This window comes from Lepidochelys kempii, chromosome 10, assembly GCF_965140285.1.
Source record: "Lepidochelys kempii isolate rLepKem1 chromosome 10, rLepKem1.hap1, whole genome shotgun sequence".
NCBI classification, from domain to species: Eukaryota; Metazoa; Chordata; order Testudines; family Cheloniidae; genus Lepidochelys; species Lepidochelys kempii.
The window spans coordinates 36163857-37317289 of NC_136389.1; the positions used below are offsets into that span (position 1 = coordinate 36163857).

The 1153433-nt window shown below is 47.9% G+C and overlaps 7 protein-coding genes, 1 long non-coding RNA gene and 1 other non-coding gene across 27 annotated transcripts; 4 read left to right on the top strand and 5 right to left on the bottom strand.

Moving 5' to 3' along the window:
* Positions 1–912: 912 nt before the first annotated feature.
* Positions 913–5497, bottom strand: LOC144930888 (uncharacterized). The gene is made up of 3 exons (XR_013636358.1): positions 5434–5497; positions 5055–5076; positions 913–1044 (listed from the first exon to the last, which is right to left on the bottom strand). It is a non-coding gene; the product is annotated as an uncharacterized LOC144930888 (long non-coding RNA).
* A 5238-nt stretch (positions 5498–10735) lies between these two features.
* LOC144930916 (uncharacterized) lies at positions 10736–42231 on the bottom strand. The gene is made up of 10 exons (XM_078854615.1): positions 41587–42231; positions 25485–25527; positions 20243–20327; positions 19901–19955; positions 18791–18818; positions 17896–17985; positions 17509–17575; positions 17141–17195; positions 12685–12765; positions 10736–11948 (listed from the first exon to the last, which is right to left on the bottom strand). Exons 2-10 carry the CDS (start codon positions 25506–25508, stop codon positions 11894–11896), a joined length of 540 nt encoding a protein of 179 aa, XP_078710741.1. The 5' UTR covers positions 25509–25527; positions 41587–42231; the 3' UTR covers positions 10736–11893.
* Positions 33302–33374, bottom strand: TRNAR-CCU (transfer RNA arginine (anticodon CCU)). The gene has a single exon. It is a non-coding gene; the product is annotated as a tRNA-Arg (tRNA).
* VRK3 (VRK serine/threonine kinase 3) lies at positions 41945–57118 on the top strand. Of its 4 annotated transcripts, none has more exons than XM_073362886.2 (14): positions 41945–42189; positions 44833–44975; positions 45442–45582; positions 45993–46139; positions 47253–47305; positions 49933–49999; positions 50829–50913; positions 51725–51827; positions 52467–52559; positions 52947–53079; positions 54031–54151; positions 54513–54571; positions 55224–55372; positions 56727–57118. In XM_073362886.2, exons 1-13 carry the CDS (start codon positions 41990–41992, stop codon positions 55370–55372), a joined length of 1494 nt encoding a protein of 497 aa, XP_073218987.1. In that variant the 5' UTR covers positions 41945–41989; the 3' UTR covers positions 56727–57118. The 4 variants fall into 4 exon arrangements, with proteins under 4 accessions (XP_073218987.1, XP_073218989.1, XP_073218990.1 ...); XM_073362889.2 differs by having other exon boundaries at positions 42169–42230; XM_073362887.2 differs by lacking the exon at positions 41945–42189 and adding an exon at positions 43475–43641.
* CCNF (cyclin F) lies at positions 50742–79972 on the bottom strand. Of its 7 annotated transcripts, none has more exons than XM_073362885.2 (17): positions 79786–79972; positions 75766–75920; positions 75172–75278; positions 74393–74460; positions 73566–73759; positions 73122–73175; positions 72313–72417; positions 71744–71821; positions 71110–71261; positions 70318–70482; positions 69354–69477; positions 68706–68886; positions 68165–68252; positions 66601–66700; positions 66152–66282; positions 65548–65717; positions 50742–51602 (listed from the first exon to the last, which is right to left on the bottom strand). In XM_073362885.2, exons 1-17 carry the CDS (start codon positions 79796–79798, stop codon positions 51598–51600), a joined length of 1890 nt encoding a protein of 629 aa, XP_073218986.1. In that variant the 5' UTR covers positions 79799–79972; the 3' UTR covers positions 50742–51597. The 7 variants fall into 7 exon arrangements, with proteins under 7 accessions (XP_073218986.1, XP_073218985.1, XP_073218982.1 ...); XM_073362884.2 differs by lacking the exon at positions 50742–51602 and adding an exon at positions 56952–57358; XM_073362881.2 differs by lacking the exon at positions 50742–51602 and adding an exon at positions 59967–60420.
* A 165454-nt stretch (positions 79973–245426) lies between these two features.
* On the bottom strand, positions 245427–261349 carry TEDC2 (tubulin epsilon and delta complex 2). Of its 2 annotated transcripts, XM_073362890.2 has the most exons (10): positions 261225–261349; positions 259324–259422; positions 258227–258282; positions 257102–257738; positions 254579–254632; positions 252889–252973; positions 252352–252460; positions 252006–252107; positions 249037–249251; positions 245427–245697 (listed from the first exon to the last, which is right to left on the bottom strand). In XM_073362890.2, the coding sequence occupies exons 1-10, from the start codon at positions 261248–261250 to the stop codon at positions 245551–245553; spliced, it is 1530 nt and encodes a 509-aa protein (XP_073218991.2). In that variant the 5' UTR covers positions 261251–261349; the 3' UTR covers positions 245427–245550. The 2 variants fall into 2 exon arrangements, with proteins under 2 accessions (XP_073218991.2, XP_073218993.2); XM_073362892.2 differs by lacking the exon at positions 254579–254632.
* A 24746-nt stretch (positions 261350–286095) lies between these two features.
* LOC140918455 (ankyrin repeat and fibronectin type-III domain-containing protein 1) lies at positions 286096–861093 on the top strand. Of its 9 annotated transcripts, XM_073362896.1 has the most exons (25): positions 286096–286184; positions 293402–293532; positions 381416–381558; positions 469363–469556; positions 477290–477519; positions 697374–697414; positions 777385–777513; positions 830507–830708; positions 831451–831658; positions 834736–834930; positions 835177–835290; positions 836646–836743; positions 841991–842081; positions 844193–844300; positions 845203–845302; positions 845959–846091; positions 847433–847552; positions 848939–849154; positions 850001–850167; positions 850652–850802; positions 851736–851904; positions 853334–853500; positions 854676–854886; positions 856276–856931; positions 859911–861093. In XM_073362896.1, exons 3-25 carry the CDS (start codon positions 381458–381460, stop codon positions 860196–860198), a joined length of 4089 nt encoding a protein of 1362 aa, XP_073218997.1. In that variant the 5' UTR covers positions 286096–286184; positions 293402–293532; positions 381416–381457; the 3' UTR covers positions 860199–861093. The 9 variants fall into 9 exon arrangements, with proteins under 9 accessions (XP_073218997.1, XP_073218994.1, XP_073218996.1 ...); XM_073362893.1 differs by lacking the exons at positions 286096–286184; positions 293402–293532; positions 381416–381558 and adding exons at positions 420740–420901; positions 422645–422902; XM_073362895.2 differs by lacking the exons at positions 286096–286184; positions 293402–293532; positions 381416–381558 and adding exons at positions 420740–420901; positions 422645–422902 and having other exon boundaries at positions 856279–856931.
* A 119980-nt stretch (positions 861094–981073) lies between these two features.
* Positions 981074–984004, top strand: LOC140917896 (noggin-2). Its single transcript, XM_073361419.2, has one exon. It carries the CDS (start codon positions 982418–982420, stop codon positions 983060–983062), a length of 645 nt encoding a protein of 214 aa, XP_073217520.1. The 5' UTR covers positions 981074–982417; the 3' UTR covers positions 983063–984004.
* Positions 984005–1038301: 54297 nt separating this feature from the next.
* Positions 1038302–1127132, top strand: NTN3 (netrin 3). The gene is made up of 7 exons (XM_073362904.2): positions 1038302–1038671; positions 1060145–1061156; positions 1079725–1079913; positions 1092001–1092150; positions 1093594–1093647; positions 1117648–1117722; positions 1120807–1127132. Exons 2-7 carry the CDS (start codon positions 1060190–1060192, stop codon positions 1121133–1121135), a joined length of 1764 nt encoding a protein of 587 aa, XP_073219005.1. The 5' UTR covers positions 1038302–1038671; positions 1060145–1060189; the 3' UTR covers positions 1121136–1127132.
* Positions 1127133–1153433: the final 26301 nt, after the last annotated feature.

Below are 1153433 nucleotides of genomic sequence, written 5' to 3' on the forward strand. Positions count from 1 at the left end.
CCCTTCAGGTAGCTGAAGGCTGCTATCAAATCCCCCCTTACTCTTCTCTTCTGCAGACTAAACAAGCCCAGTTCCCTCAGTCTCTCCTTGTAAGTCATGTGCCCCAGCTCCCTGATCATTTTCGTTGCCCTCCGCAGACTTTCTCCAATTTGTCCACGTCCTTTCTGTAGTGGGGGGTCCAAAACTGGACACAGTACTCCAGATATAGCCTCAGCAGTGCCGAATAGAGGGGAATAATCACTTCCCTTGATCTGCTGGCAATGCTCCTACTAATGCAGCCCAATACGCCATTACCCTTCTTGGCAACAAGGGCACACTGTTGACTCATATCCAGCTTCTCGTCCACTGTAATCCCCAGGTCCTTTTCTGAAGAGCTGCCACTTAGCCAGTCGGTCCCCAGCCTGTAGCGATGCATGGGAGTCTTCCATCCTAAGTGCAGGACTCTGCACTTGTCCTTGTTGAACCTCATCAGATTTCTTTTGGCCCAATCCTCCAATTTGTCTAGGTCACTCTGGACCCTATCCCTACCCTCCAGCCTATCTACCTTTCCCCCCAGTTTAGTGTCATCTGTGAACTTGCTGAGGGTGCAATCCATCCCATCATCCAAATCATTAATAAAGACATTGAACAAAACTGTCCCCAAGACCGACCCCTGGGGCACTCCATTTAATACCGTTAATCACTATCCGTTGAGCCCGACAATCTAGCCAGCTTTTTATCCACTTTGTAGTACGTACATCCAATCCATACTTTTTAACTTGCTGGCAAGAATACTGTGGGAGACCATATCAAAAGCGTTGCTAAAGTCAAGCTATATCACATCCACTGCTTTCCCCATATTCACAGAGCCAGTTATCTCATTATAGAAGGCAATCAGGTTGGTCAGGCATGACTTACCCTTGGTTAATCCATGTTGACTGTTTCTGATCACCTTCCTCTCCTCCAAGTGCTTCCAAATGGTTTTCTTGAGGACCTGCTCCATGATTTTTCCAGGGACTGAGATGAGGCTGACCAGTCTGTAGTTCCCTGGGTTCTCCTTCTCCCCTTTTTTAAAGATGAGCACTATATTTGCCTTTTTCCAATCATCCGGAACCTCCCCCGATCGCCATGAGTTTTCAAAGATAATGGCCAATGGCTCTGCAATCACATCAGCCAATTCCCTCAGCACCTTCGGATGCATTAGATCTGGACTCATGGACTTGTGCATGTCCAGCTTTTCTAAATAGTTCTTAACCTGTTCTTTCACCACTGAGGGCTTCTCACCTCCTCCCCATACCGTGTTGCCCAGGACAGCGGTGTGGGAGCTGATCTTGTCGGTGAAGACTGAGGCAAAAAAAGCATGGAGTACTTCAGCTTTTTCCACATCATCTGTCACTAGGTTGCCTCCCCCATTCATTAAGGGTCCCACACTTTCCCTGACCTTTTTCTTGTTGCTAACATACCTGTAGAAACCCTTCTTGTTACCCTTCACATTCCTTGCTAGCTGCAACTCCAGTTGTGTTTTGGCCTTCCTGATTACACCCCTGCATGCTCGAGCAATATTTTTATGTCCAACCTAAACCTCCCTTGCTGCAATTTAAGCCCATTGCTTCTTGTCCTATCCTCAGAGGTTAAGAAGAACAATTTTTCTCCCTCTTCCTTGTAACAACATTTTTTGTACTTGAAAACTGTTATCATGTCTCCCCTCAGTCTTCTCTTTTCCAGACTAAACAAACCCAATTTTTCAAATCTTTCCTCATGGGTCATGTTTTCTAGACCTTTAATCATTTTTGTTGCTCTTCTCTGGATTTTCTCTAATTTGTCCACATCTTTCCTAAAATATGGCGCCTAGAACTGGACACAATACTCCAGTTTAGGCCTAATCAGCGCGGAGTAGAGCAGAAGAATTACTTCTCGTATCTTGCTTACAACACTCCATGTTGTCCAGATGCCAGACCATCGCCTCCCAAAACAGGTCCTGTTCTCTCAGCTGAAAGAAGGGTACCGTAATGTGGGTGGACAACGGAAGTGTTATAAAGACTTACTGAAGAACAACCTAAAAAAGCGTAATATTGACATTGACACTTGGGAGACACTTGCCCAGGATCGCTTAAAATGGAGTGAAGTCCTATGTGGTGGTCCCCTGCATTTTGAACTTGCTTGCCGACAAGCCGAAGAGGACAAGAGGCGAAGGAGGAAGGAGAGACTGGCTCCCAGTCATGGTCAATGGCCTCCTGCTGAGCCTGAAAACATCTGCCCTCATTGTAATAGAACTTGTGGTTCAAGGACTGGCCTTATTAGCCACCTGAGGACCCATAACTCCCATGGAAGATGATCATACTCGGTAACAAGTGATCGCCCATCATCATCACATCCCAGAATGATGTTTGCTTTTTTTGCAACAATGTTACACTGATGACTCATATTTAGCTTGTGATCCACTATGATCCCCAGATCTCTTTCCACAGTACTCCTTCCTAGGCAGTCATTTCCCATTTTGTATATATGCAATGTATTATTCCTACCCATGTGTAGTCCTTTGCATTTGTCCTTAGTGAATTTCATCCTATTTACATCAGACCATTTCTCCAGTTTGTCCAGATTATTTTGAATGATAATCCTATCCTCCAAAGCACTTGCAACCCCTCCCAGCTTGGTATCGTCCGCAAACTTTATAAGAGTACTCTGTATGCCATTCTCTAAATCACTGATGAAGATATTGAACAGAACCGGACCAAGAACCAATCCATCCACTTGTTATGCTCTTCCAGCATGACTGTGAACTACTGATAATTACTCTCTGGGAACGGTTTTCTAACCAGTTATGCACCCACCTTATAGTAGCTCCATCTAGGTTGCATTTCCCTAGTTTGTTTATGAGAAGGTCATGCAAGACAGTATCAAAATCTTTACTAAAGCCAAGATATACCACATCTACCATTTCCCTCTGTGACAGGGTGTCTGCCCCTGGCCCTGATAGGGTTAAAATCCGGCCTGGAGGGCTGCAAGGAAACAGCCAATTAGGGCAGTGGCTGCAGCTAATTCGGGTGGCGGCTGGACCAGCCAATCAGGGCCCAGCCGGTCCATATAAAAGGAAGCTGCAGGCCAGAGCAGGGCAGTCTGTTGCAGGAAGCCCAAGGGAGAGGACTGACTTCTTAGAGGGCTTCAGAACTATCACAGTTAATAGGGTTGCTAGGACTTGCAGGCCTGAGGCCCTGGGAAGAGGGTAAAGGAGCCATAGGTAGAAGCCAAAGGTGCTGGGGCTGCAAGGAAGTGGCCCAGGGGATTGAGACAGACTGGTGGAGAAAGAAAGGAGGGGCAGTGGGAAGCTGTTGTTTATAGGGTCCTTGAGCTGGGAACCAGACTAGTGGGTGGGTCTGGGTCTCTCTCCTCGCTGCTGAAGAAGCAGCCTGGCTGTGGACTGCCATGCTGCTGTGAGAAGCAGCTAGACTGTTGTGGAAGGATTGTGACAAGCCTGGAAGGCTGTGCCATGAAGCAGAGGCAGTGAGAGTGGAACTGTGGTGGGTCTGCAGGTTGAGATGAGGATGGGAGAGCCACTACAACTGGAGGGCACACCTGCTGACGATAGAGCTAATTCCCAAAATGGCCTGCAGGAGATGCCAGTGTGGTGAGTGACCTCATGACACCCCCTATCCACAAGATTTGTTACCCTGTAAAAGAATGCTATCAGGCTGGTTTGACACAATTTGTTCTTGACAAATCCATGCTGACTGTCACTTATCACCTTCTTATCTTCTAGATGTTTGCAAGTTAAAAACTACTTGCTTACAAAATCAGATATAAAAAGACAAAAGTGTCACAGCACATTATTACTGAAATTGCTTACCTTCTCATTATCATAGAATTATAAAATAAATCAATTGGAACATAAATATTATACTTTCTTTCAGTGTATAGTATATAGAGAAGTATAAAGTAATTGTCTGTATGAAATTTTAGTTCGTGCTGACTTGCTAGTGCTTTTTATGTAGCCTGTTGTAAAAGTAGGCAAATATCTAAACTAGTTGATGTACCCCCTGGAAGAACTCTGCATGCCCCCTGGGGTTATGCATACCCCTGGTTCAGAACCACTGCCTTATCTTATCCTGGCATAGCATTCCCATGTAGACAAAGCCCTAAGGGATAATCTAGCATCAGGACCCAATGTTGCACAGCCTCATCTGCAACTGACTTCAACAGGAGTCCAAGGCATTCAGCGGTGGAGGCTAATTTAGCTTCTAGCACCTACATGAAATAGGTGTTGCTCCAACAAGGGGGGTTACTGATGCAGAGAGTGGTTGAAGGCCTGACTCTCAGAGGTGACACTGAAGAGAGTCTGGGGTGCTCAATGCCTTAGAAAAATCAAGCCCTAAGTGACCTGAGGTCTCATAGTGAATCTATGCACAGCCAGCTCTCAATTTCCAGGCTCATGCTCTGACACTGGGGGGACACCCTTCTGAACTACATCTGCCTGAGGCAGTGTTTCCCAAACTTGGGATACCGCTTGTTCAGGGAAATCCCCTGGTGGGCCGGGCCAGTTTGTTTACCTGCCGTGTAATGGGTTTGGCCGATTGCAGCTCCCATTGGCCGCGGTTCGCCACTTCCTCAGCCCCCATTGGCCTGCAGCAGTGAACCGTGGCCAGTGGGAGCTGTGATGGGCCGAACCTGCAGACACGGCAGGTAAACAAACCAGCCTGGCCCGCCAGGGGCTTTCCCTGAACAAGCAATGTCCCAAGTTTGGGAAACACTGGTCTGAGGGAACATCTGTGTAGCAAAAAATCCTATCTATGGCAGTGAGTCTCAGAGCTCAGGTCAACTGACTTGGGCTTGCTGGGCTCATGCTACAGGACTAAAAACAGCATGTAGATGTTTGGGCTTGGGCTGGAGCCGCTCTGAGCCCCAGCAAGGGGACGGGTTTTCTGTGCAACCACAGAACAAAAGACAGCTCCTGCTGCAAGAAACTTACAATCTAATGTGCCTCATTAAACTTGCTCAGGCTTTCCCCAGTCCTGGCTTTGAATGAAGCTCTGTGGCTATATTAAAAACAAAAGAACAAAGTGTCCGAAAGTACTTACCGGCTCATATATCTCCTCCTCCCTAGAACAGAATGTTACAGACATTAGAACAGGTCACAACTGCTGGAGTTTCAGTGACTTGATTTCAAAGTGGGGGTTGAGAAAGCTTTGGATGAGAAGCAGATTCAGTGTATGCTGAAACTTTGGGCCTGTATTGGAGTGGAAAGATGGAGCAAGCATGCAGGCCTTTGTGAGGAGAGGGGAGCATGGAGCTCTCTGAGCATTGTGGGGGGTGAGGATCAGACTTTGGGCAGACAAAGTGGAGCCTGGGAAGGGAGTGGTTATAACATTTGATTTCATTCTATGAGAAGCTTCTCCCAGAGGCACTTGCGTGAAAGCCTTCTAAACTACATTTAATAGCAGGATGTTGGGTGCTTACCTGCTGGATAGCCCCATCTGAGCCATCTCCCATCTGAGCCATCTCCTGTCAGGATCATCATCCTCTGAAATGGATGGGATGAGGACACATGCAGAAACACTGTGCTCAATTCTTATACCACTTTAGTTACTTAGTAACTCTCCACCAGCCTGGGCTTTACAGGTGGAGTGACAATGCTCAGTGTGGACTAAGAGCGTCAGAGCTGGACAAAGATCACCCTCCTATTTCAGAAGCTACCAAGTCATGCCCCAAAGGCCACTCTCTCAGATTGTGATTCTGCTCCCATTGACACCAATGTGATTAATCTCAATGGCACACAAGTGGGCCCATATTGGCCACCATGGTAGCTCTGGCTGAGAAGGTGGGTTTGTGGAAGACAATATGCAGTCACATGATCACTCTGCTGTAGATCCAGGAACTTGCTGCACTCCTGCCTTATACAGAGGCTCGTGAGAAATGAGGGTTTTTTTTCCCAAGTAATTTGTACCCAGATCATTCTCAGCTGGGGGTAAAGGGGCTGGGCACAAATAGAGTTTCCCTCAGGTCATTCCCTTGTGGGGAGGGGCAGATTACTCCAAAGAACAAATCCCACATGGAGCTAAGCAGTAGCCTGGGGAGGCCAGGGTTGTAATGCAGAAGCCCCGTGTCTTTGTACTGCCTTCACAGCCCTGGGGCTACTCCAGTGGAGCTATGCACCTCTCTTGGCTGTGACACTAGAAGGAATGGGGTGGGAGTACAGCCAGACCTTGATCATCCACAGAATTTGGCCCATAAAATTATTTTCCATGGACACTCCTTTGAAATAATGCTCCTGTTTCTGGGAAGCCCCAGGCCAAGTTCCCCTATGTTATGGTCAAGGGATAGCTGCACCTTTGACCCCTCTCTAGTCTCCGAGTGTACCCTGCTCAGGTGTGAGGCTTCGTGCCTTCACCCATCGTGAGGTGGAATCCCACAATTCCCCCACTCTCAGACCATGTCTCTGGGGCACAGCCCTTCGTGCTAGCTGTGAGTTCTCAGCAGGCCTGGCTCTGTTTGGCACCTGCAAGCACTTCCCTTCAGGAGCTGTAGCACACAGCAACCAGCCAGCCTTCTGAAACCAAAGCACTTTTAATCTCAGGAGCACAGCATGTCTTCTTACCTAAAGCTTACCAACCTGCAGCCTGCCTGTATCTCCCCTGAACAGCTTACTGACAGCTCAACCTCTCCTCTCTAGAGTCACTTTGTAACGATTCCGCCTTTTGGGTCAGCCTGTTTCCAGCGTGGGCAGACAAACCGGCTACTTTGGCTGAAACCCGGACTTATCTTTACGACGACTAGATCAAGTCTTGTTCTTAAACTCTGACACTTGTAGCAGGTAGTGTTCTCTGGAGTGATTGTGTTGCATGCCTGCTTGGCACCTGCACACAGACACTCCGCAGGGCTAAAGCCCAGAGCCCCGAATGGGAGGGTGGCCCTCCAAAAAATAATCTTTGAGAATTTAAACCCTGTATACCGTAAATATTTCCCATGACTCGCTCATATAGTCGCATGATTGGACTCACCATAGTGCTGGGGAGCCTCTGCCTGTGGTTTCAGTGAGTAGGAAGGAAAAGGGACATTGTTTGAGAGCATCAGACAAAGAAAATTTACAACACAACAAGGTAGCAGGTGACACTTGCTGTGATCCACTGGAATCTCCTGAACCTTTTTGGACAGTAATTGGGGAAACTTTCTAGAAGCAAGCCAAAGGGCCTGGCCTTCTATGGCTCATGAACTCCCAAGGGCAAGGGGCAAACTCTTGGCGGCTGGAAGCCCTATGGTTAGTTTAGACCATCTTCAATAGATGGTCCTGGGAGCAGCCTACTCATATGCTGCCATTGAACAAGGCCAATGAGCTGAAAGGACCTTTATCTGTCAACTGTTAAGGCAACAATATCCATCTAGAGTCTCACTAGATCCCTTCGCTAGATGCTAGCTAGCTGATCTAGGCATGGGAAGTGAGACCTGGAGAGCAGCAAAGAACTGGGATTACTGCACCTCCTGGCCTGAACCCTCATTCTTAGCTACTTAACGCAAGATTCTCCACTGCTGTCAAATGTCCCCCTGCTCTCAAAAGAGAGTGTCTCCTGGTAACAAATCAGTGACACTCCTCCACCCCTTTCATGCAGAGGGAGATGGAACCCACCACCCCAACTCTGCTCTGGGGCCCACTGGTGAATGCATTTGAAAGACAGACATTCAGTCTTGCTAGGAAATTGTGCCACTGCTCAGTAGGAAACTGCTGGTGCCCCTCATTCCCAGTTAAAAGCGGGGAATGGCTTCTGAGCAATGTGCTGTTTAATGGACAAGAAACTCATGGAGACACATGTTGTACTCACAAACCACTCTGAGCTGCACGGAGGACACCTAGGAGAGAGCAGCACACATCAGAATATGCCATGCATGCTAGGAATTTCACAAGCTCCAAAGCCTAGGTGCTGAGGATCAAGTGAGGGGAATATTATTTTATGCAGCCTTTGGCCTATTGATGGAAGAATAAAGTTTTCTGGGGAATGGTGAAGGGGTGAATATAGAAAGCTCCTTTAAAGGCCTAACCCTGAGTAGTGCTGAGCACCTTCAACTCCCATTAATATCAACAGGACTTGAGGACACTTCGGCTCAGATCTTCAAAGTATTTAGGCACATTACTCCCATTGAGATTAATAGGAGTTAGGTACCTAAATGCCTTAGAGGATCTAAGCCTCAGTACCTTGCAGAATCAGGTGGACCTGCAGGCTGTGTGCTCATTAACATCAATAGAGTTAGGGTATGTCTACACTACAAAATTAGGTCGATATTATAGAAGTCGATTTTTTAGAAATTGATTTTATACAGTCGATTGCGTATGTTCACACTAAGCGCATTAAGTCGGCGGACTGTGTCCTCACTACCGTGGCTAGCATCGACTTCTGGAGCGGTGCACTGTGGGTAGCTATCCCACAGTTCCCACAGTCTCCGCCGCCCATTGGAATTCTGGGTTAAGCTCCCAAAGCCTGATGGGGCAAAAACATTGTCGCAGGTGGTTTTGGGTACATGTCATCAGTCGCCCCTTCCTCCGTGAAAGCAATAGCAGACAATCGTTTTGCGTCTATTTTCCGTGCGGACATCATACTGCTTTCAGCAGACAGTGCCGTAAGACTGCTAACCGTCGTCATCCACCGCTGCTGCTGCAACTCTGTTCTGCTGCTGTTGTCTCAATAGCGAATTTCTCCATGTTGTCTGTCATGGGCTCCCGGGTACGTGTGTTCTGCCTCGGGAAATGTGCGTGGTGCTAACCGTTGTCACCCACCACTTCCACTGCAACTCTGCTCTCCTGCTCTCATGAATCCACCTTACAGGTCCTCTCATCGTTCTCTATAAATATCTATTCTCATGGCATCCGTCATCAGCCACCACTTCCGCTGCAACTCTGCTTTTCTCCAGATGCCATACCATGGCAAGCATGGAGCCCGCTCAGATCACCACGGCAGTTATGAGCATTGTAAACACCTCGTGCATTATCCTGCAGTATGTGCAGAACCAGAACCTGCAAAAGCAGGCAAGGAGGTGACAGCAGCGCCGTGATGAGAGAGATGAGGACATGGATACAGGCTTCTCTCAAAGTACGGGCCCCAGCAATTTGGACATCCTGGTGGCAATGAGGCAGGCTCATGCTGTGGAATGCTGATTCTGGGCCCCGGGAGACTGGTGGGACCGCATAGTGTTGCAGGTCTGGGATGATTCCCAGTGGCTGCGAAACTTTTGCATGCGTAAGGGCACTTTCATGGAACTTTGTGACTTGCTTTCCCCTGCCCTGAAGTGCAAGAATACCAAAATGAGAGCAGCCCTCACAGTTCACGAGTGAGTGGCAATAGCCCTCTGGAAGCTTGCAATGCCAGACAGCTACCTGTCAGTCGGGAATCAATTTGGAGTGGGCAAATCTACTGTGGGGGCTGCTGTGCTGCAAGTAGCCAACGCAATCACTGAGCTGCTGCTATCAAGGGTAGTGACTCTGGGAAATGTGCAGGTCATAGTGGATGGCTTTGCTGCAATGGGATTTCCTAACTGTGGTGGGGCGATAGATGGAACGCATATCCCTACTGTGGGACCGGACCACTTTGGCAGCCAGTACGTAAACCACAAGGGGTACTTTTCAATGGTGCTGCAAGCACTGGTGGATCACAAGAGACGTTTCACTGACATCAACTTGGGATGGCCAGGAAAGGTACATGACGCTCGCATCTTCAGGAACTCTGGTCTGTTTGAACAGCTGCAGGAAGGGACTTACTTCCCAGACCAGAAAATAACTGTTGGGGATGTTGAAATGCCTATAGTTATCCTTGGGGACCCAGCCTACCCCTTAATGCCATGGCTCATGAAGCCATACACAGGCACCCTGGACAGTAGTAAGGAGCTGTTCAACTATAGGCTGAGCAAGTGCAGAGTGGTGGTAGAATGTGCATTTGGACATTTAAAAGCACGCTGGTGCAGTTTACTGACTCGGTTAGACTTCAGCAAAACCAATATTCCCATTGTTATTGCTGTTTGCTGTGTGCTCCACAATATCTGTGAGAGTAAGGGGGAGACTTTTATGGCGGGGTGGGAGGTTGAGGCAAATCACCTGGCCACTGATTACATGCAGCCAGACACCAGCGTGATTAGAAGAGCACAGTAGGGCGTGCTGCACATCAGAGAAGCTTTGAAAACCAGTTTCATGACTATCCAGGCTACGGTGTGACAGTTCTGTTTGTTTCTCCTTGATGAAAACCCACCCCCTTGGTTCACTCTACTTCCCTGTAAGCCAACCGCCCTCCCCCTCTTCGATCACCGCTTGCAGAGGCAATAAAGTCATTGTTGTTTCAAAATCATGCATTCTTTATTAATTCATCACACAAATAGGGCGATAACTGCCAAGGTAGCCCAGGAGGGGTAGGGGAGGAGGGAAGCACTGAGTGAGGCGGTGGATGACGGGAGGAGGGAAGGACAAGGCCACACTGCACTTCAAAACTTATTGAATGCCAGCCTTCTGTTGCTTGGGCAGTCCTCTGGGGTGGAGTGGTTGGGTGCCCGGAGGCCCCCCGCACGTTGGGTGAGGAGGCTATGGAACTTGAGGAGGAGGGCAGACGGTTACATAGGGGCTGCAGCAGTGGTCTGTGCTCCTGCTGCCTTTCCTGCAGCTCCACCAGACACCAGAGCATATTAGTTTGATCCCCCAGTAGCCTCAATATTGCATCCTGCCTCCTCTCATCATGCTGCCGCCACCTCTCCTCTTGCTCCCGCAACCTCTCATCTTGCTCGTCCCTCCTGTCCTCGTGTTCATTTTCTGCTTTCCTGGACTCTGCCATTGTTTGCCTCCACGCATTCTGCTGGGCTCTTTCAGTGCAGGAGGACTGCCTGAGCTCAGAGAACATTTCATCATGAGTGCAGTTTTTTCAACTTCTTATCTGCGCTAGCTTCTGGGACGGAGATCGATCATAGAATATCAGAGTTGGAAGGGACCTCTGGAGGCCATCTAGTCCAACCCCCTGCCCAGAGCAGGAACAATCCCAACTAAATCATCCCAGCCAGGGCTTTGTCAAGCCTGACCTTAAAAACTTCTAAGGAAGGGGATTCCACCACCTCCCTAAGTAACGCATTCCAGTGTTTCACCACCCTCCTAGTGAAAAAGTTTTTCTTAATATCCAACCTAAATATCCCCCACTGCAACTTGAGACAATTACTCCTTGTCCTGTCATCTGCTATTACTGAGAATAGTCTAGATCCATCCTCTTTGGATCCACCTTTCAGGTAGTTGAAAGCAGCTATCAAATCCCCCCTCATTCTTCTCTTCTGCAGACTAAACAATCCCAGTTCCCTCAGCCTCTCCTCATAAGTCATGTGTTCCAGACCCCTAATCATTTTTGTTGCCCTTTGCTGGACTCTCTCCGATTTCTCCACATCCTTCTTGTAGTGTGGAGCCCAAAACTGGACACAGTACTCCAGATGAGGCCTCACCAACGTCGAATAGAGGGGAACGATCACGTCCGTTGATCTGCTGGCAATGCCCCTACTTATACATCCCAAAATGCCATTGGCCTTCTTGGCAACAAGGGCACACTGTTGACTCATATCCAGCTTCTCGTCCACTGTCACCCCTAGGTCCTTCTCCACAGAACTGCTGCCTAGCCATTCGGTCCCTAGTCTGTAGCTGTGCATTGGATTCTTCCGTCCTAAGTGCAGGACTCTGCGCTTGTCCTTGTTGAACCTCATCAGATTTCTTTTGGCCCAATCCTCCAATTTGTCTAGGTCCCTCTTTATCCTATCCCTACCCTCCAGCTTATCTACCACTCCTCCCAGTTTAGTGTCATCCGCAAAGTTGCTGAGGGTGCAATCCACACCATCCTCCAGATCATTTATGAAGATATTGAACAAAACCGGCCCGAGGACCGACCCTTGGGGCACTCCACTTGATACTGGCTGCCATCTAGACATGGAACCATTGATCCATGATGTTAGGGGGAGCATTGAAACATTTGCAGCTGCGGGAGGAAAAAAAGGGAGAGTAGTATTTAAAGAGACACATTTTAGCGAACAGTGGGTAGACTCTTTCATGGTGAACCAAGCTGTTAACATTACATAGCACATGTTTTCAGTACAAGGTCACATTTTGCCTCTTATATTGAGGGCCTGCCGGTTTGGTATGAGAGATCACACACGCAGGGCTGGGCAACAGAATTCGGCTTGCAGGCAGCCATGGTAAGCCACAGTCTTTCAGCTTCTTCAACCTTCATAACATGTGGGAATGGTTTCAAACAGCAGGGCCCACCTTTCCCATACCAAGCACCCGTTGGGTTGGCCATTTAAAAGGAGGGGCTGAGGTTTTTGGGTTAACATGCAGCACAAACCCAACTAACCTCCCGCCCCCAATTCTCTGGAATGATAATCCCTCCTCCCACCGGGTGACTAGTATCAGGGAAGATCCCTTCCAGCCAAATGTGAACAGCTCAGCATGAATGGGCCGCCCCCACCCCACCGCATGGCTAAAAGCGGGGATGATTTCTTTTCGACCACAGGCAAACAGCCCAGCAGGAATGGCCACCTCTGAATGTCCCCTTAATAATGTCCCTGGAGGATTTCCACTCCATCCCCAGACACTTTAACAGACTTTTCCAGTAGCTGTACTGGCCGCGAATGCATCCCAAGCCTTCAGGGCAAATTAATCATTAAACATGCTTGTTTTTAAACCATGTATTATATTTACAGAGGTACACTCACCAGAAGGTGCCTTCTCTGGCTTCATGGTCCACGAGCCTGCCTTGGGAGGGTATTGGCTCCAGGGTGATAAACAGTTCCTGGCTGTCAGAGAGAATGGTTTCTCCACTTGCCTGTTGTGCACTATCCTCCTCATCTTCCTCGTCCCCAAAATCCCTGTCCCTGTTGCATAAGACTCCCCCTTGCAGGTGTCCATGGACAGGGGTGAGGTAGTGGTAGGGGTACCCCCTAGAATTGCATGCAGCTCATCATAGAAGCGGCATGTCTGGGGTTCTGACCCGGAGCGGCCGTTTGCCACTTTGTTTTTTTGGTAGGCTTGCCTGAGCGCCTTAATTTTCACGTGGCCCTGCTGTGGGTCCCTGTTATGGCCTCTGTCCATCATGCCCTTGTAGATTTTTTTCAAATATTTTGGCATTTCGTCTTTTGGAACGGAGTTCTGATAGCACAGATTCGTCTCCCCATACAGCGATCAGATCCAGTACCTCCCGTTCGGTCCATGCTGGAGCTCTTTTGCGATTCTGGGACTACATGGTCACCTGTACTGATGAGCTCTGCATGGTCACCTCTGCTGATGAGCTTGCCACACTGGCCAAACAGGAAATGAAATTCAAAAGTTCCCGGTGCTTTTCCTGTGTACCTGGCTAGTGCATCTGAGTTGAGAGTGCTGTCCAGAGCGGTCACAATGGAGCACTCTGGGATAGCTCCTGGAGGCCAATACTGTCAAATTGCATCCACACTACCCGAAATTTGACCCAGTGATGTCGATTTCAGCACTAATCCCCTTGTCGGAGAGGAGTACAGAAATTGATTTTAAGAGCCCTTTAAGTCGACAAAAATGGCTTCCTCATGTGGATGGCTGCAGGGTTAAATCTATCTAATGCTGCTAAATGCAACCTAAACTTGCAGTGTAGACCAGGGCTAAGTATTCTTCCATCTACAGTCCAAGGGATTTAGAGTATTGACTAAGCTATAAAAGGGTTTCTTTTCTTACACTACTGATGTATTGCTACCCTGAAAGGTGCTAATGGCTGCCACCTTTTGGCCTTCACAACAGTGACAGAGTGGGAATTATTCATAATATTTTGTGTGAATAGTGTGTGTGCCTCAGTTTCCCCTATGTGGTTTATGGTTAATGAGGTCACGGGAGGGGGAGGTTGTTTACTCTTTGCAGAGATCCAGGTGTGACTGACTCCTGGCTCTCTGGGGCCTGGCCCCATGCCATGAAGAGTCCCAGAAGACAATGGCCTGGACATTGGATACCTAGCAACTAACAACCTCCTTTGCAAATAAGCCAGGTTTGACCAGCTGGAGAACAAAGGGCCATGGAGGAGGCCAGGGGGACAATGTTTGCCCAGGAACAAGGACAAAGTGGTTATGTGTGGGCTGCTGGAAGCAAGCTCTTGACTTCTGGAGTGGGACTCAATGGGGGTCAGAGGAAGCTCTGGGCTCTGAACTGACCCAGATGGACTTTGCTGTAACTTTTCTGTTCTTTGTGCGAACTTAAGAACTTTCTATAGTGTTTCAGACATATAATAAATCCTTCTGTTTTTACAATGCTGACTGAGAGTCACTGCAGATTAAATTTGGGGGTGTTTTGCTCCCTTTGGGGGCGTAAGACTTCTCCCGGTGTCCAAGCCAAGTGGACTCACTGAGGGGAGTTCACAGTGTGAAGCAGGGGTACTGAAGGTTCTGAGGGTCAGTGGCAGGAGACAGTGAAGCCAAGGGGCGTATCCAGTGAGAGAGTGTGACCCTATGGGGGCTGACACATTGAAGAAGTCCTCCCAGGGACTGTTCCAGAACCGTTAGAGAGCACTGGTGCAGTGGAGCCATGACAACAACATCCCCTGACAAGGAATTCCACAGGGTGACTGTGCAGCACTGTGTGAAGAAATACTTCCTGTCTCTTCTTAAACCTGCTGCCTTTTAATTTCATTGGGTGACCCTTAGTTCTTGTGTTACATGAAGCTGTAAATAACACTTCCTTATACACTTTCTCCATGTGTCATGATTTTATAGACCTCAGTCATACCCCCCCCCCGCCCCGGTCATCTCTTTTCCAAGCTGAAAAGTCCCAGTCTTTTTAATCTCTCCTCACATAGAAGCTGGTTCATACCCTTAACCATTTTGTTGCCCTTCTCTATACCTTTTCCAATTAATGTATCTTTTTTTGAAATGGGGTGACCAGAACTGCACCCAGTATTCAAGGTGGGGGTGAACTATGAGTTTATATAGTGACATTATGATATTTTCTGTCTCATTATCTATTCCTTTCCTAATTTGTTCCTAACATTCTGGTCACTTTTTTGACTGCCACTGCTATTGAGTGGATGTTTTCAGAAAACGATCCACAGTGACTCCAAGATCTTTCTTGAGGGGTAACAGTTAATTTAAACCCCATCATTTTGTGTGTCTAGTTGGGATTTTTTTTCCAATGTACATTACTTTGCATTTATCAACATTGAATTTCATCTGGCATTTTGTTGCCGAGTTACCCACTTTTGAGATTCCCTTTGTAACTCTTCGCAGTCTGCTTTGGACTTAACTGTCTTGAGTACTTTTATACCATCTGCAAATTTAGCCACCTCACTGTTTACCCCTTTTTTCAGATCGTTATGAATATGTTGAACAGTACAGATCCCTAGGGCATACCACTATTCACCTCCCTCCAGTCTTAACATTGGCCATTTATTCCTACCCTTTGTCTTTTAACCAGCTACTGATCCAGGAAAGGACCTTCCCTCTTATCCTATGACAGCTTACTTTGCTTAAGAGCCTTTGGTGAGGGACCTTGTCAAAGGCTTTCTGAATGTCCAAGTACACTAGATCCACTGGATCACCCTTGTCCACATGCTTGTTGACCCCCTCAAAGAATTCTAGTAAATTGGTGAGGCATGATTTCCCTTTACAAAAGCTGTGTTGACTCTTCCCTCAACAAATCATGTAAGGAAAAGGAGTTGGGAGGATGATCCTGACAGGAAGCTTCTTGAGCAGAGAGCTCACTAAAGCAGCAGACTTGGGGATCAGAGCAAAGAAACTGCCTGATGTTTGTTCCTACTGTGTTCAGGGAAACAGGACTTTGGGGACAGTTCTTATAAACATCTTATAAATAGATGTGACTCTAGGCACCAGCAAAACAAGCCGGTGTTTGGGGCGGCACAATTCTAGGGGCAGCATTCCAGTGCTGGCCATGCCGCCCCTAGCTAGAAATGTGCCCCCGCCGCCCCAGCTCGACTCCACTCCGCCTCCGCCTGCTCCCCTGAGCACGTCACCGCTGCTCTGCTTCGCCCCCCTCCCTCCCAGGCTTGCTGTGTGCGAAACAGCTGTTTCACGCGGCAAGCCTGGAAGGGAGGGAGGAGAAGTCGAGCCGCGGTGCGCTCGGGGGGGAGGCAGCGGTGGTGGAGCGGAGGTGAGCTGGGGCAGGGAGCGGCTCTTCTACCCCCCCGTTACTTCCTGCGCTCCTCCCCCCACCCTCACCTCTGCTCCGCCTGCTCCCCTGAATGAGCTGCCTCTCCCTTGCCTGAGAGGGAGGGGGGAGAAATGGACCGGCGGTGTGTTCAGGGGAGCAGGCGGAGCGGAGGTGAGCTAGGGCAGTGGGTTGCGGGGGGGAGCTGCAGGAAGCCATTGGGTGGGGAATGCGGCACGCCTGGGGGAGGAGGCAGGGCTGGGGATTTGGGGAAGGGGCGGGGAAGGGGCGGAGTTGGCGTGGAGCCGGAGGCGGGGGGCACAAGAAAAAGCAGGGGTGGCCAAAATTTTTTTTGCTTGGGGCGGCAAAAATCCTACAGCCAGGCCTGCTTATAAACAAGGTTACACCAAAGAACAGACATGACTCATATCATCCATTTCTCCTCCTAATGGGAACAGCCCTACAAGGCCTCAAACATTGGCTAGCCGAAGGGGCAACAATATTAACAAACTTAACTTCATCTGAAGTTTTCCATTTGGAACTACAATGGGCCAGATTTTGCTCAGTTATATATTGATATAAATCAGAGTAACTCCACAGCTTTAGATTTACACTAGTGAAAATGAAAGCGGAGTCAGGCTCCTCCCAAAGAATGACATTGAAGTCAATGGAGAGACTCCCACTGACTTCAGTGTGGTTTGGATCATTTACTGTGGGGCAGGGAAAGGGATTGGGTATGATGGAGTCCGCTGTTATTGGGATCTCCTTACACTGAGATTTCATAGTAAGGTACATAACTAGGATATAGCCATTCAATGTGGAGATCCACCCATCAAACTCCCGAAGTCCAATCCCTGACACCCAGCATGCACCAAGCTCCACGTAAAACCTAGGAAGGCTTACACGGGTGGGAGAGGGAACTTTTCTTTTGTTGTTCCAGAGTCCTGGTCAGGAATCTGGAGGAAGAATCTGACATTACAAGTATAAGACCTGATTTCATAAGCAAAGATACTTTAAAAATTCTAGAGCATGTCAGTTAATAGGAAATAATCTTACTCGTCAAAGTCAGGGAGCTCCTCCCCTCTGACCCATTTCCCTTCCTGATTAGCATCTGAAATGGAGAAAAGATCAAATGGAGGAGTTAGGTTGTACGCTCATCACAGGAGATGGGGGTGGTGGGATGGGAGTATTTCTAAGTAGGCTTTACATCTGGGCTCTTCTTACTGATTTCCCTGCTTTCATACTAACACTCTCCCTCCCGTCCCCCTCAGATGCTGCAGGTGCATCACTGGGAGTTCCTTTGTTGGGAGAGGATGGCACCACAAGGTCAGGCAGACCCCTTTCACTATGACAATCATTTTAATAAGCTTCCATCCACTTTTTTCTTAAGAACACACATGCGAACACACACACACACAACATACCAGCTATTCTCCGCTGCTCTTCCCTCCTCCTACTAGCCTCCTGCAACACCCACTGCTGCCTCTCCTTCTGAAAGAGGAATAGAGGAAACAAGAACTGTGACATTACTTGGGATTGAGGGATTAGCACAAAGCCACTTAGCTGTGTCACTTCAAAGGGAACAAGGGATTCAAAGATACAGAAACCCAGTGAGGATCAGCACAGGGCATTGCTCTTTGAGTGTCACCACCCAGGAACTAGGTGATCAGAGATATACAGACCCAGCTGAGGATCTGCAAGGGACAGTCCCATTCCCCTTGGAGTGCCACCACCCAGGAACAAAGTGATCAGATTGAACAAAGCCAAAGCAGGGCACATTCTCAGTTTTGTGACAGGTTACAAACAGTTACCTTCTCAGTTACAGACAGGTGCACCACTGTAGCACTTAGTGAAGATGCCCCTGTCGCCGTAGGTACTCCACTTCCCCGAGAAGGCAGTAGCTATGTCAATGGGAGAAGCCCCAGGGGTTAGGTCAGTATAACTACGTTGCACAGGGGTGTGGATTTATGTAGTTATACTGACATAAATTGGTAGTACCACCCAAGCCTTGAGCCTGGTCTATACTACAGAGTTAGGTCAATGCAAGGCAGTGCACGTCGGCCTTTGTAAGTGTCTACACAAAAATTTCACTCCCACTGCCGTAACTGCCTTGCTACACCGACTTAAAAACTCCACCTCCACAAGAGTCAACGTCAATGTAGTTAGGTTGACACAGTGTCAATGTAAAGACTGTGTTGCTTATGTCGACTGTTACTGGCTTTCAGAAAGCATCCCACAATACCACACACTGACAGTACAATCTGTACAAGTGTTCCTGGTGAGGATGTGCACCCAAGGAGCAAAGTGTAGACACACACAAGTTATGTAATTACTGCAGCGGCTGTGTGCTAACATAAGTTAGATCAACTTAATTTTGTAGTGTAGACGTGCCCTTAGTTGGGTAGGAGCATTATCTCCTAGGACGCAAGATACAGAACATGGGCGCAAGCAAAAAGCAGTAGGGAATCTCTTTGGATTCACCTTAAGGAGGATGGGTATCCCACTTCCATCTCTGCAATGGAACCACTTCTGGAAACTATTTTAAAGTCAGGGCTTCTATCTCAGAACAACCTCTCTATTACTTACTAGACAAATGCTGGTATTACTTGCTTCTAGTTTAAAAGAGGAAAATGGCATCTGAGTGTGCCTTAAAATGAGAAAAGTTCTCCTGTTGGAGATGTGTGATTGCAAGAGTGTCATACTCACAAGTGACTGGCAGCTGAATTGGTGAGGCCTAGGAGAAAGCAGCACACATTAGAATATGCCACCTGAGCTTTGAGTATCTCAGACATGACTTCTGGCTCTGAGGTGCGAGTGAAGAAGGGAATATTTTTCATGCAGCTTTTGGCTTGTGGATGGAAGAATGAGGTTTTTTAAGGCAGGGGTCCAGGACAGACTCTAGATTATGTCCGTACAGGCTAATCTCACATGCACTGTCTCCTGCAAGGTGGCATATCTTCCGACCTTCCTGCCTGCAGCAGGATTGTCCTGCCTGAGGAAACCTCTCGTCTACTCTTCTTTTTATTTCCCATATGGCTGGTCCTTCAGCACCTGTTCCCATGCCCTTGCTGTTCTCTCTCCCTCAGTCTATAGCAGAGCACTAACCACGGGGACGGACTAAGCAATGTGACAGATCAGTTCCACCTTCAGCTTCTATGATTCCATGACTACAGAGTGAAACTTATTTGACTCTTGTAATTTTCACTCTGCAGCTGTGTGTGGCATAGCCCACAGCCCTTGACAAGAGGCAAAGGATGCGGACCCCAGAGGAGGGCTCTCCAGGGCACCCATAATGAACCTGCTCCAGGAGCAGATGGTGGTTAGCAGAGCACTCGCTATGTATGTGAAAATGATACCATCTCTGACCACTACGAGGGCAGTGAGCAGGGTAAGCAGTTTCTCTCCTTAGTGGGAGAGGGTGAGGTCTGCTTCTCACTCATATTGGAAAGCTTCTGGGGCTGGGGCACTCCAAGGATCTGGGAAACCCCTAATATTGCCCTACAGTGCCCATGCTGCATGTGAGCCCAGCTCCTGGGACGGAGATTTCCAGCCCAGAATTAAACATGCTAACAAGTCAGCTACACAACAGTGCAACATTTAAAGGGATCACTAATATAAGGGGTCAACTAATATAGTTCAGTCATCCCTGGCTGCAGGCAAAGGTGCTTGCTCTGCACAGCTCTGAGCTCTGCCTTAGCGGAATGGAGCCTGCTGTCCAATGAATGCTTGCTGCGAGTGCGGAAAAGGGACTGGGTGATCCCACTTGATTTTATCCTAAGGGGAGAAGCGCCCTTCTGAGCAAAAAATTTACATTACCTCCTGGATGGAGGGGGCAGCTCCCAGTTCCTCCGTCTTCTCTTCTCCATAGCATCTGAAATGGAGAGCATATACAATGGTTAAGAGCAGGCATTACTGTGCAGTGTCATCACAAGAGACAATAGCACTGGGGTTGGGGGACATTTTTGGAAGTGCTCCATTCCTCATTTCTTTGCAGTGTTCCCTGCTTACATCATAGTTCTCTACTCTTCTGAGCTTGTGGGGACAGCCTGGACTTTGTATCTCCAGTGACAGGGTGGGATTGAGCACTGGGCACTGATTTTAAATGCCTTTAATGAAAATGATCATTGTAGCAAATATTAATTTGCTTTATTTATATACCAGCTATTCTGCGCAGGTTCTCTCTCCTCCTGCTCTCCTCTTGAAGCTCCCATTGCAGCCTGTCAGCCTCACGCTGCCTCGCTGTCTAAGAAACAACACAAATTCATCCAAATATAAGAAAATATAACTGAAATCAGCCATGATCACATAGATCATCTTGCTTACCCCAGATAATCAGAGAGGTACAATCCCAGCAGGTAATATTTGTCTTCCATAAGAACTCCCCCTTGATCCCAGAGAAGCAGCGGTTAATATCTCTCTGGTGACTCTAATTCTGTTTCACTAGGGAATCTCACCTTGCATCAGGGGATCTCCTGGAAAACTTACTGAAAGTATTTGTGGGAAGGGACTAAAGGGGCCTGACCTGTGACTTCCAGTTCCACTGCCATTTCTAGGAGCTGGCACTTCTTATAACAAAGACCTTAGGAAATAACCTAACCCCTGCTGCTCACAAACCGGGAAGAATTAGTGGGGGAAGCAAAAGTGGATGGAAATCTGGGAGGCAGTGACCATGAGTCCCATGGAACGGGGGAAGTCCCAGATGACTGGAAAAAGGCTAATGTAGTGCCAATCTTTAAAAAAGGGAAGAAGGAGGATCCTGGGAACTACAGACCAGTCAGCCTCACCTCAGTCCCCAGAAAAATCATGGAGCAGGTCCTCAAAGAATCAATCCTGAAGCACTTACATGAGAGGAAAGTGATCAGGAACAGTCAGCATGGATTCACCAAGGGAAGGTCATGCCTGACTAATCTAATCGCCTTCTATGATGAGATTACTGGTTCTGTGGATGAAGGGAAAGCAGTGGATGTATTGTTTCTTGACTTCAGCAAAGCTTTTGACACGGTCTCCCACAGTATTCTTGTCAGCAAGTTAAAGAAGTATGGGCTGGATGAATGCACTATAAGGTGGGTAGAAAGTTGGCTAGATTGTCGGGCTCAACGGGTAGTGATCAATGGCTCCATGTCTAGTTGGCAGCCGGTGTCAAGTGGAGTGCCCCAAGGGTCGGTCCTGGGGCCGGTTTTGTTCAATATCTTCATAAATTATCTGGAGGATGGTGTGGATTGCACTCTCAGCAAATTTGCGGATGATACTAAACTGGGAGGAGTGGTTGATACGCTGGAGGGCAGGGATAGGATACAGAGGGACCTAGACAAATTGGAGGATTGGGCCAAAAGAAATCTGATGAGGTTCAATAAGGATAAGTGCAGGGTTCTGCACTTAGGACAGAAGAACCCAATGCACAGCTACAGACTAGGGACCGAATGGCTAGGCAGCAGTTCCGCGGAAAAGGACATAGGGGTGACAGTGGATGAGAAGCTGGATATGAGTCAACAGTGTGCCCTTGTTGCCAAGAAGGCCAATGGCATTTTGGGATGTATAAGTAGGGGCATTGCCAGCAGATCGAGGGACATGATCGTTCCCCTCTATTCGACATTGGTGAGGCCTCATCTGGAGTACTGTGTCCAGTTTTGAGCCCCACACTACAAGAAGGATGTGGATAAATTGGAGAGAGTCCAGCGAAGGGCAACAAAAATGATTAGGGGTCTGGAACACATGACTTATGAGGAGAGGCTGAGGGAACTGGGATTGTTTAGTCTGCAGAAGAGAAGAATGAGGGGGGATTTGATAGCTGCTTTCAACTACCTGAGAGGTGGTTCCAGAGAGGACGGTTCTAGACTATTCTTAGTGGTAGAAGAGGACAGGACAAGGAGTAATGGTCTCAAGTTGCAGTGGGGGAGGTTTAGGTTGGATATTAGGAAAATCTTTTTCACTAGGAGGGTGGTGAAACACTGGAATGCGTTACCTAGGGAGGTGGTAGAATCTCCTTCCTTAGACGTTTTTAAGGTCAGGCTTGACAAAGCCCTGGCTGGGATGATTTAATTGGGGATTGGTCCTGCTTTGAGCAGGGGGTTGGACTAGATGACCTCCTGAGGTCCCTTCCAACCCTGATATTCTATGATTCTATGAAATACCAGGAGGTGAGAGGCAGAAAACCCTGCAATGCCCTCCCACTTGTGGAGAATCATCCCATCGGGGTGGAGGAGCAGGGTTTCCAACAGTTCAGCCTCCAAAGCTCAGGGTCCCTTAAGATCTCAGCAGCTCCTGTAGCATCTGCAGAATGCCAGGGCCCTCAGCAGCTCTCCATGACCAGCCACCAGGGCTTCCCCATACGCAGCTCCCCCTGAGAACCTCTTTAAAGCAGGATTTCCCCAGCATGGAGATATAAGAAGTAATGGAGCCTCAGGTCATATTAACCTTCTGCTGGGTTTTCCATGAGGCTTGGGGGTGGTGAGGGTGTGATGTTACAACCCATATTCTTCATAGAAATGTTATGATATGAATATGGCATAACTAAGATGTGTTTTACTCAAGATGGATCTTGTGAGATATCATTGGAAAGGTTATGATTTGCTGAATATGATTATACGATTTGTAGGCATGTATCATTTCTGTATCTGAAGTTAGGAATATTGACAATGTATCAATTACAAAAGCATTTGCACCTGGGGAATGCCCACCAGACAGAATGCAATCAGTCTGGGTGGGCCACAAGGAAGAACAATATGACTTTGAAGATGCTAATCTCCTGCCTTCCTGAGAAGCTTCCTGGGATGCTACAAACAACCTTTGACTCATGGCTGCTTTGACACTGCAGGGTCATGTGATTAAGTCACCTGGTACTGGATTCCATGATAGAATACCAGTATTTTTCTACAGGGGGGTGGGTGGATGGGGGAGAGAACCACACTGGCAAACAAAGGGCTGGAAAAGATGTCTGGCCTGTGAAAGAAATGTCTAAAACAACATTCTGGGTCAGAAATTACTACTTGTAACCAGTTTCTTTAGTGCATTAAGCTTAGTCTGCATGTTTGTTTTATTTGTTCAGTAATCTGCTTTGATCTGTTTACTATCCCTTATAATCACTTAAAATCTATCTTTTGTAGTTAATAAACTTATTTTTGTGTTCTCTAAAACCAGTTGGTGGAATTCATAACTGGGGGGCAAAAAGCTGTGCATATCTTCCTCCACATTGAGAGAGGAGGCGAATTTCAATTAGCTTATACTGTACAGTTGTCTCAGTGGTACCCCAGTAAATCAGGTGGCATCCTGGAGTGGGGAGCAACCCATCACAGAGGGAAATTATGGGCAGCCCCACATTGCAGCCCCTAACCTGTTCTCCATAACCTGTTCTCCCAGAGGGGCTGTCTGAAGGCTGGGGCAGGAAAAGTGGTGCTGATCACACGAGTAATAGTCCAGTATCAGACGGTCTGTCTCAGAGACTGTGGCACAGATAAAGGCAAGATAAAAATCTTGCTTATATTGGGTTACAGAGATCTGCACCCACAGTAATTCCCATCATCTTACTCTGACACCCCACACAATTCATTTCACAGAGGCCACCAAAGTAGCTATGAGATGGTAACAATGTCCAGTCACTACCAGCCTGGGCTGGATTTCAATTGGCAACCCAGTGATAAAAGGATCCCGAGCCCATTGCTAGTTCCATGATGCTTCCAGCCCCTGCCCCAGTTAGTACCTTGAAAGGAAAGAAATACTCTTCAAGACCAAAGGTTTGTGTAAGGGCACAGACTCATTTCATTCATTGCAGTTAACATTCTAGCAGCGTTAGGAGTTCTTTGGAGACTTGCACTTTCAGATCTTAGCCAGCATCTGAAACTGACAAGTGAGTGTTCATACACTCAGAGGATTGCTGCCATTTTTCAAGGGCAGATGAGACTGAGGGAGTCGTAATTGTTTGCCAGAAGCTGGGAATGGGCGACAAGGGATGGATCTCTTGATGACTACCTGTTCTGTTCATTCCCTCTGGGGAATCTGGCATTGGCCACTGTCAGAAGACAGGATACTGGGCTAGATGGACCTCTGGTCTGACTTGACCCAGTATGGCCACTCTTATGTTCTCTTATGACACTGAGGAGATCCCTGGAGGGCACAGATGAGTCCAATATAACTGATCTTTCCATCTGTACTGTCTCTGATTGTGTCTAATGGGCTGGGCCCCAAAACATGATCCCTTCTAAATGACTAAGGCCCAATGCTGCACCCATTGAGGTCAGTGACAAACTCCCCTTTATTTCAATGGGAGCTGGCCCCGGCCCTAAATAAATACTCAGCCAAATAAGTTCCCCAAGACTTGTTCTGAGATGGTAAAGCAAACCACCTCTTCAAGAGGTCTCTCCTCAGAGAACACCCATCACAGGCACACTCCCATGGCTAACCTCAGCAGCAAAGACACAACCTCCCTCAGTTTCCCCTTTACTTGCCTGTGCAAAGGAATATTCTCTCTCAGCAGCAAATTGAAACCTTTTAAATGATATACAGTGCCACAGTCCTCAAATCCCTCAGGGGTGAAACAGTTACTCCGCAAAGTGAAACAAGAGGGGGAGGGATAGCTCAGTGGTTTGAGCATTGGCCTGCTAAACCCAGGGTTGTGAGTTCAATCCTTGAGGGGGCCATTTAGGGATCTGGGGCAAAAATTGGGGATTGGTCCTGCTTTGAGCAGGGGGTTGGACTAGATGACCTCCTTAGGTCCCTTCCATCCCTGATATTCTAGGATTCTAAGGTTACAACACAGCAGCTCATCAATCCCATTTCAAGGTCGCCATTCCCAAGTCACCCACCCAAGAGTCATGAACCCCTAAGTCATTGTTCCTTTAGCCCCTGTTCCAGGGCCCCCCGCTCCAGGCCCATCCACCTTAGAGATCCTGAGTCTTCTCCTGCTGCCCCAAATCAACTCTGTCCATACCTTCTTATCCTACCCATGCTCAGGGGAACCTCCCTCCAGAAACAACCTCTGGCTTCTGGGCCCAGCTTACAATGACCAGGAAGAACCAGCAGTTCTTCCCCTCATTCCCCAGGGGCTTCTGCACAAGCCTATCTGCAATTCAGCAGGGTTCCCCAGATCTAGCCAGTCCTCCCTTCCTCAGAACTCAGCACCCACAGCTCACAGTCACTACCTCCTTCAGCTCTTTCCAGGCTCAGTCAACTCTCTGCTGCTCCCTCTGCCTCTCCCCTATTCTCAGGCAGCTCTCCCCTGCCCCATTCTGCCTTGTATGCCTTCAGGTCTCCCTCTTTATATAGCCCAGCAACCTTCTCTTAAGTGCTAGTGGATGGCAGATAACCAGTCATATGTGCACTGGATCCCACTCCCTCTTAAAGGGGCCAGTCACCCTGCAACAGAGCTGTAACAGGGAAGATTAAAAGGGAAAATGGTTTCACTCACCTGCCACATCTGTCTCCTGTGCATCCTGAACAAACTCAGAGCCCTGATAAGCACCACAGGAAGAATTCACAAAAAATAGCCTCTTAGTTTCATTTTATCAATTTGAAAAAATGTGATGTAAGCTGACAGTTGCTGGGTTGACACCTTGCAGAGCGAACCCTCTGTTCAGCCACAGAACAAGGACAGCTGCACTGTGCAAGTTTCCTCAACGCTACCCCACCAACGGGCTTCAATCCTGATTGGAAAGATCCCCTCCTATAGGGGAGGGGTCACTTCAGAGTCCTGCACTTAGGACGGAAGAATCCCATGCACTGCTACAAGCTGGGGACCGACTGGCTAAGCAGCAGTTCTGCAGAAAAGGACGTGGGGATTACAATGGACAAGAAGCTGGATAGGAGTAAACAGTGTGCCCTTGTTGCCAAGAAGGCTAACAGCATATTGGGCTGCATGAATAGGATCATTGCTAGCAGATTGAGGGAAGTAATTATTCCCCTCTATTCGGCACTGGTGAGGCCACAGCTGGAGTATTGCATCCAGTTTTGGGCCCCCCCACTACAGAAAGGATGTGGACAAGTTGGAGAGAGTCCAGCAGAGGGCAACGGAAATTATTAGGGGCCTGAGGCACATGATTTATGAAGAGAGGCTGAGGGAACTGGGCTTATTTAGTCTGCAGAAAAGAAGAGTGAGGGGGGATTTGAGAGCAGCCTTCAACTACCTGAAGGGGGGTTCCAAAGAGTGTGGAGCTCGACTGTTCTCAGTGGTGGCAGATGACAGAACAAGGAGCAATGGTCTCAAGTTGCAGTGGGGGAGGTTTAGGTTGGATATTAGGAAACACTATTTCACTAGGAGGGTGGTGAAGCACTGGAACGGGTTACCTAGGGAGGTGGTGGAATCTCCATCCTTAGAGGTTTTTAAGGCCTGGCTTGACAAAGCCCTGGCTGGGATGATTTAGTTGGGGCTGGTCCTGCTTTGAGCAGGGGGTTGGACTAGATGACCCCCTGAGGTTTCTTCCAACCCTAATCTTCTATGATTCTATGATGCAGTCTCCATGGCCCAGTCAGGCCTTGGCCTCACTGTTGAGCTGGCCAACAAGGGGTCTGTTTATTGCTCACCATGACAATGGGAAGAGCTATGCAGAGAGGGACATTTACGAGTCTCAGGATTGTGGCAGGCAGGTTGAGGACTTTACCTGGGGGGTTGAACACTCCCGCAGTGATCTCTTTTGCCTTTTTCCCTATTAAAAGAGGAGATGTGAAACTTAGGTAATAGCAGTAATGTGCATGGTTAGTTTTTGGCAACAGTGTCCGAAGGGCAAAAAAGAAAAATTGCTATGAAACAGGGCAAGTCATCTTGTTCAGTTCAATAGCAAACACCTCGCAGAAACCAAGCATCACCCTTCAACACACTGTAGCCAATTGGTGGCAAATGGGATGCCATGGTTGTCACTATGCTGCAATCACAGGCACCAAGAACTTCACAGTGACAGCTGGGAGAGAGTCCAGGTCTTCCTGCTCTGAAAGCACTGGCCTCTCCCACATGGGCTAAAGCAATCTGGGGTCAGCAATGGGTGCCACTGGCTTCGCTGCAAGTGAGACAAGGCCAAACCAGGATCAGGACAGGGTCAGCTGCATTTTTTGGAGTGCAGACAAGCATTGTGAGGCAGTCAGTAGCTGGTGGACCTGGTTACAGGTGATGCATCCCATTGATCACTGTGTTTCCATCTCCTGTAAACACCTGTGAGTCTGGATTTCTGTCTGGGAGCTGGGGTGGGGTGGGGCTCTGACAGATACCCTTCTGTTTCTTTGAGGGTCATGTCTGTGGTGCATTCCCTTCCTTTGTACAGCTGTCTCAGTTCCTTTGCAAAGTGAGAAGTAGCACACATAGGCCCTGTGGGCAGGAACCCAGGACCAACAGCATCCAATGAAGGACAGCAGGGCCTAGGTGTCCCACCCACCCTTCCAACGTAACCAAGAGAAATAGAGGTGTTTCCCAAAGCCAAAATCAGGTCCGAATCCTAGGTCTGTGTCATAAATATAAAGGGAAAGGTAAACACCTTTAAATCCCTCCTGGCCAAAGGAAAAACCCTTTCACCTGTAAAGGATTAAGAAGCTAAGATAACCTCGCTGGCACCTGACCAAAATGACCAATGAGGAGACAAGTTACTTTCAAAGCTGGATGGGGGAGAAACAAAGGGTCCTCTCTGTCTGTGTGATGCTTTTGCCGGGACCAGAGCAGGAATGCAGGTCAGAACTCCTGTAAAGAGTTAGTAAGCAATCTAGTTAGATATGCGTTAGATTCTGTTTTGTTTAAATGGCTGATAAAATAAGTTGTGCTGGATGGAATGTATAATCCTGTTTTTGTGTCTTTTTGTACCTTAAGGTTTTGCCTAGAGGGATTCTCTATGTTTTGAATCTGATTACCCTGTAAGGTATCCTGATTTTACAGAGGTGATTCTTTTACTTTTTCTTTAATTAAAATTCTCTTTTAAGAACCTGATTGCTTTCTCATTGTTCTTAAGATCCAAGGGTTTGGGTCTGTGTTCACCTATGCAAATTGGTGAGGATTTTTATCAAGCCTTCCCCAGGAAACGGAGTGTAGTGCTTGGGGGGATATTTTGGGGCGGGGGAGACGTTTCCAAGTGGGCACTTCCCCTGTTATTTTTGTTAGACACTTTGGTGGTGGCAGCATAAAGGTTCAAGGACAAAAGTTAAAAGTTTGTACCTTGGGGAAGTTTTAACCTAAGCTGGTAAGAATAAGCTTAGGGGGTCTTTCATGCAGGTCCCCACATCTGTACCCTAGAGTTCAGAGTGGGGAAGGAACCTTGACAGTCTGGCAAGCCCAAAGTTGGAGAGCAATGAAGATGATGGCCCTGATCTAGCGAGGTTCTTAAGCACATGCCTGTTGCCGTCAATGTTCAAGTTAGGCACAAGCTTAACACACACACATTCTGGAGTGAGGAAATGCCTCTATTTCTGGTGGTCATGTCCCAGGAAGGGGTGGGGGCACCAGGACCCTGCTTCTCTTCATTTAGGTATTGTTGATCCTGGGCCCCTACCCACAGAATTCTTGGGTTTGACTTTCAAGGGGTAAATGTTTTTCCATTTGGGTTTCCAAACAGCCCCTAGCATCAGTGCCACATTTTTCTCCTTCCAGCTACCACTGCGGATGAGGCTTGTGCTTCTCTTCCCAGCATGTACACCTGGCAACTGTTCCTGCTAGTCCCCCTCACTTACCCACATGTAATGGGGCTAGTAGCGAAAGTTCAGACAATAAGTTGAAGGTTAAAATCTCGCTCAGGTGCCACAGTCATGAGTGCAATATGTGTGCTTAGGAAAACAGATGTTCATTATTATTTAGTCAGGACCTTCTGCACTTGTCCCCTGCAATGCCAAGTCCAGCAGCCTCATAAACCTCAAACCTGGCGCACATTGGACCTTGTCCTTGAATCTCTGGCTGAATGTTATTTACTCTTCTTACCCTTTGTGACCCCATCCCCTCTCCACGCATGCTGGGAACCCCAGGCCATGGTGACTCCTCCCCTTCTTATGATATTGTGTAAAGACCAAGTGATGCTTTGGCCAACAGCAGCTGTGATCATCCCCTGAACAGGTCCATGACCTTGCTGATTCCACCCCCTCCAGCCCACAAGAGTCACCTGTGGTGATTTTGCTGCACAGGCTGATGGTGCGTGGAGCGCTCTGGCTAGGATCAGGTCATTCCAGGAATTACTCCCAGTGTCTGAGTGTGTGATACCCACAGAAGAGTTACTTTGGAAAAGCCAGTTCTGAGATGTTGCTAGGCAACCATGTCCTGCCCTGATCAGTGACAGTTTTTATCAACTGGCATGGATGAAAGCTGAGATCTGATTGGCTGAGACTGAGCTCCCGTGTGATTATTTTACAAGGAAAGCACATGGGCATTATAAAGCCGCTTCACCCACTAGATCCCTACGCTACAGCCCAACTGGCTGCTAGTGTGCAGTTTTAAATATTCCTGTTAAGAACAACCCAGTGATTCATCAAGCAGAGCAAAGCGTCTGTTTCAGACATTCCGGTAATGGAGGGAGGGGTATTACCAATCACAGAAACAAGTCCAGATCCCAGGCTGTGTCACAGACTCTTTACACTGCCAGAAACCAGCCAGATTTTCTCCCAGGGAAATAGCCCTGGTGTAAGAGCCTTTGGGACTAACAGGTGGGCCAATGCTACCAGACAACATGCCACCTCTCTGGGCACATCCCAGCACTGGAGGTCATGTGTCAAGGAAGGATGGAGGTGTGGCCAGTTTGTTCTGCAGGCTGCTGTTTAAGGCTGTTGGATGGTCCCACAAGGCCCATTGTAGCTGGGACACAGGCTGATCTAGTTTATGCCAGGAGTTGGTTAACTCCCAAACCCAGGAAATGCAAAGGTGGCATAAAGCCCCTTCTGCCTCCCCTCCCCCCATCTCTCCTCCTGGCCTGAGCAGAGCTCAGCACTGGCCGACCTATGGTGCCAGATGCACCAAGCACACTCCTGGCACAGCTGAGGGTCTGGGAAAACATACCTATAAATTGGATGTGCTGGAGAATGGGCCACTGTCTGCTAGTCCACCATATTGTCCAGCTCTGATAATGTGGACTGTAAAGACCAAATATATTGATAGGAGACTTTAGATGATGAATACAGAGAGTGAGTGATGAGAATCTATCTGTGGTAGTGCTGAACGGCATGAGGGTAAAGATCAGGCAGGAAAGAGCCACTGAGCAGCGGTGTCTGTTATTTCACAAAACTCATCCAAGAGTCATTTTAGAAAACTGACGGTGCAGCCCAGCTGTGTGATTCTGAAAAGAGACCCTCAGGTCCTGGAGAAAATGCCAGTCAAAGCTAAGTGCCAGGACCAGGTGGGAAATCTAACACGGTTGATATCAAGAGGCAAAGAGGACAAATTGAGAAGCTCAGTTTAGACTCATCAGAGATTAACTGGGCCACTGACCCAGTAGTGCAGGAGTAGTCAATTATTTTTTGTCAAGGTCCAAATTTCTTGGTCAAGGTATAATCAAGGTCCAGACTGCAGAGAAAATAATAATAAAATAATGATGATGATAAATAAATAAAAAGTTTTCAGGGTCTGTTCAAAAGCATCTGGTAGTCTGGATTTGGCCCGTGGTCCACCTATTGACTACCCCTGCATGTAGAGGAACTCAAATATGCCACTGTTCAAATCAGGGTGGAGTCTGGTTAAAGGGATTGATTAAAACCATGGGGCTGATTCGTCACTGCCCTGTATCTTGTGGACTCATTTCTACCTGTCAAATTATTAAATGTAATTAATTAATGTTAATATATTTATTTGTATTATCATAGCACCTCCAAGTCCGAATCATGAACCAGGACCCCATTATGCTAAGGGCTGTACAAAAAGCTGGTCCCTGCTCCAATGAGTTTACAATCTAAGCATAAGATGAGAGACAACAGCTGGATACAGACTGGCCCATTGTTCTTTGTGACTTGGGTCAATCTATCTTAGTCACTATGATTGGCTGTGGTCTCTGCACAACAGCAGCCTGTTGTCAAGTTATGTGTAGGTGTTAGGGCAAAGGAGAGTTCTACGGATGGTTTTGATGGAGGATAATAAGTTAGTTTTGCAGATGTTTAGGGGAACTTTTTCCAAGTGTGAGGGCAGCCTGGGAAAAAGCATAAGGGTGTTTGTCTGCAAATTTAACAAGTAGCAGATGAGATTAACCAGAGATAAGGTGCAGAGGGAGAAGAAAAAGGGACCGACAGAGCCCTGTGGAACCCACACAGAAAGCTGGAGAGGGGATGAGACAGAGCCTCCAAAGGACATGCTGAAGAAACAAGGAGAGGACAGAGCCATGGAAGACACAGGAGGACAAAAGTTCAAGAAGGAAAGCACGGCCAAATGTGTTGAAGGCAGCTGGCTGGTCAAGGAGGATGAGGATGGAGTGCTGGTTCTGAGCTTCCACTAGGAAGAGGGCATTAGAGACTTTGGTAAAAGAGGTGTCAGTGTAGCACTGGGGGCAGAGCAGAATCGGAGAGGGTTTAGAACAGAACTGGAGGAAAAGGACTCCAGACAGTGGTTATAAACAGTGCATTCAATGAGCTTAGAGATGAAAGAGAGAAGGGGCGGTAGTTAGAGAGGCAGTGGAGTTAGCATTGCCAATTTTGGTTGGACATATTCCTGGAGGTTTCATCACATGACATAATCTTTCATTAAAGATTAATCTTTAATTCCTGGAGACTCCAGGACAATCCTGGAAGGTTGGCAACCCTAAGTGGAGTCAAGGACTTTGTTTATTTTTAAAATGGGCAAGGCTTAAGTAAGCATGCTTGTATTGTGAGAAGAGAGAGCCAGAGGAGAGTGACAGGTTAAGGAGAAAAGTAGAAGGGATGAGAGTGGGTATGGGAGATCAGGAGATGAGATGGGATGAGGGTCATTGGGACAAGTGGAAGCTCTAGTGCAGGAAAGCAGATGAGAAACTTCTGTCTATGACCAGAGAGAAGGAGGAGAGAGTTGAAGGAGGGGAAAGGGAAGGCAAGCTGAGTGGTAGGGGAATGTCACATAAATGTATCAAGTGTTCTGGGAAGAAATCAATGAGCTCCTATGCAGAAAGCAGTGCAGGGGAGGGATTGTGTGAGCCAAAGTGGGAGTAAGATGGTCCCACTGGTGTGAGTGGAGACTTCTGATTTGGTAGCACTTTACACAGGTGTAAGTGACAACACAAGATGAACAACAGTAGAGAGTCAGGGTGAACCAACTCAGTAATTTATGCAGAGAGAGATTGTGTGAACCAGCAACTCAAGGAACAATTACATGAACAGGTGTCTTTCCTTAGTTCACAATGAGTGACCCTCACCTATTGTGTGTATACCTAAAATGGAGAATGGAGCATGAATTTGTGTATAAGGTAGCAATTAATCTTTGTTTAGACACAGATCAATGCTCCAAGTCTAAAACAGAGGATTTATTTTCAAGAAACAGGCAGGAGAAAAGGTCACCAAATTAGCACTGACACAAAGCTAACCAGCAGGCAGTGCTAGAGAGTAAATCTTTGTCACTAACAGATTATCCTGTGGTGTTGCTTGTTCACCTGCAATTTTTCTATGTACCATGGATTAGATATTTTATGGACTCAAACGGGTTCTAAGTTATATGGAGGCCGGTGGCTCCATGAAGACAGTGGCCATGAATCTGCTCTCAGTTTCAGAGGAGTTACACTGGTGTAAATCAGAGAAGAATAAGGCCCCATGTATTTGCAAAATATCAGTGCTGGTGAATAACCTAGTTGTCTTAAACAGCATTTATCTCTTGATCTGTTGTCTCTTGTTATATGCTAAGATTGTAAGATACCTGGGGCAGAGCCTGTCTTCATTACACGTGCACCCACCACCCCGAACAATGGTGGCCTGTCTCTTACTGGGGTTTCTAGGCATTACTACAATACAAGCTATTATTATTATTTCTTGGTGTCTAAAAGGGCACAAAAAGAAATTGAACAACGTGCAATGTAAGACCTGGACAATAATAAAACTCTTGGCTCAGATGAGTTCCTAAAGGACTTTTACAAGCCAATCTAAGAGTACCATTCATCAAAATTACTGAACGTATAAATAAAGCAAATGAATCATAGAATCATAGAATATCAGGGTTGGAAGGGACCTCAGGAGGTCATCTAGTCCAACCCCCTGCTCAAAGCAGGACCAATTCCCAATTTTTGCCCCAGATCCCTAAATGGCCCCCTCAAGGATTGAACTCACAACCCTGGGTTTAGCAGGCCAATGCTCAAACCACTGAGCTATCCCTCCCCCCAAAATGTTTTTCACCCCAGATGGGACTCGAACCCACAATCCCTGGCTTAGGAGGCCAATGCCTTATCCATTAGGCCACTGGGGCTCCCACATTTAAATGACTCTAAAATGCTCCCAGCCAGCTTGTATAATGCTATAATACTAACATTAAACCTTGCAGAGACAAACTGAACTGTGGTAATTCATAGATTAATAGAGTGTAAGGCCAGAAGGGACCATTAGATCGTCTAAATCTGGCCTCCTGTGTATCACAGGCCATTAAATGCCAGCCAGTTACCCCTGTATGGAACCCAATAACTTGTGTTTCACTACAGTAGAACTTCCAGGAAGGCAGCTAGGCTTGATCTGAGGACATCAAGGGATAGAGAATCCACCATTTCCCTGGTAGTTTGTCCCAATGGTTAATCCCCCTCACTGCTAAACATAAGTGCCTTATATCTAATTTTGAATTGGTCTGGCTTTGGCTTCTAGCCACTGGGTCTTGTTGTGCCTTTCTACCCACTATTTTCTTGCTGTGGAGATATATACACTCCACAATCAAGTCACCTCTCACCTCATCTTCTTTTTGATAAACTAAACAGATTAGGCTCTTTAAGAATCTCACTGCAAGGCAATTTCTCCAGCCCACTAATAATTTTTGCATCTTCTTTCTGCACTCTCTCCAATTTTTCAACATACTTTTTAAAATGTGCACCCCAGAACTCTGGACCCAGGTATTCCAGCACCAGTCTCACTAGTGCTGTATGCAGAGGTAAAATCACTTCCTTGTTCCTACTCACTACATCCCTGTTTATACATCCCTGGATCACATTAGCCCTTTTTGCCACAGCACCACACTGGGAGCTCAGGTTCATTTGCTTGTCCACTCTGACCTCAAAACCATTACTGCTTTCCAGGATACAGCTCCCCATTCTGTAGGTCGGGCCTGCAGTCCTCGTTCCTAGATGTGTAACTTTGCATTAGGCTGTATTAAATGTATTTTGTTTGAACAGGCTCAGCTTATCAAGCAATACCAATTGTTCATCATGACTGCCTTGTCCTCATTGTTCTTTACCATTCCACCAAAATTTGTGTCATCTGCAAATTTTATCAGCAGTAATTTTATATTTACTTCTCGATCATTGATGAAAATGTTGAATAGCATCAGGCCTAGGATCGATCCCTGCTGAACCCCAATAGAAACACCCTCATTGGATGATGCTTCTCCATTGACAACTACTTTGAGATCTATCAGTTAGCTAGTTCTAAATCCATCTAACCTGTGCTCTGTTAATATTGTTTAGTGTTATTTTTCATCACGTCATGCAGTTCTAAGTCAAATTCCTCACCAAAGTCAATTACATCTACACAGATACCTTTATCAACCAACTTTGTAATCTCAAGAAAGAATGAAATAAGGTTTGTTTGACAAGACTTACTTTCCATAAAACCACATTGACTGGCATGAATTATATTCCTGATCTTTAATTCTTTATCAGTTGAATCCCAGATCAGCTTTTCCATTATTTTGCCTGGGATTGATATCAGGCTAACTAGTCTATAGTTACCTGCATCATCCCCCTGCCCTTTTAAAATACTGGCACAACTTTAGTACTCTTCCAGTCTTCTGGAATATTCCTAGTATTCCAAGAGCAGGCCAAAAATCTCTTCGGCCAACTCTTTTAGGACTCTTGGGTGCAAATTATCCAGGCATGCTGATTTAAAAATGTTTATCCCTATTAGATATTGTTAAACATCTTGTTTAGTTCCTAATAGACTGGAAAGTACTTCCTCATCCTGCTTCTTTCTAAAGACAAAACAGAAATATTTATTGGACATTTCTGCCTTTTCTGCATCATTAGGAATTTTACTATTTCCTTCTATAGGCCTATATCTTTGCTAGGATTTCTATTGTTCCTAATATACTTAAACTCCTTCTTATTGTACTTAGCCCTGCCAGCCACGGGTTTTTCCCTGATGGCTTCAGCTTCTCTTATCAATTTTCTCCACTTCATACCTTCTAATTTATATTGATTGCTATCTTTTCCCCATTTGTTATATATTGCTTTTTTATTTCAAATTGCTGCCTTCACTTCGCCCTTGAACCAGGATGGGCCACAGTTGTCCTCTTTCTTGATTGTGGAATCATGAGTTTTTGGCTATCTAATAAACTCTTCTTAAAGAGTCCCCAATGTTCATTCACATTTTTCCATCTAAATTTTTTCCTTCCAGCTAATCTAATTCCTAATTTTCCTCAAATTTGGGAAACTATAACAAGTCTCTAGTGTGCAGGGCAAATTGAGATTTTTTTTCAAAGGCTTATAACTTGGCCAAGTATAGGCGAATTTTTATAGGGATGGCAAAAAGCACATCCCTGACACCCACTGCCAAATTTCAATTCCTTGCTTCAAAGTAGGGAGGCAATAGAGCTTTTCAATGAAACTGTTGCATGAATTCTTTTTACCTGGTAAAAGAATAATTTTTTCCTTAATCTCACTCTCAGAAACAGCTGGGTTGCTTTTGCTTGAATGTTTTTTGCCATCTCCCTCCTGGACCCTGAGCCTCTTCTCAGGGGGTCTAGCGCTGAGCCAGCCTTGCATGCTCTGCTGGGCAGCCCTGTGGTGGGGAGGGTTGAACAGATAGCCAACTCTCACTAATTTATCAGGACTCTAGTGATTTTGGGGGTGGTTTTTTTACCTGTCTCATAAACACATGATGAAAAGCCGCCAGTTGGGACCTTTTCCCTTATTCAAAATGGCCACCATCTCCCAGGACTGTCAATGCAGCTGAACCAGCAAGATGGCTGCCATTTCCCTACAGTCTATCTGCCCTCAGTAAAGTTGTCTGCCACCTCCCACTGTTTTTTCAATAAGGTTGAAGCCAGGCTTACCAGCAAAACAGCTGCCATTTTATTGCTCAGGAGCCAGGGCAGGACACAGGGACTCTAAGGAGAAGCAGCAGAGATGCTGCGAAAGGGATGGCAAGAGTGAGGGGGAGCAGGGCACTGGGCAGAACAGGAGGCAGACTTAGGGGCTGCAGGGGAGATGGGGCAGAAGGAAGGTTGAGAGGGGTGCAGAGAATTGCAATAGGTGAGAGATGGAGGGCATTGAATGGCAGCTCCACCAGCCTGGGGGCAGGGAAGGGGAGTCCCCTCTGAGCAGCCAGGGCAAGGCAGTAGGTGCTGCTAGGTCTCAAGTTGGTCACGAGTCAAGGGAATTTGGTGCCTGCAGGAGGAGCTGTTGTGCTGACATGAGAAGCTCTGTGAATCCTGGGTTTTTAGGGCTGGGCACCTGGGCTAGAGTGACCAGATGTACCGATTTTATAGGGACAGTCCCAATATTCGGGGCTTTGTTTTATATAGGCATCTATTTCCCCCCACCCCATCTTGATTTTTCACACTTGCTATCTAGTCACCCTCACCTGAGCAGAGCTGTGTGTGAGAGCCTTGGAGCTAGGGACGCAGATCTGCCCTGCTTCTGGGCCATGTCTTCGTATTTTGCCCTACAACACAGAGAGTGGGAAGTGCTGCCACTGGGACCCAGGCAGAGGAGAAGCCCTGGGGCAGGGGAGGTGGGGGAATTGGTACCATTGTGTCCCAGGCAGAAAAGTCCCAGGGCAGTGGGAAGCAGATAATGTAGCTGCTGGGTAGGGGCAGCTTTAGCATGGGCTTAGCTATACCCACAGAAGTTACCCCACATCAGTGGCTCCTGTCCTGCAGGGCCCGGCCTGGCTCCCCACTCCAGGCATCATGACCTGGCGCATGGGGTCACACTGCCGCTCAGGTTTGGTCCAGCCAGCCCTCCATCGTGACGGGTGACTGGACTGGCTGGCTCAAATTCGAGTGGCATGGCAATCCCATGCACCAGGTCATGATGTCCGGAGTGGGGAGCCAGGCCCGGCCCTGCAGGACAGGAGCCATTGCTGTGGGGCAGGCTTGCTCTCCAGCCCCCATCCTTCAGGGCCTCCCCAGGCCAGGATTCAGGTTACAGTTCCAGGGTGAGTGGTGCTTCCTCAGCAATAGCGCCCTCATTGGACCGTGAGGCTACATCCACCCCTGCTGCTGGGCCATGACACAGTAGAGAAGTGATGGCCATCCCGTCTCAGGGATGAGGAGAGGGTAAATGGAGACTCCGGCTAAGTAGCAAGGGAGAGGGGTGCATTTGTGGTTGATTTTTTAACCTGAAGTTCTCACAACTCTTGGCAGAAGAATAGAGGGAAGGCAAACAACAGACTAAAGATAGGATTTGGGCCAATATCATGATTTTTGATCTCTTGAGGTTGGCAATACAGGGTAACTCAGGAATTATCATGCCTTATGCCTCTGGTGCTCCCTCTCCTCTCCTGTGTGTTTTTTACCCACTCCCCACCTTGGGCAGGCCTGGGTGTGAGTCTCAAGGAGCCACTGGCCCCAGGGGCTCAGCATCAAGAACAAGTGCATTGCACAGTTCTTCCTGCAGGTGGCTGGGGGGGGGGGGCGGGGGGGAGGTGTGAGTTCATCACCCCAGATTCCCCAACATTCCATCAAGGACCACCCCCATTGACATGCACGTCACCTTCTACTAGAAACCTCATTATGCCTGCAGAAGAGTCCCCCACAACTCCAGGGGGACCCTCCCACTTTCAGAGCCTTTTCCCCCTACACATACCAGGGCCCTAGTAATTTTCCCTCATGGTCATGTGCAATGCTACAGGTGTGCCCTGCCTCAATTTCTCCTAATCTGGGATGTAAACATGTCCAAGTAGGCCTTCAGGTACTAAAGAACACCTTCTTTGGAGAGTTCCATTTATTTAACAGACACCACCCCCACAAAACGTAAGCAGAACCTTCAGTCAGCTACCTCACCAGAAAACCCTCTACCTCTGGATTAAGCAGTCTTGTACCTTGGCCCGTTAGCCATGAAGCACTCTCAGGCTGAATTCTTTGTCTGGAGCTTGGGTCTACACAGGGTGTCCTGCTGGCTGCCACTGTTCCCCCAACACTGCATGATTTGTTAGCTTAGGTGCTGGAACTAGGGGTGCGGTTGCACCCTATGGCTTGAAGTGGTTTCCATCATTGTGCAGGGTTTACAGTTTGGGTCAATGGCTCTCAGCACCCCCACTATACACATTGTTCCAACACCCCTGTTTGCTAGTAGCTCTCCAGGTCTCATGCCCACCTTGTTCTCTTAGGCTGCTCCCATACATTCCCTAGGAGCACTTTCCCTCTGGGACGAATGCTCTTTCTGTGATTCCTTCTCTCCAGAGACACCTTCTCCCTAGGAGTAGCATCCCATCAAGGTTTGGGAGATTGCTTTTATTGAGACCAGGCCTTCTAGGCTCCTTGCTCTAGTCTCTTGGGAGTTCTCTGTCTCCAGAAGCACACCCTCCAGGCTCCCTACTTTGATGAGCGCTCCTGCCTGATCCTGAGAAGCTTCTTGAAAGCCCAAGTAACCTTTTTATTAGGTCCAGGTGCTTGTTTACTGATTAGCCATTAAGTGGCCACCTGGGCAGTCATTCACCCCAAGGTAGGCCTTCAGAAGGCAGTCATGGACAGCATGGGCCCTGATTCCCCTTAAAGGGCCATCTGCCCTGTGACAGGTTCCAAAATTGGTTTTGTAACCTGTGCTTATCCTGTAAGGTATGCTTGCAGGACGTGGGATTGCTCTGTGAATCTTGGGACAGTCCCGGAAATATTGGGATAGGTGACAATCCTAAATCAAAGGATCACCTATGGCATAGGTAGTTATTGAGTCTTCTGCACCCACTGGCTGATAAATGCCCTGCTTAGCAACTTGTGGTATCTCCATAATCTCTCAAGTCAGATCACATAAAGTAAGAGGTGGAAAAATTCTTGTTTTCCAGCCCATAAATCAATAAGAAAAACATATCCCACCTGGACTGTGCAGTCCTTAGAATATCTGGTGTCTATAAGCTATACCTATATCAAAACCTTAATATTGGTAGGACTGTATTCCCAGTGCATTAATTTAACCATTTCTAACCAATCTAGTTAAGTAAGTGCAAAAAACTGTGTACACCCTGGCCTAGTGGAAAAGAGAGAACTAGTAGATGTGATATATCTCGATTTTTATAAGGCTTTTGATGTAGGCCCACGTGACATTATCTAAGTAAACTAAAGAAATGTGGTTCAGATGGAATTACCAGAAGGTGGATGCATAATTAGTTGAAAGACCATACTCAAAGAATAGTTATCAATGATTCACTTTCAAACGGGGGTCCTGCAAGGGTCTGGTACTAATCAGTATTTTCATTAATGACTTTGATAATGGAGTGGACAATACTAAATTTGCAGATCACACCAAACTGAGAGGGACTGCAAGGGAATAGGATTAGAATGCAAAACAACCTTGACAAAATGGAAAATTGGACAGAAATCAAAAGGATGAAAGATAAGTGCAAAGTGCTATACTTAGGAAGCAAAAATCAAATGCACAAATACAAAGTGGTGAATAACTGGCTAGGCTGTAATACTGTTGAAAAGGATCTGGGGTTTTAGTGGATCATAAATTGAATATGATCAAAAAAAGTTTAATATAAGTCTGGCGTGTATTAATAAGAGTGTTGAATATAAGATACGGGATGTAATTGTCCCACTCTACTTGCAACTAGTAAGGCCTCAGGTGGACTACTATGTCCAGTTTTGGGTGCCACACTTTAGACAGATGAGGTCAAATTGGAAATAGTTCAGAAAAGAGAAACAAAAATGTTAAAAAGTTTAAAAAACCTGACCTATGAGGAAAGGTTAAAAAAACCTGGGCATGTTTAGTCTCAAGAAAAGACGACTGAAGGAGGACCTGATAACAGTCTTCACATATGTTAAGGGCTTCATATGTTAAGGGCTGTTAAGGGATGGTGATTAATTGTTCTCCATGTCCACTGAAGGTAGGACAAGAAGTAACAGGCTTAATCTGCAGCAAGGATTAAATAATAGGGAACACTATCTAGCTATAAAGGTAATTAAGATCTGGACTAGGCTTCCAAAGGAGGTTGTGGACTCCCCCTCACTGGAGATTTTTAAGAACAGGTTGGACAAATTGTCACATTCTCGGGTGCAATCCAGACCAGTGAGGGGTTGTCACCACTTGCCCCGCAACTCAGGATGCCTCAATGCTTTGCTGTTGTAGCTCCCAACCTGGGCTGCTCACAAACAGCCACCAGCATGCAAGTCACACCCTGAGTATCTGTGTAGCTGCAGCTCTGACCTCAATAGCCTGTCAGCAACACTCCAGCTTCACTCTGGCTTCCACCAGCCTTGGTTACAACTTGCAGGGTGAACCCAACATGCTCCCAGTCCCAAATTTTCTCCAATATGTGTGTTCTGTCCAGCCCTCTCCTGGCCAATTCAGATATTAAAGGTCCTTTGCCGCTGCGAGGTATCAATATTCAACAGTTAGCTACTTTAACTGGAGATACCAAATAGTGCAGTTTAAACACAACACTGGATTAGTTTAGATTAAAAATAAAGTAAGTTTATTTAACTACAAAGTGATAGGGTTTAAGTGAGTACAAGGTATTAAAGTCAAAAATGGTTGCAAGAAAAAAGTGAAGATAAAATGTTTTCTAGTAGCTAAAACTTAACAAGATAGACTTGGTTCAAGGTAAAATCCTCTCCGCTTGTTCAGCAACAGAGCTGACCAAGTTTCATTACTGCTGATCTAGCTTTACTTGGTCCTACCTTAGCACAAGGGCCTGGACAAGATAACCTCTCGCGGTCCATCCCAGCCCTGCTTGTCTATGAATCTATGACCCTGCAATGAGTCCTGCATAGACAGAATCCCACTGAGTTCAGTGGAGCTCCATGCAGATGCATTGGGTCTCCCATGTAGCAATCACAGCAGGAACTAACCCCTAGTGACTTACTTCACAAGTGTCTCTGCTTTACCTGTGCATTTTATCTGCACGTGTACATCTACATGAAGAAATCCATTTATTTTTCCACAAGCGTGAGATCTGCAAGTACCTGCGCATATTGATTTTTTTTTCTGATGGCTACCCAGTGCGTGACATTTGGAAAAAAATCTTGGATAAATCTAGCAATTAAGACCTTAAACCAAAGGTCAAATCAGTGAGGTACCAGTGTGAAACAGAAACTGACCCAAAGTACTTAATGTGATTATTTCTCAACAGAATATTCCTACCTGCCAACCATCTACCTGGAATCTAACTTTGAAGTCGTGTAGATATTTCTAGTTTTTGTCAGTAATTATTTACTCTACGTCTTCCAACTGCCCAACAATTCTGCAAACAGGACACCAGAGCTAGGTAAAGACACTTTCTGAAATGACGTAGGAGAGGAAGAATAGAGAAGTGGCACTCACTCACGCCCTGGGTTTCCTCTGTGTGAAACAAGCGCGGCTGCAGGACTGCCAGCTCCAAGCACTGCAAACCGTGCGTCAGGCCTCCGAACTCGTGAGACTTGCTTACGAATCAGGGCAGCTAGGGGCTTGCCACTTGCCCTCCAGTGCCTGATCCTTGGGGTACGCGCGGGTCACGTGACGATCCCCCTTTGTTCCCCTCCCCCACGAACAGGAGGGCCAGCATCTTGCTCTTGGCTTTGCAAGTCCCGGCGCAAAGCTCCGGCTTGCAGGGCAAAGGCGTGAGGCCCCGCAGCCAGGCTGCCCGTGCAAGCCCCGCCCGCGCTGGAGCTGAGCCCGAGACGCCGCTGAGGTCAGAGGGGCCGGCGGAGGCGGAGGCGGCGGGCGGGGCGGGGCAGCGGCGGCCATGGGGAGACGCGGCCGAGGCGGCAGGAGGTTGCCGCTGCTGGTGGGCACCGGGCCGGCGGGCGCTGGGCGCCGAGCGATCCCCGCGGCCCGGCCCGGCCCGGCTGCAGCGGCCCACCGCGGTGTGCCCAGGCCGGGCCGGCCCAGTCCCTGGCGCCGGGGAGAGGCGAGCTGCCCGGCCCGGAAGCGGGGAGCGCACGGGTAGGGCCCCAGACCCGCTCCTAGGCCGCGGGGCCGGGCAGGTGCCTATGGCGGGATGGGGGGAACCCTGGGGAATGGGCAGGTGCTTGGGGGCGGGATGGGGGCACCAAGGGGAATGGGCAGGTGCTTGGGGGCGGGATGGGGGCACCAAGGGGAATGGGCAGGTGCTTGGGGGCGGGATGGGGGCACCAAGGGGAATGGGCAGGTGCTTGGGGGCGGGATGGGGGCACCAAGGGGAATGGGCAGGTGCTTGGGGGCGGGATGGGGGCACCAAGGGGAATGGGCAGGTGCTTGGGGGCGGGATGGGGGCACCAAGGGGAATGGGCAGGTGCTTGGGGGCGGGATGGGATGGGTAGGTGTCTGATGGTGATGTGGGACAGGGGGCACCCCAGGGTGATGGGAGCTGTCCAGGGTCCTGGTAGGTCAGGGTGTGGGGCTACAGAGCTAGGTAGGAGCCCAGGGTGGTGGGAGTGCTGGGCAGGGCCACCAGAGGGCGGTTTGGTTATAGGGACGGGCAGCGGGTGACTCTGGGTGACAGGAGATGCAGAGCTAGACAGATGTCGGGTGGGGGCTACAGGCAGTGATGAGCTGCCAAAATCTTAACAACCCGGTTCCCGCCTCACCCCACGAGGGGGTCGTTGCCCACCCCGTCCCCCCGGGAATCCTGCCCCATCCAACCACCCGCATTCCTTGACACACACACACACCTCCGGGACTCATGCCCCATCCACCCCTATCCCCTGACTGCCCCCAGAGCCAGGCAGGAGGGTCTCGTGGGCCACCGTAGTGGGTGCCCACCCTGCCCCTAAGAGCCAGAGGCACCTGCCGGAGGGCGAGGTGGGGAGTCCCAGCGGTGCTTACCTGGGGCAGCTCCCAGGAAGCATCCGGCAGGTCCCTCTGGTTCCTAGGGGCGGGATAGTGAAGCAGCCGCTCCCCCCACTGATCACATCAAAAGTGGCACCTTAGGTGACGACACTGTGGGTGCTCCAGGGCTGGAGCACCCACAGGGAAAATTTGGTGGGTGCAGAGCTCCCACAGGCAGCTCCCTGCGCCCGGCCCCAGCTCGCCACCGCTCCGCCTCCACTTCCTTCCCTGAACGCGCCACCCCGCTCTGCTTCTCCCCCCTCCCCCCAGCTTCCTGCGAATCAGCTGTTCGTGTGGGAAGCCAGGGAGGGCTGAGAAGCAGGCGGCAGCTTTGCGCTCAGGCCCAGGGTGGCGGAGGTGAGCTGGGGCAGGGAGCGGTTCCCCTGCATGCCCCCCGGGTAACCTGCTCTGGCGCGGGCAGAACTCCTCGCGCCCCCCAGCTCACCTTCGCCTCCCTGGGCCTGAGTGCGAAGCCGCCACTTGCCTCTCAGCCCCCCGGCTTCCCATGCAAACAGCTGATTCACGGGAAGACGGGGGGGCGGAGAAGCAGAGCGGGGCGGCGCGTTCAGTGGAGGAGGCGGAGCGGAGGTGAGCTGGGGGCTGGCGCGGGGCGGGGAGCTCTGCACCCACCAAATTTTCCCCATGGGTGCTCCAGCCCTGGAGCACTCATGGAGTCGGCACCTAAGGAGCCACTTTTGGCTGGTGTTAAATTTAGAAGCCCTTGGGCTTCTAAATTTAACAACCGGTTCCCACGAACTGGCTCCAGCTCACCACTGGCTTCGGGGTAATGTGGGGCTGGACAGAGTCTCTGGGGCAGGAGTGCCTCTGGGTGATGGGGGCTTTGGGGCTGGGCAGGAATCCAGGGGGGCTGGCTGGGTAATGGGGCCTGCAGTGTTTATGACACTGCTTTGGGTTTATCTATGGGCCCAGCCGGGCAGATGAAAGGCCCAGTGTAAGACTTGGTTTTGCAGCCCTATTGTCTCTTGAGGGTGTTGGCCTGGACCTAACCTCTTCCCCATCCTCTGGTGCTACTCCCTGCTCTGTAGCAGTGCTGCTGTAATCCTGGCAATTCATCATGGGACCCAGGGTCTTGCTGTGACTTCTCCACAAATACCATACTGGGAGTCCTGCCTGTTCCCAGTGCCCTCCTATTCCCCAGCGTTCACACCCACTAAAGGATTTCCCTGCAGTAGGAAAAGAAAGATTCAGTTAGCAAGTTACCTGCTACCTTTGGGAGCTTTAGTGACCATTTAAGCATTGCCCAGATGGATAGGTGAGGGGCAGAGAGGCAGAGTGCATGCTAGGACCTAGCAAACACAGCTGCATTGGGACTCCTTCCCCAGGTGGTGCAGAAACTGTCTCACTTGCTGTTGAGGTTGATAATAGTGATGTTGATAAAGGCAGATGCTTTCCCAGTTCTGCTGTCCCAGCGCTAGTTTGGAGACTCCACTTGCAGCATTATCTAGTGGCTGGAATGAGGACTCCTGGGTTCCCATCATCTCTCTGCCACTGATTCACTGTGTGGTCTTTAAATCATTTAATCTCTGTGCGCCTCATTTTCCTGATCTTTGCAGCTCAGTTAATTACACGTTTGCTCTTACAATAATATGCATACTGAGAGCCTCTGATGGTGGGTGAATGGACGTCTCCTCTTAGTAAACCTCTTTCTCCAGAGACGCAGCCACCAAAACACCAAAAAAACCTTTGAAAAGTTGACTTCTCACTTCAGCTCTGACACCTGTCCCTCTCCACCCTGCTTTGCCTTGGTTTGTTTTTCAGAATGATCAACTTTTGCCCGCAGTGTGGCCAGAAGGTAGAGACAGCATTTCATTTCTGCCCTGTCTGTGGGTATAAGCTGCCTAAAGAAGAAGATGAGGAGCCAATGCAACTCACTCCAGATGCCTCTTTGTCCTCTCTGAAAGGTAGGTAAGACTGGGTTAAACAGCAGCCTCTTTGGATAGAGATTCTGGATTAGCCAAACCCTCCTGATTACAAGAAGTAGTGGAGCATTGGCATACCAAGTACATGTCTGTCTGAATAGATCCTCTTATTGCTTGCTTTAGGGTATGCAAAATTGTTGTCTTTGATGGCAGTGCAGTGGAAGGGAGTGAATGCAATCTGACCTGAGGAGTAGAGTCCCAGGACTCCTGGGTTCTGAACCAGCTCTGCCACAGGCTCACTATGTGACTTCATCTGTGCCTCAGTTTCTCCATCTGTAAAATGGGGCTAACAGCACCGACCTGTTTTGTGGTGTGGGTGTGAGGTGTTTCACCTAAAAGGGCTTTGAGCCCCATGAATGGAAGGCGCTGTAAGTGCGGAGTGTTATGATCGACAATCATTGGAATACCATGGATGGCATTGTGAGGGTTTGTTTCTTTAATCGTTCAGCCCTGAGGCAGGATGAGCCGACTCCAGCAAGAGAAACAGTAGAGTGGATGTCTTCTGAGAAAATGCTAGCTTCCACTTCGACTGAAGAGAAGGCTTGGAGCCCACCAGCTGCTTCCCCAAGCACCAAGGTGGCATCCAAGGGTGAGAGCTGGGGTGTTCCTCACCACTGCTGTGCTCATGTGGGGGTGGGGCAGACAGCTACTTCATGGCACTTAAGGTAGCACTGGAGCACTAGAGAGGTGGCTTGTTCATCCTGCCATCATGTCCCTTCCCTACCTCCTGACTGAAGTACAGGGTGGTGTGGATGGGTTACAAGAGATGTTTGATTGTCCACTGCTGGAAGGAGAATACATGAAACCCAGGGCCTCACTGCAGGAGCAGGGTGAAGTGTCTGGGAGCGAGAGATGGGGAGCTCTATCAGGCTGGGGTGGTATTATCACAATGTCTCTGGTTGGAATCTGAGCTGTGGTGTGCTGGAGAGCAGCAGGACTCACTCTGTCTGTAGTGCCCTGTTATCTGATCAGAGCCCTGCTTTTGTGTCCTCTTCAAAGCAAAGGTCAGTCCCCGATCTCCCCGGCGGCTCAAGTCCACCTCCGTGGCACCTCTCCCAGAGGGCAAGATCCTGACCGACCAGAACAGCAAGCAGTGGAAACTGGGGAAGCTTTTGAACCAGAGCGAGTGTGGGCTGATGTATGAAGGTGCTGTGCAATCTCATGCTGGGATGCCGTCTGAGGGAGGATGATGAGTATATAGGGTGGGGAGTAGAGGAAGAGTAGCCCTCCCTTCCTCTCTTCTTGTGGCATGCTGAAAGTTCAGTCTACTGGGGAGGATCCCTCAGGGGATGTGAAGAGAGGGGGAACTGCTTCTTGAAAGAGATCATAATTGAAGCCTCTTGCTGACACTTCCCAGTTTGAAGACAGAGCTGGTCACCGGTGAATTCATATCTTAGGTAAATAAGGGATTTAGCTGCCCTTCCCCATCCTGATCCTGCCTCCTCAGACTCTATCAGTTCAGCAGACTCCCTGATTGCCATGTACAGTGCAGCAAGCACCTGAAGTGCCCTCGTAGGCCCATACCCCCAGAATCCTTTGCTCTGCCTGTAGCAGGTCTTCCAAAGAGATGCCCTGTGCAAAGGATGCTGGAAATGCATCCAACATTCTACCCAGCATATGTCTGGGTAGTGGTAGTATTTAAAAGCTGAGGGTTAGACTATTAATTCTTCCCTCCATTTTAGAGCATCCCTGTTCCACCCACCTCACACACAAATGGAAAGAACAGGTTCTGAGCCTTGGAGGAGGCCATAGATGTCCCATACTCTTCTTATGTGGAAAGGGACAGCATTAAAGGGTTGAAAGCCATTGATCCATTTCCTGTCCCTAGGAGAGGATAACATGCACCTTTGGCAGCTCTCTCATTAGCTTGGGATCTTACACAGTTTTCTATATTTGTGTTTTGTCAAAGACTGTGGCACATCTTTCTCCTGGTATTGATGAATCATTTTATTTACATACCAGGTTTAAAGAGCAGAGTCCCTTGATACTACAGCCATGCCTAGGTGCTCCAGTGTTTGTTGCTTTAGCAGTGTCTGGAGAGAGTTGAGACAAAGGTCTTATAACTCTGAAGCAAGGTGGGTATTGTCATGCAGCCACTTGCAAAGAGGCCTCCACAGATGGTATTTTCACAGTCCCAAGGTGAGGGAGGCAGAGGATAACTGAGACTCAAGCCACTCTTGCACTAGTTTCTGAGCAGCTAGCACTGCAAGTACTTTTGTCCTGTGCACCTGTAACCTCATTTGTTCCATCCTTCCACAGCACAGTCAGCATCTGGAGCCTGCCCTCAAAGGCAAAGATACTCTCTCAAACTTGTGAGTTCTGGTCTGTTCCATGTATGGGGCCCTTTGGTCTGACCTACCAGCACTGCTGGTACCATGGTGAAAGGAGTGGTAGAATGCAGAAGCTCAGATCATAATGGTTCCCTCTAGTCTTATTCTCCATAAGATTTCACAGTGTTAACTAGCATAATTGTCTTTGTTGTTGCAGGTGAAGTTAGTCAGAGAAATGAGGAAATAAACTGCATAGGTTAAAGACCCCGTACAACTCCCTGGGGAGTCTTACTTAGACTTCAATGGAAGCTGGATCAGGAGGCCCTTAATAAATAGCAGTGAGCAAAGCTGTAAGGAAAACAGATCTAAAGATTTAAAAAAGCCACCCCAAAGTGGCTGCCCTTTATATTACAAAGCTAAATTCTACCCTCTGTTACACCTCTGCTGTCCTGTCGATTTCCTGGTTGTAAATGAGGGTAGAGTTTGTCCCCTTTGTTTATAAATTTAGTATATGTCATAGAATCTTCTTTAAGCCTGTTTTGTAAAGGTTAACAACAACAAAACTCTAGAAAGTGTTATTTAAAACTCTTGGCGTGCGTGTGTTTTGTGTTGTTTTTTGTCCCCAGAAGTACTGAACACTCTGTAGTCTGAAAAGTGACTGTAGATCTAACACTGAGCTCTTCTGTATCTGTTACCTCTCTGATGCCAGAATGAGTTTATAAAGTCAAATGCTGATTGATCTAAATTAGTTACCCTGTGACAGCTCCCCGGCATCTGCCAGTTCAGCTGGGCTTTCCAGAACTGGCATCATTCCCAATCATAAATAGTCTGCAATTGGAATTTCGTTGACTGTGCTTGACACTGCATGAGCCAGAGTGGTATCCAGGTCACTGTCCTGTGTCTGCCTTGGCTTTTCTGGTTAATGGGATTTAGAAATTGTTATTAGCAAAACCCAGGGATGAATCCTAGGAAAGAGGGGTTTTAGGAAGAATGTGCCCACTTAGTCACTGGAATAGTGTCACTGGAACTGTGCCAGGGAAGAACGAGTTAAAAGGTGCAGAGGAAAACATTACTGGGGAGACTTCTCCAATGAAGGGTTAATGAGAAATGTTTAACACCACAAAGAATGTGTAGATTGCCAGGAAACCTTCATCTCTGTGTGTTGACAGTACTATAGAGCAGTACCAACTCTCCCATTCAGCAGTCCCGTCCCATGCCAGCACTACCCACCCCATCTGCCCTGACACTGCATTGTTTCTACAGCCCAAATTCCTCCCTTTGCAGTGGCAAAGGATTCTGGGATATGGTAGGACACTGTTTTTGTTCATGGACACAAGGTCTTAGTTGTGGGTGTTGAGGATTCAGAAAGCAGGACAGGTTCAATACACATTCCACCAGCCAAAATACTCTTGGTGGGGATCAGAGTAACAGCTGTGTTAGTCTGTATTCGCAAAAAGAAAAGGAGTACTTGTGGCACCTTAGAGACTAACCAATTTATTAGAGCATAAGCTTTCGTGAGCTACAGCTCACTTCCTTCATCTGAGGAAGTGAGCTGTAGCTCACGAAAGCTTATGCTCTAATAAATTGGTTAGTCTCTAAGGTGCCACAAGTACTCCTTTTCTTCTTGGTGGGGAGGTACTGAAAGAATTCTGCAGTTCGTTAATCTGCACCACCTGCCAGCTGCCGATTAACAGCACTACTCACCACGTGTGGGTGGGGCTAATGATATCAAACTGGGTCAGTGGATCTGAAATTATCACCTCTCCCACTCTGTGATGTCTCTCCTAAGCTAGCATGTGGCATCCTGCAGCTTCTGGACAATACATTCAGGCCATTAGGGAACTGCAGTGGCAAAAGAGCAATACCAAATACATACCAGCATGTATCCGTCCACGTGCAAGAAGGTGTTCTGGGAACCCCAGAGGGTTTGTGGCTCAGTACAGCACCCAGACATTTGTCTGCAGCTTCTCAGGGGCAGGAAGTGGCATGAGAACAAGCTTCCTTGCCATATTTCTGGTACTTCTTGGCAGGTTGAACTACAGGGGGGTGGCCTTTCTCAGGGTTCAGTGCAGCTCCTGTTGTTAGAATTCCCATGTTATCTCACACGGCCTTGCCCCTGCTGTGGACAATTAGAGTTTCACCTTCAAGGTTGTCACCTGGCTCCTTCCACCAGCCCTGAATGGCCTGAGGAAACTCATAGAACCAAACTTCAGTAAGCTCCTCCACTGGAAGGCTCCAACCCCAGAAAGAGCTGCAGGATCGCACAGTTCCGACCAGTTTAGGGGGCTGTCTTCATTCTCTGGAGCACTTAGTTACCTGCAGAGAGCACTGAGCAGTAGCACTTGAGCTGTCTGTCCTGAGGCCTTCCCGTGCTTGGGTTAGCTGTGCTGTATAGATAGTGGGAGGTGGCGTGGTTCAGTAGATGGGGCACTGGACTGAGAGGCAGGAGACCATGTTCTGTTCTTAGCTCTGCCACTTACCTCCTGGGTGACTCCCCCTCTCCTTAGCCCCCTCAGTGCAGTACTGTGAGATCCATAGGTGAGAAGGGCTAGGGCAGGATTTTTACACCCACACTCTCCCTAGTAAATGGACGTGGTGGTGATACTGACGCAGCACATCGCTGAAGGTAAAACAGTGCAGCTTCGTCTCTCTCTCCTCCCAACCCTCAGGACACCAAAGATGGCAGGCTGTACAACGAGCAGATCTTCCTGCAGCGAGCGGCAAAGAAAATCACAGGTAAGTGCCATTCCTGGATGGTTGGGTTCCCTGTGCATCTGCTAGGAGACACTCCAAAGGCAAGACTCAGGTGACTCAAATCATTGTCTGACCTGTGCCTCAAAGAGTGCTGAGTGCTAACCAGTGTGTTTAGAAATGACTCTCCCAGGAGCGGGAAACCTCAGGGTGTCTGTTGGGCAGCACCTTCCCATTCCCAGCTCGGTGTTTTTCCTTGCTGCGCTCAGAGGAGTTCCCCTGCTGTAGAGTTGTCTCTGTCTCACTGACAGCTGTTTAACTGTGCACCCTGACCCCTCTGGGGTTGACTGGAGCCCATCCCGTAGCTGTTCCATCAACCCTGGCTGTGCAGAGCTGCTCTCTGTCCAGCTAGCTGAGCCTGGGGTACTCCAGTCAGGGCATGACATCTGAGGAGTAGGGATCCAGGTCAAACCTGCGCCTTTGTGATTCCCACCTCCCTTATATGTGGGACATAGGTGTCCATGCCATTCCCCTTCTCAGAATACCTAGGGCTGTAGCATCCCACACCTCTCCCCCTTTCCTGGCCTGGATTTGGCATCCCCACACCCCGATCCCCTCATCCTACCCTTCCTGTAACTCCTGCTGCCTGCCGCTGAGCTTTTACTATTACGTCTGATTGCCTGCTACTCTGACTTTTATGGGGGCAGCTCAGGTGACAGGATGAGCCTTGAACTCTCAATTGCCCAGTGCAGAGGGTCTGTATCTGTGGGAGGAAGGAAAAGTGCTGGGGTGGGGGTGCCCTCACTGTTTGCAGAGTTCCTTAGCCAGCAGCATGGCAAAGCCGTGCCCATCTGTCCTGTTGTCTCCCTCCTAGTGGATAAGTGGAAGAGGATGCACTCGGTGCCTTTGCTGGGGATCCCAAATTGCGTTGGCTTTGGTCTCCATGAGAGTAACTACAGGTAAGGCAGGACTGCAAGCTGCCAGATGGGGACAGCTGGGGAGTTTCCTCCTTCCCAGGACTCCACTATCCTCTTTATCTCCTCGATCCCCACTGCCAGGCTCTTGCTGCAGCCTCTCTCTTCTCTCTCACAATACCACCCTTTTCTGTCCCCCAACCCTCACCCCACCAGCTACTGACCCACTGTCTGTGCATTGGCCCTCTCTCATCTGATTACTGTAACCCCGGCTTCCTGGGCCTCCTTGTCTCTCCTCCCAGTTAGTCTCTCCAAACTGTAGCAGGTAAAATCCTTTTCCCCTCTCGCTGTGCTGACCTTCATTGGCTTCCTGCATCATAGTGCTACTCAGATTACCCCACTGCTGTCTGCTTCCTGCCATTCGCTCTCCTAGCCTCCCCTTCTTCCACTCTTGCCTTTGCATCTTCTTTCATGCTGCTGCTAAGGCTTGGAACACTCTCCTGCTCCCTGTGCACATAGTGACTTCTCTCTCTTTCACCTCCTCCTCCCAGGAATCCTCCTTTCTGCTGTCCCTTCCCCCTTGCCTGTCTTGGCCTGTGAGCTCTGTGTGGAAGGGAATGTGGTAATGAGTCGATAATACTTCAGAGGGAATGCTGACCTGCCAGTGTCTCTCCCTCTCCTCTCCACAAACAGGTTCTGTTGTCAAATACGAGGGAAGCTGTGTCTTTGTTAAACTAGAGAGTAAGGGAAAACAGTTCAGGTCAAGATTGGTAGCTGAGCTACCCAAATAAGCTTTGAGACCCTCCCATGACAGGTGCTGACCAAGTTCAACGTGCTCTTATCTCCTCTCTCACAGGTTTCTGGTGTTCCCTGAGTTAGGACGAACCCTTCAGTCAATCCTGAACGATGGCACGAACCTTCTGACAGAAAAACCAGTTTTCCAGATCGCCATCAGGGTGGTATGTGGCAGGCCGATCCTTTTGGGGGTCGTTCAGAGCTGGATTCTCTCTGGCCTTTGCAAGGATGTTAGTTCCAGTGCAGGCCAAGGCTGGGACCAGTGTGTCATGGGTGATTCCTGTGCAGCTGCTGCTTGTGCATTGCCTCCAGGGAAATTTTAAGGAAACTTCACAACTTACTTTCTAAACACATGCACAAAAGAGCACAGTGAAATGGCTCAAACTTACTAGAGTAACTTCCTGAAGCACTGAGCACCCACAGATCCCACTGAAGTCAATGGGCGAGAGCAACTTTTGCTAAGCACCTTTAAAGATCAGGTACAGCAGACTGAGCCGGGCTCCAGTCTCTGAATAGTATAACATTGTGCTTGAGCATGGGGCTGGTTGGGGCGGTTTGTGATGAACTTATGGGTCTATTAATGTTCTACCCCAAGGAAATTGGGAGACAGAGTGATTGGGACCCCCCTGAATTTCTCAGGTACCTCCCAACATGTGAAAAGCAGAGAGTGGAAGAGGCTGTGCAGTTAGCCTGCTCCTTAGTCTCCCAGCTGCCACGAGCCTGGGGAAGATGCTCTAGCTCAGAGCTCACTGGGGATGCTGAAGGGCTGTGCGTGAGTGTGACGTCTCCTGTTCTGCCCCTAGCTAGACTCCCTGGAGTACATCCATGGAAACGAGTATGTGCACGGGGACATCACAGCAGAGAACATCTATGTGAACCCAGACGACCTTGCAGAGGTAGGAAGTGAGAACAGTAGGAGCAGAGGGAGGTAGCAGGAGAAGTGGGGCAATGCCCTAGCCAGAGCATTCTCGTATGGAGGGGAGGGTTGATTCCTGGCTGCACCCTGTGTCAGTGCAGCCCCATAGCAGGCGCTGTGTGCAGCATTGCAAGGGTCACTGTACCCAACGTGTTCACCCCCCAGGGAAAGAATTTGGGCTCCCTTCAGTCTCTGCATCTTAAGGGGTGGTGCAGGGAGAAGGGGTGGGATCTCTTAAACTGGAGAGGGGACGTTGGGAGGTGAGGGGCTCCCGGGTTCTCCCAGAGCAGCAGCACTCTCCTCCTTCCCCTTGCGTGGTCGCCCAGGAAGACATTTCACAGTCTCTCTCTCTCTCTCTCTCTCCTAGGTCACCCTGGCGGGTTACTGCTCTGCATTCCGATACTGCCCGGGAGGAAAGCACGTGGCTCAGCGTGAAGGCAGAAGGACTCCTCATGAGGGCACCATTGAGTTCATCAGCCTGGATGGGCACAGGGGAGCTGGTGAGACTGCAGTCCCTGATGGGTTGGCGAGACTGTGACAGCTCTCCTCCCCTGCCATCCCTGCTTGCCTGGGGCGCCCTCTGCCTGTATCCTTCCCCTTCACTGTTCTTCCATTAGCTTTTGGTAACGGCTTCCTCTCTGGTCAGCCAGCTGCTCCCTCCTCCTATGCAGCTGCTCTGCTACTTCCACAGTCGCCAAGTGACTCAGGCAGGAGCGTGACATGGTGGGAGAATGTTTCCATTCCATGCGAGGTCGTGGTAACCCAGCCATGGAGGGGAGTGGAAATCCAGGACAGTGGGTGCTGGTTTAATGGGTGTCTGTAAAGCTTGGCAGAGTGCATTTCTCGCTGATTCAGGCCAATGTACGGGGGCGGGTTCCCCAGCCTGTGTCCAGTTGTGGTCTCATGGCTATCTCCATGAGATGCTTGTGCATCTCAACCTGCTCGTCAGAGATGAGGACATTGCGGGTTCTGACCTGGACCACACAGCGGTGAGAAGAAACTGGAGACTTGGTTGGCTGGTCTGCCCCACCCTTTATCACCTAGGATAGAAGCCTGAGGTGAGTCAGGGCGCATGTGTGGACCAACGGATGCTACTTCAGATTCTGCGACTCTGGGCGCCTGCCGCACATGTGTAACCCTCAGTGAATATAATAGGGACCATCACTTGAAGAAGAGCTGAGGCACAAAGAGGTGAAGAGGCGCTCCCAAAGTTGCAGTGAATTGGTGGCTGAGCTGGGATGAAAACCCAGGAATTCTGACTCTAATCACTAGGCCACTCCACTAGGAAATGTTTCCTGCTGTTCAGCCGTGTGCTTTCCAGAGCTCGGTTCTATGCTGTCCCCTTGCGGGGAGGGACCCCCTTGAACCAGGCCTTTTTGGGTATTACTCCCAAACTCTGCTTTTCTCACTGTGTTTCCTGAGCTGCTGGGTTTCTCTCACTTTCCCATCAGGACCATCTCGCCGGAGTGACCTGCAGTCTCTGGGCTACTGCATGGTGAAGTGGTTGTGTGGCTTCCTGCCCTGGACTGACGAGCTGGCTGATGTGCACAAGGTCATGGAGCAGAAAGAGAGGTGAGCCCTGGGGTTGGGGACCCTGCCTACCATTCTGAGGGCCTGCGGGAGGAAAGCAGTGAGGGAAGGGGGTTCAGAACTAATGGGGAACTCAATAGTCCTGGTACAGATCTTGGGGTGTCTGAAATCTGTAACTGGAAGTGCTGCCTCCCATGGAAGTAGCTGGCCAAACTCCTCTTGACCGCAGTGGGAGCAGAATCCACCCTGAAATCACTGTGAGGGTGAAACGGGCTGGAGGGTTTGAGTTGAGCTGGTCATCATGCATGGCTTTCACCTGTCCCCATCGCTGGGGGCAGTTTGTTCAAGCGCTCGGTCCCTTCTTTCTTGTTTACTGGCATTGAGTGTGTGCTAAATGCTGTAGGTACAAAACAGACGTGGTCGGGCTTCTGCGACTGTGCTTCGGCCAAAAACCAGCTCCAGGTATGGACTTATACTGAGTGTGGCTGTGGGACCTAGTGGGTCACTGTGTGTGAGGGCTGGTTGTTCACTGAAGCTAGAAACTGGGCTGTCTCCCCCATGCAGTCTCAGCTGAAGAGCTGTGTCTGACCATAGTCATTCTAAACCCTTTGCTGCAATGCCAGTCTGCTCATGAACTAGTAGCCTTGACTGCGAGAGATGCCCTTGTAGATCCTGCCCAGGGAGGCTGTGGGAGCTTCAGAAAGATTTCTGATATCTGTGCGGGGTGACATAGCCCACTCTCAGGTTCCCCCATGGATCCAGTTTTTCTCCTTGCTCTGCATCCAGCTGGAATGAGGGTGATCCATGCAGCATGAGGTGGTGATTCTGAGCCTTGCTACAGTGGGATGCTGGCCAGGGATTAAAGCAAGTGAGTGGGAACAGGGAGACCTTGGTTCTAGTCCCAGTTCTGCTGCTGACTCATTGGGTGACCTTAGGCAAAGTGCTTCCCTCTCTGGGCCCGAGTTCCCCCATCAGTGCAGGGGAGGGGTCTGTTGGGAAAAGCCCCTGCGGAAGTGTTGTTTAGCATCTGGCTTAGCTACGCAGGGAGTGAATGCTGGGGCTGCTGCTCTGGAGAACCATAGCCATTCCTGTGAGTGTCTGTACCACTTTGCAGATGCCCTGCACAGCTACCTGCAGCAAGCAATGGCCTTGGCCTTTGAAGAGGAGCCAGACTACAAGGCACTGCGAAAGTTCTTGGGGAAGCCGCTGGAGATGAGGAGAACTTCGGCTTATGACTCGGTGAATCTCAAGGTGGTGCCTTAGGTAAGGCACTTTCTATGGGGGTAGCAGGTTGGGGGAGCACAGTCACACACACACACACCCCTCCCCCCAGCCCCAGGTTACTTCAGCTGGCAGTGGTGACCACAGCCTTGTTATCAGATCTCCCCTCCACATGTGAGTCTAACATGATCAGCAGGGAGGAGGCTTCTCTCTGCACTGGGTGTGAAGCTCTAGAAGGAGGGCTTAAGGGACTCTGACCACTCCAGTGGGGCCTGTGTTAACTCTTAGAGCACCGAGGGTGCTCATTTTCCATTCCTCAGCCCTCCTTCCCCACTCAAGCACCCTGCCCCTCCCTCCGACCTCTTTGTGATCAGTATCCTCCCCATCTCCAGTTGTGTTGAGAGTGGGTGTGGGGTCTCGTGGAGAACATGCATGTGGGTTCAAGGAAAGTTTCTGGCAGCAGGGAATAGGACTTCCTATCAGGAAGAATGATGTCCCACCCTGCTTCCTCCCGGCTGGGGAGCCTCACATGCTGGCCTCAGGTCTCTCCCCCTAACACTGTTCCCATTTATCATCACTGGGGAACTCAGCAGTTCTGAAAGGGTAAGATGTCCTGAGGGTCACTGCTCAGTACAAGGGGAGCTAGTTGGCTGGCTGTTCCCAAAGGCTGGGGCAAGATCAGAATTTGTGGCACTGTTCTTTGATGCTAAATGTGCCTAACCTGGCCAGATTGGCTTTGCCTCTCTCTTTGTCCCTGCGGCTCACAGACAGACTGTTGTCAGAGCCCTTTCTGGGTAGGAGGAATGAAGATGTGCCCAGCCTTTTGGTAGAGAGCTGCCCAGCCTCACGCCACGTTCATCCATCGAAGCAGGCGCTTCGCTTTCTCAGGGACACTGACTGAGCAGTGGACACTCACGCCGTCCCCTCCCTGGAGGCATAGGTGTAGCTCTAGTTTTGCTGAGTTCTGGCAACTTGCCACCTTCAGAGGCTCCCATGGCTAGTCTACGCCCACATCAGTAGGACCAGCCCTACTTTTGCCCTTTGGTCTCTCTGTGGCGTCCATCACCTTGGGATCTAAGGTGGGCAGAGGATGTGGTCTTGCTAGAGCAGGCAGCACACGGGTGGTCAAGTCCACCTAAATCTGTGCTGGCTAAAATCTCTCTTCCCACCCTGGAAGCTGTAAAATTTGTTGGTAGCCACCAAGGTATTGATCCAAATTCAGCCCTAGCACAATCTAATGAATTCACATGGAGACTTGGCCCTTGTCTCAGCTTAGAGTCAGACCCAAGTAAATTGGCTCCAGGTGGCACTGCCAACAGCACTGGCACTGAGTAACAGAGTAGAAGGGGCTGGTCATGCTCCATCCCGATTTATGTTTTTCTTTGTGGCTTTTCAGATCTCAAGAAACTGACTAAAACTGTGAGAGGTTTAACCTATTGGAAGGGCCCTGCTCTGGGGCAGCCGGCTCCTGCTGTCCTTCATTGTACACCTGTTCTAGAATTCCTTGGGGGTTTGAGAGGGATTGTTTTTAGGGCTTTTACAGTGATTTTTAGAAAGCTGACTTCTGAGCCAGTGCTGTAGCTTAATGAGCTCCAGCTAACATGAAGACTAAACTCCTGCTTGGCAGATGGCTGCCCCAACCACTGTTTGGAACTACCTAGCAACTGGGAGTGTTGCCATAGGGGGACAGACTGAGCCTGGTGAACAGAAAAGAAATCAGGGATTTTAAATGTTTGTATCCTGCCTACTAAACACTGCTTGTTTTGTAATAAATGCTTTGTGGATGGATCCCAAGGCTCTGTTTTCTGTGTTGATCCAGGGAGCGTAGGCTCTTTATTTAAATCCTACGTGGCATCGACCTTGCCTTTTCATCAGACCTGAAAGCACTTTACCAATGAGGGCATGCTTCCAGATGAGGAAGTGGAGACACACAGGTGAAGTAACTTGGCTAAGCTCACAGGCAGGGACAGAGCTGGAAATAGAACTCATGTGTCCTCATGCTCAAACCACAAGAGTAGGTTGTCTTCCCTGAAAAGTAATTGGAAGGGAATTGTAGTAGCCAGTTATGTACAAAGCACCAAGTGTGTGAGTCATGAAATTTTCCCCTCTGTTCAATAAGCTGAGTAAAGATTCCTGCAGCAATGGCCTGGATGCCTGCAGCACAGAGGGGGCCTGTTAATAAAACCCTCCTCATTTTTCAACCTCTGCTCAAGCCAACATTCCTCCAAGGCTGGATTGACACTGCCTTGTGGAAGATGGAGCCAGGCACCAGCTGTGACCCAGTAGGGAAGCCTACTGTGACTGGCCTTTGCTACCTTATTTTTCTACAAGAGATTTAATTTGTAACATTGTTACGGGGGGCAGATGCTCAGGAGCCATACAGGAGGAAATATGGGCAAGTAAGAGCAGAGACCTGAAAAGTTTTTGGATTTGCCTGACGAGCTCTGAGACCATGAGCAAGTCAGTTAGCCTTGCTGGGGCTCATCTGCACCCCTTTGAGATAAGGAAGCTAGGTTTTTCATGCAGTTTGATGTTTATCTTTGCGCTGTTACCCTTGCTCAGAAACAATGCAGGCTGGCTCCCCATGAGGTCAGATACATGCCATTTTCATGTGAGAGTCATTAACATAATGCTCCTTTGAGCTATAAGCTGCACAGTTATTTGGTATAGTTCTAGTCTGCATTTTCCCTGCTAAGAATTCCTTATGTGAACTTACTACTAACGGATTCAGCTTTTAGCCCTATGGGCATAGGCCAGGGCAATTTCAAAAGCAGACTTAAGTAGGACCAATACATATAGCATAGTACTACTGCCTACATAAGAGAGCTGGGGTCAAAAGCCTTTCCTCATTCCCTATAGAGGAAGGAGCCAAAGGTATTTAACAGGGTCACAAGAAATCCACCTGTGTAGAAGTGCATGAGGGTCACATAGAATCTTAGGGTTGGAAGGGACCTCAGGAGGTCATTTAGTCCAACCCCCTGCTCAAAGCAGGACCAATCCCCAACTAAATCATCCCAGCCAGGGCTTTGTCAAGCCTGACCTTAAAAATATCTAAGGAAGGAGATTCCACCACCTCCCTAGGTAACACATTCCAGTGTTTCACCACCCTCCTCGTGAAAAAGTTTTTCCTAATATCCAACCTAAACCTCCCCCACTGCAACTTGAGACCAATACTCCTTGTTCTGTCATCAGCTACCACTGAGGACAGTCTAGATCCATCTTCTTTGGAACCCCCTTTCAAGTAGTTGAAAGCAGCTATCAAATCCCCCCTCATTCTTCTCTTCCGCAGACTAAATAATCCCAGTTCCCTCAGCCTCTCCTCATAAGTCATGTGATCCAGTCCCCTCATCATTTTTGTTGCCCTCCACTGGATGTTTTCCAATTTTTCCACATCCTTGTTGTAGTGTGGAGCCCAAAACTGGACATAGTACTCCAGATGAGGCCTCACCAATGTCGAATAGGGGGGAACGATCACATCCCTTGATCTGCTAGCAATGCCCCTACGTATACATCCCAAAATGCCACTGGCCTTCTTGGCAACAAGGGCACACTGTTGACTCATATCCAGCTTCTCATCCACTGTCACCCCTAGGTCCTTCTCTGCAAAACTGCTGCTGAGCCATTCGGTCCCTAGTCTGTAGCAGTGCATGGGATTCTTCCGTCCTAAGTGCAGAACTCTGCACTTGTCCTTGTTGAACCTCAGATTTCTTTTGGCCCAATCCTCTAATTTGTTTAGGGCCCTCTGTATCCTATCCCTACCTTCCAGCGTATCTACCTCTCCCCCCAATTTAGTGTCATCTGCAAACTTGCTGAGGGTGCAATCCATACCATCCTCCAGATCATTTATGAAGATATTGGAACAAAACTGTCTCCAGGACTAACCCTTAGGGCACTCCACTTGATACCGACTGCCAACTAGACATGGAGCCATTGATCACTACCTGTTGAGCCCGACAATCTAGCCAACTTTCTATCCACCTTATAGTCCATTCATCCAGCCCCTACTTCTTTAACTTGCTGGCAAGAATACTGTGGGAGACTGTGTCAAAAGCTTTGCTAAAGTCAAGGAACAACACATCCACCACTTTCCCCTCATCCACAGAGCCAGTTATCTCGTCATAGAAGGCAATTAGATTAGTCAGGCATGACTTGCCCTTGGTGAATCCATGCTGACTGTTCCTGATCACTTTCCTCTAAGTGCTTCAGAATTGATTCCTTGAGGACCTGCTCCATGATTTTTTCTCCCACCATCCCTTAAGCTGTTTGTTTTTTTACTAAGTTGTAGCCTTTCTGCTTGTAGGTGTAACTGCTGCAAGGCTAGGTGCAGCTGGACACCACAAATGCCCCTAAAAGGCCATCTCAGTGCCAGTCAGAGTCCCCACTTCTGACTTCAGAGTTGATTCACTCCTTCCCATTGTGATCAGAATTGCTAATGCAATGGGCTTAGGCTTTGATGTTCTGCAGGGATAGAGGTGCATGCTAAAATCTACTTGTTTTCCATTTGTCTAGGTGGTTGGAAGAGCCTTAATAGAAGCCTGGCTACTGATTTTTGGCCCAGATCCCCAAAAGTATTTAAGCACTTAACCACTATGGAGGAGGTGGGCTCCTGGGGAAGGTGTAAAGCTAGGTTTCTACATGCTGAGTCAGTGTAAGCACCAGCTTTGTCAACCTTTTCCAGATAATTTCTAACATTGTAGCTTTTTTTTTTTAGTAGGTTACTATGGAGGGATAGAGAAAGTATAAGAGTCAGGAGTTGTAGCAGATATTCATAGGCTTATAGATGACTAGCTGTTACACAAGGAGGGTGAGGTTATTTACAGTTACAGACTAGAAATTAAACCAGTTCCACTGCACCTTGACAGATGAGGGAAAGTGTCTTAGAAACCCTGCTTCTCTACGTTCCAGCTTTATGATCCACCTGTCAGTCAGGCTAGTTCTAGGAGAGCAGCTCAAGATCTGGAAGAAGCCAGGCTTTGTAAGTAATGTGCTTCCTGGAGATGCAGTATTCTCAAATCCAGCTTGTGAAAGTGACAATAGCAGCTTGCTTGATAAACCGGTGCTTTTCAATCCGTCAATGCTCAAGCTGGTAGCTGTAGAAAATAAGCCACTGTTTGCAGCTGCTAATATCTGTTCTGTAATGGTCTCAGTTGCAGAGACAATGGATCAGCTATAACCAACAGCTATCTAGTAACAGGTGACAGACTTGCATTGAGGCTTCTGCCAGTGACTTTGTAACACCTTAAGTAAGTCACTTCACCTTTCTATGCCTCAAGGCATGTGACTGTTAGACAATTTTCTCCCATCACAACCCCTTTACAATCAGCTCCTTTACCAGACACAAGCACTACCCCTGTTTTTTAAAATAACACAGACAAGTATAAAAAAATTGTTTTATACAAAAGTCACTACACTGTATGTGAACGGTCAGTGTCTCTGCCACAATTTCTCAACAAAGGAAGGTAAACAGGGAGTATAGTTCCAGTGTTATCAGATGCCAAGCATGACAAACAGCTGCCAGAAATCTTGTACCATGTATGTTCTCACCACCTGTTCTAGAGGGTCAGCCCCTCTGGTAACAACTAAGTCAGTGGGTAAAGTAGCCTCTAGTCCCTCAGCTTCTTAGGGCTTTTGCTCTTCTTGTACAACTTCCACAGACTGTATAAGGCATGGAATCCTTTATCCAGGATTGTGGGAAAGACACCAGCTCTTCCTTGCTGACTGGGATGTCATGGAGAGGTATCTAAGATAGGGCTTCATGTAGAAGGGTTATTTGCTATTGCTACATTGAATTTATTTTGAATACTAGGACAGAGGAAGCAAACAGGAAAGTAGAATCAGGCTCTATTGCAGGCCATTTTGGAAGAATAGCAAGGAAGACAAACTGCAATATGGACAGAACACAAAAGTGACACTGGGACTGAGTTCTTGCAGATTGTACCAGTGGTGCTGTAACTAAAGGCAAAAGGCAGTGAAGTGGTAAGGCACAGATAGGATGTTCTTCACTTGAAGAAACACATGGAGCTAGAGGGAGGGTCTGACTGACAGCTCTGTAAGTGAGAGTGAGCTGACTGGAGCTCCAGCAGTGTAGGACTAATGGAAGGAGAATAAGGCCTAGAGCCTGCCCCAGAGAAGGGACATTTAAAAGCTCCAGTCTGTTAGAGTAAGTATCCCCACTTACCACTACCACCCTTTGCTTGGCTCCAGAATATACTCTAGTGCAGTGTAGTTAATGTCCAGAGAAAGTAAGAGGGGCACCAGCTGGGAGTGAACTAACACCCTGCCTTAGCTTCAGGCACAAATAACCTGTTAAGGGAGTCTTCAGACAGCACTAATAAAACAAACAGGAGAGGCTGCAGCGTTGACAGTGCTCCACCTCATGGCTGGCTACAGCCAGGTTCCCTCGAGAGTTTTTCCTAGATTACGACCGTGTATGGGGAAAAACAGGTCATAGCAGCAGAGTTTTATTTTTTCCCCTTCTTCCTCTGTGGAGGAATCGGCTACCCACCGGGCAATGCATTGCAGGTAAAATCAAGATGGCTTTGGGTAGCACACAAGGGTTCTGGGTTTTCCTGACATGTGCTCAAGACCAGATGGGGTTCTTAATTTGCATAGGATCAGACTATAGGGAACATTTTAAAAAGCAGCTACCAAGAAACAAGGTAGCTCAGCACTAAGCCACAGAAGCATGAAATGGAGCTTGCAGAGCATGATTGGCATGGGCCGTCTGACACTGACAATTACTTGCTACCTTCCCTGCAAGACTATACCAAAATACTGCTTCCCAGAGCCCTCTGAAATGAAAGTAAACAGCACTGAAATCAGAGGCTCAAGAAGCCCAAGTTCATCCTCTCTTCTTCACTATGCTCGGCCACATTTTTCCGTTTGACTTGCCTTCTCTCACACTTGCCCTCAGTGGACCTGGGCCGGACAGATTGTAAATGTGATTTCAAGTAGTGAGGCAGGTATGGCCCTTTGTTCACGGCCCTGCCCAGAGACAGTGCTGAGGTAGTTTTGATCGGTGCTCCAAAGCTGCCATCTACAGAGGAAGTAGGACTGGCACTGTGGACAGAGGAATAGCCTGAGGTGGCTTCTAGTGTGGGTTCTTTTCGACCGTGACCAGCAAGCCGCTGTTTCTCAGCATCTGGCTGCTCAGGCTTCCTGGCTAGTACATCCTGTCCAGGCCATTCCGCAGCTAGGCTGTCTTCATCACTGGAATCCTGACAGCAGTGCTCTGCTGGATCCATATAGACCACAGTTACATCCAGGACTCCACTGGGAGCAGTCACTAGAGGAAGATATAGAACAGTGATTTGGATCTACCTGAGCAGCAGTGTAGTGAGAGCACAGAAGTCAGAGCCAGGAACTCAAGATCTCTAATCCTGGGCAATTAACTTTCTCTAAAGCCACAGAGGAAGTTAACACACAAGCTCTGATTTCTCCCTTGTGTAAAGTGGGGACTCCTCCCCATTCCACAGGTATGTTCTAACAGTTGTTTGTACAGGGGACATGGTATAAAAAGCTTTAAGGCTCAGCACTAACAAAACAAAACAGGAAAGGCTGCAGTGTGGACAGTGCTCCGCCACATAGCTGGCTACAGCCAGATTCCTTCAATAGCTTTTCCTGGATTATGAGAACAGCAAAATCCCTTAATATGAAGCCATGAGGACTCTCCTTCACTCACCAATTGATTCAAAGTGCCCAGTGCTATCTGGGAGCACTCCTACCTCACAGCAGTACAGACAATACTCAGTAATCCTGTCTGCCATTTTCTACATTCCAGAGTCTGCAGCCATTGAGCCATATAAATAAGAAGGAAACAAAGAAAAAGAAGTGGGACCGCTAAACACTGAGGATGGAGTGGAGGTCAAGGATAATCTAGGCATGGCCCAATATCTAAACAAATATTTTGCCTCAGTCTTTAATAAAGCTAAAGAGGATCTTAGGGATAATGGTAGCATGACAAATGGGAATGAGGATATGGAGGTAGATATTACCATATCTGAGGTAGAAGCGAAACTCAAACATCTTAATGGGACTAAATGGAGGGGCCCAGATAATCTTCATCCAAGAATATTAAAGGAATTGGCACATGAAATTGCAAGCCCATTAGCAAGAATTTTTAATGAATCTGTAAACTCAGGGGTTGTACCATATGATTGGAAAATTGCTAACATAGTTCCTATTTTTAAGAAAGGAAAAAAACGTGATCTGGGTAACTACAGGCCTGTTAGTTTGATATCTGTAGTATGCAAGGTCTTGGAAAAAATGTTGAGGGAGAAAGTAGTTAAGGACTTTGAGGTCAATGGTAATTGGGGCAAAATACAACATAGTTTTACAAAAGGTAGATCGTGCCAAACCAACTTGATCTCCTTCTTTGAGAAAGGAACAGATTTTTTTAGACAAAGGAAACGCAGTGGATCTAATTTACCTAGATTTCAGTAAAGCGTTTGATACTGTGCCACATGCGGAATTATTAGTTAAATTGGAAAAGATGGGGATCAATAGGAAAATTGAAAGGTGGATAAGGAAATGATTAACAGGGAGACTACAGCGGGTCCTACTGAAAGGTGAACTGTCAAAAGGCTGGAGGGTTACCAATGGAGTTCCTCAGGGATCAGTTTTGGGACCAATCTTATTTAATCTTTTTATTACTGACCTCGGCACAAAAAGTGGGAGTGCGCTAATAAAGTTTGCAGAGGATACAAAGCTGGGAGGTATTGCCAATTGAGAGAAGGACCGGGAAATCATACAGGAAGATTTGGATGACCTTGTAAACTAGAGTAATAGTAATAGGATGAAATTTAATAGTGAGAAGTGTAAAGTTACGCATTTAGGGATTAACAACAAGAATTTTAGTTATAAGCTGGGGTCGCATCAATTAGAAGTAAGAAGGAGGAGAAGGACCTTGGAGTATTGGTTGATCATAGGATGACTATGAGCCGCCAATGTGATATGGCAGTGAAAAAAGCTAATGCGGTCTTGGGATGCATCAGGCGAGGTATTTCCAGTAGGGATATGGAGGTTTTAGTACCATTATACAAGGCACTGGTGAGACCTCACCTGGAATACTGTGTGCAGTTCTGGTCTCCCATGTTTAAGAAGGATGAATTCAAACTGGAACAGGTACAGAGAAGGGCTACTAGGATGATCCGAGGAATGGAAAACCTGTCTTATGAAAGGAGACTCAAGGAGCTTGGCTTGTTTAGCCTAACCAAAAGAAGGTTGAGGGGAGATATGATTGCTCTCTATAAATATATCAGAGGGATAAATACTGGAGCGGGAGAGGAATTATTTAAGCTCAGTACAAATGCGGACACAAGAACAAATGGATATAAACTGGTCAATGGGAAGTTTAGACTTGAAATTAGATGAAGGTTTCTAACCATCAGAGGAGTGAAGTTTTGGAATAGCCTTCCAAGGGAAGCAGTGGGGGCAAAAGACCTATCTGGCTCTAAGATTAAACTCGATAAGTTTATGGAGGAGATGGTATGATGGGATAACATGATTTTGGCAATTAATTGATCTTTAAATATTCATGGTAAATAGGCCCAATGGCTTGTGATGGGATGTTAGATGGGGTGGGATCTGAGTTACTACAGAGAATTCTTTCCTGGGTATCTGGCTGGTGAATCTTGCCCATATGCTCAGGGTTTAGCTGATCGCCATATTTGGGGTCAGGAAGGAATTTTCCTCCAGGGCAGATTGGAAGAGGCCCTGGAGGTTTTTTGCCTTCCTCTGTGGCATGGGGCACAGGTCACTTGCTGGAGGAGTCTCTGCTCCTTGAAGTCTTTAAACCACGATTTGAGGACTTCAATAGCTCAGACATAGGTGAGAGGTTTTTCGCAGGAGTGGGTGGGTGAGATTCTGTGGCCTGCGTTGTACAGGAGGTCAGACTAGATGATCATAATGGTCCCTTCTGACCTTAATATCTATGAATCTGTGAATAAGAGCTCTCCAAGTCTTGTGCCCAAACATTTTGCAGCATTGCAAATGGACAAGGAGATTTTGGCATCTATCAAGAAACTTTTGCTGTTACAGGATGTGGTGTAAAGATAATCGCCATGGTACAATAGAAAAGGGACGTTCTTTCAGTGACTGCTGTCCCTCTGAAAGAGTTTGCACTTTTCTAGCAAGAGTAACCTGACTTTGTTAAGCTGCAGATGGGAAAATGCAGTCTCTCTCTATTGTAATCAAAGAAGAAAAAACACACTACTTACCATCTCCCTCTCTCTCCCCTTCACTTTCCTGATCTCCTTCATAACCCGAGCAGGAGTCCAAGCTCCAGTCCAGGAAGTTGTCCAGAAGGCTTTCCTCCTGCGTGGATAGTTCAGCTGTGGGTGTAGTCACAAAGCTGCCCCTATCTTCCTGAATGCTGTCTTCTCTTCTCCTGTTGCAGGGAAACTCAGAGGTTACTCACTCAGCATATATATGGAGGAAATCATCCTGAATCAGGAAACAGGCTAGTCTCTGACCATTTGCCTCACTCAACTCTTTCAGCGAATACTAAAGATACAACTGGTCATTTGGTTTGGCCAGCAAAACATGGCATGAAACCCAAACTTTCCCTTCCAGCCATCCAGGGGAAGAGGCTAAGCAGAGTTAAGGTGACTGGGGAAGGACTGATTGAGTCCATAGAGAATGGCAGCTCAGAACAGGGAAGTGGGTAAAAATCCCACTCAGTGATTTGCACACAATTGATATTTTAGGGAGGCAAAAGACCCCCTGTCAGATGCCCATGAGAACTCCATACTGAATCATCCATGTCCAGTGGCTGCAAACATAGGAGAGAGAGTACACAGAACAGAGCTTAGTTTTACTTGCCTTTTAGTTCTCTTTCCAGAGGGAGAGCTAAGGAAAGTCTGAATTTCCTCAGCACTTGTGTGTAAGGGACTGGGCTCTGGGTCCTCCTGTTTCACTCCTAACAGTGAACAGAGCTGGCTATAACTCATCACCTAAACAACAAGACAACCTAGTCAGACAACTACAGCAGTGCCCTCCCAACAACCAAAAATGCCTGATACTTTCTCTAGGATAAATATGTCTTGAACTGCTCCTTGGCATTTACAGCCCAACTGTGCAACTTGTATCCCCACAGGGTGCGTGATGCTAACGCCACTGCGCTAGCAGTGTACTCTCTTCATCTTCCCTTTGGGATTTTTAATTTGAACTTGTTACTTTTCAGAATACTGGATAGCCTGCTACACTGGTCGCTCTGCTTAAAGTGCTTGCCACTAAAGAATGGAGAGCAGAACAGTAAGGCTACTCCCCACCTTTTCCTTGCCAATTTCTTCATAACGCTCATCTTCAAATCGTTGTTTCACAGCAGTCAACACCACCTGCCTATAATCCTTTGGGACATCATCATGGAAACTAGGAAGAAAGAAAATCACAGCACAGGTGTTACAAGAGCACATTGGAAAGGACACAGTTCATAGAACTTGCTGACCTAAAAACATTCCTCCCTTCTTTTATGGCTCTGGAGGATGTTTCCCCTCAGTTCTGGTGTGACAAACTGTCATAAATATAAAGGGAAGGGTAAACACCTTTAAAATCCCTCCTGCCCAGAGGAAAAATCCTTTCACATGTAAAGGGTTAAGAAGCTAGGATATCCTCGCTGGCACCTGACCAAAATGACCAATGAGGAGACAAGATACTTTCAAAAGCTGGGAAGAGGGAGAAAAGAAAAGGGTCTGTCTGTCTGTGTGATACTTTTGCTAGGGACAGAACAGGAATGAGTCTTAGAACTTAGTAAGTAATCTAGCTAGATATGCGTTAGATTCTGATTTCCTTAAATGGCTGAGAAATTAAGCTGTGCTGAATAGAATGGATATTCCTGTTTTGGGGTCTTTTTGTAACTTAAGGTTTTGCCTAGAGGGATTCTCTATGTTTTGAATCTAATTACCCTGTAAGGTATTTACCATCCTGATTTTACAGAGGTGATTCTTTTTTACTTTTTACTTCTATTAAAATCCTTCTTTTCAGAAACTGAATGTTTTTTCGTTGTTCTTAAGATCCAAGGGTTTGGGTCTGTGGTCACCTATGCAAATTGGTGAGGATTTTTACCAAACCTTCCCCAGGAAGTGCAAGGGTTGGGATGATTTGGGGGGGAAAGATGTTTCCAAACAATGCTTTCCTAATAAATAAACCCAGATAAACGTTTGGTGGTGGCAGTGGAAGTCCAAGGGCAAAGGGTAAAATAATTTGTACCTTGGGGAAGTTTTAACCTAAGCTGGTAAGAATAAGCTTAGGAGGTTTTCATGCAGGTCCCCACATCTGTACCCTAGAGTTCAGAGTGGGGAAGGAACCTTGACACAAACCAACTGTGCTTCATCAGCAGGGAAGCTGACTAGCAGGACTGGTAGCTGGGCCTGAGACTGCTTAAAGGACCATCCCCCTTCCTCTCCTTGCCACTTGGTCAGGTCTGCAGCAGGGAGTGGGATCTGGGTCTTGAGACACCTTCGGAGATGAGCTTCCAGCCTTGCTGCGGATCTTCCTGAATTTGCTGACAAGCAAGTCCCAGCCTTGAGAATCGGGAGACTTGGCAGGCTGAGACTGCTGGTAATGAGAAGCACACCCCCTAGAATCCAGGGCACTATTCAGAGAACGCTAGGGCTGGTACTAAATTGGAGCAACAGCAGTAGGTCTCTCAACCTCTCCCGTGCTGTGGGGAGTGAGGCATATACTCTCCAATGTCACCTCCTTAGTTCCGAGACAGTAATTAATTAGCAAAACTTTATTATTAAGATTTATGCTGTGGGTCTGTAACAGCTGGATGCCAAACACTCCTCTCCCCCACAACCCCAGAGCTACTTAGAAAGGTTCTGAAGGTTATACCATTTTTGGTGTAGGCTTAGCACACAGGGTATCAGGTCTTCAAGAGAGAATCCAGTGCATTCAGACAGCTGGCTGTTCCAAGGATGTGCTGGAGAAGGGAATAAGTACATTAGCACCTAAAACTCCATACTGCAGAAATAAAGCAGATCTTACATAAGATCATGCCAGCAGATAATCCATCTGAAATTCAGAATCAATTGTCGGGCTCCAACAACAGCTGCAGGTGCCAGAACTAGAGAGATTCCTAGCTGTGTAATCTAGTCCGTAGCATCGCTAGTAAAAATTCTGTGGGCATTTCTTAAACCCAAGTCTTGTGATAACGCTTGAGCTCGACACAGCAATTACTGGAGAAAAGGACCAAGCCCACCCCATCCTTCTGAAGCGTCTTATCTTTAACATGACTGAGGCAAGCTGGCACAAGTAGATACCTTGGTGCTAAAGCAGAAAGATTGCTATCCAGAGGGACAGCATGGATGAACATGCTACATTGCAGTTCCTGCAGGTCCAGTTATGAAATGATTAGCAGCAACCTGTTCCTTACCTTGCCTGTGCAGTATCTTAGCCAGTAGTAGTGCTGCAGCAGCCAGATTGGCAGGGGAATACACACAGAGACCTGTGTTCAATAGTGAGAGTTCACAGATAAAGCTGTACAGGTGAAGCGTTCGCCTCTCCAGAGGGATTATGGTCAGTAGCACTTCTTTGTAATCCACAACAGTAGGAATCTAACACATAAGGGAGAACACAGAGTTTGGCAAAACTCCGACACAACGAAGCACCAAACACAGAATGGAATTGTTCCCAGATGACCATCCCTTTTCATGGCTTCTTATTACCCCGGTGGTATCAAGATGTTTCCCAGACACTAAGGCAGGAATGCATGAGATCTCTGGACTTGGTCCCAAGGGGGTTAAATTTAACTTCCTACAGTGCAATCACATCAAGTACTTGTAGGTACAGAATTACATACAAACAATCCTCAAACATCTCACCCAAATGAAGAACCCAGTCACCAAAGCAGCAAAGGATGCTGGTTCAGAGGAAACCAGTAACACCCAAAACAACATGCCTAGTCTACAGAGAAGCGGAAGAAGGATCCACATCTCACCACTCAGTAATAGCAACTCTCCATAACTTAGCAAAGGACAGCCAGGAAGGTAAGCATCCCACCCCCTTGGTTTTCCAAACTTACCCTTATCTTGCCTTCCAGGGCAGAGATGATCTCCCCCATCATCCGGACCAGATCTTCATATTTGTATGTGTTGTCTGTTAGCCACACAGCTTCCCGTATTGTCAAGATCTCTTTGCTGATGAAGCTGCAATATTAAAGATGGTTAGCACTCAGGCCCAAGGCAGAGCCACACACACAGTGTTTGGTTGCATGCAGATATCCATGGATAGCCTATGCTATGGAGACACCTGCACAAGCGAGGAGAAGGAGAAGTTAGTACAGATTAGGAAGACACCAGATAGAGTCATGTTGAGAGTGTCAGGTGTTCCCACAAGACGATGCCCTGTCCATGGCACCTTTAACCTGGGCCTGCACCTTTATTATATCACTGACTAGAAGGCCTAGATCCTGCAGCAGTTTTCACAGGTGTAATTCTCCCAGAAAGGCTGCAGAACCAGTAACCAGACCTATTCCTTGTGCCTGGAATTCAGTCTCCTGTGACTGGCAGCATCTCTGTTTAAACCCTAGAGACTTTGAAATAGCAGAAGTAGCGGAATTAGTCCCACATAAAACACTAGGCCGGGAACACAATACTTCTGTGCCACAAAGACTTGTTATTAAAACTGCATGAACACAGACATAGGTACAGATCTGCTTTTCTGAGTTACTTATGGCAGATGGGCTGATCAGAATGATAGTGCTGACCTGCTTTCTAGTAGGATTTCTGATGTTAATCATCTACTCTACACAGAAGACAGCACTTCACGTATGGAGAGCTCCAGCCCCTTCAGCACATTTAAATAAGTGTTCAGGTGGCAGCAGCACCACTTTGTATCTCATTTGGAAATATTAAGAGCAACATTCAAAGGGAAGTCACTGTGTAAAGGGATAAGGAAGGCCTGTTACTAGTGCAGCGGAGAAAGCAGAACATGATAGCTAAATGCTGAGTTCGTATCACTGATGCACATCAGTCATCAAAACTCACCGTGTACAAATGACCATGCACGCGATTCCCAAAAGCTGGAGCCGGGCCCGGGATACAGGTCTCAGCTTCAAGTACCGATCCACGCACCCCACTGTCATATGAAGACAAAGACTGGAGAAATCCTTCATGGTGGCCACTTCTACCAGCCAGTCAATCAGGATGTACCTAGATAGGAGATAAAAATCAAATGATCCCCTAGGTAAGAAGCCATCCAGACCTGTGCTAAGTGACAGCTATAACACCAGAGACTCTCCACACATATCAAGACTTATCCTTTCAAAAGTTACTAGCCAACAAAACATTGAACATCAAAACAAGACTTCAGTAAAATGTCCTGTTGCATCTAGGTAATAGGACAGATACTTGAGTCAAACTGCGGGCTGATGGACCATGGTAGGTGTTTTTTAGGCAGACTGGCAAATTAATGCAGATTGAAAGTAAAAAAGACATCTTAAAATATGAACTTATCAAAATAAGTGTCACTGTCATTCTGGGTCTATCCAGGGACACTGTGCAATGACCTGTAGCTCACAAAAGTTTGTTACTCTCTAAGGTGCTACAAGTCCTCCTTTTCTTTTTGCAATTAGTGACATTCACAAAATACAAACTTTTCTGCATTGCACTTCACTGCTCGTGTCCCAGAACTAACTCCACAAAGAGCTTCATGATCTAGTAGGTCGCATCTCATTCCAGACAGAACTATAACAAGCACAATGAAACAGTAGCAGCCTTTCCTGCCATGTCATAGACACACTTCTTTGCCAAAGACCTGGCTGCTGAGCTTGCCTTTACCTCATTGTTTCATTCATTCCCTTCTGCACAGTGAAGATGCTTTGCTTTCTGACAGAAAGGGAGGCCTGGAAGAGCTGAGACACCATCTCATTGGAGGCTTTTGCTTCTAATCCTAGCTGGTTTCCATTCCCACAAGCTTTGGCTAAAGATATCTACAGCAGACAGACAAGAGGTGAAATGTAAATAGCAAGTGAGATATTTTCCATTTGGACAGAGAAACAAAATTTGAACTGAAATCCTGGGAGAACTCATGTCATTTTTACATTCAAAATGAAATGAAACCTAGCTTATGGGACCCGCTCCAGAGATATTAAGAACAAACAGTTATTTTTCAAAGCTGGCAGAACTCTGGTACACAATGTGTGTTGAGTATTTTGGGACAGGCTCTTCAGACTAAAGATTGCTTACTAAAGATGAGCCCTTGCTCAGATTTCTTTATGCAAGTGCAGTATTTTCAGAAGAGATTACCTTGCAGAGTACATTTAAGTAAGTGTTTTCTGAGAAGAGTTTTAGCTGCTGTTCCTAATGGCCAGCGACTGGATCCATGTTTAAGCACACTCCCATGTCTTTCTACGCCAGTGTGGACAGGGCCGTGCAAAAAACAATGTCTTGGCGTCACTAGTGGAAGTCTTACCTGGGCTTCCCAGCAACCCTTTGCTGCATAGTCCCTTAGTTTCCTGAGGCTCTGAAGGTATCTGCCGGGATCTGACATCTAGAGAAAAGGAATATGAACAGCATAAGAAGGTATTGCCCCTTTTGTCCAGGGGAGATAAGCACTTGGTTCGATGTTTATGAAGGCTGGAGTACTCCTACTATCCAACGGCATCACTTCTCTATCTCTTCTGCCCTTTGTGGGAAAATCCTCACACAACAGTCAGTCTCTTTCTCTTAAGGATGATCCTGGGTTGAAGGAATTGGATGGGGACTGAAGAGATCAGAGTTCAATTCTCAGTTGGGCCACAGACATCCAGTGTGACCTTGGGCAAGTCACTTAACCTCTCTGTGTTTATCTTCCCAATCTGTAAAATGGAGATACTACTTCCTCTGTCACCATTTATCCATCTTGTCTATTTAGATTGTAAGCTGTCTCTTGCTGGCTGTATATACAGCACTTAACACAACAGAGCTCTATTCTTGGTTGGGGACTCTTGGTGCCACTGTAATAGAGGTGAAAAGATCATTTTAAGAGCCAAGTGTACTCACAGCAGCTCTTCTGTTACTTTCCCAGAGGCGGTAGGAGCTGTTTAGGCAACCCTGCTTCGAAGACTCTTCAAACATTTCAAGGGCTTCTTTCCTTTTTTCTTCATCCTGAAAATAAAAAGGTCAAATGTTATTTATGGTTCATACCCAGTCAGCCCCACAAGCCCCAGAGACTCTGAGTGGTACAGAACATCCTCAGATTGAAAGCTACAGTACAGAATCAATCCATTACCATCAGGAACATCCTTCAAATGTTCAAGATGGTTTCCTGGACCACTGCAGGCACGGTCTTTAGAGACCCTGGCTTACGAGTTACTTCGCAGCTTTCTTCAGGTAGTCAAAAGCAATTTAGGCTTCCTGGTGGCCAGCATGCCCCTTCCTTTGGTACCCAGCGTGACAGGTCTCAAAAGGATGATACCTGGCATCGTATACTGCAAGCACAACTACTTTCAACTCATTAAAAAAAACAAACAAACAAAAAAACAACATGGGGGCAGATACTCAGTTGATGTAAACTGGCACAGTTCCACTGAAGTCAACAGAGCTGCACAAGTTTACTTCAGCAGAAAATGTGGCCCAGGATTTAATCCATAGCGAAGCTTAATTAGATTTCAAATTGACTTTCCCTTTAAATAGAAAAGGCCTTCACAGACTCTCTCACACTGGGGGAAACCAAGAACAATTGGTTTGATCTCACATGAAGATAATAACACAACTCATCTAACATTTGAAAAGTCACAGGGGAAATTTGTATTGTAAAATTGTACCTTTAGAATTCCCAAAGCAATCAGTGGGAAATGAACACTACTCACCTCAAAGAGACTTAAAACCTTAGCCAAGCAGTGGAGAATAGAGCCTTTCTGGGCCTAAAAAAATAGTTTTAAAACTGCACATTATTAAAGAGAACCACAAAATGAAAGAGACTTCTTCAAAATAGTCCCAGGCTAGAGCTTTGTTTGCCCTTGGCCTTTCATGGACCGACCATTTCCTCCCCCCTCAGTATTTCTTCACTTTTGAGATAGAAATTAACCTGGCAGAACAATCAGTTACAATCCTTTGACAGCTATCAAGCAGTGCTTCTCCTACATACAATTTTGCTCTGTATTAAATTAAATTTTTAAACAATGGTTAAACAGCTATAAATCAATGGCATGAGAACAAGATACTCCTTGGAGAAACTGAAATGTAATTGTGCAAATTGCTGGGTGGATGTGCTGCCCTGCCCTAAAGCCACTGACAGAAAGAGCACCACTTACTTTCTGCAACTGACACTCTGCTTTGAGGCTCTCATAGACTACAGCTTTACAACAGCTCCCGCTCACAGACCATGGGGGACGAATAAAGAGCCAGATAAAGGGGGCTGCCCAGACATTCAGACGCTCGGTCAGGCTGAAGAAATGAGATGCCTTTAACCCATTCACTTCTGCACGACCCTCATCGGAGATGGATACTGAATAAGTGAAACAGATGCTTTAAAGAGGGAACAGAAGCTAATTCATAATATCTGCCTGGAATTAAATAGGGCCACAGTACAACAGTTAGCAGGATGGTTTCACAGAAATGGTAACAGGTTGCAGAAGGAGGACTGAATAGTGCCTCTGCTTGGTTCAGTGTGAACCTTTTAACTGGCAAAATGACCCAACCAAATTTGACTGGAGGCTTCCAAAGCCTAACTTCAAGAGCTGCTAACAGTGTGATTCAAACACATCCACATTTCAGCTAGAAGTGGAATCCATTAGTGCTGTTTAGAGGTTTACTGTAGCATAATGGCATTTTAGCCCCAGAATTTCAATAGCCAGGGAAATGCTCGCAGTGCCATTGGCAGCTATCATAGAAAAGGCACAATGGTATACAAGACCTTGCCACATACTCAGAAATGACAGGGCAAAACAATCTTATAACATGGGCAGAAAAAAACCCAAACATCCATAAAATAGTAGGGATAAAGATTAGCATGTTGCAGATAAAAAGAATCCAAGCTTATTGATCAGACTTCACTATAAAATTTCTTTGTTCTTTTGAATAGAACCACACCCTCCACCATCATTTCCCTCTGCTCCACAGCACGTGCTTTCACACTTACAGCCTTCGTTGTACAGGTATGCTATACCCAGCTTCACAGCAGCTTCAAAGTTACCCCTTTCAGCAGCCCTAAATAAGAGTACAAAAAGGTAACTCAGTGGGCATCTGAATCATTTGAAGATTCCAGTGCAGCAGGAGACCTTGCTTCCATGTTCATTTCTACTAGATGGCCACAGCTCCAGAATGCAGCTGAGGAATTCAGAACTTGCACCTCTGAAGCACATAGGATGGTTACACAGGCACCAGACAGATTCAGCTCTTACGTTCTGCCTCTGCCAACACCCATACACACCTTTTTGAGATAGTGTCTTTATTCTTTCAAAGTACAGTCATTTGCTTGCAACTTTAGGTTTTTAAACTCATTTTGAAATATGGAGAGAGTTCAAATATTAGTCTTAAATTCTTTAAAAAACACAGTTGTGCAGCCTTTCGGTCCACATTTCTGGCTTATACATTACATTTATACAGTAGCAATACTTTTAGCTTATGCAGTACATTCCATCAGGGGATTGTAAAGCACTTTGTAGACACAGCATCCATTTACATTCCAAATATAACTATGACCCCTGCTCCGCTTAACAAGACATTTCCAATCTGAAGTGTAGACAGGAAACTAAGAGTACTCTTAATCAAATTAAGGGGAAGAGTTTCAACGGCAGAAAAGGCAGTTAGGTGTCCAACTCTCATTGAAAGTTAATGGGAAATGGGTACCTAGTTTTCCTCTGCACCTTTGAAAGTCTCCCCTAATGCATAGACCATGCTTGGATTCCTATACATTACCTTTCAAACATCTTCAGATTGTTTGGAGAAGGCCATACTTCTTGAAAACTTGCACATGCCCAAACACTAGCATGATTATCTACAAGGTACTTAAGATGAGAGTGCACCTAGAGGGAAAAATACAGAAGTACATTATTACAACATATAGGAATCCACCGAAAAATCCTTCTTGTGGTCTACTGTTATAGCCATATTAACATGGCACAGGTAGACTTTTGTACAACTATTGTTCCACTTTATTTACGTTAATTAAATTAGATTAGACAAAAGTAAATTTTGGAAAATAAGATAAGCATTCTTAACCGAACCAAACTGGTCAGAATGATTTGTCAGGATAGCTCCCTCTGGAAAATTTAAACAAAACACTCATATACTGCTGCTAATCCTCAATCTTGAGAGGTTTAGCAACGAAACTGCTACCACAATGGCAGAGATCTGAAGGAAAACTGAAGGAATACATACAGTAGTTAGATTTGCTCTGCCATGAGGATCCAGCCTTCCCTGTGTCCAGTCCTGCCATTGGGAGTCAGGGCATCACACTGACAGAGGTAAACCCCATCCCGTTACAGGGGTGAAGTGGGTTAGCAGACTCACAGCTCGGATGGAGAGGATATCCTCAGCAGGAAGGCCTTTCAGAACATGAAACAGAACATCTTCAGGGAGACTCAGTAATGTCAGGACACGAGGCCGTTTTCTTACCCTTCGTTTTGAAGGGAAAGAAAAACACCTGGAACATCTACAGTGGATTACTAGAAAAAACAAAAAGCCCAGACATCTCAGTTAGTGAAAGAGCACTGTCAAGTCGAAATTTCAGGACAAAAGACAACAGCTGTAAAGAATACTAGTCCGTATATTAACATGAAAATGATTGCTGTTACTGAGCCTGCTCTACTGCAGCACAAATTATGTTGTTTCTTCAATGAAATGGAAAGTAAAAAAGAATTCTAGGCTCTGATACGATAGCAAATCAATTGCACAGTCATATAGAAAAGGGGATCACTAACCAACTAAAGTAAAAATACTTAAATTGACAGGGCCAAAAGAGATCACTTGGGCCATTCAGCCCAACATCCTCCATTGTGCAAACTTCCTCCATATGTAATTCCCATTCATGCAGTATTTAATGTGCTGGAGTAACATCAGTGATGTGGACAGTCGCCTTAATTTTTTTCCCCTGTCAATATTTTCCTATCCCTTTCCATGGCCTCTTGTCACTGCCCCTTGAAATACCATCTTCAGAGATTCAAGTCCTTCCTTCATGCATTTGTTCCTTGTGATATTTAGACTAGTGCCTGGTCTATATATATTCTAGTCCCTTACTTGCTCCTCCTAAGGAGGGACAGGAAAGTTCACCCTGCACCTGCTAGCGAAAGGACTAAGTTAGCTAGAGAGAGGGCTCACTAGAGAGATTCAGGGGCAATACTCTAGTGAGAAGCCCAGTAGTGCTCCCACTTGCTGGGAAGGGCGAGGTGTCCAGATTTCTGCTGAGAAGCTGGCCCTGGATTCTGCTCAGGAACTCCATCTTTTGCATCAGTCTGAGTAGTAGGTGTCAGAAATTTGAAGCACCCTGACCTGCTAGAAGGGAAAAGGATCTCTCTTACCTTAAGCCCTGAACTACATGAAAGGGATCCCTCACCACCACATAGCTTTCTTTTGGGATTTTCCTCCCCAGCAAACAGCCCCAGTACCTGCTGTGGCTGCTGCTCAGAGATTTGCCAAGCAGCAGCAGAGTGAAAATGACATGAATCTTGTCAATTTCACTGCTGCCCACTCTGAAGAGCAGCAGGGACCAGAGACTTGCCAGTTTCATTGACAAGGCTCTGTGCAGCAGACAAAGCAAGTCTGTTTGCTCTGCGCTGGGTCACATTTGGAAAGTTATCTTTGCAGCCATAAAGGCTAGAAACACACATATATCCCCCCACTTTTCTGCAAATTGATGGATTAGGGCTGTTGTTCTTACCATGGAACATTTCCCACTTGGCAATGTCAGGTGTATTTTTCAAATCCAGTTTGTAGGTCTTTTTATTCAATGATAGTTTAGCCAGGAAGTCTAATTAGCTGGGTTTTCTTCTAGCTCAGTCATGAAAAATATGGGTCCCACTAGGGATCCCAGTGATATTCCACTTGCGGAATTAATGATTTTCCTTGTCCCCTGTTCTATCAGTTAATTTCCAATCCATGGTATTAAAAAAAAGTTTTAAAATAAGTGTAAATTTACAGAACAATGAAAGTCAGAAAGGTAATATAACAAGTGTACCAAACCACAAACAAATCATACATGAAATTAAATAAATAAAAATAAAGCAGCTGCAGGGACTTGATCATTTTTAATTATAGCACCACAGGCACTAGCTAAGCTAAAGATAGTCCCCACAACTGGGTATTTCCCAATGCACGTTTGTAAGTATCTGTCTAGGCAAAAAAAGCAATGGGCCACCTAGAATATCCTTTTATGCCAAAATGAATATGGAACTCTTTGGAGTTTCCAGGATCAACAATTAAACAAGCTACTATTCTAACTGAATGCCCCATTCTCCCCCAGGTAGCCCTTGGCTTACCTATTAGTTACCTTTGACTAAAGGATGATATCCACGTAATTAAGGGCAATTCTGACATGCACAAGTCACCAGACTATTATTCTCATAGGTGTTCCTTTCCCCACCATCCCCAATTTCAGCAAGAGAACTACTGCAATATAAGAGGCAATGCATTTCTAGACTGGCAGGCCAATTAAGCCTGTATTCAGAACTGAAACTGACGAAACAGCCCAGGAAATTGAAGTAAGACTAGATGGCGGACAGTTCAGCTCTCGTAGCCCAGAATTTATATTAGGATGGCTTTACTTTAAAATGACCCCATATACTACAAACATATCTATATTGTGTACACAAGCTGCATTTCTAATATTTTAAATTCAGGTGCTGATTAAGTAACTGAAGCATTCCAAAGTACATTTGGCAAACAAAGATAGTGTATTATAGAAGCAGGTCTGCTAGTGTTATGTACCCCATAGAACCAGAACATATTAAACTTGGGTGAAGTATTCAAATTCTGTCCCATTAATGCAGAAAGTGTAATTTAAAAAATCATTCCTTTTAAAATAAACCTGCCTTCAGCAAAATATTCTTCTCGATAAACCCATTTATAGTTTTTGGCAAAAAAAAAAAAATTCAATGTCATTAGATGATCTCCCTAAATAGGCAGAGTGCACAGACCATAAAAAAGCAAGTTTTGTCTGCTCAGAACATAGGAGTCCTTAGCACTTCTGTAAAAGTAGGGGAGCTTGCCCCCATGACTTAGACCATATATTCTCTCTCTTCCCTCCATAAATGTGCTAGTTAGCTGCTACCCTCAACCCAGAGAAAGCCATATTAAATTAGCAATGAATATTGCAGTTTGTAAAGCATTTTGGTGTCCTGCATGATAAAAGGCACTCCAGAAATATAAGCTATTATTACATTAAACAACTAGAATTATATTTGGGCATGAAAGAGTGAGGTGCTGCTTAGATGTCATATTTCAATGTTAGATTTTACTGTCATGGCAAAGATAAAATCTTGATAAAAGGAGACTTCTGTTTAAAAGCAGTAAACTGCAATCCTCTCGTCTGATTTCTAGTCCTGTGACTAGCCTGAAATATCAAAAATCTCTCATTTTGAATTAAGTTTTTAAGTATTTTTATTAAAGTCTCTCCTTTTGATGAGGCAATTTTACAAAGTGTATATTTCAATAATTTACATTTCATTCATTCAAACACCCTGCCTTTCTGAAACAAAAATCTCATCTGCTCCTTGAAAAGCCTGCAGCCTCTCCTCCATTTTATAATTATAACCTTACTTTATAATTTAAGTGAAACTCTTTGCGCCGATGAGAAACCCGAAGTGGCCAAGACAAGACTGGTAGCTTTTTTCTAATGTCCTGGGTGCCCATGCAGGAGCCCCGAGTGAGTCCCCTCCCCCTGCAGGCAGGTCCTGTCCCACTATAGGCTCGGTTGATTTTTAAATCCACCCGCCTAAACCAGTGGGGCTCCCTCTCTTTTAGATTTTATTTTTAAATTCCAAACACATCCTCTGAACACAGGGGGAGAAGTAAAAAGGAAAATTAGGAGGTGCCACGGCCAGATACGGTCTGAGGAAAGTGGAAGGGAAGGTTGCAGGGGTTTAAGCCCATCTGATGTTGAGGGAAGTTGGTAGGATCCTGGCAGGGGTATTTCAGACATTTCACGGCCCTCCTGCGTCAGGTCTTAGAATGTAGCATCTGAGGCTTAGAGGATCATCCAACAGAGAGGGAGCATTTATCCATCCCAGGGATCCCCACGGACCCCGCCAGAAATTAGACAACCGAGCCGGCAGAGCCCCCGCCCTGGGCTTAACCCTCCCCAAACCCCACATGAGGAGTATTGAGTTCTGCCAGAACAGGGGCTGGAGCCCCCTAGCCACTGGCTGGCAACGCACCTTCTGCAGGATCCTCCATACTCCGCCCCCCCAACCGCAGAGGGCCCCCACTCCCCAGAAGGACCCCCCCACAGGGCCCCATCCCCCCTACACTGACCACAGAGGGACCCCAACTCCCCACAGAGGCCCCAACCCGCCCAGGGGCGTGGAGGACGCTCACCGCCCACTTTCATTCCTGCCCCTCCACGCTGCGGTGCGAATCCCCAGGGAGCCGAGCTGTCACCAGCCACCACCGCACCCGCGAGCCGGCCAGGTCCAAATGAGCCCAGGTCCCGGCCCTGGGGGCCGGGGCGGAGAAAGAGGGGGCGGGGCGGGGCTCCAACTGAGCCCCGCCCCCATGCCGTTGGGCCCCGCTCCCCGGTATCAATGCGGGTCAGGGAGAGAGCGAGGAAGGAAGCTCCACCCAGGATCCGCCCCTTCGGGCTAGGCCACGCCCATAGCGTGCCGGATATCCGCTTCTCCACTCTGCGCGGGCCTTGCCACCAGGGAAAGGCTCCGCCCACCAGCCGCGCGCACTTTTTTTCAAACCCAGCTGGAGCTGTCACTGGTCGGTCTGCTGACAGGGCGGGGATATCGTGGCCGCGGCCCCGCCCTCCGCTCTGTCATTGGGCGCTCAGGATGCGAATTCGAATCGGGGCGGTTGGTGGCTCGCGCTTGTAGCTCGCTGGAATTGGGGGGCAGAGCTCTCAGGGACACCGTCCGACCGGAACTTCTACATCGCCTGCGGCGGCCTCCCCCCCCCCCAGCGCCGGCCGGTGCAGTGCGGGAAACGGCTCCCTGTGGGACTTGCAACCTGCAGCAGTTACCCGTATGTAAGGGGCTGCAAAAACTGCTCTCTGATGTAATTGGCTGCCAGTAGCAGGCCAGCCGTGTCCCCCCCCGCGCGGCGTGTGAGTGGGGGCGCGTGGCCCCCTTGCCCCGAGGAGCCCCTGCGGGAAGCGTTGGGGGGTCGGGAGGACAGGCGCGGTGGGAAAGGCTGGGAATCGGGGGAGCCGAGCCTGCGGGGAAGCACAGAGCCCCGCTGGCAGTGAGGAAGGCCGCAGAAACCCGGGAAGCGAGGCCGCGTGCCCGCCCTCCCTGGAGGGGGAAGGGGCTTTGCTGGTCGGCCCTTGGAGACACTGGCGGGTCTCTCCCCCAAGCAGAAGAGCTCTGAGTGGGGCGGGGTGGGGACAACGGTGTGACCCTTTTGCCAGGGGGAGCTGGCAGCAACAAGGGCCTGGCTCAATATTCAGGGCTCCCTCTTAACAATACAGCACAGAACCGGCCTGAGCCCTCACCCAGTAATCTGGGGAAATTAAGCACCACCCCAGCTGCCTCTGAGAGGCAATACTTCCCCCAGGCAAACACTGAGTCTCTGTATAGCAGAGAAAACATTTAATAAAAAGAGGAAAGGAGCCTGGCATTAATTTGGGGAAATGCCACAACCATGATTCAAACACATCTGACCATGAGCAAAACTCCTGTCCCAGAGTCCACGGGGCAGTGTCCTTTTGCCTCCCTTTCTCACCTTGTGGTGTTTAAATCCAACAAATGTTCCTTTAACACGCCAGTCCCCTCTCCCTTAGCAGAGACTCAGTGGTGCATTCACATGAGTTTATCTCCCTCCCAGAAAGCGGGGCAGGAGAAGAAACATTGAGCAATGACACCTCAACTGGCTTATAGTTGCCACCATTCACTCCATCATGCCATCATCTGCTCAAGTCACCTATGGCCCTGCAGTGTTACTTCTGCTGCCACCTCACCTGCCTCTCTACGGGGACCTATGTGAGTTGGTCTCTTGAGGTTCCACCCAGCTCGTGCAGGCTGGGTAATATTCCCCCCCAGGAGTCCTGTCCCTCAGCAGGTCTAAGCACTTAGACCTGATTATCGGTGATTTCAGCTCCAGTGATCACTTAAGACTCTGAATAGGGCCTGATCAGCTCTATCTTTAAACAGGGAAAAGGGGCAGGTCAAGTCATGCCTATAACTCTTACATAAAGCCTACACTACCGTCTTCTACCCAGCTCTGGCATCGGAATTCCCTTAAAATTAAATTTAAAAACCGTATGCTTTCATGAATTAATTTGATGTTGGTGAAAAGTTCTAGATTGATAACCTTCACTGGCAGGTCTCCAGAACAGGTTTTCCCAGGTGAGCAGGTTTCCCATGTTGCCTTTCCAACGTTTCTCACCCCTGACTCAGAAAGAACGCGTCTGGAATGATACAGGATCATTTGCCAAGACCTGTTCTGTCCTTGGCCTCTCTGCTGACACTTTCAACAAGAGGGTCAATTGCAGTGGTTCCTGAAATGGGGGTGCCCATCTAGATTGAGACTTCTGAACTCACCAGGTTGCTGAAGAGCCATCAGTCAATAATAAATGCTTTGCTCTTTTATATCACCCTCACCTGAGGAATTTAGATAGCATTACACATGTCATTAGTATCTCCATTTTACAGATGGGGAAAGTGAGACAGCGAAGCAGTTGATTTGTCTAAGGTTTCACAGCAAGTCTGGCAGTGCTGGAACTAGGACACTGCTCCACTGACCCTGCCAGTCCATGCTTCAATCAGCAGACTAGAGGTTTCCAAACTTACAAAATGAGAAGCACATCTTAATGAAGAGTTTATCTTGTGGATACATTTCTCCCACATGTGATCATTTGGATCCACCTCCCCTTCCTTTCAGAGTTGCATAACATCACTATGGCAAATACAGCAATTGCACGAAAAAGTAATATTGGGAAAGGAGTGAATGTATTTTTAGCTTTTAATGAGAAGTATTGTGTCCTTTTTGGAAAAAAAAGTTCATCACACTGTCAATATTTGTGCTCCATTTCATGTCCCCCCTCCTGCTGCTTTGTTTCAGCTAAAAACCAGTTGAGCCAGCACCATGTGACCAGACAGTTTTCTGCAAGCCACTAGCAAGAGCAGGGCAGGGAAATGTGGGGCAAAGGACATGTTGGATTCAGGGAGTGTGTTGTGACAGGGAAATGTGTGTGTGTAGAAGGGGGTACCAAGACTGGGAGGAAACAGAGAGGGAGAATATAGAGGCCAGAAGTGCATGGGGTAGGATAAGAGACATGATGCTGTTACTGGTACCAAAGCAGCTAAATTCAAAGGGTTGATTGTGTACAAAGCCAAAATATATTGTTCTTTTTTGACCTGAGATCTATCACCTGGGGACATCTGAAGGAGCATGTACCTCTTAAATGAGCATATGAGGCCTAATCCAAAGCCCACGGAAGTCCATGGGAGTCTCTCCATGGACTTCAGTGGGTTTGTGCTCAGGCCCACGAAGAGACAGGTCTGGAAAAAGCCACATTATTCACAGCAAAAATCCGCTCCTGGCTCTGTGTCTACTGTCGCTCTCTGCCTGCCATCTCCCACAGATGAGCCTGTCCTACTCCAAGAAAAGGAGTACTTGTGGCACCTTAGAGACTAACCAATTTATTTGAGCATAAGCTTTCATGGGCTACAGCCCACTTCATCGGATGCATAAAAGTGGAAAATGCAGTGAGGATGTTTTTATACACACAGATCATGAAAAAATGGGTGTTTATCACTTCAAAAGGTTTTCTCTCCCCCCACCCCACCCTCCTGCTGGTAATAGCTTATCTAAAGTGATCGCTCTCCTTACAATGTGTATGATAATCAAGGTGGGCCTTGATTTGTGCTGGAAATGGCCCACCTTGATTATCATACACATTGTAAGGAGAGGTTTCAGAGTAACAGCCGTGTTAGTCTGTATTCGCAAAAAGAAAAGGAGTACTTGTGGCACCTTAGAGACTAACCAATTTATTTGAGCATGAGCTTTCGTGAGCTACAGCTCACTTCATCGGATGCATGCCGTGGAAACTGCAGCAGACTTTATTTATACACAGAGAATATGAAAAAATACCTCCTCCCACCCCACTGTCCTGCTGGTAATAGCTTATCTAAAGTGATCATCAGGTGGGCCATTTCCAGCACAAATCCAGGTTTTCTCACCCTCCACCCCCCCACACAAATTCACTCTCCTGCTGGTGATAGCCCATCCAAAGTGACAACTCTTTACACAATGTGCATGATAATAAAGTTGGGCCATTTCCTGCACAAATCCAGGTTCTCTCACCCCCCTCCCAAAAACCACATACACAAACTCACTATCCTGCTGGTAATAGCTCATCCAAAGTGACCATTCTCCCTACAATGTGCATAATTAAGGTGGGCCATTTCCAGCACAAATCCAGGTTTTCTCACATCCCTCCCACCCCCATACACACACAAACTCACTCTCCTGCTGGTAATAGCTCATCCAAACTGACCACTCTCCAAGTTTAAATCCAAGTTAAACCAGAGCATGGGGGGGGGGGGTAGGAAAAAACAAGAGGAAATAGGCTACCTTGCATAATGACTTAGCCACTCCCAGTCTCTATTTAAGCCTAAATTAATAGTATCCAATTTGCAAATGAATTCCAATTCAGCAGTTTCTCGCTGGAGTCTGGATTTGAAGTTTTTTTGTTTTAAGATAGCGACCTTCATGTCTGTGATTGCGTGACCAGAGAGATTGAAGTGTTCTCCGACTGGTTTATGAATGTTATAATTCTTGACATCTGATTTGTGTCCATTTATTCTTTTACGTAGAGACTGTCCAGTTTGACCAATGTACATGGCAGAGGGGCATTGCTGGCACATGATGGCATATATCACATTGGTGGATGTGCAGGTATACGAGCCTCTGATAGTGTGGCTGATGTTATTAGGCCCTGTGATGGTGTCCCCTGAATAGATATGTGGGCACAATTGGCAACGGGCTTTGTTGCAAGGATAAGTTCCTGGGTTAGTGGTTCTGTAGTGTGGTATGTTGTTGTTGGTGAGTATTTGCTTCAGGTTGCGGGGCTGTCTGTAGGCAAGGACTGGCCTGTCTCCCAAGATTTGTGAGAGTGTTGGGTCATCCTTTAGGATAGGTTGTAGATCCTTAATAATGCGTTGGAGGGGTTGCAGTTGGGGGCTGAAGGTGACGGCTAGTGGCGTTCTGTTATTTTCTTTGTTAGGCCTGTCCTGTAGTAGGTAACTTCTGGGAACTCTCCTGGCTCTATCAATCTGTTTCTTTACTTCAGCAGGTGGGTATTGTAGTTGTAAGAAAGCTTGACAGAGATCTTGTAGGTGTTTGTCTCTGTCTGAGGGGTTGGAGCAAATGCGGTTGTATCGCAGAGCTTGGCTGTAGACGATGGATCGTGTGGTGTGGTCAGGGTGAAAGCTGGAGGCATGCAGGTAGGAATAGCGGTCAGTAGGTTTCCGGTATAGGGTGGTGTTTATGTGACCATTGTTTATTAGCACTGTAGTGTCCAGGAAGTGGATCTCTTGTGTGGACTGGACCAGGCTGAGGTTGGTGGTGGGATGGAAATTGTTGAAATCATGGTGGAATTCCTCAAGGGCTTCTTTTCCATGGGTCCAGATGATGAAGATGTCATCAATATAGCGCAAGTAGAGTAGGGGCTTTAGGGGACGAGAGCTGAGGAAGCGTTGTTCTAAATCAGCCATAAAAATGTTGGCATACTGTGGGGCCATGCGGGTACCCATAGCAGTGCCACTGATCTGAAGGTATACATTGTCCCCAAATGTGAAATAGTTATGGGTAAGCACAAAGTCACAAAGTTCAGCCACCAGGTTAGCCGTGACATTATCGGGGATAGTGTTCCTGACGGCTCTGTCCAAACTGAAAACCCCTCCAGCCCCTGCTCTGGCCTTTGTCCCTCTCCCAGGCAAGGAGACCATCCAATCTCTTTGTTCTCCAACATCTTTAGTTGGCACCTTGCGGAGAAGGGGTCCAGGTCATCAGGAGACAGGGTGTTGGCCATTCTCTGTGCAGACCACGGCACACCCCTGCCCTTCTAGGGCTCTGCAACAATCACACGACCTTATCCCACCACCTAGATACTTAAGAAATGCATAAGGGAAACTGAGGCATCTACACAGTATTCAGAGAAAATATTAAGAACATTCCCACATCTCTCACCCCTTGGAGACTGAACTGAGCGGGGTCACTCTAACCAGTGACCTGGGGAAGTTCAGGCCCCCTTTCTCCGGGAAAACGCATCAGCTATCACGTTGGCACTCCCCTTCACAGGGACCACCTCCATATCATAATTCTGCAGGAGCCAGGCTCCACCTCAGGAGACTGGCATTGGCTCCTTTCATCTGGTGTAGCCAGGTCAGGGAAGAGTGGTCAGTGTACACAGTGAAGTGTCTCCCAAATAGATATGGCTGTAGTTCTTAAGGGCCTACACCATAGCCAGGCATTCCTTCTCTATGGCTGTGTAGTTTTGCTCCCGAGATAACAACTTCGGGGATGTCTCTCCCCATTTTCATTAGCCTGCATTAACACTGCACCCAGCCCTGTGTCTGAGGTGTCGGTGGATACCATAAAGGGCTTGTCAAAGTCTGGGGTTACCAGAACTGGGCCACTGACCAGAGCCTCCTTCAGCACACAGAGAGCCCTCTGGCATTGTTCGGTCCAGGCCACCTTGTCTGGGTTCCCCTTCTTGCATAGCTCTGTGGTGGGGATGGCTATGGAGCTAAAGTGTGGCACAAATCTTTGATAATACCCCGCCATTCCAATAAAGGCTTAGACCTCCTTTTTGGTTTGCGGAGCGGGCCAGTCTCTGATTGCCTCCACCTTGGCTGGTTCTGGCTTTAGGCAGCTGCTCCCCATCCGGTGGCCCAGGTAAGATATATCGGCCATCCCCACCTAGCACTTCTCAGCTTTTATGGTCAGCCCAGCCTCCTGGAGTCGGTCCAGCACTTGTTTAAGCTGGGACACATGGTCCTCCCAGGTCTGGCTAAAGACACAGATGTCATCAATGTACACCCTCTGACAGGCGTCACAGGATTGGCAATACTGTTGGACAGTAATAAAGACTCCAGGCCAGTAAAAGTTCTGTAGCAGCCTCTGCCTAGTGCACCAAATTCCCTGGTGTCCTGAGAGAGGGATGTCATGGGCCAGGTACAGTAACTTGCGGGGATACTTCTGGGGGACCACCAGCTGCCTGCAGATCTCCCAGGACTCCACTTCCCCTGGGGGAGCCCATTCTCGGTACAGGAACCTCTTCTCTCACAGGAACCTCTCCTGGTAAGCTCTCCCCACGGTCTGTGCTGCACTGAGGCCACTTAGCTTCCTCAAGGAGGGATCTTTCTGCAACTTGGCCTGGAACTCAGCAGCTGGGGAAGGGATGGGGACCTGCTCCCTCTCACTGGCTGGGTCTGAAGCCACCACCCCTCTGAGTCTTGTCCCTGGGCACTCCCTCCCCACCAGAGTAGGGTCCTATGCCTCCGGTGAGGTACCCTTCCCAATTTCAAGGCATAGTACCCCTTGCTGGCTCTGGCTATGGGTCATGTCTAGGGGCTTCTGGAGTTTGCTTGGCCAGTCCTCTAGGTCACCCCATCAACACCTCAGTGGGCAAATGATGATGCACCCTCACATCCTTGGGGCCCTCCTTGGCCCCCCATTTCAGATGTACCCTCACCATGGGCACCTTGAATGGTGTTCTGCCCACACCCATCAGGGTCAGGTAGTTGTTGGGCACCACCCAATTTGGGGCCACCACCTCGGGCTGGGCCAGCATCACCTCAGCACCTGTGTCCCAGTGTCCATTGACCTTCCTCCCATCCACCTCTAGGGGAACAAGGCACTAGCTCCACAGGGACAGCCCCGTGCCCACCCTTTAAGCTGAGAACCTTGAGTCAGGAGCATCCAGCTCCCCAGAGGAGCTGGTCTGGGAAACTCCTCCCTCCTGAGCAGCTGGCAAGCTGCCAGCTTCCCCTGCCTGGGAAGCCTGCCCCTCCTCCAGGTGGGTCCCCACCCAGTTAACCCTGTGTGGGTTCAGTCTGCCCTTGAGCTTTGGGCACTGGGTCTGTACATGGCCTCTCTGGCCACAGTAATAGCAGTTTTTGTTCCATTGGTCCCCTCAAGCCAGGCGGTTGGTCCTGATGCCAGTTGTTCCCCTTGGGAGGGAGTTCTCCACATTCCCCCTTTGGGGGGTCCCAGGGTGACTTTCTGCAAATCATTGTGGGCTTATTCTTTTGGGACTCCTCCTTTCCACCCCCTGAACGGCTGTCCACAAACTCATCAGCCAGCTGCCCTGTGCTCTGCAAGTCCTCTGGCTTTTTGTCCACCAACCATATCCTCGGGTTGGTTGGGCAATGTTCATACAGTTGCTCCAGTACAATCAGTTTAACCATGTCCTCCTTAATCTGGGCCCCATGTGCCCACTTGCGGACATATTCCTCCATTTGGAGGATCAGTTCTAGATATGTGTCCTCAGGGGTTTTATGCTGACTCCGGAACTTTTTCCGATTCGCCTTGGGAGTCATCCAAATTTGCATAGCAGGGCCTTTTTGAACAGTTCATAGTCCTCTGCCTCCACCCCTTCCATTTGGCTGTACATCCCCACGGCTTTGGGGTCCAGTAAGGGGGTGAGAAACTGGAGCCTGTCTGCAGGTTCAACCCTGTGCAGCTCACAGGCTTTCTCAAAGGCAATCAGGAATTCATCTATGTCCTCCTGTTCCTTAAACTGGGGCAGGATGTGCTTATCAAAGATCCATGCAGTCTTGGATCCCCCCTCACTCGCAGCAGCAGGGGGCTTTCTGCTCCTCAGCTTTGCCAACTCCAGTTCATACTGCTGCTATGTTTCCCAATTCTCCCGCTCCTCCAGTTCATGCAGCCGCTATTTTTCCCGATCCTCCAGCTCTTTCAGTTTTAACTCCCTCTCCCATTCCAAACCCCTCAGCTCCAGAGATGGGGAGCTCTGCCGTGAGGATCCCCTGCTAGCTGCAGGGGTCACAGTGCCCTCTGTGTTCGCCAGGCTCCTTCCAGCCCCTCTCATAGGTAGGTGAGACCTTGGAATGCCCTCAGCAGCAGTTTGACCCCTCCCAACTGGGACAGACACCGGTGCCCGCGCTGCATCTGCCAGGCTGCTTCTCTCAGAGACAGGGATTGTCTCCTCCTCCAGCTGGGCCATCGGCTGTTTTTTGGTGAGCCTTGCAATGCGCAGCCCTCTCTGCTTGCACAGCTCGACCAGGTCCCTCTTAAGGCGATGGTTATACATCTTCCCACTGTTCCCAAGTTGCTGTGGACTTGCAGACTTGTGCTCTCAGTTTCCCATGGTTTCCAGGAAGAACCCCTACTGTGCCAGCCCTTCTCCAGGTCACCACCTCTCTCCTGGGGTCAAGCCGCAGACTCCTCCGCCCCTGGAATTGCTCACCAGGGGGACCCCATTACTGCAACAGTCCTCGCTGGTCACACCCTCCCAGGGGTTAAGTGTAGCTTCTCTGTCCCCCAAAACCGCTCCTCTCTGAGCTTTCAGCATGCCTGATCCTTGTTAGTCCCCCTTCATTTTACTGCTCCCCAGTCACTTACTGCAGGAAGCGCCATCCATGGGGTGAAGTACATCCCACCACTGCCACCAGTGGTCATGGAGTGTGGGGGAGTCAGGGCCCTGCACCCCCCAGTTCCTGTGATTCACTGTGACTCTCAGCCAGCCAGTAAAACAGAAGGTTTATTAGACGACAGGAACACAGTCCAAAACAGAGCTTGTAGGTACAGGAAACAGGACCATTCAGTCAGGTCCGTCTTGTGGGGTAGGGAGCCCAGACCCCGGTCTCCGTTTCCCCAGTCAGCTCCAAACTGAAACCCCCTCCAGCAGTCTCACCCAGCCACACACCCGAGCTCCTCCTCCAGCCTTTGTCCAGTTTCCTGGGCAGAAGGTGTCACCTGGCCCCAACCCCCTCCTGGGCTCAGGTTACCTGCTCACATATCATCCCTCAAGTGAAGTCACACCCTGATATCCCATCACCATCCAGCACCAATGCAGACAGTACCAGTAAAACTCCCACGCAACATTCCCAGGTCAATACTCTCCACTCCCTACTCCGTCACAGAGGGCGCTGTCCATGTCTGGGGAGGAGTGCGGGGGGCCGCCATCGTCACCTGGGGAGGGAGATGGCATGGTTCTCTTTGGGGCATGGGGGAGCTGCTGTTGTCTGGGGAGGGAGGTGGGGGGGTGCTGTTGTCGTCTGGAATATTTTTATGACGCCAATGTGTGCCTCAGTTTCCCCCTGTAATTTTCCCCAACGGGGGGAGAAGGGTTATGTTTGCTTTGGGCCGGTGCAGGAGACATGAGGTGTGCGGCTCGCCTTGCAGTCTGGAGTGCAATGAATGGGCCGCTAAGGAGCTGGCTGGAACCTGCTGAATGTGACCCCATATCAGCATCCCAGAACATTCACACCCAGCAACTAGCCCCTGGAAGGAAGGAGGTTTCCCTCCCTGCCACCTCTCAAGACTCCAGCACGAGTGGGTGTCTGGAAGAGACTGGCTGCTCCCACCTGGCACTGTCAGACAGAGACAGAGCCTAAGATGGAGGCGCTCCCGCTTAGCTGCGGCGTGCTGTGGGTTGGCCAGCTGGAGGATGCTTTAAGCAACATTTCTCCAGGCTAAGCTCGGGACTCCCCACGCTAGGTTCTAGCTGCCCACTGAACGCGACTGCTTTGCAGACGCTGCCTGGCATGAGGGTTCCTGAGAATACTTGCTGTAGTACATTAGTCCCTGCAGAGCATGGCAGTCTCTGACCAGGAGTCTACGGCTGTGGGACTCGCCAGGCAGAGCTCCCGGGATGAAGCAGGGGGGCTGGAGCCCGAAGGCTCAATCTCAGAGATGCTGAGCCTATGGGCCTGCCCTTAAGGAACATTGGAGCCATGTGGGGGGCTGGTACACTGATGGACTCCTCCAAGGGACTGTTTGACAGCTGGGCACAGCCAAGACACCGGGGGTCCAGGACAGTAACACCCCAGCCGATAGTCCGCAGTTTTGGGAAATGTTTTAGGCATCAAAGGGCAGAATGTGAGCTATTTTGGTGAAAACTGGAAAACCATAAAAGCCTTAAACTGCTGCTCCCTGTTCTCCCTGCTGAGCTCTGCCTGACAGCTGTGGGACAGAGGCTCAGCTGGTGAGGGGGAGGGGGGCAGTGGAAGAAGAGAACAAAGGAGGTTTCATTCTTCCCTCCCTCCCAGTGCACTGTCTCCCCAAAACCTGCTCCATGGGGGAGTGAGAGATAGAGTGGGTGCCAGCTGTCTGCTCTCCCTTCCCAGCAGGGGCGCGTGTAGCCCATAGGATTATTTTGCTAGCTATTATATCCTACTAATCCAGCCAGCCGTATCAAATAATATGTTTCTCTTTCTGAATTAATCCATTTCATATATGATTCTTCTAGGTTATCAGTATTAATTCCTATGAAATTAGGATGTGTTGAGGCATATGATATGTGTTTCCTAATAGTTATACATAGAAAAAGTTTTGCTGAAATGAAAGAAGCCTACTGGCTTGTATCCGGTAAGATCCGCTAAATAGCTAAAAGTATGATCAGTTGAGACTAAGTCAGTATAAAAGCTGGCAACCTTTGGCACAGATAGAAATGGTCCCTGAACTTTGGTGAACCAAAGGAAGGAACTACACACAACACTGAACAGGTTTATCCGGCGTCTGCAACCAGTTGGTAACCGCAGGGTATACCACAAACCTGGAAGTCACCAAGAGAGCCTACGATAGCAATTTTTTGGAGTGAGACAATACTTATTAATATGTAGAGAATAAGTGTCATAATCTACTAACCTATAGGCTAAGGGTACGCATAAATTTCTTAGGGTATGGAAATAAGATTTGGGTATAGTAGGTTGGGCCTGAATTACATAGTGTCAGGATCCTATAAAATAAAATAAAATAAAATACCATGTAAGGATATCTTAGGGAGCTCTTTCTTTTCTTTGTTCTACCTATCATTCTATCTTCTGTCATGCTATCAGCTCAGCTTGTATGGTGTAGTATAACTACTCAACAGTCCTAACTACTTGGGAAGCCAGAGCCATCGTGTTATCGGGCATGCCAGGAGTAAGGTTGGTCCTTCACCTCCTATTACTGGATTCTCAAGGAAGAGTGTGAGTATGTTAGGTTAAGGTACTTATAATAGGAATGTTACTACCAGGAGTTTTGGAATTCTTTTACTGTTTTACAGTCACAAGTTTCACAGCATTTATTATTCTTTTGTTAATCTCAATAAACTTTTATCAATTTGGTATTGTCCTCAGTGTAAGTGTTTTTGACAAGCACCCTGAGAGTCTTCTCCCGATATAGAACTCTCTGAGTTCTCAGACCCTGTTGTCTGAATTGGACAAGAACCTATCAATCTTCTGGTCAGATGCGATCAGTGGCAAGCCATAACAACTATCCCATACAATTCAGGTCAAAACGGGGTAAGAAAGCTACTGTGGAGGGGGGAAAAAAAGAAGAGCCACAAGAGCCACTGCTAAGCAGGGCAATGGGGGAGCCATGGCATGGATGGGGGCACAGATGCCTGGTATGGGGGAGTTGCAGGGGATCCCAGAAATAGAGCGGATGGCAGAGGAGTCCCCAGGAAGCCTGGCAAGGTGTGGAGGGATGCAAGGTGCACCTGGTGCAGGCAATGAGCTTAGCCGACAGATGCAGTGAAGTTTGTGATCCCCCAGATGAGCGTTTCTCAGGTGGGGGAAGGTGTTTCTTGTGGCCACAGCCTCCTGGGCTGTGATATGGGGGTGGGGAAGCAGTGGTCCCCTCCCCAAGGGCTGCCAGCAGGGGTTGGACCCCGCCCCTTCTGGAGACACAAACACTGAAGAAGTCAAGAGCCAGTGAGTTCCCCACCTTCCCGGGCGTGGTGGAATTGAGCGTTAGCCCTGGGGTGACAGGGCCCAGGCTCTGGCCATGGGGCTTCAGGCTCCATCTCTGTGTTCCATCCCTGGGCCCCATCCCCCGGCCAGGCAGCAGCGGGCTCTGACCCTGAGCTCATGCCCCCTCCCCCGCATCACCTCTGGCCCCAGGCTTCGGCCCAGTGCATACCCCAGCTGCAGGGCTTCAGGCCCCAGGCTCCAGCCTCAGGGCTTCAGACTCAGGCCCTGGAATCCGGCTATGGGGCTTTGGGCTCAGACCTTGGCCGTGCAGTGGCTGATGCCATCCCCAGCCTCCAGCCCTCCTATTGCTCTTGGCCCCTGCTCAGGGCCGGCTCTAGGTTTTTTGCTGCCCCAAGCAAAAAAATGTTTGGCTGCCCCCCACCCCAGCCCTGGGCTCCCCCCTGCACCCCTCTACCGCTCCAGCCCTGGGCTCTCCCCACTCCCACACCGGCACCCCCTGCTGCTCCAGCCCTGGGCTCCCCCGCACCAGTGCTGATGCCGCCCACTCCCCCCTTGTCTCCAGCTGGTCCGCCACTGGCAGTGTAGGGGTAAGCAGCGGGGCTCCCAGGCCACGCCTCAGCCCAGGGTCCCTCCAGCTGGGGCTCCTGCCTCCAGGACCGGCCGGGACCCGGGAGGGCAGAGCCAGGGGGACCACCCCAGCAGGGGGCTGAGGAGCCGGGGCAGGGCAGCCCCAGAGGGAGCGGGGCCCTGGAGAGCGGGATGCGGGCCCCGCACAGCAGTGCCCTGGGCACCAGTCCCCTCTATGGTCCCGCTGCTGCTGCTCCTGGCCGCCCTGCCGCAGCCCCTGGGCGGCTTGGCCTGCTTCGCCCAGTCCCGGCTGGGGGGCGGCTGTCCTCCAGCACCTGCAGGCGGTTCCTTGCGCCCTGCGGGGCAGCCCTCTGCCCGAGTGTCCCAGTCCTTTTGCCGCTCCAAGCAAAAAAAAAAAAAAAATAGCCCGAATGCCGCCCCTGAAAATGTGCCTCCCCAAGCACATGCTTGGTTTGCTGGTGCCTAGAGCTGGCCCTGCCCCTGCTGTCTCCCTACCCAACTCCCGATCCCGGGCTTTATTTGTCCCCAGGCTGAGTAAGCCTGCTGCTGTGAAAAGTGATACTTGTATGTTAATATCACTTTTCACAGCAGACTTACTAGCCAGCAAGTCTTAAAAAAAAAAAAAGCAACAACAAAAAAGACAAGCAAAGCACCTTATTCGTGTTTCTATTTTGTGTAGGTCCAGGAAAGAATAGAGATAACTGTGCATTATTTGTATTATTGAGTCTGCAAAAGTTAATTAAGTATTTTAGGAAAAACCGTCAGATCGGCCATGAGCAAGAGTTGGTGTCCGTACTGAGAGGCCACCAAAAAATGTGTAGTGAGAATCCCTGCCCTAGTTTATCTCCACAATGAGCAGAACCAGCCCCACCCTGGATCCTGGGGAGTGCTGGCACTTCTGGCTCCTGCATCATGCCCACTGAGCTATCAGGCACAGGCGCTCAGAGTTTCATCCAAAGGGTGGCACTCCCAGAAGCACAGTTCCCCCAGCACCATGCTGGCTCCTGGGTAAGGGCAGCCCCTGCTGAGTCACCCCCACAAAGAGAGAACCACCCCATCCCTACATAGTGCTGAGACCTCCCTGGGCTCAGCCCCTGCGGAGCAATCTGGTAACACCAGCACCACCTCCTGTGCAGGGGGCAGTTGGCCTCCAGCAATCCCCACTTCCAGCGTGCATTCGCCAGCTCCTCAGAGGAGTCCCAGGCTAGGGAAGTTCAGCTCCAGGACACGGCGCCCTCCATGCTCCAGGCCGTGCTATCTGTACGTGGAGACCCTGTCGAGGGCAGTGAGTGCGCCTAGGAATGTTCATGGCATGTGACGCCGGACGAGGCTGGGGCACTCCATGCCATGAGCCCTCCGCAGGGAGTCCCCAGGATGGGACACCTGGGGAAGCCTCCTCCCCCACCTCCCGGAGGGGCTGTGCACCCCACCCCTGCAGTCAGCAGTAACCTCAGCCAGCGGGTAACACAGATGGGTTATTAGTGGTCGGGGACGAAGCATAGAGTGGAGCTCGTTAGCACAAAAATTAGGAATATTCAGCAAAGTCCATCCTAACGGGAGGGCAGAGAACCCCAAGGCCACAGCTCTCCCCTCTCGAGTTCCCCAACTGCAGATGGACCAGCTTCCAGCAGCCGAGCCTCAGTCATTCCCAGCTGCCCTCCTCCATTCTCTTTCTCTTTCCTGGGCAAGCATGTCCCCTGGCCTACACCTCTGGCTTTGTTCTCCAACACTTCCAGCTGGCTGTCGCAGAGCATGGGCCCCAGCCATAAATTGCCAGGATAGAGTGTCGTCCATTGTCTGTGCCCAGGCAACCAGCCAGCAGTCACACCTGCCTGCTAGGGGTCTCTGGAACGATCACATGCCCTTATCCCACCACCTATATACTTGCGTAACACACCAGGGAAACTGAGGCGCACACTCTATTCAGACAAAATATTAAAAACATTCCCACTTCATCACACCCTCCCACCAGACAGACCAGAACCGGCTGGGACATCTCCCCCTTCCCTCCCCTCCCCCAGAGAGGCCGGGACATCTTCCCCCTTCCCTCCTCCACAGAGACTGGGACCAGCTGAGACATCTTCCCCCTTCCCTCCCACCAGAGAGGCCAGGACTGGCCGGGACACTTCCCCCCTTCCCTCCCCCATAGAGACTGGGACCGGCTGAGACATCTTTCCCCTTCCCTCCCACCAGAGAGGCCAGGACTGGCCGGGACATCTCCCCCCTTCCCTCCCCCATAGAGACCAGGACTGGCTGAGACATCTATCCCCTTCCCTCCTACCAGAGAGGCCAGGACCAGCCAGGATGTCTACCCTCTTCCCTCCCTCCAGACAGACCAGGCCAGGCCGGGCCATCTCCCCCTTCCTTCTCACCAGAGAGACCGGGACCGGCTGGGATGTCTCCTCACTCTCCTCCCCTCCCCTCCCAACAGAGAGACTGGCACTGTGAATGTGTAGTAGAGTCTAGGGCCAAGGGGAGTGGGCTGCCCTGCCCCACTTCGTTGTGGTCCTGGCAGGAGCCAGTAACCCCAGGGAGGTGAGGGCCTGGGTGATGGGCTGGTGATGTATCCCAGCCCAAGGTCCTTTTGAAGAAACGGCGCCTGACTCCAGACACGCACCTTTTCAATATCCCCTGAAGGGTGGGAAGTTTAATAGAGCCACAGATAAACTACACAGACATTGCTATGGACTGTACAGGTGAGCCAGTGTTTCCACAGTATCTCATCTCCCCCTGCAGAGCAAGGCTGGGGGCACACAGGGTTTTCCCTCACGCCCCTTGCTCTCCTAGATCCAGCCCCACTGAGCAGAGGCCACTGTCAAGCTTCCTGCCCTGCACACCCCGGGTGACAGCTCTTGCCTGTGTCCTGATGTATATTGCGCAGTACACGGCAGCCCCCAGGAAGAAGCAATGGGTTTGTAGTCAGCACGCTCTTGCTTTCAGCCTGCCCCGGGCACACTCCCCTACCATCCAGCAACTGCTCTGGGGATGGCTGAGCCTTCTACTGCCAGGTGCTCTCTCATCAGGGTTCAGCCACCCACACAACAGTGGGCACCAGACACCCCATCGATAGCCATGTCATGTGGGGGGACCAAAACCCCTTCTTGTCCAAATGGGTAAATGCCAGATCTCTGGAATGCTCTGGTACCATGTGCCTGGCCGGTGTGTCCACGAACCCCGCCTCTGTTGTTGACCAAAGGCTATGTAACAAGGGAGCAGTATGCTTTCCAGCAGCATATTCCTGTGCCCCTTGTGCTAGGCAGACAGTGGGAACAGAAGTGCCACGAGTAAGCAGACCACGGGTCAAATCTGGACTGCCTTTTGAATGGACTGTGAAATCTTTCTACTTACTTATTATCATTATGATTGTTATTATTTTTTAAAATTACCTTGATCAACAAATTTGGACCTTGACAAAAAATAATTGACTACCCCTGCCCTACTCAGTTCAGGAAGGCCATCTGCTCAAAGCCAGCTAGTATTTCGGGGCCCTTAGTAATTGCCGCCACCCGTGGGCAAACCACAGGAATAATCACCTCCCAAACTTCCATCACAACACCAACGGTTGGCTTGTCACCACCAAACTGACCAGCCACTGACCTGCAGCAGTCTGGGGCGGCCAGCTTCCATATGGCAATGGCTACCCGTTTCTGGACTGGTATGGCCTCCCTGCATTCTGGGGCTCAAGGGTCGGGCAAGCTCCTCACATGGAGCCTGTTTACTGACTTGGTGGGCTAAAAACACTTCCACACACGGGCCGAGGACAGACAAGTTCTCCCACAATACATTACAAAATAGTTCAGAGAGTGGCTTGGTTTAAAAATTGCCGGTTACGTGGAATCTGCCACAATTGTTGGCTGTTAAAAATGTGTGCCTTATTTCCAGTCTGAATTTGTCTGGCTCCAAATTCCAAAGATTGGATCTTGTTAGACCTTTGCCTGCTAGATTGAAGAACCCATTATAAAATTTCTACTTCAAAGTAGGTACTTAGAAACTACTATCAAGTCACCCCTTAACCTTCTCTTTGCTAAGCTAAAGAGACAGGGTTCCTTAAGTCTCACTGGTTTTCCAATCCTTTCATCATTCTCTGAATCTCTCCAATGTTTCTAAATCCTCTTGAACAGTAGGCTCCAGAACTGGACACAGGATTCCAGCAGCAGTCACACCAGTGCCAAACACAGAAGTGAAATAACCGCTCTGCTCCTACTCAAGGTTCCCCTGTTTATACATCCAAAGATCACATTAGCCCTTTTGGCACAGTGTCACACTGGCAGTTCACGTTCAGCTGATTGTCCAAGATGATCTCCAAGTCTTTTTCAGAGTCGCTGCTTCTCTGGATAGACCTCTCCCACCCCATCCAGTAAGCGTGGCCTGCGTTCTTTGTTCCTCGCTGTACATTTACATTTGGCCATATTAAAACATACATCGTTTGCTTGTGCCCCATTTACCAAGTGATCCAGACTGCTCTGTATAGGGTGATTAGATGTCCTGATTTTATGGGGACAGTCCTGATATTTGGGGCTTTATCTTATAGAGGCTCCTATTTCCCCCACCCCCCCGTCCCGATTTTTCACACTTGCTAGTTGGTCACCCTAGCTCTGTATCAGTGGCCTGTCCTCTTCATTATTTACCATTCCTCCAATGTTTGTTTTGTCTGCAAACTTTATCAGTGATGATTTTTTGCCTTCTTCCAAGTCATCAATAAAAATGTTAAACAGCTTAGGGCCAAGCTTCGATCCCTGTGGGAGCCCACTGGGGAAACACCCATTAATGAGGATTCCCTGTTTATGGTTACCTTTCGAGACCTGTCACCCAGCCAGTTTTTAATCCACTTAGTGGGTGCCAACATGTTAATTTTGAACTGTTCTAGTTTCTTCATCAAAATGTTATGTGTTAACAAGTCAAATGCTGCGCAAAATTCTAAGTACTACATCAACGCTATTACCTTTATCAACCAAATGTGTAAACACATCAAAAAAAGATATCAGGTTAGTTTGAGTGGATCTATTTTCTATAAACCCATGCTATTGGCATTGATTATATTACCCTCCTTTAATTCTTTATTGATTGAGTTGGGTATCTACCATTCCATTATTCTGCCTGGGATCAATGCCAGTCTGACAGGCCTACAATTATCCAGGGCATCCTATTTACCCTTTTAAAATACTGGCACAACATTAGCTTTCTTCCAGTCCTCTGGAACTTCTGCAGTGTACTAAGACTTATCGAAAATCAGCATTAATGGGTGAGCCAGCTCCTTGGCCAGCTCTTTTAAACTCCTAGATGCAAGTTACCTGGATCTGCTGCTTTAAAAGTAGCTGCTGTTGACATCCTCCTTAGTCACTGTTGGAATAGAAAGTATTTCTCACCATCCTATAACATGAATACATTATCTGGCATTTTTCCAAATGGAAAACAGAAATATTTATTGAATGCTTTGGCCTCCTCTACATTATCATTGTCAGCTCTACCATTTCCACCTAGTAAGGGACAAATACCATTGTTAGGTTTCCTTTTGTTCTGAATATTCTTTAAATGTGCTTTTATTGTCCTTAACTTGGCTGGCCATAGATATTCTCCTTGTGATGTTGTTTTGCTTCCCTTCGCAATTTTCTACAATTCCTAGCGTCTAATTTATATTTTCCCCCATATGATACATATTGTATTTTTTTATAGCTGCTTTCACATCTCCTCTAAGCCAGGTTGTTCGGGGTTTTTTCACCTGTGTAGCCTTCTTTCCAGCTTGGAGAATGTTGGCTTTTTGGGCATCTACTACAATGTTCTTATACAACTTCAAAATATGATTTACAATTTTCTGATTAAATCCTTTCCCCCAGTTCATTTGACTCGTCACTGTTTTCAGCTTTGTGAAACTGGCTCTTTTAAAGCACAAGTGTAGATATAATTATGCTGGTTTGGACATTATTCTGTTTGCACATGACAAATGTAATCAAGTCATGATCACTGGCACCTAAGCAATGATCAATAAGCCCAAGATGCTGCTCCTTAACAATATAATAAAATAAAATAATAATAAGACTCAGCTCTTATCTAGTGCTTTTCATCACTAGACCTCAAAGTGTTTTACAAAGGTCCGTAACATTATCTCCATTTTACCGTTAGGGAAATTGAGGCAGAGAGCGGGGCAGTGACTTGCCCAAGGTCACCCAGCAGTCCAGTGGTGCAGCCAGGAAGCCTTCTCCTCTGGTTTTCATCCCAATGTCCCCTACTACATGATTCCCATGCAATTAATCACTCCAGGAATGTGCTCCCTTCCCCCAAGCCCACAACTCACAGTTGACCCCACATGCCTCAAAGGGCGTGTGATGCAGAACGTGTCTGGTGGGACAGGGCCCCGTGGGCCCAGAGGACGCAGCTCTGCTGGTTTCTATCCGGCGGGGTGTCTCTGATGCGACATCAGCTGTGACACCCCCCACAGTCAGTGCACGGATGGGGTTTCTCTCTGTGCAGTACCAGAGGGTGCCCCGCTTTGCTTGCTCTCCAGTCAGGATTCCCAGGTGAGGACTCTCGAGTTGGAGACACAATCCCGTCATCATCTGGGATAAAGAAGCTGTCTGGGCACAAGCCATCCCATAGGGGTGAGAGACAGGGAACCTCTGTAATAGGAACTGCACACAGGTGTGTCACATTGTCACTGATAACCACTGCTCCCAGGGCACAAACCCCAGAGCTAAATGCACAACATCCATCTGCAGAGGGGAGGAGATGGGAGAGGACAGCTAGGAAAGGGAAGGCGACAGAGTGTGGGGGCTGCAGGGGTCTCTCTCTCTCTTTGCATCCCGAAGATCCTTTCTGGCTCAGTCACTAGCCACTGGACTGGATGCAGGATTCTCCAGAGGACGTTCTCTGGCCTGGGTGATTGAGGAGGCCAGACTGGATGGGCGTAATGGTCCCTTCTTGCCTCAGGACTCTATGTTTATGTTTTGTTTTATGGCTCCAGAACTCTCTGGTACTCAGGAGGCGAATCCCCCCAGGCAAAAAGGGGCTGCTCAGAGCCATGGCAAACACTGCACATCGCAGCTGAGACCTGCCTCTGCAGAGCTCACAAGAGGAGGCAGAGCTGGGGGGCTTGTGCCACTTTCCCAGGGTGCCAACATTTCATTTCACTCGTTGATGGGTTCGGAGGGGCTTTATCCCATCCCGCACCTGTGTAGATGCCTCGCAGGATCTCTGGTTCCTCAAGGCCCTGGGCAGCTGGGACAAAGGGCTCCTCGCCTCGCTCCAGACAGGAGATGATGTCAGGCTTGTGAATGGGAAACCCTGCTCCTTGGAAAGTCAACAGGTAAGGTCCCAGCCTGCCAAATGTCTCAGCATTCACTGTTCCATTATTTTAACCCCAGCCACCCTTCCCGTGTTCAAAAGGACGTGGGATCTGCACAGCTGGGGAAATACCAAGGAAGCCTTCTGGGGAGGTGAAGTGTCTGCGAGGGGAGTTAATGTGCCCCTGTTAAGACACCAGCACCTCTGTTAAATGCCAATGGATCCTCTGTCTCCAACTCAGAGGGCTAAAGTCAATCCCTGCACTGCTGCTACTGTTCCCCCCCCGGGGGCAAGTTATGATGGGGAGGCACAAGCTAAAGAGGAGGACATGTGACCACCCCATGTGTCTCCCCTGCCGAGTGACACCCCCATCCTGCTCAGCCCCTGTCCCCAGCTGTTGGGGTGGCAGGAGGGTGCCCCCTCCCAGGCCTTGCTGTGGGATCAGGGGCCAAGTGAGCTGAAGTCCCCTCTCCCCCCTCTCCTGCAGCTTTCTCAGGCAGATGCTGCTCTGTCCTGCTCCCTGCCTGGCTGTCAGGGAGAGCAGCCAATTTAGCCAAAGGTACGGGGTAGGGGAGGCACAGGGAGAGAAGGTCAGTGACGAGCTGCCAGAAGCTGAAGAACCAGTTCCTTCAGTCGCTCCGGGTCTTCGGCAGCACTTCAGCGGTGGGTCCTTCAGTCGCTCTGGGTCTTCGGCAACACTGAAGGGCCCGCCACCAAAGTGCTGCCGAAGACCCGGAGCGAGTGAAGGACCCACCGCCGAAGTGCCGCCAAAGGACTGCAGGGCCACCGGGTGAGTAGAAATTCCCAGGGGAGCCTCCCCAGCCAAGAGCTCAGGCGGGACGGACAGGACGGTCCCGCGGGCTGCATGTGACCCCCGGGCTGGAGTTTGCCGAACCCCTTTAACAACCGATTCTAAACCGGCTTCAAAATTTAACAACCGGTTCGCGTGAAGTGGTGCGAACCGTCTCCAGCTCACCACTGGAGAAGGTAGAGCCTCTCTCCCTCCCCACCCCCAGGAAGACCAATCAGGGGGGCACTTGACACCGCCCCCCATAGCCACCCACGCATCGCCTCTGCAACGTGGCTGACACATGGTGCACGTCGGGTCACTGCTCTGAAGAGTTCCGGCTCTGGCACATAGCACACATGCGCACCCACGTTTGGAATCCAGATAGGGACAACACATCTCGAAGAACCTCCAGTTACAGTAAGTAACCTCCTCTTACAAGTTAGATGATCTCAATATAATTCCCAGTGGTTGCTTCCCTATGTTATGCATAGTATTAAACCATAATATTATTGGGTCTGACTTGCAGTGTCTGCTTAGAATACACCCTGTAGAGGGAATAAATATTTCAAGTGTGGACCGAGGTTTGTTAATGACACTGTCTGAGGATGCTGTGTGTAATAGCAGGAGGCACTATAGATCAGGATTGAGAGGAACGGCATGGCTGCATTGTTGAAATGTGCACATTCTCTTTCCATATCTAGGGTTACCAGGTGTCCGGTTTTCAACCGGAACACCCTGTTGAAAAGGGACCCTGGTGGCTCTGGCCAGCTCCGTCGACCAGGCCATTAAAAGCCCGGTCAGCAGTGCTGCGGGGCTAAGGCAGGCTAGGCCCTACCTGTCCTGGGGCACCGCGCTTTGTGCTGGAAGTGGCCAGGAGATCCGGCAGGAGGGCCATGAGACGGCAACAGGGCTCCGCACACCGCCCGAGCTGGGGCGTGCCTGTGGGCAAGAGCAGCATACACCGCAGAGCCTCCTGCCCCTGCCCCTGCCTAGGTGCCGGACCTGCTGGCTGCTTTCGGGGCACTCTGTGGAGCCAGGAGAGGCAGGGAGCCTGCCTTAGACCCGCAGCATCGCCGCCCCAACCCTGAGCCCCAAACCCCTGACCCAGCCCTGAGCCCCCCCAAACCCATAGTCCCCTCCTGCATCCCAAACCCCTCATCCCTGGCCCCAGCCCAGAGCCCTTAACTCCTCCTGCACCCTAACCCCCTGCCTCAGCTCTGATCTGCCCTCTGAACTCCTGAATCCCACCCCAGAGCACCCTCCTGCACTCCAAACCCCTCAGACCCACCCCAGAGCCCACACCCCCAGCTCAGAGTTTGTACCCCTCCTGCATCCCAACCCCCCTGCCCCAGTCCAGAGTCCCCTCCCCTCCCCTGAACCCCTCATCCCCAGCCCCACCTGAGAGCCCTCACTCCCTCGCACGCCCCAACCCCCTGCCTCAACCCGCAGCCCCCCTCCCACATTCCAAATCCCTCGGCCTCATCTCCCAGCCAGGAGCCCCCTCCTACACCCCAAAACCTGCCCAGATCAGCCCCACCTCAGAGCCTGCACCCCCAGCCAGGGCCGAAACCCCCTCCCGTACCCCAACCCCCTGCCCCAGCCCAGTGAAAGTGAGTGAGAGTGGGGTAGAGTGAGCCACTGAGGGAGGGGGGGGATGTAGTGGGCGGGGCCGCAGGGAAGGGGCGGGGCTAGGGTGTTCTGTTTTGTTCAGTAAGAAAGCTGGCAACCGTATATTACACCTAGTTTTCAGTCCCTCTCTTTCAAAAGAAACAACTTTTCCTGAAAATATACAAAAAGAGATCGAAAACACACATCCATCACCTATCACACATCCATCCAGCTTTTACTCTGAGGTCAATGCATCAAATTACCACCAGGTGGCATCAGACCCACAGGTGATTGCAGAATCCTGTTTCCTCCCCCCTAAATTTGGACTGATTTTAGTGCAAATGGTGACCAATAGCAAGGGGCACTAGTATTTTACAGACAAAAGCCCAGATCCTCCAAGGCACCTAACTCCCATTGGTTTTAATGGAAGTTAGGAGCCTAATAACCTTTGAGGAACTGGGCCAAAGGGCCCAATTCTGCAGTTCTTGCTTATGTTTCATTCAGATGTAAGTAATCTCGCTAACTTTAGTGGGAACACTACCATGAATAAGTACTATCCAGGGTGAATAAGGGACACAGAATCAGGCTTTTTGTCATGAAACAGATTACTGCAGTACTTCCCAAAGGGTGGGGCATGCACCACCGGTGTTCCCAAACTTTTTTTGCTGGGTACCCCTTTAAAAATATTTCAGGCTGTTATGATCTGCCCCCCTCCCCAAGACCATGCCACCCTTACTTCTGTTCTGCTCTTGGCAGCAGCATTGCATTCTAGCTTCAGAGTTGGGTGGCTGTTGGATGAGCACCCAGCTCTGAAGGCAGCAGAAGTAAGAGTGGCCTGGTATGGTTCTGCCACCCTTACTTCTGTGCTGCTGCTGGCGGGGCGCTGCCTTCGGAGCTGGGAACCCGGCCAGCTGCCACCTCTCTCCAGCTGCTCAGCTCTGAAGGCAGAGCAGAAGTAAAGGTGGCAATACCGTGACTCCCTGTACAATAGGCTTGTGACTCCCTTTTGGGTTGGGACCCCCTGTCTGAGAAACAGACTAGCCAGAGCAGGGATGAGCAGTGGGATGGGCAGACCTTTAACAACACATGGTAGGGCTAGAGGGGCTGCAATTAATTCATTTTTCTGAGGGAGAGGGGCCCTCAGCTTTCAAAAACAATCCTAGGTTACTGGTTTGAATCCATACTAGGTTGATTGGCATTGAATGGCTGTTTGTGACTCATGTGAAATCAGTCTGTAGTCTCAGTCCAGTCCTTTAGTGGACACGTGTCAACGGAACCATCATCACGCTCAGCCCAAGGAGGTAATGAGCTAAGGAGATTAAACTCCTCTGCCCCACTTGAGGGTTCCCTCCAGGTCAGGGTTTGAGGCACACTGAACAAGCTGGCAAAGCCTGTGCTGCTCTTGTCCTGTGGCTTTAGTTTCTGGGCGCTTTTCACTAGCACTAAAGCCACTTGGAACAAAGACCACCTGTGTTAACATCTGCTGAAGAAAACAGGAAATGGAGTAATTCTCCCCCATAGAATAGCTGATTCACTTCAAACTCCTGCTAAAATAAGCGCAATGTAAAGACATAATTAAAGAGCAGCAATCCATAACAAAAAAAAAATGTACACTTGTGTGGGTAGAAAAAGCCTGGAATAGTACTAACCAAGTCCTAATTGGAGAAATAATTACACAGTGAAGACAGACAGCAGTCTTTTATCCGCCAGACAAGCAACAGCTGTCCTAGAGAAGAGCCAAAGGTTCTTAGCCCAGCGAGGCTTTATGGATAGCCCTGGAGGCACTCACAGATCAGATAAACCTCAGTTTCATTTATCTACCAGGACTATACCTTTTATAAAAAGTGTGTTCCAAGCTGCTTTGCTTAGTTAGGTGGGGTGTCCTTAAGGCACATCTGCCAGAAAAGGAGCATTGCAATTGGCGCTCATTAATAGGAAACTCTGTCAGCACTGGATGGCCCAGTGATCCTTTCTCATACCCCAAACAAAGTGAACCGTAAACTTGCTTTTGCTCACATTAGCAATCATTTGTCCTACGGAACACTGACGACCAGTGCCCTGGTCAGGATAGCTTGTCCTCACTGGAGTCAGATCTTTCTGACTTCAGAATTAAGAGCTCAAGGGGGCTTGGGGCTTGTAAGGTCTTGTTGCCACTTGGATGCCGTCATGGATCTAGACTGTTCTCAGTGGTAGCTGATGACAGAACAAGGAGTAATGGTCTCAAGTTGCAGTGGGGGAGGTTTAGGTTGGATATTAGGAAAAACTTTTTCACTCGGAGGGTGGTGAAACACTGGAATGCGTTACCTAGGGAGGTGGTGGAATCTCCTTCCTTAGATATTTTTAAGGTCAGGCTTGACAAAGCCCTGGCTGGGATGATTTAGTTGGGGATTGGTCCTGATTTGAGCAGGGGGTTGGACCAGATGACCTCCTGAGGTCCCTTCCAACCCTGATATTCTATGATTCTATGATTCCCTGAGGGGAGAATGGTATGGGTAGAAAGAGTGACCCTTGCCTGCATACCCCATCTCCTGGGGGGTTAACAGACAGGTCCCCCGGCTGTGGATGTGTTATTCTTAAAAGAAGCACATGGGATCTTTTTCAGGGGAAAAGGCAATACACCGCATTTATTGGAGATACAACAATTAGCATATGTATTCAATCACAACATACACACACACACACTGTCCTGCCAGTCAATGTTATAGTTACCAGTCCAGAGTCCGGATCAATCTAGTGGCCAGCTAGGTTGATCACAGGTAGGTAGGAGATGGGTTCTGTCGGTCACAACACAATGCTCTGGGGAAGTCTTGGCAGGACGAACCCAAAGTTTCATGGCAAGGCACCCTGTTTATATATTGATTTTCTTTCATTGGGACCAATGAGTTTTGCACCATCATGCTGTAATCAATTGTTGTTTGATGAGTGCTTGTTTTCTTAAATTGTCCTTCTCATCCTTTATCTTGTTCTTTCATCGAGTCTCTCAGGGAGTTACCCCATGCTGTTTTTGATCACAGCTATCTTGTCCCCATTGGTAAGTGCCTGTCTCATCTTTAGAGTCGCCAATCTGCCTTCCTCTGATATTTCAATAGGGGCGTGTTGCAACCTCCTAGAGTCCTTGCGTGTGTCTCCGGTTCCTCCCTAGAACATCTGGTTCAGTGATGGCCTTCATACTTATCTCTTAACACACATTCCTCAGTCACACACAAAACAGAATTGATTTACACAGATCATTTTGAATAGGAACATCAATACAAAAGAAAAACAATCATTGCATTCTTTTACTTATTTTAAAATACTAAACCTACAACAAAATGGTGACCCTAAAAGCTCTGTTACCGCCTTGAAATCAGCCCAGACAAAAAGATTCTGGCTAATGCATCTCTACCAATGGCACATTAGGCCATTCCTTTCTGCTATTCAAAAAGGGTGGCTGGAAGGATACGGTCAAATCATACATCAATACATTTAACACATGCTACATTATTATCTTATTATTCTTTATCCTTCATTCTAAATTATACAAAATACAAACATAAAATCCTACTACATGTCCCCCTTTTGACCCCTCAAGAACAATTCTCGAGTGGGTCATATTTTATACAACTGGTTGTAATTTAACAAACATTCTTTTTGCCCAACAGCACATACAACACATTCCTAGCAAGCAAACACAGGACAATATTAACACAACCAGCAATGGGTGAAACATAATAGACAATATGCCTTTAGAGGTTGGCGACCAGCCTGTAAAAACGTCTTACCACTGATAGGCTGTCAGTTCTTTTTCAGACCTAGCAATTTTTAGCATGTCTACATTTGCATGTAATATTTGAATGACACGCTTCCCTATATCCCTCTGTGTCTGTTGTAAAAACTGAGTCACCTTTGTTTCTGACAGCAAATGATCAATTAGATCATGCCAATCCAGGACAAGGGTAACAGAGAAATGAACTGGGATGGCGGTTATAGTGCTCTGTGCTTCTTCTATCTTTGGTAAATAGTATGTCTGATTGCTAGTATATAATACATGGGCATTATATTTACAAAAAGAAAAGGAGTACTTGTGGCACCTTAGAGACTAACCAATTTATTTGAGCATGAGCTTTCGTGAGCTACATTCACCCACTGGAGGTTGGCTAATACTTGTACCCTCCCAGAATGCTGTTTCCCAGGATGTATAACACATACACATTGTCCGTTGTACAAAACACGTGTCACACTTTCTAGTTTGTCCCATACACATGTTCTCAATGATGTGTCCTTGCCGCATGGTTCTGTGGTGACAAGCAGGGACAAGCACACCCATTTCTGAGGGCTCCATTCCGTGCACCCTTGGATGTCCAATAATGTCTCCTCTTTCCCAGCCCACTGACCCATAACCCAGGGTAGCCAAAAGGATCCCATGGTCAATTTTGGGAGCTCCCACTTTCCATATTTCTGTCTCCACAGACTGGCGGTGAGCAATTTTAACAATAATTTCACCTAATAACAAACCAGGCTTACTCATGCTGGAAACATATTGCATCCATTCGTTTGTAGGTGTCAAACAAGGACCTCTTCTGTTCTTTTAAAAGATGCGTTAATACCTGAACATTCCCAGATATTACCCAAAATGTTTCATGTTCACGTGATGCTCAACTAAGAATTTGCATCTCGGTACATCCTATGGTCAAGGCAGTTTTATTTCCTAACTCTATTTGTTGTTTATATAGCAGCCAGGAGGTGGTGTTCAGCCACCGCCACATATTCCATGTTGCTTTTAGATTTCCCAGACCTATTTGTACCAAATCCACAGTATTATCTGCCTGCTTGTGAATGAGACTATCTTGCAGTTGTGACAAGGAACTTAACTTATTCTTAATTACCTCCAGGTCTACAGTATTCATAATTCTTGCTCCAAAACCAACACCTCCTAGTATGGTGTCTACTACATCTCGTTTTGCTCGGCCATTGGAGTGTTGATGTGTTTTTATCCAGGCCGTTATAATAGGAAGGGAGTAGGGTGAACATTTAGGTTCCAATTTTCGAATGCATAGTCCCTGGTCCAGGTTCTGATGCATGTGTGCGGGAACCATAGGTTCAATTTACTATGAGGTATTGAACCGTATCCCACAATAACTGTTAGTATTGTCTCTGTCTTAACAGGCTTATCCCACTGATATAGTAATCGTGGGTAGCTGGATCTCCAGGTGGTATCCCCATAGGGACCCTCTATTTTAACCCCTATTTCCCAGTGGTTTGGTATTCCTGTGGTGTTTATAAGGTGAACCTTAAGTTCTACTTCCCCTTCCCAGGCATACACGTTGATATTTCCTAAGGGTTTTAAGATTTGGCTAGTATTTTTATCATACCATTCCATGAGGATCGCTGGATCATGGGTAGGAATCCATGATTGGTTGGCAGGGAGTGAATTATTTTTTAAATATTGGCTTATGAGGAGGGCTGCATCTTCTCCCATGATTGCTCTAATTATCTAGGTACTGAAAGTTCCCAGAAGCAGGTAAAGCCAGACCTTACACTGGAGTCTCATTTTCTGTGGATTAAAATTGTGGTAGTTAAGCAGCGCCTTGTGCTCAGGTTCTGGAATGTTCTTTTCTGCAAAGAATTCACAGATCATTATTTATGTAAACAGTTTAATTTGCGAACCATGGACCCATTTCAGTTTTCCATCTTTTTCAGTACGGTATACCAACGGGCTAAGGCAGTCCACTATGGAGTAAGAGCCTATTCATTTCAATTCCCTTTTCCCCATTTGAAGGTATGTGACTTGGTCCCCTGTTTCCCACAGGGCTGCCTTTGTGGGACTTGGTTTCTGAATTTTGTTGTTCACGTGTTCGATGGCCTGATTAACCCTATACTGGAGGGTGGTTTTATCTTCTTGTAACTGTTTGAGCCATTGAAAATAATCATGCTGGGTTATATTAAAGCTTTCTTCTTGACCCTGTACCAGGAAACTAGGATCAATCATTAGGCGCATTGAATGTCCAAACAGAATTTGAAAGGGTTGAATTTTTGTCCTTAATCTATTACTGATGTGGATGGCAGCCAAAATCAGAGGCAGTTTATCCGGCCAGTCTTTTCCTGTGTGATTTAGTACCTGCTGGAGCACTTCCTTAATAGTGCGATTTATGCGCTCTACTTGGCCTAAAGACTGAGGCCGGTGTGGTATATGGAGCTTTTGTTTAATTCCCCAGGCTTGTATCATCGTTGTAAAAATTTCTCCTACAAAGGCTCCCGCATTGTCAGAATCTATTATTTCGTGGATGCCGTATCTACATACTACCTCATTAAAAAACTTTTTGGCCACTACCCTGGTGCTATTGTCTTTAGTAGGAAATGCCTCCATCCATCCTGAAAAGGAATCAGTTATCACCAATACTGGAATCCTTCCTTACTCCTTGGCAATTTATCAATAAAATCAATTTGAACCCTGTGCCATGGCCCAAGCCTTCATTGGTACATCATGGGTTGTCAGTTAGGAGGATGAGCCTTGTCCTGAGCTCACCACACACAATTTCGCACCATGTTTTAACATAATCTTCCATACACTCCCATTCTGCTACTTGCTTTAGCCTTCTTAAAGTCCCTTCCACTCCTTCATGCATAAACTGATGGGCTACATTAAGTAACTCCTGTCCTTCTAGTTTTCCTGTAACACGGTTAGGGCAGTCTGTAGTGCCATCTGTTGGCTCAGATGTGTCAGCACAGACATTCCTTTTCTGACTTCTGGTTACAACTGCTATGTCATGCTGTCGGGCTATTGTTCCAGGTGTTCAATTATTATTATTCCAGGTGGCCTCCATACCCATTCCTTTATGTGTGCCTTTACATGTCGCACCTTTAAGTGTTTAGGGTCCATTTCCATTCCTCTGAATATGCTTTCCATCTGCTGCTTTCCACCTGTTCCTATGCTAATCATGTATCCAAAACTGTATCCCCTTCACACAAAAATCACTGTCAGCATAAATATACACAGGCTGTGGGGAATTTTCATATTGCCTTAAAACCTGATAAATTGCATGGAGCTCAGCATGCTGAGCCGATCCATGGTCTGAATGACTTCCTTTTCTAAGTTAATGGCAGAGTATTTTACACATCTTTTCCCTTTTACTACCATTGCACTCCTGTCAGATACCCATGGTATCTAATTCTTCCAGTGGGGGTGCCTCTACCAAGGCAATTCTTTGCTCCAAAGTGACCTCTGGACATTCATGTCAGTTCCCTTTTTTGATTAGGGCATGTGTTAGCATGTCCGGCTTGGACACTGTTTCTGTGGTCACTCCTCTGTTAACTAAAATAAGCATCCATTGAGCCATTCGGGTGTTTGAGACTTTACCTCCCATCAATCTCCCTGATAAAATGTACTTGGGAGGAGTGTGGGTGCTTTGGATAGTAATAGAGGCCATTCCTGTAAGGGACTCAAAAGATTGTACTGCCCAGACAGCTGCTAGACACTCATGTTCACAGTGATCAAAATTTATTTCTGCTCCTTGAAATTTCTTGGATTCATATGCTACCGGCACTAGCTTTTCCTCTTCATTATTTTGTAATAGTGTGGCAGCCACGGCCATGTTATTAGCTGCAAAACAAATAACAAAAGGCTGTGATTGATCAGGGAATCGCAGGGCTGGGGCTGTGAGAGCCTTCTGTTTTAGCAGGGTTAAAGTAGAGTCCTGCTCTTTTCCCCATTCCCATTTTGTCCTTTTCTTTAGCAGTTTCCACAATGTTATTTCAGCATATTTATAAATGTGTGGTCTAAGAAAATTGAATCCTCCTCGCAGAACACTTAAAGAGTGGGCATTGGTAGGGGACGGCATTTCTACCAGTGCTCTTACCTTCCTCTGATCTACCTGTCTCCCTTCTTGTCCAACGACTAAGCCCAGGCATGTACTCTGAGGTAGCACCAACTGAGCCTTGTCTAAGGCTACTTTGAACCCCATTTCCTGAGTTAGCACCAAAACTTTTCCCATTAGTGTTTGAGTTTGCTCCTCAGTTTCCCCAAATATCAAAATGTCATCTACATATGAAAACACAAAAGGCCTTTCTTGTGAACTCAACTGGTCTAGTATATCCACAACATGCCGATGGGCAATAGCTGGGCTGTTGTGATATCCCTGGGGCAACCGACAAATGGTCCATTGTTGCTCCTTTATTGGAAAGGCAAACCGATCTTGTGAGTCCGGATGTAGTGGTATGGCAAAGAAACAGTTGGCCAAATCAATAACTGAGAAATATTTAGAAGTGGCTTGCACTTTTTGTATGACAATAGGAATTCTTTTATAATCAATTGTTAAACACCAGGATTGGCCATCTGCCTTTAGCACTGGCCATGCCGGGGAGCTAAAGGGTGAATTCGTTTTTTGAATGAGCCCCTGTTGTTCTAATTCCTGGATGGTTTGCACCAATTGGGCCTCTGCCTCTCTTGGTAAGAGTATTGTTTTTGGGGAGGCACAAATCCCCCAACAATCTTAACACAAGCGTTGATTTTACTGCAATCTGTTTTCTTTTGAGTCCATACTGAAGGGAATTTCAAGCGCCACTTTTCAGCTTGTTGAACTGTAAGTGCGGCTGCTGGTCTCTCTCCCCCTTTTGTTAATATGACATCCTGACCGATTTTTCCTGAATGGGGAGGGGGAATTTCTAACTTCGAAAGAGTACCTCTAGACATATTGATTATCACATTGTTTTTGAACAACCAGACGGATCTCAGAATAATTTCATCAGCCATATCAGGATTGGATCAAATTCCCTAATGTCTCAAACCCTTGCACCGAAAAGGGGACTTGGGTCCATTTCCACCTGAGACTAGGTTTCTCTTGAAAGGATTTCTGTTTTAATATTTTTCCTGCTTTTGCGGTTGTTCTGATGAAGAATACAGCAGCTCCTGTATCTATTAAAGCTAGTGTAGGGGTATATCCACCCTGCTAAATGTACACACATGGTCGTCCCCCGGGATGCCAGGAGACCTTGCCTATGAACCTCCACCTCTGTGCCTGTACTGGTGGTGGCGGTTCCTCGTTCAGTGGACCCCTCTATTCTTGCCCTGGAAAAGGGAGTGGTTCTGGAAAGCATTGCATCGAGGAAGAGGGTGGTGCATTAGGAGTTATGCTAACCATCTCTTTTGGTGGGATTTGCAACCTCATGGCTTCCCTGGCTAGTTCCAGTGTAGGGGCCCCGTTCCACTGTCCTTGCTCTGACCCTTCTGTCAGGGAAAATGATACAGATAAGATACATACAAACTATCTAGGTATATACACTCCTGGTCGGAGAGGTGCCAGTCCATAAGGGGGAGGATTAGAGTCCACACTCCTACCCGTCTGTCGGGGAAAAATTGCATAGGTGAATATACTCTTGGTTGTAGCAGGATCGAGCCCAAAAGGTAGGGGGCTTAGCGTTTTCCCCTCCTGCTCTGTCAAGCAGAGTTTTTAGTGGGTATGGACTTTTGTGTTTTGTAAGTCCCAGCACAAGCGTGGGCACAGAAGAGTTATAAAGGTAAAAGAGATTCATAAAGAAATATGTTTAGGTGAAAGGAGTCCCCTAAGGACAAAGCTCAAGAAGAGCAGAAAAAATTGCCATTCATACAGGAAATGACTCCTTTTAAGCCCTGGTCTACACTAGGAGTTTAGGTCGAATTTAGCAGCGTTAAATCAATGTAAACCTGCACCCGTCCACACGATGAAGCCCTTTTTTTCGTCTTAAAGGGCTCTTAAAATCAATTTCCTTAATCCACCTCTGACAAGTGGATTAGTGCTTAAATCGGCCTTGCCGGGTCGAATTTGGGGTACTGTGGATGCAATTAGATGGTATTGGCCTCCGGGAGCTATCCCAGAGTGCTCTATTGTGACCGCTCTGGACAGCACTCTCAACTCAGATGCACTGACCAGGTAGACAGGAAAAGGCCTGCGAACTTTTGAATTGCAATTTCCTGTTTGCAGGGTCACCTGCAGCCTGCCACGCTGGCCAGAGCTCATCAGCAGAAGTGACCATGCAGAGCTCATCAGCAGAGGTGCCCATGATGGAGTCCCAGAATCGCAAAAGAGCTCCAGCATGGACCGAACGGGAGGTACGGGATCTGATCACTGTATGGGGAGAGGAATCCGTGCTATCAGAACTCCATTCCAGTTTATGAAATGCCAAAACCTTTGTCAAAATCTCCCAGGGCATGAAGGACAGAGGCCATAACAGGGACCCGAAGCAGTGCCGTGTGAAACTTAAGGAGCTGAGGCAAGCCTACCAGAAAACCAGAGAGGCGAACGGCCGCTCCAGGTCAGAGCCCCAAACATGCCGCTTCTATGATGAGCTGCATGCCATTTTAGGGGGTTCAGCCACCACTACCCCAGCCGTGTTGTTTGACTCCTTCAATGGAGATGGAGGCAACACGGAAGCAGGTTTTGGGGATGAGGAAGAAGATGATGATTAAGTTGTAGATAGCTCACAGCAAGCAAGTGGAGAAACCAGTTTTCCCGACAGCCAGGAACAGTTTCTCACCCTGGACATGGAGGCAGTTCCCCCCAGACCCACCCAAGGCTGCCTCCCGGACCCGCCAGGCAGAGAAGGGACCTCTGGTGAGTGTACCTTTTCAAATGCTATACATGGTTTAAAAGCAAGCATGTTTAATGATTAATTTGCCCTGGCATTTGCGGCTCTCCTGGATGTACTCCCAAAGCCTTTGCAAAAGGTTTCTGGGGAGGGCAGCCTTATTCCACCCACCATGGTAGGACACTTTACCACACCAGACCAGTAGCACGTACTCGGAAATCATTGTAGGACAAAGCATTGCAGTGTATGTTTGCTGGCATTCAAACAGCATCCGTTCTTTATCTCTCTGTGTTATCCTCAGGAGAGTGATATCATTCATGGTCACCTGGTTGAAATAGGGTGCTTTTCTTAAGGGGACATGCAGAGCTGCCCGTTCCTGCTGGGCTGTTTGCCTGTGGCTGAACAGAAATGTTCCCCACTGTTAGCCGTGGGGGGGGGGGCTAGCCACGTCATGGGGGGAGGCAAAATGCGACCTTGGAATGAAAGCACATGTGCTGTGTATGTAATGTTAACAGCAAGGTTTACTGTGAAAGAATGTAGCCATTGTTCTAGAAAATGTGTCTTTTTAAATACCACTGCCTCTTTTTTTTTCTCCACCAGCTGCATGTGTTTCAATGATCACAGGATCGTCTCCTTCCCAGAGGCTAGTGAAGATTAGAAGGCGAAAAAAACGCACTCGTGATGAAATGTTCTCTGAGCTCATGGTGTCCTCCCACACTGACATAGCACAGACGACTGCGTGGAGGCAGACAATGTCAGAGTGCAGGAAAGCACAATATCACCGGGAGGAGAGGTGGTGGGCTGAAGAGAGTAAGTGGCGGGCTGAAAAGAGGGCTGAAGCTCAAATGTGGCGGCAGCGTGATGATAGGAGGCAGGATTCAATGCTGAGGCTGCTGGAGGATCAAACCAATATGCTCCAGCGTATGGTTGAGCTGCAGGAAAGGCAGATGGAGCACAGACCACCGCTACAGCCCCTGTGTAACCAACCACCCTCCTCCCCAAGTTCTATAGCCTCCTCACCCAGAAGCCCAAGAACGCGGTGGAGGGGCCTCCGGCCACCTGGCCACTCCACCCCAGAGGATTGCCCAAGCAGCAGAAGGCTGGCATTCAATAAGTTTTAAAGTTTTAAACTTTTAAAGTGCTGTGTGGCCTTGTTCTTCCCTCCTCCACCACCCCTCCTGGTGCTTCTCTTCTCCACCACCTCTCCTGGGCTACCTTGGTAGTTATCCCCCTATTTGTGTGATGCATGAATAAAGAATGCATGAATGTGAAGCAACAATGACTTTATTGCCTCTGACAGCGGTGATCGAAGGGAGGAGGGGAGGGTGGTTAGCTTACAGTGAAGTAGAGTGAACCAAGGGGCGGTGGGTTTCAGCATGGAGAAACAAACAGAAGTTTCACACTGTAGCCTGTCCAGTCATGAAACTGGTTTTCAAAGCTTCTCTGATGCGCACTGCGCCCTCCTGGGCTCTTCTAACTGCCCTGGTGTCTGGCTGTGCGAAACCAGCAGCCAGACGATTTGCCTCAACCTCCCACCCCACCATAAACATCTCCCCCTTACTCTCACAGATATTATGGAGTGCACAGCAAGCAGTAATAACAGTGGGAATATTGGTTTCGCTGAGGTCTAAGCGAGTCAGTAAACTGCGCCAGTGTGCCTTTAAACGTCCAAATGCACATTCTACCACCATTCTGCACTTGCTCAGCCTGTAATTGAACAGCTCCTGTCTACAGTCCAGGCTGCCTGTGTATGGCTTCATGAGCCATGGCATTAAGGGGTAGGCTGCGTCTCCAAGGATAACTATAGGCATTTCAACATCCCCAGTGGTTCTTTTCTGGTCTGGGAATAAAGTCCCTTCTTGCAGCTTTTGAAACAGACCAGAGTTCCTGAAGATGCGAGCATCATGTACCTTTCCCGGCCATCCCACGATGATGTTGGTGAAACGTCCCTTGTGATCCACCAGTGCTTGCAGCACTATTGAAAAGTACCCCTTGCAGTTTATGTACTCGCCGGCTGGCGTTGCAAGCTTCCACAGGGCTATTGCCACTCGCTTCTCAACTGTGAGGGCTGCTCTCATCTTGGTATTCTTGTGCCTCAGGGCAGGGGAAAGCAAGTCACAAAGTTCCATGAAAGTGCCCTTACGCATGCAAAAGTTTCGCAACCACTGGGAATCGTCTCAGACCTGCAACACTATGCAGTCCCACCAGTCTGTGCTTGTTTCCCAAGCCCAGAATCGGCGTTCCACCGCATGAACCTGACCCATTAGCACCATGATGCCCACATTGCCAGGGCCCCTGCTTTGAGAGAAGTCTGTGTCCATGTCCTCATCACTCATGTTAGCGCGCTGATGTCGCCTACTCACCCGGTATTGCTTTGTCAGGTTCCAGTGCTGCATATACTGCTGGATAATGCTTGTGGTGTTTAATGTGCTCCTAATTGCCAAAGTGATCTGAGCAGGCTCCATGCTTGCCATGGTATGGCATCCGCACAGAAAAAAGATGCGGAACGATTGTGTGCCATTGCCCTGACGGAGGGAGGGGAGACTGATGACATGGCTTACACGGTTGGCTTACAGGGAATTAAAATCAACAAAGGGGGTGGCTTTGTGAGAAACTGAATGGCCCCCTCAAGGATAGAACTCAAAACCTCAAGGATAGAACTCAACACTGGGTTTGGCAGGCCGTTGATTTCACAGAGGGAAGGAGGGAGGGAGGAGAAAATTAATACAAAACAAATCTGGTCTATTTCTTGTTTTGAGCCACTTCATCTATCTTTATACATCTTGCTGGCAGCAGACTGTGCAGTACGACTGCTAGCCGTTATCATCTCCTGGGTGCTCGGCAGAAGGTGGTGCAATATGATGACTAGCCATCATCTTATGCTGGCTGGAGGTTAAAAGACAGTGCACCGCCAGTAGGATTGAATCGCCACAAGACGAAACTTAAAAGGGAAATGACCTGGCTGAGTCACTCCCATGTTTGCTCAGGCGCCTGATTAAAAGAGCACCCAGGATTTCGTCGATGACGGCTACCAGTCATACTGCACTGTCTGCTGCCAAAAGACAATTAACTGCTGCTGTGTAGCAATGCAGTACCACGTCTGCCAGCACCCAGGAGACATACGGTGACAGTGAGCTGAACGGGGTCCATGCTTGCCGAGGTATGTCGTCTGCACAGGTAACTCAAGAAAAAAGGCGCAAAACGATTGTCTGCCTTTGCTTTCACGGAGGGATGGAGGGAACGGGGGCCTGACGATATATACCTAGAACCACCCACAACAATGTTTTAGCCCCATCAGGCACTGGGATTTCTACCCAGAATTCAGATGGGCAGCAGAGACTGCGGGAACTGCGGGATAGCCACCCACAGTGCAACGCTCCAGAAGTCGACGGTTGCCTCGGTACTGTGGACACACTCCGCCGACTACATGCACTTAGAGCACTTGTGTGGGGACACACACAATCAACTGTATAAAACCGCTTTCTACAAAACCGACTTCTATAAATTTGACCTAATGTCGTAGTGTAGACATACCCTAAGACAATTTTGCAAAACTTTGGGCAGAGCCCATAAACCGAACAAGCATTAGCTAATGTCCATACTATAGCTGATTTGGAAGATATTTTGCCAATCTATCTGTTTGTCTACAGGCCATCAACCCTGATAAAAAGAGACTTGGCTCCAATTTTGGCTATTGTGGGAAGCATGCAATGAGGCATTCCTTTGCTTGGCTAGCTGCCAAGAGGAAAACGCTGCACTGGGTGAGAAACTTGGTGTATCTGAACGAGAAACTGCTAAATGGAAAATACTGGCCACTGGGGTCCAAAGCCAGTTCGACATTCTCAAAGATAGTCTAAGATAAATTAAAATAAAAGAGAGGGGATTATCTGAACAAATAGAGGAAAAACATAAAATACAAAAGGAGAATCAGGTTTTACATGGAATTATAAAGAAACTAATGTTAGAACAAGGTAGAGCCCCTGCCCATCACAACCACTGTGAACCTATTATTAAGCATCTTAAAACAAAATTGGGATTTGCCACCCGCCAAGTAGCAGCTCTGATGGCAGGAGAATGGGACCAAGCCCAATACGGTGAGATCTCCGAATGGGAGGGAGAATGGGACCCTAGTGAAGCTTGGAATGGAGATATATGGGATGAGCCCCAGGGATTGGAACCTAACGAACAAAATCCTATTGCAGCAATACAACCAACTACAGTCACAACACCCACAGAGGGAGGGGGAAGTACAACTGTCACCACTGTCCCTGTATCAGCCACTGACTTAGAAGCCATGGCTGATAGTTTGGGACCCCTAAAAAAGGACAATTTCTCCAGATGGTGTTCAAATGCATTTTTGCTCGCAATAAGGGAACAGCTGAACGCCCTTGAAGTCCGCTGCTTGATGGGCATCTGCACGGCTTCAGAGATTCGGGGGGTCCTAGATAGCATTAAAGTTGATGAGAACAATAGCATATTGACTCTAATTGGACTTTTTGGAGAGCAAATAGGCAGGTGCAATTTTATATCACAAGCTGTAGCCACAACCCAAAAGCCCAATGAAGACCCCGAGAGTTATTTAACCCAATGGGATCTGATGCAGATAATGGCCTGCTTAACTCTGTTGGGCAATGCCACAGTGCTGGAGATGGATCCTTCACTGGAGGTGTCTCTCTTCTTCATCCCAGAGCAAGGTCCAGTGTCTTCATTTCCCCCCTCTATCACAAGAGTGATAGAGTCCTTAACTTTCCATTCCACCCCTCCAAATGATTCTGGAAGGCCATGTCCTTCTCCCTCACCCACCAAACAGGGCCAAGTCGGCATAGCCACTGGCTCTCCCTGCTAGTGATGCGGTAAGAAGTATCTACCCCGCAGTAGGAGTAGATCCTGACTTGCGACCTGCCCACAGAGCAACCCCCAGCTGCTACAAGTCCTTCAATCTCAGAGTAACCCTGAAGCACCATGAGAGTGGCTTATAGAAATAAAGGCATTAACAGCCCAATTGCGGTTAAAGTACAGTTCAGAATGATTAATTAATCACATTTATATTTGTTGTCTCTTTTGCTCCTTACACAATGGCAAGAACATGAAAAAACCACATGGGCCCAGCTGGGTCCCAAAACAGTCACATTTACTAACTACATACAAATCTGAGCATCACTAGAGGGTTCCAAGCTATTTAAAGGGTTACTCTTCTATTCCTAAACACTCCAAGATTGATTAAACATACCCACTCAGTCATTTAATGCTGCATGTAGGATTGTTTTCATTTCATGTAATTAAGGAGCATGTTGTCTGGGGAGGGAGGGAAGTCAGAATGACAAGCGTGTACACATTTCAAATTTCCACTAATATTTTCTCCTCCAAATAAGAGCAGCATTGTTATTAATAGTCACCTTGCCAAGTTTGTGAATTGTTGATATTTTGATATGAGATATCTATGTAATTTAGGAACCACAGGCGAGGGAGGAAAATGTGTTTTCAATAGAATTTGAAATGGAGGGAGAGCTGCTGAGGAGGAGAGACAGAGCAAGGCTCATTATAGATGGCAGGAACTGTCGAGAAGACACTTGAACTAATCTTTGCCAGCCTGTGCAAGGATGGAGAAGAGGCTGAATGCTGCGTTAGTGGTAGGAACTGAAAGCAGAAGAGAAAGAGAGAGAGAGCAAGAGCCATGGGCTAAGCTCAGATGTTTACAGTGAGTAATTTTGACCAAGATCTGGAATTAAATGGAAGCCAGCGGAACTGTTTGAGGAATGGACTTGTGATTATGCTTTACATGTGAGGAGATGGACAACAGAATTCTGCACATTCTGGAGTGGGAAGGCCCCAGGGAGGCTACAGAGAAGGGAGTTGCACTAGTCAAGGCAAGAAGAGATACCAATACAGAGAGATATGAGGATACAGGGAAGTTGAGGAACTGCCGTACTCACACATTTTTGCTTAACGTTATTTATATTCTCTGAAGAATGCTAATCTGGGCACAGCTATGTGTTGGTACTACCCCTCCTGATACATAGGGAAACATCACGTATGGAGCACCAAAAGTGTGCAACGTGCTTCACAGGGCAAGGAAGAGAATAAATCCTTCAAGAAGCATGTACACTAAATATTATGGGGACAAGAGCCACTGTCGGATTGTGCCAATACTTGGCAGCTCTCCAGGCCAACACTTCTTTTCTGGTGAGCTCAGCAGTTACGACAGAAGTTACTATCCCATTTAAAGAAAAAAAGGATGAAGTCTCTAGCCCATATGGTGGCAAAGAGCTTCTGATTGCGGCTCAGTGTCGTACTGTCTCACTGACCCTGCAGCCAGATAGCCGGAAACAATGGTTCTAGAAAAGAGGTGGGAACTGCTGCTATTCAGCTCAACAGATATTCACTCTGAAGCCTAATGACTACACTAACTATGTAGACATCGTTCAATATTGTATTGCTGAACACATTAGCTGAAATGTGTGATTACTCTGGGATTGTGAGTAATGCACGAGTAGAATACCACCACACTTCTGCTTTCCCATATCCAGCCCCTGACAAGAATGAGAGAGATTAGGCTGTGTTCAATGTTACTGAGCCTGAGCAAGCCTGAGCAATAAACCTTGGCGGGAAGAGAAGCTGGTCTGTGTCTGAAACCCTGGCTGTCTCATTGTTCGGAGGGTTTTTTGTTTCCTATCTGTGTGAAAAGCTTTGGTTCTGCTGTGAAATGCTACCATAATTTAGCTTGCAGTGCTCTCCCTCTTCGTGTAAATATTTATCTGCACCCTACTCTCCCAGCCTGGTTTGGAATGACTTGCCAGAGGATTTCAGCAGTAACCAGAAACTTTCTTAGGGTATGTCTACACTACGCAGCTTTTAGTTACACGGCTCTGCTGCTACAGCCGTGCTGCTAAAAGGCATGCAGTGCAGTGGCTGTTTGTCGGCAGGAGAGAGCTTTCATGCTGACAAAAAACTTCCACCCCCAACAAGCAGTGCTAGCATTGTTGGCAGAAGAGCGCTCCTGCTGACAAAGTGTTGTTCACACTGGTGCTTGTTGTCGACAAAACTTTTGGCTTTCGGGGTTTTGTGTTTTTTTTAATATTCTTGTAACGATGCTGCCTTTGGTGGGACACTTCTGAGAGTATCAATTCAGGACAAATTTGCTTAGAGCATGGCAGTTACAGCCCAAGTCTGGGGTTTCTCCACTTCTAAGGCCCACTAAACCAGACAGACAGAGAGGACTTTGGTTTTACCCCACTGGCTAACCTTAAGTCACACAAGCAATTCCCTTAGACACTCCATTTTCCTAGTATCACCACCAGTGCCACTTGTTATGGGGATGAATGGTTATGAAAACCAATACCCCAGTAAAAGAAAAAAGGTTCTCTCGATCCCAAAGGACCAAGCCCCAGACTCAGGTCAATACACAAGTCAGATCTTACCCACAAATCACACTGTTGCCAATCCTTTAGAACAAGGGTCAGCAACCTTTCAGAAGTGGTGTGCTGAGTCTTCATTTATTCACTCTAATTTAAGGTTTTGCGTGCCAGTAATGCATTTTAACATTTTTAGAAGGTCTCTTTCTATAAGTCTTTAATATATAACTAAACTATTGTTATATGTAAAGTAAATACGGTTTTTAAAATGTTTAAGAAGCTTCATTTAAAATTAAATTAAAATGCAGAGCCCCCCAGACTGATGGCCAGGACCTGGGCAGTGTGAGTGCTACACGTGCCAGAGGTTGCCTACCCCTGCTTTAGAATCTAAAATCTAAAGGTTTATTCATAAAAAGAAAGAAATATAGAGGAGAGCTAGACTTGGTTAAATGGAATCAATTACATACAGTAATGGCAAAGTTCTTGGTTCAGGCTTGTAGCAGCGATGGAATAAACTGCAGGTTCAATTCAAGTCTCTGGACTACATCCACAGCTGGGATGGGTCATTCAGTCCTTTGTTCAGAGCTTCAGTTTGCAGCAAGGTTCCTCCAGAGCTCAGAAGCAGGACTGAGGACCAGATGGAGGGGTTTCCAGGGCCTTTTATATTCTCTGCCCATGGAAGGACACTCCTTTGTTCTTACTGTGAAAAATCACAGCAGCAAGCTGCACATGGGCAAGTCACATGTCGAGGAATGATTCAGTTTGCAGGCCGATGCCATTGTTTACATGTTAGTTTGAACATTCCCAGGAAAGCTGAGATGTGGATTGGCATCTCCCAAAGTCCATTGTCAGTTAAGTGTTTCTTAACTGGGCACTTTCTGAGCATAGTCCTTTCTCAAAAAGCTGACCGAATGCTTCACTGAAACTACTTGGAATCAAATACATTTGAGATACAAGTCCATAGCCAATATTCATAACTTCAACTACAAAAATGATACATACAGACAGCATAATCATAACCAGCAAATCATAACCTTGTCACAGACACCTCACAAGACAACCTTTGTACAATATTTGCTGCAAATATATAACAGTGGTTGCAACAATGATCTATATGGTCACAGTTTATGTCAATAATGTCACAACTCTGAATAACAAAAGTTTTGCCTTTCACTTTCCAGGGTAGATAAAGCCTCAGCAACTAGTCCTGACCCATAGCAAGTCAGCCTTGATATTAATCAGCTTGACTAAACCTCTATAAACAATCTGGGATTGCTCAGCATAGCCTCATAAAGAATTGTAATAACATTGAGTTTATGTCTTTTTTTTTTTTTTAATCTTTGTGATCTATGAAGAAGTGCTGAGGGGCTTAAAGAAAAAGAAAAGGTGGGTGTTTTATGCTTTATTATTTTTAAACAGAAATATAAAAAATGTCAGACTGGGCTCAATACAGGGGTAACAGTGAAATGTAATAGCCTATGATACACGGAAGTCAGACTAGATGATCTAGTGGTTCCTATTGGCCTTAAACTAAGTATCTATGAAATCTGGGCCCAAGTTTTGCTGGAGGATTTCTTGGGTTATGTTTAATGTGAGCTTTCACATGGTAAATGTAGGGTGTTGAATATTTAACAAAGACAGCCTTTGTCCTAAAAGTTCATTGGGTGTTGGAGTTAAATGGGTGGTGACAAGAACAAAATGAAAAAACAAAGCCAAATTTTTTTGTCACTCTGTGTAAGGCTGTGACTACACTAAGATTTTATGGACCCTTAATTCCCCAAAAATGAAGCTCTATCTGTGGTAGCATTTGTGGCTGCTATTGTGTAGCCAGCATTCAGGTGTTTTTACCACCACCTCCTCTAAACCTGATCTGGATTAAGAACACCTGAGCCTTGAGAACAGTACATCTTCCAAAAGCACTGGTAGAGGAATCACCATCTCAGAGCACCCCCTCACCGCAAGACCCAGCATTACAGCACTCTGCCTCAGTTTCGCCACAGCAATCTTCAGCCTACTCCAACCATAGAGGTGACTTGTTGCGGTGGCTCGGCCCTCCAGCTAAGCCCATCCCTCCCAGAGCATCCAAGTCCAAAGCACAAACTCTTGCCAGTCTCAAACTGGGCCAAGCCCTTCCTTTCCAAGCAGCCTGTTTTTTTTCCTTCAATTCAGGCACTCTTCTGTCCATCCATTCGGCTCAGCTCTCACCCTGACCAGGCTCCTTTCCCTCTCTCCCCTCAGCTCCTTCTGGGCCTCTTTGGGTGTCCCCCTGCTTTTTTCTGAGCAGCTGCTTCCAGGCCTTCCTTTTTTGGAGTCTTCCACAGGCCTTTGGCTCCCCTCCAGCCAGCTTCCCACCACTGGGCTGCCTTCCTCACCTAGCACAGGTATAGCAGTACAGGTCTGACTGGTGGTAGTTATGCACACATGTAACTAACTTTATCAGGGCCTCAGTCCCTTGACGTCTGTGATGTCAGAATTTCACTAGTTCTCCAGTTAGGGTCTTCCAGGGCAGACAAGACCTGAATTTTTAAAGCAAAAAGAAGCAGATTTAAAAAAAAAAATCTTTCAGGCCCTCCTCCTCAGAGAGAAAACACTCCACTTTTGTTCCTTGTCTCCTTTTACCTTCCACAACCACACAATGATTTATATAAAACATACAGTTCTAGGCAGAGTGTTGGTGTTATGCCTTCTCAGCGTAAAGGCCATTGAAATGTAATAGAAAATCTAACTGCTGCATCTCATTACAAAGAGTAAATGGCTAGCACATTTCCAAGCGTGTCTAAATACAATTGGAAAAAAAACAATCAGAACAGGAGGCTGTCATTTTAATAGCCAGAAGAAGTTGGGCTTGTTAAAAAATTTCCTTTGGATCTGGTTTCCAGGTTTTTGGCAAAACAAAAAAAAACTCATTTAGACTTTTGTCAAAAAAAACCACAAAACCGTTTTTGTTTTCAGCTGAATTTTTTTGTGTTTCAGCTGAAATGACCCAAAATGGTCCGTTTTGGACACAAACGTTTCATTTTTTCCCACAGTTTCTGAAAGGAAAACCCCCCTTTCAGATCCACTCGAGTTAAGATGCGGGAATTGCAGAGCCCATCTGAACTCACAAGGCAGGAGGCTTTCAAAGAGGCTGTAGAGCAAGTTCAGTCACTTTTTCTGGTTTTGGTTAATTACAGCATTGGAAGCCTCTGCCTTTCTCTTGCAGTTTCAATGCTGAACTGCATTTTCTTTGTTTCGTCTACTTCCCAGCAGGCCTGTCTCTCAATATGTATTAGCGAAGTGTCTACTCCCTGCTAAGAGAGACACCCCCCCTCAGTCACAGCTAGGGCTGTATTAAAGCACAGATGTTTCTAAAATCTCGTTCGGAAAAACAAATCATATTTTAATCTCCTTACTTGATACATCTTTCTTGAGTTGTCTACTGTAACTGATCTCTTGAGAGGTCTTCTTTTCTGGCAAGGCTCTGTGGATTTCTCATGTGATGTATCCAATGAGTATCTCTTGGCAGGGAGTTAATTATTTCTGTGCCCTCCACATAGGACGTAGGATGGTAAATGCAATCATGCAAGGAGGTGGGTGGAGTGTAACTGTTGTCTGCCCGGTGTAACCCTTTTTGTGGTTTGTCCTAGTGATCGGCGCTTATGGAGCAACTGCAGCACGGTATGTCAGTGCCTCCTGCCAGGGCCATCCTTATGGTCCTATGGGACCCTACGCAGTATTATTAAACTGGTGCTCCTGTGCCCAACGGCAGCCTGGGTTCACAGCCCAGTGCTGGGGAAGGGACAAGGCAGCAAAGGATACGGAGACACCTGGCCCGCCTCACGGCGGGCAGAGAGTCACAATTCCCTCCAGAGACCCCTGTGCCCTCTCCCTCATGCAGAATGCTTCTTAGCAATCCATTTGTCACCAACTATTATCTTTTGCGGCAGCAGAACACTCAGCCTGGGCCCGTTTGTCACAGCTGAAGTGACTAGGCAGAGAAGAGCCACAGGGAGCCAGGAGGAAGTGGTTTCTCCAGCAGGTGAAAAATGTGGGTCCTATCGAGCAGTTTGCATCACTCTTCGCACTGCTACACATTGGGTGGGATTTTTAATGTCCAGCCTTCCTTTTGGCACTTGTAACTGGCAGATCTGGCTGACGTCGTTCAGTTGTCTAGGGTGCACAGTCTCCAGCCCCTCCCTGTCTGCAAAGTATTGTTACGTTGGAGGCTTGAGAGTTTCTCTCATTCACCAGCAGTCGTTAGTTCAGTCTTCTTATGGAATGCAGAGCTTGCCAAGCCAATCCGCGGCAGCCTCATCAGTGACATGCAGAGCCCTCAGACCACCACCACATCTGGTCAGAGGACAGTCCAGTCAAAGCTATTACCTCTCATCAATCACAGACCTGATTAAAGCAGATGGGGGTGCAAAGCGCTTTCATCCAGGCTAAATGGAAGGGACAATTAAATGGTTTTTGTCTAGTGATAGCTGCAACAATGGAAACCACCATTCACGGCACTGCCCAGCATGGCAAGGCCCTGAGCAGCAGCTAATCCATTGGGCCTGGCTGCAGCTTTGTGTGTGTTTGTGTGCACCAGAGGCAGAAAGCAAGGAGAAAGCCAACAGACAGACAAGAGAAGCAGTGGTGAGTGTGGCCCTGGTTGGAAGCCCAGAGACAGCTGCTTTTGGGCACAGTACCGGCTGGAAAGGCAGACTTGGATTTCTGAACAAGGAAACTGCCTTCAGTTGTTTGTTCCTGCTGTGGTCAGGGAAACAGGACTTTGTGCACATCCTTGGTGAATAGATAGGATTGCACAAACGAATACCTGATTCTCTCATCCATTTCTCCTCCTAATGGAAACAACCAGCAAGACTCCTGGCACAAGGGGCTTGCTGGCCACTGTAAATGAAGCAGGTCCAGGGCCCCTGCTCTGTGCCAGAATTGCAACTGCAGCTTGGGTAGACATACCCACGCTAAGTTTAACGGTACTAGCTCGGTGTAGTGAGGCGGAGTGACCTCCCACTGACCCAGAGGGGGAGGAGCCACCGCTAACCCACTGCACTCGGTTAAAAATAGAACTGTAGACGTGACAGCATGGGCTGGCCAAGCATGCTGGGGAACCTAGGTCTGTACTTGTGTTGCTGAAGCCCATGCTACCCAATCTACACTGCTATTCTTAGCCATGTTAGCGTGGGTGTGCCTACCCAAGCTGCAATTGCACCTTGGATTGCAGTGTAGACATACCCTACATTTCAGAGTAACAGCCGTGAAAAGGAGTACTTGTGGCACCTTAGAGACTAACCAATTTATTTGAGCATAAGCTTTCGTGAGCTACAGCTCACTTCATCGGATGCATACTGTGGAAAGTGTAGAAGATCTTATTATATACACCCTACATTGCTTTTCCATGCAATTATCAGCAGATCTGAGTGGCAAGAAGTACATACCTCCAAATAAAGGAGATACAGGGATATGGAGGCTGTTAGTTGTATAGAAAGGTTTGTTACTTATCTCTGCTACCTTGTCAGCTCAGTAACTTCTGCTTTCTCTATCCCAGTCTCCAAAGCACTGCCCCTGAAAATGGGATTGTAGCCTCAGAAAATGATGGAGTCTCACGTCGATGTTGACATATGAGGATCCAGCAAACACTATAGGTGAACACGTAAATTCAGGGTCAGACCAATGTGAGAACCCAACTGTGGGACAGACAGGCTTGTCTACATGAGCATTGCAGGCTGTTGTATCCTTGCTTTGTGTTGGTCATGTTTTTCCACATAAGGTGCCTGGCTTCACAGAGGTTAATGACGACATGACAAATCTGCCTCCATCTTACTCTGTCAAGGGCTGTTACTTCCCAGTCACTGGGGTCAACCTGACATGCTTTCAAGTTTGACTTCAGTGCATCTTTATATCGTTTGTGCCATCCACCATGAGAAGAGGAGCATTACTTTAGCTGACCATAAAATATGGCCTTGGGCATTCTCGAGTCTGCCATATGAAGGAGATGCCAGAGCAACACAGCTGAGCTTTTATGAGAATGTCTTGAATGCCAAACATCTGACAACAATTACGGATTTCAATATTGGGAGTCTTGTCTCACCCAGCGGCGTATTACCGCCTAGGCTGACAAGACCTAGGCCTAGGGTGGCAAATTTTCAGGGGCGGCAAATTTATAACAGCAGCCAGAGGCTGCTTCCCCCGGCGCCGGTTCGCACCCTCCGCCCCCGGCCCCGCCCCAATTCCAACCCTTCCCCGCCCCCATTCCCCAACCCCTCCCTGCCCCTATTGGTCCCCTTCCCCAAATCCCTGCCCTAGCCCCGCCTCCTCTCCTGAGTGCGCTGCGTTCCCCCCTCTTCCTCCTCCTTCGCAAAGCTGTTTCGCGCACAAGGCAGAGAGCGGGGAGAAGCAGGACCCGGCGGTGCGCTCAGGGGAGGAGGTGGAGGCGGAGCGGAGGTGAGCTGGGGCGGGGGGTGGGGCGGCAATTATTTCAGGGCCTAGGGGCGGCAAAATCTTTAATCCGCCACTGGTCTCACCATTGGACCCTGCAAACAGACTGAAGACAGTACATTTGGAGCTGATAAAGTCTCCTCATGTGGTGGTGATCTTGTCTGTGTCTCACAACCATATGGAGGCATTGTTAGTGCAGCTACCTGATGGACATTGAACTTGGTGCTTGTTTTGATGCCCCTATTTTTCCATTGGTGCTGTGAGAGCATTCCAAATTCAGAGCCAGCCTTGGCTATGTGATGGGGAACCTCATCATCCATTGTGGCATGCTGTAACCGCTACGCCCTAGCTAGCAAAACTTCTCCACAGACATCAGAGGAGTGGTGTTGATCTTTAATAACTGGGTAGAGATGTGCAGCCCCCGGCAAAGGTGCTATGCAGATACTTCCCTCAGCTATCTGGTGTCCCAAGAGATGCCAGCGTAGAGTGTTCTCGTGCAGTCCGAGAGGAAGGCATCTGGGAGAGCAGGAGCTTCAATAATAAAACAAAAAGAAAAGGAGTACTTGTGGCACCTTAGAGACTAACCAAAGCTCATGCTCAAATAAATTGGTTAGTCTCTAAGGTGCCACAAGTACTCCTTTTCTTTTTGCGAATACAGACTAACACGGCTGTTACTCTGAAACCAATAATAAAACAAAGGCTGTGGCCTGTTACACTTCTCAGAGCAAGATGCCCTGCGATGCTTCTGCCTCAGTGCACTGGTAGCGGAGTAAGGAGACTGTGGCCTGGAGCAGGGCCAGATTAACTCATAAGCAAACTAGGCACATGCCTAGGGTCCAAATTCACGAGGGATCCCCAAAATCACAGGCCAGTGTCCTTCTCTTCCCCTGCGGCCGCTGTGTCTTTGCTCCGCCAAGGGGGCACCAATGCTGCAGCAGCACCCTCTGCCCTGGCACCCCAACCCTAATCCCAGCCCAGTGTGGAGGGGAGGCTTGGGGGGTTGCAGAGCGAGCTTGTCCCATGCTCACCCTGCAGCAACCGCTCCTGTCCCGCAGGGTTAGGACCAGCTCCCCATTCTGGGCATTGCGATCTGGCGCGCCAGGTCAAACCTGAGTGGCACTGCAACACTGTGCACCAGGTTGCTATGACAGTGGAGTGAGGAGTCGGGCCCTGCTCTGTGGGGCAGGAGCCACTGCTGCAGGGTGAGCAAGGGGTCGGCTAGCTCACCAACCCCACTGCCTCACCCCATCTGGGCTCTCTCCATGGCACCAGGCCAGGAGAAATGTATGTTTGCCTAGGGCCCAGTGAGGGGTTAATCTGGTCCTGGCTGGGCGTCCTGCCATCATGTGGGGAAACATAGGCAGCACCGTCAGGGAGTTGTTGGAAGGACTCAAAGACTCAGGGCCACTGAGCTCCAGACAGGGTAAGTGACTTGCCCCAGGGTCATATAGTGAGTCAGTGGCAGAGCTGAGGAGAGACCCAGAAGGTCTGACTACCACTTCTTTGAGCATTAGAGGTGCTGTTTTTACCTCCAAGTAACTAGTGCGAGTGCTTTTAGGGCAGCTCTGTCTGCTGGGAACCCTCTGTCACTGAATGGAAATGTTAGGGTACATCTACAGTACGAAATTATTTCGAAATTATTCTATTCAAATTTTCGGAAGCTATTTTATACATTCAGTCTTCTGTGTCCTACTAAAGCATGTGAATTTGGCGGATTGCATCCACAGTACCAAGGCTTGCATCGAATGTCAGAGCGATGCACTGTGGGTAGCTATCCCACAGTTCCCGCAGTCCCCGCCACCCATTGGAATTCTGGGTTAAGCTCCCAGTGCATGATGGGGCAAAAACATTCTTGCAGGCGTTTCTGGGTGTGTGTCGTCAGAAAGCTACAGCAGACAATCGTTTCGCGCCTTTTTGGCGTGCAGAGGCCATACTGCTTTCAGCAGACGGTGCACCGCTGCTCTCCTGCTACTATGAATCCACCTCTCATTTCCTCTCATCTTCCCACGTAATCTCTACTATCTACTCTTCCTCTTCCTCATCGAACGCTTCTGCTGCCAACTCTGCTCGGCCATCGTGAACCGAGCAGCACAGCTTCCACCACCAACTCTGCCCTCCCGCTATTGCCACCCTTCGAGCTTCTCCATGTTGTCTGTCCTGGGCTCCATCCTCCGTGAAAGCCACAGAAGACAACCATTTTCCGCCGTTGTTCGGCTACCGTGAACCGAACAGCACGGCTTCCGCTGCCACCCTGCTCTCCTATGTTCCGCGCCCTTTTTCCAGGATTACCCATGCAGGTTCCATAGCCATGGAGCCTGATCAGATCTCCACTGCAGTTCTGACCACTGTAAATACCTCACGCATTATCCAGCAGTATGTGCAGTACCTGCAAAACCGGGCGAGGAAGCGACGACAGCGCAATTACTATACTGATGAGGACATGGACACAGATGGCACGGCATGTGGCGATTGGGAGATCATGGTGGTGTTGGGCCAGGTTCATGCCATGGAACGCCAATTCTGGGACCGGGAAACAAGCACAGATTGGTGGGACCGCATAGTGTTGCGGGTATGGGATGACTCCCAGTGGCTGAGAAACTTTCGTATGCGTAGGGCCACTTTCATGGAACTTTGTGACTTGCTGTCCCCTGCCCTGAAGCGCAAAGACACCAAAATGAGAGCAGGCCTCACAATTGAGAAGCGAGTGGCTATAGCCCTGTGGAAGCTTGCAACGCCCGACAGCTACCCGTCAGTCGGGAATCAGTTTGGAGTGGGCAAATCTACTGTGGGGGCTGCTGTGCTGCAAGTAGCCAGTGCAATCATTGACCAGCTGCTATCAAGGGTAGTGACTTTGGGAAATGTGCAGACCATTGTGGATGGCTTTAATGCGTTGGGGTTCCCTAACTGCGGCAGGGCGATAGACAGAACACATATCCCTATCTTGGCCCCGGAACACAGGGGTGGCCAGTACATAAACCACAAGGGGTACTTTTCCATGGTGCTGCAAGCACTGGTGGATCACAAGGGACGTTTCACCGACATCAACGTGGGATGGCTGAGAAAGGTTCATGACGCGCATCTTCAGGAACTCTGGTCTGTTTGAACAGCTGCAGGAAGAAACTTACTTCCCAGACCAGAAAATTACTGTTGGGGATGTTGAAATGCCTATGTAACCCTTCTGCCATGCCGAGTTGATAGCAGCAAGGGCCGGGTTCAGTACACAGGGGTTCCCTCTCATCAAAGCAAATGCAAAACTGGCTTGAGCCCCCACGCAGTGACCTGGGAAAATCTTACACACACCCCTGGGCTCCTCAAAGAGGCAATACTTCCCCTCGCACAAGCACAGAGCCTCGGTGTAGCAGAGAATCTTTAATAACATGAGGTAAACGACATCAGCATTACATTGGGAAAACACCACAACTAGCGTTCATCAACCAAACCATGAGCAAAGACCCACCCCAGCAAATTGGGCCATGTTCTTCCCCTCGGGTTCTTGAGTCCAACAACCCAAAAATCACCCAAAGTCCAAAAAGTCCAACAACCCAAAAGTCCAGCCCCAGAGTTCAAAAGTTCATCTGCAGAGTGTTACTCCCCAGTCTGGGTGAAAATGGGGGTGGGGGGGAGAAAGAGGTAAGGGGCACTTTACATAATCTGAAGCTGACTGCCCTGCAGCTCCATAGGGCTTCACTCTGATCCACCCCACGAGCCGTCCCAGACTCCGCTCTGCAAGCAGCTCCCACCATCCCACAAACTGCTCCGCCAGCCGATCCGTAAGCGTCTCCAGCTGTACCGCAAACTGCTCCGTTCCGCAACAGATCTTCAGGCTCCCCCCTACTTAACACAGTGCTCAGTGATTTCAGCTTGTAGCAGTGGGAGCCTCAGTGCTGGGGCACCATAAGGCCAAAGTGAATTCAGCTCAGCACCTGTAGCTAGATTCCTAATAGACCCAAAATTAGCTCTGATGTTCCACAGTGGAGAGAGACAGAGATGTAATTGATGTTTTCTCACAAATAGACCCACACCACCAGGTACTAATACCTATCTCCAGCCTCTCTCCATTCACAGAGTTTTGGAACCCATGTCCCTTGCCTAGCGAGTGCTACTTAGTTGATGGCGAGTCCCTCCATCATAACAAAAGGCCAAGTACAGTTCCACTGTCCTTGATTCCCATAATCAGGATAATAACAATTTATTCTTCCTGCCCCAATAACAGAGACACTGGGGATCCCACAGCAGCCAAAGTGACCATTTGGGCAGCTATGGGCTCATTCTAGGCGGGGTGGGTGAGCCTATGCAAATGAGATCAGCCCCTGAAGTTCTTTTCCACAACTTGCCACACCTCACCACCAGATGTCAGGATGGAGCTCATCCTGACTCTGCTTACACCTATAGTTATCCTCAGGGACCCAGCCTACCCCTTAATGCCATGGCTCATGAAGCCATACACAGTAGTAAGGAGCAGTTCAACTATAGGCTGAGCAAGTGCAGAATGGTGGTAGAATATGCGTTTGGACATTTCAAAGCATGCTGGCACAGTTCACTGACTTGGTTAGATCTCAGCGAAACCAATATTCCCATTGTAATTGCTGCTTGTTCTGTGCTCCACAATATCTGTGAGAGTAACAGGGGGAGACGTTTATGGTGGGGCGGGAGTTTGAGGCAACTCACCTGGCAGCCAGTTTCACACAGCCAAACAGGACGATTAGAAGAGCGCAGCAGGGTGCTCTGCACATCAGAGAAGCTTTGAAAGCCAGTTTCATGACTGGTCAGGGTACAGTGTGAGAGTTGTGTTTGTTTCTCTTAAAGTTACCCACCCCCTATATATATATGAAAGGAAATAAAGTCACAATTGTTTAAAAACCTTTCTTTATTATTTTTTGCACAAAATATTGAGAGAAATCAGAAGCTAGACAGGGGAGCGGGGGTATTGGGTTAGGGGGGTGGAAGAGGAGGGAAGGACAAGTCCAGAAACCAAATCAAAATTTAGGATATGCCAGCTTTCTGCTGCTTGTGCAATCCTCTGGGGTTGACTGTGTGGGTCCCCGTAGCCTCCCCCGGCCCGTGTTCTTGGGCGTCTGGGTGCAGAGGCTGTGGAACTTGGGGAGGAGGGAGGGCGGTTATTCAGGGGCTGCAGCGGCAGTCTGTGGTCTTGCTGCCTTTCCCGCATTAGATCCACCATACAGCGGAGCATGTCAGTTTGCTCCCCCATGAGCTTGACCATGCATCCTGCCCGCTCTCATCATGCACGTACCTCCTCTCTTCATATTCATGGAACGCTTTACGCGACTCCGCAATTGTTTGCCTCCACACATTCAACTGGGCCCTATCAGTGTGGGAGGACTGCATGAGCTCAGCAAACATGTCGTTCCGAGTTCGTTTTTTCCGCCTTCTAATCTGGACCAGCCTCTGGGAGGGAGTAGATAGGGGCCGCATTGAAACATTTGCACCTGCTGTGGGAGGAGAAAAAGGGAGGGTCGTATTTTAAAAGATACATTTTAGAGAACAAAGGGGACACTGTTTCTCGGTGAAATAGGCAATTCATAGTACACAGCACATGTTCTTTCTGTACAAGGTTGCATTTTGCCTCTTATACTGAAATGCCTGCCACTTTGGTGTGAGTAAGCCATCACATGCAGCCAGGCAACAGAATTCAGCTTGCAGGCAGCCTGTGGGCTCTCTGGGATCATCGCTTCACACAACACCCTTCCCCCCCTCGCCCCCACACCCACCCACCGCGGGGCTCCGATGAGGCTCTAAGCAGGGATGAGCCCTTTAAACTAAACACAAACAGCCCAGCATGGCTCCCATGAGGCTCTGAGCAGAGATGAGCCCTTTAAACTAAACACGAACAGCCCAGCATTTCTGGGTTTCTCCCCCTCCCCCCCTCCCGCATAGCTCCGATCAAGCTCTCACTCACCAGAAGTGCCTTCTCCAGGTTCATGGTCCCGGAGCATGCTTTGGGAGTGGGGGGAGGCTATTGGCTCCAGCATTAAGAATAGTTCCTGGCTAGGGGGGAAAACAGATTCCCCACTTGCCACCTGTGCACTGTCCTCCTCCTCTTTGTCCTCCAAAAACTCATCCTCCTCGCTCCGTGCTCCTCCCCCCTTGCAGGTGTCCACGGAGAGTGGTGGGGTAGTGGTGTCGTCACCCCCCCATAATTGCATGCAGCTCATGGTAGAAGTGGCGTGTATGGGGCTGTGACCCAGAGGTCCCGTTCGCCTCCCTGGCTTTTTGGTATGCTTGCCTGAGCTCCTTGATTTTTGTACGACACTGCTCTGTGTCCCTGGAGTAGCCTCTTTCTGTCATGGCCCTGGAGACTTTAGTGTGTGTATTTGCGTTTCTTTTTTTGGAACGTAGTTCTGCCATAACAGATTCGTCTCCCCAACATACAATGAAATCCAGTACCTCCCGTTTGGAGCATGCTGGAGCTCGACTGCGAATCCAGGACTGCGTGGTCGCCTGTGATGTTGGACTCTGTGTGGTCACCTGTGATGGTGGACTGTGCTGATGGTCACCTGTGCTGATGGTGACCAAACAGGAAATTCAAAAGTTCCCGGGGCTTTTACTGCCTACCAGGCTAGTGCATCGTAGTTCAGAGTGTTGTCCAATGCGGTCACAAGGGAGCGTGCTGGGATAGCTCCCGGAGGCCAATATCATCAAATTGCGTCCACAGTACCTGTAACCCAGAACTGTGATCTCGATTTTAGCGCTACTCTACTTGCCGAGGTGGAGTTCAGAAATCGGAGTAAAGAGCCCTTTAAATTGAAAAAAACTGGTTTGGTCATGTGGACGGAACCAGTTTTATTTCACGGTAACTCGGCTAATTCCGAAATAACCGTGTACTGTACAGCAGGCCTTAAGTAGAATGAAGCTAAATGAAGGCTCTTGTGCCCTAAGTGCAGGCCATGCTGGCATGGAGCTAGAAGGGTGAGTTTGCTAATCCAGCCCTGCTTTTTGCTCAACGGGTTTGCTTCTGCAAATAAAGGAGGCAACTGTGCAGGTGTAGGGACAGCGGCTGTGACTCCCGGCTGAGTATGGCTGTAAGGAATCACAAATAGCCCACAAACAGCAGAGTACGCGGAGCCAGTTACAGGCGCTGTAGTGAAACTAGCCATCTTTCCAGCACACTTATCAAAGCGTCTGCCCTCCCCATTTCACAACAGGCAAATAACTATCGAGGTGAGAGTGTTGGAAGGCAGGGTATTGTATGAACTGCTTTGCTACTGCCTCCCTCACTGGCGTCATCGAGCCAACCGCTCTGCTGGTGCTGCCCTAAGCACTGGCCCCTGCCTCTGGAAGTGCATGTGCAATGTAGGCACCGACCCCCCCAAATGCTGTCCTATTCGGCCTCGCTCAGCACAGAAGCTATAGCAGATGATGGCAATGAAGAGATTAAATAGCGTGGCTCCCCTCCCCCTTTCCAGCTCAGACTCAATGGCTTTTGGCAACTCTTGCCAGCATTTGAAAACTTAGCACTCATCTGACTCATGTATTCAGAGAAGCGATAGTTAGCAGAGTGTTCCTCGGCCTTCCTTTATTCCACTGCTTTCTGGGAAGCCACTTGCTAGCTGCACTTTTTCAATTTGGAGAGTTTTGGACCAAACTAGAGCCCTGTGCGGGACTGTTTTTTTAATCCCACTCACGTGCCGCCCCACAATCCCCACCCCCACCCCCACCCACTCCTGCATTGTTTTTTGCATTTTTATCTTACTCCCACCCACAAACCTTAAATCCTGCAAGAGAGACAGATTCCCCCATGCTACTAAAAAAACAAACAAACAAAGGTCAGTTCATATATTATATATATAAGCAGAATTCAGACACAATCTTTTCCACTAAAAGAATAAAACAAATCTTGCTTAAACCACATAAAAATACTTGAACTCCTGTTATAATAGATACCAAATCTTTATTTAAAAAGAAAAGAAAAAATTGCTTTCCATTGCAGAAATTCTATTTATGACAAATTAACGAGAGATTTAGTGTTTTCCCGCAAGTTACCGCAGTCTGGTTTTTCTGCCCGCGCAACCCTGCCCACAACAAAATACATTTTACCTGCTCCTCCTGTTCTGGCAGTAGGTCCTGCAGGATTCCAGTCCTGTTAGAGGGCTTTAGACCAAACCTCCCCAAAGGTAAAAGCATTCCTGATTCCATTTAAAGTCTGCTGCAGAAAGCAGATCCCAAGAAGGAAATACAACTCATTAAGTTCAAAGGGGCAGGGTGGGTGCTCAGCCAAAAATGCTCCTTTAGTGACTTAGCAATCGTTTCAAGAGCTCACCTTGGTTACAGGGCCCTGGTGAGGCTTTGAGGAGAGAGCCCCTAAATTGAAAGCTTATGCTCAGATAAATTTGTTAGTCTCTAAGGTGCCACAAGTCCTCCTTTTCTTTTTTCCTAAACTGAATGAACTCTTCGGGGCAAGTCTTAGGTCTCCGATGAATCTCTGTGGGAAAACCGAGAATGAATTAACATAAACCTGGATTGCCCTGGAAACTCTAGGAAGTGTCAGGTGAACCCCCATGACGGAATCCGACCATATTCTGAGCTACAGTTAGCCTTTAGCAGGTCATCTGCCCAGTGCTGTAAAATGAGTAGTTGTAGCTGTGTCAGTCCAAGGATATTTAGAGACAAGGTGGGTGAGGTAATATCTTTTATTGGACCATCTTCTGCTGGTGAGAGAGACAAGCTTTTGATCTTACACAGAGCTCTTCAGGAGTTAGTGGGTTCAGATTTATGGTTTATTACAACAATGTGTACAAAGAAGGAGTACACCTAACCCCCTCTTTGTGTCCTATGACTACAGGAGTGTTAACAGGCCACTCTACCTCAAATGGCCCCTTACAACATGTGCTAACTACTTATGTTCAACAATCTGTTCCATCTTGCATTTTGCTGTGACGCAGGGAGCACCTTTCCCAGACCTGAAGAAGAGCTCTGTGGTGCGAAAGCTTGTCTCTCTCACCAGCAGAAGTTGGTCCAGTAAATGCTATTACCTCGCCCACCTTGCATCTCAAAAGGCACACACATGAAACAATGTCATGAGAGGCCTCATTTAAGCAGCACAACTGCTGTTTATATTGCTTTAAAAGCTTATTCTGGCCACTGACCTGGTGCAAGCTGGGAACAGTGACTTCATAAACCAGCTTAACTTTACTGAGCAGCTCCTCCACAATTGCAGCCATTATAAGCCATGTTCAGAAGAGTGTGTTAAAGTCATTAGCTGGCGGCTGTCTTAGGAAATTATCCATTCCCTAGTGATTAACCAGCAATTTCCCATCCCTCAGCGCCCTGCACCACACTCCATTAGCCTTTATGAGCTGTGCAAGGTACGTACACACGGAGAACACAGTAATTGCTTTAATTTCACTTCTGATTAGTAATTTTCATTCGCCAGGTTGTAGAGAATGCTGCTGCCCCTCTGCTCAGGAGTGTGCTGTTTGGTGCCTGCCTTCCTTCTCAGCATCCTTCCCAGGAGCTTGCTTTGCATGTATAATTAACCCACTGCTTCCCAGAGCCTTGTCACACTCTCCTGCAGAAGAATCAGAAATTTGATTGGATGGGGATGGCGGGGAGGTGTTAATGATCTCTATTGGGTTCCACTTGCCAATGACATCCCTGCAAAACTCTGTGTATTCATACTTATACCAGAGCCTAATTGTCTAGAACAGGCAGGCAGATTTTTTACTCCTCCTTCATCTGTTCTCAGGCAAGTTTATTAATGTTGCTGTGGGTTCGCATTTCAGTGCTTTATTAATCAGTTCATACTCATCTCTGAGGACACCTGTTTGAATTGAATATGCAGGACTGCATATTCACAGATTGCCTTTTAAAGGGGCATTCAGTTCTGTAGCATGAAGTAGAGCCAAGGACAGGGCCAGTATCAGCAGTGTACTGTAAGACGGAGCAGTACTTGAGAGGAAGGATGGTATTGTGGCTAAAACACGAACTGGAACTCGGGAGACCTGGGTGCTATTCCTGGGTTCTTTGTTATTGTGTGACTTTGGGAAAATCATTCTCCTCAAGCATAGTGAGCTAAACTAGAAGTATAACCGCAGCGGCAGGAGGGCTTAGCCACCCTGAGTATGCTGCCTCAGCTACGCTTCTACTTCTGGCATGGTAGCCCGATCAGAGCTAGTGCAGGTATGTCTCCTTGAGTGGAAATTTACACTTTCCATCTCCAGTAGATGTACCCTTTGATCATTAAGAGGAATTGCCATAGTGAATCAGACCAGTCAGGTGCCATGTTTCTGGTGGTGGCCAGTGCCAGCTATTTCAGAAAATGCAAAAAACAAAGAACCCAAACCCCCAACAACCAACCAACAAAAACCCTTTAGTAGTTGATCCTGGAATAACCTGCGCAGAGGGGAATATACTTCCTAATCCCTGTCAGTATGAAGCAGGAGGGTTTATGCCCCTTCTCTTATGTTCAGTCCTCTCTAATGTAACTGTGGTTGTTCCCATCCATATATATATATATGTCTAGTGCTTTTAAAATACTATTAAGCTCTTTGTCTCAATTATATTTTGTGGCAAGGAGCTCCATGGATCAATTGTGTATCACGTAAGTAAAGTGTTTGTGTAGCACTTTGAGATCCTTGGATGGAAGGTGTTAGAGAGCTACAAAGCATGTAGATTGGCTGCCTCTTCCTTTGACATTATGTGAGAGAGGGAGAAGTGATTTTCATGCACAGAATTTTGGCCCTCTCTGCACCTCAATGTCCACACTGGCAAGCACACAAATGCAGACAGGTAGGCACGGACCGATACAGAATAGAAACACCCCTGTATGTGCACTTGTCCACAGGAAGAGAGTTTAGTCTGGGGATGCTTAATCCCCACCTCTCTGTTTCCACATGTGTTGTGGCCCCAATTCCCTGTCACGATCTTTTCCATTTTGTAAGTGGGACATCTCGCTTAGATCATTCTGTGCCACAAGGCCCTCATCAGTCACCAGATGTCTTCACTGCAGAGCTGACTCGAATTCTCTACTCTCAAGTGACTCCTCTCGAGTTAGCCTCTCTCGCGTGAGAGCAGCTGTATTGCAAAATAACACTTGAGTTGCTGTGGCCACACGGACGCTGCACTTGCTTGTGTGCATTAGGATTTCTTGGGGGCATATCCCATGGTTCTTAGTGCTGCTATAAGTTGAGTTGCCTTATGAACTCTTTTCCAGTGAATTGTGGGAGAACCTGTCTTTCCTTACTGGACACATGGGGGGAATTGTGGGAAGGCATTGGAAGACAAAGAGCACTTGAGTGGCGCTAGCCTGTATCCATGCTACAGAGTTGTGTTAATAGCTGACAAGTTGCACTCACTCAAGCATTAACCTAAATCTGCTCTTGGGGCAGCCAGTGTGACTTAGATGCAAGCACCACCACACCCTACTTAAGGGGGTTTGTGTATGGACAGGACTAAAGTTAGGGGCACATTCGAGTTATCTTTGCAGTGAAGACAAGCACTCAGAAGATGACCACAGTCTTCTCCCTGCCCATAATCCTGAACACCTGTATAGTTAACTCTGTCTTTCTCTGTCTTCTCTTAGAGGCCAGACAGCTTCATTCCCAGTAAACAGCAGCTATCACAATCAATTGGCTGAAAGGTGAACTGCAAGGGAAAAACCCCCTTAAATGGTTGCATAATTAAGACCTAAAAATGTGTTCTGTTTTTTCTTTTTTAACAAAGGTTCTTTTTAGTTTGTTTTCATCTTAGCAATAGATCTGGGTTTAGCCCACACTATTTCATGATAGTCAGTGTATACAAGAGGTCTTCCTTGGGGAGATGTCCGCTCATTAACAGAATGAAAGAAGAAAGCTAATTAACACCGTGTCAGAAAACAAATCCAGCTTTGAATTATAGTGGAGCACTAGCTGTGCTATAGTTAAGGTTGAGAACTCCTTTCTGTTTAACAGGTCGATTCTTCTAAGTACTCTAAAGTCCACTTTGCTTGGAAATATGGTGTGCCTCGGGGGGTGCAGGGCAGGCTAGTGGTTCACATTTAGGTTCATTAAGAAAGGGGTTCCCAAGACACAGCTCCATGAGGAAAACAGATTTTCTTAACATTGACAGGTTCTACCAACAGTTTTTTGCACAGACTTGAGGATAAAACTCTGATTGCTGAAACTCTGATATCCGATGGCTCTGATCATGCTCCAAATGGTCTCAGTTGCTTGACATTTACCCCAGCTAGTGCATAACACCCACTAACTCCTTGAGGGAGCAAAATTAAAAATGGTTTTCAAAAAGGAGTTTGGCTTGCTAAATGGGTGCATGCCTACCATGCACATGCCTAATGGAGTAGCTAAAAGGGTTTCTAACATAGCAGTTTTCATATAACCAGGCTGGCTCAAGGGGCTGTACAGGAGCCATTGGTCCTGACCTACAGCTGGCCAGGGCAGATATCTAAAAAAGTTTCAAAGCCATGATGCTAAAATATGTCTCTGGCAGGGTTTTTTCAAGGGGGAGTGGGAGAATGCAATTTGAATACAGCAGATAATTTAGAAGATGTTCAAACTATTTTTGAAAATAAAGTAAATTACACATGTGCATGCTTGCTGGGAGAAAAGGGGGACTGGAAGCAGAGGATGGGGAGAGGGGTTTGGGGCTGATGCAAAGGGGATGATAGGAGTAGGGATGAGGGAATAGGAGGGGGTGGCAAGATGGAATTGGTGAGAATAAGTGTAGGGAGCCCTCCCATGTGTGTGCCAGGATCTGGGGGAGGGTCAGAAGTTTGTCAGTGACTCTTACTTAATGCCACAGTTTCTCAATCCCACGAGAGAGCCAAGACCCCTCTCCTTTTAGCAAACTGAGAAGGGCAGGGTGTTCAACCCCCACCCCACCCCGAACAGCTGCTTGAGAACACATATTTTATAGTAAACAATGTTTCATTTTGTTACACATGTACAGACAGTAGCAATTTCAGTAGATTGATATCATCTGGAAGTACTCCGATCCCTCAGGGCTTGCATACAAGTCCATTAGCTGTCCTAGTGTAGGGCTAGTGACTCTGAACCAAACCTTCAGTAGGACCTTATCACAATGCAAATAGAAGCAGCTTCTCTATGTGCAGCCTAGTTCAAGAGAATCCATCTTTAGGGCATACCAACAATACATTATTAAAATCATCACTAGTTAATAGCAGGTAAAGTTCCTACTGGGCACCACGCCATAACATCTGGGCTGGAGGATCTGAAAAAGCTGTGCAAACTGTAGACTCAGTTCACTCCCCCGGGCTGTGAATTGCAGTTGGTGTGTGTCAACACACAACACCACTACAGGCAGGAAATCAAAAAGAACCCCTGTCCCACAGTTCGTCTGGTCCATGGACCGCCAGTGGTCTTCAGACAGCTGGCTGGACACTTGGTGCTGGCTCCCTTCCATGTTTCCAGCTGAGAGAAAGAGAGTAGAGGCCAAGGGAGTGGGAACAGGCAACATGCTTAACTTTTATCAAAATGGACAAAACAACCACTGCATTCAAAGATGCTAGAATCCATGGAATAATCAGAGTGCCACTTTATTGTATAAATAATTGGTGTAGTCATCACTGGGATGGTCTGAGATTACAGAGGGTGGGGGAGATGGTGTGCACATTCACAAATGAGAAGGGAGTTGTCCATGAGAAAGTCTCTCTAGTGAGATGTGTGCACGCTATGAAAAAACACGAGAACCCCTGCTGTATCCAATTGAAACTGTCAGGACAATCTACGCAGGCAGAATGTAACCACGCAGATTGAAATCTAGCCAGATCACTGGGATTAACAGCCTACTCTTGGGAAAGTACCAAGGGACCTTAACATAACCCCAAGCAGTCAGGACATCAGATTTTTGTTTCGTCATCAGAAAGATGGTCTCTCCACAGCAGAATGCCCTCTAACAGCAGGCTGGGGAATTGACTTGGTTCTGATTCAGAGGAAAGAGCACCAGCTAATGAGTCACAAACATGATTGCATGCAGCACCTGTGTTTCCTTAGAGGTCTCCCATCAAAGGATAGACCAAGCCTGTTAAGTTTTTCAGATTTGGCAAAAAGAGGCACAGGCCAAGAGAATGTGGATCACCGGTGAAGCTATTTCAATGGGCCACCCAGCTGCAAAGCCCAAGATCTAGCATCTGACCTGTTCCCAAACTCTGTGCTGCCAGGGTTCAGAAAGGGTGAGGACTCAGTTACACATAGGGGTAAGTGATATATGATGTGTTTAGCACTGATGTGTTTGTGTCTTGATTCCCTGGGAACCTAAAGTTATCACTGCAGAGTTTGGCCGCACAAAGCCATTTATACCGCAAATTAACTAATAGTAGACTGTAAGCAGCTAACATCACACTAGCATTTACAGGTATCATGTGGTTGCAGGCTTGGCAGCATTCTCTGAATCAGCTGTGCAAGGTAGAATGGCTAAGACATGGGGAATATAGGGTTAGAGTACAATGACTATCCTTTAGTCTATTAGTATCCACTTTGCATTTGTTCCAAGCAAGGGTATAATGGGGGGAAAGGGTCGGGGGGGGGGGTGACTTGGTTGTGCACCCACAAACCAAGCTCTGCCCACTTGAGAAGCCAAAATAAAATTGTGCAGCTCTTGTAAATATGATCATAAGGCTTCTGATGGGTCCTGTCGGCTTGGCTCTGCCTTGCTGGGGTTTGAATGCTCCACTGGGCCCGGTGAGCTTAGCTATTCCTCACTGAGGCTCAGCTGACACTCATAGTAGAATGCAGAGCTCTTCATGATATGATTGCCTCTCTCCTTTCTTGTGTGCTTTGACAGCAATGAAATAGTTAGCACCATTGACATTTTAACTGCCATCAGTAGGCTGCAGTGTTAACATCCATTGACCGAACTAGGTGCAGTTCAGTACATCTCAGAGCTATTGTTCTAGGCTTCCTGTAGATAAATATATGTATAATTGCAGATGAAAAGTACTAAAGACCTAAGTATTAATTATTAGTATATCAATTTACATTTAGTTTGATTTGGTGTTTTTTTGGGGGGAGGTTGCAAACCGTTAAGAGCGAGAGAGTTAATTTTTGTATTTGAATGAAAGCTTAGATTCTGGGGCACAAGAAACCAACCTCCAGAAAAAGAAAAGAAAAAGAAAAGGAATCACTGAGCAGCTGTGGACTGGCCCTGCACTGGCAATTTATGTGCAGCCACAACACCTATAACAGAGACCTGCCCCCCCCCCATCCTCCATAAATCATTCTCCTTTGATTATTCCCACAGCAATCTGTGAAAGGAGCCTACTCATGACAGCAGCAGCAGCAGCAAAGAATCTAATTATGGGGGGAGGGGGGGAGACAACAAAGCACCGTCTTTTACCTCCTGGTCTCCTCTCACCAAAGTTGTCTGGTAAGTTGTTTACACAAGATTAAAAATGTTACCACACAAAGGCCTTGGGCTTTTGATAATATAAATTAATTTAATGCTAGCTTTTCCAGGAAATCCAGTGAGAGAAAAAGGAGACAGAGAGATGCACAGCTGGTCTGCTCTCCTTTATTCTGTCCCTGTCAGAGGTTGAGATGATTATGATCAAAGGAGTCATGGAAAGTGTTTTAGCCTCTCTTTTTAGCTTCCTCTCTCCTACTCTTCGTTTTTCTCCCCCCTCCTGTATTGTGAAGTCTTACAAAATTATAAGTAAGTTTAATGAAGCAGCAAGCTCGCCCTATGTCACTCATCACCAATGTGACTCATCCTAACCTTGGGGAAGGGGAGAAGTTGGTGTGTTCTCCATGACCCATCTGCTGAGGCTACCAACTAGTGCTAATTGTGACATGAACGCTTGTCCACTGGGAATTGGCTGAGATCCACCAGATCACTTCACCCAGGAGCAATGACTTTCATTCAGTATCAACCCAGGCCCATATGAACACTTATTAGTAATTCTTTGTGTGGTAGAGCCTAGGGTACATCTACACTGAAGTAAAAGACCCATGTCATGGCTGCAGCTGGCCACGGTCAGCTGAGCTTTGACTGCAGGGCTAAACATTGCAGTGTTGACGTTTGGGCTTGGGCTGGTGCCCAGTCTCTGCCCTCCCTCCTCTGCAGGGTCCCAGAGCCAAGCTTCAGCTCAAACCCAAACATCTACATTACAGTTTTACAGGCCTTTAGCCTGAGCCCTGTGATCCTGAGTCAGCTGACCCAGGCCGGCAACAGGTGCTTACTTGCTGTGTAGACATACCTTGAGAGACCGCAACTGAAATCAGGGCCTCACTGTGCTAGGCACTATGCAGATGTGAATCAAGAAAAGGGACCCTGAACTGCAGAGCTTACATTCTAAGCAGACCAAGGAAGGCTTTTCAGATTGGAAACAGAAGCATTAAGTTCCATATCCTCAAAGGTATTTAGGTGTTTAATGCCCACTGAAAGGTATATCTAGGCACCTAGATATCTTCAAGAACCTAGGCCAAAGGGACTTGCCCCAGGTCGCAGGGAGCCTACAGCAGAGTTGGGAATTGAACACAGATGGTCTGAGTCTGAAACCAGCACATTTATCACAAGTAGGATTGCCAACCCTCTAGGATTGCTCTGGAGTCTCCAGGAATTAAAGATTAATCTTGAATTAAAGATTATATCATGTGATGAAAACTCCAGGAATACATCCAACCAAAACTGGCAACCTTAATCACAAGACCATTCTTTCTCTCCAACTGGTAAACTGGAGGTGAAAGTTTTATCCTATGGCCAGTCACTTATGGCACTGAGGAGATCCTCTCATTTTCAGAACACTAGGATGCTCAGTGGCTTGAGACCCAGAGAGGTTAGCTAGACTTTCATATAGACTTCTCAGTGCTCTGTCTGGTAGCCCAAAGCAGGTGGGTGGAAGGGTGCTGTTTTCCAGATTGTGGTGCACAATTCAGAAAAGGGGGTGTCCCAAGTAGAAAATTGGGGGATCCCTGTCTGCAGTGAAAAACCAAGTGGAATATAAACCTGCAGAACTAAATATAAATATCCACAGTACCCCCAAGGGTAAATCCATGCATTGAGAGGAGATTAATAAAAAACTCCCTGTTCTGGCCACAGAGTTGTGAAGAAAAGATGTGTCCCAGATGAACTGTGAAGATACTTTATAATACATCCAAGGAGACCTACTGAACACCATACATTTTTATTAAAAATCATTTAAATAGGAGATTAGAATAGCTGGTGAAATATGTTTATTTTATTAAAACGAAGAATGTTTTCTCCCCCTTGAGTTAGCCTTAAAGTGGTACAGCCCAGCAGCTAATAATATTAATTGCACCAGCATTGTTTTCTCAAAGGATGCTAGAGCACTTTACAAATATATATACTTTACAGGAATGACTTCATCCATCATCAGTGAAATGCATTCACCTCTGGTGTAAAACACAGAAGCGAAGCTGTTTAACAGTGCACTGCAACATGACAACAGTTTAGAGCAGGAAGTGAAGAATACACTATTTCCAATAGAAACTTCAGGCCAACACTGTCCATTCACCCCTAATATGCACTTCACATCTGCATATTTCCTCTCTGGCCTGCTCTCATTTCAAAACCCTCTTATCACATGCATTTCAGAGGATGTAAAGGGGGAAATTGTGGTCTCAGTCCTGAGGAATGGGAGATCAGGGGAGCCATTTCCCCAAGCCCAGCTAGTAACTGTCAAACCTTCCATAACGGTACAAATATCTGTGAGACAGTAACGGTGCTAAGCAGGCTTGTGCTAAGAGAACAGATGCTGTTTAAAAGTTAAGAAATTATATTAGTCTGCAGATATCAGCAGAAGTGCAGGATCCTCGCTCTACTCATTGTATGCCAAGGGAGAACAGTTTCTGACCCAAATGTAATAGGGTTTCACTGAGCAGAGTGTAATAGCCTGCACTTTCGTCAGCAAGTCTCTGGTTACAGCCTTTGATCAGTTCACAGGAACTGATCTTGCTTCCTAAGATAACTGTGCTGCAACTGACTCATGTAATTGGAGGAAAGAGTAAACAAAGACTGCACAGTAACTGTTTTCTTTGAGTGTTCCTTCTTCACCAGCACATACTGAAAGGTAAAACCCACAGCCTTACACTTCCATAAGGTTTCTAGAGCAACTTCCGGGGTCTTAACCAGCTCCAATAAATCAAAAGTTTAACAGCTGCAGGTCTCAGGGGCCTCACACAGGCAGTACAAGATGAGGCCCTGAACAGGGCTTCCTTTCCTATGAAGGTGCAAACCCCTAAAGAGTCCCATACAGAGCAATCAGCAAGTGGCTGTCCTCCAGCTGCCCTCCCCTTAAGAATGGTAGAGAGTATCTCTGGAGACAGGAGCATAGGGGCCTCTGCTTCATTCACATTGCTGTGTGTCCTCCCACAGAAGGCTGATCAACAGTGCTTCACTCCCCATGGGGCAGACAGTCCCTTGCTCTGTTCTACTCCTCTGTGCCTGGCGAATGATGTGTCAAAGCAGGCTCAGGGTGCAGTGGTTTCAGATCTGGCTGGGTGCCAGTGGGAGAAGGCATAGGATATGGGGTGGGGTGAGGTGGGGTGGGGGTGTTCCACTAGGAGTTGTCAGCAGCTAACTGGGGCCCAGTGATGTAAAGCCTGCTGAGGGATCTTCCATAGAGTGTGTTGAATTTCCATTGCAACGGGCTAGACCTGGCGATGAAAGTGCCACCCCTGAATAAGCTCCAGATGGTACAGTCCCTTTTCTGAACAATATGGTCCCAGTACTCCAGTCCCTGGCTCCCTCTCCAATACTGCATCCAATTTAAAGTCCTGCCCCAAGTCATGAGGCCTTCATTAGTCTGGGCCCTGGTTACCTCAGGGATTGCCCCTTTCTCTGTCATCTTGATCTACCATGGTAGCTCCTGGGGTCGCAGCTGGGTGAGAGAGAGTCACAAGCGCTTGGAATCCAGTATCCTTACCAGCTGGAACACGGCTGTGGGACTCCATTCCACCAGGTACCAGACTGCCTACAGAGCTCTCCTCCCTCAGAATGAAACATAAGGCCTTCCTCTCTACATTAGCTTTCCCCACACAGCTACCCTAAGCATGGCAGAAAAACACTTTCTCGTACACATCACACGCTTCTGGCATGATGGAAAAAGACTGACTTGGTCATGGGGAGATACTGACTGTCAGCTTGCTTCATGGTAGCGTGCAAGTGCTCAAACACTGTGGGGGTGGCATATTAGAAATGCCTGCATGGAAGAATGGGACTGTAAACATTTATCAGATGCTCACTAGGGAAAAGACTAAATGCACTACGTAGAGGTAGATCTGAAAAGGTGTGAAAGTCAAATCCTGACACCTTTAATCAGTATGTATTGAAGTTTTGCCTCGGAAACAACTGAGTGCAACCTGAGGAAGGAGATTAGGATTTTGCCAGGGAGATAAGATTATAAATGTATAGCTGATCTAGTCATCTGACTGGCATACCACCCCGAAGAGCTTCAGAGTTAAATTTCAAAGTACAAACAGATTAGGAGATATGTGTTGTTTTCTTATAAAGTGCTTCATTTAAAAAACAGAGAGATTAACAAAAAGAAAAGGAGTACTTGTGGCACCTTAGAGACTAACAAATTTATTTGAGCATAAGCTTTTGTGAGCTACAGCTCACTTCATCGGATGCATTCAGTGAGAGATTAACAGTTTGTCATCACTTTGTTCACTCTGCCAGTTTGTTCTACACTTTCTCCCACCCTGAGTCTGCCTTGTCTATTTAGATTGTAAGTTCTTCGGTGCGAGGAATCTCATCTGGCACTTTCAGACAGTAGTGTGATTTTCAAGTTGGTGGTGTCCCTTTAATATCACAATGTTAAAAATATACCATATGCTATGCATGTGTGTGTATACATAGATAGGCACACACCATATACAGAACCACCAAGAAGTGCATATAACACACCTAAATAACTGAGCAACCTTGTATATTGTAAACCTTTCTCCCTTCATTATACTTCTACCCCACTATGCATTGCTTTCACCTATTGCATCACATCTGTTGGATTCTAAGCTCTCCAGGGTAGGGACTGAGTCTGTTTTGTTTGTAAATAAAGTGTCTAGCAGACTTTAGGTGCTGTTTGAATAATAAATAAGAATCATAGAATATTTAGCAAGAAATCTGCATTTGTAAATGTAGTAGACCATACTTGCTGATTTCCAGTGTTCTATCGCAAAATCTACACACCACCCTCCTTTACCAAAATATACTGTACTGTATCTACATATTCAGTAAAATTCTTCCTCCTGCTCAAATCTAAATATTAGCATCCCTGTATGTCAGGGAACTCTGGAGAAAATGAAAGGAATAAAACTAAAACACCCCTGCATGCACTCACCTGGAGCTGAAAGAGACTGAAACACAGATGAGGTAAGAGGCTGCAGGGCTTTCTAAATGGCCCCTGAACCCAGGATTCTCTTAAGCTTTGTTTATCCCGCAAATGTACTTAAGCATCATAGAAAAGGAGTACTTGTGGCACCTTAGAGACTAACCAATTTATTTGAGCATAAGCTTTCATGAGCTACAGCTCACTTCATCGGATGCATGAAAGCTTATGCTCAAATAAATTGGTTAGTCTCTAAGGTGCCACAAGAACTCCTTTTCTTTTTAAGCATCATACTGTAACCTGTAGCTTGACTGTTTTATAAACAAGGCTTGCTCTTGCCCGGGAGGCAGGAGCAGACTGTTCTGCAGTGATGAGTGCTATATAAATGCATATAAATATCAATGATCTGTACTGAAGCAACAAGATCCAACAGCCTTTGATTAGAACAATGCTTTCCCCCATGCTTTCAGCTTGTTTACTTTGTGCACTTGGCAGCACTTTGCATCTGGTCAGTTTCACTGCTTCCCCTGTTTGATTGGGGCTTCAAACAAAAATGGGAGAGAAAAACACATTTCAAAAGAGGATAATATGATTGTAAAACCATAACTATTTGGCAGGGGCAGTTGTTGGGCCTGAAACAGCTGTTACACGATTTGATTCTGACAGCATTTCAAGTTGCTCATGTCCCTTTGAGCACAGCAACTGTGCTCCAGCCCATCTGAGCTCCAAAGTTACTAACCTTGCGCTGAGGGAAATAATGAGGAAAGGAAAGAGAGTCACCCAGAGGGCGAGAGGGCCAGGTTTCCAGACCCAAGAGCCTGGTAAGTGTAATTCAGAACTCGGGGAGGAGCTGTCTGACGGCTCCCCTCCACCCGTGGCTGGAAAACAGCTAATGTAATACTGAAGAGCTGTCTGTCTGGACCAGCTCGTCATTGCCAGACTCTGGGGTCAGATCCATTAGTGAGATCAGCAAGCGCAAAGCAGACCTGGCCAGCTGCAGCAGGGGAAGGGGAAAACTATGGAACAATCTGTAGAGGTTTCTACAGCCCAAGAGGCTGAGGAGGAAAAATAATTTTTAAAGAGGTGTTATCACAGCTGCCCTGATAATAAGTGACCAGAACATCTCCCTTTCTCATCCCCTCGCCCTTTGACCACAAAAATGAAATCAGCCTAATCTTCACCAGTTACCGTCCATTGTTCCCATTGCAGCCCTTGGCTAGCAGGAAAACCCATAACAGCCACAGGCAAATGACCCCTGGCTGGTGTTCTCACACAAAGCAAATGGAAAACAAGCCGTGCCACTTTTACCCTGCCAGGGCCAGGACAGTGTCATGGGAAAGGGCAGGAGCGCTCTATGGGAGCCAGGCTCCTCCAGCACAACACCTCTCCGGGCTGTCTGCAGTTGCTGCAGGAATTGATTGTGTGTGTGGAAAGGATCTTTGTTCACGCTGGGGGTTGGAGACATTAGTCTGGGCCCTAACTTAGCTCTGACGGCTCCTTGAATAAGACCCAGCCAGGGCAGAGTTGCAAGTTCCATGCAGGTTGGTCGACTCTACTAACAGTTTCCCAGCAATCTAGTCATATTGCACATGTAGGTGTAACCCACACACCTCCTGAGTGTGGTGTTCTGTCCCATCTAATGGCACCAAGACCACGTACAGCGAGAGAGTTAAATGAGTCTGCTCTACAGCCTCAGCTAAGAGGCACTTGGCTTTTAGCTCATGCGGTAGAGGCTCACGCACTGAGCTCCAGAGGTCCCCAGTTCAATCCTGCCTGCCAACATCCAGGGTCTGTCGGTGTTACACAGGTACCCTTTACTAGAGGGGCCTCTGAACTTTACTGGGAGTGTTCCGGGGGCGAAAAGCCTGTGTGCTGCAATCTAGCCTTAGAGACTACAACTCCCATGATGCCTTGGGGAAAAAGGGAGAGCCTTCCTCGTGCAGGGAGAGCCGGCTGTGGACTCCATTTTGGGAAAAGGAGTGAGCTTGCTTCTGTGGAGCTCAGTCCACATCAGGAGCTGCTGCTAGGAGGCCAGAAGCTGCTGCTGTGAGCCTGCAGGGGCTTTGATCGAGCAGGGAGCCTCAGAGGCTGTTGGTGGCTTCACTGGGGTTGGAGCACAGACTGTTGCTGTGCCTAGAGCTGACGGAGGCGGGCCTGCAGTGAAGGCCCTGTGAGTAACCGCCACTTAGGGTGACCAGACAGCAAATGTGGAAAATTGGGACGGCAGTGGGGGGTAGTAGGCACCGATATAAGAAAAAGCCCTGACTATGGGGACTGTCCCTATAAAATTGGGACATCTGGTCACCCTACCCCCACTCTTGTTTGGGAAAGTACTTGCAAGGGAAGGGGCACAGCAGAGAGCCTGAGCCTGAAGAGAGGCAGAGTGATCTTCCCACCAAACCAGGCCCCAGAGCTGCTGATGTTTGGTGCCGCCAGCTCCAGTCGTCCGAGAGGTTGTGCAGCTTGTTGCCTTGGCTGGACTGATCCACAGAACCCACTGAGCGCTGTCTCCAGCTGCAGATCTTCCAGCGCGCCCACGCAAGCGTCTAGGACTTGGAAAGCCAGAGGCGGGTACACTCCGGGGTGGGGTAAATGGTGGCAGTGTAAATGCCAGTTACATACGTTTCATTTATTACTGTATACTATATTTGTTAATTGATTTTATTCAACTGCCCTCTGTGGATTTAAATTAGTAGTGACATGTAATAGACTGTTGTACCCTGATTTTTTTACGTTGTTAAGTAAGGGTGTGTTAACTCTAATTTAAGTATATTGAATGTATATTGTTTATAATTAGTATTTTTGTGTTACACCCATGCCACAGATTATACTATTATTATTTATTATTCGAATAGCTTTATTCCTGGAGGTTCCCAAGGCACACCATTGAGTGTGTACAGGGGCCAGCCAGGTGGAGGCACTGCCAATTTTAAATTCCTTTAGGAGTAAAGGGACTGCAGCAGAGGGGTAAATAGAGGATTCCCACCTATGCAACAGCACCACTGGGATACTCAGGATCTTCTTTAATGTCAACAACATCAGGCACCCAGGCAGACAGGTGAGTGTTGCCTGCTCCTGAGTAACCCAGGGAGGAAAGGGGGGTTACACACATAATGGTCCTGGGCTGGCTGCCAGTCATAGTGGCTTTCTGAGACAGCAGTGCCACCTCCCCAGGCTGCCCTAGAGTCCTGTCCACATCCTCCCAATGCAGTGCCTCTCTTCTGCCCCCCACCCTGAGGAGGATTGGAACTACTAGACCTAATGCTGGTGGGGCAGGACCAGCGCATGCTACAGGTTAACACACAGATTTTATGCGATGATAAGGGTGCAAGTGTGGACAGAACTGGAGAAAGAAAGGTGCGTTTTCACTATGCGCCCACCAGGCCGTTGGGCAGTTTGTCATGTGTTCTTCTGGTTCTGGGGTTGAAGCAATCACCACCTGGGGATTAAATCTGGTCCTCCTGGCTACAACTGAAACCTATCCCATATGTTTTAACTGAAGGCTTCTCTCACTTGGAGACAGAACCTGGCCCCCAGGATTACTGTCTGGGCTCTGCCATCTGTGGGGGGAGTGAAATCCAGAAACTCCAATGCTAACCTTTCTCAAATAAATTGGTTAGTCTCTAAGGTGCCACAAGTACTCCTTTTCTTTTTGTGGATACAGACTAACACGGCTGCTACTCTGAAATTAGTCTGGAGACTTTCTTTTGCTTTGCATCACCTGTTTGTGCCCATGTTGCCCTTGACATCAGATAATAGTCATGGCAATGGTCCACCTAGTCTAGTATCCTCAAGTAGTGGCCAGCACCAAAAAAAGTGTACAACCCCATAATGTACCTGCTATGGTCAATACAGTTATCTTTTTTAGCCTCTTTAACTGGGTTTGCTCAAACTTGCAGCAAAGACAGGAGGGAATTTCTCCCCCCTCCCTCCGTCTCATCATGGTGTTTTACAAAAACGTATGTTCCCTCTGCACTTGGCCCTTCCTGCACAAAGTGACCTATTATGAGTTCCAGCTGATGAGCCTAAAGCATTCATCTCCAGAGAGTACAGCTCAGTCTCTATAGGGAGAGGAAGCCTGCAGCTGAAATGTCTTAGAATAGGACCCTCATTAGTGAAAGAGCAAGGGTAGAAACAGAGAGGGAAGCCTCCAGGGAACAGAAGAGCACTAAGGCTATTGAAACAGCTAACATGGTATCCTTGACCTGCTTGAACAGGGATTGAGAGTGGTGTTGGAGCACCATTATCAGACTGTGCTACACTATCTAGAGGGTTAGGCAAAAGAAAAGTCCTTTTCTTATTGGTAAAGGAAACCATGCCAGGGACCCCACTAGATAAAACAGCTGAAACATAGTTGTTGCTAGCAGGGCTTTGGAGCGGAGCTGGAGCACGGAGCAGTGGAGCTGCAGGTTTTTACCTGGAGCTGGAGCACAGCTCCAAAGCCCAGGTTGCTAGTACCATGATATAACAGGCTGGCAGTGTTTGACTGAAGCCCCCGCTATGTTGGCAGACAAGGACCCTGTTAGAAGTGTATTTCACTGACTCATTACTGAAGCTGGCTCATTGCCCATTTGGACATGAGGGAGGTGGGAGTGGCTTTCCAGAGAGACAGAAGATCTAGAGTGTGGTCTGAGTAGCATTTTGAGAGGAACTGTGGGAACAGCCAACCATGGGGAGAAGGCTAGGGCAGAGTTTTGTGTTGTTTCTCCTTGTAAATGGGATCCTTGTAATCTGTCCTTCATCTGTCTTGTGTGTTTGGATTGTAAACTCTCCAGGGCAAGAACAGTCTCTTATGCTGTGTTTCTGCAGTGTCTAGCGCAAGGAGCCCCAATCTCACTGCTACCTTTGGTTGCTACCATAATACAAATAATAAACAAGGAGCTATTTTGGGTTTCTTTTGTGAATAAAAACAAGAAGCTTGATCCACTACAACATGTGAACTGTGTTTGGAACAGGATGGAAGCCACATATCATTTCAGTCACAGTGGAGACAGGCCCTAGAATAGGCAAAGAAAGAACTCCCCCAGAGAATCAAGTTGTGGGGAGAGTTCAGAAGAGAATGAGCAACTTTTCCAGTATCCAGATCTACCATGTCATCTGTGGGAGAGTTGTCCAGATTCCTCTATCCTCAATTCTTTGGACAGCAGTTAGGTGGGAAGTGAGTTGGGACGTCATACCGGATCTGAGGTTTCTTACTGTGGATGCAGAAGTTGAGCCCTGGGTTCCAAGCATGTCACCTCATTAGCAGTGTCACAGGACATTCTTGCTTGCAATATTTATACCTGCCTCTGGAAATTTCCACTTCATGCATCCAACGAAGTGGGTATTCACCCACGAAAGCTTATGCTCCAATACATCTGTTAGTCTATAAGGTGTCACAGAACTCTTTACCGCTTTTACAGGACATTAGCCAGACTAGCATATCACAAGGCTCCCCTAGTATTGAAATATTCTAGCTATCCAGAGGTCCTCTCCTCACAACTATACAACAGACTAGACAAGTCTTAGAATATAACACAGAACAAGAATAAATTCACCTACTGTGCCCAAATAGCAAAACTCCCTGCCTAACTGTGGACCGGTGGATACCGCTGTCTAGACGTTTCAGGTGTTGCCCAGGGCACATTTCACTTCTCGTAAAGCCTCTTGATATTCTTCCTGCGCTACAGCTATTCTATTATACTGCCTTTTCAAATTTTATAATGCTATAAAGTTATAGTATTACCCCATTAGCTTTCATTTGTCCAAGCAGAGCACCGTTTTTCTCCTGGCTCTGAGTTAGGAGTGACTCATCTACAGACAAAAGCCACGTCTTGAGAGGCGTTTGTAACAAAATATGATTGGCATTCCAATATATAAAATCTGTCTGGAAAGCTGGGCCCCCTTCCAGTGTTTCCTGGAAACACGAGGATTTAGAGAAGTCTCCTTTATTGGTTCAGTATGGACTCAGCACCACTAGGGCTTTAGACAGTGCTGTGGTGCTGGCATAGCAACCTTCTGGATGAGATCTAACCAGAGGTCCTGATCATTTGGGGTCACCAATCGCAAGATCCCATGGCACTTTTCACCATACCAATGTCACAGCAAAATTCCAACCTGGGTTATTACATGTACCTATGTCAGGGTTCCCTGCCCACTCTGAACTCTAGGGTACAGATGTGGGGACCTGCATGAAAGACCCCGTAAGCTTATTTCTACCAGCTTAGGGTAAAACTTTCCCAAGGCACAAACTCTTTGCCCTTAGAGAGTACACTCCCACCATCAAGTGATTTAAAAAAGAATCAGGGAAAGGACCACTTGGAGTTCCTATTCCCCCAAAATATCCCCCCAAGCCCTTACACCCCCTTTCCTGGGGAGGCTTGAGAATAATATCCTAACCAATTGGTTACAAAGTGATCACAGACCCAAACCCCTGGGTCTTAGGACAATAGAGAAATCAGTCAGGCTCTTAAAACAAACAGAACTTTATTAGAAAGAAAAAAGGTAAAAGAAGCACCTCTGTAAAATTAGAAGGGAAGCTAATTTCACAGGGCAATCAGATTTAAAACACAGAGGATTTCCCTCTGGGCAAAAACTTTAAAGTTACAAAAAGAAAACCAGGAATACACCTTCCTCTCAGCACAGAGAAAATCACAAGCCAAAACAAAAGTAAACGAATGCATTTCCTTGCTAGTACTTACTAATTCTAATGGAGTTGGATTGCTTGCTTTCTTGATCTCTCTCCGGCAAGCACACAGAACAGATAGACAAAAGCCTCCCCCCTCCCCCCACCCCCGACTGCCAGATTTGAAAGTATTTTGTCCCCTTATTGGTCCTTTCGATCAGGTGCCAGCCAGGTTACCTGAACTTCTTAACCCTTTACAGGTAAAAGGATATTGTGCCTCTGGCCCGGAGGGATTTTATAGTACTGTATACAGGAAGGTTGTTACCCTTCCCTTTATATTTATGACAACCTACATACCCCATTACAATATTACTCCAGAACCATATTATTCTTTACTTCCTGTCCTAAACTGTTTGCAGTGTTGCTGTGTGCTGCCCTGTTTCTCCCCCAGGGGTAGGGTGGGGGCTGCATTTCAGTGCTAGGCGATTTCTGCATATAAAAATTCAAAAGTGTTTTGGGCACTTTTGGGATAAAAGATGTCTCATTATAACAATAAACCCAAGCCTAAAGCCAATGGAAGTCTGCCTGAGTAAAAAGCAAGTTAAAAAAAGAAAAAGAATGTAAGGATTTCAGGTTTTGACACACAGTTTGGTGTCATATCTGATCCTGGGTTCCTGGCAGATAATAAAGATGAATAATTTCTGTGTTAAACGTCTAGTTTTTCTTTTGCAAAATTGTATTGCTTCATCTTGTTTGTTTTATCCTTAAAAGAGACCCTGATGTCAGCTTAACACTCCACAAGTTGCTGGCTCTACAGACAGGAGTCATCTGTTTATCCTCAGAACAGGTATTGCACAGATAGGGGCTGGAAAAGCTTCCTCATGTATGCACGTGCCCCTTGACCTCGCGTGGAAGGAACGCACCCTGAGGTGAACAGATGGGTCACTCTCTGTGCTTCCTTAACCTGGGCTTTTTGCTTGACTGCCAGCACAGGTGATACTAACTGCCAGTTACGCTGTGGACACTTGTCCATTAGGAAATTACCTGAAAGCATCAAATTCACTTCAGAAAGGCCAGCTACTGATTATTAGCTAGTAGTGAACATAAGAACAACCATACTGGGTCAGACCAAAGGTCCATCTAGCCCAGTATCCTGTCTACTGACAGTGGCCAATGCCAAGTGCCCCAGAGGGAATGAACAGAACAGGTAATCATCAAGTTATCCATCCCCTGTCGCCCATTCCCAGCTTCTGGCAAACAGAGGCTAGGGACACCATCCCTTCTCATCCTGACATTTTTTAACCCTGTTATAGTCTTGGCCTTCACAACATCCTCTGGCAAGGAGTTCCACAGGTTGACTGTGCCTTGTGTGGAAAAAATACTTCCTTTTGTTTGTTTTAAACCGGCTGCCTGTTAATTTCATTTGGCAACCCCTATGTTGGAAGAAGAACAGGCTGACCCAGAGGCGGATTTGAGTAGATGGGCTTCTTTATTGCAGTACTTGTTCCCCTGGACCCAATTGTCCAGTAAGCACTGGATTAGTTACATCATACTCTTTTTATCTACATTAGTATGTAAATTCCTACATTTATTACAACACCCCCAAAATCCTTGTGGAGTAATATTAACCCCCCTTACAATGAATATTAATAACCCTCTATTGAATATAATTATCCCCGCCCCGATTACTATTTACCTCATTAGCATATTCTACCAATAAGTTTTACTTTGAAGATACACTTCTTTGCTATAATTGCAATCATGAACTCTTTGGATTAGAATTTTGCAGGGAAGGGAGAAAGGGGCCATGACCCCAAACTTGCCTGTGCAGTTGGGAAAGAAAGGGAGAGGGAGATAACGCTATTTTACCCAAGAAGATATTCTTTTGATCCCCACATTCCTTAGGCAGCTGCCACCTTATCAAACCCTTAACAAGGAGAAAGGAGGGGAGAGAGGTAGTCCTAAATCTATCCAACACAGAACAATGCATCCACTTTATCTATCAATCGCAGAAGCGGTGCTTGCCCGTGCCTTTACTCCCTAATGCCATCTCTGTTCACCAGCAGTTTCACAGTTTTCTGCTTTAACCCTTACATATCCCAACACCCTAGTTCTTGTGTTATGAGAAGGAAAATCACAGCAACAAGATGGAGTTTGTAGCCACCTGGGCAAGTTACATGTCCATGAGTGATTCAGCTTTTTGGAGGCCAACGCCATTGTTTACATGTTAGTTTGAATGTTCCTAGGAAAGCTCAGATGTGAATTGGCGTCTCCCAAAGTCCATTGTCAGTTAAGTGTTTCCTGATTTGGCACTTACTTAGAATAGTCCTTTCTCAAGAAGCTGCCCAAATGCTTCATTGATGCCACTTAGAATCAAACACACTGAGATACAAGTCCATAGCCAAGATTCATAACTTCAAATACAAAAATGATACACACAGACAGATAGCATAATCATAACCAGCAAATTACAACCTTTCCATAGACACCTTACTTGACCTCCTTTGTACAAGATTTGGTGCAACTATAGAACCTTGGTTGCAGCAACGATCTATACGGTCACAGTTCATGTCATTAACATCACAACCTTTTGCATAAAGCATATTCCAGTTACATCGCACTCACTCATTCACACTCATAAAGCATATTTCCATAAAACATATGGAGTGCAACATCACACCAAGTCACGTTTTCACCCCAAATTATAAACTCTACATTGTTTTCCATGTAAATCAAATATACCAGGGATAATCTGTCTTTCACCCCAAATTAGAAGCTGCACCTCTGTGTGTCATCTGCAAACATCATCAGTCAAGGGTGTTGGAGCTTTCCCAAAAGTGGGGAGGTTGGGGGCTGCCCCCCAAGGCCCTACCCTCACCCCTCCTCTTCCACTGGAGGCCCCACCCCTGACCAAGCTAGAAGCCAGAGTAAGTGGAGCTCAGCCTCCCCCCCGCCAAGGGTGGGGTGGGGCTGAAAGCAGCCCCCTGCCTGTGTTCCTGTCCCCTGGACACCCCATCCAGGGCAGTATTATTAAACTGGTGCCTCTATGCGCGATGAGAGCCCGGGGCCTTGGAGCCACAGCCCAGCAATGATAAGAGCTGTGCGGGCAACTGTGGGGAGCCACAGCAGACCCTCCACCTGCCCGCGGTGCAGGGAGACTCTTCGAGAGCAGCCCGCGGCCCCACCCCCCCAGGCCTCCCACACAGGACAGGCTGTGGACCATGGCTGGGCTGCAGCTCTGAGGCCCCCCGCACCCAGAGGCGGGTCAGGAACAGAGGCGGCAGACCTTCTACCTCCACCTGCTCTGGGCCCGGTGGGAAGCCTGGGGGTGGGGACACAAGCTGCTCTCAGCCCCAGGGCCGTCCTTAGGCATACCCTGCATAGGGCACCTGAAAAATTGGGGTACCATTGGGTCTTAGTGTCCACCCACCTGGCTCTTCCTATCCCTGTTCTGACCCTTCCTGCAGGCTCCCTCAGCTAGCAGCTGCAGTCTGGTGTCTCTTACTCTGGAGGGGATCTAGTAATTTAAAAGTAAAAAAGCCTGCCAGCCCTATCAGCACAACACTGAAACTGTTAAAGAGCCATTCAACTGGTAATAAGAAAAGGAGTACTTGTGGCACCTTAGAGACTAACACATTTATTTGAGTAAAGTACTCCTTTTCTTTTTGCGAATACAGACTAACACGGCTGCTACTCTGAAACCTGTCAAGTGATAATGAAGCCGTTTAACAGGCATTTGCCAACCCCCAGGTATATACTGTCAGTTTCTGAATTTACTGACAAAAACAGTTGTGCATTACTGTAATATTTATTCAGAACATTTTAGTCTACAGGACCTTAGTTTAAAATTTGCTTTAAAATATTTCATTAGTGAGTTGGTGAAGATTATAAAATCACATATCTAAAAAATCCTTGCATAGATTTTTAAATGCACAATCATCTTTAGCCTTAAATGCTTGGATCTTCAGACATACAGTTTTTAAGGGTGGTCTTTTGAAGGATTTATTTATCTAAAATACACATTTTAATTTTAATTATTATAGTAAAAAAAAACGTGCTTCCAAAGTCTTCCTGTCCTTTCTGTCCATCCCTTTCTCCCGTCACCCCCCCGTCCCCGCCCGATCTGGACAAATGAGTTTCCCTTTCTTTACTTCTGACTATCAGATGAACTAGTTTTAAGAGAATCCTCCTGCAAAATCAGTACCTAGTAAGGTATAAAATCCTTTGTTATGCCTAAAATCTTTGGAAACATATTTTTTAAAGTTGGTGAAATTTCATAAACATGTCACACACATAAACTTTGTGTGATCTTCATAAATATGGAGATCACACAAAGTAAATTAGTGTTCCCTTTTTCTAAGAGCAATGAACATTGTTATCAACACGCTAAACGTCTGTGACTGATTAATTTAAAATAATGTCTTTGTTTCACTGAGTTAAATTTGTAGTCATCTGGAATGATTACTTTATGAAGGCTTAAGAGTACATTTAAAATATAAAATCAGTTTAAGAAATGCTGATTAAGAAAATGTAAAACAGAGAAGAGCTGCATCATGTATTCCATAATATTTAATGTTGTATTCAGCAAGACAGCGGGCTCACCCTTACTACAAAGTTTTTGCAAATAAATCTCTGACAAACTTTAGGGCATATCAAAAAACCTGTGACTGACATTTTTTATTCCCAAGTTTAGTGCTTTTAATTAGGTACCTTCTGCATATCCAGTCTTCACCATCTGGCATGCAGTGGAAAACATGCTCCATGTTCTTTTGAAAAAAACACTCTTCTGCAATTTCTTTCTAATGTCATTTGCTTCATTTGGGTTCAGGGATTTGGCTGGAAGGGGGCAAGCAGGGACGGGGAGGGAAGAGAGGAGAAAGACTGTGGCGAGAAAGTGGGGTCTGGGCAGAGTGGGGGTGGGGCGTGGGGCAGAGCAGGAGTGGAGTATGGGTGGGGCCACAGGCAGAAGAGATGGGCTGGGGAGCTAGCCTCCCCAAGTGGCAGCTTCACCCACTGCCCATGACAGCAGGTAAGAGTGGGTCGGCTTCTGCACACTCATCGCGCGCAGCAGTCTGCTTAGGCAGGGGCCGTATTCACAGAGCCAAATGCGCCGGCGTCAGGCATTCTGCATGAGGGAGAGGGTCGGAGGTCTCTGCGGGGAACTGTGACTTTCCGCCACCATGAAGCGGGCTGGGCATCTCGGTATTCTTTCCTGCCTTGTCCCAGACCCCCCGCCTTCCCCCTCCAAGGCTGCGAACCCAGGCTGCCATCAGGCACCAGTTTAATAATACTGTGTAGGGCCCCATAAATTCTAAGGACGGCCCTGCTCAGCACTCCTGCACTGCGGACAGGTGGAGGGTCCGCACGGCTCCCACACCTGCCTGGGCTCCCTGGCTAGGCTCCACACTGGCCTGGCCAGGGGGTGGGGCCTCAGGGGGAAGAGGAGGGGAAGGGGGCGGGGTCTGTCCCAGCAAAAAGTTGACTGGCCTAAATGGGAGGGCTATGCCCCCCCTAGCACCCCTGGTTTCAGCACCACTGTTATTGGTGATGATTTTATATTTTCTTCCAGGTCATGGTTCCTAGTCCCAGGCCTTCCAGCTGTGGGAGGCAAGCCACCCTGTTACAGACGGATAGGGATGGGCTGATGGAGCCATCAGTCACCCCTGAGAAGGGCAGAAGTAGACACATTTTGCTGTGCACCATTTTATAATAATGTTCAGCATATACTGTTAGTTTTAGTTGGTTATCTAACTTTCCAGCCAGAAAGTAATTTTCAGGAACCTGGTCCTTTACATAGTGAGAAGTGTGACAGGGCAATACTTACGTGGATTTCTCTGAATATGTAAAGATACCTCCCTTTCACCATTTGACACAATTTAAAAATACAGTGGCTCAAAATAGAAATCAGCAGGATAAAACTTAGCCTCACCACACCCCTCTCTCTCTGAGAACTCAAGCATAGCTCTGTCTTGCTGTATGCCCTGAAGGTCAATGCCCATGGGCCATTTCAGACCAGAGATGTGGAAGGGAGCAGGTTCCAAAGCTCCGGGCCCCACACAGAGCACGCTTAGCTGCTAGCCTCCTTCTTTTAAGCCAAGGAGGAACTTATCTGAAGGGCTTTCAGTGATTTCAATAGGTGTGATATGGCGGGGAAAGAAGCAGCTTCCAGGCACATTGAGCTTTTTAGGTCAATAGGAATCAAAAGGCTGATCCAGTGATTAGGGCACTAACCTAGGACTTGGGACCTGGATGCAGTTCTCTGCTTCACCACAGATTCCCTGTATAGCCCCCGGTAAGTAACAATCTCTCTGCGCCTCAGTACTGCTATAGACTGGGGAGCACAGCACTACCTCGCAGGGGTGTTGGGAGGATAAATAGGTTGTGAGGCACTCAGATGATCCAGAAATGGAGACCAGATAAGCACAACAGATAGACAATTTGTATCCTGTCCTGTGTCTGTTCCCTGGACACTAATGTGGCCCCTCCCCCAATTTGTAAATATATCCCCATGCACTGGTTCCCCCTGTGCATGATGGTCTTGCAGACTCATGCTAATGCCACCATCACCTTAGTAGCTGGGTTCCAGGTACTGTGATTGGAAGGAACCAGCAGCAGGTTCTCTGGAGGAACATGGCTCAGGGTGACCATATTTGGCACACCAGCAGTGTGGCAAGACCCCGGTCTTGTTAGTTTGATCCCACATGAGCAGGACTGCACGTAGTTGAGTCAGGGAGGGAATACCTTGTGTTACTCTGGAAGGACCTGTCTGGTAACTTCCAGACTGGGGGAGATGGACTCCACTGGGAACTGCCTACAGACCTCCCCCACTGAAAGAACAGATGCTGTGACTTGAAGGTGGGCTCAGGGAAACTAAAACTGAAAGGGACCAAGGAGTGCCTAAACAACCTCCCTAGGAAGAGAAAACGTGACCAATCTAATCCATGTTTGGTTCTGGGTGGAGAGGCCGTCTGTGCAGAGGCCATAGAAGGAGCATCGGCACTGGAGGAGAAAGCACAAGATTTTATTGATGAGCGAGGTTAGGCTGGTGACTCACAGTCACTGGCTGTACCTGGCAGTGACTCAGCTCCTGCTTCTTTCTGACACGACAGAAGCTGTAATAAAATCCCTGCCTGTTTGCGGAGAGAGTTTTACCCTGCTTTCCACGCCCACTGCAGGGTAAAGGACATAATTCACTAGGCCAACAACAGCGGCCAACACAACAAGGGTACATACATAATTATACACATAATGGTAGCCTGCTCTCTTGCTTGCTGATTGCTCCACAGGTGGAAAGGCCTGTGACAGGAATTAATGCCCTTCAAGTGCTGTTAAATAAAAACAGCTCGGAACCCTGTTCAGGCCCAGAGGCTTCACCTTTGTCCAGATAACGTTGGCAGAAAAAGCACTATTCAGTCCCACATCCCACCCCCCTGAGCCAAATCCTGCCACTGGCAGGGAAGGAGCTGCAATTCTTTAGCTAAGGGAAGAACGCATGTGACCTTATTGCTGATGGAAGACAAAAAGCCGGATTGCTTGGTCTTTGCGGGCAATAGCCAGGCACCACTGCAACCCCTTTGCTCAGGAGGTGTATGGTCTGCTTTCTTCTAGCAACCGCAGGGGCATAACCCACCCCAAAGGGGACATAGAGGAGCTACAGCCCTAGTCCTGCCTCCATTCTGCCTGGCCAGCAAAGCAGCACACCTGGGAACGATCCTGGGCAAAGGCCCTTATCTCTCTGCACAGTCTTCTGGCTCAGCTGAAATCTCAGGTTTTGACGCACTTTGGTCAGAGCCGTCTTCATTTTTGGGCCATTGTTCATCCTGTGAGAATTGGGTTCCCTACGCCCATCTGTGATGGATGGCATTCTGTGTGGTCCCTGGAGGAATCCCTATCTCTCAGTAATGGCCTGTTCCTCCCTCACTGCCTGCTCCCATTTACCTCATAGTACAGAGTGTCTCTTTCCTTCTTTCCCCTTTCCCCGTTTCTTTTTGCAAGGAGGCCAGTGTGTGATTATTGGTCTTCCTCTTGCGCTCTCTACCAGCTCTGGAAACTTGGTTCCTTCCTTAGCAAAAGCAAGAGCTACTTTTGATGTAAAACAGGCCAGTGAAGTTAAGGGTGTATCTTAAAGAACTGCCATGTGGACCTTCCCCAAAGTCTGGCACTGTACATAGTGGGGAGAGCATGGTGGATAGCAGTTGGCTATGATTCAAGGGTCCAAACAACTTATTTTCAGAAGCTCTGTCTAGGACTCCTGGGTTCATGGAACAGATGTGCTGACCATATCTGCCTCCTGCTGCAACAATCATAGGAAAGCTCCACCAGGGGCTCCCCAGAGTTTTTTGTCCCACAGTCTCTCCCCTGGAACTATTTCCAGAGGGAGTGATCTGGCTCAGTGCCATTTAAAAATAAATTACAAATGCAATTATCTTAGTATGGGGGTGTGCATTGGGCTTAAACTCGGACAATGTCCCTTTAACAAGATAGGGTGCCCTTCTCAGTTCATAGGGACAAGTGCTTCCTAGCTTGTAAACCGCAGTCTGCTGAGCAGAGCCTGGTGAGTTTTCATTTAAAGATTGGTTTCCTACCATTTCTGGTGGGTGAACCTGCATGTTTGTTCATAAAGGGCCAGATTCTGAGAAGTGCTGAGCAGTAGTAACCCCCATTCATGTCATGGGTACTCTACACCTCTCTGGATCAGCCTGAGACATTGAAGCTAGGGTGCTGTTTTGCTTCAGTGTGAATGTTCATGTGCCATGTGTTGTCTCTCACAGCATTATGTTGCCAGAGTAATTTTTATAATCTAGTCCTGTGGAAGGATAAACACTGATTTTAATATACAAGATGATTATCAGGAGCATTGAGGTACTCCTGCTGGATCTCAAGCAAAGCAATTTGCTTTGACGCTCTCCAGTCTTGCCATATTCTTCTATAATTAAGGTTATTATGGCCACAAGATGGAACACATAACCACTCCAGGGACAGATTTTAAGGCTTTGGAATTGTAAAAAGTACACAGAAGGGCAATAAAAATGATTAGGGGTATGGAACAGCTTCCATATGAGGAGAGATATAAAAGACTGGGACCTTTCATCTTGGAGAAGAGATGACTAAAGGGTGGTGGGAATATGATAGAGGTCTATAAAATCATGACTGGTGTGGGGGAAAGTAAATAAGGAAGTGTTATTTACTCCTCCACATAACACAAGAACTAGGGGGGTCACCCAATGAAATTAATAGGCACCAGGTTTAAACAAGCAAAAGGAAGTTTCTTCACCCAGGCCACACTCAACCATTGAACTTGTTGCCAAGGAATGTTGTGAAGGCCAAAAGTATAACAGGGTTCAAAAAAGAATTAGATACGTTCATGGAGGATGGGTCCATCAATGGCTATCAGTCAGGAAGGGCAGGGACACAATCCCGTGCTCTGAGTGGCCTTAGCCTCTGCCTGCCAGAAGCTGGGACTGAATGACAGGGGATGGATCTCTCAATGATTGCCCTGTTCTGTTCATTCCCTTTGAAGCACCTGGCATAGGCCACTGTCAGAAGACAGGATACTGGGCTAGATGGACCATTGGTCTGACACAGTATAGCCATTATTATGTTCTTTAGCTTCTTCTCTGGGACAAAGGATTGGAATTAATTTAGCTACAGGGGCAAAAAAATTCTACCACGTAATATTTACCAACCTAGTTACAAAATCTTTTCACCCACTCTTACTATGAGTTCAGGTGATGGAAAAAAAGAATGATCTTTTACTCACGCATCAAAAAAATAATCAATCTACACAAATAGGCAGGCAGAATTTTGTGGGGATGTTACATCACTCCACAACTTACCAAACATTTTACCAATACTTTACACCCACCGACACACACACACACACACAGAGCATGTTTGTACATTTAAAATCTTTAGAGGTGCTGAGTACATTCGACTCTGACACTATTGGAAGCTGAGGGTACACAGCACTTTGTAGAAGGCATTCAGCATGTTTATGAAGCACTCCTGCTCCCACTGAGGTCAGCAGAGAGAGAAGAATAAGAGGAGGTGAGATAAAGGAATACAAAATAACAGATGGCATCTAAGGTAATTCTATTCCTCAGGTTTATAATATATGAACAAGGGGAAAAAGTCAATTAAATTGAAAGGCAACATAGTTAAAGCTGATTAAAAGAAAAACTCCTCACAATACAATTAATTGGTGGAACTTGCCTGCCACAAGAGAAAGCTGGACTCAGAAAAGGACTGGACATTTACAAAGAGAATGAGAAGACCCAGATTTACCTTAGTCTGAGTTTAAATAGACAGGAAAGGACGGAAGCCATCATGCGTCAGGGCATAAACTAACCTCTGCCTGATTGGGTTAGGAAGAAATATTTCTTATGAGCAGGTATATAGCTGCCTCCTGAGGATCCCTGGGACCTTCCTCTGCAGCATCCGGTCCTGGCCACTGTCAGAGGCAAGATACTGAACTAGATGAACTATGAACCAATCCAGTCAGACCATTCCTACATTCAACAGTAAAACTTCCATTGACTTCCATGTGACAAGATAGGCCTCTTCTTTTATAAGCTCCAAGGTGCAGGGACTATGTCTTCCTCTGTACTTAATTTCCCTGCCATTGCAGCGGCCTCTGGCGTTGATCCACCTTGGTCTCTCCTATTCTCTGCCTGTGGAACAGAACAGTCTCATCTCCTGTGGACTGTGATACTTTGGTCTCATTTCAGAGTAACAGCCGTGTTAGTCTGTATTCGCAAAAAGAAAAGGAGTACTTGTGGCACCTTAGAGACTAACCAATTTATTTGAGCATGAGCTTTCATGAGCTACAGCTCACTTCATTCCGATGAAGTGAGCTGTAGCTCACGAAAGCTCATGCTCAAATAAATTGGTTAGTCTCTAAGGTGCCACAAGTACTCCTTTTCTTTTTGGTCTCATTGTGGATGATGGGTTTAGTGCACGGATGCTGGGTGGTGGTGGCCTGTGATATACAGATGGTCAAACTAGATAATCTAATGGTCTCTTCTGGCCTTAAACTATGACTCTGTGCAGCACTGAGCATGCTCTTGGCATTCACCAAAGAATAGTAATGTGTCCTTCACAATGACGGGAGAAATAATTTTAATTTCCCCCTCTGCGAGAAAAAAGCTTGAAAAGCTCTCAGGTCTCATATTGTCTGATGTACAGAGAGAGAAGTTTGTGACTGGACAAAACATTTATTTAAAACACATTAGGACAGGCAGTAAGTGGAGAAAACAGATGGAGAAGTTTTACAGTTGACTTTTAGTACACACTCCAGGGCTTCACTTTTGTCTCTGGCTCCTAATGACTTGTTCTCATGGCCATTTGAACTTTGGAACTCCCCAGAAGCCCTCACACAGAGTGCAGTGTGTACACTACTGCAAGTTCTCTCACTATACATGTGAGTGATAACACAAAACAAGATCTGTGCTCTCAAGAATGCCACAATGCTGAAGACCAAGGCCAAATCATCCCCAATGCAGGAAGAACTCCTGTAGGGTACAGGGCACTCTGAGTTTGTGGTGTTTCTACCAAATTGTGGGTGGGAGAGAGGAGAGGGGTCCCCTACTGTGGAAATGGAAGTGGGCACAGTCCCCAAAACCCAGAGATCCTGATTCCTGGGTGATCTGCAGAAGCTGGGGCCTTCCACATGGAAGACTGGATTGTCTCCCCCCTTCTCCCTCCCCCGGCCTCCGTGGCAGCATGGGTCACAAAGCTTTCCTTTCAAACAGCTCCATGGGAGAGGGATAGGTCTGTGTGCAGCAACCCTCATTGTACAGGACAGTGCTGAGTGACTGGTTCAGCATTGCCCTACATAGGTGTGGCCCAAAGGAAGGGTGTGGGAAACAATGCTACAGAGAGGAGCCATGCTCCCCCCTTCCAAACACACAACGCCTAACCCCTCCAGTGGGCCTTCCATGGAGGGGGTCAAGGGAAAGGGGAACAATGCAGTCAATACTCCTCTCTCTCACACCTCAATGGGCAGCTGAGCTCTATGCCACCCATTCCTGCTCCGCACCTCAGCACAGCGGTGTGCCAGGACGAGAGTGGGTGCATACAGCTCCAACCACAAATGGGGTCCTACCCCATCACTAAGGCTCCTAAGAGCTACAGTAATAATAATAATTAATAAGTGGGCATGGCTGGGGCATGCTGCACTACAGTGATTCCCAGTCATCCCAGCAGCCCCTCGGGCCTTCATAACCCAGCACCATTTAGAGCAACCTTGAGGTTGCTCCATGTTGTAGTGGGGGCTGAATCAGCACCTGGCCAATCCTAGGTTCAGAGGGCAGGGCAAGAAAGTGGCATAAAGCTACTTTTGTCTTGCCTTTCAGGCAGTTGAAGACTGAGCTTGCTGTGTCAAACACAGTATGATCGCTGGTACAGTTATACCAAATAACCATTAGGTGCACTTGAGGACCTGTGCGCTTCTTCAATTCAGAGCACCTTATAAATACAGAATATTTCACGTTCCAGACCATACCTGTTTCCTGTGGGCTGGGGTAGGCACTTGGCCTACAGGTGGTGAAGCTATGAATGGATTCTAGTAGATCATACCTAACAAGTGTCACAAACCAGCAAATTCCTTGTCTGTGACAGTTTCTCTTTGTTCTTGAACACCCCACACTGCCATTCCATTGGCAGACACCATTATTTGCAGGGATCCTGTCTCAGTGTTCCCTTCTCAGGGAATTCCACAAGAGGCTTTCTGGTGGCTAATACCACCCCAGCGTGGAGCTAGATTATTAACATAAAAAACATTCAAATGGTCCCCAGAGCTCCAAAATACAGCCCACCAGCACAGCACGTATTCAGCTCCAGCACCCTCTGCCAGTCCCAGGGCTCCTGTTCTGTCCTAGCCTGTGTCCACCAGCCCCCACATCTCCACCCCCAGCGCCATCTAGCTGGAGTGCATCGCTGCTCTTCCCAGCAGGAACTCCTTAGTCTTACTACCTGGAGTCCTTTCTTCTCCAGTGAGAATCCAACACATTCTCAGTGTTGTCTATTCTCTGGCTTGACCAGGCAGCAGATGAACCCCTCATTGCTCCCCTGGCCCTCAGCCTTCTCCAACCCTCTGCTGATCTCTCTGGCTTGGAGAAGTCAGCAGGTAAACCATCCCCATCACTCCTCCTCCTCTTCCTCCTGCTGCTGCTGCTGACTGAATGATGATCTAGACTTCTCCAACTCTCTGATTTTGACCTCTCTAGCTTGGGACTCCCTCTCAGCCTAATTTCCTTCTTCATTCATTTCTTCTTCCATAGATGCCACTCTGCCGGCCTAATCAGGCCCAGCTGGGGAGTATCTATTGCAGGAAAGCTGGGGCCTGATTGTCAGACAGGGCTGGCTAGCCCTGGGCAATATGGATCTTAAAGGGGCAGACTACGCTGTTACGTTGTCCGTATTCAGAATCCGTTTTATGCCACATCGGCAATATCTCCTTTTTCAGAGCTGGTCATGCTTCTTCACAGCGGGCTCCAGGGTCACTGAGAATTCCTTTGGCGTTAGCAGCTCTCATAGGGTGGGATGTTGTTGGACACAAGATGCCCATTCTCATGATGTCTATCTGATTTTGATGAAGTCCCAGCATCTATTCTCTGAAGCCCCATTTTCCAATGTAAAGGTAGTATAGTAGGTATTTATGATAATACCAGGTACACAGACCCTTGGAAGATAACATGTTTTCTTTTTAAAGCAGTATACGAAGGGGTCACGCTGTTCTGTCACACACCATGCACAGACATTCTTAGGTTTTAAATGGGTTTTATTTTAAAACTAAACCACATGAGCAATGCATGAAGTGGCAATTAATTCATGGCAACCTCTGCTGCTAGTGGTGATCTGCTTTTGTCTGTAATATCAGCAGAAAATGGGACCAAGAATCATTTCTATCAGTTCAATGTTATCCTCACCTGTGCCCCACCTCAGCTTACTCCAGTCCTGGCACTCACTTTGCTCTCTCTGCCAATGCTTCTGAAACCTTCACTAATCTAGTTCTGGACCCTCTATACAGTTCCATCAAGGCAGCCGGCTCCTGAGCTACAATGCCCACTGCTATCCTCACCTCTGATCTATTTTGCACAGGAACCACCAATTATACTAAATTATTTCAGCTATGTAGGAAGATAAAGCTTGAGGCTCCCATGAACTTATTATGGCTCGTCAAAAATTTTGTTTTTTGCTGGAAAATTGGGTTTTTGACTAAATGAATTTTGTGTGTGTGAAAAGCATTTGGTTTCCATGGAAAATTTTGACTTATTGAAAAACTAAACTCCTCAACCCTCACACCCCCAAAGTTTTCAGCTGTTGGCAGAAAAATAAAAAAATGTAGATTGGGAAATGTTGCTGCAGTGCCTTATGGGAGTTGTAGTTTGGGTGCCTCATTCCCTATTCTCTTCTATAAACAATGTTTCCCAGTCAGACTACATTTCCCATGAAGCACTATGGCCAGGGACTCCCATAATGTACCACAGTGGCTCAGCAAGCAGTGAGACCATGGTGCATCATGGGAGATGTAGTCCAGCCAGGGAGCCCAGCCCATAATGGAAATGAGGGCATGATACACATGAACTACAATTCCCCATGAGGTACTGCAGTGCTATTTCCAAATGAAAATGTTCAGTTTTAAACCAAAAGGTTTTGGACAAAATGTAGGGTTTTCAGCCTAAAGTTTTTGGCTTTTTATTTAAAAAAGAAGTAAAAAATTCCATGGGAAAAAATGCTATTTCTCAAACAGCTCTACTTATTACACTTGTAATCAGATCAGAATTTAAATGTAGGCCCTCAGACATGGAAGGGTAGTGAATTAACCCACTGAGCCCCTGATTCAGGAAAGCACCTATGAATGTGCTTAAAGTTAAGCATATGCTAAAGCCTATTCTTATTCAGCAAAGAAAGCACTTAAGCACATGCTTAAGTCAATTGGACACCGGCACATGCTTAAAATAAAGATGTGCTTAAGAGCTTTACTGAATTGGGGCCTTGGCCCCACTGGCTGAAATCTTTGATTTACATAGACAAAGTATTTACCAAGCCACTATTTTTTTTAAGCCCAACAAAAAAGAAGTTGCAAAAAGCAAAGCTAAATCCTGAGTAAAACCAGACAGCAAAAAAAGTACTCGCAAAGCAGGCGGTAAAGTTAATTGAGATGAACTCTGCAAATTCCCTACGTGGCTAACAATCCACTTCCTCAACGTGACTGCTGGAAGCTCTGTCAAGAGTAAAATTAACAGCTCTGTGTAATGAAAAACCCAAACAGACAATGCATTCAATGGGATCCACATGAGAAACCTAATAGCCTGACTGACTTCTGCAGAATGCCTACTAAGCAGCTCCCAGTGCCTGGAAAAAGAAAAGGAGTACTTGTGGCACCTTAGAGACTAACCAATTTATTTGAGCATGAGCTCTAGATGCTGCATCACTGTGAAACAGACACAGAAATGGCAGAGGGATGCCTTGAAAATGTCAAGCAATATACTAACCATGAATCCAATGCAAAATGCCTCAGCAGTTGGCATGATATAAACACATGGGGCCTGATTTCCAGAACTGCCGGGTGCCCACAGTTCCGAGTCAATGGGAATTGGGAGTGTTCAGCAGACCTTGGTAGATGGACAGATAGTGTGGCAGCATTCCAGAGAGAAAGATAGTCTAAAAAGTCAATGATAGGTGAACAGAAAAGGAAATAAATTTTCAGGAAAGTCACAGAATCAATTGACCTTGAAAAGTCATAGTCCAGCTCCTCTGTGCTGAGGCAGGAGCAAGTAAACCTAGACCATTCCTGACAGGTGTTTGTCTGTCCTGTTCTTAAAAGCCTCCAATGACTGGGATCCCACAACCTCCTTTGGAAGTCCGTTCCAGAGCTTAACTCCCCTTATGGCTAGAAAGTTTTTTCTAATAGCTAACCTACACCTTCTGGGTGCAGAATAAGCCCATTGTTTCTCATCCTACCTTCAGTGGACATGGAGAACCATTGATCACTGTCCTTTTTATAATGGCCCTTAACAGATTTGAAGTTTGTTGTCAGATCCCTCCTCAAGACGAAACATGCCCAGTTTTTTTAACCTTTCCTCATAGGTCAGGTTTTCTAAACCTTTTATCTTTTTTTTTTTTTTTTGCTCTCCTCTAGACTCTCTCCAATTTGTCCCCATCTTTCTTAAAGTGGACTCAGTTCTCCATTTGAAGCCTCCCCAGTGCACAGTAGTGGGACAATTGCCTTCCATGTCTTACATGTGACTCTCCTGTAAATACATCCCAGAATGATATTTGCATTTTTTTGCAACTGCAACACACTGTTGGCTCAAACTCAGTTTGTGATCCTCTCTAACCCCCAGATCCTCTTCAGCAGTACTACCATGTAGCCAGTGATTTCCCGTTTTATAGTTGTGTGTTGGATTTTTGCTTTTTGAGTATAGTACTTGGTATTTGTCTTTCTTGTTGATTCAAACCAATTCTCCAGTTTGTCAAGGTCATTTTGGAGACTAGGATTATAATTCAAAGTACTAGCAACCCCTCCCAGTTAGGAATAACCCACTAATTTTATAAGTATACTCTCCACGCCATTATCCAACTCATTAATAAAAATGTTGATGTTACAGGGCACAGCTGCCCTGTAGCAATCCCTGGTGACTGAGTGTGGTGTGGTTGACAATCCCTGCCGCAGTTTCCCTCCCTGAGGAAGGTCTCCTCAGCTCTCCACACACCCTTCAGTTCTGGATAAGTATCTTAACCCTTCAGTCATGTCACAAACTAAGAAGTCCAAACTAAAAAGTCCCAGGAAACAACAAAGTTCTTCTCCCCTTTGGGGTTTCTCTTCAGCCCCCCTCTGAGCCCTTTTCCCAGCCCACTTCTGGAGTACCCTTGAGAGTCTCTTTCTCCACTCTGGCTTACAGTGCTAGGTGCTAGGCTGGTTTCCCTGGAGTACCTTTTCCACAGTAGACACTGGCTCAGGGCCTTCCATAGAAGGCTCCAGCTGCCAGACTGATCTCTCTCAGCCCTCTTGTAAAGCCCAGGTGTCTATTTAGCTAATTAACAGCTTCCCAGCCCCTGAGGTAATTAACTATTCACAGGTGGATCTGGCTTGGCTCATTCTCCTTAGTAGAACATGTCACAGGTAGGCTGGTCTGGTCACATGGGACTGTGTCAAAAGCCTAACTAAAGCCCAGATAAATCACGCCTACTGCTTCCCCCATCCACTATGCCAGTAACCTGTCAGTCACCCCTCCCTCTGTGAAAGCAACGGCAGACAATCGTTTTGCGCCTGAGCTCCTTAGGTTTCATGCGGCACTGCTGCGGGTCCCTGTGATAGCCTTTGTCCTTCATGCCCTTGGAGATTTTTTCAAATATTTTGGCATTTTGTCTTTTGGAACGGAGTTCTGATAGCACAGATTCATCTCCCCATACAGCGATCAGATCCAGTACCTCCCGTTCAGTCCATGCTGGAGCTCTTTTGCGATTCTGGAACTCCATGGTCACCTCTGCTGATGAGATCTGCATGGTCACCTGTGCTGATCAGCTTGCCATGCTGGCCAAACAGGAAATGAAATTCAAAAGTTCGCGGGGCTTTTCCTGTCTACCTGGCCAGTGCATCCAAGTTGAGAGTGCTGTCCAGAGTGGTCACAATGGAACACTGTGGGATAGCTCCTGGAGGCCAATACCGTTGAATTGCATCCACATTAACCCAAATTCGACCCAACGATGTCAATTTCAGTGCTAATCCCCTCGTCAGGGAGGAGTACAGAAATCAACTTTAAGAGCCCATTAAGTCGACAAAAATGGCTTCGTTGTGTGGACGGGTGCAGGGTTAAATCGACCTAACACTGCTAAATTCGACCTAAACTCGTAGTGTAGACCAGGGCTAAGGGTATGTCTACATGAGAGAAACTATACTGGCATAACTACATCACCATAGCTATGCCAGTGTAACACAGCCTACACCAACAAGAGAGGTTTTTCCATCAGAGTAGGAACACCACCTTCCTGAATGACAGTAGCTAGTTCGATGGAAGCATTCTTCCGTTTACCTATCTGCATCTATATTGGGGGTTCTGACATTATTGACATAATCTGGGACTGTATAGATCATCGTTGCAACCAAGGTCCTGTAATGACACCAAATCTTATATAAAGGGGGTCAAATGAGGTGTCTAAGACAAGGTTATGGTTTGCTGATTATGATTATGCTGTCTATATGTGTGTTTCATTTTTGTAGTTGAAGTTATGAATATTGGCTCTATACTGTCTGTACTTCAAATTTATGCTATGCTTCTGGGTGACACCCCAGACAAGTTGGTGTCAGCTCTGCCTAGCCTGCCTGATGGCCCATTAAGGACCATCAGTTATACAACTGACCCATTGAGAGAAAGCAGACATGCCTTGTGACTCAGCAAGGTATGCAGGGACATGCCTGTGGAGAGAACTCTGAGGTTTTTCCATGCCATGTGATAGACAGCTTGTCTTTGGAACAAAGAAAGAAAGACCACACAGCAAGAGAATATAACAAGCTGCTGCAGCTCCTCCATCTTGTCTTCAATCCTGCTTCATACCTCTGGAGGGACTTTGCTACAAACGGAAGCTCTAAATAAAGGACTGATCATAGAACCATAGAATATCAGGGACCTCAGGAGGTCATCTAGTCCAACCCCCTGCTCAAAGCAGGACTGATCCCCAAGTAAATCATCCCAGCCAGGGCTTTGTCAAGCCTGATCTTAAAAACTTCTAGGGAAGGAGATTCCACCACCTCCCTAGGTAACGCATTCCAGTGTTTCACCACCCTCCTAGTGAAAAAGTTTTTCCTAATATCCAACCTAAGTCTCCCCCACTGCAACTTGAGACCATTACTCCTTGTTCTGTCATCTGCTACCACTGAGAACAAATCTAGAGCCATCCTCTTTGGAACCCCCTTTCAGGTAGTTGAAAGCAGCTATCAAATCCCCCCTCATTCTTCTCTTCTGAAGACTAAACATCCCAGTTCCCTCAGCCTCTCCTCATAAGTCATGTGTTCCAGTCCCCTAATCATTTTTGTTGCCGTCCGCTGGACTCTTTCCAATTTTTCCACATCCTTCTTGTAGTGTGGGGCCCAAAACTGGACACAGTACTCCAGATGAGGCCTCACCAATGTCGAATAGAGGGGAACGATCACATCCCTCGATCTGCTGGCAATGCCCCTACTTATACATTCCAAAATGCCATTGGCCTTCTTGGCAACAAGGGCACACTGTTGACTCATATCCAACTTCTCGTCCACTGTAACCCCTAGGTCCTTTTCTGCAGAAGTGCTGCCTAGCCATTCGGTCCCTAGTCTGTAGCAGTGCATGGGGTTCTTCCGTCCTAAGTGCAGGACTCTGCACTTGTCCTTGTTGAAGCTCATCAGATTTCTTTTGGCCCAATCCTCCAATTTGTCTAGGTCCCTCTGTATCCTATCCCTACCCTCAAGCGTATCTACCACTCCTCCCAGTTTAGTGTCATCTGCAAATTTGCTGAGACTGCAATCCACACCATCCTCCAGATCATTTATGAAGATATTGAACAAAACCAGCCCCAGGACCGACCCCTTGGGCATTCCACTTGATACTGGCTGCCAACTAGACATGGAACCATTGATCACTACCCGTTGAGCCCGACAATCTAGCCAGCTTTCTATCCACCTTATAGTCTATTTATCCAGCCCATACTTCTTTAACTTGCTGACAAGAATACTGTGGGAGACCGTGTCAAAAGCTTTGCTAAAGTCAAGGAACAACACGTCCACTGCTTTCCCTTCATCCACAGAGCCAGTTATCTCGTCATAGAAGGCAGTTAGATTAGTCAGGCATGACTTGCCCTTGATGAATCCATGCTGACTGTTCCTGATCACTTTCCTCTCCCTAAGTGCTTCAGAATTGATTCCTTGAGGACCTGCTCCATGATTTTTCCAGGGACTGAGGTGAGGCTGACTGGCCTATAGTTCCCAGGATCCTCCTTCTTCCCTTTTTTAAAGAAGGGCACTACATTAGCCTTTCTCCAGTCATCTGGGACCTCCCCCGATCGCCATGAATTTTGAAAGATAATGGCCAATGGCTCTGCAATCACAGCCGCCAACTCCTTTAGCACTCTCGGATGCAACGCATCCGGCCCCATGGACTTGTGCTCGTCCAGCTTTTCTAAATAGTCCCGAACTACTTCTTTCTCCACAGAGGGCTGGTCACCACCTCCCCATGCTGTGCTGCCCAGTGCAGTAGTCTGGGAGCTGACCTTGTTCGTGAAGACAGAGGCAAAAAAAGCATTGAGTACATTAGCTTTTTCCACATCCTCTGTCACTAGGTTGCCTCCCTCATTCAGTAAGGGACCCACACTTTCCTTGACCTTCTTATTGTTGTTAACATACCTGAAGAAGCCCTTCTTGTTACTCGTAACATCTCTTGCTAGCTGCAACTCCAGGTGTGATTTGGTCTTTCTGATTTCACTCCTGCAAGCCCGAGCAATATTTTTATACTCATCCCTGGTCATTTGTCCAATCTTCCACTTCTTGTAAGCTTCTTTTTTGTATTTAAGAGCAGCAAGGATTTCACTGTTAAGCCAAGCTGGTCACCTACCATATTTACTATTCTTTCTACACATCAGGATGGTTTGTCCCTGTAACCTCAATAAGGATTCTTTAAAATACAGCCAGCTCTCCTGGACTCCTTTCCCCCTCATGTTATTCTCCCAGGGGATCTTGCCCATCAGTTCCTTGAGGGAGTCAAAGTCTGCTTTTCTGAAGTCCAGGGTCTGTATTCTGCTGCTCTCCTTTCTTCCTTGTGTTAGGATCCTGAACTCGACCATTTCATGGTCACTGCCTCCCAGGCTCCCATCCATTTTTGCTTCCCCTACTAATTCTTCCCGGTTTGTGAGCAGCAGGTCAAGAAGAGCTCTGCCCCTAGTTGGTTCCTCCAGCACTTGCACCAGGAAATTGTCCCCTACATTTTCCAAAAACTTCCTGGATTGCCTGTGCACCGCTGTATTGCTCTCCCAGCAGATATCAGGGTGATTGAAGTATCTCATGAGAACCAGGGCCTGCGATCTTGTAACTTCTGCGAGTTGCTGGAAGAAAGCCTCGTCCACCTCATCCCCCTGATCTGGTGGTCTACAGCAGACTCCCACCACGACATCACCCTTGTTGCTCACATTTCTAAACTTAATCCAGAGACTCTCAGGTTTTTCTGCAGTTTCATACTTGAGCTCTGAGCAGTCATACTGCTCCCTTACATACAGTGCAACTCCCCTACCTTTTCTGCCCTTCCTGTCCTTCCTGAACAGCTTATATCCATCAACAGCTGATGACCCATCCCAGCTGTGGATGTACTCCAGAGACTTGATTTGAACCTGCAGTTTATTCTATCACTGCTGCAAACCTGAACCAAGAACTTTGCCATTACTGTATGTAATTGATTCCATTTAACCAACTCTAGCTCTCCTCTATATCTTTTTCCTTTTATGAATAAACCTTTAGATTTTAGATTCAAAACGATTGGCAACAGTGTGATTTGTGGGTAATATCTGATTTGTATATTGACCTGGATCTGGGGCTTGGTCCTTTGGGATCGAGAGAACCTTTTTTTCTTTTACTGGGGTTGTCATAAATATAAAGGGAAGGGTAAACACCTTTAAATCCCTCCTGGCCAGAGGAAAACCTTTTCACCTGTAAAGGGATAAGAAGCTAGGATAACCTCGTTGGCACCTGACCAAAATGACTAATGAGGAGACAAGATACTTTCAAAGCTGGAGCGGGGGAAAAACAAAGGTTTTTCTCTGTCTGTGTGTTGTCTTTTGCCGGGACCAGAGCAGGAATGCAGGTCAGAACTCCTGTAAAGGGCTAATAAGCAATCTAGTTAGATACCCATTAGATTCTGTTTTGTTTAAATGGCTGATAAAATAAGTTGTGCTGAATGGAATGTATATTCCTGTTTTTGTGTCTTTTTGTAACTTAAGGTTTTGCCTAGAGGGATTCTCTGTTTTGAAGCTGATTACCCTGTAAGGTATTTACCATCCTGATTTTACAGAGGTGATTCTTCTACTTTTTCTTCAATTAAAATTCTTCTTTTAAGAACCTGATTGCTTTTTCATTGTTCTTAAGATCCAAGGGTTTGGGTCTGTGTTCACCTATACAAATTGGTGAGGATTTTTATCAAGCCTTCCCCAGGAAAGGGGGTATAGGGTTTGGGAGGATTTTGTGGGCAAAGATGTTTCCAAGCGGGCTCTTTCCCTGTTATATATATGTTAGATGCTTGGTGGTGGCAGCAATAAAGTCCAGGGGCAAAAGGTAAAATAGTTTGTACCTTAGGGAAGTCTTAACCTAAGCTGGTAAAAATAAGCTTAGGGTTTTTTTCATGCAGGTCCCACATCTGTACCGAGAGTTCAGAGTGGGGAAGGAACCTTGACAGGGGTATTGGTTTTCATAACCATCTGTCCCCATAACTAGTGGCACTGGTGGTGATACTGGGAAACTGGAGCATCTAAGGGAATTTCTTGTGTGACTGATGGTTAGCCAGCGGCGTAAAACCACAGTCCTCTCTGGCTGGCTGGTTTGGTTTGCCTTAGAGGTGGAAAAACCCCAGCCATGGGCTGTGACTGCTCTGTTTTAAGCAGTTTGTCCTGAATTGGCACTCTCAGTTGGGTCCCACCAGAACCAGCAACATTATAGGGGTTAGGTCGGCATACCTACATCAAAAAGAAAACGAGGACTTGTGGCACCTTAGAGACTAACAACTTTATTTGAGCATAAGCTTTTGTGAGCTACAGCTCACTTCATCAGTTGTGCATGTGGATTTTTCACACCCCTGACCAACATAAATGTTAAGTGTAGACCTGGCCTCACTGTTTTTCCCTGTAACTCTGAATGTAAGAACAGCAATCTGTAAATGTTCCAGGCTAGGGAGGAAGAGAAATGCACACTCCATCTGCCCAGTGGTCCAACAAAAACCTATTTCTGTGTCCAACATCAAGGATTGTGTAACACGATCATTTAAATTCTTTCAGGAAACTGGTGAACCTTCTATAAAATTGCCTGAAAAGTCACAATTTCCAGAAGTCTCTCCAACAGGAAAACCATGACTTAATGGGCTCTGGCATTTTACATTCAAAATGTCAAGGTATTTATCAACATTTTAGGGACAATCTACACGGAAAAATAGCCCGGAATAGCTATTGCACACTAACCCCTGTATGGACTTTCTTATTCCACACTAAGGGTACGTCTATACTGCAATTAAACACCTGCATTTATCCCGGGTCAGCTGAATAGGGCTTTTGGGGCTTGGGCTATGGGCTGTTTAATTGCAGTGTAGACAACATTTGGGTTTGGGCTGGAGCCTGGGCTCTGGGACCCCCAGTCTGCCTCGCAGTGTCCCTGAGCGTGGGCTCCAGTCCGAGCCTGAATGTCTACCCCACAATTAAGCAGCCTCCTAGCTCGAACCTGTGAGCCCAAGTCAGCTGACATGGACCAGACATGGGTGTTTAATTATAACATAGACATACCCTGAGAGTGCCTTTGTGAAGTGTAACTGAATTGACTTTGGAAGATCATCAAAGTAAACCCAAAAAGGGACTCTTAGTGCGGAATAGCTTAATGCACTTTACACTTACATCCTAGGCTATTTTGCAATAGCTTCCCAGCATAGACAAGCCCTAAAAATCTTCATTCCTTGCACCGGTGTTAATATCTGGCCTTCACCAATTAAAAAAACATAATGTTCTGTGGCTCAATGCGTAAAAGAGAAAAATCTTTTCATGGACCCAATTCTCCCATTCCCTCAAGCCCCTCCTCCTTCGTTCTGAACAAGTTCCATGCCATGGATCATCGAGAAAGTCCCTGGGACCTAACTGGTGCTCCAGGGACTGTTGGTTTAAATTGTAACAAACTTTTGGCCACTTATGACTTCATAGTTGTCACTACACTGCACCAACCTTCAATGTGACAACAGGAACAGAATATAGATCCTCTTGCTCCAAAACAGAGGCTTCTTTCACATCAGCTAAAGGAAAATCTCCAGTTAGTTGGAAGTATAAGTCCTATGATATGCAAATGAACAGTTCTGATTCTAACCAATAAACAGTAGTAGGGAGCATACATGTTTTTTACATACATCTTCTCTTGGGTGCTTGAATTTGAGATTCTTTTCTTCCCAACCTTTTGTTTTCTTCTACTGACTACACACTGGCTTCTTACTGGAGGTATGCTTGCGAGCACTGCATTATTGACACTGTCATTGATTTGTTTGCCTTTGAGTAAGAAGAAAGGAGCATGAGGTTTGGAAGAATAAAGGTCAGAATCACACGGATTTTGAAACTATATCCTGGAGTTCTGCCTGTCCCTTCAAGTCTCACTTGGCTCTTAGGGACTGGGTTGTACAGAACACAATCTATCTACAGATCGTTAACTTGGTGAGTTCAGTGGTGTAAGCTTCATCCCATGCCCACCTGGTTGCCTTTAATAGCCAGAGGGAAAAGGAGTACTTGTGGCTCCTTAGAGACTAACAAGTACTCCTTTTCTTTTTGCGGATACAGACTAACATGGCTGCTACTCTGAAATCTTTAATAGCCAGGTTGTCTGTAGGGGCAGAGGGGTAAAAGCCCCCAGCTGTAGAAAGGGGAACAATAAGAAACAGGCAGAAAGGACATGGTAATGTTTATAGAGGGAGATAGAGTACCATGATTCTCATGCAAAGCACAAAGTGTTTTCCTGGTGGGAAGATGGCTTATTATGGCTGATATGTTCACTCACTGCCAAGTGACCAGCACTGTTAGCTCTGAACCCTCCACACACCAGCCAAGTCATTGTCCAGCAATTCTAAAAAGAGAACATGCAAAACAGATCCAATGGCTATTGAGCAAATGAACTGAAATGTGAAGGGGGGGGGGGGCCTAGAGTAAACAGTTAAAATATAAAATCAACTTCAAAAGGGCTTTGACAAGAGGTCAGATGGAAAGAGGTTTCCCTGTGTCATGAAGAATTGAGCATTTGGAGTATAGTATCCCAATCCCTCCCTGCATTAGGGCTGCTATACCAGCATTTCAGACACCCCAGGGCAGAGTCTCACTCATTGTGGCCACAACGGGGTTTATGCAGAGAGCCCCTGGACACCCTGCTTCAGTGCTCACAATGACCGGTATTTCAATGTGGAAGGTGACTCTATAGGACAGAGGGCCTTGGTTCCTTGTGTAAGCAGAGTCAGGATGAGCTCCACCCTGACGTCTGGTGGTGAGGTGTGGCAAGTTGTGGAAAAGTACTTCAGGGGCTGATCTCATTTGCATAGGCACACCCACCCCGCCTAGAATGAGGCCATAGCTGCCCAAATGGTCACTTTGGCTGCTGTGGGATCCCCAGTGTCTCTGTTATTGGGGCAGGAAGAATAAATTGTTATTACCCTGATTATGGGAATCAAGGACAGTGGAACTGTACTTGGCCTTTTGTTATGATGGAGGGACTCGCCATCAACTAAGTAGCACTCGCTAGGCAAGGGACATGGGTTCCAAAACTCTGTGACTTGAGAGAGGCTGGGGATAGGTATTAATACTTGGCAGCATCCCCCCCCCCCCCGGTGAGGGCCTTACATGCTAATTGCACTTCCTCCTCTCCACTGTGGAATTTTAGAGCTACTGAGCTACTTTTGATTCCATTAGGAGTCTAGTTACAGGCTGCTGAGCTGAATTCACTCTGGGCTAATGGTCCACCAGCACTGAGGCTCCCCTACTACAAGCTGAAATCACAAAAGAGCTAAATTTACTAAGAGCTGAAATCACTGAGTGTTGTGTTAAGTAGTGGGGGAGCCTGAAGATATATGGTAAAGCAGTTTGTGGGACGGCAAGTGGAGCGGCTGGTGGAGCAGAGCAGTTTGCGGGACAGCGAGCGGAGCGGCTCATGGGGTGGCTGGCAGAGCGGAGCCCCATGGAGAGGTGGGGCCATCAGCTTTGGACCACATAAGGTGCCCCTTAACCCCCCCAATCTCCACCCAGGTTGGGAGGTAAAACTCTGCAGATAAACTTTTGAACTCTGGGGCTGCCCTGACCAGGGACGGAGACTTTTGGGTTGTTGGACTTTTGGGACTTTGGGTGATTTTGCGTTGCTGGACTCAAGAACCAAAGGGAAAGGACACGACCCAATTTGCATGGGGTGGGTTTTTGCTCATGGGTTGTGTTATGAATCCTGTTGGTGGTGTTTCCCCAACATAATGCCACATTGTTTCTCTCTGTTATTAAAAGGCTTTTTGCCACACTCAGACTGTGCTTGCGAGAGGGGAAGTATCGCCTCTTGGAGGCGCCCAGCGGGGGTGGTATATATTTGTCCCAGGTCACTGGGTGGGGGCTCGAGCCGGTTTGCATTGTGTTATTGGAATGGATCCCCTAGATACTGAACCCGGCCCTTGTTGCTGCCAACTCTGACGGGCAGAAGGGTTACACTGACACTATCAGCTCTCCCTATACCCCTCATATGCTCAGTATTTCAGATAGCTGAGGATGGGATCTGAGGGGGAACATCCGTGCTGACAATGTCCAGTATTTCAGCCACCCCAGGATGATGATCTATCCAGCTGCAGGTACAGCCATATTCATTAAGCACAAAATGTACACTCCAGCAAACCTGCCAGAAACACAAACCAAGCAATGGAACAGTGGGCCAGGTGTATTATGGGGGATTTGGAGGGCAGGGGTTTTCCTTCTTCTGACGCATCAGACACTGGTTACTGCTGAGGGACAAAATAGCAGCCTAGGTGGACTACCAGTCTAATCCAGTGTGAGAGTGTAACCAAGCAAATAAACCTGGCAGTGAGTATGGACCAGGCGTATTGCCATCCCTGTATCAAGAGTTAGTAGAGAGACCCTCCCCAGGTCAGCATTAAACTGTTCCCCTGGAGCACTGAGAGTCCTTTCATTATCCCCAGTTATGAACCCATCTCCCAGCTTTGAGGCCACACATCATCACAACTTCTGTCCCTTCAGGAGCGGGGCCCTGCCTGGCACACTCGTTGGATGCTATGGGACCCTTTCTCTTGTGAGCGAGGGCCCTGCTGCCATCACACTCACCATCCTTTAAAACCAAACTAAAAACATTGAGAAACAAACACAAACCTCTGATGTGAGGATGCCCTGCCAGTTTCTGCTATAACAGCTGCTGGTACTCATCTGTTGCTGCTTATAAACTGTCACTCTGCCAGCCTTTGCGAGGTGCCTGCCCATGGCTGTTTACAGAGTATTTTGGTGTGGGGCAAGGAGCTGTTAGGAACTCATATCAGTGAAAGCTCACCCCAGATCCTCTTCTGTCACACCAGTCAGCTGTGACTCCTTACCCCACATTTAGAGGGTATGTCTTCCTAGCAATCAAGAGGTGTGACTGTGACCTGTGTGGACATACCTAAGTTAGCTCTGATCTAGCTAGATCACTGCTATTATTACTGGAGCCTGCTTTGAAGGCACAGCGTGCTGGGCAGTGGCTACTCATGTGTGTTCCCAGAAGGGTCCTGGGCAGGGGAAGCTAGCTTGTGCTATTATTGGCTTTGATTTTTGGTTTACACATGCTGCTATCACAACTCTGGATTGCAATGTAGACATATACATATGTGGGGCAGTGCGGGGATTGCATGGGAGTTGGGGGGTACTGGGTGCCTGGAGGAGTGGGGGGATTGTGTGGGAGGCGGGGGTGCTAGGTATGTGAGGGTAGTGAGGGGACTGTGTGGGAGGCAGGGGTGCTGGATGTGTGGGAGCGGTGGGGGGATTGTGTGGGAGCCAGCAGGTGCTGGGCATGTGGGGGTTGTGTGAGAGGTGGGGGTGCTGGGTGTGTGGGGCAGTGGGGGGACTGTGGGAGGCGGGGGGGTGCTGGGTGTGTGGGGCCGTGGGGGGATTGTGTGGGAGGCGGATGTGGGAGGCGGGGGGTGCTGGTGTGTGGGGGGTGGCGGGGGATTGTGTGGGAGGCAGCTAATGCTGGGTGTGTGTGTGTTGTGTGGGAGGCAGGGGTGCTGGATGTGTCAGGATGGCAGGGGGATTGTGTGGGAGGTGGGGGTGCTGGGTGTGGGGGCTCAGGGCAGGGGGATCGTGTGGGAGGCGGGAGTACTGGGTGGTGGAGGTGGTGGGGGATTGTGTGGGAGCCAGGGGTGCTGTGTGCGTGGGAGCAGCAGCGGGGTTGTATGGGAGATGGTTGGTGCTGTGTGTGTGTGTGTGTGTGTGTTGTGTGGGAGGCAGGGGTGTTGGATGTGTGGGGACGGTGGGGGATGGGTGCCGGGTGCATGCAGGAGGTGGGGCAGCTGGGACACCCCGGGTTCACTCTCTCCCCCTCGCCTCTGTCAGGTGTAGGTACTGGGGCCCAGTTCCGTCTTGTACCTGCCGAGCCCATCTGAAGCCACCAGGGAAACTCCATTGCCTCTACACCTCTATCGCTTCTACACCTCCATCGCCTCTACACGGATACTGCACGACCCCTCCTGATCCCACCAAATCTGGCGCCTCTGCGCTGCCCCTGTGCAGGCGCCTCAAGGCCACCCAGCTGCCTGCCTGACCCGCAGCTGAGGGAAGCCGGCTCCCTGAGCCTGGGCAACATGTCCAGTCAGGGGATGGCAGCTGCCTCCTAATGGCATCCCCAGGCGGGGCCTGCTGCTTGCCTAATCCCCATAACCTCGTCACACTCCCAGGGGGCACACTCCTTGGTTTGAAAGCCAGTGCCGTGGACACACGGTGGGCAGCCATGGGTGAATCACTTCCTCACTCTGTGCCAAGCTGCTCAGTGGAGATAACAATACTTCCTTTGCCTGTTCAGACATTACACTCTTTCGGGGCACGGACTGTGTCTCCCTGCAGGCCAAAGGAGCACAATAAAGCCTCTAGCACAGTGATTTTCAAACTTTTTTTCTGGCGACCCAGTTGAAGAAAATTGTTGATGCCTGTGATCCAGTGGAGCTGGGGATGAGGGGTTTGGGGTGTGGGAGGGGCTCAGGGCTAGGGCAGAGGGTTGGGGTGCAAGGGTGAGGGCTGTGGGGTGGGGCCAGGAATGAGGGGTTCAGGGTGTAGGAGGGGGCTCTGGGCTGGGGATTGGGGTATGGGAGGGGGTCAGGGATCAGGGATGGGGGGTGCAGGCTCTGGGGTGGGGGGCTTCTGATGGGGCTGGGGATGAGGGGTTTGGGGTGCAGGAGGGAGGTCTGGATTTGGGGGGGCTCAGGGCTGGGGCAGGGGATTGGGGTGCAGGATGGAGTCAGGGCTCTGGGTTGGGGGTGCAGGTTTTGGGGTGGGCCGGGGATGAAGGGTTTGGGGTACAGAAAGGGGATCTGGATTTGGGGCCAGGCTTAGGACTGGGGCAGGGGATTGGGGCATGGGCTTACCTCAGGCGGCTCCCTGTCAGCAGTGCAGCGGGGGTGCTAAGGCAGGCTTCCTGCATGTCCTGGCACCGCTGACCGCGCTGTGCCCCGGAAGTGGCCAGCAGCAGGTCCAGCTCTTAGGTGGAGGTGCGCAAGCGGCTCTGCATGGTTCTTGGCTGCAGGCACCGCCCCCCAGCTCCCACTTGCCGGGAACTGGCCAATGGGAGTGCAGAGCCGGTGCTCAGGGTCGGGGCAGCGTGTGGAGCCCCATGGCCGTCCCACCTAGGAGGCAGACCAGCTGCTGGATGCTTCCAGTGTGCAGCACGGTGTCAGAACAGGTAGGAACTAGCCTGCCTTAGTCGGGCAGCGCTGCCGACGGGACTTTTAATGGCCCAGTTGGCAGTATTGACCGGAGCCACCCCGAACCAGTGCCTTACATTCCACTACCCAGTACTGGGTCACGACCCGCAGTCTGAAAACCACTGCTCGACGTCTGGGCGCTGCTGTAACCATCATGCTCTTGGTAACACTGTTCAGACTGGCTTTGTCCTGTGTACCGTACAAACCGTACAGCAGAGCCAATTCAGGCTTTCAATGGCCAATTCAGGGGGAACCTATTGCTGGCATCCCGTTTCAGCAGCAGGTTTGTTTCCCAGGGTGATGGGTGATGTAGCAATGCAACGTATTATAATTATGTTATTGCTGAGAGAAGGATGAGACATGCTAGTTAGATGGGCCCAGATCCCATGCTGCCGAATAAGGTATATAAACAATAGATAGCTAGAAGAGTCTTCTTGCAAGCTGCATTGACAGCTGGGGTTTTCTGAAGTTCTGATTTGGTCTCTGGAGCCCGTCCCTTCAGTGACACAGTGAGAAAGCCGCCTTTTCCGCAGCCCTGCTCCAGGGAAGGATTAGTGCCTGCTGAACCACTTCTGATAGTAATGACAGCGTATGGTACCCAGTGGTCGCTTTCACTTGTGACATTTCAAACCGGAACCCAGACGGTTGAGGGGCTGAGAGGAGTCATCTGCCATGTATGGCGCTGTGCCTGACACATTTCTGAGAAATTCTACCACAGCCTCTGCTGCTGTGATTTGCACAGCTGGCCCCAGCCTTCTCAAAGCGGCAGACACTCCACAGAATCATGTGGTTAAACATCCTACGGCCCACAAAGACATCCTGTCCCTGCATGCTGCAGTGTGACCCACTCCTAGTTTGGGCCAGGCTGGTAGGCCAGGACAACGGTTCCCAGCTGCTAACAATCAGGCCTTTATTGGCGCCTGAGGCTTTTGTGACTGGTGCTCTGTACTGGACGTCCTTACACTGCTGTTGTAATGTGGTGACCTCCCATTCTGTTTTGCATGCTCTGAATAGAAATGGAGGCTGGCCCGGAGGCACGCTCTGTGAGAAATGGAGCAGCACAAAGCCCTGGGAGGTAAGAATGTGCCCCGCTGAATGGGAATTGGCTGGCATGCACATTTCCACTGGTCTCACCACATTGAGCATGTAGGCCGGGGTGGGCAAACTACAGCCCGCGGACCAGCTCCAGGCCATCAAAGCTTTGGATCCAGCCCACAGGATAGCTACCCCTGTGGCACTGCAAGGCTAAGGCAGGCTCCTTGCCTGCCCTAGCCTCGTGCCGCTCCTGGAAGCAGCCGGCACCATGTCCCTGTGGCCCCTGGGGTGGGGGAGGGAGCGGGCAGAGGGCTCTGTGCGCTGCCCTTGCCTGCAGGCACCGCCCCCCGCAGCTCCCATTGTCCGGGAATGGGGAACCATGGCCAATGGGAGCTTTCGGGGAGGTACCCCCAGGCGAGGGTAGCATGCGGAGCCTTCTGCCCCCCGTTTCCCCCAGGGGCCACAGGGACGTGGTGCTGGCCGCTTCCGGGAGCAACGCGAGGCCAGAGCAGGCAGGGAGCCTGCCTTAGCCACAGTGCATGCCGCTGCCACCCCGGAGCCACTCAAGATAAGCAGTGCCGGGTTGGAGCCTGCACCCCACACCCCTCCTGCACCCCACACACCAACCCCATGCCCTGAGCCCCATGCCACACCCCTCCTGCACCCCAACCCCCTGCCCTGAGCTCCCAACCCCCTGCCCTGAGCCCCCTCGTACACCCTGCACCCCTCCTGCACCCCAACCCCTTGCCCTGAGCCCCTTCCTGCACACCGCACCCCCTCCCATGCCCCGCACTCCCTCCCACATCCCAACTCCCTGCCCGAGCACTACGTTCACGGCCCTGCATGCAATTTCCCCACCCAGATGTGGCCCTTGGGCCAAAAAGTTTGCCCACCCCTGATGTAGGCCCAGATCCTCACAAGTACTCAGGTGCCTAAGTTCCATTGATTTCAATGGGAGTGAGGTGCCTAAATACCTTTGAGAATCTGTGTTTTAGTGTCTTTCACTGCGGTAGAAGAGAGGGAGTCTAGGCTCTGGTCTTTGTCTCTAAGTTCTGTGGCAGAGAGTCCTGTTTTCCAAATCTTTCTGCAGGACATCTCCAAGATCCAGCCTTTCCCACCCATCCACACAGCTAAAGCTCTCATCCAGGCTCTCACCATCTCGCATCTCAATTACTGCCACATCTTTTTCTTTGGCCTTGGCAAAGGCAACACTGCCCCTCTCATATCTATTCAGAAAGCTGCTGCAAGGATAATTTTCCCAGTCCATTGCTTTGACCATGTCACCCCTCTTTGCGTCCCTCCACTGGTTCCCTCTTCTCTATCGCATCCAACTTGTCCTTGCTTCCAAGGCCCTTCACAATCTAACCCCACCCCACCTTATCATCTTTCATTCAGTATCAAAGGTCAAGTCCCCCTCCAATGGGTACAAGATCCCAGCCTCCATCGCCCACTTGTTACACTTTCAAACAAGCCCCTTTGTGCTTTCAGCCAGGCTGCCCCTCACACCTGGGAGGAGCTCCCCTTAAACACCCACAAAGCCACCTCATCCTCCTCCTTCATATCGCTCCTTAAAACTCTCCTCTGCCTTGAAGCTTATACAAATTTGACAATGGCTAGACTGCTGGTGTGCTGAGACCACTGCCAATCATACTGACTAATCTTGTCTCACTGTTTCCTTGTGCTCACCCATCTGTCTGTATCCACCTGGTGTCTCTTGTCTGATACTTAGATTGCAATCTCTTCGGGACAGGGACTGCCTTTTGGTTCTGTGTTTGTACAGCCGTTAGCACTATAGGGTCCTGCTCTATGGCTGGGGCTTCTAGGTGCTATGATAATACAGTGGCATAGCTACCAGTGAAATTTGGGTGGGCTCCAACTTATGGTGCACAAGGAATGACCAAAGGTCTGATGTCATAGTGAATAATGTATATTGCATATTATTATATGATATATTATTGCATATTATATTAATACCGGGGGCAGGATTGCAAGTGGTTAGCAGGGTGCAGAGAAGGGTCTGGGCTGGCTAGTGGAAAGGGGTAATCCCCAGAGTCCCACAGGTTAAGCTGAGGCACAAGAGAGGGGCAGTCAGTGCCTGAGCAAGGCCCAGTTCTTGCCAGAGTTGTGCAGGGCTGGGAGAAGTTTGAGGTGCTGGGCAGACACGGCATTCTGCAGACGGGCCAAGAGCCACCTGCTCTTTCCTGATTCACAACCATGTGGACATTGGCTTTTGCATTCAGCTGTGGGTGGTCTGGGTGCTAATTGGATGGGTCATGGTCATCCATGGCTACAGCCCTGCGATAATACAAACAAACTAATAGTAATAATAAAGCAAAGGTAGTGCCTGACAATGCTCAACACTGAGCTCCTGCTCCACCTTCACAGGCTCTACCCAGCCTTCTCTCAGCCAGGAAGTTGTTAGGTGCAACGCAGCGTCTCAGAGGGGGAAATCCTCAGGGCTCCATCAAATGACATCCAAGGGAAAAGAAGAGTTTTGCTCCATCATAGCATGTTAATTATGCTGCCATGGTGCAAGGACAATCTGACACAGTTCAAGCATTTTGTGATGGAAAACACACCTCTGAAAGTGCTTTCCAGGCAACAGAGCTGAGCATGGGTGTGGAATGCGTGACCAGTTCATCTTCCCCATTGGTCCGACTTAGCCACAGCTGGGAAGATAAGGCATCGCTCAGCCTGCCCCAAAGATTCTTCTCTGAACTGCTCACAGGGCGAGAGTCTTGTCAATTTCAACCCCACACCTGATTCCCCCGGAAAGAGCTGGCTGAGGACCACAATAAGGGTAACACCATTCTGAATTTCATCTGAGCCACAAATAATCAAGGCTGCAAGACCAAAAGAAACTTTTAAATTTCCTGCAAGCAAGACTGGTAGGATGAGAGGCAGTCTCTTAAACACAGCCCTGAGAGCTTCAGAAATAGGACACTCCCTTGATATCCCTGGCCTCCCATAGACTCTGTCTTCCCCTCCCATCCCACCCCTTCTCAATATTAATTCATCAGGTTTTCCCACAGCCTATCTTTCTATCCTGTGATGTACACCCACATTATTATTTAATTGGCATCTAAAGTGTGCTAGGCCCTTTACAGGGTAAATGAAAGCCTGAATTCCTGCCGCACAAGTCTGCCAGTCCAATCACAGACGAATGAGGACAGACAAGAGGGCTGGGCAGAAGGATGGGAGGACTAAGGTAGGACTGGGTGGTTGCTTTATTTAGTACTGCATGAGTCAGAGGGGGTTTCATTTTGGTACGTTTCTAAATTGTTCCACATGATGCCTTCATGCTTTCTAATTACTGGCATGTGGGGTAAAAGGGGAGCGGTAGAAAAGCAGAGGGGGTGAGGCTGGAGGCCGTGAGGGAGACTGCAGGTACGAGATGGGATTTGGGCAAGGGGGAGTGGGGCTTACGCAATGCAACCTGGAAGGGAAGAGACCAAAGACAGGCAAGTCTTGTTTTCCGTGGTGACATTAGGGAGCCAAGCCTGACTCATCCCGCAGCTCTTTTGAGGGCTGGTGCTGGTGGCTGCTAGCAAGAGCTTCTTTTGCTGGAGGATAGTGGCCTTGTATCAGCCATCTCAGATGCTCTTTCTGGCTGCTCTTTTCTGTAGGGTCAGCTGGGTTTTGCTATGCTGTGCCCCAAGAATTGTGTCCCCAGTCCTCCCTGCGTACAGACAAGCTGGAGCGAGAAAGAAGCTGTGACGGTGGTTTCGGAGCAGCTGGCAGGAGAGGAAGAGGAGGAGAAGAGATTGAGAGAGAGAATTGGAGAGATGTGTTACATTCAGAGAATGGACACAGGACACAGGTGAAGAAAGACTGAGGGAAAAACCAGAAACTAGGCTGGCTTGGTGTTTATGTTCACAAAGAAACAGGAAAATAAACAACTCATCAAACAGGCATGAAGTCAGCTCAGCACCACGTATCTGGAAATGTTATAAGCACATTACTCTTCAGCTGGGTATAAGGAAGTGCAGCTGCCAGCCAGACACTGTTACTACACGTTCACTTGCAAGCTCCAATTGTATTCAGACCAACAGGAGTTTGGAATAACCTCTTCCCTGCCAGAAGATATACTCTGTATGGGAACTAATGCTGTGCGGTATGCCTGCAGATGTAAGCAGTATGCATGTTTAATGATTGCTCTGGCACAGGTGGGTATAGCACGGGAAGGACAATGGTCCATGGTACATGTAGGAACACCCAGGGCATCTTCTGTGGACCCGGGCCCCAGCACCGATTCTCAGATGTCCTTTCCAAGAATGAGCATGAGGGGTCAGAGAGAGGAGTGCAGACTTTCACTCCACCTTTGCATAGGGACCAGGAGTGTTATGATCAGAGATTACACACCAGACCTGATTGTGTAACTGAGGTACTGCTTTAATTACAAATCAGTACGGCCTTAGCTTAGTCAGCTGCTAGATGAAAGATTCCAGCAGCAGTTCCCCCAGACTGGGTGTTTGGGACCCAGCTTGGGCAGACCAAGATTGTATGGGGAGGACATGGGCCAAGATTTTAGAGCAGTAGAATATCCAGCACCCCTATAGGCAAGATGCCTACCTGTAGGGCCCATATATTGGGGGCTAAGCGAGATTTAACCTTAGCAAACTTTTAAATACCTCAAGGTACCCACTGCATGTAGATGACAATTTCATTCTAATACTAACCCTTTGCTTTTCCTCAGTGCTTTTCACATAAGGATCTCAGAGCACTTTACACACATTCCTTTCCACCAAATCCCTGTGAAGGAGGCATTATTATCCCCACTTTATAGTCAAAGGAACCAAACTAGAGAGGTGAAATGACTTGTCCAGGAACAGAAAGCAGGACTTCTGCCTCCTAGTTCCCTGCTCTACAGTCGACTAACATCATAATCTTTTAGCTATCACTTTAGCAGTTGGCTCAGAATCTCAGCCTCCTCCTTTACATCTGTTGCAGATACCTTGCAAGTGTGACAGGTTCTTTCCTGAGAGCTGTGGGAGTAGAATTCCACCTTATGAATGCTGCATCTCTACACTGCCTGTGAAGGGTGATTCTATTCATCAACCTATTAGTCAGCCAAGCAGAAAATATTCCAAAGAGGTCTTGCTTTCCCTTTTGTTTATTTTATTTTATATTTTTGCTTCAGCAGCAAAAAAGACACTTATTCTCAACTAGAGCTAGTCCTGAATCATGGAATTTGGATCCAGAGTCAGAAGATTCCCAAAGTTTTGAGAGATTGTCAGAGATGAATGGGACCTATCTCTGCTTATGTCTAACAATCTGTGGCCTACTCTACACCTAAAACTTAGGTTGACCTAGCTAGATCACTGAGGGCTGTGAAAAATTTTGTGCTCTGTGTGATGCAGTTAGGTTTGACCTAACATCCTATGTAATGTAGCTGGATCAATGGAAGAATTCTACCATCAACCTAGCTACCACCTGTTGGAAAGGTGGATTAACTACATCAACAGAAAAATCCCTTCTGTCAATATAGGAAGTATGTACACTGTAGTATGTACACAGTAGTTAGATGTGCCACTGTAGCTGCTGTAGTGTAGACATACCTCTGTAAGAGCAAGGCCTGGTCTATATCTAAAACTTAGGTCGACCTAACTACGAGGTTCAGGGGTGTAAAAAATTCACACCCCCGAGCAATGTAGTTAAGCCAATTTAAGCTCCAGTATAGACACTGCTAGGTCAACAGAAGAATTCTTCCATTAACCTAGCTACTGCCACTCAAGGGGGTGGATTGACTACAGCAATGGAAAAACCCGTTCCATCACTGTAACAACAGCTGCCTTGCCGCCTCTGGGCCTTCGCAGTGTCTGTAGTGTATATATCCTCTGTCCTTCAGGTCTAAAGTCTTCAAGAAGAGATATTCACTAACGGTGGGCATTTAAGGATTTTGGTTATTCCATAATTGCCCATTAGGGAATCTCTTTCCCCTTCCTCTGGTGCATCTGATACAGGCCACTCTTGGCGATGGGATACCAGACTAGACAATCTACTGTTCTCAGCCCACATGGTGCAGCTGTAGAGACACAGGAATTGCCCCAAGGGCCCTTTCAATAACATTTCATCTCAGTTTCAGCGATACAAACCCCTCCATCCCTGACCAATCCCAAGTCCTTTTCTCTCAGCATTCTGTTGTCTTTCCACGGCGAAAATGGGTCCTTCCATTGTTACAGATACTACGGCTGGGACAAGGGGGATGTTATGTAACTGATACGATGATCATTCTGTTTTCTATCAAAAATAACTGAAGTGATGCTCTGTAAGTGAAAACTGAATATGTAAACCAGTTTGCTAACAACGAATGCAGCAAGCCCTGGTCTACACTAGTTAGGTTAACGTAAAGCAGCTTACATCAACCTAACTCTGTAAGTGTCCACACTAAAATGTAGCTCCTGCCGATGTAACAGAAGTCTCCTAAGACAGTGGGTTTGTGACACTTCCTGCTGGGAGAACACCCTCACTCACAGTGTTGTGGCGTTTTCAGTCCCAGTGTGCCCCTGGAGGTGCAGAGATGCAGCAAAAAATGTATTTTTAAAACTTTCAAAGGAGAGTTGCCAGCCGCAATACTCCACATCTAAGGACTAAAGAGACAAAGCTGCTGTTCGTGCCCCAGTCATGGCAGCATGGGAAGCCAAAGGCCTGGAGTCCTGCCACTTTGCAGAACTACTAACTGTGGTTTGTAACCTATCATTTAAATGAGCTTCTGTACCAAATGACTGGAGGATAGCTAATGTGAGGCCAATGTTTTAAAAGGGCTTCAGAGGTGATCCCAGCAAATAACAGGCTGGTAAGCCTGACTTCAGTACCGAGCAAATTGATTGAAACTATAGTAAAGAACAGATTGTCAGACACATAGATGAACATAATTTGTTGGGGGGGGGGGAAAGAGTCAACATGTTTTTTGTAAAGGGAAATCATGCCTCACCAATCTACTAGAATTCTTTGAAGGGATCAAAATCATGTGGACAAGGGGTTATAAAGTGGATATAATGTACTTAGATTTTCAGAAAGCCTTTGACAAAGTCCCTCACCAAAGGCTCTTAAGCAAAGTAAGCTGTGATGGGATAAAAGGGAAGGTCCTCTTATGGATTGGTAACTGGTTAAAAGATAGGAAACAAAGGGTAGGAATAAATGGTAAGTTCTCAGAATGAAGAGAGGTAAATAGTGGTGTTCCCCAGGGGTCCGTACTGGGACCAGTACTATTCAACATATTCATAAATGATCTGGAAAAAGGGGTAAACAGTGAGGTGGCAAAACTCCTCAAAACTACTCAAGATAGTTAAGTCCCAAGCAGACTGCAAAGAGCTACAAAAGGATCTCTCAAAACTGGGTGACTGGGCAACAAAATAGCAGATGTTGATAAATGCAAAGTAATGCACATTGGAAAACATAGTCCTAATTATACATATAAAATGATGGGGTCTAAATTAGCTGTTACCACTCAAGAAAGAGATCTTGAAGTCATTGTGGATAGTTCTCTGAAAACACCCACTCAGTGTGCAGCGGCAGTCAAAAAAGCAACCAGAATGTTGGGAATCATTAAGAAAGAGAGAGATAATAAGACCGAAAATATCATGTTGCCTCTATATAAATCCATGATACATTCACATCTTGAATACTGTGTGCAGATGTGGTCGTCCCATCTCAAAAAAGATGTATTGGACTTGGAAAAGGTTCAGAAAAGGGCAACAAAAATTAGGGTAGGGAGCGGCTTCCGTATGAGGAGAGATTAGTAAGATTGGGACTTTTCAGCTTGGAAAAGAGACGACTAAGGGTGGATATGCTAGAGGTTTATAAAATCATGACTGGTGTGGAGAAAGTAAATAAGGAAGTGTTATTTACTTCTTCTCATAACACAAGAACTAGGGGCCACCAAATGAAATTAATAGGCAGCAGGTTTAAAACAAACAAAAGGAAGTATTTCTTCACACAACGCACAGTCAACCTGTGGAACTCTTTGCTGGAAGATGTTGTGAAGGGTTCAAAAAAGAACAAGATACGTTCATAGAGGATTGGTCCATCAATGGACCAATTAGTCAGGATGGGCAGGGATGGTGTCCCTAGCTTCCATTTGCCAGAACCTGGGAATGGGCAACAGGGGATGGATCACTTGATGATTACCGGTTCTGTTCATCCCCCTTGGGGCACCTGGCATTGATCACTGTCGAAAGACAGGATGCTGGGCTAGATGGACCTTTTGTTTTTCAGTGTTCTTCAGACTGGCCCTTGAATGTGAAGCTGTAAATATGAATGTGTGGGACTGTGTACATATGCAGCATGCACGTAGGGCCTGTGCTGCCCACAGCTGCCCCCCAGCTTCTCCGATATAACCTGGAGCTGAAAATATCTGCCACTTGCACAAGAGACACTTCTGTGCAGCCAGCTCTCAGCGGCCAGGCATGAAATGAACCTGTCGCTCTCAAAGTGAGGGAGATGTTAAGAACATGGCCAAATGCAGAGTGATTTGATGTGGCTCTTGGCTGCAGGCCTTGTAAAATATGATAGGTCTAAACTGAGGGTGCTAAAAATTTTGCTGGGGGTGTCTAAATGGGCCCTTTAGGATTTGATAGTGCTCTTTAATTGGGGATGGGCTAACCCTTCTCTCCAGCACTTTACCATCACTATTATTGAATCAAGCATCACAACCCCTGCTGTGAGGTAGGTTGGTGTTATTTATCTCCCTCTTATAGTTAGGGAAACTGGAGCATGTGGTATGTTGAAAAATTTTGATCATTCACTTTAAATTCTCAGGGGTTTTCCTGGTCCTAATTGTAGGCTAGGGAACTCTGGAGGGAAGTATGAGATCTGAGCCTCGAAGCGCTCAGTTTGCAGACAGCCTAGAATAAGGTTGGGTGGTGTGTTCCTCTCTGTTTTAAGAGCAGCCTGCTTTCTCTCTATTTTGAGGTTCTTGTGTGCTTATCATTCTGAACTCTAAGAAATAAAGCAATATTCCATAGCAGCCTTCCAGCATGTTTCTTCTACCTAGTGTCTGTGTGTGTGCCATGAACACAACAGCTCACAGAGAGTTTAAGTGGCTTGTGCAAACTCAAATTGCATGTGCGTGGCAGAATCTGGCATCCTAAGCCCCCTTGATATGCTATAACCACACAACATGGTTCCTCATCATGAGACCACACTTCTTCCTTGCAGTTTTGAACTTCCCTGGCTTCTTTGTCAGATGGCATATGTAGCACTTCAGGGGAAGACCAGCTGCTGCCACTCCACAGCAAGGAAAGGTATGGGTCAGCAGGTCAGAGTCACTAGTGGCAGGCAGGAAGTAGTGTGTAAGTATGTCTCTGTGTAATGTGCATGTGTGTCCTGCTCTGAGAGATAAGACTAGAGTACTGGCATAGGATCCAGGGATAGTTGCAAAAAATACTAACCCCCAGTAGAAACCAAGTAGCATGTGAACAGCGATCCTTCCTCCACCACAGGGAAAACTAGACAAAGCACACAGTGCAACTGCCTATATATTAAATTGGATGCTGTCTTTATCCATCAGGCTGTGTCATTACTCTGTTAATCTGCTCCCTCCTGCTACAGGCTGAGCTCGCTAAAGATTGTATCAAATGCTCAGATCTTGGTGTAAGGCCAAGAGATAATTCCACTGATCAGAGGTACTGATCTTCCCCCACTTACAGTAGTAGCCAAGCATCTTGCAATCTTCAATAGATTTATTCTGAAAGGGGAGGTGGGAAAGTATAATCCCCATTGCACACAGGTAAAACTAGGGCAGAGAGACTAAGTGACTTGCCCACGCTCACATAGGAAAGTCTGTGAGTGAGCAGTGGTTTGCATCCTACACACTGGGCCATCCCTCCTCTCTAAACAACTTTCCAATAGAGCAATCTGACTGGCTGCTAGTCACACTGGAATAAGAACGCATCCCCATAACTGGGATTAGAGCAGAAAGTGTGAGAATCTGGCACCTCTGTTCTCCTGACAGAGCAAATCACTTGGTCCCCTTCCCTGTCACTCTGGGGTACGGGGAGGTGGGGGGTGGGAATGAGCAAACAGGAGAACAAGGTAACCGTGAGCTTTATTCCTTTATTATGAAAAAGTATCTGTTCAGTGCTGTTGGACCTAGACGGGGTTAATCCAGGGTTAATCTTACCAGGCAGGTTCTGCCCCACACCCTGCAGGGTGCACTGTGCCCTGCGGTGCAGGTCCCTGGCTTGCTCTGTAGGGCTCACACAGGGATGTGGGCTGCGTCATAGCCGTAGAACGCAGGCCTCCAGACTGAGGCTTTCCAACCCTTTAGTGTCAGTAAGAGGATTATAGCGCACACCAGCACCCTCCCCCATCAAAAAAGGCTCTGTACTGAAAGAACAAGCCCCCTAGCTATGCATCCAGCAGCAGTGAGTAAGAGGCTCCTGGTAGAGGGTGTATGTGTGTGTGCACGCAATTGCATGTGCAGCTGAGGGATGGGGAGATGAAGAGGATTCACATGGGCTGAGGTTGCATGAAAAATGCCCAGACAGGGCTCTCCCTGAGCAAAGGCAGGCATGGGAGGCCCTAGGCAGAATCCCTGACTTGCAAAGGGAAGCAGTCAGTCATGGACTCTGGCCACCCAAGCCTCTGTGATGTGACTTGCAGAGATTTGGGGAGGGCAGGCACATATGCAATGGGGATGGAGTTCTTGGCCAGCCAAATGGGGAACCAACTAGCACCATCCTTCCCCCATTCCCGGGGATGGGTGTTGCTAGAGTACAGATTTCAACAAACCAGACAGCTCCTGCAAGCTCCTGGAGGGTTGGGCACCCTTCGAGTGAGGGGAACCTGGGCCATCACACACTGTACATGCCTAGGGCTGGCCACATGCCCCTTACATTTCCAGCTTCCAATTTCTTTGCTAAACACTGAAAGGCCAAAGTGCTTAACACAAACCTCCCCAGTCATATATTATTGTGGCCACAAAATCAATCAACACACCAAAAGGGGAGAAAGTTTCCCTGTCCTGCCTAGTATAGCCTAGCAGTCAAAGCCCTGAGGAGCCACCAGCATCCAGGAGAACAAAACTATTGCAGAGAGGAGGGGAAATGTTTATCTTTTATACTGAAATCCCAGTGTGGCTTTTTTTGGTCTAGCTCACAATCTCTCTCCAAGAACTGCTCCACTTCATCAAGTAAATGATCCCCTCCTTGCAGCCTTCAAATACAATCTTTTTTCCTTAGTGGAAAGGGAGAGGAAATTCAGCACTAGTGAACCATATTTTAAGATTAGAAAGAGTGTGACGTACAAAAGAGCAAAGCCAGTAACTTGCCACTGACTGCCCAGAATACTTCAGGACTGATTTCATTTAGAAGCAGTTCTGCTCACAATGCCTCCAGTCTCTGTGTTATTCTTTCTCTCTCTCTCTCTCTCTCTCTCAAATTTCCAAGGATACTTCAGGCAAAATGGATCTTTAGATGCTTGTGGGTTGATCTGCTCCTACACTGTCTATGCCGCACAACGGTCAGTTTGGTAAACACACTCTACTCAGGCTCCTCCCAAAATCCCAAGAGCAGCTGCATGTTTCTGCTGAAATGATCAGGACCAAAATAATGAACAATGTTGCCATTTACACTGTTGTTTTAAGGCTTCAGACTTAACCACAAATGAGTTAATGACAATCACATTTCTCAAATTCAGACAACACTGTGTTGGGTCATATTCTGAAGGTTTCCTCTGAAACTAGAAGGGTTAGAGGATGAATTTTTTAAAGAAAACTCAAATTCATCACAATTTGAAATGCCAGCCAAAATCAACTCAGTCAAACCCATGATTTCCCCCGGATGGCAACATAAGAATTGGATGTGGTCTTAATAGGGTGGCTCTGAATGGGAGGAACACAGAGCAATTGCAGATGAACTTGCAAGCAACACAAACCCTCTTTGCAGAAATATTCTTATCACTAAAGAGCAAGCGAAACAGTACTAATAGTGAGCGTGTAGCTAGAACTGCCCTTCACAGTGATTTGAGCTTCACAGTTTATTAGAGTTCAAGAAAAGGCATGATACAGAAGTAGAACTGCATCTCAGCAGCAGAGGTCAACTTCTGCCTCAACTTAAGTGACTGTGACGTCACTGACTTCCTGGGTTAATGCCAATGGCTTCTTTGGAACATTTTCCCAGCAGCATCAGAGGCCCTTTAAGGGTGATGCTCCATCCTTCGTGCACGTGAATTAATGCACACGGCGTCCTCTCCGAGGTGCTCCTGGAACAGGTGGCCAAGATCAACACACAGTGTGACCTACCCCAGGTGCTGCACTACCTAGGCTCTTGGGTTCCTGCCTGGGGTTAGTTTGTGTCAGAAGAACCTTGACTTTGTTTTCAATCACAGATGGTGGCACTATTTTAAAATATGGACTCCTAGCTGGATTAGGTTGCGGGGGAGGGATAGTACTGAAGTCACATGATCTAGGATTTTCCTGAACTCTGTGTGTGGAGTGGGAGGGGGATGAGTGGGTTAGGAGCAAATTCACTCATGGAGCACTGCTATTCTGATCCACTCAGAACACCGCATTCAGAGGGGCACGAAGGGGGACACTTAGCACACAAGTCACACTTTCTTGGGTGGTACTTCCCAGGCACTCGAGCCCAGGTTCTCCTGCATCATGTCTGGCTGGGCCTCAACCTCTCACTCAGCTGGGTGCACTCCAGTTTGCAAAGGGAGCTGCTCCAAACTCTCTTCTTGCAAGCTCCAGGACGGGGTAGTGCACTGCACACAGATGAGTAGGAGGCAGCAGCCACTGGTTGGTACAGTCAAAGTCTGGTGCAGTTGGAACCATCACTCTGTTCACTCCTACAGATGCATGAAGAGGCTGGGGCAAGAATGGTACCTGGTAGGAATGCTTGAAGCCAGGGCACCTGCTACCTTTCAGCAGCTTGCCCACTGAAGAAGCTTGAACTGGCCTTTACTGCTTTGCTGCCTCCCCTTTTATCCCACCAGAGTGAAGCCACAGTTACAGATGGATCTGACAGTGAACCACACCCTCTTGAAACTTTGTGGACATTTGGTTCCAAACTTTTTAGCTCTTATAATGAGCCCAAACTGGAACCCCACATCCAAACACCCTCAAACTTTGGGAAAGAAATCTAGATCTAAAAGCTGCTGCTCACTCCAGAGATCAGCAGAGCAGACGTGGTTCACAAACACAGTCCGGCAGCCCAGGAAATGCCGGAGATTTCACTAGGCTGTTGGGAGCTATTTGATTACAGCGCACAGAAAGAGAGAATGCAGACATGCCTTTAGGAGCTTAATTATGTAGCTCTTGGGAGGAAGCCCAGCAAGAAGGGGTTAACCCAGCAGGCTTCCATTCCTCCTCCAACCCACACACAACAGACTTTCCAAAATTCACCATCTCTTTCTCTGCTTTTGCAAAACAGATGTATGGGGTGAGGGGGGCAGGGTGCTCTTCCCAGTCCTCTCTCCTTCCCAATGGAACCTGCACTACTGTCCATCATCAACATCTCCAGGGTACAGAGTAGCAGCCATGTTAGTCTGTATCAGCAAAAAGGAGTACTTGTGGCACCTTAGAGACTAACAAATTTATTTGAGCATAAGCTTTCGTGTTAGTCTCTGAGTGCCACAAGTACTCCTTTTCTTTTATCTCCAGGGTAGATAACAAAGGACCATAACTTGGCTGAAGATTTTCTGGGAAGGGAATATAAAAGAAGGCACAAGAAGGCCACCCTGGGTTCCCTCCCCCAGCTCTCCTTAGCCCTGCCTGCCCCCTTTCTAGGCTCCTGTCCTTATTAGTTCAATTTTTCCATTTTTGTTGTGTGTGGGGAAAGGCTTCAGCTGCTGTGAAGCCAGGAGAGCAGCCGCTTTCTGTAGCTCCTGGCACATCTCTGTAGGGAAGGAGTCTGCAGTGAGCTGTTTGCAGGAGCGTGCCCTCTGTGGTTGGTGTAATATGGGTGACCCCCTCTGTAGATGGGAAGCAGAAGGGCAGCTGATACTGTGGTCCTCCTTGTTGCAGTCTGGCCAGACCCTGCCCCAGAGATCCCACCAGACCAGAGTGAAAGACTAGGCTAAGGGTGTGAGGCAGAAGGTGCTTCCCAGAAGGATGATGGGGAGGGAAGACAAATGGTTGGTTTAAAGGGATTTATAGCGCTGAGGCTACAGGTTGGAGTTGGGTCCCTTGCTTCTTAATTCAAAAAAGGTTTGTAAAATACCCTTCCCCTCCTGCCCCCTTCGACTGCAGCTACGGGTCCCAATCCAGCCACTGCTCTGCAACAGTCAGAATCAATATCCCCTTTATACGCACTCTCCTACCACTGTCAAGATCTACTCTGAAACATGTTAGCAACTATCCCCTTCCTTCAGGGTATCCTCAGCTTTCTTGCTCCTGCAGGCGGCTGTAGCCTCCCCTCCCTGCCTAATGGTTTAGGATCCAGTGCCAGCTCAGCTACATCCTGCATTTGTTTCCCCATGCAATGATCAAACGATAGCTGGTGCATACTGCGTGCAGCTGGGCCAGCCCAGCAGAGCGCCAGAGAGACATCCAGTGTGAAGCACGGTCACATTAACTCTGGGCAGAAGATCCAGTCCTTTTAAGCCTTCTCTGTATGCCAAGCCCTGCTCCACAGTGAAGGGCAGACCACCCTGGTATCTTCTCCTACTGTGCGATGCATCTAATGGGAGGGCATGCCCTCCTCTGACCTCCTCCTGCTACCTGTGCCCCCTGCCATGCTCCTCAAGGAGGGCATGGCAGCCAGGCACCAGCCCCTCCTCTCGGTGCTAAGCCATGCTCCGCAGAGGAGGTCAAGCCACCCTGCTACTCAAGTTTCAGCCTCGCTTGCCACCGTCCCATCCCACATCAGAGGTGCTCCCTTTTCCTTTAGCTCTTTGGGGTTCACTGCCTCCCCCCATTGAGTGCACTGCTTCTCCCTGTCTCCAGTAAACACAGAGATGGCGTCTGCTTGTCCCTAAAACTTCCTAGGAACTCCCCACGTTGAACACATTCATTCTGAAAATCCAGTAATGGCCTTGGTCCCGGGCGTCGTGGTTCTCTTGGAGAAGGGGGCCTGGGATCCAGGTATGGCCCGTGTCTTTTTGACACCGATCCAAGCATTTCGAGTCTCTTTCCGCCCCCCACCTTACCCCCCCCAATGCCCCAGAGACAAAGGCGGAGACATAGGTCACTAGGTCTGTAACTCAGCCCCAGCTCAGCAACCTCTTGTGAGGTTTCAGCCGGAGGGAGCCAGGCTCCTCGCACGGCGTCGGATCTCCAGCGCCGCGCCGCGGCTCCCAGCCCGAGACAAAGCCGATCTCTGGAAGTGCTGAGCGTGGACGCGGGGCCGGGCAGCTCCGCTTTCTCCGGTGCCTTTTTATAGCTAGTCCCAGCCCTTCCACCCGGAGACTGTTGCTCTCCGAAAGCGAGCTGGTCGGGAGAGTTCCTGGGGGAGTGGAAGTCTGCTGTGGCGCCGGCCAGCCGCGCCCCCCTGCCGCTTGCGCAGGGGACTGGTGACCCTTCGTGGGGCCCGGGGCTGCGCTTGCACTGGCGGTGGCATGGCTCAGCTCAGGCAGCGAACCAGGGCAGGCTGGAGCCAGGCTCTCAAGGGCCGCTGTGGCCCACAGAGCCCCCCACTCCGCCATGGGGCGCAGGAGGAAGGGAGAGGTCACCAGCCTGGCTCTACCGGTTGGGGTCCCGTCTCCGCTCCTCACCAGGCCCGCATCATAGGGCGCCCTGCTCTAAGGAGAGAGGCTCCTCTCGCTGCCGCTGCCTCTGCCTTTCCCGCTTGGCCCGCCAGCAGATGTAGGCGGCCACCAGCAGGCCCACTCCAAACATCAGGGTGGCCACCGAGACCGCCTTGGCGATGTCCATCTGCGGCCCATTGATGATGAAGGTGATGCACGTCGCGGCGACGCCGATGACCAGGGAGACGATGCCGAAGGGGAAAATGCACCGATACCAGGATTTCTCGGTGCCCCCCGTGGCCAGAGCCAGCTTATTGAGCGTAGCCGTGGAGTCCGTGGCGGTGGCCAGGGGCAGCACGGGCTTCCCTCCTTGCAGACAAGTGAGCGAGTTGGACTTGCAGCCCATCATGTTGGCCAGCAAAGCAAAAGCAACCGAACCCACGGGCGGGGGAGGACCCCGCGCCGCCCGCCGCCGGGCTGCTGGGGGAATGAAAGGGGAGACGCAGGTCCTACCCAGTCTGCCTCTGTCTCGGCGCCCGCCGCCCAGGGCCACCGCTCGCGGGCTCCGCTGGCTGCCCCTGGCCTTCGGCTGGGAGCGCTGGCTCCGGCTCTTTTGCTGTAGCGCTGAGCGGGGATTGGCAGACGGGAGAGGTGAGATCATGCCTGTGGGAGGGAGCCTGTGCCGGCTCCGAGCCCGTTAACTGTTTCGGGGGCTCTGGCCAGGGGTTTGCCCGGAGCCCCGGCTAGGATGGTTCCTAGGGACGCATCCTGGAGTGAGTTTTCACAGTCCTCATTTGCTTGTGCAACTCTAAGTGCTTGCTGGGCACTTAGCAAAGGGCAGGGCCCCCCGAGGAGGGAGTGAAATCAATGCCTATGGCCCGCCAGTGTTCAAGCCCAGCACGTGGGATTCCTCCTGCTAGATGCCACCAGGAGCCTGTTCCACACCAGGGCATTTGAGGGCTGACAAAGCCCCCAGTCTTCCCTCTAGGGACTGGCGATCCCCATCTCCATTCGCCCCTCCCACCCTCTCCTTCCAGGGTCAGCAGCCCCGCACTCCTGAGCTGGGCTAGCAGAAACCAATCTTCTGACACTGATGCAGTTCCAAGTAGGATTTCAATCAGGCAAGTCCATATGTTAAGACCAAAAGTACCAGGCAATGGAAGACTGAACCAGTCCCTAGTGGAGGTTTGTCCATATCAAACCGCCTCATATAACTCACCACAACTGGGAGTCCACCCAGAAGGCCCAGAGCTGGGGAAGCCTGGTGTGTCACAGGTTGTTCTGTGTTTGTACAGCACCTCCCATGACAGGCTCATGGCTGGCACTCCACGTGCTCCCATAATACAAATAAATCAATAATGAAAGATTCAGGTGCCCTGGCAGAGCTGTGAGTGGTGGAACCAGCACTTAGCTTGGGGGGCTGCAGGTCAGGCTTCAGGTGACCTGGCAAAGCGGAGTGTGGGGAAATCAGGACTGGAAAAGCAGAGGATGTTGGTGGTAAGAAGTGAGGTGCCCACGCAGAGTGAAACACTGGGAACTTCCCAAGTTCAGTGTGAGGGCACTGAGCCGTGCCTTTCCAATGACAGTCGCTGCATGTGGGACCTACTAATGCATGAACTGGGGGGCAGAACAGCACTGCGTCCCTCCCCTCTGACCCCGCTCAGCGTGTCTGAGGAGCCCTGCAGTACTCTGGGAAGGAAAGGTAAACACAAGGGCTGGAGAAAGAGGTGACATGGAAAAGGGGAGAGGAGAAAGGCTATGGACGGGGAGGAAAAGAGAGGGGGAAGTGAGCGCGGAGAAAAGATGGGGAGAAGGAGTAGGAGGGAGGGGAGTCACGAGCAAAGCATGGCACAGGAGGAGATGGAGAGACATGAAAGAGTGAAGGGACTTTGTACACAGCTTGGCACTGGACAGCAGCACAGAGGAGAGCCAAGTACAGAGCTCCTTTCCTTAGACTCCTTTGCATTCCTGCTATGTTTTCAGTGATTCTCTGCTCTCGCTAGGGGATGAAGGCTGGGGATGGGGATGGGAAGGCTAGGTGTGGGGGTGAGTGGATCATGTCTGAATAGAGGCCTCCTGCCCTCTCTCACTAACCTTCCCCGTCTGAGGAGCAGTGGACGGAGCCGTCCTCATTGGCAGGGTATTTTCCTGTTCTTTTTAATGGAAATGGGGCCAGGGCTAGGGTGAGCAAAATTTGTTAGTCTCTAAGGTGCCACAAGTACTCCTTTCCTTTTTAAAGAATAGACTGTTTGTCTCACCTTCATCTGTTTCTCCTAAGCAGCTGCTTTAACTAGATCATCATCTCTGGGGGAAGGAGCAGAATTAGAGACAGGAGTGAGCTGGAAGATTTTGGTCTGGATCCAGATCAGAACTTCCCCAAAGTTCAAAGGGGCTCAAAGGGGATTCTAGCCAGAAATTAAATGTCAGAGGGGGAACAGGAAGACAAATACAAGGAGGGAGTGAAAAGAACAGTTGGGGGCTTGGGCTGGAGGTGATGGAAAGTGAGCTGGGCAGAGAAGGGGAGGAGAGCACAGAGGAAGGGAAAGGCAGACAGTGAACCAGGAGAAGGTACGAAAAGGTGGAAGAGGAAAAATGTTCCAGTGTTTAGTGCACTAGCCTAGGATTTAAGACCTTGGCTCAGTTATCCGCTCAGCCTCTTCATAGCTGGCAGACTGAGCAGCTTCTCCAGCCTAGGGCAGGTTCCTTGTTCCCTTCAGACGGATTTAACCTTTTCCCTGCCTGACTATGGTGCACGTACACACCACCAGAAGGCTATCAACGTTAGATCACTACCACCTGCACTAGTTAAACCCAGTGTCTCAGAGATGAAAGGCTGCATAAGCTTATTACCAAGCCACTGATCCATCCTGTTCCTAAAATAATACAATGGAGCTGGGAGAGTGCCCAGGAAAAAGGAACTTCCTCACCTGAGGGGATAAGGGAATGTTTTATTTGCTACATTCCCAGGTGCATTGTGCTAATGGGGTCTTGAGTTAGTCTGTGTTTTCCTGGGAGAGAAGCAGAAAGAGATAATACAGAAGAGAGCCGTGTGTGCATGGGAAGGCTGGGCCATGTCGGAGCGCTCCCTTCCCTGCCTTCCTTCCCAAACACAGACACACAACCTCAAACAACTCCACTGGCTTCCCATTCATTTCTGGACCCCTCAGCCTGCTGTGACTTCCCCAGGTCAAATCACAAGCCAACTCCAGGAGCAAAAGAGAGGAAAGGCAGCTTAAAGCTGAGCACAGCTCTGTTGGCCTGGAGAATCTTGGCCAAGGTCACTAGTGTCAAAAGAGATGTGGAGATGCTGTAATATTTTGGAGACCTTCTGACCAGATCCCTGAGCAGGATATTGGAACAATCAAACAGGCAGCTGCCTCTCCTGAGAATCCTTCCTAGTTTTTGCAGTGAGTGCTGGGAATGCAGGGACAGGACTCCAGGGGCCTGATTCTCTGCTGACCTACACTGTCATCATTTCTATTTGTGTAAAATGGGTAGAAAACCCACTCAGCTCTGAATGGTGATGATAAGCACTTACTTTACACCAGTGTAAATGATTCCGCAAGACACTAATCAGCAGAGAATCAGGCCACTAGTTCTGTATTCCATTATTGAGCCTCTATGCTTTCATTTAAGGAGCTCCCAGTGACCGGGATCAGAATGGTATTCATGTTTAATTGCAAGGCAGATCTTTAAGTCTGGGGAAATGATTATTAAAAGCTCAGACCGGCCAAATTCCCCTATTTGTACCTTCAATTCCACAACTTTGTAACAAGCAAGGCAAATAAAATCTATATTCTGTTTTCCTCTACAGACTTACAGAGGGCTTGTTAGACTCCCTCAAATCAAACAAGATATTGGAAGAATTTACTCGTAGGTGAGTATCTTTGTATGAGTCACCAGGGAACAGGGTGGAAGTTGAGCTAGACCTGGATGAATATTACCAGTCACTAAAAGGAGCTCACGTCATGGTCACATGCTGAAATTCAATATAAAATCATCCCAAGGGTTTGTCTAACTCCAGTAGGCTTGTGCAGTATGAACAAACAGCATCCAGCTCTGTGCAGGCTGGAACTCTGGCACTTAGACTCGGGTATGACTCCAAAATTAAATCATATTGGAACAATTCATACAGGAAGACAGATCACATATACTGGGTACTAGTCTCTCCGGGAACACAGAGGATGGTTTTCGTTAATTCTGTTGGTTGTCCAGTGAAGAAAAAGACAGCAAAACAGACAAGTCAATGCACTTTTATGATAAGTGGGGCTGGTAGCACTGCCTATAATTAAAGCTGCCTGACACTTCCCATTATAATACTGTTTTTAGTTGCTTATAAGTTTGCCAAACTTCAGCCGTTTGAACTGATACTTTCCATACTGAAATTTTCTGGAAAGTTTTAGCCAAGCTGATTCAGCCATTTCTGAGAATGCGGCTAGGGAAAAATACATTGTTTGTTCATGTTAACAAATACTGGCAACCTTTTCATTGAACAGCTCAGCGTCCCCATACTTTGGAGCAGAGACTGGAAATTTGGCAGAGGGTTGGCCTTTGTGTCAGGGATATGCCTTACACCATCCCCACGAAAATCTGCCCATACCACATGTATATGCTATCCTCACAGAGCATGTTTCATCCAACTGCTCCAGGCTGGGATGCAGTCGTTAACTGAGCATCAACCATCCACTGAACAAGACAGGAGTTCTGTGCGAAAACTAGTATGTGATCATGTAACTAAAGAGTGTATCACAATGCATATGCCCAAAGCGGAGGGTGGGGGGAATGGGGGCAGTGCAAATTAAGGTTGCACAAGCAAGCTCAACTTGGGAATTCCCTAACTACTGAATGCTTGAATTTGCAATTGTAATTGTAATAATGTTCTTTCAACATAGTCGTGTGTGTGTAATCTATAGGTAGACTGGTAATCACACAATTTAAAACGCTAAGGATTTATATATCATTTTTCATCGGTAGAGCTCAAAGCACTTTGCCAAAAAGAGGGTAAACATCATTATTTTACAGATATGAGAAGTGAGATGCAGAGAGGGAACGTGTCAAAGGAGCAAATCAACTGCAGAGCCAGGACCAGAATCCGGGGGTGAAATCCTGGCCCCTATGTCAATGCTAGTTTTGTTATAGACTTCAGCTGAGCCAGGATTTCAACTCAGCTCTTTTGACTTCCAGTCCCAGGCTCTATCCTTCGGATTAGGTTACCTCTCATGGAGGGCTGTCCCCTTTAGTATCAGAGGCTGCTGGATGCAACTCTCATGGCCAGCTGCCTTCTTCTAAGAAGAGGCCATAGCTAGACAATCTTTGTACATGATGGGTGTCTAATGCACCCATCACTGTAGCATCTAGGCACCACATCTTGTATTTCCCTCTATAGAGCTGACCCCTATTTTGGTGAATAAGCAACTCACCTCAATATGAGAAAGCGGGACATAAGATAGGCACATGCCAGGCAAGGGGAGATGCAGTCATTGGTCAGAGAGATGCCAGGAATAAGTGATTTAGGGCCCATCTCCATCAGTGTATCTGTGCGAGTGGTTATAACAAGCTGTGCCCCAAAGCAGTTAAAGAACAGTTCCATTTGGTCGTGGGATAGGACTATAGTGTTCCCCGATCACACCAATCCAAGACTCCTGCACAGTTGGGAGATGCGATTAGTATCTTGGCTACACTACAGAATGGAACCAGCCTTTAACAGTGAGCGGGGAGACAACTATCTTGTTACCGGGTCTCCTAGCATAGCTTGACTTGTAGCACAAACAAGACCTTCCAGGATTCCCCACTGTTATTCTAACATGCAGTGATCTTAGCAATGAATTGCCTGTGAAATCAGTGGGATCTGCACTCATCCCCTCACCCCCTGACTGTGCTGTCGAAGGAGCTGTATTTTATACGGTCTGTTTTCTTTCAGTAGCATTTTATATGCTTTTAAAAAACATACTTCAGCTCCCTGTGGACTAGCTCCAGCCTACACACATCTCTCTGCTCTGTCCTCAGCCAGCCTCAGTCTTTACAGTGCCCCTTCTCCCTATATGGGGCAAGAGCCTTCTGCTTTGTCACCACGAACAGCCTGCCTGTATCTCTCTCTGCCTGTCTCCACTCCCCACCATCTTTGAATTACTTGAGCTTAGAGACATTAGTCATTTTCACTGATAGCTTAGCATGCAAAGAGTTCAGAGTAGCAGCCGTGTTAGTCTGTATTCGCAAAAAGAAAAGGAGGACTTGTGGCACCTTAGAGACTAACCAATTTATTTGAGCATAAGCTTTCATGAGCTACAGCTCACTTCATCGGATGCATCCGATGAAGTGAGCTGTAGCTCACGAAAGCTTATGCTCAAATAAATTGGTTAGTCTCTAAGGTGCCACTAGTACTCCTTTTCTTCATGCAAAGAGTGAAGCAGAGACATAATACAGCAGGCCTTGGAGAAACACAATGGGTCAAATTCTTCTCTGTTCCAGGCTGTGCAGCTCCTGCAGCCAGTGGGGGGATATGGGCTATACCTGAGAGAAGAATTTGGCCATTGTATAGTGGCGGGCTTCATACTGTTCTCCAATCCAAGAAATCAGGGATCTTGCAACCCCTCTAAATTAAAACACCAAACATACTGATGTGAAGCGTTGCCAACGCTTGCAACTTGATCATGAGTCTCAGGACATGGGATTTTTTTTTAAAGCCCCAGCTTGTGGATTCAGGTGGTTACGTCGGAATCTCAGTTTTCCTTCTTTTGTAAAGTACGATTCTAGCCCTAAGAATTGCGGAGAAAAGCTTAAGAACGTGCTCCAAGCGTCTCTAAAGGCTCAGAAACCAGGAGACAAATAAAATGAGCCCAACAGGGTTTTTTTTTAATCTCATTGTTTTTATCCAATCTTCTGATTTTCTGAGCCTGACTCATGCCTTTTCAACGCTCAGAGTTGGCAGTACTGATGTGATCAGGTGGTTTTATTGTAGCAACCTCATAAACATCCTGTTGTGGCATAAGGGGCCACCAGCTACTTCATTAACAGCTGTGAAAATTAGAAGAGAGTTTTAAAAAAATCTGCTGTATATAGCTCCCTCCCATGGCACTTTTTCAAGAGAGGACAGGGTAACCTCAGTGGCCTGGGTGATATTTCCTTTCTTGTGGGGATTGTGTGTCTCAGAGGCTTTGACTGGTAATGGGATACAGAGCTTTCTCCTCCAGGACACCATGCTGTTTCCAGCCCAGGCTGGCAGTGACCAGGAGTTGCTAGTTGACAGCTGTTGGTGGTCACAGTGAAATGAGTTGATTGTTATCAATCCAGTTTCTAGTGGGCAGGTATCGACATCACACATGAGACTTACAGGCTGTCTCTGCAGAGAGACAAAGGGGTGTCTGGACCTGAAGCATGGCTTGCCCCCTCACTCCCTAGAGAAGCAGTCACTCCAGTTCAGTGTTGAGTCACATTGACGGGGCAGCATGGGGGAGAAGCTTGCACTACCCATGCCCACAACGTAACTGCGCTGTGAATAAACACAGAACTTCCGCCTCCGAGCCTGCCAGTCTGGCACCTTCCACTGGCAGCACTTAATTCATGAAACCCCATGCTCTCTCTCGCTCTGTAACCTCCCTGGCTGCCTGTCAGCTACCACTGAATGCACAATGGCTGCTGTACTTGCTTATCCCTGTCCTAATTGCTCATTGCTGTTCCAATTTGGGAATCTCTGATGCTCTGCTCAGGTCTCCGTGGGGTCGTGGATTCCAGTGCCATAGCAAGCAAACCCCTCATGGCGGTGATTTCTCTTTCTAAGAATGAAACCCCCTTCAGCTAACTCTGTAGAGAGACACATGTCAGGAACAGACCTGCTAAAACCATCAATATCCCTGACGCCACAAAGGGAAAAAATCCCAGTCTTAATTGGATCCGTTCAAGCAGGGGGAAGGGAAATCATAAGAGTTATATTTCTCTCTGGACAGAACCCAAGCTGAAAAAGCATGGGGCTCACTGCAGGGACAATGCGTTGTTAGAGGAGCTGGGCTGTTCTCAACAGATATTCACGTTAAGCCAGTTCAGCCCCTATGTTTTAACAGTACTTTAATACTACTTCCAAGAGAAAGGAGATGGATTCTGTACTGATTTTTATCTACAGGGCTGCCCCAGCACTGTGTGAGAATAAAGCAAGCATCTGGTAATCCCAACGAGTGTTAAGCGGCCTGATCCATTTCTCTCTATGGGCCTGATCCAAAACCCACTGAAATCAATGACAGGTTTCAGAGTAACAGCCGTGTTAGTCTGTATTCGCAAAAAGAAAAGGAGTACTTGTGGCACCTTAGAGACTAACCAATTTATTAGAGCATGAGCTTTCGTGAGCTACAGCTCACTTCATCAGATGCTCTAATAAATTGGTTAGTCTCTAAGGTGCCACAAGTACTCCTTTTCTTTTCACTGAAATCAATGGGAGCCTTGACTTCAGTTAGTTTTCATTGGACTGTATGATAGGAAACACATGAGGGAGGCCACGAGAGAGAGAGAGAGCTGGCAGCAGTACAGATCTAAATCCCTACCTCCTGCACCTTCCCTTTTTACCACAGCTATTCACCGCACAGTCCCGACTTGATTTAACTTCTGAATTTAATTTTGGGAAACTGAAAAGAGAGAAAATCTGTGAGTTATGTTTCAGCAGCAGCAGCCAGCTGTGCTCCCCCCCACCATTCCCATCACTGTCGTCCACACCCTCAAGTCACTCGCCCATTCTGCTCTTACAGCTCCAGAGCACCACTTGGGGAGAGCACCCCCTGCTGGCACCAAAGAGACATTTGTTTTCAGCACAGTTCTGCTGTGCATAGCACACCCTTCTCTCAGCCTGCCTGTGACAGGTTTCTGTACTCCACACACTCAGGGACTCCTTTGCTCCTAGCACGTCTCTACCCAAAACAGACAGAGCACCTCCTTCCTGAGATTAGGGAGACATTTCCATTCTTCACACTCAGTTCTGGAGACAGTTAGCAGAGCTTCTCTGCACACAGGTGCTGGAGGCACCACCTACGGCTGCCATTACGTGTTGAGATTCAAACAGGGAAATTCTTTCAGGGCTTAAGGATTGTTGAGTGGGTTTTGGAACAGCACCTGCTCTTACAAAAAGAATTTTGAATATTCCCAAGGATGGGGGTAGGGGAAAAGAGGGCTAGTGAGGCTGCCAGAACCACAGCTCAGCTAACTGGAAGGTAGATTCACCCCTTGGCACCAACAGATGAGTCCCAAGATTGCCCCGACTCCTAAAGGCAAGAGGCTAAAGCTCTAATGGTTTGAGATCAAAAGGTTCAGGTCCCCCTGTGTGTGACTAGGGATCTGCTAATACTCCTAAGTTTGTCTAAATATCCCAACTGAGGCCAAAGATATGACCTCTTTATCTCTGAGTGAAAGTCCTCAGAGCCATAAAGAGCTTGTGTGTGTCATAAAATTGTATTGGGGTTGAAGACATCGTGAGCAATCGAGCTAGCTGACATGATGCTGACAAATCATGTTTAAAGACCAAGCCAGCTAACTGATTATACCCTTGTCCTAGCAGGAGCATACTTCATGGTTTTTCTATGGAATACCTTCCTACTTGAAATGGAATGCACCTTCCAAGTTGCCCCTGCTCCCTTGGGACTATCAAAGGAAAACAATTACTTTCTTTTCCCCTTTTAGTAATTCTAGACCTGTTCCTAGGATCAACAGGGGGCAGGGGGAGGGGAACGATAGCTCAGTGGTTTGAGCATTGGCCTGCTAAACCCAGGGCTGTGAGTTCAATTCTTGAGGAAGCCATTTAGGGATCTGGGGCAAAAATTGGAGATTGGTCCTGCTTTGAGCAGGGGGTTGGACCAGATGACCTCCTGAGGTCCCTTCCAACCTGGATATTCTATGATTCTATGAGAGAAACACACACTCCTCCTACTCATATAATAATGGTAATAGTTCATGTGTCTATAACACCTTTCATCCAAGGATCTCAAAGTACTTTACAAACATTAATTAATTAAGCCATGTGACACACCAAGGAGGTAGCAGGAAATGGATAAACTGTGTATTCTTAATTTTACAGATAGGAAAAGCAAGGCCCAGAGAGGTTAAACGACTTAAGGTCAGACAATGGGTCAGTGGCGAAACTGGGGCCAGAATGCAGGTCTCCTGATTCTCAGTGCTGGGCTCCAAGATCATCCGTCAGGCTCCAAAAGCAGCACGAATAGCCAATAGTCAAAAACCAAGCCCCCGCCTCACATAAAACAATGAGTGAAACTCCTCTAAGCTGGATGAAAGTGGACATTGGTTTGGTTGTCACCCACCCTTATTTTTCAGGGAAGCTCCCACAATTGAGGAGTTAGGACTGGTCAGTGCACAGAAAGCCCAAGTAATGCCAGGGGGACACCAGGTATCATGGAGCTGTGGAGGGACACCATGCTGCTGCACTGCAAAGTTGTGACTTCGCAAACCAGTGTTTTCAGTTTGCATCTTGACGTCGTGTCCTCATGTTGTGACAGCAGGAGGTTGGAGTATGGCCCGTCTGCCAAGCTCCCCAACGCAGGAGTTTTGGGAGAGGGAGCTGGCCAGAGGACGACAGTGACCTGCAGCCGGAGGGGAAAGTGGGAGAGGGCTTCCCAGGTTTCTTTCATCCTTTCCAACTGGTTGTGCACTTTGGTTACTTGTCTCCAGAAGTGAATGGAGAGTGGAGTTCCCATTCTGGAGTGCAGCAGAGAGAGAGTGTGTGTGTGCGCACGTGACGACGTGCCTGTGAACTGAGTTCTCAAATCTGGAGGTGGGGAAAGGGCATGAATTGAGAGGTCTTGATATGGGGCCAGGACAGACAAGTTTAGGATATGGGATAACAGAATGGAAAGCGTCAGTCACAAACGAAGGCACAGAGTGGCAAGTCTAGGCTATTGTATAGTTCGGGGAAGGACTGACAGTACTAAACCAGCACATTGGGTACAATGCATTCTTGGGGCACATATTGGTTGGTATAAAGATATCTCTTGGGGTCTGTATCACCACTCTGATATGGCAAGTTTGCATGGACTATTCTTCCTCAGGCAACTCTCTCACAGAAGTGAAAACCCACCTCAAGACCATCCCCAAGTTACTGAATATCCCCCAGATGGGTTGTATGGGCTTGCCCTACGTGGGCTCTCCACCCACTTCCTCCATGCCTCCCTCTTGCAACAACATAGGGCTGTAATTTTAGCAGCATAAATAGACGGATGCTCTCACATGTCCTCCTTCCCCTTCCCACAGAGAGAAGAGTGCAGCTGGGACTGCGTGACTCACACTGCAGAAGCTGAGACAGTACTTTGCCCCTTCATACCGCTGACCCATGTGCCATGGTGATGGATGGACCTACAGGACTGATCCTTCCACACCCACACAGGGAGGATGCTGAAGGATAACAGGCATCAAGACAAAGGAAACACAGCAGGGCAGCAGTGCCCTCCAACAGAGAAACAAAACCGCTGGAGTCCCTTTAATTTCCAAGCATAACCAATATTTTACTCTCACTTTACTTACAGTATTCTATATTACAGCTGAGTCAGTAACAATGGCCCTGATTCTCATCTCATTTACACTGGTGTAAATTAGAAGTGAGTCCATTTAAGTCAATGGAGTGATAATAGTGCAAAAGTAATGGGAATGAGATGAGAATCCAGCCCTCTATCTCCTATTTTGAATGGGTGGGGAAAGGGGTAATTTTGACTTATCGGCATAAAGAGGAAGTCAGTATTTCCTGTTATCAGCAAAAGTAATCAAATTTCACTGTGGAACCTAGAAATCTTCAGATCCATTCCACTCCACCCCTAGACAGACAGAACAGGGCACTAAAAGCTGGTCACTGGCAGTATGATTTCTCCTCCTCCACTCCCATCTCTGACAGACACATAATTGGCTCATAGCAGCAAGTTTAGTGCCTGAGAAAGGAGCCACACCGACAGCCCAAGAGTTTTAAGTTTTCTGCCCACCAACCAGGCCCAGGCAGCAGCTACACTGCCCTATTCATGTTACTCCACCTTGATCTGATGCAACCACTTTGATGGGTGACAAAGACATTCCGTCTGTGCAGCCTATTCAGTCCTCAGCATCTCTGCTGAAGCTTCCAGCAAGTACACCAACCAGATACTACGGAGAGGGAGGCAGGTCAGGAAGGCAGTGCACTGACAATGTCAGAGCCAGGGGCAAGGATCAGGGACCAGGGACAGCTCATGAAAGCAGCAGGGGTGGCGAGTTATATGGGCCAGTGGTGCCCGTGCTCCAGCAATATTCGGGGCCCAGCTCAACCAATGTTCAGGGCCAGGTCTCTCCCCCAGCCCCGCCTGCTGCCCCGCGCGCCTCCCCCAGAATGTCCCTGCCTACACCCTGGGCAATGGGTAAGCTGCCTTGCCGCTCCGCGCTGTGTTCCCTCACTGGCCACTGCTGGCTACAACAACAGGCTGCGGCTGCTGCTGTGCCTGTGGAGGGAGGAGGGGCACACATGATGGCAGCCCCCCCCCTCTCTCCCCGGCACCCACCGGGAGATGACTCCGGCTCCAAGGGGACTTCTTGTATGGGGAGATTTCGGCAAACCAGTATAGCACCTGAAACCACTATTACTTATTGCTAAAAGCAGCCAAGTCAGCAGACCATAAATTGGCCATGCAGCAGCCTCAGCTTGATCAAGGCAGGAGGGGAGGGGGTTTTGGGTGCCACAGAGAGGGCAGCTTGACCCCACGTCCTTCCTGATAAGAATTGTGTTGAAGTTGCTGATACATGCATTTTAGAAGAGCAGGATGTGCCCTGAAGAATGTTTGTTAGGGCCTCAAGGCTGCAAATTCTGGGGAAAAAACCATACCTGGTTAATCAATAATCAGAAGGAAACCTCTTGACCGTTGAAACTGCTTGCTTAACAAGTTTTTTTTATTAAAGGATATGTCATTGTATTACTAATGTATAAATAAGGGGGAAAAGTTTGAGATAGTTGGACTGGACTCTCCCTCTGGATGCATCTTGTGTTCCCCACTGGCAGACAGAAGATTTGGCCACTGGAAGGCTGCCGCTGTGCCACTTGAGAGCCACACTCAGCTTCGCTAATTATCAAGGATTGGGGGTGTTTTATTAACCCCTTGCGAACGAACGTATGTAAGTGCTTGAGACTAAGTAAAGTTTAGCTTTAAGTGAAAGCACTTTTGTGTTGTCCTGTTTGTGCCAGCCATCTATCGGTCAGATGGCTGTGTCTCCCTGGATTTATTTGCTGATACCACCTCACACAGAGAAAAAGTTACCGAGAGCTTTAGGTTGAAAGAACCCTGGGTAACGTTCCTGGAGTCTGGACCTGAGCAGCTGAGGCTTGGGTGAGTGTCAGACTCATGACACCCTGCCCTCCCCACCCACTCGGCAAGGGGCAGCCCTATACTCCACCCCCAGAGAGGCTATGGTGAGGGGCAGCATCAGGGTAGGATGCGCACACGTGATGGTAGCGCCCCCCGGCACTCACCACAAGGGAAGCAAGGGGGCTTCCTGGACCTGAGCAGCTGGGGCTTGGGTGAGTGTCATGAGGCAGTCACCACTCCTGCCCCACACTGGGCAAGGGGCAGCCCCATCTCCCACCGAATAATGAAAAGTGTTTGCTGCTTCCTGAAGAATATCGCAAAAGAAGGGGCTACATTTTGTTTTAATTTTAAAAAGCATTTGCTTTTGAGGGTTATTGCTCCAAGAGTGCTTGGTTGTTTCCATATTCAGAAGAGTATTAATAAAGCTGATATTCTAAGTTAAATAATTTTTTCTTACAATAGTGATTACTGTTTCCAGTCCATTTTTACATTATTTAAAAATATATATATTGGCTTACAAGGCAGGTGTGTGGGGGGTGGGACTTGGACCCGTTCTGGGCACCACCAAAAGTTATACAAACCTGCCGCCCCTGGAAAGCAGGCACCAGGAGTCAGACAAAAACATGAGGTCCAATACAGCAACCAGCCAGGTAGAACCCAGCTCTCTAGACAACTCCCTGGTCCTCTCTTTGGGTTCAAATAGGAAGCTCTGATCAATCAGAGGTCACAGCATTCCTCCAGTGAGGGGCCAGGGAAGGCCTCCATGATGCAGCTTCAGGTTTCACAGTCTCTCTATGTAATCCCCTAACAGTGAGCCACTCAATGGGAGCAGAGCTGTGCCAGTTAACTAGGAACCCCCCCCTCCCCCAGACCCAGGTTCAAGCCCTGTGGGGTCATACTAGGCTGTGCTTGCAGAAACTCAGACAGTATCTCTTTGCACTATGCCTGGCTCTAGTGGCAGGTGCACTGCTGGTTGGAATGGTCTGGAACAATACTGGAACTGGAGGGGAAATACAGATTAGGAATTAGGTGCAGTGATAGAGCTGTTTGTGGCCATGTCTTTTTTATGGCACCTTCCCTGATTGAAACCATTGTTCAGCCACTTGATAATCTCCCTGGTTTGGCTCAGGATGGTGGAGCTTGGTTTAGAGAGTAACCTACAGCTGATGAATGCATTTTCCAAAAGCAAAATCCAAGGAACAGAAAGCAGCCAGAGTGGCTTCACAAGAGACCAAGCAATGATCCAAGGGTATCAGAGGGGTAGCCATGTTAGTCTTTATCAGCAAAAACAACGAGGAGTCCTTGTGGCACTTTAGAGACTAACAAATTTATTTGGGCATAAGCTTTCGTGGGCTAAAACCCACTTCATCAGATGCATGGAATGAAAAATACAGTAAAGCAGTATATATATTACAGCATATGAAAAGATGGGAGTTGCCTTACTGACTGGTGAGTCAGTGCTAATGAGGCCAATTCAATCAAGGTGGAAGTGGCCTATTCTCAACAGTTGACAAGAAGGGCTGAAGATGAACAGAGGGAAAATTCCTTTTTGTAGTGCTAACGAGGCCAATTCAATCAAGGTGGACATCGCCTAGTCTCAACAGAGAAAGGGTGAGTACCAACAGAGGGAAACTTACTGTTTGTAGAGCTGAAGGTAGAAAACCCTGAGCTTGAAATGGCTGAGTTTAGAGCCAAGCAGGCTGCACAGACTTAAATAAGATTTGTAGGAACAGAGCAGAATGGGTCAATGCTGAACAAAGGTTTGACGGGCAAAGAAAGGCTTGTACTATAGTAAGTGAGAGAAATATTTAGATTCAACGTAGGCCTGTTAATGAATAAGAGGGGGATGAAATCCAGGATGACTCTGAGATAGCTGAATTAATTGATTTTAAAATACAAAAATACAGTATTTACCCCTTCACATAACACAAGAACCAGGAGTCACCCAATGAAATTAACAGGCAGCAGGTTTGAAGTACTTCTTCATACAACACACAAACAGCCTATGGAATTCACTGGATGTTGTGAAGGTCAAAAGTATAACTGGGTTCAAAATAGAACTAGATAAGTTCATGGAGGATGGGTCCATCAATAGCTATTAGTTAAAATGGTCAGGGACACAACCCCATGCTCTGGGTGTCCCTAAACCTCTGAGTGCCAGAAGCTGGGACTGGACAACAGCGGATGAATCACTCAATAAATTGCCTTGTTCTGTTCATTCCCTCTAAGCATCTGGCACCAGCAACAGTCAGAAGACAGGTTTCAGAGTAACAGCCGTGTTAGTCTGTATTTGCAAAAAGAAAAGGAGTACTTGTGGCACCTTAGAGACTAACCAATTTATTTGAGCATAAGCTTTCGTGAGCTACAGCTCACTTCATCGGATGCATACTGTGGAAAGTGTAGAAGATCTTATTATATACACACAAAGCATGAAAAAATACCTCCTCCCACCCCACTCTCCTGCTGGTAATAGCTTATCTAAAGTGATCACTCTCCTTACAATGTGTATGATAATCAAGTTGGGCCATTTCCAACACAAATCCAGGTTTTCTCACCACCACCACCCCCCCCCACACACACACACTAGATGGATCATTGGCCTAATCCAGTTTGGCCGTTCTTATGTAAGTAAGATTGAATATAGAAAGATACATGCTATAGAAGAATACTATGATACTGAACAGACACCTGGTAGGAGATCCTCAGGCAAGTAACAATAAGTGTATTGCTTTGCAGGATTATATAGGCCAGAAATTAGGAACAATTCAGCTTTACTCCTGGATCTGCCACTTACTTTTTGTGTGGCCTACGGCAGGGCACTTAAACTGTATGTACCTCAGTTTTCCAATCTGTAAAATGGGGATAAAATATATGTCTACCCAACCTGGGAAGTTTCATTAGTTAATGCCTATAAATAGCTTTGAAAATGTCAAGGGCTAAATGTTATTATTTAGTACTGATACTGCAAAAAGACATGGGTGATTGTAAAGCATAAACTAGATATACGTTTGAAATGCCAGATGAAGGCAATAAAATCTAATGTGATTTCGGGTTTCATATGCAGCCAGATCATGTCACAGAACAGGCAACTGCTTAGGCCTTCACTATTTGGCCTTGTGAGAAGACACAGAATAATGCACACTGGCAAATTTACAGGAGTTCAGAGCAGAGCAAGCTGAAATGATATGAGAACTATAGGGAATTAGTGAGTGACAACTATTAAAAATATAAATTATAGGTGGTGCAGGCAGAGGCTCCTAGAGTTAAGGTTGCCTGACACTTTCCATGATAAGATCCTGTTTTCGGTTGCTTAGAATTTTGCCAAACTCAGACTGTTGAGGCTGAAATTTTCTATGGCGGGTGTGTACCTCAAGCTGAATTTTTTTGGAGAGTTTATAGCAAAATGGTCTAGCGTTTTCTGAGAACAAGATTAGGAGGGAAATATATTGTTTTGCCCATGTTAAAAAAATCTTACAACATTTCACTGAGCTCTGGTGCATCCAAGCTTTGGAGCAGGGACTTAACATTTGGCAGGAAGGTGGCCCTGTTGTCAGGGACGTGCCTTTCGCCATTCCTGTAAAAATCTGCCCATATCTGGCTGGCTATAAGCCTGGGGAAAATTGCCATTTGCACATGCTCAGTAAAAGCTTGTCAGCAGCTAAGTTCTCCATAGATTCCATCTGCACTGAGCATGCTCCATCCCCTCACAGCCCCTATGTGGGACTGCACTGCACATACACCATCCCCGCAGAGCAACTGAGCATGATACATATGGGGAGAGCCCCACAAACCTTCGGATAACCACTTTATATCTGCGCTTCTTTGTTTACCATCTTTGTGGATGGCGAATTGTATGTGGATCCAAATTTTTTATCCACACAGAGTTATAGAGCAGTGGTCCTCAATGAGGATCTGGACTTTAGCTGGGGGCGGGGAGTGGGGTGCTTGGCACTGGGGCTCAGGGCTTCAGCCCCATGGGGAGTGCTAGGGCACAGGGCTTCAGCCCTGCAGGGGACACCAGGGCACCGGTCTTCAGCCCCACAGGGGAGTGCCGGGTCTTGGAGTTCTGGGCTTCAGCCCCATGGGGGGCGACGGGGCTTGGGGCTTTAACCCCATGGGGGGTGTCCAGACTTGGGGCTCCAGGCTTTGGCCCCATGGGGGATGCTGGGGCTCAGGGCTCTGATTTTAGCCCTACAGGGGACTCGGGACTCCAGTTTTAGCCCTAGAGGGATCACTGGGGCTTGGGGTTTCAGCAGAGGAAATTACATTTAAAAAAAACCTACATTAATGTTAAAGTTGCAAAGTCAAGCATTCAAAAGTTAGGAAATGCCCAAATTAAGGGTGCCTCTGCACCCTTAATTTGGCTCCCTTGTGACTATGTGATAGAGTCTTTAATTACATGATCACACACTATTTTTCCTACAGCACCCTGCCTCATTCAGTGCACAGGATGCTCTGGGCTCCAGAATAAATCAGGATTGTATAGTAAAAAGGTCTGTTGTCTGCGGAACCCCTACTTCATTTGTGACAGAAGTTGGAAGAAAGAGAAAGGATTGTTTTGTGGTTAATGCAGTTGAACACCATCCTGAATTGGATGCTAGCCCCACTTCTGCCACAGAGTTCCTATGAGACGCTAGGCGGACAATGTAAACCAAGAACACTCACAAGTGGCCACGGATTGATTCTCTTTTTCTGGGTACCCAACTTGAGACCCTGGGGTCTGATCTGAAGAAGCGCTGAGCACTCAAAGCTGCTATTGAGGTCAGTGGGAGCTGTGTCCTGACTGTGTAAAGTGCTATAAAATGCTAAATATCTGAAAAACCAGGCCCTAGGGATCTCATATTGGACACCCAAAATTAAGGGAAACGTCTGACCATTTTAGCCTCATTCCCCATGCTTAAAATGGGGATAATAATATTACCTTATCTCACAGGGATATTGTGAAGAAAAATTTATTCATGTTTGTACAGAACTAAGCTACAGTGATAAGAGTATCATAGAAAAGCCCATGAGGAAATTAAAATCCTGTATTCAGGGCAGGGTTTAATTGGCAGGTAGTAAATAATGCATGGGGCCACACACTGAATAAGGAGGATAAAAATAATTCCCCATTCTATGAACTCCATCCAATCTGTGCACTGAATGAGCCACAGATCCTGTGGGGAAAAATAGCATATGTTCATATAAAGACTGTATCCTAATGCAGCTGCACAAGGGGACCAAACTGAGATTGCACAGGCAACCTTAATTCTGACATTTCCTACCTTTTGAGGGCTTGACTTTGCCAACTTAATGATCTTTTAACATAGTTTTTGGGATGTAATATATATGTATGCTGGCAAAATTCATCAAAATGGTACAGAACAACTGTCTATAGGTTGAAAACACCATGGGGAAAGAGCAATTGTATAGGGCAGTCCAAGCAACTATATAACTAGGGAGAAGTGGGATGGAACTGAGCAAAGGAAAATGTAAGATGGATGTCACGAAGGGCTTCCTGACAGGGCGATTGGTTCAAGAGAGTGGAATAGCCTCCTAATAGGAGCAGAGAAGGCTGCTTTTTTCTAATCAATAGTATTCTCTTCCGGGTTATTACACAGCGCCCACCGCCTCGGCATCTTGGTGCTTATGCCGTTTAAAACTGGATAAAGCAGAGCAGAATATACTGTCAGGCACAATCCTGGACTTGTCTTCGGTGGGATGGACTCAGATGACCTAACAGGTCTTTTCCATGTCTAATGTCTATGATTTGGAAAAGGAGAAGAAAAATCACACTAATCAGACAGCAGCAGCAGCAGCAGGACATGTGGATCTGAAAATAGCAGCTGTCACCTTTATCCACTCCAACAAAGGCTTCTGAGATGGTGACAAGTTGCTAGGTGACATCTTTCTGCTATTTCCAGCTCCATGTCATTACACTCCTTAGTTAGCTCTATCGGAGCATCTCAGTGCTGTTTGTCAGCATCGCTGACTGTGCACCGCAGTGAAGGAAAAAATAATGAGAGTAACCCAGTGCCAGATTGCCAAGCACTGGGAGAGGCTGTCTGACATCAGACTTAGTGATGGCCTTTGAAAAGATGGATTCATGCATTATAGGGAAAGGACATACCCACTTTTCCTGCAATCATAGGAATTAGATGTGGAAAAGAACTATTAGGTCATCCAGCCTGTCTTCCTGAAACTAAACTGTATCCTGTTATATACTTTCTAATGCCTTGTCCAGGCTACATTAAAATGTAGCAAGTGACAAAGCTGTCCGCTGTTTCCCTTAAGACATTTTCTATTTTTTTTTTTTCTGGTTGTCTGACTACCCAATATTACAGCCTAACAGTCACCAAATACTGACTTAAATTAACAGAGAAAGAACTGGATAAATGGCACCAAGGGGGAAATTGCTAACATTATTTTCAGTGTTACAAATTCAAAATTGAATGAAACTGCAAACAACAAAGCTAATCTATAGAAACTCACAGACAGCTAGCCATATCTGAATCCATTATAGAGAGAGGTTATTGGCATATACAGTATTATTGATTTTGAGCATGCAATTAGTGTGATATTGCTTTTTCAGTCTAAAATACCAAATGACGTGCAATATGAATATGCAGGCACAGTTCAGCATGACTCAGAGGAGGTACATTATTTTTAAATGTTAGTAGATAAAAAGTGATGTTAATACATTCAAAACCAGCTTCTTTTCTGGGATTAGTGCTGCTTTATTAATTCATGCAATGTGCAACCATCACATGGAGAACTTCAAATTATCTGTAAAATGGAGATAATACCTCCAAGGGATACTGTGCTGACTGAAGGCCTCACTATGTATCACTCAAGTGAGTAAAGGCTGCTTATTTAAGTCATCCCATTGAAGGTTTAGCTTTTGTAAGGGTTGAATGATAGGGCCTATTATTAGAACTTGTAAAGGGCTTCATGATCCTCAGATGGAAGACTATAGAAAAGCCTGGCATTATTAATTAATTATCTCTATTTATTCCTAGACAAAAACTATGTTAAAATGGAGTTAGGACTGAGAGTATGTATCAGTAATTTAAGTTACACTACACTACAGGGAGGTGAATTAATTATCCCAACTGTAATCACCCCAAAACTCAAGCATTACAAACCCAGGAAATTCATAGGTAGGGTTAAGCTTAAAAGAAATCCAAACCTGTTAAGATATGGAAGTGCACAATAAGAGAACCCCAGGTAACCATAACTCTGTTCTGTAGTGACACCCTGCAATAACCTTATGATCATAATGAAAATTAGTATTTGTGGTCCCAGATTAGATTAAACTGAATTACAGATACAGACTTGTTTTCATTTCTCCCCTCATTCTGTCACCCCAGAGGTGTAAATGTCCATATCACACCTGATCCTGAGAAGTGCTGAACATCCACAATTTCCTCCAAAGCCAACAGGAGAGGCAGATGCTCAGCATCTCTCTGGATCAAGACCTTTATGGCCAACATTTTCCACAGCTGGGCTCCTACGTCTCCCCAGACACCTAAAGAGAAGTAGACTGATTTCCAGAAGTTCTGGTCAGTGCCTGCAGCTCCCATTGACCTACGGATCAGGCCTCTTTCTCTTAACTACCCACCTATGGATTTAGGAATCTAGCTTGTCTCTTAATAGAGCATCTGACTGGTAAATCCAACATTTGTTTGCTTAATAAATGATAGGTATGTAGACAAAAAAATTCAGCAGAAACCCTGGGCAAAACTGGCAGGCCCTTCTCCCTTGACACACACCATCATATCAACCTGGAGTGAGCAGAGAGGAACTCCTCTCTGGTCCAATAAACATGGCAGGAGTTTCCTGTCCTCTCACTTTGACAAACAATTTTGGGTAGGATTTCCTAAGTTGCCTAAAGTTGTGGGGCACCTAACTCCCTTTAATGCTTCTGAAAATCCCACCCCCATCTTAGCTGGTGCAAACCTTTGCTTTTATACTCATAAAACTATATAACCTTTTATTGCATAATTCTATAACTGTAAGAAACACAGGCTTATTGGCGAGAGCTATCCAGGCTTTCAGATTGTGCATCTGGTACCCACCTGTTGTAATCTACAAATTTACTCTCATTGGTAAATTCATGAAAGTTCATAAGATGTCACAACAACCAGTGTTGAAGGGAAAAGGTATAAAAGGGAGACAGAAAGACTGAATTAGTTCAAACAAAAAGGCCACCTGATATAACTCAAGGACTGTGTTCAGATCATGCCTGATAAGAAAAGAGTGAAACCAGAAATCTGTAAAATGGGTGTGTTGGAAACAAGGCCTAATTGGTGAACAAGATAATGAGGGGACGAGCTATTCCACACACAAAGGTCCCTTTGTAGGTCTTTAATGAAAGAAACTTTGGGGAGAAAATTTGGCTACTGGAGCGAGATTTACCACACTCACCATCTCCTGGGACCCTGGGACTTCATCATCCTGAACCTGAGAGATAGCCTGACCAGACTGGGTCTCAGAGAGCGACCCAAATGACATCATCACCCCTACCAGCTCCCTCTGAATCCCAACCACCACCTGAGATGAAACAGGATCAGAGTGTAACAGCAGCTCCAGCCCATTTCAAATTACTTCTCTTTTCCTCAAAAGGACAGTTATCACCATCTTTAATACCATCTAAGGCAGTGGTTTTCACACTGTGGGTTGTGACCCAGTCCTGGGTCATGGAACGTAAGGCACTGGGTTGCAATGGCTCTGGTCAGCACCACTGACCGGGCCATTAAAAGTCCCATCGGCAGTGCTGCCTGGCTAAGGCAGGCTAGTTTGTACCTGTTCTGACACCATGCTGCACCCCAGAAGCGTCCAGCAGCAGGTCTGGCTCCTAGGCAGGGGGGGCCACAGGGCTCCGCACACTGCCCCCGCCCTGAGCACTGGCTCCGCACTCCCGTTGGCCAGTTCCTGGCCAATGGGAGCTGGGGATGTGTGCGCTTGCAGATGAGACCCACTCGGACCGCTTGCATGCCTTCGGGTAAGAGCTGGACCTGCTGCTGACCGCTTCTGGGGCACAGTGCAGTCCATGGTGCCAGGACAGGCAGGAAGCCTGCCTTAGCACCCTCGTTGCACTGCTGACTGGGATCCGCCCAAGGTAAGCCCATGCCCCAATCCCCTGCCCCAGCCTTAAGCCTGCCCCAAACCCAGAGCCCCTTTCTGCACTCCAAACCCCTCATCTCTGGCCCCAGCCCAGAGCCTGCACCCCCAGCCGAGAGCCCTGACCCCCTCCCACACTGCAACCCTCTGCCCCAGCCCAGAGCCCCTTCCTACACCCTGAACCCCTCATTCCCGGCCTCACCCTGCAGCCCTCACGCTCACACCCCAACCCTCTGCCCCAGGCCTGAGCCCCTCCCACATCCCAAACACTCATCCCCAGCTCTGTTGGGTCATGGGCCCCAACAATTTTCTTCAATTGGGTTACCAGAAAATTTTTTTGAAAACCACTGATCTAAGGGGCTGTCAAACAAGGGGGGGGATTTTTCCTTTTAAATCTCTGTCCATCTAAAGGGAAAGGGGACAAAAATGTTAAAATGAAAACCATACTTAATAATTAACATTTTAAATGTTTTAAATGTTTTTTTTTCTTTCCTGTATTTTTAATAAAAGGTTAAAATGATTTTTAATGGTGTGTGTGTGCCATGGTACTAAGCAGGCTGAGTTCTCTGTGTACCAAACTTCAGCCTTTGTTTAATGCTGGACAGTGATTAGATGATGTTAACATGAATGGCCCATATAGAGTTTCCATCCATATTAATACAACACACTCCAGGCCCTCAAAGGTTCTGGATCCATGTTGCTTATTGAAAATGTGACTCAGCGTCAGTTTCTATTTGATCAATTTTGTTAAACCTCTTACGCTAAAATAAAACCAAGTAAACATATGATCAAAGTTAAGCTCGTATTAATATTAGATGAAACTAAGAATCAAATACTATTATATCCAAATCAACTCAACAAACCAAACAACATAGTCTCAATATTGAATTGGAGTAGAATCATCAAATTAACACCAAACGTAACAAGCCCTTATACAGAGTCTAAAGAAGCTGTCTGTCTGTTTGGGTATAAATCCTAACTAAAGAATTTTACCAACGTTAATCAAACTGTAACTTGAACCTGGTTAAGTATCTTAATATTGAAACCAAATTATTCTCTAAAGTCTGAACCATAAACTCAAAACCAATTTTGAAGCTTCCTTCTTAGAGGTCAATTTTTATGTGGTGGCTCACCCTTTCCTCTCCCCCCAGAGAGATTTTATAATACAGACTTTCACAGAACACTCTTGATAAACGGAAGTTTAACAATGCTCATTTACCTGAAATTACAGAAGACAATCTCCAGTCTCTCAAGACTTTCAATGTGTCTCTTCATGAGACAGTATTTAGGGCTATTTAAACATGGTGCTCTGCTTGTGTGGACTTTATGGATATGCTCACACACATTTGTCCTACACTATGAGAAAGGAAAGCAACAGATGTGAGCTAAGGACTGTTATGTATTTATTATGGGTCTAGATTTAAAGGAGAAACATGCCCATTATCCAAGTGCAGTGACCTGACATTAGCTGCATCAGGAATGTATTTTCCCTGGTCAGTAAAAGAGATGCTCCTCAGTAGATGGAGGGGGCATTTGTTGACACACCTACAGAACAGACAAGCATCCATAGACCATGGAGCTAAACTGAGCATGTGCCCAGAGCAGCTCGCTGAACAAGAATGGTACAGGGTTGTTTCATAGTGCAGAGGGCCACATCAGGAGTTGCCATATTTCCTGAAAATGGAAAGTGCTATACATGATTGTTAGATTCATCGCTTTCTTCCCCTCTGCTAGATCTGAGGAGCAATAAGCCCTCAAGCCAGTAGGTGCAATTGTTGTTAGCATTCCATATTAAACCTTTCAGCGAGTTCTCCCTCTGCAAAAGGCCCATTCATCTTCCCATTTCATGCCCATGACAAGGTGTGTCCTCACTTCAACAGAGAGTGCATTGCACTCTCCACCCCATGGATTCATTTAGGGAGGCCATGGAGGTCAGGAACTCCCATCTGAACAGATACTGAATGAACCTGTCTCATAATCCCACTGGGCAATGTGTGACTAAAGACCCAACTGATGGGACACCCCAGATTTAAAGCAGGGAACAAAGTGCATGGTCCTTCCCCCCCGACCCCCCAGTTCTCTTTCAGGTCCTGATAACCAGGGCTCAATGGTTCATTCTGGGAAGCTGGATTTTTCTCACTGGCTGAAAAACAACCTTCCCACCCAGGGTTAGAGCACTGACTGGCCAGCTTTCTTTCAAACCACGAGTCACATCTATAACTAACAGAATCTCTCCAGAAGTCTCATTTGGATTTAACTCCAACTTCCATCTTATGGCCACCTCCATGGCCCTGGAAAGGACTCCTGCACCCACCAGGTAGTACTAATTTACAGTCTTAATCATTTCATTCACTACCCTCTATCTCCATAGAGATCTGGAGAGTACCCTGGGTCTCTGCTACCTTCTCTTCCTGACAAAACTGACAGGACTCAATGTCCTTTGGAGATCCAAGCAGCTATATTCTTTTAGGTTTAACTGCTCCAATTCCTCCTTACATGGCCTCCTGTTGAGATCAGCCTTCCTAACATGCTTCCCATTAGCCTGATTGTCCTAGGCTGCTGTGTGTTTCTTCAGGTTTTATCCTTTGCAGTCCAATCACTAGTTGGTCAAGGGCAGTTTTCTCTGTAGAGACTGCCTGTGCAGTTCTAATCACCTGCTGTTCCACTCACTTCCCCTCTGCACCATCCACCTCTAAACTGAAATTGCGGCTTGTGGCCTCCTGGCCAGTGTGCTCAAAGAGAAATCATCATGGCCTCCCTGATGTCCTCACAAACTGTTCCGTACAGCACTCTTCTCTGATGTGCAGAGAGATCATGGCTTTGGGCACCTCCTTTCCAGTAATGTAACTCCCTGCAAACAGCATAGCAATAGGATTCTATGGGAACATACAATCAGCTCCATCCCCACCTTTCCCCCTTTAGATTTCAATAGCATGGCCCCCTTGCTGGGCCCGCAGAGGGCATGTACATTTACCAGCTTCACTCTTCTTGTCAATTCAGAAGCATTTCAGTAACTCCTTGTGTCCCCCAAACACTCCTGGGGTGTTGTGTCCCACTAACCCTCTCTCGTACCCTAAGCAGAGTGCAATCTCCTAACTCACCTCCCCTGTATTATTATTATTTATTAGATATATTGAAGGAATACCTAGGGGCACGTTGCTAACAATGTCACAGATCTTGGAAATTATGGAAAAACTTATTGGAAGTGCCAGCCAAGATTTATATGCTCTGAATGCCTTTCAGAGAGCCAGCCTTTTCATTCCAATGTTCTTAATATTTTGGGGCAACATGTGACTGCTTGAGACCTACATTTCTTAAATGTTCAGTGTTTGGGGTTGTGAAAATAATCACAGCCACACTGAGAGTAAAATCAGGTCAGTTAGGTCTATCTGGGCATACAGAAAGCTTGACACAATAGAGATAGGAGGTGGGCACTGCCCCATCCATTTCAATGTGATATTATTTGTGAAAGCCAGTGATGACAAGGTCAACCTCAACACCTCATATTAGCAGAAACACTCAGCTACGTTCCTGAACAGTCCAATACTGGCTCCCACACCTCTGCAGAGACCAAACGTTCCAACTGGCCCCTTCTTGACTACCTAAAGTTCCAGTTTTCTCCTTGGCAACTTCTTCAAGGCAACTGTGCATTTTCAAGTCATCAGTCACAGCACACTGACAACTCTCCGTGTAGGCACAGAGTAAAAGAAACCAAATGTAATATCGACATAAATAATGGGTGTACAGCACTGGCTGTATTATTCATTCTCATATTTAATTCAGTAAAAAACAGGCATTTTCTAATTTATTAGAAGCTGCTGCAGAACTTCCACCAGAGACCTCACTGTGGAATTTATGCCCTGCTTGCTGCAGATGAAACAGACCAGTTATTGCCTCAATGTAAGTCCTCCCTGTTTGTCCCCACTAATTCATCACTCAGCACCAGCTCTCCACGGAACACCTATGCATTCCTAAGGGGCTACTCTTAGTGTCAAGGCTTAATCCCCACTCTGGCAGTTCGAGTGCAGAAGATGGGGGCCCGCACGGATTCTAAAATTAATACTAGCCACTCCAGGCTTGTATTAAACTCCCAAGGTTACAGCTTTTTTCCGACCTTGGATGGGTAGATGCTGCCACTACACAAGGGCAAAACCCCTTTGAGAACCCAGGAAGGCGCACTTGGGAATTCCTTCCTGTGGGATACCCTCAAGCCCTTTCACTCCCCCCCGGGGAAGAGCTGAGAAAGAAAGAACAAAGGAAATCAGCTGTTGGCACCAGATAATTAAAAAAAAAACACATGCACAAACCTCTTAAAACACAGAATTCCAATCCTGTTCTGAAAAATAGGTAAAATTTTATTAAAAAAGAAAGAAAGAAAGAAAACACATCTGAAAACTCAGGCTATTGCTAGATTTAAAAAGAGCAAATACAAGAATTATGCTTCAAGAATAGCTTTCTTGAGGTCCAATTTAAAGATTACAAGCAAAACAAAAGCACCTGGGGTTAGCATAGAGGAATCCACAAGCCATAAAGAAATAAAAGAGAGAAACCTAATCACGTCTTCCTAGACATTTCCTGATCTACTTACATATCTGGGGTTTCAAATGAGTAGTTTCTAGTTATGATCTGATGATTTGTCATACCTGCCCAAGCTTTTTACAGCATAACTGCTCCCTGTCTGCCTCTCCCCGAGAACCACAACAGACAGACAAAAGGGGAGTCTTGTTTCAATTTTAAAAAATTCTAGCCTTCCCATTGGCTCTTTTGGTCAGGTGTCCACTCCTTTCTTTTACCTATCCGTAGCAGTGAGACTTTTAACTCTTTACAGGTAAAGCAAATAGAGAACAGCTACTAAGAGTGGTTTTATAGCTAACTGGCTGGCTGGGTGTCCATAAAAGGGAGCTACTCCTCCGCTTCATTTATCACACTCAGTCAATACACGGTTTGACCCAGGCTCGCCCATTTGGCCCACTCTTTCAGGACACCCATTCCAGCTGCTGCTCTCCCTTAAGCGCCTCACCAGCACACCTCATATCACAAAAGCGCAAGACACAGACATGAGTCAGAAATGCGAGAATCCTCGATGCCAGGACCCTTCTGGTTCCTATGGCAAATGTATGGCCCCACCTGTGAACCAGTCAGTGTGATCCCAGTACTGTTCCTTATTCTTCACGTCTTTGAATTGGGCTTTTGTATTTTATGATAGAAACTCCCAGCATAATCAACTACAGTGGAACATGAGATACTCCACAGTCAGGGTGGATGGGTTGAAGTTCCTACAGTGATGTTGAGCAGCACAGAGGAAAGATTTTTTTTTTTGTTGGTAGCATGTTTGGACTTCTTGGATAGAGCTTGTAGCTTCTTGAAGATTTGGATGCCTAGAGTGATCACAAGAATCACAAGAATCAGCCCTGGTCTACACTACAGGGTTAGGTCAAATTTAGCTGTGTTAGGTCAATTTTAAAAAGGATGCGTCTACACAACCAATCCCGTTTTGTCGACCTAAGGGGCTCTTAAAATCTACTTCTGTACTCCTCCCCAGCAAGGGGAGTAGAGCTAAAATTGACCTTGCTGGGTAGAATTTGGGGTAGTGCGAACGCAATTTGACAGTATTGGCCTCGGGGAGCTATCCCAGAGTGCTCCAATGTGACCGCTCTGGACAGCACTTTGAACTCTGATGCACTAGTCAGGTACACAGGAAAAGCCCTGGGAAATTTTGAATTTCATTTCCTGTTTGGTCAGCGTGACGAGCTCAACAGCACAGGTGACGATGCAGTCCCCCCAGAATCGCAAACCAGCTCCAGCATGGACCGAAAGGGAGACACTGGATCTGATTGCTGTATGGGGAGAAGAATCTGTGCAGGTCAAACTCCGATCAAAAAGAAGAAATGCTAAAATATATGCCAAAATCACACAGGGCATGGTGGAGAGATGCTACAGCAGGGACACACAGCAGTGCTGCGTGAAAGTTAAGGAGCACAGGCAAGCCTACCAAAAGACAAAGGAGGCAAACTGTCGCTCCGGGTCAGAGCCCTATACATGCCGCTTCTATGATCAGCTGCATGACATTCTAGGAGGGAACCCTACCACTACCCCACCACTGTCCGTGGACACCTGCAAGGAGGGAGTCTCATGCAACAGGGACAAGGATTTTGTGGATGAGGAAGAGGAGGAGGAGGAGGAGAATGTGCAGCCGGCAAGCGGTGAATCTGTTCTCCCCAGAAGCCAGGACCTTTTCATCACCCTGGAGCCAATACCCTCTCAAGGCAGGATCCCTGACCCTGAAGCCAGAGAAGGCAGCTCTGGTGAGTGCACATTTGTACAGGGTTTAAAAGGAATAGTGTTTAATGTTTGGTTTTCCCTGAAGAATGGGGATGCATTCGCGGCCAGTACAGCTACTGAAAAAGACTGTTAATGTGTCTGGGGATGGAGCGGGAATCCTCTAGGGACATCTCCATGAAGCTTTTCTGGAGGTACTCTGAAAGCCTTTGCAGAAGGTTTTTGGGGAGGCCTGCCTTATTTCGTCCTCCAAAGTCAGACTCTTTACCATGCGAAGCCAGTAGCAAGTAGTCTGGAATCATTGCAGCACAAAGCATGGCAGCAAATGGTCCTGGGTTTTGGTTGCATTCAAGCAACATTCAGTCTTTCTGTATTAGCCTCAGGAGAGTGATATCATTCATGGTCACCAGGTTGAAATAGGGGAATTTTTGTAAGGGAACAGTAAAAGGACCCCGTTCATGCTGGGTTGTTTGCGCTTGACTAAAAGGGATCATCCCAAAGAATAGCTATGCGGTGGGGTGGGGGGAGGTGTGTGCTGCACATCCACCTGAAAACCACAGCCCCTCCTTTTTAAATGTGAAACCCAACCGGCATTGCTTGCTATGGGAAAGGATGGCACTGAAGTTTGAAACCATTCCCACATGTTATGAAGGCGTAAGAAGCCAACCCTGCATACCAAAAGGCTTATCATGGCTGCCTGGAAACCAAATTCTGTTGTCCAGCCATTTGTGATGTGTCACCGTACCGGCAGGTGCTCAATATAAAAGGCAAAATGCGACCTTGTACCTAAAGCACATGTGCTGTCTGCTGTGAATTGCATGATTCACTGTGAAAGAGTCTCCCTTTTGTTCTCAGAAATGTATCCTCTTAAATTTTACTCTCCCTTTTTATCTCCCCCCAGGTGCAGATGTTTCTATACTTCCCTTATCATCTCCGTCCCTGAGGTTATCGCAGATTAGAAGGAAAAAAAAAAAACCGCACTTGCAATTACATTTTCCGAGTTCATGAAGTCCTCCCGCACTGATAGACACAGCTTAATGCATGGAGGCATTCAGTGGCAGAGGCCAGGAAAGCATTAAGTGAGCACGAAGAGCAGAGACAGGAGGCGATGCGGAGGTTAATGGGGGAGCAAATGGACATGATGAAGCGTCTCTTGGAGCTGCAAGAAAGCCAACAAGAGCACAGACCCCCGCTGCATCCATTGTATAACCGCCTGCCCTCCTCCCCATGTTCCATATCCTCCTCACCCAGATGTCCAAGAACACAGGGGTGGGGAGGCTCCGGGCACCCAGCCACTCCACTCCAGAGGATGGCCCAAGCAACAGAGGCTGTCATGCAAAGAGTTTTTTGATTTGTAGTGTGGCTACAATAAGCCATGTGGCCTTGTCCTTCCCTCCTCCCGTACCCCACCCCACCCCACCCGGGCTACCTTGTCAGTTATATCACTTTTTTTTAATTAATAAAGAAAGAATGCATGGTTTCAAAACAATAGTTACTTTATTTCCTTTGCCAGCTGTGATTGAAGGGGGGAGGGTGGTTGGCTTACAGGGAATTAAAATCAACAAAGGGGGCGGGTTTGCAGCAAGGAAAAACACACACAACTGTCACACTTTAGCCTGTCCAGTCATGAAACTGGTTTTCAAAGCCTCTCTGATGCACAGCATACCTAGCTGTGTTCTTCTAATCTCCCTGGTGTCTGGCTGCTCAAAATCGGCTGCCCGGCGATTTGCCCCAACCTCCCACTCCGCCATAAATGTCTCCCCCTTACTCTCACAGATATTATGGAGCACACAGCAAGCAGCAATAACAATGGGAATCTTGGTTGCACTGAGGTCTAACCTAGTCAGCAAACAGCCCTAGTGAGCTTTTAAACGTCCAAAGGCACATTCTACCACCATTCTGCACTTGCTCAGCCTATAGTTGAACTGCTCCTTACTCCTGTCCAGGCTGCCTGTGTCTGGCTTCATGAGCCATGGGAGCAAGGGGTAGGCTGGATCCCCAAGGATAACTATTGGCATTTCAACATCCCCAATGGTAATTTTCTGGTCTGGGAAGTAAGTCCCTTCTTGCAACTGCTCGAACAGCCTAGAGTTCCTAAAGATGCAAGCGTCATGCACCTTCCCGGCCATCCCATGCCGATGTTGGTGAAACGTCCCTTGTGATCCACCAGTGCTTGAAGCACTATTGAGAAGTACACCTTGCGTACTGGTTGGCAAGGTGGTCTGGTGCCAAGATAGGGATATGCGTTCTGTCTATTGCCCCACCACAGTTAGGGAACCCCATTGCAGCAAAGCCATCCAGTATGACCTGCACATTTCCCAAAGTCACTACTCTTGATAACAAAACATCAGTGACTGCATTGGCTACTTGGATCACAGCAGTCCCCACAATAGACTTGCCCACTCCAAATTGATTCCCGACTGACCAGTAGCAGTCAGGCGTTGCAAGCTTCGACAGGGTTATCGCCACTCACTTCTCAACTGTCAGGGCAGCTCTCATCTTGGTATTCCTGTGCTTCAGGGTGGGGGAAAGCAACTCACAAAGTTCAAGGAAAGTGGCCTTATGCATGTGAAAGTTTCGCAGTCACTGTGAATCATACCATACCTGCAACACAGTCTGTGCTTGTTTGCTGGGCCCAGAATCAGCATTCCACTGTATCAACCAGCCCCACTGCCGCCATGATGTCCCAATTGCCACAGCCCATGCGTTCAGGAACATCAGTGTCCATGTCCTCATCACAATCGTCCTCGTGCTGGTGTCTCTTAGCCCAGTTCTGCACATACTCCAGGATAATGCGTGAGGTGTTTACAATGCTCAAAACAGCAGCGGTGAGCCGAGCGGGCTCCATGCTTGCCGTGGTATGGCATTTGCATGGGTAACCCAGGAAAAATCGCACGAAACGATTGTCTGCCATTGCTTTCATGGAGGGAGGGAGGGAGGAAAGGAGGGGCAACTGACGACATGTACCCAAAACCACCCGCGACAATGTTTTTGCCCTATCAGGCATTGCGAGCTTACCCCAGGACTCCAATGGGCAGCGGAGACTGCGGGAACTGTGGGATAGCTACCCACAGTGCACCACTCCATAAATCGATGCTAGCCACAGTACTGAGGATACACTCCGCCGACTTAATGCACTTTCACTCCATTTGTGAATTGCACCTAGGGATCAGAGAGGACATGTGCAGTATTCCTGTGAGGAGCCCCTCTTACCACAGAAGAGCCCCTCTTACCATGACATTTATCTCTGTAAAGCCTGGACTGTAAATAGGACCCCAGGTTAGGCATGTGACTTTTTTTTTAAACTCTGGTCCAAGTTTAAAAGTTGCAAATAAGTTTTCCACTATTCCACACACAGCCAGTCTGAGTGTCTTTCAGGGTTTGTTCTCTCTCTTTTTATTAATCGTGAGGTGCTTCACTGGGATTGGTCATTTCTATCTCTCTAGATACAGTAACTCCTCGCTTAATGTTGTAGTTATATTCCTGAAAAATATGACTTTAAGTGAAACGATGTTAAGCAAATCCAATTTCCCTATAAGGATTAATGTAAATGGGGGGGTTAGGTTCCAGGGAAATTTTTTTCACCAGACAAAAGACTATATTTTATATATATAGTGTATATATAGTGTGTGTGTGTGTGTGTGTATATATATATATACACACACACACATATACAAGGTATAAGTTTTAAACAATTTAATACTGTACACAGCAATGATGATTGTGAAGCTTGATTGAGGTGGTGAAGTGAGAGGGTGGAAGAGGATGGGATATTTCCCAGGAAATGCCTTACTGCTAAATGATGAACTAGGACTTGGCTGAGCCCTCAAGGGTTAACACATTGTTGTTAATGTAGCCTCAGACTCTACAAGGCAGCACGAATGTAGGGAGGGGAGACAGCATGGCAGAGAGAGACAGAGACACACACTGTGTGTGTGTGTGTGTGTGAGACAGAGAGAGACATGCATTGCCCCTTTAAGTACGCTGACTCCACTCTAAGTACATTGCCTTTTTAAGTAGATCAGCAGCTTCTGCCAGCAAGCTCCTTCTGTCCTGAGCCCTGTCCTGTCCCCTCCCCCTGCTCTGTGGAGATGGCCCAATGGGGTAAAGGAGTGGAGGGGAGGGGAACCCTGACATTAGCACCCCTCTTTCTCCCCCCCCCTTGCACAGCAAGCAGGAGGCTCCCATGAGCAGCTACAAGGCAGAGGGCAGGAGCCGCACAGAGCAGTGGGGGGAGGGGCAGCTGAACTGCCAGCAATTGGTAGCCTGATGGGCGCTGCGACACAGGGAACTTAGGGGAGCGGGGAGCTGATGCGGGGCTGCCAATCCACCCTGGTTCCAAGCCCGCAACAGCTAGCTCCAACAGGGCTGCTCTTTCTGCAAGCAGTGGACAAAGCCGGCGACTGCCAAACATGTTATAAGGGAGCATTGTGCAACTTTAAATGAACATGTTCCCTAATTGATCAGCAACGTAACAACGTTAACCAGGATGACTTTACGTGAGGAGTTACTGTACGTACCCAGGCCCTGTCATGGTTACATCTGATTGCTATAAATCAGAAAGAGGAAGTGTCAAGGCTGATTCCCCACTCTGGCACTTTGAGTGCAGAAGGTGGGGGCCTGCAAGGATTTTAAAAATTAATACTGGCCACTCCAGACTGGTATTAAACTCCCAAGGTCACAGCTTCTCTCTGACCTTGGATGGGTAGATGCTGCTACCATCCAAGTGCAAAAAAAAAAAAAAAGCCCCTTTTGAGAACTCAGAAAGGAACACTTGGGAATTCCTTCCTGTGGGGTATCCTCAAGCCCTTTCACACACCCCAAGGAAGAGCTGAGAAAAAACAAAGGAAATCAGCTCTTGCCACCAGCTAATTAAACAACATATGCACAAACCTCTTAGGGACACAAAAATCCAATCCTGTTCTTAAAAAAGGTAAATTTTATTAAACCCAAAAAGAAAGGAAATACATTTGGAACTTAGGCTTTTTGCTAGATCTTAAAAAGAAACAATTACAAAAATTAAGCATCAGGATAACTTTCTTGAGATAACTTTCTTCAGCTTAAAGGTTACAAGTGAAACAAAAGCATCTGGGGTTAGCACAGAGGAGTCCAAGAGCCAATAAGAAATAAAAGAAATAACCCTAACTGCATCTTCCTAGACATTCCCTGATTTACTTGTGTATCTGGGGTTTCAAATAAGTAGGTTTGAGGATCAATTTGATGCTTTTTCATACCTGGTTTTAAAGCTGCTCACAGCATTGCTGCTCTGTGTATCCGCTCTCTGGAGAACAACAACAACAGACGCATCCGACAAAGTGAGCTGTAGCTCACGAAAGCTTATGCTCAAATAAATTTGTTAGTCTCTAAGATGCCACGAGTACTCCTTTTCTTTTAACAGAGAAAAGGGAAGTCTTGTTTCAATTTTAAAAAGTTCTAGCCCTCCCATTGGCTCCTTTGGCCAGGTGCCCACTCACTTCCTTTTACCTATGTATGCAGTCAGACTTTTTAACCCTTTGCAGGTAAAGCAAGTAGAGAACAGCTACCAAGAGGGATTTTATAGCTAACTGGCTAGCTGCTCCCCACCCACCCCTCATTTATCACAGAAAGAGATTCAACAGTGTAGTTAACAGAGAGCCACTTGTTCACCATTATTCATACCTCAGTCATGCCTTTTCTGTGTATAGTTCTAAAACCCCAAACTAGTCAGCCTTATCCAGTGTTTGTTATTGATTTCTAATCACTCTTACCTGATATTATGTTGAACTCATGCTATTTGGCAAGTGGCAGTCTCAGATGGTCATGCCACAAACTTGGAAATGGATTCAGCTGTAATCAGATGATCTCTCATCCCACGCACACACAATGGGTTACTTAGAGAGGGACAGTGCAAGGAACTGGTTCCATCCAGCCTCTCTGGACAGGTTTCTTCCATTACAACATTCCCATGTTTAAGTTGACAAACTGCCCAAGCATGTTATTGTTTGTTGTCTTCTGTCTACATTCAGGGCCAGACTATACCATTTGGAAGGAGTTTCCATAGAATCATAGAATACCAGGGTTGGAAGGGACCTCAGGAGATCATCTAGACCAACCCCCTGCTCAAAGCAGGACCAATCCCCAATTTTTGCCCCAGATCCCAAATGGCCCCCTCAAGGATTGAACTCCCAGCCCTGGATTTAGCAGGCCAATGCTCAAACTACCAAGCTATCCCTCCCCCATCCTCCATCTTTCACCTCAGTGATTCACAAAAGGCACCTTCTCTCCCCAGCTATCACTCTTGAGAATTCCAATATGTCTCGAGTCAAAATGCCTCATTAATGCTCACTTTGTTAGCTCCTTTTACAGTGTGAGGAGTCAACCGACACACCTCCCCACCACTCCTACCTTGTTTCCTATTGAGACTCAAATTGCTTCTTCTATTTTAGATGCAGAGCATCCAAGGAGCCCTGCCACAAAGTCTCCACAAGCAGCTTCCTTCAGAAAAGCAGTTGCAGCATCCACCTAGTGACGGATCTGAGAAACACTCTCCACTGCTGCGTATCAACATCCAGGGTCTCAACCACATGAACATCCAGATCTAACAACCCCAGTCAAGCAGGGCTGATGGAACCCGAAAAGAATGATATTGGTGGCGGCCAATCTCCCACAGTAATGGTGGGGCTTCTGTGAGCAAGTGCAACCCCCCATCCCTAGCCTGGAAGTTGACTGTATTTTCAAAATAAAACCAGGGTGGTTGGAGGTGTCACAGAGACGTATATTTCTGTGGAGGGAGGAGGGAGGCAGGTGGGGAGGGGGAAAGAAAAAGGGTCATGGTCTCCCCACCCCAGACTCCCCACTTTTCACAATGAAAAACAAAGACACTTTACAGCAAAGGGCAAAATGGGAGAAAACAGAACATATCACTCTGCAAGCCTTTTCTGTTCTTAGCTAGGGTGACCAGATGTCCCGATTTTATAGGGACAGTCCTGATATTTGGGGCTTTTTCTTATATAAGTGCCAATTACCCGCCACCCCCATCCTGATTTTTCACACTTGCTATCTGGTCACCCTATTCTTAGCCCTGTCCTCTTCCCCTCATACCCATGCGGGTAACAAGATGGGTAATAGCCATCAGTTTCTTTCCATACTGCACCATCCTCTCGTGCAGGGCTGGGCAAACTTTTTGGCCCGAGGGCCACATCTGGGTGGGGAAATTGAATGCGGGGCCATGAATATAGGGCTGGGGCAGGAGGTTGGGGTGCAGGAGGGGAGCAGGGTGCAGCAGGGGGCTCAGGGCAGGGGGTTGGGGTGCAGGAGGGGTGCGGGGTGCAGCAGAGAGCTCAGGGCAAGGGGTTGGGGTGCGGGCTCTAGCCTGGTGCTGCTTACCTGGAGCTGCTCCGGGGTAGCAGCAGCAGGCTCCCTGTATGTCTGCCCTGGCCCCACACTGCTCCTGGAAGCGACCAGCACCACGTCCTTGTGGCCCCTGGAGAAGGAGGGGCAGAGGGCTCCGCGCACTTCCCTAACCTGTGGGTACCTCCCCCGAAGCTCCCATTGGCTGTGGTTTCCCATTCCCAGCCAATGGGAGCTGCGGGGGCCGGTGCCTGCAGGCAAGGGCAGCGTGCAGAGCCCTCTGCCCCTTCTCCCCCAGGGGCTGCAGGGATATGGTGTCGGCCACTGCCGGGAGCAGCACAGGGCCCTCGGCGCCATGGGGGTGGCAATCCCACGGGCCAGATCCAAAGTGCTGATGGTCCGGATCCAGCCCACGGGCTGTAGTTTGCCCACCCCTGTCCCAGTGCCAAATACACACTTGGTTTGGCATTTCCTTTTTTACCCCAATTTTCCCTTTTGTGGCAGTGCTGTTTCTTTTTACGGTTATGCTACACTTTAGTCATAAGCAGCTACTAGACTAAGTCCTTCTACTGAAGCTAAACTCTCTGCACTACAGCAGGCTACTTTGCATTATGCTGAAAAACTGAGTCATTCCAACATTTGCAACTGCTTCATAGCGATGTATGATTTTAAGATGGACTTTCACTTGGTGTCAGTGGACTAAAATTTACTTCACACACACAAAGACATGGAACCATTGAGACATGCGCCAAGTGTCTGCTTTGGCCACTCTGCTCTCATGCGGCACCTCTTCCCCAGCCTTTCATTTGTCTCTTTAGATTGTAAGATCCTTGGGGCAGGGACCATGTCTTCTCGTGGACCTGATTACTTGTTCACAATGGTTTTTACACGTGTTTAACACTGAGGACTTCCATGGAGTAACTGCTAATTTACACTGGTGTAACTGGGAGAAAACTCAAACCCTCTGTAGTTATACAGCCCCTACAAAAGCACACCATGGTGCGAGTATAATAAATAACAATAAGGCATGAAATCTAGTCAAATTCACACACAGACGTAACTGTCACTGACATAGTTCAGTGTTAATTTAGGAGGCAAAATGTTAACAGTTGTGAATAGACATTTAATCAGGGGATCTTACTAACACCCAGAGCAATTGGGCAATGTCCTATCCGTGCATAGCACTTTACGATTCTATAGGTGTTCTGCCACACTGTGCTGAGGAAACTGTCTCGGATCGGGTCCTAGGTAACCACAAAGGGTTGGTTTCTCCCCTCACCCTTATGTTAGATAGAAGAGGGCCTGTGCTTTCTTCCTATCTTCTATGGCAGTGAATCTCAGCCTATTTACCATCATGCCCTGCCTTTATCAAAGCAAATGTGCTCCGGCCCCAGCTGTTGTCCATACAGACCTGCTGCACACGAAACACTGACCTGCACAGAATGGAAACGTCTGCTGCTGTCATGAGGGGGAGGAGCTCACTTGTGCACATGGAGCAGATCCCAGAGCCACCCAAGCGAACACTGTAGAGGGGCCTAGTTAAAAGTGGGATTGTTTAGTCTGCGGAAGAGAAGAATGAGGGGGGATTTGATAGCTGCTTTCAACTATCTGAAAGGGGGTTCCAAAGAGGATGGATCTAGACTGTTCTGCATTACCTAGGGAGGTGGTGGAATCTCCTTCCTTTGAGGTTTTTAAGGTCAGGCTTGACAAAGGCTGGGATGATTTAGTTGGGGATTGGTCCTGCTTTGAGCAGGGAGTTGGACTAGATGACCTTCTTAGGTCCCTTCCAACCCTGATATTCTATGATTCTATGAAAACAGAGCCACTAACTGGAGAGGTAGACAAAGACACAGTCCTCTAGGATACTTAGAGAGACTGGGAAAGGGGAGCTGGAGAGAGGTCCCACTAATAACACAAAGGGGAACAATGACTCCAAGGGGGCAGAATGGGGGCTGCAAGACTCCATCCTATGGGCCTGTCCCTCAGTAACCCCAGCCCCTGCCATGCTTCCTGCCATGAGGCCCACACGGCTGTTGCTACCTGCTCTAGAGACTTCATGGTTGCTTGGCAATTGCAGAATGGCACTGTCCTCCCCGTGGTCCTGACAGCAGGGGAGTTCCTGCAGGGCAAGCTCAGTCCATGCAGCTTGGCCGGGTGTAGGAGACTTTTGGCCATGTCTACACTACGCACTACAGCGCTGTGGAGGGTTCTGCGACTGTAGTTAATCACCACTCTGAGCAACGGTAGCTAGGTCAACGGACGAATTTTTCCACCGAGCTAGCTTAACAAGAGCGTCTCATGAATGTGAAGTTTTCACACCCCTGAGCGATACAGCTAGGTTGCTCTAATTTTTAACCATAGACCAGGCTGTTGTTGGAGGTGGAACAAGTCCACAGGGCAATCCAAAGAGAATCCCAGGCAGCCATTTTGTATCTGTGCGACTGAAAACAAAGAGGACAGACGTGTCAGCTCCACCCCCCCAGCACCAGGCTCCCCCTGTTGGAGCGAGCTGGTGCTATGTTGTAAGCAAGAGTTTATCACCCCGCAATTCAGCCTTGGTCTGTGTTGCCAGTGGAAGCTGCACCTGCAGTGCTATCCTCCAAAGTTCAAAAATCAGTCGGTCAGAGCTCCCCAAAACCACAAGATTGGCCCCAAAGGCATAAGTTTTGAAAAGAGATGATATCGCGGGATCTGGTCTGGCTTTTGGTTTTTAACTCCCCCTACCTCCCACCCATAGGTGTCACCAGCTCTCCCAGATTTACAGAGTAAGAGGATTTGGGCTGCTGATACTGGTGCTTCTCGCTGCTGCCTGATGGCTCGGAGCCTCCAGCTTCTTCCCAAATCTCAGATTGCCAATTATTTAATGCTGCACCCCCAGCTCCACACTCGCCCTTCCCCTTGTCCCTCATTGTGCCTCTGCTTCTCCTGCAGCTCCAGGGCTGCACCACCTCCTCTCCCAGCCCTGGGGCAGCCTGCAACAGGGTCCCCTTCTCCCCCTATGCAGGCCTAGGGGGGCAGCTCTTCACCCCCACCTTCCCCTTCCCAGGCCTGGCATTGCAGGGGGAGAGGGGCAGTTGGGGCTCTGTCTGCTCCCTTTTATCCCTCTCCCCCACAACTCCTCAAACACCTGGGTGGGGGAAGCTCTGCTTGCCTCCCGCAGTGGCTCTGGTGGGCTGCTCTTCCCCAGAGGCAGGGCAGGCAACCAGGCAGAGGGGTTTGCCCTGGGCATTGCTGGAGCGACTCAAGTCATTGTGAGGCTGGCTCCTTCAGGATGCACCAAATCAATCATAGCACTTGTGATTAAAGGGTGATTTGGCAATCCTGCAGTGGCCTCTACTCCATGCCTCTCAGGAGTCCATGGGACTACACTGGTCCCATGTCTCTTTCATTTATTATAGACTAGACTCATAGGCTAAGGCCAGAAGGGACCATCGTGATCATCTAGTCTGTCCTTCTGCACATAGCAGGCCACAGAACCTCACCCACCCACTCCTGTAATAGACCCCTAACCTCCAGCTGAGTTATTAAAAGCCTCAAATCATGGTTTAAAGCAGTTGTGGGAAACCTGCGGCCCGCACGCAGCCCATCAGGGTAGTCTGCTGGCGGGCTGCCAGACAGTTTGTTCACATTTGCACAGCAGCCCGTAGCTCCCAGTGGCCGCGGTTTGCCATTTGCCAGTGGCCAATGGGAGCTGCGGGAAATGGCGGCCAGCATGTCCCTACAGCCCGTGCCGCTTCCCGCAGCTCCCATTGGCTGGGAAGGGTGAACCACAGCCACTGGGAGCTGCGGGCAGCCATGCAAATGTAAACAAACTGTCTGGCAGCCTGCCTGTGGATTACCCTGATGGGCTGTGGGCTGCAAGTTGCCCACCACTGGTTTAAAGACTTTAGGTTACAGAGAATCCCCCATTTACACTAGTTTAAACCTGCAAGTGATTTGGGCCCCATGCTGCAGAGGAAGGTGAAAACCCCCCAGGTCCTCTGCCAATCTGACCTGAAGGGAAATTCCATCCCAACCCCAAATATGGTGATCAGAAAGACACTGAGCATGTGGGCAAAACCCACCAGGCAGATATTTGGGAAAGAATTCTCTGTAGTAACTCAGAGCTCTCCCCATCTAGTGTCCCATCGCTGACCATTGGAGAGATTTGCTACTCGCAGCCACAGATCAGCTACATGCCATTGTAGGCAGTCCCATCATACCATCCCCTCCATAAACTTATCAAGCTCAATCTTGAAGCCAGTTAGGTTTCTTGCCCCCCCTGCTCCCCTTGGAAGGCTGTTCCAGAACTTCGCTCCTCTGATGGTTAGAAACTTTCATCTAGAGCTCGACCAGCTGTATGTGTGTCCAGCCTAGGCTCCCTGTCTCTCATGCAACACTGCCCTGGAGGCAGAGATTCATCCAAGACTCAACTGCAGGGCTGAGTGCTCTCACTTGCTATGGCATCCCAACAGCACTCTGCATGACTCCACAAACATGGCAGCTAACTCACTGCAGACTGTTTTTCTGACAGTAAGCTCTTGTAGAGATGTGGAGGGAATATGGTCTAGCCATTACAGCACATTGCTGGGAGTCAGGCAATCTGGGCTCTTTCTTGGCTCTTCCAGTGACTTGCTGTGTGCCTCAGTTTCCCCATATGTAAAATACACATACGGGGCAGATTAGGGTTTTGTGGGACCCCTGGGCCAAAGCAAGTGGGGGCCCCTTCCCACCCCTTCTGCCTGCAGTCGACCCACTCTGCCTACCCAGCGCTCCAGCTGAGGAGCCAGGTCGTGGCCCAGGAGAGATTGGTGCACCGGACGGGCAGAGCAGGGCAAGCCCCTGAGCTCTGACCCCACACCCCAGCTGGAGCACTGGGCAGGCAGGGGGAGTGGGGCAAGCCCCCACTTCCTGACCCTGCTCCCCGGCAGGAGCACCAGGTGGGTGGAGTGAATCAGGGTGTGTGGGCATCCATTTTTCCTGGGCCCACCAAATAGACAAGGCCCCTGGGCACGGGCCCCATTGACCCAGTGGCTAATACGCCATTGTACACGTTACACATAGCCTAGCAATATAAGTGAGCATAATGCCTGGAGATCCTTGGAGGAAAGGTGCTCCGGATGGGCAACATATGAATGTTAGGCTGTGGAAGAGTCTAAGGGAAGGGGCTGGATGCTGCACTGCTCGGGGCATCTAAACAAGGCGAATCAAAATACTAGTCAAATGTAGAAAAAGGAACGTTGTGTGGTAAAGGTTTGCAAAGCCCCCACTTGCATATTTTTTATCACGGCTTTACTTCTATTAAAAGCCAAGTGCATCAAGCAGAGCACAGACCTACTGGCCCACTCTTGTACAAAAATAACAAGTGTTAAAAAAAATCTGGATGTTGTTAAGCACGTAAGCTAAGCTTCCCGGAGAGTTATTGTCTTTTCAGCTAAAATGCTCAATTGGCAAGTATGAGTCATAACAGCATTGTGTAGAAGTGCTCTACGTTTTACACAGTGACTGGGGTAGGCAACTTGGGCCCAGATCTTCCACTGATTTCAGTGGAGTTAGAATCCTAACCACCTTTGAAGATCTGGGCCTAAGTCTCTGTACCGGCCAGTGATGTGGACAAGGCCTGGGCCTTTAGGGGAAAACAAAACTGTCTTCCATCAAGTTACCAAAACATCAGTCTGCTAACATCTGATCGTTAGCAGAGAACTGATTTCTAGATGTTTGATCGCCTGATCTCTCACTGGCCCCAGTGCCATTTCTAATGTCTTTCTTCTACTTGAACTGATGTGACCAATTGGGGCCCCCCAGAAAAACGGGCATCCCTGTGACCTGACTCACTCCATCCACTTGGTGCTCCTGCTGGGGAGCGGGGTTGGGGTGCAGGGCTTGCCCTGCTTTGCCTGCCTGGTGCTCCTGCCAGTGAGCAGGGGAGGCCCCCATGCCCCAACCCCGCTCCCCAGCAGGAGTGCCAGGGGGAGTGGGGAGGAAAAGGGGGACTGCAGGCAGAAGGGGTGGGAAGGGGCCCTCACTTGCTCTGGCCCAGGGCCCCACAAACCTCTAATCTGCCTCTGGGTAAACAGGGCCATTCCTTGTAAATAGGTAGCAAAGCTACATTAAATAGCATTAAGCCCTTGAAATGTAGGCCTGTATTGTTGGGGGATTAACAATAGATACTAATTGTATTTGTCTGTTTACCTATATCTTGTTAGAAGTTTAACAATGTGATCTAATTAGCTTGTAGATGCTAAACTTCAGTTCCTGTCTGTAATGTTTCATTACTATGGTCTATTGATTCAGAGATCAAAGGGGAATATTAACATTTAGATGAAACTAGTGGTGTAATATTGTCTTTATTTCTCTTTGAAGTTTGTAGTAAACTACCTGTGAACTGTTCTAATTGTTAAGTGTCTTATGCTAATCAATGCAACTAGTTATCAGTGTGTGTCTAGGACACAGGGATTTACTTCAAAGCAACAATATACACTGCCTATTCTTCACCCCGGAAGGCCCCTGCTGAGATGTCTTCTCTTAAAAGGCTATTAGCCTGCTAGAGAAGTGTAAAGGAAGCTTTGGGCCTAGTCCTTACCCTCTCAGATCTGCTTAAACTTTGTCAGGGGAAGTTCAACTCACAAGCCTGAGGTCTCCTGGTGTGCCCTGGATTATCCCTGCAAATTCTCATGAAAGAATTAAAACAAACTCTACACATGGACTGCCTATTGCACTATAACCTATTGAACTGTGTAGCAGGGTGGCTATCCTGCTCCTAAAATAGAAGGGGTTAAAAGCAGCCCTGGAGAGGGCAGTGGCTGGGGCCAGCAGATCGAGGGAAGTGATCGTTCCCCTCTATTTGACATTGGTGAGGCCTCATCTGGAGTAGTGTGTCCAGTTCTGGACCCCACCCTACAAGAAGGATGTGAAAAAATTGGAAAGAGTCCAGCAAAGGGCAACAAAAATGATTAGGGGACTGGAATACATGACTTATGAGGAGAGGTTGAGGGACCTGGCATTGCTTAGTCTGTGGAAGAGAAGAATGAGGGGGGATTTGATAGCTGCTTTCAACTACCTGAAAGGGGGTTCCAAAGAGGATGGATCTAGACTGTTCTCAGTGGTAGCAAATGACAGAATGAGGAGTAATGGTCTCCAGTTGCAGGTGGGGAGGTTTAGGTTGGATATTAGGAAAAACTTTTTCACTAGGAGGGTGGTGAAACACTGGAATGGGTTACCTAGGGAGGTGGTGGAATCTCCTTCCTTAGAAGTTTTTAAGGTCAGGCTTGAGAAAACCCTGGCTGGGATGATTTAGTTGGGGATTGGTCCTGCTTTGAGCAGGGAGTTGGACTAGATGACCTCCTGAGGTCCCTTCCAACCCTGATATTCTATGATTCTATGGGGATGGCTGATTGGGGAAGTAGCCGCAGCTGGGCCATGCCCCGATGAGAGGCCGATGAGAGGCTCGTTCACCTGCACATCCACCAATGTGATATATGCCATCATGTGCCAGCAATGCCCCTCTGCCATGTACATTGGTCAAACTGGACAGTCTCTACGTAAAAGAATAAATGGACACAAACCAGATGTCAAGAATTATAACATTCATAAACCAGTCGGAGAACACTTCAATCTCTCTGGTCACGCGATCACAGACATGAAAGTTGCGATATTACAACAAAAAACTTCAAATCCAGAGTCCAGCGAGAAACTGTTGAATTGGAATTCATTTGCAAATTTGATACAATTAACTTAGGCTTGAATAGAGACTGGGAGTGGCTAAGTCATTATGCAAGGTAACCTATTTCCCCTTGTTTTTTCCTACCCCCCCCCCCAGACGTTATTGTTAAACCCTGGATTTGTGCTGGAAATGGCCCACCTTGATTATCATACACATTGTAAGGAGAGTGATCACTTTAGATAAGCTATTAGCAGCAGGAGAGTGGGGTGGGAGGAGGTATTTTTTCATGCTTTGTGTGTATATAAAAAGATCTGCTACACTTTCCACAGTATGCATCTGATGAAGTGAGCTGTAGCTCACGAAAGCTTATGCTCAAATAAATTGGTTAGTCTCTAAGGTGCCACAAGTACTCCTTTTCTTTTTGCGAATACAGATTAACACGGCTGTTACTCTGAAACCTCTCCTTTTTTAATAAATTTTAGATTTAGTTAATAAGAATTGGCTGTGTGCGTATATTTAGGCAAGATCTGAAATATTTTTTGACCTGGTGGGTAATGTGTGTCCAATCTCTTGGGATTGGTAGAACATTATATATGGTGAATAAGGTTTTCAATAAGCCTCACTATATAGATGTGGGCACCAAAGGGTGGATTGCTTAAAGTGAACTGTATTTTAGCTTTTTGATAACCAGTAAGTTATTACAGAAGCTGTTTGGTTACTGCCAGGGTGAATTTAATTATAAGAATAAACTGCCAATTTTGGAGATTGTCTGCCCTATTCTTTGCCGTTTGCTCTGATTGAGCAATCTCACAGTGGCCCCTCCAGTGACCATGGTCACAGAAGGATAAAATAATGGTGTGGGGAATGGTTTCTGAAAGGAGGGGGTGGGGACTGAGCAAGGGATGATGGGGACTGAAAGAGACCATTTATGTAAAATGCTTTGAGACTCTCAAGCAAAAATTCCCACTATCACAACCTAGGTTCCCTCTAAGCTGCGTGGCCATGCAGCTGCCTATTAAGCCCCACACAGGGGCTCAAGGCTGCGGGGAGGAGAGATGCCTCTCCCCCAGCATGGACCTGCCCTGCCTGTACTTTCCACAGCTGGGGGAGAGTAGCCCCACCCTGGGCCTGGCCCAGGCCCACTGGAGCATCACAGCCAGGGAGAGGCACCTCTCCCCCCCTGCCCCAAGCTGCTGCAGCGAGAACTGCTCCATGTTTTACACAGTAACTGGGGGAGTCCTCTCTCCCCCGCCCTCCACCCACAGCCCTGGGGCAGCCCACACGCCCAACCCCCTCATCCCTAGCCCCACCCCAGAGTCTTCACCTCTAGCCAGAGCCCTCACCCCCTGCACCCATCCCTCTGCCCCAAGCCTGAGTCCACTCCTGCACCCTGAACCCCTGATTCTCAGCCCCACCCAAGAGCCCTCTTCCCCAGCCCTGATCCCCCTCCTGCACCCCAAACCTCTCTACTGCCTGCAGCACCTGAGTTTTCCATGGACATCTCCCATCTAAGCACCCATGTGGCTCAGCCCTTCTTAGCTAGTTGGAGCAGACAGGGTCACAGTTGGAGGTGATCCAGGTCAAGGACTGTACTATTCGTGGTAACCTGTTGGATGGTAAGCCCCAGGTAGTGGTACTTCAAAGCCCTTGTCTTCAGTACCCCTTAACTCTCAGGTAGAGAAGATGATTTAAGAAAGAAATGGAGTTAGCAACCAGCGTGAAATTTAATTTTGTTTGTCAGGTGGGCAGAGGGAAAAAAATTACTAAGAAAAGTTTATTTCTGGGCTTGGGGACAGCCGGCAGGACAGCAGGCTGGATGCAGGGTCAGTCTGGCAGCTCATCATTCATCAGCACAGGGAACCGCTCACCTCCTTCACAGAGTTGGGTGTAAACTGCACGGTACAGAGGAGATGGAGAATCATCACAAGGGAGCCTGGATTCCAGAATGGGGAGAAGCTCGGCTATCAAGACCTGGGTGGAAGCAAACAACGCAGCAGCAGGTTGAAAGACAGAGCACGTTTCTAGGACCTCCCAGTGGTTGTATGAAGCAGCAAAGGCTAGGCAGGGCATTAGGGGTAATCATATCCAAATTGCCGAAGGATGGATTGTTTTCGTCAGATGTAACTATCAAAGTGTCCATTCTCTGCTCATTGGAGATGCACCACAGAGTAACCCACAGTTACCCTAACACGCCTTGTAGGGCAGCATAGTACAGATAACGCTACTTATCTTTCACCACATATGGCTATACCACTCCCACACAATGGCCTCCAGAGCTGTCTGACCCTCCACAAGTCACTGACCCTCTGTGTCTCAGCCTCCACCCATTACAATGGGAATGTCTGAGCCTTTGGAAAGAGCTTCAGAATACACTCATGTACAAAGCTATGCAAATGGCAGGTCTGAAGTACTTGTGGAAGTGCTAAAACAACAGCTGCGTTCACACTTCTCCCAAAGGGGGTGACAGAAGCCCCCTTCCACCCTTACCACTGGATTAATTTAAAACTAGACTAGTTCACATATCCAAGAAGATATGGAAACAGTCCTGCCTCACTGGGCAGAAGGGCAATGTGACCCCACAGGATTCTTTAATTTCTATAGTTCCTGGCATTTCCATCACCTAGGCCCCAGCAGCAAATGGTTAGGCCTGGGCCACAGACATGTGGGCACTGGCAGGTTGGAAAGAGCCAGTTTATGTTGCACTCATTTGACTCACCCTCTGCAAAGTATTTCACCAATCTCGGGACTCCAGAACTCACCCTACATAAAGCATCTATCTATTTAGAGGGCAGTCACCCACATAGGCATGGGAACGTGGGGTGCAGCAGGTACTGCAGCACCCCCAGGTTTCATGGTGAAAAGTTTGCTGGTGCTGTCAGAACGAAGCTAGCATTATTGTGCAATTCTTGAGAATCCCAGAGCTGTGCTGCACTCATGTGGTATGAACCGTGCTTTTTCACATTGCTTTTGAATACACACAGTTTACAGGTTCATTAGCTGGCTTTCCGCATCCCCACCTTAACAAGTGTTCCAGCCCCAGTGGTCACCCTGATATCTAGGCAGGAGGTTTCAACCACCATTCTAGATAGGGCACAGGGACAGGCCATAAACAGAGGCCTGACGTTAAAGACAGGACTTAACCACAGGAAGGTCTATTGTATGACAGCAGGTGCAGAGGGATTTGCCAACAGCCAGGGCATGCAGTTAGATAACAATAAGGACATGTCTACACTTGCCATTTAAAGCGGAAAAAGTCCCTTTTTTACACAAAAATCCTGGGAGCATCTACACTTGCCAATGACTTTTTGCAGTGAAACTCAGAAGTTTCACTGCAAAAAGAAAACCACCTCCATGAGAGGCATACAGCTCTTACCGGTGATGCTTTTGCGGTGATGTGCAAGTGAAGACACGCTATTCCTGTTTACAGAACTTTTAGCTTCCGCAGGCTATCCCACAGTGCCTTGGTGACCACTCTGGCCAGCAGCTCTGCTGCTCTGATGCCAGGTAAACAGCCATCCACCCCTCCCCCTGTAAAGCCCCAAGGACTTTGAAATTCCCCTTCCCGTTTTCTTGGCAAGTGCTCACTTATCTGGCCAGGTGACAATGCCTGCTCCACAGAGCAAATGATCCCCTGCTTGGAGCAATGCTGAGCTACTGGATCTAATCAGTGTTTGGGGAGAGAAGGCTGTGCAGGGACCCGCGATCAACCCCCCTTGACCCTTTCCCACAAGACCTATCATCAAAATGGAGAGAGCTGCACCGTGGGATAGCTGCCCTCAGTGCGCTGCTCTCATCAGGGATGGAAGTGCTGCAAATGTAAACACTCTCTGATGCCTCTGGAAGTAAGTGAGTACACAAACCAGTGCTCTTCCTTCACCAGTTCACTATCCCTGTTGAAACTGATAGCACAAAAACTCTGCAAGTGTAGACATAGCCTAACTCTCCCTTTGCTCATGAGGGTTTCCTGCTCTGCTAGAGTTTCTTTTCCAACATGTCCCTCACTCAGCTCAGGTGACTGGCATGTCAAAGTGCAGCTGTAGGATGACCAGGGGATGACTTAATGGCTAAACCCCCACACTTCACCTCTGGGTGCAGGGCTCTTAGCCCAGTCTGGAGGTTCTAAGTGAGAGTTCAGACCCGGGGAGTTGAGTCCGTACGGCTAAATCACTGCAAATAATTCAGGGCAATGGGCAATCCTTTGTGCTGAAGGCACCCAGCTCTGAGCTGGTGTGGAGATTGATCTCTCTTCTCATTCTTATTTGTGGTCCAGCAATGTCAAGGTCAATAGCAGGGCAGCCTGAGACCAAAGGAATGTGAGTATAGTGCTCCTCTCTGGCCCCACGGGAGGGGCTAGACTGCTGATAGGTAGTACAGGGGAAGATCATAACACAGGTGCACAACTGAGGCAACAGCTGCCATTCGGTTCTCTAGCTATTAATGTGACAAAGAATAGACTAGGATGATGTTCTCCCGACAATAGAAGTATTAAGAAAAAACAAAACAAAACAAAACCCAAACCCCTCCCTCAACAAACTGAAAAAAGAACAAAGTCTAATAAACATGGTCTAGTTCCTGCAGTGTTGGTCCCAGGATATTAGAGAGACAAGTGGGAGAGGTAATATCTTTTATTGGACCAGCTTCTGCCTGTGAAAGAGAGAAGTTTTTGAGCTCACACAGAGCTCTTCTTCAGGCCTGGGAAAGGTACAGTATTCTGAGTGTCACAGCTAACACAAGGTGGAACAGGTTTCAGAGTGGTAGCCGAGTTAGTCTGTATCAGCAGAAAGAATGAGGAGTACTTGTGGCACCTTAGAGACTAACAAATTTATCTGAGCGTAAGCTTTCATGGACTAAAACCCATTAGCACAAGTAGTTAACGACTGGAGAGGTGTTAACGGGACATTGCCTTGAATGGTCCCCTTAAATACGTGTTAACTACTCATGCTAACCATCTGTTTAACTTCGCCGTGACTGTCTGAGTACAGTTTTCCAACCATAACGGAGAGCTCTGTGTAAACCCGAAAGCTTGTCTCTCTCAACAACAGAAGTTGGTCCAATAATTGCCTCATCCACCTCCTCTCTCTAACGTTCCAGTTCAATCAGAAGTTATGGCCTGGGTTATACAGGAGCTAAATGGATGACCACAATGGTCCCTTTTGGCTTAACAACAAATGCATCTTTGAAATGAATCCGAGGGTGACAGGACATGCACATGCTGAGCAAACCCCCGGGCTTGGGAACAAGCTTCTACTAGAGCTAATTGTGCTGCTGCTGTTTCCTGCCCCCCATCATGTATTTCTGCTGTTGAGTTACCTTCTGTATGTCGATTTGCTGGCGCAACATCACCACCTGCAGTTTCAAGGTGGCCATGTCCCTCAACTCCTGGCAGCTGGAGTAAAAAAGGAGAGGGGTTGCCAGGACACCTGTGTCCCCACATCTTCGTCCTCTGAGTGGAGCACAATCTGCAGGGGAGGTCCCCGTTCTGTGAGCACAGTCTGCTGGGTATACCGCCATCTGGGACTCCGCAGCTGTTGGGGCGGGAGGGTACAAATAAAAATCAGCAATTTCCATTTGTTCTTCCAGAATTTTGGATGAATTCAGTGTTCATAAAAATAAAAAATGCTGGACTGGTAGTTCTATATACAACCAGGCACAGGCCAAGCTTCTGCTACACACGGTGCCAGTGCATCTCCCTCCTGACTTGCAACCTCCCTTACTAGTCCAGTACCAGGCCCTTTCTAAACAGAGACTGATAATGATTGTGACAAATTGTTGCAATGGCTTCAATTGCGACCAGAGATTTAAATCCTTGACTCCACTAATGATAAGGATACAATGATGTCACAGGCGGTCATCACTGTAATAGAACCTGTGAATTTTTCTATGTATTTCAACTTGACCATGAAGACAGTGAACACTTGTGTAAACAGGAAGCGATCATGGCTTTAAAATTATTGGCAGCGTCAGCAGCAGGGAAGGAGTCAAAGTGGTTGGAACAGATGAACCCCTGAACAGTAAACAGGACAACAGCAACAAAATACAAGTAAAATGGCAAAATTGAGCAGTGATAAACCCCAAAACATTTCATGAAAGTGGAGAAAAATTTTACATGTCAGCTTGATTTTACCAGAAAAAACTAGTTGTGACAAGCATCTGGAAAGTGCAACACATAAGCACAAATGAGGGGCCTTAGAAGTGGAGGAAAACAGAACACAAAACTTCAGAAAACAGTTACAGAGCTGTTAAAATTAACAGAAGTCTTTTCCTTACCCTTGACAATCCAACACTGAGAAGATTTTTAATATGCAACCTGCTCTAGTGAGACCAGTTTTTAAAAGTTTTACTTACCCAAGGTTTTTTTACTATGACATTCAAGAATTAAAAGAAAAGTTGCAAGCTTTTGAAGGAATCAGCATTGTACCAGATGAAACTACTGATGCTGAAGACAGATATCGGCTTAATATTCTTGCCCTCCCCTTCCCAACCAGCAGTGACAATGTGGATACTTCAGCTGAAGGTGAACACAACAAGCTGGAAGGGTCTTTGCTGAATTGTGAGGTTCTGGAAGCAGTTAATTTTAAAATGGCAAGCTAGGCAATAAGGGAAACTTGAAAAATTCCCAATATCGTTTGATTGCAGCACTGCAGTTGTGACAGATAATGCCACAAACATGGGGAAAGCTTGGGGTCAAGACTTGAAACCTTTGTTTTTAAATGCTGTACATCTGACATGCATGGCACATTTGCTTAAGCTTTTGGCAAACTGTGAAGGAAAATATTTTAAAAAGTAAATGAAATAAACCTGCTTATCCCGCAAGGAAAGCGCGCTTTCATGTGTTTTTAATGGAATAAGGGAAAAGTCTTTGCATCCCACCAGCCCCAGTAATAACCAGATGGAACAGCTGGTTAAAAGCAGGTCTTTATAACCTTGCACATGCTGAGGATTACATTTTGTGGGGTGTGGTTTTTGTTTTGCTTTGTTTTTACACAAAGGAGACTGGACAGAGCAGTTCAGGTTGAAGAGATTGTTGATCTCTGCCAATCTGAAGCAGTTATTGAAGAATTGGAAGCTCTTAAGAAAACTGTATCCCAAATCATGAATACTCTCATGATTTACGAAGGGCCCACAGTTCATGCTCATCAAGTAAGAAATGACATGTGCGATCTTGCGCTGGAGGCCAAGAGCTGCACTGAAACTTGTCAACACCCAGCAACAAAAACTGCACTTTTAGAAAGCTCAAAATTAAGTTAGAGACTAACAAATTTATTTGTTAGTCTCTAAGGTGCCACAAGTACTCCTTTTCTTTTTGCGAATACAAACTAACACAGCTGCTACTCTGAAACCAAAATTAAGTTGTATATGGAAACTTACTCAATCTCCCACTTTTGCCCATCCGCTAACGCTTCTTTCAGGGCATGCAATGTATTTCAGCTACATCAAGCAAAACACCGAAACATTTTTAAGGCCATGACATTTGAAAATATCCCACTGTGTGTAGACAATATTCCAGCAAAGAGAGTATATTGGGCTTACTGAGAAGCATTTCAAGAACTGAGCAGCGATGATATTTTACAGGTCTGGAGAAGCATGAAACCCTGATTTCCAGTTCTTGCAGTGGTTACCCTGTGATGCTTAGCAGCACCAGTCAACAGTGTGGACACAGAAAGATCATTCTCATCTTTAATAATGTGCTCAGGGATGAGAGATGTCGCATCAAAAGTGACACACTCAGTATATAACTTGGAACAAAATCACAGCCGCGTGTAAATTGAAGTTAACCAAAAAGGATCACAAAGTTATTTTATTAGAAAAATCAAACACTTTCCTGTTATGGTTGTTTGAAAAAAGTATTGTACAAAAATAAAAAATTCCAAAATAGCTTACTTTTGCAAAAAAAATAAAACTATATTGCATTAAATTCTGTTTAGCAGAAACATTACACTGTTCGTGTTAATAAATGCATATTTATGTTCACATTCCCTTATTACACAATTATTTTGTTGCTGTGACCATAGCGTGAAATTAATTTTCTTTTTACTGTGACTGTGCTGTGAATTATGCATAATTTTACTGTGACAAAATCATATCCATAATACTAGTCCAGTCTCTTTAATCCACCAGTAATATTAACACACTCAGTCCATGAGTTCCCCCTCCCTCAACTGCATCTTTGACATTTTATCTAATAACATGGGTCTCAAGCTAATCATAAGCACCAAACTATTGCTCAAACAAGACAGGCTGCTTAGACACTTGACCAGTATAGCAGATATTGGCCTCACCTGCATGCAGCAGCTGTAGCTTGTGCAGACACTGGGATGCTGTGTCTTGCAGGCCTTCCAGGGTCAGGAGACATTCATACTCTCTCTCCCAAGTTGGGTAGCCTGGAGGGGAAAGTTAGCAACTATGAGGTTACACAGAAACATCACGATTCAGTAATTCTGTTACTTCCCAACCCCACACCAGCAAGTGATAGGTACCATATCTGACTACTCCAAAGCAGGGAATGGGACTATCACCTGCCCCTTCCATTGCTCTGGTCTCCTTAAGCCACAGACAGCTGAGTACACCTGGTAAGACACAGGCAGGTGGGGAAATAATTTGAGCTACCATTAGTGCATTTCTTACCTGTGGTCTCAGCTTCCATGTACTGGCTCAGGAGAGAACATGCATCACGCAGGACCATCACCCCCTCTTCTATCTCTGCAGGACTAAAGGCTGGTGCAGAGGAACAAAACTTACAGCAGTTTAAGGAGCATTTCCTTTAGACCCAAGTGCTAGCATGGCAAACCCCTTCCTTCGGTCACCACCCTCACACCCAGGGCTGAGTTCTTTGGGATTCCAGGACAGATGTAAAGGGCAAGCAGCACACAAGATGATGCTGTAGAGGATGGAGGTGGTGTGGGGGGAGAAAGGATGTCTAAATGTGTTGTTTACTAATGGCTTGGTTCATCTCCATTAAAATACCCAAGTTTCCGCGAATAGTGAAGATCTGCAGTGGGAATGGAACCCTTTCCACGAGCTCTGGACAGGAATCTTTTTGTTACAGGCACAGCTCCTGGGAGACAGGGTACCGCTCCGATGATTTGAAGAGGATGCCCATCAAGCTGCACCATGTGGCTGCATGCCATCATTTAAAGGGGCAGGAGAGGTAAAAAAGGATACGGTCGCCTGCATTCTCTCTAGAAAGCGACTCCTTGCAGCAGCTGTGGCTGAGCTGCTTTGGCACAGGTGACACTTCTCCCACAGTCTGAAAATTCAAGACAAACCGGGGGGGGGGGGGTGTTAATACACGCAGAGGCAACAGATATTCCTGTACATGGCACAATATTCCCCAGAGCACCTGTGTGATTTCCACCAGCTTCTCCTTAGATGAAAGATTTCCAGGGTTTCTCTAATTCAGCATGTTATGGCAGGACAGCATGTGTGGGAAGAGGTGTGATGGTGCCGCCTCCACTAGGGTGCTCCAGGAACATTAAAATGGATATCAGCAAGGTGGGCAGACAGGTGGGAATCTTGTGTTCAAGGGGTCTCTTGGGAACATAGAGCCTTGTACAAAGAATGGGGGAGGAGAGCGGACAGTGGGATATGTTCCACTTGCACAAGGTCTCCATAATTCTGCACTGACCCAACCACCTACAAGAATATGGCCACATGAGACTAAGTATTTCAGCCACGCTCCAGAAACCTACTGCAGAAAATGAGGGATAGTAGCAGTACATTTAAAATAACTACCCAGTATGTGGCTGGCTGACCCATGGGCTAGTGTGCCCCATTACTAGATTAAGTTTTAACTCTGTCAAGATGAAACATTTTAAAACTGCAGCTTTCAGAGGAAAGTTATAATGAGAAACAGCCAGGTTAATGGAATAGGAAAAAATAGCTAAGACCCTGTTAGATGCATTTCCCCTGCAAGGGAACTTCGGGAACGCAGAGCTAAACTGGTAGGTTATTTTCACTTTGCCATGTAAGTTCAAAGAAGCAGTAAAGGAACTAAAATTGCACAGAAAAATCAGAGAAATCTATGTACTTGGCTAAGAGATGACTAGCAGGTGGCTTGATGATAATCTGCAAGCATTTGAAAGGTGCCAATTCCCAAGAAGGGGAGAAATTGTTTGGGACACTACACACTTGCTAGGTGCAATGTTAGGAACAAACGTGTATCTGGCTCTGAATTCAGATTGGAAATTACAAGGTTTCTAGCCCTCAGGTTTCTGGAACAACCTAACTAGTTTAAGTTGATAAATTCACAGATTCACATGACAGGTGGCCTGCAACAACAGGGGACTGGACTCAGTGACTCTTCGAGTTCTACTTATGCTGAGCATCAGGACAGGTGTTACCCCAGTGGGTTCTATTAAGCTGTGGAATGATCTCCCAAAGGAAGTGGGTCAGAGCCCCATTGTTTGGGATGTTGAAAATCAGACCAGCAAAAGCACTGGGACTGGCAGGGGATGGTCTCTAACTTCATGGTGAGTATTTGCAAATACAGTTGCACCACTGTAAAGTTATATACAGGCTAAAGACCATGACTTTCCTTGGAATTCTTCATATTTTTAAAATGTTGGGGTGAATTTTGCAAGCTTTCGTGCCCTTGGAAGCGACAGCGTACCGTCACTGGCAGGCTCCATGCAAGCTCCCATGCACAGCTCTGCCAAGGTCCCTCAAGTCTGATCTGCAGCAATCCCTGCTATTCCAGTCTCAGGCTTTCCACACAGCTCTGCCAATGCCCCTCAAATGCTACAGCATCTTTTAGGCTTCCTCTCCATCAGGCTGCAAAGCCCAGGCCACTCCCTTTACACCTCCCCCGCCACCAGGAAAGAATCCCAAGTAGGGCTGGTGGTGATAGCTTTACCTGGAGTTCCTGGAATAGGCTTTCCTATAGGGAAGCGGTAGCTTCAACGAAGACCTGCAAAGAAGAGAGTCTTCAGTAATGACTGCCAAAGCGCAGCAGAGCAGGATCAGGACACTGCACCCTGTTCCTAATCTTTTATTTGAGGATAGTGATGTCTAAATTTGCAATGAATTTAGTGCTGGTGACAGGCACCAGCCTGACTGCTCTGGAGACTGAACTCTCCATGCATCGAACAACTACCGCACCAGCCAGAAGAAGCATCCCCCAAGCTGCCCAATCAACCATCTCCAGCGAGCCCTGAAGGAATGGGAACTGCACGGCTCAGAGTGACCACTGAGCAGCCTGAGAAGAGCCACGACTACCCATCACCATCACTCTGAGAGAGAGGGGGGCTGGCCACCTGGAGCTGAAATGCTCTGTGCATGTGTCCAAACCCCATCGCAATCTCATCCCACAAGCTGGAACACAGACTTGGAAGCAGGATCTTGGCAGCAGACCAGCAGCTGCAGGATTAAGGCTGCCCAAGCTAAAGGGAGCTGACACTGCAGGCTGATGAGGGATGGACACAGTGAAATCTCTCACTAATGACAATCATCATGGCTGTGCCTAGCGAGGCTCAGCAGCCCCAGCAGCATTGCTCCAAGGCAGCATCAGGGACATGTGAAGAAGTGGAAGAGAAATGGGGGGCATTTTATCTTTCCCTTCCTCATGGCAGAGACTGGGGGCGCTGAATTGTGGAGTGGAATCCCTCAAATTACTTTTGCAAAAACCTGGGCTGCCAGTTAGTTTAGAGCTAACTAAGCACCTAAGCACCCAGTAAGCACTGCAGTGTTGCATTAACGAGGATTTTAAACAAATAAATTGGCATATTCAAATTCTGGTTCCCCCAGCAACACTAGGTCTCCTTGTGCACACTGCATTGCTATGTGAACGGTGTTATCTTTTGCCTTCATGCAGACACATGAGGCAGCTAAACTGTAGCAGCAGCAGAACTCATAGCTGCATTTCCTGGCTTGGGTGCAAGTCACATCTGAACTGCATTGCTCCAATAACAGTTTTTGTAATTCCCTTTAAAAAAAAAGTTATATATTAAAACAGTGATACTCAGACCTCAGTGTATCAGGGGCCAAACTACTGATCAACATTACCCAAATGAGCCACAGCTGTGTGACTCCATTGGTTCATTTACTATTTTTTATATATATTATTCTCACAGCAAAATGAATGATCAAGTATTATTTTATCAACTACAATTGGTTAACATAGTAAAAGAATCATGATTTAATTATTAACCAATCCAAGTTATTAACCTATCACACAGTGTTTTAAAATCACATGCTGCAAAGAGCCACAGGGAGACACATTAAAGAGCCACTTCCAGCTCATGAGCCTCAGTCTGAGTATCACTGTATTAAAATAAGACACTGATTGATTTGATTTCAAAGCCAGTCTGCTATTATCTGACAGTGTTCTTATTGGCCAAAATTTTCCAAAGCACCTAAGTGACTTAGAAGAATATGTTAAATCCAGGTAGAATCTTCCCAGGCTGTAGTGGTCACTGTAGCGTATTCTTAAGAGAAACACCTCTGTACAGGTCAGGATGCTCTTCATTAATCATATGTTTTTGCAATACATCAAAGGCACCATCCTTATTGGGATTAAGTCTATGTCAGCTTTGCTAAGTGTGAAGCCATTTTTGGGGAGTATAAAATATGGCATTCAAAACACTTAACTGCCAAAAAAAAAATAGGATCTAAAATAAAACAAAGGTCCAAGGGAATTTTACTAAGCAAACTTTGCAAAACAGTCACAGCTGGTCTAAGAAACATCAATCCAAGGGGTTATTTTTATTAAATTTGGTTAAAGTTATACCTAGGCTTGGAAGGATTCACTTTTTAATCGGTAAATGTCAATACAGGTCGATTTCACCATAGACATTCAAATCAGTGAAAAAACACTTCCATCCATAACAGAAATTTACAGCTAGGCAAAGTAAGAAAAATCCTACTTGAGAACTTATTAGAGTTAGATTGATGGCTGCTTCCTTTGTATATTTTGACATGTGATTTGACAATTTGTGTTTTAACTATTATAAAGCTTTAACCTTTTGAATCTCAGTATCTTCCTTCATAAAACAATTAGTTTGACCCCCCCCCAATAATTTCCCACAATTGTGAAAATTTAAATTGATAAATTTTAAAAAAAGTTTGAAACCCATAAATTTTCACAGTTGCACAAAATTAAGTCAAGAAAAATAAAAAAAATCTTCAAAATAAACATTGGTATTATTCATCAAAATTATAAAAACAACAAAAACTAAATTCTGCCAAGCCTAGTTATAAGCATCTAAAATAGGGGTCTCCTTGGTAATTCTAAAGGCAACACTGGGGGCAGCAATGACACAGAACTAGGCTCCGGTGAATGCTGGGAAAGATCAGCTCCTGTGGGGATGAGCTAAAAAGAGAAATGGAGTTTGAATACTGAACAAACTAAGATTCCTGGTGCCTGCTGATGAGAACGTACCCCTTTTCCTGGAGGGTGAATGCGCGGGCCATGGTACTCCCCACAGGGATATCTCCTACTGTATGGCTCTGTGTCACTGGAGACTCTGCCAAGGAACCAGGACAGTCATTCTCTGGTTCGACTCCCTGTAGGATGACAGCTACCGAGTTTTCGGCACTAGCAGAGCCTCCAAAGGAAGAAGAGCTCTGCTGCAGGGGAGATCTGGGTGAGCCAGATGGTTCTGACTCTTGCTGACTCACACTGGCAGCTGGCACGGTCTTCCTCGCTTGTTGGAGAGCAGCCCCTTTAGTGGAGCCCTTCCCAGCCACCTTTGGAGCCCTGGAGCTCTGGCTGGTTGGTGCTTTCACAGGATCAGTCCTGTAGGGAGCTTTCAGCATATAAGCAGAGAGCTTTTTGGATGAGACAGCCTTTTTGCACACAGATGTCTCCTTGATGGTGTTAGGGACACTCTCTTTAGACAAGGGTGCCTGCTGCGTTCTAACAGCGCTGGTAGCAGGTTTCTTCTCTGCTGCCTTCTTTCCTTCTCCTAGGGCCTCCGAAGGATTTTGCAGGGTGCTTTTCCGGACTCTTAATGCTTTCTCAAGGGCTCTGTTCAGCAGCTCCAGCTCCTCCAGTTCCTTGGGTGAAGGCTCACTCTCTACAAGAGCAGAAGGTGTATCAGGAAGCCATATTGAACAAGCCCCTTCCTTCCCCATTCCTCACTACACTGGCTCACCCCTCTGCATTTCTCAGAGGAGCCATCATCTATAACAAGGAAGCAGAGGGACTTTTCACTACACTCCTGCAGTCTCTGCTTGGCAAACTCTTGAAAGAGTCAGGATGGATGGCAACCGTGCAGGACCTGACATCTCTCCGCAGTGACCAACCCTTCCACAAACAGGTGACGTTCACAGACATCCCTTTCAGGCTTGCAGATGTGGTGGCAAGACCCTTAGCTGGATTCTGCTCTCAGTTACCAAGGTGTAAATCCAGATTAAATCCATGGAAATCAGCAGAGGCACAGAAGAGAATCAGGCCCCTTGTTAGCAGGGAACATCAGAGGGAATTCCCAGGAAGCAGCTTAGATCATCAACGGCCAGACTGAGCACAGACGGAACACAGAGACGGCAAGAAAAAAAGCCTCACCTTGGTCACCCTTTGGGCCATTCTCCGGCTTTGGACGCTCAGGAGTTTGCACCTTCCTGGGGAGGAGGAAACACAGACAGAACACATGAAGGGTGTGACTGTACTCTGACAGCCAGGGTTAACGATAGCTCACCCAAGTGCCCCCTATCCTTCGAGCAGGGCCTGGCCAGCAGGAGAATTTCAGGGGACACTAGACAGCCCAGAGCACACACACAACCCTTTAGTCAGTCCCCCCTTCTCTCCTGCATCCCTCCCACCAAGTAAGAACGCAGGGAGGCACCGTTCACTGGACAGTATTGCATTGGCAGAGCTCGGGGTGAGAAAAGACACAAACAGCAGGAGGTGCTTCAGGTCAGGACTGGGGCGGGAGATATTTGCCTAAAGCTTCATTCAGGCCAGCAATACAGACCAATCCCTTCACAAGCACAAAAAGCTCATCCATGGAAACAGAAAAGCACAGCTCTTGAGCAGGGAATTACCTGGTACTGGAGCAAATAAAAGGGTTTTATTATTGGCTGCATGACGAGCACAAGGCTGCACCCCATTAACAGGAAGTCAGAATGCTGGGAAATCAGCATTGGAATGCTGAGGATTTTTTTTTTAAAAGCAGCTTGTGAAAGAATATGCACAAGAACAAAGGATTCACGACCACAAGACTTGCACACCCTGCCATGATCTGGGACACCAAAGGGGACCCACTAAGGGAAGAAGGAAGTAGGTTTGTGCCCACTTTCTTTTTCTTCCTTGTTTATGATGGACAAACAACCCCACCCCTTTATGAACTTCTCTAAGAATTTTTTTTTCAGCTTGTATTCTTACATTAGACATCAAGGTCTGCCCTGTTCTTCTAAAAGACTCTCTGGACAACCAGAAAGCTATTAGCATTATGACATCAGAATCAGTATACCAGTGAAACACAATTAGTTACCACCCAGAGTCTTGATGGCAGAGTTGGGAATAAAATCCAGCTCTCCCAACTCCTGCTCCTGAGTTTTAGACACTAGGCTATGCTCCCTCCTTACCTCTACAAGACATTGAGCAATGCAAGTATCTTGAGCAGCTTTTCAGTCATCTTTTACCACCAACTGACGACTCACCAGTCTCCAAGAAGGGCCCGACATAGGGTTAGATTGTCCTCTAACTTCTTCTTTTGCTCAGCACAGTCTTCCAGGGCCTGACTGAGAATGGAAACCAGCCTGGAAATGGAACCACAGTTAGATTTTCCTTTCATCCTATTGCATGACAAATGCCATTGCCTCCTGCTTTGCATGCTGCCTTACCAGCAGGGCGAGATTTTAACCTATCTGCATCCACCCCAGCTTAGGCATTTGGGGAAACATTGGACTGGCAGTCCTTCTGGGTGGATTGAACACAAATACAAAACATTTTATCCCTAACAACAGTGCTTTGCTCCTCTCCAAGGACTGTATGAACCTGAATTCAACCTCTGAGGCAGTGTGTGATCTTTGGTACATCTCTGAATCTCTCAGGGCCACTGGAAGGATCAGGAATAAAACCCAGGAGTCCTGGCTTGCAACACACTGCTATAACAACTAGGAACACTGCCTCTAAGGCAGGGGTCTCAAACTCATGGCCCGCAGGCCTCCAGCAGTTTTGGGGCTGGGTCTCTTCCTTGGCCCCACCTGCTGCCCCCAGGTGCTCCCCCCACCAGGCAATTTAAAATGGCCCGGGGCCCCAGCAATGCCGAGCAGCATCTGCCAGCCCCTCCCTGTGACGGTGCTATGCCTCCATGTACTGCCCCTGCGGCCAATGGGAAGCTGCAGGGGCAGTGCCTGGGGGCAGTAGGCACAGAGGCTCCCCAGCCCACCCCACCCCGGAGCCCCAGGTAAGTGCTGCACCCCTACTCCCTTCCCACCCCTAAACTCCCTCCCAGAGCCTCCACCTCCTCCCCAGAACCCCTCCCCAACCTCTTGCCCCTTCTGCACCCAAGCTCCCTCCCAGAGCCTGCACCCCAATCCCCTACCCCAGACCTACCCCCCACCCAAACTCCCTCCCAGAGCCTTAGGCAGGTGAGGAGCAGACTTTTTTGGGGGGGCAGGTTCTGGGTGGCATGAGTGACACTATTGGCCTGCTGGGAGGATTTGAGGACTGGTACTGGCCCTAGGGTAAATTGAGCTTGAGACCCCTGGACTAAGGCTTCCCCAGGCAGCCCTTCTCCACCCCGTACCCGTAGTCCTACTGAGCGAGGAAGGGCTGCAACATCTGGCTCTATCAGCACGCACTATTCGTTAATTCTTTGGATACAAAGGACTCCACTCCAGCTGCAATATAATACAGCCCTCCCCCTTCTCTGGTGAGGCCCTACTGTCTCGGAGTAGAATTACAGCTTTCCTTTTTAAAAAGGTTCTCATCTTCAGAGGTGTGGAGAGGAGTTTGGAAATGTGACCAGAGGGCAAAGAACCCCAAATTCTGTATTTTTAAGCCAGTCGCATGATTTTGAGGCCTGGCTCATGGCATTTCAGCGTTTGGGGATAGCAATACTGAGTGAGGGGGAGACGAGAGCAAGGCTTTTGCTATAAGCCTTCAAATGCGGGGGGAGGGGAGGGGAGGGGAGGGGGGAGAGGAGTTTGCGCCTCCCCTGCGGGGACCTCCACAGGGATTAACGGAGGAGGAATACAGCTATAGTATAAGCAGAGGCAGCTCTTCCCCCCCCCCCCCATATCCCCGCTTGGGTGCGCAGATCCCCAAGGCCCCCCTCCTCCTTCCTGGTGCAGCAAGAACGCTCCATCCCGATTCAATCTACATCGGCCCATCCCCCACTCTCCATGGGGGACCCCAGCTGCCCCCCCAGGAGCCTGCCAGCCCCACTCCCACCACCCCCCTTATACCGCTCCCTTGGGGACCCCAGCCAGCTCGCCCCACCCTCACCCTCACCCAGCGAACCTCACACCGAGGCCCGGCCCTGCCCACAACGCTAGGGAGGAGAGGCGGCCCGGAGTGCGGGGCGCCAGCTGTGCGGGGCCGCACACGCCCCTACCTGCGGGCACGGCTGGCCGGCACCATGCTGCGGGGGAGGCCGGGCGGAGCCGGGTCGGGCGCGGGTCACCCCTCGCGCTCCCCGCCGCTTCCTGCAAACTGCCGCCGTCGCAAGCCCCGCCCCGCCGGGCCAGCGCCACCTAGCGCAGGCCGGGCCCCAGCGGCGCGCTGCCGGGGCGGGGGCCAGCTCAGCCGGAGCCGCGGGGAGCAGGGGGCTTGGCCCGGCGGCAGGGTCAGGGTCACCGTCCTGCAGCGTGGTGTCACGGGGATCCACCCAGGGTACGTCTACACGGGGGCCGTAGGTAGGGTGACCAGATGTCCCGATTTTATAGGGAGAGTCCCGATTTTTGGGTCTTTTTCTTATCTAGGCTCCTATGACCCCCTGTACCGATTTTTCACATTTTCTGTCTGGTCACCCCACACGTAGGGGAGTGACTCCGAATTTACTGCGCTACAGGTTAGGTTGATGTAAGCTGTCTTGTGGTCGTGGCAGCCACTATAAATACCTCTGAGCCCCAGTATCAACTCCCTTGCCTGCCCCGCAGCGTAGAGCCAATGTCGATCTAGTTTGGGGACCACTGGTCTACACTGACACTGCGTCGCCCTAACTGGGGGGTGCGGAGGAATGTCCGAGGGCTGCGGTGGGGCCCAGGTCAGCCCCGACAGGGGGCAGGAAGTCAGCGCCATCCAGCCCCTTTCTGTCCCTAGCTCTGCTCCAGCTCCACTCCCAGCTGCAGCTCCGGTCCCGGGCCCAACTCCACTCCTGGCGGCAGCCCCGGCCTCTGCTCTGGGCCCCAACCATGGCTCCCAACCACTGTTCCCGTGGAGGGTGGCACAGACAGTTTCCATTACAGGTAAGGAGGGCGTGACCGGAAAAAAATTGGTGTAAAGTGTGTTGCTTACGTCGACTGTTACTAGCTTTCAGGAGTTCACAATACTCTACGCTGGCAGTACAATGGAAGCAAGCACTCCTGGTGAGATCACACCATTGACAGTAGGAGCCAAGCACACATGAGCAATTTAATGGATGAGGTGGCTTTATGCCAATGTAAGTTGGTCAACATAATTTTGTAGTGTAGACGTGGCCTAAGGGTGTGAATTTTAAAATGGGTTGGTTAAACCACATTAAAGCCCTGTGTAGGTGCTCTTATTTGGAATTAAAGAGGTCTTAATTCATATTTAGCTTAATTCATTATTGGGTTTAATACAGTTTAACTAATCTGCTTTAAATTTACACCTCTAGTTAGTTGGGATTAATTTTCCTGAGAGTTTCCTTGTAGACAAGCCCTGAGTAGCACCAGATCAGAAGTCTGTTTCCGTGCAGTAATGATGCTGGAGCCCTGGCACCACCTGCACCAGCCCGGAAACAGCATGGCAGGGCTACCCCATCCTGATACAGCCCAGCGGGGCTGTCTGGTTCCCACAAGAGGGCCAGGCATTTGCCATACACTGTGAGCTAAATTCCCTGTAAGTTGCGCAGCTGTGCAGCTGCTTATTAAGTGCCGCACAGACGCTCAGGGCTGCAGCAGGGAGAGATGCCTCTCCCCAAGCCCTGGACCTGCCGTGGCGCCTCTGACCCAGCCTGGCCTGGACCTGCCATGGCCGGGGGAGAGGCGCCTCTCCCCCTACACCGCCAACCCACGTGCTGCTGCAGAGAAAGAGAGCTGGGGGGGAGACCTCTCTCCCCACTGTAGCCCTGGGGAGCCCCACTGCACTCCAAACCCCACATCCCCAGCCCTGCCCCAGAGTCCACACCTCCAGCTGGAGCCCTCACCCACACACCCCAACCCTGAGCCCCTCATTCCTGTCCCCACCCCAGAGCCTGGAGCCCTTATCCCCCCGCACTCCAACCCTCTGCCTCAGCAGTGAGCTCCCTCGCACTCCAAACTCCTCAGCCCCACCCTACCACATTAATTTTGTTATGTGCACAATATGGAGGTGATGTGTCATATTGGTGCACATAACAAAATTCATTCCGCACATGGTTGGGAAAAATTAGAGGGAACACTGACTGTTAGATCCCATGCGAAAGAGCCAACCCTCCAGCACAGCCAGCCCAGGGACACATCACTGAAAGGCAGCAGGATTCCCAGTACGCAAACCACCAGCAGCTGCCCTGTGCCCAAAGAGCTACTGCACAGGCCCCCCAGGGGGAATTCAGAAAGCCAGGCTTTGCTGCACCCCTTGCACAGGATCTCCGAAATACCCCCAGCCCCTGCATTCAGCAAAGCTGTCCTGTTGTACCCCAGCTGCTATTTATTATTATTATTTATTTGTATTATGGCAGCACCTAGGAGCTTCAGACATGACCCAGGGCTTTAGGTGCTGTATGTACACAGAACAAAAAGCTGGTCCTTGCCTAGCAAACTGACAATTTAACTGTAAGACCCAAGACAACAACATATGGATACAGACAGATGGGGAGCACAATGAAACTACACAACAGTATTGATCCCCAGGATGGGCCATGGTCTCAACACACCAGCAGCCTAACCATTGACAAGCTAGTTTTGCAGGCATCATGTCAAAGAAGGGATCTCTGGCTCAAGCCACGCTCCACTCAGAATATGGCTCCCTACGTCTCTCAAAGCCAATCAAGCCAAGCCAGGAGAGGGCAGTTTTGTTCCCTTCAATACCACTATTTGCTATGTTTCAGTGACTGTTAGAGCAGCTTTCTCCGCGGCATCGTAATATGTGCTCTCTGGGCTAAAATCCTCTTCCTAGAGCTCCGACCCAGAACTGGGCCTGGTGCTCAGGAAATGCCATGATGAAGGAATGCTACTGCTAGGCTGTGGAATCAATCTACGACTGCTGTTCCCATCTAATGGTCTTAGAGCATGCACCCCATCATGCTTGGTGGAGAAAGTGCCAGAGGTTAAAGCAAGAAGGAGCAGCAGAGAGCCCAGTTCTCTATCCTTTCCTAAAAGCAGAGAGGGAGCTCCCCAGTCCACCTCTGGTTTTGGTAAGCAGCTCCCTCACAGCTCTGTATCCTCGTTGAGTGAGAGTGCCCTTTCTCGCTCTAATCTGAATGAATAACTAGAGGATCCAAACTGTGCCCTCACCGATTACGGGAGTGCTCTGGGTCTGTCTATATGTAAATAATTAGTCAAGAAGGTGCCAGGAGATGGCCCACAAGAATATGTAGCGTAGCTTCTGGGTTTTGTAGGACTGCTTTTGTGCATTGCACTTGGCGCAGCTCTTTCCATTGGCTCTTAACATGGTGTCAGAAGTAAAAGAGTTAACTCCCATTGATTTCTATGGGCGTTAGGTGCCTAAATACCTTGGAGGGTCTGAGTCTGAGTCGCTACAGCAACGGCTGGGAGCAGCATGCCCCTTCTCTGTTGCAAATCAAATGAATTGGGGATGTCTGGAAAAGGCAAAACTTCTTTAGGGCCTCATGCTGCATCCAGGTGTAGTGGCTGCACGGCTAACAATGAAACCGTGGCAATCAGAGTGGCTATGCTGAATACAACGTTGGGTAAGGGATGCTTCAGGGCCACCCCTACAATCAGCTGTACATCAGTGACCAGGGAGCCCTGGAAGAGCTGCTAGAGGGCTCTGTGCTAATAGAGCAGGGGGCAGAACTCAGTGGGTTCTTCAGAACCGCAAAGGAGGAACTCTGGTTTGTGAACTGCATTTGCACCCCTCAGTCTGCATCAGAATACTAGAGACAGGAAGAAGCCTTGTTCTGTCCCTGATTCTAAGCTCCCTTGACCTCTGTGCCTTAAGCTCATGAAACTGAGCCAGCTATAAATTAGTTACTTATCTTCTTCAGAGCCCTCTTTTCTGGCCTACGGAAGGTGGGTTTAAGACTCGAGGGGACCGGGTTTCACCTCCTAGCACAGTCGCTCTGTATAGCAGTTTGCTGCTGGGTTTTTATTAGAAATGTGTTTGTTATTATGGAGGGGCACGCGGTGAAGTGCAGTGCTAGTCCAAATAGTGACTAATGCTGGCTGTTCAGTCTGGCCTACTGCAAGCATTCAAAAACTATGAGTCAGGCCCAACAAAAAGTCCTGATAGGCTGAAAAATCATGAGATTTTTAAAAACAATAAATGTTAGGTTCCTTTTCTTTGCCTTTTAGTATTTGAACCCTCAGAGTTCACATTTTCAAGATTTCTCTGCACCATAAAGGCTGGAGACTTTTTTTGTGTGTGTAAAAGGAAAGGTTGGATTCTGACATAATCACATGGCTCCAAGAGTTGGGTCTTTAAGAGAACCACAAAATATCATGAGATTCACAATAAAATCACATGAGTTGGCAACACTGACCATTGTGGGGGTTCCATATTTATTACCATTTTAGGATTCCAGATCAAGTCTGCTCTGGTATAGTATAAAAATTGTTTCTGCTAACTCCTAGCACTGCAAGCCCACTCTGGGATCTGAGAGTCATGCTGGGTTCTTCCTGGCTTGTGCATCAGTAACAATAAAGACAGTAACAATAACTAAAGACAGTAGCAATCAGAACTCTGTTAGCCATTCTGCTAGTGATGCATGTGCCTAGATAGAATCCAGCTTACTGTCTCATGACGATATGGATTCTGCAGTGTTAACAGGAGTAATAAGTAGTTAAAACTTACTTTAGTCAGCAAAGTCAGCAGATGTGAACACACTTGGGGTGGGCGGGGAAGGGGTCAGGGCAGATGGGTGGAGCAAGAAGGTGCCACTCTGACACAGCTGCTTTTCTCAGTAAAACTGCAATTTGCTTATGCACAGTTTCCAGTGGTGTTGTTTGCTGGCCAAGTAAGGCCTTAACTTGGAATTGTGAGACCTTCTAAAATTCTGGTTTTGGCGCAATCTACAATTATCCCTGAAGAGGTTTTTGGCTGAAATAAGTTATAGATGAATGACATTTTTTGATTGGCAGAGCTATTGACATGGATTTCTTATGATAAAAGTTAAATGGTAGTTTCGGTTAAAGGATGTAGGGGTGGAGGGCAAGTAGCGAGGCAGGGAAAGTTATGGAGTACGTCTTGATACAGTGTGCCATTATGGCACAGATAAAGGCCACATTTGCTGTCTGGTTGAGATTTATCATTGGATGCAATTTTATAACAATCCACTAGATGGCAAAACTCTACTTATAACCAAGTTATGCTTTTGTGTGGCAATTGTATTCAAGAGCATTACATGGAAGATGGAAAGGATTACATGATCCTGTTAAACACACCTGGAAACTGTTGACATTTATGCATTTAAAATAAAAACTGGATTGCCATAATATAGGAAATGGACATGGGGTCTGGTCCGAAGCCATTGAAGTCAAGTGGTGCTATGCCATTGACTTCAGTGGGTTTTAGATCAAGCCTTGGCTGTCCAAAAACATAAAACAAAATCCTGTCTGCACTAGCTGGGACAGGCGTGTGACTCCTCCAGAACCTCAGACTACAGGGCCTGTGGCACTGATCCAGGAAACACTCCAGTAGTTAGATGTTCGGCTGCGTGTGTGTGTTCTTCCTGTATGCTGCCCCAGCTCTACGCAGACAGCAGGCACAGCAGACCTCAAGCAAACAGCCCAATGACCACAAGATCTGTTAAGGGACAAAGGCGCCAGGCCAGGTGTATTGTCAACAAAGCACGGTAATAGCCCCTGGCAGACTCTATGAGAATACTAAGATATGTATTCCTGTGATGATGGATGCAGCTCAGTGAATAGCAAGACTTTCCATTCCCTCCAGGCTGGACAAAGATACTCACTCTGAGATACATCTTTATACCCTGATACAAACAAGTTAGTACTGCCTCTGATGTAGTTACTGCCCCCTGATGTGGCTAGTTATTACCCATTGCCTTGTACATGTTGGTTCGATTAAAACATCTTTATTACGTACTGTCATAGAATCATAGAATATCAGAGTTGGAAGGGACCTCTGGAGGTCATCTAGTCCAATCCCCTACCCAGACCAGGACCAATCCCCAACTAAATCATCCCAGCCAGGGCTTTGTCAAGGCTGACCTTAAAAACTTCTAAGGAAGGGGATTCCACCACCTCCCTAGGTAAAGCATTCCAGTGTTTCTGAGCTTTGCTTGGCTTCGGGCCATGCCATAGAATCAGCTATCAGATGTGCTATAATAGCAGCATATAACAAAGATGAAGCAATGCGGTTGACCCCCACTCACATGTGCCCCCATAAAACCAAATGGCCGTGTTTTACATTGCTCATATAGGAGTGAAATTAGTCCCCTTCCTGGTGAATGGATATGTTACAAATGATCCAATTAGCATGCCATCCAGACCCTGAGGCAAAGATGAGGTGTTACTGCACATCAAGGGGAAGTCCCTTCCCTAAGAACCTTCATATCCAAACAGATGGGGAGGAGGTTGTGTACAGCTAGTCATGTATTCAGAGTCCCCACATGATTACTGTGTTTATGTGGTTGTTTTGCCAGTGGAGTTTCTCACTGATCATTTATAGTCCAGCCAGATGGAGACATGAGGACCCCAATCATTTAAACTCCCTCATTAAAGGTCCTTCTTCGCAGAAGCCCCTGTTTCGTGGCAGTATGGGACACCAAGGGCAGGAAGGCACTCCCTGAAGAATCCGTGAATGGTGCTTGTTTGTGCAGAGGGTGAGTGATGGAGATGCCTATTGTATTGTATTGTCTATGCAGTTAACAGCATTGGACCAGGCAGGGCGGATGGTTTCCCCTTTCCCTAGCTGCCTAGCTACAATGAGAATATAAATATGTTTTGCTGGGTACTTGTCCCTTCCTCTTCCCTTTCTCAACACAAAATGGTTTATTCCCTGGGAAGGGAGATTGTGGACTGACCAGCTCCACAGCTGCCCTGACCCGCTCATACCGTATGCCCCACTAGACTTTCCTTCTCCCTCTGTCTCCAGTCTGATTACTCCAAGAGAAAACAACCCAGGAGCAGAGGAAGTGGAGTTAATACCCAAGGGAGCATCGCTGGGAAGGGAAGAGGCCCAGGACTGGGATGGGCAGCAGTGGCTCTTGGCACAGGGCTCCAAGGGCAGTGGAAGCTCGGTACTGACTGCTGAGAAGCAATGGAACAAGGCACACACACAATTGTATACACAGGAGCATGACAGCTCAAAAGCAGCACCACATACAGGGAGGGACCAAGACAAACCCAAATCCCTTCCCCAGGACAGGAGTGACCCAATGTGATCAGGGACTGGAATGGCCCCTGAGGGCGCTGTTCCTCCACACAGCCTTTACTTTTGTGCTGGACAGTTCTTAACACTCCTGTTGGAGAGCGTGGCTGCAGGCTTGGCATACCCCCTTGAGGTAAAATGCAAAGTGTTTGCACAGTGGTTACTATCTGCATGAGTATGACTTCCAACAGCACTGACCAGCCAGGGACCCTGAACTCCCTTCCCTCTCCTAGATGAGGGTTGAGGTACAGGATTGGGGGAAGGTTGGCCTCATTTATATGTGCCTAGAGCTTTACAGATAATCCAAAATCCTGAACTGCTGTAAACCAGCATAACTCGACAGACTTCTTGTTGGTCTATAGCAGCTGAAGATCTGACCCAAGGACCTTGCCCTGGTGAGCTTACACTCTAATAGAATGACTGGGTGACCATACACCCTGGAGGAGGAGAGGGAGGGAGGCTGGGTGTGGAATGGCTGTGACAGCAGCAGAGTCCCAACCTTGCAGGGAGCCTGAGTTTTTGGCAGATCATATAGGTTAGCAGAGTTTGGCTTGTTTGTCTTTGTTTTTGCCTAGTTCTTCTGACATTTATTATTTGTAGTTTTTCACCACTGAAATGCAAGAGTGCTGGAACAATGTGTATAGGGGGGTGCTGACAGCCATTGAACTAAACTGCAAACCCTGTATATAATGGAAACCAATTCAAGCCAGGGGGTGTGGCAGCACCCTAGCAACCCTAGTTCCAGCACCTATGCTGAAAAGTTCTGACTTTGGAAGTCTTCATGGAAGAAACTTGAGTTGAGTGTAGAGAAGGGTGCTCAGCTGGCACCCAAGAGAAGAGAGATTGCTCCTAGTGCACAGGGCAGCATGGACGATGGTGTGAAGAGAAGGGAGGAAGCAGACAAAGGAGACGGGATGCTTGAATGAAGTGAAGGAAGTGAGAGGGGAAGAGAGGAGAGGAGAGAAGAGACACAGAGGTGAAGCTGTGCAAGACCTGGAGGGGGAAGACTAGATGCTTGTGCTTGATGCATAAGGTGAAGGATCTGAACAGAGGAATGATGTGGTCTGAGCTGCTGGAGAGGGAGGCAGCTTTCATAACTGTATTAGTGAATAGAGAAGAGTGAGGGGAGAAGTGGGGAGGAAGAGGTGGCAGAGGTGAGTGAGGAAGATAATCAAGGCACAGACAAGGCATTTTTGAATGAGGATGGCGAGAATAGGGCAGGTTTTAAAGATGTTGTCGAGGGAGAACTGGGTGGTAAACAAACATGGGCATGTGGAGAAGGAGAGGAGTTGAACCTGGCACTGAGTTTGTTGGGGAAGAGAGAGGAGGTACAGATGAGACAGGAGGGCTAGAGGGAAATGAGTTTCGGTTTTGCATTGCAGTTGGTGGCAGCACATCCAGGGAGAGAAGCAGGAAGAGCTTCTGAGGTGTGAGGATAGACAGAGAGGGAGAGGTCAGGTGACTTCACTCTCCAGGGCTGTCAGTCAGGTCCTTTTCAGAACTATCGTAGAAAATGATACATTCACTATCCTAGACAATGTCACAAGCTCACCCAAAGCTGCAGGCTGCTACTGTTGCTCAGAAAGGTGCAAGGGAGGGGATGGTAGCCAGGGTTGTTTTCTCACTTTCCCTGTTACGTTGTGTGTACCGAGAGAAGCAGAGGGCTGATAGCCCCAAACCAGAGAGAACCAGAACCGCCAATCCCCAACTATTCTGTCAGCTTGTTTAACCAGCTGTGGCAATGTGAACTCTGCAGCAACAAGAAGGGACCAGATTCCAAGGACTAGAAAGGAATCATCCTTGTATGCAACGAGATCTGGGTACAGACGCTGGCTCTGCCGCTGACTCGCTGTGTGACTCTGGGCAAGTCATTTAGAGCCTGATCCAAAGCCCATTGAAATCAATAGAAAGACTCCAATGAGAAAGCCAGTGGGCTTTGGATCAGGCCCTTCATCTGTGTCACAGTTTCCCATCTGTAAAATGGAGACAATAACAACAGTCTTTCTGCTAGCCCTTGTCTGTTTAGGCTTCTCTTGCTATGGATATGTACAGTGCTTAGCACAAAGGGGCCCTGATCTTGGTTGAGATGTCTAGGTCTTACTGGAATACAAATAAATAAATATCTGCTCTCTGACTCCTTGCTCACTTCAGGGAATGTTCAAACATTAGCATCTTTACCACAGAGAGTCAAGGTTTCTCAGTCTAAGAACTGTTTGTCTCTCCCCATCTGGTTAAAAAAGCAAACCCAAATCTTTCCCATTAACGTCAAGGAGCAATTTTTTTCCCATCTCAAGGTATTTTTAACTAGGACTCTCAGGAGTATTTCACTATGTCAGCTTGGGAAGTATGTAGCCTGGGATCCAAGACTTCCGTAACTATGCGATGGGAAGGAAGTGGCTGCAGCTGCTATTGGCATGGCATGCCTGTAGCCTCTCTCAGCCAGGAACCTCTGCCAGCCAGGGGCACTGCTGGGACCAGTCACATGAAACCCTTCCTTAGTAAATGTAAACGCACATAAAGATATACTCACCCATGGCTTCTGTTCCCTAATGCTGGTTGTGACACCTTGGCACCCCAATATTCATCACTATCATGTAATTAGGATATGTTTTGTACAAAATATGCTTTGTGATGTATCATTCTAAAAGTCTTGATCTGCTAGACAATATCTCATTGGATTGTATGTGTATCACTGTATGTGAAGTTATGAAGTTTGGCTATGTATGTGTTACTGAAACATGTTGTGAGGTTGAAAACACCCATAAGCAGCCTTTCAGGTACAACAGTAAAAAGGCCAAACAAAGTTAATGACTTAGTGGGGAAATGTACACAAGCACAGGGATTACCCCCAGGAACTGTGTACAATTGAAACCTCTCAGAGATAGCACTACAAAATGGGAACTGTTTGACCCAGCTCACAGCAAAAGAACTTTCCAGCAAGTGGGAAGAAGATAAAAGGGGGGAAATGACATCATGATGGTACGTCACTCTCCCTACAACAATACACTTGGAAACACCTGAGGGGAAGGGACTGAATTGTGGAAAGTGATGGTCCCAGGATAGAGGGAGTTCTAGCCCATGTATGAAAATCTGGGAAAGCCAAGGCAACTTGTGCTTCAAAAATCTGCCAGCCTGTTTATCACTCGAGGTAAGAATTTGCTAATTGATATCCTACCTATCTAGTGTATTAAACTCAGTTTGCGGTTTTGTTTATTTACTAAGGTACTCTGCTTTGATCTGTTTGCTATCACTTATAATCACTTACAATCTATCTTTTGTAGCTAATAAACTTGTTTTGTTTTGTCTAAAAGCAGGGTATGTGGAAATTATAACTTGGGGCAGAAAGCTGTTGCATATCTCTCTCCACATGAGGGAGGGGGCAACTTTTATGAGCTTGTGCAGAGCAAGATGGTGTAATTTTGGGTATTACACTTGAGGGGTGCGGGGAACATGCCTTAGCAACTGGGAGGTTCCTTAGCTGAGCCTTGCCATGCAGAGCTGATCTCAGCATCTGTGTGAAGCTGCAGCTGGGTGTGTCCCTATCTGTGTGTAGGCTGGTGAAAGAGCAAGCTTGGAGAGCTTGGCAACTTATCATAACACCACAGTGAGAAAGGGAGCCCAGGCTTGTGAGTCAGGCAGGCTCAGTGGTACCCCAGTTCCAAGCGGCACCCCAGGGGGAACCCATCACACTAGTCATAGGCAGAAGCAAGAATTATCACCGACACACACCATCTCCCTTCCCATTATAAACTGGTGCCAGGAGCCTTTGCCGTGACCTTTTACCTGTGACTGAAGATGCTGATGGTGGCATTGCCCATACCCTGTACCACTGAAATCATCCACAGAGAGAGGTCATCTCCCCATAGCACTCAGGGGGCTCTGAGTGAAATCCCTACCTGATCCCCACATTGAGAGGAAAGTAAACTGCAGAACTGGCTCTTTCTAGTGGAGCTGGCTAATTAAAGGATCGCAATATGATCTCACACTTGTCCTAATGGCTCAATCATTCTTCCAGATCAATGCACTGCTTGGAAGGGGTGTCAGTCACCTCCATAGTATTCTTCCCCCTTTTCCTGAGAATCTGCAGAGGCCGAGGTGCTGGGGGACTGAGTAGGGGGTTACACAGATGGTCCTTTCCACCTGTGCATGTAAGCCAGTTGCTAAATGCACCCACAATTTCTTTAGACCCTGATATTAAGGCTTCTGCAGAAAATGATCTAGGGGAATTCACTACTGGTGAAATCCACAGAATTGTAAGGAAGCTTAAGGGAAACAAGGTGGCAGGAATTGGTGGCATTCCTTTGGAACTGTTAAGAAGTGTGGGACCATCTAGTCTTTTGTGGCTGCAGACGCTGTTGTTTTTGCAGACGCTGTTGTTTTTGTCTTGTTGGCCTGAGCTGCTGCTATTTTAATGAGCTAAAGAACACCACAACAAGCTGACTTCACTCCTGGCTGTTCCACAGTGGAGCAAATCTTCATAGCGTGCCAGGGTACTGAGAAGCCATGAGAATTCAAGCGCCAGTTCACATTACATTTGTAGATATCAAGGCTAGGTTTGACTCTGTTGACGGGGAATCACTTTGGCTGATTTTGAAATTCACAGGCCTTCCGGACAAGCTCTGTAGAATGTTTCATCTTTCATACGATGACTTCTCAAGCTGCATCCTTGTAAATGGAAAAGGAACCATCTTCTGAATTAGGTTGGGCATTCAATGAGGATGCATTGCCACCCCAGAACTCTCCAACACTGTCATAGACTACATGCTTGACCAGACACTAAGTAAATGCATTTTAGCCATATGCCTTGGTGATAAGAACCCCACCAACACTGATTTTGCTGACGACCTAGTGCAGTTGTTGAATCAATAGATGAGCTAGTTGCAGCATTTAAAGCCTAGAAAGCTCAGTGGTAAAAGTCAGTCTGAAAATTATTTGGGATAAAAACCAAAATTCTTCCAGTCAGTGATTTTGAACACACTGCAGGCCTCTTAGTGGGTGACCACCCAGTCAAGACTCTTGGTGCTTTCACCAACCTCAGCTCTGTTGTTAATAACATGTGCAGCCTTGAGAAGGAACTTGAAGTCCACACTGCAAAAGCATCATCAGTAATGGGTGCCTTATTAAGAATGTCTTTTGCAAACCAAACCCTCTGATAGGTAGAGAGATGGAGCTGAAGATATATAATGCTGCGGTGATCAGTATCTGACCTATGGGACTGAAACATGGCCCTTACTGTCAAGATTGAAAAAAAGTTGGGCTTCATTGAGATGAAGCATCTCTGAATGATCGAAAATGGTATGAATTCAAGTTGAATTAAGAAATCCATTTTCGAACTAAACAGATCCCACTCTCTCAAATGGTCACTCAATACTCCCTAACATTGTATAGTCATCTGTTCCGAATGCTTCCTAACTTCCCTGTGAGAATCATCTTTTACATTGTCCCAGTGAAAACAGAAGGGAGAAGGGAAAGAACACCTTTTAATTGCTTTTCTTTTCTTAATTCTGAAATTATGAAAGGAAGGGAATATAGGTGCTGAGATAGGAGAGTGATGGATAGGATAGAAAGGGCTCTAGATAAATGGTTGATGTAATATATTTGGATTTTAGTAAGGCAGTTGATGCCATGTCTCACAAAACCTCATATGCAAAATTAATTCGGCTGGGCTATGAAGGAAAGGTAATGGAGATTGTGTCAAATTGCAGGATGTATCTAGTGTATATCTGCAAGAATCCCTGATAAGTCTGGTGTGTTTTTTCACATCTTCATCTTTGTTAGTGGGGTTTGGAGCCTTTCAATTCTAGGGCACTAGTTCAAACCCAGCTCAAATTGATAGTGATGGCATCTATTGCTTAGGTAAAACAAGTTGTTGGCCTCCACCCACTTTCTTGTGGACAACGGTCAACATCACAAAAGCCATTATGGCAACCGGCACCCTCATTAGCAGTCTTAGCAGAGAATCTAGAAATGAATGAACCTGGATAATTAACTACAGTACCTTCCCAGCTCCCTCCAGTGATCCCCCCCAGGCTGTCATGCCGAGCTCATGCTGTACCTGGTCTGTGGATAAATAGAGAGCTAGTTCTCTAGGGCTGTCAGAACCTGTCAGAGGAACTAAGCTGACTTTACAAATTGTTAATTAAAAAATCTCAAATCAAAAAGGCACAGCCTGAGGCTACAACACATCAGCTCCTTGATCTGCACTTTTCAAAAACAAATACTATCAGTTGATGTACCCTGTATGTCAGCTCGTTAGTAGGTGTCTTCGTTAAGCACGACCTCAGTCAGCTAGCCATGAAGAATTGGAGCTGGAAGCCTTGCTAATGGGGGAAGGTAAAGACGGGGATTTCAAAGCATATACAGCTATTTTATATCTGGGGGGAAAATAGCCTTATTATGAAGGTGCAGCCATTGAAGAATAACACAGATTGCCCGGAGGCTGTCGCTGGAAGCTGAGTGGGTGTATCTAATGGGCTGAGCTATTGTTACTGTCTGGGTTGCAATCTTCGACTGTGACCAATACAACTTGTGTTTAAGGTATGATAATTGTAAAGTACATCCACTAATTTTCTTAAAATAGGTCTCCCTTCTCTAAACTGACACACACTATCAGGCTGGTATGTGGCAAGCTTTCCTTTCACATCGAGCAAATTGCTCTATTTTTGCCTGCCCTTCAATGCAAAATCCCTCTTCGAACTTCGGATCGGTGCCAGAGAAATCAGACCATCATTTAAAATCAAGGACAGCATGTGCCAAAAAAGTGAAAAAGGCTCTTAAGATTCAGGGATATAAATAGATCTAGCAAAAAAAATTTGGATGACATTGAGAACTGTGACCTTGCTGGGAGATTCACTCCAGATTCAGGACTGATAGGTAGGAGGCTCATCCTTGCTACACAGAAAGCAGGGAGCTCCCAGACTGTGCTGTGGAGAGTGTGGGGTTGCTGAGAGCTGCTGGTGAGACAGTTGTAGCTTGCTAACTCTGCCAAGAGCCAGTGTTGCTGTGGCATTTGTGCCAGAGGCAGCATGTTGCTGCAGTGATCACTGAAGGCAAATACCTTTGAGAAGGTTCCAGAATGGAACGTGATTGTGATGAGAACAAGTTGATATTTTTAAGGCTCAGGTTCCTTTTGCTGGTTACCCTAGGGCAGATTCACCAAGAAGGTGTAATTCAGCCTTATGGGTTGGGAATAAAAGGGGCTAAAGAGAGACAAATTCCACGCTAACAGAGAGATGCTAATCATTGCGGCCATTATCTTGTGATGAATATAATAATGATGAAAGGTGCTAGAATAACAGCCCTGAAGTCTGAAATCCTATATTTATCCAATCCTATTTTTATCCCTGACGCAGACAGTGCTTCTCCCACACAATAGTAAAGTGTCTTAAGTCTAGGAGTACTTGTGGCACCTTAGAGACTAACCAATTTATTTGAGCATAAGCTTTCGTGAGCTACATCGGATGCATCCGATGAAGTGAGCTGTAGCTCACGAAAGCTTATGCTCAAATAAATTGGTTAGTCTCTAAGGTGCCACAAGTACTCCTTTTCTTTTTGCGAATACAGACTAACACGGCTGTTACTCTGAAACCTGTCTTAACTCTGATCATTGAGGAGCTCCATCTCCATAGGCCACTCAATCCTTGGACTGTCTACTGAGATTAACAATAATGGGACTGCTTTAGTGCCAATTGTACAAACATCTGTTTGCAAAAAATCTGATGGAGACCACTGAATTCATTTTACCTGGGCCACTAAGTCATCTGGAATACAAACAGCTTACATTTATGCGCAACTTTCACTCCAGAGGAGCCACAAAGTGTCATAGAATCATAGAATATCAGGGTTGGAAGGGACCCCTGAAGGTCATTTAGTCCAACCCCCTGCTCGAAGCAGGACCAATTCCCAGTTAAATCATCCCAGCCAGGGCTTTGTCAAGCCTGACCTTAAAAACCTCTAAGGAAGGAAATTCTACCACCTCCCTAGGTAACGCATTCCAGTGTTTCATCACCCTCTTAGTGAAAAAGTTTTTCCTAATATCCAATCTAAACCTCCCCCACTGCAACTTGAGACCATTACTCCTCGTTCTGTCATCTGCTACCATTGAGAACAGTCTAGAGCCATCCTCTTTGGAACCCCCCTTTCAGGTAGTTGAAAGCAGCTATCAAATCCCCCCTCATTCTTCTCTTCTGCAGGCTAAACAATCCCAGCTCCCTCAGCCTCTCCTCATAAGTCATGTGTTCTAGACCCCTAATCATTTTTGTTGCCCTTCGCTGGACCCTCTCCAATTTATCCACATCCTTCTTGAAGTGTGGGGCCCAAAACTGGACACAGTACTCCAGATGAGGCCTCACCAATGTCGAATAGAGGGGAATGATCACGTCCCTCGATCTGCTCGCTATGCCCCTACTTATACATCCCAAAATGCCATTGGCCTTCTTGGCAACAAGGGCACACTGCTGACTCATATCCAGCTTCTCGCCCACTGTCACCCCTAGGTCCTTTTCCGCAGAACTGCTGCCTAGCCATTCAGTCCCTAGTCTGTAGCGGTGCATTGGATTCTTCCATCCTAAGTGCAGGACCCTGCACTTATCCTTATTGAACCTCATCAGATTTCTTTTGGCCCAATCCTCCAATTTGTCTAGGTCCTTCTGAATCCTATCCCTCCCCTCCAGCGTATCTACCACTCCTCCCAGTTTAGTATCATCCGCAAATTTGCTGAGAGTGCAATCCACACCATCCTCCAGATCATTTATGAAGATATTGAACAAAACCGGCCCCAGGACCGACCCTTGGGGCTCTCCACTTGATACCGGCTGCCAACTAGACATGGAGCCATTGATCACTACCCGTTGAGCCCGACAATCTAGGCAGCTTTCTACCCACCTTATAGTGCATTCATCCAGCCCATACTTCCTTAACTTGCTGACAAGAATACTGTGGGAGACCGTGTCAAAAGCTTTGCTAAAGTCAAGAAACAATACATCCACTGCTTTCCCTTCATCCACAGAACCAGTAATCTCATCATAAAAGGCGATTAGATTAGTCAGGCATGACCTTCCCTTGGTGATTCCATGCTGGCTGTTCCTGATCACTTTCCTCTCATGCAAGTGCTTCAGGATTGATTCTTTGAGGACCTGCTCCATGATTTTTCCAGGGACTGAGGTGAGGCTGACTGGCCTGTAGTTCCCAGGATCCTCCTTCTTCCCTTTTTTAAAGATTGGCATTACATTAGCCTTTTTCCAGTCATCCGGGACTTCCCCGGTTCGCCACGAGTTTTCAAAGATAATGGCCAATGGCTCTGCAATCACAGCCGCCAATTCCTTCAGCACTCTCGGATGCAACTCGTCCGGCCCCATGGACTTGTGCACGTCCAGCTTTTCTAAATAGTCCCTAATCACCTCTATCTCCTCTTTGGACACAACATACTTTACGTGCAGCTCCATTGAAATCCAGCCCCCTCTAGGGAGGGCAACAAACAGCCATGCGTAGCACATTTCACAACAGAATTGGGGTAGTCAAGGGCAGACAGGCAGAATGTTGGTCATCCAGAAGCTCCTCAGACAGCAAACTGCAGTGAACTCAAATGATCTCCATTGGCAGGATGAAGAGTGGAATGACTTTGTAGAGATTTAAACTTGTGGTTTCGGGGAGTTTATCAGAGAAAAACCTAGAATGAGATGCGGCTTCTCCCTTTGCAGGGCAGGATCCTTCCTTGTCACACAGGAGCACGCTGGGAAGCTGGCTTGGCTAATGTGTCAATCACATCCCTCGAGGGATGTGTTCTGCAGGTTAGGAAGTCTGGCCAGGCCTCCAACCCAGCTAATGTGTGCGCTACCCATCAGCAGCAAGCCTGGCTGGCAGGCATTGGGTATGCACGTATCTCCACCTCAGTGGAGCAATATCTGTCGACAGTGTAGTGCTTTAGCCCAGCCTGTGCTGGGAAGAGCCTTGTAGCAGTGCCATGCTGGGTAGGGCATGATTTGGCCCTATACTTGTACCATTTCAATGAATAAGTGGGTGTTATTATTCCTTGCTCATCTGCGTTCACGTGATTTAAATCATAGCCTGGCATCCCAACCCTGAAAAAGTATCAGATTCTGAAAAACTGTTTCTGCTGCTGGCTTCCCAGCATTGAATAATTGCTGTTTTATGAGCTCAGTGGGACCAGGGAGAAGGAGACCATGGGCATTAATCACAAATCATTTTTCTCATCGCCCATGTCAAGGTTCCTTCCCCACTCTGAACTCTAGGATACAGATGTAGGGACCTGCATGAAAGACCCCCTAAGCTTATTCTTACCAGCTTAGGTTAAAAACTTCCTCAAGGTACAAACTTTGTCTTGTCCTTGAACCCTATGCTGCCACCACCAAGCATGTTAAACAAAGAACAGGGAAAAAGCCCACTTGGAGACGTCTTCCCCCAAAATATCCCCCCAAGCCCTACACCCCCTTTCCTGGGAAAGGCTTGATAAAAATCCTCATGAATTTGTACAGGTGAACACAGATCCAAACCCTTGGATCTGAAGAACAATGCAAAAACAATCAGGATCTTAAAAGAAGAATTTTAATTAAAGTAAAAGAATCACCTCCGTAAAATCAGCATGGTAAATACCTTACAGGGTAATCATATTCAAAGCATAGAGAATCCTTCTAGGCAAAACGTTAAGTTACAAAAAGACACAAAAACAAGAATATACATTCCATTCAGCACAGCTTATTTACCAGCCATTTAAACAAAAGGAAATCTAACGCATTTCTAGCCAGATTACTTACTAACTTAACAGAAGTTCTGAAGAGCATTCCTGACCTGGTCCCGACAGAAGCATCACACAGACAGACAGACCCTTTGTTCTCCCCCCTCTCCCTCCCCGCCCCAGCTTTGAAAGTACCTTGTTTCCTCATTGGTCGTTTTGGTCAGGTGCCAGCGAGGTTATCTTAGCTTCTTAACCCTTTGCAGGTGAAAGGATTTTGCCTCTGGCCAGGAGGGATTTTATAGCTCTGTATACAGAAAGGCGGTTACCCTTCCCTTTATATTTATGACAGCCCATCATTTTACAGCTGAGTTACAGAGACGCGAAGGGCCCTTTTGCATTACTGTGTAGGGAGAGGGCCTAATAAGAGAATAATGGTATGGTGGCAGTGGGTACTGGTGATATCTGAACCAGGCTGCCACGCTCTTCCTGGCAGTTCCTTGCCATTAATCAAGCCAGAATGGAGAGCTTTACAGAGCTCAAGGTTTCTTGCTGGAAAGACAACAAGACTTGTGCGAGAGTGAATAATACTACTACCGTTCTTTTGGTCACTGCTGACTATGGTAGATACCAGCTTGAGCCACAAAGCAGATGCTGGTGTTCTTTGACTTCCTCCTATCAGACACCGCACCCCCAAGTCACTGACACTCAAGAAGAGGGACACAGCCGCATCTCAATAATAATACCTATCTGTTCTAAAATGCTTTTAATCACTAGATCTCAAAGCCCAAAGATATGTAGAGTAGCACCCCTGAAACAAATCAGACACAAACAGTTTAGTCTCTTTGCCCTGGTCTACAATATGAGTTTATGTCGGATTTAGCAGCATTAAATCCAATTAACCCTGCACCTGTCCGCACAACTAAGCCATTTTTTTCGACATAAAGGGCTTTTAAAATCGATTTCCATACTCCTCCCCAATGAGGGGATTAGCGCTGAAATCGACATCGCCATTTCGAATTAGGGTTAGTGTGGATGCAGTTTGAAGGTATTGGCCTCTGGAAGCTATCCCACAGTGCACCATTGTGACAGCTCTGGACAGCACTCTGAACTAGCCAGGTGTACATGAAAAGCCCCAGGGAACTTTTGAATCTCATTTCCTGTTTGGCTAGGCGAGCTCATCAGCACAGGTGACCATGCAGTCCCAGAATCGAAAAAGAGCTCCAGCATGGACCGAATGGGAGGTATTGGATCTGATCGCTGTATGAGGTGAGGAATCCATGCTATCAGAACTACGTTCCAAAAGATGAAATGCCAAAACATTTCAAAAAATCTCCGAGGTCATGAGGGACAGAGGCTACAGCAGGGATGCAACACAGTGCCACGTGAAACTTAAGGAGCTCAGACAAGCGTCCTAGAAAACCAGAGAATCAAACGGATGCTCCAAGACAGAGCCCCAGACATGCCACTTCTATTCTGAGCTGCATGCAATTCTAGGGAGGGCCGCCACCACTACCCCCGCCCTTATCCATGGACTCTGATGATGGGGTACGCTCCGCCATGCCTGAGAATTTTGCGGACGGGGAAGATGATGAGGAGGATGAGCTTGAGGAGAGCACACAGCACACCATTCTCCCCGACAACCAGGATCTTTTTATCACCCTGACTGAAATACCCTCCCAACCCAACCAGGCCGGAGAAGAGACCTCTTGTGAGTGTACCTTTTAAAATATAATACGTTATAAAAGCAAGCATTTTTTAATGATTAAGCAGCCCTGAGGACTTGGGATGCATTCACAGCCAGTACAGCTACTGGAAAAATCTGTTAATGTGTCTGGGGATGGAGCAGAAATCCTCCAGGGACATCTCCTTGAGCTCTCCTGGAGGTACTCTAAAAGCCTTTGCAGAAGGTTTCTGGGGAGAGCAGCCTTATTCTGTCCTCCATGGTAGGACACTTTACCACGCCATGCTAGCAGCAAGTAATCTGGTATCATTGCATGACAAAGCCTGGCAGCGTATGGTCCTGGTGTTTGCTGGCATTCAAGCAACATCCATTCTTTATCTCTCTGTGTTATTCTCAGGAGAGTGATATTGTTCATGGTTACCTGGTTGAAATAGGGGAATTTAATTAAGGGGACATTCAGAGGTGGCCGTTCCTACCGGGCTGTTTGCCTGTGGCTGAAAAGAAATCCTCCCTGCAATTAGCCATGCCGGGGGGTGGGGGGTGGGCATTGGCGCTGAGCTGTTCACGTTTGGCTAGCAGGGATCTTCCCTGATACCAGACATGCAGTGGGGTGAGGGGTAAAGCAATCATCTCAGAGAATTGGATGGGGCGGGGGGTTAGTTTGGTTTCTGCTGCTGCACGTTAACAGGAAAACCGCAGCACTAAATGGTCAACTCAACGTGCTTTGCTTGGTATGGGAGAGGAGGGTGCTGCTGTTATGAAGGTTGCAGAAGCTGAAAGACTATGGCTTACCATGGCCGCCTGCAAGCTGAATTCTGTTGCCCGGCACTGCATGCATGATCTCTAACACCAAAGCCGCAGGCACTCAATATAAGATGCAAAATGCGACCTTATACCAAAATCACATGTGCTATGTAATCTGAATAGCGTTGTTCACCGTGAAAGAGTATAGCCATTTTTCTGTAAAATGTATCTTTTTAAATACGTCACTCCCTTTTTTTCCTCCAGCAGCTGCAAATGTTTCAAGCCTCCCTCCTCCGTCCCAAAGGCTATCTCAGATAAGGCAGCGAAAAAAACGCACGCGCGATGAAATGTTCTCTGAGCTCATGCAGTCGTCCAGCACTGACAGAGCTCAGCAGAATATGTGTAGGTACACAATAGCAGAGTACAGGAAAGCGGCTGATGAACGTGAGGAGTGATGGCGGCAGGAAGATCAGCGGAGGCATGAGAAAACACTGGGGCTACTGCGGGATCAAACGGACATGCTCCGGCATCTGGTGGAGGTTCATGAGCGGCAACAGGATCACAGACTGCCACTGCAGCCCCTGTTTAACTGCCCTCCCTCCTCCCCAAGTTCCATAGCCTCCTCACCCAGACGCCCAAGAATCTGGGTGGGGAGGCTCTGGGCACCCAACAACTCCACCCCAGTGGACAGCCCAAGCAACAGAAGGCTGTCATTCAACAAGTTGCAAAGTGGCCTTTTCCTTCCTTCCTACCCTCCTCCCACACCCCACCTGGGCTACCTTGTGAGTTATCTCCCTCTTTTTATAATCAATGAATAAAGAATACATGTTTTTTAAACGATAGTGACTTTATTTTCTTTGCAAGCAAAAGGGGAGGGCGGGTGGCTTACAGGGAATTTAGAGTCAACCAAGGGGGTGGGTTTTCATCAAGAGAAACAAACAGAAGTGTCACACAGTACCCTGGCCAGTCATGAAACTGGTTTTCAAAGCTTCTCTGATGCGCAACGCTTCCTGCTTTGCTCTTCTAACCGCCCTGGTGTGTGGCTGCATGTATTCAGCTGCCAGGTGATTTGCCTCAACCTCCCACCCCTTCATAAACATCTAACCCTTACTCTCACAGAGATTGTGGAGCACACAGCAAGCAGCAATAACAATGGGAATATTGGTTTCGCTGAGATCTGAGTGAGTCAGTAAACTGCATCAGCGACCCTCTCAATGTCCAAATGCACACTCTACCACCATTCTGCACTTGCTCAGCCTATAGTTGAATAGCTCCTTACTACTGTCCAGGGTGCCTGTGTACGGCTTCATGAGCTAGGGCATTAAGGGGTAGGCTGGGTCCCCAAGGACAACTATAGGCATTTCAACATCCCCAACAGTTATTTTCTGGTCTGGGAAGTAAATCCCTTCCTGTAGCCATTTAAACAGACCAGAGTTCCTGAAGACGTGAGCGTCATGAACCTTTCCCGGCCATCCCATATTGATGTTGATGAAACGTCCCTTGTGATCCACCAGTGCTTGCAGCACCATTTAAAAGTACCCCTTGCCGTTTATGTACTGGCTGCCTGGTGGTCCGGTCCCAAGATAGGGATATGCGTTCTGTCTATAGCCCCACCACAGTTAGGGAATCCCATTGAAGTAAAGCCATCTAGTATGATCAGCACATTTCCCAGAGTCACTACCTTTGATAGCAGCAGCTCAATGATTGCGTTGGCTACTTGCATCACAGCAACCCCCACAGAAGATTTGCCCACTCCAAATTGATTACTGACTGACCGGTAGCTGTCTGGCGTTGCAAGCTTCCACAGTGCTATTGCCACTCGCTTGTGAACTGTGAGGGCTGCTCTCATCTTGGTATTCTTGTGCTTCAGGGCAGGGGAAAGCAAGTCACAAAGTTCCATGAAAGTGCCATTACACATGCAAAAGTTTTGGAGCCACTGGGAATCATTCCAAACCTGCAACACTATGCGGTCCCACCACTGTGTGCTTGTTTCCCAGGCCCAGAATCAGCGTTCCATGGCATGAGCCTGCCCCAGTAACACCATGATCTCCAAATTGCTGGGGACCGTGGTTTTAGAGAAATCTGTGTTCATGTCCTCATGACCACGCTGCCATCGCTTCCTTGCCTGGTTTTTCAGGTGCTGGTTCTGCATAAACTGCATGATAATGCACGAGGTGTTTACAATGGTCATAACTGCTGCAGTGAGCTGAACGGGCTCCATGCTTGTCGTGCTATGGCGTCTGCTCTGGCAATCCAGGGAAAAGGGTGTGAAATGATTGCTGTTGCTTTCATGGAGGGAGGGAGGGTTGACTGATGACATTTACCCATAACCACCCGTGACAAATTTTTGGCCCCATCAGGCATTCGGAGCTCAGCCCAGAATTCCAATGGGCAGCGGGGACTGCGGGAACTGTGGGATAGCTACCCACAGTGCACCGCTCGGAATGTCGACGCTTGCCATGGTACTGTGGATGCACACCGCCAAATTAATGTGCTTAATGTGGACGCATGCACTCGACTTTATACAATCTGTTCCCCAAAATCGACTTCTGTAAAATCGGAGTACTTTCAAAGTGTGGACATGACCTTTGTCCTCATTCCCTTGTTTTTCAGAACATTTTGTGCAGGTACACTTGTGTTGGAGGGAATCAGCAGCAGTTCAGTTGGAATTCTTGGGGATGAGTGGTTCAGGGTCATAAGTGACTGCAACTTGTGTATGTGTGTGAGTTCCCAGATAGCTGTGGGATAGGAGTGGAATGGGAGGACCATGGTGTATAGCAGTGCTGGAGAAACTAGGGTACTGTGAGTTGCAGCCGCATGGCATGTGGTTAGCAGCTACAGCTGGCTAGTGAAGAACTGCAGCTGCATTCCAGCCCACAAGTCCAAGTAGTTGAGTGCTGGCCAGCAGGGACCGGGGATGAGGGAAGAGTAGAGGGCCAGCTACATCAAAAGAAAAGGTTGAAAAGCAACAGAGTGGAAGCACTGCAGTCCTTTGATCCTGCAGGTGTTTAGTGGGGTGTCAGGATCCCCAGATCTTTGAAAAGCACAGTACTGTGTCCTGATGTACTTCCTATTAGATGCATGTGAAACCTCAAATGTACAATACTGTGGGTGTGTCTATTTTGTGTCTATAAACATACAGTACATAAAATCAACCACTTGTATATGTCTTAGCATAATATTTTTACATGATTTAAAAGTAACATTTAACTTAGTACATCTCTTGTTTTCTTTCTTTCCCTTCTTCTCTATTAAATACAAAAGCTGACATTGGGGTTACAATTGTAAACACTCAAAAGCTGGGAAATGTAAAAACAAAGGTTCTCTCACACAGGGCTGGTCTTAGGGCAGGCAATGTGGGCGACCACCCAGGGCGCCGTGGTCAAGAGGCAAGGAGATGGGTGGTCCTCGGGTGCGAGGCAGCAAATCCTCACTCAGCACCTTTCTCCCAGCAATGGCTCTTGATCCCGCAGCTTCCTCAATCCCACACGGACTCTCCAAAAGCCCCCTCAGTGACCCTTACCCGCAGTGAGTCTTCTCCTAAGAACCTTAAGTGACCCTTTCCCCCCTCAGTGGCTCTTGGCCCCATTCCCCAGTGACCTGCCCCCCTCAGTGGCTCTTGGCCTCCCCATAGTGACCGGTTCCTCCCAGTGGCTGTTGGCCCCCTCCGTGACTCTTAGCTCCTCACCCTCAGTGACCTGCTCCCTCAGTGGCTCTTGCCCTCCCCTGCCCCGGTCCCCCTCAGTGGTTGTTGGCTCCACCACCCCCATCCCCAGTGACTGGCCCACCTCAGTGGCTCTTGGTCCCACCCCCCAGTGACTGGCCCATCTCAGCAGCCCTTGGCCCCACACTCTCAGTGACCTGCCTCCCTCAGTGGATCTTGCCCCCGCCACAGTGACCTGCCCTACTCAGTGGCTCTTAGCCCCATCTCCCAATGACCAGCCCCCCTCAGTAGCTCTCCCCCACCGTGACTGGTCCCCATCAGTGGCTGTTGGCCCCACCTCCCAATGATTGGCCCTCCTCAGTGGGTCTTGGCCCCATCCCCCAGTGACCTGACCCAACCCCCTTAGTAACTCTTGGCCCCATCCACCCAGTGACCTGACTCAACCCCCTTAGTAACTCTTGGCCCCATCCACCCAGTGACCTGCCCCACTCAGTGGCTCTTAGCCCCACCTCCCAATGACCAGCCCCTTCAGTAGCTCCCCCCACCCCTGTGACCAGTCCCCTCCAGTGACTGGACCCCTCAGCAGCTCTTGGCCCCACACCCTCAGTGACCTGTTCAGTGACTCTTGGCCCCTCACCCTCAGTGACCTGCCCAGCTCAGTGGCTCTTCCCCCCCACATGACGCCCCCTCTCAGCGGCTCTTAGCCCCACCTCTCTCAGTGACCACCCCCCCCCCAGCAGCGCTCTTGGCCCCACCTCCTCCAGTGTCGGGCCCCCCCGTAAAGGCCTCCCCTCAGTGGCTCTTGACTCTCCAGTGGTCTGCCCCCCAGGCCTGTCTCAGGCTCTCCTGCCCTTGGCCCCGGCGGCACCCCTCTGCCTCGCCACTCGCCGCTCGCAGGGGCCGGACGAGGCGGGGCCGCCCAGCCCTAGCTCCACGAGCTGCTGGAGAGAGGCCGGGGCATGGAGCCAGCCATCGTGTGTCCTGCGGGCAGCGGGAGCCTGCGGCGTCTCCGCCTCCTGCCCCGGGCTGCGCCTGCCCCCGACTTTTCTCCGTGCTCCGGGTAAGGGGCTGCTGATCCCCCGAGGGCAGCGCGTCCCTCCCCGCGGGGGGCGGGCGCGGCGCAGGCAGGGAGCTACTGTGTGGGGCAGGGGAGGCATACGGAGGTGGGGCAGGGGGCGCTGGGCAGGGGTCATGGACACAGTGAGGGGGCTGGGTGAAAGGGGGAGGGCGTTGCATAGGGCTGGGCCGTTGGGTCAGTCTGGCGTCGGATGCACGGCAGTGGGGAGTGCGCGCTGGCCGTGTGGCGTGGGTAGCCCGGGCACCTCCCGGGGGCGGGCAGCGGGGGCGCCCCGCAGGTGGGTGCGTGGCTGGGTGAGCACTGCCAGGACATGCGTTTGTGGGGCGGGGGGTTAGCTCTGGGACCCCCTACTCCTCCAGCCTGGCGCGGGGCGGGGGAATTCAGAAGCCTGCAGACAAGGAGCCCCAGGCAGCGGGCCGGGGAGGAGAAGGGAGAGGCTGGGGCAGCGTTTCCGATCCCTGCCCGGTCTGTGTCTGGCCGGGCTGAGGCAGATTCTGCAGATCCAGCCTCTGCTTCCTCCTCTTGCTGCCGCTAACGCGTCCTCACCGGAGCTCAGCCGCGGTCGCGAATCGCCCGGGTTAGGGCGCTGCTGCGTCGGGCTAAGCCCGGCTTGGCTCCGCCGGCGTGTTTGCTGCTTGGAAATCCCGTAGCGCTCTTCGTGCTGTGCGTGTGTCGGGTTGTGCTGCAGACACACAGGGAAATTGCTCCTCCATCCCTCGGAAACAAGGGGGATGGATTCTCCCTGGCCCCGTTGCTTCCAAGGCAGTTACCCCAGGGGCGAATGTGACCCCTGGCTTTGGAGGCCCAGTGCAGATAGGGGCACCAAGCCTGCAATGCACTTGGTTTTGCATCAGGTCGGTGCTTTGCAAGAGTTCTTGTGGAAGGACAGGTTTCCTGCTTCCCAGCCCAGACTATGCGGTGGGGGAACATCCCGTTCGCTAGGCAGCGGAACAAGTGAGCAAGGCTGTCTGCTTTAATGAGGAACAGGGAGGGAGATGTTGGCAGAATTTTACATGTTTTTTTTTTTAAACCATTTCTGACTCTTTTTTAAAAGGGGGGGAGGGAAGAGGGGCACATGCCTCCAACAGCAACAGGAAGAGTTGGAAAGGGAGAACAGCGGAAGGCATTTCCAAACTCTTCTGCACCTGAAGTGCTAATATGGATTCCCTGATTCTCAATCCAAAACCAGATTCCTCAGGTCGTGGTACAGTAATTTACTGTTTCATTGCTCTGGCATTCATTCTTTTTATTTTGAATTTTTTTCAAACCGTAGTAGTACACGTATTCCAATAGGCCATGCCTTGCAAAATATCTTCTGATTTTGGAATAGACTTTTCCTTTTACACTTGGATTAGCTAATTGGATAGCAAAACGCAAACTGCAGGGGTAGGATTACTTAATGCTCTTGTAATGCTGTTTTGCTGTTCAGTTTCAGTCCTTTTGCATGAAAAGAATCTGCCTTGAAATAGCTTCTCATCCCATCGTCCCCCTGCGGTAGGAGAGGAGGCAAGCCCCACAGATCCCTCTGTGTAGAAGTCGTGGTGCAAGCTGTGCAGGGAGTGTATTCCTTGAACAGCTTTATTTTTGCTAGGCCTTTCGTTTTAAGAAAGGTTCCATTGTCAATGTAACTAAACTGGCTTCACAGCAGATTTGTTCATTTGAATGGCTTATTCAAAAAGTCCTTGATAATTACAATGCATTGTTTAGCAAACCGGAGTTTTTCATTCATCTGACAGGTTAATTCCATCATTGGGGCTTAATTTTTTTAAATGGATTTCCCTACAAAATGCAAGTTCTGGTGAGGAGACAGCTGTGCTGTAAACATTTGCTTTCAGCAGGCTGCTTTTTCTTTCTTGCGAGTGGGTGTGGTATATTTTTTTCAGGATGTCTTGTTAGGAGGGGAATTGTGGATCTCAGGGTGATAAAAAGTTTACCCTCTATCCCAGTGTGATGAAGCATTTAGTTCTGTCTGGTTCCTATGCTGGTTTTTTGCTTTTTCATTTGAGGTTGGATTGTTTTTAGGGTCTGTCTGAGAGGGCAGCCAGCAGAAGTTCTCAGACAGGTGGCATTGAAACTTAGCCAGTCAAAACCACGGAAGTGGCTTTCCTAGTAGTAGAATGTGTTTATGTGTTCTTTTAAAGAGGCTGATTCTTGGATTTAGTCAAGAAGAAGTTTACACATCTTTCAAAAAGAGGGAGTGGGGAAGTTTTAAAGCGTTGTTCCTTCAGGCTCTTATTCAGTAAAGTATTTAAGCATGCTTAATTTCAAGCACTTGGGAAATCCCATTGGCTTCAGTGCTTGGAGTTAGACATGTGCTTGAGTACAATGCTGAATGGGGCTCTAAAGGAACAATCAGTTATTTTGCAATCTCTGCTCCTATTCATGCCAGTCCCGTATACTGCATACTTCAACATTTCTATTCTCTTGTCTGCAACGTCTGGGCGAGAAACATTGTCCAAGTTCTACAAAACCTTTATCATGACAGGAAGGGATTTTCTCATCCTTTTCCCTCTCCTTTTCAAACTATCTTCGTCTCTGGGTGTAAATTACTGCATTTAGGTAAGGAGGGAATTTTTTCTCTCTCCTCCCCCTCTGTATTGTAAATATTTTTACCCCTTTTCTAACTCATAACTCTAGAAGTGATCAATGCGACTGAGGAACATTGCCTTGTATGGTTTAATCCTGGGTTTCCCTTAGTTGTATCACACCCACTTTTTCTGCTCAGGGAACATTTTTCCTGTACTCTGTACTTCTATAAAGACTATTAAGACATGTTTAAGAAACTTGGAACCTGCTTGGTAGCCTCCCCTCTATCCCCAACCTGCCCCAAATGATGGAGCTGTCACTGAGTCAACTCTTTCTCCCCATAGAGCCAGAGGTGTGTCTAGCTATGGCTTTTGCCCAGCCAGCGTGGGTAACTGCAAAGAAGTTTGTGCCAAGAACATTCTTGGGTAATGCATTTGAAAAGTTTATGGGCACGTGTTTGTCCCTAGTTGGAATTCCGAGGACATGACATTTTCCATTTCATCCACAGAGAGAAAAAAACCCACAGTCTTTTTCCTAATAACCACCAAGAGGCAGCCAAACGTTCCCCGGAAGTAGGAAACTTGCCGTCTTGGGTATGTCTAGATAGTGCTGTCAGGTGTCTGCACAGGTGGAGAAGATATCCCTTGTGCATCAGTAAAAGCCACTAGGATGAAGTGGGATTCAGGAGAAGGGCCATATGGTTTAGCTGAGGATAACAAATCTTGCGGGAGAAACAGGAGCTTCTGTAGGAAAAGTGATGTGACCCCCCCCCCCATGTGTTTTCCCAGAGAGAAGTTTTCTCACGTAAAAAGCACCGAGCATCCCAGTGCTGTGCAAATAATAATAGCTTCCTCAAATGAAAAATGCCAGCTGATGTTGGTAGGGAGGAGCAAACTGTATTTTCAATATTCAGTCATGTGAAAAAACTAGGTCTGTTAGTGTTTTGTGTATTCCTCAGGGATGATTAAATCAATAGTTAGAAGATATCCCTGGCATAACAGTTGTTGAGGCAATCGCTATTTTTAATTAGAAACCCTTTCCTTCCAGTGATTTATAATCTGAGGAATAAATTCACCTTGTTAGCTTTAACAATTTAATTTTAAAGAGTCTAGTTATTGTCAATTGTGGAAGTGCTGTAATTTTTTTAATAGGTGTCCGCCTTGCAGCATCATTCATGTTATGGATTGCTGTAGCATACTGCAGGGTATTGAATGGACACCAGCTCAGTAATACTCTGTATTGTTTACATGGAGAAGAGAATATTTATCCACTGTAACAGATGAGGAGGATGGATCCATAACAGGTTTTTAAATATAAATGTGGATTTTTGGGGAGGGGGCAGGAGGATGGGGACACATCACTTCTAATACAAAACTAATAAAAAAATGAAATGGACAATGGTTTTTAATGAAGCTGGCTGGGAGAGCTGGGGCATGATGAGATGTAGAATTGTTGCTGGTGGGTTGCCCAGCTGAAGACCTGGGATCTCAAGTGTTATGGCAGCCTGCTATTCACTTTCATTTGGGAGATGGTTTAAACATGAATTTTTCAGGGGTGGGATCCCCTTTCATGTTTGTTATCCTTTCCATTGTCTATTTTTAAATACATAGCACATGTATCATGGGCATTTAACTAATATCAAAATGAGTTTCGTTTGCCAAGGTGGGTAGAAGCTAGGTGGGATTCGGTGTTTTGGGATGTTATTTCCGCTGCATCACATTTCATATTTGTTCTGGTCTTTGCTGATACTCTCTTCTAACTTTTTCCAGTCCCTCCCCATCCTCAGGTGATCCTCAGCCCCACAAGCTGCTCTGTAGCTGAACACCTTGTAGTACCTTATTTCAACATTATCTTTCCCTTCGCCTAGAGGTTTTCTGTGTGGGAAATATGAATTCTTGGGGCTAGGCAGTGCAGGAGGGGTGGGGAAAGAAGGTCAGAGATGCACCTAGCTATGCCTCATCCTCCTTAGGCATATAAACCACCTCTTGTGTACAAGCCTCAGGTCACCAGGAATGCTCCAGTCATCCAAGCAGGGCTGAATGGAAGTTCCTTTTAGAGCTGGCTTAATACTTCTTTTTATGAAATGTTGAGATCATCTTGAAACTGCATGAGTTTCCCTGTTTAACTGTCATGTGAAGATGAAAGCACTTGGCTCTTACAGAAGGAATCACATGGCAGATGGGTCCATAAAACTGCATGGCTTGAAAAAATTATCAGATGCCTTCTAGCTAGGGGCTGTTATGAAGTTGCGGGGGAGGGTCCCCAGCCATATCCGAGGGCACAGTTTTGTGCCATGTTTTCTGCTGAGAGCTTTCCCGAACAGCAGTAGCAGCATGAAATAGATGCAATTCTTGACAGTTTCACTGCTGTTCTAGGGTTCTCAGTGATATCTCTGAAACTGATAGCTGTCATGGTCAGTTTCATTTTTGCTGCTGGACAAAGCTAGGAGCAGCAGCAGAGGCAATGAAGCTGGGAAGACAGTTGCAGACTTGGGAAGACAGAATTGCATCAGCTTCCATTCTCTTCACACTGCTAATTTTCTGCACTCAAATAAAATGGATAAAAACATTTTTTTTTAAATGAAAGCTTATGTTTTGTGACAATTGATGGCTTAGTTCCCTTTGTTCTGAGAAAGCTTCTCAGTTGCAGGGAATTGGATTTTTCAGGCCCTGAAACTAAATGACACTAAATAGTCTTGGCGGAGCCTATTTATGTGAAACAAAACTGTGAGCCCCTCAGGCTTAGTACCTCTGCTTCAGAGTGAGCATATGATGGATGTGGATGGCTGGTTTGAGAGATTTCAGAGTAGCAGCCGTGTAAGTCTGTATTCGCAAAAAGAAAAGGAGTACTTGTGGCACCTTAGAGACTAACAAATTTGTTTGAGCATAAGCTTTCATGAGCTACAGCTCACTTCATCGGATGCATTCAGTGGAAAAATACAGTGGGGAGATTTATATACATAGATAACATGAAACAATGGGTGTTACCATACACACTGTAACCAGAGTGATCACTTAAGGTGAGCTATTACCAGCAGGAGAGTGAGGGGGAAGACCTTTTGTAGTGATAATCAAGGTGGGCCATTTCCAGCAGTTGACAAGAATATCTGAGGAACGGTGGGTGATAAACAGGGGGAAATAGTTTTACTTTGTGTAATGACCCATCCACTCCCAGTCTCTATTCAAGCCTAAGTTAATTGTATCCAGTTTGCAAATTAATTCCAATTCAGCAGTCTCTCCTTGGAGTCTGTTCTTGAAGTTTTTTTGTTGAAGTATTGCTACTTTTAGGTCTGTAGGTTTGAGAGAGAAATTAATGGTATTTAAGGACAGTGCTTTTGCTCAGGTGATAATTTTAGGCATAGAGAGAGATGTGGCAATGGGCCAGTGTCCTTACTGAGCCCTTATGGAAAGACTTAACAGTGGTAATTGAAAAGCAACATGATGAAAAATGAAATTCTTAAAACTAAGAACAAAAGGAAGGCCAGCTGGTTATGAGACCCTGCTAAAATTCAGGTGTGGGTTTGAAAAATCCGATAGCATTCCCAAAGCTGATCCACAAGTGCAACTCCCATTGATGCAAGTGTTCAGCATGGGAACTGAGGGCAGTAAGTGGCTCTTGGTGTGCAATTTAAAAGGATGCTGACAAATTATTTCCCAGTGTCCCTTTTCTCCTCCCTCCATTTATGTGGCTTGCTTCCGACTCCTCTGACTTAGCCTATTATTGAATTACCTCATGCCTCCTCTGCTCTGCCTGCTTTAACCTTTAAAGAACGTAGTTGCATGAATGTCCTTTCTTTACTGGGTGCTCGATGGTCATTGCAGTGAAGTATCTGAAAAAGAGAATGGGAAAACTATTGACATTATTGGTGGTCACTAGGTAAGGTCCCCCTCACAACCCATACAATTCCTAGTTCTTTGTACCATGGCATTATACAGCTGCCATTTCATTGAATCATAGAAGATTAGGATTGGAAGAGACCTCAGGAGGTCATCTAGTCCAACTCCCTGCTCAAAGCAGGACCAACCCCAACTAAATCATCCCAGCCAGGCTTTGTCAAGTCAGGCCTTAAAAACCTCTAAGGATGGAGATTCCACCACCTCCCTAGGTAACCCATTCCAGTGCTTCAGCACCCTCCTAGTGAAATAGTTTTTCCTAATATCCAACGTAGATCTCCCCTACTGCAACTTGAGACCATTGCTCCTTGTTCTGTCATCTCCCACCACTTAGAACAGTCGAGCTCCATCCTCTTTGGAACCCCCCTTCAGGTAGCTGAAGGCTGCTGTCAAATCCCCCCTCACTCTTCTCTTCTGCAGACTAAATAAGCCCAGTTCCCTCAGCCATTCCTCATACGTCATGTGCCCCAGCTTCCTGATCATTTTCATTGCCCTCCACTGGACTCTCTCCAATTTGTCGACATCCCTTCTGTAGTGGGGGTTGCAAACCTGGATGCAATACAGTTTGCCCTCCCCAACACCCCCATCCCTGTTCTAGCCCCAGTATAAGAACTTCTGATATCCAAAGCACTCTGTGATGTCTAGTTGAGTTCCAACTAGCTGATGCGTTTGCCTGTGTAGTGTGGCACTTTTAGTTTCTAACTCAGTACTCTGTAAAGTGCTTTGTGGTACGTGGAAAGTGTAATATCAAACCCAGTTTTTATTCCATTGTATCTACAGCACACATCTGGCTGTGACATCTCCTGGAGGCACCTAATGCTCACTGGCTGGAATAACTTCATGACTGTGGAATGAAGAGTGATTGTCTTGGCAGAGCATCAGAAGTAGCCATCTACACTGTCCCACTGGCGGTAAGACTCCCCTGAGTATATGTCTGTCTATTGAATTAGCTGCGTAGCACTAAGTGTATGCAAGGCACTTAACACAGGCCTCCAATTAATCTTCTAGGGTACTTCTTGATTCCACTGTTACCAGCTTTGCCCGTTACTTTGGGGTATGCTCATTTATTAGGGTTACTCATGGGGGGAGGTGTCCGTACTTCTGTCAGTGTACGGCTTGTGTCACTTGTGTTCTTATACAGAGCTCTACTTCCCACTGCTGCAAGTTCCCTCCGAATGGAGCTACCCTGTGGGACCTAGGTTCCCCAGGGCTGGGTTCTTCCAGCCCCAGAATCTCACATACACCCCACCCCCACCCCGTGTCGGAGAGGATCAGGTTAATCAGAACTCCCAAGCTGACCCCTTATATGTCCTTGGACTCAGCAGGATGGGTCAAGCAGCAACTCCAAGCTGCCACCCTCGGACGCCCTGGGCCCTGCGCCGGAACAGAGCCCGCCTGAGCAGATTGGGTCGAGCAGCACTTCCAAGCTGTCCTAGGTTCAGCATGTCCCTGTCCCCACTTTCCCGTTACAGTTGTTCTGGTAGTAACCCACTTGATGAGCAAACCCCACAGGATTTTTGGGCACTGCAGGGGCCTTTTAGCTTAGGTATGAGGATCGTTGCTGTAGAGCGAATGAGGAAACCAAAAAGCACCCAGGAGTGGGGTAGAGAGAGAGAAGCAACCAGCTTAATTATGAAAGTTATTTATTGCCAGGTAATAACCATAGGGGAACCAAACAGACAAAACAGTTATAATATTAAATCTAACTTAAATTGATTATAAAAGTCAGGTTTAGAAAACTGTAACTGATCACACAAGTCAGGGTCAGAAGACTATACTTAAAGAGAGAGAGAGAGAGAGAGCTGGGCTCTCACCACGGAGTGCTGGAGACAGGCAGAGCCCACAGCACAATCAGTCAGGAGAAGATGAAGTTCCAATGGAACTGATGCAAATTTTGTATCCTGGCATCAGAACACTTACTTGAGCATGGGTAGGGGATTTTGTAGAGAAACAACAGTGGTTCAAGGGAGAACACTAGATTTGTTTATGTGTAAACAAGGGAGTATACCAAAGTTGTTTTGTTCAAGCTAGACCATGGGAGCTGATCATTCCTGGCTTTGGGTGGTGTTCCTTGGAAGGAGCTCGCAGTGCAGTTAGGGAGCTTTATTATTTTGGATACCAATAAAGGATTCATTACTAGAATTGGTCTGATAACTACTGAGCTGGGTGTGTGTGCAGGCGTGGGTTCATTAACATCTGGAGCAGAGATCCCCCATCATGCAGTGCTTCCTGCTTTTCTGGTCCCAGAGTTCCATGTGGTTCTTGCCTTGGAATCTCTGTTCTCCATTCTGTATGCTAATGGAGATGCCTCCTTCTGCGATCTTCAATGCAAATGAGGCTAACGGAGTTTCCTTAATCCATTCATCCTTATCCCAGGGTTTAAAGTGGGTCTCCCACTGCCTTTTCATTGCTTTTTGTAAGTCTTTCTTCTGATGCAGATTTGGTTCAAGCAGAGGCTGGGGTGGGGAAGGTCTTTCATGAGTCAGACAGGCTGGGTACTGTGCCCTGGCTCCCCAAGAACACAGAGTTGCTAGGTGACACCACTGTTTATGAATGGGGTTCCCTTTTGCCTGCCACATGCTGATGCCTTGATAGAGTTGGAGGCTGCAGTCACACAGTTCCCTCTGGGACTGGAGGTGGTCCAGAACAGCAAACCACCTTCTACTGAAGGTGACTGTGAAGGAAATTCAAGGAGCCAGCATCCAGGGTTATTGATCCTGAAGGGTAACAAATCTGACTGCTACTGATTGGCTAGGAATTGTGCTCAGACGTGTTTGTCTGGAAGGTGCTACAGAAAGGCAGAGTATTGTTGTTTAGTGTTGTGGTAGCGTCCCGGGGCCCCATTGTGCCAGACGCCTTACAGACACAGAAGAATTCATGATCAATTTGTAATACGGCATTTGAAAGAGGGAATGCCTTCGCTCCAAAAGAGATCTGCTCCACATTTGTCCTCCTCTTTCTGAAAATGCATCAGTTGTGGGCTTCAGGTGAGCCTGGCCAATTTAGGGTGAGGATAGCATTGGAACCTCCCAGTCGCTGTTGCAGGCCTGTCTGCAGTTCCACATAACTTCCCCATGCGAAGGATCTGGCCCAATGCTTCTTGTAGTCTGTGAAACTGAGAGGAATGCTGCCTGCACTAGGGAGCTGGGTTGATGTACCAGTCGTATGCTGTATTGTTACAGTGGGGTCTAGTGATACATCTCCCTAATCCAGCCTCCTGGGAACCTCAGTTGACATGACGTTACATATTTTTGAGATCTGGGAAGGTACAACCTTCTTTATCAGTGGGGACAGTTCATCACTTAGGAATTGTTACACAGGCAGTCCGTATGAATTCTGCAAGGCTATTTCTATTGAACTACCAGCAGCGTTTGCATGTAACAATGTAGTTGAGGCAAAATTACCATTTTAATTGGGCTAATCCTCTCAAGGGGCCAGAGGAGAAATAGTATAATCTGGAGAGACGTCTCTTTATTTTAATAATTAGACAGGGATTGTAACCCTGGCACAAATCCTTTACATATGAGGGGATTTTGACTCCAAGGTATCTGATACTTTTGATTTGTGGCTGGTTTAAAGGGGAAGTATGAGAGCATTGCACAATTATCAGCCTGGCCTTGCCAGGCCTCTTCTCAGGGTTATTAGTGGTGGTGTGAAAACCCGACAAATTCCTAAATGGAAAATAGCCAATCAGATTTGCAGAGTCTGGTACAGTTTTGAAAAATATCTTGTGTGTCAAGAATGGTCTTGTTAATGTCCTGTCTGGTGTTGTCCTCTCCTGCATCCCAGGAAAGCTGTGTGCTGAGTGAGTGAAGGAAGAGTTGTGTCATGAGGGCAGCCTCGATTGGTACCCACTTCCAATTCAGAGTGGCTGGAGTCATATCCATTTACTATGAGAACTGCTTTTGGTGAGGAATAGATCCATGCCCCCTAGATGAAACCACCCCAACGCTTTGAAGAGTTAATTCCTGCTGGTTTGCTCAGTGCTTTTTCTGGGCTCAGGGAGAGCACCAGTCCTGGCTGCCTCCCAGAAGCGAAAAGGTGAAGAGATGCAGAAGTTGCTTGACATTCTTATAGGGTTATCCTGCAACTAACTAAGCATTAATACCCCTAACTAAACCAGTCTAATCTGCGCTAATTAGCTGAAGTAGCCAGAGTATTCAGTAGCTACTGAAGTGTCCACAGTAAGGAGATGGGACAGTATGATTGACCACACTTTTTTCAGGGGGCTTCTCTGGTTTCAAAATGAATTGTGTAGCTTGCTTTGGGGACTTTTCCTTCTGGAAAGCTGCATTGTACATACAGAGCAGCCTTCCTGAGACAGGAATTTTTAAAATCCCACTCAGAAATGATTAGGGCTTTGACTCTTTAAAGGAACAACTTCAAAAAGTTAGTTGAAAGCAGTTCCAGGCCCTCCCCCTGCCAATTTTTGTGGTTTTATGATCACATTTTCATATCTAAAAATTTCCATAACTGCTTTCTCTCTCTCCTCTTGTTGTCTGAGTCCCACACAAGCAGGAAAATGACTACATAGGGAAAACAGTGAGAGTGACTAGATGCTGTTAAATGCACAAACTATATCTCCAAAGAGAGCTCCCCCCAGTCTTGTTTCCTTAGTTTTCTTAGGTGCTACTTGTAACACTAGGGTAGTCAATGGTTCTCCATTTTTTTAAAGTTGATGGTATGTCCCTTTAAAAATTACCCCCATGGCATTGTCATCTTGTAACTCCAGAGGAGTCCAGCACTTTGACTCCCTCCTTGGGGAGTTTAAGGAACTTATATGGGATTGCTTAAGAAGAGTCATTCAGCTTTCTCACTTGCAAGGTGTATGGTTCTTCACAGAAATTTCTGATTGCGGGGAATTAATGCTTTTGTTAATATGCCTCTCTCCTTTCTAGTCTTTAATAGCTGATATAATTGTGGGAGCCACATGGCCCTTTAAAAGTGTGTGCCACTGACCTACCAGGACTGTTGCCTTGCCTTCTCTCCGCTGCCCCAGTTTACAAGTGGAGCTTACCATAGATAAGATCCAATCCAAAGCCCACTGATTTCAATGGGCTTTCGATCTGGCTCTTGGTATATATTTCATCGCAACTGAGTCGTATCAGTCCTACTTGTGTCCTTTCCTTGGCAGTGTCCTTAATGGTATGAATTCAGGATTTGGTCTAGCAGTTAGCCAAGGTGTGTCCTGCACTTTACCATGCTCTATGAAATACTGTTCCAATGAAGGATTGCTGCTTCCATTTCCTATGCAATGTAGGAGGTCTCTATTCAATTGAATTAGTCCAAGAGAATTGATTCAGCTGTTTTTCTAGGAATTAGGTGACTGGTCTATCTTGGCAAGCCTATGAATGAATGCTCGCTGTGAAGTCCTACCCTATTTTACCGAGGTGAAACCTCCAGGATCGCTAAGGCTGTGGCATAGGACAACATCAGGATGCTCCTGATCTTGGATGTAACTGCCTCCCTTACTAGATACAGCGTAAAACAAGAGGAAAATATCTCTTGGTTTTGAATACCTGGAACCTGAATTTGGTTCCTTATCATTTTAGAAATTCTTTTCCTTTAACCAGTACAGGTTGAATCTTTACTATTAAAACATAGGTAGTATTTCTCTGTAAACTGGTCACAGAGGGTATGTCTGCAGTGCAGTCATGGATGATTGCAGTTTGAGTAGAAATTCCTGAGCTAGCTTCAATCTAGCTACCTGGGTACTAAAGCAGTGAAGCCGTGGTAGCAGGGGCTTAAATGTGGACTACACAAGTCCATCTGGAACCCTAGATAATTACTCAGGCTGCTAGCCCATGCTGCTGTGGCTGCACCGGTCCAGTACCTGAGCTAGCTGGATTGAAGCTAGTTTGGATATGTCTATGTGAGCCACAGTCACGTGCTGATTGTGGCATAGGCATACCCTGAGAAGCAGCTGCATCAGTGGAAAGATCCCCTTTACCAGGGTGCACTAAGACAAGCGAAACAGAATTAAGCATAGTTCTCCAAAGCAAAGCTAAGTGTTGTGGAGTGTTTGGTTTCCCCTAGGGCAGTGCACAATGCTGATAACTGCTTGCTGACATGCCACAGGCAGAGAAGTGAAGGAGGAGCAACACTACTACAGTGTAACATGGATGGTGTACGGAATAGTTCTTGCTAGTGCTATGGCTTTGCCCTTTGTGTCCTCTTCTGATTCTGCTGGGTGTGGAATGTGAATTAGGAGGTTCGGACTTTAAAACACCAGTTAGAATTTCAGCAGCTGAGAATGCTGGGTCAGGGAAGTTCGTAAGTGTATGTAGGGTCACCATCTGTGTCCCAGGTAGATATTTCAGTGATGTTTCTCAAGGGGAGAGTTTCTTGCTGGAATCTTCTTTTCCCCTCTCCCCACTCCAAGTTGAAAACTCCTGAGAATCTTTCTTCCAAGATCCTGCTCCAGTGGAACACTTGTCTTTTTGTTTGCCTGGATGCCCTGCTGCACGGGTAAATTCCTTCTCTAGTTAAGTTCAGCCACTTGCACCCCATACTGAATTTGAGGAACAGAGCATGTTACTGGTGTCTGTGAGCTCTCCCTGAAGTGTAACATGGAATGAACTTCTCTTCTGTGGGTATACAAGGAAATCAAGACTGAAGGCCACTTTCAGCCTCAGACTGGGTGTGCTGGTCAGTCACTTGATCCAGGATCTTGCTTTATTAATAAGCAGTGAAATGTTGCTTATCTAGACTTGACTGCTGGACAATGGGATTTTCCTAATCTGTTTTTCAGCAGCCCCCAACACGGCAAAACCTGCACTGCTACTGCCCACTAAGTTTGGGGTGTCTATAGGAGGCTGTTTGTGATTCCTGTAGAAGCAGACATGTCAGTAATAATCTGTTGGAAAGAGAGACAATACCAGTTAGCTGCATGGCAAAAGTCATATCTGTTAAGAGATGCAAATCCATCCATAGGGATTTTACAGTCATACAAACTTGCTCCTTTAACGTTGCGTGTCTGTGTTATGAAAGCTCATTGGGGAAAAATGAAGAGAAGAAAGGCTAAAAGCTCTGAAGAGACTTACTGAACAGGCTGGGTCAGGTCAGGACTCTGGTGCTTTGTTTAAAACTGCCTGTGAATGGTTGGTAATGTTACCTGCATTTTCTGTGGATCCTCAAATAATGGAAGCTGTATATGTGAGAGGGAGAGAATCCTCTAGAGGTAACTGTCAGCTATAAGGAATCCAATTATAGTGAAGCCATGTGGCAATTGCCAATTGCTCATATGCATTTCAGTGGATTTGTGCCCCTCTTATAGTGAAGCTTCATTTCACTATAATAAATTCCACTGTTCTAATCCCTGATGAATGCAGTACTTGGTATCCACCAGTAGGTGTTAAGTGCTGCATTCCATGAGGATTATCACATCCTCAATCACCTGTCTTCGACTTGTCTACACTCGTAAATTGTCCTGCTTTAACTATAGTTAAACCCACTCCCAGAGCAGATGCAATTATACTAGTATAAAGGTGCTTATATTGGTTAAGGGTGTTTCCACATGCGACAGGAAACCATTTGGTTAAAAAAAAAATTGGACACATTAATGTTTCCTCCTTTCCCAGTCCACCTCATCATATGTGGCCCAACTTGATGCAAGGATGCTTGATGTACCACTAGTCCAGGAATTAATAGTTCTAAGGTCCGATATGCTGAACCATGAATACATATGTATATATTATGCCATTGGAGAAGTGGGATACCAGCAATTAGAGAGCATTTGTGTGTAGCACTGGTAGGTTGTGATATACTGGATCTTAAATTTATGATATAGTTGCATAGGAATTGCTATATTGGATTGGACTTGAGGTCCATCTCGTTCAGTGTCCTGTCTGATAGTGATCATCACCAGATGCTTCAGAGAAAGATGTAACCACTCCATCAGGCAACTGCAGGGTTATCTGCTCAACAGATTAATTTCCATTATGGTCTTTAATAGTTAGAGATTGATTTTACACCTGAAGCATGAGGTATAATATCCCTTCCAGAATGTTTGTCACTAATTATGATAATGTTGGATACTCTTGATGTTCTTAGAAATGTCTATCCCTTTATGAATCTCAAGTTCTTGGCCTCAACAACATCATGTGGCAATGAGTTCCGCAGTCTAATTGCTCATCATGTGAAAAAGGATTTTCTTTATCTGTTTTGAATTTCCCACCTTTCAATTTTAAGTGACTGTCCCCTTGTTATTGTGTTATGAGACAGGAAGAAGTGTGTGCAGAAAAGTCCACTGAGATCTATATTTTAGCAGTCCTAAAAATATGCTGTTAATATTTCTGTCCCTCTGAAGGCTGTATGTGGTAACCAAGGCAACTTGGCCTAAAAAGTAGCAGGATTAAAAACAATTATACCAATTAAAAAAAGTTAAATCCTAACAAACTTTCAAAAAGATGGCATAAACACTTTATGCAATGTTCTGGTCTGCACACATTTATAGTGATTTAACTAAAGTTGTGATTTTTAAACTGACATAATAAATCAGTGCAACATTGTATGTGGGCACTCTTAAATCAGTTTAAACTTGGTTTTTTTCAGGTTAGCTTATCTCTACAGAAACAAGCTAAAGTGATGTATCCCATTTTATTGCAATGTGTATGTCCACAGAGGGGTTTTCACTGGTTTAACTAACCTGGTTAATTACCCTGATGCAAGCTTGTGTGTAGATAAACTTGACAGAATGTGGAGACACAAAGGTTTTGTAACTCACTGAAGATACCCACATAACTGATTCTGCTGCTTGTGAATAATGTGGTCATTCCAACCAGCATGGATTGATTTTAAATCAAGGCATTTTAAATTATGATTTGAATCATCAAGTGGAAAGCCTTGATTTAAATAATCAGTTGTAATCAGCTTTTCCATTTATACTTCAGTTATTTTCTAAAGAAAGATGCATTCTCATCTGTAGATATAACCATTAAACCCTCACTCTCACAGACCTTGGGAGGCAGGCCAGTCCTCGCTTACAGACAGCCCCCCAACCTGAAGCAAATACTCACTAGCAACTACACACCACACCACAGAAACACTTAACCCAGAAACCAATCCCTGTAGCAAACCTTGTTGCCTACTCTGTCCCCATATCTACTCTAGCGACACCATCAGAGGACCCAACCACATCAGTCACACCATCAGGGGCTCATTCACCTGCACATCTACTAATGTTATATATGCCATCATGTGCTAGCAATACCCCTCTGCCATGTACATTGGCCAAACCGGACAGTCTCTACATAAAAGAATAAATGGACACAAATCGGACATCAGGAATGGTAACCTATAAAAGCCAGCAGGAGAACACTTCAATCTTCCTGGACATTCTATAACCAATTTAAAAGTAGCCATACTTGAACAAAAAAACTTCAGAAACAGACTTCAAAGAGAAACTGCAGGGGAAATTTTAAAATTTATTTGCAAATTTAACACCATTTAAGTCCCTTACAACACAAGGGGCTCAGACGTGTCCTGTAGAGAGAGGGGTTGGTGGTTTTTGCTGTCCCTGCCCCATTTACATTGGCCTGCCAGTGACAAATCTGCAGCTGTGTTGATAAGAGATTTGGGGGGCGGGAGGAGGAGGAGAGTTCATGGTTAGGAATCGCACCAGGATTTCAGATGCTGAATGCAAACAGGAGGTCTGGGTCGAGGAAGGAAATGGAGGCGATGCAGCTGTGCTTGAGGATGCTACGCCTGCCCAAGGGAAGCACTTGTGTCTCCTGAGACATTTAGGTGTAGGAAGCAGCGATGAAATCACTAGTTTACTTGCCTTGGTCAAGACCTGGAGGCGTCATTAACAGTGTCAGCACAAAAGGGTAGTTCAGATTAAAGGTGGAGATAAAACAAACAAAAATTCTTTTATCTGTATAAAGCAAGGCTTGTTCCTATACATTTATAGAATGCTATTCAGCCTGCAGACCAGCTGCCATGCAAACGAGCTGGTAAATATTTAACACAAACAACAGTCGAGCTGGAGCTTCCATGTTGTTGAGACAGACCAGGTCTTTCCCTTTTATTGGGCAGGAACCTAAGGCCTTGTCTGTATTCAAAGATGCACTGGTTTAACTAAGCCCAAGTCTATACTGTAAACTTCTGCCAGGATAGCTATGATGGTGGTGGGGGACTTCAACTACCCAGACATCTGTTGGGAAAATAACATATCGGGGCACAGATTATCCAGCAAGTTATTGGAATGTATTGGAGACAATTTTTTATTTCAGAAGGTGGAGAAAGCTAGCAGAGGAGAGGCTGTTCTGTTATGACAAATAGGGGGGAATTGGTTGAGAATGTGAAAGTGGAAGGCAGCTTGGGTGAAAGTGATCATGAAATGGTAGAGTTCATGATTCTAAGGCAGAGGTGGGCAAACTACAGCCTGCAAGCCCATCCTGCCTGGCCCCTGAGCTCCTGGCCGGGGAGGCTAGCCCCCGGACCCTCCCCTGCTGTCTCCCCCTCCCCTGCAACCTCAGCGTGCTGCACCGCCAGCACTCTGGCCTGCTGCTCCTGCCGGGCAGGGCGGCTGGCTGTGAGCTCCTGCCACTCTGAGCGGTGTGGTGGTGGGGGTGGGGGATTGGATAAGGGGCAGGGGGCAGTCAGGGAGCAGGGGATGGTTGGATGGGTCAGAGGTTTTGTGGGGGGTGGGGGGCGGTCAGGGGACGGGGAGCGGGGGGGTTGGATAGGGGGTGGGGTTCCATGGGGCAGTTGGGGGCAGGGGTGTGGATAGGGGTTGGGGCAGTCAGGGGACAGGAAGCGGGGGGGTTGGATAGGGGGTGGGATCCCGGGGGGCAGTTAGGGGCAGGGGGCCTGGGAGGAGGCAGTCAGGGGACAAGAGCAGTGGGGGGTGGATGGGTTGGTGGTTCTGAGGGGGACAGTCAGGGTGGAAAGTGGGAGGGAATGGATAGGGGGCCAGGTCCAGGCTATATGGGGAGGCATAGCCTTCCCTACCCGGCCCTACATAAAGTTTCACAACCTGGATATGGCCCTCGGGCCAAAAAATTTGCCCATCCCCGTTCTAAGGAATGGTCGGAGGGGGAAAACAGCACAATAAAGATAATGGATTTCAAAAAGGCAGACTTTTTAGCAAACTCTGGGATTTGGTAGGTAAGCAAGTGGAAGCAAGTCTAAGAGGAAAAACAGTTCAAGAGAGTTGGCAGTTTTTCAAAGAGACATTATTAAGGGCATGAGCAAACTATCCCACTGTGTAGGAATGATAGGAAGTATGGCAAGAGACCATGCTGGCTTAAACAGGAGATCTTCAATTATCTGAAACTCAAAAAAAGAGTTCTACAAGAAGTGGAAATAGGTCAAATTACAAAGGATGAATATAAACAAACACCACAAGTATGTAGGGACAAAATTAGAAAGGCCAAGGCACAAAACAAGATTAAACTAACTAGAGGCATAAAGGGTAACAAGAAAACATTCTACAGATACTTTAGAAGCAAGAGGAAGCCCAAGGACAGGGTGGGCCCATTTCTCAATGAGAGGGGAAAACAGCAACAGAAAATGTGGAATGGCAGAAATGCTAACAGGAGCCTGAGCCCTGGTATGCCACCGGAGAGGTGTTTGACATCATAGTGATCAAACCCAGCTGGGACAGAGCTGGACCCTGTAAAGGAAGATACACAAGGCAGTGGGAGAGCTGCCTGAGGAGGGCCAGGGAGGTGACACAGTAGGAAGGGAGCTGGGAGTTTCCTCTCTTTTGTGTTAAAGTCTGGGGGAGGCCTGAAGGCTGGAGCCAGATCTGGAGGGTTCTGGGGCAGAGGTGGGTTGCCCTAGTCAGGAAGCCCAAGTGGCAGTGAAGCCCAAGTGACAGTGAAGCATAAGGGGTGGAACACCAGGTCAAAAAGGGACTCTGGTAGCTCCGGTCAGCACTGCTGACTGGGCCATTAAAAGTCCAGCTGTCGCGGTGCTGGCAGGCTACCTACATGGCTCTGCGCGGCTCCCCAGAAGCAGTGACATGTCCTTCTGGCTCCTAGGTGTAGGGGCAGTCACGAGGGATCCACATGGTGCCCCCAACCCAAGGCTTGGCTCCGCAGCTCTCATTGGCCACGGTTCCCAGCCTGTGGGCGGGGGCAGCACGCAGATCCACTTGGCCATGCCTCTGCCTCGGAGCCAGAGGGACATGCCGGCTGCTTCTCAGAAGCTACCTGAAGTTAGTGCTTCCCAGAGTCTGCACTCCTCACCCCCACCCACCCCTAGCCCCCTGCCCCAGCCCTGATCCCCCTCCCACACTCCAAACCCCTCGGTCCCAGCCCTGAGGCCCCTCGTGCACCCCAATTCCTTATCCCCAGCCCCACCCCAGAGTCTGCACACCCAGCCCAGACACCATACCTCCTCCCACACCCCAATCCTCTGCCTCAGTCCAGAGCCCCCTCCCAGATTTTAAACCCCTCTGCCCCAGCCCAGAGTCCCCTTGTGCACTTCCAGCCAGAGCACTCACCCCCTCCTGTACCCCAAGCCCCTGCCCCAACCAGGTGAAAATGAGCGAGTGGGGGAGAGCAAGCGACAGAGGGAGGGGGGATGGGGTGAGCAGGAGGTGGGGCCTTGGGGAAGGGGTGTGGGAAGGGTGTTCCATTTTGTGCAATTAGAAAGTTGGCAACCTTAGGTGTTTGGAGTGAAGTTGGAAGGGCCTGCAGGAAGAACACTGCAGTCCCTCTCTGGGCACTAGAAAGCGGGGATACCCAGACTCCACAGGATTGGCACAAGGGCCCGTGACCCTGACACAATGGGAATGTCCAGATCTCTATGGAGAACATGGGGAGGTCTTGTTTGTAAGAGAGAGCCCAGGAAGGGGCAGGGAAAAAGGCCGGAGGAAAAACTAATGGTAGGAAGGGATCCAGGAAGCAGCAGCAAGGTGTCTGATGGAGCAGACTTTGACTGCTCATCTTAGGGTCCCTGGACTGGAGCCCAGTATTGAGGCAGGTTTCTGTTCCCCTACCGGTCACTGGGAAAGATGGTGTGAAGTTCCCCAGTGAAGGTAAGGACAATTCAGAGTCTTGTGAGTGAGGTATAATGATCACTGGGGCCTGACACAAGGTCTTTGAGTTAAATGCTGGACATTGTTACCTCAAAAAGGGTGAGGAGCTAAATCAATGAGCTAGCCAGAAGGCTGTGTCATGCGAAGAGGTGGACCACCCAGGACAAAGGCTGGAGGAGGAGTCGGGGTTTGTGGCTGGGTAAGACTTCTGGAGGGAGTTTCAGTTTGGAGCTGGCTGGGGAGATGGGGGGGAGACCCAGAATCTGGGTCTCAGCTCCCCACACCCTAAGATGGACCTGACAGTACCTACAAGCTCTGTTTTAGACTATGTTCCTGTCCTCTAATAAACCTTCTGTTTTACTGGCTGGCTGAGAGTCACGGTGAATCGCAGGAAGTGGGTGGTGCAGGGCCGTGACTCCCCTACACTCCCTGATAACTGGTGGCAGAGGTGGGACGTACTGCACCACATGGATGGCGCTTCCTGCAATAAGTGACTTGGGAGCAGTAAAATGAAGGGGGATTAATGAGAACCAGGCATGTTGAAGGCTCAGAGAGGAGTGGTTTCAGGAGGCAAAGGAACTACACTTAATCCCTGGGAGTGTGTGACCAGTGAGAAGGACTGTTGCAGTAACGGGGTCCCCCTGGGGACTGCGGTGAGCAGTTCCAGGGGAGGAGGAATCTGCGGCTTGACCCTGGAAGAGAGGTGGTGACCCGGAGAAGGGCTGGCACAGTAGGGGTTCTTCCTGGAAACCGTGGGGAGCTGAGAGTACACAGACCTGCAAGTCCAGAACAACTTGGGGACAGCGGGGTTGTATAACCATCTCCTTAAGAGGGACCTTGTAGAGCTGTTCAGAGAGAGAGGGCTGCGCATTGGAAACCTCACTAAAGCACAGCTGATTGCCTAGCTGGAGGAGGAGAATCACTTGGAGGAGCTGATCCCTGCCCCGGAGGGAAGCAGCCTGGCAGATGCAGCATTGGCCCCGGTGTCTGTCCCATCTGGGAGTGGTCAGACTGCTGCCGAGAGCACTCCAAAGCCCTCCTACCTATGGTTAGGGGAGGGGCTGGAAGGAACCCGGCGAACGCCGGGGACAGCATGACCCCCGTGGCCAGCAGAGGATCCTCATGGCAGAGCTCCCTATTACTGGAGCTGAGCTGGCTGGAATGAGAGAAGGAGATAAAACTGAAAGAGCTAGAGGATAGGGAGAAACAGTGGCAGCATGAACTGGAGTTGGCAAAGCTGAGGAGCAGAGAGCCCCCTGCTGCGGTGAGTGAGGGGGACCCAGAACTGCATGGAGCTTTGATAAGCAGATCCTGTTCCAGTTTAAGGAAGGGGAGGACATAGATGAATTCCTGATTGCCTTTGAGAAGGCCTGTGGGCTGCACAGCATTGACTCTGCAGACAGGCTCTGGTTTCTCACCCCCTTACTGGACCCCAAAGCCGTGGGGATGTACAGCCAAATGGAAGGGGTGGAGGCAGGGGACTATGAACTGTTCAGAAAGGCCTTGCTATGCAAGTTTGGGATGACTCCCGAGGCAAACTGGAAAAAGTTCCGGAGTCTGTGTAAAACCCCTGAGGACACATATCTGGAACTGATCCTCCAGATGGAGGGATATGTCCACAAGTGGGCAGATGGGGCCCAGACTAAGGGGGACATGGTTAAACTGATTGTACTAGAGCACCTGTATGAATATTGCCCATCCGACCTGAGGATATGGTTGGTGGACAAAAAGCCAGAGGACCTGCAGAGCACAGGGCAGCTGGCCAACGAGTTTGTGGACAGCCAGTTGGGGTTGGAACGGAGGAGTCCCAAAAGAATAAGCCCACCACAGTGCAGAGAGAGAGTCACCCTGGGACCCCCCAAAGGGGGAATGTGGAGAACCCACTCCCAAGGGGAACAACCGGCATCAGGACCAACTGACCGGCTCAACGGGACCAACGGAACGTCAATTGTTATTACTGTGGGCAGAGGGGCCACATACGGACCCAGTGCCCCAAACTCAAGGACAGACTGAGCAAATCAAACCTACACAGGGTTAACTGGGTAGTGACCCAGCAGGAGGAGGGGCAGGCTTCCCAGGCAGGAGGGGCTGGCAGCTTACCAACTTCTCATGAGGGAGGAGTTTCCCAGACCAGTCCCTCTGGGGGCTGGATGATCTGGACTCAAGCTTCTCCGTTTACAGGGTGGGCATGGGGGGGCTGTCCCTGCAGAGCGAGTACCTTGTTCCCCTGGAGCTGGATGGGAGGAAGGCCAATGGATACTGGAACACGGGCGCTGAGGTGATGCTGGCCTGTCCCGAAGTGCCTGATACCTACCTGACTCTGACGGGTGTGGGCGGGACCCCATTCAAGATGACTGTGGTGAGGGTACATCTGAAATGGGGGGCCAAGGAGGGCCCCAAGGACGTGGGGGTGCACCATAGAATCATAGAATATCAGGGTTGGAAGGGACCTCAGGAGGTCATCTAGTTCAACCCCCTGCTCAAAGCAGGACCAATCCCCAACTAAATCATCCCAGCCAGGGCTTTGTCAAGCCAGGCTTAAAAACCTCTAAGGAAGGAGATGCCACCACCTCCCTAGGTAACCCATTCCAGTGTTTCACCACCCTCCTAGTGAAAAAGGTTTTCCTAATATCCAATCTAAACTGCCTCCACTGCAACTTGAGACCATTACTCTTTGTTCTGTCATCTGCTACCACTGAGAACAGTCTAGATCCATCCTCTTTGGAACCCCCTTTCAGGTAGTTGAAAGCATGTGTTCCAGGCCCCAAATAATTTTTGTTGCCCTCCACTGGATGTTTTCCAATTTTTCCACATCCTTCTTGTAGTGTGGAGCCCAAAACTGGACACAGTACTCCAGATGAGGCCTCACCAATGCCAAATAGAGAGGAATGATCACTTCCTACAATCTGCTGGCAATTCTCTGACTTATACAGTCCAAAATGCCGTTAGCCTTCTTGGCAACAAGGGCACACTGTTGACTCATATCCAGCTTCTCGTCCACTGTAACCCCTAGGTCTTTTTCTGCAGAAATGCTGCCTAGCCACTCTGTCCCTAGTCTGTAGCAGTGCATGGGATTCTTCCGTCCTAAGTGCAGGACTCTGCACTTGTCTTTGTTGAACCTCATCAGATTTCTTTTGGCCCAATCCTCTAATTTGTCTATGGCCCTCTGTATCATATCCCTGCCCTCCAGCGTTTCTACCACTCCTCCCAGTTTGGGGTCACCTGCAAACTTACTGAGGGTGCAATCCACACCATCCTCCATAGCATTAATGAAGTTATTGAACAAAACCGGCTGCAGGACTGACCCTTGGGGCGCTCCGCTTGATACCGGCTGCCAACTAGGCACGGAGGCATTGATCATTACCCATTGAGCCCGATGAGCCCCATCCTTTGCCTACTGAGGTTTTGATGGGGGGTGTCCTAGAAGATTGGCCAAGCAACCCCAGAATGCCCTAGTCCTGACCTGTAGCCAGAGCCAGCAAGGGGCACTACACTCTAGCATCCTCAGAGGCGCAGGGCCCTACCCTGGTGGGGAGGGAGTGCCCAAGGACAAGGCTCAGGGGGGCGGTGGCTTCAGACCCAGCCGGTGAGAGGGAACAGATCCCCATCCCTTCCCCAGCTGCTGAGTTCCAAGTTGCAAAAAGATCCCTCCTTGCAGAAGCAAAGGGACCTGGCTGGCCTCAGTTCGGCCCAGACCCTGGGGAAGGGCTGCCAGAAGAGGCTCATGTGGGAGAAGGGATTCCCCAGGGAAAGTGGAGTCGTGGGGGATCTAGAGGCAATCCGTGGTCTCCCAGAAGTATCGCCGCAAACTACTATACCTGGCCCATGAAATCCCTCCCTCAGGACACCAGGAAATCCGGCATACCAGGCAGAGGCTGCTACAGAACGTTTACTGACCTGGAGTCCTGAATACTGTCCAACAGTATTGCAGATCCTGTAACCCCAGTCAGAGGGTGGGGAAAGGCGACAAGGGGAATCATAGAATCATAGAATATCAGGGTTGGAAGGGACCCCAGAAGGTCATCCAGTCCAACCCCCTGCTCAAAGCAGGACCAATTCCCAGTTAAATCATCCCAGCCAGGGCTTTGTCAAGCCTGACCTTAAAAACCTCTAAGGAAGGAGATTCTACCACCTCCCTAGGTAACGCATTCCAGTGTTTCACCACCCTCTTAGTGAAAAAGTTTTTCCTAATATCCAATCTAAACCTCCCCCACTGCAACTTGAGACCATTACTCCTCATTCTGTCATCTGCTACCATTGAGAACAGTCTAGAGCCATCCTCTTTGGAACCCCCTTTCAGGTAGTTGAAAGCAGCTATCAAATCCCCCCTCATTCTTCTCTTCTGCAGGCTAAACAAGCCCAGCTCCCTCAGCCTCTCCTCATAACTCATGTGTTCCAGTCCCCTAATCATTTTTGTTGCCCTTCGCTGGACTCTCTCCAATTTATCCACATCCTTCTTGAAGTGTGGGGCCCAAAACTGGACACAGTACTCCAGATGAGGCCTCACCAATGTCGAATAGAGGGGAACGATCACGTCCCTCGATCTGCTCGCTATGCCCCTACTTATACATCCCAAAATGCCATTGGCCTTCTTGGCAACAAGGGCACACTGCTGACTCATATCCAGCTTCTCATCCACTGTCACCCCTAGGTCCTTTTCCGCAGAACTGCTGCCTAGCCATTCGGTCCCTAGTCTGTAGCTGTGCATTGGATTCTTCCATCCTAAGTGCAGGACCCTGCACTTATCCTTATTGAACCTCATCAGATTTCTTTTGGCCCAATCCTCCAATTTGTCTAGGTCCTTCTGTATCCTATCCCTCCCCTCCAGCGTATCTACCACTCCTCCCAGTTTAGTATCATCCGCAAATTTGCTGAGAGTGCAATCCACACCATCCTCCAGATCATTTATGAAGATATTGAACAAAACCGGCCCCAGGACCGACCCTTGGGGTACTCCACTTGATACCGGCTGCCAACTAGACATGGAGCCATTGATCACTACCCGTTGAGCCCGACAATCTAGCCAGCTTTCTACCCACCTTGTAGTGCATTCATCCAGCCCATACTTCCTTAACTTGCTGACAAGAATACTGTGGGAGACCGTGTCAAAAGCTTTGCTAAAGTCAAGAAACAATACATCCACTGCTTTCCCTTCATCCACAGAACCAGTAATCTCATCATAGAAGGCGATTAGATTAGTCAGGCATGACCTTCCCTTGGTGAATCCATGCTGGCTGTTCCTGATCAAAGCGGAAAGCGGCTTTGAGACCTTTGTCCATTATAGAGAGCCTTTTCAGAAGGTAGCTGTGGACATAGTGGGTTCTCTCAGCAAGACAACCCAGTCGGAGAAGAAATACATTCAGGTGGTAGTAGATTTCGCTATCTGTAACCCCCAGGCAGTGGTCTTGTCTTCTCTTGAAATAGACAGAGTTGCAGATGCACTGCTGACCATTTTCAGCAGAGTGGGGTTCCCCAAGGAAGTCTTGACAGACCAAGGATCCAACTATGTCAGCCCTACTCCAGTGCTTGAGGGACAAATGTGGGGTCCAGCACATCTGTGCCTCAGCACATCACCCCCCAGTCCAATGGGCTGGTGGAGTGGTTCAATGGAACTCTAAAGATGATGCTGAAAACCCTTATGAACCAGCACCTGCAGGACTGGGATAAGTACTTACCTCACCTGCTCTTCGCGTAAAGGGAAGTGCCCCAGGAGTCTACTGGGTTTTTACCTTTTCAAGTGTTATATGGAAGAAGGATAAGGGGGCCCCTGGACCTGATTAGAAACGAATGGGAGGGGAAGACCACTGCTGGTGGTGAATCAATGGTGGAGTATGTCTTAACCTTCCAAGAAAGACTTGCTGAGCTCATGGGCTTGGCCAAGGAGAATCTGGACAGAGGAAACAGAAGGTCTGGTATGACCGCACAGCGTGGGCCTACGCCTACGCCACTGGACACCAGGTGATGGCTTTCATTCCCCAGAAGAAAAACTACAAGCTGCCTGGAAAGGCCCTTTCAAGGTTGTCAAGCAACTAAATGAGGTAAACTATGTGGTGGAACTGTCTAACTGGGCACTCTGCAACCAGGTGTACCATGTTAATATGATGAAGCCATATTATGGAAGGGGGAATGTGGTGTTGGCTGTGTGTGAACATTGGGAGGAGCAGGTAGATGACCCTTTAGTAGATCTATTCCCTGAGACAGGAGCTGGCTCATTCCTGGAAACAATTCCCCTCTTGGATCAGCTAACCCCTACCCAGCAAGCTGAGATCAGAGGGGTGTTGCATTTGTACTGACAGCTGTTTTCCAACCAGCCTGGACTCACTAATCTGATTGTCCACTGGGTGGAGACAGGATCTCACCCGCCTCTAAGATGTTCCCCCTTCCAAGTCACAGGGAAAAGTGCTCAAAATCTGGAAAGGGAGGTCAGTGACATGCTGGCTTTGGGGGTGATCCAGCCATCTTCCAGCCCTTGGACCTCGCCTATGGTGCTGGTCCCCAAAAAGGACGCGTCGATCCCGTTCTGTGTGGACTATCGGAAGCTTAATGCCATCTCCAGGCCTGATGCCTACCCCATGCCCAGGCCTGACGAGCTCCCAGACAAGCTGGGAGGAGCTCGCTACCTTACCACCATGGATCTTACAAAGGGCTACTGGCAAGTGCCACTGGATGCAGATGCCAGGCTGAAATCTGCCTTTATCACCCCTCTGGGGCTCTGAGTTCCTGACCTTGACTTTTGGCCTCGAGGGGGCGCCTGCCACCTTCCAGCGCCTGGTGGATCAGCTACTGAGGGGGATGGAGAGTTTTGCCATGGTGTACATTGATGACATCTTTCAGAGTAGCAGCCGCGTTAGTCTGTATTCGCAAAAAGAAAAGGAGTATTTGTGGCACCTTAGAGACTAACCAATTTATTTGAGCATAAGCTTTCGTGAGCTACAGCTCACTTCATCGGATGCATTCTGTGTCTTTTGCCAGACCTGGGAGGACCTTGTGTCCCAGGTTAAACAAGTGCTGGACCGACTCCAGGAGGCTGGGCTGACCATAAAAGCTGAGAAGTGCTAGGTGGGGATGGCCCATATATCTTACCTGGGCCACGAGGTGGGGGAGCGGCTGCCTAAAGCCAGAACCAGCCAAGGTGGAGGTGATCAGAAACTGGCCCGCTCCTCGAACCTAAAAGGAGGTCCAAGCCTTTATTGGGATGGCAGGGTATTATCGAAGATTTGTGCCACACTTTAGCTCCATAGCCGCCCACATCACTGAGCTATGCAAGAAGGGGAAGCCAGACAAGGTGGTCTGGACCGAGCAGTGCCAGAGGGCTTTCTGTGCGCTGAAGGAGGCTCTGGTCAGTGGCCCAGTTCTGGTAAACCCAGACTTTGATAAGCCCTTTATGGTGTTCACCGATGCCTCAGACACGGGGCTGGATGCGGTGTTAATGCAGGTTGATGAAAAGGGGGAGAGACATCCCATCGTGTACTTGAGAAAGAAGTGGTTACCTTGGGAGCACAACTACACAGCCATAGAGAAGGAATGCCTGGCTATGGTATGGGCCCTTTAAGAAACTAGAGCTATATCTATTTGGGCGATACTTCACTGTGTACACTGACCACTCACTCCACCCTGACCTGGCTGCACGAGATGAAAGGAGCCAATGCCAAGCTCCTGAGGTGGAACCTGCTCCTGCAGGATTATGATATGGAGGAGGTCCATGTGCAGGGGGGTGCCAACGTGATAACTGATGCGTTGTTCCAGAGAAGGGGGCCTGAACTTTCCCAAGTCACTGTTTATAGTGACCCCGCTCAGTTCAGTCTCGAAAGGGGGAGAGATGTGACGGAGTAGGGAGTATTAAGCTGGTAATGTTGCATGGGAGTTTTCCTAGTTTACTGTCTGCATTAATACTAGATGGTGGTGGGATATAAGGGTGTGACTTCACTTAGGGATGGTACTTGATGGCCAGCATGTAACCTGAGCCCAGGACGGGGGTTGGGGCCAGGTGACACCTTCTGCCCAGGAAACTGGACAAAGGCTGGAGGAGGAGCCAGGGTGTGTGGCTGGGTGAGACTGCTGGCGGGAGTTTCAGTCTGGAGCTAGCTGGGGTGTCTGGGGGAGGCCTAGAACCTGGGTCTGGGCTCCCCACCCCCCAAAATGGACTTTTCTTAGGGGTTCTGTTTTCTGTACCTACAAGCCCTGTTTTAAACTGTGTTCCTGTCATCTAATATACCTTCTGTTGTACTGGCTGGCTGAGAGTCACTGTGAATCACAGGAAGTGGGGGGTGCAGGGCCCTGACTCCCCCACACTCTCTGTGAGAAGCTACCATGCCCAGCCACGAAGGGGCACCCCCACAGTGAATCTGTCCTGCTACACTAGTGTGACGGGTTCAGTCATAGAGACCCCCTTGGGCCTGTTACCTGATGTAGTGAGACTACCTTTGAGCCCATTTTCTCTGCCAATTTGGGTCTTCAGAACCCTGCCTTGTTGAGCCAGACATGCAAGTCTGCTGCAATACAGGCCCAGGGTCTGAACCACGCCCCTGAAGCTGCAGACTTAACTGAAAACAGCTTAAGAAGTGCTCCTGTCTCCATCACCCAGACACCCAGCTCCCAATGGGATCCAAACCCCAAATAAATTTGTTTGGTTTGGTAGCTGGGTATGGGAAAGGAGAGCTGAGCTTATGGGAAATTGGAGGAGAGACAGAGGAACTGAATAATTCTGGGAGCCTAAATAGAGAGAGAGAAAAATAAGGGGAGGAAGGTCAAAACAGTTGCACCTTGGTGTTTGTGACCTTTTTTGGATTCTTTCCTTAACCTTTCACTAGGGAGTTTTTCATGCTGCAAGACGACGGTGCAAAACATCCCCTTAAGTCATGTAACATGTGCACTGAAAGCTCTGTACTTAGCTAACAATCAACTCAGGGGCGCTGGAACTAGGAGTGCTGGGGGTGCGGCAGCACCCCCTGTGGCTTGAAGTGGTTTCCATCATGATGCAGTGTTTACAGTTTGGTTCAATGGCTCTAAGCACCCCCACTATACAAATTGTTCCAGCACCCCGAATGAGCTATTCTGAGGCTATTGATGTGCATCTCTCGACTGGTGGTAGGATGTGTGCTAAGGGCTTGCTAAGATTTGTTGTGACAAAGGGTGTGTCTACACTGCATTGTAAACCTGGATCTCTGCGACCTGACTTGTGGACTTGGTGTTTCAAGCCTGCACCTGAATGTCCAAACTCCATTGTAAACTTGAGTTTACAATCACTGGACCTGGGTGTCTCAGCCATGCTAATGCATCCATACTGCCCTATGTAGACCATCTGACTTGGGTCTGTGGCTTGAGCTATGTCCAGACTGCAAAATGACAGGGTTTGGACCCGAGTCACAGCAGGACTTGGATTCTGACCCACATACCCTTCAGGTTCCTCAGACACAGGTCCTGAGTGCTTGCTGACCCAAGTCAGACTGATTTGTGTGTGGACGGAAGGGAGGCTTGGGCTCATACCTCAGTCAGAGCCCTGGCTTTGTGTGCATTGTAGACATACCCTTACTGACTTTCAAGGGGGTCCAATCCTTGATCCATTGTTTTCGGTAGGAGCTGGTTTGGTCATTAGTTTACAAGAATTGGGGCAGAGAACTGAATTGTTTAGTTACTGTGGAAGCGCTGCAAGATCTACTCCTGTGGCTGCCTGGTTAACCTGTACTTCCTACACTAGATCCTATCATCTTAGCTTTAATAAGGCTTTTGACACCGTGTCGCAGGACATTCTCATAAGCAAACTAGGGAAATGTAGTCTAGATGAAATTACTATAAGGTGGGTGCACAACTGGTTAAAAGACCACACTCAAAGAGTAGTTATCAATGGTTCACTGTCAAACTGGAAGGACATATCTAATGGAGTCCAGCAGGAGTCAGTTCTCTGTCTGGTACTATTCAATATTTTCATTAATAACTTGGATAATGGAGTGGAGAGGATGCTTATAAAATTAGCAAATGAGACCAAGCTGGGAAGGGTTGGAAGCACTTTGGAGGCCAGCATTAGAATTCAAATGACCTTGACAAATGGGAGAATTGGTCTGAACAAGATGAAATTCAATAAAGACAAGTGCAAAATACTTCATTTAAGAAGAAAAAATCAAATGCCCAATCACAAAATGGGGAATTATTGGCTAGAGGACTGTACTGCTGAAAAGGGGTTATAGCAGATCTCAAATGGAATATGATTCAGCAGTGTGATGCAGTTGCAAAAATGGCCAGATCATTCTGGGATGTATTAGCAGGAGTGTTATGTGTGTAAGACACAGGAGGTAACTGTCCCACTCTACTCAGCATCAGTGAGGCCTTAAGTGGAGTACTGTGTCCAGTTCTGGGCACTACACTTTAGGAAAGATGTGGACAACGTGGAGAGAGTCCACAGGAGAGCTACAAAAAGGATAAAAGGTTGTAGAAAACCTGACCTATGAGGAAAGGTTAAAAAACAAACAAACTGGGCACATTTAGCGTTGAGGGGGAAAAAAAAAGACTGACGGGTACCTGATAAGTCTTCATATAGGTTAAGGGCTGCTACAAAGAGCACTGGAGTTAGTTGTTTTCAGTGTCCACTGAAGGTAGGACAAGAAGTAATGGGCTTAATAATAAGCAAGGGAGATTTAAGTTTGACATTAGGAGTAACTTTCTAATTTTATCTTTATCTTTCTAATTTATCTAGTTCTAAAAAGTACTAGATAAATTCTTGGAGGATTGGTCCATCAGTGGCTATTAGCCAGGATGGGCAGGAATGGTGTCCCTAGCCTCTGTTTGCCAGAAGCTGGGAATGAGCGACAGGGGATGGATCACTTGATTATTACCGGTTCTATTCATCCCTTCTGGGGTACCTGGCACTGTGCACTGTCGGAAGACAGGATACTGGGCTAGATAGACCTTTGACCCAGTAGGGCTGTTCTTATATTCTATAAAAAGAAAAGGAGTTCTAGTGGCACCTTAGAGACTAACTCACTAAGGTGCCACGAGTCCTCCTTTTCTTTTTGCGAATACAGACTAACACGGCTGTTACTCTGAAACCTTATATTCTTATGTTCTCCAAGGGTAGTTAGTCTCTGGAATAGGCTTCCAAATGAGGTTGTTTACCTCCATCATAAGAGGTTTTTAAGAACAGGTTGGACAAAAGCCTCTCAGGGATAGTCTAGATTTACTTGGTCCTGCCTCAGTACAGGGGTCTGGACTTGGTAACCTATTGAGGTCCTGTCAGCCCTATGTTTCTGTATTCTGTGTTGTCTCCTCATTGGCTTCTCTTCTTTACATGTGCATGGCACAAATCTGGCTTGCTATCCTGTGCCTTCTTGTTGCAACACAGTCTTGTTTGTTTCCTGTGTGGAAACCCATCAGCATTATGAGTTTGGTCCTGTAAGGAGTCCACTACTGTCTCTTTGCAGTGGTCTTGTATGCACCCACCCCCCCACTGTCTTTCCTTTATCAGGAGCACTGCAGAAGTTTAAAAATTAGCCTTGTACACTATTCCTGTTTCCATTCCTGCTACTCCCCTTTCCCCTAGTGTCCTGTGATGTCATCTCATCTCTTCCAGAATACATACTCTATCACAGATACATCCTGCTTGAGCTTGGAGGCGGGGGGGAAGGGCAGAGGATGGGATGTGTATGAGGGGCAGGGAAGAAGCAGCATAAAGAACTACTGTTCCTCATCTGTAAGATATGTCAAGAGGGAATCTTATAATGTGCTTTCCTTATTCCTGTGAAATTAAAATGAATTGTAATTAAGTGAAAGTTAACCTTTGTACCTATTGCAAATGAATGGACTGTGCAATTAACTTATCTTGCAGCATTAGGGGTTCTTTAAAATTACTTGGAAATAAATGTAGCCAGGTATGTGGCTTGAATTTTTATTTTGTTAATAGTTCAGTTCTGAATTAATTAATTTTAAATAATGGACCTTTGCTTCCTTTTTAAAAAAACAGTCCTATCTATGCAATTTAAAATATACCTTTTTTCCTTTCTAGCAGTATTGATTTGAACAAAAAAAGCATAAAATACACTAAAAATATTGAAACATAGGAATGACCCCCCACCACCTCCCATGGTACCCACTCCAATGCATTACTTGTTGTAATGATTCATGGGCACCGTACGGTATTCTGCATCAGTTCAGGATGATCTCTCCAGACTGGGAGTTGGACCAGAATTTTAAAGGCAAGGGATTATAGCATGTTAGATGAGCTTGGAGGAGCAAAGCCCGCATGGTGGCTCTCTGCGTGCTTCGCTTGGGGAGTGTGTGTGTGTGTGTGTGTGTGTGTGTGTAAACATACCAAGGGAGGCATGGAGAAAATACAGGGTACCAATCGTTCTTGAGTGTCTTGAAGGTGGCTCCCCGCTTTCTAGGTAGGAAACCTTCCAGTTCCTAACTTAATGACTGCTCTCTTCTAATGTCCAGATGAGACTAAGTGACTTCCATTTTTTGTTTGGTATGTTTAGTGGAGAAGGATTCAAACACCTGGGGAAAAACCAAGAGTGATTCTTGGATATTAATACAGATTTTTTTGTATGTTTTTTCAAAGACATGTTTAATACATTCTTTTAATCAAGGTTTAAAATGTTACCTCCTAGGGAACTAAGGCAGTGGGTACTGGGATCTGGATGAGGTACATGGTGTAGATTCGAGGCCCCGTTGGGGCTAGGGTTTGGATTAGACAGCACTGAGCTAGTGGTGAATTGTCTTTGCAACATTTAACCTCAAAACCAGCAGAAATTTCTCAATGGGCTGACCTCTTTTAATTTCTACTGTCTGCCATGACATTGCTTATCTAAGGTTGTCTCCATCTGAAGCCAAATCTTCCTGAGAATGGCTGTTCTTGGGATATTTTGGCTCGATGTATACTGAGCTCCCTTCCAGTTCTAGCTCTGGCCTTGAAACCCATACCACCAGGGCATGTTGAAATCTAGGAATGAAGATCCAAGAGCCTCTTCCTGCTGCAATCCGAAGGGGTTGGTACTGAAGGTTCCAGTTTTGACTCAATACTACATGAGGAGGGTATTGGTGATGGTTGTTGACTATTCCTATTTCAGCATGCTGTGCTGAAGTTTACCCAATGTAATACAGGATTCTGCTGGGGCTTGGCTAGATGAACAGTTGTAACACATGTCACTTGCCTTTTTGCAAGGGGAGAAGAGGTTCTCTTTCATAACCAAACCTCTACCATCTGCCTCTGTGGTGAATCTCATTCCAAGTGCTCTTTTTACATCCACCTTTACTGTGGTTCCACACACATCTACTGTTACCTCAGTGTTTGGGGGCGAATAATTGATGCTAAACTTTACACTGAGAATTTTGTACAAAATTCTTGTTTTATCTTAAAGAAATGAACCTTGCATCATTTTGTACGTTTTCCTCCCTTGGTTGTGTTTTTGTATTCCTTAGTTGTGGGTCTTTTTTTAAAAAAAAAAAAAACACCATGAGTGTCCATTGACTCATTCCTCAGCAAGTTGCAGTAACTCCGTAGTTGATTCCTGGCTGGACAGAACCAGTGAAAGGGGGAAACTCATAGCCCATTATTTTTAAATAGGGTGGGCAAGGAGGAGAAAGACCCTAAGAAAATTCCTACAGTGGAACTAACATTCCTGAAGAGCAGCTGAATATTTAGGTTTTTTTTAAATAAGATGAATGCATTTTTCCCCAAAAGAGTGATCCATATGATTGCCAGCTACTTTCCAAATAGGACCCTTCCAAAATCAACTCAACTAAATTATACTTAATCCTGATTCAACATGGGGAGATGGGTTGGGTCACTTCTTGAGGTCCCTTCTAGCCCTACATTTCTATGATTAAGGGACCAGGTTCCAGTGCGCTTGCCTCCTGACACATGCAAGCACAGTGGATCATGATATTATTAGCAGGAATGTTGTAAGCAAGACATGAGAAGTAACTCTTCTGCTCTACTCCATGCTGATAAGGCCTCAGCTGGAGTATTGTGTCCGGTTCTGGCCACCATATTTTCAGGAAAGATGTGGACAAATTGGAGAAAGTCCAGAGGAGATCAACAAAAATGATTAAAGGTGTAGAAAACATGACCTATGAGAAAATTTTGAAAAAATCAGGTTTGTTTAGTCTGGAGAAGAGAAGACTGAGCAAGGACATATGTTTTCAAGTACATAAAGGGTTGTTACAAGGGGGAAGGTGAAAAATTGTCCTTGTTAACCTCTGAGGATAGGACAAGAAGCAATGGACTTAAATTGCAGCAAGGGCAGTTTAGGTTGGACATTAGGAATAACTTCCTAACTGTCAGGGTAGTTAAGCACTGGAACAAATTGCCTAGGGAGGTTGTGGAATCTCCATCACTGGAGATTTTTAAGAACAGGTAAGACAAACATCTGTCAGGGATGGTCTAGTTATTATGTAGTCCTGCCTGGAGTACAGGGGGTTGGACTAGATGATTTCTCAAGGTCCTTCCATTCCTACACTTCTATGATGCCAGCCTGTGCTAAAGCACTAGATAACCATGTTGTAACCTGATGCCCTGATGTGACTATATTAGGGTTTTCAGAATGAGGTTAGCAAATGATGAAGGGCTCGCTTCTCTGAACAGCTTTGCTCTCATGCCTGAGGTGCAGAGTTCAAGGGAATGGTAATTGCACAGAGAAGAGTATGTGCTATTGAAGATGTCTGGAGGAGGATGGACCCGAGGTAATCTTGAGAAGGGTCAAGGGTTCAGTTAAATCCACTGAACTCAGTGGGGCTTTTGCACTGCGGGAGGAATGAGAACTCTGACGCTGTGTGGACAGTGCAGTTCTGTGGGTTTTGAATCTTTCTTTCTAACAATAAATCCAGTCATCCACCGTCAGGAGACAATGAATTCCCCTATCACAAGACTCTCTCACAGAACACACTCCTCTAGTCCCCACTCCATCCCTCCCACTCTGGACCCCTGCTGTCTTATGTGTTTGCTGTGTGGAGCTGGGGAGGGGAGAGGTGAAGGGGCATTGAGCCTGCCTGTTTGTGGTAAAAGCCCCTTCAGAGGAGGACCCTGGTGAATTTGCAGAACCAAGGAAAACAGATGTTCTCTGTCTACTTCAAACCCCAAACAAAAAACACAACTGCAGAGCTGTTTTTTCCCATGGCAGAGAGACAGACTGTTCCTCCTTACAATGGCTGACAAATTGGCCTGTGACGAAGTGAAAGCGGTTATCAGTGTGGGCAGTCTTCATTCTCGCTCCTGGATGTGCTGTTCGGTTTTTGTATTCTATTTCTCTTTAATTATCTCTCTCACTCCCTTCTGCTTCACACTCACTCCCCCATTTCTTGCTGCTACATACTATATAGGTTTTTTCCTTTCTACTGCTATTTGGGTTGTGTTCAGTGAGACGTTTTTGCCAGGCTGTTGGGATGAGAAGGCGGCATTGCAGGGGGAAGTTGATCAGAGGAGGGATGTTTTCAGATAGGAGGGAAGAGAGAAGAAATCAGAATTAGTTCCCATTTTAGGAGTGGGACAGCTGTACTATTAAAAGAAATGTAGGGGAGATAGGCAGAATGTGAATTTTTGTTTGGGTATAAGCAGCATTCTCTCTTTACAACAGTATTGTGTGTGTGTTTATGTTAACAGAGGGAAAACCAAAAGACAGCACAGTAATAATGCAACTTTCCCCCTCATTCAAAATGGTTGAAAAAGTCTTAAATTACTCCCAGCAGGATTGCAAAGCTAGGTTTGCCTAATTGTTCCCACTTCACAGATGGGGAAACTGAAGTATAGAGGACTTGAGTGACTTGTCCAAGGTCTTAAACTGGGAATAGAATCCAGGGGTCCAGGTACTCAATCCCCATTTTCACTATTAGGATACTTTAACCCTTCCTGTATAAAATAGGGTGAAGGACTGCATGACCCTTCGCATTTGGACTGCATTTACAATGGGTGCTGCATGTTCTGGGGTAGAGGGTAGGTGGAAAAGGAAGGTGTGTGACTGGTTTTATTTCTTGGCTGGAGATCGGCTGGAGCTGTCTCTTCAGAGTGGAGATTTCTAGCCATCAAGGTCACCTGTTCCCATGGGCGGCGGGTAAATAGGCCAGGGAAGGCTAAGCCTTCGCTGGTGCAGCCACCGCTGCCCCACTGCTGGACAGCTGCGTAGTGGTGGCCCAGCCTCTTCCCCTCCCTGCTCCCCTTCCCCGAGGCCCCCATTGCCTGCTGCTGCCTGCCTGGTAAATCTTCCTCCACTCCGTGCCCCCCCTTCTCTGGAGGTCCCTGCCACTCGCCATGTCCCTCCTCACCTCCCCTCCACTGCAGGGGCGGGAGAGTGAGGACGGATGGGGTGAGCAAGCAGTGAGTGATGGGCAGGCATGGGGATGAGGAGGTGAGTGGCGAGCCAGCAGCAGGCGGGGGCAGGGTCTGGTAGGGGGGTGAGCAGGCAAGCGGCAGGCAGGCGCAGGGGTGAGGAAGTGAGCTAGCGGTGGGGGAGTCTCATGGTGGGTGGGGAGGTCTGGTGGGGGTGGGTGGGGAGGCAAGTGGCGAGCCAGTAGCAGGGTGGGTAGGGTCTTGCAACAGGTAGGTGACCAGGCGAGCAGCAGGCAGGGGGGTCTCGCAGCAGGCGGGTCACCAGGCAAGTAGCAGGTGCGGGGTAATGAGGGGATGAGACCAGCAAGGGGGTCTCATGGTGGGACAAGGTGAACAGGGCGGGTGGAATAGGTGGGACAGGTGTCACGGAGTGTGGGGGAGTCAGGGTCCTGCACCCCCTACTTCCTGCGATTCACCATGACTCTCAGCCAGCAGTACAACAGAAGGTTTACTAGACGACAGGAACACAGTCCAAAACAGAGCTTGTAGATATGGAAAACAGGACCCCTCAGTCAGGTCCACCTTGTGGGGTAGGGAGCCCAGACCCCGGTTCTGGGCCTCCCTCCGTTTCCTCATCTCCGAAATGGAACTCCCCCAGCCCCTCCTCTGGCCTTTGTCTCTTTCCTGGGCAAGGAGGCCACCTGATCTCTTTGTTCTCCAACACCTTCAGATGGCACCTTGCAGGGGAGGGGTCCAGGCCATCAGGTACCAAGAGAGAGGGTGTCAGCCATTCTCTGTGCAAACCCCTGTACACCCCTGCCCTTTAGGACTCTGCAACAATCACACACCTTTATCCCACCACCTAGATACTTAAGAAATGCATAGGGGAAACTGAGGCACTCACACAATATTCAGAGAAAACATTAAGAACATTCCCACATCGTAACAGCAGGTCAATACTCCTTACTCTGTCACGTCTTTCCCCCCTTCAAGACTGGCCTGAGCAGGGTCACTATAAACAGTGACCTGGGAAAGTTCAGGCCCCCCTCTCCGGGACAACGCATCAGCTATCACGTTGGCACTCCCCTGCACATGGACCACCTCCATATCATAATCCTGCAGGAGCAGGCTCCACCTCAGGAGCTTGGCATTGGCTCCTTTCATCTCGTGCAGCCAGGTCAAGGTGGAGTGAGTGGTCAGTGTGCACAGTGAAGTGTCGCCCAAATAGATATAGCTCTAGTTTCTTAAGGGCCCTTTACCATAGCCAGGCATTCCTTCTCTATGGCTGTGTAGTTGTGCTCCCAAGGTAACCACTTCTTTCTCAAGTACACGATGGGATGTCTCTCCCCCTTTTCATCAACCTGCATTAACACCGCATCCAGCCCCGTGTCTGAGGCATCGGTGAACACCATAAAGGGCTTGTCAAAGTCTGGGTTTACCAGAACTGGGCCACTGACCAGAGCCTCCTTCAGCGCACAGAGAGCCCTCTGGCACTGCTTGGTCCAGACCACCTTGTCTGGCTTTCCCTTCTTGCATAGCTCAGTGATGTGGGCATGTCATAAATATAAAGGGAAGGGTAAACCCCTTTATAATCCCTCCTGGCCAGAGGAAAACTCCTCTCACCTGTAAAGGGTTAAGAAGCTAAAGGTAACCTCGCTGGCACCTGACCAAAATGACCAGTGAGGAGACAAGATACTTTCAAAAGCTGGGAGGAGGGAGAGAAACAAAGGGTCTCTGTCTGTCTATATGCTGTTTTTGCCAGGGATAGACCAGGAATGGAGTCTTAGAACTTTTAGTAAGTAATCTAGCTAGGTATGTGTTAGATTATGATTTCTTTAAATGGCTGAGAAAAGAATTGTGCTGAATAGAATAACTATTTCTGTCTGTGTATCTTTTTGTAACTTAAGGTTTTGCCTAGAGGGATTCTCTATGTTTTGAATCTAGTTACCCTGTAAGGTATCTACCATCCTGATTTTACAGAGGGGATTTCTTTACTTCTATTTACTCCTATTTCTATTAAAAGTCTTCTTGTAAGAAAACTGAATGCTTTTTCATTGTTCTCAGATTCCAGGGTTTGAGTCTGTGGTCACCTATTCAAATTGGTGAGGCTTTTTACCAAACCTTATCCAGGAAGTGGGGTGCAAGGTTTTGGGAAATATTTTGGGGGGAAAGACGTTTCCAAACAGCTCTTCCCCAGTAACCAGTATTTGTTTGGTGATGGTAGCGGCCAATCCAAGGACAAAGGGTGGAATATTTTGTACGTTAGGGAAGTTTTTGACCTAAGCTGGTAAAGATAAGCTTAGGAGGTTTTCATGCAGGTCCCCACGTCTGTACCCTAGCGTTCAGAGTGGGGGAGGAACCTTGACAGGGCGGCTATGGAGCTAAAGTGTGGCACAAATCTTCGATAATACCCTGCCATCCCAATAAAGGCTTGGACCTCCTTTTTGGTTTGAGGAGCGGGCCAGTTTCTGATCACCTCCACCTTGGCTGGTTCTGGCTTTAGGCAGCCACTCCCCACCTCGTGGCCCAGGTAAGATATATGGGCCATCCCCACCTAGCACTTCTCAGCTTTTATGATCAGCCCAGCCTCCTGGAGTCGGTCCAGCACTTGTTTAACCTGGGATGCATTGTCCTCCCAGGTCTGGCAAAAGACACAGAATGCATCCGATGAAGTGAGCTGTAGCTCACGAAAGCTTATGCTCAAATAAATTGGTTAGTCTCTAAGGTGCCACAAATACTCCTTTTTTTTTTGCGAATACAGACTAACACGGCTGCTACTCTGAAAGATGTCATCAATGTACACCATGGCAAAACTCTCCATCCCCCTCAGTAGCTGATCCACCAGGCGCTGGAAGGTGGCAGGCGCCCCCTCGAGGCCAAAAGTCAAGGTCAGGAACTCAGAGCCCCAGAGGGGTGATAAAGGCAGATTTCAGCCTGGCATCTGCATCCAGTGGCACTTGCCAGTAGCCCTTTGTAAGATCCATGGTGGTAAGGTAGCGAGCTCCTCCCAGCTTGTCTGGGAGCTCGTCAGGCCTGGGCATGGGGTAGGCATCAGGCCTGGAGATGGCATTAAGCTTCCGATAGTCCACACAGAACGGGATCGACGCGTCCTTTTTGGGGACCAGCACCATAGGCGAGGTCCAAGGGCTGGAAGATGGCTGGATCACCCCCAAAGCCAGCATGTCACTGACCTCCCTTTCCAGATTTTGAGCATTTTTCCCTGTGACTTGGAAGGGGGAACATCTTAGAGGCGGGTGAGATCCTGTCTCCACCCAGTGGACAGTCAGATTAGTGAGTCCAGGCTGGTTGGAAAACAGCTGTCAGTACAAACGCAACACCCCTCTGATCTCAGCTTGCTGGGTAGGGGTTAGCTGATCCGAGAGGGGAATTGTTTCCAGGGAGGACACAGCTCCTGACTCAGGGAATAGATCTACTAAAGGGTCACCTCCCTGTTCCTTCCAATGTCCACACACAGTTAACTCCACATTCCCCCTTCCATAATATGGCTTTATCATATTAACATGGCACACCTGGTTGCGGAGTGCCCAGTTAGACAGTTCCACCACATAGTTTACCTCATTTAGTTGCTTGAAAGGGCCTTTCCAGGCAGCTTGTAGTTTTTCTTCTGGGGAATGAAAGCCATCACCTGGTGTCCAGTGGCGTAGGCGTAGGCCCACGCTGTGCGATCATACCAGACCTTCTGTTTCCTCTGTCCAGATTCTCCTTGGCCAAGCCCATGAGCTCAGCAAGTCTTTCTTGGAAGGTTAAGACATACTCCACCATTGATTCACCACCAGCAGTGGTCTTCCCCTCCCATTCGTTTCTAATCAGGTCCAGGGGCCCCCTTATCCTTCTTCCATATAACGCTTGAAAAGGCAAAAACCCAGTAGACTCCTGGGGCACTTCCCTTTACGCGAAGAGCAGGTGAGGTAAGTACTTATCCCAGTCCTGCAGGTGCTGGTTCATAAGGGTTTTCAGCATCATCTTTAGAGTTCCATTGAACCACTCCACCAGCCCATTGGACTGGGGGGTGATGTGCTGAGGCGCAGATGTGCTGGACCCCACATTTTTCTCACAAGCACCGGAGCAGGGCTGACATGCAGTTGGATCTTTGGTCTCTCAAGACTTCCTTGGGGAACCCCAGTCAGCTGAAAATGGTCAGCAGTGCATCTGCAGCTGTGTCTGCTTCAACAGAACACAAGGCCACTGCCTCGGGGTATCGGGTAGTGAAATCTACCACCACCAGAATGTATTTCTTCCTCGACTGGGTCGTCTTGCTGAGAGGCCCCACTGTGTCCACAGCTACTTTCTGAAAAGGCTCTCTATAATGGACAAAGGTCTCAAAGCCACTTTCCCCTTGTCCCGGGCCTTCCCCACCCTCTGACTGGGGTCACAGGATTGGCAATACTGTTGGACAGTAATAAAGACTCCTGGTCAGTAAAAGTTCTGTTGCAGCCTCTGCTGGGTGCGCCAGATTCTCTGGTGTCCTGAGAGAGGGATGTCATGGGCCAGGTACCGTAACTTGTGAGGATACTTCTGAGGGACCACCAGCTGCCTCCAGATCTCTCACGACTCCACTTCCCCTGGGGGAGCCCATTCTCGTTACAGGAATCCCTTCTCCCACAGGAACCTATTCTGGTAACCTCTCCCCAGGGTCCGGGCTGCACTGAGGCCAGCCAGGTCCCTTAGCTTCCTCAAGGAGGGATCTTTCTGCAACTTGGCCTGGAACTCAGCAGCTGGGGAAGGGATGGGGATCTGCTCCCTCTTGCCGACTGGGTCTGAAGCCGCCGCCCGTCTGAGCCTTGTCCCTGGGCATTCCCTCCCCACCTGGGTAGGGTCCTGTGCCTCTGGTGAGGTACCCTTCCCAACGTCAGGGCGTAGTGCCCCTCGCCGGCTCTGGACTTTGGGTCACGCCCATGCCTGTTCTCTTTGCCTTGATCCTGCCTCCCTGCCTATCAGGAGTAATAGCACAGCTAGCTCAGAGGGTCAATGGCAGCACAATGTCTGTTAGCCATGCCTTCCTCATGGTAAGCTAATGGCATTTGAATTTTCAGGTGGCCTGGGCAGGTAACAAGCATCATTGAGTGGCTGATCCTCTGACTCCTCCCTACTCTGCCTAGTTGCTCCCCACAACACGGGTGGCTCAGTTTCCATGTAGAATAGAAGCCACAGAGAAGATAGAGCCATGCAGGGGGAAGGGGCTACAGTAGAGCCACCTTTCTTTTTGACAGAGCCCCCTGGCCCCCCTTCCACTGGTTTGACTCCTCTCTGCAGCACGCTGCAGATGGGAGGCATTTGGCCTTTTTATATTTAGTGAAACTAAGCTGTCTGCTGGGTTTTATTTTCTTCTTGAAAACAAGCAGTCCAGAGTCCATTAGTGAGTTTTCATGTCAGAGACTTTGGAGAGACTATTTCATCGTGAAATAAAGCAATATCAAAGCAATCCAGAAATCTCTCCCAGTGAAGAAGCTATTCACCTGTTCTCATCACCCATGTACAAGGGTGGGTTCTGCCCAAGTGCTTCTTTATAGACCTGTCTTTGCGTCCTTCCCCCACCCAGTTAATAGTCATCTTGACTGAACGCAGTTTGCTGTGCCTGTCCTCTGGGTGGGAGATCCAAACAAAGGTCAGTGAATACAATTCCGGTGATCAGCCCGTAGTCATCCCTGCAAATGATCCTCTGAAAAGCAGGCTGCGAAGAGTGTGTGTGTGTGTGTGGGGGGGGGGGGGGGGAAGGGCGTATTTTAAATGTGCAGATTGTCCTGTTATGCTGCCAGTCTGCTAAGGAGATAGAGAGCCAAATCTTTAGGATGCAAGCTGCCAGGATTGTGTATCACAAATCAAATGCAAAGTGACCAGGAAAGTTGAATGCTAGGGCATTTGGGAGGCTTCAGACAAGACAGTGAAGCTGTTTAGAGGCTTGCATTGGTGGTGCAGAAAACCCCTTGACCAACATTTAAAAGACACTTAGGCCAGCTACCCTACCCCCAGATAGCTCAGGAAAGGGAGATGGCTTAGACCAGTGGTTCCCGAACTTTACCAGTCCGAACGCCCCTTTCACTAAAAAGTCAAGTCTCGCAAACCCCCTCCTAAAAATGAACATTTCCAGGGATTTTCTCCTTTACCTGAGTATAAAATAGAAAACCAGTGCTCTTGGAAATATAACATTTGGTTTTTATGATGTTCTGATTACACACTACGTATTATTATTTATCATGACAGTATCTTTATTACCTTATGAAAATGGCAGCACTCTTTCAAGATCTCACTTCCGTCGCTTGTATCATTTTGAATAAGCCTGTTATAAGACAAGGCTCCTAGCTTTCATCAAGGAGTATCAGATGTGAAACAGCATGCAGGGATTTAAAAAGACAAGTCAAATCAAGAATTCCTCCTACACAAGCATTCAGGTCTTGAGCAGTCGAGGCAAATCACGCACGTTTCAACAAAGCTTAAACTTGTTCTTCATCATAATTTTAAAAACAATACTCGCTGCCTGTTTCATTTTAAAAACAGCAAAAAATATCCACCTCCCTTTGTATTTCTTATAAGGAGTCTTGAATCATAGCATCATAGAATATCAGGGTTGGAAGGGACCTCAGGAGGTCATCTAGTCCAACCCCCTGCTCAAAGCAGGACCAATCCCCAATTAAATCATCCCAGCCAGGGCTTTGTCAAGCCTGACCTTAAAAACTTCTAAGGAAGGAGATTCTACCACCTCCCTAGGTAACGCATTTCAGTGTTTCACTACCCTCCTGGTGAAAAAGTTTTTCCTAATATCCAACCTAAACCTCCCCCACTGCAACTTGAGACCATTACTCCTTGTCCTGTCCTCTTCTACCACTGAGAATAGTCTAGAACCATCCTCTCTGGAACTACCTCTCAGGTAGTTGAAAGCAGCTATCAAATCCCCCCTCATTCTTCTCTTCCGCAGACTAAACAATCCCAGTTCCCTCAGCCTCTCCTCATAAGTCATGTGTTCCAGACCCCTAATCATTTTTGTTGTTCTTCGCTGGACTCTCTCCAATTTATCCATATGCTTCTTGTAGTGTGGGGCCCAAAACTGGACACAGTACTCCAGATGAGGCCTCACCAATGTGGAATAGAGGGGGACGATCACCTCCCTTGATCTGCTCGCTATGCCCCTACTTATACATCCCAAAATGCCATTGGCCTTCTTGGCAACAAGGGCACACTGCTGACTCATATCCAGCTTCTCGTCCACTGTCACCCCTAGGTCCTTTTCCGCAGAACTGCTGCCTAGCCATTCGGTCCCTAGTCTGTAGCGGTGCATTGGGTTCTTCCGTCCTAAGTGCAGGACCCTGCACTTATCCTTATTGAACCTCATCAGATTTCTTTTGGCCCAATCCTCCAATTTGTCTAGGTCCCTCTGTATCCTATCCCTGCCCTCCAGCGTATCTACCACTCCTCCCAGTTTAGTATCATCCGCAAATTTGCTGAGAGTGCAATCCACACCACCCTCCAGATCATTTATGAAGATATTGAACAAAACCAGCCCCAGGACCGACCCCTGGGGCACTCCACTTGACACCGGCTGCCAACTAGACATGGAGCCACTACCCGTTGAGCCCGACAATCTAGCCAACTTTCTACCCACCATATAGTGCATTCATCCAGCCCATACTTCTTTAACTTGCTGACAAGAATACTGTGGGAGACCGTGTCAAAAGCTTTGCTAAAGTCAAGAAACAATACATCCACTGCTTTCCCTTCATCCACAGAACCAGTAATCTCATCATAGAAGGCGATTAGATTAGTCAGGCATGACCTTCCCTTGGTGAATCCATGCTGACTGTTCCTGATCACTTTCCTCTCCCTAAGTGCTTCACAATTGATTCTTTGAGGACCTGCTCCATGATTTTTCTGGGGACTGAGGTGAGGCTGACTGGCCTGTAGTTCCCAGGATCCTCCTTCTTCCCTTTTTTAAAGATGGGCACTACATTAGCCTTTTTCCAGTCATCCGGGACTTCCCCGGTTCGCCATGAGTTTTCAAAGATAATGGCCAATGGCTCTGCAATCACAGCCGCCAATTCCTTTAGCACTCTTGGATGCAACTCGTCCGGCCCCATGGACTTGTGCACGTCCAGCTTTTCTAAATAGTCCCTAACCACCTCTTTCTCCACAGAGGGCTGGCCATCTATTCCCCATGTTGTGATGCCCAGCGCAGCAGTCTGGGAGCTGACCTTGTTCGTGAAGACAGAGGCAAAAAAAGCATTGAGTACATAAGCTTTTTCCACATCCTCTGTCACTGGGTTGCCTCCCTCATTCATTAAGGGGCCCACACTTTCCTTGGCTTTCTTCTTGTTGCCAACATACCTGAAGAAACCCTTCTTGTTACTCTTGACATCTCTCGTTAGCTGCAGCTCCAGGAGTGATTTGGCCCTCCTGATTTCATTCCTACATGCCTGAGCAATATTTTTAAATTCTTCCCTGGTCATATGTCCAACCTTCCACTTCTTGTAAGCTTCTTTTTTATGTTTAAGATCCGCTAGGATTTCACCGTTAAGCCAAGCTGGTCGCCTGCCATATTTACTATTCTTTCGACACATCGGGATGGTTTGTCCCTGTAACCTCAACAGGGATTCCTTGAAATACAGCCAGCTCTCCTGGGCTCCTTTCCCCTTCATGTTAGTCCCCCAGGGGATCCTACCCATCCGTTCCCTGAGGGAGTCGAAGTCTGCTTTCCTGAAGTCCAGGGTCCTGATCCTGCTGCTTACCTTTCTTCCCTGTGTCAGGATCCTGAACTCAACCAACTCATGGTCACTGCCTCCCAGATTCCCATCCACTTTTGCTTCCCCCACTAATTCTTCCCGGTTTGTGAGCAGCAGGTCAAGAAAAGCTCCCCCCCTAGTTGGCTCCTCTAGCACTTGCACCAGGGAATTGTCCCCTATGCTTTCCAAAAACTTCCTGGATTGTTTATGCACCACTGTATTTGAAGTTTAAATCTCCTCAGTGGGATAGATATGCTTAGCTCTTGGAAGTCCAGGGGCTCTGGGCTGCTGGCCGTGTGCTGCCCGGGGTCCCTAGGGACAGCTCTGTTCGCCATTACGAAGTTTTTTCATGAAAACCCCCTCTAATGTTTCGCTAATCCCAGTTTGGGAACCACTGGCTTAGACTGAACTGTTGGAAATAGATATGTCCAGCGGATCTGTTGACAAAGTGTTTATTGAAGTGGAGAAGCCATTGCCCTTGACTTCAGAACCCTGTCTTTTAGGCTGGGAGGGGCGGAAGCTCTTTGGGCAGCAACCAGTGAGGAGATTGGATCCTGCCTTATTTGTGACCAGTCGGAGTGAAGCTTCAACTGATCAAAACAGATGAAGCTAGAGGATGTGGGAGAAATGCTCTCTGGAGAGGGTGGCAGTGACCGTTTCAAAAGGTGTACTGGCTCTTTGGGAAAAACACACTGAATGTTAAACACAAACCTGAGGCCGCCACTGCTACTGCCTAGAACCAGCATGGAAACAATACCCCTCTCCCCTTCCTTCCAGTGTTGTATACTTTGTTTTTGTGTTGCCAAGAGCCCATACTGCTTTTTGTGTTCTGTGCGATGATTTTGTTTGCAGGACAGTTTAAAACAAACAATAGTTAATGAATAAATAAAAGGAGGATGTTGTCAGTGGGAGATCCAACTGCACCATCATAGAATCACAGAATATCAAGGTTGGAAGGGACCTCAGGAGGTCATTTAGTCCAACCCCCGCTCAAAGCAGGACCAGTCCCCAACTAAATCATCCCAGGCGGGGCTTTGTCAAGCCGGGCCTTAGAGGTTTTTAAGGATGGAGATTCCACCACCTCCCTAGGTAACCCATTCCAGTGCTTCACCATCCTCCTAGTGAAATAGTGTTTCCTAATATCCAGCCTAGACCTCCCCCACTGCAACTTGAGACCTTTGCTCCTTGTTCTGTCATCTGCCACCAAGGAGAACAGCCGAGCTCCATTCTCTTTGGAACCCCCCTTCAGGGTTCCCACATGCTACAGGTGTGTCTAGTGCTGCTGACCGCCCTGCTGCATTTACTACCATGGTAGTGATTGGTGACGCATGCTCTTGACTGAAAGAACCAGGCAGCGGGAGGTGACTGATCATTGCAGCTGGGTGAATATTTATTTTTTGTGTTTACTTAAATTTAAGTGACTTCTATACAAGAGCTCTAGGTGCCCTAATACTTAACCGTTATTACAACATAATATGTAAGGAAGAAACTGATTTGCACATATTTTATACTTAACCTGATTAAATCCATGTACACTTGTGACTTATTCACGTGTTTTTATGAGTTGTACAAACAGTGAGTGGGCAGGTGGAAGGGGCAAAGAGAATTTTGGATCAAAAGATTTGAAATGTATTAAAATTATTGAATATATGATTTCACTAAACTTTATTTGGTCACAGATGACCACTTCTGTTTTTGTATAATAAAATATAATATACTTGGCTCTTTCATCTAGTGCTTTTCATTTGTAGATCTCAAAGTGCTTTACAAAGGAGATCAGTTTCATCTCCATTTTATAGATGGGAAAACCAAGGCACAGAAGTGAAGTGACTTGACCAAAGTCACCCATGAGACCAGCTGCAGAGTCGGGAATAGAACCCAGGTCTTCTGAGTCTCAGCTTAGTGCTCTGCTAGCCCACATAGCTTCCCAAATGCCTTTGAAATCTGTTTTTTTCCCCCTCACTGCTATGTCAGCAAATAATAGCATTTATTGGACAGTATTTTATTTTGGAAATTCTCATATGATGGTGACTGTTGACAAAGTTCACTCACTATAACGAATGAACACAACTGTGAAACTGGCTTTAGTTTTTTTTCCCTTTTTGAGACCGTGGTGTGATATGAACCACATTCCATTTTTTGTCGTATTTTTTGTAAACCCACATTCAACTGTAATCATGGAGATGTAAAATTATTTCATGGCTGATCCTACACTAATCTGCAATAACTGTCCCTTCCCTGATGCAGGCAGATACTGAAGTTCGTAGGGTGGTACGCTAAAAGTGATTTGGAGTTAAAACTTTGCAGGCGTGAAGGTTTAACTCCACATCACTTTGAGTGTAGCAGCTGATGAACTTTAGTATCTGCCTGCATCGGGGAAGGGACAGTTATTGCAGACTAGTGTAGGATCAGCTGTGAAACAATTTTACATCTCTGTGACTGCATGTGTGACCGGGTGCCTGGATGGGCCACATTGAGAGTATCACACTCAGGACAGACCACAAGAAATAGGGATGACTATCTCCAAAACTGGTGATTTATTCTATAATTTAGATTCACCAAGCCAGCAATAAAAGAACTTCTGTAATACCACACTGGTTAATGTTAGCGGGCTTTCCCTCAACCCTCCCACTTCCCTGGTTCTTGTCATGCAGACAGCAAGCAGCAAAAGACCAGAAGTCCGAAGTGCAGACAGTGCAATGTTTATTGGGGTTAGTTTCCAAGCAAGCATATTCCCAAGCCCTTCACACCAGCCGGTCTTATTTCTATACGCCGATCGAGTTTGTTCTCCACTGTTCTGTTCCCATGTCTGATGCAGCAGATCATTTACCCCGTATCCCCCTTCTCAGCTCTGATGCCACAGAACGTTTACTCCATTTCCCCCTTCCCAGCTCTGACACTGCAGAGCGTTGTCTGTGTCCCTGTTTTTTTGTTGTAATATCACAACTTTCATGTCTGTAAGCGTGTGACCAGAGAGATTGAAGTATTCTCCGACTAGTTTATGAATGTTATAATTCTTGACGTCTGATTTTCTTGGGAGACAGGCCAGTCCTTGCCTACAGACAGCCCCCCAACCTGAAGCAAATACTCACCAGCAACCACATACCACACAACAGAACCACTAACCCAGGAACCTATCCTTGCAACAAAGTCCGTTGCCAACTGGGCCACAGGGCCTAATAACATCAGCCACACAATCAGAGGCTCGTTCACCTGCACATCCACCAATGTGATATATGCCATCATGTGCCAGCAATGCCCCTCTGCCATGTACATTGGTCAAACTGGACAGTCTCTACGTAAAAGAATAAATGGACACAAATCAGATGCCAAGAATTATAACATTCATAAACCAGTCGGAGAACACTTCAATCTGTCTGGTCACGCGATTACAGACATCAAAGTTGCGATATTACAACAAAAAAACTTCAAAACCAGACTCCAGTGAGAGACTGTTGAATTGGAATTAATTTGCAAATTGGATACAATTAACTTAGGCTTGAATAGAGACTGGGAGTGGCTAAGTCATTATGCAAGGTAACCTATTTCCCCTTGTTTTTTCCTACCCCCCCTCCCCCCAACGTTCTTGTTAAACCCTGGATTTGTGCTGGAAATGGCCCACCTTGATTATCATACACATTGTAAGGAGAGTGATCACTTTAGATAAGCTATTACCAGCAGGAGAGTGGGGTGGGGGGAGAGAAAACCTTTTGTAGTGGTAAACACCCATTTTTTCATGCTTTGTGTGTATAAAAAGATCTTCTATACTTTCCACAGTATGCATCCGATGAAGTGAGCTGTAGCTCACGAAAGCTTATGCTCAAATAAATTGGTTAGTCTCTAAGGTGCCACAAGTACTCCTTTTCTTTTAGTTTGTATAGTAATATTCTCAGCTATACCTTAACCAATCATTTTACTGAAATTTAACTAACCAATCCTAACATATTGCAACATAATTCTCTAACCAATTATATCCCACTACCCTAATTAACTTACACCTAGAACCAGACAGATTAACAATAGAAAAATGGGGGCCATAAAGATAAAACAATACAGAAATGGGGGGGCTGTCTGTAAGCAGTCTCTACACAAAAGAATAAATGGACACAAATCAAACATCAAGAATTGTAACATTCAAAAACCAGTATGAGAGCACTTCAATCTCCCTGGACACTCAGTAACAGACGTAAAAGTGGCCATTCTTCAACAAAAAAACTTCAAAAACAGACTTCAATAAGAAACTGAAAAACTGGAATTAATTTAAAAATTTGACACCATCAAATTAGGCCTGAATAAAGACTGGGAATGGCTGGCTCACTACAAAAAGTAATTTTCCCTCTGTTGATACTCACGCCTTCTTGTCAACTGTTGGGAATGGGCTACATCCACCCTAATTGAATTGGCCTCATTAGCACTACAAAAAGTAATTTCCCTGTGTTGATATTCACCCTTCTTGTCCGCTGTTGGGAATGGGCCACTTCCACCCTGACTGAATTGGCCTCGTTAGCGCTGACCCCCCGCAACTTGGTAAGGCAACTCCCATCTTTTCATGTGCTGTATATTTATACCTTACTACTGTATTTTCCACTCCATGCATCTGATGAAGTGGGTTATAGACCACAAAAGCTTGTGCCCAAGTAAATTTGTTAGTCTCTAAGGTGCCACAGGGATTCCTTGTTGTTTAAATGGGAGTAGAAGCCACAACTTTGGTCCCGTTTCTCTGCGTCTGTCAGTGCACAGAATCCAGAACATAGATTTTACTGACTATCTCCTCCCTGTTTATTAATCCATGTGCAACAATTACAGCCCATGATGTTAAGTGCTCTTTCAGTGCAGATTGATTTTGACTGGCTTGTGCAACAGGCTGTTTTCAAGGAGAGGAATAGTAAAATGTCAAAGAAATTGCCATTATTTGAAACTAGGTGTGATTCTCTGTCATTGAAGCCATTGGAGAAAAGAAAAAGCAGGTGGACAATACATTTTATGACTGCCCTTGTTCATGAAGTTTTTCATTGTCCAAAGGAAGGGTGCTGGGGTGATGCAGTATATTCAGATGATATTCCCTGCTCCCCCCCAACGCCCAGAATTTCAAAACTAGTAGGGAATATAGAGGTTGGTTTGCATCCATCATTGGCTTTGCCAGCTCCACTCTTTTAAATTTAATAATCTTATATACTTAAATCCCCTTTATTTAAAATAAAAAAAAAAACATTTTCCATTTATTTACACAGAACAGAGAGAAATAGGAAAACCTGGGAAGTATCAAAAACAATTTAAAAAAAAAAAGATCAGTGAAGGTTGCTAAGTGACAAGAGAGAACAGTGTAGTCACCTGTTGCATTATTTACAAAACTCAGGCACTTAAAAGCGAGGAAATGAATAGTTAAGGGCATCATAAATTTTACAGTGCTCACATAACAAATATTAAACACATTATTCATATCAAGTACAAAGTAAATCACAACTCTTGCTCAACATAAACACTCTTCTTTCATGAGGGATCTCAACATTAAACACAACAATTGTTGAAAAACCAACAATTACGGGCCTGATCTGGCAAACATTTAAGCATATATAACTTTACTCATGTGAGGAGTCCTACTGCTTAAGGGTCTAATCCAATGTAATTGAAGTTGGTGGGAGTCTTTCCATTGACTTCAATGGGCTTTAGCTCGGGTCCTATATAAGTAAAGTGTATGTTCTTACGTGTTTTCAGAATGGGGCTCTGTAGATGTACATATTGACACATTTAGATATCCTGATCAACCTCAAATTCAAGTCCCCATAACTTGTGATCTTCTTTTCCTATTAAGCTACATAATACAAAACTATTCTCAGAATAAAAAATTACAATCACCATACATTTTTCTGTAAACTGAAAAATATATTTTAGTTGACATTTCCCATGTAATTGTATGCCTTTAAAAGACAATATATGGATAATAAAATCAAGGTGGTAATATACTTTTAAAAAATCCATGAGTCTGGAGTGTGATGGTTGTGTTGTGATGAAACATGCCTCTCTTTTCACTTACTATGAATAGTATGTGTGTTAATTTTGTGGGCAGGGTAAGATTTATGATCTCTTTAGCTATTTGGGTCAGAATTTTCCAGTGTGAGTGCCTGGCATTAGGCACATACATCCATATTTAGTCCACAGTTCAAGAAACCCTGTAAGTGAGCGTTAAGTCAGTGCTCATTCAGAAATGCACGTACACACATATGGAAAGTTAAGCACGTGCGTAAGTCCACTCCTGAATAAAGAAGACTTCCCACGTCAGGCTTTAGTCACCTAAAATAAGTGGCCTGTTACGTTTTTCCCCGAAGGCACTGAGCACCTAGAGCGCCCGCTAAAGTAAGTGATCTTGGTTCTCAGCACCTCAGAAAATTAGCTCACTTTTCTGTTGGTGCCTAAAGCTGGATTTGGGCCCTGATCAAAGATGTGTGTGGGTAAAGTTTAAGCACTTGTGTTAGTCTTTGCAGCATCTCAAGGACTTTAGGCACCCACAATGGAAAATTTTGGTCTCCTTTTGTTGCTTCAGATTTCTTCCCACTGGAGTGCTTGTGTTTTGTAAATATTGTGAGAGGCAAAGACACTGTTTACAAACAGTGATCTGAACTGGTGTTTAAATGAAGCTTTTTGGTTAATAGCCAATATATTACTGCAAGTGAGAAATTTTCAAGACTAATTTTCTTTTCTTCTCTCTTTGTGCTAATTATACTGCTTGTTTCACTGAAATTAAACTAGTCTGGTCAATTTCTCTGGTTTTCCTAGCTGTTTTCGCTCTTTTTTATTAGTTATATAGCACCAAAAATGTGCTGGGAGCTTTACAGGAAAGGACAGCAAATTCTTTGCACAGAAGAATTTACAATGTCGGGCCCTGATCCTGCCAACAGTTAGACATATGAGGGAATTCATGCCTGTGAGTCATCCCATTGAACTCATTTGAACTCAATGAGATGACTCCGCATGCACAAAGCCTTCCAGTGAGTGCAGAATTAGGGTCTGGGGGCCTAATCCTGCAAAGGGATGTACCTGAACAGATGCTTATGGCCATCTGAAGTCCCAGTTAAGCCAATGCTGTTCCACATAGGGTTAGGGTCCATTTTAGGCCTTATGTGAGGTCCCTTTTTGTGCTTAGAAAATGAGTTTCAGCCCAGCAACAAGGGCTGTACTTATTCCCTGCATGTTTATATAGCCAATAACCTGAAAGATACTGTGTTAAAAGAAAAGGAGTACTCCTTTTCCTTTTGCGGATACAGACTAACACGGCTGCTACTCTGAAACTTGTGTTAAAAGTTCTCCACAAGAAATCCTACAGTTTTCTATCACGGCACATCCAAAGTTACCATTTTTGATACCATATAGACGAAGGGTTCTTGTACAGAACTTCATTAATATTTACCCTGTCAAGGCCCATGTTAGCTGAAAATGATTGAAATGTACATTTATGAAAAGCAAGATGGGATGGATTGAGGAACTTAGAAGTCATATACAAGAAAAAAATATTGCAAGTAGCCAATTTGTATGAAAATTCTTTTATTTTTTAGTATTTATGGATAATAAAATGTGCTAAAGAACTAAAAGTTCTTGCCCTGCTAGGGTGTTTTATGCATCAATACTTTCTACAATCACCAGTCTAACAGATAATGTACAATAAATTACCATGTCTATATTTTGGTCGTAAGTATAGGTCAAGGCATTACCCCATCCCCAGAAGATTGTTTGTTTGTTTTTTCTTGGTAATACTTGCCTTTTACTGTAGGCTGGATGATGTTACCATTTACCCTCAAGAGAAGTGTTTGTAAACCAGCCTAACTACGTGAAATGATAAATTAAATAAATTAGATGCATTTTTCTATGTAAATATCTAAAATATTTTTATTTTCCTAGACCACCAGGATATTTTCCTCAGCAACAACACTGACAAAAGTAAAACATGAACCTTTTGACTGGCATCCCCTTTACATATGGCAATTATTTCACAAATATTTATAAGGAACAGCTTATCTGGACTAGTATGAATTGAAATAATTATTGATATAAATCAAAATTGTATATTCTCATTCAAGTGCAGTGTTAGTTTTGAATTATGTATTTTGCTGTTGTCTCTGTAGTTCTTATTCCCAGAGTAAAATACATTTTTATTTCTCAATCTGACCATCACAACATTCTGGTCACTCTAATCTGACATGTTGTCATTGCGAGTGGTTAGTTCTGCAGCCTTTTTGTCAAGGTTCTCGCACTTTTGACACTTAGGGAATCTGGGCAGGAAAGCCCAGCAGCAAGACAGGAATGGCTCCCTGTTTGACATTTCACATGCTTGCAGGCACAACATACTCTCTGTTGCTGGACTTCTTGTCATCCAGGTGATGGCAAGCTCCTTGTTTTCTACACGCCATCTGTGGCCAGCAGGGGAAGGAGCATTCATGCCTCTGTGACGGTGCTGCCTGTGGGAGCCAGCTGAGGTCACTCAATCAGGATGAACGGGGCAAACAAACCTCAAACGCTGGTGGATATTCCAATACTTAGATTTACCAAGCCAGCACAAAACAGCTTCTATAGTATTTCACTGGTTACTCAGAAGTCCAAATAATGCAGTTGCCTTAAAATACCCAGCCGCAGGCCTCCATCCAGACACACACGTCAAACGTATGATGATAAATTCTGAAAATCTTATTTCATCATATAAAAGAAAAGGTTCTCCTGACCCCAAAGGACCAAGCCCCAGACCCAGGTCAAATAATAACTTAGATCTTACTCCAAATACATGCTTATAGTCAATTCTTATTAACTAAACTAAAATTTATTTAAAAAGAGAGAGAGTGTTGGTTAAAAGATCAATATATATACAGACTTCAGTTCAGTTCTTGAGGTTCAGATCCATAGCAGAGATGAGCTTGTAGTTGCCAAAAGTTTTAGAAATAGTCCATAGGTTATAGTCCAATGTCCGTATTCAGGGTGACTCCAGTCAGTGACTGGGGATCTCAATCCTTGTGGCTTAAGGTTTCCCCCTCTTGAAACCCAAAGCAAATCTGAGATGAAGAAGGATTGTGTCCCAAGGTTTTTATACATTTCCAGCAGCCTTTTGGCCTGAGAAAACAATAGGCTTAACTTTCCTTCTTCCAAACATCATGGCAATTAGCACAGGATAATTTATCCATTAAACAGTTCAGATACAGGTTATCACAACCTTCAAGGAGACATAGACAATAATACTATTTCACTCAAGTGTCTTCCTAAATGTTAATATTCCTCTTTTGATCTTTTAATCAAAGCTATAGCAATAGACAAGACTTGTTTGCTTACATCACAAGACCAAAACAAACATCTACCCTTCTAGCTCTAACAATGCAGGCTTGCATTTCAAAATTCTGTTCATTTACATATCTTCCTAACCAGTCTTTAAAGTTTGGCCATGGGTCAGGTCAGTCTGTGAGTTAATTAACTCTTTCTGGCCCCTTCATCTTTCAATGAGATATTATCTTTCAATGAGATATTACATTACACTCATAACATCACAGCCTCATTCATAGAATCATAGAATCATAGAATATGAGGGTTGGAAGGGACCTCAGGAGGTCATCTAGTCCAACCCCCTGCTCAAAAGCAGGATCCATCCCCAATTAAATCATCCCAGCCAGGGCTTTGTCAAGCCTGACCTTAAAAACTTCTAAGGAAGGAGATTCCACCACCTCCCTAGGTAACGCATTCCAGTGTTTCACCACCCTCCTAGTGAAAAAGTTTTTCCTAATATCCAACCTAAACCTCCCCCACTGCAACTTGAGACCATTACTCCTTGTTCTGTCCTCTTCCACCACTGAGAATAGTCTAGAACCATCCTCTCTGGAACTACCTCTCAGGTAGTTGAAAGCAGCTATCAAATCCCCCCTCATTCTTCTCTTCCGCAGACTAAACAATCCCAGTTCCCTCAGCCTCTCCTCATAAGTCATGTGTTCCAGACCCCTAATCATTTTTGTTGCCCTTCGCTGGACTCTCTCCAATATATCCACATACTTCTTGTAGTGTGGGGCCCAAAACTGGACACAGTACTCCAGATGAGGCCTCACCAATGTCGAATAGAGGGGGACGATCACGTCCCTCGATCTGCTCGCTGTGCCCCTACTTATACATCCCAAAATGCCATTGGCCTTCTTGGCAACAAGGGCACACTGCTGACTCATATCCAGCTTCTCGTCCACTGTCACCCCTAGGTCCTTTTCCGCAGAACTGTTGCCTAGCCATTCGGTCCCTGGTCTGAGCCTATTCTATTCTATTCTAGCAGCCTGGTAATTTGCCCGCTTGCTCTGTTGGTGTAGGGCACCGTATGCGGGTGACATGCTCTGTGCAGACAGTCAAGATGATGCTAGGCTGAACACCTTGTATCGGGCATCCCTGGCATACTGTGATGGAGCTTGGCCATACAGATGGACACACCTTTCTCAAGCACAAGGAATGTTGAATCTTAAAATGTGAAGTTTTTCCCAAGATCTGTGAGATCATCAAGGAGTGGGCCCGCTGACAGCAATTCTGAGCCCCAGCCCCAGTCAATGGGCTCCCATGCATGCACAAGCCACAGACGTGGTCTGCCTGGCATTTGGGCTGTGCTCTGTCTGTGCTGGCTGGTGCCCAGTGAGCTGCTGGCTGTGCTGCTGGGTGCGCTTTTCTGGCACAGCCAGGGCTTCCACATGCCCGCCCAGTAGGGTTGCCAACTGTCTAATTGCACAAACCCAAAGACCCTTGCCCTGCCCCCTGCCCCTTTCCTTCCCTGAGGCCATGTCCCTGTCCCCCCCTTCACCGAGGCCATGCCCCCTGCTCACTCCATCCCCCTCTCTCTGTCGCTTGCTCTCCCCCACCCTCACTCACTTTTACCAGGCTGGAGCAGGGAGTTGGGGTGTGGGAGGGGGTGCAGGCTCTGGGAGGGAGTTTGAGTGTGGGAGGGTGTAACAAAGCTGCCTTTGCAGGACACTACTGAGAGTATCAATTCAGGACAAATTGCTTAGAGCAGGGCAGTCAAAGCCCAAGTCTGGGGCTCCTTCACTACTAAGGCATATCAAACCAGCCAAAGAGAGGACTTCGGTTTTACTTCACTGGCTAACGAGAAGTTGTACAAGCAATTCCCTCAGACACTCCAGTTTCCCAATATCACCACCGCACCACTCCTTGTGGGGATGAATGGTTATGAAAACCAATACCCCAGTAAAAGAATAAAGGTTCTCCCGATCCCAAAGGACCAAGCCCCAGACCCAGGTCAATATACCAGTCAGATCTTACCTACAAATCACGCTGTCAGTCCTTTAGAATCTAAAATCTTAAGCTTTATTCATAAAAAGAAAGAAATATAGATGAGAGTTAAATTTGGTTAAATGGAATCAATTACATACAACAATTGCAAAGTTCTTAGCTCAGGCTTGTTTCAGGCTTGATGGGATTACTGGTGATTTAAACCAAACAAGTCTCTGGAGTACAAACATCCCAGCTTGGATCAGTCATTCCGTCCTTTGTTCAGTGCTTCAGTTTCAAGCATAGTTCCTCCAGAGGTCAGAAGCAGGATTGAAGACAAAATGGAGGGATTTCCAGGGCCTTTATATCCTCTGCCATGTCGAAGGAAACCTCTTTGTTCTTACTGTGGAAAATCACAGCAGCAAGATGGAGTTTGGAGTCACATGGGCAAGTCACATGTCCATGCATGACTCAGTTTGCAGGTGGCAGCCATTGCTCACATGCTACTTTGAACATTCCCAGGAAGGCTCCTCAGATGTGGATTGGAGTCTCCCAAGGTCCATTGTCAGTGAAGTGTTTTTTGATAGGGCACTTACTCAGAATAGTCCTTTGTTAAGAAGCTAACCAAATGCTTCACTGATGCTACTTAGAGTCAAACACATTGAGATACAAGTACATAGTCAATATTCATAACTTCAAATACAAAAATGGTACACACATACAGACAGCATAATCATAACTAGCAAATTACAACCTTTTTATAGACACCTTACTTGACCTCTTTTGTACAAGATTTGGTTCAACTATAGGACCTTGGTTGCAACAATGTTCCATACGGTCACAGTCATGTCAATAACATCATAGAGGGCGTGCTCAGCACAGGCTCTTGGAGGGAGTTTGAGTGCGGGAGGGGGTGCGGGCTCTGGGAGGGAGTTTGGGTGCAGGAGGGGGTGCGGGCTCTGGGAGGGAGTTTGGGTGCAGGAGGGGGTGCGGGGTCAGGCTCTAGGCTGGGGCAGGGGATTGGGGTGCGGGAGGAGGTCAGGGGGTCGGCGCTTACCTTGAGCGGCTCCTGAAAGCGACCGGCACATGCCTCTGGCAGCGGCTCCTAGGCGGGTGGCCCAGGGGTTCTCCATGCATTGCTGCCTGCAGGCACCGCCCCCGCAGCTCCCATTGGCCTCAGTTTCTGGCCAGTGGGAACTGCAGAGTCGGTGCTGGGGGTGGGGGCAACGTGTGGAGACTTCCCTCCCCCCCCAGGACCATAGGGACGTTCCAGCTGCTTCCGGGGGCGGTGCAAAATGAGGGTGGGGAGGAAGCCTGCCTTATTTCCGCTGCGTTGCCAGCGGTGGCTGGGGCCTCCCAGGCCCTTTTAAATCGCCCAGGCCCCTAGGCAATTGTCCCTTTGCCTCCCCCTGTCGGTGGGCCTCTCAAGGAGCTCTTCGCTGTGAGGCCACAGGAAATGCCTTTCCCCACCCTGCCTCCCCCGAAGGCACTCATAGAATCACATCCTGTGAATGTATGGAGTCCTGTAAGAGAGGTACAGTCCTTCAGGCCAAGAGCTGAAGTGATTTTCTCCAAATCAATAATGTGACTTTGATGCCCAACACCAGAGAAGAAATGCAAATTGACAGGCAATTGTGACTTAAGGCTGCGCCATGTGACTGGGCTCCTAATTATCACATACTAATAGTCCTTGGCAGCATGTTTCACATGAAGAAATATACATCTCACATTCTTCATGGTCAAAACTTGATTAATCAACAGCTGTGACTGTCACTGAACCCTCCTGCACAGTCAGGCAGTGACACTTCTCTCCATGGGCTATGTAGAGTGATGTCCTTGCCTACAGCCTGCAAATCTGCATCCCCCTACACAGGGTACAAGAATTTCTGAACTGCTTCCTTATTGTTGCTGTCAGAAAGAAACATGTTCCACTGAGTAAGGGTTTTCTGGTCCTTTCCATAGATCTGTATAGTTGGTTGTTTGGCATGACCGTTCCACATTTTTGATGCTCACGTTGGTCAGGGAGTTTGGGTACGGGTGGGGGTGTGGGCTCTGGGAGTGAGTTTGAGTACGAGAGGGGTTGCAGGAACGGGTGGAGGGACCAGGTCAAGAGCAGCCCCCAGCCTGCGTCCCCACTCTCCAGGCCCCCCACCCAGGGCAGGTGGAGGGTTCGTGGCTCTCCACAGCTGCCCATGTGGCTCTTTCCCTGGCCTGGCTTCCGCCAGGGGGTGGGCCATTGGAGCTACAGCCTGGCCATGGTAAGAGTCACATGGCCAGGCAGTGGTGGGTGGCTGCGGACCCTCCAGCTGCTGGCCTGGCTGCGGGGGCCATGGTGAAAAATGGATGGACCAGACCTGTCCACTTTCAAAAAGTGGGAGGGTCATGTCCCCCTGCTCCCTGCCTCCTCATGCCAGCACCTGTCCATTGGATACTGATCTGTGACAAAGTCCAAATGCCCATACTTGTACTTTCTTGCAAGCTTAATCATGTACACTAAAATAGGGTATGCAAATGTTGAAGAAACATTACGTAGGGCTTGGATGACAGCCATTCCATCGAACAGTATTGCCCCATTTTCTGGAACATGGTCAAACAGGCAGTGTCCACCTTTTCACTGAAGAAGATCAAGTAGAATTGATCTGTTGGTTTTTGCCAGAGTACCATCAGCACTAGCCGTGAGGGTAGGAAACTGCTTCCAAAGAGTAGGACAAGATTCACCTGAGATCAGTTTTCCTACTTTGACCAAACACAAAAAGTCTTGCAAAGAGTTTCTTGTCATTATGAAGAATCATGTCTTTGTCAGCTAGTTTTGCTTTTATTTTTTGTTTGACTTAATCACTGAATAGTTTGTTTCTGGCTTTTGTTGGGAGAAGAAATGTCCTGAGTAGCAGAAAGCAGTTGTTGGTTCAAGAAGTCCATCAGTGCAATTTCACCTTTTTCCTGAGCAGCAAGTAAGTCATTTGTGGGAATATCACCTGAACTTAAACATGCAAGTCCATTTTGAGGAGCATCAGAAGAATTGATCATGGATTCAGTGTGCATAGAATGCTCAGTATGGCCATCTCATCATTCTGAATTCTTGTGCTATCAAAATCTTTCCATTTGCCTGGAGTCATGTCTGCCATCGCTTCTCCCTGTCTCCTTATAGCAGTGCTCTCATGCTGTGACGAGATCCAGCGCTAAATTGCTGAACAATTTTGTGTCAATCCAATCAAGCCACCTTTGGTTTTTGAATCTTTATTGCAGGTTAGTTCAACTGCCTGGTCACATGTGATTGAAGAGAATCCATATCCACCTTCAGATTAGACTGTTCACTGTCCTCAAGGTCTGATTTCTGGGTGTGTGATGGGCAGTTTCACCATTTCCAGACAATATGATGGAAGATATGTGGCATAGATCACCCAACGGTAAGAGGAGAACCACGGCATTATGAAGTGGGTAGCTGAAAGATACAACTCCCAGACAGACTCCTGGGCTGCTGTCACAAAAAGGAGCAAGATTTGCACCAAGACAGTATAAAAGCTCCAGAAGGCAAATGTTTGGTTCTCTTTGCTCTTCCTCTGGATAAAGTCTTTCAATTTCATGATCACATTGGTAAGTTCATCAGCTCTACACAGAACATGAAATGAGTCAATGGAGAATGCTATCTTCATTTTTTTGATGACCTTTAGGAACTCATCTGCTTTGTCCAGGTATGTAATGATTTAAAGAAAATCTGGAATCTCAGACACTGTATGCTTTCATACAGAAGTTTGTGTACTCTCATACTGTGATTATAAAGGTTACTACTCAAAACACCATTGACTGATCCTTGGGTGACAACTTCTGACTCTATCAAGATGTCACAAAGTCCTTCATCCACAAATCTTTTACCAGGGACACCTAGAAATGACATGCAGGTATGAAATTCACTGAGCCACACTATCAAATGTCTTATGTAGTCATCTTTCCATCAGGTTTGTTGTGCTTTAGCATATATTGCTTGGTCAAAGACCAAGACTACATGTTTAATTTCAAGCTGATCAGCTATATCAGTACTTCATTTCTGAATATTGTAGATAGTAGACATCTCTGTTGGTAATGCCTCGAAGACTGGAAGATAATGGATAGCTGACTTCTTGAGAGTACAGTCAAATTGAAGAGCATATGAAAAACCTGTCCAGCCAGAAAGTATGCATGAGTCAGAATTGAGAGCCTTCATAAAAAAAGTATGCCAATTCAAACCTGGAACCAGCAATGAGAACTGATCTGTTTCTGTCAGTCTCTAATGGGGCATGTGCATCTGGTTTTGTGGGCCTTGCCTGTTGTTCTGATACTACTGCTGTCAAGGTTCCTTCCCCACTCTGAACTCTAGGGTACAGATGTGGGGACCTGCATGAAAACCTCCTAAGCTTACTTTTACCACCTTAGGTTAAAACTTCCCCAAGGAACAAACTATTTTACCTTTTGCCCTTGGACTTTCGCTGCCACCACCAAACGTCTAACCGGTATTATTAGGAAAGAGTCCGTTTGGAAACATCTTTCCCCCCAAAATCCTCCCTCCCTTTCCTGGGGAAGGCTTGATAAAAATCCACACCAATTTGCATAGGTGACCACAGACCCAAACCCTTGGATCTTAAGAACAATGAAAAAAGCATTCAGTTTCTTAAAAGAAGAATTTAATAGAAGAAAAAGTAAAAAGAATCACCTCTGTAAAATCAGGATGATAAATACCTTACAGGGTAATTAGATTGAAAACATAGAGAATCCCTCTAGGCAAACCCTTAAGTTACAAAAAGACACAAAAACAGAAATATCCATTCCATTCAGCACAGCTTATTTTTCTCAGCCATTTAAAGAAATCAGAATCTAATGCATATCTAGCTAGATTACTTACTAAGTTCTAAGACTCCATTCCTGTTCTGTCCCTGGCAAAAGCATCACACGGACAGAGAGAGAGAGGCTTTGTTTCTCCCTCCCCCCAGCTTTTGAAAGTATCTTGTCTCCTCATTGGTCATTTTGGTCAGGTGGCAGCGAGGTTATCCTAGCTTCTTAACCCTTTACAGGTGAAAGGGTTTTTCCTCTGGCCAGGAGGGATTTTAAAGGTGTTTACCCTTCCCTTTATATTTATGACAACTGCTCTGTCACAAAACTATGGGGTGCTTTAAGAGAACACATTTGCTTTTTGGTGGTGGTGCTCTGCTTGATGTTGGGGTTGATTCAGTGATGTGGCTCTGCAGCCTTATTCCATTGGTATGGTGGGCAGTGCCAGGTCCAAATAGAGTTTTTTTCTTCAAAATCAATCTTGTCCCAGGCTAGTACTGTGGAGCCTTCTTTGCAAAGCCAAGTGGAACCTCATCAGAACCTATAACAAGCTATAGCTGTGCAAGGCTTGTGTCATGGCTATTTACTGTATTCCAAGATGCACAGTGTCTCAGTTTGTTTAGTGTGGAGACCACTAGAGATGATCTTGTTGAATGTCTAATTGTCAATCCAAGGCAAAGGTATTTAGGTGTCTGTTTTCCACCTTTGGATGCAAAGTAAACAATGTCTTGGCAAAGTTATATGAATTTAAGGTCCACAACATCTGGAAGATCAACATGTGGCCTGCCAGCATTGGTGCCTCTGATGCTCCATTAATTCAGGCCATCAAATTGTAAGGATCAACTGACATGATAGACTTTGCCACATCAGCAGTTAAATTGACTGATGTTGGTGGCCAGGGATAACTCATTCCAGGACTGTTCTCCAGTGTGCTCTTAATGATCAGTGTGGCATTGTACAATGTTCTAGTTGACTGCACATCAGGAACTGGTGTACTTATTGTTCATCATCTATGGGATACTAGTGCAGCTTGTCATTGAGAATGAATTTGCTCCTCTTTGCTCAGAGATGTCTTTGTATCTGTTCCTTTCCGTGCTTCAGTGGGCATATTATCAGATTTGTTTGATAGGTGCTATTGAAATGATTCAATAATGTATCAATTATCACCATGCATGTCTGACCAGGCTTGAGCACATTCACAGTATTTATCCCACCTGATGTGTAAATGGTTGAGTACTAGACTCCTTCTTGATTAGGCTAGATGCATACTGGATTCCTTGTGAATCTTAGATGATTGACAAGCAATTTCCTAGTCCTTGTGAAAACACGTTACCTGGTCAAATTGATAGCCTCCAAGTTTTACTAGAGTCTCATTTTATGTGGTGCAAATGGCTGGCTCAATATTGTGGTAACTTTCCAATACTTGCACACTGGATGCTGAAAAGTGTAAAAAACCAAACCACAATCAACCAAGCTACAAACAAACAAGCCCCTCCCCCCAAAACAAACAAACAAAAATAAAACGCCCAAAACACACACACAGGTCGAGGTGACAACAGTGAAGTCACTTCCTGAAAATCTACATGGTTGAAAATGTTCATTGCCGTGCTTGCAATATGCCACGGATATTAATTCTTGTTGCTAGGAAAATGTGGTGGTGCTAGATACAAGCACCTTTTATTGGGTTCCTACCCTGTTGTCATCTTGTTTGAAATTAATTTGATCACTTGAGACATCAAAACCTCGCTGTAAGATGTAAAGTCTTTATGTGCTATTTTTCTACAACGTTGCCACTAAGGAAAATATGCTGTTTGCCATGAAAATACACGTGATTATGAATATTTAGGAAGAAATTAGTTTAAAATATCACACATTCATCATCCAAATATTTTGCCTGGAATTAAAATGGAACACATTAATACTGTACTGCGAGTATTGCTGATGATAAATTAGGGCATGGGGTAGTGTTCTGCCTCAGTGATTTTACCAAAATAGAGATATGGCTGATTATTGCTCACTGTTTGCATGATCAACGAGGAAGATTTTGGTATACAGTATGCACTAGATAGATCAGACTTCTGGGCTTTATAAACAATTTCATGCATAATTTAAAGATAAAATGCAGTTTTTATTTTGAGCATTTTAAACACGTTTTCACCTGTGTATCATGCTAATAAGCTGTATGATGCTGTCAGGTGATGCTGTCACTAATAATTTCAATATATTTTCCTCATTTTGAATCATCTTGGACAAATTAGGCAAATATTACAGAACTTATAGCTAGAAATTCTTTTATTGAATTGTGTCAAAATTGGTTGACAGTCAGGTAACTTTGGATGTGCTGTGCCAGAAAACTGCAGTTTCTTGAGAAGAATTTTTAACACAAGATCTCTCTGATTATTGCCTACATAAAACTACATAAAACATATAATTCCCCTTCTGTTAGAATGGATCGACACAATAATTGGCCTCTGTGGCATTCTGGGGAGCAAGCTGGACCAATGAAGAATTGTCACATCTTACTCTATAACCCATAAGTGCCTTAAATCTTTGCTACTATAGCGCTCTGCTGGGATGTTCATAGCAACAGGCACTCAAGTTGTTTCTATGTATTGGGTTGCCCTGGTCCAGTGCTTTGGATCCCGGAGGCTGCCTGCAACACCAGAGACTTCCACTGGTCTCCACCAGCCATGGGTAAGAACTGGTAAGGTGACTCTACACTCTTCCCAGCCCTGAATTTTCCCAAAAATGTGTATTCTGAAATGTCCAACTTTGTCCTGGAACAATCAGGTGAATGTTAAGGTTCATTGCTCCTTTTAAAGTATCAATATCCAACAATTTGTTACTTTAACTGGAGTTACCAAATGGTTCAGTTCAAACACAGCACTGGGTTGGTTTACATTAAAAATAAAGCAAGTTAATTTAATTCCAAGGAGACAGACTTTGTGAGCAGAAGTATAAGGATTAAAGTCAGAAATGGTTACTAGAGAAATAAAGATAAAATGTGTTTAGTGACTAAAACTTAACAAGCTAGACTTGGTGCAAGGTAAAATCCTCACCAGGTTTCCAACAAGATAGCAGACTGAACTCCTGGGTCAAGATCTATCCCCCATAGTCACAGGGCTGGTACCTTTGTCATCTTAGGTGGAAGATAGATAATGTGGGGTTTCTTTGCCTCTCTCTGTGGTAGACAAGGAACCTTTTAAATTGATTCTTCTGAGGGTTACTCCTAGATAAAATTCATTTGAGCTGTGAGGAAGGTGACATGGAGTCTCTTGGTGAAGTGCTGGAGTTGTTTGCTAAAATGTAAATTATTTAGGTCTTGTCCCCTCTAGTGCAATTGCATGAACATTAAACATGCTTCTTAATCACCTCCTGCACTGTGAGAGTGTGACGTTTGCCTCCACCCTTGTTAGCTTGATGGGTCTGTTTGCGCAATATGTAAACGCATTCTCACTGTCTTTCAAAGTACTTCTGCAGTAACTTTCAGGTGGAAAAAACTACATTCCTTTGTCTAGAGTGGAATAACTCCTGCTTGGCTGGCAAAAACATATTAAGAATTATAATTACATTTTATGTCCATAACTTTGCATCAGTTGCTTGCACCTACATTATGTGATATTAATAACCAGTGAGTCATGAGCTTTTCTTTATACCTTGCATGACACTTGTCAGATACATTTCATGACATTAAAGAATTGGGGGTACACATAAACTGGTTAAACCAGCTGCAGTTCATTACCAGATATTTCGGTGCCCCTTGCCCTTTGCCATTGGGCTGTTCTTAATGTTACACCCTCAACATATAGCCTATTTGGGCAGATTTCTTTGAAGGACAAGGTACTAAATGGAGGATGCGTGGATGTGCAGTATGGCTCGTGTACTAGTAAATCATAATTTCCTTCTTTGACAGGTTTACTGGTCTATTGCCAGGGGGAAGCAGTAGACGTGATATATCTTGATTTTAGTAAAGCTTTAGGCACTGTCTCACATGACATTTTCATAGGTGCAGGGGACTGGACTAGATGACCTCTCGAGGTTCCTTCCAGTCCTACGATTCTATGAAAAATGGTCTAGATGAAATTACTATAAGGTGGTTGAAAGACTGTTATCAGTGGTTTGCTGTCAAACTGAGGGGACATATCTAGTGGGGTCCTGTAAATATTTTCTTTAATTAATTGAATGGAGAGTACACTTAAAATTGTGGATAACAGCAAGCTCTGAGGGGTTGCAAGCACGTTGGAGGACAAGATTAGAATGCAAAATGACTTTAATAATTGGAGAATTGATCTGAAGTCAACAAGATGAAATTCAATAAAGGCAAGTACAGAGTACTGCAGTTAGGAGTGAAATGTCAAATGCACAACTACAAAATAGGGAATAACTGGCTATGGGGTAGTACTGCTGAAAAGGGGGTTATAGTGGATCACAAATTGAATGAGTCAACAATGTGGTGCCCTTGGACTCAGCGGGCTGTGGTGAACAGCACTTCCAAACTGCCACACAGGATTTTTGGGCACTGCAGGGATCTTTAGCTTAGGTAAGAGGAGTGTTGCTGCAGAGCGAATGGGGAAGCCAAAAAACACCCATGGGGTGGGGGAGAGTGAGAGAGAGAGAGAGAGAGAGAGAGAGAGAAGCAGCCATCTTAACTATGAAAGTTATTTGTTTCCAGGTATTAACCATACAAGGGGAACCAAACCAAAAAAACAGTTATAATATTAAATCTAACTTAAATTGGTTATAAAAGTCAGGTTTAGAAAACTATAACTGATCACACAAATCAGGGTCAGAAGGTGATACCTAGAGAGAGCAAGAGAGAGAGCGAGCTGGGATCTCACCACTGCGTGAAGCTTGAATCGATTGAGGTTTCCAGGTGTTGGTGGTAACGGAGGGTCTGGAGTGCTGGAAACAGGCAGAGCCCCCAGCAAGATCAGTCAGGAGAAGATGAAGTCAGAATGGAACTGATACAGATTTTAGATCCAGGCTTCAGAGCACTTACTTGAGCATGGGTAGGGGTTTTTGTAGGGAGAGAACAATGGTTCAAAGGAGAATACTAGATTTGTTTATGGGTAAACTGATGGCTCAAGGGAGTATACAAAAGATGTTTTGTTCAGGCTAGACAATAGGAACTGATCATTCCTGGCTATGGGCGGTATTCCTTGGTAGGAGCTCACAATACAATTAGGCAGCTTTAGTATTTTGGATACCAATAAAGGATTCATTACTAGAATTGGTCTGATAACTACTGAGCTGGGTGTGTGCAGGCATGGGTTCATTAACATCTGGAGCAGAGATCCCCCATCATGCAGTGCTTCCCTGCTTTTCAGGTCCCAGAGTTCCGTGCGGTTCTTGCCTTGGAATCTCTGTTCTCCATTCTGTGTGCTAACGGAGATGCCTCCCTGTGCATCTTTGATGCAAATGGGGCGAGGGGAATTTCCTTAATCCTGTCACGCTTGTCCAGAGGGGTTTAGGTGTGTCTCCCACTGCCTTTTCATTGGTTTTTGTAAGTCTTTCTTCTGATCGGCTTTGGTTCAAGCAGAGTCTGTGAGGGTGTTTCGTGAGTCAGACGAGCTAGATACTGCGCCCTGGTTCTCCAAGAACACAGAGCTGATAGGTAACATTACATTAGTGATTTTATCATTCTGTGACTGTGCTTGCAATTCCGACTCTAATGGTGAATATTTCTTTTTATTTAAGAGGCAGCGTGGATGAGGTAATAGCATTTACTGGACCAATTTCTGTTGGTGAGAGAGACAGGCTTTTAAGCTACACAGAGCTCCTCTTCAGGGCTGGGAAAGCTACTCAGAGTATCACAGTGAAATATAAGGTGGAACTGATGGTTTAGCATGAGGCATTAAACCGTACTGTTAGAGACCTTTCCAGAGGAGGTGCAGTCTCTCCACTATCCTGGGACCAACATGGCTAAAACAACACTTTCTCTCTGGGAGCTTGTCTATGCTTGAAGTGCTGCAGCAGCATAGCTGCCGCTGCAGTGTAGACATCTCTGCTGCTGGAAGGGATTCTCCCAGCGGCGTAGGTAATCCACTTCCCCGAGCAGCCGTAGCTGTGTGGACAGGATAATTCTCCTACCGACTTAGGCTTTGTCTACACTGGCAAGTGAAAGACGAAACTTTTGTTGTTCAGCGGTGTTAAATCCCCCCCCCCAAAGACAAAGTTTTGTCGATGACAAGCACCGGTGTCAGCAGCGCTTTGTTGGCAGGAACGCTTTCCTGCCAACAGCTCTAACGCCACTTGTTGGGGTTGGAAGTTTTTTGTCTGCAGGAAAGCACTCTCCTGCCGACAAACAGCAGCTACACTGCATGCCTGTTAGTGGCCTCAGTGTTGTCTACACGGGGAATTAGGTTGGTTTAACTGCAGTGCTTATGGGTGTGGGTTTTTCACACCCCTGAGCTCTGTAGTTATACCGACCTAATTTCCTCGTGTAGACCAAGCCTAAGTGACTTGCCCAAAGTCACACAGGAAATCTTTGACAGAGCAGCGATTTGAGCCCTCTTTTAAAAACAACCAACAAAAACTTTAAGGCCCAGATCTTCAGCTGAAGAATAAGCCTGAACCCAACTCAGACTACAGACCCTCCAAAGGGACCTTCTTCTCCCTAGTTTCTGGCTGATGAGACGTGTGCTGGTGGGGACGCACCATCTTGCAAGCCCCTTGTCACACCTTTGGAGTGCGATTCAGCTGAGCCTTGTAAATAAAGCATTAGCAAGTGAGCAGGAGATGTGGGTCATCATGTTCTGTGATCAGCAGATGATGTTCCAGTCCTAGAGAAACACTGCCATTTCCACTGATTGTGTTCTAAGCTTATGGTTTATTGCCAGTTTTAATGGTAGCGTGGAACATATTTACACAGCGTGTTTGGACAGATGATAATTGCTGGATAAGAAACTGTCAGATGGGAGTCAATTAGCAGTTTCCACTCCTGTGGGTGCGAGTTTATATTTGATATCTGACACCCGCCTAGCTGAGGGAGGACAATGCTGCTATTTATACAATTCACCTCTGGTTCCTTCTATATTTCCCTGTCATCTCTTTGCTGGACTAATTTTAGAACTGATCCTGTTGTTTCTAAAACAAGAGCTGTGGCATCATCTACTTAAGCATCACCTTTCTATGCCTGAGATCATTGTAGTGGGATGGGAGTGTGGTGTGTATCAGGAGGAAGGTGAGGAGGAGAAATGGTGAAGAAGGGTGTGTGAAGGAAATCAAATACCCCTTCCCTTTCTGCTTCTCAGAGGACAGGGCATTACTTATAGAGGGTGAAATTTATACTTGTGGTGCTGCACAGCAGGACTCATGCTGACTTCTGCACATAATACCCACTTAAATTAGGGCCTAAGTGGGAATTCCATGGTGCGTATGCCTGTGCTGGCCATCTGCACCCAGAAAGCAGCTCAACAGCAGAACAAAAGGAGCACTGACATCACGGGGACCATGTGGCTCAGTGGATAGAGAATCAGACTGAGATCAGGGAGACCTGTGGTCTAGTTCCACTTTGTCCATTGATTTGCTGTGTGATCTTGGGCCAATCACTTCCCCTTTCTGTGCCTCAATTCCTCAGCCAGTAAAATGGTGATGCTGATACATCACTGCCTAGTCCAGTGCTTTGAGATCCAAGGATGAGAAGCGCTAGGTACTGTTTGGTGCGACTTACCTCCTGTTTGCTCTTTTAATGGCTGCTTGAGATGGAGTGGGAGGGAATTTGGATGAAATAGAAGAGAAAATCTGGTGGAGGGGAAAGGGAAAAGAGAAAGGTCATAAAGATCCTTGTGATAACAACTTTAAAAAAGACATAGAAAGGATACCCATTTCTCTGTTTTGTACAGCATTTCTCTGGGCCCATGTCACCTTGTGGCCTGCAAACCAATGCTAAGCAAATTCTAAGCTGAGTCACCTCCGGCAACGACTCTGTAAGATTGTAGCCCTTATTTACCCCTCTAGACATGCACACTCCGCCTGCTATGGTGTAATTCACTTGCACCCTCATTATTAAGCAGGTAGAACTTGCACCTTCCCCTGGAGGCTGTAAGACTTGGGTGCTGGCAGGCTGCTGCAGTGAGTGAATCTCACAGGCAACGGGTCCTTGCCAGAGAGCTCTGGGAAGTTTTGTTGCAGGAGCTGAATGTTCCATCTGATTGTGGCTGTCTCATTGGGAGCCAAGCACAAGGTCTAGTGGCCCAGTGTAGAGGGACTTTGACCCAAGAGGTCCTCAAGGAATCCATTTTGAAGCACTTGGAGGAGAGGAAGGTGATCAGGAACAGTCAACATAGATTCACCAAGGGCAAGTCATGCCTGGCCAACCTGATTGCCTTCTATGATGAGATAATTGGCTCTGTGGATATGGGCAAAAGTGGTGGACATGATATATCTTGACTTTAGCAAAGCTTTTGATGCGGTCCCCCACAGTATTCTTGCCAGCAAGGTTTGTTCAACATCTTCATTAATGATCTGCATGATGGGATGGATTGCATCCTCAGCAAGTTCACAGATGACACTAAGTGGTGGGTGGGGGAGAGGTAGATAACGCTGGAGGGCAGGGATAGGGTCCAGAGTGATCTAGACAAATTGGAGGATTGAGCCAAAAGAAATCTGATGAGGTTCAACAAGGACAAGTGCAGAGTCCTGCACTTAGGACGGAAGAATCCCATGCACAGCTGCAGGCTGGGGACCGACTGGCTAAGCGGCAGTTCTGCAGAAAAGGACCTAAGGATAATAGTGGACGAGAAGCTGGATATGAATCAACAATGTTCCCTTGTTGCCAAGAAGGCTAACAGTATATTGGGCTGCATTAGTAAGAGCATTGCCAGCAGATCGAGGGAAGTGATTATTCCCCTCTATTTGGCACTCGTGTGGCCACATCTGGAGTATTGTGTCCAGTTTTGGGCCCCCCCTACAGAAAGGATGTGGATAAATTGGAGAGAGTCCAGCAGAGGGCAACAAAAATTATTAGGGGCCTGGGGCATATGACTTACGAGGAGAGGCTAAGGGAACTGGGCTTGTTTAGTCTGCAAAAGAGAAGAGTGAGGGGGGATTTGATAGCAGCCTTCAACTACCTGAAGGGGGGTTGCAAAGAGGATGGAGCTAGGCTGTTCTTAGGGGTGGCAGATGACAGAACAAGGAGCAATGGTCTCAAGTTGCAGTGGGGGAGGTCTAGGTTGGATATTAGGAAACACTATTTCAGTAGGAGGGTGCTGAAGCACTGGAACGGGTTACCTAGGGAGGTGGTGGAATCTCCTTCCTTAGAGGTTTTTAAGGCCCGGCTTGACAAAGCCCTGGCTGGGATGATTTAGTTGGGGTTGGTCCTGCTTTGAGCAGGGGGTTGGACTAGATGACCTCCTGAGATCTCTTCCAACCCTAATTATCTATGATTCGAAGAATGCCAATGCAGAAATGTAATATGATGGAGGAAATTTTGCAGGTTTTTTAAAAACTGATTAAACACTTTAGGGAGCATTCCCTCTGTTGTGCACAGCCCTGCCCCTGGGTCTGGTAGCTGTGACTAAGGAAAAGCTGCTTGGTGCAGCTAAGTAATTCTTTTACCTTTCACAGCTGGGGATTTAGCTTCAAGGCTAGCTTGACTCGCATGTGATACATGTTTGATGATCTTGGCCTAGTCCACTTTCTCCTACTGCAAAGCCTCACGCAGGTTGATTCACCAGGGCTGCATGTTCCCAGTGCACTAAGCTGAGTGTTACTGGTCAGCATCAGTGTGCCACTGAAGTGCTGCATGGGGGTCCAGGAGTAGAAAAACAAGACGGACTGCAGGTCAACCTTGAACTGACTTAGAAGAGAGGTACAGGGGAAGCTGCCACCTCCCTTGCAAGGGGGTCTGCTTTAACAGGACAAGGGCCACCAGGGGTGGTAGCCTTTGGCAGCTGAAGAACAGTAGCTGAGGTGCCAGCTGGTAACGATGGGAGTAGTGCTCTTGGCCTAGGGGTTGCCTTATAACGTGGGCTTCTGGGTTTTTTGGGTTTATTTAATTTCCTGGGTTTATTTTAGCAATTTTTTAGTTCCATGTAGATGTCAAAAATCAGGATTTTTGGGGTGCTTCTTTTTGTATGTGCACATAGTATATTTCAAACAGTACTATACTGAAGTGCACTGGGAACCTTTAATGCGCACTAGCTGGGTGTACACAGACCAATTAATGGACTTCAGAAATCGCACCCCTGTGTTCCGTGTTACTGCTCCTTGTAGGGTTGCCAACTTGCTTATCACACAAAACCGAACACCTTTGCCCTGCCCCACTCCTTCTCTGAGGCCCCACCCCTGCTCACTCCATTCCCCCTCCCTCTGTTGCTTGCTTTCCCCCACCCTCACTCACTCACTTGCTCATTTTCACTGGGCTGGGGCACGGGGTTGGAGTGCGGATATGGGGTGAGGGCTACAGCTGGGGGTGTGGGCTCTGGGGTGGGGACAGGGATGAGGGGTTTGGGGTGCAGGAGGGGTTTCTAGGCTGGGGCTGAAGGGTTCAGAAGGGGAGGGCGCTCCAAGCTGGGTCGGGGGTTGGGGTGTGGGAGGGGGTGAGGGGTGGCGCTTACCTCAGGTGGCTCCCAGAAGCTGCGGCATTTCCCTCCGGCTCTTAGGTGGAGGTGCATCCAGGCGCTTCTGCGCACTGTCTCTGCCCACAGGCGCTGCTCCCGCATCTCCCATTAGCCGTGGTTCCCACCCATCTGGAGCTGCGGAGCTGGCACTTGGGGCGGGGGCAGCATGCGGACCCCACCCTTGGCCGTCCTTCCTCCTAGGACTTGAGGGACATGTATCTGCCTTCGGGGAGCTGCGTGGAGCCAGGTAAGCAGCCTGCCAGCCCTGTGCCAACCGGACTTTTAAAGGCCTGGTCAGCACCACGAGGGTCCCTTTTTGTCTGGGTGTTCTGGTCGAAAACTGGACACCTGACAAACCTAGCTCTGTGTAGACAAGCCTGTAGCTACAAACCAGGGAGCAGCGACATCACCTGTATAAAGAAACTGCACTGGGAAAGGGGTGACACCAACATGAGTTGAGTAACCGTTTCTGGTATTTTTTGGATAAACACCAATTACATATTTTTGTATCGGATGTTTTATTGGTTAAAACCTAAAGTCAGAAGCTATACTTACAGCTTAGGCCTTGTGTAGTTAATGTGCTGCAACCTCCCCCCCCGCCCCCCCGCCCTCCATTGTGGATGCAGTTGTGTATAAAGGGGCATATACCAGAAATTTATACTACTAAATTTAAATAAGGCACTGTCCTGTTGGTATAACTGTGCCAATGCTAGGGGTCGTTCTGGTGTTACTGTTTTGGTCGTCAAATCTCCCTCCTAACTGGAGCAGTTATACTGGTGCAAAAGCTGTGTGTGGAGCAGGGTAAGGTCTGGTGTGTAGGGAGGAAGGAAAGAGCTGATGCAGGCTGCCCTCTCCTCATAGCACTCGTAGCATGGCAGGGTGCACTGGGACCTTCTCCTGGCATGCCACAATGCTGTTAGCTTTGGTGAGAGTGAAATTTATTTCAGTCCCATGCAAGCTGAAAGAAACACACTGTAAAACACATAGATAAAGAGGAAGAATGATAAAACCCAAAGCCTCCATCAGTGATTGATGAGAAGAGCCGAATTGCTCTGAAAAACAGATGCTGCATTTGAGTGGATCTTCCCTGGGTAAATAAATTACATAGCTGTAAAACTCTGGTTGTACAAGTTAATGATAAATGGTGACTTGGGTTGATAGAGATCTGAGATAAGAATATCCTAAAAGGTTGCAAATTTGCACATGCAGCAGATCCATGGTGTAAATATAATATTGACCTCTTCCGGATCCAGTATCAAAATCTTTGCCAGTGCACCTCAATCCTCACCTTACCATGCTCAGGGCTGGCCTTACCATGAGGCAAACTGAGGCAGCCGCTTCAGGTGCCAGACTGGGGGGGGGGCGGGGGGGACGCCACTAGTATCCAGAGTGTAGAAAATTGTGTCCGCTGCAGGTGCATATGTATTCTCTCTGTTCTAGATGCACAGAGATGGTGGAGTGCTGTGCTGGAGGAAGGAAAGCACAAGAGACATAACAGGCAGGCAGGAGAAAAGGGGAGAGGGAATAACAGAAAGCAGCAGGAGTTGCAGGGAGAGAGAGGAGGAGGAGCCTCTTATGTACCTCTCTAGCACCCCCAGGAGCATGGACTGATTAACACCAGCTTCTCAGGGAGCTTCCTGTTTCCTGCTGCTTCCCTGAACCCACTTGAGGAGAACAGGTGGTCAACTGAAGTAGTAGGAGCCAGTTATGCCCTTAAGACGCTGATATCTTCCCTCACTCAGGCCCTGTTACCAGCCTGCTTATGTGTCCCCTTCAACTGAGTGTCGAGAGCCACTATAGTTGGCACAGAAAGCAGTCATGAGCGAAAGAAGAAAATACCCTTCTGGGGCAGCATTCAGAAAAAGGAAGAAAGCAAAGGAAACTTTTCTATCTAATCAGGAAGGAGCTTTCCTGAGATACATAGACACAGACATCAGACATGCATCTGACGAAGTGAGTATTCATCCATGAAAACTTATGCTCCAATATGTCTGTTAATCTATAAGGTGCCACAGGACTCTTTGCCGCTTTTATAGACACAAATGTTCACGGTGAGCCTTCCGGCCCCAGTGAGGATGTGAGTGGTGAGGAGATGCCTGATATTCCAGTTAGTCAGAGTGGAGGTGACCTGGCAGCTACTGCAGTATCCATATCTCCATCTCAAATGGATGTAACTATGCACATTCCTGAAGAAAAGTGTAGATCAGAGAAGAGTGTGATGGAGGCGCAAGAAACAGCTGCCAATGGATTTAGTTCCTTAAGTCCAGATGATCCAGGATGGTGGACCCACTTGAGCAGTAGCCTGAGGGACTTCCTTGTACTGCATGGGCCACAGCAAGTGAAAAACTTTATGTTCCCCAAAGACAATGAAAATAGAAATTTCCATCCAACACATTAGTGGCTTGAAATCCCCAACGGTGACAAAGAGGAGAGGCCATGGCTTATGTACTCAAAAACCCAGAATGCTGCATACTGTTTTTGTTGCAAACTCTTCCAGTCTAATGTTCCAGTCATATTGGGTTCTACAGGAACAAAGGACTGGAAAAATCTGGCTAGAAATCTAGCATGCCATGAGAAGGCAGCAAATCACCAGAGAGTGGTGGAAAGAGCTTGAGATGAGACTAAGGTTAAAGGCCACCCTAGATGATCAGCATCAAGAGAAGATTGCATCAGAGTCTGTTTACTGGCAAAATGTTCTGAAAAGGCTCATTGTCATTGTGAGAATGCTTGCTACCCAAAACCTAGCACCGCGTGGCACTTCAGATCAGCTGTATGTGCCAAACAATGGAGACTTCCTTAAATTTTGGCCGGATGGCAGAGTTTGATGCTGTACTCCAGGAGCATCTAAGAAGAGTCACCACCCAAGAAATGTACACACACCACTACCTTGGAAAAACAATTCAAAATGAGATCATACCGTTACTGGCAACAAAAGTCAAAGAGAAGATTGTGGCAGATCTGAAGTCAGCAAGATATTACTCTGTTATTCTGGACTGCACACCTGACATCAGCCATACGGAACATGCATTTTGTAACAACAACAGAACCTAGTGAAAATGTCCCTGCAATGGTGACTGTCAGAGCATTTTCTAGAATTTAATGACACTGATGATACTATAGGAGCTGGTATGACAAATGTGCTTCTTAAAAAGCTGGAAGATACGGGAATTGCGATAGCTGACATGAGAGGTCAGGGCTACGATAATGGTGCCAACATGAGAAGAAAGAACAGAGGAGTGCAGACACGGATCCAAGAGTTAAACCCTCGAGCTTTTTTTGTCCCATGCAGTTCTCATTCATTGAACTTGGTGGTCAGTGATGCAGCATCAGCTTCTAGTGAGGCTGCTGAATTTTTTGATGTAATTCAAAGCATCTATGTATTTTTCTCTGCATCAACTCACCGATGGCAAATTTTGAAGCAACATCTGGGAACGTCCTCTCTGACACTGAAACCACGGAGTGCCACATGATGGGAAAGTTGAGTGGAGGCGATAAAGCCTATCAAACACCAAATTGGGAAGATAGATGATGCCAGAGTTACCATGATGGAGGATAATGCTATGACAGGAACTGTTTGTGGGAGAACAGTGGCAGAGGGAAATGGAATCATCAGAAACATACATAACTTCAAATTTCTGTGTGGCTTAGTGTTGTGGCATGACATACTGTTTGAAATAAATGTTGTAAGCAAGAGACTGCAAAGTGTTGACCTTAATATATCTGGAGCAATGGAACTGGACAAAGCAAAGTCATACCTACAGTCTTACCAGTCAGATGAGGGATTTCAAAACGTTCTGAAGAGTGCGCAGAAGTTGGCAGAGGAACTTCACACTGAAGCTATTTTCCCACCCATTCAAGAATACAAGAGTCACCGAAGAAGACAACATTTTGATTACGAGGCACAGGATAATCCCATAAGAGACCCCAAAAGGTTCAATTCAAAGTTGAATTCTTTAACCAGGTGCTAGACTGTGCAATACGGTCAGTTGAAGAATGTTTCATGCAGCTCAAGAAACACAGCCGTATATTTGGGATGTTGGATGGTACTCCCAAACTCCTCACTATACCTGAAGAAGACCTACACCAGCAATGCAGGGCACTAGAGACAGTGTTGACACATGATGACATGCGCGATATTGATGCGAGTGATTTAGGTGGTGAACTGAAAGCCCTTTCAAGATACATTTCAGCAGGATCAACTCCAAAGGCTGTTCTGGAATATATGCGCACAAATAAGATGACCACCCTCTTTCCAAATGCTTTTGTTGCTCTGCACATACTTCTAACACTTCTTGTAACAGTTGCCAGTGGAGAATGGAGCTTCTCCAAGCTGAAGTTAATAAAAACATATCTACGCTCCACAATGACACAGGAAAGGCTGGTCAGCCTTGCAACCATCTCAATAGAGCATGAGCTGCCCCAGACTGTGGACCTTCAGGAAGCAGTTCAAATCTTTGCAACCAAGAAGGCACGGAAAGCACCACTTTGATTATTCAAACAGATAAAAATGCCAGTGTTTACTATGCAGACAAGAAAAGTTACATTTGCTGTTCAGGCGTGTGAAAGTTAAGTGTTACTTAAAATTTTTGAACCAGGCATTTTAAGTTGTTAGTTCTCCTTTATTGTTGTAGGTAGCAGAGCAGTACCATGAGAGGAGTAGAACAGGAAGAAGGCAGAATTGAGACTTTTCAAAGTTTTGGTCCAAGCGAGAGGGCATAGGGGTGTCATTTGAGCTCCCCTCCTCAGGTGCCAAAATGTTGTGGGCCGGCCCTGCCTGCAGTCACTCCTTCTATTCCATCTCTGGGCTGCTACATAGCTCTGCCATTGTGTCTGCCTTTCCTTTCCTTCTCGTACTGTCCTATCTATGGTACTGTTTTATACTCTTGAATCAGAGGGATGGGGACTCCTTTGCCTTGGGGCTAAGCAGACATACAATTGGGTGCTGCTTATATATTGCTTCCATTTGGAAAGTTCCTGACTCCCAGTCTGGTAGGCATGGTGCCAGGATGTGGATTTAGAGTTTGGCATGATGCATCTCTTAGAATCATAGAATCATAGAATATCAGGTTTGGAAGGGACCTCAGGAGGTCATCTAGTCCAACCCCCTGCTCAAAGCAGGACCAATCCCCAACTAAATCATCCCAGCCTGGGCTTTGTCAAGCCTGACCTTAAAAACGTCTAAGGAAGGAGATACCACCACCTCCCTAGGTAACGCATTCCAGTGTTTCACCACCCTCCTAGTGAAAAAGTTTTTCCTAATATCCAACCTAAACCTCTCCCACTGCAACTTGAGACCATTACTTGTCGTTCTGTCATCTGGTACCACTGAGCACAGTCTAGATCCATCCTCTTTGGAACCCTCTTTCAGGTAGTTGAAAGCAGTTATCAAATCCCCCCTCATTCTTCTCTTCCGCAGACTAAACAATCCCAGTTCACTCAGCCTCTCCTCATAAGTCATGTGTTCCAGTCCCCAAATAATTTTTGTTGTCCTCCGCTGGACGCTTTCCAATTTTTCCACATCCTTCTTGTAGAGTGGGGCCCAAAACTGGACACAGTACTCCAGATGAGGCCTCACCAATGCCGAATAAAGGGGAATGATCACATCTCTCGATCTGCTGGCAATGCTCCTACTTATACAGCCCAAAATGCCGTTAACCTTCTTGGCAACAAGGGCACACTGTTGACTCATAACCAGCTTCTCGTCCACTGTAACCCCTAGGTCTTTTCTGCAGAACTGCTGCCTAGCCACTCGGTCCCTAGTTTGTAGCGGTGCATGGGATTCTTCCGTCCTAAGTGCAGGACTCTGCACTTGTCCTTGTTGAACCTCATCAGATTTCTTTTGGCCCAATCCTCTAATTTGTCTAGGTCCCTCTGTACCCTATCCCTACCCTCCAGCGTATCTAACTCTCCTCCCAGTTTAGTATCATCTGCAAACTTGCTGAGGGTGCAGTCCACGCCATCCTCCAGATCATTTATGAAGATATTGAACAAAACCGGCCCGAGGACCGACCCTTTGGGCACTCGTCTTGATACCTGCTGCCAATTAGACATGGAGGCATTGATCATTACCCGTTGAGCCCGACAATCTAGCCAACTTTCTGTCCACCTTATAGTGCATTCATCCAGCCCATACTTCTTAAACTTGCTGGCAAGAATACCATGGGAGACGGTGTGAAAAGTTTTGCTAAAATGGTGAAAAGCTTTGCTAAAATATTATTATGTTAAAGGTTTTAACTGGTTCATTCTTAATTGGAGTGTTGAGTATTTTACATTTTCCTTGAATGTTAGCTGGGAGCCATACAAATAAAATGTACTGTCACTCTCTACTTTTCCTGTTCTGAGCCCACACACAGATCTGTCCTGAGTAGTAGCATGGCCTGCTACTCTGGTTCTGAGCCAATACACATTTCTGGCAATGACCCTCAATCCTTTCCTGAAGAACCCTTATTATTTCAGGGCTGCATCCTGCTCATCCACGTCTGCCATTGCCCCTCCATTAAGAACTGCACCATACCTTGCAATTATAATTATTGTTTTTCTTACCCAAAAGGGCTAGTTTTTCTAGAACTATGGTGTAGTTTCCAAAGGCAGACAAAAGTATATCAGGGACTGAATTGAGACCTCCAGACTCAGTTTGCTTGGATGCCATGCCTGGATTTAAGCACAGTGGAGAGTGCTGTACTTGAGTTCCAGTGGGCCAAGCGGCCAGTGCATGCTTGCCTTCTTGTCTCCCCACAGGTGCCTAGGGAACTGCGTACACATTTTTTTGTATTGTTTACCAGTGGCTCGGGAAGTGACCTAGCCACTCTCAGGCTGATTGTCTTGTTTGATTTGATCTGTGACCTTTTATTACATTTAAATAGTAACAAGTCCCCAAATCCGGAGAGTATTCATCCCAGAGTTTGGGAGGAATTCATGAATGAAGTGGCTGATCTGCTAACAAAAATGTACAATGTACAATCCCTCCTTTAAAATCCGCTGCTAGAGTGGAGGGTAGCAAATATAAACCTGTCTTTGAGAAAGATGGTTGGGGGAATCTGGGGAATTGCACATCAGTGAACCTTATGTTAGTAGCAAATTGTTTGGCACATTAGAGGATAGTGATGAGTCCTCGAGATATAATGAGGTAAGCTAGGGCCAAATTAGCACGGCTTCACAGTGTTTGGAAAGAAAAGGAAGGATGGTCCAGTGCTTAGGGCTCTAGCTCGGCCTTTGGAAGACCCCCGGGTTCCATTCTCTGCTTTTCCACAGACCTTATGTGACCCAGGGCTAGTCCCTTAAGGTATGTCTACATGATGATTAAAAATCCAGTGGCTCTGAGTCTCAGCTGGCTCGGGACTGCACAGTGTTGCCATTTGTGTTTGGGCTGCAGCCCAGGCTTTGAGACTCTCCCTCCCCCTTGAGGGCTTTCAGAGCCCAGGCTCCACCCTGAGCCTGAACATCTATGCAGCAATTTTTAGTCCCGTGAGCCAGAGTCAGCTGACCCGGGTCGGCCATGGCAGTGCCACAGGTCTTTTATTGCCATGTAGACATACCCACATTCTCTCTGTGCCTCAGTTCCCATCTATACAATGGCGATAATAGTTCTGTCTTGCCTCGCAGGAGTGTGAGGATAAATATATTAAAGATAGCACCATAACAGGCCGGACAGGTATCTAAAAGACAGTCCAATCCGTTAGCGTTCTTCTAGGCTGTGGATCAAAATAGTGAGGAAAGGAGAACCTGTTTGTTTGGTTTTAAATATTCAGACTACTGCAAGTTCAGAAGCTCTGTCCAAAACTCTGGGATCTCTTGACAATCTCTTCAAAAATAGGTTTCAGATTAACAGCTGTGTTAGTCTGTATTCGCAAAAAGAAAAGGAGGACTTGTGGCACCTTAGAGACTAACCAATTTATTTGAGCATGAGTTTTCGTGAGCTACAGCTCACTTGCTCAAATAAATTGGTTAGTCTCTAAGGTGCCACAAGTACTCCTTTTCTTTCTTCAAAAATAGAGTAATAAAATACGCTTATCATTAACCCCAAGATTAAAAAACATGGCAGCAACATTGATAGAGTAGTTTAAAATGAAACCCCTCCATAGAAACCTCCCCAGAGTCTCATGCACACTGCTACCGAGCCCTACCCATCTCTTGATGGACAAGGGAGAAAAGATGGGTCTCCCAGCTTGTCCTAAAGATGAACTATCTTGGACTGTAATGGACCAAGATCAGAAGACATGGGCCCTGAACTGAGTTGTCAAATAGTGAGAATCCAGCTATAAAGTCCTCACACGTGGTTATTAAGGAAACTAACCATCTTAGGGTGAGAGGCAAAGTTCTGTTATGAGTTAGAAACTGGCTAAGCAAAAAACAAGCATATAAGGTAAAGGGTTAATTTTCATGTTCTATAGCGAGTCCTATGTTCCTGATGCCATACCATTTTTATAATTCTCATATGCAATGGCTGTGGGCTTTCTTTTGAAGAGGTGCTTTAGTGTTACTGGTTTACAATGCTAAATAACTCATTAATTTGTAAAAAGAAAAGGAGTACTTGTGGCACCTTAGAGACTAACAAATTTATTTGAGCATAAGCTTTCGTGAGCTACAGCTCACTTCATCGGATGCATTCAGTGGAAAATACAGTGGGGAGATTTATATACATAGAGAACATGAAACAATGGGTGTTACCATACACACTGTAAGGAGAGTGATCACTTAAGGTGAGCTATTACCAGCAGGGGTGCGGGGACGGGGACCTTTTGTAGTGATAATCAAGGTGGGCCATTTCCAGCAGTTGACAAGAACGTCTGAGGAACAGTGAGGGCTGGAGGGGAGCTGTAGCTCACGAAAGCTTATGCTCAAATAAATTGGTTAGTCTCTAAGGTGCCACAAGTACTCCTTTTCTTTTTGCGAATACAGACTAACACGGCTGCTACTCTGAAACCTGTCATTAATTTGTGAAATGTATAGTTTTAGGGTCTGATCTGGCTTTCACTGGAGCCTACTTAGATTGTAAGTGTTTTAGTGCAGGGATTATCTTTACTGTGTGTATACCGGAGGCAGCTCAATGAGTCTCTGATCTTTGGCCTTTTGAGGCTTTCACAAAACAAATAATAATGAGCTGGCTTGGTCCATAGTGGGTGGAACTGATCCCTGGATTGAGAGCTCCATGAGTATCAGATCACTGTCTGTCTCTAGCTGCAAGGCATATGTAATTCTCCTGATGTTCACTTCGGGAAGGCTGCTTCCGCTCCCAGTCTTGGGTCACTTCTATTGCCCATAGACAAAAAGAAATTTTATGTAACTTGGTAGGTAGGAAGTTAATAATTGAGGGGTTAATGGTGTTTTTATCAGCAGATTTGGCCATGTGCATTTAGAGAGCTGTTTATTGCATAAGGCTGTGTTGATTTACCTTTGCTAGTCCTGTTTATTGCACTTCATTACTCCCAGGGTGTAACTGGGCCTCAGGGAGAATGATTGCTGTGGCCTGCCCCCTTTCTTTTTTGTTTGTCTTCTTTTTTTAATGGAGCTGGGGCTCGTAAATCCATTATCTTTTAACATGTTAATCTCAACCTGAGGTGAGTTTCCTGAATCTATCCACCCCAAGCTGATATTCAGTTTAGCAAGCAGCCAGGCATGACCCACAGTCTCTGAAGGAAGAGAGAAACAGATATTTATTCCTCTCTTCTTCTGTCTCTTCTGCATCCTGAGGACAGTGGGCTGGAGTACTACCTGTCATTGTGCTGTCATTGTCAAGGGTGAAATTTTCAGGAGCTGGGGGCGAGGTTTATTGAGTAGTCCCTATGTTTGTCTTCCTTGGAGAACTAACATTCTTAGTAATCAATTAGGCAAATGCATACTAGCTTTTTCCCTTTTGACCGATGATGCCATATCCTAGGAGGGATAAATAAAGGATGGTTTTTAAGGGTGGATCTTGAAGTTGATGTATGGGGCTTCAGGTCTATAATTCTTGGTGGCACTAAAGAGAGCTGGGAAGCAATAGCTTTGCACCTTGTGCTGAGACTGTGCCCTGTAAAGTGGGGTTATGATCAAATAAGTGAGATGGTGAAACTGGTGTCTTGTCATCTCATTTATTCGTTGGTGTGTTAAATCCATGGAGGATTCGCTCCCTGTGGAAGTCAAAACAAGATAATTGTGTCTGTCTCCTGGTGCTCTGCAGTCTCTTATCAGAACATGGTGGTGAAGCAAGAAATGGAGAGAAAAATTAGCAGAACAATAAAGATACTAGGATGGTGGTGGCTGCTGGGTCAAGGCAGCGTATGACTCTTCCACAGCTGTGTTGATGAAGTGGGGCCAGCAGTGGTGCTGTCAGTATCTCTAGCTCTGCAAACAGAGTGACGTTTTAAAGCAGACACTGATCTGGTCCTACCTGTGCTTTGCTCAGGTAGCAAGGAGGGTATGGGTGGGCGGTGAGACACAGGTGTGTGGGATTCCCTCTGCAGTCTCTGGCACTGCAATCCCTTCTTCTCCACATAGATGCAAGCACATTGTTTGTGCCCCACCTGCAGATGGTTCTGTTGGTTTGGCAAAGATACTGTGATGGGGCGGCTGCTCCTCACTGGCAGAAAAGGGTTGAATAGAGCGTTAGGGAGGCTGCACCAAATGCTTGCTTCATGTACACCCCGGTGGTGTTTGTGGACAAAGAGTTTCTTGATGCTTTTTTTATCCTGTTTGCCTATGGGCAAGAGAACTACTTGCTGACATACTGGAGTCTTGCGTGTAGACCAGCTGTCTGCATAGGCAGAGCACAGTTGTCACTAATTGCTTTTGTTACCCAAATGTTTGCTGTCTAATTTTTCTCTTTAGATTCTTGAGTTAGAGAACTAATTGTTGTCCTCAGCTGAGTATTAATAATTGTGAATGTAAGTTGCAATAGAAACACTCAGCGCTCTGGATGGGTGCTTATCTTTGGAGATGAATGTTCTTTTGGTTAAGGCAGTAGAATAAGACTGGAGGTCCTGGGTTCAATCATTGGCTCTGCCATAGATTTTGTTGGCCAGACTTGGGCAAGTCTTCCCTATGTGTAAAATGGGTATGATGTTAGTTTGTCTCCCACCCTTTGTTCATCCATTTAAAGGATAGCTCTTCAGGGCAGGGTCTTCTGATGTGTATGTCCAATGCTTAGCACACGGGTCCCAGGTCTCAATTATGGCCTGTAGGCTCCATTGCAGCCATTATTAATAATCACCATACATAAAAAAAATACAAATTTTTCTTTCTTCTCCATCACCTGCCACAGAGGGTGCAGGAAAATAATTAAAAATAAAAATTGTCCCATACTGAAAGACTAGCTATTTTATTTTGAACGTACAACCAAATGGGGAGCTGACCTGTTAAGGTTGCATGCGTGTGTTTTCCAGGAGGAAGCTTCCATGTCTCTTCTCTTTCCTTCCATCGCGCTCCTTGTTCCAGCAAGCGCTGCTGAGAATGGAGCACACGCTGAAGTTTGAATGAACTCTGAAATACATGTGTGTTCCTGTTGGGATGCATTACATATAGAGGGAGCAACTGAAAATGGATGATTTTCAACTTGTTCAAATAGGCATTATCAGTGATCTTCCCTTGTTCTACTTGCTGATGTTGATGTTCATTCCATGTACCCATTGCCCAGCTCTGTTGTCCGTGTGCCGAGGAGTCAGAGTAAGCTGTAAACCCCCTCTTGTAGACGCGGAGGGCACATCACCATGGCTGACAACTAGAAGTGGCATAAACTGAACTGCTCCCTGTGTAGGAGGAGGGAACACCCCTTCCCATGAGCTATTAATTTAATTCCTCCCTGCGCTGCTTCTCTTAGTCCTGCAGAGATGCTGATGACTGGGGAGTTTGGGGAGCTTTTGCTTCACTTATTCCTGAACTTCACATTGAGGCTCTGAATGACTCCTCTGGTGGGACCAGAATTCCCTCCCTTCTCTTTGCATTTCGACATACAAGGCTGGGCCCTGACCTGAAGACTGTTCCAGACATGTCCCTGGCTCTGGGTTTCCTCCTGGCTCTGTATTGTAGGCTAACTATGCTTACTCCTAACTCTTTGAGCAGGGGGTTGGACTAGGTCCTGAGGTCCCTTCCAACCCTGATATTCTATGATTCTATGATTCTTCTCCCCATGCCACTACCCACCTCGCTGTGTCTCTTTCTTCTCTTCCGTGGCTCATTCCAGGCAGGGTGAGCTGGGACTTGTGCTGTTCTGCAGAGGACATCGCTACATCTGCAATGTAGGCGGGCCTGCAGGTGAGTGGATCAGGGACAGCTCCTGCTGCGGTATGCATGTGCACTGGAGCCTGGTGGAATGCAAAGTGTGTTCTCCGTCTCAACGTTCCTCTTTCCTTTTCTCTGGGAGTGAAATTAGGACATCTTGCTTTTTAGTGTCATGACAGGGATTGATGGGGAGGGAAGGGACATTTACTGAGTTCTGTCAATCTTATTAAAATATTTTGCATGGATTGTGTGATGTCAGTCTCTAGTAGACCAAGATCTGGCTGAGGATATCAGTGCTGCCGCTACTGATAGCTAATAGAGATTCTCTCTCCCAGCCATTAATGATCAGTTCACCTCTAACGGGATGCGTCCTCTACAAACCAGCGGTTCTCCAACTTTAAAGTGTATGTCACAGTTACAGAGCTAGCTGCCCCTCTCTGACCTCTGAGTGCATCCCCTCAGGTCTCAGGCCTTTCACCTTCACCTGTCCTGGGGCAGGTACCTGTGCTTCTCCCACTCATGGACCATGGACAGGGCCCTGGGTTAGAGCCCTCAGTGAATTGCCCTGCTTATTACCCCTATGTGTCTAACACGGCTCGGGTACGTGTGGTTTTTTCCCTTTCCCAGCTTGTGACCAGGGGTAAATACAGTGATTCAAAGCAAGCTTCTCAAATCAAAGAAGTGTGCAACTTTAATGGTAGGAACAAAGGACAACGTAAGCGAAATGGGTTTTTAAATCAAAAGTTCTATACCCATGTCTCATTTTTACCTACGCCCACCTCCCCCCACCTTGTATAGGAAGTCTAGGAAGGTCTGGCTTCTTAAGACCTCAAGCAGGTGTCTCTTTCTGTGTGTGTGTCAGTCTGTTCCCTGCCAACAGCTCCCAAACAACTACCTCCTCTCTGGACAGAGGAGACTTTAAACTGTTCATTGTCCTTTTGATCTGTTGGTTCCCAGCGCAGACCAAACAAGCTGTGTAACTTGGCTGGAGCCAAGGAGGTAGGTGGAATCTTCCCAGATAATAGCTCAGGAATGCTTCTCAATCCCCCCTGAGGTATCTAGTCTGGACCCATTGTCTTTTCTTCTTCCTTGTTTTTCTAATGGCCTGCTATTAAACTAAACTAGTGTATGCATGTAATAAGCATCCTAATTACCAGGTCACATACAGTGTTCATAAATTGTAACAGAGCAGCTCCATATTCTTTGCAGTGTGGATCACATCATCTTGAAATACATTCTCATGGATGTCTCCCCATCCATTCCCCATTTTCTAGCATCACCCCTTTCCCAACTGTGAGCACATGGCCCCACCTCCTCTCCCATTTGTCATTGCCTGACTCCACTTGCTCTGCCCTTTGTCATTGTCCCTCCTATATGCAACTGTATAGCATCCCCGTGGCAACTACATCAGTGGCTTACATGGATAAATGAGAGTAGGGAAAATTTCAATGTCTAGCTGTGGAGGAGAATCAGCACCATGTAGTCAGCCAACTCTCTGTGGACCACATGTGACCCTCTGCTCTACACAGATAGCCATTAATGCAGTTCAGATCTGTCTGTCTCAAATCTCGGATGGAAAGTTCTGCCCCTTGCCAATTTCTGCCAGACGTTCTGAGACAGGACCATTGCAATAGTTTGGGCTACTCCTTTTATGTTGCCTTATTTGTAAGTTTTCAGTTGAATGCTGTAGCAGCAAATGAATATCTTTCATCACCTCCTCCTGTGATAGTGTTGATTGCGTGGCAAACACTGTAGATAAGTCTATAAAATGGTTTTGGGGATTAATACAAAACCACATACAAAAAATTCTCACCTGGGACTCAGATTATCCATATTTGGTCTCTGGCCAAAGGAGAATATGTTTTTTCTTTGAAGACAATTCCTGTGGTCATTTATGAGCTGTTTGTCCTGATACACACTTTCCCTACTTTTTTTTTTAAAGGCCATATGTTTTCACACAGAGAACTCAAAATGGCTAGTTTAAGTTTGACTCTTGCACACACATAATTTTCATTGACCAAATTTAAAAGAAATTGGATAAAAATTAACAAGGTTATGAGTGATTCAAAGTGGTGACCAGGCCATATCCAGTGGAAAATATCCCCTAACTTGAGAATTTGTATAACTGACCCTGACTGGGCGATCGGTGGGGTTTGAACTTCTTGCCATTAGTGCTAAAAGCATCAGCTTCGACAGTTGAAGTAATTGTTAGGTCACAGCTGTACTAGACTCTAACCTCTTCATGTTAAGCAGCCACTAGGAGGAGATGAAGACACAGGCTCCCCATTACAATTGCATTTCTTCAAGGATGCATTGTCCTCGTGCACACATTTTCAAGAGTGTATGGACATCTGAATTAATGGAAAAAGCCCCTGACTTGTAGTGCTGACCCAGATCTATGGGCATTCTGACAAGGAGCTGAGCAGGAACCAATGGACAGGAGTGTCCCTTTAGCATGGGACTGTATGAGCACTTCAACACAGATTGTTGCTGTAGACAGAACTATTGTGACATTTGTTGTGGGTTTCGGGGAAGAGGTTAGCGTGAATTTGAATTCTGGCTCTTGTCCCACCAGCGTTTATTGTCCGATTGAACGGCTTGGTGAAGTGACAGTCTATAAGGGCAGATAAAATTATCTCCTTCCAAGAGCTGTTGGTGCACTAATGACATGTTGCATCTCAACGTTCATTGAGGGAAATGTCCCTCTTGCTTTCTGTTGGTGGAACAACAGATAACATGGGATTTTTGATTCACAAGGTGAGTCCTCAAATCTACAAGATCCATGTGTCTGAGATGTGAAGTAGGGGAGGTGAGTGGCACAAAATTGTTCTATCTGTCTTGACTCCAGCACCAGTGGAAACGATAGCTCTGAGTGCTGTGTCTGGAATATTTCACAACAGACCTACATCTGGTGTTTCTCTGGAAGTGCTGAAATGTGTTACTGGTATTAGTGGGGAAGAAGCATCTGCCCAGTTTATTGCTTAAATGCTATGTGTAGAAATCAAGGTGTAGCTCCTCTTCCTCTGAGCAAGAAGTCAATTTGAGTGTCCCAGTGATTGAGGAAGGCTTACAGAGTAAAATATGTGTTGTTTTTGGGTTTGGATTTGTTGTTGTTGTTGTTTTTTGTCTGATTGGGAAAGGAACTCAGGTGACAGAGCTGGGAACTGACAGGCTCTCCTAAAACTGGTATAATAGTTCTGACTACATCTGTGCACAGATACCATAACGATGGGCATGAAGAGCTGGGTGGTGATGATTGGTATTATGAGGTTGAACTCAATGTTTATAAAGTGGTTTGAGTCCCTCTGGTGGAGGATGCTAGAAAAGTGCAAAGCAATACTTTTGGTTTGTTTATACCCAAATCTGTATCTCTATATAACTTCTGCCTTCCAATCAGGATTGGCAGCCAGGCCAGTTCCCTGGAACTGTGCTCACCTGGCTGGTTAGATGGGTGGATGACTGGCAGGATTTAAAAGCTAGAGGAGAGGCTGAGGGAGGAGGTGGTAGCCGCCACCCTCAGAGTTACAGAGTTGAAGGCCTGGAGGGGTCACCGGCCCTCCAGTCTGACCATCTACATATCATAGGCTACCAACACTACGCAGCACCCACACACTGAACCCAACAACCAAAATTAGGACAAATCTCCGCAGTCCACAGGAGACTTGACTATTATGTGTCACAGGCAGAGAATAGGAGGGACCGATGTGCACCAGTATTTGAGGCCCCCGCAATAGCAGCAAAATTATTAAGCCAGATAAACCCAGTTAATCCTGGCAGGTGACCTGCACCCACATGCTGAAGAGGAAGACGAAAACCCTCGAAGGTCACTGCTAATCCTGAGCATGTAAGCAAGAATGAGTCAGCCAAGCACGTGAGAGAGAGAACACTCAGTGCCCCCTCAAAGCCTACCCACCCCTCATAATGCCCCATCTGCAGATGTGGCCATCCCTGATGCTTCAGAGGAAGGAGCGCAAACACTGCTGTGATCAGTGTTTTTCCCAGGAATTGAAATTAGGGGGGGGTGTTCAAATTTACGGGGGTGGGAGGTGGGGTGCATTCAGGGCCGATGATGGGTGAGACTGTGTGAGGGTGAAGGTGGGCTGTATGGCACCATAGTCAAAACTGAAAAATGTTTTATAACCATTTTATTAGATTTAACTCATGTTTTAAAATCATTACACAACTTAAAGTTGGCTACTTCTATGAAGCACTACATCTACATTCTTCTTGGTTTCTTGTTATAATTTTTGCACAACTCTGTTAATGAACTTCTTGAATGCAACGCGTTCATCTTTGGTGGCTTCTCATGTGTCCGGTACTTCCATTCCTTCAGTTGATATGTTCATTATTTCATTCACATGATCAGGCAGAAGGTGACTTCTTTCAGAACACAAAATTCTATTCAATGATGAAAAAGAACATTCAGCTGTAGCTTTTGTGTCTGGGAGTAGCAAGAGATGAATTCCTACTTCTTTCATCCTAGGAAACATAGCATAAAGATCAGGTCGAGCCACTAGTGATGATAAAAAAGAAGTTGAAGTCAAATCTTCATTCATTCGTCATATGATATTCCACTCTGTGTTCAAATTCTCTATTCTGTCCTGAGCACATGGCAGCCCCATTGCTGGTAGTGCCTCACTCCACTCAACTGTCAGTGTTTTATAGGACAAGGATGTGTAAAAGCTACGGAGAGGTTGAGTAGAATCTAGAAGTCGCTGTTGTAGATTTTTAAGAATCAAGTCTGTGTACTTTTTCAGTTGTCTTAACAAACACTTCTTGTCCTCTTCACTTAAGGATTCAATATAAATGCCTTCATTAGTCAACTTCTGGACTGAAGTCTTTGCTTCTTCCAGTACTTTTTCAATGGATAGCTGTCTGATTGATCCAAATGTAGCTTCTATTGCTGGACAAAGATCTACTACTGTTGCAGCAGTTGCCTGGATGGCATTGTTTAATGACTCAAGTGGGTTCAACAGTAGACTTACAAGAGAAAGAATGGCAATAGTCTTCTCTGAATGTAGTAGCAAAAGTAATCCACCAGCCTCACTACTTAGATCCATCCCATCTTGGTAGATACTTTCCAAAGTCAGTAATAATGGGTGGAATAATTTTAAGACAACAGCCAGGGATCGCTCATGAGAAAGCCAGAGGGTTTTCCCAGGTTGGACTAATTTGAACTTCAGTCCCAGTGTATCTTCTATACTTTCCAAGATACTCAGTCTTTTTGGACTCTTGCTGAAAAAAGAATATAATGAAGACATTAAATTTATAGCTTTTTAAATGTCTTTTGAAGAGTCTGCAGCTTGTACTAGATCTAGTTGGAGTAGATGGCCTCTGCAGTGTGTATAGGAGAGATTAGGGTTACACTTTTCTCTGAGCAAAGCTTGTACTCCACCATGTCTTCCAGAGAAGTTTGCAGCTCCATCAAATGCACAAGCAGCCATCTGTTTGGGGTCCAATTGAAAAGCATTTAACTCTTCTAAGATGTGGGTTGTCACAGATGCAGCCGATGTGTCTTCTATAACTTGAATATCTAGAAATGCATCTACTGGCCTACCACTGACATCAAGATAATGTACACAATGACTTAAAACCTGATGCCCATTTGCATCGGTGCATTCATCATCCATGTAGGCAAATTTTTTGAATGTGGTGAGAGAGGTCTTCACTTTTTCAACTGTTGAGTCTTTCACTGTTGCACCATATGCGTCTAGCCAGTCAGTTGAGTTTCTTGCAGAAAGATAGTGAGCATTTGCTGGTCTTGTTTGGAACAAGTGTTCAACTTCAGGATGAACAAGTGACAATGCCCTTAACATTGGCCTCCAGTTTGTAGTGTGTGATATCTCTTGCCTAAATAGAAAGTATGATGCCACAGCCATGTTTGTTCGCATGAACTGTGTTGTTTCTCCAGCATTCTTAACAGCCTCATTAACACTCACCGGTTTTGTCCTTGGTCAGTGGAGACTCAGAGTTCAGAGGTGCTTTCACATGAGTTCACCTCCCAGGTCGGGGGCAAGAAGGTACCATGCTCGTTCCTCCAGCTGCTCACTGTTCACTCTGACCCCTGTTGTTCATTGTGCCACTGTTCACTCCATCGATCTGTTGCCAATGGCCCTGTGCCATTTTATCTTCTGCTGCCACCTACCACTGTGACCTCTGCGAGTTGGTCTCTTGAGGTTCCACCCAGCTCTATGATTTCAGCTGAGGTCTCAGTGGGGGAACCTAGCTGCTAGTGCAGACTGGGGCGTGTCTTCCACAGAAACACTATCCCACAGCAGGTCTAAGCACTTACACCTGATTATCAGTGATTTCAGCTGTAGTGATCACCTAACAAAACAAAAGACTATCTATGGAGACTAATCAGCTCTGTCTTTAAACAGAGGAGAGGGGCAGATCAAATAATATTTGTGACTCAGGCAGACCATCAAGAAAAACACCTGTTCCCACCCTCTCTCTTGATATTCTCAATCAGCAGAGGCTAAGTACAGTTCTACTGCCTTTTACTCATACAATAAGAATAACAACATTTCATCTTCATCCCCCCTTCCCCCCTCGCATTCAAGTGATTTGTAACCCAACCCCAGCCAAAATCTATCACTTGGGCAACACAGCTCTGTGTGCTGGATACCTAGGTAGATTAGGTGTGAATGTAAATACAGTCTGGTCCTGAAGCCTTTCCCCCCAGCCCCCAGCTCATCACTAGCTGTCAGGGAGAGCTCATTTAGACTTTGCTTACAAATCAAAATTTGAAATGATTAGGTTGGCCAACATCACCGAAGTGAATGCACTGACTTGGTCATAAAAACAGAAGCTGTATAAGGAAGCTAGTCTATGTTCAGACTTCAAATCTATTATACTTTTTCAGATACAAGAATTTTATCGTACACTTTATATGCTTTTAAAGTGTGTATTAATGTTTCAATTTCAATTCAAATTTCCAAACAATCACTGCATGTGACTAGTTCACAAAACTGGGGGGGGAGGAGGGGGGTTGGGCAATCCCTGGTTGTGATGTACATCACTATGGGCAGGTTATGGGCAGGAGGTTGTGGGAGTGAGACTGAGAAGTTAGATTAGGGAGCGGGGTTTCGGGGACAATAGGAGGGGAGTACAATTTTGCCCCAGAGAGGCATTCCTCAACCCCAGCCCCTTATCTGAAACTTGTTCCTTTGACAAATATCACTTGAGGAGCTCCTCAAAGCTTGTCAGTACACACTCCTGATCAAGGAGTTGGGAGAAATTGCCTGGGAGTGTCATCACAAAGTGGAGAAGCTTAGACAAGCTGCTAATGTTAATAAGCAGCCCCAGGCTGATGTAATTGTCTCCTAAAATACCTGCAGTGGGTAATCTGTAGGGCACTTAAACAGTCTTGGAGAAGGGGACTTTTTTCTCTTGAGAACAAGCTGACAGGAAGCTGAATATGTTGCTTTCAGGTGACCTGGTGAAGGGTGCGGGAAGTTCAGGAATTTTTTGTTTCTTTATAATATTGGTGGAGAAAAGCCCTTTTTAAAATAAACTTATCTTCAACCCTGGACACATCAGGCCTGATTTTTCTTGGATTTTTTGCTGGAGAACTAGGGAGATTGTGACCTCATGACCTCAGAACAGACTAAAACCAGAGCTATTGAGAGGAAGGGATTTTTAGTCAGACCAACTGAAACTCTTTGGATCAAATTACAAACCCCTTACTCACATTGATGAGCAGTTATTCACCTAAGTAGTCCATTGACTTCAATGGGACTGCTTATGTGGGGACCCACTTCCCAGAGTGAGTGAAGTTATCTCAATCTGTCTGTTCTTTTCGTGGTCTCTTTTCTTTATAAACTCTTTAACTCTAATCCCGGAGAAACAGGTGGGGAGAAAAGCTTTCTTTGTGAAAGATCCACCAGCTCTGGTCCTTCATGTGCAGGCTCAGAATACTCCCACTTCACTTTTCTGGACCTCCAGCAAAACGAGGCAAGAGAGAGCTTGTAATTCCGGACATATTAAAGCAGAGGTGGGCAAACTACAGCTCGGGGGCCACATCTGGCCTGCGGGACCCTCCTACCTGGCCCCTGAGCTCCTGCCCCGGGAGGCTAGCCCCTGTCCCACCCCCTCCCGTCCCCCCTCCCCCGCAGCCTCAGCTTGCTCCGCTGCTGGCGCAATGCTCTAGCGGCAGAGCTGTGAGCTCCTGGGGCAGCCCGGCCTGAGCCGGTGCTCTGTGCTGCGTGGTGGCGGCAGCCACCAGTGCTCCAGGTAGCGCGGTAAGGGGGCAGGGAGCTGGGGGGGGGGGGGTTGGATAGAGGGCAGGGGAGTTCAGGGTGGTGGTCAGAGGATGGGGGTGTGGATAGGGGTCGGGGCAGGAACAGGGGGTTGAATGGAGGCAGGGGTCCCAGGGGGGCAGTCGGGGACAGGGAGAAGGGGTGGTTGGATGGGGCAGGGTTCCTGGGGGGGGCCATCAGGGAACAGGGGGGGTTGGATGGGGCAGGAGTCCGGGGGGGATAGGAGGTGGGGGCTGGACCACGACCCCCTCCTCTAACTGGCCCTCCATAGAATTTCCAAAACCCGATGCGGCCCTCAGGCCAAAAAGTTTGCCTGCTCCTGTATTAACTCTTTCCAGCCTTCTGGGTATTAATAATAGGTAGTTGAAAAAGCCCCAAACGGGCATACATCCAATTTTTCTTCCTTTGCAGGTCACTTTTATGGTAAATTACAAAGCATAAACAGCTACTCTGCACACTTCAGTTTCTTCCACTTGATTTATCCAAGCAGTTACTGCCTGGGTAGTGTTCTGAAAAATTTGTCCAGCCCTTAAGGATGGTCCTATTAGCTGTATGATGAATAATATTTCCCTGGCATTTTTCTCCCTGTTAGATATATTGACCTGAGTCTGAAATATTTGGCCAGGTCTGTGACTTCTAAATCACTAATGGAAAGAAAGGGGTGCTGTTACTGCAGTTAGCAGGTGGAGACCTAAAGACAGTTCTGTCTTCTGCAGTTTTCCAGAGGAAACTATTTGGCTGAACCTTTGTGAAGAATGTGTTTCGAGCAACAGAAAAGGTTCTCTAACCCAAACCCATAGTCAGAGTGGGAAAGAAGATAATGGAGTGTTTGCAAGAAATGTATTTCTCTTTCATCCTGTGCATTCACAAAAGTGCTACAGAGAAGTCCTGGCTAAAATAAACTAAGAATAGATTCTGGCAGAGAAAGCATGGCTGACTGAGCAATCCAGACAACTTTTGGTGGCACTTGTGCCAAGCCCTAATGGGGCAAATGTGTCATTTGTATTGTAGGTCACCGACTCTGTTGTGGGTCTTCAAGGAATGTACATATTGGCCTTGGTCAGATGCTGGAGTTTACAGAACAGTCACACTGGAATTAGAGAGTTCCTTCCCAGCTGTCCTTCAATAGTCTATATTCCAGTAGTGCTAAAAGACATACAACCTCCTCTTAGAGAGCTACAGTTTGGTAAGAGACAACAGAAACAGGCAGTAGAATGACATTGTGCATGCTTTGATGTGGAAGCAGACAGCTGAAGGTGAAGCACTTGGAGAAGAAAGCCGTGAAGATGAAGAGAACAATATTGTGATATGGCAGAAGAAGCAATTCCATGAAACACTGCCTTGATCTTGTGGTAATGATGGATGCCTGTAGTTACAGCTGTTATCCCATATGGAGCAAAGGCTTTGTCTATGCTAGCCTTTTTGTCCTAGAACTCCCTGATTCACCACTGGTGTGACTCCAGCAGGGATAGCAGTGGTTGGAGCAGTACTATAGAAATGATAGCCACTGGAATTTTTAACCAATATATCACCTAATGTGCACAGTGTGCAGGGTTAGATGACACAGTGGCCAAAATGCTGGTGCTTTGTGTAGCGCTCTCACTGTTGCAACTGCTGGTGGGAAATCTTAGAAAAGAAATGTTTGGTGTAGAGGCCTCAGAGATTCCTACCTTCCATTTGGCCTTGTAAAGTGGAAATTCTCTTCCCAGTTTAATCCTGCAGATACTTGCAGTTCTTCGGAGCCAGTGTACAATCTCCCTTTGTCCTTTCCAAAGGATAGAAATCCCTGAGCTATCAGAGAAGGATATTCCTTCACAGGCAAAGCAGGGCCTGATGCACATGCCTCATAAACTGAGGCAGAGCATAATAGACCCAAAAAAAAAATCTATTTCGATGGAGGGGATTTGCAAGATCTTCAGTGCATGTGTGAAGCATGTAGAGTCTCTCCAGATTCAGCATCTTTCAGCAGTAGGGCATTCCAAACTGAGGGCCCATCACAGTATTGCCTGGTTATATTCCTTGAAGAGCTTGTTCCTTGTTTCTTTGAGAAGCAGTTACTTCTGCTGGAGGCATAAGTCACATTTCTCTCCTGACGTCATGCTCTCCTGACTCCCTTGTGGTGGTCTTACTGTTTTTATTACTGTATCCCACAGTTCATACCTGATTGCTTTCCATTAGTGACAGATTGGCAGATATAGCTATGAAAGAGACTTCTATTCTGTTAATTTCTTTTCCCAATAGGGTAAGCAATTTATCAGTTCACTCTCAATGGATTGTCTTTCTCTGTGTGGGTTAGAGGTAGTTCAGAAGTCTGCTTTGGATAGTGGGTAGAACATCTCATCCAGGCCAGTTACCGCCAGATGAGTTCTTCCCCAAACTGTGTAACAATAAGTAAACTCACAGAGCCAAGTTCTGCCTCTGTACATGGGGCTGCTACTGCAGTTAAAGCGTGCCCAGGATTAGGCACAGAAGAGTAAAAAGATGCTGGCCCTTATGTGTAATGAAAAGAGTTCTGCTAATGGCTGGTGCTTCTCTTACAGAATTTTTAAAAAAAATCTAATCTTTCTATAACTTCTTTTCAATTCTACAGAATTATTCCAGTAGAGAATTATATCCCTGTTGCAGACATCTATTTGACTAAAAAACAACTATTGGTTTTTAGAAATTTCAATAAAAGGTTCTGGGTTTCATTGTGTGTGTACGTTCTGTTTGATTTTTGCACAAGCGTTAATAATCTGTCCTGAGTTAATTCTGTTTTGTTGGAGTGGCATGAGAGTGTGGGCAGGGATATGAGAGAGATGTTACTTCAGGGAATAGGGAGGGGGGAAATAAATTAACAGATAAGATGTTTTCCTTTCTCCTATTGTTCAAGTGGCAGTACTGTAGCTTTTGGGATTCAGGTTTCCCCTTTGTTTCATGTCTAATGTGCTAGCCTTCTGCCAGTGTACACATGAATACTGTTGCAATGAGTAGGCTTGGGAGAATTCATTTTTTATTTTTTTCATTTTGACTGATAACATCGATGTTTATTTTAAAGCAGTTTTAAAAGCAATTTTTAAGCAATTATCGGTGGAAATATTTTTTCGTCAGTTTGTGTGTATGGTAAAATCAACATTTATGTACTGATAAAAATCGAATCTTTCAAAGCCTAATAATGACAAAGTGTATGCACTGTGGGTGCGGTGTGTCAAGTCATGTAGACCTATTACAGTCAGTTTAAAGAACAAATGAGGTCCACAAGAGGCAGGACAGAAAGGAATCTGAATGTACATGTAGATGTCTTTCCAATCCTACTGTCCTACACACAGTTAATTTACTGTAATTCATTAGTTTATGAGGGTGATTGACACTCATCTATAAATGTCTTGTATCCAGTGCTATCTCTGCATATTCTCCACAGGTAACAAGCAAACACCTAGCTTGAAGGATTGTATATATCTCTACAGTAGCATACTCATGTATGCAAACTTGAAGCTGCTGAGCCTCAGAGCATGGGCGGCTCCTTGCTTTATATGGAAATAGAGAAGGGAGCATTTATTGTGGGGTGGTAGGTTTGGATAAATATTCCCAGTATTCTTGGTCCTGTTTCTCCCTGTTTCGTTGCATGCAGTTCTGCCCTTTCAGGCCCCTGGCAGGCAAGGGCTGAGTGCTACAGGGGGCATTCCAAGAAGAGACGTGACAGGGTGTGTCAGTGGGAGGTTCTTGGCCACGTGCTGAAGACCTGCACATGCTGACTTTTTCTTGCTAAGGGGGCTGTTTCCTTCTTTTTCCTTTGCAGTGGTGAAGTGTGTCTAGCTATGGTGAAGCTTGGGTCTGCGTCATGGCCCATGATATTGCTGCCCTCAAGAACCTGGTTCCAATTTCTGTGGAGTCTGTGAATCCAGACCCTGAGGAGCGGGGAAGTACGTACCTTGTAGAAAGGTGAGTTAGGGCCATTTATTCCTTCAGTATTCTCTCTCTTCCCGCCGCTGACACACGGGGAGCTCTCGGCCAGATTGCTGAGAGCAATAGCAAGTTGTTAAGCAGCTTCCCTCTGACATGATATAAATCATGTCGTTCCTTTCAGGTGAGTGTTACATGGGGGAGAAAACAGAAGCAGGGCTTTATCCTACAGAGGCTTGTCCTCGTGCTTCATGCCAAACGAGAACAAATGGGAGTATTGGATCTCTGTGCGCTTCTGGGAGTACATCTCTGAACGTAGGTTTTGCTTTCTGTTGGAAGATACAATGGTTGTGGTGAGTGAGTTTCCAGGCACATCCATTCAGACTCAGAAAGGTGGAATTGTGAAATCCTTGCTGATCTTAAACATAAAAAAGAAGCTTACAAGAAGTGGAAGATTGGACAGATGACTGAGGAGGAGTATGAAAATATTGCTCAGGCATGCAGGAGCGAAATCAGGAAGGCCAAATCACCCTTGGAGTTGCAGCTAGCAAGGGATGTTAAGAGTAACAAGAAGGGTTTCTTCAGGTATGTTAGCAACAAGAAGAAGGTCAAGGAAAGTGTGGGCCCCTTACTGAATGAGGGAGGCAACCTCGTGACAGAGGATGTGGAAAAGGCTATGTACTCAATGCTTTTTTTGCCTCTGTCTTCACGAACAAGGTCAGCTCCCAGACTACTGCACTGGGCAGCACAGTATGGGGAGGTGGTGACCAGCCCTCTGCGGAGAAAGAAGTGGTTCAGGACTATTTAGAAAAGCTGGACGAGCACAAGTCCATGGGGCCGGATGCACTGCATCCGAGTGTGCTAAAGGAGCTGGCTGATGTGATTGCAGAGCCATTTGCCATTATCTTTGAAAAGTCATGGTGATTGGGGTAGGTCCCGGTCAACTGGAAAAAGGTTAATGTAATGCCCATCTTTAAAAAAGGGAAGGAGGAGGATCCGGGGAATTACAGGCCAGTCAGCCTCACCTCAGTCCCTGGAAAAATCATGGAGCAGGTCCTCAAAGAATCAATTGTGAAGCACTTAGAGGAGAGGAAAGTGATCAGGAACAGTCAGCATGGATTCACCAAGGGCAAGTCATGCCTGACTAACCTAATTGCCTTCTATGATGAGATAACTGGTTCTGTGGATGAGGGGAAAGCAGTGGACGTGTTGTTCCTGGACTTTAGCAAAACTTTTGATATGGTCTCCCACAGTATTCTTGCCAGCAAGTTAAAGAAGTATGGGCTGGATGACTGGACTATAAGGTGGATAGAAAGCTGGCTAGATCATCGGGCTCAATGGGTAGTGACCAATGGCTCCAGGGCTAGTTGGTATCAAGCGGCATGCCCCAAGGGTTGGTCCTGGGGCCGGTTTTGTTCAATATCTTCATTAATGATCTGAGGATGGCGTGGATTGCACCCTCATCAAGTTTGTGGATGACACTAAACTGGGAGGAGTGGTAGACACACTGGAAGATAGGGATAGGGTACAGTGGGACCTACACAAATTAGAGGATTGGGCCAAAAGAAATCTTATGAGGTTCAACAAGGACAAGTGCAGAGTCCTGCACTTAGGACGGAAGAATCCCATGCACCGCTACAAACTAGGGACCGAGTGGCTAGGCAGCAGTTCTGCAGAAAAGACCTAGGGGTTACAGTGGACGAGAAGCTGGTTATGAGTCAACAGTGTGCCCTTGTTACCAAGAAGGTTAACGGCATTTTGGGCTGTATAAGTAGGAGCATTGCCAGCAGATCGAGAGATGTGATCATTCCCCTTTATTCGGCATTGGTGAGGCCTCATCTGGAGTACTGTATCCAGTTTTGGGCCCCACACTTCAAGAAGGATGTGGATAAATTGGAGAGAGTCCAGCGAAGGTCAACAAAAATGATTAGGATGCTGGAGCACATGATTTATGAGGAGAGGCTGACGGAACGGGGATTATTTAGTCTGCGGAAGAGAAGAATGAGGGGGGATTTGATAACTGCTTTCAACTACCTGAAAGGGGGTTCCAAAGAGGATGGATCTAGACTGTTCTCAATGGTACCAGATGACAGAACGAGGAGTAATGGTCTCAAGTTGCAGTGGGGGAGGTTTAGGTTGGATATTAGGAAAAACTTTTTCACTAGGAGGGTGGTGAAACACTGGAATGCGTTACCTAGGGAGGTGGTGGAATCCCCTTCCTTAGAGGTTTTTAAGGTCAGGCTTGACAAAGCCCTGGCTGGGATGATTTAACTGGGAATTGGTCCTGCTTTGAGCAGGGGGTTGGACTAGATGACCTCCTGAGGTCCCTTCCAACCCTGATATTCTATGATGCTATGAATTGGCTCTCTGCAGATAAAGTTGTTCTTGTTTAAGTGCTTGCTCATTTTGATTCCATTCTAGGTTTGTGCGCGCCCATGTGTGCGGATGTCGGAGACTTTTGCCTTAGCGGCATCTCTAGGGCCGGCTGTGGCACTGTTTGGGGTGCTGCCAGCCCTACGCCCTCTCAGTTCCTTTTTACCACCCATGGTGGTCAGTTGGAGTGCCTTTTTCCCTTGCTTTGGAAGTGGCCAGCGGTTTTTCTTCTGTCTCAGCCATGCACTTCTAGCTGTAAATAGTTTAACCCTTGTTTGTTAGTTGTTAAGTAGCTGTTAAGTGTTTGTTAGATAGTGTCCCAGTGGGATGTTGCCCCAGCGGGGCATGCCCGGGTCCCCAGGTTTGAAGCTGTGCTACACGTAACAGGCCTGTGCCTGTTAGTGACCCACATGATAGTTTTCTGAGCTGTCTCGGGGAATCCCACATAAAGGAGCACTGTCGCATCTGTAAAAACTTTCATCCTCGGACTCAGAGGGAGCGCGACATATGTCTCAGGGCCCTCCTGATGGAGACTGCCTGCTCCCAGCTTCAGAACCGGAGTGGCATGATGTGGCTCCTAGTGTTACCTAGCGCTTCTACTTCAATGCGGAGTGCACCTCCGGCACCAGGTTCCTCCCGGCACTGATCCACGTTGCTGGTGCCGAAGAAGAAACTTAAGAAGATGGCATCAAGCAAGCCCGACTAGGGGGCTCCAGGCAAAGGACCCTGTGCAGGCCTTATGCCCACTCTGGACCTGCAGAAGGGCTCGGTTCTGGGGAGTTCCTCCCCCTGAAAGGACCCACCACCGACTCTGGGGAGCAGTAAAGGGCCCAATCCGACGGCACAGTCGACACTCTCCCAGCTCCTGGCACCAGGAGAGCAGAGAGCACCCCTGCTGCAGATGGCACCATGCAGGGCTATGGGTCCCCGAGATGGCAAGCCCATCGGCAAGGCCTTGCATAAGACAAGTGAGTGCCACTGGTCTCCAGAGCCAAGACAGAGCCCTGGGTCACCACATTCTTGGTCTCTGCATTGGCCCAACTTGCTGTTACGAGTCTTCAGCCCCCAGGGTTTTCACAAAACGAGTGGTGCTGGTAGCGGCTTAACTGAAACATCAAGGAGTCCAGTCGACGACTGGCTTATCAAGGGCAGGTCTCTGGGGCAGGTGCACAGGAGCCTCGTTCTGGTGGGATCCACCTGCAGCGACCTGGGCCTGTTAATAAACAAAGAAAAGTTCTTGTTAATGCCAGTTCAATGCATACGATTAATCGGAGTGGTCCTCGACTCCATGCGGGCCAGGGTCTTCCTTCTGGAAGTGCGTTTTCAGGCCATGTCAAGTTTAAGCTCCCACATAAAGAGCCATCCGCTCATGACAGCCCACATGTGCTTGTGACTGATGGGCCAAATGGCCGCATGCACATACTTCAGCTGTGCCCATCTTCATCTGCAGCCTCTGCAAGTGTGGCTAGCCTTGGTCTATACCCCCAGCAGGCACCCCTTGGACCAAGTGGTCACAGTGCTGAAACACATCTTCCTGTCTCTGGATTGGTGGCGGGATCCCAGGTTGGTGCTGCAGGGAGTCCCCTTCGCGATCCCATCTCCGTCGCAGACCCTGGTCTCGGACGTGTCGGATCTGGGCTGGGGAGCCCATCTGGGTGAGTTCAACACCCAGGGCTGCTAGCTCCTTAATGATCTCACCCTTCATATCAACATCAGCAAGCTCAAAGCAGTTCGCCTGGCCTGACAGGTCTTTTTGCTGCACCTGAAACTTAAGATAGTGCAAGTCCTCACAGACAGTACCGCTGTGATGGATTACATCAACAGGCAGGGTGGCACCAGGTCTTCAGCCCTTTGTCGGGAAGCGCTCAGCCTCTGGGACTTCTGTGTGCGGCATGCCGTTCATCTGGTAGCCACCCATCTGCCCGGAACCAAGAACATCCTGGCAGTTCGCCTCAGCAGGACCTTCTCGTCTCACCATGAATGGTCGCTCCATCTGGAACTGGTCAGCCTAATCTTCCGCAGGTGGGGGCTCCCCAGGTGGACCTGTTTGCGTCCCGGCAGAACAGAAAGTGCCACGCATTGTGTTCTCTCAGGGCAGGGACAAGGGCTCCCTCTCGGATGCGCTGCTTTATGCCTTCCTATTGATTCCATTAATCCACAGGGTCCTGCTCAACTTTAAGCAAGACACAGCAACAATCATCCTCATAGCCCCAGCATGGCCTTGTCAACACTGGTTCGACACACTGCTGAGTCTTTTGGCAGCCACCCCGCTGCAGCTGCCTCTTTGACTGGCAGCCACCTCTGCTGCATTGGAACCTGGTGGCGCTGCATTTGACAGCCTGGCTGCTGCGTGGCAGAGTGGGGACGAATGGCGGTGTTCCACTGGTGTCCAGCAGGTTCTGCAGGGTAGCAGGAAACCCTCCACCAGGGCCACCGACATGGCGAAGTGGAAGTAGTTCATGCGTTGGGCCTCGGATCATCATATTCATGCAGAAGAGGCCCCACTGCAAGGCATCCTGGACTATTTGCTGCATATTAAGTTCCAAGGCCTGTCGCTATCTTTGGTCAAGGTACACCCGGTGGCCATTTTGGCATTCCACTCTCCGTTCCAAGGCAGATTGGTCTTTGCCCATCCGTTGAGGGCATGGTTCCTGAAAGTTCTGGAGTGCCATTACCTGCGTGTCCGGGACCTGGTTCCCCCTTGGGACCTGAATCTTGTGCTGTGAAGGTTCATAGGTCCCCACTTCGAGCCCTTGGCTTCCTGCTCCCGCCCTGTCACAACTTTAAAGTCTATTATCTCAGGCTCCTCCGGGGCTGGAAGCAAGTGCAGGGTTCTGGGGGGAACTGAGAATCCTGGGAAACTCCCCTCTCTAGTTGTACAAAGCTCCTTTGGCTAGCTCTGTGGAAACATGAAATATTGAATTTAAAGTATGTCCTTTCCTGTCAACAAAAGCTGTCAGTAGCTTTTGGCTGAATCTTGCCCATCCTGGAATGTTAGAATATGTCCCTGGAGCAATGCACTGGTGTAAAAACCAGTTGAGGCAGTCCTAGGCACATGATAAGTTCATTTATCATACAGATGTCAGCTCCACATATCTGGCTTTGTGTGTGTAATAAGCATGTACATATGTACACATAAAGCATGTGTATGTAATTAAAATACATATGCTTTTAAAAAACATACAGGCTTTTGTAATCATGTCACGTGCTCATGATGGTTAGTTAATAAGTCTGATAAGGTCTATGATTAACGAGCCCAAAGGGAGAGGTGGTAGCAGTCCATTTTTGGCTTACAATCCAAATACGAATGTTGGTCCCCATTGTTCTGGGTCGTGTCTGGTCATGTGACCTAATAGTGAAGGTGATAAAACTGGTTTGTCTGTGTTGGCAAGGCTGGGATGTGCTAATATTGCCTTTGTCTCTTACCTGGTCAGCAGGAGAGCTGCAGATGGGCTGGAGTGGGGAGCCTTTCAGTAGATGGATTGTTGTGCTTCAATTCTGTCTTGTTCACGCAGATCAGCAATATGTGTTTGCTGTCCACCAGCCAAACGAGCTGTTTCTGTAATCTCTCTGGAGTTGCAGTCATGAGCTGCTCCTGACTTTCAAATATTCAGCCTCCTGTGCTGTTTGAGTCCCCTAAGAGCTGTCCTAGTTAGAGCAAAGTTTGGGACTGTGATAATCCCATGGCAAAAGCCATTGTGGTGATTCTCTTGCTCGTATGTCTCTGTGTATGTGCATCCTTTAAATATTCATCCAGGGGAATAAGTGCAGACAATCTAGCCAGGAGGTACCACAGTCCAGCACATTGGTCTTTAATTGTACGTGGCTCTGGACTCGCAGACAAGCCTGGACCACCTAGAGTCACTCTGCCCCAGAAAGGCAGGCCTCTGCCAAATGAACGAAGGGGGCATCCCTCTGCATTTAGATGACGGAGAAAAACTGATACGTATGCATGAGTAGATCTGCCAGGTTTTATCCAGCAAAGTGCAGTGGTAGAGTCATACCTCAAGGGTCTTATCATTCTGCAGTCTGGCTTCATTTCTGTTTCAGGGTGACACTTGGATTTTAAAAGCTAAATAGTTGGCTTCTCACAGGGACTCAATCTCCCTCTGTCCCCTTGTCACCCCCTTATATGTAGAGCCCTGTTCTACTTCGGGATGAATAGCTTCATGGAAATCACTGGGAATGGATAGATTGTGTCCTGCAATGGAGGAATCAGGCCCATGCTAGGCACTTGTCGTTGCAGTGCCTCAGCATCTCCCCAGAGTCACTGCCTGGAGGACTGGTTTCCTGGGTGGATGCAAGCCCTGTCCGAAGGGGAAGGGAGATATTGTAGTCGTGTTGTTGAGGAAGTGGGGCACACTTTGGTTCAGCCCAGAGGAAGAGTTTAATGAAACAATGAGATTCTTTCCAAAGGCAAGAATTCAGAGAATTCCTGACCAGAAGACAAGAATGAAAGTACATTCACCGTGCGGCCTGCTGTGTCTGTTACTACCAATCACATGCTTCTACCCAATTACATCCCCTCCAGTGCTGGGCTAGGTATTGATGGCAATGGTGGTCAGTCAACGGGTCACCTCTTCAGTGTGGGCATGAGCCAGGTGCTCCTTCCTATGCACAGCATCTAGCATGCTGGGGAAAAAAGGCCGACGTGTGGACAAAAGGAAGGAACAGCTTCCAGAGGCAGAAGTCTGGAGTTGACAGGAACTCTTAGCAGAGGATTCTCTTCCATTCAGGTTCTTATACTAGGCTCCTGACCGTGGTGTCTGAGTGTCTATGGAATAGATGTTGTGTAGCCATCCTGTAGAAAGGCCCCGAAGCATCACCAGAGCTCCATAACCCTTTTAGGTGCTGGCGACGTGGATATTTCAGCTATCTGCTTTTATCCAGAGATGGCAAATCTTAGGTGCACCTCTCTCCTGCTGATGGCTTATTTCTAAAAGTCAGTGGGGGTGGAGGGGGCTGACTCAATACCACCCCTCATTTTCTCCCTCTGTTGCTGGAGGTGGGGTCAGCGGCCGTGAGGGTGGACAGAGCTGTGCAGCAGATGTTGTGGTACAGCCTCGCTCAGTGTGCAGCTTGCTGAATGTGAGTGGGATGTAGCGGGAGATGGGGGCAGATGGAGTGGCAGAGGGGTGCTGAATCACAGAGGGGGAATAGAGAGGAGGGGGGAAAACCGGGGTGGTGGGGAGAGGGAGAATGTGTGTTTGTGTGTGTACCCTAGCTATGGCCCTTGTTCCTGACATTGGTGTTTGTATGAGGACACAGCTTTGAACACAAGAGGGTGCTGCTGCACTCTCCTAACCTGAACAGTAATGAGTGAAAAGAGCAGGTTCTTGAGACGAATTCCTGTAATGCGAGAGGGAGGAACGAGCTCTCTGCTTTGCAGCAGGATTTTTGTTCCTGGCCCGCGACACAGGCGGTTACGAGAACCAGCACCTCTCTGGCTGGAGATGTCCACACGGCTCGGAGAACTGGCTCTCTCACTCCAGAGCTGACTGGGCAGCCCTGGCACACACTCCCCCAGTCTCAGCAGTGAGTGTCTCTGCAACAACCCTACCCTCACTCCATGCTAGTTTCTGCCTCCTTTCTCCCCAATGTTGGGTGTTGCTCCTGAAGTGGACCAGCTTGTCTTTCAGGCAGAGGCCCTATTCCTTGACTAGCTTGATCACAACTATTGTTACTTCCTGTCTTGTGAGCCGTGGGGACGGAATTCAGCTTTTGGCTCTGGGGAGTACAAGTCGGGGGATGTGCCTACAGCTCACTGGCTCATGCTTTGTCTGGGTGAGCAAAGAAGCCCGCTCAGCTGACCCCTCCATCTCCCGCCCTCCCACTCCTGGCTGAGACATTTGGCTACCACATGTTGGTGGATTTTTATGTTTGACAAATAACTTGGGCTGCTGCACATGCTGGCTGGCCAGTCCCACCCTGTCATGGCTTTTGTGGCCTGAGAACACGCTGCCAGGGCAGCAGCTCTTATTATCTTGGCTCAGGGGATTTCCCCAGCTGTCAAGAGCAATTCTGCTTCTTGCTGGTTTTGCCATGAAATGTGGACTCTACCTGTAGAGACAATTGGGTAATACAAGGCTTCAGGGAGATGGCTAGGCTCTTCTCCACTTCCTTTAACTTGATTCTCACCTCCTGTAGGTTTTTATGCTTGAATATCATTCTTACCCTTCAGGGCCCCAACACGCTCTTATTGCCGATTCCTCTCCAAAAGTCATCTTTCTTTTCTGATTTGCCTCTTATTTAGACTGATAACCATTTTAGTGATTTTTGTTTTTGAAAATGGATTATTCCATAGGGAGAAGATTTATGAGCTTATAAAAACATAAGCAAGATGGACAGATCAGAGGGAGAGCATCTGCTGTGGGACTTTTGGGGATGGCTTATTGTCCCTGAGACCTGTTCTCCTTTAGTAGAGCATGTGCACGTTTTGGAAATCCCAGTTCCTCTCCTCTGACCCAGGGATGCTTAGTGATGAGGGAGCATGCTGCCACCTGACAGGTTCTAGAGAAAGTATGGGAGCTGAATTTGCTCACCAGGGCTGTGAAGTATAATGATATTATGCCCTTTCCTGCATTGTCTGCCCCCCTGGATTACAGAACTGGATAGAAAAGAAAACCAAAAGGCTGCAGTTAAGAAATCGAAGGGACCAAACTGGGAAGCATGTGGTGAATAGAAATGTTGCCAGCCACTCTCCTCCCTGCTTTGGAAAATAATAGATTGGTTTGTGAAATGATTTGTTCACATAAAAGTCATAGGCAGGGTTTCTCCTTGTCAGTAGCCAGGTGGTAGCAGTGGGGTTTCTGAGGGCAGGTCTACACTGCAGCTGAGAGCCTCCCCTCCTAGGATCGCATTTGCCTTTTTCAAGGCTGCAGGGGTGAATGCAGCCGAGGCTCTGCAACACCCACGAGGGGGGTCTCACCCTCTGGTGGGCAGGACCTGAGACCCTTTTCCCCTGGGGCCTTCCATGTGACCCTTGGACACATTCTGGCAATCCGATTTTGCGTCATAACCCACAGGTTAAGAAACCCTGCTTTAGCTTAAATAGCTCTTTCCCTTCCCTGATGTTTTCCCTGTGAGGTATTTATAGACAGTAATCATATCCCCTCTCAGCCTTCATTTTGCTAGGCAAATTCTTAGTGTCCTCTTGTAAGACAGGCTCTCCATTCCCCTCCTTATGCTAGTAGCTCTCCTCTGCACCTGTTCCAGTTTGAATTAATCTTTCATGAATACGGTGACCAGAGTTCTACACAGTTGCAGGTGAGATCTTACCAGTGCCTTGTACAATGGCATTAATATTTCTCTATCTCTATTGGAAATACCTTGCTTCAGACATCCCGAGATTGCATTTGCCTCTTTCAAGGCTGCATCATGTTGGTGGCTCTCTCAATCACAGGATAAAAATACTCTAGGTCTTTCTCCTCTTCTGTTGTTTCCAGCTGATGAACCCACAGCATATAGCAGAAATTCTGGTTGTTAGTCCATAAGTGCATGACATTGCCCTTTGTACTGTTAAATTTCATCCCATGTCTATGATTCTAGTCCTCAAGATGGTCCACGTCTTTCTTTATGATATTCTCTGTATTAACAATGCCTCCAAACTTTGTGTCATCAGCAAATTTCATTAGCACACTCCTACTTTTTGCGCCAAGGTTATGAATGAAAACATTAAATAAAATTGCTCCCAAGACACATCCTTGAGGAACTCCACTAGTAACTGCCCTCCAGCCTGATATTTCTCCTTTCAGTACGACCTGTTGTCTCCCCTTTAGCTAGTTGCTTGCTCACTTTACAATCCCCTCTCTTCTCCGGTTTAACCAATAACTTCCCCATGACAAATGGTTTACTGAAGTCCAGATAGATTAGATCCACTGCATTTCTGTCACCCTATGAAAGAAAGATGTTCGGTTGGCCTGGCATGATCTACCTTTGGCAAACCCATGTTGCATTTTATCCCATTTTCTGTTTACCCCTATGTCTTTAATTATTTCTTTCTTCAAAATTGTTCGAAAGCTGTACTTGCTATTGAGGTCTGACTAAGAGGTCTGTAGTTTGCCTGGATCACTCTTCATCGTTTTCCCCTTTCACATATATAGGTACTATATATTTGATAGATTTATTAAAAATCTTTGTGACTGGACTTGCAATCTCATGTGCCAGTTCTTCAGTATTCTGGGATGGAGGTTATCTAGTCTCCCTGATTTGAGTGTTCTCAGCTCTTGGAGTTTTGCTTCCAACGAAGATGTGGTGATATTCATCTCTATATGCTCGTTCCCATTAGCCATCCTTCTTTTTCCCCATGTTCCATGTTATTATCCATACTGAAAACTAAGGCAAAGTATTCATTTAGTTTATGGGCCATTACCTAGATGATCCTTAATCTTGACTGTATCTTCGCAGCATTGCAGCCCCACTTCTTCTCTTCTTGTTCTTATTTTAAACTAAACTAGGTTTAAACTAGGTTTAGCTTTAAACTAGGTTCACCGGGGGAAGGAGACCAAAGCCCTGAGGTAAGTGGGAAAGCGGGATACCGGGAGGAAGCACAGGCAGGAATGTCTGTGAGGGGAGGGCTCCTGCCTCATACTGGCAATGAGGGGCGATCAACAGGTTATCTCAAGTGCTTATATACAAATGCACAAAGCCTTGGAAACAAGCAGGGAGAACTGGAGGTCCTGGTGATGTCAAGGAACTATGACGTGATCGGAATAACAGAGACTTGGTGGGATAACTCACATGACTGGAGTACTGTCATGGATGGTTATAAACTGTTCAGGAAGGACAGGCAGGGCAGAAAAGGTGGGGGAGTAGCCCTGTATGTAAGGGAGCAGTATGACTGCTCAGAGCTCCAGTACGAAACTGCAGAAAAACCTGAGTGTCTCTGGATTAAGTTTAGAAGTGTGTGCAACAAGAGTGATGTAGTGGTGGGAGTCTGCTATAGACCACCGGACCAGGGGGATGAGGTAGATGAGGCTTTCTTCCGGCAGCTCACGGAAGCTACTAGATCGCATGCCCTGATTCTCATGGGTGACTTTAATTTTCCTGATATCTGCTGGGAGAGCAATACAGCGGCACATAGACAATCCAGGAAGTTTTTGGAAAGCGTAGGGGACAATTTCCTGGCGCAAGTGCTAGAGGAGCCAACTGGGGGGGGTGCTTTTCTTGACCTGCTGCTCACAAACCGGGTAGAATTAGTGGGGGAAGCAAAAGTGGATGGGAATCTGGGAGGCAGTGACCATGAGTTGGTTGAGTTCAGGATCCTGACGCAGGGAAGAAAGGTAAGCAGCAGGATACGGACCCTGGACTTCAGGAAAGCAGACTTCGACTCCCTCAGGGAACGGATGGCCAGGATCCCCTGGGGGACTAACTTGAAGGGGAAAGGAGTCCAGGAGAGCTGGCTGTATTTCAAGGAATCCCTGTTGAGGTTACAGGGACAAACCATCCCGATGAGTCGAAAGAATAGTAAATATGGCAGGCGACCAGCTTGGCTTAATGGTGAAATCCTAGCAGATCTTAAACATAAAAAAGAAGCTTACAAGAAGTGGAAGGTTGGACATATGACCAGGGAAGAGTATAAAAATATTGCTCGGGCATGTAGGAATGTTATCAGGAGGGCCAAATCGCACCTGGAGCTGCAGCTAGCCAGAGATGTCAAGAGTAACAAGAAGGGTTTCTTCAGGTATGTTGGCAACAAGAAGAAAGCCAAGGAATGTGTGGGCCCCTTACTGAATGAGGGAGGCAACCTAGTGACAGAGGATGTGGAAAAAGCTAATGTACTCAATGCTTTTTTTGCCTCTGTTTTCACTAACAAGGTCAGCTCCCAGACTGCTGCGCTGGGCATCACAAAATGGGGAAGAGATGGCCAGCCCTCTGTGGAGATAGAGGTGGTTAGGGACTATTTAGAAAAGCTGGACGTGCACAAGTCCATGGGGCCGGACGAGTTGCATCCGAGAGTGCTAAAGGAATTGGCGGCTGTGATTGCAGAGCCATTGGCCATTATCTTTGAAAACTCGTGGCGAACCGGGGAAGTCCCGGATGACTGGAAAAAGGCTAATGTAGTGCCAATCTTTAAAAAAGGGAAGAAGGAGGATCCTGGGAACTTCAGGCCAGTCAGCCTCACTTCAGTCCCCAGAAAAATCATGGAGCAGGTCCTCAAAGAATCAATCCTGAAGCACTTGCATGAGAGGAAAGTGATCAGGAACATCCACCATGGATTCACCAAGGGAAGGTCATGCCTGACTAATCTAATCGCCTTTTATGATGAGATTACTGGTTCTGTGGATGAAGGGAAAGCAGTGGATGTATTGTTTCTTGACTTTAGCAAAGCTTTTGACACGGTCTCCCACAGTATTCTTGTCAGCAAGTTAAGGAAGTATGGGCTGGATGAATGCACTACAAGGTGGGTAGAAAGCTGGCTAGATTGTCGGGCTCAACGGGTAGTGATCAATGGCTCCATGTCTAGTTGGCAGCCGGTATCAAGTGGAGTACCCCAAGGGTCGGTCCTGGGGCCGGTTTTGTTCAATATCTTCATAAATGATCTGGAGGATGGTGTGGATTGCACTCTCAGCAAATTTGCGGATGATACTAAACTGGGAGGAGTGGTAGATACGCTGGAGGGGAGGGATAGGATACAGAAGGACCTAGACATATTGGAGGATTGGGCCAAAAGAAATCTGATGAGGTTCAATAAGGATAAGTGCAGGGTCCTGCACTTAGGATGGAAGAACCCAATGCACAGCTACAGACTAGGGACCGAATGGCTAGGCAGCAGTTCTGCGGAAAAGGACCTAGGGGTGACAGTGGATGAGAAGCTGGATATGAGTCAGCAGTGTGCCCTTGTTGCCAAGAAGGCCAATGGCATTTTGGGATGTATAAGTAGGGGCATAGCGAGCAGATCGAGGGACGTGATCGTTCCCCTCTATTCGACATTGGTGAGGCCTCATCTGGAGTACTGTGTCCAGTTTTGGGCCCCACACTTCAAGAAGGATGTGGATAAATTGGAGAGAGTCCAGCGAAGGGCAACAAAAATGATTAGGGGACTGGAACACATGAGTTATGAGGAGAGGCTGAGGGAGCTGGGCTTGTTTAGCCTGCAGAAGAGAAGAATGAGGGGGGATTTGATAGCTGCTTTCAACTACCTGAAAGGGGGTTCCAAAGAGGATGGCTCTAGACTGTTCTCAATGGTAGCAGATGACAGAACGAGGAGTAATGGTCTCAAGTTGCAGTGGGGGAGGTTTAGATTGGATATTAGGAAAAACTTTTTCACTAAGAGGGTGGTGAAACACTGGAATGCGTTACCTAGGGAGGTGATAGAATCTCCTTCCTTAGAGGTTTTTAAGGTCAGGCTTGACAAAGCCCTGGCTGGGATGATTTAACTGGGAATTGGTCCTGCTTTGAGCAGGGGGTTGGACTAGATGACCTTCTGGGGTCCCTTCCAACCCTGGTATTCTATGATTCTATGATTCTATGATTTTACTTACATGGTTAAAAGAGCCTTTTAGTCTTTGTTTTAATTTCCTTTGCAAGACCTAAATCACCTTGACTTTTGGCAGTTCTCGCTTTGTCCTATCCTTTCTGATCTCCAAGAAGTATCTTTCTTACGTGCCCCGGCTACTGCCAGGCATTGCTGGAGTGCTGACTTTCTTAGCTCAGTGGGGCTCTAATCCTGCAGTTTGATTCACTGAGGCAGACCCTTGTGCCCGCACTAAGTCCTGTTGAAGTCAGTGGGGCTCTGTACAAACTCTGGGGTCTGTCTGCAATGATTAGATTACAGGAGTGGGGCCATGCAGTGTACCTATATCTCTCCTTTAGGTGTTGGAGGTTATCTGGTTCTCTTCCCTACTGGCTGTTAGTGGACTGTCAGAGACTGTGACGTGTTGACCAATGTGCAGAGCTGAGTGTTTCTTCATTGTTCCTTCTGGATAGACACATGCTGATATGCTATAATTTCTGGAGTATTTTTTATTCCTTTAAGCCTGAGCTGTTGTGTGCAGGCTGCTGTCATTGCGCCTGTCAGGAATTACCCATTTCTCTGGCTGCAAATTCATGGATCCCCTTGCGAGTGCAGAGGGGAGCATGTTCCTTGACTCCGGTGCCTTAGATCTATTTGTCAATATTGATGCTATATTCCCTAGTTAGCGCTGCACTAGTGGCAGATTGGCTTTTTCTTTACCACCCTCTCCTTCCCTGAAGCTGTTGTGTTGGAAACAGTGCTGAGAAAACTGCAGCAGCAATTTTTAATTAACTCACTAAAGATTATGCAGTTTGGTGCATTCTACAACTAAATTCTGTCACCATCTATCACCCTGATCCAGAGAGACTGATAACATCTTTTATATAGGAGTTATGAGACACCTGATGCTTCCCATATCCAGCCCATAGCAGATGGGAGTCTTGTTGGTACAGTTTGTAATGCTGGCTTTTAGCAAAATCCTGGGGTTAAATGGTAAACAAACTCATTCATGACAGGCTAGGTTTACTCACAGGATGTATCTCACTTTAGGGACCCACTGCAGATGATTTTACAGGGGCATGTAAATGGAAAACAATTAGAATTGTGGGGCGGGGGGGGAGGTTATAACCTTATGCTCCCACTAGCTATGTCAAGGGTTGTCCTCTAAGCTGGGCCTGAGAAAAGTTGAAAAGTTCAACAGTCCAGCTGTTAAAGGGAAGCTTCACAGATTCATAACCTGAAACGCTGGAGGTGAGAGGGTCAGCTGGCTGGTGGTTACAATTCTGAGAGAACCTAGCTCTCAGTGCAAAGCAAGTAAAGATTGCCTGACTCTCCTGCGTGAATTACAAGAGCTGGCATCTCTGTGCCAAGACATCTTATTTGGGAGTTTGCAGATCTGCCTTTTTCCATCCTTTTCAACTCTTCCCATCAGAGCTTTGGCTAACCTTGGAGTTCAGAAATCTCAGGACTCCATATCCTTGATCAAAGCGGCAGTGAGTTTTAGGTTTAATCTCCTGCCCTGGTATAAGTCCACCTTAAGTTGTGCCCTGTGGTGGCTTCAGCACATGGTACTGAAACTTCACAGTCTTACAAAGTGGAAAAAGTACCAAATCAAAAGCTTGAGAGAAACAGGCACTGCAGGATGGCTCTGAAACAGGCAGCCCAGAAATTCAGGAGGCGAGGAGGGGTGTGTGGCTCGGATTGCCTCCCAACAATAGATAATGTTGCTCTTCCACCCTCACATCTTGTTCTGAAGGTGGCTTCAGAAACTAATTCCAGGCACCCTGACTGGCACAGAAGGCCGCAAATGAATAGAAATTGCTTGCTGTTTGAATTCAATATAAAAACAATATAAAAAACAAAACAAGAACAAAATATGTAGATAGCTTTGCCATCAGCCTGTAGTTATGGTGAAAGGGTAGTTATGGACCACACTTCAGAAGTCCAGAGTCCACCCCACAAGCACCTTTGATCTGAGTGGAATGAATTTACAGATCCCAGCTCTAACACTCATGGACGCAGTCCATATATCAAAATTTCCTGGTTTATGTAGCTGCTGGGATGATTTTGCTGTACAAAAGTGCACAGTCTGCAAATAATCAAAGCTCTGCCAAGTGCATTCTTTCAGCGGGTCTGTTTCCTTCTTTCTGTGTCTTTTATTTTCCATTGGTACAGGTGAACGATCTCTGAAGATGTGATCCAAACTGAGTCAGTGGGAGTTAATTTGCTTCTGACATCTGCAATGCAACTCCATTTTCATCAGAAAGAGGCAGTGCCGCATCACAGAAAACACACTCTATTGAATTAGTTATTGCTGACAAGTAATAGCACTTTAACATGAGCTGTTGACTGGTCCAGTATCTGAATGAAGCAGCTCCTGGTTTGTATCAATCTATGCCTTTTCCCAGCAAAACCTGTACTTGTTCGCCATCCTGAAAGAGAGAGCTTTGGGCCTGATTTTCACTTATATCCATTGGCTTCCATGGAAGCTGCAGGTGTCAGTATGATCCAGATTTTGTTTGTATTTTATTTCCTGGTTCACTGGATATAATAGGGTTGCCTCAACATTGAATTCCCGGAATTTTTAGGGTTGATAGGGTGTCTTCTTTTCACCAGACTGATGGTGTTAGGACTGGAGAGAAGTGCGGAAGCTTTGCACTTATTTTGAAGAGATTTACAAAGATGGTATGACATCGACATCCTCATTTTACTCATGAGTCACTGTTAAGGCATAGAGAGGGGCAGGGACGTGGCCAAGGTCATGCAGGGCGTCCCTGGCAGAGCTGGCAATCAAATGCAAATCTTTTGACACCTGGCTCCTATGTTCAGTTGACAGGACAACAGCTCTCCTTTGTAACGTGGAGGCAGGGAGACTCCTCCTCAGCTTCACTGAAGGTCAGATGCTGCATATGTGAGGAGTAGCCTTTTGTCCATTGTTATCAACTGTATACCCTCCCCCACCCCCGCCATTGAATCCTCCTCTCTATTTATCTTGAGTCTTAGGGATCACCTAGTGGAGAAATGCGGCTATGTCTTCATCCGCCGTGCTCACTGGGACATCCAGGAAATACACGCCTGATCTTCTGAAAGTCCAGTCTGAAAGCATGGCTCCTCTTTGAAAGAAGAGTGTTGGGGTAGCCTCTCCTAACTCTCCTTCCTGTGTGTAGTCAGCAGATATGTTTGCTTTAGTGGCTGAGAGTAAGTTTCAGCTGCTTCTGCCCTGCAGTGAGCCCAGTTCTGGGAGAGGGAGCTGGGGTTCATTTCTTCTTGTGAATCATTAGCAGTGGCTTGTAATTCTGGGTGCCCAATGCAAGACTCTCTAAGGGGACTGATTTTCCTGATTCTCAACGCTTTCTGGAAATCTAAAGGTGTCTTGAGTTGATCCCGCCGAATCACTGGTCAGTCTGAGAAATGTAGGTGTAGATACACTGGGACTGCACAGGTGTCACTGTGAGGGTGCAGTATTTCCTGCAGAGTGTTTATTGCTTCTGGTGATGTCCAAAGAGGAAAGAACCTGGGTTGACTCAGAAAAACCTCTCTGTTTCTTCCCTCCGCCCTCCTGCACCGAAAGTGTCTTCTACGTCAAATGCCGAAAACTTCCATTTAAACTGACAGACTATGAAAGTGTCAAAAATGCACAGTTCTGTAGCCTCCCCTGAGTGATTTATGATAGGTCAGAGCAGGAGTGTCTTTGTGCCTCTTTGTGCACCCCAGGATTGTCATCTGGTGTGTCTCTAGGTGCCAGAATCATAGAACCCTTTCTGGTTCTCCCCACAAAGCATTCAGTGTGACATTTGACTTGCAGCATGTCCATGCAGCTGCACTGAATGTAGGGGCTGTGTCCTTATTTGCTTTACATTGCCAGCTTTACCCATTGGTTCCTGTAGTCACACAGTGCTCGTACGAGCAACAGCAGCTTTCCTCTCATCTACAGAGTCTATTTAGTTTGCATATATTGCTGAAATGATTGCTAGATTTCATCAGACGAGGGGCACATCTTTCCTAATAGCCTATGTAATTTCTTCCAGAGGGACGCATTGCATTAAATCTTTAATCCAGTAAGCTGTTGAGGGAGCACGCTCAGATTTCTATGTGCTTGCTATTGGTCTTTTGGGTGGCGCTAATTGTACACTGGAGAATTACCCTTTTGGAGTATCTGGAGCTATTCAAGAAGGAATCCTCTAGGAGGCATGCTTTGGTGGTAGCAGTTTGCTTTGTTCTGATCCTGCATGATAAAATCAAGTCCTCTGTGTCGGGGAAGGGAGGGAAGAAGTTTGTTGTCCACATTGTGCCTTTTTAGAACAATAATATTAGGGTTTCATTAATCATGATCTATGTGGCGTGAAATAAATGGTGTAGGAAATTAAAGTGTGGTGTTTCGTGACTGTTGTGAACTGTTCTAATTCTAGCTGGATCTACATGCCTCTCCAGCTTTGCTTTCCGAACTACCTGCTACCTTACGAGCTTCAGAGTTGTGGATCTTCTTGGAATACCATTTAGCTTGGAAGTGGTTTTATCTGAGAAGCCTTTTCAAGTCAACTGCTCTGGGGCTGAGTGTTCTTTAAGACTCTTGACCATATCACTCCTATGGCTGTTTGGGAAAGTAACCAGCTTCCCCTCTCCTCCCTCTGGAGTTCAGAGCTCCGATATTGTTTGCAAACGGAAATCAGTTTGGTTTCCTGACCAGCTCCCTAGTGGATTTTGTCTGTATTACAAAACCCACTTTGCAGTTTGGTATGACTGACGATGTTTGCTCCAGAGAGGCCTGGGACTGGAATAATATGAGTGAGACAGGTCAGAATCAAAGGATGCAGATAAAGCATGGGGATGCAGGAACTGATTATTGGGTGGTGGTAGAGGGGGTTGTAGGTGAGGGATGAGGTGCTTTAGGGGGCCCCAGGGCTAGAACAGCAGGGATATTGCAGAGCAGGATTCGGTGGCGTTGTTGGAGGAAGGGGACAGATTGTATTATCCCATTGTGTCAATCCCAAACAGTTTAGTCAATTTTATTTTCATCTAGGTTATATCCTTGGCACTGGTGGCTATGTGTGGGGATGGTCTTACATATAGAATTACACCATGTCTTGTCTTTTTTTCCCTTTCCTATCCTGTTGTCCTTCTCTGCAAGAGGATAAGTGATTTGGTGGGAAAGCCTCATTCATTTTTCATTCTCAACCAGCAGTGCAGTTGTTGACTGTTGGCAATTGCCTTTGATGTATATTTACAGGGACAGTGACCTGTAGAAGAGGTAAATTGAGGACATGAAGCTAGTGCTTGGGATGGAAGCTTACCACAGCCTGTTTGCACATGTGCATGTTCTCTCTGACCCTCCCCTGGTATTGCACAAGGCTTGCATGCTTTTCAAGCTGGGCAGTTTTGCCTCACTCCTTTGCTCTTCTTTGTAACTTGTCACTTTTTATGGATTTTAAAGCCAGAAGGATCCATTATGATCATCTAGCATGACCTGCATACCACAGGCCATGGAATTCCACTCAGTGAGTCCTGTCTCTAGCCCAACAACTTGTGGTTGAACTGCGTTTGTTAGAAGGGCATCCAGGCTGGGTTTCAAGTCTCCAAACGATGGAGAATCCACCACCACTGTGGGTAAGTTGTCCTAGTGGTTAATTATCTTCTCAATTTGTTGGCCTACACTTCCAGTCATTGGCTCTTATTATGTCTTTGGCTGCTAACTGAAAGAGCCTCTTATGGTCGGTATTTTCAGCGCAGTGTATTATTATGGTGACTTAGCTGGGTGCCTTGTGAGATGGTATCCAGTTTCTGGAGTAATACAAAAAGAGGATGCACAGGGCCTTCTGTGCTCCATTCCCAGTCTCCTGTCTCTCCCCAGCTCTTCAATACACAGTTTGTTTTCAGAGCAACTCTGTCCACTGCCAGGAGTGACAGCCTGACCCTGTCTAGACTAGACAAATAAGCTTCTCTCTAGGGTTGGCCATAACAAGCTAATGTGGCTTTAATGTGTCAGAGACTGTCTACATTAGGTGCTAAGTGCTGTTTGGAAACATGTTAACTAAAACGAGTTACCTAGCATGTTTTAAGATGCCACCTGTTTTATTAGCCTGGACTGATAAGTCGTTGAAATGAGGGGACCTAATGGACATTCTAGGATATGTTTGGTATTGTCTTCTACTGTATCCCTACTTGTGGGGGCTTAGCTTTTATGTGAAAAGGAGAAGAGCCTCATAGTTTGCTACACACTGAAGAGGGAGATGCTCAGTTCCTTGTCTTCATCTTGAAGGCCCTTAAGCTGACACCATCCTGCTCTGCTGCTCCATTTACTCATTGTGCTATTGACCACGCCTTTGCTCTGCCAGCACTCCCAGCTTTCACTGCCTGTCCATCAGCCTGTCCAATAAGTGTTACCACCCTTCCTGCCCTAGCTTATGTGGTACCACCTTATTCCCCTTAAGACAGGGGTTCTCAAACTGGGGGTCGGGACCCCTCAGGGGGTCACGAGGTTATTACATGGGGGGTCGCGAGCTCTCAGCCTCCACCCCAAACCCCGCTTTGCCTCCTGCATTTATAATGGTGTAAAATATATTAAAAAGTGTTTTTAATTTATAAGGGGGGGTCGCACTCAGAGGTTTGCTCTGTGAAAGGGGTCACGAGTACAAAAGTTTGAGAACCACTGCCTTAAGACTCCTCTTTAAAACTCACCTGTGCTGAGAGGACTCCAAGGCAATGCCAGCTGAGGGTGGCTAGTTAGGGAGCCATCCAGGCTAACATGCTCATGGTGCTGAGGTACTGTTGTATGGCTAGTTCCCTCCACCCCAGCTTCCCAGTTTTGTTTGGTCCCCTTGTTGGGTTCTGTTGTTACCTAGGCTGGAAACTTGTTGAGGCAGGGGTTGCCTCTTTTTAAAATATTTGTACAGTACCTAGCACTGTGGGGTGCTACTGCCTGACTGTGGCCTTTCGGAGCTTCTGTTGTACAAATAATAGGCTGATACACACACCTGCAAGAAAGTCCTGTTCAGAATATGGGGTGGGGGGATACAAAGTGGTTAATTGTTTCATGATGGCCAGGATTAGATCAGCTGCTATCATCAAAGGGCAATAGACCTCTGCAGAATGTTACCCCACAGTGGAAAGAGTTGCAAGCAAAGTAGCTGTGCCACTATTTCTACCTAATCATTGAGCAGCTTGTGTACAGGAATGGCACAGACTGCTTGATTGTACCGTGGGTGGTCTATGAGGAGAGCTTGCACAATGATGGCTTAAGGAACTAGCATGACTACAAGCAGCACCTTCCCCCCCCACACACACACATAAAAAAGGCATCCTGAACAAGTTACTTTTTAGGCCAAGTTCTGCCCTTCAATGCACATCTGGTTCCCTAAGTGGGAGCCCTGGGATGGTGCAGATTGGGGGTCTGCCCAGGCACTGGGAGGGCAGGGGACTCACTCAGGGATAGTTAGAGAGGCAGGAGTTCAGAGTTTGATTTTGCCCAGACTGGAGGGGGGTGGAACAAGGGTGGGGCCTCAGGGGTGAGGGGCAGGAAGAGGCAGAATGAGGGCACAGCCTTGGGGGAAGGGGCGGAGTGGGGGGGGCGGCCTCAGGGTAGAGTGGGGGTGGAGCACCCACAGGGAAAACTAGAAGTCGGCGCCTATGAAACTTCAGATTACAGTTTAATTAAAAGATATAACACTTTTCGTTTTTAATAGTCCTACTCATGACATGCTCTTTGCATTTTTCTCAGCTTGGACAATGAAAATAGACTAGCCTGGTCTGTGGTCTGCCAAATGGTGCAAAGGGCACATGCGTCTGTTTGGCAGAGAGCTGGTGGGTCACCTGGTGCTAGCTTTGTCCTTGTTTTCAGCTGTTAAAATGCATGAAAAGAAGCTGGTTAATCAGACTCACTTTAGTTTCTAACCTATTCTTAGTCAGTTTCACGATTTGCCACTGCTGCAGTAGCATCAGGTTGCAGTGTTACAGTCGCTGTAGGGAAGGCTTTAAAAAGAAGAAACCCCATTTTTATTCACAGTAGGTTTTTATAGTTTCTATATTTTTAAGTTATATCTGTCTGAGTGCCCCTTTAACTTGTATCTCTGTGTACCCTTATCTCTCACATGACAGTTTGCTCTTTTCACTGCAGTGGAAGGCTTTGTGGTTTTGGTGTGTGTTAGCAGACATTTTAGCACTGTTGTAAAGGGCCACAGCCGTCCTCCTTAGATCAACAGGCAGATCTTACTGCCTATATCCAAGGGTTGAGTGTGGAGGCTTCTAAATCCTGACAAAAGTCAGAAGTGGAGTAAATTTGCAGGTCTCTGTAGAGAGCAGAAGCTTTTAAGAGAAACCACAGGGAATCATTAGTCGCTTTCAGTCAGGAGGGATCTGGAGCTGAGGTTTTAAACATTTGGGTATTGGATGCAAGCTGGAAGGGATTTTGACATCTTCTGTTAATTAAAATCTGGCCTTGCCTTTATTCTGTCTTGTCTAATCTATCTCTGTTCTGTTCTGGTATTTGAGGGGTCGGTTACCATAGTGTATAGGCACCATAATTAAAGAGTAAAAGGAAACTAAAAGTGAGGCACTTGTACTCTGCTCTTCAGGCTGCTGCTAGTTTGTGCATGTGCATAATGGAGAGAGGTGCCCTTCTAGGGGCTCCAAGAGTTAACCAGATCTGGCTAACTCTGCATTGAAGAAGTACCCTCAGAGACATGAATAGTGACAGCTCTCTTTGACAGGTTTCAGAGTAGCAGCCGTGTTAGTCTGTATTCGCAAAAAGAAAAGGAGTACTTGTGGCACCTTAGAGACTAACAAAGTTATTTGAGCATGAGTTTTTGTGAGCTACAGCTTATGCTCAAATAAAATTGTTAGTCTCTAAGGTGCCACAAGTACTCCTGTTCTTTTAGCTCTCTTTGAGCTGCTTACTGTGGGAGAACCAATGCAAGACGTGCTTTGCATTTTGCCCTGTTGTCTGTTGGGTGTAGGCTTCCTCTGAATTATTCTGCTTAGATAGTCCATAGCCTAGGGGTGTCCCATGAGATCTCTCTGCTTCCAGTTTGCAACTGCATCATCCTGGATCTTGAAAGTCGCAACACCTCTGAATATAATTCTCGAGATGGCTCGTGGATGGTTAAGTGGGCTCTGGGAGAGCCCTGGGTCAGTCACAACTTGGTTAAATACTGGGACATTGAATTGGGCCTGGGAATAAATGGGGAGCCAGCAGAGAGCATGGAGGACTGGTTTGATGTGCCTGTGAATTTCTACCCTGCCCAGGAGGTGTGCTGCTGCATGAGCTGCAGCATTTTGTGGCTGCCCTCAGAAGTGTCAGCTAGAGTGAGTTCCAGTGGTCCAAGCTGGAGGTGAAGTAGGCATCTAACCAAGTAGCCAGATCCTCATTCCATAGGGCTGCGCGTGGCCTGTTGGAGAGTCCAGAAGGCATATCTTGCCTGTGTGTCTTAGCAGTAATAAGAAATGGTGTGTGAATGTGTGTGTACACACCTGATCTCATGTGCTAAAAAATGATGTAAAGCCACCCGTGGCCATAAGGACTTTATGCTCTGCTGCTTCCTTATTCCAAATTGTCAGTGTGGATGAGGAAACTTTTGCTTTTAAGGTGCTTTGTCCTCTTGCCCAGGGAGCTTATTTCTCACCTTGCTAGAAAGCTGTAGCAAAGCACTGTTAGTATTTATGATGTGTGCGTATTGTATCGAATGTGATGTGTTGCCACCCTGATGATGAGGTGGGTACATGTGACCTGCAGCTGGTGTGTTAGCGTATCTTCCCTCCTGAGCTGCTGTTAGGGCCTGGTAGCAAACTCCCCTCTTGCTGATCCTGACAGAAGGAGATGCCCAGCTCAGGGTCCAAAGGGAGGGTAATAAATGAGGGTGCTTCAAGTTCCAGCCTCAAGTGCATAAGCAGCCGCTTTAACGAATTGCCGCACGTCAGCGGGCCGGCCAGCGCCGTTCCCAAGGCAGTGACTAAGCCTCTCAATTCGTAGCAACTTTGCCGATCGTGGAGAGCGGGAGCCCACTGGTCTCTTGGCTCCTTGGGGATACAGGCTTCCTCATCGAAATGCCAGTGCTCCCTAGCCTGATGGAAGGGTTTCTGACGTGGAAGGGGCTTATTTTTACACTGGTTGCTTTGGGTTTCTGGAGGTGAAATCATCTCTGTCCAGAATGAGCATAAGGCCTAGGTACCTCTGGAGATCTGTTCTAAGGACATACATGGCACATGGTGTTGTGTGCACTGGGGTGAATCATCCTGTTGAGGATATTTCTTTGGCAGGTGCGTTTATCGGCCTGCTGGGATTTTTGACCATTTACTGATCCTCCATTTTTGAACTCTTGCAGCTGTCTTCAGTGTGTTGGAATACTGAACTTGGGAGCAGCATTGCAGCTTCAATATTATTGGTTTCATATCTAAATCGGCCCCTTTTTTGAGGATCCCTGGCTGTATCAGTAGGGAGTACGGGTGTGGGGGTGCGTGTGTTGTAGGGAGAGGAAGGCTTGGCTGTACTCAGACAGGTAGGGCTGTACTGCGTCACAGGCATGCCCTTCTTCCCCTCCATTTAGAAGGTAATATTCACATTCATAGACTGATTTGCTCCTACTGACGCTATAGCATTGTTGCTCAGACAGCCATTCTTGGTGAGTTCCGTATTTCCTGGACTGGTTCTTTTCCCTAGCCTTTTTTATCCCGAAGAACTCGGTGGTGGAGTCAGTCACTTGCCATTGGCTACATGGTATTTGTGCGGACACTGTTTGATGTGAAGTAGTGGGGTAAATAAAGAATTGGGGCCCCAGCAGGAAAGACTTGCTGTGGGGCAGATGAGGTAGAAGACAGACATTTGTGCAGAATGCAGGTCTCTATTCTGCCAGTACATTCCGGTCTCTTCTAGTCTGAAATATGTATTTTGTGTGATCCAAAGAATGCAGTGGTGGTGACAGGGAGGAGGGAGTGTCTCTGACAAGGAAAAACAAGGATCTGTGCCTGCACAAGTGGAGGAAATGATGCCCTTTCTGGAATAAGGGAAGGGAAAGATGGGCAAATGGGGCTGTCCGTGTTCTTGTTTAAATTAGAAGTGTGTGTCTGTGGGTGAGCCAGAGATTACATTCAGAAGAGCTGCAAGCTGGGGCTGATGGTGTTGAGAAGAGGGTGCCTGCCACTAACATGGGAGTTGTGAGTTTCAATCCTGCTGGGGCAGCACGCCATAGCAATTTGGGAGGGGCTTTGTGGCTTCCTGGATGCACAGGAGGTAATGAGACTGCGGGGATGCCGGAAGCAAGCAGCAAGTTCACTGTAGTGCAGTGATGGTCCTGGAGATGTCCTGATGCGATGCGCTGTGGTGGTGTTAAGAAAAAAAAGCCAATTTAATTCTGATCTGGACTCCAGGCTTGTGGAGATGTCACTTCATGGCCTGGGGAAGTGGTAGTCCCTCCATACAGTTCTGGTGAGATTGCACCTGGCAGCCACCAGTTGCAAGGAACTCAGAAAAGAACAAAATCATTAAGGGCTGGAGGGACTGATTTGTGGGGAAAGATCAAAAGAACTATTTGAATATATCTTGATAAAAAGAAAGCAGGAGGTATGATCAGTACAACCATAGTAAGGTTGCAAAATCCAAGGGAGAGGAATTGTTTGGGGTGTAATGTGATCTTATGCGAATCAGTGGGAGGAAATTAAGCAGAGGTAAATTGAAGAGAAATACTGGGAAACTCCATGGGATAATTTCCCTGAAGGACTGTTGGAAGCACTGGCACTTGAGTCATTTGATATTGGATGCGACAAACACTTAATGTTCTGTCTCCGAGTAGCAGCCGTGTCAGTCTGTATCCGCAAAAAGAACAGGAGGACTTGTGGCACCTGAGAGACGAACCAATTTATTTGAGCATGAGCTTTCGTGAGCTACAGCTCACTTCATCGGTGAGCTGTAGCTCACGAAAGCTTATGCTCAAATAAATTGGTTAGTCTTTAAGGTGCCACAAGTCCTCCTTTTGTTTTTATTTAATGTACTGTAGCAAATAGCCATGCAGTGGTCAGGGGATGGAGAGAGGAGACCTATTATCTGATTTGTATGGTTCTTAGAAATGTATTAATACATCAGTCAATTTGTGAACGATCTCCTGTGACCGGCAGTTAATGGTGTTTATTGACTAGTTCATGCTGTAGCTTTTTAATATTCCACAGTGTCAATTTGTAGAGTTAGAAACTGTCTGCTCTGTGTAGTTCAGCTGGCATTGATGTACATTCTCTCTGGTAATTAGTTTGGCTGGTGGAATATCCCTATTGCCCAGGCCTTGACTCAAGCCTGATCAATCAAAGGCAAATAGATGGTTCAAAGCTCTGCCTCTCCCCTGCTACAGGGATAAAAGGGCTGAAAGCTGAGAAAATGGGGTAAGAAGATAAAACTGGAAAGTGAGCCAGTCTTGAGAGACGAGTAAACAAACAGCACTTAAACTACCCCCTCCCACCATGGTGTGTTTCAGGCACACAGAACTGTGCCTAATAAGCACTAATAAGCACTAATAAGAAACCTGGGTGGTGCTGTTCTGCAGAACCATTTCTGATGAAGATCAAGGCCTCCCAGATCTGCTCATATCACAATCACAGCTCTGCCAAACTGCTCCAGCTAATCCTCCCACCATTCTGTATAGCTACACCTAACACAGTGTGTGCAGCTGGAGTGCATGCAGATAACTCCCAGTGGTGCTTGCCAGCTCCAGGGGGCAGAGTGAAGATGGTATTGGCTGGTGCCTTAACTCTTTTTAGTTCCTGTTTTTCAGAGGTTTGAGTTTTGCTGAACTTGACACCCTGGAAGGGCACGATATGCCACTGGACAGAGGACCTCCTTCATAACACAGTCCAAAGAACCTCACCCTAAACTTTTGCATCAATCTGGTAACTTCTCTCTGAACTAGAGCATGAGCCCTTTAAACAGAAGTATTTCAAGGTGTTTGGGGTTTTTCATAACTGTTCAAACTAGCACACAGGCTCTCTGCTTTACTGTTTTTATTCCCATGCTGAAACTTACAAATTCTGCACCCTTTTCCCTTTCCCCGCTACGTCTGGAGAAAGGCTGATGTTTAGGTGAGGGAGGAACTTGGCAAGAAATAAAAAGGCAGGCAAATGATGACCAGCCAGCTTCAGAGAATGAGAGATCAATAATGATAAGAGAATAAAAATATCAAAGCCAGGAGAGTCAGGATGTTCTTCACCACTTTGGGCTGGAAACTAGATGCTGCCACAGCCTTCACCATACGCTTCCCTTAGGTTCCTAAGAGGTCCTTCTTCCTCCCCAAACAGAAGGCTGTAAATCCCTACACCTGTCAGGGAGGGGGACAGAGCAACCTACTCCACCCTTCCTTCAGGGGATCCCTTTAGGGAACTTTTAAAAGAAGAATGGTGAATTGTCGAGGAAATTATGGTAATATAATGGATAGAATTTCTAAGGTTCCAGTCACTGTAGTCTCTAAATGCTATAGTCTTAATGTATGCTGGCTGGAGGGTCAGCATCTCACTTCACCAGCATATCCCCTTCCAACTCGAAACAAGGGTACAAATGTCAGCCTAACCCTTTGGGTCTGAGCCGAACCTCAAGAAGGTGCAAGTGGCAATAAAGAATTGTGGTGGTGAAATCCTATGAATTACGTACAAGGAATGGAAACTGATGGGGAAATGATAGAAGCCATCTGCTGCAGACCATCAGGACAGGAGTGGGGGACAGGGATGGGTGAGGTGATTCTGAAAAATTTCTTGGCGGTACTCGAAAGCACAGGAAACAATACTTCTAGGCAACATCAGCTACTCAGATACCTGTAGCATGTGGTTCCTAAATTATACAGAAATCAACTTCCTGATCCAGAAGGAAGAGAACCTAACCAGAAGAGCCATCTTGGATGTACCTTTGATTGACAGGGAGGAACTGATTGGAGACCTGAGAATAGTAGGGAAGCCTATCAAAAATTAAGATGGGAACAAGTAATTCTTTATTAATCCATCCAGTTTATTGCTTATGGTTCTGTTACTCTCTAGATGCGTAGGTTTCTTTCTCAATGCTGACTCTGTTATTTTTCTGGGGACTGTAGATAGTCTGTAGTAATAGAATAGTAGAATAGTAATTGCCAGGATCACTTTCCTTTCCTTCGTTAACTTCTTTTTACTACATTGGCTCCTCCTTCAGTGCAGAACATCCTCCATTTGCATAATTTCTCAGAAAACATTGTTCATGGTTCAGTAAGCAGTGAACTATTTTCTTTGACTAACGGTGCTGGTGTATAACTGGATTTGTGTAGTTTGGGACAAGTCTTGGTTGCCTTGCTCATGTAAAGTAATGAGCAGGATTTAGCTCATGTGCTCAGTTTCCCTTCCCTTCAACTGGTCAGTGCTGCTTTACAAAGTCTTCATTACTTCCTAATTGTGCAAACTTCTTTTCTTGTAAAGGAGCTTAGTGTCTCAAAGATTGGAGAGCTATTAATTTAATCTTCCCCTCTATTTTTAAAGGGACCAACTTTCCTTCTCCTTCTCTAGTTACCAAAGCCTTTCTCATTTCTCCTGCCCTCCCCCACATTTAACCACTTTGGCTGCTACTAACTTATTTGGTTTTTGTGCTGACCTTCTCTCTCGCTTGCAAGGCTGAACTAGCTGTGTATGCATTGTTCGAGGGGAAGGAAGAAGGGACCTGCTTTGGATGGTGCTCATCCTCAGAGTAACTTGATAACAACTGTACAAAGTTGTGGACCAGAAGCGCCCTTTCAAGTGGAGAAGAAATAACTTTATGGTGAGAGCTTTCTGGCAAGGGACAGCAGCAGCTCATTCCCAGTGATCTCTGGGGTTGAGAAGGAAAGTAGAGTCTCCTTTTGCCACACTGGCAAGGACTAAAGGCTGATGGATTGCTGTGGGCATCCATGCTGATTGGATCCACTTACTCATAGTTGCTGTTCAGCACAGTGAATGCTGACTCCCCTCTTGTTCTCCCTTTCTCTCTGTTTTATGTCAAATGATGCCTTTGCACCCTCACTGAATGCTTCTTCATGGAAATGAATTTTGAGCTGATCTCAGCCATAAATATTCATTTGTATCAAAGGATGCATGCCATACTGGATTCTTCTTACCATCGAGCAGCAGTGGGTCAGGAGCTGAGCCCTCTGATGCAGGTATTTTGGGAAGTGCAGGGGAGGCGTGTGGTTGGTGGTATGGTGCTGACACCTCCACAGAAAACAAATGTGGAGGATAGCATTCAGGAAGGAGAGTTCAGTGTTTTAAAGGTGTTGCTGTGATAGACATTTTACTCACCTTCAGGATGTCCGGCTTGTGTTTCATTTGTAGGAAAGTGGCTCAAATTACTCGGTAATTGTGTAGCTCTGAAGCCTTCCCTGCACAGTTCAGTGCTCTTTCTGTTAGAATGAGCTATTGTAACTATAACTTGGACCATGCTACAGCAGGATTTGCTGCCGTTTGCTGATGGAATTATAGAGTACTAATTTTACTACATGGATTCTGTTCCAGCAACTTGTCAATGATACACTAGGCAAATTAGTAAATTAATGTGGCTGTTGTAATACCATGTACCAGCTCTGAAATTCATACATAGTACAATATAACTGATAATTAAAGTGGAAATGCCTGGTGATACTGAAATTATAGTACATCCAGTACTCTATACTTTTTATTATAACTCTTAATATTTAGCACTTGCATAGTGCTTTCCATCATCAAAAAAACCCACACGTGCTTTTTAACTTCTGCTTTCATTTTCTTCGTTTGGAGTGATTTTCAGTGTTAATGAGTGAAAGTTTGGACAGTATTGGTTACAGGAGTGCAAAGTGCAGGCATGCTTTTGGCAAGCTTCCATCCTAGCTCTGCCAATCCACACGTGCCCTGGCTATTTCAGTGCTGATCTTCCACTGAGCTGTGCCAAATAAGGCATCTTATCACTAAGGGCTAGCAGGTAAGCATTTTCCCCAGTGTTGTACTCACGGAACTGTATATATATCGCTGATTCGGCAGTGGGTTTGTGTTGATGTGGTTCTCACAGAAGAGACGTCTTTTTGAGTAATTGTCAGCTAAACTGAGTTGCCTGAAGTTACGCTTTAAGTTAGTACATGAACGCATTTTGCTGTTATGCTGGTGTGTAAATTCAGAAAAACAACAAGGAGTCCGGTGGCACCTTGTTGTTTTTGTGGATACAGACTAACACGGCTACCCCCTGATACTTGTAAATTCAGAGTAACTCCATTGAGTTCAGTGCATTGCTTCAACTTTACGCTGATGTGCGATCACAAATTGACACAACAGCCTGTATGTTTGTGCTAAATATGCTTGTACTTTCATATGCCTCTAAAAGACAGCAGCAGCCACTCCAGAGTTGGAGGTAGGCTGAAGTCATCACTTCTTTCTTTTTGTACCAGGCAATATGTGTGTGTTTTTCCAAAGAGAATGAGAATTGAGGTGTTCTAGGTTGTAATGAATAAATCTATTTGACTGTTAGCTATAACACCTAATGATGCAGGAAATTTTTTTTTACATTTGAAATAATTCAATATCCCTGCACTCTTCTCCAAACTGCCAGAAGCCTTGTAACCTGGATTTATCAAAGAAATGTTGAATGGCTTGTATGTTCTGTGTTTCACAGTCTTCTGTTCTACTTTTACTTAAGCTTTTCCCTGTTGAACTTGCTTCTTTAAGCAAATGCTGAACTGTGCCCTGCAGACCTGGTTCACCTGTTGTAGGAGCATTAGGTTAGGGCTGTGATAACTGGTTAGGGATTCTGCATACAGAGCCTGAAGGAAGGAAATGTACAAATGGCTTCTTGATTTCCTCATTGAGCTTCATGTGCATAAGAACTGTAAAGAGGAGGCAGTCGCTTGATACAACAACGGGGTTTTGTCTGCTGGGATGTGGTAAAGGCAGAAACCTCAATGCAGTGCCTCATCCCCGTAGCTCGCTGCAGTGTGTTTCAGAGATGACTCGGACTGCAGTGCTTGGAGCTCCGGGAAGGAGTCTCCTCCAACCCGACTTAACATTAAAAAAGGGAGCACTTTGTACCACTGCTGTCAGCTCTGGCCACCCAAGCTGTCACAAAGCATTTTGTCAAATGCTGCCTGCACTTCGTAGAGGTGATAAGGATTGGAGAGGCTGCATGTATGCCTGCGTGCTTCTGTTTATGTTTAGGATGGAAAGAGATGCCAGCAGCACACCATGCTGTTGTGTTAGCACTCCAGAAGCCTGCGTTAAAAATACTAGCAATGCCACTGGTAGGATGAGCCAGCCCTGCTCTGCTCAGCAATGGGCTTATTTATCAAAAAGCCTGCTGTGATTTTTAGTGAGCTCCATCCTGGAGGCAGGTGGCTGTACATCCAAGTTTACATTTTAAACAAGCCTAAATTTTATATGAATGTGATTAAATATTTTTAAAAGTCCAATTAAAACAATGTTAAATCATTGATTCTGTGCCCCATTCTTGTTTCAAATATGCGGCATTCACCATCTTCTGCCCCAGGCAGAGAGTACGGTGTTGGACTCCTTTCTCTGACCCCCCACAGTGTAGCCTCATTCTTTGGAAGGTGTTTTTGTGCCTTTCCCAGGGGCTGAACATGCTGCTTCCACAATGCTCCCTGATTCTGCCTACTGTGACAAAGCTCTGTCCTTGCCTCCATGGGTCCCGCTTTTCCTGGCAGATTTCACTAGCCTCAGAGGCTCACTGTGACCCTGCACGTAACCCTTCTCTCTCTAGAGACAAGGGTCACAGTCTACTGAGCCATTTTCATCATAAGCCAGCGAGGGAGGTGAGGAGAAGTTATCCTTCCTTGCACAGTCTCTGTTGTCTCCCAGTCTCAGTGATTAATCGGGGGCAAAGGTGGGGGGAGGGGGGAGCCCGGGCCCACCCTCTACTCCGGGCTCCAGCCCAGGGACCCTAATAGTATCAGGTATGGTAGCTGACCTTTTAGAAACATTACATGTACAATTCCCTGGGCTACTTTGCCCACAGCAGCCCTCACTTCCTCAAGCTCCACTTCACCCTTACCTCAGGGCCTCCTTCCTTGTGCCTGATACGATGTGTACTACTCAGCCTCTCCAACAGCGCAACTTCCTCCCACAGCTCTGGACATGCACACCTACCTGACTAACTGGGAGGCTTTTAACTAGTTTCAGCCAGCCCCTGATTGGCTTCAGGTGTCCCAATCAACCTAGCCTTCTCCCTGCCTTCTGGAAAGTTCTTAATTGGCCCCAGGTGTCTTAATTGACCTGGAGCAGCTGCCATTTCACTTATCCTGGTACCAGGGATTTGTTTAGCCTGGAGCTAATATATCTATCTCCCACCACTTTTCTATAGCCATATGGCCTTGCCCCGTCACACTACATAGAGATTGTGAGAAGTCACACCTAAGTTGTCCCATGTGATAGCAGAGAGCACAAGAAGTAGCAACCTGGAAGGCCAGTTTAATCAGTTCCCATTGGATTCATAAAGCCCTTGTGTATAGTAATTCTACATGTGTATATAGTGCCTTCATGCCTAAAGATTCCAGAGTGCTCTACTTGATGGCTATATAGACACAATATTTTAATTCTCCTCCCCCACTTAAATCTCTGCACTTAACACAGAAAGCCCACTCTGGAGTGAAACACAGCAACTGTTTCACAGCACACAGCAATAATATTCAAGTTTTAAACAGGAAATGCACGAGAATCAGTTTAAACTGTTAGGGGAACACAGGGAAATTAGAATTTGGATAAGACCCCGACTCATATAAGAAATGAAGTGGGGATCAAAATATAAAAATAAAAAGTCATGAGTACCTGTGGTCAATTAAGTACTTGCAAGAGCACAGCACCCCCTACCACCATGTTAGGTCATTGCCTCAGCACTGACTTAGAGAGGAGTGCTGTGCTGCCTTCCTCTCAGGCACTACAGTTACTCCTGGGGGAATTCTGTGCCCCTACAGATGCACAGAATTCATGTCCCCCACAATTTCTTTTCTTCTCCGCAGAAAAAGGACTTTCTGAAGGGGAAGCAACGAGAACAGTCATGTGACTTTCCCCAGCAAGGTGTTTTGGGTGCCCAGGGCAGCGAGCAGAGAGGTAAATCACTGTGGGACAGGGGGCAGGTTTGGGGAAGACCCAGCTGGTGGTTCCTACCCTGTGCCGGGCTCAGCTGCTAGTCCTGGCTGGGCTGTGGAGGACGGAACTTCCTCTTTCACCGCATGGCATCCGGGGCCAGGTTAGACCCACCCCCAGATTTCTCCCCAGATTGTAGGAAGCTCTTCAAAATCCAGCCCCCCTTCTGCACCCATCGCTGCAGGGGGAGGGATCACAGTATGGGAAGCTGCTCCCTCATCCACCTAACCCCCATGCCTCCAGACCCTCCCACCAAGCCTCAACCTCCCGCACACCCAGAACCCCCCCCGCCACCCTGACGAGACACCTGCACCCAGATCCCCTCACCACCAAGCCCCAACCAGCTGCACCTGGATCCCCACCCCACTGAGCCCCTAACATCTGGGCCCTCCCACTGAACCCTCCACACCCAGACCCCCCTGCTGAGCTCTATCCACCCCACACCCAGACACCCCCACTGAACCCCAACCACCTTCACCTAGACCCCCATGCAGAATCCCATTACCATTGCACTCAGAACCCCCAACAAGCCCCTGTATGTCCAGATTCCCCCCTGCACCTGGATCCCCCACTGAGCTGCCTATATCAAGATTGCCCCCACACAGAACCCTCTCAACCCACACCTGAATCCCCCCATACTAAAGCCCTCCACTCTTGGCCACACCTGGTGCACCTGGCACAGAGGGACAGGGTCGTGGGGTGTTTCTGGGCAAGCCCGGTTCTTTCACTGTGTCAGGGTTGGGTGTAGCCTCAGCGCTGAGTCCATGTCCTGGTGGGGAGCTGCAGAATGATCTTCCACCTCTGGGCAGCCAGTGGCCTGTGCTCCCCAGTGCCATGATGGAGCCTCCACATTTATTTGACAAATACAATTTGCAGAATTTTGCAGAATTTTAAATTATTGTTTGCAGAATTTTTAAATTTTTGGTCCAGAATTTTTAATTTTTTGGTGCAGAATGCCCTCAGGAGTATATTATAGTGAGCGATCTGTTGGTACTGAAGTTGCATCACATAATGCTGAATTATTCCCCTTTTTAACAACAACAACAAAATTAAGATACTAGGCAAGTAGGTGTTGCAAGGAGGGGAAGGGAATGTGTGTACATATAAATACATGCTTATGTGAGATAGGGCAGGGGTCCAGCTTTTCATCCCTCCCATTCAACCTAGATACAATGCCACTAGCAGGGCTACTAAGAAGGCTGTGTTGTCTGTCTGCAGCATATGTTTTACTGCACCTCTCAGTGCAAATCCTGGGTGACTCTAGATGACCAGTGTCAGCCTGAGGAGCACTGACTGACAGAGATGTGCTCTAGACAAAATGGAGGAGGTGATGAGGGGAATCAGCTGGAAGCATTGGCAAAGGTGATGTCCAGCACAGTGAGGGAGTGGAGGTGCCATTTATTATTAATGGTTACTTGTATTACTGTGTTGCTAAGGAGCGCTAGTCTTGGACCAGGACCCAGTTGTGCTAGGTGCTGTACATACACGGAACACACAAAGTCTCTGCTCTAAAGAGATTTGAACAGGTTTGTACCTTTTAGGAGTTTTATTACATCCTGGACTGCTTCTGGATGCTGTGGTGGCAGTCATGGCCAGGAGTGCCCCGTTCCGTCTAATGTGGAGAGACCTTTCCGCAGGGATGAGACCCTTGCTACCATTATCCATTTCTCAGATTGTAAACTGCTCAGAGCAGGAACTGTCTTGCACAACTGGGTGCTGATAATGGCCTCTGGATGCTACTGGAAATAATAATTCATTCCATGCCTTTGCCGCCTCGAGAAGAGATCGCTAATGGGCTCTGTATTAAGCTATAGCTTGAGACAATCTGAAAATGCTGCTTGCTTATTAAGTGGTGCATATGCAGAGATCACATTACACTGGTACACTGTAGTCTGCACTGGATGTAAATACATTGCTGGTGGAGTTTATTGTAACCTCGAAAGCCCTAAGTTGTCATGGACCTGCTTACCTAAGAGACCACCTCTTTCTCTGAGATGCTGCTTCACGTGAGATTAATAGAGGTGCTTGATCTGTCAGCCCCCTGGTTTGAATAAGAGGAGATTGCTAGCAGGGTCTTTTCAGGTTGGGGTGCTCTGCTTTGGAAGTCAATTCATTCCCCTCTGGGTAGCATAGAGCTTGAATTTGATAATCTTGTGGGCATGTTGTAAAGCTTAGGTTTTCTTTTGGGCATTTGGGGAGTGGGCTGGTTGAGGGATGTAACCTGGCCTGTTTTGGGGTGATTGTTACATCAAGCCACTGTTTTTTGCATACAGTATGGGCAGTTTGTCAAGCATTTTGTGGATTTTAATTTGTAGAATGTGCCTAGAGCCAAGAATAGCTGCAAACATTTTTGAATGAATGAAAAAGAAAAGTCTTCTTACCAATATAATCACTACATATATGTAAAGTAATTAGAAATGGAAGTAAGAGCAGCTCCTTTTAGAACTATATATGTTTCCTAGCCATTTGTTCACTCGCTGTGTTCTGTTTCCTTTTGTAGCACTGAAACTATTAATCCACATTTGTCAACGGGTGATGCAAACTCCAACTTTCAAATTGGCAGGACAAACAGGGAGCACCTTTCCTGGCTGATCCTAGAAAAGGGGAAAATGACATGTCTCAAAACTCGGACTTGAGCTTTCTTTAAGGATCAAAAAAGTTGATAATTAATTTTTTAAAAAGATATTTATTTTTGAGGATCACACCTTCAATTGCAGTGTAGACATATCCAAAGGCCATGGATTTTCTGTATCTTTCCTTCTGTGGTCATCTCTTCTGCTTTCTCATTGTGTTTTCTTTCCTGTCTTCCAGCTCTGTTGTATTTCGCTTCTCTCCTGTTCCTCCATCCCCTCTTCCTTTGCCCTAGCCTCACATGCTTGTTCTATGACTCTGGTCTCCATACTGTATATTCTACCATTCTCTTCTACTCCCTGGCACCTACAACTTTCCCAGGGGTGCAACCAAGATTTTCTTAATGAGGGGGCCCAGGTTAGCTGGCAAGTAGTAGAGGTTATGTTCCGAGTGTGTGTGTCACTCTGGCTCCTTATACTAGTACCTCTGGAAGAAAATGAGGGATGAAGTTACTCCATGCAGCCCTGGGAGGTAGCAGACATATGGATGTATTGCTCAGTGTCCTGAGCTCTAAAAGTGTATGAATCATGAGTCAGGCCCCCAATAATCATGAGATTTTAAAATAAGAAACATTGGTTTCCTTTAATTTTCTCTCTGATGTTGGAACCTTTAGTGTATTGACACCAAGAAATTTGCAGGATTAGATCTTTGTCTGGATACAAAAACAGCCAGAAATCCAGCAGTGAACATTTAAAAAGTGAAGGGGTTCTGGAAGGGATATGAACCTTCATGCTTGTGCCTAGAAGCTGACCTCTAAATAACGTAAATCAGGAGGAAATTTCCTCTGTGTCTTGGTCATCCCATAGCTACCTACTATAGCCTTCTTTTCACTTTCCTCTGAAATATCTGGCACTGGCCACTGCTAGAGATGGGCTAGATGGACCATGGGTCTGATCCACTATGTCAGTTCCTGTTCATGGGAGCTGCATGTGCTCAGCCTCTCTGCTCATCACCTCCCTTGCTCTATTTTGACTCCCCTGGTAGAGTGGTAACCAGCACCCCATGAGCTGGGACTCCACTGAGAGCAGTCCCAGCATCTCTTTGCTGTTGAGTCCTGTTCAGCAATGTTCCCTCTAATTTTTGACAGACTGTGTGCGCAAAAAAAATGTCTTCTGTGCAAATTTTTGTGCGTGCGGCGTTTCGCCGTGTGTATGGGGTTTAGGATCTGTGTGCACGCGCACAGCTTACAGGGAAGAGTGCTGTTGAGTGAGAGTGGCAGGAGCAGCCTTGCTCTGGCTGTGGCAGAGCCTATGGTTTCCAGTCCCTGAAGGAGCATGCTGTGAACACTCATGCATCCTGTGCCTGCCATGAGACAGAGCCAAGCAACAGGGTTGAGGTACTATAAAATAAATTGGTTAGTCTCTAAGGTGCCACAAGTCCTCCTTTTCTTTTCGCGAATACAGACTAACACGGCTGCTAGTCTGAAACCTATTTTCAAGCATTGTGCTGCAACCACAAGGGCTAGAAACGTATTTTCTGTATAAATGAAAGCTGAGATTCTTGATTGCAGGAGCTGCGGCTTTAAGAAAAAAGCTCCCAAGTAGTGTGCGATTCATGATAAAATCCGGCAGTTAGCAGCATTGGATTTATCTTGTGCAGTATTGCCAGCTGCAACAGCTCAAAAATGAGTCAGACGCCCAAAATCACAAGATTTTATTTTTTGATTATACATTTTTGGCCTGTCTGGATTTTTGATCTCCCCCTCTCCACCATGTGCGGCAGTTAGTGACCCCAACTCTCTCAAATGCATAAAGTAAGGTAAGGTGCAGGTGCTCCCCCTCAACTCCTACATCAGTTCTGCCCTCCCAGCCTCTCCTCTGCTCCTCCTGCAGCTCCTGGGGGCGGGGGGGAGGGTCTGCAGCAGGCTCTTCTCCTGCTTTCAGGCTTGGAGGGGCAGCTCCAGGGGCTTGTCACCCCCTCAACCCTTTCCCAGGTGGGTGCTGCAGGGAAGGGGACAGGAGGAGAGCAGAGGAGCCATCCCATTGCTCCCAAGAAGTGGAGCTGTTCTGAACTGTGGAGTGGGGCAGAGTGGAGCTGTCCTGAACTGCTGGGCTCTTCTGTGAGATTGGTGTTGGCTTCTGGTGGATGGGTGGGAGAGGAGAGCTTTGCCTGTCCTCCTGAAGCAGCTCTGATTGGCTGCTTGTCCCCAGGAGGTGAGGCAGTGAGGGAGGCAGCCAATCACTGGGGATTTTCCCCTAGCAGGGTTGAAATTTGGGTGGGGGGGGTGTCTTTCACATTGGCCAGATGATCCAGCCAGAGTTGAAATCCCTGACGCCAGGGAGGATTATGCGAGTTGACAGCCCTGTCTGGGGGCTGTGTCCGCCCCTCACTGTGCTGCACCATCACTTGTTGAGGGGAACGCTGGGGCTTGGGTCAGTCTGAGCCTAAGAGTGGGCATACTGGGTCAGACCAATGGTCCATCCATCCCAGTACCCTGTCTGCTGACAGTGGCCAGTGCCAGGTACTTCAGAGGGAGTTAACAGAACAGGCAATCGCTGAGTGATCCGTCCCGTCGTCCACTCCCGGCTTCTGGCAAACAGAGGTTAGGGACAGCTAGAGCATCAACTGGATGGGTTTGCTGTAGAGCAGTGCAAGGCAATTCTCTCCCCGCCTTCCCTCCTTTGTACACTTTGGGGCTCCCAGGGCCATGTCTCCCAACCCAGGCTGGTCTGGGGAGAGGGTGTGGTTAGTTTGAAACCCCCGTGGGGTAGTAGATTGTGTGACCAGTGGGTTGGCACAGGCATTTTTTCCTGCTGTGATTTCAACCCAGATCATTGAAACATCCCGAGTTGACCCCATCCCTCCTTTAGGCAGGGTATTATGTAGTGGGGTGCCCATCTGCCTCACACACAGACACTCAGAGAGAGAGCTGGGGGAGCATTTCTCCTTGCAGCAATGCCGATGAGGAGTGCAGACAATTGAAGAAGGCTCCCCCGAGAGGCCTGTGTTGCACATCTGTCCTCCCGTCAGCTAGTGTGGAGGAGGATGAGGATGACAGGGGTCTCAAAGCATCAAATTAACCTCATCTTGATATTCTTCTCTCCTGAGCCTGCCTGGGAATGTGTGTGTGTGGTTTTAAACTCATCCCCTCCCCCTTTGCCCTTTACATAGTTCAATAGAAGATAGTTTCTTCTGTACCAGGTAACAGTTCTCATAATCCTCCAAAGGTCTATCTGCTTCCCGCAAGCCTCGTCTGCCTAGAAAGAGCAGGCATATTACAGCTTTCATGTTCAGTGCAGAGCAAATAGTTGTCCCCTTCCATGTCTGTCTGTCTCTTTTATTTTTTGGTTCCCCTTTAAGCTGCTTCTCTTCCCCCCCCCCCCCCCCCCCCAGTTTCATTCTGTTTCCCCTGGACCGTATTTATTTGAAGAATTACATTTCATTGAGGATGGTAATCTGGCAGTTGATAAGAGGGGCAGACAGAGTGCTCCTTGTGTGTGTGAGTGTGTGTGTGAGAGAGAGATAATAAACGCTCTGTCTCAATCCATCTTTCAGCAAGTGAATTGACTTGAAAAAAAATTCCTGCACCATCCAGGCAGAGGTGGAGCTGGTTTTTGGCGGGTGCGTGGGGGAGAATAGATTCCCCAGCTGTAATCCTGAGAAGTGAATAGATTCCTGAGCCTGCCCTCTGAGCTCATTCAATATTAATGGGAGCGAGAAGATATTGGGAAGGTTTTTCTACCTGCTGTGAGGCATGTCACTGGGAGCCAGAGAGAAAGGGACAGAGATTCATTCAGAGATGGCAGAGGAGCTGGAGCTGCTGTCGCTGCTGCCACAAGAGACCCTCCCAAAGATGCTTGGCTGAAAGGAGCCAGCAGGTGCTTTCTGCACATCGGATTAATTTGGGTTGATTATTTATTTATTTATTTACCTCTTGCTCTCTTCCCCCCTTGATTCCCCTCCCCCATTCCTGCTGTAATAATGTTCAGGCATCTCAGCCAGCCCAGCGGATGGTGGATCAGGCAGGGGAATTGTGCTGGTGATTTCTGCTTTGTGCACAGGTTTGCTTAGGGGAAAGCAGGCTCTATTATTTATTTTATTTTTGCTAGAATAATCTCGCTCCCCAGAGTCAAGGTGCAGGAAACAGAGATGTTAAAATACAGACAAACCCCAACACAGAGAGGACCGTTGCTTTTAAAGAATTGCAAGTAAGCTGATTGTTGTGTAGGAGTGTGACAGGGATGGTATAGCTGTTCTCAGGTAGGTCTTAGATTGTCTCACCCCCAGTGCCTGTGCTGTGTTTGGGGAGCAGCTATTAGCATCTCCTTTGGTGGTAAACTGCTGTTTCCAATGTTTGATCCACATAGAGGAGCGAATGAGAGCCTTGTGAAAAGAAAGAGGAGAACAGAAGGATGAATTGGGAAGTAGAAAAATGCATAGCAGGGTTGCAGCGCTGGATGCCCATCCTTTATTGCAAGCGGGTTCTGTTTGCAGTGGATAGCTGTGGGCAGAAAAACAGCAATTAATGTTTTATTTTTTCATATGGCATCCACAGCTGAGGGATCAAAAGGATGTGAAGGCAGTTGGCTGATTTGCCATGAGTCAATGTTGTTTTCTTGAAGATCCTAAGCACATTATTTGCTTTTTTGTATTCTGACAAATATTCTTTCTCCTGGCTACATTTTCACAGATTTAATGCATTATTGCTCACTGGGGTGGAAGTGAGTCTCACAGTCTCTCACAGGTCTCACTGTCGTCCTCTCCCCGCCTCCAAGCTAGCATCAGGCACTAAGGATGCTAACACAAAAGCAGTTGACTAGGGGAAGATTTTGGATGGTATTTTCATGCTAGTTTGCCAAGTTCTTTGTCACTGGCTGCTGCTGTTGAAATTCTGTAAGGGTTGGAGAATTGCAGTGCAGAGGCCAATTATTGTAGGTGACTTTTAAATGGATCCGTCTCATTTGTTTGAGAAGTTTTCCCACTTCCCTGTGCTCAGCTGTTTGGTGACAAGACAGAAAATCAACTTATTTCAAATACATTGTTTGGGAGGGGGCGGTTTCTGCATAAGAAAAGGCTTACAAACTCTGAATAGCTATAAGAAAAATAAGCAGGGATCCCATTTCCACGTACTGTACTTGATTGAGTTTATTTCAGTGCCCAGACATGACGGTAATGGACCTTTAGGAAATGCTTGTAGACACACTTGTTCTTTGGAATGTGTGTATTATCATCTGCCACTAAGTTGGACGGTGTCTCCCCACTTCTCTTGTTCAAGGAAAAATGAAACTGAGATCTTGGATGCTTCCTACATACCTCATGGGCATCCTTAGAGGCCAAATCCCTCTATTTCTGATGTGGCAGCATGTGTCTGGTGAGCTGCTGCTCACAGCAAGAGCAATAAGATATATGCTGTCACTACCGAGGGATTCTTTCCAGAGGGGTTAATTTTTTCTTTCTCCTTAATTCAGTTCAGTGGCAGCTGCAGTAAAACTGAGCAGCTCTCCCTCTGCCAGTATTTGCCTTTTGGATAAATGCATACTGGATTTTATTTCTTCTTTTTAAATGGGAAAAATGTCAGCATGCAGCGAATCATGGACCTCTCTAAACTGCTCCTGTTTTGTCCTCTCTCTTTTTCTCTGACTCTCTTAGTGCTCCCTTCTTGTCCCTCCCTCAAAGGTGAAATGCACGGGGTAGTGAACGCACACTGGCTCTAGCATGTGTGACTGTGTGTTCAGACTAGGGCACACGGATGTATGCGTGCACACTCTCAGACACCGCTGGTGCCATGTCTTCATTCGGGAAGCTTACGGAGTACTTCAGCCTGAGGAAGTCGAGGAATGAGTTCCGCTCGGACCGTCGGAGCGGCCGTCGGAGCGGCAGCTACTGCTGTAGTCTCACCGAATGCAGGTACCAGGAGAAAAAAAGTCCACCACTCCCTCCCAATGCATCTGCCTGTGTTTGTGTGGGCAGGGAAAGCTGTCATCTGTTTTGTCACCAGGGCTTGGGGGTGAGGGAGAAACCTTTGTAAATGGTGTATATTTTTCTGTGTTGTTTCATGGAACATCTGAGCACAATTGACCATTACATCATCCGGGATGCCTTTGAAAGGTATAGAGCACTGGTGTCTGCTTCCCTGCTGAAAGTGTATTGTAGATGTATGCACAACTTGGACGTTCAGTCTTCCTGATCCTTAACTGCATGCGCACATACATGGTCTTTTTTCTTGTTCTTTCATTTTCTATTAAACTGCTTCACCTGTTCTCCCTACTATATGACATTAAAGCTACAGGTGCCAAATGGCCCTTTTTCTGGGACTCCAAGCACTGGGAGTCACAACAGGATATTACACAAAGGACGATGAGCTGTTGAACAGTCTAAGTTCAAAGAGTGTATGTGTTTGGAAGCTACCTTAATGGAGTCTCTTGTTTCCAGACATACAGTGGCTGGTGAGAATGGAAAAAAATAAACCCAATGCTGTTAACCTCATGGAATATTCTCTAATAAACCTCAGGGATTGCCAGTGTAGGGTATAACAGTTGTTGTACACTTGCATGCTTATCTTTGGGGAGAGAATCCAGCTTTGGGGGTGCTTTAGATCATGCTTAAAGATGCCAAAGCATTCCAAATGTGTAAGATTTCTCTTTTGTTTTGTGGCTTGCAGGGGTGCTGGAACAATTTGTATAGTGGAGGTGTTGAGAGCCATTGAAACAAACTGCAAACCCTGTATATGATGGAAACCACCTCAAGCCAGGGGGTGCTGCCCCAAGCCCAGCACCCCTTGTTCCAGCATGTATGGTGGCATGTGAATTTGATTCTTATTGTTGGGAAAATGCTTTGTGTAGCTTATTTTTCTATTCATATATGAGCAATTGGCAGGCGAGTTCTAACAAGGTCTTTGATGCCACTTGCTAGCGATGTTTGCTCTCATGGGTCAGTGAAAGGGTTGCTTTGAGGAGGGGGAGTGGAAATGTAGACACCAGCGACATTCTGCTCAACGGTGTCTCTCCCCACAATTCACCTTCTGAACTGTATGTGGCGTTTGCCTTTTAGAGAGAGCGCTTGTGATGGATGGCAGATTTGTATAACAGAATATATCATTTGAGTGCTTCCAGACCTAAAGAGAAGCAATTCATGCAGGGTGGGGCACTCATTTAGGGCTGCGTTCTTTCTCTCCATTCCTCTTGTATCAGTTTGGTCATAGTGAGTGCGCTGGACGAATGGCGTGTTTATAACATTAACTAGCATTATAACATCTTTTAAAATTTCCTTCCCAGTCTGATGCTCAGAAGCCGTGCAGGCTGTTTCTGTACCTGCACAGGTACATAGATGAGATTAAAGGTTTTCACTCACCCTATCATTGTGAGTCACTGTGTCTTTTCCTCTTATACACTTTCCCCCCTTTTCCAGAATTCTCTGTTCTGCCATTGCAGGAGAGACAGTGAGATCCCTCCCTAGGCTTCAGAGCCTGAGCTCCAGCCAGCGCCACAACTTCAAAGTGCTGTTTACACAGCTATTTTTAGAGTGCTAACACAAGTTGGCTAACCCAGGCCGGGAGGCTTGCTGTCATAGGCTGTGTAGACATACCAAGAAATGCTAGGCAGGCGATCAGGATATTGTGAAATTAAGAGGAGACTGGAACGAATCTGATTACAATCCCCAAAGATAAATTCAGTTTAAATCTGCTTTCTACCTGCATTTTCTTTACAGTGTCCATTCAGACCTGGTTTGTGGGGAGCCCAGGTTTGAAGGAAAGAATTTGCAAGTGCTGGGGAATTTTGCGTATGCTGTAGACCATAGTGGTACATGAACAGTGTGCTTCATGGAGAACAAGCTTCTGCCATGGAGAGAACACGTCTTTATCCCGCTGACACCTGGATCTTCCTGTTCTTGCTGCTGTCCAACCTGTTGATTCCCCCATGTAAGGGGAACACAACCACAAGTGATATGGACTTCTGGAGCTTCGACACAGGGAGGACTAGGGCACTAGGGAATCCTGTCTTCTGAGGGTGTCTCCCACATGAATGCTCAAGCGAGAGACAATAGATTCCTTTCTGGCTTTGTGATATTGCGTATGCTAGAAAGGGTTGACTAGGATACCTGCATACCGGTTGCCTGAACAAAATAAGCTGTATTGACAAAAGGGCTCTCTTGATGGTATAACTGTGTCTAAACTTGGGCTTTTGCTGGCATAGCACTGTCTGTTAGAGGTGTGATTTCCCTTCCACACACACACTTAGCAGACATACCTATGCCGACAAAACTTATAAGAGTAGACCAGGCCTGTATCAGTAAGGAAATGGAACCTAATGGAACTGACTCAAAGAGAATCCAGCTTTCCTTGTTTTTGCACCTGATTCTTCTGCCTTGTGTCTCCATTGTCATTTACAGTTGTGCTGTGTGTGTGTGTGAGAGAGAGAGAGAGAAAGATTGACATACTACCCCTGTGCGGGAGTGGAGAAATGGGCTTGGGTAGCAGCTTACATTTCCTATGCACAGGGTGTAATCAACTCCACATGCTGCAAGACTGGATTTTCAGCTTCTCTTTCTGCACCTGGTGTTGATACATGTCTCACCCTTCCCATAATTACATGTAATTGATTATAAAAGCAAAAATAAAATGTTGACTGATTAAGCATGAAACTCTTTAATTCCAAAGTGTCACTTTCCACTCAAACTGCTTGGGTGTTAGTTTGCCTGATTTTTCCAACCTCCTTTCTTTTGGAAAGAAAAAAAATAAAAATGCCATCTCCAAAATACAACTAGCTACTGTTACAACACCAAGAGCCACATCTCTGACTGTGTAGAAAGATTCAGAGATCTAAGATATGAGACAAAGAAAACAGTGCACTGGGAGTCAGATTCAGGTGTCTGTCTTATATATTATCTATTAGAGAAACAAGATGAGTGAGGCAATACCTTTTATTGGACCAACTTCTGTTGGTGAGTTGGTCCAATAAGAGAAATTACCTCACCCACCTTGTCTTACTAATGTCCTGGGACCAACATGGCTGCAACAACACTGCATACAATAATGGATAATCCCTCTATATGGTAGTTTTTCTAGCTTCTTATCCTACTATGTTATCCTACTATGAAATAAGCACAGAAAGAAGCATCTTTCTGTGCTTATTTCATAGTAGGATAACACTGGCAAAGAAATGTAATAGAAATGTAGCTAGGATGTCCAGATCCGATGTTTGGATGCTCAGATTAGCACAAAGTTTAAAAAATGCCCACTTTACATGCCTCTGTAGAAGAATTTATTAGAATCCTGCCAGCTACTTACTGTTTTCTTCTAGGCTCTGAAGGAGCCGGACGATCTGTTGTGCTGTTTCCAAACCACCTGGGACCAATAGGAACCAGATAAATATTAAAACTGGGAGTCCACTAAGAGGGATTTGCTAATTTGAGCAGCCATTTAAGACATACATGGCACTTTTTATTTTCAAGAGGCTGTAGAGACGTTAATAAATATTTATGGTTGGGGTGTCTGGTCTTAAGTGCCTGCATTTTAATATTATGCCCACAGATGTAAAACATAATTTTGAAGGTGTAGGCAGATCTGTCGCATTGGTGAAAGTGAGGGACTGAGCATAGGTCAGCAGGGCTCACATCTATGCTTGGAAGAGGACTACTCCCTTTATTTTTTTCCAGTTTCACCCCTGCTAATGCAGCGCATGATGTGAGTAGGTGTTTGTAGTGAAGCAAGGACGCACTGGCCTGGCACCTCCTGCTGGTCATCTGGGAATTAGCTCTTTTCCAGCTTACGGAGCGCCCTCTGCAGGCCAGTGTCGCGCCTGCTGCTGGCCCTCATGTCCCTCCCGAACCCCGGAGCCTGTTTACCCTGGGGTTCTGCCCCAGTAGTATCCCACACTCTGGGTCTCCCCTCCCAGGGGAACCCCCATCCTCTAAACCCATCTTGTCTCAGTGGCTGCTGCCAGTCATCATCTAGCCCCTGCTTACTGCAGACTGCAGTCTGTAATAGCCACTCATCATTGGCAAGGGGTTAGGACCTGCTGCCTTTGCCTATCCTCAGGCTGTCCCTCTGCAGCCCCAGTACCTCTTGGCCTTAAACAAGGTCTGCAGCCTGGGGGTTTACCAGGCTGAAGCTCCCCTGCTCCCTTTGCCCTTCCCCAGCACGACTCCACTTAAGATCCTTTCCTCTCAGGCAACTAGCCCTTCCCACGCTAGAGTAAGACTCCTTTGCTTCTGGCCCACAGCCCTCTTATAAGGTCCAGCTGGGCCCTAATTGAGCTGGCCACAGCTGTGGTCAGCTACACAATCAGCTTTTCCCAGCTGTTCTTAATCCCTTTCCCTGCTGCAGCCCTCTGCAGGGCTGCTTTTAACCCCTTCGGGGCTGGAGCGGGGTGACCACTCCGCTACAGTGTTATACAAGTTTCCCACACACATTACCACCAATGTACCTCAATCGTGATCTGCAGCTCCTGTTGCTGTCTCAGTCCCACCAACAGACCTCTGTTCTGACCTACAGTTGCCCCGTTATTCCAATCCTAGACAGGGACTGCCAACTGTGTGCAGTGATACGAGGGCTTTATAGTGTAGGTTTTCCTATAAATCAGATGGCTAGTCAGATCTCCAGGGTGAATGTTTAGTTGTGTGTCAGCCCAGTGCCCTTGAGTAGTGACACCGTTGAGAACAGGGAGTGGCACGGACACTATGAAGTGAGTGTCAGTGTGCGTAGTCCAGAAATGTCAGACCTCAGTGTAAAATTAGTTTCTCATGGTGGCTGCAATAATTGTGAAAAGAGTAAAGGAGTGAATAGGCCAAATTGTCAGTTGGTGCAAATCAGCGTAGCTCTATTGACTTCACTGAAGGGTTGCTGGTTTACTTCAGGTGAGGACCTGGCCCGACATATGAACTTTCATCCTCCTCTACATAATGCAAGAATATGGGAATGAATAAACTGCTGCAAACTGTCTTTATGCTTAACCAGGAGCCATGGATTAGCACTGCAGCTCGTAGGCTGTTGTAGCTGCAGACCACATTGCAGGGACAATATTCTCTGGCTTCTGGATAAAGGGGAAGGGTTCCACCACAGCTGTTTTGAGCATAGCATAGGCATACTGCCATAGTAAAGGAAATATTTTAAACCCCCTATCACCGGAGTATTTGAGCCCTTCACAATCATTAATTAATCTCTCCTCACTGCACCTTTGTGAGGTGGGAAAGTATCATTAGCCACATGTCACAGAGGGGGCACTAAAGCACAAAGAGGTTGGGTGACCTGCCAAGATCATGCAGGAAGCAGAGCCTAGATCTCAATAGGGAAATACAACGTATGGAGCTACTATAAGGTGGGCGCATAACTGGTTGGAAAACCGTTCCCAGAGAGTAGTGATCACTGGTTCACAGTCAAGCTGGAATGGCATATCTAGTGGGGTCCCGCAGGGATCAGTTCTGAGTCCTGTTCTGTTCAATATCTTCATCAATGACTTAGATAATGGCATAGAGAGTACACTTATAAAGTTTGCGGACAATACCAAATTGGGAGGGGTTGGAAGTGCTTTAGAGGATAGGACTAAAATTCAGAATGATCTGGACAAACTGGAGAAATGGTCTAAAGAAAACAGGATGAAATTCAATAAGGACAAATGCAAAGTATTCCACTTAGGAAGGAACAATCAGTTGCACACATACAAAATGGGAAATGATGCCCAGGAAGGAGTACTATGGAAAGGAATCTGGGTTTCATAGTGGATTGCAAGCTAAATATGAGTCAACAGTATAACGCTGTTACAAAAAAAGAAAAATGTGAACATAATTCTGGGATGTATTAGCAGGAGTATTGTAAACAAGACATGAGAAGTAATTCTTCCACTCTACTCCGTGCCGATTAGGCCTAAACTGGAGTACTGTGTCCAGTTCTGGGTGCCACATTTCAGGAAAGTAGGGTTGCCAACCCTTCGGGTTTTGCTGGGAGTCTCCCGGAATTGGGCTCTATCTCCCGGAGGCTACTGAAGCCAAACCAGGAGATTTTAGGCCGCTAAAATCTGGCAGTGCAGCAGGGTTAAGGCAGGCTCCCACCTGCCCTGGCTCCGTACTGCTTCCGGAAGTGGCCGGTACATCCCTGTGGCCCCTGGGGGGAAAGGGGCAGGGGGTCTCCATGTGCTGCCCCTGCCCTGAGCACCGATTCTGCAGCTCCCATTGGCCGGGAACTGTGGCCAATGGGAGCTGCGGGGGAGGTGCCTGCAGTCAGGGGCAGCGCACAGAGCCCCCTGCCCCGCCCAAGGGCTGCAGGGACATGCTGGCCGCTGCAGCTTCCGGGAGCGACGCAGGGCCAGGGCAGGCAGGGAGCCTGCGTTAGGCCCGCTGTGCCGCCGCACAAGGTAAGCACCGCCCGGCCGGAGCCAGCACCCCTCACCCCCTCCGACACCCTCATCCCCTACCCCAGCCTGGAGCCCGCACCCCACACCCCAAGCCCCAGCCCTGAGCCCCCTCCGGCACCCAAACTCCCTCCCAGAGCTTGCACTCCACACTCTCTCCTGTACCCCAACCCGCTGTCCCAGGCTAGGCCTGGAGTCCCCTCCCACACTCCGAATTCCTCAGCCCCAGCCCAGAGCTCGCACCCCCTGCCAAACCCCAACCCTCTGCCCCAGCCCGGTGAAAGTGAGTGAGGATGGGGAGAGGGAGCAACGGAGGGAGGGGGGATGGAGTGAGCAGGGCGGGGCCTTGGAGAAGTGGCAGAGCAGGGGACAGAGCAAGGGTGTTTGGGTTTGTGTGATTAGACAGTTAGCAACCTGACAGGAAAGATGTGGACAAATTGGAGAAAGTCCAGAAGAAAGCAACAAAAATGATTAAAGGTCTAGAAAACATGAAGGTCTAGTTATTATGTAGTCCTGCCTTCAGTGAAGGGGACTCGACTAGATCAGTGGTTCTCAACTGGGGGTCTGCGGCCCTCTCGGGATCCATGAGCTCCTTCAGGAGGCCTGCGGGGCCTTGCAGCTGAAACTATAGTAGCCCATGTGGGGCTGAAGCCGGGAATGGCAGGGCTGAATCCCAAGCCCCGGTGCTCCCCACGGGGCAGAAACCCTCAGCCCCTGGGTGGAGTTTGGGGGGGGCATAGAGGGCGTTGTCCCCCCAACTGCAGTGCAAGAGCCGGGCAGTACCAGGGGCAGCTCCACACCCCACTTCTGTCCTGGCCCCCTGGCCAAGTGGGAGGCTGGAAGCCGGAGCCGGGCAGTGCGGAGCAGCTGCTGCTCTGGCTGGTGCCACGTAGCAGGCAGCCACAGCATTCCCTTGTGTCCTGCTGCTACTTGGCCTGAGGTTGAAGCTGCTCCTCAGCTCCAAGCCCTCTTTGCTCAAGCAGCCGGTAAGAGTTGCTCAGGTGGAGGGGACCCGGCTTCATGGCTGGCAGAGTCCTCGGGGAACTGCAACTGCAGGGGAGCACACAGTCCCTAGCTATTCCTCTCCCTACACCCTGACTTTAAACTCCCCGATATGAGTCCCCTCCTCCTCTGCTGGGCCCTGGAGTTTTTATAGCATGTTGGAAGCAGGGGGACAGAAAGAAAGAGCTTGAGAACCCCGGGACTAAATGACCTCTTGAGTCCCTTCCAGTCCTACACTTCTGTAATTCTGTGCTCTTAATCACAAAACCAGCCTTCCTCTACTTGCAACTGTTTAACATACACAGTATAGGGTAGTAAATTAAGAAGCCTACAGCAATTGAAGCTATCAAGAAAATCAATGTAGGACAAAACCTTCAAACTCTGAATTTTCTGTTCACTGGGTGCGTGGTGTAGCTGACCTGCACTGTTTGTGTAGAGCTGTTGTGTTGAAACTTCTCCTTGGTTAAAATCTTAATTTGTCCAAAGTATGTAAAATGTGACGATGTCATTTTAGTTGTAATGTTAACTTGTTGCTTCAAGACAGCACAGAATGGAGTCAAAGGAATGGTGTGGACTCAGTTTGTTTCCACTAACAGAGTGACTGATTGGGAATTTCCAAGGCTTCTGGTGAGATTACAGAGTGGTTATAGCAAGAGAGAGGACTCTTCTGATGATGAAAGGGAGTGCCCACGGATGGGCTGTTGACATTTTGCTGAGCACTTGCCTTCTGAAAAATAGGGGCCTTACAAGCATTGTTAGGTTGAGTACTGTGATGCAGCAGGAGAGTGGTTGGTTTTTTTTTTTTTTGAAGCAAAAAAGGTGTTTTTATTTGCGTAACACACTTACAAAACAAAAACAACAGCATATGCAATGTTTAACACAGCAACCAATCACAATTGTTTTCTCATTAGCTTCAGGGGAGGGAAGTGTTCAAGCTTGCCTGGGCCAAGGGCGGGGGGCTTCCTCGACTCTCGTGGTCTTCCACCCTTCTGAGTTACCTGGTGGCCCAGAGCGTGGGGGCTTCATCAACTCTCAAGGTCTGCCACCCCCTCGAGTTACCTGGCGCCACGCCCAGTGTCACCAACAATTCCCTCCTCCGAAAGCACCCAACAAGAGGGGCAGGCTGTGGGGTGGACAATCTGGGGGGGGCACGTGCACCCACGTGTGAAAGGACCCCTCTAAGGTGGTGGTGTCTGCAGCAGGAATGGCTGGGGCTGGGGTCCCTTACTCTCTCCCCCAATCAAAGGGTCAAACAAAGGGAACCGGACGGGGACACCGAGCAGAGAACCTCGGACAGCGCCCACCACTCCTCAAAAGCACCAAGGGAGTCGGTGGACGCCGCCAAGAGGAACTCCGCCCGGATACGTGAATGGACTGAGGATTGGAAAACGGCCCCACAGTCACAGGAAAAGCAGGAGAGTGTTAGAAGGGAACCTTATTCCCTGTAGAGGGAAGAAAGTTTGCTATAAATTAATTAAAGCACCTGAAGCCAATTAAAGCACTTGAAGCCAGTCACATGATAACCCTCCTCCCCCCCTCCCCCCCGCTTCAATCAGACCAGAGGAGTTGAAGCAGAGTGGATTGGTGTTGGAGCAGAGAGCAGTTTGGCAGGAAGCAGAGGAGGGTTTAGAGAAGTGCTGCGGTGGACTAAGAAGATCAAGACCGTAGGTAAAGGGGCACCTGGTTTGTGCAGAGGGAGGGCAGGAAGCCCCACAAGCTGAAGGGCAGGAGAGGGAAGTAGCCCAGGGGAAGGAACCGCTAGTTCTAGTGGTTTACCACTATCCCTAGGGCCTGTGAGCTGGGACCCGGCGTAGAGGGTGGGCCTGGGTCCCTCCCTCTCCACTCCCCTCCCCTCCTCTAGGACACTAGTGGGGGCAGTTAATACCCCAGTTCAGGGGCAAGAAATGGTGCCCTGAACCTCCTCCACCCCAAGAAGAGAAAGCGCGAGACCTATCATAGTAGTGCCAGCAATCTGCCACAGTACCCAAAAATGGAGTTGCCCAAAAATACTAGTGACTCTGGAAAATTTGGGCCTTACTTTCTGAGGAGGGTGAGGCAGCATCATCCATCACCACCTCAACCAGCTTTGGTATGCCTGTTCTGATCATCACTACTGCACACCACACCATTGGGCCTCTGTTTTCCTGATGCTGAAAGAAGTTCTGACCAGATGAGGAGAGGGAACTAGATGATCTAACCACCTCTGTGGCTACGTCCTGAGCAACTGCTGAGATGTGAGCCTCAGATTCCAGTTGTTCCCCCTTGTGTGTTCATTTCCACCCTCCCCTCAGTCCTTCTCTGTCTTCGCTACCTCCCTTTGGGCCTGGTGTTGAATCTGAATCCACTTTAACCAGTCAGGACAAAATGTAATTTTGCTGGGATCAGCGGGGCAACCTAAAAGCTATACCTTCATCATACTCACAAGAGGAAAATAGGTGCAAGCTAGCAAAAGATTTACAGAAGCAAGCAAGTAAGGCTGGGGTACAGGAGTGGCTAACTGGGCTGTGTGTCATGTATTGTGCCTGTGATCCTCCATCCTGGAAACTGACAGTCCAAGCATTGGAGACAGAAGCTTTATTTTCCCATCTTTTTCTCTTCCTCTTGATGTGTATTTTTCTTAAAGAAACAGGATCAGACTTTAACAACTGAGCTGCAGAGCTCCCCCCTGAGTGGCTGTTTTCCCCAGAAAGGACATTTGATGTAAGAGACGTTCAAGACAGAGTGTGTATGGTAACACCCATTGTTTCATGTTCTCTATGTATATAAATCTCCCCACTGTATTTTCCACTGAATGCATCCGATGAAGTGAGCTGTAGCTCACGAAAGCTTATGCTCAAATAAATTTGTTAGTCTCTAAGGTGCCACAAGTACTCTTCTTTTTTCAAGACAGAAGGTTGTTTTCCCTTTAAATGTTCCTATACAAAAAGAGAGGGAATATGGAAGCTTGTAAAACAAATAATGGCTTGAGTTTTAAATGCTTGACTGTTTTCCCCTCCTCCTTTACATTAGATGTGAGCTTAATGAACATTTTAGAGGATTTATTGTTTTTGTGGCACATTGTGAGCGAAATCAGAACCCTGAACCCAAATTATTCATGTTGTGACATTAACATAGTAACTTAAAATGTATAACATCCTTGAAACCCTCACTGTGCCTCACAATGGAGTTTAAGCTGCACAAGGCAGCGATCTCATCCCCTCTGCTGAGTGTATTGGCAGTATGCAACAAATGACACGTATTATGAGAGAAAGATGGCAATTACTTGAATGGGAATTTGTCCGGGACTTTGGGGTTTACCCTTAGCCCTTGTACAAAGGACAATAACTAAGAGAGGGTCGGGCCCTCCGCTTCACATCTTAGATAGAGTCTTTAAATAAAGAAGTGACTGGCATAAATACATTACACACCTCATGATAATAGTCTCAAAGGCTTTTATGCATGGTTCATTCAGCAGGTACCATATGGCAAGCACGCACCCAGTCACCTCACCTGGTGAGATGCAGCAGAAATGATTCTTATTGTTCATGGGCTGAGTGTAACACATCAGAATCTCAGTGTCAGTAGCACTTTCCTACTACTGTACATAAATACACCAGGCTGATTCCTATGTTGGCCAAGGTTTTGAAGCCTGGAGGTTTTCAGTTAGGATCTTAACTTCACATGTAGGCACCTAATTACAAATGGTCTGTTTTTCAGAGTGCTGAGCACCCAGGAATCCCACTGAAGTTAATGAGGACAGAAGATGTCCAACATCTTTGGAAAGCAGACTGTTGTTACTTAGGTAGCTCTGTTATGCCTATTTTTAGATTTACTGAGGTGAAACCTGGAGATGGCTAAGCACCTGGTTTGGCATTTCTGTTTGCGGCTGGATGAGGAATAGGGCTATGGCCTGACATGCGGCTAGGTTACCGTAGTTTTCACTGCACGACTTGCATGCTGTTGGGTGAAGCTTATTGCTTCAAAAACAGATGTGTGGCTGCAGACATAGGGGTAACATGTTCTCCTCTGTAACCCTTTCCTCCTCTCTTCATACTGCTGTGCAGGTGCCACTCTTCTTCTGTACGTTGGCTTTGGCACAGTACGGAAACATACAGAGCAAAGCCCGTCTTTTGGCTGGGGCAAAGTGATTGTCTCATAGCAGTTATTTGTTAACTAGTTGTGTGCTAGCAGTGAGATACTAGGTGAAAAGCCACCCATGCTCTCCTTATTCAGTCTCTACAGACATTGGATCTCCAGGGCCTTGGGAATCTGACAAGCCACTAGACATAACCTGTTCTATTTTAGCAGCAGAGTGACGGTGCCAAGGGAGGAAATGACATTTAGCTTTGGTTTCTTGATTGAGCTGCTTGAGCTTTGCATATTAAACCAGAAGAAGCTTTTAGCTCTGAGGCTTTTCCCTGCTGGCTGTTTTCTCTTGTTGTTTTGCATCACTCAATAGTTTCAATCCAGCAAAAAGAAATTTAGAGATGGGATGAACTAGAGAATGCCGTCTTCCAAAGGAACGTGTTCTTTCAAACTCACTTTAGGCCTATGCTTCACCTGCCCGTAGCTGACAAATCTTACAGCCGCTGATTTTAAGACTCCTACTATTAAGACTCCTTGTTATCAGACATGGATATGTGGAATTCCTGACTCTAGTGAATCCTCCCAAGGAACACTAGGTTAGAAGAATGGGTAAATCAACTGGCTTTTCATCTTTGGGAATCTGTGTTTAAATTTGGATTTAGATAATCATTTGAGATGAGTCAGGTGATTTTTATGCTTTCTTTGGTAGTCTCGGCATTCACATGGTTTGGGTCAATGAGGAAACCTATTCTAGAGATGCATAAGATTGGAGTGCTGTTGGCTAGAATTGGGGGTACTTGGCACAGGGAAACTTGCAGAGCATATGCCTGGCTGTTCTCTAGGTGCAGAATGGCGATTATGCTAATGAATGCTATCTTTCATCTAGATTAGCCAAACACATAGGAAAGTAATTGAGATACACACTTGGAACACTGATGAGGGAAGAGAAGTGGGCCCAGCCAGCAAAGTACTATGCCAAATGCTTGGCTTTGTATCCAAGAAAGACCAGCCAAACAAAGAACATACTCTGGTGGTATAATTAACGTACATGTGTATAAGTGTCAGAGTATAGCACGTACTGTAGGGCTATTATGGCTATTATGATCTAACAGACCTTTTCCCCACTGTAATTTTCTGTGATCATGTTGACCTATTAACATGCTAGCAGAGAGATGTGGCATAAATTAGGCAGTCCAGGCATCCTATTACAAGTGTCCCCAGTAGTACATGATCTCAGAGCCCACCATACTTTTGGTACTGTAGGAACAACAATATTCCAGGTATAGAAGTGGGCACAAGCAAGATCCAGGGCACATGCCTTAAAACATTGGGTGCCTAGACCTGAATTTCATGCTATTCCCAAAACTCCATATTTGAATTCCCTGCTCCAATTCTGGGGAGTTTTTGGTCTAAGTCCAAGTGTTGTGGGTACGGCCCATTTGTAATAGTTATAGTTAACATTAAGTTCCCTTCACTTATCTTATATCATATTAATGTAGGGATGGAAGCAGGGCTTTGGAGCGGAGCCCGGAACTGGAGTGCGGAGCAGCTCCAGAGCAGTGAAACTGCAGGTTTTTGCGCGGAGCTGGAGCACAGCTCCAAAGCCCTGGATGAAGGGACCTCAAGTTATCTAGTCCAGCCCACTTTGCTGAGACAGGACCAAAACCATTCTGGACAGGTGTTTGTCCTGTTCTTAAAAACCTCCAATGATGGGGATTCCATAACCTCTTGGACACCTATTCTAGAGCTTAACTACCCTGCTAGTTAGAAAGTTTTTGCTAATAACTAATCAAAATTTCCCTGGCTGCAGATTAAGCCCATTACTTCTTGCTCTACCTTCAGTGGACATGGAGAACAATTGATCATTGTCCTATTTATAATGGCCCTTAACAGATTTGAAGATGTTATCAGATCTCCTCTGAGTTTTCTTTTCTCAAGACTAAACGTGCCCAGTTTTTTAACTTTTCCTCACAGGTCAGGTTTTCTAAACCTTTTATCAGTTTTCATAGAATCATAGAATATCAGGGTTGGAAGGGACCCCAGAAGGTCATCTAGTCCAACCCCCTGCTCAAAGCAGGACCAATTCCCAGTTAAATCATCCCAGCCAGGGCTTTGTCAAGCCTGACCTTAAAAACCTCTAAGGAAGGAGATTCTACCACCTCCCTAGGTAACGCATTCCAGTGTTTCACCACCCTCTTAGTGAAAAAGTTTTTCCTAATATCCAATCTAAACCTCCCCCACTGCAACTTGAGACCATTACTCCTCGTTCTGTCATCTGCTACCATTGAGAACAGTCTAGAGCCATCCTCTTTGGAACCCCCTTTCAGGTAGTTGAAAGCAGCTATCAAATCCCCCCTCATTCTTCTCTTCTGCAGGCTAAACAATCCCAGCTCCCTCAGCCTCTCCTCATAACTCATGTGTTCCAGTCCCCTAATCATTTTTGTTGCTCTCCTCTGGACTCTGCAATTTGTGCACATCTTTCCTAAAGTGTGGTGCCCAGAATAGTATTCCAGCTGAGGCCTCACCAGGGCTGAATAGAGTGGGACAATTGTCTCCCGCGTCTTACATATAAAACTCCAGTTAATACACCCAGAATGATATTAGCCTTGTTTGCAACTGCATCATACTGTTGACTCATATTTAATTTGTGACCTATTATCACCAGCTAGTTATTCCCCATTTTGTAGTTGTTACATTTGATTTTTTCCTTCCTAAATGAATTACTTTAAACTTCTTTTATTTAATTTCATCTTGTGGATTTCAGACCAATTCTCTAATTTGTCAGTGTTATTTTGAATTCTTATTCTGGCCTCCAAAGCGCCTGCAACCCATCCCAGCTTGGTGTCATCCACAAATTTTATAAGCATATTCTCCACTCCATTATTTGAGTCCTTAATGAAAATATTGAATAGTACCAGGGCCAGACTGACCCCTGCAGGACCTACTAGCTGTGTCTCCCCAGTTTGACAGTGAACCATCGATAACTACTCTTTCAACCAGTTTTCCTCCTGGTTAATAGTAGTTTCATCTAGAGCATATATCCCTAGTTTGCTAATGAAAATGTCCGTGGAACTGTGTCAAAAGCCTAACTAAAAGCAAGATCTATCACATCCACTGACTTCCCTCATGCACTAGGCCAGTAACCATGTCAAAGAAAGAACGGGGAGAGTTGTAGTTAATTTTTTTTCCCCTTCAGCATGCAGAAAATTGATAATAAGAACATAAGAATGGCCCTACTAGGTCAGACCAAAGGTCCATCTTGCCCAGTATCCTGTCTTCCAACAGTGGCCAGTACCAGGTGCCCCAGAGGGAATGAACAGAACAGGTAATCATCAAGTGATCCATCCCCTGTCGTTCTTTCCCAGCTTCTGGCAAACAGAGGCTAGGGACACCATTCCTGCCCATCCTGGCTAATAGCCTTTGATGGACCTATCCTCCATGAATTTATCTAGTTCTTTTTTGAACCCTGTTACGGTCTTGGCCTTCACAACATCCTCTGGCAAGGATTTCCACAGGCTGATTGTGCATTGTATGAAGAAATACTTCCTTTTATTTGTTTTAAACCTGCTGCCTATTAATTTCATTTGGTGACCCCTAGTTCCTATGTTATGAGAAGTAGTAAACAACATTTCCTTAGGTACTTTCTCTACACCAGTCATGATTTTATAGACCTCAATCATATCTCCCCTTAGCTGTCTCTTTTCCAAGCTGAAAAGTCCCAGTCTTATTAATCTCTCCTCACATGGAAGCTGTTCCATACGCCTAATCATTTTTGTTGCCCTTTTCTGAACATTTTCCAATTCCAATATATCTTTTTTGAGATGGGGTGACCACATCTGCACACAGTATTAAAGATGTGGGTGTACCATGGATTTATATAGAGGCAACATGATATTTTCTGTCTTATCTATCCCTTTCTTAATAATTCCCAGCATTCTGGTTGCTTTTTTGACAGCCGCTGCACATTGAGTGGATGTTTTCAGAGAACTATCCACAATAACTCCAAGACCTCTTTCTTGAATTGTAACAGCTAATTTAGACCCCATCATTTTATATGTATAGTTGGGATTATGCTTTCCAATGGGTATTACTTTGCATTTATCAACATTGAATTTCATCTGCCATTTTGTTGCCCAATCTCCCAGTTTTGAGAGATCTTTTTGTAGGTCTTCATAGTCTGCCTGGGTCTTAACTATCTTTAGTAATTTTGTATCATCTGCAAATTTTGCCACCTCACTGTTTACCCCTTTTTTCAGATCATTTATGAATATGTTGAATAGGACTGGTTCTAGAACAGACCCCTGGGGGACACCAATATTTACCTCTCTCCATTCTGAAAACTGACCATTTATACCTACCCTTTGTTTCCTATCTTTTAACCAGCTACCAGTCCATGATAGCACCTTCCCTCTTATCCTGTGGCAGCTTACTTAGCATAAGAGCCTTTGTGAGGGACTTTGTCAAAGGCTTTCTGAAAATCTAAGTACACTATATCCACTGGATCCCCCTTGTCCACATGCTTGTTGACCCCCTTAGAGATTTCGACTAGATTGGTGAGGCATGATTTCCCTTTACATAAACCATGTTGACTCTCCCCAACAAATTATGTTCATCTGTGTTTCTGACAATTCTTTTCTTTACTATAGTGTCCACCAATGTGCCTGGTACTGAAGTCAGGCTTACTGGCCTGTAATTGCTGGGATCACCTCAGAAGCCCTTTTTAAAAATTGGCGTCACAGTAGCTATCCTCCAGTCATTTGGTACCGAAACTGATTGAAACGATAAGTTACAAACCACAGTTAGCAGTTCTGAAGGAACTCAAATGTGAAATTTCAGAACCCTTGGGTGAATACCATCTGGTCCTGGTGACTTATTGCTGTTTAGTTTATCAATTTATTCCCAAACCTCCTCTAATGACACCTCAATCTGCAACAGTTCTTCAGATTTGTCACCTAAAAAGAATGGCTCAGGTTTGGGAATTTCCCTCACGTCCTCAGCTGTGAAGACCGATACAAAGAAGTCATTTGATTTCTCCGCAATAGCCTTATTGTCCTTGAGTGCTCCTTTAGCATTTCGATCATCCGGTGGCCCCATTGATTGTTTAGCAGGCTTCCTGCTTCTGGTGTACTTAAATATTTTTTTTTTTGCTATTACTTTTTGAGTCTTTGGCTAACTGTTCTTCAAATTCTTTTTTGGCCTTCCTTCCTCAGTATATTTTTATACTTCATTTGCCAGAGTTTATGCTTTGCTTTTTTTTTATTTTCCTCACTAGGATTTAACTTCCACTTTTTAAAGGATGCCTTTTTGTCTCTCACTGCTTCTTTTACTTTGTTTAACCACAATGGCACTTTTTTTGGTTCTCTTACTATGTTTTTTAATTTGGGGTCTACGTTTAAGTTGAACCTCTATTATGGTGTCTTTAAAAAGTTTCCATGCAGCTTGTGAGGATTTCACTTTTGGCACTATGCCTTTTAATTTCTGTTTAACCAGCTTCCTCATTTTTATGGAGTCCCCCTTTCTGAAATTAAATGCTACAGTGTTGGGCTGCTGTGGTGTTTTTCCTGCCACAGGAATGTTAAATTTAATTATATTATGGTCACTATTACCAAGGGGTCCAGCTCTATTCACCTCTTGGACCAGATCCTGTGCTGCACTTAGGACTAAATCAAGAATTGCCTCTTCTCTTGTGGATTCCAGGACTAGCTGCTCCAAGAAGCAGTCATTTAAGGTGTCAAGAAACTTTATTTCTGCATCCCATCGTGAGGTGACACGTACCCAGTCAATATGGGGATAGCTGAAATCCCCTATTATTGAGTTTTTTTATTTTTATAGCCTCTCTAATCTCCGTGAGTACTTCATTCACTATCACCATCCTGGTCAGGAGGTTGGTAATATATCCCTCCTGCTGTATTCTTCTTATTAGAGCATGGAATTACTATCCATAGAGATTCTGTGATACAGTTTGGTTCATTTAAGATTTTTACTTCATTTGATTCTAAGCTTTATTTCATATATAGTGCTACTCCCCCACCAGCACGACCTGTTCTGTCCTTCCAATATATTTTGTACCCTGGTATTACTAAAAAAGAAAAGAAAAGGAGGACTTGTGGCATCTTAGAGACTAACAAATTTATTAGAGAATAAGCTTTTGTGAGCTACAGCAGAAGTACTCCTTTTCTTTTTACGGATACAGACTAACACGGCTGCTACTCTGTAACCTGGTATTACTGTATCCTATTGATTATGCTCATTCCACCAAATTTCTGTGATGTCTATTATATTAATATCCTCATTTAATACGAGGCACTCTAGTTTATCCATTGTATTTAGACTTCTAGCATTTGTATATAAGCACTTTAATAACTTGTCTGCCATTACACGATGTAATTGAATGGGACTGTTTTTTTATTTGACTGTTTCTGATCAGACCCTGCCTGTATTATCATTTTCCATCCTCTGTTCCTCACTAGGACATAGAGATTCTCTATTAATTGTCCCCTAAGGGATGTCCGAACCATGTACTCCTCCACACCTGTCGGCTTTCTCCCAGCCCTTAGTTTAAAAACTGCTCTACGACCTTTTTAATGTTAAGTGCCAGCAATCTGGTTCCATTTTGGTGCAGGTGGAGCCCGTCCTTCCTGTATAGGCTCCCCCTTTCCCAAAAGTTTCCCCAGTTCCTAATAAATCTATACCCCTCCTCCCTACACCATCACCTTATCCACACATTGAGACCCTGTAGTTCTGCCTGTCTATCTGGCCCTGGACGTGGAACTGGGGGAATCTCCGAGAATGCTGCCATGGAGGTTCTGGACTTCAATCTCTTACCTAGCAGCCTATCCTTCCCTATGTCACTGGTACCTGCATGTACCACAACCACCAGCTCCTCCCCAGCACTTCACATAAGTCTATCTAGGTGTCTCGAGAGGTCATCACAAACCCAGCTATCTATGTTTCTAATGATCGAATCTCCCATTACTAACACCTGTCTCTTTCTAATAGTTGGAGTTCCCTCCCCTGGAGAGGTATCCTCAGTGTGAGAGGATACCACAACATCATCTGGAAGGAGGATCCCAACTATGGGAAGGTTTCCCTCTGCTTCAGTTAGAGATGATAATGTGGTAAAGGCTGCGGGTAGTAGGAGAGAGGGAAAGCTATATTGATATTAAGAGAAATTTGACACATAATGTGACTGGAGAAAATTTGCTTCTGTTTCGGCAGGAAGTTTTGGCTGATGAATCACAGTTGCTAGAAAGAATGTTTGATTCTTAACTCACCCACTGCTCAGTCACTGAGTCACAGCTGGGTGGGTGGGTATGCATGGGAAACACTGTCCTCATACACCATTGTCTTGTATGCAGAGAGAGGGAAGGAAGCAGTTTCAGAGTTGGAATGTCAATACTAACCTCTCTGTTAGGGGTTCTGGTTGGAGGATATTCCCCTAAATGTCAGAGTTTTACAGAGAGAGGGAAGGGGATTTCTGGATGGAAGAGTGGGTAGGTGGTGGTGGGTTTTTTTTCTCCTTGGGGAAATAGCCCTGTCTTCTGTGAAGCTTCTGAGGGCAACTCCTTTATATGGTTTGCTGTGTTATCCAGGAGACACAGTACAGTCCTATAGTCTATTCACTATAGTACAGGATCACCTTTTCAATGTTTTGTTTAAGGTGTATTTCACTTTCTGGGTCTGAATTTGTTTTGGAGAGAAACTATAGCACAGTGTATTGAAAGGTCTACTGTCAATTTGCAGTGGAGCTGGCAATCAGGCTAAACGCATTAACAGAAGCAGAAACCTCTGGTACCTTTTGGCCTTGATAAGAGCATATCGGAGAACAAGGGATGAACTGTTTGTCTCAATCTCAAGGAGAAATTGGACACCTGTTCCTGCCTGTGTGGTCCACAAGAAGCACAGATTGCACAGGACATTGTTCGGTATCTGTTCGTTAGGAGGAGCCATGTATAGCAGTAGCTTTCTGTGTGTGCTAGGGAGAGGTGAACGACCCATGTTTATAGGTCCTATTGGCGTAATATTTGGGAGTAGGTGGATGGAGAGAAATTTAGGAATCATAGGGGTTAAATGTCAGCTACAATTGTCAGGAGTGTGGGTGCACCACTGTTATCACAGGAGCAGGCAGAGAGGACAAAGCTAAGATTATTTTTCTTTTAATAAGAATAATAAAATAACACCAGCTAGCTCTCACTTAGCACTTTTCACCCAGAGATCTCAAAGCGCTTGCCAAGGAAGATATAAGTGTCATTATCTTTCCCAGATGCAGAAAAACTGAGGCACAGGGGAGATGATTTGCCCAATGGCAGCAGCAGAGCCACAAATAGAACTCAGGTCTCCTGAGTCCCAAACCAATGCACCTATCAAGTAGGCCACACTGCTTCCCTTTTTAACCTTATAGGGGTCCAGACCTGTTATGGGGTAGCGGAGAAAGTGGAGAGCAGAGTATTACAGCTGCAAATGGCTACAGCCTCACAAGAGCAGGTGGGAAGGCAAGAATGGAGCTTCTTCTTTCTTCCTGGGGCCGAAGAGTCGAACGGATCAGTGGGCAAAATGCAAGGAGATGTTATGTTTTGAGGGGTGTGTGTGTGTAAATTTTTAAATAATGAAACCCCCTCCTCCACACCCCTTTTCTGCTTTGAGAGCAGCAATCAGCTTCCAGCAAGGGTCTGGTCACCATGGCAGGAGGTAAAAAGGAGCAGCAGCATGTAAGGTGGTTACCATGTTCCTGCCTATCTCATGGGTGGGCTGTGCAGGGTTGTACGAAGAAATGGTGCTCAGTACCTTTCAGGAGCAAACTCTGAGCAGAAACGCTATTGAGTCACACAGATCGCCTGGTCAAGAATCTATGTCCAACTGCTGATCAGTTAGGAAGCTCTCCTGAGCTCTAGAAATTCTCCCTATACCCTTGCTTTGGCCTGGGCACTTCTGGATTTATGGCAGCTGGATATTTTCTGATTGCTATACAGAATCAATCAACTCTCCAAATAGGGTTGATATTTGTTCAATTCAGCAACACTGTCTTTATTTGGCTGTCACTAGGGCGCATATGGAATTCAAGTGACAACCTAGGTTGAAAAGACCAAATTTTGACCTACTTGTTATTGTCTCCATCTGCAAAAATCCATGTTGTCCTTGTTTGTTTAACAAATGCTTGGGTGCTTTCCCCTGCCACCTTCAACAACACATGAGTAAAATTTAGGTTGTGCATCAGGAGATATGTCCTGTGCATCAGGAGATATGTATTTGTGCATCAGGAGATATGTATTTCAGGAGTACCCAAATGTGATTGGGGCACCACTGTGGAGCCTAGTGGTGCTACTCAAAAGGAAGTAGCAGAATCCACTTGGGACCTTTTTATTTATTTCTAGTGCCTAGGGAATCACAGAATCATAGAAATGTAGGGCTCAAAGGGATCTCAAGAGGTCATCTAATCTAGCCCCCTGTGCTGAGGCAGGATCAAGTAACCTAGACCATTCCTGACAGGTGTCTGTCTGATCTGTTCTTAAAAACCTCTAGTGATGGGGATTCCACAAACTCTCTTGGAAGCCTGTTCCAGTGTGTAGCTAGCTTTATAGTTAGAAAGATTTTTCTGAATATCGAACCTAAATCTCCCTGGCTGCAGATTAGGCCCATTACTTCTTGTCCTACCTTCAGTGGATGTGGCGAACAGTTGATCACCATGCTCTTTATAACGGCCCTTAACAGATTTGAAGACTGTTATCAGGTCCCCCCTCAGTCGTCTTTTCTCAAGACTAAACTTGCCCACATTTTTTAACCTTTCCTCAGAGTTCAGGTTTTCTAAACCTTTTATCATTTTTGTTGTTCTTTTCTGGACTTTCTCCAATTTTGTCCCCATCTTTCTTAAAGACTGGCATCCAAACCTGGACACAGTACTCCATCTGAGACCTCACCAGTGCCAAATAGTTTATGACAAATACTTCTTGGGTCTTACATATGACACTCCTGTTAATACATCCCAAAACAGTATTCGCCTTTTTTCAACTGTATGACATTGTTGGCTCACAAATTCAATTTGTGATCAATGATAATGTCCAGATCCTTCCAGCAGTACTACTACCCAGCCTGTTGCTCCCCATTTTGTAAGCTGTGTATTTTGTTTGTCCTTCCCAAGTGTAGTAAGTCTTGTGGATTTAAGATCAATTCTCCAATTTGTCAAGATCATTTTGAATTCCTATTCTGTACTCCAAAGTGCTTGCAACTCATTTTATAAGCATATTCTCCACTACATTATCAAGGTTGTTAATGAAAATATAGAATAGTACCAGAGCGAGGACTGCTGTGGGACCCACTAGAAGTATCCTTCCAGTTTGACAGCAAACTGTTGGTAACTTCTCTTTGAGTACGGTCTTTCAGCCAGCTGTACACACCCACTTTATACCATAATAATTCCACCTAGACCACAGTTCCCTAGTTTGCTTGTGAGAATGTCATGTGGGACTGTGTCAAATGCCTGAATAAAATCAAGGCACAGGGAAGAAAGGAGAGCAGCAGAATACGGACCCTGGACTTCAGAAAAGCAGACTTTGACAACCTCAGGGAACTGATGGGCAGAATCCCCTGGGAGAATAACATGAGGGGGAAAGGAGTCCAGGAGAGCTGGCTGTATTTTAAAGAATCCTTATTGAGGTTACAGGGACAAACCATCCCGATGTGTAGAAAGAATAGCAAATATGGCGGGCGACCAGCTTGGCTTAACAGTGAAATCCTTGCTGATCTCAAACACAAAAAATAATCTTACAAGAAGTGGAAGATTGGACAAATGACCAGGGAAGAGTATAAAAATATTGCTCAGGCATGCAGGAGTGAAATCAGGAAGGCCAAATCACACCTGGAGTTGTAGCTAGCAAGAGATGTTAAGAGTAACAAAAAGGGTTTCTTCAGGTATGTTAGCAACAAGAAGAAAGTCAAGGAAAGTGTGGGCTCCTTACTGAATGAGGAAGGCAACCTAGTGACAGAGGATGTGGAAAAAGCTAATGCTTTTTTTGCCTCTGTCTTCACGAACAAGGTCAGCTCCCAGACTGCCGCACTGGGCAGCACAGCATGGGGAGGAGGTGACCAGCTCTCTGTGAAGAAAGAAGTGGTTCGGGACTATTTAGAAAAGTTGGACGAGCACAAGTCCATAGGGCTGGATGTGCTGCGTCCGAGAGTGCTAAAGGAGTTGGCGGATGTGATTGCAGAGCCATTGGCCATTATCTTTGAAAACTCATGGCGATTGGGGGAGGTCCCGGTCGACTGGAAAAAGGTTAATGTAGTGCCCATCTTTAAAAAAGGGAAGGAGGAGGATTCGGGGAACTACAGGCCAGTCAGCCTCACCTCAGTCCCTGGAAAAATCATGGAGCAGGTCCTCAAGGAATCAATTGTGAAGCACTTAGAGGAGAGGAAAGTGATCAGGAACAGTCAGCATGGATTCACCAAGGGCAAGTCATGCCTGACAAATCTGATTGCCTTCTATGACGAGATAACTGGCTCTGTGGATGAAGGGAAAGCGGTGGATGTGTTGTTCCTTGACTTTAGCAGAGCTTTTGACACTGTCTCCCACAGTATTCTTGCCAGTAAGTTAAAGAACTATGGGCTGGATGAATGGTCCATAAGGTGGATAGAAAGTTGGCTAGATTGTCGGGCTCAACGGGTAGTGATCAATGGCTCCATGTGTAGTTGGCAGCCGGTATCAAGTGGAGTGCCCCAAGGGTTGGTCCTGGGGCCAGTTTTGTTCAATATCTTCATTAATGATCTGGAGGATGGTGTGGATTGCACCCTCAGCAAGTTTGCAGATGACACTAAACTGGGAGGAGAGGTAGATACACTGGAGGGTAGGGATAGGATACAGAGGGCCCTAGACAAATTGGAGGATTGGGCCAAAAGAAATCTGATGAGGTTCAACAAGGACAAGTGCAGAGTCCTGCACTTAGGACGGAAGAATCCCATGCACCGCTACAGACTAGGGACCGATGGCTAGGCGGCAGCAGTCCTGCAGAAAAGGACCTAGGGGTTACAGTGGACGAGAAGCTGGATATGAGTCGACAGTGTGCCGTTGTTGCCAAGAAGGCCAATGGCATTTTGAGATGTATAGGTAGGGGCATTGCCAGCAGATCGAGGGACGTGATCGTTCCCCTCTATTCGACATTGGTGAGGCCTCATCTGGAGTACCTTGTCCAGTTTTGGACCCCACACTACAAGAAGGATGTGGAAAAATTGGAAAAGTCCAGCGGAGGGCAACAAAAATGATGTGGGGACTGGAACACATGACTTATGAGGAGAGGCTGAGGGAACTGGGATTGTTTAGTCTGTGGAAGAGAAGAATGAGGGGGGATTTGATAGCTGCTTTCAACTACCTGAAAGGGGGTTCCAAAGAGGATGGATCTAGACTGTTCTCAGTGGTACCAGATGACAGAATGACAAGTAATGGTCTCAAGTTGCAGTGGGGGAGGTTTAATTTGGATATGAGGAAAAACTTTTTCACTAGGAGGGTGGTGAAACACTGGAATGGGTTACCTAGGGAGGTGGTGAAATCTCCTTCCTTAGAAGTTTTTAAGGTCCGGCTTGACAAAGCCCTGGCTGGGATGATTTAGTTGGGGATTGGTCCTGCTTTGAGCAGGGGGTTGGACTAGATGACCTCCTGAGGTCCCTTCCAACCCTGAAATTCTATGAAGTTCTGTCATGTCTACTGCTTCCCCCCTATGCACTAGGCAGTAATCCTGTCAAAGAAGGAAATTAGGGTGGGACCCTGCAAAAGGATTAAAACCCTATTGTACTTAAAGAAACAACAGCAAGATAGTTCCCTCCCCAGAGAGGTCTCAATGTAAAAAAGGACAGAGCAAACATGCTGTTGGGTACAACACTGTGCTGACCACTAGGGCTGAACCATATGGGAACTGATTCTGTAGATTTTTTCCGTCTCCAGTTTATACGATATCTGTGCCAATAGCTCAGACCAAAGTAGCAAACCTTACAGGAGCAAACCATCCTGCATGTGATGGAAGAACATTATTTTTGGGGTGAGGAAACTTCTTTTTCAGCCAGAGTATAAATGTTAATAACAACAGCAAAGGAACCTTTTAATGACGCACAGTGAAATGATATGCAAGCTGGTGCACAGACTCATCAGCCCGGGAAAGAAAAAGTCCCAGCTGCAGAACTGTTCCCATCCCTTTCTTCAGGGCTTGCTCTCTTTCCAAAAATACAAACTCAAACCAGAACACATAACTCGAACTGCTGGGCAATAATCACCCAAGGCGTTTCCAGCTTCTGCTGGCTGGAAGGATGGAAAGCCTTCTTCCCTCACTGTAGCTTCCCCTTTTTAGGAACCCCTTATGTCCTGGAGCACCTTTACATCTTGCCACATGGTGCCAGATGAAGCTTTAGAGTATTGCTGCAATCCAGTTGTACTGCAGCCTCCCTGTGCAGAACTAGCTGGACACCACCTCTCTTTGGCTCAAATTTCCCACATCCTGGCAGTCTACCGCGCTGATGCCTGCAGCCACTATTGGGATCTCTTGCTTACTGGGCCTCCATTCCTCCTTCCTTGTTTGCCTGCCCCCGTAGATGGTTCTTTCCTCCCTTTCACATCTCTCTGATAATTCTGGGACACCATCTCCCTGACAGATGAGATGCTATTGACCTGGCTCCCCTGCCTTTGGAAGGTGTCCACAGATGCTACTAAGTCATCCTCTTCTCCATAAATTAAGGGCATTAAAATAATTAAAACTACTCTCCTGTGCCATTTGAGAAGAGTGAATCTGTTTGCATTGGCGTTGGCTTGTTGTGTGGGGCAGAGTGTTTTCCTGGAAGGAGACTGATAGTGGGATTAATTTCATTGCATCTGTCATCATTAAGCTGCATGGAGGAGGAGGAAGAAGAGCGAATCCATATGCAGCATCTGTGTAAGAGGAATGATAAATACATTGAGAGGAGATTTTTCAGAGCAGCAGTCGTGTTAGTCTGTATTCGCAAAAAGAAAAGGAGTACTTGTGGCACCTTAGAGACCAACAAATTTATTTGAGCATAAGCTTTCATGAGCTACAGCTCACTGAGAGGAGAGTTGCAAAAAAATGGCTTTCATTTGGCACATTGATTAGTTTCTCTAGTGCTCGCTGTTGGCAGGTTGCAAAACAAGCAAGAATGTTCGCTTTTAAAAATTACAATAGTCTGTTTCCTTGAATGAAATGGGTGTGGGGTGTGTGCCTGGTCTTACTCTCTTACTGTAGAGATCTGGAATGATTTCTCTTGGTGGAGTATCGTTCATGTGGCTAACAGAATTCTACAAAACTTTTTTTTTCTTCCCTTATGAAATACGTAAGTGACAGCAAAAGGGGCTGGATTGTGAGCCCTAAAGAAGAAAGATTCCAATTCTCAGTCTCTCTGTGCTTTAAATCACCTTTTATGCTTCATAGAATCATAGAATCATAGAATATCAGGGTTGGAAGGGACCTCAGGAGGTCATCTAGTCCAACCCCCTGCTCAAAGCAGGACCAATCCCCAACTAAATCATCCCAGCCAGGGTTTTGTCAAGCCTGATCTTAAAAACTTCAAAGCAAGGAGATTCCACCACTTCCCTAGGTAACACATTCCAGTGCTTCACCATCCTCTTAGTGAAAAAGTTTTCATGTATTCTGGGGCTTCATGTGTTCTGGGGCAGCTAGTGGCCTGCCTGGCCCACTGTGTAAGTTAGAGCAGCCTCAAGGCTGCTGTAATTTACAGTGCTTCCCATAGCCATAGTGCAGTGTATTGTGGCCCCTGGCACACCCCTTTCGCTGGGGGCTGAAAGCAGGGCCAGCAGACAGCCCTTATGCTAGTTCTGCACCAGCCAAGAAGAGCTCTTCAGCAGGGAGACTTGTTAAGAGAATGCCTGCTAGCGTAAAGGAGCTGCAGGGAGGCCTTAAGGTTAACTGGGAATTGGGGCCAGAGTCTGGTACAACAGAGGCAGGATTAGAACTAGCTTCCCCCATGCTGCCCTGCCAATAAACCCTGACTTAGAGATACTGCCTCCAGGCGTGATCATCTTTGGCCCCTTCTGCTAAGGCTGCCAGAAAGTTTGCAGGGTAATGCCGGCTTTTGTGATGTGATGTGATAATCTGCCCAATAGGAAGCAGACCTAGGCATAAAGCGGACTCACTGCTCACAAGCCATCCTATATCTGCTGGTGAAAATCTTTGGTTGCTAATGACACAAGACCGATCTGAACTGCTGACGAGGATGGGACTTCTTCACCACTGTCATGTTTGGTTTTAAATGAATGTTGTTAAAAGACCTATGCAATTGACAAACCTTGGAATGAACAGATGTGGGTCAAGGGCTCCTGTGCTACCAATGTGTTCAGCTGATTAGGTTTAGCGTCAGGGAAGATGAAGTCTGATAAAAGATTGAATTTGCTGCTTGGGCTGAGCTTAGGCTTTGGTATTTCTGGATTGTTCGTTCGTTCTTTGTTCTTTTTTTGTTATAAAACAAATAAAATGCATTAACCCCCAGCCCGCCCAGGAGAGTAGAGTAGAGACAAGTGCATGCCATTTGCTGCTGTGACAGGGATTCCCACTTGCACAAAAGGACACCATTTTCAATCTGTAGGTGTATCAACTACTTTCATTTAAAGCAGTTCTCCTAGTAGGTCACTGTAAAACACAGGGGACGTAAAGTCTGTCACAAGAGTTCTGATCACTGTCCAGCTGTGGTCTCCCATCTCTGACAGTGACCAGTATCTGATGCTTCAGAGGCAAACAAAAAATCCCCATATGCACTCGTCCAGTTGTGCAGTGCTGTCTATGAAGGTTAAAAACAAATCCTGCCTGAGCTCTCTGACAAAAAACCAGCTTTCGCCCTGAAGCATGAGATCAAATTATTTTCTACAATCTTAGCTGGCTCCTCTGTGACTCCTACAGTATTGCTAATCCCAAGCATTCAAAAATCTTGATTTAGGCCCCCCAAATCATGATTGTTTTAAGTACATTGGGCGGGGGGGGGTATTTACCTTATAGTTTTTGAGCCTTTAGTGTTCTTGTTTTGAAGCTTTATCCATATCCACAAGAAATAGGAACTTAGCTTTTAAAAAAAAAAATTAAGGAAAGCAGCAGCAGCTGGGATTTTGCTGGGGCTCTTAAATGTCATGAGACTCATGATAACAATGAGAATTGGCAATGCTGCTAATACTCATAAATAGTGATCTCTCCAAGTAAAACACGGGAGCTGCAGGAAAAGGTGGTGATGAGGGATTTAGTGATAGTCTTTCCTCGGAGTCATTAGTGAGCCAGTGATCTGGCATTGTGCTAAGGGAAAAATACTTCAGCTGTGTGTGTGTGTAATCACTACATAAGGCATATTTCAGAGTAACAGCCGTGTTAGTCTGTATTCACAAAAAGAAAAGGAATAGTTGTGGCACCTTAGAGACTAATCAATTTATTTGAGCATAAGGTTTCGTGAGCTAGGAGCTGTAGCTCACGAAAGCTTATGCTCAAATAAATTGGTTAGTACTCTACTGGCCACAAGTACTCCTTTTCTTTTTACATAAGGCATGAGTGCATTAGCATCTTTAGATAAAAGGTGCTAAGTAAATATCATGAATGACATTACTAACATATCTGTTTTAAATTAGCCAACCCTTTTAAATTCCAGCCACAATACTTTTCTTCAGATTTACTTATGTTTCATTTAAGTTTGTCTTTGAAGCTTTCGGGGGCAAATAGAGAACTAAGTGATTTAGTAAAAATCTGGGCGCCAATCCACACTTTCTCTGTTGCAAGAAGTGTTACAGTCTAATGATTGAATTGTGGAACTAGGAAGCACAAGATCTGGTTTGCAGTCCTGTGGCTGATACCACTTGCTTTGTGCTCATGAGCAGGACACTTAACCTCGTTGTGTTTTTAGTTTCCCCAGCTGTAAATCTGTGCTACTATTATACATTACTAAATATTTTTCTGTTTAGATTGGAGAAGTTTATATTGTTTTGTTTTTATCTTATGCTTTATTTGTCCTCGGGGCAGGGGTTGTGCCTTCTCACTTGGGCAAGTGCCTGCGGCAATGTGGGAATTACTCTAAATATTAAACAATGTTCCTTGGTCTCCCTTAATACTGTAACTGGTTTTTAATGTCTGGTGTGTTCTTGATGTATCAGCTATCCCACTCCTAGCCCTGTCACTAGCTCGCTCTGTCTGTCTGTCTGCAGGAAATGCTTCCCCAAAGTTAAAGTACTTTATATAGAAATACACACTAAAACCATGCTTCTCTGATCCTCAGAATATTGTCAGGGCCGACTTCCTCTTGCAAACAGGCTGGCATCAATTCATGCTGCTTCTGTGATCAGCTAGCCTGGAGAAGTAACACAGGCACCTTCCTTCTCTCTTCCTGGAATGAGACCATTCTATCTGGTCCAGGAGTTGGGAAATCCCAGAATAGGGCTGTTGGCATTGCTCTGAGGATATATTAATTTGCTGATCTTGGTAATTAGTAGGATGGAGGACCCAGACCCTGGATTAATTAGCAGTGTTGATTTTGAGCCTCAGTTAGGGATGTGTACAACTCTGAGTAATGGACACCCAATGGTATGGATTTAGGCCCTGATCCTGCAACGAGGACTACGGGGGGTAGACTCCTGCATTGTGAGTCCCATTAAAGCTAGTGGGGCTCCATGCAGGCACAGGGATCTGCCTGTATGGTTTGGCTTGCAGGACTGGGGCCTTAATGAGGATCTAAACTCTGGAACTCAGATGTGTTAGATGTTCTTAATTCCATACTGTTCCACTCCCTTCCTATGGCTCCTGTCCCTCCTCCGCCTTCAGACTTGATTACCTTCAAGAAGATTTAACCACAGAAGCTAGCTTTATCTTTCCTGGGTTCAGATGGCCATCTGTTGGCCTCACACTTGTTTCTGGAGCTTCTTCATCAGAGATGCAGTTTGTTCTCGGGTCCATCCAGTGGAGAAAACCCAATGATTGGAAAACATTTTCCACCTAGCCCTGGCCAGCTAGAGACCTGTATGCTTCATATTTTCATTCCTTTAAAGGTAGGGGAGTCTGGTGGGTGAGTTCTTGGATATCAGAGCCTCAGAGTGGAGATTGACAGCCTGAACATGACACCCTCCACTGCGTGTTCTTAGTATCAAGTGTGCGGGAAACCAGGTCGGTCTGTTTTTGCTTTCACATTATTTGCATGGATGTGTTTGATTTACGAAAGCACCTCATATTTATTTAGCAAGAATGTAGTGGATGCTCGCCAAAGGTTCTGTGCAATTTGCAGTGGGGGACGGTGGTTCCCATGGATAAGCCCTGACAACTTTGGTTCAAGACTGAAGGAAGGAGGCGGAGAGGCGGAGGGAAATGATTGATCGCTACGGTGCTTTCCTAAGTGAGAAAGAAAACTGCAAAGCAGTGAGGAGTCGAACTGATGATCTGGAGAGCAAGGTGAGATTAAGAAATTAGAGTAATGAAGTTAGGTTGAGAATTAGTGCTTCTCGGTTTTAGCATTTGATTCAAAGTAAATGAATTGGAAGGAGAGGGTATTTTTCAGCAAGTGTCAGGACATGTTGCTCAGATTTCCTACTGTATCTCAGCATTTTTCTCTGGGCCCTGGGCTCCTGTCAGTCAATGGTGCTGTTCCTGGCATGAGACATTGAGGAGCAGGAAAGCTGGGAGCATAGAGCTCAGATCACTGTGTGGATAAATCCGGACTTTTTGGTCTCCTCCTTGTCACTGGTGAAGTATTGTTTTAAAGAGTTAGAATGCGAGAGGTCAGTCATGAAATCTAAGGGATAGATAGATTTTGAACATACTCTTGTGTGACATTGGAGGATGAGCTAGGTGATGTTTTATGAGCTATGTGATGCCTTTGTGAGGCGTGAAGCTCCTGTGTTAGGACTGGCATGTGAGGCCAGGCTAGTGTTCAGAGTTCTGGAACTGCATCTGATAATAAAACATTACACTACCAGCACGTTTCATCCAAGAGTCTGAAAATGTTTGTGATGACTGCCACTTTGGTTGACTTATCAGGAGTTGAACCCGAGAACTCCAGAGTGAAAAGCAAGAGCTGCTACAGCTTGAGCTAAAGTGCCAAGGCTCTGCAGCAGCTCACATTCTCTGTGGATTGGCGCAGACAGGCAACTGCAACACTCACTCGCTGTTGGGTTATGGTTTCACTCACATTAAACTCTCATGCACACTCAAGAGGTACATCAGTATATTTATGTCATTGTTACATGTGGAGAAACTGAGGCACAGAGAGATGAAGTGATGTTACTGTGGGTTGAGTAGTGACTCAGTGGCAGAACTTAGATTAAAATCCAGGAAGCTTGATTCTGAGTTCTGTGTATTAATCCTTTCCTCAGTTACTTAATAGTGGTTTACAGCTCTGTACTTAACAATCTTCCTGTTCAGGAATGAGAGTCAAATGTTAGGCTGGGAGCACCCATCTCTCACCCAATTCATTCTTCTCCCAGCAAGCCCACCTGCTTCTGCATTACAGGTGGAAACAAACTAATCCCACCGTCCTGTCAAACACATTGCCTCACGTGATGCTGGACAACATCATTGCCACACAGGTCACTGCATGATGCTGACGTTGGAAGAGGTATGCATCTGGCTCAGCAGTACAAACCAGTTGGCAGGTGTGAGAGTATTAGAGCAACAGCAGAGAATGATCTGGGCCTGGAAGACATTTTTCCTTTTCTAGTTGAGGGTGTCCTATGGAGTCCAAATGATGACAAGGTGTTTCTGAATGGGAAGGAGGCAGACAGTAGTATAGCTTGCACTGATGGTATAAGGCAGCTTTCCTACCAAGGGTCCCATAGCATTATCCAAACTTCACAAACCGGAGCTAGACTTTCACAAGAGCTCAACCTCCAGCAGCTCCTGTTCTCTTCATTCGGGTGCCTAAATGATTGCTGAGTGCTCGTGAAAACCTGGCTGTAATATGCATACCACATACACTATGCGTCGCTTGCCTCTGATACTGAAATGCAGCCATGTTAGCAGATGTTTAACAGGGCACAGCAATGCTGCTCGGCAAATGATAAATAATATCTGTGATTGAAACTGCAGAATATTTATAGAGGCAGGAAAGCAGTTGCCCAGATTGAATTTGGGCAGGACACCAGAGCTAATCCTCTATCCCAGTGGTTCCCAAACTTGTTCTGCCGCTTGTGCAGGGAAAGCCCCTGCCTGGCCGTGACAGTTTGTTTACCTGCCGCGTCCACAGGTTCGGCCGATCGCGGCTCCCAGTGGTTGCAGTTCGCTGCTCCAGGCCAATGGGAGCCGCTGGAAGTGGTGGCCAGTACGTCCCTCGGCCCGTGCCATCGGATATAGAATGACCAGAAGTGATCAGGACCAAAAGAACTGCAGTCTGTGGTGAGAGCGCGAGTCTGGGAGGGAGGGACTCGTCAGCTCTAATTCCATTCTGACGCTGATTCTGTGGCCTCAGACAAGTCATTTAACATCTCTGCTTCAGTTTCCCCATCTGTAAATGGCTCAGGTAATGATACAGACCTCCCTCACAGGGATGTTGTGATGCTTGTTAGTGTTTGTTTATAAAGTGCTTTGAAGATTCAATTGCTCTACAAGCGCAAAGGATTAACACTAGAACCTACTTCCGCATCTGTCCTGTCTCCAGTAGCATAGGTGCCACTAGCCCCCCGGTGGGGCCTTAATTTGGAGGGAGGAGTACTGCTTACTGGCTCCTCAATGCTCCAGTGCCTGCAGAAGCAGTTAGGTGATCTTGGGACATATCCCAGTACCTGAAAGGAACGTAGAGTGCTCGGGTGCATGGGGAAGCCTTCTGTCCTTCCCAGGGTTAACTTGATTTTACTTTTTGTTAAGTTCTTCCAAAAAGTTATAGCCACTGGGTTCAGCATGTTGCGATCATATGCGTATTTTCCCTGAGTGCTGTGCTTATGACTGGTGATCAGTCTCACCTATGCTGGGAAGCTGCTGGTATTTTGTTGATCCTTACATTTGTCTGTTATAAATGGTTTTGGCATTTAGACAGGATCTGTTGCTGAAGTGAAAGAAGGTGAGGTGTTTGATGTCAGGTGCAGTTTGTTCATTGGCAAAGAGGTGGCTTGGAACAGTGTTTTCGTGGGTGGGTTAAAGTCAAACTGGTCTGTGCTGGGTTTGAAGTTTCCCATGTGATTTAGGACACTAAAGCAGTAGCAGCCACCGCACCATTGTGCTAAACATCCTGCACCTTTCACATCCCACAGCATCCTCCCCATAATAACATAAGAAGGGCCATACTGGGTCAGACCAAAGGTCCATCTAGCCCAGTATCCTGACTTCTGACAGTGGCCAATGCCAAGTACCCCAGAGGGAATGAACAGAACAGGTAATCATCAAGTGATCCATCCCCTACCACCCATTTCCCAGCTTCTGGCAAACAGAGGGTAGGGACACCATCCCTGCCCATCCTGGCTAATAGCCATTAATGGATCTATCCTCCATGAACTTATCTAGTTCTTTTTTGAACCCTGTTATAGTCTTGGCCTTCACAACATCCTCTGGCAAGGAGTTCCACAGGCTGCTTGTGCATTGTATGAAGAAATACTTCCTTTTATTTGTTTTAAACCTGCTGCCTATTAATTTAATTTGGTGACCGCTAGTTCTTGTGTTATGAGAAGGAGTAAATAACACTTCCTTATTTGCTTTCTTCACACCAGTCATGATTTTATAGCCCTCTATCATATCCCCCCTTAGTCATCTCTTTTCCAAGTTGAAAAGTCCCAGTCTTATTAATTGCTCCGCATATGGAAGCCATTCCATACCCCAACTTTTTCCAAATCCAATATATGTTTTTTTAAGATGGGGCGACCACATCTGCACACAGTATTCAAGATGTGGGCATACCATGGATTTATATAGAGGCAATAGCATATTTTCTGTCTTATTATCTATCTCTTTCTTAATGATTCCTAACTCTCTGCTTTTTTGACTGCCGCTGCACATCGAGTGAATGTTTTCCACAGTGACTCCAACATCTCTTTTTTGAGTGGTAACTGCTAATTTAGACCCCATCATTTTATATGTATAGTTGGGATTATGTTTTTCAATGTGCATTACTTTGCATTTATCAGAGTAACAGCTGTGTTAGTCTGTATTCGCAAAAAGAAAAGGAGTACTTGTGGCACCTTAGAGACTAACCAATTTATTTGAGCATGAGCTTTCGTGAGCTCACGAAAGCTCATGCTCAAATAAATTGGTTAGTCTCTAAGGTGCCACAAGTACTCCTTTTCTTTTTGCATTTATCAACATTGAATTTCATCCGCCATTTTGTTGCCCAGTAACCAAGTTTTCTGAGATCCTTTTCTAGATCTTCGCAGTCTGCCTGGGACATAACTATCTTGAGTAGTTTTGTATCACCTACAAATTTTGCCACCTCACTGTTTATCCCTTATTCCAGATCATTTATGAATATGTTGAATAGGACTGGTCCCAGAACAGACCCCTGGGGGACACCACAATTAACCTCTCTACATTCTGAAAATTGACCATTTATACCTACCCTTTGTTTCCTATCTTTTAACCAGTTACTAGTCCATGATAGCACCTTCTCTCTTATCCCATGACAGCTGACTTTGCTTAAGAGCCTTTGGTGAGGTACCTTGTCAAAGGCTTTCTGAAAATCTAAGTACATTATATCCACTGGATCCCCCTTGTCCACATGCTTGTTGACCCCCTTAGAGATTTTGAGTAGATTGGTGAGGCATGATTTCCCTTTACATAAACCACATTGACTCTCCCCAACAAATTATGTTCATCTGTGTTTCTGACAATTCTGTTCTTTACTATAGTGTCCACCAATGTGCCTGGTACTGAAGTCAGGCTTACTGGCCTGTAATTGCTGAGATAACCTCAGAAGCCTTTTTTAAAAATTGGTGTCACAGTAGCTATCCTCCAGTCATTTGGTACCAAAACTGATTGAAACGATAAGTTACAGACCACAGTTAGCAGTTCTGAAGGAACTCAAATGTGAAATTTCAGAACTCTTGGGTGAATACCATCTGGTCCTGGTGACTTATTGCTGTTTTGTTTATCAGTTTATTCCCAAACTTCCTCTAATGACACCTCAATCTGCAACAGTTCCTCAGATTTGTCACCTAAAAAGAATGGCTCAGGTTTGGGAATTTCCTTCACATCCTCAGCTATGAAGACCGATGCAAAGAAGTCATTTAGTTTCTCCGCAATACCCTTATTGTCCTTGAGTGCTCCTTTAGCATTTCGATCATCCGGTGGCCCCACTGATTGTTTAGCAGGCTTCCTGCTTCTGGTGTACTTAAATTTTTTTTTTTTTTGCTATTACTTTTTGAGTCTTTGGCTAACTGTTCTTCAAATTCTTTTTTGGCCTTCCTTCCTCAGTATATTTTTATACTTCATTTGCCAGAATTTATGCTTTGCTTTTTTTTTATTTTCCTCACTAGGATTTAACTTCCACTTTTTAAAGGATGCCTTTTTGTCTCTCACTGCTTCTTTTACTTTGTTTAACCACAATGGCACTATTTTTGGTTCTCTTACTATGTTTTTTAATTTGGGGTCTACGTTTAAGTTGAACCTCTATTATGGTGTCTTTAAAAAGTTTCCATGCAGCTTGTGAGGATTTCACTTTTGGCACTATGCCTTTTAATTTCTGTTTAACCAGCTTCCTCATTTTTATGGAGTCCCCCTTTCTGAAATTAAATGCTACAGTGTTGGGCTGCTGTGGTGTTTTTCCTGCCACAGGAATGTTAAATTTAATTATATTATGGTCACTATTACCAAGGGGTCCAGCTCTATTCACCTCTTGGACCAGATCCTGTGCTGCACTTAGGACTAAATCAAGAATTGCCTCTTCTCTTATGGATTCCAGGACTAGCTGCTCCAAGAAGCAGTCATTTAAGGTGTCAAGAAACTTTATTTCTGCATCCCATCGTGAGGTGACACGTACCCAGTCAATATGGGGATAGCTGAAATCCCCTATTATTGAGTTTTTTATTTTTATAGCCTCTCTAATCTCCGTGAGCACTTCAGTCACTATCACCATCCTGGTCAGGAGGTTGGTAATATATCCCTCCTGCTGTATTCTTCTTATTAGAGCATGGAATTACTATCCATAGAAATTCTGTGATACAGTTTGGTTCATTTAAGATTTTTACTTCATTTGATTCTAAGCTTTATTTCATATATAGTGCTACTCCCCCACCAGCATGACCTGTTCTGTCCTTCCAATATATTTTGTATCCTGGTATTAGTGTGTCCCATTGATTATCCTCATTCCACCAAGTGTGTCTGATGTCTATTATATCAATAGCCTCATTTAATGTGAGGCACTCTAGTTCACCCATCTTATTATTTAGACTTCTAGCATTTGTATATAAGCACTTTAAAAATTGTGACTTTTTAGCTGTCTGCCATTACGTGATGGAATTGAATGGGGCTCTTTTTCATTTGACTGTTTCTCATCAGATCCTACCCTAATTTTATCTTCCATCCTCTCCTCTTTACTAGGACATAGGGAATCTCCATTAATAGATCCTCCCCTAAGTGATGCCTCTGTCCGAACCACATGCTCCTCCATACCTGTTGGCTTTCCCTCCACCCCTAGTTTACAAATTGCTCTATGACCTATTTAATTTTAAGTCCCCACCCAAACCAACCAGTGCCGTGCTCTCCTGCAGGCCCACGCCCTTCCCTGCATGCTGGCGCGGGGAGAGCTCCACAACCTGTCTGCCCAAGGAGCACCTTGCCTTAGCATCACACCTTACAGAAATTCCACAGCAGGACCTGGGTTGCTAGTAAATGTCAGGGATGAGGCCTCACACTAGCAGAACAGTCGTTGCCAGTGGCTGTGTGAACGAACTCAGAGCAAAGGGAGCAGCGGGGAGAATGCAGGAAGCTGTCACTCCTCTCCCCAAATGTTCCTTTTTGAAATAGCTTTTTGCCAAGGTTCTCCTCTGTCCCCCAAATTCCCTCCAGTTCCCCGTGTGATTTAAATTGCACATACCATGCCTTATCCCCAGGGTCCCAGAAGCATTTCTAAACCTTTCCAGCTAAAATTCAATTTTCTAGCAGAGATACAATTTTTCAGTTCAGAGTGGCATTTTGTTTTCCCTTTGCTGTTCTTCCACATCAGGAAGATGGCCCCTGCTGGAGAAATGCACTTCAATCAAGGGGAGATGGCAGGAAGCAAAACTTTTTATAAACCATCTGGTGGAAATCATGATATTTACTAGTTCATAACGGTGCTTGGGGAAGATATTTTTATAGCTTTGAATCAAAGCTGAATATATATATATATATATTTAAAATTCCAGTCTTGTGTAAGCCAAGCTATATCTTTTAATCAACTTTTTAAGCTCCTAAACCACATTTTAAAGGATGCTTATAAAGACATTCAAAGAGGTTTGGGTTGAATTAAAATATATATGTATATTTTAATATATACAAATATATTAAAAAATAAATATCATGTTGAACTCCTTGCACCTGGGGTAGATTTATTGTCTTTTATTTAAAAAATACCAGAAAGGGCTATTGCTGCAGCTTCTTGCCTCACACAGTATCCAGAAGATAAATAATGGCTGAGGTTTGGGGACTGCTGCGCTGTTCTTGGCCATGATTAGAATCCTTCATCAGCGGAAGTCCAGCATGTCCCTCTCCAAATTGGATTGAATTGAGGACTATAATCCCTCTGGAAAGAGCCTAATCCTCAGATAAAGAAAGGAAACCCAAGGCAATCAGTTGTAGCAGTGTTATTGTGGGTAGGGGTGCTCATGGAATTTTATTATTTCTGATTATTTCTATTTCATTTGGGCCTAGAGATCTCAACCAGGATTGAGCCCCCATGTGGTAGGAATTGTACAAACATACCCTCTGTCTATCCTGCAGTTATGGGGTGCGACTGCAGCTCAGTAGATAAACACAAGCTAGCTTTAATTTAGCTAGTGTGGGCACCAGAGTGGTAACGCTGTGGTAGTTTGCACTTCAGCCTGAGCTGTCTGAACCCACCTGGCACCCTGGCTGATTATTTGTTGGGCTAGCCTGTGCTGCAGTGTGCTTTTCCTCAGCTTCACTGCTACAAGTACCAGAGCTAGCTAGGTTAAAGCCAGCTCGGGTCTGTCTCCTCAAGGTGCAATCACTGGTTGTGCTTGCAGCATGGACTTAGGGAGACAGTGTCCCAGCCCCAAAGAGCTTGCAGCCTTTTTTTAAGGCAAAACCTATAAAAGGTGGGTGGAGAAACATAGGCACTGGAGATGTGAAATGACATGGCTAAGGTCATGCAGCAGGTCAGTGGCAGAATTGAGAACAGAGCAACCTGCGTGTCCTGACTCCTAGTCCAGTGCCACAGCCACTGGGCCATACTCTCTCCAGCAAAACATACCAACATAAATCTAGGACCTAAAGCTGAGATGCTGGGGACAACTGAACATTTTAAATTATTTGACATTTTGTAGTCTCACTTTCCATTACTGATAGAATAAACTACTCAGCACACATTTACTGACACCTCCCCCAGCTCCACATGGAGTCAAACACTGCCAAGAGTTTGTTGTTTAATAAAAAATTGCTACATAATGTCTCCAACTAATAGACTAACTTGTAGTTAAATCTTGATTAATTCTCTAGTTCTTCCATCAAAACCACAGCATTAAATTTGACCCATGTAAATATCCCAATTCTGTGTGTTAAGAAGTGTCTGTGATGCATTTAGGCAATCTGTCAGTGATTCTGTGTGGTCTATTACACCTTGAGCATGTGACTTGTTATATTTTTACAATACTTCTTAGCACTTATGTTTGTAATCAGAATAATGCGATTTTAAGATCCGATATTTCCTGGCTTGCCAGGATGAGAAATGGATTCTTTATCCCACAGGAATGAGGAAGTCAACTGTTCAGTGCTCTGGAGCATTAGTTTGTTGTCTGGGTGTTTAGGAAAATATTGGACAGTCTTGCATGTGACTGGCCACTGTGAATAAATATGCTTTTGGGGATTGGTTCAGGCCAGTGGTGAGAGAAGACCTGAATTAGTGTTCTGAGGTTCTTCCCCACCCCCACCTGCCTTGCACTTTATACATATACAATGACTATGTGGAGAAAAAATACTAGCACCTATGAGTTTGTGTCCACAGTATAAGCATATGGCTGGAATTTTCAAAGGAATTTAAGAGAGTTAGGTGTTCAAATCCCATCGACATTCAGTGAAAATTGGACACTCAGCTCCCTTCAACTCCTTTGAAAACCCCAGCCTCTGTTTTTATCAGACCAGGTCCCTACTCTCTGAATCCTTCCATAGCCTCCTGGGCCCCCTTGCCCTGTGTCTCACTTGAATTTCTCTCCCCATCCCAGAGCCCTGCACCATTTCTCTGGCTTGTATTTCAGATCTTGTTGTTAGTATTTCCCATCCCTTTACTCTGCCCGTGTTTCATTTCCCCCTTCAGTTCCTTCTACTGCGTTTCTCTTCATGCTTCGGTCCCTATTGCCCTCTCTCAAGGAATGTTCTCCCAGGTCCTGTGTGCCAGGCCCCAGGGGTGTGACTGCACCCCCTGAGGACTGACCTGAGCTCCTTTGATGTAGCGAACTTGGCTGACAGTAGCCGCGAAGCTGTGGCAGCACAGGCTAGCTTCTTGAGTACATACCCAGAGTGCTAGGTGGGTTTGTGTAGCCTGTGCTGCGGTGGCTCTGCTCCTCTCGATATTTGAGCTAGCTAGATCAGAGCTAGCACCGATACGCAGTGTGGACACACCCTCACTTTTTCCCCCGTGAGGCCCACAATCACTCTCCTGGGGCAGTCGCATGACTCCTTCATCCCAGTGCTACACTGGGTGGGAGGAAGGGACGAACAGATCTCCCCAGTCAGGTGCTGGTCACCAGAGCACCCCCTCATCTCAGGGCACAGCATTGCAGGGACTTTTCCTCTCTCGTTTCTTGGTTCCACAATGGTCTTCTACCTCCATGGCTTAGCCCTCTGGCCATGCTCTCAGTCAAGTCCTCTTCCAGGGGTAACAGAAAACAAATTAAATCTTAACTCAAAAATAGCCACCTGGCATTAAAGTCCATAGTAGAAACACTAGTCCTTCGCAAAGATCCAAGGGCAGTGTTGCCAAGGTTAGGGCCCTGACTGGGCAGGTTTGGTTAAGGTAGAAAGAGAACCCTTGACTGTTTTGGTGTCATGCAGAACTGGCCCCTAGTAAAAGCAACCAGCCGTTTGTATATGGCCTTGGCTCTGATTGGCCTCCCCTGGCTCTCTGCTCTTCTCAGTGCTGGAGGACCAACTCTTGCTGCTCTTTCCTTCCAGCAGGGCATCTTCTTAGGAGGGGGTGTGCCAAGGCAGTGGAGCTTCCGGCAGTGGGCAGCAAACACTTGGTACTCTCCTAGTGAACCTCATCTCATCGGCATCTGTCCTGTAAGCTCCTCAGGGCAGAGCCCATTGTGCCTCGTGCAGCACTGAGCACATGGTGCTAACACGTAGTATTGTCTCCTCGTTGTTGTTCAGTGTCCTACATGAATTAAAGAATTAACCTAGCTCCAGAGTGGAACAGGAATGACTCCGCTTGCTTGTGGTTGGCACTGCTCCTGCAGGAAGCTGGCCTGGTGGGTTGGAAGCTGCACCAGTCTGGAGAGAGAGTCGGGAGGAGCAGTTTTTAAACCAATTAGTGTTGTGAACTGGAATCCTGCACTTCGTTCAGCTCATCTGTTAACGTTTAAAGAGACTTTACTGTCACTGCGACTTAAAAACAAAGTGCCTGCTGAGGCGGAAAACAACCCAGCCGAGTGAGGAGCAGCCACTGATGTGGCCAAGTGCAGAGGTTTGCCAGGTGCTCCGTATTGTGAGCACTCTGAAGCTTGTTGCTTTGTCCCAGCAGCTCTGCGAGGTTATCTCCTTTGTCCAGGCAGCCAGCGCAGGAAGGATGCATCAAGACGCAGCAGGGCCTGGCGAAGAAAGGAAACACAGTTCTGTCTGAGTGTCAAAGTCGAGTGTATGCCAGCCTCTGGGCTGTTAATCTGGTAGCTCGATGGTGGCTGTCTGTAATACTAGAATTGTGTGGTGTTTAGATGTTGCTTGTAATTATTAGAATTGGGAGCACTGGCTGTTGGGAGTCTGAAAGGACAGGAAACAGGAAGGAGGGGGAGGAGTTGAAGAGGCTGAGGGAGAGCTACTGAGGGTGCAGCAGCAGCTTGGTAAAGAGGTTTCCACTTTAAAAAATAAAGTCCTGTTGAAGTTTCTTAGTACCTTGCCTGGCTACTACAACATTTTGGTGACGAGGATGGATCTTCTGCCTCTAAACCCACCTGCACCCTTTCTACAAAGCCGAGTTGAGCCTCCAATTGCTTTTACTGCCTGGATCCATATGTTTGAGACTTACCTGCTTGCAATCAGTGCTACAGAGATTTCTGAAGTAAGAAAGCGTGGTCTGCTAATCCACTGCCTTGGAGCAGAAGGGGAGCATATATTTTACACTTTTCCCCTTGCAGATGATAAATATGAGACTGCACTCACTGCATTAAAGAACTCTTTTGTACCAAAAGTGAATGTAGTAGCTAATCGCTACAGATTTCACCAGCGTGAGCAGAAACCAGGAGAGACTATAATGCAGTATATTGCTTCCCTGAGGAGTCTGATTGTAACTTGTGAGTTTGGGAATATGGCAGATGAGATGATTGGAGACCAGCTCATTGAGGAAACCATGCTTCGTGTAAGAGAATGTTTACTTCTAGAACCACAACGTACGCTAGAAAAAGCAATAATCATTGCTACCCATATTGAGTCAGCTACAGATGAAGCCAAAATAATGAGCATGGATACAGGAGGCACATCCAGGCTGTGACTCCTTTGCAGAAAAGTTCACTATTGCTGCAGACAAACAATTACAAGAGGAAAACTAATGAAAAACCACCAAATCAGCAAATTCCAAATACAGTAAAAGCATGCTTTTTGCTGTGGATCCCTACAACACCTTGCAAGCTACACAAGTAAAAGTAGCTCAGTGCAATCATTGCAAAAAGATTGGGCATTTTGCTAAAGTATGTCGCAGCAGCCAGTTCAATCAACAGGTGCATGCAGTTACAATACCAGATGTTACTGTGCTGAGCGTGGACAAAATCACTGCTGCATATATTCCAGAATGAATAAAGTACACGGTAAATGTTTCTGCCATACCCTCAGGCAAATCACACTCTATTCAGCTAATGTTGGACACTGATTCAGCAGTTTCTATACTACCTGATTCCATCTATTTGCATTACTTTAAAGATGTGCCTCTTACTGAACCCAAGCTTCACTTGGTGTGCTATTTGAAAAACCATATTCCAGTACGTGGCTGCCTGCCAGCAATAGTTACTTTTGGTGATTGCTGTGTAACTGCAGAGTTCTACATTGTCCACAAAGGCACTCCTATCCTTGTCAGAGATTTATTGGCTGCTTTAAATCTCAGGGTAGTTAATGAACGAATTGATCTTCCTCAGCAAAGCACTCATGCGGTACACACACCAGTTTCAGCTGGGACCCAACACCAGGTTGAGGAGAAACTCGGCTGTGCTTATGGGTTTCTGCATAAAGTTAAAATGTGGAATAATGTGATTGATGCCTGTATGACAGAAATTACGGCGCTTACCATTTTCAGTCAGGGAAGCTGTTTTAGAGGAACTTAGAAAACTTGTTCAAGAGGACATTATTGAAGAGATTAACTCCTCGGAATGGGTTTCACCTATAGTAGTGATGCAGAAGAAGGGTGGAGGCATTCGCCTTTGTGTGGACTTAAGGGAGCCAAATAAAGCTATTGTGATTGACGGCCATCCTCTTCCTCACTTAGAAGAAGTATTTGCAGAACTCCGTGGAGCAGAGATGTTTTCTACTCTTGATTTGCAGAGTGCATACCACCAGGTTATGTTGCATGAAGATAGCAGAGACCTCACAGCATTTATTACACATGAGGGACTATTTCCATTTTAAATGTGTTCCATAGGGTCTCGCATCAGCCCCAAGTGCCTTTCAAAAAATGATGTCATTGATTTTTGAAGAATCAACATGGAGTTCAGTGCTATTTGGATGATGATATCGTGTTTGGAAATACTTCCGAGGAGCATGACAGTAACCTGCAGTCTGTACTAAACTGCATCAGCAAAGCAGGCCTCAAGCTCAATAGGTCCAAATGCAAATTTAGACAAACTGAACTCTCCTTTCTGGGGCATACAATTTCACAGGCTGGACTAAAACCTGATCTGGCTCATCTCCTGACAATTTCAAATGCTTCTCCTCCAACAGATTTGCAAAATTGCTGAACTGATTTTTCCCAGGGTAACAGGGAGGTTTTGGTTTTTTCTCTCTCTTTACCTTTGCACAGTGGCTTTAGTGCAAGATGAGTCCAAAACCAGAAGCTTGAGTTAGCAGGAAGGCATTTTCCATGGAGAGATGTGTGCGTGCAAAGGATGGAGCTAATTCTGCAAAGTGCTGACTGAGCTAAGCTCCCATTGACATCAAGGGAAGTGGAGGAGCATTCAGCACCTTATAAGGAGGGACTCAGCATCTCTCCGGATCTGGCCCAACCTTCTTTTAGCTAACATTAACATTCTCTTCTTTTCTCCCCTCCCACTTTCTTCCATTTGGTTCCTTTGCTTTATAGCAAAGGGATTGTGCAGTTGCTGGAAAAAGTCATCCACTGGGGATGCCCAGACTCTGGTGGAGCCTACAGAATGTGCAGTGAATTATTTAAAATGTACAGTTTGTAGACACACTGAATACTAAAATTCCCCAAATCCAGAGGTCTCCAAGGGTGGTCCCTAGAACAAACTCTGCATTATCTGTTACCCTGAGGTCCTGGGGGCTGCTGCCCAGATGTAGTGCTGGATTTCTGGAGATCCCCAGTGCTGCTGTCAGTTGCTGAAGCTGCGTCTCTGTGACATGGAGGTACTAAAAGTGCAGTGCTATTCTGTACATGGCAGTGTGCAGTTTGGTGATCATTCCGTTTCACCTTCCAGGTCAGATTCTTTACAAGTAAAAGGATTGTGAATCAGATCCGCCACGTATGTAAATTTAGAAGAGTTCTTTTGACTTGCATGCACAAAATTACACCAGCTGACCATCTGGCCCGGTTTGCCTAAAATGCAGTGTATGTCTACACAGCAGCTGTGAAGTATGATTGTAGCATATGTAGACATACCGAACTAGCATTGAGCTAGCTAGGAGTACACTGTAGCAATGCACTGCAGTCACACTTCTCGATTGCAGCGTAGGCACACCCTAAATCCTGCAAACTCACCTTGGAATTGGGGGCTCCAGCTGCATCCTTCCCTGCTCGTGTGCATTATTGGTGATACATTCTGCCCTTGCTGGATTCAGTGCAGGGCACACATGTCAATTGTCCTCTATGGACAGAGTTTCTTTCTTTTGATTAAGGGCCTGTGTTCACTGTAGCGTTAGCCTGAGGTATGACTTGTGTTTTGCCCTAACCCTGAGTACATACAGGGAGCAGATCCGGTGGCCTTTGTTAGATAGTTGTTTTTCAGGGTAGGACCAGTGTTTAGTTCTTGAGGGGTGACAGGATGGGATTCAGGAGATTGCCTTGATGGAATGCTGTGACAGGAGCACTGCATGTTATGCAGCGCCCATGACAGCCCTGTAATTGTGATTCCAGAGAGCTTTTTGTCTACATCCGTGTTGTTACCGTTCTATACTCCCTGATCCTAAACAGAAAGGCCATGGAATTTGGCTGTGTGTAGCGGGGGGGAACACTGGCCTGGGAGAATGGAATGGAATTGTTGCTGTGGGGAGGAGGCTCAGCTGTCCTCCCTCCTCTCCGCTCGGCGGGGTTCTCACCATATAGTGCTAGAGCAGGAGTAGCTTAGGGGCCCTCCCCATCGTAGCTTGTGGTCCATTCCTTCAGCCCTTCAATGGCTCCCTGTGTGCTGCATCTTACACTTGTTCAGCTGTTCAGTGGCTGGAATCGATGCTGTTGTCATTGGTCTCCTGGCTAATTCCCCACCTGCAGGCAGAAGGATTTTTCCACCCTTGTCAAACCTTGGTTGTACACTCTTCCCTCAACCAAAAAGCCAAACAGCAGCTATTTGTAGGCTGTAATAGAGTTGACTCTGGCTTGTCTACTTGCAGTTTGCACCCTCATCAGCCATCTGCACTAATGGGATGTGGCATGGCTGATAACCTTCAGCATCCTAGCCTGTTTTACATAGCTGTGATTTCCTAGTACTAAGCACTGTTAATTGACAGTTATTAGTAAGGCTGGCAGAGCTGTATGGGGGATGGTGAGTCCACAAAGCAGGGTATTCCTTGGAATTTAGTTTTGTTGTCCAGATTTAAAACAAAAATAAGTCCCTGGTTGCTGAATATAACCTTTGTTCATCATTTCCTTCTGAATAACTCATTGCCCTCAACTGGGCACATGAAAAATTGCTCCTCCAGAGTGAGAATTCTCTCTCCTCCACCCAAAGTGCAATTCATCTCCTGGTGGTGTTACGGGCACACCTAGCTGTGAGATCTCAAACACTAACATCTCTCTGTGGTTGAATCCCAAGCCACAGACTGGTGCATTTAAAAGTGCTGAGATGTAAATGCAAAACTATTGAATGTTTTAAAATCTAAAATACCAGGACAGAACCTCTTCATTTAGCAGAGCAGTATGTAATCTGCAAACCTTTTGTATCGGCAAAGTGTGTTACAGAGAGAGGTGTTTCAAGAAAGAAAACGTAGAATTAACATTCTGACTTTTTGAATGTGTTACGTTTCAGTGTGAAGGTGAGCAAAGTGTCAAAGATGCAGTATAGAACAGGCAGGCTGCTGCTGTACAAAACTCAGCTGTGCTCCGCATTTAGCGGCATCTCCATTGCAAAGTCGCCAGTGGTGGTTTTGTAAAATAGACAAACACGCACTGTGAACTACATGCAGATGGAATTAATTTCACTTCTGTCCTAAGCCACATTTGCACTCTGGCCTCTCCGGGAAAAGACTTGTACACTAGGGGCTGATTCTAAGCCCACAGAAGTCAATGGAAAGACTTCTCTTGACTCCAGACCAGGCTCAGTGCTACCTATGCCTGGTACTCTGCTCCCAGTGCCTGATAAATTAATATCCTGCAGAATTTAATGTAGCATTTTGCAGCTCCCCTCTGGCCATGGTGGTGGTGTTTGCCCATAAATTACATCTAACGCCAGCACAAATCAGGGACTGCAGTCGCATTTGCAAAAAGGAAAAAAAAATGTATATAGCGGTGATGGGCAAACCTCTGTGGGTCTGGAGCTTTTGTCTGAGTAAGAATGTACAAATGTGGATGCTCATCTGAAATCCATCCAAAATTCTATGGTCTTTTTGGGGTAGGGATGGGGGGGGAAGGGTTGGGACTAGAGTCTTTCAGTGAGATTTCTGCGGTGTCTTGGTATTGATTGGGCTAGGAACACTGCAAGAACACTATCCCATGAGACGTTTGCTATTGGATGAAACAAGGAAATGTAGAGATGTGGGGGGAGATGGTTAAAACAAACCATACGTTCCCATCTCTCCTCCCCAATTTTTTCAGCCTCCAAAATTTTTTGGGGTCTCGCTGAGATTTCAGAAGCTGGTTTTGGATGAGTCCTTTGCCCCAAACCAGTTCACACATCTCTAATCCCAGTTTATGTTGTTTATGTTTGTTTATGTATTTGGTTAGTTTTGATTATCCTGTAAATTGAAGTGTGTGTGGTGGTGGTATGTGCTAGAATTTATAACCACTATTTTCCTTAACGTTAATTGTGATTTACATCCCAAGTTATAGCCTTTAATTAAAACCCACTGATAGGGAGAGGAAGATACTTGGCTAAGATATTAGTGACATCCTTGGGTTGCGGAGCTGAATGGGGAGGAACAAACACACCTGGTGATTGTCAGTTCCAGTGGCACTAATGGTTGCACTGGAGTATCCGACTGAGATGTGACGTTGCTCCACTCACGTGCTGAAAAGTCCGTACACGTGGATTTTGTTTCCTAGTTTGTTTTTGTTTTTTAGATCGCTGGATAGAAAACTGCAGAGGCCTCTCCTGGGAAAGTCAAGGACCCTTCCCAGCATTCCTCAGTCCCCTGTCCTCAGCAGGGTTCCTCTCTTGGATTCAAAATTGTACAAGGAGGAGATGCCGGAGCAGAAGCAGTACAAGAACCACTCTGCCTCAGACTGTCAGAAAGGGTGCACAGTGCCCTCTGCTGGTGAGTTTCAGTACACTTTGGTGGGTCTGCATTTCTTGCGTTTGCATGTTTCTGTCTTGGGGAGGTTTTTAAAATCCTAACAAACATTCTTCCCAAAACCCTTCCAAATAAGCCTTTTTAAGAAACCAGCCACCATGGGTTTTATCACACTAAAAATCATAGTCACCCTTGTTGCTTTGTCCATTCCTTAGCGTTCCTTTCAACCTATTCAGACAACTTCCCCTCCCCTTAGCATGTTGGTGGTAGAAATGCACTGAAAAGTCTGAAAACCAAATGAGAGGCTCAGTGACTTAGTAATGGGGCATACAGAGCCTTTTGCCTCCGGGTCACTGCATCAGCTACAGCCGGGGCAGAAGGGACCAAAGCAAAAGTCACCACCATCTGATGTGTCTTTGGCCTTGCAAAATGAAATGTGGTGGCAGTCCCATTCATAGAGGACTAAATGTCTATAGCATAACAAACATCACTGTGGCTGGAACTAATTAGCGTCTTCGGCAGCAGCCTTGGCAGAGAAACAAGTCTCTCCCATCAATCCTAGGCTGAGATGGCACTACGGAATTTGCTGTTGCAAACATCTGCCAGGTTTGGAATGCACCTTGGCCTTTGTCTATCCTGAGAATTTTGCCACATTCTCCCACCATTGACCTAATCCTGCTACAGCTCCACCTGCTAGCAGCAGTGAGAGCCCTAAAATGCAGTGGCCACTGTATTGTCTAACCCGGCTCAGACCCTGCAGGCTTAGTGATAGTTAGTGTATATTAGTGCTCCCACCATTGCTAATGCTGGTGGAGTTGCACAGCGGCAACAACAATGGTGGGAGAATTTGATAAAAACTTTATTGTAGACAGGGCCTTTGCTTTTCCAGTGTTGCCAGTCCAGCACTAAATGCAACCCAGAGAAAACTGTTCCCTCCCACAGCATGCTTACATTTCTAAAATGTATAATTCCCACTGCCAGACCTCTGCAAACTGACAATGGAATCTTTCCTCAAACCCTGGTTCAGTTTTTATGCGCTGAACTCTGTGTTTCTCTCACTGGCATTGCTAATTCCCTAGATTGTTGTGTGCAAAAAGAAGCTCATAAATGGCACCATTCCCTTGGACTGGTTCTCCTGAGTATACAGGAACTGGGGCTCAATGGCTCATGATATCAATGTCCATGTTTAGACTGTCCTCCCATACTGACTTCTGTCATGAGCACCCGCGTCTTCCTCTGAGGCCCTCAAATCTGTACGTTCTCTCTGGGATGGTGGTGCCTGGACAAAGACCTGGGAGAGGGCATAGGCTGCCCTCTCTTCAGCTAAGGGTTGATGATGGGGAATGATCCTCATGAGGTCAGTGCCCCTAGGTGGAAAATAAAGTAGCTAAAAACAGACTGGAATTGAGAGTATTTGGCTATGCTCTGCTAGACCTCAGGACTTCATCAGTCACCAACTGGCAATCGTTCACATGCACAGACTTCTTGTGGTTTAGTTGGATAAACAGTCTTTGTTGGGCAGTGAAGCATCTAGCAGGAGTCATTTGTGCACAAGAGAGATTTTATCTTCAAAGACCATCTATGTAAAACATCCTCTAAAACTCCAGTGTGAGGACCGTGGCTGACAGCTTCACCTCAGGTCCAGTGGAACTTTCTACACAAAATAGAGCTGCTGGAGCTTTCTTGGAAAGCCAATCTGAGGCCGTGGAACAAACTCAGGCATGAACGACCATCACAAACCTCACCACCTTCTTCTCAAACTGCCAGGTGCACTTCTTCCACCTGCCTTCACTGACATAAACACAGAGCAGCAGGGACATTAAAAAAACAGCCCAAAACCAAACCCTACCAAAACAAACACTCCACTGCACATGGTATTGCTACCCTGAGGAAGGCATAAGAGAGGACGTACCGTACAGGACAAAGGTTAGTCAGGTCACTGTATGAGCTGTTGGAAGGTGCTCAGTTCCAATAGAACAGAGATATTCTATAGCAAATCCCTTTAGTCAATGTATTGAGAGCTGTAGTATTCTGGTCAGATTGCTTTTTTGCCTTTGTGGCACCCAGTGGGAAATGGCTAATTAGGTACCCATTGAGCCCAGAAAGGTACAATAGTGATGGATGGGGGGGGAAAAAAAAAGAGAAACTTCCCTTTGTGGTGACTGGATTCTTGGTACACTAATCTGGAGCCAACTCCAGCCTGAATTGCTATTTGGCAAGGTTAACAGTTAATAAATTAGCCTTTAGAGCTCCTTTTATCCACTGATATCAGAGCGCTCTGCAAACTTTAATGCACTGAACTGAACCTCACAGTAAAGCACTCCTGTAGGTAGGCTAGTTTTATCTTTTTATAGATGGGGAAAATGACACATTGAGAGCTTTAAGTGGTCTGTCCAAGATCGCACTGCATCATCTCCAGAAATGGGAACAGAGCTCAAGAGCTCTGACTCTCCGCCTAACACCACCAGCTTTAATGATTTAGACCATTTTGTCTTGCTTGTGTTATCAGCCGATCAGTTTGAAGTTGCCTAGAAAAGACTTGCCCCAGATAACTGGCTTGCTGAAGCAGGCACCAGAAGCGTCTCACAGCATGCAAAAAATCAGTCTGGTGGGCTGGCTTGTCAGGAAGCCCCTAGTTCTCATTGGCTGGGAAGAATCTCCCAGAGAGATGGCAGGACAGTATCACTTCCTAATCCAAGAGGATGCTCCATCCTTCTTTGGCCAGCCAGTGTATTCCTCAGCCCTTCACTCTCAAACTGCCAGTGATTCCAGCTTTTGGAGCGAGTGTCTGGGCTGAAGGAGGGGACGTGCCCAGGACATGCCGAGAGCTCTGTGGGAGTGATGTCTGGCTCCATGGGAGGTCTTGGACAGTCTTGGCTGGAGACAGTTGGTGCCCTGCAGAGGGCCTCAAGGAGGGAAAATGGAGTAGGGCACCTTATTCCACCAAAAAGTGAACAAGTTAACCCAAGACTGCAGGCCAGACAGATCTGCAGAATTGTCTCAATGCAGAGAAATGGCAAGTGAGCCTTCTTGTTGGTGAAAAGCAACTTCCTGTTTAAATGTGGCCTGGGTGGCAGCTGACTTTCCTGCCGAGCCAGCATTGGGCTTTGTAGGGATCCAGTTTTGTTCAATTTCCTTTCCATTAATTTGTAAAGTTTCATCCAATGAGACATTATCTAGGGGAGCGAGAGAGAGCTGTGACAGGCACTGTCTATCCGTGGAACCCTTGATAGAGCTGTGCTCTCCTCGGCTATTGGGCTAGCTGGGAAATTCCTCATGGCCATGAGGACTGGAATATAGCAGGATGCAGACATGGGCAAACAGTTGCTGTTAGAACAGGGGGTCGTGGTAACTCCAGCTTAGTCCAAAAGATTATACTCCTGGCATCACATTCTGTAGCACTCTGCGAGATTTCACACTCCCAGTAGCCTGCTTGTCTCTGGGGAATGAGTCTCCTTTCTCTTGGGCCTACCATGGCTTCGTTGTCCTTACTTCTTGTCTCTGTGTCTTTGGAGGGAAATTGATTTTGGTCTTGTCTTTCCTTGGTTCTGCCATGGGAGGGGACTGTCCCTAAACCCTGTCAGCTCTGTCCTGCACCAGAAACATCTGTTTCCATGTTGTATGTCTAACCCCTCTGCCAAGTCCCTCTGTCCCACATCAAGAGGGATTTATGCTTCCAAGCTCTACAGTTCCCCCTGCCTTACATTGGGAGGGGGCTGTAGCCATTTGTTAGCTCTTTCCCTGCCTCCCCCCATTCCACGCTGGGCTCACATTGTGTTGAGCTCTATTGAGAACCTGTCCATGTACTTTGGTGCCTCAGGGTCTGTCTACACTGGAGCTGGAGGTATTGTTTCCAGCACAGTAACTGTACAAACTATAAATAAAAGTGCAGCTGCGGTGGGGTGAGCGGTGGGAGGGGCTAGCTGCTCTAGTGTGTACCCAGAGCAGGGGTGGGCAAAATTTTTGGCCTGAGGGCCTCATCGGGGTTGCGAAACTGTATGGAAGGCCATGCCTCCCCAAACAGCCTGGCCCCCGCCCCCTATCCGCCCCCTCCTACTTCCTGCTCCCTGACTGCCCCCCTCAGAACCGCCGAGTCATCCAACCGCCCTGCTCCTTGTCCCTTGACTGCTCCTTCCCGGGACCCGCCGCCCGGGACCCCACCCTCTATTCGACCCTCCCTGCCCCCGACTGCCCTGACCCCTATCCACACCCCCACCCCCTGACAGGCCCCCTGGGACTCCCATGCCTATCCAATGCCCCCCCGCACCCTGCCCCCTTACCATACCGCTCAGAGCAGCCAGAGCCAGCCACGCCGCCGTGCTGCCCGGCAGGAGCGACGGGCCAGAGCGCGGGCGGCGCAGCGAGCTGAGGCTGCAGGGGAGGGGGAACAGCAGCGGAAGGGCCGGGAACTAGCCTCCCCAGCCGGGACTCAAGGGCTGGGCAGGACGGTCCCACAGGCTGGATGTGGCCCATGGGCCATAGTTTGCCCACCTCTGACCTACAATCTCAGATGGGATCATACTTGGGGCCATCAGCCCCTCCTGCCCTCCACATGATTGAGCTCAATGGGGACAGCAGAGTAAGACCTTCCCCACCCAATCCCTGTGTGTCCACATCTTGGCTGAAGGGTAAGATGAGAGGAGGGCTGTATGCCTGGTGTATGTGCCTCTGAGTGGTGGAACCTTGGCTAGGTGGGAAATAATCTTTACTCCATAAAATGGTAACACAGATCACTTCCCCCAGGAGAATGAGGGGAACAGGGAGGGAAGTTGCAAATCCATCTCAAGGCTGCTCTAGGATGCCTGCTGTCCCTTACACAGGGCATGCAGCAAAGGCCAAGTGGAGAAAAAACTATCTAAAACTGGTGTAAATTAACCCAAAATCAGGCTCGGTAAATCCATGTCATTTAATCCCATTTCCCTGCTCTTTGGAACATGAGAACAGAGGAGTTTCTCCAAAATAGACAAATTTCAGAGGATCTTGGTGCCCCATTTTTTTGCAATCATCCCGTTTCCTCTTTACAGCAGTTAGATTCCCCGAAATTAACAAAGGTTGTAGGTAACCAGATTCAATCACTTTAAATTGAAGTATTCTGAAGCAGCAGGCACCAGCAGTCAGGGTAAAGCTGCATTGAGGGCAAAGGAATTGAATAGCAGGGTGTGCTGCAAGCTTACTTTAGGGGCACAGAACTTGGCTAAAAGGGAGCTGCAGGTGATGAGTGATTCATTAGCGGAGGTGTGGAGAGGAGTGCGGAGTGTGCCTGACAGCAGTATGCCACTTGTCATACTGCTCGCCTGGCCTCCCCATATGTGTTTGAAAAGGACAGGTAGCCATGCAAGGAGACCCAGGCTAGCTCTCCTTTCTGTGCATGGCTCGGGTGGTAAGTTGAAATTGTTGGGGTCTGCCTTAAAAAAGGAGGCTTTTCTTTTTTGCATCCTCAGCTTGGTGTTTTGTCATGCCATTTCCTGCTTCTCTCCCAGAACAATATTATCATACAGTGGCAGTCTGAATCTGGGCTTGGATTGATGTGTTTATGCTTTGAATAATCACAGCTTTCAAACAGAAGTTCCTGTGTTGTATGAGTTGACATTTGGAGAGGAGCAGCAGTAGCTTATTAAATTTAAAATGGGGGTAAAAATGGAATGTATTGCTTTTCAGCTTGTTTCATTGTTAATATTTTAACCTCCCCTCCCCCCACAAACATCCCTTCTTCGAGTTGAGTTTCTGGTTGTGTGCTCTAATTCAGTGGGAGGACTCTGCACAGTGAGCGCTCTCTTTCTGCTTTAAACAAAACTAGGGGCTTAGGGAACAGGCTTGGTTGTTACAATAGACGCCAGGATAGCTGGACACAGTTTGGGCAGCAATGGATTTTAGACAGCATATCCTCTCTCTCATGCTGCTAGCTTCATATAAAACTCCATCCCAAGGCTGCTCTGAGACATGCAGCTGCCTGCTGTCCCTTACATAGGCATGCAGCAAAGGCCAAGGGGAGAAATACCTGTGTAAACAACAGTCCACTTTGTTGCTGTTTTGTGGCTTGTTTTCACCTCAGGGTCTCATCTTCTGGTAGAATTGTAAGCAATTTGCCCTTATGTCTGACCTTTATAAGCTCAAGAGCACTGTTGGTCTAAGGCTTTGGACTCTCCAAAAGGGGGAATACGAACGATCTTTGCAATAGGGATGACTAACAGGAGGAGAGAATTTCTGATGGAGAAGAATTCTGCAAAACTCCTGTTTATATTTAATGCCTAATAATTGACAACTTCATTTTTATTGGAATTGAGCAAGTTTTATTTTTTAATTATTATTAAGAAGTAAATGATTATGGCTTGGGTTGGGAAAAACAGGGGGGATGGGAAGCAGAGAAAAATCACTGTTTGCCAAATGTAAAAAGACAAATTTGGCAAGAAAATACATGTGATAGCCAAACTGCTTACAGCGTAACAGAACAGTGATATTATAAAGGCATTTAACAGCATGTTTCGTTACTTCCTTTTTTGTTGCACTGAACTAGACAAGCCTATTAAAAAGTATCTACTCTTTTTTGTTTTTCAAATTTGTTTTTCTCTATGAGAGGCTCTCTCTTTTTTTACCATGTCCCATCTTTTACGAGCTTTCCAGCCATACCAAGCTCTTATTCAGGTCTGGGAAATGTGCTCCCAGCATCACAGCAAAATGCAAGGTGGACCACATTGTTTAATTTTAAATAGTTAAATTCATTACTGTGCTAGACACTAAAAATCATGGACTGAAAGAGACACTGGATTTCTGGCTTATTACAACAATCTGTAACCCACTAACCCCCTCTTTTTGGGCTATGGACTGCAGAAGTGTTAACAAACAGACCTTCAGTTGTCCCTTACAATATGTGCTAACTACTTATGCTAAACAATCTGTTCCACCTTGTGTTTTGCTGTGATGGTTGGAGTATCTTGGCTCAAAAACTTCTCTCTCTCACCAACAGAAGTTGGTCCACTAGAAGCTTTTACGTCACCCACCTTCTCTCTCTAATACGGTATTACCTGAGGCATACAGAGGCTAAATGACTTGCCCAAGGTGTCACAGTCAGAGCCAGGTCTCTCAAGTCCCAGTCTAGTGCTTTAAGTACAAGACCATACCTCCGCTCCTTTTGTTAGGGAATACAGTGCACAAAGCCCTAGTAAACATGCTGCAGGGAACAGTCCTTCACCGCCTCTGGGGTGGGTAGAATGGCCTGTTTTTAATATCTCTGATTTGGCAGTGGCTTTTTTTTTTTTTTTTTTGGTCTGGTGCCTTGGTGGCTGAAAGCGAGTGGCTTCCTCCAAAGCACCATACACGGAACACTTCTGATTTATGGGGAGCTGGTCACCTGATGTGCAGCAACAAATGACATAGGGGGAGATTCACCCTGTGCGGCGCGCCAAGGCAAGGCCCATGCACCCCTTACCCTGAGCGGGACATAAGCAGAGAGTTCCTCTGTACTGGGCTCTTCCGTACTGGGCTGGATTTCACCCGAAGTCCATAAGGTTGGGTGTATTTAGAATGATTACTAACTTTGTCTTACTCTTAAAGCGTCCCACTGGATCAGCCGTGGTCCTGAGGTTCCATCCCAACCCAATGAGTGCCCCATCTGCGCTCTGCCCTTGCCCTCAAATCTTGCAGTCTTTTACAGCACTTTCGTGAGGAAGGGAGAGAATTAGCTGTGAAGGGAACTGAGCTCCACGCCTTACAGCTTCCTGCCCCCTTCTAATGCTGGATTTCTGTCTCCCTTCCTACAGGAGAGGCCTGGCAGCTGGAAGACGATTGTGTGGAGCCTCCCAGGGATACCGCTGCCCGGCCCCAGCTCTGCACTGCCATGGATGAGGCCCCATTCAGCCACTTCCGGACACGCTCTTTCTACATGAGGAAAAGCCTGTCTATGGATAACCATCTGAGCTCCCTCAGCTACTCTCTCCACCAGTCGGAGACAAAGGCTGATCGTGTCAAAACCAAGCTCAGGAGGCAGTTTGTGAGTACCTGTTGGGGGGGGGGGGCTGCCCCCCCCCCATTCTTGTAGTTTATCTTGAAGGTTACACCCTGCGCACATGTACACATTCTCAAAAACAGTGACATGCTGGATGGTTATTTTTATTCAAAACATGTTAAATAGTTTCGCTCCCAAGCCTGGTCAAACAAATGGCACTAGCATTGTCTGGAGTTTGGCAAAATCACGCCACAAAACCGATTTGTCTTGTTTGTCAGGTTTTTAAATCCCCACCATTAAAAGAAAAGCTCTCATCCAAGACCGCTCCTGCTTAGGCTGGGTAATGCAGTGTGGTAACGTGCTGTCTTGTCACCTCCAGAAGCTGCCATTCAAATCCTGATTTTCTTTTTTAGGTCTCAAATAAAAACAGGCTTGTGTTCTCATCCCAGTCTTTAATCCTCAACATGCAGTTTGGCCTTGTGATAGTATCTGCTTAAAAAGGCTTGGAAATAACGGCAGGGGCAGCAGGTCAGAACGGACAGGATGAAGAGGTACCAGGAAGATAGAAACACCTGTGGGTGGGTTAGCAGACCTGTGCATGGTCCTAGCACTGAAATAGCAGAGGATGCAGCTGGGAGTGGGTGGGAGGAGACTGGAAGAGCAGGAGGATGGGGTTAGGAGTGAAGAACACTGGCAGAGCTGTATAGGAGGCCAGATCCCTGGAAAAGGAGGCAGTGCTGCAGGCCAGGCTAGAGGTATCTTGACAGGTCTAGGTGCATGTCCGGGACTGTCATAGTGTTGGGCATGCAGCTGTGTGGTGCATTAGCAGAGCTATGTGGAGCTGGGAACTGGGATCCCCAGGTGAAGATGAAGCTGCATTGGCTGGTTGCGTGCATGGAGCTTGCACGTGACCTGTCTCTGCTATTTCAGTTTCAATGTTATTTACTCACTTCCATAAGCAATAAATTAACTTCATTTCAAAGTGGGGTTGGAGGTGGGGTGGAAAGCTGGGGTCTGCTGTTGTCATTTGAAGACTAAGGCCAACAGAGAGAAAGCAACCTATTTCCGCCTCCCCCCACAAGTAAACCAAACCCAAACCACATGCATTAGCTTTGCTTCTGACTTGGCATGGGTGGCAGCTGGTCTGCACCCATCCGCATCATGGGGGTCAGAGGGCAGAGTGTAGCACTTTGCCTAGGAGGGAGTCCTCTGAGAGTGATTAAAAGAAGACACAGGAACAGCACCAGCCAGGTCGTGAGGCAGTTAGTGGAAGTTTTCTGTTTAAAGTTTAATGGGTTTGCTGCTTTTCTTTCTGAGAGACACCCGATATGGACATTAACACGGCTGTCTCCCTGCCTCATTACTGGCCTCAGGGTTGTAATGAGGGGCTCAGGTGACCCTGCAGTGAAACTCAACACTGCTGAAGCTGGAGCTGATGTGGGCATGGGAATGAATGTGAGGACTGGAAAGGGGTTGCCGTGCGCCGAGAAACAGTGAGCTAGAGAGAGCAGAGCGGTGCTCAGTACCTGTGATAATTGTGTGACTTTTGTTGTTTCATCCCTGGTGGTTTTCAGAATCTTGTTGCAGCAGGGGGCTTGGTAACTTTTCTTCCCCTCTAGCCAAGAGGAAGAGCTGCTCTGTCTGGTGACAGACCTGATCTTGTTTCTGTTCTTCCACAGATAAGCATGTTTTCTTGGGAACTGCTTTTATAACCTCATTTTCTTGGGGCCATCCACAGTCACCCCGGCTTGGAAGCATTCCTCAGAGATCCCAGCAGAGGATTTTTTCCCTCCCAGTTGTGTGTGCACATCACTGCTGCCTTACATGTGTCCCTGTGTTTGGATGGGCAGTAAAATGTGATTTCTCTTTCATCTTGTGGGATAACAATTCTGACTTTAACTATGGGTTGTTGCTTTTTCATACGGCGATAAAAGTGGAAGCCTGCAGTGAATTTTTATGGATGCCTGTTAAGATCCCAGTGCTGTGAACCACAAGCAATAAAACCAAGTCTCTGGGTTGTGCTGTTTTAGAGGTAGGAACCGGCTGAAACCAGCTACTGTAGGCACCAGCATAAACAGCGCACGGTATCTTAGCAGTAACTGTAAAGACATGTTTAGAGGGAGACCGTTCTGCTGTGGGGTAAGAAATGGAATCTCTTTACTCTGCCGACTTCTTTGTTCTTTAAGCCAAACAAGCTTTCTCACCTCTGGCTTTGTGCACATATCAGAGTGTGAGTGAAGGAGAGGTGATTATGAAGAGACTGATATGGAAATATCAGAGGCTTTTCCTGTATTGGAGGCACCTTTTGTTTTTCAGATCCGTTTACCCAAAACAAAGTATAGTGCCTTCTGCATTAGCAGTGTGAGTAATAAGTGCAGTAGGACTGTGATACTGGGCCAGACGTGGGCATGGAATATTAAGCAAACTCCTTTAAGAGTCTCTGGGATAGAGCTTCCTCTGCCCTTGGGTCTTGCTCTTCCTGGCTTATGATAAGCGGGTAGCGCTCTGGAGCTCTTGACTATGAAAACATTGAAGTGCCTCACAACAGGGTGGCCTGGGTTTCTGATATGATAGACGCCAGTGCCCTTGACCATCTGTTCCTTCCTGCCTTCTCATTGATGGTTCTGGCTCTGTAGCATAGCAGGTGGTGGCAAATGCCAGAGGCAGAACACAGTCCAGATGGGCCATGGTCTGAGGCCTCATGGCACATCCTGGGTGCATTCATTCTTTTTATTACACCCTCTGGAACCTGCTGTTAGGTTTTTTTCAATTGAATTTTTTTCCCCCTTTAAAATTAGCTCAGATTGCTTGTTTTGAAAACAAAAGCAAGTTCTTTTCGTACCATGAGCACCTTTGCTCCTTGTTCTGTAGGGCTTCCTCTAGAGCAGTGGTTTTTTGTACACCTTTTTTCTTAAGAAGACTGGCAAGAATGAAAATGAATCCTACTTAGGTACCTGTACGAGCAGGCTAATTTTCAAAACTCTCATTGAAACCTACATCTGATTTAAAGATTCAGATTTAGTGCTTAGGGCATTAGTCCAGATTGTGAGATCTGGGATCAGTCCTAGGCTCTGCCACAGCTTTGACCTTGGGCAAGTCACTTAGCCTTTCTTTGCCTTCATTCCCCGTCTGTACAGTGGGGATAATTGCGCTGCCCTGTCTCATAGAGGGGTTGTGAGGATAAATACATTAAAGATTGTAAAGCGCATTGAGATCTCCTGCTGAGAAGTGCTATAGAAGAGCTAGCAATATCAGACACGGGACACCTACGTGTGAAAATCTTGTCCTCCTGCCCCGCCCAATTGTTCTAATGGGAAGGGCACATTCTTCTTCCCTCACCCGGTCTGTGGCAAGGTCAAGAAATGCTCCATAACACTAGACAGAATGGAAGAACTCTTATCTGGTGAGACATGATGGGTGCCAGTGCCACTAACTGTCAGTTCCATTCTCTCCTCTCACTCCTGCATTATGTTTTAGGGTTTGATCCTGCCCATTGAAGTCAATGGGATTTTTCCCTTTGATTTCAAAGGAAGCAGGATCAGGCCCTTAAAGCTTGAATCATAGACTATCAGGGTTGGAAGAGACCTCAGGAAGTCATCTAGTCCAACCCCCTGCTCAAAGCAGGACCAATCCCCAATTTTTGCCCCAGATCTCTAAACGGCCCCTTCAAGGAGTGAACTCACAACCCTGGGTTTAGCAGGCCAATGTTCCAACCACTGAGCTATCCCTCCCCCCTGTGTGGCAAGCCAACATAGCTGATTAGCATTGTCCATCCAGGAGTGTATTGGGATTTTGCCAGGTATTTTTTCTCATTATTTCCTTTCTGAACTGCTTAATATCCAAAAAGCATATTGCTGTGGGTTGTGATTTCAATGGATCTAAGTGGTATAGTAGGGACATGCTGCCTGGGGGACTGCTTGAATGGGGAACTTCAGAGGAAATCCAGCTGCAGGAAAAGGTGGTGGTGATTTATTAGGTAGGTTCTGCATCAGCCCAGAACCAGTGTCCCAGTGTGGTGCTAGGGGGCACTCACAGCTGACAGTGCCATCTTTCAAATTAGAAGTGAATGTCCTGACAACTGGTGATAGATTGTGATGTCTTTAACTATTTTGCAAAAATAGCTATGGCTGGTGTTAGGCTCAAATTCCAATCAAGGTTCAGCAATTATATTCCATCTACCTACAAACTACATGGTATTGTCTTCATGTTCTATTCCAAATTGTTGTGTTGTGTTGCTGTGTGAAGTTAACAGCTCCTGTGTCCTACCTCAGCAGTGGCTGCATTTCAGGGGTAGGTGGAGTGATTTCTCATCTCATCTGTGCTCTGCTCCATCTGTTTCAAGAAACACTAAAACATCAGATGATAGGAGATGGTTTTGATTTTTCTGTGATGGCACACCTGGGACTTCTTAGTAAAGTCTCATCAAAACTTGATTGAGTTTTCAGTGCTGCTACTTCTATCCAGTTTTTAATGTTTAATTGCTGACTTTCACTCTTTTTGTATTAAAAATCATCCTGAAACGCCTCTGCCACATGATGCAGTTGCTCCCATTTCTATTTCTGGGAAGCATCTGAGATCCTGGTGTTGTGACTCAGGTTTAGGCTCTACCAGTGTTGCTTAAGAATGAGCTATCCAGTGGAGAAGGGGTTGGGGAGGTACAGTAGGCATAGAGGGAACCCAGGGTCCTATGTTGCATAATCCTGGTACTAAGCATTGGGGCTAAAACAGCCACTGTATACAACAGTAGTCATGGTCATCCCAAGCATTTAATGCATTCCAGCCACACCAATTAATAGATTCCAAGGCCAGAAGGGGCTATTGTCATCCTCTAGTCTGACCTCCTGCAGAGCACAAAAAGAACCTGGCTCTGACTGAGCTGGAAGTCCTGCTCCCCACCAGCTCCCTGGCTGCATGTGGGATACTCCATTGGGGTATCTGCTTTGTGATGGTCAGGGGCTGCCCTGTTTGCTGACTCGTTGTCACAATTGCATCAACAGGGTTCTAAGCCATGGTGCATGCTGTATTGATTTACCAGGTGATGGGCAAGGGGCTGGCTTTCATTTCCTGCCCAGTGGGCTCCACTTTTGCTCACAGGTGCTTTTCCCTGCTCTCACTTTATTTGAAAGGAAAAGGCCTTTGAGGCTCATCCGTGCCTACAGTCCCGAGGAGGAGGAGAATTGGATCTTGTCGGGTGCTGTGCTTTGAGGAGCATGGTGAGCCCTCCTCCTGCTTCTCTTGTCTTTGTGTTGTTTATTGAGGGAAATTGTCATTTTTTTGAGTTTGGTGTTGGCGTGAAGTGCAGATGGCTCTCATCAGGATGGCTACTAAACACAGTGGCTTTGGCTGAGGAAACCGAGGATATTGCAGGGTATTGTCCGAGAGATCCAAGGGCTGTATTTCCCACGCCTTCCCCAGCGGTGGCAGATCCTTGCAGGTAGCTCAGGAGTGAATCGCTGTGTAGCTTGGTAGTTTCCTGTTAGCAGATACCCCCATCACAAGACAGTCTCTCTTGGTGGTATCCTCAACAGAGAGGCCAAAAACTGAACGAGGCGTGGAAACCCAACACCCCTCAGTCCTAGAGGCGATCACCCAGATTAAGGTGAGTCTCAGTGGTAGGGCAATGGGTAGGAAGTTTGCATTGCAGTAGCTTGTGCTGTATTTGTAAGGCATCCTTTGAGGATTTTCAAGCCCTTTGTCAGTGCTGTAAACAACTTGGCCTCTAGGCCAGTTAGTCTGGCACTTCTTGCCCACACTGAATTCACTGGTTTGTTTGTTTTTGTTTTTTTTTAAAGATTGAAACAAAGAGAAGCACTGAATACCTCTCTGGCTTCTAGGAAAAGAGTGGGGTAGAGTCTTTGTATGTAGTAGAAGCCCAGGGGTGAATTCACACTCACTCTATTGCCCTCCCAGGATCTGAGGTCAGAATTAAAATACCCTGGATTTCCTCACATGATAAATCCCTTAGGATTAACTATGGTAGGACCAAATTCCCAGGGATTTTCTGTTCATGCCATCGTGTCTGCAGGCAAGTGAACTTCACTTTGCTAAGGCCCCTTCTATTGGGGTTGACAAGAGCAGCTCAAGGCCAGCTGAGTTCTCTGGTTTGGGGGTATCTGTTTGAGGTCTCTGGTTGGATGCTCAAGTGCTTTGAACCGGGACTTTCTTACATGCCCAGTGCCTCTTCCTTGTTTCCTTGCCCCTCTTCTGAATGGGCACGTCTAAACTGGGAAAATAGGCTGTGTTTAAAAACGTGCTAGCTAACATGCTTGAACTATCATGTTTTTCAATACAACCTATTTCCTAGTCTAGACAGTGTCAATGTCATAGCCCCACATTCCATTCTTCCCTTAGGTATAGGCTTTGAAGAGGGGAAATTGCTCTATTGTGTAGTCAGCAGGGCTGTGGATGTGTTTTTCAGCAATGTCTTTTGGTTTTCATTATTCATCCTCTCTCTTCGCCTTGAGACAGAAGCAGTTGCTGACCCTAGGCTCCTCAGAGAGCCACAAACTCCTCTCCTGGTTTTGCTGGGAGTAAGATTTGTATCTAATGCTGGAAGAGCTGTACAGCATGTTTAGCTGATGGCCTCTGTCATAAATATAAAGGGAAGGGCAACATCCTTTATGTATGCAGTAACATAAAATCCCTTCTGTCACGTACCTGTAAGGGGTTAATCAGTTCAATTAACCTAGTTGGCACCCGACCAGAAGAACCAATGGGGAAAGAAGATACTGGAGCAACAGATAACAACCCTGCGTTGCATACGGGAAACTGAGGATTTCCTGGACGAAACTCAGGATAGGCTTCTAGGGGCACAAAGCTCTACAGATATAGAGCAGGTTGCACAGAGGAGCCAAGAGGCTAGTGAAGAAGCTTGGCAACATGTGACCTCCAGAAGAGGTAAGCGGAATGTCCGGGTTCCAGTAACACAGACACAGGTAACTAACCGCTTTCATGTTCTCTCCACAGGTATCGTTGCGGAGAGTGGACCAGATGATATGTCTGGGGCGAGAAAGCAGAAGGAGACTCTGCTGGTTGGAAGGCATGAGATGCGCTGTCCTGAGGTTGGGGGTTCCACGACCACCACCCCCAAGAGGAGAAGGCGGGTGGTGGTGGTCGGGGACTCTCTCCTCCGGGGGACTGAGTCATCTATCTGCCGCCCTGACCGGGAAAACCGAGAAGTCTGCTGCTTGCCAGGGGCTAAGATTCGTGATGTGACGGAGAGACTGCCGAGACTCATCAAGCCCTCGGATCACTACCCCTTCCTGCTTCTCCACGTGGGCACCAATGATACTGCCAAGAATGACCTTGAGCGGATCACTGCGGACTATGTGGCTCTAGGAAGAAGAATAAAGGAGTTGGAGGCGCAAGTGGTGTTCTCGTCCATCCTCCCCGTGGAAGGAAAAGGCCTAGGTAGGGAGCGTCGAATCGTGGAAGTCAACGAATGGCTACGCAGATGGTGTCGGAGAGAAGGCTTTGGTTTCTTTGACCATGGGATGGTGTTCCATGAAGGAGGAGTGCTGGGTAGAGACGGGCTCCATCTTACGAAGAGAGGGAAGAGCATCTTTGCCAGCAGGCTGGCTAACCTAGTGAGGAGGGCTTTAAACTAGGTTCACCGGGGGAAGGAGACCAAAGCCCTGAGGTAAGTGGGAAAGCGGGATACCGGGAGGAAGCACAGGCAGGAATGTCTGTGAGGGGAGGGCTCCTGCCTCATACTGGCAATGAGGGGCGATCAACAGGTTATCTCAAGTGCTTATATACAAATGCACAAAGCCTTGGAAACAAGCAGGGAGAACTGGAGGTCCTGGTGATGTCAAGGAACTATGACGTGATTGGAATAACAGAGACTTGGTGGGATAACTCATATGACTGGAGTACTGTCATGGATGGTTATAAACTGTTCAGGAAGGACAGGCAGGGCAGAAAAGGTGGGGGAGTAGCACTGTATGTAAGGGAGCAGTATGACTGCTCAGAGCTCCGGTACGAAACTGCAGAAAAACCTGAGTGTCTCTGGATTAAGTTTAGAAGTGTGTGCAACAAGAGTGATGTAGTGGTGGGAGTCTGCTATAGACCACCGGACCAGGGGGATGAGGTGGATGAGGCTTTCTTCCGGCAGCTCACGGAAGCTACTAGATCGCATGCCCTGATTCTCATGGGTGACTTTAATTTTCCTGATATCTGCTGGGAGAGCAATACAGCGGTGCATAGACAATCCAGGAAGTTTTTGGAAAGCGTAGGGGACAATTTCCTGGCGCAAGTGCTAGAGGAGCCAACTAGGGGGGGTGCTTTTCTTGACTTGCTGCTCACAAACCGGGTAGAATTAGTGGGGGAAGCAAAAGTGGATGGGAATCTGGGAGGCAGTGACCATGAGTTGGTTGAGTTCAGGATCCTGACGCAGGGAACAAAGGTAAGCAGCAGGATACGGACCCTGGACTTCAGGAAAGCAGACTTCGACTCCCTCAGGGAACGGATGGCCAGGATCCCCTGGGGGACTAACTTGAAGGGGAAAGGAGTCCAGGAGAGCTGGCTGTATTTCAAGGAATCCCTGTTGAGGTTACAGGGACAAACCATCCCGATGAGTCGAAAGAATAGTAAATATGGCAGGCGACCAACTTGGCTTAATGGTGAAATCCTAGCGGATCTTAAACATAAAAAAGAAGCTTACAAGAAGTGGAAGGTTGGACATATGACCAGGGAAGAGTATAAAAATATTGCTCGGGCATGTAGGAATGTTATCAGGAGGGCCAAATCGCACCTGGAGCTGCAGCTAGCCAGAGATGTCAAGAGTAACAAGAAGGGTTTCTTCAGGTATGTTGGCAACAAGAAGAAAGCCAAGGAATGTGTGGGCCCCTTACTGAATGAGGGAGGCAACCTAGTGACAGAGGATGTGGAAAAAGCTAATGTACTCAATGCTTTTTTTGCCTCTGTTTTCACTAACAAGGTCAGCTCCCAGACTGCTGCGCTGGGCATCACAAAATGCGGAAGAGATGGCCAGCCCTCTGTGGAGATAGAGGCGGTTAGGGACTATTTAGAAAAGCTGGACGTGCACAAGTCCATGGGGCCGGACGAGTTGCATCCGAGAGTGCTGAAGGAATTGGCGGCTGTGATTGCAGAGCCACTGGCCATTATCTTTGAAAACTCGTGGCGAACCGGGGAAGTCCCGGATGACTGGAAAAAGGCTAATGTAGTGCCAATCTTTAAAAAAGGGAAGAAGGAAGATCCTGGGAACTACAGGCCAGTCAGCCTCACCTCAGTCCCTGGAAAAATCATGGAGCAGGTCCTCAAAGAATCAATCCTGAAGCACTTGCATGAGAGGAAAGTGATCAGGAACAGCCAGCATGGATTCACCAAGGGAAGGTCATGCCTGACTAATCTAATCGCCTTTTATGATGAGATTACTGGTTCTGTGGATGAAGGGAAAGCAGTGGATGTATTGTTTCTTGACTTTAGCAAAGCTTTTGACACGGTCTCCCATAGTATTCTTGTCAGCAAGTTAAGGAAGTATGGGCTGGATGAATGCACCATAAGGTGGGTAGAAAGCTGGCTAAATTGTCGGGCTCAACGGGTAGTGATCAATGGCTCCATGTCTAGTTGGCAGCCGGTATCAAGTGGAGTGCCCCAGGGGTCGGTCCTGGGGCCGGTTTTATTCAATATCTTCATAAATGATCTGGAGGATGGTGTGGATTGCACTCTCAGCAAATTTGCGGATGATACTAAACTGGGAGGAGTGGTAGATACGCTGGAGGGGAGGGATAGGATACAGAAGGACCTAGACCAATTGGAAGATTGGGCCAAAAGGAATCTGATGAGGTTCAATAAAGATAAGTGCAGGGTCCTGCACTTAGGACGGAAGAACTCAATGCACAGCTACAGACTAGGGACCGAATGGCTAGGCAGCAGTTCTGCAGAGACGGACCTAGGGGTGACAGTGGACGAGAAGCTGGATATGAGTCAGCAGTGTGCCCTTGTTGCCAAGAAGGCCAATGGCATTTTGGGATGTATAAGTAGGGGCATAGCGAGCAGATCGAGGGACATGATCGTTCCCCTCTATTCGACATTGGTGAGGCCTCATCTGGAGTACTGTGTCCAGTTTTGGGCCCCACACTTCAAGAAGGATGTGGATAAATTGGAGAGAGTCCAGCGAAGGGCAACAAAAATGATTAGGGGACTGGAACACATGAGTTATGAGGAGAGGCTGAGGGAGCTGGGATTGTTTAGCCTGCAGAAGAGAAGAATGAGGGGGGATTTGATAGCTGCTTTCAACTACCTGAAAGGGGGTTCCAAAGAGGATGGCTCTAGACTGTTCTCAATGGTAGCAGATGACAGAACGAGGAGTAATGGTCTCAAGTTGCAGTGGGGGAGGTTTAGATTGGATATTAGGAAAAACTTTTTCACTAAGAGGGTGGTGAAACACTGGAATGCGTTACCTAGGGAGGTGGTAGAATCTCCTTCCTTAGAGGTTTTTAAGGTCAGGCTTGACAAAGCCCTGGCTGGGATGATTTAACTGGGAATTGGTCCTGCTTTGAGCAGGGGGTTGGACTAGATGACCTTCTGGGGTCCCTTCCAACCCTGATATTCTATGATTCTATGATTCTATGATACTTTCAAATGGGTGGGGGGAGGGGAAGGTTTTGTTTGTACTCTGTTCATTGGTTCCCTCTCGGGACAAAGAGAGAGACCAAGCAGGTAAACCAGTTCCTAACAAGATCCTGAAATGATATATCTAAAATTACAGAAATTATAAGTAATCGCAAGGAAAAGCATTAGATTATCTCGTTTTCACTTGGAAATTTTATTCCTGTTTTCTAACTGGGAAGCAGAGTCAGAGGGGAATCCTCTGTGTTTTAAATCTTTTTATTTACCCGGTAAAGTTACCTTCCATCCTGATTTTGCAGGTGTGATTCTTTTACTCTTTTTTTTTAAATAAAATTCTTCTTTTAAAAACCTGATTGATTTTCAGGGATTTGGTCTGCGCTCACTTTGTTAACCTATTGGTTAGTATATTATTCTCAAGCCTCCCCAGGACAGGGGGTGAAGAGGTTTGGGGAGGATATTTTTGGGAGGATAGGGCTCCAAGTGGCCCCTCCCTGAATGTTTGTTTAAGTCACTTGGTGGTGGCAGCAATACCATCCAAGGAGAAGGAAAGGAAATTTGTGCCTTGGGGAAGTTTTTAAGCTAAGCTGGTGGAATATAAACTTAGGGGGTCCTTCATGAGGGTCCCCACATCTGTACCTCAGAGTGAGGAGGGAACTATGCCCTTAGCAGCACATTACAAGGTGGCACCTCATTTGATTGGTTTGCTGTAGGTCTACAGCATATGTGTCCTATTCCCATAGTAGCATTTTGGTCTTGCTATAGCTATGTAACAAGAGAGCCACTTCCAGCTCACACTGGAAATACAGAAAGTAGCATTGATGACAATGTTTTCACTGCAAAGAGTTTACCAAGAAAGGATAAGGACATACTGTTGTTGGCTGCTCTCTCCCACCAGGTGCAAAGTACACAACAAGTGTGCAGCAATTCTGAGTGTCAACACATAGATAATCCTGCATTATCTTCCTAAACTACTGGTGAGCTGGCTTGCTTGATGGGAGGTGTGTGTGTGCATGATGTGAACTTCATAAATCCTTAGACTGACATGCTTCAATGCCTTTGAGATTTCCACGTTTAACTGGCTTATGGGTTAAAGAAAGCTTTGTCCCAGCAAGCGAGTTGGAAATGGGAGTAACCTGGTGGCAACCAGTTCCCACCATCTGCAGCACAAAGTCCATGCAGTGTCTGGACAGAATGAGATAGCTGAATGAATCAAAGGCACAGAAAGACTGGCTTTCAAACAGGTGAGATGCAAGGAGCTGTGGCCAAATTGGCTTCATCCTTAGTGATTTACTTTTTAAAAATTAGTATTTCCGTTATTAATATTATTTTGTATTATGTATGGCAGTAGTAGCACTCGCTTGCCCCAACCAGGGCTTAGGGCCCTCTTGTGCTGAGCAGCGAAGCACCGAGGAGAATAAAGACACCTGCCTTAAAGAGCTTACAATCTAGGATCCCTGACAAGACATAGGAGACCAATGGGGCTGAAGACAATAGGGAAAAAGGAAACTTGCTATGCAATAGACTTTTGTTTCAAGGAAAGTGCTGAAGGGAGGCAGGGTCATTGTATTCCATGTACACTTAAGTAGTTTTCCCATTCCTACAGAGTCCAGAGCAATCTAAAAGTCCCTCAACTATTGATGGACTTCAGAACAGTATTATGGAAATGAAATAAACAGAGTTCCATATTGAAACGTTGCAACTAGCCGTCACCTTCAGCCCCCAACTAAAACCTCTCCAGCGCATCATCAAGGATCTACAACCTATCCTGAAGGACGACCCATCAGTCTCACAGATCTGGGGAGACAGGCCAGTCCTTGCTTACAGACAGCCCCCCAACCTGAAGCAAATACTCACCAGCAACCACACAGCAGAACCACTAACCCAGGAACCTATCCTTACAACAAAGCCCATTGCCAACTGTGTCCACATATCTATTCAGGGGACACCATCATAGGGCCTAATCACATCAGCCACGCTATCAGAGGCTCATTCACCTGCATATCTACCAATGTGATATATGTTATCATGTTCCAGCAATGCCCCTCTGCCATGTACATTGGCCAAACCGGACAGTCTCTACGTAAAGACATCAAGAATTATAACATTTAAAAACCACCGGAGAACACTTCAGTCTCTCTGGTCACTCAATTACAGACCTAAAAGTCGCAATATTACAACAAAAAAACTTCAAAAACAGACTCACAACAAGAGACTGCTGAATTGGAATTAATTTGCAAACTGGACACCATTAAATTAGGCTTGAATAAAGACTGGGAGTGGATGTGTCATTACACAAAGTAAAACTATTTCCCCATGTTTATTTTCCCCCCCTACTGTTCCTCACACATTCTTGTCAACTTCTGGAAATGGCCCATCTTAATTATCACTACAATGGTAATAGCTCACCTTAACTGATCACTCTCGTTATAGTGTGTATGGTAACACCCATTGTTTCAAGTTCTCTCTGTGTATAAAATTGTCCTACTGTATTTTCTATTGCCTGCTTCCAATGAAGTGGACTGTAGACCACGAAAGCTTATGCTCAAATAAATTTGTTAGTCTCTAAGGTGCCACAAGTATTCCTGTTCTTTTTGCAGATAGACTAACACAGCTGCTACTCTAAAACCTTACAACGACAGTGAGTCATGTGATACAAGGAGATTCTATCTTTGAGTTTGGGTAGCTAAGCAGCAGTCTCATGGCCTGTACCCTCAACTGGGAACCCTAGAGTAGAATTGTAACTTGTTTTACTGCACCCATCCCTGCAGTGGCTGAGTATTACATGGATACTTCAATATTTATTTCTATTACAATACATGGATACTTAATAGGGGCTTATAAGTTACAAGCTCTGAAAATATTGTATACAGTGGGGTATTAGAAGGTATGCTGTATTGTATACAGTGAGGTTTTGAAAGGTATGGCATATTGTTGCATTTTGACAGCTAGGGATATAATTAATCTGTTAAAAGAAAAGGAGTACTTGTGGCACCTTAGAGAGTAACCAATTTATTTGAGCATAAGCTTTCATGAGCTACAGCTCACTTCATCAGTTGCATAAAGTGGAAAATATAGGGAGGAGATTTATATACACACAGACTATGAAAAAATGGGTGTTTATCATACACATTGTAAGGAGAGTGATCACTTAAGATGAGCTATTACCAGCAGGAGAGTGGGGTGGGGGGAGAGAAAACCTTTTGAAGTGATAATCAAGGTGGGCCATTTCCAGGAGTTAACAAGAACGTCTGAGGAACGGGGCGGGGGGGGGGAGGGAGGAGGAGGAGGAATAAACAAGGGGAAATAGTTTTACTTTGTATAATGAATCACTTCATGCATCTGATGAAGTGAGCTGTAGCTCACGAAAGCTCATGCTCAAATAAATTGGTTAGTCTCTAAGGTGCCACAAGTACTCCTTTTCTTTTTGTATAATGACTCAACCACTCCCAGTCTCTATTCAAGCCTAAGTTAATTGTATCCAATTTGCAAATTAATTCCAATTCAGCAGTCTCTCGTTGGAGTCTGTTTTCAAAGTTTTTTTGTTGAAGAATAGTCACTTTTAGATCAGAAATCGAGTGACCAGAGAGATTGAAGTGTTCTCCGACTGGTTTATGAATGTTATAATTCTTGACATCTAATGTGTGTCCATTTATTCTTTTACGTAGAGACTGTCTGGTTTAGTCAATGTACATGGCAGAGGGGCATTGCTGGCACATGATGGCATATATCACATTGGAAGATGTGCAGGTGAACGAGCCTCTGATAGTGTGGCTGATGTGATTAGGCCCTATGATGGTGTCCCCTGAATAGATATGTGGGCACAGTTGGCAACGGGCTTTGTTGCAAGGATAGGTTCCTGGGTTAGTGGCTCTGTTGTGTGGTGTGTGATTGCTGGTGAGTATTTGCTTCAGGATGGGGGGCTGTCTGTAGGAAGGACTGGCCTATCTCCCAAGATTTGTGAGACTGATGGGTCGTTCTTCAGGATAGGTTATAGATCCTTGATAATGCGTTGGAGAGGTTTTAGTTGGGGGCTGAAGGTGATGGCTAATGGTGTTCTGTTATTTTCTTTGTTGGGCCTGTCCTGTAGTAGGTGACTTCTGGGTACTCTTCTGGCTCTGTTGTAATTCCACTGACTCCAGTTTACACCAGGGGTAAAATTGGCCTAGTAGATTTAATTCTTTTTCTATACTGCTGCAAAAATATCTTATGGCTTACATTGTTCCAGAAATCCTCAGCAAACATACAGTTAGTTATTGTTTGTTCCCTGTATTTTAGTGTAACAAAAACTAAAATGAAAAGAGAAATTTAAGGCTTAAGCCATAAAGCAAGCAGGTCAAATGTATAATTGAAGTGACTGAGCAACGCAATGGGTGTTCTTTTGGAACTGAGAACATGCTGTCCTAACCTTCGCAAAGCACATTTTGAATGTGTCTCTTGAGAAGGTAAAATACAAAGGTATATTTAAAAAAAATGTATACCGGGTGTCATTTAATTACACAAAATGGTACCCTGACAGATAGTCAGCAACTGAGCAATCTATCCTTCATTGATGAGTGTTATGAAAAAAACAATGCAAAAAACCCTAACAAATAATCCTCATAATAAATAAAATGGCACTTTAGCCAAATAGCAGCTTATTCATAGGAGTGCAACAGGCAGCAGAACAAGCCTTGGTAACAGACACTGAGTGGGAGAGATCACTGAATCACTCTGTTTAGCAAATTAGCGAGTAAGTGAACCAACACAATAATCATAATAAACAAGCATGAGTAGTGCCAGACAAAGTGTACTTTAGTCATTTATTTTACAAGTGTAGTTTTAATTATAATAATAGTTCCTAATGTAGTAGTAAGTGTTTTGTAGTGTGTGTAGTAAAAGCAGTGAGATGAGAGCATGCAACAGTGAGATGCCTGCTAAAAGCAGAGAGAAATCTTTTCTTTCTTTTTTTTTTTTTTAATGGAAGTGTAGATTGGTGAGATCGTACTATAGTTACCAAAAGTTGGGCTGCTAAGGAGAACCTGGTGTCTGGTGGAGAGATGCAACAGATCTGCTCTGCTCCCAAAGCCAACAAAGTAGCAGGTCAGTGGTGACAGAGGAGGTAAACCTGGTCTAAGATCAGATCACGCCATTATCCGTCATTGGTATTACAGACCTAAAAGGACGGCTCTCTGCTTATGCAGCACAGAGTGGACTTGAAACAGCCAAAGGAATCTTCCCCAGTGCAAAGCTGGAAGTGATGGTTCTGCTGCCTTCTGCATCTGCCATCTACTGTGTTGGAACCGACCTTGTGGCATAAGGGAAGACAAAGGCTTCTCAGAGGCAGGGAGGAGACAGAGCATGTGAGGGTAGGGGAGGAGTCAGAGCTAGGCTCTGATATACCCAATTCTCAGCTGGCACAGTGGAGAATTAAGCCCAAATCTCTGAAATAGACCAGAGTAATGAATCACTGAAACAAGCATCTTGCCCTGGTATCCCCATTTATGTAGCTGTTACAGGAAAAGGGTGTCTTACATTTTTAGCCCATTTTTGGCCCATGGCTGGGCTTTTCAAATAAGTAATACAGCTCTAAAGGTGGAGCAGCTGTCTTGTTGGTATGATGGGGATATAGCAGTTCAAGGGCATGCAATTCTCATTCACTTCAGCAGGGTTCAAAGCCAGCCAGCTAGCAAATCAATGACACATTTTTGTGCACAATCTGAGCAAGACCGTGCTAATTTGCTTCTAAATCCTCACTCTATTGTTCAATTTGCTGGGCACTCTCCCCGGACAAACTCTGCCGAGCACTATACTTCGCTACCTGCTTGCACGCTGCACCTCTTGGTAGCCATCTTCCACTGGATTTCTTTAAACCACAAAGTGCAGGTAGAATGACCATATCTCTGAGAAGCTGCAGGAATTTTTCTCGGAAATGTAAACTTGTTGGAGGGCTAAGCTGCTTCTATTATGCAGAGCTTTCACCCCAATGGCAACGCTTGCTGCTATGCTGTTTAACGGTCTGCTTGCATCTTTGCCACTAAAATCTGGAAAATTCCTTGACACTGCCTATGAACTTAATATGCATCTTGGGTGCTAATCGTTTGTTATCTTAGTGCTTGTGAATGTGAACGAGGGATAGGACTGACTTGAGCCAGGTATGAAGTGCAAGTGATTAACAGCTCTCTCCCACCCACAGTTTGCTAATACACCTGACTCATAGAATCATAGAAGATTAGGATTGGAAAAGACCTCAGGAGATCATCTAGTCCAACCTCCTGCTCAAAGCAGGACCAACCCCGACTAAACCGGGGGGAGAGAGAGCTCAGTGCTTTGAGCATTGTCCTGCTAAAGCCAGGGTTGTGAGTTCAATTCTTGAGGGGGCCATTTAGGGATCTGCGGCAAAAATTGGGGATTGGTCCTGCTTCAAGCAGGGGGTTGGACTAGATGACCTCCTGAGGTCCCTTCCAACCCTAACCTTCTGTGATTCTGTGAAATCATCCCAGCCAGGGCTTTGTCAAGCTGGGCCTTAAAAACCTCTAAGGATGGAGATTCCACCACCTCCCTAGGTAACCCATTCCAGTGCTTCACCATCCTCCTAGTGAAACAGCGTTTCCTAATATCCAACCTGACCTCCCCCACTGCAACTTGAGACCATTGCTCCTTGTTCTGTCATCTGCCACCACTGAGAACAGCCTAGCTCCATCCTCTTTGCAACCCCCCTTCAGGCAGTTGAAGGCTGCAATCAAATCCCCCCTCACTCTTCTCTTCTGCAGACTAAATAATCCCAGTTCCCTCAGCCTCCTCGTAAGTCATGTGCCCCAGCCCCCTGATAATTTTCGTTGCCCTGCACTGGACTCTTTCTAATCTGTCAACATCCTTTCTGTAGTGGGGGTCCCAAAACTGGACACAATACTTCAGATGTGGCTTCACCAGTACCGAATAGAGGGGAGTAATCACTTCCCTTGATCTGCTGGCAATACTCCTACTAATGCAGGCCAATAAGCCATTGGCCTTCTTGGGAAGAAGGACACACTGCTGAGTCATATCCAGCTTCTCATCCACTGTAATCCCAGATCCTTTTCTGCAGAACTGCCGCTTAGCCAGTCAGTCCCCAGCCTGTAGCGGTGCATGGGATTCTTCCTTCCTAAGTGCAGGACTCTGCACTTGTCCTTGTTTAACCTCCTCGGATTTCTTTTGGCCCATCCTTCAATTTGTCTAGGTCACTCTGGATCCTATCGCTACTCTCCAGTGTATTTACCTTTCCCCCCCCAGCTTAGTATCATCCATAAACTTGCTGAAGGTCCAATTCATCCCATCATCCAGATCTTTAATAAAGATGTTGAACAAAACCAGCCCCAGGACTGACCCCTCGGGCACTCCGTTTGATATCGGCTGCCAACTAGACATTGAGCTGTTGATCGCTACCTGATGATCTAGCCAGCTTTCTATCCACCTTATAGTCCATTCATCCACTTCATACTTCTTTAACTTGCTGGCAAGAATACTGTGGGAGACCGTATCAGAAGTTTTGCTAAAGTCAAGATTTCTCACATCCACTGCTTTTCTCATATCCACAGAGCCAGTTATCTCATCATAGAAGGCAATCAGGTTTGTCAGGCATGACTTGCGCTTGGTGAATCCATGTTGACTGTTGCTGATCACTGGCCCTGCCCTGCCACACTCCCTGCTGTTCCAGTTGGGAGCCCCTGTGCAGCTTTGGCGATCCTGACCTGCATATCACTTACTGTCTCACGTCTGCCCCCTCTTTGAGCAGCAGTAAGACTTTCTTCTGTTTGTGTAAGGTAAAAAGACACTTCCTGAAAACTGGTCTGAGACCTGTAAACTCCTTTAACTTTTGCCTGAGCTGTTGGGCCAGTGCATTCTTTCCATAGTCCCTCAGCCTCTGACATGCAGTATTAAAATCTGTTTGGCTCCTGTGTGTGTTTTGAGCTCACACATTGCATAGTAGATAATGACTCATTCCCAGGGCTACCATCAGGAGTGGACAAACGTATATGTCGACCCAGAACTGACTTGACCGAGGGACCTGAGAAGGAGTAGAGATTTATTCTTCTGTCATCTCTCCCACATGCTTTAGCTAAAGAGCTAGTAGCAGCTCTGGGACAGTCTGCAGTAGCTCTTTATAGCCAGCCCCACATTAATGAGTTGCTCCTGGCTCACTGAACAGCTGATGGGTAGAGGGTGAGAAGTAGGCCACGCACCAGAGCTGTTTCTGGTGCTAGCCATCTTGGCCCTGGTGCAGGGAGTGGAGAAGAGTTGATCTTCTGGCTGAATGGAGCTGTGGGTAGGGGAGGAGGACCCAGACAGAGCAAATGGAGTTGGTGAAAAGAAACAATACCTAGACAGGGCAGGAGGGGAGAAGAGTGGGCACCAAGGGCAGATAGGGGAGACTTGGGAAGGAAAGAAGGGAGGGAAAAAAGTTAGGTGGTGGGAAAAATGGATGCTGAGAGAGACAGTAAAAAGGGAACAAAGGAGACAGCAAGGTGATGGTTGTGTGGCAAGTTTGATACTGTCTAATTTGTATAGTAGGTTTTCAGTGTCTCCAATGATGTGTAAATAGGGATAGTGGGTGAGATTCCACTTGCTGGCATGGGGAGGTGTAACATACCCACTCTCCGTGCCAACTTGGTCTGCATGCTCTGGGCACTCTGCCAGAACAGGGGCATAGACAACTGTTTGATCGGGGTGGGGGAGTTAAAAACAATACAGTAATAGCTGTTGATTTTGGTTTTATTGAGTAGCTTTAGGCCATGACTATGTTTATTCAGAGTTGTTAAAGTGAGATAAATGAACTTCTGTTCCACCTTCAGTGTTTCCTTTATTAATGGTGATCAGCACATTTTTGGGGGCAGTTGTCTATGCCCATGCAGAAGATAACACCTCTCCTCTATAGGAGTCCTGTTGATGGAGGCAGCATCAAGGAGACAGGGATTGTCTTCTTCCAGCCATGTGCCACCCACGTCTTGGCCTCATAGCCAAGCAAAAACTGTGGCTACCTTGCAAAGCTGTGAGCTCCTTCAATCCTGCTGTGGTTTGCACTGACAGTGCCCCTGTCCCAGCCATATTCTGTGCTAATCCTAGTTTGGGGTATTTACCCAATCTGCAGCTCCCTTTCAACTGGGTTCAGTCTCTGGGGTGATGGATCCTGGCACATTGGAATGTTTTGTTACATTTTAAATTTATCTAGCATGGGGAAAAAAAATAAAGCACTTTCCACTATTATAACTAACGTTTTTATTGAAGTCATATCTATATATCTTATATACATACGGCTAGTAATACCTAGTCCCAGGGTACATTCAATTTGCAGATTCATTCATTCATGATTCATTTAGAGTCATGGGCTTCTGGGCTTTTCTTTTGTCATAATACCATAGCTCTGTATTTTTCAAACAAAACTGGAATAAAAACTCAGAATATCAAATACAGCCAGATTCTAAGAAATGAAACAACATGACAGACATAACCACCTCACAGTGCCCAGTATTTGTATTCTGCATAATGAAACAACTCTACAGCTGAAGGTGATTTTTCTGGTCTACTGTGCTGATGTTATAACTTTCACAAGTTCTTTGCTCTGTTCAAAATATTGAACTAAAGTTCTCCCAACTTTAGTTTAAATAACATGTCTGTCTGTTTCTCTCTAGATAATGGGTGTTTTCAAAAAGAGGCAGAACATTCCTGGCCCCTACACTCCTGGCACTGCAGTATATTTTAGCCATTGTAAATTGACTTTAAATTGATTCAGCACAGAGTGTACAATCCTGCCCCAAGAACCCAAGTATTTACTCAAGTCAGTAGCCCACGCTGAAGTCTGTGCTAGTTTCTCTGCTATTGCTACATAAGCTAGCCTGCCCACTATCATACCTCCTGATTGCGGTGTAGACGTTCCCTAAGCACACTGCATGTTTTTTTTGCCTACCCATGTTCAGATAATCACCCTAGATCTGCCCTTTAGATTCTGCCCTGTGGCCCCAGCCTGGGCTCTTTCTAATCCACCTTGTTCATTACCATTTCTGGGAGTGGAGTTCTGAGACTGGCTTTTCAGATGGAACCTTCAAGCTCAACTCAGCCCATGGGGACATGCCTTTAGCCCCCGTTAATAACGGGAGCTATATGAGCATTGCTGAGGTCTAGGCATGGCCCAGAGCCTCTTCACTCACCGAAGCATCAATACAGGAGAGGCTGCGCTGTACAACTAGCTTTTATTTCACTTGAGTGGATTTGTTTGTCACCTTGTCCTCCCTGTGCATCTGTCCTGAATCGGGGGGAGATAAGGAAAGGTGGAAGGCTGAGGCCTTGGTGAGAACACCTGCGAATAGAGCAAGAGGATGTGTGACAGGAGAAAGAAAGGAACAGTGTTTTGAGTGACAGGGAGATAAACCGAGAGAGTGACAGGGATCTGAGAAGAGGAGACTGACTGGCTGAGACAGACATTGAGAGAAAATTACCAAGGTGGTCGCATTGGCCTCAGAAACGCCAGTCCATCTCCAGGTCAAACTGGGAATGATAGCCCACGTAATGTATGCAGGTGTGAATGGCAAAGATAAATACCAGGGCAATCTATAACTCCCTAGGGGAGCAAGGAGACATGCCGGATGGAGCAATGCTTCGAACCACTGTGATATTTCACAGCAAGCTGAGAACAGACAAGAAGAGGAATTTATTTTCCTTTCAGAAAATACTACCCTGGCCTTCTATTTTCTTCCCATTACAGAAGCTAAAGTGAGCAGGGTGAAGAAAGGGCTACTGTCATGTTTAGACTAGAGAGACTTTTTCTGATGCTTTCATCTCTCTATCGGGTACTCATTGCTGTTGGCTCTCTGTGCCTGTTGTGGTGTTTGAAGGAGTTTGTGACTGGAATCAAGAGCGACATTTCACGCACTCCAAGAGGGATGTTGGGATCTATGAATGTACAATGGGGATGATCCTGCAGAAACAATAATGGGTACCAACTCTGTGCAAGAGAGAAACCTTCAGTTTGGTTGAATTACTTTGCTAAGGAAGGGTAGACCCAAATGTTAAGCTAACCTTCATTTGTATCTCACCTTTATATGAGTTTGCAAAGTACGTGTAATTTTCTGTCCTCCCCCCAGCTCTTGCAACCTCACCCCAGTGCCTGCTGAGGGAAGTGAGGCTGATCAATTCTGCAATGTTCTTTTAAAATTATGTTCTAGTCTGAAAAAGATTACTCTGGGGAAGTTCTCTGGCCTGCGTTATCCAGGTCAGACTAGAGGATCACAGTGGTCCTTTCTGGCCTTGGAATATCTATATCAATGCACGTAGTCTAGTAATCGCAAGCAGCCCAACAGTAACAAACCAGTGCATGTAGCCTAGTGATTATGAGCAACCTTACAGCAACAAGCCAATGTTCATGTTCATAATGTGTAAGAAATAATTTAGTGGCACATCATCATTAATTTTTCAAGCTTCTGAAAGACAAACATATTTTAGAAGTGTGAGGTGTTTTTGGGATGCCCTTTTAAACACATCCATTGGTTTACATTTGTTCATGTACACTGTACTATACAATGTGATAGAACATGCCAGGTATAAACCTTGATGGTGTGAAATTTGTGCGTGTGAGGGAAATGACTGGGATGTGGGTGGTTGGCCTGAATGGTCAGAGCCATGGGGCTAGCCATGCCTGGAGGTTAGAGCCATGCTGGGTTGGAGTCAAGGATCAGGGCCAGAGACATGAGGGCATAGTGAAGAACAGAGCTGAGAGTCTGAGCCAGGGGTCAGAAGCTGAATGCCAAAGCCAATGAGGTGAGCTGGGGATGTGGTTGGGAAGTGGAGCCAGGGGTCAGAGCCAATGGTGTCAAGGATGGAGAAGGGGGACAAGAGCAGGCTGGGAAGGCGCTCTGCTCATGAGTTAGTGCGAACAATCAGGCAGCGCCTGCCAGGATCAGCTGCGTCCAATGTGTTCGGTAGGAGTCTGAGTCTGCGGCAGCTGGCTCTCTAACTGTAGGGTGCCGTCCTTGACTGATGGACTTTGGGCTCTTCTATTTCATTCAGTTTGAAAAATGACAGCTACAAGAAATAAGCAGAGTCATTTCACTGCAGAGGTTTGTTTCACTTTATTAACCCTCTTTGTGGCATGTTGACTTCCACTTTAACCTGAAGACTTGATGAGCAGTGTTGGAATTGGGCTGTAGTTATTAGAGAGGAAACCCCTCTTAGGCCATATAGGGCCCCATCTTAATGTTCTCCCTCTCAAACTGACCTCATGGTACAAATTTGGGTTGGGTCCACAATACTTCCATGCAACTCTTCTCACAATTCATTATACTGAGTTGTGTTGTTATGGCATCAAAGCATCACTGTAATGATATTGAGACAGTATGTCAGATCTTGGCACCATGAGACCATAATGGCCTAGTCTGGCACATTGGACAAATACAGAATCAGTCCCAGAGCCAACTACTTCTTCCCCCCGCCTTAGTTCCCAGACTGCACTCTGTGCAGCATGTATTGTCTTCTCTTTCATAGACTTGACCCAGGAGCTTGGAATTACCATTTTTTGGTATCAGTGCTCCTGGCGGTCAGCCTTTCAGATTCCTAATGGGTCTGTGGCAGTCAGAAAATTAACAAGCAAATTCCAGAGTCAGAAACTTGACATGGAGACCTACTGAGTTCAGATTCTTACTGAGGAACAGCATCCTGGCTTATTTCCCCTGCTGACTAACTAGAACAAAGACGAGAGAGGGTAGAATGTGTGGGTTAATGTAGGAATGGCTTCATTGCTGTAGGGAAGGGGCCATGCAAAGTGACATTCTCAGATGGAGTTACCAGTATGAGTCATAGTAGAGTTTAGAGAGCAAAGCAGCTCAAACCTAGAGCTAAACTTTAAAAATAAAGCCTATTGAAAGGCTAAAAAGGCATTGTAATAATGGATTACTTAGATGTAACAAATGGGAAAACCCTGCAATTTTAGACCAATTTGTCTGGTGTTTTTCAGTGGATTGAGAGAATAATCCCAGCACCATATATAAATATGCAGTAGCTACAGCTCTCTGTGCTTGAAAATAGAAGATATTTGTGGTCAAGAGGTATATTTCACTTGGGTTTTGATTTCAATGTTGCCATTTTGTAGGTTGGGTAGAAGTACAAATGTTTACTTTTTGCAAAGAATTTTCCAAAGCTGTTATAAAAGGATGGAGTGCATATTGGTTTTGGTCCCCACTTAGGCCTATCTAAACAAGGTTTACAAACCCCTGGGAAATGTCCTCTAGATTCAAAATAGAAGAATTAAAAACCACCATAATTTCCAGGCAAAAACAACGTTTGGTGCTCCCTCTGCTGGTTCTGCATTATTATTTACTGGACCAATTTAACATTTAATGGACCACATTTACTGATTTCATTGGCAATGCTGTTAAAAAAAACAAGGACAACTGAGTGAGAGCCAGGTTTTGAGCTATCTTAGGAAAAGTAGAGGAAACCAGTGGAGTCTGGCAAATAGACAAGAACAAAAACTATTAGAGAAAGAAAGAAACATGAAATTAACCTAAGAGGCTTTGTATAAATAACAAAGATATGAAAATACACAAACTACATAAATATCTGGGGTTGGGTTGAGTTAAGAAAAACATGGTAATCTAAACGCCTCCCAAATCATGCTCCTCCCACTTGGCTGCAGAACAAAGACTTTATAATAGTATTAACAATGAGGAGTCCTTGTGGCACCTTAGAGACTAACAAATTTATTTGGGCATAAGCTTTCCTGGGCTAGAACCCACTTAATCAGTTGAATGGAATGAAACTACAGTAGCAGGTATAAATACACAGCACATGAAAAGATGAGTTGCCTTATCAAGTGGGAGGTCAGTCTAACGAGACAATTCAATTAACAGTAGGATACCAAGGGAGGAAAAGTCACTTTTGTAGTGGTAATGAGAGTGGCCCATTTCAAACAGTTGACAAGAAGCTGTGAGTTACAGTAGGGGAAAATTAGGTTTTGTAATGACCCAACCACTCCCAGTCTTTCTTCAGGCCTAAATTTGATGGTGTCCAGTTTGCAAATTAGTTCCAGTTCTTCAGTTTCACGCTGGAGTCTGTTTTTGAAGTTTTTTCTTCTGTTTATTCTTTTGCATAGAGACTGTCCAGTTTGGCTGTCTGTAAGGGAGGACTGGCCTGTCTCCCAAGGTCTGAGAGAGTGAGGGATTGTCCTAATATAGATCCTTGATGGTGCACTGGAGAGGGTTTTAGTTGGGGGCTGTAGGTGATGGCTAGTGGCACTCTGATACTTTCTTTGTTGGGCCTATCTTGTAATAGGGGACTTCTGGGTACCCTTCTGGCTCTGTCAATCTGTTTCTTCACTTACAACCTATCCTGAAGGATGATCCCTCTCTCACAGACCTTGGGAGACAGGCCAGTCCTCCCTTACAGACAGCCCTGCAACCTGAAGGAAACACTCACCAGCACCAACCCAGGAACCAAACCCTGCAACAAACCCTGGTGTCAGTTCTGTCCACATCTATTCAAGGGACACAGTCATAGGACCTAACCACATCAGCCACACCACTGGGGCTCGTTCACCTGCACATCTACCAATGTGATATATGCTATCATGTGCCAGCAATACCCCTCTGCCATGTACATTGGCCAAACCGGACAGTCTCTATTAGCAGGAGTATTGTAAGCAAAACATGAGAAGCAATTCTTCCACTCTACTCCATGCTGATTAGGCCTCAACTGGAGTATTGTGTCGAGTTCTGGGTGCCACATTTCAGGAAAGATGAGGACAAATTGGAGAGTCCAGAGAAGAGCAACAAAAATGATTAAAGGTCTAGAAAACATGACCTATGAGGGAAGATTGGAAAAATTGTTTGTTTAGTCTGGAGAAGAGATGACCGAGAGGGGACATTATAACAGTTTAAGTACCTAAAAGGTTGTTACAAGGAGGGAGAAAAATTGTTCTGCTTAACCTCTGAGGCTAGGACAAGAAGCAATGGGCTTAAATTGCAGCAAGGGTGGTGTAGGTGGGACATTAGGAAAAACTTCCTAACTGTCAGAGTGATTAAGCACTGGAATAAATTGCCAAGGAAAGTTGTGGAATTTCCATCATTGGAGATTTAAGAGCAGGTTGGACAAACACCTATCAAGGATGGTCTAGATAATACTTAGCCCTGCCTTGAATGCAGGGGACTGGACTAGATGACTTCTCGTGGTCCCTTCCAGTTCTATGACTTGTAGCTTCAGGCTTTTGGCAGACATTAGGCCATTAGTGTACACTAAGTTCACATTTTTAAGGTTACTTTCATAACTTATAACTGGTTTGAATTGAAACCTTAGTTATTAGAACATAAGATAGCAGCCCTCAGAGAAAATTCTGATTTACGGAACCAGTGCAGAATTGGCCCAGTTGGATTCTTGTAATTAGCTGACTGAGTTCTTATGAATATTAAGTCCCTGTGACGTCATTTTTTGTTCAATAGATGTTTGAAAACACCAGTTCACACCAAACAGACTTTTCTAATATTTAAATTTTATGGGGAGAAGATCAGGAAAGAGTTAAACTTTTTTTTAAAAAGTAACACTTTTTCATTGGACAAAAGATTACCTGTTTGAAGGAGAACTTGACATGTTTGGCACTTTGTCCTGGAGTAGGTCTCCCATTGATACTTCATACAGTCTAGTGTAGGCTATGGGTCAGCTTCTGTTCTTTGTTAAGTCAGCAGAAGTCTGAAGTAATGATTCTCACTGTAAATAAAGTAGAATGTGGCCCTGTGATATTATCTCTTTTCAAGTGGAATCCATGGAATATGTTCTGCAATGAATATGCTAGAGAGCTACCTGTTTCTTGTTGTATCTGACAAGCTCTCCAACCACCAGACACTCCATGAACTATGCAGCTCTCAGCTGTGCAGCAGAGAAAGAAAAGCTTTGCATAGAGGCATCCTTTGTGTGAAGTTTAGCAAGAAAAATTATATTTTACAGCTAAAAAAAATCTTGTCTTTTCTTTCTAAGGAACATGCTCTGTCTCTCAACCAGCATTCCAGCTGTTTCTGACTGCTAATGAGATGTATACTTACCTCTGCAGGGAGGGAGCAAAGGAGTCCGTTGGAGTGAGAATCCTGGCTTGCTGGGTGTGACGTTGCACTCCATGTTTTATGGAAATATGCTATGAGTTCGAATATAATGTAACTGGAATATGCTTTTATGCAAAAGGACTCTTGTAAGGTATCATTACAGAAGACCTTTTGCATAAAGCATATTCCAGTTACATTACAAATCTTATAATCTACTATGTGTGTTCATCCTATTTGTATGAATGTATCATTCTTGTTTCTGAAGCTAGAAATATGAAGTATTACTCTGAGTCCTATTGTAATTATGCAAAGTGTGGGCCATTAATGGTAGCTTAGAATCTTGATGGCTCCCATTGACTAGAACAATTGATTATAGGTGGTTTATTTACCTGCAAGGGTTCTTGTGGACATGTGGGCCAGCCTGTGGGTAATGAAGAATGAGGTCTTACAGCAACATGTGACCATGTCACCCAGTGATGAGCTGCCAAAATCTTAACAACCGGTTCCCCCTCACTCCACAAAGGGGTCATGCCCCCCACCCCCCGGGACTCCTGCCCCATCCAACACCCCCATGTTCCTTGACACCCCCCAACCCGCAGGACCCCTGCCCCATCCACCCCCTCCCTGTCCCCTGACTGCCCCCCAAACCGGGCAGGAGGGTCTCGTACGCCACTGTAGTGGGTTCTCAACCCGCCCCTAAGAGCCAGAGGGACTTCTGGGGGGATGAGGTGGGGCGTCCCAGTGGTGCTTACCTAGGGCAGCTCCCAGGAAGCACCCAGCAGGTCCCTCTGGGGCCTAGGGGTGGGGTAGCGTAGCTGGTGGGGGGAGGGGGGGGAAGAGGAGTAGGGGGAGCTGCCGCTCACCCCACTGATCACAGCGAAAGTGGCGCCCACTGGCAGCTTCCCATCCTACGCCCAGCCCCAGCTTACCTCCACCTCCTCCCCTGAAGGCACTGCCCCTCTCTGCTTCTCTGCGCACTCCCCCCCCCCCCCAGGGTTACCTGCTGAGGAGCGGGCAGCCCTCCTTGCGTGCACCCACCCACCCCAGCTCACCTCCGCTCTGCCTCCTTCCTGGGCCTGAGCACGAAGCCACCGCTTGCATCTCAGCCCACCCCTCCCCCCGCAGGCTTCCTGTGCCAACAACTGATCTGCGGGAAGCCGGGGGGGCGGCGAAGCATAGCAAGGCGGTTCAGAGGAGGCAGCGGAGTGGAGGGGAGGTAAGCTGGGGCCGGATGCAGGGTGGAGAGCTGCTGGTGGATGCTCTGCACCCACCAAGTTTTCCCTGTGGGTGCTCCAACCCTGGAGCACCCACGGAGTTGGCACCTAAGGTGCCATTTTTGGCCGGTTGTTAAATTTAGAAGCCCGTGGGACAACTGGTTCTAAAAGAAGGACAACCAGTTCTAAAAGGGCTTCTAAATTTAATAACCGGTTCCAGCAAACTGGTGCAAACCAGCTCCAGCTCACCACTGATGTCACCTGATACTGGAATCCATCTTACACCTGGTGCTTTTCCATTTAAAAGGAGGGGTGAGGACATAGGTGCTGACTTTTGGTTTTGCCAGTGGGTGCCCTCCCAAGGCCCCACCCCCACTCTGCCCCTTCCCCCGCCTGTCCACTGCTTGCTCCTCTCCCCTCTCCTCCCCCTCCTCTGAGCACCTCTGCCAGTTTTGGAGGGAGGCGATTTACATTAGAGAAAAAAAGGTGGGTGAGGTAATATTTTATTGGACCAGCTTCTGTTGGTGAGAGAGACAAGCTTTTGAGCTTTCACAGAACTCTTCTTCAGGAAGAGGAACTCTGTGAAAGCTCCAAAGCTTGTCTCTCTCACCAACAAAAGGTGGGGGTCCAGGGGATGTTTTTGGAGATGCCTCTGACTGAGCTCCCTGCCAGATGCAGAGAGCTGAGCGGCAGCCTGTGCCCCCCCCCCCATGCAGACAGCCACCCCGCCAGCAGCCCGGTGCCAGCTCTCAGCATAGCCACCTGGGAAGGGGTTTCAGTCCCCACCCCCAGCCACCCTCACCCCACGATCCCCTTTGAAATACATTTACTAGCCGCTGCTACTGCCTTTAGGTGGGTGAGAGGTCGAAGCAAGGCTGGGAGCTGCTCAGCTGCAGAGCCACAGAAAGCAGCCTGCTGCCCACAAGAAGCAGGTAGGGGAAGGAGGGGGGGCAGTGGTGGTGGGTCACTCAGCCCCTAACCCCAGGAGCAGGGTCTCCATTGCTGATAAGCTGGTTTTCCAGCATTGGAGCATCCTCTGCAGGCCAATGTCTCGCTTGTCACTGGCCCCGTGTCCCTTCCAGACTCCGGTGCCCTTTACCCTCAGGGTTCTGTCACACACTCCAGGTCTCTCCTCCCTGGGGAAACCCCCAATCCTCTAAACCCACCTTGCCTCAGTGGCTACTGCCAGTCATCATCTAGCCCCTGCTCACTGGGGCAAACTGCAGTCTGTAAACCACTCATCGCTGGTAAAGGGCTAGGACCAGCTGCCTCTGCTTATTCCCAGGCTGCGTCTCTGCAGCCCCAGTATCTTTTCATAGGCCTTCAGCCTGAGGGTTTACCAGGCTAGAGCTCCCCAGCTGCCTCTGCAGCAACTAGCCCTTCCCAATCCAGGGCTAGGGTGAGACTCCTCCAGCTCCTGGTCCCCAGCCCTCTTATAAGGGCCATCTGGGCCCTAATTAAGCTGACCACAGCTCTGGCTGCTTCCCCAATCAGCCAAGCTTGGCTGCTTTTAACCCCTTTTCCCCAGCTGCAGCCCTCTCCAGGGCTGCTTTAACCCCTTCAGGGTCAGAGCGGGGTGACCACCCTGCTACAGCCTGTCTGTCTTGCTTGGTTGCGAGGGGATGATTTTGTCCATGAGAGAGCTACAGCCTTTCCACTGTCTTATGATCACTGGTGAAACGCTGCTGTTCTAAGACCAAAGACTATGCTAGAGTGTCTTAAGAGATGTCTATAATTTTGCAAGCAGGGATATGTGCACAGATGAAGGTTCCCCAATTTTGTTATGGTAAGCTGAGCTCTACCTCAAGCCACAGAACAGTAATTGTGGGCCTAGCCTTGACATCAGGGATGGCAGGACAATAGAGTCTGATTGCTTGGGGGGCACCAGCACTAGGGAAGGCAGGTGGTCAGGGTCTGACTGCATAAGAAGGGCCATACTGGGTCAGACCAAAGGTCCCTCCAGCCCAGTATCCTGTCTACCGACCGTGGCCAATGTGCCCCAGAGGGAGTGAACCTAACAGGTAATGATCGGTGATGTCTCTCCTGCCATCTGTCTCCACCCTCTGACAAACAGAGGCTAGGGACACCATTCCTTACCCATCCTGGCTAATAGCCATTAATGGACTTAGCCTCCATGAATGTATCCAGTTCTCTTTTAAACCCTGTTATAGTCCTAGCCTTCACAACCTCCTCAGGCAAGGAGTTCCACAGGTTGACTGTGTGCTGTGTGAAGAAGAACTTCCTTTTATTTGTTTTAAACCTGCATCAGAGGTGAAAGTAAGCCAGTCTGGTCCGGTCCGGTGTACCGGCAAGAGCTGGTATACTGCCGACCATACTGGCTTCCCCAGGAGCCCTGGGCCCTTTAAATTGCCGCCAGAACCCTGCTGCCGGAGCTCTGGGGTAGCGGCGGCAGCCAGGAGCCCAAGGGCTCGGGCAGCAATTTAAAGGGCCCGGGGCTTTCGGCAGTGGCCAGCGCCCCAGCCCTTTAAACCACCACCAGAGCCCTGCTGCCGGAGCCCTGGGGTAGCGGCAGCAGCCAGGAGCCCCCGAGGCTTAGTCGGAGATGTAAAGGCCCCGCCTCTTCCGGTTGAGGCTGCCCCCCCAACTTAGGACTCGTGCGTACAAGTAAGACCTTTAAGTTACTTTCACCCCTGGACTGAATCCTCTGCTCCTTAAAATTGGGGATGCATGGTGGTCTGATTCCCACTTTCTCCTGGCCCCAAACAAAGGATCTCAGACTTACCAGTGCTTTGAAAATGAGAGACAGGCAATTCTCTTGTGTTCCCGATATTTCCATCAGCATCCCTGCGTCTCTCCCTCTCTCCCCACCATGGACCCTCCTCTATTTCTCTTGTCTTCTGTTGCTCCAGTCCCTATGCTGTCTTGCAACTGCTCTCCCTAGAGATCTGAGCTGGGGTCCACACAATTTCCTATGTATTTGGACCTGTAAAATACCACACCAAACCAAACACACCACTGTTCTACGGGCAAACATTCCTGCTGTCAGAAACACCACATAATACATCCCACCCCAAAATACAGGTTGATCTGATGTCACAATTGAAGTGCACTGGACCATCAAATATAAGCCTTTTCCCAAGCCACCAGAGACAGCCTGGGGCCACAGATAGTCTGGCAAGGTGCCCCGAGATAGTGGTTGAGGTATAGCGGTGTAGTGATTATGTGTACTCTTCCTGCCAGTGGATTCACATATGGAGGCACTTGTTGCGCTGCAGAGTCTATTTGATACCATTGAGGCTCCCTGCAGACTCAGGGGTCTGTCACATGGCTCCAATTGCAGAATCAGGGCCAGCGTTTGTAAGGGTAAACGGGTGTATTTAGTATGTTTCTGTACGTTCCAACAGTCTGTGTGTTGTGCGTATAATAAGCTTGTCTGCTTGCAATGTACAACATCTGTGTGTAGTTTATGCTTGTAGGGAGCTGATGGATGAATTGTATAAGTTAAAACCGGTTCATAAAAGGGGATTTTCTTTTTAAATTTGTTTTGCTCAGCACCATCATTTGTTCTGTTTTGTTTAAACCTCGGCTTGTGGCTGCAGTAGCAGCTGTGCACTGCAAGAGGTCTCTCTAGCACTGTGCTTGCTCTGGAACAGCAGCACAGAGAAGCTGAGTAGCAGCATGTTTGGCTGGCTTTTCTCTTTCTCCCCTCTCCCCCTTAAAAGAAGGGCTTTAGTTTAGCCGCCCTTTCGCTCACTGGAGAGGCTCTAAGCGCTACTCAGGTTCGAAATACGCAAACACTCCTCACAATAGATTAATTGCGAAGAAAATGGTAGAGGCCTCTGGAATATTAGCTTTTCTGATTGTTGTCGGACTAGTGGGAGAACCACAGGCACATTTGACCTTAAACTTTAATCAAGCATTGTCTGCTTTTCATTAGCCCTACGCCACACTGAGTCTTCCTTCAGTTGTCCCCATAATAGGAGTTCAGCACTGTGTCTGCAATCCACTTTCCAACATAACCCACTTTCATGTAGCGAGGTGCCAGCATGTTCACTGATAATCATCCCGATCTGTTTTCTCATCCTGTCTGCACTCTCTAAAGCCAGTATTCTGGTTCCCGGTGTCAGCCCAGGGGTTCGGTTCTGGACTTACTGCTGGGGCTTGGCTGTAGACTTGACGTGCTGTCTTCTTGCTTTATACCTCTTCTATAGAATCTAAGCTTACTAGGCTAGGTACTTTGCTCTTACCCTAGTGCTGTGTCTGAATCCTAAGCTTCTGGGAAAATCTTATCCTCCCCTCCTGAGGAACTGGAGGTAGTCTTTTTTCTTTTTTCTTTTATTCTTTTTTTTTTTTTTTTTTATTTTTTTTTCTTATTTATTTTTTTCTTTCCCTTTTTTCTTTTTTTTTCTTTTTTTCTTTTTTTTTTTTTTTTTTTCTTTTCTTCTTTTATTTTTCTCTATTTCTTTTCTATTTATCTTTTCTTATTTTCTTTATTTAGCCCTATGTAGTCCTTATGAACAGAGCTCAGCCATCTCTCAGTTGTCCTCCCTGCACCTGTCTGTTTACAATAGCTCCTCTACCAGTGCCATACAACCTGCAGGAAACACCAAAACTCTGTTACAAAAGCTAATAATCTTGCATTCAGAGCATAAGAGGTCAGTGAATCAGATTTTTGTTCCTTATACCTGATCGGTGTATTTTATCTCTGTCTCTAGCATGTATATGCAGGTACATGCTCTTCTCTCTCTAACCGACCCACCCTGCCTGGGTCATAAAGAACAACAGATGCTTTTCTTTTTGATGGTGGGGGGAAGGTGGATTTTGCCACCAGGTCTGAACTGGCCTCTGTTCCTGAAGTTGAGGAGCAGGGGGAGTGGAGCAGACTGGGAACACATTTGCAACCTATGAAAGAGCATAGCATCAAAGTGAACTGGAGAGATCGCCAAGCTGCCCTTGGCCCAGTGGAAAAAGAGGCCTAGCTGCTACTGTCATAATCATCCTTGCCACCCTATTCTGGGCAGGAGCCTGCATCCGCTCTGCTGCTCACTGGGAGGCTCTGAGTGAGGTGTGGAGTCCTCCCAGGAAATGGGAGAGGGATGCTGTTTTAGAGAAGGAGCCAAGGCTGAGCTTGAAAGGGGCTTCTGATGATTAAAGAGATTAGGTGGAACATTTACAGTGGGAACCAGATGAAATCCCAGGTCAGGTGTCCAGCCTGACAGCAACAACAGCCTTGGTCAGGTTTTGAAGGAGAAAAAATATCCAGAGACTTAACAGCCATTTCCCTCTTTACTTTGATTACATTTTTACTCCAAAAATAGAAACAAAAGGACTCCACTACAGCAGGAGCTACTTGGGGAGGACCTAGACTGTACGCTGTCTGAGGCCAAGCCAGTCTCCTGGGTCACTTGTTTTCTAAGGCACAAACAACATTGACTTCAGTGCTTTTGGATGTCTGTCTCAGTGCCTAGCATGAGGGGCCCTGATCCTTGATTGGAATTCTGAGGTGCTAACGTAATACAAATAAATTATAACAATCAATGCCTTGGAACAAGAATGAATATTTATTTAGTAATGAATGATGCTGGAAATTTAGAGATCTTTTGCTTTCAGATTGCAGAAAATTCCATCACTGTCTGTCCATCCATGTCGTGTCTCCCTGCCATCCAGGTGTTTGAAATAATGTGTAAATGTTTTACAGAATAAGTCTACCTCAGTTCCTTTTCTTAACCCCCTTGGGTGTGTTTATTCTCCCAGAGTGAGATTCATCTGAGAAATTTTCCTGATGCTCTTTAGACGGCAATGAAGACACTTGCTTTAAGAATCAGTGTCCATGGACGTGACTTTGCTGAAGCCTTCAGGCTTCCAGTAGGAGGTGAGGAAGAAGCTCCAGATCTTGCCATGTGATTGCCATTTGCTGGGGGTGGGGGGGGGGGGAGGGGGAGAAAGGAGGCCTCCATAAGCCAGGTGAAGATGAGCAGAGCTGCGCTTACATTTTTGAGGGCATTATCCCATCTGTCATCACCTCATCTTTCCAGAGAGAATCCTTTCAGGTAATCGGAGCTTCCTTATGCATTTAGGACCCTGTTACCAGTGTGAGAACGTGAATCTCAAGAGCAGAGATGCCAGGGTTCTGGAGCTCATTCTTCCAAACAGCAGAAACTTTTTTCTTTGTGAGTAGTTCCAGTGCTCGCAAGCTTTCTGATATTTCTTCAGGGGAGAAAATGGAAAAGCTTTCCTCTCTGTGTTGCTCAGTACTCATCCTATAGATGGCCAAGTAACCTAGAGACCATTTGGACCATAACATAATTGTCTGGGTCTAAATGTCAGGTCTTGCAAAATAATCTCTACGTAATAAAGAGGACAGGGTTTTGGGGCTCTCTCAGGACCACTGGAATTGACATTCTGGGACTGACCATTTATCCCAACATTCTGGCTGTGGCAGTCACTACACTTTGTTGAGAAGCAGGCAAATGCACCTGTCTCGTTACATGATGAGAAACATGGTGCTTTGGGCAAAGCTTTGCCCTGATTGTGTTTTGGTTCATAATTCTTTCATTTTTCAGAGGAGCTTTCCTTATGACTGGCTGGCCTGAGGCGCTGGAAGGGCTGCGGCTGCTGAAGTGTCTGAGGCCAGTGTCTGAGTAACCATGCACCAAGTTGCAACGCCACTCACTTAGATTTGGTTTGGATACCCCTCTGTCAGGCCAGCAGGGAAGGGCTCTGCCATTACACCACCCAGCTCCAGTGAGAGGCCAAGGGACAGGCCTGGGACTCCTGGTCCTCCTTGTTCTGTGCCTGCCAAGTGGGGGGGGCATGGCACTCCCTGTTTAAAAAGTATGGGGGGGCAATGGCCTTTGGCACCCCATCTCTGGTGCCTATGGGTTGGCCTCTGTGTTCACTGCTGGCTTGTTCTCATAGATGACTTCTTTTCTTGGACTTGGAAGCCAGTGGCAAACCCGGCTCATGGCTCATTATACCACAGAAAGAAAGTTTCCAAGCAGTTGTTTACGATTTATGTTTTTGCTTGAACGATTATTTAACTGCTTCACTATTATTTTAATAAGCTGGATACCTCCTGTTTGTTTCTTGGAGTACCAGCTATGGAACAATAGATCATTGGTGGAGGGCTGCTATGTGTTGTCGTAGCCCAGATGCTAGAGTAAGAGGATCAGCACCCCAAACCAGGCAGAAAATGAAATCCTTGTGCCTGACGTTGGTTTGACAAGGGATGAATTTTGACACAGATCTTTTCTTGTAACGAGAATAATTAATATCCTGCACTGCTTTAATCCCTCTCTGCCAAGGACCTCAAGGTGCTTTACAAAGACCATACACAGCTATACCACACTCTGTGAGATTGCTATTATCAACCTCATTCTTATAGATGGGAAAACTAGGGTACATGGAAATTATGGGACTTGTGCGATGCTTCCCAGCAGTCAGTAGAAGAGTAAGGAAGAGAACCCAGACACATTTGAATGAACTAGGTATTCTGGCTGGTGGAGCTATGAAATCTCTGCTCAGTTACCTTTATGGAGCTTAAATATGTGGTGTTGATGCGTGAATTGAATTACTTGGCCCTGATTTGTTCCAAGTAACCTGTACTTCCATTTAAAGTAAAAGCTGGCTGCAATTAAGGATCAATAGACACTTGATTTTAATGGGTGTCTTCAGTTGTGCATGTTCTCTGATTCCTGGAGGTGCACTGAGAGCTTTAAAGGTGAGACCAGCAATTTTTATTTACTGAGACAGCTCAGTTTACAAACTTATAGATGTAACTAGAAGGGATTAAATGACAGTACATTCCATGTTACCACAGAGAACTGATGTGCTTTTTTTAAGGGACAAGATATTGTCCCCTTTGGAGGGAATAAGGTAGCAATTTTTTGAGAACCTTTGGATCAAATTGTAAAAGTTAAGCGCACACACAGCTGAGCACAGCAGTTGCTCACTCCCAAGTTACCCATATAAATACCTACTATGCGTGAATCAGATATTGGGGAAGCCTGTGGCCAGCGTAGTGCCTAACTAGCTACGTGTACATGCAAACATCTTACTTTTGTGTATACCTCTGCCACTTGTATGCATAAGTTAGGCATGTGAAAATGTATTTTGAATGGCTAGCTTTGACAATCTGTCCCTTTGGCCCAACCTTTCACAGAAGGCTCTTAAACTGTACAGCTGAAACAGATATTTGCAAGCATGAATGCTCATGTGTTCATGAACATGAACATCTATTGATCTATTAGATTTTGTATAAAAGCAGACCCATTCTCTATTCAGTTCAGAGTTATTGATATACAGTGCACAGCTTCTAAGTGTTCACATATCAAACTGCCAAATCAAATCTCTCTGCCTATAGCCACCTCATCGATCTATCGCTCCCTCAGATATCCAAAATAAAAAGTTGGACTCTTCAGCATGCCAGAAGGTTAATACATTCTGGGGTCAGGTGGACCAACGAAAGGTGAGTTCAGTCTGGTGCGCTCTGCGTGGGTTTCCAGGGCATGCAGATTAGCTGAGAACTCATACTTCAGAGGGTCCCATTGCATTTGTTATTTCCCAATGGTAAGTGCCTGCAGTTGGGTTGTTTTGCAGGGTGTTGTATGTAGTTTTTGTGCTGCGTGGGCATACAAATGTATGGTTCAGTTTTTTAGGTTAGCTACATTGCAGTACCCTTGCCAGAGAGAGCATCTAGGAAGCTGTGAGAACAACTGTGGTTTTCAGATGTGCTGTAAACATTTTTATTGAAGTCAAAAGTGAATGACAAAGGTAAGAAAAGGGGTTTTTTATTCTCCAAAGGAAATAAATGAATGACTTACTGTCTTTGAGTGACGGGCCGGCCTCAGCAAGGGGCTCAGGAATTTCCTACGGGCAGCAAGAAGCCCACTGGGAAAAAAGCCAAAAGTATGTTTGAGTGCTGCTTATCCCTAATGCAGGGATTGTCCATAGAGCCATAAACCACCAAACGGCTCCTTCCTCACTAATTATCCAAGAGACGATCATGTGAAGTAATTCTTTCCCCCTTGTAAGCCATCCAGCTCTTCTCCTTTTGTGTGCATTTCCTTGCAGGTCACATTTCAGCACCTGTCATTCCTGAGGTAATACATGATGAGAGATTCAGAAGCAAACTGAAACCCTGCAAAGTGGAAAAGAAAGAGAAAAGCTTTTGGTTTTGTTTGTTTTAAAAACCCAACTGGAGCATTTCCTCAGCTGATGTAAATCAGCATGGCTGCATTGAAGGCAGTGTAGTTATGCCGATTGACACCAGCTGAGAATCTGGCCAAAGTATTTTTGATTACCTTGCATGAGGCCTTTATAAACAAACTAGGAAAAAACATCTCTCTCTCTCTGTAATCAAGGCCTACACAGAAGATATTTATGTCTGTAGTAAAGGCAGATACTCATGGTGTAAGGACACAAGGGTTTGTATTTTGTAGGTTCTTTTCTAGATTTTATTCTTAGTTTTGTTTAGCAGTTCCTATAATACATAAACTCTACCTCTTTTAGGACAGGAACGCGTCGCCTTTTATGGATCCAGCTTGTTCTCTAACACCCCCACAACCACTCCCCTTCCCCAAAAGTTATTGTTCCTAGAGAGTAGTGCAATGCCAATGGAATGTTAATTGGGGGGGAAGTGAATAACAAAGTCCACCCTCCTGCTAACCTCCCCCTCCAACCCCCATCTTAATGAGCAAATTGAATTTATTTAGGCATTGAAAGTCACGCCTCCCCCACCCCCCTCCAAGCAGGACTGAATTGGCCATTTTGCTCTGTGCTGGGATTTGCTGCTGTTTCTTTAAGGAATTAAAAAAAAAAAAGCCATTAAAAATATCTTTCCTCTACTTTGCTGTTGTGTGAGGAGCTGGGCTGTACACTGTAAAGGCAGACAGGGAAGTGGGTTTGTCCATTTCTGTAGTGACTCTGGCCCCATTTCCTCTCATGGGGAAGGACTGATACACATTTTGTGTTCTCTCCCTCCAAGCTCATTGATAAGTTGTCAGTTCTGGGCAGTATCTACGTTAGGGTATCGTACCCCCTCCCAATACCCACTGGTCCCACCAGTTCAGCTGCACCAGCATTAGCATTGCTGCCCTGACTTTCAATGCCTTGACCACCATGGTAGTGAAACCTGCTGAACTGATTTAACCTACCACAGGTGTTGTCACTTACTTGGTGGCTGTCCTGGAGGGACTTTTGGGGAGTACATTTTCTGAGTGCAGGTGAATCTTCATAGAATCATGGAATATTAGTGTTGGAAGAGACCTCAGGAGGTCATTTAGTCCAATCTTCTGCTCAAAGCAGGACCAACACCAACTAAATCATCCCAGCCAAGGCTTTGTCAAGCCGGGCCTTAAAAACCTCTAAGGATGGAGATTCTACCACCTCCCTAGGTAACCCATTCCAGTGCTTCACCACCCTCCTAGTGAAATAGTATTTCCTAATATCCAACCTAGACCTCCTGCACTGCAACTTGAGACCATTGCTCCTTGTTCTGTCATCTGCCACCACTGAGAACAGCCTAGCTCAATCCTCTTTGGAACTCCCCTTCAGGCAGTTGAAGGTTGCTATCAAATCTTCTCTCACTCTTCTCTTCCGCAGACTGAATAAGTCCAGTTCCCTCAGCCTCTCCTCGTAAGTCATGTGCCCCAGCCCCCTAATCATTTTCATTGCCCTCCACTGGACTCTCCAATTTGTCCACATCCCTTCTGTAGTGGGGGACCAAAACTGGACACAGTAGTCCAGGTGTGGCCTCACCAATGCCGAATAGAGGGGAATAATCACTTCCCTCGATCTGCTGGCAATGCTTCTACTAATACAGCCCAATATGCCTTTGGCCTTCTTGGCAACAAGGGTACACTGCTGACTCTAATCCCCAGGTCCTTTTCTGCAGAACTGCCACTTAGCTAGTCGGTCCCTAGCCTGTAGCAGTGCATGGGATTCTTCCGTCCTAAGTGCAGGACTCTGCACTTGTCCTTGTTGAACCTCATCAGATTTCTTTTGGCCCAATCCTCCAATTTGTCTAGGTCACTCTGGACCCTATCCCTGCCCTCCACCATATCTACCTATCTGCCGCTCACCTCCTCCCCATACTGTTTTGCTCAGTGCAGCAGTGCTTGCATCATGTTTCAGTACCAAAGAGCCTCATCTTGCACCTCGCATCTTCGCAGTGCTTGCACCATGTTCTACAGACCAAAGAGCCTGATCCACTAGGAACCAGGCGCCTGGCACTGGAAGGTCAGTTCCTGTATTAGGGTTTCTGTGCTGCCCTCTGTTGATGCAGTCACTGCTCTGAAATGGAAAAGTGATCAGTTCAGTCCGAGTATCCCCATGCTCTTTATTTTGATACTGAATTTATTTTAAGCTGTCCCCATGCTTTCAGTTTTTGATTTGCAGCAGATTTGTGTAGTGCATCAACTGCATTTGTAGAAGTTGCTGAGGAGGGGAGGGGAGTTCAGTGTGGGGGAGGTGGTTTTTAAACACATTAGGAGGATGTTTCTGCTGAAATTAACAATGTTGACATTTCAATGAGCATCTTTAGGTTTCAGAATTAATGCTCCTTGAGATAAATGGGGGCAGTCCACACCTCTCTTTTGGGCATCCTGCAGAGGCAGGAAAACAATGCTGTAGCATTTCACACGGGCTTAGGCCTGTCCATACTGCAGCTTTTAACCTAGTTTGCAACCAGTTACTGGCATGGTAACTCTCTAGCAACAAGGATACTTAAGCTCTCGACTAGGCTTCCAAGGGAGGTTGTGAAATCCCTATCACAGGAGGGTTTTAAGAGTAGGTAAACCTGCCAGGTCTAGGTTTACTTGGTCTTGCCTCAGCACAGGGAGCTGGACTCAATGACTTCTTGAGGTCCCTTTCAGCCCTGCATTTCTGTGATTGTGTGGTGTCACTGCAGCCCATGGAGAAAACAGTTAGTAACCGTGGGAGCTAGCAGGCCCCTCCTAGAGACCTGTAATCAGTACAGCAGGTCCCATCCTTCTCTCTCTCTCTCTCTGGTAGGACAGACCAGAGCACTGCTGATTGCTCTGTGCATACCTGTCCTCCAGGCATTTTGTCCCCTGCTGAACCAATCTGGCATACCAGACCTGACTTTCCTAGAATGCACTGCTTCAAACCTGGGTAGGCAGTACTACAAGTGCAGGTGTGATGGCAAACATGCTGTGGGGGGAAATACCTAGCTGTTGGAAATACCTAGCTCAGGCTGTAGTTACCCAACACCTATAGCTCTTGCTTTCAGCTTGTCCTCATCTATGCATAGATTATAAAGCAGAGAGCTTTTTTAGAGGCACAAGATTTAGATGTATGTCAGTGTGTTGGGGTGGGAGAAGTGATGCATTTTTGCCTGTTTCCCATTGGGAAATGAGACCTCCCTCACTTTCGAGACAAAGTTTTCATTAACTGGAATCTTCACATAAACTGCTTCCTTCCCACCTGAGCTCTGCCAGTCCCTGCTGCATGGAATCTGGTGTTGGTTAAGCTGTCTGATTAGCTTACATTTGCAGGTGAGGTGAGGGAGGGGACAGTTAACACACAACTGGTGTAGTTTTCCAGTCAGTGGTAGGAGTTACTGGGGCTGTTTCCACTGAGTCCAGTTGCAAGAGGAGTAAAGTGAAGGGCACTGTGAAATCTCTGTATTGTAAATCTATGTGAGTGAAGTCAGTTTACGAACAGACCACCACTGACTGCTTTGAAATCCCCAATGGCAGCCGGCAAGGAGAGAGTCTTGTATTGGGAAATACCTTGGTGATGAACATATAAAAAAGTCACACATCCTTTCTCTGTCTCGGCAGAGGTTTCTCCCACCCACCTTTTCCTCTCTCTCTCTCTTTCTTTCTTTAAATCTTATTTGCAAAGTTTTTAGGGCTTGGGGCTAGCCCCTAAAAATGAAGGATTGAGCTGTGGCTTCCATTAAGTACTTCCAAATCTAGGCAGCTCTTTTTCCATGCAGGTGGCTGCCTCAGACCTGAACAGAGCAAATTTCCAACTGACTCTGGAGTGCAGAAGTAGAGAGAGTGCCCCCTCCCACTGTAGGGTAGCTGGTGTGCTGGAGGGCTGTAGGTGTGCACAGAGCAGGGCTACAGGATCTAAATGCGTGGAGTTCCCTTTCCCTGTTAGGGACTTGTGGGAAGGGGATTTGGACATGGAGATTGCCTCTTTCAGGGTGGGGTAGAAGGGCTACCTGATGAACTGTCCCCTTTGCATGGAGTCAGTTTAGATTTTGAAACCTTATGTGGAGCTGTTTCTGAAGAGGCAGGAGAGTGTTCCTGGTATTGGCTGCCAGCATCTTGGCTTGCACTGCAGACTTCCGTCTCCCAGGCTGCTGAGAGACTAGTGAGCCATGCTGCGCTCCTGTGAAGATGATACTGCCTCAGGAACCAGAGGCATTCTCAGAATGTGGCATGACACCAGAGCGGGCAGACAGTGGTGTCAGGTTTGAAACCTGCTTCCAGGAGGTGAGTTTGTGAGGTCGAAAAGCCACGTCCCCCATCCCCTCAGTTGCTTTTAAAACGATTTAACTGACTTAGAAGTATCCCCACCCCTTTTATTTTTCAATCACTTTTTCAGTCAACTCAGGATGAAATAATATCGGAATAAACCTGTTAAGCTGTATGTTTAAACAAATATGTCAAGCCATCACAATTTTAGGGTACAGGTTAAAGCCATTTGACAGCTTCTTTGAAGACCCCTAAAATATTTTTGGACGGGGAGAGGAGGACTTTGGTGTCTCAAAAGATCACTAGTAAGTCATATGGCTGCTTCAGTACAACATAATTTTCCCCAGTCAGTGGCTCTGTGTTACTCTCCTAGGAAGTGCCATTTGGATTGCCAAAACGTGCTCCTCAAGAATCCTTCCCCTTCTGTAAAAGTAAATTTTACTGTCCGTTTGCAGCCGACGTTGGCTCATGTTATATGGGGTGTGTGCCAGAAATTGTGAAGGAGAGAGAATTGGCCATCTGCTGTGTGTCTCCTCCACTTAGCTAAGGTTTGAATACAGCCAGTCCAAACCCAAAACCTGGATCCGAATGCTCCAGATGTCTGTGGGAGCCTGAGATCCGTACGTCTGGTTTGGAACTAGGAATAGATACTGTTGAACGTCTGGCAGCTCCTCTCCATTGCTTTCCTTCTGGGGTGCTCACTATGGAGGAGAGTGAAGATGCGAGTAACTTAGTTATCATAGGTTTCAGAGTAACAGCCGTGTTAGTCTGTATTCGCAAAAAGAAAAGGAGGACTTGTGGCACCTTAGAGACTAACCAATTCATTAGAGCATAAGCTTTCGTGAGCTACAGCTCACTTCTTCAGATGCATATCGTGGCAGTTTCCACGATATGCATCTGAAGAAGTGAGCTGTAGCTCACGAAAGCTTATGCTCTAATAAATTGGTTAGTCTCTAAGGTGCCACAAGTCCTCCTTTTCTTTTTAGTTATCATAATTTCATGTGAAGCTCAGGTGTGTGCAGGCAGGTCCAATTTGGGGAAAGCAGAAGGGAGGGACCTGCCAGATGTCCTTGTTGCTATAACAAGTGTATTTGAATACTTAATGCTCTCCCATGCCCCCCTCATACCCTGCTGTTCTGAGCCCTGCTAGTCTAGCACTGCTGCTGGAGCTGTCAAAGGAGTGAAGATGCATGAGACCATGACCACCCCCCTTGTTCATACTGACCCAACAAAGGGAGAAGAGCACACTCCATCTTGGGAAAAGGAGGGTGTGCTCTAGGGAGGCACTTTGGCTTAGTCAGCCATGATGCCTCCTACTGCTGTGAGGCCTCTGCTCACCTTTGGAAATGTACCCAGGGGCTTAAGGGGCTTTGCCCCCCCAAAGAGAAGCTTGTTCCCCAGGCCCTGCTGCCCTGTTCAAGCAGCTGCAGTGCACACCAGGGTCTGGGGCCCTGGGAAGTGGTTTGGAAGCAGCGAATTTTCCCATGTGTTGCTTGCTTCCCATCCAGAAGGGCTCTGGAATATAGCACTGGTGCAGCTATGTGCCCTCCCCAGCCCAGGGGAGATGCTGTATAGCAACAGATGCTCATAAAGAACGATGGCTCATGTCTCTCATTCTCCCTGTCTAGTCTTAGGGATTAAAATGGTCTTCCCCCTCCAATCCCTTTAAAACACAAACACCTCCCAAAGCTCCAGCCAGACCCAGCAGGTTCTGACCAACTCTTGTTTCCTTTTCCCAGCTATCTTTTCAAGTGACATGCAGAGCTTTACACAATTCTATATTGAGTGCTATTCACCCCTTACTCTCCTCCAAACATAAATCTTTCAGCATATCACTGTGTGTGTTAATGTCAGAGTAGAAAATACCAGAGCCCGAGGAGGAAGCACGTGCTAGATGTTTAGAAAGTGGCATTTAGCTTCCCTGGCAGCCCAGTTTCTTGTACACAGGGTCCCCACTGTGAAAGGTTTTACATTTAATGGTAAATATAACTATTAGCTCTGGTGCTTGGTAGGCTCAAGCTCTCCCTCTGCCTCTCTCTTTTGTGTGTATTTCAGTTCCTTAAAATCCCAGGTAGACTGCTCTTAATAGGGCTATCTTCCTACTCTATCTTGGGCCAAACTCAGAATGAAATGAACAATTCCAAGCAGTTGGTTTGATCTTTTTGCACTGGGTCAGATGTTAATTTCCCACCCTACTCTAGCTGTCTTATCTGCTTTGGCTCACCCTCTTTCTCTGCTGCCTCATCTGCATACTCTCCCATGCTCTAGCAATCTCTCTTGCTTTTCCTTCTCTGTTTCCCTCACTGTTTCCCATTGCCATCTCTCTATCTGCTACCCCTTCTCCCTTTTCTCTACTCAGAAGTGGCTTTTTGGCTTCCCCTGAGAAGTAGGAAGCACGCATTGGTATTTGATTCCATGTCTGGGAATAAATGGGATCGTCTTCTTTGCATTGCCCAAATTGCTTAGCTGCAGGAGGGCATTGCAGAGCATGGCAGTAAACCTCATTCCCTCCCCCTCCTTTCAATGCAAAGGGAGAAAGGCAGGGAGGCAAAATTGATTTCTGAGTCTCCGAGATGCATTTAGGGACTTCTTATTTGTGGCTAATTTATGTATTTATGATTAGACTTGTGGCTGTCCAGCGCTGGAGGGTTTGGAATGAAATAAAGCTATAGGGGACATAATCTTTAGAAATAAAATAATCATTTTTTCCTCCCATTAGCATTTACTCCATTTCAAAGGTTCTCTGTGTGATGTGGATTTGCTGCCCTTTCATGCTGGGACTGCAGGGAGATGGCCAAATCTTCCAGTCCTGTTGTTTCATTGGAGGGGATGGGGAGGAAGGGACAGTGTTAAATGTGCCGTGTTGTTTTAATGGCATACAAATCTGCTGTTGAATAGGGACTTTGATGCTGGAGAAAAGTTGAAGAAAAGAGAAGATGGGCATAAAAGGCAATTTCCTGTGCCTCCGCTATTCCATATCATTCCCTCTGCTGCTCTGTCAGATCGGTGGTTTTTAAATTCTCTGCCTCCCTCAGTCCTGCTTCCTCTCCTATTTGATATTGCAGCAAAGTCTTAATCCTCCATTGATGACATCAGTCTGTTGCCATGGAATTATTTGTTCCTCAAACTGGGTGCTTCTCACACCAGCTCTGTCTACACTAGAGCACTGGAACTCTTGGTAACTCACCTAGTGGGACAGCCCTCTGTAAGCAGCTGTGGCGCGGTGAGTCCGGACAGTTATGTTGCATTGTGTGCTGGTTGGTTGGAGTTCTGCCCTGCATCCACGCTGTGCTACCTACTGCAATCACACAGCTCTCTGGATACCCATCCTGCAGTTCCTGGTACAGATCCTGGAAGCAGTGGCTTCTGGGAAGTTTCAAAAGGGCTTTTGGGGAGCCCAGGGCCGTGTGCGAGAAGTTGTCTAGCTGCTGTAATTCCTAGGGAAATCCCATGAATCCTCTGGTGCTAGCACCATTTCCTCTTTGTCTTCACAAAATGGAGGCTAAGATAAATGCTTAGCTCTTGCTTCTTGCTTGTCATGAAACTTTTGTCCTGGAGCTGAGGAAAAGCAGGTCTGAGGCGTTGGGGTAGGCTGGACATTCTGGTGGTATGTGCACCCGACCAGATACTGAAGTAGCAGGTCGTGGTGTTGATACTGCATCATTGCCAGAGCCAGTGCCAGCTTGCTGTACGTATAGATGATCTTCAGGGGGCAGAGCCCCACTTCTGGGTCAACCCCACAGTCACAGACTAGTAGGGGGACTGAGCTGTTCTGAAGACTGCTGACAAGCAGCAGTGGCTGCATAACTTGAGGATAAGGAAGAAGGCTGTTCGGGGGGTGGGAGGGGAATGCGAAGAGAGACTCTTAAATCCCAGGGCTGCCACCTACTGCTGCTCTGGCATCAAAACTGTGCAGAAAGGCAGCGAGGGTGGAGTGGCCATGTGAATAGGGCACTGGATTATAGGACTCAAGAGACCTGGGTTCAATTCCTTGCGCTGCCACTGCTTTGTTGGGTGACCATGGGCAAGTCACGTCCCTTTCTGTGCCTCACTTTCCCCACCTGTAAAATGGGGATAATGACACTGGCCTCCTTTGTAAAGCACCTTGCGATTTATGACTAAATGTGCTGTAGAAGAGCTAGGTAGTATAACTATTAATAATACATGCTGTGTGAGTGGGTTCAGATCACTTCCTCTTTAGATTGAATATACCTCCTTTAGCTGTGATCTAGTCAGATCTCCCAAGCTTCAGTGAGCAGCACTGGGCCTGCTTGGCACTTGAATGGGAAACCCCCATGCAAAAAACCAATGTTGCTGGAATTGGTGTTGGTGCTTCAGTGGGTGGCACTCTTCCACTGGGGTCAATATGGACTCGGTCCCTCCGTGCATCCTTAGGGGGAACTCTGCTGTTGGAGGCAGCAGTCCTGTGGATGAGACTTAAAACTGACGTCCTGACCATTTAAGATTGTTAAAGATCTTGTGGCACTTCTTGCAGGAGTGGGTGAGTGCTAACCTTAGTGTGCTGTCTGATTTCTTAGCTGTATGATTCCCTTCATTCTGCCTCCCAAAATACATCTTGCAAATTCAGTTGGATAAAGTATTCTTTACTTCCTGCCCTGAACTGTTGGGAGCTATGAGATATCAGCGCACAATCCAGATCAATGAGTAGCTGTGTCACCTCTGCCCTCTAACCTGGGGTGCCCTTTACAATGCCTTGCTGCTGTAGCCTCCAGAATGCAAGTCATTCCCAGCCATGTCTCTGTGTGCTGCAGCCAGCCAGCCAGCCACACCTTGGCTCAAAACCGCCTTGGTTATGCTGCAGGGTGACCCCAACACACCATAATCTTGGATCTTCCCACAGAAATGTATACCCTGTACTGCCCAACTCTCTCCTAAACAGTACAAATATGTTAAGTCCTCTATTCCTTTAAGGGAATGGTATGCACACAACTTGTTACCCCAAATGGATTTACACAGACACTTTGACTTGAGCACACTGGTTTAGATAAAACAAGTTTATTAACGACAAAGAGAGAGATTTAAAGTGAGTCCAAGTAATGAGGCATAAAATTCAGAAGTGGATACAAGAAAAATAAAGATAAAATGCTTACTGCTGCCTAACCTAACCCACTATATTAGAGTCAAAACAAAGTTGTCTCATCATGTGCTTTTAGCAGTCTTACCGAACACACTCTAGGTCAGGACACACTCCCCCAGAGTTCAATGGCTGCTTCTTTTATTTCTTCAGGTGCAGTGAACGTGATGAGCAGGGAGAGGTCCCTTGGGGTGTTTGTCCCACCTTTTTATAGTGTCAGTCCCACTCTTGAAAACCATTTCCAGCTGAGACCCAGGAGACAATGAGTCCATGTGGAAGGATGTTCATTGGTGGGGTTTTTTCCACCTGTTTGAACTTCCTTTGTTTTCCCTCCCTGCTTGATGACTTTGTTTGCTGCTCAAATGCAAATTAAGGCAAGCACACAGTCCATCCTTTGTTTAGGACAGACCAGACTTCTGCATAGGCAGGGTGGTGGGGTTTGGAACATGTGTTAATAACATCGTATGGGAGAAACTTATAACTACCCATACAATGTTCCCGCATGTATTTTACCAGAACAACACTGCCCATCTAATTATGAGTTTTCAAATGATATCTTAGGAGGCATATTTTGCATGCAGATTATTACAGTAATGTGTAGGGTGTGAATAGAAGCGTGTATTTTGTCTCAGTAGCATTGCCATGGGATATTTGAAAAATGCCACTTTACACAGAAGAGGTGGCTGCCTTTTAATGCTGGGTGAAGTGATTTCTCAGGCATAGTAATTGCTTTGAAATCGTTCATGATGAAATCCTTCATATCTACATCCTTCTGTAAATGTTTCTGTAGGGTTATGGCAATTGAGGATCAAGGAAAGATTCGGAAAGAAATCCATTGAATTGCTATTTTACCAGGGAGTCTGATAAATGTGTAGGGCACCCAAGCTGCTTTTCTCTAGCCTGCCCCACCAGTAAGTTATAAAACATGGGAGAAATGAATCAGTGAGTGTTCAAAAAACTGTTTTTTGTTCCTGAAGAGCAAAGTGCTTCTAACTAGAATTCTCTTGTGCACGTGGTCTTCTGTGGATCATATTTTCTTATGTATCCGCTTGTTCTTTGCTTGTGAGAAGTAAACTTTTCCTTCAGAGATACTTTTTTAAATAGGATATTTCATAAAGAATCCAATTCCATTGCAATGGCACCCAGAGGCCCCCTTGTGCTGGATGCTGTAAAAGCACACGCTGAGAGATATTCCCTACTCCAAGGAACTTAAGGTCTAAATAGACAAGAGTTACAAAAGGTGAGAGGGGAAACTGAGGCACAGAGCCGGGATGTGACTTGCCCCAGGTCACCTAGCAGGGGCAGTGGCGAGCTGGAACAGAGTTTGGTTCTTAGTCCAGTGCTGTATCCACTAGGCCATGCTACCCCTTCAAAGGCGTTACAAGGAGCTGGCTAGAATAACTCAAAGGATGTTATGTTGATGATGATGATGATTGTGATGTTCTATAGTTAAAGTTGAGTAGAATTTTGTAGCCATAAGAGGGATTCAGTCACTGCCATATGAAGAATACAGCATATCCTTTTCAAGTTTTTACCACTGACCCTATCATTGAAATTGGGTCTATCAAATGGTCATTTTAGTCCCAAATTATGTTAATAATGGAATAATGCAGAGTCTTCAAGCTTCCCATATAGTTAAAATTCACTAAAATCTTGTACATTCAAAGAATTTTAGGCAGATTAATAGTCAATTTTTGCTGTTGTTTTTTCATAATTGATAGTTTCTTCTTCAGCAGGGTCTGCCTGCTGAATAATGTTCTTCTGCCAAGAACTGCACAAAGAATTGCCATCCTGTTATTCTGGGAGTGAAGATGCCCTGTGTGCAGATGCCTCTGAGAGCGTAGCATTTATTTTATATTTATATTATGGAAGTGTCCTTTGGTCTCATCAGACACCATTTCCAAATGTCTTCCACGGCTGCAATATCTGGAAGGAGAACCCAATTCTTTTAGGCCCCAATTCAGGGATGGGCTCAAGCACATACTTATATAACAGATTTCAGTGGGACATAAGCGCAGGCTCAATTTTAAGAACATGGTTAAGTGCTTTGTGTTAGGCTATGTGCCTTCCGGAGCAGGGACTGTGTTAATTCAGTGTCATTTACAGAGCAGAATGCAGTGGACACTTAATAAATAATACCACAATAAGACAGATAGTTCAGTGACTCCAGTCATTCATCTGATATGAAAAATTCCATTTGCACAATCTGATAATAAGGTAAAACTGGACTTGATCATATGGAAAAGCAGGGAATTATTTAAAAAGTAGAGCAGCCTAGAGACTGGGTTAATTCTATGTTTGTAATTGAAAAGCCAGACAAAGTAAGACTGTGCATTTATCAGAGCGATTTAAATGAAGCCAATACAAATTACTCAATAAAACTCAATAAAAATTGTTGACAAAGCAGCAGCTGAGCTCTCAGAAGCAAAAATATTTTCAGTATTAGATGCAGGATTTGCATTTTGGCAAGTAAAAGTAGATGAGTCAAGCTTTAAGCTATTGACTTTTAATACCTCATTGGGAGACTAACAAATGTAAGCAAATGCTGTTTGATATTCTGCTCCTGAGGTATTTTTTAAGGAGTAATTGCATAATGATTTGAAGGATTACAGGTGTTCTGGTTATAATGGATGATGTTTTAATTTGGGCTAAGGAATGTCAAGAGCACAGGGAAAGACTTAGGGTTTGTCTTAGACTTAGGGCTTCCCAGCTTGGGCAGACAGACGTGCACTAGCTCTCTTCGAACTAGCGCACTCAGAATAGCATGTGTCTGCAGTGGCTTGGGCAGCTACCCTGAGCCACCACCTGTGCCGCCATGGCCATGCTGCTATTTTTTTGCATGCTAGCTTGAACAGAACTAGCATATGCCTACCTGCCCACGCTGGGAAACCCTGTTCCAGCTGCTGTGTAGATATTCTCTTAGGCATGTTTGGCAGAAATCACAAGGAAGATACCTACCACTGAAATTTAAAAAAGGAAATAAATGGTCCAGCAGAAGCTGCCTCCAGAGCAAAGTTGGTGTAATTGCTGATCCAGATAAGATAAAATAAATCAAGAGTTGAAATGCAATGTAAAGGGGATGTGGGGATGATAAAATTTTTGGCAAAATTCATTACGAATCAATAAGCCCTTAAAGGGGTTGCTGGAAAATGACATAGATTCGAACAGCCATTGAAGTGACTAGCACCCACCCCCGTCACTAATCCACCAATTTTAATATCTTGCAGTTTAACTAAGCCAGTTACGCTGTCAGGCAATACGTCTTTTGAAGGACATAGCCTTAATCAGAGAAGGCAACTCACTGCATTTGCAATGAGATCCCTAAACAAGGTATCAGAGTAACAGCCGTGTTAGTCTGTATTCGCAAAAAGAAAAGGAGGACTTGTGGCACCTTAGAGACTAACCAATTTATTAGAGCATAAGCTTTCGTGAGCTACAGCTCACTTCTTCAGATGCATATCGTGGAAACTGCAGCAGGCTTTATATATACACAGAGAATATGAAACAATACCTATTCCCACCCCACTGTCCTGCTGGTAATAGCTTATCTAAAGTGATTTCCAGCACAAATCCAGGTTTTCTCACCCTCCACCCCCCCACACAAATTCACTCTCCTGCTGGTGATAGCCCATCCAAAGTGATAACTCTTTACACAATGTGCATGACAATTAAGCTGGGCTATTTCCTGCATAAATCCAGGTTCTCACATCCCCCCCACCCCCATACACACACAAACTCACTCTCCTGCTGGTAATAGCTCATCCAAACTGACCACTCTTCAAGTTAAAATCCAAGTTAAACCAGAACATCTGGGGGGGGGGGGGGTAGGAAAAAACAAGAGGAAACAGGCTACCTTGCATAATGACTTAGCCACTCCAAGTCTCTATTTAAGCCTAAATTAATAGTATCCAATTTGCAAATGAATTCCAATTCAGCAGTTTCTCGCTGGAGTCTGGATTTGAAGTTTTTTTGTTTTAAGATAGCGACCTTCATGTCTGTGATCGCGTGACCAGAGAGATTGAAGTGTTCTCCGACTGGTTTATGAATGTTATAATTCTTGACATCTGATTTGTGTCCATTTATTCTTTTACGTAGAGACTGTCCAGTTTGACCAATGTACATGGCAGAGGGGCATTGCTGGCACATGATGGCATATATCACATTGGTGGATGTGCAGGTGAACGAGCCTCTGATAGTGTGGCTGATGTTATTAGGCCCTGTGATGGTGTCCCCTGAATAGATCTACGTAAAAGAATAAATGGACACAAATCAGATGTCAAGAATTATAACATTCATAAACCAGTCGGAGAACACTTCAATCTCTCTGGTCACGCGATCACAGACATGAAGGTCGCTATCTTAAAACAAAAAAACTTCAAATCCAGACTCCAGCGAGAAACTGCTGAATTGGAATTCATTTGCAAATTGGATACTATTAATTTAGGCTTAAATAGAGACTTGGAGTGGCTAAGTCATTATGCAAGGTAGCCTGTTTCCTCTTGTTTTTTCCTCCCCCCCCCCCCCCCAGATGTTCTGGTTTAACTTGGATTTTAACTTGAAGAGTGGTCAGTTTGGATGAGCTATTACCAGCAGGAGAGTGAGTTTGTGTGTGTATGGGGGTGGGGGGGATGTGAGAACCTGGATTTATGCAGGAAATAGCCCAGCTTAATTGTCATGCACATTGTGTAAAGAGTTATCACTTTGGATGGGCTATCACCAGCAGGAGAGTGAATTTGTGTGGGGGGGTGGAGGGTGAGAAAACCTGGATTTGTGCTGGAAATCACTTTAGATAAGCTATTACCAGCAGGACAGTGGGGTGGGAATAGGTATTGTTTCATATTCTCTGTGTATATATAAAGCCTGCTGCAGTTTCCATGATATGCATCTGAAGAAGTGAGCTGTAGCTCACGAAAGCTTATGCTCTAATAAATTGGTTAGTCTCTAAGGTGCCACAAGTCCTCCTTTTCTTTTTGCTAAACAAGGTAGGAAGAAACTATACCCAGATTGAAAAAGAAATGCTAGCAATTGTTTGACTGTCTTAAGTTTCATTAAAGTATACGAGGGAGTAATAAGAGATGCAAGGTAGATGGGGTAATTTCTTTTACTGGACCAAGATATCATCTCACCTACCTTGTGTGTCTCTCATCCTAGGACCAACATGGCTACAACAACACTGCAAACAGCTATGTGAGTAATAAAATATATGTGGAAACCAATCACAAACCACCTGCAATTTTGTTCTAAAAACCTCCACTGTCTTTAGCAGCTCATACAATCCAACTTACAAACCTGAAGTTGCGAAGATAGAGGGGAATAGATGGATAGATGGAGAATCATTCCCGTGCACAGACATCAGGATTAAGAATGAAGGAAAAACAACCCTCCCCCCCAAACAATAACATCTGGAGCAGCGTTTAATGGAAATAAAGCAAGTAAATGAGACAGAATATCTATCTACTTTAGCTGAATTTGCCTTTCTTTTTTGGCTCTGCCTTAGGCACAGAAATGGTAATTATCAATAGATTTTCTTTCACTGATAATCTTAGTGCGTTACTACCCTCGTCCCTCATTTCCCCTTCATCTCTGGGTAGGGTCAGCTTCAGAGAGATTGTATTGGTGGTAGGAAAGTTTCTGGAGAATCATTTCTGTTCCCTTCCTGCCTCTCTCTTATGGGCAGCATAAAAGGAAGAGGGAAAAATGGATGCCACTATGGGTTACAGTCTCTCCCCTGCTGGGGAGTTACAGAGAGACGAGGTTGGTGTAAGGTAAGGAATTCATTTCGGATTATGGTCCCAGTTCTTGAACCCAGGTGTCTAAAGGAGTTGAGCAGCTCAGGGTACTTCAAGCTGTGGGGTGTATGATTTTCTGGAGGTAACGTACCTTCACCAACTTTGATTGAGTTACTGTGCTAATGGTCAAGTGTAGCTGTGAGCTGTGGGAGGGGTTAGTCAGCCCGAATAAGTGCCTAGGGTCTCAGAGGGGTGTGTACTTGGTCGGCTAAGCTTTGCTGTTGCTTGTGCTGCCTCAGCGACACACTACTTTAGCATGATAGCTGGGTCAGAGCTAGCACAGGTGTGTCTGCTGGAGCTGGGACTCGCCCCCCAGCTCCAATGTGGCTGGACCCTCAGGTTCTGTGAAGGGGTGTTTTCATGACTAGAGGCACTAAGTCAGCCTGCAGCATTTAGTCAACCACTTTGGCAAGGTCTTTGTGTTTGTGGATCACCTTCTGTGATGGGTGTTGCTAGTCCCTCTGTCCTCCCACCCCAGACTTGGCAGCCCAGACAGATGGGGGAAAGCTGTGCTCACTGCCCCTGTGGCCAGGTGCAATGACAGTCTTACAGCATGTGATCGTTTTTGTATATGAAAAATGGGGCATGTATAAAAGTAAAGGGGAGCTGTATGTGAACAGGTCCATTGCTTGAAACCCGCTGACTAGCCAGCATACAGCATGCCCCTGGCCAGGAGAGTACCGATTTGATCCCAGCCTCTGATTTACACATGGACTCCAAGGTACAGCTAACCTGCTTTCCCTCCATTGGAGCCCTGTAATCCTTGCCTCCCCAGCAGAATTTGTCACCGCTCAAACACTGCAGCAAGCTCCCTGTAGTGATCCAAGAGTCTCAGGTGCTTAATTCATATTCACACCCACACAGCACCTTTATTACTGAAGCCTAATAAGGAGACCATGGTAGCACCCGTATTCTAACTGCAATTCCTCCCAACCCTCCAATTTCCTTGATACAGCGCCTATCCCTATTCAGTGTTTAAGTCCCACTGACTTCAATGGGAACACTAGGGTGTTGAGGGCAGTACAAGTCCCAGGGTCATACGTTTAAGGCTAGAAGGGACCACCAGATCATTCAGTCTGACCTTGTGTATATCACAGGCTGCGAATACCAGCCAGCTCCCACACACCAAGCCAAGAACCAGAATTGGATCAAGCTGCTACAGCCTTTAGGAGACTAAACTACTATGTGCCAAGGCAGAGTACAGAGGGACTGAGGTGCACCAATGCCTGAGGACCCTGCAGTGGCAGGGAATTGATTAAGCAAGAGGTACCCAGATGATCCTAGAAGATGACTCATGCTCCATGCTGCAGAGGAAGGCAACCCCTGCCCCTCAAGGTCTGTGCCAGTTTAAGCCGGGGGGAAATTCCTTTCTCACCCCATGTACGGCAGTAAGTTAGACCCTGAGCCTGCGAGCAAGAACCAGTCAGCCAAGCACCTGAAAGAGAATTCTCAGTAGCACCTCAGAGCACTGATCCACCCCGTGCAGCGTCCCATCTCCAGCTGTGGGCATCTCTGATGCTTCAGAGGAAGGAGACAAAAAAACAAAACAACCAACCAATCCAACAACAATACAGAATACACTGATACATGGGAGTGAGGTATGCAGGAGAGAGGGAAATGAATCCCCTTCCTGACTCCTGCAGCTGACCAGCTGAAGCCCTGAAGCATGAGATTTTTTGTGAACATAAGATATGAACTGGAGGGGACCTCCGGTCTGCCAAGTGCACCCAACATCACCACAAGCAACCCCATCGTACAATCATACTCATAAATTTGTAAAGCTCTGTCTTAAAACTTATTAGGTTCTTTGCCCCCACAGCTCCTATTGGAAGGCTGTTACAGAACCACACCCCTCTGATGGTTAGAAACCTTCTTCTAATTTCCAGCACAAATTGATTCATGACCGGTTTATCCCCATTTGTTCCTATGCCAACATTATCCTTTAGCTTAGAATGTGGGTAGAAGAGAATGGGACTTCAGTCCATTCTAATCAGCAAAGCACTTAAGCACACACTAAGTTTATGTATAAATGCTTTCCTGACCAGGAGCCCCAATGTTTGCTCGTACCCGTTTTATAAATCATGGTCTAACAAGTGTTTGGATTTAGGATGCAGTTTGTGCCTGTTTACTTGCTGATTTACGGCTTTGCAACATTCAATTTGCCCACTCCACTAGGACGAGGAGTGTTTTTAATTATTAGTTTTTGTATGGGCATATAAAATATCTTTAGTTTGTTCCTTGTCAAGTGCATTGATTGTGTCTAGGTCAGTAGATCCTTCCCTGCAGTTTTGTGAGCTTAATTTTGATTTTGAGTCAGAAAAATACTCAATTTTTTTTTAAAAAAGTGCAAGTACACCTAGTTCCAAAAGCACTGCACAGTTAATGCAGTGCTGCCTAGGTAAGCATACCCTGGGTTCAGACTTCTCCATTATCTAGGTTCAGAGGAGGAGCCTCTTTGCATCTGAAATTTAGAAAACTGCAGGAAGATGCCAAAGCTGAGGTAGGTCCTTGGCCTGGTGTCGGAGGTGCTGTAAACAGTGGGCCTAATTCTGACTTTGCTTACAGTGCTCTTACAGCAGTGTAACCCCACTCAGTGTAATGGAATTACTCCTGATTTACTCCAGCAGAGGTGAGATCAGAAAGGAGCCCAGCATCAGCAAAGGAGCTGAGGAGCACACCTTGCCATATGGGCATGTGAGTTCCCATGTGGTGTACGTGGCTTATTGCATGGTGTGTCACACATGCAGGTTGCCGCACATTTGCCAGAAGATAGTAGGCAGATTATAGTGTCTTTATTTCAGGAGCAGCAGTACAGCTGAAGAGCTTTACAGTGATGAGGATGCCACAGCACAGACTTTGCTGTGTCTTTTTTTATAGGCGCTTGGCTTGTAGGAGAATTCTCTACCTTTGGTACAAACAAGGGTTGTGCTGAAGACTTAATGTGTGGTGATCTTCGCTGTCGGAGGGTTCATTGTGTGCCTCATAAGGAAACATTGTGGTGGTTTGCTCGCCTCATGTTGTCGTCTTCCTTCAATTATGGGATAAATGTTAATACCACAACCACCCACTAAACAGGCTCTGCCTGCCATGTCTTATCTTCCCGTCTCCATGCCATTGCAATGGCTTTACAACATCCTTAAGTTTAAAACAAACAAACCCACACCCACCCCAGTCCCTCTGGATATATTAAAGCAGACCAGCAAATGTGCATTTCATTACCTAAAATATGCTGGTAAACCTAGAAAAGCAAGCAAACCAGAAGGAAATGGACCTGCAGAAGGGTTTGGTACCAGATAAAATAGTAAAAGTGGTTTTATTTTCTCTCTCCATTCCTCCAACTGTGAATTCCTGGTTAAAGACTTGCATATCTGAGGGAAATCCAGGCGCCAAATTAAAAAACATGTTGCACAGTAAAGGGGGGGGAGAAATCAACAGAATATTAGATGTGAATTACTGCATGTGCTTTATTTTTCTTCTTAAAGGCATCTCTGCTTGGATACATGTATATGCAATAGGCCGCTATTAGATGCACTGCTCATTTTAGAGCCAGTTTAAGATCTAAGATCTTTAGGACTTGCCTACAACGGGAAATTTCAGGGAAAAAAGTCCCATCATTGCTACTATTGGTTCAGCTTCACCAGTGATAATCCAGAGAAGAGGGTGGTGGTTTCTATTGAGTTAGGGGCTGTCTAGACTGAAAAGTTATATTGGCTTAGCTACATCTCCCAGGGGTATGAAAAATGCACCTTCCGTAGAGAAGTAGCTCTGTTGACCTTAACCGCTGATGTAGACAGCAATGGGTTGACAGAAAAATTATTCTGTCGACCTAGCTGGCACCTCTCAGGGAGGAGGATGAACTATGGTGATGGGTGAAGCCCTGCCATTGATGCAGTGTGTACTCCGAAGTGCTACTTCAGTACTGCTGCTGTAGCGTTTTAAGTGTAGATATAGCCTTAAGCACTGCATTGAGTAGACTTGCTCTGAGCATGGCGAAATGACCAGGTGGTTAAAATGCCTGTGCTCTGTCTATGTGAGCATTCCCACCACGGCTAGCAGCAGCTGTAGAGCTGAACTGGTGGTAGGGAGATTCTAGAGGCAGGGGCAGGAATCCCAGTGTCAACATAGCCTTCATTTTTCTCCAGAGAGACGACACCTAAGCTGGAACCTATGTTGGAATGAAGTGGCCAAATAGTGTCTGTTTAAAAAGGAATTCCTTGAAGCTGGTGTTTCAGAATTACTAGCTGATTTGTGGGGAACCCATTAATGAAGCTTCTTTTATGAAAAAGTCCCATAGAATTTTTTGCAGGGATGAAAACAGGTTCTGTAGAAATTTAATAGGGATTCTTTAGAAATCACTTTAAAAGCCTATAATAGAGAGTTGTGGTTTTGGTCCACAGAATTTTATAGCGGATATAGCGGGGTGTCTTATAGGATGGTAAGAAAACCTGCTACATTCTTATTTATATTACTGGAGGGCCCAACCAGGATTTTGGAGCCCTTTGTTCTGTGTGCTGCACATACACAGTCCCTGCCCCCAAGAGCTTACAGTTTAAATAGCCAAGGCAAAGGATAGAAGGGGGAAGTGGCATGACAACACAGCAGGTCAGTGACAGAGCCAGGACTAAAATCCAGATCTCATGAGTCCCCGTTCAGGGCCCCACCCATTAAACACGATGCCTTATTTTTTTTCCATTAAATTCAATGTGACTTTTCTATAAGATTTGATGTAGGAAGCCTACTTGCCATTGTCGTTAGAGGTCTGTGCTCCCAGGCCCCTCTGGGAAACTGTCGTTCTGGTGGTATTTGGCCACCTGTGAGGTTGTGACAGTATTGTACAAAAGGATGTTACTGTTTAACAAAGCGGCAATGTTTTCCCCACCAGGAGTCACTGTTTCTCCTCACCCCCAAGCGTTTGGGGTCGTCCTCCCCTCTCTAGGAGAGATCTAATGATTCTGCTGTCCCTACTTATCCTGTGCACAGTGATTAGCCACCAGGCCTCCTTTCATACTCCCCTTTTTTCTCTGTAGTGCATTCCTGCTAAGTCAGACAGACACCTCAGGGAGCCTTTTCTGCTGGGCTGGGGAACTCCTGACACGCAAATGTGGCCACCTTCTGAGAGGTGCTGAGCAGCGACTTCAGCAGAGTGGGTGCTCTGCACCTTTCAGGGTTTGGCACTCAGAGTGTCTTCTCACAGAGGATTTGCTGGGTGCATGTTAGTCCATAATGTTGATGGTGTTTAGAGAAAGTTTTAAATTAACCACCAAGTCACACGGCAGAGGGTTCTGCCTTGAGGCTACAGCTGGGGATCCCCTTGGTTCAAATGTCCCAGAAATTTATGGTGCATGTTGAAAGGAGCTGGTTTATAGCTGAGTTCCATGAGGCTCATGGGGCCTTACAGCGAAGATCCTTTGTATGTCTTTTAAGAGAGAGTTTCAGTGTAGCAGGACTGGCTGGTTGTTAATGCTGAGTAATGCTTTTTAGTCATAAGCACATCCACACACGCTCACACACCCTTCGCACACCCTTCCAACCCCCTCCCCGTCCCCTCTCAACCACACAGATGCCTCCAGAGTTCCACCAGGCAAGTCTCACTAAGGTAAAACCCAACTGGGGACTTTCTGCTGGCAGTGTTTTTGCATGCAAGATGAGTCACTATGGCTGTCTGGGTTGATAATAAATGGTCCTGACTGTGGCTCTTTTGAAAGGTCTGAGCAGGAATTTCCCCCCCTCTTTATAAGCTATATTAAAACAAAATCAAACAAAGGAAATTCCCCTACTAAAGGACATTTTAAAAGAACGATAATGGCTCTGAGCTGAGGTTAGTCCTCCGTCCTTAACTCAATAGATGATGTCTGTCTGTATACTCTATTTTATCTTCAGTGTCTTTGCATTTCTAGCATGTCCCTCGCTGTTAATACCTTGCCACCACATATCATGTGCTTTAAATGTGAGATGACCAGTCCCGGTTTTTGCAGCCTGTGTCCCATGTCCTCCAAAGCCCAGTTCCAGGTTGCAAAACATACCCCAGGGCTAACTTTAGGTTAAAAGGGAAAATGTCCCCTTATTGCACCACAGTATCAAGACCGAGCTCTTGGTTTTTGCACCATAGGACAAAACTGCCTGGGTAATGTGATTGAAGGCCTGGAAGGAGCTTGGGTGGTTCTTTGTGCTTTTTCTACTGTATGCAATTCTTTGGAGGGCTTGTAGCAGTGGAATTACTGAGCTGATCAGTGAGGTTTATCTAGCCTGGGATCTATCTTTGTGAGAAAGATGTGGTTTTGAGCATGATCTGAAAACAATTAAAACTATATTCGGGAAATTTTCACTAAAGCCCCAAGAAAACTGTGTAGGGGAAACAATCAAATTGAAAGAAGTAGGAGGGTTTCTTGTTTTTGTTTTTTTTTTAACCACTATCTTCTGGTACAATCCAGCTAAATTTAAAATAAAAAATATTTATGAAAGGGCTAGGTCTGGCATCCGTAAGATGACTTTGAGGAAAGTACTAAGCCACCAGTATACAGTAACAATTTCAACTAGTTTCAGTTTTGAATTGACGGGTGAATCTCAAAATGTTCCAGGTTCAGTTCAGAAAGCACCCAGTTGGTTAGGCACTTACCCAAGGCACATGCAACTGTGTGAACCTTTTGGGTCTGGGAAACAGGGCTCAAAATATTGAGAAGCAGCTTTGTTATGGGATTTCCAGTACTTCCTGCCTCAGCCTGGTCTGGAAACAGATTTTCTGGCTGTATCTTGGCACTTCTTTTTTCCAATTCCAACTGCAACTAGGAAATGCAGGGAGGAATGAAAGTTTGAAATAATAATAATAAATAATGGGGAAAAGCCGATAAGGCCCTACGAAACTTAAAGATTCCCATTTCAGATGGGGCTTTATGTAGGCCAGTTAATTCTCCTGTCCTGAATAATGAATCTCTCTAGTTAGATTGCACCCTGCCCTCCTGCTACCATCCAGGAGGATAGGGATTCCCAGGCCTCCTTTGTGGGTCTTAAGGGCTGCTGTGATCTCTGTTAACCTCCCTTTTTCCTATTGAGCAAGTGGGTTTGGAGAGAGTGGAGAGGTAGAGGGCAGAGGGGTCGCCCTGGCTACCACCTATTCATTGATTAGCAGAGCTGGCTGAAGACGAGCGGTTGAGGGCTGATGTGAAAAGGGAGTGCTCTAGAGGAAATGTAGTTCAGAGGGGTGTGTCTGAACTCAGTTTTTCCAGGTGCTCCTCTTGGGATGGAGCAGCTTACGCACCACTCCTGCCATGCATGGAGCTGTGCCTCTAAGTATAGTCTAAGGGCATGGTTACACTTGCAGATGTAGATCACTGTGAGTTAAACCAGCCCTCAGAGACCGCAGCAGGGAAAGCACTGCAGTGTGTTCACACTGTCAGCTGCAAGCACACTGGCGTGGCCACATTTGCAGCACTTGCAGCGGCATCGGGAGTGGTGCATTATGGGCAGCTATCCCACAGAGCACCTATTCCCATTCTGGTGCTGTGGCTTGTGAGAAGGGGACGGGGGTGCGGGGCATTCTGGGTCCTGTCCCAACACCCTGTGATGCATTGCTTCGCATCCCAGCAATCCCTGTGCTTCCATTCACATTTGGTGCCATCTTTCAACGTTTTTTGTACTGTGCGCTCTGTCTTCCCTTTCGGTCTGCGGGAATGGAGCCCAAATTGCTGAGGAATATGCTGATGGGTCTCGCCAGCATGTCCCGAATGGCAGTCGAGTTACTCCTTAAGCTACAAACGGACAGTGAGGAGTCCGATGATGATGTCAACTCACATAACGCATATGACATGAGATTGCTTGTGGCATTCACGGGCATGCTCATCACAGTGGAATGCTGCTTTTGGGCTCGGGAAACAAACACTGAGTGGTGGGATCACATCATCATGCAAGTCTGGGATGACGAGCAGTGGCTGCAGAACTTTCAGATGAGAAAAGCCACTTTCATGGGACTGTGTGCTGAGCTCGCCCCCACCCTGAGGTGCAATGACATGAGATTGAGAACTGCCCTGCCGGTGGAGAAGCGGGTGGCTATTGAAATCTGGAAGCTGGCAACTCCAAACAGATACCGATCGGTCGCTAACCAGTTTGGAGTGGAAAAGTCGACCACTGGAATCGTGTTAATGCAAGTGTGCAGGGCCATTAATCGCATCGTGCTCAGAAGAACCATGACTCTGGGTAACATGCATGACATTGTGGCTGGCTTTGCACAAATGGGTTTCCCTAACTGCAGAGGGGCGATGGGACACATATTCCAATTCTGGCACCAGCACACCTACCCTCTGAGTACATAGATCGGAAGGGGTATTTCTCTATGGTTCTCCAGGCGCTTGTGGATCACCGTGGGCGTTCCATTGACATTAACACAGGCTGGTCCAGAAAGGTGCATGATGCACGCATCTTTTGGAACACAGGCCTGTTCAGGAAGCTGCAAGCCGGGACTTTCTTCCCAGACCAGAAGATCACCGTAGGGGAAGTCGAAATGCCCATTGTGATCCTTGGAGACCCTGCTTGCCCTTTAATGCCATGGCTCATGAAACCCTACACAGGGAGCCTTGACAGCAGCAAGGAGCAGTTCAACAACAGGCTGAGGCGGTGCAGAATGACTGTGGAATGTGCTTTTGGCCATTTAAAGGGCTGCTGGCGCTGTTGTATGGGAAGCTGGACCTGGCCGATGACAACATCCCCTTGATTATATCCACCTGCTATACACTCCATAACATTTGTGAAGGGAAGGGTGAAAGATTCACTCAGGCATGGACCTTGGAGGTTCAACACCTGGAGGCTGAATTTGCACAGCTAGAGAGCAGGGCTATTAGAGGGGCCCAGCGCAGGGCTGCAAGGATTAGGGATGCCGTGAGGGAGCAATTTGAGGCTGAAATCCACCTGTAATTTTTGGTGCCCTGCACGGGAGTGAAGTGCAGTGGTTCCAATGTCCGTAGGAATCTGTGTTTGCTATGTATGATGCACTGACTTGCAGTGCCTGTTGCTTTCCTGGGCTATGGTATCTTTTACTTAATGCAATATTAAAGAATGTTTTCAAAGCCAAAAAATTCATTTATTGAAAATAAAATTAATTTATTGAAAAGAAACACAACTGCTTGGGAAACAGAAAGGGCATGACACATCTGGTGCTGTTTGGGATGAGGAAAGGGAGTGGGATGGGGAACGGGACACTCACAGATTTGCATATGTCCTGTTATCATACTCAGCCTTCCTGTCTGGAGGGCTGTGCAACGAGTGCTGCACTTCAGGATGGCTATACTACCTGGTGATGGGGGTTGAGTGCAGAGGGTAAAGGTCGTAGTTTTCAGGGCTGGGTGGTGAAGCTCCAGGTGTTGGGGGCACCTGGTGGCGATAAGAACCTGGATGTTGTGGAAAGTGGGTTGGCGGTGACATGGAGGCACAAGGGAAAGAGTTTTGGGACAAGGGCTGTGCGGGGGGTGGGGAGGCGTGGAAGTGCTCTGCCTGCATTGCTACGAGCCCCTGTATCGAGTCCACTTGGTGCTCAATGATGCTTAGCAACCGCTCCATGTTTTGATGCCGGCGATCCACATTCTGCTGGCGGACCCTCCTTTCACTCTCCCACCACTCCTGCACTTTTTGACTTTCATTAAGGGACTGCTGCATTACTTTATGTAGCACGTCCTCTTTGCTTCTACGTGGCTGCTTCCTGATTCTTTGGAATCTTTGGGCTGGTGATAACAAGGACAGCTGAGATCTCAAGGTTACATCTGTAAAGCCAAAATGCAACACTTAAGAGGCAGCATTGTTCACACCAGACAGAGCAATGATTCAGCCACACTTCATGACAAGCACAGTGTACACAATAGCAGATATTGCCTGTCCGAAAGCGAGCACACATAACCCATAGGAGTCCCAAAATGGTGAATAAGCACAGGGGCAAGGGGGACTGATTGTTTCATGGCTGTACGGTCCTTTGGGGTTCTGTGCCTTGGGGAGAGCCAACAGCTGCAGAGGGCCCCTTTACGAAACACTGTCCCCACATTTTCCACAGGATGAGTTCATCCTGGAAGATATCTCACTGCTGAGGGTGACCTGGGAAGCAAGGGAGGGTCTTCTACTACAATGCAGCTTCTGCCCTGGCCCACGTGCAGCTTGCCTGTGTGCAGCAATGGTCCCTCCGCCCCTCACGGCACAGTGGCACCTATAAGTTAGCCTGACTGGGACAAGGAGCACAGTGGCTCTCCCAAGGAACCTGCACAAGTGTATTGCCCAGCTTCTGCATGAGACCTTTGAAGAGATCACTGAGGCCAATTACCGCAATGTAAGAGAGCACATCAACGCCCTATTCCGCATCTAGGTATGCATGCAGCCCTAACCCTCCTCGCCCCAAGAGCCCGCACCGAACAACTTCCTTCCCAAAATAAAAGCCGCTTACTGGGCACCTCATCTGGTGTTTGTCAAGTTTCAGTGGGGGAGGTTTAGATTGGATATTAGGAAAAACTTTTTCACTAAGAGGGTGGTGAAACACTGGAATGCGTTACCTAGGGAGGTGGTAGAATCTCCTTCCTTAGAGGTTTTTAAGGTCAGGCTTGACAAAGCCCTGGCTGGGATGATTTAACTGGGAATTGGTCCTGCTTTGAGCAGGGGGTTGGACTAGATGACCTTCTGGGGTCCCTTCCAACCCTGATATTCTATGATTCTTCCCCAAGCGCCATCCGCTGCAACTGGCTTCCTTCCTCCTGGCTTGAAAACAGCTCCTGGCTGCATGCATCTAGGAATGCCGGGCTGTCCTCCTCCTCAGCACCCTCGCTACTGCTTTTCTCCTCCTCCTGCCTTGTTGAACTGGGCTCTGAAGTGTCCATGGTGGTTCTTGGAGTGGAGGTGGGGTCGCCCCCAAGTATTGCATCCAGCTCTTTGTAGAAACAGCAGGTCCCGGGGGCAGCACCGGAGCGGTGGTTTGCCTTGTGGGCTTTGTGGTAGGCATTCCACAGCTCCTTCACTTTAACCCCGCACTGCAGTGCGTCCCAGTCATGGCCCCTTTTCATCATGTCCCTTGATATCTGCCTGAAGGTATCGTAATTCCTACGGCTGGAGCGCAGCTGGGACTGGACAGCTTCCTCCCCGCAAACACAGATGAGGTCTATACTGGGGATTGCCTGGTGTAGGGAGGCATGGTCACCTGGAAAGATTTGCTGAGAGCACTCCATGCCTGGCTGTTTTCAAAGGAAACAGATTTCCTTCCCAGGAAGGGGATTTTCAAAATTCCCAGAGAACTCAAAGGGCAGGTCTGACTGTTGGTCACCTAAGGGCAGGGCAGTAGAGTTCAAAGTGATCACCAGAATGTCTAGAACAGGCATTATGGGACACTTCTGGAGGCCAGTCAGAGTACATTAATAGACCAGGTCATCCACACTGACGCTGCAGCGCTCCAGCCAGGGCACAGCAAGCATTATGCTTCTCGTGGAGGTGGATTATCAGGAGTCCGAGCACTCTGCGTGCCTTGCCAGTGTGGACGCATCATGAGTTAGGATGCCCGGGGCTGCTTTAATGTGCTCTAACTGTCAAGTGTAGCCAAGCCCTAAGCCCTCTTTTTGTATTAGTTAGGATCCTTTCTGCTCACACCTGTGAGTCCCTTTGGTCTCTTTGCCTGCCAGTGTGTGTGTCCTTATGGTGGCAGAACTGCTCAGCCTTGTGATGCTCAAATCTGATGTTTCAGGGCATAAGGTCATTTCATATGTGGGGCGGTCAGGAAAGCATTCTTCTCCTTGTATGTGGAGTAATAGTCTACCGGCTAGGCCACTGGATTGAGAGTCAGGAGATCTGGATTCAGTTCCCAGCTCTGATACTGGTCTGTTGGCTGACTTTGGGCAAGTCTTTCCCCCCCCACTGTGCCTCAGTTTCCCCATTTGTAAATGGGGATAATGACCCTGACCTCCCCTGGAAAGTGCTTGAGAGCTGCAGATGAAAAGTTTTAGATAGCTAGGGATTACTGTTATTGCACAGATGATGCAGGTACTTTGGAGAAAAGCAGGGTGAGGGATACAAAAAAGAAAAAAATCCCTGTAATGTACCAGCTACTAACCACTGTGTGGAGCATTAAACTGGTCGGTCATGACAAACTTGATATCCTTATGTTGTCACATCCTACGAGACGTCAGAGGTAATAATCCTTACAGTTGAGGAAGCACAGAAATCTGGCCAATGAGATTATGATAAATTCCTGTTTCATGAAAAATGTTTTACTGCTGCAACTAAAACATGTATGTCCCCTCTAGGAAACTGACAGGTGCTAGGATGTTGTAATCAGTTCAAACTCAAGAATAGCATGGCATGTCTGTTCTCTGCCTGACCTCTGGTCCAGGGGTCCGTCAGTATTTCCTCTTCTCCCCTTTTGACTACATTCAAAGGTATTCAGTGGCATTGCATTCAGGAGTCATGGTTGTTCTAGCTTGGGAAACTTCAACAAAGGAAGATTAGGCCATAGTCTACAAAAGAGCAAGTTGGTTTTCTTTCCCTGAGTTAATTATCCCTGTGCTTTTTTGTAACTTTACGTTATAGCACCTCACACAATTTGGGCCCTGACTTATGGGGGCTTTGGACGCTAGGGTGATCTCAAGAAAAAAATAATGGCCTTTCAGCACGAGCTGTAGAGATTCCTATAGGAAACACAGCAGCTGATCGACTGGAAGACAGCAGTTGTCTGTATAGTCCAGTCTGTTTTTCTGACAGTGGCCTGTATAGGGAGCTTCAGAACCTCCTAATGCTCTGAGCCAATTATGAAGTCGTGTAGCAGGAGTTCTTCCTGGGCTCAGTTTATGCCTTAAAAGAGGAATATGGCTGTTTCTGGTAATGACTTGCCCTGTAACTGAAGATGCTGTTTTGATTCTAATAGCTGTCCAATGCTTCTTGGAATCTTTAATTAAATTTAATTTTTTATTAATTAGTACTACTGTAGAACTCGAGAGGCCCAGTCATGACCCAGGACCCCACTGTGCTAGGCCCTGTATAAACAGAACAAAAAGATGGTCCCCCAAGGAGCTGATAATTTAAGTTTCAAACAAGAGGCACCAGATGGATACAAACAGGTGGGGAAGCACAAGGAAACAGTGAGATACTTTTGGTCAGCAATATGAGCGGTGATCTCAGCACACCAGCAGCCTGTTGTCAGTTTTTTTGTAGGCATAAGGAAAGAGGAGAGTTTTGAGGAGGATAATGTGTTAGCTTTGCAGATACTTATGGTGAGTCCCTCCCAAGCTGTTTGCCTCAATATCCTGCAGCACTGAGTTCCATAGATTCATAGCAGCAACCCTGGTATTTGTGGTCTAGCCACAAAACTGATTATTTTAAATCCCCTTGAGGTGCCTATTTGGTAGCACTAATTATGGAGTGTCTCATTGCAGAAAAGGAGTCGTCCAAGTAGATAACTGGCAATTTGATGCCTTGTACTCTGTGAAGAGTGAAGCTCTTTGGTGGTGCAGTCACTACAATGTGCTTTTGAAACAACCACCTCCGCATTCACTGTGATCTCAGCAGGGTGGATTTGATTTAAATCACTAGTCAGGAAGACTCGATTTAATCATGGATTTCTACATAAAGGTGCATTCTTGTTGGTTGTTATAATCTTAATATTTATTCTTCACAACTCAGAGATAGATGTAGATTTCATTTTTAGAATGTACACACTATACATTTTTAAAGTGATTTATTTTGAAAACGTTTCAGATTAGTTTTACAGCTATATCAGAAAAGATTGTTTGGTCATTTCATTTTCCAAAGGTAATTGAAACAGATATTTATGAAGTCACTGGGAAGTGAACTATCTCCAATTCAACAGGTTAATCATTAATATTTGGAGAATTTTCTTGCCATGCTGTATTAGGAGGAGAACATCACCAGACAGACAAATTGTTTTATTGAACTAAAACAATAACATTATGTATTCTGGATTTTTTTCTTCAACAGCAAACATATAATATTTTAACAAAACAAACATATGAATTTTTGAATGTAGTTAAACATTCAAGTTTTTTAAAATCAGGTTTGTTTTTGTTAAAATAGTGAAATGAAATATTTAAAAAAACGAAAATTAAATTGACTATGTCAGCCAGATCAACATCAGAAATTTAAAATACTGGCTTCTGCAGCTAACTCCGTCGTCTTCACCTTCATTTTCCTGTTCGTTCATAATCTGGAAAAGAAAAACAAGCTTTCCTGCTTTTTCAGGTCCCAAACAATTTCTCAGTTTGGAATGAATTAGTCCAAAGGAAGAAAATATTCTTTCTACATCAGCAGAAGAAGCTACTGATGTTAAAAGCGAGATTATCACTTCAACAGTCTCTGAATCCAAGTGCTTAAGTGACTTCCACCAGTTCGCTGGTGTGACTTTCTTTAAAACATCATCAGCAAACATATATTTCTTGAATGGTTCATCCTTAGCTCTGAAGTTTATTACAGTTGGCATTATGGAGGGATGGTTGCTGGATGTCCATGCCATAGCCAACTCCTCTTCTTCAGCACTTAAGGTTTGACCTTGGTACTGAGTTTTGAGAATATTTGCAAGAAAATGAGCTGGAGATAGTGCTTGTCCCATTAGTTTTTTTTAATGCCTGTAATTTAACTCTGTCACTGCATATTTCTCGTTTGAAGATCTCACTCAGTTCCTTCCAAATTTCAACAGTGTCAGCAATAAAATAGCTATATCCCTGCATTTTGTTCAAGGCTACAGAAACAGGCTTCAGGATACTCAGCATGTGATCAATATTTCTCTTAAGCCCCATGTTGAAAACTTTGGCTGTGATGGTGCCATCTATTTTTTCACGATTTTATTCACAAACTGTGAATAATTAGGCCAGTTTTTGATATAGTGCTCAAAACAGTCCACTACTGAGTTCCATCGCACGTGGTTCCTCCCACTTTTTTCAGAGCAGCTGCTGCAAAGTGGTAGTTACGGAAGTATTTTGCAATTTCAATAACATTTGCCTTTATTTCTGGAACACTGAAGTCTTTGGCTAGGAGGTGGATCAAATGAGCACTGCAACCATATGTTATTAGCTTGGGACTCTCTTCTAAATAATTTGTTCTCATCTTGGATACATTTGCAGCATTGTCTGTGACCAAGCTGCGTACTAGACATTTGAATTTTTTCCACAGTTTTTTATAGCTTTTACTGCTACTTCTTGTAAGTATTCTGCTGTGTGTGCATTTCCTGATGTATCAATTGTTCCTGTAAGGAAGACATTCCCCTCTTCTGTTGTCACACAAGCATATACAACAGGATCATTGTGGACACTGCTCCACCCATCAAGACTCAGGTTAACAATTTTACTTTTGCTACACCTTATCCAGGAATTTGCCTGCGACATCTGCTCTGCCACGAGAACGGCACACCAGTCACAGCACCAGATTCTTACCCCTGTTTCCTCAACCATCTGTCCTGCTTTTACTGTGCTTAGTCCCAAATAACATCAGATCGCTGGGTCCTTCGCATGGTAGATGTGGGATATTCCCTCCAATTCTGCTCCTCCCCTGCCTCCCAACCCCTCTTTCCATCCCTCTTCAGGGACCCTTCTCACGAGCCTCTCCTCATTCGGGAGGTACCAACACTCCTTGCTGCAGGGACAGTGGAGAATGTTCCTCAGGAGCTAAGAGGCAAGGGAGTCTACTCTCAATCCTACGTAATCCCCCAAACCAAGGGGGGTCTCAGACAAATTTTAGACTTGTGAGGCCTCAACAGATTTATGAAAAAGTTGAAGTTCCGCATGGTCTCCCTACGTGCGATTATTCCCTCTCTGGATCCGAGAGACTGGTACACCGTCCTCAGCATCAAGGATGCATACTTCTATATCTCCATATGTCCTGCCCACAGATGATTCCTCAGCTTTGTAGTCAACCACAACCATTACCAGTTTACGGTCCTTCCCTTTGGCCTGTCAACAGTGCTCGAGTGTTTACTAAGTGCATGTCGGTCATGACAGCCTTCCTTTATCGGAGGTAGGTGCAGGTATACCCATACCTCAATGACTGGCTGCTCAGGGGGTGTTCCAGGGACCAGTTGGAGTCTCAGGTCCACTTTGTCAGATCCGCTGGGTCTCCTCAATGTAAACAAGTTGAGCCAGTTACCGACTCAAAGAATAGAGTTTATCGGGGCAGTGTTGGACTCGATCTGAGCCAGGGTGTTCCTGCCAGAGACTCGATGCCAAGCGATGACAGACATCATCCAAGGTCTCAGATGGTATCCTACCACCACAGCAAGGGAGTGCCTGAGACTTCTTGGCCACATGGTAGCATGCACATAAGTGGTACGGCATGCCAGACTGAGGCTCAGGCCTCTCCAAGCTTGCCCTGTGTTAGTATACCATCCAGGGCATGACAGCCTGGACTTAGTGGTCACCATTCTGGTGCAGGTCCTCAAGTCCCTCTGCTGGTGGCTTGACCCTCTGAAGGTGTGCAAGGGAGTCATCTTCAAGAGACCCCAGTCCTCTCTGTCCCTGGTAATGGATGCATCAGTGCTGGGATGAGGTGTGCATCTGGGAGACATTCAGACGCAGGACCTTTGATCTCAGGTTGAGGTCTCGCTTCAGATCCGACTAGTGTGCCAGACCTTCCAAGTTCATCTGCAAGAGAAGAGCATGAGAGTCATAACGGACAACACAACTGCAATGTTTTACATCAACAAGCACGGTGGAGCCTGTTCTTCTCCCCTATGTTGAGATGCCCTCCAGCTGTGAGTTCTGCATGGCCCACTCCACCTGGAAGCATCCTACCTCCCAGGTGCCCAGAAAGAGCTGGCAGACTACCTGAGCAGATCCTTCCACAACCACAAGTAGTCTCTTCGCCCGGACATCATATACAGCATTTTCCAGAGGTGGGGAGCTCCCCATAAGCTTTCATGAGCTACAGTTCACTTCATCGGATGCATTCAGTGGAAAATACAGTGGGGAGATTTATATACACAGAGAACATGAAATAATGCGCGTTACCATACACACTGTAACAAGACTGATCAGGTAAGGTGAGCGGGGTGGTGGGAACCTTTTTTAGTGATAATCAAGGTGGACCATTTCCAGCAGTTCACAGGAACGTCTGAGGAACAGCCCCCCAACCTGAAGCAAATAGTCACCAGCAAGCACACAACAGAACCACTAACCCAGGAACCTATCCTTGCAACAAAGCCCGTTGCCAACTGTGCCCACATATCTATTCAGGGGACACGATCATAGGGCCTAATCACATTAGCCACACTATCAGAGGTTCGTTCACCTACACATCTACCAATGTGATATATGCCATCATGTACCAGCAATGCCTCTCTGCCATGTACATTCGCCAAACTGGACAGCCTCTATGTAAAAGAATAAATGGACACAAATCAGATGTCAAGAATTATAACATTCAAAAACCAGTCAGAGAACACTTCAATCTCTTTGTTCACTCTATTACAGACCTAAAAGTCGCAATTCTTCAACAAAAAAACTTCAAAAACAGACTCCAAGGAGAGACTGCTGAATTGGAATTAATTTGCAAACTGGATACAATTAACTTAGGCTTGAATAAAGACTGGGAGTGGATGGGTGATTACACAAAGTAAAACTATTTCCCCATGTTTATTCCTCCCCACCCCCCACTGTTCCTCAGACGTTCTTGTCAACTACTGGAAATGGCCCACCTTGATTATCACTACAAAAGGTCTCCCCCACCCCGCTCTCCTGCTGGTAATCGCTCACCTTAGCTGATCACTCTTGTTACAGTGTGTATGGTAACACCCACTGTTTCATGTTCTCTGTGTATATAAGTCTCCCCACTGTATTTTCCACTGAATGCATCCAATGAAGTGAGCTGTAGCTCACAAAAGCTTATGCTCAAATAAATTTGTTAGTCTCTAAGGTGCCACAAGTACTCCTTTTCTTTTTGCGGATACAGACTAACACGGTTGCTACTCTGAAACCTGTCATTATGCAAGGTTCCTGAAGACATAGGCCTTATTAATTGGTAATAGGGATTTCCATCTGAAATGCAAAGACAAGTATCTCTTCTAGGGTGCAGCTGTTCTGAAACCTACTATTAGCAAAGTGCAGTTTTGCTGTAACATCGTGAGCTATTCATTGGCCTGTTAAATTACAGCTGGTGGTCTGACTGTGGACTCTGTGTGTCCTTTCCCCACTGTGCTTAATGGAGACTATAGGGAGAAGGGGATGGGTTTTGCATGCCATGTAGGCACTGGTGAGGCCTTAGCTGGACTGTTGTCATTTTCAGAAAGATGTGGACAAACTGGAGAGAGTCCAGAGGAGAGTTACACAAATAAGAGGTTTAGAAAACTTGACCTGTTAGGAAAGGTTGAAAGAAGGCTGAGGAGAGACCTCATAAATTCTCAAATATTTTAAGGGCTGTTATAAAGAGGAAAGTGATCAAGTGTTTTCTGCGTCCACCAAGGAGAGGAAGTAATCAACTTAATCTGCAGCCAGGGAGATTTAGGTTGGATCTTAGGAAAAACTTTCTAATGATAAGGATGTTTAAGCTCTGGAATAGGCTGTGGAATCCCCATCATTGGAGGTTTTTCAGAGCAGGTTGGACAAACAGGTGTTTGTCAGGAATGGTCTACGGTTACTTGGTCCTGCCTCAGCGCAAGGGGCTGGACTCCTCTCGTGATCCCTTTCAGCACTGCATTTATATGATTCTGTGATTATAGAATCATAGAAGATTAGGATTGGAAGAGACCTCAGGAGGTCATCTAGTTCAACCCCCTGCTCAAAGCAGGACCAACAGCAACTAAATTATCCCAGCCAGGGTTTTGTCAAGCCGGGCCTTAAAAAACCTCTCAAGATGGAGATTCCACCACCTCCCTAGTGAAACCCATTCCAGTGCTTCACCACCCTCCTAGTCAATTAGTGTTTCTTAATATCCAACCTAGACCTCCCCCACTGCAACTTGAGACCATTGCTCCTTGTTCTGTCATCTCCCACCCCTGAGAACAGCCTAGCTTCATCCTCTTTGGAACCCTGCTTCAGGTAGTTGAAGGCTGCTATCAAATCCCCCCTCACTCTTCTCTTTTGCAGACTAAACAAGTCCAATTCCCTCAGCCTCTTCTCATAAGTCATGTGCCCCAGCCGCCTAATCATTTCCCTTGCCCTTCGCTGGACTCTCTCCAATTTGTCCCCATCCTTTCTGTAGTGGGGGGCCTAAAACTGGATGCAGTACTCCATATGTGGCCTCACCAGTGCCAAATAGAGGGGAATAATCACTTCCCTCAATCTGCGGACAATGCTCCTACTAATGCAGCCCAATATGCCGTTTGCCTTCTTGGCAACAAGGGAACACTGCTGACTCAGCTTCTCATCCACTGTAATCCGCAGGTCCTTTTCTTCAGAACTGCTGCTTAGCTAGTAGCGGTGCATGGGATTCTTCCGTCCTAAGTGCAGGGGGGAGGGATAGCTCAGTGGTTTGAGCATTGGCCTGCTAAACCCAGGGTTGTGAGTTCAATCCTTGAGGGGGCCATTTAGGGTTCTGGGGCAAAAATTGGGGTTTGGTCCTGCTTTGAGCAGGGGGTTGAACTAGATGACCTCCTGAGGTCCCTTCCAACTCTGATATTCTATGAATCAAACAGGGACTCTGCACTTGTCCTTGTTGAACCCCATCAAAGATTTCTTTTGGCCCAATCCTCCAATTTGTCTAGGTCACTCTGTACCCTATCCCTACCCTCCAGCCTATCTACCTCTTCCCCCAGTTTAGTGTCATATGCAAACTATTATAACATGATAAATGTCCCTGGTGTGAAACTCCAGTGTTGCAGGGAAATGTTTCCTAGCTCTCCCTTTTTATCCTGTCTTCTCACTGCACTAATGCTGTGGGGTTCTTTCTCTTGGTGACTTTGTGGTCTGTTGCTCTGGAGTGTCTACGATGGCATGTGAAAGAGAAGCAGCAGCAGAAGATGATCTTGAGAGGCTAACAGCTCTGGCCAGTCAAGGGGGCAGTTATTGACTGGCAGTTCAACCATCCATGTACAAAGGAGTGATGGTGGAATCTCCTTCCTTTGAGGTTTTTAAGGTCAGGCTTGACAAAGCCCTGGCTGGGATGATTTAGTTGGGGATTGGTCCTGCTTTGAGCAGGGGGTTGGATTAGATGACCTCCTGAGGTCCCTTCCAACCCTGATATTCTGTGATGGTGCCAATACCAGGCCTTCACGGGGTTGGGGTCAGAGATAAGGAGAAGTTATATTGGGGTCATTGTGTGTGTAGGGGATCTATTTTCTAGAGGTAGGGTTGGATCTTTAGAACTCCGTGCCTCAGGGGAGGGGAGGGCTTGAATGGCTAAATCTGTTTAGCACTCAAAGTTGTTGTCATAAATGGCCAATAATCTCTTTTGCTTGTGTGCTCAGCGCAAAGTCCCCTGGGGATGCTGTCAGCCCTAGTGGGTGCCTGCAGTGGATAGCAGGGCATCATATCTGTGTCTATAGCAGGTGACACAGCCATAGACTACACCTGAGTTGGTTACTGATGAAACATGCAGTGGCATGGAAGGAATGAGCCGAGCACTGCTATCTGTGTTTAAAACTATATATTTTTTTCTGTTCTGTGCTTTGCACAGGTTTTCCTTTGTCATTGCAGAGAGAGTGAGGTTTTTGTTCAGACACTTAATCCACCTGCACAGTCCAAAAGTGCAGAAGCCATTACAAATCCACCTTTGGAAATGGTAACATACACTACAGAAGCAGCTGGAGAAGTTGAAGAACATGGGAATGCATGGAATTCAAACTCTAGGTATAATGTTAATTTGAGTCTATCACTGCAAGTGAAAGGGCAGTGTAGATTTGCTAAGGTAATACAGTTGCTGTGCCTGGCATCACTGCTAGTCTTAACCCTGGGGATCTCTCTTTGCTCTTTCTGTTACTCTCTGCTTCCTCCCTCTCCCAATTGACATTCGCTTTCAGAAAATGAATGGGTGATTCAGTGCTATGGGGCTCCTCCCACTTTTCAGGGCTCAGTAAAACTCAAGGATTTTGCATGGATCCTGTGTAAGACCAGGTATGAGTCAGCTCAATTTACAGCTCAGGCCAAAGATCCCATTCTAACAGGAGGGGTCTTAGAAGCTGTTGTCATATAGAAAATGCCCGTGTATTTTTTTTGTGGAGGCAGGAGACAAAGAGTTTTTGGAAGTGACTATGGCAGCAGTTCATTCTATAATGAAGCTTGGTTGGGTAGAAGCCTGCGTTGACAGAGCCCTCAAGTTTGTCTGGTAGGTTTGAATGTTTCATGACTGTTTTGGAGTCAGGGATTGTTGCCCAGTGTTGGATGCATTTCTTCACTACTCTGCAAAAGATTTCACTTAGAGCTCAGGTACTGAGATGGATGGTAGATCTCAGGCCTCTGGAACCATAAAATAAACAGGCCAGGCACCCTTCTCCTAACCACGCTAGTACCAGAAGGGTTAACATTCCTCTTGTTTAAAAAAAAAAAAAAAATGGATTTCTTTTCAATCTATTGAAGATTCTTCAGAGTCCTTCCTTCCTCCTCCATCACTCACATTCATTCACTGCCCCCAACCCCCTTTTGTCTTTTTAGAAGGGGGGGGGGGGAAGAGAGAAGAGGGAGATAGTTCTGAGCCGGCTGGCAGGCACCCAGCTCTTTTGGGTGAATAATATAACCCTTCATTCAGCATCCTACTCTGGTGTTAAACACAGAGCTTCCCAGAAGGTCACATACTCTGCAGCACCCAGCTCCAAGTGCTAGGAAAAACCACCTACTCTTTACTGACAAGTTTCACAGTCCAAAAAGTCCAAAAAAAACCTTCTGCCCTTGGAAGCCACAGCTGCACTCTGCTAGGCCAGTATGGCTAGAGAAAAGGGCCTGATATCCCAGTGCACTGATTACAACTGTTCCTGGCCTGAAAGGTTGCAACTCTCGTCTCTCACTAAAGAATCTGCAGGGAGATAGAGGGCTGTTGGAGGCAGAGTGGAGACATACTAATGCTAGGGCCCCATGGGAAAGCTGTGCTCGCCCTTACTGTGGTTGTAAATCACAGCGTCCTCACCAGTCACTTCCCAATGTCCTTCACAAGACCTCTGACTATGGTCTCAGCAGCCCCCCCATCAGTGCTAAATGAGCTTTGCCTTGTAGATCCTTATACCCATGGTGCTTGTGTTGACAAAGCTCTTCAGGACAGCAATGGGTTGTTTGTCTGGGGCCAGCACTGTGGTGTGGCCAGGGCATCAAGCCAGGAGACCTGAGATCTTTTCCCCCACTCCACCAGTTGCTTACTGGGTGGCCTTGGGCAAGTCACTTCACATCCCAGTGCCTCCACTTCAAGTGCTTGTTCATGTCAATTCCAATCAGGTGGGTGCACGGGCACAGTAGCTGGAAGATTTTTCCCTAGCAGCATCTGTTGGGTCGGCCTGGGCACCCCCTGGAGTCACGTCTTCATTGCGCTCAATATAGAGCCCTGCTGACTTGCCACCCACTCAGTTTCTCCTTTCCGCCAGTGACGGTTATCTGGAACTTTCCTGTGCTCTTTTTTCAACAAGCACATTTAGCAGTGTTCTTATATTGTTCTCCAGTGGATCTCCATTGTTTGTTTGTTAGTTAATAGTTAGTAGTTCATTAGTGTTAGATAAGTTTCTGTTGGGGGGGAATCACCTCCTATGCTCTCCAGGCACCGAGGCATGCCGGGGTCTCCAGGCTCCAAAGCCTGCGAAGGCTGTGGCAAGTGTATGCCCAGAAACAATCCTCACACCTCGTGTCTAAGGTGCTTAGGAGAGGGCCATCAGAAGGATTGTTGTGCCATTTGTAAGACCTTTCAGTCCAGAACTTTAAAAGATAGAGAGCAGCACCTGAAGGTCCTGTTGATGGAGGTAGCACTCCACCCCCAGCCTGACCCTGGGTCGATGGACCCTGCTTTGAGTACCTCCTTCTTGGTGCGGAGCGCTCCGGCACCATCAGCATGGGCACTGGTGCCGGGTAAGGATAAAGATTTATGGCATTGTCCCAGCTCCACTTGCGTAACCTTCACATGCCACACACAGGCACTGTTCACAATTGCCAGTGCTGCAAAGAAGAAGAGGTCAAAGAGGGGTCGCTCTCCCCCTTCTAGACCTGAAGAGCCTGCCACTGTTAGACCCGAGTTGGGCCACACTAGTGCTGCTCCACCGGGGACGGTTGCACTGACTCCTGCCTGCTTAGAGGGGCAGTTGAATCTGGACCCTCCTTGCTCGCTGAGGCCAAGCTGTGAGCTGCACCTCCCTTCAACACTGGAGATGTTTGAGGCAGCTCAGGAACTGCTTCACCCCACAGCACTGTTCTCTTTGCCCAGATGGGATAAGTCACTGGCTCCCCAGGCTCCTTCAAGGGGAAAGCCTGCTATGATGGCCCACCGATCTGACCCCACCGCTCCACTCCCTGGCACTGGAGCACACCCAGCCACACTGATCCGAGCCCTCTGTGCAAAAGCATGGTGCTTAGAAGTACTGCTCCCCTGTGGTCATTGTTTTCAGACACCTCGGAGTCAGAGTCAGGCTTCTATTGGTCCCAGAGGAGTAGGAGCAGACAGTCCATGTCAACTTGGGACTGGAACCCTTATCCGGCACAGTGGCCCGCCCAATGGCTGTCCCCAGCGCAGCGGCCCTTTTGGACTCTGGGCTTTTCATCAAAGCCAAGGTCGGAGCCAAGAGTCTCATTCCAGGGCAATGTCTGTGGCCTCAGCCTCATTTATTCCCCTGCCAGCATCACTGGCAGCAGGAGGGTCGGGTATAGGCCCATTACCACCCGGCACTACCATTTCAGCACCTCCGGCGCAGCCAGCACCAGACCCAGAGGTCCCGGTGGCACCAGCGGCTATTCCAACAGTGATTCCAACATAGTGCCATCAGTGCCAATGCCATTCACATTCAGCACTGGTCGTGCCAGCATCTGTGTATGCAGCCCCTACACTGAGGGTCATGACACCATCTGGGTCAGCATTGGCCCAAGAAACCCAGGTGCCATGGGACCCCTTGGGGGCAGAAGGAAGGGAGCAGCCACCCCTCACAGGTTTCTTCTTCATCCTTGCCAGATGAGGTGTTGACAGGCACAGCGACAGCCCCAGCCTTGGAGGACAACAGGGTTCTGCAGTAATTGCTGCGGAGGGTTGCCCAGGGCCTGGACATTCAGGCGGAGGAGGTAGTGGAGGATGCAGATCCAATGGTGGACATCCTTGCCCCCTCTGAACCTGCTCGTATTGCCATTCCCCTCATAAAGACCATCTCTGACACTACGAAAACTGTGGCAGACCCCAGCCTCGTTGCTCCCGATGGCTAAGTGCAACAAAAGATGCTACTTTGTGCCATCCAACGGTTACGAGCATTTATACACTCATCCCACACCTGACTCTTGTGGTCGATGCTACCAACCAACGTGAGTGTCAGGGCTTCCAAGGACCCTCCCCAAAGAATTGGGAGGCAAACAGGATTGACCTTTATGGAAGAGGGTGAGACTCTTCTCCCCCCCCGCCCCCCCCAAAAAAGCCTCTATACACCTTCAACACAATGGAGACACTTCCGTCCACAGCCTCCTCAATGGTTCAGTCATCAGAACCACCAAGATGGCTCCAGAAGGAGAAATTGGAGTGGCAGGAGAAGGCAGTGTCAACCCTCTGGCCAGGGCTCAGGACAATCCAAGCTGCCGTCAGGGGCCAAACCAGCCTTTTGAAGGTGCAGTCAAGGACGGCGCAGCAGAGAGAGATCTGGATACACCCCGCCCTACTTTTTCTTCCCGACTATCCCCTTTCTACTCTGCATGGTGCTGCATTACTTCTGACTGCTGGGTGCTCTGCATGGTACAGGGGATATTCCATCCAATTCTGTGCCCTCCTGCCCTTTCACCCCCCTTCAGGGATCCCTCTCATGAGCAACTCCTTATACAGGAGGTGCTCTTGCTCCTGTTGCTAGGGGCAGTGGAAGAGGTTCCTCAGGAGCAGAAGGGCAAGGGCTTCTATTCCTGTATTTCCCAATACTGAAAGCCAGAGGCGGCCTCAGGCCCATCTTGGACCTGTGAGAACTCAAGAAGTTCATGAAGAAGCTCAAGTTCCGCATAGTCTCTTTGGCCTCCATCATTCCCTTGCTGGATCCCGCAGACTGATATGCCGCCCTCAACTTGAACGACATGTATTTTCATACTGCAATTACTCAGCCTCACAGTACCTGAGGTTTGTGGTGAACAATACCCACTCCTAATTCACAGTCCTTCTGTTTGGCCTGTCCGCAGCACCTCGAGTCTTCACCAAGTGCACAGCAGTCCTGCGTTCCTGCGCAGGCACCAGTTATTTCTGTTCCTTGACGACTGGCTGATCAGGGCTGCTTCAGGACCCAAATGGAAGCTCAGGTCAGATTCATCAGAGCCAACTTTGACAATGTGGGTCTCCTTCTAAACAAAGCAAAATGGACTCTGTCCCTGGTCCAGAGGATAGAGTTTATAGAGGCAGTACTGGACCCAACCCAAGCCAGGGAATACCTGCCGGAAGTGAGGTTTCAGGCCCTGGCAGACATCATTTGAGGCCTTAGACAGTTTTCCACCACCACAGCAAGAAACTGCCTGAAGCTTCTGGGACACATGGCTGCCTGTACCTATGTGGTACAACATGCCAGACTCAGGCTTTGACCTCTTCAGGCATGGCTCGCGTCAGTGTATCAACTGGCCCAGGACAGCTTGGACAGGATCATGACCCTGCCTCGCCCAGTCCTCAACTCCCTCCTGTGGTGGCTCGACCCTCAGGAGGTATGCTCAGGGGTCCCCCTCACTAGTCCTCAGCCATCTCTCTTGCTATTGATGGATGCATCAGACTTGGGCTGGGGAGCTCATTTGGAAGACTCCAGGACCCAAGGCCTCTGGTCTCTTGCAGACCTAGCTCTCCACATCAACGTCAGAGAGCTAAGAACGGTGCGCCTAGCATGCCAGACCTTCCGTGCAGACTTAACGGGACATGGTGTCTTATGACAGACAGTACAACAAATGCACCTCTCCCCTCTGCCAAGAAGCCCTCATTCTGTGGGACTTCTGTGCGGAACATTCAGCACACCTGCATGCGTTGTCATTCCTCCCCCCCGCCCCCCAGGAGGTACAAAACGAGCTGGTGGACCACCTCAGCAGGTTGTTTCGAGTCCATGAGTGGTCCCTTAACTCAGACGTCACATTTTCAATCTTCCAGAGGTGGGGCTTTCCCCAGATAGACCTATTTGCCACGCGACACAACAGGAAGTGCCAGCAGTTCTGCTCCTTCCAGAATCACAGCCCAGTCTCCAGAACAAACGCATTCCTCCTTCCATGGGGATGCCATCTCCTTTCTGCTTGTTCACAAGGTACTCCTCAAGATCTGAAGAGAACAAGCTCAGGTCATATTGATAGACTCCAGAGCCTGGCCCCGTTAGCACTGGTACACATCTCTCCTAGAGATGTCTGTGGAAGCCCTGGTCACCCTTCCACTCTTCCCGGACCTTCTGACGCAAGATCATGGTAGTCTTCAACATCCAAGCCTCGTGTCACTTCATCACACAGCGTGGAAGCTCCATGGTTGAACCCGATGGAGCTTTCTTGTTCAGACCAGGTTTGACTAGTCGTCCTTGGCAGCAGGAAACCCTCTAGTAGAGCCATCTACCTTGCCAAGTGGAAGAGATTTCAAGCTGGTCGGCGCAGTGCCATTCATGCCCGACAGTAGTCTCAGTACTGCTCATTCTGGACTACCTATGGTCAGCCGATTTTTAAAAGGGCTTGTCAGACTGTACCCCCACGTCCATCAGCTGGTCCCTAAATGGTCCTCTCTAGGCTTATGGGACCACCCTTGGAACCGTTGGCAACATGCTCCCTGCCTTACCTCTCTTATAAGGTGGTGTTCCTGGTAGCGATAACTTTAGCGATAACCTTGGCCAGGAGGTTGTTTGAGCTCAAGGCCTTTAACATCAGACCCTCCCTACATCATATTCTATAAGGATAAGGTTCAGCTAGGCCTCACCCTGCTTTCCTACCGAAGGTTGTGTCACAGTTTCACATCAACCAGGACATCTTTCTCCCGGTATTCTACCCTAAGCCGCACTCCACTGGCAGGAAGCAGAGACTTTCACTGGATGTTCACAGGGCACTAGCCTGTTACATTGAGAGAACAAAGCTGTTCAGAAAATCAGTCCAGTTATTCATGGCAGCAGCAGATGGGCTGAAAGGTCTGCCTGTGTCATCACAATGCATTTAGTCATGGATCACGTCCTGCATTTGTGAATGCTGCATGGGGTTCCTGCACCCCCAACCACTGTGCACTCTACCAAGGTGCAGGCTTCATCAGGAGCATTCTTGGCACAGGTCCACACTCAGGAAAACTGCAGAGCAGCGATGTGGTCCTCCATCCACACTTTCACCACACACTATGCGATTACCCAGCAGGCCAGAAACAATGCAGCCTTTGGAGAAGCAGTGCTCCAATCAGTGGAGGACTCTGATCCCACCTCCTGAATTTAGGCTTGAGAGTCACCAGATTGGAATTGACATAAACAAGCACTCGAGGAAGAAAAAATGGTTACTCACCTTCTCATAACTGTTATTCATGTCCATTCCAATACCCACCTTCCTACACCTCTGTTGGAGTAGCTGGCAAGAAGGGATTGAGGGGATGACAAGTCGGCAGGGCTCTATATTGAGTGCCATGAAAGCACGACTCCAGGGGATGCCCAGGCCGACCTGACAGATGCTGCTAGGGCAGGGGTGGGCAAATTTTTTGGCCCGAGGGCCACATCGGGGTTGTGAAATTGTATGGAGGGCCAGGTAGGGAAGGCTGTGCCTCCCCAAAGACCCTGGCCCCTGCCCCCTATCCTCCCCTCCCACTTCCCACCCTCTGACTGCTCCCCTCAGATCTCCCACCCCATCCAACCCCCCCTGCTTCTTGTCCCCTGACTGCGCCACCCAGGACCCCCCGCCCCTAACCACTCCCCAGGACCCCACCCCTTATCCAACCCACCTTGTTCCTCGTCCCCTGACTGTCCCGACCCATATCCTCCACCCCCTGCCCCGACAGGTCCCCTGGGACTCCCACACTTATCCAACCCCTCCCTGTCCCATTCCCTGACCTTTGACCACCTCCCCAGAACCTCTGCCCTTATCCAAACCCCTGCCCCCTTACCATGCTGCTCAGAGCAGCAGGAGCTCACAGCCACACCGCTGTGCTGCCTGGCAGGAGGGGCGGGCCAGAGCGCTGGCGGCAAGGTGAGGCTGTGGTGGAAGGGGGACGGCAGGGGAGGGGCCAGGGGCTAGCCTCCCCGGCTGGGAGCTCAAGCCAGGCAGGACGGTCCTGCAGGCCAGATGTGGCGCATGGGTTGTGGTTTGCCCATCTCTGTGCTAGGAGAAAATCTTCCAGCTACTGGACATGTGTGCACACACGCACACACACACACACACACACACACACACACACACCTGATTGGAGTGGGCATGAACAACACATCCTGAAGAACAACAGTTACGAGAAGGTGAGTAACAGTTTTCCCCCCCCATCTGTACAACAAGGATAAAGATGGTCTCCAACCTGTGTAAAACACCTTGAGCTTTTTGTGTAAAGAGTTAAGGGTTATTATTTAACTTCTGCCATAGGGTCACTTGGATGCCTTTTTAAAAAGTGATTAATTCAGAATTGATAAAAGAAACAGTTTTTCACACCTTGTGCAATTAGCCTGTGGGACTCACTGCCACAAGATCTCGGTGAGGCCCAGAGTTTAGCAGGATTCACAAAAGACAGTTACATGGATAGAAAAAAACATTCAGAGACAATAGTAAAGGTTAAAAAAAGTTTGTGGAGGGCTATAAACCTCATGCATCAGGGTACAAGCTGACCTCTATGTCATGGGAGTCAGGAGGGAACTTCCCCTGGGAACTCATTGTCCCATAAATGCTACTTCAGGGTTTCTTGGCACCGTTGTTTGAAGTAGCTGGCTGGTATAGATGGTGATATTCTGGAAAATTAATCTGAATCAATGTTTAAAGTGGATTAGCTAACCGGCATTAAATCCCTGTGTGGACTCTCATTCAGAATTCAAGTGGCCTTAACTGAATTAAGGCTACTTTAATTCAGAAGAGCATCCACACAGGGATTTAATTCAGTTTCACTAATCCACTTTTAAAGTTAATTTGGATTCACTTTCCTGTGTAGACAAACGTGACAGGATACTGGAGTAGGTGGACAACAGGTCTGGTCCCTTCTGGCAATCCCAGTGTTTCTTGATCTGGGTTTTTATTTTTTTATTAAATTTTTCAGGATCATTTGCTTTTAAGATACAGTATTTGGTAGGATCTCTGTGCTGTTTCCCCTCTCCCCAAAACGCATGTTCATTTGCTGAGCATCACCACAGCAACACCTATTTGTCCGTATGTTAAGCCAATCTCCTGGCAAAACATTCCCTTTCGCTGAACTGACCGCACTAGTGGTGTTCTGGACTTCAGCCCAAGTATGGGCCGACATGGAGAATCGGAGCCGGGGTGACTCTCCCTCTTGCTCCTTCCTCTTAGGAGACTCTCTCTCTGCTCGGTCGCTTATTAAGAAGCTTTGGAAAACAGCTCAGCTCCTAGGAATGGAGTGTCTGGACAATTGGTGCCAGGGGTAGGATCTGTCCTCCGAAGCAGAGGACAGAGCAGGTAGGGAGTATTAATTTAGCTGAGTGTCCCTCCTGCCAGCCTTGAAGAGCTTGCTTAAGCAGGCTCCAGGTTGGCTGAGTGGGAAGGTACTGAGGAGGGAAATGAGCAGGCAGCTTTCGGGATGTCAGTCGGCTAGCCCTCTGCATCACCGAGAAGTTTGAACCTGTTTCAGGGTTAGGAGCTGGATGCTGGGGAAGAGATAGCTGGGAATATATGGTAAAACCAGTGGGTAAAATCTGCCTTGCAGTAGGAAGGGAAGGTTAACAGTGGGAGAGCTATGATCCAGCAGGGAGGGAGCAGCAGAAGTGCTCGCATAGGTAGGTGGTGGATGTTCACTGTTCAGTTTCAGTGATGTTCGTCATTTAACTTGAGCAGGGGGACCTGGACTTTGGAATGTGCTACTGGATGAGTCAGTTGACCCCTGTGCTTAAAAAGTAGGCAACCTTTTGCAGGATGTCTGGGAGGCACCATCTCTCTGTGTCTGCCCACGAGAGGTGCAAGTAAATGGGACTCTGATAGATTTTAATGCTCTATATGTTTAAAGGTTACCACCCAACTGGTGCTCCTGGACTCAGGGTGTGTTTGCACTGAACTGGGGGTGTAATTTCCAGCTCAGATCATGCTAGCATGTCAAAATTGAAGTGTAGCTGTTACGGTGGGAGCGGCTAGCCACCCAAATTTGATTGGGCAGATTGGAAGAGGCCCTGGAGGTGTTTTGCCTTCTTCTGTAGCATGGGGCACGGGTCACTTGCAGGAGGATTCTCTGCTCCTGGAAGTCTTTAAACTAAGATTTGAGGACTTCAGTAGTACAGATATAGGTGTGAGGTTTTTTGCAGGAGTGGTGGGTGAAATTCTGTGGCCTGCATTGTGCAGGAGGTCAGACTAGATGATCATAATGGTCCCTTCTGACCTAAATATCTATGAATCTATGATTCCATCCAAGACCATAGGTGTGTACTTGGGCAGCTAGTCCCTCAGGCCACTGCGTCCAGACTTCAACTTGCAGCACACTAGCTCAATCAGATGGCCACAGCTCTATCTCCAGTGTAGACTGGCCCTCATGCCTTAGTGCAACTTGTTCAGGTGCCTTGCTGTGACAGTGCAGCCATGTGCTTCAGGTGTGATCACCCCCCAGCCCAGATCCCAGGGCTCCTCTGGGCAAATCCAGTCTGCATGTAAGAGCCCTTGGTTGTCCTGGCCTTTCCCTCCACTGGCTGGGGGCAAAGGGGATGTGTAAAGCATTTGCAGACTTCCCTGTCTTGCTTACAGGAGGGAGCAGGCTTTTGCTTGTCACCTTCTCCAGCAGTGAAATTTGGGGGGAGAGGTTCTCACCCCTGAGGTAAGGAAGCCACGTCTCCTTGCTACAAAGCTGGGCAGGTGTGGGGAGAAGTGAAGAGCACATCAGCCTCTGAACTGCTGCTCCTTAGAGATTAGGGGAGGAGGACCTGGGAGCTAGAGGACTTTTTGTGCAGTTGGGAGAGCAACGAAGGCAGTGTCAGCAGAGCAGAGAGCATGGCAAAATGGTGGTGAGGGTGAAGAGATTAATCCATCAAGTGAAGCAGGGTAAGGGGCTCAGAAGTGGTTCTAAAAATCCTAGACACCCTGGAACAATAAGGTCAGATCCCAGCAGGAAGAATTCACTCTTGCTGCGTTCCAGGGTTCACAAACCAAGCACCATGCTATTACTATGTGGGGGTCTGTGGCAGATTTTGTACCTGGTCAACCCCTTGAGTCAGGGGGGCGAGTGGTAACCCTGCCTCTCTAGGCCTACGTCTGTTTTACCCCCACTCAGTAGTCAGCACAGTGTGGCCCAATGGCCAGGATCCATATACTGCCTCTCCCTGAGTGGGATAATGCGACCTAGCAGCCAGAGTCCATGCAATATGCCCCTAGGGCCATGCAGTCCAATGGCCGGAGGGCACCTAATTCCCCCTCCTTTAGTGGGACAGTGTGGCCTAGAGTTCATACAATATGCCCCTAAAGCAATGTGACCCAATGGCCAGAGTCTATCTAATTTCCCCTCCCCTAGTGGGATAGCGCAGCTTAGCAGCCAGAGTCCATCTGTCCCCTTTAGAGGCAAAACAGGGGTCAGATAACTGGGACCATCACAAGGGTCGGTGAACCCTGGTAGGGGGGCCCCGACCCAGGGCCCTGCCAGTGGCAGAGCGGTCCTCCATGGGGTCAGAGGGGAAGCCTACCAAAACACACTGACCTCATAATGGTGGGAGGTACCCTTACCTTCCCTGGGTCACTTATCAGTTCTCCAGCAGCAGTAGTCCATATGGCATTGGGGTCTCAAGGTTCCCCAGCACCAGACACTCCCTGGGGTTCCAGTAGCTGCAAGCCTCTGGGTCCAGATTTCTGGCTCTTCAGCCCCAGGATCTGCAGGCTCCTCAGCACCCAACACTCCCTGGGCTTCTGATAACATCAGGCCTCTGATCCACGTTTCTGGCTCTTCAGCACTCCTAGGTAAGGGCTGTAGTGGCTCCTGGGCTGGAGCCTCTGCTGAGCATCCTTCCTTCTTGGCAGCCAGCCCTGACTGAGCAGCTCTACAGGCTTTTATACCTAACTTCCAGTTGGCGCATGCCCAGCAGAGCCTAAGGGGCGGGGCTTCCTCAGCTAGGAGGGAAGGGTTAACCCTCTCGGTACCAGTGCGAGGCCGATCTGCCCCATCACAGGGTCTTTTGAATGAGTCCTGAACAAGTGAGGTCTTGGTTGCACTGCAATGACACTTTTTTACAAAGTAGGGACTCACTAATGTGCAATGAGCAATTACCATGATTGTGTGCCCAAAGCAGATATCTGCATCCTCTCTGGCAATCACTAAACCCCAGCGAATTGGGAGAATTACCTCAACAGAATTTCAGACATGTTAGCAGGTATATTTCTGCCATTGATGCCTCTCTCCAGCAGCAGCAGGAAGCACCAACCCCAGTGGGCAGGACTTCCTGGGAATGCTGTCACAGCGGCTGCCAGTCAGTGTCGTCTTCAGCTTCCGGTCCTTTCATGTATGTACAGATACAGAAGCTCTGCTCTTGAATATGGGTGACGGGTGTATAATAACGGTAATTTTTCTCTCTCCTGTTCCTTCCCCAAACAAATAACCTTTGCTGCAGCACACCACCTTCTTCCAGGGTGCAGGACTGGTTTGTAATACTGAAAAGGGAATGCCTGGATTGGAACCGCATAGTTTTATTTTCTGTGCCTCTGCAGCTGCTGGTGTGATTAGTTCAAGTAACCACAAGTCAGTATAAATAGACTGGGCTAACAGTAAAGTTGGATTTTAATTTGGCTACCAGTACCAATGTCCCAAAAATATGTGTCTCACTTTTTACTGGAAAATTATTTATGAAGCAAGTACACTGTGACCCCTCCAGCCACACCACAGTACTGACCTTCCAGAAGGGGTGAAACAGGGGTCACGGTAAGTGATTTGACCCTGGTTTGTGCTTAGTCTTTTCCTATTTGTATCAGTGCTTTCAAGAGTGCTGCTGTGGGACTGTGTGGCTCCTTCTCTTGATCTGAGTTTGTGTGTTCAGAGAGAGGTGATGAGCAGGGATGCTGGAAGACGGAGCATGTTTCAGGTTGGGAGTGGTGGGGGTGGTAGTAGCATGGCCTTCTCTGGCTCCTACACATGATGCTGGACTATGGGAACATAGGCGTGTTCCAGGTGCAAAGAGCAGTGTTGAAACTGATCGAGTACAGCATGTCCAGCAATGTCTTTGTTTGGAGTGTTAGCCAGGACCTCTGTGTCAGACGGGACACTCATCCCTTTGTGCCTTTTATCTAAGGAGCTCTAATACTAATTGAGCCTCACATTACCCAGGTGAGGTAGATAAATGTTAAGCTGTTTCTGTAGATGGACAAAATGAGACCCAGAAAGGTGAAGGCACTTGTTCAAGGTCACACACAGGCTGTGGCAGTGGGAAGTAAACTCGCACAGCATTGCTAATGCTCATGATTTTATTGCGAGTCTTGTGATATTGGATTAATTTATTAAAGCCCCAGCTCCTTGAATCATGTGGCTATGGGAGAATCTCAGCTTGCATTTACAAAAGAAAAGTAAGTTTCTAGCCCTTGCAGTTGTGGAGACAAGGTTGACAACACAACCCAAGTGGACCCCAAAGGCTCTTAAGCCAGGAAGCAAATGAAAAGAACCAAAATGTATTTTTAAAAGAATCTATTATTTTTAAGCCAATCTCATGGTTTTGTGGGGCCTGAATCAAATCTTTTAAATGCTTGGAGTGGATAACAGTGCTTCCACTTCCCAGTCTTAACTACCAGTCCACAGGGGTGGAAGTTTGGCCTAGAGGGTAGAGCACTGGACTGAGACTCAGGAAACCTAGATTCACTGGCCCACTGGGTGAGGTTGGGCAAGTTACTTCCCGCTCCCTGTACCTCACTTTTTCCATCTGTAAAATGGGGATAGTGAGATTGACCTCCTTTGTAAAGCACTTTGAGATCTACTAATGAAAAGCTAGGTATTAACCACTGGGCTATACTGCCTAGCATTAATTTTAATTCTAATATTGATGGGCTGCAAGATGCATTGGCTCACTACCAAACAGCTCTTTAAAGATTCCTGCTACAACCTCTCCATTACTTTCTCTTCCCAATTCCCCCAAACTCACTGTTTCTCTACCTGCTGCAGGAGATATCATTTCAGAGTAAAATACCTTCTTCACAAATTCTTTCTGATGATGCAGGGGAAATACAAAGGAGTAACTTCCGCCATGGACAAAAGATGAAAATTCCAATCCAGTTAACAAAATAGAATTACAAAGCCATGCCATTACTTCTCTCCAGATGCACAGCCTTCCCCAGTTCCATCACCGCTCCACTATGGAGCCAGCCGTATTTTTTTCCTTCTGTATTTCCTCGTGTCAGGTATTTTCCTAGCCGAGGTAGAGGGAAGAGGTTTGGGGTGGAGAGGAAAAGCAGTAGGGTGTAGGTGCAACCCTGGTAAGGAAAGTTGTGAGGGAGAATAGGACCCCACGTGCAGACACATATGTCCTGAAACTGCCTTGAGTGGGGATAGAAACAAGAAGAGAAAAAGTGAGTATGCATGTGTGAGTGTGGTGGGGGCAGAAGAGCATGTTTCCTTTGCCCCCCCAATGGGTTATGTCTAAGGGAAGCCTTAAAATGCATTCCTCTGAATGTTTCACTGTGGGAACTGCTCTCCCCCTTGGCTGTGCCTTGGGGTTTTCAGGCCTGTTAGAAGCAAATCCCATGGTAAGTAGATGTAAGTGGTGCACTTCCGCAGCTCACTCCCAACATTCTCTCTCCCATTCCCTCATTGTCTGGGTCAACGGCAACAAAACTAGACAAGTCTCAAATTGTCACCTGTGGGGTCCAGTGTAATCAGGTCCCCCAGATAACAGACTTCAGAAATGATTTGGGAGACCCCTCTGACTGAAGGGTTGCTTCACCAGCCAGTTTCAGGTCTGGGTCTGGCACACTCTTTGGGCTCTCTTTTTCTCACTAGGGAGGCTCACAAACAAGGCTTTGCTCATGACACTGATGGAAAGAGGCTGTTTTCTATCCATTTCTTTCTTTCCCAGCATACCTTGCTGCCAAGCCTGCCGTTCCCATATATCTCGGGAACTACCCACCTCCAAGTGCCTCCCTACTGGGCAGAAAGTGAGGACCTCTTTTATAGGCCAGCAGTGGGCACAGCAGCCTGTGCACTGCTGCTTCCTGGGGAGAGAAGTGTCCCTTCTTAATTACTCAGGCTCCTCTGCTTGCTCCCAGCCTTCCTAGGAGGGATACATTTAGCTTCTTGCTACTGGGGTTTGCTTTCTGAAAGGCTGCTGTGGTGACTGCTTCATGCTGTACCAGGAGAGGGAGCCTGTGACATGAATCAGAGGAACAGCCGTGTTAGTCTGTATTCGCAAAAAGAAAAGGAGTACTTGTGGCACCTTAGAGACTAACCAATTTATTTGAGCATGAGCTGTAGCTCACGAAAGCTCATGCTCAAATAAATTGGTTAGTCTCTAAGGTGCCACAAGTACTCCTTTTCTTTTTGTGACATGAATGTGACTTCGTTTCACAGTCAGGGCAAGGAGCGTTAAAGAAAAACCTCACATTCGGATTCTAGCAAAGTCTGACATAGTTGTGGGCTGTTATTTTGTTAGCGTTTGCCACCCTGTACAGCAAAGAGGCAGCCACTGGAAAGGCTCCCATGGCTGCATTTAGAGAATTTAAGGGGAGTGTGTGCGGGGGAGGAGTTAGCAGAGTACCTTCTTTTGGCTATTGTTTGCAAAGTATGTGTGTGTGTGTGTGCACGGCGGGTATGTTTTGCTGTATGAGGGACTGGGGAGGCACTGGTACATGCTTTGCCCAGGATGGAGAGCACGCGGCACCTCTAGCAGCAGGTGAACAAGTACAGTGAGTCTGCCAAGCCCACCATTCTCCCTAGGTGTGTCTGTGAGAGGAAAGCCAGAGTCCTGTAGCCCTGCAATGTTGCTAAGCACTGGTAGACAGGGCACAGCATTTTTACCACGGTGTCATGAGCTGGGTTTCGCGACAGGGCGGTACCTCTTCCTGAGCCCTGCCTGCATTAGAACTGGTGCGGTTCTGGTCCTGACCTTGCATTGTCAGGAAGTTGGAGTGTGTTCCAAAAAGATTAGCAAAACTGATTACGGAAGGAAGATTAAAAGAGCTAAAGAGCAGTAGTGTGGCTCAGTGACAACTCAGGGAAAGTGGGGTCACAACAAATGCCTGAAAGATGTGAAGGAGGGAGAGGAAATATAAAGAGTTTAGCTCTGTTTCAGAACTTGCCCCATAAGTAAGGATGTGTGAATCTGGCATTTTGGCTCAGGCTCATCCCTACTTTAAAGGGGGAAATTAAAATTCAGATGCTAGCTAAATTAGAAATAAAACTAGATTAAGCGAATAAGCCAATGCTAAAGCCAGCATGGCTACTCCCTGGAGGACAGCTAATCGTCATGCAATTAAGTTCATGCACAGCATTTCTGTAGGGTAGTAAAAATTAAAATACCAATAGGAAGGAGGACAAAGAGCTAGTACAGGGTGGGCAAACTACAGCAAACTGGGGTCCGTCCAGCCCGTCAGACATTTTAATCCGGCCCTCGAGCTCCTGTCGGGGAGCAGGGTTTGGGGCTTGCCCCGCTCCGGTGCTCCAGCAGGATGCGGATTTGGGGCCTTGCCCCGCTCCGTATGTGCCGTGGATCCACACAGCTCCCAGAAGCAGCGGCATGTCCCCCCCTGTGGCTCCTACATGTAGGGCAACCAGGGGGCTCCACATGCAGCCCCTGAACCTTGCCCCGAACCCCTCCATCCCAGCCCGTAGCACCCTCCTGCACCCCAATACCCTCAGCCCCACCCCAGAGTCCACACCCCCAGTCAGAGCCCTCACTCCTCCCCCTGCATCCCAGCTCGCTGCCCCAGCCCAGAGCCCCCTCCCGCATCTTGAACTCCTCATTTCTGGCCCCACCCCAGAGCTAGCACCTCCAGCCAGAGCCCTCACCACTTCCCGCATCCCAACTCCCAATTTCATGAGCATTCATGGCCTGCCATACAATTTCCATACCCAGATGTGGCCCTCAGGCCAAAAAATCTGCCCATCGTTGGTCTAGTAGATAGAACACTTGACTGGGAGTCCAGACAGCTGGGTTCTATTCCTGCTGACTTGCTGGGTGACCTTGCCTAAATCACTTCACCTTCCTGTGCCTGTTTCTCCATCTGTAAAATGAGGATGATAATATTACTTTCTTCCCTTTGTAAAGGGCTTTGAGATCTGCCTTGTAATAGCTGAGTAATTACTAAGTAATAATACCTAGTGCTTTGGCTCAGTAGATCTGAGGACTTCGCACAGGAGGTCAGAATCATTATCTCCATTTACAGATGGGGAAACTGAGGTAGAGAGAAGGGATGTGATGTGTTCCAGGTCACCCACCCAGTAGTGGGAATTGAATCCTGGTTTCTTGAGTCCCAGTCCAGTGCCCTATGAACTAGACGACATTGCTGTAATTAAGCAAGTATTATCTTCCTCATTTTCAGGTTGGGGAGACTTCCTCTCTTTATCTAGGTGGTTTGCCTGAGACTTCATAGCAACTAAAGGAAGAGCCAGGAATAGAACTGAGGACTCCAGGCACACGCCTAGTGCCTCTCTATAGAGCCCTATGTCCGTGTATGTAGTGGTTTGAGTTCTGCTTCTCCCTTAGAAGCTTTGTATAGAGCTGCTTCTGTCAGCACGGCCAATCTGTGAGCTGGGTAGCTGCATCTCAGCGGGTGTTTTATCCTGCATAAATATCTTTCTATAAATAAATAGATAAAAGGATTGTTGCTACAGGATGTCCCTGCAAATGAGTTCTCGGTATCTCTGCAAACCCTCTTGTATAAATAACTTCATTCAACAAATAAAGGGATAAGTGGACCGTCTGGGGATTAGTGTGTTGTGCCTTTGAACCTGGAGTTGCGGGAGGGGGCAAGCTGCCAGCTTCCATTGGGAGGACTAGTAGTTGAATCCCCCTATTTATCCACATACCAGGTATGTTGTGGGTGGTGGAGAGTAAACCTTTCAGACATTATCTGGCTGATGGCCCTGGTCCTAGCTTTGGAGGGGACTGGCTGGCTCGGTACAGGGAGATGGTTTGGTCAGATTACAGCACGTTTGTGATAGCGTCATAGATGGTGAATGGACTTTTCATGTTTGGCTTTCTAGATAAGGAAATATTTTTTTAGGCTTGCTATTAGCATTTCCCCTGACTATTGCTTTCAAGGGATGCCAGTGCTGGCTTTGTAATGGGGCCGGGCCCATGATAGCAGGCAATCACCCTGATGGAGTCTGAAGGGACAAAAGAAGCCAGGTACAGGGTTTCTTTTTCGTTCCCCACACCAAGGGAAGCATAGCAAGAGTCCCATTCCAAAGGATTCAATGAGGGGAACAGCCTGACTCAGAGAGGCTGGGGAGTCCCCCCACCATGCCAATATAGTTACGAAAACAGAGCCCCAACTGGCCCTCTCAGAGGCCATGAGTGGAATTCTGGCACAAAGTTTGGATGATGCTCAGGGGAACTGGTGATAACATGAGCCAAGTCCCAGCATGAGAAGGAGCTTTTGTGCACCCCTCCTTGGGACCATGTCTTTCCATTAGTCTGTCTTCTGCTGCTTGAAGAGAATACTTCTCTCCCTTTTCTCTTCCCACACCCTACTCAGGTGGCAGTCAAATAACATACAACACTTATTTCTGGTTGCTGCTTAGTTTTAGCAGCAGAGTGATGGAGGCCATAAGATTTGTCTTCAAAGATCAGGTTACTGATATATTACGTTTGTGATCTGGTCTTTGGCAGTGATCATTGCAGGATGCATCAAATGAAGGCCAGCAACAAACAAACAAAATCCATAGTCCACCAATTATTATTTGTTGAAGTGCAATTCTGTTTTCAACATCAATTAAAAATGGCACTGTGGGCTCCATGTTTAACTGCCAGCCCTGGAAACTCACCAAGAGTTTTGAGAAACAAACAGGGCTCCTACCTTGCGGTGCTAACCATCATTGGCAAGCAAAGATCTGTAGGCCAAATTATGCTGTCTGATTTCCTTGTGGTTTGCACAGGTAGAACCAACTGGCAGTTCTTATTTATCTATTAATCATGTTTACTTTGGCAGTGCCTAGTGACAAACTGTGAATGAGGCCCCATTGTGCTAGGTGCTGTACAAACACAGGGGTAGATAGTTCCTGTCTGGAAGAGTTTACAATCTACATAAAGACAAAGGGTAGGGGAAAGGGTATAATGTACAAATGGAATGAACAATGTGATGGCAGCAAATTAGTTAACAATTGTGTTGATGTCCCTGAAGAAATAGACTCCAGCTGTCTGTCCCCGAGCTGAAGTGTATTTGCACAAGAAGAAATGTGCTCCAGCTCCCTCTCCAAGAGCTGTGCTGTGTCTATGGGGCTAATGGGAGTGAAAAGTGGAGAAACCTTAACTGAGTCACTGTAGTCAGCAGCTCTGACACCAACATGCACACGTGGAGTGAGTCTATTGAGTCAGAAGGTAAGATGCTCTTCCAAACAGAGCTACCCTTTAAGTCTAATAGTGTGCATGGGTAATTGTACCAAGCTGCCCTGAAGCAGAAAATTGCCCAGGTCGTGAGATTGTGGGCCTGAGTCTCTGTTACCTTGCACTTTACACCATTGTGCCGTAGGTGCAGACCTCTGGAAAGGCATGTGGAGGCAGAGGACAGAGCAGGGTGGGATGGCCAGATTCAAGGATCCCAACTCTTGGTCTTGAGAACAGCTATGAAATCCAATTGGTCAAGGAGAAACTGATCATCTGAGAGAGATCCTGAATCAGGATGGAGAGGATCCTTCCTCAGCTCAGTGGAAACTAAGTAGCTGATAAAAATCAAGCAATGTCGAAGAGGAGCTGGCAGAAGGAGCTCTCGGCATGAACTGTCCTTTCAGGGACTGCAGGGGCAAGGCTGCTACTTGACATTGCACTGTTCTTGTGGCAACGGCTGTCAGAGAGAAGAGATAAAGGTGGAGAAGGCTAGACAATGAGAGGGGGATAAGTGATGGACATGAGTACTGGCAGAAGGAGTGGATTTGGGGATGGGAGAAAGAGTGAGAGGGGAGCAATGGAGTGCATGGAAGCGGAGAAAGACAAGGCTGAATGGGGTGTCCCTCAGAGTACATCTGCACAGCCCCAACCTCCCCCCACCATCACCACAGCGAATCTCTGAGGCTGACTCAACTGACTTGGGCTCATGGTGCTAAATATGTGTGTACACTCCCCCTCACCGGGGCTCGGGCTTGGGCTGGGGCTCGGGCTGGAGCCCGGGCTCTTGAGTGTCTACATGGCTATTTTTAGCCCCACAGTGCGAATCCCTTGAGCCTGAGTCAGCTGAGACTTGCTACAGTGGTCTTATTGTTGCTGTGTAGATGTACCCTCCGAGAGTGGGACAGTTGCTATGGTGCCCGTGGCTATAGTGTCTGACACAGTATCAAGTAGCTGAACCCTAACCCATCTAATGCTGGGTTGGATGGTTGCCTGCCTTGCTTGTATTAATTCCCTGACTCTGCGAATGAGTAGCCCCAGGCAGCTGGAGGAGGGAGGTATTATTCCATGGGAATATGGGGGACAGAAACTGTCCCTGTGTTAGGTTTGGCAGATTCTGAGCTCGAAACTAGTTGGTATGGACAGTTATGGGCAATACAGGAATGGCTATTTTAATGTTGCTAAGCAACAGCATCTCTGATAATGGGACAGATTGCTGGCAGATCCTCCTTGTTCCTGAGGAAGTGCGCAGTGATCAGACAGCTCTATTGGAGGTGCACAATGGAATTGGGTGACTGGGGATACGCTCACCTCAGAAATAAGGAAAACCCAGTTGTCAATGTCACATGTTTGTTGTGTGGACTTGGCTTACCTCTCACACACTGGTTTAAATCAGGAATAACGCCAAGTTTTAAAGTCAGTTGGCTTTCACTGGTTTTGAACCAATGTGAGAGTAGAATTCACAGGTTGCATGTGTGTCCGTCTCACTGGCATCGTTTACTCCAGCTTTAATGAGTCCTGAATACATTTGTCTGTGCACTGGGGAGCATGCTTGGGGTTCTGAGACTGTCTTTGGCGCATGTTTAGAGCATGAGTGTTGTGAACCACAGTCAGACTCTTCCAGCACCTCTTCTTTTTTTAGAACCATAACCATTCTCCTCATGCCACCTATCAACCTGTTATAAATGATTATGCTTAAAATTCAGGTTTTAAAGTATAATCCAAAATCTGTTAACTCTTCTGCATGCCCGAGTTATCTTATCAAATGATTCTCCTCAGTTTAATGGGATTTTTATTCCTGGGGTTGGGGAGAGAAAAATAAAAAAGCAGAAGTACAGGCAATATGATAGCCGAGAACTTAAATACTCCTTGGAAAATTCAAAGATCTGTTTCCCACAGCAACTATAATTTTGACCTTCTTTTGCATCTACAATACTTTAGAGTACTCTACGGCAATCACAGTATGCCTTACTGGTTTGAACAGCGCAAGCAATACGACAGAGTTAAGCTACTTTGATTTTTCCTGTCTTTTGCATGTATTAAATTCTCTGCAAAAAGAGTTTATGCAGAATTTCCATGGTTTTTTTGGTTTTTTTTAAAGACTGAGTGGGAACTGGCTGCATGTTCAAATAAAAACACAGAATGAAAGGGCTTGTCTTGAGTTCCGTTCCTCCAAGGCTTGGTTTCATCTGCTTGCTCTCTCAAGTTTTTTGGAGCTCAGTACATACTTTTGCCATCTTATTGACTCAAAGGCTGGGTCTGATGTCTACTTTGATAGAGTGATGCTCATGTCTGTTGTTGATTTCCGTAGCCTCCAGCCCTTCTCCTAGAGGGCCTGTACTGCTGGCTTTTCTCCAAGAGTGGGCATCTTCACTGTCTCTTTCTTGTAGGCAAAAACATTCCCTACCAATAACTGGAGCTCTGAGCTCTACTAAAAGACACTCACTCTTCCTCAATTGCTACTAACATTTTGCTGCTCCAGGCAAGCCATCTGGACCCATCATCCCCTCTCTTTATAAATGTGCCATTCAAGCAATGCATCAAGGCATGCAAGCACAGTTTGGGCCCACTGATTGTATGAAAAGGTGCTAGATTACACAGCTCAGCATGTGACACAAAGGGCCAGATCCTCAGCTGGTGTATTCTGGTGTAACTCCATTGACTTCAGTGGAGCTAGGTAGTATGCACCATCTGAGGATCTAAATGAGTGCATCTGGGGAGGTGATGTTTTTGAGAAACTCTAGATCCCGGGGAACAAGCTACAGTTGCTTTTCAAACTCTATTGAATGTATGGGTTTTGCCAATGAATTAACAATGTGTGTGTGTTTAAACTAGGTGAAGATACTCTGCACTTAGGCCCTGATCCAGTAAAGTACTTAAACATGTGTGTAACTCTAGTCACACGAGTAATCACACTGAAGTCAAAAAAGGTCAATATATTCCTCCCCCTTTGCCACAGGACCCAGGAGACTCTGGAAAAGGAACAAAAATTTCCTTCCTTCCAACATCTCCAGGGAATGGAAGTTTGTTTCCATTGGAAACCCATTACGTAGGGGCCGATAGAAAGAGTGAAGCCCTGATGCAGGGTCTAAGGGACAGCACCTTGTAAAAATCTCAGCACTACGCTAAAAGCTGGAACAGAAGCCCTAAGACAGTGAGAGCTGACCTTCCCATCTGGGCATCACTTGTCTTTTGTATCCTCGGTGGGCTAGTCAGTTTAGTCCTCTGGTTATTATTCTTATTTTATTTAACATTCATATGCTAGTAGCACCTCAAAGTCATAAGCAGTGGGTGTTATAAAGACATACAGCAAATGAGTCTTTTCCCCAAAGAGCTGATAAGTTATTCAAGCCCTAAGTATTGGATCTGAAAGGTGCTGGTGCTCCTAAGATCTCTTACTTCATACTTTTGTAACTCCTGGTTGTACAAGATAGGGTAAGTTCCTGCTCCTGCTGCTGAAGCAAACTGGCCTTGGGCTACACTTTCACCTACTCATTAGCTGATCACGGAAACCATATCGGCCGATTGTCCCCAAAGGGACCTAGTTTTAGACCTTCCTCCCCAAAAAAAGTTTTGTAAAAGGCTTTGTAAAAATATAATATTAAAAGAAATATTTTCATTTATGTAACAAAAAAGACATCAATTAAAACAGGTAGTGAATATTTTAACGTAACCATTGCAGTGACTGTAAATGCATTTAGAGGTAAGCAAACTGGTAATTGACAGCTTGGGGTGAGGTTTCTTAAGCCTATCTCTGATGCAGCTATGGTTGGCTAGTGACAGAGACTGGATACTGGTTTGGCTGGACCCCAAGTCTGGCCACTCTTGTGTTTCTAAATGTTGTGACTCTAGGCAATAACATTACCTCTTGAAAACCTGAAAGTGAAAGCCAGACCCTCTGGTGGTGTAAACTGGTGTAGCTCTATTGACTTCAGTGGAGTGAGGTGGATTTTACACCGGCATCTAGCCCAGAAAGTGAGAATGACCAGTCTTCTCAATGGAATACTAATGGTAAACAAAAGAGCATCAATGGAAAAAAGAAAAATAGATGTTACAAATTCTTTCAGTGCTAATATTTCTAAGATACTATTAGTGATCCTGAATGCATCTGATGAAGTGAGCTGTAGCTCACGAAAGCTTGTGCTCAAATAAATTTGTTAGTCTCTAAGGTGCCACAAGTCCTCCTTTTCTTTTTGCGAGTACAGACTAACACGGCTGCTACTCTGAAACCTAGCATAGGATATGGTTTTAAAAATCCTTTTAATGTGGACCATGTCCCTTTAAATGAAATAGAATGCAATATGATATGAGTCAAAGCAAATGCTAATGGTGGAAAATTTGTGTGCACACGGGTGTGTGTTGTAGAATATATGTAACTCTTTTTTTATTGCATGAGTTCTCTTTTGCTTCACAGTAGACCATAAAAGGTTGGGCTTTTACCCAGCTGAGAAGAAATTCATAGCAGAATTTTATTTCTAGCTGCTGCATTTTCCTTGGTGGAACATACAAGGTTTATTAGGCTGGGGTGGGGGAGAGCAATTGGGATAGAAAGGAGCCTTTGCAAGGAAGGCGAGGGAGAGATTGCTAAAATGGATATTTAACCATCTGCCACCCTCCGTTAGGTTGAGCAATGAGGAAAAAAGTCATCATTGTGTGGGGTAAAGGAGAGTCAAAAGGGTTGTCTTCTTTTCAACCCACCCTCTTTGGTTTTTAACACTGGATTTAAAAGGAGAATAAAAAATAACAAGGACATGGATAAATGGCTTGTTTTTATCTCTACAGCTGAAGAGATAAATGTGACATTAATTACGTGACATGGCTTTGAAAATCATTATGTCTTTTTTTTTCTTTTCTTTTTTTTTAAAGGGGGCTTCAGATTTCTGTCTGGGACTAATAAAGAGGAGCAATTTAAAAACCAAAATCTTTAAAGATGATCTGTGGGTAAAGATTTTGCTGCCTTAATTTTTCCTTCTGTAGATGAAACTCAAACATCTCTCCTGCCTCTTACATGCACACACATTTTATTTTATGTATTTGAAAAAGAGATAGAAATAAAGAATGATCCAGGATGTTGTGTGAAGTTTAATATTAGAACATTGGATTTCTGAGGGGGGTGGGTGCATGTGTGGGGTATGGGTGGAGAGGAAGCATTAAATTCCACACCCTCATATCCTAAGGAGAGAAGAAATCAAAACAATTAGCATTCGTTGCTGAGTAAGCAGTTTGAATGTTTTTTTCTTGAAGTCATCAGGCTTCTGCCTCCTTTGTAATACAATGAGCAAACTATCAAGAACAATAAGGCTACTAAAAATATTTTAAATACTGTAGTACAGAAAGGGGGACGTGTGTTAGTCACCATCCATATCCCACATGAAGCCAAAGGTTGTAACAGATTTTCTGAGGGGAGCTCCAGTACATTTGGCCATTGGTGGCAATCTTCTGCATTGAGCTGAGAAGCACAGTTGAGTCACCCTGAGCAACCCATCTCTAAACATGTGCTGGGAGTGACAGCTCTTTCCAACTGGGAAGCATTTCAGCAGGAAACACCAAAGGAACTGGCTCATTAGAAGTGGGGTACCTAAATTCAGCACTTGTTTAGGTTGAGGGGAGAGATGCTGGAACTCGGGAGGGATGTACCGGCTGTTCTCCCTAATAAAAATGCTCTAGTTGCCTTTGCTGAGCCTTCCTTGGGATAAGCTGATATCTGTGCAGCTAGAGATTTAGTTTTATGAAAATATTTTGTGCTATAACACAGTCACCATTTTATGTTGCTGACTGGCTAATGCACAGTAAAAGCAGACTTGAATCATCAGCCTACTGTTGCAAAGGGGCCTTGGGTAGACTAGAGGGTTTTTTCACTTTGCAACATGTTTGGTTGTATTAATTTATTGACATCTAACATGAGAGAGTCTATTAGAACTGTGTGCTCAGAGAAGAAATAAATGTATAGGGCAGGACTCTGATGAAACTTAATGTACAATGCACAGTTCAGATACCATACTGACAATGACTTCAATGACTTGTTACCAAGAAACTGGACGAGTTCAGATGAAAAGCTGAATTTGAATGTGAATGGTCTCTCAGCCTGGGCTGCTCCTTGCTACTTACTGTGCCCAGACCAGGGGCTGTTCTTCCAATCCCAGAAGGCATCTGCATTAGGCATACATTTGGGAGATGAAGGCTTATTTTGGTGAAGCTCCTACTAGCGAAATCTTTGAGTGGATGGATTTACCTTGGAACAGAATCAGGGCTCATAGACACTGAATCAGCCAAGCTTCAGAGGTCAAGCTGTGTTAAGTTCTGCAATGTATATAACACAGGGTATGTTTACACAGCAAAAGCTGTTTGCATGTTACACTCCTGGACGAGTGCTACATGCATATAGTTGCTTACCCAAGTTACCTTGAATCCAGCTGGCATGGGTAACAGTAACAGTAAAGACAGCTCAGTTCAGAGCAGGCTAGCAAGCCGAGTACATACCTGGGGTCCATACTGCACTGTTACTGTTTGCTGTGTAAATATATCCATGGTAGTAGTAGGAAAGTTAGAGTAGACTCAACCTTGGATCATGCTAGGTTGGAAACTTCTCAAATACTCAGCTGAGTAACAGGTATGTATAGAACAGGAAGGCATCACTAGACCATTCAGTGAGGATCTGTTTGGGATAAAAATAAGAGCCGGAAAAGTTCTGTTAGTTCATTGAGTCAGTCCCCACACTAGGGCAGGGTATTGTTCCAGAATGGTGAAATCCTGTGTAGAGGTTGCTCTGCTGTTGGGGTTTACATAGCACATGGTTCTCTACAAAGGGGCAAGTTTCCCCACAAGAGAGGGCTAATTCAGAATATTTTCAGTTGAAGAGTATGCTAATCTGGATCCTCAGGACATGGTGCTCTTCCAAACAGCCTTAAGGAAGACACACTAATGTCTTCTGTATTGTTACTCTTTGTATTATTATGTACATTGAATTCCTGTGAGTTTCATCTTAACAGGAGCAACATTTCCATGTTTGTTTGCTCCCACCTGCAGGAGTAGGTGGTTTTCCTGTTTCCTAGATCCTAAGATTAGAATTCTAAATTAGCATTTTCAAAGGGGCTGTGGGTGTTCCATACATAAATCCTACTAAACATCGATGAGTTGGGCTCCTTACTCCCTTAGTTTGCTCTGGAAATCCCAGCCCTTATCATCTTTCTCTCCCATGCTTTCCCTGTCTTTCTCCTGTGCTCTGCCATACTTGCGCTCACAGACCCTAACACTCACTGTGTTGCTCTTTCTGTCCTTCACTCCTTTCTTAATATGAGCTTTGTGCATCTATCATGGCAGGGCTGTAAGCTCTTAAAAGCCAATTTTACACTGTGCAAAAGGAGGAGAGCTGCCGTGTGCTGCACTTCTTGTTAAAATCATCAGTACATGCAGTCTTCCTTCCCAGCAAGGGGGGGCTTCAGCTGCTTTCTTTAGTGAGATGCAGAGGTTTAAAAAGATTGATGATAACATTTCAGGAGCTTGCATGCTAGGCTCCAGAGTTGGGAGGTGTTGCATGTTTCAGCTGGCTTGCTGCTGTCCTGATAACATGCACACAAGAGAGGCCACCTAGAACAGAGCCTTGTGGACAGGACTCAATGCTATAAAATTTATCGCTTGAAAATGGAAAATGGAAAGATGTGCCAGCATCTCTCTGACTCATTTGAGCAGCGGTAATAAAACTCCGTTTGTGGCATGGCAGACTGTAGCAATGAGAAGTGATATGTCATTAGTCAGAACAGAACCTTATGGCTAGATAAAACCCACGTTGACTGTGTCCTGATACATAATTTGGGCAAACAACTGAGACATAGCTCTCTATTTACCTTGTGTGTTTATGCATGTAGGAGCTATATCCGGTATTGCACTGGTGGATATTAAGTTTGGGAAAACAGCTGGTCTAAGTATCTTAATTTATAATCTGTGTCTGTGTCAGAAAGGGCACCAATCCTGCAATCACATCGGCTAACATGGGTCCCCATTGCAGGGCTCCAGGCTAGCAGATCTGATTGCAGGGGCGAGACCTGTATTTGTGAACTACGTATTTCCCAGCTTTAAAACTTATTCCCCTGAGGTCCTTTTAAAATTTCCTTGTTACCTAGTACATCAAAAATGTATAGCTGATGGGCAGGGTTGTCACTTTTCAGTCTGCCCTAAATAAGGGCTGGCATGTAGCCATGCTACTGAAGGAGCAAACCAGGGAGGGAATTGTGATTCTGAAGGTGTTAACTCTCTTTCTGGCTCCTCCCTTGCTCCAAAGGGGTTCTAGACCAGTAACCAATCACTTTCTCTGTTGTGCTGGCTCAGCTGCGCAAATGTGCACTTTAGGTGGGTGGGGTGTGAGCCAAGATATGCTGCCCATTCCCTGCCCCTGTCCCCCCACTTGCATGGGTGAGAAAATAGTGATTCAGAAGAAGAAAAGGAGTACTTGTGGGACCTTAGAGACTAACCAATTTATTTGAGCATAAGCTTTGGGCATCCGATGAAGTGAGCTGTAGCTCATGAAAGCTTATGCTCAAATAAATTGGTTAGTCTCTAAGGTGCCACAAGTACTCCTTTTCTTTTTGCGAAGACAGACTAACACGACTGTTACTCTGATTCAGAAGAGTGATCTCCCACTGCACTGGAACCAATTGACCACATAGGGAGTATGTGGCCTCATGCCTCCTGCCTCCCCTGACTGGGCATGTAAGGTGAAGTGATACTCTGGCCCCAGAGAAGCTGCATCATGCTAAGCATATCTCCATTGCATGTCTATTATTGGCCAATAGATTTTCCCTCCTATTTTTGAAATTGTCCTAGTTCTCTCCACCTGATGGTATTTCCTGCCTACAGCTTACGGATGGCACTCCATGAATCAAAACGAAATGTTGGCACCCGCCATAGAAACATCTCGGCCAATAGCAGGAAGTGCGTTGAACTTTCCAATCACTATTTGGCACATGCACGAAGGGGGAGGAGAAAAATACATAGCAACAAAGATGACAGCATGGCAACAACAGCTGTCACACAAAAAAGCCAGAGAGGAAATAGTCTTCTTGAAAAATGTTTTCCCCTTTCATATTTTTTTCATCAAAAAATAAATTTGGAAGTGCGTCCTAGAAAACCATACCGAAGAGACTGTGTGTGCGCGTGTGTATAAAAATACATGGCGCCTTCATTATTTTATGTCATCCATCTGCACACATGATGAAAGGCTTAATAACTCCCTTATGGCTCTGCCTCTGGGAGATAGCGTCTCACTATCAGAGATGAGCTGGACTGGAGAAACTCTAGCATTTTAGGCCTTGTCTCCAACCGGGAAACCTCCCCCTCCCGCCGTATTCCTGCTACCAGACTAGCTGCCTTTACTGTAGATGAAAGCTATTGGTCAGTGTTCATTACACGTCCCTGATCAACAGAGGGTCTAAGTCTGAGACAGGTACAGAGCCTGGTGGTTTAGCTTAGGTGCGAGGTCCCCAGTTCAGCTCCTGCTGTTTGCTGGCACATCCCCAGAAATGTTTCCCATGGGAACAAGGTCCCTGTGGAGCCACCACTTCATCGCTGAATCTGCACCAGGCTCATCCCCCTTTCAGCCTGGCCTGCCCAGGTGCTGTGTCACTCCCCATGCCTGAGAAGGCACCCGGGCTGCTGGAAGTGGCTGAGGTTGGGCAAGGCTGAGGGAAGACCCCTGATGCAGGAGCTGGCCCCACAGCAGTGAGTTTGGAGGAGCATACTACTGGCTGCCCCATGTCTCAGTCAGGTTTGGCCCTGCTGGCCCACTGACATGATGGGGGAGGAGCCAAAAGTGAAGTGAGAAGTGTTGTGTCATGGTGCATGGAGGTTGCAGCACTGCTCAGGTTTGGCTTCCCGGCCGATTTGTCATGATGGTAGGGGAGGGCACCGGGCCAAAACTGAGGGCGTGGCAGGAGATTATTCGGTACTCTGGTGTGCTGAGGACCCTCTAGCAGGGGGCATTTTGCTGCTGTGGTGGAAATCCCCTTTGGGATTAGTCTATTGCCTGTGGGGGTTAGCTAGCACCCACCATTGAGGGCTATCAGGCTCATAATGTCCAAATGCTCATCTGAGTACCTGACATGGACCTCTCTTCCTTCCCAATTTGAGATGGATCTGGGGCCTTGGCCCTCTTTCCTTGTTTGATGCCAGCTGGCTAAGCAGATAAAAGAGGAAGTGCTTGCCATACAGTTTGATTAGGTCACCCTACAGGTTGGCTAATGGGTTGAGGCTGCTGTGCTTGGTAGCCAGCTTCCCTGGTGTAAGCTCCGTCTCTGGGCGCGTTCATGTTTGTTTTATGGCATATCTTTGATACTGTTGTGTGTGACCAGAGAGGCCTATAAGTCACCGGTGACATTTCAGCTGGTATAATTTTAGACCAACAATAACAAAAATAAATCACTCCACACTTTCCGTAAAGTATATATTTAGACATACCGTACACGAGCCACCGAGAGAAAACGATGCATTTATCCTAGGTCAGCCTTGCCTCTCCAAACATACACATGCATGCTGGTGACCTGCCCCCTACACCCCCCAATCTGTGTGACACAGAGAGCTGTTGGAGCACACACCTCAAATTCTGCTCCCCGCCCCTCCCCTTCTAAAGGCCTGCCAGACTTCCAATAAATCATGGCGATCCAACCCCTTGCCCTCACCCAGCGTGGGTTTGAACTGTGCCTTAAACACAAGGGGCTCAGTTTAAACCGGCAGCCCACCCAGAAGTGTTCAGGGAAGGTGGGGGGCAGGAGAAAGGGGGAGGATCCAACAAAGGCACTTTTTTAAAATTTTATTTTGCATACAGCCTCCCTGTCAATGCTCCCCCACTGGTAGCACAGCTCCGAGGAACACAGAATCTCATTTACACTTAAGAGCAGCGTCCTTTCTATTCTGCATGCCCTCCCCCGCCCTCCCTCCAGACTCCTCCAAGCTGTTATTTTAAACACGCCAACCTTTGAGACCACCTTTCAACTCCAAAGTTTTCTGAGAAAATAAAAACGTGTGAGCCATGGGGTCGTTTTTCCACGCTGCTTTCAGGGAGGCTGCACTCCCTACTGCATGCTCTACTTCAGCCCTGTTTTTACAGGCAGCCTTGCTGCAATATCTGGTTATTAGCTTAAAGACGAAAAAGCACACAGCCCTCTTTGACGGGCCAGCTTCTTTATAGAAAGAGGATGTGCTAAAGAGAGAGCCCCTTTCTTTGCAAAGGGAGAAGCTATTTTTCAAACAAAAATTGATACATGCTTTTTTCACACTTCCCTTGCTTGCTCATTTGAAATATTTTTTTAGTTTTATAGAGCAGAACACTGCTATTTATGCTGCAGCTGTCACTCAGGCTGGTGTCACTCCACAAGCCCCACCCTCGGCTCCTTGATTCTCCTAACAGTGTAGGGGGAAGGAATGCTGAAGGGTCCGATGTAAGAGGCAGCATCGACTGCAGAAAATATTCCCTTCTGAAACATGTAGAATGGGATAAAGATATTTTATCAAGCGTACAGGGCCAGATCCTCATTGTGGAGCTAGTCCAGCTGAGGATCTGACCCGCAGATTGCAAGCTCTTTGGGGGCAGAGAACTTTTATTTTATGTTTGTACAGTGCCCAGCACAATTGCGCCTTGATCCTGCTCAGGGTTCTCTGGGTGCTGCTGTCATACAAACCCAACCTGTTTGTCCTGCAAGAAGTGACTTAAGTTATTTTGGTGGCTCAGTTTCTGGGTGCCCAACTTGAGACGCTTTGAAGCTCTGAGCAGCCACCATGTGAAAATCAGGTCCCTTCAGAGATTGTCAGAAATTGAGACACCCAAAATTGTGACTTGCTTTTGAAAATTGGGGCCTGCAGGTCTAGTTAAAGGGGGTTTGTTGGAAGTGTGGCCAGTGGTTTTGTTCGGTAGCTGTGCTTGAAAACCCTGTTGATGAACCGTTCTTATTCTGATAAGGAAAGTCTTGAATCCAGCAATGTCCAGGCCTTCAGCTTTAAACTTTAAAAACATTATTTTAAAAATAGAAATGACTACATTATTTCACCAGTTAAAAATTATTTGAGGCAGAACCACAGCTAGATAAAGCTGTCCTATTGGCTCTCTCTCTCTCGCCTACTGGACCCAATCCCACTATGGACACCACTTCCCCCACCAAACCAGTTTCCATTTCTCTTCTTGCCTGTTTTCCTGTTAAATATCACGGCTCATGAAAGTGAGAGACTAGACTAGAGCCTAGGACAGTGTGGTCTAGTGGATAGGGCATTGCTTAGGAGATTTGGATTCTGTTCCTAGCTCTGTCACTGATGAGCAAATCCTGTCACAGCGCTGTGCCTCAGTTTCCCCATCTGTAAAATGGGGATAATTTTAATTATATATTTATATTTAAAGTACTTAAAAGGATGTTCTAGGTGCCCTCACCACATCACTAATAACAGAAATAAATCATAGAAGCATTAAAATAATTATTTCAGCAAGATCTCTGCCAGCCAACCAGCCACTTACGTAAAATCCTTTCCATTCTTTGATCATTGTGGGAGGCAGACCCTCTTCTCTCTCCAGAAAACCTATCAAACAGATGACCGTCTGGCATTGCGAAATATGCCAAATCTGGGGTATTTCAGACCACGCAGGGAGCTAGTTACAGAGTCTTGGAACCCTCACAGAAAACACCCTGCCAGCTGCACCCTCTCTTTTACAATGAGGGGGATGGGCAAACCTGCTGACCACAGCTGTGGCAGTATGGAATGGGGTGAGAGGTGACCCCCTTATGTAGTCTTCTCTTAGGCCTTTTAGGGCTTTATAAATCATAACCAACACCTCAAACTCCACCTGGACACTCCTGGGCAGCACAGTGCTGTGAATCTTCCTCTGTAAAGCCTGTATAGATGTACAGATGACAAGCACGATGTCAGAGTTCAGTGTGGTTGTTATCACACTACAGGGTTCCCATACACGGCACCATACCACGCTCCTCAGCAGTGACCCACTGTCTCCATAGTTCTGGGTTCATGTACATCTCTGTGAGTGCATTTTGGTAATGCCCTTACCTTCTTTCCTATGCCTGCTGTGAAGCTAACCGGGGAGGAGTCTCCCAGTGGTTGTCCAAACTGTGGGGTGGTTTTGCGAGGTGGACAAAAATCCCTGAAATGTAAAAATTTATTTTCATTTGTGATCTCAGTCAGGTTTGTCTCCATGTCTCCAGAGGATTTTGCATCAACCTGCTGTGTGCATTGTGCTGAGTGAATCACAGGGCACACCTCACAGAAATTAATTATTTGGAAAAAATCCCTTGTAAGAAAAAGGGAAAAAATATCTATAATCTTCAGTAATGGATCATCTTTCATTGCCCTGCTCTAATCTAAGGCATTCCTGATCACTTTGTTATCTAGTCACTGAAGACATCATTAAGATACAGAAAACATAACATTGGTTTCAGATAGATGCTGCTCTTGCCATCCTGCAAAGATTTACAGGGGTGCTTAACTTTAGGCATGTGACTAATTTCAGTAACCCCAGAGTTAAGCGAGCACATGCCCAAGACTTTGCATAACCATGTGCAGCTGCTTATGCTCGTATTTTAAAATGTCTGCTTCTCTTTCTCCTGCCTCTACCTGCTCTGCCCCCTCATCATCTGTCTGCAGCTTCAGTTATTTTGTGTAGTCCTCTGTGAAAGGGTTAGTTTTGCATTGGATCAGATCACAGCTCTTGTTGCTGCGAGTTCCATAGGCCAAGACACAACACTATCCACTCCTGGGTTGAAATCGTGCCCCATTGACGTGGGTGGGAGTTTTGGCATTGACTTCAGAGAGGCTAGGATTTCACCCCTTGCTTCCAGTTCCTGAAGATTTCATCCCATGAGCTGATAGTACAGTAATGAGCTTGATGAGTACTGTGCTGTCGATGGTGAATGGAGAGTGGGGTCTTGAAGTGAGGGTCTTAGTTTCAGATCACTGAGGGCTTTCAAGATTAGAACAGGAATCCTGAACTGGATCCTGAAGCAAACAGGGAGCCAGCCCTGATGTGCTCTTGGTGGACAGTCTGGTTTAAGAGATCAGTTGCTCTGTGTTGTACACGCTGGAGCTTCTGATCATGTTTGTTTGACCAGATCCAGGCAGAGGGAATTACAGTCATCACATCTGGCAGTGTCAGAAGCATGAATCACAGTTGCTAGGTCCTTGCTAGTCTCTATCAGCACCGTGGATCCTTCACTGTTGGGATTTGACCATGGCAAAGAAACAGTATTAGTAGCATTGAGGAGACTAAGGAGGGATATGACAGAGCTATATAAAATGAGTGGTGTGGAGAAAGTGAATAAGGAAAAGTTATTTACTTGTTCCCATAATATAAGAACTAGGGGCCACCAAATGAAATTAATGGGCAGCAGGTTTAAAATGAATAAAAGGAAGTTCTTCTTCACTCAGCGCACAGTCAACTTGTGGAACTCCTTGCCTGAGGAGGTTGTGAAGGCTAGGACTATAACAGGGTTTAAAAGAGAACTAGATAAATTCATGGAGGTTAAGTCCATTAATGGCTATTAGCCAGGATGGGTAAGGAATGGTGTCCCTAGCCTCTGTTTGTCAGAGGGTGGAGATGGATGGCAGGAGAGAGATCACTAGATCATTACCTGTTAGGGTCACTCCCTCTGGGGCACCTGGCACTGGCCACTGTCGGCAGACAGGATACTGGGCTGGATGGACCTTTGGGCTGACCCAATATGGCCGCTCTTGTGTTCTTATGACAGCCATGCGGGCATAGGCAGAAGTCAGACCTCAGTGCTCATCCTTATGGCTCTCAGTGCACACGTGCTGATTTTAACAGGAGGATTTTAAACCTGGAGGAAATAATCAGCTGCAGTGAAAAACATGGTGCTGCGCACAGACCTTCAGAGGGCAGTGCGAATCCGTGCAACTTCATCAGGCAGGGATGCTTCAAGATGCCCTGGGGGGCGGGGGGGCAGCCTTCATTATGCAAGAGTGTCCTCTCATGCATTCCGCAGAGGGTTTGGGGAATTCTGATCTGTTGGCGAAGTGGTTTCCTTTAAAAAATGAATAGATAAATACACCCACACATAGTTATTGCCCATCCAGATCCGTGGCTCCATCTAGTCCTGTATCCTGTCTAGTCACCAGTACCAGATGCTTCAGAGGAAGGCGTAAACCCTCATGCTGGTCAATTTGGAGGTCCCATGCCTATGGGGGAAGTTCAGGAAGTTACTGATTGGCTTTGATGCTGAAGCACAGGGTTGGTATTGCTGATCTCTCTCTTCCCTCCCACAGACGCGCACAGCGTAACCACAGAAATGCAGAAAATGCTGAACTCTGGAAAGAGACGATAAAAGGAGTGTGACTGGTAATGAGTTAATTCATGCCTTTCCCTGCACTGAGGGTTACTGGTGTTAGCAATGCTGGGAGTGCTCGTCTAAGCCAGCTGCTGGTGTGTTTACCATCAGGTCATCTAGGCCTGCCAAGAGCAGGATTACAGGACACAGTGGGTAAAAAAGCTGGTGGCTGGCTTACATGAGTGCTCCCACTAATGCTAGACTGATGGGGAAAATTTCAGAACATCCTCAGAGCAGACGCAGCCTGTAACCATTTTGTTGCTTTTTCTAGCGAGTCTCAGCTTCATGCTCTTCTCAGCCATGCATCTCAGGCCTGGACAGATGTATGTCGTGTGGTAAGGTGGTGTGTGTCTCCATAATAAGAGGCCATATTTCCATATGTTTCTGCCTTCCTGCACTGTGTGTGTTTGTACACCTGAGTGTGGGGGGCGCTGTAAAATACAAAAGACAGAGTGTGATGGGGCATCTGCCTCACACTGGCCCTAAGGGGTTAAAAGCTGCCCTAGGTTGCACTAGAGGCAGCCAATTAGAAAGAGGCTGAGAGGAACAGCCAATCATGGCATGGCAGGCTCATAGAAGAAGGGCTGCAGGGAAGAGCAGAATTGGGTAGCTGACTGGAACTTGAGGGGGCAAAGACCAGGCTCCTGGCAGGAAGAAGGAGCACCAGCACCAGGGACCGGGGGAGCTAGAGAGAATCCCTGGGTGGCTTCTAGGGCCTGCAGGCTGAGGCCCAGAGGTAAGGGCAGAAGAAGGTGCTGGAGCTGCATGGGAAGTGGCCCCGAGACAATGGACTGCAGTTGCCACTGAAGGAGTGGCTGGACAGAGATTGCAGGTCCCCTGGAATGGGGGAACATAGAGTGTGGCACAGCCGGAGGGCAGTGTCACTGAAGAGGACCCCACAGTCCTGGGAGTGGCGCGGAACCTGGAACAAAAGTGACAGCGGCAAGGCACCCCCAGAGTGGGGTGCACTGATGAACAGAGCTAATTCCCATGATAGCCAGCAGGAGGTGGTGCAGTGGTGAGTCCCACCCCGTCACACAGAGATAGTCACAGATTTGGATGACAACAAACACTACAGTAATAGAAATCAGATAAAATTTAATAGTGCAAAGTGCAAGGTCATGCATGTGGGGACTAACGAAATATTTTTTACTGTAAATTTTTTACTGGGGATGTATCAGTTGGAAGTGACGAAAGAGAGGGAGGAGGAGAAAGACCTGGGATTATTGATTGATCACAGGTTGACTATGAGCTGCCAATTCGATGCAGCTCTGAAAAAAAGGCTAATGGAGTCCTACGATGTATCAGGAGAGGTATTTCCAGTAGAGATAGAGAAGTGTTAATAATGTTATACAAGGCACTGGTGAGATCTCATCTGGAATACTTTGTGCAATTCTGGTTTCCCATGTTTAAGAAAAGTGAATTAAAACTGGAACAGGTACAGAAAAAGGCCACTAGGATGATTAGAGGAATGGAAAACCTACCTTATGAGACAGAGCTTGGATGCTCAACCTAACCAAAAGAAGGCTGATGGGAGATATTATTGCACTCGATAAATACGTTAGAGGGATAAATACTGGGGAGGGGGAGGAATTATTTAAGTTAAGGGCTAATGTTGACACGAGAAAAAATGGCATAAACTGGCCATCAATAACTTTAGGCTTGAAATTAGATGAAGGTTTCTAACCATGAGAGGAGTGAAGTTCTAAAACAGCCTTCCGAGAGGAACACTGGAGGCAAAAATCCCTAACTGGCTTCAAGACTAAATTTGATAAATTTATGGTATGATGAGATTGCCTACAATGGCATATGTCCCAACTGTGACTGCTGTTAGTAAATATCTCCAGCTGTTGGAGATGGGACACTAGATGGGGAGGGCTCTTGAGTTGCTACAGGGAATTCTTTCTCAGGTATGTGGCTTGTGAGTCTCAGCCACATGCTCAGGGTCTAACTGATCACAATATTTGAGATCAGGAAGGAATTTTCCCCCAGGTCAGGTTTGGGGAAAAGAGACCTTGGGTTTTGCCTCCCTCTGCAGCATGGGGCATGGGTCACTTGGTGGTTTGAACTAGAGAAAATAGTGGATTCTCTGTAACTTGAAGACTTTAAATCAAGATTTAAGGACTCAGACAGAGGTTATGGGCCTATTATAGGAGTAGGTGGGTGAGGCTCTGTGATCTGCAATGTGCAGGAGGTCAGGCTAGATGATCATGATGGTCCCTTCTGGCCTTAAAGTCAGTGAGTCTATGAGGCCCTAATACAAATAAAAGGAGAAGCAAGAAGAGGAGGAGAGAGCAAGGTGGGAGAGAGCAGAAAAAGGAGGAGGAGGGAGACAAGACAGGAAAGAGCGGAAAAAGGAGCAGGAAGATGAAAAGGAGAACTAAGAGGGAGAGCAATGAGAGGAGTGGAGAAGTGGAAATGGAGACAGGGCACCAGTTTTGGATAATTCAGTCTGGCAAATTTTTCCCTTGTTAATTTGCATCTCCAGATCTCTGGGGGTTCATCCCTTTTGGGTGTCCTGCATGTGCGGGATTCCTGGCTCCCTAGGGTTCCAAACAGTGGGTGTGGCATGTGGCCTCTCCTAGATCCTGCTGAGCATCACCTCAGCCAGAACTGGTAGCCCTGCTTGGGACAGGAGTACATCATGGAGCAGGTCCTCAATGAAACCATTTTGAAGCACTTTGAGAAGAGGATGGTGATCAGGAACAGTCAACATGGATTTACCAAGGGCAAATCATGCTTGACTAACCTAATTGTCTTCTATAATGAGATAACTGTCTCTGTGGATGAGGGGAAAGGAGTGGACATGTTATTCCTTGACTTTAGCAAAGCTTTTGATATGGTCTCCCACAGTATTCTTGCTAGCAAGTTAAAGAAGTATGGGCTGGATGAATGGACTATAAGGTAGATAGGAAACTGGCTAGATCATCGAGCTCAACGGGTAGTGATCAATGGCTCCATGTCTAGTTGGCAGCCGGTATTAAATGGAGTGCCACAAGGGTTGGTCCTGGGGCCGGTTTTGTTCAATATCTTCATTAATGGTCTGGAGGGTGGCATGGATTGCACCCTCAGCAAGTTTGCAGATGACATCAAACTGGGAGGAGAGGTAGATACTCTGATGGGTAGGGATAGGATACAGAGGGACCTAGACAAATCAGAGGATTGTGCCAAAAGAAATCTGATGAGGTTCAACAAGGACAAGTGCAGAGTCCTGCACTTAGGACGGAAGAATCCCATGCACTGCTACAGACTGGGGACCGAGTGGCTAGGCAGCAGTTCTGCAGAAAAGGACCTAGGGGTTACCGTGGACGAGAAGCTGGATATGAGTCAACAGTGTGCCCTTGTTGCCAAGAAGGCCAATGGCATTTTGGGCTGTATAAGTAGGGGCATTGCCAGCAGATTGAAGGACATGATTGTTCCCCTCTATTCGACATTGGTGAGGCCTCATCTGGAGTACTGTGTCCAGTTTTGGACCCCACACTACAAGAAGGATGTGAAAAAATTGGAAAGAGTCCAGCGGAGGGCAACAAAAATGGTTAGGGGGGTGGAGCACATGACTTTTGAGGAGAGGTTGAGGGAACTGGGATTGTTTAGTCTGCAGAAGAGAAGAATGAGGGGGGATTTGATAGCAGCCTTCAACTACCTGAAAGGGGGTTCCAAAGAGGATGGATCTAGACTGTTCTCGGTGGTAGTAGATGACAGAACGAGGAGTAATGGTCTCAAGTTGCAGTGAGGGAGGTTTAGTTTGGATATTAGGAAAAACTTTTTCACTAGGAGGGTGGTGAAACACTGGAATGGGTTACCTAGGGAGGTGATGGAATCTCCTTCCTTAGAAGTTTTTAAGGTCAGGCTTGACAAAGCCCTAGCTGGGATGATTTAGTTGGGGATTGGTCCTGCTTTGAGCAGGGGGGTTGGACTAGATGACCTCCTGAGGTCTCTTCCAACCCTAATATTCTGTGATTCTATGAAATAGGATACAGGATGCTCACGGGACCTCTCAGACACTGGTACTTGGTCCTGTATTGCTTAGTGGGGTTGACTTGTAACAGCTGTAAGGTGGATACATCCCCTGTCATGTGCTGCTGTTGTCTGTCTACAACATCGGAGAATACTCAGTCACAGGAATGTAAAAGATCTGCCCTGAGAGGAAGGGAGGCAGGCTCATGGGCTGGGGACTCATCATTGACTTTGGCAAGTGAGGAAGCCCAGTCCAACAAGGCGTCTCTAAATTCCCCCCTCCTGCCCTGTGGTACGCGGCACTGGAGAGGAAGTGCCAGGCTTCTGACAGTGAAGGGAGGCTGTGGGGCTCCTTGGCTATTGATGGGGAAAATGAGCATGGCTGGAAGTGTGAACTTAGGGCTCAGCCCTGCAGCTCTGGCTCTCTAGCTGAGATCACTGGTGCTGCTGGTGTGAGCCAGGGCTGTAGGAAGGATCCTGCCCTTCCTCTGTGTCTGCGGTGCAATGAGGAGTGAGGTGCTGGTACTTCGTCCCCGTGCCTACTTGGCCCTAGGGTGCATTCTGCTTGCCCTCTGGACTGCGTGGGGCATGCACATCTAGGGGAGGGGAGAAGCAGCTCCCTTTTTGTTCTTAACCTGGGAAGAAGCACAATTTAACCCTTGCGTAGCTGTTGAGAATGCACAAATGCATCCTAGGCAGCAGCTTCAAGTGGCAACCTGTGGAGTATAACCTTGTATGTGTATCTCAGGCCCAAATTGGATCCAGGCACATTTTCATGCCTGTGTTCTTCAGCAGGGAATCGCTTAAGGCAGGGGCAGGGTTCCAGCAGGGACATGGTGACATGCATCCATGTATGTTTCTTTTGAACTCCTTTATTTTATGGTAGCACGTGGGGGGAGAAAGGTTGGCGCTGGTTTTGTTTCACTTCTGGAAAGCTGGGTCGATGGTTTGCACTGAGCTGACACAGCCCAGTCAGAACCCTGAAAAAGAAAGGCAGGAGGGGAGGAGATGATGAAAACTGAAACCCTCGGGAAGATATAATCCTTGTGGTTTGCTCAGCAGACCACAGGCTCAAAATCTAAACCAACAAGACAAGCCTCATGCTACAAGCAAAACACACTCCTCACCCCCCATCTCGCCCAGTCCCCCGCCTCTTTGAACAGAAGTTCTCTGATGGTATTTGTCTGCGTAGTCTGTGGTCAGGGAGGGCTAGGCTGGTGTCTAATAACAAGAGATCAAATGAACTGCTTTAGATAATATCCCAGCTTTTCATGGGGACTCTGGCAGTTTGTGACCTCCTGGGTTGAACTGGGTGTGTGTTGAGCCTGTAGATTTTCCCCTGCCTGGCGAGGTGTGTTTGATCCTGGGTTTAATTCCCCATTGCACCTGTGACTTCTCGCATGAAATTCTATCCACATGAAATCACACTCACATGCTGCTCCCACATGCACGTATGCTCAGCAAGCAGGGATGCACAGGAGCAAGTGGAGGGCTGCTCCTGAGCCCAGCCACCTCTTTCCCCTCTCCAGACTTGCTGACTAAAATGGATACAGTTTGTGGCATGCTGTTTAACCTGGGAGGACTTTCAGCGCTATCCCAGCGACCATCCAAATCCCCAGTGACTGCAGTTTTTTCCTATGGTCCTCACAATCTAAGCTCTTGCCTTTTGAAACACCGTGTTCCAGTGGGTGGGGCACTAGAGTGCAAGTCTGGGAGACCTGGGTTCTAGTCCCAGCTCTGCCACTGACCTGCTGTGTGACCTTGGGCAAGTCACTTCCCTCCCTTTGCCTCAGTTTCCCCTCCCACCCTTTGTCTGTCTTGTCTGTTTAGACTGTAGGCTCTTTGGAGCAGGGACTACAGGATGTACGTGTTATGTGTGTGTAAAGTGGGGCCCCGATCTGTGCACTGGCATAATATAAATAAACATTTTTTGTTGGTTTAAATTATTAGCTCTTCCGCCTGTGACAGGGCGCCTCCAGCGTAACTCAACACTCTGCTGTCAAAGGCCTTGTTTACTCTCAGAATATTTCCCACTGGTGCAGCAGTGATGGGGGCATTATGTAGGAAAGGGGTGAGCAGCTGCCGGCATTATGAGGCCTGTTTTGGGCAGATATGCTCTGAACCAGGTTAGATGTCACAGTGCACGTAATACTGGTGCCCACCTGGCTTGCCAGTAGTCCTGTTTTCAGTGGGTTGGTTTGTTGCTTTATGTTCCTGCCCTGCGATTCCCCCTTCTCTGTTCCTAGGAGCTGAGACTGCGGGGGAAGTGGTTTCTGCACTTCCTCCCTCTGGTCTCCAAAGGATGCTGCTTGGCTGGGGTTAGGGGCTGTACCAGCTATCCCACTTGCCCAGCTAGCTGGGGAGCATCCTGGCAGCATCAGCCCTGCCCCCTTAGGAGGTACATCACAGTAGGGAGCAGAGGAGGGGGGAACCTAATGTGGAAGGGGGCAGAGGAAGGCTTACACCTTTGCAGCAAGCAGTTACTTTGTGTCAGCTCACCCTATCTTCTCTGCTCTGTCTGAGGCATTGAGCGGGGATGTACCTTTCCTCCCATAGCCTTGGTGCACACAGTGCTCAGGGCAGCGAGAAGGGAGAGAGCTCTGGCCTGGCCACACAGGTCATGGTATGTGGACCCCTCATTCAGCTGACTCAAGGCAATCCGAATCTCCTTCCCCAGAGACCAGACCTACTGATGCAGGGTCACATACTATGCCCACATCTGGAAACTCTAGCCCTGTTGGTTTCGTTACCAACACAAGAAGGAAAACAAATTCGTAATAATAATAATGAGCGGGGGAGTCATTTGCTGCCCTCCTTAAGGATCTGTGCTTAGATCCTAGGAGCAACTGCTGTGTCTGGAAGAAACTGTTGGTTCTGGGGCAAACAGGAGGAAGTGGCGCCTGCACGGCTCCCTTATGCAATGCTTTAGATGTTTTCCAAGAGGGATGATTCAAGTACTGTCTGGTACCCAGCTGGGTCTAACACCTTGGGAGGCTGTTCCTTCGTTCTGCCCCCTTGGAGCATGATCTTACTTCTGTAAATCTCTTTTGAATCCCTCATCATTTCCTTATGGTTCCTGATCCTGGAGTTCTCTGGTGGTAGCTATTGAATAGCCAGAAGAGCAGGTGAACTGGCAGTCTTCTCCTTTAATCTCTCCTTGGCTTTTCACCAGGATCAGCTGGCACTAAGACACTCTATAAGTGCTAGGTATTATTTTATTAATCGCTCCTGCCTTTTTCTGGTAGGTCCTCTTGCCCTTTGTGATTAATCAGGTATAGCACTATCTAGTTTAAGTCCTCAGCTAATATCTCCTCAAGGCAGCATCTGCTTGATGTCCACAGAGTTCTGAAATATTACCCAGATGTTGGATTAGATTGCCTATCCCTTGCCAAGGTATGATTGACTCCAGTCCTAGACCCAGGATTTCTGCAGATCTTAGCACAATTTTTACTCTTGTGGAAGGTTACCAAGCATCCAAGCCAATTGCAGCAAGGTGGGTAAAAGATTCTTAAGCAAGAATCCTACAGACAGAAGAAATAGCTGCACCACATGTATTTTACCTTGGACTGAAAGAAGTGGCATCTCAGATGAGGAATAATTGTAATTCCATGCAGTTCTCCTTTTGTGATGTTTCAAAGCATTATAGATGTGATATGTTTAGCCCTGGGCAGCAGCTTTTCAGGGGAATTATGTCCAGCTAGACCTCAGTCCCTTTCCTCCTAGATTTATTTCCAGGTCCTAATTTTGGGGTATGGAGTGTGACTGAGAGCCCATCTGTTCAGAGCTGGCTTACAGTACAGAGGCAGAGATTCTACCTGATAATTGTCTTTCTGCAGATGCCTTCTCTTCTCTTACTGCATCTCTCCCTGTGCTATTTGAGTGCCCTCATTTAGGGAATCCTGTTGGCAAGTCACATGGTTGATTATGATTTCCCAAGCCCACGTGTGCAGACCAATTCTGGATAACCTACCATGGAAATAGTCTGGGAATCAAATCCTGGACCCATGGGGAGTGTTCCTATTGATGTCAGCAGGGCCAGGATTTTACCCTGGATGTTTTAGATCTTGATCCAAAGCCTGTTGAAATCAGTGCAAGTCTTTCCATTGGCTCCAGTGAGCTTTGGATCAGGCCCTTGGCATAGGTTAAGCTTTGTAGTCTCTTGATTTCTGAATTTGAATCTATGTTCCTTAGACTTAAAATTATCCACAACAGTAGAATGCATTTCCATAGCCTGCACTGCAGGGGTGCTCCCAGGGGGGTTACAGTAAACATGGTGAAGATGGCCACAATTTAAAGTCTTTGTTTGGGAACAAGCTAATTATATGGGCCCTATAGTTTTTCCCTTTTACCTACATTAGTAAATTCCCACCTGGGTAGCCCCATTGAAGTGAATAGGCCTACTTAGGTGAATAGGTGCTCACCAGCATAAGTCAGGTGCACAAATGGGCCCTCTCCATATATGAGTGTGAGTTATTTGGACAGAGCTCTGGGTGTATGAATGGGCAGCAAGATGTCTGGGAAGAAAGGAACAGCAGAGGGCACCAAAAATGATTGTTGATAATTGGTAGCAGCAGCTGCTCTCAAGAAGTCTCCAAGTTGCTCACTGGCCACTGAAGTGTCTGTGGAACAAGGTCTTTTCCTGCCTCACTCGTGGAGGAGTTACCTGCTAACAGCTGCCTGGGATGGAAGATTCTTGCTTGAAGCTAGCTGAAACTGTTGTACAATGTTGGCACCAACATCCGGGAAAGCTAAAAAAGCCACAGAGCTTTATAGGGATCCTCTTCAAAATACTTCCAGATGTTCTGGGTGTGTCAGGAGCAAAAGGTCTCAAAATGAGCTATGGTGAGGTCTCCCTTGAGCCAAAGAACAAAATCTCAGGCCTCCTTGTGCTAACAGAGAGAAGGGTCTGAGTGCTGCTGCTTTCCCCTGTCATCTGGCCCAGCAGGGTCCCCTGATGTTCCTCTGGCCGTGAGAGTTTATTTAATGATTAAAGCCCCAATTCAGCAAAGCACTTACTATATGCTGTGCTTCAAGCAAGGGGAATAGTCCCCTTGAAGACATTGGGACTCCACACATGCTCACCTGTAAGCATGTGCTTTGCTGAATCAGGGCCTTTCCCAAGGAGAGACTCATTTCCCCCCACACACAGAGCAAGAACTGAACCTGGATCTGCACTGCCTATAGAGTGTCAGACCCTGTTTGCTTGATCTGTTTGTCTGCCTTACCAAAGAGTGGGCAGAACAGGAAAGGTCTATGTTGGCAACAGTCTAGGAACTGGAACCAAATCTCTCCTCATTGGAAAGGTAGAGGCACAAGTCCAGCACCTGAAGCCTGCTAATCCTGGGGAAGGATTTAGAAAGGATGAGCCAAGGAGGGAATCTTGTGTTTCCAGCACAAGCCGAATGAGAGGCAAGTGCAGGGGGATAAGGAGCTGACCAGCTGATCCCACTTCCTGTTGGTGTGTGTGTGTGTGTGTGTTGGAGGTTGCATCACACCTGACTTCAGATCAACCTCTTCTCTACACCTCTGTCTCCTCTCCCTAATTGAATGGGCTGTGTTAGTGATGGTGCAGAACCCCCTTCCCATGGCAGGATGGGATTGAAGGTGTGGGGCATGTCATCACTGGCCAGGAGCCTCATCACAAACACACAGCATCCCTTCAACAGCCCAATCACCTTGTAAAAAATGCAGCAGAAAGAAAACCTCAAGACCAGGACAAGAAAAAACAGGGAGATGAAACTCAGACTGGTAATGATGCAACACTCTCTTAGGCCAGCTTCTGAGTCAGGTCAGGACACTCCCCCCATCCCCCAGTCTGTCTCTGGAGAGACTCAGTGCCCCTTCAACTTTGCACAGGCTTTCCCTAAGAAAGGGAAGGCTTCCAAAAAGGGAGCATGGAGTCTCACCTTAAGGAGCCAGCTCCAGAAAAGTCAAGGTCTCCAGCTAGTTCCATGGTCTCTGAAGCCTCGATCTCTCAACTTGGTACTGTTGAGTCAAAGGGCTCTGTGATGGGTTCCCCTTGGGGTGCCACCTGGAACTGGGGTACCACTGAGCCCCCTGACCCACCAGCCTGGGTTCCCTCTCACACTGTACTGCTGTGACAAACTGCAAAGCCCACCAGCATTCACACAGGTAGGGACACACCCAGCAGCAGTTACCCACAGGCTTTCTAACCACCAGCTTCCCAGCCTAGGACCCCAGAGCAGTACCATCCTGCCCTAGTCAAATCTGGCCAGTATATGGGTATAATACCTGGTCCACCACTCCCTCAATGTAAAGAGAACAATGCACACTTGTGGTAACCATGCAGAGATTTTCCACAAGCACTCCAGTCAAAGCTCACTGGTTTAGAATAAAACAAAAAGGAGTTTATTAACTACAAAATATAGATTTTAAGTGATTATAAGTGATAGCAAATGAATCAAAGCAGATTACCTAGCAAATAAACAAAAACGCAGCTTAATATACTGGATAGATTGGATACGAATAGCAGATTCTCAGCCTAATTGATGGCTTGTAGATTCTTAAGGCATAAGCTGCATTAGCTTTATAACTTGGGTTTCTCAGGTCTTCATACACAGGCTAGAAATCCCTTTAGCCTGGGTCTAGCACTTCCTCCAGTTCAGTCTTTGTTCCTCGAGAGTTTCCAAGGTGTTTCTTGTGTGGGGAGTGAAGAACCCCAGATGATGTTACTCCCTGCTTTATATAGCTTTTGCATATGGTGGAAACCCTTTGTTTCAAAAATTGGTTCCCAGACCAGTATGTGGAACAATACTGACATCCCAAGATGGAATCCAGAATCATGTGGCCTGGTCACATGTCCTTGTAAAGTCATAGCAGCCATTACTTACAGGCTGTCTAGAGTGTTCTCAGGAATGCTCACCAGGTGGGAGACAAGCTTCCCCTAAGGCCTATTGTTTTCCCTAATGGCTCATTGCCCTGAATAGGCCCTTCCCAACCAGCTATCTAGACTGAAAACATCTTAGATTCATAGATTCATAGATATTTAGGTCAGAAGGGACCATTATGATCATCTAGTCTGACCTCCTGCACAATGCAGGCCACAGAATTTCACCCACCACTCCTGCAAAAAAACCTCGCACCTATATCTGTGCTATTGAAGTCCTCAAATTGTAGTTTAAAGACTTCAAGGAGCAGAGAATCCTCCAGCAAGTGACCCCTGACCCATGCTACAGAGGAAGGCGAAAAACCTCCAGGGCCTCTTCCAATCTGCCCTGGAGGAAAATTACTTCCCGACCCCAAATATGGCGATCAGCTAAACCTGAGCATATGGGCAAGATTCATCAGCCAGATACTACAGAAAATTCTTTCCTGTGTAACTCAGATCCCACCCCATCTAATATCCCATCACAGGCCATTGGGCCTATTTACCATGAATATTTAATTACCAAAACCATGTTATCCCATCATACCATCTCCTCCATAAACTTATCAAGTTTAATCTTAGAGCCAGATAGATCTTTTGCCCCCACTGCTTCCCTTGGAAGGCTATTCCAAAACTTCACTCCTCTGATGGTTAGAAACCTTCGTCTAATTTCTAGTCTAAATTTCCTGGTGGCCAGTTTATATCCATTTGTTCTTGTGTCTACGTTGAGACTGAGTTTAAATAATTCCTCTCCCTCTCCGGTATTTATCCCTCTGATATATTTATAGAGAGCAATCATATCTCCCCTCAACCTTCTTTTAGTTAGGCTAAACAAGCCAAGCTCCTTGAGTCTCCTTTCATAAGACAAGTTTTCCATTCCTCGGATTATCCTAGTAGCCCTTCTCTGTACCTGTTCCAGTTTGACTTCATCCTTCTTAAACATGGGAGACCAGAACTGCACACAGTATTCCAGGTGAGGTCTCACCAGTGCCTTGTATAACGGTACTAACACCTCCTTATCCCTACTGGAAATACCTCTCCTGATGCATCCCAAGACCGCATTAGATTTTTTCACAGCCATATCACATTGGCAGCTTATCTCTATTGGAAATACCTCTCCTGATGCATCCCAAGACCGCATTAGCTTTTTTCACGGCCACATCACATTGGCGGCTCATAGTCCTCCTATGATCCTATGTTCAACCAATACTCCAAGGTCCTTTTCCTCCTCCGTTACTTTTAATTGATGTGTCCCTAGGTTATAACTAAAATTCTCATTATTAATCCCTAAATGCATGACCTTACACTTCTCACTATTAAATTTCATCCTATTACGATTACTCTAGTTTACAAGGTCATCCAGATCCTCCTGTAGGATATCCCTGTCCTTCTCTAAATTGGCAATACCTCCCAGCTTTGTATCATCCGCAGACTTTATTAGCACACCTCCACTTTTTGTGCTGAGGTCAGTAATAAAAAGATTAAATAAGATTGGTCCCAAAACCGATCCTTGTCTAGTAGGTGTTAACCAAGAGTAACTACATTTGAAATACAGATATATAGTCAATATTGATGGCTTCAGATACAAAAATGATACATGCATACAGATAGGATAATCATATTCAGCAAACCATAACTTTTCCAATGACACCTGACATGTCCCATCTTGTACAAAATGCATCATAATTATGCCATAATCATATCATAATAATATCACTGTGAAGAATATGGGGTGCAGTGTCACAGACTCCTTCTCTGGTTCCAGCAGAACCGCAAAGTCCCCGAGCTCGAAGGAGAGAGACGGCTCTGATAGGTCCTTGATACTTCCTATCAAGAAAGAGGATAAATACAGGCAGTTGGGACTGCCACTGAGTTCAGCCCAGCTGCCAGTACCTATCCATTCAGCCCAGCCATTGGTACTCATGCATGTGGCACCCTTGGCACCGAGCAAGCAGTGGCATTAGCCACTGTCGGTGTCTGCTTTGGGACACACACATAGATGGTACTGTCAACTTCAGCAATCATACCCTTGGCTACTGCATTGGTACCAATCACCGACTCAGTACCACAAGAATTTAGATATACAAAGGAACTCTCGACAGTGGATGAACCGGAGTCCCTGCTCCTCATGAGTACCACTGTCCTTGAGTACTGCAGGGCCCTCCCCCATCTTCTGCAGATGCTCCTCCTTTGGACAAGATGGAGAAGGGTGAAGGAGACTTCCAGTCAGTCTCCTCTGTTTCTGTATGGGGTTCTCCAACATATCCCTTCAGGAACCCCTTCTCTGACAGTCACAGAGAAGATTGGACTCATTATCGAGAGTGGTAGAGCCAGCCCCCATGTCCCCCACCCCCATGGCCATTCTGAGACTGCTGAGCTGCCTATCGGCAACACTTTGCCAAACCACTGGTACCATTTTATAGGGAGGCAAGAGTTGTACAGCCTTCTCCTCTACAACCAGCCCCTACCACCAGGAGGAGATGTTGGAGGACCAGGAAGCCTGGATTGATAAGGAGGCCACCCCTCAAACACCTACTTCACCTTTGTCTCTGGATGAGGCAGTTTTACCTCTGCTTCCATCCATGGCCAATGATTTTCAACAGTTTGAAGACCTCATAAAGAGAGTAGCTGATGTTCTTCAAATTCCTCTCTTCATGTCCTTCACAGATAGATCCAAGGGGGGCCACAATCTCTGCTCTGAGACTATCAAGGTGGCTATCTGGATGCATTAGCACATGTTATGAGCTGCAGGGGTTCACCCCCTGCAAAGGACGATAGCACATTTAGCCAGCTCACAGGCAACACCTACGGCATCACTGAACAATGCGTCAGTATCTGAGATCTGTGGGGCTGCTACATGGGCTTCAATACGTACCTTTTTGAAATCTTATGCCTTGATCCATGCTGTCAGGTCTGATGTGGCACTTGGTTCTGCAGCAGTGTCTTCAGTTCTGGACTCAGTTGCAAAGCACCCTCCTCCATCTGGGGTACTGCTCAGGAGGCAGCTAAAGGGGAACACCCACAGGGATGCTGCTCAAAGAAATTACTCACTTTGTGTAGTAACTGTGGTTCTTCGAGTTGAATGTCCCTCTGCGTGCTCCACTCCCTGCCCTCCTTCCCCTCTACTTTGGACAACTCCTTATGGGACATGTGGGTTGAGCAGGAACTGAGGGTGGTTCTCCCATGCACCTCTATATACGCTCGGTGTCTGGCACAAGGAGGCATGAGAGTTGGAGCCATGGTGCACTCCAAGTAACCTCTGCCATGGAGATGGACCTGGCAGCAGTGTCTGAAATATCTAAGGATGCTTGAAGAGCAGGTCTGGCCAAATAATTGGCCCTCATAGATGGTGGACTGGAATTGCTGCCTGTGTTCTTGTGGCAGGTGTTCAAGAAAATTCATAAAATTATATTTGGCCATGATCGCCTGATAGTTTGCAATCCTGAATTGAAACATTGCTGACAAATAGGTCTTTCACCCAAAGAGATCCAGTCTTTTCTGGTCTTTGTCATTTGGGGTTGACATACAGAAGTGCTGTCTACCCTGTTCATTTACAGTGTCCCCAGAGTTAGGTGAAGAGTGGGAAAACAAAAAATCTGAATCCTTTTGGGGGACACAAGGATTCTTCTGATCCGCCCAGTTACAAGTGGGCTAAATAGTGGCATATGTCTGCCACACCATCTTAGCCAGATCTAGGAGCACATTGTTGATGGGTAAAGCCCGCCTGGAGGTTGTTGCTTACTGCAGGATATCCAGTTTGTGCTGCGAATGCTTGACTTCTGTGTCTACATGGGCTGTGTGTGTCCGTCTGTCTGTCTGTCTGTCCTTTGTTCTAGGGACAAAGAAATTGCCAGACTGTATCAGAGCCATAATCCATCTAGCCCAGAGTCCTGTCTTTGACAGCGGCCGGTATCAGATGTTTAGGGGAAGGAGCAAGAACCGTGCTGTAGGAAATTGGCAGCGGGCTTTGCAGAAATCCAGAATGGCGAACCATGTACTCATGGCCCCCAAAGCAACAGAGGAATGTGTCCTGCCTTGGGTTGCCCATGTTTTCTTCAATATAAAGTATCAAATCTGCACAAGCTGTGTAGCTGGAGTTTGCTGATTTTTTTGCGTATTTGAACCCAGCTTGGTGACCATCCCTTGCCATTGTTACCCTTTAGGCTACTCTCTCTCCCAAAGCCATCTGGTTCATCTATTTAACTGTGTGTGAGTATTAAGCTTGTGTTTCTTGGATGTTTTGAGGCCTTGAATGTGCAGGTGGCTGCTTGACCTGCTGAGAAGAGGGAAGACGTGATCCATCGGGGCTTCTCTTTCCGCTCAGAGATCTTTCAAATCGTTGTTGTATGAAGAAGGAAGAGAGCTGTCCTAGCCTTCCTCCAAACCGGAATGTGTTTGGACCAGAAAGTACCATCCCTGGGATGCCAGGAGCAGAGATGTCTTTCTTTTGACTAATTGCCTGTAGCAGTGAGAAGCTGAGGAAATGCTTTTGAATGTTTAACTTTACAGAGGTATTGTGCTGCACTCTTTCGCTGGTATTTCATAGTTAATAACCTTCCTTGACTCCTGTGCTGCAGAGGTTGTTTTATAAGGTCCCACTTCCACCATGGCATCATTAGCATGTTTGCCAAGACATTTTGCTGGCATTAGCATGTTTGGCGGCATGGTGCTGAGCAGGGTGGGCTGTCGCTCCCCCTGTCTGCCTGTGCTGTCTTCAATCATGTGCTAACTCTGTGCTAATTCTGTGTGCAGTCCTCTTAAACCTGCAGGTTTTAGATCTGTATTTATGTCTTTAGCAGCTGCTCGGCCCGGTTTTTATTCTGACATTTTCACATTGGGCTTCCTGGCCTTTAGATGCTCTGCTGAAGGAAACTCACATTATCTCTTGTAAACACTGCACAGCCTCTCCCTCCTCATTAAAGACTTTACCCTTTAGATCCAGCCACTTGTTGCGGGCAAGAGATGGTTCACTCCAACCCCGCCCCCGCCCCACCGCACACACAAGTATTTTAAATTTGTCTTTCATTCTCAAGAGCCTGTTGATAACATGGGGGTTTGTGAGGGGTTTCTTGGTTTTGTTTTTTTGTAAGCAGCTGGGTTGATAAGATTCAATGTGATGATAAAACAAGTAAAGATTTCTCTGCTTAGGATGTTTCAACTCCCACCGTACACACAGCACAATGGGCTGCTCCAGAGCCTGAAGCTGAGAACAGGGCACTTTTATTAGTGAATGAATTGGAGTCTCCTGTTGAGGATAGCAGATTCTGATGCACCCCTTCTCAAGTATGGTTATTTAAGTCTTTGTAGTGTGGTGGTGCCTGGGAGCCCCGTCGTGGGCCAGGATCCCATTGTGCTAGGCTCTGAACAAACACAGGCCAAAAAGGCAGTCCCTGCCCCAGATAGCTTACAGCAGGGGTCGGCTGAGTCTTTATTTATTCACTTTAATTTAAGGTTTCACGTGCCAGTAATACATTTTAATGTATTTTAGAAGGTCTCTCTATAAATCTATATATTATATAACTAAACTATTGCCGTATGTAAAGTAAACAAGGTTTTCAAAATGTTTAAGAAGCTTCATTTAAAATTAAATTAAAATGCTCATCTTACACTGCCGGCCCGCTCAGCCTGCTGCCAGCCTGGGGTTCTGTTCACCTAGGCCGGCAGCAGGCTGAGCGGGGCGTGCAACCAGGACCCCGGCTGGCAAGGAGCAGGCAGCCAGAACCCCAGAGTGGCAGTGGGCTGAGCAGGGCCGGTGGCCAGAACCCCAGACTGGCAGTGGACTGAGCGGCTCAGCCTGCTGCCACTCAGCCCATTGCTGGTCTGGGGTTCCATCCGCCGGCCCCCGCCAGCCAGGGTCCTGGCTGCCAGCCCCGCTCAGCCCGCTGCCGGTCTGGGATCCCAGCCCTGCCCACATAGCGTGGGTACCTACCTTCTCCCTGGTTCTAGTCCATTCTCTTCCTCTCTCTCTGCACTGAGCTGAAGGTGGGAGTGCATTGAGCACAGGGCTGGGGGTGAAGGAGCAGGCTGGGGGATGGGGTGTAGGGTCTGGCCAGGAGCTAGATTGAGGAAGGGGGCTCAGGGTTGGGGAAGGAGGTTTGAGTGTGGAGTGCTTACCTGGGCAGCTCCCATTTGGTGTGAGGGGTGCAGGTGGGAATGTGGGGGGTGTGTGTGCAGGAGCTCCCATTTGGTGCTCAAGGTGGAGGTGGGAATGTGGGGGGTGCAGGAGTCAGGACAGGGGGCTGGGGATGTGTGAGGAGGGTTCAGGAGCCAGTGCACGGGGTGTGGGGGGGCTGGGTATGTGTGGGGGGTGCTGGAGTCAGGGCTGGGGTGTGCAGGGCGTGGAGGGGTCAGGGCAGAGGGCTAGGTGTGTGGGGGGGTGTAGGGGTCAGGGCAGAGGGCTGGGAGTTTGGGGGAGGTACAGGGGTTAGGGCAGAGAGCTAGGGGGGTGTGAGGGGGGTGTAGGGGTCAGGGCTGGGGGTGTGGACTAGGGTCGTGGGAGTGCTCCCAGCCCCCTGCTGAGAGCGGCTCACGGCAGGGGGCTGGAGAGGATATGCCCTGATTCCACCCCCTTTCCCCAAGGCCCCGTCCCCGACCTCTTCTCCGCCTCCTCCCGGAGCAGTGAGTGCGCTGCGCTGCGGCTCCAGCTCCGGCTCCGGCTCCGCTTCTCCCCCTCCTCACAAGGGCCATCAGCTGATCGGCAGCAGGGAGGGAGAGGAGGAGGGGCAGGAATCCAGCACGTTGGGGGAAGAGGCAGGGGAGGGGAGAGCATGCCTGCCCTGCAGCAGCAGCCGCCAGGACCAAGCTTTTTCTCCCTGCCCGCACAGGGCGTGGAAAAGAGCAGTCCGGGGCAGGCAGGATTTTTAATGGCACGCTGCTGCCTGCCGGGGGGCCGGAGGCTGGGACCCGGCAGGCAGAAGCGTGCCATTAAAAATCAGCTTGCGTGCCGTCTTTGGCACGCGTGCCATAGGTTGCCAACCCCTGGCTTACAGTCTCAATGTGAGACAAGAGACCACAAGTGGCTACCAACAGATGGGGAGCACAAAGAAACAGCAAGAGAAGATTTACATTCCTTCCTGACTCTTGGGCAATTTTGAGGGTACATCCACACTGTAAAAATACAAAAAGCCTGTGGCAGAAAGTCTCAGAGACTGGGTCAAGTGACTGAGGCTTACGCTACGGGGCTAAAAATAGCGTGGACATATACTGAGTGGCCGCAGAGCCTTGTAGGTAGAAGATGTTGTAATGAAGAGTCATGATTATTCCCGTCTGGGCTTATTTAGTCTGCAGAAAAGAAGAGTGGGGGGGATTTGATAGCAGCCTTCAACTACCTGAAGGGCAGTTCAAAAGAAGATGGAGCTCGGCTGTTCTCAGTGGTGGCAGATGGCAGAACAAGAAGCAATGGTCTCAAGTTGCAGTGGGGGAGGTCTAGGTTGGATATCAGGAAACATTATTTCACTAGGAGGGTGGTGAAGCACTGGAATGAGTTAACTAGAGAGGTACTGGAATCTCCGTCCTTAGAGGTTTTTAAGGCCCAGCTTGACAAAGCCCTGGCTGGGATGATTTAGTTGGGGTTGATCCTGCTTTGAGCAGAGGGTTGGACTAGTTGACCTCCTGAGGTCTCTTCCAACCCTAATCTTCTATGCTTCTATGAAGAGGGTATAAGGGCTCTGCGGGTGCTGCAGTGGGCTGGTGAACAGGGTGGTGCATCTGTACCAGCGTCCCTGCTAGGGTGGGTGAGAGGCAGTTTTACTAGCTACTGGTGTTTTTGGAGAACCGGGGTGGGTTGTGAAATACTGACGCACTCTGGGGTGTTGAAAGGTCTCTCACCTGTTGGACTTCTCGGTCCCATCGATGCACTGCCTCTGCATCCCAGAGCTGTCACCTCCTGTGGGCAGCTGAAAGGTGCTGTGGTGGACATACTGTGCTGGAGATAACAAGAGCAGCTTCCTCCTTGGTTGAAATCCTTGTGTGACAGCCCGTGGAAGATGTGCATGCTATGCTGTCTGAATGCAGCCTCTGCACGAACAGACCTGTATATTCTGCTTGTCTCCCCTGATTCCAAATCCCAGCTGGCTCAGGTGGTTTGAATGCAAAGTCAGAAGGTTGTTCTCAGGGTGCTGCTGCTGTGCATTAGCTGCTCTTGCTGCCCTTTGGAGCTCCATCTCAGCTGAGCCCCTTGTGTTACAGCCTGACCTTTGTGCCAAGCCACCTATTTTCTTATAGGCCAGGAGCAATGTTCTGCATGAGGATGCTTTGCAGCCTGCTGGAGAGCTGACTCCGCCTCTCCCCCCACCACCAGTTTGCTTTGCGCTTCTCAGAGAGAGCACAAGGGTTCTTTGGAGTACAGTGCTGCGTTGTGTCGCTGAGGGACGTGGGTTAATCCATAGGAACTTTGCTGCTTCCAGGGAAGTAGCTGAGATGATCTGAGAGGGCCCTGTCGTCAGAGGGATGGTTCTGTGACTAAGGGTGTTTCTACACAGCAAGTCACTGAGCAGCAAGCCAGGGTGTGAGTCTACTGCACACCAGCTTGCCACGTGGTAGCATCCCGTGTGGACCTGGCTGCAGAGCCGAGCCACGCTTCAGCACTGTCACTGTGCTGCAGCAGTGGCTACACGGGATGTTATTGTGAGGTAAGCTGACGCACTGTAGATTCACACCCTGACTTGCTGTGCAGTAACTCACTGTGTAGGCCAGCCCTAACACAATGACTGTGGCCCAGCCCATCTGGGTTCAGTTTCTGGTTATGTCACAGGCTCCCTGCCTGTCCTCGGAAAGCCCGTTAATCTCTCTGCCTTAGTTCCTCATCTCTAATAGGGATGTTCAGTCTTTTCCCCCCACCTGTTACCTGGCTTGTCTCTTGAGACAGTGTGCTCTTCAAGGCAGGGACTGTTGCCTACTCTGTGCAGTACCCAGCACAATGGAGCCACAGTCTTTGGGTCTCTGAGTGCTACTGTAACACACGTGGTCGGTGATAACAAGGAGTTCAGAGAGAACCTGCAATCAAAACAAAAGTGTCATTTTTTGAAATTTTGTTAAATGTAAAAGCAACAGTAGCTGTGGGTCAGAGTCTCTACTTCCATTTTTCTTCACTGGTCAAGCGAGTCTTTGTTACTCTGTCAGTGGTGCCTTTGACCCTTCAGACTTTGCTGCACCCTAGACCATCTGAAGTGCCAGCTGTGAAGCATGGAGAGACCTGGAACCATCGCCACTGATGTATTTCAGTCACTGTGGAGATTTTACATTTATAACGCTCACTGGGGAAAAAGAAGCAAGTATTGCATTGGCTAGCAAGAGTCCCAGAGCATGTAGATGTCTAGGAGTGGTGTTCACATACCTTCTGCTGGGTGACACATCCAGTCTACAGTGTTTGAATGTCTGGAGTTAGAGTGGCTGATAGGATTAATCTCACTCAGTGTTACCAATTCCCACATGGATCTTGGCTGCAGCGGGGAGAGGGAGATACTCGGGAGGGTAGGGATAGGGTCCAGAGAGACCTAGACAAATAGGAGGATTGCCCTAAAAGAAATCTGATGAGGTTCAACAAGGACAAGTGCAGAGTCCTGCACTTAGGGCAGAAGAATCCCATGCACTGCTACAGGCTGGGGACTGACTGGCTAAGCAGCAGTTCTGCAGAAAAGGACCTGGGGATTACAGTGGATGAGAAGCTGGATATGAGTCAGCAGTATGCCCTTGTTGCCAAGAAGGCTAATGGCATATTGGGCTGCATTAGTAAGAGCATTGCCAGCAGATTGAGGGAAGTGATTATTCCCCTCTATTCAGCACTGGTGAGACCACATCTAGAGTATTGCGTTCAGTTTTGGGGCCCCCCTATAGAAAGGATGTGGACAAATTGGAGAGAGTCCAGTGGAGGGCAATGAAAATGATTAGGGGGCTGGGGCACATGATTTATGAGGAGAGGCTGAGGGAACTGGGGTTATTTAGTCTGCAGAAGAGAAGCGTGAAGGGGGATTTGATAGTAGCCTTCAACTACCTGAAGCGGGGTTCCAAAGAGGATGGAGCTCGGCTGTTCTCAATGATAGCAGATGACAGAACAAGGAGCAATGGTCTCAAGTTGCAATGGGGGAGGTCTAGGTTGGATATTATGAAAAACTATTTCACTAGGAGGGTGGGGAAGCACTGGAATGGGTTACCTAGGGAGGTGATGGAATCTCCATCCTTAGAGGATTTTAAGGCCCAATTTGACAACGCCCCGGCTGGGATGATTAGTTGGTGTTGGTCCTGCTTTGAGCAGGGGATTGGACTAGATGACCTCCTGAGGTCTCTTCCAACCCTACTGATTCTATGATTACTTAGTGATGCCCACAGTTTGGTCTCCACCTTGCTGTAAAGATGAAGGACCAAATTTATCCAAACTTGTAAAGCTCACATATGGAAGCAATGGATTAGGCCTCACATGAGCATAGCTCTGCCCTAGTTGCTATTTGTTTGTAAGCAAGCTGCTTCTTATTCTTGCCTTACATCTTCTACAGCTGTAGGCAAGGAATTGTTTTCATGATGCCTATGATGCAGTAGGGTAACTGGAAATAAAATAATTGCTTAGGTATTATTCTTGAACAAACAAAACTCAACTACCTAGGTAGGAGTCTGGTAACTAGCAAAGGTCACTGTTGGTATAATCCATATGTTCATACACCGTTTCCCTAGATAGATATCTGGGAGCGCACCTCTCGGCCTTAGGACATGACTGCAATTTACACTGCTTAGGTAAATTTTGAAATTGATAAAGGTCAATGTCCTTAAATCCACCTTATGAATAATATAATTCTACTTTTGCAGTTCTGTAGTGACAAGGAGTTCAAAGCGCTGCAGAAAATAATCCATTAAACTTCTCAGCATCCCTGAGGTAGGTGAGGATATCACCATGCTGCAGGTAGGCAGATGGAGGCACTGTGAAGTGAAGTAGCTTGTCTAAGGTCATCAAGTCATTGTCAGAAATTGTCTCCTGATTCCTTGTCCTGGGCTTTACCTACTAGACCTTGCTTTATCATGAGGGAATCCGAGGCAGCGAGCAGAGAAGATAATTTCCCAGACAAGTGAAAATTATGTTCTAATTTTTTTGGATTTTGTCCATTGGGTCTCTGTACCTTTGGGCAATCAAACTAAGGCTGGTCAAGGTGAGGTCTTAAGAATGTTTTCAATCTGTTCCTGAATGAGTCCTTGCCTATAGCTTCTAACCTAGTGGCCAGTGAATTCATCATCCATACCTCTTAAGTGGACTTCTACGGTATTATTGGCACTACTTCTGGAGAATTGTGTGGGGCTCTGTGCAAAGAACCACAACCAAATCCACTTGCAAGCCCTAGCGGGGTGACAGGACACAGAACAGCATAACCTTTCTGCTGCACTGAGAAAAAGGAACTCGGGTTTGGAGCAATTAGTGTCTCAGATGGAAGAAGATGCCTACACTTACTCTGAAGCTGCCTCTTGTATGATAGCCATGGAGATTTTACCGCAAAACCACTTCCTGATCAGAAACATCACTAACATTTATTCTGAATGACCTCGTGCAATATTTTGAAACATTACTGGGCTTTGACTTTCTTTTTCATCTTTCCTGAGCATCTGCCCAAATTCTCACATAGGCTCACAAAACGATGACAGTAAAGTTCCCTAAGCTATGATTAGCTCACAAGTCTTGAATGTCACAGATAGGAAGTCCATCGGTTCCAGCCCACATCCACACAGGACAGGAACTGACAGGAGCCAAGGCACGAATTGTCAAGAGTCCAAAAAAACCAAGACTGGGACTGGATGACTCGGGAGATTGGTAATAGGATTATTTCCTGTAGGTAGCTAGTTTGAAACCTGTCCCAGATTGGTAGTGAAATGAAAGTCATTTTCATTTATCAGCAGTTGGGTCCACATGAAATTAAATGGTGGTTTTGGTCAAGTTCATATGTTAGTAGATACTTCAGCCACAATTGGCACTATTGTTCATTGTCACAGTAGAGGAGCCAAGAACTAAGTGGGCTAACGAGTCTGAACTCACCTCTAAAGAAGTGAAGTGAAAGATTGCACTGCTGCTGCAGATGAGATACCTGTGCTGTGGCCAAATAGAGGATTTCCTTCTTCATGATTTTAAAGCCTGTGCATCTTCATGAGCACTAAAATCCACTGTAGATGCTGTAATGAGTGTGTCCTGTCCTTACACTCTCTGTGCTCTCCCAATCTTTTTTTGTAAAATGGGATTAGGCTTGAAATTAGTGAAATATTAGAATGTACCAGGTCCCTCTTTTGTACATCTGTACCCCTCCCACCGCACTTGGTATGTCCTTGGCAGTGAGTGAGTTAACTAGCTGAGGGCAAAGTTTTAGTCAAGTGTCCATTGGCGCTCGGGCAAGACCATCTAGCCAACGTGTTCATTTCTTGGTGACTCTTCCCAGTGCAAATATAACTAAAAAGAAAATATACCCCAAAAGAGACATTTCAGCCAGCCTTAAGCAAGAGAGATTGAAAGCCAGCCCCACCATGGCAAAGAACACTAGAACTTTGAACTAGCCAATCATGCTTTGCCATCTCAAGCCACTCCTACTAGACTTCACGTTGTAGACCTTCTTTCCAAGAGTTTGCTGCAGTCATTCAGCCTAGCCTTCAATGTGCATGTCATTAGGCAGGCTGAGAGACAGGCAGTCCATTGCTGTCAAACCCTCCCGAGGAGACAGGAGACAAACTGTTCTTTTTCCATGTTATGGTTTCTTGAATAATAGCTATTATCCCCCTTGTTTTGTAGGGTGTTCAAAATAAATGCTCTTTTGTGATTGATGGAAGGCCTCAGCTTTGCTTCTGCATTTAATCAATCTCAGCATCTGTTTATTGCTTCATATACTACAAAACAACAGAGATTATCTTTTCATTAGAAAGTATTATACTTGTAAGTAACTTTCCCTCCCAATCCCCCACCCCACCCCTGGTAGTTTATGGTGTGAAGTGGGGATGTCCTTAGGGCTTGTGTGAGGAAGAGGACATTTGTGATTGTGGGTGGACATAAGAAGCACATCAGGTGTTGTGGGGAGTGAGCGATCTAGTTCTGTCTCTCCCATTTAAACTGTCATCTGTCAGTCATGGGTGTGATTGTATCATCAGGAGATGGAACCATGCTACAGAATAGTGGGCCTAATTTTTATCTCAGTCACACCAGTGCAAATCAGGAGTAACTCCTCTAAAGTCAATGGAATTACAGTAGCAGAGACTTGGTGAAACAAATCAGAATCAGATTTAGATTTTTTTTATCACAATTCTTTATTGATCTTGAATTCTAAGTGTGCCAAGTATGTTATGGGCCATCTTAATATAGTCAGAATAGAAGAGACAGGGGAGGTAAATACTGCTAACGAGGAGAATGCATTGTACATTACACCATTTATTATATTTCTTTATTGAAAAAGAGATATGAAAAGTAAGACAAACTGATCTCTATGTGGGACTCAAGAGGAAGTGTATGGAATTGGAATTGGTCTGGTAGGAGCTTCCAGAATTACAGGCTTATTAAAAGTTAATGCACTTTTCATCTGAGGATCTCCAAACACTTTCAAAATAATAGTGCATGTGTCCTGACAACACCACTGTCAGGTAGGCAAATACTGTTTTCCCCTTTTTCCAGCAGGGGCATGGAGAAGTTGCCCAAGGTAACTCATTGAATCAGTAGCAGAGTCTGGAATACAACCCAAGAGTCCTGGCTCCCAATTCCTCCTCCTAACCCTAGGCTACGCTGCTTCACTTAGATTTGGGATATCATTCTCCAGACTTTCTAGTGAAGGCAAAAGGATTGGAGAAGAAAATGCAATTTCTGAAAACCTCTTTTTTTGTGGAGTTAGTTTTCTATAAGGTCTACAGGCAGTAATCATGGGTCTCCTCTCTCTACCGTCTGAGAATCAGGCGATTTGTATTGGGAAGAGACAGAGGGTCACTGTTGGAAACACACTGAGGAATGAGGTTTTGGAGGTGGGATTGTTGTAGTGAGAATGGAGGGCTGCTGTCATGTGGAGACATAGCCCTGTGATGTGCTAAAGCCAAGCATCAAAACTGCCTGTGATGTCAGAGTTTATAAATTGCTGTTATTTCAAGAGGTGGCTTTGTAGATTTAGTAGGTGGGTGATTGATGCTACTGCCCAGAAAGTTCACTCTTTTCATCAGATCATTTGTATTTATAACCCCGGGTGACTGGAATTTGTCTTCTGGCAACAGCCACAGCAGAAGCCCCTGGAGTTCCACAATAAGAGTCATGACGGATAAGAACAGGTCCCTCCATGGAGCATCTCATCCCCAACACCCATCCCGTTGGGAATGTGGCATTCCCAGCTGCATGACCCTTTTCCCATTAGAAAACTTGTGCGGGAAAACCCAACCTCTGGGGAACATCACATGGTGCGCTGGCTGGGAGGTGAGCATGCAGCTAACTCAGTCTCTGCTACTTGCAGCTTAAGTGAGCAGGCTGTGGGGGAGACCACATCCAGTCCAGACCTAGCAGATGAAGCTATGGAGATCTGCTTCCATATGTTGGCTGCGGGGGAGCTCAGAGCTAATTCCGTCCCTGCAGGAATCATTATGGAGGATGGTGTTCAAATACCCCAGCTTATGATTCTATTGCAGGGAATAGCGTGTGTGCTGGAATTGCATTAGCAATATTGCAGCTAAAGGCAATAGCTCTCATGAGAGTACTCAGTGTCTGAAAAGGACTCCCCCCTCTCTCTGTGGCCACTCCCACCACCCCATTTTTGTCAGTTTAAAAATAGCTACTTTGGCTTTTCTTTTCTTTTTTTACATTTGGAAATGCTCCGGCCCGAGAGGGGTTTGAGGGGAGAAGCAAACAAGGAAGCTGCCTTAACACAGAGACAATTGAATTAAGTAGCACAGTTTAAAACACAAACAACCCCCCCTCCTCCTTCCCTGCCCCCAGACTTCAATCAGCTATCTGTTTAATGAAGGCCTACCTCGTGCCTTGGCCAGCTAATTAAAGAGACCATGCCAGTAAGCCGTGGCACCAGGTTGACTGTGGGGAGCTTTTCTGAGCAGGATGTGAAGGGAAAGAGGGATCACGCTGGCAGCAGCTGCTTGGCTAGGGGCCTTGCAAGTTCAGTTCACCCCCACAGAGCTACTGGAAATGGAATATCAGGTTTTAAAAACAGTTATAAATACCAGCATAGGAGCTGATGCAACCTCGTCAGATGAAAAAAGTGAGGTGTTAGAAATGGGGGATTGCTAGCTGGGGAAGCAAGCTAAGGTTCTCTCCCTCCCCCATTTGTAACCCAACAATGTCTCCCCGTCTTTCTCTCTCTGCTGCCTCAACGTACATTTCACTTGAGATGGCATGTGCTTTTTCTTGCCTTCCCCATGATGCCCATGAACTATGTAATGCTTTCTTTGCTCCTCCAACTCAGATTGCATACAGCATGCTTGATGAAATGTAGGCTTTGATAGCAGAGGGACAGTCCATGCAGTTTGTAGGCAGGGTTTTCTGATCACCTTTCCCTGTAGTAACTCATGTATGGCATTCTTCATGTATGCTTTATACATACATATATTTAGCGAGTGTGAGCATTTTATACAGCTACTACATACTCTATTTCCATGTGTATTATATGTAGTCTGTGTGCATGATGTTTATTGTATGGAATGCATTCTAATTCATCCTGATTACCACTATAAAAGTGATTTTTCCTCCTGCTGATAATAGCCCACTTGAATTGATTAATCTTGTTAGAGTTGGTAAGGCAACCCCCATCTTTTCATATTCTCTCTCTATATATAGCTTCCTACTGTATTTTCCACTCCATGCATCTGATGAAGTGGGTTTTAGCCCACGAAAGCTTATGTACAAATAAATTTGTTAGTCTCTAAGGTGCCACAAGTACTCCTCGTTCTCTATTCTAATTCTAGAAATGTATATGCAAGGTTCAGGTCTTCTTCAAGTGATGGTCCCTATGTGTACTTCGCATGCTGATATGCAGGCATGCTATGCACCTATGTCTGGAAATTCTTCCAAGCTGTGTCCATTGACTTGCACATCCTCCTTCCACTCTTTGTAACACTTTTACCCAACTTTGTGAACTTAAAGATCAGCATTGGAAGCACAATAACTTACAAGGCCAGGCCCAGAATCGACTCCCCGCCTTATGAAAATGGTCATGGAGTATATTCATAATATTTTACTTGCCCACCCCCCAAAAAAATCCTTTGCTCTTGGCAAGTGGAGTTTTGCAAGGCTACATTTTAGCTCTGCCCATGAATGAGCAACTTGGTTGTGTATATTGTTAAAATTCTTTTGTGGCATTTAAGCATTGGTTGCATCTTCACATTCATTCTGAGACCTCGCCTCTCCAACCGATCATCTGGCTGTCCCCACACTTAGCAGTGATTGGCCTGGCTTCCTCATTTCCTCCCAGTGGGTGGCAGTGCTCAGCTTCATTCCAGGCCACCATCAGTGCTCTTGGACAAAGGGATTAGCCAGGAAACAGTGTGGCTCCCACTGTCACCCCTATGTCTGGGATGTTTGCGCCATGTGGTGGTGATCCCTGGGAAAGCGAAGCGAGTACATGTGGTGGGGCTGTATTTCAATTCTAATGCCCATGTACTCCAAGTATCCCCTCCTGGGCTTCCAGGTGCAAGTGAATCCAAAGTAGGGATTTGTATCAGAGCATGTTCTGTGGTTGCCCTTTTTAGCATCTTGTAAGAACCAATCCCTGGGCTGAGGCAGGCAAAGGAAGAGATGGATGGAGAGTAAAGGGAGTGTGGGCTGCAGGTAGACGTTCTGAAGTGTACACCACAAATAGTTTATGTATAGACCATCACTGGCTGTGAAACAATTGGATCTTTTCTATGGAAGATGCTGTTCAGAATTATATCTGTATCTATAAGGTCCCTTGTATTAATTAAGGTGTACTCTAAAATATACAAGCTGAGTTACATTTTACAAGCTACAGACAGTACAGAAACATCCATAGAATTTAAAAGAAAATGATTATTCATATCCTTAGCTGGAATAAATGAGTGAAGCTCCTTTGAGGTAGGTGGATTTCCACCAGCTGGGGATCTGGCCCTATAACCTTTCTAAAGGTTGTTTTGAATCATCCACTGGAACTGAATAGAGAAATACACACATGTGATGGAATTTGGTAAGACAGTTAAAAAACTTATGGAAAAGATTCCCTAATCAATTAAATACTGTAGGTTATTAAAATAATTTCTATATGACCCTATTATTTTCAACCCTGCTAAGTTCTATAGGACTTTGCCATAAAGGATTTAACAGAATGAAAAGAAATGCTTCTAGCAACACATTTAACAATGGAAGAAGGAATGTGCAATGTTCGGGAGTTTCTTGCTATAGCAGGCTTAGTTTCAGATCCAGTAGTGGTAAGTGGACCTTGCCCTTTCCTATAGTGTCTCACAGACGTCTGTGGAGCTCTGCACAAAAGCAAGGGGACTGGCTTCATGGATCCATCTGCTTGTCGGATCGAGCCTTAGCTTTTGTGTCTTGGCTATTTTCATTGTGCAACATACATTAATGGGTTTTTTACCTTTAGGGTAAAATATGCAGGAGTGTGGTGCTGACAAATTACTTAATGTAAAATAAAGTATTTAAAAAACCCCACTCTGTCTAGCCTACATTGTTCCCCCAGAACCTGCACACTCTTTCTTGAGGGTCTGAAGTTTTGGGTAACTTCCTCCCTCTGTCCCTTTATTTCATTATTATTATTATTATTATTATTATTGTTACTAATCATTTTCATTACAGTAGCATATAGGGGCTCCAGCTGAGATCAGGACCCCATTATGTGGGGTGCTGTATATATTCATAGTAAGAGACAGACCATACCCTGAAAAGCCTGCAATCTAAATAGTCAAGACAAACAGACAGGAATGGTTGTTATTCCCATTTTACTGATGGGAAACTAAGGGAGGGCACAGAGAGAGGAAGAGACTTGCCCAAAGTCATAGAATCATGGAATATCAGGGTTGGAAGGAACCTCAGGAGGTCATCTAGTCCAACCCCCTGCTCAAAGCAGAACCAACCCCAACTAAATCATCCCAGCCAAGGCTAAGTCACACACACAGTCTGTAGCAGAGCCAAAAACATAATCCTGATTCCCTGGCCAGTGCCTATGCCAAGATGCCTCCCCCACCAACCTTCAGCCATCTCTCCTTTTCCAGGTTTTTGCCAGAGTAGAAGTGCCAAAAGCCTGTGAGAAGCTGTTCTCCTGAGATTTCCTGCCTGTGTGAATGGCCTCCCAGGGCTCTGATGAATATGCAAATGCTTGAGTATAGTCCCCAAGCAATGAACTTTTTGAGAGGGGCATCTCACTTTGTCACAGGCATAGTGTTTAAACAACAGGCTATGTTGGAATTATTCTGCCTGCAAATACTTGACACTTACTGGTATGTCGAAAGCACTTTAACAAGGGTGATTTTTGTTATCCCCATTTAAATCTGGGGAACCTAAAATACAGAGAGGTTAATTGTGGTTAGATTTTTTCAAAAGGGCTCAGCTCCTACAGCTCCCATTGACTTCAGTGGGATTTGAGGATACTCAAGCACCTCTGAAAATCAGGCTGTTAGTGGCTTGCCCAAGGTTACACTGCAGATCAGTGGCAAAGCCAGGAATATAGAATTTCTGGGACATGTAAGCTGCAGACGCCACAAGACAGAGCCTCTGTTCTGATTCTGTTTCGCCCATAAAACATTAGGAGTATGTGTGTGTTTGTTTGTCTGCTCACCCGGTCCACACGCATGCCCTCTGTAAAGTGCAAGTATGTGTATGTTTTTGCATAGTCTAATCAGCATGCCAGTCTCTCTCTTTTATTTCATCAGAAGAGGCTAAAGCAGCACCAGACCTGACTCCATTCTGGCTTCCCACTCTGTGAGACTAATAATCTCGGGTGCTGCCATTCCGACCATGTGCCCAGGATCACCAGACATCATTCACCATCTAACCTCTCTTTTCATCTGTCTTTCTCAGTGGCTGTCTCTGTGTCTCAGGTTTTGCCAGCCAGTTCAGCCGCATAAGTGCTAATGTAGGTGAGGCATCTGTAGCCACTTTAAGCCTTCTCTGAGCAGGGCTATATGTCACAGTGCCTAAAATGCCTGTGCCCACAAAAAGACCTGCCCACACTAGTGTCCTCACCATCGCTACGACTGACGGGGCTGTATTGATGGTTGGGAAACACTACTAAAAATATGTCCAGCCACAGCCATGCACTGAGTCCTTTAGGTGTCGCACTGCAGCAGAAAGTCCTGCTGTGTTCAGACTGTGTCCACTCTCCCCTCCTCTTTATCCCATCCCCCCTTCTCCCCACCTGTCTGGCCTTCTGGAGACTTTGGTAACTCTGTCTCCTTGCGTCTGGCTTTGGGAGAGTCATGGAAAGCCGTGACTGCAGCATCTCCTGGCATGTGGCTGGAATCTGAGCAATGGCATGTTAAGGAAAAGCTGGCATGGGTTTTGTTAAAGGGAATGTGTTGGGCTGAAAACAGCTTTGAGGCTTTGGAGAGCTTACCTGCTGCTCTTTCCAGAGGTGCTGCTCTGTTTGCCTACACTAGTTCTCTAGGGTTTTATCCCCTCCTCCACATGAAAATCCCTGGCCCTTTATTAACCAATCTAGTGTCAGGTTACCCCAGTGCTCTGAAGCATCTTTATTGTGTTCTTTGCCTTGCCTCACTCGCTTTACAGTTTGTGAAGGGATGCGGGCTGGTTTGTTTTGCTCATGGTGGCGGTTTTCTTGTAACGCTGGTGGTAAGGGCCTCACCACACAGGCTGGGAATCCTGGGTTTAACAAAAAGGCCTGGACAAATGCAGAGCCCACACTGGGGTTTCCACCACAGGACAACAGTAACACACTGAAATCAGTACCTCTGGCCCCCCACCCCCCATCCCAGGGGTGCAGGTGAGAGGGAATAGAATAATTTATAACAAACTAAAGCTGGGCACAGAGTTTAGAAATCTGTTTTGTTTAGAGTGCCCCCACTCAAGATGGATTGGCACCTGCCCCCTCCAGCTCTGCCTGACCTACCCCTGTTTTCTGTCTTTTTTCTATTGCTCCCCCCCCCCCATTCTCTCTTTGGTATGCTTTTAGTTTTTCAGTCCTTGGCTTCATTCTGCCCCCTGGATGTTTCTCTCTCTTCCCCCTCCCTTCCACCCCCCTCCCCCCCACTCCTGCCCTGGTGTGTTCTGTCCCTCTCCTCTTAGCGACCCTTTCTACGCAAAGCAGCAGTCATCCCGCAGGGTGCAGCACAATGTCGTCTTTCTTAGCAGAGGGGGGTGAACACCACACTGGCAGCAACAGAGAGTGGAAGAGGAGCCAGGCGCTCCCTATGCCCCACTACTCTACTGGGTTTATAACGGGGATCCCTGGCCTAACATTCTGTGCCTCTGAGAGCAGAAGATCTATGTAAGTGTCCAATATAATGGACCCTCCTGATCCCAGTTAAGGTCTCATATACATTACAACTTCTGCATTTTTACCAGATCCACTCAGTCAGTCCCAGGCATATGATAGACCTGGCATTACATTTCCAGAATGTACCTTGGCAGTAGGTATTGCCTTACAAAATAGCTCGTATATGACTTAGGGCTGGCTGTTTCATTTTGTTCCTGCCCTGGCATGTCCAGGCACTCAGTGGGTGTCATCAGAGGCTCCAAAGCTGAGCCACTGGAGAGGAGGGATTCAGCTGTGGATTGCCTTGCAGAAAGGACGGATCATTTAGTTCAAAGGTAAGAGATTTCTCATTCTTTTGGATGCAATTCAAAAAAGCTCAGAATTACATCCAAAAATCAAAAATATCTGACCTTTGTAATAAATGCTCTGCCCCCTGTCAGGCAAGCTGCCATCGAGTCGTACTTCCCCATCAGCTGTGCTTTTGCATAGGATGATCATCCACACCACACCCTGCCAAGCAGATTGGTGCATTGTGGTGTGATTATTAGTGTCTGCTGAGGAAGTGCCTTGGGCTGGTATAGCAGGAGGTGGTGCACGTCAGCATTGTGGTGCACTAGCACGACTATGCATGGGGAGCCCGGGACTGGAGGAGCAGGGAATACTGCATGTCCAGACTGAGGGGCATTGGCAGAGCTGTGAGGGAGCCTAGGACAGCAACGTAGGGCATGCCGTGCAGATCAGGATTGAAGAACAGCGCACTGGCAAAGCTGTGGAGTGAAGGGAAGCTCACACCATGTCAGATTGTAGCTGATTCGGTCAGTGGTTAGCTTTGTGAGCACCAACATTCCCCAAAGACTCTCTTATTGCTTGGTTTTCCCTTGCACCATCTCAGAGATCTTTTGTTCCTCTGTGTCACATTGGATGTGTCCTTCAATAACTCCTAGTTTCCGGGGCATGTTGGTAAATTTTCATTTTTTTTATTATAGATCCAAGTGACCTGGGCTGTAGCCCTTTTATGCATGGCTTTCTTTGGAGGTATACCATGGGGTGAGGTGCAGTTATTTCTCCTAATGTGGTTCCATTGTTTCCATATTTCTGACTCAGAGCTGGATTCAGGCGGAGGCACCACAGGTTTGGGTCTAGGGGCCCCCATTCCTCAATTTCTGGGATCACATCAGAATCTCAGCGGTCATTTAAAAAACAAAAGTAAGTTTCTAGCCCTTGTGGCCGCAAAGAACAGTGTGAAAATGTGACACAGGTGTAAATAGTGCAGACAACTGAGAGCGCAGGTAGCCTGCAGTGATAGCTCTGGGAGGGAAGAACTGCCCCGCACCTCCCAGTCCAAAACCCCAATGCTCTTGGGGTTCCACTACCACCCCAGCAGAGGACTGTGTCTGTAGCAGGAGGAGAAGAGCTCAGCAGTCCTGGCTCTCCCACCCAAGCAGATACATCCTAAAGGCAAGTGGCACCTGCCTTTCTGGCTCAGAGGGAGGGTGCCCCTTGCAGTTGTGTGGGGGTGTGGCCATGGCTGCCCCATGTTGCATAGGGGCTGGATTGCCTTAAATATAATCTTGTTGTTGCCACCTCCCCTTCCAGCTTCCTGAGCCCTCCCCTGCCCTGTTGCTGCTATTAGGTTTTGTTATATGGAAATCAGTTCGGGCTTTACTATGGAACATAAGAGTGGACATACTAGGTCAGACCAGTGGTCCATCTAGCCCAGTATCCTGTCTGCTGACAGTGGCCAATGTCAGGTGCTCCAGAGGGTATGAACAGAACAGGTAATCATCAAGTGATCCATCCCCTATTGCCCATTCCCAGCTCCTGGCAAACAGAGGCTAGGGACACCACCCCTGTCCATCCTGGCTTCTTCACAAGCTAAAAATGAACTCACTCAAGTGCAATAAGCACAGCTGCTCAGCTACGTTCCCTTCATACCATACGTGTGCTCTTTATCCCCATCTCCCTGGGTGCAGGACATGACTTGCATCAGGGCTGTATTGCCCCTCGTTGCTAACAGTCCCCAGCACTCTGGTCTCTGCAGGTGCCTTCGCAGGTTGGATCTGGCCTTCTAGGAATTAGCTTCTCCCTCAGGTTTGGTGGTTTCATTGCACTTAAATTTATGCTAGAGACAGCCATTCAGGGGTCAGACATGTTTGGATTGGGTTTTCCTGTTTCGCTAAGCTACAACCAGCAGGAAGCATCCCTGCTTGAAGACTGACCTACACTCCATCACTGTGACAGGCCTGACTCCCAGGCCCACTGCTAACCCTTGGCCATTAGGTTAAGTCTTGCTCTGTTCGATGGGATTTTTACAATCAGTTTCAGTGACTGCAGGGCCTGGCCCTTATAAGAGGGCGGGCAAAATGACCAAATGGCCCTTCTAAACTCCCTCTTCAGTCATGCAATGCTATAATTGGATTTTGTATTGTCTTTTATGCACACTGTAACCCAAAATGTCCTACAACATTAAAAATGTAAACATCCATTGTGCTGAGGACTGCATGCACATAGTGAGAGACAGTCCCTGTCCCAATGAGCTTGCAGTCTAAACAGGCAAGGCTGACAAAGGGAGAGGGGGACTGGCACAGAGCAGGGAGTTAGGATAGCTTTCTCTGACTGGCATGTAACATTGTAGTGTGCAGATATAGACAAGTTGATAAAACTGATGTTTCCTCTTTAATAGCGGTCACTCTATTGACTAATTAGGAATGATGTCCCTGTGTCCTCACTATTGCCTTTGGAACGGTTTTGTTGCAAATCAAAGGAGCTGAAACAAGCAATTTCTACTGTTGGAGATGTGGGAGTTTGACAACCCCCTCTCCATTCCTAGTGGATTTGCCCCCCAAATGTAGTGTCTTCCTGCCTCAAGCCAATCTTCTCACCCGCTCTGCACTCAGTGCTGCCCTATGGTGGGAAGTTATTGACATCCTTATCTATTGCGAGATGGGAACACATGGGGTTTTGTCCTGAGTTTGCTGTGTTTCTGGAGCCTTACGTGAGTGCCCCAAGCACATAATACACATGTTGAAGCAAAGTGGGTGCTGGGGGTTTGCAAAGGGAGGGAGGGAAGGGAGCCAGGGAAAAATAGGTTTTTCCTTGAGTCTACTGAGCATGCAGTGAATTCCTGCAGGGTGGGATCATGTGAGGGTATTATCCCGTGAGTGAGCTCATGCATGAAACATTCCAATTATTTGTGCAATTCTGGGTGATTGCTGAACACCGGGTGTAGATTCCCTAGCAGTTATGCACAGTTGTCATTTCCACGCATTCCAGGGTTAACAGCCGATTGGGTTTCTCCTTTCACACCCCCAGTGAGCAGGCAGGGTGAGTGCTCCCCAGACTGGCCAAGTGAAGTGAAATCACTTGGCTGTTTGTAATCTACTTTCCCAGACCTTTCTCACCACCTTTTCAGTTCCCTTCTCTCTCTTTTTCTCCCCCCTCCCCCCTGCATGGATGTGCTGTTTCTTCCTTTTCTCTAAGAGCACTTATTTATCATATGTATGAGATGTACCATGAAAGCCACAAAGAAAACCATCCCTAACATTGAAATCTCACCTGCCATTGATGGGTACCTCTCCTGAACAGAGAACCAGAACCTCAACCTACAGAAAATCATCTCCACTATGGGATTGCCTGCACTTGCACCAGGACAGACATGTTGGCAGGAAAATCTCAGCTAGAATCAGATGGAGCATGCTCCTGCTTTTAAAGAACGAAGTCAGCCAGCCCTTTGCATCTGTGTGTCCCAGCTGGAGCTCGCTTTCACTCCATGAATGTGAATGACTCCCCTGCACCCAGGAGCACATGCCTATTAGCTGAGTGCTTTAGGAGCAATGGAGCTCTCTGCCAGGTGGGAGGCCAGGCTTTGGGAGTGGTCCTGGGGACTGACCTACTGGCAAGCAGATGTGCTCTGGAGGTAGAGGCCTTGTATTGCTGTTGGTTTTACAGTGACTTCACCTATGGCAAAAGGCAGGATCCTGTTTCCCCAAGCAGAGAGTGATTGCCCACATGCAAACTGCATGGTTCATTAGGGATGTGCAGTCATGGTCACCTCATTACTGCCCTTGCAGGGGGGTTAGAGGGAATTAGCTTGAGTTTCTACAAAACAAGCTCCCATCTAGCACTGCATGGCAATATTGCATTCCGGGGTTCAGAGCATTCTCTCTATCATCCCCTAGTCTGATAGGGATCAAAGATGTCTAAGGACTGTAAGTCTGGCCATTGCTGCCTTGATATATGACCTCCAAAGTAATTCTTCCCAAAGGAGGATGCTTAGAGACATGGCAGTAATTGGCTGCTGTCAATGTGTGTCATCCTGCTAGCTCAGGAAGGCCTTACCATTGTTGTGTGTGTTTGGAAGGTTACAGTCACAGCCAGGAGAGCTAGAAACCTACATTCTTTAAAATGAATGCTTAAACTATTCAGAAACATACGGGAAATCCAAGAGAAATCCTAAATCAGCTTAATGTGCAAATTTCATCTTCCCCTGTTCATTGCCAATCCTCTGAGGCCACCCAGTTTCCCTCGGGGGAACATTTAACAGCAAAATGTGGAGAAGTTTAAGTAGTGTGTATAGTTTATATGAATTTCCATTGTAAAGAAAGTCTAGCTGAAGTGCTGACATGGTTACCAAGGGAGTAATCTAGTGTTGACATGGCTACTGTTAGAACAAAGCTGTAGTAACTAAGTAACTTGGGTTAGATTGCATGACTCTTACACATACTGGTCAGCAGTTACTGACACAAGTGGAATGGCTTGTGCAAGTGCTCACCAGTGTGAGCAAGGGTTGCAGAAATCAAGCCCCTTATCTGTAGATTTTCAGGCCCATTTATGACCTACGTGCAGAGATGCAGTTACACACTCTTACTTTCTGCCAATGGAAAAACAAAAACACAAGGTTCTAGTATAAAATGAAGCAATCATTGGTTAAAATGTGTGCTGCCGGAATGATTTAAGAACAAACCTTTTAGAAACAAAAAAACATTGTGCAGCTCTTTCTTAGAGCTTTGCTCCACTATTGCACATGTTGTGATACAGACAATTCTGAATCTCATTAACATATGTGAGTTCTGGAAAGTCTGTCACATACCATCAGAAGTTCTATTGGGCAGGACACTAAATGGCTACAGGGATATTTTTTATCGTCCTCTGATTTTTTTCCCTTTAAAAACAAAGCAGTTCTCTAAGAAAATAAATCTTTACCGAGCATAGAGCCATAGGGTTAGAAGGGACTGCAAGTGCCATGTAGTCTAACCCCCAATGACACATTTCAAAGACACACATCGACACATTTTTAAAAAAGAGTCAGGAAATGCAAAAATGGAAGGAACAGATCCACAGCTGATCTAAAAAGTGTAGATCCATCCGTTTACACCAGTTAAGGATCTGGCCCTAACTTCCTAGAACAAGGTAAACGTGGTGGCCACATTGTGCATTTGCAGTAATTTCAAGTCTTATTTTTCTGGTTCAATGCATACATGGATATATTACTATAAACCATGCTGGATATCTGTCATGGCTGCATTAATGCCACTGAACCTTTTGTCCTTTCCTGACATTTTATTTTACTTGTGCAACCATTACCTGTTGTTAGTGAAGTTGCTTGCATTTAGACACGGGTTAAAAAGGAGGTATCATTTGAACCGTGTCGATAAAGGTTTACATTCAAAAAGCTTTCTGAGTGTTTGTAACGTCTCTGTGTGATCTAATAACCAACTAAAAGGAACAAAAACAAAACACATGCTACAGTGTGTGCAAAAGGATCAAATGCATCCTACTATGTGTGCAAAAATATGCTGGCTCAGAACTTTGCCTTGTTTAAGTGTGTTGACATATTAAGTGGTCATAATTAGGCCTGGAAATTAACACCTGATGAAGCTGAACAGGGTAGTTCACACCTCTCTGTATTATTGTTTGTCTGCATACCCAAGACAGCAAAGTGCAAAGGCACATTAGTCCCAGCTAGTGGGGCTATACAGTTACTTTTCTTCCTTGGGAAAAAATATAATCCACTCAGATATTCCAAGGGTACATTCATGGCCCTACACCCCAAATCTGCATGTTCACAGCCTGGGATTAGCCTGCCCTTTAGTTGTGGTTTGCTTGCAGGCCACAGCAGTATTTTAGAAAGCCCAGGCTACTGCCTTTGCCTGTGCAAGTGCTCTCTGATCACAGCTCGTTGTTCTATTGCCACGGCCATTCCATGTTTTGAAATAAAGGGCTCAATCCTGCACTCGTTGAAATCAGCAGCAAAACTCCCAGTGACTCAGAGTATGTCTGCACTACATACCCTGCATGCACTACGGCACTGCAGCTGTCCTGTTGTAATGTAGATGCTTCGCACATTGAGAGAAGGGGCTGTTCCATCCATGTAGTTATTCCACCTCTCTTAGAGGCGCTGCCTAGGTTGATGGAAGAATTATTCCATCAACCTAGCTGCAGTGGGGGATTAGGTTAACCTAACTGCATCTCACAGGGCATTACATTTTTCACAGCCTTGAGCGCTGTAGCTAGGCCAGCCTAAGCTTTAGGTGTAGGCCAGACCTCAGGCTTGGTCTACATTTGAAAGTTATATTGGCATAGCTACATTGGACAGGGATGTAGAAAAACCCATACCCCTACCAACACAACTATGCCGACATAACCTTCTGTGTAGATTTAGTTATGCTGATGGAAGAGTGCTTCAGTCAATATAGCTAACGTCATTCGGGGAGGCAGTTTTCCTTCGCCAACAGAAAACCCCCTTCTGTCATAAACTACAATGCAGGGCTATCTGGCATAGTCTCTGTAGTGACTGTAGACATACCCTCAGAGATGCAGATCCCCACAGCTGCGAGTTATTACCAGCAGTAATGCCCTGAAATAATTCCTCCACCTCTATGTGCAGTGCTCAGGGCAGGCACTCACCTGTATGTACAGTACTGGTAAAACGATAGCTGCGTAAGTGAGGTGCTTAGGTATTGTGCGGGCGTCTCTTGTGGTAGACACAAAGCACATGGGTTTAGGGTGCTGAATTGGGGTATAACTGATAGGAATAATGGGGTGAAATTGAGCAAAAAGAGAGTGAAGCCGGGGTGAGAACTGTGGAGTAATTTCCAAGGGAAGCTGTGGAAGCCCCATCACTTCAGTCAGTTATAACGAGGCTGAACATTGGAGAATTTAACCACCATACAGGAGGTTATGGGTAAGGAGCAATCCTGCCTGGGGAGTTTAACGACCCAAGAGATCTTTTTTCCTTCTCTGATGGCTGCCTTTCTCCTGTCAGAGTGGAGAACCAAGAACACATTTTTCACCTTCCTCAGTTTTGTTTTTAACTGAGCCATTTTGTAATTAGAGTCAAAAAGATGGCAAGGACCCTAAGGTTACATGTACACTAGGTGTCTATTCGAGGAGTTCTTTACCAGTACAGGAATACCGCTACATTGTGGACACTTCTATAGGCAAAGCTGCCCTCTGTACCAGTATAGGAATACCACCCCCAGGAGTGCAACTAGATATCTTGGTAAAAGTGCAGTAGTGTTGCCAATATAACTGTGTCTCCACTGTGGCTTCTGCCATCGCAGCTCTCTATTAGGGATCACACCCGGCGCGACATAGCTCTGCTGGCAGAAGTCTGTAGTGTAGACACAGCCTAGGTGTGAGTGGCAGTTTCCAGTATCCCCACACCCTATCATGCTTTCCTCCTGAATTGTAACGTGTGTGCAATGCGTGCATATTCATTATACACTTCCCTTTTTTCCCCATACAAACGGCACGATGACCCATGCAGTTTTGACAAACTCTGGTGTTCAGATATCATGAGACAGGCCCTCCAGACCATGAGATTGACTTAAAAATCATGACATTTTTGAAAACTTAATACATTTTGGGTTCTTTTTGCCTTTAGGGGTTTGAGACTTTAGTCTGAACTTGGGTTGCGTTTTCAAGCTTTTCTCTGCAAACATGAGGGCTAGAAACTTCCTTTTTCTATCAGATGCTGAGATTTCTACATAATTATCTGGCTGCAGGAAGAGGGGTCTAAGAGTAATGCTCTATATTGCGAGACGGGATGAAACCCTGAGAGTTGGCACCACCTCCCATAATGGAACAATGTGGTCTGAGTACATTGGTATAGTTTGTCCAGCACTGGCAATATGCTCGGCTCTGTACAGTACCCACAATTAAAGTTTGCTCTTGCCCTGAAGAACTTTAGAGTGTGAAAGCCCCTCGGCAAAGGGAAAAAAGCTGTGTTTTCACCACATGGTAGCTAACAGGGAGAAGGCAATTAGGGTCTGGCTACACTGCAATTAAATGAGTCTCTGAGCCCAGGTCAGCTGACTCAGAGTTGCGAGGCTCAGGCTGTGGGGCTCAAAATAGCAGTGTAGACATTCCCACTGAGGCTGGAGCTTGGGCTCTGAGACCCTCCCCCCCCATGGGCCTGAGTGAGCCATGGCCCTGCCGTGGGTCTGTTGGTGCAGTGTGGACATACTCTTAGTGACCTGTAACTCGTGCTAAAATTACAGCTGTCTTGTCTCTGCTAGGACGTTACCATGTGTTAGTTACTGCATGTTAGTGACCACATGGTAAGCCCCTACTCTTTTATTCTAGTAGGGGTGCCCATTCTGTATACCCCTTATGTGTCCCACAGCACACATACATCTATGCTCTCTCTAGTGTTCCCATTTCCATTACCGCGGTATCAGGAGCCTGCCTTCTCTTCTTATTGAGAAGTCTTATTCTTATCTCTGTGGGCAGCACGTGCCATTTCTTTACTTAGGCTCTGCAGTGTAGACACAGCCTATTTCGCCATGGCTACACTGGCATGGTGCTGGAGGATAGCTGCAGGAGTTTTTCTGCCAGTTTAGGAACACCACCACCCTGAATGACATTAGCTGTGCTTGGCAGAAGCACTCTTCTGTCCGCATAGCTGCAGCGACATGGAAGGCTTTATTGGCATAGCTATAGCGCTGGAGCATGTGTTTTTCTCCCACAGCTCTGACAACGTAGCTGTGCTGACATAAGTGCAGACCAGGTTTTTAAATACAGTTTTTCATTCTAATGTTCTTGTTAGGTGTGGGAGGTTGATACTTGGGGAGTAGGCAGGGCAGACAGGAATCGACAGCATTTGCCACTGGGCCACTGTTTTCTAGCCCTTTCTTCTGGGGTTCTTGACCTGCCTGGTGTTTTTTCTCATGCGGGTCTCAATGAGAACCTGTGTGTGACAGAGAGTGACATGTGTGTGCATGAGCCCTGTCACTACACTCTTTGTATTACCTTGATTACCCAAATGTGTATCCTCCAGAGTCTTCCACAAGACATAATGCTATGTAAATATTTGGCTGTTTGCTTTTAACGGCTGCATTTCACATATTTCCTCTTGTTCCATTCTGTTTTGAACCTGCTATGAGAATTTAGAACATAAGAACGGCCATACTGGGTCAGACCAATGGTCCATCTAGCCCAGTATCCTGTCTCTGCCAGTGGCCAGGTCTGGAGCTTCAGGGGGAGTGGGACACCCTTTCTTGCTACTCCTTTGGAATTTCTCAGCCTGTCCCTTGAATCATGGACAAACCCCAACACCCTCTCCAGCCAAGAGGATGGGAATGCATGTTTTGGATTCCTGTCTTTCTAGGAAGCTACCCTGAAATGCCATTATTGGAGAACAAGAGTAGTACTGTACAGGAAACCTGGCGTGGAAATGCAGGCAGCTGTCTCCCTACACAAGGGTTCTGATACTTTAAAATGGAAAGGTATGTGATTCCAATTAGCTGCTTCTGGATTTATGCAAATTTATGCAAATTTGCAATCTTTTGAGCTTCTGTTTGTTTTGTTTAGCAGCTATTGGCTGGTTTGGAGCAAGATGAGTATCAATTAGAGGAGTGCTTCTTCCTGTGTCTAGAACAGTGTGGGGCCAAGCAGTGGAGTCGTTGGAGAGAGGAGGAGGAACATTGCCAGCAGAAGTGTGTCTCTTGGGGAGGGAACATGGAGTGTCCTTTCATTAAGCATCTTTTCCAGGTCCTGGGGAGAAAAAGGGGGGAGAAAGTGGGGAGAAGGGAGTGGGATTAGAAGTGAATAAGGAAAGCTGGTAATACAGCAAGGGGCATTTGTTCAGAGGAAGTTGCCACTTCTGCCCTCTCCATTTCAGTGGCTGGTTACCACAGGAGTTAGAGCAGTCCATAGCAGCCAGTCCATAGCAGCACAGCCATCACAAGCCTGCAATGGGTGCTTCTAGAGGGAGAATTTATAACAGCACATATTGTGCATCACTCCCCGGCCTAGGGTTTTTTTTAAATCTCCCACCGTTGCACTGATGCTACTGGTAACAACAGCAGGAGCACTGATGTAGGCAACTCATCAGCGTTGTAACAATGAAGTCATTTGGCCTAATTAGGGTGGTGGTTCCTGGCCAATGGGAACTGCAGAGCCGGCGCTCGGGGTGGGGGGCAGAGCGCAGAGTCCCCCTGGCTGTCCCTCCACCTAGGAGCCAGAGGGAGATGTCACCACTGCTGGGAGTCGCGTGGAGCCAAGTCTGGAGCCTGCCAGCCCTGCCTACCGAACTTTTAATGGCCCGGTCAGCGGTGCTGACCAGAGCTGCCAGCGTCCCTTTTCGACCCGGTTTTCCAGTCGAAAACCGGATACCTGGCAACCCTAGGCCTAATCTGGAGCTCTCAGGAATGCCGAGCCCTGAAGAGAACAGAAGGTATGTGCAAGTCTGCATTGTCTGTTTTGTTCTACAGATATTGTAAAGGCTCAAGGGGTTGTAATGCTTTCATCTCTGGAGGAATTGAGTGCTGTCCTCATAATTTGTGTGAATCCAAGGGAATGCAAAAAAAACCAACAAAAACCCAGCCCCATCACATTGTTTCTGTGTGAAACTTAGAGGGGAGATTTAGGCAGACAAGGTAATTACTACCTGCAATTTAGGGAGACTGGAGCCAGCAATTCCACTCTTGCAATAGGTGGCACTGGGTTTTAATGTTGTGGTTGGGAGCTTTAGACCTTCTATGGATGGTGGCACCTTATGAAGTCCAGCACCCCTTCACTCAAGGCAAAGACATTATTAGTTCAGTGCAGATCTGAAGGAAAGTGTGTCCCCATTGAATCACCTACACTGCATGCAGCAGCACGTGGGTGTTCCTAACAGGTCTTCTATTGATCTCCTAGCCTGGTTCTCCGGTTTGAGAGTGCAGAGGAAGTCATGGCTCAAGGTGATGTAGGCTGCACACAACTACCCTGAACCTCAACTTCAATCAGCATATGTTCTGTGAGATACCTGGCATGGGCTGGGGCTTCCATGCTCCAGCTCAGCTACTGTCTCACACTATGTTCTGGGACAAGAGGTTGAACTCTTGTTGCCATCTGTAACGTGGGGATGATAATGCTGCTCTCACACCCTCCCCTCCATGTGTGGAATGCATTGAGATCCACGTGGCTGGGGTGATGTAGGAGCCGAGAGGTAGTTACTGGTACATCGCTGTCGTTTGGGAGTGCTCGCTTTCTAGGCAGAGGGTATGTCTGCACTGTGGCTAGTGATTGCAATACACATAGACATGCACTAGCTAGCTCGTGTACTGCTCGCATTAAACTGACTTAATTGCCACCTATCTACCTGAGTAACTACCCAGGCACCCTACACCGACACCCATGCTGCTTCTGCTTCACTGCTGTTGGTACGTGTGATTTAAGCTAGCTCAGGTATGGTTTACATGTGCTGCAATCACCGGTTCCCCCCATTGCAGTGTAGACATACCCAGAGATAGGAGGGAAACAGTCCAGGCCGTATTCCCTGCGGCCTAGCATTGAGGTGCAATTTACCTGAGCACTTGGCATGGGTGAATCCTAAATCACTGCACTGAGACTGAGAAAACAAAGTGTGTTTTAAAAACAACCCACAGCCTTGATGGTGGTGGAGAACCCATATAAAGATACCCGGGCTCAACAAAACTGCTACTGTTCTGATTCAGTCTTACAGGGCAAAGGCTTGTTCAGCTGCGAGCACTCGGATGGCTCTGTGAAATACACTGCAGCCTTTCTGCATGTGTATGTTCAGTTGATAGGAGAGAATGCAGGGGAGGTTAGAAAAAGAACATGTAGCTGGGTTGAGTGGCTTCCCCCCCAGTGGCTGGAGCTTGTCAGGTCTCCCAACCTGCTTCTCTTCAAGGATAAACAGACCCCCACACGCAGACCCATGCAAACACTGATAATTTCCCCAATTCCGTGACATCACCCTCTGCCGTAACGCTTAGGAGGGGAGGGGGAAAAGGAGAGAGTCCAGCAGCTGTAAGACGTTACAGTCCCTTTGTCAGCTGGAACAGGTGGGTTTGCCACTGGCTGGACTATGCATAAGCCGATGTAAGAAGGAGCTGGAGGCTTGAGGGCGAATGGAGATGGAAAGGAGCATTCAGGCTAGTTAGCGTCGTAATGGTTGGTGTATGAGTTAAACCCAGGGTGCCATTGGCTTGAGCAGAGGCAAGCAGGTGTAGACCTTTGCCATTGTTATTTGTACCTTAGCAGCACCTGTAGCTCCAGGATAATGATAATACCCAGCTCTTGTATAGCTCGTTGCATCGGTAGCTCTTAAAGTGCTTTACAACAGAGGTATCATTACCCCCATTTTACAAATGCACAGAGTTCCCGGCCAGAAGGGACTACTGTGATCAGCTAGTTTGACCTCCTGGGTGACACAGGCCAGAGACCTGCCACAAATCATCCCTAGAGCAGATGTTTTAGAAAAACAGCCAATCTTTATTGAAAAATTGTCAGTGATGGAGAATCCACAATGGACTGTGGTAAATTGTTCTAATGGCTAATTACTCACACTTAAAAATGTATGCCTTATTTCCTATCTGAATTTGTCTAGCTTCAACTTCCAGCCTTTGGGAAACTGAAGCACAGAGCGAGGAAGTGAGTTGTTCAAGGTCATCCAGCAAACCAGTGGCAGAGCCAGGAATAGAACCCAGGTCTCCCAAATCCCAGTCCAGTGCCTTAACCATGTCATTAGGTCACCTAACTAGTCCCCAGGCAAAGGTGGACAATCAGGGCAGTTGCCCAGGGGGTGTCAAATCAGCATCCGGGGGGCTCCACATCGCTGTGCTGGTCTGCTTGGGGAGGGGAACGGAGCACTGAAAACGTTTCCTTTCCTGGGCTGCAAACCATCAGGGGCTGACCTTATCTCCAAGGGGTTTCATTAGATTGTTACATGCTGGTTTGCAATTGATCCTGGCAATGTGGAGTGTAATGTGCTCACTTCACTTCTGATTCTGTGTAAATGAGGCACATAACATACAAATTGCAGTGAAGCTACATCTGCAGTCAGAGTATTAACCCCTAGAATGCTGGCATCTTGAACACTGGCAGCCAGATGAATGCATGGGAGAATGTAAAACCCGCACCCATATCATTCAGGTACACACTGGATCATAGACTCTAGCACACAGAAAACACCATGGGTTCCTCCACGAAAAAGAGCCAGAATCTTCCTTTTATGTCTTCTCCAAAAAACAGACCCTTCATCAGCACAGTGCCCCAGTCCTGCCCTGGACTATAGGCTCAGTGGGATCACTGGCACCGGTGGAAAAATGTTGCCTATTGAATTGCCAGCGCCATTCTCTGCATCTCTCAGGCTTTTCTCTGGAAGTCTCCCATCGTGGTGCAGATCTGCCCTTAGCAGGACTATCCGCAGCTAATGAGATAGCAGGTCGCTGCCCATAAGGTGTATCACACAGGAGGATATGCCTGTTCCAATCAGTGGCATCTTCTCTGCAGCATCAGTGTCCTGTCTCCCCACATCTTTCCCAAATCCTGTCGCCTGTGAGGCGTTGGACTTGCCAGCCGAGCTGCGCATTCCTTCATGACCTCACAGCTGTTGGTGCCACAGCAGAGCGCGGCAATGTCACTGCTCTGGAAGCTTGGAGGAGGAGCTGCCTGCCAGGAGTGAGCATTAGGCCGGAGGAATGGCAGCGCCAGCTTCAACAGGAAACTATTTAACTGAATCATAATGGAGCGAAGTCAGAAACTTAGGCTGCATTAAAGATAAACTGCTGTAGATATAATGGGTTTCAATGGTTGCTTTTATGCTGGCCAGTCTCCAGACGGTGAGAGTAGTCAGCAGAGCAACTGGTCCTCCAGCAGCTCCACGTGCCCTCAGAGAGAGAGAGAGAGAGAGAGTGCAATGTGGAGAAGATGCATTTTTGTGGTTCTTGTGGTGCTGTGTGGTTTTGGGGGAGGGGATGGGGAAAGGCAACCAGGGCTTAAACATGCTGTATCTGGGATGTTTAAGTTGGGATGGCTTGCAGCTCTGTCCTAGCGCCCTGAGCTGTGGCATGCTGCTCACAGAACAATGGACTTGCCTTAGCCGGTGAAAGTACTGATAGCCACCCCTGCCCTGTTTGCACCTCTTTTCTCTCTGTCTTTGGTGGGAAGATGCAGTGTAGTGTGGACTCCTTTGTACCCTGTCTCAGCGGAGATACTTTTGGCTGCTGTCTGGAATCGCATGCTTATAGCCTATGTCAAGATGTTTCTCAGCTAATGCATTTTCTTTAAGCTGGCAAGCGGACTAGAGGGATGGGGCAGCAAGCATCCCAAGGGTGCATTCAACACCTTTCTCTGTGTGTGTCCGTACACTGGCAGAGCTGCGATAGCTGCAGCGGCACAGGCTGCTCCAGCTTTCCTCTAGTCTTGTTTTAAAGTGCTGCTAAAATAAAATGTTTGCTGCTTCGGCTGGAGGCTGCATAAAGGCATCTTTACCCTGACAGCAAACCCATGGTGACAGCTACCGCGAGGGGTGAGATTAGAAACAGATGAAGCCCCCTTTCCCAAATGCTAGATGAGCCGGAACAGCCCTCTGGGGGCTGTCTGGGAATGACTTGGGTATGATTCCTATGCCTGCCCGCTCTGCCCCAGCACCATGTGCATATCCAAATGAGTGGTGAAACCCTTGAGGAAAGAGGTGCCAGCGGAAGACACCAGGGTGCTGGGCGGGGAATGGCAGAGCTGGAGCACACCGATACGTGAAGTGGCTGGACTTGGAGCTCCCATAGAGATCCCCTCCCTCCCCCGCCCCCAGCAGTCCCAGTTAACTAGAAAAGACATCTTTAATTAGAAAAAGGCAGCTCGTAGTATGTGGGCGCCTGTTTTTAAAGGGCTTTGTGTGTTGTCTTCGTTATGGGTGTGAGAATCCAGCTCACTCTTTTTGTCTTTTAAAACAAATTGAGGACACATTTCACCCATCAGGAGCTACACTGAAATATGGCTGTGGGACACACTCGCCTGGCAAGCTCCTTTGCCAGATATGCTTGGGGCCTCTTCCCCTTACCCTGGGAATAGACCCCCCATGGGTTTGCAGGTGGCACTGCTTGTCTCCTCACTGCACTCTTCCTCTTGAGACTCTCCCTTGGCCTGCATCTCCTCTCGCTTATTCTGGCCACACATGGATGGAGTTACTTTGGATTCAGGGCCGTGTGAGAGGAGAATCGGGTCCCTTTATTCCCACAGACTACCCTCGCCATCTTGGAGCCTGCTTCGGGACACCGCAATCAGTTCCCCTGGGCTAGTTCTCCCCTCACTGCCTCCTGTGTAAATTGGCAGCAGCTTTATTGAAGTCAGTGGGAGTCATATTGAGGTAAAACTGATGTAAGCCAGGAAGGTCTCAGGCTTCATCTTCTCTATGGTTTATAAGTGCTAACTCTCTCTCTCTAGAAAATAATCAGATCCTGTTCTCTGAACCTGCCCGTTTGCTTTTGCCTAGCCTTCTCCTTCTAGCCTGTCAGCATCTCACCATTCCCTATCGACCTACCAGAGTGACATGCACTAGGTAGCTGTGGTAACCTCTGCAGTACATTTGTATTTGCATGGATGTGATCCTGTTGCAATAATTTTGTAAGCAAGACGCTGTGCTGAAATAAATCATCTTACCCTTGCAAAGGCTGTCCCAAACTTCTGAGATGGGGGTGTGAAGGTGGATGTGACCTTCGGAGCACTGGTGAGATTTCCCCTCTGAAGCTTTGCTCTAAGTAACTTATGGCCTGTAAGCGGCGACACTAAAGCAGTCAGGAATAGACCAGTGGCAATCTGTAAATTCCTCTGGGGCTGACAACTGCAGCTGAGGATGGCTTGTAAAGCCCACCGTGCTTTTGAGGAAGCTTTGAAGGGAAACAAATGCTGTAATGTCCTGGGATTTCTAACTTCAGGCAGTGCCTCAGGGGATTAGGCCGTTGCTTGGGAGCCTGCCTTTCCACCCTTACTTCAGAGCAGCTTGTATTTTTCCACCTCCAGATTCAAACTCCCCAAAAAGGTGCCGTTTTGGGGGATAGGGGTTGTGTTTGGAAGGAAGGCAGGTTTCTGTGAAAAGTCTGATGTTCGTGTTTTGTAGCTGGTGGTTAGACTCACTGTTGCGCTGGAGTCATGCAAACAGCTGCCCCGTGGCGCTTAGCTAGAATCCAGGAAATCAGAGCTGGAAAAGATCTATGAGGTCATTGAATCCACCCCCCTGCCAATGCAGGATTGCTTCCTGCAGTTCGTTTTATGAACCAGGGACTACTATGCACTGGGCTTTGCGGAAGGATATTGAAGGAGTAGTGAACAACTACTCTCTTGGCGCCAAAATGCTGAGGTGATTTAGGTTATTCCAAGCCACCGCTTGGCTGCAGCCCTTTAGATCTGCAAGGTGGTACCCGGCCTGGGGAAGCCGAGTCAGGAGCAGAAGATGGGGACAAAGCTGAGTAGCCCGACTCGTAAGTGGTTTCTCTGATGTTCCCTGGTTAATGGCAGGGCTGCATGTGTATCAGTAGCCTTCTGAAGCCTGTCTTCTGGTCTGAGAAACCTCCCATTGTTGCTAGCCCCGCTGCAGCTCTCAGCAGTCCAGGAGCACTGGTGGAGGCCCAGCTGCTGCCACCTGGGCTCTTCAGCACTCTGAGCAGGGTGAGCCAGGGCTGGTAGCCAGGAGAGCCTTGTTCACATTAGGTGCTCCCAGTTATGCTCCCATTGGTACAGCTTCGCCAGGGTTCAGAGAAAGGCCTAATGCAGTGGTTCTCAAACTGTTTTTTTCACGGACCACTTGAAAATTGCTGAGGGTCTCAGCGGACCACTTAATGATCTTTCCAAATGTTGTTTGTACCATTAGCTAACTATTGTAAAGCCCTTTGGATAAAAATACTATATATAAAAAAATTAACATTTTTTTGTTCGACAAATAAAAGCACACAACTCATATTCTAATATCAGTAGTCTTACCTTTATCCTCCACCCCCTCTTCTCACCCAACTACCCCCTCCCACCGACCCCCTATTCTCCCCAAGGCCACCATCTCATCTTACATGTGTGTCTTCTCCAGGGTCCAGGCACCTAATTAGTGGAGCCACACCTGCACGGCTCCACTAATTAGGTGGGTGGCCCGTCATTCTCTCAAGTGTGGCTGCCCAGGCACGCACCTTAGAGGGAACTATCTACGGACCACCTGAATGGAGCTCACGGACCACCTGAATGGAGCTCGCGGACCGCAGTTTGAGAACTTCTGGCCTAGTGTATGACCCCCTTTGGCTCCTTGGGACGGTTCCTGGGGTACCCAGGCATGGGAGTCACCTTGTCACCACCAGCCTCCAGCATGAGGGAAACTTGCCTGTGGTGGCTGGCTCCCAGACACCACCAGCCTGTTAGCCACTCAAGCCCTCTCCTCCAGACTATGCCAGCCCTGGTTTTTCCCTGCAAGTTAACAGGGGGTGTCCTGCAGTCCCCGAGTCCCTTGGAATCGTTCCCCTGGGATATCCAGTGCTGGCACAGGCTCCTCACACAAATTTCAGGTGCTTCGCTCCCAAAGGATCTGTCTGCCCCAGTTTATCAGTTTTATCTTAAACCACCGCTCATGTATAATACACAGCGCTTGTGAGCACTTATCTCAAACCAAAGGTTTGTTTAGGAGAGACTAGAGACTGTACTAGAAACAAGAGGGATGGAAACAAATGGTTACAATGTAAAACAAAATCATAACACACAAACTAGGGCCTGTGCGTTAATAGAGTAGGTCCATCCACCCCAGAGATCAGCCTGTTGCAGAGCTGGCTGGCTACACAGGAGCCCAGATCCCACCTTTCATGACATCCGCCCCTCCACTAAACAAGAGGTCTCCTCAGTGAATGGATGTAGATCTTTCTCCACCCTGTCACGTGTTGAATCAGTCTTTTGTCTTTATTCACAGACAAGGCGACCCTCCAGTCTGTTGTAATGCTTCTTTTTTGGCTCCAAGTGATTGCGATTGTTTGCCATTGTCTTTCATGGTGTTACCATTGCCTGTTTGGAGATGGAGCAAGGGTGGACAACTGAGCCTTGCATTACATCACCGCTTACCCAGAGAGAGGTGACAACTCGCTCCTGCTTGAACGTGCCATCATCGAGATATATGATTCCCGAGTGACTAACTTTTACTCCAAATTCACAAGGGCATAATTTTCCTTATAGTTACATAATTCTTTACATATTATCTGTACACTCATCTTGCCAAGCTTATGAGTATTGATAAGTTACAAGCTTTCAGTAATGACCTCGCATGCTACCCTTTATACATAAATACAGTGAAGTGGTGTATTGGGTGCCGTAGTCTTTCATGGTGTTATCATTGCCTGTTCGGAGATGGGGCAAGGGTGGACAACTGAGCCTTGCATTACATCACTGCTTACCCAGGGAGAGGTGACAACTCGCTCCTGTTTGAATGGGCCATCACTGAGATATATGGTTCCCAAGTGACTAACTGTCACTCCAAATTCACAAGGGCATAATTTTCCTTATAGTTAAATTATTCTTTACATATTATCTGTACACTCATCTTGCCGAGCTTATGAGTATTGATAAATTACAAGCTTTCAGTAATGACCTCGCATGCTACCCTTTATGCATAAATACAGTGAAGTGGTGTATTGGGTATAGTGAGTTTGTCAGGTCTGGCACAGAAGTTGCTTGTAAAGAACAGTGAACACTTTGCTGGTAGGCACCAATGGGCCTCTGTGTCACACTCGTCATAGGGGAAAGCTTAGTAGAGGGAGAGCTGTAGGATGCTTCATATGTAGCCTTCTGTCTTTGTACCTCTAATAAATGATCTGGGGCAAGAGGCTGAGGGTCAGATCCCAAGTTGGTGTGAACAGGCAAAGCCCAATTGATGTTTGTAATCAAGGAAGGGAAAATGTGAAGGATAGAGATGGGGTCGGGGAAGAGGGGAAAGCAAAAAGAGGCCTGTGTAATAAGCACTGTGAACTCTTTGCTGGAGGGTGACTGGACGCTGCTGTGAGTAAAGCCCACACTTCAGGAGTCGTGACTGGCATGAACTGGGCATTGCTGGGAGGAAAGCTCACATAGTGGGAGTCCTGGCTTGCACCAACAGGAAAAGCATTGCAGAAAGAAGTTTGCTGTATTGTGAAGTAGCTTCATGCGCCCTTGTGCCCTGGTCTAAGAGCATCAGAATTCTTGAATCCTAAGAAAAATTTTAGTTCCTCTTCCCTCTTTTATAATCCATTCTTGAATGGGATTTAAGGATTCGCTGTAACATTAGTCTGAATAATGAACAAGAAAGTTTTGCACTAAATGGGAAAGCTGGGGGAGGACACTGAATCTGAGAAATAAGTTTCTGTGCAGAAACATAAATTGTAGCGGAGAGGAATCCTACATTCTGCTATGTGTGTATTTCTGCATGCCTCTATTTTCCTCTTAGTACTTGTGGACTGCTTGGTTGTAATATGACTTTTCAAAGTCCATAATGTATTGAATAACAGGGCAAGAACTGGAGAAAATATTAACTCTTTCACCTTTGTACAACTTGCTAAGATCAGCACTGAGTATCTGTTTAAAGAATGCTACTGCTGTGTCTCTTGGGGGAACCTGACTATTGCTGGCCTTTCATCACACTGGATTTACTGCTGGGTAGTAGATTATGTAAGAGATCACACATGGCACTATCATATTATATAGGAAAGTCATATTTTCCAAATGACACTAAAGTCAGCTTTGTTTTAAAATAGTTAATTTACAAGTAATTTATCTAGGATTCAATTAACCACATTTAAAAACATAATCAAACTTACCTTTAATTTTTTGCAAATCACAGAACTCCCACCTATTGAGATGGCTGGTGCAAGACGTATTTCCTGTATCTCACCTGACATCTTCTCCAGGCTGACGGTTCCCAATTTGACTGTTAATTTTTATTTTTTATTGCATTCAAGACAGGTTTTATCACAATGGAAATTTTTTTATTCATCTTTGTAATTAGCTATGAAGATTAGAATACCTTTTCTGCTTACATGGCAGTCTTCATAGCTGAGGATCTGGCTCACTAAACATGTAGACTTTTTCACAGGAAGAATTATAAATAAGGCAGATACCCTGTATGAATCATTGTATAGTTCCTGATACCAGAGGCCACACTAGAGTAAGTAAAGAGGAAGATTCATTCCTTCAGGAACTTGCTCAGAGAAAGGGTCCTGCTCCCACTGTATGTCATGGTAATACACACAGTTATTGTGGGTGGGGTTGCGTTTTCAGTTGCTTATAACTTTGCCAAACTTCAACCATTTGGGCTGAAATTTTTGATAATAAGTGTATGCATCTGGCTGAACTTTTTTGGGCAAGTTTCAGCTAAAACAGTTCAGCCATTTCCAAGAATGATGTTTGGGGAAAATACATTGTTTTGCTATGTTAAAAAAATTCTTTGGACCATTTTGTCGAGAAGCTCTAGTGTGTGCGTGCTTTGGAGTCAGGGTTGCTTGCGCAATGCAGATGATGTCAGTTTAATTGCTGTGGGTGGTAAATGTCCAGGCTTTAATGGCGCCCCCTGGACCTCAGGGGAGTTGGAGAAGGAATATAAAATTACCTGTCTCTTGGATGTCCTGGAAAATCAAGGAATGGATTATACAGGCAAACAATAGTTACCGGTTTTAAGGTCAGAAAGGACCATCGTGATCACCTCAGCTAACCCCCTGTGTAGCACAGGCTAGAAATTTCACCCAGTCATTCCTACAGCAAGTTCATAATCTTACTGCAAAGCAACATAGGGTGTGAATGGAGAACCCACCATATCTGTCCTTTTGGTGATTGCTTGAGAACAAGGGAAACAGATGAGAAACCGTGAGATTCTAGGTCTGTTCGGTACAGGCCAAAGCTAAGAGTTCAGGTAACTTCAGTTCTGATTCACTGAAAAGTGCCAGGATTCAAAGCTGTTTTGGCCAGTGCTTCAGAACAGCTGTAACTACCATAATCTTTGCACTGCTGATGAACAGCAGAGATTGCAGGGGCCCGGGAAGTTGAGAGTTGCTTTGTCACTGGAGCTGTTGTACTTTCTGTGATCACCTGATAGCAGGAAATCCAGACAAGAGGGAAAAGGAGCATGCACTCACGCCCCCTTGGACAGAGTTTTACAGTGTGTGTGGGTGTGCGGTGGGCACCATTGAAACCTGGACATTTACTACCCACAGCAGTTAACTCAACCAAGGCATTTGAAGTATTTCCCATTCAAAACATGGGGAATACCACAGAAACCAAGGGAAAGACAAATAACACGGTGTGAAAAAAGTCAACTTTTTAATGTCGCCCACTGTGTCAAGGTCTATCATAGAAGCACGACGGGTGTGTGCATGCCAGATACCTCCACATCTTGGTATGCTGGGAGGCACGAGGCCAAAAGTTTGAGGCTTTCAGCTAGGACCCATTTTCTTCTCCTCCTCCCACCACCTGTGTGCTTCTCACGCTCACCCCGAAAGCCCCGTTTGTTCTCCTGCCACTCTTGTCTGTGCACCTTCATTTATACTACCCCTTTGCCTTACAACTGCCTCTCTTTGGGCTCCAGCCATCAGCTCTCTTCCCTAGGAAATCCCTCCATAGCATTAACCCACTAGCTGTTGTCCACACATTCCTAAAAAACCCTGCTTTGCTTGAGGGTTGGCTCCCTGTAAGTGTGCTTCTTTCAGGCTTCACTTCATCGTCTCTCTCTAGTGTAAGCACCTTAGGGCAGGGATTGTGTCTCTCTCTGTGTCAGTGCAATACGAGAGTAGCGTTGCAGCTCAGTCATTAACAATCCAAGAACAGCATGAAATTTTCAGGCTGTTAGAGAAACTCTCCGGACTTCTTGACAAGATTGTTGTGAACTGCCAGGGAGGGCTATAACTGGAGCTCTGCCAGCTGGGTTATAGTGTGGAGGCCTGAAATATTGGGTTAACTCTTGGGTTAACTCCTGTAGCAGCCTCCTGGTCCCACTTCTGCCAGTCACACAGCCCTTTAACTCATACTGGGCCTGAGATGTGACCCGGGCTCTTGGGACTTAACCTCTCTCATGGACATGCTGCATGCTCTCAGGTAAGGCAGTCACTTTGATAAAGTACTTAAGAAACTAGCAAATACTTATTACTTTAAACATTGCCATTTAGCTAAACCTCCCCTCCTCCTCGCTGAGAGAGGCACATCCCTCTCTGAAATCTTTGACAGCTTTTATTTGTTCAGGATTTGAGATTCTCGGCCTGCAAGCCAGGCCCTCCCGGCCTACACACTTGGATTCCCAGCATTCTGCCCCTTTCAGCTTTCCTTCATTGTGTTCATTCTTTTGTGCTCACAGCTGCTGCCCTGCCACTGTTGCTTTACCTTTACTCTGTGCTGGGATTTTCATCACTTCTGTGTGGAGTGAGACTCTCGGTAAGTGACCCAGCCTTCCGGCTCCCCTTGTGAAGTCCCATTCTGGATTCCCTGCTGTAATTGTGGGCAGCAAGAGAATGGCACTTGCAGTGATCACTCTATAGGGTTTTCTGAGAACAGGTTAAAGGGATCACAACCCATGTGGTTATGTTGGTTACCTGCCCAGCCGGGGCATTTGCCAGGCAATTTGCCAGCTGGATCTTGTCACAAAACTTCTTTTTTTAAACAATGTAAAGATATCCAAAGATAACAGATTAGCATTCATGTCAAACAGGACTATACAGTAATTCCCTTGGCCTGGGAACATAAGCTGCCAGAGCTGAGCTTTCCCCCTAACCTCAGGGTGGAATTTCCTTTTCTTGTACTGTGGCCCATTTGTTGAGTTTGCAAATATGATGTACGGTTTGTGTTTGAGAAAGTTTTCAGTTTACATTCCATATTCCTCAGAAAGCCGCATGGCTATTGATGTGTCCACAGAGTGATGTTAATGTGACTGATGTTATCACAGTAGCGGTATCACTTTTTATGTTGCTTGCTGCTCTGTGTGAACTTTCAGAAACCTATAGACTGGGAGGGTGAGCTCCCCAGCTGGTGTACATCAGGCACGCTCTGTTGACATCCATGGGGCAGATCCCCAGCTGCTGTAAACCAGCCTTATTCCATTGAAGAAGATGGAGTCAGATCCCCAATTGATGTAAACCACCAGTGCTTCCTGGAAGTTTACACCAGCCGAGGATTACACCGATTACACCTGTGAGGATCTGACCTATGTTTACATGTGCATGTGTACAGTGTATACAGCCGGAACTCACCCTGTCATTTCCTGTTTCTCAGAGGTCAGTAGCATCTGCTTCTGTTCAAGGCAGTAATTGGTTGTAGCTGACCTGAGGTTTGGGTTGTGCTCTCCCAGTAGCACTTCATTCTGTGTATACCCTGTTTGTGTGGGTGTTATTTGCAATGGAGTGACAGCCCGCCAGCACTGACTGTCGGTAGTGGACACAGCTGGAATCCAGTGTCAGGAGCCGGATTAGTTTAGCTGATTCTCAGCCAGTTTGACTACTGCTAAGTACTGTAGCTTTCTCTCTCTGCGTCTCTCTCTCTTTAGTCTCAAGGGGGGGAAAAAGAAAATATTGGTTTTGTTTTGGCTGGGGAGCTGGAGCCGCAAGGAATGAAGGGTGAACCGCAGCTTGGATTACCTTTTTTCATTACAAGATGTGATACTCAACTCTGGTCAGTGGAGGGGGCTGCTCTCTCTTCCCCCACAATAAACAGCATAAAAAAACCAAACCAGCCCACAGGAACTCTGCTGAGAGAGGAATTTCTGTTGAAAAGTGGCAGCCCACAGGAAAGCTATGCCTGGCTTTCAGGGATTAAGGTAGCAAAGCTATTAGCTCTGGGCAGTAGATGGGCAAGTCTGATAACGGAGACTGCTGATAATGGAGACTGGCAAGAGTAGGGTTGGTGTGTAGCGCTGTCCATCCTTTCCCCGATCCATACCAAGCAACATTGCCTGTTAATAACAACCCCAAGTCACACTGATTCCAATGAGTCTAGTGTGTGTGAAACCGACTGTTAAAATAAAAGCAACGAGAGAACCGGAGAGTTTAGGGAGGTTGAAGATGAGACATGGAGCCTTCCATCACTAAGGCATTGATTTCACAGCCCGTCTCTGATCAGTGATGAAAGAAGATCTTGTAACCTTCACAATGTGGAATGAGTTAGTTGGTCTTGTTTCAGTTTCCTGTAGACAGCTGCCCATGTCAGACAAAACCACCCTCACAACTGAAACTAATTGGGACCCCAGTTGAAACCCTGAGTAGAACCCAAGGGTATGAATGGGCATCAAGTCTTTTTCTCTTATCTCTGAGATCAAGATAATGTGCATTGGCAAGGGGTATGGGAGAAACTTTTCACTTCTGCTGTCATGGATCCATGCTAAATAGAGGGTTCCAGTCTCCTGGACTGGCAATCAGGCGTGTATCACTAGCATTTGAACAAGTTCACTTAGCATGATCTAGCTAAATGGCTAAACATAGGTCATATCTCTGATCCAGCAGCATTATCGTTCATTACTGAGTAGCTTGGATCTGTGCTTCTGTCTGTTGGATGAGAGATGTCATGGAAGATGGAAGCCTTGAAGAGATGATGCTTACTGTTCCATGGTGGAAGGAGAGAGGCTTATGTTATTGCAAATCTGGTCCCTCTAGGCCATTTTGGGGGAGTGAAGTTGCAGGGAACTTAATTGCCACTGAAATGAAGCCACTGCTTTATAGTCCTGGGCCGGAAATGAACATCTTGTGTGACAGATACAATATTGCCAATACCCAGCATTAAAAACTGATGAGTCAGACCCCCCAGAATCATGAATTGGGCTTAAATACCATGAGATTTTAAAAGAATAATAAATGTTAGGTTCTTTTCTTTGACATCTGGTTTCTGAGCCTTTAGGTCACAGTCAGGTCACGTTTTTATGCTTTCCTCTGCAAAAATGAGGACTAAAACTTACTTTTTTAAAAATGAAAGCTAAGATTCTGACATGATCACTTTCCTCCAAGAGCTGGGGCTTTAAGAGAAACACCAAATATCATGAGACTCACAACATGGTTGTGAGAGTTGGAAACACCATTCATGCTTTGGAGCAAGCAAACACTCATTTGGTATTGTAGGGGCAGTAGACCTGCTGATGTCCTCCATTACCTGCATGCCCTGTGTGATTAATTATTATTAATATTTATTATTTATTTTACAGAAGCACCAAATGCTTCCAGATGAGATCAAGGCCCTTTGTGGTAGGCACTGCACAGACACGAGTGAGAGTTCCTGCCCTGAAGATCTTATATCCAAAATAGACAAGATAGACAAGGGGTGGGAGGGGAACCAGAGGCACAGAGAAGTAAAGTGATTTGCCCAAGATCTCATAGTCTCCTGAGTTCTAGTCCAGTGCTCTATCCCTTAGGCCTGCTGTCCCCAGCTCCTGTGCGTATCATACCAGATTTATATAAAACTTACACTTCCTGTTCCAGATAATCTAGTGTCTCATCTAGAGTTATATTGTGAAACAACCTGCTAGCCTCTAATGAAGCAATGAGTTAGCACAAGCAAGTGTCTGCCCCACCTTAGCCTGGCATCTCATACTATTGCATCCAGCAGGGTAGACCAGTGGTGCAGTACCTGGGGCAAGTGTGATCCTTTGTTGAGATATCATGGAGAAAAAACACAGGCTAAAGACCTTAGAATCCTTTCTCCTTTCTGTCTGTGGGTACGTCCACAATGCGAGTGAAGGTGTGACTGCAACATGGGTGCGCATACCTGTGTTAACTTTAATCTAGTTAGCACAGCCAATAAGATGTGGTGGCACAAAGTAGGAATCAGAGATGAATGCCGGAGCCAAGGATTGAGACAGAGTTGGAGCCAGGAATCAGAGCCAAAGGCCACAACCGGGTTACTTGGAATCAGGAAAAGCAGGTGCTGGGCTGGGTGCAGGGCAGAAGCAGGGCTTGGAGTGAGGCAAGCACAGGGAGGCAGAGAATCCGCAGGCTTGTGCATTGAGCAGCTGCTGATCCTCTGCTGCTGCTGGGCTTAAGAGCAAGCCACCTAAATGCCGTAGCTGATCAGGTGGTTCTGCTGTGGCCCAGTTGCACTCCTTGGCTGTCCGGCAGCTGGGCAGGTGCAGGTGCAGACCCTCCATCCTGACACCCAGGCTATGTATTGGGTTTGTGCTCTGGTTGCTAGGCCATGCTGAAGCTCATGCTGCCACATCTGTGCTACTGTTGTTACCCAGACTAACTAGATTACAGCTCGTCACTTACAGTGTCAACGTACTACCAGGCTGGGCTTAGCCAGACAGGGAACAGACTGTACAGTTGGATTTAGGTACAGAGCGTGTCAGCAGCCGGGCTGTTTTAGGAAGTGCATTGTATGGGAGCGGACATGGCCCAAAGTCTTCCTCCAGCCCCTATCGCTGTCCGGCTTGCTACAGCTTGATTTGGTTTGGGGTTTGTTTTCCTTGGTCTCCTGGTCAAGGACAACTGTGAAATTTGATGGTGAGAGACATGATTTTCTTGTTCTCTAGTTGTTGGAGTGAGAGCATTATTCAGACTCCTTCCCTGCAGCAGGAATCGGATGGGCAGAGATTGGACAGGCTATCCAAAAGTTCCGCTTCATGTATTCCATAGCCAGGCCAGATGGCTCGAAGGTCTCTGACTTTCTGTGCCTTTTTAGTGTCAGAGGGGTACAGAGCACTTTTTGTTGAATGCTGGTAACTTTTCCCCTGTGAAATCTTAGTTAAAACTGTAGCACTTGCTTCCTCTGGATCCCTGCTTTAGAACAAGTTCAGACCATGTTACATGGTAGGCACATCACCCAACACATATATGATGCAGTTGCAAAAATGGCAAATTTCATTCTGGGGTGTATTAACAGGAGTGTTGTATGTAAGATGTGGGAGGTAGTTGTCCTGCTCTACTCAGCTCTGGTGAGGCCTCAGCTGGAGTACTGTGTCCAGTTCTGGGCCTCATGTTTTAGGAAGGATATGGACAAATTGCAGAGAGATTCCAGAGGAGAGCAACAAAACTGATAAAGGGTTTAGAACACCGGACCTATGAGGAAAGACTGGGCATTATTAGCTTAGGAAAAGAAGACTGAGTGGGACCTGATAACAGTCTTCAAATCTGTTACGGCCGTTATAAAGAGGACAGGAATCGATTGTTCTCCATGTTCAAGAGTAGGACATGAAGTAATGGGCCTACTCTGCAGTCAGTGAGATTTAGGTTAGCAATGAGGAAAAACTTTCTAGCTATAAGGGTAGTTAAGTTCTGGACTAGGCTTTCAAGGGAGGTTGTGGAATCCTCGTCATTGTAAGTTATTAAGAACAGGTTGAACAAACACCTCTTAGGGCTGGTCTAGGTTTACTTGGTCCTGCTTCAGCACAGGGGGCTGGACTTGACGAATGGTCAAGATCCCATCCAGCCCTGCATGTCTATGAGCCTATGATACAATTATGCAGTAAATGCTCAGGAATATACCCTCTATTTGATGCACACGTCTAACTCTTGTTAAGGTTAATGAGAGCTACGTGCATCCATCCAGGGAAGAAGAGACAACCCTACAGTTCTGATGCTATCTCATATTGCAGATTATGGGTTTCACTGTATAAGTAATAGATTTAAGTTATTTGTGGCGAGGGTTGTGGTTATGCAAAAAGGTGCTGCACAAAGGTAGATACAAACAGAGAGAAGGCTGTACCTTTACCCAAGAAGTTTTGCTAGAGAGTATTGATGACAGTTATAGAATCATAGAAGATTAGGGTTGGAAGAGACCTCAGGAGGTCATCTAGTCCAACCCCCTGCTCAAAGCAGGACCATCCCCAACTAAATCATCCCAGCCAGGGCTTTGTCAAGCCGGGCCTTAAAAACCTCTAAGAATGGAGATTCCTAGGTAACCCATTCCAGTGCTTCACCACCCTCCTAGTGAAAAAGTTTTTTCTAATATCCAACCTGACCTCCCCCACTGCAACTTGAGACCATTGCTTCTTGTTCTGTCATCTGCCACCACGGAGAACAGCCTAGCTCCATCCTCTTTGGAACCCCCCTTCAGGTAGTTGAAGGCTGCTATCAAATCCCTCCTCATTTTTTTCTTCTGCAGACTAGATAAGCCCAGTTCCCTCAGCCTCTCCTCATATGTCATGTGCCCCAGCCTCCTGATCATTTTCATTGCCCTCTGCTGGACTCTCTCCAATTTGTCGACATCCTTTCTGTAGTGGGGGGCCCAAAACCGGACGCAATACTCCAGATGTGCCCTCACCAGTGCTGAATAGAGCGGAATAATCACTTCTCTCGATCTGCGGACAATGCTCCTACTAATGCAGCCCAATATGCTGTTAGCCTTCTTGGCAACAAGGGCACACTGACTCATATCCAGCTTCTCATCCACTGTAATCCCCAGGTCCTTTTCTGCAGAACTGCTGCTAAGCGAGTCGGTCCCCAGCCTGTAGCGGTGCATGGGATTCTTTCATCCTAAATGCAGGACTCTGCACTTGTCCTTGTTGAACCTCATCAGATTTCTTTTGGCCCAATCCTCCAATATTTCTAGGTCACTCTGGACCCTATCCCTATACTCCAGCGCAGTGGTGGGCAACATGTGGCCCATCAGGGTAATCTGATTGCGGGCTGTGAGACATTTTGCTGACATTGACCGCAGGCATGGCCCCCAGAAGCTCCCAGTGGCCGCGCTTCACCTTTCCTGGCCAATGGGAGCTGCGGGAAGCAGCAGTTGCCCACCACTGCTCCAGGTTATCTACCTCTCCCCACAGCTTAGTGTCATCTGCGAACTTGCTGAGGGTGTAATCCATCCCATCATCCAGATCATTAATGAAAATGTTGAACAAAACCAGGCCCAGGACCAACCCCTTGGCACTCTGCTTGATACCGGCTGCCAACTAGACATTGAGCTGTTGATCACTACCGGTTGAGCCTGATGATCTAGCCAGTTTTCTATGCACTGTGACAAAGTTCCTCCTCTACCTTGGTGGGTCCTGCACTTATTGGCAGATTTGCTCACCTCAGAGATTCACAGCAGCCCACAATTTGGCCACTTTCGTGGCTCAAATCTGCTGTTTTACTCAGATAACCTCATCACTGGCCAGCATGGGGAAAAGGAAGAACAATCCCCGCAGTCTCTGCTGATCCACCATGTGGGTCGGGGAACAGCCCAGAGACCTTCCCCTCTGGTGGAACCCACAGTCCAGGTCAACTCCACCTGTGTCTGATCAGGAATTGGGAGGTTTGGGGGTAACCCGGGCCTGCTCTCTACTCCGGGTTCCAGCCCAGGGCCCTGTGGACTGTAGCTGTCTAGAGTGCCTCCTGTAACAGCTGCATGACAGCTACTTTCCTATGGCCTCCTCCCGACACCTTCTTTTTCCTAACCACAGGACCTTCCTCCTGGTGTCTGATAATGCTTGTACTCCTCAGTCCTCCAGCAGTACACCTTCCCACTCTCAGCTCTTAGTACCTCTTGCTCCCAGCTCCTCGCATGCATGCCACAAACTGAAGTGACGTCCTTTTTAAACTCAGGTGTCCCTGTTACCTTACCCAGGGACAAGGGATCTACTTAATCTGGGACTAATATATCTGCTCTCTGGCCTAGAGGGAAGTGGGAGGTAGAGGGCTCCTGCTCCTGCTGCTAAGCTCTGGGCTCTCCCTGCTGCTGCTGTTGCTCCAGCTACTCCCCTGGCTGGGCCAGACATCCTGCCCCCTTCTCTGCTACCTGGTTGCTGGCTGGCTGCTGGACCCCCCACCCTTGGTTGCTGCTGCTCCAGCTACAGCCTTTTTTTGGGAGGGGGGGCTGCTGGCCTGTTCCCCAGAGGAGGGGAGTGAGGGACCCCTGCTCCAGCCCAGCTGCTGCCATGGACACCATCACCACCACCACCACGTGAGAGGGGTCCTTTCTGCCTGCCTGGCCACCGGACTGCCACCTGGAGTTGCTGGAGCTGCTGCTGCCCTTGCTGCCCAGGAGCTGATGGAGCCTAGAGGAGGAAGACGAAGAGGACCTTCTGCTGTTGCGGAAGCGTGCAGAGCTCTGCAGACCACCATGGAGGGAGCCATCAAGGACAGAGTAACTTTCAAAGTGTGCTCTTGTTGTGGGGGTTTTGACTGTGTTTGTGGGGACATAGGGGGTGTGGCATGGAGTCTGCCCCCTGGTCCATCGGTGTCCCACCCAACCCCCACCACCACCACCGTTGCCCCCTCCACCATCTCCACTTACCATCTGCCTCAAGCTCCTGCCTCTGGGACTCAGCTGCTTGCCTGGCTTGCCATGCCCGGCTTGCCATGCCCGTTTCCACCATTTGGGCCAGAAGCAGCAGCCAGCCCAAACATTGACTTTTTTGCAAGCGCACGTGGGCACACATGCCCCCCCACCTCTTGGATTGTCCCCCTTACAGCAGTCACCCCTTTCCCCTTGCAGCCTTTGCTTCCCCCCCTTTTTTTGCCTCAGTCCCTTGCTAGCTCCAGTTTGTTTGCCTGCCCTGCCCTTTTCCCTCTGCAGCTTTTGTTTGTTTGCCCCACCTGAGCCTCTGAAGCTAGCCCCTTGATTTCCCTGTCCTACCTCCAGCCTGCTTGTCCCCCTCCCACTGCCGTTCCCCCCTGTCCTGCTTAGCTCCTTGCTCCATGCACCCGTGCCCCCTCCCATGCACTTGTGTCCCTCCCCTGGTTGAGTTTGACCCCTGTCTCACTGCACCCCCCAATGTTGTTATAACCCCCCCTCCCCTAGTGCAGCTAGAGGAGCTGGATTCCCATCCCGAGTCAGTGACTGACCCCCCACAAGCCCTTGATACCCCCCACCATCCAGCCCTCCCCTTCCAGCGCCCTCCTCCCCTGCCTGCAGCCTGGCAGGAAGGAGTGGTTGACCTGTCCCCTCCTTTCCCCTCCTCCCTTCGGTGTTTCCTCTCCCTTCCCCTCCCTTCCTGCTCATTATGGCGGGTGACACGGTGAGTGGGACCCCTCGGGTGGATCCCGCTGCCCCCCCCACCTGCTCCCCCATCACCCCCCCCAGCCTCTACCTGAACTGCCACTGCTGAACCACCTGCTGCCGCCCCTGCTGGGGCACCGGCAGCAGCGGGCAACGGGGTGACCTCCGCTGCTGCCACGTCCCTCGCCCCTTCTAACTCTGGGGGAGCCCCCCAACTGGCAGGAAGGGCCAGGGCAAAAAGAAGGGTAAGTCCCTGCCAAAAAGACCAGGCCCTCCATGACAGAGGCTGCCCCACTGCCGCGGCCCCATCACTGGTCGCAGCGTCCCTCCCCGCTGCTCCCTCCACCAGCTCTGCAGGTGCCCCTCCCCTGGCCCCCAGGGCATATGCCCAGGTAGCGGCAGCCCCGCCGCCTGCCGCTACATCATCTCTCCCGCCCACCGCCTCTGCTACCATCTATAGTGGCCGGGGCCCCTTCCCGACCTTGACCAGGAAGCACGGTGTCGGTTGCCTCCTGGTGCCCGCCTCGTCCCACGTGGAGGCCTACATGCGGGCGTTGGAAGGGTGGTGGGGCCCACGGCCATCATAGCAATCTCCAAAATATACGGAAAGGTCATCTTCTTCCTAGCATCGGAGGTCGCAGCCCAGGAGGCGGTGGAGAAGGGCCTGGTGGTGGGAGGTGTGTTCATCCCCCTGGAGCCGCTAGAGGACCTGGGTGTCCGAATAGTCCTGACCTCTGTCTCTCCCTTCCTTCCCAATGCCGCCCTGTTACCCGCCCTCTCTGGCCTGGGGAAACCCATCTCCGTTGTTAGCCCTCTCTCCCTGGGCTACAAAGACTCCACCCTCCGTCACGTCCTCTCGTTCCGCCAGCAGGTGCAGTTTCAACTGCCGCCGCCGGCGCGTGACAGAGAGGAGATTGAGGGGTCCTTCCTGGTCTCCTACAAGGGGGCCCACTACCGGGTGCACTACTCCATGGGGGAGGCCCGGTGCTACCTCTGCCAGGCGATGGGGCACGTCTGAAGGGACTGCCCCTTGGCCCGGCATGGAGGAGCGTCCGGGACCCCCGAGCCCCGGCAGGGCGCCGGCCCCATCATCTCCAGCACCACTGGCTGCCGGGCATCCGGATCCGTCCCTCCTCCTTCGCAGCCCACCACTGCTCCTGCTTGGGCCCAAGCGGTACCTCCCGCAATAGGTCCAGATGAGCGGGAGAGCCCTGCCTCTGCTACCTGCAGTATGGCAGGGCCTGTGGAGGAGGGTGTGGCGGGGATACCGCCAGGCATAGGAGAGGGCCCGCCCCAGGGGAATCTTCCCTCCCTCATGCTGCCCCACCATTACCTCCCTAAGTCCCTGAGCCATCGCCCCTGCTCCCCGACCCGACCCCTGTTAGCCAGCACCCAGATGATGCCATGGAGGGCTGGGCCCTAATACAGGGGAAGCGGGACAAGCGGAAGGCTCAAGCTCCGCTCCTTCCATCCAGTGCAGAGGCCCCCTGGAAGACCAGGAAGGAGGGCACTGATGCCAAGCCTTCCGCCTTGCCCATGGGTATGTTCCATCCACCGGTGCCGGCTGGGGAAGACGTGGCAGCACCGGAGAGAAGCGCCACCCCTCCACTGGAATCCCCTCCCATGGAGGCCCCTGATGGAGCCCCTCCTGCCCCCTTAACATCAGGTGCTGGCAGGGAGAACCCCAGGGTGGTGGAAGGCGATCTCTCTTCCATCTACGAGGAGATCGAGGCCCTGGGTCTGACCTCGGTCACCCAGGGGGAGGACGATCCTCTGCCAGCGGGCCTCCATCTGGGCGACCTCACCCCAGGTCCCCTTTCCCCATGCTCCCTCCCCCTAACCGCTTCTTCCACTCCTGCCTCCGAGGGTCCCCATGACTCTTCCATGTGCCCGGACGCAGGTGGCACCCCGCTGACGGCCGGCGAGCCTACTGAGGCGACGGCCAGTGCCTCGCGGCTGGGACCCAAGTCACAAGGGGTATTCCTTGATGGTGTGGGGCAACCCACCTCCTTCCTGGGCAGGGGCCCCACTGAAGGTCATCCACCTCCTGATGCTGTGGCTGTCACAACCGCCATAGAGCCTGAGCCCGGCATCACTGGGGATCCCCTTCCCACGGCCCAGACCTCTGAGCCAGACCGAGAGGGACCACCTCCCAGCAGCTCGGCTACTGGGGCCCAGGATCCCGCCTCTGCCCCTCTCCCTGCCCCTGTTCCTGACCCCGTCCCTATCCTCTCGACCTCCCGTGATGCTATTGCTGCCCATGGGGCTGTCTCCTTCCCTTTCCCAGAGGATGACCCCAGGGAGCGGCCTTCGTGTTTCCTTGTCCCGACATACTAGGGGCTCCTATCTTCCCTCCGCTGCCCCCTACTGAGCCAGGGTCTCAGGCAGGCTATGTGGCGCTGGTCCATCGGGCTCCATGTTGGGGGTCTGTCCCCTGCCTGCCCGTCTTGGTGGGCCACGGGGCTGTGCCAGGGGCCACGCCGGAGGATGGCCAAGGGCCAGTAACCCTGCCCCCCCATACGCTGTGAGAAGAGCTGCGGGAGTTTCTAGAAGACGTCCGTGGCTCCCACAACAAGGTGCAGCTCACTCTTCAGCAATGGGGGGATTTTCATCAAATCCTCCGGGCCGCGAGGACCCTTATGGGGGACAGTAAAAGGACTGGGAAGCAGGCTGCCGCAGCCTACCAGCAGGTCCACGGCTTCCATGACTCCTTGCTCACCTGTGGGGTAGGTCACAGTTTGCTACGTGGCCCAATGGGGACCGTGAGTGCCCCTGCCAGCGAGGATCCCCCCCAGCCCTCCTCATGGTACCCATCATCTTTGGAACGTTGACCACCTGGAGCTGTAGGATAGGTCTCCGCAGGTGCCAGGTGTTCCCCTTCCTTCGGGACGGGGGGTACTCTGTGGTTTTCCTGCAGGAGACTCATACAGATCCGGCTGCCGAAGATAGCTGGCAGCTGGAGTCGGGGGACAGGGTCTACTTTAGCCATCTCACAGTTCGTACAGCCGGAGTGGCTACCCTGTTCTTCCCCGACCCACGGCCTGAGGTGCTGGGGGTGTCCGAGGCTGTGCCGGGCTGCCTGCTGCACCTCCGGGTCCGTATGGAGGGGCTCGTGGTCAACCTCGTTAATGTTTATACCCTGACATCGGGCCCAGAGCAGCTGCATTTCTATCAGCAGGTGTCTGCCTTCCTCGGCTCCTTGGATCCTCGCGAGTGCCTGGTCCTGGGCGGGGACTTTAATACCACCCTCGAGGAGCGGGACCGAGCAGTGCCCGGCTGTCGCGGATGTCCTCCGGGAGATTGTCGACCATTACTCCCTGGTGGACATCTGGCACAACCACCACCTGAACGATGTCTCTATGTTCACCTTTGTCCAGCTGGAGGCCCATCGGTTGCACCACTCCCGGTTGGACCGCATCTACTTGTCACGCTTCCATCTTTCACGGGCCCACTCCTCCAGCATCCGGCCGGCCCCGTTTTTGGATCACCATTTCGCCACCATGATAGCCTCTCTCTGTGCAGAGAGGCCGGGGCCAGCCTGCTGGCATTTTAACAACAGCTTGCTGGAGGATGTGGGCTTCGTGCCGTCCTTCTGGGAGTTCTGGTTGGCCTGACGAGGCAATCAGTTTGGTCAGATATGACTTGTCCTTGGTGATTCCATGTTGACTGTTCCTGATCACCTTCCTCGCCTCCAAGTGCTAAAAAATGGATTCCTTGAGGACCTGCTCCATGATTTTCCAGGGACTGAGGTGAGGTTGACCAGTCTGTAGTTCCCCAGATTCTCCTTGTTCCCTTTTTTAAAGATGAGCACTATATTTGCCTTTTTCCAATCGTCCAGGACCACCCTGATCACCACGAGTTTTCAGAGATAGTGGCTCTGCAATCACATCAGCCAACTCCCTCAGCACCCTTGGATGCATTGCATCTGGCCCCATAGGCGTGTGCATATCCAGCTTTCTAAATAGTCCTTAACCTGTTCTGTCACCACTGAGGGCTGCTCACCTCCTCCCCATACTGTGCTGCCCAGTGCAGCAGTCTGGGAGCTGACCTTATCCGTGAAGACTGAGGCAAAAAAAGAATTGAGTATATCTGTCACTAAGTTGCCTCCCCCATTCAGTAAGGGTTCCATACATTCCCTGTCTTTCTTCCTGTTGCTAACAAACCTGTAGAAACCCTTCTATTTATCCTTCACATCCCTTGCTAGCTGCATCTCCAATTGTGCTTTGGCCTTCCTGATTACACCCCTGCATACTCAAGCAATATTTTTATACTCCTCCCTAGTCATCTGTCCAAGTTTCCACTTCTTGTAAGCTTCCTTTTTGTGTTTAAACTCACCAAAGATTTCTCTGTTAAGCCAAGCTGGTCGCCTGCCATATTTGCTGTTCTTTCTGCAAATTGGAATGGTTTGTTCCTGTGCCCTCAATAAGGCTTCTTTCAAATACAGCCAGCTTTCCTGGACTCCTTTCCCCCTCATATTAGCTTTCTCAGGGATCCTGCCCATCAGTTCCCTGAGGGAGTCAGAGTCTGCTTTTCTGAAGTCCAGGGTCCATATTCTTCTGCTCTCCTTTCTTCCTTTTGCCATGATCCTGAACTTGACCATCTCATGATCATTGCTGCCCAGGTTTCCACCCACTTCTACTTCCCCTACCAATTTTTCCCTGTTTGTGAGCAGCAGGTCAGGAGGAGCACAGCCCCCAGTTGGTTCCTCCAGCACTTGCACGAGGAAGTTGTCCCCAACACTCCAAAAACTTCCTGGATTGTCTGTGCACTGCTGCATTGCTCTCCCAGCAGCTATCAGGGTGATTGAAGACTCCCATGAGAACCAAGGCCTGTGATCTGGAAATTTCTGTTAGTTGTCCGAAGAAAGATTAGTCTACCTCATCCTCCTGCTCTGGTGGTTTGTAGCAGACGCCCACCACGACATCACCCTTGTTGCTCTCGCTTCTAAACGTAACCCAAAGACTCTCAACAGGCTTTTCTCCAGTTTCACACTGGAGCTCTGAACAATCATACCGCTCCCTTACATACAGTGCAACTCCTCCACCTTTTTTCCTTTGCCTGTCTTTCCTGAACAGTTTATATCCATCCATGATAGTGCTCTCATCATGTGAGTCACCCCATCACATCTCTGTTATTCCAATCACATCATAGTTCCTTGACTGTGCCAGGAATTCCAGTTCTTCCTGTTTGTTTCCCCGGCTTCTTGTGTTCGTGTACAGGCACCTAAGATAACTAGCCGATTGCCCTACTTTCTCAGTCTGAATCAGGAGGCCTCCCCGTTGCACCCTCCTCCTTGTGTTTCCTCCTGGTATCCCACTTCCCCACTTACCTCAGGGCTTAGGTCTCCATCCCCCTGCAAACCTAGTTTAAAGCCCTCCTCACTAGGTTAGCAAACCTGCCTGCGAACATGCTCTTTCCTCTTTTTGTTTGGTCTATCCCAACTCTTCCTAGCAATCCTTCTTCCTGGAACAACATCCGATGGTTGAAGAATCCAAAGCCCTCTCTCCAACACCACGTGTGCAACCATGCATTTACTTCCACAATTCGACGGTCCCTACCTGAACCTTTTCCTTCAACAGGGAGGATGGACAAGAACATGACTTGTGCCTCAAACTCCTTTATCCTTCTTCCCAAAGCTACATAGTCTGCAGTGACCTGCTCAAGGTCATTCTTGGCAGTATTATTGGTGCTCTCATGGAGAAGTAAGAAGGGGTAGCAGTCCAAGGGCTTAATCAGTCTCGGCAGACTCTGTCACATCCTAAATTCTAGCTCCAGGCAAGCAGCACGCTTCTCGAGTCTCCCAGTCTGGATGGCAGATGGATGACTCCATGCCCCTTAGGAGGGAGTCCCCAACCACCACCACTTGTCTCCTCCTCTTGGGAGGGGTGGTCATGGAACCTACATCCCTAGGACAATGCATCCCATGCCTTCCAGTCGATGGGCTCTCCTTCTGATCCCTTCCCTCTGATGACTCTTCCAAACCATTCTCCACCGTAGTACCTGTGCAGAGAGCCTGAAAACGGTTTCTTACCTCTGTCTCCATTGTGGGTATCTGGGTTCTTCTCCTTCTTCTGGAGGTCACATGCTGCCAGTTTTCTTCCCCATAGAGTTCAATAGATTCTCCCTTTGACCATTGCCCTTGGTGTCTTATCCACACATTAAAGTGAACTATGTGCTTCTGTCCCGTTTCATTGCTCCCTCCAGGTGTTAGACAGCAGAGCAGAGATTTGCTATTTATAAATATAAAATTACATGGCACTTAACAAACATAGAGTAAAAGGCACATTCCCTGCCCCAAAGAGTTTAGTCTGATGCTTGAGCTATGCTTAAAAGTTAGGACAACATAGCTTCATTGGTCAGGATGTGGAATAGCCACACCCCCGTCCAATGTAGCTATGCCACCTAGCTCCCAGGGTAGGTGCGGCTATGTCAACAGAAGAATGCTTCCACCTATGTAGCTACCCTCGTTCAGGGCAGTGGTGTTCCTACACTGATGGAAAATCCCTTCTGTTGCTTTGAGCTGCAGCTACGCTGTGGGTTATACCAGCGCCATAGCTGTGCTGGGATTGTCTGCATAGTGCTGGCGTACCCTGAGGTAGCCAAACCCCAACACTTTAGGGAAGAGGGGATTTGGAGAGCTGATGCACAAGGATAAGGAGATGAGGATTCCTGGAACAAGTGGGTTTGAAAGAAAGAGGGGTCATTTGGTGGACAAGAACTCAGATGCTGTTCTAAGCCTCAGGGGTGGGCAGCATCATGAATAATGGCACAAATATAAAGGAGGGTCCTAGCAGTTCCTCCATGTTAGTGTCTCTTTTCCTCCTGCCCTTTCCTCTGTGGTCTGTCTGTTCTCAGTTGGGCTTCGGGTGGAGTTGGGGGAAGGGCTATAAGGAAATGTACAAGATCCAGATCTCTTGGAGCATTGGCTTTTCAGGACCGGGGGAATTTCAGACCATTTGGGGGGAGGGTGGGTGGTGGGAGTCAGGAGTACGGCAACTTTCCAAGAAGCAGAATGACAGTATCTGCCTTTAGCTGGCACCTGTCTAGCACAGCCCTTTTTCTTTTGGAGAATGATGGCTAAAACCTGAAACTACCTCCCTGGCAATGATGATGAGGCAAATTGCTTTACTCCTTGGTTTCCGGAAATACTGACTACACAGGGAGACAGCAAGGAAGGAAGGAAGGAAAACAAGACTTGAAACCGGAGCAGGAAGCTCCTGAAACCTGACCAGCCCTCTTTCTGCCACTGCTGAGTCTTTCAGATCTTAACCCTTTGGCTCAGCAGAAGAGAAAGCGGCACAAAGTTGTATTAAACCTGACTCCAAAATTCCTTCTGAGAGCTAGGGTTTAAAGCCTAGCTCCTTAAGCAATGCCTTCAGTAGCTGCAAGAGCCAGTCTCCTTATGGGTGGGATATTGCATCTGTGGGTTTGTCACAACTCTGTGGCATTTTTAGTGTGCTAACAGGTTTATTTTGTTTGCGTCTATTTTGTCCCCTTGTGTCTCCTGTATTAGTTGTTGGATGGAATTGCTATGCATCAGATAGCCACTCACTGTAGTCCTGTCTGCAGCTGATTGGTGCACAATGCAACTCTGGAGGAAGGTGCAAAGGTGTTGTAAAAGATCTTGAGCTACCAAGGTCCTGGTCCCGTAATATAAGTCAAAGCAGCTGAATGTGGATGGTGTTAGGATAAGGATTTTACTGGGATCTGTTAGAAGAAAAATTAGCAGGCTGGCATTCAGCAAAATGCTCCTTCCTGCTAGGGAACCTCTGAAACTGTTTTACATGGTCTCATAGATTACATAATTGGCATGGAGCTACTCTTCATGGGCTTTGTGTTCCTCAGTGATGCTTCAGGATGACAGTCTCTTGGCTTGAACTAAAATGGTTCCTCTCCAATCTGCAAACTCGTTAACTTGTGCCTTCCCCAAGAGGAGGGGTAATAGTGCACTGAAATGAGCAGTGGAATGTCTTTAAGCAGAGAGATTAGATTCCTCTTCTCCAACACCCTCCCACTCCCATAAACTCACCCCCATGAGACTACATGTTCCACTGTCTCTCTAGTATATCAGTCCCTGTGGTGGAGCTGTAAGCTTTCTGCTGACCTTGGGTCTATTAGCTTATAGATTCTAATGGCATTCCTTGCCTCATTTGGTGGAGACAAGTGAGGGATGACTCTATCTGACCTGAAGTTTTCATATATATAACTTGGTTTCTAATCACATCACTTGTTGGATATGCTCTCTCTCTGTATATCCTAGTAGTTCTCATGGCTGAAGTTAAGGTTGAATGATTGTGGCACTAAAGTATCGTTTGCAATTTTCTACATTCCAGAGCAGTATCAAGTTTGTGTTGAGGGCTGACTGTGTGCGTGCATATGGGTTTACTTTCCCTGCAACTATCGCAGGAGTTGTATGTATCATTATCTTTCCTGGGAGCTCCTGTTAAATAAATGGCAAGAGAGGTAGTGAATGCCAAATCCAAGGTAGGATATAAACGCAGGAAGGAATCCTTTCCTTTCAATTGGCTGGTTTTACAACTAGTCGTCACACAGACTGGAGTTTGTTTTTGATTGAAAACTTCATCCTAGTAACATATCTTCATCTTCCCAGAATTTTGAATGATTGAAAGATTGGAATCAAAATAAACAAAATCACCAGTGGTTTTATACATTTCATACTCAACCAACATCAAGGATGTAGTTGTCTCCAGAAGGGCTGGCCACAAACGTAATAGGAATCCCAGACTAAACCCCAGTTAACTCGGGGGGGAAACGCAAGAAAAAAGGAAGTTGTTGTTTCTCAGCACTTGATACATCTGGTTGTGGAGCCAGGATAGGCTCTGACCAGCCTACTCAGCTGTGGCTTTGATTGCTGGTCTCCATCTGCTCAGCACGTTAAAATAATAACAACATTGGGTTTAGGTAGCACCTTCCATTGGAGGATCTCAAGGTGACTTACAGACAATAATGAGTTAAGCCTTGTTACACCCTTGTGAGTTTGGTTGGCATCATATTCTTCTCCCTGTGTTTTCAGCTGGGGAAATCGAGGCACACAGGCATGAGGTAACTTGCCCAAGGTGACACAGGAGATCTGTAGCAGAGCTGGGCTTAGAACTATGGTCTTCCAGATCCCATGCCTGTGCCTTAACCACCTGATGCTCCTGCCTCAATGATAACCGTTGTGCCCCACCTTGAATCTGTATCTCCACAGGCTTCTGATGTTTGTTGCCACTAGTAAATTCAGGAAGCCATCCCTTCAGGGTACACTGTACCCTCTCTCCCCTGCCTCACTTCCTTCCCCTCCCACAGCACTCTGCCATGCTGTGTTCCAAGGTGTTTTGTCTGAAACAGATCAGGAAGCTCGGAGACAGGGATGTGCAGAGAAAGGAGTCATGAGAAAATGTGCACAGGGTATACCATTAGTCTGGGTGGGAGGATGCTTCTGTGTTGTCATTTATTAGTAAGGCCAGAAGGATGCTTGATGGTAAACGTAGGTAAAATGAACAAAGCTTAGTCCCAGTGGGCAAGATCTGGAGGACTTTTACTCCCCCATTCAAGTCAATGGGAAATACAGATGCTCTGCACCACTCAGAACTTGGCCCATTGACTGTAGTGGGGTGTTTGCTTGCATAAGGACTGAAAACGTTGAATGTTTTTTTATTGAGCCTAAGGAGAAAGAAACCACAGCATAATTACACTGAATATTTATGGAGTTGAGTTCGTTTTTTTTCTCCCCTTCCAGCAGTGGAGGGAGCGTCTCCAGAGACCCCCTTCCCTGACCGTAGAAACAGTACTCTAGAATCTAGACCCTCTGATGGGGAAGGGAAGAGCTGGGGTGAAAGCAGAGGGCACCTAAGAATTCAAATATAAGCAGCAGAAATTGACTTTCAGTAGATAAGATTGCCATTCACCTATCAGCATTATTATCATTATGATTTTATTATCTGATCACATATTTTGGTAGTTCTGACATTTGAGTCTGCTGGACCATAGAGACCTTTGCTTATCCTGCAGTGGATCTTCAAAGGGGAGCTAAGGGGTTAGGCACACACTTTCCATTCAAATCCAATGGGAGATGGGCGTCCAGCTCCACTGGGGTCTTTTGAAACTTCCAGCCTTATAGCCCATGTGGCAAGCATGATCCCGTAGCTAGATTACTCTGGTAAGAGACTTGTTAGAATGATGCCATCAAACATCCTGAGAAATGAGAACCTTCCAACTGAAGGGCCGAGGGCGTTGCAGGAACATGCAGGGCCAGGCCCACGGTATTCCCACTTTGTCATTTGTTTTGCTAGTAGTACTGGTTGCTACTATTTATCAGTGCTGCTATTTGTGGATTTAATGTGAACTGCTGTCAGAATAAATAAGATCATTAGAACTGGAGGGAAATCTAATTTCAGATTCTTTTATTGTTTTTTGTCTTTAAAATCTAGGGGGTGGTGATTGACTCAGCCAGCATAGCCCCCTGGGGAGCTTCAGGCTTCCCCATCTTGTATTGGGTATGGGTGAAAGAGATCTGCACTGCCCTCACCAGTGCCAGTCCAGCCAGGACTTGAAGATCACGCCAGCAGCGGTGCTATTATCATTCCTTCTATCCATGCAAGACAGCTACTATCCAAAACATCCCCTTTCCAGCATGGCAGGCGAGTGGATCCTTCTCAGATTGGCACCATAGTGAAAAAGGGCAGTGAGAGAGGTACTAGGCAGACAGGTTAGTGATCTCAGAGGCATACCTGAGGGTACCATCCACCCAGAGAAGGAAAGTGTCCTCCCTCCCTGTACCAGGGTTCTCCAGAATCCAGTCTCCCGTGCTGCCAGCCATGATGTTGCCTGCTTGGCACATAGACTCTGGTGGGTCTCCTTCTGAATGTCTGAAATCTCCTGGCTTGGGTTTCATAGCTACTGTACACCCACAACTCCAGTTGATGTCAGCTGGGTACATGATGCTCACCACTGATGAACATTAAGCCGTTGGTTTGTAGCAACTCTGGTTCATCAAAGGCCTTCCGTTTGTTTTCAAGGCATACTTTTTCAAGGTTGCAACGTTTGCCTGAAACGCTCCAGTGTAATCCTGCTGGGAAAAAGTTCAGGGAGTTTTCCTGAGTTATTGAAGCAGGAGCCTCCTTACCCCACACAGAAGTAAGGGAGGTGGGAGAGGTTCTTTGAGGAGAGAGGATCTAGGGTTTGGGCTGAGCATTCCTGAAGGAGGAGTCCTAGGAACAGCAATGCCTAGGGGGAAGATTTGAGATGAACTTTTGCTTCAATTATTGTTAATTACTGTGTTAATAAAGCCAAACCTAGGGGCAGGGGTAATTTGGGACTTTACATAGTGTGTGGTCTGTATCTGGAGAAAGGTATATTTGGGAAACATGCTTGTTTACAGCTTCATGTTTTGGGGATTATTCCATCTCTCTTCCCCAAAAAGGAGAAGTCCCTCACTCCCCTCCTGGCCTGAGCATTTGCAGAATGAAGCTGGGAAGTAGCCTGACCACAAGCTGAAAAGGCGTCTACCCAATCTTTCCTTGTAACATTTTCCTTTGATTAAAACAATGTGACTCCAAGGATCTTTTTGTTTTCAGTAATGTTGAGTAACACAGAGGTTTTCCTTCAAAGGTGCATGTTCAAGAGGGACCCCCTACACATTGAAAAGCCTTGTCAGATGGTGGGAATGCTTTCCTACTGCTCTGGTATGCCATTCATGTCAGGAAAATGATTCACTCCCCTTTTACATCCTGGGACATAACTTAGGGTAAACCTCTGGTTTCTCCAAGCTGTATCCAGCCACAGAACCAGCAAGAGGATCGCTTTCGGATTTATGAAGCTTCGTCTGTACACCCCATTACAACCCTGCAAAACCAGGAACTGACACTTTTAAGTTCCTCAGGATGAGATAGATGAGCTCAGAATACAATTGCCACCGAGTTTGCCTGATGCCAAACTCAAGTTCCAGACCCTTGACTCACCTTCCAGGATCTGAGTATGCAGCTTACAGTCTAAACCTAGTTACACCACCATGACTGAGGCCAGGAGAGCAGTGAAGGGAGGAAAAGATGCTTTGGATTTCCTCTCTCAATATTTTTATCTTCATTCATTCTCTTTCATCATTTCTATTTTTAAGTAGGTTTCTTGCGCAGTCTGCATGTACACAGGCATATGTATTTATAATATTTTGCTAGCAATAGGGTTTGCCTTAGGGGTATTTGCAAAAAAGCTCCTGAACGGGGCACTAAGATGGAAGGGTCATATCACAGGTGCCAGCATGGTGCTGACTCACAGCTTTCCCCACGATATTGCGCATCCCCATCTCCCCAGCGACACTGGAAAGATCAGCTGCCCAGTGGTGACGCTTTCAAAGAGTGTCCAGCCTGAGTTACTGCTCTGTACCCCTCGCCCATGTGACTCTAGGCCTGAGGAGTGGAGTCTTTAGCCCCAGGCTGCACCTGGCACTCTATGCTCTGGATGGGCACTACAGCAGGGTAAGGGCCTGTGTAGCGCCCTCAGGCTGCTGCTGCTCCTCCTGAGCTTCTGCTTTTGGGCCAGTGGATCTAGGTAGTTCATAGACACACTGGCCACACTGCTGGCCTGCCATTACTCTGTCTCCTCCACATCCATGCTTCACAGCTCACAGGGGCTTTGGAACTTAGTGATAAATTCCAGTAGACTCCATCACAGTCTTCTACTGGCCTCTATTAGGTTCAGTTGGAGGAACCAGTAGATGAGGACCACGGCAGTGTTACAAAGCCTACCTGCCAAGTGCAACCAGTAAGAAGCCATTGAAATTTTTCAACTGGGATTGCCACATGGGAAGTCTCCCTTCATGGCTCCTCAGCACCAAGGCCCCACCACCATCTCCGATGCAAAGCCAAGCTATGTCGGCCCGTTGCATTATGAATGTTCTGCGGCCTGCAGGAATCCACCCTGAGTGCCTAGATTTTTAACCACATGAGGGCACCCTTCCAGATTCCTTGCTTCCTGTGCAGGCATGCCAGTGGCCTTCCCAGCACCCAGCAGGCGCTCTAGAAGTGGGTGTACTGGACGTTGAGCTTTCATAGGTCAGGTTACACAGCAGTAAGCCTCCCACTGCCCTCATTTATTTTTATTGGTCAGACTATCTTAACAATGAAATCGTTTGTAGAAGCAACAAGCTTTGGTCTCTAGAAACACTGAGCTGAAAACTTACAAGGACAACGATTGTATGTTAAATAAATACCAATTATATATTAAGACGATATTTGAGGTTTAGCAGCTGTGTAATAACATATAGTTCTTACTGGTTTCAACCTCAGTTCAATATGGTTTTGATAATCAACGGGAATTTAATTAGCATACAATAACTGTCTTATTAAATCTAGAGAGACATCTCATTGCAATGGTTATTGAATGTTAAATAAATACCAGTTGGTCATTAGGAACATATTTAATATGGCTTCACAGCTATGTAATACGTGCATATCTTATTACATGTCTGCCAAGCCTCAATAAATATGTTCTTAATAATCAATTGGTGTTTATTTAACATATAGTTACTATGCTATTAGAGCTAAATTAAAGCCTTATTTGAGAAAACTTGGGTGACCTAATTTTTTAGACTCAATGGTTCAGTGGGATTAGTGTGTTAGCTGCATTTCTGGAGGCCAGAGCAAAATTCCTGGTTTGGGTAACACATGGTAATAAGTTCAGTAGTCGCCTTCCCTATGGAAGGTTTCCCAACAGGACAGAACCACTGCAGTCTGGCACAACTGTCAGTCTGTTCAGAGGGGCCCTAGGAATGAAATATCAGAGGACTTTCAAGGTCACAACCCGCATTTATTGGGAGAGCTGGAGGGAGATGGGTGGAGCTGGCACTGGAATAGCTGGAGGTGCTGCAGGCCAGGCTGGAGGGGCATTGGCAGAGCTGTGCACGTCAGGTGACCACCCATCCCGAATTGGGCGGGACAGTCCTGAAATGCAGAGTTCCAGTCCTAGCCCTGGGCTGAATGACTCCGGAACAGCATTTATCCCAGATTCCCTGGAGCACTGCTCTGCGCCTGCCTGAGACTCAGGGGCAGCACCAGCCTCTTCCCGGTGTGTGGAGGTGGAAACTAAGGTGGGCCTTAGCCCCTCTCACCATGAGTCCCTGCTCCCTGGTCCTCCTCTTTCTCCTGTGGCCCCACCCTTTTGCCAGGCAGAAAGCTGGAGCCGGGCTGTCATAAAAAGCTGCCCAGGGAGCCTGGGCCACTGTGGGGAGCTCCAGACCCTCCACTTGCCCAGGGTGGCATGTCCTGGAGGGTGGGCACATGCGCCAGTGGCTGCTGTTGGGCCTCTCTGCCCCGGGCAGGTGAAGGGTCTGGGGCATAGGTGCTGGAACTAGGGATGTTGGAGTTGCGGCTGCTTCCCCTGGTTTGAAGTGGTTTCCATCATGACAAGAGTTTACAGTTTGGTTCAATGGCTCTCAGCACCCCCACTATACAAATTGTTCCAGCACCCCTGGTCTGGGACTCCCCACAGCAGCTTGGGCTCCCTGGGTGGCTCTTACCATGGCCCAGTTCTGGCTTCCAGCCTGGCCAGGGGCGGGGCCTCGGGGGGAAGAGAAGGAGCAGGGGTGGGACCGTGGAAGGGGGTAAGTCTCCTGCTTTTGCATTTTGAAAAGGTGGTCACCCTGTGTGCATGGGGTCTCAGCACTGGAATGGCAGGAGGTGCTAGACCAGGATTAAGGGGCATTGGCAGAGCTGTGCACGGGGTCTCAGCACAGGAATAGCGACAGGTCCTGCAGGGTGAGTTGGAGTTTCATGGCAGAGATGTCATTGGGATGAGGATTTGAACAGCAGGGGATCATTTGGGTGCTCCTATTTACCTTTCCTCATAACAGAAATTCAGAGAGACATCCAGTGAAGCGGAAAGGCAGCCAGTGTAGAACTGATACAAGGAAATCCTTTTTTTTATACAATGACTAGCTAACTTATAAAAAGAACAAGGAGTTCTTTTAGTAGTTTGTAGAGACTAACACATTTATTTGAGCATAAGCTTTTGTGGGCTAAAGCCTACTTCATCAGATGCAGTGCAGTGCATGGAAAATACAGTAGGAAGCTATATATATACAAAGAACATAAAAAAAGGGGGTTGCCATACCAACTCCAATGAGAGTAATCAATTAAGGTGGGCTATAGTAGGTGGGCCACTAGACTTTCAAGGCTGGGGTTGCCTCTTTTCTTTGATTGCTGAGTGCTAAAACAATGGGGCCCCTTTAGGTGCTGTCATCCTAGCCTAGCATACTGGCATGGCAGTTGCTGTGTTTACCGCAGGTCAGGTTTGAGGTCACCTGGCAATGAGGTCTGTCTGTGACAGTGGCCAGCAGCAGATGTGTCAGAGAAAGATGTAAGAACCCTGCAGTTAGCAGATGTGGGATAATTTGCCCCCCATGAAAGGTTTCGTCCCAACCCCTTATAGTTAGATATTGCTCTGAGTCCTGAAGCATGCAATTTGTATCACGTCCCAAACTGTTTGTTTTGCATTAACTGTTCTAACTCTGGATATTCTTGTTAACTATATAAATGTCCAATCTTCTCTGGAACATTGCTCAATGTTTGGCCTCCATGGATTCCTGTGGCAGTGAGTTCCACAGGCTAGTTATGAATTGACTGAAAAAGTATTTATTTATTGGTTGTGAATTTGCTCCCTTTCAGTTTTGTTGATTTCCCCCCTGTTCTTGAGTTATGAGACATGGAGAACAGAAGCTCCCGCTCTCCCTTCTCTATCCCATTTGTTATTTTACCACTTTTATCATATTGCCTCTCATTCATCTCCTTTCTAAGGTACAAATCCCAATCTTTCGAATCTCTCTTCATAGGAGACTTTTCCCATGCCCTAATCATTGTCATCACACTTCTCTGAACCCTCTCTAATTCTGCAGGGTCCTTTTGAGATGCGTTGACCTGCATAGGATGCAGTATTCTAGGTGAGGGCACGTCCTCGATTCAGAGAATGCTATTATAATATTTTTTGCATTATTCTCCAGTCTGGTCCTTCTGCATCTTAACTTTGGAAAAGCAGCTGTCTTTCTTCTGCCTGCCAGAGCACCACCTTTTCATCCCACAAGTGGAATCATTGAGGGGTAGGTGGTTATGCAAGAAGGTATATGACATGGCCGGCCTGTTCTGCTCACACAATCACATTGTTTGGTACAGCCCCTTTTACCATCTACCCAGAAGGACACAGCAGGTAGACAGTGTGCATTGCTTAGTTCTTTAGATAGTCCAGTAGTTAGGGCACTAGCCTGGGACTTGGGAGACCTCAATCTCCAGCTCTGCCACAGCCTTCCTGTGTGACCTTAGGCAAATCACTTAGTTGCTCTGTGCCTCAATTTCCCCCTCTGCACCAGGGGGATAACAGTCCTGCCTGCCTCATTGGGGGTTGTCAGAATAAATACATTAAAGGGTGTGAAGTGCTCAGCTGCCGTGGTGATGAGGGCAGGATAAGTGCTTGAGATAGATTGTACTGGGAAGGCCCTTATGCTTTCTGCAGCATCCTGGTGCTGAATTCAGGAAACTAGGTAGTAGCTTCAGGGCACTTTTAAAATGGAGGCTGTGAGTGAATTAAATGTAGAACGAATAACACCATCAATGCAGAATCCTGTCATCTGTATTTTGCTGTGAAAATGGAATTTATTTTACACTGCCTTCGGCTTTCCGGTGTGCAGTGATTCTTTGTCCTGGCAGCTGAGTAGCAGATTGTGGGAGCCATCCCAGGGGAAGCTGGAGGCTGTGGCTGCTGGGCTGGGGACAGCTGGGGTTTTTGGCACCCAGGAATGGGGAAGGGGTGGGGGGACAGGCTGGGTTTTTGGCTCTGATGAGGGGGGTTTGCACCTTCCCAAGAGATGGAGATTGCTTGACTCTTCTAGTGGTAGGTGCGAAATGACTTGAGCTCCTAGCTCCTTAATCCAGTGACCAGCTGCCTCAGGTATGACAGTTTGAAGTGGAAGTAGAATAGCCACCAGCTTTGAAAAGGTTCTTTGATGGCAGGATAGGATGGCAATTTGTTTTGGGAAAGAGAGAAGGGCTGTGGGGGAGGCTGTGGCTGTTTGTGTATGTATTAAAATTAGGATGCAAATGTCATGGGAACCTTTTCAAAATAGAAGTCCATAAATTGTTGGGATTTTTTAAGAAAGGAGGAAATTGACATTTGAAAGTGCATTCCCCATGAGATGTGCTGCACCCGGAATAATCCTCCTCAGACTGCATCTTGTTGGGCCTGAGATTTTGTTTTCTAGCCCGCTTGGGAGAATACAGCTGGAGTGGAAAGTCTGGTGAAAAGTGGGGTTGCCAGCACGTCTTTTGCCAATGATTTTGCTGGAAGCCTTTGTGGTCTTTCTTATAGGGTCCTCAGAATGTCTAAGGAGATGTGTGGGAAGAAGCACCGTTTTCTCCAATGACGTTTTTTTATTTCTATGGTGTTTTCTTTTAATTTGCCCCCTTGTTCTTATCAACCTGTACAGTCGTGCTGACTCAATGCAGCGACAATACATTGTGCAGGCAGGAAAGCCAGTGATTCATGCTGACTGATGTATGGGGTGAGCCCATCTCCCATGCTCAGTTATTAGTTTCTTCTAGAGAATGACTCAGGCCCTCCTCACCCCCAGGCAGGAAAGCAAGCATGGTGACTTTTAAATCAGGATCTGAGAATGCGGCCACTCTGTGGATGACAGGTGCAAGCAGTTGCTAATGCACACATTGCCCTGTGAGCTGAATGCTTGGCTTGCTGTGCACTTAGGGTGACCTGCTGTCCCGATTTTATAGGGACAGTCCCGATATTCAGGGCTTTCTCTTATATAGGCACCTATTACCCCTTACCCCCTGTCCCGATTTTTCACATTTGCTGTCTGGTCACCCTATGTGTACTAAGTCATTCCAGCGCATGCAGAAGGGAATCTTGCAACATTGCCACATACTGCAGCTCCTGCAGGATGCTCTGTACCACCAGTGACTGCAATCATAGAGCTTACAACTGTGATCTGCATCCTGTTCAGGGTTTGGCTTTTCCATTCCCAAGAACTCTCCCCATAATTACAGTAATGAAGTCTGCAAAACAGCTACATGGGCAAACCTGCCATCCTACACTGGCTGCAACACCTTGGCCCCATTGCCTGATGGCCCTAATTTAGAGGTGAGGGTAGAGGATTTGGCCAGCTGGAGTGATCACAGAGCTTTATCAGGCATGGTGCGCATCTTGCCTATGTCCTCTTTCTTAAGAACTCCTTACAGTTAGCCTGAGGTGAGTGCAACACAATGCATGCAGGCAAATGGGCCATCATGGCCTGATTTCACCTTTGCCCAGCACCAGAGACCCAGAGAGAAAAGAGCTGGTCAGCCTGTCTGCTGCAACTGCCTCCTGCAAGTTTAGAGGATTATTGGCAGCTTCTCTGTCACACATACACAGCACAGCATGCTACCTGATGCTGCTGCTGCTGCAGGCACTCATGTGAGTAATCAGTAGTTTGCCAGCTGGTCTCCAGGAGCACATTGCAGCAGACCAGCTGGCCCCCAGGTATGGCTGTCCACTGTGTTTAAATTGTCCTCTCTTGGCAATGCGTCTCATGGGGGGACTCAGCGCTTATCCACAAAGCCAGTCTCCTGGGAGAATGAGACCTGCCATCCCATTTTGACTCCACCCTGGACGCAAGGTAATAAAATGAATTTCCAAAGGCAGATCAGCGGGATGGGGGGTAGAACCTAATCTGCCAGATTTTTCCCCACGGGGAATCCTTTGCAAATCGAGCTAAAGGAGAAACACAGCGTCTGTCTGTAACACACAGCTCTGTTTGATACAATTCCCCACGTTTTGTGCCAGTGGGAAAGTAAATTGGCCCATCAGGGCAACAGGAGTTGCTCAGTTACCAGGTCATCCCCATTGTGACAAAACTTCCTTTTCAAATAGTCCAGCTGGCTTTGCGTTGCCCTCTCCTTTCAGGAGTGTCCATGGGATGCCTGACTTTGCCTCCCTATTGCGGTAGTGGGCTTGGGGGAGTGCTGGTTTGGGGGAGTAGGGGTAATACGGAGGAGATGATGGGTCCTTTGACTGGGAAAACCAGCTAACTCGGTGTTAGCTTTGTTCACTTAGGGCCTAATCCTGCCAGGTGCTGAGCTCATCCAGGAGTTCCTGGAGTGAAGGATGCTCAGTACCCTGCAGGATTGGGCCCTTATTCCTTTCCTCTTCTCACTTTGTTCCCCCTCCAACTCCAAGCGAACTTAATTTCACCCTTGATAAGCATCTCCGCACTCCATGGCTTCCATCCCCCTCGAAAACCCAACTGCAAACCCACTAATCTGAACAGGCTGGGACAGAAGCATGACAAGTATCAGAACTATTCTGCATGTATGGTTTCTATCTATTTAGTATTTACTTTCCCTGTGCGTCTGTCTCGGGCGCTGCTCATTGTTTTGCCGAGGCTGTGTTTTTTGGGGGTGTCCGGTATTGGCCTTTGCAGAAGGGCTTTGGGGGATTGTAATTTTATTGCACACGTTGATTGGGAAAACGCCATAAAGAATTTCCTTTCAGATGTTGCCTAACTATGCAGTAACCTTTGTCTCCCCGTACACCCGCTTCCCAGAGCACGCTCCGCCAATTAAAACCAAAAAGGACGACTGGAGCTGGTTTAGTTGGCTCTGCAGACTTGTCAAGCTCTGGTTCCAGCTTTCTCTAAGAATAGAGGCTCATCTCATTTCTATTTCTCATACATTTTCTCTCTCTTCTGAAGTTTGGAGTTGTTTTGGAAACCACTCTGACTCCCGCATGATGTCACTGTGATTTTGTAGTATCTCTGTCTCCATTCTAGTTAGGCTTTTCCTGCTTTCTGTCTCTCTCTGTCTTGCCTGGCTCGTCTGGGCTCTTTCTTCTTCTCCACAACTCTCCTGGGATTTTTTTTTCAACTTTTTTTTTCCCTGTGTCTCTTATGTTGCAACTTTCTCGTTCACATTCCCTACTTCTTCTTTCTTGAGTTTCTTCCCTCACCCCACCAAAAAATGAAAAGTAACCCAAGAAAGCGGGGCAGGGGAGAGGTTGAATCCAGGTTTATCATAGGCATCTGGGCCCAGTTTTCTGCCAGTTGCTGTCAAGAATATTGGCAGGAATTCCCTGTGCTATATGTTGATTAGGTTTCTCAAGGAAGTGGATAGGATAGGAAGAAAAGGGGGAGATGGTATGTGAATTTGTAACTATTTTCACACACACACAAAACTACATGAAAAGAACATTATTAAGGTTGCAAAGTTAAGCACTTAAAAAATAAGAAATGCCAGAATTCATGTTGCCTGTGCAATCTTAATTGGGACCCTTGTGCGTATACATTATAGTAGATTTTAATTATATGATCACACACTGTTTTTTCACAGGATTCCTGCTTCATTCAGTGCACAGGATGGTCAGTGTTCACTGAATGAACAGCTATTTAGTATTTTGTTTTCTCTTCATTGGTCAGTGCGTGGCCCAAAGCCTTATTTCCTGCACACTATTCAAACCTTCTCTGAGTACAGAATTATTAATTTCTTCGTGGGCTCTGCTATGACACTCATCATTATAGCGTCTGAGTTCTTCACAAATGTTCTGTGTTTTCACGAACCCCTCCGAGGCAAGGGGGTGCTGTTATCCAGATGCAGAGAGAGAGAGAGAGGTCAAGTGTCCAGTGGTTTTGCATGCCCAATTGGAGACACCCGGGGTGTGAGTTTTCAGACTCTGTAGCATTACAGAGCACTTTATATATTGAAAACACAGCTCCTTGGCACCAACACAACCCCTCTTCCCACTCCCCCACCCCTGGCAGATTTCAAGTCCTTGGTCCAAACAGGGGTGCTAGAGCGTCTCAAAGAAATGGTCTAACACATTTTTTAACATGGGCAAAACAATGTTTTTCTCGAGTCTCATTCTTGGAAACAACTGAACCATTTCAGCTGAATTTTTCTAACACAATACAGTCTGAGGCAGACACCCAGTATGGAAAATTTTGGCCCAAACAATTAAAGTTATAAGTAATTGAAAACAGCGTCTTTGTAATGGGAGGTGTCAGGCAATTTTAATCTTAGAAGGTGCTACCAGCACTGCCTATAACAATACTGTATATTTAAATAGCTTTTTGGATCTAGAGGTTCTCCAGTATTGGGGGAGTTTGCAGACATTAACTAGCCTCACAGCACACTTATGATGTCGGTAGTATTATGCCCTCATGTAACAGATGGGTAAACTGAGACAGCAGCATGTTAATGATTTGAGTGTAGGGATGGTCTTGTGGCTGAGGCTCTAGATTGGGACTAAGGGCATGTCTACATGGCAAAAAAACAAACAACCAAAACCAAAAATCTCATGGCAGCCAGTCCCAGAGCCTGGTCCAGCTTGCGGGACAAAGCCCTGGCTGGGATCATTTAGTTGGGGTTGGTCCTGCTTTGAGCAGGGGGTTGGACTAGATGACCTCCTGAAGTCCCCTGAGATTCTATGATTCTATGACTTGCGCTATGGTGCTAAAAAGAGCCATGTGGACATTTGGACATTGAAGCCTGGGGATGGGGGTGGGTTCCAGAGCTCAGGCTCCAGCCCAAGCACCTACACAACTACTTTTAGGACCGTAGCACAAGCCAGAGTCTGTAGATCCAGGTTCTGAGACTCATTGGCACAGGGGTATGCTGAATAGCCAGACCAAATGGCCTGGGGTCAATTCCTGGCTCTGCTGCTGACTTCCTGGGTGATCTTGGGTCAAGTCACTTTATCTCTGTGCCTCGATTCCCCATTGTACAATGCAGGTAATGATACACACACACTCTGTGTAGTTAGATTTATGCTCTTTCGGTTCCAGATCTTGGTTCTAGGTGTGAATGTAATATGAATAAATAATAAGTGAGCAAGGTCACATGATGTGGCAAAGGCAGAAACAGGAATGGAACTCTGCAGTCCATAGGCCCACTCCCATGCTCTAACTGCTAGGCGTGAGCCTTTCCTTTCAGCGAATGCTCCTCTGCTCCGCAGGCATACACGTCTAACTGTGTTAAGGCTGTGCTGGGGCTTATTTGTTAAACCAAGGTGGCTGGCCCTGCTGGAAGAAGGAGACAGCTGGACACCTTCCCTGGAGTTGTCAGTAACATCTTCATTCTTCTCCTGACAGCAGAATGTTCTGAATGCTCTGGAAGGGGGCTCCTGGCTGCTTCCCTGCCTGGGCGTGCTACACTGAAAAGTTGCAAGAAGTAAAATGTTTGTTCTCAGTTATGTTCAGAGGCCCACATTAAAAGTTAATTGAGTGTCAGATCCCAGATCTTGCAGATCCCAGATCTGAGAGCTCTGGAAAATGAATTAAGTTCTCTGTTCACTGAATAGATACAAGTATAGGCAATGGCAATGCAATCTTTAGGCACAGCTGCTCCATGCTTTCAGCCTTGGCATGTAAGGGGCACCTGGAGGTGTTGGATGAAGCTGTCTCCATCGTCCATTTAATCCTTGGCCTCCTGCTTAGATTGTCCACAAGAAGGCTGGTTGGTTATGTGGATCCATGGCAGCCAGGAATGGGACTGAGACCACCAACATGTTTCATGTAGGCCAGTAAAGGCTCTGTCAGCTGCTAGCCTGTCTCCCCAGCCCAGGAGTGATTAACACCACATCCTGCATCTGGTTCAGGCCCTTTTCTCAGTGCTTCCACTTGCTTACTTCCACCGAAAACTAGTAGAGACATCACTCATCCCTTCCCGCTACCTGGGGCCTGTCTATTCCCTACAGGTTCCCACTCTACCAGCTGCTTGCCTGAGAGTCACCCTGATCCAGGGCCTCCCACAGGAGCCATCCTGCTTGCTGTAGCTTTCACTCACCGCTAGCACCAGCAGCTTTTATAATCACCTGATCCTTGGCTCATCAGTCTCGGTTTAAACTGGGCCTGATGCTTTTAAAGAGCCAGTCCCTGGTGACCAGCTGGCAGGTGGGAATACTGTACATTTCTGTAGTGCCTCGCATGTGGGGATCTCATAGTGCATCACAGACATGAATGAACTCAGCCTGGCAGCACCCCTGGCAGACAGGTCGGTGTCACTGGCTTTCATTTACTACTAACCTGGACTGGAGTATAGGCAAAAGGTTCTCAATCTGATTGCCCATCTCGTGAGCCATCCCATTTCCCAAGGAGTCTGGATTCTTTCTTTCCTGTCTTGTGTGTGTTGTCTACACATTGAAATAGCAGGTGCAGTTGAGCAAAGATGACCCAGAGCTGGCTGTGGTGGCAGCAGGAAGGAGTGTGGTAGAAAGTAGTTTTTGTTCCTGCTGTTTCGGAATTGATTGATGTGAAGTGCAGCACATTACCTGCCTTGGTGCTCAGCACAAAATTTGCAGCTCAATGTAGTTTTCAGAGAAACCCGTTCCATTCTGAAAACTGAAGACAAAAGGCTGATTTATAAAAGAAACAACCTAGCCCTGCCATCTAACACTCCTAATGAATGTGTGCGCTCCGTTAGAACTGAACACGGACAATCCCGAGGGAGCCAGCCTGCCAGCGGCTTTGACACCAGGTCTCTGTTTTGGCAGCAGAGAAAAACCTGCTTCTCCATCTCTGTGGTTTCAAAGAGATGCCCAGCCCACTGGAATGAGCACAGCTCCCATGACTGTCACTGCAGAGTGGCAGCCCAGGGGGGAATAGAACAGGTGACATTCAGACTCTGAGCTGCAGCAATGTAGTGGGGCAGTTCCAGGAGCTGGAACCTGACAACTGTTGAGCAGATCTGGTATCCTGCCCTGTAGGCCTATTACCAGATTTGCCTGTTACTTTGGGGTATGCTCATTTATTAGGGCTACTCTTCTGAGGGGTGGGGTTCTATAATTCTATCAATGTACTGCTTGTGTCACTTGTGTGTTCATATGGAGCTCTATTTTTCCCTTCCGCAAGTCCCCTCCCAATGGAGCTATCCTGCAGGACTTAGGTTCCCCAGGGCTGGGTTCTTCCAGCCCCAGAATCAGATGAACACACACACACATACACACACACTAACAGAGCAAGTCTGAGTGGACCGGGTCAATCAGCATTCTCAAGCTGACCTCTTATATGCCCCTGGGCTCAATAGGCTGGGCCAAGCAGCACTTCCAAGCTGCCACCCTTATGTGCCCCAGGTACCGCACCTGAACAGAGTAAGCCTGTACAGGCTGGGTCAAACAGCACTTCCAGGCTGCCACCCTTATGTGCCTCTGGACTCAGCGGTCTGGGTCGAGCAGCACTTCCAAGCTGCCACCCTCGTATGTCACAGGTTCAGCACGTCCCTATCTCCACTTTCACATTACAGTTGTTCTGGTAGTAACCCACTTGATGAGCAAACCCCTCAGTATTTTTGGGCGCTACAGGGATCTTTAGCTTAGGTAAGAGAAGCCTTGCTGCAGAGTAAATGGGGAAGCCAGAAACACAAAAGAGTAAAGTTCAGAGAGAGAGGGAGGGAAGAAACCAGCTTAACCTTAAAAGTTATTTATTGAATAATAGGAGAGCCTAAACAAACATAGCAGTTACATTATAAAAGATTACAAAAGTCATATATAGAAAACTATACCTGATCAAACAAGTCAGGGTTAAAAAGTTATACCTGAGGCAGAAAAGAAAACAGAGAGAAAGAGAGAGAAATGGGGTCTCACCACTCCACGAAGCTTGAACTGGTCGGGGTTCCCAGGTGATGGTGGTAGCTCAGAGTCCTGAGTGCTGGAGACAGGCAGAGCCCCCAGCACAATCAGTCGGGAGAAGATGCAATCCTAGTGGAACTGATGCAGAGTTTGGATCCATGCATCAGAACACTTACTTGAACATAGGTAGGGTTTTTTGTAGAGAAACAACAATGGTTCAAGGGAGAACACTAGATTTGTTGGTGTGCAAACAAGGGAGAATACCAAAGTTGTTTTGTTCAGGCTAGTCATGGGAGCTGATCATTCCTAGAGGGCGCTCACAATGCAATTAGGCAGCTTCAGAATTTTGGATGTCAATCAAGGATTCATTACTAAAATTGGTCTGATAACTGCTGAGCTGGGTGTGTGGAGGCATAGGCTCATTAACATCTGGAGCAGAGATCCCCATCATGCAGTGCTTCCCTGCTTTTCTGGTCCCAGAGTTCAGTGTGGTTCTTGCCTTGGAATCTCTGTTCTCCATTCTGTATGCTAATGGAGATGTCTCCCTGTCCCCTCTTTGATGCAGATGAGGCTAGGGGAGTTGCCTTAATCTTGTCACCCTTGTCAGGAGGGGTTTAGGTGTGTCTCCCACCGCCTTTTCATTGCTTTCTATAAGTCTTTCTTCTGATCAGTTTTGGTTCAAGCAGAGGCTGGGGTGGGAAAGGTTTTTCATGAGTCAGACAGGCTGGATACTGCTCCCTGGTTCCCATGGTATCAGGCCGCAGCAGTGCAGATACACATAAGTCAGCTTGTTTACAGGCTACTCTCAGCTAAGGACCAAATTGTGGCTGTCCTATGTGAGTTAACTAGAAGGGGGAAGAGGGGCTGGTTGCCTCTCCCCCAGCTTAGTGCAGCCAAAGAGGAAGCAGCATGATCTGGATGGCTATGCTCCTGGAGCCCAAGCAAGGAAGCTGGCCAGTGCTCCAGCCCCAGAAGGCATGTGTCTAAAGGGTGTGGGCACGACCGTGGACCCATGCCTCATGCACATCAGCTCACGATTGCAGTCACAGAGCAGCCTTCACCTGTCAAACAGGTCTAGAGAGGAGCATGCTCACCACCTGCCATTACAACTCCCCCAGATACCTTTTGTTTTCTTTTGTTTTAACATAGTCACGATTGTATTTTTTCAGATGCTTAAAAAAATTCCTTAGATAAGGCAAAAATGGCTTCTTTTCACAATGTCTAACTTCCTCTGGACATAGACCTCAGTGAGGATAAGCTCAGTTGGGACAAGTTCAGAGAAATTTGGTTTAGATCAGTTATCAACATTAGAAAAATTGTGGAGGTGGAATGCTACAGACAATGTGGAGAGTGATTTCCATCTGATAACCCCCTCCTCTCCCAACACTGACATCTCATCTTGTTCTATGATCAGAACTTGCCCACGGATTCTGTCATTAGACATAACACTAGTGCTGGACATTTTATTCCAAAAGTAATAGTTGTTTCTTTCCTCTTTATTTGCACTATGGCTCTCATCCAAAGTCAATGGGAGTCTTTCCATTGATTTCAATGGGCTTTGGATCAGACCCTAAAAGAGCATTAAAATCCTATTCCTCTATGCCAACAAAGAAACCAGCCCTCCAGTAATAGGGATGTGGTGTGGTAAATAAACTGCTATTATGCATAGGTCTCTGTGCTATTATATGTCCACACACACAAGTGGGCCATGACTAAAAATTGAAATTCACCCAGTGCAGAGGGCCAGCACATGGGTTCCGCAGCACTTAGGATCTCATTAGGGTGACCAGACATCCCAATATTAGGGGCTTTGTCTTATATACGCAACTATACTCCACTCCTCCGGAAAAAATATGTCCACAGAATAAATGATTGCTCCTGTTTGTTTCATAGCCAGCGTTAGTTCGGAGGCTGCTCGGAGCTATGGGCAGAGATGAAGTTGGAAGCAGGTGAAGGAGACAAAGGGAGCAGTGTCAAGGGAGTGCAGGGTGGGGGACATGGTGTGTGCGAGAGGAGGGAAGATGTGGAGGTTGGGGGTGGAGTTCTGCAGAGCCCTGAAAACATAAGCAACACAGAATGCATATGGAGTTCGTGTACAGTGTGTGCCATCTTCCAGCCCAGCGGCAGCTGTGGGTCAGCAGAGTGCTTCAGTATGTGTCGCTTGTCAAGCAAGGCGCTGTGTGGATGTAGGAGTCTTTTTATTATTGCACTTGCATGCAGATAGTGAATATAAACTGAGGTCCTTGGGTGAAACCATGACTCCCCTGATGTCAATAGGAGTCTTGCGATTGACTTCAGTAGAATCTGGATTTCACCCATTGTTTCTTCTTGTTAAGTCTCCAGTGGCATGCAGTGGAAGAGGGCAGTCACAGCTACTCATTTGACAAAAACATTTATCTATTGATTTTTGTCCTCACATGCATTGGTCTTGTTTTCCTTTGCCACAACCAATCTCTTGGGGGTGTAAAGAATCCTGAATACACGATTCACAAAGGATGTCCATCTGATTCTTTTTAGAGAAACTAAAATCTGTGAGCATTGAGAGTGATTTTACAGCTTGCGTTCTTTATAAACTAAATCCAGCTCTCTGCTCCTACATGAAAAGGTAGGTGTATGTTAAATGAAGCAAGATGAATAAAAAGGTGGATAGAGCACTGGAGTGGGATGTTCTTGTCCCATCTCTGCTGCTGGCTGACCTTAGGCAAGTCACTTCCCAGTCTGTGCCTCAGTTTCCCCGTCTGTAAAATGTGGATGATACTGACCTTCTTTGTAAAGTGCTTTGAGATCTACTGATGAAAAGCACTCTGTAAGGGTTTGCTATTATCGATTAATGTCATCCAGTAATCTATTGGAATATTTATACTTTTGACATCATGACATAAATTCATGAATTTGAATTTTTTTAATAAGAAAGCTTGACTAAAGCTAAACTAAAAGTAGGGACAAAGAGTTTAAATTCATTTGTGCACAATAATTAAACTTTGTCAGTTCTGTATCATAGCATTTTCAAGGTCAAAGCGCTCAGAATACTACCCATTCTGCTTGAATGGAGCCAGATACCACAGCAATAGGCACAGCATATGAACCTGAATAGAAAAGAGTAATTTGGCTTTATGTCAGATGAAATCTCCTTCCCAAACCAAGACTTATGGACAGAAGTAGTAGCCACTGCCCCATGTGCCAGTTGCATGTGGTGCTGGGGTCACAGGTTTTCAGGAAACTTAGATTCCCATGGCCTCTCCTTAGCAGTTTTGCCAACTCTTGCAATTGTATTATATGTCTTGTGATATTTAATGTTTTTCTTAAAGCCCTAGCTCCTGGAGTCATGTGATAATGTGAGATTGTTTGCTTCATAAAAATAAAAACATGAGTGTCTGGCCCTCCTGGTTACAGAGAAAAGTTTGAAAACTTGACTCCCTAAAGGCTTAAACAAACAAAAAATCCACAAGGCAAATGCAGAGTATGCACAAGTTTATTATTTTTAATAAAATCCCATCTTGATTTTTAAACCAGTCTCATGATTTCCTGGGGCCTGACTCAGGATTTTGGAACCCTATGAGTCAGCCATACTGCCTCTGGCATGTCTCAGCCTGACGGCATTGTTGTGGAGACCATTTCTTGAGGGCATAGCAGGCACACAGGAGCTCTGTATGGCTATACCACCCGGGTGAGGTGTAAATACTTCAGAGAGCCTTATGTTTTCCATCTCACATAGGAGTGTGCATGTCAGTCAAAACCTGGCATTCCTTCTTTATTAGGGTCATAGTACTTGTCAGCTTCAAAGAAACCCTTACAAATGCATCCATATTTATCCTTTTCTTCAATATAGTTTTCTTTGGTTGAACTTGAAAATGTTGCCTTTAATCCAGAAGTATATGGAATGTGGAAGCTCCCCTCATGCAAACTCATCTATCCTTTTTGCCAGCCGCAACAGCTTGATGTGTTGCAATAACAACCCGTAGGGCTTAGGTAGCACTTCAGAGCTGCCAAATGCTGCACAAACATGAACTGCCTACTGCTGTGACTAGCACAAGAAGTTGAATTTGTTGTCCTTCATTTTACATGAAAGAATTTCAGTCTCATCCTCCCTGAAATTATGAACTCTTGGGCATTCACAGCAAAGGGTGAAAAAAATATACCTAGCAGTAGTTTTACACTTGGAACAACATCTTGGCTTTTTCTGGTTTGAAAAGTTAAGTGTCACTTGAGTAACAAAACTGGTATGTTAAAAGAGATGTATAGTGGATTAGTCAGTGTCTAGCTTGAATGGAGACCTTTAGCCACTTGACCTAGTTTACCCTGCATATCAGTTCTGATTGTTTGAGCAGGTCTGTATTCCAGCTCTGTTTGCTGACTGGTTGAAGATCCTATCCATCAAACTAAGTTGTTTATTTTCAGTAGTGCCCACAATGTGCCAGGTGCTTTCCAGGCATACAAGGAGGGAGAGTGTCTGCCCCTTGGAGCTCACATTGTAAGGATGAACAGGCAGGCAAAGGACAGAGAAGGAGAACAACAAAAAGGATTTCTATATAAATCAACAAGATTTGCTGCAGGCAACATAATACAATGTACATGGCAACAGGGCAGAAGTGGGACTTAAACACAGACACAGTAGGGGCTTTGCAAATGAGCTCAGGGAGGTCGTGCCATGCATATGGGGCCATGTGGCGGAAGGCACAGAGGTGATTGACTGAGAGACAGAAGGCTGCATGAGTGAGAGTGGTGTTGGAGCAGAAACATACCAGACACTGTAAATATGCCATACAGCTGTACTTGCCCATGATTTCTAAATCTGAGGGAATAGCTGAAAGATCCTCGCTGAATCTGTATTTTTAATTATTCAGTGTGTTTGAGAGACCAGCTCATCAGAGAATTTCAGAACCACTTTGTTCACTGGCACTCCTGTGCAAGCAGTGCCACAATAAGACCTAGCAATTGGGTGTTTCCCCTTCTCCATATGTCCTGTCGTCTGCTCCTCACCACAGTTGTGGTGGCTAGTTTCACTTACCTTATGTGCAGCAACAAGGGTCATTATTGGAATAGAAATGGTTTAATAGGGTCCCATTTATTTTGAAGTGCCATATCTGCAGAGGTCTGTATAACTGGATATAATCCATCTCCTACCTCATTTGTAGTAAAGGGGAATCACCTGCCTGTATATGCAGGAGGTTTGACACTTTGTACGAAAATGCACTATATGCTATTCCATTATTTCTACCACCCACTCAACAAACTTCTTGCTGAGGTCGGGGTTATCCCGTATGGTCATTTCTGGATTCAAAATATGCAGTCAGGTCAAATTTGGCCTAATATGTAAATTCTGTGCAGGTTTTGTGAATACACAACATTTAATCAATAGTAATATTTAAATTTCCCCATATTGTGCTAGTTCATGAGAACCTGACTGTGAAAGTGACTAGAAAAATTACTGTAAACAGAAATGAAAGGGAGTGAAAGCTCTTTTCGTCCTTCCAGCTGAGAAATGCAAAAATAAACAGTATAAATAACGATGGACATATTTTTAAAAAAAATTATTTCCATTTCCATAATCTAGGTAGTTGTGTGTGTGGAAATCTTCTTTTAAAATCTGATCTTTATCATGATAGTAAAAAGAAAAGGAGGACTTGTGGCACCTTAGAGACTAACAAATTTATTTGAGCGTAAGCTTTTGTGAGTTACAGCTCACTTCATCGGATGAGATGCCGCTGTATTCTCTCTAGTGCTTTTTGCCCTGTAGTTAATGAGTTGCTAGTATTGTAAGTACATTCTTGACTCATTTTGTGTCCCCATACATTAAATTGATAGTTTGGGGGATTATTGCTTGTTCTAAGATTAATGGGTGGAGTCCTTTTTATATGACCATTTTGGTATGCAGTGAATTTGTATTGGCGCAGTAGAAAACTTGAAAATTTGGAACAGATAGCTGTCTCCTATCTTTATATGGGAACATCAGAGTTTCTAGCTTTATTCTGGGGTTCTTGCCATTCCAAATACAATTTATTCTTTTGTATAACTCATTTCATATGATCCACTCTGAAGAATGGATTATGATTTGGGGAGGAATATTTTTTTCAAGGCTGTCCTCCCAATTAATGAAATTGAGAACATGTTCCAAAAATCTGTTTTCCCCTCTAGACTTTTTATAATGTACTCCAATTATTCTCTAGTATGTCTTGTGCTTCCTTTGTACAGTTTGATGCCTAAATATTTAATGGTGGTTGGAGCCCATATAATAGCTAGTCTAATAAGACATTCTCTTGTTCAGTGACTAAATGCATGATTTTGTCCTGTTTACTTTCAATCCAGACAGGTGTCCCTGATGATTTAGCAACAGTTAAAATCAGTGTGTGCAGTGGTATTGGTTGGAATGACAGAATGGAATATCTTTGGTGTTGCTAATCTTGGAAGGGGAGGAGAATAGCAGTGACTTCACATTCGGCACAATCGACACATCTCCATCCCATGTTGTGAGAGGTGCTCAGACCCCGCTGGGGAGGTGTAGTGTACTTTATATTTAATAAGATTTCTCTCCTTTCAGTTCCCTATAAATTTAAGTCTTCCAGAGTCTGGAATAATTCAGAATTCCTTAAGCCTCAGAATAGCTACAAGGGACTTTTCTAGCAAAGTATGAGAAACTTAATTCTGACTTTACATATTTAAAACCTCACCCATAACAATACATTCACAAAATGTTTGCTGTGGGACTTTTCTTGTTAGATTTAAATAATTGTTTATATTTGTTAAAAATGTGTGACTAAGCAGATAATAGCCTGTTACTGTGAACTCTTTGAAGGCAGTAAGGAAATATCTACGGATGCAATTTCAAGTTTTCCTCCACAGACTTACTGATGTACACAGGGTGAAATCCAGGTTCCATTGAAGTCAATGGCAGTTGTACCACTGACCTCAGTGAGATCAGGATTTTACTCCCCAGTTGCTACCGCGTTGAGGCATCACCGTCCACCACTTGGCAATGACACTTTTAATACTTTTTTTATTTTTAGACAATTTTTTTCACTTTAGAACTGGTTTGTGTGCTATTTCTCATGTACAGCGCCTGCCACGGGGCCCTGATCTCCAGGGGGAGGGAGGAACTTGTAGATACCACAGTAATACAAGTAAATAATAATTATAATAAATAATATGTGCATTGGGAGTTCATAAAAGGCTTGTGGCTTTTTGATTGAATGAAATATGTTAGATTCTACTCCTAGAAGTCTGCAACATATTAATTTTTGAGAGCCCTATAACTCCAAAATGCTTTGGCTGATTTACTTCAGACCCTGTTTTAAAGAGACTCAGTTTTGGCCTGAGACTAAACATGAGAAATTTGAGGCCTAAAAGAGCTATTTTTACGAAGCGACTGCATGTCAAAAATGCTGCTTAGAATGGAATGTTAAGGTGCAAGCCATGAGCAGGTTTCTTTGTTGAAAGGTGAGTAAAATCCATAAAGTGACTGTATAAATAGCACCTTCTTACCCACTGTTTCTGCTGCCCCTGAGTCAGCATCACACATGCTCACTTTATTGACCAAAACAAGTGCTTACTCCTGTTAGCACACTACAAAGCTGATGCAGTGATTGACGGATGAATTGGATTCTCTTTTGTTTCATGCGTCCTTGGCAGATCAGTTAAATTGCGATGACATAAACTTTATCACTGGCCATGCTGAAAGTGGCAGGAAGAACACAGATTAGTTTTCTGATCCCAAACTGAGCTGAAAGCAGTCAGAAACATCGTCTCTTGCCTTGTTACTAACAGAGTAAATTAGATGTGGAAAATAGTGAGTTTATGGGGCCCATTTTTACTATCACTTTTCTGAGTCAGTTCTTTAAGCCAGGGGTAAGACATGAATTTCCAAATACACTCTCTAAAGCGCTGTCTTGTAGGAGCCCATCTAGCAGAAATTCTTTTATTTTAAGGATTTAAGCACAGAATTCAATTAACTGTGTTTGAAGATAAGCTTTGGTCGTCTTGCTGCAATATCTCAGTAAGTGAAGAACACATCAAAATAGTCTGTGTCGTACTGTGAGGGATATGCATATGGTCTTCTGGCTAGTTTTCGGTTCCAAAGAGGGATGTTTGTTTGTATTTACATTTTACACAGACTTTGTATAACGTCAGGGAGCCCCTTATAGGGCCATTATGTGAGAAGTGATCATCTTGTGGTATTTCAGGCCATGGTGCCATAAGAAGGCCAGATTATGTTGGGCCTATAAATGGCTCCATGCTTCCAGTGAAACCCACAGCCAGAGCTCTATTAGTATGTGTGGGCAAGACACTCACCAGTGTGGTCAGATCATTGTTCAAAGAGGAATCTGACATCCTCTGTCCTTTACTCTTGTGTTACAGAAGTAGGAAGGTCAGTGATTCAAATACTGGCACTATGCCTATAATATTCTGCAGTGCAGCTTTACTCCACAACCTCAGATGGCTAAACTGATCCCGAGGGGGAGCCCAACTCCCCAGGGCAAAGTCTCTGACTCCCCCAACCACTATGTACAGCAGTCAGGCACTGGGGAATGATGACTGTGCCTCCTTTATATCACAGAGGGGGATGCGTTCTTCTCCCGTGCAGTGAAAGCTAGTTGACCTGGCCCACAGCTTATGCACAGAGTCTTTTGCAGATAACTCTGAAATGCCATGGCCAGAAATATATCATGCTACACCTTGAACCTCATGCTCTAATCTCCTAGAGCAGAATGAGCTTTGGAGACTTGTGTGTTCTCTGAGGATTGTCGCCTATGGTGGTGTTGGGGACGTGCATGCACACACACACACTGTGATAAAGTTCCTCCTCTGCCTTGGTGGCTTCTGCACTTACTGGCGGATTTGTTCGCCTCAGAGGTTCATGGCAGTCCTCAGTTTGGCTCCTTTTGTTAGTGGCACAAACCTGCCATTCACTCAGCTAACCTCACCATTGGCCAGCATGGGAAAAGGGAGGAGAACAATCCCCGCAGTCTCTGCTGGCCCAGCTAATGGGCTGGGGGACAGGCCAGAGATCTTCCTCTCTGGTGGGACCCACAGTCCAGATCAACTCCTCTTATATCAAATAGGGAGTTGTGGGAGATGGAGGGAACCCGGGCCCGCCCTGTACTCTGGGTTCCAGCCCAGGGCCCTGTGGACTGCAGCTGTCGAAAGTGTCTCCTGTAATAGCTGTGTGACAGCTACAACTTCCTGGGCTACTTCCTCATGGCCTCCTCCCAACACCTTCTTTATCTTCACCGCAGGATATTCCTCCTGATGTCTGATAACGCTTCTACTTCTCAGTCCTCCAGCAGTACACCTACTCACTCTCAGCTTCTTGCACACCTCTTGTTCCCAGCTCCTCGCACGCGCCTCACTAACTGAAGTGAGGTCCTTTTTAAAACCAGGTGCCCTGATTTAGCCTGCCTGTTCTAATTGATTCTGGTAGCTTCTTGATTGGCTCCAGGTGTCCTAATTAACCTGCCTTAATTGGTTCCAGCAACTTCCTAATTGTTCTGGAACAGCCCATTATCTTACTGAGGGAAAGGGGACCTGCTTAATCTGGGCCTAATATATCTACCTTCTGTCACTCTCCTGTAGCTATCTGGCCTGACCCTGTCACAACACACACACACACACAGAGGCATGCTCACTTTTCCTGAATGAGTTGGAGAATTGACTTTGTATTACCTTTGCTAATTTTACCATTTTAAAAGGGGCTCGCACTGTGGCACTAGGCCTGGCATTTGCCATTGCAGAGCTGAGGCAGTGGAGAAGCTGTCTTGAGTGGGTGTAGTCTGGCCTCTGCTCTTAGAGGACAGCCCCATACTGTGGCAGGAACTAAGGACCATACCAAACCTCACCATCTTCTGCTCCAAATGCAAGAGGTATTTTCTTTTACCTGCCTTCTCTAACATAAACATATAGTGATGGGTTTGTCTCTCTGTGTGTGTATAATACATGTGTATTTATATAGCATAATGACTGCACCCAATGAGAGAACAGACACATGGCAGATGTGTAGTCATGTTGCTTAATGTGCTACTTGGAGATGCTCAGGTGCTACAGTGATGAGCGCGATATAAAGATTTATGTAGAATAGAATAGTCTTTCCCTCAGAGTGGCTGACTAGCACCAAATCGCAACCCAGTATTTGGCCATGGGGTGGGGATATGGGCCTCCATGTGACAGTGGTAATTATAGGCTCTGCTATTGTTTAGTCTAAGCTGGGCCAGACAGACTCACTGGCGTAGTAGACCCTTTGACCTGATGTCCACCGCTATGGTTTTTCTGAGCGTGACGTGCCCTGAAGGTAGAGAATGTGCAGAGAGAGCAGGGAAGGGACAAGAGCCTAAATCGTACAGAAAGTCAGCATGATTTGGGGAAATAGGTTTGAACTGTTTGTTGAGCCAGGGCAGTGTATGCTCCTTAATGTGCACAGGTAGGCTACTTCCAAATGTCCCTTAATAGGTCAGTCTCAAAGCTAGTCCACTCCCGAGGCTGCACATGCAGGTTTGAGGCCAAAGGATGGAGGGGAAATCTGCTACCTTGGGAGGATGGTTCAAATTGCCTGACCTTTGGATCTGCGTTAACTTCATGGAGGCCTGCTTCCCTGACACTCCCTGCCACCTCCCTGAAGAGGGAGCTCCTCTTCCCCATGGCTCCCCAAGAAATGGGGAGCTGGAGCTGCTGCACTGGATCATCTGCCACTCAGGAGCATGCAGCTGATTGAGAGGAGCATCCAGAAGGGAAGGATCCCAGTAATTTTCCTCCCCGCACTGTAATTAGATAGGTTGGTGAGCAGACTTGTTGTCAGAATGAATGACACACAACAAGGGGACAGGGATTGTGTAATGCAGAGTTTAAAGTATACACCATAGGACAGGGTGTAATTAATGACAGGCCCTTGGAGTTGAAAGCTGACTGTACTGCTCTAAGCCTTCTTTCTGCCATTCTTTTCTTTTCTCCCCTCCCCTGCCACCTTTCTTCAGTGACGAAATATGTATCTTTACCTTGGAACCAAGATAAACATGTATGGGTCAATATGCGCAGAGATAAAAAAATGTATGTGTGAAATGCCAAGCCGTGTGTTAATGCAACATTAAGGTGTCGCAGGTGAAATCACAGAAAGTCAGGGAAAACAAAATTTCAGGTTCCAACAGCAATGCTAACTTAGCCATATTGCACATCCCCTATGCTTTTATGGTTAACATTTTATAACACAACTAGTAAGATATTAAAGTATACATATAAGCCTGACTGTGCAAACACCTAAGCACATGCATAACTTTCCCAACGTGTATATACTTACTTTAGTAGTTTGTAGGATTAATGGAGAAAATGGAATGTGTGTAAGACGACTCTCGTAAATTTTACTGATGAACCTTCATTAGTACCATTTCCTTGCTTATTATATTTCAGATGTGCAACCTTCATGTTGCATTAATAATTTCATGTATTTAATTTCCTAGATTAAAAAAAAGACAACTTGAAATGGGAAAAAGGTGTGTGTGTATGAGAATCACACTGCATGCTATTGAGCCCATAGAGCTTACAAGCTCCACTGGGGTTGCTAGCAGAGTTTACAAGTTTCTTGACCTAGAGAGCTTCTTAAATGATCTGGAGAAAGGGGTAAACAGTGAGGTGGCAAAGTTTGCAGATGATACTAAACTGCTCAAGATAGTTAAGACCAAAGCAGACTGTGAAGAACTTCAAAAAGATCTCATAAAACTAAGTGATTGGGCTACAAAATGGCAAATGAAATTTAATGTGGATAAATGTAAAGTAATGCACATTGGAAAAAATAACCCCAATTATACATACAATATGATGGGGGGCGAATTTAGCTACAACTCATCAGGAGAAAGATCTTGGAGTCATCGTGTATAGTTCTCTGAAGACAGCCACACAGTGTGAAGCGGCAGTCAAAAAAGCAAATAGGATGTTAGGAATCATTAAGAAAGGGACAGAGAATAAGATGGAGAATATCTTATTGCCCTTATATAAATCCCTGGTACGCCCACATCTTGAATACTGCAGTGGTCACCTCATCTCAAAAAAGATATACTGGCATTAGAAAAGGTTCAGAAAAGGGCAACTAAAATGATTCGGGGTTTGGAATGGGTCCCATATGAGGAGAGATTAAAGAGGCTAGGACTTTTCAGCTTGGAAAAGAGGAGACTAAGGGGGGATATCATAGAGGTATATAAAATCTTGAGTGGTGTGGAGAAAGTGAATAAGGAAAAGTTATGTATTTGTTCTCATAATATAAGAACTAGGGGCCATCAAATGAAATTAATGGGTAGCAGGTTTAAAACAAATAAAAGAAAGTTCTTCTTCACACAGCGCACAGTCAACCTGTGGAACTCCTTGCCTGAGGTGGTTGTGAAGGCTAGGACTATAACAGGGTTTAAAAGAGAACTGGATAAATTCATGGAGGTTAAGTCCATGAATGGCTATTCGCCAGGATGGGTAAGGAATGGTGTCCCCAGCCTCTGTTTTGTCAGAGGGTGGAGATGGATGGCAGGAGAGAGATCACTAGATCATTACATGTTAAGTTCACTCCCTCTGGGTCACCTGGCATTGGCCACTGTCGATAGACAGGATACTGGGCTGGATGCACCTTTGGGCTGACCCAGTATGGGCATTCTTATGTTCTTATCCAAAGTCTGCGTAGTTCCCAAGCTGCATAAGTACGCCATGCAAATCCCATGGAAAGTGTCCATAGAAAGTTAATTCCTTTCTTTTAGTAAAGATTTATTTATTTTTCATAAACCAGTAATAATATACAGATGTCCCATAAGAGCCAATTGGACAAGCTGTACACAAAGAAGCTGAACACAAGAGGGCAGATACCCTGGTTTTGAGGCATCCTTAGATGGCATACTGGCAGCATGGTGGCTCTATGCCACGCACTTCTGTCACCATAGGCCAATGAAAACTAAGCAGGTGGAAGAATCAGAGATGGAAAGATTGTAAGATGTTGAAAGGAATGAAGGAATGAAAAAGAGGCAGAATGGCGGAGTGGGGAACCACCAGGTGAAGACCCACCACCCTGGGCATTGAGAACCATTGATGAAACATGACTGTAAAGGGACTTCTGTGGCATGAAAGTGTTTTGCACTCTCTCTCAGGACTAACAGTACAAATGAGGCTAATGCTTCTAGAGAGAGTTGTTTTTTTTCTTTAAAAAAAAAATTTCCCCTGAGCTCATCAGGCTGACACAGTTAGGCACCTGTTTCATTGCCGCCACTATACAAGGGAGTGGTGAGGCCAACATCACTTCTGACTGCCCTAACTGGATGGATCAGATACCCATTTTGTAGCTGGGTGACCTTTCAGTGTGAGATCAGGTGAGACTCAAACCCACAACCTTCACAATTGTAGTCAAGAAGATGGGAAAAGATGAAGGGCATTTCACATGGCAGCAGATTCACTTCCAACCTTCATCCCCTGGAGAGAGTCCAAGTTCTAAAATTGCTTTTGGTCCTGGCCAAGAGGGAGGATGAATGATCGGTAGGAACATTCAGCCATTGGTAACCTGAGCCAGCAAAGTGTGGGTATCCACTTGCTTTGGTGGTACATTCCTCCTGTAGTGAGGTGGTGGGGTCAGGAAGGCATCTGAGCATAGCTTTAATGGCAGGTTCTGGTTTTGATGGAGGAAAAAAATGCTGGATTTCTTCTCGGGCAAGTTTGAAATGCATCTGATGTTCCCTGATTCCTGCAGGATGTTACTACAGCTTTTCCTTCTGCTTCTCAGATGCGGATTGTTCCATAAAGGGAATTTTGGGGAGGATGGTCACGTTAGAGTTTAGTAAATTCATCCCTTCATGTAGGGTGACCTGCAAGGAACTGAGGGGGGCATTGGGAAGGTTGAGAAGGGGATAGCTTGAATGTCCTGCCAGGATAAAGTTACATCCCTTTCAGTCCCAAGCCAGAGTGGGCTGTATATCTGGACACCACCTGGCCACATCCCTCAGGCAGTACGGTATACTGGGGAAGCCAGTCCATCATTCTGATGGTTGGTGAGTCTTGGTGATTTTGAAAGCCAGATGAAATTAGAGACTTGTTTATTTAAATGATGGAATACATGCGCTGAGGTCTTTAAGGGGGAGCCACATAGAGGAGTCTGCTTTGTTCACTATACAATTTGTAGATGTCCACAGGTTCATTAATAAAATCCACTCTTTTTGACCCTTTTTGGATATGTACTACAGAACCGAATGGGGGTGAAACTAACAGGATTCCATAGAAATTACTCTTCAGTCCTGTAGACTGTTATATTGAGAGGTGTTCGTTCCACTGATCCTTTGACTCAACCTACAGGATTCTACAGCAGGGATATAATTCTCTATTACATTCTTATAGGACTTTTCCATAATGGGAAGCCTAGCAAATACCCTAATTCTTATTGAACACAATCTCCAGGCTAAGTTACAAACTTTGGTTATTTTTGTTGCCACGACTCCCAAAATTCAGAAATGGATAAAGGGATTTTTTTCAATTTTCAAAACACATTTCACCTTGCGGCAGAGACCAGTCGGGGAAATACTAACACATGCCCACCCGCCCATGTGCAACATCAGTCAGTATTCACAGGCAAGTGTGAGATCCTCTCTCGGAGCCATGCTGGGATGAGCTAGGCATTGAAGAATGAAAATGTTAAGAGCGTTGGCATCGTTCTGTGGCTGTGCCATATGCCTGGTGGCTCATCCATCGCCTCTCATGATCTTTTCACTGAAGGAGAAAGCAAGAGGAGTCACATGGGTGTATGTCTGGCACCGGGACTACAGGAGCTTCTTCAGTGTAACGCACAATGCTGAGCACACCCAAGTCCCCTCTGAACTCAGTGGGAGCTCGAGTACTTGGCACCTTTGAAAATCAAGCCTCTGCTTTTGGGTCTCAACTGCCCTATTCTAGGCCCCTGTGCTGGAAAATGTTGGCCATACTTATGTAGTGCTCTCCTGACACCTGAGCAAAGGCCTGCAGTTCCATGAGGGACAGCCTGGGAGATAGAAGTCTGCAAGGCACAGAACAGATCACAGATTCTTTCCAGGGACAGAACTGACTCCCAAAGGTGGTGCAGTGGGATTTCAGTAAACACTCAGGGTGTAAGCTGGTCGAAGATTTGCTTCATTGGAAGGGATTACTCGCTCATCTAGCCTGGTTTCCCAGTTCCTACAGCAGCCAATACTTTTTGCTTCAGAGGTAGGGTCTTATTAACTGTTAGGTCCACAAGGCCCAAGAGAGGCACAGCAACAGTGAGAGGATGTCCACATGCAGGGTTACCCCAAGCAATGGCAGGCGAGCCACATTAATTTAGCAGCTGGCCTTAGGGAGCTAGCCAGATACAGTGGTGCAGGAGCATGCTGTCTAGCCCTTCTCCCAATGAGGGTAGCGAGGAGGCATGACTGGGATGGGGAGGAGAAGAAGTGAACTGGGACTAGGAGCTGCAGAGCCAGTGAAACAAAGCTTGGCTCTGTGTAAAGTGAGGTGTGAGCATAGTGGGAATGCTACAGTCCTTTAATCTCTGAGCTGTGCCTGACCCATAAAGGGTTAAGCATGTGAGAGGAGTGTGTGTAATATGTGGGTCCGTGTTGCTCAAGGATCCATCCCTCCCTGGTCAGAGGAGGGCTAAAAACCTTCCAAGTGCTGTGCCTGAAATGGGCCAAGTGAGGGGAAATTCCTTTATAAGCCCTGCAAACCATCAGTTTGCACCCTAAGGCATGGGGGTTTGTTTGCCCTTAGGAAAGTCAGGCATCAACTCCTGATGCAGTGCATTGCAGGTGTACTGAGCTGCCTAGTGGGTATGCTTTAAATACAGACTGCCAGTGTTCATGGGGGAGATGCCAAGGGTTTACAGGACATAAATGTCTCAGTTCCTAGGATCTGATCCGTCCAGTGGGCTGAGCACCCTTTGCAGCTGTTGAAGTCAGTGAGAGTCAAAGGGGTCCAGCATGTCTTAGGATAAAGCTCTCAGTGTTGAGTCCTAAGCAGTCACAGGAGAATGGGTGGCAGCTCTAGACGGGAGAGAAATCCCTCAAGGAGGCAAGGGGTAGATGACAGTTTTATAACTCAGTGTTGTTGGGTTTTTTTGTTTTGTTTTTTGAGATTGGCCAAAACAGTCTCTTGTGAGGTCCTCTGGCAGCTTGGAAAAATACCATCCCTTTCTTTCTCTTTCCTCTGTGTTTATACAAACAGTGACTACCCTATGAGTTACTGGGCCAATTTTTAATGGAATGTCTTAGAAAACTGTCACCTGCAGCAGCTGCTTGTCTTTTAGGGATTATTTTGGTGCAGTTTCTAAATTGTACAAAACTTCCTGAGGCTCATTAATAGTTTATTCTCCTACTGAGGCCACTGCCCAGAAGTAGATAGCTGAGACTGCACGTGATAGCCTTTAATTGAGTGAAAAGCGCAATTAATTTGATGTCTATGGTATCTGCAGTTTGCCTTGAAGCAGGTCTTCAAAAAACAAAATAAAAATCAGCCCAGCCTTTGCTTCGGCCCTGGACATGCAATATGTTTTGAAACTCTTGTAGATTTTCTTACCAGCTGTGCTTAATTTTGGAATTCAGAGCTATCTTTGAAAAGTTTTGCTTTTTCATCTGTGCAACACATTGCACTGATTCTCATCAGGTACAAGTGAGGTGAATTGGTCCAGCACATCCTTTAATTGATGCACCAATCATGGCAAAGGCTTTCTGGGATATTTTTTTAAATAATAGCTCGGCCTTAAAACTTGGGGTATAGTCCTCTCTGCACCGTGTACTCTTCAAAACAGGGTGGGATGCAGTGAGAAGGGGGTTTAGCAACAGCAGCTTATGTGCCAGTCACACATAAGCTTCAGGAAAATGAGAAAAAGACAATTTCGTTGACTTAGATTTATATATGTTCTTTTGTTATTGGTGATCTTACTGGGCAAGGGGATTGGTGGTGCTCGGTAGTTTGCCAGCTCTGAATGTGACTGTGTGTTGCATAGCTGGTCTGGACGGCATCAAAGCTGCAGTGGGATTAAAAGGATTTTGAAAAGTTGAGTTTGTGCCCTTGCTATTGCTCTTTTATGGAGAATAAAAAGAAGCCTGAATCTTTTAGTTCTTGTTGGTTTAGCTTAGAAATATCAGGAATGGTGAGTCCAGTTTTTTTTTGTTTCTCTGGAAGATCTCTTGGGTGACCTCTTGCTCCTTAACTTTAGGGGTGGAACCAGGCGTTGAATGTGTAACAGAGATGTTCTTTATCCAACACATCATGGATGCTGTGGGGCAGGAGAAAAATCAACTCTTTTACCTTCCACAGTCACATCAGGATAGCAACACCAAAGCTGTCTGTGCGGCAGTCGGTCACATTTGGAACCAGCTTTCCCCTGCTGTCACTGTATGTCTTGCCTACACTAGAAAGTTGTACCTCTTTAACTATGTTGGTACTGTATATTGAAAGCCATACAATCCCCTAATAAGGATGCAATTGTACGGGGTATAAAGGAGCTTTGCCGATATAGCTATTCCTGTATGGGAAGGAGAATGCTGGGGGGATTGGTAGATGGGCTGGGCTGCTGTTCCTCTGTCTCAAGTGGCCCCTTCCATCATGCTGAAATGTTTCTGTATAGCGAGGAATTCTCTTCCCTATCTCTTGAGGCTGATGAGCTTTAGAGACAGACTTGAGCATCATGTAAAAATGTATGTTTAAAAATACACCCAGCACGATTAAACTGGCTCCTCTCCATTATTTCATTAGGGGATTTGGAGTGTGCTTCCTAAACCCTGAGTCATCAATGAAATGAGCAGACAAGGAGAAATGCGCAAGGCTGTGCTCCAGGTGACTCATCCAGAGTGGTGAGGAACCGTGAGGTGGGGCTTGGATCAGGGCGCTGTTGATTTAACTCAGTCACCTCCCTCCATTCCTTGTTTCCTTCTCTCCTGGGCTCCAGCTTGCTTTGGAGGAACGACAGGTCAGCCAGAACCTCAGTGGCTTCTGCAGATATTTTAGGAGAGACAATGTGCTTCCTCCAGTATCATCCCTCTGCAGCACCTTGCTGTGCTTTTACACCAGTCTTCATAGAAACAAGAAAGCAGACGGCCCAGTAATATAATGAGAGATATATATGTAGGCTCTAAATCTCAGATCATTTCATGCCCACCTCAGGGATATGAACCTTTCCTATCACCAGAGAGTTAAGTGTCAAACCTTAGAGGTTTCATTCCAGGGAGCGTCTTTGCCTGCTTCAGTCATCAGGCACAGGTTGGGTGTCACAGAATTTAGACATGAATCAACTAGACCAGTGCCTCTCAAAGTGGTGGTCTGCGGACCTGAAGGGTTCATGTAGCATTCATGCACCTGGAAACATTCAGGGCACACCCTGACTGTTGTGTAGGAGCGATGCACACACTGCTCCGTCCAAGGACATGGACCATGGGAAGTCAACTAAAGGACATGAACCGTGGGAAGCCTCCCAGGACTGGGCTCAAGGCCTGAGAGCAAGGAATGCGGTAGATAGAAATTGGTAAATAAGAATGTTAAACAAAGCCAGTGTATTCCTTTTATCTGTTGGAGAATGTAATACGCGGGGGGAGAGAAAAGAATAAAGGAGAGAGTGGAATGCTGACAGGCAGAAGTCAGTTGGCAGACCAGCTTGCTTGCTTGCTAAAAGCTCTGTGCTGTCTTGTATTTGAACCGCCACACGGACCGAGCCATCGGCTGCCGGTCTGTGCTCACATTGGGGAAAAAAATTGCCGGTCCACCACATCAGATAGCTTGAGAAGCACTGAACTAGACCATCTCCCTATGAGGGCAGGAATTGTCCCTTCTGCATGTTGCTTAGTGCTTTATCTAGACAACTTTTAAAAATCCTGACATTCCCCATCTGAGGAAAATCCTCTCAGCTGGGCGAGATGATCCCCCCACAGGGCCAGGAGGACATACTGATCAATCTAGAACCAGTAGGCCAGTTACAGAGGCTTGCCTGTGTTTGCTTAGGGGCAGAGCTGGGTGACACTGGGACAGAGGAGGAGTGCCTCAGGGCTAACCCAGAAGCCAGGGCCTGGTCCTACGTGCTGCAGCTAAGCTGTTGCATTTGAAAGTTGTTTTATTTCCTCTTTGTTTCAAGGTGCAGACAGTGGAACCAGGAGTTGCTGTTTAGTTACTTGATTGTTCAGAGGCTGACACCAAGCTTACGGCACAGGCTACCCTGCCCCAAGCTGGCAGCCAGAGGTTGCAGACTCAGGCAGGGAGCTCCTGAAGTAGCATGCACTGCAGAGCAACCCCACCTCCCACACTGCCCCAGAATGGGTGACCAGGTAGTTATACATTGTTTGTCTTTCCACATGTGGTTCCAGAGCAATTCCTGGGAGCTGCCTCATGTGACTGGTTCAGACTTTCTGTCTGAGGTCGCTGCTCCAGAAGAATGATTTATTGCTAGGTATTTCTAGGGTGCTCATCGCCGTAGCAATGGTTTAGAAGCAGCTGCTTTCCAAACATATGCAAAGTGGGGAGAGGCCTCCCTGAGAGCAGAGCGGTAAAGTGCACATCTCCGAGAGGGGATTTCAAACTGATTGCAGATGAACATTGTGCAGCTCCATGTCCAGACAAGAATGCGGAGAACCCAGGTACCCCCTATGCAGACAGAGGTAAGAAACCGTTTTCAGGCTCTCTGCACAGGTACTGTTATGGAGAATGATTTGGAAGAGCCATCTGAGGGAAGGGATCAGAAGGAGAGCCCATCGACTGGAAGGCATAGGATGCATTGTCCTAGGGATGGGGGTTCCACGACCTCCACTCCCAAGAGGAGGAGACAGGTGGTGGTGCTCGGGGACTCTCTCCTAAGGGGGACAGAGTCATCCATCTGCCGACCAGAGTGAGAGACTCAAGAAGTCTTCTTTTGGGCCAAAAGAAATCTGATGAGGTTCAATAAGGATAAGTGCAGGGTCCTGCACTTAGGACGGAAGAACCCAATGCACATCTACAGACTAGGGACCGAATGGCTAGGCAGCAGTTCTGCGGAAAAGGACCTAGGGCTGACAGTGGACGAGAAGCTGGATATGAGTCAGCAGTGTGCTCTTGTTGCCAAGGAGGCCAATGGCACTTTGGGATGTATAAGTAGGGGCATAGCCAGCAGATTGAGCGACGTGATCGTTCCCCTCTATTCGACATTGGTGAGGCCTCATCTAGAGTACTGTGTCCAGTTTTGGGCCCCACACTACAAGAAGGATGTGGATAAATTGGAGAGAGTCCAGCAAAGGGCAACAAAAATGATTAGGGGGCTGGAACACATGACTTATGAGGAGAGGCTGAGGGAACTGGGATTGTTTAGTCTGCAGAAGAGAAGAATGAGGGGGGATTTGATAGCTGCTTTCAACTACCTGAGAGGTGGTTCCAGAGAGGATGGTTCTGGACTATTCTCAGTGGTAGAAGAGGACAGGACAAGGAGTATTGACCTGCTGCTTACAAACAGGAAACAATTGGTAGGGGAAGTAGAAGTGGGTGGCAACCTGGGCAGCAGTGACCATGAGGTGGTTGAGTTCAGGATTGTCACAAAAGGAAGAAAGGAGAGTAGCAAAATACAGACCCTAGACTTCAGAAAAGTAGACTTTCTGTTAGGGATCTGATGGGCAGGATCCTCTGGATGGCTAATATGAGGGGGAAAGGAGTCCAGGAGAGCGGGCTGTATTTGAAAGAAGCCTTATTGAGGGCGCAGGAACAAACCATTCCAACATGCAGAAAGAATAGCAAATATGACAGGCGACCAGTTTGGCTCACAAAAAGGAAGCTTACAAGAAGTGGAAACTTGGACAGATGACTAGGGAGAAGTATAAAAGTATTGCTCGAACATGCAGGCGTGTAATCAGGAAGGCCAAAACACAACTGAAGTTGCAGCTAGCAAGGAATGTGAAGGGTAACAAGAAGGGTTTCTACAGGTATGTTAGCAACAAGAAAAAGGTCAGGGAAAGTGTGGGACCCTTAATGAATGGGAGAGGCAACCTAGTGACAGATGATGTGGAAAAAGCTGAAGTACTCAATTCTTTTTTTGCCTTGGTCCTCACAGACAAGGTCCACTCCCACACTGCTGTCCTGGGCAGCACAGTATGGGGAGGAGGTGAGCAGCCCTCAGTGGTGAAAGAACAGGTTAAGGGCTATTTAGAAAAGCTAGACATACACAAGTCCATGGATCCAGATCTTCAATCTGATGAGGTTCAATAAGAAATCTGATGAGGTTCAATAAGGATAAGTGCAGGGTCCTGCACTTAGGATGGAAGAATCCAATGCACCGCTACAGACTAGGGACCGAATGGCTAGGCAGCAGTTCTGCGGAAAAGGACCTAGGGCTGACAGTGGACGAGAAGCTGGATATGAGTCAGCAGTGTGCCCTTGTTGCCAAGAAGGCCAATGGCATTTTGGGATGTATAAGTAGGGGCATAGCGAGCAGATCGAGGGACGTAATCGTTCCCCTCTATTCGACATTGGTGAGGCCTCATCTGGAGTACTGTGTCCAGTTTTGGGCCCCACACTACAAGAAGGATGTGGATAAATTGGAGAGAGTCCAGCGAAGGGCAACAAAAATGATTAGGGGTCTAGAACACATGACTTATGAGGAGAGGCTGAGGGAGCTGGGATTGTTTAGTCTGCAGAAGAGAAGAATGAGGGGGGATTTGATAGCTGCTTTCAACTACCTGAAAGGGGGTTCCAAAGAGGATGGCTCTAGACTGTTCTCAATGGTAGCAGATGACAGAACGAGGAGTAATGGTCTCAAGTTGCAGTGGGGGAGGTTTAGATTGGATATTAGGAAAAACTTTTTCACTAAGAGGGTGGTGAAACACTGGAATGCGTTACCTAGGGAGGTGGTAGAATCTCCTTTCTTAGAGGTTTTTAAGGTCAGGCTTGACAAAGCCCTGGCTGGGATGATTTAACTGGGAATTGGTCCTGCTTCGAGCAGGGGATTGGACTAGATGACCTTCTGGGGTCCCTTCCAACCCTGATATTCTATGATTCTTTGATTCTATGATTCTATGATCTAATGCATCCAAGGGTGCTGAGAGAATTGCCTGATGTGATTGCAGAGCCATTGGCCATTATCTTGAAAACTCATGGCGATTGGGGGAGGTTCCGGACAATTGGAAAAAGGCCAATATAGTGTCCATCTTTATAAAAGGAAAGAAGGAGAACCCGGGGTACTACAGACAGTTCAGCCTCACCTCAGTCCCTGGAAAAATCATGGAGCAGGTCCTCAAGGAAACCATTTTGAAGCACCTGGAGGAGAGGAAGGTGATCAGGAACAGTCAACATGGATTCACCAAGGGCAAGTCATACCTGACCAACCTGATTGCCTTCTGTGATAACTGGCTCTGTGTGTATGGGGAAAGTGGTGGACGTGATATATCTGAACTTCAGCAAAGCTTCTGATACAGTCTTCTACAATATTCTTGCCAGCAACTTAAAAAAGTATGGATTGGATGAATGGAATATAAGGTGGATAGAAAGCTGGATAGATTGCCGGGCTCAACGGGTAGTGATTAATGGCTTCATGTCTAGTTGTCAGCCGCTATCAAGCGGAGTACTCCAGGGGTCGGTCCTGGGGCCGGTTTTGTTCAACATCTTTATTAATGATCTGGATGATGGGATGATTGCATCCTCAGCAAGTTTGCATATGACACTAAGCTGGGGAGAGAGGTAGATATGCTGGAGGGTAGGGATAGGGTCCAGAGTGACCTAGACAAATTGGAGGACTGGGCCAAAAGAAATCTGGTGAGATTCAACAAGGACAAGTGCAGAGTCCTGCATTTAAGAAGAAAGAATCCCATGCACCGCTACTGGCTGGGGACCGACTGGCTAAGCGGCAGTTCTGCAGAAAAGGACCTGGGGATTACAGTGGACAAGAAACTGGATATGAGTCAGCAGTATGCCCTTGTTGGCAAGAAGGCCAACAGCACATTGGGCCGTATTAGTAGGAGCATTGCCTGCAGATTAAGGGAAGTGATTATTCCCCTCTATTTGGCACTGGTGAGGCCACATCTGGAGTATTGCATCCAGTTTTGGGCCCTCCACTACAGAGAGGATGTGAATAAATGGAAGAAAGTTCAGCGGAGGACAATGAAAATGATTAGGAGGCTGGGACACAGTACTTATGAGGAGAGGCTGAGGGAACTGGGCTTATTTAGTCTGCAGAAGAGAAGAATGAGCCTTCAACTACCTGAAGTGTGGGGGTTCCAAAGAGGATGAAGCTCGGCTGTTCTCAGTGTTGGGAGATGACAGAACAAGGAGCAATGGTCTCAAGTTGCAGTGGGGGAGGTTTAGGTTGGATATTAGGAAACACTATTTCACTAGGGAGCTGGTGAAGCACTGGAATGGGTTACCTAGGGAGGTGGTGGAATCTCCATCCTTAGAGCTTTTTAAGGCACGGCTTGACAAAACCCTGGCTGGGATGATTTCATTAGGGTTGGTCCTGCTTTGAGCAGGGGGTTGGACTAGATGACCTCCTGAGGTCTCTTTCAATCCTAATCTTTTATGATTCTATGATTCTATTAGTTTCGAGTGAAAGCCTTCTGGAAATAGGGCCGTAGTACATCCCACCTATAAGGGGCTGGGTGCATATTGCTTCCTACCCAGTGTGCTTGGACAGGCACTGAAAGGCTTAGAAATTCTCAATGAAGAGGCAGTGTAGCCACTTGCTTTTCAATTAAATAGTGCAAACAACCAGTGGGTCCCTTGAGGCAAGGAGGCTGGTGTTGTGAATTCAGTGGGGGCGGTGATTACTGCTCCATTGATTAGTATTCTGCCTGGTTGCTTCTCACTGTTTTGAAGTTAGCCTTAGCTATTGCCTGGCAACCGTAGTGTAAAAGTACAACACCAGCTCCAGAGTTCAAGCCTGCTCCTCGCATGCACACACATCCTCTCCTACTCCACTGCCGGTCCGGAGCTGGGGGCTGTATCCTCCCTGCTAAACCATCCTCATCTTCAACTCTGCGAGGAGGAAGATTGAAAGGGGAGAGGAGGGAAGGTTAGACAATAAGAAAACAAGCAGCCAGAGCAAAGACCAGGCAGTACAAAGAGGAAAAGAGGGTTCTTAGCACTGGGACGATGGGCGGGGCTTGCTGAAGTTAAGGTTTGGTCTGTCTGTCTGTCTTGCTGTCTCTCCCTTGCCCCAGAGCAGCCTGAAGGCGATAACTGCAGCTGCTGAAAGTCTGCTTACCAGGTATGGCTCTGCTGATTCCCCTCTCTCCCTCCCTTCCATGTCCATTTGCTGGTGGAAGTGCTGCTGGCAGCACCTTGCCTGGCCCCAGCCACTCCCCAGAAGTGCAAGAGGTCTGGCTTTTGCTCAGTGTGCCCCTCTCCCTTTATAGCTCACAAGGGGCAATCACTTACCCCCAGTTAGTTTGCAGCCCTGAGGTCTTGTCTGTCAGGAATGAGTCCCAGAGTAGAGGAGAGCTGTGGGTGTGGGGTTCTCCTCACCTGCCTAGGACTTGGGTGACATCTCTCTGTTTCCTTTCTCTAGGGGCTGAGAGTGATTTGTCTGAACGTATTTCCCCCCAGAATCAGCTGCTTGGGTAGCCAGGAAAGGTCAGCTGATATATGGACATGTACATTGTGTACAGAGTCACCATACACATAACCATACCTCCTCTCATGCGCACATCCACATGTGCATTTTCTCTCACACACTTCCACACCTGTCACACACACCCTCTTGTCCACCCTTCTGACACACCTGCATGCCCCTGGCACACCCTCTCTCCCACACACTCTCGTACGCTCTCTCCCACATGCAAACAGGAATTCACAGAAGCTTGCTGAATGCATGCCAAAACACACTACCTTTGCCAGAGCAGGGTTTGCATGTGTGAAAATCCAAGCCCCTTTGGAAATCCATCCTGTGGTATTTTCCTTCTGAAAGACTGAGACAGGGTGGGACACGCTTTGGAAAATACAAAGTTCTTAGACTGTCTTAGAGCAAGTGGTTTGAGATTTTGTCAAACTTTTAATAATGGTGTTGTTGGTGAGACCACATTAAACCATCTACACTTGGAAAACAATAGCACATGGGAATCTCTCTGTATGTCAGATCACCTCTTCTACTGGCATTTGTGGATGTATGCTTGGAGTTTGACACAGTTCATCTAGTGTGATGTACTGAGTGGTTGAGACTGGGACTTGGGAGACCTGAGTTCAGCTCAGACATGCTGTGTAACCTTGAGCAAGTCAATCAGTTAATCTGTGCCATACTTCCCTTTTGTAGCCCGGGGACAATAGCACTTCTCTGCCTCACAGGGTAAAATCCAGTAACCAGTTCACAATGTGCTCAGCTGCAGGGTGAGGTGGCCAGATAGGGGCTGGGAGAGATTAGGATGCACAGTGAGTCAAACTGTATCTGCGAACCGTGGGCCTGGTGGCATTTCTGCTTATCTGAATACAGAGCTTGTGAACCCCTCCCGCCCTTCTGCACAACATGCTTGTTGAGTGTCTTGAGAAATGTTGCCACTCCAGCCAGGGGCATCACAGCCTCCTGTTCATCACCAGGGCTGATACTATTGAGGCAGTGCAAGCTGTCCCCCCCAGCATGATTGTAACCTGGCATCTAGGAGTGAGAGGATCGTTGTGTCTGCATGACCTATTCAGTCCTTGGTCTCCACTGAGATTGCCTGCAAAGGAGGCAGTGAATGCAGCTGCCGGTGGCAACTCCTGCCACCCATTCACTTCACACAGGCCACTGAGAAAGCCATTAGGTATCCATGATTTTCAGTGGCTCGTGGCAGAAGTTGGTTTTGAACCCAGCCTCGGGGGGTGAAAGGATCCATGTGCTATTCCCATTCCTACATGCACACATGAATGCTTTCTGTTGCTCTCTCCGCATGGGATAGGTGTTCCTGGCAGGCAGATGAATGAAAGGGGCTTAAAGAAACATGTCTGTTTTTGTCTTACAGAGCCTTGGGTCAGCAGACAAGAAGGACTTTTACCAACCAAAGTAAGTGCCAGTGGCCTGTGTGTTTGAGAGAGAGTGCATGCACCTGAGTGGAAATTCACAATTGCAATGTATTATTGAGAGAAACTCTGTATCTCACTAAGATTAGCCATGTCAATGGATAAGAACAGCTTCTGCAATTACCCTTGCTAGGACGACACTGCAAGGGCTGTCAGTCGCTTTGCTTCAGGGCATATGCAAATCCCCAGATGGGGTCAGGAAGAATCAAGGCTGCTCTGCCTGGTATCAGGGACCAGGCTGGTGTCCAGCAGCCTTGGGAGGAGGGAGTTGCAAAGATGGTCTTTCCCACCTTTGCTACTCCTTGCTCTGGAATTGTATGGAACACTGTGTGGTTGGTCTGGAGAATCTGGTGCTGTAAGTTGTAACTGGCTGGTCTTGGAGCCAGTTTTTCACTGCCAGTATTTTGACACAAATGCTTCCCTCTCATTCCATCTGATACAAGCCATCACCTGTGAGGGCAAAATGGGGAAAGAGGGCTCTTTGGAGCCACTGTATCAGTAGTCACAGATGAAGGCTCTCCTAATATACCACCAGACCAGCAACAGGGAAGGCAGTTGGCAGAACAGCGCATTCCCTGTCTACATGGGCCGTTGCTCTGATCCAGCATTGCCGTTCCTACAAGACAGAGTGAATAAAGCCCTTAAACCATTTTCAAACTCTGGGCCCCTGCCTGAAGTACAACCAAAGCCCTCATCTCTGCAGAATTTGGGTTGTTACACCAAACATGCAAGGCCTTTCGGTAGAAAAAGGTACTTACAGAGCTGCAGAATGTGAAGGCTTCCTGTTTGAAATGCAGCCTTGCCAATGTGATCTTTCGATAAGAGCGACTTCTCTTAAAAACTGGAGAGGTACTTACAGCATCCAGTCCTTACTGGAAGGGAGCCATTCCTGTGGCCCTGCAGGACTGTGACGTCGAGCGTTTATTAGTGTGTGCATAGTCTGTTGTCATCACTGCTTTGGCCTTTTTCATAACGTTCTGAGCTTTTTCAATCTGCGAAAATAGAGTGTTGAGGTATTTCTGGTGACAGAAGCTCTGGAAGCGAGCTGTAACTTTTGGGAACAGCACTGGAATTTTCTCCTTCAAGGGGATGGGACTGGGGAGAAATGTCTTTAAAAATAGAGTTGTTCTGCTATTTATTTCTGCTGGTTGCTTTCCAAAGAGCATCTCCAGAAGGCTCCTTTTCAGCACTCTGTACAAAATGTGTGGTGAGCACAAGACAACAGCCTCTGTCACTGCCTTGTCTGATTACTCTTAGCATCAGAATAGATGCCTTTGGAGTACTAGTAGAATTTCAGACTTCATCATGGCATGTCATGGTTTGCAATCAGAGTGTATTTGATTTAAATCAAATTGATTTAAATCACTAGTCAGAAAGACTCGATTTAATCATGGATTTCTCCATAAAAGTGCATTCTTGTTGGTTGTTATAACCTTAATATATATTCTTCAAAACTCAGAGATAGATGTAAGTTTCATTTTTAGAAGGTACACACTATACATTTTTAAAGTGATTTATTTTGAAAACTTTTCAGATTAGTTTTATAGCTATTTCAGAAAATGAATGATTGTTTGGTTATTTAATTTACCAAAGGTAATTGAAGCAGATATTTATGAAGTAATTGGGAGGTGAACTATCTCCAGTTCAACAGATTAATCATTAATATTTGTAGGATTTTCATGCCATGCTGTCTTAGAAGGAGAACATCACCAGACAGACATTTAAATTGTTTTATTTAACTAAAACAACGTTATGTATTCTGGATTTTTTTCTTCAACAGCAAATATATAATATTTTAACAAAACAAACATACAATTTTTTTAATGTAGTTAAACATTCAAGTTTTTTAAAATCAGGCTTGTTTTTGTTAAAATTGTTTTTAACTAAAATAGTTAAATGAAATATTTTTTAAAAACCACAAAAATTAAATAGACTGTGTCAGCCAGGTCAACATGAAAAGCTTAAAATATGGGTTTCTGCAGCTAACTCAGTTGTCTTCACCTTCATTTTCCTGTTTGTTCATAATCTGGAAAAGAAAAACAAGCTTTCCTGCTTTTTCAGGTCCCAAACGATTTCTCAATTTGGAATGAATTAGTCCAAAGGAAGAAAATATTCTTTCTACACCCGCTGAAGAAGCTACTGCTGTTAAAATGAGATTATCACTTCAAGAGTCTCTGAATCCAAGTGCCTTAGTGACTTCCACCAGCTCACTGGTGTGACTTTCTTTAAAACATCATCAGCAAACATATATTTCTTGAATGGTTCACCCTTAGCTCTGAAGTTTATTATAGTTGGCATTATGGAGGGATGATTGCTGGATGTCCATGTCATAGCCAACTCCTCTTCTTCAGCAGTTAAGGTTTGACCCTGGTACTGAATATTGAGAATCTGTGCAAGAAAATGAGCTGGAGCTATTGCTTGTCCCATTCAGTTTTTTAAAGCTTGTAATTTATCTCTGTCATTGTATATTTCTCCTTTGAAGATCTCACTCAGTTCCTTCCAAATTTCAACAGCGTCAGTAATAAAACAGCTATTTCCCTGCATTTTGTTCAAGGCTACAGAAACAGGCTTCAGGGAACTCAGCATGTGTTCAACATTTCTCTTAAGCCCAATGTTGAGAAAGTTGGCTGTGACGGTGCCATCTATTTTTTCATGTTTTTGTTCACAAACTGTCATCAGATTAGGCCAGTTCTTGATATAGTGTTCAAAACAGTTCACTACTGAGTTCCATCGCACGTCCTGTGGGAGAGTTAGCTTGGTTCCTCCCACTTTTTTCAGAGCAGCTGCTGCAAAGTGGTTGTTATGGAAGTATTTTGCCATTTGAACAACGTTAGCTTTTATTTCTGGAACACCGAAGTCTTTGGCTAGGAGGTGAATCAAATGAGGACTGCAACCGTATGTTATTAGCTTTGGACTCTCTTCACTCTCTTCTAAATAATTTGTTCTCATCTTGGATACATTTGCAGCATTGTCTGTGACCAAGCTGCGTACTAGACATTTGAATTTTTTTTCACAGTTTGTTATAGCTTTTACTGCTATGTCTTGTAAGTATTCTGCTGTGTGTGCATTTCCTGATGTATCAATTGTTTCTGTAAGGAAGACATTCCCTTCTTCTGTTGTCACACAAGCACGTACAATAGGATCATTGTGGACACTTCTCCACTCATCAAGACTCAGGTTAACAATTTTACCCTCTAGACCTTTTGCGCACTGCTCAATTTCTCTTTCATACACTTTATCCAGCAATTGGTCTGTGACATCTGCTCTGTTGGGTGGACTGTATCCTGGTCTTAAAGACTGAACCATATTGATGAAGTGTTAGTTCTCAATCATACGGAAAGGAGAGTTTGTTGCATAAACAAACTGAGCAATTTTTTCATCAATTACCTCTTTTTGTAATCTGCTGGTTCTTATCACAAACTTATCTATGGTTGTTTCTGGATGATGGAGTTGTTTTTTTTCTTTTGCTGCAGGTGATATACTGTGGCTATGTGACATACATGATGTGACTGAAACACTATCATTGGCAGATAACTCTGAAACTATAGAAAATGATGGTGATCTTGAAGGTGGATAGTCTTCAGAATCCTGTATGTTGAGGACGGATTCTCCTAAACAAAATAAGTCAATGCAGTTATTTAATTATTATTACCATACGGCTCATTTAGTATTACTCATTGCATTCACTGACACTCAGATCTACTTTAAAGCTGAAATTGTAAAAGGAAGTTCTGCCTATTTCAGCTATTTATTTTTTATCACAACTGCATCTGAAATGATAGTACCATAGAGTAAAAACTATATTTTTTGCTCAAACATGAGGATTCAAGACTAGTCCAGAAGGAAGACAGACAGTCCTTAAGAAAGAAGTATGAAATACAAAGTTTACCTACCTGAAGATCCTGCATGTTCAGACATGTTCCTTTCATCATCTTCAGTGCAGCTTCCTCCTGAGAAGGAACACTTCTCATGATGTTGTTTCTTTCGGGCAGCCAGGCCTTGCATTTCTTTGTTGCATTGTTTGAATTTTGCACACATGCCTGTCTTACCCACAGGTAGAGGAACTTCATTAAAATATTCCCAAACTGGGTCTCCTTTACGGCCTGCTGCCATTATAGGTTTTCCCTTCTAGTGAGAGAATGGTATGGTAGATCTCAAATCAATGAAGGCTGCACTCAGAAAGATCTCAAGACTTCTGGAATATGTTGCTCAAACAGTTTCACTTTTGTTTCCACTGCCTGTCCCTCCCTTTTCACATTTATCTCCAGACTTCTTCTCCTTGTCCAGATCTATTCAGCCCCCAACAATCTTCTATTCATTGAACTTTTTGAAACTTTGCACTTTTAGAGAGAAGTAAGGGATTGACTCTGTGTACACAAATTTGCAGGGGCACAATAGGAAGTGAGCTGTAGCTCACGAAAGCTTATGCTCTAATAAATTGGTTAGTCTCTAAGGTGCCACAAGTCCTCCTTTTCTTTTTGCGATTATCTGTGGAGACACAAATCTGCAGTTTGAGATCTGTAAAACCAAGCATCTCTGATCAGGGGCGGCTCTACCAATTTTGCCACCCCAAGCAGTCGCCGTCGAATTGCCGCCACGCCCGGAAGAGCAGTGGAGCTGCCGCCCAAAAGCCACTGCGGCGGGAAGAGCGGCGGAGCTGGGGCCGAATTGCCACCGCCCCATTCTCAGTGCCAAAAAAAGCTGAAAAGCTGGTGCCTGGAGCTGGCCCTGTCTCTGATGGTATCTTCTAGACTGAGCACTGAGTCCCATTGGGTAGATAGAAAGATTAACCTAAATAATGTATACAGAAGCCCCTGGAACCCCATAAGATTGGGTCCCTAATCCATGAGCTCATTTAAAACTTTTCTTAAACATTACATGAATATATTCTCTCATACTATAGAATTAGAATTTATAATCCCTATTCCATGGTGAGATATTTTTGAGCTCTAATGTATCTTAATTAAAACTATCTGTAGATTGTTTTTTTCCTCAAAAAGCATTTTATCAAAAAAATCCGATTTAAATAAAAAAACGATTGAAATAAAAAAATCTGATTTTTAAATTTTTTTAAAAAAGCATTGATTTTTCTTCACCCTGTTTGCAGTTCATGATGTGTGTGTGTGTATATTTCTTCAATTCATCCATCCATCTACGTTCCCTTGATCTGTTTATTGCCAAGAGTTGCAAAAAGAAATGCCTAACATTAGGCTCCTAATTCCATGTTTAGAAACCTAAATTACAGGAGCTCTCAATTCTCTGGCTTCAGGACAGGCACATGCTGGCACAATTTTTAAAAGTCAGTGGAGGTGCTGGTGCTCAGCCCTTTTGAAAATCAAAGCACTTATTTAGGTGCCGAAATCTCACACAGGTTTCTGGAAGCTTTGAGGATCCATCACAGAGTTATGACCCCATGCTACATGTAGTGAAGAAAGTGAAGCACCTGCGGTTGAGGACTTTGAATTACATTTGTAGCCTTATTAACAATCCTCCAGTGTTTGTCTATTGCGTGTTGTATGGAGTGCATGATTTTTGAGACAAGAAAAGCATGCCTTTTTCATGCTCTTGTGAGACTGCTTATCAGACATGTGGGAGGCAAACAGTGGAGATTATTCTTAAATGTAGGGGCCAAATAATGGCCCCCCTCCAAACCCTGCCCTGCAGGAAAACCCAATAGAAGGGCAAAGGGACTCCCAGAGTTTCCTACAGATCATCCCATCAGGGGAACGAGGGATGTTTGCCTGCCTCAGAGAGGGCAGAGAGTGTGCCCTTCTCCACCCATTGAAGTCATATAATCAATGGGCTAATCCAGTGGGCCCCGCGGAGGTGTGTTGCAGAGGGGTCAGGGCATTTGCTCAGAGGCTTGGTATTGTAGTGGTGCTTCCTGTACCCCCTCCATTTCCCTTGGTAACACAGTTCCATTGGGTTTCAGAGTAACAGCCATGTTCCATCAGGAGCCATGACTTGCATAAACCTGGGCCATACCCCAACCCTGAAAGAGTGTTATGCCTGTATTTTTGGAGATCCCCAACGTTGCCAGGGAATGATTCTGTGCAGAGCAGCTGTTCCCTGGCCACAGCTCCTCGTATGCACAGAGATCACAGGTGGGGGCTTCCATGGGAGGGAGTGAGTAGAATGTCACTCAGTTGTCTCCCCAACAAAATAAGAAGCATTCCTGCCGGTTTGCTAGTATTTTCCTACCTTCCAGACTTCTAAGCCACTTCTCAGAGATCTGAATCCTTAGCGTCACCTCCAGGCAGCTATGAGAACCTCAGTGTTTCGCTGAGTGGACTGTGATGTCAGACCATGACCTAACCAATCATAAGACATGTGATGCAAATTAATTTGCATCCTGCTGTCCTGTGTAAGACTCTTTGCTGATTGTCTGGGGATTTGTGTTACACATACAAACAAAGCTGCATTTGACAGGTACAGCTTCCTGGCTATGACATATCACTGCTGTCCAGTTTGATTTTTCCCTGCACTTGCTGCCACTGGCATTGTTGCTGTTTCAGATACAGTCTCTATGACAATGCACTGTCTGGCCCAGCGAGACTGTGCAATACATGCCTGATTCTGTGGGTACTCCTTGCAGTCAGTGTGAGCGGGGCGTGCTATGGACTTGTCAGGGAGTATTCAGCATCTGACATGATTGGGTTCTCCTTGTTGGAATAGGATATGCATTCTCATCTCCTCTCCTTTGTTCTTGCTTCTCGATTCTGCAGTCACACCCACACATCTGGACTCTTGTGTTCCTACCTCTGAACAGGTACTCACCTGCATTATGTTCTGTGCCCATCACTGTGTTACCTGAGCCCCTTGCAGCGATTTAAGCAATGTCACATGCATCTGTCAAATCTGGTTCTCTCTTCCTCTTTCCTCTCCCAAGTGCAGGATCTGGGTCCTAGATTGCAGGGAATCTGTCTTGGTTTAGTGTGTAAAGTGAATGTGGATTTATGTGCTCCATAAATAATTAAGAAGAATCTTTGAGAGGCAGGGCATGCTAAGGGCATTACAGTTACAGTTATAGTCTAAATAAATATAGTGCAGTGCCGGAGTAACTCCCGTAGATAGTAAGATCTAGGCAGACTGGAGCTTGCTCTTAGGAATTTGAACTGTAGAGGCACTTGGTTATTTCTGAGCACAATTTGGTCACCCACCTCCTTTATCTGATGTGAGCCTGATGTAGTTTAGGTTTCAGAGTAACAGGCGTGTTAGTCTGTATTCGCAAAAAGAAAAGGAGTACTTGTGACACCTTAGAGACTAACCAATTTATTTGAGCATAAACTTTCGTGAGCTACAGCTCACTTCATCGGATGCATACTGTGGAAAATACAGAAGATGTTTTTATACACGCAGACTATGAAAAATGGGTGTTTATCACTACAAAAGGTTTTCTCTCCCCCCACCCCACTCTCCTGCTGGTAATAGCTTATCTAAAGTGATTACTCTCCTTACAATGTGTATGATAATCAAGGTGGGCCATTTGCAGCACAAATCCAGGTCCCGCCCCCCCCCCCCCCCCACTCTCCTGTTGGTAATAGCTTATCTAAAGTGATCACTCTCCTTACAATGTACACCAGCAGGAGAGTGGGTTGGGGGGAGAGAAAACCTTTTGTAGTGATAAACACCCATTTTTACTCCTTTTCTTTATACTTTTATATAGCTCTAGTTTTTTAGCTACAGCTCAGAAGAAAACATTTGGAATCACTTTTTAAAGCCCTTTTTGTTTGTTTGTTTTGCCTTGCAATATTCATTACATCAGTACTGGCCTCTATAGCTTTACCTGTCTTTTAAAGACAGAATGTTTGTTCCTAGACTAAGAACTTTCTATGCCACAGTTTCAGCTTAAAGTGAAGTTTTATTGCTGAATTATTATCTTCTAAAACCCTGGGATTTTAAAGGATCTGGAAATGGGTATTTACCCCTTGAAAGCCTCACATTCCATCATAACAACACTGGTGTACTTCTGTGGGGGACATTCATTTGCATTCCTTCTATAATTCAGACATTATAATAAAGACAACGACAATACCAGCACATACATACTACATTTAACATTTTCTGCAGTGGGTGAGAATCACTCAGCAGGGACATTCATCCCCTGACTGGTGAAGCTGAGTTAACACTGTAATCTCTTTCCTCCCACCCCCACTCCCCTATTGGCAAAGTTCTGGGCACTGGGGAAGAAAGAGAGGAATGGGATACATTGTGAACGGGAAGGGAAGGCAGTAATGTAAGGACGAGGAGTTAGATGGGAAGGGAAAGCTAACATGAGAGGAAGGATGGTCTTGTGAGTAAGGTGGTGGACTGGGACTTGGAAGAGCTTAGATCAGTTCCAATCTCTGTCACAGACTCCCTGTGGGACATTGGTCAAGTCACTGAAGATATGCCTATACTATAATCACAAGGTGCAATTTCAGCTCATGTAGAAATCCCTGAGCTAGCTTTAATCTAGCTAGCTCGGGTCCCAGAGCAGTGAAGATGCAGCAGCACAGACTAGCCCTACCAGTAATTACACAGGGTTCCAGATGGGCTTGTACAGCTCACACGGATGCCTGTGCTTTCATGGCTTCACTGCTCCAGGACCTAAGGTAGCTCAATTCAAGGTGAGCTATAATCACAACCTGTAAATATAATATATATGTACCTAATCTCCCTGTTCCCCGGCTGTAAAGGGGGGCTAATAACCTTTCCTTTCTCCTGACTCTTCTCTGTTTCCATTGTAAACTCTCACTATGTGTATGTACAGTGCTGAGCACAGTCTTGGTTGGAGCTTGTAATATCAGTAATTACAAAAAGCTACATTATTAAGGTTGCAAAATTAAGCACTGCTAGGTTCAGAAATGCCTGAATTAAGGTTTCTTGCCTAATCTTAGTTGGGCCCCCTTGAGCACATGCATTATGATACTGTCTTTAATTACATGATCATAGACTAGCCCCTCATTCAGTGCATGGGCTAGACCCGCTCTGGAGATGAATCAGAGTTGTGTGGTAAAGGAGACTGCTGCTGATAGGAGCCTTGCTTCATTTGTTGCAGAAGCTGGAAGCTGTGCAGCGAATGAGGCAGGGGACTGCAGGAAGAGAAAGGATGGCCTCATGGAGCATTGGTTCCTAACCATGTCTCTGACAAAGAGTTCCTGTGTGACACTGGGCAAGTCACTTAAACCAAACTTTTCACAGACAGTCACTAATTGTGTGTTTCTCATTTTCTGGGTGCATAACCTGAAGCCTTGTGGTCTGATTTGCAGAAGTGCTGAGCACTCACAGGCAACGGGAGCTTTGCTTTGAGTATGGAAAGGACTATATACAACTAAGTACTCTGAAATTTGGGTTCTTGGCATCTCAAATTGTGTACCCAAAGTGACTGAATACTTTTGACCCTAATTTCCCTCTGCCTCTGCATCTCACATGTAAAATGGGGCAAATCCCACCCCCATGCCTCACAGGGAGATAAGTTATGTTTGTAAAGCACTCAGATACTATAGTGATGTGTAGCATAGGAAAGCCCATCAGGAAATCAATAATTCTGTTTTCATAGTAGGGTTTAAAGAGGGTGCAGTAAGTAAGGCCTGAGGGTGCAGTAAGTAAGGCTTGGGGCCACAAACTTGAACAATGAATAGAAAACAGAATAACGGAATCGCTGCTCATTAATTGAGCACCATCCATTCTGCGCACTGAAAGAGGCAGGGATCTCATTTTAAAATTGTCATGTCATCATGTAGATAAAGACTGAATCCTAATTACTCTCAGCAGAAGTCAATTTTTATTTTGTTGTATTATTTTTTAACATTTGTTTTCAATTTCTGTTGATTTCAGTTTTCAAAGCTGTGGGAAACTGAGAGGGGTCAGACAATAACTAATAACAATAGATGATGAGCTGCAAAGAGTTAAAGTTTTATAACCCTTAAAAATCACAAACTGTCAATATCATATGTCAAAATATACAAAGTAAATAGCTTTAAATCAGACTCTAAAAAGTTTTCAAGCACCATTTTTCTTATGTTGCCACTGTAATATTTTATTATTGATGGAAATAACTGGAATGCGTTGCCTAGGGAGGTGGTGGAATCTCCTTCCTTAGAAGTTTTTAAGGTCAGGCTTGACAAAGCCCTGGCTGGGATGATTTAATTGGGGATGGGTCCTGCTTTGAGCAGGGGGTTGGACTAGATGACCTCCTGAGGTCCCTTCCAACCCTGATATTCTATGATTCTATGAAATATTCTTTCACTGGTTTATGTGTGCACTGTGAAATTGACATTTATTGATATTGACCGATAAAAATCTAATCCTCCCAAGCCTAATCATAATGCATAAGCACAAGGGGGCTGAATTAAGGCAACCTTAATTCTGGCATTTCCTAGCTTTTGAGTGCTTCACTTTGGAACCTTAATCATGTTATTTTAATGTAGTTTTTGTGTATAATTTCCTAGGTTTAAAATAAACAAACTGAAAAAAAACAGAAATTCCATCATGTGGCATCATACTGACACCCACATGGCTCATCAGCAGGGTTGGAACCTTTAGCTCCAAAGCTCAGGCCTCTGCCATGTGACTGGAGTAAGTGACAGCAGTAGTAGGTGGTCATCTTCTCTGTGGTCCAGCACTAGAGGTGAATGGGACACTCCTCCAGTGGGTTTCACAGGTAGCTGCTGACAGCAGAGGAATGATGAGCCACGGGAATCATGGGTTCCATTCTGGGCTCTGAAGGAGAGAGTGCTCAGACTCTGCTCCCTGTTTTCCCCCAAGCTTGACAACTTCTACTCCATCTCCTCCAACCTGTCCCTGTCCCACTCCTGGCTCCTTGGCCCAGCCCCATTCTCCTCACCTAGCTAGTCCCAGTCTCCAATCTTCAAATTTATAATCCCAGTCCCAGTCTCTTTGACCAACCAGTCTCAGTTCCCCCCACCCTCCCTGCTCTTCATCTGCTCTGTATGTACTCTCCCTCCCTGGCCTCCATGTTCCATGTCCCCACTGGCTCCCAGCCCCAATCTCCTTCCCTGGAATCTCATCCACTATCACCCACCCCCAGGAATTTGCCCAGCCAATCCCAATCCCAGTCCCAGTTCTTCCCCAACACATTGGTTCCTTGTCAGATCTGTGTCCACTCTCCTCTCACAGCCTTCCCCACCCCACCCTACTGGTTCACAGTCCCAGTTTCCTTGCCCAGATGGGCTGTCTCCCCTCCACCTCCACCTCTCAGTCTGTTTCCCTCTCCCCTGCCTTCAGTCCTATTCTACTCCCCAGGTCTTTGTCTCAACCTCCTTCTCCTGCTTCCACTTACACCTGGTTCTTCTCCCCTGTGTATAAAAGTGAGTCAGCTTCCTCCTCCAAGCTATGGGGGCTCTGAGAGCACAGGAGAGAGAGACAATTTACTCTTAGTTCTACTCCCAGCCTGGCCCAGAGCTCCAATTGCAGGGAAAGTCCTGCTTTGCCCTGGGCTGAAGCATGCTCATTGCAGACAGGATCTTCCCTGAAAACAGGGTCTTATAATGGGAAGTGTCAGACAACCTTAATAATAAGCAGTGCTGTCAGCCTAGCCAATAACAACAGGGAGAGGGAAGCAGAGCCGGCTCCAGGCAACAGCAAAACAAGCAGGTGCTTGGGGCAGCACAATTCTAGGGGCAGCATTCCAGTGCCGGCCATGCCGCCCCTAGCTAGAAATGTGCCCCCGCCGCCCCAGCTTGACTCCGCTCCGCCTCCGCCTGCTCCCCTGAACGCACTGCCTTCCCTCGCCTGAGAGGGAGGGGGAGAAGCGGAGCGGCAGCGTGTTCAGGGGAGCAGGCGGAGCGGAGGTGAGCGAGGGCAGGGGGTTGTGGGGGGAGAGCCGCAGGAAGCAATGGAGGTGGAGAATGCGGCACGCCCAGGGGAGGAGGCGGGGCCGGGGATTTGGGGAAGGGGTTGGAAGGCGTGGAGATTGGGCAGAGCTGGGGCCGGGGAGGGGGCACGAAAAAAGAGCAGGGGGCAGCCAAAAATTTTTTTGCTTAGGGTGGCAAAAATCCTAGAGCCGGCCCTGGAGGGAAGACAGGAGTGAGTCATGATGAGAATTGAAGGAAGAAATTCTGAAGTCTGGGACATGGTGCCAAGAAAGGTAGCATGTGGGTGTAGGGGAGGTCAGGAGAGGAGACAATCTGGCTAAGAGTGGGGAGTGCGAGGGAGGGACGGCAGCCATGAGAAACAGGCAACCTGGAGAGGAAGGCAAGCAAAATGGCTGAGGTTGGTAGTGAGAGCCTGTGTGTGTTGCCATGGGATATGGGATAGCAGCAGGCATGGTGGGGGCAGAGGAGAGGGATTGGGGTCTGTGATGGGAGGTGAGGATGTGATAGGGAGTTTGATAGTGGCTGGTGGGGGAGAGCGATTGGGGTCTGAGAGGGGGTAGGGATACAATAACAGTGGGCAGGGGATGGGGATTGGCATCTGTGATGGGGCGGGGATACGATAGGGAATGAGGATTGAGGGAATGAGCAGGTAGGGAATGAGGATTGGTGTCTGTGAGGGGGTGAGGTACAATAGGAGCAGGAGGGGAATGAGGACTGGAGTCTTTGAAGGGGTGGGGATACGATAGCATTGTCCTTGAGGAGGGTGGAGCCATCCTGGGAACGTAAGGGGGTTGGGCCTTTGGAGCTTGGCCCATATATAGCTTTTGTTGCTTGAAAGAAGCTTCTTATGTCATCCTGGTCTATGAAATCCTGGATCTCAGAGGCCTTCTCTAGCCACAACATATTTTTGATGTCACTGTAGCCCCCTTTGGACTTTGGCTCTGAGCAGGTGATAAACCTCATGTTTTCATTGGTTAGAGGAATCATTTTGCCAGTTACAGAATGCAGTTCTTTTCTTTTGAATTAATGCTAGGATTTCCTCATTGTTTTCGTCAAGCCAGTCTTGGTGCCGATGAGTGGAATATCCTATAGTTTCAGCACATGCACTGTGAATGGTATTTTTAAGTTGATCCCATTGCTCTTAAATGTCAATGATGTTATCAGGCAAGTTAGAGACAGGTGTTGCTGGAACATCTTGCAGTTGGCTTGGTCCTGAAGTGCTTTGACGTTGTACAGTTTTTGCTTAGTCTTTGGGTGTTTGCAGTGTGGTGGAGTGAGCTGCAGGTACATGACTGGTCTCACTAATCGATGGTCTATCCAACAATGATTTGTACCTCTGTCATATGGCTCATGTTATACGGACATGGGCGTAATCTTGAGCTCTGACTATAACATAGTCAAGGAGGTGCCAGAGTTTGGACCGAGGATGTTTCCAGGTGGTCTTAAATTTGTTACTCTGCCTAAAGATGGTATTTGTGATGAGCAGGTGTTTTCTGAGGAGGAGAATACCATTGGGGTTTACATTTCCCACCCCTTCTTTGCCTATTGTGCCACTCCAGAGTTGGGAGTCCTGTCTGACTCTGGCATTGAAATCTTCCAGGAGGATGAGTTTGTCTGCCTTAGGTGTGGCTGTGAGGACTGCATTGAGAGCTCTATAAAACTGTTCCTTGTTGTCTTCCCCATCACTGAATGTTGAGGTGTATGCACTGATGACGGTGGCAAATTGGTTGTTGCTGAGCTTGAGCCAAAGAGATGCTCACTGATCCCCATGGGAAGTTCCAAAAGCTGACTGGCAAAGTCAGTCCTGTGAATGTGTCTCTCTTCAGGTGGCTTTGCTTTCCAAAAGAAGGTGTAGCCACCTCCATCTTCTTTTAATTGGCCCTCATCGGCCCGGCGGATCTCACTAAGGGCTGCAATGTCAATGTTGAGTCTTGCCAGTTCTCTGGCAATTATGTTAGTTCTTCTTTCTGGGCATTCACTGTGCTGAGTGCCCATAAGGGTGTGTTTCAGAGTAGCAGCCGTGTTAGTCTGTATTCGCAAAAAGAAAAGGAGGACTTGTGGCACCTTAGAGACTAACCAATTTATTAGAGCATAAGCTTTCGTGAGCTACACGAAAGCTTATGCTCTAATAAATTGGTTAGTCTCTAAGGTGCCACAAGTCCTCCTTTTCTTCATAAGGGTGTGGACGTTCCAGGTGACGAAATTGTCTTGTATCTCTTGTTTCAGCCATGGAGTTGAGTGATTCCACTGGATGCAGCCATCCAGTCGGAAGAATATGAGGCAGCCTATGTTTGGGGCACCTTTTCTAGCCCCCTCCCCATTTGGGGTGAGCAGAGAGGATCCTGAAAAGGCCTGCTTAGTCACAGCCGCTGCTGCCAAAATGCACTTCTGTCTCATCCAAGCACAAGACGACCATCACACGTCTGCTGGCTGCGTGCAGATTTGTGACTGAAGACTCGCAAAGATCACTGCTCCTGTCTTCACCACCACTCCTCCATCACCACAGGCCTTTGGACAGGTGTGAGCCCTTTGGCAGAGGCCTGCATGTGAAATCTTTTAACAGGGGGAAACCAGTGTGCAGGCGGTGACCACAGGAGACTTGGAAGGAGGAAAACCCTGACTCAGTGGCAAGGGGATCCAAGACAACCAGGAGCCTCCCTCCTGCTGCATCCCTGGCCTACACAGCCAGAGAATATTAAAAGGTCCTTGATATGCACCTGATCCACTGTTGGGGTCTTGTAAAGTTTGGACCGTGGTTAGTCAGGAACTTTGTCTCACACCTGTTCACCAAGGGGGACCCTACCAGGAGTATGAAAGCTCTGGAAAATGTAACTCTGAGGGTCTTTAGCCCAGGCAAGCCTCTCCATGACCACAAGGTTGCGGTCCATCAGAGAGGCCTGTGGGGTCTGTGAAGAGGGTGGGGGGTACGATAGGAGCATGTGGGGGAGAGGGATTGGGATCTGTGAAAGGAACCGGGCTTTGATAGCAATGGGTGGGGGTGGGAATTGGGATCTGTGATGGGCTGTGGGGTACTATAGCAGCAGGTGGGGGACAGGGATTGCAGTCTGTGGGGGGGTATGATAGGAGTAGGTGGGGGGCAGGGATTGGGGTTTGTGATGGTGTGGGAGTACAGTGGGGCGGGATAGCAGCAGGCGGGGTCAGAGGAGAGGCATTGGGGTCTGTTGGGAAGTGACAGGTATGATGGGGGCAGATATGGGAGGGAACGGAGGCAGAGAGGAGCTGTGCTTCCCAGATGGGAGCCCTGGAGTAGGGTATCAGTTTCCAGTAGGCCACAGCCCTCCCTACAGCCAGTTTCCTTTAGATTTGTGCATTTAACTTTTTAGCAAGCAACGTTTACAAGGTTTAAAGAGGTTTACGATGCCAGCCAGGGTACCCTAGCAGCAGGGCTGGCCTTTTAAAGTCTCTAGCAGGTTTAGGAGCTGTTTTACTGGGGTCTGGCCGGTAGAGGCAGCGTCTGATTTACAAGGGGTCAGAGGAATTTTACAAGTCTGAACACTGGGAGTAGAAATAAGTCCCTAGTGGGTACCCCTGAGTAGGAACGTGGAGTCAGTAGCTGCTCATGGTGACAGCGGGGATGAGGGTTTGGAGTTGACTGCTGGCAGAGGGAGAGAGCAGATCTGCGCTAGAGGTAGGCTTAACGTGAGGAGTACATGGAGGGACAGTTTGGTAGGGGACAGTTGCAGAGAATGCAAAGGCCGGCCTGCATTGGAATGGTGGCAAGGAGCAGCTGCTAAAGTTAAGGCTGTGGAGTCTTTGCCAGAAAGCTCAGTGGATCACAACGCTATGGGAACTCTTCTGCTACATAATGGTCTAGGAGGTGGCATTTAGCCCCGGTCTCTGCCCAGCAGTGACATTTGACATTATGAAAGTTTTCAGGTAAGATTCAGCTGTTCAGGTGGGACAGAGGGAGCAGAAACCCCTCCTGGGGGTACCCTCAGCAGTCCAGCAGATGTTGTGACAGTGGTGCTGCGTAGAGGGCAGTGCATAGCTGCATTGCCTGGCTGACAAGTCTCAGGGAGGCACCATCTCTCCATGCATGCACCATCTCACACAAGGAGTGTGTAGTCTGCACCATCCTTCACAGCATGGGAGCAAGGGGCAGGGCTGTAGCCCCCTGTGTCTCTGCCCCCTGCAGGGGGATGCTGTGCCCTGGGCACATGGAGGGGTAAACTCCTGGGCTCCACTAAGCACAGACGATTGACCTGGTCCCTTGTACCCTCAGATGCTGTGTGCAGCTGGTCAAGAAGAGAAGATGAAGTAATTCTAACAGAGCGGTGCAGTGTTGTTGTAAAGGGGCAGGAAGCATGGGGCCGGAGGGAGGAGGCCCAAGCAGTACACAGAATGGGCTGACAGCCATGGGAAGAGCGGCACCTCAGGCAGACAGTGCGGTTTGGATGTGGACCTGGGACAGCAGGGGTGTCTGTGTCGCATTGCTGCCATGCACTGTGTTAATTGAGCTGCCCTGCCGGCCACTTCCTTGCTTTGCAGTCAAATATTTCCTGGAGCAAGCATCCCGTCACCCGCCAGCGAGAGCCAGCAATTTCTGTCGCCATTCCCTGTCTGTCTGCTGATGGGACACAAGACAAGGCAGTTCAGTCAACCCTCCTGACCCTTCCACTATCTCTGATCACAAAGTGGAGACCTTCTGTGGAGAAAGAAGCTCCAAAGAATATATGGTGGCTTATTCCATGCTCCTCAGCCTCTCACATCTCACCACTGAGAGCTGCATTCAGCCTTGCCTGAGCCTTGGGTCACCCGCCAAGCCAGGTCACATTTTGTGTCTTATCAGCCACACAGCTCAGAGAATGAAATGCCGTTCCTGGGGAGTGGGCCAGCTTCAGTTGGATTTAGGTGGTACGTAGGCCTGGAGGTGGTACGTAGGCCTGGAGCTGGCCTACGCTGCAGTGTGGTGAATCTCACCCAGAGTTTGTGTAGTCATCTATTTAAGGCAATTCTCCTTTTTTTCCCTCTCACTCCTTGTTGAGGAAGGTTGGGAACTGGGGTATGTCTCTAAACCCTTCCTAGCTAACGGTGCAGGAGATCCAAGAGGGCTGTTTCCAACAGAACTCTTTGCTACCAACATAGGATGAACTACTTAGACTGTCGGCTCCTTGGGCCAGGGACCTTCTTTTGGTTCTGTGTTTGTACTGTGCCTAGCACAGTGGGTCCCAGTCTATGGCTGGGGCTCATGGATGCTACCACAACTCCAGTAATAAATAGTCATCCTCACCCCTTGAAGTCAATGTCAAAACTCTCATTGGCTTCCATGGGGCCAGCAATTCACTGATGGTCTCTGAGTGGTAGATGACAGTGACTCTAAGCCTGGGGAGGTCATCAAATGATCATGACTACCAGGTTTGCCGAGGCCTCTTGGTTTCCATCTGAGGATTGTGCCATTCTGGCTAAGTTTGGTAAAATGAAGTATGAGTTTCACTCGTTTCTCTACAGCTTTTAATGTGTTAAGTGTGATTGTAATGTGAGGCTTTTACTGCATTGGTTGCCATAGGAACACTGGTGTGTTTTTTTTTCATTTAACCAATGCAGATTTTTCTGTAATCTCAGTTTCAGTCCAATTTAAAACCTGCTTGGCCCAGCTTCTGATTATTCAGCAGTTGTCACAAATGGATTAAATTTCTTAGAAGTATGCTTTTTTTTAACCTAATTTTGTATGTGTGTATGTGCATGTGTGAATTAGTGCTGGCGTGATAGCCCAGAGAACTGAATTTCTCTTCAGAAAGGTCTAGCATGTGCTTATTTTGCTGCTTCCTACCGGTATCACTCACCCCTGTCCTGGGAGAGCCTCTCGCTAAGAAAAGAAAGGTCACTCTTCTGAATGAGGAGCCATTTATGGTAATGCACTCCCCTGTCCACTGGACATTGACCCACAAAGTCATGTCAGGCACTGCAGGTCTCATCAGATAAAAATCATTGGTCATGACCATCTTCTGCTGAGTTTGACAGAGGTGACAGGCTCCATAACTCATTACCAGTCCCCTAAACTGTGGAGGCACCAGTCCCTTCAGAATTGTTGCAACAGTAGAGCAGTGTGGGAGAAGCAGAGTTGAATGAAATTAGAAAATGAATTGCTCTTTCATCCCAGGAATTGAGCTTTAGAGAAGAATTGAGCTTCATTGTTTAGAGCAGTAGGGGGGACATGCGTAGCTGAATGAATATGGCAGCTGAATGTCCTGCCATGCAGAGGAGAGTTAAAGTCCATGAGAAGAGCCATAAGAGAGAGTCCCCCACTGATATGAACAGGAGCCCAAATTTCCTTCTCGCTCCAAGGGAGCTCAGAGCTGAGAACAACAAAGAAGCCACCTGTGCACCAGCTGCAGTCCTTTCACATTTCTAAACTTGGCATTAGTCATAAAAAGGGAATCGCGCGTAGGAAGATGGGCATTTTTGAACAAAATAACCGAGGCTGCCTTCTCCTTAAAGCTAGAGAGCAAAGTGTTTGAAACAATGAGTCAACACAGTGGGCATGGGAGATAACACGCTCCCTCACACCACACCAGCAGACACTCCCACGCAGCCATGCGGTTTAAGGGGAGGAAACGTGCTTAGCTATTTTCTGAGCTGGGCTGTCAACACTGTTGTTAAATGAGAACACAGAAGACTACTATTTAGAAGGGCGCTTGTCTCCACAGCTACGCATCTCAAGGGGTTCTTGGTCTTGGGATGCTGTGCTAGCAACGTGAGGCCAGGCAGGAGTCCCAGAACAGGTAGACACCAATAGTAAGTATCTCATGCTAACCCCTCGCTTGGTGCGTAGATGATTCTCCCCACCCTATTCTTCACTGGCCCAGGCCCTGGAGTGAGTCCCCTTGTGTTCTTTGTTGTAGTTGTGAAGCTCTGACAATCAACAGGGTTCATCCTTGCACACTTGGTTGATGCCCTTAGGGCTTTGTTTCATCTAGCTAGGTAGCTAGGCATGAGCTGGCTTCTTTGTCAGTGCATCCATGGCCTTGGGTCCTGATTAGACATGTCAAAGCTCTCTTTGAGCCACCTGATAACAGTGAGCTCAAGTTTCTAAGGCCTTCCCCATCAAGAGGTTTGTGCCAGGTTTATTGGACCAGGTTAGTTGGAGCAGTGCAAATCCCTAGAAGATATGGGTTGGACAAGACATCAGGAGGTGATCTAGTCCAACCCCCTGCTCAAAGCAGGACCAACCCCAAGTAAATCATCCCAGCCAGGGCTTTGTCAAGCTGGGCCTTAAATACCTCAAAGGATGGAAATTTCACCACCTCCCTAGATAATCCATTCCAGCGCTTCACCACCCTCCTAGTGAAATAGTGTTTCATAATATCCAACCTGACCTCCCCCACTGCAGCTTGAGACCATTGCTTCTTGTTCTGTCATCTCCCACCACTGAGAACAGCCTAGATCCATCCTTTTTGGAACCCCCTTCAGGTAGTTGAAGGCTGCTATCAAATCCCCCTTCACTCTTCTCTTCTGCAGACTGAATAACCTCAGTTCCCTCAGCCTTTCCTCGTAAGTCATGTGCCCCAACCCCCTAATCATTTTCGTTGCCCTCTGCTGGACTCTCTCCAATTTGTCCACATCCCTTCTGTAGTAGGGGGACCAAAACTGGACGCAATACTCCAGGTGTGGCCTCACCGGTGCCAAATAGAGGGGAATAATCACTTCTCTCGATATGCTGGCAATGCTCCTACTAATGCAGCCCAATGTACTGTTAGCCTTTTTAGCAACAAGGGCACACTGTTGACTCATATCTAGCTTCTTGTCCACTGTAATCCTCAGGTCCTTTTCTGCAGAACTGCCGCTTAGCCAGTCGGTCCCCAGCCTGTAGCGGTGCATGGGATTCTTCCTTCTTAAGTGCAGGACTCTGCACTTGTCCTTGTTGAACCTCATCTGATTTCTTTTGGTACAATCCTCCAATTTGTCTAGGTCACTCTGGAGCCTATCCCTACCCTCCAGCGTATCTACCTCTCTCCCCAGCTTAGTGTCATCTGCGAACTTGCTGAGGGTGCAATCATCCCATCATCCAGATCATTAATAAAGATGTTGAACAAATCCGGCCCCAGGACCGACTCTTGGGGCACTCCACTTGATACTGGCTGCCAACTAAACATCGAGCTGTTGATCACTACCCGTTGAACACGACAATCTAGCCAGCTTTCTATCCACTTTATAGTCCATTCATCCAATCCATACTTCTTTAACTTGCTGGCAAGAATACTGTGGGAGACCATATCAAAAGCTTTACTAAAGTCAAGATATCTCACATCCACTGCTTTCCCCATATCCACAGAGCCAGTTATCTCATCATAGAAGGCAATCAGGTTGGTCAGGCATGACTTGCCCTTGGTGAATTCATGTTAACTGTTCCTGATCACCTTCCTGTCATCCGAGTGCTTGAAAATGGTTTCCTTGAGGACCTGCTTCACGATTTTTCCAGGCACTTAGGTGAGTCTGTAGTTCCCCGGGTTCTCCTTCTTTCCTTTTTTAAAGATGGACACTATATTTGCCTTTTTCCAATCATCTGGGACCTCCCCTGATTGCCACGAGTTTTCAAAGATAATGGCCAATGTCTCTGCAATCACATCAGCCAATTCCCTCAGCACCCTCGGATGCATTAGATCTGGGCCACTGGACTTGTGCATGTCCAGCTTTTCTATCACCACTGGCATGTTTTAAGTAAAGATTGGATTTTTTTTAAAGAGATGCTCTGGTTCAAATAAGAATTATATTGGGAAGTTCTGTGACCTGTGTCATACAAGAACACAAGACTAGATGACCACAGTGCTCCCTTCTAGCCTTGAAATCAATGAATCTGTGCATCTTTTCATTCAAGTGTTCCAGACTCCCATAATCTCTCCCCCATGATCTTAAGTGCAATGCTGCATGAAGAGCCGGACACTAACAGCCAGAGGTGGTTAGTGATGACAAGTTTATAAACTGTTCAAATTCTGCTCAGCTGATCTTTCAGTAAGATATTGCATTACCAGCCAGCTAGTGGCTGAATGATTTGTTGACATAAAAACAGGTTTTCTTGTATGTGTGCCCGTAGGGAGCTGTTTTTATTATCCCTGTGCCTATTCTCTGGCAGGGCCGCCAGTGAAGGCTGGCCCTTTGCTAGCTCCCCTAGACACAGATCCTTACCTGGATGTTCCATTCCTGGGTTGCTACAATGCTCACCTTCTCCCCTCCCTTTTCCCTGACACTGATATAATCTGGAGGGTGATATCTCCAGGGAATGGTGTCTCTTCAGGCTTTCTTCAGTTCTTGTGAGTTCCTGAGAAATGTACAGAAAAATACCTTAAGTGGTTTAAGTGAGATTATTAGTTTACATTGAAGGCAATGGGGAAGTTATCTGTTGCTGCAGCATGTTTTTATTGTAGCGGTGTGCCGCAAGAAGGCAGTGGGTGATAAAGCAGATTACACTGACTGATTTAGGCACTGTTGAGTAGACTGTAAGGAGTCATGCAGGCTGTACCAACTGGATGAGGGAACATCTCAATAAGAAGAAAGTGCATTGTCTTCATGGCGTCGCCACATAAGGGAGTGTACACAATTGAGATCTGGAAACTTGGAGCGCTCCTGCAGAGATCTGCCATTCAGATCTGGAGATTCCAGAGCATGTCTTTGAAGAGCAAGGTAATTCCTGTGATGTGCAGATGAAGTAGGTGAAAAGAGAGACGAGGGTCCCAGCGGACTCTTCTGTTTTGTCTCTCAGCTTTTGGGCCAGCAATTCAGACTGCACAGAGACACTGAGTTCCTTATGGCCCTTCCAGCAGACGGACTTGGGGATGAAATGAGCAGAACCACCAGATGTTTGTTAATGGGTTTTTTATGTAACTAATCCCCATCATAGTAAGCTTACAACAGATATTGCTGGAGTTAGTCTATGTCGAGATCTGTATAGATGTTATAAATTCCTCCCCTACCACCACAAAATGATCTTAATAACACTAAATGATGACAGAACTACCATTAAGTGGATACAGAATTGGTTAACCAACCACAAACGAAGAGTAGCTATTAATGGAATGATGTCAGATTGAAGGAAGGTCTCATGTGGGGTTTCACAGGGATCAGTTCTGGGTCTGATGTTGTTTAACATCTTTATTAATTACCTGGATGAAGAACTAGAGAGCATCCTGATCAAATCTGCAGATGACACAAAGCTGGGAGGTTGCCAATACTTTGGAGCATAGATCTAAAATTCAGAGGGATCTTGATAAATGGGAGAACAGGGCTATAGACAACAAAATGAAATTCAACAAAGACAAATGGAAGGTGCTACACTTAGGGGGAAAAAAAACAAAGGCACAAATACAGAAAGGGGGAAAACTGGCTTGGCAGCAGCACTGCTGAAAAGTTTCTGGGAGATGTGGTGGATCTCAACCTCAACATGAGTCAGCTGTTGTGAAAAAAGCAAGTGCATTAACAGGTGTAGCATGCAAGTCACAGGAGGTGATAGTACTGCTCTACTTGGTGTTGGTTAGGTCTCAGCTGGAGTACTGTGTCCAGTTTTGGTGCCAATGCAGAGATGACCCATGCCTGCCAATGGTGGTGGGGGGTGAGGGCAGAGTGAGGGCAGTGCAGAGAGTCAGCAGTGTTACTGAGCATGCTCAGTACAGCCGAGCAGCAAATCTGGGAGCAGGGGACATGTGACCCTGCATCCTCTTTCCCCCATTCCCATGTATTTTCTGTGCACCAACGCCATAGAAAGGATGTAGAGAAACTGGAAAGGATCCAGAGGCAAGCAACAAAGATGATTTGGTTTGTATTCCATCCCAACAAAGGGATGGAATCTAAGCCAAATGAGCAAAGGCTGAAAGAACGAGGGATGTTTAGTTTGGAAAAGAGGAGATTAAGAGGGGGACATGATAGCGGTCTTCAGATACTTGAAAGGCTGCCATAAAAAAGATGGAGAAAAGTTGCCCTCTTTCACCACAGAAGGCAGGACAAGAGGCAGTGGGTTAAAACTAGAGCATAGAATATCTAGATTGAATCTCAGGAAAAACTTCCCTACTGTAAGAACAGTAGGACAATGGAACAGACTCCTTGGGAGGTTGTGGAAGGTCCTATGCTGGAGGTTTTCAAAAGAAGGCTGAATAGCCATCTGTCTGGGATGGATTAGACACAAGAAATCCTGCATCTTGGCAGGTGGTTAGACTAGATGACCCTTGTAGTCCCTTCTAACTCTATGATGGGAGAATCACTTAATCTCAGTAGCCAGGTGGTGTGAAGTTCAGTCACTTGTAAGCCAAACATGACGGTCACCAAAGAATCTTGTTCAAGGCTCTGATTCAGCAAAGCATTTACAGACATGATTAACCTGAAGCATGTGAGCAGGTCCATTGACCTCAGTGGTGGGATTGCTGACACATTTGTGTGCTTTGCTGAACCAGGGCCCATGTGCCTTCAGTTGCATAAACATCAATATCTACTGGCCTTTTTTGATCTTTTTAATAGTCTCCTCCTTTTCTTCTTCTCCCTCATCACTGGCTGTGGTGCTCATTTGAATGGCCATGATATTTTGTCACCTTTTTTATTAATATATCAGCATTACAAAAAAACCCACAATAATAAAACAAATTATGTATTTATTTATTTTATTAATATCCCAAAGTGTTCAAGGCTTCTTGCAGACACAGAATTGGATGGATCTTTGCCATGAAGAGCTTAGACTCTAAACAGATCAAAGGATAAGGGAAAACAATACAAAGGATAAGGGAAAGATGACCTGTATGTAGATTCATAGAATCATAGAATATCAGGGTTGGAAGGGACCCCAGAAGGTCATCTAGTCTAACCCCCTGCTCGAAGCAGGACCAATTCCCAGTTAAATCATCCCAGCCAGGGCTTTGTCAAGCCTGACCTTAAAAACCTCTAAGGAAGGAGATTCTACCACCTCCCTAGGTAACGCATTCCAGTGTTTCACCACCCTCTTAGTGAAAAAGTTTTTCCTAATATCCAATCTAAACCTCCCCCACTGCAACTTGAGACCATTACTCCTCGTTCTGTCATCTGCTACCATTGAGAACAGTCTAGAGCCATCCTCTTTGGAACCCCCTTTCAGGTAGTTGAAAGCAGCTATCAAATCCCCCCTCATTCTTCTCTTCTGCAGGCTAAACAATCCCAGCTCCCTCAGCCTCTCCTCATAAGTCATGTGTTCCAGTCCCCTAATCATTTTTGTTGCCCTTTGCTGGACTCTCTCCAATTTATCAATTTATCAGATTGTTGAGACAATGGTTACAGACTAATCCAACAGAGCTACAGAAAGGCTGAGTAAACCCAAATGGTTTAAATCAGTGGTTTTCAACCTTTTTTAATTTGCAGACCCCTAAAAAATTTCAAATGGAGGTGCAGACCTCTTTGGAAATCTTAGACATAGTCTGCAGACCTCCAGAGGTCCGTGGACCACACATTGAAAACCATTGGTCTAAATAAACAATAAAGCTGGTTGATTCTTGATTTTTTTAAGTTGTGTACCTTTTGAAATCTTTTTCTTTCTGTTGGTTTTGGAACAGTTTTTAGGTTTCAGATTTCAGAGGATCTTTTTCCCATTGGATTTTTCAAAACAATTTTTGATTTTTTTAAAAAACAAAAGCAAACCACCATTGATGAAGCTAAACAATCAGAACTGACAGTGCAAAAAACAACAAATGGAAACATGCAAAATTTGTGGAAGAACAACTAATAGGCTATATTATTTCATCTACTGAAGCGTTTCCAAAAATAAAATAAAAAAAATGGGGAAAAAAAACAAAATGATTTTGTGAAACATTATGTTTAAAAACAAAAAAAGACCATTTTAAATGAAAAATGTTTTAATTTCAAACATTTCTAGCATCTCTAAGAAACAATCTGAGAAAACTGTGTGCTCTTAAATCAATTTAGCATTACTCTGATTACGTGTTATGTAGAGAAAAAAGAATATAATGATGCAGAACTTAGCCACAATGGACTCTTCTCAGATTTGTTTGCAAAACTGGACAGCATTTTCTAGCAGAGATTCTTGCTATTCATACTTAGGGTTGTCACCTTTCTAATTGCTGGTAACTGGACTCCCGAGGCCCCGCCTCCTGCCCTGCTTCCTCCCCCAAGGCCCTGCCCCTGCCCTTGCCCTACCTCTTCCCTCAAGGCCCCACCCTCTTCTCTGCCATTTTGCCCCCCACCCCAGGCCCTGCCCCCATTGCTCACTCCTCTCCCCCTCTCTCTTGGCAGATCGTCTTCAGGAGCCTGCCTGCCAGTAAGAGGCTGCCTCAGCTGAGCAGGGCCTGGTGCGTGTTAATGACCCAGTGCCTCCCCCCGCTCCGTGGTAACCGGACTTTGGGTTTGGGTGCTATTTAGGGTTGCCAGGCTCCTTTTCAACCTGAATTTTCAGTCAAAAACCAGGCACCTGGCAACTCTAAATGGCAACTAGACACAGAAGCCAGAAACTGGACTGTCCAGGAAAAACCTGAATAGGTGGCAACCCTGTACATACCATCATCCCACTGAACAGTTGAAATACAGCTACAGCTTGGAGTTCATTAAGGCCCTAATCCCGCAAAGACTCATGCAGGTGCTCAGCTTTGCACTCTGCAGCCATTGAAGTCATACATTTAAGCATGCACAAGCATGCACATAAACTTTTCCAGGTCTCGGGCCTTAACAGTGCTGTACTAATCTGACTTGTGTTCTTGTGGTTTACTCCGCTGGGTTTCATTTTTATTTCCTTTTTTAACTTACTCCTTTTTCTTTGCCTGGGGGAGCCCAGAGCACTGACTGGTGGAGGTGGCAGATTTGCCCTGCTCGGCCAAGTACTGTACATCTTTGTCCTGAGGGCACGTGCCTGACTCAGGAACATCTAGGTCATACCCCAAGTGAAGGCATGTGCTACGGAATGCTCCTAGGCTCTCAGCTGCCCTTCACCAGGACATGAGAGAGACAAGGTGGGGGAGGTAATATCTTTTGTTGTCCTTCAACAGGACACTCTCTAGCCATTCCAAAACTTGTTTCTTGTCCCATTCTCCCTCAGCCAATACCCCTCAGGTCATGCTCCCAGGGCAGTTGCTGTGTTTCTGCTCTTGTCTTTCTTTTTCCTTTTCTGTGTCCGTTCCCCCCACCCTGCCCCCCCAGCCTTGTCTTGTTTTCTCTCTTTCTTTCCCTTCATTTATTTTTGCTCCCTCTTGTTTTTCAGTCTCCTTCCCCTGCCCAATTCCCTATTCTCCAGAAGGCTGATGTGTGACAGTGGCTGGTATGGGGGATGTGGGAGGCACTCCTAGAGTTTCATGAACTGAGAGCTGTCTTGGCAAGTTGCTATGAGATGGAAAGATGCATCTAATTGGCACATACCAATCACAGCTAGCATTGTCTTGAATAAAGAGGCGGCCTGTAGAGACTACACATCCCAGCATACTTTGCTCCACCTTGATCTAACCAACCTTCTGCTGTGATCAAACAGAAATATTCCGTATGGTTCCAGTAGTCTGCAGGGCTTGCACTTCCATGTTACAGGCTGCACTTTGGCCATCTATGGTGCATGGAGCCTGGTTGTGGAGGAGCTGACGGCTGCTCAGATCCCACCTTCTCCCAGCAGGAGGCACCATAGGGAATGGGGTGAGGCAGCTGCTGTAAGGGCAAGTTCCCAGCTACAGCGAATCCCTGCTTCTCCCATCAGGGACTGTAGTGTGGCACGCCATGCAGAGGGGAGCTGTGCGGGAGCTTGAGCAGCTCTTGGTGTCAACACTGTTGCCCTGAGGTTGAATTGTACTAAATAAATCCAAGGAGTAAATAAAAACCCTAAGTATTTGTACCCAAAGGCTGAGCTGAAAGCTCCATCCCAGCCCAGATATGAGAGGTGTCATTTTCGATTGTTCAAACACAGAGAGAGCCCTTTTCAGTGCTCGCCTGCCTAGACGCTGCATCTTTAATGTCCAAGCACGCGGCATGTTTCCACTCCCCTCGAATGCATCAATCAAGCCTCGGTGAGGCTCTGAAAGGGCCAGTTTGTTAAACAAACACACTTAGTGTAAAAAGTTTATTCCAGTTAATTAGGACTTCATTGCAATGGAAACAAATTATCCAGCTGTCATCTGCCAAGTCAAACAGCAAGTGGGACGGGGGGTCCCGGCCAGCGCAGAGACAAACAACCGTCTCAGGCAACTTTTAGTTGCGTCCTTTTTATGTATGTGTTTGGACAAGTCCCAAGTGGGAGAGCTGGGATAGTGTGGAGCCGGATGCCTTAGCACTTGCAGCACAGTTGGCCACCAGCGGCCGGTTACTTGCCAAAGGGAATCAAGGCTTGCACCAGGGCACGAGCTCGGCAGGGCGAATCTGATCTCGGGGACAGGCATGTTGGTGGTGTGCTCACTCCCACCCCATTTCTCAGTATGCTCCATCCTCTGTGCTAGCCTTGTATCTCTCTCTGCACATGCCTTTCATGGGATTTTCCTTCTCCGTGACTCACCCGTGCTGGGGCTTTTGTCAGCTACACCCTTCACATCTTCTGGGCAGGGACTCTTCTCTCTCAGCTCCCAACGCTTCCTCTTGGTAGCTGGATCTCTTACCCCTCCTGTCCTGTATGCAGCCGTTAACGGGCTCTCTTCTCCTTCCCCCGCGCGCTCGCGGCCCTGTAGGCAGGATCTCCTCTCCTTCCCCCACCCGCTCGCGGCCCTGTTAGCAGGATCTCCTCTCCTTCCCCCACCCCCTCGCTGCTCTGTTAGTGGGATCTCCTCTCCTTCCCCCTCCTGCTTGTTAGTGGGATCTCTTCTTCTTCCCCCACCGCCTCATGGTCCTGTTAGCAGTATCTCCCCTCCTTCACCCTGTTTCCCCAATGCCCTGTTAGCGGGATCTCCCCTCCTTCCCCCGTCCCTCGTGGCCTTGTTAGTGGGATCTCCTCTCCTTCCCCCGCTCCCTTGCGGCCTTGTTTGCAGGGTCTTTTATCCTGTGTTAGTCCCTCCCATCTGCGGGGCAAGATGAGGGAGGTTCCTAGCAGTGATATCTGGGCTGTAGTGACTTGTGCTCCCTGCTCAGGGGAATGGAGTCCAGGCAAACAACCAGGCCGATATCCTTGCACTGGAGCAATATGGCTGGTGTGGTGCGCTCTGCTGAGGAGCGTTCATGCCATGCTCTATGGAGAAAGGCTTTGTGAGCCTGTCCCCAAGCTCTTTGCAGACTATTGAGCCTCCCTCTGGTCTGGCCCACACAGACAATCCCAGGCCCCAGAATGGTCTCTCACTACTTCAGCTGCAGGCAGCGCTGCCCAGCTTCTTTCCATATGCTGTACAGGTGGCGCTGGGGACTGTGTCAGAGCACTGGCTCTGGACAAGATCATAATTACTCTGGCCCCAGCCTCTCCCTGCAAGAGGCACCGTGGGGATTGCAGGGTAGCCCTGCTGCCAATGGTGGAGCATGCAGCTCCTCCAGCCCCATCTTTTATCCAGCAGCCATCACTGTAAGGAATGGGGTAGGGGCTCTGGTAGTGGGGGCACAGCTCCTCTAGCCGCTTCCCTTTCCCAGGCGGGGTTGCTGTAGAGAATGGGGCAGGAGGTGGTGGGGAGTTCACAGCTGCTCCTCCAGCCCTGTAGGAAATGTAAGAGAGACCAGACTTACAGAGACCAAAACCACAGCCCCAGGAAAAGATGGCTTTCGCTACAACTTCCTGAAAAAATGAGACCCCCATTGCCTGGTACTAACTCCCATTTTCAAAAAATGCAAACAGTTCCGCCTTACTCCCAGCTCCTGGAAGAAATCTATGTCATTGCTCGTCTACAAGAAAGGCAAGCAATGCCGTTAAGAAGCAACAACTGGAGACCCATCTCTCTCTGTTCCACCATGTACAAACTGTATGCCAGCTGCCTTGAGGCTAGGATCACAGACTGGTGGATGAACCGAGGAGCCATCAGATCCATCCAGAAAGGCTTCATGTCGTGCAAAGGCTGCTACGAACACAGCTGCACTTTGTCCTTCAGACTGCCATCCACATGGCCAGGAGGGCACGGAGGCAATGTGCCCAAAGCATGGCTCAACCTGGCTAATGCTTTTGGATCAGTGCCCCACGAGCACATTTTTGACATGCTACAAGAGTTCAGGATGACTGAAAACTTTCTGCAACTGGTCCAGGAACTGTATGAAGGCTGCACCACCACCATCCGCTCCATGGAAGGAGCAACGCCCGAAATTCCTATCCATAGTGGAGTGAAGCAAGGCTGCCCCCTGAGCCCTATCGTTTTCAACTTAGCCATGGAGCCTCTCGTTTGAGCGATCTCCAGCAGTCTAGGCGATTTTGATCTATATGACAACAGAGTGAATATCCTGCCCTATGCAGGTGATCTGGTCCTGACCGCAGACAACCCCGAGAGTCCCCAACAAATGCTTGACATCACCAGCCAGGCTGCCAATTGGATGGGACTCCACTTAAATGCCAGGAAGTGTGCATCCCTGCATACTGATGGCAGTAGAAGGGATTCGGTCCAGCGACGCCATTTTAGATCCAGGGCGAACCCATGATCTTCCTTGAGGACAGGCAAGCATACCAACATCTCAGAACGCTGATGGGTTTCCGCGTCCAGCAGACACATGAGGATACCATTGCGGAGATCCTTCGAGATGTAGCCAGGATCGACTCCTCCCTGCTGGCACCATGGCAGAAGATCAATGCCTTGAACACCTTTCTAATCCCCCAGATTTCATTCATCCTGAGGGGATCTGCCATGGTGAAGGTACCTCTTAACAAGGCAAACATCACCATCCGGCAGCTGGTGAAGAAATGGATGTTTCTTCCCCAGAGGGCCAGGAGTGAACTGGTCTACATCTTGCACAGGCAAGGCAGCGCCAACGTCCCTCGAATGGGTGATCTGTGCAACGTTGCTGTGATCACTCATGCCTTACGCCTTCTGATGTGCCTGGACGCCATGGTGAGGAACATTGCGGAGAGTGCTCCACAGGATGCTGTTAAGAAGCAAATCTCCAGGACCCGCTCCAATCAAGATGTTACTACTTACCTGAGCAGCTCACTGGAAGGCGAATTTGGAAGAGACAGGGGAGACTTTGCTTCGCTCTGAACTCATGCCCGCAATGCTATGCAATGACTGGAGAAGTGTATCGGCTACCACTGGACTTGGTGCGAGGAACGCCAGGAGATGGGAGTCCCGGTGCCACAGGTGAAGAACACAGAGCACACCATCATCACTCTGAGAGCCAGAACCAAGGTGGAGAGGACCCTGAAGGATGCCATCCACTGCCAATACGTGGAAAACCTGAAACGGAAGCCGGACCAGGCAAGGCATTCGACGTAACATGCAAGTGGGATGCCGGTAACTACTTCCTCCCCAGGAGCAGCTTCACCTGATTTGCCGACGAGAGGTTCATCCACCGGGCCCAGCTCAATTGCATCCCACTGAACAGAGCCGTCCACCACGGGAATCGCGACAAGCGATGAAGGAAGTGCGGCTATGCCAATGAGACACTACCCCATGTCTTGTGTAGCTGCAGACCCCATTCCAGAGCCTGGCAGCTGTGACACAACACCATCCAAGATCGCCTGGCCAGAGCCATCCTGCCACCCATGGGGAAGGTTGCCGTAAACTCAGCCATCCCTGGAACTGACAGCCAACTGCGACCGGACATCGTCATCACCAACGAGGACCAGAAGAAGATCATCATGGTGGACGTCAAACTGCCCTTCGAAAAGAGGACCCCAGCTTTCCATGATACCAGATCTCAATAGCTGGAGACATATGCCCTTCTGGCTGACACCTTGAGAGCTAGGGGCTACGAGGTCCAAACTCACGTGCTGATCATCGGAGCCCTGGGCGCATGGGATCCTGGTAACGAGTGAGAGCTGAGAGAATGTGGAGTTGGTCAATGCTACACTCAGCTGATGCAGCAACTCATGGTGTCGGATGCCATCAGGTGGTCAAGGCACCATAGGACACATCACCGGACATCGGCAATACCAGGAAGGATGAGCTGGAGTGCTGAGGAGAAGCGCAGTTGGGAAAGTAGCTGAAATACTTTCCTGGTGGACTGATTTTTTCTCTAAATGGATAACCTATACTAAATTCTCAATTACTGAGGGACAATCTTCACTCATTGATATATTTTGCTTTCCGCCATCAACTCTCTGTATAACTTTTTTCATGAGTAATGTACCCAAATGCATGGATGCTAAATATCTAAACTGTATTCTTAAATTCATTCACCTAAATTTGGGTTATTGCTGATTATGCACTATATGTATTCTATGACTTAAAAAGCAAACTTTGTATTTGTGAATAATCTAAGCACTATACCCAGATGTACAGACAATCTTTTCTCAACCTATGTATTATATATTTTTTTAACATTAGCTTTAATAAAAATTTTAAATATTGTAGCAGAAAGGTTTGAAACACACAGTGAGTTTCTATCATTTCCCCAGACTGAAGTGACAGGGGGACTTCTCTGGAGACGATTAATTACCACCCAGGCTGCATATCTCTTGCTTCCCTACAATACGGAGCGGTAAACAAGCTCTCAGCATTCATCACTGTCGCTCTCTGGCCCCTTGCTGAAAATAATGGGCAGAGCCGATTAACTTTGGGGCAGGAGAAGTGTCAGCACTCCCTACTCTGTGATAAGGCGCCCATCCGCTCCATTCATTTCCAGCTCCTTTTATTTAAACAAACAGCCCCACAAAAGCTTATTAAAAAAAGTCTGGCTGGGGGTAGGGAATAAAAATGAATGATCTGTGCCTGGAGCTATGCAGAGAGTAAGAGGAGAAAGTGAGAGGAAGTGGAAGTCTTGAGAGTAATGTTAATCAGTTGGACGGGGCTCACAGAAGCAAAGTTTGATCAATCTGGCTCTCTGGAGCCAGGACACGGAAGTGACAGATAAATCTAGAGGATTAGCAGTGTGTATCATTGCAGGAGAGCTGCATCCCCTTCCTGGCCTATTAGTCACCGTCCTAACACCGTGGGGAAAGGGGGAAAAAAGTGCCTTTGCAATAAAAGTTATCATATTACCCCCTCCCGACTGCTCCCCCCGCCCATAGTTACAGATGGCCCTGCCCTCGCCTTTATTCCCCTTTTGCACCATACTTCCTAACAGAAGGACAGATTGTGCTAGGCAGAGAGGCCCATGTTGGGGGTGGGGGTGGAGATGCACTGCCCCGGGGGGTTCTGGGAAAGACAGCCTCAGGAATTACAATCCCTGCCCTTGTTTCTCAGCAAGCAGGCTGTGCTGACCCTGGCCCACCTGGCAGATTGGGGGAGAGTGAGATGGGGCTGTGGGATGAAACCTTTTCTCTGACTCTCCCTCCACACCGTGGGACAATGTCCACTCCTTGGGGTGTAAGAAGAGGAGGAGTCATTGCACTCCTACAAAACTAGGGACTGCTACTGTGCCTGGCCCTTGCATGGGGGTAGGGGGGCTCAAGGTGAGGAGCCCAGATAGGCCCTTGTGCCCTCCTTCCCCTGAAAGGCCCCAAGATTGTGTCTGATGGATCACTCCATGCCTCTGAGGGAAATGCAAAGGAACGCAGAATGGTAAATGGGACTTGGCAGACACTGGCCTCTGGGAAGGCTGTGCAGAGGTTCATGCTCCGGGGTTTCTGAACCAATCGCCATGGTCACCCGTTTGAAAAATGGTTTGATCTGATATCGTGTTCTTCAGACTGGTTTAGCACTTGCAGATAACCACTCTACCACCAAAGTCTGTGAGCCAGCATTCCAACATAACTCTAGCATGGTCTAAATTCTTTACAGGTGCAGTCTGTGCAACCGACCTTCTAAACTGGGCAAAATCCCTTAAGAAGTGCCTTAATCCAGTTTAAAAGTGACAGTGTTGACAGGGCCAAATGGTTAATTTTGTGCCCTTCTTTAAAAAAGCAAATTGCCTGCCTGCAGTTGTTATAAGAACTTGTCCTCTACCATCCCATGTAGCTTCTGGATGCAGAATTAAAATCTGAACAGAAGCAAAACAGTTCTGTGGGTGCTGTTTTGGAGAACCTGCTGACATTGGAGAAACAGAAAAAACTTCATTTCGCCTCTTTGCCTTTGCTGATTGATTGGGTGGGCGTGGGGAGGCGCTTCCCAGTGGGGCAGGTATCTTGTGGGCAATAAATCCCTGCAAAGAGGAAATTCTTATGACACTGGGGGAATGTTAAAGATGGAAGGGGAGCTCCTTTAGATCTGTCACTTTGCATACTCCACATAGTGACATCCCACCTAGGGTTCCCTGCAGAGGTACATCTTGAGCAGAATTCCTCCGCCCAGCTCTGCAAGGCACTAGAGTCTTTGCCAGGCAAAAGCTGGAGAACAGCTTCTGAAATACCTTAGAGTTGGCGTGCACAAACAAGGGATTGTTGTCTGCAATAATTCTGATGAATGCTTCGGCTCATGTCAGCAAACGTCTAAAAGCACTGGCTAAATCCTAGTATAGTGCACAGTGAAATCCTCCTCCTCACTTAGTGCACCTCAGTCCTGACCTACAGCACCCCCTGCTCTTCCCATTCTGGTCCTCACTTGAACAAAGAAGGTGTGATAGCTTGGAGACTTGTACAAACTGATTTTCAGATGTGACCCAAAGAGACGATTGAAACCCAGGTTGTGGTGATGTTATATTTTGCGGGAGACCGTTATTCTTGATACCCCTGCATCTTTTCCCTTGTAGGAGATTTAGGGTCACAAATGGTTAAGAAAAGCATGTCTCCCATTGGAGTAGGGGGAATAATAGGCTTCCCCTTTTGTACTGAGTTCCTCCAACAATGTATAATTTCACTAGAAATTTAGTGAATGTTCCCAGTACCTTTTGACTGCTCCCTTCCTTATAGGACACTAGCACCAGGCTTAAGATCGGCTTTTTCCATTCTTCATGAGTTTTTATTGATGTGCCTAAGTCCCCATCAAGAATCTTTTAGACTTTGAACGCCACCTTCAGAGAGTATTCCCATGGCATTGTGGTTTATGAGATCACGGTTGATTTAGCACTTAGGTTTCTACTTGTTGGACCACACGTACAGTAGGATGAGGCCCTGGATTGGAGCTTGGATGTTCATCGGTGGGTGTGAAGGGAAGAAGTGCTAAAATAAGCATTGATGGCTGCCGGGGGAAGCGCTGAGGCTGTGTTGAACTGACCTTGTCATACAGATATGAAAAAGAGACAGTGACCGTAGCTGGAGAGGAAAGAATTTATGAGTCTTGTGATTTTGGGTGGAAGTGGAGGATAGAGAAAGACAGCTCAGAAATCAGTTTCCTGGAAAGCAGCCAGCACAACTTAGTTGCAAAGCAAAATGAATGTATGTAAAGATAACAATGCAACAAACTTGTCAGATATGTTCCCATTAGTTGTCTGCCAGAGAAGAAGCCTTTACTTGCGGTCCCCCCATATACTTTTAAAATATATCCTCCCTATTCAGTGAACTGCATGCAGTTAGAGGTGACTCTATATTGTGAGCAGCAAGAGATACATCCAAGTATAGACGAGATAAGAGCTCCATTTACAACCAGTGCACCTGCACCATTCCCTACAGCGACACCTAGTGGGAATGGAAGAGACAGGGCCTGAAGTAACTGGAAATCCACTCTCAGCCATTGCTCCTGCACCAGTTCCCTGTTGCTGGTGTAGACTCAGATTTGAGCAACTATGAGCATCAGTAGCCAGTCCCTATAATGTTCTCTACATTGACCTGTGTCGACAAAGGCTGAGACTACAGGATCTGTGACTTTCCCTACAGCTAGAGCTCACTTCCATTCTCCCCAACTGCGATCTCGTCTGGCAGAGGCTTTGGCGGAATATACAAAGTACAATTCCTCCCCCCTGTCCTCCCCCCCTTCAGCTGGCATGCCACTGTGAAGCAGGATCCTAGTTTTTGGTGTCTACATGGAGTCATTTTCAGTGTTTATGTTTGGCCATGTCCATGCCCTGCTGTTTCGCACAGGAATCATCGCCTTAGAGGTTTATTTGCACTGTGGCTGCATAAATCTAAGCCAACATCAGTTTGCTTTATGGACACTGACATAGATGCAAGTTTATTTTAAAATAAATTGTTTGTTTGTTTTTTTAAAAAAGCCAGATTCATTGGCTTGTAAGATTCCATGCTACCACCACCCTCCGAAAGCCACTGGTGTTCTGTGCCACTAGAAAGCAATCTGTGGAGAAGGAGGCAAGATGGGGATACAATTCACAGCAGGAACAGGACATGAATGCTACTGAGAATCCCTTTAAAAGAGACTTGACATTTTCTGTCCCCCTTCTGCCCCCTCCCCCTGTATCTATTTTGTTAAACTAATCCATGAAAAATTCATTGTATCAGTTGTTTTTGGTTTACACTGAAGAAAATGGAATCCCTCTTGCTGCTCTGCATCCTAGTCAGATGGAAATTTTTAAGCATTTTAAAGCAAAGTAATTCAAGACAAGTTTCAAGTATATTTTGGACTCTTGAGGAGCTGTCGTCTTCTTGCTTAGACCACTGGCTATCCTAGACAAGGGTTCACTTTGAATTTATAGTTCTGCTAAGTAGGACGGAATGTTTTGATTCCTAATTTAGAGTATCCATCCTGACAGGTTCCAGCCTTCCAGGCTCCTGCTGAGACAGTCTGGGAGAGACTGGAGGGTGCTCAGAGGTCCCCTGCAGCAAGTTTACCTGTCACCAAGAGCTCATGGGCTGTGCTAACATTTTCATTTTGAAACTTTACTCTCTTTGGACTTGGGCTCTTTTTTCTCCTCGCTTTTTTTTTCGTACAGGGTTTTTTGGTTTTCTCCCCCCCAGGATTTTTGTTATTTGTGGAGAGGGGTGGATTTTTTTTTTTATGCTCATAAAATATAGGCCACCACCCCAGGGAAGTTACTATCAGGTAATGTGTGGGTTTGGTATCATTCGCTTACTCAGCATGGACCCAATCCAGCAAAGCACTTAAGCACGTGATTAACTTTAAGCACATGAGTAGCCCCACCAAGGTCTATGTTTCATAGACTTGGCTGGATTAGGGCCCATAAAAGCAATGGCCCTTCAGCAACTGTTCGAATTGGAGGCAATATTCTAGCAAATCTGGAATCCTGCCTGCAAGCCCATATGATTTCCCCCCTTGCACCTGCAGGGTGCAGGGTTCATAGTGTGACCTCTCCACCCTAAATCCCAGCAATATGCCGGCTGTACACAGGATAGGGAACATGCCCAGAGCTGTTGTATGTGTTTGTGGGGGTGTTAGGGAAATATCAGCTGTTAAACAGAAGACTGGGGAGATGTGTGATGTGCTCCAGCCAGAACCAAGATATGTGGGGAGAATTTTGGATTTTCTGAGTGTTCCAGTTTTCAACACTCAGCAAGAAGCTGCTTGGACTGCATGCTAGGTGAGACATCAGACTGGCGTTTCAGCCCATCCTGCCTGGGGTGGGGTCCCCTTGAGCTGGAACCTTCTGTTGCAGATGTGCTAGCATTGTCCCGATAACCCCTAAAGAGAGAAACCAGAGCATTATCCTAAAACGGTTGTATTTACTGTCTAAAATTAAAGAAATCAAACAAGTTAAATTATAATTATTCCCTTGGGAATCTATCTAGCTGTCTATCTTAAGGTTTTATCCTGCTGTCCATCACCGTAGTATCTGGGTGCCTTCCAAGTAATATCAATAGCAATAGTGGAATGGTCAGGAGACAGATTAAAAGGATATTTCTATCTATGGTAAGTCTCAGGATTTATGTGGAGGATCCTATAGTCACATGCAGACAGTCAAGAGGTAGAACATTTCCAGAGAGTCTTGTAAAAACATCCCTGTCTCCCCAATCTGTAGCATTCCCACAGGTTTCAGCAGAGGGTGTAAAGACATGTTGCAGCAGTGTGGTGTGCAGAGATATGTGTGGGTCAGAGTGCTGAGACATGGTTGGGAGCAGGGGGTGTCTGGTTTATCAGGATGACTTTGCAGTAGGGCATCAATGCTGAAGAGCAGTAGGGTGCCAGGTGCAGGGGATATCTGTGGGTATCAGGATTCAGTTACACTGGGGCATCAGTTGCCTGGTGGGGGCGGGGGGCAGTGTGCTGCAGTTTGCAAGGGTTGGAGTACAGTCTGACGATGTTTGTGAGTGACTCTCATTTTACAACAGCCACTGATCAGCTGTCAGATGATGATGGTTTTGTATCATTAACTATTTACCTTAGGCTGGAGTCCCAGCTATAATTTAGGTGCACAGATACTACAGTGATGGACCTGATGTTGGAACCTAGAACTGACCTAGGACTAAACATCAAAAGTTATGTATCAGTTCCTAATGCTCCAAGGCATCAAGTCCAAATCTGATTTTTACCCTTATTTTTTTATTTCATTTTTCTGTTTTGTTTTCCATGGGTCTGGGCTCTGATTGCAGCTTTTAAAGGAGTTTGATATCAGGACTGAACTTCTTTTCCACATTCATTAGTGCAGATCTCACAAAAGAACATTAGTGCAAATCACATTCCCCAGCATTGGCCCCGTTTCCTCCTCGGTTAATAATGCTCCGTAGCTCTCGCCACTCTGGCCAAGTTCACAGAGAGAAAGCCAGAAGCTCTGGGAGCACCTTTTGGTACAATAGGCAGATGACAGTATTTTCAGTCTGATCTTAAAAGAAATATTAATTCAAAGAGAGCACGCAATCACATTGATGTGTTTTAGACGTCAGAAGGTACAGTAATGCGTCGGGGGAACAGCAAATTGGTCTGCATTAAAACCTGGTGTCATACATCTGTCTCTCTGAGCCCTTGAAAGAGACTCTGACTTCACATGGTCGATTTCCTTTCAGAAATTAGTTCTAATAGCAGTCTCCCTCTTTCTTTTCCCTTCCCTCCCTCCTGAGGATCTCTCTCAGGAAACATCCATTTCGTGTGCTGTGCTGAGGCCCAGCTATACTGAGATTGCTGATAATAGCGGAGCAGTGGAAGGGATGAGGCACAAGAGATCCATGTGGGAAGGGAGAATTAGGAATGAGCGAATGATGCAGCAGGGACTCAGGACATAATGAGTGTTAAAGGAATACGTGCCACTAGAGCTCGGTTTGGTTGGAGCTGGATGGTTACTGCTGCCTAGTCCCTCCCTCAGCTCCATCTTCATTGTAAAATCAGATGTGCATCTGTAGCAAGCCATTGTCTAATTCAGGGATAGAACTGGAAGGAGTCCAGGCATGCAGGTCAGGACTAGTGTTAACCAGGGAACTAGGGAGGTTCAGAGGCAATATTTTTGAAGGTCCCTGAGTGAGCTAGGAACCTAAGTGCCATTTTCAGACATGGCTTGAGCATGTAGGAGCCTGAGTCTTGTTGGGATGAAGCCCGTGTCATGTTCAAAAATGAGACTCAGGCACTTTTGAAAATTTTACCCCCGGCCTACTGGTTAGTCAGTCAGGGCAGCAGCAGGAGGATCTGTGGCTAGGAGCGAAGGGGCTAGCAGGCAGAGTCATGCACCCCCTTTCAGTACACACAGCAGAAGGGCACCAGTGGCAGTGGGGTTCTACAGGGAAACTGCTTTACAACTGCCGTCGCTGTCGGCCAGCATCAGCCTGTCGCAGAGTCACTGGGCGATGCTCTGGAACTACTCCGTGTGAAGCAAGTCAGGACCTCTCTGAGCAGACTGTCTCCAGAGCAAGAAGCTTACACAGTTTCGACCTTCTTGGGTCTGACCTCGGAGCATTCAGCATCCCCTTCCACACTGTGCGCTTCCCAAGTGAGTCCGCCCAGGCAGGGGTCTTGGGGAAGCCAGAGGGCCCTGCACCCCAACTCCGCTGTCAGCAGTGACTCTCAGCCAGCTGGTAAAACAGAAGGTTTATTAGTCGACAGGATCACAGTGTAGGGCAGAACTTGTTAGCACAGAAGTCAGTGACTTTCAGCCAAGTCCATCTTAGGGGGAGGGAAGCCCAGAACCAGGGCTGTGGTCCTCCCTCTGCGCCCCAAGCCAACCGAGACAGACTCGTTTCCAGCTGCCTGGCCCCTGCTCTGCCTGTTGTTCCTCCTCCGGCCTTTGTCTTGCTTCCGGGGCCAAGAATCACCTGGTCACATTCCTCTCCTGAGTCTCAGGTACGAAGGGGAAGCCAGAGCATCCCTGCAGGCAGCTGGAGCAGCCTCCACAAGTCACACACAGTATCCATGCAAAACAGCAGGACACACACAACATAACAGGGGGAATTCCTACTTCGTCACATAGCTGTTTCAGGAACATTGTGACTCCATAGCTGAGAGAGGGCCCAAGGGTGGTAGTTCTGATGTTCTAGTTGCAACAGTGTTAAGAAAAAGACTAGCTACTTTCCCAGAATCATTGATGTGAAAATCTAAACTCATCTGGTGGCCCAAGAAGTCCGGAGAAGCGAAAACCAGAGGGCATCGTCAAGTTCACAGGGTCCAGGAGCTCATCAAAACCCAAGCCATATTGATTGGTGAGGCTGTTCTTATTGATTATCAAGTACAAGGTGACCCTGCAGAGGCTAGTGTTCAGGCCAGACTCCTGTCCAGAGCTCAGGGAGAGCCAGACTTTATGCGTTGGCTTAGCTAGATAGCGTGCACAATCTTTCTTGACCTTTCTGCCTTGTAGGGACTTTATCCTTTCAGGTTGCAAAGCTGGGTACTAGAGTCACCCAGATACTGAGGGTCACAACCTCAGCTGGTGCAAATCAGCATAACTCCAATGGTTATGCCATTTTACACCCCCTGAGGATTGGGCCCTAAAAGTATGTGATGATTATAGAGTGTGGGATCTCACTTTGTTTCCCCATGATTATAAGCTCTGTTCTGACCAAGCTATCTGTTTATCAGACTCCTAGGGCCTAATCCTCATGGGAGACTTTAACTTCCCAGATATAGACTGGAGGACGAGTGCTAGTAATAATAATAGGGCTCAGATTTTCCTAGATGCGATAGCTGATGGATTCCTTCATCAAGTAGTTGCTGAACCGACTAGAGGGGATGCCATTTTAGATTTGGTTTTGGTGAGTAGTGAGGAGGACCTCATAGAAGAAATGGTTGTAGGGGATAATCTCGGTTCAAGTGATCATGAGCTAATTCAGTTCAAACTGAACGGAAGGATTAACAAAAATAAATCTGCAACTAGGGTTTTTGATTTCAAAAGGGCTGACTTTTAAACATTAAGGAAATTAGTTAGGGAAGTGGATTGGACTGAAGAATTTATGGATCTAAAGGTAGAGGAGGCCTGGGATTATTTTAAATCAAAAGCTGCAGAAGCTATCGGAAGCTTGCATCCCAAGAAAGGGGGAAAAATTCATAGGCAGGAGTTGTAGACCAAGCTGGATGAGCAAGCATCTCAGACAGGTGATTAAGAAAAAGCAGAAAGCCTACAGGGAGTGGAAGATGGGAGGGATCAGCAAGGAAAGCTACCTTATTGAGGTCAGAACATGTAGGGATAAAGTGAGACAGGCTAAAAGTCAAGTAGAGTTGGACCTTGCAAAAGGAATTAAAACCAGTAGTAAAAGGTTCTATAGCCATATAAATAAGAAGAAAACAAAGAAAGAAGAAGTGGGACCGCTAAACACTGAGGATGGAGTGGAGGTCAAGGATAATCTAGGCATGGCCCAATATCTGAACAAATACTTTGCCTCAGTCTTTAATAAGGCTAAAGAGGATCTTAGGGATAATGGTAGCATAACAAATGGGAATGAGGATATGGAAGTAGATATTACCATATCTGAGGTAGAAGCGAAACTCAAACAGCTTAATGGGACTAAATCGGGGGGCCCAGATAATCTTCATCCAAGAATATTAAAGGAATTGGCACATGAAATTGCAAGCCAATTATCAAGAATTTTTAATGAATCTGTAAACTCAGGGGTTGTACCGTAGGATTGGAGAATTGCTAACATAGTTCCTATTTTTAAGAAAGGGGAAAAAAGTGATCTGGGTAACTATAGGCCTGTTAGTTTGACATCTGTAGTATGCAAGGTCTTGGAAAAAATTTTGAAGGAGAAAGTAGTTAAGGACATGGAAGTCAATGGTAAATGGGACAAAATACAACATGGTTTTACAAAAGGTAGATTGTGCCAAATCAACCTGATCTCCTTCTTTGAGAAAGTAACAGATTTTTTAGACAAAGGAAACACAGTTCTAATTTACCTAGGTTTCAGCAAGGCGTTTGATACCGTCCCACATGGGGAATTATTAGTTAAATTGGAAAAGATGGGGATCAATAGGAAAATTGAAAGGTGGATGTTAGGATATAGATATTCAGGCCTGTCTGTAAAGGCCTATACTCTAAGAATTTAGGTGTATTCTTATCACTTGGCTAGTGATAGAGGTATAAAAGAAAGAATCAAAATCACTGTCTGCTGGTGTAAGGGCCTTCTCTTACTGTGACAGTCTGAGGCCCTGTTCTTAGGCTAAGGCCTTTGGCTAAGCAGCAGAGGCAGCCATAAGCTGGGAAGCGAACGGTCACATCCTCGCATTCCAAACTAGTCACATTGAAATAAGGTGCTATTGGGCTGTTAGGCACTATCAGGACAGAATTGTATTCCTATCACCTCCAGAGAAAGGGAAGTGCCTAGAAAATGTAAAAGGAAACTTAGTTTGATAGCATCCTGTCTGGCAAGAACTCACTTATCAATAGCTGGGATGTGAAATCCTCACTTCTGCATTGTTTTGTCATTATAGTTCCCACTTTGCTGTTGTTTGTCTGTATAATCTCTGTCTGGTTCTGTGATTGTTCCTGTCTGCTGTATAATTAATTTTGCTGGGTGTAAACTAATTGAGGTGGTGGGATATAATTGGTTAGAATCATAGAATCATAGAATCATAGAATATCAGGGTTGGAAGGGACCCCAGAAGGTCATCTAGTCCAACCCCCTGCTCAAAGCAGGACCAATTCCCAGTTAAATCATCCCAGCCAGGGCTTTGTCAAGCCTGACCTTAAAAACCTCTAAGGAAGGAGATTCTACCACCTCCCTAGGTAACGCATTCCAGTGTTTCACCACCCTCTTAGTGAAAAAGTTTTTCCTAATATCCAATCTAAACCTCCCCCACTGCAACTTGAGACCATTACTCCTCGTTCTGTCATCTGCTACCATTGAGAACAGTCTAGAGCCATCCTCTTTGGAACCCCCTTTCAGGTAGTTGAAAGCAGCTATCAAATCCCCCCTCATTCTTCTCTTCTGCAGGCTAAACAATGCCAGCTCCCTAAGCCTCTCCTCATAAGTCATGTGTTCCAGTCCCCTAATCATTTTTGTTGCCCTTCGCTGGACTCTCTCCAATTTATCCACATCCTTCTTGAAGTGTGGGGCCCAAAACTGGACACAGTACTCCAGATGAGGCCTCACCAATGTCGAATAGAGGGGAACGATCACGTCCCTCGATCTGCTCGCTATGCCCCTACTTATACATCCCAAAATGCCATTGGCCTTCTTGGCAACAAGGGCACACTGCTGACTCATATCCAGCTTCTTGTCCACTGTCACCCCTAGGTCCTTTTCCGCAGAACTGCTGCCTAGCCATTCGGTCCCTAGTCTGTAGCTGTGCATTGGGTTCTTCCGTCCTAAGTGCAGGACCCTGCACTTATCCTTATTGAACCTCATCAGATTCCTTTTGGCCCAATCTTCCAATTGGTCTAGGTCCTTCTGTATCCTATCCCTCCCCTCCAGCGTATCTACCACTCCTCCCAGTTTAGTATCATCCGCAAATTTGCTGAGAGTGCAATCCACACCATCCTCCAGATCATTTATGAAGATATTGAATAAAACCGGCCCCAGGACCGACCCTTCGGGCACTCCACTTGATACCGGCTGCCAACTAGACATGGAGCCATTGATCACTACCCGTTGAGCCCGACAATCTAGCCAGCTTTCTACCCACCTTATAGTGCATTCATCCAGCCCATACTTCCTTAACTTCCTTACATAATCATGTTACAATATGTTAGGATTGGTTAGTTAAATTTCAGGAGAATGATTGGTTAAGGTATAGCTAAGCAGAACTCAAGTTTTACTATATAATCTGTAGTCAATGAGGAAGTGTGGGTGTGGGTGGGGGTGGGCATGGGCATGTGGGTGTGTGAGATGGGAACAGGGAATGGGGATAAGAAAATTGGAATCATGTTTTGCTAAAGGGGGAGATGGAACAGGGAATGGGGGTAAGAAAATTGGAATCATGTTTTGCTAAAGGGGGAGATGGGAACAGGGAATGGGGATAAGGAAGTTGGAATCATGTTTGGCTAAGGGTAGGAATGGGAACAGGGACACAGGTGTAAGGCTCTGTGGTGTCAGAGCTGGGAAGGAGGATACTAAGGAAGGAAACTGGAATCATGCTTGCTGGAAGTTCACCCCAATAAACATCGAATTGTTTGCACCTTTGGACTTCGGGTATTGTTGCTCTCTGTTCATGCGAGAAGGACCAGGGAAGTAAGTGGGTGAAGGAATAAGCCCCCTAACAGTGGATAAGGAATTGGTTAAAGGGGAGACTACAACAGGTCCTACTGAAAGGTGAACTGTCAGGCTGGAGGGAGGTTACCAGTGGAGTTCCTCAAGGATCGGTTTGGGACCAATCTTATTTCATCTTTTTATTACTGACCTGAGCACAAAAAGTGGGAGTGTGCTAATAAAGTTTGTGGATGATACAAAGCTGGGAGGTATTGCAAATTTAGAGAAGGACAGGGATATCACACAGGACGATATGGATGACCTTGTAAACTGGAGTAATGGTAATAGGATGAAATTTAATAGTGAGAAGTGTAAGGTTATGCATTTAGGGATTAATAACAAGAATTTAAGTTATAAGCTGGGGACGCATCAATTAGAAGTAACGGAGGAGGAGAAGGACCTTGGAGTATCGGTTGATCATAGGATGACTATGAGCCCCCAATGTGATATGGCTGTGAAATAAGCGAATGCAGTCTTGGGATGCATCAGGACCGTTCTACAAGGCACTGGTGAGACCTCACATGGAATACTGTCTGGTCTCCCATGTTTAAGAGGGATGAATTCAAACTGGAACAGGTACAGAGAAGGGCTACTAGGATGATCCGAGGAATGGAAAACCTGTCTTATGAAAGGAGACTCATGGAGCTTGGCTTGTTTAGCCTAACTAAAAGAAGGCTGATGGGAGATATGATTGCTCTCTATAAATATATCAGAGGCATAAATACCAGAGAGGGAGAGGAATTATTTAAGCTCAGTACCAATGTGGACACAAGAACAAATGGATATAAACTGGCCACCAGGAAGTTTAGACTTGAAATTAGATGAAGGTTTCTAACCATCAGAGGAGTGAAGTTTTGGAATAGCCTTCCAAGGGAAGCAGTGGGGGCAAAAGATCTATCTGGCTTTAAGATTAAACTCGATAAGTTTATGGAGGAAATGGTATGATGGGATAACATGGTTTTGGTAATTAAATATTCATGGTAAATAGGCCTAATGGCCTGTGATGGGATGTTAGATGGGGTGGGATCTGAGTTACCCAGGAAAGAATTTTCTGTAGTATCTGGCTGATGAATCTTGCCCATATGCTCAGGGTTTAGGTGATCGCCATATTTGGGGTCGGGAAGGAATTTTCCTCCAGGGCAGATTGGAAGAGGCCCTGGAGGCTTTTCGCCTTCCTCTGTAGCATGGGGCATGGGTCACTTGCTAGAGGATTCTCTGCTCCTTGAAGTCTTTAAACCACGATTTGAGGACTTGAATAGCTCAGACATAGGTGAGAGGTTTTTCACAGGAGTGCGTGGGTGAAATTCTGTGGCCTGCATTCATAGAATCATAAAATCATAGAATCATAGAATATCAGGGTTGGAAGGGACCTCAGGAGGTCATCTAGTCCAACCCCCCTGCTCAAAGCAGGACCGATCCCCAATTAAATCATCCCAGCCAGGGCTTTCTCAAGCCTGACCTTAAAAACTTCTAGGGAAGGAGATTCCACCATCTCCCTAGGTAATGCATTCCAGTGTTTCACCACCCTCCTAGTGAAAAAGTTTTTCCTAATATCCAAACTAAAGCTCCCCCACTGCAACTTGAGACCATTACTCCTTGTTCTGTCATCTGCTACCACTGAGAACAGTCTAGATCCATCCTCTTTGGAACCCCCTTTCAGGTAGTTGAAAGCAGCTATCAAATCCCCCCTCGTTCTTCTCTTCCATAGATTAAACATTCCCAGTTTCCCCAGCCTCTCCTCATAACTCATGTGTTCCAGTCCCCTAATCATTTTTGTTGCCCTCCGCTGGACTCTTTCCAATTTTTCCACATCCTTCTTGTAGTGTGGGGCCCAAAACTGGACACAGTACTCCAGATGAGGCCTCACCAGTGTCGAATAGAGGGGAACGATCGTGTCCCTCGATCTGCTGGCAATGCCCCTACTTATACATCCCAAAATGCTATTGGCCTTCTTGGCAACAAGGGCACACTGTTGACTCATATCCAGCTTCTCGTCCACTGTAACCCCTAGGTCCTTTTCTGCAGAAGTGCTGCCGAGCCATTCGGTCCCTAGTCTGTAGCGGTGCATTGGATTCTTCCATCCTAAGTGCAGGACTCTGCACTTGTCCTTGTTGAACCTCATCAGATTTCTTTTGGCCCAATCCTCCAATTTGTCTAGGTCCCTCTGTATCCTATCCCTACCCTCCTCCCAGTTTAGTGCAAATTTGCTGAGGGTGCAATCCACACCATCCTCCAGATCATTTATGAAGATATTGAACAAACCCGGCCCCAGGACCAACCCTTGGGGCACTCCACTTGATACCGGCTGCCAACTAGACATGGAGCCATTGATCACTACCCGTTGAGCCAGACAATCTAGCCAGCTTTCTATCCACCGTATACTCCATTCATCCAGCCCATACTTCTTTAACTTGCTGGCAAGAATACTGTGGGAGACAGTGTCAAAAGCTTTGCTAAAGTCAAGGAACAACACGTCCACTGCTTTCCCTTCATCCACAGAACCAGTTATCTCATCATAGAGGGCAATTAGATTAGTCAGGCATGACTTGCCCTTGGTGAATCCATGCTGACTGTTCCTGATCACTTTCCTCTCCTCTAAGTGCTTCAGAATTGATTCCTTGAGGACCTGCTCCATGATTTTTCCAGGGACTGAGGTGAGGCTGACTGTCCTGTAGTTCCCAGGATCCTTCTTCTTCCTTTTTTTAAAGATGGGCACTACATTAGCCTTTTTCCAGTCATCCGGGACTTCCCCCGATCGCCATGACTTTTCAAAGATAATGGCCAATGGCTCTGCAATCACATCCGCCAACTCCTTTAGCACTCTCAGGTGCAACGCATCCGGCCCCATGGACTTGTGCACGTCCAACTTTTCTAAATAGTCCCGAACCACTTCTTTCTCCACAGAGGGCTGGTCACCTCCTCTCCATGCTGTGCTGCCCAGTGCAGTAGTCTGGGAGCTGGCCTTGTTCGTGAAGACAGAGGCAAAAAAAGCATTGAGTACATTAGCTTTTTCCACATCCTCTGTCACTAGGTTGCCTCCCTCATTCAGTAAGGGGCCCACACTTTCCTTGACTTTCTTCTTGTTGCTAACATACCTGAAGAAACCCTTCTTGTTACTCTTAACATCTCTTGCTAGCTGCAACTCCAGGTGTGATTTGGCCTTCCTGATTTCACGCCTGCATGCCCGAGCAATATTTGTATACTCCTCCCTGGTCATTTGTCCTATCTTCCACTTCTTGTAAGCTTCTTTTTTGTATTTAAGATCAGCAAGGATTTCACTGTTAAGCCAAGCTGGTTGCCTGCCATATTTACTATTCTTTCTACACATCGGGATGGTTTGTCCCTGTAACCTCAATAAGGATTCTTTAAAATACAGCCAGCTCTTCTGGACTCCTTTCCCCCTCATGTTATTCTCCCAGGGGATCTGCATTGTGCAGGACGTCAGACTAGATGATCATAATGGTCCCTTCTGACCTTAGTATCTATGAATCTATGATCCTGCAGCTGTTCCTTACAGATTCTCCCAAATGCTAGCTATGGCATTTAGGCATGCCACCTTACTTGTACTTGTTGAAGATGTCAGCAAAGTGAAGATTTTTGGTCATCCAGAAAAACGTGCTTTCTGCTCTGACTTCGAAGGGTCAGGGCAGCAGTTTGTCTGGAAAAAGCCACCTCCCTTCATTGTGGAGGAGAAATTGCTAGTGGAAAGACCCCAGTCATCACATTGCAAGGGAGCAGGCTAAGCTTTACAAAGCATTTTCCTGGTAGCAAGAGCTTGGCCACAAGCCATGAGGTGTGATGTACTGGATCTGTGTGAACCAGCTCACTATTCTTACCCCTCCTTGCCTTGAGGCCACCCTTGCAGATTGCAATATACCACTACTAGTACACTTGACTGGTACCTAAAATGCCTCAAATGAGCTTTCTTGTGGCACTGGTGAGGCCACATCTGGAGTATTGCATCCAGTTTTGGGGCCCCCACTACAGAAAGGATGGGGACAAATTGGAGAGAGTCCAGCAGAGGGCAACGAAAATGATTAGGGGGGTGGGTCACATGACTTATGAGGAGAGACTGAGGTAACTGGGGTTGTTTAGTCTGCAGAAGAGAAGAGTGAGGGGGGGATTTGATAGCAGCCTTCAACTACCTGAAGAGGGGTTCCAAAGAGGATGGAGCTCGGCTGTTCTCAGTGGTGGCAGATGACAGAACAAGGAGCAATGGTCTCAAGTTGCAGTGGGGGAGGTCAGGTTGGATATTAGGAAAAACTATTTCACTAGGAGGGTGGTGAAGCACTGGAATGGGCTACCTAGGGAGGTGGTGGAATCTCCATCCTTAGAGGTATTTAAGGTCCAGCTTGACAAAGCCCTGGCTAGGATGATTTAGTTGGTGTTGGTCCTGCTTTCAGCAGGGGATTGGACTAGATGACCTCCTGATGTCTCCTCCAATTCTAATCTTCCATTATTCTGTGATCCTGGCACAACTTGACAAAAAGCAAGTCTTCTTCCCTAGATCTCCCACGAGCATACCTCAAAAATGCGGCAGCATAGAGACTGGTTGACTCATCAGCAGGATGGCCAAGTAGTCGCTTTTGCTAAGTTTTGAAAGCATTTGCTCTCAGATGTCCTCAAAAATATCACCAGTGCAGTGTGAACCATGTTATTTCACAGGGGTGCTGCTTTCAGTTCAGTACCTGCTGCATGGCCTATAGCTTTTGAAACCAGGTCTAACGCGTATTCTGTTCTATATTGGTTTTATACCACACTCATCTCTGTGGTATCTACACATCTGTCATGCATTGAAGAAAGTTGCTGGGATTAGAACCCAGACAGTCTATCTCCTAACCCAGGGGTGGGCAAACAACAGCCCGGGGGCCGCATCAGGCCCTTCAGATGTTTTAATTTGGCCCTCCAGCTCCCGACAGGGAGCGGGGTCCAGGGCTTGCCCTGCTTCGCACGTGCCGTAGCTCCGCATGGCTCCCAGAAGCAGTGGCATGTCCCCTCTCTGGCTCCTACGCATAGGGGCAGCCAGGGGGCTCCGCACGCTGCCCCTGCTCCAAGCACCGCCCCCACAGCTTCCACTGGCTGGGAACCATGAGCATTCATGGCCCGCCATACAATTTCCATACCCAGATGTGGCCCTCAGGCCAAAAAGTTTGCCCACCCCTGTCCTAACCCCATGTTGTTAACCACTTGACCATTCTGCCTCCTTTCACTGAAAGGCAAGATTTCTGCAATAGCTTTCCACTGATCGGTGACTCGTAGAGATAGCAAGTAAGATGCCTGAAGGGTGTTGGTAGTGACATTGCTAGTTTGAATAATCAAGCCTTGTTGATTCTTCACGACTACAAGTTTTCTTTGGGAAAATCTCCAGTTTACCTTTCAGGGTTGAATGTTTGATTTCTAAGTTGCTACTACTTCGAAGGCTTCAAGCTCTTGGCAGCCAGCACTTCAGAGCACATCACGCACTGTGATTTTGACTCGGTCAATGCAAAGTCATATATTTGTCATCATGATTCCGCATCTTGCCTTGTTAGGTGGACAGATAATGTCCAACAGTGGAGTGGTCTTGTACAATCATAATGCAGCCTCCCAATCTGAAGTGAGCCCTGGGCCCCTGATGAAAGGAGTCTGGTTAGAAGGTCACCCAGCATGGTCTGACTCTTCCAGAGCTGTCGTGCCAAGCGGTTTACACTGTGAGACTATTTGTTGGAAATGGAAGTGTACATCTGTGTTTATTCCGGTCCACTTTTAAGTCAATGTGGTGCGTTAATGTTCATATTCTGTGTGCTTTTCCCACTGAGCTGTGTTCAGAAGAATTCTTTATGGCTTTTTTGCTATATTGCTCTTTGCTGCTGTTAAATTCCTTTTCAACTAATGTTTCCTCTTTCTTGCTTTTCTCTTGCTGCCATGGCTAGTTCAGGGTGAAATTCAATTCACACACTCCCGAGCCCACTGCTGCCACTGTCAAGATAGGCTAGCTGAGGTAATATCTTTTATTGGGCTAACTTCTGGTCCAGATATTACCTCACCCACCTTGCCTCTCTCATATCCTGGGACCAGCATGACTACGACTACACTGCATTCTGTCTGTAATGACACTTCAGGTAGATGGACTCCATTCACAACAAGCTGATACTGGGACTTGAGCTTTAGGGAGCCCAGAGTGAGCAGGGTTCTGTCTGTGAGGGAAGGGGAGAGAGGCCTGGGGACTGGTGGTTGGATTTGGGATACAGGAGGTGGCTGAGGTGTCTCCTGTGATGTGTGAGGCCTTGTAAGAAAAAGCATGTTAAGTGCCCTATTTATTTTCTTGTTGTGAGGTGACTCTAGTCCATGAAGAGACCTTTCCATCGAAATAACACACCTTCCATTGACCTGCCTTGCGCTTCAGTCCTTTGCCCAGATCATGTAGAATCCAAGGCAACAGATCCGGTAACAATGTAATGACACTAGACATATGCTGCATGCATGACCTTTATCTGAAGCTATCAGCATGCCTTACAGAGATTTTATTAGCCAAGCCTCACAACAGCCCTTTCAGGTAGGCGGGTATGATTAACAGGGAAACTGAAGCACAGAGTGTTTGAAGTGACCTGTCCAGGATGTCACAGTGAGTCTGTGACATGGGCCAGCATTGAGCCCAAGACACCTGAATCCCTGGCCCTTTCTCTAACCTCTAAGCTGTCTGCCCTCCTAGAACTTGGTATAGAATTCGTTCCTCTCAATTCCCAAGCCCCTTCTCCCGTCACTAAACAACACAGAGCACAGACATTCCAGCTCAGGGGAATTGATTGTATGTTGACTAACGGCATCCCTGCTACATTGCATATGTGCACAATGAGGGGAAAGACTAGATCTGACCCAGCGCACTTGGCTACTCATTTGGCAAATCGTTCCATCAAATAGTTTCTTCTCTACTTTTTCATCAATCAGCTTGTATCTGAGGCTATTTGAGTACCCTGACTTGCTCTGCCTTGAAGGCCACACATACCTCTCTCTCTCTTTTTGGAATCCCTCATGGCCTAGACGCCAAGGAGCTCTCCTCTCAGTTGGCTGCAGAAATGTGCTTGGAATCCCAGAATTTCAGGCTTTAATGTGTGAGCCAATAGTCACACAGCCTTCATCCAGAAACTATCATTATCGGCCCCTTTTTTTTTTTCTTTCTTGGTTTTTTTGAACTACAGCTCCCAGGATGCCTGAAGATATGCAGACATCCGAAGACAGTGGTTTCCTATAAACTTTTGGGGTTTCATGCTTTGCCGGCAGGAATGTTTTTATTGCATCACAAATCCCTTCAAGTCCCTCAAACCTCCCTGGTGTTTATCAGCCATGGAGGGGAAAAATGGTGTCTGGAGGTTCCAGTCATGGACAGAGGGTGGAGGGAGACTGGGCTGGGAGGGTGAATGAATACTGCACACAAGTAGCTCTTGGGAAAGATACAGAAGTGGATGTCTGGGTTTTTTTTTTTTTTTTGGCCCCTTTTCTCCCCAAAGGGTCACTGCTAATGCTCTTAAAGGAAGACTTTCATGCTGGGGAGAGTATTGGAATAGCTTCTGTTTCCGCACGGGTCCATTTACCTTTTGCTTGCCTGCAGCATTTCTGGGGCTAGTCACATTTAAACAGAGCTTTTCACCCTCCCAGCTCCAGATCTCCTCTCACCAGAGCCTGCTGGGAATGTTAGAAGGCTGAAGGTGTGAATTGGCAAACACTTGCCTGGCAAAACCTGATGTCCAGGTGATGACCTCACTGTTGGACAAAGCCGTGAGCGACATTGGGGAGTGGGGATGGGAGGTTTTATTCCAGCAGAACAGCAAGGTGTATTTTGTAAAATTAAAACAAAACTTGTTTTCAAGTTCTCAGCTGTGGGCGAGGAGCGCACAATGCACCTCAAGAGGGAAGGGCTTCCACATTCCCTGATCCTGGATTGCTTGTATGCTGGACTAATTTCCCAGTTGCCAGTAGCCCCATAGGGTCAATAGACAAGCCAGGGATCAGTGGGACAAACTGAAGCCCTGGGCGTGTTTCTTTGCCCCCAGCCACATTCCCTACGCTGCCAACAGGGCATTGTGAGGAGTGGCAGCTTAAGAGCTGCTATGCTGCCTGTATCCCACCAGAAGATCCCTCCAACACCAGCTTGAAAGCCATACTCCACGACAAAACAGCACAGGGTGGCTACACCACATCCCCAGATCCTGGCCATTTTTTTTTTTAACTCAATGAAGCTTCTAAGAACTCCTTGGGAGACTGAAATCACTTTCTCTGACGTGGAGCAGTGTGTTTGGAACAAGGAGATGGCTGATCCCATGCTCACTGCACCTCCAGGTTTCCCAGTCCAGATTTGATCAGTGTAGAGGCCAGAAAGGGATTTGTTTTTGAGCTTCCAGCAGTGCAAATGCCACCTGTGACCTGAAACCCCAGACTTCTCCCTCCTGCCTCATCTACTGACCAGCAACAAAGATTTTGCGAGCAGAACTTGGCCAATAAGTGCATCGCTGGTGCACAAGGCAGAATAGAATCCAGCTCGCTGTCCCAGAACCACATTGGCTCTGCTGAACTCTAACAGTTGTAAGAACTTGTTTTTGCCAGTAGATGTGACTCACAAGACACACAAGGAGCAGATATGTTGAGTAACAAGGTGCCATTTTTATATAGTCATTTTTCTGTCCATAACCACACTTTAATGAATTTTTTCCCTCCATTGCTTGTGTATGCCAGTTTGTTATTTTAGTGTTGGGCTAATGGCATTGGCCTTTTTGTGTGTGTGTGTGTGTGTGTGTGTGTGTGTGGAAAACTGAGCTTTGAAGCCCTGGATTTAATATAGTGATGATCACACAGACTTTGCAAACAGAAAATAGAGGAAGATAGGTAGTATTTTGGGCCCACCAACATAGCAGATTGCCTCATTCTCAACAGCAAAAAATATACCCTGGAGATGGGTGAATTGATAGTCACAGGGCGGATGCAGTAATGCCGTGGGCTCAGACACACATGGTACATTAGCCCTCTTGTGTCAGGCAAAGAGGATTTGCAGCTGATATGTCAGTCCCTTGGGCCCCATCCTCTGCCGGGTTATCTGAAGTCGTCTGATATGTTTTACTAGTGTGCCTGACTAAGCTAAGGGCTTGGGGTGCAGTTTTAAATAGAGGGCAATTGCAGGAGACAGCACTGGGAGCTCATTTCATAGGATAAGGCGGGTTTATATTACTTTCCTCCAGCACACCAGCAAAAAAGGACATTTCCACAGTGAACATGGGAATTCAGGAAGCCACGGTGCCTGGGGTGGGACTTGTAACTTTCCCAAATTCTTTCAATGCTTATTATTCTCTGTTTGCTTCTCTCTTCTACTCATGGTGATGGTTCACCCCTCTTTGCCTTTATTCCTTCCTTCTCCTCAGCTCTTCATTCATGCCATCTGCCTTGTGACAGATGATATGGAAAAAGCTGAAGTACTCAATGCTTTTTTTGCCTCGGTTTTCACAAACAAGGTCAGCTCCCACACTGCTGTCATGCACAACTCAGTATGGGGAGGAGGTGAGCAGCCCTCAGTGGTGAAAGAACAGGTTAAGGACTATTTAGAAAAGCTGGACATACACAAGCCCATGGGTCCAGATCTAATGCATCCAAGGGTGCTGAGGGAATTGGCTGATGTGATTGCAGAGACATTGGCCATTATCCATGGTGATCAGGGGAGGTCCCGGATGATTGGAAAAAGGCAAATATAGTGCCCATATTTTAAAAAGGGAAGAAGGAGAACCCAGGAAACTACAGACTGGTCAGCCTGACCTCAGTCCCTGGAAAAATCATGGAGCAGGTTCTCAAAGAAACCATTTTGAAGCACTTGGAAGAGAGGAAGGTGATCAGGAACAGTCAACATGGATTCACCAAGGGCAAGTCATGCATGACTAACCTAATTGCCTTCTATGATGAGATAACTGGCTCTGTGGATGAGGGGAAAGCAGTAGATGTGTTATTCCTGGACTGTAACAAGCTTTTGATACAGTCTCCCAGAGTATTCTTGCCAGCAAGTTAAAGAAGTATGGGCTGGATGAATGGACTATAAGGTGGATAGAAAGCTGCTTAGATTGTCACACTCAACAAGTAGTGATCAATGGCTCGATGTCTAGTTGGCAACCGGTATCAAGCGGAGTGCCCCGGGGTTTGGTCTTGGAGCCAGTTTTGTTCAACATCTTTATTAATGATCTGGATGATGGGATGATTGCACCCTCCTGCTAGTTCGCAGATTACACTAAACTGAGGGGAGAGGAAGATACATTGGAGAGTAGGGATAGGTTCCAGAGTGACCTAGACAAATTGGAGGATAGGACCAAAAGAAATCTGATAAGGGGACAAGTGCAGAGTCCTGCACTTAGGATGGAAAAATCCCATGCACCACTACAGGTTGGGGACCGACTGGCTAAGCGGCAGTTTTGCAGAAAAGGACCTGGGGATTACAGTGGATGAGAAGCTGGATATGAGTCAGCAATGTGCACTTGTTGCCAAGAAGGCTAACGGCATATTGGGCTGCATTAGTAGGAGCATTGCCAGCAGATCGAGGGAAGTAATTATTCCCCTCTATTCGGCACTGGTGAGGCCACATTTGGAGTATTGCATCCAGTTTTGGCCCCTTACTGCAGAAAGAATATGGACAAATTGGAAAGAGTCCAGCAGACAGTAAGGAAAATGATCAGGGGGCTGGGGCACATGACTTACTAGGAGACGCTGAGGGAACTGGGCTTGTTTAGTCTGCGGAAAAGAAGAGTGGGTGGGGGGGGATTTGATTGCAGCCTTCAACTACTGGAAGGGGGTTCCAAAGAGGATGGAGCTAGGCTATTCTCAGTGGTGGCAGATGACAGAACAAGGAGCAATGGTCTCAAGTTGCAGTGGGGGAGGTCAGGTTGGATATTAGGAAACACTATTTCACTAGGAGGGTGGTGAAGCACTGGAATGGGTTACTTAGGGAGGTGATGGAATCTCCTTCCTTAGAGGTTTTTACGGTCCAGCTTGACAAAGCCCTGGCTGGGATGATTTAGCTGGTAGGTCCTGCTTTGAACAGGGGGTTGGACTAGATGACCTCCTGAGGTCTCTTCCAATCCTAATCTTCTATGATTTCTTTATAACACTCTCCTTTCTCCTCTGCCTTCCCTTCCTTTTCTATGTTTTTGGCCAGCACAGCCTCTTCCCAGGTCACTACATTCTGCTCCTTTCTCTGCGTATATCTTTCCATATGCTCGTACCTCACCTATTCTCCTTTCCCCGGTCCAGTTACACACACACAGTTCCTGGCACCTGCCCTGAGTCCCAGATAGTGACTGATTATATTAGGCAGTGTGGTCCACTAAAGAAGGTTGATGCCAGTCCAAAAAGGAAAACCATTGCGGCTCTGTGGCCAAGTCACTTTAACCACATCACTCCTTTCCTGAACTTGGAAAACTCTGTCTGACTGGAGTCCCAGAATAACAAGGTTTTCCATTCCTGAGAGGAGCATTGGACACTCGGCCATTTAAAACAAGAAGAGGCTCCACTGCAAGTACTAGGTTCAGACTAAACAATAGCAGAACACCCCCAAAAGTTTTTCCTGTTAATGGAGTGACTGGAAATATTTTAAGATACGTATGTTGCTGCAGGATTAATATGCGTCAGTAGAGCTGTTCGTTGGCTTAAATCTTGAACAGTAGTGGTCCTGCATGCCAGCGCAGTGGTGCATCAGTGGAGCTGAGGGCTCCATAGTGGAACAGCAGGGATGCTGTGGGTCAGGGCAGAAGTCAATCTGCAGAGGGGTCTGTGGGCTAGACTGGTCTAGGAGGAATGTTGGAGTTGAGTTTGGAGGTGCATTAGCAGTTCTGGTATGATTAGCCAGTTTTGTGACAGCCTTAAATTCCAGCAGCAGCTCCTCATTCGTCTGCCGTCGTAATAAAGTCTTTACCTTTGCTTGCTGGCTTTATTTTCTGCTCCTTCACACTTGCACTGAATTGCTCGGTAGAGGAAATCTGGTTGATATGTTCAGAGGCATGCGGCTGGCACATGGGAAATGTGCTGAGGTTGGCAAAGCCTTTTAGCATGCTAGGTCAACCTTTGTTGCTCTAGTGAGTAGCTTTGTTGCTCTCTAGTGAGTTGGGGATTGGTCCTGCTTTGAGCAGGGGGTTGGACTAGATGATCTCCTGAGGTCCCTTCCAACCTTGATATTCTATGATTCTATGGTCAAAGCAGCCACAGGAATTCTGAACCCTCTGAGTGAGTGGTCAGGCAAATCCACCAGTCAACCATTAAAATGATATAAGGAGACAGAAGTTTGCTGTTCTCCCAGGTCACTGGTATCTTTTAATTATGATAAAAGCTTTAATTACACTAGGGCACACTTTCAAAATCTGCCTTCCCAACAGCTTGTGAAAATCTCACATTTCCTGGCAAGAAGGGACTTGGGAACAACTATTCATTCAATATAGTTCGTGTGTATAGATAGATATATGAATTGCAAGCACAGTTAGGTGGCCAATTTGGAAAATTCAGCCCAGAAGCACAGTGCTCGTGCTAGGAAGGAATCCACAGTACTATGTACTTGATCTTATCATTTTAAAATAACAAGAAAAGGAAACATTAAATAGACTTTATAAAAATCAGCAAAATAGCAAAGATTTCACCTTTAAAAGAAAAAAAGCTTTTTCATTTTATGGGTTTTATACATCTCTCTACTATTGCATCGCTGATCAGAAACACATAACAGTCTAATGTCTGAAAGTTATATGTTGATAGGAATCACTAACTCTATAATCACTATGATCTAAGTCAGTAATAAATCACATGGTAAATACTCAGGAGCAGATTCTCATTTGCACCCTCTTTAAGGGCATTTTACACCACCAGAGAAAGGTAAAGGGTTCTCAGTGCAAATGAGAATTCAAGCTTCTCCTTTGAGTGATGGTCCCTGTATGTATTCCATACTTGGGTGCACATGTGCGCCATGTGCCTGAGTCTGGAAGAGTTTCTTAGCAGTGTCAGTTGACCTACACATGCATTGTGCGTCCCCTTATGCTCGCAGCCGAGGGTATAACAGACAGTGCTCTATTTCCCTCTTACTGCCGCATAGCCTGAGTCAGGTGGACTCCCTCACATGGTGGATGGATCCTTCCAAGGTCGTGGTCAGTACCTCCTTCACCCTTCTCCCCCGCAGGCCACAATCACAACAGACGCCTCCCTTGTGGGCTGGGGAGCCCATCTAAACCATCACATGGCCCAGGGGATCTGGATGCCACAAGAGGCCAGGATATACATAAAGATGCTAGAACTGAGGGCAGTCCATTTCGTCTGTCAGGCGTTTCTTCCTCTCATCTGGTCCCGTCATGTTCAATTACTCTCCAACAACATCTCAGCGCTTGTGTACATCAACAAGCAGGGCAGCACCAAGTCTCCCTCCCTCTGCTCTGAGTACATCCACCTTTGGAACTGGTGCACTAAACACCACGTAATGCTCCAAGTCACATACCTCCCAGGCACCCAGAATTCCCTGGCTGACGCACTCAGCAGGACTCTCTACATCAGCTTCGAGTGGGAGTTACTCGATGCCACAATCTGATTCCTCTTCCACAAATGGAGCACCTGATGATGGGACCTCTTCGCCACTCATGAAAACCAAAAGCTTCTTCTTTGTTGTTCCAGGGGAACCATAGAGGAGCATATGCAGGCCGATGCTCCATCCCTGGATGAGTGGCCTCCGCTATGATTTTCCCCCCATTCTTCTCCTCCCACAAGTGTTACGCAAGATCCTCTAGGACTGAGCTACCATAATTCTTGTAACCCCATTGTGGCCATGCCAGTTCTGGTTCATGGACCTCCTGAGACTTTCCACCTGCTCACCATTCCATTTCTGAATGCTCCCAGATCTCCTCACACAGGATCAGGGGCGGGGATGGGCCCCCTTCACTTCTCAGCCTGATATTTGGATGGGGTAAATGGAGCATGCTCCATTCCAGTGTGACATATCCTTACCCAAAGCAGATCCTGCTACTGAGCTAAGTGGCAACACTTCACCTTGTGGACTAATGGCTATCACCACCCACAGATCATATCTATACCTATCATCCTCGACTACCTTCTCAATATCAAAACATTGGCCTTGCCCTCAGCTCTATACGAGTCCACCCAGCAGCACTTGGTGCCTTTCTTTCCCCTGCAGATAGTGCCTCCATGTTTACACCCCCTCCCACGGCCCATTTCATGAAGGGTTTACTCAATACCTTCCCAACAGTACTCAAGCCCACACCCTTTGAGGCGCTGGCAACATGCGCCCTCTCGCATCTCTCCACGCAGAGAGGGTCCTATACTCCCTCGACCACCGTGCACTGGCCTTCTACCTCCACAGGGTTCGCTCCTTTCAAACATAGCCAAAACTATTTGTGGCCATTGCCGACCAATCCAAGGGCCAAGCCCTCTTCTCCCAATGAATCTCCAAATGGGTCTCCAGGTCCATAAACGAATGCTATACACAATCCAGTGTCCCACTGCCTCATGGAGTCATGGCACACACCACACAAGCAGCCACATCAGCCTGCATCGTGGACGTCTTGTGACAAGACATCTGTCATGCAGCGACCTGATGCTCTGTCCACGTGGTCACATCCCACTACGCCATTGCCCAAGCAGTGATTGCGGATGCTGCTGTAGGTCAGGCTGTACTGCAGACTGCACGTCCTATTGCATCCTGTTACCCACCTCCACACTGCTCACTGCTCACTAATCACCCAAATATGGACTACACATAGGGACTATCACTCAAAGGAGAAGAGGAAGTTACTTACCTGTAACTGGAGATTCTTCAAGATGTGTGGTCCCTATCTGTATTCCAATATCTGCTCTCCATCCCCGCTGCTGAGGATTGGATTACTCAGTAGTAAGAAGGACACTGGAGTGGTGTCGACCTGCACAACCTGTTATACCCTCAGCTGCGAGCATAAGGGGACACATGTCGCACGTGCAGCTCAGTGGGCACTGCTGAGAAACACTTCTGGATTCAGGCATATGGTGTGCGTGTACCCAGGTATGGAATACAAATAGGGACCACGCATCTTGAAGAACCTCCAGTTATAGGTAAGTAACCTCCTCTCTTGAGGTCTGTCCTGAATCAGTGGCACTGCTCACTGCAGTAAGTCCCATATAGTATTGCCACTCGCAAGCATTCAAAAATTAGTCCCCAAACAATCCCTAGAGTGGCTGAAAAATCACGAGATTTTTTAACTATATGTACATGTTGGGGGGTTTGGATTTATCATTTGGTTTCTGAGCTTTAGATCACACTCAGGTCATGACTTCAGTCCTTTTCCCGAAGCCATGAGGGCTAGAAACTTCCTTTTTTTAAAATGAAAACTGAGATTCTCACATAGCCCTAGGATTGCAACGCTGGAGTTCTAAGAAAAACACTCTATCGTGAGACTTACGATAAAATCTCAGGAGTTGGCAACACCGAGCAACTCGATTGGACCTGATTCTCATTTATGCTAAAGTCCCTGATCACTGCTCTGGAAACGTAAAGGGGCAGTAAAGTTGGTATAAATATAACACACCCGCATTGAAATCAGTGGAAGCTTTGCTGTTCATTCCAATGGGCACAAAGTCTCTGATTTGGGAATAATGAATCTTCTTGCTATTTGGCATGTCAGTTCATTTCCTTCTTGCTGGCGTTTCTTTTCCAAAGGAAAAGGTTGCTGACAACAACAAAGAAAGGAATCTCCAAAAGGCCTCCTATGCCTAACAAGGCAAGAAGTCTGAGCTTTAATCACTGTCTTTCTAAGCTTCAATATATTACCACCCGCCCAGCCATTCTGGCTAACATTTGCATGAACTCCGGTGTACACAACTGAAGCAGCACACAATACACATTCCGGAGGAATGGGGAAAGGAGTTAAATCATTAGAACTCACACCGACAGCTGCCAAGCTACTCAGGTTCCAGCTTTCTTGCTGCTGTAGCTAACAGGCTTGGTTTCTTCATCATTCCTTCATCTGTCTCTGGGGACTTTTGCCTTGGTTCTTCCACTGATGCTGAGTTCCTTCCCTTGACAAAATTACATTTTAACATTGAAAAGTCAATCAGAGCTTTCTGGACACACAAGGGTTCGTCTTAAAACTTTCTCCTTGCAACCTGCAGATCCTTCTCACTGCCTGTGTAATGCCTTTTATGTCTGGGAAGAAAAATGTTCTGCACGTGTATTTGATGATATCTTACCACTTGCAGGATCCCTTCTCATTCCCACCTATCAGCTTCAGGTTTTGTTGCAAATCCTCCTTCTGCTTAGCTTGTGGAGCCTTGTAGGCCAGAGTATCCTACTGTGAAGGCCTCAAAGAAAGCAGAAGAGTCATTGGCCTCCTCTGCTTCTGGCAAGCTTGTGTAATTCTGTCTTGGTCTGTTATCCCAGGCATGTTTTCAACATACAGACCTTTAGTATTGAAAATGCTGGTGAAGTTAAATTCTCTGATCTGGAGTTCTTGCTGCTAGTCCATGTGCCTACCCACCGCTCCAGGCCTGGTTCCCCTTGGCTTGTGTTGTGCTACAGGCCAGCTGGTACTTGGCCAGCTTCTCATCTACTAAATGCCTCTGGTATTTCTTTCAGAGCAGCCAGCCTGGCTGGTGATCCCAGTTTTTCTGGGACAGAGGCTGCATTTGGAGATGATGTCCCTGGCAAAAAGACTGTACTTTGGAGGTGAGTCATGAGGAGTAGGGTGGGAGTATTCTTGTGACTTTCAGTGTGATGCAAGGAGAGACAGACAGAAATGATTCCCTTCTATTTTAATTGCCAGGGAGAAGGGAAACTGAGACTTAGAGCAGAATAAAGTGAGACAGAACTCATAGCTTCAGACGTTGGCCGCCTCTGACCCTCAAGGACCAAGCCTTTTAAATAGCTTTCCTACTACACACTTCCAGGGAGAATGTGCACTGGACATCCTTGCAGGAGCCTGGTACTTGCAGCACTTGCCATGACATTGCTTTACGCCCCTCAGTTTGGGGCCTGTATACCTTTCCTATGTTCTAAGGATATTTAGAGCACACTTAAGAGCATCTCTTGAGCAGAATAATGGGAGATGTTGAGATGATGGACCTTGGAGAGAACCTGGAATTAAACACAAAACTGATTTAAAAGGAATGTTTTTTCATGCTACGCACCATTGGCCTGTGGCACTCACTGCCACAATGTATATTTGAGGCCAAGAAAGATCTGGGCATTTATGTGGGAAATAAGAACATCCATAGTTACAATAATAAAGATTGGAAATAAACATGAAGAGATAGAGACCCTCATTCCTCATGGCACAAGTCAACTTCTACCTGTTGGGGTCAGGGGGAAACTTTGTCCAGTTATCCCAGAACTGTAGGGTTTCTTGCACCTTCCTCTGAAGCAACTGGCACTGGCTGCTATTGGACATGGCATGCTGGACTAGATGGCCTATGCAGCTGCACCTACAGATCAAGAAGTTTTGCAATCAGCAGCAGTCCAGCTCAGGACTCATCCTCTTCTCTGCCCTCTCCCCCCACCCCATCTTTTCTGCTTCTCCATCTTACTCCTCGTTTGCTCCTCCTCGCCACTGTTCTGTCACCATGGGACAGTCCAGCTCAGGGTGGCTCCGGAATCAGCTATGAGCGGATATGGTTTTCAAGCCCAGGGAGAATCGGAGCGATGGGGAGTTGTCAGTTGAATGTGTACTCTTCTTTGTTCCAGCTGCTGATCAAAGGGCTTGGGTCACTTCCCTGGGTCAGCATGGGCTGGAAAGGGCACCACACAGTTCCCATCTGAACTTCACAGCAAAGTGAATCTGCCAGGGACTGTCATTCCTGTCAGCATCACTCAGCACTTCGTTGTGAGCCTTGTTGCCACCAACTATCTCTGAGGCTCTGTCTCTGCGTGGTGGCCCAGGAGTCTGAGAGCCACACTCTGGGGTTTTCCTTCCAGCAAGGCAGTTCAGGAGTCCCACACCAGGTGGTTTTGAGCCTTGCTTGTCGATATGCTGGTGACTCTCGCTCTATCTTTCCTCTTAGAATTTCCGGTAACGCCACTTCCCTCCCTATGCACCCTCGTGTCAGCCGGGGTCAGCCCATGTTCTTGTGCTAATGAGCCCTAGTACTACCCAGCTGGAGACTTGGAGCATGGTATTCTTGGTGGAAGGCACCGTGCCCTGTGAAAACACGCTTCCCTCAGGACTTCAGCAGAGCCCAGGAAGGCATGGTATAGACTAGCTGTTCAGTCAGGATTTTCCCTGGGGGAGTGAGGATGGGATCAGAACAGTGGTGCCAAACCTAAAGCTGCAGGGTGCTCCTGCAAGCCAGAAGGACTCTGCCCCATCGGGGCAGTGTGCTGGGGGGGATTTAACAGCTTGTGCTCCATTGTTGCGTAATATAGAATAGAGCTGCTTCTTGTTGACTCAGAGCTCTGTGGGGAAAGCAACATGAGCCCTCTATAGAATAAGGATGGGTTTCCCTAGCACCTAGGCCCTAACGGGGCAAATCACATGTTTCTCTCCTCTTACCCTTCTGTCCAGCCTCCATCCACTACTCCCCTAATACTCACCAGTAATGCCTCTGCTCTGGGGTCCTTAGAAATAGCTAAGACAGATGCAGCTAGGCTAGACAGTGTTAGAGATGGCAGAGTCATGAGAATAGGTTGTACACTGAATCTTGGGTCATGTAGCATGGGACCCACTTCACTGGTACCTCAGGGACCTCCAGCATTGCTTAAACCAGCCCTGGCTGGGGATGCTTATTCTTAGAACTGGTTGAAATCTCCAAATTAATTTCTGCAAAGAAAAATTCATTTTTTTCACTGAACAAATTTTAAAGGAAATGACACAAAAATTTGTTTGCGTTTGAATTGAAAATTTCAGTTTGGCTTTTGAAAACCAAAACAAAAGGAAAATTTCTATTTGAAATTATACAAAAATGTCTCTTTTTGAATTTTTCTCTCAAAAATTGAAAACTGCATGGAAATCAGCTTGGTTTTGCCAAACATTTCAATTTTCATAAAGTTGCCATTTTTATTCTTTAATTCATAAAGTTCTTTGTTCTAAAAAGTTCAGCCAACTCTGGTTATCATTGTATGTCATTTCCTGGGCTGAGTCTATCCCTAGTCAACATTAGTTAATTGACCGGGCAGTTTTCATTGTGTATGCCCTAGAGCCAGGAGTGACGGGTACATGCAAAGAAATCAAACTGGGAATGCAGAGTTGGATTTCCTTCATTACGTCTAACTCCCTATATGTAGTCCAAGAGAGACAAGACAAGGGCTTCACTGACAGGAACCAATGTGGGTGTTAACAAAGTAATGTGCCCACCTGCAGGGGCTTGTGAACCCCATGGGCAGCTGAGACCAAAGCCATGAGGAAGTCGGGTAGAAGGAAGAGGCCAGTATTAGAGACCTCAGGCTGCGTTGTCCGCCAACATAAATCCTTCAACCCAAGTTGAGGTGAGGGTCTTAGCACTGAACTTCACCCAGGTCCGGAGGGGTGTGAAATTGACAACACTAGGTATGGAGACCAGGAGCTGCATGGAAATTTTGCAATGAGTTTATTTTCCGGTCCTTGTTATAAATATCCTCATTCTAAAACCCACTTTGCCGTAATGCTCAAGCACAGCTGCGCTACATTTTTAGACCTACATGTAAGGTATCTCCGTCCCTCCACCCCCGTCATCTTCCCCTCGGGTGCACCTAAGGGCCCGGTGTCTGTGATCAGAAATAGATAGTATCCACTGACTTGCTAATTGTAATGCATCCTGATAATGCCAGCTATAATTAGCTATGTGTATGAGAGCTGGTTTGTTGGTGGAAGTTTTCCTGACCCCATTATTCTACTTTAAATCGAGGACTTTGCAAGGGGCCTGGAGTGCCTCACAAAGCTCAGCGTTTCAGAGCCAAATCTTGTTAAGTCTAACTTAGCCATCTCTGCAGAGGCCAGCGTGGATTCAGTTTAACTAGCTGTGTGTCCATACAGAGAGAATGGAATAAGCTGCTTTTGATAAAACACTGCTCAGATCACAGGGTATGTGGTGAATAAACACAAGGGCAGGTAGGGCATCTGTTCTATGCTCATAGACTCTGAAGGGCTCATTCTGCTGGCATGGAAGGGGTTAATGTGTTACCATGGCTTCGCAACCCTGACTGATCGATCTATCTGGGTGACTTTAGGGCACTCATAAAATGCGACTTTTAGCCCTAATTGGAGCCAAGGGTGATACAGAGAGGAATAGTGCAGGCTTCCCATACACACACTGCACTTGTTTCCTGAGCTGCAGCACCCCTCTAGTCCAGTCACTTGAGTCCTTCACAGCTCTCCATGTGCACCTATGGCTTGCCTTGCTGTTCCTCCCTCTGTTCCAGTCCCACCCTCTACCTCCCAGCAGATCCACAATATACCCAATTCCCAGCTTGCAGCATCCCTGGGACTTACTGTTGGGCTTCAGGAAGTCTCCAAGTGCAAGTTGTTCCTAACCTGCAGAATAAATCCTGTTCCAGTCTGGGACTCCCCCTGAACAGAAACAGCCAGCTGTGCTTAGCTGCACCAAATTAACTACTTTGTGATGTGAACCAGCTTCTCTCAGGTACTCAGGTGAGACCATTAAACTTATTTGACCTTTGATCTAAACTTCTGAGGCAGTTTAAAGAGTATGATCCTACTCTGCCCTGCTTTGCCTTGCTTCCTTGACTGTATAGCAAACTCGCCCTAAGCATGGGGGGAGGGATAGCTCACTGGTTTGAGCATTGGCCTGCTAAACCCAGGGTTGTGAGTTCAATCCTTGAGGGGGCTATTCAGGGATCTCGGGCAAAAATGGGGGATCAGTCCTGCTTTGAGCAGGGAGTTGGACTAGATGACCTGCTGAGGTCCCTTCCAGCCCTGATATTCTATGATTCTCTATGATATTGGTGCAAAAGCCCTTAGCTTCCTTTTCCTGCAGTCCCACCCAACTTCATATGTTATAACACAGGACACATTGATACACCCTCCAAGATTGTACCCTGAGAAGATTGTACCGGCTGAATACTCTGGGACCAACTATTTCTGCATATAGTTTGCCAACTACTGTTCTGTCTGTCCAATCTATCCTGAGCACATCAGCATGGTAAAGAAGCACTTATTTTGACAATTCTGCAGTTCGATAACATGACACACAAGGAGGAGAAAGCACTTCATGTAATAGCCTGCAGCCAGACCTCAGGCTATGATATCATTGGAACTTACAAGCTAATCAGGGTTGAGTCAGGTCAGCAAATGGATGGGAAATTAGGTATTTCAGGAAGTAGTGCTGGTGAGTTCTTCCATCGGAGTCAGTGCTAGACCAATGCCTTATTGTGGAGTTGGCGGCATCGCTTTGCTAGAGACGTCTGTTTTTTAAATGAAATATAAAGCTGAGGTCCTGATTGCTTCTTGTCTTTAAATATCTTGTGTCACTTTTTGTGACGGTAAACATGTAACCCCATTGTTTTGGCCACATTCCATAGTACCTGCATTGCACCTTCCATTTCAGTTTCAGTTGGATGCGGTGTTTTTCTCACCTTTCTGTCCTAACCTACCAGGTAGTGTTGCTGTTTGTTGTTTGCTGGTGTGTTCTAGCTAAAATTAACCAAGAACTGCCACTGCCATCCCTGCAATCTCTCCTGGCCTCACCTAGACACTGGGAGATGGGGTTTTCGGAATTCAGCAGATAAGCATTAGTCTCTTGAGCTCATATGGAATAAAGAGGGGGGACCCATTGCTTGGCCCAAAGCTGGTTTGATTTGACATTTGCAGGGTGTACATAATCCACCCATTTACATATATGGCAGTGTGGTACCAGCCTCTGGCTGTCAGTAGGCACTGGAGCTGGGCTGATGCGCACGATGGAGAAGGGGATGGAATTGAAGAAGAAAGGTAGTACAAATACGACGTGTTTTTGTCATCTGAAGTTTTTGGCACATAAAACTGCAAGGGAATGGCCATTGTGCATGATGTGTCCCGAAGAGATAGGGAATAGAACACAACGAGATGGGGAGAGTTTTGGGCTGTGCCGTCTGCGATCCAATAAAGTCCCCCAAAGATTAACTAGGACAATCAGCTCTTCAACTGTGGGATCCCACACCAACTCAGGAACTGAAGAGTTCAGCTGTCCCAGGCAGCTGAGTGATCAGCTGCTTCATGAGCATCACCTGCTGCCGAATGTAACAGTGGTGAAGAACCGCATGCAGGGCATTTCAGGCTCAGGGAATCACGTGGGCTTTAGAAGATCATATGCCATAGGGCTCAATCCTGCAAGGTGCTGAGCACCTTCTGCTGCCCTTGACTTCAGTAGAAGTTGAGTGTGCTCAGTGTTTGTATGTGATCAGACTCCCCAGTCTTCCATCTGCCCTGTGCGTCGAGATCTGATGTCCCTAACCCATCCGCAGGCCAAGCCTCATTTGCTACGCCTGCAGCCCACGGAGAGGAGCATGGTGGGCAATGGCTGGGGTTGGCCATTGGTGCCTACAGAATAAGTAGGCTACCAATGGTTCCCTCTTGTTAGCCCATTAACTTTTTATTACTTATAGGGTTCAAATAAGAACTAGATAAATTCATGGATGATAGGTCCATTAATGGCTATTAGCCAGGATGGGCAGGGATGGTGTCCCTAGTCTGTGTTTGCCAGAAGCTGGGAATGGGCGACAGGGGATGGATCACTTGAAGATTACATGTTCTCTTCATTCCCTCTGGGTCACCTGGCATTGGCCACTGTCAGAAGACAGGATACTGGGCCAGATGGACCTTTGGTCTGACCCAGTATGGCCGTTCTTATGTTCTCATCACCCACATCTTTTTGTTGGGTGTTCAGATTTCCAGGGGGAAGGGAGTTGTCAGACCAGGTTTCTATGGGAAGCTGGTATGCCACAGATAAGAGGACGTTGTAGCCAAGTGGTTTCATCTCTGGATATGCCCCCGGCAGTGGAATTGGTCAAAAGCTGAGTCCAAGAGAGTTTTTTGACTTCCTGCAGGTTATGCTCTGAGTTTCTGAGAAGCAGGGAGCTAGCAGCCAGTCCCCCACAGGCCCTGCTGCTGAGCTGAAGGTATCCTTTGCTTTTGACTCTCTCTCTTTGCCTTTTTTTTTTTTGAGTCTGCACAATGACTTGTTGTTATGTAAAACACCAGTGAGAGTGAGCCAGACAGAGAGAGGGAGAGAGATTCTTTAGTGTCGGAATCTGAGTCACATGGGCCTGTTTTATATCCCCCTCTGCTAATCTCGTTTCTATAGAAACAAGATTGAAAAAAAAAGTCGAGCTGAGAGCGAGAGAACCGAGGTGATGGGCGAGGGAACTATAGGTGGCGAATGAGGAGGAAGGGCCGGCGCGTGTGGGGGATGCGTAGGCAGGATAGGCTCGAGGGGGGATCTGGCAGTTGCAAAGTGGGGACAGGGACCAACGGACGCTATTCCCAGCATGAGTGATTGACTGTGACGGAGCACTCGTGCACACGCGCGCGTGCGCGTGTGTGTGTAGGGGGGTGTTGTTTGTTTGTTTGTTTGTTTGAAACATTTTCTGAAATGAACTGATCCTTCCAAGAAGGGGAATCAGGAGAGACTGAAAGAAAGGGACCGGAGCATTGGCAGGTGAGTGAGCAAACGGGGTAACAGGCACCCACCTAGAGGGCTCCAATGCCAGCCAGTTTGTGTTTTTGGCATTCTTTCCTAAGTGGGAGGTCCGGTGGTGCAGCCCGCTGGCATGGGGTCCCGCTCCCCAGGATGTCGAGTCAGAGACATTTTCCCCAAGCACTGAGCTTGCCACAGTGAGAGTGAATAGTGGCGAATGGGACCCAGGGCACACTGCCACTCAAAGACATCAGCATGTGTAAGAACATGCCATTCTGGGCATCCAGGTGAGAGGGGGTTTGCAGCAAGACACCTGCATTAGACTGTTTGAGTGGAGGGCTGTTTGGTGTTGTTTCCTTTCTGAAGCCTGAGGAATGTTAAGCCCTGGCTCCCTAAAAGGATGCTGCTGAGTGGGAAGCAGCTCTCGGTGTTAATGGTCAGGTTTGATTTTTGATTCTGATTGCATCCAAGTAAATAAATAGCCCTTGAAAGTCGAATCTCTCTGGAATGTAACTCATGCAGCAAGCAATGCTCTCTCCCTTCCTGCTCATGTGCGATGAGTCCTTCCGAGTCCCGGCATGAGGCGTGTGTGCCCATCAGGGTGACCCCAGTTAGAAAGCTGAATCCTTAAGTGACAGAATTGTGATTGGAGGGTTGGGGGGGCAGCAAAATCATTCAGCTCTTTTGGTTGCTGTAGAGAGTCTGGGCTGCTCATAACCATTGCACTAGTATGTGCACTGCTTCCCAGGACCGTAGCCTTTCTATAAGCATATGTGCTGCCTGTTGAGACACAGCGCAGTCTGTAACTCTAAAGCACGGGAATATCTGCTGCCTTCCTGAACCAGAACTATTGCAAAAGCACATGGCCTGTCTCTGATCAGTGCACAGGTGTAAGTGTTTCCTACCTAAAATATGGATTCTCAGTTTCGAATGCACAAATGCACTTGCATTCTCCAGCCTGTCTACCGTCACTGCATAGGTATGTGTCCTGCAGGGCTTGACTTGTCTGTAGGCATTGTACAAGGGTGAGTGCTGTCTACACCTTATTGTGGAGTTGTGGAGTTTTGGTCTGTCTGTAGCTATTGAACAAACGCAAGTGCTTCCTCTTGCAATCTGGTCTTTCTGTAAACACTGCATGGAGGTGAGTTCTGCCTACCTGGACCCCCGTCTATCTGTAACCATTGCAGCGAGCCTGAATGCTGCCCGCGTGGTTTCCAGTGTGTCCTGAAATGCTGTACTTGAGATTCTGGGCTGGCGTTAACCACCCCACAAATGAACCTGTTTCGTCCTGACACTTGGGACTTTCTGAAATGATTGTATAATCAAGCACGTGACCCTTTGTAAATACAAATTGCAATAACTCTTCCAGTCTCCCATTCATGAAGGCCTAGTGTAGAATCAGAAGGAGTGGTCGTTAGCAGGTGCCCATTCTGGCATGTATAGCATAAGAGTGAGCTGGTGAGATGTGATCAGGGTCTAGGTTACAGGAGGAATGGTCTGTCAGAGTAGTTGGGATATGGTGCACACAGGGCTGTCCCTACCCATACACAAAGTATGCAGCTGCATAGGGCACCAGGAAATTTGGGGCACCAAATTTTCTGGTGCCCTACACAGCTGCATGCTGCTCCAGCCCCTGCTTCACCTTTTCCCCATGGCCCCTGCCCCTGCTCCACCCTCCGCTTCCCCCGCTCTGCCCCCACTCTCCTAAGAACTGCAGCAGGGGTCAGGCCTTCAATCACCGGCGGCGTTAAGTGGAGCAACCTGGCCCCAGCTTGCTCCGCTCCTCTGGCTCCCAGCCGCATGGCTGGTAAGTGCTGGGGGGCGGTTCCCCCCTGCCCCCAAGCCTGGGAGCCAGGGGAGCAGAGCGGAGTGGGCTGGGCCTAGGTCACTCCACTTCCCACCCCCCGTGAGCGCGGGGTCGGGCTTGGCTGCCCTGCACACACCAGGCAGCAGGAAGTGGCGTGATCTGGCCCCAACCCGCTCCGCCCCGCCGGCTTGTGCTGGGGGGGCAGTTCCCCACTGCCCCCGAAGCCTGCTCCTGCTCCCCGCCCCTCCCTGCAGAGGCCTGGGGCCCCACACAGACATCCTTGTGGGGGCTGTGTAGGGCACCAAAATGGCTAGGGATGGCCCTGGGTGCAAACTTGCTCTTGTAGTCTGTTTGTTGGGATTTCTCTTCTAATCGCTTTCCTCTCACTGTACCGCTAGGGCAATACACCCTGGGCCCAGTTAATTTCTGATGTAAACCCAGTGAAGCTATTAGGATGAATTGGGCCTTTGCCAAATGTCACTCAGCCATTCTCATGGACTAGCGAGTGAGCAAGTCAAACACAATTTTAAAAAAATTCCGGCCATCACCTTTATAAAGCGCAAGTGAATTGACTTGGTGCCTGGGCTGGTACATCTTTGCGACAACTTAGCAAGAATCTGCTAGCTGAGGAGCATGTCAGAGCCAAGGCATCCAGCTCTCACCGTGCTTCCTCTTGGTTTGTCTCCTCTTTCATACTCGCTAATGCTCCTGCGGCCTGTGAACATTCACTTGGACAATCTGATTTTGGAAGAGTCATCCATTGTGGAGGTGGAATCAGAGAACACTGTCTGGGTCAGATGAGGAGCTTCCTGGTTTGAGCACTGAGGCAATATCATTAATGTCTTCCCTGCCTGTGCTGTGCAGGAGAAGAGGCTAGAAGAGAATGAGCAGGGAGGGGAGCAGACAGCCACTTCTTGTAGCCAGGACCCGGACACTAGCTTTGAGCCTGAGCAGGCGCTGCTTTGGGGGAGGGTTTGACTGTGCTGCTTTCAGAGTTCTCTTTGCTCCCTCCACCCATGCCAGGGGACCAGTGAGCAGTTGTAGGAAGAACAGAACAAATAATCAAAATATACCAGGTTTTGAGACTGTTGTTAAGGCCATAGCAGCGCCAGGATCCAACCAGCACTGTTTGTGTCTAGCCTGGTCCAGGTGACTTTTTCTCATGTCAAGGAGCAGGCATTGAGGCTGGTGCGATGGCCACATTTACCATGTGGCGTTCCTGCTGTGCACTTATGTGCATGAAGCTGTACTTTTATATCAGAGCAAACGTGATGCCTTTTAAACAGCCTCCCCCCATACACGTGCATAGCTGTGATAATTCCCATGTCCCCATCATGTTTTCTGCTGGTTTTAGTTAGTTGACATGCTAAACTAAAGGCTTTTTTGAGGGGAGTGGGATCAGGGTGTTATTAGGAGGGAATAGCTGCAAGCTTCTCCGTAGCTGATAAATATTTTTGTAGACAGGATGAAATGTTCTGATTTAAATGCTGAAACAGGGCAGTGAGCATGTTTAATCTAGCTGGCAGATGGTAAATCCTGGAGGTGTGATTGACGGCACAATATGCTAGCTAAACAGCCTTCTCCGATAGGTAGGAGAGGATTCTTTCCACCACTGCGGTTGATACTTCATCTGATGGTTTTCTGTGTGTGCTCCATTGGCTTCTCTGAGGCAAAGAGAAAACAAATCAAAACCTTTGCAGGTGCAGAACTGAAGGAAGAAGCTCTGGAAATTCCAAACCTTGCTTGCCAAGCAGAGTTCTCCTGCTGTAAGGCACGTTAGGCTTCTACTGGCATTTGGTAGCAATCACTGAGGAAAGGTGATTAAAGCTTATGCTCTAATAAATTGGTTAGTCTCTAAGTTGCCACAAGTACTCCTTTTCTTTTTGCGAATACAGACTAACACGGCTGTTACTCTGAAAACTGAGGAAAGGTGACATTCAGTAAAGCATTGGGTTTCTCCTTTATACTGGGTGGATAATGGATGTGGCTCACTTCAGTCCCCTTTCATTGGGTTGGGATTAAATTCAGCCAGGACCCAATTGGTCTGCTGTGTGCTCTAAAGGGCTGTATCCAGCAGGAAGTTGTAAAGTTACCGCTCATTGTGGGGGATGCTCTGCATGGCCACATTTCCAGCTGGCTCTTGGAGAGGCACTCTCACATTCTGGGGCAGGAACCGGTTGCAGAGACTGAGACTACTGGGCTGGATTACAGCAGCATCAGCACGGTGTTTAGTGTATACATTATTTCCTGTTGTTAGGTAAATTACCCTAAAGCCCCCTCAGTTGTCTTTCAAATATCACATCTGTGATAGCTCTGCTGCAACCTGGCAGTCAGAGAGAGGGGGACAATGGCTCTCAAACTGTGTTCTGTGGATCACGGGTGCTGGTTGGAGCTCTTCCCAGAGGTTCATAGGGGGACATGGTTTGAGAAGCAAGGAGTGGCAGGAGGGGGGTGTCCCTAAGTGCTCCATGCAATGGAAAAAGCTGGAGATGGCTCCTGATCCCCATTCTCACCCAGCTCCCATTCCTGCTTTCTGAATGATGTCCTAGTCTGCATGTGCTGAGGCTGGAGAAGGTCCATTTTAAAACATTGAATAAAACCTCCAGCTATGGCAGTAGGAGTCAGCTGGAATAGCATTGATGTGGGTACTGTGCAACACCCTGGAGAAGGTTAGCCATTATGTTGTACATAATCCTATAGGTCATGCTGATGGGAGCAGTAGGGTGTCATTGGTTTTTCAGCAGCTGATCAGTCCACTGAACAAAAAGCAACTGCCCCTTTTTAGGTCTTTCGTGCACACCTAGATCAACTGTTGTTAAGCTGCTGGAATGACATTCCTGCTGATTTCTTCTGAGACATGCAGCACCTCAGTGTTCCCATCTGTATACTGGGGGTCTGTAGTGGGGCAGCTGCCCCTCTCCAATAGGCAGGGCTTAAAAGAAGCAGTGGAGAGGGCTGCAGTTGGGAAAAGAAGTGAGAGTAGCTGAGTGAGTAGCTGACCACAGGTGTGGCCAGCTCAATTAGGGCTCTGGCCCAGGAGCTGAAGGAGTCTCAGTCTAGAGGAGCAAGGTACCTGAAGTAGAGCAGTGCTGGGGAAGGGCAAAGGGAGCTGGGGAGCTCCAGCCTGGTAAACCCCCAGGCTGCAGGCCTTGTTGAAGGCCTTCGAAAGGTACTGGGGCTGCAGAGGGGCAGCCTGTGGATAGGCAAAGGCAGCAGGTCCTACCCCCTTGCCAATGATGAGTGGCCATTGCAGACTGCAGTTTGCCTCAGTGAATGGGGGCTGATGATGACTGGCAGTAGCCACTGAGGCAAGGTGGGCTTAGAGGGTTGGGGGTTCTCTTGGGAGGAGAGACCCAGAGAGTGGGGGTACTGTTGGGGCAGAACCCTGAGGTAAAGGGCACTGGGGTCCAGGAAGGACACGGGGGCCTGAGGCAGGAGACACACTGGCCAGCAGGAGGCGCTCTGATTGCTGGATGAGCTAATTCCCAAATGACCCGCAGGAGGTGCTGCGCCAGTGAGTCTGCAGTCTGCTACAAGGTCATAATACCAGCAATACATCACAGGGGGCTTGTTGGGATTAATTCAGTCAGTTTGTGAAGTGCTGTGAGATCCTCGCATGGAAGGTGCTTTGGAAATGAAAATATTAGTGGTGGTGTTTGTTGTTATTACTGTGGTGTTCTCTTCTGCTACATGAGAGGAGGAATAGAGGCCACCCCTTTGCACTGCTAGGTAGGTTGTGACTAGTCACCAAACAGCCATGCTACAAGAAATGTACAAAGTAGCATTTAAGCAGAGGATATCCAGGCATTTACGGATGCTTCAGTGAAACCAGACTATTTACCAATCAGTGTATCAGAGTACTTGGGGTCTTCATTTCAAAGTAATAAAAAAGCAACTAACTCTCACCCACACACATTATAGTTCATGGATTCCGAGGCCCGAAGGGACCACTGTGATCATCTTGTCAGACTTCTTGTAAAAAGGGAGGGAGGCAGGCCAGCCAACCCCCAGGGGCCAGGTGAGAGCCCTTGCCCCACTGCAGTAGAAGAATGGTGATTGGACTAATGGTGGTAACCCAGCCTTTGAAGCAATTGATGCTGAAGCCTTTCTGCCTATTGCTTGCTGCATATCAGTTAATTGCCTTGGGTTATGCATTTCTGGGATACTGCAAACTGCCTGATTTATCTGCATATAGTCATAGTGTAGCAGGTATGATTCATCCCCCTACTGCAGTACAGTTTATATAAACCAGTACTGTATAAATAGCCAGATGATACTGTAACATTCTCCTAGGTTTCTAATTGAAAAAATACCATTGGAACTCTCAGATCCACACAGGAAGCAGGAGTTTGCTTTAATGAGTTGTGGGAAAGATGTTCCTCCAGAACTGCAATTGCCTTATAACTGGAAATGGTTATGCTAATGAAATTTTCAGATGATGCTGAACTGGGAAGGGTCATCAATATCAGTGAGAAAACAGTGATGGCATAGGAAAGATGGACTAGTGGGGAGGGCACTGAACTGGATCTCAAAAGATCAGGGTTCTGCTTCAGGCAAAGACTCCCTGTGTGACTGTGGGCAAGTCATTTAATAGATTCATATGTTTTTAAGGCCTCATAACACAGGCCATAGAATTCCACCTCATTACCCCTGTATTGAGCCCAGTAATTTGTGTTTAGCTAAAGCACATCTTCCAGAAAAGCATCTGGTCATGATTCAAAGACTTCAGGAGATGGAGAATTGACTGTTTCCCTTGATAGTTTGTTATAATGGTTAATCACCCTCACTGTCAAAAATGTGTGCCTTCTTTCCAACTCAATATTATTTGTTTGGCTTTCACTTCCAGCCGCTTGACTTTGCCCTGGGTCTCAGGTCCCCATTTGCAAAGTTGGGTTAGAAGAGACCTAGCTCACAGGGGTGTTGTGAGGATAAAATTCCTTACTGATTGTGAGATGCTGAAGGCTACATAAATATCTAGATAGATCATCCAAAGGGATCTAGGGAGGCATAAACATGATCCAAAAATAATGAAATAAGATTCGACTGGGCGGGAAGTGGTGAATGATGCAGAGTATGGGAAGGAGAAACCTAGAGTGCCGTTGTGGTGATGAAAGTGACCTAAGGTTGAGAGTGACAGCAAGTTAGGTGTGTTTGCAATGTCATATGACAGCAAAAAAGGCCTGTGCAATTTGGGGCTTTGGGTGCAAAGGCATCAGGCTGCAGATCAGCAATGTGACTGTGATAAGCTCTGAGGGGATTGGTGGTCAGTTCTGGGCACTAGAAATTGACTAATTGGAGAAGTCCTAGAGGGTGAGAGGAACTGATTGAAGAAAACAATCAGAGGAGTAGCCATGTTAGTCTGGATCTGTAAAAGCGGCAGAGTCCTGTGGCACCTTCTAGACTAACAGATGTATTGGAGCATGAGCTTTATTCACCCACGAAAGCTTATGCTCCAAAACTGTTAGTCTAGAAGGTGCCACAGGACTCTTTGCTGATTGAAGAAAGAAGATTTTAAAAGTTATGTATGTTGCAGCTTGGTCTGGTATGGTGACTTTGGGGGAATGTGATAACTGTAGAGTGTAAGCAGCAAGAAGAGAGTGTAATTCTGTGGAGGGGTCACAGAGGGAATTAATTTCATCTCATTATTCCTAGTAAAAACATTTAGGCTGAATAGCATCAAAAAGCTCCAGACAGTGTGGTGTATTGGACTGTAGAATAGTCTCTGGTGGGGAATGGCAGAAGACCTATTGCTTAAGATTGCTTAAAACTAAACAGCAAAAAGCATGAGGAAATATAGTATGAGGAACACTCCTGTGCTGGCAGAGACTTGGGCTAGATGATCAGAGGAGTCTTTCCTACCTCTATGGTTCTTTGGGCCCAATCCTCCCATTTGATGAGTGTTTCCTGATAGGTGCTGAAAGCCCTCAACTCCTATTGAGTGCAGTGGGAGCTGCAGGTGCTCAGTACCACGCAGATGGCACTCAGCCTCTTGCAGGACTCAGTGCTCTGTCAGTAGAGAGTGTTGAGGATAGCTGGGAGAGGAGGCAAGGGCAGGTAACGCAGGACAGCAGCTCCACCAGTGCAGCATCCACCTTGGACTCCATGCTGCCATGTGGCTAAACAGTACAGGGGGAAATGCAGCACAAGAACTGGGAAGTCAAACGTAGTTACATCCACTTTACGCCAGGCTTGAATTTGGTACAAAATGTCCCATTTCTGAAGGTCATCACTACAGAACCTTTACTTCCATGTTCCCTCTTTCCCTGTCTCAGCTTTGAACACAGAAACGGCCTGAGAGATGAGAGATCACTTTACCAAGCCTCAGCTAATTGAAATATTACTCATTACAATATGAGCTTTGACATGGGATCAAAGGAGAGTGTTTAATGACAGCACTGGTGTTTGTGCAATGTGTTCTATAGACAGACTTAATGAGATGCTTAAATTGTTCCTAATCTAACCCCTTCTCCCACAGTGATTTCTTCAGCATTGAGAAAAATCTGTATTTTTAAAAGACAAACTCCCATCCCTTACATCAAAGCAAATGACTTTTTTTTTAAATGTAAAGAATGACCCCAGAAGGTCTGACTGACTCTTTCCCAGTGGTGATGTTTACAAAGTCGTCTTCTCCTTCCAAAAACCATCTCCACCCTGTCCCAAGCAACAGCAATTTGTACACTGAAAAATAAATCAATAACCAGAGTTAATGCATTGAAGATGTCTGTGTTTAAAATATGTCTGGAAAAAAGGCTAGCCAGTCATGGTCTGTTCAATTATTGTACAGCAAGAGAGGCAGAGAGCTCACATTTCTGAGAAATACCTTTTTGGGGGGTATGTTGTTCTGTTTAAGTCAGTTGAGAAATGTATTAACTTAAAAAAACATAGATACCCAAACTGGTACAGATGCTATATGGGCAGATTAGAGAGACACGGTGAGGGAAGTGGTATCTTTTCTTGGACCAACTTCTGTTGGTGAGAGAGACGAGCTTTTAAGCCACACCAAGCTCTTTGTCAGAGCTGGGAAAGGTTCTCCGAGCATCACAGCAAAATGCACGGTGCTGTGACATTGGGAGTAGCTTTCCCAGACCTGAAGAAGAGCTCTGTGTAACTTGAAAGCTTCTCTCTCACCAACAGAGGTTGGTCCAATAAAAGATATTGCCTCCCCCACCTTGTCTCTTTAATATCCAGGGACCAGCACAGCTACAGCTACGCTGCATACATATATGAGCAGGTTGGAGTTTGTTTCCTTGCCATGCAGATCTGTGTGGATGGTTCTCATTCAGATGTGTCAGATCACCAGGGCCTCTGTCCATATGGTTTACACCTTTGCAGCCAGACTTATCACCTGCCCTGGTTTTTCCACATTAGTCTTGTGTCCCAGTTTTTCTTTCTCCCCACTCCACCCACACACGCACCTGCGCGCACACACAGCACAGAAGAAGGGGGAGAGAGTGAGAACTGTTAAAAGTTTGAAGCTGTTGCAGGACATTGCACATCATTGGTGCAGCATTCTTGTTAAGAGAGAGAAGAATGATTGTTCTTGGAGAAGCAGTGTGGCCTAGCAGATTGGCTACTGGACCGGGAGTCAAGATACGTGGGTTCTACTTTCAGCTTTGCCATTGAGCTTGGGCTAGTCACTTCAGTTCTGTACCCCTGGCTCTTCTTGCTCTGCTTTGTCTGTTTAGATTGTAAGTTCATCAGGGCAGGGACTGTCTCTTGCAATGTGCATACCAGGTGCAGTGGGGCCCTGGTATCACTAAGCACTAATAATGACAGCAGTACATTTTAGGGTTTTAAATGTCAAATGCTGTTGCTTGATGCTCAGTTTACAAGAAGAAAGGGTGGAGGGTTTGGCTGGGGTGCTAGGCACTGCCAGCCCTGCAAGCTGAACTTGGGATCTGAAAGCCAACGTGGGTCTTTTCTGGCTTGTGCTTCGTCAGTGGTCGCCAATAATAAAAGTTCTGCAGGACAAATTCTACCCTGAGCTACACCTATAGAGCCCCAGAATCCTCAGATTCTGCCCTCAGTTTATACCAATGCAGCTCCATGGAAGATAGAGTGGCACAGAGGTAACCAATGGCTGAATTTATTTAAGAATGACCTTCATGATGTGCAAGCAGAACTAGATTGCAGCAGCTTTTTTATTTTGAGGGGGTCTAACAGAAAGGATAAGCATCAAATCTGAGTCACAAAAGTCAGTGGCGGAGATTCTGCATGTGCAGGTCTGGTGGGTTTGGTGATGCTGTTTGGGGAAAGTCCTGTTTCAGAGCAGACGAGTGTGACAGGCTGGATCACAGAAACCCTCTTGGGGCTGCGAACTGATGTACCAAGACTACTTCTGCCCCTGCTTTCCATACTCTGGGTTAATTAACAAGTAAAGAGTGATTTTATTAAATACAGACAGTAGGATTTAAGTGGTTCCAAGTAGTAACAGACAGAACAAAGTGAATTACCAAGCAAAATAAAACCAAACACACAAGTCTATGCCTAATACAATAAGAAAACTGAATACAGATAAAACCTGACCCTCAGAGGTGTTCCAGTACGTTTCTTTCACAGACTGCACACCTTCCTAGTCTGGGCACAATCTTTCCCCCTGGCACAGCCCTTGTTCCAGCTCAGGTGGTAGCTAGGGGATTTCTCATGACTACAGCCCACTTTGTTCTGCTCCAGCCCCTTATATGGCTTTGGCACAAGGTGGGAATCCCTTGTCTCTCTGGGTCCCCACCCCCCACTTCTAAATGGAAAAGCACCAGGTTTAAGATGGATTTCAGTACCAGGTGACCTGGTCACATGTCCTGTGAGACCCCCCCAAGCCTCCATTCCTCCCAGCCTGACTCACAGGAAGGCCTGCCTGCAAACAGAGCCATCCACAGTCAATTGTCCTGGCTGATGGGAACCATCAAGATTCCAAACCACCATTAATAGCCCACACTTTGCATAATTACAATAGGCCCTCAGAGTTATATTTCAAGTTTCAGATACAAGAGTGATACATTTATACAAATAGGATGACCACACTCAGTAGATTATAAGCTTTGTAATGATACCTTACAAGAGACCTTTTGCATGAAGCATATTACAGTTACATTATATTCATACTCATTAGCATATTTTCATAAAATAATATAGAGTGCAACGTCACAATGAGGATTTAAAACAAAACGGAGTAAAACACAGAGGAAATAGCTCAGGCTGGCAGTGGCTACCAGCAGCTGAGGAAGACTTGTGGGACCCCTCTGGGAAGCCTGCTGATGCTGCTTCTGACATGCATCATTCGATCACTGCTCTTATTGGGCAAGGTCCACCATCCCATTTCAGCACCTCACACTGGCTTTCCTGGCTTCTTCCCGCCTGGGCACTGCTTCAGGGAGCAGTGCCATGGAACCATGCAGAGGAGTCCACTCTGAAGAAGTGAACTGCAACTCAGCCTGAGGTAGGGCTGAGGGTTTTCACTCATTCTTGTCTTCTTTTGGATCAAGAGGAGTGTAGGGGCTTGGTGCTGGAGGTTCAGGAGGGCTGTAGCATAGCAGAGGGGATGCAGTTATGTCTCAGGGCTGGAGGTTCCCAGAGTAATGTAATGCATTGCCAGCAGATCGAGGGGAGGTGATTATTCCCCTCTATTTGGCACTGGTAAGGCCACCTCTGGAGTGTTGCGTCCAGTTTTGGGCCCCACACTACAGAAAGGATGTGGATAAATTGGAGAGAGTCCAGGGGAGGACAATGAAAATGATCAGGGGGCTGTGGCACATGACTTACGAGGAGAGGCTGAGGGAACTGGGCTTGTTTAGTCTGCAGAAGAGAAGAGTGAGGGGGGATTTGATAGTAGCCTTCAATTACCTGAAGGGGGGTTCCAAAGAGGATGGAGCTCGGCTGTTCTCAGTGGTGGGAGATGACAGAACAAGGAGCAATGGTTTCAAGTTGCAGTGGGGGAGGTTTAGGTTGGATATTAGGAAACACTATTTCACTAGGAGGGTGGTGAAGCACCGGAATGGGTTACCTAGGGAGGTGGTGGAATCTCCATCCTTAGAGGTTTCTAAGGCCCAGCTTGACAAAGCCCTGGCTGGGATGATTTAGTTGGGGTTGGTCCTGCTTTGAGCAGGGGATTGGACTAGATGACCCCCTGAGGTCTCTTCCAATCCTAATCTTCTATGATTCTATGATGCAATATAGTAGCAGCAATGCAGGGGTGTCTCAGTGCTGGGGATTCCTGGAGGCTGTAAAGTAGCAGAGGGGACGCAGGGGTCTCGGTGCCAGAGGTTCCTGGGGGCTGTAACGTAGCAGTGGGGACACGGTTTTCTCAGTACTGCAGATTCCTGAGGGCTGTAACGTAGCAGAGGGGATGCAGGGGTGTCTCAGTGTTGGAGGCTCCTGAGGACTGTAATCTAGCAAAGGGGATGCAGTCACATCTTGGTTATGGATCCTCCTAGGGGCCGTTCTCTAAAATTGCTCAGTGGCTGCCACCCTGGCTTGTTGCTTTCCATCCATGCGGGAAAGAGGTGTGGTCAGTGAAAAGACCTGACATTTGAACTTATGCGCAGACATATGAGTTCTATTTGCTGTTCCAAAATGTCTCCCCAGTGGGTTTATTTCCAGATCAACCCCCAGAATGAAAGCTGCTCAGTGTTTCCAGTCCCAGGCTGGGGATGTGCAAGTGCTCTGGGCTTTTTGTGAATGGAAGTGTGGTTGTGACAGAAGTTTCACGTGTGCCATTCCCAGCTGCCTTTGCTTCTCTCCGTGGAGGCTGCTGCGTCTCTGGCTTGTGCTGACCATCTTGCCAAGCAGTGAGACAAGCAGCAGGCGGGGAGCCCAGAGCAGACAGTTTCCATCCATTTGCTACTGCCTTTCCCATCACAGGAACTCTCCGGATCGACATTGAAGCAAAACATTCACACCTTACAGGGTTGTTTTATTTCTGCTTGAGCAGGAAGCTGCAGCCGATGAGAAGTTAGAACCTCATGTTGTCGGGGTTGCAGATTCGCCATGGCAAGAAGGATTTCTCAGCTGTTGAGCAGCAATCGCTCTGCAGATAGGGGTGCATGTTGCTCACATGCTCTTGTTCTCTGATTTAGCTAACTGCATTCTGCTCCAGACAGGGCTCAGTAACACATTCTCTTTCACTGATTAGGGAAGAAAAGAACAGCTCTTACTCTGTTTGTATCCAGGTGGATAGAATCATGCCTAATGCTACGGAGCCAAGACCTGCTGCTCCATTATATCCATGCAATACTGCTAGCATCAGCAGGGCTGTGCAGATGCAAACAATAGAATTTGTCCGGCTAAATCAATTCTAAAACTGTTGCTGCTTCATACCTACCCCTCTGAGCCTCCTGCTGCTTCACTCCTGCCTCCTATGAGCATCCCTCTGCCTTGCCCTGAACCTGCCTCTGGTCCCTACAGTGCTGCAGCGAAGTTAACACCTCTCCTTTCCCCCTCCCCAGGTCGGAGAGCAGCCTCTCTAAGTTTGCCCATCGCTTGTCAGTTAAGCAGAAGCAGGAGAAGAGGAGGAAAGCTGAGTATGCCTCAGCTGAGCTGCCTGCAATCCGTCCCAGGTCTCTGAGCATTGAATGGTAAGAGCTTCAGGGCAGGGCTGAGAGGAAAGAAGGTTTGGACCCCAGCCCTCAGCTTTCTGCTGAGATCCCCGCAGAGTAGGGAGCTCTTTGGGGTTGTCTGAGCCCCACCACAGTTGCTGTTGTCGGTTAGTGCTGAGTGACGTCAGGGGTGTACAGAAAGGGTACTAGGAGGCTACCCATTCGCACTCCTCCTCCCAGCACTGGAAGCTACCCTCTACCAGAGAGAATGGTGAAAGACACTTGCAGTACAGGCCTGGGGTGCAGCCGCTGTCTCCCAGCCTGAGCTGGAGCAGCTCACTGGGGTCTCAGACACTTCCCCAGTGATATGAGGCAGAGGGGATGCCATGACTGGCCTCTTCCAGCATGTGAGGCAGGGGTGACCCCCTACCTCCTAACAGACCCTTCAGTGTGAGGCAGAGGGGACCCACCCATCATAGACCCCTCCCAGCATGAGAGGTACAGGGGACCCCCCCACAGGCCACTGTAGTGTATGACAGAGACCCCCCCCAACAGGCCCCTGTAGCATGTGAAGCAGGGGTTGACCTCAGGGGTTAAGTGGTATAGGACACAGAAAGCTGTTATTCCTTCCCAGGATGGAACACAGAGAATGGTTAGGGTTAAAGGTGCCAAAGGAAGACAGCTCTCTGCCCATGTTGGCAGAGGGGACTCGGGAGGCTAAAAGAAGCTTTGCAAGGTTGGGAGTCAGCACTGGGTTCCTGTTTGCCCTGCTAGTCCATGAATGTATCTCTGGGGGAGCAGGGAGCATGCTCCAGGAGGTGTGTGATGAGCAGATGATGTGACCAGCAGATGATGAGCGCTAACTATGTGGGATGGATACAGCTTCGGCAAAAACTTTTAATTAAGACGATTATTTGTTCTGAGTGAATAAACAAACTCGCTGCCCGGTGTTATTGCAAAACAAAGGGATCCAGGCTCCAATGCGAGTCCTTTGGCTCAAGGTAAAGAGAAGCCAGGAGACCAGGCAAAGGAGGTCTTTTGCTTGAACAGCCTCTAGACACCTTTACATTCTCCCTCCTTTAGGAGCTTTGGAGGGGTGGAGCAGGAAGCTGAAGCCACGTGGGACTCCCACGGCTTCCACCCCTTCATTCCACATGCAGGCCCCACCCAGCCTCCCTCACCAGCTGTCAGGGGATCAGTGCAACTGGCACCTTGTCAGCCAGCCACCCACCTAATGTATATAAACTGGAGCAGGCTGCGGTTGTAGGAGGCAGGGTTGTCTGATGGTTAGAGCATGGTGCAAGGTGTCAGGAGATTTGGGATCTATTCCTAGCTCTGCCATGGACTTGCTCTAGGTAAGTGACTTCACTTCACGGTGCCTCATTTCCTCCTCTGTAAAATGAGGGTCATGATCCTTGCCTCCCTTTGTAAAGTGCTTTGAGATCGTTGGGTGACGTGCTCTAGCAGTGCAAAATATTTTTATTGTGGTGTTCTGTAGGTGTGACACCCCTCCACCCCTGAGACTCTGCATGCACTGCTCCAGTTTGAGCTAAACTGCCAGCTTTATTCTGAGACTGCTCACCTGTTTGAGATGGAAATAATTTATCCATGGTTTGTGTGTCTTGATGAGATAATCTTGGAGCCTGCTCATAGCTCAATCCTCTCAGCATTAGGGAAGGATTTTTCTCAAAATGGGAATTGTGCCTTTATTATTAATTATTATTATTATTATTATTATTCTTGATTGGATAAAGAAATCAGAACTTTAAAAAAAAATCCTTAGGAATGTCAAGTCTGTTTTTTCCCTGCTTTTGCTGGAGAATTCTGGGCCATTTATTCTAAGCTCTAACTGCTTAATGGAAGGAGTGAGGGTGTTGAATCCTTCAGATAGGCTGCCTTTCTCCAGAATGGTAATTAGGCATCAAAGTTAAATAGGTATGAACAAAACCCACAGATTTTTAAACAACCTGACTAAAAATCCCTTTCCTTTCCAATTGCTCAGCTTTCACTCTCATAGCTCTTCTGATGTCCTCATTCCATCCTTCAACCACCATGGGATCTTCCAAACTAGACAAGACCTAAATTTCTAATGTGCAACCCAAAAAACAAACAAAAAACCCAGTTCAGCCCTTCTTTTTCCAGCATAAAGAAGCAAAAAAGGCACAAGCCCAATTCCCATCCATCCCCCTTTGCTGGTCACCTTTAACCATTTAATTCTTACCGAGTTTCCATATTATCTCTGGAGTATGTTTCAGCTTCAGCTGTCAGTGCTGGGGGGAGCCAGCTGTCTCATGTTTGTTTGGCAATAATAAATGATAATATTTCACAGAGTTTTGTGAGGCAGCCTGGAAACAAATCCTTAGTGAGGAGTAATCACCTTTAGGTAAAACTTGCCAAACACAACCACTTTGGAGACCAAGGATAGACAATCTGTGGCTCGGAATGACAATTTTTCTAATATTAGGGGGTAGCCATGTTAGTCTGTATCCACAAAAACAACAAGGAGTCTGGTGGCACCTTAAAGACTAGCAGATTTATTTGGGCATAAGCTTTCATGGGTAAAAAACCCACTTCTTCAGATGCATCAGAAGAAGTAGGTTTTTTACCCACGAAAGCTTATGCCCAAATAAATCTGCTAGTCTTTAAGGTGCCACTGGACTCCTTGTAATTTTTCTAAGGTTATCCCACCTGTCGGGGGTTCTAATGCCTGAATGTAACCTGGAATGTACACTGGAGTGTAACAATCATCCCCCATTCACGTTTGTACCCGGCAGTTTGCAACACCTGTGGCTCACTTACACCTTCCTTCCTGCACAGGTATGCTAAGAGTACTTCCTGTCAACCCACCATAATACACCCATAGAGATCAGGCATAGTCTGACTCCCAGCATTGCCAGAGCAAAGCGGGTGGAGGCAGCCATTGACCTCTGCTGGCAGCACACTGCAGCACGAGGTGGGCCATTTCCAGGCAGGGGAAACCCAGCTCTCGGGGTCAGGCTGGTGATACTGTAGGAAAGCACTAACTTCACTTGTGAAGGTGTAGTTAAGGGCTGCACTTCTTGTTCTTCTCCTAGGCCTCTAGATGAGGTACTATGCCTCTCCAAGGCACATCCTCATCCTCAGGCATCGCAGCTGGGCAATTTGCTTCTTCCTCTTCTTTTGGGAGACCAGATTCACAAGTGTTCAGTCAAGCAGTGTGAATAATGGGGCTTGCAAGTCACTGGGGTGGAGGAAAGAAATGTTTTGGGTCAACCCAAGAAATTTTTCAAAATGTTCGGAAAATCCAAAAATCAAAAAATTGTTTGGGTCAAACAAAATATTTTGTGTCAATCTTGCTCATTTTAAAATAGTTTTGGGTGTGTATTTAATCAAATTAAAGGAAGTTTCAAAACAAAAAGTCATTTTGAACTGAAAAATTGAAACATTTCATTTAGAAAAATGTCAAAACAGAACAGATTTTTTTCAAAATCTTGGGGTGCTTGGGGGTTTTGACTGAAACAATTCAGCAAAACCGGCACGAATCTGCAAAACATTTTGGTGTTGCTGAAACTGCATTTTTTGCCGAAAAAATATTTTGGCCAAAAAATTTCACCTAGCTCTAGTGTTCAGTAGTCAAGTGTACAAAAGAAAGTGGACTAAGACAGCACAACATTCAGGCTTCATTCCTTCCTGCACATATTCTGACTTCTCTCATCAAGAACTTCTTGACAGGTCTCAAAGATACTACCCTATGCATAAGCTTGGAATGATTAGATTTTTATTGGTAAATGTTGATTTCACCTCACACACACAAATTGACAAAAAATATTTCCATCAATAATTGAAATGTACAGAGGCAAAGTAAGGAATATGATACTTGAGAACTTGTTAAGAGTTTGATTTAAGGACATTGACTTTGTATGTTTTGACATGATGTTGACATTTTATGTTTTGATTATTATAAAGTTTTAACTTTTTGAATCTCAACCTCTGCTATCATTAAATAATTGTCTGATCCCCCCCCCCCCACCCTTCCCAATTTCCCACAACTGAAAATTTAAATAAATAAAAATAGAGGAAAATGCTTAAAACCCATAATTTTGTGCAACTGTAAAAATTTAAATTGAGAATAGAAAAAATGCTTAAAAATAAACATTGATATTATCTGTCAAAATTATAACCTAAAAATTGAATTCTGCCAAGCCTATATATACATAAGCATACTGTAACAGTCAGAGCCATAACTGAGCCCCTAAGCATCTTAATGTCTTCATGGGATATTGTTTGGATCTTCTACTTACCCCTTCCGCTGTTGTTCTGGTTCAGTAGGAAATCCAGGAGCTGCAGTAGGCATATTGTTCCAGTATGAGAATTTAATTTACTTTCAAACATACATGGCCAAGTTTTCAAAGCCGCAGCGTGCCTGTGCGGACACCCACCTGCACACTGTTCAGCACTAACATGCAGTGGCAGATAATAGCATTTTAAACCCATCACCTAAGCATTGGGGTTGGTGCTGGAAAAGGATGTGTGCAGGTGCTCACATCCACAATATTGTGGACGGACGCACATCTGCAAGCTGAGTGGATTGCCATTCGAAAATGTGGACCACATGTGGAGGTAACACTTTGTACGCTAAAGCCAGGCCCTGCAAAGGGGACATTTACTTGCTTGGCTTTGTAATGTCATCATTCCATTAGCTCCCCCAGACAATGGGGTTTTGGTTGGACCTGGAGGTCTGCAGTTGTCTTTGCAGGACTGGAACCCATGTTGTCAGTGCTTGGACATGTACATTTACATTCCTCAGTTTTATGTAAAAGTACCTAATGTGTACTTGTAAATCAAACTTGCAGGCTCTTTTTGGTGTGTGTGTGTCCGTGTCCTAGCAAGTGGGGTCCAAGACCAGGCCTCTTATTTGTTCTGGTAACATAAATAATAATACATATATTGGTACATATCCAATTCATTGATTACCTCTCACAGCACTCCGTCAGGTGTGTAAGTGTTCCTCATTCTTTAGATGCAGAAAATGAGGCACCAGGAGGCTGAAGCTAAAATTTTCAAATTTTGAGGCCCACTGATTTGAAGTGCCCATTTAGGGCTCGATTTTCCGAGTTACTGAACACCCACAATAGGAGCCGCAGTTATTTAGCTCCTCTGAAAATCAGGCCCTAAATGTCAGAAGCTGAGCACCCAAAAGAGTAGGCACCCAAATGCTGCTTTTCAAAGGAATTTAGGTTTCCAAAACTCAATGATTTCAACAGGAGCTAGGCACCTAGATGCTTTGGAAAATCCCATTAGGTGCCTAAATACCTTTAAATATCTGCCCCTCAGTGATTAGCCCCCAAGATCACACAGGCAGTCAGTGTCTGAGGAGAGTCTAGAACCCAGCTTGCTTGGCTCCCCTTGCCCTGTGTCCATGAGATGCAAAACATCAATGGTCCCTGTTGGTCCTGTGGCACAGTACACGCTTTATTTAGGCAGCACATATTTATGTACTCTAAAAAGCAAGTGAAACAAGATTTTGCTCCTGAGTTTAGCTGTAACTACACGATGCCTGCTATGTTCTACTTGGTAAGAAAAAGGGTGGGGGGAGTGAAGTATTGAGAAAACACTTATTTCATTCATATGTTATTTACTAATATAAGTACTTCATTATTAGACTTTTTTAGGCTATTTTTTTAAGCTGGTCCCACAAAGTCCCTTCTGTTAGGGATCTATGAATATGCCATACTGCCTCAGACCATTGGTCCTTCTCGTCTGGGATCGTGCTCATGGCAAATCCCAATCCTTAATGCTTCAGAGGCCGGGCTGAGAGGTTGTGGGGCAGTCTGATGTGCAGCGGGAGGGGACATGCAGAGAGTGGAATATCCACATAGTGGCTTTTGTAGGATATATGAAGAAGGCCTGAACAGTGTTTTTATTTTTAAAATTATTCTTTCCCTGCTTATTTCTTATATTAGAAATTCAGGTCTGTTGTGTTGAAAGATTGTATGGGCAGGTGGAGAAATTATAAGATTGTGGTATCACAGGTTCCAAGAGAGAGCAAACTAGGAAATTGAGAGAGGAAGGGATTTTCAGTGACACTGTTTATAACGTATTGATTTCTGTTTGTTTGTAATACCTGTTTAACTTCAGTGACCAAGCAACACATGGGAGAAAAGGTCTCGTTGTTAAAGATTCAGCACCTTCTCCTACTCAAGTAAGGACTGAGAAAATAAACATCCCAACTTTAACACCTTCATTGAGTCCTCTAGCAAACCGGAGATGACAAAATTTGACATTCTTGGTATTTCTAAGGTTAAAAAAAAACAAGCAGAAATCTTCCCACAAACCAATTTTATCCCTTTGCCACAGATCACCTTTAACTTTTTGCATACTTAGAAATTATCAGTTATTTCTCTATTTTACATCATCTCTTAAGCGGCTTTTAATCCATAATAAAGTCTGTGTTCAGCTTGTCCCTTTAACACCCTCTTGCAAGGGACTTCATCAGAAATTCTAGTGCCTTTGTCTCAGATTCCATCTCCTTCGATGTTTCTTTTTTTCATGCTCCGGGCTTGTATCTTTCAGTTCCATTTGATTTGGTTCATCTTTCATTAATTCACTCTCTCCTTTTCTGTTTTTTCTTTCTTTAACCTCGGGTTCTTTCTGCTTCTCTTCCCTCTCTACTTTTCCTTTCCTGCCCCTTTACCTCTGGTTGTTTTGCATATCTCCCCAATTTGTTTCTTTCCCTTTGTTTATGTTCTTTTTTTCTAATCACTCCCCCCTTCTCTGCACTTCTTTCTCACGTTTTTCACATTGGGGAGCCTCACTGTAATGTATCATGAGACTAGAATATCATAGAATATCAGGGTTGGAAGGGACCCCAGAAGGTCATCTAGTCCAACCCCCTGCTCAAAGCAGGACCAATTCCCAGTTAAATCATCCCAGCCAGGGCTTTGTCAAGCCTGACCTTAAAAACCTCTAAGGAAGGAGATTCTACCACCTCCCTAGGTAACGCATTCCAGTGTTTCACCACCCTCACAGTGAAAAAGTTTTTCCTAATATCCAATCTAAACCTCCCCCACTGCAACTTGAGACCATTACTCCTCGTTCTGTCATCTGCTACCATTGAGAACAGTCTAGAGCCATCCTCTTTGGAACCCCCTTTCAGGTAGTTGAAAGCAGCTATCAAATCCCCCCTCATTCTTCTCTTCTGCAGGCTAAACAATCCCAGCTCCCTCAGCCTCTCCTCATAACTCATGTGTTCCAGTCCCCTAATCATTTTTGTTGCCCTTCGCTGGACTCTCTCCAATTTATCCACATCCTTCTTGAAGTGTGGGGCCCAAAACTGGACACAGTACTCCAGATGAGGCCTCACCAATGTCGAATAGAGGGGAACGATCACGTCCCTCGATCTGCTCGCTATGCCCCTACTTATACATCCCAAAATGCCATTGGCCTTCTTGGCAACAAGGGCACACTGCTGACTCATATCCAGCTTCTCGTCCACTGTCACCCCTAGGTCCTTTTCTGCAGAACTGCTGCCTAGCCATTCGGTCCCTAGTCTGTAGCTGTGCATTGGGTTCTTCCGTCCTAAGTGCAGGACCCTGCACTTATCCTTATTGAACCTCATCAGATTCCTTTTGGCCCAATCTTCCAATTGGTCTAGGTCCTTCTGTATCCTATCCCTCCCCTCCAGCGTATCTACCACTCCTCCCAGTTTAGTATCATCCGCAAATTTGCTGAGAGTGCAATCCACACCATCCTCCAGATCATTTATGAAGATATTGAATAAAACCGGACCCAGGACCGACCCTTGGGGCACTCCACTTGATACCGGCTGCCAACTAGACATGGAGCCATTGATCACTACCCGTTGAGCCCGACAATTTAGCCAGCTTTCTACCCACCTTATAGTGCATTCATCCAGCCCATACTTCCTTAACTTGCTGACAAGAATACTATGGGAGACCGTGTCAAAAGCTTTGCTAAAGTCAAGAAACAATACATCCACTGCTTTCCCTTCATCCACAGAACCAGTAATCTCATCATAAAAGGCGATTAGATTAGTCAGGCATGACCTTCCCTTGGTGAATCCATGCTGGCTGTTCCTGATCACTTTCCTCTCATGCAAGTGCTTCAGGATTGATTCTTTGAGGACCTGCTCCATGATTTTTCCAGGGACTGAGGTGAGGCTGACTGGCCTGTAGTTCCCAGGATCTTCCTTCTTCCCTTTTTTAAAGATTGGCACTACATTAGCCTTTTTCCAGTCATCCGGGACTTCCCCGGTTCGCCACGAGTTTTCAAAGATAATGGCCAGTGGCTCTGCAATCACAGCCGCCAATTCCTTCAGCACTCTCGGATGCAACTCGTCCGGCCCCATGGACTTGTGCACGTCCAGCTTTTCTAAATAGTCCCTAACCACCTCTATCTCCACAGAGGGCTGGCCATCTCTTCCGCATTTTGTGATGCCCAGCGCAGCAGTCTGGGAGCTGACCTTGTTAGTGAAAACAGAGGCAAAAAAAGCATTGAGTACATTAGCTTTTTCCACATCCTCTGTCACTAGGTTGCCTCCCTCATTCAGTAAGGGGCCCACACATTCCTTGGCTTTCTTCTTGTTGCCAACATACCTGAAGAAACCCTTCTTGTTACTCTTGACATCTCTGGCTAGCTGCAGCTCCAGGTGCGATTTGGCCCTCCTGATAACATTCCTACATGCCCGAGCAATATTTTTATACTCTTCCCTGGTCATATGTCCAACCTTCCACTTCTTGTAAGCTTCTTTTTTATGTTTAAGATCCGCTAGGATTTCACCATTAAGCCAAGTTGGTCGCCTGCCATATTTACTATTCTTTCGACTCATCGGGATGGTTTGTCCCTGTAACCTCAACAGGGATTCCTTGAAATACAGCCAGCTCTCCTGGACTCCTTTCCCCTTCAAGTTAGTCCCCCAGGGGATCCTGGCCATCCGTTCCCTGAGGGAGTCGAAGTCTGCTTTCCTGAAGTCCAGGGTCCGTATCCTGCTGCTTACCTTTGTTCCCTGCGTCAGGATCCTGAACTCAACCAACTCATGGTCACTGCCTCCCAGATTCCCATCCACTTTTGCTAGCTTATTCTAAGCTATTTTAGTAAAAATACTGTACATTCCACACTTTCCCATGTATCTCTGCTCTGCATTTTGGCAGTCCATTGCAAGCAGTTAAAGGATCACTGATGAGAGGATGTTTGGGTTCAGTTCCTGGCTGTGCATTGGTAAATCACTTAATCTCTGTTCCTCAGTTCCCCCTATTTGTAAAATGAGGCTAATAAGGAAACCTAGACGTTGAAGCTTATTGAGGGTTGGATTGTGCCTGCCCCTGCATGGCTGGGGAAAAGAGGCAAGAAGGTTTCCCCTTTATGCCCCTACACAGAGACCAGGTAGACGTGCTGATCATGCATTCCCCTGAGCACAAGGACTGTGCAGGATTAGCATCCACAAAAGCACTAGCCTCTGGCAAGTATAGCTGACCCTGAACACTGTAGTGTGGGTAGGCCCTAAAAAGGGTGCTCCCTCTGCAGTAGAGCCCTTAGAGATACCATACCTTCTTTTGGCAAGGTGCGTCCCGGCGCTCCAGGTTGGGGCAGTGTGTCTCTGCAGTACCAGCCCCTTTCCAGGCACCACAGAGGAGCCAGGTGTCATTGCATTATTATTGGCAGATTGCTCAAGCCCACATTTTAGGTCTGGTTAAAAAGCAAAACGCTTTTAATGGAAATGTTTTTATGATGCAGTTTCAAATTTTGTAATGCTGTAGACTTTCTCTTTGGGTTTAAGTATTCCCTTGCGGTATGTGACCTCCACAATTGCAGATTTGGGCTGAGGCATGAGAACCAGAATGTGAAAATGATTCGCACTTAACATGGAAGTGACCAGTGTGTTTTCATTGTCATATCCTAGTACTCCTGATTTACATGAGGTTAAGTGAGATGAGATTTAGGCCTGTTTAATTTTCAAGCTCTTAAGAAGACCTTAGCCAAAGAGAGGAAAAAATAACTAGAGTGTGGGGGGAAAAGAACAGCCCTTGATAATTAAAGAGGGGGTGGGGGACATATGTGTGGGTCTGGGGTATGTGCAGGTGCTTTGGTCAAACCTGTGACTAGTGAGAGTGTTCCTGTCACATGAGATTTTCAAAGCAGGCTTAGAGCTGAGGATGCCCAAAGCCCACTAAATTAATGGGAATGGAGTGTCCAGTTCCCGTAGGCGGCTTTGCAAATCTCAGCCACTATTCCTAAACCACATAGGCCTTCCCCAGAATCTCATGCAGTGCTCTGAATGGGGCAGGCACAGTGTTGAAACAAACCTGGAGGCACTTTGTCTCGACTGGGAGCGCTTTAAGCCATCACGCAGGAACAATGGCCAAGCTATGGGGTCATTTGTTCTGGTATTTCAGCAGCTTCTCATGATTTATGGGATGTTTTGTTCTGCTGCTTGTCTTAGCTCCCCCCCTCCCCACCCTCCCTGTCTCTCTCCCTTCTCCATTTCAACTTTTCCTCCCCCCACTTCCAATTCCCCTAATAACTTTGGAGTCTCTCTGCCTTATGAAGTAATGGTATCTGTGACTTATTGAATTAGCTGTATGGAATTGGACTTTGACACTGCACTTGCGGTCTGCTCCAGTGTGCGATGCTGCTTTGTGAAACTCAGGATTGCCAAATGCTAACACACAGTAGGACCTGAGCCTGAGCTCTTCGTTCCGGCTACACTCCCAGTGGCTTTTCCGACAGAGTTTTGCTTTAATAAGTGATTCAGGATCAGGCCCCTGGAAACTAGGTTTGTGATAAACGAATGTGGGAAAGAAGAACTGCAGTCCAGAAACCAGGGAGGCTCCTGTGTAAGTGCTGAACTCCCTCCTCCTCCTCTCACCACTCACTGAAAGGGGGGGCTTTATGTTAAGGAGGGGGGTTAGCTGTTTACCTACTGGAACACCATTTTCCATACCAAGATCACCTTGGAATCTTCTCCCATCTAGCCAGGATCCCCTTCCATCTAGCTGCAAACCTCTTGACCCCTGTTCTCAACCCCCAGGTTGAGAACCTCTGGGGCTAAGCTCCTGAAGTAGGAGCCAGATGATTTGGTTTCAGCTGTGCCCCAGACTCCCTTTGTTACCTTGGGCAAATCACTTAGACCCAGATTCACAAAGGAATTTAGGCTCCTAACTTCCGCTGATTTCAATGGAAGTTAGGAACCGAAATACCTTTGACAACCTGGGCCTTAAGCGCTGAGCCTCAATCCCCCCTCTGTAAAGTGGGGATAGCACTTCCCTGCCTTCCTGATGTTATGAGGATAAATTAATTAATGACTGTGAGGTGCTCACATCCTGTGGTGAGGTGGCCCATAAAGGTACCCAGAGAAAAGCAAGCTTTGTCATTAGTAAATAATTTACAGTGAATAATTTATTTGACAAAAATCATCTTTTATCCTTGTAGTGGGGTGGTCACCTGCTCTGGCCCTGAAAGGCGAGAGGAGCTCCCGCCTGGCAACTCCCCAGGCTGCAGGCCTTGTCAAAGGCCAAACCAGGTACTGGGGTTGCAGAGGCTGCAGCCCAGGGGTTAGGCAAAGGCAGCAGGTCCAAACCCCCCTTTACCAATGATGAATGGCTTATACACTGCAGTCTGCCCCAGCGAGCGGGGGCTAGATGGTGACTGGCAGTAGCCATAGACTGAGGCGAGGTGGGGATAGAGGGTTGGGGGTTCCCTGGGGAGGGGAGACCCAAAGCTGTGGGGTTACTGCAGGGGGTAGAACTCTGCTGTAGAGGTACACCGGGGTCTGGGAGGGACACGGGGGTCAGTGGCAGGTGAGACACCGGCATGCGGAGGGCGCTCTGGGGCGGCAGAGCTAATTCCCAGGACTACCGACAGGAGGCGCGGCGCCGGTGAGTCCCGCCTTGCTACAATCCTGTTTGCAAAGTTCTCTGCAAACAGTGTGAGAGTCTCAAAGGTAATTGCTGTTTGAAATAATGCAGCACATAATCCATGGCCTGCGGATCATTCACAAATTGCAAACAAGTCACAGTTTGCACCATGTTGGTTCTGTAAGTCCTGTTTCCAGCAAAGAGTTACGCATTAGAGCTGAAAATCCCCCCCCCCCTTTTTTTTTTTCAGCGTAGAACTTTAGCCCTCACAGAAACAGGGTCATTAATGCCATTGAATCAAAATGCACTCTGGGGTTCAAACCAGCATTTCTCCCCCCCTCTGTTTGCTCCAGTCATTTGCACGGGCAGGGGCAAAACAGGAGAATCTTGACGTGATTTGGGAGATGCTTTTCTAAACTCATCTTGTATTTTAAGCCCAGCAAGTGAAATTAGGCCCTGTGCCGTGGACCATCACACAAGGCCAACACACTACAAGCCTCACTTAAGGATTAAGTACCACCTATAGGGTGTGTGGTCCCGTAGTTGGGGGGAGGAGGGGATTTCTCTCAGGGTGATTAAAGCAGCAGTGTGCAAGATAGAAGCTGGTGCTGAAAGCTTGTGAGAAAGTGGGTAGAGAAGTGAGCAAGCACCCATTTCTGCAATGAACTGGGAAGCCTTATGCAACAGCAGATAGCACCCTTCAGTGATGTGATGGAGCCACTTATAGTGTTCTCTTTGTACTGCCAGAAGGTTGCTGCTTAATCTTAATATGCTGATGTTAGAAACCAGGAGGCTTCATGATAAATAGACCATGGCAACAAGAGCCTGCTCCAAAGCCCATCGGAAGCAATGGAGAGACTCACTTGATTCAGGCTCTACCTGTGTAGTAAATGATGTCCTCCACTGTTTGCAGCCGTGCCAAATAACAGGCAGTGGCTTTTGAAAACTTCAGTTGTGAGGTCAAAGCTTGTGAGAAGCACAAATACTGGAGTAATTTCGACCAAAGTGCGACCTTTAAACTGGGGCTAAATGGACGTTCACCAGATTCACAACATTTAGTTTAGAAATGTCCACCACTTCTCCCTCAAGGAATAAGGGCAGCTGGGGGAGCCAGTGTTTATCTGGGGCCTGGTCTACACTGGGGGAGCAGGGGATCGATCTACATGAATAACGTAGCTGAAGTCGACGTACTCACCGCGGTGTCTTCACTGTGGTGAGTCGGCTGCTGTCGCTCCCCCCTCGAGGCTGCTTGCACCTCTCATGGCCCTGGAGTGCAAGAGTCCAGGAGAGAGCGCTCGGGGGTCGATTTATCACGTCTAGACTAGACACGATAAATCAACCCCTGCTGGATCAATTGCTGCCGGCCGATTTGGCAGGTAGTATAGACCTACCCTAGGACCTACACAAACCAATGTTTACTTCTGCTGTTACTGTTGATTCGGCAGCCCCAGCTAGGCCCTAGTCCTGCAAACTGCTCTGTGCAGAAGGATCCCATCCATTGTGGCTTTGCACAGATACACCTTGTAAGGCCCACTCACACAGAACAGTTTGCAGGATGGGGTCTCAGCACTGTCACTGGAGCTATGCTGGCATCGTCAGTCATGCTGGGGCACCAACGAAGAAGGAATCAAGTAAAAAGCCAGGTTTCTTTTCTGATCATGGGGAAAATCAAATTATTGTTATTTGTATTCCAGTAGCTCCTAAATGTGCCATTTGAGATCAGGGCCCCATTGTGCTCAGCACTGCACAGAAACCTTGCCGTGAAGAGCTCCCAGGCCAGACAAAGGGTGGGAGATGGGAAGCATTATCTCCGTATTTCAGACGGAGAGCCAAGAGTACATCTACACAGTGCATAGTTAGTCCGAGTGATTGGCACCTGGATCTGGGCACGCAGGTTAGCCTAGCCTGGCTGCAACATCCCTTACCTGTGTTACTGTGTCCTCACTGTTTCTGTGCTTGCCTGTATGTGTTCATGGGCATATGCCATGGTTCTTTGTGCTGAGATGCTCTAGGATTCTTTTCCTGTCACCTGTGCCAATTGTGGGAGAACTTGTCTGTCCCTTTGGGGAAGTTGTGTGAAGAGCATAGGAGGATTTCAGCACTCAGTGATCTTGCCTGCAAAGTGGGCAGGTTTCAGCTGAGCTAAAGCACAGCTGCTGCCGTAACTCATTCCCCCAGCCATGCTAGCGAGCATAGGTCCCAAGTGCCGGCAAGCACATGCGTGAGGGATTGGTGAGTGGATGGTCAGGGGCTAAGCAAAAACACATGTAGGAGCAGGGGCTAAGACTACAGTTTAGGCACACCCTAAGAAGTCAGTGTAAAAACTGAAGCATGTGTTCCACCGGGACTAATGGGCCTGATTTTCCTCTCCCTCACACCAGAGAAGGTCAGGAGCAGCCCCATTGAACCCAGAGCGAAATGTGGCCTGTGGTTAAAGCACCAGACTGGGACTTAGGAGATGTACAGATGGAAAAAGACAAGGGGCTTGCCTGTTTGCTTTGGTTTTGTCTGGATGGTTGGTTTTCCATTTCAGCATCAGGTTTCTCTTCACCACGGCCCTGATCCTGCACCTGCCACTCCTGTCCGAGCCAACGGAAGTGGAGGATATTCAGCATCTTACAGAATTGAGGCCCAATCCATGTGCCCATTCTCCTCTCCTTTCCTCACCCCTTGGTTCCAGTGTTTCTGTAGTGCTTCATGCCTTCCTTGATACAATGTTAAAATGCTAGGGCAGCTGGAGGGTGGGGAGGGGATGGTACAACACATATTTGGTATTTGCAACAGAGCATGTCACTAGAGTGTTTAATCCCCACGTGACTGCGATGTTCAACCTTGCTCTTCCCACTCCACTTTTCATATACACCTCCAGCGGCCAACTACCTCCTTATCTTTTTCCTTCCCTGGCTCCCATATTCTGCTTCCCTTTGCACATAGCTCCTGTGCAGAACAGACGAGAGGTGCAGTGGGAGTGAGATATTTTGTGCCACTGCACTGCAGGAGAAGCTGTCTGGGCCATGGGGCTTGCAGCTGATGGGTCATTTCTGGTTAGCAAGTGGTCAAACCACCCATCTTTTTTTTGTCTTTTGTACGAAGGGCATTTTGCAGAGAACTCAGCCTTAAAGCAGTGAATGTTGCCTTGCCCCCATGGGACTCCTGGAATGCTAGGCAAACCCTGCCCTCAGTCACACCCAGTGCACAGTCCTCAACACCAGTGGGGTTTAATGGGTATAAAGGAGGGCAGAATATGGCTGACCATCTCCTTCCTGCAGCAGGACCATCTCCTTCCCACTTGAAGGGTGACCTAAGCATCCGGAAACTTCATCCTCACTAGGGAATGTAGGTGTTTCCAGGGTCAGTCCTGGCATCTGAAGCTCTTGTATAGCGCTCTGGGTAAGGTTCACCACATGGACCAGCACAGCAACTCTGCACCACCCATGCTGCAATTCTGCCTACCTGCTGCACAAGGGTGAACTTCCCCTTCCCTGCTTTAACGGGGTCTGCTACTCACTGCTCAGCAGCACCTCCTCGTGGCTCATCTGGGAATTAGCTCACTACTCTCTGCGTCCCATCCTGTGGTCACTTAGCCCATTGCCTCAGTCACTCCCTCCACAGCCCCTCTCTCACTAGTGAGGAGCTGCAGTCCTCTCCTTTTTGGCTTAGCCCTCCGTCCAAATCACACTCATCCTCCCATTCCGGGGTCTCACCAGTCTCTTTCCACAAAGTCTCATGCAGTCTCCATATCCACTGGGCTGACTGTGCCACTCCTGCAGTGGCTGGTAGGGGAACCAGGCCCACCCTCAACTCCGGATTCCAGTCCAGGGACCCTCAAACCAGCAGTTGAGGTCTATGCTTTCTTGGACTTCACTGCTCCTTCCCTGGACAGCTTCCTACACTGCCTTTGTCAGGCTCCTACTCTCCCCCTTGTATTAGGGAGTGTGACTGCAGGCTTACGTTCCTGCAGGCCCCCCTAGGCTATGTTCCTGCCCAGCAAGAGCAGCATATGGCTAATTGGCCTCTCTTGTCACCTTAACCCCTTCAGTGCTGGGGTGTGGAGAGAACACCCCATCACACCTTTGCAGAGACCAAAGTGCTGTGAAAGTTTCACCAGATTCCCAGGACCCGCATGACTGCCCCAGTGTAGGGGAAGTCTTGGGAACACTTACATCCTGATGGGCTCAGTTCAAAGAGCAGCAGAGCTAGTGCAGATGGGAAGTAGGTGGAGCAACTGCACACCTGTCTCCATCCCATGATGCTCTGTGTGCTCTCCCTTGCTCAGCTGGCAGGCCAGGGAGCACTTGTGCAGCAAGTCCCCATGGCCAGTAGTCCTCATGGACAGTCATCTCCTGGAGCTGCCCAGACAGTTCTAGTTTAGGAGAAAGCACTCATTGGGGAAATATTTTTAGCATAAAGTTTTTATTTACAAAATACAGAACATTTTGTAACATCAGTGCAGTATTTTAAACAACTTCTCTCTGGTTCTTCTTTTCTTTAGAATTCAATAAAACAATGTTCAGCCGTAAGACTCCGTTGCTGTCTAGTGAGGGTGTCAATGCCTCCAGTTTCAAGTAAGCCCTCACCCTTCTATCAAGGGCCTAAGAGTGCTAGAGCTGGACCCAACCCCAAATCAAAGCTGGGAGTCTGTCTTCTGATCCACCCAGACCCTTCAGTTGCCATTCATTACCAGAGAATCTGAGCCTTCGAAATAGCTTGGATGTAGAGTTGCAGGAATTGCCATTCTCAGTAACAGGGAACCCCCTGTGAGCAAACCCTGCTATTGAGCAAAAAGAAAAGGAGTACTTGTGGCGCCTTAGAGACTAACCAGTTTATTTGAGCATAAGCTTTCGTGAGCTACAGCTCACTTCATCGGATGCATACTGTGGAAGACTGTGGAAGATACAGAAGATGTTTTTATACATACAAACCATGAAAAAATGGGTGTTTATCACTACAAAGGGTTTTCTCTCCCCCCACCCCACTCTCCTGCTGGTAATAGCTTATCTAAAGTGATCACTCTCCTTACAATAAGAAAAGGAGTACTTGTGGCACCTTAGAGACTAACCAATTTCTGATCACAGGCATCTCCCTGTGCTGGGCCCACTGCCCAGGGTCCCCCTCGCTCTCCCCAGATGCTCACTGCACCCAGCTCCGGACTGCTCCAGCCCCAGCTCCACCACTCTGTCTCAGCACCGCTGCTGCTGCTCTGCCTCCAGCTCCCTGGGCTGCTTCTTTGGCCCCTCTGGCTCTGGTTGCTGCAGCTCTGCTCCCAGCACGGGATCTTCTCTGCAGGCTGCTTCTGTGACTCTGCTCCCAGCACTGACCTGCTTTGTGGGCTGCTTTTCTGGCCCCGCTGGCTCTGGTTACTGCAGCTCTGCTCCCAGGGCAAGTCTGCTCTCTCTGGGCTGTGCCTCTGGCTTTGGGGCTGCAGCTCTGCTCCCAGGACAGGGTCTGCTCTCTCTGGGCTGCTCTTCTGGTCCCTCTGGATCTGGCACAGCTCTGCTCCTTGGGCCCCTGCTTTCTCCTTAGCTCGGCCCCACTCTGTCTGACCCAGGCAAATCCATCTCACCTGGAGAATGGGTCCTCCCTGGCCTCCTGACTCTCTGATTAGCCTGCCCACCCTGTCATTCAGGCTGACCTGGAGCACTGGCCTCTCCCCATTGTTCCTGGCGACTGTCAGTCTCAGGGTCCTGGTTTCCCATAGACCCTTCCCCTTTTAGTACTGGGAGCTAGCCAACCAAAACACCCCCACTGAATGTTGCTAAGGGGGCAACAGTCCCCTTACATTGGCAACAGTCACCTAACATGGGCCAGACTTATGAATGGTTAATTCCCCCTGTCACATGGCAGGTGTAGGAATCCTCTGGCTCCAGTGGCTGCTGTTACAGTGACATTTAAAACCCAAATAAGCTCACAATTTGTTTTAAAAATCCAATTGCTTGAAACTCCACAGACCTGCAGCAAACAACAGAGACACTTGGGCATTCTGTTTCAGTTCCCTCTTTTCTCACTGCCGCTGGCTAGAACCAGGCAGTTTGAGATGCCTCCTCTTCTCAGCACTCAACACACAGAAGAGAGGGTTCTGTTGTGGGAAAGATGCCAGTGGACAGAACAACAGTTTGGGGGAAGAGGAGACATTTTTCAGTCTCTGCTCCCCGGGCAGCGTCAACTCCAGAAGTGTAAGCGGTACAGGGCACAACACACACAGGGAGTCACCAGAAACCCTAACCCTGGTGCTTTTTGTAAAATCAACAGCAATGTTTACTAACGACTCTGGTGTCTGATCCCAGATTTACAAGGTTTAAGAATAAATTCTAGATGAAAAATGTAGGAACTTCAGTGGTCTGGAATGACTGATGTGAGTTCAGGACCAGCCTGTACCTCAATAGCGGGACACCATCACAGGGCCTAATAACATCAGCCACACTGTCAGAGGCTTGTTCACCTGCACATCTACCAATGTGATATATGCCATCATGTGCCAGCAATGCCCCTCTGCCATGTACATTGGTCAAACTGGTCAGTATCTACGTAAAAGAATAAATGGACACAAATCAGATGTCAAGAATTATAACATTCATAAACCAGTCGGAGAACACTTCAATTTCTCTGGTCACGCGATTACAGACATGAAAGTTGCGATATTACAACAGAAAAACTTCAAAACCAGACTCCAGCGAGAGACTGCTGAATTGGAATTCATTTGCAAATTGGATACAATTAACTTAGGCTTGAACAGAGACTGGGAGTGGCTAAGTCATTATGCAAGGTAACCTATTTCCCCTTGTTTTTTCCTACCCCCCCCCCCCCCCGCCGCCCTTCCTCAGACCTTCTTGTTAAACCCTGGATTTGTGCTGGAAATGGCCCACCTTGATTATCATACAGATTGTAAGGAGAGTGATCACTTTAGATAAGCTATTACTAACAGGAGAGTGGGTTTGGGGGGGAGGGGTAAGAAAACCTGGATTTGTGCTGGAAATGGCCCACCTTGATATCTAATAAAGCTCAGTCCTGTGCCTCTGAACAGTTAACCGCGATATTGATTCAAGACTAAGTGATTTGTGATATAGTTGATAACCAGGCCAAAGCAAAGCCATTGCATCCTGCCTCTTGGGGCTCCCCAGGCAGTGTGGCTGCAGAGGCCCTCATGATAGGCTTCTTGAAATTTGCACAATCAGACTCTACGGGGACAGTTTGGAATTGGATCCTGAAATGTATGAGGAGGCAAGGATGTGTATGAATAGGAGTATTGTGATCCAGTTTCCCTGTGGTAACATTTTGCCATTTGCTAACACTTACTTCCCTTTTCCTTGTCTACATCCAGTATCTGTCCAACAGAAAACTTGGCTTGAAGATGCATAGCTGAGGTCTCATCAAGAAAGGAAAAGGTTAACCAGTTGGAGCAGTTGCCTCCCTTTCTGTAAGCAACTCCATGCTAATGTTGCCAAGAGATCCTGTCCTCCCAGTGTTTTTCTGGCCTTTGCTTTACACAGGTCATTAGCTGCAAAAGGCATGTCGCAAGCAGAAATAGTTCTTCTTTCCTGTAAACGTGAAGTTTCTCGTGGGCCTTATCTTTGGCTGTTTCCCTCCTAGCCTATGATCTGGAGACACTGAGAACAAGAATGTCATGCTTCACAGGAACACCGGCAGGCCCTCCCTAAGTCTGACCGCAATATCTCTCACCCTCTTGCTCCTCTGCGCTGGGGACATGGCAGCCTGACTGCAGGTTTAACACACCAGCATGATTAAACTGGAAGTAGCCTTCCAACATTTGGATAAAAAACGGCTGTGAAACACAGGTTAGGATTCACTGTTCCTGGGGTTTAAATGCATTAGTATGTCATAGGTCTCTTCACTCTGCATGAAACCTCAAACAGATGGATACTTTGTGACTTTGGCTGCACTTTTCAGTGTGTTGGTGCAAGGTACTAACTGACAGCCTGGAACAGCAAAGTGCTCACTCTGTCCTCTACAACATAGTGCAACTGTGAAAGCTTCTCTCCTAACACATGCACCAGTGTGCCTAGAGGCCTCACTTTGAGGGGCAAGAGAATAGTTTATTCCTCATGGCACATTCGGCCTCTGGTTTCTCCTGGCACTGTCCACAAAGGAACTGTTGAAGGTGTACTTGCTGTGGGTGTTTCTTTCCCCTAAGAACTAGAATGAGGCAACCAATTAACTTTGTGTAGGCCATTGATCAGCCAATAGATGTCTTGTGCCAAATTCAGACCAGTCAGCTAGTTTCAAAAGGTGCCAACACCCTGAGTTTTATCCAGGGATCCCTCTCAAGGAGAGGCTTTGGATCACAGTGTGTGTGAGGGAGTATGGGTTAAGCAAGAATTCCTGGGTTCTGTTCTTGGCTCTGGGTGTACTTGGCAGGCTGAACTGCAAGAAATAAAAGAAGCAGGGCCAAATTCAGGAGTAGTGTGCGGAGCTGTATGTTACACGTCAGTAACTGGGTATATAGGAGTGCATGTTGTGTAACATACATGCTAAGGGACCAGAAGAGAAAGATATAGCAGGAAAAGCAACTAAGGAGAGGGCAAAGTTATACCAACTTGGACTCCCTGCTACTAATTGGCATGTAGCTTACCAAACTTCTGGCTTTGCTCTGTACTTTACCTACTTGTTTGTATCTGTGTGTTTGTAACATGACATCACTTTGTATTTAGATATTTATGTGACTCCCATTCCCATAGTTTCTGAGCACCTCCTGAGTCTGTGTATTTATCCTCACAGCACACCTTGGTAGGTAGGAAAGTATATTCTTCCCATTTTATAGATGGGCTCCAAGTGATTTGCCCAAGGTCACATAGGCAGTCTGTGGCAGACTGGAACTGAATCCACGTCCGTTGAGTCCTACATCAGTGGCTTAACCCCAAGATCATGTTTCCTTGCTTCCACATCTGAGTTCAAGATTTAGGATTTATAAAGTCTTTTCATTTATCACCAGGTGCTTGAGGAAAGGAGAGGGAGAATGGGGAGGAGAAGAGAAGATGAGAGGAGTGGGAGACTTACAGTACTGTAAGTATTGTACTTACAGTACTGTATCCCCATCTCAGCATGAGCAAAATCGACAGCTGAGAGGAGGCCCTACTGATAATAGGTGGGACCGTCATAAAGCAGCATAAGTATTATGTCACCATTCCACCACTTAGCAATGAGCTGTTCATGGGACAGCCAAGGAAGGATGGGGAGAAGAAGAGCAGCACCAATCCTTCCCATACTGGGGCAGGCTAAGAGTTAATACCGCCCAGGAGTGGAAGTGGCAGTGGTGGGTGAGATTTTCAAAAGTGATTTAGGCAACCAATGTTCCCTCTTAATTTTTTCCATCCATGTGAGAAATGAATTTTGTTCTGTGCACCAGTATCGAGGTAATGTGAGGATGTGTGCCACCAGTAGAAACAAAAAACCTAGATATAATATATATTTTTTAAGTTACCATAGGTATGGAAGAAGAAAGAGAATATTAAATAAGGCTGTCAGTTAATCGCAGTTAACTCAAAAAAATTAATTGCAATTTAAAAAATTAATCACGATTAATCACAATGTTAAACAATAGAATACCAATTGAAATTTATTAAATATTTTTGATGTTTTTTGACATTTTCAAATATATTGATTTCTGTTGCAACACAGAATACAAAGTGTACACTGCTCACTTTATATTATTTTTATTACAAATATTTGCACTGTAAAAATGATAGTCAAAAGAAATAGTAATTTTCAGTTCACCTCTTACAAGTACTGTAGTGTAATCTCTTTATTGTGAAAGTGCAATTTACAAATGTAGATTTTTATTTTTTTTTTTGGTTATATAACTGCACTCAAAAACAAAACACTGCAAAACTTTAGAGCCTACAAGACCACTCAGTCCTACTTCTTGTTCAGCTAATCGCTAAGACAAACAAGTTTGTTTACATTGACAGGAGATACTACTGTCTGTTTCTTATTTACAATGTCATCTGAAAGTGAGAACAGGCGTTCACATGTCACGTTTGTAGCCAGCATTGCACGGTATTTACGTGCCAGATATGCTAAACATTTGTATGCCCCTTCATGCTTCGGCCACCACTCCAGAGGACATGCTTCCATGCTAATGTTGCTCGTTAAAAAAACAATGCATTAATTAAATTTGTGACTGAACTCGTTGGAGGAGAATTGTATGTCTTTTGCTCTGTTTTACCCGCATTCTGCCATATATTTCACGTTATAGCAGTCTTGGATGATGACCCAGCACTTGTTTGTTTTAAGAATACTTTCACTGCAAATTTGCCAAAATGCAAAGAAGGTACCAATATGAAATTTCTAAAAATAGCTACAGCACTTGACTCAAGGTTTAAGAATCAGAAGTGCCTTCCAAAATCTGAGAGGGAAGAGGTGTGGAGGATGCTTTCAGAAGCGTTAAAAGAGCAACACTCCAGTACGGAAACTACAGAACCCGAACCACTAAAAAAAGAAAATCAACCTTCTGCTGGTGGCATCTGACTCAGATGATGAAAATGAACATGTGTCGGTCCGCTCTGCTTTGGATCGTTATCAAGCAGAACCTGTCATCAGCATGGACACATGTATTCTGGAATGGTGGTTGAAGGTGTGACGAAGTGGGACTGTTCTTAATGTTTCCTCTGAATAGTGTGGGGGTGCCTCAGTTTCCCCTAGGCAGTTCTTAAGTATCTAGGTGGTGGGGTAAGGGTGTATAATCACTGCGGAGCCCTAGAGGGCATGTGTGTGCAGGAGTCTGGACACAGAGAATGGCCGACACCCTGTTTCCTGGCAACTGATGGCCTGGGCCCTTCCCCCCCTGTAAGGTGAGAGCTAAAGGTTGGAGAACAAAGGAATCAGGTGACCTCCTGGCCCGGGAAAGGAAAAAAGCCCAGAGGAGGAGGGGCTGGAGGGAGTTTCAGTTTTGAGGCTGGCTGGGACATGGAGTGAAGAGCAGACGTGATTCTCTGGCTCACTGCCCCACAAAATGGACCCAGCTGAGGGGTCCCATTCTCTGCACCTACAAGCTCGGTTTTCGACCATGTTCCTGTCGCTTAATAAACCTCTGTTTTACTGGCTGGCTGAGAGTCACGTCTGACTGCGAAGTTGGGGTGCAGGACCCTCTGGCTTCCCCAGGAGCCCCGCCTGAGCGGACTCGCTGTGGGAAGCACACGGAAGGGCAGAGGATGCTGAATGCTCCGAGGTCAGACTCAGGAAGGTGGAAGCTGTGTGAGCTTTGTTTCCTGAAGACAGGCTCTTCACAGGAAGGCTACTGCCCCAGAGTCCTGACTGGCTTCATGGGGAGCAGTTCCAGAGCATTGCCCAGGGACTCCGTGACAGAAGGGCATATGAATGTTTAGCATATCTGGCACGTAAATACCTTGCAACACCGGCTACAACAGTGCCATGCGAACGCCTGTCCTCACTTTCAGGTGACATTGTAAACAAGAAGCAGACAGCATTATCTCCTGCAAATTGTAACCAGATTGTTTTTTCTGAGCCATTGGCTGAACAAGAAGTAGGACTGAGTGGACTTGTAGGCGCTAAAGTTTTATATTGTTTTATTTTTGAATGCAGTTATTTTTTGTACATAAATCTACATTTATAAGTTCAACTTTCATGATAAAGAGATTGCATTACAGTACTTGTATGAGGTGAATTGAAAAATAAATTTTTGTTTTTACAGTGTAAATATTTGTAATAAAAAAATAAAGTGAGCACTGTACACTTAGGGGTAATTGAAATCAATATATTTGAAAATGTAGAAAACATCAAAAACTATTTAAATAAATGGCGTTCTATTATTGTTTAACTGCACGATTAATCACGATTAATTTTTTTAATCACTTGACAGCCCTAATATTAAAACAAAGGATAATTAACAAGTGCTGGATCTCACCTCACAGCACAGCACAGCACAGCCCAGGTGGCGAAAGTGACTGGATACAGGGAGCCCTGGTGGGAGTGAGCATGCTGCTTAGTTAAGAAAGCACTCAGAATTAGGCTTGTTAAGACACAAGCAGCAGCTGGCAGCTCCCGACCCAGAGATGCAGCAGCACAGATTCCCTCTGTCCTATCACCCCAGCTCAGTGGAGACTGGGTATACAGGGAGGGGGAGGGGGACATCAGCCTTCACAACCCCCACTCCGCCCCGCACAGCAGACAGGACAGAGCTGTGTGGCCAGCAGCGGCTCCAGGGAAGGAACAGAGGGGGAGGGGAACAGGAGCAGCGATGGCTGCACACAGCAGTGGAACAGGGGGGATAAGGGACACCCCTACTCTGGAGAAGTCACCTGACTTGACTGGACATCCAACTACCCCCCTGCAGCTCTGGTCCCTCTGCCCTCTTCAGATGCTGCTGCTCGCCTGCTGCCTTCATCAGCCCAGCTGGCTCTTTCAGATGGGATTCAGACAAACTCTGTGCATGGTGCCCCCTTTGGTGGGCTGCTGGCCCTGTGCGGCACTTGATGGACTGTTGCGTGCAGGCACATAGCATAGAGGGAACACTGGCACCTAGGTCAATCAGGTGGTTTTGAAACTCCAAGCCAGTACCACTGTGCAAGTGTTTGATCTCATGAGTGCTGTGGGAGAATCTCAGAAGACAGCTGAGCAGTTCTGATCTCTGCACCATAGGTGAGATCATAAGAGACCCACTGGGAGAGCACTTAGATTGTAAGCTCTTTGGGTCAGGGACTGTCTTTTTGTTCTGTGTTTGTACAGAACCATACAAAATGGGATCCTGCTCCATGACTGGGTCTCCTTGGTGCTACTGCAAAACAAATAATAAATAACAATAATGAGAGACAACCTCTTTTGCTACATCTCTGACTGAAAAGGCTTTTCCCTGTAGCACTCACATAGGAGGTAATAGGGTCCTATTAGCCATTCTTGCCCTTGTTAAGTCCAACACCGGTGCAGGATTTGTTTTCCAAATTAGCTGGTATCCTGCATGCATGATACACCCCACTTTCCCTTCCTTCTCTCTCCAGAAGTATGTCTGCATTCTCGTTTCCTGTTGGACTGAAACATTCTGTTGAAGTTGAGCAGGGTGAGATGATGCTTTAAAGCTTATCAAGTGTGAGGCCTGACCCTGGGCTGGTCTCTAATTGATTAGCTGAGCACACATGTTTATTCACTTGCCTGGTGGGACTACATCTATTGACAGTGCTTACAGCACCTCATTAGCTGCACTAAACCTAGACAAGTTAGGGCTAACAATGGAGAGCTCTGCAGTAACACCCCCCTCCCCCCCACCCAACCACTAAACTGCTGTCTTTCATGCTCCTAGGCCTACTGCAGCTGTTGACCTCTGACTGATAGCTCCCGCCACCAATTCACCATTCTTTGCTCTAGCTAAACAATAGTCAGCCCTCTTCCAGCAGGGTATTCTGCATTGAGTGCTGTTGAGAAGGGGGTGGCCATACAGAGGGGAAAGGGCAGGGATTGTATCTCTCTCTTGACACACACACATTCATTGTAGACAGAATTGGTAGACACCTGTTGTCAAGGTTGTCCAACATTTTTCTCTATAAGCTCCTGCATACAAAAGCTTATACCTTTGCCAAACTTGAACTATTTGGGCTGATATTTCCCATGCTTACTTTCTGCCTCAGGTAGAATGTTTACATAAAGTTCTGCAGGGAGCCAGGGGAAGTAGGTAGCTTTGCCAGTGTTAAAATGTTTTTTTCAGTCTCTCTTTGAAGACTTCTGGTGTGGAGCTTTCTTCTGTCTAGCAAATACTTGTGTAAGCCACTGGCAAAATATTTGTTGTGTCACCTTCTATTGCCTGGACCACAGACCAGATAACCTACTAGTGTCGCCAGTGGGTCTTTTAGCCCAAGTGGTAGAGATCTGTGCTGTGTCATAGTCACCGAGTTTAAGGCCAGAAGGGAACACTAGATCACCTGTGGTTCTAAAGGTCCTGGGTTCAGAATCCGGTTGATGACAGGTGGGGCTTACATATGTACAAAGCCATGTTAAAAGAGCATAAAGCTTGCAAAGTTGAGCATTGAAGTTATGAATGTCAGAATGAATGTTGCCTATGCAACCTTAGTTTTGGCCTCCTGGTGTGTATGCCTCATGGTGCAGCCGTTACTTATGGACAATCTAAAGCCATGTCTACGTTACATGTACTGAAGCAGCGTAACTACAGCGCTGTAACTATGTCGTTGTAACCCTATAGTATAGACAGGGACTACAGCAATGAGGGTTTTTTTCCCATCACTGTGGGAACTCCACCTCTTGTTTCACCCCCATTCTTCCACTAACCTAACTGCATCTACACCAGGGGTTAGGTTGGCATAGTGATGTCACTCCACGTGTGGATTTTTCACACCCCTGAGCATCATAGCTATGTCAATCCAAGTTTTAAGTGTGGCCAGGCCTCAATCATGTACAAAATGTTCTACCAGACCCCTGCTTTGTGGAGTGCACAGGATGATGAGTGAGGCAAAGTGTTACGAGAAGAGAAACGAATGTTTTCCTGTGTTGAAGGCATTGTGCTGGAACCTAGGATTTCTGGGTTCTGTCCCTAGCTCTGCCACAGACTATGTGTGATGTTCACCAAGGCAATCATCATGTAAACACAGAAGGCAGCCTAACTAAGTTCATGGGCAGCTTTAATTCTGGCATTTCCTAACTTGCAAGTGTTTTACTTTACAACTGTAACATTCTTTGAGCATAGTTTTGTGTAGGTGATACTAGGAAGGAGTGTCTTTCCTCTTGCTCAGTGTCCTTGTTGAAGCATCAGGGTTCTTCCCCAGCAGCAGTTGCTTCTGTTGTATAGCCACCGGGCTTGAGGTGTTGCAGCACCAAGGAGCATGAGCCAGAACTTCCAGAACAGCCTGTCAGTGCTACTTTTTAAATAGCCAGAGAGAGCCACTGTTCCTGGGGACGAGGGGCACAACAAAATCAAGTGGAGAGAATGGAGAGATGAGAAAGCATCAATTGGTGGGAGTTTTAAACTGGATGTTTTAAGGTCTCACACATGGAGAAGGACTGGGGGAACGATGCATTCAGGCGCTGTATAACCTGTGCAACCCTGTTTATACCAAGGTCTTGCAGGACTCAAATCCTTTCCACAAATGGACACTTAGCTGTAGAGAAGTTTGCTGCAAAAAGATCTATTTAACAGTGTGGTCAGTATGTCCCCCCATGTTGTTGTAGTTTTATAAATTAGTATTACATTAATGCCCAGGAACACCGATCAAGAATCAGGGCCCCATTGCACTAGGGACTGTACAGACAAGCAACAAAGAAGATAGTCTCTGCCCCAGGGCACTTACAGTCTAGTGATAGTTGGTGCCTCAAACTCATCCTTGGTGTAATGCCACTGGAGATGCATCAAATACGCATTTGACCCAGTAACACCTATGTGCATTTTCATTGTTTAGTACCTGTGGAAGGTAACAGTAAAGCAGTAGGTTCCTCTGGCCTTCTACTCTGTATAGTCAAGTGGAGAGGGCACTGGAATGGGATTCAGGATACCTGCTTTCAGTTCCTGGTTTTGCCATGGGCCTGCTGTGTGATCTTGGGCAAATCACTTTACTTCTCTGTGCCTCTGTTTCTGTAAAATGAGGATAAAGATACTGACCTGCTTTATAAAGCACTTGGAAAGCTAAAGATGAAAAGCACAGTATCAGAGTTAGGCAGTATTGTTGTCATATTTTAAATCTATTTGATAGAGAAAGGGACAGAGTTTGCTGAGTTCATGCAAATGCAAGGTGGTCTTGGTTTCATCAGTAACGTTAACTCCTTTGGGGTCCCTTGTGTTTAGGCCACACCTCAGGAACCTGTCTGAGGCATTGGGAGTGGCTCAGGCCGGCTGCATGTCCCCACAGCGCAATCCCTGCTGGTGCCTTCTGTAGCCAGGAAGACTTGTAGATTAAGCTACTGGCTCCAAGCAGGCTTGTGTTACCACAGCAACTCCTGCAACAACCTGCTCCAGTGTCCTCCCCTGTCCTGCTTTTAAGAACTGTGTCTCAGACCCCTCACTCAGCCCAGGGGAAGAAACTGAGCTGTAGATTAATGAGTCTCTGCCTCCCTCTGAACTCCTGCTAGCATGTGGCATCTAGGTGGTGGTGACCAGCTAGCTGAGACTTCCCAAACTCATCTCTTTAGCCCTCACTGTGAATCTGCTCATTTCAGGCTTATTCCACGGTCCACTGAAGCCAGAAGGAGTCTCTTTGTTTCCCCTTGACTTCAACCATCTTTGGATCAGGCTGTTAATGATTCGGAGCCTGCATTTGATACATTCCTCTGAGCATAGTTTGCTCATGTCCTTTAACAACACAAAGCAGTGCTTCCTCCCAGCAGGCTGACGGGGTAGGATTTCTTCCTGGAACAGGTGTAAGAATTCCCACCTCCCTTCCTGCCTGCCCACCCCCGTCCATGTTTTATGTGCAGCTGCTTTGATTTAGCCACTTTGGTGCTGGCAGGCCAGACTTTCCTTACACAGCACTTAAAACCTACTTTGGCATGCTGGGGATAGGGGTGAAGCACAGTTTATAATGCAGAGCAGGCATTCAGGCAGTTGCCTGTCTGTCTCTATCTGTCTAGGCTGTGGTACCTCAATACTTGGTATCCAAGGCTTTAGTGAGTGCCATCACAGGTGACCCAGGCCGGAGCCTCAGTCATCAGATGACCCAGGCCAGAGCCTCAGTTTGTAGCCATTCTGAAGGCCCCAAGGCAATCGTGGAATTACAGTGTTTCACCGTATATTTACATGGTGGCGGGGGAACCAGTTGTACTTGTTGCTCAGTCCTGTTTCCATCAGGTTTCATTTCAAAGCAAAAAACCACTCGCCAGTCTAATTATACTGTAGTTAAAACCCCTCCTAAATAAATAACTAAATAAAACAATGTCACATACTGTAATTCCAATTGCAGCCTCAATTAGGACTCCTTCCCAATACAATCATAAAACTTCAGTAAAAAAACAACCAACCAAACCAAGCCACATTCAAAGCCTGACAGCATCCTTTTGAATGCTTCTAAAATAACCCAGAGCAGGGGGAGACGTCAAGATAAATAGGGGGAGGGATAGCTCAGTGGTTTGAGCATTGGCTCAAACCACTGCTAAACCCTGGGTTTAGCTAAACCCAGGGTTGTGAGTTCAATCCCTGAGGGAGCCATTTAGGAATCTGGGCAAAAATTGGGGATTGGTCCTGCTTTGAGCAGGGGGTTGGACTAGATGACCTCCTGAAGTCCCTTCTGATTCTATGAAAGATATGTATGGGATTGGAGAAGAGGGGAATGATAGGGGATGGGATAGCGAGGAGGGAGGTTGGGGTCTGTGTGGGGGATGGGATAACAGCAAGGGTTGGGGTCTGTGAGGCAGATGATTGGGGATGGGATGGGGCAAGGAGGGGGGTTGGGTTCTGTGAGGGGGATGAGAGGGGATGGAGTAGCAGCAAGGACTGAGGGGGCTTGGGATCTGTGAGGGTCACGATAGGGGTTAGGGGGTGGGATAGCAGCAAGGGGTGAGGAGGGGGATGGGGGTCTGTGAGCAGGGTGAGGGGGATGGGTTGGCAGCAAGAGGAGGGGGATTGGGGTCTGTGATGGGGATGGGATAGTGGCAAGGGTCAAGGAGGGGGGTTGGGGTCTGTGAGGGGGACGATAGGGGATGGGATTGGGGCCTATGAGGGGGATGATATGGGATGGGATAGGGACAAGGAGGGGCTTGGGGTCTATAATGAAGAGGGAGGTGACTGAGCAGTTAGGCAGGGGATGGGTGGTAGCTTTGTCTGGAACTATGCTAGTGCCAGGACGTAGAGCATAGCGAATGAGAGCAAGCAGGGACGGGAGGCTGTTTCCCACAGCCATGCGGAGAAGGAGGCGTGCTTTTGCTTTTCACTGTGGATCTGAGTGAGCTCAGTGGAGGGGTTGGAATGTGTGTCCCTGGCAGCCCTGGGTTGCACCATTTCCAGCCAGGCTGGTGCCACGATTCGGGTTTCAGTGTGGACTTTAAAACCAGCCATATTTAGCGTGTTCTTCTCTGGTCAGGGAGGGGATCCCACAGCACAACTAGTAAGAAACAAAACAAAACAAAACCAATGTAATTAAAGGGCTTCAGCACTGGATGTTCCCATAGCAAGAACATTTACCCCAGGCTTCCTCACTCAGATATTTAATATTGAGCAGCAATTAAAGGCTGGAGGTGTGAGGAATGCGGTGGGGAGATCTTAGCCTCTCTACTATGTGACGGTGGAGATGCCATGTATAGCTACAATACATCAGTGCTGGTCTCTCCTAGCCAGAGCTGCTGTGGTGCTGGGTGTGGGGAGCGCCCAGCTCCTCCAGGCCTAGTCTTCCCCAGCAGGATGCACTGTAGGGAACATATGGGAGTGCTGGCTGGGGGGCAGCTCTCACCTGTATCAGGCCAACTAAGTGGACCAAGCCAAGATTTGCAGCTGGGAGCATCTGAAGGAGCACCCCTTGTCTACCATGAGCAGCCTCTCCCAGCAGGAGGCACTGTAGGGAATGGTATGGGAGCTCTGCCTGTGCTCGGTGCTATTCCAGTGCCTTCTGCACCAAGCAGCAGTCACTGCAGGCAATGGTTCCCACTTATGCCAATGTCAGAGCAGCCCAGAAACGACAGGCCAGATCTTCTGCTAGGATAAGTCAGCAACACTCTGCTGAAGCTGGTGGAGCTATACACCAGCTGAGGATCCAGCCTGACACCTTGACATTAATTCTTTCCTGCTGCGTCTCCTGTCTGACCCAGATCTTTGGATGGAGCCAGCAAGAGACTCTGGGGTTTTACTTTCCCTCACCCTTAAAGGCTGATTAGGGAGCTGCCCTGAGGAGAAAATGCAGCATAGGGACTGTTTGTCAGCCAGTGCCTGGCTGTAACAAGAACCCACTGATGGATAATATTATTAATGCCGTCAAGTTGAAAAAAAGATCTGGCTGTTGTATATAGTGCCTAGTCATTATCACTACAGAGAAATTCTCCAGCGTTCTGGAAGCAATGTTATCTACTGCGCACTGGTGCACCCAGGTAGATAAACATATGCACAGAGACGGGGGTATGTGTGTGTTAGCACTTCCCGTGAATTGCTGTCATGTGAGCAGATCACAGACAGAGTAGACCCTGATGATGACAGTGGCTGGGAGAATCAAAGGAGGCTGAAGGAATGAAGGGTCCAATTTCTATTGAATTTCAGTGGGGTCTGGGCAGCCCCTTAGGCTCATTTGAAAGTCCCAACCACAGTGCTGAATTTGGGAAATCACTTGCATTATCACATGGCAGCAAAATGTGTTCCAGCCCCAAGCTCCCAGAATTACAGTTGTCTCAGTGAAGCAGTGCACGTTGTGGAGAAGATCAGGCCCTTAGCAGACTGACGGCTCAAAATACCTCATAGAGTCTCAGAGTTTAGGACCAGTGTATTGGATTTTTCAATGACTTCAGTGCTGGTTAAATGTGCTGAATGGAGAACTCTGGAAAGCAGCCCTCAGTGCATCCTTGGACCAGGCAGAGCACCGATGTGAGGACACTCCATGCCCCCTGCCAGTGGGACCCTGCCTAGGCATGTGAGAACATGCCCTGCTACGTGCTTGCATCCAGCACATGGGCTGAAAGGAAGGTAACTTGCATGCTCCTTATGCTTGGGCTGGTAGGGCTGGTTTGGCAAGGCTGTCCTAACTTGCTTCCCAGCTGCCATGGTGAATTTTCCCCCATAAATCCCTTGCTTCTCTGTGGGGAGCCTCAAACAAGGGGACCAGTGAATGCCAAGCATAGCCATGGGCTTAGTGAAGGGTACAGATTTCCAGTAGGAAACAGACTGAGGCCCATAGAGTTTAAATGAGCGTGTGTATTCCTAATAGTGAATTGTTTGGGGTTTGTTTTCAAATCTACCAATCTGTCGCTGAGAAATAAAACTGCCACTGACTTGCATGACCTTGGGTCTGTCATTTCACCTCCCTGCGTCTCTTGTTTCCCCTCTCAGCCTTTGGATAGTTAAACTGTGGAGTCCTCAAGGCAGGGAGTGTCTCTTACTATGTGTTTACAGACCCCAAGCATGGTGGGGCCCTGATTTGAGCAGGGGCCTTCTACAAATAACAAGGATAAAACTATAAGTAATTGCTACTAGTTCTTTAGACACTACAAAAATGCAGTCGATTGTGCTGCTCCTGCTGGCTTTGCAGTGGCAGTGAACTAACAAACGCTTCTCCCGGGGCTGGGCTGACATCCTTAACAATTCTGAAACACAAATAAAAGTGTATTGGCATGACTACTCCTATACAAGTTAAAGTTGTTATTGCTAAACAAAACAGGCATGTTAATTTCAGCTTCATTCTAAACAAAAACCAGACAAGTTTGCCTAATGGGAAAAGGAGAACGTCTGTATGAGACAAAACCCTAGGCCTGATTTCCAATGGGCCTCAACCCCAGGTTCCCATATATATGGGCAGTTTTCGATGCACTCCAACGGGTTTTCCATTCTGGAATTCCAGCAACCAGTGTCTACTAGTGTTAGAAGCCGTCACTTGCATATGCTGGTGTTGGCACATGGGATGTGTGGGGAGGTGTACACAAAATTGCATGTGTACAAGGGGGACCAGGTTCTGATAATCAGGCCCAGAATTGTCACATTTCCAGGACAGGTTTTCCAACTGGAGAGCCTAAAAAGCAAAATGTCAGGGGACATTTTTACATGCCCTTATGCACATTGACCACGCCTGTACTGCCCATGAACGATCTCATTGATGTCAGCGGGACTGCTAATGGAGTTAGGTGTTATTCGGTGTAAGATGAGGTTATTGGAATCCGGCCCAAAGCTATTCAGCCTATTGGACTGGTTCTCTTAAGGTTGTCTGGGGTTTTTACTGGTGTCCAATAAAACCCCACTAAACTGTGCATTAATTTTTTGGTTTGAATGTCTCAACCTTTATCCTTGTAGTTTGCTTATACCGGAGAGAACCCTTTGATAAAAACGAAGCCAGAAGTTGCACAACGGGGTAGAGTTTCTGCTGTCTGTTACTCTGCTCACATGTAGTGTGCATATCCTGCCTTCCCAGTGGCTTTGGGATTATTCCCAAGTCCTGGTTTTGTCTGTGGTAAGTGCACAACTCAGGCTAGATGGCTGCAGAGGGAAAGCAAAGAAGCATCCAGAGAGACTGAGGCTTAGGTGGGCCTGATCTTTCGAGAGCTGCTCCATCCTTATGGTGGGAAGGGTGGGAGGGTTGAGGATGGAGCAGAGAAACCCTCTGTGATGGAAAAGGAGTACTTGTGGCACCTTAGAGACTAACCAATTTATTTGAGCATAAGCTTTTGTGAGCTACAGCTCACTTCATCGGATGCATAAAGTGGAAAATACAGTGAGGAGATTTATATACACACAGACCATGAAAAAATGGGTGTTTATCATACACATTGTAAGGAGAGTGATCACTTAAGATGAGCTATTACCAGCAGGAGAGTGGGGTGGGGGGAGAGAAAACCTTTTGAAGTGATAATCAAGGTGGGCCATTTCCAGCACATTTCCAGGAGTTAACCAGAACATCTGAGGAACAGTGGGGGGAGGAATAAACAAGGGGAAATAGTTTTACTTTGTATAATGACTCGACCACTCCCAGTCTCTATTCAAACCTAAGTTAATTGTATCCAATTTGCAAATTAATTCCAATTCAGCAGTCTCTCGTTGGAGTCTGTTTTTGAAGTTTTTTTGTTGAAGAATAGTCACTTTTAGGTCAGAAATCGAGTGACCAGAGAGACCCCTTTGATGGGTTTGGTCACAGAGATCCCCTTGGGACTGTCACCTGATGTGCTGAAGTTACCTCTGAGCCTGTTTTCCCTGCGAATTCGGGACTTCAGAACCCTGCTTTGTAGAGCCAGACATGCTAGCCTGCTGCAACACAGACCCAGGGTCTGGGTCACACCCCCACAGCTGAAGACTTTAACTAAAAACAGGTCAGCAGGTTACCTGTCTCCAGCACCCAGACACCCAGCTCCCAATGGGATCCAAACCCCAAATAAATCTGTTTTACTCTGTATAAAGCTTATACAGGGTAAATTCATAAATTGTTCTCCCTCTATATCACTGATAGAGAGATACGCACAGCTGTTTGCTCCCCCAGGTATTAATCACTTACTCTGGGTTTATTAATAAACAAAATTTATGTTATTAAGTATAAAAAGTAGAATTTAAGTGGTTTCAAGTAAAAACAGAGAGAACAAAGTAAGTCACCAAGCAAAATAAATCAAAAACACACAAGTCTAAGCCTAATACATTAAGAAACTGATTGCAGGTAATATCTCCCCCTCAGAGATGTTCCAATAAGCTTCTTTCACAGACTAGACTCCTTCCTAGTGTGGGCCCAATCCTTTCCCCGTACAGTCCTTGTTAGTGCCAGTAGACATCTCAGTGGTAAGTAGGGGTTTTCTCATGACTGGCAGCCCCTTTTCTCCTGCTCCACTCCCTTTTATAGCTTTGGCACAAGGTAGGAATCTTTTGTCTCTTTGGGTCCCCACCCCTCCTTCTAAATGGAAAAGTACCAGATTTAAGATGGATTTCATTATCAGATGACATGGTAACATGTTACTGTAAGACCCCTAGTCTCCATTCCCAATGGGCTGGCCCACACGTACACAGGAAGGCTTTCACGTAACTAAGGCCATTTACAACTGATTGTTTCTGGAGCACCCTTAATGGCTTCCATTTAATATGTTTACATCAGTGATACAAGTTTATATCTTATTCTCCTAACTCCAGATATAGAAATAATACATGCAAACAAATAGGATGAACCCACTTAATAGATTACAAGCTTTCTACCATACTAGGGGTATTTAGCATAAAGCATATTCCATTTATGTCATATTCATAAGCATATTTCCATAAAGCATATGGAGTGCAATGTCAAACCCCCCGCCATCCCCTGCCACCCCCTCTCCCCCCGATGCTGTGGGAGACAGAGTGAAGGCTACCCCCTTCCTCCTTTTTAGCCTCCTGTATCCCTGGGAAAATCCATGTGATACACTGTGGAACTATGTGGTATATTGCATTTAGCACACACCTTTGACTACTCCACTTATCCCCTGCTCACTAATCAGCTCTGCTGGGACTGCTTGTGGCATTTGCAATACCTTCTATTTCACAACCAACCAATGAAGAAAAGAAACCAGTGACTGGCGGAGAAACACCTCCTTATTCTCCTCAAATGTCACTGGTCCAAGGTGCAATGTGACTGTACCAGTGACAGGTTTAAGGTGCAGGATCTTCCAATCCATTGGGACCTTCCAGTGGGCTATATTGTACAGCAACCCTGGAAGGTCCTATGGTATCATACTTTAAAATAGGGCATTATTGTGCTTGAAAAGTTATTTTAGGTCAATGGTGATACAACTCAGCCAATGCAGAAAGTCATCACGAGGCCTTGTCACTTTAAACCCCACGAGAGCTCTAAGTACTTCATTGGTGCCTAGGCCATGGACTGCGAATTTCACCTTTGGGGAAGTTTCCACAATTCACAATTCGATAACTTTCTCTCTTCAAGATCTGCACAATTGGACTTGTGATAACTAAGGAGTTATCAGGGCTGTAACTCCATGTGAACAGATATGGCAAAGAGTACCCATTACATTTCCAGTTCCCACACTTTTGCCTGCATGACCCCCATTTTGAGACATATCAATTCCCACTACCCCAAACAGCAACAATGATCCAAACTTTACAGTCACATGAGCCACATGCTAATTCTGTGGCACCTCAGCAAGCCTCCAAATACATGCTCTACAAAATGGTGTCCACCATGCTGCATGACCTCACACGTACATTGTGTGCAAGGTCACACTGTGTGGAGGCCACCATTCTGTAGAGTATATACAGATGCACTTTATGTGTTCAGTCAGGATCGCAACCCCACCCATGTGACATGCATGGTAAATACAGAATATATGCTGACATGGTGTGGTTTAAAGGTATTCCTGGTACTTGGCTGGGAGAACTCTGCTGCAGAAGAGTAGCTCTCATAACTGATATGTAGCCAAGAATACACTCTCCTACCTAAAGTGGTTCCTAAAGTACTACTGAAGACAGGGTTTTTCCCGATATTTCAGAGTATGTTTTCTGGAGAATGTTTATATCATATAATCCCATGATTACAGAAGTTCATATATGCTGCTGGTGTATGTTGCACCTCATTCTCCATTGCCCACTTGTGAACAACCACAGAAGCAGAGCCACAGAGCATATAAATATGAGAGACAGAACACGTAAACTCAGCTCTAGAGCATAAGGGTGGATTTCTCCAGGTTTTTCTGGAAGAACATATAAGCCATGACAGCAAAAGTTCAAGTCAGCAGAAAAAATACACCCTGCATTGTGTTCAGTTTGAAACACTGTTGTTATCAAACATAGTGCACGTCTACACTGGCAGAGTTACAGCGTCGCTCAGAGAGCACCGCAGGAAAACCGCTATTGTGTGTTCACACTGACAGCTGCCTGCACAATAGCAGGTTCACACTTGCGGCGCTATTTGGAGCGGTGTACTCTGGGCAGCTATTCCACAGAGCATCTCTTTCTCTTTTGTCGCTAAGATTGTGGGAAGGCAGAAGGGGTCGTGGGGCATCCTGGATCCTGTCCCAGTGCCCCGTGATGCATTGCTTCGCATCCCAGCAATCCCTGTGCTTCTGTCCACATTTGGCGCCATCTTGCAATGGTTTGTGTACTGCGCGCCCTGCCCTGCCTCTTTCGAGCTGCAAGAACGGATCCTGAGCTGTTGACCAGTATGCTGCTTGCACAGACCAACATCCCATGAGTGACACTGGAGTTATTCCTTAAACTACAAAGGCAAGAGGAGTGCGACATTGATCTCGCCGTGCGTACTAGCTACGACACAAGATTGCTTGTGGCATTCGCAGAGGTGCTGATCACCGTGGAACGCCGCTTTTGGGCTCGGGAAACAAGCACTGAGTGGTGGGATCACATCGTGATGCACGTCTGGGATGACGAGCAGTGGCTGCAGAACTTTCGCATGAGGAAAGCCTCATTCATGGGACTGTGCTGAGCTCACCCCAGTCCTGTGGCACAGGGACACGAGAATGAGAGCTGCCCTGCCGTTGGAGAAGCATGTGGCGATTGCATGTGGAAGCTGGCTACTCCAGACTGCTACCAATCGGTCGCTAACCAGTTTGGAGTGGGAAAGTCAACCGCTGGAGTCGTGTTGATGGAAGTGAGCAGGGCCATTAATTGCATCCTGTTCCGAAAGACCATGACTCTTGGCAACGTGCGTGACATTGTGGATGGCTTTGCACAAATGAGCTTCTCTAACTGCAGAGGGGTGATTGATGGCATGCACATTCCAATTCTGGCACCAGACCACCTAGCCGCCGAGGGGTATTTCTCAATGGTTCTCCAGGCGCTTGTGGATCACCATCGGTGTTTCACAGACATTAAAGCAGGCTGGTCCAGAAAGGTGCATGACACATGCATCTTTCAAAACACTGGTCTGTTCAAGAAGCTGCAAGCAGGGACTTTCTTCCCTGACCAGAAGATCACTGCAGGGGAAGTCGAAATGCCCATTGTGATCCTGGCAGACCCTGCCTACCCCTTAATGCGATGGCTTCATAGAATCATAGAATATCAGGGTTGGAAGGGACCCCAGAAGGTCATCTAGTCCAACCCCCTGCTCGAAGCAGGACCAATTCCCAGTTAAATCATCCCAGCCAGGGCTTTGTCAAGCCTGACCTTAAAAACCTCTAAGGAAGGAGATTCTTCCACCTCCCTAGGTAACGCATTCCAGTGTTTCACCACCCTCACAGTGAAAAAGTTTTTCCTAATATCCAATCTAAACCTCCCCCACTGCAACTTGAGACCATTACTCCTCGTTCTGTCATCTGCTACCATTGAGAACAGTCTAGAGCCATCCTCTTTGGAACCCCCTTTCAGGTAGTTGAAAGCAGCTATCAAATCCCCCCTCATTCTTCTCTTCTGCAGACTAAACAATCCCAGCTCCCTTAGCCTCTCCTCATAAGTCATGTGTTCTAGACCCTTAATCATTTTTGTTGCCCTTCGCTGGACTCTCTCCAATTTATCCACATCCTTCTTGTAGTGTGGGGCCCAAAACTGGACACAGTACTCCAGATGAGGCCTCACCAATGTCGAATAGAGGGGAACGATCACGTCCCTCGATCTGCTCGCTGTGCCCCTACTTATACATCCCAAAATGCCATTGGCCTCCTTGGCAACAAGGGCACACTGCTGACTCATATCCAGCTTCTCATCCACTGTCACCCCTAGGTCCTTTTCCGCAGAACTGCTGCCTAGCCATTCGGCCCCTAGTCTGTAGCGGTGCATTGGATTCTTCCGTCCTAAGTGCAGGACCCTGCACTTATCCTTATTGAACCTCATCAGATTTCTTTTGGCCCAATCCTCCAATTTGTCTAGGTCCTTCTGTATCCTATCCCTCCCCTCCAGCGTATCTACCTCTCCTCCCAGTTTAGTATCATCCGCAAATTTGCTGAGAGTGCAATCTACACCATCCTCCAGATCATTTATGAAGATATTGAACAAAACCGGCCCCAGGACTGACCCCTGGGGCACTCCACTTGACACCAGCTGCCAACTAGACATGGAACCATTGATCACTACCCGTTGAGCCCGACAATCTAGCCAGCTTTCTACCCACCTTATAGTGCATTCATCCAGCCCATACTTCCTTAACTTGCTGACAAGAATACTGTGGGAGACCGTGTCAAAAGCTTTGCTAAAGTCAAGAAACAATACATCCACTGCTTTCCCTTCATCCACAGAACCAGTAATCTCATCATAAAAGGCGATTAGATTAGTCAGGCATGACCTTCCCTTGGTGAATCCATGCTGGCTGTTCCTGATCACTTTCCTCTCATGTAAGTGCTTCAGGATTGATTCTTTGAGGACCTGCTCCATGATTTTTCCAGGGACTGAGGTGAGGCTGACTGGCCTGTAGTTCCCAGGATCCTTCTTCTTCCCTTTTTTAAAGATGGGCACTACATTAGCCTTTTTCCAGTCATCCGGGACTTCCCCGGTTCGCCACGAGTTTTCGAAGATAATGGCCAATGGCTCTGCAATCACAGCCGCCAATTCCTTCAGCACTCTCGGATGCAACTCGTCCGGCCCCATGGACTTGTGCACGTCCAGCTTTTCTAAATAGTCCCTAACCACCTCTATCTCCACAGAGGGCTGGCCATCTCTTCCCCATTTTGTGATGCCCAGCGCAGCAGTCTGGGAGCTGACCTTGTTAGTGAAGACAGAGGCAAAAAAAGCATTGAGTACATTAGCTTTTTCCACATCCTCTGTCACTAGGTTGCCTCCCTCATACAGTAAGGGGCCCACACTTTCCATGGCTTTCTTCTTGTTGCCAACATACCTGAAGAAACCCTTCTTGTTACTCTTGACATCTCTTGCTAGCTGCAGCTCCAGGTGCGATTTGGCCCTCCTGATATCATTCCTACATGCCCGAGCAATATTTTTATACTCTTCCCTGGTCATATGTCCAACCTTCCACTTCTTGTAAGCTTCTTTTTTATGTTTAAGATCCGCTAGGATTTCACCATTAAGCCAAGCTGGTCGCCTGCCATATTTACTATTCTTTCGACTCATCGGGATGGTTTGTCCCTGTAACCTCAACAGGGATTCCTTGAAATACAGCCAGCTCTCCTGGACTCCTTTCCCCTTCAAGTTAGTCCCCCAGGGGATCCTGGCCATCCGTTCCCTGAGGGAGTCGAAGTCTGCTTTCCTGAAGTCCAGGGTCCGTATCCTGCTGCTTACCTTTCTTCCGTGTGTCAGGATCCTGAACTCGACCAACTCATGGTCACTGCCTCCCAGATTCCCATCCACTTTTGCTTCCCCCACTAATTCTACCCGGTTTGTGAGCAGCAGGTCAAGAAAAGCACCCCCCCCCCCCCCCCAGTTGGCTCCTCTAGCACTTGTGCCAGGAAATTGTCCCCTACGCTTTCCAAAAACTTCCTGGATTGTCTATGCACTGCTGTATTGCTCTCCCCGTAGATATCAGGAAAATTAAAGTCACCCATGAGAATCAGGGCATGCGATCTAGTAGCTTCCGTGAGCTGCCGGAAGAGCTTCATAAGCCTCATCTTATGAAGCTATACACTGGGCAACTTGACAGCAGCAAGGAGCAGTTCAACAACAGGCTGAGCAAGTGCAGAATGACTGTGGAGTGTGCATTTGGCCATTTAAAAGCCCACTGGCGATGCCTGTATGGGAAGCTGGACATGGCCGATGACAATATTCCTATGCTTATAGCCGTGTGCTGTGCACTCCATAATATTTGTGAAGGGAAGGGTGAAAGCTTCACTCAGGGCTGGACCGCAGAGTCTCAGCGCATGGAGGCTGGGTTTGAACAGCCAGAGACCAGGACTATTAGAGGGGCACAGCGTGGGGCCATAAGGATTGCAGTGCTTGTAATGCTAGGAAGTGATTGAACATAAGAAGGGGCCTTAACATAATTGTATGTTGCTTTGCAGTGCTCTTTTTGCTTTCGCTTAATAGAATAAAGATTCCTTTTAAACAAACTCAGTTCTTTTATTGAAAGACAACAACCAGAGGAGAGAGTCAAATGAAAGGGAGGGGGATAGAGCATGGGGGAAGAGAAGGTCTCAAGAGAAGGAGGGGTCCTGGGACAGCAGATTTTGTATGTCCAGGGATCGTACCCAACCTTCTCCTTTGGAGTACGATGCAGCGGGTGCTGTACTTCAGCAGGGCCAAACTGCAGAGGGACGGGTGTAGAGTGCAGTGGGTAGTGGGAGTCCACAGTGCTGGACTGTGAGGGGGAGGAGTGGAATGCTGCAGGTAGAGCGTGGAGCCAGGAGATTGATCAGAGTGTGTTGGCGGTGGGGGCACAGGAAAGAGTTTTGCGACAGCGGCTGCACTGGAGGGTGGGCATGAAGCTTCTCGGTTTGAAGAGCTAGTATTACCTGGAGTGTGTCCGCTTGGTGCTCCATAAGTGTTAAGAGCTGCTCTGTGGCTTCTTTCTGGTGTGCAGTGTTCTCCTTTCGGTCCCTCTTCTCGCTGTCCCGCCACTCCTTCAATTCTTTTTTTGTCGGTCGCGGAGTGCGTCATAACCTCACGCATAAAGTCGTCCTTAGTTCTTCTTGGCCGCTTTCTAATTCTGCACAGCCGTTCTGCCACCAATAACAAAGAGGGAGGCTGTGGTCCCAAGGTCGTCTCTGTGAAGTCTAAACGCAACATTTTACAGAAGCAGTATTGTTTGCAACACAGACAACACTGATTCAGTGCTTTAAAACACAGCCAATACTCACACACCTGTCACTAACTGGCTGACCCCAGGCAAGCACACATGAGCCACAAGACCCCCAAAATGGTGAGTAGCCGCAGGGGCAGGGTAAATCACTGTTCCCGGACCCTGCTGTAAACTAGGCACGTATCTCTTGGGCACTTGGGGAGAGCCAGCACTGTAGGGTGGGCCTGATAATCATTCCTGTCCCCACACTTTCCACAGGAGGTGATCGTTATGGAAGATACCTTCCTGCTGAGGGTGAGCAGGGAATCAAGGGAAGGTCTTCTCCAAGCCTGCGGCTTCTGCCCTGGCGCCTATGCAGCTAGCCTGTGTGCAGCAATGGTCCCCCCACCCATCACGGCAAAGTGGCATGGGAAAGTTACCACTAATGGGGAAAGAAACAAAGCAGCTCTGCTGAGGAACCTGCAGCAGCGCATTGCCCAGTATCTCCACGAGTTTCCTGGAGATCTCTGAGGGAGATTCCCATGAATGAGGGAGTGTATCAACAGCCTGTTCTGCTGCTCAGCCTAGGCATGTGGTGGGAGACAAGCCTGCTTTCTGCAACCCTCCTGCCCCCAACAACTCGCTTCAGCAATTCCCAAAATCAGATCCACTTACCAGGGGCCTCCTCTCCTGTTTGCGCTTCGCCAAGCTCCAACTACTGTGACTGGCTAGGCTCCTCCTGGGTAGAAAAGAGCTCCTGACTGCCTGCATCTCTGACCTCCGAGTCATCCTCTGCCTCTGGGTCCCCCTCCCACTCTTCGTCCAAGATTGCCTCCTCCTGGCTTGGTCCACTCTTGACTGGCATGCAAGCCAATGAAGTATCCGCAGGGGCCTTCGCAGTGGAGGTGGGGTTGCCACCGAGTATCATGTCCAGCTCTTTGTAGAACCGGCAGCTCATGGGTGCAGCACTGGAGCAGCGGTTTGCCTCCCGCTTCTTGTGGTAGGCGTTCTGCAGCTCCTTCATTTTGACCCTGCACTGCCATGTGTCCTGGTCATGGCCCCTTTCTATCATGCATCTAGAAATCTGTCCGTAGGTATCATAATTCCTATGGCTGGAGAGCAGCGGGGACTGGACAGCCTCCTCTCCCCAAATGCCGATGGGGTCCAGCAGCTCGGCATTGCTCCAAGCGGGGGATCGCCTGGTGAGTGGAGCAGGCATGGCCACCTGGAAAGATGCACTGAGACCACTGCACACATCAGCGAGTAAACGGGAAGGGGACTTTCAAATTTTCAAAGGAATGTACGGGGTGGGGCTGATGGTTGGTCACCTGAGGGCAGGGCAGTAGAGTTCGAACCGATGGCCAGAGAGGTGGGACACCTCCCGGAGGCCAGTCGCAGAGCTGTAATCACCATGGTGTCTACACTGGCACCAGAGCGCTGCACCCCCAGCACAGAAAGCTCTACGCCTCTCGTCGGGGTGGGTTTTTCAGAGCGCTGCATCTGCGCAGTTTCTACGCACTAAGTGGCTTGGCCGTGCGTGCACCTCGGGAGTTACAGTGCTCAAAGCTGCTTTACTGCGCAGAAACGTGCCAGTGTAGACGGGGCCATAGAGAAATCAAAAGAGAAAAGGCCCTTTGGATTCATACTTCCTGTTTCTTCTGCAGAAGCAGCGTTGCACAGCGGGGCATGAAGATTTTGACAACATCAGACTGCCCACTCACTGAAAGCTGGCAGTTCAGTGTGTTGTGGGTAGGGATATTTCCCCTGACCTTATGGATATTGAGGTTCCTCCTGCCACTTGTCTATTCCTTTATTTAGTGACCTTTTCTGTTAGGCCCCCATTCAAAAAAGTGTCCCTCATCAGGGCAGCACTAAAAGTGGGTGCTTATGTCCCATTGGTATCAGTGGAACATAAGCACATGCCTGAACTTAAGCATATGCTTTTGTGCTGTCATGAATCAGAGCCTTGATTTTTTTTGTCATCATCCCCCTAAACTCTGCAAAGAGAGAGAGAGAGAGAGTCCAACCTGTAGAGCTGATATCTCTTTCAGATGAGATGGACCATTCATGAAGCCTCTTCTCATCAGCAAAGGAAGTTGCAGGTTAATTGTGGGTGTAGATTTAGTGGCTGCCACTTCTGGAAATTTTGGTAGCACATTCGCCATGGCATTGACCTAAAAGCTTACCTGACTGATGAGCTGTTCCACTGGAGAGTTCTCTGACCACCTCCTCTCCACCCAGAGTCTTTTTCTGCCTTCCAAAGGGTTAATGCCCTGCTCTCTCACTTTCTCTCTCACTCTCCACAAAGCCTCACAACTTTTTTCGTGCTGCATAAGGCTGTAGACAGCAGGGAGCAACTTCTCTAAGTAACGAACTACTCACACTGGTTCTGCGGACAGAAGGGACGGCGTTGAGCTCATGTCTGCCACACTGTTCTGGAATCTGCCCATTCTTGCCAGCACCAACAAGCGCAGGGATGAGCTAATCATTTCCAAGCCCAGTGTCTAAAAGAGGTGGGGGTGGAGGACATGGGAGGGCTAAACAAGTTCATTGAACTGCTTTAGTCTTTAGTTTCGTCTTTTGATCGCCTCCACCAGCCCCTGCAGAGACTCTTTCACACCAATCCATTCACATTCAGACCCTACTGGCAGGAGAACTGGGATGCAGCTTGGACTAGCCACCAAGCAACATCTGGACACAGGTAATCATATATAGGGGCAGAGACAACTCATTACCATATAAGGCTTGATTTTCAAGGGTGTTGAGCACCTGCAGCTCCACTGACATCAGCTGAAGTTATGACTGCTTGGCTTCTCTGATAATAAGGCCCAAGGTCTAATCTGTAGGTTGCCAGGTCTGTATTTTCTTTCTCGGAACCTAGACGGCTCTCTACCAGGTCCCTTCCGTGTTACATCCCTCTATGCTTCTGGCCTGGCTTGCAAAGAAACTGGTTCATTCCATTGTGCTCTCAACCTGTCTGCCCTGCTAACAGGGTAAAACGGTCCTGCCTGAAGTCGACTAGATCTGCCGAAGAGTCGAAGAGGACTTAAATTAAATACAGTTAAAAATCCTATAATTACAACAATTATTAACACTGTTTACTAGGCCAAGTTCACAGAGCATCGGAAACATAAAAATGGAATATACAGAAACCACATGGCTGTAAAGTACCCAGTGGATTTGCTTGTGTTTGAGGGAAACTTTGTTACAGAGAAAGAGAGGGATGAAGTTAAAAGATCTTTTGCACATCTGTTCTCAGGTCTGTAATTCAAAAAATTACACTGGTTAACTGTCTGGCCGTCCCTCATGCTTCATTTAAAAGGACCTCAGCCTTTTCATGGGTATAGGTTGATGTGACCCATCAGTAACTGATTTGTGCATGAGCTTACGTGTTGCATCACTGCCATGCCATGCTGCCATGCGTGCACACACACAGAGCTGCCAGTGGTCCTAAGTCCCGGCTTGTGGGTGTGTCCTTTCTGTTGTGCTTGGAGTGATTGTATTTACAATTCTGGAGGCAAGTAATTAAAGCAAGAACTGATTGTGTTCAGAGTAAGTTGAATTTAGCTGAGCTTCTTTGAAACTGCAAGAGCAAGGAGGGCAGTTGTCTGACTCGTCAGAAACCCCTCCTAACTAATTGTCCCCAGTAGGAGTAGGCTACATCATCAGGAGGAACTCTTATTGGCTGATCATGCCCTAAGGGCGTGACACTTGTGTGCTGTTTTCACATAACTGCTCCGCAGCAAGGCGTAGCTCTGTCTAAATCAAGACCTCTTCACCAAGTCCAATAGCCCATAAGTATCGCACAGGATCCCTTTTTAGTTCTGGGGCAGTTAACTTATATAGATTCATCCTTCCACTCCCTAATTCCGAATTATTTCCGTCTCTTTAAAAGCAAATAAAATGAAGGAAAATAACAGGGAAATTTCTCGCATATGTTAGCAGCAATTTCAAGTGTACCTACTATAACATCCCTGTGGACTCCATCCCATTTCCTTATTGGATCTTGTACAACATTCATTCTTTGGACCCTGCACAACCAGCAGCAAAAGAAATGCAGCTTTCGCTCCAACACACCTTTCCTTAACAGAGTGTGACCTCTGCAGTGATGGACACTTCAGAATTACATAGTCAGTCTGCAGGGATCTATTGAGCAAAGGGCCCGATCCAGCTTCCACTTCAGTAGGAATTTTACCATTTACTTCAGTGGGAATAGAACTGGGTCCTGATTTCTCCTTCCCTGGAGCGGGAGGATATTGGCACTCACCAGGTTAAGAGACACAAGCAAGGTTGACTTCTCACGCTGCAGCTAGTGGATGATGCATGTGAGAATTAGGGTGAGGGGAAGGTTGCAGTCCGAGAGGACGTGTGCTTCAGATTTTTTCACGGGTCCATTATTTATTGTTCCTAAAATACAATAAAAACATTCTGCGACTTCCCCAGGTCTAGCCCGTTGCTTGGGATGGTGATCACAGGTAAAATCCACTCCAATGTAAAGACCGAGTCTGCAGAGGGGCAAGCTTCTCCCACCTGTGTTCCTTACATCCTTTCCCCATGCAACACGGCCACAATAGCAATCAGCAGGCTGGAGCCACTCCCACTGGAGCTCCCTCTGTGCAGCAATGACAGGTTGTTCTCCAGGAAGTGGAATCCACATCCCTTCCCCTTGATTAGAAACAGCTGGAATTTTCAGCACAAATCCCAGAGGGCATGTGGTGGGATAATCCAGATGAGGTGTGAGAGTCTGGGGGGCCTCTGTGAGGCTGAGCCCCTTCGGGGGCTCTGAGAGGGAAAGGGTTGATGTTACCAATGTGATGCTGTGTGTAGGGAGAGGTGGTCTATTGCTGTTCTGGTGGTTCTCCTGGGTGGTAGTTTTGGATAGGCATCCTTTTAGGTGATCAAGCAGCAATGAACAGTGATGTACATGTAACACCAACAGACCCCAGCTGTAGGTGGGCAGAATCAAACCTAGGATCTCTAAAGCTTAGTGCATGAGTCTCTACTGCATGAGCTAAAAGCCATGTGGCCCTTAGCTAAGGCTGTAGAGCAGACTCATTAATTTTTCTCTCTAAGTGGTCTCGGTGCCACTAGATGGGACAGAGCACCACACGCAGGAGGTGTGTGGGTTACACACACAATGCCCTGGGAGTAGTCAGGAGGAGCGGAGAATCCCCTTTGTACTGTGTGGTTTGTCTGATGGAGGTTGGGTGGGGTTTATCACATAGGGATAGGTGAATCTCAATTGTTCAGAGGTTTGACTCGGATAAGCACCCAAGATGCACATCTAAACAAGCCAGCGCTGCTCCATTGGTTCAGCTGGACCAGAGTCTTGTGAGAGTAAAGATCTTCATGAGAAATTCCACTGTGTCCTGGCTTCTGGTTGGGCTCTAGATAGAAAAGAGCAGCTTCTCTTGTGGTGATGAAATATCTTCACACCTGCCCAGAACCCAGGAATGCTTTGTGGTTCCAGAGTGAGAGGGGGTGGGTGGAAAGGAAAGAAAAAAATAAAATCAGACTTTTATTAACTTCAGAACATGTTGGTTTGAAGTTCAGATCAGAGCTTTGGGGTGGGAGGTCGGGCTCTGATATTATCTGGACCAGTATGTCCACCCCTAGTTTAATGCTGATACTTCTGTAGGACAGCTGTGCAAGACCAGAGGGCCTGTTTGGTGTTTCAACAGGACTCTGATATTTCCACGTGGTGCTTTGCCTTTAGAGATGTTTGCACCAACAAAACCGAGCTATACCATTCATTGAATCCCTATACAGGTTTTAGAGGGGACAAACTTTGGTGTCCATAAGGGGGCCCATTTTACACTTGGTTACATGGTGTAAATCTGAAATAACTCTGGATTTACATCAGCGTTACAGAGAACTAAGCAGAGCTGATCCTGGATCCTTCTTAGAGCTGGTCGGGGACTTTTTGATGAAACTTTTTGGGGAAGAGAAAAGGAGTACTTGTGGGACCTTAGAGACTAACAAGTTTATTTGAGCATAAGCTTTCATGAGCTACAGCTCACTTCATCAGGTGCATGGTTGGTTTCAACAACAAAAAATGTAGTCAAAAATTTTTTGAATCTTTTTTGAAATTGTTGAGCTGTTTCATTTTGACATCTTCAAAAGGGGAAATTCTGGTTTTTCAAGATGAAATTACTTTTTGTTTAGAAATGTACATTAATTTAAATAAAATTTACATTTAAATAAATACATAAAATACAAAAGCCCCTTCTAACTTATGTTCTATGGTCCTATTAAAGGGCGGGAGTGTGGACTCTACATAGCTCATGGACTCTGGAAAAGAGACCTGCTTGCAAAGGAAAATTATTTGTTCTTTCATTTTTGGTTGTCTTTGTATTACATTTTTACAAAGTTAACAACTCTTCCTCTCCCCCCACAAAAAAAAAATCATCTCCCCTTTCCTCTATCTCCCCAACCAACAGCAACATAGTACACAAAACCAATCCTTCAGCTAAGCACAGCATACAAATCCAAACCACTATAATATAAATGCTCAAAGAGATGGGCCAAGACCAAATCCCCAGAGCCAGACACTCCAAACTTTGAAGAAATTTGAACCCAACTTAGAATTTCATAGTTGGTCCATTTTCGTAAAGGGCCAGACCAAAGCCTTTCATCCATACTACCCCCCAGCTCTGGCAGAATTCAGGTCGGCATCTGAATTTTGCAGCTCCGTCCTAGTCCAAGCACAAACAGACCTATTAATCTGTAGAATAAACCCAACCAAATGACATGACCGGCAGGAGCCAGCCAACTTCCCCATCATTTGCAGTTTATAAATAGCACAATAATAAAAGGTAAAATAGCTAAAGAAATTCTGCAACCCAGAGTGTCTAATCTAAAATCAGAATGATCAAGTGAGTGCAGCAGGGCTGCTATTAATATCCTTTATATGATTTTGGCTTCATTGATAATCATTATAACTCTCACAGCTCTCTCTGTCTCCATCTTCAGAGTATTATCTTGACATAGCCTGCTAGACATGTCACACTCTTTATAACATTCACCCCTATTTGATTCTTAACTGATAAAGTGACCTGCACAGAAAATCAGCATCAAAATTTCTCAGTTCATATACCAGAGTATGAGGCCAACAATGAAATACATTCTGTCCAATGTATAGAAACCAAATATAGCACTGTCCTGCTTTAAGTGAAATCAGTGGGAGTTTGGCTATTGATTGCAAAGGAAGTAGAATCAGACCCTTTCTCTGTGGCTGATCCACTAATAAAAACACTTATTCACATAACAGATGACTTACTTGTGAAGGACCCAGTCCTAAAGTATCTACTCAGGGAAAACTTGCATTGAAATCAAAGACAGGCTTTGCTGACATAAAACCTGAGTAAAGATACAGAATCTGGTACAGAAAGAGAGAAATCCCCAAATTCCAGTGATATCCCATAGTCCAAGATGAAAAGGATCTGTAAATCCCAGCCATTTTATACATGTTGATCACATTTTTAGAGGGGAGGAAAGACAATTTTACTCTGCCAACAAGACATCTAGGTAACGACCTATAGAGGTGAATAACAAGTTATAATGTCCTGATGTGCAAAGGATTAAAGGAGGCTAAGAAAGACAAACAAAGATTAATCTTAAAGTAATTAATATTTTTGTCTCCGTGTAAGTAAAAATTGGTGTTTGTCCCTGTCTTCCTGACATACACATAAAGAAATTAAATAGAAATACTCTTGCTGGAAGCTAATAACGTAACCCTAATTTATTTCTTAGAATTTAGAACAATAGCTTACAAAACCCCCAAAACAGAGAGACAAAACAGGCTGCTACCTAAAAACACTTTACTCCCAACCACTTTACTCTAGGCTGGCTTTCAGCAGAGCAAACGGACTGTGATCACATGCTTCCATACAGAGCCCCTTAGCCTGTGAGCAGGACCAAGAACCCCCCCACCTCCTCTTCCTCACACACCCAGAGATGGCCCCTGCCCTGAAGAGCTTACAATCTAAATGGACAAGACAAGACTAAAGAAGTCTTATTGTCCCCATTTCACAGGTGGGGAACTGAGGTACAGAGCAATGAAGTGACCTGCTTATGGTCACACAGAGCAGGGAACTGACCGAGCACTCCTAATTCACAGGCCTGTGTGTTAACCAAAAGACCATCCTCCCTCTCTTATCTTTTTTTTTTTTTTAAATAAATCACTTACTTAGCTATCAAGTCCAGAATTCAGTTGTCCTTGTTTCACGCACATCACTGTTGAAACTTCCACCTATAGGTCCATCACTTTAGGAAGATGTGTTTTCAGGAGTTGCAAGGAAACACTCAGTATTTCCAGCGCTTGCAATTTTATTGTGAGTCTTGCAATATTTGGTGTTTTCTTAAAGCCCCAGCTCCTGGAGTCATGCTGTTATATGAAAACCTCAGCTTTCGAGGTTTCCCTTGTGGTTGGAGAGTAAAGCTTGCAAATGTGACTCCAAAAGGCTCAATAAATAGAAGGCAAAAAAAAAAAAAAAATCCTCACAGTTTATTTTTTTCTTAGTAATCCCTTGATTTTAAGCCAATCTCCTGATTTTTGGGCCTGACTTGTGATTTTTTTTGAAGGCTTGGGGTTGGTAATACTGGAACACACAAAATCCAGAGCTCAGGACTTGCCAGGTAAGCAAAGGGGAAGCTGATTCTCAGAGCAAATTGCCTGCATATGTAACTTTGTTTTTAATTGCTAAGCATGCCCATATCGGACAAGCTGTGGGGTACAAAAAGACATTCTGATCACTAGCTCTAACTGAAGAGAAGAGTAAATCACTAAGAAAAATCCTTTTGAGATATCTCTATCATAAAAAGAAACAGTTCATCCGAACTAGTTTGGGACTTGGCCCTGCAGTCCTCAGTCAACCCACACGGGCTTCCCTTGAATGTCTGATGCAGAAAAAGGCTGCCTAACTCAGCTTGTCCATTTGAAAATATTGGAAACCTGAGTGCTGCAGAGTTGTTTGGAAGGCAAGAGTGGTTTTAAAGATGCTCAGTTAATGTCCCAGGGTATTAAATCAACTCTTAAGTGCAATAAAGAGCCTAGTTCACAATGACTTTTAAACATCCTGGTCTGTGTTTTATAACAGCAAAGCAGAGTCTTTTGCTCCCCTTCTGTATCATCAAAGTGGACCCTTGCTTAGGCTGCATTTATACTACCGACTTCTGCTGGCATAGCTACGTCAGTCCTTGTGCAAAGGGTTCTGATCACTTACCGTGCTGGCATAAGTCCCTTGTGTAGATGCAGCTTTATTAGCAAAGTTGTGCGTTTAGCAGTATAGGTTGTTTTCCTAATTGGGGGCAGTTTTGCCAGTATAGCAGCATTCACACTAGGCGCGCTTTGCCAGTGCAGTATACCAGTACTGCTGTACTGGCAGAGTGCTCCTCGTGTAGACATGGCCTTAGACGTCTCATTCGAAGTGTTAGCTCCCAGTGAGAGGCTGGAATAATGACAGATCTTTCCAAACGCTATTGAGAAAAGCACCTTATGCTACAAGCAGTTTCACTGATGATTTCTGTAGGATTTTGCAGACAAAGGTGCTCCTCAGGTTTAGTGAAAGTGGCACAGTTGGGTCCTTGCTAGTTATCTAGCTACAAAATCTAAGGTCACTGGAGTTTTCCTTGAATGATTTGGGATCTTTGCAGTCCCTTAATTTTTATTGTATAAAAGCTTTCCCCTTGACTGAATGAGAGATGAAGGGCTAACGGAGCACAAACCCCTTTTGCCAGGCTTTTCAGTAAATCCCATATTTTGCACATGCATTCTCAATGTTCAGCTGTCAGATTGCTGCAGTGAAAGTATTCCAGTGTGTTTGCACCTAACTACATGCACTTGTGCCTGCCCTGCTCTGCGGGTCTGTACTCAGACGATTAGCTGGAGCCAGGGCCCAGGCCACAAAATCCATTTTGCTGTTTGTAGTGCACTAACTTGAGCCAAGCTAATACATGTTTGTCTTTCCGGGTTGGGAAGCTCCCTCCCTGCTGCAGTGGAGACAGACCCTTCTAAACTTCAACCAGTTCAGCTCCTATTGCATTTCTGGTACTAACTTCTACTGCAGTTAGGGGAACCATGATCACCAGCAGAAGATTAGACATTAGACACTGCAGCACCTTGGAGTTAAAGGAGGGATGGGCAGATAAAAAATTATTCAGGTGTCCTATACTTTTATACAACTTTTTCTTTAAAAAAAAAAAATCTTTTCATCTTCACTTTTCTCAACCTCTCTGGGTTCTGACCATACAGGAAAGTCATGGAAATCTAGCACAAAATCTCACCCGATTTGTTAGTCCAATTTAGCACTCTCGATGTTTTAATAGGAATCCAAACTTCTGGATGCTTATTTGTATGGAACAGGGGTGGGCAAACTTTTTGGTCCAAGGGCCACGTCGGGGTGGGAAATTGTATGGAGGGCCAGGTAGGGAAGGCTGTGCACCCCAAACAGCCTGGCCCCCACCCCCTATCCGCCCCCTCCCACTTCCCGCCCCCGACTGCCCCCCTCAGAGCCCCTGACCCATCCAACCCCCCCTACTCCTTATCCCTGACCGCCCCCTCCCAGGACCCCCCGCACCAAACTGCCCCCCCACGGAACCCACCCCCATCCAACCCCCCCTTGCTCCCTGACCCCTGACTGCCCCCCAGCCCCTATTCACCCCCCCGCCCCCCAACATTGCCCCCGGGACTCCCACGTGCTATCCAACCCCTCCGTGTTCCCAGACCCCTGACCGCCCCAGAACCTCTGCCCCATCCAACCGCTCCCTGTCCCCTGACTGCCCCCCGGGACCTCCTACCCAACCCCCCCACTGCTGCACGCGCCGCCACCCCCCCCTTACCACCTTCTTACCATGCAGCTCAGAGTGGCAGGAGCTCACAGCCCCGCTGCTTGCGCAGCGGGGGCTGCAGGGGAGGGGGGACAGCAGGGGAGGGGCCGGGGCCAGATGGGAGCTCAAGGGCTGGGCAGGATGGTCCCCTGGGCCAGATGTGGTTAAAATGTCTGCAAATTTCATGGACTTGCAGTTGAAGTGAAATTGATGGAGTTCTGTTCTGTTTAAATTCTTCCATGTGAGTGGAAACAACTAGTCAGGAAAAATGTGTCTTTTTAGGATGTGATGGTTTTAATTTCAGATTATTTTTACATTTTCAAACTCCAAGTGATGCAATACAAATTAATGTTCAAAGCAGAAATTAATTAGGGTCTACTAAAAATTAGCTCACTGTAACTCATTTGTCTTTCTTGGGCCTGATTCTCCTTTTCCTCAGTGGTGTAAACCAGGAGCTACACTAGTGTAAACAGAGAAGGGAAATCAGGCTGCATGTTCTCAAACTTGACCATATTTGACAGCTAAGGTCTAGATAGGTAAATAAATCATTGTCAATAGATGACAGGTTTCAGAGTAACAGCCGTGTTAGTCTGTATTCGCAAAAAGAAAAGAAAAGGAGTACTTGTGGCACCTTAGAGACTAACCAATTTATTAGAGCATAAGCTTTCGTGTAGCTCACGAAAGCTTATGCTCTAATAAATTGGTTAGTCTCTAAGGTGCCACAAGTACTCCTTTTCTTTTCTTTTTGTCAATAGATGGATTCTCAGTGGATGGGTTTTTGAAAGTGCACAGCACTGGGCTAGCTTCTTCTCTCTTTGAAGACAATGGGAGCAGATTTAGGCCAACACTGAGTGCTTTTGAAAATCCCACCCTAATACTGAAGAATGGGCTTATGGTCCAGGTGCTGGACGAGGACCCTGGAGATCTAGGTCCAATTCCGGGCTCTGCCAAAACCTTCCCATATGACCTTGAGTAATCTGTCTGCATCCCATGTTTGTGGGAGGAGGCCAATACTTCCCTGTGGTGTTACACAGGTTCATGGGTGTAGGTGAGGCTCCCAGAAGCTGTGATGAAGGGGCCAACATAGACCCACCGACATTCCTGGTAGTGTTTACAGGCCAGATTTCTGCCAGCTGCTCCTGCTTCATTGTTCATCATTATCTCGCTCTCTCTTATTCCTCCATTTGCCAGGTCTTCCTCGCCTAAGATGACGCAGCAGATGCGGGACATTCAGCTGGCCCAGGGCAGGAAGCCGCCGGGACCTTCCTCCCCGAACGCCGCCAAGAGGCTTTACCGCAACCTCTCGGGGAAGTTCCGTGTTAACTACACTTCGTTCGACGAGGGCAGCTTGCCAGGGAGGAGTGAGAAGGAGAAGCTACGCAAGGCCTATCTTGTGAGTGCTTCAGACCAAAACTCGGCCCTGTGGTAATGCTAGGTGTACCCCGATGTGACTCCATTGGTGGTGGAGACGAGCGGGGGTGGGGTGGGCAGATCCCTGGCTGTACTCCATCCTTTGTGCACACATCTCAGCAACAGAGCTGGCTGGATGTCTGTGGGGTCTGAGGCACAGTAAATTCTGTCCCTCCTGGAGCAGGTGAATCCAGTCCTGAATGGTTCCTCAGGATAGGGTCGTTTGCTCTTTCTTAAAACAAAGGATTAGTATTGTCAGCTCCTTGGGGCAGGGACCGTCGTTTCATTCTGTTTGTACCATGCCTAGCGCAGTAGGGTTCCAGTCCATGACTGGGGCTCCTCAAGGCTACAGTAATACAAACCAGTCAATACTAATCAGTACAGGCCTAGGTGCCTGACGAATCCACCGGCATTTTGTGCGTCGTGTTAGGCATGGAACAGCTGTGGATAACGAGCCCTTTTGCCTAATGGTGTTAGGATGTCAAGGATCAGCCCTTCTGGTGGAGATTGGCAATAGACTCCATTCCGTCCCTACTGTCCTTTCAGAGCCTGTTTTGTGGATAGGCCTGAGGCTCGGCTTTCCATTCACCTGGCGCTAAATACACTGAGAACCCCATATAATGACTTGGAATGGACCCTGGCCAAATCTCAGTGAGGAAAGCAAAGTGAGGCTGCAATGCCCAGCACCCCAGGCTCAGTGGGCCCCATTTCTTGTGTCATTGCAGTTTCAGAGCAATGCAGCTCTCTTTGAGGCTGTTGAGCTGCAGGATCTGGACAGGGTGCAGGAGCTGCTAAAACAGTACAGCCCAGAAGAGCTGGACCTTAACACCCCAAACAGTGAGGGGCTTCTGCCGCTGGATATCGCCATCATGACAAACAATGCCCCCATTGCCAGGATGCTGCTGCAGGCCGGAGCCAAGGAGAGTCCACACTGTAAGTCACCATTACAGGGTATTTTTCTCACCCCCACCTGCTCTGCTGCATCTCATGCACTCTGTCTTAGATGCTAATGGAGCTCCGCTTACCGTAGCATCTAGGCACCCTAGTGCCTGGGCCAGTGTCTTCCTCTTTGAGAGTCCACTCTGCTCCACTGACCCAAAGGAAGAAGGCAGCGAGGACCTGGGGAAGGCTGACGGGAAGAGGCTTGTAGTGCAAGGAGTGGTGCAAAGGGAGATGTGTGAGATCCTGAGGGTTAACGAGAAGGTGGATGCATTGGGGTGACACAAGTCCCCAAACCCAATGGCATGATCTAAAACTAGGAGGGAGCCAGACAGCAGGAGAGCTCAGGAGAGATTTCTGTAAGGCCTTCCTGTAGAATGGACAGCCAAGGGCTGCAGGACAGGCTGAGCTGGGAGCATGTGTGTTTCTAAAGAGAGCACAGTAGGACTTAAAAATAGGCACCTGATGCATTGTGGAAGGTCAAAGGAGGAGGCCTATGTGCCCCTTCTGCCATAGGTGATTGTCCTCCTGAGACTGGCAGCATATGTTTCCTGAGTGGGGGGACAAGTGGATGTCTCTTTGCAGTGCCCCTCCCAGAGCTTGCCACTTGCTACCCTTTGCTGGCCTCAAGGCACATTCAGCTGCTTCGTGAGGTGGAAGGGGACTGCTCTGTACAGCAGAGGGTGGGAAGATGGAGCTAGGAGATCGTCCCAGCCTCTCCTGGACCTCTTGTGATCTCGCAGTCTCTGCTGGATAAAGGAGCTGGTGGGTAAAGACCTCCTGTGTCGTTTGCTCAGCATAGAGGTGTGGGGATTGAGTGTCCCATAAAGAGCCCTGAACGGTTTGTCCAGTGCCATGGGGGAATGAGGTTTCCCTGTTTAAATGAAGTCACTTAGTTTAATCTGTACAAGGGGAAGCCCTGTTAAGCATTTATCACTCTGCCTTCAGGGATAGAGGAATATTCTGTCTCCCAGCAGTGAGGCTGTGCTGTATTGGGGTCTGGGCTGGCAGTGGGTCCATGCAGACAGCATGTAGTGGGGATAGCTGGCAGAAGAGCAGACAGAGACCAGGAGTTCAGACAGACAGGTGGGCTCCTTTACCTCCAGTGGAGTCAGGAAAGCCCACAGGCTCCCCTTGGAAGGGTGGACATGGTTTAGAGCAGCTGTGAATATCAGAAGGTATCAGCCCATGTAGATAGCCAAGTCACTCTCACAGGTGGGAGGGATGAAGGCAGGTTGTTAACTCATCTGCTTGGCTTGATGGAGGTCTCATTTCATACAGTGGCCTCTGTTCTGTGCAGGAGGAAATACCAGCTAGCAGCAGGGAAGGGGATTGGCTTCATGTTTTAAGGGGGTAATAGAAGAATGATCACAGTTGCTTTCTGCAGACAAACAGCACGACTCCCACTTTTCCTGGACTGTGGGGTATTCCAGAGCAGGCACGTTGCATAATGGTGGGCAAATCTCAGAAGGGTCAGAGACCATAGTCAGTCCTGATCGGCACCCAGCCATTCAGACTCTGATCCCAGTTCTCCAAGCCAGCTGAGTTTGTGTAGTAGGGCCAGGGGAGCTGGTGGGAACAGGCTGTCTCAAAGTTGCTCACCCTGCCACTCGCCCTGGGAAGTGGCCAAGTGCCTGGGAACAGACAGCAACCCTTTACTCTCAAGACAGCTTTAGTTTGGAGCCATGGGCCAGCTCCTGCAACCTGCAGGAAGGACACGAGCACTAGTCCGGGACACTGCACGGAGGGGTGGGGACGGGGAGGCAGCCTTGCCAGTAGATCTGTGACTACATGGATCTCCTGGCTGGAGGGACAGCATAGCGATCAGCTCTGTGCCATTCCATCCCTCCTAAAGCCCTGTTCAAAGCCCACTCATTCCAGCTGTGTGCATGGGAGTGACCCCGGGTAGCTCTGGGACATTGCTTATGGCCATTGTGTTATACCAATAAAATAAAAACCAGCAGGGTCTTATTAAAGGGGAAAAGGCAAAATGCCACATTTATTGTGAATACAGAAAGAATCATAGTAAGCAGTTAGTTATAGCTATAACATTCCATTCAGTTTCATATTTATTCACATATTCATTCATACACACACAGGTTCTGCAAGGTTGTTACCATAGTTACCAGCCTTAGAGTTGCTCATGCCAAGCCACTGGCCAGGTGGCCTGGACATGAGGAGGAAGCGGGGCTTTGTCAGATGCTCATCTGATGCTCCTGGAAGTTGGTTTGCAGAATCAGACCCCAAAGTTGTCACTTTCTAGAGTCCATTTTTATAAGAATTTATTCCTATGCCAGTCTATGGAATTGCTTCATCATGCTGTTGCTGAACTAATCAGCAGATGGCACATTCCTGATGGCTCCGTTATGCTAGATGTTATCTTGTTTTTTGGTTCTCCCATCCTTGAGGCTGTTGGGTGGATTCCAGTCTGCCCTCCAGGGGTCCTCTGGTTATTTCCACTTGACACCTTCTCCAGCCGATGGACACTGGATTCTTAGGCTGGCTCCTCCCTGATCATTCAGTTATTATCCACACCAAGCATCCATCCACATACATCCTCTAGCTCTATTTTAATCACAATTGTTAACAAAGAGAGATGAATACAACAAAAGGGCGGGGAGTCTCGGGGTGCTGTTTCTGTTGTTATAGAGTATTGCTTTGAGTCTCTCTCTGTGTGAGTAGTTGTTGTTACAAAGAATTGCTTTGAGAACAGACTCTGTCTTAGAATGTACTAACACAATTAGCAGCTTGCAAGTTCCACACAGAGAGGGAGAGAAACAGTACCAAAAATCAAGAGACCTCTTAATTTGTAATACCCTGGAATTTAAACTATGGGGAATCAAACTCATTTGTGATTTTTATACAGAACTTCTTTAATATGATCCAACAATTGCTGATGATGCTGCCTGGAGGATATGAATCAGGCCAAGTAACTGATGAACATATCACAGTGTACATAAGGGAGGAGCACAGGGCATAGTGTAGAATCAAAGATGTGTTGGGGGCTTGCGTGCAGTGGGCTGGACCTAACGGGCCTGTCTTCTTTCTCTCTCACTTCCCTGCCCCGGCAGTCATGAGCCTGGAGAGCCGCGCCTTGCATCTGGCAACTCTGGTGCGGGAGGCAGAGCAGCGAGTCAACGAGTTCACAGCACAGGTGGTGAATGAGACGCCCAACACTGATTGCTCAGAGAAGGAGAAGCAGCTGAAATCCTGGGAGTGGCGATACCGGCTTTACAAGCGCATGAAAGCTGGGTTCGAGCATGCCCGTGAGTGCCCCATGGACTTGCACATGGCACAGGGTGGGGACAACAAGCACCAGCACAGGGAGCAGGAGGGAAGCGGTGCATGGCTGGGGAGAAGGACTCTGGGGAGAGGACTGCACTGAGCGGGGGGGATTGCCATGGGAGCTGCAGATTGATACTCTCCTGGATAGTCACAGCAGAGTGCATTCCGCCCTGAGCCTTCCCATGACTGGACATTTCTGAACCTATCCCTGTCCTTTCTGTTCCTAGGTGCGCCGGACCCACCCACTAATGTGCACCTGTCTGTGGCCAGCAGCAGTTCTGTGCAGGTTACCTTCGGGGAGCCCCTAAGTGTCAACTCAGCCGTTGTCACCAAATACAAAGGTGAGGCCATGGGAGAACCACGCACCCGTGGCCCCTGCAGGACGCCAGAACAGGGCAGGCCCGATGCTCCCTGCTCAGGGGTAGAAGGCAGCATGGTCTAATAGTTAGGGCACGAGGCTCGGAGTCAGGAGAGCTGGGTTTTATTCCCAGCTCTGCCAGTGACTCTCAGTGACCTGAGGTGAGTCATTTTCCCCTCCCCGCCTGTACAGTGATAGTGGTATTAAAGTGCTTGGGAACTATACATGGAAAGAGCTCCTGTGATGTCAGAGCCTGTGTGATTTCACTGCAGACCAGTGATCTCTGCTATGGCTTGAGGCAAGAGGGTTTTTGCCTCCCTCCCCTCTTCTTTGACACAACTGTTGATGAGGAATAAAAATCCACAGGGCAGCCTGGTTATTGCTGAATGATCCCTTTCCAGTCACTGCTAACTGATACCGGACACTGCAAAGACCAATGGGCATTAATGTCCACAGGAATAACGTTTGTAATGACATTATCAAGTCTGTGTTAGGGAATCTCAAATTCCAACTCAGGATGGGCCCCGAGCAAAACCCTGGTCCAAACACCCTGGAAACGTCAGGAAGTTTGTTTGTATATTTGAACTTTGCAGCTGGCCCGAACCTACTCCGGGCTGAACCAGGATTCGTACACACCCAGACAGAGGAGAAGTTTGGGTCTGGAGCTGAACTTTGCAACCCTGTCTCTTCCTCGGGTTGATCTCTGGATCCCACAGGAACAAGGCCCATTTGGCGCTAGCACCTGCTCCTGCAGAGGGATTTCCGATCCCTCCTTTTCAATCTGGTGTGTCCTCTAATATCTTTGGCTTTCACAAGAGTTTTCTTTTACCAGGAACCACCAAATCCTGATGTTTAATCTACTTTATCTGTTCCCCCTCTATGCCTTTCTCTTGCCTTTGTCTGGTCCATGTGTCTGTCTTTTTATCTCCAGGCTCGTCTATCTGTCTGTCCATTTAGCCTGTCTGTCTGTCTGCCTCTCCATCTCTTTCCCCAAATGCTCTATGCTCAGTCTCTGCTATGTCCAGAAATACAGTTGAGCCCACGGGAGCACCTGTATTGTGCCGAATGCCTGGGGGCTCTCTGGGCAGTTGGTTTCCGATCCATTCTCCCGTTCACTCCGCTGTGCCTTTTCTCAGACATCTCTGCAGCATACGCAGCTGGCCTGGCTGTATCTAGTTCGTTGATTTCATAGTCAGTCCCCTTACAGCAGCTGTACCGTCCATGGCAGCCTGGCACTGTAAGCTAGCCCAGTCTGCCTGCCAAGCGCTACATCCCTCTCCTTGTTCATGAATGCCTCCCCAATTACTGACAAGGCCGTGGGGCTCTCTTTGTTTGCAGTTGAGTGGAGCTGTTCCCCAACCTTCTCCCCTCCCCTAGGGGAGGTGGTGATTGACAAACTAAGGAACCTGCACTTCACGATCCGGGGGCTCATGTCGGTAAGTGAGCGCGACGCCACATCCCTTCACTCTGAGCCATGGCAATGAGGCTGTGTGTGAGGGGTAAAGAGGGGTGATGGGCTCCAGGGAGAGCTGCCCTTCCCAGATGTGGGCAGTGCTAGAGTCATCTGAGGGCAGCTGAGTATGGCTTAGCCTGTTCTTTAGCAGGCATCGCCATCTCCAGGATTACTCCCCCCAGGGGCCTGGCTCCACTCAGAGTGATAGTCACCTTTGTGTGGCTCTCTGGACTGAAGTGAATTTCAGCCTGAATGAGTCCCCACACAAAACCCCATATGTGCCCTCTACAGGGGGTACCCATACTGTGCTCTGTGGGCACGGCACAATGTTGGGAGCCACAGAGCCCTCTGCAGCTCCAAGCAGCCATCTGGCAAGTGTGTTCCCCCGGGGTTCTGTATTACAGGTGCCATATTTAGTCAGTTTGGGGCCAAGTTTTCCAAAGACAGGCGAGGTGCGTCTTCCACCCCCAGTTTTGAATTATGAGTTCACATGTGGGTACTTGCCTCTCTGGCTTCCCTAAAACATGGCTGCCAGTGGTACCCGTAATAAAGTACTGAGCCTTTGCTCATTTGCACAAATACCCGTGGTGCTTTTCTCCAAGAGACAAGACAAAGGAGAAGGAGCCTTAAAAAGCCAAGAGACAGAACAGCACATCCCCGTATGCTACTATGCATATTTGAACACACATGCATGCAGTGATCTTCCCTAGCCGACACTGCTACCTCCAGGGCACAGGGTTAATGGAAGAGGGGAGTGCAGAACTCCCTGTTAGTGCTGGGGAATGGTTCTGGACTGAGAGCCCAGCGCAAGATTCAGTGCAGGGCCTATACCAGTGTAAGGCACAGGCCCCTGGGGGTGGAAAGGTCAGTGGGGGAAGAGGTCATGGCAGTGCCAAACTGCTGCCACTTCCATTGCAGCTAGAGGGCTGTTGGGAGTGGAGTCAGTGAGCAGCACCGTCCAGGAAGGGGGCAGCCGGAAGGCATGCTGCTTCCGATTTTCCTCTGGGCAGCCATGCAGCCACATTTGCTGTTGATCCTGGGGACAGCACTCTAGATCAATGAGCCCCTCAACCCTAGTGCCATGCAGGACTCTTTGACATGCTGCTAGCAGATTGGGGAAGTGACCCATCTCTCCCCAAACCACCCCCTGGGAGGGGATGGCTTATCCCTGTTCACAGGCAGGATGGGATCCACCAGTTTACCCTTGTGGGTAGCATCTTCCCCTAGACCCCATGAAACGATAAATACCCAGGGGACTGGAGAGGCATCTGGCTTCCACAGCACGGCCTTGGCTACTTTGCATGGCGAGGGAATGGGGAGGAGGGAATTCCCATGCATGCAGGATCCCCAAGTAGAAGAGAAAATAGGTTCATTCACTAAGCCTCTAATTTATCCCCTGTCTCCCACCCTGCTCCCATCTCTACCCAGGCTCCTACTAACCAGCAAATCAGAGGCTGATTCCTCAGCCACCTGCAAAGATCAGATTCTTTCACCAACTCCTTAACTCATTGGCTCTCAACCTTTCCAGACTACTGTACCCCTTTCAGGAAGCAGATTTGTCCTGCATACCCCCAAGTTTCACCTCACTTAAAAACTACTTGCTTACAAAATCAGACATAAAAATACAAAAGTGTCACAGCACACTATTACTGACAAATTGCTTATGTTCTCATTTTTACCATATAATTCTAAAATAAATTGATTGGAATACAAATATTATACGTACATTTCAGTGTATAGTCTATAGAGCAGTATTTCCAAGTCATAGAATACCAGGATTGGAAGGGACCTCAGGAGGTCATCTAGTCCAACCCCCTGCTCAAAACAGGACCAATCCCCAATTTTTGCCCCAGATCCCAAATGGCCCCCTCAGGGATTGAACTCATACCCCTGGGTTTAGGAGGCCAATGCTCAAACCACTGAGCTATCCCTCCCCAATACAGTCATTGTCTGTATAAAATTTTAGTTGGTACTGACTTTGCTAGTGCTTTTTATGTAGCCTGTTGTAAAACTAGGCAAATATCTAGAGGAGTTACTGTATCCCATGGAAGACCTCTGTGTACCCCCAGGGGTACGCATACCCCTGGTTGAGAACCATGGCCTTAGCTAACTGGGAACGAGAACCAGCCTCTGGTTCCATCTCTGAGAGCTTACCAAGGTCATGGGATGGTTTGGGCCAATGTCTCTGAAACCCTCAGGGCCCATGTTGCCTGTCAGCTGTCTCCTTCCCAGGGTGCTATGGAGCAGTTCAGAAAGCAAACACAGGAGCCATGGCTCTGAGAAGTGTGGCTCAGTGACGAACTTGACACGTGGCAGCTGAGTCAGAGATATAGCTTTTAAGCCAATATGCCAAGTCTGTCCCACAAACCCCAGCCTGAGTGTGATGGTATTATCTGGAGCAGTGCTGAGGAAGTGAAAAGGCCATTGGAGACTCCTCATCAGGGGGGCAGAGAGATCACGAGAGAGGCTCCTGCAGTGAATGGAGGGAGCTACTGTCTTGGTGTAAGACAGTTTTGCAGTGGGAGGGGAGTTTGAGCAGGAGGAGCTAGACCAGGAGTGGCCAACCTGAGCCTGAGGAGGAGTCAGAATTTACCAGTGTACATTGCCAAAGAGCCACGGTCATACGTCAGCAGCCCCCCATCCGCTTCCTCCCTCTCCCCCTGCTCCCAGCGCCTCCTGCCCACCGGCAGCCCTGCCAATTCAGCGCCTCCCCCTACCTCCCCACACCTGCCAATCAGCTGTTTTGAGGCGTGCAGGAGGCTCTGGGGAGGAGCGAGGGCACGGCAGGCTCAGGGGAGGGGGCGGGAAGGGGTGGAGTGGGGGCAGGGCCTGTGGCAGAGCCAGGGGTTGAGCAGTGAGCACCCCCTGGCACACTGGAAAGTTGGCGCCTGTAGCTCCAGCCCCGGAGTCGGTGCCTGTACAAGGAGCCGCATATTAACTTCTGAAGAGCCGCATATGGCTCCGGAGCCACAGGTTGGCCGCCCCTGAGCTCGACGTTAAAGCTAGACACAGAAGTTCACTATAATGCTATGTCTAGGCTCATGGTGGCGTGTAGAGTACAGGCACTGTGTGTAGCTACACGCCACAGAGGAAGGCTCCGGCAGCTGTGGAGGCTGCAGGGAAGGGCTCCAGTTGCTGGGGAGGCTATGGGGAAGGGCTTTGGTTGCTGAGGAGGCCGCAGGGAAGAGCTCTGGTGGCTGAGGAGGCCGCGGGGAAGGGCTCCGGTGGCTGGGGTGGCTGCGGGGAAGGGCTCTGGTTGCTGGGAAGGGCTCTGGTGGCTGAGGAGGCTGCAGGGAAGAGCTCTGGTGGCTGAGGAGGCCACGGGGAAGGGCTCCGGTGGCTGGGGTGGCTGCGGGGAAGGGCTCTGGTTGCTGGGAAGGGCTCTGGTTGCTGGGGAGGCCACAGAGAAGGGCTCTGGTGGCTGAGGAGGCCGCGGGGAAGGGCTCCGGTGGCTGGGGTGGCTGCGGGGAAGGGCTCTGGTTGCTGGGAAGGGCTCTGGTTGCTGGGGAGGCCACAGAGAAGGGCTCTGGTGGCTGGGGAGGCTGCAGGGAAGGGCTCCGGTGGCTGGGGTGGCTGCGGGGAAGGGCTCTGGTTGCTGGGAAGGGCTCTGGTTGCTGAGGAGGCCGCAGGGAAGAGCTCTGGTGGCTGAGGAGGCCACGGGGAAGGGCTCCGGTGGCTGGGGTGGCTGCGGGGAAGGGCTCTGGCAGCTGGGGAAGCCGTGGGACACTGCACTGCTAAAAATAGAAGTGTGGCAGAGGAGGCATTGCTTGGGCATGTGGAGAGCCTGTAGGGTACATATCCTAGCATTCAGGTGCATAGGGCGCTCTACTCTTCTCACCTAAGCCGTGCCTCACCATGTACTGTTTACACCCGTGCTAGCTGGTGCCTGTACTCTACACTCCGCTGCAAGTGTAGACGTACCCTACATCACTCACAGTCTGGCATAATTGATCATCTCTGCTCCATACAGCTCCTAGGCTTGAGTAGCAAGGGAAGCTGCAGATCAGCTGGTGCCTTAGCAGAGTCAGATGGGGGCTCTGGGTTGGGATAGTGGGGGTGCTGCAGGGAAAGATTGAGTGTGATTAAATGAGCTGTGTGAGAGGTGCAGGACTAAAGAGCTGGATCAGGATCAAAATGCATTGTCAGAGCTGTGTGTGGACCCGGACAGGAGGAAGGAAGGGGTATTGTAGGTAGTAATGGGAAAGTCCTCAGCAGAGCTGCAGGGCAGTGTAGGACTAGAAAGGGAGGCAGTGCTGTGAGTCAGGGTGGATGGAGCTGCAATAGCAGTGGGATGTTGCAGGTCATAGTGGAAGGTCATTAACACAGTGGGCCAAAGGTGATTAGGGGCTTTGGAAAATCCCACAAGGTGCCTATCTGCATCTTTAGGCACCTAAAATCGGGCCCACTGTGCCTAGCTCTAACCAGAGCCACCACTGTTTGTTTCATGAGCACTGAAAGCTTTGGTCCATCCATCCATCTCCCAAAAAACCCAAAAGCTCTCAATCCACAAACGCATGGCTTGAGCTGTAGGTCACTGTCAGTTCTGCAGCTGCTTCTGCATGAGCACGGATGACGGCAGGCTACGTCGTTCATTTGGCCCCTCACCTCCCAGCTTGCGGCACTCTCCTCTGTGTAGCAGGAGGAGGGGGTGGATAATGCCATGGAGACGCTCCAGGGCAGGGGTGGCCAACCTGAGCCTGAGAAGGAGCCAGAATTTACCAATATACATTGCCAAAGAGGCACAGTAATACATCACCAGCCCCGCCATCAGCTCCCACCCTCCAGCCCCCAGTGCCTCCCACCCGCCAGCAGCCCCACCAGTCAGCACCTCCTGCCTGCCACAATCAGCTGTTTCGCATGGCAGGAGGCACTGTGGGGGAGGGGGAGGAATGACGGCATGGCAGGCTTGGGGGAAGGGGCAGGGGTCTTGGGGGAAGGGGTGTAGCGGGGGCAGGGCCTGGAGCAGAACAGGGGGTTGACCAGTGAGCACCCCCTGGCAAACTGGAAAGTTGGCATCTGTAGTTCTAGCCCCAGAGTCAGTGCCTATGCAAGGAGCCGCATGCTGAAGAGCCGCATGCTGCTCCGTAGCCACAGGTTGGCCACCCCTGCTCCAGGGGAAGGAAGGCTGCAGGGAACCCTACTCCCTTACACGTGCTGGGAGCAATGGGATGCTATGAGTCTGAGACTTTCCAGTCATATTTATTGCCGCTTACTTCCCCATCCCCTGCAGGGCACAGCCTACTACGTCCAGGTGTCGGCCTACAACATGAAGGGCTGGGGACCCCCACAAGCCTCAGTGCCAACTTTTGCTATCCCCTCCAGTAAGTACGAGCATGGGGGACTGTGGATATGGGAGCTGCTGCTTGCCTCGTGTGAACTGGTTTGGACTTCTGGGTGGTTGTGGATGTTACAGGCCTGACTCCCATTTATAGCAAGAGGCCACTTTGCACCACTCTGGCAGGCAAAGGGTGCCTGAAAGTGGGAGCAAATGACTTCTACTCACTTTAAGGCCCCTTTACACTTTCCAAGCAGTGTAAAGCAGCTTTATGGTGAATGAAAAGTAGAATCTAGATATCTATCTACTTCTAGATCTCGAGATGTATGTGTAATGGAAATAATGTAGAGATCTAGATCCAGTTTTAGATCTATGTGTATAATAATATAGAGAGATTTGGATGTAGATGTATAATGTGTGTATGTGTTGATCTATATATAAAACTAGATGTAGCTCTGTATATAGAACATATATATAAATAATAAATGGATCTCCATTCTGCTATGTGTGTATAATAATGGGTGTATACATGTACAGTAATAGGTATAAATAGTACAGATAGTGCATCTGATTACCATTTACACTGAAATGGCTGTACGCTGTTCTGGCAGTGAATATAAATTACATTTAGACTCACTTTAAAGCCTCTTTACAGTGCAGGACCAGTGTAAAGCTGCCTTAGCATAATGAGAATCAGGCTGTGCGTGTGTGTGCGTGTATTTGCATTATATGTGTGCATATTGATATAGCAGGTATGTATAAATGGAGTTGAAGTTAAACAGACTACTGGTTTATTTTTATCTTCTTTAATATTACTCCCCTGTATACAAATCCCTCGCGTTCCCAATGTAATATAGCCAGGCACCTCCCTGGGTGTTTTTAAAGCTCCTAAAAATAGTGCCAAATCCCAGCCAAAGTTAACAGAGCTGAACTTTCCATGGAAAACAGCAGTGTGCCAGACAGGGGGGTTTAAACCAATTTAAGGTACAGCTAATGTAAAAGACCAGTCAGCCCTGATTCCCCCTCGCTCAGTAGCTCTGCCACCTCATAACCAGCTGGAGCTGGCCAAAGGGATTATTTATTTATTTGTCTAGGTGCATTGTGCTCTCAGCACTGACTGGTCTGAGGAAGCTTCAGCTCCAGGGGAGTCCTGGAGGAAGACACTGGAAAGATTTTTAAACAAACAGTCAAGAGCAGCAGCAGACACGACCTTGTTCTTTACCTTGATTTGTCATCTCCTTCTCCTGGCCACAGCTGTTAACGTCTGACCACTCACAGTTACTGTTGGGTGGGTGTGTGGCATGCAGGTGCTAACCATGGCCAGTGTCTCTCCAAAATCTGAACTGATCCAGAGAGAGAGAGAGAGACAGGGCGAGATGGAGAGCGAAAGAAAGATCTGTGCTGTCTCTGAAGAATGACCCAAGATCAGTCTCTAAAGCCTACTTGCTGCCATGGGACAGGGCAGGTTTTGCATGGCTGTCACAAAATGGGCTCCCACAAAATGGGCTCATAAGAGAAAGGAACATCTGTGTTATTTTTCCGCTGAATCTTGGCTCCCCTCTTCTGTACTCTGTAGCTTCACAAAATATTGGTCCTGATCCTCCGCGAGTGTCAATGTGCACGGCTCCAGTGAAGATAACAGGGCTGCATCCATTTGCATCCTCTGGGGATCTGGCCCAGTATCCCATGCAAGGCATGTAGTTTCTCCTGCCCAGTGAGCCACCCTGGTGACTTCTGTTTTTCTCTAGGCAGCAATGCCTCCCAGCTAGTGTCACTAACTGAGCTCCAAGGGTTGCTCATTTCATCCCATCCATCTCGGGAAAGCGTAGCCATGAGAGGCCTGTGGGCAAGAGAAAAGAAGACAAAGAAGGCTTTCTCACAGGCTCCATAGACCCCTATCCCATGACTTGGCTACAGTAGTTTGCTCCTGCCTATGGAGTGGGCAGATGGGGCAGCTATGAGGTAAAGAACCATGTAGCATGCTGTGACTTCATGGAGACCTGACATTGGAGGGTGGGGTAGAAAATAGAAGGAAACAGCTGTTCCTGAATGTTAGCTGTGAGGCTGAAAGAGGGTAGCTGAGGCTCCATCAGCCTGAGGCAGCTTCAGCACTGGTCAAACCTACACTGGGGTAATAGTCACCCTCTTTCCCCATAGACTGGCGGGAATATGATGGGAGAGCACCAAGGCGCAGGGGACAAGCCGAAGCCTTAGATCACCTTCTCAGCCAGGTGAAGACTGTGCACCAGCATTGTGTCTGCCATGGTGAGTCCGGGTCTGCAGGCTGAGCAAAGCTCACAGTTTCTACAGCACAGGCTAGGATAGCATGTGAGCCAACCCCTACTAGCTAGGAGGAGTTGCTCCGAGGGATGAAATTAGACTAGATAGGCGACAAGAGGGATAGTTCTGGTAGCTGAGTTTTAACACTAGAATCAGTACAGCTTGTCCCTCCCTACAGCATGTTCCTTTGCACATTAAAGTACTGTTCTTGGTGGGGTGGTGCCCCTTCAGAAGACGTTAGATGGCTTTGGGGTGGGCCTGCCCCCCTCCACTTGCATTGCTTCTTAGCAGAGGGAGCTACTGGGAATCCTGGTACACTGCTGGTATCAGCAGGGTCAGAGGAAATGGGGAGACAAAGCCATTGCCAGTGTCCTGTCTGAAAAGACATGAAGGAGGCAGCCAGGGAAAGCATGAGGGAGGAGATTGTAACCAGCTTCTCTTTAATGGTGAGGAACATCCAGAGGCTCTGGGGTGACTGAGATCTGCACCCCAGTCCTGGTGTGTCACGGAGGCTCCTTTGAGATCACTAATATTGCTGGCTTCCAGAACAGCCTTTCTCATTGTACCTCTGCATTTCTGCTCCCAGTTCTGGAACTGCAGAAATCTCACAAGCATGTAGCAAGTTAGCAGAGAAGTGGGGCTGGTATCAGGCTGTAGAGCCTTTCACCTACAGGTCACTGGGTCAAACCCAGCCCTGGATCCATGTGGGGAAGCTTGCATCACCCATGTACCATATACCTGGTCTCTGATTAAAGACAGAACTGTCACCCCAGCACCATTCACTGGTACTAAGCATTTCCAGGGTCAGCATGCTGTGGTGGTGGGCACTGTACAAATAGCACCCCCACAACCCGATTTACTGTTCTCTATGCTGCCTTGTTCTCCAGAGTCCTGCAAGAACCAGACACAGAGCAGGAAGCACTCGGTCTCCAAAAGCCTGAAGCACCTTTTCCACCCTGGCAGCAAGTTCTTAAAGACTCTGAAAAGGTAAGTGTGGGTGAAATGGCAGGGGCGACCCTCTGCTCAGGGTGTCCCTAGGCCTCTGCCTGCCAGAAGCTGGGACTGAATGACAGCGAATGGATGACTCAATAAATTGCCTGGTTCTGTTCACTCCAGCTGAAGCATCTGGCACTGGACACTGTCAATGACGAAGTGCTGGGCTAGATGGACCATTGGTCTGACCTAGTATGGCCGCTCTTATGTTCTAATATCTGGGAGCATGTCTCCCATCGTAGACTCATACCATGCTGTCATGGTGTAAAGCGGCCTGGACTTGGCTTCCTGCATGTGATAAAAACAAAAGCAAAACTTAATGAAAAATCTGGGCTTCAATAGCAAAAGCTGTTTCTGCTCTTGAAGGAGATGGGCTCGTCCTCAGGGATGAGCCAGTCAGCAAGGGGAGCTGGCCACTGGCTTGCATCAGCACCGGGGACAGTGGACCTCTGAGGGGCTGCAGAAAACAGTTATTTAGGAAATCTTTCCCCTTGCTCTTACACACACCTGCTTTCCCTGTTTTTCTGCATCTCGAAGTCCCTGCTTCTAGGCTCCCCTGTGCACTCTGGGAGAAAGACACCTTTGGAAACTAACCTACCCCGCAGCAATAACGGGCTTTCTCCCAAAATCTATCTCCTTTCTCACCACAGGGGCCTGTATCTCACCTCCATCTTCTACAAAGATGACAACATCCTGGTGACACATGAGGATCAGATCCCTGTGGTGGAGATAGATGACACCTACTCCTGCCTACTCATGCAGGACTTCCTTTGGTTCACCAAGGTAACACATGTGGCTGCTCTGTCCTGCATGCTATGGCCTTAGCACATGTGATTGCAGGCCACCTTTCCTATGCCGCCACTGTTGAGGCACTGGTGAAATTAGGGCTCAGGGCAGTACACCATCCAGTTAAGTGCTTTGCTGCAGGATTCTTTTAACAAGATCAAGGAAAGACTCAGATTTTACCCACCAGTGTCTGAAGCCAGCCTTGTTCCATTTCTATTGCTGAGTAGATGTAGTAGCCCCATAATGATTTACTTCTGCAGTTCTTTCACCCTCAGCTAACTGGATCTGGGTTTGTCCTGAGGGCTGAGGTTTAGCTGGATTGAGAACAGTTGCACCATGTCAGAGGCAGCCTAGGTGGATGAAATTAGTGGGTGCTACTTCTGTGACTTACACCAAGGATTCAGACCACTGCACATTCAGACCACTGCAGCTCCTGGGCTTCCCGATGTTGTCTCTGGACATTTCTCTGTGATGCTACCCTCATGTGTTCAACACAGCATGGCTATAGAATACCATAGAGAGCTCATTGCAGTGAGACACTGGCAGAGCCAGCATGAATCAAGCTGTATGACTAGTGCCAACCTCCAATTGGCAGCCACTGACACCAGTTGGGGTGACTGTTCCAGGACTGTAGCTCGTCCCATTTTCTGTACTAATGGAGAAACCTCCTGGAAGATGCTTCCACACAGCCCAAGCACTGACGACATGCCTGAAGCCTTTAATGGAGAAGAAACACAACATATCCGCTTGCAGTGGCCCACATAGAACCCCGCTTGTGTTTGCCCATTGTGTGCCACCCATCTATGCTGCTGCAGATTTGTACCATCTTTCTCTGAAGGGATATTCTGCCTCTTTGTCAGCAGCCTTGTGTTTGACAGTGTCACTGCTGCCTTTTGCTGCAGCAGCAGCGTTGAAGGACCAGCGTTGTCACTTCCGTAGGCTCATGCAGAACTAGGCATACAGGATACCACTGTAGTGCAGCGTGTTCCGGAGGCAGCACTGAAGTGGTGGAAAGGGACGCTGCCAAGTAGTTCAAGACCAGCATTTGATCTCCCATATCTTAAAATGGTTCTAATCTGCTGAGGAGCACCCTCTGGGATGTCCCAGATGTAGGTTTAAAAAGGCCTCAATTGCAGAGATGTTAAAATGCACGGACAAAATTTATGTAGGACCTACACAAATCCAGTGTTTTATTTTTGCTCCTGTACTGTGTAGCTGTCCCTCGTCTCTGAGCTGTGCTGACATTACTGGGGGTTGAACAGGTCTCTTGGGTGACAGGCGTGTTATAAAATCCTAGGTGGGGGTGTGTTGTTGATGGCTCTGCTCCATACACTGCAGGTTGCTTGCATGTGGGATGAGATCTTGTGGCTGCGTCAGTGTCTCACCGTCTCCCAGTCATCCTGCTCCTGTGTCCTGCAGACGCGCTTCAAGATGCTGCTGGCCATCTCACAAATGCAGGTGGGAGGAGGTGCATGAGAAAGAAGCAGTTGGCCCAACAGCCCCGCTGTGTGGGGCATCTCTTATCGAGACAGGCTCGCTGTACCAATCCAGTAATGTCAGCAGGGGGACATTCCGACCTGGGAATCCTACTGCAGTATTACATGGACGTGATGCCGTGAGACACACCCAGTCACTCCCTACCCTACTTGGCAGAACATAAGGACCTAGTGTGTGATAGACTAGGAGATCCAATTTGGATGATAACTAGGGAGATCCAAGTTGGGTGATCCAAGTTTTGGGAGATCCAAGTTGGATGATAACTAGGGCCCTACCAAATTCACTGCCATGAAAAACCCATCACAGACCATGGAATCGGGTCTTCCCTGGTGAAATTTAGTCTTTTGTGTGCTTTTACCCTATATTATACAGATTTCACCGGGGAGACCAGCATTTCTCAAACTGGGGGTCCTGACCCAAAAGGGAGTTGCAGGGGTGTCACAAGGTTATTTTAGGGAGGTTGTGGTATTGCCACTCTTACTTCTGTGCTGCCTTCAAAGCTCGGAGGCGGGAGAGCGGTGGCTGCAGGCCGGGAGCTCAGCTCTGAAGGCAGAGCCGCCGCCAGCAGCAGTGCAGAAGTAAGGATGGCCTGGTATGGTACTGCCACCCTTACTTCTGCGCTGCTGCCTTCAGAGCTGGGCAGCTGCTGTCTGAGGGCCCAGCTCTGTGGGCAGCGGCAGAGAAGTAAGGGTGGCAGTACCATACCAGGCCATCCTTACTTCTGCGCTGCTGCTGGCGGCGGCTCTGCCTTCAGAGCTGGACTTCCGGCCTGCAGCCGCCGCTCTCCAGCTGCCCAGCTCTGAAGGCAGTGCCGCCGCCAGCCGCAGTGCAGAAGTAAGGGTATCAGTACCACAACCCACACTATAATAACCTTGTGACCCCCACCCTCCCACAACTCCTTTTTGGGTCAGGACCTCTAAAATTACAACACCGAGAAATTTCAGATTTAAATAGCTGAAATCATGAAACTTATGATTTTTTAAAGCCTATGACCATGAAATGGACCGTGAATTTGGTAGGGCCCTAATGATAATCCCGGGTTTTAGCCCACCAGTCTTACCAGTGCCCTGGACCACTATCGCTTTCTTTGTCCTCTCCAAGTCTGCCAGGCTAAATGCTGCAGCTGAGGGGTGTAGGGTGGTATATGAAGAGGGTCCCCCATGCATGCCCCGGCCAAGACTACATAGACAAAGGATGCCCATGCCCTTCATAACCCACCACTCCAGCCCCCTCCCCAGTCACAGAAACAGCCTCCTCTCAGGATATGGAGTGGCTAGCTTCCTGCAGAGCCAGGTCAGTCAGTGCTGCCCCATAACAAGTCTCCTATCTATGTCTATGTCTATGAAGGGGCTGCTAGGAATCCAGGACCTGGGACAGGTCTTCTTTGAGCCAATCAAAGACAAGCAGGGCAACATCTTGATAGTGACACTGAAGGAGGTGAAAACCAACCAGACCTTTGAGAGCGTCCGCTGGGTCCCACTCTCCAAGCTGCAGACAAGCCGCAAGTCCATCTCCTCTCCAGAAGAGCCCACCTCTCTGGATATGCTGCTGATAACAATGCAGGTGGCCATTCTCATGCCAAAGGAGGGCTTGGAAGGGGGGAAAGGAATCATGGAAAGTTTTAGGAAAATAAGGCTCAGGAGCCGAACTGGGCTCTGCATCTCCTGAGCAGTCTGTGGCAAGTCCCCTCAATGTGGTACTTAGTTCTCCAAATACTTGTTTACCTTTTTTTTATACCAGTTACTCCTTTTGCTTCCCTGGTCTGTTTCTTTCCCCAGCCTGTTAGCAAACCTCTGCAAAGAATTTCCCCTTCCCTGATGGCCTGGCCTTACCTTTGTCTTTGCACCCTCTGATTCTCGTACTGCAGCCTCTCTCCTTTCTCTTCCCTTCAGACATGTGTCTGTCTCAACAAGATCTCCTCAAGCACCTGTACAAGGGGCTCTTGAGGCAGCTGACACAAAGCCACTGTCAGTGCCAGCTAGGATTAGCAGCAGGCAAACCACAAAAAGTTTGGTTGTGAGGCTCTCGAATCTCAGGGGATTGCAACATGGGGCTGGCAATCTGACAACAGGCTCTTTTGTGTGGTTGCCAGTCCTTCTAGTTCTCTGCTGTTGGGGCGCCGGTCCTGGCTGAAGACTGGAAGTGCAGATGAAATGACTGAACAGAACTCATTCAAACTGCACACGCGGTTCAGTGTGAGGCTGAGGCCTGGTTTGGTTCTTAATTTATCCAGGTCTGTTCACCCCTCTGCCTAGGACTCCGAAAGGGCAAGTTTCCCCAGAGCTACCCCTGACAGCCCCAGTTCTGCCATTGTCTGTCTGCAGATTGTGTGTAGAGGTAGAGAGGAAGAGTGTGAGGGAGAGTCCTGCCATGTGAGATGCTTTATGTTGACCTCTTCTTCCTCCTCAGGACAAACTGGCTTACCACCAGAGAAGCAGCCAAGCCCTCGTCCCAGGCCTCTACCTGGGCTATCTGAAGCTCTGCAGTGCAGTAGACCAGATCCGAGTGCTGGTGCCTGAAGAGTTACCCAACATCCTTTGCCATGTGAAAATTCGGACCAATCCCAACATCTCCAGGTGGGCATGCACAGCAGCTGAAGTCCTGAGTGGCTTAGCTTGGCCAGCCAAGATCATTTCTCGAATCCAGACCCCAAAATCCCACCTTTGCTGCCTGCCTCTCCCACACTGTCATCCCTGCCGTTAGCTTTACATTCTGCTCCAAACCCAGTCCATGGCTGCCTGGGACATCCAAGGCACCAGCTGCTCTGTGAGCTATAATTAAACCATGACCCAGTGCTATCCTCTGTAGTCAAGATTTAAACCAAGGCACTGTGCTCTTCCCTCTTGCTCTTTCACCAGCTAGGAGACTGTTATGAGGAGCTGCTGGCTACCGTTTAGATGCCTCCCTGAAGGAAGGTGAAGCTTAGGCTGCATTTCAGGGATGAATGCCATGGTTCACAGTACATACCTGCTAATGCATGCTCACTGACACGTGGCTGTGGACAGTCCTGAACGATGGCAAGTCTCTGGTTTCTCTCTGTGATTGTCTCTTGTTCTCCAGGGAGGAGTGGGAGTGGCTACAGAACCTGGCCAATTTGGAGGAGCCAAGTCCCACCGAGCCAGAGTTTGAGACTTCCCAGAACCCCTTGTATCAGGAGCTCCAAGGGGCCATTAAGGAGCTAGTGAACCTGGTAAACATCCCCCTGCAAGAGGTAAAAGTGGGAGCTGAGGGGTGTGGGAGGAATGGCGGGAGCTGTGGTCCACACAGCCTGCTGGCTTGTGCCGTGGCAAACCAGCTGTCTCAGCCTCTGGAGGCGGGACTGGCCCCTTTGTGGTTAAAGTGTTCATTGTATTCCCTTGCCCCACAAACTGAATTGAGTTTGTGGGGCTACAAGCATGTCTCTGTCCCTGCCCCAGAGGCAGAGCTGGGAGCTGCTCTCCGAGTTCGGCACCTCCTCAGTAACTGCCCTTGGGCCCAAAACAAAACAGTTGTGTTTTGATTGGCAGTAGCACCTGGCTCTGCCTGAGGCGACTTGTTTCAGGTCACTGCAGTGATGGGACCCCTCTTCCAGCTAACCTCTGGTAGGAGCTGGACTCACTGGGGCACACTGAGAACTGATCCCTTTTCCTCCATTCAATTTCAACCCAGGGTCCTGATTCAGCAAGGTCCATAGGCAGGTGAGCATCCTAATGCTTAACATTAGGTACATGCATAAATACCTTGCTGGATTGGGGCTGAGGTCACTGCCGAGGTGGGTGGAGGGTCTCTCTCTCTCTTGGATTTTGCTCTAAAGAAGTCTAAAGAAGCAGCATAGAGGCTATCGGAGGAGGTGAGGTGTCCAAGCTATCCCAGAACAAAGAGGATTTGGGATGGTAGTACAGCATAACAAAGCAATGGAGCCTGGCACCTGGGGAGTAAATGATGGATGCCAATTATCTCCCCAATGGGGAGGTCCGTTGGGAGCCTTTGTCATATGGGAAGTGGTGACATTCAAAGCATGCTCAGTGGGCAGGGGAGCGCTCTGCCATCAGCCATGCTTTGGGACATTTCTGTCTAAGACGAAGAGGGGTGATGATTTTGCACTGCTCTGGTTACACTGGTGGAAATAACGCATTGTTCCTGCTTTTCTCTTTGAATGCTGCAGGCTAAAGATTTCCGTCTGTACAGTCAGGAGGTGCTAGACTTCGGGGGACAAGTCTCCTTTCTCCTGCTGCTTCCTCCATCTGATGACGTCTGCACTGCCCCGGGCCAGAACAGCCCATACACCCCTCGCTCTGGCTTCCTCACGCTGCCTCTCCAGATCTTTGAGCTAGGTGAGAATGTCAACAGAGGAAGCCCAACCATCCCTGCCTCCTGTGTCCTCTAATCTTGGATCTGAATGTGACCTGCACAGTACTGCTCCAGAACACCTCCATCTTGCCCTTCTCCTGCCTTCCTTCCCCTTCACAAGCCTTTGGGCCCTGCAGTGATAGGCAGTGCCTTCCCCCTCCTTAGGGGCACGTTCCCCTGCCCTAACAAAGCCAGCTGGGAGGAGTTAGCCTTCCAGGGGTTTAGAGAGTCACCTCAGTGCTGAGCTCCACCACAGTTAGGCCAGGAGCAACCCCACCTTAGAGAGGGCCATTGGAGTTCCTGGAAGAGGAGCTTTTAGAGTCTGGTGGGGTGCAGATCCCCCAGGGAAGGAGAATGTGCAGAAGGGGTTCTCAAAGCTTCTCAGGTGCCAGGGAGTGGGTGGGAACTCACACTGTTGTGGGCTTTGTGATTGTCTTGCCTGTCCTTGGTAACAGGAGTGCTGATACCCCCATGGAGAGGTGGGTATCTTCTCCCATGTCGCAGTGATCCACCTTGATCTCTCCTGTGTGGTGGAAGGGGAAAGTCTGCTGTTGTCCTTGTTAAGTGGGATTGTCCTGTAGTGTCTGCAGGAGCCAGGGGCTCCAGGGGAGAAAGCAGGACTGTGGCTCCAGAGAAGCAAGGCGCTGGGATAGCTGCTGTAGGTACAAAGCCTGCTTTTGCCACGCAGCTTGCTGATGAGGGCAGACTGAAATGGCTCAGTCTGCTGGGTCCACTCAGGGCTTACAAGAACGAGCCTTTTGCTTTTGTAGGTGGTGCTGCTGAGTGAGGTCTTTCCAGCTGCCTGGACTGCTAACCACACTAGCTTGTTCACCCCCCAGCTCTTCAGAGAGCAGTGTGATAGATGCTAGCAGCACAGTGACAGTGAATGGCAGGTGCAGCAGACATTGCCTCTCTCTGGTATCCCAGCTCAGCCCCCCGTCATGCACTCTCTGAATTCCTCTGGGCAGCCACCAGGGGGAGAGAACAATGGCTGCCCCTTGTTACAGCTCAGATACACCTGTGAGGAGGGCCAGTCCCTCCATCCCGTTCCAGCAACCTCCATAAAGGATGTCACTTCTCTGAAATAATGCTAAATCCAGTACCTGGACCTGGGCTAGCACTGCAGCATGGGAACCGTTGCAGAGCCTGTGGTGATAGCAAAAGATGGGCCTTTGTCCATACTCATTCAGTCCTGCTTTCCCCAGCTGTGGGTTTCACCCTCAGTAATGGAGAACACCCTCCCCTCATGTGGTCTGGGCAGAATTCAACGTTCATGTGTGTGCAGTCCTGTCCTCGGAGTCCTTGATGCATCTCTGCCGGGTTCAGTCTGTTCACACAGCATCAGCCATTCCCACCTCGCAGTGCCCCTCCCACCATCGCATGCCCTTCCCCTCTCGCCTTTTGCTTTTCCAGTTCACTTCTTCACGTATGACCGAGAGTTCATCAGCCAGTATTGCCAGGTGTCCGCGCTCCTGGAGCTTGAGTCTCTCCTTTCCCAGCAGAGCCTCAGGGAGGCCTTCTCAGACGCTGAGCTCTCCACAGCTAAGCAGAGGCACCAGCAGGTTCAGGACTACATACAGGTGTGTGGTAGAAGAGGGGCACAGTGGGTGGGTCCTGCTCTGGGCTGGGCTGCCATGCCAGCATTCTGTTCACCCTGTATGGGTTGTCCAGAGGGTCCCGTGTCCATCATCAGATTACCCACTTTAGGTTGGTATGATCTGGCATGGATCTCCCTCTGCCAGCTGTGCATCATCTACAGCTCACAGGCCCAGAACCTCAAAGGTATTTAGGCTCCTAGCTCCCATTGGAATCAATGGGCATTAGGAGTTTAAAACTTTTGAGGCTCTCGGCCATTTCCACTGTAGTTATCAGCTCTACTGTCCTGCATCTAGGTACTTTTACGGTGCTTCTCTGACCTAGCAGTGATGGTCTGCCGGGGAAGTGGCTGCAGCAGGTGCTCTGTCAAGCCACCCCTGCTCTGAAGCAATGCTCCCATTAACAATGCTAATGGCAAGCCCAGGTCTCCCACTTGTTCTCATAGCCTGAAACCTGCCCTGCTGGGACTGGCTTTGGAAGTGCATGCTGGGTATGCAAATGCAAAGAGCACGCCATGCCTTTGCTTCCAGAGTTTCCATTGTCAGAGCAAGGAACTCTTGCAAATGGGACAGGCTTTGCAGAGGCCATTAGGTGAGCGTGGTAGCACGTTGCTGTGCTTAGGGCGCCATGCTGGGAGCTAAGAGAGCTGAGTTCTGTTCCTGACTCTGTCGCTGACCTGGTTCCAGACCACCGTCACCACTCTGTGCTGCAGTTTCCTCTTTTGACAGGGGAGAGGAAGCATGGCCCAGTGGCTAGTTCATGGGAGATCTGGGTTCAATTCCCTGGTCTGCCACAGATGTCCTTGATTCCCCTCTACAACCGGGATAAGAGCCCTGCCCTACCCCTGGGGCATTGTGAGGGTCAATACGCTAAAGATTGTGAGGCACTCAGATGCCTGGCATGGGGGCCAGCTCAGTACCTGAGATGTATAGATAAATTCTCACCCCACCTTTACAAAGTGCTTTCAGATCAGCAGATGAAACACCTTACACAATTGCTACCTGCTGTTATGTCCAAGGGATTCTGGGACTCATGAGACAGCAGTGCCATCCTCTGTCTTTTAGCATTTAGGGACGTGTGACCTTGCCTGTGGTTGTTTGGGGCCAGGGAGAGACCTGTTATTTTTTTTAAACGGGTTCTTTATCTTTCTCCCTGGCAGCAAATGGAGGAGATCTGGCGTGAGATGCGCTGGATGATGGACGCCTTGCAGCATGCCCGGTACAAGCAGCCGTCTTGTGGCGTACCTCTCATCTGGTTTCTCAGTGAATCCAGCAGTGCAATGAAGGAGAAAACACAGTCCACATCATCGCACCTGGACTACCTCCCCTCACCTACCCCATCTCCGGAAACCAGCCGCAAGTTCAACTCTGGTAAGGGATCCTGGCGCGTTATGAAGCACCTAGTCAGGTGGTGCCTAGTCAGTTCATGTTTTATCATACAACTGGGAATGTTGCAGCTGCCTGTAAATATTCTGTGAATGAAATCTGACTGGTGAGTTTTCAAAGTCCAATGGGTCTGGCATTCTCCGATCCTTCATGGAAACCTATTTCAGGTTAGAGTGGAAGGTTTTGCTACCCAGATCCCATCTGATGCTTGCATTAAGGCTATGAATAGAAAAATGACTCTGTAATGATGGTATCTAATTATTCCACATATGCTCTATATGCTTTATTATCCTTTATTATTATTATTATGGTTCCTAGAAGGCTCATTCATGGATCTGAGCTCCATTGTGCTAGGCACACACACAAAAAGATAGGCTCTGCCCCAAGCAGCTGATCATCTAAGTACAATTTCAATAGCTTTCATACCCAGTTGGCTCAGCTCACAAGTCATAACAGGTGCCTCTAAGTAACAGCACTGCAGACTCCACCTGGGATCTGGAAAATAAATCTAGGTGCATCCTGTCTCCAATACCATCACCAGTGATAAAGGTTTGAGGAGCTGGGTTGGAGACCCACATCGCAATTGGCTGCCTGGAATCACAACATAGCCAACAGCTGCGTTCATGAATCAGGGGGTAGGCTAGATTCCAGATCACTCAGATGGCTTGGCATATTTCTCTGACTCCGTGCATAGGGCTCTGAAAAGCAAGAGGCAGCAGACAGCTGCAAAGCCAGGGTGGCATTTACATAGCTGAATGAGTACCATGAGCCCCATGTTAAGTAGGCCCTGCCCATGAGCGAACGAGCAGCCCTGGGAAGGAGGAGTCAAAGGTGGGCCTTGAGAACTCCGACACAGTGGCTTCATGGTCTGGGGGGCGTTCACCAGAAGTCAAGGAGGAGGGTGGAATGTTCGCTCAGAAAGCGTCATTTTTCTGCAGCTCTCATGCTGAGTGAACAGATCCATCTCCAGCTGTGCAGTGTAGGGGAAAAGGACCGGGAGCTGGAACAATGCCAGCAGTGGGGAGGACTGAAGCCACCTGGTAAATGTCACATTCTGGTTGTTCAAACTGATATTTAGTGGCTCTGATTTTAATTCTGGCCATAGGCTTTCACTAGTAAATGTCAATAAAAGCTGGAAATCAGGAGCCTAGAGGATAAAGCTATTTCTTGCCTTCAGACTCATAGATTTGCTCACTTGTGACCTTTGCAGCCAGACATTGACTAAATCAACTTACCCAAGGTAGAGGCACAAAGTAGGGGGGTGATGCCTTCTGGTTTTTGCTGCCTGGACTCCAAATCATACTCAGACAGCTTCACTGGCCTTTTGCATTGACTCAGAGAAATGATGACCCTACTCTTCCTTTTCATTCCCAGCAGATTCCCACGGGATCTCGGATGAGGAGGGCTCGTCAGAGGTGTTCCTGGCTACAGACAGCGATTATGATTCCAGCAGGGCCCAAAGCCCCAAGGAGCTGGACCTGGTTTACTCCTCGGGGCCTGAGTGCTGTGGCAGAAAAATTGCCCGAACCTTGCGGGACAGTGCCCCTGACGTCCTGCAGAGCCATGAACTCAAAGCCCCACCGCTGCTCCCGGAGGAACCCCGGCCACCCCCAGAGCTGTATGACAGCGACTTTGTCCTCCCCAGCCGGCAGATTGAGCTCCTCCGCATCACAGAGAAGCGTCAAGCCTACTGCGTCCGCACTAGCAGCTTGGATTTCCCCAAGCCCCTCTTCCAGGTGGCCAGGAAGTCCTGTCCTGGCTCCGTCGATAGCTCCCCAACAGAAACCAGGACAGCGGGCCAGTGCAGCTTGCTCAGGCTGGAGACTGGCTCAGCTTTCAGCCCTGAGCACAGCCGGGCTGTTGAAAGCTCTGAACCTGTCTTCCGCACGCGCTCAGCAGAGTGGACTCGCACCTTCCAGGAGCCACCAGAGCCAGGATACATAGCAAACCGGGGGAAGAAGCCAGGCTCAGCCACCTTACGGGTCTGTCCTCAGTACGAAACCGGACTGTCCAACGAGACCAGCGTTAAGGTATCACCGTGCTCCCAGGGCAGCAGGAAAGTCTGCTGCGAACAGCAACAATAAAGCCCAGCTTTGGTGATGTAAATAGGGCTTGGGGGGGAGCACTTGATGAGGGGGCTCTTTGCCCGTAGGCCTGAGAATACTGCCTTTGTCCAACCTTCCCACTGAGGCTTTTCTCCTTAATATTTTCTGCTCTTGCTGCTGCCATCACAGCTGCTTCACAGTGCAGCATGGCCACTGACGTCCCAGCAGCCTGAGATGACAGGAGCTGACACCCACTGTGTCGGCAGCAGTACCCCACCTCTCCTGTGCCAGTGCGGCTGATCTGATGCTAGAGATGGCAGGAGAGTTAAGGAGCAAGGGCCAGGTAGACAGGCCTGTGCTGTTCCCAATGCGTGCAGCCTTGCCAGAAGCTGGGGTTGATGGAGATACTGGCCGGTGCAGAAACCCTGTGTCCAGGGAGCTCATTTCGATAGGGGCATGCATCTTCCCTCCCTCCCTCCCCTCCTCTAATGCTCCACCACTCCATAGTCCACGGCCTCCTTTCTGGGCCACTAGAGAGTTGTTTAATTCGACAGATGCAATGCAACATGACAGAACAAGGAGCAATGGTCTCAAGTTGCAGTGGGGGAGGTTTAGGTTGGATATTAGGAAAAACATTTTCACTAGGAGGGTGGTGAAGCACTGGAAGGGGTTACCTAGGGGGGTGGTGGAATCTTCTTCCTTAGAGGTTTTTGAGGTCAGGCTTGACAAAGCCCTGGCTGGGATGATTTAGTTGGGGATTGGTCCTGCTGTGAGCAGGGGGTTGGACTCGATGACCTCCTGAGGTCCCTTCCAACCCTGATATTCTATGATTCTATGACTCTGTGTTTTCCTGGGTCACCATTCCCACAGTATATCCTGGGTCAATGTCCCTTGCAGTGATCCCATGGCTTATCCTGGGTCACCGTCCCTTCCCCAGTGTTCCTGCTCTTTATCCTAAATCACTGTCCCTCCCCCAGCCTTCCTGCTCTTTATCCTATGTCATCGCATCCTCCCCCAACCTTCCTGCTCTTTATCCTATGTCATTGCATCCTCCCACAACCTTCTTGCTCTTTATCCTACGTCATCGTATCCTCCCGCACCATTCCCGCTCTTTATCCTACATCATTGTATCCTCCCCCATCCTTCCTGCTCTTTATCCTGTCATTGTATCCTCCCCGCAATTTTCCCACTCTTTATCCTGGGTCACCGTCCCCTCCCCCCTGCCTTCCCACTCTTTATCCTGGGTCATCGTCCCCTCCCCCAGCCTTCCCGCTCTTTATCCTGGGTCACCGTCCCCTCCCCAGCCTTCCCGCTCTTTATCCTACATCATTGTATCCTCTCTGCAGTATTCCCGCTCTTTATCCTGTGTCCCGTCCCCTCCCCCAGTTGATCCTATGTAGCGAGCCCCTCCCTTCCCTCAGCCCCCAGGGCCAAGTAGCTGTGCAATCAGCAGGGGGCCCCTGTGTGGGGAGAAGGAAGAAGGGTCCTCTCCTCTCTTACTCTGAAGAAGTTGGCAACTAGGCTGCTCTTGCTCACGGAAGTGGGACCACTCTCCCTTCACTGTAAGGACAGTTTCCTCCCCATCTATGAATCCCGCTCCAAATGACCCTTCCTAGCTTTCTCCATCAACTGACTTCAGCCTGCCGTACCCTTCTGCCCTCCCGAGCACAGGCTTACTCCACTCCTTCAGCCTCAGTCTTCTCTCCGGCATCTCTCCCAAGTCTGAGCAGGGAAGGGCTGTGTTCTGTCCCTCGCACTGGCCCTTCTCTGGCGTGGGCTCCCTTCCTCCCTTCAAGACATGGAGCCTCTTTCCCTTTGAAAGTATCTCTTTCACTCTTCTGGGAAAGTGACGGGTCTGACAGAGCAGCCTCTGCCGCTCCTGCCCTTGTAACTGCAGAGAAGGACAGCACTGACGTCTACAGGTTTTTCTGGCCCTCGAGGGAGTGCAGATAAGGAGTGCTCTCTATTTATCTAGCAGGGAGTTACAAGCAGAGGATAATGTGACTCTTTGAGTTTATTTTTCCTTTTCAAAGTGACCATGACTTTCTGTGCAAACTGAGCCTGCCCCTTGGGGTCTGTCCAGTTGCCTGGCTTTTGGTGCTGCAAAGGCAGGACGCGCCTGCTTTAAAGCATTTTCTGCTGTCCCCAAGGATGCCAGGCTAAAAACACAGGGCTGGGTGCTCAGCTGCTGCAAGGCGGCTTAGCCCCACAGGCTGGCTGAGGAGCTGCACCGCACCACACTGCAGGGTGTTGCACGTAGCTCTCATGAGTGTGCCAAGGGAAACGGGAGCTTGGCGCCCCCGTGCTGATGGGAAGAGCTGCCTGCTTCAAACCCTCGGGACCAGCCTGTGCCTCTGACAGGGTAGGTCTGCACTTGGAGCTGGAGAGGTCATGTCCAGCACAAGGCGACATACTCACACTAACTCTGATCCAGCTGGTGCACTAACAGTAGAGGGTCGCCCCCCGAAGTGGGAGAGGCTAGAGCTGCCCCGAGTCCATCGCCATCCAAGACAGTGAGTATGTACTGGAGGTGGCTAGCCCCCCCTGCTGCTCTTGCTGCCATGGCTACCCTCAGTGCTTAGCGCACTAGCTGGACCAGAGCTAGCATGGGCATGTCTCCTCGAGCTGGTCATGACACCTCCAGCTCGCAGTGTAGACCGTAGTTGACAGCCCCAAGCTGAGAGGAGGTTAGCTGCTTGTCAGTGATCTAAAATTCAGAGGGCAGTCCCCATCAGACTGTCTCAAGGACAAGAAGGACAGAATTAGCCCCCAGCTAGGGCCCTAATCCTGCACATGCTTCACATTGTGTGCAAGCGTTTGCAGGATTGGGGCTAGGTCCCTAAGTCCTTTCACTTGCAAGGGATCTGCCCAGGATGCATTGGTTCATGCCTGCAGGCTTGTGACACCTTCCGGTTCTCTTATTCCCTGCTGACCATCTGTCTCTCTGCCCCTGTCTTTCCGCAGCTGCACATCACCACTAAGATGTCGGCAGAAGAGGTGGTGAAGCTGGTGGTGCTGGAGATGAATGAGGTCTCCCGGAATGTGCTGGGCAATGTAGACGCCTTCTGCTACAGCGAGGATCAGCTGGATCACTTTGGACTAGTGTTCGTGTCAGACGACACCGAGCAGTGGCTGCCCGATGACTTCTTACCCCTCTCTCTCCACAATGCCTGGCCTGAGGGGCGGTTCTATGTCCGAATCAAAGAGACATCCCCTCTTTTGTTCCAGTACGGGCCAGCGACCACAGTATGAGAGGAGGGGAATGGACAGGGTAAACTAGAGGAACCTCAACTTCCACTGAGCAAACAGCTCGTCTCCAATGCTTCCTTCCTACTCAGATACCCTCTCATTAGACATCCCCAGGGTGGAATAGGATCACACTGGGCTATGTATTACTTGTTTGTGGGGTTTTTTAACCAAAGACACATCAAAACCTGGTTTTTATGACTGCAAGAGATGAGGGTGGAGCACAGGAGACCTCACAGCCTCCGGGGGGAGCAGTAGCTGGAATGGGACTTTTGAAAGTCAATATTTTGGGGGGAGGGAGGAAGGGTGAGTAGAAAAAAATCACAAAAAGGCAGCAGCAGCAATACATAATTCTCCTCCTCCCCCTGACAATCTAAGTTGGGGATTTATTGAAGGACAAGCCAGAGATTTCCAGGCAGCGCGGAGAGTGTAGATGGAGGAAGGAGGTGGCTTGCAAAGGTGTTGCAGAGAAGATTGTTTTGTTAACTGTCCTTGTTTCTATACCTGGAGAAACACGTTATTGCACACAGTTCTTGGAACAAACTGATTTTTTCTCCTTAAAAAAAAAAGTGTAAGAGATGTGAGAGCTGTGTGAAAGCCGGACATCCTTTTTACTTGTTTTAAAGGCAAAAGGACATCCCACACACATGTGCACACACACACGCATTCACACTCACTGATGTTACCACTATAGGTTTGCTACAGAGAATTTCCCACAGTGCATTTAGCAGTGCTGTTGGGTTTTCTTTCTTTTGGTTACCGTTTTATTCTGGTGATTGTGATTGGCCTCTCTTATATCTCCAATAGCATGATGTTTTGTTAGCAACTAGGTCTCTTGTTAACTAAGGTTGTTTTTTTGAATTCCTGTGGTCCATAGTAAAAATGGCTGTGTTGCTGAGAATGTATCACATTTTTACTTCTCTTGGCCTGATGCATAGTGCACATTTTCATAGCCTATGTTACTGGGATGAGGTTCTGAAGTTAAACTCTGGACTTCCCACAGCCTGCAGACTGTTTAAAAGGACACTGTGTTCCGTAATTCCGTGGAAGGAGGTTTGGCAGGGGAATTAAACCATTGTCTGAACCAGTGGAAACCCACACACAAGAGCATTGTGGTAGGGCTGGAGGATCAGAGAATGAAAAGGATTGTAAACTTACAGTGAAACTGATTAATCTAGTTTCATGGCCCAAGCTGAGTGACAGCAACGGGAAAACAGAACCTAAAGGGTGAACAGTAAGTTAGATGTTAAAACTATTTGTTTGCAGTAATCAAAGGTGTAATTAGTAACAGGATAAGGATGGTATGATTTCTATCTTGACAGTGCCCCTGTCTTCCCCTCTCTGTTTTCCCCTAGGTTAGGCACAGATCCTGTAATGCCCCATTGGGCTCCATGTAGACACAGGCATCACCCCACATTTCAGGATTGGTGCCTTAATGGTTATACATGCAGCCGTTCTGAGGGCTAGCTGCTGCCATCTCTGTTTAAATGTTCTTTTGAATAGCTTTGTTGGATAAAGCCAACAGTACTTCATACAGGAAGATTAGCAGTACATCGCAATGCAAGCCCTTCACCACCAAACATCATAGAATCATAGAATATCAGGGTTGGAAGGGACCTCAGGAGGTCATCTAGTCCAACCCCTTGCTCAAAGAAGGACCAATCTCCAATTTTTGCCTCAGATCCCTAAATGGCCCCCTCAAAGATTGAACTCACAACCCTGGGTTTAGCAGGCCAGTGCTCAAACCACTGAGCTATCACTCCCCAAAAAAAAAACATTGGCCCAAAGTGAATTCGGCTCAGTAGCCTGTCACTAGACTTGTCATAGAATCAAAACTAGCTCTGATATTCCACCGTGGAGAGAGGAGAAGGTACAAGTGGTATGTAAGGCCCTCATCGGGGCCCATACCACCAGGTATTAATACCTGTCCCCATCATAGTCACGTTCAAAGGTGAAGGCTTGGCTGAGATCCTCAGCTGGTGTAAATAGATGGAGCTCCACTGGAGTCAGCCAAGAAGCCGTCCCAGAGACATTGATGGTATTTTAAAGACAATCTGCAAATGAAAATAAAAAAAGGCATATGCCCATTTTCTTTTTCCTTTGCCGACAACTTTCAGCAGGTTAAAACTGGTCCCAGTTTTCCGGCCCGAAGAAGGAGTAGGATTATTAATCTCAGAGTTCTTCTTTGAGTAGAGTCCCTTATGGGTGCTCCACTTCAGGTGTGTATGTGCCCCATGTGCCTTTGATCACAGTAGCAGTGCCCGTTGGACCCATGAATGCACTTGCACCTCTTCATGCCCCATACTGAGGATATATAGGGCTGTGCAGGCAAATCACCTTCAGTTTCTTCTCATGTGCGAAGTCCTACAGAAGAAACTCCAAACCAGAGGGGCAGCTCATGGAGAATCCACGTGGACAAACATCTCAAAGAATTCCAAGTTACTGCTCAAGGTGTTTTTCCATACCTAACAGTTTGTCCATACCTAAGTATCGACTGAAAATGTCCTCTGAATTTTACATCAGCCAAGTCATCCATCTTCCATTGTTTTTCCTGAAACCCATCAGACAGAACCAAGTCTTTTAAAAAGTCTCACCGGCTGTTCGTTTCAATTGCTGACAGGTCCAAAACCTTCACCCAGACACTCTCCGGGGGGATTTCTGGACGTGTTATTTCTTGTTATGAATCTGCCGATACACAACCTTGTCCTACGGTGCCAGTCCATTGCATGAGCTTGCTACCTATCTCTATGGCATTTCTTAAATATGGCCCCATTGCTGAGATCTGCACCGTCAATACCCTCTGCACCTCTTCCAAACCCTGTGCGGTGGTTCATTCTTCTACATCAGATGCTGCCCTTGGGAATGGAGTCATGTCTTCAGTACTGGACTCAGGTCCAGTGCTCCCTCCTCCTGATGAGGATACTACTGGGAAGTCACCTGCAGCAGAGGTCCCATAGGGATTCTACTCAAAGAAGGAGGAGGGGTTACTCACACTGTGCAGTTACTGTTCTTTGAGATGTGGGAGCTCCGCTACCCGTCCTCTGCTTCAGAGTTTGCTCTGTGGGACTTGGCAGATGAGAAGGAACTGAGGGAGGTTCATCTGTGCAGCCCTATATACCCTTGCTGCTGGGCATGAGGATGTGTGGGGCACGGGGTGAACAGGCACTGCTACCAAAACTCTGATCAAAGCCACATGGGGCTCACCTGGAGTGGAGCCCTTGAAGGGACACACATCTCAAAGAACTCCAGGTACTGCACAAGCAGAGTGACCTCTCCATGTCACGTGACCAGCAGATAATCCTGGTCAAATAAACACACTGCAGCTCCATTTCAGAAAGCAGTGGCCACTTTGCAGAATAGCACTTGGAACACAGGTAGTGCTGTCCCTATCCAAAGCCCATTATGTCCACTATCCAGTGATCCTCAGAGCCCTGAGAGGCAGGCGGGGAAGTGAGGAACAGAGCTGTTGAGTGACTTTCCCACAGTCACAGAGGAAGTCAGTGTCAGAGCAGGGATTATAACTTGGGGCATTCCTGAATCCCAGATCTGTGCTCTGACCATTAGTCCCTGCTACCTTCTTATTTTACATTAGAAAAAGTCCTCTCTCTGATTGTGCAATTGTGTAGAAAAACATTCTGCTGGGAAATTCTAACCAGGTGTAGGCAATACCTGCCTCCAAGGGGCTGCCGGGAACATCAACGTGGACATTTGCAAAGTGCTGCAGATTCTGCAATTGGGAGAAGGAGGAGGATGGTTCTCATCAATGGTTTAAACTGGTTGGCTCTGCTGGTGACTCTTTTACGTTCATTTTCATCCTTGCCACCATGCCCAGCAGCCATGGGAAGGGGCTCTGCACAGACCTGTATAAACACATAAACACATCGACGGATCCCTTCAGAGCCATCCAAATGCTTCAGCTCAGGAGGCGCCTGCCTAAGAGCACGGAGCGAGGCTGGTATCAGCCCCAAGTTCTCCCACGAACTCAGAGCTTGACCAGTGATGTCATTAACGCAGGCCCCATGTGATGTGTTGACCTGGGGCAGAAGAAGAGGGCGGGTGCTGTCATTGGAGGAGGATTAACAGCACCCGCCCCAGTAGGTTTTCTTACGCTCCGTGCTAATGACGCTGGTGACAGCACTTTGGCAAAGGGGCCATCTCGATGGACACCAGCCTGGCACTTGCTGCTGTCTGACTCTGTGCCAACTTGAGCTCATTCACCAAGGTGCATCGGACACTGGCAGGTATAGGAACGTTCCACTGTGACACAGACACACACAGACGGGAGCCCAGTGCAGGGAGAGGGGGTTGCTATTTGGCTTTTATAGCATTTTTTCCCCTTGGATGTTTGTTAAGTCAAGAGCAAGAGCCCAGAAGGGTTTTCTGGTGCCATTATCTGCACATGTGCACACTTTCTTGCTCGCTCGCTCTCCCCCGCACCTCTCACCCCTCCCACACAGCCAGCACCCCTTCTCTCCCATGCCCACCCTCTCTAGCAGTCTTAGTCAGGGCTGGGTTAGCAGAAGGCCACTCCGTAACCAGATCAAACAACAGGTGAGATAAAACTGGTGACACATGCACACACAGCCTCCCCTGCCAGCTAGAGCAGTCTATACGCAGGAAGGCCTAAAACTTTGCAGTTGTGCCCAGGATTCAGACATCAGCCCTGCTGTGAGCTGGCAGAGCATTCTGGGTATCAACAGAGCCAGCATCCCCCTCTGCACCTTATTCTTCGTACCCAGCAAGAAACAAGGGCCTATGGTTAGGGCACATCTGCAAGCTCCAAGCTGTGTGCCCCCCTGGAGTAGGCAGTGCCACCTGTAGGCTGTGAAAGCCTGGAAGCAAAGAGTGAGGGGCACCCATGTTACATGACATGTGCCTAATTAAAATCTCCACCATGCGGACGATGGAACAGCTCTTAGCGGTGTGTCTCTGCGGGGAACCAAAGTGCTAGGAGAACTTGATACAACGCACTGAAATCCATGGGAAAGCTTATTATGCAGCCACCATCGTTCTCCTGCTGATTGGAATGGGAACTGGTTCTATCATCTCCAGGATCCCGAAACAAGGCCAGCTTTCAGCTGTGGTAGGGGCCTGGGTGCCACCAACTGGGGCAGCATTCCCAGCTGTGATTCATTACAAATCCATTTTGCCCCGTGGGTGGAGGCTCCTGGGGCACCCTACAAGGGCTATGGATTCCTGTTTCCTAGGCACAGAGGAACACGGAGACTGCACCACAGAACTAGCTGCACTTAGGGAGGCACTGGCTTGTTGTCAATGTCACTTCAGTCAGCAGCAAGCTTTAGAAACCACTCAATGCATTTGACTTGTCCCATTGTGAGGTCCAGAATGTGAACCTCAACTATACCAGTATTTGCAGCAGGCCCTCAATAACCAGAATTTCCTCCTTCATCTTTCCACCCACATGTGGACCTTGATGGCCTGGGGTATAGCTGGTGTGAATTGGTGTAACTCTATTGAAGAGAATGGTGCTCTGTTGCTTTACACCAGCTGAAGATCTGGCCCTGTGAGTTTTTTGCTCAGGCTGTAGATTCAGTGTTCACCCTTTTAGGGAATAAATGAACTAGGGCACAGCCTGAGCTGTGGAAGTCAGAACAAAGCTTTCCCCACATTCCCCCTCTGATCTGAGGTCCTGGTTTGTTCCATTGAAGAGAGTGGGGTTCTGTGGATCTCAGATTTGGATCGCCCCAAAGTCTAGCAGTGTTTAGATCTGAGGTTCAGGTTTGGTCCCTGCACTGTGACATTTCTCTCTCTCAGATACCTCTGGTTTGGGATTTCCATCCCAAAGCTCTGGTGACTTGGGGAAGAACCAGATTTGCCCTCCTATAAAACATGGATGGATGGACTGGAGGTCAAGGATAATCTAGGCATGGCCCAATATCTAAACAAATACTTTGCCTCAGTCTTTGATAAGATTAAAGAGGATCTTAGGGATAATGGTAACATGACAAATGGGAATGAGGATATGGAGGTAGACATTACCATATTTGAGGTAGAAGCGAAACTCAAATAGCTTAATGGGACTAAATCGGGGGGCCCAGATAATCTTCATCCAAGAATATTAAAGGAATTGGCACATGAAATTGCAAGCCCATTAGCAAGAATTTGTAATGAATCTGTAAACTCAGGGGTTGTACGGTAGGATTGGAGAATTGCTAACATAGTTCCTCTTTTTAAGAAAGGGAAAAAAAGTGATCCAGGTAATTATAGGCCTGTTAGTTTGACATCTGTAGTATGCAAGGTCTTGGAAAAAATGTTGAAGGAGAAAGTAGTTAAGGACATTGAAGTCAATGGTAAATGGGACAAAATACAACAAGGTTTTACAAAAGATAGATCGTGCCAAACCAACCTGATCTCTTTCTTTGAGAAAGTAACAGATTTTTTAGACAAAGGAAATGCAGTGGATCTAATTTACCTAGATTTTAGTAAGGCATTTGATACAATGCCACATGGGGAATTATTAGTTAAATTGGATAAGATGGGGATCAATAGGAAAATTGAAAGGTGGATAAGGAATTGGTTAAAGGGGAGACTACAACGGGTCCTACTGAAAGGTGAACTGTCAGGCTGGAGGGAGGTTACCAGTGGAGTTCCTCAGGGATCGGTTTTGGGACCAATCTTATTTAATCTTTTTATTACTGACCTTGGCACAAAAAGTGGGAGTATGCTAATAAAGTTTGCTGATGATACAAAGCTGCGAGGTAGTGCCAATTTAGAGAAGGACAGGGATATCCTACAGGAGGATCTGGATGACCTTGTAAACTGGAGTAATAGTAATAGGATGAAATTTAATAGTGAGAAGTGTCAGGTTATGCATTTAGGGATTAATAACAAGAATTTTAGTTATAAGCTAGGGACGCATCAATTAGAAGTAACGGAGGAGGAAAAGGACCTTGGTGTATTGGTTGATCATAGGATGACTATGAGCTGCCAATGTGATCTGGCCGTGAAAAAAGCTAATACGGTCTTGAGATGCATCAGGAGAGGTATTTCCAGTAGGGATAAGGAGGTTTTAGTACCGTTATACAAGGCACTGGTGAGACCTCACCTGCAATACTGTGTGCAGTTCTGGTCTCCCATGTTTAAGAAGGATGAATTCAAACTGGAACAGGTACAGAGAAGGGCTACTAGGATGATCCGAGGAATGGAAAACTTGTCTTATGAAAGGAGACTCAAGGAGCTTGGCCTGTTTAGCCTAACTAAAAGAAGGTTGAGGGGAGATATGATTGCTCTCTATAAATATATCAGAGGGATAAATACCAGAGAGGGAGAGGAATTATTTAAGCTCAGTACCAATGTGGACACAAGAACAAATGGATATAAACTGGCCACCAGGAAATTTAGACTAGAAATTAGACGAAGGTTTCTAACCATCAGAGGAGTGAAGTTTTGGAATAGCGTTCCAAGGGAAGCAGTGGGGGCAAAAGATCTATCTGGCTTTAAGATTAAACTCGATAAGTTTATGGAGGAGATGGTATGATAGGATAAATTGGTTTTGGTAATTAAATATTCATGGTAAATAGGCCCAATGGCCTGTGATGGGATATTAGATGGGGTGGGATCTGAGTTACCCAGGAAAGAATTTTCTGTAGTATCTGGCTGATGAGTCTTGCCCATATGCTCAGGGTTTAGCTGATCGCCATATTTGGGGTCGGGAAGGAATTTTCCTCAAGGGCAGATTGGAAGAGGCCCTGGAGGTTTTTCGCCTTCCTCTGTAGCATGGGGCACGGGTCACTTGCTGGAGGATTCTCTGCTCCTTGAAGTCTTTACGAGTTAAGGACTTCTATAGCACAGCTATAGGTGTGAGGTTTTTTGAAGGCGTGGTGGGTGAAATTCTGTGGCCTGCGTTGTGCAGGAGGTCGGACTAGATGATCATAATGGTCCCTTCTGACCTAAATATCTATGAATCTATGAACCCTGGGGATCTGCCATGGAGTTTAACTCTGAGAAGATGCTATGGGCCTGATCCAATGCCAGTTGAAGTCAATGGAAAATCTTCCTTCAAAAGGCTTTATGTGGCAGAGGGAGGGATATGTCAGCCATTAATGTACAGCAGAAGTTCCAGGACTGCTATTACACGGACAATTATGAAGTTAATTATGGATCTAACCCAGTGGCTCTCAAATATTAACAACCCGTGAACTCCTTTCACTAAAATGTCAAGTCTCGTGAACCCCCCTCCTAAAAATGAATATTTCCAGGGATTTTCTCCCTTACCTCAGCATAAATTATAAAAGCAGTGATCTTGGAAATATAGAATTTGTTTTTATGACATGCTTATTATACACTATTAATTATTATTTATCTTTGCAATATTTTTATTACATTTTGAAAACAGCAACACTCTTCCAAGATCTCACTTTTAATTAAGCCTGTTATAAGGCGAGGCCCCTATCAGAGGCGGCAGTAGAAAAAACGGGTGTGGGAGCAAAGCCCTCATGCACCCCAGAGCCTGGGGGGACACCACCTGAAAAGTTGGGGGACCCATGGGGGCTGCTGGAAAAAAAGAGGAGGGACCTGCGGGGGGAGGGGAACTGATGCGGGGGTGGCTTGTGACCCTCGTCACCCCCACAGTACTGGCGCTTCTGGCTCTTATGTTTCATCAAGGAGTATCAGATGTGAAACAGCATGAAGGTATTTAAGAAGCCAACTCAGCGTTCCTCCTACACAAGCATTCAGGTCTTGAGCAGTCCAGGCAAACAAAGCATGTGACAACAAAGTTTAAACTTGTTCTTCATAATAATTTAAAAACAACACTAGCTGCCTATTTAATTTTAAAAACAGCAAAAAATATCCACCTCCCTTTCCATTTCTTATAAGGAGTTTTGAAGTTTAAATGTCCTCAGTGGGATAGATATGCTTGCTTTGATCTGCTTAGTTCTTGGAAATCCCCAAAGCTCCAGACTGCTGGCCCCGTGCTGCCCAGGGCCCCTATGGACAGCTCTGTCCGCCATTAGGGAATTTTTTCCCGAGAACCCCCTGTAACATTTCGTGAACCCCAGTTTGGGAACCATTGATCTAGCCCCTGTAACTTATAAATAGCAGTGCCATGCAAGTGAAAGATGGTATTGATTCAATTAATGCTTTGTGACTCAAGGGGTTTCCAGATGCTCACATTTCTGTTCTGTGAACAATGCCCACTGAGAATGGGCGATGCAGAGTGGCCTCTCTGAGCAAAAAGGTACTTGCTTGGTAAAGCAGATTTCACCCAAATGATCACACTGTCACACACAGTTGGAGGCTATATGCTCCCAGGAAAGCCACAGCCAATGTGGAATAAAGCTGGCGAATGCAAACATTAGAGCTGAGATTTTAATCTCCCCATCACATAGAAATTTTTAGTTGAGCAGCCAAATCTTGGCACCACTGAAGACATTTCAAAACTCCAGTTGATTTCAATGACATCAGGATTGGCCCAAGCTTCTCAAAGCAACCTTAACTCTCACCCTTCTTGAACATATACATGCTAATATATACAAATTCTGTCCCCAAGTCAAGTCAGTGAAACTTAAGCAGCTGCTTAAGGGGGGGAGGGATAGCTCAGTGGTTTGAGCATTGGCTTGCTAAACCCAGGGTTGTGAGTTCAATCCTTGAAGGGGCCATTTAGGGATCTGAGGCAATAATTGGGGATTGGTCCTGCTTTGAGGACTAGATGACCTCCTGAGGTCCCTTCCAGCCCCAATATTCTATGAAGCACATACCAAAGAGTTTTGCTGACTCAGGCTTCAGAGAGGTTTTTTGAAGTGCAAACAGATTCGCCCTGAAGGAGTTTGATTTGCTTTATAAATTAAAATAACCATAATGATAAAATCTTGTTGCTTTTTGTCCCACTTCTAAGCTATGAGTGCCACAAAAGCGCATGGGACAGTGAATGGACTGTGCATATCAGAAGCTTAAGGCAGCTTTGCAGAAGGACGACGCTTCAGAAACCTGATGAGAGCTGCACATGTGACTCTGCTACTCATTGCTTAGCCAAGCACACACTTTTCATCTGAGACAGTTGCAGGAAAGTCCCAGACTGGAATCTGCTACCAAACTTGCAGTAGATCTGAACATCCCTGCCTTGGAGATGGGGTTTGCTGTTGCTGAACAAGATGCAAGTGCTGCTCTTTTAGCTAGTCAAATATCCCTTTTCCTCCTGAGCTTCCTGGTGCATCCACACCTCAGCAGCGCTCTGCAAAGACAAATGTCACTATGGTCGTAGGCATTTGCAAGATGTCCATCCTGTAGAATCAGGCGATTTAATGCGTACAATGACAGTAGGAAAGACAATACCCTTCTGTGCCATGCCGTTTACTTTGCTAGATCCAACTTCAAATAATTTGTGCAAGTCACAAGCAAACTGTGTTGGCAAGCCTCAGCAGAGTCCCTGGAAATCAGCGTCAAAGGCCCCTACCACTGGCACAAGGAGCAGGCTAGCAAGGGTTGATTTAGGCCAGGGTGCAGCCTTTGGGGGAGTCCAGGATTAGAACAGTTACAAAGGAAAAGTGAGGTTCAACAGCAGAGCTGAGTGAGGGCTCCAGACTAGGATAGCATAGGATGTTGCAGGCAGGGCTAAGGATTGTTGCAGGAGTGTTTAGTGGCAGAAGCTTGCTGAAAATACACCTACACAGCAAGCAGAATCCCATGGCAGCAAGTCTCAGATCACAGGCCTTGCAGGGCTCACACTAAAACCAGCTGTGTAGATGTTGGAGCTGGGGTTGGAACCCAGGCTCTGAAGCCCACCCCCATTCCTCATCTTCAGAGCCTGAGCTCCCCTCAGGATGGGCTCTGAGACTCGCTGGCATGGGAATCTGCTTGCTGCGTAGACGTACCCTCAGTGCCTGCTGCCCTATTCCTGGCTCTAGAGCTGCTGGTCCTTTGCCTCACTGTGTGTCCGGGGTAGGAAGCTGTGCAGGTCACTCGATGGGATCTCGCATGTACCACTGTGGCTAAGCTCAAGGGCCGCACTTTAACACACACTGGATTTTCACACACCCAACTAGATGCTAATATCTACTAAATTTATCGGAAACGGTCTAACTAAACTAAATATAGACCCACATATCTTTAAAGAAAACATTCCTGGGGTTGTGTTGTGTGGACTAGCTGCAGTTACGGATTTATGTGTGTCAGTGTTGCGTGTACATTACTAGACACTAGGGGCAATGCTTATGAAGACTGAACATTGCCTATACGCATAGGTGCAATCAGTTCTCACCCATTTGCAGGTGTGATCAGGGAGCCGGATGTTAGAATTCCGTCAGCAGTTCCTGCGGTTTGGTGCTGGCCTATGATTGTAGGCATGAAATTAGAAAGCAGTGTGAAAGCAATGGCAGGTCTTTGCATGCAGGCGTTTGGACTGGGGGAGTGCTCCTAGGATGTGTGTGCCGTGTGCATGGGAATGCAGGGCTAAGTGGGTGTTGCGTGGAAGAAGGGGGGCAGTGAATGCATGCACAGCGAGGGTCTGACTTTCAGTGCACTGAGCACCCACCATTCCCACTGAAAACAGTGGGAACTTTGTGCACCACCGACAACCAACCTCTTGGTGTGTAAGGGACTCACAGGTGGCATAACAGTAGCTGAGGCAGAGCTGATAAAGATGGAATAGCTGCAGCGTATGGGCTCCTGCAGGGTAGCCATGGCAAGGGAGTATGGCTCACGGAGGTGGAACAGAAGGATGCCATGTGGATGGTAGCTGCAAGCAGCCCATCAGCAGTTCTGCTGTGGCAGGTGGTGACTATCTTGTAATACTCAACAACTCTCATGCCTTGTGCCAGCTGATCAACAGCAGCAGCTTCTGAAGTGAAACCATTTTCTCAGGGTCCTTGACCATGAGATCACATGCTGCATTTCACTTGGGTGCATCCCTGGACTTCCAGGGTCTGTCGAAGGGGCCCATTGCGAGAGGCACTAGTTCCTCCCCTTGCTTCATCAGAGCTTGCGGGGATCATGTTTTCACCTAGGTGAAGCACACATTTGTCTCACCAAACCTGGGTTATCTTACCTGCCAAAGAGAGAGGACTGCAGATAAAAGCACATACAGGACTGGTGCAGAGGGCTGAATTCTGCCAAGGAATTTTAAAAGGAAAACATGTCTTTCTAGATCAGCTTTGGTGCCTTTTTCAGAACATTTGAACCACAGGCAAGGACTCAGAATTCATCTGTTTAGGGCTTGTCTGTTTGGTATGCGCTAGATGCCAAGTGAACCTGGAGAAGAAATCTCACCTGCAGGAGAGAGAGATCCCTTTGCAATCAAGTATGAAGACTGTTACTTTGATTGTCAGCTCTTTAGGGCAGGCACCATCTTTTGGTTCTGTGTTTGTACAGCGCCGAATCCTGTGGGCGCCTGGTCCCTCAGCAGGACTCCTAGGTGCTCTGGTGATAGAAACAAATGAATATTGTTGGAAAAGTGCAGGGGAGGCCAGGATTGACTGAGAGAGCATGGATACTGCGGGAGCAGAGCTGAGATGCTACCGGAGGAGTGGTGCCAGGGGGAGCCTGTGCTTTACGTAAGCTTCTCCTTGGAAACCCCAGATGAGTGATTTTTGCCTTCTTCCCAAACCCTTTCCATCCCTCCCCCCACCAAAGCTCCAGGCCTCACACTCCACTGGGAGCACTTGAGGCCGCCAGTGACATCAATGGGCGATGTGCTATGGACTCCAGGGTTTAGTCCTTGAGCTGCTGCTCAAGGGGTGGCTTTCTGGCAGCTGGGTCATGTGGCTTCCCTATGGAGCACATGTGCTGAAGGCCACTTGGCCATGGTTGTCCCCCTGCTTTTTATTCCATGATGGACTGGGGGACCCAGGAAGAGTCCTCTCTCTCATTCCCTTCAGGCACAGGCAGCTCTGCCATTTCCATGTCCTGCTGGTGCAGCACGATCCAGCCCCTTTTGAAGTTGTCACCACTTGTGGGTGACTTCATGGAGCTGAACTCTGTTGTTCCATCATGCTCCAGCTGTGGCTGCCTTTGATCTTGGTGTTTAATGAAGGCATTAATTGATAGCACCTGGGGGAGGAATTTGAACTGTCTTGAGCTGTCTCCCAGCCCCTCAGATCCCAGAGCCACCATCTCCCATCAAAAACAAAACAGAAGGAGATTTATTACAAAACAAATCATGTTTTTGTAGGTGGAGGTTTTTTAATATATCTTCTGCAACTCTGTTAGTTCACGGTACGGGCAGCACGGCACTGAAGAGGCCACCCGTGCCGTCAGATGCTGAGCAAAGTAAACCTGCATCAGCGAGAGAGCACATACAGCTTCACTGCTCAGATCCCAGCCAAACTGAAACAAGCTGGGATGCAGTAAGGTATTGTCATGGATCGTGACTGCCAAAAGGCCCAAGAGTTATGCTCCATTCCTGGAACTGAGTTGACTCAGTGGAAGTGGAGGTTCTGGACCCAGACATGTCCTATATAACACTACCCACCCATAGTGTTTGGGGAGTTGGCTGTTTTTCATCTTTCAGCATCTCCATTCTTGGTGGCCATGGATTGCTGGAGGCACTGTACTCCTTAACCCGGACATGCCCTAACTCCCCACAACCCCAGAGATGTACTGATGGCCTTGGAGAGTGCTTTGGAGGAGCTATACTAAGTCGCAATGCAGGTGAGGACGGAACCATGGCTTTAGGGGCCCCAATGTCCTTCATAACCTAGACATCCTCCTATCTGCCAATACTTTAGCAATGAGTTGGGCTCAGTGCTGCGGGCAGTGACAGTCTCCATAACTTACCTATGGCCAGGGCTATGATTTTGTCACGGAAGTCATGGAATCCGTGACTTCTACAGACTTCCGTGACTTGAGCCCCCAGTGTCTGGGAGCTGCAGAGGCGGTGGGGAACTGCAGGGGCCTGAGCTCCCAGGCACAGAGGGAGGCAGGAGTGCCCCACAGGCAGCTCCAAGCCGGGTTGGAGGCAGGGGTGCCAAGAGCTCCAAGGCGGTGGGGAGACCCAAACTCCTGGCCACTGCAGGCAGTGAGGCTCCCGGGAAGTCCCAGCCGCTGCAGGCACCCCAGAGCACAGAGCCCCCATGAGTTCCCTGGAGCACAGAGCCCCCACAGGCAGCCAGGGTACTTCAGAATTCAGAGCTGCCGCAGGCGGCCAGGGTACCCTGGGGCTTAGAGCTGCCACAGGTGGCCAGGATGTTTGGAGCCGCCGCGATCAGTGGGGGGACCAGGCCCCTGGGTGATGGGGGGAGCCTGCAGCTCTCCATTGGTCATGCATATTTTTAGTAAAAGTCACCGATAGGTCACAGGCTTCAGTGAATTTTTCTTTATTGCCCGTGACCTGTCTGTGATTTTTACTAAATATATGGGTGACAGAATCTTAGCCTTAACTATGGCCAATCTAGCTGTCTCCCAGCAGGGCACTGTTTCTTTCCATCAGTCTCTGGGGGGAATGTTTTGCTCTTTGCTTACCAGGATTTACTCCAGCTGCCAGCATCCCAGACAGGCATCAGGGGTGCTATGCTTCAAAAGCTGGACATGATCTATCCCCCAGCAGCTCATGCTGGTGACAGGGTTACTGTGCTGGGGGCACTGGCCATCCTAGATAAAACCAAAGAACCTCATTTCGGTCAACAAACATGTTGACTCCAAGGTCTCTTCTGTGTTGTCCTTGGTAAAGCAACACACAATATCTGCTCTCTCCCTGTGCTACCGCCAGTGTCTCTTTCACCAAATGAGGTGTTCAGTTTGGGTCATGTCTAGGCTGTAGGCATTTGAGGTCTGCTGGAAGTTTAGCTGGGGCTCATAAATAGTCTGTGACACTGCGGAATGGTGGTTTGGGGTAACCAAAAGATCTCCCAGATTACATAAACTCGCGCTGGGATTGCCAGGGGCCCTCATTGTACTAAGAGTCACAGAATGTGACTTGCTAATTGTTCCCAAGGAGCTAACAAAGGAGATGTATTGATGGCCTTGGAAAGTGCCTTGGAGGAGCTATGCTAAGTCGCAATGCAGGTGGGGACGGAACCTCAGTCATGTTATTAGTGATACGACGCACCACAGGAGATGCCAGGGACTGAGTTCTCCATTGCCCTAGCACTTAAAGTGAGCTGTCCTGGGATCAGAGGGGAGGTCTCATGGATCAGTAACTGGTTAAAAGACAGGAAACGAAAGGTAGGAATTAATGGTCAGTTTCACAAAGACGAAAAGTAAATAATGAGGTCTCTCAAGGAGCTGTACAGGCCCTGTGCTGTTCACCATATTTATAAATGATCTAGAAAAGGGGTGAACAATGAGGTGGCAAAATTTGCAATTGATGCAAAATTACTCAAGGTAGTTAAGTCCAAAGCTGACTGTGAAGAGTTACAAAGGGACCTCACTAAACTTAATGACTAGGTGACAAAATAGCAGATGAAATTCAATGTGGATAAATGCAAAGTAATGCATGTTAGAAAAAATAATCCCAGCTATACATACATCATGGATAGTTCTCTGAAAACATCTGCTCAATGTGCAATGACAGTCAAAAAAGCTAACAGAATGGTAGGAACCATCAGGAAAGGGATATAAGTAATAAAACAGAAAATATCATAATGCCACTATATATATCCATGGTATGCCCACATCTTGAAATGTGCAAGCAGTTCTGGTTGCCCCATCTCAAAAAAGATATATTGGAATTGGAAAAGGTTCAGAAAAGGGCAACAAAAATTATTAGGGGTATGGAACAGCTTCCATATGAGGAGAGATTTAAAAGACTGGGACTTTTCAGCTTGGAAAAGAGACGGCTAAGGGGGGATATGATAGAGGTCTATAAAATCAGGAATGGTGTGGAGAAAGTGAATAAGGAAATGTTATTTACCCCTTCAAACACCACAAGATCCAGAGGTCATCCAATTAAATTGTCAGCACGTTTCAAACAAACAAAAGGAAGTACTTTTTCACACAACGCACAGTCAACCTGAGGAACTTGTTCCCAGGGGTTGGTGGTGAAGGCCAAAAGTATAACTGGGTTCAAAAATGAATTAGATAAATTCATGGTAGCTAGGTCCATTAATGGCTATTAGCTAGGATGGGCAGGAATGGTGTCCCTAGCCTCGGTTTTGCCAGAAGCTGGGAATGGGCAACATGGGTTGGATCACTTGATAATTACCTATTCTGTTCATTCCCTCTGGGGCATCTGGCATTGGCCGCTCTCAGTAGACAGGATACTGGGCTAGATGAACCTTTGGTCTGACCCAGTATTGCCATTCTTATGTTGTTAGCACATTTGTCACTTCCCAAGTGTCTGTCTGGTGGCTCTTGCCCATACACTCAGGATCTAACTGATTGCCATGTTTGCGGTCGGGAAGGAATTTTCCCCCAGGTCAGAGACCCTGGGTTTTTTTTTCACCTTTCTCTGCAGCATGGGGAATGGGTCACTTCCTGGTTTGAACTAGTGTAAATGTGGGATTCTCTATAACTTGAAGTCTTTAAGCCATGATTTGAGGACATCAGTAACTCAGTCGGAGGTTAGGGGGTTTGTTACAGGAGTGGGTAGGTGAGGTTCTGTGGCCTGTGATGGGCAGGCAGACAGACTAGGTGATCACAGTGGTCCCTTCTGGCCTTAAAGTCTCTGCGTCTATGATTGTGGGCTCTGGGTGCCTAGAACATGGTACCCAAGTGGGTCTTTGTTTCTCTGCCTCCATCCCCACAGCCTTTTCATGCTTTCTGTGGTCCTGTCATTGGCCACTGCTGTGCAGTGCATTTGTAGGTACATCCTACTGAAGGCCAGTCTGCTGTCTCCAGAGAGTTCTCTTTTGCCTACCCTGGCTTTGCAAGAGGCAGAGCTACATACTCTCCCTTTACTCCTAGGATTCTGCAACCCGAACCTTTTTCTTTTCCAGGTTGCTGCAGCGAGGACTCAAAGACAGGAAACCTGGGGCTTCCCATCTTCCCTGTTACCTGGGGGAAAACCAGCTTGGGATGAGATTTCTCTCTCCTCTATTGGGTGCCTGAGGCATTACACCTTTAGCAACTGGGATTCAGGACTCCCCAATACCTGAAGGGCTACCGAAGGGCCTGCCTGTATGGAGAGCTGATGCAGTGTAGACTGGGATGCCCTGAAGTCATTATTCCTCCCCAAGGGGAAAATATTTGTGTAAATGGGCCAGACAGTGAGCTGATGTAAATCAGGAGAGCGCCGTTGTTGTCAGTGGAGCTCTGCTGATTTCCACCAGCTGAGGATCTGGCCCCATATTCATAAGACCTTTTCCCTACTTATTTGAATTTCATGTACAGAAGGAAGTGGATGGGCACACCCTGTGTCTCAGCATCAGCTCTGGACCCGGTCAGGAGTAACCTAGTCATGCTCCTCCTGTTCAGTGGTCACGCTGCAATAGGTGGGTGGGTCTCTGTCCTACCACAGCTGACCTCCTTGCTGACAAACTTTGCAGAGGGGCCAAGCACTAAGGCGGCCCTAGAAACTGAACTCCCTTCTCCCCTGAGCAATGGTCCCTCCAAGTCACCGGTGACATATGTCAGCAGGGCAAGGTGAGGAAGCTTGCACTCCCAGAACCCAGGCTGTGTCTGCTCCGTGGATAGCTATAGACTTCTCCTAGACCTTCTTCCCTCGGTTTGCTTGCAATTCACTTCCAAGTGAAATACAAGATGTTGGACTATCTATGAAGTCCTGGATGACCTGCCTCAGAGGCCACGTCTCCTGTGCTTCTCATAGTACCTACATTGAGCAGGAGCATGTGAGCAAACTGTCCCAAGGGGCCAGAGGACAGTAGCTGCTGAAACTGGCAGCTTACAGCTGAAATTAGCAAGAGCGAGTTTCACACTCACTTTAAAGGCATTTTCTCTTCGATTAATGTAACAATCAGGGTGGGTGAGATTCACCCATGGGCCGAGCACCAATACATGCACCATATAAGTCCTACTTAAAGTTCAGTGGTGCATAGGCCTCGTGCCTGCTCTCTGATGGGTGAATTTCATTCAGGAGCACAAATTGGCTCAGCACTCACCCTTGTGGTTATGCCAAACTCCTAACTGCACAGAAACTTTGTCACACAGCCTGCTGTTCATTTCCTGGCAGGATCCTCGCCTGGTGTACCAATGACTTCAGTGAAGTGATGCTGACAGACCAGCTAAAGCTCAGGCCCTTAGAATTTAAAAATCACCTAAAACACATCTCTGCTTACTTCCAAGTCTGCAGAGAAAAGTGTTTGAAGGCCAACACGTTCAGAACAACCGAAATGTTATGTAGATGAACAGTGAAAGTTTATTCTGAGCTCAATATTTTGGTATGGGCAGCTGGGCCAATGGGAAGGAGAAGTTAAGTTAATATTGCTGATAGCTGCTGGATCCAATTTAAAAGGTGCTTGGCGGAGACAATCATCAGGAAAGAAGACAAATAGAGTTCAGTCAATTAAATGTAATTGTTCCATCTGAATATTATTTATCTTCTTCCCTGGTGATTGTCTCCATCGAGTGCCTTATAAATTGGATCCAGCTATCGGCTATAGCAACTGACTTCCACTGGAGATGGGCTTGGGTTCTGGAAGGGCGAGGGGCTCAGAGTCGCACGTTGCATGTTGCTTTAGATTTATCACCTTTGAGCAGCTTTTTAGCAGACCTGAAAGCATCCAGCATGCTTTTCAGCATTCTTCTTCCACAGCCAGGCTTGGCACCGTTGGGGCACAGCCAACAAAGCCCAAACGGAATTTGGGGCAGGTTTTTATAGAAGAGGCACTGAAAATATTTGCAAAAAGAAAAGGAGTACTTGTGGCACCTTAGAGACTAACCAATTTATTTGAGCATGAGCTTTCGTGAGCTACAGCTCACTTCATCGGATGTTGAGCTGTAGCTCACGAAAGCTCATGCTCAAATAAATTGGTTAGTCTCTAAGGTGCCACAAGTACTCCTTTTCTTTTTGTGAATACAGACTAACACGGCTGTTACTCTGAAACCTGAAAATATTTGGAAGCTCTCTCATTTTTCTGGGTGAGGAATTGTTTGTGAAGAGTGGGGGAAAGCCCCTGTGGTTGAAATTTGATGAGAGCTGAGCCCCACACCCCTGGAATTCATAGAGGAGCCATTGTGTTACGTCGATCCCCAACTGCACTGTGCGCATGGGGAGTTGGCAGCGGTAGGAGTTCTCTTTGGTCTTTGGGAGCTCATCTCTAGGGCACTTCGGCTTCCTGCCAGAAATCCATCTGAGCCCAACTCAAGCCAGTTCTAGAGCGCGGTGCAAGAGCTGTCTCTCTGGTCCAGTGTTTTACTAATGCAGGCACTGGGATCACCTTCACAATTACTGCCCTGAGCCTGGCCTCTCATCCCTGGCCCTTCTGGGGCCATTAGTGTGTGGGCTCCTTTGGGTTCATGGGACACATGCTCCCTATCTTGGGGGAAAGGTTGAGCTGAACTCGGTGAAGCCTGGCCACACATAGAGGTGATAGGTGCCCTGTAAAGCTGGGCAGTGATAGCACTGTGTTCAGGTGCAGGGGAAAAGGCCACCGCACAGTATGCAAGGGACCCCCTCCACTGAGTGCAGGGAGGAAGCGAGAACCAGTTGCAAGGGTAGGCAGCCAGCTTGGGGTTGTTGCAGGAAATCAGTTGGCAGCACAGCAGAGCCATGGCCGAAGGCCTTAGGCCCAGATGTGTACAAATGTTTAGGGTTGCTGTGCTGTGTTGCAATGACTGAGTGACTTAGGAACCTCAGTCTCCTTTTGGATATTTAGGCACTTCGGAGCCCAAACCCCACTGACAGTCAAGAGTGAGTAGAGTCTTAAGTGCCTTTGAAAATGAGATTTAGGCTGCTAAAGCAGTTAGGCATTGCAATGCCTAAATAGCTTTAAAAATCTGGGCTTTAGTCTTCACTTAAGCAGAACCCCCATTGATTCAAGGGCTGAGTGGGAACAGGTGAGGGCTACAGGGGCTGAGCCATAGGGAACAGGACAGGGCTGCAGCTGCCCTTTGTGAACTCTTATTTGTTTAACTATAAGGTGCCAGATCCTCCACTGTCATCCGCGGTGTTGTCTTCACTGGAGCTGCACCAGTTTACACCAGCAGAGAAGATGGCTCACAGGTTCCAGTTAGATGTTAAAACTGATAAAATCCTAAAACACTGGCACTAGAATGACTAGGTGAGACTAGGTGGAATGAAATACACATGGAAAATACCTGAAATACTCCATTTTTGCAGTGCTGAAAACTGTTTACAGGACCAAAAGCTCACGGCTTGCTGCCAGTTGAGCCCTTGATGCCAAGGCTGTTGGAGGGAGTGGTGGCTCACAAGATGCCCTCCTTTGCCAGGCACCTGGGGGGTGGAAGCCTTGAGTCAGCCTCAGGCTGATGGTCGGCACAGTATGAATCTTGCCCCCCTGGTCTGGGGAGTTTGTGTGGGGAAGGCCATTTTCGCAGTATTATGCTCAGGAAACCATTTCTGTAATCTCGGATTAAAAATTGATTTCTACTCTTAGCCATAATTGGCTTCCAAATAAACACCACACACTAGAAACAGTGGATCCCCATTTCTGCTGGCTCTGTTGCCCTCCAGAAACTTGCAGCAGCAGTGAAACTAGCTCTGTACAGCAGGGGTAGAGGAAGTCACGTGCAAAGTGCTGTAAAATCTGGAGGACTGTGTCCAGTTTTGGGCCCCCCCACTACAGAAAGGATGGGGACAAATTGGAGAGAGTCCAGCAGAGGGCAACAAAAATGATTAGGGGGCTGGGGCACATGACTTATGAGGAGAGGCTGAGGGAACTGGGCTTGTTTAGTCTGCAGAAGAGAAGAGTGAGGGGGGATTTGAAAGCTGCTTTCAACTACCTGAAGGGGGGTTCCAAAGAGGATGGAGCTCAGCTGTTCTCAGTAGTGGCAGATGACAGAACAAGAAGCAATGGTCTCAAGTTGCACTGGGGGAGGTCTAGGTTGGATATTATGAAACACTATTTCACTAGGAGGGTGGTGAAGCACTGGAATGCGTTACCTAGGGAGGTGGTGGAATCTCCTTCCTTACAAGTTTTTAAGGTCAGGCTTGACATCCCTGGCTGGGATGATTTAGATGGGGATTGGTCCTGCTTTGAGTGGGGGGTTGGACTAGATGACCTCCTGAGGTCCCTTCCAACCCTGATATTCTATGATTCTATGTGTGACGGGTTCCGTCACAGAGACCCCCTTGGTACTGTCACCTGACAGGCTGGAATTACCTCTAAGCCCATTTTCCCTGCCAGCTTTGGACTTCCAGAACCCTGTCTTGTTGAGCCAGACACAGTAGCCTGCTGCAACACAGACCCAGGTCTGGTCCATGCCCCCAAAGCTGCAGACTTTAACTAAAAACTGCTCAAGCAGGTCACCTATCTCCAGCTCCCAATGGGGTCCAAACCCCAAATAAATCTGTTTTACTCTGTATAAAGCTTATACATGGTAAACTCATAAATTGCCCGCCCTCTATAACACTGATAGAGAGATATGCACAGCAGTTTGCGCCCCCAGGTATTAATCACTTACTCTGGGTTAATTAATAAACAGAAGTGATTTTATTAAGTATTAAAAGTAGGATTTAAGTGGTTTCAAGTAATAACAGAACAAAGTAAGTCACCAAGCAAAATAAAACAAAAATATGCGTGTGTAAGCCTAATACATTAAGAAACCATTTACAGGTAAAATCTCACCCTCAGAGATGTTCCAATAAGCATCTTTTACAGACTAGAATCCTTCCTAGTCTGGGCCCAATCCTTTCCCCTGGTACAATCCTTGTTAGTTCCAGCAGACATCTTAGGTGGAAAGCAGGAGCCTTCTCATGACTGGCAGCCCCTTTGTTCTGTTCCACCCCCTTTTATATCTTTGGCATAAGGCGGAAATCTTTTGTTTCTCTGAGTCCCCACTCCTCCTTCTAAGTCGAAAAGCACCAGATGGATGGATTCCAGTATCAGATTTAAGATGGATTCCAGTATCGGGTGACATGTTCCCATGTCCTGTGACACCCCAGCCTCCATTCTTCCAGGGCTGGCCTGCAGGCACACAGGAGCGTTTGCAAGTAAACAGAAGATTTGCAACCAATTGTCCTAGTCAATGGGAGCCATCAAGCTTCCAAACCACCATTAATGGCCCACACTTTGCATAATTACAATAAGACCTCAGATTTATACTTCATATTTCTAGCTTCAGATACAAGAATGATACATACATACAAATAGAAGGAATATATTCAGTAGATTATAAGCTTTGTAAGTATACCTTATAAGAGACCTTTTGCATAAAGCATATTCCAGTTATTTCATATTCACACCTATAAGCATATTTCCATAAAACATATGGAGTACAACGTCACACTATGATTCTACGAAAATGCATGCAAGCACTGCCATGGAGTCAGATATGCCACATGGATTGAAATCTCCCTTTCTGTTGACTTTAGTGATTCTGAGCCCCATTTTGCTGTCACTTACGCCAGTGTAAAATCAGAGAAGTCATTCCAGATGTACACCAGTGTAACTGACAGCAGGATTTGGAGCTGTATGTCATTAAACCTTAATTTCTATCATTTTCCAACAAGTTTGGGTTCTGGAAGTTCTAATTATAGTAGAACAGTACACTCAAGAGTAGAATCCAGATCAGAAGTTTTAACTTCTGGGTTTCCGTCCTCCATAGAGCATAGATCTCTGAGAGCTGTAGTCACTATAATGCCCTCAATACTCTTGCTGGGTGTCATCATCCTATACGTATGTTACCTGTCCTGTGTGCATCTTGAATCTGCCCCAAAGGCCAGGTGAGTCAATGGACACCTCTGGATCAGTCTGTTACATAGGTACTGAACACCCACATGCCCTATTGACTTCAGTGTGTGTTGTGGGAGGTTGCACAGCTATCTCAGTCCAATGGCTGAACAGTCCAATGGCATTTAATTAATGTACAATAACTGTCCCATTAAATCTAGAGAGATACATCTTATTTCCATGCCAGTTACTGCATGGAAATCCAGTGCTCAGAGTTAGAACGGCCATTAGACTCCTTAATACAGGCAGATGTCACTTTTGTAGCCAATTGCATGTTTTATTAATTCACAATTATTAAATTTCTTATAAATCATATGACTGCCACAGGGGCCAATTGGGTGCCTCTGTTCTCCAAAGCACTAAAGTGTGCTGTTAGCATTAGTGCAGAGCAAACAGCAGGGAACATTTTTCACGAACTAGTCAGGGAATTAAGAAGTGACTACAGGGCTCTGGGAGTAAGAGTGAGGGAGTTAGGAGAGCAGGTGGTGTTCTCTTCAATCCTTCCAGTCAAGGGTAGATGCGTCGGCAGAGACAGATGCATCCTGGAGATGAATGCCTGGCTGCGAGGATGGTGTTGCCAGGAGGGCTTCAGCTTCCTTAACCATGGGATGCTGTTCCAGGAAGAAGGACTGCTAAACAGAGATGGGGTCCATCTATTGAGGAAGGGGAAGAGCATATTTGGCTACAAACTGGCTAACCTAGTGAGAAGGGCTTTAAACTCGGTTCAACAGGGGCAGGTGACCGAAGCCCACAGATAAGTCAAAAACATGGAGACGTGGGAGAAGTGTCAGAATCTGGGGGGAGCATGGGCTGTTATAGCAGAAATAAGGGAGAGACAAGACAGAACCTGGGTGTGGGGGAATGAAATCAGTATCTTAGATGTCTATATACTAATGCGCGAAGTATGGGGAATAAACAGGAAGAACTCGAAAAGCTAGTAAATAAACACAACTGTGACATAGTTGGCATCACGGAGACTTGGTGGGAAAATACATATGACTGGAATATTGGTATAGAAGGGTACAGCTTACTCAGGAAGGACAGGAAGGGAAAAAAAGGTGGAGGAGTTGCCTTATATATTAAAAATGTATATACCTGGACTTAGGTTGAAATGGAAGTAGGAGACAGACCTGTTGAAAGTCTCTGAGTAAGGATAAAAGGGGTGAAAAACAAAGTTGGTGTCATGGTAGGGGCTGCGACCGACCACCAGACCAGGAAGAAGAGCTGGATGGGGCTTTTTTTTAAACAACTAACAAAATCATCCAAAGCCCAGGACTTGGATAATCTGTGCCCTGCTGTGTTATTTTCCCAACAGATGTCTGGGTAGTTGAAGTCCCTCATCATCACCAACAAGTTCTTGGAATGTATTGGAGATAATTTTTTATTTCAGAAGGCGGAGAAAGATACTAGGGGAGAGGCTGTTCTAGATTTGATTTTGACAAATAGGGAGGAACTGGTTGAGAATTGGAAAGTGGAAGGCAGCTGAAAGTGGTCATGAAATGGTAGACTTTATGATTCTAAGGAATGGTAGGCAGGAGAACAGCACAATAAAGACAATGGATTTCAAGAAGGCAGACTTTAGCAAACTCAGGGAGTTGGTAGGTAAAGTCCCATGGGAAGCAAGTTTAAGAGGAAAAACAATTGAGGACAGTTGGCAGTTTTTCAAAGAGACATTATTAAGGGCACAAAGCAAACTATCCCACTGTGTAGGAAAGATAGGAAGTATGGCAAGAGACCACTGTGGCTTAACCAGGAGATCTTCAATGATCTAAAACTCAAAAAAGAGTCCTACAAAAAGTGGAAACTCTGTCAAATTACAAAGGATGAATATTAACAAATAACACAAGTTTGTAGGGACAAAATTAGAAAAGCCAAGGCACAAAACGAGATCAAACTAGCTAGGGACATACAAGAAAACAAGAAAACATTCTACAAATACATTAGAAGCAAGAGGAAGCCCAAGGACAGAGTAGGCCCGTTACTTAATGAGGGTGGAAAGACAAATAACAGAAAATGTGGCAATGACAGAGGTGCTTAATGACTTCTTTGTTTTGGTTTTCATCAAGAAGTCTGGTGGCGGTTGGACATCTAACATAGTGAATGCCAGTGAAATTGAGGAAGGATCAGAGTCTAAAATAGGGAAAGAACAAGTTAAAAATTACTTAGACAAGTTAGATGTCTTCAAATCACCCCAGGGCCTGATGAAATGCGTCCTAGACTACTCAAGGACCTGACTGAGGAGATATCTGAGCCATTAGCAATTATCTTTGAAAAGTCATGGAAGACGGGAGACATTCCAGAAGACTGGGAAAGGGCAAATATAATGCTTATCTATAAAAATGGAAATAAGGACAACCCGGGAATTACAGACCAGTCATCTTAACTTCTGTATCCAGAAAGATAATGGAGCAAATAATTAAGTAATCAATTTGAAAACACCTAGAAGATAATAAGGTGATAAATAACAGTCAGCATGGATTTGTCAGAAACAAATCATGTCCTTATTGAATTTCATCCTATTTACTTCAGACCATTTCTCCAGTTTGTCCAGATCATTTTGAGTTTTAATCCTATTCTCCAAAGCACTTGCAACCCCTCCCAGCTTGGTATTGTCCGCAAACTTTATAAGTGTACTCTCTATGTCATTATCTAAATCATTGATAAAGATATTGAACAGAACCAGACCCAGAACAGATCCCTGTGGGACCCCATTCGTTATGCCCTTCCAGCATGACTGTGAACCACTGATGACGATTCTCTGGGAACTGTTAGGGTTATCAGTGGTTCACAGTCATGCTGGAAGGGCATAACAAATGGGGACCCAAAATGATCTGGAGAAATGGTCTGAAGTAAATAGGATGAAATTCAATAAAGACAAATGCAAAGTACTCCACTTAGGAAGGAACAATCAGTTGCACACATACAAAATGGAAATGACTGCCTTTGAAGGAGTACTGCAGAAAGGGATCTGGGGGGTCATAGTGGATCACAAGTTAAATATGAGTCAACAGTGTAACGGTGTTGCAAAAAAGGGATGTATTAGCAGGAATGTATTAGCAGGAGTATTGTAAGCAAGAAACAAGAAGTAATTCTTCCGCTCTACTCCGCGCTGATTAGGCCTCAACTGGAGTACTGTGTCCAGTTCTGGGCGCCACATTTCAGGAAAGATGTGGACAAGTTGGAGAAAGTCCAGAGAAGAGCAACAAAAATGATTAAAGGTCTAGAAAACATGACCTATGAGGGAAGATTGAAAAAATTGGGTTGGTTTAGTCTGGAGAAGAGAACACTGAGAGGGGACATGATAACAGTTTTCAAGTACATAAAAGGTTGTTACAAGGAGGAGGGAGAGCAGGTTGGACAAACACCTGTCAGGGATGGTCTAGATAATACTTAGATGACCTCTCGAGGTCCCTTCCAGTTCTTGATTCTACTAAGGGCCAGATTCTAACCTCCCACCTCTGATTCAGTAGCACCTCCCCATGCCTCCCATGCAGTGCCATTAGCTCCAATCTGGGAAAGGGCAAGAGACCTGGACCCACATTGCAGTTCACCCCATCATTTGTTATAATCTTGAGCATCCACACAGCCAGAGGGCCCAATTTTCTGTTGGTGGCAATGGAGCTGCGCTGATTAATGTCAGCTGAGAATCTGTCCCATAACCAGTTTTGGATGAATGTCCACGAACAATCTGAAATTTGTTTGACGTGATGGGAACAGGAATACCCTCTGGCCAGTCATAAGCGCCGCTGTTACAATTCAAATGAGGACTAAGCAGGATAGAAAATCCAAAGAAAGGAAAGTGAACGATTGGCTGAAAGTTTTGCTAAAAACATGAAAATACTGAGTATATTAAGAAAATCCAGTCCTTTACGTCAGGTAGCCATGGTTAGGATAATGCCAAGTCAGTCTCTGTGTAAATACGAAGCTGTCGAAGTAAGGCAACGTAGTGGAAGATGCACACAGATGCACACATGTGTACATTCTGCATAAGAGCTCCTCCCCAGCCGCCCTGCCATGCTAGCACTAAAGGAGAACTCAAGCCACTCATGTGCCAGGTAGAGTCCCGATAGCGCCTGTGTGTGACTGGCTGGTGACAGAGAGATTCTTGGGGTATGTGCCCCCTGTGGCATAATGCACTGCCCCATACCCCTTACTGCGGTGAGTGCCAGAAACATAGCTGGGGGAAGGAGGCAGGCTGAAGCTGAATGTAAATTACAGCAGCCCTAAGGCTGCTTATGCTGCGGGCCAAGTCCAGAAGAAGGGAAGGTTTAATGGTGGTTTAAAACCATGCTCAAGTGGAACAGAGAACCAACACCCCCAACCCTACGAGTCCAACCGCGAAGAGGGAGAGAAAAATTAGAACATCCTGTTTCATAGAACATCTATGAAAGAGAGAAAGTTGCTTTTCTCATTATAATATTCAGGGCTGGGACTGTCCTACTGTCCTGTGTCTGTACAGCACTGAGCGCAACGGGGCCTGGACCATGCTGGGATGCCTAGGCACTACCTCAGTATAAATAATAATTATTTATTACCAAATCATATACTTAATAATGCCATTTCAAGCTCCTCAGTTGTTATGACTATTTGATGTTTATTATAGTAACCCGAGAGGCCCCAATTCAGAGAAGCAAGAACTGGGTCTTATTGGGGGGCTGGTATAAAGTTCCCGTTTCTAGCTCTGTGAACAGTGGGATATCAGCCCCCACACTGGTCAGGAGCATGTGTCTGAATGCTGGCCAGCCTGGGGCTCAGCACAGAGTCATGCTGGGGGAGTTTTCACATTGAAACCTTTCTCTAGGAGGTGGTTTTTTAAATGCTGGCTCTTTGATGTTGTGCAGATGTTAGAACAATAAATATACATGGCTCTTATACAGAGCTTTTTTCATCAGCAGATTTCAAAACGCATCACAATCTTTAATGTATTTATCCTCACAACCCCCCTGTAAGGCAGGGCAGTGCCATTAGCCTTATTGTACAGATGGCAAACTGAGGCACCGAGAGGCTAAGTGACTTGCCCGTGGTCACAGAAGAAGCCTCTGGGAGATCAGGTATTGAACCCAGCTCCTAGGCCAGGGCTCTACCCACTGGACCATCCTTACAAGATGTTCCTAAGGAGGTGGGTTAGTGGACAGAGTGCAGATGAGGAGGTCAAAGAGGTGTGAAAAATGCAATTTCTCATGTTGCTATCACTACTACAAATGAGGCATGTGCATGTGTGTGTGTACAGTACGATTGTACACGTGACTGTGCAAATACAAAATCCTAGCCAGCTTGATTGTATATAATAATCCATAGGGGATGGATGCCCTCCCTCATTTAATATGTTGCAAATGTGATATAAATCTGAAATGATTATAGCCGTTTCTCCCAGCTCTGTCCCGCTCCCCCTGCCTCTCCCATCAGCTGGGAATGGCCCAGATGGCTGGGGAAAAAAAGAATAGCTATTTTTAAAAAACAACCAAAAAAAACCCCCAACCCTGTTATTTCTGCATTTTTGCTGCCTGAGGACACTTCCTTCCTTCCAGGAGAAATCACTCCAGCACTGGCGCGTTAACCACCTCCCAGCCATCTTCTTCATCAAAGGGGCTAATGGTGCTGCCTCCCCTTACGCTCCAGTGTGCCCCCTCCTGGCTCTGCAGTTAATTAATAAACACTGTTCTCTTTCAATCAAACTGGAGAGAAAAACCAATAACCTAGGACAAACTCCTGCCCTGCCCATGCGGGAGCTGTGCTTGGGGCGGGCGGAGTGCTGCTGGACAAATTACCCTGCAGATGAGGGGGCAGACCAGGGCAGGCGCACTCCACTCTTGGGCATGTGTCGCTTCCTGTTGGGTAAGGAGCAGCATCCAGCCTGGCTAGACAGCCTGCTACCTGCAGCATATGCACTCGCTGTCCAAATTGCCTGGTCATGCTCGCCAGAAGATCATGGCTCCTTGGGATTGTAACGCCCTGGTAGGATACACCACCTCATTGAGTCTAAGGTCAAAAGGGACCATGATGAGCTAGTCTGACCTCCTGCACAGCTCAGGTCCCAGAATCTCGCCTACACACTCCTGTAGTAGATTCATGATGGTGATGCTAATTGATTGGGGGCCCTAAACTGGAATATTTTTCCCCACAACACATAATAAAAAGCAAATAGGGGGCCCTAAGCAATTGCTTAGTCTGCTTATGCCTAGTGCTGGCTCTACCCATAACCTCTGGCTGAGTTATTGATGTCCTCAAATCATGGTTTAAAAACGTCAGGTTAATGAAGTTCAGAGAATCCCCCATTTACTCTAGTTTAAACCTGCAAGTGACCCAGGCACCACATTGCAGAGGAAGGTGGAAAACCCCCAGGGTCTCTAGCAATCTGACTTGGGGTAAAATTCCTTCCCGACCCCAAATATGGAGATCAGTTAGACCCTGAGCATGTGGGCAATAGCCCCCAGCCAGACACCTCGGAAAGAATTCTCTGTAGCAACTCAGAGCCCTCTCCATCTAGTGTCCTGTCTCTGGCTATTAGAGATATTTGCTGCTCGCAGTTGCCGATTAGCTACATGCTATTGTAGGCAGTCCCATACCATCCCCTCCATGAGCTTACCAAGCTCAGTCGTGAAACAAGTTAGGGTTTTTGCCCCCACTGCTCCCCTTGGAAGGCTGTTCCAGAACTTCACCCTCTGATGGTTAGGAACCTTTGTCTAATCTGCAGCAGCCCCTTGAGTGCTGGGCTAGTGGAAGAGAGAGCTCTTCCTCTGCGACATATGTGGCTCCTTACATCCCATTACTCATTCTCTGCCCAGCTCAGTTATGTGGGGAACTAGACCTTGAAGAGGCACTGGGAGAACCATCAGGAACCAGGTAATAGGCAGACTTTGCCTGAAGCAGACTCCTTGACTCTCAGGGATTGCAATGTGCTGAAGACTGCAAGCAGGTTCCAGATTCAGCAAAGCATTTGCGGCCAGTTTGCCCAAGATATTTAGGTTCCTAGAGATGGGTGCCACATGCCTCACCTGCTCAGGCATGTTTTAAAATCCCACTAGGTGCCTAAAGCCCTTTGACAATCTGGCCCTTGCTCAGAAGGACCCGTTGGGCTAGAACCTGCCCGTTCTACCTGGGCCCTGCCATGCCTGGCTGCAGAGTCCAGCTGGTACTGGCAAGATGGCTCTCTCACCTCTTGGCAAGGCTCTGACTCAGGGCACATTGTGGTTTGTACTGTGGGAACAAGTGAAACTGGGGTTTCCTTGGGCTGGTCCCTCCAGCCCAGTTCTACAAAGACTGAGGGGAAAGGCCCCAGCTGGGGGGGGGGGGGGGGGCGCTGTGAGCTAGGGCACTCTCGTGGCTATCAGCCTGCAGAATGTGAGTGTCAGAGAAGACCCATTGTGTATGGAATTTGGGGTGGGGGAGGGTAAAACGAGTTTTTACTCTCTAAATTCAGCCATAATTTGCCTACAAAAAATTAAGTGGAGACTCAACTAGAGGCAGGTGCTAGACAGCAAGAAAAAGGGGCTGAGGATGGAAAGAGATGGGCGACCTGTAAGTTGTATCTTGTGTCCTGGTAACAGGACTGCCCTTTGCACTGCTCTGGTGGTGCTACAAAACAGCCCATTCCGGGCAGCTGTGGATCCCCTGGTATGGCAGGCCGCTGAAGTATGTGGCTGGGGAAGGGGGCATATCTAGACCTTGGCCTTGCCCCAATGAGCCCCAGGTGGTGCAACAGCCCCTTGAGAACCATGAGCACAAGCCACTGCAACCCTGAGGCTGTTCTACCTTGCCACAGGGGCTAACTCCATCCCTGGCTGGTCCCAGGCTTGGTACTAGGGTGTATGGCTCCCTTTGTTCTTACCCTGGGACCTGTGTGTAGTGCAGCATGGCCAAACCGAAATCTCCTGGCCAGTACCTTAGAAATAAATGGCTGTATCTTTGCAGTAGAGCCATCAACACTAGTATTATTAGTCACACACAGATGTGTGGGCCTGTGTGGATGTGCATGTGTGTCCCTTAGTGTGTGTGTCAGGGCACATGCCCATGTGGATGAGCTGTGTGTGTGTCTATGGGTGCACGGGCCTAAAATGTTGGGGGAGGGGCAGTGGGGTGTGGGCAGTGCATGTGCGCATATATTGAAATTTGCCTAAGGTAGCAACATGCCTAGGGCTGGTCCTGTCCCCACCCCGTGTCTCTCCCTCTGCCCCCAGCTAGGGGTAGAAGCTGTCAAAGAGGCTGCCCACAGACGGCCTCATCTTAGCTCTCCCCTTCTTCCCTTGGGGAGTCTGAGGTGCCTCCTGGGGCATGGCAAGGCAGCTGAAAGGGGGGCTCCTGAGGAAAAGAGGATGCCAGGGCTGTCATCGCGGAGAACCCCAAACCTGCCCCTTTTATGTCACGTGAGCTGGATGCATGGGGTGGGAGGAGCACAAAGAATATTCCCCCTGCCCTGCCCCTCCCCAGGGTCCTAACCCCAGGCTCCTCCAGAGCTCTAACAAATGTGCGTGTGAGGTGTGGGGGGTGAAGGGCAGGACTGGGGAGCATTAGAAGAGCTGGAGGGAAGCCCAGGCCTGGAATAGCTGCGGGGGAGGGAGAGGGCGGGCTGCAGGGCAGGACTGAGGTGCAGTGGCAGAGCTGGCTGGGGGCTCACTCTGGAACAGTGGGGGACTGCAGGGGAGGACTGAGGTGCATTGGCAGAGCTGGGTGGGGGCTGAGGGTCCAGCCTGGAACAGTGGGGGAGGGGCTGCAGGGCAGGCCTGAGGTGCATTGGCAGAGCTTTGTGTGCATAGCCTGCACAACAGCTGCCTGCACTGTGGTTGGCTCTAAACACAGTGTTGACAGTCCCTCATTTTTATGGGAACTAAATTTACTTAGACACACGCAAAATCAAAAAAAAGGGGAGTGGGGAGATCAAATAAATTGCACTGGTAAAGGCATCTTGTGTCTCTGTGTCCCAGGCTAGGTTACCAGGGAGGGGAGGAGCTGTCACCTAAAGGGAGCTCTGGTGGGACTTACTGTGGCCCCCTTTAACATCCCCTCACCCCAGCTCAGGAGCTCAGTGTGTTTGCACTGGGTTGCTTCAGGAATGTTTGACATCCAAGATGCCAAAGAAATGGACCTGCCCTGTGGAAAATAAAAGCCCGTTTTCCATAGATTGGCTACAGGGGATATTTGCAAGAAATGCCAATGCCGGGAACTGGCCTAGGCAAAGGATTGCAGGTTCCATGCAGAATGGGCCATAGGTTGCCTAACGATTTTACCTTCCTTCTTGTTAACAGGTTTGTAAAGTTCATGCCTCTCAGTTTGGGTTGGTCTGGGGAGAAAAGTGAATCTATCAACAGATATTTGGATGGATTTTTGTTTCAATTAAAGAAAAATAAATCCCTCAGAGCTGCCCTGTGCAGGCCGTGAGCAACCCTACTACAACTCCAAACCCAGAGCAGGGGTGCCCAGGGAGGCCAGTGCACGTCTGGCTTACTGAGTGACAGGGTTCCCAGGGTTTGTTGTGGAGCAGGGAAGAGAAAAGACCCTGAACTACACCATGGCCTTTTAGAATAGGTGGGGGCTGGGTCAGCTACAATGCAGGTCACATCCAAAGGGTTGTGGCTTCACCACCAGGCCTGGGAAGACCAGCAAGCTGCAGAGAGCCTGCGTGTATGTGAGAGAGTGAGATTTCTGCATTGCCTGCTCTCAGCAGGGCGCTGCCTTAGGGGGACCAATAAGCCTGCGGCAGGGGCATGGCTAGTGTGCCTGCAGCAGTGGGCCTCCAGCTCCCGCACCCCACACCAAGTGGAAACTGAGTGGGGAGAGAGTGCCTAGCCCCTTGGTTCTGCACTGCATGACACTTATTTACTCAGGCTTTGGGCATAGTGACAGGGTTCAGCCTAAAGCTGTGGTCCCCAAACTGGCGGGGCCACAGAGGAACATCTGGGGGGCACATCGGTTCCCGGGCCAGCCCCCATTAGAGGATGGGGACAGAGCACCAACCAGGCCCTTCCTTCCCCCCACTTCTGCTCTGGCCCAGCCCCTGGCCACAGCTGCAGCCCCGGCTCCCGACCCCTGCTCTCAGATCCCAGCCCCCACACCTGGTCCCCAGCTCTTGCCCCTGGCCACAGGCCCCGGCCCAGCCGCAACTCCACTCCTGGCCCGGGTGGGGGAACACATTCTAATAGTGGTAAGGGGAGGCAGGAGAGGAAAAGTTTGGGGACCACTGGCCTACAGTCATTCTCAGGTGAGTGAGGCCCCAGCCGTGAGCTAACGTGCAAGAAGTCAGAAACATATGTCCCATCACAATTTCACTGCTTTGTATCGAAAAATCTGAAACAACCACTTTAAAAGGGGGTGCATTTAAAAAAAATATAAACAAATATTGTAGCTGCAGTTTATGTAGGGCCTACGTATTGGTGTTTCCAGCTCTTAGGCTCCCTGCTCTGGCTCTGCAGCAGCAGTAAATGCATGCTATCCCCAGAGCTGTGAGCTTAGGGGGTGCCTGCACGGAACAGAGGGGAACGCCAAGTTCAGATCCAGCTTGATTAGAACTGCTGAAGGACGTAGGGAAGGTGGCTATCCTGCCGACAAAGCTACTGCCCCTCATTGGAGGTGGTTTTATTTTGCCGGTGGGGGAGCGGCTACACTGCGTATGGTACAGTGGCACTGGCTGTAGCATCACAGCTGTGCCACTGTAAGGTATGCAGTGTAGACATAGCCCTAGCCACAGCTGGCAGTCTTCAGCTGGCCCTGCCGTGGTATTCAGCGGGTGCGTACAATGAGTGTAATTCACACCAGTCTAGGACTCTAGCAGGATTCAGGGCAGCTCCTGGCAGAAGCAGGTGTGACTCGTGATGAAGTCAGTAGGAAGGGCTCCTAGTACTGCTGCACGTGGCTGGATTGGGCTCCGCGCTGCAGTGGACGTTAGTGTGTCTGTGGGCACGCATTGTTACAGCCTATTTGCTGCTGTTCCCGCTATGCACACAGCTGCCTGCACGCTGACTCCGAAACGCCTGCAAAGTGCCGCATACTGTATGCCCCTTTTCTGACCAGTTTCTACACATACTCGGGGCTCACCCTATTTGTTTACATCACTACCAAATTCAGCCCAGAGTCTGCTGTGGAATTTGCATCCATTTACCCCAGGCATTTAGAATGAATATGGCCTATCCAGTGAATTTATACAACCAGGAAAAGAACTAAAACCATCCTTTGGCTAAAGATGTGCTCCACTCCTACAGCGAACGCAGGCTGTGTGGCGCTGGGTTCAAGCAGTGCTGGGTTTGGAAGCTTCCCCTTCATTCCCCTTCATTCGTCCCACCCCATAATGCAGGGGTGTGATAAGGGAAGACTCCAGCTCTTCCATATTTGGTGTCCTTTTTTCAAGCCCCAGCACTTGGAGTCATGTGATCATAGAATCATAGAATCCTAGAATATCAGGGTTGGAAGGGACCTCAGGAGGTCATCTAGTCCAACCCCCTGCTCAAAGCAGGACCAATCCCCAACTAAATCACCCCAACCAGGGCTTTGTCGATCCTGACCTTAAAAACTTCTAAGGAAGGAGATTCCACCACCTCCCTAGGTAACGCATTCCAGTGTTTCACCAACATTAGTGAAAAAGTTTTTCCTAATATCCAACCTAAACCTCCCCCACTGCAACTTGAGACCATTACTCCTTGTTCTGTCATCTGCTACCACTGAGAACAGTCTAGATCCATCCTCTTTGGAACCCCCTTTCAGGTAGTTGAAAGCAGCTATCAAATCCCCCCTCATTTTTCTCTTCCATAGACTAAACAATCCCAGTTCCCTCAGCCTCTCCTCATAAGTCATGTGTTCCAGTCCCCTAATCATTTTTGTTGCCCTCTGCTGGACGTTTTCCAATTTTTCCATATCCTTCTTGTAGTGTGGGGCCCAAAACTGGACACAGTACTCCAGATGAGGTCTCACCAATGTCGAATAGAGGGGAACGATCACATCCCTCGATCTGCTGGCAATGCCCCTACTTATACATTCCAAAATGCCATTGGCCTTCTTGGCAACAATGGCACACTGTTGACTCATATCCAGCTTCTTGTTCACTGTAACCCCTAGGTCCTTTTCTGCAGAACTGCTGCCTAGCCATTCGGTCCCTAGTCTGTAGCGGTGCAAGGGATTCTTCCATTCTAAGTGCAGGACTCTACACTTGTCCTTGTTGAACCTCATCAGATTTCTTTTGGCCCAATCCGCTAATTTGTCTAGGTCCCTCTGTATCCTATCCCTACCCTCCAGCGTATCTACCTCTCCTCCCAGTTTAGTGTCATCTGCAAACTTGCTGAGGGTGCAATCCACACCATCCTCCAGATCATTAATGAAGATATTGAACAAAACCGGCCCGAGAACCAACCCTTGGGGCACTCCACTTGATACCGGCTGCCAACTAGACATGGAGCCATTGATCACTACCTGTTGAGCCCGACAATCTAACCAACTTTCTATCCACCTTATAGTCCATTCATCCAGCCCATACTTCTTTAACTTGCTGACAAGAATACTGTGGGAGACCGTGTCAAAAGCTTTGCTAAAGTCAAGGAACAACACGTCCACCGCTTTCCCCTCATCCACAGAACCAATTATCTCATCATAGAAGGCAATTAGATTAGTCATGCATGACTTGCCCTTGGTGAATCCATGCTGACTGTTCCTGATCACTTTCCTCTCCTCTAAATGCTTCAGAATTGATTCCTTGAGGACCTGCTCCATGATTTTTCCAGGGACTGAGGTGAGGCTGACTGGCCTGTGGTTCCCAGGATCCTCCTTCTTCTCTTTTTTAAAGATGGGCACTACATTAGCCTTTTTCCAGTCATCCAGGACTTCCCCCGGTCGCCATGAGTTTTCAAAGATAATGGCCAATGGCCCTGCAATCACATCTGCCAACTCCTTTAGCACTCTTGGATGCAGCGCATCTGGCCCCATGGGCTTGTGCACGTCCAGCTTTTCTAAATAGTCCCAAACCACTTCTTTCTCCACAGAGGGCCGGTCACCTCCTCCCCATGCTGTGCTGCCCAGTGCAGCAGTCTGGGAGCTGACCTTGTTCGTGAAGACAGAGGTAAAAAAAGCATTGAGTACATTAGCTTTTTCCACATCCTCTGTCACTAGGTTGCCTCCCTCATTCAGTAAGGGGCCCACACTTTCCTTGACTTTCTTCTTGTTGCTAACATACCTGAAGAAACCCTTCTTGTTACTCTTAACATCCCTTGCTAACTGCAACTCCAGGTGTGATTTGGCCTTCCTGATTTCACTCCTGCATGCCCGAGCAATATTTGTATACTCCTCCCTGGTCATTTGTCCAATCTTCTACTTCTTGTAAACTTCTTTTTTGTGTTTAAGATCAGCAAGGATTTCACTGTTAAGCCAAGCTGGTCACCTGCCGTATTTACTATTCTTTCTGCACATCGGGATGGTTTGTCCCTATAACCTCAATAAGGATTCTTTAAAATACAGCCAGCTCTCCTGGACTCCTTTCCCCCTCATGTTATTTTCCCAGGGGATCCTGCCCATCAGTTCCCTGAGGGAGTCAAAGTCTGCTTTTCTGAAGTCCAGGGTCCGTATTCTGCTGCTTCTGATGATCAGCGAGAAGCTGAACTTTCATTTAAAAAAAAGAGTCAACCATTTAGCCCTCCTGGTTGTTGAGTAAAGCTTGAAAATATGATGCCAGTGTGACCTAAAAGCACAGAAATCACACCAAGAACCCTAAATGTATGTGTGTATTTGTTAACTCTCATGATTTTTGAGTCAGGCTGATGATTTTTGGGGGTGTGACTCATGCTGGGTTGTTTTTTTCTTAACGCTTGGGTACAGTGCAGTGGTGTAGATTAGCAGTGACTCCAATGAATGTAATAGGCCTGATTCTCTTTTACACTAGGGCCCCTTTACACTACTCTGGCTGTGCAAAGAGCATGTTACTTTTGCACCCACAGTATGGCCCCTGTATATTGTATAAGTGGTGTGAAGGAGCCATGGTGTAAATGTGAATTGGCCTCGTAGCAGGATAGTGGTGTAGGGAAAGGAGCTTTTCCCCACCTGCACAACCTGAGATGGGGGGGTTGAGTCAAAATACATGGGATGGAACCTGCCTTGCTGGTCACCGCAGGTGTCTGTGTCCACCCAGACCCGGTTCACACACATTCTCTGCCCAAGAGGTGGGAGGTATGCATAGGCCGGAGGCAGCAGGCACGCTCCTTGGCGGGACATCAAAGCTGGCTCCATTGTGTGTGTGTGTGTTTGTTCCCCACCCCTTCGTATGATTGCTCTGATAGATGTGACATCATCCCGAGACAACTCGGAGGGCTCAGGCCCCGCCATTGTCCTGTGCTGGTGTGGGGCTACGTCCGTCTCCTAGGAACTAAGGGCTGGGATTCACAAGCATGCTTTCATCTCACTGACCTGCCCGGCTGGTGAGAGGATGCGTTCCAAGGCACCAGCCTGGGGAGACAGCACCAGTGCGCAGCAGAAGGGACCCGAGTGAGAGACAGACGCGCAGACATCGTTAAAAGGTCTCCTGCACCCCCACCCCTGAGGGGGGAGGGAGCACTCGCCAACTACACCCATCTGTTGCTTTTCATTAAAGGGAATCCTGCTCCCTTTTTTTTTGTTTGGTCTTCCCCAAACACCCCAACTGAGGGGAAAATCAAAGAGCTCCTGGCTGGGAGCAGGCATTTGTACTGGGGATGGGCGCAAGCAGCAGAGGTGTGTGTGCGGGGGGGAGGCAGGGCCTTTGGATGCTGGGCTCTGGGACCCTTGGAGTGATCCAATGCGAAGACGGGGCCTGATATGGCTCTCACACACTGTATCTGCCCTGGGGACTGCAGAGCCAGACTATAGGAGACTGTGGTGGAAGGGGAAGGGAGAGGACGGTCAAGCAGTTTGGAGGAGCCTCCTGGTTTTTCCAGGGACCCAGAAGTTTGGATCTGGGGCCCATTTAGCCTTTGTTCAACCTGGGGCAGCCTTGGGCATGACTCCATGGGCACCTCTGTGGCCTCACAATCTTCCGCTCGGGTAGTAGGATGGGAGAGGAGCTGCTGGATCCTCCCCAGCAGCAAGGACAGATAGGAAGGGAACTCCCAGCCTGACCCTAACTCTTCTCCCTCCAAATCAGAGGCCAAATCCCCTAAATCAGCTATGTCCACCAGCTGAGGCCCTGCCCCCTTAGTACGTCCAATGTGGAGAGCTCCCCTTGTTCCTGCTGCATGGAGGAGGGGGGGTGTGTGTTTTGTGATAGGGAATGTGTCATACATGTGGGAGGAATGTGGGCTAATGGTTAAGGTGCAGGCCAGGGAAGCAGGAGACATAGGGTTTGTTCCCGGCCCTGGTGCAGATGCCCTGGTGACCCTGAGCATGGTTCTGAGGGCAGGCCAGCCTGAGGCATCAGCTTTTATACTTGCTGCCATCCCTGCACATGCAGAGCAGCATTTGGCTGTCTAAATCCCCATTTGCATGCACAGTCATTGTAACTGCCCACACAAAGGTAGGTGTGCAAAGTCGCACATAGGCTAGGGCCTTAGCCACTGAAAATTTGGGCCTTAATCTCTGTATGCCTCAGTTTCCTAGCCTTCAAAGTAGGGATAATAATACTGACCCAGCAAATGGGCTGTTGTGAGTTTTAAAGTATGGAGGCTTCTGCAGTGCTTTGAGATCCTCGGAAGGTGCTAGGAAAGGCAAGCTCTAAGGATTGCTTTATCGTCATGAAAGGGACATTCCTGCCTGGGGCAGGACACACCCAAGCATCAGACCCTGCCCTTCTAGGGCAAAGCTGAGACTTCTTTGGGGGAACCAATATCCAGTTTTCCAGGGGCTGGTTTGGGATATGGCCCCTTCTGTGCCCTCCAGCAGCGATGGGAAGGAACCAGTGCCCCTGGCAGCTGGAGGGAATCCCAGGAGCTCTCTGGAGTCACCAGCTCTTTGCAAACTCAGCAGCTGCCATGTTCCTGTGAGTCGTGGGCAGGGCTGATCTCACAGAGCCCTGGCCTAGCTTACATGGGGAGTGGGGTTTGAGTTCTAAACGCGCCCTAATCTCCTGTAGAAAAGCTAGACCCATGGGACCTGCCTGAGGAGGGGATGCAGGGTCCAAGGCAGCCTTTGAGATTGGGAGGAGGTGCTGGTTGGCATTTGAGCAGCAGTTAGCTGCAGGCTCCCTGCCGAGATCAAACGCTGCCCCTCTTAAAGCTGAATAGAGGCCATGAGTCAGGCTCCATCTGTCATAGAAGCAGAGCATGCATGGCGCTCTTGCTGCATTGTCACAGCCCTTCACGTCTTGTTCTTCCTCCAGCCATGAGGCCGACCCCAGCCCTGCTCTTCACCCCCCCTCCCAGAGGTGTGCAGAGCAGTCCAGGATTGCTACAGGGTATTACCTCCCGGACAGTGTTTGGGTTTAAACGTTGGAATCAGCATCTCCTCGCTGACTACCATCCTGTGGGAGACTGGCTTTGCATGCTGGGGGCTAGACCTGTCCATTTAATGACAGTGATCCCAATTGCTCTGCTACATCCCGTGGGATCGGGGGCTGGGGTCTTAAACCTGCAGCAGCTGGCTGTGGTCTCCAAAGAGAACATCATCCATCTAGGGATTGCTGGAGCACTGTGCACTCCCAGCCACAGCCCCTGTGCATCCCTCCTAACACGCCCTCTTTGCTAGGGCCGTGGGGTGCAAGATGTAGGGGTTGGTTACTCTGCCCCTGCACCTTCTGGGGATTCTGCCAGGCCAGGAGAGCTCCCTAGCTGGGGTTTTACAGGCCCTCTCCATTCTCCACCCAGCGCAAAGGGAGCAGAGCAAAGGAGCTGCTCCAGCAGTGGCTCAGGGAGGAAACAGATGTTGTGACTTATTCTTCCACCAGGCGAGGCAAGGACAAGGACAAGCAAGAAATTATGATTCTCCTTCCTCGCCTGCTCCCGTAGTACCACTGCTCTCAGCTAGGGTGCAGCTCTAGGAGGACACTACTGGACTCGCCCAGCGGTGTTGGTTCTAGCTGGAGCAGACATGGGTGGTACGTCACCTGCACGCCTTGGCCAGGGGGATCCACACCAGTGCAAATCTAAGTCCTGATCTTGCAAAGCCTTCCTCATGTGTGTAAGGATTACTCAGGCAAGTAAACCTATTGAATGGATCATAGAATATCAGGGCTGGAAGGGACCTCAGGAGGTCATCTAGTTCACCCCCCTGCTCAAAGCAGGACCAATCCCCAATTGTTTTTGCCCCAGATCCCTAAATGGCCCCCTCAAGGACTGAACTTGCAACTCTGGGTTTAGCAGGCCAATGCTCAAACCACTGAGCTATCCCTCCCCCGCTCAGGATGGGGCTTCAGGGTCAGGCCCCTTTCCCCAGGGAGCCAATAACCAAATGTGCTGATAATATTTTCTTATTGGTCTTTATTAGCCTCTGGGGGCTGAGTCTGAGTTGTGAGTGACGTTGCAGGCAGGATCCCTGGTCTGATGAAGCCTCAGAGAGGCAGCTGCTCCCTCGGCGTCAGGAAGGCCACAGAATAGCACAGGCCTCTGCAAGCTGGGGCACACGTTTGGCAGGTGTGCCGGGCAGCTGTCTCTCTTGCAGCACGCCATGCAGTGTCTTGTGGTTCCTCCAGGCTGCAGGTGTGAGGGTTGTGAGTTCTGAGTGCCCTGTAGCACGGTGGGGCTGAATGCTCCCCTCGCATACAGCCATGCACGCTGACTGCCTTCAAGGAGCTGTGCCTGAGGGTAGAACAGCGTGCTGGCCATGCATCCACAGGGTGCTCCCGCTGAGGCTGAAGGTCGGCTGCAGCAGTGCTTCTAGGGTGATGTCCTGTCCGAGGGAGGCTAGGCATGAGAAAGGAGGAGGAGCTCCCTGCCACACCCACGTACCTTCCCCTCGATGCTGACAAAGGTGGACCCAGAACAACCATGGCCCCTCTGCCCACTGTCTGTCACCTGTTTTGTCACAATGGGATCGAGGCCCATGCCCAGTGCCTGCCCATGCAGGATACATCAGCCACGCACTGCACATTTCAGTTCTCTTAGGAATTATGGAGCAGCTGTCTAGCTCACCCCTACGAAGCCACCAAGGACTAGGCCCAGCGCTTTCCATCCATCCAGTGAATATGCCCTGTCATTGTCCATCTGTCCCAGGTGTGAGATTAATTTCATTGTTCTCGCTAATGTTACATTTCTGTCATCCTGTATCACCTGTAACTCATGGCCTAATCCTGGCACTCCTGCTCTTGTTCGTCATACCCCCTCTCTCTAGCTCTGGCTGTGTCCAGCCATCCGTTCTCCTTACTCATGGAAAGTCCATAGATGAGAGATCATGGAGAATAAATTTCCCCCTGTCCCTTTAGAAGAATCCCCCAGGCAGGAGTTGGCCATCTGTTGGTTGGATAGTGTTAGGAAGTCCTTGGAAACAGAATTCTCCTTTCACACCAGGGGATGGTGACCCCTGTAAGTCAGGGTTGGGGTCCATTGGTGGGGAAGCCTAGGACTATAATCAGGGACCAGATTCCCCTCACCCACCCAGATCTGTGGTGGATGCGGGTGCAGCCGAGTGCTAGCACCACTGGGGAATGCTAGGGATGAGCGCGGGCACGGAGGCTCTTATAGCTTACCTGAGAAGGTGGGTTTGGCAGGTTCTGTTTTACAGGGCCACATCCAGGTGTCTGATGAGCCCACCCCAAACACTGGGATGTGGCCCTGCTTAACATGAGAAGGGTCATGTCCAGATTTGAACCATCCCAGATTCATCTCTGGCAAGGACTGATTGCTTGCTGGTAGATAAATAAAACATGCCAGTTTGCAGACTCTGGTGAGTTCCCTTTCCCTGCTTTGATATTCCTGGGGGGACCATGATAGCTCTTCCCTGACATCTGTGATCAATGCAGGGGAAAAAGGCAAGGGCTGGGAATGGAGGCAGTCTAGAGCATTTGACTCATTCCTCAGAGCCTGTCTCACTTTCTCCTCCCATCCCAGCTCTGCTTTGCACTAGCAAGTTGGGTCATGATGAGCACAGCTGAGAGGGTGATGTTGCGTTGTGACTCCAGTAGTCCTGTGCTATCTCACCACTCCACTCCTCTGCTGCCTTCCTGGACCACCTTGAGGGATTAGTCAAATCACTTCACACATACATACAGGTCAGGGCCGGTTTGCAAAGGGGACAGCTGGGGTCCCAGTTGAGCTGACATCTCACTGAGGCATTTGACACCTTCTGCCCAGGGAGTGGGGCTCAGAAATACAGTAGGGTCTATTCCCATCTGGAGAATCAAGGCCTCTCAGGATACAGCCTTGGTGGCTAGGAGCTCACCCACTGACCAGGGCAAAGTCAATTTACGTTATTTGCTTGTGGGATTGGATGGTGGGGAGAGGTCTCCTTTGGAAAGGGTAGAACTCAATTATCAGCCCATTGTTAACTGGGATGGAATCTTCTCAGCTGGGGAGTGCTGTACTGGTTTCAGCAGCAACTCTTAGCAAGGTGTGGAGATTTAATCAATGGATTTACAGCTCCCATGGTGGGACATTCTCATTGTGCTTCTCCATGGTATGGGGGAATGAGCCATTGCCCATGTGGGGGCTGTCACTCTACAGCAAAGAAAAGAGAGCCCAGCGACTGAACCCCACTTCTGTGAGGTGATGACATGCGCCAAGGCAGTGAGGAGGGCTTGGAGTCTGAACAGTACATAACACAATTAGGGTGACCAGACAGCAAGTGTGAAAAATTGGGACAGGGAGTGGAGGGTTATAGGTGCTGGTATAAGAAAACGCCCCAAATATCGAGACTGTCCCTATAAAATCGGGACATCTGGTCACCCGAAACATGCTCATGCTCATACTCAAATAAAGAGCCCAGTTCTGATCTCACATTTCTTTCACAGAAGTGTAAAGTTACTTATTTCAATTGAGTTACTCCTGTTTTACACTGATGTAAGTGAGCCCCAAATTGGGGTTTAAGGCCCAGACTTTATGTACCTAACCTGGGCCAAGATGGGGCATGAGAAATTGTCACATCAGCAGTTTGCTGAATGCCAGTGAATGGTGACTGGCTCAGAACTGTAGCCCTGGTGTGTTGCGGCTGCTGCTGTTTGAATTTCTTGGGCTCTGGTTGTAGCACACCAGGGAGTCAATGGGCCAAATTCTGCTCTCGGCTGCAGTGTTGTAAATAAATATATAACTATACTGAAGTCAGGTGAGTTGCTCTGGTTTACACTGTGTGCAGCTGAGAGAGGAGTTTGACTCTGAGTTTAGAGTACTGGGCTCAGCTAGTTGTAGGAAGGAAGCAGTGTGGATGCTGCACATCCCTCAAAAGGGGAAATGCCTGCTTTACTGAGAGGGAAGGAGGCTGGGCAATCCTGTGGCCTAAAGCACATCTCAGCCCTGCAGAAGATCATTGCTGAAACAGAGCGAGGAAGCCCGGGGCTGAATGAGCACAGAGGCTGAATTCTCCTCTCAGCTTAGGTAGGAGACCGTAGGAGTGGGGTACATTGGTATGGCAGCGTGGGATGAAACGCGAGCTAAACACACCTAGAGGCTGAATTCCCCTGACCTCAGGAAAGACCTGGCTCTGCAGACCAGGTCTGGAGCCCCTTGATGGAACGGTGTGGAGAGGCTCCAAACTGAACTGAAAGTTGTCACTTTGGTTGGTGCAAATAGTTATGTTTCTTTGTTGATCCTTAACCTTAGTGGTGGGAACAAAGAGCAGGGGATCCAAAAGGACAAGTTTATCCCCTCAGGGGAGTGAGCTCTTCTCAGCCAATCATCAAAAACAGGGTAAATGTGGGTCTCTGGCCCTCTTACATGATCTGTCACTGCAGCTACCCAGCTGGTGCCATGGAGAGGCAAAAATGGAGAGCTTTATGCGGGTGATGATCTGCACCTGTCTAAAACCATAGGCATCTCTGGTGGAGTTGGAGATTGTGTCCTGGAGGACATACAGTAATCTTATGCATTTACAGAGGGAAGTCTAGGGCCTAGTGTCACTAGCTTGAATTTCTGCAGAAGAACTTCTTGAATAGTCTCACGAATGGGATATGGTCCTGTTTGCTTGGAATGAGGACAGATCAGGACTAGAGCCCCTTCCCTGAAAAGTGCTGAAGGAACCTCTTCTGTTGCTATCAATTGGAGGGTGTAGATCAGTGGTTCTCAATGACTGGCCCATGGACTGGCAAAGGTCCCTGAGATCTCCCTGACACAGTTTAGGAAGGCAGCAAGCCGGTCCCTGGTAGCAAAGAGATTGACAAACACTAATGTAGATCAGTGGTTCTGAACCAGGGGTATGTGTACCCCTGGAGATACGTAGAGGTCTTCCAGTGGGTACATCAACTCATCTAGACAGTTGCCTAGTTTTACAACAGGCTACATAAAAAGCACTAACGAAGTCAGTATAAACTAAAATTTCATACAGCCAATGACTTGTTTATACTGCTTTATAGACTATACACTGAAATGTAAGTACAATATTTATATTCCAATTGATTTAATTTATAATTGTATGGTAAAAATGAGAAAGTAAGCAATTTTTCAGTAATAGTGTGCTGTGAGGACACTTGTGTATTTTTATGTCTGACTGTGTAAACAAGTGGTTTTTAAGTGAGGTGAAACATGGGGGTATGCAAGACAAATTGGACTCCTGAAAGGAGCACAGTACCTGGAAGTTGAGGGTCACTGATGAAGATGACTCCATCTCAGCCCTTTCTTGCAAGAGAACTCTTTGGGATGAGGTGGGGACAGGGAACTGGTGGGGGTAGCATGTTGTGGTACAGTGTGGTGATGTCTCCAGATCATCAAAGGTACCCCCTGTTTCCATGGTCCAGTGCGGCTTCCTGGACCTCATTCCAGCTGATGGCACCAGTGATAGCTGCTAATAATAACTTCAAATGCAGGAGAGATGGGTGCATAATAAACCTGTCCTCAGAAACCAAGCTGAGAGAATGCTGCATGTCACTAGCAACAAACGGTTTGCATCTGCTAGTGCTTTGCTGTAAGGGCTTTAGCAGCTGAGATAGGGTGGGCGCAGATCGAATCCACGGCTCTGTGACACTCATCTTTGAAGAGTCTTTCTATGCTTACCCTTTCTCAGCAGCCTGTGGAATATTTTAGCATCTCCAAACTACTTTACCTGCAGCTTCCCTCTGACGAGGTGGCATTTCATGGTGGAATGATGGCTCCAGTTAGAGCTGCCATTTTCCCCTCCATGTGTCCCATGGGGGGATTGAAGGCACTACAATGAGCATATGTTCAGGAAACAGACAAAGCTTCCTGCAGTTCATTTGGCTCAGATGACAAGTTCTTGTGGAGGTGAAAAACAGAGAAAGTAGGGGGAGGTTGGTTGGCTGTGTACAAAAAGAGAGAGCTGCTTTGGGCCTGAACCAAAATGCAGTGGGAATTTGTTCATTGGATTAGGTTGGGTTGGATCAGGCCCCAGGGAGGGGTGATAGATAAGGCCTGTAATATTAGCAGAATCCTAGCAGGGCCAATTGGTAGAGGTTGAATTGCTGCCCTATCCCATGAAGACATTTTCTGTATTTGATCTCTCAGCAGAGCCTGGAATCTGGAGCCCTGTTCCTGTTTGGATTGTCTCTCGCTCCTCTCCCCCCGACCCCTCTGTCATTTCTCTCCTGAGCTTCGCTTTTGGGTCCCCTAGTTCCAGTCTTCAAACTCCTCTTCCCTGCCCTGCATTCTGCCCTCCGAAGAGTTAAAATGTGAAGGGCTCAGAAAGGGTGGGTTAAAATTGCAGCCCAGGCCTAATGGAATCCAGTGTATCTATCTAGGGCTTTAGTATTACTGGCTCCTGTTACCATACTAAATTGTATCTACACTTCAGAAAAAAAAATATCCCATGCAGTCTCTAGAACTGGCATTAAAAAGGATTAGACATCAATATGCAGCCTCCGAGCTCCCCCACCCCTCCAGAACCATTGTTCTTTCTAAGGCGCTTCTACCACTTTGATGATGATGATTGGCAAGGTTTCAAATCGATGTATTATAAAATCTTCAAAAAAAAAAAAAAACAACAGTTGCCATAACGTAATGCAGATTTTTGTCACCACTCCATGGCTTCTGCTTTCAATTTCCACTGAGGGGAGTGGCTCCGTCGCAGTCAGATGGAGAGCAGCTCTCATCCCTGCTCTGTGGGCCCCCAGACCAAATCCCTGGAATTTGTTCCTTACTGTCTGAAGGCACAGCAGAGGGAGGGGAACAGAGAGGAGAGAAAGAGGGGAAAGAAAAGGTAGCGCCGGTCGTGTAGGGATGGACGCAAAACCAAGCTCTGGCCTCTGAACTTCTGGAGAATGTGAACTTCATACTCCTAGAGCTAGCATCCTGGGCCCTGTCTGAGCTTGGAAGCTCAAAAGCCACAGGAGAAGTGATCTTTACCAGCGTTTGGGGTATTGAAATTCAGTGTTCTGATTTGGTCCATTTCACAAATGGCTTTGAGCACCAAAGTCCGATCCAACCCTGGATCTGGGATCTTAGTTTAGGCCTATCTATCCTCATTGCTCAGTCTATCTATCTAGCGCAAGGCTTACTGCTGCCCACCACCCTAGTGTCTGGGTACCTTCCACATGAAATAGATTGACCATAGCCAAGTCGTTAGTGGACTTCATGGAGTCTCCAGCTATCTGCCCTTTTCAGGTTGTAGAAATTTGTTTGAAGCAGGGCTTTTTGTCTTGTTTTTGCGTGAAAATTTGCATAATTAGACAAACCTCTTGTACCAATAGATACTATTAGGGCCCCGAACTACTGTCCTCCACAACTCAGACCTCACTCACCTTCCAACATTATTGCATTGTGTTGGGGCTGGGTGTTGCTGCCTTGCTGTAGCACTGTCCTTCCTCTCGCAGTACCCCAGCATAGTGTCAAGGGGCTCTGTGCTATTGAGGTGTTGGGCATCCTTTACCTATTGCACAAATATTATAGGAAGGTGAAGGGAAATGCTTTGTGGGTAGAATTGCTGTTCTTGTGGCTTTACCTATCTATTTCCCCAACTCTATCTGCTGTCATGTGCTGCGGTCTTGTCTCACAAGCTAAACAGGCTTCTGCTGGGTTGGCATTTGGCTGGGAGACCTGTAAGAAAAACTCAAGTTCTGCAGCAAATGGCATTATTGGTTTTGAAAATGGCACTCTGGTTTTGCATTGAGTCAATGTCCCTGCAGGGTGTTAGGCAGTTCCAGAGGCACTATTGCTGTGATGAGCAGGACAATTGAGCATTTGTGGTCATTAAAAGTTTCAGGACTCTCTTGGAAGAGCTGAAGTGCCCTGGCCATATGCAAGCCTTCCAACTGACATTCCCCTTACAGCTGAATTTAGGCATTATATCCTTCAATTCCTGCTCTAGGTTGTAGTGGATGTTGCTGTGTGCTGTCAGCAGGTGCTGTGTTTCAGTGGTGGGTGAAGGAATGGCTGGGTATAAGTCATAGATCCATCTGTTAAGTTTGCATAGCACTTTGTGAGGAAAGGCTCTGTATAATTAGTTAAGGTGTTATTAATATTAATATCAATGCCCCCTAACAAGCTGTTCTGAGAACAGATCTCAGTCTGGACATGGTGAATGGAGTGACACTCATTGTAGTGCTAAGGATGCTGGCTGTGCTCCTGGAAGGGTGGATCATGACTTCATCACATTTATAATGTGCAAACAGAATAAAGTCCAGACCAGTGATATATATATATATATATACTTGGTGCTTTGAAAGGGACAATTTCACAAAGCTGAAAAAAATTATGAGCCAAATCATCTGGGATGAATAATTTAATCAGAAAAATGTGAATGATAATTTACTAGGTGCCCTAAAAGATACAAACAAAAAAGAAGGCCATACTGGTTAAAAAAAAACAACATGATTTAGTAGGGAAGTGAAGGCATCTATACATTAAAAAATATATATAACAAGTGGAAGAAAGGGGAAGTTGATAGTAATGAATATAAATCAGAAGGTAGGTATTGTAGAAAATTGATAAGGGAAGCAAAGGGACACAAGGCAAACTCTATGGCCAGCAGTGTTAAGGACATTAAGAAGGAGTTTTTAAGTGTATTAGGAACAAAAATAATTCTAACAGTGATATTGATCCATTACGAGATGAAAATGTTAGAATTATCAATAATAATGCAGAAAAGGCAGAAGTGTTCAATAAATATTTCTGTTTGCTATTTGGGAAAAAACAGTGTTGTAGTCATATCATATAACACATCTTCAATTCCGCTAGTATCTCAGGAGGATGGCAAAAAGCAGCGACCAAATTTAGATGGTTTTAAATCAGCATCTCCAGATAACTTGCAAACAAGAGTTTAAAAAGAGCTGGCCAAGGAGCCCACTGGACTGTTAATTTTAATTTTTCAAAAAATCTTGGAACACCAGGGAAGCATCAGAAGACAAACAGAAAGGTAACTTTGTGCCAATATTTAAAAAGGGTAAATGGGATGACCTGGACAATTATAGGCCTGTCAGTCTGACATTGATTCCAGGCAAGACAATAGAGTGGCTGGTATGGGACTCGATTAATAAAGAATTGAAGGAGAGTAATATAATTTAATGCCAATCAACATGGGTTTATGGAAAATAGATCCTGTCAAACTAATTTGATGTCTTTTTTTGATGGGAGTACAAGGTTAGTTGATAAAGGTAATAGCGTTGATATAATTGACATCTGTAAGGCATTTGACTTGGTACAGCTTGAAATTTTGTTTAAAAAACTAGAAAGATATAAAATTTACGGGGCACACCATTAAATGGATTAAAACATGGCTAAATGATAGGTCTCAAAATGTAATTGTAAATGGGGAGTCCTCAAATGGGTTTGTTTCTAGGGGAACCTGCAGGGATTTTTTTAAAAAATTTTTTGGCAATGAGCACTCAACGTTTGTTTTAATATGGCTAAATGTGAATGTGTACATGTAGGAAGAGAGAATGTCGGCCATATTTACATGGTGGGGGACTGTAGTCTGGGAAGCAGTGACTCTGAAAAAGATTTGGGGGTTGTGGTGGATAATCAGCTGAATATGAGCTCCCGGTGTGATGCCGTGGCCAAAAGGACTAATATGATCCTGGGATGCATAAATGGGAATCTTGAGTCGGAGTAGAGAGGTTATTTTACCTCTGTCTCTGGCACTGATTTGACCTCTGCAGGAATCCTGTGTCTAGTTCTGGTGCCCATAAGTCAAGAAGGATGTTGATAAATTGGAGAGGGTTCAAAGAAGAATCACAAGAATGAATAAAGGATTAGAAAACATCTTCTAGTGAGACACTTAAGGAGCTTAATCTATTTAGCTTAACAAAGAGACGGTTAAGGGGTGACTTGATTACAGTCTATAAGTACCTACATGCGGAACAAATATTTGATAATGGCCATTTCAGTCTAGCAGAGAAAGGTAAAACATGACCCAATGGCTGGAAGTTGAAGCTAGACAAATTCAGACTGGAAATAAGGTGCACATTTTTAATGGTGAAAGTAATTAACCATTGAGTCAACTTACCAAAGGTCGTGGTGAATTCTCCATCACTGACCATTCTTAAATCAAGATTGGATGGTTTTCTAAAGGATCTGCTCTAGGAAATATTTTGGAGGAGTTCTATGGCCTGCATTATAGACTAGAGGTCAGACTAGATTATCACAATGGTCTGTTCTGGCCTTGGAATCTGAATCATGACATGGTTTCCACTTAATAACTGGATCAGCCCTTTCCCTGCCCTTGCTCCTAAGAAGATGTGCAGCTGCCTTCAGGGCTGGGCTGAACTACACTAGCTCTTCTTTTGCTTGTGGAACCATATATGACTATTGACCTACATATGGTAAAAGGAAAGTCTTGAAAGGCCTGAGCTACACTGATCCCAGCTTCTGCTATTTCCAGACTCCATCTCATTGGCACTTCCCCAGATGGAGTTTGGATCAATAACCAGATAACTAGAACTGGTTGGGGGAAGATATGAAAATTTGGAAGACGTTTTGATTCTGCGGAGTCTCAAAATGACCAATTTTTCACTTCCTCACACTTCTTTTTCAATCTGTTTTTGTGTTGTTTACAAACAATATCAGCTTGGAAATGAAATGACCGCAGCCCATATCTTCAAAGGTATTGAGGCAACTAGCTCTGAGGATCTGGGCCCATGTGGTTGAACCAACCAATCAGAATTGGCAATAGAAAAATAACCCCCCCAAGATCCTGAAAAAGGTAACGGCAATCCGTAAATGACACCTGAGATATTTTGTCTCAAACCCAGAATGTTTTGAGAAATTCAAACAAATTTTGTGAAAATTTCTGTTAGAAAAAGTGGCCATTTTTTCACTGAAAAATTTTGATCCATTCTCTAAATGGTTTTGGACTGTAACTGACAGGGCAAGTGAAAATAACCCATGAGCGGTCTTTGAATCTGCCTAACCTTTAATCACTGATGCACTTGATAGATTTTACTGGTGAGAATGGTACCTTTGAGTACATATGAAAAGCTCTGACAGAGAAACCATTGACTACTGTGTATACTTGACAACATACTTATACATACTTAGAGATCTGTTGTCAGGCATGGTGAACAAATTAAGAATAAATAGATACAAAATGGGTAACTGGTCCTTGCATGTTCCTGCAGCATGCTCACTGCGCTGTTTGTACCCATGGCACTGTCCTTGGCTAAAGAATTCTCCTGACTTACATTCTTTTCATTTCTGCCAGTGGCTGCCATCCCAAATGCCTGAGATGCTATGAGTATGTTCTTGTTGCCCCTCGAAAAGTCACAGGAAAGCAAAAAACCCTGTGACACTCATGTCCTCTCTTGCCCTCATTGCTCTCCTGTGTTAGCATTCCTTCCTCTGACTTTTTTTTAGCTTCTCCTCTCTTCTTCAGGTCCCTTTAGAGGAATGCTGATCTTGTGGTTGAGCCCCTAAACTAGTGCTCAGGAGAGATGGGTTCAATTCCTGGCTATGCGCGTCCCTCAGTGTTTGCAGTAACTGGTGTGCTCCTGTCTTAGCTGTAGAACACATGTCCCACTATCTTCAACATCTGATCCCAAGAGGGAGCATTTTTTGGAAGTTATGAGCATGTCACAACAGGCTTTATGGTGGCAGAATCTCTTAGAACAACCATAATATTCCCTAGCTCCAAACGCTAGGAAACCTCTTTCTGGGGTGGTTTTGACTAGTAAAGTGAGCCAATTGGATCTGGAAATGCCAGAGAGAAAATACACAACAAGTCCTAGACTGTGATTTCTAGGCAGTTGCCAGAGTCCATGGATGCTTTAATCCCACTTTTTAATAGACAGGTGACCCCAAATCTGTATTTACCCATTTACATTCCCTCTCATGCCTTATCCCATTGGATCTCGTCAAGGCTGCCCATATGTACATTTTCCTAGTGGAGACTGGATTCACATGGGCATTGGTGTCTCTTGGCTTCCTCATCGGTTGGAACGTCCTTTAGTGTCTGACCCTGCATTGCAGCCCTCCCAGCTCTCTGCTTTGTGTATGCTTTACAATACCCCAGTGCTCCTTTCCCTGGAGCCAATGTGGGGTCGGCCTCAGTAGCATCCTGGGGATGGGCGAACCCTACATCAAGCCTGCAATTCATGGCATCCTCCTCTCCCCTGCATTCCCCCTGCAACTTCCCCCAGCCCATTAGCTAGTGCCTCAGGGTCAGCTGCTTTTGTTCTGCTACTGGTGCCAAAGGTTGTGGCAACCCTTTTTCCCTGGCTTGTCAATGCGAGGCTCCTCCCAGTCCCAGTGTCTGCAGTGGGAGGGGGGCTAGGAGAGACAGAACACCCCAGGGGAAAAGCCCCCCCCTTCCACCTCCTTGAAGTTGCAGGGAGCTGGCTGGGACCTTAGACTCGCCACCCCAGCCCCCTGATAATGAGCTGTTGTCTTGTGCAGCATTCAGAACTAAGTAAGCATGAAAAATTGGAACAATAAAGAAGTAGTTCGGGGACAGCAAAGCCCCTTGTTTGACAAGGCTAATTCCACCCCCCCAGTCTCATTTTCTTTCACTAGTCTCCCCCCTTCCCACTCCTCCTTTATTAAATGAAGTAGCTTTTCTTGGGGTGGAGGCCTGGTTTCCTTTTCCCCCTCTCGCCTCCTTCTCTGTTCACATGTAATTTGGAGAGTTAATCTCCTCAGGCAGGAAACACCGTTCCTTTCACTCTTTCTCTACGGCCTTTTCCATGGGGCTCTTTAATTGGGCTGGGGGTGATCAAACTTTGGATCCCCGGACTCCAAGGAGGAAGCAGGTTATTTTTGTTTCAAGGGCCCAAATCCGCCCCCGCCCCCCAACAGCCAGAGGCTTGTTTCTGTGCATCGCTAGCCCAGTGCTAGGTTCATGTGCTCTCAGGCTGGGATTTTCAAATCCCATGGGGGGTTGGCTGCCTAACTCCCTTAGGTTCTTTGCCAAACCCAAGCATGAGCATCTGCAGCCCTTTGCCATGGCTGGGCCTCATGTCCTGGCTCACTGTGAAGGAAAGCACCTGGGAAATGGGTTGTGGGCCGCAACCAGACACCTCCCTCCTGTCACACAGGCTCAAGGCAGAGTTTGGCTTGAAATGGAGTAGTAGGTCTTGATTCCCCGGTGCCTTGTGCCTTTTGTCATCACCAACACCAGCCAAAGTGAGCTGGTAGTCAGCTGATACCCACTTGGCACTCATTGGGGCTGACCTCTGGATTCTACACCAGTGTAATGAGAACAGAATCTGGCCCACTTGGCATGGTGTAAATGATTCCACAAGGCAGTGCGAGTCTGAAATATAATATAAGAAATTACATTGGCTTTGATGTTCTTTATTGTTATTATAAAAAGAAAAGGAGGACTTGTGGCACCTTAGAGACTAACCAATTTATTTGAGCATAAGCACTGAATGCATCCGATGAAGTGAGCTGTAGCACACGAAAGCTCATGCTCAAATAAATTGGTTAGTCTCTAAGGTGCCACAAGTCCTCCTTTTCTTTTTGTGAATACAGACTAACACGGCTGCTACTCTGAAATTGTTATTATAATCATTCTTGTTTATTATTGTAGTACCTGGGAACCCCAGTCCTGACCCAGGACCCCATTGTGCTACATGCTGCCCCAATGAGCTTTCTCTTTGTGTCAGAGTAACAGCCGTGTTAGTCTGTATTCGCAAAAAGAAAAGGAGGACTTGTGGCCCCTTAGAGACTAACCAATTTATTAGAGCATATGCTCTAATAAATTGGTTAGTCTCTAAGGGGCCACAAGTCCTCCTTTTCTTTTTTCTTTGTGTGTTAGGTCAGGGCTTCTTCTGTCAGATAACATGAGGGTATCATGATGTAGACTCAAATCGGACTATTGCGTGTCAGCTCACAGCAAGGACAGATTAAAGCTGGGCAGAAAATTATATGGATTTTCTATGAAAAATTCTGGATTTTGTGTTGTTGATGTTGTGGAAATTATCCAGTTTTTCAATAGAAAGACTGGTGTGGGTCGAGGGGGTGAGGGGAGAAACAGGTTTTTGGTTACACTTATTTTTTTAGTGAAAGACTTTGACAATGAAAATTTTAGATGAAATGAAAATTTGTGCTTGGGGCAAAAAGTCTGTTTTTCCATCATTATCCCCCCCAAAAAGTTTTTGAATCTGGTGAAATGTTTTGCGCAGCTGCAGTGTTTCTACATCTCCCTTTGTGCAGGAGACTGAATTGGGGGCCTTCCCTGTCATCTAACACCAGAGGGTGGATAAAGCTCCCACATCTACAGCTGCCCTGGGTCAGACTGGGGCCTTCCCGGCCATCTAACACCAGGATATTGAGGCAGTCCCTTGCTACAGTAGCCCTAGCAGCATGTTCCCTATAATTCTTTCTCTAACAGCACCCAGCAGCCTCCTCCACCAGATGGATCCAGTCTGGGTCCCAGAGCACTGAGGAGGTGAATTGCAGAGTGAAAGACTTGTCACTCAGAACACAATACATTGTGTTCAGTTCCCTTTGTGTTCACATCCAGAAGCTGAACTCAGCTGTTGCAACAGCATGCAGGGGGAAAGGTGGCCTGGCAGCCAGGACCTAATCAGGTAGATCTTTCTATCTCAAGGTGTAAACAGCTTGACTTGCCAAGCCGGCTAGCACAGAGAGGTAAAGTAGTTCAGTGGCAAGGACGCTAGACTAAGATCCAGGAGACTAGCATGCTGTTCCTGGCTCTGCTACTGACTGTGGTGGAACATGTGGCTTCTTCATTCTGTTTCTCCTCCCACCCTTTTTCTCTCTTGTCTACTGAGACCGTCTCTTCCTGTGTGTGTACAGTGCCCATTAGTCGCTACTTGTAATATAGATAATAATAGTAGTGATATGGGATCCACGTGCTCAGTGCTGTCTGGGATGGGGCTTATCTCAGGAAGACTGTAACTATGGCCAACATGTAACCATTGTTACTATTAGTAGGTAAAGGGATCTCACGGCATCCTGTTCTTGTCAGAAGTGCCTAGAACAAACAATCCAGTGGAACGAGTGTTCAGTGTGGCGAACGCATTGCGGAGTGAAGAATGAAATTGAAGGAGCGCCGGCGGTCTTAGAACTGCTCTTTTCCTCCAAGTAAATGTTAGTGACAGTTGTTTGGTATATCACGACATACTCATTCAGGACCCTAGCTTACTAGGCAGAGGTTTGTACATGCTGTGATGGAGTCAGAAGGTGGAAACAGCCCCATCAGCACATGCTGTGGCGGGAGGAAAAGGGCTTTTGTCTTTGTACAAATGTTGCACTACCTTAAAACTATTGGCACAAACATATGCTACTTTTTATATTGAAAATATAGTCCCTTTATTCATGGGGATGGGCCAGTGGACTGATATTTGGATTCTGATCATATTGTTTCTCAAGCTGGGGTCAGTGGAGGGAAGGGAAGGGGAGGAGTGGGGGATGGGGCGCACTCAGGGGAGGGGGTGGAATCGTGTCCAGGGCTGCCGACCCCACGGATCAGCTCCTCCCGTTCCCTCCCAGTGCCTCCTGCAAACTGGGGAACAGCTGGGAGGGAGCGGGGGAGGGGGCGGAAAGAGGTGGGGAAGAGGAGGGGCAGGGTGGAGCGGGGGATGGGAAGAGGTGGGCGGGGGTGGGGCTTTGGGGGTAGGGGTGCAGTGGGGGCAGGGACTGGGGCTGAGCAGGGAGTTTGGGGGTCCCTGAAATTTTTAAAATAAAAATGAGGGTCCTCGGTTTGCTAAAGTTAGAGAACCGCTGGTCTAGAGAACCATGAAGTTAAGGGCAAAGTACAGGAATGAGGGCGAGGGTCTCTGGCTGTGCTACGCAGGAGGTCACGTTAGATTATTACAGTGGTCCATTCTAGCCTCAAAAGCTTCTGAATCTATTCAGCAATCCCATTATTCAGAGCACACTGCGGTAGCAGTGTGACCTGTGCTGGACAGGAGAGGAAGGGCAGCGTTAGCATCGCAAGCAGGTAGAGAGAGCTGAGATTATATTTGAATAGTATGGGTGACTGGAGGGGTGGCAGAGTGACGCAGGCAGCTGAGGTGTCGCGGGCGGCACCTGGACCCAAATGGATATAACAATTCCTTTCTGTCTACATTAAAGATATCAAACACCAGCGCTGGGGTTTATCCCTTCTTGGGCACCTGCAAAAAAATATGAAGTAGTTTCCAGCTGCAAGGCTCTCACTTGGCCCTGTGCATCTCCATTGGCCAGGCGGCCAAGGCAGAAAGAACCCAGCGTGACGCTCCAGTTTCATTGTAAGCAAACCTGGAATCAGTGAGAGACAGTCACTATGGAAGCCCACAATGTCATTTTTAATGCCACTGTACAGAGTGGGGCTTCTCTCCAGCATCCTCTTTTGATGTGTAAATTTGACAACAGGGAGATAGCTGGGAGAACTTTCTGCCTTCCACACTGAGAGCAGTAAACTGCTTCCAGAAACCCCAACCAGGGGAGGAGTGAGTGACTGCAAATCAACTCAGTCACATGACAGAGAGTCTCCGTCCAGCTGCTGATTGGCTGCAAAGCTCTCCAGAGACTTGGAGGTCTCCTCCTAGCCCCATTTTGGCCTGAACATTCCCAACTGTCTGGCAGCCACATGCTTTCTGATTCCTGTTTGGCACCATTCGTCGCTTCCCAACGGGGCTGCAATTCATCCTGTTACACTAATTGCTATTGGATTCACCCATCACTCTGATTTATAGGTAACCTTCAGGCACCAATCCGCTTTAGTGAAGGGCAGCAGTTGCTCTTTAATGAAGACTCAGTCAGCTCTTAGTCCTTCTTGAAGTCAAGATAAACCCCCAGCCTGAAGGAGGTATAAACACTTTATCTGTTTCCCAGAGGTAGGGAGGGGAAAATGTGATATCAAGGATCCTGATTCCCCACCTTATTGCCCCAGGTTTATTACTCCATTGGAATCAGTGGTGCTACCCTCGCATGTAAATGGAGTAACAAAGTGGGATAGCAGGCCCAAGGACTAGTCTGCCTGTCTCAGAGGAGATCCCAGGGCACACTGCAAAGAGAGTAAAATGAGTATGGCTCTTTCTCGCACCATGGGGTATTCTTTCTGGGCACTGTGTCCAGTTCTGGGCACCACACTTTGGGAGAGCTGTGGGCACATTGGGGAGAGTCCAGAGGAGCGAAACAGAAATGACAGAAGGTTTAGAAACCCTGACCTATAGGGAAAGGTTAAAAGAACTGGGCAGGTTTTCTTTTCTCAAGCCTAGACTGAGGGAGGACCTGATAAGTCTTCAGGTATGTTAAGGGCTGTTCTAAACAGGACAGGGATCAACTGCTCTTCCTGTTTACTGAAGGTAGGACAAGAAGTAATGGGTTTAATCTGCAGCAAGGCAAATGTAGGTTAGCTATGAGAAAAAACTTTCTAGCCATAAGGGGAGTTAAGTGCTGGAATAGGCTTCCTAGGGCGGTTGTGGAATCCCCATCATTGGAGGTTTTTAAGACCAGGTTGGACAAACACCTGTCAGGGATGGTCTGTTTACTTGGTCCTGCCTTAGCGCAAGGGCCTGGACTAGATGAGCTCTTGAGGTCCCATCCAGCCCGACATCTTGATGATTCTGTAATTAATAGGATGAATGAAAATGGGACTCTTTGCTAACCTTTCCTTCTCCTCTCTAGCCAGAGCCACAACAAATACAGAAGGAAAATGAGGGTGGGCACAGAAAGAGGAAAAGGGTAATAGACAAGTGATGGTCCCTAGCTGAGTTAAAAGAAATCAACACAAATACAAAGCATCAGCATCCTTGCTCAGGTGAGACTATTTTCTGTCCAGTCTCTTCAGCTCTGAGCCTCAAAACTATGTAGGCTCCTAACTGATTTCCATGGAGGTTTAGGAGCTGACACACCTTTGAAGATCCTTTGTCTTTTCTGCAGCTTTTCCTGCTGTCTCAGTCCTTTTCTCTCTGTTCTTAATTCTCATTGTACTTCTCTGTGCCCTGTGCTCTTATGATCTTACGTGTATCCTAGAAGTGAGGTTTGGGAGGAGTGGGGTAGAACTCATCAGGCCTGATTCTTCTGCCACATGACAGGAGTAATTGCCCTGTGACTTCAGGTTTCAGAGGAACAGCCGTGTTAGTCTGTATTCGCAAAAAGAAAAGGAGTACTTGTGGCACCTTAGAGACTAACCAATTTATTTGAGCATGAGCTTTCGTCCTGCACGGGGGACGGGGGAAATGGGATTCCTGGGCTCGCCTCTCAGCTCTGCCCCACACGTGCTGGGTCACACTGAGGAAAGCCCTTCCACTCTCAATACCTTGCTTTGCCCAGTTGTAAAATGATGACAGTGATCCTTAAGTCTGAGCCATAGCTATGATGTGACATTTCATTCATTAATTCCTTGAGATCCTTGGTTGAATGGTGTTGCAGAAGTAAAGGGGCAGCATGTGGTAGTGGACAGAGCGCAGGGCTACGAGTCAGGAACCCCGGCCTCACAGTCCCACCTCTTAATGTTTGTACAGCATGAAAGTGCTGTGTAAGGGCAAACGATCCTTATTAAAGGTAATAATGGCTTGACCCCAACCACACAAGCAGGCTGCACAGTCTTGTGAGGGATCGCAGCTTGGCTGTCTGTGGGGTTCCCTCCCTATGTTTTTACTGTACTGTGAGCTCAGATACCCAAGTAGATATAACTGTGCAGCAAAGGAGGCTTCCCTTGCTGAAAACCAGATCTTCTGGTTGCAGTGGGATGCTCCCTGGCTGAACACTGGAGAGAGGGAGGGAAGGAGGGAGGTTTGCCTGATACTATGGTTTGATTGGGGAAGGTTGAAAAGCTGGTGGATATTGAAGAATGTGGGGCCAATTGTTTCTTTCTCTTATGCACTTCTCCCAGGAAGAGTGGGGTCTGTCTCCCCTGCTCTTAGTAGGATTTCTCTGCACTGAGGGTTGTTGATGGTGCTCACTCTCATGTGCTCTGTATTTCTGTTGCTTGTTTGATCTCTTCTTGCCCCCATTAGCCTAGCTTTTGGGTGGTTTCCTTGTTGCTGAAAGGAAATAAAATAGTTTCAGAAGAAAAATGCACAGGGAGAGAGCTGGAGTGCTGGGAGAGCCATTAACCCACATAGGATGGCTGACTTGACTCGCTGACGTTGGGGGGTGGGGGGGGGGGTAAGAGAGAGATGGAATCATCAGGGGTCATTGCCATTTCTACCTACAATAACTGCAAGATCCTTTACCAGCCACTCACAGGTAGGGCTGGCTGGAAAACAAGAACTCCATTTTGTGACAGATTTCAAGGTTTTGGAAAAATTCTATCCTGGACCTGAGAAACTTTCCCAGTAAAATTTCCATGGCATTTATGACAGAAAAATGTTTTGCCTGTGCCCAGTGGGATGTGTAGCAACCTGCATGGAAGGAACTTGAAGAGAGGAGCAGAGATTGCAGGAGGGAAGAGTTAGGTGAGGCACCAGGAAGTCAATCTGCATACACATGGGTGGGATGCTAGTTGCAGCTTCTCTGTAACTAGGTAGGGTGACCATATTTCCTGAGGCTGAATATGAGACACCCGGTAAAATTACTCATATTCAAGCGAATTCAATGGGAATCAATCAGAACTATGCAGTACAAACATTCAGATTAACATCAAGGTGACTGAGCCCCTGTTAAAAAGAAATACTGCGTAGTCAGATTCTTTTTTATTTACCTTCTTATCTTTAAGGTTCACACGGGGAGAGGTGAGACACACACATTCCCATACACCTCTCTGACATGCAGGGGTGACAGACTGACCAGACCCTCCCTGCCCGGTGCTCTCCACCCTTCATGCCTGGCTGGGCCCCCAGGGGGCCTCTCCTTGTACCTGGTGCCACGTCTTCCTGAGGCAGCACGTGTGTGTGTGTGTGGCGAGGGGGGGGGGGGTGTCAACACACAGGGTCACAAGCCCTCCCAGATTTCTGCCAGGGTTCATACCAGAATGTGGTCAGCAGCAGCCTTTGAGCACTGTGTGGGAGGGAAGGGATGGGAGCTGCTTCCAGCCACAGAGGAGGAGGAGCAGGGGGAAGGGATGACCTGGCTGCAGAGCTCATCTCTGTACCGCCCCAGCCCCATTATCAGCTTTGCATACCCACCCCCATCGTCAGCCACTGGACCCTCCCCCCACTCAACGCTGGTGGGCAGACAGCTGGCAAGCAGGGATCTGGCCAGCAGCAGGACCTGTCAATACTGATGGAGTGGGAAGACAGAAAATACAGGACAATTTGACCATTTTTAAGAAAAAGTTGGGACACTGGCATCAGAGTTTAATACGGGACTGTCCCTTTAAAAATAATAAAGAACCAATTTAGCTTTGCAAGCATGATGGAGTCCTCCCATGTTTTTTACCCAGCATATGACACACACTGCAAATAGTCAATAATGTAGTCTCTGATGCTTTGAGAGCCTCAGTTTAGTGGTGCTGCAGAAGTAGAGGGCCAGCATATTGTGTGGACAGAGCATAGGGCTGAGTTAGGAACCCCTGACACACAGTCTCACCTCTTAATGTCAGTCATACTGTCAGTGATGTAGTCGTCAGTCAAATAGTCTGTGAAAGAGCTGATAGCCAATATTTGTTCATCTGTACTACATCCTTAGACATAACCAGTACATCTGCAGAAATTGGAACTGGCTCATGGAAATGATTCATAAACCAAAATAAGGGCTCAATTAGATGATTTATTTGCAAAGACCCCTTTGATCTGCTCTGCCTAAGAGTAACTTGTCTAAGAGCTGCACAGCCTGAGCCTGACCTAGGTTACCCCAGCATAAGCCCAGACTCACAGCCATTGAGTGCAAGGTGCTGCATGGCCCTAGCACAGGCTGTGGAAGCTTAGCCTGGAGTGGGAGCCTGTGCCCATTCTTTACCACAGAACCTAATGGGTGAATATTACACAGTGGTCATACCTGTCTGTTGACCAAGGTGTTTACCTCTGTATCTAAGTACTTCACACTCATTCACCACACCCCTGTGAGGTAGGAAATTGCCACTCCTGTTTTACAGAGGGGGAGCTGAGGCCCAGGGAGACTTACCCAAGGTTACCTGAGAAGGCTGTAGCAGAGCTGGGAGCTGAACCCCCTCTGTCAAGTCCCTGATGAGCTCCCTAGCCACCAGACATCCACCCTCCCAGAGCCTGCCATGCTCAGTCAGTGTAGATAGTGTAGGGCCTAAACAGGAAACCCACACTCAGGCTGGTACTTTAGGTTTGGTGTTAGAATAAATAGTGTAATGCAATCCATGCCAGGCTCAGGGTGGGTAGGGCAGGGGAAGCAGCCGGATGTATCTGTCTCAATAACAGCAGCACCAGCATACATATATGGGAACAGGGCCTTTTACCTGTGAGTGACACAGGCACCTAGAGATGCACTGCTACATAGCAGCAATTCCAGCATGAGAGGGAATGAGATGGGGGAGCAGGACAGAGGGGTGCTGGGTCTGTGATTGGTGGAGGAAGCTAGGATACAGGGGGTGGCATAGTAGCAAGAGGGAGCAGAGGAAGTGGGTTGGGGTCAGTAATGCGAGTGAGGGGTATGATGGAGCAGGATAGTGGTGGATGGGGGTGTAGCGGAGGGGGTGGGGTCAATAATGGGGGTGAGGGGTATGATGGGGCAGGACAGTGGCAAGGGGGGCAGAGGAAGGGGGGCTGAAGTCAGTAATGGGGCAGGTGTGTGATGGGGGTGATATGGTAGTGGACAGGATAGCGGAAAAGGATGGGGGTCAGGAATGGGGGTGTAATCCTTGTGCCAGGTGAAGTCAGCAGTGACAAGGGACGGTTTCAATATCTAGGGGTTCCTTTTCAACAATGCAACACAGAACCAGCTTGAGCCCCCACCCAGTAATATGGGACAATTACACACCATCCGCTAAGGGGCAATACTTCCCTTCTCACAAGCACTAAGTCTGAACGTAGAAAACAAAAACAGTTCTGCCCCTCATGTTTCACACAACAAGGATAATAACTAGGATTATCGATGAATTGCAGTTAACTCATGCGAATAACTAAAAAAATTAACTGCGATTAAAAAAATTGTGATTAATCACACTATTAAACATTGACTACCAATTGAACTTTATTAAATATTTTAAATATTATTGTTTAACAGTGCGATTAATCATGATTCATTTTTTTAATCATGCAATTAACCGCAATTAATTTTTTTAATCACTTGACAGCCCTAATAATAACCCTTTATTACCCCTGCCCCCAATAACAAAGTGACTTGTGATCCAACACCAGCCAAAGGTGAGCATTTGGGAAAAGCAGGGTGTGCACCTAGGCAGGGTGTGTGTGTGCATGCAAACAAGGTTGGTTCTTGAAGTCCTCTTCCCCAGCTCATCACTCGATGTCAGAGAAGAGTTCATGCAGACCCTGCTTAACGGGGTGAGGGGTATGATGGAGCAGGATAACAGTGGGGGGCAGAGGATGAGAAGCTGGGTCTGTAAGGGGTGTGTGGGAGATGTAGCAGCTTGGGGGAGGGGTAGAGGGGATTGTGGTTGTGCACTAAGGGCAGGTGTGGGGGTCAAGACCTGCCACCTTTCACTGGCCCATTACTGCTTTCTCCTTCGCTTGCGGCCCCGCCTGAGACAGACATGCTGTGTGCCCAGCAGTGCCAATGTGCTTCAGCAGCTGTCCGGCAAGGGGCCCGGAGGGGAGTGTGCGAGTCGCTCTCCTGGGGCCCCTCACATGGCAGCAGGGCTGCATGGAGGTGCAGTTAGTGAAGGCTCCTTGGTTTCATTGCCCATCCCTAGAGGGCTGTGAGGAGAGGGTTAACCTAATCCCCCAGGTTCTTGGCTTTAGCTCCTGCAAGCTATGATGTCATGCTCTCCAGCTCCCTATCCGCCTGCCTCCCCCTCCACCCGTCAGTGGTCTGAATAGGGAATTAGTTTTGCCTGCATTTAGACCTCTTAATTAGCTATTCTTTTTGCTCAGCTTGGGAAGAGGAGGGGCAAGAGAGACCCTCCCCAACCCCTGCTGGGCCCTGGCCCTTCTCCTGGAGCAAACAACAAAGGAACCCAGCAGGCAGTGCCATTGGAGGGCGCTGGAGACGCCAGGACCTGTCAAAGCACGTTTCCCACCTTCCAGAGCCAACCTTTTCTCTGTCCCAGCCAGGAGACAGGCTGCCTTAATTGGGCTGAAAATCGAATCATTTGTAGCTCCTAGCCTGGGAAGGGGGCGAGCGGAGCGAGAGCACGTTGTGGGGAAGGCAGCAGGAAGCAAGAGAGCATGGGGACGGGAGTGCGAAAGAAAGGAAAGCAGAGGAGAGTGAGGGGGAAGCATGTAATAAAGAAAGGCAGGGTGGGGGAAATGGAGAGAGAAGGAGTGAGCAGAGTCCAGAAGGTGGAGAAAGTGCAGAAAAGGAGAGAGATTCTCTTTGGTAAAATGTATTATTTGAGGGGAGGGGCTGGCCAGAGTGAGAGCCTAGCGTCTTGATTTCACCCTCTTCGTTATACTAAACCCTGACCACTGCTGGTAGGATTGTTATAAGAGTGTCACGACTTCTGAGGCCCAGACTGAGTGGAGACTAAAGCTCCCAGCATTGGAGAAGCTGGCTCTTAATCCAGTGCACTTTTACATCATCAGATCTACCCAGAACAAGAAATGTTATCCCCCCCAGAAGCGGATGGAGCTGGAAGGGGGTGCTGGGGTGGGAGGCGAGCTTTAGAGTCACAGGAGATGTTAAGGGTTGAGAGGAGGAAGAAAGTTTCAACCTGTTGGGGTAGAGAGATATGCATTTCCGGGCCCATGCAGTGAGATGTGCCAAAGTGCTCAGTCTGAACAGAGCAAACAGACGAAGGGTGGGAGGGGGAAACAGAGGCAAGGTGTGGCAGAAGGGGGCAGAGCCTTGCCTGAGGTCATGCAGCAGGTCAGAAAAAGGCTGGGAACAGGAGCCATGGTATTTTCAATCCCTGATTTACAGATGAGGAGCTGAGGCATGGAGGGCTTAAAGACCAGATTTGCAAAAGGGCTTGGCTCCTATTTAAGCACAGAAATCAGGGCTAGCTTTTCTGAGGAGCCCAGAACTTTAGGGGTGGACGGCTAGGTTTTAAAGAGCTTCTAGGCGCATTTGAAAATCCCACTAGGTGCCTGGCTGCACCTTTAGACACCTGGTGACCTTTGAAAATCCCGACCTATGCCTTTTTGAAAATCCCAGCCACATCCAGGTGTCTAAATAGCAGCTGAACCTTGTTGAAAATATGGCCCTGGTGGCAGGCACTGAAGAGCTGGCACTCTGTGGCTTGCACGTGGTCACGTAGGTAGGGTGTGTGTGGTCAAGCCAGGAATTGACACCAGAGTCCCCCCGCAGTGCCTTGACCAAGCTTCCTCTCTGCACCACTGCTCTGGAGAGGCCAGAATCAGTTTGGGATGCTTGGGAACGAAAGTCAGTCTGTTTCCAAGGCGACTCTGTGCTGCAGTCTCACCCCAGCTATCTTTAATGTTGGTGTTAGTCTCCCCGTCATCCTTGACTCACTGGCCCTGCTTGTCTGTTCTGGAGATTTGCTCCTTTAACATAAGGAATAGAATTACTTGTTTGGTACTGAAAATTGTTGGTGGAGGACCCGGGGGGAGGGGGGGAGAAGAATAGTGTCTGGGAATTATTGACCTGCTTCAAAAAGGCCTGCGGAATAACCCCACATTGTGCATACCCAATTGGCTCTGGTCCTGAGCCACTGAGCGCTATTTTTATTTATTTTGATTTTGGTTGCAAAGAGACCTAGACTCTAGGGACCCTTATCATCCTGTCTAGTACAGCAGCACAGCAAGCTGCAAACGAGATCAGTCTCCTGTTGTGCTAGGTGCTGTATGTATACTGTCCCCCACACCAAAGTGCTTACACTCTAAATCAGTGGTTCTCAACCAGGGCTCCTGGGCCCCCTGGGGGGCTGCAATCAGGTTTCAGGGGGGCTGCCAAGCAGGATCAGCGTTAGACTTGCTGGGGCCCAGGGCAAAAAGCCGAAGCCCCACCCCATGGGGCGGAAGTCCAGGGCCCTGAGCCCTACCACCCGAGGCTGAAGCCGAACTTAGCTTTGTGGGGGCCCCTGTAGCATGGGGCCCCAGGCAATTGCCCTGCTTGCTACTCCTTAATGCCGGCTCTGGCTTTTATATGCAGAAAACCAGTTGTTGTGGCCCTGGTGGGCTGTGGAGTTTTTATAGCGTGTTGGAGGAGCCTCGGAAAGAAAAAGGTTGAGAGCCCCTGATCTAAATGAACAAGGAAAACAAAGGTGGGACATGATCCAGCAGATCAGGGACTAGAAACACAGGTCGTTTGTCTTCTAGGCCAGTGCCCTGCCTGCTGGGCCGTATAGCCAACCCCAATGTACATTTGAGAACACAGAAAAGTAGGAGTAAAAAAAAAAAAAAAACATAACTCACCCACCGGGGCAGCACTTCTTCCCACCCACAGCATAGCAGCAGACCGATGCAGCTTACCTCCCCCCCACACCACCATATTGCTAATGCCACTGGGTGCCCTTAACTCATTGCCACAACAACTGCACTTCTTACTGATTATCAGTTCCCTGCCCTCCCCCTAGATCACCTTGGTTCTGCCTTCCCCTTCCTGCTTTCCCTCCACTAACTCCACTTTCTGCTGTCTCTCCATCTTGCTTTTCCTCCATCACTTTCAACATCCGGGTGTTCTTGAAGTCTCATTTATCTAGCTTCTAGTTTATTTTGTCTCCTTGCCTCATCTCTGCCTTCTCCACGTACAGCTAAGTGAGGAGATTCATTTCATCCCCTAAAAGAGAGGTCTTGACAGGGAAACCTCCTCCGAGCTGGCTTTATCCGTCCTGATTTCAGCTGCTGACAATACCAACATTGCCCACAGCTGCATGCTGGCCCTGAGTGTACCAATCCGCTGGGCCTATATGCTTTCAGACATCCTTTGCAGAGAGGAAACCAAACTCACAGCAGGCATGAGAGGGTGAGAACTAAGGAACCTGCCTCCTTCACCTCATATTTACGTTGGGACTGTTTGAAGCATTTGTGAAGACTTTATAAGTTGACAATAAAGGCCTCCCAAGTCAAATAAACCAAGATAAAGGGTTTATGGCGTAAAGAAGGAACTTAACTGACCTATTCAGAAACAACCATCGATGTAGTAACAAGTCCCAGTTTGCTTTTTCTTTACTGACCATGATTTAATTAAAAAAACCCCAAACAATCACATTCCTTACCAGCAAAGTAGGGCATAATGATTATTTGTATTTGAGGAGCATGTAGAGGCCCCAGCTGAGATCAGGGCTCCATTGTGGTGGACCCTGAACAAACACATAGTAAGGGACAGGCTCTGCCCTAAAAAGCTAAATAGAGAGGGCAAAGGGTGACCAGTGGAATAGGCACAGAGGGAAGGAGAACAGATTGGTGTTCCTAAAACATGGGAGTGCTCAGATACAACAGTGACAGGTGTGGTATAAGAACCTAGAGAGATAGGAATGGTTCTCTCCGCCAGTTTCATGCTGTGATCACACCCATAGTTATTTGTAACTAGTCATCCTCTGATACTCTCCAGAATCTGTTGAGCCAGCTGAAGAGTCAAAATTGTTTGTTTCTACAGCACTGCTGTGGAGAGGCCACAGCAGTTGGTGCTGTGACCAGTGGGATGTGTAGCAACCTGCATGGTACGTGGAGGGAGGAGCACAGGTTGCAGGAGGGAAGAGTCGGGACGAGACATCAGAAATACATTCTCTGTGCACAGAGCTAGAATTCTAGCTGCAGCATCTCTGCAAATAGTTCTCTTAATAAAGAGCTAGTTCGGTTTTCCAAGCCTGGAGTCTTCTCATGTTATTACCCAGCATGTGCTCCATGAAACATGATGGCAGCGGTTAGTCTAGTGAGACCCACAGCAAGGAAGCGAGTGTGATTAGCAGGCAAACAAAGCAGCAACTAGAAACAGAGCAAACAGGCAGCAGGGAAGGACTCATCACCAGGGATGATGGATTTGCAGACAAAAAGCCTCTCAAGCATAGAAGCAAGAATTGAATCTGAATCCAGAGCTGGCTAAGAGGGATAAAGACAGTGATGAGCTGCCAAAATCTTAACTACCGGTTCCCTCCTCGCCGCACGAGGGGGTCGTTGCCTACCCCCACCCCCTGGATTCCTGCCTCATCCACCTCCCACCCCTATTCCCTGACTGCCCCCAGAACCGGGAAGGAGGGTCTCGTGGGCCACCATAGTGGGTGCCCACCCCACCCCTAAGAGCCAGAGGGACCTGCCAGGGGCGAGGTGGGGAGACCTGGCAGTAAGTGGGCCGTCCATGCTGCAGCAGGTAACTCGGGGGGCGCACAGGGGAACTGTTCCCTGCCCCAGCTCGCCTCCGCCTCCCTGGGCCTGAGCACGAAGTTGTCGCTTGCTTCTCAGCCCTCCCTGGCTTCCTGCGTGAACAGCTGATTCGCGGGAGGCCGGTGGGGGGGGGTGGAGAAGCAGAGTGGGGTGGCATGTTCAGGGGAGGAGGCGGAGTGGAGGTGAGGTGAACTGGGGCTGGGCATGGGGTGGGGAGCTGCCGGTGGGTGCTCTGCACCCACCAAATTTTCCCCTTGGGTGCTCCAGCCCTGGAGTACCCATGGAGTCAGCGCCTAAGGCACCACTTTTGGCCAGTTGTTAAATTTAGAAGCCCTTTTGGAACCGGTTGTCCCTCACGGAACAACCAGTTCTAAAAGTGCTTCTAAATTTAACAACCGGTTCCAGTGAACTGGTGCGAACCAGCTCCAGCTCACCACTAGATAAAGATGAGCAAATGAAGATAAAGCTTTTGACTATCTCATTGGGGTTGCCAAGAATAAACCCCCAAACACTGGAATGGCTGATCAAAGTGTTTGAATCATAGAAGATTAGGGTTGGAAGAGACCTCAGGAGGTCATCTAGTCCAACCCCCTGCTCAAAGCAGGGCCAACACCAACTAAATCATCCCAGCCAGGGCTCTGTCAAACCGGGCCTTAAAAACCTCTAAGGATTGAGATTCCATCACCTCCCTAGGTAACCCATTCCAGTGCTTCACCACCCTCCTAGTGAAATAGTGTTTCCTAATATCCAATCTGACCTCCCCCACTGCAACTTGAGACCATTGCTCCTTGTTCTGTCATCTGCCACCACAGAGAACAGCTGAGCTCTATCCTCTTTGGAACCCCCTTCAGGTAACTGAAGGCTGCTATCAAATCCCCCTTCACTCTTCTTTTCTTCAGACTAAAGAAGCTCAGTTCCCTCAGCCTCTCCTCCTAAGTCATTTGCCCCAGCCCCCGATCATTTTCATTGCCCTCCTCTGGACTCTCTCCAATTTGGTCACATCCCTTCTGTAGTGGTGGGGCCCAAAACTGGACACAATACTCCAGATGTGGCCTCACCAGTGCCAAATAGAGGGTGAATAATCACATCCCTCAATCTGCTGGCAATGATCTTACTAATGCAGCCCAATATGCCGTTAGTTGTCTCGGCAACAAGGGCACACTGCAGAGTACCATAAGCCCAGACAGAATGAGACTGTAGTGATACTGTAGTAAAGCTACAACTCAACGTGCGGCACCTCCTGCTGGTCATCTAGGAATTAGCTCTTTTCCAGCATATGCAGCACCCTCTGCAGGCCAGTGTCTCACCAGCCACTGGCCCCATGTCCCTCTCAGACCCCAGTACCCCTTTACCTCAGGGCTCTGCCCCAACAGTACCCCTGCTGTCTCTGGGTCTCCCCTCCCATGGGAACCCCCAACCCTCTAAACCCACCTTGCCTTAGTGGCTACTGCTAGTCATCATCTAGCCCCCACTCACTGGGGCAGACTGCAATGGCCACTCATCATTAGCAAGGGGTTAGGACCTGCTGCCTTTGCCTAGCCTCAGGCTGCCCCAGTACCTTTTCATAGGCCTTCATCAAGGCCTGCAGTCTGGGGGTTTACCAGGCTGGAGCTCCCTTGCCCTTCCCTAGCACTGCTCTACTTCCGATACCTTCCTCTCAGACAGCTAGCCCTTCTTCCTCTAGAGCTGCAGTAAGATGCCTCTGGCCCACAGCCCTCTTATCAGGGCCAGCTGGGCCCTAATTGAGCTGGCCACAGCTGTGGTCAGCTACTCCCTCAGCTGCTTTCACTCTTTTTCCCAGCCACAGCCCTCTCCATGGGTGCTTTTATTCCCTGTTCTGCAGGAGGGGGTAGTTGCCTCACTACAGGGAGAGGTCAGTCTGCTTGGGCTGCCCTGCTGTACTAGAGCTCCTCTCTGGTTGCTATAGCTTGCTGCTGCTGGCTGGAGCTCCCTCCTTCCTTGGGCTGTTCCTGCTTCTGCTGGCTGGAGTCTCCTTCCCTGGACTACTGCTGCTGAGTGGGGTGGGGCCTTGCTAGCCTGCTCCCTGGCCTCTTGAGGGAGAAGCATGGGCCCCACCACCACCTAGAGGTCCCTCCTGCTTGGCCAGCTGACTGCTGTTTGCTGCTGCGCTGGAGACACTGCTGTCCTTGAGGACACCTGCTGAGGGACATTGTGGAGGGGGTTTGTCCATGGACTGAGTGACTTCAACATCTCTGCTCCTGGGGTGGTGGTAACTCCTGTTGCTGTTGTGGGGAGAATGGAGGAGAGGTGCGGAGCCCTCCCCCTTGCCTATCTGCTCCCCCCTACCACCATCCCCACCATTGCTGTTGCCTCCTCCACCACCCCACTTACCACCTGGATCTGCTCTTTGTCCCTCATCGTGACTGCCTGTTCTCCCCCCGCCCCCCTTCACCACCTGGGACTGTGTGCAGCAATAAGCGACAGAGACTGAGTTACACAGGCACATGTAGGCGCATGTGCCCGCCACCTTGGGCCTACCCCACCCCCTAGCTGTGTTTGGCTGGTGGGGCCCCTTCTCTGGCTGTCCCCCTGGCCTCCCTATGTTAGCTCCCCCCCACGCAGCCTGCCCTGCCCGCTACTTGCTTTGACCCTTTGGAGTTTCCCTTTCTGTTAGTTTGCCTCTGCTGCCCCGGCCCTCCTGTGTTTGCTACCTGCCCTGCCCCAAACTTCGGGTTTTAGTTTGGTTGCCTGCCCCGCCCTTCCCCTTGTAGCTCCCATTTGTGATTTGCCTAGCTTTCCCTTTTTCTCCTGTCCTCCCTTGCTCCCCCGGTTCAGTTCCTTCTCTCTGTGCGCCCATGCCCCCTCCGTAAGCTCTTGTGCCCCTTTCAGTTGCCCCCACACCCACTGTTCACAGCCTTCCTAATGGAATTGTAATCCCTCCCTTTCCTGGTGCAGCCAGAGGAGCTGGTATCTCTGTCCAGTAACTGCCCCCACCCCCAGATTTTTGCCCCTGTTGGCGCCCTCCTCCCCTGCCTGCAGCCTAGCGGGGAGGAGTGGTTGATTCTTCCCTTTCCCCGTCCCCTGACCTTGGAACACCCTCCTCTCCTGCCACAGCAGGGAGGAGTGGGTGGTCCCTCCCTGCCCGCAGGACCCTCCTCCCCTACATGCAGTTTAGCTGGGAGGTGTGGTTGCTTGCTCCCTTGCTCCCCCTTCCCCATTATCTCCCCTACAGTTCACCATTAGGGAGTTGGGGCCCTCCTTCCCTGAATAGAGCTTAGCTGGGAGGTGTAGTCACCCACTCCCCCCCCCCCCCGTTAACACCCTCCTCCCCTAGGTGTTGCCTAGCGGGGAGGAGCCACTGTCCATCGTCCCCACCCCATATCAAGGCCTCCTCCTGTCTTTTGCCATCGTGGAGGAGGACCCTACCCCTGCACCTGCTCCTGACCCTGTGGTCCCCCCTTCGCCACCGTCCCTGCCCATGCCTGCAGCTGAACTCTCTGCCACCATTGGTCCAGACTCTGCTGCTGCCGTGGCCCCCCCTTCCACTGGTAAAAAAGGCCAGGCGAACAAAAAGGGCAAAGGCCCCTCCTGGAAAACAAAATCTCCTGCGGTGGGGCCATTCCCCCTGCCACGGCCCCTCCTTCCCCGGCTGTTCCCTCTACCAGCTCTGTGGGTGCTCCATCCCTAGCCCCCAGAATGTACATCCAGGTGGCCACCACCCCTCCATGTGCCACCATGCCATCTGCCCTGATTGCCACCTCCGGTACCATCTCTGGCTGCTGGGGTCCTTTCCCCTTCCTGACCAGGAGGCACGGCCTCCGCTACCTCCTGGTGCCCGCCTCTCCCCATGTTGAAACGTACGTGTGAGCAGTGGCAAGGGTGGTAGGGCCCACGGCCATTGTGGCAGCCTCCAAGATGTATGGTAAAGTTGTGTTCTTCCTAGCGTCGGAGGCTGCCGCTCAGGAGGTGGTAGAGAAGGGCCTGGCAGTGGGGGGCATGTTTGTCCCCCTAGAACTCTTGGAGGACTTGGGCGTACGGGTGGCATTGACCTCCGTCCTGCCCAACTCTGCCTTGTTGCCTGCCCTCTCCACCCTGGGAAAGCCCATTTCTGTCATTAGCCCTCTCCCGCTGGGCTGCAAGGACCTTGCCCTTCGCCACATTCTATACTTCCACCAGCAGGTGCAGATCCAAGTGCCACCGGCGACACGTGGCGGGATGGCACTTAAGGGGTCCTTCCTGGTGCCCTATCACGGGGACCATTACCAGGTCTATTATTCGACGGGGAAGGCCCGGTGCTTCCTCTGCCGGGCGACGGGGCAGGTCCGGAGGGACTGCCCTCTGGCCCGGCCTGGAGGGACGCCCAGGATCCCCGAAACCCAGGAGGGCACTGGCCCTGTCACTGCCAGTGACCCTGGTGGCCTGGCTGCTGTTGCCCCTCCTCCCATGGAGGAGAGAGCAGCAAGACCCTTGCCAGCTGAAGGAGAGGGCCCGCCCCAGGGGGAGGTTTCCCTCCCTCCATCCCCGATGTCCTGCCCCTGCCGCCCCGAGCCACAGAACCCTTGCCCCTGCCAACCAGCCCTCCACCTCCACCTTGGAGGGCTGGGTGCTTGTCTGGGGGAAGCACGGCACCCGCAAATCGTGGGCTCGATCTCTCCTCTCTGATGAGGAGGCCCCCTGAAAGATGCTGCGGGGGGCTGATGTTGCTACATCTTCCGCCGCACCCCCAGCAGGAGGCGCTAACCACAGAAGCCATGTCCCCCTTGCCGAGTCCCCCCCCCGCGAGGAGGCCTCTGTAGGAGTTCCCCCAGCCCCTTTGCCACCTGTGCCCCGCACTGCCACCGATACCAGGGCTATTGTTGCCTCGGTTACTGGCGGGGAAGATGCTGGGGCTGTGGGGGCTGATTACACCTCCATATTTGAGGAGATCGACCCACGGGGAGGATGACCCTCCACTAGTGGGCCTCAATCTGGGCGGTGGCTCAGTTCCACTGCCCCCTCCTCCTCCTCCCTGCCCCTCACCCCCAGTTTTAGCCCCCACTCTAGTCCTTGGGGCACCTCAGCCCTTCCTATCTGCCCAGCCGTGGATGGCACCTCGTCCGAGGCTGCCGAGCCCCTGAGGCGATGTCTGATGCCAAGCGGTTGGGCTTCGAGCTTTTGGAGCGCTCTCCACCACCCGGCCGGAGCGGTTAGCCTCCCCTCTGGAGGGGGGCCCCCACTGAAGTTTCTGTTGTGCCTGACGCCATGGCTGCGGGTGACATGCTTATTACAGCTCCCGTGACCGGTGTCGGTGAAAGCCCCCCTGTGACTCCCGTCCCCTTGGCCCCCAATCCTGGTCGAGAGGAGCCACACCCTGGCAGCCTGGCTGCCGAGGACCATAATCCCGCCTCTGTTCCCGCTCCTGCCCCTATCCCCTACCCTTGATCCTGCTCTTGTCCACCTCTCCTGTCCCAGCGCCAAAAACAGTCCTTGTCCCTGCTCCCATCCCTTCTTCTGCTCCTGTCCCTGTTCCTGCCCCGATCCCACTTCTCCCCCCAATTTATCACCTGCCCCTTTCCCCTCCACCTCCCATGCTATTGCCGCCCCCGAGGTTGTCTCGTTACCGCTACCCACGAACAACCCTGATGGGGCGGTTTTTTTGTCCCCTTTTCCCAACACTATGCGGGCTGCAGTATTCCCTCCGCTGCCCCCTCCCGTGCCAGGGATGGGGACAGGCTGCCCGGCGCAACCTTGCTGGGGCTCCGCCCCTTGTTTGCCCATCTCCGCAGGCTTCGAGGATCTCTCACCGGATGATGGTAGCAGGTTGGCTGCCATGTCCTCCTCCTGCGCTGAGGAATGAGCTGCACTGTTTCCTAATGGACACCTGTGGCTCGAAGGGCAAGGTGCTGCTCACCCTCCAGCGCTGGGGGGACTTCCACTGCATCCTCTGGGCCGTGAAGGCCCTTTTGGGTGAGGGGAGAGGGACTGGAAGGCAGGACATTGCAGCCTACTGGCGGACCTACAAATTCCACGACTCCCTGTTGAACTTTGGGTTTGAACATAGGTTGTTGCAGGGCCCACTGGAGGCTGATCACCCTACCCGTGAGGATTCACCCCAGCCCTCCCTATGAAAGACACCATCTTTGCCACATTAAACACCTGGGGCTCTAGGGTGGGTCTCTGCAGGAGCCAGGTGCTCTTCTTCCTTAAGGGGGGGGGGTACTCTGTAGCCTTCCTGAAGGAGACCCACATGGCTCCAGCCATCAAGGCAAGCTAGCGGCTGGAGTGGAGGGGACAGGGTTTATTTTAGCCACCTCAGTGTCTGCTCAGCTGGGATGGCCACCATGTTCTCCCATGAGCTATGGCCCGAGGTGCTAAGGGTCGCCAATTTCATGCCGAGCCATCTGTTGCACGTCCAGACCTCTGTGGAGGGGCTGACATTAAACTTGGTCAACGTCTACTTCCTGAACGCAGGCCCGGAACGAGTGCGTTTCTATCGGCAGGCGTCGGCCTCCATCGGCACCTTGGATCCTCACGAGTGCCTGGTCCTGGGTGGGGACTTCAACACCACCCTCGAGGACTGGGACTGCTCAGATGAGAAATCCCAGGCAGCCGCAGGCGTCCTCAGGGAGATCGTGGACCATCACTCCCTGGTGGATGTCTGGTGCGACCACCACCCGGACAATGATACCACCTTCACCTATGTCTGGGTGGGAGGCAATCAGCTGTACCACTCCCAGTTGGACAGTATTTATTTCTCGCATTTCCATGTGGCACGAGACCGCATCCCGCCAGCCCCATTCTCGGATTACCACTTGGTAACAGTGACGGCCTCTCTCAGTTTGGGAGAGGCCGGGGCCGGCCTATTGACATTTGAACAAAAGCTTGCTGGAGAACGTGGGCTCTGTGGTGTCCTTCCAGGAGTTCTGGCCGGCCTGGCAGGGGCAGTGGCAGCGGCACACCTTTCCCTTGGTAAGGCGATGGTGGGATGCGGGGAAGGTGCGTGCACAGCTCTTCTGCTGCGACTACTCCTGGGGCGCCAGCCGGCGGAGAGATGCGGTGATAGGGCAGTTGGAGCGGGATGTCTTAGAGCTAGAGAGGCATCTGGCCTCTGGCCCCGAGGATCCACCCCTCCGCGCAGCTTACTGGGAGAAGTGGGAGGAGCTCCGGGCCCTGGAGGACCATTGGGCCTGGGGCACCTTCGTTCGATCCTACATCCGTCTCCTTCGGGAGATGGATTGCGGCTCCCGCTTTTTCTATGCCCTGGAGAAAAAGAGGGGGCCAAAAAGCACATCACCCGCCTCCTGGCGGAGGACGGTGCCCCCCTCACGGATCCGGAGGAGATGTGTGGAAGAGCCAGGGCCTTCTACGCCAGCCTCTTCTCCCTGGATCTGACTGACGCTGAAGCCTGCAGGATGCTCTGGACTGAACTCCCAATGGTCAGTGTGGGTGACCAAGACTGGCTGGAGCTGCCTTGCTCTCTGGCCGAGCTCTTGGAAGCCGTCTGTCTCATGCCCACCAACAAATCCCCAGGCATGGACGGGCTGACCGTGGAGTTCTATCGCATGTTCTGGGACGTCCTCAGCCTGGACCTTGTCATAGTCTCTGCTGAGTCCTTGCAAAGCGGGATCCTCCCTCTCTTCGGCAATAAGGCAAGCATGGCTCACTTGCACAAGAAGGTGCACCTCCGCGACCTACAGAATTGGCGTCCCATCTCGCTCCTCAGCATGAACTATAAGGTCGTAGCGAAGGCCATCTCACTGCGGCTGGGGTCCATGCTGGCGGACATGGTCCATCCCGACTAGACCTGCACCATCCTGGGCCGGACCATATTTGACAACTTGTATTTGGTCCAGGACCTCCTGGAGCTGGGGTGTAAGGATGGTCCAGGAGCTTTTCTGGCTGGGGCTGCATTGGGTCTCTGCAGGGGTCCTGAGTCTTCCCCTGGAGGAAGGAGGACAGGGCCTGGTCTGCCTGTGCAGCCAGGTCCATGTCTTCTGCCTCCAGGCCCTGCAGAGACTCCTTTATGGTGCAGGTAGTCTGGCTTGGAGCATGTTGGTGCACACCTTCCTCCACCGCCTCCGAAGGCTCCGATATGACTGGCAGCTCTTTTTTCTCCACCCAAGGGGTCTTCTGCGAGACCTTTCAGAGCTGCCGGTCTTCTACCAGGACCTCCTCCAGACCTGGAAGCTTTTTATGGCAACAAGGCCCTTTGTGGCCACTGAGGGGCGGACCGCCTAATGGAGCCCCTGCTACACAAACCTGATCTACGTGTGCAGGTGGCGGAGTCTCCCTTGGTGTGCCGGAGGTTGGTCCTGGCAGAAACCACCAATGTTGGAGACCTCCGGGACTATGACAGTGGGGACTGGGTGGATCCCCACGTGCTCAGTCAGCACATGGGGCTCTCCACCCTCCTGACCCCCCTGTGCGTATTCCAGGAGGTGGAGGCCGTTTTGTCACATGTTTCTCTCGTCTTCCTGTGGCAGGGCCTGCGAGAGGGCACTCCCTGCTCACCCTGAGCCCTCTGGGCATTTTTCTGTGGCCCTTGTTTGTGAGCCCCCCCAGCCTCCCCGCTCCCACACTCCGAGCTGGCTGCACACCCTGCAACTGTCTGGTTTTGAACTGTGCCCAGAAACCATCTGTACGCGCTTGTGCTCAACACACTGCATTTCCTCACCCTCGTGTCCCACCCTGACACCAAATGGCGGGACTATCTTCCACCTCAAGAGGATGAGGAGCCCTGGGGGGCCAGCCTTTATTCCACCTTGGTCCCACAGCCCACCAGAGACATCGTTTGATGGCTCCTTCTATGGAGCCATGAGTATGGGCATGCACCTGGTATGGTTCACCCCTATACCGGAGGCCTGCCCCTTTTGTGGTGTGAGGGAGAACCTGGCGCACGCCATCTTGAATGCACCAGGTTGCAGCCCCCATTCTGGCTCCTCCAGAACCTATTATTGAGGTTCTGGCTGCACTTTTTCCCGCATTTGTTCCTTTTTGAACACCCCATCTATGGCCCCACAAAGTCACGAGACCTCCTCATCAACCTCCTCCTGGCCCTGGCTAAAGTCTCCATCTGTAACACCAGGAGGAGGATGCTGGACAGGGGGGTGCTCTGTGACTGTGGGGCCTATTTCCGTTCCTCCCTCATCTCACGCATCCGGGCAGAGTTCCACTGGGCAGTGTCCGCTTGCTCTCTTGATAGCTTTGAGGAGCAGTGGGCCCTCTCCAGGGTTCTCTGCTCAGTATCCTCATCTGGAACCCTCATTTTGAACTTATGATCTTCCCTCCGATCCCTGTTTTTCATTAATTGTCCCCTGCATTCATTTGGTCCCTTGGTCTAGTGGCCCCTCCTGTTTAGGCTGGGGGAGGGGCCTTTAGAAGTGGATGGGCTCCTGCCCGCCCAAGTTTTCCAATACGACTGCAGCTACCGTTTTTTGTATTGACACTAAGAAACAGAAGAAGGAATCAGTGCTTACTTAACAGAGCTGAGAACTCTGGCATCCACGTGTAACTCTGGAGACCTAAAAGACTTACTAATTAGGGACAGAATCATTTGTGGGACATGTGATTTGTTTACAGGAGAGACTGTTGAGAGACACAGATCAAACCTGATAGATATGCCTTCAAATAGCATGGGAAACTGAGCTGTGCAGGAAAAGGATCAAAGCAGCAACAATACAGAACAAGTACACAGGTTAAAGGAAGCAGGACAGAGACAGGCTAAGAATGCAGGCATCATGGTCCTGTGTATGTACTGTGGAAAGCAATATGAAAGGCATGGAAGCAAACTGCCAGCCTCTGGGCAGTGGTACAAGCAATGTGGCAGACAGACCCACTATGTCCCAATGCCACAGCTACCCCAGGAAGAAAAAAACCAGCAGTTCATAGAATCATTGGAATGACCTTGAGAAGTCCTCAGTCAAGCCCCTACATGCAGTGACTGAGGACGTAAAGACTTCCATGAAGAGGAGATCTGCAGTGTGACTTGAAATATACACACACACTACAAAAGACATCTGCTAGCCATTCAACTATCATCTTTACAACTATGCTATTAGACCAATGAGCAATTCAGTTCCAGCTGGATACTGATAAGCAGCAATATTGGATTGGAGAAATGTGACTAAATGCTGGTTATGTGCTATAAAACATTCTAAGGCCAGTGGGCAAACGCAGGCTGTCAATAAGAAACCAGTGAAACAAGAGACATTATCACCTGGAATTCACATTAGTTGGTACATGAAGGTACCACCCACTGCTGGCAGCAGGGCAGCACAAGACACAGGTTTGATTGCAGCGCACCACCAACATCCTCAATGTGACAGAGGAGGGAGAGTCTCCGTGGGCCCTGTCCAGCATTGTAACTGAATACAAGGTGCCATTTCAAGGAGATGGGCACCTGGAGGAAAAGCTGAAATTAGCAATAGAACCACATTGCAGCCTGTGAGACTTGTGAAACGCGGCATTCCATTAGCTCTTGTGGAGCTCCTGAAGAGGGAATTGGCAAGCCTGCAAGGAAGAGGCGTCATTACACCCACTGAAACTAGCCCGGTGTGGATCAGCAGCCAGGTAGCGGTGAGACAACCTCAGGTAAGCTGAGGCTCTGCACTGACCCAACGCACTGGGAAGAAGTCACTGAGGACCTGCTGCCCAAGTTGTCAAGGGCAAAAGTGATGGTAGTTCTGACGTCAAGCATGGGTTCTGGGTATTGAGCCAGATGAGCCACCAGCCCCCTGACAGCCTTCACCAGGCACCTTTTGGCAGGCACCCCTGGGTACAAAGGCCAACGGGCATCAGCCTGGCCAAAGATGTTCCAGCGCAAACTGAACCAGATGCTAGAGGGCATCAAGACTGCAGCTGGTGACGTTCTGATTGTGGGAGCAGGAGAGAGGCCACCCAGGACCATGCTACCGAGCTGTGACAAGTACTACACAGGTGGCAGGAGCAGAGTATTGGGTTGAATGCAGACAGGCTGAAGCTGAGGTGAACTGGGTGTCTCTGGACTCCAGAGGGATTCTGGCCAGATCCTGAGAAGCTGAGAGCCATTCAAGAAATACCCAGACCAAAGCATGTGAAGGGAGGGGAAGTCCCGGATGACTGGAAAAAGGCTAATGTAGTGCCAATCTTTAAAAAAGGGAAGAAGGAGGATCCTGGGAACTACAGGCCAGTCAGCCTCACCTCAGTCCCTGGAAAAATCATGGAGCAGGTCCTCAAAGAATCAATCCTGAAGCACTTGCATGAGAGGAAAGTGATCAGGAACAGTCAGCAGGGACTCACCAAGGGAAGGTCATGCCTGACTAATCTAATCGCCTTTTATGATGAGATTACTGGTTCTGTGGATGAAGGGAAAGCAGTGGATGTATTGTTTCTTGACTTTAGCAAAGCTTTTGACACGGTCTCCCACAGTATTCTTGTCAGCAAGTTAAGGAAGTATGGGCTGGATGAATGCACTATAAGGTGGGTAGAAAGCTGGCTAGATTGTCGGGCTCAACGGGTAGTGATCAATGGCTCCATGTCTAGTTGGCAGCCGGTGTCAAGTGGAGTGCCCCAAGGGTCAGTCCTGGGACCGGTTTTGTTCAATATCTTCATAAATGATCTGGAGGATGGTGTGGATTGCACTCTCAGCAAATTTGCAGATGATACTAAACTGGGAGGAGTAGTAGATACGCTGGAGGGGAGGGATAGGATACAGAAGGACCTAGACAAACTGGAGGATTGGGCCAAAAGAAATCTGATGAGGTTCAATAAGGATAAGTGCAGGGTCCTGCACTTAGGACGGAAGAACCCAATGCACCGCTACAGACTAGGGACCGAATGGCTAGGCAGCAGTTCTGCAGAAAAGGACCTAGGGGTGACAGTGGACGAGAAGCTGGATATGAGTCAGCAGTGTGCCCTTGTTGCCAAGAAGGCCAATGGCATTTTGGGATGTATAAGTAGGGGCATAGTGAGCAGATCGAGGGACGTGATCGTTCCCCTCTATTCGACATTGGTGAGGCCTCATCTGGAGTACTGTGTCCAGTTTTGGGCCCCACACTACAAGAAGGATGTGGATAAATTGGAGAGAGTCCAGCAAAGGGCAACAAAAATGATTAGGGGTCTAGAACACATGACTTATGAGGAGAGGCTGAGGGAGCTGGGATTGTTTAGCCTGCAGAAGAGAAGAATGAGGGGGATTTGATAGCTGCTTTCAACTACCTGAAAGGGGGTTCCAAAGAGGATGGCTCTAGACTGTTCTCAATGGTAGCAGATGACAGAACGAGGAGTAATGGTCTCAAGTTGCAGTGGGGGAGGTTTAGATTGGATATTAGGAAAAACTTTTTCACTGTGAGGGTGGTGAAACACTGGAATGCGTTACCTAGGGAGGTGGTAGAATCTCCTTCCTTAGAGGTTTTTAAGGTCAGGCTTGACAAAGCCCTGGCTGGGATGATTTAACTGGGAATTGGTCCTGCTTTGAGCAGGGGCTTGGACTAGATGACCTTCAGGGGTCCCTTCCAACCCTGATATTCTATGATTCTATGTTCTATGAGTCTAGTGATGTATAGATTCTGCACACATCTAGCAGAAGCCTGTGAATAGAATTGAGTGACTCACTGAGTTTTCAGTTCAGTCACCAGATCAAATTAAATGTTTTGTTCTACCCAAAAGGATTTTTTTTAAATTTCATTTTGTTTTGGGGCAGCTTTTACCCCCTGTCTGTGTGTGTTTGTCATTTTAAAATAAATCTGGCTCCATTTCAATGGAAAACATTATTTCAAAATGAAAACTAGACATCTTTCAAACAGAAGAAGCTGATACAAGATAGTTTGACTCTTGTGACATTTTGTTTCAACCAAAGCTATTTACTGAATTCTCCTCACACTCCCAAGGTATATGCCTAACATGTTACACTGAGATCAGGGGCCCCAGGACACTGCAGCAGATTCAAATGTTTCATCACCGAATGGACACTTGACCATATGACATCTTCCTCTGGATACTCACAAAGCAAGGGGAAGGCAGAGCTGGCAGTGATGACAGCCAGACCACCCATGGCAAAGGTCAAATAGACAGGAAGGGATCCCTACCTGTCAGTATTGCTCCATCACCATATCTCCCACTCCCAGTGACTAGATAGTAGCCTAGCACAGGGATTGATGGGCTGGAGAACCGACTTGGCTTCCCGCAAGGGGTAGTCTGCTGCAGGCCAGCAGAGGAATGACAGACAGGAGAGGACACAGAAGCCAATAAGAGATCGCTGAGCTAGGCAGGAAGCTGCAAGAACAAAGGAGCCAAGGACATGAGTCTAGTATGCATGGTGTGAGCAGGTCTTAATCCAGCCATCACAGAGCCCCACAAAGCAATGGCAAAAGGCAATAGTCCAAGCTGAGGTGGGACACAGGTCATAGGTGCTGACTCCATGAGTGCTCCAGGGCTGGAATACCGATGGAAAAAAATTAGCAGGTGCACCCACTGGCGGCCAAGCTCCCCTTCTTCTCCCCCCCCCTCCTACCTGCCTGTGGCCCCTGCCAATCAGCTCTTCTCCCTCCCAGCACCTCCTGCACACCATGGAACAGCTGTTCAGCAGAGTGCAGGAGGCATTGGGAGGGAGCAGAACGGGGATGGAACGCGCTTGGAGGAGGGGCTGAAAGAGGCAGGGAAGAGGCAGGATGGGGCGGAGGAGGGCAGGAAGAGATGAGGCGGGGGGTGGGGCCATAAGGAAGGGGTGTAGTGAGGGCGGGTCTGGGGGTGGAGTGGGGGTAGGAAGAGGTGGGATGGGGCGGGGTGGGAGCTTGGGGGAAGGGGGCGGGTGGGGATGGGATCTGGGCTGGAGCAGCAGTTGAGCACCCTGGGGAAAATTAGAAGCCGGCACCTGTGGGTCATATGAGGTAGCTACAGATACAGGATAGCACTGGAGTTGAAACAGAAGACACATGAAGAGCAGGACCAGACAGCCAGCACACCGAGATGGACCGGGCCAAAGCCAGAACCAGGACGACTTGGAAAGACCCTCAGCATCAGCTGGCCTGAGGTTGGAGCATCAGAAGAAATGAGATACACGAGCATACGGTGGACCAACAGGATGCCACCAACTGAATTGTGGCAGTAACAGGGTGGAAACAAGTCCCCAACCAATGGCTATTACACAGTGTCATAAACATAAAGATAAGGGTAGCATAAAATCCCTGCTTGTAGCTGTACTGAATCGCTTTACCTGTAAGGGGTTAAGAAGCTCAAATAACCCCGTTGGCACTTGACCAAAAGGACCAATAAGGAAAAAAGATACTTTCAAATCTGGGGAGATAGGGGGGAGGTTTTGTTTGTGCTCTTTTTGTTTGTTCCCTCTTCAGGATGGAGAGAGAAGCCAAGCAGGAACATCATCTCCTGAAAACATACCTGAAATAATCCATCTAAGAATTACAAAAATTGTAAGTGAGGCAAGGAAATGCATTAGGTTATCTTTTATTTTAGCTTGTGAATTTTCCCTTTATTCCTGTTTTGTAACTGTGAAGCGGAGGCCAGAGGGGAGTCCTCTGTGTTTTAAATCTTTTTATTACCCTGTAAAGTTACCTTCCATCTTGATTTTGCAGGTGTGATTCTTTAACTTTTTTCTTTATTATAAAATTCTTCTTTTAAGAACCTGATTAATTTTCAGTGTCCTAAAAACCAAAGGGTTTGGTCTGTGCTCACATTGTAACCAATTGGTTAGTATATTTTCAAGCCGCCCCAGGAAAGGGGGTGAAGGGGCTTGGGGGGGATATTTTGGGGGAATAGGGACTCCAAGTGACCCTTTCCTAAATTTTTGTATAAATCACTTGGTGGTGGCAGCAATACCATCCAAGGACAAGGAAAGGAATTTGTGTCTTGGGGAACTTTTTAACCTAAGAATGGTAGAATATATGCTTAGTGGGTCTTTCATGCGGGTCCCCATATCTGTACTCCACAGTTCAGAGTGGGGAGGGAACCCTAACACACAGAATAGTGAGAAACTGGTTTTTAGAAGTCCATACCTTCATGGCTCTTGGAGGAAGGTGCCCAGATGCAAACAGATGGACTTTCTGGTACTTCCTCCAAATTCGTCCCTCCTATACCTCTGCACCTGCCTCCAAGTTCTCTTCATAAGGAGCCAGTTTAGTTGTAGAAACATGGAGTCCTCTCATGTTACCACCTAGCCTACAGGACAGGACGCAGGATGGATCTTGCTGTCTGAGGAGGACCCAATTGCAAGTGACATTTGGAGAATCTGCTTCCGGCAGGAGACCAGTGATAGAGAATAGATGGAAGCTTGAACTTCTCCCCCAGCAGTTGGCAGATCTCTTGGAAGTCATGACCCAAAGAATGAGACCTTGTGCCTAAAGCCTGCAGTGGGGGGACACAAAACTAACTTTAACCCAAGAGGTCCTGGGAGACTGGCCTGTTGGCAGGTTGAGAGGTACAAGGCCCAAGTTGGGAACATAGTGCAGGACAAAGACCCTGAATGGAGGACACACCACAGTCATTCATGCAGGTAGCTGAAAGTGCTGCAGGATTTATTCCTTTTGGGTAAATAACTCTGCAGCCTCAGCTTTGAGTCTTTATTTCTAGTGTGAAGCATTTTCAACAGTAAAAGTGAGGGGAACCTCAAATGCATGTGGAAAAAAGATAACAAGCATGACAGGGTTGGGCCAGATGGCTACAGGAGAGTAATCTTATTGGAATCTGGGAAGTGGGCAGGCAAAGCCCACACACTGCTAAAGGATCCCCCCCAGCCTAAGAAGGGGATCCACAGGACCTAGACATCAAATAAATATGGGGGACAACTAATGAAATAACAGGGATAGGAGTAAAAAGAAAAGGAGTACTTGTGGCACCTTAGCTTATGCGCAAATAAATTGGTTAGTCTCTAAGGTGCCACAAGTACTCCTTTTCTTTTTGCGAATACAGACTAACACGGCTGTTACTCTGAAACCAGGGATAGGAGTGTGCTCAAAGAGTCAAATGAAGGGAACCGGATGGGGACACCGAGCAGAAAATGCTGGACAGAGCCCACTCCTCCTAAAAGGCATCAAGGGAGTCAGTGGACGCTGCCCAGAGGAACTCTGCCTGGATACGTGAATGGACAGAGGATCGAAAATAGGCCCCACAGTCACAGGAGACTCCATCAGCCAGCCTCCTCACTCTGATTTTATAGATGGCCATTTTAGCTAGGGCCAGGAGGAGGTTGACCAGGAGATCCTGTGACTTTGTGGGGCTGCGGATAGGGAATGCATAGATAAGAAAGTGAGGGGAAAAGTGCAACCAAAAGCATAATAAAATATTCGTGAGGAGCCGGAATAGGGGCTGCAGCCTGGCACACTCCAAATATATGTGTGCCAGGGTTTCCTTCATGCCGCAAAAGGGGCAGGTGTCTGGGATAGGGGTGAACCATGCCAAGTACATGCCCGTGCTCATGACTCCGTGAAGAAGCCGCCAACTGATATTCCCGGCAGGCCTCGGGACCAAGGTGGAATAAAGGCTGGCCCACCGGGGCGCCTCACCCTCCAAAAGTGGCAGAAAGTCCCACCATTTTGTATCGGGACGGGACACGAGGGTGAGGGCATGAAGGGTATGGAGCACGAGCATGTATAGATGTTTCCTTGGTGCAGTCTGGAAGCAGACCAGCTGCAGCTCATGCAGCCGGCTCACGGTGAAGGGGTGAGGGGGTCGGTTGGGTCCATGGGGCGGGGGCCCGATGAAAAGGTCCAGCGGGCCTGGGGTGGAGGGTGCACCCTCGAGCAGGACCCGGTCGGGTAAACCCGAGCAATGGGCAGCAAAGCAGCCCTCACCTCCTGAAGTACGCGCCAAGGAGTACGAGGTCTGGAGAGCCCCATGCGCTGAGTGAGCGTCAGGGGATCCAGCCAGTCTCCCTGGTCGTAGTCCAGGAGGTCTCGGACTCTTGTGACTTCTGCCAGCACCAACCTCTGGCCCACCGAGGGGGACTCCGCCACCTGCATGCGAAGCTGGGGGTTGTGTAGCAGGGGCTTCACGAGGAGATCTGCCCCCTCGGTGGCTGCCATGGACCTGGTTGCTGAAAGCAGTTTCCAGGTCAGGAGGAGGTCCTGGTAGAAGACCGGCAGCCCGGAGAGGTTGCGCAGAAGACCCCCTCGGATGAAGATAAAGGAGCTGCCGGTCATATTGGCACCCTCGGAAGCGGCGCAGGAAAGCGTGCGCCAGTATGCTCCACGCCGGACTATCTGCACCATAAAGGAGCCTCTGCAGGGCCTGGAGGCGGAAGACATGGACCTGAGTGTGCAGACACTTCAGGCCCTGCCCTCCCTCCTCCAGGGGTAGATGGAGAACTCCTGCAGGGACCCAGTGCAGTCCTGACCAAAAGAACTCCAAAATCGATGTCCGGAGGTGGGCCAGGACCAGGGTGTTGAGCCGGTACCAGAGCATGGACAGGACTAGTTGATTAAGCACCAGCGCTCTCCCTCGAAGGGAGAGGCACCAGAGTAGTCCTGTCCATTTCCGGAGCCCTCTAAATCATGCCAGTTCTCCAGCGGAGAAGGATGTGTGGCAGAAAGGTAAATGCCAAGATAGAGCATCGGACCCGCACTCCACTGGATGGCCTGAAGCACGGGTGGGAGGGAGCTTGCCTGCCACCAGTCCCCTACCACCAAGCCAGAGCTCTTGACTCAGTTGACCTGCGCGGAGGAGGCTGCCGAATAGATGGCCTGGCAGGCCTCCACCCGCGCCAAGTAGCCTGGGTCCTGGACCCACGGGGAGCATGTCATCAGCATACGCCAACAGGACCAGCTGCAGCTCTGGCTCCCACAGCACCAATCCCGTCAACCTCCTGCAGAGGAGACAGAGGAAGGGCTCGATCGCCAGAGCATACAGCTGGCCCGAGAGGGGGCACAGCTGGCCCGAGAGGGGGCACCCCTGCCGTACTCCTTGCCCGAAGCTGACCGGTTTGGTCAGGGTCCAGTTGAGCCTGACCAGACACTCTGCGGAGGCGTACAGCACCAGGAGAAAACCCACAAACTGGGGTCTGAAGCCAAATGCTCGCAGAGTGCTCAGGAGACACCTGTGATCCACCCTGTCGAACGCCTTCTCCTGATCCAAGGACAGGAGAGTGAACGACAGACCATCCCTACACCCGAGTTCCAAAAGGTCCTGGACAAGATAGAGGTTGTCAAAGATGCTGTGGCCTGGGATGGTGTAGGTCTGGTCTGTGGACCACGTCTTCCAGCACGGACCCTAGCCACAGAGAAATGGCTTTTGCTATGACTTTGTAGTCCATGCTGAGGAGCGAGACGGGACGCCAATTTCGTAAATCGCGGAGGTCCCCTTTCTTTGGCAATAAGGCGAGCACAGCTTGCCTGCACGAAAGAGGGCGGACTCTGCTCTGCAAAGACTCGGCCCAGACGGTGACTAGGTCTGGGCCAAGGACGTCCCAGAACACGCGGTAGAACTCCATGGGCAGCCCGACCATGCCCGGAGATTTATTGGTGGGCATGCGACAGAGGGCTTCCGAGAACTTGGCCAGAGTGAGAGGCAGCTCTAGCTGGTCTCGGTTGCCCATGCTGACCATGGGGAGCTCCTCCCAGAGCACTCTGCAAGCTTTAGGATCGGTTAGATCCAGGGAGAAAAGGCTTGCATAGAAGGCTCTCGCCCTCCCACACATCTCCACTGGATCCATGAGGGGGGTGCCGTCTTCTGCCAGACGGCAGGTGATGTGTTTCTTAGCTCCCCTCTTTTTCTCCAGGGCATAGAAGAAGTGGGAGCCGCGATCCATCTCCCGAAGGAGGCGGATGTGGGATAGAACAAAGGCACCCTGGGCCTGATGGTGCTCGAGGGCCCGGAGCTCCTCCCGCTTTTCTCAGCACTCTCCGCAGAGGGGCGGACCCTCAGGGATGGCAGCCAGATGCCTCTCCAGCTCTAACACCTCCCGTTCCAACTGCTCTATCACTGCGTCCCTCCATCGGCATGCGCCCTGGGTGTAGTCACGGCAGAAGAGCCGGGCGCGCACCTTCCCCAGGTCCCACCACCGCTGTGCCGAGGGGAAAGCATGCCACTGCCCTCGCCAGGCCAACCAGAACTCCCAAAAGGACGTCATGAAGCCCACATCCTCCAACAAGCTGTTGTTGAAATGCCAATAGGCCAGCCCCGGCCTCTCCGTGTAGAGGGAGGCCATCACAGTGGCTAAATGATGGTCAGAAAATGAGGCCGGCCAGATGCAGGAGGAGTGGGCTCGTGAAATGTGGAAGTGTGATAAATAAATGCGGTCCAACCGGGAGTGGTGTGACCGATGGGCCTCCACCTGGACAAAGGTGAATGTGGAAATGTCATCCTGGTGGTGGTCACGCCAGACGTCTACCAGGGAGTGGTGTTCAACTATCTCCCGGAGGACGTCCGTGGTGGCCGGGCACTGCTCAGTCCCCGAGCAGTCCCGCTTCTCGAGGGTGGTGTTAAAGTCCGCACCCAGTACTGAAGAAGGTGGACGCCTGCTGATAGAACTGCAGCTGCTCCGGGCCCGATGTCGGGGCATAGACGTTAATGAGGTTGACCACGAGCCCCTCCGTACAGACCTGGAGGTGCAGCAGGAGGCCCGGCACAGCCTCGGTGACCCCCAGCACCTCGGGCTGTAGGTCAGGGGAGAACAGGGTCCCCACTCCAGCCGTACGAACTGTGAGATGGCTAAAGTAGACCCTGTCCCCCAATTCAGCCGCCAGCTGTCTTCGGCAGCTGGATCTGTATGGGTCTCCTGCAGGAAGACCACAGAGTACCCCCCGCCCCCCTGAAGGAAGGAGAGCACCTGGGACCTGCGGAGACCCATCCTACAGCCCCGAGTGTTCAATGTTGTGACGATGATGGGTGCCATGAGGAGGGCTGGGGGGATCCTCGCTGGTAGGGACACTCACAGTCCCCTTTGGGCCACATAGCAAACCGTGACCTACCCCACACGTGAGCAAGGAGTCATGGAAGCCGTGGACGTGTTGGTAGGCTGCGGCAGCCTGCTTCCCAGTCCTTTTACTGTCCCCCATAAGGGTCCTCGTGGCCCGGAGGATCTGATGAAAGTCCCCCCATCGCTGGAGAGCATGCTGTACCTTGTTGCAGGAGCCACGGATGTCTTCTAAAAACTCCCGCAACTCCTCTTGCAGCACATGGGGGGGTGGGGTTACTATCTCCTGGTCATCCCCTGACAGGGCCCTTGGTACAGCCCCGTGGCCCACCGAGACAGGCAGGCAGGGTGCGGACCCCCGATGGGGCACCCAATGTTGCTGGCACCACGCGGCCCACCTCGAACCCTGGGGCAATAGGGTGCGGCGGAGGGAAGATAGCAGCCCCTAATGGGTTGGGGCACGGAAACACAAAGGCTGGAGTGAGGTCGCCCAGATCGAGGCCCGCTGGCAAAGGGTCGTCCTCCCCCTGGGTGACCGGGGTCAGACCTAGGGCCTTGATCTCCTTGTATATGGAGGGGAGATCGCTTTCCACTACCCCAGGGTTCTCCTCACCGGCACCCGATGCAACGGTCGCCTCGGGGCTCACAGAGGATTCAGATTGTGCCAGGGCAGGAAGGGCTCCCTTGAGGGCCTCTGGGGGGAGGGACTCCCATGGAGGGGAAATGCTACCTTCCGGTGCTACCACGTCTTCCCCAGCTGGCACCCGTGGTCTTCCTGGTCTTCCGGGGGGCCTCCGCATCAGATGAGCGGAGCAGAGCTCGAGCCTACCACTTGCCTCGTTTCCTCTATACTCGGGCCCAGTCCTCCATGGCATCATCCGGGAGCTGGCTAGCAGGAGTTGTGTCAGGGGACAGAGGTGATGGCTCAGGGACGCGGGGGGGTAACGGTGGGGCAGCATGAGGGATGGAGGATTCCCCCTGGGGCGGGCCCTCTCCTACGCCCAGCAATATCCCTGCCGCACCCTCCTCCACAGGCCCCACCAGACTGCAAGCAGCAGAGGCAGGGCTCTCCCGCTCGTCTGAGCATAGTGGGGGAGGTCCCCCTTGGGCCCGAGCGGGAGCAGTGGTAGACTGGGAAGGAGGAGGGGTAGCTTCGGGTGCCAGGCAGCCAGGGGCACCGGCAATGACGGGGCTGGCGCCCTGCTGGGGCTTGGGGGTCCTGGCTGCCCCTCCTTGCTGGGCCAAGGGGCAGTCCCTCCGGATGTGCCCCATCGCCCGGCAGAGGTAGCACCGGGCCTCCCCCTGTAGAGTAGTGCACCCGGTAATGGGCCCCCTGGTGGGGGACCAAGAATGACCCCTCTAGCGCCTCTACATCACGTGCCGCCACCGGCAGTTGAAGCTGCACCTGCCGGCGGAATGAGAGGACGTGACAGAGGGCAGGGTCTTTGCAGCCCAGTGGGAGAGGGCTGACCATGGAGATGGGTTTCCCCAGGGTAGAGAGGGCAGGTAACAGGGCGGCATTGAGAAGAAAGGGAGGGACTGAGGTCAGGACCAGGTGTATGCCCAGGTCCTCTAGCGGCTCTAGGGTGATGAACACGCCCCCCACCGCCAGGCCCTTTTCCACCGCCTCCTGAGCAATGGCCTCTGATGCTAAAAAGAAGACGACATTTCCGTACACTTTGGAGGCCGCCACAATGGCCGTGGGCCCCACCACCCTTGCCAATGCCCACACGTAGGTCTCCATGTGGGGCGAGGCGAGCACCAGGAGGCAACGGACACCGTGCTTCCTGGTCAAGGTTGGGAAGGGGCCCCGGCCGCTATAGATGGTAGCGGAGGTGGTGGGCGGGAAAGATGACATAGCGGCAGGCGGGGGGGCTGCCGCCACCTGGGCGTATGCCCTGGGGGCTGGGGGAGGGACACCCGCAGAGCTGGTGGAGAGAACAGCGGGGAGGGATGCCGCGGCCGGTGGGGGCAGCCCCTGCCATGGAGGGCTTGGTCTTTTTTGCGGGGCCCTTACCCTTCTTTTTTCCCTGGCCCTTCCCACGGGCTGGGGGGGGGCTTCCCCAAGGTTGGAGGGGGTGAGGGACATGGCAGCAGCGGAGGTCACCCTGGTGTCCACTGCTGCCGGTGCCCCAGCGGAGGCAGTAGCAGGTGGTTTGGCTGCGGCAGCGGAGGTAGAGGCTCAGGGGGGCAATGGGGTGGTGGGTGGGGGAAGGGCGGTGGGGTTTTCTGGAGGGACCCCACCCATCTCGTCCCTCGCCATTGTGAGCAGGGAGGGAAGGGGAGACACCAGAGAGAGAGAGAAGAGGGAAAAGGGGAAGCAGTCGACCACTCCTCCCTGCTAAGCTACAGGCAGGGGAGGAGGGTGCCAAAGGGGGTGGGCTGGACGGGGGGCAATCAGGGTTTAGGGGTCAATGACCAACACTGGGTGGGATTCCGGCTCCTCTAGCTGCACTAGGGGAGGGGGGAATACAACAGCATTGGGGATGCAGTGAGGAGGGTTTAAACTAAAAAAGGGGAGTGGCACAAGCGCATGGGCGCACGGAGAAAGGGGCTAAGTGGGCTGGAGTTAGGGCAGGGAAACCAAGGGGCTAGCTTCAGAGACTGGGGTGGGGTAAATAAAACAAAGACTGCAGAGGGAAATGGGTGGGGCAGGAAAACAAGCTGAAGCTAGTAAGGGGGGCTGGGGTAAAAGGGGGGAAGGCTGCAAGGGGCAAATTGGGCAGGTAGCAAAGGGCAAAGCTGTAGGATGGGCAGTCTGGGGGGCGGGGGGGTACGTGTGCCCATGTGCGCTTGCACAAAGTCTGTTTAGGCTGGTTGCTGCTTCTGGCCCAAAGGGTGGAAATAGGGTGCGGCAAACCAAGCAAGCAGTTGAGTCCAGAGGCAAGAGCTGAGGCAGGTGGTAAACAGCCAGTGGGGGTGGTGGAGGGGGCAACGGTGGTGGAAGTGGTGGTGGTTGAGGGGGACACAGATGGATTGGGGGGCAGCTCCACGCCACAGCCCCTGTGTCCCCACAAACACAGTCAAAACCCCCACCACAAGAGCACAGTTTAAATGTTACTCAGTTCAAAAGGCCCCCTCCACAGTGGTCTGAAAAGTCTCTAGTTGCTCCTCCACTGGTAGATGGTCCTCTTCTTCTCCTCCTCGGGGCTTCAGCAGCTCTAGGCAGTAACCTCCACAGCAGCAGCTCCAGGAACTCCAGGTGGTGATCTGGGCAGGCAGAAAGGACCCCTTTCAGGTGGTGGTGGCCACAGCAACAACGGCTGGGGCGGGGGTCCCTCATTCCCCCCCTCTGGGGAGCGGGCCAGCAGGCCCCCCCCCAGGGGCTGTAGTTGGAGCGGTAGCAGCACCCGAGGGTGGGGGGTTCCAGCAGCCGGCCAGCAACCAGGTAGCAGAGAAGGAAGGGGTGGTGTATGGCCCAGCCAGGGGAGCAGCAGTAGCAGCAGGCAGAGCCCAGGGCCTAACAGCAGCAGGAGCAGCAGCCCTCTCCCTCATGCGTCCCTCCAGGCCAGAGGGCTAGAGGAGAGTAATTTTTTTTTTTGAAGCAAAAGATGTTTTTTTTATTTGCATAACACACTTACAAAGTAAAAACAGCAGCATATGCAATGTGTAACACAGCAACCAATCACAATTGTTTTCTCATTAGCTTCAGGGGAGGGAAGTGTTCAGGCTAGCCTGGGCCCAGAGCAGGGGGCTTCCTCGACTCTCGTGTTCTTCCACCCTTCCGAGTTACCTGGTGGCCCAGAGCGAGGGGGCTTCATCGACTCTCGTGGTCTTCCACCCCCTTGAGTTACCTGGCACCACACCCGAGTGTCACCAACAAGTCCCTCCTCTGAAAGCACCCAACAAGAGGGGCAGGCTGTGGGGTGGACAATCCGGGGGGGGGAGGGGAATGTGCACCCATGTGTGAAAGAACCCCTCTAAGGTGGTGGTGTCCGCAGCAGCAATGGCTGGGGCTGGGGTCCCTTACTCTTTCCCCCAATCAAAGGGTCAAACAAAGGGAACCGGACAGGGACACTGAGCAGAGAATCTCGGACAGCGCCCACCACTCCCCAAAAGCATCAAGCGAGTCAGTGGACGCCACCCAGAGGAACTCCGCCCGGATATGTGAATGGACCGAGGATCGGAAAACGGCCCCACAGTTACAGGAAACTCCATCGGCCAACCTCCTCTCTCTGGTTTTATAGATGGCCGTTTTAGCCAGGGCCAGGAGGAGGTTAACTAGGAGATCCCTCGACTTTGTGAGGCCATGGATGGGGAGTGCATAAATAAAAAGGTGGGGGGATAAATGCAACCAAAAACGTAATAGGAGATTTGTGAGAAGCTGGAACAGGGGCTGCAGCCTGGCACACTCCAAATATACGTGCGCCAGGGTTTAGAATCATAGAATCATAGAATATCTGGGTTGGAAGGGACCCCAGAAGGTCATCTAGTCCAACCCCCTGCTCGAAGCAGGACCAATTCCCAGTTAAATCATCCCAGCCAGGGCTTTGTCAAGCCTGACCTTAAAAACCTCTAAGGAAGGAGATTCTACCACCTCCCTAGGTAACGCATTCCAGTGTTTCACCACCCTCTTAGTGAAAAAGTTTTTCCTAATATCCAATCTAAACCTCCCCCACTGCAACTTGAGACCATTACTCCTCGTTCTGTCATCTGCTACCATTGAGAACAGTCTAGAGCCATCCTCTTTGGAACCCCCTTTCAGGTAGTTGAAAGCAGCTATCAAATCCCCCCTCATTCTTCTCTTCTGCAGACTAAACAATCCCAGCTCCCTCAGCCTCTCCTCATAAGTCATGTGTTCTAGACCCCTAATCATTTTTGTTGCCCTTTGCTGGACTCTCTCCAATTTATCCACATCCTTCTTGTAGTGTGGGGCCCAAAACTGGACACAGTACTCCAGATGAGGCCTCACCAATGTCGAATAGAGGGGAACGATCACGTCCCTCGATCTGCTCGCTATGCCCCTACTTATACATCCCAAAATGCCATTGGCCTTCTTGGCAACAAGGGCACACTGCTGACTCATATCCAGCTTCTCATCCACTGTCACCCCTAGGTCCTTTTCCGCAGAACTGCTGCCTAGCCATTCGGCCCCTAGTCTGTAGCAGTGCATTGGATTCTTCCGTCCTAAGTGCAGGACCCTGCACTTATCCTTAATGAACCTCATCAGATTTCTTTTGGCCCAATCCTCCAATTTGTCTAGGTCCTTCTGTATCGTATCCCTCCCCTCCAGCATATCTACCACTCCTCCCAGTTTAGTATCATCCGCAAATTTGCTGAGAGTGCAATCTACACCATCCTCCAGATCATTTATGAAGATATTGAACAAAACCGGCCCCAGGACCGACCCTTGGGGCACTCCACTTGACACCGGCTGCCAACTAGACATGGAGCCATTGATCACTACCCGTTGAGCCCGACAATCTAGCCAGCTTTCTACCCACCTTATAGTGCATTCATCCAGCCCATACTTCCTTAACTTGGTGACAAGAATACTGTGGGAGACCGTGTCAAAAGCTTTGCTAAAGTCAAGAAACAATACATCCACTGCTTTCCCTTCATCCACAGAACCAGTAATCTCATCATAAAAGGCGATTAGATTAGTCAGGCATGACCTTCCCTTGGTGAATCCATGCTGGCTGTTCCTGATCACTTTCCTCTCATGCAAGTGCTTCAGGATTGATTCTTTGAGGACCTGCTCCATGATTTTTCCAGGGACTGAGGTGAGGCTGACTGGCCTGTAGTTCCCAGGATCCTCCTTCTTCCCTTTTTTAAAGATTGGCACTACATTAGCCTTTTTCCAGTCATCCTGGACTTCCCCCGTTCGCCATGAGTTTTCAAAGATAATGGCCAATGGCTCTGCAATCACAGCCGCCAATTCCTTCAGCACTCTCGGATGCAACTCATCCGGCCCCATGGACTTGTGCACGTCCAGCTTTTCTAAATAGTCCCTAACCACCTCTATCTCCACAGAGGGCTGGCCATCTCTTCCCCATTTTGTGATGCCCAGCACAGCAGTCTGGGAGCTGACCTTGTTAGTGAAGACAGAGGCAAAAAAAGCATGGAGTACATTAGCTTTTTCCACATCCTCTGTCACTAGGTTGCCTCCCTCATTCAGTAAGGGGCCCACACTTTCCTTGGCTTTCTTCTTGTTGCCAACATACCTGAAGAAATCCTTCTTGTTACTCTTGACATCTCTTGCTAGCTGCAGCTCCAGGTGCGATTTGGCCCTCCTGATATCATTCCTACATGCCCTCACACCACAAAAGGGACAAGTATCTGGTACGTGCCCGTGCTCACAGCTCCATGAAGGAGCTGCCAACCGATGTCCCCGATGGGCCACAGAACCAAGGTGGAATATAGGCTGACCCACTGGGGCTGCTCACCCTCCAAAGGTGGCAGAAGGTCTCGCCACTTTGTGTCGGGGCGGGACACTAGGGTGAGGGCATGAAGGGTGTGGAGCACGAGCGTGTATAGATGTTTTCTTGGGATGGTTTGGAAGTGTACCGGCTGCAGTTCATGCAGCCGGCTCGCAGTGAAGGAGTGAGGGGGTCGATTGGGTCTGCGGGGCAGGGGTCCAATTAAAAGGTCTGGCAGGCCTGGGGTAGAGGGTGGGCAGGGCATGCCCTCAAGCAGGACCCGGTCGAGGTAAGCTCGATCAGTGGGCGGCAAAGCGGCCTTCGCCTCTTGAAGTACGCGCCCGGGGGTGCGAGGTCTGGAGAGCCCCATGCGCTGGGCGAGCGTCAGGGGATCCAGCCAGTCCCCCCGGTCGTAGCCCAGGAGGTCTCCGACTCTCGTGACTTCTGCCAGGATCAAGCTCTGGCCCACCAAGTGGGACTCCGCCACCTGCACACAGAGCTGGGGGTTGTGTAGCAGGGGCTCCGTGAGGAGATCTACCCCCTCGGTGGCTGCCACGGACCTGGTCATTAAAAACAGTTTCCAAGTCCGGAGGAGGTCCTGGCAGAAGACCGGCAGCCCCGAGATAAAAGAGCTGCCGGTCATATCGGAGCCCTCGGAAGCGGCACAGGATGGCGTGCGCCAGTGTGCTCCATGCCGAACTGCCTGCACCATAGGGCCTGTAGGGCCTGGAGGCAGAAGACATGGACCTGAGTGTGTAGACACTTCAGGCCCTGTCCTCCTTCCTTCAGGGGTATATGAAGAACCCCTATGGGGCCCAATGCGTTCCTAACCAAAAGAACCCCAGAATTGATGTCCGGAGGTTGGTCAGGAAACCTGGGGCCGGGACCAGGGTGTTGAGCCGGTACCAGAGCATGGACAGGACTAGTTGATTATGCACCAGTGCTCTCCCTCGGAGGGAGAGACATCGGAGTAGTCCCGTCCATTTCCGGAGCCATTCTATCACCCTGCCCTCTAAATTTTCCCAGTTTTCCGGCAGAGAGGGATGCATTGCAGAAAGGTAAACGCCGAGGTAGAGCAGCGGACCCGCGCTCCACCGGATGGTCTGAAGCATGGATGGGAGGGAGTTCGCCTGCCGCCAGTCTCCTACTGCCAAGCCAGAGCTCTTGACCCAGTTGACCCGGGCGGAGGAGGCTGCTGAATAGATGGCCTGGCAAGCCTCCACCCGAGCCAAGTCGCCGGGGTCCTGGATCACGAGGAGCATGTCATCAGCATACGCCGACAGGACCAGCTGCAGCTCTGGCTCCCTGTCGAGGAGACAGAGGAAGGGCTCAATCGCCAGAGCGTACAGTTGGCCCGAGAGGGGGCACCCCTGCCGTACTCCTCGCCCGAAGCTGACCGGTTTGGTCAGGGTCCAGTTGAGCTTAACCAGACAGTCTGTGGAAGTGTACAGCACCCAGAGAAAACCCACAAACTGGGGTCCGAAGCCAAACGCCTGCAGAGTGCTCAGGAGGTACCCGTGGTCCACCCTATCGAATGCCTTCTCCTGATCTAGGGACAGGAGGACGAATGACAGACCGTCTCTATGCCCGAGTTCCAAAAGATCCCGAACCATAAATAGGTTATCAAAGATACTGTGGACCGGGACAGTGTAGGTCTGGTCTGGTGGATCACGTCTGCCAGCACAGACCCTAGCCGCAGTGAAATTGCTTTCGCTATGATTTTGTAGTCCGTGCTGAGGAGCGAGACAGGACGCCAATTTCGTAAATCGCAGAGGTCCCCCTTCTTCGGCAATAAGGCGAGCACAGCTTGCCTGCATGAAGGAGGGAGGACCCCGCTCTGCAGAGACTCGGCCCAGACGGTGACTAGGTCTGAGCCGAGGACGTCCCAAAACACGCGGTAGAACTCCACGGTCAGCCCGTTCATCCCTGGAGACTTATTAGTGGGCATACGATGGAGGGCTTCCGAGAACTCGACCAGAGTGAGAGGCAACTCTAGCCGGTCTCGGTCGCTCGCGCTGACCGTAGGGAGCTCCTCCCAAAGCACTCTGCAAGCTCTAGGGTCGGTTGGATCTGGGGAGAAAAGACTTGTGTAGAAGGCTTGGGCCCTCCCACAGATTTCCGCTGGTTCCGTGAGGGGGGTGCCGTCTTCTGCCAGGAGGCAGGTGACGTGTTTCTTAGCCCCCCTCATTTTCTCCAGGGCATAGAATAAGCGGGAGCCGCGATCCATCTTCCCACGGAGGTGGATGCGGGATCGAACAAAGGCACCCTGGGCCTGATGGTCCTCGAGGGCCCGGAGCTCCTCCCGCTTCTCCCGCCACACTCCGCAGAGGAGCGGGTCTTCGGGGCTGGTGGCCAAATGCCTCTCCAGCTCTAAGACCTCCCATTCCAACTGCTCTATCACTGCATTTCTCCGTCGGCTGGTGCCCCGGGTGTAGTCACGGCAGAAAAGCAGGGCACGCACCTTCCCCAGGTCCCACCATCGCCGCACCGAGGGAAAGGCACGCCGCTGCCCTCGCCAGGCCAGCCAGAATTCCCAGAAGGACGTCAGGAAGCCTTCATTCTCCAACAGGCTGTTGTTAAAATGCCAAGAGGCTGGCCCCGGCTTCTCCGCACAGAGGGAGGCTGTCACGGTGGCTAGGTGATGGTCAGAAAACGAGGCCAGCCGAATGCTGGAGGAGTGGGCTCGTGAGAGATGGAAGCATGATAAATAAATGTGGTCCAACCGGGAGTGGCTCGACTGATGGGCTTCCTCCCAGACAAAGGTGAACGTGGAAGTGTCATCCGGGTGGTGGTCACGCCAGATGTCTACTAGGGAGTGATGTTCAACTATCTCCCGGAGGGTGTCCATGGCGGCCGGGCTCTGCTCAGTCCCCGAGCGGTCTCGCTTCTCAAGGATGGTATTAAAATCCCCTCCCAGGACCAGGCACTCGTGAGAATCTAAGGTGCCGAGGAAGGTGGATGCCTGCTGATAGAATTGTAGCCGCTCCGGGCCCAATGTCGGGGCATAGACGTTAACAAAGTTAACCATGAGCCCCTCTATATGGACCCAGAGATGCAGCAGGCAACCCAGCATGGCCTCGGCAACCCCCAGCACCTTGGGCCGTAGGTCAGGGGAGAACAGGGTCGCCACTCCAGCCTGCCGAATCGTGAAATGGCTAAAGTAGACCCTGTCCCCCCACTCCAGCCACCAACTGTCTTCGACTGTCAGATCCGTATGGGTCTCCTGCAGGAAAATCACAGAGTACCCTCCCTCCCGAAGGAAGGAGAGCACCGGGACCTGCGGAGAGCGATCCTACAACCCCAGGTGTTCAACGTTGCGATGGTGAGAGGTGTCATGGGGGGGGCAGGGGGGATCCTCACTGGCAGGGACGCTCACATCCCCCAGCGGGTCGCGCAACAGTCCTTGACCCATCCCGTAGGTGAGTAATTGGTCACGGAAGACGTGTACCCGCCAGTAGGCTGCGGCATCCTGCTTCCCTGTCCCTTTACCTTCCCTCATGAGGGCCCTTGTGGCCTGGAGGACTTGAAAAAAATCCCCCCGTTGCTGGAGAGCAAGCTGTACCTTGTTGTGGGAGCCACGGGCATCCTCTAAAAACTTCCGCAGCTCTCCTCGCAGCTCGTGGGGGGGTTTCTCGGTTGTTACCCGGCGGGGCCTTTGATGCAGCCCCATGGTCCACTAAAATGGACAAGCAGGATGCGGACCCCCGACAGGGTGCCTGATGAGCTGGAGCTTCTAGGCCCGCCTCAAGCTCTGGGGCGATAGGGGGCAGTGGAGGGAAGATAGCAGCTCATAATGGGTCAGGGCAGGAGAACACAAAGGCCGGTCCCTGGGGGTCATCAGTTGGGAAGGGGAAGGAGACAGCCCCTGTGGTGACAATAACACTGCAGGAGGTAAATTGGATAGGGGTAGGGGTAGGGGCAGGGGCAGGGGCAGGGGCAGAGGCGAGGTTCTGGGTTTTGGGAGGCAAACAGCTGGATGGTGGCGCCTCCCAATCAGACTCGAGGGTTAAGGAGGTGGGGAGGGAGCTCTCAGTGATACCGGGCGCGGGCTCTGTGGTGGATTTAGTGGCCACAGCATCAGGAGGTGGATTATCTTCTGTTGGGCCCCCGCCCGAGAAGGAAATCGATTGCTCTGCACCAACGGGGGGTGCCCCTGGCGACTCGTGTCCCGGCCGCGTGGCGCTGGCTGTCACCTGAGCAGGCTCGGTAGTCATCAGTGGCCGGGTCAATGGAGGAGTCCAGGGGCTCCTCGGAGGTGGGAGCAGAAGCAGCAGTTAGGGGGAGGGAGCATGGGGAAAAGAGGGGTGGAGTGAGGTCGCCCAAATCGAGGTTTGCTGGCAAAAGGTCATCCTCCCTCTGGGCGACCGGGTCAGATCTAGGGCCACGATCTCCTCGAACATGGAGGAGAGGAGTCGCCCCGGGGTTCTCCCTGCTGGCACCCGCCATGACGGTTGTCTCGGGGTTCACGGGGGCTTCGGGTAGCATCAGGACAGAAGGGGCTTCCTCGAGGGTCTCAGAGGGGAGGGTCTCCCGTGGAGGGGAGACACTACCCTCTGGTGCTGCCACGTCTTTCCCGGCTGACACCGGTGGATGGGATGCACTCGTGGGCAAAGCGGAAGGTTCGGCATCGGTGCCCCCCTTCCTGGTCTTCCGGGGGGCCTCCGCCTCGGGTAGATGAGGTGGAGCTCGAGCCTTCCGCTTGCCTCGCTTCCCCTGGACTAGGGCCCAGCCCTCCATGGCATCATCTGGGGGCTGGTTAGCAGGGGTCGTGTCAGGGGGTAAAGGTGATGGCTCAGGGACTTGTGGGGGGAACGGTGGGGTGGCATAAGGGAGGGAGGATTCTCCCTGGGGCAGGCTCTCTCCCATGCCTGGTGGTATCTCTGCCACACCCTGCTCTATAGACCCCATTAGATTGTCAGCAGCGAGGGCGGGACTCTCCCCCTCAACTGGGTGTTGTAGGGGAGGTGCCCCTTGGGCCTGAGCGGGAGTAGTGGTGGTCCGAAGAGGAGGGGGGGTGGGTTTGGATACCAGGCGGCCAGAGGCATCGGCAATGATGGGGCCGATGTCCTGCCAGGTCTCGGGGATCCCAGGTGCCCCTCCTTGCCGGGCTAAGGGGCAGTCCCTCCGGACATGCCCCGACACCTGGCAGAGGTAGCACCGGGTTTCCTCCGTGGAAAAGTACACCCGGTAATGGGTCCCCTGGTGGGGGACTAGGAAGGACCCTTCGAGCGCCACTCCATCGTGTGCCGCCAACGGCAATAAAAGTTGCACTTGCCGGCGGAAGAAAAAAATGTGACGGAGGGTGGGGTCTTTGCAGCCCAATGGGAGAGGGCTGATAACAGAAACAGGTTTCCCCAGGGTGGAAAGGGCGGGTAGCAGGGCAGCACTGGGGAGGAAAGGAGGGATAGAGGTCAGGACCAGGTGGACGCCCAGGTCCTCTAGTAGCTCTAGGGGGATAAACACCCCCCCACCACCAGGCCCCTCTCCACCGCTTCCTGGGCGGCAGCCTCTGATGCTAAGAAGAAGACGACCTTCCCGTACATTTTGGAGGCTGCCACAATGGCCAAGGGCCCCACCACCCTCGCCAACGCCTGCACGTAGGTCTCCACGTGGGGCAAGGCGGGCACTAGGAGGCATCGGACACCGTGCTTCCTTGTCATGGTGAGAAAGGGGCCCCGGCCATTATTGATGGTGGCGGAGGCAGTGGGTGGGAGAAATGACGAGGCGGCAGGCGGGGGGGCTGCCGCCGCCCGGGCATACATCCTGGGGGCTGAGGGAGGGACATCCACAGAGCTGGTGGAGGGAATAGCGGGGGAGGACGCCGTGGTCGGTGGTGGGGCCGCAGCAGTGGGGGTGGCCCCTGCCATGGAGGGCCCGGTGATTTTAGCGGGGCCCTTCCCCTTCCCCTGGCCTTTCCCACTGGCTGGAGGGGCTTCCCTAGAGTCTGGGGAGGCGATGGGCATGGCAGCAGTGGAGGCCACCCCGGTGCCCTCCATTGCCTATGCCCCAGCGGGGGCAGTGGCAGGTGGTTAACAGGAGTTGGGGTCAGATAGAAAGGGACAAGCTGTGGGGTGGACAGTTCGGGGGGGGCACATAAACCACCGTAACCTTGTCCAGAGAGTCCTGTTTGGTTGACTGGTGCTTCTGGTCCATGCAGTGGAATCAGGGCGAGCAGCTGAGTCCAGAGGCAGATGTTAGATAGCCAGCAAAGATGGCGGGGGGGGAGGGGCAGTGAGGAAGGTCATGGTGTGGGGGTTGGGAGGACACAGATCATAGAATCATAGAATCATAGAATCATAGAATATCAGGGTTGGAAGGGACCCCAGAAGGTCATCTAGTCCAACCCCCTGCTCAAAGCAGGACCAATTCCCAGTTAAATCATCCCAGCCAGGGCTTTGTCAAGCCTGACCTTAAAAACCTCTAAGGAAGGAGATTCTACCACCTCCCTAGGTAACGCATTCCAGTGTTTCACCACCCTCTTAGTGAAAAAGTTTTTCCTAATATCCAATCTAAACCTCCCCCACTGCAACTTGAGACCATTACTCCTCGTTCTGTCATCTGCTACCATTGAGAACAGTCTAGAGCCATCCTCTTTGGAACCCCCTTTCAGGTAGTTGAAAGCAGCTATCAAATCCCCCCTCATTCTTCTCTTCTGCAGGCTAAACAATCCCAGCTCCCTCAGCCTCTCCTCATAACTCATGTGTTCCAGTCCCCTAATCATTTTTGTTGCCCTTCGCTGGACTCTCTCCAATTTATCCACATCCTTCTTGAACTGTGGGGCCCAAAACTGGACACAGTACTCCAGATGAGGCCTCACCAATGTCGAATAGAGGGGGACGATCACGTCCCTCGATCTGCTCGCTATGCCCCTACTTATACATCCCAAAATGCCATTGGCCTTCTTGGCAACAAGGGCACACTGCTGACTCATATCCAGCTTCTCGTCCACTGTCACCCCTAGGTCCTTTTCCGCAGAACTGCTGCCTAGCCATTCGGTCCCTAGTCTGTAGCTGTGCATTGGGTTCTTCCGTCCTAAGTGCAGGACCCTGCACTTATCCTTATTGAACCTCATCAGATTCCTTTTGGCCCAATCTTCCAATTGGTCTAGGTCCTTCTGTATCGTATCCCTCCCCTCCAGCGTATCTACCACTCCTCCCAGTTTAGTATCATCCGCAAATTTGCTGAGAGTGCAATCCACACCATCCTCCAGATCATTTATGAAGATATTGAATAAAACCGGCCCCAGGACCGACCCTTGGGGCACTCCACTTGATACCGGCTGCCAACTAGACATGGAGCCATTGATCACTACCCGTTGAGCCCGACAATCTAGCCAGCTTTCTACCCACCTTATAGTGCATTCATCCAGCCCATACTTCCTTAACTTGGTGACAAGAATACTATGGGAGACCGTGTCAAAAGCTTTGCTAAAGTCAAGAAACAATACATCCACTGCTTTCCCTTCATCCACAGAACCAGTAATCTCATCATAAAAGGTGATTAGATTAGTCAGGCATGACCTTCCCTTGGTGAATCCATGCTGGCTGTTCCTGATCACTTTCCTCTCATGCAAGTGCTTCAGGATTGATTCTTTGAGGACCTGCTCCATGATTTTTCCAGGAACTGAGGTGAGGCTGACTGGCCTGTAGTTCCCAGGATCTTCCTTCTTCCCTTTTTTAAAGATTGGCACTACATTAGCCTTTTTCCAGTCATCCGGGACTTCCCCGGTTCGCCACGAGTTTTCAAAGATAATGGCCAGTGGCTCTGCAATCACAGCCGCCAATTCCTTTAGCACTCTCGGATGCAACTCGTCCGGCCCCATGGACTTGTGCATGTCCAGCTTTTCTAAATAGTCCCTAACCGCCTCTATCTCCACAGAGGGCTGGCCATCTCTTCCGCATTTTGTGATGCCCAGCGCAGCAGTCTGAGAGCTGACCTTGTTAGTGAAAACAGATGGATCGGGGCAGCTCTGTGCCACACCCCCCATGTCCCTACAAACACAACTAAGACATAGTCAAGGCCTCCCCTCACACGAGAGCACAGTTTGAAAGTTACTCAGTCTTAGGCCCCCTCCACGGCAATTTGTAGATTCCCCGAGCGCTGTTCCTCTGGTGGACGGCTTTTTCTCTGTCTATTCCGGGTTTTCTTTTTTTCAGCAACAGCATTCCAGAAATGCCGGAGTAAGTGATAAGAGTCCTCTCGACTGAAGACGGGTCCGCAGACAAACAGCAAGCAGCTGGGTCTGGGGGCTGGGTCCCTTCACTCCCCCTCTCTGGGGAGCAGGTCAGTAGGCCCCCCCTCTCTCGGGGGGGGTTTCAGCTGGAGTGGCAGCAGCGTCCGAGGGCGGGCGGGGGGGGCTAACAGCCGGCCGGCAGCCGGCCAGCACTCTAGCAACAGCGGAGAAAGAAAAAAAAACAACAAAAAGAAAAGAAAAGGGGGAGAGCGTCTGGCCTGGTCAGGGGGGAAGCCAAAAGCAGGGGCAAAAAGCAAGGAAGCCCAGGCCAGAGGGCAGCAGCAGGAGAGCAGGCTAAGTAGGTCCCTTTTCCCTGGGTAAGGTAACAGGGAAGGTTTTTTTTTTTTTAGAATTATGTTGGACATTGAAAGAGTTTATAACAGATATATTAGCCCCAGGTTAAGGAGGTCCCTTTTCCTGGGTAAGGTAACAGGGAAGGTTCCAGAACAATCAGGAACCTTCTGGAGACAATTAAGAAAGACAGGCTGATTAGAAAACCTGCAGCCAATCAAGAAGCTGTTAGAATCAATTAAGGCAGGCTAATTAGGGCATCTGGGTTTAAAAAGGAGCTCACTTCAGTTTGTGGTGCGTGTGTGAGGAGCTGGGAGCAAGAGGCACTAGGAACTGAGAGTGAGAATGCGGACTGTTGGAGGACTGTCCTATGATGAGAATAAAGAAGGTGTTGGGAGGAGGCCATGGGGAAGTAGCCCAGGGAGTTGTAGCTGTCGTACAGCTCTTCCAGGAGGCAGTCTAGACAGTTGCATTCCACAGGGCCCTGGGCTGGAACCCGGAGTAGAGGGCGGGCCCGAGTTCCCCCAAACCTCCCAACTCCTGGTCAGACACAGGAGGAGTCGACCTGGACTGTGGGTTCAGAAAAATGGCCAAGCTGAGGGCTTCCGTGAAGCTCCAAGGTGAGCAAATCCGCCAATAAGCGCAAGACCCACCGTAGAGGAGTAACTTTGTCACACAAGTCACTGATGTCCCTCATGAGAAACACCTCCAAGGTGTACAGATAGGAATGGAGTCAATTAAAATATAAGGGAGTAGGTAGGCTGGTAATGTGAGGTAGCCACAACCAGAGGTAGAAGCTCAGAACATTCAGATGAAGGTATATTTTCAAAAGCACCTGAAGGATTTAGGTGCACAAGTCCAATTGATTAAATGGAATTTGTGCTGCTCAATCGCTTTGATGCTTTCAAAGATCTCCCTCAGCAACAAGGGCAGAGTGTCCAGCCACATAACAGAGGCCACCAGAAGTGGAAACATCCTGAAGTAGGAAGCAATGAGTGGCCTCAGGAATAGCTCTTGGGGGGTATAAATCATCCTGACATGGGACTAGTGCAAGGTTCCTATTTAAGAAGGAAGAACGTGAGGACTACTCATGAAGTTCAAGATGGTTTCTACAGGAAAAGGAAGAGAAACTTGAATGGCAGCTGAAGCCTCTGAACCAAACAATGAGAACCAAAATGCACAGAAACTAAAGGCAATGATCATCAGGAGGAATGAGGCAAGTGGAGACTCTGGGCAAAAAGCAGGTGGAGACTTAATGAAGATGGAGGCCAGTGTGGCCTCAAGGAAGAATGGAAGCTTTAGGCAGAGTGCAAGGGAGACAAAGCTCTTAGGAGATAAAATAAGGGCTGCATAGAGGAGGTATGCATTAATGGTAGCTGGAGAAGGGAAAAAGACTAAGAGAGGCTTTTGTAAACATATCACAATTGAAAACCGAGCTCCAGAGACGAAAAAGGGCACCAATTAAGCACATACTTAAATCTTATTGAAGTCAATAGAACTGAAGCACATGCTTAAGGTTAAGCATGTGTTTAAGTGCTTTGATGAACAGGGGTAGGTTTAAGCACATTTAAAATTAAGCTTGTGCTTCAGTGCTTTGCTGAATTGGGGCTGAATGCAGAAGGGGATGAAATTTATGATGATTCAAAAATGTCTGAGATACTGATCTTTTTAACATGTGATTTTAAGCACATAAATATAAAAACATATTTATCATTAAGAAGTAATGAAGACCAGACAAAACAGCTATTGATAAAAAGCAGGTAGAGGAATACTTGGAAAATCTGAACATGAACACATCAGTCAGTCCAACTGACATTACATGTTAGGGTATTAAGAAAAGTAGCTGACAGAATTACTGAACTACTGACAAATGGTTTTGAAAAGTAATGAAGAAGTAAGGATACACCAGAAGACTGGAGAAAAAAACGTGGTGCTCTTCTTTGAAAGAGGAGAGAAGGATGTTCAAGACAATTACCATCTAATAAATCTAACTTTAATTTCTTGCAAATTAGAGAAAAATGTTGCTAAGCAGTAATCAGTTTAGGACTTATAAATCCAAATCTTTCCAAATAAGCTGAATAGAATTACAGAATTGACTAGACAAGTTGAATGTGATCAGATATAGCGTACTTGGATTCTAGTAGAGTATATAATACAGTATCTCATGAAATCATAACTTAAAAAATTAATTCACTTTGACTTGTTTATGAACACCGTCATATTGACTGAAATGGTCCGCATCAAAGGGTGATCATAAATGGGGAAGTATCTACTGAGATACCACAGAGACTGGTTTTAAGTTCTGTCTTATTTAATACCATCATCAAGAATTCTAGAAGAAGGAGTTTCAGAGTAGCAGCCGTGTTAGTCTGTATCCGCAAAAAGAAAAGGAGTACTTGTGGCACTTTAGAGACTAACAAATTTATTTGAGCATAAGCTTTCGTGAGCTACAGCTCACTTCATCGGATGCATTCAGTGGAAAATACAGTGGGGAGATTTATATACATAGAGAACATGAAACAATGGGTGTTACCATACACACAGTAACCAGAGTGATCACTTAAGGTGAGCTATTACCAGCAGGAGAGCGGGGGAAAAAAGCCTTTTGTAGTGATAATCAAGGTGGGCCATTTCCAGCAGTTGACAAGAACGCCTGAGGAACAGTGGGGGGTGGGGGGAATAAACATGGGGAAATAGTTTTACTTTGTGTAATGACCCATCCACTCCCAGTCTCCATTCAAGCCTAAGTTAATTGTATCCAGTTTGCAAATTAATTCCAATTCAGCAGTCTCTCGCTGGAGTCTATTTTTGAAGTTTTTTTGTTGAAGTATTGCCACTTTTAGGTCTGTAATCGAGTGACCAGAGAGATTGAAGTGTTTTCCAACTGGTTTTTGAATGTTATAGTTCTTGATGTCTGATTTGTGTCCATTTATTCTTTTACATAGAGATTGTCCAGTTTGACCAATGTACATGGCAGAGGGGCATTGCTGGCACATGATGGCATATATCACACTGGTAGATGTGCAGGTGAACGAGCCTCTGATGGTATGGCTAATGTGATTAGGCCCTACGATGGTGTCCCCTGAATAGATATGTGGACACAGTTGGCAACGGGCTTTGTTGCAAGGATAGGTTCCTGGGTTAGTGATTCTGTTGTGTGGTTGCTGGTGAGTATTTGCTTCAGGTTGGGGAGCTGTCTGTAAGCAAGGACTGGCTTTTCTCCCAAGATCTGTGAGAGTGATGGGTGATCTGTGAGAGTGATGGGTTGTCCTTCAGGATAGGTTGTAGATCTTTGATGATGCGTTGGAGAGGTTTTAGTTGGGGGCTGAAGGTGATGGCTAGTGTCGTTCTGTTATTTCTTTGTTGGGCCTGTCCTGTAGTAGGTGACTTCTGGGTACTCTTCTGGCTCTGTCAATGTGTTTCTTCACTTCAGCAGGTGGGTATTGTAGTTGTAAGACCGCTTGATATAGATCTTGTAGGTGTTTGTCTCTGTCTGAGGGTTGGAGCAAATGCGGCTGTATCGTAGAGCTTGGCTGTAGACGATGGATCATGTGGTGTGGTCTGGATGAAAGCTGGAGGCATGTAGGTAGGAATAGCGGTCAGTAGGTTTCCAGTATAGGGTGGTGTTTATGTGACCATCACTTATTAGCACTGTAGTGTCCAGTGTCTTGTGTGGACTGGTCCAGGCTGAGGTTGATGGTGGGATGGAAATTGTTGAAATCATGGTGGAATTCCTCAAGGGCTTCTTTTCCATGGGTCCAGATGATGAAGATGTCATCAATGTAGTGCAAGTAGAGTAGGGGCATTAGGGGACGAGAGCTGATGAAGCGTTGTTCTAAGTCAGCCATAAAAATGTTGGCATACTGTGGGGCCATGCGGGTACTCATAGCAGTGCTGCTGATTTGAAGGTATACATTGTCCCCAAATGTGAAATAGTTATGGGTGAGGACAAAGTCACAAAGTTCAGCCACCAGGTTTGCTGTGACATTATTGGGGATACTGTTCCTGACAGCTTGTAGTCCATCTTTGTGTGGAATGTTGGTGTAGAGGGCTTCTACATCCATAGTGGCCAGGATGGTGTAAAGAAGGAGTAAACAGCATGGTACTGAAACTGGCAGATAGTGCTAAACTGGGAAGCCTTGTGAACACCAAAGAGACAGACAAATATGAAAAAGAGAATTAGAGAGGTTAGATATTTGGGCAGAACCTCTTCCCCCTGCACCCCAGTGAAATCCAGCTTGAAAAAATATGAAGAACCTTGGAGTTAAAGATGGTTTCTGTTCTACAGCGAAGGAGTAGAAACTGAAAGATGGAGGTTCACTGGGGAAGCACCTGGAAAGCAGTAAGAATGAAAGAGCCCTGCAAGCTGCAGGAGCATTAGTGGAGCACACCGGGAGTACGAAGTTAGTTCTGAGCACCTCACTCCCGGAAAATGATTGACAAATTGGAGTCTCCCTCTCTCAGATAGTGGTGTGAGATGTGGAGCACCGTTCTGCTGGAGAACCAAGAGGATGAGCGCTAGGGAGGAGCTATCTCTATCCCCTGCTAGAGAACCAGCGTGGTGGTGGTGGGGGGGAAGTGTGCATTCTTACAGGGACACCCTCAGAGAACAGTCCTGCATGGACAAAGGACATCTCCTGCCTCAGAGCGCCCCCCCCCCAGAACTAGCAGGTAGGGGTCAATCTTACCTGCAGGGATTCCCAGAGGGGCAGAGCACCTCCACCCCTTCTGAGTTCTTTGAGGATCTGGGGTTAGGGGGCAAGCACTAAAACTGACACGGGAGGAAGAATGGTCCAGTGGATAGGGTGCCAAACAGGGCTTAGGCACTGACTTCTTGTGTGACCTGGGGCAAGTCAGTTACCCTAGTCTGTGCTTCAGTCTGTAACATGGGGGTAAAAGCATTGCCCTAGCTACAGAGGGGCCGTGAGGATAAAACCCACTAATGATTGTGAGGTGTTCAGATGCGACAGTGATGAAGGCCATACAAGCACCTAGCTGCTTATGGAGGTGGTAGTGTGGCTAGATCACTAGACAGAGACTTGGGGGACCTGTGTTCTGATCCCAGCTCTGTATGAGCCTCCTGCAGGAACTTGGTCAAGTCATCTCATCGCTCTGTGCCTCGGTTTCCCCATCTGTAAAACAGGAGTCATTATTCTGGTTCACTTTGTAAAGTGCTTTGACATCTGCTGATGAAACATCTTTGGAAGAGCTGGGAATTGTTATTAGCTAGGCACAGTTCTAGTTTACTGGCTTATTTGTTCAGTTGCGCTAAGGCACAGAAGTAAATGTGGCTGCTACCCTGAGGAGCTGGCTGTGTAACTAAGACCCAGCTTAATAAGGGTTGGCGAGGAGGTGTATCTATCAAGGGTTTTATGATTGATGCAGAAGGCTATCAGCGATTGCTGTGTTTCTCTACCTAAGGTTGTCCTCATGCTGGAGCATCTCTTTCAGGGGACATTGGGACATTCAGGTAAACCCATCAGTCTTTCTAAGAACATTTCCCATGGCTCCTTGGTGAGCTCCACTGCTTGTGGAAGGAGAGCTGCAGCCATCAGACATAACTTGTCAGGGATGGTCCAGATTTACTTGGTCCTGCCTCAGTGAAGGGGCTGCACTTGATGACCTTTCAAACTCCCATCCAGCCTTACATTTCTCTGATTCTGTCCTAATTCTCGATGTCCCTGCATGTTGTGCAGTGATTTACAACAGTGCAAAGTAGGCATAAAATGCTACTCAGTCTGAAGAGTGATGTTCTGCACCCACTCTGCTCTCATGCAGCACACATGTAAACAGCTGCACAAGGTACCAGGCAACAGAGAATCTCTGAGCCCTGCCATGTACTCGCGAGAACTGCTGGAACTTTTCTCATTGTCCGTGGCTAATGTTCAGGGCTCTGAGAGCAGGAGGATGACTGACAACAGCTGCTGTCTCAGTTTGTTTGTAATCTTAGCTTGGATTGGATTTGGGGGATATATTGGTTGCTTAAAAATAAGAAACTGGCTAGGCTTGGGTTCAAACTTAATTGGTAAATCTGGGAGTAATGAAATTGCTCTCTCATCCTCCACACACTACTCACCTGATAGATGTCTCTGTTCTCTGGTGGGAGGCAGTATGGTCTAGTGGCTAGAGTGCAGACCCAGGGCAGCAGATGTCAGGTGACTGGGCTTTTTTTCCTGGCTTTGCCACTGGCCCACCATGTGCCCTAGGGCAAGTCATCAACCTCTGTGACATGAAGCTGATGATACCCACCCACCTTTGTGAAGGACATTGAAATCTTTGGGTAGAAAGCACTTCACACATGCTGAGTTGGGCAGCGTGTCCTATTGGAGCAAATGCTGGATTGGGATTCAGGAGAGCTGGGTGGCCCTAGGCAAGTCACTTTACTGTCCTGTGCCTCATTTTCCCCATCAGTATAATGGGGATGATACTGACTTCCTCTGTAAAGTATTACATAAGAGCTGGGTATTCATATTATTAAGTGGTGTTGCCATTAGGGAGGGAGTTCCACTCATTTAATCCCTCTCAGCTTCCCCACATCCTAGAAAAGGGTAGCCCCTTTGGGTTCGGATCTTGGCTGGTGGCTCAGGGTGTGTCCCAATGCCCTGCCAGGCTGCTCCACTCTGCCTGGTTGCCTTTCTGCAGTACATTGTGCCTCGTGAGAGCAAGAAGGGGATTCTATAACCCACACAGTGAATTTCTGAGCCTCAGAGGATGCTGTTTTGTTGACATATGGCTGGGATTGTTCAAAAGACCTTACAGAGAATTTGGCAACTAACTCCTGTTGAATTTCAATGGGATTTGGTCAGATAATTCCCTTAGGTTCCATTGAGTATCCCAGCCTCTATGTTTATTTCCATACATCTCCATAGTGCTTTATAGCCAAGTAAATGTGGAATCAAATGACGGGAGAAAACACACACATCGGCATGGGTCCTGCTACGAGACACTCACAGGGATGAAACCTTAGCTCACAAAGGGTCTGAAGTCAGTGGAAAAACAACCTTTAACTTCAGTGAGCTTTGGATCTGGCCCACTGACATGAGGGCTGCATGGAATTGGGTTGCCTGTCTGCACTGATGAAGATTGGGGCACTGCTCTAAGCCTTGCATTGTCAGAGAATTTCTGAATCTTACCCTCAGTGGGTTAAACAGCTAACACTTGCAGAATACTGGAGGGAAGTGCCTGCCAAAGCTTTTGCAGAGTCCAGTTTCGCTGGTGCACAGTAGTAAGGCTGGTGAAGAACATGGGGACAGGCAGGCAGCTGAGGTGTGCAGATTTCATTGAAAAGTTTTGTCCTCAGGCAGAACCCATAGTGTTCTGCTGCCAAGGTTGCTATGGAGCGAGTTGGTGGAATTCAGGCACCATAATTGTAACTTGTATGTAATGTGCAAAGTTCATATTTCAGAATAAAAAGGTATCTCCCTCATGAGAAGTGAGGTCCTTCCTATGGGAAAGCCACACATCTTGTCTCTGTTAAATAGTTGTATAAATGTGCTCTCTCCATGCAGGGGATAAGACGCTACCCCGAGAAGCTTGACTTGTCATACAGGATGGGATGATGTCTCCTTGCCTGACCTGACTGCAACGGTTCCTTTGTGAGTGGCTGGCTGCTGGTTCAGAGACAGCATGCAAATGGAGCTGCTAGGTGGAGGCAATGTAGCAGAAGCAGGCACACCAGCTCCAGCAGGAGGCAGGCTCTCCAGGTGCCAGTGCTGAGCATCCCACCCACTGTACCAGTGGTCTGCTTTGTTCCCTTTATCCCTGGCCTTGCAGCTTGTTTTCAGAGTCTAGGCTCTTCAAGCTGTGGGGTAGCTGAGTTATCAAACCTCCCACTAAAATGAAGGGGAAAAACTGAAAGAGTCCCAGCAGCAACAGAGATTGTGCATTTGTTTGGGTCCCTGTCTAGCTTGATGGGAAAGGCAGCTGCTGACGCCAGGATTCCCAATTCACCCATGCACTTGTCCTCCAACTCTTTCTGACCTGCCCAATAGAAGGCCTTGGGCATGACCCTTGCCCTCATGCATGGAGCCTGGCACTCAGGCATTCCTGTGACCTGCTGGGAGGTCAGTCCTCCCACAGAGCCCAGGGATGGAGCAGGAGCTTTCCAGCAATTGCTCCCCACCAGCAGCCAACTGTGGTGCCAGAAGCAAGAGCAGGGAGCTTAGTGCTTTTTTCCCGTGTGGGCACCCAGTTAGCGTGACGGATGAGGGAGCCACCTGATTGGAGCGCATGGGGACCCGGGCAGGCTGGAAACAGGACTGAAGGCAACATAATGGACAGCAGTGGTAAAAGGCACTGACCTCTGATAGCTTCACCAGCTCCCTGAAGCCCCTGCTTCTGTGAGGTGGGAGAGGGACACCCCGGCCTCCACCCACATCCTTCTCACTGCTCGGGGGCACCTGACAGTGGCGAGAAGTGACTGGCACTAGTGAGAAATGTCACTGCTGGAGCTGCACAAGTCTTGGCAGCCCTGGCCTCTCTGGGGAGGCAGCCCTCTGGCTGCTGTGTGACCTGCTTTCCTATCAAGGGCTGGGAGGCTATAGCTTCGGCTCTTGATGTGCAAGGAAGTCTCTGGGCTTAACAGTTCAGTGGCTGATAGGTACTTTGAGCCCAGGACCCCTCTGATGGAGGTGGCGGGGCTACATCCGCAAGGTAAGCCTTGGAAGGGAACTCTTGCAGCATGATTCGACATGGACACCTTGAAGCTTGGTGGAAGTCTCGGCAGCTGCCCTGTAATGCCTCCGCAGAGGACAGAGCGTCCAAAGGGCACACATACACAGATTGGTTCCAGCGGCATGCGGGAACAATGCTCTCTGGGACATCCTTCTGCACAGACTGCTGGGAGGACGGAGGATTGGCCTTGTGCATAGCAAAATTGCTACCCGGTTATAGGAGACAACCATCTGGCCTAATGAGGCCACTGACTTGGGGAACTCATGGTTTGCTGCCATGGTTACTAACCAAATATTGGCCATCCTGTGTATGAGTCACAATATAGGCTTTGCCCAGCTTGATTATAACCCAGTGGTAACTATTTAGTGATGCGGTTGGCTCTCAGCATGGGATGTTTCCCCACACCACATGGCTGGTAATCGGTTAATAACCATTGCAACAGACAGTGTTTTGCCCCTGCCAGAGGCGTAGGCTGGCATATGGTTGTCTTCTTGAAACAGGTTTGGCAGACTGTTTCTGTTCATTGTGGGCAAAAATCCCTAACTCTACATGTGTAATTGGTTTGGCTGGTCTCTCCTTCCTCTCTGCTGCCTGAGCAGTAAGATATCCTGGACTGCATAGCCCCATGTGGTGCTGGTGACTCAAGTGTCAAAGTGCTCAGGCGTGTAGGAGAGCTTCCCAAATTTTCCCACAATGCACTGATGCAAACACAGTTTGGCAGTGTGATGGGTTCAGTCACAGAAACTCCCTTGGTACTGTCACCTGATGTGATGAGACTACCTCTGAGCCTGTTTTCTCTGCCAGTTTGGGCCATCAGAACCCTGCCTTGTTGAGCCAGACACACAAGTCTGCTCCAACACAGACCCAGAGTCTCAACCACGCACCCCAAAGCTGCAGACTTAACTGAAAACAGCTTAAGAAGTGCTCCTGCCTCCAGCACCCAGACACCCAACTCCCAGTGGGATCCAAACCCCAAATAAATATGTTTTACCCTGTATAAAACTTATACAGGGTAAACTCATAAATTGTCAGCCCTCTATAACACTGATAGAGAGATAATGCACAGCTGTTTGCTCCCCCAGGTATTAATTACTTACTCTGGGTGAGTTAATAAGCAAAAGTGATTTTATTAAGTATAAAAAGTAGGATTTAAGTGGTTCCCGGTAATAACAGACAGAACAAAGTAAGTTACCAAGCAAAATAAAACAAAGCATGCAAGTCTAAGCTTAATGCATTAAGAAACTGATTACAGATAAAATCTCACCCTCAGAGATGTTCCAATAAGCTTCTTTCACAGACTGGACTCCTTCCTAGTCTGGGCCCAATCCTTTCCCCTGGTACAGTTCTTGTTAGCTCCAGCCCAGGTGGTAACTAGGGGATTTCTTATGACTGGAATCTCCTTTGTTTTGTTCCACCCCTTCATATAGCTTTGGCACAAGGTGGGAATCTTTTGTCTCTCTGAGTCCCCACCCCTCCTTCTGAATGGAAAAGCACCAGGTATAAGATAGATTCCAGTTCCAGGTGACATGGTCATATGTCCTGTGAGACCCCAAGCCTTCATTCTTCCTGACCTGACTCACAGGAAGGCTTGCAAGTAAACAGAGCCATTTACAACCAATTGTTCTAGTTGATGGGAGCCATCAAGATTCCAAACCACCATTAATGGCCCACACTTTGCATAATTACAGTAGGACCTCAGAGTTATATTTTATATTTCTAGTTTCAGATACAAGAATGATACATTTATACAAATAGGATGACCACCCTCAGTAGATTATAAGCTTTGTAATGATACCTTACAAGAGACCTTCTGCATGAAGCATATTCCAGTTACATTATATTCACACTTATTAGCATATTTTCATAAAATCATATGGAGTGCAACATCACAGGCTGCACAGTGAGCGTGGACCTGCAAACATGTATGTCTCTAGAGATGCAGACTGGTTAGAGGTAGGAAATCTGCCGTGGGGAAACAGCTCAAACTGTTTGTGGTAAATGAGTATGTCATGAATTGACTAGACTCAATCTAGTTACTATTGTGGGCTGCATATCCAGCGCTCTATGTATTATGTGGGCCACATCCACACAATATATAAATTAACTGTATGGCCCTAAGGATGTTGCATGGGCTGCAGCTGTGTGCTCATTGGGCCGCAAGCGACGCATGGACCATGGGTTGAGACTCACTGGCTAGAGTAACATGGTTTTACCTTGCACTATGGACAGGGCCATAGCATAGAAAGGGCCTTACTTCAGTGGTCCTACATGACCTGAGAACAGAATTTAATTCGTAATTTTTAGTTAAGTGTCTTGAAATTTCATTTGGGTTGTGTGGGTTGTTTATTATTATATTATTAATTATTAATGTTTATTTATTTATTTATTTGTGGCCTCCCGTAATTCTATTTAAAATCTCGGTGAAAGAAACAATTCTGACTTTGATTTTTTATTTTTACAACAAATGTTAATGTATTTAGTTAAACCGTTATGGAAATTCCTCCTGCCTGTGTTACTGTGCCCTCTACTAGACATTCTCTCACTGGGAACAACATGATGTATTACTGGTCTCTTGGACCAAGGCCTGTCCAGGGGTTATGATGCTCGCCTGCGGTTTGGAAGCCAAGTCTCAATTCCCTGCTCTGTTGCAGACCTCCTTGGTCGGCAATTCACTAGTCTCTCTGGACCTCAGTTTCCCATCTATAAAAAAGGGATGATAATACTGCCTATCTCATAGGGGTCTCGTGAGGATAAATACATTAAAGATTGTGAGATTTTCAGCCACTATAATAATGGGGACCAGAGGAGCACTTTGACCGTGTTTTGGTTCATCTACAATATACAGAGATTCCTTGTAGCTATATTGAGCAATGTTTGCCTTTGCCTAAATGTATTAAACACATAGGGCTAGATTGTGATTTGAGCTGTATGCCTGAACCGGGAAGCAAGAACTTTCCTTACATCTCAGCATGGCCACCAGGTGCACAAGAGGAAGGAGCATTGTATGCCCCTTTACTCCTTTCTCAGAACAGATGGGCAAGTACTGGGTGTGGATTGGATGGGGGGATGGGCAGCACATTGGCTGCACTGGCTGGCATGGGGGTTGGGATAGGGATAGTAATTTGTGGCTGATATAGGCTAGCAGAAAATTACTTTCCCCCAGGAGCAAGGGGGGAGCAGAATTCTCTGAGCCATGATTCCTTCCCTGGAATGCTCCTGGAGTGGCAAAGCAATGCACCACCCTTAGATTCTTGTGGCATACTCTAGCCCTTTCTCTGTTACATTTTCAGAAGAAGCTATCCTGAACAGTTCTCCTGCCATCTGAATAGTGCTGACATCAGTCACCTTGTGCAACATGGCATGGCAACATTGTGTTATATCAACACATGTGAGGAAGGACGCCATGCCAATGTTGGTAGGGAATCTCTTGGTTCCACATTTTTGAAAAGTAGGCAAGAATATAAGGATCTGTTTAGGAACATTCCCTTTAGCTATGTCAGTAGAAGAGAGTTTGCCCCCCAGTATCTGGGGACTTGATCCAATAGAGCTTACTCACACAAAATTCCCATTAATGAGCATGAGCTAGGTCTGTAACTTCAGGGTGTAACACAGTGGGCCAATTCTTCTGGGTATTTCCTAAAGAAATAAACCTGTCAAAGGGTAAGATCACCTGCCCAAAAGAGCAGGGCCAGGGTAATCAGTGTGTGCTTTGTGAGTGGTTGTGTGCACACAAAAACATATTTGTGATTAAATGTCTTTTCTTTTTCCTTTTTATCCTGTGGAAAGTTGCCCACAAGGAATTGGACTGAGACCATAAATCTATTAGATATAGGCTATCTAATGGCATGACTTATGGTCATTACTGATGGATTCAGACTAGTAACCGGGAGGTGAAAAGCTTTCATTGCAGCCCCCTGGGGTGTCTAGTCTACAGGCAAAGCCAACCACTACCTTTGTGGAGATAGGAAGAAACCTCCCCCTGGGCACACTACTGCATTAGGAGGATCCAGGACTAGATGGACCATATATCCAATCCAGTAAAACAGTTGCTAGAACATAAGGAATGGCAAGAAGATTGAAGGCTGGAGAGATATAGGGTATGGAAGCAGTGGAGATAATGCAACCAAAATTGGTCTTTGAAAAAACAAAATACAAGTGACTATGGAAGGAATTAACAATAGAAGAAGAGAATGAAATTCAGAATATTAATAGGAATAGTAGGAAACAATGTGCATGTGTGTCTCTAGAGATGCGGGAGGAAAAGCATTCTGGGGAATAGCTTAGTGAGACAAAGGGCAGGAGGGACAGAGGGAGATGGAGAACAGTCCCATGGTGGAGAGTAGTGAAAGACGCAAGGAACTAAACGGCTAGAAAAATATTTAGCAATGAGGACAGGAAAGTAAGGCAGGGCACACAGAACAGCCTGGTCTATAGAAAGGGTGCGTATCCAAGGAGAAGGTAAATTCCAGATGGAGCTAATTTTTTTAAATAAGACTTTCTTTTCCATCAGCCCTTTAGCTGCGAGGACATATCTGAATGGAGACAACATGGGGGAAGTACCATGTGAGATTTAACTGCACTCCCTATTGTGCTGCTGGGGTGGAGTGCCCAGACACCACAGTGGTGTGCTATTGCCATGTTTGTCAGACCACCCCTTTTAAATACCCCTGCTCAGTCCAGCTGGTGGTCCAGCCTTAGAATCAGTTTCATCCCAAGGCATCAGAGAGAAGATTTCCTTCACCAACAGTTCTGCTACTCAAGAGGGAAATTGGACAGTGAATTATTTCACTGTGATGGAGCTTGTAAATACACAACATTTACTTAAGAAGAAAGGCTGATTAAAACACTGTAGTAACAGAAGCACAAATATTTGAAAGGGAGGAAATTCTAAGTCAGGGTTAAAATTTAACCCACTCCCTTGCAAATGTTTGACACTGAAAATCCATAGTACAGTTTCCACCACAACCATCACTCTTGTACCATGTCCCCTCCCAACATGTCATATACTTGTGAGTTACCCAAGTATATGATGTAGATATAGTAATGATCTTATGCTGTGATTTCTGTGGGCCTTAATGTGGTGCAGGTATAGCAGTCTCCTTGTAGACTAGTGTCTGAGTCTTATTAGGAGATGAAGAGATGTGCGGAGTGTTACATCTCTTCTGTACTTTGGATGGAGGATGGGGTTGACGGGGTCTCCAGCTGACAGTGTAATGGTGGATCTGAGATAGTGACGTTTCTCCAGTGTATCTGGAGTATAAAAGAGGAGATGCTAGGGGTTGTTTTTGGAAACAAGTTAGCAGTCTCAAGGCAACTAACCCCATTTTAAATACCGCTTAGAACCAGTGGTATTTCTGCATTCTGGAGATGCAGTTTAACACCTTAAAACCTGGCTTAGCTGGCCAGCCCTGAATTCCTCCCTCTAGATAGCTAATTCAATTTAAAAAAACCTTTCCCCCTTGTCCAGACAAGGCCTCAATGGGCTGCTGAAGTGGAAGAATGTCCCTGTGTAGATTGGTGGTTCCTCTGCGGGAGGCAGAGCTGTGTTTGTAGTAGAGCAGGTGAGTTCTGTGTCCCATGCTGGAGGTGGGAAGAGGCAAGGAGATATCACTGTAGGGTAGTTGGAGGTAAGTGGGTACTTGGATAGGAAGAGCCTGTAAACTGTGAACCAGGTCAGACTTAAGGCTTTCTCTAGTGCCTTTATTCTGAATCTCCAGACTTCTGAACGATTTTTTTAACATTTAACTGCAGAGCAATTATTGGGAGTGTACTCTTCTGGTTGGCTTCATCGTTAAGGCTGTATTTTTGCCACAAGGTCTGGGAAGTCTTCATGAGAGGTAAGTGTGGTTCTGTGCAGATGTGTAGTACAAGTCATAACCTAGCCCTGTGCATGGCTGATGGTGTTCATATGCTTTAAACATATTGATGACAGCTATATAATATATTTCTACTGGAAAATATACATAACACTAATTAAAACCTTGTGTGCCATGACTAGTCCATTTTCTTTTAAATGAAAATTATGACTTTTGTATTTTTTTGTCAAGTCAAAGAAATGCCTTTTCCATTTTTGCCTTGCTAGGCAATCAGCCTTAATTATCATGCATAAAGAAGGCCTGGAATGTGTAAATATATTGGGGGAGAGGAAGTTTGGCTTGTGGTTTTTTTTTTAATCTTTTAACTTTTAAGTGAGATGTATTTAAGTCTGCAGGGCCTGATGAAATTCATCCTAGGTTACTTAAGGAAGTAGCTAAAGCAGACTCTGAAATGTTAGTGATTATCTCTGAGAACTTAGGGAGTACAGGTGAGGTCCCAGAGGATGGGAGAAGGACTTATGTAGTCCCTGTCTTTAATTTTAAAAAGGGAGACAAAGAGGACCTGGTGAATATAGATCAGTCAGCCTTACGTCGATACCTGGAAAGATACTGGAACAAATTATTAAACAATCAAACAATAAATAGGGTTATAAGGAATAGCCAGTGTTGATTTGTCAAGAACAAATCATGCCAAACCAACCTAACTTCCTTCTCTGACAGGTTACTGGCCTAATGCATAGGGGAGAAGCAGTAGATGTGATAGATCTTGATTTTAATAAGACTTGTGACACAGTCCCATGACATTCTCATAAGCAAACTAGAGAAATGTGGTCTAGCTGAAATTACTATAGTGACTAGTTGAAAAACCATACTCAAAGAATAGTTATCGACAGTTTGCTGCCAAACTGGAGGGATGTATATGGTGGAGTCCCAGAGGGGTCAGTCCTAGGTCTGGTACTATTCAATATTCTCATTAATGACTTGGACAATGGAGTGGAGAGGATGTTTATAAAATTTGCAGATGACACTGAGCTGGGAGGGGTTGCTAGCCCTTTGGAGGACAGGACTGGAATTCAAAATCACCTTGACAAATTGGAGAATTGGTCTGAAACCAAGAAGATGAAATTCAATAAAGACAAGTGCAAAATAGTACGGAAATAAAAATCAAATGCACAAGCACAAAATGAGGAATAATTGGTTAGGCAGTAGTACTTCTGGAAAAGATCTGGGGGTTAGAGTGGATCACAAACTGAATGTGAGTCAACAGTGTGATGCTAACAATATAAAAAGGCTAATATTCTGGGGTGTATTAACAGGAGTGTCATATGTAAGACACAGGCAGTAATTGTCCAGTTCTACTTGTAATTGGTAAGGACTCAGCTGGAGTAATGTGTCCAGTTCTGGACACCACACTGTAGGAAGGATGTGAACAAACTGGAGAGACTCCAAAGGAGAGCAACCAAAATGGTAAAAGGGTTAGAAACCCGAGCTCTGAGGAAAGGTTACAAAAACTGGGCATGTTTAGCCTTGAGAAAAAAAAGACAGGGGGGAGGGAGGAGTTGGACCCACCTGATAACCACCTTTAAATCTGTTATGGGCTGTTATAAAGAGGATGGGGATCAATTGTTCTCCATGTCCACTGAAGGTAGGAGAAGAAGTAATGGGCTTAATCTGCAGCTATGGATATTTAGGTTCCATATTAGGAAAATGTGTAGGAATAGTTAAGCACTGGAACAGGCTTCCAAGGAAGGTTGTGGAATCCCTGTCATTGGAGGTTTTTAAGAACAGGACAGACAAATGCCTCTCAGGGATGGTCTAGGTTTACTTAGTTCTTCCTCAGCACAGGGGAGCTGGACTAGATCAGTGGTTCTCAACCAGGGGCCTGGGGTCCCCTGGGGGGCCGTGACCAGGTTTCAGAGGGTCTGCCAAGCAGGGCCAGTGTTCGACTCGCTACATCCCAGGGCAGAAAGCCAAAGCACCGCAGTGCAGGCCTGCAGCCTGGGGCCCTGAGCCCTGCCACCTGGGGCTGAAGCGAAGCCTGAGTAACTTAGTTTTGCTGTGCCCCCTGTGGCATGGGACCCCAGGCAATTGTTCTGCTTGCTATCCCTTAATGCTTGGAGGATTGGTCCTGCTTTGAGCAGGGGGTTGGACTAGATGACCTCCTGGGGTCCCTTCCAACCCTGAGATTCTATGATTGTATGATTCTACGAATGCCGGCCCTGGCTTTTATATGCAGAAAAAGGGTTGTTGTGGCACAGCTGGGCCATGGAGCATTTATAGCATGTTGGCGGGTTCTCATAAAGAAAAAGGTTGAGAGCCCCTGGAGTAGATGACCGCTCGAGGTCCCTTTCAGCCCTGCACTTCTTTGATTCTATGATATTTTAATTACTGTAGTTGGAAAATGCTAGAGGCCAGATCTTCAGCTGGTGTAAGTCTGTGTCTCTCCACTGATGTCAACGGGCCTATTCTGATTTACAGCAGCTAAGGATCTGGCCCAGTACCTAAAAACCTTATTTAAAACATTCTTCCATTATATAATTTGACATTATCTTGAATGAAGAGTAGAAGTGAAAAAGAAATGGGAAATGCCCTTTTTATTTGTTTGTCAGGTGCATCCTGCATCTAGCCATCTGTGATCGGCTTATATCCTGCATGGGGCCCACAAATGTCCTCCTGACTGGGGCACCCTGGTTTCCTGAAGGTGCATGGTGAGAATTTGCCTCACTAGTACACCCCATTTCCTTATTTGCCCTGCTTTGGCCCCACTGGGCGACTGGTTACATCATGCCTTTGTGAGGGAGTGACGGGCACGGGCAAGAATGTTCTTTCATACTGTCAGCACGGAGAAGCCAGCTGTGTGTCCAATTTTTGGACCACATTCAATGCTGATGTCAGTGGAGAGCAATGCAGAGGTTAAGGAGGTGAGAAGGGCTTGGGTTTTTCACTATGTTAACATACACCAGTCCTCATGCTCCAACCCCCTGAGCCTACAAGCTTGTGGGTACATGTCTCAGATGAGAGGTTATTATCCTTAGCCTCCTCCCATATTGAAAGGGGGGAAGGAAATAGCGTGAAGTTCCAACTGCCTTAACCCAGCTTTACTTTAAGCCAGGAGGTTCCAGGGTGGAAGAGGTGTTTCTCTTAAACTGTAGTGATGCTCTGAGCGAGGTCTTACCCTCGTGTGCTGCAGATCCATAGATATGCACAAATACAGGACATTCAGTTGTGGAGTAAGACTCTCCTTGGAGGTTATGTTCCAGCAACCGTGCACTGGGATTTTGTGCAAGGGAGAATGGGAAGTCACAGTCTGGTCAAAACTGGACACTGACTCACTACACTTAGCACATTTTAGTTTTGTGCATAGTGATAAAAAGGCTTTGAAGGGGATATGGGCTGCCATGGAGCAGCACTGCCGTTCTGGAGAGGGAAAGGACCACAATTAGCACTGATGACATTTGAGATTCCATCTGGCTCAGAGCTGCTCCTCCTCAAGAATCTCTGTCCACCCCTTCACATGTGGCAGAGGCTGAGAATGGCAACCAAAAACATTATGTTGCTAAAAAATTTCTGCTTCAAACCCTGGGCCATGTCCACCTGACATGCTCACAACTGGTAGAATGGCCCTGCGAAGGCCATATGTATGGGAACCCAAGTCAATGCACATGCAGACTCTCTCTTGTCCTGTGTTTATTGCTTTTTAGCTAGAGAAACAAAAGTGGGATCCATGTTCTGTGCAGAAAGAAGCAGCGTGGCCCTGCACTGGCTGTGGCTCTCAGCTACATCTGAGATGTTTCATTAGTCTGGACCACTTCTTAAGATCTAGTCTTGGACACTTCTGTCAACAGCCTTCTCATCCCAATCCCTTGCCTTCCCTGCAGCTGCTGCAGCACTTGGCTACTTGAAAAAGCAATATTAGGAGATAAGCTGAAAACCAAATCACTAGAACGATGGGTGGTGAGGCTGTTACATTTCGCTAGTTGTATCTGATCTATTTCCTGTCCTCTGGGGCAGGACATTGCAATCCTTGGTACCAATCTCCCTTCATCGCCTGCGACCCCCACTTCTCTTCTATCTCCAGGTTCCTCTGTAGTTTGCTTCTATCTGCTTGTAGGTTTGCCCTTCCTCCAATTTTGGAGTCATCCACAAATGTGGTCCTGCTTGAAATGTACTCCAAAGAAACGCAGGGTTTTTTTTTCCGTTTAGTCCCTCAAAAGAGTCTCTAGGACACTGAAAGAAACTTGGCCTACAGTACAAGAAACACCACTGCCTGAAGACTGACAGATGGTTCAACACTGCACCTGCCTGAAGTGGCAAGTGGCACAGCCTGAGAACCACTGAACTCAATGATCTAGTTCCCGGTCAAGTTGGAAGCTGTTAAGAGGTACAGTTAAGGCACCTGTTGGGCAAAACCTGGTGGATTTGTCCTTAATCAGGAAGTGTGGGTTTGGGGGGATATCAGAAAGTTCTGTGACATCGCAAGGAAAGAAACCAACTTTCTGTATGGTTTAAGTGTCTACACAAACTGTAGGAACATTCCCTTGGGTGTGGGATAATGTGCAGTGTTTGTGTCATCTAGTTGTCTAAACACTATGGACAAAATTCTGCTCCTGTTAAATGATTGATTCTCTTTAAGTGAATGGACTTGCTCCGAATTTACACTGGTGAAACTGAGAGCAGACTTTTGGTCCCATGTGCCCACCCGCAGCAGAGCTTACTGCTATCCCATGCAGTGGTCACTTCCCCAGAGCAGCATAAGTCACTAAGTTGTCTGTCCAAAGGTGACCTCATTCAGGGCTGGCCTTCTAATTTGCAGGGTGGAAGAGGGGGTGTGGTGGGGGGAAATCATGCCATGTTTGCTTGCTTCTCTTCTGGTCCTGATGCTGGAAGGGGTCAGGGATCTGGCTTGTAATACTCCCGTGGCCCTGCTGGCAGAGACGGAGAGCTAGGTCCAGTGCATGATGAGCCCTCCAAAAAGAGCGGGGTCACAATAGACCATTGCTTGGCTGGCCCTGATCTCTCTGCAAAACAGCAGCGTGTGAGAAGCACCAGGTTCCCCTGCTTTCCAAAACAAGTGCCTGCAGCAGCTCCCAGTGGTCGCTCAGCAGCCTCTGCAGCATTATCTGACACCTCTGTTTTCGTGTTAACCCTTGCAGTGCTCTCCAGCACACCGACTGTTCCCGGGAGGGCCATGCAGCCAGACGCAAGCTCGGCCAGCAGAGACCTAGCTAAGCCCGGCAGAGGTGCCATATATTGCCCTGACGGGTCCATCTTTGAGCCTCTGCAAGCCCCAGTAGCAGGGAAAGGGTTGAGAGCGGCTGGAGGGCTGGGCATTAGGACCCAGCGGGCCCCCCGGCGCAGGCGGGGGGCTGTCACTCAGGGAGCGTGGGGAAAGTGACAGCGGTGGGCAGTTCCAGCTGACACCTCGCGCCGGCGAGGGGGATATTTAATTTGGGCTCGCGCGGGGCGCTCGGCAGTGCGCGGCGGCCGGGCAGCAGCTGGGCAGCGCAGAGCGGAGCGGGCACGTGGGTCCCTGCCCTCCGCAGGGCACAGCAGCCGCAGCCAGGCGGGCAAAGGGAGCCGGGCTGCCAGTGCCCCAGGATCGGGGTCCAGGCAGGGCTCCTCCGCCGGGACCGCCCGCGCAGCCTGCAGACCCCCCCGCCCCAGCCCAGGCGTGGATGCGCTGCCCGCGGCTCCCTCCCCGTGCACGGAGCGAGCGGGCGTTGAAGTGACCGAGGCACCCCGCAGACGGGCGGGGGAATGGGCAGCTCCTCTGCAGCCTGGGCTCGCTGAGGGCTGGGGCTCGCCACGGGCTGTTCGCAGAGCAGGGGGTTCCCTGGCCCCCTGTGCACAGCCCCTTCCGAGAGCTGCTGCTTCATGCGACCCGCGCTGCCCTCACCGGGCAGGGAGCCCCCGAGGACGGCGCCGGGTCCCTAGTGCGCAGCGCGGAGCACCAGCCTGCGTCCTGCCCGGGCCGGGGCAGCGGGGGATTTACAGCCCGGAGCCGGGTGCGGACCTGTTGTGGGTGGGAGAGCGACTCGCTAGGAGGATGAGCCCGGGGAGGACCCTCGGGGGCTAAGTCCAGCTTCCCGCACCCCGGCGCCCCGATCCCGGAGCTGCCCGGCACAAGGCGAACCCAGCCATGGGGCCGAGCTCCGCGCCACTCGGCCAGCGCTGCGTGTCCGCCTGAGGCAGCGGCCTGCTCCGATCGCAGGGCGGGGAAGGGAAAAGTGGGGAGACCCCCCCCAGCCCGAGCTGCAGCTGTTAGTGCGTGTGCAGGACTCTCCCCTCCCCCTCGCTGCCGCCGGCCGGACCCTTTGCCCGGCTCCCCGTCTATAAAGAGGGGTTTATTCTTGGGCTCCAGTCTCACGCCAAACCCTGTCCCAGCGTCTAGACAAGCTGTCGTGGCTCTAAGTCCAGCTGTCACCATGGGGATGGAGCCGGGGCCGCTGTGAATCTTGTGGAGCCAGACAGAGCGGAGGGAGGGAGCGAGCCGCGGAGGGGGAAGACGCCGTGGCCCTTCGGGAGGCTGCTCGGCGGGGCGCAGGGCTGCTCGCCCGGCTGCGGCAGCGGGGAGCCGCCGATGCTGAGTCCCAGCAGCCCCGGGGGAGCTATTTAAAGCGACGGGCCTCGCTGGACTTTGTCTCGGCCTATTTATGACTCCCCTGGACTTGGCAAGGGGCAGCGCGGGGCAGTAGCGAGAGCTCGGAAACCATCCCGGGGCGAGTCCCGGCCGCCGCCCGGGGCCTGCCTGCGCCGGCGGGAGCATGAAGGGGCCGCAGACTCTCCTGCTCTGGGCCGGCTGGCTGCTGCTGCAACGCGGCTCCGGCCAGCCCTACCTCCGCCTCCGGCCCTCCCCGAGCGACAACCTGCCCGTCAAGGACATCCTGGAGCACCCGGACCCCGAGTACGACCCCAAGGAGCAGGACCTGGACGAGCGGACGCTGAGGAAGAAGCTGGGCAGCAGCTTCGACCCCGCCTTCATGTCGGTGGCCGCCCCGGCGCCGGGAAACCTCTCCAGCCCGGCGCCCCCGCCCAGGCTCAGGGGCTCGGCGCCGCTGCCCGGCGAGCTGAAGAAGCTGGAGCTGGGCGAGAGCCCCTCGGGGGCCCGCATGAAGCTGGGCAAGAAGGCCCGGAGGAAGTTCCTGCAGTGGCTGTGGGCCTACACCCACTGCCCTGTGCGCTACACCTGGAAGGACCTGGGCGTCCGCTTCTGGCCGCGCTTCATCAAGGAGGGCAGCTGCTTCGCCGAGAAGTCCTGCTCCTTCCCCGAGGGCATGTACTGCAAGCCGGCCAAGTCGGTGCCCAAGACCTTTCTGCGCTGGTACTGCCAGGGCTGGTCCAGGCAGAAGTACTGCACCTGGATCCCGGTCCAGTACCCGCTGATCTCGGAGTGCAAGTGCTCCTGCTAAGCCGGGCTGGGGAGCCGCTTCCGCCGCGCTGGGCGTGCCCAGTGCCAGGCTCCTGGACAGACTCACCGGGATCCCAACTGCAGCGAGGGGGGCGGTCTCCATTGCCCTGGATCCCAACCCAGTTGCATGGGGATCTCAGAGGAACGGTGCACCAGGAGGCATCATCCAGCCCAGTACCTAGCTGTCTCTCGCAATGCAACTCGTCCCCCTTCCCCTCCATCCCACCGAGACCCTGAGACTGAAAGGACACACACAAAGATGGACACATGCTCACAAGAGGATCTGTTTGTGCGTTTCTCTCCCCTTATTACACCCCTTGCACTGTTTTTGACTTATTTTATTTTAAATGGGAAAAGCAAAACTGAAAGGAACTGCAGTGCAGGCCAGAGGCAAAGCTAAGCACTACAATCAGATGTTTATTTTTATACATATATAGCGTTCTAACAAAACACAACGGGGGGGGGGGCACCCAGCCTTGTAAATATAGAGATTTTTAAAAGAAGGGGAAAATTGCAGCTGTTTATTATTATTTTATTATTAATTATTATTATTATTATTTTAAAGACATAGGACCACATTTTAAATCCATCTCACTAAAATCTGAGTACTTCCCTGCAAAAGGGAAGGGGGAAATTTCCAGTCAAGATGATTCAACAAAAAACCAACACAGAAGCCCTTGAAGATGTTAATTTCTATTTGCTGTATTTTTGTCTTTTTTCAGATGTTTCAACTAATCTGCAAAGCTCTCTACCTTTTTAAAAAGAGTTTACTGGTTAATTACAAAGGAGATTTTTTTTTAAAGTACAAAGTTATGAAAGAGTGGAGTCTGTTTTGTTGGTTTTGGAATACATATAGTAATGTAGAGATGTTAAAAGAAATTTTCTGTGTACAGTTTATTTATTTTTAATGTTTGTGTATAAAAAAAGCTAGAGATTATGCCAGAAAATATTGGAAATGTTTACTTGAATATTCCTTTAAAAACATATCAGTGTAAATATGAACTACGACTGATCAAAACATTTTTAGCAATAAACCCTATCTCTGAAGAAACAATTCTTGATGCACTACAGAGTTCTGGGACAGGAGATTATGGTGCTAGGTTTCTTGGGGCCAGATCCTGAGCTGAATCACTATCGCTCCACTGAAGTCAAGAGACTTGCACCATTTTACAGTGGTTGAGGATCAGGCTCTGTTTTTATTTAAATTCACCTGGTGGGGAGATGGAGAGGGATAAATGGCTGATAAGTGATACAATAATTGAAATGTTTTGGAAAGGGAGCAATTATCTAGTATCTAGTCTAGTATCTGCATGAGTTTTTCTTCTTTCTTCACTGTGCCTTGTCAGGGTCTCTCTCTCTTACTGTGTCACTAGGATTCTGAGTTTCAGATTTCTCAGATTCTCAATGGTGGAGGAAGGGGTAGAGGTTATCGCCTGAGCCATTAAAATGCCTGGCAAAATTCAAAAGCCCATGTGTTAGAGCAAATGTCGTAGCTGTTGCTAGTCATTAGCAGGGGAGGGAAGGAGTGGGGGTTGCTCAGGGCCGATGCCTTGGAGGAATAACCCGAGTGGGGTGGGAACTGGGAATTCTCTCCCCAGTGGAATGTGTCATTTGCTATTGAGTCAGAAGGAGGAGGAACATTCTTGGGGGACTGACCCAGCAGAGGTGCTGAGTGCCTTCAGCTCCCACTGAAGTCACCATTTGGCCCGATCCTCCCAGTGGGTGAGCAGGATGCCCTACTCTCCCTCAGATGGTGCTCAGCTCCTTGTAGGATCATCAGCCTCCAGATGGTGGGCTGCAGGGGGAAGGATGTTGGCATGATCCTGTGAGGTGCTCAAGTGAGTGGAAGTTGAGGGAGCTCAGCACTTTGCAAAGTTGGGCCCTGAGAACCTACTCCTGCTCTTATCAAAGTCAATGGGAGTTCTGCCACTGGGATAGGATCAGGCCCTAACAGGGCTGCCACATTGGAAGAGGGGGGAAAAAGCAAAAGGGGAAAGTTGGTGGCAGGATCTGGATTGCAACTGTGTGCATGGAGTAGTCTGCAGATAGTGATAGTGACAGAGGCATTTTTCCCAGTTGTTTGAAATACTTGCCATCCCAGGACGTAAAGTACATTGCAAAGACCAAAAAAACAAAAAAACTCTTTGGAAAACTCTTGGTCAGTGAGGAGTAAAACTCGCTCCCTAGTGCAGCCATGTCAGTGGTGTGCGGAGATGCCGACAGTGAACTCCAGCAAAGGCAGGGAAAACTCTGATCACCATCCGTCTGAGCAAAGTGCATTAGGATGGTGGGCAAATGGCAGCAGGCCTGAGTCACACTGAAGTCAGTGGAAAGACTCCCAGGAACTTCTGTGGGGTTTGGATCAGGTCCATCAAGCTTTATAGAAACCACCTCCAGCCAGTGCCTGCCTCTTCTGGTGCGGGTAGAGTGCCCGCCGAGCTCCTGCGAGGCCAACGCGACTCGTGGAGGGACTGGATTCAGATTTTAGTAAAACACAGGCCAAACTTGGAATAGGTGCAAACTGCTGCAGAAAGGAACGTGTGTTTCCCAGGGGATAATGATTTTAGCACTTGACATCTTCCAGGAGTTGTGTAAACCGTAATTCACTCATGGGAGGGGAAACAGGTTGGCCTTCCCCAGCCTCCCCCCGCCCCCGATACCCAGTCTCTTTCAAGGGGACAGAAAAATAACACTTCTAGTGCAACTTGCAAAACATAAGGGGTGTTTGGGAAAAGAATGGGTCAGCTCATCTTGCAAGAAGAATGACATCTGTGGTGTGGACACCAAACATCTGTAGGAGGCCTTTTGCCGGGGGTGGGGGAGGGTATTCTGGGAAAATATTTTGGACATAATCCCAACAGTATCTGGTGTGTTGGGATTTGGTTACAAATGGCCCTTTAACATCTTAGTGTGTTTTGTTCTGCAGTTTCCAGGGATATGCAGAGACCCTGCTTTGTGCTAACCTGGGAAATAAACCATTCCCCAGACTTAGTGGCTGACTTTAGTTGTGGGGGGAGGGGAAAGGGGGTGATTTTGTGTGTGTGTCCTAATTGCAGAGGAAAAAACAGTCTAAAAGCCTCCATGCTGTGCAACTGGAGGGGCTGCCTCAGTCCCAAGATCAGGAGCATACTCCTGATACAAGGTAGCCAGGACCAAATGTCCTGCAGCTTCTTCTTCAGTCTTTAAGTTTAACCAGTTGTGGGGAGAGAATAAGGGGACATACCCCACCAGACAACATTTGACTCCCTCATTCATGTCCCTCTGATTTGGCTGCAGGGAAAATGCATTCTCACTCCTGATCTCCTCTGCCAATCCCCATTGCTAAAATGCCCCTATTATTTTCTGATGAAGGTTTTGACACTGTGTTAACAGTGGTTTCAGCAGCTAAGGAACGGCTGTGAATGTAGAAACGTGACATCCGTGGAACTGGGGATGGAGATGTGTGCAGAAGGCAGGATGATTAAACAATCTTCTTATATCAGGGGGTAACCATGTTAGCCTGTATCCACAAAAACAACACGGAGTCTGGCGGCACCTTAAAGGCTAACAGATTTATTTAGACATAAGCTTTCGTGGTGCATCTCCATAAGATGCATCTGAAGAAGTGGTTTTTTACCCATGAAAGCTTATGCCCAAATAAATCTGTCAGTCTTCTTATCTCTCCTTGGCATCAGAAGGAGTTTTGGGTGGAATGAGAGATGGACGGGAATAAGGCCTAGTTTGTAGTGTGTTTCTTTCATAGTATCTGCTTGCTATTAGGGGACAGGCAGTGTGTAAAATCTTTCTTGTGCCCCTATGTGATCCAATGTACAGGACACCAAACTTTGAGATCTGGCTCCTTTCCCCCAGCTCTGACAGTAACTTGATGAGTGATGTGGGCCAGCTCTGTGCCTCAGTTTCCACATGTGTAGTGCTTTGAGATCTGTACAAATGCCACTTCATCCTTGCTATCCCTTTTGCTTATAGACAGGTACATTTCAGCATGGACATAGGAACACTTAGTCACGTGTCCAGGAACATACACACTTGGGAACTACGGTCATACCTTGGCACTTGCATTTTTGGCCCATCTTTCCATAATTAGTCCACATTGCCCTCAGACCCCTCCGTTTCCCTTCAATGCATTGCCTATAGGCTCTGTGCATTTGGTCCTCCAGACTCTGCTGCATCCCTTCATTCTCTCCACCCCATACCTCTACCCCCACCCCCATGCACTGTTCTAACATGTAGGCCTGTTTAGGGTGAAAGGAACTTGATGAATATGTAGTGTGATTTCAAAGTGTGTTTTCTGCAGCAGCAGCGAGTTTCGGGGGGGAGCCCTGGCCTTCTGGCTCCCTCTGATGGCGAAGTCTCCAGGGTTTTGGAAGCTCCTTACTAACTCAGAGGCGCCACTTAGCCGACAGAACAGGATGAGGTGGTTAACTAGAGGATCAGCAGCTTAACCCTTTCTTACATAGAGCGGGAAAGACTGCGAGTGACTGGGAGACGCTGTTGTGGGCATGCCAAACACCCTTTTCCAATAGTATTCCCTGAAAACCACAGCTCAAAACAGTGCTAAACTTGTGTATGTTTATAAAAATCTCTCTCGTACAGGAACCTTACGTCAGGGTACTTCTGCCTGCCGTCACCAAGGGAGTGGTAAAATTCTCTCTTCTAACCAGAGTCCCCAGATCAAGACATTCCCTGCCAGCTGACAGTTCCTCTTCTTAAAGCAGCCTCGGAACTGGGTGGTTGCTGCTATTTACCTTGGGATCTGGATACAGTTCTCCTGTGTTGAGAAACCTCTTTTAAACTCACATTTGACTTTCACACCAGTTTTGCACTGTGTGGCTGTTAAACTATTTCCTGTCCAATACCAAAGAGGTTATTTTCTCCGCTGTGCCTTTGCTTGCTCCACCATTAGCCCAAGACCTCGTGTCTTGAACTTTGCTAGCTCAGGTCAGTGTGACATCAGAAAATGGACCCTGGCCCATGCTCTTCAGTTCCTGCTGTTTCACCAGTAAACCACTGGGTTTTAAATTGACCCAGTTTTCCACTTTACGCTCATCCTCTGTGCCCCATGAACCAGCCTCTCAGGTCCAGGGCCCAAGGTTTTTAGCATCAGCACACACCATGTGACTGAAGCCCAGTTATAATGTAAACCAATAGCTCAGTTTTAAGACAGGTGAGTGAACTGGACTGAAGAAGACAATCTCTGTGAATCTATCTGAAATGCAAACTGAACCTGAACATTTCTTTGGTTCAAAAAAGGACAAATCTTTCCTCCCCCCCCAGTGGCTTTTATTGTTTCTGCTGCAATAGTGCTGAAGTAGGAGGAGAAAAGCTGTTCCCACAGTATTTCCAGCCAAACTGAAAGTACCAGAAATGTCACAAAGTCTGTTCTTCTGAGACTCCAAGACCAAGAGTTCCAGGTGAGCAGGATACGCATCCTAATAGCACCCAAGTGTTCAGTAGGTTATAGCAGTGGTGCCAGAAATGCAACTTGCTGGTCTACACTACTGCGGTAAATTGATCTAAGTTATGCTACTTCAGTTATATGAATAATGTAACGGAAGTCAACATAGCTAGATTCATTTACCATGGTGTCTACACTGTGCTGTGTCGACGGGAGACGCTCTCCTGCCAACTTCCCTTATGCTTCTCGGGGAGATGGAATACTCAAATCGATGGGAGAACACTAAGTCGATGGGAGACTGCATCTTCACCAGACTCACTAAATTGACACCACTGCATTGATTGCAGCAGTGTCGATTTAGCTGGTAGTGTAGACATGGCCTAAAAGTGAAGCTCCATAACTACAGAAATATAAGTGAACTACGCTGAATGTCTGGATTATCAATGGGGCTAGAACACACAGCCTTCAATGTCAAAGGCACAGGCCTCTACTACTTGAACTAAAGGAGTAATTCAATTGGCTAGTAGTAGGTTCTTATCCTTATGTAGACCAGCCACTAGCTGGGTACATGCCAAAAACGTAACCAGTGTGTTAGATCAGGGTCTCTCAACCTTTCCAGACTACCGTACCCCTTTCAGGAGTCTGATTTGTCTTATGTACCCCCAAATTTCACTGCTCTTAAAAATTACTTGCTTACACTGTTACTGAAAAATGGCTTACCTTCTCATTTTTACCATATCATTATAAAATAAATCAATTGGAATGTAAATATTGTACTTATATTTCAGTGTAGCGTCTATAGAGCAGTATAAACCAGTCATTGTCTGTATGAAATTTTAATTTGTTCTGACTTCACTAGTGCATCTTATGTAGTGTGACAAAGTTCCTCCTCTGCCTTGGTGGGTCCTGTGCTTTTTGGCGGATTTGCTCACCTCAGAGATTCACAGCAGCCCTCAGTTTGGCTACTTCTACTAGAGGCTCAAACCTGCTGTGCATTCAACTAACCTCATCACTGGCCAGCATGGGGGAAATGGAGAACAATCTCTGCAGTCTCTGTTGTCCCACCTAGTGAGTCAGGGACAGGCCAGATCCCTTTCCAAATTAGACCTTCCCTTCTGATGTTGCTCACAGACCAGGTCAACTCCTCCTGTGTCCAGTCAGGAGTTGGGGGGATAGGGGGAACCCAGACCCACCCTCTACACTGGGTTCCAGCCCAGGGCCCTGTGGATAGCAGCTGTCAACAATGTCTCCTGTATCAGTTGCATGACAGCTACAACTCCCTGGGCTACTTCCCCATAACGCCCCTACAGCACATTCTTTATCCCTACCACAGGATCTTCCTCCTGAAGCCTGGTCACATTTGTACTCCTCTAGCTGCATACCTTCTCACTACCTGCTCCTTGCATGCCCTCCACTAACCCATGGGAGGTCCTTTTTAAACCAGGTGTCCTGATTGGTTTGCCTGTCATAATTGATTCTAGTATGTTCTTAATTGGCTCCAGGTGTCTTAATTAGCTTGCCTGTCTTAACTGGTTCTAGCAGGTTCCTGATTGCTTTGGCACAGCCCCTGCTTCTCTAGTGGCCAGTAGAGTGGCTTTTGACTTCTTTCCTATAGCCTTCTGGCTTGGAGGGAGGTGGGAGGCTGCTGCTAGGCCCTGGGCTTTCGCCGCCGCCGCCGCTATTCCCTTGGCTGGGCCAGACAACCCCCCCTTCTCTACTACTTGGCTGCTGGACCCCCCCCCCCCCGGTTGTTGCTGCTCCTGCTACAGCCCCTTGGGGAGGGGGAGCGGCTGGCCTGCTCCTTAGACTTAGAGGAGGGGAGTGAGGGACTCCAGCCCAGGACATCACCACCACCACCACCGCCTGCAAGGGGTCCTTCCTGCCTGGCCACCAGACCACCTGCTGGAGCTGTTGGAGTCTCAAGCAGGAGGAAGAAGAGGATTGTTTGCTGCTAGGGGAGCACGTGGAGACTCTGCAGACTAGCATGGAGGGGGCCTTCTATGGGCTGAGTAACTTTCAAACTGTGCTTTTGTGGTGGGGGTCTTGGCCATGGGGACACAGGGGGTGTGGTATGGAGCCTGCCCCTTGGTCCATTGGTGTGTCCCACCCCACTGTCCCCACCACCAATATTGCTGCCCCCTCCGCTACCCCCAGTGGGCAGTTACGATCTACCTCAGCTCCTGCTTCAAGGACTCAGCTGCTTGCTTGGCTTACCATGCCCTTTTGCCACCATTTGGGCCTGAAGCAGCAGCCAGCAGCCATTGACTTTTTTTGCAAGTGCATGTGGGTGCACATGCCTCCACCTTGGACTGACACCCCTCCTTCCCTGCAGCTGTCTCCCCTTGAAGCCCTTTGCCCTCCCCTTTTTGCCCCAGCCCCTCAGCAGCTTCAGTTGGTTTGCCTGCCCCACCCTTTCCCCTCTGCAGTTTTTGTTTGCCCTGCCCCAGCCTCTGAAGCTAGCTCTATGGTTTCCCTGTCCTACCTCCTGCCTGGTTGTCCCCTGCTGCAGTTCCTCTGCCCTGACTGGCCCTTTGCTCTGTGCGCCCGTGCCCCCTCCCATGCGCTTGTGCCCCTCCCCTGTTTCTGTTTGAACCCCTGTCTCACTGCATTCCCCCTGCTGCTATTACAGCCCCCCTCCCCTAGTGCACCTAGAGGAGCTGGAATCCCATCCTGTGTTGGTGACTGAACCCCCCCCCCACACAAGTCCTTGATAGCCCCCCCCATCCAGTCTTCCCCCTTCTGGTGCCCTCCTCCTCCTCTGCCTGCAGCCTAGGGGGGAGGAGCGGTCGACTTGCTTCCCCTTTCCCTACTCCCCCTCGGGTGTTTGTCCTCCATCCCTGCTCATTATGGTGGGGGACGAGGTGGGTGAGACCCCTTGGGCAGACCCCACTGCCCCTCCTCCACCTGCCCCCCCGTCGTCCCCTGTGGCTTCTACCTCAACTGCCAGTGCCAAACCACCTGCTATCGCCCTCACTGGGACACCAGCAGCAGTGGACAGTGGGGTGAACTCCACTGCTGCCGTGTCCCTCGCCCCCTCCGATTCTGGGGAAGCCCCCCCAGCTGGTGGAAAGGGCCAGGGTAAAAAGAAGGGTAAGGGCCCCGCCAAAAAGCCTAGGCTCTCCATGGCAGAGACTGCCCCCACTGTTGTGGCCCCACCACCAGCCACGGCATCCCTCCCTATTGCTCCCCCCCCCAGCTCTGTGGGTGCCCCTCTCCTGGCCCCCAGGGCATATGCCCAGGTGGCAGTGGCCCCCCCGCCTGCCACTACATCATCTCTCCCGGCCACCGCCTCGGCTACCATCTCTGGCTGCCAGGATCCCTTCCCCACCTTGACCAGGAAGCATGGTGTCCATTGCCTCCTGGTGCCCACCTCGCCCCATGTGGAGACCTACGTGCAGGCGTTGGTGAGGGTGGTGGGCCCACGACCATAGTGGCGGCCTCCAAAATGTCCTCCAGGTTGTCTTCTTCCTGGCATCAGAGGCCGCCGCCCAGGAGGCGGTGGGGACACACCTGGCGGTGGGGGGGGTGTGTGTTCCTCCTCCTGGAGCGGCTAGAGGACCTGGGCATCCGGTTGGTCCTGACCTCCGTTCCTCCCTAATGCTGTCCTGTTACCTGCCCTCCCTGGCCTGGGGAAACCCATCTCCGTTGTTAGCCCTCTGTCCCTGGGCTACAAAGACTCCACCCTCCGTCATGTCCTCTCGTTCCGCTGGCAGGTGCAGCTTCAACTGCTGCCGGCGGCGTGTGACGGAGAGGTGCTCGAGGGGTCATTTCTGATCCCCTACCAGGGGGCCTGCTACTGGGTGCATTACTCTACGGGGCAGGCCCGGTGCTACCTCTGCCAGGCGATGGGGCAAGTCCGGAGGAGTGTCTGGGGCCCCCAAGCCCCGGCAGGGCACCGGCCCCGTCATTGCCGGCGCCCCTGGCTGCCTGGCACCCGGATCCGCACCTCTTCCTTCCCAGCCCACCACTGCTCCCGCTTGGGCCCTAGGGGTACCTCCCGCAGCGAGCCCAGACGAGCGGGAGAGCCCTGCCTCCACTGTGTGCAGTCTGGCGGGGTCTATGGAGGAGGGTGTGGCGGGATTACCGCAGGGCATGGGAGAGGGCCTGCCCCAGGGGGAATCTTCCTTCCCTCATGCCGCCCCACCACTACCTCCCTGTGTTCTTGTGCTATCGCTCTTGCCCTCTGACCCAACCCCTTCTGGCCAACCCCCAGATGATGCCATGGAGGGCTGGGCCCTAGTACAAGGGAAGCGGGGCAAGCTGTAGGCTCAAGCTCTGCTCCTTCTATCTGATGTGGAGGCCCCCCAAAAGACCAGGAAGGGGGCTACTGACACTGAGCCTTCTGCCTTGCCCCCGGGTGCATCCCATCTGCTAGAGCTGGCTGGGGATGACATGGCAGCAATGGAGGGTAGCACTGCCCCTCCTCTGGAGTCCCTCCTTGGGGGGTTCCCCGATGGAACCCCACCTGCCTCCTTGCCACCTGAACTCCCTGCATGCTCCGAGGCAAGTGTCGCTTCGGGCACCAGCAAGGAGGTCCCCGGGGTGGTGGGTGGTGATTTCCCCTCCATCTTCGCAGAGATCAAGGCCCTAGGTCTGACCCCAGTCACTCAGGGGGAGGACGACCCTCTGCCAGTGGGCCTTGATCTGGGTGACCTCACCCTGGCCCCCCTCTCCCCATTCTCCATTCCCCTAACCGCTGCTTCTGTTCCTGCCTCAGAGGAACCCCTAGACTCTCCCACCAGCCCTGCTGCAGTTGGCCCCCCACTAATGGCGACTGAGCCTATTGAGGCGACGGCCAGTGCCACGCTGCCGGGACCTGAGTCACCAGGAGCATCCCTCATTGATGTGGGGCAGCTGGCCTCCTTCCCGGGTGGGGGCCCCACTGCTGCTTCCCCACCTATTGATGCCGTGGCCACAACACTTGCCTTGGAATGTGAGCCTTGTATCGTCCAGGGCCCACTCCCCAGACCCCTGAGCCTGACTGAGAAATGCCATCCCCCTGGTAGCTTGGCTGCCGGGACCCCCCGATTCTGACTCTGCTCCTCTCCCCAACCCTGCACCTGACCTCTTCCCTGCCCCTAATGCCAACCCCGGCCCCCTCCCCTCCACCTCCCGTGCTGCTATTCCTGTTCCTGAGGCCGTCTCCTTCCCCTTCCCGGAGAATGACCCCCAGGGAGCAGCCTTTGTGTTTCCCTGCCTTGACCCCCGAGGGGCTGCTATTTTCCCTACCCTGCCCCCCACTGAGCTGGGGTCTGAGGCAGGCTGCGTGGTGCCAGCACATTGGGTGCCACGCCAGGGGTCCGCCGCCTGCCTGCCCATCTCGGTAGGCCACGGGGCTTTGACAGGGGCCCTGTTAGAGGATGGCCAGGGGCCTGTAACCCTGCTCTCCGATAAGCTGCGAGAGTTTCTCTAGGACACCCATGGGTCGCAGAACAACGTGCAGCTTGTTCTGCAGCTCTGGGGGGACTTTTATCAAATCCTCTGGGCCATAAGGGCTATTCTGGGGGAGGGTAAAGGGACCGGGAGGCAGGTCACTTCGGTCTACCAGCGGGCCCACAGCTTCCATGTCTCTTTGCTCATCTACGGGGTAGGTCATGGTTTGCTGTGCGGCCGGGGCCGTGAGCATCTCTGCCGGCGAGTATCCCCCCCAGCCATCCCCATGGCACCCATCATCTTTGCAACATTAAACACCTGGGGCTGTAGGACGGGTCTCTGCAGGTGCCAGGTGCTCTCCTTCATTTTGGAGGTGGGGTACTCTGTGGTTTTCCTGCAGGAAACCCATACGGATCTAGCCACCAAAGCAAGTTGGTGGCTGGAGTGTGGGGACAGGGTCTATTTTAGCCACCTCACAGTTTGTACGACTAGAGTGGGGACCCTGTTCTCCCCCGACCTATGGCCTGAGGTGCTTGTGATCGCTGAGGCTGTGCCGGGCCGCCTGCTGCACCTCCGGGTCCATATGCAGGGGCTGGTCGTCAACCTTGTTAACATCTATGCCCCAACATCAGGTCTGGTGCGACTGCACTTTTATCATCAGGAGTCCACCTTCCTCAGCTCTTTGGATCCTCGCGAGTGCCTGGTCCTGGGCGGGGATTTTAATACCACCTTCGAGGAGTGGGACCACTCGGGGACTGAGCAATGCCCAGGCGCCGCGGACATCCTCCAGGAGATTGTTGACCGTCACTCATTGGTGGATATCTGGCGCGACCACCACCCAGATGACGTCTCAACATTCACCTTCGTCTGGGTGGAGGCCCATCAGTCGCGCCACTCCCAGTTGGACCGCATTTACTTCTCATGCTGTCACCTTTCACAGGCCATCTCCTCCAGCATCCAGCTGGCCCCGTTCTCAGATCACCACCTAGTGACCGTGACGGCCTCTCTCTGTGCAGAGAGGCCAGGGCCAGCCTACTGGCACTTTAATAACAGCTTGTTGGAGTATGTGGGCTTCGTGGCATCCTTCCGGGAGTTCTGGCTGGCCTGGCTAGGGCAGAGATGCGCCTTTCCCTCAGCACTGCGGTGGTGGGATGCGGGGAAGGTGCGTGCCTGGCTCTTCTGCTGAGACTACACCCGGGGCCCCAGCTGACAGAGGGATGCGATGATAGAGCAGTTAGAACGGGAGGTCTTAGAGCTGGAGAGGTGTCTGGCTGCCAACCCCGAGGATCCATCCCTCTGCGGAGTGCGCTGGGAGAAGCGGGAGGACCATCGGGCCCGGGGTGCCTTTGTTCGATCCCGCATCTGCCTCCTTCGGAAGACGGATCACAGCTCCTGCTTCTTCTATGCCCTGGAGAAAAAGAGGGGGGCCAAGAAGCATGTCACCTGCCTCCTGGCAGAGGACGGCACCCACCTCGCAGATCCGGTGGAGATGTGCAGGAGGGCCAGGGCCTTCTAAGCGGGCCTTTTCTCCTCAGATCCGACCGATGTTGATGCTTGCAGAGTGCTCTGGGACGGACTCCCGATGGTCAGTGTGGGCAACTGAGACCAGCTAGAGCTGCCTCTCGCTCTGGCCGAGTTCTGTAAAACCCTCCACCGCATGCCCACCAATAAATCTCTGAGCATGGATGGGCTGACCGTGGAGTTCTATCGTGTGTTCTGGGATGTCCTCTGCCCAGACCTTGTCACCATCTGGGCTGAGTCCTTGGAGAGCAGGGTCCTCCCCTTGTCATGCAGGCAAGCCATGCTCGCCTTGCTCCCAAAGAAGGGGGACCCCCACGACCTTCAGAATTGGCGTCCCGTCTTGTTCCTCAGCATGGACTATAAAGTCGTAGTGAAGGCCATATTGCTGTGGCTCGGGTCCGTGCTGGCGGATGTGACCCACCCCGACCAGACCTACACTGTCCTGGGCCGTACCATCTTTGATAATCTGTATTTGGTCCAGGATCTCTTGGAGCTCGGGTGTAGGGATGGTCTGTTGTTCGCCCTTCCGTCCCTGGATCAGGAGAAGGCATTCAACAGGGTAGACCATGGGTATCTCCTAGGCACTCTACGAGCATTCGGCTTCAGACCCTAGTTTGTGGGTTTTCTCCAGGTGCTGTACGCCTCCACGGAGTGTCTGGTCAGGCTCAACTGGATCCTGACCGAGCCAGTTAGCTTTGGGCAGGGAGTACAGTAGGGGTGCCCCATCTCAGGCCAGCTGTACTCTCTGGTGATTGAGCCCCTCCTCTGTCTCCTCTGCTGGAGGCTGATGGGGTTGGTGCTGTGGAAATTGGAGCTGCGGCTGGTCCTTTTGGCGTATGCCGACGACATGCTTCTCGTGGTCCAGGACCCAGGAGACTTGATGGCCTGGCAAGCCTCCACCCGCACCTACTCAGCAGCCTCCTCCACCCAGGTCAACTGGGTCAAGAGCTCTGGCCTGGTGGTCGGGGATGGGTGGCAGGCGAGCTCCCTCCCACCCGTGCTTCAGGCCATCTGGTGGAGCGCGGGTCTGCTGCTCTATCTTGGCATTTACCTTTCTGCAAGGTTTAGAGGGCAGGGTGGTAGAGCGGCTCCGGAGATGGGCAGGACTACTCCGGTGCCTCTCCCTCCGAGGTGAGTGGCAGTGGTGCTCAATCAGCTAGTCTGGTCCATGCTCTGGCCTCGGCTCAACACCCTGGTCCCGGCCCCAGGTTTCCTGGCCAACCTCTGGACATCGATTCTGGAGTTCTTTTGGTCAGGACTGCACTGGGTCCCTACAGGGGTTCTCCATCTACCCCTGGAGGAGGGAGGGCAGGGCCTGAAGTGTCTGCACACTTAGGTCCATGTCTTCCTCCTCCAAGCCCTGCAGAGGTTCCTTTATGGTGCAGGTAGTCCGGCGTGAAGCATACTGGCGCACGCCTTCCTGCGCCGCTTCCGAGGGCTCCGATACGACTGGCAGCTCCTTTATCTTCATCCGAGAGGTCTTCCATGAGAGCTCTCCGGGCTGCTGGTCTTCTACCACAACCTCCTCCAGACCTGGAAACTGCTTTCAACAACCAGGTCCGTGGTGGCCACCGAAGGGGCAGATCTCCTCGTGGAGCCCCTGCTACACGACCCCCAGCTTCGCGTGCAGGTGGCAGAGTCCCCCTTGCTGTGCCAGAGGTTGGTCCTGGCAGAAATCACCAGAGTCGGAGACCCACCTGGACTACGACCCGGGAGACTGGCTGGATCCCCTGACGCTCACTCAGCGCATGGGGCTCTCCAGACCTTGTACTCCCCAGCTTGTACTTCAGGAGGTGAGGCTGCTTTACCGCCCACTGCTCGGATGTTCCTCGACCGGGTCCTGTGAGAGGGCATGCCCTTCCCACCCTCAACTCCAGGCCCTCCAGACCTTTTCATCAGGCCCATGGACCTGCCAGGCCATCCCACCCCTTTACTGCTAGCTGGCAGCATGACTTGCAGCTGGTTCGGTTCCAGACCACGCCAAGAAAATATCTGTACGTGCTCATGCTCCACACTCTTCATGTCCTCACTCTCATGTCCTACCCTGACATGAAGTGGTGGGCCCACTTGCCACCTCTGGAGGGTGAGGAGCCACGGTGTGTCACTCTGGTCCCGAGGCCCACCGGGGATGTCAGCTGGAGGATCCTTCATGGAGCCATGAGCATGGGCGTGTACTTGGCGCAGTTCACTCCCCTCCCAGACACCCGCCCCTTTTGCGGGAGGGAGACCCTGGCGCACGTGTATCTGGAGTGCGCTAGGTTGCAGCCCCTATTCTGGATCCTCTTGGATATACTATTATGTTTTTGGTTGCACTTTTCCCCTCACCTGTTCATCTATGCACTCCCCATCTGTGGCCCCACAAAGTCACAGAACCTCCTTGTCTACCTTCTCCTAGCCCTGGCCAAAATGGCCATCCACAAGACCAGGGAGAGGAGGTTGGCCGATGGGGTTTCCTGCAACTGTGGGGCCTATTTCCGCTTCTCAGTCCATTCATGCATCCAGGCAGAGTTCCTCTGGGCGGCATCTGCTGGCTCCCTTGACGTCTTTGAGGAGCAGGGGGCGCTGTCCGGGGTTCTCTGCTCGGTGTCCCCATCTGGTTCCCTTTGTTTAGCCCTGTGACCTCACTCCCATTCCTGTTATCTCATTAGTTGTCCCCTGCAATTATTTGGAATCCCGGACCTGTGGATCCTCCCCTTAGGCTGGGGGAGGTCCTTTAGTAGTGGGTGGGCTCTACCCGCCCACTCCTGGATCCCAACAGGACTACTCTGTTGTACCCTGCAACTGGCCTGGGTCTATCACAGTAGCCTGTTGTAAAATTCGTCAAATATCTAGTAGCCCTCGGAGTCCCCCAGGAATATGCATACCCCTGGTTGAGAATCACTGTGTTAAATGGTACGTAAGTGCAAAGTCCACTTATATGTGTGATGCCCACCTAGCCTCAATCATTCCTTAGGGGGCTGCATATGTTGTAATTCTGTGTAATTGCATATTTCTGTGTATAATTTGGCTGCCGTCATACCAACTTGTGGCTCACATGCTGCCCTTAACAATATACTCATCCCACTCAGCTGCATACTCACCAGTAGAGCAGGTCACAGACCTATTGCTAACATGTTGGCAAATAAAAGCAGCAGGTTCTCTCCCCTGTTATTTGGGGAGGGGCCCTATTATTTGTTGTTCAAAAGTGTATGAACAGCTGACAGTTCATTTGTGGGGGAAAAATGTTCATGGAACCCCCAAAATGTCATGAACTCAAATGATTATTAATCTAAAAATTCATACCAGAAGTTTTATTCCTCATTTGTCATTCTGTTCAAAAATTTCTCAGCCAGCCAGTCAAGGAGAAGAAACAATACCATGTGACTTTTTAAGAGTCCAATCATGCAGTGTGAGTAACATAGTGAATCATTCATGACCAGTTGAAACGAACAGTTTGCAAGCACCCCACTGGCTAAAAACTGTTTGTTCACACTGTTCAGTGAACACTTGAAGAACGAGTCCCCTCACAAAATTCAGGATGAGTTTGCAGACAGAAAAATGGGTCTAAGTGTTCTTGGCAAAGAAGGATTCCACCACGTTGACACATTAGAATATTAAGTGAATGGGCAATAACATTGATGAAGTGCAGTAGAGTAGTCTGGTTTAACTGAAATAAAGGAGTAACTCTGGGACTCTGCAGTGTAGTACAATGCACTATTATGACTCGGTTCTTATTTCTTACTTAAAATATTATATACGTGGTGCAATGCTTGTTGGTACTGAAATTATTGAGCTGGACTTTAGTAGAGGTGAATGGTGGTTTTTTAAAATAAATGAAAACATTTGAAATATTTATTCTGTGGATTTGGTCTCAAGAGCCTCATTGCATTACTTTAGATATTTGCATATTCTTTTTTCATGTATTTTGCCACCACATGTCCTGGGCTATATGCAGAATGTGTGTATACCTAAAGACCTACATACTTAAAGTTGTTTAGGCTCCTGACGTCCATTGAAATCAATGGGTGTTAAGCTCCTAAATAGTTTTGAGGATCTCAGCCAAAGACTCTTTACAGATCTACATGGAGTTATGCCTCTACCTATACCATACCAGTATAGGCAAAGGGCTCTAGAAATAAAGATGACCCTATAGAAACAAATGTTCTCTCTCCAGTGATAATGTTGGGTGGCGAATGGTTTGTCTTGTGGGACAGCATAGGAAATCAGATAACCAGTTATGGGCCTTTGGGTAGCAATCAGAGTGGAATTTGCCAGGAGCCATTCACCTCTCCCACTGACTCCTTCCCACAGCGCAAACCTTAACATCTGATCTGTAACTCACAGAAGTCAATGGGAAGTGTCTCCTTATCGTCAGTGGGCTTTGCTTCAGGCTATTTTTGAGCAAAGATAAACTTTTTCATACAATTCAGCTCTGTTGCCCGGCTGCTGCTGGCTGTCCTGCAGCCCCACTGATGTCCCCAGAAGTTTCCACCTGCCAATCAGCCGCCATTGTCGTGCATCCCATATGCTTTTGCTCCTGACAGCCACAGTGGGAGGAGCACTTGCAGTGCTGCTTCAGGCAGTGGGACATGGTGTGTCAGTTTCTCTAGAGACACACGGGGGAGAGCCAGACTCTGTGGGAAGCAGGGATGGGCAGCAGTAATGTTTGGAAGGCAAGTGAGGGCTAGATCTCTGGGTGAGTGGGTAGGGGTGTGCATAGGGAGAGAGCGCCTTTAGTGTGTGAGGGAGCATGAAGACAATGCTTCATGAAAGATGGGGCAATTATTCTATACTGGGTGGGACCCCAGGGCTGTTGCTAATGAGGGAAGAGTCGGTAGCAGGATTTAGGGGGGAGCAAGTTATCCCAGATGCAGACGCAATCCAAGAAGTTGTTTATAGCTGTGCAACTGAATGTTGTTCTAGGAGGGTGGTGCTGAGAGCTATTAGTCACCCTCAGCGGCCGCCTTCCTCCCCCTGATATTGCCCACCATGCTTCTTCGCCATTTGCTGCTAAGATGCACCATTTCTCTCCTACAGCTGTTTGTGAGGGATGGGAGAGCCACCCCAGGCTCAGCTCATCTGCTTCATTTGGGCAGGGGCAGTATCTCATCATGTAAGTTAGATGAGGCCATAAGCTGGACTGCTTTAAAATTGGAAGCAGCTCCATAGCACAGAGCTTGCTCTCGCCTCCCTGCTCTGGAATGTATGGGAACCTACGCCCCTGCTAGCAACTACCCCAGGTACCTCCTCTCCGGGCACTTGGGTACCTCCTCCTCCAGGCACTCGGGTAGGAGAGAGGCTGGTTCTGACTGTTTATAAGAAAATAATGCCAGTAAAGGTGTGTGTTTGTGCGTGTAGCTTTGCAACATCCAATGGCAGTTCCTGGGGTGGGGATGTCATACATCAGGGCTGCTCAAACTTTGCTCAGCTGAGGTTCACTCAATAACTTGCCAGGAATCCAACAACTACACTTAAATTCCATAAAATGCATCAGGTTGCAGCTGCCCTTTGCTTTACTAAGCAGCCCCCCCCCCACCCCCCGCCCCGTGGAGGGGGAATGGCATGACCCATAAACAGGGCCCTACCAAATTCACGGCCATGAAAAATATGTCACAGACCATGAAATCTGGTCTCCCCCTGTGAAAGCGGTCTTTTGTGTATTTTCACCCTATCCCATACATATTTCATGGGGGAGACCAGCATTTTCAAATTGTGGGTCCTGACCCAAAAGGGAGTTGCAGGGGGGTCACCAGAGTATTTTAGGGGGATCACGGTGTTGCCACCCTTACTTCGGCACTGCCTTCAGAGCTGGGTGCCTAGCTCTGAAGGAAGGCAGCTCCCAGATCTGAAGGCAGTACAAAAGTAAGAGGGGCAATACCATACCATGCCACCTTTACTTCTGCATTGCTGCCTTCAGAGCTGGGTGGCTGGAGAGTAGTGGCTGCTGACTGCGGGCCCAGCTCTGCAGGCAATAGCAGAGAAGTAAGGGTGGCGGTACCATACCAGGCCATCCTTACTTCTGCGCTGCTGATGGCGGCAGCTCTGCCTTCAGAGCTGGGCTCCCTTACTCCCTTACTTACATAAGTAAAAAGAAAAGGAGTACTAGTGGCACCTTAGAGACTAACCAATTTATTTGAGCATGAGCTTTCGTGAGCTACAGCTCACTTCATTGGATGCTTATGCTCAAATAAATTGGTTAGTCTCTAAGGTGCCACAAGTACTCCTTTTCTTTTTGTGGATACAGACTAACACGGCTGCTACTCTGAAACCTTACATAAGTAAGTGTAGCAGTACCACAACCCTGCCTACAATTACTTTGCAAAGCTCCCCCCCACCCGCCCATACACACAAACAACTCCTTTTTGAGTCAGGACCCCTACAATTACAACACTGTGAAATTTCAGATTTAAATAGCTGAAATCATGACACTTATGATTTTTAACATCCTCTGACTGAAATTGACCAAAATGGACCATGACTTTAGTAGGGCCCCTACCCATAAAGCTTTGGAACAAGATGGAGTATTGCATGCTGGGATCTGTAGTGCCCAGGGGCTGCGGATTCTATGCGTTAACAATGACAAGAGAAGTAGAATGTGGTGGCATGAACTATACTTTGGCAGCTCATGCCGTACTCAGCAGTTTGTGGGAATCAAAGCAGGCGCTATCTTTGCTGTGACCATTCTTACTGAGGAGCAGCTTCGGCTGGCACAAGTGGTGGTTCTTCCATCTGGAGAAGACATGGCTCCACGGTGGGAGTCAGAATCCATGCTCAACTCTGTGGACACTTTGCACTGAATGATTTGGGAGCTGCTTGATTCCCCCTGGATGCAATGCTGGGTTCAAGAGAAGCTGCAGCTTATCCCTGCAGAAGGAGGAAAGGGCAGCAGAGCAGGGAATCTCCAGTTTGGGAAGTATCTCCTTCGTGAATTGTCTATCTTATGAAAGAGGCTGTGAAAACTCAGCATTGAACAGCTCTCTCTTGCTCTGCAAGGCTATTTCTAGCCGGTAAGAAAGGAGAATGAGTCACCTCAGCAGAGAAACCCATTGCCTGGGAAGTCCATTTCTAGCTTGGACAATCTCATCCTCCTCACTGCTTAGAGTCATGGCTGGATGAGGGCCTGGAGAGAGAGCACATGTGTTGTCCTTTCATCCATGGCTAGGGTGACCATGTTTCCCTAAACTGAAAACAGGACACCGGTAAGAGATGCTTAGTACTTAGGGGAGTTTATTTACAGTACGCAAAAAAGATAAGGCGGTTTCACATATTTTATATATATGTTCACATGGTTTCGTGTATTTTACTTAAAACTCAGTAGTTACTGACATTCTTCCTAGTTCTGCCATTCTTCAGGGTGTGAAGCTGTTTGATACCAGTTGTATTTCTCTGATGATGCTATTTTTTGAGGATTTGCTTGTCTTTCAGCAACTTATTGTAGAATGCAGTACAGTCTAGAGAAAAGCTAACTTTCACACCCAAGACAGCCTGCATGGTGGAGACATTCAGACGTCATTTTTCAGGAGACCACACATCATTCACACATGAAAAGACATGTTCAACAGGTGCTATAGTACCAGGCAGACACAGCACAAATCCCACAGCCTTGGCTAGATCTCTGTATTGTACTTCAGTACGGTCCATCTCTCGAAAAATCTTTTGCCACCTTTTGGTGATGGGCATTCTCTGATGGTTCCAGTCTGAAAGACAACTGGAGACAATTGATTTTGCACTAAACCACTCAAAGAGACGATTTTCATCCAACATAGTTAAAGTGGGACTACTAGTGTGGCGTGCAGTGAGGTTGTCTTGCATTTGCTCCCACTGTGGCATATTCCTCAGCAGAGCTCACTCAAACTTTTCGGTGCACTCAAAGGCGGGGCTCCGGTGCTTTTTTAGCTTCTGTATCTTGCCTCAGAAAAAATCCTGAAATGCTTGGTGTTTAAACACTTTATCAGCATCTCTGTGTTTCTTGCTTTGAAGGTGCTGGGTAATGTCATTTCAACCACCGTGGGCCATGGAGAAATGTGCTCCACGTGTCTTGCATATAACTTTGCTGCCGTCCAATGTTGAAGTGTCTTTTTAAAAAAACTTGAACTATTTTTGGAGGTCTTCATTACAATTACACAGATGGTTCCTAGACATTTTTATAGCAAAAACTGTCCACACACAAACTATTGATTCTTTTAAGGACACAGGTACGCACAAGCCCCCCTTCCCCCAGAAACGTAACAAAAGCATAATCTGGCAACATCATGTGATTGGTGGCATCACTGCCTTCACAGCTGGGCCATGGAGAGCATCAGCTGCTTGCTAAGGTGCCTAGCTCTGAAGACAGCTTCCCCGCCAGCAGCAGCACAGAAGTAAGGGTAACATGGTGGTAACCAGCCCTAGACAAAGGAAAACATGTGTGTGAATGAACTGTCTATGCTCCTTGGGGGGATTTTTTGGATAATGATGTCAGTCTGCCTCTGGCTGGGACCCTGCTCCTGATAGCGCCTGTTTTGCTGAACCAATTCCTTGCTATGGGCCAATTAATCTCCAAGTCGAAGAGTTTACACCAGAGATCTCTATGGCCTGGTATATCTGAAACATTAGGGTAGAACTGACTTGCAAGTGTTCCTTCACAAGGCATTCTCTGAACACTGGCTCAGCCCAGCATCTGAACCAGCAGGCAGTAGCCCCCTCTTTCCGGCAGTGTTCAGAGCATCTGAACATCTGCCTCTACGGTAGGTAGCCTGTTTGGCTAGGGGGGGACTCTTACCTACCACAAAATGTGCTTTAAAAACCCTTCCTATTTTCCCTTTCCTAGGCGAATATTGGAGTTGTGAAGAGATCATCACACTGCTTTCAGCCTGCAGCTGCAACGCAGCTAATCAACAAAGAGCTGCTTTTAAATTAGAGCACTGCCACTAACCCCCATCGGATGACCTGCGTGCAGCATCCCTCAACCCTGCTAATGCTGACAATCCATTTAGCCATGTTTTGTGTCCATCAGTAAATGGGGTTCCTACCTTCTTGCTGTTGACCTTACACTGAGCAGGAAAATTAATATAGTGCTTCTATACACCCTCCTGATCAAGTTGCTCAAAGCATTCTATATTTACTCATGGGGGAATTCTGTGCCAAAAAAATAAAAATTCTGCAGCAAAAAATTAAAAATTCCATGCACAATATTTTAAAATTCTGAATATTTTATTTGTCAAAATAAAGCAATATAATCACACTGGTTTCAATTTTGGTGATTTATTTAAACTACAATACAATAGACGGAGAATGGGAGTGGAGAGCACTGGAGTAAATCCCCAAATCCCCTTTGTATAATAATGTAGCTATTGACCCTTTATTTCTAGTTATTATTCAACTAATATATGCAGCCATATGCTCAGTGTTACATCATAGGCAACTGAAGAGCAAGTAACGGCTGGGGAATCAAACTCATAAATTATATTGGCTATTCACCATTTCCAGAAAGGTAACAAATAGTTCAGGAACATATTTTGATGGAAATTTTCAGTCCAAAAATTTAGACCAGCTCTAATCACTAAAGCACTATAAGCATTTATAAGGCCATACTGTCCTTTACACCACTCTGGCAATGTAAAGGAGCCTTTTTACACCTGTTTTATGCTCCTGCGGGAATTCACAAAGACAATGGGAACAATTCACTAAGCAGGCAGGCTGCTACATTCTGCTCTGCCTGCAGGGACAGAGCCTGCCCCACACCGACCTCCTCAGAAACACCCCAAAGCCCTGCCCCTCCATGTCAAATGTGCTGCAATAGCGAGCAAGAGGGACAGAGTATCTCTTCTCACACATATGACTGCCCAGCCCCTCCCTGCAGTAATTTACATCTCTACCAGCTGCTTCAGGCACCTGAACCAACCTGCTTGAGCTGCTGGGGAGGAGCACATGACTGCTCTTGTGGCTTCCCTTTGCTTCCCCATCAGAAGTCATTTTTCTGTAGGGAAGCAAAGAAATCTGCAGAGGATATGAATTCTGCACATGCACAGTGATGCAGAATTCCCACAGGAGTATATATTGAGCCTTACAGTGAGGAAGGCTCAGACTCTGAGGTAGTGCAGAAGTAAGGGTGGCAATACCATGTCACCGTTACTTCTCTGCTCTGCCTTGCGGCTGGCCAGTGAGGCTGCTGTCCAGAGGGTCAGCTCTGAAAGTAGCGCTGCCTGTCCACAGCAAATTTCTCCGCTGCTGGTGGCAGGCTTCACTCCCTTCAGAGCTGACACCCCTAGCAGCAGCCACAGCTCTCCACTCTGTCACACTACTCTTTATGCATCCTTCTCAAAGACCCATGACTGCAGCCTCTGAACTCAGGGAGGAGTGCACCATTCTAATGTGTACAGCACACTCATTTTACAGAAACCAGGCTGCTTGGAGAGGGATTATACCTCTCTGAGGCACAATACTTTGAGTAAACTCCTCACTGTCCTGTGATGCAAGCAGTGGATAGCTGTCCCAGGTTGACCCAGGTATAAGAACTACCTGTTGTGTCCAGGCAGAGGGTGGGGGCTGCTGCCCGGGGGGACATGTTTGAAAGCAGCACTGCCTAACAGCAGCAAATTTCTCCCATCGTGCCGCTGGTGGGCAGCACTTCCTTCAGAGCCGCGCTCTGCTCTGCCTTGCAGCCGGAAAGAGGGGCTACTGCCCGGGGGGACATCTCTGAAGGCAGCGTTGCCTGCACAAATCAGGGACAAATGCCCAATTTTAGTGAAAAAGTAGGGATGGCCAGAACAGAGCTGAAAAAGGGGACTGTCCTGGCCAAAATGGGACATATGGTCACCCTATCCACGGTGATGTTCCATCCCAGTAGTGCTGGAGGACCCTCCGAGGTCCATGTTCAAGGGACTGCAAGGTCAACAGGTGCTCTCTGTGTTGGGCTGAGGAGGGTCTTTTAGGAATGTTTCACTAGAGGCCCCCAGTTCCTTTCCCGATGGAGCCTTTATCATTAAATCCAGCCCTGACCACCCGTCTCTTCACCAGAGCTGTTATCTCATGGTGTATGATGGCGGGGGCTCAGTGTTCCAGACACAGAAAGAGTAAGAAGAGCTTGCAGGGGTAGTTCCAAACCCCTTTGGTTCAGCAGAGGACACAATGGCATGTAAGATGGAAAAGGCGTAGCTCCAAGGCTCCTGAGGACAAGTCTGCATGCTCTGAACTCAATTAAAAAAAAAGTCCCCCTTTCAGCAAAAGACTGGGATTCCTTCTAGCCCATTCCTCCGCAGGGGCACACAAGGGAATAAGGTTTGTCCCAGGTGAAGGCAGTCCCTTAAACACACCAAGTATAGAAAGGGGCCTTTTCTGTGAATACTTCCTTGGTCTGGAGTGGCCCAGGATGCTGAGGGCAGGTGTAAACAGGGGCTGAATCTGGCCATGGGGGCTCATCCCACAAGAGGGCTGTTTGTGGGCAGTAGGGACCTGGGGGACTGGAGAGCTCTGTCCTAATATATGAGCTGACCCTGGCCTTGTCTCAGGGAAGGGAGTAGTTCTGGCCACCTCCCTGAGAGACGGGTGGGGGGGGGGTGGCGATTGCTTGGAAAGCTCATTTAGTGAAAGAGAGCCCCACCTAGTGGCCAAATGCTGAAGTGTGTCGCCATATGGGACTGTCTAACACCACATGTCCAAGGGCTCTTATGAAGAAGAGAGTGAGGAAATGAAACACTTTGGAGTATCTGTGCTTGGAGGACTACCAAATGTAGACAGTATCCTGGCTGCATCTGATCAAGTTTAAATTGCTGTGGATGGAGCTCTGAGTGGTTTTCCTCAATCAAAGCCATTAGAAGCAGTGGACTCACCCTTTTGTTTTGCCCATGTGCTTTCCATATTTCAGTGTTATTTATTAATAGTTTACTGTAGCGACCAGGAGCCCCAGTCCTAGACCAGGACCCCATTGAGCTAGGCAATGTACAAACACAGAGCACAAAGATGGTTCTTGCCCTAATGAGCTGACAGTCTAAGTATGCTCCAGAGTTACCTCAATGCATCAGATGAAGTGAGCTGTAGCTCACGAAAGCTTATGCTCAAATAAATTGGTTAGTCTCTAAGGTGCCACAAGTACTCCCCCACTGGATTCTCTGTCCTGGGCCCATGCTCCCCCTGAAAAAAACCTGGGAACTTCAAACTTTTTAACCTTTTCAGGTTCCCCCCTGCACACACCAACGACCAGTTACTTGTATTAACTCCCTGCATTCCCTTTCGGATCTGTTATTCTCACTAGACACTGAGAATGAAGTATGTGGGCTCACATGATGTTTCAGCTTCATTCAGCTGTTTGTATCTGTGACAGGGTGGGGGTCCCCGTCCAGTGCGGGGTGAGTACACCCCGTCCCCCAAGTGCCCATTTCTTCGGGGTAGGTTGCCTGATGAACTTATACTGATAAGATTGTCCTGCGTCACAGGGTAATAAAGCCTACTGGTCAGAGGCAGTGGCAACTCTCTGGTTCATGGGGTCAAGACCTAGCGGCCGGAGTCAACGAGGAGTCCCTGGGCTGCCGGGTACCCGGGCCTAGCGGCCGGAGTCAACGAGGAGTCTCTGGGCTGCCGGGTACCCGGGCCTAGCGGCCGGAGTCAACGACGAGTCCCTGGGCTGCCGGGTACCCGGGCCTAGTGGCCGGAGTCAACAAGGAGTCCCTGGGCTGCCGGGTACCTGGGCCTAGCGTCCCGAGTCAATGAGGAGTCCCTGGGCTTCTGGGTACCCGGGCCAAGCAGCCCAAGTCAACGAGGAGTCCCTGGGCTGCCGGGTACCTGGGCCAAGCGGCCCGAGTCAACGAGGAGTCCCTGGGCTGCCGGGTAGGCAGGCCTGGCGGCCAGAGTCAACGAGGAGTCCCTGAGCTGCAGGGTAGGCAGGCCTCGCGGCTAGAGTCAATGAGGCATCCCTGATTCACAGGGTAATGGGCCGCCCCCTGGGGGAGGGTTGCAGCTTAGGGTAGGGGGACCCAGGCCCTCCCTACTACACCAGGTCCCAGCCCAGGGCCCTAGTAGTGGCAGAGGGTTCTGCCACTGAGGTCAGCGGGGATCCAACCGCAATGCACTGCCCATGTCCAGGACTATGGCTAGTCTCCGCCCCAGGCTACTTCCTACAGTGATTCTGGTGGCAGTAATTGGGGTGTCTTTGGATTGCTCGGCTGGGGCTGTTCCCGGTCTCTCCAACCCCTCCTGGGTATCAGTGGGAGCCTGGGCGTCGGCTGGTGCCTCAGAACTTTGTGTTTCCATGGGGTGGGTTGGTAGCCACTCCCTGGATGGAGCCTATGTGTTACATCCTTCCCCTCCGGCAGTCAGCCCCAACTGAACTGGGCTGCCTGCCTTTATACAGCCCCTGCACCTATAGCATGCCCTGTAGGGACATGGGGGTGTGGCTTCCTCAGCCACCAAGGAAGAGTTAACCTCTTCCTGTCCAGTGCAGGATGAGTACACCCCGTCATGGTATCGTTTACAGTTTTACCCTCTGAAGTCAGCCCACTAGCAATCACACTTCTTTAGAGAGCCTGTATTTTATTTTCTGCATTAGTTCTAATTCTGCTGGGTCTCTGCTGTACCTTTAATACACCAAGGGCCCTCACCCTGTTGTCCCACTAGCCTGGAAGGTCTTGATGGAGTTCCGGGGCTTTGATGGTGTTCTCATGTTAACTCTTCCTTACCAGACAGCCAAGTGCTTGACTAAACAGCATGCTGAGTTAGCCCCGCTGAGATTTCATCAGCTGTCCACAGCGGAGCTTTGTGTACTGGTACTTGTAATAGGCTCTCTGCTTTACCCCTGGAAAGCATGTGTCAGTAGAGGACATTTTGGAACAAACTGATAAATTAAACAGTAATAAGTCACCAGATGGTATCACCCAAGAGTTCTTAAGGAACTCAAATGTGAAATTGCAGAACTACTAACTGTGGTATGTAAAACCTATCATTTAAATCAGCCTGACTGGAGTATAGCTAATGTGATGCAATTTTTTTTAAAAAAGGGTCCAGAGGTGATCCCGGCAATTTCAAGCCAGTAAGCCTAATTTCAGTACCAGGCAAATTGGTTGAAACTGAAGAACAGAATTCTCAGGCATATAGAGTCAACATGGGTTTTGGTAAAGGGAAATCATGCCTCACCAATCTACAGAATTCTTTGAGGAGGTCAACAAGCATGTGGAAAAGGGGGATCCAGGGGATATAATGTTCTTAGATTTTCAGAAAGCCTTTGACAAAGTCCCTCCCCAAAGGCTCTTAAACAAAGTAAGCTGTCATGGGATAAGAGGGAAGGTCCTCTCATGGATTGGTAACTGGTTAAAAGATAGGAGATAAAGGATAGGAATAAATGGTCAGTTTTCAGAATGTGGAGAGGTAAATAGTGGTGTCCCCCAGGGGTCTGTCCTGGGACCAGTACGTTCAACATATTCATAAATGATCTAGAAGAAGGAGTAAACAGTAAACAATTTGCAGATGACACAAAACTACTCAAGATAGTTAATTCCAAAGCAGACTGAAAGAGTTACAAAGGGATCTCACAAAACTGAGTGACTGGCAACAAACTGGCAGATGAAATTCAATGTTGATAAATGCAAAGTAATGCACATTGGAAAACATAATCCCAACTATACATTTAAAATGATGGAGTCTAAATTAGCTGTTACCACTCAAAAAGGAGATCTTGGAGTCACTGTGGATAGTTCTCTAAAAACATCTGCTCAGTGTTCAGCAGCAGTCCAAAAAGCTAACAGAATGTTGGGAATCATTAGGAAAGGGATAGATAATAAGACAGAAAATATCATATTTCCTTTGTATAAATCCATGGTATGCCCACATCTTGAATGCTGTCTGCAGATCTAGTCACACCATCTCAAAACAGGTATATTTGAATTGGAAAAGATACAGAGAAAGGCAACAGAAATGATAAGGGATATGGAACGGCTTCCATAGGAGAGATTAATAAGACTGGGACTTTTCAACTTAGAAAAGAGATGACTAAGGGGGGATATGATAGAGGTCTATAAATCATGACTGATGGGGAGAAAATAAATATGGAAGTGTAATGTACCTCTTCGTATAACACAAGAACTAGGGGTCACCAAATGAAATTAATAGGCAGCAGATTTAAAACAAACAAAAGGAAGTATTTCTTCACACAACACACAGTCAACCTGTGGAACTCTTTGCCAGAGGATGTTGTGAAGGCCAAGACTATAACAGGATTCAAAAAAGAACTAGATAAGTTCATGGAGGATAGGTTCATCAATAGCTATTAGCAAAACCATGCTCTGAGTGTCCCCAGCGTTTGTTTGCCTGAAGCTGGGAATAGGTGACAGGGAAAGGATCACTCAATAATTGCCCTGTTGTGTTCATTCGCTCTGGGGCACCTGGCATTGGCCACTGTTGGCAGACAGGATACTGGCCTAGATGGACCATTGGTCTGACTCAGTATGGCCGTTCTTATGAATTTATCCTTTTCATTTCAATGCTTGTCAATGCTGCAGAGATTTGGCCATTTTTTGGCCATTTCAGGTATAGAGGGAGGAAGATGGCACAGCAGATTTAAGACTATAGTGGCACAATGTCCCTGACAGACAAGTCCAGCTGGTGTGTCATCTTGCTGGGATGGCTGGAGCTCCCCATCAGTTCTCAGAGGTCACACCATGCCAGCAGGTTCTGGAGAGAGCATCTTAAAAACCTCCTGGCTTTCCCCAGCAATTCCGCTAAGTGTAACATATGCCCACACTGAAGTGCCTCAACATCTTTGGTCTTGCAGCAGAGACCAGAACTGAGCTCCCCTCCCCTTTATAATCAGACAAAAGCAATTGCTTACATGCAAAAATTAACATTAGGAAAGTATTTAGTGTATTTGAGCTTCTTTTAATACAAGTTGATGAAAAACAAGAAGAGCAGGCCCCATGTATTATTGCTGGTGTACAGACTCCTAGGCTGCCAGCTTTTTGGGGGAGAGACTGTGATCTGGTTCTGTGTTTGCACAGCTCCTGTCGCAATGGGGTCCTGCTCTGTGACTGGGAACCCTGAGCGATTGCTGTACAGATAATAACAGATTGATAATTGTGTAACCTAACCAGCTATCTGCAGATCCTCAACAAGTGCTCCATGGCCACAGCTTGAGAATCCTAGTTTTATAGACATCACTCTGTGGGTGTATCTAAGGCCCCTTCACCAGCTCCTGCTGCAATAGAATGTAACTGCAAAAGTCCTGCAGCTGCTGACCTCTTCCCTGCTTTGGTGCTTAAGAGGGGAAGCTGTGAGGGTGCTTGAGAATGGAAAACCTACCTTATGGGCAGAGATTCGAAGAGCTTGGCTTGTTTAGCCTAACCAAAGAAGGCTGAAAGGAGATATGATTGCTCTCTATAAATACGTCAGAGGGATAAATACCAGGAAGGGAGAGGAGTTATTTAAGTTAAGTGCCAATGTGGACACAAGAACAAATGGATATAAACTGGCCATCAGCAAGTTTAGGCTCAATATTAGATGATGGTTTCTAACCATCAGAGGAGTGAAGTTCTGTAACAGAATCCCAAGGGGAGCAGTGGGAGAAAAAAAACTAACTAGCTTCAAGACTGAGCTTGATAGGTTCCTGGAGGGGATGGCATGATAGGGCTTCCTACAATGGCGTGTAGCCAACCTGCAACTGCTAGTAGAAAATATCTCCAATGGCCAGTGTTGGGACGCTAGATGGGGCGGGCTCTGAGTTACTACAGAGAATTCTTTCCCAAGTGTGTAATTGGTGGGATTTGCCCACAGGCTCAGGGTCTAACTGATTGCCATATTTGGGGTAAGGAAAGAATTTTCCTCCGGGTCAGATTGGTAGAGACCCTTGTGGGGGTTTTGTCTTTTTCTGCACCATGGGACATGGGTCACTTGGAGGCTTAAACTAGTGTAAATGATGGATCCTCTGTAACTTGAAGTCTTTAAACCATGATTTGAGAATTTCAGTAACTCAGCCAGAGGTTAGGGGTCTGTTACAGGAGTGGGTGGATTGAGGTTCTGTGGCCTGCAATGTGCAGGAGGTCAGACCAGATGATCATGATGGTCCCTTCAGACCTTAGAGTCTATGAGTGTAAGTGAGAACCTCCTCAAAACCTGATGTCCTTTGCAAGAACCAGAGAAGCTCTAAGTAACAAGCTTAGAGAGTTGGGCAGTACATGCTGGATATAACACAACTCAGATGGTATGGTCCAACTGGCAAATGGAGCTTCATATCAATAGCTTCAAACCATGGAAGTCAGAAAAGGTCTATGAGCCCTACACTTCTTTGCTGGCATGATCACTTCCTTGCATTCAGACAATGTTATAGTGATAGTAGGCATCAGCCAGTAAAGAGGCACAAGAAGTCAGAAGCAGTGTCCCTCTTCTTCTGGGTCCCGTGTTCTTCATGGGAACCTTCCTTTTGTTTTGGGCAGAGAATGCCAAGGTGAACTGACAAAGCAGGCTCTCCATCTGCTCAGGAGAGTGGTCGCTAGACGCTCATCCAAAGATATCCTGGACAGAAGAAAGAAGATGTCTTCCATAGATTTAGCTGCTGCCCAGTTAGGCTCCTCTATCTATGCTGCCCATGTTCTGAAGGTCTGTATGGAATAGTTGTCCCAGTTTATGTCCAGTTGTTCGGACCCAGTTGCCTGAAGAATCCCTGCAGTTACTTAATTCCCATGCTGCTGTTTGAGTCTTCCGTCTAATATGATTTGTCTTCAGCCATGGCTGCAAGATTTTTCAGCTAATGACAGTGTGGGCCTACTCAGAAAAGTGACTATGAACACAAGGGAAAAATTGAGACTTTTTTTTAAAAACCAGAAAAGTTCCTGTTTTTGGCCAAATTTTGAAATTTCAAAATGTCTTGAAATTAGAAACATTTTACCAATTCTACGCTAGGTCAGACGTCAGGGAAAGAAATTGTGATGATTTAGTCCATTTTCCCCCTCTGTTTTTCCATCCAATTGAAAATGTTCACATCTTTTGCTGTAATTTGAAAATGTTCTGCTCCCTGTGTATATTCAGAAGAGCCACCTGCAAGTTTCAATGCCACAGTCCTGTGTCAGGGATTGATTTATTTAGCTGTATACACACACACACACACACACACACACAAACACTTATCCACACGCTTTAGGCAACCTTGCTAAACCTTAAAGAGACAACAAATTAAATATTCAATGTGCAGTGAGGCAATTCAGAAGAACCCACTACCAGTAAACCAAGCAAATCTAAAGATCAAATCCCTTCCAGCATTTCCCCTCTCTCCCTTCTTCTCCCCCTTTCCCTGAGTGTTTTCACATTTCGGGGGGGAAAGATGAACTTTGTAGTATGCCCTGAAAGTAATCAGATTTGAGCTATTTTGCGCTGGTGGTGGGGGGTAAGAGGGAGCTAGCAAATTCCAAACCCATGGGCCCTCACAGCCAGCGTCCAGCCAGCAACCCCTTCTCATCTATATCAGGGGTGTTGTAAGGGTTCCCTCCCCACTCTGAACTCTGGGGTACAGATGTGGGGACCTGCATGAAAGACTCCCCTAAGTTTATTTCTACCAGCTTAGGTTAAAAACTTTCCCACGGCACAAATTCTTCCTTGTCCTTGGACAGCATTGCTGCCACCACCAAGTGATTTATACAAAAATTTAGGAAAGGGTCACTTGGAGTCCCTATTCCCCCAAAATAGCCCCCCAAGTCCCTTCACTCCCTTTCCTGGGGAAGCTTGAGAATAATATACCAACCAAATAGGTAAACAAGGTGAGCAAAGACCAGACCCTTTGGTTTTTAGGACACTAAAAACCAATCAGGTTCTTAAAAGCAGAACTTTATTATAAAGAAAAAAGTAAAAGAAGCACCTCTGTAAAATCAGGATGGAAGGTAATTTTACAGGGTAATAAGATTTAAAACACAGAGGATTCCCCTCTAGGCAAAACTTTAAAGTTACAAAACACAGGAATAAACCTCCCTCTTAGCATAGGGAAAATTCACAAGCTAAAACAAAAGATAATCTAACGCATTTCCTTGCTTTACTTACAATTTTTGTAACCTTAGATGCTTAATTCAGGTAGGGTTTTAGGAGAGGTTTTTTTCCTGCCTGGTCCCTCTCTCTGTCCCAAGAGAGCACAAACAAAATCTCCCTGCACAGATCTGAAAATATCTTCTTCCCTTATTGGTCCTTTTGGTTAGGTGCCAACCAGGTTATTTGAGCTTCTTAACCCCTTACAGGTAAAGGAGGGATTTTATGCCTGTCATAAACAAACATTTAGATGTATGTTTATGACAGGCGTGAACTGGAGTGCCTCTGCAGATCACAACTGTGGTTGTCTGGCACAGGGAACAAGGTGTCTCTCAGATAGATAGATTCTAAATTAGCACAGTAAGAATCACCTGGAAACCCAGAGGCAGCCAATGCAGATAATGTGAAATCTTCGGTGAGCTTAGGATGAAAGAATCCCATTCACGGCTACCGGATGAGGACTGACTGGCTAAGTAGCAGCTCTGCAGAAAAAGACCTAAGGATAAGAGTGGACGAGAGCTGGATATGAGTCAACAATGTGCCCTTGTTGCCAAGAACGCTAATGGCATATTGGGCTGCATTATTGAGAGCATTGCCAGAAGATCGAGGGAAGTGATTATGCCCCTCTATTCGGCATTGGTGAGGCCACACCTGGAGTATTGCATCCAGTTTTGGCCCCCCCACTGCAGAAAGGATGTGGGCAAATTGGAGAGAATCCAGCAGAGGGCAACGAAAATTATTAGGGGGCCTGAACACATGACGTATGAGGAGAGGTTGAGGGAACTGGGCTTATTTAGTCTGCAGAAGAGAAGAGTGAGGAGGGATTTGACAGCAGCCTTCAATTACCTGAAGGGGGGTTCCAAAGAGGATGGAGCTTGGCTATTCTCATTGGTGGCAGATGACAGAACAAAGAGCAATGGTCTCAAGTTGCAGTGGGGGAGGTCTAGGTTGGATATTAGGAAAAAAACTATTTCATTAGGAGGGTGGTGAAGCACTGGAATGGGTTACCTAGGGAGGTGGTGGAATCTCCATCCTTAGAGGTTTTTAAGACCCAGCTTGACAAAGTCCTGGCTGGGATGATTTAGTTGGGGTTGGTCCTACTTTGAGCAGAGGGTTGGACTAGATGACCTTCTGAGGTCTCTTCCAACTGTGATGGGGCAAGGCCATATGGCTATAGAAAAGTAGTGGGAGATAGATATATTAGCTCCAGGCTAAACAAATCCCTGGTACCAGGATAAGTTAAATGGCAGCTGCTCCAGGTCAGTTAAGACACCTGGGGCCAATTAAGAACTTTCCAGAAGGCAGGGAGAATGCTAAGTTGATTGGGACACCTGAAGCCAATCAGGGACTGGCTGAAACTAGTTAAAAGCTTCCCAGTTGGTCAGGTGGGTGTGGATGTCAGGAGCTGTGGGAGGAAGTTGTGCTGTTGGAGAGACTGAGCAGTACACACCATATCAGGCACAAGGAAGGAGGCCCTGAGGTAAGGGTGAAGTGGAGCCTGAGGAAGTGGGGGCTGCTGTGGGGAAGTAGCCTAGGGAATTGTATGTGTCCTGTTTCTAAAAGGTCAGCTACCATAGATGATACTATTAGGGTTCCTGGGCTGGAGCCCAGAGTAGAGGGCAGGCTTGGGCTCCCCCCTTGCCCCCTTCCTGATTAATCACTGGGACTGGGAGACAACAGAGACTGTGCAAGGGAGGATAGCTTCTCCTCACCTCCCTCACTGGCTTATGATGAAAATAGCTCAGTAGACTGTGACCCTTGTCTCTAGAGAGAGAAGGGTTACGTGGAGGGTCACAGTGAGCCTCTGAGGCTAGCGAAATCTGCCAGGAAACACGGGACCCACGGAGACAAGGACAGAGCTTTGTCACACAACCCTAATCTTCTATGATTGTATGGAGCACAGACTGAATAAACTCACAACAAGATGTTCCTCATACCAAGCAGGCCACAGCATTCTATGCCAGCCTCAACTTCTGGATGATTTGAAGAGCTAGCTCCATGAACAGAGCATTGCAGTGACAAAAGTCCTGATGGCAGTAGCTAGATCCACATCTGAAAGGAATGGTCACAACTAGCCAGGTGGTTGGAGGGGGACGGGGTTTTCCATTTTGTGGGAAATTCTGTCTTCTAAATTTTTTTCCACTCTGAAGTGGAACAAAACCAAAAAAAATGTGAAATTTCCCAGGAAATGAAATTAAGAAAAAAACCTAATTCAAACATTTCCTTTTCAATAGCATCAAACAACTTTGTTCCAAATTTGATTTTTATAAATGTTATATTATCTCATATTTTAAAAAAACAGAAACAAAAGTCGTTTCTAAAGGGGAAATCAAAATATTCCATTCCAAGAAAGTCGAAAGGAGATATTTCATTCTCACTGGAATGCTCTGTTCTGATTTTTTTCAAAATGAAGTTTCCCCAAAGTCAGCATATTTCTGTTAAATGTTTTGACTTTAACAAAACAGTGCTTTCCAACACCACACAAAACACATGGCCTCCTGGCCAGACATAAATAAGGAAAAAGCTGACCTGTCTGTTGCTGCTACCATAGGAGCTGGGAATCCAACCACTTCCCTAGACCAACAAGTGACAAGCACACATCCTCAGTTCAAGGGGCTGTGTGATGGTGTGTGTACAAGGGAAAGGACATTAAAGGGTTAAAAAGGGAGCAATCACCTCCCCAGCTGCAGCCTATGGATAGGCTAACAACAGCAGGGATACAAGGCCTCAGACCAAGGAGCACATGGCAGCTGCCAGAGAAACAGAGAGCCTTGGTGAAGGGGCTCCAAAGGGTCAAACTGGAGAAGTTGCCTAGAGAAACCAGTGCTGTGCCAGAAGAAATAAGAGAAGATTGCCAGACAGGAGGTGAGGTACCTGCACCAAGGTAGGAGGCAGCCCAGGGAAGCAGTAGGAGATTTAAACAAGTCCCTGACTGCATCACCCAGGGTCCTTTGGCAGGGACCCAAAGAAGAGGGCAGGCCTGGGTCTCCTGTCACTCCCTGAGCAGGGCTGGCAACAATGACAGGTCTATTGGACGTCACCTTTGTGTTCCTGCTTTAACTTACTTTATTTCTGCCCTGTTGAAGGAAAAAGGAAGAAACCTGTCAAGGGGGCAGCACTGGAAAAGGGGCTTGGAGTGGCCTGGAGACGAAAGCTCAAACTCCTGGGACTATTGAGCAAAGGGCCACTAAAGGGGTGGGTAGAACTCTTTTTTTGGTATGTGGGGTGACTCCTTTCAGTCCTGAAATGGGAGAGACGCAAGTAACCTAGCTAGAGGTCTGGAGTTCCACACAGAGACTGGCGGATAGAAGTTCCATCCCTGAACCAGCTAAAGGAAACTGAGGTAGGCACAACAACAGTTCCATTGCCGACTGCCAGGAGATGTTACAGGGCTGAGGTGGCTCAGTTACAGACTGACATTAATCTGTCTTCTCCAGCTGCTTCCCCTAGCCAGCCAACCTCTTGTCTGGCTTAAGCCTCAGCCAGCTGGCTCCCATCTGTGCTCCAGTCTCACCCAGACATTGAGTAAGCCAATAGCCAGGGCCCATTTTGGCCCAGTCAGAAGAAATGGAAGCATAAAGTTGCGTGAAGGCAGTGCAGCCCATGACTTTTTACTGACCCTCCCACAAGCTCTGTACACACACTGAACACAAGGGGGTTGGAGGAGCAGTTTACCATCACAACCCTGTAAGAATGGTCCCCCTGGAAGGAACAGAGCCTCCCAAGAACAGCCCCATCCACTCTTGTTATGATCTGCAGGCATGTCAACAGCACCTCATGATCAATGGCATGCAAAGCACTGACAGATCTAATAATACCAGCATAGACACCTGACCTTCCTCCATTCCTGAAGGAGGCTAACTGATGCTATCTCTGTCCCGTGCATGGGTCAGTACTCAGACTGAAAAGGATCAGGAAGATCTGAGACAACTGGGCCCTGTGAACTGTCTTGCCATAACCTTTTCAGTTAGCTTAACCAAGGATGGAAGATGAGACGCACGACAGCAGCTGACCAGATTGCTGACAGCAAGCAATAGTTTCCTGAGTATACTGACACCTCTGTCTCTATCAAAAAAGGACCCAATACTCCCTATTGGTCTTCACCAACCAGGAAGGATATGGGTGCTGGGCATAGGTGGTTGCATGAAATGTTCCCAACACTTCCAATATCTCAGAGAGTGACACTGGTGTCTCTGGTGTTTGTCTATGCTAGAACTTCTCCTTCACACATGGAGGCAGACAGGGATGGATATGTTTGACTACTTTTAGCTCACGAAAGCTTATGCTCAAATAAATTTGTTAGTCTCTAAGGTGCCACAAGTACTCCTTTTCTTTTTGTTGACTACTTTTATCTGCAAAGTAAGAAGAAAGTTCTTTCCAACAGTAGATACTCAACTCAGCAGCAGCTCTCATTTATTCCCACTCCCCATAGCACTGTACATGTACCTAGTGCAGGATCTAAAATGGCTTGAACCTGTTAGTTTGGTGTCAATGGTTCAAGAGAGAATTCCTCAGATCCGCACAAGTGGCTCCCAGGACAAGAGACATTCTTGCTTCCGTAGACATGCAAGATACTTACCTATATGCATCTCTTGTCCCAACTCATTATAGGTTCCTGTATTTTGCAGTAGGACCACACCATTCCCAGTACATATCTGCCCTTAGGCTTTGTGACTGCCCCAAGGACTTTCACAAAGACCATGGCAGTCATAGCAGTGTGCCAGAAGGGGGATGGAATATGTGTAACTCCAAGTCTCCTATGACTGGCTAACTGGGGCACACTGATTTCAGAAGCCCAGTCTCCACTGGGAAAGTGCAGGAGACTGTTCCTTGCTCTGGGTCTGGTGATCAATGAGGAACAGAGCTCCCTTGTCCCTTCACTAGAACTCTGGCACCGATGGATATCTGCGGTTACTCCTAAGGGGCTTGACTTCCTGCCATGGAACTAGTGGCAAAGCTGGAGATACTTGGTCAAGTTTTGCTGTCAGATATACCAGTGTATGTGAAGAGTGTATCCACTGATTTCATCCAGATTTATATTGGTAGGATGTGGCCAATGGATTCTGTTTGTGCACAACCAGGAAATTATCTGATGAATGTGCTGGGTCTCATGATTTTATGCCCAGATCTGATCCCATCACCCAGCTATATGTGGGGGTTCTTCAATAATTCAGTCTCCCTCCCGCCCCCAAGGATCCAATTCAGCTTGGATGGGAAAATGCGCACCTATATATTGGTGAAGAAATCTCTGGACTGGTGGCTGTGTGGGAAAAATACTCTTAAGAACCTTCCTAGCATTCAGTTGATTAGAGACGCCAGCCTCCTAGGATGGAGAATGTGATGGGGTGATACTCCTGTAGATCCAGTAGTAAGAAAAAGAGCTGATTGGCTGGATGGAATGTCAATCACCCAGAGAGACAGGGGAGGCATTTCCCTTCCCTGTAAAGGGTTCTGGGTAGGGAAGCGCTCTTATAAAATGGTCTGGCTTCTCACTGGGAGTCAGAGTTATGGGAGGAAGAGTCACCTGTGGGTGTTTGGAGTGATGGTATACAGGATATTCCTTGTTTTTAATTCAAAGTAAATCTTGATATTTTTTAGTCACCTTTCAGCTGGGTCTTGCTGTTTCATTGGACAACTTTGCAGCTGCACTCTGGCACAGGGAGGACACTTAGGGCTCAGAACAGCTCAAAATGTCTTGTCAAAAGCAGTAAGGAAACTGCAAATTGACTTGCTGGCCCCAAGAGCTTTGAAGTTAGTTCTCTGGGTCTCCAAGAACAAGCTATGTGGTCAGTTTGGAAAAGGAAATTCTACAGGCCAGCTTAACCACTGGAGACTGGGCCCTCACAGAGGGTCTTTTCCAATTGTGAGTATCTCAGCTCTCCTCAGGTTTGTTTGTCATAAGAAAGTGGTAAAATTCTGCAGCAGGTGTCTTCTTGGTTGCATGGTACTTCAGTTTAGCACGTGTCTCACCTCCTACCACTGCTGTGCAAAGCCCTAAGGAAGATAAAGGAAGACCAAGGCACAGTTGGCCTAAGTAGCTGTAGCCTGCAGTGCATGCATACATAGAGCCTGAACCAGAGCCCCTGGGAGACTCCCACTGACTTCACTGGGCTTTGGATCAAGCCCTTTTGGAGAACCTGCAGGCTCATTCCTGCTCCACAACACAAGTAACTGTTACTAGTGGTCTGACTCATGAAAGGAGCAATGAGAAGCTCTGAGGAATGTCAGGAAGACCTTGCTTTCCTACTGGAGCTTCCTCTATGGAGATGTACCAGCTGTGTAAGGCTTAGGGGTGAAGTATAGGAAAAATCACTTGAATGTGGAGCATTCCCATCCCTTAGAGTACCCCCTTTGGTTGGAAGGAAATAGGATTTGGTAGCAGGGTGGCTGGCCCTGGGGGCTGGAGCTAAGCCAGTCTGATTATGAAGTGAGGCCAATCTGGCAATTCTCTGTAGAGAGCAGAAGCAAAGGCAGGGAGCCAGGCATAAGTGGTGAGAAAGCCCAGGGGAAAGGGCTAGAGGGAGGGCTGGGCAGGAAGCTCCGAGGCTAAGGGACGCTCTGCAGGCAGGAAGGCATGGGGCAGACCTTGCCTGAGCAGGAAAGAGCTGGAGAGACCCAGAGGAGAATTTGAGAGGCTGGGTAGAATTTGAGAGGCTGGGTAGGAAGTGGACGAGGGAAAACTTCAGCACAGGTTAAGGTTAACTAGCATTCAGCATCTTTCTTTGGGTTGAAAACCCAGTGACAGGAGTCCCTAGACTAGAGTCTTCCCCACCCTGCTGCTGATACAACCCTGCAATCCTCTAGTCTGAGATCAAGTATGAATTAGCTGGTGGTTGTAAAGTGCTTCAAAGCTGAAAAATGCTATGTATGGGCCATATAAGAAAATCAAATAAAAATGAGTGTTGTTAATAGATACCAGCGGATGTTCTAAAACCTCTAATTGTAAAACTAGGCTTTTACCCTCTGTTATTTTGCTGTCATGCTGACTTATCTTGGAATTCTTACCCATTGACCACAAGAAATACCATGGGCTCTGTGGGTTCTCAGTTTCTGTTGTTTTAAAGCTTTATCATGCAATGGTTTCCCTCTGTATTACTTGCTTCCCGTATTGCAATGCTGTGGGCGTGTATCCTAGCCCACACCCTTTCCCTTTGGCCCCCAGATAACTATGACAACCAGACGAGCCATCCCAATCAGTGTTTCCTCAAGAATGTGCTCTCTCTCTCTTTTTTAAACCCTGATTTTCCTAAAGTGAATTTAGTTCTGGTGAAGGATCCTGATGAGTGAGGTTCTCTATTTATCCTCAGACTAGATCCAGCAGTGGCAGGGCAAGCTTCATTGACAGCTATTGTCTCAACCCTTCTTAGTGTATGCACCACGTCTGTCAGGTGGCACGTGACCAGGATTCATCACTCAATTGACCTGGAGCAACTTGGTCTTGGGGTAGGAGGATAATTCAGACTTTGTGACAATTCAGTCCCTAGTGTTTCTTATGAGGCTGCCAACAAAGGCGCTGTGTGAGAGGTGTGACAGGTTGGGTCACAGAAACCCCCTTGGGACTGCCAACTGATGTGTTAAGACTACCTCTAAGTCCATTTTCCCTGGCAGCTTGGGACTTCAGTACCCTGCCTAGTTGTGCTAGACACGCTAGCCTGCTACAAATACAGACCCAGGTCTGAACCACATCCCCCAAAAGCTGCAGGCTTAACTGAAAACAGCTTAAGAAGTGCTCCTGTCTCCAATACCCAGTTCCCAGGGAAACGGGCTTAGAGGTAGTCCTAGCACATCAGGTGGCAGTCCCAAGGGGGTTTCTGTGACTCAACCCATCACAGAAGGCTCAGTCTCTCCAGTCCCAGACTCAGGGACTCAGTTTCCCTCTGACTCTCCAATGGATGTGCATGCACCCACGTTTCATGTAACTTTCCCCCTTGGGGTTAGTTTAACACATGATGAGAAAGAAAACAGTTCCCTCTTCTCTCCTAGGCGTAAGCAGTTCCTTCCTTCCTTCTGCACATGGTCCTTTCTACACTGAGCTTCTACCCTGCCTCCAGGGGGTGCTGCTGAGGAGGAGAGCACAGATTCACTCTGCTCCTGCCCCAGGCCCCGGCAGGGGAGTGACTATCCACTGTGGCCTGCAGCTCCTCTTTGCTCTCCATTCCAGGGCTACTTCCGACCAGCCCTGTCAGATGCACAAGTTCCATGCCCATTGCTGCCACCAATTGACTCTCCTCAAGCTCAGCATGGCTCTCTTGGCTCTCCCTAGCTGGGCCTTCGTCTGTGCTCCCCATCCCCCGCTGCTCACAGAGCCTCATCGCATGCCTGCTGCTGCTCCTTCCCAAGTAGCTGTTCTGCAAGCTGGGGTGTGCTACCCACCCAAGATGTTCCCAATCCCTGGTCTCTCTCCTGCAGTGAGCAAGGCAATGCTTCCTATGTAGGAGCCTTTTATGGATGGCTGTCACATGACTCTTAGCCACCTGATTCAGACCCAGCCCTCAGTTGCAGTGGTGGGTGTTGCAAGGTGGACATCAGATGTGGGGGCGGGGACCATTGACAATATTTTCAGTCTTGCTGACTATGATTGGTGAAAACTTTACACAAAGCTGTCAGCCTCCTGGTGGTTTCACAGACTATTTTTGTTTCATTATTCCTGATTGCACGGTGTATCTTTTGATTGGTTACTTGGTGTCACATGGCAGTGCTATGGCTGACCCAAACTGAAATTCATTTAGTTCTGAAACAAATTGTGAAAGGAGTTTCAGGTTGTTCAGATTCTTTGCTTTGCTCATGCAAGGGTCTGTTGCTTGGCTGTTCTTGTAATGCCTGCTTGGAGTGGCTGGTCCCCCAAAGAGGCTAATGAGTCTGTTACAGCCCCAGTTTGGGAGCTTAGTGCTGTGAATAGGTTCATTTCTGCCTTTTAGATGACATCCTAGAAACAAAAACCTAAAAAAAATTGCCTAAAAGTTTTGGTTTCCAGTTCAGCTTTTGTTTTAAACCAACAAATATTTTTCAAATTGATAATTTCTAAGTGCCCTTGTTTTCACAAGAAATTTTTTAAAAATTGGCAACAAGTAATTGATGTTTTTTCACCAGCTGTGATCATCAACTCCAGTGATATATTTTCAGACAAAGTATTGAATATGTTCATGAATGCTTCCAAACAACCTTCTGTGTGAAACCCACCAAATAGCTGCTTGCATGTTCAGGCAGTGACAACAGAAGTTGGGATGAGAGTGAATGTGAGAAATATGCCCACTCTCTCCCAGTGCAATAGCATTACTCCAGGTTTTCTCTGGTGTAACTGATCAGAATCTAGCCCACTGAGGACAGTGGCTTACTGGACTTACAGTCATTGGGACAGACCTTTCCTGGGCCCAGCCAGAGGAGTGCTCTGGGGGTATAGGTCTGGGGACACTCCAGCACAAGACAAAGGAGATCCTGGGGGTTATAGAGTCATGCTAGACCCTGTCATTTTGGGATATTTGTGAAATTTTGTTGGTTGCATCTCCCAAGATGAATCCGAATTCTACATAGTTACCTCCCCTTGCCCTTAGCATGCCTCTAACCAGCAATATTCCTCTGAACTGAAGAAGCAAAACATCCAGGGTGGCCTTTTCTTATCTGTTTATATCTTTGATTCTTGTCCTTATCAGAGAGAGAGAGAGTGACTCTCTGTGTGTGTGTGTTGAGTTTGTGTGTGTGTGTGAGAGAGACAAAGAGAGTGACTCAGAGTGTGTGTGTGTGTACACAGACATTTCTGGAGACCTTGGGCAGCACAGGAGACCATTCTCCAGGGCTCTCTGCGTGGTACAAAGCAGTCTACCTAACAACTGAGGGCATATTTTCCACACAAATAATCCATCTCGTGGTCCCCTCTTCATTTGTAACACAAGGGAAAATCTGACCCAGCCAACATGTGAATCATTGTCCCAAACAACATATAATGAACTAATAAAATCAAAGGCAGGGTTTGTTTCAAACCGTGCTGCCAGGGCTCCTTAGACATTGTCTGGAATGAATTTAAGTTTGTTACAAAACTCTTCCTCTTTCATGCTCTTCTTTTTGCTCACTTCCTCCTTCACTCTCCTGTTTCCTGTCCTCTCCTTTTTTTCACTGTCACCTCTCTTCTTCCTCTCCTTTGTTCATTCTCCCCTTTTCACGCTCACTTTTTTCTTTTTCTCTTCCTCTTTTCTCTTCTCCCATTTCCCGCTTTTCCTTTAATCTCTGTTCCCTGCATTCTCCTTATGCGCTTTCTGTTTGCCCCTCTCCTCCCCCAGCTCTCCCATTTGTTTGAGACTGAGATTGTCCCTATGCAGAGGCTCCTCTCCAATTGGGCTCATTTCCAGGTCATATGTGAATGAGCACATTTGATCTAGTTTCTGAGAGGCCTCAACTGAGGATGTACTTGGTGCCACCCTCTCTGCTGCTGCTGGGCAGTGAAATGGGCCACACCTGAAGGAGGCCAATGTGATCAAGAAGTGTTAGCTGCTAGATGGCTCTCATTCTGGCTGGAGTTAAAGCCTAGGATTTACCAGAGGACGTTAGAAGCCAAACCAAGCAACCGCCTCCATCAGCATTGGTTTGGTTTTGGAAGAGTTTGTGGTATGGACATATTGTGAGACTGGAAGACTGATGAATTCCAAATCAGGGAATGCTGTTACATGGCTGGCAAGTACATGGGTATCAAAACCGTTGGTGGCATGACAAGATTGGATATCAGCTGAATATGCAACTAGACCAATGAATGCACCTTGCTAGGGATCAGTGTAGGTGGTGTCCTTTGGGATTTGCCAGGATGTTGATGATTTACCAGAGGAGACCAAATTCAGGGGTGAGCTGCCATATTCAGTACTTTCTGTACTTTTTAGCACTGTGGGAGAGCAGTGAGAGGACCAGCTGACCCAGGGGAGCTGCACTTCCCAGCTGTGCTGCATCGCGGTGCTATAAAATGACCTGGTGGTGGTGAGATTTTCCTTGAACAAGTGCCAGAGCAATTATGTGAGAAACATTTACATGGATACAAATGCTCTGGGATATGGACATAAGCTTGGGCCTTGTGTTGATTTGACTTTGAGGTAACTCTGCTATCTTCAGTGGAGCTATTCCTGAGTCTCCCTGATGTAAGTGAAAGGAGGTTACAGCCTGAAGTGTCTTATCAATGTGCAGGTACTTGCAACAGCACTGATCAGCTTGGTCATGCACCCAGATTTACTGTGCCCTTTCCCAAGGATAGAGGGAGAATTTCCCCAGGTCTGCCCTGTGTTGTCCTAGTGATCTAGTTGTGCCATGTGTTCCCACTTCAAGAAAGGTGTCTAAGGGAGTTAGGCACCACAACCCATTCAAATTCAAGCAGACTGGGGCAAGTGCCTGAGGCCTCTTTGAGAATCCCTGTTGAAGTCTGTAAATATGACAGGCTGACTTGGTGTGGATCAAACAAGAGCCAAGCCAAGTCCCCACGCAGAATTTGGACCAGACCAGAACTTTGACTGGGATTTTCAAAGGAGTCTCAGGGACTCATGCAATCCACTTTGTCTGGCTGAAGCCAGTTTCCCTGCCATGCTGCCTATGGTGCATTATGCAGGCAACAACCTAATTAATCTCTCTCTTTCCAGGCAATACATGAGCCAGCAGGCTACAGGTTACTGATCCAGATCCCTCATGTGCCAGCACAGTGAGGCCAGTGGTGGGGGACACATAATTGAGCACTGGTTTTAGGCAACTGGGACCAGATTTTAAAGGTGTTTAGGCACCTGTCTGCATCCCCAGCCACCTGACCTCCTTTTAAAAACCTGGCCTTCAGTCACATCAGCCAAATCCTTCTCAGAGCGTGCGCCCAGCTCCTCTCCCCACAAGGCTGAGCATATGTGAACCCACCTCCTCCCCTGGCCTTATGCAGTGGAGCCCCTAGCCTGACAGAACACACAAAGCATTATCCAAAAGAGGGTTTCACACTCAGGTACATGTAGCCTTGTCTGGGTCAGCAGCAGCGTTCGAACTGAGGAGTCTGCAGCACAAACCTCTGTCACTTGAGCTAAAGGTGCATGCCATTGGCTGACAGCAGTACTAGGTTTTTATCCTGTAATGGACCAGCCACTAGAAGGGGTTGTGACTCACATTTTTCAGAATGTCTGCTCCAGTGGGGGGGGGGGGGGATGGAGGAGGAGGGTGTGTGTGTGAGAGAGAGAGAGAGACTGCATAGTACACTTCCTTTTACTAATTTATACAGCGGCTTCTTTGGCAGAAGTGCAAGTGTCACTTGGGGACAGTCCCTGTTACAAGTTTTCATGAATTAATAATATCAAGTGAACTGTTCCCAGAGTGAAGGAGCCCTTCCAGGCCTTGCCAGAGTTGTGAAAAGACTCCCATATCCTGCTGACTGGAGAAACCACATGTCTCGGGCTGCAATATCCAGCTGTGGAAAGATGTAGCAGAGAGATTGACAGACTACAGGGCAGCATCCCTTTTCCTTCTCTAGTGGGCTATAAGCTAGCTGGCTGTGGAGAAATAGGGCCACCTAGTGGCCATGAGTCATTTTCCAGCTCAGTAAGGGGCTGTTCCAAGGAAGATTCCCATTGATTTCAACAGGTATTGAAACAGACCCTGAGTGAGACATTGCCCATGACTTCACAATGTCTGGATAAGATACCTGGATCTCCAAACTGGGTCCTGGTACCACTATGCCACTAATGAAGACCTGGTAGGTAGTGTCCCCTTAGCGGAAGAATGACCCCAAATGTGAATGCAGAGAGCTCAGGCAAGCACGTGAATGCTGCCTGGTGCAGCACCCTCTGTCAACATCCTGTACTCCCAAGAGACTGCTGGAGATACGTGATAACTCAAGATCTTGGCTGCAGTTTTGGTGCGGCAAGCTAGGGTCATGACCATACTACTGCCACTTTGAATGGGCTTTCTGCACTCCAGTATGAGTCTGCTGGGCCAGCCAGAGTTTGGGGAAGCTAGGTGAGGGGACAGAGCAGGGAAAGCACTGGAGACAAGGCCCATGGCAGATGGTTCTGTTTTTCCTTCTCAGGGTAATTCTAGAGGGCACTAGGTGACTTCTCTGCCCATGGTGCTTTCATGTATGGGTTCTACTCTCTCCCCCAGCCTGTAAAATGTGCATGCAAGACCAGTATGGGCAATAGAGAAGTGGCTGGAACTGCAGTGCTCTCCATAGATTGACACTGTTGTGCATCTCCATGCTTTTTGCTAAACACAGACAATTCAGCCCCTGCTTTGTCAGGCCCTAGAGGTGGCTGGGGCTTTGGGTGACTTGATCCAAACCTGAGGGAAGTGCTGCTGGGCAGGGAGAAGCAGCTGGAAAGGTTGCCGGGAGCAGTGGTGTATGGGGTTTGTAGTGGAGTTTGTAGTCTGAGCCAAAGCTGGGTATATATAATTGTAACTTGAGGATTAACAGGTTCTTGTCCCAAGATAAGGCCCAGTAACATTATTGTAATATATAATTTGGAAACCCTGATGTGCACAGGTGCAACACTCACACAATAGGAACTTTTAATATATATTTACAAATATATGATTTATTAATAATTTAACAAAGTTATACACACACTTATACTTAATAAGGCAGATAGAGATAATACAGAAAGTACATTTGGATGTCCATACTTACAACCTTTTCTTTTTTAACCTACTTAACCATTATTTTACATACTTAACCTTTATCTTTCATACTTAACCATTATATTTCTTATCACCATCATCATCCTCATCTTCCCCAGTGGCCATCATTCTGGCCCTTCCCAAGGTCTACATCTTTTCAACCCTCTGCTGTCCCTGGGATGTTACTTTTATAGTCGGTTACGCTGACGCTGCCATGTCCAATGCATATTTAATAAAGGTCCTTATTTGTATTTCTTCCCCTTAAGGTGTTCGTTTTTTATAGGTTAGTGTATATATAATGTTACCCTATTAGCATACATGTCAATGGCACCTTTGCGGTCAGACGTTTTGTCCAGAACCTTCTGGATGCTGGTGTCAGCTATGTTCTGTGGGTGGCTAATGTCGGTATTCTAAACAAAATTCCCCCTCTTGTATGCTATTTTCAGTTTCCTATAACTTATTAGTTACTTAAATTTGTTTATGCCAAAGGTTATAGGCCTTAAGCCTTACGCCATGTGCTAAAGCCAAATCTTACAGGATAAAAGCCTGTAGGTTCCTTGCATTACTACTAAATATAATAAAGCAAAATAATAAAGCAATAAATATAATACAGGTAAACTGGCCCACTGGGCTACAGGTTCACGAACTGGGGGTGTTTCTGGGTTGTCAGCTGCTCTTAGAGTTCCCAGAGGCATCAGAGGTGAGCTGTTCCTTTGCCCATTGAACCCATTTCCCTCCGCAGTGGATTTCCTGCAGTCACCCAGACCATGGTCACCTCCGTCTGCCCAGCACTGTGCATGATGCCACACACGCGCTTCTCCTTGAGCAAAATTGGGCTGCCCATTAGTGGGGTTACCATAGGGCACCTTAACACACTGGCTCCCATGAGCTTATTGGATAAGCACAAAAATCCCCGGGGTGCCCAGCAGAGGGCGAGCTAAGCTCATATAAACACCTCCTCTTCTCTGAGTCTAAGAGGAAGGATGAAGTCCTATATCTAGGTCTGTGTGCATGTTGCAGTATCCCCTCCCTCCCTGTGCCATTGCTCCATGGGCCATCTCAGCACTTAAGCACACCATCTTCTCTCCTGCTTTTCCCCAGCACCTTTCCCCTTTCACTGACCTGATTCCTTGGGATTTTTATGTCTGGGTCTCATCCCTCTTCCCGACTCTTGTAGTAGCCCTCTTCCTTCCTTTTCTTTGCTCAGCTCCTCTCTCTCCTCCCTCTCCTCTAAAGCCACAGGAACCTTGTTCCAGGTTATCCCTGTCTTTCCCCTCTCTGAGCTCCACCTGACTTAGGACAGGACACTGAGATGCCCGTGCAGAGGTCATTGCACCCCCTTCACAGAGGAGACCTTGCCCAGGCTTCCCTGATTCCTCTGGCCTGTTGTTGGCCCAAGCAGCTGCTCAGCCCCTGCTCTGTTGGATTCCCAGGGGTAGAAGGCTGAACGTGGTGCTGGCTGAGGGAGCAATGAGAGCAGCACAGTCCAGGGTCCTCCCTCTGCAGGTCCAACTCAGCACTCCAGCAAGCTCAGCTGCCAGAAGCCCTGCCTCTCTCCCCTCACCCAGATTCGAGATGGAGCCTGCAGGGCACGTTCAAGGGCCGGGTTCTTCAAGTGGCTCCCCAAGTTGGTCAAGATCCCCAAGCCAGGTAAGTGTAGACTAACCAAGGGAAAGCTGCATGGCAGTCAGCGGAGTGTCTGCACTCACAGTAGCTAGCCCACTGGCCCCCGTTTTCTGTATTGAGGGGCATGCCTATGGCACTCCTTGCCATAGCATCTGGGCACCTCAGAAATTGTACTCTGCTGCCAGCATTCCGAGCATGGGAGAGACAGGCAGTGCTTCCTGTGGCATGGCTGCAGGGCAGAAGGGAGGGGCTCAGTGGGAAAGATGACGAGAAAAGCTTGTTTCTAAACTGGGCTGTGGCTGGTTTTCCCTAACAAACAATCCCCCCACCCTTGTGCAAGCTGCATGTTGTGACAGACATGCAGCTGGGGATGTTACAGCTCATGAGCTGCCTGGCACGAGGCCCATCTGGTATTCGATATTGACTGGCAATAGAGGTCTAAGGGCCCAGGCTTGTTACAGAGAGAATCAGACAAGTTTGTCCCTGACAGGCTCAGTGCGTGGGCCTGAACTCTCTGCTTTCCTCCATTGCTCAGCCAGACTGAGCCCAAGGCTTGCCCTGAGCCGTCCAGCATGCTCTGGTGAAGGAGAGACTTGCCTGCCCTGAGCAGTCTTGCCCTCTGTTGCCAGTTGGACTGCTCCCATTGTGCTGGCACTGGAGAGCAAGGTTAGAAACCAAGGGACCATAGAGCTGCTAGGCAGTGGATCTAGTTGCCAGTGTGTGGATGCCTGAAGCCAGAGGGTGCTCTCTGTCCCAACTATGGTGCTGCCTGTGGTACCACTGGCGTTAGTGTGAGGTGGGGACCGAGTGATAAGTTGGTCATGCCGTAGGAGTGCAGAGCTCTGAGGGACTCAGTGTTCCAGGAGTCAATTCCTGCAGGGTCTCCATGCTGAATCTCTGGGTCTTTATTAATGACCCTCAGGCACAGGGGTGCTGGAACAATGTATATAGTGGGGGTACTGAGAATCAGGGTTGGAAGGGACCTGAGGAGCTCATCTATTCCAACCCCCTGCTCAAAGCAGGACCAATCCCCAACTAAATCATCCCAGCCAGAGCTTTGTCAAGCCTGACCTTAAAAACTTCAAAGGAAGGAGATTCCACCACCTCCCTAGGTAACCCATTCCAGTGTTTCACCACCCTCCTAGTGAAAAAGGTTTTCCTAATATACAACCTAAATCTCCCCCTCTGCAACTTGAGACCATTACTCCTTGTTCTGTCATCTGCTACCACTGAGAACAACTTAGCTCCATCCTCTTTAGAACCCCCTTTCAGGTAGTTGAAAGCAGCTATCAAATCCCCCCCTCATTCTTCTTTTCTGCAGACTAAATAATCCCAGTTCCCTCAGCCTCTCCTCATAAATCATGTGCTTCAGCCCCCTAATCATGGTTGCCCTCCACGGGACTCTCCAATTTTTCCACATCCTTCTTGTAGTGTGGGGCCCAAAACTGGACACAGTACTCCAGATGAGGCCTCACCAATGCCGAATAGAGGGGAATGATCATGTCCCTCGATCTGCTGGCAATGCCCCTACTTATACAGCCCAAAATGAGAGCCATTGACCTGAACTGTAAGCCCTTTCTGTGATGGCCACCCCCTCCAGCCAGGGAGTGCGGCTGTACCCCTAGTTTCAGCACCTATGCTCAGGCCTGACAGCCCAGCTGCACCATCCAGCAGATTCCCTGAGCGTGCTGAAAACTTGCCCACGCTTGCCTGCATACTATTCCTCTGGGGCTCACTGCCCTGCCCTGCTAATGACACGGGCAGGAAGGATGCCACCATGGTGGATCTTTGGGGCATTCTAGCCTGTCTCTCCTCAGGAGGCTGGATAAAGGAGTGGGGCTGGGAAGCGGCTAGTAACTTTCACCTAATGGCTACAACTGACCTATCTCCTGCAGTAATCTATGCTGAGGCTTTGTCTTGTTTGGTCCCCCAGTTTGTCCTCACTCGCTTTTTGTCGTTAGTCCAGGGGGGCCAGCATGACATCCAGTTCTGCTCACTCGGGTCCGAGTGCACTGTGCTGACCCAGCACCTGCACTTGCTGCTCTTAGTCCTGAGTGTAGCCGTGCCCCGTGGGCCCAGCATTCTCCCTGCTGACCCTGACACCTGAGCACAGCCATGCCCCACAGGCCTCACGTTCTCCCTGCTGACCCTGACACCTGAGCTCACTCCTGCCCCACAGGCCTCACGTTCTCCCTGCTGACCCTGACACCTGAGCTCACTCCTGCCCCGTGGGCCCAGCATTCTCCCTGCTGACCCTGACACCTGAGCGCAGCCATGCCCCACAGGCCTCACGTTCTCCCTGCTGACCCTGACACTTGACCATGGCCATGCCCCATGTTTCGTTCCCATGTTCTCCCTGCTGACCCTGACACCTGAGCTCACTCCTGCCCCGTGGGCCCCTTGTTCACCCTGCTGTGATGAACCTGACACCTAAGTGTAGTCATGCTCCATGGGCCCCACGTTCTTCCTGCTGACCCTACACCTGAGTGTAGCCGTGCCCCATGGACCCCATGTTCTCCATGCTAACTCTGACACCTTAGCAGAGCCTTGCGCCGTGAGCCCCACCTTCCCCTGCTGACCCTGACTCCTGAGCACAGCCGTGCCCCATGGGCCCCACATTGTTGCTGATGACCCTAACACCTGAGCGCAGGTAGGGTCTGTGGGCCCCTCGTTCTCCCTGCTGACCCTGACTGCTGACCACAGCCACGCCCCTGTGAGCCACAGGTTTTCCCTGTTGACCCTGAGACCTGAGTGGAGCCGCGGCCCGTGGGTGCCACATTCTCCCTGCCAAGCCTGACACCTGGGTGCAGCCATGCCCTGTAGGCCCCACGTTACCCCTGCTCTGCTGAGCCTGACTGCTGAGCGCAGCCGTACCTTGTGGGCCCCACATTTGCCCTGCTGACTCTGACACCTGAACGCAGCCATTCCTTTTGGATCCCACATTGTCATACTGAGCCTGATATCTGAGCACAGCCATGCCCCATGGACCCCACATTCTCCCTGCCAGTCCTGACACCTGAGTAACACCGTGCAGCGTGGGCCCAATGTTCTCCCTTCTGACCCTGACACCTCAGCACGGTTGTGCACCGAGGTCCCCACGTTCTCCCTGTTGACCCTGACTGCTGAGGAAAGCCGTGCCCCGTGGGCCCCATGTTCTCCCTGCTGACTCTGACACCTGAGCACAGCAGTGCCTGGTGGGCCCCACATTCTCTCTGCTGACCCTGCAACTGAGTGTGGCTGTTCCCTGTGGGCCCCATGTTCTCCCCGCTGACCCTGACACCTGAGCACAGCCATGTCCCGTGGGCCCCACGTTCTCCTTGCTGACCCTGATACTTGAGGACAGCCATGGCCGTTGGGCTCCATATTCTCCCTGCTGATCCTGCAACTGAGCATAATCATGCCCTTTGGGTCCCACCTTCTCCCTGCTGACTGTGACACCTGAGCACACCCATGCCCATGGGCCCCACTTTCTTGCTGCTAACCCTGACTACTGAGCACAACCAACTCCCCAAGGGCCACACGTTTTCCCTGCTGACCCTGACATCTGAGCGCAGCCATCCCCCATGGGCCCCACGTTCTCCCTGCTGACCCTGACACTTGAGCGCAGCCTTGCCCCATGGGCCCCATGATCTTCCGGCTGACTCTGAAAGCTGAGCACAACAATGCCCTGTAGGCCCCACGTTCTCCTGGCTGACCCTGACACTTGAGCGCAGCCATGCCCCATGGGTCCCACGATCTTCCGGCTGACTCTGAAAGCTGAGCACAACAATGCCCTGTAGGCCCCACGTTCTCCCTGCTGACCCTGACACCTCAGTAAAGTTGTGCCCAGTGGGAGCAACGTTTTCCTTCTGACCATGACACCTGAGCGCAGCTGTGCCTTGTGGGACGCACATTGTCCCTGCTGACCCTGGCTCTTGAGCACAGCCACGCCCTGTAGGCCCCACGTTCTCCATGCTGACTCCACATCTGAGCACAGCTGTGCCCCGTGGGCCCCATGTTCTCCCTCCTGACCCTGACACCTGAGTGGAGAAATGTCCCATGGGCCCTATGTTTTCCCTGCTGAACCTGATACCTGGGCGCAGACCTGCCCCGTGGGCCCACATTTCCCCTGCTGACTCTTATAACTGAGTGCAGCCGTGCCTTGTGTACCCCACATTGTCATGTTGAGCCTGGCATCTGAGCGCAGCCGTGCCCCGTGTGCCCCATATTCTCCCTGCCAGTCCTGACTACTGAGCACAGCCATGCCCCTGCTGACCCTGACATCTGAGTGTAGCTGTTCCGTATGGACCCCACGTTCTCCCTGCTGTGCTCATGCTGACACCTGAGTGCACCTGTGCCCCCTTGGCCCAAGTCCTCCTTGCTGATCCTGACACCTGACCACAGCCGTGACCTAGGGGCCCCACATTCTTGCTGCTGACCGTGAGACCTGAGCGCAGCTGTGCTCCGTGTGCCCCACTTTCTCTCTGTTGACTCTGACATCTGAGTGGAGAAATGTCCCATGGGCCCCACGTTCTCCCGGCTGCCCCTGACTCCTGAGTGCAGCCGTGCCCCATAGGCGCCACATTCTCTCTGCCGAGCCTGTCACCTGGGTGCAGCTGTGCCCTGTGGGCCCCACATTCTTCCTGCTGACCCTGACACCTAGTATAGCTTTGCCCCATGGGCCCCATATTCCCCCTGCTGTGCTGACCCTGACACCTGAGCACAACCGTGCCCCGTGGGCCCCACATTCTACCTGCTGACCCTGACACCTCAGCTCAGCCATGCCCTGTGGGCCGCACGTTGTCAAGCTGACCCTGACTGCTCAGTGTAGCTGTGCCCCAGGGGCTCTATGTTCTCCCTGCTGACCCTGACACATGAGCGCAGCCATGCCCTGTGGTGTCCACATTTTCCCTTCTGACCCTGACATCTGAGCGCAGCCATGTCCAGTGGGTCCAACGTTCTCCCTGGTGACCCTGACACCTGAGCACAGCCATGTCCCATGGGCCCCATGTTCTCCCTGCTGACCCTGTCACCTGAGTGTAGTCATGTCCTGTTGGTCCCAGGTTTTCCCTGCTGACCCTGACACGTAAGAGTAGCTGTGGCCCTTGAGCCACATATTCTCCCTGCTGACCCTGACACCTGAGCGCAGTCGTACCCCGTGGGGCCCACTTTCTCCCTGCTGACCCTGTCTGCTGTGCAGAGCCACGCCCTGTTGGCCCTACATTCTCTGTGGTGACTCTACACCTGAGCAGTGCTGCGCCCCTTGGGCCCCATGTTCTCCCTTCTGACTCTGACACCTGAGTGCAGCTGTGCCCTGTGGACCCCACTTTGTCCCTGCTAAGCCGGACATCTGAGTGCAGTCCTGCCCCATGAGCCCCATGTTCTCTCTGCTGACCCTGAGACTTGTGCACAGCCATGACCCGTGGGCCCCACTTTCTCCCTGCTGATCCTGATACTTGAGCGCAGGTGTGCCCTGTGAGCCCCACGTTCTCCCTGCTGATCCTGACACCTGAGTGTAGCTGTGCCCCAGGGGTACTGCATTCTCCCTGCTGCGCTTACCCTAAGCTGTGCTCCGTGGGCACCATGTTCTTCCTGCTGACCCTGCAACTGAGGGCAGCCATGCCTTGTGAGCCCCACGTTCCCCTTCTGTGCTGACTCTGACACCTGATTGTAATCATGCCCCATGGGCCCCAAGTTCTTCCTGCTGACTCTGACACTTGAGCACCTTGCTACAACCCTAGTCCTGGGGGGAGAATTGCCTCCAGCTGGCCCTTGAGAATGCTCCCCATGTGGCTCTGCTTTCTCAGTGGGATCTCTGCCCCATTGTGACTACCCGTATGTCTTTGAGACTCCGCTGGGGTTCCAGCCCTACCAAAAGCATTCCCACCCCCGCCCCTCAGTACACCCACACCTCTGTTGGGATCTCGGCCCCCAAGCGAGTACTGTCCTCTATCTCTGCACCTTTGTCAAGGTTGTGACTGCAAGGCAAACAGTGCCCTGTGTGTCTCTGTGATGGTCTCCACCCTTAGCTCCTGCATTTGGAGCATACTGAGCGCTTTGGCTTCACTGCCTGTATTTCACTGCATGGCTGAGATGCCTGTTCCTGCTTAGCTGGATGAAAGGCTGAGCTAGACAGGCTGCTGAGCACACACTACTTTTTAGGGGCTTATTCCCAATGCTGGTGAAAGGCTACCTGACTTCCACCTCTTGGGACCATGGATAGACCTGGCTGGCCTGAAACAGACCAGCAAAGCTCCCAACATCCAGGGCTTTGAACCACATTTTCCCAGCTCTCAGGACTCCTCTGCCCCCTTCCACTCAGAGTTCTGCCTGTGCGTGTGTGTGACCCCACTGGGGGGATGGATGAAATGTGCCTACGGATGCAGCCCTCCAATAGCCTGTTAAATTTCCAAGCATTTCCCTGGCTGAGAAGTTCTGTCTCAGCAGAGCTGTGGGATCTATCCTCAGTCAGGACCACTGTGGCTGGATCACTGTGGATTCACTGGATGTCTGCTCCTGAAAATATCTCTTACCATGTTGGGAGGGGTGGGTTTGGAACTGCTGTGAGGTGGGTGAGCAACAGGTGATGACTGGCGCCATGAGAAGAATGGGGTCTTGGAGGCTTCTGGTCATTAGAGCAGAGTATTTGTGCCCTTTGTCCCCCAGCTGGCCTCGAAGCAGGTGACTAGCAGAGCACTGGCACCTGGCATTCCCCACCTCCCACCCAGGCTTTCCAGATATGTTTCAGAGTAGCAGCCATATTAGTCTGTATCTGCAAAAAAGAACAGGAGTGCTTGTGGCACCTTAGAGACTAACAAATTTATTTGAGCATGAGCTTTTGTGGGCTTATACTGGCTCATCACACAGGCCTGCATGCTGATTCCAGGGATGCAACCATTCCCTAGAATAAGAGCGGAGAAGCAGGGACTGGCAGTGGGACTTGCGATAGCTGTGAGTTCTCCCACTGAAATTAATACTAGCACCAAAAGGTTCAGTGAATGAACGATCCAGATCCAGCTTTTCCATTTGTCTCTATTTCCTCACTTACACAAATGATGATTAAATTAGTTTCATCTTTTCCTACACAGGAATTTTGGATTCATTTCACAGGTGACCTAGGGGCTGGCTGAAGGATAGGGAGATCAGGGTAAAACCTGGATGTGGATCAGCTGGAGAGACCATTTGATTTGTGAATTTTATTCCTAGACTTGAAATCCTGGAAACTCCAGTCAAACAGAATGGGAAAAATCCATCCCAGGCATAACCACACTGGCTATGTGTAGCCCAGGTCACCTGATGAAGCTTCAGGTTCTGGGAATTGGAAGTGCTCAGGGAGAGATCTGGCTTCAGGAGATAATCCTGGATCTTTTCACGTCTGGGATGTGGGCAGGATGCTAGGCATAGTTCTGCTCCCCCTTCTGCATGACATCAGCCTTTGATATACAGCCTCCTGGGCTGTTGGCTCACCAGTGCACTCCTTTCTCTGCAGAGTGGCTCAGATGGCTTTCCCTATCAGGGTGGGTGGCTGGTCCCAGTGGGAGGCCAGGCACAGATTGGTTTAGTCCTGGCAGCTTCTCGGCCAGGCAAAACAGGGGTTACAGACTGCATCTGATTGAAAAAGAAAAATCCCCTCTGCAGTTTCTGCAGGTCAGACTAGCTGATCCTGGTGGTCCCTTCTGGCCTTGGAACCTATGAACCTAGTGTCTAATGGTGGCTTTTCCTCTCCCCTTGTGTCAAAGCTCTGCACCAGTCAGGTGCATGAAGATAAAGGAGGTCATTTAGCTAGGCAGCTTATTTGCATATGCAGATGAGATCAGACAATCTCTAGCTAAGGCTACAGTTTGCTTCTGGTGTCTGTGGATGCACCTTTGTTGATGCTGGCCTAGGCCAGCAGTGTACATCACCCAGGTCTCTGAGGCCATTTCACTGCCCCTGAAACAGCCTTAATGACTGCAGTGCCCAGGGACTGCAACCAGACTTGGGGACTCCTAGAACCTGCCAGGGCTTTCCCTGTGAGTGTCACCAGTGTAAAGTGAAAAGGCCACAGCAGCATCCTCTGGCACCATGATAGTTATGTAACAGCATTCTTCTTCCCGCCCCCGCCCCTCCCCCCGCTCCTTTGGGAAAAGCACCCCACACAGGAGAGCTAAGAGTCCTGGACGTTGCTGACACTTTCCCCTCCAGCCCCAGTGTTTAGCTTGAGCCCAGCCTCCCCCAGGCCCGCCCCTCCTTTTTCAATTTCCTAGAACCTCCAAGAACCCAAGTGCCTGTGAAGCGGAAAGTTTCCTGTTCTCACCCTTTGCAAAGAAGCTGGAGGTGAGGCACTCTCCCACTCCCATACACCCTCCTAGCCCCTGCTCTGTTTGCTATACCCTCCCTCTTCTCAGCTGAGCTTTCCTGCTAGCATCCCCCCTCTCCTAGAGCATTCTGGCCCACTCTCCTCTGTTTCCCCTCTGCCATCCTCCTCCCCTTTCAGCTCTCTGGCCTGGCTTGGTTCCCTTCCTCTCCAAATACATTTGACATTGTTTTCCTCCTGTATTTCCTTTACATTTCCTCTCTTCCCCTCTGTCTTTTCTTGCAATGGGGATGGCTTAGGCAGCCCCTGCTCTCAATAGAGCAGAAGAGGGAGAGCAGAGGGAGGGCTGGAGAAGGAGGGAGGAGGCAAGCCACATCACACACACACACCTCCCTGCATGTGATTAAATGTCTTGAAATCTGCTTCTGATTTCCTCGGGGAGTTGACTTTTCCCTTCTTTTCAACCCCTGGATTTATTGAAACCTTTTTACTCTGCTTCAAGGCAGCAGCTGGGGCTCAGTTTTTTCCCTCTTGCCTATGTTTTCCCCTCTCTTCCCTTTTGCTCTCGTCCCTCCCAGCAGCAGTTCAGTGAGATCCAGGAGAGAGGAGGAGTGCAGCGAGCTGGGAGAACCCCGAGAAGCGGCCAAGGGATTCGAGGACCAAGCGAGGGGCTGCTGCAGACCACACCGTGCGGGGGCTGGGCTTTGCTTTACTCCCCCCTCCCCACGAGATAAATAAGCACAAATCTTACACTCGCGTCTGTGTAAAAGGGCTTTGGCGTCTGGAATTACACCCCTTCGGCTGCATCACTGCTGGGAACCGCGCGTTACCAGGAACCGTCTACCTGCCGGGCTCCCAGTAAGTTGCTTCCAGCCCTACGAGTCTATGACAGTGTTTCTCATTCTAAGGAGAGGGGAGAGATCTTGTCCCTGGGGCTGGGGGGAGGTTGTGTCCTGTCTCCCGTCCTTTCCCAATGCCTGGACGCTTGTTTGGGGGAGGGGGCCCTTTTCTTTCGTTTACTAGCGATCTGGGGCGCGCACCCCCTGCTAATTCCGCCCTTTCCAAGTTAAACCCCGCTCAATGCGCTTTTCCTTTGCCCTAGATGCTTTTTCTGCTCCCTTGTTCTCCTGGGCTCCCCCCGGGTTTCCTGTGGGATCTGTTCGCGGCCCCGTCCCGCAAGCGCAGCAGAGACGGAACTTTTCACCAGTCTCCCCCCGCCCCGCTCCTTTGCTAACGCGCCGGGGCTCTTGCAGCCGGCGGTCTCCCAGGCGCTGCTTCCCCGGAGCTGGGGATCGTGTGACAGGCTCCGCTTTCCGCCCAGTTTGTGAAAGAGAGAGTCGGGCGGGGGGGGCGGGGGGCAGCGAGCTCCGGGATTCGGTCCGGAGAACTGGGCCGCAGCCGGAGGCGGTGCCCGGTTCTGCCGGATGCAGACCCGCTGGAGAGCCGCCAGGGGCTGGACACGGGGCACCCCGGGCTGTGCGCGGGAGGACACGGGCTGGCCCCTGCCAGCTGGGCTGGTCTAGAGCCCCGCATTCCGGGATGGGGCGGGGGGGATGCGGGACCCCGGGCAGAGCCTGCCTGGCGAGGGACCGGCCCCGTCCTCCTACACAGCTCCTGGCTGGCGGGTCCTGCTCCGTGCGAGCAGCAGCCGCGCCGTGCTGGGACTTCCAGCGGCCCGCTGCCCCGGGGGTGAGGGCGGGGAGCACCGACTCCAGGAGCCCCTGGCAGCTCCCGGGCTGCGGTATTCGAGCTGGCTCTAAGCCGGGATGGGGAAGGGCCCGGGGCGCTGGCCTCGCTGCCTCTCCCCCGGCCCCAGCTTCGCCTTGAGCCGGGCCCGCTCCGTGGCGAGCCGCAGCCTCCCCAGCGCTCGGCCGCTTGTTCTCTTTTCGCTTCCTTTGCAAGTGCAGGGCCCGGCGGCGGGGTCCTAGCAGCGGGAGGCAGGTGCTGGGAGAGGCCCCTCGGCCTCTGACCTGAGGGCTCTTCCCCTCCCATCCTGCTGCTGCTCTCTGCGCCTTCCCCCTCCGCCACGGGTAGGCGAGGGAAAGGCCTTCGGGACAGGTGGCGTCTCCGATGGAGCCCGCTGCAGCTGGGCCGGGGGGCGGGCAAGGCAGAGATCTGGGCATTTCAGTTGTCAGAGTAAAGAAGGAAGGTGTATGTGAGAGAGAGACTAAAAGTCAGCTGATCAGGGGATGGGATGTAAATTGGGAGGAAACGTTTGGTGGGGGGCCATTGAAGCGCTTGGTTTCTTTATATGTTTGCCTGATCCCATATCTGCTCCCTCCCCCAAGTCCCCATGGCTGGCACCCAGGGGAGATGGGACAGAAGCATCTTTCTTCCTGGGCAATAGCTTGCAGAGTGGGGTGGCCAGAGCCAATTCCAGTGCAGCCTGCAGCTCCTGGCCCATCTGGCCCTGTGGCAGTGGCGGGTGGAATGGGTTGAGGGAGGAAGACCCAGTGCCAGACACAGGGTGGCTGCTCACCAATGAAGTATGCCAAGTAAAGTTAGATGCAAAGGAAGCCCTCTCCTCCCAGGGCAGGTTTTGTCTAGCCCCAGAACTTGCACTGCTAAGTTAAATCAGAGTAGTTAAGCTAGCGCAACTTCCATGTGCAGACTCTCTTATAGCCATTTAAAACTCATTATACCAGGCCTGGGCTACACTTAAAAGTTAGGTGGACATAGCTCACTCAGGGGTGAGAAAATCCACAGCGTTGTAGCTCTGCCAACACGATCCGGGTGGAGACGCCGCTCGCTCAGCAGAAGAATGGTATTGCCAACGCAGCTGCCATCACTCAGGAAGGCAGAGTTCCCACAAGTGACAGAAAAGCTCCTTCTGTGGTGCCCTAGCCATGCTATTGTAGTGTAGACGTGGCCTCAGGTTATCTTGTGCCTTCAAGGCCTGGCTTAAGCTTGTACCAGCATCACTATGTTGTTTGCGGGAGAGGGGGGGTGTCACTTTTATTTTACCAACATAGCTGTGCTGGTATCAACTCTAGTGTGGACGCACTTCTAACAGCGCAGGAAGAGCTTTGGCAGGAGTCACTGTCTGTTGGGGCACTCCTCTAAGCTGTCCCGGTAGAAGTGCTTGTATGCCAGTCTGAACTGCTTGAAGGGTTTGTTGTGATCTACCTGTGCGGATACAGCTATGACAGCAATACTTTTCTAGTGTGGACAAGGGCTCTGTCTCTCTTCCAGAGCCTATGGCCGCATAGCCCCCTCGTGTAGGTGCTGCCTACACCGACGGGAAGGAACACCACCTCCCTGAAGGACATTAGCTCTGCCAACAGAAGCATTCTTCTGCTGGCACAGCTGCAACTACGCTTTTTGGGGTAGCTGTGTCGCTCCGGGGGGTGGGTGTTTTCACACCTCTAAGTGATCAGTAGCTATGCCAGCATCAGTGGCCAAGCCCTGAATTTAGCAGTGCAAACTAAACTGCTTTAAGCCAGGTTTAAACTGGCCTAAGAGTGTCCATGCACAAAGCTGTACCAGTCCAACGACATGCAGGGACAGGGGCTCCACATAAGTGTTGAATGCAAGCGCAAAGGTAACTTTAGGGACTGCCTTTTTTCTGCAATATTCCCTTTATAAAACAGAGGGAGCTGACGTGCTTTTTTGCTTATGTTGAAGAGCCCAGCTCTGTGTGGAGGTCCCAGAGACCAAGGTTTGGGCGAGGGTTGGAGCAGGGTACTATGGTCTGAGGGGAATACAGATCCCCAAGCACAACTTAAGGGGCGAGGGGGAGGTTTCTGAGCATGGGCCCAAGGGAGGGTGGGGTCCGGAATGTGAGCCCCACATACTGAGAGGAGTCCAGGTCTAGTGCTGGGCACAGGGCTGGGTTTTACAAGGCATGAAGTAGATCCAGGGCCTAAGAGATGTGTGAGTCCCAGAGCCAGGCTTGAGATGACAGAGGCCTTGGTGCAGGGAATACTGGGGTCTCAGGGGGATGCAGGTTTCACAGCTTATGGCGATACAGGCTTCCAGGCAGGGATTCTGGGACCTGAGGGGACACAGGTCTCAGAGCAGGGGGCTCAGTTTCTGGGAAGGGGTCAGGGCAGGGGCTCACAGTCATTAGAGGGTCCAGTCTTTGGGTGAGTACGGCTCTTGGAGCATTGGTGCCAGGGCCTGAGAGCAGTACAGCTGTTGGAGCGGGGCCTGTGTTCTGCATCCTAGGAGAGCTTAGTATTACTACATTAGCAAGCAGCTGCTAGTACTCAGGGTTCATTCAGCACCTCATTCTCCTCCCACCTCTCCCCAAGTTCTGCACAGGACGCTAGAGCATTTTCCATATTCCGCCTTGCCCACAATGGTAAAAGTGTGAGTCCATCTATTAAATCTATTCCAAGTCTCACAGACTTGGCCTGCACTCAAGCACAATACATAGCCATGTGACACAAGGAGAGTTAAATGTCTTACCAGTAACCAAGGAGAAACATTAGATCAACCCCATGTCAGAGTGAAATAGATTTCTGGACCCGTTGTCATATGCCGCCCCATACCATACGTGAGCTATCTTTCAAAGCCAGCCAAGAGCTGTCGTCTATTAATAACATATTAAATATTCATCCAGTCTATTTTAAACATCTGTGCCCGGCATGTTATGAAAAGGCAACAAGGAACTTTATGGAAACCAGATCACTTTGTTCCCGGATGGGGGCAAAAACAATAGGAGTTCTGCAGCAGAACTGTGAGAATCCCACAGCCCCAGCAGTCGGGATTGGATCAGCAGTAATAAAGCCCTTTGCATACCAAGTGATAGTCCTGAGAGCACGTGACAGAGTGGAACAATGCGGCAGGAATGTGTGAAGGGGTTTAGGATGGCTGGGCCAGGATTAAGGTCATGTAAAGCAACAAGTTGGGCACCATTAGACGTTACTAAATGGTTTAGTGTCGGGACAGCCGCACTATCCCGGCTTTCCGTTCCTGGAAGAACAGTGGCTCCAGGTGTCTTCTTGAGCTACTGTTGGTCTTGAGTGTCGTTAGTGGGAGAAATCACATAAGTAAGCATTGGAGTGATGAGCTAGTCGGTGAATGCAGCAGACTACGTCACTCCTTAAAATAGAATCAGTTTTTCAGTGTGCACATCTAAATCATCCCAAGCTGCCCTTCTGTGTGGTTTTTACCCTAGGGTTCCAGTGAGCAAAGCTCGAGTTGGCAGAATCTCAGGGTTAAAAGCAAGATGGCCATTGTCACCTCGCTAGTTTCCGTTCTTTTCTCTCCCTGTGGTACTAAAAACTCTGCAAAACAGCTTCCTAATGATAATGGGAATGCTTTTAAGCAACCATTCATTGGCAGCTCTCCCTGCATATTTGACAGTCTTTGTTCAGGTTTGGGCCTCTATGGATTTCTCTCCATTGTTTTTGATAACATAGGAAATCTGGTCTCTTTAGGGAAGACTTTCTCCCCTCCTCCCACCCCCATGTCAAGACTGAAATTTATGTAAGCCAAGTTCTGAGAAATTAGGCCAGATTCTGAAAAACAAATGTAAATTGGGAGTAATTCTACTCATTTGCATGCAGTTGGTTATGTCTTATTCTGGTGTAACTGAGATCAGGATCTGGCCTATGTAGTTTAAACCATAAAGTTCTGTTTGGTGTTACCTGTACTTAGTAGGGCCACTGTGGTTTCACACAGCTTGCGTAATACTGTCTCGTTAGTCTGCAACAATGCACTGTAGTGGCCAGTGCTGTGAATGCCTGTTCCAGGGAAGGCTCTCTTGGATGTTCTCCCTGCATTATAGTGAGTGCGTCCATACATGTATGCTTTGTGGAGTGAACAGCAGATGCCTCCAGACCCACTCTACTCTGAGAATCAGCAGAATGATCAGCAGACCAAATCCAAGAGCAAAAAAATTGGTGTGTCTATATATAAATATTTTGTATTGATTTCTGATATTTAAATTTAAAATGGGCCAGAGGGACAGAGCACATAAGGAAACACCAGTAGCCTCATTAGCACCATTGACATACAGCACATCATGCTATGCATGTGCCATTAGCAGCCTCCCCTGTGTACACTGATCATTCCATTAACCCTCTCCCATGGGTGTGCTGGAAATGCCATTCGCTCTGTCTCTTTCTGGTCCTCCTCAGCATATTGTTGGAGCACCTCACCAGCTTTTCTTCTAGCCACACTGTCGGTGGTGTCCCAGGCATACAGCTCCTTGGCCAGCGCCTGCTAGTTTGGTTTAACTGTTATATGCGTTGCCACCTTATGTCAAACCAGACGTTGGTCCCACCACGGGCTGTGTGGAGTTTTTCCTTTCATTTTACATTTTTCTCAGTTGTGTTTTTATCCCGGCGACACATGGAATGATTTATCCGTGGCCGGAGCTGAGTTTGGTCTTGGCACATTCCGCTCGTAGATTGGGGACAGAAACATTCCACAGCTGACGCTGGGCTAAACATGCACGGGAAGCAGCACCAAAAAGGGGTTGGGAGGGCAGAGGGGCCGGTTCTGCAGTGAAGTGCACTCATGGGTGAAATAGGCTGGACCCCCATATTAGAGGGATCACCACTTAAGGGGAGCCCCGATACAATGAAGAGTTCAGAATCTGCAGATTTCTCACCAAGGGTTTCAGTGGAGCAAAGTGGGAGCAAGAGAGAAAGGACTCCCTCATTATATGGACTAGTTCCTGCATGTTCTGGTATCAGACATACCCTATTAATGGGGCATACTCCAGTAGCTGACACCCATCTATGGTCTCCAATCTAAACCAAGCAGAAGGAGCATAAGTTCAGCAGTCTTCATATGAAGGCTTGGATGGTTTATATGTCGTTCCTTATTTTTTAATTATCTTTCTGATGCTGCTGCCCTTCCATCCAGGCTCTCACATCTAAATCATTTCCACACAAGGACACCTCCTATCCCTCGCATTACAGACCCCAATCTCCCTCCTCCACCCCTCACCTGCTGCTAGCCTGCTCCCCAGGGTATCCCTTCCCTCTCCCTTCAACATCAGAACCAACTTCCCACCTGCTTCACCTGTTATTTTCTTCTTTTTAAAAACCTTCAGTCATCCAATCAGTGTGCAGAATCAATATCATGAGGCCTAGGTGACCAATCATCTCTTCTAAATAGTGGATAATTAATCCTGAATGGTCAAAGTGAACAAGCTGGCAAACAACACAGAGGTTGAAAGTCAGTTGTTGAAAATGCTTGTGAATAATATAGACAGCCCCTAGAGTTGGGATCCCTTTGGCAGGGCTCTGTAACTGCAATCAGAGTTGAAATAATAATCAATATTATTTTAAATGAATAGTTTAACCAGATCTAGTGGTGTCTATAGAGAGCTGCTTTTCTAATTGGTTGCTGGGGTCAGGTGCCGCATGGCCCATGACTGGGTGCTGGGGTGAGAGGCTGCGTGGCACAGAGGTCTGTGACTGGGTGCCAGGGAAGGGGGATGCCTGGCACTAGGGTTTGCTGGTGACAGGATGGTGCCCACACCTGTCCAGTACAGTTGGACTTTGGGAGATGGGCTCTTTCTGAATCTATTTGTTAATCTGCAATTTCTTGTTTAATCTGAATCCCCCCCCCCCCCGATTCCGACATCCTTGTGACTGAGGTTTCTAGAAAGGGTCCCCTGCTCCTCGCCAATGCCACTGGACATGTTCTTGCTGATTGTCATTGAGCATCTCCATGTTGGAGGGCATTGGGCCTGGCTGCACTGTAACAGAGCACGTACGTGCTCCTTCCTCTCCAGACAATTGTAGCTCTACGCTGGAGCAAAGGGCAGCTTGCAAACGAGCTCATCCCTCACTGATCCTTGGAACTAATCCCCGGGGGTGTGCCAGGCAAGCAAAGGAGTACTTCTGGAGGGGAGACCAGAGTTTCCATTTCCAAACTAATTCCAAATAAGGAAAAGTGTTTCCCCGGAGAGCTGCTGGAAAAGGGGGCCTGTGAAAATCCCCTGGAATGAAGCTTTATTTTCCCATTTCCCCAAGAGAAAAAAGATCCATTTTATCTGCACTGTACTCTCATTCTGGTCACTATATAAAAACGGTAGAAACTGCCCTTTGGGGAACAATCCTGGTGCGTAGAATGGCTGGTGATCTGACAGTTCTTTTCCATCTCGGAATTCTGAGACTCTGGGCTGATTTCACTAATTCAATTAGTCTTGATTAACAATCGCCCATTACCTATAAAGTAACTCTGATATGGCCACATTTTCCAAGGATGGCCCCAAACCTGCCATGTAACAGACTGGCCTGTTGTATGTCGTGCCCCGCTCTAGTGGTGGGCCCACCTAGAGGATAACCATCTAGTGCTGCTGTCTGCTAATTTAGTTGCACTTTTTGCTTAACTAGGATGGTGCTGTAGGTCCTGGGCTCAAATTCTTCTGCTGACCCACAATAGGGTTATGTACAAAGGATCTCTTTTGCACTAACCTGTTGGGTGCCCTCATAAGGTCCTTTGCAGGTCCCAATGTGGCTTGGCTTCTTTTGCTTTTTTGCTGGCTCATCCATTGCGCCTGTCTTTGAAAATCTGACCCACAGGGAAAGAGCTTTAAAAACAAGTTGCTTGTCTGCGCCTGCAGTCTGTGGGCACCGAGCTGTCCGGTCAGACAATTAAGCACCATGTTGCATCCCAGTTGATTGAGCTGGTGTGCTAAAAATAGCAGTGTAGCTGGGGTAGCATGGGCAGTGGCTCGGGCTAGCTGCCTGAGTATCAGCTTGCTTGGATCCCCTGGGTACATACTCAGTTGGCTAGCCTGAGCTGCCACCTGGGTTCCCCTCGGCTACTCTGTTATTTTTAGCACACTGGCTTCCAGCTGCAGTGTAGACAAACACATAGAGCATAGCTACGGCACCACGAGCAGCAGGATGGGGCTAGCTGCCCCGAGCACAGTTCTATCCAAGATCAGAGGTACTCAGGGCAGCTAGCCACTTGGGCCACTCACACCTCTACAGCTACACTTTTATTTTTAGCATGCTAGCTTGGACTGAGCTAGCGCAGAGATGTCTCCTTAAGTGGGAATTTTGCACCAGCCAGCTCTAGTGTGGACATATGGTTAGACATCTAAATGACACACATTGATCTTGCAGTTATTTATACCCCCATAACTGTGGTTGTAAAACAGAAATTCCATTTAAGGCCAGGCTGAAAATCTGGCCCCATAAATTCTCTCCCTTAAGACATGCAGGGTAAGGATATCCACAGTTAGTGTTTATAAAATGTTTTAAGAGGCGACGTGTTTAGGTGTTAATGGAACAGTTACTTAATTATTAAAATCACACTGATTTCTAATGTAAAAATGTAATACCTCCTTTTAAACCTTAAACCCTATCAAGGCTCCAAAAAATAAATTAGCAGGGGAAATCACTTCACTTATCACTAAAATGCAGCCACCTCAAGGGTGGATCGTGGCACCTGTTTAACAGTGTGCAGTAACACTACACGGCAGTTTAGGACAGCAAGTCAAGGAAAATATCCAGCAGGACCTGTAGTGGGAATTCAGGCCTTCAAAGGGCACTTTCGAGACATCCACTGGTGGCTTGCTCCTGGTAAAGGGTTAATGATGTGCTCTCACGGCCCTCAGAGGCTCTGACTCAGGTCTCACTCAGGCCGGCTGCAGAGCCTGTCTGCTAGCGGAGTAAAAGTGCTTGCTGGAGCTGGTGGTGTTACTCACAGTGTATATTGGTATAAGTGAGATCACATTCAGGTCCTTTCTACTGTGTGTAACCTCCAGAGTCTCCATTGGACATGTTAACTGCGGGAGGGCTGCCCTAAACTTTCTCCCCACCAAGGGCCTCCCTGGTAACTTGCCAGTAGTCTGTGGGTCATGCTGAATAGGCATCAAATGGAGCAGATTGCAGCTGCCGTGATCTGCAATAGGCAGGTGAGGCCCGCAGATACCACAGTCCCCAGATCTCTTTCAGTGGTGTCCTGGGGTGAGTTCTGGGTGGTGTGTGTGTGGTCTCTGTCTATGGGATGGTGATAATGATTTCCATTCATGTGGGGCCTCTGCAACATTGATACATTAGTCTGCAAGTGTTGGCTCATTGCTTGACACAAGTGAGAGGCAGAAGCAGCAACCAAAACTGAAGCAAATGTTTTGGCACCAAGCCTTCCAGCCCCAGTCCTGCCTCTCTCCCCCCAGCCCTTCCACTGGGTGAGTCTCAGAAGCATCTGATCCTCTGTAGGGGAGAGAAAATATTTACTCAGCATGACTCAGAAAGCCAATAAAATGAGAGAGTCGGGCAAGAAACGTTTATCTCCTGGAGAGCCATTCTGCTGCCCAAGGTCCAAGGTCAGGCCCTGGCCACAGCTCACTGCTGCTAACGGGAGCCCTGGCACAGTGCGCTTGTAGCTGGCTGCTGGGCTGAGGACAGAATGGGGGGGTGGCTCGTTGTGACCCCCCTTACATGCCAGTGTAAGGATCAGCCACAGTCTGGGCTTTTATGTTTCTGTCACTAATAGTGAGAGCTCAGGCCAGATCCTCAGCTGGGGTAGATGGGCACAGCTCCATTGAAATCAGTGGGGCTGTGTCGCACCCGCTGGGGCCCATTATTAATCGTTGTTGGTTCCTAGTGCTTATGTTTATTCTTTCAGCTCTCACTAGCGGATCCGTTTTTTTAAGTTGGGCTCTTTGACGTGCCTCTTTAGTTTGGAGTGCTGTGGAAACTGAGCCTTGGGAATGGAATCTCCCAGAGTTACTGCCAAAAGGGCTTGTCATAATACGAGTGGCGTGTCTGCCTATTGCTCCGGGAATGACTGAAAATGGCCCAGACGCTCCAGGATGGTGTGCTTCAGATGGAGAAACATTGGTGGGAGCTAATTCCATCCCAAAGGCTGCCAAAACCCATTACAAGCCAGGGACCTGATCCTGGTCTCACTCCTGTCTGACAGCAGGGTGACTTCAGTACAGCAGAGGTTGATTTACGCTGGTGTGACTGTGAGCAGAACTGGGGGATATGTTTTTATCATTGACACGGGGTTTAACAGGCTTCTGATTTTACTCTCCATAGGCTGAGGTTAGCCTGGTGTAAGTGGGGTCAGTTCCCATCAGAGTCAATGGGAGATGAGGGTGCTCAGCTCTTCCCAGATGCAGCATCATCTCAGCAGCAGATCAAGGTTTTGACTGTTCACTATGGATTCCTCCTTCTTGCCTCTCTTTCTCCTTGGCAGAGATTTTTCCAAATGGGTCACGCCCCTGGATTATATCACCACGTTAGGTTGCTTCGTGAACATGTGGACCCCATCTTCGTTGCGATGCAGAGCCATAGATAAGTGGCTCAGGGATTATGCTGTTTGCACCTATGGGCTGGAGAGCAGAGGTCTGGTTTTGCACTAGTACTATAATATTTTTCCTTTCAAAAATAAACCTGATTAAAATTAAATCTGAATTTAATACAAAATATGTTAAGGCCTAAACATTTTAAAATCCCTTAAAACATTAAAATAAATATGCTGAATCCATGAACCGCTATCAAAAACTTTGCGTTAAAGGCTGCTTTTCATTATAAAGAGAGATTTTCCCTCCTGATTCTAACTTTTGAGGTCAAGCTTTATAAACAGCACAATAGATCAATTAAGGGCTTGTTTTGTTTAACACAACTACATTTGATATGCTGTTTAAATTACTATCCTAATGCAGTCTGATACTAATCATGAGCAAAAAATTAACTGGCTGGTAAATAAGCAATATATCATTTACCATTTTCTAACACACTAACAAGGTACAATTAATAAGAATCTGAAAATATTACGCTATATACTTGCTTAAATAAATGCATATAGTTATCGTGTACCCTCATAGGTTGCCACAAGATGTAAAAAATCTCATGTAAAGGCTCTATTTAGCTGTAAATCAACATAGTTTAATGGTTATATCAACCAATGCGAAAGTACCTTTCTTTAGAAAATTATCTGAAACACAAATGGAAAAGTTGATTAATGACTTAAATGGAGGCTTTCCACTTGGTGATTTAAATGGCTGACTTAAATTGCCTTGATTTTAAATCAATCCACTCTGCCAGCAGGTGATGCAGTTGTGGAATCATGAAGGTGTCTTTGCAGTAGAATGCACACTGATGTGTTTGCTGGTGGGTACTGGTTTGCAAATATTAGCAAGTTTGGGTTTTTTAAAATTATTATTATGGTAGCTCCTCACTGAGATTGGGGCCTCATTGTGCTACGTACTGTGCAAACAAAGAGGAAGAGATGGCCCTGTCCCAAAAAGCTTACAATCTAAAGAGACGCGAGACAGCTCCTGCTGGGAGAAAGAAATGACTCTCACCTCTGTTTTACAGAACGGGAGCTGAAGTACTGAGAGGCTAAGTAACTTGCTCAAAGTCACTCAGGGATTTGAACCCACAGCTCTTGAGTTGCTAGCCAGTGCCTTAAGCACAAAACTGTTCTACCTCTCTGGTCGCTCACTGGTTTAAAGCAGTCTCCTCCTGGCTGCTCATGTTCACGTTTGCTCATGCAAGATACGTTGAGGAGCGTTAAATTTAAATTTTGATAAACTCATCTGGGAACAAATGAATTCTGCACAGGAATTTGCTATTAGAAGCTATTCCGAATGTAATAAATAACTGAAGCATAATAGGGTGAGATGTAGGAGGGCTCTCCAGGGCCTTGTAGGGTGACCTCTCTGCATTGGGGTCTTTTGGTGATGTAGTGGTGGAATGCTTGTGTGTCATAAACAGACGAGGCATGTGTGGTAGTCTCTCTCCACTGAGAAAACGGGGGAGCTGGGTGTGTTGTTTGGACTCTCTGCACATAGGATAACAGTGCTAAGTGTGCTAAGTCTCTGGGTTGGGCTCTCTGCCCATGGCATAATGGGGGAGCTCTGTGTGTTAGGGTCTCTCTGCCCAGGAGAACAGGATGGGCTAAATGTATATATGCTGGAGTCTCTAGCACTGTTCCCAGATCTTACTGCACACACAGATCTTAAACCCCGCGCACACGGTGAAGCACCGTGCGCACTCTGGCTTTGGCGGCAGCTTTTATTTATTTATTTTTTTGCTTCGGCGGCGGCACGGAAGAAATTTTTTGCGTACACGGCCTGTTAAAAATTAGAGGGAACATTGGTCTCCACAGTATAACAGGGTGGGCTCTCTATCTTTGGGATAACTAGGTGTGCTGGAAAGGGAGTCTCTCCATGAGACAGGGCAAGGCACATTTGGAAAGCTCCAGCTTCTTTGGTGCTTTGTTATTTTTTAAGTAGGTTCCCCTTAGTCTGGGAATAGGTTGAACTGAACCTGGAATCGGGGCCAGGGAATGTCCAAAATCAGAGCAGGGCAGGGCATAAGAGCTCAGAGGCAATGAAAAGTATAGAAGAAACAGGAGCTTCCTTCCAGTGCTGTATCTCCTCTCCCCATAATGTTGCCCTGTCCCCAAAACAGCTGGTGTGGTGTAACTCACCCTGCAGGCAGACCAGATGCAATGGCATACGCACACAGAGGAGCAACATGTGCAATGGCAGCAGCCTTGTTAGTTTGTAGGAAGGAAAGAAATGAATGACAGCCCATTGCACCGAGAGCAAGGAGTCTGTAAACGCCAAGCACCCTCTTTGCACTGAGTTACCACTGGGGTTCTCTGCTGCTGGGTAGGAGGTGGAGTGAGCTGGGTTGTCCTCCGTGTATTGTCCTCTGCCAAGAGGATCTAGCTCTCCGAGCAGCTTGGAGGGAGAGGAAGAGCAGGTGGTGGTGCTTTCCAGTGTCCTCAGATCAGGATTCAGCACTGATCTCGTGTGCTCTTTTGCTGGACAGTTCCCAGTGCACACTGGACAGAAGAGGAGCAGCTGCAGCATCCTGCCCCTCCTGGCAGAGCTTGGGATGGGAGATCAGCAGGGCTTCTCTCTCTCTCTCTCCCTGCAGCTTTCCTCTCCTCATTCTGTCTGGGCCTGAGCTGAGCTCTGAAATAGTGGATGCTGGCATTGGACTGGGGAGTACTGAGTCTGGGCTGCTGCTGGATTAGCCCCAAGGGGATTGAAGTCCCTGGCCAAGGTGCCAGACGATCCAGGGTGTGCTGGCCCCAACACTCAGCAGGGTGTTTAAGACTTATTAAGTGGGGGCGATTAAAGGGAGTTTGTAGGCTGGGGAAATGAGTGCTTGGCCTCAGATGGGGGAGACTGATTGTATTGACTAGAGGTGTTGGGGGGGGGATGCTGAGCAGGTGTGGATTGCACACACTCACAATAATGCATCTCTCGCTCAGATCAGCCATTGCCCCTTGGGAGGCATTTGGACGAAGCAGCCGCCCTGCTATAAATCAAGGGTTCAGTCACAGATCAGCTAGCTGCTTTACTCAGAACAGCTAGCTGCTTTGCTGCGTCTGCTGGCCCTGCCAGGAGTATTTCCTACAGCCAGCATTATCCTGTTCTTTCTCTTCCAGTGTGTTTTTGCTGTATGATCCCAGCAGCGCTGCAAGTCTGGACTGTGCCCGTAAAGGGAAGGAAGCCACCAGACAGGCTAAACTGATGCTCTTGACAGAGAAACCAGTGACCATCTGCACATTTCAGTTAGGGCAGCAGCACCAGGGAGAACCTGACAAAGGGCCCAGTGAATTAGGAGAGGAGTTAGAGAGGGTGGGGGCTTGTCTGCATTAGGAAAATTTGCAATGGTGTTATAACTACATCAGCCTTATTACACTGAAACAACCACCTAATCTACCACTAGTAAGCAATTTACTAGGGAAAATCTCACTGCTGCAAACCTTGTTTTGTATTGGTAGAGCAGTTGTCTGCATTAGGGGTTTGCACCAGGGTCGTTATACTAGTGCATTGTGCGGGCAGGACTCAGTGAGATAGGCATCTTGGTTCATGGTACCTGACACTAGGAGATTTAGCAGGCTGGTAATGTTTGGGAGTTTTGGGGTGTTACCCCTCCCCGCCTCCAATTATCCACAGCATTTTGCTCCATGTTAAAGGTCTCCAGCATTGCATTGGGGTGGTAACAAAGCAATGCATTTGCAGAGGAAAGAATGTCATACATTCAAACAAAAACATAATTTAGAAAGAGTTAAGGTTGGAAATGTTTTCCAGGGGAGTCCAGCTGTCACTGTCCCCAAAATGACACTTGCTCTACAAAAACGTTACAGATAAAAAAAAACAAAAGAACCAAAGGGCAAACGTTAAAAAATCTGGCAATGAATAGACAAGGGCTTGGGTTGTCTCCCCCATTATCCATCCATCATTGCTGCCTGGCTTAAGCCCAAATGTCGTGTCCTTGCCTTCTTTTGATCTGTAATGGAGATGTGCTGTTGGGTGGACGCTGTGGAGTTATGGATTGTTCGTTAATGATACAGGAAAGATTTCCAAAGGAATTTGGTCTCAGGGCCCATTAGCTTAGTCAGAGTTTGATCAGTTTTCTCACAATGCCATGTCGAGCTGGAGTCAACAAATCTCTGTTCTGCAGGAGGTCAGACTAGATGACCATAAATGGTCCCTCTGGCCTTCACATCCACAGGTCTTTCCATGCCTAGTGGTGTAATGACTGGTCTGCTCTGTGTTGTGAAATGGGTTGGTTATATCATCTGCAGAAGCCTATCACAGTCTCCCTGATGTGTGAAGTTGGAGGAGGGGGAATGACACTAGACAGAAACTTCCTGGTTTGTTAGCCTCCCTGCACCCACATCCCTGCCTCCAAATCAAAGCAATGATGAAAAGATGCACCTGCCTTTTCTGCCATCAGACTGGGGACGGGATTTGTGGCACATACCCACGAGCCCCTCTCTGCCCTCCCCAAGATGGGTTATGCTGAGAAGGATGGTTCAGTGGCTAGGGCGCTAGCCTCGGGCATAAGAGACCTGGGTTCAATTTCCTGCTCTGCTACAGGCTGCCTGTATGACCCTGGGCAAGTCCCTTACCTGCTTTGTGCCTCACATTCCCAATGGGGATAATAGCTGTGTCCTACCTGCCATAGGATAAATACGCTTCAGGTTGTGCGGTGCTCTGATACTAGGGGGGCATCTGAGTACTCTAGCTAGGTAGAGCAGAAGCTTGTTCTCTCTCCCATGATGGGATATCAGGGGAGGAAATTTTCCCTTCCAAGCCTGGGATATGGAGGCAGGTCTCTCCGTCCCTCTGTGACTGGACATTATGGAGACAGATTCCCTCTCATTCCGCCAGGGGGTTATTGAAGGAGGACAGTTGTGGTAAAGGAACAGGTTGGGAGTCAGAAGATCTGGCCTTTAGCTCGGGCCCTGCTCCAGATATTGTGGGTAACCTCAGGCACGTCGATAATAGCGTAATAGCACGCCGGTCATTGTTTTAAAACAGTCTCCAGTTTTGAATGCATAGATTCAAGCAGTTAGGCATCCATCTGTCCTACGCACACCGGCACTGGTACCCTCGGTTAGTTTGGGTGCAGAGTTGCATACCAAGAGGAGGCTGATCAGATTCTTGATCACTCAGTGCCTCAGTTTCCACACTTGTAGATCAGGGGTAACAACACTTAGCTGCATTCAGTAATGTTTTAAGTGCTTTGATATCCTCACAGGGATGGTCCCATAGAAGTGCCGAGTCTTATTGTATGGGAAGGCCCCAGTGTTCACACAGCAAATTGCCCCTTCTCTTCTGACATGGATTGCTGCTGAAAATAGATACCAAATAGGGGCAAGTCCAGGGATCAGTCTGTGTGGATCCCCAGTGACATGCTGGAACCACCTTTCCCTGCCACCTCTCCTCCTGTTGGCTGGAGTTGTGAGGAGTCTGGTGCCAGCTTTGCTGTTCCAAAGTAGTCAGATGCATGGCTGTGCCTGGCTGGGAAAGGAGGAGCTTCCCAACCCATTAGTGGTTTTGGCATTAGGAAAAGAGCGAGCTTCCTTCCAAAGGACTGGCTCTGTTCTTTAAAGGAAAACCTCCCAGATCATGTTAACCTGATCCTCAGCCTCTCTCCCTTCCTCAGCGGGAGCGAGTGGCTGTACAGTCAGGAGTGGTGTCCAGGAGACGGTGAAAGGTGGTGAAGTCTGAGCTTTAGCAATGTAGGGTTTGCCATATTGGATCAGAGTTTGAGCATCCAGTATGATGCCTCCAATACTTGATTCTTCAGAAGGTAGTGCAGTGGTTTACACAGGGGTGGGGGAAGGATATGGGGAAATTTCTTTTGCATCACTAATAAAATGAGAATATTTAAAAACTACAAAAACCACAAAATATGGGGAAGAAAGTGATTTAGCTTCCCCTACATGCCTGCTCTAGGACTGGTGAGTGGTAAGTGCCTGCTGCGAAGACTGTCCTGTGCTTGGTGTATCTGCAGAAAGAGAAATCCTGCAAAGTGGCAGTTTCTGCTGTTCTGAATAAATACTTTGACCTGGCTTGTGGGGTGGGGGCAGCACTGAACACTGTTGGTGTCGAGACTGATTCCCCACTCTGGCACTTTGAGTGCAGAAGGTGGGGGCCCGCAAGGATTTTAAAAATTAACATTGGCCACTCCAGGCTTGTATTAAACTCCCAAGGTTACAGTTTCTCTCTGAGCTTGGATGGGTACATGCTGCCACCACCCAAATGCAAAAAACCCCTTTGAAACCAGAAAGGCGCACTTGGGAATTCCTTCCTGTGGGGTACCCTCTAGCCATTTCACCTGCCCCTCCCCCCAGGGGAAGAGCTGAGAAAGAAAAACAAAGGAAATTAGCTGTTGCCACCAGCTAATTTAACAACATATGCACAAACCTCTTAGGACACCAAAAACCCAATCCTGTTAAAAAAGGTAAATTTTATTAAAAACAAAAAGAAAGAAAATATATCTGGAACTTAGGCTTTTGCTAGATTTAAAAAAACGACTTACAAAATTTAAACATCAAGAATAACCTTCTCGAGGTCCAGCTTAAAAGTTACAAGCAAAACAAAAAGCATCTGGGGTTAGCACAGAGGAGTCCACTAGCCATAAGAAATAAACAGAAATAAACTAATCACGTCTTTCCAAACATTCCTGATCTACTTATACATTTGGGGTTTCCAAATAAGTAGTTCTAGGTATGATCTGATGATTTATCATCATACCTGGCTTAAAGCTTCTCATAGCATAACTGCTCCCTGTTCCCCTCTTTCCCAGAGAACCACAACAGAGACAAAGGAGAAGTTTTTTCCCATTTTAAAAAGTTCTAGCCTTTCCATTGGCTCTTTTGGTCAGGTGCCCACTCTCTTTCCTTTACCTGGGGGACTCTGTTAACCCTTTACAGGTAAAGCGAGCAGAGAACAACCACCAAGAGGGATTCCATAGCCAACTGGCTGGCTGGGTGTCCACAAAAGGAAGCTATCCCCCCTCTCATTTATCACAGCTGGTATCTCTGTTTTCCTAAAACTCCTTTTAAGAGGAAAGTGCCCAAGTTTGGCAGGAGCAAACATCAGCTCCCCGAGGCAGCACTGTCTTTCCAGAGCTGGGGATGTGACATGGTTGCTTGTCCTGCTATTTCAAAAGACAGTCCCAGTTTTGGCAGGGCCATTGAAAGTTTAAATGCCTCTTGCTGCATCTTCAAAGCCAATAGCACATCAGCACATCTTCAAGCCGTAACAGGGGGATGGTGCAATGTCATAGTGGAGTGATGCAAAGTCAAGATGTCTTGTTACATGGTTATTCTAGGACGCGGGGTGGAAGAATCCATCTCCGAGGATTGAGATTTCTCTCTCTCTCATTTCATTTCTACTTAGACCAGATGCTGATCTCAGCTGCCTGGATGTAAATCCAGAATAACTCCATTAAGATAGTGGAGTTACTGTAGATCTGCACTGGTATAATCCAGAGTAGAATTTGGCCTGTTAATCGTACTCTTCTTTTAGAAGAAGGAACGTTTGATTCCAGTTGATTTTTTGTCCTTTTCAATTTGGCAAACACTTTTGTTGGCTTTTTTTCATCCACTCTCCCCTCCCAGCTTCATCTGCCACCTCTGACCCTGCCCAGGAACCTCAGGGTAACAGAAAATGTTCTGTTGGTTCTGGACAGCAGCCACAGGGACTTTGAAGTAACAGGGAATGCAGCGGGGGCCTTAGGCAGACGCAGCAGCAGGAATGGCAGGGCGTTGGTTAGTATGCACTGGGCATAACGTCTGTGAAGTATCACTGCACAACAGCCCTGTTTGTCATGCCCTGTTGCACTGTTTTGTCAGGTCACTGTTAGCACTATTATATATTGCTTATATTGAGGTAGCTCCCAAAAGCCTTCATCAGGCTCAGCGTCCCATAGCGCTAGGTGCTGCATGTTTGTACACAGACAGACGTGGCTCTTGCATGGAAGAAATTAAACCTAGAGTGAAACAAGATGAACATGCTAAACAAAAGATGGGAAGTGGGGAAGGAGATTGAGGATGAAGAAGGTAAGATCCAGTGGTTACATAGATTAGCTACATGCACAACTCCATGGTTCCTGGTTATTCCGACTTATCTGAAATGTAAAATAAACCAAATCACCTGTCCTGAACTGCTGGCCAATCTAGCCATCAATGGTTTCCTGTAGAAGTAGATCTTAGAGTGGGCAAGCTCACCCTTTAGATGCATTGAACGTTTCTCTTTCATGGGCCTCCTGTACAATAGAAAATTTCTGCTTCAATCTCTCAGCATTGCTTCCCCTGGTTCAGCTTGCCCACTGATGGCAAAGGTGAGAGCTAGACGGGCATGCGTGTCATTTCTGTGACATCACATAAAACATTTTCACTATCCTGCTCACCCAAGCATGGGATTTAATTTTCTACATGCTCATGGGCAGACTTACACACAATGATATTGCCGGTTGTTACATGTCAAGCACATTCATGAATGTCACAATTTGCATGACTCTTCTGTCCCGTACCCTGCCATGTTCACTGATATTTTCCTCCCCTTCATGCTTTCTCAAAGCCAGAATATCTGCACAGCTATTTTTAACCCCACAGCCTGAGCCCGCAAGCCCAAGTCAATTGATCCAGGCTCTGAGACTCAGTGCTGGGCGTTTTTCTTTGCAGTGTAGGTATATCCATAGGACTTAAAACACAGACAGAGGCTTGCAGCCCTGTCTACACTAGGGCTCCCACCATTGCTAACATGGAACTGCCCCAGGGTTAGCACCGGTGGGAGAATGTTTCCAAGCCTAGAGTCAACCCGCCACACTAAAAACAAGCCCAGCGCGTGGCTGAATACAGCTTGACTGTGACAGAGAAAGGCACCCTGGCATTAGTGTCACATGGTGTGAGGGGTCAGTGCATCAGAAGCTGGGCTGCCCCTGCTGTAGTGGGTTCTCCCCACTCTGTGCTCCCCACAGTCACTGCTTCACTAAGGCCTCGTGTATAGTCCCTACCTCACCGCGTGGCTGTTGAGGAGAAATACAGTATGATGCTGAGGCACTCAGCTCACTGCAGTGATGGGGCCAGATAAGTACCAGTAGATAGATATGGAGGGCACCGAAGAGCCAAAGGCAAATAGAAAAGGTTTGCCAGGGTAGCTATACCAGCAAACCCTCCTAATGGAGGCGTAGCTTCTACGGGCACAGCTGAGCTTTTGCCAGCACAGCTTCTACTAGGTCCCCAGTGAGATAAGCTAGCCCAGCAAACACACTCTCTTCTGGACTAACTGCATGGAGGTCTTGTAGAAAAGGCTTTTACTAGTATAAAAATGCCCCACCCTGTCACCCCCTCATCGACGTTCCATTATATTCACACAGGGTTCTCCTGGAGATCCAGCCTGAGGATGGGTGACTATCAGGAGAGCCAAAGGCAGGGTGAGGGAAGAGGGAAGGAAATGGCTTGATTAACTTCCCACTCAGAGAATAAACTCTGGCCCTGGCTTTGCAGTGGGTGGGATATGCCCTGTTCTCTCAGAGAATGGCTGCCCAGCAGGCTCTGCTCAGTTCTGGTGTGTTCACACCTCCCCCTCTGACTTTGATGTGGGACACAGAGTTTGGAAGCTGGCTGGCTCCCCTCCTGGGGGCATTAGGAGCTAATTAAATCCCTGCATTCTCACCCTGCCTGAGGCAGGAGCACATTGTCCGGGGCCAGGGGGAGAGAAGGACATCAGAAGTTCTGGAGTAATTGAAAGATTGACACTGGTGCCGGAGGGAAAGGGAGCAGAGCAGTGTGAATGGACAGTGAGAAAATGCTAGGGGAGCATTGAATTGGGGTCAGGAAAGCAACCTGGGCTGATGCAGCCCACCGGAATCTAGATACTGCAGTGTAGCATCAGCTGCTTCCTCACTGGGAATTCTTAGTGCAATTCAAACTGGTTTTGTTGGCTGGCTGAACAAGTGTGGCGAAAACACAGAATGACAGAATCTCTGTGTGTTATCAGAGGCGCTTAGTGTACTTTGCAGGTGCTCAGACACGACAGTGGTGAAGGTAACAACAGAGTGATTAATAATAATCAGGCTTAGCTCTTATGAACTGCTTTTCACACATAGCTCTCAAAATGCCTTAAAGGAAGGCAGTATCCTTACCCCAATTTTACAGATGGAGAAGCTGAGGCCAGGAGCGGGGTAAATGGTTGGCCAAGGTCTGACAGCAGGTCAGTGGCAGAATTGGGAATAGAATCCAGGTTGCCAGGTGCCAGTCCCCAGTTAGTGAGAGCCCCTTCCTACAGCACTATGGCCAAGCGTCTCAAAAGTGTTTAAGCACCTAACTCTCATTGAGCTAGGCACCAAATCCCTTTGAGGACCTGGGCCTGTGCTCCTACCTTTAGCAGCTCTGAATGTGTGATTATCTTCAGTGTTAATGACTTTACCGGTATGACGCAGTGTACATGTGTCGCCAAAGTTAACATATCGAGTAGCGCTGGCAGTTACTCACTGTCTTCTTCTCTTAATGATACTTTGCAATTTTTTTGCACCTTCTAGAGGAGGCTATCAAAGTGCCTTAGAAACACCAGTCTCCCTGTGCCACCAGGAAGGAGGGGAATATTCTGACTTCCATTTTACCAGTGGGAGCCTAGGCATGGAAAGGTTATGTGACTTGGCTGAGGAGACAGAGCTAGTTTCTAACAGAGCCAGGAAAATAACCAGAGCGGTCTGACTCCCAGCCCATTGTCTGCACCATAAGGCCATCCTTCCTCCCTTAACCCACAGACCCGTATGCTATCTATCCAGCTGTCTGTGAAGCTATTTTATGGAGCAGGGAGATAACCATAAATGACGTGTTACTGAGAACCCTGCCCCCCCCCCAAATCTAAATGAGATCTGGCTGCTTTCCGTGGTTACAATCTGGGTAAAAGGCACCCAAAGGAGAGATGTCATCAGACTCAGACCTCTGCATGCTCGCCAGCACTGACAATAGCCAATCAATCAGCTCTGGCTATTCTCTGCCATCTGACACCAGCATAACCCCCAGCCAGCCTCCAAACACTGGTTTGGCCTCTGCGCTTCTACCTGCTGAAAGGGAGCTCAAACCTTGGGGGTTGGAATGTGTGATTCACTGCTCCTTTGCTTTATGTTTAGGGAGGATTTGGCTTGTGTGTCTTGGAGAGAGCTTATCCGGCGAGGATGGATCTCTTGCACCTCTTACGGCTGCTGCTTAGTGCCTGTGTGTTCGGCCTGTCCCAGACAATCAACCCCTTTGTGGTGCAGCAAACTGCATCTGACCCTTGCTACGATGAGAACAGCGCCCCCCGGCGCTGCATCCCCGAGTTTGTCAATGCCGCCTTTGGGAAGGAAGTGCAGGCCTCCAGCACGTGTGGGAAGCCTCCCACTCGCCACTGCGATGCCTCAGACCCCCGCAAAGCCCACCCGGCATCTTACCTCACCGACCTCAACACTGCCTCCAACATGACGTGCTGGCGCTCCGAGAGCCTGCACCTTTCCCCTCAAAACGTCACGCTCACCCTCTCCCTGGCCAAGAAGTTTGAGGTGATTTACGTCAGCCTGCAGTTCTGCTCGCCCCGGCCTGAGTCAGCGGCCATTTTAAAATCTATGGATTATGGTAAGACCTGGGTGCCTTACCAGTACTACTCCTCCCAGTGCCGGAAGATCTACGGCAAGCCCAACAAAGCCACCGTCACCAAGCAAAATGAGCAGGAGGCGCTGTGCACTGATGGTCACACAGATCTGTACCCACTCACTGGGGGCCTCATTGCCTTCAGCACGCTGGACGGACGGCCCTCCGCCCAAGATTTTGATAACAGCCCAGTGCTCCAGGACTGGGTGACAGCTACGGACATCCGGGTCATTTTCAGCCGCCCCCATTTGTTCCGAGAGCTGGGGGGCCGGGACAATGAGGAGGAGGATGGCGGGACCGGCTTGTCTTCATACTACTATGCCGTGGGTGAGTTCCAGGTCGGGGGGCGGTGCAAGTGCAATGGGCACGCCTCCCGCTGCGTGAAGGACAAGGAGGGCAAGCTGGTGTGCGACTGCAAGCACAACACTGAGGGCCCCGAGTGTGACCGCTGCAAACCCTTCCATTATGACCGCCCGTGGCAGAGGGCCAACGCCAGGGAGGCCAACGAGTGTCTAGGTAAGAGATTGATCCTCTTCCTCGCCCACCACAATCAGGTCTGGGAGCATGTGCAGAGAAGCAGGGGCAGATTCACTCAGACAGCATTCTGTTTATATCGCACTCGTCGACATGGTATCTCCAGAATGATCAACGGAGCAATGCCAGGGATGAGTGCTCAGTATTTTCTATCTGTCTGTGGGTATGTCTACACTGTAGCACATACAGACAGACCTGAGCTAGCATTGATCTAGCTAGCGTGGGTACTAATGGTAGGGAAGCTGAGGCAGCAAGGGCTGCACAAGGCCGGCTGGGACCTTGGGTATGTACTCAAGCGCCGCTTTATTGCCCAGGGCTTCACTGCTATTGTTATTCGAGCCAGCTAGATCAAAGCCAGCTCAGGTATGTTTGCATGTGCTGCACTCACACATCTGATTGCAGTGTAGCCATCCCCTGTCTCACATTCAGTAACAGTGCCTCTCCAGAGTGGTCAGTGGAGTTACACCAGGAACAACTTTGGCCCAGTGTTCTGCTTCTCAGAGCAATTACTCCCTCACTGAGCACAGCACTTGGGTTCTCCTAAAGAGCAGCTGCTTTGGGCTGGATAGATTAAAAATTCCCTCTGCCATCACATCTATTAGAGCCGCACCTAAAATTCATAACAAACCTCAACCTTTTTAGAGGTTTGGAAAAGCTCAAGTAATTCATTCCCCCCTCTTGTATTATGCTTCATTCTCATAGGTGTCTTTGCATCTTCCATGAATCAGCCAGATGCAAAAGCACCAAAGTACCTTGGAAGTTATTGTTACGATTTATTACTTGAATGATGCCATAAATGTCAAGCACAGCACTTTACAACACAATTAAAAATTGATCAGGGCCTGATGCTGCTCTCGCTTACACTGGGTGTAAATGATGAGTTACTCAGTGTAACAAATTGGATTACTTCAGTGTAACTCTGGTGTAAGTGAAATCAGAATTGAAACCTGAGTCTCATAGGGGAACCAGAGGGAAAGGAGGAAGGAGAAAACCATATGATTATGCAGCCACTTGAGAGGCTAATGAATGTGTCTAGAGGACACGGGAGAAGCTTGTTAGGTTCTTTTATATTTAATGTATTGTTTATATGCGCTAGAACCCAACTTCCTGTTCAAAACAATATTGCAAGAGTACTTTTATAATGGCTTGTGGGTCAGTGTCTAAAGCTGGGCTCTCAAGAACAGAGTTAGTTGCTGTTTTGAAAATGTATAGGCCAGTGTGTTCCCCCCAACCCCTCAGTCTCAAAACTGGTTGAATCAGTTTTGCTCAAACAAGCAAGCAGACCCCAAAAGAAGCCAAATCTGGTAAATTCTGGACCGAACAGTGAAACTTTAGGAAAATCATGAACTGAAAAGAGAATACTAAAATGGGAATAACTGGGCAAGCTTAAGAATAGCTTCTGCTAGTCGCCCTGGCTGTAGCAATCCATTCTATCTAGTATATGTCCAGACTAACTCCACTGGAGTCAGTATAAAGTGGATTGATAAGCTAGAGGAGACTCGGGGGCTGAAGGATTCAGACCAGGGCCTGGGTTTTGAGGATGTTTTCCAAACCCAACCTCTGAACCTCATGAGGTTCACCTCCCACCCCACCCCCCACCCCCACCTCTGGGTTCTGATTGCATCACTGAACTGCGTGGCTGGACCATCCATGTCCATGCTTGAGACAGCAGAGTATCCTCTGACCTCCCCAGGAGAGAGGAGGCTGAAAAAGTCCCTCACAGGCAGGTAATGTTCGCCATCCCTTCCAGAAATATACAAGGAGATTGCTCCTTCTTTCCCACCCCCACCACCATTGGGGTCAGTCCTTTGGCAGATGGAACTGAAAAGATAGAGAAAAGAAAAGCTGGGAGGAGGAGGGAGAGAAGCGCTGGCCCTTTAAGATGTCCATGACAAGCCCACCACACACACAAAGGCGGCTTAGCAGAGCTGCCGTGTGAAAGTTTTTCCTGTGGTCTCCATCTCCTCTGCATCCCTTTCCCCTCTCAGGCTTTGTGCCCTCTGTGAAGGGCCCTGAAAGAACTCCTCCATCACACGCCTCCGAAGGGTTTAGCGGCTGAAAGCCGGATTAGCTCCTCAAGCCTTCCCCTCTGTGCCTTTCAACAATGACATCTTGCTAGCCAGCCCGAACAGATGCAGCAATTAGCACCAATTAAAGGGAGAGGGCCTGCCTGGCCATTCGCTTCACACAGTCTTGGCATTTCCTCACTGCCACCCCTGCGAATCCCCCTGCAGCCCCCGTTCTAGGGGCCCTGCACCTCTGGAGCTGGCTCCACCTTGGCGTGGGGCTCGGCTGGGCCTGAGCCTCAGTAGCTGGGCAAAGGCAGCCTAAACAGAAGGTGCTGTCATGATGGAAGGTTGGATGAAGCCAACGTGGAGGGCGTGAGTCTTGGTAGCTGGATTCCGGCCCTGATCCAGGCAGGCAGGACCAGGGGTGATCTGCAGAGTGCCTTATTCCAGGACCTGCTCCGGATGACAAACCAGTGGAGTTTACAAATACATTTTTCTTAATGTTCCCATTGGGGCTGTCACCGCTTGTCTCAGCTTGCTGTCATTGCCAAAGGGAAAGATCCAGCCCTGAGGTAGCTCAGAATCTGCCCCTGGTGGGAGACTGGAATGCCCATGATGTTCTCCTTGGCTGACACCACATGGGAGAAAGATAACATGAAATGATTTGTAATGGGGACAATTACACATTTCTGACTAAGTGAAGCCAGGCACAAGTGGGGCTCAGAAACCGTCTTTGTGGCTGCCTGGATAGGTTCTTTCCTCCTTCTGTAGCGTCACTTGCATGGCAGCAATACTGTAGCCGTGTCTCCTGTGGCCTCCACACTCAAGTCCTGAGATTCTGGAGGCAATCCTGAGAGCTGGACACCCCCTGCCCCCCCTCAGGCGTGCATTTCGGGCTGTGATTTCATGGGAGGTGCCGGAGTGAAACTAAGAGTTCATTTGGCCCACAGTGAAGAAGCAGAAAATGGGGAAAGCACTGAGGGATTCTTTGGGCTCCACTGACTTTGCTGAAGTTCTGTGAGTTGAGTCCTGGCAAAGAGAAGCTCCCATTAGATTCACAGAACAACCTGGTCTCAGCTCACAGCCAGATATTTGTTATGATGATTTGGGTGTTTCCAGTCGCAGCTGAATCATAGAAATGCAGTGGTGGAAACAAACCCACAAAGAAATGTGAATTGAATGTTGTTTTTGCGGACCTCAAAAAAGACATGGGTTTGAGTTTCAGGAGGAAGCCTGGGTCGGTTCTTCTTTTGGAACTGCCTGCTGCTGTCTGTTTCAAAGCGCTGGTGTAAGGTGCCCACTTAGCAATGTTAGCTCCTGGAACCAAAGAGTCACCTGATGCCGTGTGTTGCTGGGTTGTATCATGGCAAGGTACCAGTGCAATGCTGCAGGGCAAATGCAGTTTCATAGAATCATAGAAGATTAGGATTGGAAGAGACCTCAGGAGGTCATCTAGTCCAACCCTCTGCTCAAAGCAGGACCAACACCAACTAAATCATTGCAGCCAGGGCTTTGTCAAGCCGGGCCTTAGAAACCTCTAAGGATGGAGATTCCAGCATCTCCCTAAGTAACCCATTCCAGTGCTTCACCACCCTCCTAGTGAAATAGTGTTTCCCAATATCCAGCCTAGACTGCCCCCACTGCAACTTGAGACCATTACTCCTTGTTCTGTCATCTCCCACCACTGAGAACAGCCAAGCTCCATCCTCTTTGGACTCCCCCCTTCAGGTAATTGAAGGCTGCTATCAAATCCCGCCTCACTCTTCTCTTCTGCAGACTAAACAAGCCAAGTTCCCTCAGTCTCTCCTTGTAAGTCATGTGCCCCAGCCCCTCATCATTTTTGTTGCCCTACGCTGGACTCTCTCCAATTTGTCCACATCCCTTCTGTAGTGTGGGGACCAAAACTGGATGCAGTACTCCAGGTGTGGCCTCACCAATGATGAATAGAGGGGAATAATCACTTCCCTTGATCTGCTGACGCTGCTCCTACTAATACAGCCCAGTGTGCCGTTAGCCTTCTTGGCATCTAGGGCACGCTGCTCACTCATATCCAGCTTCTCATCCACTGTAATCTCCAGGTCTTTTTCTGCAGAACTGCTGCCTAGCCAATGCAATATGGTGACAAGGCACGTACCGGCAGAGTCATTAAGTCCTTTGCAGCTGTGTAGGCCTCCCGGGTCGATAGCACCGCGAGCTGGTCTGCCCGTTGTTGGAGAGGGGGTTTCACATTGCCCCTCAGAGTCTGCAGTGTGGTGCTGCCGCTGGGCTGCCGGGAAGGGAGAGTGGCCCAGCACAGGTAATGTAAACCATGGCATAAAGACGGGGAACTCGTGGTGTCATGTCATGCCACTGGGGCACAAATGGCCCCAGTATACAACACAGCCCCCTGGTGGGACATGAAAGGTCATGGGATGCTGCAGCATTAGCCCCGGGGATAGCTCCAGATGGTTTTGATGTGCTGCAAGGCCTGGCTGGCAGAAAGGGAGAGCACGCTGTCACATTCAGGCCTTCCCTTGGCACTCACCATTTTGCCTCTCTCCTAACTGGAAGGAAGTTGAGAGTGTATTTCACTCTCCAAGGCTCCTTGGCTTCTGTTGGGAGGATCCAGAGGGGGACGGGCCATGGTGCCGTAGTGCCTGGTTTTGAGCTGAGGATATTGAAATGGGAGCCACCAGCTTATTTCATGCCACTAAACAGCCAACTGCTGGTAACAAGTTTTGCCCATATTGGTCTGAGTCAGATGGGAAGGCTCCGGATCTGATTGCCAATGTCCTGAGCAGCGGGTCCCTTGCGGGACAAACATTCATGGGCGTACCTTGCCCAATCGTCACCCCCTGCTCCCAAAGAGGGGATGCTTATGTCAAAATGATCAACAGGAAAATAGTGAACAATATTGATATTTAGCTTGCCTTCATTAGGCTTCCGAATCAAGCCCCACTTGAGATGAATGGGGGCAGATCACACCCCCTTTCAGCACTGCTGTTTCACGCTGTCTGCAGACTCTGGCAGGCAGGTCACATTCAGAGGGTTTTCTTAATTTGCAGTGAGCTGGGCTAGATAATTGATTTTGAAAATATAAAAGCAAAAGCTTAACTTCTGCCAAAGCCTAAGGAAACTGCAGAGAACCACTCCCACCGGGCCGCAGGTCAGTCTACTCCCACCCGAGCCACCCTGTTCATCTCTGCCACCCCTCCATGCCAGCTCAATCCATCCCCTGCCACCCAACACCCTGCCGTCTTTCCAGTCTATGCAGCCCAGCCCAGCCTTTGTGCAGATGTAACCCACACACTTCCTGGGTGCCGTGCTCTGCCCCGAGACGGACCACTTAGAGGGAGATTGAGTCTGCTCTATAGCCTTAGCTAACAGCCATATGGCTTTTAGCTCATGCAGTAGCGGCTCATATACTAAGCTCCAGAGACCCCAGGTTTGATCCTGCCCCCTAACGACAGGCATCTGTCAGAGTTACACAGTCACTGCCCCTCTTTCCCGCAAGTATGGACCTTGCTCAGCAGTAAGGTTTGTTAATTTCTTGTAAGAATTGGGAAGAGAAGCTGTGAGATGGGGGCTGTGCCCAAGACTCTGCTTTGGCATGATTCAAAGAAATCTCTTGCAGATTAAAACTGTCTGCTGCGGGGGGGAGGGCGGGGGAGATCCCTCCTTCCCTCCCTCCCGCTTCCTGATGGGCATCGCCTGCCAGCCACCCACCTGGGTAGATCCCAGATGGGGGAGAATTGCCAAGAGAGAAGGAAGCCCCTCTGATAACCCTGGAGGCTGAAAAATTGCAGTCAGGTCTCTAGGCTCAAGAGACTCCCGTGGTGATCCGTTGGCTTCATTTTCATAGGCTTGGGGCTTTTGTTTTCTTTTTAACAGCCCACGAGGGGGGGAGTCAAAGGGGTGTGAATGTGTGCACAGGCTCCTCCTAGTGATTGTGTTATAATAAGTGCGAATTATTCTTGCTGGGCTTTCCCTGCCCACCCCACATTTAATTGTTAGCGTGCATAAGAAATGCAGCATTCCTCAGGCTCCTGCTCTTGGAATTAGACCTGTCATTAGGGCTTCTGCAGACACCAAGGGCTGCATGTGGGGGGGATTAGCAGGATGCAGCCACTGGAAGTAATTGATCCACTCTCTGGTAATTCTTGAGCTCTTGTTCCCATTGTCGCCACCACGGCTGGAGCACTTTTCTGAATGGAGTACAGAAGGGAAACCTTGCTCCGGTGATTGGAATCCGTTCCGTTTGTAGAGGAGCAAGAGGGAAATAATAGCTGAGGGGAGCTTTGATCCCAGCACTCGCCAGGGAAATGGTAAATTCTCCTGGAAGAGCCAAGCTGGCTGGGCTGAGCTGGGAAGCCGAAGGCCTAATGAATTTGTAACACCAGTGTCTGTGAACAATTCCTGGCGTCACAACCCTTTGCCTTAGCCATCTCCTCTCTCAGCTCCATCCTGTGCCCATTTCTCTCTCTGTCCTCTCAGGGCACCTGTCTATAGGTGGGAAACTATCTCAGAAATTCAAACTGGTTTTAAAACTGGTTGGAGTCATAAAGTAAACCTGGTTCCAGGTGGCCTGGAGCCTTTACAGTGGCTTTGTCCCCCTTCAGAAAAAACAGGCCAAGCTGCCTGGAGCCTGCTCTATGTTGTCTGCAGCAACTTGGAACAGAAGAACTGGGTTTAAAGCCGGTTAGAATTTTTGAAGCAATTTTCCCAACGCAGAGGCTCACAGCTGCCTCCATCACCGCAGCAGTGAAGCTGTTGGAGACCCTCCACGAGAGAGCAGCATTAAGCCAGGCACATCAGCAGACAGGCATTATGAGAGCTGGGTCGGCAGCTTATCCAAATAGAAGGCAAGCCTGGTGTGAGCAGGCTTTCTTTCCTAGCTCTGGCTGAGCCAGCCGAGGAACTGCCTTTCCTGCAGCGTTCTTTCCTGCAGGGCTGTAAGGATGTTTTGGGCCAGCCCCAGTCACATGCCTCCAGCATGCTCAGTACCTGATCCTGCTAGGGATGAGAGAGATGCTCACCTGGACTCCAGGAATGCAGGGCAATGGAACGACACTGGTGAGCAAGGGCTCGGGTCAGTTCCTCTCTGACTGGGAGCGTCTCTCTCTTCTCTAGCAGGATTAGGTACTGAGCGTGCTGGAGGCATGAGGGGCTCTGGCCTGTGACTGGGGCTGGCCCAAAACATCCTTACAGCCTCAGAAGGTTAATGAGCCTCTCAGTCACTCCTTCGGCCCCTTTGCAAGCCTCGTTTCAGAGGATGCAAGATGGTTGCCCCGGGTGGGGCAAGGAAACACAATCAGCATAGCGAGGATTTGCCTCTAGTCTGGTGCGCCAAAAGAAGCTTTGTGTCTGGGGCTCCTTCAGTCAGGTCAGACTTCCCCGGAGCTGGGGAAAACCCTCAGTCTCATTCTCTGGTTCCTTCACATCTTCACAGAATAAGTTATTGCAGGACTGAGAGCATGAGAACTGCCCTCCCCCCAAATTCTTGGTGGATCCCTGTCTGTGCACCCTTCCTCAGGTCTGGTTAGGATGCTGCACTGGGTGTCAGTTGGACCTGGCTTCCCTTCCAACCTCTGCTACTGACTTTGGGCAAAGTCACAGTACTTCTCTCTGTGCCTCAGTTTACTTATCTCTACAGTGGGGATTGTGACACTGCCGTCCTTTGTAAAGTGCTTGGAGCTCTGTGGCACAAATTCCCTAGAAAAGTGTTATTGGGGGTTTTATTTCACAGGCCTGCGCTTGTTGCAATTGCTAGACGGCCTGAGGTCGTGGCTCCAGCCCCAGGCCGTGCTGAATGTTGCTGGCTATGTCTGGGAGGTAGCACAACAAGGCCTGGCTCGTAGCCTGAAGCCCCTGCCTCCTCTCCCCTGCCCTGGAAGATAAATCCTACCTGGCCAGAGGAGGGAGCACAGCCAGACAATGGCAGGGGACCCAAGTCGGGGGGCCGCCTGTATTGTATGCAGCTCTCCAGCCAGTCTGGACTCCATCATCACCTGAGCGAGGGATCCCTCTACCCATCCCGGAGGATTAGTAGTAGCAAGAGGTCTCAGAAAATCTGAGAGAAGGCAGAGGCGGCTGCTGCCCACTCCATCTCCAGAGCTGCTGTAGCACAGAGAACAAGCTCCCTGGAGGCTGGGGTGAAGAGTGGGATGAGGGAGAAATGCCAAGAGCGTCTAGCTCTAATGTTCGGTCTTATATGTTAGTCGCCATGTCTCTCTCTGCTCTCTGGCCTGGGTCATAACTGCTGCTGACGGCTGCGAGGGGATGCTCTGGGAAAGGCTCAGGTCAGTTAAAAGAGCCCCCTTTGAGGTCTGTGCTGGGCCTGTCCATGTGACTGGAGATGACTGGGATCCAGGTGGTGGCAAGGAAGCAGGACTGAATGCAAGGGGAGGCTGAGTTTACCTGTGGAGCAGGGGCGGCCCCACCCCTTCTGACGGGAAGGAGGAGCCATGCTGTTTTGGAATGGACAGTAGCCACCGGCATAGGCCAAATGCAAATGACTGTGGTGCAGCATGTAGCATCACCAAGAGCTGCTCAGGTGGCGCTCAGCAGAGGGAGATGGTTACTAGCCAGCGGGGCACTGGCTAACGATGGCTGAACCTCAGACTGTTGGCACTGAGCCTCCACATGCTCAGCTGCTTTTCCAACCTCTTGCTCCTGCCAAACAGGGTTGAAAAATCTCCGAGAAGCAGCTTTCCTTGGGGGATTCTGACAGCGGGTTTGGTCCCCGTTGTTCCCAAAGTCACACAAAATTGGAAGAGCAGGGAAAAATGAGCCGGGCTTTGCCGAACCTCAGGGAGTCTGTGTGAATTTAGAGAGGTTTGTGGCAGTTCTTCTGGCGTGCTTGTATACAAACCTGCAGGGGACTGCAAGAATAGCTGGCGTGCTCGCATGAGACCAATGTAAGCTGCATAGTGCTCTCAGCCATGGCGGTAGACTTTTCTTCATAAGGCACAATGTATTTCTTTAGGGTGGGAGGTGAAGGGGGTGTTTGGGTCTAGATTCCCCCTCCCACAGGCTAGCAGTAGCAACCGTGCCTTGCAAGCATCCCGGCTGGGCAATCCTCCAGCAAAAGCAGGGGCGTAGTTCGAATCCATTGTGGGTTTGGCAGGACTGGCCATTCTAGGGTTTCGCTGAGACTGTTCCGTTAAATAATTATTCCCAGTGAATTCCCAGACTCAGGGAGCTCTCTCTCCTCTGCTCGCCAGCCTGGACTCCATCATCACCTGAGCGAGGGATCCCTCTACCCATCCCTCGCCAGCCTGAGCTCCATCATCCCCTGAGTGAGGGATCCCTCTACTCATCCCTCACCAGCCTGGGTTCCATCATGCCCCGAACGAGGGATCATAAGAACATAAGAATGGCCATATTGGGTCAGACCAAAGGTTCATCCAGCCCAGTATCCTGTCTACCGACAGTGGCCAATACCAGGTGCCCCAGAGGGAGTGAACCTAACAGGTAGTGATCTAGTGATCTCTCTCCTGCCATCCATCTCCACCCTCTGACAAACAGAGGCTAGGGACACCATTCCTTACCCATCCTGGCTAATAGCCATTAATGGACTTAACCTCCATGAATTTATCTAGTTCTCTTTTAAACCCTGTTATAGTCCTAGCCTTCACAACCTCCTCAGGCAAGGAGTTCCACAGGTTGAATGTGTGCTGTGTGAAGAAGAACTTCCTTTTATTTGTTTTAAACCTGCTGCCCATTAATTTCATTTGGTGGCCCCTAGTTCTTATATTATGGGAACAAGTAAATAACTTTTTCTTATTCACTTTCTCCACACCACTCATGATTTTATATACCTCTATCATATCCCCCCTTAGTCTTCTCTTTTCCAAGCCAAAAAGTCCTAGTCTCTTTAATCTCTCCTCATATGGGACCTGTTCCAAACCCCTAATCATTTTAGTTGCCCTTCTCTGAACCTTTTCTAGTGTCAGTATATCTTTTTTGAGATAAGGAGACCACATCTGTATGCAGTCTTCAAGCTGTGGGCGTACCATGGATTTATATAAGGGCAATAAGATATTCTCTGTCTTCTTCTCTGTCCCTTTTTTAATGATTCCTAACATCCTGTTTGCTTTTTTGACGGGTGCTGCACACTGCGTGGATGTCTTCAGAGAACTATCCACAATGACTCTAAGATCTCTTTCATGATTAGTTGTAGCTAAATTAGCCCCATCATATTGTGTGTATAGTTGGGGTTATTTATTCCAATGTGCATTACTTTACATTTATCCACATTAAATTTCATTTGCCATTTTGTTGCCCAACCACTTAGTTTTGTGGGATCTTTTTGAAGTTCTTCACAGTCTGCTTTGGTCTTAACTATCTTGAGCAGTTTAGTATCATCTGCAAACTTTGCCACCTTACTGTTTACCCCTTTCTCCAGATCATTTATGAATAGGTTGAATAGGATTGGTCCTAGGTCTGACCGTTGGGGAACACCACTAGTTACCCCTCTCCATTCTGAACTTTTACCATTTATTCCTACCCATTGTTCCCTGCCTTTTAACCAGTTCTCAGTCCATGAAAGGATCTTCCCTCTTATCCCATGACAACTTAATTTATGTAAGAGCCTTTGGTGAGGGACCTTGTCAAAGGCTTTCTGGAAATCTAAGTATACTATGTCCACTGGATCCTCCTTGTCCACATGTTTGCTGACCCCTTCAAAGAACTCTAATAGATTAGTAAGACATGATCTCCCTTTACAGAAACCATGTTGACTTTTGCACAACAATTTATGTTCTTCTATGTGTCTGACAATTTTATTCTTTACTATTGTTTCAACTAATTTGCCCAGTACTGATATTAAATCCCTCTACCCATCTCTCGCCAGCCTGGACTCCATCATCCCATGAATCAGGGATCCCTGTACCCATTCCTCACCAGCCAGGGCTCCATCATCCCCTGAGTGAGGGATCCCTCAACCCATCCCTCGCCAGCCCGGGCTCCATCATCCTCTGGGTGAGGGATCCCTCTACGAATCCCTCATCAGCGTGGGCACCATCATCCCCTGAGCGAGGGATCCCTCTACCCATCCCTCACCAGCCTGGACTCCATCATCCCCTGAGTGAGGGATCCCTCTACCCATCCCTCGCCAGCCTGGACTCCATCGTCCCCTGAACGAGGGATCGCTCTACCCATCCCTCACCAGCCTGGGTCCCACATCCCCTGAGCGAGGGATCCCTCTACCCATCCCTCACCAGCCTGGACTCCATCATCTCGTGAGTCAGGGATCTCTCTACCCATCCATCACCAGCCCGGGCTCCATCATCCCCTGAGTGAGGGATCCCTCTACTCATCCCTCACCAGCCTGGGCTCCATCATCCCCAGAGTGAGGGATCCCTCTACACATCCCTCGCCAGCCTGGACTCCATCATCCCCGAGTGAGGGATCCCTCTACCCATCCCTCGCCAGCCTGGGCTCCATCATCCTCTCTTCTTGCCCAGTTGTCCCCAGTGTCAGCTGCACGACCAGAAACACTTCACCTCCCACCCTTGTTGTTTGTGCTCACTTGTTGCCAGTCTGTACTGGAAGGAGAAGGCATCTCCTCGGGGAGAGCAGGAGGTGGCTGCTGTTAGTGATTGTCTCCCTGGGACTGCCCGGGCTACATTCCCTGCCATGGCACAGGGAGCAGCAGAGTGTTGGTGCAAAGGAGTTTCCAGCTAGATCAGGGAAGGCTAAAGTGTCCCCAAGACACTTGAAAGGAGGACAGAAGTTGCCCCATTGCAGAGGGTTTAAGTTGAATTAGGCTATTATTGCAAATGAGTTGATCATGGGATTGTTTATTTCATCCTGTGATTGTTTAATGGGGCGTACTGTCTAAGGAAGGAAGCAAGGCACCATGTAATTAGCTCCAAACTGTGCAATTAAATTCTTATTAATACCCAAACAGCAGGGAAGGTTCAAGCCTTTAATTAGTGATTAATGTGAGACAGACAGCTAGCTGCACCAGCCCAGCTCTTAGTCACAGCACACGTCCCAGGGAAGCTTGTTTGCTTAGCACTAGAAGATGTGGATGGCTGAGCCTGAGAACAGAAGGAGCGCGCTTTGCAAGCTTTGCCCCTCCTCTCTTCCCCAGTTGGATCCGTGCACCCCTGGCTAATGAGGCATTCCTGTCTCTTAGCACAACCACCGTCCTGTGGAACTCGGGTTCTCCAGATGGACCGCATGCCACCTTCAAACCTGGCCTCCCAAGCTGGATTTCCACTGGTCTCTAGGGGCCAGATTTATAACGCTGTTTAGGCGCCTATCTGTATCTTTAGGCACCTAAATACCTTTATGAATGTGGCCCTCTGCGCCTTGTCCTCGCCAGACACTCTTCCCTAGAATTTCGCACTGTGGCTAGCAGCTGTGCAACTCCACCAGCAGCATCAGAGGTTGAGGGAATAGAGTAGCCAAGGTGCTGGGCTGGCAGCTGCTCCCCATGGGTGAGATTGTCAGGTGCTCCTCATTGGTCTATCTCAGCTGCCACTGATGCTACAGAGCGTTTTCCCAGTGATGCCTGTGGGAAGAGCTCCAGGCCAACACTGTAACCCCACTTCGTGTCGCCTAATCCTGCGTGGTTCAAATACTCTTGCCCTGACTTCACTCGCTCTCCCAGGATTGCTACCATCGAAGCTGCACCAGTGACGAAGTGGTGGGGGACGAAGGGATGGAAGTAGAACGTTACCGTCTCTTTGTTCTAAGAGTACAAGCTAGTCATTTCCTGGGGGAGGAGTACCCTGGACAGATTCCAGGCCTATGGCACAGCCCAGGGAGCAGCTCTCCCCAAAGAACCCCTCCCAGGTGCCACAGGAGATCCATCGCAAGCCAGCAGGACAGGCGTGTGGGAGTCTGTTGGTCCTGAGCACTGGTAGTTGGGTTCAGTAAAGTCAATGGTTCTTTCCATTGCTATTGAGACCCCTGGTTCCCAGCATTCTGCATGGGACCTCTCGGGGTTGAGGCCGTGTCAGAAATGGGCTCAGGAGCTCCTGCAGGGCCAGGACTTGGACAGTGGGATGCAGTTGGGGTGACAATCCGATCACTTGCTGGGCTACCTGGGCTGCTCCCCGGCACTTTTTTCTCCCTCCTTTGCAACAGGCCCCTCGCCAGTTACTCTCTCACTCATTAAACTGGAGGCAGAGAGCGAAATGGGACAAGACTGGCCAATTATTTACCTGACCTTTCCCCTCGTCTGTGCCACACTTCCACCCCAGCCCAGCCCCCATCCGCCTCCAGGGGAATACTGCAATGGGGCTTCCTTTTGCGAGGAGCAAGGTGGAAGTGGGGCACTTGCACTTGGCATTGCTGAACCAGCTGCAGCCCCACCACAGCTCAGATTTATAGTGTGAGCAACCGGCAGCGTGATGGGAGCTGCCCTCGGTTCGTAGCTGTAATGGTGAGCAGCGTCTCTAGCCCTCCATCACCGCCTGGGTTGGGTGGTTGTGATGTCCTATCCCTGCAAGGTCATACAAGGCCTGAAACCCTGCTTGGCCAGCGGTGGCAGAGCGTCAGTGGAGACGATGCCGCGTCAGGAAGCAATGGTGGGCTATGCAATCTCCCAGTTAGGCTGAAGATGGGGGGCAGCATTGCAGCTGCTCCCTGATTTCGTCTGGTCATCGCATGTGATGGGAGCCTCCTCCCAGAGCGTTCCTGGCTGGTTTGTTATGTTCACAAACCCTATTGTGGGGACATGTGGATGGCACGAGGGGATGGATTGCTTGTTCAACAGCAGTGCTGGACCTCAGCCTGAGTCAGATGTTCAGTTCAGAGAAGCCTCCAGAGCCTTCAGAGCCCAGTTCTCCTTTCATACTGATTTGCCACTGCTGCAACTTGCTGACTTCCACAGCGTCCCTCCCATTTACTGGCTTGACCCAAAACTCCTTGCAGTCAATGAGAGGCCTCCTGCTGACTGCAGCGGGCTTTGGATCAGGCCTGGACAACGGTGGGCGGGAGGAAGAGAAGAATCAGGCCCTTCTGAGGCTGAAGAATCAGGACCTGCACCTGTAGCCCCTGGGTGCAGTCTCATTAATGTTAATGGATTTCCTCCCCGCTTGCCAGAAACTGGGAGGTGCTGTGCACCCTCCTAACACCTATTGCTTAACTAGCTCTGTCCAGCCACAGAGCTCAGAGCACTTGGTAAAGGAGGCAAGGATCAGTGTCCCTATTTCTCAGACAAGATGCTGGGACTCACTGAGCAGCTGAGCCAGAAAAGAAGCAAGGTTTGCTGAGCCCCAATGCAGTGCCCTGTCTGCTAGGCCACAGGCCTAACCCTAGTCATCCTTGCCTCCAAGTGAGTTGGGAGCACTCAGTGCCCCGCAGAATCAAGACCGGTGTGGAAGTGCTGGAGGAAGGAGCCCTCACGTGGGACTAAGCCCCTGAGAGCCTCTTTCTCTTGAGAGTCCCATTAGGTTGGAATGCTATAAGAACAGCTTTGTTCCCTCTTCTGCCACTTCTCTCCTGGTCCAGGCCGGAAGGTGGAAATGCAAAAGCCCAGCAGATGCACAAAGGAAAAATCACAGCAGTATCTCCCACTCGCGTGATGTCATCACAAAGCTCACCATTTTCGATGCTTTTCTTAAAGCTCCAGCTCCTGAAGTCATGTGCTTATGTGAGAATCTCAGCTTTGGTTTAAAACAAAAGTAAGTTTCTGTCCCTCATGGTTGTGGAGCAAATATGAGCTCTCATGGCTCAAAACCAAAGAGGCAACTAAAAGAAACCCAAAAGGTAGGATTTTTAAACCAATCTCATGATTTTTGGGGGTGCTGACTTGTGATTTTTTAACATTTGGGAATGGCAAATACTGCAACCGGGGGCAGAAAAATGTCGCTGAGCTTTTTCCCACCTCCAGAAAGGCTCTTGGTGTACAGAGGTCTGGTTTGGGGAGAAGGCACAAGGTGGTTTGGAACCCCATTTCCCACCCCTACCATTCAACAGTGTCTCCCCACCTCTGAGGCTGGGCCTGAAAGCAGCAGACAGGGGAGAGGGGCCTTGACAATAGGCAGCAGGCAGCTGTTTGACCTTGAGGAGTTAACCCTCCCCAGCTTTCTTCTGTCGGCTTCTGCAAAGGGTTGAAGCTGGGAGCTGATGGGGAGGGGGCTGGGAGAGGAAATTTCACACAATGACAAGCAGGCCCAGCAGTTAAATCTTGGGCTGACATGTTAATGAATTTCACAGTATGCCTGGAAAAACTCTCACCCAGCCTCAAGTTCCCAGAGAAGCGGGGGAGGGAGAGGGTGCTGGGCTTCGCCGAAGGAAATCTTGTTCCCATTATCTTTTTGCGAGAGTGTTAAACAGGAACTGGCAGCGCTTTTTCCTTTTTATCTCACACACGTGGATTTGGAATTCCCCCCCCTCCCCTTTGGGTTCCTGCGGCTAATAAAAAATAAAGGGTATGTGTGTGGTGTGGGGGGGGAGATCTGAAATAAAACGAGTTTAGCAGCTCTCTCCTCTGCTGCTTCTGGCTAGCAGATTGGAGACCAGGCCCTTCCTCTCCACCACAGCACCCTGGCCACAGCTGGCACTGTTCATGCTCCCTAATGGGCCTGGCACTGCACAACAACAGAAGGAGCTTTGCCGTTCCACCCCGCAACCCAGTGCAAAGCGGGTGGTCCTTTTAAAGGGCCAGACTGGGGGCTGTTGGGGAAGAGGGCTGTGGGGACAGGCCAGAAAACAACAAACATAACTCTCCTTGCACCTCAGGGGCCCAATTCTGCCCCCATGACAGTAATAGCACAACCTCTATTGCCTTTAATAGGGCAGAGCCTAAGGGAGTGGGGCGCTTCCGTGGCTTTTTTTCACACAAAAGGATCTTCTGGACTTGCGGTGACACAGATCTGGTAGCCTGGCGAGGATCGTGTGTGCAGCCCAGAATGAATCCCACCCTGCCTGTGCCCCCGGGAGAGGCAGGGGGGAAGGCTTACAGCTCATGGCCACGGGGCAGACAGGCTGGTCAGAAAGGTGGGGCATGCCTCCCAAAGTGAAAGCTACCAGGCAAGGCTGCGGTTAGGCAGTAAAACCTGGTCTCCATTCTCTGACACTGACATACTGGGTGGCCTTGGGTAAGTCACTTGGGAGTTAGGAGCCTAAATACCTTTGAGGCTCTGGGCTTTAGCCTCTCCGTGCCACAGTTTCCTCATCTCTAAAATGGGGATAATAATAATGACCTCCTGGGGAGTTATGAGTCTCAAGTAATCAGCAAGGAGCACCTAGCAATACAGGTCTGTGTGTAGCCTTCTGTAACAGGCAGGTTGGAGCCACGAGCCATGTGAGCAGGGGGCGCACAGGTGGCATGGCAAGTGGCTCAGTGCCAGGGCCCGGTTCTCCCAATCTTTCCCAGAAGCATACTGTGTGCTGCCACGGGGGGGCTGGGTGCGAAGCAGATTCAACCTTATGTTCCGGGTAGCTCTGTGCCAGGGGCAGCTGCCATCTGTTGGCAGCAAGGGGGGAGATGCCGTGGCAGCAGGATGGCAGGTGCTCAGCTGGCCTTTCCGCTGGGTGTCTCATTCTAACCATCCACTTTGCACTTGTCTATGATTTAAGGCAGAACTGGCCTCCCACCTTCCCCTTCCACATGCCCCAGGTCCTCAGCAGCGACCTCCCCAGCACCCAGCCCAACGGGGCACAGAGGATATTACACATCTGGAGAACACATGGAGGCAAGCTGCTCGTTCCCCTTCCCCGTCTCCTCAGCCATCCTGCCAGCAGCGAAGCCATAAGCCAGTCGATGGGCAATGAGACAATCACGGCTCCTCGGAGGGAACTACACTAGACAACAGGCGCTGGGCAGCTGTCTTCTTCTGAACCCTCCTCCCCTCTGCCTGCTGCATGGTCCTTTGTCTGCCAGCACCGCCCTGCCCTCCCCTAGCTCCTCAGAGGCCCTCTGGGTTGATTGTTTACTCCTCCCCTCTCCCTTCTCTCCTTCCCCCCTCCCCCCGCAGTGGAGACAAGTTCCTGTGGGGAGCCTGTTTATGGGGTGCGATAAAGGTCGGCACCTGCTCCTTCCACCCCATGGAGGGGACTTGGGCGAGATCTGGCAGCTGCCGGGGAGGGGTTCCTCCCTCTCTCTTCTCTCTGGCTTCAAGCTCCATTAGCCCAGGTTCTGCGCCTCATTGGAGAAAGGCGTGGGGGTGTGTGTGTGAAGGGTGAGGGGAGGCTGGGAAGAGTTAGCCTGGTATGGGGTGCTGGAGGTTTTGAGATTTTGGCTGGATCTCCAGGGTGGTGGTTGTTATTTGAATTGTGGTAACACCCTGGAGCCCTATTTGGACCAGGCTCCCTTGTACTAGGCACCGAACGAACGCAGGACACAAAGACAGTCCCTGCCTTGTATAAGAAGAAGTACACCAAACGCTCAGAGGAAAGTCTAAGGCAGTCTAGACCGGTGTAGCCTGCAGTGCCTCCTGCCCCTCAGCATGGGTGTTGCACCAACCTAGATGCCCTCCCGGCTCCCTGAGACCTCCTCTGTCCTTAGCCTCAGATCTTGATCCTGCTCCGGCTGAAGTCCATGGCAAAGCTCCCAATGACATTTGTGGTGCACACAGAGTCGCTCCCTCACCCCATACCACCCAGTGTGCCGCTTCCCTTCTCTTTTCCCGTCACTCCTGCGCTTGGCCCACTGTGCCTAAGCAAGTCTCAGCCGATGGAGCTCAGATACACTGGATGGAAGACCTGGAGCAACAAAAACAACTAAGGGGAGGGTAGATGAATATCTGGATACTCCCGGCTGTAATTTACACCTCCTGATTTCTAGGTGTGTAAATTACATTGATTTAGACTCCCTGACACTGTGGTGAGTGGGTATACAATACGTCCAGGGAGTCTGCGCATGACTTACAACACCTTACCTGCAATCCCCTCTGAGTGTGGATCTGTTCTCTGCAGCGATGGGCCAAAGCCAAAGGTTCAGTACCTCTCTCAGGTTTGCAAAATGGGAGGGAGGTCTCATGAGAACAGGCCTTTTCGTGGGAGTTCTGGCTTCTCCAGCTTCTGTTCACAGCTGTGGCCTGCAAGGGCACAAACAAGAGCAAAAGGAAAAATAGCATGTGAGTGCGAGTGAACTAGCAGAAGTTTCCGAATGTTTGTTTCCAAGTTAGGGGTGAAGGCTCAGGTTGATTTGATCTGAACTAGTTGTCCCAACCTTACTCACTGATCTGTAGCCAATCAACCTCCTACCATTCTGCTCCTGCCTGCACTGCACACACAGAATGCCTAGGAGGTGCAGTAGCCGTGCTTTGGGCTCTTTGGCCCATTCAGTCCTTGACCTCTCAGCTAACATTGACCCCACTTACCTCGCTGGGGGATTGCACCACCTGAGTACAAGAGCTTGAATCGGGCCTCCCTTTCGAGGCGTCTATGGACGTTCTGTGTTGGGTGGCTCACTCCGACCTCCTCTGGCTTAGTGCCTTGAGTTGAAATTTTGCTAGTGGCTCTGAGTCTGCATCCTGGCCAGGGCAATCCTCTGAGTGGGTCTGGCCCTGGGGTTGGAGGCTGCGTGAGGGGACTCTTCTCTGGTCCCTGAGCCCTTTTTTCACCTGCTCATCCTCTTCTCCCCCCTCCTCCTGCAGCCTGCAACTGTAACCTGCATGCCCGGCGCTGCCGCTTCAATATGGAGCTGTACAAACTCTCAGGCAGGAAGAGCGGAGGTGTCTGCCTCAACTGTCGCCACAACACAGCCGGCCGGCACTGCCATTACTGCAAAGAGGGGTTCTACCGGGACATGAGCAAATCCATCACCGACCGCAAGGCCTGCAAAGGTAAGGGGAGCTGTCAGCAAGGGGGATCCGCCCCCTTCGGCCTTCCTCTCCCCCTAGACCCCATCTCCCAGCCCTTTCCTCCTCTGTTGGCTGCACCATTGCCCTCTCTAAGGGGGCACACCTACTTTTCTCTACTTAATTCCTTCTGAATGCAGCTGTTTGTCCTATATAGCACCGTAAGTCCTGCTGCCCCTGCCAGGTTCTAAACTCCACTCACCAGGGCAGTCATCTCCCTCTGGCTGCAGGCTGAGGTCCCTGCTGCTTTCCCAATGAGCTGATGGAGCATGAGGGAGAGCAGAAGGGAGACAAATAACAGGTTGGGCTTGTCTTCCTCCCACAGAGAATCCCAGCATTCTACTGATGGGAGTGTGTGAGTTTCAGCTGCCCAGGCAATAAGGATGGAATCCATCTGTCCATCAGCTTAGTCTGTCTTTCTGATGTCTAATGCACCCATCCTTCATCTCGAAGAGGCAATGCATAGACACACATAGATATCTAAAGCCTTGTCTATATTAGAAAACATGCACCAAGGTAACTAAATTCATTTAATATTGATCTAGTTACACCAGGGCAAACCGTTAATGTAGACGCACTTAAAAGGATGGAAATTACTTTCAACCTGATTTAGATTAATGCGGTCAATTATTACATTGGTTTAAATGCAACTGGAACTGATTTGGGTGTGTCTATTGTAGGGGGTTGCACTGGTGTAACTAGATCCACTTTAGTTCCCCTGGTGCAAGTTTTCTAATGTAGATTGACTTCTAGGACCTGGTGCTTGAGGGGGGCTGTGCCCCACAGCTCCTGTTAACTGCAATTGGAGTGCTCAGCACCACTGAAAATTGGATCAGATCTGCACTGGATTCTGCCCACTGTTGGACTTATCCTCTCCCTGGTTTTTGCTCTGCCTTAGGCAGATCCTTACAGCCAGCTGTTCTCATTCAACCCCCCCTCACAGCACACTTCCTCTGTGATGCAGCATGACCACAGTCTCCCCAAGGAAAGGAGCGCTTCAGATAACAGAGCAAGTGACAGTTGGCATCACCTAGGCCATCGCTGGGAAAGCTATTTACCTGGGATGAAATACTGCCCCCTCTGATGTCAACACAAGTTTGGCCATTGACTTCAATGGAGCCAGGATTTCTCCCCTGGACTGTGTCTAATGGAGATTGTCAGTTTCTTCAAGAAGGGAGTGGGGCTGCCTTGCTGGCATCAAGAAGACCTCTTATCTGCACAAGCCGGAGAGGCTGCTGGGAACACACAGGCCTTGTCTTGTCTTTCTTTTCTACTCTGGAACACTCTTCCACCCACCACAGTGCGAGACAGTGGCCAGTATGCACTTGGCAGCTGGCTTTAGGGATCTCTCAGCTTCTGGTCATGCCGGTGGGAGCCTTTCCATTGGCTTGTTTGGGGCTGGGTTGGGCCCAGGGAACGGGTGGGTAAAATAAGTCTCTCTTTACTCCAACAAGTTTGTGCACCAATCTAGAACCAACCTCTCCTTCCCCCTGACAAGAACGGATCTTTTTTGAGGTCTGAGAAAACAGGCTGCTCATTATGGTTCATATTGGTCCTCTGCCACCCTCCTTACAGGTTCTGGAAGCAGACACGCCCACATAAAGAGCCACAAACCAGGCTGGTCGCTCAGGATCTCAAGCCTGGTTTCCCATATGCAAGAGGTGCAGCATATTTAGAAAAGCTTTGGATAGGCATCGAAGCCAGCACAGCTCCAGCGGTCTGAGGTTCACCCTACACAAACTAGTAGTTCCCAGGCTGGAGAGAGGGAGCTGGGAGAAGCCAGTTCACCACCTCAAAGGACTCCAATCTGGGAGGTTGGGAGCTTCTCTTCTTCTCCAACCTTGATGCCTGTGTCAGACTGTGGTGGGTGACCATCCATACTGGGAGGGACTTCAGCCCTGACCCAGTCACATGGTGGGAGCATGCTGATGGGCCAGGCAGCCTTGGAGAGGGGATGCAGTGGATCGTTCTTCTTGTGGGTGTTGCAGAGTCGAAGGAGTGCCAGACCACAAAACGTTGCTTTTGTGTAGGCCTTACACATAAACAGTGACTGCTAAAGATTTTGGGGAGGAGGGGGCAGTTTTGCAGCAGTGGGATAGGTTTAGAACGTTGACATTTGGCCCCTGTTCTTTGGCAGATTAGAACAATTTGAAGGTAGGGAGCTAAGCATGTTGCTTTGTGCTGGGCAAGTTGGTAGCCTCTTCATCAGCCCTAGTGCATGACGTACACAAATCCCACCCCGCCTTCGGGGAGCGGCGCGAATGCGGATGCGAGGAGGAGGAGGGAAAAGTCCCCGTTTTAACGAGCGTCTCATACAGTGAAAAGCAGCAGTGGCAGAGGCGCGACTGTGTCTGGCGCTGGTACAGACAGCTGAGACCTGCCTTGCCGCCAGGGCATCAGGAACTGAGAACAAATCGTTTTTAATAAGTGGAGCCTCTGAGTTGGCAGGCCCCCCATGCATGTGTGCCTCACCTCGGCAACCAGCTCTCCCGTGGCTGGGGGATTTTACATTTGCTTCAGACACCATTGGCCTTTCGGTGACTCGGCTTGGAAATGCTCCCCCCCCCGCCCCCCAGCTCGATGTGGGAGCCAAGTGGGGTGTGGTTTATGTCGAGCACCTTGTGCCAGAAGTGAGCTGAGTGTCCTACTGTGGCAAAGGGAGGGAACGTGGCTCGTCGGAGCAGGAGCAGTGCTCCAGTGGCTTGTGGTGCACCCCCACCCTGTGATGCTGCCAAGGGGAAATTTTCTTCCTCTGGGAGTCCTGCAAGGGACAGAGAGCTCTGCAGAACAGCTGAGTGGCTAACCCTGGTCTGATGCTCCCAGGCCATCAATGCCCCACTATCCCAAGAGATGTGGTGTTGCCCAAGCCGGCTGCAGAATCAGGCTGTAGCTCTGAATCCAAGCATGGGGCTGAAGGTGCAGGAGACTTGTCACTCTTTGCATCCGATGAAGTGAGCTGTAGCTCACGAAAGCTCATGCTCTAATAAATTGGGTAGTCTCTAAGGTGCCACAAGTCCTCCTTTTCTTTCTTTGGGGGTGGGTCTCAGTACCCACTTGGGATGACACCTTTTGTAAAATGGGAACCCCTATGTCTGCTTTGTGGGGGATGGGAAATATCCCCTTCTGCTGCGCCATTCTCCATTTCCCTCCTCCATCTGAGGGCCTTAGGGAAGAGGGGATGGTTAGATCTCTGCTTTAGGGGCCTTGGCTCCCTGCTGCTCCCCTTCTGCCAACCCCTCTTTATATGGGTGGGGCAAGGGTCAGTCTTGGCTTGGAACATGCTAACAGCAGTTGCATCTGATGGAGAGACTTGGGATGGAGCAGTGAGGGATGCAAAGGAGGAAAATGTTATCGGCAGAAAAGAAAGAGGAGGAATAAGGGAGGAGGGCAACGTGGACTATCTGGAAGCTGCACATTTCCAACCTCTATACATACAGCCAGTGTCACATGCCAGGGCCCTGCTGCCAGAGGTCACCCCCTGTGATGAGTGTGTGCATAGGATATACACGCCAGGGCACTGGTGCAGGATTCAAAGGCTGGTACTGTGAGTGGTAATGCCCGCGTCTGGATCTTGCTGCATGAGAGCTGGAATGAAAGGGAGCCAGTGTCTCTTCCTCACAGATTTTCATTCCAGCGTCTCCAGTTTCGGGATCTATACCCAGGTTGCATTGTCACTGTGGGAGCATTCTTGCCATCTCCAGACACTGCTCATCCTGCCTCTGGGCTTGCTGCTCTGTTGGTCAGGCCATATGGTTTCCCAGGAAACAGCTCTGAGTGCAAAGTATTCCCTAAATATTGCAATCCAGCACAAATGCAGAAGGGCAGGCAGCAGACTTGTCAGCCTGTGGTTTCTCCAAAAAGCCCTGAGTCATTTCCTCTGGGGGGTAGGGAGGGGATCTGCAGGAACTGTTGCTGCAACGCAATCTCTCCGGCTCCCTATGCCACTATTCTCTCCCGCTCCTCTCTCTCACACACCTGCCCTGTGAAAGTTTTGGTGGTGGCAGTTTGCTGAGGCAGTGCTTTATTTCTGCCTTTGTTTCATCTCTTTACACACCTGCCCTTGATCTGCTCAGTCAGTACCCATGCCACTGCTGCTATGCTTCTGACCAGCTCCAGCCAATGCTGTGTGTGACTCCCACAGTGGCCCATGTTTTGCTGGTTGGCTGTTCAGTTCTGCAGAGGCTAGAAAGCGATGCCCTCAGCCTGCCAAGCCCTCCAGAATGTGGCTTCAAGCTCTCTCTCTCTGCCTGGCTTCTTCAGGCTTCTCTTGCCAGTACAGCAGCTCCCCATGCATGGAGGAGCCGTTGTATCAGCCACGTGGTGCTCCCTCTATAGAACTCCTTGCCCAGTGCTGTCCTGGATGCTGTCCACTGCTGACACTGCAGACTTGGGCAATGTTAGCTCAGCACCGCAGATACTGGGCCGGATTCTGATCTCTCTTACTCCAGATTTGCACTGTTGTGAATCCACTAGGAGGAGAATCAGGCCTTCTCTTGCCTTAATTACAGCATGTCTTTTATAAATAACTCTTCCTTTCTTATGGGTCAGAGGCCTCTCCCGACTTCTTTGTTACAAGCTAGGCTGGAAGTCTTCTGAGTTCCAGCTCTATCTGAGCCACTTAGGCCCTCCAAAAGACCTCTATCACTTCTGCAGCTGGTCCCAGCCCAAACCAGCAAGAGCAGAGGGAACACTACATTGGAAAAGGTGGAAGCGAGTTAGCCAACTATTTCCAATCTCCACAGTTCAGTCTGAGTCTTGCACAGAGATTTGTGTGAGCTCTGATCTTCTCTGAACCTGTTTGTCCACCCTGGTTGGAGATGGTTGGGCATCGTCATAACCCGGCACTGTGAAAGCAGAAACTGTTGTTACCCTGCCTGTGTTCTTTGCTGGGGATTTTTAGGTGCCTTCCTTGCAGATGTCCTATTTACCCTATGCACCACCCGTGTGTGCACACAGACAAGTTGCTGTGGAAGCCTGTCAGACAGACAGGAAGACACTAGACAGTGTGTGTATGAGTGAGTATGAGTATTCAAAGGACCAGGCAGATTTATTTCCACACTGAGTCGTGGGAGGAACTCTGAGCATTTCCTCCCCTGGCTGTCTTTCAGGCTTCTTTATTTTTGGAGATGAGGGCAGGGTAGCATAAGAGGCCCTGGTCTCCTCCAATGAAGTGTGCCACAGTTCTGACTGCCTAATCCATATGGCAAAAGCAGCAGCTTGAAGTCTGTTGGGACAGTCCCACTCTGATATCCTCACAGAACGTAACTGCAGAGTATTAGGCTGATGGAAAGTATCCATTCAGAGGCAATTCTGCTGTGATTTTATAGCCAAGCTGCAGCCTGTGATGCACAAAGGAAGCCTGCTTGCTTACCCTGTTGCTCCTCGGGACAGATCCTGCAGGGCTGGTTGTGCTGCTGCTGAGGGCCTACAAGCCAGGCAGAAGAGGGGCAGAGATGGCCTTCTTCCCAGTGGCTTTTGACATTCCCATGTTCCTAGATCCTAGACAGGGATTCCGCTCGCTAATTCAGACTTACCGGGAACACCAGGAGTCCCGGCTAGGTGAGGAAGTGATAGGAATCTCTAAACACAGCTTGCCTGCTGGCAAGGAAGGCTACATAGTTCTAGGAAGAGGGAGGGGACTGAGAGGGAAGAGCTCCAGCATGCAGTTCACCAGGAGAGCTCTGCACAATGACTCTGCATACTCAGCTGAATCTTTAGCAGCTCTCTCCTGGGAGGCAAGCACCCCCGGTATGTACTGCAAACAAAAGGCAGGTGTTTTGCCAGCTACATTTTTGGGTGCGTTTTCCTGGAGAGCCGGCAGAATTTGCAAACACCCCCAGAATGTCACAAAGTTCGACAAAACCAGGGGAATGCTTGCACTGGGTCATCCCCTGCTGCATTGTCTGTGTTGAGCGGGAGGCTAGTCTTGTGGTAAAGGCACTCTGCTGTGACCCAGGTGAACCTGGTCCCGTTCCTCTACCACAGACACCATGGGCAAGTCACTTCATCATTCGGCATCTATAAAATAGGGATCATCCTATTGTCTTTCTCCCATGGTTCTCTATCTTGTCAATTTGAATGGTAAGCTCTTTGTAATCAGGATGATCTATGTGGTTATATGGTGCTCAGCACAATGGAAGGGCCCTCGAGATGTGATCATAATACATATAATACGGAGCAACATTTCCACCATATGGGAACTGTAACATCTCTGCCACACCAGCTGCCTACTAATTCTCATGCAGAGCAGCACAGTTAATGAGCCGCTCCAGCTCAGCCTTGCACTGAAACGGACATGAGAGCAGGAGTACCTGGGATCCTACCAGGGTCCATTTTGCTTAGTGCACTAGCAAGGCTGTTTATAAATCACACCCTGTGCGTGGCTAGGGGAAGGTTTCCAAGTGTCAGGAGGCAGGGGTGACCACTCCTGATTCGCTGCCATTTCCAATTGCAAGCCAAGCTTTAGGTATGAGTGAAATGAGTCAACTTGATGCACTGCAAGAGGTGTCTATATGGCAGCATTTCAACAACTAGCAGTTAAGAAAGCCCAAAATATTCATCAGAATAGGACTACGAGCTATTCTAGCAGGCAAAACTAGCTCTGTACTAGATGTGGATGAGAACATGATGACCTCCTGAGGTCCCTTCCAACCCTGATATTCTATGATTCTATGATCCAAGAAATTGCCCATAAAAGCAACAGGAAAGATGATTTTTCAAGGGCTTGTCAAATAGCTAAAGCCCAGAGTGCTCAAATACTTGCAGAAAAGCAAGGCAATCTCCTTGTAGGTACAACATCTGCAGCAGAGCAAACTGCTTCAGACTGGCAAATGCAGTCAAATGGCAATGGCAGAACTGTAGCTTTTCAGTTGAGATACTGGAGCACAACTAGAGTTATTCCAGGGAAAATATAGAACAAGCTCACTAAGGAAACTGTACAGGTGTCTGAAGCAAAGACATGGAGAACTGCTTTCTAGACCGACGGCTGAGCAGCCAGTGCCCCAGCAACACTCGATACTTGCCGCAAGTTAAAGAACTATGGATTGAATAAGGTGGATAGAAAGCTGGCTAGATCGTCGGGCTCAACGGGTAGTGATCAACGACTCAATGTCTAGTTGACAGCTGGTATCAAGCGGAGCCCCAGTGGTCAGTTCTGGGACCGGTTTTGTTCAACATCTTCATTAATGATCTGGATGATTGGGTGGATTGCACCCTCAGCAAGTTTGCGGATGACACTAAGCTGCGGGGAGAGGTAGATACGCTGGAGGGTAGGGATAGGGTCCAGAGTGACCTAGACAAATTGGAGGATTGGGCCAAAAGAAATCTGATGAGGTTCAACAAGGACAAGTGCAGAGTCCTGCACTTAGGACGGAAGAATCCCATGCGCTGCTACAGTCTGAGGGCTTACTGGCTAAGCGGCAGTTCTTCACAAAAGGACCTGGGGATTACAGTGGATGAGAAGCTGGATATGAGTCAACAGTGTGCCCTTGTTGCCAAGAAGGCTAACGGTATATTGGGCTGCATTATTAGGAGCATTGCCAGCATATCGAGGGAAGTGATTATTCCCCTCTATCTGGCACTGGTGAGGCCACATCTGGAGTATCGCGTCCAGTTTTGGTCTGCCCACTACAGAAAGGATGTGGACAAATTGGAGAGAGTCCAGCAGAGGTCAATGAAAATGATTAGGGGGCTGGGGCACATGATTTATGAGGAGATGATGAGAGAACTGGGCAGAAGAGAAGAATGAGGGGGGATTTGATAGCAGCCTTCAACTACCTGAAGGGGGGTTCCAAAGAGGATGGAGCTAGGCTGTTCTCAGTGGTGACAGATGACAGAACAAGGAGTAATGGTCTCAAGTTGCAGTGAGGGAGGTTTAGGTTGGATATTAGGAAAAACTATTTCAGTAGGAGGTTGGTGAAGCACTTGAATGGGTTACCTAGGGAGGTGGTGGAATCTCCATCCTTAGAGGTTTTTAAGGTCAGGCTTGACAAAGCCCTGGCTGGGATGATTTAGTTGGGGTTGGTCCTGCTTTGAGCGGGAGGTGAGACTAGATGACCTCCTAAGGTCCTTTCCAACCCTATGATACCCCTGCAGCACAGTCACAGTCATGTATTGTACCAACAGGCAGAGATGCCAGAGGAATCATCAAAGTTGTTTAAAATGCCTGAGCCATCCCAGGCATCTGTCAAGAAAGGAGATGAAAGTGCCCATTGCTCTAGTCCAGAGAAAGGCAAAGTAGTATTACTATTAAGAGTCAATAGCAGTGGGGTTGGCATGATGAGTTATACAGTTTGTTGCTCTCTGGCATCACTTCTGTAGTTGTTGACATCACTCAAGCCCCTAGATTGAGAGATGGCTGATAAATAACCACCTGCATCACGTCAATGAAAAGTTAACATCCCTGCATCTCAGTCTTGCTGCGTGAGACCCCTCTGCCCATCTGGAGGGGCATTTCCCAGCACTCTGTTGGCGTGGAGGGTGGCTGAGTCTTGGTGGGAGTTTCCGTAGTTCTGCCCTCGAGAGCGAGCATGTCACTGTTGTGGCTACCCTGTGAGAAGTCTGGAGCAGAGCCGAGCCTTGGAAAGGGAGACGGGATGAAGCAGTGAGAGGGATGGACTCAGTCCACTGAGGTTCAGGGGAAGGTGCTGGGTTGGGTTCACTGCAAATTGAAGCCTCATGTTAAAGAAGCTGTGTGGACAGGGGCTAGCCAGAGCCATAGAGCTGGGTGAGAGCTAATGTGACTGGCTCCAGGGAGCAACTGGCTCTGGGTTACCCCACAGTCCAGTCCAGGGACCTGGGCAGTGTCACGCTGCAGAGCAGCTCCAGGGGCCCACACAGGATCCCCCTAGGACATGGCCCCAGGGGTCTTCTCAGGGTTTCTGCTGACTACTTCGTGTTTCCAGGAGAGCTAGTGAAGCCGTGGATTGCTAAGTGAGGCGTTACAGGCCCCCACAGTCCTGGCACCAAAGCATGCTGGGGCTGAAGAAAGGTCCCGTGTTTCTGAAGGTCCCATGCCATGCCAGGACTCCCTCATCTGCTGCCATTTGTTATCACAGCTGAGCCCCCAAATACTCTTGCCAGAAACACGTCCGTTTCCAATCCCAGCCAAGATCTGATAAGGACCAAGGCATCTGTTCCACATTAGACACTGCATGCTCTCATTTCTTGCTGAGCATGAGAAGGCCTGGTGAGCAGGGATGCTGTGCTCCAATGAGATCCCATCTGGTGAAAATTAGGGAAATGATAACATCTTTGGGGGGGGGCACAAGGGGAGTTGTTTTTGTTTGGCTTTGGAGTCACGTTTGACTATTACACTGATGGAAACCAAGATACCTTTCCCAGTTCTTAAACAGCCCCAGTCCTAAGCTGGCTGATGAGACAGTCATCTCCTGGTTTAGCAGCTTTTCTCTCTCCTGTGACTCTCCCATCAAGCACTCAATACAGAATGAGTAAACCGTGTGGCTGTAGGGCTGGGGCACGGGAATGAGCCAGATTGGGTCCTCCCCATGGAGCTGGAGATCAGATGTGCTGGGAATCACCAAGAAGACTCACTTCAGATTCATCCCATGGCTCTAGAGCCAGAGAGGAAGATGCGAAAGCAAGAACCATGAAGGAATAACTTCACTTCCATCCCCTGCGTATAGCTCCTGCGATGAGGGAGTGAAAGGGAAAGACCCACTGTGAGTCTTTCCAATGAAGACAGGAGACTCAGATTGACTCTAGCTTAGCTGTGTCCTCTGATGAGGGGAGATTGGACTATGGAAGTGTGCGTGTGCGTGCCTGTAAGGAGGGAACTGTATTCCAGTCCCAGTTCTAGCACTCATCCCATCTGAGAGAGAATCACCCCATTGCTATGGAAGAATGAGAAGATGGGTCTCGTTGCTAAGCATGGCTGTGATACAAGCAGTGTTACTGGAGTGAAGCTTTCATCCCAGTCCCTCAGCTTCCTCCTTGAGGGTGTCAATGGTTTGGTTCAGCAAATTCCTGCTGCATCAGCAAAAGTGTTGCAACCTCACGGGTGTTCCATTCATTGCAGTACCTTTCATCCCGTGAGATTGACGCACTGCTCCAGGCTCCAAGACCTCCTCTCTTGCCTCTGTAGACGGAGAGAGGGAGATAGCATAGAGGCCAGGAGTAGCTGGAAGGCAGGAGGGAGGAGTCCAGACCATTGAGCCTAGGAGCAGCACAGCTGTGGTTGCTTACAAGACACTGAGCGACTGGTATGGTTGGATCACAAGCGATGACACAGGTGTTGCCTCTCCTCTCCCCCGCTCTGCCCTGGCCATGGCACTGCACCAGGCAGATCCCAGCTCACTGCCCCCTTTGCCAGTATGCTGGGCTCGCCAGCCATGGCACGCACACTCCTCACCTTGCCAACAATAAAAACGAGCAGAGCATTGTAAATGGTTCTCCCTTTTTCTGACAGAAACCAGGATCGGTTTTTACACATTTTTTCCAAAGTTAAAAATCCCCTGCTGGAACCCAACTTTTTTATTTCTCTCTCTCTCTCCTCCTTTTTCACTCCCTCCCCTTTTTCACAAGGCTGCAATTAGTTACCTTTAATGAGCCTTAACACTCTCTCTTTCACCCTGGGCCCCCCCAGCCTGCTCACGATTGGCTAATTGATGGGGCCAGCTGGCAGGAGAGCCCCTGGAAATTCCTCCCAGGTTCCACAAGGTCCTCTGAAGCAGCTGCAGCTGTGTTCGCCCTAAGGTAGGGAAGGGGGTGGGAGAAATTGGCTGTTCTGATGTCCGAAGCTCGAAGGATGGCAGACAGCTGTAAGTGCCAATTCAAACACTCTGAGCTCTAGGGACTGAACCTGAGGAGACCTAACTGAGAAGAGGTCATGCCCTGCTCCAAGCCCTTTATAAAAAGAAACACACAGTAGGAGCATCCTCTGGGCAGATCCCTGCGCTTGGAATGAGATGGGAATTCCAGCTGTATGCTTCTCTGATCCTGGAGGCTGCTTCTCCAGTTGACCCCCATCCCTGACTGAGGGGGAACTACCTTCTCCCATGGGTGAGAAGAGAATTAACTCTCCATATTCCAGTCCTGGACCATCCCACTCTTGTCTGTTTCACCCTGCCTTGAGAGTCCCATGATGTCACTTGCATTGCTCAAGGCTCTTTCCTCTCAGGAGAACCCTCTGGGGAGTTTCGAAACTCCCTCTCCTTTACGTTTTGTCACCGAAGCTAATGTGTTTATCCAAGCAATAGGCTGTTAGTTGTAGCTGGTGCTAGATGTAGGGCAGGCAGGTGTTCTGCAAACTGTTCCTACCTAGTTTTGTCAAGGCACTTCAGTCGTGACTGGCAGCAGCCCCTGCTATTTCAGTGCCGCGCCCCACCCAGCTTTGCCAATGCCCTGTAGTCCTACCTTTATATTCATTATGCAGTCGATTAGTATGTGTGCAAACAGCCTGTGCAGCACTTACATCACACGCATGCCCTCACCTACACAAATGGGCTCCTGATATTCGGAGGGGGGGTTGTTCTTCATATAAATACCTTTAGAGACAATCACTGCCATTTTTCATTAGTCACTGGTCACCATTCATTATTTTTCTGCGTAAAAACTTCAGTCATCCAATCAGGGATTAGCAACAATACCATGTTTCGGAGTAGCAGCCGTGTTAGTCTGTATCTGCAAAAAGAAAAGGAGTACTTGTGGCACCTTAGAGACTAGCCAATTTATTTGAGCATCAGCTTTCATGAGCTACAGCTCACTTCATCATGTGATTCAAGTGACCAGTCACATGCCACGAATACCAGATCATGAATAGCCAGTTGTGAGAAGCCCTTCGGTTTAAAATTGTTTATCTGAAAGGTTCAGTGAATTCATCAAACCCATACACAGAAAATCAGGCTTGGTTAATGAACAGAAAAGAAGGGTCTAAATGAGCTAAGTAATACCCCCAGCCAGATTTATGGTGTTTTAAAAATATTTTGTTAATTTTCAGTCTGTGTGCAATGGCTGTTATCAGAGACATGTCCTGTTCAGCACAGAGGACTGTGTGTGAAATACATCTATTGACTTTCTTTTCGCAGCATTTCTCTTTTTCTCTTGTTTACTCAGCTTGTGACTGCCACCCTGTTGGTGCAGCTGGTAAAACCTGCAACCAGACCACCGGGCAGTGCCCATGCAAAGATGGTGTGACAGGGCTCACCTGCAATCGCTGTGCCAAGGGCTACCAGCAGAGCCGGTCACCTGTGGCTCCATGCATCAGTGAGTAACGCTGTCAGCAATGCCTAGTTCCAGCAGTCCTGTGTTCTAGAGCCCCGGTTCCTCCTTCGCCATCTTTACAAGTGCAAGATCTTATAGCCATTTTTTTACCTGGGGCTGCGAAGTGCTGTCCTGCTGCCAGGGACTGTGAGGTCATTGGCTGTTAGAAGCTAAGCAGGGCTGGCATGGGGCAGCAGTTGGGTAGGACCCCTTCAGGGGGCACCACATGCTCGTGGATCCATACACTCAGGGGCTCTGTGCTGCTGGAGAACATCTTTTGAATGACCCTGCAGCCATGTGGGAACTCTGCACAAGAGGTTTTCTCTACTCACTTCCTTCTCTTCCATCTCGCTTTCTGCACTGGCAGCCCGGCCAGTGTCCCAGCTCCCACAGCAGTGCTGGGTTGAAGCTGAACTGGAAGCCTTGGGGAGGTTGTAAAAGTCTTTTCATGCTCCTTGCCCCAGGGAGGCCAGGGGTGGGAAGAGATTAAAGGTGGCAGCTGCGTTGTGCCAATGGGAATAGGATGCTCCTAGTTCAGCTCCCTTGCAGGAGCACAAGGGAGCAGAGTGGGGGCCCCATAGTGCACAGAGTCAGCTAACTGGCATCTCTCTCCACCCACTGATCGCAGTGCTGCAGGGAGCACAGCAATGGCTCTCGGGGCCAAGATAGGCAGCTCTGGTGATTTCTCTAAAGGTCTCCTGGAAGCCTCCAGTTCCTCTTTATCTCTGCATCAGCAACAGCAGAGCTGTCCCAGCAGGGTCAGCGGATGCCTGGCCTGGCTCTCTTGTCCAGAGAGCAGCACTGGCTGGGAAGAGGAGGAGATATCTGAGCAGAGAACATCTCTTCCAGAGACTGGCTGGTGCCAGGGCGGAGGCAGGAAGACAGTGCTGCTGCACAGAGAACATGAGACAGCACACACTGGCCTTGTCCCTCACTGCCACTTATCTGCCATGGCTCCCAGCAGTCACCGCTCTGCCTGAACTGTATATAGTGGGACAAATTCCCTCTTGGTGTTAACTACATTGAAATCATCAGAGTTATGCCGGTCTTGGCCCGTTGACTTCAATGGAGTTATTCTAGATTCACCCTGAAAACAGAACCAGCGGCCACCATGAATGAAGCTTGTTAATCCTCTATATGACTCCTTTGGGGTGTGTTTTTCCTGGGCTTATCCCTAGGGGAACCCTACGACTCCCAGGGCTCCCTCTAGCCTGACTGGCAGAGTCAACAAGGGGGATGTGTTGTGATGCACCCCCTCTTAGTACCCCGCATGTCCCAATGGCAGCAGCAAAGGAAACCAGCAGGGGGAGCTGCTTTGTCCTTTCTTGCTGCTAACAATGATTCTCTCTTCACCAGCAGAAACGGGGGAGAAGGTATAGGTTTGGACAAACCCAGCAGTTGGAAAGCAAGCACACTTCCTTAAGAATCTCACCCTTTCTTTTCCAGAGATTCCTGCCATCAACCCAACCTCCGTGGTCACCAGCACAGAAGAGCCGGCAGGTGAGTGCTCTAAATTCCGGTTTACAAAAGACATAAGAAGAACACTATCTGGGCACCTTGCAGCTATCCCTGTCTAATTGTATTTTCCCCTTGCCATTCCTGGAGGACTCCCCACTCTCCCCTTATTTAAGCATGTGCTGGCATTGAGCACTGAATAGTCTCCTCATGCCCAGCTTGGTTGCAGAGAGCAAGCAGGTAGGTCTCCTCCAACGAAAAATAAAATGTGCAAATGAGGTTTTAAATCCTATTTATTTTTGGAAACCAACCAAAGAAACTTGACAGGAGTCCTAGCAGCCTGCATGCACTCTGGCCAAGAGCAGCCCACCCCTTTGGAGGAGGGGACCTAGTGCTTTCTCACACTGGGATTCAAGGGGAGTTTGTTTCTTTAATCTCCTCCAAACACAAGAGATTTCCCCTGAGTGCTCTTTGCTGCAGCATCAGTTCCCTCTGGGGAACGTGTGGTTTCGAAATCTGCTGTTCTTGTTCCAAGGCTCTCAGGCCATGGCATCTATCCCACAGCTGTGCCATCCAGTGGCAGGTTGAGAAATGGATCAGCTCACACCACTGGGACACATGTTGAGTTCTCTTTTCAGAGCCAGATGGGGCCTGGTCCTCGGGTGGGTGCATCCCCCCATCCTTGCATTCCCACACAAGGGCCTGGCATAGTTGCTGTCTTGGCATTCTCCTGAGAGCGGGGAGCTCCTGGCCTGCCTAAGCAGACAGCAACATTGCTGGCTACAGCTGATTTCTGAGATTAGATGAACAGCCATGGTTCCAAATGGAAGACTGGCCTCCTGTTGCTAGCTCCTCCGACGGCTTCCCTCCACCTATCTGCATCGCCTCCTTCCTCCCAGACTGGGCTTGAGCCAGCTGTTTTCTGAGAGGCTAGGACAGCAAGGTGATGGTGCACACTTGATGGGAAGGGGAGAGAGAAGCCAAGTGTCAGCTGCATAGCGATGGCATGGTAAGCCCATAATGTCTCGCAGCTTCCACAGGAGGCACATATCTGAGTTAAGCGGATTTAAGAGGCAACAGGATTGATAACTATGGGAAACCTAGGAGCATGCTTTGACAAGGAGAAACAGCTGTCCGTCATAGTCCCAGGAGCTATCTAAGAGGAAGGAGCAGGACTGTTTTAATGGAACTCCACTCACCCCTGCTAGATCCTGTGGGCAGGTTAGTGGCACCTCATGGTCCACAAGCCAAAGACTGATGATAGCAAGAGCAAGGCCTTCTGTCCTCAGGCTTCATGACATCATCCATCAATATGATGGACCCTATCTCCATTGAAGGCCCAGATCTTAAATCTAGGCCTGGAAAGGGTCTCAGATATTGCAGCAGAGGAGATGCTGCTGGAGGAGACCCATCCGCACTGAAGTAGAGGGATTAGAGATAGAATGGCATTGACAACATTGCTAGCATGGAGGGATGGTGACCTGAGCAAAGACCTGACCTGGTAAATTGTCTCTCAAAGGGGAAGTATCGACAGTCTTTCTCATTAGACATCCAGACACTTCCACTGCTTTGCACTACCCCAGAGAGGCACAGGTCTGATTTCCAGTTGGTGGCTTGGACTTCCTCAAACTCTTTCAGAAATTGTGCCTCTGAGATGTGCCAGTACTCAGTCGGGCCAGGCTCCCAGATACCTTAGTAATGATTGTGGGATGGAGGGATTAATAGATAGAGGTGGTGAATCTTTTACACAAAGCATGCTGCTATCGACTTTCAGTGCTACCATGTTTGTGCCTGAGTCTGGATAAAGAGTCCAGAAAGATATAGCAGCCAGCCGACAGTCTTCTGACTAAAAGAAAAGGAGTACTTGTGGCACCTTAGAGACTAACCGATTTATTTGAGCATGAGCTTTCGTGAGCTACAGCTCACTTCATCGGATGCATACCGTGGAAACTGCAGCAGACTTTATATACACACAGAGAATATGAAACAATACCTCCTCCCACTCCACTGTCCTGCTGGTAATAGCTTATCTAAAGTGATCATCAGGTTGGGCCATTTCCAGCACAAATCCAGGTTTTCTCACTCTCCACCCCCCCACACAAATTCACTCTCCTGCTGGTGATAGCCCATCCAAAGTGACAACTCTTTACACAATGTGCATGATAATCAAGGTGGGCCATTTCCAGCACAAATCCAGGTTTTCTCACACACCCCCCACCCCCATACACACACAAACTCACTCTCCTGCTGGTAATAGCTCATCCAAACTGACCACTCTCCAAGTTTAAATCCAAGTTAAACCAGAACATCTGGGGGGGGGGGGGGTAGGAAAAAACAAGAGGAAATAGGCTACCTTGCATAATGACTTAGCCACTCCCAGTCTCTATTTAAGCCTAAATTAATAGTATCCAATTTGCAAATGAATTCCAATTCAGCAGTTTCTATCACCAGCAGGAGAGTGAATTTGTGTGGGGGGGTGGAGGGTGAGAAAACCTGGATTTGTGCTGGAAATGGCCCAACCTGATGATCACTTTAGATAAGCTATTACCAGCAGGACAGTGGGGTGGGAGGAGGTATTGTTTCATATTCTCTGTGTGTATATAAAGTCTGCTGCAGTTTCCACGGTATGCATCCGATGAAGTGAGCTGTAGCTCACGAAAGCTCATGCTCAAATAAATTGGTTAGTCTCTAAGGTGCCACAAGTACTCCTTTTCTTTTTGCGAATACAGACTAACACGGCTGTTACTCTGAAACCAGTCTTCTGACTAGCTCTACTGCTGGCTGTGACCTGCCACATGCAGTGGTGGAAAAGTAAAGCAATCTCTTTCCTTCCCTCATCACTGTGGTAGAGGAGCCACTGTTTTTTAGGTCACATTTTCCTTCCCATCCCCATGTAATCCTTCCATCTAATCTGTCTGTCGCCTGTATTTCTGAGGTGTTTATTGCCATAGTAATAGTCTCACAAGCAACCTCCAACTCACTCTGTATCCATCTGTAGTGTTCCTTATTAGCTAGTCAAAGAGCAGGGGAGGAAGGGAGTGTAAGGGTCTCTGACACTTTTTTCTTCTGCCCATCATACTACTCTCCTCAAGGCCTTGGTCTTCTCATACACCTCAGCATGAGAATAGCAGACACCCTACCCAGTTTCCGCTCCTGGTCGATAGCACACATGGGGATTCAGGTGCTAAGAGGACAACAAATGCATGTTCTTGCTGCTGAGCACCTCCTCAGGGTCAACAAGCCACCTTCTCCAGAGCTTCCCCAATAGCTGGCTGAGATCAGGAGACTCCTTGTAATGATCATGTGTTTGGACAAGTCCCTGACAGGGTGGAGTAGCATGGGCTTTCTGTATCATAACGCCTCCATGTTGTCAAGATGCCAGGTTATCTCATGCCACTTCTGCTTTCCTAGTGTGAATGGGCTCCTATGGACAGGTCATTGCCCCCAGGTACATATGGAGGATGTAGCTGCAACAACATGAAGTCTAGAGGTGTAGAACAAAGGGGATCCTTAGTGACCTCTCCCAGCCTCCTCAACCCCTCGTGCCTTACCCAGACTGGGCATAGAGTGACCCCCCACAGCATATCCCCCCAGCCATTTGTGGAGTTAGTAATCTCTGTCCCCCCACCCCCTGGCACATCTGTGCAGTTGCTCTTTAGTGCTAGGAGTTCTGTGGGAATGTTGTTGCACGTCTCCCTCTGACTTAGGCTCGTGGCTGTTGGAGTTCTTGCAAGCCCTTCTCCCAGCCTGGCTCAAGGGTGGACCCTTCAACAACAGTATGTCAGTGCTTTGGGCCATTTTCTGAGTCCCATGAATCTGTGGGGCCCCCACCTGGCCCACTTTTTTAAAAAATATTCAGATATTGACTGTGTTGGTTGCTTTATTTTTCCAAGGAAAGCCACTTCAGTGTGAGCTGGAGTTGGCTGCATGTTTTATAGACTAGTGAAGATACTTTCCTGGGCCAGACTCCCGGCTGGTGTGAACTGGCCTGGCTCCATTGACAGTAATGGAGCTATGCCGATAGCTGGGGCTTTGACCCACTGTCTCCAATGGAGCTGCAGTGATTTACCCCAGAAGAAGAGCTGGCTCAGAGTATATCAACATAATGTCAAACTGGAGTGACATTTATATTTTTGTAGCCTAGTCTATAGTGTCTATAAACTACGCTTCATTTCATGCAACAAGCATGGCATAGGGACAGTTCTCTGCAAGTCAAGTGACTTGTGCAGTATAATTGGACAAATAATAGGGGCTGTGATGCATTCTCGACAGTGTTTCCTGGCTGGGGAGACTGACAATAGACCAACATGCCCTGTGCTCCTACATTGTTCCCTAAAGCACCTCCTGCTGGAGGAGACTGGGACTCTGACAGCCACCTACCCCCACCTCTTCTACACATCATTCCTGACAGTACCTTCAAGTGGGGGCAGCTAGGATTGGAGTTCCACAAAGCAGCACTCCTGCCCCATTCCCTCCAGTCTGAAATGGGATAAGGAGCTGTGAGATCCCCCAGCAGGAGTCCTTTGTCCAATCCCTCCTGCTGGGATAGTGAGAATTGTGACCAACATATCCACTGTTACCTAGCAACTCCTGCTTGAGAGGCTGAGCTTGGTACCACAAGATGCGCCCTGATGCAGTCCACTCTGCCATTCAGGGGCTCCATTTTTCATCCCTACCTCTGGTGAGAAGAAGGTGGGGAATCTGAAATAATTTCTTTGGTCTTCATTGTTGGGCAGGAAAGATTGCAGGGAATAAATTCAAGACAACTTCCCAGGTCACTTGGAAATAGAAGCTTTTTGCTTTTGGACATTAAAAGTCCTAATCAGGAACATCAAAGAATGGACACTTTGGAAAGGAAACAAATGTTTTTTTCCGTAAGTGTTGATCCCAAGTCTTGAGTTACACTTTGAGAGGAGTTAATCGATGTACCCCACCCACAGTGCTTTACAAATAGGATGGTCTTAGAAACAGATCCTAATATTTTCAGCCGAATAAAAATAAATGACACTTGATGGAGACCTTAGTGTTTATTTTGCTTTAGTGGAGTGAGCCCGTGTTAAGCTGCTTGTAGTTTTATCCGCGGGGTTGTATTTTTAGGATTTTCGGCTTCTAACTCAAGTATCTTCAGTGCAAAATCCACTCCAGGAGGCCACAGAAATCCAGTTCAGGTCCCTCTTTCTCTTAGATACACAGATTTTTAAAACCAGAAGAAGGGACCATTATGATCATGTTGTCTGACCTCCTACGTAACAGACCAGAGAACCCAGCTACATCAAGCCCATAACTACTGGTGGAGCAAGAGTACAGGACAGCCCATGAATTGGGTTTGGGGTCTGCTTCTCCCTGGAGCTGTACCCATGGGCCATTCCAGGAGGGCACAGGAATCCAGTTCAGGTTCATAGCTGGTCATAAAATTTTCACTGCAATGCAGTTTTGATGAAATAAGTAAAAATCCAGTACTATTCTTGTTCTGCCCTGCTCTACTCAGATTCCTCTTCCCCCAGTGTCAGTGTCTCTCAAGTCTGTATGCATCCATCCCCTTGGGGTTGTCCTCCTCTCTGCAACCCCTCCAGGCTGGCATGCTATGTCCACCTCAGACTTCTCTTTCCGAGGTTGGGTCTCAAAGGGAAACATGCTCTTGTTTAGGTTATCAATCCTGGATCCCCCCAACAGCTGCTGAAAGGGAAAGGAGGGGGAGGGGAAAGCAGGTACAGAAGCTAGAGGACCAGACTGGCAGACCTGGTCACTAGGGAGCCTGGTTCCCTTGTGCCCATTCCCTCCCCTCCATGCTCCCAGTCTGCGCCTGGGGGAGAAGGTGAGTGGCTTTTTGGGGAATGGATGGCAACTGCTGGGCAATGCTGGCTGCCTTTGTTCGTGAGAGGTGTCAAAGGTTGGGGTGCAGGAGGGGGTATGGTCTCTCGACTGGGGGTGCAGGGTCTGGCGTGGGGCCAGGGATGAGGGGTTTGGGGTGCAGGAGGGGGCTTCGGGTTTGGGTGGGCTCAAGGCTGGGGCACGGAGTTGGAGCTCGGGTTTGGAGTGTGGGCTTACCTTTGGCGGCTCCCGGTCAGCGGCACAGCAGGGCTAAGGCAGGCTCCCTGTCTGTCCCGGCTCCATGCTGTGCCCCAGAAGTGGCTAGCAGGTCCGGCTTCTAGGTGGGGGGCCCCAGGAGGCTCGACGTGCTGTGCTCCCAGCTCCCATTGGCTGTGGTTCTCGGCCAGTGGGCATGCAGAGCCAGTGCTCGGAGCGGGGGCAGCACATGGAGCCCCATGGCCCCCCCACCTAGGAGCCGGACCTGCTGGCCGCTTCCGGGGCACAGCGCAATGTCAGGACAGGCCTTAGTCCTGCAGCACCGCCAACCGGACTTTTAACGGCTTGGTTGGTGGTGCTGACCACAGTCGCTAGGGTCCCCTTTCAACCAAGCGTTCGGGTCGAAAACCAGATACCTGGCAACCCTACCAGCTGGTCCTGTTCCTATGGCAATCTAGCAAAGCCACTTCCTGTTGCCTTCCATCACTAGGCCTTGCTCACCTGCTGGGGCATGCTTATCTGCTTCATCCCTTCCTGGTGGTGGGAAAGCAGACTTGAATCTGTCTCTGATTTTTATTGCTGTTGTTATTGGGAGAATTTTGCCCCGATGAAAAGGGAGGGATAGTGCCACAGCTGAGAGCTGGGCAGGTGCTGGGCAGGTCTGAAGCAGTGCATTGGGTTCTTCCGTCTTAAGTGCAGGACCCTGCACTTATCCTTGTTGAACCTCATCAGATTTCTTTTGACCCAATCCTCCAATTTGTCTAGATCCCTCTGTATCCTATCCCTGCCCTCCAGCATATCTACCACTCCTCCCAGTTTAGTATCATCCGCAAATTTGCTGAGAGTGCAATCTACACCATCCTCCAGATCATTTATGAAGATATTGAACAAAACCGGCCCCAGGACCGACCCTTGGGGCACTCCACTTGACACCGGCTGCCAACTAGACATGGAGCCATTGATCACTACCCGTTGAGCCCGACAATCTAGCCAACTTTCTACCCACCTTATAGTGCATTCATCCAGCCCATACTTCTTTAACTTGCTGACAAGAATACTGTGGGAGACCGTGTCAAAAGCTTTGCTAAAGTCAAGAAACAATACATCCACTGCTTTCCCTTCATCCACAGAACCAGTAATCTCATCATAGAAGGCGATTAGATTAGTCAGGCATGAATCCATGCTGACTGTTCCATGAATCATGGTGAATCCATGCTGACTGTTCCTGATCACTTTCCTCTCATGCAAGTGCTTCAGGATTGATTCTTTGAGGACCTGCTCCATGATTTTTCCGGGGACTGAGGTGAGGCTGACTGGCCTGTAGTTCCCAGGATCCTCCTTCTTCCCTTTTTTGAAGATTGGCACTACATTAGCCTTTTTCCAGTCATCTGGGACTTCCCCTGTTTGCCACGAGTTTTCAAAGATAATGGCCAATGGCTCTGCAATCACAGCCGCCAATTCCTTTAGCACTCTCAGATGCAACTCGTCCGGCCCCATGGACTTGTGCACGTCCAGCTTTTCTAAGTAGTGCCTAACCACCTCTTTCTCCACAGAGGGCTGGCCATCTATTCCCCATGTTGTGATGCCCAGCGCAGCAGTCTGGGAGCTGACCTTGTTCGTGAAGACAGAGGCAAAAAAAGCATTGAGTACAGTCTCAGTCTAGCAGACAAAAGTCTAACAAAATCCAATGGGTGGAATTTGAAACTAGACAAATTCAGACTGAGAATAAGGTGAAAATTTTTAATGGTGAGAGTAACTGACCATGGAAATGACTTACTGAGGATCATGGAGGAGTCTCCGTCAGTGGCAATTTGTAAATTGAGACTGGCTGTTTTGCTAAAAGCTCTGCTTCAGGAATTGTTTGGGGCAGGTCTCTGGCCTGCATGATACAGGAGGTCAGCCTAGCTGATCACAATGGTCCCATCTGGCCTTGGACTCTGTAAACCCCTGCCATCTGTGGGAGCAGCTGCCATGACATCGCAGGCGCAATGATGTGAGGTATACAGGTGATGTGGGGGGGAGGGTAATTCTTCCCTAAGGTACACTGATGTAAATAAGCTGTAGTATCACTGAAGTCAGTGGAGGTTCCCTGGTGTTGACAGGGTGTAGGTGAGAGGAGGGACAGGTCCAGCCAGGTCCCAGGTCCTGTCTCCGTGGGAGGAGAATAAGGTTAAAGTCAGTCAGACAGCAGGAGTCAGTGACTGGAAGTGGTAGAGCAGGCTACCTGACACCCATGTGCATTCAATGGGTGGGCAACGTACCCCCTCCTTTATCTTACACCTTCCTGTTACTTTTCCTGTTACTTCTTTGCCACGCCTCCCCACTTCCATGCCCCGCAGTCCCAACTCTGTCCCCACTGTATGGTTTCAGAGTAACAGCCATGTTAGTCTGTATTCGCAAAAAGAAAAGGAGTACTTGTGGCACCTTAGAGACTAACCAATTTATTTGAGCATGAGCTTTCGTGAGCTACAGCTCACTTCATCGGATGCATACTGTGGAAACTGCAGAAGACATTATATACACAGAGACCATGAAACAATACCTCCTCCCACCCCACTGTCCTGCTGGTAATAGCTTATCTAAAGTGTTCATCAAGTTGTGCCATTTCCAGCACAAATCGAGGTTTTCTCACCCTCCGCCCCCCCCCCCACAAACTCACTCTCCTTCTGGTAATAGCCCATTCAAAGTGACCACTCTCTTTAAAATGTGTATGATAATCAAGGTGGGCCATTTCTAGCACAAATCCAGGTTTTCTCACCCCCCATCCCCCTCCAAAAACCACACACACAAACTCACTCTCCTGCTGGTAATAGCTCATCCAAAGCGACCACTCTCCCTACAATGTGCATGATAATCAAGGTGGGCCATTTCCAGCACAAATACAGGTTTTCTCACCCCCCCACCCCCATACACACACAAACTCACTTGATAATCAAGGTGGGCCATTTCCAGCACAAATACAGGTTTTCTCACCCCTCCCCCCCCCACAAACTCACTCTCCTGCTGGCAATAGCTCATCCAAACTGACCACTCTCCTTACAATGTGCATGATAATCAAGGTGGGCCATTTCCAGCATAAATCCAAGTTTAACCAGAACGTCGGGGGGTGGTGGTGTAGAAAAAAACAAGGGGAAATAGGCTACCTTGCATAATGACTTAGCCACTCCCAGTCTCTATTTAAGCCTAAATTAATAGTATCCAATTTGCAAATGAATTCCAATTCAGCAGTTTCTCGCTGGAGTCTGGATTTGAAGTTTTTTTGTTGTAAGATAGCGACCTTCATGTCTGGGATTGCGTGACCAGAGAGATTGAAGTGTTCTCTGACTGGTTTATGAATGTTATAATTCTTGACATCTGATTTGTGTCCATTTATTCTTTTACATAGAGATTGTCCAGTTTGACCAATGTACAAGGCAGAGGGGCATTGCTGGCACATGATGGCATATATCACATTGGTGGATGTGCAGGTGAACGAGTCTCTGATAATGTGGCTGATGTTATTAGGCCCTTCGATGGTGTCCCCGGAATAGATATGTGGGCACAGTTGGCAACGGGCTTTGTTGCAAGGATAGGTTCCTGGGTTAGTGGTTCTGTTGTGTGGTATGTGGTTGTTGGTGAGAATTTGCTTCAGGTTGCAGGGCTGTCTGTAAGCAAGGACTGGCCTGTCTCCCAAGATTTGTGAGAGTGTTGGGTCATCCTTCAGGATAGGTTGTAGATCCTTAATAATGCGTTGGAGGGGTTTTAGTTGGGGGCTGAAGGTGACGGCTAGTGGCGTTCTGTTATTTTCTTTGTTAGGCCTGTCCTGTAGTAGGTGACTTTTGGGAACTCTTCTGACTCTATCAATCTGTTTCTTCACTTCTGCAGGTGGGTATTGTAGTTGTAAGAATGCTTGATAGAGATCTTGTAGGTGTTTGTCTCTGTCTGAGGGGTTGGAGCAAATGCGGTTGTATCGCAGAGCTTGGCTGTAGACGATGGATCGTGTGGTGTGGTCAGGGTGAAAGCTGGAGGCATGTAGGTAGGAATAGCGGTCAGTAGGTTTCCAGTATAGGGTGGTGTTTATGTGACCATCACTTATTAGCACTGTAGTGTCCAGGAAGTGGATCTCTTGTGTGGACTGGACCAGGCTGAGGTTGATGGTGGGATGGAAATTGTTGAAATCATGGAGGAATTCCTCAAGGGCTTCTTTTCCATGGGTCCAGATGATGAAGATGTCATCAATATAGCGCAAGTAGAGTAGGGGCGTTAGGGGACGAGAGCTGAGGAAGCGTTGTTCTAAGTCAGCCATAAAAATGTTGGCATACTGTGGGACCATGCGGGTACCCATAGCAGTGCCGCTGATTTGAAGGTATACATTGTCCCCAAATGTAAAATAGTTACGGGTAAGGACAAAGTCACAAAGTTCAGCCACCAGGTTAGCCGTGACATTATCGGGGATAGTGTTCTTGACTGCTTGTAGTCCATCTTTGTGTGGAATGTTGGTGTAGAGGGCTTCTACATCCATAGTGGCCAGGATGGTGTTATCAGGAAGATCACCAATGGATTGTAGTTTCCTCAGGAAGTCAGCGGTGTCTCGAAGGTAGCTGGGAGTGCTGGTAGCGTAGGGCCTGAGGAGGGAGTCTACATAGCCAGACAATCCTGCTGTCAGGGTGCCAATGCCTGAGATGATGGGGTGCCCAGGATTTCCAGGTTTATGGATCTTGGGTAGTAGATAGAATATCCCAGGTCGGGGTTCCAGGGGTGTGTCTGTGCAGATTTGAACCACTGTACGGGTTCACCTCGCAAACACTCATGTAGCTGAGCACTTTGGCAAGCCCTTGGTGGCCTGATTTACCACTAATTTTTACCACTTTTCCACTGGTTCTTCTGTCAGTTCTTCTATCTGATCCCCCTCAAATGCCCCTTTGCTCTCTCCCTGAGCCAGTGCCAGCAAACCTACCGGGTTTCCCCTGTGCAGCCATTCACCCAAGCCCCCCCATTCATTTACTTTCAAACTGAAGATCCACTGCTTGGGGCCAGCATCCCACTACAATAAAACCCAGTGCAGGCGTGTGCAGGGATCCCACAACTACCTCAGAGCAGTGATGATTTACACACAACATTGGTGAGTCCCCAAATACCCCACATGCACCCTCCCTCCCCCTTTCATTTCATCTCCAAAGGCTTGCAGAGTTCACAGCAGGTGTGTCACATTCTTTGAGGCGTCTGCTAACAGTGTTTCATTGTTTCAAGCCTCCTGCTTTTCAGGTGTTTGGCTCCCCTCCCCTTTCCTCCCCCACTCAGGTCCCTGGCGGAGCCCTGGTTTTTCTCTAAGATCTCCATTTGCCCAGCTGGCGTCTTCTAGTCCCCAAATGTCTCCAGCAACCCAGGCTTCTGCTCCTGAGCCCCGATTCCATCTAAGTGTCAGGCTAGCTTTGGAACAAAGTGTTCTGGGCCCTCTTTTTATTATTACTATTTTTAAAAAAATTCTGCTCAGTGCTTGTTCCCCATTAGAATTAGCAAAAACTGGCAGAGTGCGTCTTAGGGCTTTAAAGGAATTCAAAGTCAGCAGTAAAAGATTTGCAGCCGTAACACCTAATTAAGTTACATCTCTCTTAAAACAAAATATGCCGTCTTTTTTTAAAGCAGGGAGAAGTAAACCAGATGTGCAAACTCACTCGCACACTCACACACGCGTACAGCCAAATGCAGTTTGTGTAACTGCCCTCCAAGTCAATGGGAATAACACCTCGTTGTGCCAGGGCTGGGTTTAGTCCCCTTTCTCTCTCTCTTTCACACACACACACACACACTATCTCTCTCACTCTCCATCTGTTTCCCGTATACTCACTCATTGTCTCATGCACTCCTTCGTATTCCTATACTACTGTCACTCACAGAAATACATACAATACACAGACACAAATTCTGGCTGGCTGGCTAATGGCCTCTCTTTGTCACTCACACACAGAGTACATGTATGCTTTACCCTCATACACACCCATATATTTTCCCATACACAGAGCCTCTTTCTTCTCTCATTTACACCGGTGTATATCCAGGGTCAATACACTGACATGAGTGGAATTACTTTAGTCTAAGGCCCACAATGCATGTGCATGCGCACACACACACACACACACACACACACAATGTAGCCATACAGTCTCATATACACAGTATGTACACAGACACACCCAATACACACTCACATACATTCACTCTGTCTCTGTCTCACACACACACACACACTCATCTATAATCTCTATCATGCACACACCCATGCACTCTCTCTCTCTCTCCTGTCCACGCTCACACAAATGGCAGCTATTTCCTTTCTTTGCCCACCTGGATTCGTGCCACAGTACCGGGTCCCCCTGCTGAGCATGATGCATTCAGATCATTCCTAGTGGTGTTGAAAGTTCCAAGTTGAGCTACGGAGACTTGGTTAAGTGGAAAAAGAAGTTTCGGGGCAATGGAGGAGGGATGGGAAGGAGGGAGGGGACGGAGGGTATGTGCTTTGGATTAGAGAGGCTGACCTGGGGAATGTGTCTATGGAGGAGAGGAGAGGCAGGAGGAGGAAAGGCAGTTTATTGACGTCTGTTTTTAATCTGATATTCCCCTTGTGTTTCAGTAAAGCTTTTCGTTGTGATACAGGTGAGTGCCCCAGACTAACAGCCCAACTGAAAGTTAAAGAGCTCCGCCCGACTCATTCTTCCTGTAGGGGAGAAATTAACTGTTCCGTGGTGGTGTTAGCTAAGTGTTAGAGAAACCTAAGTGGAGTCGAGTACCTCACTGCCAATGCAGGGACTCCTTCACAATACCACTTAGCACTTACATAGCTCTGTGCGGGCCAGATTCTGCTCAGCCACTCCAGCCTCCATCTGCAGTCACTTCAGTGTACATGAGTGCAGTGAAAGAAGAGTCTGGCTCAGGGGCCTCAAAACACTGTAGTCAGTGACTCAACATCACAGCACACCTGCGAGGTAGGCTGCTGTTGTTATCCCTGCTGTACAGAGAAGGAAACTGAGGCACAGAAAGTGAAGTCAGATGGCCCAGGATCTCACATCAAGTGAGTGGCATGGCCAGAATTAGAATTTGGGACTTCACAGCTCTCACCCTGTTCTCAGTGATCAGGAAAGTGATCAGGAACAGCCAGCATGGATTCACCAAGGGAAGGTCATGCCTGACTAATCTAATCGCCTTTTATGATGAGATTACTGGTTCTGTGGATGAAGGGAAAGCAGTGGATGTATTGTTTCTTTACTTTAGCAAAGCTTTTGACACGGTCTCCCACAGTATTCTTGTCAGCAAGTTAAGGAAGTATGGGCTGGATGAATGCACTACAAGGTGGGTAGAAAGCTGGCTAAATTGTCGGGCTCAACGGGTAGTGATCAATGGCTCCATGTCTAGTTGGCAGCCGGTATCAAGTGGAGTACCCCAAGGGTCGGTCCTGGGGCCAGTTTTGTTCAATATCTTCATAAATGATCTGGAGGATGGTGTGGATTGCACTCTCAGCAAATTTGCGGATGATACTAAACTGGGAGGAGTGGTAGATACGCTGGAGGGGAGGGATAGGATACAGAAGGACCTAGACAAATTGGAGGATTGGGCCAAAAGAAATCTGATGAGGTTCAATAAGGATAAGTGCAGGGTCCTGCACTTAGGACGGAAGAACCCAATGCACAGCTACAGACTAGGGACCGAATGGCTAGGCAGCAGTTCTGCGGAAAAGGACCTAGGGGTGACAGTGGATGAGAAGCTGGATATGAGTCAGCAGTGTGCCCTTGTTGCCAAGAAGGCCAATGGCATTTTGGGATGTATAAGAAGGGGCATAGCGAGCAGATCGAGGGATGTAATCGTTCCCCTCTATTCGACATTGGTGAGGCCTCATCTGGAGTACTGTGTCCAGTTTTGGGCCCCACACTTCAAGAAGGATGTGGATAAATTGGAGAGAGTCCAGCGAAGGGCAACAAAAATGATTAGGGGACTGGAACACATGACTTATGAGGAGAGGCTGAGGGAGCTGGGCTTGTTTAGCCTGCAGAAGAGAAGAATGAGGGGGGATTTGATAGCTGCTTTCAACTACCTGAAAGGGGGTTCCAAAGAGGATGGCTCTAGACTGTTCTCAATGGTAGCAGATGACAGAACGAGGAGTAATGGTCTCAAGTTGCAGTGGGGGAGGTTTAGATTGGATATTAGGAAAAACTTTTTCACTAAGAGGGTGGTGAAACACTGGAATGCGTTACCTAGGGAGGTGGTAGAATCTCCTTCCTTAGAGGTTTTTAAGGTCAGGCTTGACAAAGCCCTGGCTGGGATGATTTAACTGGGAATTGGTCCTGCTTTGAGCAGGGGGTTGGACTAGATGACCTTCTGGGGTCCCTTCCAACCCTGATATTCTATGATTCTATGATTCTATGATTCATGCCTTCACCACACACAGCCTCCTTTACCAAGCGCTATGGCCAGGTCCCAGAGGAAATGGTGGCAGGATTTGGGGGTGGGCGAATGTGATGTTCCCCTCTGGTGTTGTCTGCATGGGTGATCTGCTAGGTCACTCCAATCCTTGACTGTGGGAGCCAGCCTTACCCTGCTCTGCTGTGAGAAGCCCCTCTCCTGGGCTGTTCACGCACAGCCTCTGGCATGTAAGCTGCTCTTTGGATTGTGCAACCGAATGACACTAGCCAATATCTCCAGTCCCAGACACAACTCTAGGAACCTCCATCTTTCAGTGGCCAGTTATGCCTGCTGGACGCTGCAAACGTATATGAGTTCGTCAATTTAACAAAAAAATTGATATGTACCAGGCTTGTTATCCCAAGGGGAGTCTCTGACATGCTTCAAACCAAACACACTGCTTCAGGTAGAATAAACACATTTTTAACTATGAAAGATAGATTTTAAGTGATTATAAGTCAAAGCATAACAAGTCAGATTTGGTCAAATGAAATAAAAGCAAAACGCATTCTAAGCTGATCTTAACTCTTTCAATACCCTTACAAACTTAGATGCTTCTCACCACAGGCTAGCTGGTTGTGCTTCAGCCAGGCTCTCCGCTTTGATCAGCGCTTCAGTCACTTGGTGTGGTGTCTATAGATGTAGGTGAAAGAGAGAGAGAGAGCATGGCAAATGTTTCTCCCTTTTATCATGTTCTTTCTTCACTCTTGGCTTTGCCCACCCCTTCCCCCTTAGAGTCAGGTAAGCATTACCTCATTGTAGTCCCATACTGACCAAAGGAAGGGGGGTGATTCCCTCAAGAGTCCAACAGATTCTTTTGTTGCTGCCTAGGCCAACGTCCTTTGTGACTGTGAAGCTGGGCTGGGTTTGTCCCATAGCTGCCCTGATGAGGTGTGAACTGCCTTTCTGCTCTTGCAGAGTTTTTGCCTGGGCTTATTTTAAGCCATGTGGATTTTCAGCCTCATAACTACATACATGAAATTATAACCTATAACCTTACTATAACATTACTGTAACAATTACTATAACATTACACTAACAACAATGCTCAGGGCATCATGAGCCTTCCGAAGACAGCCGACATGACAAACTTCGCATTGGATACCACACAATCATTTTATAAAGATGAACATGGGGGTATAGGGTTTTCCCCCGAGGTAGAGAGGGTCATAGCGAGTGTTAGTGGTCTAGTGGTATGGTCATTTGGGGCTATCTAACAAAATGTATTTCCTGCCCTGCAGGGGCCTTGGACACTGGTAGCACCTCAGTCCCTCCTGATCTCTGCCTGTGGCACAAGACAGTTTAGTTTCCAGAGCTGGAATACTTTAGTCTAAGCTAGGTTATTGGATGTACTAAAAGGGTGATTTGGTTTAGTGCCCTGGGCTGTGTGGGAGGTCAGACTCCATGAGCCCCTTCTGGCCTTAAATTCTAGGACATGTAAGAAAACTCCACACTGATGGGTGGGTGAGTGGGTGCAAACTCCACTGGCATCACCTCTTACTCCACAGCTGCTTGGCACATCCCCATCCCTGCCAATGCACTTGTGGTACCACTGCCCAGCTTTTGCCAGCCCCGGCAATGGCACGTGATCTGCCCGCCCTGTGCCTGGTTCTCCCCAGCACTGGGAGTCTCTCATTTGCAGGGACCTGTAAAGAAAAAGCTCGCTCTTGTGCAAACAGACCAGGCAGAAGCTTTAAGCAGAACCCAATGAGAGCTTATCCCCATCTCAAAGGACTTTGGCACAGGATTCTAGAGATTTGCAGTGGTGAGAGATGTGTCCAGCTGTGGTACTTGTAAGATAGTGGCAGCTATCCAACTGTGTCCTGGGGCTCGGGCTCAGGGGGCTGCGGTTGTGTCTCAGTGGTGGGGATTCCAGGGCCTGATATATAACAGAAGTGATCCAAGTGTCTCAGTGCTAGAGCTTCTGGAGTGCTGTAGTGTGGTTAGGTCTCAGTGCTGGAGGTTTCCTGTGGGCCATGCTATAGTTCAGTGCATGTCACGGCTTACTGCCAGCGGCAGCTGGGTGCTGTCCTGTTGGGGAGTGGATCCAGTAGTGTGTTAGTGTGGAAAGTCCCCAGGTGCTATGCCATAACAGAGGGAAAATTGCTGGCTGGCTCACTACAAAAGCAATTTTCCCTTTCTTGGTATTGACACCTCCTCATCAATTATTGGGAGTGGACCACATCCACCCTGACTGAATTGGCCTTGTCAACACTGGTTCTTCACTTGTAAGGTAACTCCCTTCTCTTCATGTGCCGGTATGTTTATGCCTATATCTGTAATTTTCACTCTATGCATCTGAAGTAGTGGGTTTTTTACCCATGAAAGCTTATGCCCAAATAAATCTGTTAGTCTTTAAGGTGCCACTGGACTTCTCGTTTTTTGTAGTCCAAGTGATGACATTATGACATTGTGTCTCAATGCTGGGATTCCCAGGTGCTATGACACAGCAGAAATTATGCAGCCATGTCTTAAGGCCAGATTTACAATGGTATTTGGAGCCTAAAATGTTGATAGGGTCTAGGGGAAATTACAGAAGTGCCTAGGTGAGTTAGGTGCCCAACTCCCCTGTACCTTCAATGGGCCTGTTTCCTAAGGGCAGCTTTACATATGGCTGAGGCTGCTACTCAAAGGTTGTCCTGAGACCTGCAATTTAAGGGCCAGATGTCAAAGGAATTACACTGATGTACCAGTGGATGACTTGGCCCAACAGTTTACCAATAGTTGAGTGCTATAAAATAGCTGCTGTGAGTCACCCCAGAGGTGGCTGCATGTCATGGGTGGGCGACGTCATTCCTGCTGTGTTTGCAGTTTGTGCGTTGAAATTCTCAGAGATGGATGGTTCTATGTGAATATCATATGTTATTTATTATTAACAGTCAGGCAATTTCTGCCCTGTGCTGCTGCTTCCCATGCAGAGTAGCGTGTCTTGGAGTTTCCTTGCGTGTGAAGAGGTTTGCTCCCATGGATGAGGTCGGAGGTTCAGGGAATCCATTGGACAGCCTTGTGAGGACCTCTTGTCTCTGCCCTGCAGCCTGGCTGCCTTCCTCTGCTGGTCAACATGGGTCCTGCAGTAACTTTGCTACCAAAAGCATCCCTCATGACTGGGGCAGGGGCTGCTTACACCTTGTAGGCTGTCTGCAGTGACTTACACTGCAGTGCCCCATGCAATAGGGGGAAGTATCCACTAGAGACCAGCTGGCCCCATGCCCCCTACCAGCCTCCAGACCTCGGTCCATGAGGGGTTGGGATCTAGCAGGGAGCATGCCATGGAAACAGCATTCCCTCTTCTGCATGCAAAGACACACCCTCACCCACAGCCACAGCCGGGATCCCCTCCATTCACCCTCACCCACAGCCACAACTGGGATCCCCTCCATTCACCTTCACCCATAGCCACAGCCGGGATCCCCTCCATTCACCCTCACCTCCACCAGAGCTCCCCTGGCAGTTCTGTCCCAGCCAGTGCTGGTGGCTTAGCCACACTGGAGCAGGGCTGCGTGCTGTATCCTGGGAACATAGATGGATTTGCACTGGGCCCATTTATACCTCACCCAGTGGAGAAAGAGGAAACATCAGCTGTGGATTGGCTTTGGCTGCGGTCCCTTTGCTTTGATTTCCCTTTCCACATGGAATGTTTCGTTCTGAGTGGTGCCAACACAGTAGGCAATGGGATTGTGCCCCCCAGGACTCCCTCATACCACCCCCTCCCCAAACGTCAACTCTCCCCCCATCACACACTTGTGTACACCTGTTCTTCAGCTCTGGCAACAGCTGACTCTGTGGATGGTCCCCCAGCTCCCAGGTGTCCTCTTCATCCTGGAGGGAACCCCGAGCTCAGAGCTACGTGCACTTTTTCTGGTGGGGAGGGTGGTTGTTACAGGGGGAGGCAGATGGGTGGGTGTCTGTTCCACCTGGATGATATCTGGGGAGCCAGTCAGACTTAAACTGATCTTCTTTCTAAATCCCCTTAGCGTGTATAACACCATGTCCGGGAAGTTTCAAGGGAGCTGGGAAGAGGAAAAAATGCTCTGGCAGCTGGCAAGTGAGAGAGGTGCTTGTGAAGCATTTCCTCTGATGGCTGTCCAACTTCTCTTGACACTTTTATAGGGTTGCCCTTCAGGGTTGATATAAAGGGTGTAGCACAGCCCTGGCTCACGGGGCCAGAAATCCACTTGATTTGAGGCTTTGCTTTGCTTTGCCTTTGGAACAGATTTGCTGCACCCTGCACTCTTTTCTCAACTCTTCTGTCCCTTCCCTTCTGTGTCTTTTGTTTCTCTTGCTCCGCTCACAGGTCAGCATCACAGCATCCCGGAGCGGTGTCTCCACTTTGCCCAGCGCAATGAGTAACCCCAGAAAGAGACAAGCCCAGGCCTGACTCTCCTGTCCGTATAACTCCAGTTAACACAGTGGAGTCACTCCTGATTTACAGCAATGCCCGTGAGAGGAAAATCACTTCCTTGTCTTGTCTGAACTATGAGCCCACGTTGCTGGTCAGGTCTATGCTACAACCTTTTGCCGACGTAGTTGTGTCAGTCGGGGTGGGGTTTGTGCCTACATAGCTGTACTGGCAAAATCCTGGGGCCTGGAAGAGTGAAGCTGCCACAACACAAGCTCTAGCAAAATTACCCCTTTGCCAACAGCGCTTATTCCAGCTCCACTCGAGCAAAATAAGTGACACTGGTAAAAGCCAGCTCCAGTATGTCAGCTTGGACTGCAGTCACACCCAGCCATACCCTCCCATGTGGGGCATGAGTCTTACTTCCACTGTGGCTCTGTTACACTGCTCTGGTAGTGCAAAGTATATGTACACCCACTTCAAGGCCACATTCCATGACCAGAACAGTATCAAATGGTTTGAATTTAGCTGAGACTCAGGGCCATGTGGTAGAATGGGGGAGGAGAGAAGGGGAGATAAATAATGAGGGTTTCTTGGGTTTTTTTAAGTTTCTTACATAAATTGAAGTAGAAATTAATTTTATATTCTAGGAATGTTCCTCGGCACAAAACGGAGGTTAAAAAAAGCCTAAATTATTAATTCCAAACACTGTTTCTGTTCTTTCATAATCACATTTGTATTATATTAATCATGACTGTAAATCCAGAGCAGTTTTTTTTTTCTTCAAAACCCAGGACTGAGTGGGGAGGCTGCAGGGAGAGTGAAGATGTCACCTGTGTGCTTCGTGTCTGGTGTATTTTCTTGTTTTTATCTCCCACCCGTCACACCAGGTCTCTGGCTGCCCCCCAAACTCAGCTTCATGCCTCCCTCTCCTCAGTCATCCTTCCCACTCTGTTCCATCTTTCAATTCCTCTGTCTGCATTTCATCCCCAATTCTTCCTGCCTTGTTACCCTTGGGAATAGGACCCAGGCAACTCTTGGAGATCAGCAGTCCATGTGTTTGCACCAGTGCTGCCTCCTACCTGTAGGCAAAGAGAAGCTAACCAGGTTCCATCCCTGTTTCAAGTGCAGCTCACCCTTGCTTACACTTCAGGAGCACTGACAACCCCAGCGCAGGAGGGCTGAATGCTGGCTGCCTGTGACTGAATCAGGGTTTTCACCAGAGCAGACAGGCTCTCATCTCTCCAGCCTCCTCTTCCCTTACTCCTCCTCCTTCTATCTTGGGACACTGGGGAAAATCTTCAACAGCCCAAGTCCCATTTTCAAAAATGCCCATAGACTTGGGCTTCCAAGTGCCTGAGTCCCTTCTGATAACGGGAGATGGGATCCTAAATCACTTGGAGCCAGATTCTTAAAGGTATTTTGGTGCCTAAAGATGCAGGTGGGAGTCAAATGGGATTTCAAGGGAGTTTGGCACCCTCAGTGCTTTTGAAAATACAATTAGAAAATACATCTTTAGGTACTGAAATACCTTTAAAAATCTGTCACTTTTGAAAACTTTATCCACTGTCTCCCGCACCCACTTCCCACATCATTTTTCATTCCTCCCACTTGCCAACTTCTCTCCCCGGCCTCCACATCTCATGCTGCCCTCAGCCCTCTGTGTTATGTTCCTGCTTAATCTTCTGCTGATGAGCTTCTAGCAGCATTGTGTGGGGGGGACTGGGACAGAATGGTGGGGTGGCACAGTGAAGGGGGAATGATCTTTTGGAAATCTTTATAGCTTTTACAAATAATGGTGCTAATAATAATTTCTAGTCTTTGTAAAGAACTTCACTGTTTCCTCTGAAACCCTCCTGGTTTCTTCAAGAGAAATCGTTCAATTCCCTAGAAACATGTTTTTCTAACTAAGTAGATTAGTTTACATCTTGTGGCACTTAAAAACATTATTATTATACCAAAAAAAAAAAAAGGCTCAGATTTATGGCTCTTTCTCAGGCCAGATCTCCCTGGCAGTGGTCGCTGGCTTAAACTTCAGTTTCTTCAAAGCTTTTCAGCTGCCAGGCTTGCTCTGTCTCTCCTTCTCTTCCCATCCGCTCTGCACATCTCATGAACCTCTTCTCCACAACCCAAGGCTTTGCCCCAGGACTATAATCTACTGGCTTTCTGCAGGGAGAGGTGTTAGCAAATTGTCACTCATCACAGTCTCTCGTATACCCCGTGTGTGCCACAATTACAACCCAGTTAGAGGATTGGTTATAACACAGTTGTCACTTGACCCCGTTCCAACATCGATAAAGTGTAGATGGAACCTAGTCAGGACTCTGTAATCAGACTAACACTAGGCCATGTATGGCCATTTAGCACTCCTCCTTCTTTTGCATCCCCTCTCCTTTCAGCTTTCTGAACAACTTCCCATCCCGTGGCTGGATGTGGTTCGGTGCTATGCTATTGCCACCAGCCCCAGTGCCATCTGCCCCAGTCTGGTGCTGCTCTCTGATACTTACTGCTGTGAATTCTCTCCCACGGAGAATTAGTCTGCATGCAGATACAGCCAGTGCTTGGCCCAGTGAGGCGCTGGTTCTGACAGGGCCCTTAGTGCCCCACTGCATTAGTGATACAGCATTAGGGATACAGGTCTGATGAAGGCATGAGAGCAGAGACTGGCACGAGGTCTTGCAGTGGGATTCTTGACTCACCCTGAATCCTCTTCTGGACAAACCTGCACTTTGTGGGTTCCTTGAATGCTGCATTTGAAGCCTAAGGACAGACGTCAAACACCAAGGCTATGGTTACACTGCCCAGTTAACCTGGGTGATCAGTACCTGGGTCCGAGCACCCAGGTTAGCCTAGCCAACTTGTGAGCATCTCCACAGCAACATCTACAAGCTGCCCTCCTTGGAGTCATGGTTCAGATCCATTGGTGGCAGTGGATGTGCAGGAAGCTTGCACTGCTGCTGCCCATACTGTACTTGTTCTGTTAACAAAGAAAGGGATTCAGGCCCCAGGATGGGCAGTGGAGCATCCTCTGTCAGCGCTAGATTCATTCAAAAAGGGAAGGGAGAGAAATGGAAAAACCTAGCATAAATGTCTTTGTCATAAAAGCTGCCAGAGTGTGGCTCTGTGCTTCCCTAAATAAAAAGGGAGAGGAGAACAAAGTGAAGCAGGAAAAGACCGGTGCCCCCTGGGCACCGTGAGCCCAGCTGAGGTGGGCAGGGCAAGCTGGGGTAGAGGACAGCACTCACTCCCCTTTGCTGGGGAATTAGCTTCGTGCTGAGCTGCTTTTATCAGTGACAAATTTGGAGCCAGCAGCACAAAGGCCAGAATAAAAGGGAGCAGGGCGGAAAGGGAGAGAGCAGCAGAATCCAGGGTCCGTTTGTATTTCTGGTTTTCTTCCTTTTTTCTTGTGGAAGTTGGCATGGGGAGGTTGGTGTTTTGTTTTGTTTCTTTCTCTCCGATCCCTCTGGCAACCAACAGACAAAGAGAGCTTCATTGACTGCTTGCTCTGTCCCAGGGGAAATGGAGCCAAGCTGGATAGAGAATCTGCAAGAGGGGAAGAAAGGAAGAAAGATGGGCTCAGAAAAACACAACCTAAGCAAAATGTGCAGAGAGAGACAAATTGAGCTGTTCAAAGGACGGTGGCAGGAGAAAGGAATGAAGAGGGGGCTGCTTTGGGAAATCCTTGGGATCAAAGACATTGGGGAGAAAGGTTCCAGAACTGCTCTGCTCTCCATGCAAAGCTGGGCTTTCAGTAATAGGCATAAAAAGGCTGGCCTATGGCATGAGCCCAGCCCCAGGGAACGTGGCCAGATCAGGGAGCGCAACGCCCTGTGCTGTGCCAAAGACCTGGAATGATGCTGCATGTCCACAAAGAACACCTCCCCGGCCACGTCCCAGCAGCGCAATGCCCCTCACGGGTGGAAGGTGGAGTGTGTTCAGGTTATTCAGGGAAATACCTCCTGCAGCAGAGCAGCCTCCTACACTGCCGGTGTGCTGTGGGATAGGGAGATGGAACGTGTTCAAACGTACCTATCTGTTGCTGGACTCTGTTGTTTCCTGTTGTCTCCATACCCGTAGCCTTGATGTTACCCTGGACTCCAATTTCCTTCTCCTCCTACATCCCTCAGATCTGCAGCACACCTCCTGCGTGATCCTGCTGTGATTTCACCACCTTTCCCCTTGCAGCTCCTCTCCCTTGGATTCCTGCAACTCCCTTCTCTGCAGCTCTGTTTCCCAGAGCTCCAGGGCCTGGCATGTGCAGAACTGCATTGCTCCTGCCTCCTCACACCTATGAGGAAGCTTGAGCCCAACCCATGCCACAGACAGTTCCGCTGACTTCCTGTCTGCATCAGAATACAGGTCAAAAGGATTCTACATGGTCCAAGTTCATCCCTGGAGTAACACCCTCAACTTCAGTGGAATTACATGAGTTTGGCAAAATGTGTTCTAACTCCCTCTTTAGAACTTTCTCCAGCCCATCCTAAGGGACATGGGGCCAGAATCTCAGCTGATGTAAATCAGTGTAGTTTTGTTGGCTTTGATGGAGCTATGCTGATTTACATCAGCTGAAGATCTGGCCTCTCTGGGCCTCTCTCCCAGCTCCTTTATTTAGCTAGCATCAGCCTCATTCTCACAATCTGGCTATTGGTGGTGCAAGAACCTTCTCCTTTGCTGCTCCTACCACCCGGGACACCTTGCCTCTAATACTCCACTGTCCATCTCAAATCTAAGCTGAGGACACATTTTCTCCCTTGCCCATGGTTATTATTATTTAATATTCTCATTATGTTATCCCAAAAGTCCCAGTAAGAATCCATTATGCTAGAAGCTGTGCAAACACATACAAAGACAGTCCCTGTCTGAAGAGCTTAAAATCTGTGCCTCTCGATTTCTCTCGGCCACCGCTGTTATTTATTATTAGCTCTATAGTTTTATTATCCACAGCTGCTGTAAATCAGCAGAGCTCAGCTGAAGTCAGAGGAGCTCCATCAACTGAGGATCTGGCTCAAAAGCTCTAGAGAGTTTGAGGATTCAGTCTCTCTGAAATCTGCTGTATGAAATGATATTGCCTTTTATTGGTCTTTGCCCCAAGTGGGTGATTCACTGTTAATACCAGCGTACAGTGTTGCAGGTGAGAGATGCAAACTTCCCCTAGCCTCTCCTTCCCCCTGGTTGTGATGGTTTTGCTTGTACGGGATTTGTTTGAAACTACTCAGCTCTTAGTTTGCTCTGTTCCTTCTCTGCAGACTGTGATTCGTACTGCAAGCCAGCCAAAGGCAACTACAAGATTAATATGAAAAAATACTGCAAGAAGGATTATGGTAAGCTGCTCTTCCTTCCAGAAGTCAACTTCGCAGGGAAGAAGAGTGAGGAAATGGGCCAGCGGACACCTGCTGCCACGCCTTGGATGGGCAAACCCAGTCCTGGGATGGGAACACAATTCTGTCCCACCCTGATCTGTCGGAGCATCTCACCCTGCCCTAGGCGGGTCGTGCTCTTCTGGACTGAGAGGGGAATTCAGTTTGTGTTCACTCCATCCAAGCTTCCCCCACCCTCTGTTCCTCTCCTATTGGGCCTCAATCTAGCCAGAGATCCAGCTGCTTACAGAGAGGCATCCAAGGTCAGCAGTGACCAAAAGTCATTGCCATCTGGTGGTAGTTCGATGGCGCATGGTGGTCTCTGGCCAATGGTGGACTGGTGTCCACATCCCCTATCTTTCCTCAGCTGACCCTCACCCTCACTGTAAGAGATGGCAATCAGCACGCTAGTTGGTAGAGATGCTAAAAATTAAAGGCTATCTTGTTCAATGGCTTGAATATGCATTTGCAGGCAGGAATCTGAGAATTTGGTGTTTTAATTATCTGATTTGCAACTGCAGTCAGGAATTCTGGGCTTCAATTACTCAGATTTAATTTAATTTAATGGAGGGGGCCAATTTTCCAGACACTTCAAGGGAAGCCATCTTCCCCAAATTCACCCCGAATATACATGGAGTATAGGTGACCCTCTCACTCCTTGAGGCCGTCTGTCTAGAACATTGCTGAAGTGCACCGATGAGGGGGTGCTGGAAGCTAGTGCTGCCACTGCCCATCTGGTACCTGCCGTGGAGGCAAAGTGACACCTTCAGTGTCTGGTGCTGTCAGTCTGGCCCTTTCCACCAGCATGACATTCATTAAAGCAAACCTGTTAAATCATTCCATGCCCTCTCCCCCTCCATCCCTCCCTGCCTGCCAGATACCTTACAAAGAACATTTTCTCCATACTCTTGTTGTCTGAGGGGTCTTGGGAGAAAGCTGATGTGAATTACTACTGTGAGGCCAGGCTGGGCGGATGCTGACTGCACGTTGTTAATCACTGTGACACAGGGCCATTCACACTCGGGCGTGGAGGGAGGTTCGCTAGAGAGAGCTGGTTGATTGATCTTCCACAGGAACCCTTGGCTCCAGCCGAAAAGATGGTTTTGGCAAGGTGGAGAGCAATAGAAATGGCTGTCAGATGGCTCTGAGTCATGGGGTGGGGGAGGAGGCTGGAGTGAATGTGAGCTTGGAGAGAGAAGAGCTCACCAGAACTAGTCCTTCCATTCAGCTAGACTTTCTTGCAACTTTAACCCATTTACGTTTCTCAGAACTTTCAATGGAAGGGTTCCAAGTAGCCACCTGTGCCATATGTGCCCGTAATAGACTCATGGGAGCTTGTAGATCCCCCATAAAAGGAATTCTAAGTGTGGGTCATTTCAGTGTCGAAAAATTCAACATTGTGTTTGCCGGCAAATATCTATTGAGCCACAAAACTCTAATTTCCAGGTACTTTCCAACTATTTCTTTTAGGGTGACCCCTGATTTTCCTCTTCAGTCCCCTGATTTAGTTGGGGATTGGTCCTGCTTAGAGCAGGGGGTTGGACTAGATGACCTCCTGAAGTCCCTTCCAAACCTGATATTCTATGATTCTATGATCCCTGAGCTGCTCTTTGTACCTATGGACCACATATGAGCACCTCACAGATAGGCATGACTTTATCCTCACAACACTCCTGAGAGGCAGGGAAACATCATTCTCGCCATGGAGAACTGAGGCACAGAGAGATTGTAAGTGACTGGCTCCAGGTCACCTAAGGACTCAGTGACAGAACTAGAAACTGAGTGCACATCTCCTGAGTGACAGGCTACAAACACCCAGTACTACCCGTAGCCCAGCCAGCCAGGCAGCTGCTACAACTGCTTGTCAGGAGTCCCGTCACTGGGTCGTGGTTGGGGAGGTCTGAGGCGTTCCAAGTTAATGTGGCCTCGTTCTGAAACCTGACACAGGTTTTAACCCAGCATAACTCTATTGACCTCAGTAAAATTAACCCCAATTAACACCAGTGTCAGTGAAGGGAGAATCAGGCCTTCCAACTCTTTGCTGCCCTGTGTCTTCCAGGGCCAAATCACTGCCTTTCCACTTTGGTTTCCCCAGCATCCTGCCCCTTCCTCATGTACCTGGCCTGAGATGAAATCATGTTTGGCCAGCAAAACTCAGAACCATATGACAGTCCCAAAGCAGGGTGAATGTCACTGACTAGCAATGTGTGTCTGAAAAGGAAAATTAAGCAACATCTTGTCCTCCAGCAGTGCAGGTAGAATTTGGAGGCTCAGTAGGCTCCTGAAGGCTGCCTTTTCTGAGCACTCAGCAGTCTCAATCATCCTCTGGACCACAGAAGCTGTGCCCTGGGGGCTTGTTGCTTTAAGAAGCATGGGGATAGCTGTGCTGAGTAAGGCTGGTCAAAAAATGCTAATTACTTTTCGCTGGCAATTTTGGAAAATTGGTATGAGGTTGGGGGGGCGTTAAATTTTCCAGTTTTTCATAAAAAAACAAAAACAAAAAAAGTTGGTGATTTTTTTTTCATTTTTTGTGGGAAATTTTACCAAAACCAGAAATTTTTTACTGAAAAATTTATTGTGAGCATTTTTGTTTTCATCACAAAGCCATTTCTCATCCCCAAAAACTGTTTTGAAGGAAAAATTCCAAGCATCTCTAGTGCCAAGGAACTGAGTGTTGTGGCAAGAAGATGTAACTAGATCTTGTGGAATTGGTCCGTCGAGAAGCTGCAGTGAAACAGGACAGAGTGTTTTCTTAAAGGGTGGGTGGTTCCCCTGTCAGAGCAGAAACAATCCCACAAAGATTGAGCCATGCAAATGTGCCTGTTGCCAGAACAAGGGGGTGGGAGGTGGGGTGGAAGAAGAGTATAGGCTGACCAAATAGCAAGTGTGAAAAATCGGGACGGGGGTGGGGGGTAATAGGAGCCTATATAAGAAAAAAAACCAAATATCAGGACTGTCCCTATAAAATTGGGACATCTGGTCACCCTAAAAGAGTATCATCACTGACTCTTGCTCCACTCTGAACATCTCTCTTTGTCTTTCCCCCAGTTGTCCAAGTGAACGTCTTAGACATGGAGACAGTGGCCAACTGGGCTAAGTTCACCGTCAACGTCCTCTCGGTCTACAAGTGCCGCGACGAGCGCGTGAAGCGTGGTGATAACTTCCTGTGGATCCACATGAAAGACCTGGCCTGCAAGTGCCCCAAGATCCAAATCAGCAGAAAATACCTTGTCATGGGGATCAGCGAAAACCCCACTGACCGTCCAGGACTAATGGCAGACAAGAACAGCCTGGTTATCCAGTGGCGGGATGCCTGGACCCGGCGCCTGCGGAAACTGCAGCGGCGAGAGAAGAAGGGGAAGTGTTTGAAACCATGATGGGTTTTGTGTCTGTCCCTTACTAAAGTCCCCGCCCTATGCGCACTCTTCAGACTGTTCCCCAGAGACTCTGTATATATATATAGCGAGAACTGACTCTCCTGTCTATAGTGTATATTTGCGATGGGTTCCTTTGTGTGCGTGAAGGCCCGGGTGTGCCTGGGGGGGGGGTGTCCTTAATGTTGATTAAAAGTAACACAGTAAGGACAAGCCTTTAAAGAGGAGTGAAGTGCAGGATGAGCCCAGTGTTACTAGGTCTGAAGTTGCTCAGAAGATATAAGCAAAAGACCTCTCTGTCTGGGCCCGTCTCCTGTGGGTGTCTCTCAATGTTTCTGATCTCTCTTCCCTTTTGGTGATGAGCTCCATGCCCTGCTTGCTCCCAGTGTCCAAGCACAAGTCCTCAACTCTTCACTTGGCCACAATACACCTGGGTGTGGAGAAGTCTAAGCTCTTCAGTCCCCTTCCCATCCGTAGCAACTGAGACTGACCTGGTGTCAGTTCATGGATTATGAGGTAAGAAGAGACCACTGTGATCATCTCGTTTGCCCTCCTGAATAGCACAGGCCAGAGAATTTCCCTGACGTACCTTCCCCCATTCCCATCTTCTACCCTATTTCAGGTCTCCCTGAAGGGAAAGCAAAAGCATTGGACATAGAGGGTCAGATTCTTCTGTCATATGTACTGGTATAGATAAGGAATAAGTGCATGGCTTGTTAATGGATTTCCATATGCATCCAGTATGAGAGGAGATTCCAGCCCTGGAGTTCCATGAAAAACCAAAGGGTCTGATTTGCCAGTTACACCATGTTAATGCTGATATACCACCACTGATTTCACTGGCATGACACTGACGTTACACAGTGAGAATCAGGCCTTTTGGGTTTATTCAGCGACTGCTGCCATGGACCAGCCCCCACCTACAGACTGGTCTTAGCCAAGGTCACTGCCAAAGGCCCTCTTATATCCTCTCAGAAAATGTGTATGTTTGTGGGGGAAGATCCTCAGCTGGGTGAAAATCAGCCAATTTGTATCAGCTGAGGATCTGGCTCGACATGCATAAATCAGCTGTGGGCCTGATTCTGCCCTGCTTTTCACCTGGTGTAGTTATTTTCATCTGGGCCAAAGGACTGTGAAATGCTGCCATTTGGACTTGGACAGTGTTTTGCAGAGGTGTAAATGGGGGCAGCAGGTGAAATCCCAGGAAGACTGAGTCCTCGGAGTGTTTTTGTGCTTCCCCAGCCCTCTGAGTCTCAAGGGGTAGGATTGATAAAGCAAAGTTAATGCACTGGTGGTAATGGCGAGAAGCTCTAGTTCACCAGGGCAAGGGAATTGTAGTCCCTTAACACAGGCATATTCCAAATGGGCACAGAGTGGGCCTGGGTGGCTGTTGGATTGGATCTACTCAGAGGGCAGGAAATGGTGCAGCAAGATAACGGAGCAGCCTGGAAACAGAGTGTGGCGGGATAATCCTTGTAAACCAATTGCCGTGGGCACCTGTGGCTCAGGGAGGCATTATGCTGCAGAGCAGTTTAAGACTGAGGCTCATTGGCAGAGCTGTGTGAGGGCCCAGGCCTAGCACAGGGACCATTGCAGGTTAAGATACTGGCAGAATTGTGTAGTAGCTCAGGAATGGAAGAGTGTGTTGTGAGGCCAGACTGAGGTGATCTGCATAGTGATGCAGGACTGAACACCAGGAGGTGCTTTGGGGCATGGTTAAGGTACATTAGCAGAGCTGGCTGACGGCCCAGAATTGGCTTAGCAAAGTTCTTTGAGGTCAGGACTGTCATGCACTGAAGGCCCATGAATGCTGGCAGAACAAGGGGTTGCTGAAAATCAAAGTTCCATAGCTGTGGGAGGACCAGAGACAGACTAGCAAATGGTCACATGAGGTGTGCTAGCTGGACTAGTTTGCCCAGCGGCAGCCTTTGCTCCTTCTCACAGCAGACAGCACTAGCAGGTGCACCCTTGTGTTTGCATTAGTACATGGAGCAGAGTGGAAATGCACATTCCTGACACCTAATCACTACTCATGTTATTTACATTCAGCCTCCATCATGGGATGGTCATTGAATCACAATCCAGTCGTCCCCCCTCCCCCCCCCCGGCCAGGCCCCAGCAGGTAATGTCACCTGGGACCATACATGTGAGGCCATGTTTTCTTACAATGCCAAAACCTGGCTAATTATTGAAATCAATTGCAAAAAAACCCTACCCTTTTCTCCAGGGGGCCTGTGAGTTCACACTGCAGCCTGATTCTCCTCTCATACCAATTTTACACCAGTGCAACTTGCTTGATTTGAGTGCAGTTACTCCTCATTTACCCTGGTGTAAGTGTGATCAGGACCAGACCCACAGTGTGCTGTGTCACACATATTTTGCACACCCACTGAACACCAAAGCCCTGACGCTGATCTCATTTACACCCATGTAATTCCAGAGCAACACCATTAAAGGCACCTGAGCTACCCTGGATTTACATTGATGTAACTGACCTCTGGAGTTGACCCCCCCCTCAAAAAAAACAAACCCACAAGCCATTGCTGTGCTAGGAATTGTCATTTCCTAACCAATGTACACCATGGGGCAAACTCAGGCCTGGTGTAAGAAGCTGCAATGCCATTTTTGACTATGCTTAGGGAAGAAGCTGTACAATGGTTTATTATTGTAGGGTTACAAATAAAGCCCATTTTGTTTGTGGCCCTACTAATGTATTCTAGCAGAACAACACTCTAGCAACCTTCAGGGCTCATTTTTGGCTTCTGAGCCGTACCAATGCCCCCTCCATCCCGTGTCAATCTCCTTACCTACTGCTGACACATGCAAAGGGGCACCTAGAGCCTGACTGCAGCATAAGCTAGCGTGGCAGCTGCCTAGCCTACTCCAATGAGGGGTGGGAGGCTGAGACCTGTCTCCCAGAATGTGGCTCATGGGACACGGGAATACTGGCTAGAGCGTGGTGGAGCGGCGCGAATGCCCAACACCTGTGGGCCGGCAATGAGATGGGGGGCAGGGCTTCCAGAGTTGCGCTGAATATAGTAATTGACATAATGGCCACAGGCGCCTTGACAAGTAACAGACTCGTGTGTCACTAACACAGTTGTGACACGGGCCCATTTGTAGCATAGTAACTGCTCGTCCCTCGGGTCACCTGCATTGATGTAGTTGCTTGGCAGGGCTTTGAGCGAACTCGCACGCTCCTGGCGTTAAATGTTACAGGTACTTTTTGTTTAAAATGTTCCTGTGAATTACAGCCACACAGTGAGAACAAACGTCATGTCCCCTCCCGCTCCACATACAGCCCCTTGTGCTCTCAGGAGTGGGGGAAAGGGCCCAGGTAGCACAAGGGTGGTGCACAATCTGTTCAGGTGCCAGCTGATGGGGAAAATGCACGGAGCACCCATGCCCTGCTTTAGCCTAATGTGACTCTACCTTCCCGTCCCTCCGGTGTCTGTGAGCCACAGGACCTGGTCCACCCCCGCCTTACCCTGTGTGCAGTCCGTTAACACCAGTGCAACGTGGTCATGCAACCTGTTACCAAGTAATGGGCCAGACCCTCAGCTGCTGCAGTCTGTCATAACTCCACGGGGGGCAACAGAAGCACTTCTACTTTACACCAGCTGAGGAGCTGGCCCAGGAGTGGGAGTGCTTGACACCCCCTTGCAGCACACAGGGTGCAGGGTAGGGGAGAATCAGGCCCACAGGCCTCTGCAGCGGTGTGATGGGCCCTGGTCAACTCCCACTGAAGCCTAAAGAGGCTTGTTCTGCTGGCTTCTATGGGCACAGTCGCCATCACTTTCGCTGTCCCTAGTTTCTTGGGGGTAGGGGAGACGGGGTGTGTGTGTGTGTCCGTGTCCGTGTATGTGTGCTGTTCCTGTTCTGCAACAAAGACCCTCTCAAAGTGACCAGGAAAGTGTGCAACTGTCACAGTAACTGCTTAACTCCCAAGCTGCTAGGCACAAACCAAGAGAAGGGTGTTTTTTTTGTGGAGGGGTTTTGCATGGTCGCTGAGAACGGCTGCTCCTGGGTGAATATGCTGTGGAGAATTTCTCACTTTCTCATGCACTAAATGCCACTTGGGCTGCACCTTTTGGGGGAGGAAACTCACCCCACATAGAGTTGCGGCACAAGTGCATCTTAAATCACACCTACACCCTGAGTGGGGCTGCAGGGGCGCTGAAGCTGCCTGCTGACCATCTGTACAAGGGGTAGATTTCACTGCTGTAGCTTATGAACCTTGCGTGCCCAGACTGCAGCCTGAGGGTCAAATCCAACCCAGCCCAGCCTAAAACAAAGCTCACTGCTGCTCTCTCTGTGTCAGGTGAGGACAAAACTGTCGGGTTTGACAGCTGGTGAACTCAGACCACAAGGCATTTCACGTCATATTCCTTTACTGAGCAGGTAAATGCTATGGTTGACATTTGCAAAGCTGGCTAGGGGAGTTAGATGCTGCTCTAATTAAAGAGGCACATCTACAGCCCCTAGGCTGCTTGGAGACTCTCAGCCTGTGCCTGTGTGCCTTTACTTTGTATTTAAACATACAACCATATAAGGGCAGATTCAGGACAGTTTTTGGTGTTTTGGCAAGTTGCCCTTGAACGTTGCAACGTTTGGGCACCCAGAATGGTAGGTATGACATGGGCCAAGCCTGCTGCAGGAAACACCATCTCCCTGACCCTCTCCTCAGGCCAGCTTTGGACCTCTAGGTTATAACCTGTATGTCTTGTCAATAGTTTCCAATATGCAACAGAGCAAAAGAATTGGAGGGAGGCTGTGGACCAGGACATCTCCATGAAATAATGTTGAATATGTAAAAAAAAAATAACAACCAATGTTATGGAACATAGTGTAACATATATAAGATATGTACTTTTTCTTTTTTATTATTATTGTTTTTAATAACACGAGTCTAATGTGTATTGCCTGCCTAAATCGGTGTTTTCTTTCCCTGAGACTGCAGTTTGCATTTGGCTTTTGATGCTAAACTGTTGATGACACCTCATCCCCCACCCCGGACATGGGTTCAGCTGCTTCTTAATTGCACCAGTAAGGCCCACTTGGAAGCATGCCTCGCGCAGAGCACAAGGCAAGTGCTCAGCATAGCGGGGGTAAATGTGCTTATTGACACCAGCTGAAGATCTGTGAGTTTGGGGGGTGGGACTGAGACCCAGACTGGATTCCAAAGGAGGAGGTTCAAGGGATCCCATCAAGATCAAAAGCAAGGACCCTGATTCTGAGCTCACTTAGATGAAATTCAGCCCTGTGCATGCAGCCCTGGGCCTGTGCACGCTGATTACATTCCACTTGCTGTGAGTGGTGCCTCGACTTCAGGCTGGTGTTCTGCACAGGGGTGAAGGTCACTCTTACCCCCATTTTACTCTGGTGCAACCCCATTTGCTTCAGTAACTGGACATGGGGGTCCGAGTGAAACCAAAATCAGGCACTGGGGCCAACTCTGCTGGCAACGATTGGTGCAGCTCCATGGCAATCACGGGACTTGGGGCAGTTTGCACCAGTAGAAAATGTGCCTCCATGGTTTTAAAATTGCCTGTAGCTTTGTTACTAGCGCCACCTTTGCTAATGAAATATGCCTCCTCAGCTGGTGTAGATCAGCACGGCTGCAGGGGTTACAGCGGCACGCCACAGCGGAGGTGCTGCCTCGGCCCTCTGAAAGGGGTAGAGCAAAAAGCCCACTTCTCTTCACTTGGTGGAGCGTAAAGAAAGGCTGGCCAGTAATCACACAGAAAACGGCCACCGAGGCGAGCCGATGATACGAGTAGGGGATGGTGCATACACACGCTTACTGGTCACGCTTATGTTAAGGGTCCACTTACAAATAGTTTCTATAAGGTGGATAAATAATTAACAGATGCTATAAGCATGTGACAGCTATGAGTGGTCTGTGTGACAGCAGGTTATGAACAAATCAGGAGGCAGTGTTACAGATGATTATATGTAATCTATTGACCTGTTGGATTGTATAACAATCTGTAATAAATGATGGACTATTTATTAAACCATCTATTAACATTTTATTAACCCTTTATAAGCTATTTAGAAACGGACTCTGAAAATAGAGGGTGCCACTGACTAGCAGGCATGTTAATCTCAATAATTTAGCTTCCCTGAGCAAATTTTCTCACTTTTGTCACTTCTTGACCCTTCTTCCAGGCCATATTAAATGCCATTTCTTCCATACTAAGCCCTGGCACACCTCGCCTCTGGCTGCTGAGAACTGCCATTTACTGCTAGCTCTGAAGATGGTTTTAATCCATGACAGACTTTGCCTCTAACTCTGGAGTTACCAGGTTTCCTTAATAGCCTCGTGAGGATTTAATCAAAAATTCAACCCTGAAATTCTAAGTGCATCACATCCCCTCTTCTCCTGGTTCTAAAGGGCCTAGCAGGCTGGGGAGCAGTCAGGCGTGGTTTGTTACATGCCGCCCGATGATTGAGTATTTTTTGGTTAATCTAAACCTAATCACATCGATATGTGTCTTACTTTTAAGCCCTGAAGCAGAGCTCTGTGGAGCTGGAAAGCTTGTCTCTCTCGCCAACAGAAGTTGGTCCAATGAAAAATATCACCTCTCCCACCTGGCTGCTCTAATAGCCAGGGCCAACACAGCTACAACAACACTGCAAACATACTTTTAGTCTAATCTGTCCGTCTGTCTATCCTCACCAGCATTTTTAATGCGCCTCTCATAATGTCTTGGCACCAGAGCTACAGTTAAGGATTTCCCTGAAATTCATAGAGTTTAAGGCCAAAGGGCCCACCGGCTCATTCAGTCTGACCTCCTGTTTGTCACAGGCCACCAACACAACCCAGTCACTTGCCCACTAAAGTCAACAATCAAAATAAGACCAAAGTATTACAGCCCTCAGGAGACGAGGCTGTTCTGTGCCACAGGCAGAGAACAAGAGGGACTGAGGTGCACCAGTGCCTGAGGCCCAGCAGGGCAGATGTACCCAGATAATCCCAGCAAGTGACCTGCATAAATGGCTCTGTGCTCTTTCGGTCTTTAACTTCAGTCACTGTTAGAACTGAGATATGGTCTTCCTTCTGCTTTTTCCCTGACCCTCACTGTCTCCTGCCCACCGGAAGTGAAACCGATGGTTCCTTCTGGGGGAAAGCAGCTCTTGCATTTTGCTCCATAACCAGGCATAGGGCTTATTCTGATACCTTCTGGGCCTTTGTTCCACATCTGGAGCCATCTGACCAAGAACACTGTGCCCTGTTCCCAGAGAAGCCTTGCTCCGGCTGCGGACAGGATGAGATAGTATATTCGGGTGTGCCATTGTCACCACACCCATTGCTTACTTAGCTGCCCACTGATCACTGTGCCCCACAGCTCCAGGCACAGGAAAGCCAGAGATGCTGTTGGAGAGTGAGCCAGCCTGACTCTCCCTGACATCTTGAAGGAAGTTAGTTAACTAAGGCTAGGATTTCCAAAAGAGACTAAGGGAGTTAGGCACCCAATTTCCATTGGAATTCAGTAAGATCTGGGTGCTTAACTCCTTAGAAATCCCAGTCTGTGCTCATAACACTTACCGTATACCATGGCACCCTCCAGCCCTCCATGCATTGGCAGCAACAAAAGACTGTTATCCTAATTGTGGGAGTAGCCACTAGAGGGTGATGCAACAGGCACAATGCAAGTGTGTTATGCATGCACATCGTTGTATAAAGTGTGCTGGAGACAATGTATTTGCTTTGCTTGCAGCGTTGCTGGGCGGGGGGGTGGTGTTTTGTCAGGTTTTTCAATTAATGTTGCATCTTCCCAATGAAGGTGTAACTCTCTTCAGGCAGTTCTATGGCCACCTAACCTCTCCTCCTGCCCCAGATCCCTTTGGCTTGGTCAAGTCACACACAGCAAGGGAAGGCCAGGTGGCAAAAGGAGGGAGGTTTCCTGCATCAGGCCAAGTGTACAGGGAACATAAGGAAACCATTAATTGATTGGCTGACCTGCCCTGTGTTTTTGTAAGGAACAGTTAAAGACAGGGAACGGTTGGGGTCAGAGGGGTGGCCATCTGGTGAAACCCATTGGCTTCCTTCGGTGCAGGTTTTCCCACTGCTGAGTTAAAAGAATGAGTTAAAGGCCCAGCTCTGACCCTGGCCACTCCCAGGCTAGCTGCTACTTCCTGCTCTTGGCTAGGACCTGGGGAGAGCATCTGTCTGTAAATATCACTGCTGACTTTCCGAGCGGGGCAGTGCAGGGATGCTCTGCTCTGGGAGACAGGGATGAGATCACAGGGGGGTGTAGACATAGCCAGGAATTTCCTGTGATGGCTACAGGAAAGGAGGTGTTGGCTGTGGCCAGTATTAGGTTGGGCACCGTGCTCTTGGAGTTCACTTGGATAGATTCAGTAACGCTAGAACTCTCCTCCCCCACAACCCCCCATGTGTTGTTGTTTATTATTTGTATTACTGTATTGCCAGGAGCCCCAGTCATGGACAGGCCCCATTGTGGTAGGTGCTGGGATCCTCCAGAAGCTTGCTGGGAAATGGGTTTTCAAATCCTGCAAATATTTTTGAGAATTCAACCTCTTTCTCCTTCTCAAATCAGAACGAAAAGTCCAAATCTTGAAAATATCCAGGAGCTGAAACACTGATTTATTTCTTTTGTTTCAGGGAATCAAAATGTTTCCTTTTCATCCCAACCTGCTGTAGATCCAACCCCTAGCTGGCGTTGAGACAGTGAACTGGGTTCAATTATTGAATCTGCCAAAGATTCCTTCTGTGACTGTGGGCAAATTCACTTAGTGTCTCTCTGCTTCAGTTCCCATTTGTACAATGGTGTCAATAATTTTGTCTTGTCAGTTAAACTGTAAACTCTTTGGGACAGAGACTGTCTCGTCCTCTGCCTATGTACAGCCAGCACCATGAGGCCCTGACCTCAAGCAAGGTGTCACAGTAGTTCAAATAGTAAATCTGGTGGAATTAGCTGACATCCAAACTGCAGATAATATTTGATCCAGGAACCTCAAAGTGCTTTACAAGTTTTAATTCATTAAGCCTTACAGCACTACTTATGAGGTATGTTATTACTACTAGCTTAAAATGGAGAGATGGGCATCAATTTGGGAAACCGAGGTTCCTAACATTATAAAAGAAGCTGGCAATAGAACCCAAGAAAATGTCTAATCACCAGGACCCACCAGCTGCCTGAACTGGCTAGCACTGGGAGAATGCTAGGACATTCACCCAGGTTAGACACATTATGTTACCAGGTTGTTTTAGACGGAAGCGGACCGCTGGAGGGTGGAGAGGATGTGATCTCCCTGTTTATTCCATCCTGAATTTCCCTACCAAAGGCCCATTCCTGACTGGAGTAAGAGGGGAAATCAAGTCCTTATGTTCATTTTCTCCCCTGGGACTGATTTTTAAGAGTCTGATTCTGAAAGCTATTGAGCACTTTGGGGAGCTGCAAAGTCACTTAGCATCTCTCTCTGAAGCCCTTAGCATTATGCAGGATCAGGCCCTAATGGAGTAACAAACCACAAAGCATTTGTAAAGGTAAGCCCTCTGTTTATACAACAAACGGTCCATACACGACATTAAAATAAATGCTTTTGCTTCCATCTCAGACAAATCCCATTTCCCAGAAATGCCAAAGAGCAGAACTTTCTGTTGTCATAATAAATACTGCCCACTCCATTCCCCTGTCTCAGGAGCCCACGCAATGTGAAATGAGATGGCTAGGGTTTATTAGGAGTACAGCACATTGGGCAGAAGGTTCATAGACACAGCACTTGGACAAAGACACGTCGTCATCTATGAAAAACAAGAGATGAAGACAGAGTTGATCATAAAAAATGGTTACCTATCTTTTCCTAACTGTTGTTCTTTGAGATGTGTTGCTCATGTCCATTCCATGCTAGGCGTGTTTGCCCCCCCATGCACAGTTATTGGAGATTTTTGCCTTAGCAGTATCTGTTGGATCAGCTGTGGTGCCCCCTTGAGGGCCACACTCATGCATTGGTATGTTAGGCACTGCCGATCCTACACCATCTCAATTCCTTCTAGGAGGGTGGGTCATAGCAGAACAGGGTGGAACAGGGTCCCTGACGTGCAGGTAGAGGGGCTTGAGGCCCTTGAGGAACCTGGCAGTCATATCCTGGGCAAAAACCGACCTGCTCTAGAGTGGCAGTTGGAAGGCTGAAATAGTGGCCAAGTGGACCTTGATAGATGAAAGGGACAGGCTTTGGAGCTTGAGATGCAGAAGGTAGTCCAGGATCAACTTCACTGAGGCCCATTCAGGCCAAATACCTTTATCCAAGGTCCAACAAGCACTTCCATTTGGCCAGGTAGGTTGCTCTGGTGGAGGGCTTTCTGCTGCCCAACAGGACCTGCTGGGCCACAACTGAGCACTCCTGCTCCTCCACATTTAACGAAGCAGCAGCCAAGCCGTCAGGTGCAGTGCTGCCAGGCTTGGATGCAAAAGACTGCCATGGTTTGGGGACAGCAAGTCCAGCCTGAGCAGCAGCTGTAACAGAGCAGCCAACAAGAGGTCTGAATCAGTGATGGTGCAGCCACCCCAGCACTATGATCACCTTCGCCCTGTCCTGCTCAATTTTCATGAGGACTCTGTGAATTAGCAGCACTGGAGGGAAGGAGTACAACAGAGCCCCTGACCACGGGAGCTGAAAAGTGTCTGACAGGGAGCCTCTGTCGATCCCCGAACTGAGCAGAAAACGTGGCATTTCCAGTTCTGCCTGGACGCGAACAGGTCCACCTGGGTAGTTCTCCACCTCTGGAAGATGAAGCTGACCACTTCCAGATGCAGGGACTACTCATAGCGAGACGAGAAGGTCCTGCTGAGGTGATCTGCCAAAGTGTTCCTTGCCCCGGGGAGGTCAGTGGCTATGAGATGGATGCCGTGTTGTATGTAGTAGGTCCAGAGCCTGAGGGCTTCCTGGCAAAGGGCAGAGAATCTGGCCCAGCTTGTTGGTAGAGAACATAGCTGCTGTATTGTCCATCAGGACCTGAACAGAGCCGTGAAGGGGACTCCCTCCAACACCGATGCAGGATTCTGCCACCAGATTAGTGACGATAGTACATGATCCAGGACCCTGACCACATGGTCCATGCTGTGTCTGTTGGGGATGCAGACCGACACCAGCCACACATGCAGGGGCCTGAGGTGGAGCCATGAATGACGGACCACATAAGTGCAGGCCGCCATGTGGCCCAACAATTGTAGGCACGTGGGAGCAGTGGTAAGAGGGCGGGCTTGCATGCATGAGATGAGTTCTGCCATGGCTTGGAACTGAGTATCAGGGAGGAAGGCTTTGGCCCGAGTAGAGTCGAGGACCGCTCCAATGAACTCTATGCATTGTACCAGGATTAAGGTAGACTTTTGCTCATTTATTAACAGCCCCAGGTCGCAAGAGGTGGAACAAACCAGATCAAGATTCATAAATATTAAGGTCAGAAGGGACCATTATGATCATCTAGTCTGACCTCCTGCACAATGCAGGCCACAGAATCTTACCCACCCACTCCTGCAATAAACCTCTCACCTATGTCTGAGCTATTGAAGTCTTTAAACCATGATTTGAGGACTTCAAGGAGCAGAGAATCCTCCAGCAAGTGACCCGTACCCCATGCTACAGAGGAAGGCGAAAAACCTCCAGGGCCTCTTCCAATCTGCCTTGGAGGAAAATTCCTTCCCGACCCCAAATATGGCGATCAGCTAAACCCTGAGCATATGGGCAAGATTCACCAACCAGATACCCAGGAAAGAATTCTCTGTAGTAACTCAGATCCCAAACCCCATCTAACATCCCATCACAGGCCATTGGGCCTATTTACCATGAATAGTTAAAGGTCAATTAATTGCCAAAATCATGTTATCCCATCATACCATCTCCTCCATAAACTTATCAAGTTTAATCTTAAAGCCAGATAGGTCTTTTGCCCCCGCTGCTTCCCTTGGAAGCTTCCCTTGTTCCAGAACTTCACTCCTCTGATGGTGAGAAACCTTTGTCTAATTTCAAGTTCAAACTTCCCGATGACCAGTTTATATCCATTTGTTCTTGTGTCAACATTGGTACTGAGCTTAAATAATTCCTCTTCCGCTCTGGTATTTATCCCTCTGATATATTTATAGAGAGCAATCATATCTCCCCTCAACCTTCTTTTGGTTAGGCTAAACAAGCCAAGCCCCTTGAGTCTCATAGATTCATAGATTCATAGATATTTAGGTCAGAAGGGACCATTATGATCATCTAGTCCGACCTCCTGCACAATGCAGGCCACAGAATTTCACCCACCACTCCTAAAAAAGACCTCACACCTATATCTGTGCTATTGAAGTCCTCAAATTGTAGTTTGAAGACCTCAAGGAGCAGAGAATCCTCCAGCAAGTGACCCGTGCCCCATGCTACAGAGGAAGGCGAAAAACCTCCAGGGCCTTCCAATCTGCCCTGGAGGAAAATTCCTTCCTGACCCCAAATATGGCGATCAGCTAAACCCTGAGCATATGGGCAAGATTCATCAGCCAGATACTACAGAAAATTCTTTCCTGGGTAACTTGGATCTTACCCCATCTAAAAACCCATCACAGGCCATTGGGCCTATTTACCATGAATATTTAATTACCAAAACCATGTTATCCCATCATACCATCTCCTCCATAAACTTATCGAGTTTAATCTTAAAGCAAGATAGATCTTTTGCCCCCACTACTTCCCTCGGAAGGCTATTCCAAAACTTCACTCCTCTGATGGTTAGAAACCTTTGTCTAATTTCTAATCTAAATTTCCTAGTGGCCAGTTTATATCCATTTGTTCTTGTGTCCACATTGGTATTGAGTTTAAATAATTCCTCTCCCTCTCTGGTATTTATCCCTCTGATATATTTATAGAGAGCAATCATATCTCCCCTCAACCTTCTTTTAGTTAGGCTAAACAAGCCAAGCTCCCTGAGTCTCCTTTCATAAGACAAGTTTTCCATTCCTCGGATCATCCTAGTAGCCCTCCTCTGTACTTGTTCCAGTTTGAATTCATCCTTCTTAAACATGGGAGATCAGAACTGCACACAGTATTCCAGGTGAGGTCTCACCAGTGCCTTATATAACGGTACTAAAACCTCCTTATCCCTACTGGAAATACCTCTCCTGATGTATCCCAAGACCGCATTAGCGTTTTTCACGGCCATATCACATTGGCAGCTCATAGTCAACCTATGATCAACCAATACTCCAAGGTCCTTTTCCTCCTCCGTTACTTCTAGTTGATGCGTCCCTAGCTTATAACTAAAATTCTTGTTATTAATCCCTAAATGCATGACCTTACACTTCTCACTATTAAATTTCATCCTATTACTATTACTCCAGTTTACAAGGTCATCCAAATCTTCCTGTATGATATCCCGGTCTCTCTCTAAATTGGCAATACCTCCCAGCTTTGTATCATCCGCAAACTTTATTAGCACACTCCTACTTTTTGTGCCGAGGTCAGTAATAAAAAGATTAAATAAGATTGGTCCCAAAACCGATCCCTGAGGAACTCCACTGGTAACCTCCCTCCAGCCTGACAGTTCACCTTTCAGTAGGACCCGCTGTAGTCTCCCTGTTAACCAATTCCTAATCCACCTTTCAATTTTCATATTGATCCCCATCTTTTCCAATTTAACTAATAATTCCCCATGTGGCACGGTATCAAACGCCTTACTGAAATCTAGGTAAATTAGATCCACTGTGTTTCCTTTGTCTAAAAAATCTGTTACTTTCTCAAAGAAGGAGATCAGGTTGGTTTGGCACAATCTACCTTTTGTAAAACCATGCTGTATTTTGTCCCATTTACCATTGACCTCAAAGTCCTTAACTACTTTCTCCCTCAACATTTTTTCCAAGACCTTGCATACTACAGATGTCAAACTAACAGGCCTGTAGTTACCCAGATCACGTTTTTTCCCTTTCTTAAAAATAGGAACTATGTTAGCAATTCTCCAATCATACGGTACAACCCCTGAGTTTACAGAGTGATTAAAAATTCTTGCTAATGGGCTTGCAATTTCATGTGCCAATTCCTCTAATATTCTTGGATGAAGATTATCTGGGCCCCCCGATTTAGTCCCATTAAGCTGTTTGAGTTTCGCTTCTACCTCAGATATGGTAATATCTACCTCCATATCCTCATTCCCATTTGTCATGCAACCATTATCCCTAAGATCCTCTTTAGCCTTATTAAAGACTGAGGCAAAGTATTTGTTTAGATATTGGGCCATGCCTAGATTATCCTTAACCTCCACTCCATCCTCAGTGTTCAGCGGTCCCACTTCTTTCTTTGTTTTCTTCTTATTTATATGTCTATCGAACCTTTTACTATTGGTTTTAATACCCTTTGCAAGGTCCAACTCTACATGGCTTTTGGCTTTTCTCACTTTATCCCTACATGTTCTGACCTCAATAAGGTAGCTTTCCTTGCTGATCCCTCCCACCTTCCACTCCCTGTATGCTTTCTGCTTTTTCTTAATCACCTCTCTGAGATGCTTGCTCATCCAACTTGGTCTACAACTCCTACCTATGAATTTTTTCCCCTTTCTTGGGATGCAGGCTTCCGATAGCTTCTGCAGCTTTGATTTAAAGTAATCCCAGGCCTCCTCTGCCTTTAGATCCCTAAGTTCTTCAGTCCAATCCACTTCCCTAACTAATCTCCTTAATTTTGGAAAGTCAGCCCTTTTGAAATCAAAAACCCTTGTTGCAGATTTATTTTTGTTAATCCTTCCGTTCAGTTTGAAATGAATTAGCTCATGATCACTTGAACCAAGATTGTCCCCTACAACCATTTATTCTATGAGGTCCTCCTCACTACTCACCAAAACCAAATCTAAAATGGCATCCCCTCTAGTCGGTTCAGCAACTACTTGATGAAGGAATCCATCAGCTATCACATCTAGGAAAATCTGAGCCCTATTATTATTACTAGCACTCGTCCTCCAGTCTATATCTGGGAAGTTAAGGTCTCCCATGATCACGCAGTTTTCATTAGAATTTACTTCATTAAAAACATTAAAGAGGGCTCTATCCATATCCAAATTGGATCCCGGCGGTCTATAGCACACCCCAAGCACTATCCCAGGAGAGGCTCTCGTAGTTTTCTTCCCCAATGTGATTTTTGCCCAGACGGACTCTGTCTTATCCATTCCATCGCTTCTTATTTCTTTACAGTCTACCTCATCATTGATATACGATGCTACTCCACCACCTTTACCTTTATTTCTGTCATTCCTAAACAGCACAGACCCTTCAATACCTGTACTCCAGTCATGACGACTATTCCACCACGTTTCTGTTATCCCTATAATATCTGGTTTCACTTCCTGCACCAGTAGCTCTAGTTCCTCCATTTTGTTACCGAGGCTCCTCGCGTTGGTGTACAAACATCTTAATTTTTGCTGTTTGGCCTCACTCACATTCTGTACCCGATTAGGCGCGGTCATCTTACAGCCAGTATAACCTATTAGACTGGTATCCACACTGCCCTTCCTCCTTATGTCCATTCTCCTACCCACGGCTGTATCCTTTCTTACTTTGTTTTCTTCCCTCTCAATGCTAAAATCCGGCGTGGAGATTACCTGGACATCTCCCAACCATCTCCCCCAAATTCCTAGTTTAAAGCTCTCTTAATCAGTTGTGCCAGCCTCCATCCTAGAAGTCTATTTCCTTCCCTACTCAGATGAAGTCCATCCCGAGAGAATTGTTCTCTGTCCATGAACGCCTCCCAGTGGCCATACATCCCAAAGCCCTCCTTATAGCACCACTGCCTAAGCCATCTGTTGATAGTGATAATCTTGTCACACTTTTGTTGCCCTTCTCTAGGAACAGGCAGAATCCCACTAAAGATCACCTGAGCCTCAATTTCCTTAAGTGTCTTCCCCAGCCTAGCATAGTCTCCCTTGATACGTTCCAGCGAGAATCTACTGGTATCATTTGTTCCCACATGAAGGATAATTAGGGGATTCTTTCCCGCTCCTTTTAGGATCCTTTTCAACCTCAGGTCTACATCCCGTATCTTAGCACCTGGAAGACAGCACACCCTTCTATTCTCTGGATCAGCTCTGGTTACAGACCTGTCTATTCTTCTCAGTAAAGAGTCCCCGATCACGTAGACCTGCCTTTTTCTGGTGACTGTGCTATTCTCCAGACTATCCCCTGTTCCCTCTGGCTGCAAGTTCTTTCTATTCCTATTCTCCCTTGTAATCCTCTTCAACCCATCCTGTATCCTCCTGGGACTCATATTTGGTGTAGTCTCCATTGACTCTTCCCCTTTTCCTATAGGACTAGCTTCTCTTCTCTTCTTCCTTGCCCTTCCACCTTCAGTGACCACCTGCTGAGCCCCTTCTTCGTTTTCCAACTCTGCAAACCTATTCTTGAGCTCTATTTCTCCTTCACTAGCCAGTCTTTTCCTCTGCCTGGTTCTCTTAGTCACATGCTTCCACTGTCCACTTTCCTCACCCAGCTGAATTCTCAGAACCTCAGAATTCTTCAGTCCTGCTTCTATCTGCAAGTCTGAGCTTTTCCCTTCAGCTGCCTCATGTCTTTGCTCTATAATCCGCTTGAACCCCTTTCTAAACTCAACCAGACTTTCCACCTGCGTCTCCAATCCTCTGATCTTTTCCTCCATCAGCTCTATTAGACGGCATTTCATATAGACAAAACTCTTACCAGGTGGCCCCTCCAGGATCATGTACATACCACAGCTTCCACATCCAGTCATCTTCATTGTGTCTTCCACTACACGGGTCACTCCCACTGCTGCCTCTGCGTCTGTCATAGCCTTCTCACCTAAATCCTGTTAATCTGGGGAACACAAACCACACCAAACCACCACCACCCACAGCAAAAACAAACCCCAAACAAGCACCGCAATACAAAATCCCACTGAAACTCCCCTGTTTACAGCTCTGTTTGCTGGCTCCTGAGCCACTGCAGTTGCCGCACCCGATCCCGGGACCGACCTTGTATTAGCCAGTTGTCAAGGTTCAGGTACCTTTGAACACCCCAGTGCCTCAGGTAAGTGGCCACTAGCACTATGCACTGTGTGAACACTTGTGGGGCTGATGAGAGACCAAATGGCATCGCTGTGAATTGGAAATGGCAATGTAAAACGAAGGAAGCGCCTGTGCCCTGGGAAAATGGAAACATGGAACTAAGCATTCTTCAAGTTAAGGGCGGCGTACCAGTCTCCTGAATCCAGGGAGGAGATGATGGAGGCCAGGGAGACCATGTGAAACTTCAACTTCTTGAGAGACTTCTTGAGGCAACACAGGTCCAAAATGGGTCTGAGGCCCCGTTTTGCTTTCGGGATTAGGAAGTAGTGGGAGTAGAACCTTTGGCAATCTTAAGGACCCCTGGATGGATGGGCAGTGCAACCCGGGCCGGGGTGGAGAAGGATATAACATTAAAGGGGTCATTGCACTCCTTCGCGACCCCCTCAATTTTTAAAGTCGATTTGGTAGCCACCCTTTTATGGAGGGCGTGGTGTTCCTTGAAGTGGTCAGGGGGACTGATCTTTTGGGAGGGATCTGCCACCGTTTTGTCCAGAGACAACGACGACAAATGCACCACCTGGGGAGTGGTGGGTTCCCCTTCCATCTCCGGGGATGGCTCTCTAGGTGCTGGAGTCCAATGTGCTGCTCCCACATAGGATTCAGTACCGTGTTCTGACTCCAGTGCCAGCAATGCTGGGGGCAGTTTGTCCAAGGTGGCCAGGGAGGACTGGCGGGAATATGGGATTGGCATAACAGGCACTCCCCACGGGTTCCAGTACAGCCATTGAGCGTGCCACTGTCCCTGGTACCATGCCATTGCTGCAGGCGCCGTGCCAGTTTCATGGGTCAGCTGCAAATCACCCCTCCTTGGCAAGGGCTGAACTCCCGGTCCAACTTGGATCATTGTCCTTCCAGCAACCAGGGTGCAGCCGTTGAGGTCTGAGTCTGTTGACTGACCCTGGTCGGTGACTGGTGAGGCGAGGGCGAGGATCGGTGCCTGCTGGACAAGCGGTACCGTGGGGCTGGTGACTGGGGGCACGACAGGGAGTGATCCCACCCTGGTGGGAACGGACCTCTGGGAGACCATCTAGGCGAGGGTGACCTGCGCCGGGGTGATCTTTGGTGGGAAGCTCACCGGTACCGGTGGTACGGGGACCAGTGCCTCAACTCAGGTGTCACGTCTCACCAAAACTGCTGCTGACTTTAATGGGATTTTTAGCACACACAACAGGACCCAAAGTCCACTCTGTCACAGCCTCCTTCTCTCCTTACATCCTACATGGATGTGAAAATGCTAAACGTGTAACAGCACAACTTTTCTAACCAACAGCCCATGCTGCTGCATCATGCACACTGGGGCTAAGTGAGCCATCAGCAGAGTGGTCCCATTAGTGCCCACAGCAAGGCTCTGGGCATCTTGTGAAGAACATCTAGGGTTCAATTCCACCAATCCCTGGTGGATGTTGGTGCAGATCAGGCATCAAAACATCTGAAATGATGGCAAAGGGAATGCAGACGCTGGCTGGTTTGCTGCTTTGTATAGCAATCTTTCCTTTGTTCCGGTGGAAAAGTCCACCGCCTTTAAGAGAAAGCTCTTTCCAATAGCCTACCCAGCTTACATTAGGAAACTTCCAGTCTTGTCTGTTTCACAAAATTAACTTGCAGGGAGTGTGAGATGAAATCACAGGTCTTTGTCTTCTGAGGGCTCTTTCAGACTTTTCACTGGCATCCTCTGCACCAGCCATAAATCTCTGCTATTGCCTTCAAGTCGAACATGTCCTCTGAGCCCCATTATGAATATTCTGAAAGATCCTATAACACCCCAGATGGAAAAAAATAGAGAGAGATTTTCACATGTGCCATAAAATGCACTGCCCATCTATTTCAAATGGATGTGGCAATATATAAAACATACTTGAGGAATGAGCCAGTTTTCATGGTATTTAAAATAGGTGGCATGATGTAATTGGAATTTACAATAGTGGAGCAGATTTAAACTGGGGCTGGATCACATACCATATATCTCAAATCTCATGAACATTTGGCTGGTTCTACAATACTAAATGTCTTTTGTACCTTGTCTCCTACATTTTAAATAGATGAATGGCTTCTGTGAAATATAACCATATGAAAATGCGTATTTTCCGTCCAAGTATTAAAAGGCCTCTCAGGAGAGATGAAATTTACATTGCCTTCACTTCAGCTATATAGACAGAGCATAGAACCAACAGGCTACTAAATAATTCAGTGCTCACACTTTCACTGCCAGATCTCAGAGCTGCCTGGTTACCCCCAGTTTAATGGTGCGGTGATGCAGCTACCATGTGCAGGTGGTGCAGTCGCACCAAGGCCTACACCATTGTGGGAGGCTGGGACAGGGCACACCACTAACCGCTTGTCTGGCGCCTCCTCCTGGTCACTCTGGGGATTAGCTCTCAAGCTCAACACCCCTTCCTGCAGTTGCACACCATCACACCATCTGTCTCAAGTCTGCAGCTCCTCTCTGGTCCCAGGAACCGCAGCGTCCTCTTCACGTCTCAGTCCTCCAACAGGTCACTCAGTTTTCCCCCTTCCGGGGTATATCAAAGTCTTTCCTCTAAGAGCCCTAGGCAGTCTTCCCATTCACTGCCTCAGGTGCCCCTCCTTCAGTGGCTGGTAGGAGAACCAGGCCCGCAGGACCGGTGGAACCACTAGGCGAACTAGGTGGCTGCCTAGGGCGCCAAGATTTGGGGGCGCCAAAAAGCAGTGCCCCCCAATTTTTTTTTTACACTATTGCTCCCGGTGGGGGGATGCCTTGGCTGGCAGTGGCAGGGGAAACAGTGCAGCCGACAGTGCCTCCCCCTGCTCCCTGGGGGCTGCCAGCCAGGGTGACACAGCCAGACACACAACACCACCTTCCTGCCTCCCGGAGAGCCTGACACCATCTGGCACTGCAGCTCCTGCTTTGAGCCAGCCTCTCCCTCCCTGCTCTCCAGCCCTCTCCACCCCTGGTGGTTCCTCCTCCCTCGCCCCGCACAGCGCCCAGCCCGGGACTCACCGCTCTCTGTCTCCACCCAGGCTCGGAGTAGCCCCCACTCCAGCCATGCCCTGTGCAGGGGAAGCAGCCTGCTGGTAGTGCTCCCCCTGCCATGGGGGTGCCAGCCTCTCTGCCCCTCGCCTTGCCGTCAGGGGGGACTTTTGAGCGATGAGATGGCCGAGTCGCCGGCTGGCTTTGTCTCTCTTGGGTATCCTGTGGATCACTGCTCTCCTCGTCTTCTTGGGGGTGAGGAGGAGACTGGAGGTGGCAGGACCTGAAGGGGAGACGCCAAAGGTAACGAGCACCTGCTTCTCTTCAGGGACTGGTGGCTGGGGTGCAGCCTGGATCGGCGCGAGGGGGCTTTGCAGGAGCAGTGTGGTGTGCTCAGCTGTCCCACAGGCTAGAGCCCCTGCAAGTGGTCATGGGGAAATGCCCCGAGCACACATGCAGCTTTGAGAACAGCCACATGTGGGAGAACCGCTTGGTTCGGTGCCCTCCCTCCCCCTGTGCTCATGCTGTACGCCAGGCTTGGGGAGCTGGGTGCCAACTTCTTTGCAACAGTTTCCCAGTGAAGTCCTTTAGGCTCTTACTTCCCTTAGAGAAGGCAACCAGACCATGGCACGATGCATCATCACCAGTTGCTTACATTTGTCCATTAAATCCCTGCCACCATCTCTTCCTGCCTCCCCCCCCCCCGCCAAAAAGGGGCTGGAGGAGCGAATAGGATTGCACGGCAGCCTCACGATAGCCCAAAGGCAAGCAGCGTTTGCTGTGATGGGACTGGAGATTAGCTCGCTGGGTTCCTTGCAATCTGTGGGAGTTTTGCCTGAGTAAGACCTGAAGTGCTCAGCATCTCTCAAAATCAGGCCCAGAATGACACTCACACCTCTGCCCTGGGCCAGACGCTCTGAGTAAGGGGCTTCAGCAGCGATTGGCGGGGGGCAGAGTAAAGCAACCAGGACGGCCATGACGGAGGCTGGAACTCTGTCCTTGCCTCACACCTGTGGGGAAGACAGGCCTTCAGACACCCCTCCTGCCTGCATTGCACTTTCCAGCCCAGGAGCAAGGAACCGTTTCACAACTTAGCGCTGGGGGGAGCTGAAGCCCAGAACGGGGAAGTAACTTGCCTGAAGTCATCCAGTGAGTTGGTGCCAGGGTGGAGAATAGAAGCCAGATCCCGACTCCCAGCTCTGTGGTCTGATCCCCAAAACAGCCCTTTCCACATCTATGGGGGGGGGGGGTGCAGGAGGGACTCTAGCCATGTGCAAGAGACCCAAGGCCATTTATTTTCATTAAATATGTAGACCAAATAATTAAATTAATAAATTTTCAAGCCGAACATGTATTAATTCTAATGAACAATGCCACATTATGCAGTATTCATTTTTGAAAGTTTATAATAAGCGATGTTCCAGGGGGAGGGGCGGAGGACGGGGGGGCGCGCAAGGTGGAAGTTTCGCCTAGGGCGCATAATATCCTTGCACTGGCCCGCCCTATACTCTGGGTCCAGTCCCAGAATCCTCCACCCAGCAGTTCTGGGCTTCCTCCCCCATCCCTCACTGCTCCTTTCCTGGACTGCTTCCTGCCACTCCTAGTTCCCCTCCTTATCCTGGGAGTAACAGCTCCAAACCCTCCTCCTTCTTTCCAGGGAGTAACTACTGCCTACGTCTGGTGCCAGCTTCCTGGCTTTATAGCTGCTGAGCCTGCTTGCCAGCAATTCCCTGCTCCCTGGCTCTCCCCCGAGGTGCAGCTTGTGGAGTTAATAGGCCTACCTGGCCCCTTAAACCCTTCCAGTCCTGGGTGGGGTGGACACCCTGTCACAGGGGCCCAACCAAAACAGAGCCGTGCTCCAGCACTTCACCTGGCACAGGGGGCCACCATGCCTCGGAGGGTTTGCAGAGCTTGGAGCGGTGCCACTCCCCTCCCTCCGGTCCCAGGCCAGCACCTCCAGCTGGCGGGAAGAGGAAGGCTCCACTCTCTCACCACCCATCCCTGGCCATTTGCTTGCAGAGGGGAGGGGAGAAATCATAACAGACTCAGAGCCAAGCAAACCCCCACTTGGCTGACACAGCACAGGCTAGGCCTTAGAGACATGCCCACAGATCAGTGGCAGAGTAAGGAGCAGAGCCCAGCCCCTCCCAGTGCTGTGTTCTTCCCACTAGGCCACAGCAGCCCCGTGGTGCTTAGTGTTTGCATTACTAATGGTGCCTCACAAGCTCAGATGAGGGGCACTTCAAGGCAGAAAAGGGCCAGCTGCAGCCACCCCCATCCTCCTGCCTCTCCACCCCCCACCCCGCCCGCTGACAGCCCAAGTGAGCAACGCTCAAAGGTGGCCAGCTCCGGCACCACCCACCCCATCAGGAGCAAAGCCCCAGCTCTTGCCCAGCAGTAACACAAACGACATCTCTCGCTCATTCCCTGCAAGGAGAAGAGAGTGACACTGTAAGGACTGACTGGCATGTTACACAGCACAGCAAGGAGTTGGGGGCAGCCAGGCAAGTCGGATCTCGTCTGCACCTGCTCATCAGTGTGGGTGGGGGCAGCTGCTCCCAGCCCCCACCCCCACAGGTAACCCAGGAGGGGCAGAACACCATAGGAGGGGAGAGAAAAGCAAATGGCTCCCTTTATTCATTCTGGTCCCTATTGCAAATGTACGTCCCAGGTAGCTCCTTGAAGGATGCCGAACTTTCCTCGCTGCTCCTAATGCACCCAGCTCACACGGACCGGTGTTATGATGTCTGTGGACAGATCACCTGTGGGCTCTGAACCTGGAGCCTCATACTCTCAATCCATGAGCTAAAGAAGCAAGTCCCACTGCTCTTAGGAGCAGTGGAGCCATCGACTGCTGGATGTGGTCCAGCCATTAGAGGGAGACAAAGAGCCGAGCTCCACCCACCCAGGTTATGTGCCTTACAGGCCCAAGCTCTATTTCTCTGCTGGCCCAGCACCCAGTTCAGTTACAAGAGCATGTACAATTAACCACTTTGGAAACAACCCCCCCTCCCCCCGCAGTCCTGTCCCCAGCCTGTGGCATTGGTTAATGGGTCCAGGAGAAGACAGAAGCAGAAATCCAGGGCCCTGCCCCATTATTAGGGACATTCCTGGCAAAGCCAGCAGTTCTAGCCCTGGTGCAGGTTTGTTCTGGCCCAGCTCACTGCGTTCTGCTGCTGAAGGCAGACAGGAAATAGCTGCTATCTGGGGCACAAGCATTCGAATCTCCTCCAGCAAAGCTTCTTTCAAAAGAGGTTCATAAACTTGCTACACTAGTGCCCTGGCCCACCGAGGTGCCCTCAGCTCCCAGTAGAGTCCAGGCACAAATGCACCATGCTCACCAATGGTGCTGAGTCTCTTTGGCACTGGACTCTGCTGATCTGTGTGAAGCCCTGGTATTTCCGGCACTCATGAGCCTTTCAGGAAACAACTCCTCTGCCCAACTCAGGTTAGTTTAGGAATAGTTGTAACATGGAATGTCTGGCTGGTGAAAAACATTTGCTACAATCTATGTTGCTATTCAGCCCCCTCACTGTATATCTGAGAGCATCACCGATATGCCTAACCTTATCCTTGCTGCACCACTGTGTCTCATTTTACTGAGGGGAACTGAGCACAGAGGGAGGCCACAATGTTCCGAGGGACTAGTGATTGTGGGGGCCCAGCTGCAGACCTGGATGCTGAGCACTGCACTGTGCCTGAAGATGAACACCAGAAAATGGAGCCACTCAGAATTACTAGTCACTTTTGAAAATCCTGGTCTAGGGCCCAGCCCCTCCAGGGCAATGATTTCAATGGAGAATACGAGCCTAAACACCTTTGAGGATCTGGGCCTACATGACTTGCTCAAGGTCATACAGGGAGGCTGTGGGAGACATGAATGCACGGCTCTTGATTCACAGGCCATTGCCTTATCCACAAGCCTTCCTGCTATGTCAGCTAAGCGTTAAATAGCTGACCCCAAAGCTGCATCACTTCATATTGTCTACAGTGCAATAATTTCAGCAAGGATTAAATCCCCAACACAAACAGGGGCTGGCTAGAGCCACTCTGCATCTGCTGCCTTGCTCCAGGGCTGGGGATGATGCTTTCTGCAGTAAGGGTCCCATTGGGAAGTCTTTCTGCATTAGAGCTATCCAGCCTCAGACCCTGAAGCTCCTATCGGCTGATGGAGGAGTATGGCGGATGTTAACAGAGACAGTCTGGTCTAGTGCTCAGAGGGAGGGAGTCAGGCTTCCTGGTGTAGTCCAGTGGATAGAGACAATCTAGGAGCCAGGCTTGCTGGTATCTATTCCAACTTCCAGCACTAAATCACTATACAGGAACTCCTCACTTAATGTTGTAGTTATGTTCCTGAAAAATGCAACTTTAAGTGAAACGATGTTAAGCGAATCCAATTTCCCCATAAGACTTAATGTAAATGAAGGGGTTAGGTTCCAAGGAAATTTTTTTCACCAGACAAAAGATTATATATATATATATATATATATATATATATATACACACACACACAGCATAAATTTTAAACAAACAATTTAATACTGGTACACTGTGATGATGATTGTGAAGCTTGGTTCAGGTGGTGGAGTCAGAGGGTGGGATATTTCCCAGGGAATGCCTTACTGCTAAATGATGAAATAGCACTTGGCTGAGCCCTCAAAGGTTAACTCTCACACTCTACAAGGCAGCAGAAAAGGAGGGAGGGCAGACAGAGACACACACCCTGTGTGTGTTTGAGAGATAGAGATTCGCATTTCCCCTTTAAGTATGAAGAGTGGGGTCAGAAATACACTGCCCTGTTAATTAGATCAGCAAGCTGAGACCTGACGGAAGCTGCAGCTACTGCCTAAGGCAGCAGCTCCCTCCCTCCATGTGTCCCCCTGCTCTATGGAAGATGGGGTAAGTGAGGTACAGGAGCAGGGGGGGAGGTCACCCTGACATTAGCCCCCCTCTTCTTCCCCTCCCCCCCACACAGCAAGCAGGAGTCTCCGGGGGCAGCTCCAAGGCAGAGGGCAGGAGCAGCACATGGCAGTGGCGGGAGGGATAGCTGAACTGCAGTCTGCTGAGCAGCTGCTGCACAGGGAACATAGGGAAGTGGGGAGCAGATAGTGGGGCTGCTGGTCCACCCTGGTTCCAACCACCCACCAGCTCGCTGCAACAGGCTGCTCTTCCTGCAAGCAGTGGACAAAGCTGGCAGCTGCCAAACGACGTTAGAAGGGAGCATTGCACAACTTTAAACTAGCATGTTCCCTAATTGATCAGCAACGTAACAACATTAACCGGGACAACTTTAACTGAGGAGTTCCTGTACTCTAGCTCAGAGGTGGGCAAACCGCAGCCCACGGGCCACATCCGGCCTGCGGGACCGTCCTGCCCGGTCCTTGAGCTCCCGGCCCCTCCCGTGCAGCCTCAGCTTGCCGTGCCACCAGCACTCTGGGCGGCGGGGCTGTGAGTGCCTGCTGGGCTGCGTGGCTGCAAGAGCCGCAGGTGTAGTGTACTAAATTACTCCCCGTAGGAATGTGCTACTTATGGTGTACTACTTATGGCTGCCAGTCCTGGTGCTCTGAGTGGCATGGTAAAGGGGTGAGGAGCAGGGGGATTGGATAAGGGGCAGGAGGTTCCGGGGGGCAGTCAGGGGACAGGGAGCAGGGGGTGGTTGGATAGGCGTGGGAATCCTGGGGGGCCTGTCAGGGGGTGGGGGTGTGGATAGGGGTCAAGGGACAGGAAGCAGGGGAGGTTGGATAGGGGGTGGGATCCTGGGGCGGTGGTTGGGGCAGGGGGTCCCAGGAGGGGGCGGTCAAGGGACAAGGAGCAGGGGGGTTGGATGGGTCGGGAGTTCAGGGGCAGTCGGGGGCAGGAAGTGGGAGGAGGCAGATAGGGGGTGGGGCCAGGCTGCTTGGGGAGGCACAGCCTTCCCTACCCCGCCCTCCATACAGTTTCGGAACCCGATGGGGCCCAAAATGTTTGCCCACCCTGCTCTAGCTGGAACCCAGCTTCTATTGAGATCCTCTAGAGTGCCTCCTACTGGCAGAGTGTAAAACAAGCGTATCTGTGAGCTTTTCCCCCCACCAGCCAGCCCCTCTTTCTGGGACAGGCCAGGACCGAAGCTGTGCACTTCCCACGGCCAGCGCAGGGCATCCTGAATAGAGAGGAGAAATGTCCACAGGCTGAGCCCATGCTATTTCTTGCACCAGCATAGCTGATGGGGCTTTTAGAAATACAGGCCTTAGCCAGGGATGGCGGAATTTCTAAGCCTCTTCCAGAAACATGCCCTGGGTTCCTCAGCTGTCCCTGGGCTGTGAATAATGCTTTCTGTGTTTCCTGCCCCTCTTGCTACCTACCACAAGCAAACAAGAGGGAGGAAAGAAAATCTTTCCACCCAGAGCCCGCTGCCAGGAAGGAAGGTAACAGGAGCCTGATGACACACAGCAGCACCACCGGGGCAGCAGTGGGCGTGTCAGATCAGGGAAGTTCTGCCGGCTGGAAAGAGTTTGCAATGGTTGCATGCTAAAGCAAAACTCCTCCTGGCTCAGTGAGCAAATGCTCACTGGGAACTCTGTTATTGTGTCATCAGCACGGTGTGTGCCTCTGCTGGATAACTCCCTGCTGCCCTTTGCACTCATAGAATCATAGAAATGCTGGGCTGGAAGTGATCTCGAGAGGTCATCTAATCCAGTCCCCTGCACTGAGGCAGGACTAAGTATTACCTAGACCATCCCTGACAGGTGTTTGCCTAACCTGTTCTTAAAAACCACCAATAAAGAAGATTCCACAACCTCCCTGGGTAATTTGTTCCAGTGCTTAACTACCCTGACAGTTAGGATGTTTTTCCCAATGTCCAACCTAAACAACCCTTGCTGCAATTTAAGCCCATTGCTTCTTGTCCTATCCTCAGCGGACATCGGGGGCACTGGGCCAAAAGGCTGTTATGCTGCAGCAGACTGGCCACCAGCTTGCCACACACATTTTGCAGATGTGTTAGGTGGCTGGAGCAACAGATACCAGCAACTCCAGTGTCTGTCCCTGGATTCGCAGGCACCTAGCCCAGTGAAATGCAACACAACTGAGTCGGGCCAGACCATGAGCTGTAGGGAACTGGGCATTCATGAGCTACCGGTTGATGAGGGCATATTGGTGGATGGCTAGCTCCACACTCAAGTCATCAAAAGTATACAGGGTAAGAACAGAATTCTGCTCTGTTAAACCAGAGTAAATCAGGAGTAGCTTCATTGTGGTCCATCTGACTAAAGTAAAATCAATGGGAATGGGGGTAGAATCAGGCCCTATATGTTTGTACTGCTTCAGTGTAAAGACCTGGCCTGGTTACTCTTGTTTAGGACAATGTGTACTGTGTATCATGGTTAATATGGTGGATTTGCACCAACGTTATCAGTGACACTGTAACAACCACGAGTGTCAGAAGAAATCGCTCATGTTGCGATGTAGCAACGTGCGGTTTTCATTTACATTCATGTCAGTCGTTTTGCTGACAGTAGCCCCACCACCCTGATCCAGTCCCTTCCCAGATAGAGCCATCTCCTTTGTACCTGTGACGGGTTCGGTCACAGAGACCCCCTTGGGACTGTCACCTGAGGTGCTGAAACTACCTCTGAGCCCATTTTCCCCGCCAGCTTGGGCCTCCAGAACCCTGCCTTGTTGAGCCAGACACGCTAGTCTACTACAAACACGGTCCCAGGGTCTGGTCCACGCCCCCAAAGCTGCAGGCTTTAACTGAAAACCACTCAGTGGGTATTTCTGTCTCCAGTATCCAGATACCCAGCTCCTAGTGGGATCCAAACCGCAAATAAATCCATAGAAAAAGTAGGATTTAAGTGGTTTCAAGTAATAAAGTAAGTTACCAAGCAAAATAAAACAAAACACGCAAGTCTAAGCCTAATACATTTAAGAAACTGAATACAGGTAAATCTCACCCTCAGAGACGTTCCAATAAGCTTCTTTAATAGACTAAACTCTTTCCTAGTTTGGGCCCAACCCTTTTCCCTGGTACAGACCTTGTTCCAGCTCAGGTGGTAACTAGGTAGATACACTGGAGGGTAGGGATAGGACAGAGGGCCCTAGACAAATTAGAGGATTGGGCCAAAAGAAATCTGATGAGGTTCAACAAGGACAAGTACAGAGTCCTGCACTTAGGACGGAAGAATCCCATGCACCGCTACAGACTACGGATCGAATGGCTCAGCAGCAGTTCTGCAGAAAAGGACCTAGGGGTTACAGTGGATGAGAAGCTGGATATGAGTCAACAGTGTGCCCTTGTTGCCAAGAAGGTCAATGGCATTTTGGGCTGTATAAGTAGGGGCATTGCCAGCAGATCGAGGGATGTGATCGTTCTCCTCTATTCGACATTGGTGAGGCCTCATCTGGAGTACTGTATCCAGTTTTGGACCCCACACTACAAGAAGGATGTGGAAAAATTCAAAAGCATCCAGCGGGAGGGCAACAAAAGTGATTAGGGGGCTGTAGCACATGACTTATGAGGAGAGGCTGAGGGAACTGGGATTATTTAGTCTGCAGAAAAGAAGAATGAGGGGGGATTTGATAGCTGCTTTCAACTACCTGAAAGGGGGTTCCAAAGAGGATGGATCTAGACTGTTCTCAGTGGTAGCTGATGACAGAACAAGTAGTAATGGTCTCCAGTTGCAGTGGGGGAGGTTTAGGTTGGATATTAGGAAAAACTTTTTCACTAGGAGGGTGGTGAAACACTGGAATGTGTTACCTAGGGAGGTGGTGGAATCTCCTTCCTTAGAAGTTTTTAAGGTCAGGCTTGAGAAAGCCCTGGCTGGGATGATTTAGTTGAGGATTGGTCCTGCTTTGAGCAGGGGGTTGCACTAGATGACCTCCTGAGGTCCCTTCCAACCCTGATATTCTATGATTCTATGATTCATATTCTATGATTCATGACTGCAGCCCCCTTTGTTCTGTTCCACCCCATTTTATAGCTTTGGCACAAGGCAGGAATCCCTACCCCTCCTTCTAAATGGAAAAATACCAGGTTTAAGATGGATTCCAGTTCAGGTGACATGATCATATGTCACTGTAAGACTTCAGTACCCACTCGCTGGCACACATGAATGCAGGAATGCTTACAAGTAAACAGCCATCTACAACCAATTGTCCTAGTTAATGGGAGCCATCAAGATTCCAAACCACCATTAATGGCCCACAGTTTGAATAACTACAATAGGACCACAGAATTATATTTCATATTCCTAATTTCACATACAAGAATGCTACATTCATACAAATAGGATGAACACACTCAGTAGATTATACACTTTGTAATGATACCTTACAAGAGACCTTTTTCGTAGAACATATTCCAGTTACATAATATTTACGCTTATAAACATATTTCCATAAACATTTGGAGTGCAAGGTCACAGTAACACTCGTTTGTTTGCTCTCTGATTGCCCTTCTCCCATGCCCTCTTCTCTATCTTCTTTCTTAAACCCACCTGTGTCTGGAGCTGCATGCATCGATTCCAAGGCCAGAAGTGGCTACTGTGATCATCCAGTTGACCGCCTGTATAACAGAGACCACCGGACTTCCCCAAAACAAGTCCTAGAGCAGAGCTTTTAGCAAAACATCCATCTTGATTTAAAATTGCCAATGATGGAGATTGCACCATCAACCTTGGTCAGTTGCCCCAAAGGCTAGTTATCCTCATCATTAAAAATGTACGCCTTATTTCCAGGCTGAATTTGTCAAGCTTCAGCTTCCAGCTGGATCTTGTTACACCTTTGTCCACTGGATTGACTAGCACATTAGCAAATGTTTGTTCCCCACGTAGGTACCTATAAACTGTGATCCAGTCACCCCTTCACCTTCTCTTTGTTATGCTAAATAGACTGAGCTCCTTGAGTCTCTCACTAGAAGGCAGGTTTTCTAATCCTTGACTCATTCTCATTGTACTTCGCTGAACCCTCTCCAATTTATCAACCTCCTTCTTTAATTGTGGACCCCAGAAATGAACCCAGGATTCCAGCAGTGATTGCAACAGCGCCAAATACAGAGGTAAAATAACCTCTCTGCTCCTACTCAAGATTCTTGCGTTTATGCATCCCAGGACCACATTAGCTCTTTTGTCCCCTATCCTGTAAGCATGGCCTACATTCTTTGCTCCTAGATGAACACATTCACATTGAGCCATATTAAAACATATCTTGTTTGCTTGTGCCCAGCTTACCAAGTGATCCAGATTGCTCTCAGTCAGTGACCCATTCTTGTCCTTATTCACCACTGCTGAGGCGCCAGGCAATGAGCTGGATCTGAATGGGCAAGCTGGTTCCATATAGACAAATCAGCATTTTCCAATGGAAGACCGTTCCAACCATCTCAGGTTCTGGCTCTCTCTGGTCCCGTGACTTGGTGGAGCTGGCACCAGAAGCTCTTCAATCTATGTTGATTTGGAAGAGGAACCGTTGTTGCTGGGGTTCCAGTTGCATGAAGTATTTCTTACAGAATGGTATGAGCTGGGCTTCTGTTGGGTTTGGCCCGATTTGGCAGAGTGGGCTGTTACAGTAGTACCCCAGACTTCACTCCCATAAATGGAAGGGGTTAAGTTATTCTGCTGACCCAGAATTTTATTGGTGAACTGTATTTGTGGTTTTGTTATAGCACAGAAGGCCCTCACATCTTTCTCCCAGGATGCTTTTATAACCAGTCTGAAGCTCTCTGAATCATAGCATCATAGAATATCAGGGTTAGAAGGGAGCTCAGGAGGTCATCTAGCCCAACCCCCTGCTCAAAGTAGGACCAACTAAATCATCTCAGCCAGGGCTTTGTCAAGCCCGACCTTAAATACCTCAAAGGAAGGAGATTCCACAACCTCCCTAGGTTACCCATTCCAGTGCTTCACCACCCGCCTAATGAAAAAGTTTTTCCTAATATCCAACCTAAACCTCCCCCACTGCAACTTGAGACCATTACTCCTCGTTCTGTCATCAGCTACCACTGAGAACAGGATCTAGACTGTTCTAGATCTAGATCCATCCTCTAGTAAATATGGCAGGCGACCAGCTTGGCTTAACGGTGAAATCCTAGCAGATCTTAAGCATAAAAAAGAAGCTTACAAGAAGTGGAAGGTTGGACATATGACCAGGGAAGAGTATAAAAATATTGCTCGGGCATGTAGGAATGAAATTAGGAGGGCCAAATCGCACCTGGAGCTGCAGCTAGCGAGAGATGTTAAGAATAACAAGAAGGGTTTTTTCAGGTATGTTGGCAACAAGAAGAAAGCCAAGGAAAGTGTGGGCCCCTTAATGAATGAGGGAGGCAACCTAGTGACGGAGGATGTGGAAAAAGCTAATGTACTCAATGCTTTTTTTGCCTCTGTCTTCACGAACAAGGTCAGCTCCCAGACTGCTGTGCTGGGCATCACAACATGGGGAATAGATGGCCAGCCCTCTGTGGAGAAAGAGGTGGTTAGGGACTATTTAGAAAAACTGGACGTGCACAAGTCCATGGGGCCGGATGAGTTGCATCCGAGAGTACTAAAGGAACTGGCGGCTGTGATTGCAGAGCCATTGGCCATTATCTTTGAAAACTCGTGGCGAACGGGGGAAGTCCCGGATGACTGGAAAAAGGCTAATGTAGTGCCAATCTTTAAAAAAGGGAAGAAGGAAGATCCTGGGAACTACAGGCCAGTAAGCCTCACTTCAGTCCCTGGAAAAATCATGGAGCAGGTCCTCAAAGAATCAATCCTGAAGCACTTACATGAGAGGAAAGTGATCAGGAACAGTCAGCATGGATTCACCAAGGGAAGGTCAAGCCTGACTAATCTAATCGCCTTCTATGATGAGATTACTGGTTCTGTGGATGAAGGGAAAGCAGTGGATGTATTGTATCTTGACTTTAGCAAAGCTTTTGACACGGTCTCCCACAGTATTCTTGTCAGCAAGTTAAGGAAGTATGGGCTGGATGAATGCACTATAAGGTGGGTAGAAAGTTGGCTAGATTGTCGGGCTCAACGGGTAGTGATCAATGGCTCCATGTCTAGTTGGCAGCCGGTGTCAAGTGGAGTGCCCCAGGGGTCGGTCCTGGGGCCAGTTTTGTTCAATATCTTCATAAATGATCTGGAGGATGGTGTGGATTGCACTCTCAGCAAATTTGCGGATGATACTAAACTGGGAGGAGTGGTAGATACGCTGGAGGGCAGAGATAGGATACAGAGGAACCTAGACAAATTGGAGGATTGGGCCAAAATAAATCTGATGAGGTTCAATAAGGATAAGTGCAGGGTCCTGCACTTAGGACGGAAGAACCCAATGCACAGCT

Bases quoted from the DNA above. Each gene is read 5' to 3' on its own strand.
- LOC140918455 (XM_073362893.1), top strand. From the start codon at position 422,745: ATGTATGCGTGCACACTCTCAGACACCGCTGGTGCCATGTCTTCATTC. The intron at 697,415-777,384 runs GTAAGTGCCAGT...CCCCCTCCCCAG, and splicing joins AAGGACTTTTACCAACCAAA to GTCGGAGAGCAGCCTCTCTA. The intron at 830,709-831,450 runs GTGAGTGCTTCA...GTGTCATTGCAG, and splicing joins AGCTACGCAAGGCCTATCTT to TTTCAGAGCAATGCAGCTCT.
- LOC140917896 (XM_073361419.2), top strand. From the start codon at position 982,418: ATGAAGGGGCCGCAGACTCTCCTGCTCTGGGCCGGCTGGCTGCTGCTG.
- CCNF (XM_073362879.2), bottom strand. The intron at 74,461-75,171 runs GTAATGTATAGG...ACTCTTATTTAG, and splicing joins AATCTGAAGATGTTTGAAAG to GGCTGCTGAAAGGGGTAACT. The intron at 70,483-71,109 runs GTAAAGGCAAGC...TCTCCTATCTAG, and splicing joins GGAATGAATGAAACAATGAG to GTACATCCTGATTGACTGGC.
- NTN3 (XM_073362904.2), top strand. From the start codon at position 1,060,190: ATGGATCTCTTGCACCTCTTACGGCTGCTGCTTAGTGCCTGTGTGTTC. The intron at 1,092,151-1,093,593 runs GTGAGTAACGCT...TTTCTTTTCCAG, and splicing joins ACCTGTGGCTCCATGCATCA to AGATTCCTGCCATCAACCCA. The intron at 1,117,723-1,120,806 runs GTAAGCTGCTCT...TCTTTCCCCCAG, and splicing joins ATACTGCAAGAAGGATTATG to TTGTCCAAGTGAACGTCTTA.
- LOC144930916 (XM_078854615.1), bottom strand. From the start codon at position 25,508: ATGCACAGGAGACAGATGTGGCAG. The intron at 20,328-25,484 runs GTGAGTGAAACC...GTTGTTTCTTAG, and splicing joins ACAGGAGACAGATGTGGCAG to ACAGCGAGGCAGCGTGAGGC. The intron at 17,196-17,508 runs GTATGTTGTGTG...TCTCCATTTCAG, and splicing joins AGAGCAGCGGAGAATAGCTG to ATGCTAATCAGGAAGGGAAA.
- TEDC2 (XM_073362890.2), bottom strand. From the start codon at position 261,250: ATGGTGCCGGCCAGCCGTGCCCGCAG. The intron at 254,633-257,101 runs GTACGTTCTCAT...TCTTCTTTGCAG, and splicing joins TTCACCCTCCAGGAAAAGGG to GTCTTCGTTGAAGCTACCGC. The intron at 252,974-254,578 runs GTAAAGCTATCA...TTGAATTTTCAG, and splicing joins GCCTATTCCAGGAACTCCAG to ACTGTGGGAGAAGTGTCACC.
- VRK3 (XM_073362886.2), top strand. From the start codon at position 41,990: ATGGGGAGACGCGGCCGAGGCGGCAGGAGGTTGCCGCTGCTGGTGGGC. The intron at 42,190-44,832 runs GTAGGGCCCCAG...TTTGTTTTTCAG, and splicing joins CGGAAGCGGGGAGCGCACGG to AATGATCAACTTTTGCCCGC. The intron at 51,828-52,466 runs GTATGTGGCAGG...TTCTGCCCCTAG, and splicing joins TCCAGATCGCCATCAGGGTG to CTAGACTCCCTGGAGTACAT.